General features: G+C 46.0%; 2 protein-coding genes across 2 annotated transcripts; one reads left to right on the top strand and one right to left on the bottom strand.

Annotated features, from left to right (window-relative positions):
- Window positions 1-190,023: 190,023 nt before the first annotated feature.
- On the bottom strand, window positions 190,024-733,566 carry NOX3 (NADPH oxidase 3). Its single transcript, XM_069234670.1, has 13 exons — window positions 733,459-733,566; window positions 643,103-643,198; window positions 642,901-643,011; window positions 589,127-589,211; window positions 478,782-478,927; window positions 476,236-476,417; window positions 417,392-417,521; window positions 395,333-395,425; window positions 337,516-337,769; window positions 312,402-312,564; window positions 307,702-307,848; window positions 254,044-254,168; window positions 190,024-190,845 (listed from the first exon to the last, which is right to left on the bottom strand). Exons 1-13 carry the CDS (start codon window positions 733,501-733,503, stop codon window positions 190,719-190,721), a joined length of 1,704 nt encoding a protein of 567 aa, XP_069090771.1. The 5' UTR covers window positions 733,504-733,566; the 3' UTR covers window positions 190,024-190,718.
- Window positions 733,567-749,403: 15,837 nt separating this feature from the next.
- On the top strand, window positions 749,404-914,678 carry LOC138297306 (potassium/sodium hyperpolarization-activated cyclic nucleotide-gated channel 3-like). Its single transcript, XM_069236734.1, has 3 exons — window positions 749,404-749,841; window positions 830,033-830,225; window positions 914,559-914,678. Exons 1-3 carry the CDS (start codon window positions 749,573-749,575, stop codon window positions 914,631-914,633), a joined length of 537 nt encoding a protein of 178 aa, XP_069092835.1. The 5' UTR covers window positions 749,404-749,572; the 3' UTR covers window positions 914,634-914,678.
- Window positions 914,679-1,153,433: the final 238,755 nt, after the last annotated feature.

Below are 1,153,433 nucleotides of genomic sequence, written 5' to 3'. Positions count from 1 at the left end.
CCAACCCTTTTCAGAAGACTTACCATCCTTCTTCTTGCCATCCTTGTCACCCTCTGTATGAACTTTTCTGTTCACTCTTGTTCTGACCCATTTGTCTGCCTTCTTTCCCAATTCTTGGTGAGAGGTCAGATCTGAGTCTACCAAGTTCTGGTGCAACAAATCAGACACACAATTGTCCAAAATATGCTCTATCAGGATTAGATTATACAAGCTTTCATAGTCAGTCACCCTACTGCCATGTAAATAACCCTCCAAGGCCTTCACTGAACAGTCTACAAAGTTTGACCAGTCTTGAGAGGACTCTTTTCTGGTGTCTCTGAACTTAATCCTGTATTGTTCAGTGGTTAAGCCAAATCCATCCAAGAGTGCATCCTTCAAAACTTTGTAGTTATTAGCATCACTTTCTCTGACAGTAAGGAACCTATCCCTACCCTTACCAGTGAAAGATAGCCATAAGATAGCAGACCACTGCCTTTGAGGGACCAACTTTACCATACAGGCCCTATCAAATGCAGCAAACCACTTGTTAATGTCAGCCCCTCCTTGTAAGGGGGAACTATCTTATGCAGGTTTCTGGAATCTTGCTCCCTAACAGGATTAATTTCAAAAAGACTGCTGCTGCCACCATAGGGAACTAACCCCAACCTCTGCCATTCCCTTTCCACATCCAGAGATTTCCTGTCTAAGGCCAGCTGCTGCTGTTTGAGCTTCAACCTGGCCTCTTCCAACCTCAGCTTTCTGAGTTCCCTTTCCATTAAGTTATCCTCAGGGTGGGAGGCTTGGGAATTGTGAGACATAGAAGAAATGTGGGAATTTGCAGAGAGAGACCTGTCTCTAACTGGTTGGACCCTAGTAACCTAGCCTTTAGGAGTGAAAGGTGCCCTACTAGTGCGTGACCCCCTCCCACTACCAGTGTCACTAGATGGCCTCTTGGCTGACAGGTCCTTGGAAGAACCCTCCCCAGCATCCCCAGGGCCCTCCCCTGATTCTTGCTGGGTACCCCCCTCCTCTACATCCTGATCCTGGGATGGGCCAGACTGGTTCTGGTCACTTTCTAGGAGAAGGCTAAGGAGAAGATCTTTCGTAGGATTCTTACCAATTGCTAAGCCTCTTTCTATGCAGAGACCCCTCAAACTTTTAAAGTTTAGATTCCCATATGTTGCCTGGACAGCTGTGGGAGTAAGCTCTACTGCAGACATGACAGAAAAGGTTTAGGACAGAGAGAGAGAGAAAAAAAAAGTTTTTGGAACTTTTAATAGAACAGAGAAAAACTTTTTCAAACTTTTGAAAACTTTTAAAAGTTTTCAGAAACTTTTTAGGAAGTTTCAGAGAAGGAAAGTTAAACTGTTTAGGTTACTGTGTATATTCTGAAGTATTTGGTATATGTTTTTCTTATAAAAGGCACCAATGACAAAGTGGTAAAGCAGTTACAAGTACTTATCCCACCTCTGCACCACCAATGTGGGAGGCTGGCCTGGCTTATAGTGGGTACCTTGTGGTACTTACATCTTGTGCCAGGTCCAGTTATTCCTTATTAGTAGATCAGTAGTGTTCTAGCAGCTTAGGCTGGTAGAGTTAGCTATAGCAGAGCAGCTTAGGCTGAACTAGGAGACATGCAAAGCTCCTACTTTCCAACTTATATCAAATAGCACTATATATATAAGAAACACAATACTCAGAGTTACTAAAAATAAAGGTACTTTATTTTAGTGACAATATGCCAAAAGTATCTTGGAGGATATACTCCATTAGGAGGTAAGTAAAATACACAAAATATACACACAAACCAAAATCAGGTAAGTAACACACTTAGAAAAGTCGTGCAAATACTGTAGAACACAATAGAATGCAATAGGAGACAATAGGCCTAGGGGCAACACAAACCATATATTCCAAAAGTGGAATGCGAACCACGAATGGACCCCAGGCCTAGTGTAGTTTGTAGAGGGTCGCTGGGAGTGTAAGAAAACACTAAGGGTGTCTAAGATACCCCACCCCAAGACCCTGAAAAGTAGAGGTAAAGTTACCCTACTACCCCAGAAAGACAGTAAAGTCGAGATAGGGGATTCTGCAAAGACAACAATCGACTGCAAAAAACTGAAGATGGATTCCTGGACCTGAGGATCTGCAAAGGAAGGGGACCAAGTCCAAGAGTCACGCAAGTGTCCAGGGGGGCAGGAGCCCACTAAACCCTGGATGAAGGTGCAAAAGGGCTGCCTCCGGGTGGAAGAAGCCAAAGATTCTGCAACAACAGAAGGTGCCTGGAACTTCTCCTTTGGTCAGAAGATGTCCAACGGCGTGCTGGAGGATGCAGAGTTGTTTCCACGCAGAAAGACTGCAAACAAGCCTTGCTAGCTGCAAGAGTCATGTTTGAAGATTATGGGTGCTGCCAGGGCCCATGAAGGACCAGGAGGTCGCCCCTTGGAGGAGGAGACAGAGGGGACGCTCAGCAACTCAAAGAGCCCACGCAGAAGCAGGCAGCACCTGCAGAAGCACCTGAACAGGCGTTCAGGAAATCTGAGCACGGCGGTCGTCTCAGCACAACAAAAGAGGGTCCCACGAAGTCGGAGGTCAACTCAGCGAGTTGGGCAATGCAGGACAGAGTGCTGGGGACCTCGGCTGTGCTGTGCATGAAGGAAGTCTTGCAAAAGTGCACAGAAGCCCTAGCAACTGCATTTCACGCAGTTGTAGGAAAGTACCATCTTGCCTGGCATGTTACCCCCATTTTCACTGTATGTATGTTTTATCCCCTGTGTCACTGGGATCCTGCTAGGCAGGACCCCAGTGCTCATAGTATGTGCCCTGTGTGTGTTCCCTGTGTGGTGCCTAACTGTATCACTGAGGCTCTGCTAACCAGAACCTCAGTGTTTATGCTCTCTCTCCTTTCTAAATTTGTCACTGCAGGCTAGTGACTAAATTTACGAATTCTCATTGGCACACTGGTACACCCATATAATTCCCTTGTATATGGTACTTAGGTACCCAGGGTATTGGGGTTCCAGGAGATCCCTTTGGGCTGCAGCATTTCTTTTGCCACCCATAGGGAGCTCAGACAATTCTTACACAGGCCTGCCACAGCAGCCTGAGTGAAATAACGTCCACGTTATTTCACAGCCATTTTTCACTGCACATAAGTAACTTATAAGTCACCTATATGTCTAACCTTCACCTGGTGAAGGTTGGGTGTCAAGTTACTTAGTGTGTGGGCACCCTGGCACTAGCCAAAGTGCCCCACATCGTTCAGGGCAAATTCCACGGACTTTGCGAGTGCGGGGACACCATTACACGCGTGCACTATACAGAGGTCACTACCTATGTATAGCGTCAGAATGGTAACTCCGAACATGACCATGTAACATGTCTAAGGTCATGTAATTGTCACCCCAATACCATTCTGGTATTGGGGGGACAATTCCATGATCCCCGGGTCTCTAGCACAGAACCCGGGTACTGCCAAACTGCCTTTCTGGGGTTTCCACTGGAGCTGCTGCTTCTGCCAACCCCTTAGACAGGATTCTGCCCTCCTGGGGTCCAGGCAGCCCTGGCCCAGGAAGGCAGAACAAAGGATTTCCTCTGAGAGAGGGTGTTTGTAGGAAAGTACCATCTTGCCTGGCATGTTACCCCCATATTTCACTGTATATATGTTGTTTTAGTGTATGTGTCACTGGGACCCTGCCAGCCAGGGCCCCAGTGCTCATAAGTGTGCCCTGTGTGATGTCTAACTGTCTCACTGAGGCTCTGCTAACCAGAACCTCAGTGGTTATGCTCTCTCTGCTTTCTAAATTGTCACTAACAGGCTAGTGATCAATTTCACCAATTCAAATTGGCATACTGGAACACCCTTATAATTCCCTAGTATATGGTACTGAGGACCCAGGGTATTGGGGTTCCAGGAGATCCCTATGGGCTGCAGCATTTCTTTTGCCACTCATAGGGAGCTCTGACAATTCTTACACAGGCCTGCCACTGCAGCCTGAGTGAAATAACGTCCACGTTATTTCACAGCCATTTACCACTGCACTTACGTGACTTATAAGTCACCTATATGTCTAACCTGGTGAAGGTTGGGTGCTAAGTTACTTAGTGTGTGGGCACCCTGGCACTAGCCAAGGTGCCCCCACATTGTTCAGGGCAAATTCCCCGGACTTTGTGAGTGCGGGGACACCATTACACACGTGCACTATACATAGGTCACTAACTATGTATAGCGTCACAATGGTAACTCCGAACATGGCCATGTAACATGTCTAAGATCATGGAATTGTCACCCCAATGCCATTCTGGCATTGGGGAGACAATTCCATGATCCCCTGAGTCTCTAGCACAGACCCGGGTTCCGGCAAACTGCCTTTCCCGGGGTTTCACTGCAGCTGCTGCCAACCCCTCAGACAGGTTTCTGCCCTCCTAGAGTCCAGCCAGGCCTGGCCCAGGAAGGCAGAACAAAGGACTTCTTCAGAGAGAGGGTGTTACACCCTCTCCCTTTGGAAAAAGGTGTCAGGGCTGGGGAGGAGTAGCCTCCCCCAGCCTCTGGAAATGCTTTGATGGGCACAGATGGTGCCCATCTCTGCATAAGCCAGTCTACACTGGTTCAGGGATCCCCCAGCCCTGCTCTGGCGTGAAACTGGACAATGGAAAGGGGAGTGACCACTCCCCTGACCAGTACCTCCCAGGGGAGGTGCCCAGAGCTCCTCCGGTGCGCTCCAGACCTCTGCCATCTTGGAAACAGAGGTGCTGCTGGCACACTGGACTGCTCTGAGTGGCCAGTGCCAGCAGGTGACATCAGAGACTCCTTCTGATAGGCTCTTACCTGTGTTGCTAGCCTATCCTCCTTCCTAGATAGCCAAACCTCCTTTTCTTGCTATTTAGGGTCTCTGCTTTGGGGAATTCTTTAGATAACGAATGCAAGTGCTCATCAGAGTTCCTCTGCATCTCTCTCTTCACCTTCTGCCAAAGGATCGACCGCTGACTGCTCAGGACGCCTGCAAAACCGCAACAAAGTAGCAAAGACGACTACTGCAACCTTGTATCGCTGATCCTGCCGCCTTCTCGACTGTTTTCCTGGTGGTGCATGCTCTGGGGGTAGCCTGCCTCCTTTCTTGCACCAGGAGCTCTGAAGAAATCTCCCGTGGGTCGAAGGAATCTTCCCTCTGCAACCGCAGGCAACAAAAGACTGCATCACCGGTCCTCTGAGTCCCCTCTCAGCACGACGAGCGTGGCTGTGACTCCCACAGTCCAGTGACTCTTCAGTCCAAGTTTGGTGGAGGTAAGTCCTTGCCTCCCCACGCTAGACTGCATTGCTGGGTACCGAGTGATTTGCAGCTGCTCCGGCTCCTGTGCACTCTTCCAGGATTTCCTTCGTGCACAGCCAAGCCTGGGTCTCCGATACTCTAACCTGCAGTGCACAACCTCCTTAGTTGTCCTCCGGCGTCGTGGGACTCCCTTTTGTGTCTTCGGGTGAGCTCCGGTTCACTCCTCTTCTAAGTGCCTGTTCCAGTACTTCTACGGGAGCTGCCTGCTTCTGTGAGGACTCCCTGACTTGCTGGGCACCCCCTCTGTCTCCTCATCCAAGTGGCGACATCCTGGTCCATCCTGGGCCACAGCAGCATCCAAAAACCTTAACCACGACCCTTGCAGCTAGCAAGGCTTGTTTGCCGTCTTTTTGCATGGGAACACCTCTGCAAGCTTCTTCACGACGTGGGACATCCATCCTCCAAAGGGGAAGTTTCTAGCCCTCTTTGTTCTTGCAGAATCCACAGCTTCTACCATCCGGTGGCAGCTTCTTTGCACCCTCAGCTGGCATTTCCTGGGCATCTGCCCACTCTCGACTTTGTCGCGACTCTTGGACTTGGTCCCCTTGTTCCACAGGTACTCTCGTCTGGAAATCCACTTTGGTCGCATTGCTGGTGTTGGTCTTCCTTGCAGAATTCCCCTATCACGACTTCTGTGCTCTCTGGGGAATATAGGTGCACTTTACACCTACTTTTCAGGGTCTTGGGGTGGGCTATTTTTCTAACCCTCACTGTTTTCTTACAGTCCCAGCGACCCTCTACAAGCTCACATAGGTTTGGGGTCCATTCGTGGTTCGCATTCCACTTTTGGAGTATATGGTCTGTGTTGCCCCTATACCTAGGTGCTCCTATTGCAATCTACTGTGACTATACATTGCTTGCATTATTTCCTTTTGCTATTACTGCATATTTTTGGTATTGTGTACATATATCTTGTGTATATTTGGCATCCTCATACTGAGGGTACTCACTTAGATACTTTTGGCATATTGTCTTAAAAATAAAGTACCTTTATTTTTAGTATATCTGTGTATTGTGTTTTCTTATGATATTGTGCATATGACACCAGTGGTATAGTAGGAGCTTTGCATGTCTCCTAGTTCAGCCTAAGCTTCTCTGCTATAGCTACCTTCTATCAGCCTAAGCTGCTAGAAACACCTCTTCTACACTAACAAGGGATAACTGGACCTGGTACAGAGTGTAAGTACCCCTTGGTACCCACTACAAGCCAGGCCAGCCTCCTACATTGGTCGTGCAGCGGTGGGATAAGTACTTGCAACTACTTACCACTTTGTCATTGTGTACTTTTCATAAGAGAATAATATACAAAACAAGTTCAGTGTATGTACACCTAACCAAAAAGTTTTGCTTTTCTTCTCTTACACTATCTGCTAAGTGCTGAAAAGTACCTCTAAACTTTCAAAAAGTTTCTAAAAAGTTGAAAAAGGTTTTTTTTCGGTTTCTTTAAAAAGTCCTAAAACTTTTTCTTTCTTTTATCTGTCCCTAAACCTTTTTCTATCATGTCTGATGTAGGACCTTCTCTTGATCTGGTCAGCTCAGCTTATGACCACCTTAACTGGAAGGGTTTGAGGAGTCTCTGCATTGATAGAGGTTTAGGGGTAGGGAAGAATCCCTCTAGAGAATTGTTATCTAACATGCTTATTGAGAATGATAAGGCCTTAGCTGGCACATCGATTGAGAAGTTAGGAGATGGTTCACACTCTGACTCTGGGGCACCCCCAGTAAGAGTGTTAGATGGTGACCTTCCCAACCTGTCCCTTAGCAGACCACCCAGCATAGCTGGTACTAATGTGAGCTCTCATCACAGTAGGGATGTTATTCCTGCAGGCCAGGTTGTTAGGGTGCCAACTGTTAGGGACAGGTCTCCCTCTGTTCATTCACACCATTCTTCTGTGTCAAAGCATGCCCAACCCACCCACCCTGATGACAGAATGTTAGAAAGGGAACTCAATAGATTGAGAGTGGAAGAGTCCAGGCTGAAGCTTAAACAGCAACAGCTGGCTCTAGACAGGGAATCTTTAGACTTAGAAAAAGAAAGACAGAGGTTGGGGTTAGGACCCCATGGTGGCAGAAGCAGTATTCCAGATAGTAATCCTGTGAAAGAGCATGATTCTAGGAATCTGCATAAGATAGTTCCCCCTTACAAGGAGGGGGATGACATTAACAAGTGGTTTGCTGCACTTGAGAGGGCCTGTTTTGTACAGGGGGTCCCTCAAATGCAGAGGGCTGCTATCCTATGGCTATCTTTCAGTGGAAAGGGTAGGGATAGGCTCCTTACTGTGAAGGAAAGTGATGCCAATAATTTTACAGTTTTGAAGAATGCACTCTTGGATGGATTTGGCTTAACCACTGAACAGTACAGGATTAAGTTCAGAGAAACCAGAAAAGAGTCCTCACAAGACTGGGTAGACTTTGTTGACTATTCAGTGAAGGCCTTGGAGGGGTGGTTACATGGCAGTAAAGTTTCTGACTATGAAAGCCTGTACAATCTAATCTTGAGAGAGCATATTCTGAATAACTGTGTGTCTGATTTGTTACACCAATATCTAGTGGACTCAGATCTGACCTCTCCCCAAGAATTGGGAAAGAAGGCAGACAAATGGGTCAGAACAAGAGTGAACAGAAAAGTTCATACAGGGGGTGACAAGGATGGCAAGAAGAAGGATGGTAAGCCTTCAGACAAGGGTGGGGACACATCTAAAAATGAGTCTTCACCAGGCCCACAAAAACACTCTGGTGGGGGTGGTGGGTCCAAATCCTCTTCTAATCAAGTAAAGAAACCATGGTGCTATTTATGTAAAGTAAAAGGCCATTGGACAACTGATGCCAGTTGTCCAAAGAAAAGCACCAAGCCTCCCACTACCACAACCCCTACTGCTACACCGAGTGCCCCTAGTAATAGCAGTGGTGGTGGGAGAAAACCTACTTATAGCCAATCCAAGGGAGTAGCTGGGCTCACTTTTGGTAATTTAGTTGGGGTTGGTCTTGTTAGGGAGACCACAGCGGCTGTGCTAGTCTCTGAAGGTGCCATTGATTTGGCCACCTTGGTTGCTTGTCCCCTTAATATGGATAAGTACAAGCAACTTCCCCTAATAAATGGTGTTGAGGTTCAGGTCTACAGGGACACAAGTAGCAGTGTTACCATGGTAATAGAGAAACTGGTACACCCTGAACAACACCTACTTGGTCACCAGTACCAAGTGACAGACACTCATAACAACACTCTTAGCCACCCTATGGCTGTTGTGAATCTCAACTGGGGGGGTGTTACTGGTCCAAAGAAAGTTGTGGTTGCCTCAGATTTACCTGTAGACTGTCTACTAGGGAATGATTTAGAGACATCAGCTTGGGCAGAAGTGGAGTTGGAGGCTCATGCAGCAATGCTGGGCATTCCTGGGCATATTTTTGCTTTAACCAGGGCTCAGGCCAAAAAGCAAAAAGGACAGGGTGACTTGGATCCTGGAACAATGGACCAAGTGCTCCCTAAAGCTAGGGTTAGTAAGGGTAAATCCCTACCCACTATCCCTCCATCTACAGATGATTCTACTTCTGAGGAAGAAGAATTTCCCCCCTGTGCAGAACCTTCACCAGAGGAGCTGGAAGCAGACACTGCTGAGCTTTTGGGTGGAGGGGGGCCTGCCAGGGAGGAGCTGAATGTGGCACAGCAAACCTGTCCCACATTAGAGGGTCTAAGACAGCAAGCTGTCAAGCAGCAAAATGGGGATGTCAGTGACTCACATAGAGTTTACTGGGAGGACAACCTCTTGTATACAGAGGCAAGGGACCCAAAACCTGGAGCAGCCAGGAGATTGGTCATTCCCCTGCAATACAGAGAGTTCCTCCTAACTCTGGCACACGACATTCCCTTGGCTGGACATTTAGGGCAAATTAAAACATGGGAAAGGCTTGTCCCCCTGTTTCATTGGCCTAGGATGTCAGAGGACACAAAAGACTTTTGTAAGTCCTGTGTGACCTGCCAAGCCAGTGGCAAGACTGGTGGCACACCAAAGGCTCCCCTTATTCTACTGCCTGTGGTTGGGGTTCCCTTTGAAAGGGTAGGGGTTGACATAGTCGGCCCCCTTGACCCTCCTACTGCTTCAGGCAATAGGTTTATCTTGGTGGTAGTGGACCATGCCACAAGATATCCTGAAGCAATTCCTCTAAGGACCACTACAGCACCTGCAGTGGCAAAAGCTCTCCTGGGAATCTTTTCCAGGGTGGGTTTCCCAAAAGAGGGGGTATCAGACAGGGTTAGCAACTTTATGTCTGCATACTTGAAGGCCATGTGGAAGGAATGTGGTGTAACATACAAATTCACCACACCTTATCATCCACAAACAAATGGACTGGTAGAGAGGTTTAATAAAACTCTCAAAGGAATGATAATGGGACTCCCTGAAAAACTCAGGAGGAGATGGGATGTCCTGTTACCTTGCCTCCTTTTTGCTTACAGGGAGGTACCCCAGAAAGGAGTGGGCTTCAGCCCCTTTGAACTCCTATTTGGGCACCCTGTAAGAGGTCCTCTAACACTTGTAAAGGAGGGTTGGGAACAACCTTTAAAAGCTCCTAAGCAAGACATAGTGGACTATGTACTTGGCCTAAGATCCAGAATGGCTGAGTACATGAAAAAGGCCAGTAAAAACCTTCAGGCCAGCCAAGAGCTCCAAAAGCAATGGCATGACCAGAAGGCTGTTCTGATTCAGTACCAACCAGGACAGAAGGTGTGGGTCTTGGAGCCTGTGGCCCCAAGAGCACTCCAAGACAAATGGTGTGGACCCCACATCATTGTTGAAAAGAAGGGAGAAGTCACCTACTTGGTTGACTTGGGCACTGCCAGGAGTCCCCTTAGGGTGCTCCATGTCAATCGCCTAAAACCCTACTATGACAGGGCTGATCTCACCCTGCTCATGGCAACAGATGAAGGACAGGAAGAAGAGAGTGACCCTCTCCCTGATCTCTTCTCTTCCACAGAGCAAGATGCTCTAGTGGAAGGTGTAGTTTTAGCAGACTGTCTTACTGCTGAGCAGAAAGACCACTGCATAAATCTCCTGGGTCAGTTTTCTGAACTCTTTTCTACTGTGCCAGGCACCACTTCTTGGTGTGAGCACACTATAGATACTGGAGACAGCATGCCTGTCAAAAGTAAGATCTATAGGCAGCCTGACCAAGTCAGGGACTGCATAAAACAAGAGGTTCAGAAAATGCTGGGAGTGGTTGAACATTCTGAAAGCCCATGGGCCTCTCCTGTGGTGCTTGTACCAAAACCTCACTCAAAAGATGGGAAAAAAGAAATTAGGTTTTGTGTAGATTACAGAGGTCTCAACCAGGTAACTAAAACTGATGCTCACCCTATACCCAGAGCAGATGAGCTAATAGATACACTGGCATCTGCCAAGTATCTAAGCACCTTTGATTTGACTGCAGGGTATTGGCAGATCAAGTTATCAGAGGATGCTAAAGCAAAAACTGCATTTTCGACTATTGGAGGGCACTACCAATTCACAGTAATGCCCTTTGGTTTGAAAAATGCACCTGCCACTTTTCAGAGGTTGGTGAATACAGTCCTGCAGGGGTTGGAGGCTTTTAGTGCAGCATATCTGGACGATATAGCTGTCTTTAGCTCCACCTGGGATGATCACCGGGTCCACCTGTGGAAAGTTTTGGAGGCCCTGCAAAAGGCAGCCCTCACTATCAAGGCCTCAAAGTGCCAGATAGGGCAGGGGAAAGTGGTTTATCTGGGAAACCTGGTAGGTGGAGGACAGATTGCACCACTTCAGGGGAAAATCCAAACTATCATAGATTGGGTTCCCCCTACAACTCAGACCCAGGTGAGAGCCTTCTTAGGCCTCACTGGGTATTACAGGAGGTTCATTAAGAACTATGGGCCATATTTATACTTTTTGACGCAAAACTGCGGTAACGCAGTTTTGCGTAAAAAAAATTAGCGCCGGCTAACGCCATTCTGAAGCGCCATGCGGGCGCTGTATTTATTCAATGACGTTAGCCGGCGTTAGCCGCCGGCGCTGCCTGGTGTGCGTGAAAAAAAATGACGTACACCAGGCAGCGCCGGCGTAGGGGAATATGGAGCTTGGGCGCCAAAAAATGCGGCAAGTCAGGCTGAGGCAAATTTTTCGCCTCAACCCGATTTGCGCCATTTTTTCCGACTCCCAACCCCCATTGAAATTACTCCTGTCTTAGCAAAGACAGGAGTCATGCCCCCTTGCCCAACGGCCATGCCCAGGGGACTTCTGTCCCCTGGGCATGGTCATTGGGCATAGTGGCATGTAGGGGGGCACAAATCAGGCCCCCTTATTCCACAAAAAAAAAAAATATATATACTTACCTGAACTTACCTTAATGTCCCTGGGATGGGTCCCTCCATCCTTGGGTGTCCTCCTGGGGTGGGCAAGGGTGACAGGGGGTGTCCCTGGGGGCATGGGAGGGCACCTCTGGGCTCCTTCCGAGCCAACAGGTCCCTTAACGCCTGCCCTGACCAGGCGCTAAAAAACGGCGCAAAAGCGGCTGGACGTCATTTTTTTTGACCCGCCCACTCCCGGGTGTGAATTTTGCCCGGGAGTGTAAATACGGCGCACATGCCTTGGAGTCAATTTTTTAGACGGGAACGCCTACCTTGCATATCATTAACGCAAAGTAGGTGTCCACGCTAAAAAATGACGCAAACTCCATGGACTTTGGCGCTAGACGCGTCTAACGCCAAAGTATAAATATGGAGTTAGTTTTGCGTTAGAATTACGTAAAAAAAAACGATGCAATTCCGGCGCAAACAGAGTATAAATATGCCCCTAAGGCTCCATTGCAGCCCCTCTTAATGACCTCACTTCAAAAAAAATGCCTAAAAAGGTATTGTGGACAGCTAGCTGTCAGAAAGCTTTTGAGGATCTGAAACAGGCCATGTGCACTGCACCTGTCCTAAAAAGCCCATGTTACTCCAAGAAATTCATTGTTCAAACTGATGCATCTGAATTAGGGGTAGGGGCAGTCTTATCACAACTCAATTCTAAGGGCCAGGATCAACCTGTTGCTTTTATCAGCAGGAGGTTGACCCCTAGAGAAAAGCGTTGGTCTGCCATAGAGAGGGAGGCCTTTGCTGTGGTCTGGGCACTGAAGAAGTTGAGGCCATACCTGTTTGGCACTCACTTCATTGTTCAGACAGACCACAAACCTCTACTTTGGCAAAAACAAATGAAAGGTGAAAACCCTAAATTGTTGAGGTGGTCCATATCTCTACAGGGAATGGACTATACAGTGGAACATAGACCTGGGAGTACCCACTCCAATGCAGATGGACTCTCCAGATATTTCCACTTAGACAATGAAGACTCATCAGGTCATGGCTAGTCTTATTGTCCTTCGTTTGGGGGAGGGTTGTGTAGGAAAGTACCATCTTGCCTGGCATGTTACCCCCATATTTCACTGTATATATGTTGTTTTAGTGTATGTGTCACTGGGATCCTGCCAGCCAGAGCCCCAGTGCTCATAAGTGTGCCCTGTATGTGTTCCCTGTGTGATGACTAAGGGGGTCATTCTGACCCCGGCGGTCCGAGATCGCCGGGGCCAGGGTCGGCGGGAGCACCGCCGACAGACCGGCGGTGCCCCGCAGGGCATTCTGACCGCGGCAGTTCGGCCGCGGTCAGATGCGGGAAACCGGCGGTCTCCCGCCGGTTTCCCGCTGCCCTGCAGAATCCTCCATGGCGGCGAAGCGCGCTCCGCCGCCATGGGGATTCTGACACCCCCTACCGCCATCCTGTTCCTGGCGGGTCTCCCGCCAGGAACAGGATGGCGGTAGGGGGTGCCGCGGGGCCCCTGGTGGCCCCTGCAGTGCCCATGGCATGGGCACTGCAGGGGCCCCCGTAAGAGGGCCCCACAAAGTATTTCAGTGTCTGCTATGCAGACACTGAAATACGCGACGGGTGCCACTGCACCCGTCGCACCTTCCCACTACGCCGGCTCAATTCTGAGCCGGCGTCCTCGTCGGAAGGTTAATTTGCCCTGGGCTGGCGGGCGGCCTTTTGGCGCCGCCCGCCAGCCCAGGGCAAATCCCAAAATACCCTCAGCGGTCTTTCGACCGCGGAGCGGTATTTTGGTGGGGGAATTTCGGCGGGCGGCCTCTGCCGCCCGCCGAGGTTAGAATCACCCCCTAACTGTCTCACTGAGGCTCTGCTAACCAGAACCTCAGTGGTTGTGCTCTCTCTGCTTTCTAAATTGTCACTAACAGGCTAGTGACCAATTTCACCAATTCACATTGGCATACTGGAACACCCTTATAATTCCCTAGTATATGGTACTGAGGTACCCAGGGTATTGGGGTTCCAGGAGATCCCTATGGGCTGCAGCATTTCTTTTGCCACCCATAGGGAGCTCTGTATAGCGTCACAATGGTAACTCCGAACATGGCCATGTAACATGTCTAAGATCATGGAATTGTCACCATTGGGGAGACAATTCCATGATCCCCGAGTCTCTAGCACAGACCCGGGTACTGCCAAACTGCCTTTCCCGGGGTTTCACTGCAGCTGCTGCTGCTGCCAACCCCTCAGACAGGTTTCTGCCCTCCTGGGGTCCAGCCAGGCCTGGCCCAGGAAGGCAGAACAAAGGACTTCCTCAGAGAGAGGATGTTACACCCTCTCCCTTTGGAAAAAGGTGTCAGGGCTGGGGAGGAGTAGCCTCCCCCAGCCTCTGGAAATGCTTTGATGGGCACAGATGGTGCCCATCTCTGCATAAGCCAGTCTACACCGGTTCAGGGATCCCGCAGCCCTGCTCTGGCGCGAAACTGGACAAAGGAAAGGGGAGTGACCACTCCCCTGACCTGCACCTCCCAGGGGAGGTGCCCAGAGCTCCTCCAGTGTGCTCCAGACCTCTGCCATCTTGGAAACAGAGGTGCTGCTGGCACACTGGACTGCTCTGATTGGCCAGTGCCAGCAGGTCACGTCAGAGACTCCTTCTGATAGGCTCTTACCTGTGTTGCTAGCCTATCCTCCTTCCTAGGTAGCCAAACCTCCTTTTCTGGCTATTTAGGGTCTCTGCTTTGGGGAATTCTTTAGATAACGAATGCAAGTGCTCATCAGAGTTCCTCTGCATCTCTCTCTTCACCTTCTGCCAAAGGATCAACCGCTGACTGCTCAGGACGCCTGCAAAACCGCAACAAAGTAGCAAAGACGACTACTGTAACCTTGTATCGTTGATCCTGCCGCCTTCTCGACTGTTTTCCTGGTGGTGCATGCTCTGGGGGTAGCCTGCCTCCTTTCTTGCACCAGGAGCTCTGAAGAAATATCCCGTGGGTCGACGGAATCTTCCCCCTGCAACCGCAGGCAACAAAAGACTGCATCACCGGTCCTCTGGGTCCCCTCTCAGCACGACGAGCGTGGTCCCTGGAACTCAGCAACCCTGTCCAAGTGACTCCCACAGTCCAGTGACTCTTCAGTCGAAGTTTGGTGGAGGTAAGTCCTTACCTCCCCACGCTAGACTGCATTGCTGGGTACCGCGTGATTTGCAGCTGCTCCGGCTCCTGTGCACTCTTCCAGGATTTCCTTCGTGCACAGCCAAGCCTGGGTCCCCGACACTTTAACCTTGCACAACCTCCTGAGTTGTCCTCCGGTGTCGTGGGACTCCCTTTTGTGTCTTCGGGTGAGCTCCGGTTCACTCCTCTTCTAAGTGCCTGTTCCGGTACTTCTGCGGGTGCTGCCTGCTTCTGTGAGGGCTCCTTGACTTGCTGGGCGCCCCCTCTGTCTCCTCATCCAAGTGGCGACATCCTGGTCCCTCCTGGGCCACAGCAGCATCGAAAAACCCTAACCGCGACCCTTGCAGCTAGCAAGTCTTGTTTGTGGTCTTTCTGCATGGGAACACCTCTGCAAGCTTCTTCACGACGTGGGACATCCATCCTCCAAAGGGGAAGTATCTAGCCCTCTTCGTTCTTGCAGAATCCACAGCTTCTACCATCCGGTGGCAGCTTCTTTGCACCCTCAGCTGGCATTTCCTGGGCATCTGCCCACTCTCGACTTTGTCGCGACTCTTGGACTTGGTCCCCTTGTTCCACAGGTACTCTTGTCCGGAAATCCACTTTGGTCACATTGCTGGTGTTGGTCTTCCTTGCAGAATTCCCCTATCACGACTTCTGTGCTCTCTGGGGAATATAGGTGCACTTTACACCTACTTTTCAGGGTCTTGGGGTGGGCTATTTTTCTAACCCTCACAGTTTTCTTACAGTCCCAGCGACCCTCTACAAGCTCACATAGGTTTGGGGTCCATTCGTGGTTCGTATTCCACTTTTGGAGTATATGGTCTGTGTTGCCCCTACACCTATGTGCTCCTATTGCAATCTACTGTGACTATCCATTGCTTGCATTACTTCCTTTTGCAATTACTGCATATTTTTGGTATTGTGTACATATATCTTGTGTATATTTGGCATCCTCATACTGAGGGTACTCACTGAGATACTTTTGGCATATTGTCTTAAAAATAAAGTACCTTTATTTTTAGTATATCTGTGTATTGTGTTTTCTTATGATATTGTGCATATGACACCAGGGGTATAGTAGGAGCTTTGCATGTCTCCTAGTTCAGCCTAAGCTGCTCTGCTATAGCTACCTTCTATCAGCCTAAGCTGCTAGAAACACCTCTTCTACACTAATAAGGGATAACTGGACCTGGTACAGAGTGTAAGTACCCCTTGGTACCCACTACAAGCCAGGCCAGCCTCCTACAGCGTTACACCCTAGCCCTTTGGAAAGAGGTGGGGCTGGGGAGGGACTGCATAAGCCAGTCTACACCGGTTCAGGGATCCCCCAGCCCTGCTCTGGCATGAAACTGGACAAAGGAAAGGGGAGTGACCACTCCCCTGACCAGTACCTCCCAGGGGAGGTTGCCCAGAGCTCCTCCAGTGTGTCCCAGACCTCTGCCATCTTGGAAACAGAGGTGTTGGAGGCACACTGGACTGCTCTGAGTGGCCAGTGCCAGCAGGTGTCGTCAGAGACCCCCTCTGATAGGCTCTTACCTTTCTTGGTAGCCCATCCTCCTTTCTTGGTAGCCAAACCTCCTTTTCTGGCTATTTAGGGTCTCTCCTCTGGGGAATTCTTCAAATAACGAATGCAAGAGCTCACCAGAGTTCCTCTACACTTCCCTCTTCGACTTCTGCCAAGGATCGTCCGCTGACTGCTCCAGGACGCCTGCAAAACCGCAACAAAGTAGCAAGACGACTACCAGCAACATTGTAGCACCTCATCCTGACGGCTTTCTCGACTGTTTCCTGGTGGTGCATGCTCTGGGGGTCACCTGCCTTCACCCTGCACTGGAAGCCAAGAAGAAATCTCCAGTGGGTCGACTGAATCTTCCCCCTGCTAATGCAGGCACCAAAAGACTGCATCACCGGTCCTCTGGGTCCCCGCTCATCCTGATGAGCGTGGTCCCTGGAACACTGGAACACAGGAACTATATCCAATTGACTCCCACAGTCCAGTGATCCTTCAGCCCAAGTTTGGTGTAGGTAAGTCCTTGCCTCGCCACGGTAGACTGCAAACCTGTGTACTGTGTGATTTGCAGCTGCTCCGGCTCCTGTGCACTCTTCCAGGATTTCATTTGTGCACAGCCTAGCCTGGGTCCCCAGCACTCCGTCCTGCAGTGCTCAACCCTCTGAGTTGGCCTCCGGCGTCGTGGGACCCTCCTTTGTGACTCTGAGCCAGCTCCGGTTCACAAATCTTCTAAGTGCCTGTCTGGGTACTTCTGTGGGTGCTGCCTGCTTCTGAGGGGGCTCTCTGAGATGCTGAGCGCCCCCTCTGTCTCCTCCTCCAAGGGGCGACATCCTGGTCCTTCCTGGTCCCCAGCAGCACCCAAAAACCTCTACCGCAACCCTTGCAGCTAGCAAGGCTTTTTTTGCGGTATTTCTGCGTGGGAATACTTCTGCAACCTTCAGCACGCCGTGGGACATCTTCCATCCAAAGGAGAAGTTCCTAGCTCTCTTCGTTGTTGAAGAATTCCAAGCTTCTTCCATCCAGAGGCAGCTTCCTTCCACCTTCATCCAGGGTTTCCTGGGCTCCTGCCCCCCCGGACACTATCGCGACTCTTGGACTTGGTCCCCTTGCCTTGCAGGTCCTCAGGTCCAGGAATACGTTTTCAGTCCTTTGCTGGTGTTTGTGGTTCTTGCAGAATCCCCCTATCACGACTATTGTGTCCTTTTGGGGTAGTAGGGTTACTTTACTCAGCGTCGATCCTTGGCAGAAGTCGAAGAGAGCAGTGCAGAGTAACTCTGGTGAGCTCTTGCATTCGTTATCTGAAAAGAAACCCACAGGAGAGACCCTAAATAGCCCTCAGAGGAGGATTGGCTTCCTAACCAGGTACGAGTCTATCAGGAGGGGTCTCTGACGTCACCTGCAGGCACTGGCCACTCAGAGGTCTCCATTGTGCCCTCACACCTCTGCATTCAAGATGGCAGAGGTCTGGGACACACTGGAGGGGCTCTGGGCACCACCCCTGGGGTGGTGATGGACAGGGGAGTGGTCACTCCACTTTCCTTTGTCGAGTTTCGCGCCAGAGCAGGGGCTGGGGGATCCCTGAACCGGTGTAGACTGGTTTATGCAAGGAGGGCACCACCTGTGCCCTTCAAAGCATTTCCAGAGGCCAGGAGAGGCTATTCCTCTCAGGCCCTTAACACCTATTTCCAACGGGAGAGGGTGTAACACCCTCTCTCAGAGGAAATCCTTTGTTCTGCCTTCCTGGGACTGGGCTGCGACAGTCCAGTGGCCCTTCTGTCCAAATTTGGTGGGTTAAGTCTTTGCCTCCCCACGCCAGACAGTAATCCTGTGTACTACATGAACTGCAGCTGCTCGGGCTTCTGTACACTCTTGCAAGACTTCCTTCGTGCACAGCCTAGCCCAGGTTCCCAGCACTCCGTCCTGCATTGCCCAACTCGCTGAGTTGGACTCTGACGTCGTGGGACCCTCTTTTGTGGCTCTGAGTTGACCGTTGTCCTCAGATCTTCTAAGTGCCTTTTCAGGTGCTTTTGCGGGTGCTGCCTGCTTCTGCATGGGCTCTCTGTGTTGCTGAGCGCCCCCTCTGTCTCCTGCTCCAAGGGGCGACCTCCTGGTTCTTCCTGGGCCCTGGCAGCACAGAGCAGCTTAGGCTGAACTAGGAGACATGCAAAGCTCCTACTATACCACTTATATCATATAGCACTATATCATAAGAAACACAATACTCAGAGTTACTAAAAATAAAGGTACTTTATTTTAGTGACAATGTGCCAAAAAATATCTCAGAGGATATACTCCCTTAGGAGGTAAGTAAAATATACGAAATATACACACAAACCAAAATCAGGTAAGTAACAGTTAGAAAAGTAGTGCAAACAATGTAGAACACAATAGATTGCAATAGGGAGAAATAGGCCTAGGGGCAACACAAACCATATACTCCAAAAGTGGAATGCGAACTACAAAGGGACCCCAGGCCTAGTGTAGTGTGCAGAGGGTCGCTGGGAGTGTAAGAAAACACTAAGGGTGTCCAAGATACCCCACCCCAAGACCCTGAAAAGTAAGAGTAAAGTTACCCTACTACACTAGAAAGACAGTAAAGTCGAGATAGGGGATTCTGCAAGGACAACAACTGACTGCAAAATACTGAAGACGGATTCCTGGACCTGAGTACCTGTAGAGGAAGGGGACCAATTCCAAGAGTCACGCAAGTGTCCGGGGGGGGGCAGGAGCCCACTAAACCCCGGATGAAGGTGCAAAAGGGCTGCCTCTGGGTGGAAGAAGCCAAAGATTCTGCAACAACAGAAGGTGCCAGGAACTTCTCCTTTGGTCAGAAGCTGCCCCACGGCGTGCTGGAGGAGGCAGAGTTGTTTCCACGCAGAAAGACCACAAACAAGCCTTGCTAGCTGCAAGAGTCGCGGTTGAGGATTTTGGGTGCTGCCAGGGGACCAGGAAGGACCAGGATGTCGTCCCTTGAAGGAGGAGACAGAGGGGGTGCTCAGCAACTCAGAGAGCCCCCACAGAAGCAGGCAGCACCTGCAGAAGTACCAGAGCAGGCACTTAGAAGATTTGTGAACCGGAGCTGGCTCAGAGTCACAAAGGAGGGTCCCACAATGTTGGAGTCCAACTCAGAGGGTTGAGCACTGCATGACGGAGTGGTGGGGACCCAGGCTGGGCTGTGCACGAAGGAAATCCTGGAAGAGTGCACAGGAGCCGGAGCAGCTGCAAATCACGCAGTACACAGGTTTGCAATCTAGCGTGGGGAGGCAAGGACTTACCTCCACCAAACTTGGAATGATCACTGGACTGTGGGAGTCACTTGGATAGAGTTCCTGTATTCCATAGACCACGTTCGTCAGGATGAGAGGAGACCCAGAGGACTGGTGATGCAGAAGTTTGCTGCCTGCGTTGGCAGGGGGAAGATTCCATCGACCCACGGGAGATTTCTTCTTGGCTTCCAGTGCACGGTGAAGGCAGACAGCCCTCAAAGCATGCACCACCAGGAAACAGTTGAGAAAGCCGGCAGGATGAGGCGCTACAATGTTGCTGGTAGCCTTCTTGCTACTTTGTTGTGGTTATGCAGGCGTGCTGGACCAGTCAGCGGTTGATCCTTGGCAGAAGTCGAAGAGGGAAGTGCAGAGGAACTCTTGTGAGCTCTTGCATTCGTTATCTGGTGAGATGCCCACAGGAGAGACCCTAAATAGCCCACAGAGGAGGATTGGCTACTGAGAAAGGTAAGCACCTATCAGGAGGGTCTCTGACGTCACCTGCTGGCACTGGCCACTCAGAGCAGTCCAGTGTGCCCCCAACACCTCTGTTTCCAAGATGGCAGAGGTCTGGGACACACTGGTGGAGCTCTGGGCACCTCCCCTGGGAGGTACTGGTCAGGGGAGTGGTCACTCCCCTTTCCTTTGTCCAGTTACACTCCAGAGCAGGGCTGGGGGATCCCTGAACCGGTGTAGACTGGCTTATGCAGAGATGGGCACCATCTGTGCCATCAAAGGATTTCCAGAGGCCAGGAGAGGCTACTCCTCCCAGGCCCTTCACACCTATTTCCAAAGGGAGAGGGTGTAACACCCTCTCTCAGAGGAAATCCTTTGTTCTGCCTTCCTGGGACCAGGCTGCCCAGGCCCCAGGGGGGCAGAAACCTGTCTGAGGGGTTGGCAGCAGCAGTAGCTGCAGTGGAGACCCCGGAAAGTTAGTTTGGCAGTACCCGGGCTCTGTGCTGGAGACCCGGGGATGCATGAAAATGTCCCCCCAACACCAGAATGGTATTGAGGTGACAATTCCATGATCCTAGACATGTTACATGACCATGTTCGGAGTTACCATTGTGACGCTGCCTATAGGTATTGACCTATATGTAGTACATGCGTGTAATGATGTCCCCGCACTCACAAAGTCCGGGGAATTTGCCCTGAACAATGTGGGGGCACCTTGGCTAGTGCCAGGGTGCCCTCATACTAAGTAACTTTGCACCTAACCATCACTAAGTGAGGGTTAGATATATAGGTGACTTATAAGTTACTTAATTGCAGTGTAAAATGGCTGTGAAATAACCTGGACATTATTTCACTCAGGCTGCAGTGGCAGTCCTGTGTAAGAATTGTCTGAGCTCCCTATGGGTGGCAAAAGAAATGCTTTAGCCCATAGGGATCTCCTGGAACCCCAATACCCTGGGTACCTAGGTACCATATACTAGGGAATTATAAGGGTGTTCCAGTGTGCCAATGAGAATTGGTAAAATTAGTCACTAGCCTGCAGTGACAATTTTAAAAGCAGAGAGAGCATAAACACTGAGGTTCTGGTTAGCAGAGCCTCAGTGATATACTTAGGCACCACACAGGGAACACATATAGGCCACAAACGTATGAGCACTGGGGTCCTGGCTAGCAGGATCCCAGTGACACATATCAAACACACTGACAACATAGGGTTTCCACTATGAGCACTGGGGCCCTGGCTAGCAGGATCCTAGTGAGACAGGAAAAACACCCTAACATATAATCACAAACAGGCCAAATGTGGGGGTAACAAGGCTAGAAAGAGGCTACCTTCCCACAGCATCTTCACCTGCTGACACAGTGTAGGCCTCACCTCCAGCAGAGGCTGGCAGGATGACACCACCACCACCAGTGGTCACGGAGCCCTCACCTCCACCTAAGGCAGTGCAGCCCACTACTCCTGCAGAGGCTGCACCTTCACCTGCTTAGACAGTGCAGCCCTCCCCTCCAGATGAGACAGTACAGTCCTCACCTTCAGCAGAGGGCATGTAGGCTACCCTCCTGCGACTGCTGTACAAAGAGCCCCCTCCAGAACCAGTGGGCAAGTCACCCACCCGAGAGACTGTGGCCTTGCACTCCCCAGCACAGAGAAAAGGGCATGGAGCCCCCTCCAAAACCAGTGGGAAAGTCGCCCACTGAGAGACTGTGGCCTTGCACTCCCCAGCACAGAGAAATGAGCATGGAGCCCCATCCAGAACCAGTGAGCAAGTGCCCCAACTCCACTGAGGTGCTCCCCACTCCCCTCCTCCCTGAGGTGCCTGCCCACTTACAACATGATGCCCTTGCAGAGTTCTGTGGAGTTTATGTCAGGAGACAAGTTGGGCCTTGGACTGTGCCCTGTGGCTATGTGGACCCTTTGTACTTTGTACTGGGCACTGGCCCTTTGTGGACAATTGTACATATCATGTTCATGTGGTGGCTTTTCCCTTGCTAATACATTTTCAGTAGTTACGTAATGTGGTCCATGTTTTATTGTGCCATGTGTCGTGTGTGTTTGGTTTACATGTGCAGCTGGTTGTGTGTATGGTGTGTGTGTGTCTAGTGTGTTGTTGTGCGTCTTTGTGTGTGTCATTCTCGTTTTCCTCCCTCCCTTCCTTGTTCGTGAGTCTTTCATTTTCTGTGTTCGGTTTATGCCAGACTTTTGATGGCGTTGGCACCGTCCCGGAAATTGTGGCTGTGTGCTGTGTCATAATATGGTGGGCGGTACTTTGTCTTCCGCCTGGCTGTTGATGGCGACCGCCGTGGTGCGTGGTGTTAACGCCCTGGCGGATGGTGTGGTACATTGGCTGTCTATGGGAGTTCTCACCTCCATGGTCATAGTTTGGCGGTAATTACCGCCGGCCTGTTGGCGGTATTACTGCCACTTTATCACTCACTGCCAGTGTTCTAATGAGGGCCTCAATCTTGTTCCAAGGTGTTACCTGCACACACTTCTAAGACATAGCACCTTCCACACTGGCCCGTTGGTTGAAACTTAGGCCCTCCAGAACCACATAAAATATATATGGACATATCCATTCAGCCTTGCCTTTGAATTTCAAAACAATTCTTACCACTTCACAGACCTGGCTGGTGCAACAGCTTTGCTGGGGATGCTGTCTCCTGATCAATAAAGATCTGAGAGAGTTGCGGAATGACCTTCTACGAGTTCCACAAGAGAGAAATGACAGGGGACAGTAGCAATCACAGCTTTGACCCAGGAGGTTAGGGAAGCTTTGGACCTACAATTCTGACAACTATTGTTAGACCTGACATCCTTGGGATGGTTTCCCCTGTCTTTTTTGCCTCTGCTTCCCATGTTTTGACTGTGTGCTGGAACATCGCCCTGGAACCAAACACGCCAATGCTGATGGTCTGTCCAGATTCTTCCGCCTTAGTGATGAGAACTCCCATGAGGTTTGAAAGTTCCCCTCACTTTTAGCTGGGGGAGACACATGTTAGACCTGGCATCCTTGGCGTGGTCTCCCCTGTCTTTTTTTGCCTCTGCTTCTCATGTTTTGACTGTGTTCTGGACTCTGCTTTTGCTGTTTTTGTTACTAGAGGGCACTTTACCACTGCTGACCAGTGCTAAAGTGCAAGTGATCCCTATTAAAATGTATGTGTAATTGGCTTTTCCATGATTGGCATATTTGATTTACTAGTAAATCCCTAGTAAAGTGCACTAGAGGTGCCCAGGGCCTGTAAATCGAATGCTACTAGTGGGCCTGCAGCACTGATTGTGCCACCCACATTAGTAGCCCTGTAAACATGGCTCAGACCTGCCACTGCAGTGTGTGTGTGTGCAGTTATAAACTGCCAATTCGACTTGGCAAGTGTACCCACTTGCCGGGCCTAAACCTTCCCTTTTTATATATGTAAGGCCCCCCTAAGGTAGGCCCTAGGTAGCCCCAGGGGCAGGGTGCACTGTATGTTAAAGGTAGGACATGTACTGATGAATTTTACATGTCCTAACAGTGAAATACTGCCAAATTCGTTTTTTTTACTGTTGAAAAGCCTATCTCTCACACAGGTTAACACAGGGCCTGCCTTTAAATATCCTTAAAGTACAGTTTCCCTTTAACAGAAGATAGAAATAGGGAGTTTGGGGTCTCTGAACTCACAATTTAATCTTTTAGTGAAGTTGGTTTTTAGATTGTTAGTTTGAAAATGCCACTTTTAGAAAGTAGGCATTTTCTTGCTTGAACCATTCTGTAAGTTTGCCTGTTTGTGGATTCCTTGTCTGGGTCAGACTGATAGTTGGGCTGTTTGTGAATCTTCTCTAGACAGTGACACAAAGGGAGCTGTTGTGTAGCCTGCATATCTCTATGAGCCATCTGGGCTAGAGTAGAGGGAGGAGTGGTCACAGACACATGAATAGGCTGTGCCTGCCCTCACACAATGCAGTCTCCTACCCCCTAGTGTATATCTGGGGCCTGGCCTGGGGAAGTCGGGATCTTGTGAACAACAGAGACTTTCCTTTGAAGTTTGCCTACTTCAAAGGCAGAAAGGGGCATAGGTAGTGGACACAAAACCCCAGACTTTAGATCACTTCTGGAACCAAAAAGAACCTCTGCAAAGGAGAAGAGCTGAAGAGCTGAGGAGAAGTGCTGCCCCTGCCTGTGACTGTGCTTTGTTGGGCTATCCTGCAGTTTCTACTTCTGCCTATGAAAGGGAACAAAGACTGGACTTTGTTGTGCATTCCTGCTTGAGAAGAATCTCAAAGGGCTTGAACTGGGCTTTCCTCCTGTTTTGAAGTCTCAGGGCCATCAAAGACTTCCTCTGCCAGCACCTGGACTCCCTGCTGAGACGCCTGCGGTGCCAAGTGGTGCCCTATCCAATCCCTGGGACCTTGAAAGGTGAAGTTGGCAGAGCAAGGGCTGAAATCCATGCACAGAACAGCGTGCGAGGAAATTTTAGACGCACCATCTGCTGATAAACTATGTGCCACCCGCTTCACGGCTGAAATCAACACTCTACCTGCATCGCAGCTGGGAGATCGACGCATTGTGGCTGGAGAAATGACGCAACACCCACTTGCGGCTGATGATAAGGACGCAAACCTCACTCAGCGCAGTTTTCTAACACAAGGCGACCGGATTTCACACACATCGTCCCTGGGCATCAAAGTCATTGTGAACCTGCACGGATCCGAAGTGCCCTGCCTGGAACTCGACGCACTGTTCTCTTGCGAGGGAGAAAAAATATACATTGCCTACCCGACCAGAGAAGAAACAACACACTGCCTCTCTTGTGAGTAAGGAATCAACGCATCACTGACGTTTGTGCCTTACGCACGCCTGTGCAGCTTTATTTTTGACACAAACCAGGTACTTTGTGTGAAATCAACGTTTCCATTGTTTTCTATAGAACAAGACTCTTATTCTTTTGAAAATTCATACCTTGACTTGTCTATGTTGGATTTTTGTCATTTTGTTCTTGTTTGAGATAGATAAATATTATCTATTTTTCTAAACTGATGTGGTGTCCATTTTGTAGTGTTTTCAGTATATTACTGTGTTGGTACAAACACTTTACACATTGCTTCTGAGATATGCCTGACTGCTTGTGCCGAGCTACCAAGGGGGTGTGCAGGGACTATCTAAGTGTGTATCTCCATTGCCCTGACTAGAGGGAGGGTCCTTGCTTGAACAGGGGGTAACCTGACTGCCAACCAAAGAGTCAATTTCTAACATTGGTCCTCAGCAGTGAGGATTGGACTTGTATTAAGCTTGACTTACAGTGAGTAAGTGTACACTACTGTTTTCAGTGCAGACCATTATGTGATCCCATGCCGCTTGTTTTTGCTTTTTCTCTTTTTGGACCTTTTTTCCTGCTTCCATATTTTTTGTGATCTTTTTGTTGATCTTTGAATTTCTCATTGGGAAATCTTTTTTTGCATTGGAACAATGCACTCTTGACTTACCATCATGCCTCAATCTGGAGATCCATCAGCTGGAGCTGTTTTTGAGTTAGGGAAACTGAAAAGTTACACAGTTGCTCAACTGAAACAATTCTGTAAGGATCTTGCCTGTCCCATTAAGAGTTTCAACAGGAAGGAGGAGCTGCAAAGGCACTGAGGGCCTGAGTGACAGCCAAGGAGGCTTAGAGGCACACAGAGGAGGAGGATGATGGTGAGGAGGTGCAGTGTTCCCAATGGTGTAGTGGATGTACCTGTTATGCATGGGAGGAGGGTCTCCAGGGCATCCAAGGGTCTGACTCCTGAAGAGTTGCAGGACAAACAGGCAGAGAGGGCTCACCAGTTGGAGTTAGAGAAGTTTAGGATGCAAAGGGAGATGGAAGATAGGAGACTGGCCATTGAGAAGAAGAAGATACTGCTGGCTCATGTGCTTAGTTTAAGGGAATTAGATCAGAGGAGCCAGTCTAGTAGAGATGGTGGCAGCAGTACCTCAGTGCAGCCTGAGAGGAGGGTACACATTCCAAAAGACATAGTTAAGGATTACAAGAGGGAGGATGACATATATATGTGGTTCAAGGGGCATGAGTCTGGTTTCCACATGAACCTGTTCCCTGAAGCACATTGGGCAGGCGGTCTGTGGAAGCACTTTGAGATAGAGGGAAAAGAAACTCTGACATCATTAGGGGATCCTCAGGGACTCACCTACTCTATTATGAAGGACACCCTACTCACAAGGTATAGTCTCACCCCGTGAGCAGCACAAGGACAAGTTTAGGTCCTACAAAAAGAAGGAATCCCATACATGGTTGGAATGTGTTGACTTTTTTTGCAGGTCACTGGATGGTTGGGTGAAGGGCAGTAAGGTAACAGCTTTTGAGGGGCTGTACAATTTGATTGCTTGGGAGCATTTGTATAGTCTTTGTTTTCCAGAGCTGCTCCAGCACCTGATTGACAGCAAGCTGACTGACCCCAGGAAGCTTGCACAGGGAGCGGACCATTGGGAGAGCCCCAGGGTCCAGAGGAGGTATGGGGAAGACCATGCCAAGGGTTGGCAGGGTCCCTCCCAGAAGAATAAGGCAGGTAAGGATAAATAGAGGGAGTTCTCTAAAGGGCCTCAAACCTAGTTCTCAGGGTAAGGATTCCTAGCCCCCAGTGGAAAATAAGCCCTGATTTTCTAAAGGGAAACCTGCAGAGGGGGGTTCTCGCAAGTGTTATGCATGTGACCAGGTGGGTCATGTGAGGGGGGATCCCAAATGTCCCTCAAGCACAGGGTTTGCCCAGTATACCGCTTGGGGAGGAGTTGGTTCCAGGTGGGTGAGAGCCAGCTGAGATGACCCTTGTCTCACTAGGGGACAGTGAGATGGTCCAGAGAACCCTTGTATCTGAAAACACTAAGAAATACAGGCATTGGGTGACCATCAATGGACAGAGGGTAGAGGCTCTGAAAGACACAGGAGCCAGTGTGACTACTGTGAGAAGTCACCTGGTGTCTGAAGAGCAGATAGACCCCCATGTACTTCACCAAGTAGTTGCGGTAGACAACTCAGAGTGCCTGTGCAGAGTGGTGCTGGTTCCCATTGAATGGGGGGGGGGGGTCTCAGGTGCCCTGAGAGTAGCTGTGAGTCTAACCATGACTGTAGATTGTCTGCTTGGCAATGACCTGGAGGATTTACCTTGGAAGGAGATGGAACACAGGTCTCACTTGTAGATGTTGGGTCTGCCTGGGTAGGTATGTGTGTCCACTCGGTTAATAGCAGCCCGCCAGGGTGATCAGGAGACCCTGGAGCCTGAAAGAGTGGTTTATGTATCTGACAGAAAGAGGAAGGGTAAGGGGCACGGGAAACTCACTCCAGAAGTTCCCATGGTACAGGAGGAGGCTGGACCTGATAGGGATGCCCTGGAGCCTACACGGGAACAAGTGGCTGCACTGGGGGAGGGCCCTGAGTTGACTTAGTGGCAGCAGGAAGGGGGACCCACCAGGGAGGCATTCTGTGAGGCACAGAAGACATGCACTTCTCTGAAGGGTTTGCTGCCGCAGGCTGCAGACCAGGCATCGGGCAGGGAGCTGAATCAAACTTGATCTACTAGGAGGCGGCCTCCTATATTCTGAGCCTAAGGTTGGTGAGCCTGGGTCAGCCCGTGCGCTGGTGGTACCCCAGTGCCTCAGAGCCTTCCTACTGGGTCTGTCTCATGATGTGCCTCTAGCTGGACATTTGGGGCAGGACAAGACCTTTGAATGGCTTGACACCCACTTCTACTGGCCCCAAATGCGCAGGCACTCAGATGCACACTGCAGGTCTTGCCAAACTTGTCAGGCGAGTGGCAAGAGTGGGGGGAAATGTAAGGCTCCCCTCCAACCTTTTCCTGTTGTCAACACCCCCTTTGAAAGGGTTGGAATTGACATTGTGGGGCCTCTGGATCCCAAGACAGCCATGGGCAATGGTTTCATCCTGGTCTTGGTGGACCATGCCACCCGGTACCCAGAAGCCACTCATTTGAGTTCAATCACCTCCTCTGTGGTGGGACGTGCTTTGATGGGGGTTTTGACCCGCATGGAATTCCCCAAAGAGGTGGCATCTGGTATGGGTACCAACTTCATATCAACCTATATGAAGTCTCTGTGGAAGGAGTGTGGCGTGACACCACCCCTTACCACCCCCAAAGTAACGGTCTGGTTGAGAGATTCAACCACACCTTTAAAGACATGATCATGGGCATGTCAGAGCCCTTGAGGCGTAAGTGGGATTGTGACGGGCCGGTCGGAGACAGCCCGTACACAAAACCAACTGGTGCTGACACTGCCCCAGGTGCTTGGGAACAGCCTGGGGCAGAAACCAATCAGACGTCCTCATCGGCCATGACGTTGAGGGCCCGAGACGGAAACGCGGAAGGAGGAGGAGAGAAAATGCCGGTGTCTGAGGGAGACGAGGAGAGCGGCGAGGAGGAAGAGGAGAGCGGGGAGGAGGAAGAGGAGAACGGAGGCATTGGAGAGCAGTTTTTCCCCAGCAGGGGAGAAGAAGACGAGGAGGCGGCAGACGGAGGACCGAACACCGCGGTGGCCCCGGGAGGCAGAGCAGAGAACCCCGCCACGCTTCTGGAGAAGCGTGGCACAATCAGGTGCGTGTCCACACCGCATTAAGGACAACCAGGGGTACGGGAGAAGCGGGAATAGTAAGCAAGGGGGAGTGGGCGGTGAGAACGAACCAGAGGAGAAGGAATCCAGGCACTTTTAGAGCACAACCTCAGTAAAAGAAGGCACAGCGGTATAAATCAACCAAAGTACTAAGTTACAACGTAGTGACAGCACCGGAAGGAAGGGCCTTACCATTAAACCACCGAAAGCACAGTAAAGGAAAGAGAAAGGTGTTATAAGAGACAGGAACATATCAAAGATAGAAAGGCAGTAAGAAAATAAGAAAGGCTACGACAAGAAGAGAAAGGCGATAGGAGACAATAGTACCAGAAGAAAAGAGGCACAGACTCCTAGAAAGGAAAGAGGCAAGAGGAAGAAAGAAAGAAAGCAGGACGTGTGAAAGATAGAGGAGGAAGGAAAAGAAGAGGTAGTAAAGGAGAAAAGACAGGTAGAGAATAAAACCACTTACCAATACTTTTCTTCTTCTTCTCCACGCATGTGCTTCCTGGGAGCCCTAAAGGAGAAGAAAAGAACAAAGAAGAAGTAAAGATCCAGGGAACCGAGACCAAAGCTGTTCGAGAAAACACTACAAGAAACACAGAAAAGCCTGTTCATACTCCACTATATTCTTCAATAAATCACATTCGTACTCTACTCCAGGGCTTCGTGTTGTCCTTTAGCCCGGCCGACTACAAGTGGTGTCAGAAGTGGGATCAGAAAGGACCATCGCCACCATGGAAGAAAAACCAACCTTGGCGGACATGATTGCCCAGTTGGCCGAGGGGCAACAACATCTACAAATCGTTTGGGAACAACAGCTGAAAGAGGCTAAGGGAGAACGAGAGGCCTTACAAACGACTCTAAAGAGTCAGGCAACCATAACAGCAAACAACCAGTTGGTTCATGAAACAGCCCTGGGAAAACTAACTGACACTATTGCCCACACAAAGGTACATCCTAACGTACCGAGTAGTGTGCTGCAAAGATATCAAGAGGAGGAGGATCCGGATTCATTCTTTACTAATTTCGAAAAGGTAGCCAGTACGGCAAACTGGCCTGAAGACAAGTGGGGTCAATATATAGCCCCGTTACTTACTGGACAGTTGCAAGCCACCTACCAAGCCATTAACCCTGATGGCACTCTTCCGTATAGGGAGATAAAGAAAACCATCCTAGAATGCATTGGACTGGATAGCGAGAGCTATCAAACCAAGTTCCGTCAGACAAAATGGCAGCAACAAGAAAACCCACGCACCTAATATTATAAGGTGCATCATGCCGCAGGAAAATGGTTACACCCTACAGAGATTACTAGGGAAGAGATTTTCGATACTATGTACTTGAGCAATATCTGGATGCCCTACCACCTAGCACACAGAACTGGGTTAGACAACATCTGGGGTTGACGAACCAGACTGACGTTGACCTAGCGTGTGCTTACCACCGGGCCCCAGATTTTCGTGCTACACCCAGTAGACATCCCCTTCCTTCTTCTGTCCACCCAGCCATAGCCAAAAGTACCAACCAGCGACCTATGGCCGTGCATGGCCCAGAGCGTTCTGTCCCTGCGACTTCGGCATCCCCAAGTTATCCAACTACAGGACCACAATGTTACCATTGTTCCGAATGGGGCCATATTGCTAGACAGTGTCAGTTAAAAAAGAATCCTGAAGAACCGATGGAAATCGGGCTGATGAGAGGGCAAGTATTATGGTCCGGAGGGAAAAGACCGACATATACTCTAACAGTCCTCCTCAACGATATTGAAAGAACGGCTCTAGTAGATTCGGGGTGCAGTCAAAGCGTGATCAGACAGAATTTAGTCCTGCCAGGACAAGGGGATCCGCAGAGTCAGGTATTAATAGCCTGCGTACATGGAGATCAACGATACTATCCTGTGGCTACAGTACGCCTGAATTGGAGAGGAGAGGAGGAGACAATAAGGGTGGGAGTACTTCCACATTTGGGAGAGGATCTCATCCTCGGGACCGACTACGTGGATTTTTCCTCCCTCCTAACAAAAGCAGGACAGGAACATATCTTTAAGACATGGTGGGAAGAGATACCTCTGAGGACAGGTGAGGAAGAGAACAGAAGACCACGGATCAAACTGAGTAGAAAACAAAAGAGAGAGCAACGGCGAAAATATACAATGGCTCGGGATCCCCGAAAGACTGACGCCCAAGACCCCCCCGCCGTCATTTGTACCATCACAGGAGATTTCCGTCAGAGCCAACACAACGATCTCACTCTGAAACATGCATTGCACCAAGCCTTGCATCCGGATGACCATGTGGTAGGTCCCAAATTACTGTTAAAAAACAATTTACTGTATAGAAGCTCCACCGCAGCAGGGGGGAAAGAACTGCAACTAGTGATATCCAGGAGTCATAGACAACAGGTCCTGCAATTAGCCCATGGGGATAATGGGGAAGGTCATATGGGGAGAGAGAAAACGGAAGAAGCAGTACTGCAGCGCTTCTATTGGCTTGGAGTGTTTGGAGATATTCAGAAACATTGTACCGAATGCCCAAAATGCCAAATCTTTAATCCCTCTCCACACCGACCAGCACCCCCTTCAACCTCTTCCCATTATAGAAACCCCGTTTTCTAGAGTCGGAATGGACATTAAAGGACCCCTAACTCCTTCGGTGAAAGGACGACAATATGTTTTGGTATTAGTCGATTACGCAACATGTTACCCTGAGGCCATACCAATCCCCAGTATGCACAGAAAAACCATAGCACAGGCAATGATAGAATTATTTTCCTGGGTGGGGTTTTCGAAAGAAATACTCACAGATCAAGGGACTCCATTTATGTCGAGACTCATAGCAGAGGTGTGCCGTTCCCTAGGGGTTAAACAAATCAGAACATCTGTTTACCATCCCCAAACAGACGGATTAGTAGAGAGATATAATAAGCTAATTAAATCCCTACTTAGAAAAAGTATTTCCGAAGCCGGAAAAGATTGGGAGAAGAAACTGCCTCTAGTGCTTTATGCCATACGCACCCATGTTCAGACTTCCACAGGACATAGCCCCTTTGAGCTGTTATTCGGGAGACAGCTCCGTACCCTTTTAGAGATGCTGGCTGAGCAATGGGAAGAAACTGAGGAAGAGGTTAAAGAACTCTTGACCTATACCCGAGAACTACGAGAAAATCTCCACAAGGTATGGGAAGAGGCCCATACCACCCTACGAGAGGCCCAAACTAAACAAAAATGACTATATGATGCTAAATGTGTTTATCTTAGTCTGAAGGTAGGAGACAAGGCGTTAGTCCTATTACCGAGCTGTGAAAATAAGCTATTAGCCCGGTGGCAGGGACCATATGATGTCGTAGAACAGATCAATCCCACCACATATAGACTTGCCATGCCCCAAGGCTTAGGAAGGGAGCAAATATATCACATTAATTTGCTTAAAAAATGGCAGGAATTCTTGTGCGAGCAGTCCGACATATATATCACACAGGAAACTAACGATGAGATCCCCTACCCTTCCCTTTCCACAAACTTCCCTTATAAGGACCCTCCCCCTCAAATAAACCCCGCACTCACAGACCCCTATCTTAGGCAACTCAACCATCTGGTAGATAACAACCGAGACGTATTCTCGAAATCCCCAGGTCGAACATCATTAATACAGCATGCGATTCGTATTAAATCAGACAGTATAGCCCGCCAGCGACCCTATAGTATCCCGGAAGCAAAAAAGAAAATCATAGAACAAGAAGTGCAATCCATGTTAGAAGCTGGCATTATTGAACCTTCTACAAGCCCATGGTGTTCCCCTGTGGTACTCGTACCAAAGCCTGATGGAAGCACTCGCTTCTGTGTTGATTACAGACACGTCAACGACCTGTAACAGTTTGACGCATACCCCATGCCACGCATCGATGAACTTCTCGATAGATTAGGTCAGGCTCGGTTTATGTCCACATTAGAATTGACTAAAGGTTACTGGCAAATACCCTTGCGGCCAGAGGATAAGGAAAAGACTGCCTTCGCAACCCTGTCCGGACTCTATCACTTCACGGTCCTTCCGTTTGGTCTTCATGGGGCCCCAGCCACCTTTCAGAGACTTATAGACAGGATCCTGTGACCTCATCATCAGTATGCAGCAGCGTATCTAGAAGATATTTTAGTATACAGCATGACCTGGGAGGACCACCTGAAACACTTAGACAACATCTTACAAGCCTTGAGAAAGGCCAGTCTTACAGCAAATCCTGAGAAATGCAGGTTCGGACACACAAGAATCAAATACGTGGGCTATATACTGGGAGCAGGACAGGTCAGACCACAGATGGAGAAAATAGAGGCCATCACTAAGATCACCCTCCCACGTACAAAGAAAGATATAAGGGCCTTCCTGGGACTCGTAGGATACTATAGACGTTTCATACCACAATTCTCCACCTTAGCAGGACCACTTACCGACCTCCTACGGAAATCATGTCCAAACACCCTACCCCCTCTTTCTGATGTAGAACGACAGAGCTTTGAAACGCTAAAAACAGCGTTGACGTCCGGACCAGTGTTGTGTTGGATTTCCAGAAACCCTTTATCGTACAAACCGACGCCTCAGATGTGGGTCTTGAGGCCATCCTTTCCTAAGAACAAGACGATGGGACCCTTCACCCCGTTGTATACATAATTTGGAAACTCCTCCCACGGAAACAACACTACCCCACATTAGAGAAGGAATGTTTGGCTATTAAATGGGCAGTGGAGTCCCTGCGATACTATCTAGCGGGCAGGACTTTTACCTTAGTGACTGTTCGTGCTCCCCTTACCTGGCTCGTCCACAACAAAGATACCAACTCCCGTGTTCTGCAATGGTTCCTGTCACTTCAGCCTTTGTCCTTTCAGATACGACATTCCCCGGGTGCCCACATGGCAAATGCTGGCTATTTATTGCGGTATCCTTTGTCGGAGCGTCTCTATCAGCCGCTCTCTAGGGGGAGTGTATGTGACGGCTGGTCGGAGACAGCCCGTACACAAAACCAACTGGTGCTGACACTGCCCGGTGCTCGGGGACAGCCTGGGGCAGGAACCAATCAGATGTCCTCATCGGCCGTGACGTTGAGTGCCCGAGACGGAAACGTGGAAGGAGGAGGAGAGAAAACGCCGGCGTCCGAGGGAGACGAGGAGAGCGGCGAGGAGGAAGAGGAGAACGGAGGCATTGGAGAGCAGTTTTTCCCCAGCAGGGGAGAAGAAGACGAGGAGGCGGCAGACGGAGGACCGAACACGGCGGTGGCCCCGGGAGGCAGAGCAAAGAACCCCGCCACGCTTCTGGAGAAGCGTGGCACAATCAGGTGCGTGTCCACGCCGCATTAAGGACAGCCAGGGGTACGGGAGGAGCGGGAATAGTAAGCAAGGGGGAGTGGGCGGTGGGAACGAACCAAAGGAGAAGGAATCCAGGCACTTTTAGAGCACAACCTCAGTAAAAGAATGCACAGCGGTATAAATCCACCAAAGTACTAAGTTACAACGTAGTGACAGCACCGGAAGGAAGGGCCTTACCATTAAACTACCGAAAGCACAGTAAAGGAAAGAGAAAGGTGTTATAAGAGACAGGAACAGATATAAGATAGAAAGGCAGTAAGAAAATAAGAAAGGCTACGTACAGGAAGAGAAAGACGATAGGAGACAATAGTACCAGAAGAAAAAAGGCACAGACTCCTAGAAAGGAAAGAGACAAGAGGAAGAAAGAAAGAAAGCAAGACGTGTGAAAGACAGAGGAGGAAGGAAAAGAAGAGGTTGAAAAGGAGAAAAGACAGGTAGAGAATAAAACCACTTACCAATACTTTTCTTCTTCTTCTCCACGCATGTGCTTCCTGGGAGCCCTAAAGGAGAAGAAAAGAACAAAGAAGAAGTAAAGATCCAGTGAGCTGAGACCGAAGCTGTCCGAGAAAACACTACAAGAAACACAGAGAAAAGCCTGTTCATACTCCACTATATTCTTCAATAAATCACATTCGTACTCTACTCCAGGGCTTCGTGTTGTCCTTTAACCCGGCTGACTACAGGGATGCCCTTTTTGGAGAAAACCTCCAGTAAGCACCCCCAGGATATATTCAGTTACATTCTGGCTTTTAGAAACCAGACAGCCCGCTTCAGGAAGCTCACCCAAGAGAACCTGGAAGCAAGCCAGGAAGATATGAAGCGCTGGTACAACCAGAATACCACTCTGGTTGAATTCCAGCCTGGCCAAAAAGTTTGGGTGATGGCCCCAGTGGAGCCCAGGGCTCTCCAAGATAAGTAGACTGGGTCATTTGAGGTAGTAGAGCGCAAGAGTGATGTCACCTATCTGGTGAACTTGCGGACTCCCAGGAACCCTTTGAGGTTCCTGCATGTCAATCGCCTCAAGCCTCATTTTGGGAAGACAGAGGTGACAATGCTCCTCGCAACAGATGATGGGGTGGAGGAAGAGATTGAACCTCTTCCTGACCTCCTGTCTGCTCAGGAGAAGAATGTTTTCCCTCTCACTAACCCCAGAGCAACAGAGGAATAGTTGCAGAGTGTTGGGACAGTTTGCCTCTCTCTTTTCCTTGATCCCAGAGGTCACTCATCTGTGTGCACATGATGTGGACACGGGGAACAGTCCTCCTATTAAACAGAAGGTTTAGAGAGTGACTGACAAGGTTAGGGCCAACATAAAGAATGACTTATCAAAAATGTTGGCTCTTGGGGTTATTGAGTTCTCCAGTAGCCCTTAAACCAGTCCTGTGGTCTTGATCCCAAAAGCTGCTGGTGTTTTCCTGACTCTGATGGTGCCCTGGGTACTGCTAACCAGTCCCAGGGCCTGTGCTCTGTGTAAAATGGATATGCAAATTAGGCTAATTATAATTGGCTAAGTTAACCTACCTATAAGTCCCTAGTATATGGTAGGGCATGTAGGTTTAGGGACCACAGCATAGGTGGTGCACACCTAGGTGCATTGCTGAGGTGCCCAGTGTCATTTTAAAAGCAAGCCTGCCTTGCTGGCTGCTTTTAAATTAAAGTTATATGCAAATTCGACTTTGGAATTAAAGGTACTTCCAAAGTCTTAAACTACCTTATTTGTACATATAAGTCACCCCTAAGGTGTGCCCTATGTGCCCCTAGGGCTGGGTGCCATGTAAATATAAGCAGGGACTTTATAAAAATAGATTTATAAGCCCTGGTGAGGTAAAAACAGCCAAATTCGTTTTTCCCTCATTGAAGTAAATGGCCTTCATAGGCTAGAATGGGCAGACTTTATTTTAAATTTTAAAGTCTCCTTAAATGTTACATACCAAGAATTTGGTATCAAATTGATTGTTGTAATAAATCCCACAACTTCCAGTTGTTGGATTTAATATAACTTGTCCAGGTAAAAAGTTTAGACTTTACCTAAAAAGTTGCCAATTTCAGCTCTGCATTGTTTTTGCTGCTGTGCTCTGATTGGCCAGCCTGCAGCAGCTTCTGCCAGGCTGCCTTGATGAGGTGTGAAGTGGCCAGACTTCACACAAAGGAATGTGCTTGGGGGAGAGAATCTCCCCTCAGCAGATGGTGAGGCAGGAAGGGGAGGGCTGCCAAACTGGTCTTCAAAGGCAGAGAAGGACATTTGCAGCACCCAGCAACACCCCCACATCCTGCAACCCCAGACAATTAGGTGCCCCCTTGATTAGATTAGGAGAGGGCAGGAGAGGGGTGTGTTTATGATTTTTAGCCACACCAGTGGGTGGGCTCAGCCAGATGTAACCTCCAAAAATCAGATTCATCCATGTTGGATTTTTAGAGACTGTTGCCTTCTGGGATGGATTTTTGCCACACTTCCCAGGAAGTGGTCATCACAGGGGGACGACCCTGTCCCTGATTGGAGAACCAGGGCCCCCCTGCTTTTCACCCAGGAGCAAGGATAAAACTGGCAGACCTGCACCCACGCCTCAGATCCCCACCAAATTTCAAGAAGAAGGAACTACAAGGAGAAGAAGGACTGCCCTGCTGGACCCCTGGCCTGCACCTGGACCCTGCACTCAGAAAGACTGCACCAGCTGCACACTTGGGCTTCACCACAAGAAGGACTTTGCCTGGCTTCAACTGGTTCAAGGAGGGACTCCCTGTTTGCTACAGGTGAAAAATTGCTATCCAGAGTCCCCTGCACCAACTCCTGAAAAAGTGACCAGCTGACCACTGTCCAGTGGCCAAAAAGGAGTTTGCGCCAGGTGCATTCTGGGAGTTGAAGTCTGCACTTCCCAAGGACCATCACAGAACTTCTGGACCCTTGGGGTGAGCTGTGGACCCCAAAAGAACCTTAAAAGAACATCTGGGTGAAGCCCCAGAAGTTTGGAAAAGATTGGAGAATTTTTGAAAAAAAAGCTCCATAAAGTGACCGACCCGACGTGGAAATTCTAGCCGGCTTGCCTCAACCGCGACCCGGCCTGACTTCGTGGTTCGTCCCGGTAAAGAAAAACATCCAAAAAAGAGACTAAGTCCGAACGTAAAAAGTTGACCGGGACCTTCCAGCCATCGTATCCGAGAAGGGCTCCACGGACGTCGGATCAAGATCCAGGTTTACCCCGGTCGAAGGATTTTCATCTCGAAAAAACGACTAAGTCCGAAGGTAAAAATCACCACCGAGGAAACCGACTTTGCGTATCCGGACAAGGGCTCCAGGAGGTCGGATCCAACTGGCAGGTTCGTCCCGGGGAAGAAAAACATCAAAAAAGAGACGAAGGCCCTCATTCTGACCTTGGCGGGCGGCGGAGGCCGCCCGCCAAAGTCCCGCCGTCAGGTTACCGTTCCGCGGTCGAAAGACCGCAGCGGTAATTCTGACTTTCCCGCTGGGCTGGCGGGCGGTCGCCTTCAGACCGCCAGCCAGCCCAGCGGGAAAGAGGCTTCCACGATGAAGCCGGCTCGGAATCGAGCCAGCGGAGTGGAAGCTGTGCGACGGGTGCAGTTGCACCCGTCGCGTATTTCACTGTCTGCACAGCAGACAGTGAAATACATGTAGGGGCCCTCTTACGGGGGCCCCTGCAATGCCAATGCCAGTGGCATGGGCACTGCAGGGGCCCCCAGGGGCCCCGCGACCCCCCCTACCGCCATCCGGATCTCGGCGGTCCGACCGCCGGGATCTGGATGGCGGTAGGGGGGGTCGGAATCCCCGCGGCGGTGCAGCAAGCTGCGCCGCCGCGGAGGATTCAATGGGGCCGCGGTACACTGGCGGGACCCCGCCAGTGGTGCCGGTCCGACCGCGGCTTTACCGCCGCGGTCGGAATCCCCATTGGAGCACCGCCGGCCTGTCGGCGGTGCTCCCGCGGTCCTCCGCCCTGGCGGTCAAAGACCGCCAGGGTCAGAATGAGGGCCTAAGTCAGAAGGTAACTTTTTAACCGAGGCCTCCCGCGACTTGTAGCCGACCAGGGCTCCATCGCGGTCGGCCTGAAAGTTTGACTTTGCCCCGGTCCTGGTGCAACCAGATGACCTGATTGGCGCTTTTTGTTTCTAAGCGCTAGAAAATAATAATACTTTAAAAATTCATATCTCCGGTTCCCCTGAACCAATTTTAATCGTTTTTGTGTCATTTTAAAGATAAAAATATAAGCTATTTTTATAAATTGGTTTTGGATTTTTAAACTGTTTCCTGTGTTTTATTTAATTACTGTTTTGTGATATTTGAATGCTTTACACTTTGTCTCCTAAATTAAGCCTTGACGCTCGATGCCAAGCTACCAAGGGTAGAGCTGGGATTAATTTACTGAGACCTAACTGTACTTATGTGGAGGTTTGTGGCTTGTTGCTAGGTGTAGGTACCTACCTGCCCTACCAATAACCCATTTTCCAACATAATTGGAAGCAGCGACGGGATCCTGTACTTGTGTTCAATATCACGTTACAGTTTTGAGTAAAACAAATTAAAAATCCTTTAAATTGTCCTAGTGCAATTTATTTTATTTTTTTTAATTTGGATTAATTTCAATTATTGAATTTTTTTAATTTTTCTAAATTCTTGTTACCAATTTTTGCAAAAAGTTTTTGTTGACACAAAACTAGGGAACCATGGAGCTTGATCTGGCTAGCCTACCCACACTGACAGTAGTCCAGCTTAGGGGGTTGTGTATTGAAAGAGGGTTGCCTGCAACCACTGATCTCAGGAAGCAAATCCTGATTACATCCCTGACAGCATGGGCTGAGGCCCAAGAGGTAGAGTCAGAAGAAGCTCCAGAGGAGGGAGAAAGAAGGGAGGATGCAAGCTCTAACCACTCAGGGGAGGGAAGGCATCTGAGCCCAAGTGAGGATGAGGAAGAACGGTCCTCAGTAAACACAGTCACTAGGGGCAGATCCAAAGCTAGTGGTGGGAAGGGGGTCCTTTCAGGAGGAGAGAACCCATCCATCAGAGAAAGAGAGCTGGAGGCCCAGCTAGCATACATAGCTTTGGAAGCAGAGAAGCTGGCCCTAGAAAAGAAAAAGTGGGCATACAAAGAAAAAAGAAATGGAAGCAGCGATAAAGAAGCTGAGGTGTCCATGGGTGGGGGAGTTTGCCCCAGGTTACCCAAGGGGGTAGTTCCTGCTTATGTAGAGGGGGATGACATAGATAAGTGGCTGGGGGCCTTTGAGAGGGCACTCCAAATGAGAAGGGTTAGGCCTCAATACTGGGGTTCCCTTTTGTGGGAGTTGGTCCCCAACTCAGGGAGGGATAGGCTTCTGACCTTAAGGGGGGAGGAGGCAGATTCATACCCTAGTATGAAGAGGTGCTTAGCCAAGAAGTTTGGTCTGACCCCAGAGCAATATAGAATGAAGTTCAGGGACACCCAGAAGGTCAGTACCCAGTCTTGGGTTGACTTTGTAGACACCTCACTAAAGGCACTAGAGGGCTGGATTATTGGCAACAAAGTAAATACTTCTGAGGGGTTATACAATCTGATCATGAGAGAGCACATCTTGACCAATTGTATCCAAGAAAGGTTACGCCAGCATCTAGTGGACTCTAAGCAGACCAACCCTAGAGAGCTAGGGGAGGCAGCTGATGAGTGGTTGAGAACCAGGGTGGTTGTCAAGTCCCAGGGGGGAGACTCCAAGAAGGGGGGGACAGGTCCCCAAAAACCTAAGGAGGGAGGTGGTAAGCCCACCACAGAGACTCCCTCTGTACCCCAGAACCCTAAGAAGGAGGAGAGTAAATCCCACTCCCACTCTGACAATCAGAGACAGGGAGACCCAGGGTTAAAAAAACTCTTGGACAGTAGGGCTTGCTTTGACTGTCAGCAGACAGGTCACTTCAGAGGAGATGCAGCCTGTCCAAAGAAGGTGGTTAGCACTGGGCTGTCCAGTGTAGCCATAGAGGAGGACTCCTCAGATGATGAAGTCCTCCTAGCATTGTGCTGGGAGACAGGACCAGATGGTAAGCTGGTGATCCCTGAGGGTGGGAGTAGGCACTTCCACCACATTCAAGTGAATGGGATCCCTACCACTGGCCTGAGAGACACCTGTGCCAGTCACACTGTAGTGAGTGACCGGTTAGTGACCCCAGACATGTATGTCCCAGGAAAGACAAAGAAAGTCAGGATAGCCACAGGGGAGGTCACCTCCAAACCTGTAGCCATAGTGCCCCTAGAGAGGGAGGGTATCCTTGACTGGATTAGGGTGGTAGTCAGTGCTGACCTTCCCCTAGATTGTATCCTGGGCAATGACCTCCCAGAGGTGAGTCTGGTCACAGATGGGGTGGTCGCCCAGGGCGCCCCCCCAACCCAAAGTCCTGGGGAGTCAGTCCCTACAGTTAGGAGACAGGGGTCCCCAAGAAAAGGAAAGAAGAAAAGGAAGGGTAGGCCACTCTTAAAGAGAGTTCCAGGGAGCCAAAGGCCTTCTGCCCCATTAGGGGGGGAGCCCAGAGTTGGCACTGGTGAGGCCTCACCTGACCCCAAGGAAGTCCTGAGTAGTCAGGCAGCTGTCCAGATGCAAGGTGTTGCCCCTGCACTGACAGAAGTCCCCTGGGCATGGCCATTGGGCAAGGGGGCATGACTCCTGTCTTTGCTAAGACTGGAGTCATTTCAATGGGGGATGGGCGTCGTAAAAAAATGGCGCAAACCGGGTTGTGGCGATTTTTTTGCCTCAGCCTGACTTACACCATTTCTGGACGCCCATACGCCATTTTCCCCCTCTGCCGGCGCTGCCTGGTGTACGTCGTTTTTTTTAACGCACACCAGACAGCTCCGCCGGCTAACGCCGGCTAACGTCATTCAATAAATACGGCACCCGCATGGCGCTTCAGAATGGCGTTAGCCGGCGCTAATTTTTTGGACGCAAAACTGCGTTGGCGCAGTTTTGCGTCAAAAAGTATAAATATGGGCCTAGATCACTTCTGGAACCAAAAAGAACCTCTGCAAAGGAGGACGAAGAGCTGAGGAGAAGTGTTGCCCCTGCCTGTGACTGTGCTTTGCTGGGCTATCCTGCAGTTGCTGCTTCTGCCTGTGAAAAGGGACAAAGACTGGACTTTGTTGTGCGTTCCTGCTTGAGAAGAATCTCAAAGAGCTTGAACTGGGCTTGCCTCCTGTTTTGAAGTCTAAGGGCCATCAAAGACTTTCTCTGCCAGCACCTGAAATCTCTGCTGATACTCCTGCTGTGCCAAGTGGTGCCCTATCCAGTACTTGGGCCCTTGAAAGGTGAAGTTGGCAGAACAAGAGCTGAAATCCATGCACAGAACACCGTGCGGGGAAATGTTCGATGCATCATCTGAAACACGGAGGATAAACGACGCGCCACCTGGTTCGCGGCTCAAATCAATGCTCCACCTGCTTCGCAGCTAAGAGATCGGCGCATTGCAGCTGAAGAAACGACGCAACACCCACATGTGGCTGCTGATAATGACACAAACCCCACACAGCACGGTTTTCTAACACCGTGTGACCGGATTCCACATGCATTGTCCCTGGGAGTCTTCGTGAATCTGCACGGATCCAAGGTGCCCTGTCCGGAACTTTACGCATCGCTCTCTTGCGAGTAAGAAAAATGACGCATAGCCTACCCGACCGGAGAAGAAACAACGCACAGACTCACTTGCGAGGAAGGAATCAACGCATCACTCACTTTTCCGGCGCACGCTCGTGCAGCTTTATTTTTGAAGCAAACCAGGCACTTTGTGTGAAATCAACGTTTTCATTGTTTGCTATGGAGTAAGACTCTTAGACCCTCATTACAACCCTGGCGGTCGGTGATAAAGCAGCGGGGACAGGGAATAGGTGGTCACCTCAGCCAGACGATGGTACAACGCCACTGGCCTGGAGGGGGCTCCGTGCCCACTGCTTGGTCATGGGGAGTGCAAAGCCACAGTCTCTCAAGTGGGTGGTTTGCCCACTGCTTGGTCCTGGGGAGTACAAAGCCACAGTCTCTCAATTGGGTAGTTTGCCCACTGCTTGGTCCTGGGGTGTGCAAAGCCACAGTCTCTCAAGTGGATGGCTTCTCCACTGGTTCTGGAGGGGGCTTTGTGCCCAGTGTGCTTCATCCTGCCAAGGAGGGGGTGAGTGGATGCCTTCTTCCACTGGTTCTGGAGGGGGCTTTGTGCCCTATGTGCTTCATCCTGCCTAGGAGGGGAGTGAGTGGATGCCTTCTTCCACTGGTTCTGGAGGGGGCTTTGTACCCAGTGTGCTTCATCCTGGATGGTGCAAAGTTACAGTCTCTCACCTGGGTGTCACACCGACAGGTGTTGGAGGGGCCAGGACGCACTGCAGCCCATGTAGTCACGACTACACACTGCTCGCCGGCGGTGACAGCTGCTCAGTGGATGGCAGTTGCGCTGCAGGTGCTGTCAGTAGTGGTGGGAGGCGTCAGCCCTTCCCCTGCAGCCTCGTACTGCTGCCCACTGGGGCTGCTGCTGCTGGCAGTGGTGCTGCTGGCGGTGCAGGTGGCGGTGCTGGCTGCAGTGCAGGTGGCAGTGCTGTCAGTGGAGGGGGGAGGCTCCAAGCCTTCCCCTACAGCCTCGGACGGCTGCCCACTGGGGCTGCTGCTGCTGGCAGTGGTGCTGCTGGCGTTGCAGGTGGCGGTGCTGCGCGAGGTGCAGGTGGCGGTGCTGTCAGTGGTGGGGGGAGGCTTCAGCCCTTCCCCTGCAGCCTCGTACGGCTGCAGTGCCATGGCTGATGTTGTGTGCCCCTTCCTGCCCTTGGCAGATGGTGGTGCCTCCTTGCTTCTGCCAGCTGATGTTCCTTTCCTGCCCTTGCTGGCCAATGGCGCCTCCTTCCCCTTGCTGGCTGTTGGTGCCTCCTTCCCCATGCTGGCTGGTGGTGCCTCCTTCCCCTTGCTGGCTGGTGGTGCCTCCTTCCCCTTGCTAGCTGGTGTCCCCTTCTTGCCCTTGCTAGGTGGCGGCCCCTTCTTGGCCTTGGCAGGTGGTCCTGGCACACTGGCTGTGCTGACGGGTGCCTTCTTGGAGCCTCTCACACCTGCAGTAGCTGCAGAAACCACAGTGTCCATGGACTGGGTGGCTGAGGTGCTTGGCTGGATCCTGACCATCCTGGCCCAAAGTGAAGGACGGGGGGCAGGGGTAGGGAATAAGTCAATGGTGGCGAGGAAAAGCTTCTTAGGGACACTGAGGTGGGAAGAGGGTGAAGGTTTGGGAGTGGAGGAAGGGGGAGTGGTTGTAGGAGGTATCTGTCTGCTGTGTTTGGGTGCAGGTTGTAGGAAAGTACCATCTTGCCTGGCATGTTACCCCCATTTTTACTGTATGTTGTTTGTTTTTGACTGTGTCACTGGGATCCTGCTAGCCAGGACCCCAGTGCTCATAAAGTATGTCCTGTATGTGTTCCCTGTGTGGTGCCTAACTGTATCACTGAGGCTCTTCTAATCAGAACCTCAGTGTTTATGCTCTCTCTGCTTTTAAAATTGTCACTGCAGGCTAGTGACTAATTTTACCAATTCTCATTGGCACACTGGAACACCCTTATAATTCCCTAGTATATGGTACCTAGGTACCCAGGGTATTGGGGTTCCAGGAGATCCCTATGGGCTGCAGCATTTCTATTGCCACCCATAGGGAGCTCAGACAATTCTTACACAGGACTGCCACTGCAGCCTGAGTGAAATAACGTCCACGTTATTTCACAGCCATTTTACACTGCACTTAAGTAACTCATAAGTCACCTATATGTCTAACCCTCACTTGGTGAAGGTTAGGTGCAAAGTTACTTAGTGTGTGGGCACCCTGGCACTAGCCAAGGTGCCCCCACATTGTTCAGGGCAAATTCCCCGGACTTCGTGAGTGCGGGGACACCATTACACGCGTGCGCTACATATAGGTCAATACCTATATGTAGTGTCACAATGGTAACGCCGAACATGGCCGTGTAACATGTTTAGGATCATGGAATTGTCACCCCAATACCATTCTGGTATTGGGGTGACAATTCCATGCATCCCCGGGTCTCCAGCATAGAGCCCGGGTACTGCCAAACTAATTTCCCGGGGTTTTCTCTGCAGCTACCGCTGCTGCCAACCCTCAGCCAGGTTTCTGCCCCCCTGGGGCCTGGGCAGCCTGGTCCCAGGAAGGCAGAACAAAGGATTTCCTCTGAGAGAGGGTGTTAAACCCTCTCCCTTTGGAAATAGGTGTGAAGGGCCTGGGAGGAGTAGCCTCTCCTGGTCTCTGGAAATGCTTTGAAGGGCACAGATGGTGCCCTCCTTGCATAAGCCAGTCTACACGGGTTCAGGGATCCCCCAGCCCTGCTCTGGCACGAAACTGGACAAAGGAGTGACCACTCCCCTGACCAGCACCTCCCAGGGGAGGTGCCCAGAGCTCATCCAGTGTGTCCCAGACCTCCGCCATCTTGGATGCGGAGGTGTGAGGGCACAATGGACAGCTCTGAGTGGCCAGTGCCAGGAGGTGACGTCAGAGGCCCCTCCTGATAGGTGCTTACCTTTCTCTGTAGCCAATCCTCCTCTGAGGGCTATTTAGGGTCTCTCCTGTGGGTATCTCACCAGATAACGATTGCAAGAGCTCACCAGAGTTCCTCTGCACTTCCCTCTGCCTGCAAAACCGCAACAAAGTAGCAAGAAGACTACCAGCAACATTGTAGCGCCTCGCCCTGCCGGCTTTCTCGACTGTTTCCTGGTGGTGCATGCTCCGAGGGCTGTCTGCCTTCACCCTGCACTGGAAGCCAAGAAGAAATCTCCCAAGTGGGTCGACGGAATCTTCCCCCTGCCAACGCAGGCACCAAACTTCTGCATCACCGGTCCTCTGGGTCCCCTCTCATCCTGACGAGCATGGTCCCTGGAACACAGGAGCTGGGTCCAAGTGTCTTCGACAGTCCAGTGGCCCTTCTGTCCAAATTTGGTGGGGGTAAGTCCTTGCCTCCCCACGCCAAACAGTAATCCTTTGTACTGCGTGAACTGCAGCTGCTCGGGCTTCTGTGGACTCTTGCAAGACTTCCTTCGTGCACAGCCTAGCCTAGGTCCCCAGCACTCCGTCTTGCATTGCCTAACTCGCTGAGTTGGACTCCGACTTCGTGGGACTCCCTTTTGTTGTGATGAGTTGACCGCCATCCTCAGATCTTCTAAGCGCCTGTTCAGGTGCTTCTGGGGTGCTGCCTGCTTCTGCTTGGGCTCTCTTTGTTGCTGCATGCATCCTTGGTCTCCTCCTCCAAGGGGCGACTTCCTGGTCCTTCCTGGGCCCTTGCAGCACCAAAAATCCTCAACCGCGACTGTTGCAGCTAGCAAGGCTTGTTTGTAGTCTTTCTGCGTGGAAAGAACTCTGCATCCTCCAGCACGCCATGGGACATCTTCTGACCAAAGGAGAAGTTCCTGGCACCTTCCGTTGCTGCAGAATCTTTGGCTTCTTCCACCTGGAGGCAGCCCTTTTGCACCTTCATCCGGGGTTTAGTGGGCTCCTGCCCCCCCGGACACTTGCGTGACTCTTGGCTTGGTCCCCTTCCTTTACAGGTCCTCAGGTCCAGGAATCCATCTTCAGTGCTTTGCAGTCAGTTGTTCTCCTTGCAGAATCCCCTATCTCGACTTTACTGTCTTACTGGGGAAGTAGGGTAACTTTACTCCTACTTTTCAGGGTGTTGGGGTGGGGTATCTGGGACACCCTTAGTGTTTTCTTACACTCCCAGTGACCCTCCACACACTACACTAGTCCTGGGGTCCATTTGTGATTCGCATTCCACTTTTGGAGTATATGGTTTGTGTTGCCCCTTGGCCTATTTCTCCCTTTTGCATTCTATTGTGTTCTACAGTGTTTGCATTACTTTTCTAACTGTTTACTTAACTGATTTGGTTTGTGTGTGTATATTTTGTGTATATTACTTACCTCCTAAGGGAGTATATCCTCTGAGATACTTTTGGCATATTGTCACTAAAATAAAGTACCTTTATTTTTAGTAACTCTGAGTATTGTGTTTTCTTATGATATAGTGCTAAGTGATATTAGTGGTATTGTAGGAGCTTTGCATGTCTCCTAGTTTAGCCTAAGCTGCTCTGCTATAGCTACCTCTATCAGCCTAAGCTGCTAGAACACCTCTATTCTACTAATAAGGGATAACTGGACCTGGCACAAGGTGTAAGTACCACAAAGTACCCACTATAGGCCAGGCCAGCCTCCTACACAGGTGCATGGGCTGGATGTTGTTGTGAGGTGGATGGCTGTTGGGTGTCTGAGTGCTTGCGTTTGTGTACTTTGGGAGGAGGGGTCACAGACACAGTGGGAGAGGACACAGGGGACGTGTGCATTGTGTGGGTGGTGACTGCCAGTGAGCGGCGTGTAGTGATAGGCGTGCTGGTGATGGAGGTAGTGGATGAGGATGTAGTGCATACTGGTGTGAGTGGAGGTGCTACTGGGAGGGACGTGGACGAGGAGGAGGAGGGGGACACAGTGGAGGCAGTGGATGTTGGTGTGTCTGCATCTGGATGGTGCTTGTGTGAGTGCCTGTGGGATGAAGTGTGGTGCTTGTGTCTGCCTGAGCCACTTCTGTGTGTTGATTTGGGTGAATGAAGGTCTGAAGGTGTGCTTGGGATAGGCTGGGGTTGAGGGGATTGGGACTGGGTAGAGGAAGTTGGAGGGGGGAGGTTGGAGACAGGGACAATGGCTGCCATCAGCGCGTTGGCCAGAGCCTGGAATGCTCTTTGTTGGGCCGCCTCGCCAGAGTGAATGCCCTCCAGGTATGCATTTGATTGTTGCAAATGCCCTGCTACACCCTGGATGGCATTCAGTATGGTTGACTGCCCAACAGAGAGGGATCTCTGGAGGTCAATAGCCTCCTCACTGAGGGCAGCAGGGCTGACTGGGGCAGGGCCTGAGGTGCCTGGGCTGAAGGAGGTGCCCACCCTCCTGGGTGAGCGGGCACGGGAAACACACTGAGGGGCTGATGGGAGGGTGGTGCTTGTACAGGGGTGGCAGCTGTACCTGTAGTTGGAGTGGGCACAGAGGTGTCCGCCAACACCAGGGAGCTTCCTTCGGAGGAGGAGTCGTTGTCGGTACTGTCCCCTCCTGTCTCCATTGTGGTGGTCCCCTCCGTCCCACTGGTGCCATCACCGTCGGTGGATTTGGCCTCCAGGCCCATGTGGGATCCAGTTCTCTCCATCGCCAGTGCCTCTGCTCCTCCGCCAGATGATGCTAATACACACAAGGACAGGGTGACAAAACAAAAAGGGGGGGAAGAGACAGAGGATACACTTGGTCAATGCCAGCAACAACACTACCATTGACGTACACAACTCACAGGGAACAACCCTATGCACTAGGCCATGCACTACCAGTTACAATGCTAGTCACCAGCCCATGGGGTAAACTGCCTAACACCATTAGCTGCACACCTGAAACCCACAGGACCCTGCCCAGTAGTAGATGGCCTCCAACATTATTGTGGTTGGATTGCATCTGAGCTTGCCCATCATGGAACCTACCCTGCCATGTTTGACCTGGCCTAGGGGCACCCACGGCCCACATCCCCCACCCAGGTAACAACTTAACGCGCGCAAAGTCAAGAATCTGAATCTGTAATCACCACCTTGTGTCTGCTGTGATGCCTTCAAGTGCCCATCCAACTCCGGATAGGCCACAGCCAAGATGTGGAACATCAGGGCGGTCACAGAACGACGGGCACCCCTTCCTTGTTGGGAGGCCAGCCCCAGCTCGGCCTCTGCTGTCTTCCTTGCTCCGCCTGTCAAAGACCCCCAGGGTCCGTACCTCCTTGGTGATGGCCCGCCAAATACCCTTTTTTTGATGGGTGCTGACCTGCAGAAAAAATACAGCAGAAAAGGTATTAGTCATACCGTCAGGACTGTCATACTCATGGCCTACCATATCCCTTCCATCCCCTTACGCACAGACATTGCCCACTATACATGCAGCACTCTGCCCAGGACCCCTAAGCCCTCCCCACACGAGGCTTACACACACAGCACTCCATACATTCATGCCCCACGCAGCATGCTCACAGTCTACTGACCTGTTGGTCTGGAGGACCATAAAAGTAACTGTACTGGGGTAGGACACCATCCACCAGTCTCTCCAACTCATCGGAAGTGAAGGCAGGGGCCCTTTCCCCAGACACTCGAGCCATGGTCGCTTCAAGACACAGGTCACAGCAGCACTTGCAGTGTAGGTCCTCTCCTGTTGAAGGTCAGGTAACAAGTGAGTGAACAGATAGAAAATGGCGGTCATGTCCGCGGCGATGCATTCCATCACCGCTGGCGTACATCGCCATTGGCTCCTGGAACCTATAGGCCCCAATGATAACCAATGCAGTGTTGCACGGCGGTCATCGAACGCCGACCACAACGGCGCACAACGCCAGCGGAATTACCTCATTTCCACTTGTCCCTCCTCACAGGTCAGGCAGCCGCCATTTCAGGAGGGCACAAGCTATGGCACCTAACTGCGTCACAGCAGACATAGGCACATCAACTGACTTACAAGTTCACATACTGTTTCTGTAAAACAAAAATTGCATATTAATCTGAGTATATGTTTGAATATGACCTTCTGCCCACCGTTTTTCACCCTAGAGTTCAACCACTGAGGATGAATGGGAGATGGAGACATCCCCCCGTGTACAGACACCTGATGGACCTGGCGACAATGGAGGACAGGCACATTATCCTAACCTACAGACTTGATAGGGCCACAATCCAAGAGCTGTGTGCCGAATTGTAGTCAGACCTGATTTCAGCTATCCGCCACCCCATAGGTATCCCCCCTCTAGTGCAGGTCCTGTCAGCGCTCCATTTCTTGGCAAGTGGTCCTTCCCAGCGACAGTGGCCAGGGCATCAGGGATGTCACAGCCTATGTTCTCAAACGTGCTGAGCAGAGTGTTGTCCGCCCTGATGAAACACATGCGTAGCTACATCGTATTCCCCCAGTGGAGGAGTTGGCCACAGTGAAGGCTGACTTCTATGAAATGGGACATATCCTCAACATCATTGGTGCCATTAATGGTACACATATTGACTTTGTCTCCCATGGAGAAATGAACAGGTGTTCAGAAATCGAAAGAGCTTTCACTCTCTGAATGTGCAGATAGTGTGTTTGGCGGACCAGTACATCTCCCATGTCAATGCAAAGTATCCTGGCTCTGTGCATGATGCTTTTATCTTGAGGAATAGCAGCATCCCATATGTGATGGCTCAACTCCAGCGGCACCGGGTGTGGCTAATAGGTGAGCCTATGGTCCCCACCCAGTTGATGTGGGTATATGGGTTTGGGGTTGGCCCTAAGGGTGAGTGTGTGGCTAACAGGTATCCCTCGATATTTACAGGTGACTCATGGTTACCTCAACCTCTCATGGCTACTGACCCCAGTGAGGAATGCCAGGACAAGGGCAGAGGAACCTTACAATGAGGCACATGGGCAAACAACGAGGATCATTGAGCACACCTTTGGCCTACTGAATGCCAGATTCAGGTGCCTCTATCTGGCAGGTGGATCCCTGTACTACTCACCCAAGAAGGTGTGCCAGATCATCGTTGCATGTTGCATGTTGCACAACCTGGCCTTGAGACGCCAGGTGCCTTTTCTGCAGGAGGATGAGCCTGGGGATGGTCATGTGGCAGCGGTGGAGCCTGTGGACAGTGAGGAAGAGGAGGCAGAGGAAGAGGATGTGGACAACAGAACTACAATAATTCAGCAGTACTTCCAGTGACACACAGGTAAGACACTGTAACTTCACCTTCCGTTGCAGTTTTGTGTTGGACATTGTACATGGCAACCTGATTTCCCTATTTCTATGGCCACTTACTGTACTCTTTGGCATCTCTATTTTCAGATATCTGTGCCCCACTCTGCCTTCTGGTGTGTTTACTGCTGCCCACTACAGGTCATACCTATGTAAATATAACTGTACATTTGAATTGCAATGTTTACAGCTTGTTAAACTAATACATATTTCAATCAGTTGACAGACTCCATACATGTATTTGTTCCAAGGGTGTTTATTTAGGTGCTAATAAGTGGAGGGGATGTTGCAATGGGCTGGGTTGCTGATGGAGGAAAGTCGAGGGTAGAGTCCAGTCTATTGGTATCACAGGTGCATTGCCCAAGGGGGCATAGGAAGTGGAGCAATGGCAGTTCAATGTGGACAGGGTGACTGAGTGGGACACAAGGGTGACATTCAGGAGAGTCTTATTTCCTGGCTGGGGTCTTGGCAATGTTCTCTGGCTTCTGCATGGATCACAGGGACAGTTTGCGGTGTGGTTCTCCTTCTGCAGGGGGAGGGGTGCTTGTGGCCTGTTGTTCCTGTGGCTGGGCCTCCTGTCCACTAGCGGCAGCGGAGGTGGAAGGCTGTTCATTGTTTTGGCTAGTGTTTGGTGTGCCACTGCCTCCCTCATGGTTTTGGCCATGTCTGTCAGCACCCTTGCAATGATGACCAGGGAGGTGTGGATGTCCCTGAGGTCCTCCCTGATCCCCAGGTACTGTCCCTCCTGCAGCCGCTGAGTCTCCTGCAGCTTGGACAGTATCTGGCCCATGGTCTCCTGGGAATGGTGGTATGCTCACAGGATGTTGGTGAATGCCTTGTGGAGAGTTGGTTCCCTGGGCCTGTCCTCCCCCTGTCGTACAGCAGTCCTCTCAGCTTCCCCGTTGTCCTGTGCCTCTGTCCCCTGAACCATGTGCCTACTGCCACTGACCCCAGGTCCCTGATCCTCCTGTGTTTGTGGGGTTGCCTGGGGTCCCTGTAGTGGTGGACACACTGCTGATTGATGTGTCCTGGAGACAGAGGGATGGGCCCGCTGGGTGGGTGCTGTGCTGATGTTTCCTGAGGGGGAAGCTCTGTGGTGGTTTGGGAATGTGGCTGGGTCACCGACTGTCCAGAGGTCCCTGATGGGCCAGGTTGGTCATCCTGATCCAGGCGTGCAGAACTGCTGTCGTCACTGTGGGCCTCTTCTGGGGGAGGCCTGGATGTTGCTGGCACCTCCTCTCCGGTGATGTTGTGTTGGGGTCCTGTGGGTATGTAAATGCAGTGTTATTGTTACTGCGAGTGACATCTTGTGCCTGGGTGTGTTTCCCTCCATGGTTGTTATTACCAAGGCAGCTTTGGCTTGTGTGAGTTGTAATTTGGTCGGCTAAGTGATTGCCACTAGTGTCCATGCTGTGGTGATGAGTGTCCATTCAGGGCTGTGAGTGGTGTCCATGCATTGTTGTTGCATGCAGTGCTGGGTACTGGGAAGGGTGGGTTGTGATGATGGGGTGTATGTGAGGTGGTGGGGTGATGGGGGTGAGGGTAGGGGTGGGGGTATGTGATGGCATGCAGGTAGGGGGTTGAAAGTAGTAAAGAGTTGTCTTACCAGAGTCCAGTCCTCCTGCTACTCCTGCCAGGCCCTCAGGATGCATGATTGCCAAGACTTGCTCCTCCCATGTTGTCAGTTGTGGGGCAGGAGGTGGTAGTCCACCACCAGTCCTCTGTCCTGCTATCTGGTGTCTTGTAACCACGGAACATACCTTCCCCAGTAGGTCGTTCCACCTCTTCCTGATGTCAGCCCTGGTTCTTGGGTGCTGTCCCACGGCGTTGACCCTGTCAACGACTTTCCGCCATAGCTCCATCTTCCTAGCAATGGATGTCTGCTGCACCTATGATCCCAATAGCTGTGGCTCCACCTGGATGATTTCCTCCACCATGACCCTTAGCTCCTCCTCTGAGAATCCGGGGTATCCTTGTGGTGACCTGGGTGTAGTGTGAGTGGTGTGTGTGAGGGTGTGTGGGGTGATGTGTTGGGTTGTGTGCTGTGAGGTGCGTGGATGGTGTATGGGTGATGGTGTTTTGTGGCTCAGATTCAGTGGGTGCTCCCGGCTTGTCTCTCTCTCAGTTGTCAAATTCTTTGGGTCGTAAAGGGTTGTGGGTAGTGTGGGTGTGTGTTTTATATTGGTGTGGGTGTGTGGATGTGATGTGTGTATATGTGTCAGGTGTGTGTAGTTTGAATTGTCCAATGTGGTGATTTGTATGTGTGTGTGTATTTTGAGCGCGGCGGTGTGTACTGCCAATGGTTTACCGCAGTTGAATGACCACCGCGTTGATTCGTGGGTCATGATGCTGTGGGCGTAATTTTGTTGGTGTAACAGTGTGGGTTTTGGTACTGCCACTTTATCACTGACCTTTGGGCTGGCGGACTTGTGTGTCTGTATAGTGGCGGATTTCTATGTGTGGGTCATTATACCCATAGCTGTATACCACCGCGGTCGCGTTATGTTGGCGGCAGTCAGCATGGCAGTAAGCGGCACTTACCGCCAATGTCATAATGAGGGCCTTATTCTTTAGAAAATTAATATCTTTACTTGTGTATGTTGGATTTTTGTTGTTTTGATCTTATTTGATTTAAGTAAATATTACCTAGTTTACTGGTGTGGTGTCTATTTTGTAGTGTTTTCACTATATTACTGTATATGTTGGTACAAATACTTTACAAATTGCTTCTGAGATAAGCCTGACTGCTTGTCCTAAGCTACCAAGGGGGTGAGCAGGGGTTATCTAAGTGTGTATCTCCATTGCCCTGACTACAGTGAGGGTCCTTGCTTGGACAGGGGGTAATACCAAAGACCCCATTTCTAACAACTATGCCGAGACTTCACATCACCTACTACGAACTATGAGAGAAGTGGTCGCACTGTGGAACTGACACCTCTCGGAGTAGGCCTTCAAGTAGACGATTCAAAGATGGGACACTTAACTGGAGGCTCTTTGTAAGTCAAGTCGACCTCTAGGGGTTGATTTATACGCTGGGGTATGGTAAGTGCACACCTGTTTGGTCTACTAGGCACACCAGACTTAACTACGCAAATACACCTTATTTTTGAATTACAACCTCTAGAATGCATTAGCAGATATTGACCTTAAAGCCTAATCCTATGACATCTGAAGTTCCATTACAGTTCTGTTGGAGAACTAGGGGGCTTATTTACAAGCCCCCTGTGCCACCGGAGCATCACTTTTGGAGATGCTCCGGTGCCGCAATGCCCTGCGACATATTTACAAAGCTGTGTTAAGCCACTTTTTGTGACTTAACGCCACCTTGTAAATACAGTCCCTTTACACGCATCACTTAATGTGAAAGGAGCTTGCAATGGGTGTTGCTGTGGGTGTTTCACTGCAATACCAATTGCATTTTGATGCTGCCCCAGATTTATGAGAAATCATAAACCCGAGGCAGCACCAACTACTAACACCACCCCAGGGTTGGTGTTAGCATGGTGCAACAAGGAGAAATGGGACACATTCTCAGCAATCCGCTTATCGGAAGCTTCAGTACGCAGTAATAGTGACACTGCACACTCTCATCAGTGGCAAAAAGATTCAGACAGGGCATGTTTCACTGGGCAAAGGTGAGCTGAGCCTCTTCTGGATGAAGACACCATTTGTGATGGCTGCTAAGCTTGTCAACCCCAGAGACATTAATCCTGCCAGATTATTGGCTGCTAGGGAGATCCCCTGATGGTCATAGACATCTCCAATGGTGCAGTGACACTTGTCACAGAGTCCAAGGCTATATGCCACCCTGTTTGTTCCAGTACCACCTGTCCATCATGAGGCCCTTTAGGACCTGCACAGACTTCCCCTTGATGATTAGAAGAAGGGCTTTCAGAGCAAACCACTCAAGAAGATTGGTGCTTTTGCTCTAATTGGCACTAGAGACCCCCAATCTTCACTTCTCCAGGGTTAATGACAAAACCCAGAGATGATGCAACAGTCACGACTGTGAGCAATGACTGGGGTAGGGAGGAAAGACTGCCGCATGACAGGTTGGTGCCCACCTGCAACTACTGAAGGTCCTGGGCTGAGTATGTCTTGGTGCAGAGGCTCTCTGACAGACAACCGCAGTGTTGTGCCCACTGAAAGTGGATGTTTCATTGCAAGGTCCATATTTGCCAGTATCCACATTGGATGAGCAGGATGCATGGTGACTATGGTCAAAGATGCCTCAGAACCTTCCGCACTGGAACCAAGGATTAAGTGCAAAACATCAGTATCCCATCCTGAATGTCCTGGACTCGTTGCGGAGTAGGATGGCCCTGAATGCCACTGTGGCCCCTGTGAAGTGAATGGAAAAGCCGAGCAATGAAAGAAGTGCGACTGTTGTCATCCTGTCTGTGGCAAGCCTGCCTTCTGTATCCAGTTATCGAGGTACAGAAATAAGTGTACTCCTGACCTGCAAAGATAGGTCATGACTACTGTCTTTAATTTAATAAACATCCAAGGGGCAAAGGTGAGTCTGAAAACAAGAACAGTAAATTGGAACTATTCCAACCTTACTACAAACTGAATATAGGGGGTCATTCTGACCCTGCGCCAACGACCGCGGGAGCACCGCCAACAGGCTGGCGGTGCTCCCCTGGGCATTCTGACCGCAGCGGTACAGCTGCGGTCAGAAACGGAAAACCGGCGGTGTACCGCCGGTTTTCCGCTGCCCTGGGGAATCCTCCATGGCGGCGCAGCTTGCTGCGCCGCCATGGGGATTCCGACCCCCATACCGCCATCATGTTCCTGGCGGTTCTGGCCGCCAGGCACAGGATGGCGGTATGGGGTGTCGTGGGGCCCTGCACTGCACTGCAGGGGCCCCCGTAACAGGGCCCCACCATGATTTTCAGTGTCTGCAATGCAGGCACTGAAAATCGCGATGGGTGCAACTGCACCCGTCGCACCCCTTCCACTCCGCCAGCTCCATTCGGAGCCGGAATCCTCATGGAAGGGTGTTTCCCGCTGGGCTGGCGGGCGGCCTTCTGGCGGTGGCCCGCCAGCCCAGCGGGAAACCCAGAATAACCGCGGCGGTCTTTTGACCGCGCAGCGGTATTCTGGCGGTTCCAGCCAGGCCGGCGGCTTCCGCCGCCGGCCTTGGTCAGAATGACCCCCATAGTGTCTGTGGGACTGCAGGATGGGTACATGCAAGTATGTATCTTGCAGGTCCAAGAACCTCAACCAATCCCCTGGATCCAGTGCTGAAAGAACCTAGGCCTTAGTGACCATCTTAAATATGTACTTCTGTAGGAATGCATTTAAGGGCAAACATCTAAAATTGTATTGAGTCTTCCATCTATCTTGACCACTAACAAATGGTGGAAGTAAAACGCTTCACTTATTTTCATCTCTGAGACCCTCTTTAAGGTTCATTTGGCCAAAATAAATGGAATTCACTTTCTGAAGAAGGATGGCAGCATTATCTGCTGAGGTGTGAATGAAAACATGTGAGAAATGAGGGGTTAAAAGAAGTGAAGGGCAGAGAGTAATCCCTCTGAACACTTTAAAGCGCACCATCATATAACACTGTACCTCTCCAGTAGTGTAGGTAAAATTGTATCATGCCCCATACTGGTTGAGCATATCATTGGGGCAGGAAGTCAAAGTGACAGCAGGTGTTGCAGCAGGTGAAGAGTAAGATGTTGATTGTTGTCCTTTGTGGTGTTCACGACCCGTGCTACCACATGTCCTTTTGGGGCATGAAAAATCTGAGTTGACTGCAAAGGTTCTTGCCTTTGCCCTTTGATGATAACCTAGATTTCACAAATTTTCTCTACCAAACCCTTACACTGGACTGCCTCTGCAGCCTGCGTGAAATAGTGCACACACTATTTCACAGCCATTTTCACTGCACTTAGTAACTTATTAAGTCATATGTCTAACCTTCACTTGCTGAAGGTTAGGTGCAAAGTTACTAAGTGTGAGGGCACCCTTGCACTAGCATAGGTGCCCCCACATAGTCCAGGGCCATTTCCCCGGACTTTGTGAGTGTGGGCACGCCATTACACGTGTGCACTACATATAGGTCAATACCTATATGTAGCTTCACAATGGTAACTCCAAAATTGGCCATGTAACATGTCTAAGATCTTGGAATTCTCCAATTCTCCCCCCATTCCAAATCTGGTTTTGGGGAGCCAATTCCATGCATCCTGGGGGCTCCACCATTGCCCCCAGTACTGCCAAACCAGCTCTCTGAGGCTTGCACTGCAGCTACAGCTGCTGCCACCTCACAGACAGGGTTCTGCCCTCCTGGGGTCTGGGCAGCCCAGTCCCAGGAAGGCAGAACAAAGCATTTCCTCTGAGAGCAGGGTGTTACACCCTCTCCCTTTGGAAATAGGTGTGGCCTCCCCCAGCCTCTGGAAATGCTCTGAAGGGCACAGATGGTGCCCTCCTTGCATAAAACAGTCTACACCGGTTCAGGGACCCTTTCTCCCCTGCTATGGTGGGAAACTGGACAAAGGAAAGGGGGGTGACCACTCCCCTGTCCATCACCACCCCACGGGTGGTGCCCAGAGCTCCTCCAGTGTGTCCCAGACTTCAGCCATCTTGCTTTGCAAGGTGTGGGGGCACTCTGGAGGGCTCTGAGTGGCCAGTGCCAGCAGGTGACGTGAGAGACCCCTCCTGATAAGTCCATACCTGATAAGGTAGCCAATCACCCTCTCAGGGCTATTAGGGTCTCTCCTGGGTTCTCTTCAGATTCTGCTTACACGTTTCCTTCAGGAATCCTCTGCAACAACTTCAGCATCCTCTGACCTCGGGTCAACCGCAGCCTGCTCCAAGAAATGCTGTAACTGCAACAAAGTGTCTACAAGAGACACTTTTCTTCAGCAACCTCAGCTCCAAGTCAGCAACTGCAACAGTTTCCATGGTGTGCATGCTCTGGGGACTCCCTGTCTTCATCCTTGTAGGAGGCTGGCCTGGCTTATAGTGGGTACCTTGTGGTACTTACACCCTGTGCCAGGTCCAGGTATCCCTTATTAGTAGAATAGAGGTGTTTCCAGCAGCTTAGGCTGATAGAAGGTAGCTATGGCAAAGCTTAGGCTGAACTAGGAGACATGCAAAGCTCCTACTATACCACTTATATCATACACCACAATATCATAAGAAAACACAATACACAGAGTTACTAAAAATAAAGGTACTTTATTTTTATGACAATATGCAACAAGTATCTCAGTGAGTACCCTTAGTAATAAGGTAAGTAATATACACAAGTTATATGTACACAAACCCAAAACAGGTAAGTAAGAGTCAGAAAAGTAATGCAAACAGTGTAGAATTACAATAGATTGCAATAGGCAAACATAGGTCTAGGATCAACACAAACCATATGCTCCAAAAGTGGAATGCGAATCACGAATGGACCCCAGACCTATGGGAGCTTGTAGAGGGTCGCTGGGACTGTAATAAAACAGTCAGGGTGTCCAAGATGCCCCACCCCAAGACCCTGAAAAGTAGGAGTAAAGTACACCTACTACCCCAAAAGGACACAATAGTCGTGATAGGGGGATTCTGCAAGAACCACAAACACCAGCAAAGCACTGAAGGCGGATTCCTGGACCTGAGGACCTGCAAGGCAAGGGGACCAAGTCCAAGAGTCGCGATAGTGTCCGGGGGGGCAGGAGCCCAGGAAACCCTGGATGAAGGTGCAAGGAAGCTACCTCCAGATCGAAGAAGCTTAGGATTCTGCAACAAGGAAGAGAGCTAGGAACTTCTCCTTTGGATGGAAGATGTCCCACGGCGTGCTGAAGGTTGCAGAAGTATTCCCATGCAGAAATACCTCAAACAAGCCTTGCTAGCTGCAAGGGTTGCGGTAGAGGTTTTTGGGTGCTGCTGGGGACCAGGAAGGACCCGGATGTCGCTCCTTGGAGGAGGAGACAGAGGGGGTGCTCAGCAACTCAGAGAGCCCCCACAGAAGCAGGCAGCACCCACATAAGTACTTAGAAGATTTGTGAACCAGAGCTGGCTCAGAGTCACAAAGGAGGGTCCCACGACGCCAGAGGCCAACTCAGAGGGTTGAGCACTGCAGCACGGAGTGCTGGGGACCCAGGCTAGGCTGTGCATGAAGGAAATCCTGGAAGAGTGCACAGGAGCCAGAGCAGCTGCAAATCACACCATACCCAGGATTGCAGTCTAGCATGGGGAGGCAAGGACTTACTTCCACCAAACTTGGACTGAAGGATCACTGGACTGTGTGAGTCACTTGGATAGAGTTCCTGTGTTCCAGGGACCACGCTCGTCAGGATGAGAGGGGACCCAGAGGACCAGTGATGCAGTCTTTTGGTGCCTGCGTTAGCAGGGGGAAGATTCCGTCGACCCACAGGAGATTTCTTCTTGGCTTCCAGTGCAGGGTGAAGGCAGGTGACCCCCAGAGCATGCGCCACCAGGAAACAGTTGAGAAAGCCGGCAGGATGAGGTGCTACCATGTTGCTGGTAGTCGTCTTGCTACCTTGTTGCGGTTTTGCAGGCATCCTGGAGCAGTCAGCGGTCGAGCCTTGGCAGAAGTCGAAGAGGGAAGTGCAAAGGAACTCTGGTGAGCTCTTGTATTCGTTATCTGAAGAATTCCCCAGAGGAGAGACCCTAAATAGCCAGAAAAGGAGGTTTGGCTACCAAGAAAGGAGGATTGGCTACCAAGATAGGTAAGAGCCTATCAGAGGGGGTCTCTGACGTCACCTGCTGGCACTGGCCACTCAGAGCAGTCCAGTGTGCCCCCAACACCTCTGTTTCCAAGATGGCAGAGGTCTGGGACACAGTGTAGGAGCTCTGGGGACCTCCCCTGGGAGGCACTGGTCAGGGGAGTGGTCACTCCCCTTTCCTTTGTCCAGTTTCGTGCCAGAGCAGGGCTGGGAGATCCCTGAACCGGTGTAGACTGGCTTATGCAGAGATGGGCACCATCTGTGCCCATCAAAGCGTTTCCAGAGGCTGGGGGAGGCTACTCCTCCCCAGCCCTTCACACCTATTTCCAAAGGGAGAGGGTGTAAACCCCTCTATCAGAGGAAATCCTTTGTTCTGCCTTCCTGGGCCAGGGCTGCCTGGACCCCAGGAGGGCAGAATCCTGTCTGAGGGGTTGGCAGCAGTAGCAGCTGCAGTGGAAACCCCGGAAAGGCAGTTTGGCAGCACCTGGGTTCTGTGCTAGAGACCCGGGGGATCATGGAATTGTCCCCCCAATACCAGAATGGTATTGGGGTGACAATCCCATGATCTTAGACATGTTACATGGCCATGTTCGGAGTTACCATTGTGACGCTATACATAGGTAGTGACCTATGTATAGTGCACACGTGTAATGGTGTCCCCGCACTCACAAAGTCCGGGGAATTTGCCCTAAACGATGTGGGGGCACCTTGGCTAGTGCCAGGGTGCCCACACACTAAGTAACTTGGCACCCAACCTTCACCAGGTGAAGGTTAGACATATAGGTGACTTATAAGTTACTTATGTGCAGTGAAAAATGGCTGTGAAATAACATGGACGTTATTTCCCTCAGGCTGCAGTGGCAGGCCTGTGTAAGAATTGTCGGAGCTCCCTATGGGTGGCAAAAGAAATGCTGCAGCCCATAGGGATCTCCTGGAACCCCAATACCCTGGGTATCTAAGTACCATATACAAGGTAATTATATGGGTGTACCAGTGTGCCAATGAGAATTGGTAAATTTAGACACTAGCCTGCAGTGACAAATTTAGAAAGCAGAGAGAGCATAAACACTGAGGTTCTGGTTAGCAGAGCCTCAATGATACAGTTAGGCACCACACAGGGAACACATACAGGGTACATACTATGAGCACTGGAGTCCTGCCTATCAGAATCCCAGTGACACAGGGGCTAAAACATACATACATACAGTGAAAATGGGGGTAACATGCCAGGCAAGATGGTACTTTCCTACAATCCTGCACCAGAAGGACGGAAGAAATCTCCTGTGGAGTGACGGAGTCACTCCCCTGCTCCAAGCAGGCACCTTCCAAGGTGACGACCGGTACCCTGGGACTCCTCTCACGGTGACGAGCGTGCTCCTAAGGACACAGAGGGTCAACATCATTGACATAGACTGTCCTGAGGTCCTGCTGACGCAATTTGGAGGAGGTAAGACCTTGTCTTCCCTGAGAACGACGGTACCCCTGTGTTTTGTGTATTCTTTGCCTCCTGAGGCCTCTGTGCACTCTTTGCAAAATTCCTTCATGCACAGCCTGGCCCAGGACCCCAGCACTCCACCCTGCGATGCTCAACTCACTGAGTTGTTCTCCGGCGGCGTGGGACCTTCTTTTGTTGTGCTGCATCAACTGCATTTTGCACCTCCTTTGAACCCAGATACTGCGGCTTCTGGGGATGCTGGCTGGCATCCTGAGGGATCTCTAAAGTGCTGAGAGCCCCTCTTCCTCCTCACTCAGAGTTGAGGCCCCCAGGTCCCTCTTGGGTCCATCCAGAGTCATTTTGATGATAAATGCACTTTTGCCATAGCCAAGGCTTGTTGGTGCCTTCCAACACAAAATCTCATCTGCAACGATCTTCACACCATGGGACATCATTTGCATCATGCAGGAACCCGCTGGCATCTTCCTAGGGTGCATTTCTGCAGTCTTCAACTAACCTGGGACTCTCCTTTTGCACCCTCTTCTGGGTTGGCAGGGGCTCCTGTCCTTCCTGAAACTTCTTTCGACTTCTGGACTTAGTCCCCTTCCTTTGCAGGTCTTCAGGTCTAATAATCCAGCAGTTGTTCTTTGCAGACTTGGTTGGCTGCTGCAAAATCCCAAAAACGAGGTGTAGTGTGTCTTAATGAAACTTCCAGTACTTTACTCCTGCTTTTCTGGGCTCTGGGGTGGGTAATTTACTTACCTTTACTGTATTCTTACTCTCCCAGCGATTCTGCACACACTATACTGTCTGGGGGGGGAATTTGTGATTCACATTCCACTTTTTTAGTACATGGTTTGTGTTGCCCCAGACCTATTTTCTCCCTTTGCATTCTATAGGATTTCCTACTGTTTGCATTGTTCTATGACTATTTACTTGTCTAATTTCGGTGACTAGAGAAGGAGTATTGTTTCTGAGATATTTTTGGTACTGTGTCACCCAAATAAATACCTTTATTTTTGGTAACACTGAGTATTGTCTTTACTTGTGTATACGTACTGTGCAACTATAAGTGGCATTGCATGAGCTTTGCATGTCTCCTAATTCAGCCTAAGCTGCTCTGCTATAGCTACCTCTATCAGCCTAAGCTGCTAGAACACTACTACATTCACTAACAAGGGATAACTGGACCTGGTGTAAGGTTTAAGTACTCAAGGTACCCACTACAAACCAGGCCAGCCTCCTACACTCGGTATAACCCAGCATCACACTATAATGGGGTAGGATGGTGGTTGTCCATCCCCTCATCGTCATCATCATATGGAACATTTTGTAGCCCTTGTAATGCATTTGAATCCCCCTGCAGTATAGATGTTGAGATGGAGGCTGAGGATTATCAAAAGTTGGAGGGTTTGCTTTGAATATCTCATACTAAAACATGGGCATAGCATGCAGATGATGGCTTCAGTGCAGATGCTGCTGAAGCAGGTTTGCCAATAGGGTGGTGAGGATTAATGTGGCCACCGGTGTCAGATAGGAAGCATAGGGTGGCACTTGTAGGGAACCAGCCGGAGGCCATAGAAAAACCCACTGATGGAAAGTGTGACTGGGTGCCCAGGTAGCTCTGTGAGGCCTGAAGGCACTCCAAAGGGTTGTCAATAACACCTTAGAGATCTGCAGCATGACTTCTTTGAAGGTCTGCTGCAGAGCCCAGGAAACTCAGGGCACTCCAGAACCAGCTGTCATGCACTAACCTGTTTGTCCCATGGAAACACAATGTTGACCAAGCTGCTTGTTTCCAATTCCACCTAAATGTTGCGTGCCTCCCACTTAAATACACATGATCGGCACTGCAACGTCCCGGGGGAAAGGGAATGGATGAGAGAAGGAGAGAGACACTGGAGTCGCAGGACTGGATCTAGATGCCTAGTGATGGTTCTTGAAGAGCCGGTCTCCCCTATGATAAATTACACATCAGTCAAATAACTAATATCTCATAACCCATGTATACTCTACTGTTAAACTACGGTGTGCAAGCTAGATATACCTGTTGAGGTCCCCTTTCCCGCTTTTGATGGCTCACTAGGAATTTTCGGAAACAATGTGTTTTACCTGTAATTAAATAGGAGCCTTGAACCTCCTATACTGTCTATAACTATTCCCACAATGATCACTTACTAGTCCCACTTCACCTCAATTAAGCTTACCTTAATGTTCCTTGACATTCAGTGGATATCTTGCTTGTTTCACCTTGATGAGATTTCCCAAGATGCTGACTCACTCGATTCATAGACATTTACCTAGGCAACAATAATAAGAACAAACTCACAGGGAATTAGATTCTCCAGATATTCATGGGTTAATCATTGTACTTTGCTAGTATTGCGAGAAAGGCAATTCAGTGCTTACATCACACTGAAAACACAGGGTTAATATCAAGGATTACGGTTCATGTGGTATTACTATGCAAATATAGGGTTAATCAATAGGGTTCAGCTTCATGAACAACCGGCTTATTACTGTTACATCACAGCATAATTTTGAGCATGGCAAAGATAAGCTTCAACTTTGTTTATGCACCAAGCAAAGAATATTCTGCATCACCTGCAACAATTTGAAATAATGCAAATGCCTCTTTAAACTCAGTGATAATAACCTTATTCACAGTACATCGTATTGCTAACAATAGTAATGCCACATTAAACTCAGTGTTAATAAACGTATTCATAGTATATAGTTTTCATAATAATTGTTCAATAGAAACCCTTTCTGTGGTATGATGCAAGCAACTTCAATAAGCATTATAGCATGACAAGCGGCGAACATCCCAATGACGTTAAAACCAAAGATATGCCCTTTTAGGCACATCGCATCCTGGAACATTTGCTTATCAAGTTTCAAGTCAGTAAGTATCAAGTTTTAGCAATTAATGTTCTTAAATCGCGTGCAGCGATTTACCGCCTTTCTAAGAGTTAATTCCCTCCGTCTCTCCGGCCTCCAAAATGCTGGACAGAACAGAGTGTGAAGATCAAAAGTGGAGGAGCAGAGATTCCTTCCATGCAGCCAGTGACCTTTACAGCAAGCAATTCACTCAGGCCGGGTGTAGTTTAAATACCTGCTGCATCCAGCCACACCCAGTCTGAGTCACAGGGAGCTATACCTAGTCTGAGTCATAGGGATGCTGGAGGCTTGTGCAACACTTGTTACTTGTTACCAAACCAGCATTGATCTCTAACAAGCATTAGGTCCAACAAGCATTTGCCTCTACAAACAAGCATTGGTCTCTGTAAAGGAAAATGATCAACTCAGAAGTATTTTACAGGGGCATACCTGGGTTTGCAGGCCCAACACCAGCCTAGCAATGGGCTCTGAGTCAGACAACACCTGCTCAGTCAAATCATTAGAGTGTGGACTGCATGGCTGCTCTCCTTCAACGGAGTGCTAAGATGGAGTTCTGCGAAGCCTTTTTGCACTTATGGCGCTACTTAGACTTTAATTTTCCTGAAGTCTTTGTGGGAGACTCTGGTTTGTGCAGAAGCAGGTCCATTGTTTTGAGTGTGATCTGCCCTGCTTTTTATGTTTTACAACAGAGTTTCACTTGCCACTTCCTGATGTCCCTTGATAGACCCGAATGATCACATTCAGGTCCCTCAAGGAGCATTTATTGACAAAGTTCAAGTCACGACTGGCACCTAGACACCTCACGCAAATGTATTGAGGATCCATGATTGCCATTCACTTCCTGTGGTAATAGCACAGCTTGAAGATTGTGGTCCATGTGGGAGACATTTCCCTGGCGCACTGTTGAATTTTTATGAATTTCTGGAATCAATAATCAGTTCCACATCAAAGGCTGAGGAAAGTCAAAGCACAAGGGTGGCATCTTCATGCTGCTTTGTGCTGTCACTTTCGGAGGAGTTGCATTGTTGCCACGATGTCCAAATGCACCCCCTGAAGATGTGCAGGATCAAATGCTTGCACCAGTCTGGCACCTAATAGTAGTTGAAAGGTGAGGAATATGAAGTTAGAATTAACCATCAGGAGCCCTGTATCTCAGAACAATGGCATGCAGAAGCATAAAGTCTGCATGAGGATGCTTACATCTGGGGCAGGCCGGTTCATATGTAGATTTGAATCTGTGCAATCAGGCAAGGGAGTACTATGATCTTGTGCAAATGTGAAATGCAGCAGAATATAATTAGAATTTAAATGTAAGGATTTTGTAAGGGAGGTTATCCATAAGAGGGATGATGGGAGAGTATAATACCTCAAATCCAGCCCTCCTTCACATCTCATGTTAACCCCGGAAAGTGCAATGTACAGCATGAAAAAGACTAGTAGATTGGGAGAGGTCTTTTATAAGGGCAGTCTGCAACGAGTACAATTCAATATAGATCTTTTTGATAACTAGGTGTGGCGCATGATCTAGCTGGTGGTACCGAAAAATAATGAACTGGGCCTGTGCAGCAAATTAGCACATTTTGAGATTAAAAATTGAGACACCTCTGCCGTCGAAAGTGCAGACTTCCCAGTGTATTAGAGAATTTCTACTGACCTAGACGAAACTGGAAAGCTGGTCAGAAAGACTTTGAAAGAAGGCTTTTCTGAGAGAGGATGGGTCTTTGCTAAAGAGGTATAAACATTTGAGATAAAACCAGCATGAGGAACAGAATAATATTGGGCTTAATCCGGGTTGCCAACTGCTTGATGGCTGGGTCAGAATTACCCCACATCACAATAGCTTTGCCTCTACACATGTATACAGCCATGAAAAAAACAACTCTCTGAAACAGGAAGCAAAGAAACAGGTACACAGTTCAAGGGAATATTTATTTTCTATTACATATTTTTAATCTAAATCTCTGATAGTTTCTCGATCTTCAAAGGTCTCATGGACTGAAAGTGATACTGCACGCTCCTCCCACCCCATATGTATTAATATAATCATCAGCATCGCCAGGGATGTTGAAAAGATGCTTTTTGCCATTTAGTTTGACTGTTTACCCGGGCCTAACTTTGCACATTTGACAGCCATTGTACACAGCCAATGTTGGCTTATCCTCCAAGAAGGACTGTCTAACATCATGCCCTGCTGATGTAAAGTCAGGGTGCAGTACCCGTCTGCCTTTCCCCCATATCCAGATACCGTGCAGCAGCCTGGTCTCTCTCTGTAGTTGAAAAACTGAGCAGTAATGGACCTAGAACTATTCTTAGGGCATGGTCTGAGGGCCAAAGAGCCGTGTGCCCCCTATATATCAAGATGTTTGGAGAACTGTGCTCTGCCTCACAGGACTGCCAAGACATTCTCAAGGTACAGCTCAGAGTTTTCAAGTAAGTGGGTTCCAGAATACCCATTATCCTTATATTGTTGCCTCTTGAACATGATTCACAACCTTTGTTTTTGACTTTTATTATGGCAAGGGCTTTTTCCATTTGCCGCATTCCATCTGCAGATTGTTTCATCTTCTACAATCAAGATTCAGAATTAGGCTTTATGTAGTGAGTTATTGTATTCCTCCACTAATCATGCCGCCTATTTGCCTCTTTAGGGATCTATAGCTTTTAGTCTATTTTTCATCTCCACTAGAAGTGTGTTTATATTGCAGTCCCTAGCTGCTCTTGTGGGAGCGTAGCTCTTATAATCAAAATTAACATAACAATGTTTGTGAACTAATGCATAATAATGCTGCATAGAAAATATTGCTGTGTTTTACTAAACGTGTGTTTGAAATGTGCCCACGGGGAGTGGCCGCCAATATATACGGGGATTAATAAAATTGACTAATAATGAATTGTTGATGTACTAATGTATGATTTTGTATTAGTATTAAGGGTTATATGTTAAGGTTTTGCTAATTAATTCACTAGGCCGTAGTTAGCATGAGTCGGGGCCTAGTGGCCTGGTTGCATATTAAATGTGTTTTTTTTAACGTGCAGTGTGCTGACTTACTGAAGGACATGAAGTCGTATTATTCCAGAAGCTAGAAGATGAGTGTAACTGTAGTAGATCTGTTCTCATGAAGCTCGACTTGCTCAAGGAAACATTCTTGCCGAATGCATCAGTGTAGACTTGCAACAGGTACAAGGTCGCCTAAACCGGTATAGACAATGGAACTACTGACTGGGTATGCGAGAGGACCACGAGAATATGAAATCATATCGGACATTCTACCCGTTGGAGACATCAATCACAAGAACCAATGAACTACGTGAGAACTGTTATGAGGTGACAATTTTGATAGGACGAGCAGTAAACTATTGGATGGAGATAGTGGTGTGCCAAACCTGCCCAATTGGAAATTAGGGGACTGTACAACAGAAAAGGGATAAAACCCTTCAACACGAGGAGCCATTGGGGGGGAGATGCCATTGCGAGCCATTCTTGCTATTACCCAGCCACTTTGTCACTCTGTCTAAAGACTTTGCTGTTTGACTCTTCAACTCATTTCCCCGTTCTATACTTCTCCTCCTTATGAGGGAACTGTCCCTTCTCACCCTGTCTTGCTGAACTTTGCTGTGTTTCCTGGCTGATGGCGAATCACCTGAGGTCCTGAGGACGAAGATTGACTCTGTATGCTGACCCATTACGGAGGGTAACTATATGATGATGAAATTGTAATTGTCTGTTTGCCTTTCCTTTCTAGGTACCAACTGCTTTTTTTGACAGAGACCATAGTTAGATGTTTTCTAAATTTGTGTTACCAAAATTGTTTTGCATGAAGCCCAACATGCCAATGCTAATTCGAGGTTAGTTAAGGGGTTCATTAAACGGATGCAAATAGACAAATGACTGAATCTATGCCTTGTTGAACAACGCGCTAATAATTCTCTGCCAAAGTTAATCCATGTTGACGTCGTGCTATGTTCTAATATTCATAATCTTTGCTTTGATGAAATCTTATTCGAGTTGCCATATTATGACAATGTTGATGTTCTTCTTGGTTTTGAGACTAATAAACTTGCTAGTAGTGTGTAATCAATAGGGAATAAACATCATAAACTTGCTAAAAGATGGTGTGGTTATTCATGACTGAAAGGTCATGGTGGTGTTCGAGTATTATTAATGTCATTGATTAATTTGATTGACTTGCTACTGTGATTATTGACGGGACTATTGATTATTAATTGACGTGTTGACTAGTTATCTCGTCTTAAGGAGACTTCAATCATGGTCAAAAGATTCATCGACCTAAAACGAGTCCCAGAGTGAATAAATTATCTAGTCAGGGACGCGTTCACAGTTCTGGTAGCAGAGGACGGTTCAGGCCCTTTGGGGCCCTAGGACGAGGGACCATTGTTTAAAAGTGTTTTTGAAATAATGAAAATTGGAGGTATGATGTGCCCCTAAGTCCCAAATGACTTTCCTGGAATCTTGGAGCTTGCCGGAGTGAGTTGGGTATGTTCTCGGCATTCTAGCATGTGTGGTGTAGAATTTGCGCTTGCTCAGCTTATGCATATTGCAGGTGATTTGTGAGGTTTGTGGGAATTTAGGCCAGGTAATGTTTTAGTAGGAGTGTGCGGACTCCGCAGTATGAGAGTAGGGAAGTCGGCGAACTTCGTGCGAGTGTGGCGCTTTGTGCTAAAAAATTGTCCATGTGGTTGTTGGTGATGTACGGACCTGTCGTGGTCTGAGACTCCGGAGTATATTGAGAAGTGTATGAGACACTTGGTTTATGTTGTAATTTGTGCGGTTTAATAGGTCAATCAGGCATGGTCGACAAGTCGAGTTTGAGTCAAAGTGTGTGTGTGAAACCTTCGATGGAGATTTGGCAAGTTCTAAAGTGCACTAGAACGAACCATTGACAAGTCGAGAGTAGGATTTGCGGGTTGAATTCTGCTTGCGAGTGTGGGATCTGAGAAGGAGAGAGTAGTGACCGAGGCTTCAAGTGAAATCTCTGTAAAGTTCTGAAGCGATTGTGTTACCCTTCCTGTAGTAAACCGGCAAATTTGAGTTTATTGTTGAGGTGCTCGCAATACATTGCATTCGTTTTTGTGTGGATTTAGAGTGAGGAAGACAAGCCGCAAGACTTTGTCAGCTGCAGTGTGTGTGTGTGTGACGTCATTGGAGCCGATCTGGGATAGGTCAGTTGCCGAGAGGGGTCGCGCACGGATTGGCAGCCGTCCGTGAGAGGCAATTGGTTGAGAGGGCGAAGAGTGTTCTGGGAATTAAAGTCACTTCCTGATTAGATTCTAAACAAAATAAAAGACGCAAAAATTAAGTTTTTCAAGGCTCTAAAGAGTGCTTTGAGGGGAGATACATATATTACCGCGAGTGTGGGGGAGCCTACACCGCCAGAGGATACTCCGGCTTATACCGTAATGGAGGAGAAGGAAGCCGTGCCATGTCTTTGGCTAAAGCAGTGGTGCAAAATTACAGAAAAGGAGGGATGTTTGGCGTTTCTGGAGTACGGAATGTTTAATATAAGAATTTTGGAAAATTTACAGAGGGTGTTAAGCGAGCAAAAACCACCTCCGAGACCAGCTCAGTTTGAGGCATTAGCAATTTGGGATTTAATGGCCATGCGACAGAGGCAGCAGAAATTTGAGAGGAAAATTAGAAAAGCAGAAAAGATTCTAGCGGAGGCTAGATGGGATAGTGAGACCAAGATGTGGAGAAGGGGAATAGTAGATGGAATTAGGATGTTTCCGGCAATAACTCAAGAAGCCGAAACACAGGGAAAGAAGGCCACTTGTAAAACCGACAAGGGCTCTAGCAAGCCAAAGGAGCCTCAGAAGTCTTGGGCAGATGCAGATGATTCAGACGATGATGAGTTTCTTAATCAGTTGTTACATGATCGACTGCCACCATATGCCATGAATGATAATGGACAAAGTACTAGTACGGGTCCTGAAGATCCGACACAAAATAAGGGAATCATGAATACAGTACAGACAAGCAATACAGTTCCGATACAGAATGGTGTCAGTGTATCCACTGCACCAGACACGCAGATACAGTTGCAGCCACCACCAATTCAGAGGCTCTACCCTGATGTCCCGTACTAGAGACAACTACGAATTTGATGGTGCTGCCTGATCCGATATACACAAGATCAAAGTTAGTGCAGATCGAGCCAATTCCACAATTGCTGCCGCAGCAACAGGTGGTTCCGAATTACACTTCGGTCGCAGGACCGCAGTCAGTAGCTACAGCACCCATGATGAATCGAGCTATGGGAGTTAATGCTCTACAGGGTTTGGGAACAGGACAGACACAAGCTGCTATATCATTGCTAATTACATTTGGTCCGCCAGTACCATTGTATGCGCAAGCAAAGCCTAACGTATGCGACCAAGGGGTAATGACTCAAGAGGCGATAAGAGGAGGGTTCGCAGGAAGCTCCCAAGTAATTACGCAAGGAGAACAGACAGCCGAAAAGTCTAGATCTCTGTTGAATTTCAGTCCGATTGGGGTTCCGTTAGAGGCAATGAGGCAAGCAGGGTTGGGTACACTAACCCCACAGGTAATGAGTGCAAATACGTCACAGACATCAATGAAGCAGTCTGGAAATGTCTTGTTGCAAGGCTTAACAGCGCAACAGTTGAACAAGTGGTTAGATAAACTCAACACTCTGCAGACTACCTCAGTGACTACAGAGCGATCAGAAAGAGAGGAATACCTGAATTTTGTGAGGCTGGGTGTGGAAGCCACAGAGTTAGTAGAAGGAACGATGGGGGTGAACAGAGTAGAGTCATATACTGAAGCAGAAATAACCAAAGAGGTAAGCAGGGTGCATCAGAAGTTGGCAAACTTAGCGGACAAATTCGGCATAGACTTAGACAATACTAAGCATTTGAAGAGGAGTTATAGGTTAGACTTTGAACCTTAAGATTTTGATCACATGAGATCCACTGGAATGAAGGCACACCTCAAAGAGATATTGTAGAGTGCTCAAATTTGGGGAGCATTAGAGAAGTGGGAAGGCAGATGGGCAAAGATGAAAGAGAAAGAGAAAAGTGACTGCTCGGAACCGAAGCAGGCGAAAGCTGCACCAGACACGGGAACAATAAAAATGTTACCAATGAGAGAATAGAGGTGACATTCTGTCATTCACAAATGATTATCCTAGGTTGAGGGAGAAGCCAATAGAGTGGTATCAGCAGACGGACAGGTTTGTGAAGCTTGTGAAATGTCTTTGGGAAGACTTGAATACACTGTTTGAGATTATAGTCCTAGCTGACTTATGGCTTTAGTGCAAGAGGGGTGTGGATTGGCCGACAGAGGAGCCGACAAGGGACAAGTCTACTGGAGCACCGTCTCCTGATGTGATGAGGTATTACCATAAGGTGACTGAGTTTTTGAAGCAGAAGGTGTCGCCGAAAATTACTGATTGGCAGAAGATTGATCGAACGTCACAGGAAAGCAAAGAGTCGATACATGCTTACTATGAGAGGTTGTTGAAGGCATTCAAACACTATAGTGGTACAGAAGTCATAGAAGCAAAAGACATGAATCACCTTGTGTTCAGATTGGTTGAAGGACTGAGGCCAGAGATTAGCCAGATGATTAAGAATCATTTGATCTGTTGGCAAGCGAAGCCGATTGATGAGGTGTTGCAGTATGCGAAATACTGCAGTGATTAGATTGAATTGAAACAGAAAAAGCTGAAAGAGAAGGTGATGGTGGTGCAAATTAGAGCAGCTCAAGCAGGGATGCAGGGAAATGGAGTACAGCAGATGGTACAGCAGCAACCGCAAGGAAACGGGATGTTTCAGGCACAACCGAGGTCGAGGAGGTTTTGTGAACCGTGGTCCAGACTTGAATACAGTTGTGGTTCAAAATGATATGCAAGGGATGAAAAAGATGTTACCATGTCATGCGTGTGGGGGCGTGGGACACTGGAAGCGGGAGTGCCCAATGATGGTGCAGGATGGTGTTGTTCAACAAAGCAATGATGTCGGTACATTTCAAAATGTAAGGGGTCCGAGAATGAGGGGTCCACATCCAACCTTCCAGAATAATATGGTTCAGATGCAGGGTCTCCAACCCGTGCAACAAATACAAATGCCACGTGTTCAACCAGCACAGATGCAGCAGGTACAGCAGCAGATTCCCATGGTACCTAGACAGCAAATACAGTTACCATTAGCTCCAATGGGACAGCAACAGGTGATGCTTCCTCAACAGGTCACAGGTCAAACAATGAGTCAAAATAATACAGTACAACAGTTCCCATTGCATGGTGAGGATGGAATAAACGATGATTGGTCGGATGATTGTTCAGATAGTGAGGAGTGCAGGCTTGCAGCGTCCCTAGAAGTAGATCAGAGGGGACCTTGCGTGCAAGGGAAGGTGATGGGTCACAAGGTTTCATTCCTGGTTGATACAGGAGCTACACGCTCAACAGTCAGAAGTGCAGAAGTTCTGAAATTGCCGCTTTCGGGGCGTACCATAAGGGTGGTAGGAGTAGCAAATCAACTCCTGACAAATCCAATTACAGATCTGGTTCAAGTTGAGATTGGTACCTTCCAGGGATTACATAGATTTGTAGTCTGTGACTCGAGTCCCGTATCCCTACTGGGAAGAGACTTATTGTGTAGGATGAGGTGTTCGATTACCTGCTCCAATGAAGGGATTGAAGTGCAGACAAACAGTGATGATGAAGGGGAGGATGGTCAAATCTCAGAACCGGAGATGGAGACTGGAGATGAGGAGTACCCTTTGATAACATTATTCCCGATGTTCACAGTGACTGATTTGCCAACCGAATTACAGGGGACAGTAACAGAGAAAGTGTGGGACTTGACAGGAAAGGAAGTGGGATTAATAAAAGGAGTAGAACCAGTCAAGGTAGAAGTGAAGCCAAATGCAGTGTTTCCCCAAGTACCGCAGTACCACATGGCACAAGATGTCCTTATACAGGTGACGCAGATAATCACAGACTTTGTAAAGCAAGGGGTCCTAGAAGAAGTGATGAGCAGCCCTTGTAATTCACCAATAATGGGTCTGAAACAGCCTTGTGGAAAAGTTCGAATTGTCCAAGACCTGAGAAAAGTTAATGAGATTGTGGTAAAATGTTGCCCCATAGTGCCAAATCCAGCTGTGATTATGTTTCAGGTTCTGTGTGATGCAGAGTGGTTCACAGTCGTGGACCTGTCTCAAGCATTCTTTTCGGTGCCTCTTCATGAGGATAGCCAATTTCTCTTCAGTTTCAAATTCCTGGACAAAGTTTACAGTTGGTGTTGAATTCCTCAAGGGTTTTCAGAATCACCTTCCATCTTCAATCAGATATTGAAGAAGGACTTGGAATCATTAGGATTGCCTTTTAGTTCGACTCTAGTACAGTACATTGATGATTTGTTAATTGAGTCCAAAACGAAAGATGACTGCAGGTACGATACTATTGCCTTACTGAATGATTTGGGAAAGAACGGACATAAAGGTAGTCATTGCAACCTCGGCGGTCTTTTAACAAGACCGCCGTGCGGAAGACCGCCAGTAGTGGCGGTTTGCCACTCGGCGTATTATGACTGTTGGATGCTCTCCGTCCTTTTTCGGACGGAGAGCCGCCAACAGCCATACTGGCGGGCGGCGGTGAAGTGGAGGTTGCTCCACCGCCACGCCAACAGAACACCGCCATCCGAATCACGTCCTGTGATTCGGCGTGGTGGTGTTCTGTTGGCAGTGTGGTGTCGGCGGAGCAGCCCCCATGGCTCCCGTCCCCTCCTGGCGGCTCGACGGACCAGGTAAGTTGATCGTCCGTTAGGGGAGGGGGGTGGGGAGGTGTTGTGTGTTGTGTGGGTGCATGGGGGTGTGCGTGTGTGTATGTAGTGGGGATGTCTGAGTGCGTGTATGCTTGCGTGGGTGTCGTGAGTATGGGAGTGAGTGCGTGTATGTCTGTAGATATGTCTGCATGGTTGTGTGCGTGTATGTTTGAATGTGGGTGTGCGTGTCTGACTGTGTGTGTGGATGTTTGCATGTATGTCGGTGTGTGTGCGTGTATGTGTGTTGGTGGTGCCTGCGTGCGTGTCGTGTGTGCATGAGTGAAGTGATGTTGGGGGTCGGGGTGGGGAGGGGGGTCCTGCCACCTTTGGGGGGTGGCAGGGGTGGCCAGGGGTGTAGGGGAGGGAGTCGGGGTGTGGGTGGGGGGTGGGGGATACCCCTATCAGTGCCAGGGAAGGAATTCCCTGGCACTGATATAGCTTACCGCCATGGATTTCATGGTGGTTCAAACCACAGGCAATCCATGGCAGTAAGCTGGGTCCAAATACCGCCGGCGGTATAGTGACGACCGCCGGGCTGGAGACCCTGGTCTCCAGCCCAGCAGTCGTCTCCGCCCTGGCGGGAGGAACGGAGAAGCGGCGGATGACCATGGCGGTAACCGCCATGGTCATAATTCGAAAAAAAAGACCGCCAGCCTGTTGGCGGTCTTAACGCCACTTCGCTGCCTTCCGCCAGGGTCATAATGACCCCCAAAGTGTCCCCAAAGAAGCTACAGTACTGTCAGAAAGAGGTGAAGTACTTAGGCCACCTGATTGAAAAAGGGTCGAGGAAAATATCCAAAGAAAGGGTGACAGCCATATTGCAGATGAATCCCCTGACAACCAAGAGAGACATTAGGATGTTTTTAGGAATGGTGTGCTATTGTCGCCAGTGGATTCCCAATTTTTCGATTATCTCTAAACCTTTGGTGAGGTTGACTGTCAAAGAGATTCAGGATGGCCCGGGTGAGATGAAGGCTTTCATTGAACTGAGGGAAAGCATGTGCAGGGCACCAGCTTTAGGTATGCCTGATTACACAAAGCCTTTTGTACTGTTTTGTCATGAACGTGATGCTTGTTCTTTGTCTGTCCTGACACAGGTCCATGGAGGTGCAAACCGCCCAGTAGCGCATCTTTCAGCTACTTTGGAGCCAGTCGCAGCAGCCTTACCGGGTTGTTTGCGTGCAGTTGCAGCAGTTGGTCAAAGCCTCACTCGGTGTGAAGGTATAGTGATGGGACATCCCTTAACAGTAATGGTCCCACATTCAGTTGAAATTCTGTTGACCCGAACAAAGACTCAGCATATGATGAATGCTCGCCTGACTAAGTACGAAACAATTATACTGGGGTCACCAAATGTATCTTTGAAGAGATGTACTGTGTTGAACCCGGCAACTTTGCTTCCTAATGAAAATGCAGATATTGATGATGCTGAGGAAGTAGAACATGATTGTCTTGAGGTAACAGATCTGTGCACCAAACCGAGACCCGACATTAAAGATACCCAATTAGAAGAAAATGATTACATTATTTTTGTTGATGGTTCATGCCTGAGAGACTCAGTAGGAGTACTGAGAGCCGGATATGCCGTGTGTACAATCTCTGGTATCCTAGAAGCATCCTGGCTCGAAAGAGTATACTCTGCTCAAGTGGCTGAAATGGTTGCTCTTACAAGTCACTATCTATACTGACAGCAGATACGGATTTGGAATTATCCATGACTTTGGCCAGCTATGGTCACAGAGGGGTTTCCTGACCTCTTCTGGTTCTCCAGTGAAAAATGGCGAAAGAATCAAGGAATTGTTGCATGCGATTCAGTTACCTCTTGAAATTGCTGTGGTGAAATGCAATGCTCGTGTTGAATCACAAGACTTTGGGGGTCATTACAACATTGGCGGTAAAAGGCGCTTACCACCGTGCAGAAGACCGCCAATACCCCGCCGCGGCCGCGGAATTCCGCCATAGCTATTATGACACACAGCTCGGAATCCGCCGAAATTCAGACACCCACACAACTCCGCCACACCAAAGGTCAGTGATAAACTGGCGAAAACAAAACCTCCACATCCACGCCAACAGAAACACGCCCATGCTATTACGACCCACGAATCCACGCGGCGGTCTTTCAACCGCGGTATTCCATTGGCGGTACACACCGCCGCGCTCAAAATACACACACATCTCCAAAACACCGCCACATTGGACAATTCAAAATACACACACCTGATACACATACACACACCACTCACACACACCCAATACTATATAAAACACACACCCACATCACCCGCAAACCCCTACGACCGAAAAATCACGAACGAAGGCCAGAGAGAGAGCACAGAATAGACAACCCCATTACACAGAGGCACACAACACCATCACCCACACAACATCCACGCACCAAACACCACACACCACTACACATCACCACACTCATCACCACATACACCACCTCACACATCACACACACCACCCCATGTCACGCCAAAGACACCCCCGCTTCTCCGAGGAGGAGCTCAGGGTCATGGTGGAGGAAATGATCTGGGTAGAGCCACAGCTATTTGGCTCACAGGTACAGCACACATCAATAGCCAGGAAGATGGAGCTATGGCGCAGAATAGTGTACAGGGTCAACGCCGTGGGACAGCACCCAAGAAATAGGGAGGACATCAGGAAGAGGTGGAACGACCTACGGGGGAAGGTGCGTTCAACGGTCTCCAGGCACAACATCGCGGTGCAGCGGACTGGCGGTGGACCCCCACCTCCTCCCCCACAACTAACAACATGGGAGGAGCAAGTCTTGACCATCATGCATCCAGAGGGCCTCGGAGGAGTCGGTGGAGGATGGGACACTGGTAAGTCAAATCTTAACTATCATATCCCCCACCCTACCTGCATGCTCTCACACCCCCCCACCCTCACCCCCTCCCCTATCACTCCAACTCCTCACTAATGTACTAATAACACAAACCACACATCCCAACACCAAGCCCTGCATGACACAACTAAGCATGGTCACCCCTCACTAAAGCATGCTCACTGCACATACCCAGAACAACCCCCTAACCATCATCACACAAGCCCCCACACAGGAATGCTTGCACTGGGGTACACAGACACCCACCCACTGCACACCATCACACACACATGCAATAATCATGCTCTTATGCCCCTGCAGGAACCCGAAGGACCGTCACCACACCAGAGGGTCCAGACAACACCACTCCACCCCCAGAAGAGGCCCACAGTGACGATAGCAGCTCTGCCCTACTGGATCCTGATGACCAGCCCGGACCATCGTGGGCCTCGGGTCAGTCGGTTCCCCTTGCACAGGGACAGCCCAACACTGACCTTCCACCCTCTGGTAACACCAGCACAGCACCCACCCAGCGGGCCCAAACCTCCCTACCCAGGACAGGTCAATCAGCGGTGTGTCCACCACTACAGGGAACCCAGGATAACCTACCACCCCAACAACAACAGGGACCTGGGGGCAGTGGTAGTGGGCACACAGTCCAGGGGACAGAGGCACAGGAACACAGGGGAACTGGGAGGGCTGCTGTGCGACAGGGGGGGGACAGGCCAAGGGAACCCACTCTCCACGAGGCCCTCTCCTCCATCATGGGAGCCTATCACCACTCCCAGGAGACGATGGCGACGGTCCTGGCCAAGTTTCAGGAGACCCTGCGTCTGCAGGAGGAACAGTATTTGGGGTTTCAGGGAGGAGCTCAGGACCATCAGCTCCGCCTTGGGCACCATCGTAGGGGTGCTGAAGGACATACAGAACACCATGAGGGACACCGTGGCACTCCAAGGTGCCCCTGACACTAGTGGACAGGAAGCCCCGCCACAGGACCAACACACCAGCACCCCACCCCCTGCAGACGGACAACCACCACGCAAGCGGTCCCTGAGATCCAGGAACAGGACAGAGCAAGATGGCAAGACCCCCGCCAGGAAATTAGACCACCCTGTTTGTCCTCCCACTGTACCACCTTGTTACCCTGTCCATACTTAAACTGCCCCAGCTCCACTTCCTATGACCAGATGGGCAGTGCATCTGTGAGACTAATAGACTGGACTCTGCCATGGACATTCCTACGCCATCACCCATCCTCTTTTTACAACCCCCTCACATTTCTGAGCACTTCAATAAACACCCTTGAAACACAAAACAATCTTGAATCAGTCTGTGATTTACTAATTATGTATTATCAATGACAGTGTCATAATGCGTTTCCCATTGTAAGGCTAACATACCTATGTCACACATCACAAGTCCTTGAAGGATGCAAGCAGATGACACGTTGGTAACCACACCTGCGAAACCGTAATGGAAAGGTATAACTCAGTTACCAAATAGTGTTTGAAATCGACAAACCGGATAGAGGTAGACGTGTGAAAGTTAATGTAATGTTAAACATGAAGATTTTCTCACCTGTGTGTCACTGGAAATATTGCTGTATGACTGACTCCCTGTTGTCGTTGTCTTCTTCCTCAGCTTCCTCCTCATCACTGTCCACAGGCTCCACAGGCTCCACAGCTGCAACAACACCGTCATCTGGATCATCTTCCTGCAGAAAAGGCACCTGGCGTCGCAAAGCCAAATTATGGAGCATGGAGCAGGCGATGATGATCTCGCACACCTTCTTCGGTGAGTAGAATAGGGATCCACCTGTCATATGGAGGCACCTGAACCTGGCCTTCAGGAGGCCGAAGGTGCGTTCGATCACCCTCCTAGTCCGCACATGGGCCTCATTGTAGCGTTCCTCTGCCCTGGTCCTGGGATTCCTCACTGGGGTCAATAGCCAGGAAAGGTTGGGGTAACCAGAGTCCCCCAATAGCCATACACGGTGCCTCTGGAGTTGACCCATCATATCAGGGATGCTGCTATTTCGCAAGATGTAGGCGTCATGCACTGAGCCAGGGAATTTATTTATTTATTTATTTATTTATTGGATTTATATAGCGCACAGCTACCCGGAGGTTTCCCGGTGCCTAGGACAATGCAAGGCAAAGGCAGGATTAGGAGATCAACTTGGACGGTTACTGGTTAAAGAGCCATGTCTTAAGCTCCTTACGAAATCTAAAGAACACCCTTTCATGACGTAAGTAGGAAGGAAGAGAATTCCAGAGAGAGGGAGCTAGGAAGGCAAAAGAATGTCCCCCCATTTTGGCACGTCTGATTCTGGGCACCTGGAATTTTAGTTGATTGGAAGATCGAAGCAAACGAGAGGGCCGGTAGTGTTGGACCAAAATTCTAAGGTAGTTGGGAGCTAGGCCCGTATTAATTCTATGCATGTAGCATAGGGCTTTGAATTTGGTGCGGTTCTCAATTCTCAGCCAATGTAGTTCACGAAGTGCACCAGAGGTAGAAGCGCTTCTGGGAAGTTGGCAAAGAAGCCTGGCCGCAGAGTTCTGAACAACTTGAAGTTTGTGTAGTACTTCTTTTTTCGCACCCAGATAGAGCACGTTTCCGTGGTCCAGTCTAGAAATAACCAGCGCTTGGACCACTGTTCTTTGGGTAGCCGTAGGAAGCATCCAGAGAATTTTACGAAGCCACTTCAGGATAGCAAAGCAGGTAGAAGCTACTTTGGTCACCTGCTGTTTCATAGTCAACTGGTCATCGATGATGATGCCCAGGTTACGTACAGAGAGAGAAGGAATTGGGGGGATACCCATCTCAGAGGGCCAATGTTGGGGGCCCCAGAGTGATTTTTTGTTTCCAAATATGAGGAGTTCTGTCTTTCCTCCATTAAGTTTGAGTTTATTAAAGTGCATCCAGTTGGCTATCTTAGATAATCCTGTTTGCAAAGACGGTGGGTTGGAGGTTTCTTTGGAAGAGAGTGAAAAAATAAGTTGAGTGTCATCAGCGTAAGAATAGATAGTTAGACCAGCTTGTTCTGCTATGCTCGCCAAAGGACTGACATATATATTGAAAAGTAGTGGACTGAGAATGGAGCCCTGGGGAACTCCATAAGGGGATGCGTGAGTCAGGGAGGAAGCTGTGTGAGAGAAAACCTGAAAAGTCCTATTGGATAAAAAGCTGGACAACCACGAGAGGGCTTTGCCGCCAATGCCCTTGATGTTAAGAATTTTTAGGAGAGAGGAGTGAGATACAGTATCAAAAGCTGCGCTTAAGTCCAATAGGATAAGAGCTACTGTTTCTCCTTTGTCAATTTGTTGGCGGATATTTTCGGTCACACCCAGTAAAGTCGCCTCAGTTGAATAGCCGGCACGAAAGCCAGATTGAGAAGGGTGAAGGATGTTACTGGTTTCCACAAACAGGGTCAATTGAAGATTAACGTGTTTTTCCAAAATTTTGGAGAAAAAGGGAAGGAGAGAAATTGGGAGGAAGTTAGAGAAAATTTCAGGATCAGAGTTAATTTTCTTTAGTAAAGGAAGGACCATTGCGTGCTTCCACGATGCAGGAACATAAGCTTCCGTAAGTGACATGTTAAGGAACTACATGATGGAGAGAAGTATGGGGGGGTCTAGTTTTTGGAGTACCGTAGTGGGGATAGGATCTTGCGGAGAACCAGACTTAATGCTTGTGAGGATATTAAGAAAAGAGGCAGTATCCATAGGGAGCCATTCATTAAGTAGGTTAGTGTTATTAGCTTGGGTCGTTTCTTGAGTGATAAGAGGAGGTAAAAAGTGGATGGATTGGGGTTTAGTACTGGTGCTGGGGTGATTAGAGTAATTGTGAAATTCGGAATAAATTTTGTCAATTTTATCCACAAAGAAAATTGCCAGATCGTTGCATTTTTTGGAATCAAGGTCAGGGGGCTTGGATAAGCGGAAGTCACCAGAGAGTTCCTTTACTACTTCAAACAGCACTTTGGGACAGTTCTGAGATTGTAAAATAATCTCGGTGGCATATTCGGCACGCGCGGTGTTACACAATCGGTGATAGTTAAGAAGGGCTAGTTTGTAAGTAGATTTCAGGGGGGAACATAGCATTTACCTGCGAGATGTACTGGTCTGCCAAACATACCATCTGGACATTCATTAAATGATAACTCTTCCTGTTCCTATACACCTGTTCACTCCTGTGGGGGGGGACCAGAGCTACATGGGTGCCATCAATGGCACCTATGACGTTGGGGATATGTCCAAGGGCATAGAAGTCACCTTTCACTGTAGGAAAATCTGCCACCTCAGGGAAAATTATGTATCTCCGTACGTGTTTCAGCAGTGCAGACAGCACTCTGGACAACACGTTGGAAAACATAGGCTGGGACATCCCTGATGCCATGGCCACTGTTGTCTGAAAAGACCCACTTGCAAGGAAATGGAGCACTGACAGCACCTGCACGTCAGGGGGGATTCCAGTCGGATGGCGGATTGGTGACATCAGGTCTGGCTCCAACTGGGTACATAGTTCCTGGATTGTGGCACGGTTAAACCGGTAGGTGACGATGACATGTCGCTCTTCCATTGTCAACAGGTCCACCAGCGATCGGTACACCGGAGGATTCCGCCATCTTCTCAACTGTCCCAGCTGACGGTGCCTACGAGGGACAACAGCGAAGAATCAGTCATTATTCCTCCAGGTATGTACCCACAGTTACACACAAGACTACACCACTCACAGAACCCATCCTGTATGTGTTGAGTGTAGGCCTAGCTATGTGTGACGCAGAGGTAAATGAAGCCATGTGGGCCCCTGAAATGGTGGCTGCCTGACCTCTAAACTGGGACAATGGAATTGTGGGGTAACTGCGCTGGCGTTGCACACCGTCGCGGTAGGCGGTCGTAGACCGGAGCGCAATGCTGCATTGGTTAACTTTGGACCCTATGGGTCCCAGGAGCCAATAAACAGGTGCGCCGGTGGTGATGATGCGCACCGCCGCGGACGTCACCGCCGCGGACGTCACCGCCATTTTCTATCTGTTCAATCACTAGATACCTGACCTTCGACAGGAGAGGACCTACACTGCAAGTGCTGCTGTGACCTCGGTCTGGAAGCGACGATGGCTGCTGCGTCTGGGGAAAGGGCCCCTGCCTTCACTGCACAGGAGTTGGAGAAACTGGTAGACGGGGTCCTCCCCCAGTACACGCTACTCTACGGTCCTCCAGACCAACAGGTTAGTACACAGGGAGCACGTGGTATGGGCTAGGCCTGGGTGGAGAGGGCTGGTTGGAAGAGGGAAGGGGGCAGAGTTCATAGTACATTAATGCATGGGAATGAATGGGCCACATGGCCAGAGTAGGGAGGGGGCCACTCACAACGACAGTGCAGTTGTTAATGACTGTTCCTCTTTCCTTGTGCATGTCATGTAGGTCAGCGCCCACCAGAAGAGGGACATTTGGCGTGCCATCGCCAAGGAGGTCCGGACCCTGGGGGCCCACCAGAGACAGGGCACCCACTGCCGTAAGAGATGGGAGGACATTCGCCGCTGCAGCAAGAAGACGGCGGAGGCTCAGCTGGGTATGGCCTCCCAACGTGGGAGGGGTGCCCGTCACACCATGACCCCCCTGATGTTCCGGATCCTGGCGGTGGCCTACCCGGAGTTGGATGGGCGGTTGAGGGCATCACAGCAGACACAAGGGGGTGAGTACACTCTCATTCTGTGGACTTTGCGCACAGTGGAGGTGTCTGGGTGGGGGAGGTGGGCTGTGGGTGTCCCTAGGCCAGGGCGAGTTAGGTAGGCAAGGCCCCTCCGTAATGTAGGCCATGTGACACTCTACCCCACCTCAGCAGAGTGCCAAGTCGAGGTATAGTTGCCCCTGTGGCATCCATGTGCGCAGATGTCCACCATTGCCATGTAGGCCATATCCCAGGAATTGCATGTGCAGAGGGCAGGAGCACAGCGTAATGCAGGGGGCTGCTGTGTCTGTCTTGTCCGCCAACGGTAGCAGCATGCCATGCACTAAAACTCTCTTTCTTCTGTCTCCCCCCTTTTTCTGCTCTCCCTGTCCTTTTGTACATCAGCATCATCAGGCGGAGGTACAGTGGCACTGGAGCACGAGGGAGCTGCATCCCACATGGCCATGGAGGGCCACACCACGGACTCTGAATGCACCAGTGGGACGGAGGGCGAGGGGAGCTTCACGTCGGCCAGCGGATCACCAAGCAGCGACATGGACTCGTCCGCCGATGGGGGCTCCCTTGTGGTGGCGGCACCATCTGTGCGCCCCACTTCTACAGGTACAGCCGCCACCTCCCCTACCAGCACCGCCCTCCCAGCAGCCCCTCAGAGTTCGCCCTGTGCCCGCTCACCCAGGAGGGTGGGCATCACCTTCACCCCAGGCACCTCAGGCCCTGCCCCAGTCACCCCTGCTGCCCTCAGTGAGGAGGCCATTGACCTCCTGAGGTCACTCACTGTTGGACAGTCTACCATTGTGAATGCCATCCAGGGTGTAGAACGAGAGTTGCAGCACGGTAATGCATTCCTGGCGGGCATTCATTCTGGTCAGGCTGTCCTTCAGCGAATCCTGCAATCTCTGGCCTCAGCACTGATGGCAGCCATTGTCCCTGTGTCTAGCCTCCCCCCTCCAACCTCCTCCACCCAGACCCAATCTCCTGTACCCCAGCCCATCCCAAGCACACCTACAGACCAACATGCACACAAGTCAGCACACACAGGTAGCTCAAGCAAACATAGTCACCACACACCCCACAGGCACTCACGCAAGCCTCACCCACATACCGACACAGCAACATCCACTGCCTCCACTGTGTCCCCCCCCTCCTCCTCTTCTCCCTCCTCCCTCCCGGTCTCGTCTACACACACACCTGCATGCACCACATCTACAGGCACCATGAATCACACAAGGAGACCCAGCACCACAAGCCGCTCACCTGCACTCACCACCTCCACTCCCATTTACACGTCCCCTGTGTCCTCTCCCAGTGTGTCTGTGACGCCCCCTCCCAAAGTACACAAACGCCGGCAATCACTCACCCAACATCCATCCACCTCACGACAGCCTCCAGTACCTGCACCTGCACCCAAAACACCTAAAGTGACACCTCCGACAACCACCTCCTCTTCCTCCACTCCCAGGCCCCCTCCAACTACCCATCCCAGTGTTCGTCAGAAACTGTCCCTCTGTAAAGTTGACCTTTTTGCCCCCCCCCCTCCAATTCATCAGTCCTGTCGTAGCGCCTCAGCCAAAAAGCCTCCAATACCAGTGGTGCCTGTTCAAGGTTTGTGGAGTGCACCGGCCACCAGGGCAGGCAGTATGACCCGGAGCCAAGGCACTGGCAGCCCACCCCCTGGAAAGTCTCTAAAATTGGAGAGTGGACGACAGAACCGTGTGAAGACTCCTGGTGGGAAAACCGCTCACATGGGTTCCAAGGGGATTGGAGAGTCAGCTGTGACTCCACCAAAGGTGAGGAAGGGCCAGAGGAAGTCTGCCCAGCCTGTTGTGAGTGTCACAGCGGAGAAGTGCGCCATCATTTCCGGCGGTCGAGACACAACCGCCAGCACCGTCGTCACTGGTCCAGAGACTACCGCCAGAGTCATTGCCCAGGAGGGCCCAAGTATCGTCAGTGGTCAGGAGACCACCGCCGGAGTCACAGCCCAGGAGGGCACAAGTACTGTCACTGGTCCAGAGACCACCGCCAGAGTCATTGCCCAGGAGGGCACAAGTATCGTCAGTGGTCAGGAGACCACCGCCGGAGTCACAGCCCAGGAGGGCACAAGTATCGTCACTGGTCCAGAGACCACCGCCGGAGTCACAGCCCAGGAGGGCACAAGTATCGTCAGTGGTCAGGAGACCACCGCCGGAGTCACAGCCCAGGAGGGCACAAGTATCGTCACTGGCTGGTCAGGAGACCACCCCCAGAGTCATTGCCCAGGAGGGCACAAGTATCGTCACTGGTATAGAGACCACCGCCGGAGTCACAGCCCAGGAGGGCACAAGTATCGTCACTGGTCAGGAGACCACCGCCGGAGTCACAGCCCAGGAGGGCACAAGTATCGTCACTGGTCAGGAGACCACCTCCACCACCGGAGTCACAGCCCAGGAGGGCCCCGGCTGCCACAGCCCAGGTGGGCTATGATGGAACGTCATGCCACACACCAATGCCCAGTGTAGGGAACGTCATGCCACACACCAATGTCCGTACCAGAACCGCCATGGCAAAGCACCACTGAACAGTCCTGAACCGCCATGTCGAAGCACTGCTGAACAGGGCAAAGACCGCCATGGCAAAGCTCCGCTGAACAGGGCAAAGACCGTCATGGCAAAGCACCGCTGAACAGTCCTGAACCGCCATCTCGAAGCACCGCTGAACAGGGCAAAGACCGCCATGGCAAAGCACCGCTGAACAGTCCTGAACCGCCATGTCGAAGCACTGCTGAACAGGGCAAAGACCGCCATGGCAAAGCACCGCTGAACAGGGCAAAGACTGCCATGGCAAAACACCGCTGAACAGGGCAAAGACCGCCATGGAAAGCACCGCTGAACAGTCCTGAACCGCCATCTCGAAGCACCGCTGAACATGGCAAAGACCGCCATGGCAAAGCACCGCTGAACATGGCAAAGACTGCCATGGCAAAGCACCGCTGAACAGTCCTGAACCGCCATGTCGAAGCACTGCTGAACAGGGCAAAGACCGCCATGGCAAAGCACCGCTGAACAGGGCAAAGACCGCCATGGCAAAGCACCGCTGAACAGGGCAAAGACCGCCATGGCAAAGCACTGCTGAACAGTCCTGGAGCGCCAGGTCGAAGCACCGCTGAACAGGGCAAGCACCGGGTAGGAATTAATAGACCGCCACATCAGGCATCCTTATCCCATGTGCAGCTGGGACAGTGACTGGACAGGAACTTTCAAGGGGAGACTCATCCAGTCTGGGCACCAGTCCCCCTCCAGAACTAGTGGAGACCCGCATCCACTCTGTCTGTCCTGCACAGGATGAAGCACTCTGGGCACCAGTCCCCCCCAGTACCAGTGGAGACCTGCATCTACTTGAGAGACTGTGGCTTTGCACTCCCCAGGATGGCACAGTGGGCACCCCACCCACTGTAGAGACTTGAGAGACTGTGGCTTTGCACTCCCCAGGATGGCAGAGTGGGCACCCCACCCACTGTAGAGACTTGAGAGACTGTGGCTTTGCACTCCCCAGGATGGCACAGTGGGCAAGCTACCCACTGTAAAGACTTGAGAGACTGTGGCTTTGCACTCCCCAGGATGTCACAGTGGGCACCCCACCCACTGTAGAGACTTGAAAGACTGTGGCTTTGCACTCCCCAGGATACATAAATGGGCATGGAGCCCCGTCGTGGATCTGGCTTTGCAGTCATCCGGCTGAGGTGCCCCCCCTTCCCTTCCCCCTGAGGTGCCTGTAGTATTTCTATCTGATGCCCCGGCAGTGTTCTCTCCGATTGTGGTCAGGTATCCTTTGTGGGCCTCGCCCATGCATTTTTGGATTGTTGGTGCACGGACATTGTTGTGTACATATCTGCTCTACTTCTCGTACTGTATATAATTATGACTGATTTTCATATATATCTGTATATTTTTGTATGACATGTATATTGCCACATTACAATGTTTGACCGAATTTCGCTTTGTTTTTTCATTCTTCCGGGGGGATTGTAGGTTGTTACTGTGATTTTTGTGAATGCAATGGTGTGTATGTTGTATAATGCGAGGTTGGGGGTGGGGGTGGGGGTGTTTGGTGGGTCCCCCCTAACTTTTGCCTCCCCCATGTCGTAGGTGCAGTACTCACGTTGTCTTTGGCGCCTACGTAGATGATGGTCGTAGAGGAGCAGAAACACAAGGGCAGGGAGTATTTGGAGTTCCGGGTCCATGGAGTCCTTGTTCCTCGTGGGATGAGTTCAGGTGAGCGTTTTCCCATTGCCAAAGCTGTTTCCGCCGTGTTTTTATCCAAGGTGAATCCGCCCCGGAAAAGGTGGCGGATTGGCGGGTTGTGATACTATGGGCGGTACATTGTGTTCCGCCTGTCTGTTGGTGGTGACCGCCGCGCTGCTTGTCTGTACGGCCGTGGCGGGCGGTGTGTTAAAGTGGCTGTCTTTGTTGGCGGCTCCCGCCAGGGTCATAATTCTCTTTTTTTGTCCGCCGGCCTGTTGGCGGTCTTACCGCCGCTTTAACACCGTCCGCCAGGGTTGTAATGACCACCTTTGTGTCAATGGGAAATGGATATGCAGATCAAGTCGCAAGGTTTTGTGCATTGAACCGTATATCGTTTCAAGACCAGTGGGAATTGTTACCTGAAACTGAAAATGCAACATGCTCAGGTTATGCATTGAGAGTGGTTGACACACTGGAAGAGTTAAAATCGTTGTAGGGACGTGCCAGCAGAGAGGAGAAACGCTCTTGGCTCAAAATGCAATGTGTGCAAAGACCTGATGATTTATGGGTTTTAGAGGAGGGGAAAATGGTTTTGCCAAACAGCCTTTTGTCACAGTTTGCGAGGTTTTACCATGGTCAAGCACATGTTGGGAGAGACACAATGATCAGGTTGTTCAAAATCAATTGGTTCAATCCAAAATTCAGACAAGCTGCAGAAGTTATCTGTCACAGGTGCATCATCTGTCAGCAGATGAATGCGGGAAAAGGGACTGTGGTGAATTTGAGCCACATTGGGAGAGCAGGAGGTCCATTTAGCAGAATGCAGATGGATTTTATTGAGATGCCTGTGTGTGGAGGTCTGAGGTACGTGTTGGTGATTGTGTGCATTTTCAGTCACTGGATTGAAGCTTACCCTACACGTAGAAATGACAGTCTCACAGTAGCGAAGCTGCTGCTTAGGGAGTTAAAACCACGTTTCGGGTTTCCGATCTCTTTAGAATCTGATAGGGGAGGTCACGTCAACAATGAGGTGATTAAGCTCTTGCGTGCTGCACTGAACATTGAACAGAAGTTGCACTGTAGCTACCGCCCTGAAGCATCAGGACTAGTGGAGCAAATGAATGGTACCTTGAAGTCGAGTATGGCAAAAATGTGTGCAGCTACAAATCTGAAGTGGCCAGATGCACTGCCCTTAGTGCTAATGTCAATGAGAAATACACCCGACAAGAAAACAGGACTGTCTCCTCATGAAATTCTCATGGGCCGAGCTATGAGGTTGCCCGCAGTGCCTGCAAATACTCTTGTGAATATCACGGATGATATGGTGTTGGACTACAGCAAGGGTCTGACTGACGTAGTCCGCTCTTTCTCTCACCAGGTGGAGGCAACCACACTGCCACCGATAAATGATCCAGGTCATACTCTGAAAGCCGGTGACTGGGTTGTTGTCAGGAAACACGTGAGGAAGTCTTGTTTGGAGCCACGTTGGAAGGGGCCGTATCAAATGATACTGACAACTACTACTGCTGTGAAATGTGCAGGGCTTCTAAATTGGATCAATGCCAGTCACACAAAGAAGGTGACGTGTCCAACTGATGAGGAACTTGAGTTGTCGAAAGCAACAGCTGCAGGAAAGGAAGTCTCAGGGCCGGAGAGTAATCAAAGGGGAACTGAGACTGAAGGAGCGCCCATTGAGGACGGCTTGGTCACTCAACCAGCAGACGAAATCCAGAGGGGTGACGGTGAGCCTATCTCAACTGAGGCGCCAGGGGGGCCGACCCAAAGAGAGGTTCTCCCAGAAGCAGACGGATACAGGTTTGAAGTTGGACCCCTGACAGACCCTGAAGGCGAAGGAGGTGAGGTAGGAGGAGGTCAAAGTGTTCCGACTCCTCCTGAGCCGCTTGCAGATCCATCAAGAGAAAACACCATAGCACAAGAGGAGGGCACTGGTCAACATCCTGAAAAGCCGAGCGGTAGGAAAACACTTAAAGGAGATAACTGGCCGGAACCACAAGCTGCAAAGGAGAAAGTGGTTATTAACAAAACAACAGAGAAAGAAGTCGACACAACAAGAAAAGAAGATCTCAGTGAAGGGGAGTTGCAGTGTGATCGCAAACTGAAAAGAAAAAGAGTCGCAAACAGGAGGTACGCAGGCCCTGAATGGGCTTATGCGACATCAGCTGAGTGGTAACAAGAATTCTTGGCATTTTGTTTTGATTGTGAAATTCCAGGTCAATATTATTGCACTTGAAGTTGCCCACAAATAAGAGACTGTGTTAAGTTGAAATTGAATAGAGAAAGAAACCTGAGAAAAGAGACTGATAAATTACTGGATGTGACACTGTTAACCTGAATTGACTCTGAAAAAACGATTATGACAAGCTGCTAACCTGATTTTACAAAGGGTCCTGGGAGTGAGTGAAACGCTGTAAATACTTGCTAAAGAAAGACTTTGTTTGAAGAAAAAAAAAAAAAAAGAGCTTTAGATCTTCCTCAAGTTGATTGTTTGCTTTATATTATTCTGCTCTCTGATTCTTTACAGATCACGAGTAACATTAGAGATAATGATAATAGGGGTAGGATTCGTAGTTGGTTGAGTGTTATTTTGGGTATTGCGTGTGCAATAGTAATTTTAGGTGTGATTGTGGGAATGCCATTGGTAGATAAGAGTGCGATTAACAATGCTTCAACTCCTGAGACTGCTACACTAACACTATGGGAAAGGTTTGAGCAGGATACGAAATATTTGCATGAGGGAACTAACACAAAAAGGGAACTATCTACTAATGTTTTCTATCGTTTGTTGAATGAGTATGTTGGAACAATGGATGCAAAGAATTGTTATGTGTGCACAAAGATTCCTTCGTCAGTACAAGAAGGGGTTACTTACCATAGTTTGCCGCTAACCTACGGGATAAGTTGTAGTTTGCTATTAACAAGGTTTTATAATCAAGAATATATTCAATACTTCTATTCTAATCTAGATGTAGTGTTTTCTTTTGTGCCTATAAAGGAATATTTGAGCAAGATAGCTAGAGATAATAGTATAAAAATAGTTAGGGGGTTCTTTGAGCCCACATTGACGTTTGGCACAGCTTATGCGCATCGCAATAATCTAACCTGCTTATTAACGCCTCTAGAAAAGATCTTTTTAGATCACACTGATGATAGAAGAAAAGCGTTAAAGGAAAAGCTAGAAAAGGGATTAGAAAAACGAACGTTTGCAAATGATTACGCTTATAGTGCAATAAATACGCAAGACAAGTTAGCTATAGATGCATTACACGTAGGAAAGCTTTGTATATATATATATAGGCCAAAATCTGACCATGACACTTTATTTGTGGTAACGAGTGAGTGCAGACACGTGTTTTTGTTTCAGAGTAAGTGGACGTTCATGTTAAATGGACAGGATCCAGCGATCCCAGGGATCTATTACATATGTGGCTTAATGCTTATTACTGTCATCCAAAGGGATGGTATGGGACATGTTATTTGGGAATAGTTTTCCCAAAGATTTACCAAATTGACGACTTAAGAAAGTTTCCTAAAATGTCTGAATTACATCATACTAGACAAAAGAGAGAGACAGCGGCTGCTGTCGTAGGTGATATATTTGGAGCCATAATTCCTTCAGTGGGAGTTATCTTAAACTCCACAAAGATTCGAAAGTTGTCTACTATTGTGTATAACATCCTGACAAACTTCGCAGGGGCTATACTCCTGATGGATACTGAACTTGCTGCGGAGAAGGCTATGACTCTTCAAAACTGGCTTGCTTTAGACATTCTTTTAGCGAAAAGTGGCGGAGTCTGTAGGATGCTTAATCAGCACCACTGTTGTGCATTCATACCTAACAATAGTAATAAGATTAGGAGTATGCTTACTAACCTAACAAGAGATAGTACAGATTTGAAGGAGCTGAAGGAACCTGGAGTTTGGGAAAAGGTTGGAAAGGGACTTGCTAAAGTGGGAAGTTGGTTTAGTAGTATTTGGAATGGGATACTTGCAAAAATAATATGGGGGATATTGATTGTTCTAGCTTGTTTATTCGGACTATGGTTATCATGCAAAATTAGTAAGAGAATTAGAGAAAAATTGGCAAAAAGAGGAAAAAGGAAAAGAAAAAGGAGAAAACATTCAAAGAAATTTATGAAAAGTCCAAAAGGGGAGAATAAATTGAAATGCGTGAATTAAGAAAGTGAAAGGTTGTGAAGGGAAAGGTTTTGTGTGATGACAAGTGTCATCAGAGGAGGGATTGTGGGAGCGTAGCTCTTATAATCAAAATTAACATAAAAATGTTTGTGAACTAATGCATAATAATGCTGCATAGAAAATATTGCTGTGTTTTACTAAACGTGTGTTTGAAATGTGCCCACAGGGAGTGGCCGTCAATATATACGGGGATTAAAAAAATGGACTAATAATGAATTGTTGATGTACTAATGTATGATTTTGCATTAGTATTAAGGGTTATATTTTAAGGTTTTGCTAATTAATTCACAAGGCCGTAGTTAGCATGAGTCGGGGCCAAGCGGCCCGGCTGCATATTAAATGTGTTTTTTTTTATGTGCAGTGTGCTGACTTACTGAAGGACATGTAGTCGTATTTTTCCAGAAGCTAGAAGATGAGTGTAACTGTAGTAGATCTGTTCTCATGAAACTCGACTTGCTCAAGGAAATATTCTTGCTGAATGCAACAGTGTAGACTTGCAACAGGTACAAGGTCGCCTAAACCGGTATAGACAATGGAACTACTGACTGGGGATGCGAGAGGACCACGAGTATATGGAATCATACCGGACATTCTACCCGTTGGAGACGTCAATCACAAGAACCAATGAACTACGTGAGAACTGTTATGAGGTGACAATTTTGATAGGACGAGCAGTAAACTATTGGATGGAGATAGTGGTGTGCCAAACCTGCCCAATTGGAAATTAGGGAACTGTACAACAGAAAAAGGATAAAACCCTTTGACACGAGGAGCCATTGGGGGGGAGATGCCATTGCAAGCCATTCTTGCTATTACCCAGCCACTTTGTCACTCTGTCTAAAGACTTTGCTGTTTGACTCTTCAACCCATTTGTCCGTTCTATACTTCTCCTCCTTATGAGGGAAGTGTCCCTTCTCACCCTGTCTTGCTGAACTTTGCTGTGTTTCCTGGCTGATGGCGAATCAATTGAGGTCCTGAGGATGAAGATTGACTCTTTATGCTGACCCATTATGGAGGGTAACTATATGATGATGAAATTGTAATTGTCTGTTTGCCTTTCCTTTCTAGGTACCAACTGCTTCTTTTGACAGAGACCATAGTTAGATGTTTTCTACATTTGTGTTACCAAAATTGTTTTACATGAAGCCCTACATGCCAATGCTAATTCGAGGTTAGTTAAGGGGTTCATTAAACGGACGCAAATAGACAAATGACTGAATCTATGCCTTGTTGAACAACGCGCTAATAATAATCTGCCAAAGTTAATCCATGTTGACGTCGTGCTATTTTTAATATTCATAATCTTTGCTTTGATGAAATCTTATTCGAGTTGCCATATTATGACAATGTTGATGTGCTTCTTGGTTTTGAGACTAATAAACTTGCTAGTAGAGTGTAATCAATAGGGAATAAACATCATAAACTTGCTAAAAGATGGTGTGGTTATTCATGACTGAAAGGTCATGGTGGTGTTCGAGTATTATTAATGTCATTGATTAATTTGATTGAATTGCTACTGTGATTTTTGACGGGACTATTGATTATTAATTGACATGTTGACTAGTTATCTCGTCTTAAGGAGACTTCAATCAGGGTCAAAAGATTCATCGGCCTAAAACGAGTCCCAGAGTGAATAAATTATCTAGTCAGGGACACGTTCGCACTCTCTGACACGTGCTGAGAGGACTCATGTGATTCAGTAGGTTCACCTGCCAGCCTAATGCTTTTTCTGTGATTAAATGCAAGTTTGCTTTGCTCTGGGTCTTTTTTTACCCATTGTGATGCAGCACAGAAGATTCTGTTTGATGAGTGGGCCAGATTGACGGCCAGCAGAAAGATCTACATAGGCTTGCCTGACTGCAATGTCAACACAAACAAGGAGCTCTGAGATGTCCTGTAGTGCACTAGGTTTGTTCAGGTCACTTAGAGGTCCAGCGCCAAAGTGAATCACAATGACGCAGGTATGCATTTATTGTGTTAAAGTGTGTCTCCAAGAACCTACGTGTATATCCAAAAGCCTTACTAGGTACCCTAGGGAATTGCAGCCTAGATGCAATGAGAGAAAAGCAAACTTCTCGTAGTGCCCAAAGCAGGATTTGTGTCTACCATCCACAGGAGGGAGAAGAGGACCTTCATTGAGAGAGTGATTATCATTGAATACTAGTCTCACCAGGCAAAGCCCAATTACATTGTTCACTGCTCACTCTGGAGAGCTCTTCTTTGCAGACACAGCTCACAAAGGTATGCCTCTGTTCCTGACAGAAAACCACCAACAGCCCAGGACGCCAGCTGTGAGGCTCCCAATACTACCAGGGGAAAGGTCAACTGAAAAGTTTTAGATGTGGGTGAACGGGAACAAATTGTTAGCAGTGGAAAGAGAGCTCCAAGTTCAGGTAGTTATCTTGGTTGGCAGCTGGCTGCATTTCTGAGCAATTAACTTTAACTACCTAGCTGAATTATTGCACTGTATCACTCCAAACATTCCAAGAAATTTCAAGGAAAATCATGAGAAATATCAAAACTTCTGAAATTCAGTAGCTAATGTAGCTGTGACACTTTATTTTTCCCATCTCCGTACCATCCTCATATTTGTCTATTGTAGGAGGCTGGCCTGGTTTGTAGTGGGTACCTTGGGTACTTACACCTTACACCAGTTCCAGTTGTTCCAGTTATCCCTTATTAGTGAAATGTAGTAGTGTTCTAGCAGCTTAGGCTGATAGAGATAGCTATGGCAGAGCAGCTTAAGCTGAACTAGGAGACATGCAAAGCTCCTGCAATACCAATTATAGTTACATAGTAATTATACACAAGTAAAGACAATAATCAGTCCCTCATTACAACATTGGTGGTAAATGCCACTTACCGCCATGCTGACTGGCACCAACATACCACACCGCGGCAGTATACCGCTACCCGTATTATGACCCACACATAGAAATCCGGCACTATACAGACACACACAAGTCCGCCAGACCAAAGGTCAGTGATAAAATGGCGGTACCAAAACCCACACCGTTACGCCAACAGAAATACACCCACAGCATCATGACCCACGAATCACCGCAGTGGTCATTCAACTGTGGTAAACCATTGGCGGTACACACCACTGCGCTCAAAATACACAAACACTAACAAAACAACACCACATTGGACAATTCACACACCTGACACACATACACACACCACACCCACACACACACAACACTATAAAACACACACCCACACTACCCACAACCCTTTACGACCCAAAGATTTTGGCAAGTGAGAGAGAGACAAGCCAGGAGCACCCATTGAATCTGAGCCACAAAACACCATCACCCATACACCATCCACGCACCTCACAGCACACACCCCAACACATAATCCCACGCACCCTCACACATACCACTCACACTACACCAATAGCACCACAAAGACACCCCAGGTTCTCAGAGGAGGAGCTAAGGGTCATGGTGGAGGAAATCATCCGAGTAGAGCCACAGCTATTCGGATCACAGGTGCAGCAGACATCTATTGCAAGGAAGATGGAGCTATGGCGGAGAGTCGTGGACAGGGTCAACACTGTGGGACAGCACCCAGGAACAAGGGATGCCATCAGGAAGAGGAGGAATGACCTACAGGGGAAGGTGCGTTCTGTCGTTGCAAGACACCAGATGGCTATACAGAGGACTGGCGGTGGACCCCCACCTTCTCCCCCACCTCCTCCCCCACAACTCACAACATGGGAGGAGCAAGTCTTGGCGATCATGCATCCTGAGGGCCCGGCAGGAGTAGCAGGAGGACTGGACTCTGGTAAGTCAAATCATTAGTACTTTCAGCCTCCTACCTTCATGCTATCACAAACAACAACCCCTACCCACGCCCCCATCACCCCACCACCTCACACATACCCCATCATCACAACCCACCCATCTCAATACCAAGTCCTGCATGCAACAACAGTGCAAAGACACCACTCACAGACCTGCATGGACACCTATCACCACAGCATGCACACTAGTGACAATCACTTAGCCAAACCAATCACAACTCACACAAGGTAAAACTGCCTTGCTAATAACAACCATAGAGGGAAACATATCCATGCACAAGATGGCACACGCAGATACAATAACACTGCCTTTTCATCCCCACAGGACCCCCACTCAACGTCACAGGAGAGGAGGTGCCAGCCACATCCAGTCCCCCCCAGAAGAGGCCAGTGATGACAGCAGCTCTGCACGCTTGGATCACGATGACCAACCTGGCCAACCTGGCCCATCAGGGACCTCTGGACAGTCGGTGACCCAGGCACAGTCCCAACCCACCACAGGGGCTCCCCTTCAGGAAACACCACCACAGCACCCACCCAGTGGGCCTATCCTTCTGTCCCCAGGATACATCAATCAGCAGTGTGTCCACCACTACAGGGGCCCCAGGCAACTCCACAAACACAGGACGATCAGGAACCTGGAGTCAGTGGGCTCATGGTTCAGGGGACAGAGGCACAGGACAACAGGGAAGCTGGGTGGACTGCTGCGCGACAGGGGGAGGACAGGCCCAGGGAACCGACTCTCCACGAGGCACTCACCAACATCCTGGGAGCATACCACCATTCCCAGGAAACCATGGGCCAGATACTGGCCAAGTTGCAGGAGACCCAGCAGCTGCAGGAGGGACAGTACCTGGAGATCAGGGAGGACCTGAGGGACATCCACACCACCCTGGTCACCATTGCAGGGGTGCTGGCAGACACAGCCAACAGCATGATGGAGGCAGTGGCACACCAAAGGGCCCCTGACACTAGCCACACCGAAGAACAGCCCTCCACCTCCGCCAACTCTAGTGGAAATGAGGCCCCGCCACAGGAACAACAGACCAGTAGCACCCCACTCCCTGCAGAAGGAGAACCACCATGCAAACGGTCCCTGCGATCCAGACAGAAGCCAGAGAACATTGCCAAGACCCTGCCAGGAAATGAGACTCTCCTGATTGTCACCCTTGTGTCCCACTCTGTCCTCCTGTCCACCTTGAACTGCCATTGCTCCCCTTCCTATGCCCCCTTGGACAATGCACCTGTGATACCAATAGACTGGACTCTACCCTCGACTTTCCTCCATCAGCAACCCAGCCCATTGCAATACCCCTCCACTTATTAGCAATGAAATAAACACCCTTGGAACAAAATCAAATATGGAGTCTGTCAATTGTTTGACAAATGTATTAGTTTCACAAACTGTAAACATTGCAATTCAAAGGCACTGTAATATTTACATAGGTATGACTGGGCAGCAGTAAACACACCAGGAGCCAGAGTGGGGCACAGAGATCTGAAAAAAGAGATGCCAAAGGGTACAGTAAGTGGAAATAGAACTAGGGAATTTAGGTTGCCATGGTCAATGTCAAACACAAAACTGCAATGGAAGGTGAAGTTACAGTGTCTTACCTGTGTGTCACTGGAAATACTGTTGAATTAGTGTAGTTCTGTTGTCCACATCTTCTTCCTCTGCCTCCTCTTCGTCACTGTCCACAGGCTCCACCGCTGCCAAACGGCCATCCCCAGGCTCTTCGTCCTGCAGAAAAGCCATCTCAAGGCCAGGTTGCGCAACATGCAACATGCAACGATGATCTGTCACACCTTCTTGGGTGAGGTGTACAGGGAACCACCTGTCAGATGGAGGCACCCGAATCTGGCCTTCAGGAGGCCAAAGGTTGGCTCAATAATCCTCCTTGTTCACCCATGTGCCTTATTGTAACGTTTCTCTGCCCTTGTCCTGGCATTCTTCACTGGGGTCAGTAGCCATGAGAGGTTGGGGTAACCAGAGTCACCTGCAAATATCGAGTGATACTGGTTAGCCACACACTCAACCTTAGGGCCAACCCCACACCCATATACCTACATCAACTGGGTGGGGACCATGGGCTCACCTATTAGCCACACCCAGTGCCTCGGGAGTTGAGCCATCACTTATGGGATGCTGCTATTCCTCATGATATAGGCGTCATGCACAGAGCCAGGATACTTGGCACTGACATGGGAGATGTACTGTTCTGCCAAACACACCATCTGCACATTCAGAAAGTGAAAGCGGTTTCTATTTCTGAACAGTTGTTCATTTCTCCGGAGGGGGGGGGACAAATGCAATATGTGTACCATCAATGGCACCAATGATGTTGGGGATATGTCCCAGTGCATAAAAGTCAGCCTTCACTCTGGCCAAATCCTCCACCTGGGGGAATACGATGTAGCTGCGCATGTGTTTCAGCAGGGGAGACAACACTCTGGTCAGCACTTTTGAGAACATAGGCTGTGACATCCCTGATGCCATGGCCACTGTCGCTTGGAAGGAACCACTTGCCAGGAATTGGAGCACCGACAGGACCTGCACTGCAGGGGGGATACCTGTGGGGTGGCGGATAGCTAAGATCAGGTCTGGCTCCAATTGGGCACACAGTTCTTGGATTGTGGCCCTATCAAGTCTGTAGGTGAGGGTAATGTGCCTGTCCTCCATTATCGCCAGATCCACCAGGGGTCTGTACACGGGGATGTCTCCAAATCCTATTCATCGTCAGTGGTTGAACTTTAGGGTGAAAAACAGTGAGCAGAAGGTCATATCTACACATATTTCAACATTAATATGCAATTTTTGCTTTTCAGAAACAAAATGTGAACTCAAGAGTCAGTTGATGTGCCAATGTCTGCTGTGACGCAGTTGGGTGCCATGGCTTGTGCCCCTCTGAAATGGCGTCTGCCTGACCTGTGAGGAGGGACAAGTGGAAATGAGGTAATTCCTCTGGCGTTGTGTGCCGTTGCGGACGGCGGTCGATGACCGCCGTGCAACACTGCATTGGTTATCATTGGGCCCTATGGGTTCCAAGAGCAAATGTCGATGTACGCCGGCGGTGACGGTACGCACCGCCGCGAACGTGACCGCCATTTTCTATCTGTGCACTCACTTGCTACCTGACCTTCAACAGGAGAGGACCTACACTGCAAGTGCTGCTGTGACCGGTGTCTGGAAGCGACAATGGCTTGAGTGTCTGGGGACCCTGCCTTCACTTCGGAGGAGTTGGAGAGACTGGTAGATGGGGTCCTACCCCCGTACCCTTTAATCTATGGTCCTCCAGACAAACAGGTGAGTACACTGTGAGCATGATGCATGGGGCATGAATGTATGGATTGCTGTGTGTGTAAGCCTCATGTGGGGCAGTCTGAGGGGTCCTGGGCAGAGTGCTGCATGTATTGTGGGCAATGTTTGTGCATAAGGGAATGGGGGGATATGTTGGGCCATGAGTATAACAGTCCAGACGGTATGACTAATACCTTTTCTGCTGTATTTTTTCTGCAGGTCAGCGCCCATCAGAAAAAGGGTATTTGGCGTGCCATTGCCAAGGAGGTGCGGACCCTGGGGGTCTTTGACAGGCGGAGCACCCACTGCCGCAAACAGTGGGTGGACCTGCGCCGCTGGGCAAGGAAGACGGCGGAGGCCCAGCTGGGGCTTGCCTCCCAACGAGGAAGGGGTGCCCGTCGTACCCTGACCCCCCTGATGTTCTGCATCCTGCCGGTGGCCTATCAGGAGTAGGATGGGCGATTGAAGGCATCACAGCAGCCACAAGGGGGTGAGAACAGATTCTGAATCATGACTTTGCGCGCATTAAGGTATTACCCGGGTGGGGGATGTGGGCTGTGGGTGCCCCTAGGCCAGGGCAAACATGGCAGGGTATGTTCAATGATGGGCAAGCTCAGATGCACTCCAACCCCAAGAATGTTAGTCGACATCTACTACTGAGCAGGGTACTGTGGGTTTCAGGTGTGCAGCTAATGGCGTTAGGCATTGTACCCCATGGGCTGGTGACTAGCATTGTAACTGGTAGCGCATGGCCTAGTGCATGGGGCTGTTCCCTGTGAGTTGTGTACGCCAAAGGTAGTGTTGTTGCTGGCATTGACCAAGTGTACCCTCTGTCTCTTCCTCCCCTTTTTGTTTTGTCACCCTGTCCTTGTGTGCATTAGCATCATATGGCGGAGGAGCAGAGGCACCGGTGACGGAGAGAGCTGCATCACACATGGGCCTGGAGGCCGAATCCACCAATGGTGAGGGCACCAGTGGGACGGAGGGTGAGGGGGGCACCAGGACAGAGACAGGAGGGGACACTACCGACAGCGACACCTCCTCCGATGGCAGCTCCCTGGCGGTGGCGGACACCTTTGTGGCCACCCCAACTCCAGGTACAGCCGCCACCCCTGTACCAGCACCACCATCCCAGCAGCCCCTCAGCGAGTTTCCCGTGCCCACTCACCCAGGAGGGTGGGTATCTCCTTTGCCCCAGGCACCTCAAGCCCTGCCCCAGTCAGCCCTGGTGCCCTCAGTGAAGAGGCTATTGACCTCCTGAGATCCCTCTCTGTTAGGCAGTCAACCATACTTAATGCCATCCAGGGTGTAGCAGGGCATTTGCAACAATCAAATGCATACCTAGAGGGCATTCAATCTGGGGTGGTGGCCCAACAGAGAGCATTCCAGGCTCTGGCCCATGCACTGATGGCAGCCATTGTCCCTGTCTCCAGCCTCCCCCTCCAACTTCCTCTACCCAGTCCCAATCCCCTCAACCCCAGCCTATCCCAAGCACACCTTCAGACCAGCAATCACCCAAATCAACACATAGAAGTGGCTCAGGCAGACACACGCACCACACTTCATCCCACAGGCACCATCCAGATGCAGACACACCAACATCCACTTCCTCCACTGTGTCCCCCTCCTCCTCGTCGTCCACCTCTTTCCCAGTAGCGTCTCTACTCACACCTGCATGCACTACATCCTCATCCACTACCTCCATCACAAGCACGCCAATCACTGCCCCTCACTGGCAGTCACCACCCCCACATCCATGCACACGTCCCCTGTGTCCTCTCCCACTGTGTCTGTGACCCCTCCTCCCAAAGTACACAAACCCAAGCACACAGACACCCAACAGCCATCCACCTCACAACAGCATCCAACCCATGCACCTTCATCCAAACACAGCAGATTGCCACCTCCTACAGCCACTCCTCTTCCTCTGCTCCCAAACCTTCACCCTCTTCCCTCCCCGGTGTCCCCAAGAAGCTTTCCATCGCCACCCTTCACCTATTCCCTACCCCTCCCCTGTCCTTCACTTCAGGACAGGGTGGTTAGAACCCAGCCCAGCACCTCAGCCACCCAGTCCATGGCCACTGTGGTTTCTGCGGCTACTGCAGGTGTGAGAGGCTCCAAGGAGGTGCCCGTCAGCCCAGCCAGTGTGCCAGCACCACCTGCCAAGGCCAAGAAGGGTCCGCCACCTAGCAAGGGCAAGAAGGGGACACCAGCCAGCAAGGGGAAGAAGGCACCACCAGCCAGCAAGGGCAAGAAAAAGACACCAGCAGGCAGAAGCAAGGCGGCACCACCATCTGCCAAGGGACAACACCAGCCATGACACTTCAACCGTCCGAGGCTGCAGGTGAAGGCCTGGAGGCTACCACCACCACTGGCAGCACTGCCACCTGCACCGCATCCAGCACCGCCACATGCACCGCTGCCAGCAGCACCATTGTCAGCAGCAGCAGCAGCAGCCCCAGTGGGCAGCCGTCCGAGGCTGCAGGTGAAGGCCTGGAGGCTACTACCACCACTGGCAGCACCGCCACCTGCAACCCTGCAGCATCACCACATGCACCGCCGCCAGCACCGCCACATGCACTGCCGCCAGCAGCCCCTCTGCCAGCAGCAGCAGCCCCAGTTGGCAGCCGTCTGAGGCTGCAGATGAAGGCTTGGAGGCTACCACCACCACTGCCAGCACCACCACCTGCAGTACAACTGGCATCCACTGAGCAGCCGTCACCACCGGCGAGCAGTGTGTAGTGGTGACTACATGGGCTGCAGTGCGTCCTGGCCCCTGCAACACCTGTCGGTATGAACCACAGGTGAGAGACTGTGACCTTGACCCATCCAGGATGAAGCACACTGGGGACAAGGCACCCACCAGAACTAGTGGAAGAAGGCATCCACTCAGCCCCTCCTTGCCAGGATGAAGCACACTGGGCACAAGGCCCCCTCCAGAACCAGTGGAAGAAGGTATCCACTCAGCCCCTCCTTGCCAGGATGAAGCACACTGGGCACAAGGCCCTCTCCAGAACCAGTGGAAGAAGGCATCCACTCACACCCTCCTTGCCAGGATGAAGCACACTGGGCACAAGGCCCCCTGCAGAACCATTGGAAGAAAACATCCACTAGAGAGACTGTGGCTTTGCACTCCCCAGGACCAAGCAGTGGGCAAACCACCCACTGGAGAGACTGTGGCTTTGCACTCCCCAGGACCAAGTAGTGGGCAAACCACGCACTAGAGACTGTGTTTTGTACTCTCCAGGACCAAGCAGTGGGCAAACCACCCACTTGAGAGACTGTGGCTTTGCACTCCCCAGGACCAAGCAGTGGGCAAACCACCCACTAGAGAAACTGTGGCTTTGCACTCCCAAGGACCAAGCAGTGGGCAAACCACCCACTTGAGAGACTGTGGCTATGTACTCCCCAGGACCAAGCAGTGGGCATGGAGCCCCCTCCAGGCCAGTGGCGTTGTACCATCTTCCGGCTGAGGTGCTCCCCCATTCCACGTGTGTTAAGGTGGCTGTTTGCGTTGGTGGTTTCCGCCGTGCTCATGATTCCAATTTGTTTACCGCCTGCCTGTTGGTGGTGTTGCTGCCGCCTTATCACCGACCGCCAGGGTTGTAATGTGTGCCTCAGAGTTACCAAAAATAAAGGTAGCTTATTTGGGTGACACAAGGCCAAAAATATCTTAGAGGCTATGCTGCTTCTAGAGATAAGTATTATACACAATATATACACTAGACACCAAAATAAGGTAAGTAATTAGACATAAGATAGTGTAAACAATAGGAAATGCTATAAAATGCAGTGGGAGAAAATAGGTCTAGGGGAAACACAAACCATATACTAAGAAAGTGGAATGCGAATCACAAATTCCCCCCTAGACAAGTGTAGTGTGTGCAGAATCGCTGGGAGAGTAAGAATACAGTAAAGTTAAGCAAATTACCTCACCCAAGACCCCAGAAAAGCAGGAGTAAAGTACTGCAAGTTTCCTTAGGACACACTACAAGTTGTGAGTAGAGTTATTGCAAGAACTCAGCAAGACTGTAAACAACAAATGGTGGATTCCTGGACCTGAAGACCTGCAAAGGAAGGAGACCAAGTCCAGAAGTCGAAAGAAGTTCCAGGAAGGACAGGAGCCCCTGCCAACCCAGAAGAGGGTGCAAAAGAATTGTCCCCGGTTGGACGAAGACTGCAGAAATGCACCCAAGGAAGATGTCAATGGGTTCCTGCATGATGCACTGGATGGCCCATGAAGAGAAGTTGGATGCAGGTGAGTTTTGGCACTGGATTCCTCCAACAAGCGTTGGTTCCAGGAAAGTTGCATTTTGCATCAAGTTGGCACTATCTGGACCCAGGAGGGACCTTGGGGCTTTAACTCTGCATGAGGAGGAAGAGGGGGCTCTCAGCACTTCAGAGAGCCCTCAGGACACCAAATAGCACCCACTGGAGTCCCAGGACACGGGGGCAAAGGAGGTACAAAAGTCGGTTGGTGCAGCACTACAAAGGAAGGTCCCACGCCACCAGAGAACAACTCAGTGAGTTGAGCGTCACAGGATAGAGTGCTGGGGACCTGGGCCAGGCTGTGCACAAAGGAATTTTGCAAATAGTGCACAGAGGCCTCAGGAGCTAGAGATGACGCGGTGCACAGGGGTACTGTCGCAAACCAGGAAGGCAAGCTCTTACCTCCACCAAATTTGGACAGCTGGACTTTACGACAGTCTGGGTCGAAGGGGTCCACCATCAGCGTTCCAGGGAGCACACTCGTCGTCAGGAGAGGAGTCCCATAGAACCGGTTGTAGTCTTAGAAGGTGCCTCTGTCGGTTCTTCTGGTGAAAGATGAAGACAGGGAGTCCTCAGAGCGTGCACACCTTGGAAACTGTTGCAGTTGCTGGCTGGAGATGAAGTTGCAGAGTCACAGTAGCCTTTCTGGATACTTTGTTGCAGTTACAGCGGTTCCTGGAGTAATCTGCGGTTGATCCGACGGTCAGAGGTTGAAGCAGGAGTTGCAGAGGATTCCTGGTGGAAACTTGCAAGCTGAATCTGAGGAGGAACCCACAGGAGAGACCCTAAATAGCCCTGAGAGGGGGATTGGATACATAACCAGGTATGCACCTATCAGAAGGGGTCTCTGATGTCACCTGCTGGCACTGGCCACTCAGAGATCTCCAGAGTATAGGAGGCTGGCCTGGCTTATAGTGGGTACCTGATGGTACTTACACCTTGTGCCAGGTCCAGTTATCCCTTTTTAGTAGATTAGTAGTGTTCTAGCAGCTTAGGCTCATGGAGGTAGCTATAGCAAAGCAGCTTAGGCTGAACTAGGAGACATGCAAAGCTCCTACTATACCACTTATATCATATAGGTACTATATCATAAGAAACACAATACTCAGTGTTACTAAAAATAAAGGTACTTTATTTTAGTGACAATGTGCCAAACATATCTCAGAGGATATACTCAATTAGGAGGTAAGTAAAATACACAAAATATACACACAAACCAAAATCAGGTAAGTAAACAGTTTGAAAAAATAGTGCAAACACTGTAGAATACTATAGGATACAATAGGCCTGGGGCAACACAAGCCATATACTCTGAAAGTGGAATGCGAACCACGAATGGACCCCTAGGCTAGTGTAGTGTGTAGAGGGTCGCTGGGAGTGTAAGAAAACACTAAGGGTGTCCAAGATACCCCACCCCAAGACCCTGGAAAGTAGGAGTAAAGTGTTACTATTTCCCCAGAAACACACTAAACACGAGATAGAGGATTTTGCAAAGACCACAACAGACTGCAATGCACTGAAGACGGATTCCTGGACCTGAGGACCTGTAAAGGTAGGGGACCAAGTCCAAGAGTCATGAAAGTGTCCAGGGAGGGCAGGAGCCCAATAAACCCCAGATGAAGGTGCAAAATGGCTGCCTCTGGATGGAAGAAGCTGAAGATTCTGCAACAACGAAAGGTGCTAGGAACTTCTCCTTCATGGAGAAGATGTCCCACAAAGTGCTGGAGGATTGTAGGAAGGTAGCCTCTTTCTAGCCTTGTTACCCCCACTTTTGGCCTGTTTGTGAGTATATGTCAGGGTGTTTTTACTGTCTCACTGGGATCCTGCTAGCCAGGACCCCAGTGCTCATAGTGGAAATCCTATTTGTCAGTGTGTTTTATATGTCTCACTGGGACCCTGCTAGTCAGGACCCCAGTGCTCATAGGTTGTGGCCTGAATGTGTGCATCTGTGTAGTGACTAACTGTGTCACTGAGGCTCTGCTAACCAGAACCTCAGTGCTTATGCTCTCTCTGCCTTTAAAATTGTCACTATAGGCTAGTGACCATTTTTTACCAATTCTAATTGGCACACTGGAACACATTTATAATTCCATAGTATATGGTACCTAGGTACCCAGGGAATTGGGGTTCCAGGAGATCCCTATGGGCTGCAGCATTTCTTTTGCCACCCATAGGGAGCTCAGACAATTCTTACACAGGAGTGCCACTGCAGCCTGAGTGAAATAACGTCCACGTTATTTCATAGCCATTTTACACTGCACTTAAGTAACTTATGAGTCACCTATATATCTAACCCTCACTTAGTGAAGGTTAGGTGCAAAGTTACTAAGTGTGAGGGCACCCTGGCACTAGCCAAGGTGCCCCCACATAGTTCAGGGCAATTTCCCCTGAATCTATGAGTGCGGGGACACCATTACACGCGTGCACTACATATAGGTCAATACCTATAGGTAGCTTCACAAGGGTAACTCCGAATATGGCCATGTAACATGTCTAAGATCATGGAATTGTCCCCCCATGCCAAATCTGGTATTGGGGTGCCAATCCCATGCATCCCCGGGGCTCCAGCATGGACCCCGGGTACTGACAAACTAGCTCTCTGGGGTTTTCACTGCAGCTACCGCTGCTTCCAACCCACAGACAGGCTTCTGCCCTCCTTGGGTCTGGGCAGCCCAGTCCCAGGAAGGGAGAGCAAAGGATTTCCTCTGAGAGAGGGTGTTACACCCTCTCCCTTTGGAAATAGGTGTTAAGGGCTGGGGAGGAGTAGCCTCCCACAGCCTCTGGAAATGCTTTGAAGGGCACAGATGGTACCCTCCTTGCATAAGCCAGTCTACACCGGTTCAGGGATCCCTCAGCCCCTGCCCTGGCGCAAAACTGGACAAAGGAAAGGGGAGTGACCTCTCCCCTGTCCATCACCACCCCAGGGGTGGTGCCCAGAGCTCCTCCAGTGTGTCCCAAACCTCTGCCATCTTGAATTCAGAGGTGTGAGGGCACATTGGAGGTTTCTGAGTGGCTAGTGCCAGCAGGTGACGTCAGAGACCCCTCCTGATAGGTGCTTAACCGGTTGGGTGGCCAATCCTCCTCTGAGGGCTATTTAGGGTCTCTCCTGTGGGTTTCGTGTCAGATAACGAATGCAAGAGCTCACCAGAGTTCCCCTGCATCTCCCCCTTCGACTTCTGCCAAGGATCGACCGCCGACTGCTCCAGGATGCCTGCAAAACCGCAACAAAGTAGCAAGACGACTACCAGCAACATTGTAGCGCCTAATCCTGCCAGCTTTCTCGACTGTTTCCTGGTGGTGCATACTCTGAGGGCTGTCTGCCTTCACCCTGCACTCGAAGCCATGAAGAAATCTCCTGTGGGTCGACAGAATCTTCCCTCTGCTAACGCAGGCACCAAACTTCTGCTTCACTGGTCCTCTGGGTCCCCTCTCATCTTGACGAGCATGGTCCTTGGAACACAGGAGCTGGATCCAAGTGAGCCTGACAGTCTAGTGGTCCTTCGGTGCAAATTTGGTGGAGGTAAGTCCTTGCCTCCCCACGCCAGACAGTAATGCTGTATACTGCGTGATCTTCAGCTACTAGGACCTCTGTGCAATTTTGCAAGGAATCCTTCATGCACAGCATAGCCCAGGTCCCCAGCACTCCGTCCTGCATTGCTCAACTCGCTGAGTTGACCACCGGCTTCGTGGGACCCTCCTTTGTAGTGTTGAGATGACTGCCATGCTCAGATTTCTTGAACACCTGTTCAAGTGCTCCTGCGGGTGCTGCCTGCTTCTGCATAGGCTCTCTGAGCTGCTGAGTTCCCCCTCTGTCTCTTCCTCCAAAGGGGGGCCTCCTGGTCCTTCCTGGACCCGGGCAGCACCCATTTTCTTCAACCATGACCTTTGTAGCTAGCAAGGCTTGTTTGCAGTCTTTCTGCGTGGAAACAACTCTGCGTCCTCCAGCATTCCGTGAAACATATTCTGTGCAAAGGAGAAGTTCCTGGCATCTTCTGTTGTTGCAGAATCTTCAGCTTCTTCCACCCAGAGGCAGCCCTTTTGCACCTTCATCTGGGGTTTAGTGGGCTCCTGTCCCCCTGGACACTTTTGTGACTCTTGGACTTTGTCCCCTTCCTTTGTAGGTCCTCAGGTCCAAGAATCTGTCTTCAGTGCTTTGCAGTCAGTTGTTGTCTTTGTAGAATCTCCTATCACGACTTTAGTGTGTTTCTGAGGAAGTAGGGTAACTTTACTCCTACTTTTCAGGGTCTTGGGGTGGGGTATCTTGGACACCCTTAGTGTTTTCTAATAGTCCCAGCGACCCTCTCCACAGTACACTAGGCCTGGGGTCCCTAAGTGGTTCGCATTCCACTTTCTTAGTATATGGTTTGTGTTGCCCCTAGGCCTATTGCATCCTATTGTATTCTACAGTGTTTGCACTACTTTTCTAACTGTTTACTTACCTGATTTTGGTTTGTGTGTATATTTTGTGTATTTTACTCACCTCCTAAGGGATTATATCCTCTGAGATATTTTTGGCACATTATCACTAAAATAAAGTACCTTTATTTTTAGTAACTCTCAGTATTGTGATTCTTATGATATAGTGCTATATGATATAATTGGTATAGTATGAGCTTTGCATGTCTCCTAGTTCGGCCTAAGCTGCTCTGCTATAGCTACCTCTATCAGCCTAAGCTGCTAGAACACTGCTAATATACTAATAAGGGATAACTGGACCTGCCACAAGGTGTAAGTACCACCAGGTACCCACTATAAGCCAGGCCAGCCTCCTACAAAGATGCAGAGTTGTTTCTTTGGCAAAAGACTGCAAACAAGCCTTGCTAGCTGCAAGAGTCACGGTTGAAGAAAAAGGGTGCTGCATGGGCCCAGGAAGGACCAGGATGTTGACACTTGGGAGAGGAGACTGAAAGGGCCCTCAGCAACGTAGAGAACCCACGCACAAGAACGTAGCACCCACAGAAGCACTTGAACAGGGGTTCAAGAAATCTGAACACGGCTGTCGTCTCAACACTGCAAAAGAGGGTCACACGAAGCCGGTGGTCAACTCAGGGAGTTGAGCAATGCAGCACAGAGTGCTGGGGACCTGGGCTTGGCTGTTCACGAAGGATTCTTTGGAAATGTGAACAGGAGCCTAGCAGCTGCAGTTCACGTGGGTCACAGGATTACTGTCTGGAGAGGGGAGGCAAGGACTTACCTCCTCCAAATTTGGACAGTTGGATCACTGGACTGTCTGGGTTACTTGGGTCCACCACCTGTGTTCCAGGGTCCAGGCTTGTCAGGATGAGAGGGGTCCCAGAGTACCGGTGACGCTGAAGTTTGGTGCCTGTTGTAGCAGGGGGAAGATTCCGTCGACCCACTTAAGATTTCTTCGTGGCTTCCAGTGCAGGGTGAAGACAGGCAGCCCCCAAAGCATGCACCACCAGGAAACAGTAGAGAAAGCCAGCAGGATTCGGTGCTACAATGTCGCTGGTAGTCTTCTTGCTACTTTGTTGCAGTTTTGCAGGCGTCCTGGAGCAGTCAGCAGTCCATCCTTGGCAGAAGTCAAAGAGAGAGGTGCAGAGGAACTCTGGTGAATTCTTGCAATTCATTATCTAAGGAAAAGCCCACAGGAGAGACCCTAAATAGCCCTCAGATGAGGATTGGCCACCTAGTCAGGTAAGCACCTATCAGTAGGGGTCTCTGACGTCACCTGCTGGCACTGGCCACTCAGAGGCCTCCAGAGTGCCCTCACACCTCTGGATCCAAGATGGCAGAGGTCTGGGACACACTGGAGGAGCTCTGGGCACCACCCCTGGGGTGGTGATGGGCAGGGGAGTGGTCACTCCCCTTTCCTTTGTCCAGTTTCGCGCCTGAGCAGGGACTGGGGGATCCCTGAACCGGTGTAGACTGGCTTATGCAAAGAGGGCACCATCTGTGTCCTTCAAAGCATTTCCAGAGGCTTGGAGAGGCTACTCCTCCCCAGCCCTTAACACCTATTTCCAAAGGGAGAGGGTGTAACACTCTCTCTCATAGGAAATTCTTTGTTCTGCCTTCCTGGGACTGGGCTGCCCAGACCCTGGGAGGGCAGAACCCTGTCTGTGGGGTGGCAGCTGCGGTTGCTGCAGAGAAAACCCCAGAGAGCTGGTTTGGCAGTACCCGGGGTCCATAGTTGGGCCCAGGGGATGCCTGGGATCGGCACCCCAATACCAGATTTGGCATGGGGGGACAATTCCATGATTTTAGACATGTTACATGACCATATTCTGAGTTACCATTGTGAAGCTACATATAGGTATTGACCTATATGTAGTGCACACGTGTAATTACATCTCCGCACTCACAAAGTCCAGGGAAATGGCCCTGAACTATGTGAGGGCACCTTTGCTAGTGCAAGGGTGTCCTCACACTTTGCACCTAACCTTCAGCAAGTGAAGGCTAGAAATATAGGTGACTTATAAGTTACTTAAGTGCAGTGAAAATGGCTGTGAAATAATGTGTGCGTTATTTCACTCAGGCTGCAGTGGCAGTCCTGTGTAAGATTTGTCTGAGCTTCCTATGGGTGGCAAAAGAAATGCTGCAGCCCATAGGGATCTCCTGGAACCCAATACCCTGGATACCTAGGTACCATATACTAGGGAATTATAAGGGTGCCAATTAGAATTGGTAAAAAATGGTCACTAGCCTATAGTGACAATTTTAAAGGCAGAGAGAGCATAAGCACTGAGGTTCTGGTTAGCAGAGCCTCAGTGACACAGTTAGTCACTACACAGATACACACATTCAGGCCACAAACTATGAGCACTGGGGTCCTGGCTAGCAGGATCCCAGTGAGACAAGCAAAAACAAACTTACATACATGTAAAAATGGGGGTAACATGCCAGGCAAGAGGGTACTTTCCTACACAGAGTGTCATCACACCTTGGAAAACAAGATGGCTAATGCCAGGGACACACTGGAAGAGCTCTGGGCACCAACCCTGGGGTGGTGATGGACAGGGGAGTGGGTACTCCCCTCTCCTTTGTCCAGTTTCGTGCCAGAGCAGGGACTGGGGGTCCCTGAACCGGTGTAGACTGGCTTATGTAAGGAGGGCACCATTTGTGCCCTTCAAAGCATTTCCAAAGGCTCTGGGAGGCTACCCCTTTCAAGTCTGTAACACCTATTCCCAAAAGGATAGGGTGCAACACCCTTCTCCCAAAAGAAATGCTTTGTTCTGCCTTCCTGGGACTGAGCTGCTCAGACCTCAGGAGGGCAGAACCCTGTCTGTGAGGTGGCAGCAGCTGTAGCTGCAGTGCAAGCCTCAGGGAGCTTGTTTGGCAGTACTGGGGGTCCATGGTGGAGCCCCCAGGATGCATGGGATTGGCCCTTCAATACCAAATTTGGAATGGGGGGACAATTCCATGATCTTAGACACCTTACATGGCCATATTCGGAGTTTCCATTGTGAAGCTACATCTATGTATTGACCTATATGTAGTGCATGCGTTTAATGGTATCGTCGCACTCACGAATTCCGGGGAATTGGCCCTGGAGAGCGTAGTGGCACCATTTGCTAGTGCAACGTTGCCCACACACCTAGTAACTTTGCACCTAGCCTTCAGTAAATGAAGGTTGGACATATAGGTGACTTATAAGTTACTTAAGTGCAGTGAAAATGGTTGTGAAATAGTGTGTGCACTATTTCAAGCAGGCTGCAGTGGGACTCTTGTGAAAGGGTTTGTCTGAACTCCTTATGGATGGCAAAAGAAATGCTGCAGCCCAGAAGGATCTCCTGGAACCCCAGTGCCCTGGGTTCCTAGGTACCATATACAAGGGACATATAAGGGGGGGTCCAGTGTGCCAATTGGAATTGGTAAATGAAGTCACTAAACTATGGTGACTAATTTGGAAACAGAGTGAGCATAAGCACTGACGTTCTGGTTAGCAGAACTTCAGTGACACAGTTAAGCACCACTGACAACACACACATTAGGCCACAAACTATGAGCACTGGGGTCCTGGCTAGCAGGGTCCCAGTGAGACAGGCAGAACAAACTGACAAATAGGGTTTTAACTATGAGCACTGAGGTCCTGGCTAGCAGGATCCCAGTTAGACAATAAAACACACTGAAACACACTCACAAACAGGCCAAAAGTGGGGGTAACCATGCTAGAAAGAGGCTACTTTCTCACAGCCCGCAACAGGAAACGCAACATGGACATATCACATTTTTACATTGAACTCTGACGTGTTTTTTTGGAAAGTGCCTTGCTGTGGATTTTGGCCTCTGGCTCAGTCAGCACCTAGGGAAACCTACCAAACCTCTGCCTTTTTTTAAATTAGACACTTTTTCCTCACATTTTGGTGATGGAAAGTTCTGAAATCTGATAGGAGCCACAAACTTCCTTCTGCCAGCATTCCCCCCAAGTCTCCCGATAAAAATGGTACCTCACTTTTGTGGGTAGGCCTAGTGCCAGCAACAGGAAATGTCCCAAAACACAACATGGACACATCACATTTTCCCAAAGAAAACTGACCTGTTTTTTGCAAAGTGCTTAGCTGCAGATTTTGGCCTCTAGCCCATCTGGCATCTGGGAAAACCTAGCAAACCTGGACATTTCTAAAAACTAGACACCTAGAGAACCCAGGATGGGGTACCTTGTGGTGCTCTCACCAGGTTCTGTTACCCAGAATCCTTAGCAAACCTCAAAATTTAGCAAAAAAACTAAAACTTTTTCCTCTCATTTCGGCGCTGCAAAGTTCTGGAATCTGGGGGGAGCCACAAATGTCCTTCTACCCAGCGTTCCCCCTTGTCTCCCGATAAAAATGTGACAATACTTGTGTGGGTAGGTCTAGTGCCAGCAACAGGAAATGCCCCAAAACGCTACGTGGACACATCAAGATTATCAAATACAAAACTACTGTTTTTTGCTGGGTTGTGGGGCACCTGTGTTTTGGTCCTGGGCTCAGCAGCCGTCTAAGGAAACCTACCAAACCCAGACATTTCTGAAAACTAGACACATAAGGGAGTCCAGGTAGGTGTGACTTTCATGGATCCCCCAATGTTTTCCTACTCAGAATCTCAGTAAACCTCAAATTTAGCCACAAAAAAAACACATTTTCCCACATTTCTGTTTGGAATCACCGCACTGGCACAACCCAACATTCCCCTCAGTCTCCTGATAAAAATGATACCTCACTTGTGTAGGTCGGCCAAGTGCCTGTGACAGGGAAAATCCAAAAAGATGTTGAAATTGAGGGGAACCAAAATGGGTCCAAAAAGGCAGTTTGGAAAAAAATGGTTTTTTTAGGCTGACAAGTGGGGCAGAAGTTTTATCGGTATAGACGTGACAATGCTGGTTGGTAGGAATTTTGTGGATTGCTGCAGATTCCGGAAGGTTCCATCACAAAAATGTGGGGAAAATATGTGATTTCAAGCAAAGTTGGAGGTTTGCAGGGCATTGTGGGTAAGAAAATGGTGTGGGGTGCATGTGAAGCACACCACGCTGGACTCACCCAGATGTTTAGTTTTCAGATGTGTCTAGGTCTCGTAGATGTTGCTACATGGCAACGTCCCAAATTCCAAAAAGTGCAGCCCTCATCATTCCAAGTGGGACAATTTTGAGAGTTAGACAAGCTCTCATGGCCCAAATGTAAAACCAAAACCCAAAATAATCAAATGTCCTCTTGCTTGCTGTTGGGATAAGATCTTTTAATGGTTGGTAGCTAAAACCCCACTATTTTTCTATTTTTTAAGAAATCCCTGGCATCTAGTAGGCTTCCTGATGCCTGGTGTCTAGTGGCTTCTGCACCCCCTGGGGGCAGATCAGCCTAAATACAATAGACCAATCTGCCCCCAGCAGACAAGGCCTAATTAAAAATGGGGTGCTCCCCTTATTCATAAACAAAAATAAAACAAACATCCCTGGTGTCTAGTGGACATTCCTTTCATTTCATGCCTCTCTGCCCTCCCCCACCCCCCAGTCGTAAGAGATATGCAAGCATTTCTCTTCTGATCGTGTTTCTCTTCCGATCATGCTGGTGGGGGCGGCCTCTGATGAGGTTGCGCGCTGACATCAGACATCACTGGGGGGTTAGAGGGGTCAGGGTGGAAGGGGAATCAATTCCCCTTCCATCCCTGCCCAGGGGAGGGGGGTAGGAGGCTCTCGACGCTAATGGGCCACTACCATGGCGCCATATTTACAAGGTGGCGCAATCTAAGGCCCATATTTATACTTTTTTTTTTTTACTCAAAAACTGTGCAAACATAGTTTTCCGTCAAAAAGTTTACCACCGGCTTGCGTCATTCCTGAGAGTCAGCGTGCTTCATATTTATGGAATAGTGCAAGCCATCGATAAGTATCGGCTAGCGTCAAAAGAAAAGATGCTAGCTGGGGGCAGTAGGGGAATATGGGGTTAGGGCACCAAAAATGACGCTAGGCTAGTTAACGCAAATATATATGGTGTTAACCAGCCTAGTGCCATATCTTGATGCAATGGCACCCAAAAATGACATATACCCACCACCCCATGGCCATTAGACCCAGTGTCATGCAGAGGGGCCTGTGTAAGGGGCCCCCAATGGCACAGAAAAAAAATACATTTTATACTTACACATACTTACCCAGGATGGAGTGCCCCATCCTCTGGTGTCCCTCTGGTGTGGGTGAGGGTGTTGCTGGGGCTTGGGGTGGGTGGACATCTGTGGGCCCATTCCATGGTGTTTGGCCATGGAAATGGGTCCACAGGTACCTTAACGCCTGGTCTGACCCAGGCTTTAAATAATGACGTGAAGCAAGCTTAGCGTCATTATTTGGGTATGCCTCCCATCTGTGCGTCATTTTTGCATGGGGGATAAATATGGCGCTGAGGGTTTAGCGTCATTTTTTGGATGGGAACGCCTACCTTGCATCTCATTGATGCAGATGGGTTCACGCATCCAAACAATGTCTCCAATATTTTTATGCTAGATCGGTCTAGCATCAAAATATAAATATGGAGTTAAGTTTGCGATGTTTTAGCATAACATAAAAATTACACTACAATGGCTCAAACAGGCCATAAGTATGGGCCTAGGTTTGTTCCACCTTGTAAACACTTTGGGGGTCATTTTGACCTCGGCGGTCTTTTCACAAGACCGCCGAGCTGAAGACCGCCAGTGGTGGTGGTTTTCTGCTCGGCGTATTATGACTGCTGCCAGCCCTCCGTCCTTTTCCGGACGGAGAGCCGCCAGCAGCCATACTGGCGGTCGGCGGGGAAGTGGAGGTTGCTCCACCTCCACGTCAACAGAACGCCGCCCACCGAATCACGTTCTGTGATTCGGTGTGGCGGTGTTCTGTTGACGGTGTGGTGACGGCGGAGCAGCCCCCATGGATCCCGTCCCCTCCCGGAGGATCAACGGACCAGGTAAGTTGATCGTCCGTTAGGGGAGGGGGGTGGGGGGGTGTTGTGTGTTGTGTGCGTGCATGGGGGTGTGCGTGTGTGAATGTAGAGGGGGTGTGTGAGTGCGTGTATGCTTACGGGGGTGTTGTGTGTTTGGAAATGAGTGCGTGTCTGTCTGTATGTATGTCTGTATGGATGTGTGTGTGTATGTCTGAATGTGGGTGTGTGCGTATGACTGTGTGTGTGGCAGGTGGCATGTATGTTGGTGTGTGTGCGGGTATGTATTGTAAAAATTGTATTGTAATCGTATTTATATAGCGCTTACTACCCCTGACGAGGCGTCGAAGCGCTTTTCGATGAGTAGCACGCTACTCCGGTACCCAACAAGAATTAGTGATGGATTAGTATAATTTAATAAGGAGTACAGTTTTAGTATTATTATGAGTTAATTTGAGTTGCAGATATGAGAGTTTGTTAGTTAGATTGACTGGAGTAATGGAGGGGTGGAGGAGGAAAGAAATCCAGAAGTGTTAATTGGGAGTTTATCCTTCATTTACTCAATCCAAAGGCTTGAGATGAATAATAAGGGAGCGGAGGGGAAAGAGGATGTGGAAGGGTTAGGGAGAGCATAGAAGTAGGGTGAGATGAATGCAGGAGAATTTAGTAGGGTTGTGTGGGAGGTCACAGAGGTAGAGTGAGGTTTGGTGAGTTAGATGTGGAGGTGGAGGGGAAGAGCTTAGGCAGAGATATTTAGGAGATGAAAGTGGTCGAAGGGATTTGGGATGAGTCCGAGTGAGAATGGAGGATAGTTTGATAGAGACATGACATAAGAGTGATGGGTAGATAAGTGTGATAAAAGAGAGCAGAAATTCATAGATATCAGGAGCCATGCAATGATCCACAAACATGCCAGGCACAGAAACAACATATACACATACATGCACATATATATATATATTTATACACACACACACATGAATAAAACACACATATGCACATACAATACATAATTAGAATCATGGGTAAAAAATACTTAGTCAGATAGGTTTAAAAGAGTGTGTGTGTATTTTATTGTTATTGGTTTAGTTTCTGTAAAATGAGCATCGTGGCCTACCCAACCGGAGTATTTTTTACGAGTATGTCAGTAAGCGTTACCTAGCATGTTTTATATGCCCCGTTTATATTGTACAGTAAGAGTACGTGATTGGCCACGGGGTAAAAACATCTCCCGCAACCTTGTGTGCCTTTGGCAATGTGATTGTTACTAGTGCGTCTTTGTGGATATGTCCTCGTGCTTCTGAGCATCAACAACGCACCACCGGAATCGGCGGTAAACGCAGTGGGGTCGTTTGGAAAGCTGTCCATCATCGTGGTAAAAGGCGGGGAATTCCTTTACCTACTTCGAGGGTGGGCGGGGCGTGGTTCAGCGGGCGGAGCTTACAGGTGCTTTATAAAGGGAGAAACCTTCTACTCTGTGTCTCCAGCAGAGGAAGATAGAACCCGCGCGTCACAGTCAGATACAGATTACGCTCTAGTACATCATCAGTTCACCTCCAGGAGGGATACTAGATCTTTTTCTGCTATGGGATCTCTGAGCGCACAGCCTTGCTTTATCTTTGCCAAGCCCAAGAGTTAGGGTGGCTTGTCCTTTCCAGAAGCTGAGCTTCAACTGCGGCACCTGCTACGATTATATTTGTAGGTGCTTCTTTTGAGGTTCAGTTTCTGTAAAAATGAGCATCGTGGCCTACCCAACCGGAGTATTTTCTACGAGTATGTCAGTAAGCGTAACCTAGCATGTTTTATACGCCCGTTTATATTGTACACTAAGGGTACATGATGGGCCACGGGGTAAACGTCTCCAGCAACCTTGTGTTCCTTTGGCAATATGATTGTTACTAGTGCGTCTTTGTGGAGATGTCCTTGTGCTTCTGAGCATCAACAACGCACCACCGGAATCGGCGGTAAAACGCATTGGGGTTGTTTTGGAAAGCTGTCCATCATCCTGGTAAAAGGCGGGAGTTCCTTTACCTACTTCGAGGGTGGACGGGGCGTGGCTCAGCGGGCGGAGCTTACATGTGCTTTATAAAGGGAGAACCTACTACAAAAACGATTTTGTGTTTATATTGTACACTAGGGGTACGTGATGGGCCACGGGGTAAAACGTCTCCAGCAACCTTGTGTGCCTTTGGCAATGTTATTGTTACTAGTGCGTCTTTGTGGAGATGTCCTCCTGCTTCTGCGCATCAACAACGCACCACTTGAATCGGCGGTAAAACGCAGTGGGGTCATTTTGGAAAGCTGTCCATCATCCTGGTAAAAGGCGGGAATTCCTTTACCTACTTCGAGGGTGGACGGGGAGTGGCTCAAGCGGGCGGAGCTTACAGGTGCTTTATAAAGGACGAACTTTCTACTCTGTGTCTCCAGCAGAGGAAGATAGAAACCAGCGCGTCACAGTCAGATACAGCTTATGCTCCAGTACATCATCAGTTCACCTCCAGGAAGGATTCTAGATTGTTTTCTGCTTTGGAATCTCTGAGCGCACAGCCTTGCTTTATCTTTGCCAAGCCCAAGACTTAGGGTGGCTTGTCCTTTCCAGCAGCTGAGCTTCAACTGGGGCACCTGCTACGTTTATATTTGTAAGTGCTTCCTGTTGAGGTTTAGTGTCTGTAAAATGAGCATCGTGGCCTACCCAACCGGAGTATTTTCTACGAGTATGTCAGTAAGCGTTACCTCTCATGTTTTATATGCCCCGTTTATATTGTACACTGAGGCTACGTGATGGACCAAGAGAGAAGCGTCTCCAGCAACCTTGTGTGCCTTCGGCAACGTGATTGTTACTAGTGCGTCTTTGTGGATATGTGCTCCTGCGCATCAACAACGCACCACCTGAATCGGCGGTAAACGCAGTGGGCTCGTTTTGGAAAGCTGTCCATCATCCTGGTAAAAAGGCGGGAATTCTTTTACCTACTACGAGTGTAGACGGGGCGTGGCTCAGCGGGCGGAGCTTACAGGTGCTTTATAAAGGGAGAAACCTTCAACTCTGTGTCTCCAGGAGAGGAAGATAGAACCCACGCGTCACAGTCAGATACAGATTACGCTTCAGTACATCATCAGTTCACCTCCAGGAAGGATTCTAGATTGTTTTCTGCTTTGGAATCTCTGAGCGCACAGCCTTGCTTTATCTTTGCCAAGCCCAGGAGTTAGGGTGGCTTGTCCTTTCCAGAAGCTGAGCTTCAACTGGGGCACCTGCTACGTTTATATTTGTAAGGGCTTCCTGTTGAGGTTTAGTGTCTGTAAAATGAGCATCGTGGCCTACCCAACCGGAGTATTTTCTACGAGTAATTCAGTAAGCGTTACCTAGCATGTTTTATATGCCCCGTTTATGTTGTACACTGAGGCTACGTGATGGACCAAGGGAGAAAGTCTCTAGCAACCTTGTGTGCCTTTGGCAATGTGATTGTTACTAGTGCGTCTTTGGGGATATGTCCTCGTGCTCCTGCGCATCAACAACGCACCACCGGAATCGTCGGTAAACGCAATGGGGTCGTTTTGGAAAGCTGTCCATCATCCTGGTAGAAGGCGGGAATTCTTTTACCTACTACGAGTGTAGACGGGGCGTGGCTCAGCGGGCGGAGCTTACAGGTGCTTTATAAAGGGAGAACCTTCAACTCTGTGTCTCCAGGAGAGGAAGATAGAAATCGCGCGTCACAGTCAGATACAGATTACGCTCCAGTACATCATCAATTCACCTCCAGGTAGGATTCTAGATTGTTTTCTGCTTTGGAAATTCTGAGCGCACAGCCTTGCTTTATCTTTGCCAAGCCCAAGACTTAGGTTGGCATGTCCTTTCCAGAAGCTGAGCTTCAACTGGGGCACCTGCTACGTTTATATTTGTAAGTGCTTCCTTTGAGGTTTAGTGTCTGTAAAAAGAGCATCGTGGCCTACCCAACCGGAGTATTTTCTACGTGTATGTCAGTAAGCGTTACGTCTCATGTTTTATATGCCCCGTTTATATTGTATACTGAGGCTACGTGGTGGACCAAGGGAAAAACGTTTCCAGCAACCTTGTGTGCCTTCGGCAATATGATTGTTACTAGTGCGTCTTTGTGGATATGTGCTCCTGCGCATCAACAACGCACCACCGGAATCGTCGGTAAACGCAGTGGGGTCGTTTTGGAAAGCTGTCCATCATCCTGGTAAGAGGTGGGAATTCTTTTACCTACTACGAGTGTAGACGGGGCGTGGCTCAGCGGGCGGAGCTTATAGGTGCTTTATAAAGGGAGAAACCTTCAACTCTGTGTCTCCAGGAGAGGAAGATAGAAACCCGCGCGTCACAGTCCGATACAGATTACGCTCCAGTACATCATCAATTCACCTCCAGGAAGGATTCTAGATTGTTTTCTGCTTTGGAATCTCTGAGCGCACAGCCTTGCTTTATCTTTGCCAAGCCCAAGACTTAGGTTGGCATGTCCTTTCCAGAAGCTGAGCTTCAACAGGGGCACCTGCTACGTTTATATTTGTAAGTGCTTCCTTTAAGGTTTAGTGTCTGTAAAATGAGCATCGTGGCCTACCCAACCGGAGTATTTTCAACGATTATGTCAGTAAGCGTTACCTAGCATGTTTTATACGCCCCGTTTATATAGTACAATTAAGGGTACGTGATGGGCCACGGGGTAAACGTCTCCAGCAACCTTGTGTGCCTTTGGCAATGTGATTGTTACTAGTGCGTCTTTGTGGAGATGTCCTTGTGCTTCTGAGCATCAACAACGCACCACCGGAATCGGCGGTAAACGCATTGGGGTCGTTTTGGAAAGCTGTCCATCATCCTGGTAAAAAGGCGGGAATTCATTTACCTACTTCGAGGGTGGACGGGGCGTGACTCAGCGGGCGGAGCTTACAGGTGCTTTATAAAGGGAGAAACCTTCTACTCTGTGTCTCCAGCAGAGGAAGATAGAACCCGCGCGTCTCAGTCCGATACAGATTACGCTCCAGTACATCAACAGTTCATCTCCAGGATGGATTCTAGATCTTTTCTGCTATGGGATCTCTGAGCGCACAGCCTTGCTTTAGTTTCCAAAGAAACTATAAATGAATAGAAATATACATATAATCTGAAAAAAAAATTATCCACATAGGCATATGCAGTTCGTAGTTGCTTGAAAAAGGTGGTTATGAAGGAAAGAGCCAACTCTTGAGTAGTTTCCTGAAAACAAGAAAGTTATCTGTGGCTCTTATAGTTGGGGGTAATGAATTCCATAGTTTGGCTGCTTGGACGGAGAAGGATGTACCACCTACAGTCTTTTTCTTGTATGGTGGTGTTCTAAGGCGGGGTGCCAGTCTTGAGCGGAGGGTTCTTTGTTGGATGTACTTGGTAATTTTTTTTTTCTGATGAAAAGCGGTCCTGTTACATGTATAGCTTTGTGGGTGATACAAAGCAGCTTGAAAGTGCATCTTCTGGCAACGGGTAACCAGTGTAGTGCTCTCAAGGCAGGGGAGATGTGGGCTTGCGGCTTTATATGTAGTAGTAGCCTGGCTGCGGAATTCTGGATACGTTGTAGTTTTTTCATAACAGATAGAGATGATCCATGGTAGAGGCTATTGGCATAATCCAGTTTGGATAATACAAGTGAGATAGTAGCTTGCACCTTGTGTGGAAATCCGAGGTGAGGGAAAATGCGTCGTAAAGTCTTTAAGGTGATGAAGCTTGTGCGTGCTAATTTGTCTACTTGGGCATTCATAGTTAGTTTGGAATCCATGGTGATTCCTAGGTTTTTCACTTCCTTGGATGATTGAGGAGGTGGTCCGAGATCGTCAGGCCAGACGCACAGAGGGTCATAATGTTTCCAGTCACCACATATGAGTATTTCAGTTTTGGAGGTATTTAGTTTGAGATGGCTCCAGGTCATCCACTGATCAACGGCTCTGAGGCAACTGAAGATTTGAGAGTTTTCAATGTTTTTGGGGTCTTCTAATTGAAGTAGTATTTGTGTGTCATCTGCATAGTTGTAGCATGTGAGATGGAAATCATTGATCAGTTCTGGTAAAGATATCATGTAGATGTTAAAAAGCAAAGTTGAGATGATTGACCCTTGGGGGACCCCTGTTTTTGTGAGGTAGGGTTCGGATGAGAAGGGGGGTGAGTGGATGATATTCGCTCTTTTTTGGAGATAGGAAGTAATCCAGTCGAGCGCAATCCCTTGTATGCCGGCTTCGTGGAGTCTTTGAGTTAGGGTGTCATGGTCTACCGTATCAAAGGCAGCTGAGAGGTCCAAGAGAAGTAGTGCAGCAACTCCATTTCGGTCAACTGTGTTTTTAAGATCGTCCCAGATTGCCATGAGTGCCGATTCAGTGCTTCTTCCTGGGCGGAATCCAGTTTGGAAGTCTGAAAGTATAGAATTGTCTTCAATGAATTGTGACATCTGGGCGAATGCTGCTCTTTCTATCAATTTACCCAGGAAAGGTCCATTTGTGGTAGGTCTGTAGTTGTTGGGGTCTTGCGGGTCTAGATTTGTTTTCTTTAATAATGGTTGTATGTATGCCTTTTTCAGGTCTGTAGGAAAAGTTCCTGAAGTTAAAGAGTTGTTGATGATTCTTCTTACAGGTGTGGCAGCGGAAGTAGATAGCAGGATGTTCTTGAAGATCTGTGTGTGGTGTTGGTGGTGCATGCGTGCGTGTCAGGTGTGTATGTGTAAGGTAATGTTGGGGGTAGGGGTGGGGGGGGTCCTGTCACCTTTGGGGGTGGCAGGGGTGGTGGGGGGTGTAGGGGAAGGACTCAGGGTGGGGGTGGGGGAGACCCCTATCAGTGCCAGGGAAGGAATTCCCTGGCACTGATAGTGCTTACCGCCATGGATTTCATGGCGGTTCCAAACTCCATGAAATCCATGGCGGTCAGCCGGGTCATGAATCTGCCAGCGGTAGTGTGACGACCGCCTGGCTGGAGACCCAGGTCTCCAGCCCAGCGGTTGGAACGGAGAAGTGGAGGATGACCATGGCGGTAACCGCCATGGTCATAATTCAAAAAGTTTTACTGCCAGCCTGTTGCCGGTAAGACCGCTGCTTCTCCGCCGACCGCCAGGGTCTTAATGACCCCCTTAGTGTTACATCATGTATAATATATGCATGAAAAGGAGGCATTCTCTTGTTAGAGGGTTGCTAAACATGGTGCAACGAAATCTACAAGATTCTATTGAGCCATTTCTAGTGTCATTTTTAACGCCTGCTTAAAGCAGGCGTTAAAATGAGGCTCCCATTCATTTCAATGGTCCTCTTAACACTATACTGATTTTTTTTTGTTTATGCTAATACAGTATAGCGTTACAATAGCGTAAAAAAAATGTCGCTTTGGCCCCTAACATGCGCCATGATGCGCATTGGTGGCATTAGGGGACGCAAGGGGGCCACAAGAAAAGTAGCGCATCGCTAGTGAATGGTACACTTTCTTCTAAATATGGTCCTATATGTAACAACAGCCTTTCACGTTGAGCACTTGCAGTGGAGATGGGGCCGGCATGGCTAATTGGACTGCTTCGTCCACCAAAAAAATCAGCCTTCCATCTGGCCTCGGCCACAGATCCTTCGCCCCAAGAGCGATTTCCCACCTTGCCATTCCGAGCCTTGCTATTATGTCAAATCATTCGAGGTCGCTCTCTAATGCACAAATAGCTTCCTTGTCGATCCGGCCCCATGTGGACAGAAGATGTCCTTGGTATAGTGAACCCACGTTCCCTCTCTCTCCCCCAAGCAGTTACATTTCTCGTCACACTTTCATGCTATCTTTAGATGCTGGCTGCTTCTCGGCCGGCTGAAAGGGAAATATTCGTCCCCGGGGAGTCTGCTGTTGCGCCTGGCTGTGCGGGGTTATTTTAAAAGTGTTCAGAGCTGTCACTTCGAGTTCTTTAGAGGTGAGTTACTGTCTTAATATCCCTCCTGGAAGGCCTTCACGCCTGCAGTGTGTACCGAGCGGCGGGCGCCGATACATTTACATTTTAGCAGCAGAGAGCGATAACCAGCATGTGGCAAGTCGGCGGAACCACATTTTAAACAAATCAAATGACTGGCGACAAAGTCATTTGGTCCTTATTTTAAAGCCTGCGTTTCTTGCATGAAATGAACAAAAAGAACATTTGTCAAATGGAATGGTGCTTTCAGCTTTTCATAGAACAAATAGATGCAATAAGTCTTCAAAAGACTAATGGGAATTTCCTTGGGCAGTCCACACAGAAAATGGAATCACCGTCTCCGCCTTTACGCCACTTCGTGATTGTTCGGTGTCACTTTTTTAACGATAATGAAGAGTGCAACAAAACAATTCAGGCAAAGATCAAGAGCTTTCAACCCTCACGATCATTTAACCCATGGCCTCTCTACTGCGATTAGCGGCTATGGTGATGATCAGACTACATCTGGTCGGGAATGCGTGATAAAGGTGCAAGGCAATCGGGAATTGCCGGCCTTGAGGGAGCTGTTGTAAATTCGACGAGACAATCGGCTTTCATTAAGCATTCTTGACACATAATTACTTATGCATAGGAACATGTAATTCCGTGATAATACAGTTGCACTTTCGAGCAAGGATACAATGAACTATTCGTTGTTCAACTCTATTGCACATCACACAACTTGGCAGCATGCCTTTACATAACGTTAATGCTCTAGGTAGGCACCACAAAGTAAATTGCATGTAATGATTAATGGTATTAGGCATGAGAGAAGTATACCTAAGGACGGGTGTTACAACTGCAGGACACAGGGATACGTCAAGCAGAACTGCCCACACAGAACCTCAACAATGCAGGTACGAAACTTATATTTCATCCTGGAAGAGAGTTGCCAGAATAGCCCTTATGAAGAATTTTGGTAACCGTGGATGGTCGGGAGGACAAGAGAGGAGATGGATTTTAAATTCCTCTCAAAATCAAGGACAATTTGGAGCTTGTATGGGTGATATCACCACGTTGATTGGTATGTGTAACACCAGTGCCAGGCACAGTATAGTTGACACCTGGTAGGTACGTCCAAGATTATTTGCAAAATCTACTGCCATGTGGTCACTGTCACTGGTGAGTTTTGTAAGTACTCAGTCACCTGCACAAGGCTGTGGTTAGGGGGGAAACCAGAGTGCTCTAGTTAGGCTAAGACAGAACTTCAGCATCAGCTGCTTTTTGTTGGAACCACCCTCTGTCAGTTATAGGGTACAGTGGAGGCTGTGAGCTTGAGAACAGAGGCAACCCATAGCACTGAATCTAGAGAAAATCAGATCTCTCATAAGATGCTGCCGCCCAGAGACACAGACATATCTGAGGCTGTCCCAGTGCTTAATTTGTGCTTGTTGTTTCCGGTGCTGAGCACCAGCACTTATTTTTGAGGGCCGTCGCTTATTTTTCTGCCTCAAGCATTTCCTGCGAGCAAAAGACACATATGGGAAAGACGCAGGAAGAGAAAAACGAAAAAGCGCCACAAAGGGAGGCTGTAAATGGATTGAAGAGGCCTGAGATGGCTTCAGGATTACGCTGCCTCAGTATTCCGAGCTCGCAACTTTAATTGCAGGAGCTGGGTGTTTAAGAGGAGGACTTTGAGCACCGGAACATTTTAGTTTACAAATTAAGCACTGGGCTGTCCTAGGTAAAGTTGTGTCCCTTTTTTGAGGGCAAGTCAGAATTGCCAGCAGCAGTCCAACTACTAGACTTGAGGAACTTCTCAGACTTTCAAGAGTTGCTTGAGACTGGAAGTTCTGGGAGATCTGAATATATGAAGGCTCAGTCAGAGTTCCCTACTCTTGAAGGGATGCACCAGAATATCCTGGTTAAAGCTAAACAATGGTACTTGTTCGCTTCATAGCAGTTTATGTAGATAGGTTGCAGCACAACCTGGAACCAGGGGAAGTTGGTAGTCTCTCACGCACACCAAAACTTCAGGATAGAGGTGTGCCTGGAGGATGCTATGTCTGACCACTTAAAGGTTAAAAAGACTTAGGAGAGGTTGTTCTCTCTTGGCCCAGAATGGTTACATAATGTGTGCACTTTTTTAAATCACGTTCTACTTGCTGAGTAAGTTGTAAGTCTGGAGGACAGCCAAAGGCACTATTGGTGACACTGGCAATAGTAAGATTACATTTCGAGAAGGCAGAGATCAATGTAGTTGACCTCCTAGTCCCCCCTGGGATTTCTGGGAAAAAGCACATCTTGCAGGTATTGGACTTCACAACAAGTTACCCAAAAGCATTTTTCCTGGGAGCACTACTGCACCTGTGGTAGCCAAGAAACTGTTAGACATCTTCTAATGGTTTAGACTCTTTGAAAAACATTTCTTCTGAACCTGGAAAAACCTTGCACTACTGAAGGGCATTTGGAATGAGGTCTGCACAACTTTCAAATTTTCCAAATCTCCCTCACCCCTTGCCAGTGGATTAGTTAAGAGGTATAACAAAACCCACAAAAACAGATTAGGTGCAAAAGAGCAGCCCTGTAAAGAGGAAATTAGTCATTCTCCTGCCATGTCTACGTTTTGTGCGTTGAGAGATATGACAGTAAGCTAATTGGCATTCGCCCATTTGAAATTATTTATAAACCTTCACTCTGCATCCCATTGGCACTTTTTAAACGGGCTGGGAAGGATACCTGAGGTCTCGCACAGGTGATAGGGTGGAATATTTGCTAGGTTTCACATGGAAACTGGCACACTGAGGCACAACTGAAGAACAAGGTAGAGAGTTAACAGCACATGAGTTAAGAATTCCTGAAGGAATATGATCAGATAGCAACTAGCAAGCGCAAGTGGTTCTAATAATGAAGATTTTTGGTTCTAGGGCTTGTGAGAAAAATAGACTAGAGCATTCACCGTTTAATTGATCTAGGTACAGGCAATACATCCTAGAGGGTGTTTCATATGAAGAGGTTCAAGTCCTACCAAAGTTGTGCTGAAATATACCAGCAATGCCAGTAACCCTTTTGATTTGCAAAGCAGCAACCCCTAACATTTCACTGGAGGGAATTGACCTCTCATGATCAGACATCTGCACAGCAAGAAAGGTGCATGGTCACTACTGTTCTCACTTCCCCAGGATTAAACCCTGTGCACACTACATAGATAGCAGGAACAGTCTTTACATTTATAGATGTCACACAAAGTTGTTTTGCTTTTCTTATCTTATGACCGAGCTGACAAAACCTCTCTGGAATGCACTTCTTAGTTTAAAGAAGATATTTATTATTACTTCACCACGAGGTTCCTGAGAAACGAGATTAGTAGGTTGGAAGCACACATTTAAAAGCAGTCACAACAATGAAAGGGAAAATATATCAAAGTACTTCTCAACTGCAATATACACAGCAAATATAAGTGATTATATTATAGCATAACTTCAAAGCAAAGAATAAAAGTCAAAATTCATCACCGTAGAGCCTATCACTGATCGTCATCTTTTTCATGCCTGCAAGTTGATGACTCCTGTTCAACTGCGAGAAAGAGATTTTCCACCCAACCAGGAGGTCAGGCAGCTGATGTCTGCTTCTGACTTAAGTCTTGGAAAATTTCCCCTCGCTGCTGCCCAGGGACACCCCTTATAATGAAAAAGCCTGCTAACAGGCCCTTTGCTCTAATAGTGAAAACATGCAGAGTTGGGAAGAAAACAAGACATTGGAGATTGGCCAGATCTCCTAAACCTCGCTCCTTCCGAAGGCTGAGTAGAGAGGAAAACACAAAACATACGCTCTCTTATCACGCTACGGCTCAGTGAGAATTCGAAATACGAAAAACACAGCTTGGTCTACCATGTGGAAAAACACAGCTCATCTGCAATGTCTCAACTGCAATTTCTAACTCCACGATAAAGCCAATAGGTAGCTAAACTGAATACAGAATGTAATGTCTAATGCTACGTTAAAGCCAATAGGCAGCTAACCTAAATACCAAATGTAATGTCTAATGCCACGTTAAAGCCTGTAGGCAGCTAAACTGAATACAACATGTAATGTGCTACTGGTGAACATTGAACAACTAATATGCACAGTGGTGAAACACAAAGTCAGTGGTCAAACACAATTAATGGCATAACATATCCACCCTATGACCAATGACTTTTGTTTACATTCCTCTTATTTCAAACAAACACAAAAAAAAACATTATAAGCAAATCAGATTTGAATGATAAAAGCAATCACTGTAAAGCAATGGAAGTGGATTAACGTATTGATCTCATAACCTTTCAAATCAGATACACCTACAATGAAAAGACTGAAGCTTATATACTCTGATTGGGATAGTAACTGATTGAATAGTGTCTCTAAAACAGCAAGTTGATGTAACATGAGTTCTACTCATGTAGAGGTACACGGTCCACCTGAAAGGTTTGCTGGAAGTTAGGTTTCCACACGAAAAAACACAGACAGTTAACTGGCAATGTTGCTTAGTTCCAGTGGAAGAATATAATCAAACAAGTTGACAAACTTTATATTGATCCCATGTAGAACTTGAACTGAAGGCGCCAGTTGCGCAAAATGGATCCATGGGGTTTGTACTTTAATCAATCAGGTTCAGGTTGGGGGTGCAGTCCCTCCCCCGACCCCACACGCAAACACCCGAAGGGAGACGACACAGCACACTCATAGTCAGTGGTGAGTCGTAGTAGGATCTGCAAAAGAAAAAAATATGACTTTTCTTGAAAATAACATTTGTCATCTGAAATGTGCCCTCCTTTCTTTTTTCTTTGTTTTATAATCATCAGTGCGTTATTGGGGCTCTTTGTTATGATTTCTGCAGGTTCTGGAGGGTCATTTGGGGATTCAGCCCACACCTTAGCACTGATGGTTTTATCTGCTGCACCACAGCTTCCCTTTCTTTGCACTCTAGGAAGGACTGGGGCAGACTCCTTCCTTACCAAACCTCCATTCACTGCACTTATAACAAGTTGGGCAATTCGGTCTCCAATCTGTATGAATAAATCAGATTCTCTTCTAGTTATCAGAATAACTTGGATTTCTCCTTGGTAATCTGCAGAAATCACTCCCCCTAAAACCTGATCAATTTGCCATATCTGTCCTGGTAACTTTCCTCTCCCCAACTGATCTTTGACTGTTTGTGGGACAGATCTCTGCTGTATGTGTTGACAAATAGGACATTGCAAAATCACAGTTTTTATCAAATCTAGGGGAATGTGCATCTCTCTAATCTCTGCCCACCTGTAAGTGGCTTTTTCTCCCAGATGTCCACATTTCTCGTGAGCCCACTTAGTCATCCCCACCAAGTCAGAATTCTGGGTTGACACTTCTGTCTTTGCACTTTTCTCTTTAACATCTGCAAGGGAATTGAACCAGCACTCTAATGAGTCAACGGGACAACAAGCATCTATGACTATGGTCTGTTTTAACATTTCCCACCTTTCCTTCCACAACTCTTTGCTCTTCACCTCCTTTGAATTAATTAACAAGTTATGTACAAGCCATGTGGAAAACCAAACGGCTAATCCATTGGCAGTGAACCAAGAATCGGGGTAAAAATGACACATCTCAAGCAGCTCTTGCTTTGAAGTCTGACACACATTGTGCAACTCTGCATATTGGTTACTTTTTCCTTCTCCTGTTGTAGACAACAACTTTTCAGTAACTGGATTGTATGACACTGCTTTCCATTGTCTTTTAGTATCCATGCATTTCAATGAATCATTAGTCAAACAAACACGCTTTCTATCCTCAGGGGACAAGAATTCAAATGGTGCACTCAATTTCACTGGTGACTCTTTTACCTGTGGTACTCCCTGCACCCTCTCCTCATCCTGTAAAGGGGCTTGTGACACATGTTCATGTAGGGCTGCAGTGACTCAAGCCCTGTTTTGTATGTACCAGATCCAGTGTATGATACTAGCCTCTTGTGCCTGTCCTAAACTGTGAGATTTAGGTGAACTCATCACCCACTGCATGATTGGCAGTTCAGGTTTCAGAATTACATTATCATTTAATGTCATTTGCTCAGTATTCACTAGAGCCCAATAAAAAGTCAAAAGCTGTTTTTCAAAAGGAATACAGCGCTCCACAAAGTCAGATAATTTTCTAATCCAAAGCTCCAGGGGCACCGTTGTCCTCCCCTGATTCTGATCTATACTCAAGGTGGCATCAGTGTTTCCCTCTTGCACTGGGCACAAATCTAAAGTCTGTTGAATTATTTCATTTGCCAAATCAAAAGCACACAGCTGCTTCTCACTCCCTTCAAACTCATGTTTTTTCCTAGTTACTTTGTACCAAAGTGTTAGAATTTTACTCAGATGAGCGCTATACTGTTTCAAAAAATCAAACAAGCTTGTGAAACTCAGTGTCTCTTACTTAGTGCAAATAGTAAGAAACTCTATAATCTTTTGTTTAACCTGTGACAACATCTGTCTATTTTCTGGATTCCACTGAATTCCCAGAAACTGCACATTTTGCGACAGTACCTCTGTCTTGTCTGAATTAATTTTACACATCGTACTTTGCAAAAGCGGTCTGAATATAACATTCTCAACATCGTGCTCAGTGTAATCTTTTAAGGAATGCACTTCAACTACTGCCAAAAACTGTGGGCTGCTCTGCACATGGAGATATACACTCTGCTCATGAGACTCACACTGGCCCCCACCTTTTTTAACCTCCTCATTACTGGAATGGGAAAAGCCAGATTCTCCTGCAACAGCTTTATAAATTTCAGTTTTATCTTGCAACAATTTGTTCTGGCTAATTTGCTCACGTAAATCCTTATTTTCATGTTCTAACTGCTTACATCTCTCATGCATTTTTCTGTAAGCAGACAAAAGTATCCAAACCCTTCTGTCAAGAACAAAAGGAACATAATTTCTTTCAAAAAGCACATTTTCTAAATATGAAAACACTTTTGCTTTATCCAAGCACTCATTCCAAAACTTAGAAAGTCCTGATAAACAAGAAAACATATTTCTCACAGCACCATAAGGCAGTTTAACTTCACATGCATTTTCAAACATGATCTGACGTGCTTCTTTAATTCTCTAAACAACAAAAACAATTACACTTTTAAATTGTGCACCTCCAATCTCCAATTCGACTCCCAGACTGATGACTCACACTAAAATGTTTTGCTTTTCTTATCTTATGACCGAGCTGACAAAACTTCTCTGGAATGCACTTCTTAGTTTAAAGAAGACATTTATTATTACTTCACCACGAGGATCCTGAGAGACGAGATTAGTAGGTTGGAAGCACACGTTTAAAAGTAGTCACTGAAAGGAAAAATATATCAAAGTACTTCTCAATTGCAATGTACACAGCAAATATAAGTGATTATATTATAGCATAACTTCAAAGCAAATAACAAAAGTCAAAATTCATCACCGTAGGGCCTATCACTGCTCGTCATCTTTCTCATGCCTGCAAGTTGATGAGCCTTGTTCAACTGTGAGAAAGAGATTTTCCACCCAACCAGGAGGTCAGGCAGCTGACGTCTGCTTCTGACTGAAGTCTTGGAAAATTCCCCCTCGCTGCTCCCCAGGGACACCCCTTATAATGAAAAAGCCAGCTAACAGGCCTTTTCCTCTAATAGTGAAAACATGCAGAGTTGGGAAGAAAACTAGACATTGGAGATTGGCCAGATCTCCTAAACCTCGCTCCTTCCCAAGGCTGAGTAGAGAGGAAAACACAAAATATACGCTCTCTTATCACGCTACGGCTCAGTGAGAATTCAAAATACGAAAAACACAGCTTGGTCTACCATGTGGAAAAACACAGCTCATCTGCAATGTCTCAACTGCAATGTCTAACTCCACGATAAAGCCAATAGGTAGCTAAACTGAATACAGAATGTAATGTCTAATGCCACGTTAAAGCCAATAGGCAGCTAAGCTAAATACCAAATGTAATGTCTAATGCCACGTTAAAGCCAGTAGGCAGCTAAACTGAATACAACATGTAATGTGCTACTGGTGAACATTGAACAACTAATATGTGCAGTGGTGAAACACAAAGTCAGTGGTCAAACACAATTAATGGCATAACATATCCACCCTATGACCAAAGACTTTTGTTTACATTCCTCTTATTTCAAACAAACACAAAAAAAAACATTATAAGCAAATCAGATTTGAATGATAAAAACAATCACTGTAAAGCAATGGAAGTGGATTAACGTATTTATATCATAACCTTTCAAATCAGATACACCTACAATGAAAAGACTGAAGCTTATATACTCTGATTGGGATAGTAACTGATTGAATAGTGTCTCTAAAACAGAAAGTTGATGTAGCATGAGTTCTACTCATGTAAAGGTACGCGGTCCACCTGAAAGGTTTGCTGGAAGTTAGGTTTCCACACGAAAAAACACAGACAGTTAACTGGCAATGTTGCTTAGTTCCAGTGGAAGAATGTAATCAAACAAGTTGACAAACTTTATATTGATCCCATGTAGAACTTGAACTGAAGGCGCCAGTTGCGCAAAATGGATCCATGGGGTTTGTACTTTAATCAATCAGGTTCAGGTTGGGGGTGCAGTCCCTCCCCCTACCCCACACGCAAACACCCGAAGGGAGACGACACAGCACACTCATAGTCAGTGGTGAGTCGTGGTAGGATCTGCAAAAGAAAAAATTATGACTTTTCTTGCAAATAACATTTGTCATCTGAAATGTGCCCTCCTTTCTTTTTTCCATGATTTATAATCAGCAGGGCGTTATTGGGGCTCTTTGTTATGATTTCTGCAGGTTCTGGAGGGTCATTTGGGGATTCAGCCCACACCTTAGCACTGATGTTTTTATCTGCTGCACCACAGCTTCCCTTTCTTTGCACTCTAGGAAGGACTGGGGCAGACTCCTTCCTTACCAAACCTCCATTCACTGCACTTATAACAAGTTGGGCAATTCGGTCTCCAATCTGTATGAATAAATCAGATTCTCTTCTAGTTATCAGAATAACTTGGATTTCCCCTTGGTAATCTGCAGAAATCACTTCCCCTAAAACCTGATCAATTTGCCATATCTGCCCTGGTAACTTTCCTCTCCCCAACTGATCTTTGACTGTTTGTGGGACAGATCTCTGTTGTGTGTGCTGACAAATAGGACATTGCAAAATCACAGTTTTTATCAAATCTAGGGGAATGTGCATCTCTCTAATCTCTGCTCACCTGTAAGTGGCTTTTTCTCCCAGATGTCCACATTTCTCGTGAGCCCACTTAGTCATCCCCACCAAGTCAGAATTCTGGGTTGACACTTCTGTCTTTGCACTTTTCTCTTTAACATCTGCAAGGGAATTGAACCAGCACTCTAATGAGTCAATGGGACAACAAGCATCTATGACTATGGTCTGTTTTAACATTTCCCACCTTTCCTTCCACAACTCTTTGCTCCTCACCTCCTTTGAATTAATTAACAAGTTATGTGCATGCCATGTGGAAAACCAAACGGCTAATCCATTGGCAGTGAACCAAGAATCGGGGTAAAAATGACACATCTCAAGCAGCTCTTGCTTTAAAGTCTGACACACATTGTGCAACTCTGCATATTGGTTACTTTTTCCTTCTCCTGTTGTAGACAACAACTTTTCAGTAAATGGATTGTATGACACTGCTTTCCATTGTCTTTTAGTATCCATGCATTTCAATGAATCATTAGTCAAACAAACACGCTTTCTATCCTCAGGGGACAAGAATTCAAATGGTGCACTCAATTTCACTGGTGACTCTTTTACCTGTGGTACTCCCTGCACCCTCTCCTCATCCTGTAAAGGGGCTTGTGTCACATGTTCATGTAGGGCTGCAGTGACTCGAGCCCTGTTTTGTATGTACCAGATCCAGAGTATGATACTAGCCTCTTGTGCCTGTCCTAAACTGTGAGATTTAGGTGAACTCATCAACTACTGCATGATTGGCAGTTCAGGTTTCAGAATTACATTATCATTTAATGTCATTTGCTCAGTATTCACTAGAGCCCAATAACAAGTCAAAAGCTGTTTTTCAAAAGGAGTTCAGCGCTCCACAAAGTCAGATAATTTTCTAATCTAAAGCTCCAGGGGCACCGTTGTACTCCCCTGATTCTGATCTATACTCAAGGTGGCATCAGTGTTTCCCTCTTGCACTGGGCACAAATCTAAAGTCTGTTGAATTATTTCATTTGCCAAATCAAAAGCACGCAGCTGCTTCTCACTCCCTTCAAACTCATGTTTTTTCCTAGTTACTTTGTACCAAAGTGTTAAGATTTTACTCAGATGACGGCTATACTGTTTCCAAAAATCAAACAAGGTTATGAAACTCGGTGTCTCTTGCTTAGTGCAAATAGTAAGAAACTCTATAATCTTTTGTTTAACCTGTGACAACATCTGTCTATTTTCTGGATTCCACTGAATTCCCAGAAACTGCACATTTTGCGACAATACCTCTTTGTCTTGTCTGAATTAATTTTACACATCGTACTTTGCAAAAGCGTTCTGAATATAACATTCTCAACTTCGTGCTCAGTGTAATCTTTTAAGGAATGCACTTCAACTACTGCCAAAAACTGTGGGCTGCTCTGCACACAGAGATATACACTCTGCTCATGAGACTCACACTGGCCCCCACCTTTTTTAACCTCCTCATTACTGGAATGGGAAAAGCCAGATTCTCATGCAACAGCTTTATAAATTTCAGTTTTATCTTGCAACAATTTGTTCTGGCTAATTTGCTCACGTAAATTCTTATTTTCATGTTCTAACTGCTTACACCTCTCATGCATTTTTCTGTAAGCAGATAAAAGTATCCAAACCCTTCTGTCAAGAACAAAAGGAACATTATTTCTTTCAAAAAGCACATTTTCTAAATATGAAAACACTTTTGCTTTATCCAAGCACTCATTCCAAAACTTAGAAATTCCTGATAAACAAGAAAACATATTTCTCACAGCACCATAAGGCAGTTTAACTTCACATGCATTTTCAAACATGGTCTGCCGTGCTTCTTTAATTCTCTAAACAACAAAAACAATTACACTTTTAAATCGTGCACCTCCAATCTCCAATTCGACTCCCAGACTGACGACTCACGCAAAAATGTTTTGCTTTTCTTATCTTATGACCAAGCTGACAAAACTTCTCTGGAATGCACTTCTTAGTTTAAAGAAGACATTTATTATTACTTCACCACGAGGATCCTGAGAGACGAGATTAGTAGGTTGGAAGCACACGTTTAAAAGTAGTCACTGAAAGGAAAAATATATCAAAGTACTTCTCAATTGCAATGTACACAGCAAATATAAGTGATTATATTATAGCATAACTTCAAAGCAAAGAATAAAAGTCAAAATTCATCACCGTAGGGCCTATCACTGCTCGTCATCTTTCTCATGCCTGCAAGTTGATGACTCCTGTTCAACTGCGAGAAAGAGATTTTCCACCCAAACGGGAGGTCAGGCAGCTGATGTCCGCTCCTGACTGAAGTCTTGGAAAATTCCCCCTCGCTGCTGCCCAGGGACACCCCCTATAATGAAAAAGCCTGCTAACGGGCTCTTTCCTCTAATAGTCAAAACATGCAGAGTTGGGAAGAAAACAAGCCATTGGAGATTGGCCAGATCTCCTAAACCTCACTCCTCCCCATGGCTGAGTAGAGAGGAAAACACAAAATATACGCTCTCTTATCACGCTGGGGCTCGGTGAGAATTCAAAATACGAAAAACACAGCTTGGTCTACCATGTGGAAAAACACAGCTCATCTGCAATGTCTTAACTCCAATGTCTAACTCCACGATAAAGCCAATAGGTAGCTAAACTGAATACAGAATGTAATGTCTAATGCCACGTTAAAGCCAATAGGCAGCTAACCTAAATACCAAATGTAATGTCTAATGACACGTTAAAGCCAATAGGCAGCTAAACTGAATACAACATGTAATGTGCTACTGGTGAACATTGAACAACTAATATGCACAGTGCTGAAACACAAAGTCAGTGGTCAAACACAATTAATGGCATAACAAAAATGCAGATATGTGTCAAAGAAGAAGTGGATTACATGCTTGATCTGAGTGTGACTGCGTATTCTGTGAGTCCATAGGTGATCCTATTGTGTTGGTGCCTAAGCACATACTACAGAGTTGAGGTTCTGCATGGAATATTGCAGTCTCAATGAGGCCTTGAAGACAAAAGCCAACCGGATTCACCTAGGTGTACTAGTCGGTGGACAAGCCAAGTGGTGCAATACTCCTAAACACCTCTGATCTGTCCAGTTACTAAAAACAGGTTAACTTACCGCGGTGTTAAGGAGATACCACCACTTGGGACTCCTGTGGGACTTTTCCAGTTCTGGATCATGCCATTTGAGCCGAAGAACACCACATCACCTTTCTAAGGTGGATGAATGACATTTTCCCTTGACTGGAAGATATTTTGCGTCACCTATTCACAAAGCAGTCTTCAGGTAAAGACTGAAACATGATTTGAACCACCTGAAGGTGATCCTGTAGTCATTACTGAGAGTGAAGCTGATGATCAAAGCAAGCAAACACTGATTGGGCAGAGCTCATTGGTTTACCTTGAGCAGAAGATTGAAAGAGGATACATCAAGGCTTTTGAGGCTAAGATCTAAACCAGTTGCACTGACAGGTTCTCAAGACACAGACCTAAGATGCATTTGATATGCTCAAAAAAGCTTTGAGTGAAGCTCATGTACTTCAGTCACCTAACTAAAGTGGGCACCAGAAAGTGTGTTGTACCCATCTTGGTGCAATAAAGGAATATGGATAAAGAGCCCCCATTGGCTTTCATCGGTCATCATCTCCTCTCCAGAAAGCAGAATTAGATGACAATTGAGAAAGAGTTAATACTATGATTTGCGTATGTAAATGGTTCTTTTACAACCTGTTTGGGACTATCTTCACTGTACAGATGAACCTATAGGCTTTTGTATTGTCTGATGGACCTGAAAGGAGATAACCTAAAATAGGTGATCTATTTTTTTGTAAGTATTGGATTCCGGTGTGGACACAAAGTAAAACATTCTCATGGGAACGAAAAAGGACTTTCTCAACAATTTATCCCATCACATAAAAGAGAGAGGAGCAGCCTCCAAAAGTGTGAATGGGTAAGGATAGGCTTTAGAATCATACGTACCTTGATGCACGGTATGCATTGTCTTCATTTTATCGTTCTGACATTCCCACTGGTTTGTATGGTACAAGTGACTAGTGTTGCAAGGTTCTTGCACCACTCATCTGCATGATTATGCTGTGCTGCCCATCAACAGTGCTAGACTTTGTTGTCTTATTGGGAACTATCCACAGTGGTATTTCTTGTAACATGGTTGCCTACCATCCCCATGATCAGTCCAGAATACTACTAAAAGTTACTTCTATATGGTTATATTAGCAGGAAACAGATCTTTTTAGCTAAACACAGTGGAAACAATACCTACTGAGTCTTCCAGTCACATGTTATGGTTGAGCACTCTCAATGTCCATGTTCATATGTGATGTGTGCTCAAATGTGCTTGCATGAGCTGTATCCATGTGAGGTGGTGTATTCAAGTTGAGTTATACTCTGTGCATTAAGCCCCTACATTAGTAAGTTGATCCATTAGGTTAGCAGTAACCGCTTCACTTTCCTGCATGGCCACCACACTGCTCTTTAAATTATAATTCCCAACCTATTTCTTTATAAAGCCACGTCTACTATTGGATTTTGAATCACAATCCAAAGGAAGGACTTTTTTATTTAAAATGCTTGAATTTGAAACTTGTCCAACAGGACAAAGTGTGACATGGCCCAAGAGCAGCACTTGGACAAAGAGTGTGATTTGGATTGCAGGCTTGGGTTCCTCCTCACATCCTCAGAGAAATACTAGGCTCCCCACCACTCCCTAATTCCCGCTTGCTGTGCTAAGAGGAGGAACAGCCTACTTGTAATCCACAAAAGGAAGCCAGCAGTGCTACTGCCAAATGGTTGCAATGAAGCAGGGACAAAATCAAAAATGCACTTCATTGTGATTCAGTCTTACGAAAACCTTGCTGTCAGTACTGAACTTGATTAGACATTTGAAACCACCAATTGTCACCATGACTAAACAAGAATTCGCCCTCAAGCATACCAAATGTTTATCTTTCACTCAAAGGATACTAGTATAGACATGGGGGAAGACCAGAAGCAGAATGCTTGCTGTCGTCGTTTTAGAAGTAAAGACAATACCTATACTACTGACAAAAATCTAAGCTGCCTAATGACCCAGAGTCCAAGTTTCAGCACCAGCATATACTGTGAGGAAGGCTGAGAAGCTAAGCCTGTTGGGATAAGGTGCACAAAATCTCTGCTCATTCAACTTGTTAAGTCCTTAGTGTGCTTCACCCTGTGCTGTGTATATGACAGTGAGAGGCCTGAACTCTGCATTGCCATGTCCTGATCTGCAGCTAGTGACAGTGAAAGTTAAGTCATCCTGAACCCCACATTTCCCCATCCTACCCTGCATTCCATTATTGCAGCAGGCCTGTGTGTCTGAACTCTGCATTGCATCACCCTCTATTACATATGCCCAATCACAACATGTAATCCTGGCTCCCAACTTGTAGTCAGAGCCAAAGCAATTCTATTGATGCTCACATAATTGTCTTGCCACAGCAGCAATGTCAAGTCGGATCATAACAAGCATTTGCAATGCAAAAGGTCTCGCACTTGCTTGAGCTAGAGTTATTGGCATTGTAAATTAATAACTGGACATTTCTTGCCACATAAATTGGTCAACCCTGCCTCATAATTTGGCCTTATCCTGCCACATGATTCCAGTGGCCATGCATATAACTAAAGCACTTCCATTTACCTTCTTCCTCTATCTGCAGGAAAAAATGAAAATGTTGCCATTTTTGCATCCAAATTTAAATCTGCCATGCTTATTCAAATAGGATACCACTTTCACCACCTGACCACCAGAGTTGATGGCTGGCTAACACAATACCCCGCCAAAAAAGACACAAAACACCCACTGAGGAGTAACAAGAGAAATAAACTAAAAAGGTCGCCCAAACATATCAAGAGTGTTTAAACAGTCAGGGTGTAAAAAAGGATGTTAAATTGGCCTGTAACATGGTCATAATTGCAATAAGGAGAGATTAATAAAACATATACAATTATCACATACACCTGATAAAACCCTTTTTCAGAAATAAACTTTTGGCATTAGACTGTAATTATAAATTAAGCACTGCAAGCTAAAGGGCTTAAAAGTGATTGTACATATATTAAAAATGCCTGAGATAGCTTTAGAATAATGATGCCTCAGTATTCACATTGAACTGCAACAGCTGCATGTTGGAAAGGAAAGCTTTATGCTCTTGCATGTGATTATTCACAAATTAAGCTCTGAGTGAGCTAAAGGCATTAAAAGTAGCTGTACGTATATAACAAATGCCCCAGATGGCTTTAGAATAATGGTGCTTTAGTATCCACTTTGAACTGCACAGATGTGCATTGCAACGAAAAGCTTTAGCCATCGACATGTGAGAATTTACAAATAGGGGCACTACAGGAGTGAGCTAAAGAGCTAAAGGGGTTAAAAGGGTCCGTAAACATATTTAAAATGGCTGAGATGGCTTAAGAATCATGGTGCCTCACTATTCACATTAAACTGCAACAGTCGCGCATTGGAAAGGAAAGCTTTAGGCACCGCCACTTGATTATTTACAAATTAAGCACTGCTTTGAAGGGGTTAAAAGTGGTTGTACATATATTAAAAATGCCCGAGATGGCTTTAGAATAATGCTGCCTCAGTATTCAGATTGATCTACAGCAACTGCACGTTGTAAAGGAAAGCTATAAGCACCGGCACATGATTGTTTACAAATTAAGCACTGCAAGCTGAAGGGGTTAAAAGTGGCTGTCCATATATAAAAAATGGCTGAGATGGCTTTAGAATCATGGTGCTTCATTTTTCACATTGAACTGCAACAGTCACGCATTGGAATGGAAATCTTTAGGCACCGCCACTTGATTATTTACAAATTAAATACTGCACTAAAGGGGTTGGATGTGGCTGTACATATATTAAAAATGCCTGAGATGGCTTTAGAATAACACTGCTTCAATATTCACATTGAACTGCAGCAGCAGCGCTTTGCACAGGAAAGCTTTAGGCACCTTCACATGATTATTTTCAAATTAAGCAATGCTATAAAAGGGTTAAAAGTGGCCCGAGATGGCTTTAGAATAATGGTGCCTAAGTATTCACATTGATCTACAGCAACTGCACGGTGTAAAGAAAATCTATGAGCACCGACACATGATTGTTTACAAATTTAGCACTGCACGCGGAAGGGGTTAAAAGTGGCTGTCCATATATTAAAAATGGCTGAGATGGCTTTAGAATCATGGTACCTCAGTATTCACAATGAAATGCTAAAGCAGCACACTGTAAAGGAAAGGAAAGCTTTAGGCACCTGCATGTGATTATTTACAAATTAAGCACTCCGCTAAAGAGGTTAAAAGTGTCTGTACATATATACTTAAGATGTCAGAGATGGCTTTAGAATAATGGTGCCTTAGTATTCACTTTGAACTGCAGCAGCCGCTCATTGCAAAGGAAAACTTTAGGCACCCGCATGTGATTATTTAGAAATTAAGCTCTACTGTCACATATTATGGACACGGAGTAAGATTAGAAAAAGCTAATTCTACAATTAATGGTAATAATCTGAATTATAACAAAAATATAATCAATTAATTAACATAGTTGAAATATTTTTAACTGGAACTGAATTAATTAGATTTATGTTGCGTAAATGTGTTAATTCAAAGATCGCTGTTTAAACAAGCTATACCATACCACTATCACAAAATTACTTAACAACTGGAAAACTAACTATGCTGCCACAAAATGCCACCCAACAGACCATAAAACGTTATGATGTAGCAGCACTTTCTTGCGCGTACAAAACCAATCTCAAAAGAAAGCAGTGCTACATTATTGCGATTTATTATGGTTGGTACAATATAACATTATATATGTTGTTTGATGTCACGTTCCGCGTAAATGTATTTGTAAAAGCAACCTTTTAAGTGTTTATCTGCTTATTTTGTCACCATGCAGCTCAAATTAGCGTGTAAACACACAAAAATGTGTTGTTTAAAATGTATTTAAACACCACCACAACACGTAGCGCTTTATTACTTGTTCTACCACCTGGACAAAACAATGTTTATACTCAGCAACGTGAGTGCAAAACATTGACAAGTACATGTTCCAAAGTAACCTCAAAACAAAGCGCTGCTACATTATAGCGCTTTATTAGAGGTGCTATATTTTATATTATAATTTTATAGTGTGCAACTATAATAAAGCGCTATAGTATAGCAGCAGTTTCTTTTCATTTTGTCTTTGGAACATATACCCACCTATGGGGTGCACTTATGTTGTTGGATAAAAACTGTGGTTTTCTTCCAGGTGGTAGCACAATTGAAAAGCACATAAAGCACCATCATTTAGCAGAGCTTTCTTTTGTGTACAAAGGCAATCACAAAAGAAAGCACTGCTACATTATAGCGCTTTATTACAGTTTCTACATCATAACATCATATTTTGTTTGAGGTCTATTTCTGCGTAAATGTATTTTTAGCTTATTTTGTCACTATGCAGCTCCGTTTACCATAGAAACACACAACTATGACATAAAAAAACTAAATAAAACATACACTACCTAAAAACAATGTAAAAACAACAACAAACATGAGCGAAGACACACGACCAATCATATGTTTTTAAAAATGCATTTACGTTCATCTGTGACAGAAACAACAAAAACCAGGAATAAACAATGGATGTAAACTGGTTGGCATGCAAATAGCTCCAATGCTGCTGAGCACGATCGTGCTGTGTAGGGGATAAAAAGAAAAAGTAATCCAGAAACCATGCTGAAAACATGGAGCTGCTTACGTTTTCAGAAGTTGGCTGGAGCTCTCAAGGAGGGAAGAACACTGGAAAAGGCATGATGTTTGCATGCCTTTTGCAAATGAAATCAAGAGGATTTTAAAAGGCAAGCTCACAAACAAATGGAAGTGATGGTTGTGACATGGGCGTGGTTAAAAGCCCACATAGATACCAACACTTTGGAAAAGCAGCGTTTGCGTGTTGCTGTGCTCAGCCTAAAAATGGCAACAATGGCTGTCACGCATTGAACTGTGATTACTCGAACAACTGCAAGCCTGAGCTATGCTTGGCTATTGAAAGGGGCTTATCCTCCTGAATGTAAAACTTGTTTTGGGAGTAAGTCTAGAGCTCAGTTCTTCACAGAGAAACTAGGATGTACACTGAAGTATATGTTGATGCCTTAATCTTTTGCCAGAGTTACGAGGCTGGATCACGTAAGGATGATGAAAGTCGTTGCTAAAAGAATAACACAGTAACACTGTTCAGACAGCTTACTTATTTTGCGTGAAATATTTGTAGCATGAGTTATACAATCTTTCTCTTTTTCAGCTTCTAGGAGTGAACCTTCATTGTTTGATCCCACTATTTTCGAAAGTCAAAGTCTAAAAAAGGATGGCCTTTGTATTTCAGCAAACCTGTAGTAGTATTTGATTTCTGCATTTCCAGGGACAGATGTAGTACCTATTATAAGGATGGTCTATCTTTCCTTGTGATTTGCTAGGTTCAGGAACTGGCCTAACAGTGCAACTAGAAGTACAGCTTGCTCAATTGTGAAGTTTAGTCAGATTTAAAATGTTATGGTTTTTATGCGCAGAAGAAATTGTAACATTGTGTGAAGCTTTTCCCTTCAGTTACCCCTAATTGTCAAGGAGTTCAGTCCTCTACCAGCATATAAATTTTAAATAAATATAATAACTTTGTGTGTGTTAAATAAGAAAAACCTGTTACTAAAGTAAATGCCTTTCGGTCTTTGAATTTTTGCACTGGGTGTAGGAATTAAGGTGTTCTCTTTAATGCTCTCAATCATCCGTGTGTTTTTTTGGGTAACACAAAATAACATTTGCTCCTGGTGCATGGGTAAACGTAGTAGAGCTGGGAGAATCAGGGAGTGGGCTTAGCTCACAATAAAGAAATATGAAGACAGCATTGCGGCCGCTGTGAGCTAACACACAGCCTATTTAAAAAAATATTTTAACACATTTTTACTGGAGTTTTTCAACGAGTTGTACAATGACCAAGTAATCATTCCCTTTCGTCCGTAGGTTCATACCTGTAGGAAGCTGGCTCTCTATATACTATATCAAAATGGTATATAGATTTGTATTTCACACATATATCAATAGCACTTTGTTTGAAATCAATAAGTTACACAGTTTTTGAAATATTGGCAATTATCTGTTTTAAAAGTTGACACTGCAATTTTCAGAAACAGTTCCTGGGGGGAAGAAAATTTAGTACGATTTACAGGTAAGTACAAAACTTACAGTTCCAGTCTCTGGGTTTTAGGAAGTCCACAGGCTGGAGTTCAAGTTGTCCCCAAACATCCACCACCAGCAACATGGGGCCAGCCAGGTGTAGAGGTCAAAATTGAGGCAAATTTATCATGGGCTTCAATGGAGACTGGGAGCACTCGGTTTCAGATCTGCAGGCACGTAAGTACTCGTGTCTTCGGAGGGCAGACCAGGAGGGTTTAGAGGAACACTGGGGGGGCACAAGTAGGCACCAAACATTCACCTTCTGTGGCACTGGGGCAGCCAGGTGCAGGGTGCAAACAAGGTGCTGGGTTTCCAATGTTTCTATATGAGTGGACCCCGGGGGTCACTCAGATACTGTAGACGAAGTCCAGGGGGTTGACTGAGGCAAATGACAGGCTGAACAAGGAGGAGGATTCCCTCTGCAGACATCATCATGGGGGGGTGGAGAGGTCAACCCAGGGTGGGCACTTTCTCGCAATCGCCGGGGGATCCTCTATAGTTGGTTGGGCCACCTGGACACGGGCCCTGGGTGTCGGGTACAGAGTGGTCAGGACTCACGCATTCGGAGTGAGTGCCGGAGTCCTTGATTGTTGTTTCTTCTTGGACAGGGTCACTGTCAATTGGAGTTCTTGGTCCTTTTGGGTGTAGGGCAGTCCACTGGAGCTTGGCAGAGGTCGCTGGTCCCGCTGGATGCTTCGCTGTTTTTGTGCAGGTTCTTTGAAGCAGGAGACAGGCCAGTAGGGCTGGGGGCGAGTCAGTTGTCGTCTTCCTTCTTCTCTGCTGGGGGTTCAGCTTAGCAGTCCTTCTTCTTTCTTGTCAGGTCACCAGGAATTTGACGAACTGGGTTTAGGGATCCCTTAAATTCTCGATTTAGGGGTGTTACAGGGGTCAGAGGGCAGTGCCAATGGCTACTGTCCCTGAGGGTGGCTACACCCTTCCTGTGCCCACTCCCTTTGGGGAGGGGAGCACATTCCTAACCTTATTGGTCCCTGTCCTCCAAACCAAGATGGAGGATTCTGCAGAGAGAGGGTCACTTCAGCTCTGGACTCCTTAGGGGTGGTCCCAGCTGAAGTGGTCACTCCTCCTTGTTTTTCCTACTTTTCCCTCCGAACTTGCTCCGAAAAGTGGGACTTTGTCTGGGGGGGGCGAGCATCTCCACTAGCTGGAGTGCCCTGGGGCACTGTAACAAGAGGCTTGATCCTTTGAGGCTCACCACCAGGTGTTACAGTTCCTGCAGAGGGGAGGTGTGAAGCACCTCTACCTAGAGCAGGCTTTGGTTCAGGCCTCAGAAAGCACAAAAGCCCTCACTTATGGGGTCAGAAACTTTTCTGCTTGTGGCAGGCTGGCACAGACCAGTCAACCCTACACTAGAGGATTGGGTAAAATACAGGGCGCATTTCTAAGATGCACTCTGAGTGCTTTTTAGAATAAATCCACCACTGGCACCAGTTTAGGTTTATTGTGCTGAGACTTTAGATATCAAACATCCCATATTCAGTGAAGCCATTATGGAGCTGTGGAGTTCGAAATGACAAACTCCCAGAAGTCCTGGTCACCCTAGTATTGACCCAGTGGTCTGCCTTCTTTCCTAATTCTTATGGAGAAATTGGACCTAGGTCTACCAGATATTGATTCAACTTGTCATTGAAGCAGTTACTTAAAGTGTGTTCTTTCGTAAACAAGTTATAACGCCCATTATAGTCAGGTACTTCATTTCCAGGTACCCAACCATCCAGTGTTTTCACTGAGTAGTCCACAAAATCAACCCAGGACTGGCTTGAGGTTTTGTGAGCCCCGCTGAACCTAATTCTTTTCTCCTCAATGGTGAATCCAAAGCCTGTAATCAGGGTAGCCTTAATGTGGTCATAGGATTCAGTATCAGCACCAGTGAGTGTGAGGAGCCTATCCCTACACCTATCAGTAAACAGTTTCCAAATGAGAGGTCCCCAATGAGACTTTTGTAATCTTCTGGTTCCATAGGCCCTCTCAAAGGCTGTGAACCACTTGGTGATGTCATCACCTTCCTCATATTTGGGGACAATCCCTTTTGGGATTTTAGAGGTGTCAGAATACTCTGACCCTAGTTCCTATGTTGCTGCAACCATTAATGGTTGCTAAACCCATTTCTGTTCTCTCCCTCTCTATAGCCAGGGGCAGTTTCTTCAAAGCTAATGTTTTGGCCATCCTTGCTAAAAGGAGGTCCTCTTCATTGAGGCTGCCCTCAATGTTCCCAGAGGAACAGGACTCCTGTGTGGGAGACCCAGATCCTATGACTACTATCCTTCAAGACAGTGACCTTGGGGCCCTGATCTCCCTAGTTAGGTTAGGAGGAGTGAGTTCATCCTCCTGATCCCTAACTTCTTCCCCATCTGAGGGAAGGTCTTCCTCCTCAGTAGGATGGTCCCTTGTATACGCTGCCAAGAGCTCCTGGAGCTTGACCTTGGTAGGGCTGGAACCTGTTCTGATTTTCTTGAAGCTGCAGAGATTCCTTAGCTCTCTCATCCCGAGGTGAAGGTAAGGGGTGATGTTGAATTCCACCACCATGTCTTCTGAGCTGCTCCTTATGTTACTAGAAGTTGGGATTACTCTTTAAGAAACTGAAACTACTTCTAGTTCCTAATCCCTAACTTAAAATAACTTTTAACTCTAACAAGAAATGCTAAGGGCACCCGATCAGGACTTTGAAAAATTTAGAAAAAGTTGCCAAAATCAAAAATCAGTTTCTAAGGACAATTTTGGAATTTAGTTGCGTGATCAGGTATTGGCTGAGTAGTTCAGCAAATTAATTCGTCGTAGATGGCACCACTGATCCACCAATGTAGGAAGCTGGCTCTGTATATATCACATCAAAATGAGATATAGGTGGTCATTATGACATTGCTGGTCTCTTCCGAAGACCGCCGTGGTGAATGCCGCAGAGGCGGAAATCCACCTGCCAGATTATGACACACAAACATAAAACCAACAGAAACCAGCCACAACAACAATTCCGCCACACCCAACTGAGGCGAAAAACTGTTGGACCCACCACCTTGCCCGCTACGCCAGCAATACACCGCCCTCCTCATTTTGGACCACAAATCACCACAGTGGACACTCAACTGCGGTCATCCATTGGCGGTGCAGACCGCTGCAGTACAATTGGGCACCCAACACCAACAGAAGCCAACATTGGACAGATTGAAAAACCCACACCTGACACATTTACACACACTGTACACACAAACCAACAGCACTATAAAAGACACCCCCACACAACCCACAATCCTTTGCAAACACGAGAAACTAACTACACCTTTCCAGCAAAAGATAATACAAGAACTGCACACACAAATCACGGCCACCTATTCGCCTTTCACGCTTCACACACCACATACCACACACCATACCCCAACACATCTCACACTCTGCACAACACACACGCTACACCCACCACACAATAGGCATGTCCCCACAGAAGAATCCCTGTTTTACAGATTAGGAGTTGCGGGCGATGATGGAGGAAATCGTTAGGGTAGAGCCACAGCTGTTCGGTGCACAGGTCCAGCAGATGTCCATTGCCAGGAAGATGGAGCTATGGTGGAGGATTGTGGACAGGGGGAACTCTGTGGGAATATATCCACACACAAGGGAGGACCTTCACAAGAGGTGCAACGACCTATGGGGGAAGGTGTGTGCAGTGGCATCCAGGCACCAAGTTGCCATTATGAATAACGGGGGTGTACCCCCACCTCCTCCCCCATAGTTGACAGCATGGGAGGAGAAAGTTTTGGCAATCCTGCAACCTGAGGGCCTCAATGGAGTCACTGGAGGGCTGGACACTGGTAAGTCACCATTACTACCCTACCACCACCAATACCTGCATGGCATGTCACCCCCTCACCCTGACTCCCTTCATCCCACTCCATCCCATACAGTGAACCAACCTCATAACCACCCTCATTTGTGTACCCCTGCATGCCCTACCCACTGCAAGCACACCCCTCCCAGCTCGGCATGCAAACACAACAGTAATGCATGGGCAGCACATAGTACTACCAATCCTGCATTCCACAAGTATACACTAACCAAAGGTGGGAGGACAACACCCAACCCATAGGGAAAGCCAGAAATGCTGAATATGTGACAGACAGTAACTGTACCAAATCGTTCACATGTCCACAGGTACCCCAGCCAATGTCAGAGGTGAGCATGTGCCACAGCACCCTAGTCCCCCACCAGAAGATGCCCTCAGTGATGACAGCAACTCTGGATGTCTCGATCTGGATAATCTCCCTGGACCATCTGGCACCGCTGGTCAGTCAGCTTCCACATTCCACACCCAGTCTACCACAGGGCCCGCCGTTCCACTCCAACACCACAGCAGTCACCCAATGTCCCCAAACCTCTGGCCCCAGGACACTTTGATCACTTGTGTGCTCCCCTGTACAGGGATCCGAGAAGACACCACACAAGCAACACGATGAAGGCCTTGGTGTAAGTGGGTGTGGGCACACCTTTCAGGGGACAAAGGCACATGTGGCCAGGGCCAGTGGGAGGTTAGCTGTGTGCCAGGGGGAGGCCCAACCGAGGGAACTGACTGCCCAAGAGTCACTCACACATGTCCTGGGGACCTACCAACAATCCCAGGACAGGATGGGTCAGGTGATCGCCATCTTTCAGGAGAACCAGCGACTGCAGGGAGTACCCCACCAGGAGTTCATGCAGCAGTTGCAAGGCCACCACTGCAGGGGTGCTGGGTGACATGGCCAACACGATGCTTGAGTACACAGCACACCAGCGGACCCCTTCCACTAGCCAGTCTACTCACCAGCCAACAACATCTGCAGCAGCTAGTTGACAGGAGGACCTGCCACATCACTCACAGGCTACCAGCACCCCTCCCCCTGCAGAAGGTGAACCACCCCACAAGCGTTCCCTGCGACCCAGACAGACACCAGAGACTGTTGCCAAGACCCAAACCACCACCAGAAAATGAGCCCCTCCTGAATGTCTCCCTTGTGTGCCACTGAGAACCTTGTTCACTTTGGACTGCCATTGCTCCTTTTCCTATGGCCCCATGGATACTGGACTTGTGCAAAAAATGAACTGGGCCACTACACTGAAGTTTTCGCCCACCATCACCCCACTCTATTGCACTATCCTATCCTTTTTGTCACTTCAAAAAACACCCTTGAACACAACTGAAGTTTCTGTGCTTTATCATACAACAATATGCAATGTCTTAAACTGCATTATCCTGTGCAAATGTCCTGTAATGTGAGAATCCATCCAACAAATGTGTGTAAGCAGTCTGTAGTCATCACATCAGTACACGGTTGTGACCATACCAACATCTACAAAAAGGGAAAGCATAAGTGACAGTCAATTGAGAAGTTAAGGTAGTGCTTGGCACAAAACAGCAGCCACACACCACTTAACTGTAATGGTGGTATGAACAGTAATGCAGTGTTACCTGAGTTTCATTGGAAGTACTGCTGTAACATATGTGTCCTGTTGTCCACATCCTCCTCCTCCTCATCCCCATCTTCAGTGTCTTCTGCTGCCATGGGTGCATTGTCGTCCTCCTGCTCCTGCTGGTAGGGCACATGGCATCTGAGTACCAAATTGTGCAGCTTGCAGCAAGCCACCACTATCTGGCAAACCTTCTTAGGGGCGTAGAGTAGGGATCCTCCAGTTACATGGAGGCACTGGAACCTGGCTTTCAGTAGCCCAAATGTACGTTCAAAAACCATCCTGATACGCCCATGTGCTTCATTATACCGAATTTCTGCCCCTGTCCTCGGATTCCTCACTGGTGTCAACAGCCAGGACAGGTTTGGGTAGCCGGAGTCACCTTGAAGTAGTGAGGGACACACATTACGTATGTACAATGGCACAGAGTACAACCTCAGGTGGTATACAGTGACATACATTGGTTGAAGACTCAATCTCACCTATGAGCCACATTCTTTGCCTCTGTAATTGTGCCATCACCTGTGGGATGCTGCTATTCCTCAACACATAGGCATCATCCACAGATCCAGGAAACGTGGCAGTGACGTGGGAGATGTATTGATCAGCAAGGCATACCATCTGGACATTTACAGAGTGGTTACTTCCTATTCCTGTAGACCTGTTCATTTGTCCTGGGGGGGACCAAGGCAATATGGGTCCCGTCAATGACCCCAATCACAAGTGGTATGTGTCCCATGGCGTAGAATCCAGTCTTCACAGTGGCCAAATCATCGCTTTGGGGGAATGAGATGTAGCTGCTCATGTGTTTTAGAAAGGCAATCAAAACTCTTCCAAGCACATTCGAAAGCATTGGCTGTGGCATTCCTGCAGCCAAGCCCATAGTCACCTGAAAGGAACCACTTTCCGGGAAGTGGAGCACTGACAGTACCTGTACTGCAGGAGGTTTTGTTGTACTGCTATGGATAGCAGGAATCAGATCTGGCTCCAGTTGTTGACACAGCTCAGGAATTGTGGCCCTGTCCAGACGATAGGTGATAATGATGTGCCGTTCCTCCAGTGTAGCCAAGTCCACTAAGGATCTGTACACGGGTGCTTGCCTCCTCCTCCGCAGTGGTAGATATCTAAGTAAACCAAACATGAGATGTGTGTGACTACAGGAAGTATGGACACACAATATCACAGTACACAGAGCATGTATGTATATAGCAGACCGGAATTGTCTTGGTGTTTACCATCGGTACCTATGACGCACATTAGATTGTCTGCCATGAGAACCAGCAATAGGAATTGACAACCGCCTGTTGATTATGCAGGGACAGGTGGAAGTGACCTCACTACGCCGGCATATGGCGTCATGACAGAAGGCGGTCTGCGCCGCTGTGCAATGTCCTCATTGGTTAACATGAAGGTCTATGGTGCAAAGAAACCAATGATGATCAACGTCGGCGGTGATGGTGTTCACCGCCACGGACGTGACTGCCATTTCCTTGCCCCACTTCACTTGATTCCTGACTCTCTACACATCAACACCTCCACTGTGTGTGCTGCTGTGTCCTGTGTCTGGAACCCGTGAGGGCACGTGCTATAGGGGAAAGGGCCCCAGCCTTCACATCGGAGGAGTTTGCGAAGCTTGTGGATGGAGTCCTACCCTTGCATGGGCAGTTGTATGGGCCTCCAGACCAACAGGTGAGTAACTTATGTATACGTTGTTTCTTCTTGGACAGGGCCACTGCCAATGGGAGTTCTTGGTCCTTTTGGGTGCAGGTAGTCCTCTGGAGCTTGGCAGAGGTTGCTGGTCCTGCTGGATGTGTTGCGGTTCCTGTGCAGGTTCTTTGAGGCAGGAGACAGGCTTGTTGGGCTGGGGACGAGTAAGTCTTCCTTCTTTTCTGCTGGGGGTTCAGCTTAGCATTCCTTCTTCTTTCTTGTCAGGTCGCTAAGAATCTGATGAACTTGGTTCAGGGGAGCCCTTAAACCCTGGATTTAGGGGTGTTACAGGGGTCAGAGGGCAGTAGCTAATGGCTACTGTCCCTGAGGATGGCTACACCCATCCTGTGTCCATTCCCTTTCGGGAGGAGGGCACATTCCTAACTCTATTGGTCCCTGTCCTTCAAACCAAGATGGAGGATTCTGTAGTGAGGGGAGTCACATCTGCTCTGGACACCTTAGGGGTGGTCCCAGCTGAAGTGATCACTCCTCCTTGTTTTTCTTAAGTTTCCTGCCGAACCTGCTGCCAAAAGTGGAGCATTTTCTGGGGTGGGCAACTCCACCAAGTGTTACAGTTCCTTCAGGGGGGGAGGTGTGAAGCACCTCCACATATAGCAGGCTTTGTTTCTGGCCTCAGGGAGCACAAAAGCCCTCACCCCATGGGGTCAGAAACTTGTCCGCTAGTGGCAGGCTGGCACAGACCAGTCAACCCTACACTAGAGGATTGAGCAAAATACAGGGGACATCTCTAAAATGTCCTCTGTGTGTTTTTTAGAATACATCCACCACTAGAATCAGTGTGGGTTTACTGTGCTGAGACGTTTGATACCAAATTTCCCAGTATTCAGTAAAGCCATTCTGGAGCTGTGGAGCTCAAAATGACAAATTCCCAAACCATATACTTAATATGGCCACACTGCACTTACAATGTCTAAGAATGGACTTGGACGCTGTAGGGGCATATTGCACCTGTGGTATAGTCCCCCTCCGTCTTAGGGCTGTAAGGCCTGCTAGAGGGATGACTTACCTATGCCACAAGCAGTGTTTTGTGGGCCTGGCACCCTGAGAGGGATACCATGTTGACTTTGCTTTTTTCCCCACCAACACACACAATCTGTAATGGCAATGTGCATGTGTTTGGTGAGTGGTCACTTAAGATGGCACAACATATGCTGTAGCCCTTAGGGACCTTCCCTGGCCACAGAGCCCTTAGTACCACTGGTACCTTTTACAAGGGACTTATCTGTGTGCCAGAGGTGTGCCAATTGTGGAAACAATGGTACAACTTTTGGGAAAGAACATAGGTGCTGGGGCCTGGTTAGCAGGATCCCAGCACACTCTCAGTCAAGTCAGAATCAATATCAGGCAACACGTGGAGGGTTAACTGCAACAAGGGCCAGTTTCCTACAATACCACCCTCACCCATCAGCATTACGTTGTTAGTCCTTAGTGTTTATGAATTTCAGTCCACATTCCTTCACGATCAAGGTCTCGCTCCAAAATTCCCAGCTCACTCTATTAAGTGCTTTTTCAGCATGGAGTGTCAAAAGCATTAATATTATTTTTCTTTCATTGGCAATGTCAGCCAGGTAAATCACCTTTTCAGTTTTGTAACTGAACCATACCTTCAATTAAAATCCTGCCTCACCTGGACGTATGAGTTCAGACATTAGGCCCTCCAAGCAGGACACCATTATCTTAGTTAAACCTTGAGCTCCATATTTCCAAATTTTTGCCCAGTTTCAAAATAAGGGATAGTCTGGCCTCAGACACTAAAGGGGTCATGGCCACAGTGTCAGTGAAGTGATTAAAGAACCTGGGGCCAGATGTAGCAAAATTTTGCGAGTCACAAATGGCCTGAATCGCTATTTGCGACCCCGCAAAATCGGAAATGGGATGCAAAAACCCCATTTCCGAATCGCAAATAGCGACGCAAGCCATTACCGACTCGCAAAATTTGCGACACCATTGTGCGACCCGCAAATAGGAAGTCGCAATTTGCGAGTCCCAAACCATATGAAAAAGCCACTCGCAAATTGCGACTAGTCGCAATAAGCCCATTTTGCACACCCAATTTACCACTAACTCAGAGCAGGTGGTAACCAGAACCAAAGTATAAAAGGAGACCCAGAAGGCATCTGGGTGACTCAAGATGGCGGAGATATATGTGATAGCAAGGAGGAGGAGAGTCCACGCCGCACAGCAGAGGAGGAGGAGGAGCCAGAGACAGGAGAGGATATACAGAACCAGGCAGACACTTTTCCAACAAACAGAGGAGGAGATTTATGATAAATACAGACTCAGCAGTGCAGCAATATTAGAATTAATAGATCTACTCAATCCGCAGCTTCAACACCAGACTGTGCGCAGGCAGCGCCATCCCCACACATGTGCAAGTGCTATGCTCACTGCACCTCTTGGCCTCGGGTAGCTATCAGGGGGTCATCGCTGTGGCCGGTGGGGTATCCCAAAGTGCACTCTCACAGTTTTTCAGATGTTTCTTAGATGCCATACTCACTCACATGTCCAGATACATATACCTACCCAGGAATGAGGCAGAAATCAACAGCACCAAGTTGGAATTCTACAGGATTGCCAACTTCCTGCATGTAATAGGGTGTGTAGACGGGGCACGTATACAAATATGCCCTCCTGCAAATCTGGAATATCTGTTCCGCAACCGGAAGTGTACCCACTCACTGAACATCCAGGTGGTATGTGACGCCCATTATGTCATCACTGACATGGTAGCCAAATTTCCAGGGAGTACACATGACTCTTAAATTTTCAGGCATAGTGGGATACACCAACGCCTAGAACGTGGGGAGTTTGGAGACGGATATCTCCTCCTAGGTATAGCTGAATACACCTTGAAGACATACACACAGGTCAATGTGGAAACCATCCATGCCCTGCTAACATTGTTCATTTTTGCCAAACAGGTGACAGTGCATATGCGCTACGACCATGGATACTTACCCCGTACTTAACACCCAGCAAGGAGACTGAGAGGAGCTACAACAGTGCACATAGGAGGACCCAAAATGTTATAGAGAGGACATTTGGACTGTTGAAGGCAAGATTCAGACGCCTCCACAGAAGTGGAGGTGCCCTCCAGTATGCCCCAATAACAGCATTCAAGATCGTTGGCGCATGCGCTATACTGCACAACATTGCCACCAGACGTGGGCTACATCTCACCCCAGAAGACCCAGATTTGGAGGATGACGAGCAAGAGCTACCACATCGCCATCATGGGGATAGAAGCATTGCAAATCAAGACAGACAGAGACGGAACCACATTGCAAACCAATACTTTGGAAGGTATGTGCTGCCTGTCACCACACACATGAATGTCACACACAAAGAGCCCAGGTGTGAAGTGGAACAAACAAGAACTTTTATTAAGTGAACTAAATAACTAAAGAACTGAACTGTTGGTCAGGGGCTGTAAATGTCCACCTGCAATGAGGATACATTCACCTCATGTGCCTCAATTGTCCGTAAGTGTGTAGCTCAACTCCTACGCCTGGGACGCCCAGCATGGCTAGTGCTGGAGTGTCAGCAGATCCCTGACGTGCACTGCCACTCCTCAATACCCTGGTGTCCGTAGCAGATGCCTCACTATCTTGAGGTGTGTCTGCCGTGCCCCTAGCCACCTGTCTTGCCTCCATCATGTCCACAGCGTGGCTTATCCGTCCAGTCCACGAGCCACATCGCCTGCAAAGTGGCCCAAGTCTACTTGTAAACTGACTGTCCGGCGTGACAGCCCTGTTGTATTGACAGCCAGGCAGACGATTGAGGCAGCCATGCGGTCCAAACGATGGATAAGTTGGCGTTCACTGCGCCTCGCACTCTCTCTCTCTGAAACAAGTTCAGTCACTAGTTGCCTGATGGAGAGTGCAAGGTCACCGACATGACTGTTCAGTCTTTGGAAGTCTGTGTGCACCTCTGCCAGCCCTGTTGTGAAATTTCTCTCCATTCGCTGCATGGCCCCTGATATGACTCTCATCTGCCTTCTTTGCAGGCACTGACCTCTGATGAGGGCTGCCTCGGCGACGGACATGGAGGAGTCCCCTATATCTCCCTGGGACACTGCAGGGACATGGACACGTCGTCTGCGACGCAGTGGAGCATCAGGGTCCTGTTGGCTGGCACTGTGGCTGGGACCGAGTGCTGGGTCAATCTCCACAATGTCCAATGGTGCATCTGGAGGGGACTGTGGTCGGGTGGTGCTGGGCCCTGTGGTAGCTGCTCCTGGGTCTTGTACTGCCTGTTGGCTGACCTCTGCACCCTGGACGGACTGGCTGGTGGGGATGTCTTGTGGGAGACCTGTGGGACATAGGGAACACACTGTCAGTATCTAACATCTGTTGTATGCTTCCTAATAAATTGTTGCCTATCAGCTGCCTACTGGACTACATTGCCCATAATGCACCATTCTGGTGTTTGCTACTCTGAAATGGAGCTAATTTGGTTGTGCATGCTGCTGTGTACTGGGTGGGTGGGGGTATGGCAGATATGGGTGTACATGCATGTTTCATGGTACTCACTTGTTGATGGTCCTGGGGCTGACGTGTCCAGCTCTCCTATTCCAGCCACTGCCTCTGGCTCCAGGGTCTGTTGCACACGTTCCTCCATGGGTGTGGGTGGTGGGACGGTAGATGGGCCTCCTCCTGTGCCCCTCATCTCCCGGAGGCGCTCTGCCACCCTCTACTTGGTCCTGAAGCGCAGGTCGTACCATCTCTTTTTCAGCTCTTCAATGCTCATGTGTCTCACCCCGATTGCATTTACCTTCTCCTGGATGTCAATCCAAATCCTCCTTTTGTCAGACTCTGGCACACTGAGGGCAGCCCTTCCAAATAGCTAGTCATGGTGCTGGCAGCATTCATCTGTCAGCACCTCCAGTTCCTTCTCTGAAAATTTAAGTTTCCTCTTCCTGCCAGAGTCCTCCATTCTTGCTGCTGTTCCTCCTGGTGGTTGTTCAGCAGTTGGAAATGGGTGTGGTCCTCCCTCCTCCCAGGTGTATTTGTAAACTTCCTGGCTGTGATGTCATCAGCAAGAGCCAGGAAGTGTGTTCCAGAGTGTTCTGTTGCACCTGCATGCAATTTGCGGCACAGTCGCAATTTGCGACACCCACTCGCAATTTGCGTGTTCGTTTTTAGCGAGGTCGCAAAAAGCGACCTCGCAAACAGCGGACTCGCAATCTGCGGTGCGACTTCATTTGCGAGTCGCAAAATGAAGTCACTTCTTCTTGTTGGATACCTGTTTGCGAGTCGGAAATTGCGAGTCGCAACGTCTCGCAATTTCCGACTCGCAAATTTTGGGCTACCTACATCTGGCCCCTGGTTAATATCCCCGCTAGTTCCTAATAATGAAATGCACTGTTCCTAAAAAGGAAGGAAAATAAACAGGGAGAGTGTTAGGTAAGCCTATTCAATAGAGAATCCTATTCAATAGGAGCAAGAGTCATCACACACCCAAATGGGTGTCATGCTTCATCATCGGACAAGCTCCTCGTCAGACTGGCGCTGCAATGTCTGACGGGCACCACCCTTTCGGGGGACTCTTTGCCGGAGTTCTTTTACGATGATGCCTCACTATCCCATAGATAAGTAAGGAAAGGAAGGAGAGCAAGAAAAAATAAACCAAGCTAAAATTGGCTCAAAACCTATCTGCAAGATTTACTTTTATTGGTGCAGAAAGCAGGCCAAGATTAAAACAAATATCTGGAGAAAAGAGTCGATATAATGTCCGACCTTTCTCACACAAATGGGTAGTCAAAAACTATAAGACCCCTCTTAGAAATTGGGTCGACATGTTTCGCGTCTAATCGGTCCACATAGGATCCACTGACGCTTCCTCAGGACCTAAATATAATGATGCTTCTCCACATACAAACTAAAAATGATCTTGCCTGTAACAACTAATAAGTGAAAGCAAAAAATCAGTCAGTCACTTACATAAGTCCATTATGACCCACAGTGTCAATCCTATACGTCGCCCTGAAAATGTTTAAACATCATGTCAATGATTAATGCTCAAATTCAAGTGACAAGAAACCCGTATAGTCAGGTGTAAAGTTAATGTGGCACACAGTGATCGTGAAAAAAAGGTAACACATCATGCCAGTTACAGATAACAGATAATGCTTACCCTCCCAATTAGAGACAAGGCTTCATGGGATCACGCAGACCTTAGGCCTGGTCCAAGTAACAAGCTGCATGTCATATAAAGAAACATGATAACAAAGCAGAATAACGGTAAGAATTAAGAGAATATATATTGAAGCCTCCTAAGAAATGTCACTCTAAGTTAAGTATCCAATTGCTCTCTATGCAACAACATGAGGGGACATAGTCCCACTTTACTGCCCACTCATTCATTCATTATGGTAGTGTCACTATCCGCAAAACAGTAAGGTGGATGTACCTTGTCCTACTACCATCCAAGGTACTTCTTTGTAAGGGATAGCCATTCAGAAGAACTCTAGAATCACAATTTTGCCAAGTCTCAAGGCTGCACCTCTCAGGTCGATAAAATCGCTCAGTGCTGGTCCCATGCTTTAATTTAGTTGTGAGAGAGCCCGGGTGCCCTCCAGGTTGGAAAAATACGTTCCCCTCAGGGTTACCTATCTACAATTTACACTCAAGCTCAATGTTGGATGTCACCCAGCGTACTCACAAATTGGCAGCCGGCCGTCAGCGGTTGCTCCTGCCCCTGGTCGCGCTCCCGAATTGACGAGGGAGACGCGATACCGGTGGGCTGAAAAGGAGTCGAAACCGGAAGGAAGCAGACTTGCACGTTGCTAGGCAGCGTGCGCGAGTCAACGGGCCCGCGGCTAAGTGTCAGTGACAGCGATGAAGGACTCCAGTTGAGTTCTTCGTGGCTCATGCGGTGGCCATGATTGTAGGTTTCTTTTTGTATATATCGAATAACAAATCATCAAGAAGAGCATATATGCATATCGCGGGTGTACATGTTGGGCATAGAATTGTAATAGTCAGTGCTACGCAAATAATCTGACACTGTGAGGAACCCCCGTGGTTTATCGTCATAAATTATGAATGCTCCTTCATTGTAGTTACTGTGTGGTCCATAGCAAAAAAGAAGGAGAAAGGGGTATAAAGTCTTACTGTTGTAGTCAAATAAGAACGCATTATATATATCTCACTAAAGTGATCAGAAATATCCAGCCTCTAGAAAGAGAGAGGTGGAGAGGGCAAATAATTGTATCGTACCTCAAAAAATGCGAAAAATCTTTTGTTGAGGTTTCCCAATATTGTTGTCAGTTCAAGTGAAAAAATTGATCCAGGGGATATCATCATTTAGGCCCTTACGGTGGGTCCCGAGTTTAAAGACCCAACGTTGTTCTAACTCAAAAAGAGACTGGGAGCTTTTCTGTGGGCATGTTTGTAATACAACCCACCACATGTCATCTGGACTATGCTTTATTTCGATGTAGTGAATGCTTAATTTAGTCGAAGTGCGTCCGCACCGGATATTGCTGCGGTGTTCATTGATTCTAAGTTTCACCGCTCTAGTGGTCATCCCCACGTATTGTAAGCCACAAGGGCACGTAATCAAATATACACAATTCCGGGTGTTACAATTAGTGTGTTTGAGTAGTCGCCAATGCCCAATCGGGTCCAACTCCAAGGAGTCAGTGCGTTTAGTCAAGGAGCATACATTACAATTCCCACATGGGAAATGGCCCACGTCTGGTGGCAACTCCCACAGGGTACTTTGTTTATTGGGTGTCACTCTAGGTTTAGGTCTAGTGTGGATCAATATGTCTCTCAGATTAGTAGTTCTCCGAAAGGCGAAGAGAGGTTTCTGAATTTTTCCACCTCCACTCTGAAGGATCTCCCATCTTCTATTGATAATTTTCTTGACTGTATTCGACAAGGGTGTAAAAGTCGTAACACATGTCAATTTATTATCTGGACATCTAGGTGCCATCTGTAGGAGTTGATCCCTATCACTATATTTGGCTCTCTTATAAGCAGTGTTGACCACTTTAGATGGATAGTGGCGGTCATATAGTTTGTATTTCAATTCTGTTGCTTGAATGTCAAAGGAGCGGATATTACTACAATTGCGGCGCAGTCGTAAAAATTGACCAAAAGGTAAGTTATCTCTAAGTGCTTTAGGATGATAACTATCGTAGAGCAACAGACTGTTACGGTCTGTTGTTTTTTGATGTGTGCAGGTCATGAGTACGCCCCTATCAATGCTAATCTCCAGATCCAAAAATGTGATTGTAGTGACGTGCAAGTCTGCTTCCTTCTGGTTTCGACTCCTTTTCAGCCCACCGGTATCGCGTCTCCCTCGTCAATTTGGGAGCGCGACCAGGGGCAGGAGCAACCGCTGACGGCCGGCCGCCAATTTGTGAGTACGCTGGGTGACATCCAACATTGAGCTTGAGTGTAAATTGTAGATAGGTAACCCTGAGGGGAACGTATTTTTCCAACCTGGAGGGCACTCGGGCTCTCTCACAACTAAATTAAAGCATGGGACCAGCACTGAGCGATTTTATCGACCTGAGAGGTGCAGCCTTGAGACTTGGCAAAATTGTGATTCTAGAGTTCTTCTGAATGGCTATCCCTTACAAAGAAGTACCTTGGATGGTAGTAGGACAAGGTACATCCACCTTACTGTTTTGCGGATAGTGACACTACCATAATGAATGAATGAGTGGGCAGTAAAGTGGGACTATGTCCCCTCATGTTGTTGCATAGAGAGCAATTGGATACTTAACTTAGAGTGGCATTTCTTAGGAGGCTTTAATATATATTCTCTTAATTCTCACCTTTATTCTGCTTTGTTATCATGTTTCTTTATATGACATGCAGCTTGTTACTTGGACCAGGCCTAAGGTCTGCGTGATCCCATGAAGCCTTGTCTCTAATTGGGAGGGTAAGCATTATCTGTTATCTGTAACTGGCATGATGTGTTACCTTTTTTTCACGATCACTGTGTGCCACATTAACTTTACACCTGACTATACGGGTTTCTTGTCACTTGAATTTGAGCATTAATCATTGACATGATGTTTAAACATTTTCAGGGCGACGTATAGGATTGACACTGTGGGTCATAATGGACTTATGTAAGTGACTGACAGATTTTTTGCTTTCACTTATTAGTTGTTACAGGCAAGATCATTTTTAGTTTGTATGTGGAGAAGCATCATTATATTTAGGTCCTGAGGAAGCGTCAGTGGATCCTATGTGGACCGATTAGACGCGAAACATGTCGACCCAATTTCTAAGAGGGGTCTTATAGTTTTTGACTACCCATTTGTGTGAGAAAGGTCGGACATTATATCGACTCTTTTCTCCAGATATTTGTTTTAATCTTGGCCTGCTTTCTGCACCAATAAAAGTAAATCTTGCAGATAGGTTTTGAGCCAATTTTAGCTTGGTTTATTTTTTCTTGCTCTCCTTCCTTTCCTTACTTATCTATGGGATAGTGAGGCATCATCGTAAAAGAACTCCGGCAAAGAGCCCCCCGAAAGGGTGGTGCCCGTCAGACATTGCAGCGCCAGTCTGACGAGGAGCTTGTCCGATGATGAAGCATGACACCCATTTGGGTGTGTGAGGACTCTTGCTCCTATTGAATAGGATTCTCTATTGAATAGGCTTACCTAACACTCTCCCTGTTTATTTTCCTTCCTTTTTAGGAACAGTGCATTTCATTATTAGGAACTATTATTGGAGGGTATGCACTGGACCTCTAACTCCTCCTTATCCCACTATTTTTTGATATAATATCCCCGCTAGTCCCAGTCTGAAAGTTTATAGAAAACAGGATTGGAGCCATCCAGTCATGTGACCTTCCCTAGTTTTAAGTTCCTAGGTACCCTAGCAACGTCCTCAGTCATAATTAGCACATCCAGGAGTTCCCTCTGCTCTTTTGATGATGTATCCAGCCCCATATATCAAAGATAATCTATTAGCGTATCTGCATCACCATCCTCTTAGGCATATAGGTTCTGGTGGAATATCCCTGTCTTCTTTCTATCTTTCATCTTTCAGTTGCATTGCTGAATTACGTATCACTTCAGTGATGGGCTAAGAGTGTCTCTATAATTATTTTGCTGCTTGCATTCTCTCCACCTTGTTGCCTCCTTCACTGTATTTTTTTATTAATTTTCTCTTTGGAGTTTTCTGTTTGTTCAGCCACATCAAGTACACTTGACCTCTGGGGACTGTTATTTTGTGGCATAGATTTTGTGACATGATCTTCTTTTGCTGCTGCTTTAAATAACTTAGCTCTTTCTAGATGTCTCCTATAACCCCCCTCTCCGATCTTTGTCAGTCTAGGTGACTCACCTATGCACATTCCTCTCAGCACTGCCTTTAAAGAATCTGTACGGTTAAAAAGCTGTATTCGCTATTATTGATAATAAGGAGGAATTCCTTAAGCTGCAAAGCTATCCAATTGGAGGATGTCAATTATTGGCTACTCCTGAGTCCCTAAAATGATGGTATAATTAAAATTCCAATTTAGGTCTTTTTAGGTCAAAGCCTACCAGACAGCACAGCTATCTGGTTGCAAAGACATATTGGGGACATGCTAAATCTGACCTAGGAATGCATTCTGCTTATTGCTTACCATTTGTCTTGCCTTTTGTCACTCACATTGTCTTGCTGTCTAGTCAGTGGACGTGTTTATGCCAGCACATTATGTGTTTGTCCCTCCCATGAAGCGTCTTAGAATTTCTGCAGCCTCTCTAATTGCCTCATTGTATTCTTCTAGGAGAGTTTGGCCCATAATTAATAGAAAATGACCGCTCGCGACGCTGCACCAGAATCCGCAGCGCCGTGCACCGTCATTTTCACAACGCAGGGATGCACCGTATTTAAGTGAATGCAGTGCACCCCTGGGTTGTCCCCTGCGCTGGCGCTAAATTAAGCTGCCTGCGTTGAGGGGATTGATTGTTTATGTGTGGGAAGGTGTCCCTCCCTGCACATAAACAATCACTAATGGCGATTTGGCACTTCTGTGTGTGCTGCAGAACGCCAAAGCGTCATTTTGAAATGATTGTTTATGTGCGGGAAGGGACACCTCGCTGCACATAAACAATCATGTCTGGCATTTTGCTCTTTCTAAGCGTTCTGCAAAATCAAGGATGAATAAAAGTATACCTCCTCGTTGCACCTTGCTAATGCCACCACCCCTGGGGTGGCATTAGATTTTGGTGCTGCCTCCGGTTTACAAAAACCCGTAAATCTGAGGCAGTGTCAAAATGCAATTGGTGTTGTGGCACTCCCACAGCGCACCCATTGCATGCCCCTCTGAGGCAGAAAACTGCAACAGAGGAGCCCATATACACAAGGCGGCGTAGCAACAAAAATGTGGCATTACACCTCCTTGTAAATATGGAGCAGAGATTAGCGCCACTGGAGCGTCACATAAAGTGACACTCCAGTGGCGCTTGGGGCTCTTAAATATGCCCCATTGCTTTTAAGGAACTATTTTTTCTTATTCGTGAAGCATACCATGAGAGTGCATGTGTTCTAAATCTCTCTCTTTTATACTTTTCTCTCTTACCCATCATCTGTGGAACCTTGGGCTTATGTGTAACCCCTATGTTCCACATTATTGTGTGCTTCTGTACAACTCTTAGTGGCACCCATGTTATTCTCTCTCCTCCCGGTGGTTCTATGTCCCCACCCCACTACTCTCCAATCCCTCCTTTCATCAAAATTTTCTCTCAGCCCTTCCTTTGCTTCAACCCTTCCCCAACCTTCTTTCACCAAACATGTTATTTTAAAAGCAAAGCACAGTTGCGCTACTTTTTTAGGGTCGAGTGCACAAGCGCTGTGTCCCTGTTGTAATCTCTCTTTGGGCTTTTAACGATACTCATGTCACGCCTGTCACTTTCATTGGTTTGTTGGCTTTCCTTTTAAGATTCGTTTGATTTCTTTAGTGAGAGGCATGCATACGTCACGCATTTTCTGTTTTTTTAGCCCTCCTCGAGCGCACCGGCCCACTACTGAAACATACGAGGATCCATGTTTTCAGCATGGTTTCCAGACTACTTTATCTTTTATTTTCCACACAGTGCGATTGCGCAGGTTTTTACATAGAGCGATCGTGCTCGTTTTTTTCTTTCAATTTGTGTGGCAAGAAAAGTATGGTTAGGAGTTTACAACGCTAATAGCTCTAACTCGAGCAAATGCGAGGCCCATTGTATTGCAAATGCTTGTTTAAATTTAGAGATTCTTTGCATCTGTCCTGAAAGGTAGAGTATCCAATGCCTCCCGGTAAAAATCATCCTTTCCCATTATGTCATGTGTGCAGCGCAGGGAATGATGCTGTCTTCTGTTCACTGGCTAGGATAATCTAACACTATTGTGTATTGAGAAAGACTGTTCAGGGGCACAGCAGGACAATAGAACACGCGTGGTACGTACGGTCTAGTCACAACAGTTTGGGACTTCCAGCAGCCAGATCCTTTTGTGTTGTATAAGAGTTTCAGTTGCTTCAAATTCTTGGTCTTGTGCGTGTATTCTTGCTCTTTTTTTGTTATTCTTTGTCATAGTTTTCCAGTTTCTGAGGGACGAGGTAAAGGTCCTTCAGTTTTACTAGTTTGTTATGCTTTGTCATAGTTTTCCAGTTTCTGAGGGACGAGGTAAAGTTCCTTCAGTTTTACTAGTAGAATACAGTAAAGCACCTGAATGTTTTTGTGTAAGTTTAGACTGTTTTAAGCTTTACATCTGTGATAATCAATCGACAGTTCAGACAGGTTGCCCTTTGTCTTTATTTGGTATTTAGTGATTTTTGATCTGTGTAGTTCTACAACTGTACTATAACGCATATGTACACTGTGAATTTTCCTCATGCAGCTGCAGTGCCTTGTTTATGGACACGGTTAGTTCTTCTAATACGCTTTCTGTTTTTGGCTTAGTGTTCCCCTGTATACAATGTATTCCTTAGTACCATCACACATCCCTCTTTTCTCACTACAACACATCCATGATTCTGTTGCCTGCCTTTTACCTTTTCCTGTGCAGCCACGGCCCTCTCTCCGCTATTTGTACACTCAAGAAATAGAATGATGTAGATTCCAATCGACTGTTAGTCTTTTGAAATACAGACTAACCCTTTGAGAGAGTTACCGATCTACTTGGAGGGTTACTCTGTCCTCTTTTCGAGTCAGCCTTGAGATCACCGGTGACTTAGTGCAATACGTATTGATTCTCAACCCACCCTTCTCGATATGGCCTCTAGTCTCCTGAATGCTCACTATTCGTGCGGCTAGCGCACTTTTTGATATCTTTCTGCCATGCTGCTCAGGGCGGCTCCTCCACAATGGGAAAGCAGCGTCGCCCCCCTTGGCCAAGAGCCAGGAGATTAAAAATAAAACAACAGTTCCACTATTGTTTTATTTTTCATCTGCTGACTCAGCCAGCAGTGCAGGGAGGGGCATAGCTGGGCCTCAGGGGGTGGGAGGAGTACAGACACACATGTGCACTTAGATTTCTCCAGCCTGGATGTGTTACACAATCTGGCTAGAGAAACTGCACAGGCCCCAGGGCAGTGTCTGAGTGGCAGTCTAAGCCGCTCAGACCAATCCTTGCGCTGCTTTCATACTAGCTTTAGCATTAAAGCAACACCAGGATTTCTGGGAGCCTGTGCTGGTGTCCTAGCAATTGCTGGGACACCTGAAGAGGAGCGATGAGCAAGGTGGCAGGAGGAGGTGGCGGGAACGGAAAGGTAAGTGTTTTTTTTCTTCATTTTTATTACTCCCTCCAATTGAGAGTTGCAGTGGCCGCCCGGCTAGTCTACACCATGACTTAAATACATTGACAAAGCCAATTGCTTTTTTATAGACGAGACCTGCTGGCTTTGCCAATGCTTATGTAAAAATTGGCTTCCCCAGTCAAAGAGACACATTACAAGAGTATGATGAGAGAATAATCTCTCTGTATGTTTGGAGGCTATGAAATTGCAGGGGATAATGTTTGATCCAGGACAGTTTGTGCATTTGTTTTATGGGCTCCTGAATAATGAAAGAAATCTGCCTCTTTGGTATGGAGTACTCTTCACATAAGTATTCCCATTTTAGTGTTCTAAATATTGAAATTCCTCCCAGTCCGGAAGATCCATATCTTCCCATATGACCAACATCGGATAATGTGTCCTTTCTATCATTTTCAAAAGATTAATTTCCATTAATTCCTAATTATTATGGTTCCTAGTTGTTAATTGACCTCCTCTACATATTGTTGTCTATCCATCAAAACGATGTTACCCTCAACATAGCTGTTATAATCAACACTTATCCTCTCTTATTGTGTTTATTTTTTCGCTATTCACACACTGTCATATTAGATCCAGTTGCCTTTTTACACTTGCAGTTATTTTTGTCATATACATGCCATTTGGTGATGCCCTCCACCATTAGGGTACACCTAAAATATGGTACACTGGCAAGTTGTGGAAGTAGTCAGTTTGGGCAATAGAGGTGGTAACATTGCCACCTATTTGGACTCGATGAAATATAAATAAATAGACCTTCTGGAAAGCACCACTAAAGGTCTGAACCATGTGAGTCATCTCCGCAGATTATCTGTTCTAAACGTGTGTTAAAATTGTTTTTACAGTTATTGCCGGGTATTTTTTTTGTTTTGTAATTTAATTTTTTATTTCAGCCTATACTCCATAATGTACAACAAGATGTTCTGTAGGAGAGATCATAATACAGGCTCCTCCTGATGACATTTTATTTTAGGAATGAGTTGATGCAATTTATTGATTTGGTTATCGTGGTTGTGGATCGCAGGGCGACATAGGTTGGATGACCCACATTGTATGTTGGAACCATATGTTGGATCATTGAACCAATTTTCTGACCCACTCCCACTAAGAGAATACCTAGAGGTTCTTATGGTTGATAGTAAGTGGTAGAGGGCCCTTTCCTTTCACACAGAGGAGTATTGGATGCTGTGCATTGTTTTTTTATAACTCTTTTTATTGCATTTAAAGCAAACAACATTTAAAGCAATACAATGTAAAAACATTGTAGCACAAGAACCTCACCGAGACAGACCTCACATTTCAGTGTCAAATCTAGTCTGAACCAAAACGCTTGCAACATCAATGACATTTGTTTGGTTGTACATATTGCTCCTAGTAATCATTCCATTTCCCCCATATTTTGGTACATTCGTTTTGGGTAGCCTCTGCCGGTGTACACCACCTTCTCTACCAGCATCCACCAGTCCATGTCATGCTCCCAATTCCCTCCCCCACCGAGGTGCATGGAATGCTCCCCACAGCCAAGCTATATTTCACTCCTTGAGAGGCTAATAAGATCCCATTCATCGAAAGCGGCCAGTGCCTTATGCCAGAGGGTGAGCGTGACTGCTGTCAGATAAGGAAAGGACGTATGTCGCAATCCACCATAGAGAGCTCTGCAGTAGCCTCCCGGCTGCAGGGCCCAACTGTCTATATGATATGTTGGTTCCCCAGGAGGAAGGTGAACCCAGGGATTGAAAGGGATGAGCTGTGCCACCCAATAGTATTGTTGGATATCCCATAGGGCGATTCCCCTATCATACCAACTCCTCATAAGCTTTTTAATGGCAAGCGTGCAGGACCACTGTCCCATACCAACTTTCGTTTTTCACTTTTGATTGCTTTAAAATAAGAGGATGGAACTGGGTATGGCACATTTTGGAGTGCACGGAGAAAGAGGGGCAGCACCATCATTTTAAATAGAGCGCTCTACCGAGGAGCGATGGGGCAGATTCCTCCAATTTTGGACGTCATGTCATGGACACACTAGTGGCGGTTTTAAGTTATTGATGTAGAACTGGGTTGGGTCAGTAGTCACATAAATTAGCAGGTAACAAAACCTATCCGGTACAATGTGGGCAGTACTGTCTCGGGGTAGTCCCGGGGCAGGTCCATGAAGGAGTTAGATTAAGGTTTTATCTCAATTGATGGTATATCCTGAATATTGACAATATATCGTGCGTATTTGCATGATCCTATCAAGGGTAAAGACTGGGTCTGAGACATAGAGTAAGATGTCATCAGAATAGAGGGAAATGTTGTCTTCCCAATCGACGGACCACCGCAGGCCTTGCACTAGGGGGTCTTACCTGATCCAAGCTGCAAGTGGCTCTAGGACCAGGGCAAAGATCAAGGGGGACAGCAGGCATCCCTCTCTGGTACCAAGTTGGAGCTGAAACACTTTGGATGTGCCTCCATTCACTATTACGTGAGCCAGAGGGTTGGTATAGGGGAGCCTTATCAATGCCATGAAGCGTGGGGCAAAACCTATCCTAGTCACCACTTCAAATATAAAAGGCCATTTGACCGTGTCAAATGCCATACGTGTGTCAAGTCAGAGCACCAGGGCATCTTCACATAGGTCGGCAGTACGACCCAGCATGCTGTGTAGACATCGTACGTTGAGAGCAATATTTCGACTGGGCATAAAGCCTAATTGATCTGGATGAACAAGCATCTTGATAACCCGCATTAGTCAGGATGCGAGTGATATTGGCAAAATTTTAACTTCCTAGTTTAATAGCAAAATGGGCCTATACGAGGCTCAGTCGTCCGCTGGTTTGCTATCTTTACGAATAACAACTATACTGGCCAGTCTTTGGTCCCTCGGCAAAGAACCCAAGTCACGGCTTTCCTGAAACATTTGGAGGAGGTGTGGGGTATTATAGGAGCCATGAGCTTGTAGAGTTTGATAGTCATGTCATTTGAGCCCATCGCCATACCGGAGTTTACATCACAAATGGTATGCACCATCTCCTCCTCAGTGAGTTCTTGTTTCAGAAGCACCTTTATGAATGCTAAAGACCTGGAAGATGAACATCTGCCAGTAATTCACGTTACTCCTCTGCAGAGGTTGTAAGCACTGGGGAGTATAGGCATTCATAGTAGGTTGCAAAAGCAATCACCCAATTCTATCCTTCACCCTCTCCACTGTATCACTCAAGATTTTCAAGACCCATCGGTTTGCACTCTCTCTCCTGTCAAGCCAAGTCAGGAGCCATCCAGTTATGTCTCCCACTGCATATATTCGGTGTTACGTAGCATGGTGTTGAGTCCTGGCAACGCTCAGAGGCAATATCTCCATACTCTTTCTGCTTTATTGCCAAAATGTGATGAAAGCTCTTTTGTTCTTGGTCAGTGAGTGTAGTTTCTAAGTGTTGGATGTCCCGCTCAAGCAATTCCAAACGGACCCTTTTATCCTTCTTATGGCCTGCAATCAATGAAAGGCCCAGGGCAGAGCCAGAGAGTTTGCGGGGAATCCACTGAACTCATGCTTTCTGTGAAATATTTCTCTGTGGTGCCACGGAGACCAGCATGGATATGGGGGATTTTTAGGTACCAAGGACTAAGTGTGATGTGTCTACCATCACAGCAGTCCGGGAGACCGTAGGTCACCCAAACTGGAGAGTGATCCAACATGCCCCTGGCCAAGTGTTGCACTTCCTTAAACAGAGGGAGTTGGTGCACCAGGGTGGAAATGTAGTCAGTTCGAGAGAGACTCCTGTGTGCGTCTGAATGGAAGGTGTATTGTTGTGCTGCTTGGTTGTGCGTATGCCATGTGTCAACCAAACCTAGAGCCGTAATGAAATCAGCCAGGGGCCGACAGAGGATCCAGCTTGCCAGGGGGGGGACAATAGTCCAGCATGGGGCAGAGTGCCTCATTGAAATCCCCCCATTAGTAAGTCCTAATCGGGTAGGTGGAGAGGAGGTTACTGAGGTCAGCAAATGTGGCCTCATGTAATCATGGTGGGACATACACTGTAACAATATTCATCAGCTAACCCTCCCATGCCCCAGTAAGCGCATCATATTTCCCCAATGTCCAGGTGTTGTGCATAAGGAGCAGTAGCGATTTGTGCACCAGGATGCCCACCTCTCTAGAATCACTGGTATAACCTATGTGGGCCAGCATTTTATATCCCCATCTATTCAGTGCTCAACATGTATTTCCCTGGAGGTGAGTCTCCTGAAGAAGAACCACGTCTGGGGAATGGTGTTTAAGATATTTCAGTAACACTCCTCTTTCAAATTTTATCTCCCAGACCATTTATGTTCCAGGATAAAAGATTGACATGTGGAGCAATCAATCTAGTGGCCATATGGGATCTACTTGCTGTGGATGTGTTTCACTTGTGGGAGAGGAAGGATCTAAGGGACAGGCAGGAGGTCCCGCATGGGGGACAGGCAGGTGCATCAATGCGAGTGGGCTACCAGAACAATATAACAAGAAGGACACAATAAACTAAAAGAACAAAATGCCAAACCAGTCCACCCACCCTGCCTCCCTACATAGCGGTCCTAGAACTGCCCACCCCCCCAACTTTGCACCACGCCTGTCACCCCAAAACATCATATTCGATGGTGGGTAGATGAGACCAATGCCCATCAACACTCCCACCACTGAATGAGAAGAATGCTACTACTACAACGTGTCCTTTTTTAAAGTCTCTCATCCATCCATAGTGACTGCACACCAAGGTAGGGTGGACAATAAGGACAACGTTTGCAAGACAATGCACTTGAGGCATGCATAACAAGTGAAAATAGTAAGTAAATTGCAATCTGATCATAGCCGCTGTCTGGCAGGCACTACAGGGTCTTTAAGTAAATAGCATTCAAAGGGATTTTTTCTGTGGGGAGCAGCTCGGGGTTGCGAATCGGCAGAGTGGCTTGGCGCCGTTTATCCCTGAGATCTACTCCGTGGTTGCCTGGGGTGTGCTCGAGGTTGAGACCCATCATTTGTGCTTCAGCCAGTCCCATGCCTCAGTAGGATTTGTAAAATACCAACGGGCATATTTAAGAGCAGCTAAGGCCACCTTAGCACCGCCATAGCTGCATTTCTTTTTACACCAAGGTGGCGCTAAAGTGGCTTTTCTGCCGTGCCACATTTACAAAGTTGCGCAATGCATGCATTGCACCACTTTGTAACCCCTTACTCCACATTATGCCTGTGCCAGGCATAATGTATGTAAGGGGGGCGTTCTGGCACTAGGAGGCCCACAAAAATGGTGCAGTGAAATTTGAAAGATTTCACTGTGCCATTTTTGCCATAATTTTTTATGTCTGCTTAGAGCAGGTGTTAAAATGACGCTCCCATGGTGACCTATGGGCCTCCTTGCACTTTGATGCACTGGCTTCAAAATTTTTGATGATAGTTTAGCAAAGTTCAACAATAGCATGAAAAATGTTGACGCTATTGTACTAACGACCGCCATGGTGCACTGTATTATAAATCTGGTGCAATCGTGGTGTTGTTAGGTACCGGTAGGGGGGCACAAGAAAAGTGGAACAACAGAGCTGATGAACCACTTTTTCTTAACTATGGGCCATAGTCCTTCCCTCTGCAGACACTCGCCATTTTGCCGGGAAAAACATGGAGTATTTAATTTGTCTGTCTCTCATAGGTTATTTGACCTCCAACTGCGCCTCAGTCTCTGAACATTAAATGTAAAATCTGGGAAGAAGGTAATCTTGGCATTTTCGTAGAGGATCGGTGGGTCACTGTGGGTCGTATGCAGTATGGCATCTGAGTCTTGAAAAAAATGTGAGCTAAGATATGTCATGGCAGTGCTCCCGGTTTAGAAGGGAAACCTGAGACCCGGTGGGCCCGCGCCACTGAAAAGAAGTTAGACAGGCTTCTGGGATGCAGCATTTTGAGTACCAGGTCTTCCACAAACAGATCAACTGCCATCCCCGCTGCTCTCTCAGGGACCCCGATGATTCAGACATTATTTTGCCTCAAGCACCCCTTGTAGTCTTCAAGCATCGCCTCAAGGGCTCTCGTGGAAGCACTTAGTTTTCTGACCTGGGTCTGTAGAGCTTTTAATTCAGTCTTGAGATTAGCAATTGAGTGTTCTGCCTCCTTTATCCAATTTCCCTATCTTACAGAGGTCTGCCCTAACCTGGGTAACTTCAATCAAACTAGAGTCAATTCTGGTTTCTAGGGAGGTTGGCACCCCTTGGATCACAGCCATAATATCCTGGAGAGTGAGAATTTCAGTCCTGGGGGCCTCTGGGGTTGTCGGAGCAGACACATCCTGGGGCTTTGCTCCAGTCGATGTGTCTTTGGGGAGAGCAACACTATCCAGCTTCGTTTGGTGGGCACATCGAATTCCCTTGCCTACAGTCATTATTCATGGGCCCCTAGTTGTTGCTTCTCAATTTAACATGGTTAACATCTGAGTGGGGAGGAAGGGAGGGGTCCCCAATGGTAGCCGCCGCCGCCTGACTGAGAAAACAGGAGTGCACCGCGTGACCTCTCGGTTTTCCCATGATTTACTCCCCCTCCTCCCTGGGTTGTGGTGTTGCTACTTCAAGTTAGAAAGTAGACCCATGGCTCATCACATGACTCTCAAGTGACTATGAGAATAATGTGCCAGCTCCAGTTCTTCGGACAGGGCCACTGCACAAGGGCCAAGCACTCATCACTATTGCCAGGGCCGAACATTGTAGGATAGATGGGCTGTATTGGGAAAGTTCACCGTACAAAGGAAGGCAAGGCACCTCCTGGTTGCTCCCCCGCACATATTGTTAAGAAAGGGGCATGTGTCGGATACCGGGCAGGCAATGACAGGCACAATTAGACAGCACAGTTCTACAAGTGGTGAAAGGTAGGCCCGGCACCAACGCCTCACCAGGGATGCAGATCACAAGTCAAGCCCTGGGCCTCCACTTAGTTTTCTCCTATTGCCAGGTAGAGGTCTCTTTACTGAGGTCTCACCCGAACAGCACTTCCAACCCATCTCTGCTGAGGCTGCAGATGTAATATCTCACTGCCCCTTTCCAGATCCACTCACAGTGCAGCGCAGCGCTCTCACCGACTTCCAGTCAGTGAGTGAAAACGTACCACTCCAGTGCCAGCCGCAGTGAGGAGTTCCCCAGGAATGGCAGCACAAAATATCACCTCAATCAGTTTCACTTTTCACACCACCAACCCGATGACGGCGTGGGCCAAGGCGCACAGGTCCAAGGCAGGTGCCCTCTCCCTAGGCACGCAGTATCAGTGGTTGTTAAGGTGCTGCAATCAGCATCCATGTCAGAAGGGTGCTAGGAGCTGTTACTAGTGGTTCTGATATCGAGGCTTACTTTACACCTGGTGGGGCTCCATACCATAGTCCCGCCTCCACACCTCGGAGTTTAGCTTCGGCCCAGCGCTCATTCGATGATGCTGCTTCACACCGTGCCATAGGCCGCACCCTGCCAGCACCACTGAGCATCACTGAGTCATCCCAGGCACCAAAATGTAGTACCGTAGGTGAGCAGCTCTAAGATTCTAGAGATGCTCTCTATGAGGGGTGGATAGTTTTGCCGGTGGAAGAGGGATCAGGCTGCTTAGGAGTGGGAGGTGCTTTAAAAACGAGTCCATCTTGGTCAGCAGTTGGCCACGTCCTCCACTGGGATGCTGTACATTGTTGTAAATACGAAGAGTCTAGAGCAGTGCTATGTCCCGTTTAACCCAGTATTGAGGGACTACGTGGATGTTTGATACTCTCCTGGCTTCACCACTCTGGGTGTACTTTGTCAGTCCATTGGACTGGTGTGGATGTTGGATGTTTGTACTCCTCAAAAATATGGCACTGTTGGGTTATCGGTCTAGTTGATTATGATACTGACAATATTTAAACACTTCCTCAGTTCAGGCTTCATTAATGAATGAGATGTAGAGCATTACACATTCTGCATTAACTGGTAAGCTTGCAATCCAACATGCTTCATTGGTTTTCTTTGATTCTAGGTAGTACTTTTGGTTTGTTATAGTTGGCATTCACTTAAAGGTGATTTTGATGAAATTTGCACTAACATGAATTTCTTCTAGGTCAGTGTTGTCATTATCTTTCATGATCCAGCTTCCACTACTGATTGTGGCAGCATATTGTACACATTTACAAACTTGTTACATGGCCTCACACATATTGTACACCTATTGATCTGGTTTCAATCACATGTGGTGTATGTGATCATTAATATGATCTCTGGATTGACTATTATGTGTATTTTTTACAACAACACAGGACCATCAAAAAATTATCACTGTGGTCCTTGCCATGACCATATTTTGCAGTTTATGTTTCTCAGACACCCACCATGCTAGACATGTGCACTTACGATGGGAGCTATTCAGGCTTTCCCATCAAGTGGGGATAGCAGGATATACATATGGGCAGGACCACACTGCCCCATTATGTTGTTGAATGGGTTCCAGAAATATAACAGACGTGTATGTTCAGAGGCATGCCCATTCAGTAGATGGTGGGCGCACTAGATGCACTACAGCTTTTGGCCTTTCATCGCTCTTTGGATATCCAACACTGGTAGGTAGTGTGTGCATTGGTTGCACTATTTATAGGAGCTCTCTCGAGTGATTATGCATGTTACTTTTCAGATAGATTTGCTCCTGTGGAGGTTGTTTGTGACTATTTGTACTAATACTTACAATGCCCTAAGGAAAGTCATCTGCATACAGTTGATGGCTCCCAAACAGGACTGTTGAGAGTTGACTAAATACTTAGACTTCCTCTGTCTTTAATTCTAGGTGCTTTAGACAGATTACATTGGTCCTGATGAGACCCCACAACTGAAATTGGGTCAAAACATCAACATCTTGTTCCCAGGTTATAGAATCACATGAGGGAATATATGAATTACTATAATCCTATGACACAAACCGTGTTTGAAACGGTAGATTAGCAGGGATGTATACACGCATTTAGTAACACTTGTGTATGTATTCGTCTACACCAGCACTGAGTCATTTGCACTCTTCCATTGTACAGTTTGCACCTTGTAAATATATAGGAAAAATATAATTTCTACCAAGGAATGAAGTATTGGGTCTTGACTAATGTTTGCATGGTTATATATCAACATAGCACTAATTATTGTGCAATTCAACTGAAGGCCTTGAAATTAGACTATAGATTAGAGAGCTACCGCTTCATGAAAATGGAGTTGTGTTTGCTTTTGCTTAGTGGGAGCTGTCATCTCCAACCAAGAAAAAGCAAAACACTACCTCCTGAGGGCAGGCCACCTCTGGAGATAGAAGGAGCCGGCCCTGGGGGTGGCGGTCTCCAGGGCCATCTAAGTCTCCAACATTTATTTTAGCCCTGGGGAGGTGGTGGTCCCTGGGGCCGGTGGGCCGCTATTGACCTGGGTAGGTGGCAACCCCGTAGCCTGGAGGGGTCAGTGTGGTTCCCATAAATTGTATAAATTGCCCCAGGGAGGTGTCAGTCCCCGGGGAGCTGGAGGGTGGTGCGGCCTGCCACATATTATACTTATTGCCCTGGGGAGGTAGCAGTCTCAGGGGCTGTGGGGGGCCTTGCAGCCCCCCTACATAGTTAATAGTATATTGCCCTGAGGAGGGGATGGTTTCCCGGGCTGCAGGCAGCCACGCAGCACCCCCTGCATTCATTTAAGATCTTGTGCCCCCGCGAGGTGGTGGTCCTCCGAGGCCAGGCAGGCCAGTGGGTACACCTGCATACATAATTTTCAGTGCCCTAGTGAGGTGGTGGTCCCTAGGGCTGTAGTGGTACTGAGCAGCCCCCTTGCAATCATTTAAGATCTTTTGTCTCAGGGAGGAGGCAGTTCCTGGAGCGCAGGTAGGCCCAGTGGGCTTGCCCCCATACATATTTTGCAGTGCCCCAGGGAGGTGGTGGTCCCTTGGACTTTGAGAAGCCCTAGGAGGGGAGCCCCATGTATCCCTTCTGTATTTTGTCAATGTCCCCGGGAGCGGGCCCACCCAGGGGCAAAAATTTAAGCAAGCACGGGAGACCACACTTGCTTTATTTTTTTTTTAAATTGCGGCAACATTTTCGAATAGTTGCAATATTGACCACACAATTTTTTTTTAGAAAATGCTTTTTAGCCCTGAGGGGTGTCCCTGGGGTACCCATGCACCAAGGCTTGGGGGGTAGTGTAATTTTACTCTGCCACCTTTTCTTTTTGTAAAGTTTTTTTTTTTGACTCGGCTGAAGCCGGGTCTCAAAATGGCTGCCAACACTTCCTTGTTGAAGTGGTGGCAGCTAATCTGATCTCTGCACGAGATTGTCCGTATTTGCGAAGTAGTTGAGATCCCTATAGAGACAAATTTGGATTTTCTTTGATTTCTTCTAAACTACTGAATGGATTTGCACCAATTAATAAAAAGGCTCATCTGTGTACCAATTGCTGTAACTACGTCCAGGGGTTCAGGTTGCAGGCATGTCTAAAGAGTTTATGGGATCTAACATGGGAAACACACAATTTTTTTACCCCTCTTTTTCTCTGCTCCTGCTTGACAGATCATCCCGAAATGCTCCATGCACAACAATATTCTTGGGCACGCTTTCTTTGAAATTTTTGTGAAGAGTTGTCAAAAGGCACAAAAGAAATAGCCAAGTCAATAAATGTTTTTTTCCATGGAAACCAGGTCCTAACTATGACTACTTATTGGCGACTGCCAGTAGGTTATATAAAATGATATTCATGTGTACAGGACAATATTCAACAGGCATCCCTGTGTTGTGAAAATGACGGAGTGTGGCGCTGCCAATTTTTGCACAGCGTCGCGCTCCGTCATTTCCCCATAAATTTGGGCTTATATCTAAAGGAGGTCAGCAATGAACAGCATAGATTTGTTTTAACCAGGTTTAGACTAGACCTCTTTCACCATTTGGTGCGTTTTCCAACCACAAATGATTAGTCAAGGCCTATGGCTAAATGCCCGTGCGACAAGGTTATTGAGCAAAGTACTTTTCAGACGGATCTATTCTGTATAACTTGCCAAGAAAGACATTTTTGCTGCCATTATTGAGATCTATGGACTTGGAGCAATGTCGACCCGCTTATGTTTTTTTATGGTCTCTGCCAACCATATATATCTGTAATATCATGTCTAAATTTTAATGGGCCATTATGAGACATAAGAAGTCAATACATTTTATCAATAACTGAGAGGTGGATTTTATACTTTAGCTGTATGAGACCTGTTGTTTTCTTTTTAAATATTCTTTTATTGTCTTTTAGGTGTGCTTTTATGATTTAAAAGAAAAATCAAATAAAACTAATTTGATTTGATTTGGTGTGACACAGAACTAATCTTCAGTTATATGCATTCTGATAACTTTTCCTGGGCAGGAGGGGGGGTGACACACCTGAACTGGGAGCACCTGTCTCCACACAAAGGGTTGATTACCTTTACTGATAGTCTGAAGCCAGGCCTAGGAACAAAGGACCTCTGTGCACTTCAAAGACCCTTCTTTGAAGTCACCTCCGCTTCAAGGCACAACTGGGTATAAATACTGGGTCTCTGACCCTACCAAGAAAGTACACTACTGGACCAGTGAAAAATAGACCAGGCCGATTAATCTTTAGCATCTACATGGATTGCCGCACATGGTTAAATGGACAGAGTGCTGGCAAAGATTCCATTTGTTTGTACATCTTTCTATATAAACACTTTGGTAGGCTAACTTCTTTCTCTATTTTAGTGCACAGAAATGTGAATAAGGATGATGTATTGCTATTGATCGTACTATTTTGCATTGCTTTGTGGAATGTACATGGTGCTATATATTGTTTGAAGACAATAGGGGGCATAATTACAAGCCCCTTTGCACCCACTGAAACATACATTTTAGTAATGATAGGGTGGCGCATATTGCAGGGCCTATTTACACGGCCACATAAAACCACCCTGTGTGGCTTTTCATTGCCTTGTAAATTTGGCCAGAGTCAACGAATCGCAAGTCACTGCGTTGACTTATCCTGTGACAAGGAGGCGTACCATAGATGTTACGGTGGTGGGTGTTCCCATGTAACACCCATGGCATTTGATACATTCTAAGATTGACAAGATTTCTTAAATTTGGCAATCTGTGAAAAGCCTACACGTCCCCAGGGGAGGCATAAGGGAGATGCAACCAGGAGAAATACCTTCATTTTTCCTCATCTTACCTTTTTCTATGTAAGCTACAGCACACATAGACAGAGGTAAAAGCGTCTTGTGATTGTTTTTGTGCAGGAAGGTGTCCCTTCCTGCACAATTACAATCACACCTGCGGTAGCATGTAGCAGCTCATTGTGCGCCAGCGCAGGCGAAAAGGACAGGAATGCACCAGATCTTATAGATTTGGCTTATTCCTGCCCTTTTCTTTTGACACAGGGCAGCGCAGCAAGAAGACTTGTGTTTCTTTCCTGCCTCAAAAAAATGTAAATATGCCCCTATATGTTTACCATGTGTGACAGATACACAATAAACACTAAAGAAAATGCTCTGAAATGTTGACTGTACCATGAGTAACAATGAATTGCACATTTTCTTGACTCATATATTTAAGATTTTGAAACATAAAATGTCCATTTCAACAATAAACATTAAAACTTTGGATTCTTGAGGTGTTAGACCTGGCCCTTTTTTCAGAGTCTCCCCCATATGTTTTTTTCTTCTGTTGTTGAACCCATTTTCTTGGCATTGGGACTCTGTGCCCATTTTCCCTGCTAGCCAGTGGTAAAGTGCTGGTGTTCTTTCCCTAAAAGAATGGTACAATTGAAATCTACCTAATTGGTACATTTGATTTACTTGTAAGTCCCTAGTAAATAGTTCCATATATGCCCAGGGCCTATAAGTTAAACCTAACTAGTAGGCAGCAGTACCCATGTGCCATCCACTAAAACAGCCTTCAAAACATGTCTCAGGCCTGCCAATGCAGCCTGTAGTGCAGTTGTAAACTGCCATTTCGACCTGGCAACATAAAGCTTTTGCAAGGTTCAAACCGTTCTCTTTAATAGAATAAAGTCCTCCCTAAGGTAGGTCCTGAAGGCTCATAGGGCAGGGTACATTGTATTTAAAAACTAGGGCATCTATACTTAAGCTGTAAATGACTTGGCAGTGAAATACTACTAAATTTGATTTGTTACTGTTAAAAGGCCTGTTTCTCCCATTGATTAACACTAGGGTACCTTATTACATTTAAGTGATGATTATGGATTATGAGCAGATAGATGGTGTTTGCAATCAAATGAATTGTAATTTTGAATATTATTTAATGGTAAGGTTCGATTTTAAGTCATAATTCTGAAAATGCCACTTTTAGAAAGTTGACATTTTCTTGTCCTAACCATTTGTGCCTTCTCCTAGTGTCCTGGGTTACGTCACATGACTGTGAATGGCCATGCTGTTGGGATTTGTGTACTCCTTTCAGACGGTGACACAAAAGGGCCTATGTGTGGGCAGGATGGACCATTGTTTCAGGATGGCAGTGGGAGGCAGCTGTACCCTGCCACACTTACACTTCAAAGGGCTTGCTTGCAGCACACACAAAAGAACCCAACATCTACATTGTGTCACTCCAGATTGTTTGGAGCCTTGACAGGAGAAGGGAAGAACTTTTCAGAAGCAGAGGTGGGGGCATGACAGGATGTCCTCCCACTCACAAAGGCTGGCACCAATATAAATATTGAACCACTCTTTAGTACACTCCTAGATCTGTGTGCATTATAGAAGGGCTGCTTCCATGGGACTATCCTGCTGCTTGAGGCCTGCCTTGCTCCCCAGAGGACTGTCCTGCTGCTACCAAAGGACTGTCCTCCTGCTTGAGGATGCCCTGACCCAGACAGGGCTGCCCTGATGCTTTAGGACTGTCCAGCTCTCACAGAAGGAATATTGGACCTGCTATCTTCATCCCAGGCAAACCTGCACAGCTCCAAATGCAGGTTTGCTGACCTCCTGGCTGGCTACAGGGATACAACAAGCTCTAAAGGCCTCCTTGTAATTGCCAGATGACCTGCTGCACTGGATCTGTTTGGTCCTACAACTGGACCTGCCTGAGCCGTGCTGGTCTCTTTTGGACAGAGTTCCTGATCCCCAGCAGTTGGATAACCTTGGGTGGCAACAGCTGAGCTCCTTCTACAAAGAAAGGTGAAATCTGGACGTTTTTGGCTCTTCACAACTGTGAACAGGCCTATTTGCACTGACACTCTGCTGCTTGCAATGATTGCCATTACAAAGCTCCAATCAACCCAAACCTTTGCCCTATAGTGACCACTAAGAATGGCAGGCAAGCGGTGACCGCCAATGTAAAGCTCCAGCAGCAACTGTCTGTGATGCCTGACTGGATCATCACCATACAATGATGACTGTTCACAACACCAGGCCTGCTCTTCTCACAACAGCAACGACAATCCATGAATCTCCCTCTTCTATTTGCTGCCTCCTACACCATGAACAAAGCTCTTCATGAGGGACTTTGAGAAGGTAACTATTTCAGTGGGTCTAACCTGGTCCCTTTACCCAGCTCATGCTCCATCGCGGTTGGCCTGAACTTGTGACTTTCACCCAGTCTAGCAAAACCAGATGACCTCATGTGGCGCTTTGCGCTTTTAGGTACTGTGTCTAACTAAAATTTTAAAACTGCATATCTCCAGTTCCACTGATTGGATTTTTGTCATTTTATTTATTAAAATTTAGCCTATGTTTTCTAAATTGGTTTAAGATTTTTCTTGCATGGTGTTTTCACTTTATTACTTTTGTATGGTGCACAAATACTTTACACATTGCCTGTAAGTTACGCCTGAATGTATTTGTATTGAGTTACCAGAGGGTAAAGCACAGGGTAATTTACTGACTTTTTCTGATTTACCCTGATAAAGATTGTGGTTGATGCCGGAATGGGGCTTCATTCCCTCAGCCAATAAATGGATTTCTTACATAAGGGTATTGGAGATTTTTTCTGAAATTATATTTTTGGGCATCATTATTAATGTGCAGAATATAGTATTACTCCTGAGTATGTATATATGCACAATGATAAGGTGCTATTGTGTTTGAAATGAAATTCCTATGTCCTGTAGATGTGTGTTTTCCTGGCTGTTGTTAATTAGGCCTTGATTTAGGCCCACTCGCCATCTTTTTCAAAATAGATGTCTCCCCCTGCACATTTCATTGATCATTATTTCTGCAGCGCATATTCAAGGAGAGTCATGTTTATTTATTTCCATTGACGTCATTCTTGCAGTTCTCCATGAAATCGTCCTAACTTGGTGACTAAACTGTATCTTTTCCAAGCACTTTCCACTAGCTCACTGTACCCTATTAATTCATAACAATTTGATGTTGTTTATGCAAATTGTCTGTCCTGCCATCTCCAGATGACATTACCATAAAATGGGCAGAATTCATATTCATGGAGAGGGATAGTGCTTAGGTGCTACGGCAATATGGCACTGTTTTGCTGAGAAAATAACACTTTGGTCACACCATAGTGATTTTGCAGTTTTAAGCATTTAATATTCAAATATAGTTTATAAAACCCTCGTTTATGGGGGTGAGCCAGAAGACCTTCCTGAATCTTTTAATGCTGCTAGGGAAGATGCATATTTTTCTATTGATTTTGCTGCTCAAATGAGACTTAAATAAATTCTGATTTTGTACTACTCTGTAATACTCTATATGATGAGAGAATTTAAGGCAAATTATTTATGAGCATTCTGTACTACATTGTTAGACTTTTCATCCTTGGCGTGGTCTCCCTTAACTTTTTGCCTCTGTTCCCCAGGTTATTGATGTGTGCTGGACTCTGATTTTGCTGTTTTTATTACTCTGAGCACTTTACCACTGCTAACCAGTGCTAAAGTGCAAGTGCTCCTGTTTAAAATGTGTATGTAATTGGTTCTCCATGATTGGCATATTTGTTTTACTGTTAAGTCCCTAGTAAAGTGCACTAGAGGTGCCCAGGGCCTGTAAATCAAATGTTACTAGTGGGCCTGCAGCACTGGTTGTGCCACCCACACAAGTAACACTGTAATCATGTCTCAGACCTGCCACTGCAGTGTCTGTGTGTGTATTTTTGCACTGTAAATTCGACTTGGCAAGTGTACCCACTTGCCAGGCCTAAACCTTCCCTTTTCTTACATGTAAGGCACCCCCAAGGTAGGCCCTAGGTAGCCCCAAGGGCAGGGTGCAGTGTATGGTTAAGGTAGGACATATAGTAATGTGTTTTATATGTCCTGACAGTGAAATATTGCTAAATTTGTTTTTCACTGTTGCAAGGCCTGTCCCTCTCATAGGTTAACACGGGGGCTACCTTTAAATCTGATAAAAGTGTAGACTCCCTTTGGGAGCAGATGGACATGTGGAGTTTGGGGTCTCTGAGCTCACAATTTAAAAAAATATCTTTTAGTAAAGTTGATTTTAAGATTGTCCGTTTGAAAATGCCACTTTTAGAAAGTGAGCATTTTCTTGCTTATACCATTTCTGTGACTCTGCCTGTTTGTTGATTCCCTGTCTGGGTCAGTTTGACAGTTGGGCTGGTTGCACCTCACACTAGACAGTGACACAAAAGCAGCTGGGGTGTAGTCTGCATTTCCTGACGAGCCATCTGTGCTAGGAGGGAGGGGAGGAGTGGTCACTTACACCTGAAAGGGTTGTGCCTGTCCTCACACAATGCAGTCTCCGACCCCCTGGTGAATGTCTGGGGCCTGGCCTGGGCAAGGCAGGATTTCACATTCAAAAGAGACTTTACTTTGAAGTAGGCCTACTTCAAAGGAGAAATTGGGTATAAGGGCACCCAAAACCACAGACTTTAGAAAACACTTCTGGAACCAAGAGGAACCTCTGCCTGGAGAAGAGCTGAACAGCTGAGGAAGAAGAGCTGCCCTGCCTGTGGCTGTGCTTTGTGGAGCTTTCCTGCAGTGCTGCTTCTGCCAGAGTAAGAGGGCAAAGAATGGACTTTGTGTGCCTTCCATCTTGTGAAGAAATCTCCAAGGGCTTGATTTAGAGCATGCCTCCTGTTGTTTGAAGTCTCAGGGACAGCAAAGACTTCTCTCTGCCAGCACCTGGAGTCTCTGGAGAGACTCCTGCTCTGACAAGTGGTGCCCTATCCCGCCCCTGGGCCCTTGAAAGGAAAGCTGGTGAAAATCTAAGGAAATCGACTTCGGACGACTTCGGACCGACGCCGCTGCTGAATCCGGGGATGCCGCCTGCACCCGACGCCGTGACCTTCGCTGGAACGCGACGCTCTTCGCAGGCCCGATGCTGCTGCAGCCAGCTGAAGTCCACGACTGCGTGGAAGTCGCAGCACCACGTCGTGACCGACGCCGCTCGAAGTGCGCGGATTCACCGCTTCGTACAGACGCCGCGATCCCCGACTTCTCGCATCAACTTGTTTTCACTCTTCACCAAAGGTACCGTGTCCGGCGCCGCTGGTGTCGGCTTGTTGGGAACGACTCCGTCACGACGCCGTGTTAACACCTCATCAAAGCATTTTTGTTTCTAAGTGCTATTTTTTAGTTTAATCTTTAAAAATTCATAACTTGACTTGTGTATGTTGGATTTTTGTCATTTCGGTCTTGTTTTGTTTAGATAAATATTTCCTATTATTCTAAACCTGTGTTGGGTCATTTTGTAGTGTTTTCATTAAGTTACTGTGTGTGTTGGTACAAATACTTTACACCTAGCACTCTGAAGTTAAGCCTACTGCTCTGCCAAGCTACCAAGGGGGTAAGCAGGGGTTAGCTGAGGGTGATTCTCTTTTACCCTGACTAGAGTGAGGGTCCTTGCTTGAACAGGGGGTAACCTGACTGTCAACCAAAGACCCCCTTTCTAACATTGGTGATCAGCGGTTGGGATTTGGACTTGTATTTGTACTTGACATACAGTGATTAAGTGTACACTATTATTTTGAGTGCAGACCACTACGTGACCACATACTGCTTGTCTTGAGATTTTTGCTTTTTCTCTTTTTGTGGATTTTTCCCTACGTCCACTTTGTTTTTCTTCGCTGATCTTTGATTGACTTTGAACTTCATTTGGGAACTTGTTTCTGCATTTGGAACTTTGCACTCTTTTAACCTTTCATCATGTCTCAACTTGGAGATGCATCAGTTGAAGCTGTTTTTGACCTGAAGCAATTGGATAGTTATAACAAGGCTCAGCTAAAGCAGTTTTGTAAAAATTGTGGTTGTCCCATTAAGAGCTCTTCCAAGAAGGATGAGCTGAAAAAGGCGCTGAGGGCCTGGGTGACAACCAGAAGCACTGGAGGGCACACTGAGGATGAGGATGAGGATGAGGAGGGAGGGCAATCAGTACATAATGGTATAGTGGGGGGACCTGTTATTCCCAGGGAAAGAGTCTCTAGGGCAGGTAACAGTGTATCCTCCAAAGGTCTGACGCCTGAAGAATTGCAGGACAGACAGGCAGAGAGGGCATACCAATTGGAGCTGCAGAAGCTCAATCTGGAGAAAGAAAGAGATGAGAAAAGAGCAGTCCTTGAGGAAAGGAAGATGCAGCTGGCTCATGAGCTTAACTTAAAGGAGTTAGATCAGAGGAGCCAGTCCGGTAGGGATGGTGGCAGCAATCCTACATTGCAGCCTGAGAGAAGGGTACACATCCCAAAAGACCTTGTGAGGGATTATAAGAGGGAGGATGATATCTACTTGTGGTTCAAGGGTTATGAGTCAGCTCTCCATATGAACCTGGTCCCTGAAGCTCATTGGGGGGCAGCCCTGTGGAAGCATTTTGAGGCAGAGGGGAGGGACACACTGACAGCCTTAGGGGATGCTCTGAGTCTCACCTACCCTGTCATGAAGGAGGCCTTACTCACCAGGTATGGTCTCACCCCTGAGCAGTACAAGGAGAAGTTTAGATCCTACAAGAGAAAGGAATCCCAAACATGGTTGGAATGTGTTGATTCTTTTTGCAGGTCACTGGATGGTTGGGTGAAGGGCAGTAAGGTAAACACGTATGAGGGGCTTTACAATTTAATTGCTTGGGAGCACTTGTACAGTTTATGTTTTCCAGAGCTGCGCCAGCACCTCATTGACAGCAAGCTGACTGACCCCAGGAAGCTTGCACAGGAAGCGGACCACTGGGAGAGCACCAGGGTCCAGAAGAGGTATGGGGGAGACCACACCAAGGGTGGGCAGGGTCCCTCTCAGAAGAAAGGGGGGGGTAAGGGTAAACAGGGGGAGTTCTCTAAAGGGCCCCAAACTGATCCCCAGGGAAAGGATTCCCAACCTCCCAGTGAAAAGAAGCTGTGGTTCTCCAAAGGGAAGCCACCGGTAGGTGGTCCCCCACGTAAGTGCTATTCATGTGACCAGATTGGTCATATGAGGGGGGACCCCAAATGCCCCAAATATACACCGGCACCCACTGGTGCGCAATCCCAGGGTTTGGCCAGTGTAGCGCTTGGGGAGTAGTTGGTTCCAGGTGGATGGGAGCCAGCAGAAATGACCCTTGTCTCACTAGGGGACAGTGAGATGGTCCAGAGAAACCTAGTGCCTGATAACACTAAGAAGTACAGGCAATGGGTGACCATCAATGGACGGAGGGTGGATGCTCTGAGAGACACAGGAGCCAGTGTGACTACAGTGAGGAGTCACCTGGTGTCTGAAGAGCAGATTGATCCCCGGGTACTTCACCAAGTAGTTGCGATAGACAACTCTGAGCGCCTCTGCAGAGTGGCGCAGGTTCCCTTTGAATGGGGGGGGTCTCAGGTTCCTGGAAAGTAGGTGTGAGTCCAACCATGCCTGTTGATTGTTTGCTAGGCAACGACCTGGAGGATTCCCCTTGGAAGGAGGTGGAACACAGGTCTCACTTGGAGATGTTGGGTCTGCCTGGGTGGGTATGCGTATCCACCCGGTCTATAGAAGCCAATCAGGGTAGTCAAGAGCCCCTGGAGCCTGAAACAGTGGCCCAGGGGACTGCCAAGAAGAAGAAGGGCAGGGGGCGCGGGAAACCGGCCCCAGAGGTTCCCACAGTCTGGGAGGAGGCGGAGCCTGAGGGTGACGCCCTAGAACCTACAGGGGAGCAGGTGGCTGAACTGGGGGAGGTCCCTGAGCTGTCACAGTGGCAGCAGGAAGGGGGCCCCACCAGGGAAGTATTCTGCACAGCGCAGCAGGAGTGCCCTACTCTCTTGAGGGGCTGTGGCAGCAGGCCGCAGCCCAGGCGGCTGGCGAGGCGCCAGGTACTCACCTGCTATATTGGGAGGATGGCCTCCTGTATAGTGAGCCTAAGGTTCCTGAGCCTGGGTCAGCTCGTATGCTGGTGGTACCCCAGTGCTTCAGGGCCTTCCTACTGGGTTTGGCTCATGATGTGCCTTTGGCAGGATATCTAGGGCAGGACAAGACCTATAAGAGGCTTGTCTCCCACTTTTACTGGCCCTTGATGCACAAGCAGTCAGCTGCTTATTGTAGGTCTTGTCAGACTTGTCAGGCAAGTGGCAAGAATGGGGGGAAATGCAAAGCTCCCCTCCAACCTTTACCTATAGTCAGTACCCCCTTTGAACGGGTAGGAATTGACATTGTGGGGCCTCTGGACCCCAAGACAGCCATGGGCAACAGGTTCATCCTGGTCTTGGTGGACCATGCCACACTGTACCCAGAAGCCATTCCTCTAAGGACGGTCACTGCCCCCGTGGTGGGACGTGCCTTGATGGGAGTTTTTACCCGCATGGGGTTCCCCAAGGAAGTGGTATCTGATAGAGGGACAAACTTCATATCCACTTATATGAAGTCTCTGTGGAAGGTGTGTGGGGTAACCTACAAGTTCACCACACCTTACTACCCCCAAAGTAATGGTCTGGTTTAGAGATTCAACCGCACCTTGAAAGGCATGATACAGGGCCTGTCAGAGCCCTTGAGGCGTAAGTGGGACGTCATCTTGCCATGCCTTCTGTTCGCTTACAGGGAGGTGCCTCAAAAGGGACTTGGCTTTAGCCCCTTTGAGCTCATCTATGGCCACCCTGTAAGGGGACCACTCAGTCTGGTGAAGGAGGCTTTGGAGAAAGCTCCTAGTAAACCACCCCAGGATGTATTTAGCTACATGCTGCCACTAAGAAGCCAGACTGTCCGCTTCAGGAGTCTCGCTCAGGAGAACCTGGATGCAAGCCAGGAGGATATGAAACGGTGGTACGACCAGAATGCCAAACTGGTTGAGTTTCAGCCTGGACAAAAAGTGTGGGTCATGGCACCAGTGGAGCCTAGGGCTCTCCAAGATAAGTGAACTGGGCCTTTTGAGGTGGTGGAAAGAAAGAGCGAGGTCACCTATCTGGTAGACTTGCAATCCCCCCGGAACCCTTTGAGGGTCCTACATGTCAAACGCCTCAAACCACACTTTGAGCGAACTGAGCTATCCATGCACCTAGCGACAGATGACGGGGTGGAGGAAGAGAGTGAGCCTCTTCCTGACCTCCTGTCTGCAGGAGAGAAAGATGGGTCTGTGGAGGGAGTGATCCTCTCCCCCTCCCTGACTGAGGAACAGCAGAGGGACTGTCGCCACGTGTTGGGACAGTTTGCCTCGCTGTTTTCCCTGATCCCAGGAGTCACACACCTGTGCACACATGATGTGGACACTGGGGACAGTACACCTGTTAAACATAAGGTTTACAGGGTGACTGACTGGGTCAGGGCTTGCATTAAGGAGGAAGTCTCCAAAATGTTAACCCTAGGGGTTATTGAGCACCCCAGCAGTCCTTGGGCCAGCGCAGTGGTATTGGTCCCAAAGGCTGCTGCTCCTGGTGCCACTCCGGAACTTAGGTTCTGTGTGGACTACCGGGGTCTCAATGCGGTCAGCAAGACTGACGCACACCCCATCCCCCGAGTTGATGAGCTCATTGATCAGTTAGGAGCTGCCAAGTACCTCAGTACGTTTGATTTAACATCTGGGTACTGGCAGATTGCCTTAACTGAGGGAGCAAAGGAGAGATTAGCATTCTCTACCCCAGATGGGCACTTCCACTTCAACGTGATGCCCTTTGGGGTGAAGAATGCCCCTGCCACCTTTCAGAGGTTGGTCAACCAGGTGTTGGCAGGACTGGATGAGTTCAGTGCCGCCTACCTGGATGACATTGCTGTGTTTAGTTCCACATGGGAGGAACACCTGCAACACCTCTGGAGAGTGTTAGAGGCCCTGCAGAAGGCAGGCCTCACTATTAAGGCGAGCAAGTGCCAAATAGGGCAGGGTTCTGTGGTGTACTTAGGACACCAGGTGGGGAGTGGCCAGGTGGCACCCCTACAGCCTAAGATTGACACGATTCTGGCTTGGGAGCCTCCCAAGACCCAGACTGAAGTGAGAGCCTTTTTAGGTCTCACAGGATATGACAGGAGGTTTGTTAAGGGATATGGTACCATTGTTACCCCCTTAACTGAGTTGACTTCTAAGAAGCAACCCAAGAAAGTGATCTGGACAGAGGCTTGCCAGAACGCTTTTGATGCCCTGAAGGCTGCCATGTGCACAGCACCTGTGCTGAAGTCACCTGACTACTCCAAGGAGTTTGTTGTGCAAACAGACGCCTCAGAGCATGGTATTGGAGCAGTACTCTCACAGCTTAATGAAGAGGGCCTAGATCAACCCGTAGCCTTCATTAGCCAGAGGTTACCACCCAGGGAACGTAGGTGGAGTGCCATAGAACGCGAACCGTTTGCTGTGGTCTGGGCACTGAATAAGCTAAGACCCTACTTGTTTGGGACTGACTTCAGAGTTCAGACCGACCACAGGCCCCTCAGATGGTTAATGCAGATGAGGGGTGAGAATCAAAAACTGTTGAGGTGGTCCATTTCCCTACAGGGGATGGACTTTACGGTGGAACATCGTCCTGGTAAAGAACACGCCATTGCTGATGGTCTGTCCAGATTCTTCCGCCTTAGTGATGAGAACTCCCATGAGGTTGGGTAGTTGCTCTCCACTTTTAGCTGGGGGGGACACGTGTTAGACTTTTCATCCTTGGCGTGGTCTCCCTTAACTTTTTGCCTCTGTTCCCCAGGTTATTGATGTGTGCTGGACTCTGATTTTGCTGTTTTTATTACTCTGAGCACTTTACCACTACTAACCAGTGCTAAAGTGCAAGTGCTCCTGTTTAAAATGTGTATGTAATTGGTTCTCCATGATTGGCATATTTGTTTTACTGTTAAGTCCCTAGTAAAGTGCACTAGAGGTGCCCAGGGCCTGCAAATCAAATGTTACTAGTGGGCCTGCAGCACTGGTTGTGCCACCCACACAAGTAACCCTGTAATCATGTCTCAGACCTGCCACTGCAGTGTCTGTGTGTGTAAATGTGCACTGTAAATTCGACTTGGCAAGTGTACCCACTTGCCAGGCCTAAACCTTCCCTTTTCTTACATGTAAGGCACCCCTAAGGTAGGCCCTAGGTAGCCCCAAGGGCAGGGTGCAGTGTATGGTTAAGGTAGGACATATAGTAATGTGTTTTATATGTCCTGACAGTGAAGTATTGCTAAATTCGTTTTTCACTGTTGCAAGGCCTGTCCCTCTCATAGGTTAACATGGGGGCAACCTTTAAATCTGATAAAAGTGTAGATTCCCTTTGGGAGCGGATGGACATGTGGAGTTTGGGGTCTCTGAGCTCACAATTTAAAAATACATCTTTTAGTAAAGTTGATTTTAAGATTGTGCGTTTGAAAATGCCACTTTTAGAAAGTGAGCATTTTCTTGCTTATACCATTTCTGTGACTCTGCCTGTTTGTGGATTCCCTGTCTGGGTCAGTTTGACAGTTGGGTTGGTTGCACCTCACACTAGACAGTGACACAAAAGGAGCTGGGGTGTAGTCTGCATTTCCTGACGAGCCATCTGTGCTAGGAGGGAGGGGAGGAGTGGTCACTTACACCTGAAAGGGCTGTGCCTGTCCTCACACAATGCAGTCTCCGACCCCCTGGTGAGTGTCTGGGGCCTGGCCTGGGCAAGGCAGGATTTCACATTCAAAAGAGACTTTACTTTAAAGTAGGCCTACTTCAAAGGAGAAATTGGGTATAAGAAGGGCACCCAAAACCACAGACTTTAGAAAACACTTCTGGAGCCAAGAGGAACCTCTGCCTGGGGAAGAGCTGAACAGCTGAGGAAGAATGGCTGCCCTGCCTGTGACTGTGCTTTGTGGAGCTTTCCTGCAGTGCTGCTTCTGCCAGAGTAAGAGGGCAAAGACTGGAATTTGTGTGCCTTCCATCTTGTGAAGAAATCTCCAAGGGCTTGATTTTGAGCATGCCTCCTGTTGTTTGAAGTCTCAGGGACAGCAAAGACTTCTCTCTGCCAGCACCTGGAGTCTCTGGAGAGACTCCTGCTCTGACAAGTGGTGCCCTATCCCGTCCCTGGGCCCTTGAAAGGATAGCTGGTGGAAATCCAAGGAAATCTACTTCGGACGACTCCGGACCGACGCCGCTGCTGAATCCGCCTGCACCTGACGCCGTGACCATCGCTGGAACGCGACAGTCTTCGCAGGCCCGATGCCGCTGCAGCCCCGCTGAAGTCCGCGACTCTGTGGAAGTCGCCGCACCACGTTGTGACCGACACCGCTCGAAGTGCGCGGATTCAACGCTTCGCACAGACGCCACGATCCCCGATTTCGCGCATCGACTTGTTTTCACTCTTCACCAAAGGTACTGTACTTGAGGGTCTACGCGACTCCGTGTCCGCCGCCGCTGGTGTCGGCTTGTTGGGAACGACTCCCTCACGACGCCGTGTTAACACCTCATCAAAGCATTTTTGTTTCTAAGCGCTATTTTTGAGTTTAATCTTTAAAAATTCATAACTTGACTTGTGTATGTTGGATTTTTGTCGTTTTGGTCTTGTTTTGTTTAGATAAATATTTCCTATTTTTCTAAACCTGTGTTGTATCATTTTGTAGTGTTTTCATTAAGTTACTGTGTGTGTTGGTACAAATACTTTACACCTAGCACTCTGAAGTTAAGCCTACTGCTCTGCCAAGCTACCAAGGGGGTAAGCAGGGGTTAGCTGAGAGTGATTCTCTTTTACCCTGACTAGAGTGAGGGTCCTTGCTTGAACAGGGGGTAACCTGACTGTCAACCAAAGACCCCCTTTCTAACATACATCTTTTGATTTTTTATAATCAAACCTTTAAATGTATTCCATTGATTCAGAACTCAATTATGGAGTGGGCCCTTACTAAATTAACTGCTTTTTAGACAGATTGAGAGGTGCGCCTTACCTCTGGGACACATTGATTCATGAACCTGAGGTTCAACACTGTCTCTGATTCATCACCCTGTGGACAATCTGTTGAGGTGGACCTTAGGGGTGTTTATTGTTTTGAGGTATCCTGTGCTAAAAAGGGTTAAATTAACGACAGAGGAGCGACTCAGCGCCAATAATGCTTGATACAGACTCTCTTGTCCACCATGGCAATGTCTATCTTTCCATTTTTCTGTGTTTAATTTACAATATTTTACTACACTCACTGGGAGGAATGTTCAAGTAGCATTTCAGCTTTTTATTACCTTGGCTTACATCTCTTGCTAATTGCCTTACCCCTGATGTAATAGGCTCTTTCCTGTGGCTCGGCAATATAAATCACATTGAGGATCAGAAGGGCTATGATGCTATTACAGCTTTTTACTGACTGACAATAGGATTGTAATGACAGACTCCTGTTGGTGATAAAAACACATTGGTGATATTTAATCCTACATAATACATGGTGGAATGGTGGAAGTCCTAGTCAAGCAACAACCACAATTCTTGTCAGGGTGGACCACAAAAAAGTCACTAAATTAACCTGTCCTTAACCCTATGATAGCTTGGCAAAAAAGCAGTCAAGCTTAGCTTAGAGGCAATGTGTAAAGTATTTATGCGGTACACAAACAGTAATACATTGAAACACAACAGAATAAAAATCCTGCACCAATTAAAAATAACTGAGTACATTTTATTAATTAAAATGATACCAAAATGAATTAAATCCACTCAGACCCAGTTAGTGGTCTCTATCTCTACTGACCCTCTGAAGGTAGCTAGACGATTTCACAATAGTATGCTGAAGGTGGGTAGATGGATGAAAAATAATTGCCTCAAACAAAATTCACTGAAAATTTGAGTTCTTCTGTTTGGGAATGACACTTCTTTCTGGTCCCCTATTTGATGGCCACAAGATTTTGGAACACTTCCTTCTCCTGCTATGAAAGTAAAAAATATGGGAGTACTATTTGAAGACCAGACCAAATCAATTGAGTCCATTTGACCTGTTTCTATCTTTTAAAAATGCTGAAAAAATGCTTCCTTTCATTCCATTTAGGCTTCAGAAAACTGTAATTGTCACTTTATTGTTATCTAGAATCGAATATTGCAATGTCATATATGTTGATATACAACAATTGTTGAATAAACTTCAGATTCTACAAAACGCTGCTGCCCGTCTCCTTGTAAACATCCCAAAATTCCAGTCAATTTCCCAGGCAACAGTCGATCTACGTGGGCTGCCAGAGCTGTTAAGGCTCACTGCATTGCTCACAAAGCACTGCAGGCCCAGAATAACTGAAGTCAAAATTCCAATGGCATGTCCCTAGGAAAACTTTATGATCTACATTCTCCAACAATGTAGTGATTCTCAAATCTAAAAAACTCTTGGAGGCAGAAAAAGTTTCATCTTGCCCATCAGAAAAATGTAGAACAGACTACCATTGCACCTAAAATCTCAGTCTAGTTTGACTCACTTCAGGAAATCGCTCAAAACCTGGCTGTCTTCAAATGAATAGTTCCTATAGGCTTTAAACTCAGCCCAGACAATTCACTAGCATCAAGACACCCAGGGACCATATGACCTCTCTATAACATTTTCATTTATTCATTCATTCATTTAGTAGAACCAGAGTTATGAATTTTAATTTTTTTAGTGAAATATAGTGCCAAAAAAGCACCAACCACTGTTATCTAGTAGCATGAGACCGGGTCAAAGTAAAAAATTAAGGCCAATTGAGGTGGATCGTGGGTCATATACAGTGGGTGAACCGGGTTTCTGAAAAGTCCTTGAAAGGTAAAGTCTTGGGCACGGCACCAGGCTGTGTCTTAGGAGAAGTCGTCAAGGATGAGGACCTCCTGGACAAGGTTTCAGTAACGTTATTGAATAGCCCTGAGTAGGAAAAGCTGGATATTCAGGTCAAATAGGGTGTCATCGTTGATGGGCTACTGGTTGTAATTAAGGATAGTGAGGATTTCTGCCTATAATTTAGAGCTCAGATACCCCCGCAGGACGAGGCTGCAGGCTGTAGCCAAAGAAGGCTCCACGAGGCCGGATGCAATTGTTATAGGTACCAGAGAAAGAGGTTTGCTGATGCTGAGAAGAATGAAGCTGGGACTGTGCCAAATTCACCTTCAAAGCACCTTCATTGGATCAGCTTGCTGGTAGGTCTAGTTCTCTGATCGTTTTTTCAGAACAGTTTCAGATGAAAACATTTCAAGGTCCAGGTTTTAGATTTTGGAAGGAGGCCATTGTAGCACCACACTAAGGGTCCAGGACTTGGGAGGCACCACTTGGTGGCTAGAACTTACTGCAGCAAGGACCACCAGCAGCAGGGCAGGTAAGTTGCAGGATCTCTGGAGCCCTCAGAGGAGGCCAGCCAGCTAACTTTTTGAGTCACTCTGATGGTCCTGGGTTCAAGGAGCAGGTCCAGTCTTCATCCTCATGTAGCAGGGAAGTCCTTCCAGCATCAGGGCATCAATGCAGCCCTTTATCTAGTCTTCCACAGAATCCAGAAGTGATCTGATGAGTGGCTCTGGGGGTTCAATATGTATACCTGATGGCAGCCTTTATGTGGGGAAGCTCCCTGCCCTACCCTCACATCTGATTCTGTAAAGGTCTTCCCCTTCCTCTGTCAATGTACAAAACTGTCTGAGGGTGACAAAAGGTAGGGCAGGCCTGATGTCAGGTTCCTTTGTGTGTGCAGGAGGCAAAGCTTGTTGATGTCTAAGTGGGGCTGGGTAAAAGCCACGCACCCCTACAGCAGGACAAATCACAGTCTTCTAACCCAGGACACTGGCAGAAAGCACAGATGATCTGGGCACAAAAAAGCCAACTTTCTAAAAGCAACATTTTTATATTTGTAACTCAAAATCTGACTTTACCATTGAAGAGGATTTCAAATTACAATTAAAAAGAGACCAAGAAGTATTTTTCTATCTGCTTTCCTTAAATTAGAGTTAGCATTTATTAACTGTAATAAGGCAACATAGTGTCATCCTATGGGAGAGATAGACCTTACAAGAGTGAAAAACAACTTTCTGAGTTTTTCACTGCAATAACATGTAAAAACTAAACCAACATGTCCTATTTCTTTTTAAATACCATGCGCCCTGTCCTAGGAACTTTTAGGGCCTTCCTTAGGGGTGACCTTTAAATGTTAAAAAGAAAGGTTTGGGCCGGTCAAAAGGTATACTGTGCTAGGTTGAAATGGCAGTTTAAAAACTGCACTACAGGATGCAATGACAGGTTTGAGACATGTTTTAAAGAGCTACTTTAGTGGGTGGTACAATATGTGCTGCAAGCTCACCGGTAGCATGAATTCACAGGCCCTGGGTACATGGAGCACAATTTACCAGGGACTTGCAATTAAAATAAATGTGCCAATTAGATGTAGGACAAATTCACCATGTTTTAGTGACAGAGTTAACACTGGCTAGTAGTGTTAAAGTACACAGACTCCAAAAGACAGCAAAAACGAATTCAGCAAACAGGAGGGGTGAAGGCAAAAAGCATATCCAACCCAATTTATCAAATTACAAAGGACGGGAATATGGAAATGATGCAGAGGTTTAACTTATGTACAGGTCACATCACACTAGGGTACCTGATTTATACTTTTTTAGTACCGCATTTGCATCATTATTTGACGCAAAAGCGACGCACACTTACAAAATTCAGGCCCTGATTTTTACTTTTTTTGTGCTGCTTTAGCATAATTTTTTGATGTGAAATACAATTGTATTTTGTGAGCTTGCGACGCTTTTGTGTAAAAAAATTACGCTAATGTGGCGCAAAAAAAGTATAAATGAGGGCATCAGTTATATTTTGTAAGTTTGCGCCGCTTTTGCGTCAGAAAATGACGCAAATGTAGCGCTAAAAAAGTATAAATCAGGCTCTAGATATCATGGGTAACATTAGTAGTGATGACTTTGGTGTTGTTCTATTGGTCACCGAACAGTTGAATTAATTACAACTCGGGTGAAAAAAAAAATCACATTCATTGAGAGATTCACAGTTTAACAAAGACAACACCCAATGGTAATCCAATTTCATTGAGTGATAGTAGGGATAGAGAAAGAATAAACCAGGTGAATGGCTAGGCAGACACATTTAAAGGAGGCTGTCTAAGAGACAACAAGGAATGATTCACTTTAAAATCATGTGGAGATGAACATCAAAATAATAGACCACATGTCATTGCGCCGCAAAGACTGATTTAATTTACAAATGCTAAGGTCACACTGGTACAAAAAAGCGAAGCTGTGGGTTTACATTACGTAACCTTTCTCAGGAATGATATATTATTGCTGTTCTCTTGCTAAAAGATTTGGTGGTTTGACATTTATTCCAACCATGTCGCAATCATTGGTCTGAGTACATTTTCATATTCTAGTATCCACTTTGAAACACATTTATGGTTTTGACATAACAATAATTTCGCAATTTCACAATATAATATAGTGGTACTGATCAATATGCTTGCTTTGTTGCAAACACAAAGAGCAGTTCTGTGTAGCCTGGGTTCTCAAACCGCCTTAGTGAGGCCATTTTCCGGTATAGTAAAAATGTACTTGCCATTTACAAAGGGATCTGTTTTTTGGTAGTCGATGTACTGCGAATAAACATTCATGCATATGATCCCTGTAGAATATAGAGCAAAAGCACTTCTATGGATATAATCAGGGCTGCGTGGCCCCAAGCTCTCTTTTCCAACCAACACTGAAAGAAGCTGCTGTATTTCAGTCCTCCAGGGGTTTCGCAGTGGTTTCGCAGTGGTCAGTGCGGGTGAGATGTCTTCTCTAGAAAGTGATGCGTTTGAAAGATAATGTGTACATAATCTATGATTCAAACCAGCTTTGGTTGCAGTCTGGCATTCTGAACATGAGCAGGTCGCCAAATGTCAGATCGTTCATAATCTTGGCAATTAAAATATAACCCATGATGTATGTGTACTGGGTCTGCCCTTTGAAATACTAAAACGAAATGCATTGCTTAGAAACTCTCCTTGTTGTAATGGAAACAAACTCCCCTCGGATCCGTTGATGAATACAAGCTGCTCATTTTTTGAAGCGTCTTCGATAATGCTTTGGGGCCACAGAAGAACACTCCAATGGTTTTGCTGAGGAAAGAACAGATTAAAAAATTTAAAAAACGGTTATTCGAGCTATTTTTCATTTTTTTTACTGTACATGTCCCCGATTAACCTGGATGCATTTATATTAGATCTACAGTTATTTTTCCTCAACAGACCTTGTTCCAAAGCAAGCGAGATTCACCCGCAAAAGGGGTGGGGGGTGTGGAGGAGGAAGAGAAAGATGGAAAACCGGTGAGAGAGGGAGAGAGCAGAGATGAAAAAGAACCTGCAGGAATGAGATTATGAGACAAGGAATGTCTTTTTTTAAACCGTTTTTATTCGTTTTCTCCCGAAGAAGGAAAGTGCAGATACATGCAATATAATAATAGCAACATTAATAAATGTAGGCAACAGCATACATCCAGTCAACACAAGTGACAAAGGAGTATAACGCAGTCCATACGTGCCATATGCACTGCAGGATTTAAGCCAATGCAACAACAGTAATAAAAAAGTCCCAAAATACATCATATTCGTTAACCTAAGGCAGCGCCAAAATCTAATGGCACCCCCAGTGGTGGCGTTAGCAGGGCGCAGTGAGGAGAAATACTTTGATTCCTCCTCGTTTTTTGCTTTTTCTAAAGCAAAATGCCAGAAATGAATGAATGTGGTTGCATCACAATAACGTTCGTAACACTGTTTGTATGGATCGGTGAGGTTTTATTTCTCTCCCAGGACTATGGACAAGAGGGGGGGACAGTGCAGATAAATGTAAAATAGAGAAGGGCCCGTCGTGGTATCCCCAGTATGGTCTGTTCATAAGGGTGAGCTGGAAAAAAAAGGATTATCGGTGTATGACTCAAGGCAGATAGCGTGAAGCACCTCAAGTAGGTGGAGGGGGTTCCATCTTGTCGGAACTGGGCACTAGGAATTGGGAGGGGACAGACAGTAAATAGGAGTGCAACAGGTGCCAGATGTCCCTGGCCTTGGAGGTTGGGGTTTCAGGGAAGCATAAAGGCCCATATTTGTACTTCAGTTGCGCCAAATTTGAGTAATTTTTTTTATGCAAATTCGGCGCAAACCTGACTCCACATTTATATTTTGACATTAGACACGTCTAACATCAAAATCTAGGAGTTTGCACCATTTTTTGGGATGCGTGCACCTACCTTACGTCAATGAAATGCAAGGTAGGCGTCCCATCTAAAAAATTGTGCTATTCCTAAAGCCCATATTTATCCTCCCATGCTAAAATGATGCACGGGTGGGAGGAGGGGCTAAATAATGGTGCTAAGCTTGGTTTGCACCATTATTTAACGCCTGGGTCAGACCAGGCGTTAGGGGCTCTGTGGACCCATTTCCATGGTTAAACAACATGGAATGGGTCCACAGGTGCCCTTCCTAAGCCCCAGGCACACCCAGACCCCCACCAGAGGGGCAGGTAAGTAGTTTTTAAATGTTTGTTTTGCCATTTGTGGCCAAAACTTTGGGCCCCCTGCATGGCACAAGGTGCAATGGCCATGCCCAGGGGACACTTGTACCCTGTGCTGGCCACTGGGGTGGTGGGCATGAGTCCTGTCTTTCCTAAGACAGGAGTCATGTGTTTGGAAGTTGTGCACCAGGAAATGGCACTAGTCTGGTTAGAGGCATTTTTTGCCTCTAACCAGGCTAGTGTCATTTTCTCATTCATAACCCCCTCCTTTCCTACCCCCACCCCCACCTGGCTAGTGTCTTCTTCTAAGACGCTAGCCCAAGTTTAGTGTTGGTTTGTGCCATTCAATTAATACAGCGCCCGGCTGGCATTGTTAAATGACGCAAGACAGCGCTATACTTTTTGCCTCAAAACTGAGTTAGCGCAGTTTTGCACCAAAAAGCATAAATATGTGCCATAGTTCACTAGTAGTGTTGCAATATGTCATGCTGGTGAAATACTTAGTAGCGGACAGGGAGGAAAACATCCAGCTCAATGAATCTCTCATTTCGGCAGAAGGAGTGCCATGGCAGTGAATTGCCTGGTGCTTTTAGGAAGATCTAGAGTATAGCTCATCAGGGCAAGTAGTGGGTCTCAGTCGAGGTCGAATTCAAGCATTTGGGATAGTTTAAGGAAAATTTCACCCCAGTAGTTTTGAAAAGCTGTGCAGGACCAAGCCATATGGATGAAGTCTGCTCCAGGAGTATGACACTTAGTGCAGTTTGAGGCACGCATTTGATCATATTTATGTTGATCAGCAGGGGATATGTAGGCTTGCTGTAGAAATCTGAAATGAAGAAGCTTATGTCAATGGTTGGAGGACACCAATCTGGTTTGGGCACAGCATGCAGCCCACATTTTATCTGTAATCGGCCTCCCTAGATCTTGTTCCCAGTGTGATCTGAGTTTGTCAGCATGAGCAGGGAGCAGTACAAAACTGGTTCAATAAATTTTGGATACGAGCCATTTACCAGCCGGGTCTGTGATAACCAGTGTCACGGGGGAAAGTCCACTTCGGCGATTGGGAAGGTAGGTATGGTGGACCTTAATGCGTTGTGCACACGGTGTAGAATGAAGCGATCAATGTGTGTGGCATCACTGAAACGCACGTCTGTGGAGTGTGTTAGGACTTGGGCATCGGGAAAAGGACATCAAACGCGTGAAAGCCATATTGCGATACAGTGCACCTCTCTAAAGTCTTGCAAGTATTAGGGAGCCACGGGTTGTCCACCAATATCAAGGCTGATGAATAAAGGAGGATTCCACCCAGGAGGCGTTGGAGGTTTCTTCATGCCCTGCATGTGGTAGACAATGTTTGGATATGTGTAGGGTCCAGGGGGATCCCTTTTGGCATGACAAAGACCAAGGGAGAGGGTGCAGCAAAATCACTCTTTGGTTTGGCAAATAGTAGCTGAGCATCTGCATGATACCAATGATGAGTGTATTAACATTGAGCAGCTAGATAGTAAAGCAGAAAATGGGGGACCCTGAAGCCGCCTCTTTCATATACAAGATTTGTGACTGGCCCAGATGAGTTTTCGTAGTAGACCTCGGAGAGTAAGAAAAAACAAGAGTGATCGGAATGTAGAGCCATTGAAAGAGGTAATCTGATCCATCTATTGATTTGCGTTGACAATGCATCCATAGCGGGACCATAATTGAGATGTAGTACCCGGTCTATGTCTGCAGGTATTATGATACCAAATATTTAACTGAGCCATCACATTAGGTCAGTGGGTACTCACCCGCAGCACGCCTTGTAACAGGGGTAATAGGAAATAGCTCAGACTTGGATCAGTTGATCCAAAGGTCAGACAGTGTGCCAAACCATGTCATCTTGTACAGTACAGGGTTAAAGTTCTCCTCCAATTTCTGGATAAACAGTAAGATGTCATGGTGATAGATTAAAGGGGCATGAGTAGGGATTAAGACTATGCAGCCTTAGTATTCGGTACCCCAACCTTTCATTGTGCCAGCCGTGGGGTTCTGAAACCTCTGGCACCAATTATTTTTCAAATTACGCACAGAGTTTAGTTTACACTTCCAAGTAGTCTAAACCACTTTTGCAATTCAACAAAGGAGATTTTACACTAGTAATTATATTTACTTACACAAGGGGCCAAATTCTTTAAAAAATATGAAAATTGCACCTGTATAGGTTCAGGTTTTCAAAGGTCATAAATTCACAAAAGTTGTTATATTTATGCATTTTCAGGAGCGCAGGAAGCACACAAAACATTTGTGAATTCCCTCCTGCCACTGAGCGAGGAGCTTTTCAGATTTGTAATATTATAAACTGCACAACTGCACAAGCAAAAGGCTATTTGCACTTGTGCAAGAAAGACTGATTACTATGAAATTAGTTCTTACGTCCTAAAGTAGGTGGTGTCATTCAATGGCAGCATCAAAATGGAGGGGCATATTTACAAGAGGCTTGCGCCACTGGAATGTCACTTTTTTATGCTCTTGTGCTACACGCCTCTCAACCATATCTTTGAAGCCAAGCAAAGGCACTTTGCATGGCTTTTCATGGCTTCATAGGTATGGCGTAAGACAAAGCAGTGCAAGTCGCTGCGTTGCCTTAGTCTGCACGAAGGAGCGCCGTCCCATAGGAGTTGCGGTGTGTTTTCCCATGCAACATCCATGGATTTTGCCGCTGCCCCAGATTTACTTAATCATGCAAACCTGGGGCAGCACAGAAACCTCACACTTTCCCAGAGCAGACGTTTCAAGGGGAAATATTTTCATTTGTCATCGTTTTTTCCTCTTTCCATGTGTGTTGCATTCTCCAGCACACACAGAAAGAGGAAAATGCCTCTCAGGATTGAATAACAACCCTGCATGCAACACAGGCACTTTTGCACCATGGTGCAAGGGTGCCTATGTTGGTGCTAGGCAGCCAATTGTGGAACAGCACAGGCAGAAAGGAGAGGAATGTAACATATTTCAGAAATATTGTGCATTACTACCTTTTCATCTTTGGCATACAGCTGCACAGCAAGAAGACTTGCAGTGCTGCCTACGCCAATTCCCCAAATACAGGGAGTGCAGAAGTATTAGGCAAATGAGTATTTTGACCACATCATCCTCTTTATGCATGTTGTCTTACTCCAAGCTGTATAGGCTCGAAAGCCTACTACCAATTAAGCATATTAGGTGATGTGCATCTCTGTAATGAGAAGGGGTGTGGTCTAATGACATCAACACCCTATATCAGGTGTGCATAATTATTAGGCAACTTCCTTTCCTTTGGCAAAATGGGTCAAAAGAAGGACTTGACAGGCTCAGAAAAGTCAAAAATAGTGAGATATCTTGCAGAGGGATGCAGCACTCTTAAAATTGCAAAGCTTCTGAAGCTTGATCATCGAACAATCAAGCGTTTCATTCAAAATAGTCAACAGGGTTGCAAGAAGCGTGTGGAAAAACCAAGGCGCAAAATAACTGCCCATGAACTGAGAAAAGTCAAGCGTGCAGCTGCCACGATGCCACTTGCCACCAGTTTGGCCATATTTCAGAGCTGCAACATCACTGGAGTGCCCAAAAGCACAAGGTGTGCAATACTCAGAGACATGGCCAAGGTAAGAAAGGCTGAAAGACGACCACCACTAAACAAGACACACAAGCTGAAACGTCAAGACTGGGCCAAGAAATATCTCAAGACTGATTTTTCTAAGGTTTTATGGACTGATGAAATGAGAGTGAGTCTTGATGGGCCTGATGGATGGGCCCGTGGCTGGATTGGTAAAGGGCAGAGAGCTCCAGTCCGACTCAGACGCCAGCAAGGTGGAGGTGGAGTACTGGTTTGGGCTGGTATCATCAAAGATGAGCTTGTGGGGCCTTTCCGGGTTGAGGATGGAGTCAAGCTCAACTCCCAGTCCTACTGCCAGTTCCTGGAAGACACCTTCTTCAAGCAGTGGTACAGGAAGAAGTCTGCATCCTTCAAGAAAAACATGATTTTCATGCAGGACAATGCTCCATCACACGCGTCCAAGTACTCCACAGCGTGGCTGGCAAGAAAGGGTATAAAAGAAGGAAATCTAATGACATGGCCTCCTTGTTCACCTGATCTGAACCCCATTGAGAACCTGTGGTCCATCATCAAATGTGAGATTTACAAGGAGGGAAAACAGTACACCTCTCTGAACAGTGTCTGGGAGGCTGTGGTTGCTGCTGCACGCAATGTTGATGGTGAACAGATCAAAACACTGACAGAATCCATGGATGGCAGGCTTTTGAGTGTCCTTGCAAAGAAAGGTGGCTATATTGGTCACTGATTTGTTTTTGTTTTGTTTTTGAATGTCAGAAATGTATATTTGTGAATGTTGAGATGTTATATTGGTTTCACTGGTAAAGATAAATAATTGAAATGGGTATATATTTTTTTTTGTTAAATTGCCTAATAATTATGCACAGTGATAGTCACCTGCAGACACAGATATCCCCCTAACATAGCTAAAACTAAAAACAAACTAAAAACTACTTCCAAAAATATTCAGTTTTGATATTAATGAGTTTTTTGGGTTCATTGAGAACATGGTTGTTGTTCAATAATAAAATTAATCCTCAAAAATACAACTTGCCTAATAATTCTGCACTCCCTGTATATGCCCCACAGTGTCAAAGGTTTTCTATTGTGAATTGCCTGTATCCAAGAGATATAAAGTAAAATATGGAAAACCTCCCATAGGCTGCACTAAAATGGTTATTGTGGTACTGATACCTTTTGTACTGTTGTAAATTAATTGTTGGTGTTCATCACGTTAGTGGCAACTTGCTCATCATTAGTGTATGTGACACATAGTTATGCTTTTTATTCAAAATCTTTCTAGATAATTTATTATACAAAATACTTATTAATAATAAAAAATGCTAAATATGTTTTATGGTGAAGTAACAGTGTTTTTATCATCTGAAAAAGTAGTCTGGAGTATATATTTTTCTCTTTATTGCTGCTTAATTATGGTTAAAGTGGAACTACATGGCAAGGTCCTTTTTTTAGGTTCTCATAAACAGTAAACCATGCAATTCAATACTCTTATGGACAGTCTGTTCCTGTAAAGTCACACTTTCTAAAACGTGATTGCATATTTTCACCAGTCAAGTATTCATAGACAGTATAAATCTATTCTATTTAATAAGGTAAGCATCATGAGTTTCATGACAGCAGGGACTTTCTCAAGCCTACAAAATCCACACAAGTAAAAGATTTGTGGTTTGTGGCAAAAAGTATAAATCAGGTCCCAAGCATCCATTTTTGCTTTGATTTTGTACAAACATTGCTTGTTCAGCCAACACATGTTTCACCCTTTACCGTGCCTGTATGGCTGGGGCTTTCTCTAGGCTGCAGATATAATACAAGCATTAATGAGCACTATTCCATTATCTAAGTTCACACCCATTCTGAGTTGTGGGGTATTGTGCAAATAAGTACAGGATAAATTTTTAAGACTGTGTTCAGAAATGTGAGGGGATGGATAAAAGTATGTGTCTCAACATCAACAGGACATTAATGTTAAAGAAGATAGGGAAGGTTGTAAAAGTAGAGGGCGTTGCAACTAATTTCAAGGATACTAATGGGTGTATTTATGGGCCCCTAGCGCCACAGGATCGTCACTTTTTGTGACGCTCCTGTGGCGCTAAGCACTGCGCTGTATTTACAAGATGGCGTTAAGCCACATTTTGTGGCTTAATGTCACCTTGTAAATACGGCCCCTTCCCACGCAGCACTGTGCGTGGAAGAGTGTGCAATAGGTGTTGCTGTGGGCGTGCCACAGCAACACCCATTGCATTTTGACGCTGCTTCAGATTTATGAAATTTCGTTAACCTGAGGCAGCGCCAAAATCTAACGGCACCCCCAGTGGTGGTGTTAGCAGGGCACAATGAGGAGGAATACTTTTATTCCTCCTCGTTTTTTGCTTTTTCTAGAGAAAAATGGCAGAAATGATTGTTTATGTGCGGGAAGGTGTCCCTTCTTGCACATAAACAATCATTTAAAAATGACGCTTTGGCACTTCTGTGTGTGCTGCATTGTACAGCACACACAGAAGTGCCAAAGTGCCATTAATGATTGTTTATGTGCGGAAAGGGACACCTTCCCGCACATAAACAATCACACCCCTCAACACAGACATCCTTGCACGATGGTGCAAGGATGCCTGTGTTGGTGCTGGCAGCTAAATTTAGTGCCAGCACAGGGGCCAACACAGGGGTGCACCGTATTCACTTAAATCCCTACGTTTCTAAAGGGACACCGTGCGGTGCTGCCAATTGTGGCGTAGCACCGCTCTGCACCACTTTTCTAGAAATCTGGCTCTAATTTCATTTGCTGGGTGTTTTTACCTCTCAAGAGAAGACTCTACTATTTGTTCCATGTCCGTCCTGGTCTATGATTATACTCTGTATGATAAAGGAAATACTGTTCCACATTAGATCTGTAGAAATAAATGGTTTGGGATATTCAGAGGGTATGTGGTGACCAAGGCAGTTCACTAGCCATTGGTTTACACTGTTTGTATGTAGGTCTATTTGAAAAATATCCCCAATTTCTATATGTGTTTTATTGTATATTTTAGCGTGCTACCCTTAAGGGTCCCCCAAATTCATTTCCTTTGTCAAGGTTGGCCCAGGGGATTTTTAATGCTTAGGTCAAACCAACTGGTAATGCACCAGAAAGAGTGTTTTTAAAATGTGCATTCCCTTAGGACTAGACAGGGGAGATTAGCTAAGCAGTCCGTATTAAGCGGGCATTCAGTTTCTCCAAACGTGCGCTACATTATTGGTCACGCGGGTGATTATCTCAGTGGTCACAAGTTAAAGAATAGCGTGGTCAGTAATTCTAAATTAAACCATTGCTCTAACGCAAGGTGTGCAAAGAGGCTTCTCTACACATTCAATGATTTTTTTTTAAAGCATTCTAAAGCTTAGCCCATACAGTGAAGGATTTCATTTTCTACCTGTCCGTAGTTCTATGTGGTCTGTAAAGTCTTGGCTCAGTCTCTGCGGTCCTCACAAAGGAAGTTTGCGCGTCAAACTCAGCGTTGTGGGTAGATGCCATTTTTAAGGGGAGGGGCTACCAATAATCCCTGTCCTTCTTTAGTATCGATTGAGACAGAGCTAAGAGTTTAGGCGTAGTCCCCGGCACCAGCCTGGAATTTGCTTCGAGAAGCTACTTGACTTAGTGATCCTTTACATTTAAGTCAGGAGTCAACTAAAATACAATTATTAACATTATCTCTAAGAGAAATGGGAAAAAGGATATATTCCAAAGAGGGGAATATGAATTACACTAAGATGTTACAATCGGGTGTCCTTTTGGCATAGGAGTCAGATATGGGTCAGTCAGGATCTATTCTTAAAACATACCACATGTTAAGTTATTGCTGCACTCTTTGGTAATAGAACTTGTTTCATGGGAAGCTCAATAATGTGGAGAGCGATAACCCACGTATCTTTCATAGGGCTTAGAATTTCCATGCATTTCACGCAAATATAAACAATTATCAAACTTGTAAGTGGAGAAGATCCAAAGCCAATTTTTAGTTACACATAAGGGGATAGATGGCTAAAGTACGTATACCACATAAATAAACGTGTCGGTAAGCTAGTCAGGTAAAGTCTGCATACAGCAGTCCAGTCAATTTATTAAGACCAAACAATATTCATAATAAGTCATTGTTTCGCTTATCAGATAAAGTGAGATCAGTTCCATTGTTGGTCACCAATTTCAAAGCCAGTAGTGAAGTTTTGCATCCTTGTTAAGTCCTTCCTTCATTGTGTTAAATTTCAGAATCAAGGTACTTTCCCTTCTTCAGAGGGCAGTGTCAATATCCCCACCTGGTGAGTGTTTTCTTAATTTCTCTAATCCCAAAAAAATACAAAGGATCATTTTTGGGAATGAAAGTACTCAAAATGTTCTACTAATGGTAATTTCATATTGGGTTTTTGTATATTATGGTAATGTTCCTGGAACTGGTGTTTTAGTGTTCTTTTGGTGCTCTCAGTATAGTTTATAGCATACAATATATATATGCTTTCGCAATCGATCCATTCACAAATGTAGAGTGTGTGTGGTTATTGATTACCCCTTTCTTTGTTTTGTTCTATCCCAGTTTACATACTAATCATTGCTGACATGCCCATTGGCTTTGCCAGGAAGGATTCAGTTTTTTGTCTATTCTCCTGGTAGAATAATCTACATAGCTTCTGTTTTAAACTTGCCTTCTTGAAACTAAGCTAGGGAAATGGTTTGATATCTTCCTGAAGCTGTACGTAATGGGTAAGTAAAGACCAGTGTTCCTGAAAGATGTAATACTCTACCTTGTTTTTACTGATTTCTTTGTTTCCCCAAAAAAGTTGATTGTGTTCCGCATTTCTAATTTCTTGCTTCATGTTCACCTGAAGTCTTTCTTCATAGCCCCGTTTCTTTAACATCTGAGTTAGAGCAGTCACTTTTAGGCCATTGTCCTCATTCTTAGTACAGTTCCTTCTGATTCCCAAATATTCACCTTTAGGTATATTTTTTATTGTGGTCCTTGGGTAGCAACGTGAGACCAAGAGCATGGCCCCCCAGCACTGGCTTTCTGCCAGCCCTTCCATGGTAGTGAAACCTCCATGGGAAGGCTGGCGGAAAATGGACTTGTGATCAGTACGGCAGTGCTTCCATGGGCACCACTGTGGCTGACCACAACTCCGACTGCTTCCACTCCGTCAAGATCTGTGATTGTGGTGGCGGTCCACCAGAGTTGTAATCTGGCAGTTGGACTGCCAGGAGTGCAGCGGACCGACCACCACTGGGAGTTTGGTGGTCTTAAGACCACCAAACTCATAATGAGGCCCTTTGTCATTTTCTAGCTCAGCATGAATAACACTGTGCCAATCCTATGCTTAAAAGCTTTGCTAGAAAAACATACATTTGAGGTGAGCAAATCTAGAGTGTTGCTGGTGTTGTAGGGTGCTCTATACTGGAGCTGGTCTCCACCTAAACTTGGAAACAACCCAAAGTTCTCTTTTCTCATATATATATATATATATATATATATATATATATATATATATATATATATATATATTTATATACATATATGTATATGTATATACATATATGTATATATATGTGTATGTATATATATATATATATATATGTGTATATATATATATATATGTGTGTATATATATATATATATATATATATATATATATATATATATATATATATATATATATATATAGATAGATATTTCTGTTTGTATAACCAAAGCATGTTAAGGCAATAGAAGATGTAAACGTCCGATTGTTGCTGTTATTGAAGTTCAAGAGAGAATGAGAAAAGGTTATGGTCATGTTGTTAAGTGCAACTTCAGATATTAGTGGCCAACGAAAAAGACCCTGTCAATCAGATAGCCCAAACTACACAGTCACATGTCAGGTCATGCATGCCTGGCCTTTGTTGAGTCCCTAATCACACTTGTGTAGTTTCCCAAACACCTAGGGTCCTAATGTCCCATTATGTCCCATCATGGTACACAGTGGGCCACTAGGTACCCAATTGAAATGACTGATAAAAAGGTTGCTTGTGAAGTAGAGAAAAATATAGACAATTGTGGATTAGAATATCACCGGGGATAAACCTGCAGATAAATCAACCTGATTTCTTCCTAGCTTTCTTTCTTCTTTACCCTCATCTGCACAAACCTGCCTAAAGTTATTTGTATAGTCTTGAGATAGCAAGTTGACTGGCTACTTTTTTTTTGCCCTGGTTTCTGCATTCAGTTGTCTGAGTCAGCATAGCTCCTACTTCACAACTTGATTGGGTCTCCTCATGCTGCAGCTGGCACCAATTCTTTAATAAAAGTTCCTTCTAAAGCCCTTTTCTTTCTTTGACATCTTACTTTGGAAATCTGATCACATATTGTAGTGACAGTGCTGGAGATATTTCTCAAAAGGTAAATTGTCATTTTGTCATAAGTTCAATTAGATGAGTCCTTGAAGGTTTTGAGAAGGAGTTTTTAGTTCTAGTTTCGAAGCACAGTACAAGATATAATTTTTTTGTTTGTTCTGTGTTGCATGAACAAAGGTGGATAGTGTGTTGTTCCATATATCCCAACATTCCATTCCCATGCTTACAGCCGGACACAGCAAGACATATACTACACCACATGTTTACATATAATCTAAAAATCAAACGCTAACCTGCTTGTGCAATCCTTGGCATGTTTACATATAATCTAAAAATCAAATGCTAACCTGCTTGTGCAATCCTTGGTATGATCAGATAACTACTATGGCCATCATTATGAGCCTTGGTGTTGCGGTCTTACCGTCGCAGACCCAGACTGCCACATCATGAGTTGTGGGGCTTGGCAGACGACAAGCCTCCACAACGCCGCCTGGCCCACCGGTGAGGTCACACTGACGCGGCCGGTGGTGTGCACCTCCAACCCGCAACACTCACAGACACCCCCCACCCCTTCATGCATGCATGCATTCACATACACACCCCTCAGCATATGCATACATCTACACAAGCACCCCCACTCACTTGCAAACATGAGTACACACACTCCGACTCATTTACAAACATGCACTCAGACACCCATATACACACTCACATACACACACAGACACCCTCCCCCCCTTTCAGACATGCACTTACCTTCTTTGTTGAGGACGTCGTTCGGGAGGGGATGGGTCCTGGCGGTCTTGCACTGCCAGCACCACCACGCCAGCAGGACTCCGCCAAGCCGTATTATGGCTTGGAATACGGCAGGCGGAGTCTTGCTGCCGTGGTGGTGCTGGCGATCCAACCCCCTCTCCGGAATCGGACTTCCCCCCAGAAATGGGCAGAAGTCCTCCAAAGAGTCCTAATGGTGGGCAAGAGACCATCAGCACTTGCGGTCTGTAACCTGCAGCAGCTTCGCCGGTCTTCAAAAAAGACTGACAAAGTCGTAATAAGGCCCTATGTCTCCACCAATTTGAAGATTTAGCCTAAAAACCCCCACTTATTACCTCAAACATGTCTCCTCCATTCACATTAAACACTTCAGACTTAAACACAGAGGTGTTCTCATCTGCCTGTAATGCCTCCAAAATTGAAAGCCTCATACAATTATCCCAGAAACACTCCTTGGTGATATCTACCTCAAAATGTCTTTTGCTGTACACACCTTTGTCTGTGTCAAACCCTGAAATCTCAAAGTGATCTCTGCAATCAAATTCTTAGTGACCAGAATCATTGAGCCTGAGTAACTACCACTTCTTTAGCCGTCACCCTTTTAATGTCAACCCCTTCAAATAAAATAAGGATTCTGGAGATGCTATTCAATGCCAATCAGTGTTTTGCCTTCCCCCCCAAGTTAATGCATTGGCAAAAGGAGTAAACATGTGGCTAATTTTAAAATAATCCTCTCATTCATCAACAATGACCATTGAGAGGACCCTTCTTGACTGTTGGTGGGAATTCTAGTTCCCAGGATTCCAGTGACAATTTGGAAGAGGGGGGAGGAGGTGGGCCCTCATTCTGGCAAGCTCTTTTTAGTGCTTCTTCACTCCCACTCCGCAGGACTCTTCTTGACTGTTGGTGGGGCCTCCAAGCCCCTGGTCCCCGAGAACCTTTAGAGGAGAGGTGAGGAGGTGGGCCCTGTTCCAGCAAGCGCTTTTTATTGCATCTTCACTCTTTTTGACTGTTGGAAGGGATTCCAAGTCTCAGGATTCCAAAGGTACATGTGTGGGCTGTGCCTAGGCAAAGCCCGAGCCAAGGGTAGGCCCATCCATGCCTGTCAAAGGCAGGAAAGGCAGGGCAGGGCCTCCCCACATGGTTTTCCAATTTTAGCCTGTATTTGTTTGTGAGAATTCGTTGATCAGTTTAATAGTTGCAGATAAGCTACAGCAGTATTGTAGGTTGTCACTCACCCAGAAGAAAGCATTGAGAGAAGTAATTAATCAATCAATTTTGGACTCATCCAAGGGACCCTTCCCTTACTGTTTTCCTTTCTCCTTTCCTTTTCCCTTTGTGTTTTTATTTGGATTGGTGTCAACTCTTTAACACATTTTGGGCAAGAGAAAACCCACCACTAATGGATAGTGATTTGTGGTCACTATCCAAATATCTTTTCATTATTATCCAAACCTCTGATAGGGCGGTCATGGCCATAGTATTTCGGCTGTGCCTTTTGAACATATGAATAATCTCTTCACACTTCCAAGAGGAGGGGATTGGAGGATTTGCAGCTACAGCATTTGAAATGAGATTAATGTAAGTCACCAACAGTATAGCTTCTGAACAAAAGAAGTCTGCAGGAATCTTGTCCAGTCCTGGTGCCTTCCCCTATCTTTGGGAGGAGACAGCTTTCTTGGTGCAAACGCTTGACCAGCATGTCTCGACTACAGTTATTACTCCAATTTGTTATCCCCAAAAGCTCATTGCCAGTCTCCAAAGAATATAAAACCACGCAGCCAGACATACATGCAAAACAGGTCCTATTAAAACTATCCTTAAAGTATTCCACTGACTCCCTGTTAACACTAGGATCACATTTGCGGTCCTGTCCGTTCATATTCTGAGACAAAGGTCCTTTATATATGCAGAAATCAACCCCCAAAAATGCGTCATTCTGAATCTTTCTCTCTGCATTCACCCACCAGATGAATCAAAATTATTCAAGGTGGAAATTATAGAATGTTAGCCACGGTTAATACCCACCCATATCAACTCTAAACTTCCCAACATGACATTCTGTGTATTCATTCACCCCTCGTCACTCATTCAGAAATAAATGAAAGAATACATGCAGCACTTTATAAAACTTCTTAAAAATTGGAAGGGAGCCCAAGATGTCTTCATTATGTTAGGACCCTAGAGTTGCCTGTCCCTGGGGCCTTCGCATTGTAGTTGCTGGATAGCTAAGGAGGTGGAGTGGACTGCTCTGAGGGATGGTTCTCTTGAAGCCCAACGGATGCTGTGGGCTGTGTTGAGAGCCCTTTGATTTCTCTGGCCTGGTTTCTATGGACAAATCTACTCAGTCAGTGGCTATGATGGTGCTGCCCCCACTTGAGCCATCTCCCTGAATGAGAGAAGGAGAGCAGCCCAGGAAGCATCAAGGATTCGGTGTCTGGGGTGCCTGGCATTGCTAGAAATTTGTCTGTAGACTGAAATTTAATAATGTCTTGCCACAAAATGGTATATTGTCTTTATAGTTTTCATATATCAAAAGAACCCAAGTTGAAATAGGATTGAAAAAATAGTGCAGTCTAACCACATCAAAGTTAATCAGTACTGGTCCAACTCCAACACAGATGCAGACTTTTTTTCTGCATTTGGGTTGATTTACACTGTTATGACACCAATGGCTATTTTTATTTGCACACAATGAAACCGCTAATACCCAACTCTTGAAATTCAAATGTTACATGTTTTACATATTGTTTTGAGATACAATTTATGTAACAGTAACATGGCTTAATGAACGGTTTAGTGAATTTTGTAAGGTTCCCGTCAAAAATGACAAGGACTTTTGATCATAGACTGTTGTGATTTAATATCAATTCGGAGCAAATTATTTTCAATCACTCGATATGTATATTTTTGTTTTAACGGTTGCTTGCTTTATGTTTACTCAGATTTCAACCATTTATGCAATACTGCGTCCTGGTGAAGAGGATTTGCCTAAAGCATGTCTACGTTTAACCGAATTAATAAATAACAGAACTTAACTTAAACTGACAAACATAGGATGAGAATAAATTAAATGAAAGTAATATACTAAGCGCAAACAGCAACTGTGAGGTACATCCTGTAGTTGGAGAGACACAAATTATGGAGTAACACCAACAGCCTAAAGAAGTCAACAGAAGAAGGTCAAGGGAAGTGTTTCAATAACCATGTTTCCAATTATTTCCGAAATTCAGAATTAAGAAATTCCTCCATGATCTCCTGGGGGAGACAATTACAGTTCTTTTCAGTGCAAACAAAGAAGGCCTTTTCAACTGACCACATTTTCCGGGTTCTGCATATAAAACAGAAGCGATCTTTTGGATCTCAAATTACAATCAGGAGTATTTCTTTTAATTTTGTTTTGGAGAAAGTGTGGCCCTGATTTCTAGAAAGCACGATGAGCCATTTAAACATAGCATGCTTCTGAATTAGAAATTCCAATAGTTTCTAATAGTTTAAATTGTGTCTTGAAAAAGTCAAAGACGTGACCACACAGGGCTTGGGAAGAAGGTATTACTCTATTTTTTCATCGTAGAGACGCTAATTCTCTGGCAATGCCAAAGGTCTTTTGGCCAGGCTATACTGCAATCGTTATTCTGTCTGCAAAATATGTGGTACACTCTTATTTAAGCTCAGCTCTATAGATTTCCAAAGGTATGTTTATAGATGCCCTTTTTTTCGGAAATGAAGTCCTTCCTCCAAGCTGTTTTCAACATGTTTACAGGCTTTGCTAAAAATGACAATTTCTAATTATTATGACCAAGTTCATTTGGTATAATGAACCCTTTTACTTTTACTCATTTTGACAAGGGCAATGGAACTAGGCCAGCGGAAATCCAAGTATTGAAACTAGCCATTGTAAAATCGAATTCGCCCTCAAGGGTGGGTTTGATTTCCAACACAGCCCCCGGGAGGGAAAGACTCATGATATTGGCCCAGTATTTACCTAAACAATGTTTGTTTCTCAATTATTTTTTTTCAACTTGGTCATGAGATTGAACGTAAAATGATACAGAGAATTGATTGCACCAGGAAAGGGGGCAACCTTTGGAAACCACAATATTGAACGAAGCAAAGATTACACTTGGGTGGGGGGGGGGGGTGTTCTGCTGTACACGTGGGCTCCTCATCTGATTGTTGCAGGCTCAACATAGAGCAGCCTTACAAAAAGTCTCTTGACTCAGCGGAATAAGACCCTGATTTAAGCCAAAGTGACGCAGCACAGTGCTGTGCCAAAAACAGCAGTGCCACGCCCCTTTTGAAACACAAGGATGTGCCGTATTTAGAGGAATACCGAATTAAGCTGCCTGCACCAACCCAGGCGTCCTTGCACCATAGTGCAAGGGTGTTTGGGTTGAGGGGAAAGATTGTTTATGTGCCGGAAGGTGTCCCTTCCTGCTCATAAACAATATATAATGGCGATTTGGTACTTCTATGTGTGCTGCAAAATGCAATGGAATTGAGTGCTTGCTGCTGAAGCGAGTGACTGTGTTGTTGGTCTTGGGGTTTGATGAACAGCAATATCTTTTTCCCTGACAATACATGCTGGAGGACTGGCATAGCATAACTGCCACATTAAGGCCCAGATTTATGAAAAGTGGCGCTGCACTTAGTGTAGCACCACTTTTTTTGCGTCCCTTAGTGCCCCACTAACAACACCATGTGTGCACCATATTTAAAGTACACTGCGCCATGGCAGTATCCAGGGGGACTAGCGCCACAATTTTTTACGCTATTCTGGCACTTTGCGGGATTAGCGTAAAAAATGTTTACGCTCATCCTGCAAAGCACCCAGAGGCCCATTGAAAACAATGGAAGCCTCTTTTTAACATCTGTACCTAGCAGGAGTTAAAAAAAGCTGATAAAAATGGCGCAAAAGAATTTCATAGATTTCTTTGCACCATTTTTACAGCCCCCCTAGCGCTGGAACGCCCCCTCCTTTGCATACATTACCACACCACATTAGTGTAAAAAAATGACGCTAATATGGTGTTAGAATGGCGCTAGGCCACCATAAATCTGGGCCTTACTGTTATAGAGTGTAAGAGAATAGCTGAGCATCTACAGATAATTCATTATCAGGAAAAGAAAGTCTGCATTTTTAGATGAGCATTTGTTTAGTCACACGTACACCCACAGCGTCCTAACCTTCTGAGCCAACTCCAAAGTGAGGAGTATGAGGTGTATTACTGAAGACTGAAATCCAGCTGTCTGCGGCTGGTGATCTGTAGCTGACTACTAACAAGGGGAAAACAGATCCTAAACAGGGGAAAATTCCATTTGAAAATTGGGTTGCACCATTGATCCGTGGTTAGCCTCCAACAGGTGTGAAATGGAAACAGAATGAAGATATGTTGATCGAAATTAAAACCAAGCATGCAAATTCTAACTATAGATGGAAAAATAGTCACTTTGAAACTCCAGCTGACCATATGAAAGAGTGACTGGACAGGCATGGCTGGTTTAGATGAAGCTGAAAAAAGAATATCTACATTGGAACGTAAGGTTAAGCATTCTCTGATAGACGCAAAACCCTAAAAAAACATTGCTAGCCATCAAAGCTAAAAACAAGCATTTGCAATGTAATAGGTCTCGCATTTGCTTGAGTTAGAGCTATTGATATTGTAAATTCATAACTGGACATTTCTTGCCACATAAATTGGTTAGACCTTCCTCATAATTTCGACTTTTCCTGCCATATAGTTCCAGTGACCCTGCATATAACTAAAGCACTTCCATTTACTTTCTTCCTCTATCTGCAGCAAAAAAATGAAAATGTTGCTATTTATCATCCTAGTTTAAATTTGCCATGCTAATTCCAATAGAATACCACGTTCACCACTCCACCATCAGAGCTATAGGCTGGCTAACACAATTTCCCCCAAAAACAAGACAGCCACGAAGGAATAACGAGAGAAATAAACTAAAAGGGTCATCCAAACATGTCAAGAGTGTTCAAACACTCATGGTGTAATAAGGATGTTAGGTTGGTCTGAACTGTGGTCATAATTACATCAAAGGGAAATTATTAAAACATGTACAATTATCATATAAAACTTTATCAGAAATACACTTTAAGAATTAGACTGTAATGCTCAAAACAGCCTCTAGAGAGCACCATAACAAAAATATTATTTGTAAGAAACATGGTCATGTATCCATGTTTTCAGCCCCAAGAGGGGATAACCCCATGAAAAAAATACAGGAGAAAGAAATGCAGTGTAACCATAGACTAATCCCCTAAAGGGCTTTTTTTACGACTAGAAGGCACACTGCAATAGTATTACAAACAAGGCCTTTAAAACAAAACTTCTCCCAGCTGCAAAACAAACGTTGTAGCCATGAAAAAGCTTAAGGCAATGAATGGCGGGAAGGGTTATTATTTTGAGGTCCCGCACTAAACCTAGTGTTGGGCCTCAGAGATAATGTAGACAGGAAGAGTGTTTTGAAGGTGGTCATATTGCCATAAGATTACAACAGGCTGAGTTATGAGCAAAATGTTTTGTAAATATATTGCCCTGCAAAGCATTACGGGGCAAGTTTTCGTCCCACAAATATTATAGTATGTTGACTGCAATGCACAGGAGAGTCCCAAGAGAACACCATAATAAAAATAGCATTTGAAAGAAACATAGTCATATAACTATGCAGTCAACCCTTAAAGAACACAAACACATAAAAAAAGAATGGGGGAAAATAATGCAATATAACTATGAATTTAGCCCGTTGAGAACAAAGCACATTACACATTTTCAAAGATAACACAACTGTTAGACCTGACAGCCTGAGGGTGGTCACCCCCAACTGTTGGCTTGCCTCCCTCCACTTTTTGACACAGTTTTTGCGGGTTTTAGGACTTTGCGCACTTTAGCACTGCTAACCAGTGCTAAAGTGCATATGCTCTCTCCCTTAAAACATGGTGACATTGGCTCCTACTCAATTGACATTTTTAATTTACTTATAAGTCCCTAGTAAAGTGCACTGCATGTGCCCAGAGCATGTAAATTAAATGCTACTAGTGGGCCTGCAGCACTGTTTGTGCCATCCACAGAAGTAGCCCCTTAACCATCTCTCAGGCCTGCCAATGCAAGGTCTGTCTGTGCAGTTTCACTGCCACTCCGACTTGGCATTTAAAAGTAATTGCCAAGCCTTAAACCCCCCTTTTTCTACACATAAGTCAACCCTAAGGTAGGCCCGAGGTAACCCATAGGGCAGGTTGCTGTGTAGGTAAAAGACAAGACATATACCTGAGTGTTTTATATGTCCTGGTAGTGTAAAACTCCTAAATTTGTTTTCCACTGCTGTGAGGCCTGCTCCTTTCATAGGCTAGCATTAGGGATACCCTCATATACTGTTTGAGAGGTAGATTCTGATCAGAAGGGAGTAGACAGGTCATATTTAGTATGGCCAGAATGGTAATACAACATCCTGCTGACTGCTGAGGTTGAACATTATATTACCATTTTAGAAATGCCCCTTTTAGAAAGTGAACATTTCTCTGCACTTAAAATCCTTCTGTACCTTACAGCCTGTCTCCAATCCATGTCTGGACTGGGCTGGTTGACAGCTCCCTTGTGCATTTCACCCAGACAAACACAGGATGCTCAGTCACACCTGCATACATCTGCGTACTGAATGGGTCTTCCTGGGCTGGAAGGGCGGAGGGCCTGACATTACCTTTCAAAGGACAGTGACCTGCCCTCACACAATGGACTGCCAAACCGCCTACTGGGACTCTGGCAGACAGGATTGTACTGAAAGGGGACCTTGTGCACCTCAAAACCACTCTTTGAAGTCTCCCCATTTCAAAGGCACTTTTGAATATATAAACTGGGTCCCTGACCCTACCAACTTAGACACTTCTTGGGACAGACACTCTGCACCAGAACTTGCAACATGCCAAGAGAAGCTGCCTGGCTGCCCAAAGGACTCACTTGGGCTGCTTTGCTGTAAAGGACTGCTGCCTTGCTGGCTCTGCTGAGAAGTGCTCTCCAAGGGCTTGAATTGAGCTTGCCTCCTGTTTCATTAAGTCTCAGGGCCAAAAATACTTCATCTCTACAAAAAAACTCCTTGTGAAGCGAAAAATCGGCGCACAGCCTGCTGAAATTGACGCACAGCCTGCCTAGAGGTGAAATAATCACTGCATCGCCGAACCGGAACGACGCAGCCTGGCTCCCCAAGTGGAGATCGCCGCAGTGCCAGCGTTGCGACCGGAACTTTGACGCACAGCCCACTGGATTGACTCATCGCCGAGCCGGAACGATGCAGCCCGACTTCCTGTGAGAAGAATCGACGCAGCACCTGCTATGCAACAGAAATGTTGACGCTTCGCCCACCGGATCGACGCACAATCTGTGACTTCAACCTGCACGCCCAGGATTTCCACACATCGTCCCTGGGCATGAAAAGAAACTGCATCGCAAAGATGATTCAAGCCTGCGCGCTGGAATTCGACACAAAGTCTTTGCCGCGTGGAAAAGAATCAACGCATCGTCTGTGTGCGCCCGGAAATCCGATGCACATCTACCTTTTTCCACGCATCTCCTCCTCTGCGGTCCTCGTGCGTGTAATTTTGATGCTAACTAGGTACTTTGTGCTTGCAAGAGACAATTGTTGCTTTTAAGAACTAAAGACTCTTCTTATCATTACAAAAGTGATATTTCAACTTGTGATTAACAAATCTTGATAGTTTTTGACCAAAATGTAATCATATAAATATCCTACATTGTGTTATTGCATGATTTATTGCACAAATACTTTACACATTGCCTTCTAAGTTAAGCCTGACTGCTCAGTAACAAGCCACCAAAGGGTGGGCACAGCATATTTTGGATTGAGTGTGACTTACCCTGACTAGGATTGTGGTCTCTCCTTGGACAACAGTGTATACCTCTGCCAACTTAAGACCCCACTTCTAACAACAACCATGACATCACAAACAAAACCCATAATTTACAACATCTCTCAGCTATAAAACATAAGCTACAGCCTTGAGATGGCTTGAAAAGATAACGCATGGTGGTAGGAGTTATTATTTTGTAGTCCCCTATAACATAGTGTGAGGACCAAGAGATGAAGTAGACAGAAAGAACAAATTGTGGTCAATGTTTTCAAGGTGGCCCATTTGTCCAAGGACTATGACAGGGTGAGTTAAGCAAATATGTTTTACAATAGTAGTGCCCTGCAAAGCATTATGGGACATGTTTTAGTGTTTTTTAATATGTTGATATGAAGGTAATGCTTAGAACAACCCCTAGAGGACCCGACAGTTAAAATAACATTTGTAAGAAACATGTTCATGTAACTGTACAGTTAGCTCCTAGAAAGCATAAACACACAAACAATGGCAAAAAGAAACGCAGTGCAACCATATGTTTGGCCCCTAGAGGACATAGGCCCGTATTTATACTTTTTTTAGCGCCGCATTTGCGCCGCTTTTTGACGCAAAACGGCGCAAACCTACAAAATACAATGTCATTTTGCAAGTTTGCGACGTTTTTGCGTCGGAAAACGACGCAAATGCGGCGCAAAAAAAGTATAAATACGGGCCATAGTACATTACACATACACTGAACTAGCAGGTCTATAGCAAAGAAATTTCAAAGAAGACCCTTAAGACACAACCTATTCTCAACGGTAAAACAAAAGATCCACCCAGACAATAATTAAACAGACACTCAATGGTGGGAGGGGTTATTATTTTGGGGTCCCCACTAGCCTAGTGTGGGGACCCAACCATGATGTAGACAGAAAGAGCACATTGTTCTGAGCATTGTCCTAGGACCACCACAGGCTTAGTTATGAGCAAAAATGTTTTGAAAAAGAATGCTTGCAAACCATTGTGGGATGATTTTCCCCGAGTGCAGTGAATGTTATAGTATCGGCTCTCCCCTTGTGCCGGGAGAGCTGCTTTCACTTTGAGCATTTCTGTTTTAGTAAAACATTCACCAATTTCAAGTGTTTTAAGGGGAGAGCCACAAGAAATTACTCTGATTAAGTAACTGTGAACAATATGGCCAGTGCTCTAATACGGCAGATCAAGTTTACGCTATTGTGCCTGTTCATGCAGTGAGTGCCATGGCTGCCATGCAGCATGAAGGGGAGAGACAAAGTCAAATAGTTCTCCCACGCTGAAGTATATCAGCATCGTGGAATCATCCATGTAAGAGGGGCAGTCTGCAAGGTGTGAGAAAAACAGCCTCAAGGCTGTACAAATGTAAAGCAATTACCAATGACATCAGGTAATTTTTGAAAGGCAAGTCCAGAAATGAGTGAAAGTGATGGGCATGAGGTGGGTGTGGTTCAAAGCCCACAATACGGATAGCAGGTCAAAGCGCTTGCGCACTTGACTAATGAGGCTCTGGAAGGATTCTCTATGCTCAATAATGTGTGAATATTGGGCATGTCAGAAGCAACCAATAATGTCTCTATGGAGGAAAGTGGTGGAAAAATAGATAGATAATTTTGGCCTTGACATGTTATCACAAACATTCATAACTGAACAAATAGGTACTGGACACATTTCAAGGCCTGTAATAGCAAGATTGACACTCCATTCTGTGCCTGGCTACCAACTAAAGGGTATTTTCATCAAGGTTTTTCATCACCTTTGTGCCACACAAGTTAACACAAGGGCTATGCAAAACCTAGATGAGAATGACCAAGCTACAGATGGCCAGGATTGCATCAGTGATCAACTAAGATAAGTAGTTTTACTACCCTGCAACTCTAACAAGCAGACTTGAAGAAAAGAATGTACTGAGCATAGAAGACAAACAGTACCATTGTCTATAGATTAACCCAGGAATATCTACATCACAGACCTAAGATTCTAATGCAAACTCACTATAGTTTGACTTTACGTATTTCTGCCTATAAAGGGGGTAGGCAATTAGGAGATACATTTTAGATGTAATGTGTAACTCCTGGAAGAAACAAAGATTTAACAGCAAATATTAAGAAGGACACAAACCAGACTTACAGGTTGCCTCTGGCCTCCGCCATGTGTGGAGCACATCAGATTTGGGATGCATTTGTAAGTGAGATCGAGGTTATTGGTCTGTAAAACATTAGGGTCGGGGTAAAAGTTGTGATTTGGGTCAAAATAGGTGTAGGGAGGTTGGGATGATTCAGTTATGGGTTAATAAAACCATTGTACAAGCCCTCTAGTTTGTGCACAGCCGCAAACAATACAATTCTCTAAATAACGCCAAAAGGTGCCAATTACATGAATATAAAGGAAGGCATGGATGTTAGCCAGGTAATGAGTTCCCTCATTTACATTCATATTAAAATGCTTAGCTGGAATGTCCGTGGGTTAACAGTCACAAAACAATGCAGCTTGCATAACATAGATATTGCTATGCTGCAGAAGATGCATTTGAGACTTATCACCCAGTTTGCATTCACTCAAAAATGGGGGATTGATCTATTTTCAAATGCAGCACTTAGGGCCACATGTACAAATATCAGGTTTTACGACTCGAAAATTGCGAGTTGCAAAACCTGATGTACAACAGTGTCAATGACCCTGTTTGTGATTCCCAATGGGGTCGCAAATGACCTACCTTATAACTATTCGTGAGGAAGATTCCAATTTGCGACCCCATTGGGAATGGCCGCCCTCACAGGGATGGTGGCCTGCTGGTGACAGCAGACTACCATGTCTGTGACTACTAATAAATAAAGCAGTTTTTTATTTTAAATGCATCCCGTTTCCCTTAGGAATCGCAAAATTGGGTTTGTGCATTGCCAGATGCTTTTTTCTCATTGCAAACGGCCCGATTCTGCGAATCAGGAAGTTTGAGACGAGAAAAAAGCTTTGTACATGTGGCCCTTACTGCATAAGTTCGCTGACCCTCTCTCCACTCATCAACAATGTAACCACAACAGCTAGCAGGAGAGTTTGATAAAATAACCTTAGCATGTTAGAGAGGGTACTGTCAGCTATTTAATCCCTATTCACTGGCAGGCTCTGGGGTCGGGTGGCTTAAGTGCTGATTTTATAAAGCATTTGCAGATAATATTCCCCGCCACCTGTTGAGCATTTTCAAGTAGGAGATCCAAAGTCGCAAACTCCCTCAATCTATGCAAGAAGACACAGTAATTAACCTCCTCATTCCCAAGATGCCGCCAGAACACTGTTCGCCATACAGGCTTTTGAATACAGGCAATAAAGTACCAGCAAAATAAACTGTGGTGATTCCATAGCTACTCATGCCTTACTTAATATTGCCAGATCAATTCCCATTCATTTTAAGTAGTGCCACACTACTGAATACAAGTACCATTACAACAGTACTTCATTGCGTAGGTGGACAAGTTACTTTCTTTCGGTAATGCCTTTTCTGGAAGAGACTCTATCTAACTGCAGATTCCTCACCTTAACATTTTCCCCAGACATCAGACTGGATGTGGAAAATCTTGAGCAGTACCTCTGCATGCCAGTATGTGGTGTTGGTCATCTCAGACGCTGCATTGTCTGCCTTGGAAGTGACACTGTGGTCACTCTTTCTTACAAACCAATGAAAATGGCAATTTGCATTGGTTTGTAAATCCCCAAAAAGATTTTGTGTTGGGCCTGCGCTAAAAACACATATCACAAATCTGACACAAACGCTTTTCAAATCTGAGCCTAGGTTTTGCAAGCAATAAAGACACACAGTAAAGTCACAAATCAGCAGTATCAGAATCACTGACAGTGAATTTTGGACCCTTCCCCCTACAGCACTCAGTGATTTGTTGCCAGTAAGCTGCAGTTTATGGGCATTGCCACACCAGATGGAAAGTATAGGCCCCTTTCTTATAATATCAATGACAGACGTCTGACTATGTGACATCAAATCTAGCAATCAGTTGGGGGATGACATATATCCTATGTAATAACTTGAAGTGGATCCATTTATGGTATTAAATGGCATGTGGTTATTCTCTGCATCTATTTTTCCAGACCTCTGTTAGGGAAGGGCCAATATCCAGTACCCACTGATGCTCAATGTGAATTACTGTCATGTGGCGCATTTTCATGATATCAGCATAGAGAAATGAGTCTGTTACAGCAGCACCTTCTCTTTTGATAAGGTTTATAAAGATCTGGCATTCAACCGGTGGGCATTGAAAAGTATTTCAGGCGGCTTGGGCTGCTTCTCTCATTCTGTAGTAAACCCATATATCTAACAAGGTTGTGTCACCCTTTTCTTTGAACTTCTATAGTGTGATACATTCTCCATCAGGGAACAGGTCTGTCAGTTTAGTTAGGTCTAGTTTCATTAGTGTGGTTTGAATGCCTCCTTCATGTGTGGGTGTTAAAAGCATATGATTCAATGTCTGTAGAAGTGGAAAATAGGCGTGTATTAAGGACACCAGCTATGCCACTCATGAATGCATTGAAGTGCAAACAGTGTAGAATTTGCCCTTCAGGCACCGGGGTTTGTAACAGACTACAGTCTTCAAAGATCCCTCGTTAAAGGGACACCTCTCAATGAGAATGTGTTTCATAGTGTGGAAGGAGATGGAACCAAAACTGTGCATAATGCACTTGAGCGGCTAGATAGTAGCTTTGTGGATCTGACACTGTCAGTCCGCATCTGCCATTGTTCAAGTCAAGATGCCCCAGCCTACTCATACTCGTTTCCCTACCCGTGTTACGCACAATAAAATGGTTCTAACTTTTGCAAAAAAGTTTTTAGGTAGAATGATGGGAATGTTAATGAATTTATGTAGAAATTTTGAGAGGATGACCATCTTGCTTTTAGGTGTGTGCCCAGTCATACACAGAAATATTTTTATCTAGCCATCTACCCACGTCTGAAGGTCTACCAATACTTTGACATACTTTTTTTGCACCATATTGCTTTCATGTCAGAAGAAACAAATACCAAGATAATTGATTCATACCGTTTTTCACTGAAAAAGATAATCAAGCTGATATGATTTTAGGGCTTCTGCAAGTTTCTTGAATCTTGCTCTCTAACAGGATTACTCTGAAAAACACTGCTGCTGCCACCATGGGGAACTAACCCCAACCTCTGCCTTTCCCTTTCCACATCCAGAGATTCCCTGTCTAAGACCAACTGCTGCTGTTTAAGCTTTAGTCTGGCCTCTTCCAACCTCAGCTTTCTGAGTTCCCTTCCCATTAAGTTATCCTCAGGGTGGGAGGCTTGGGAATTGTGAGACATAGAAGAAATGTGGGAAGTGGCAGAGAGAGACCTGTCCCTAACTGGCTGGACTCTAGTAACCTGGCCTTTAGGAGTGAAAGGTGCCCTACTAGTGTGTGACCCCCTCCCACTACTAGTGTCACTAGATGGCCTGTTAGCTGACAGGTCCTTGGAAATACCCTCCCCAGCATCCTCAAGGGACTCCTTTGAGTCTTGCTGGGTACCCCCCTCCTCTACCTCTTGATCCTGGGATGGGCTAGACTGGTTCTGGTCACTTTCTAGGAGAAGGCTAAGGAGAAGATCTTTGGTAGGATTCTTACCAATTGCTAAACCTCTTTCAATGCAGAAACACCTCAAACTTTTAAAGTTTAAATTCCCTTATGTTGCCTGGACAACTGTGGGAGTAAGCTCTACTGCAGACATGCCAGAAAGGGTTTAGGACAGAGAGAGAAAAACGTTTTGAAACTTTTTAAAGAAAGGAAAAACTTTTCCAATCTTTTGAAAACTTTCAGAAACTTTTCAGAAACTTTTTAAAAAGTTTTAGAGAAGGAAAGTTACACTGTTTAGGTTACTGTGTACATTCTGAAGTATTTGGTATATGTTTTTCTTATGAAAAGCACCAATGACAAAGTGGTAAAGCAGTTACAAGTACTTATCCCACCGCTGCCACCAATGTAGGAGGCTGGCCTGGCTTATAGTGGGTACTTGATGGTACTTAAACCTTGTGCCAGGTCCAGTTATCCCTTATTAGTAGATTAGTTGTGTTCTAGCAGCTTAGGCTGATAGAGGTAGCTATAGCAGAGCAGCTTAGGCTGAACTAGGAGACATGCAAAGTTCCTACTATACCACTTATATCATATAGCATTATATCATAAGAAACACAATACTCAGAGTTACTAAAAATAAATATACTTTATTTTAGTGACAATATGACAAAAGTATCTCAGAGGATATACTCCCTTAGGAGGTAAGTAAAATACACAAAATATACACACAAACCAAAATCAGGTAAGTAAAACACTTGGAAAAGTAGTGCAAACACTGTAGAATACAATAGAATGCAATAGGAGACAATAGGCCTAGGGGCAACACAAACCATATACTCCAAAAGTGGAATGCAAACCCCGAATGGGCCCCAGGCCTAGTGTAGTGTGTAGAGGGTCACTGGGAGTGTAAGAAAACACTAAGGGTGTCCAAGATACCCCACCCCAAGTTTGCTGGTGGAGAAGATGGGGTCGAGTGTGTGTCCTGTGGAGTGGGTGCTTGAGGCCGAGGTTGGCAAGGTTGTCAAACAGGGTGGTGGAGTTGTTGTTGTTGGTGTTCACAAGGTGGAAATTCAGGTCAGCGAGAAGTGTGTAGTCTGTGGATGCGAGGGCGTTTGGCTGACAATGTCGGAGATGGAGTCGCTGAACTGCTGTCGCGGTCTGGGGGGGTCTGTAAACGAGGGTCCCTCTGAGGGTGGTGTTAGGGTCAGTGTGGATCTGGAAGTGCAAGTGTTCAGAGGCGCTGAGGGTGTCTTTAGCGCTAGTCGTGATTCTGAGGGTATTCCTGTGGACGATGGCGACGCCTCCTCCTGGTCTGTTGGTGCGGTCCCTACAGGTGATCTTGTAGCCCTCTGGGATGGCTATGGCGATGTCAGGCGCTGAGGAGGGGCTCATCCAGATCTCAGTCAGGAAGGCGACGCCTGGGGAGGCTAAGTTGAGTAGGTTCCAGAGTTCGATGGCGTGTTTGTGGATGGAGCGGGTGTTGAGTAGGATGCATCTGAGATGGTTGCGTCCTGCCTTGGCGGGTGGGTTACTGGCGGGGAGGCTGGTGAAGGTGCAGTTCTGGCAGGAGAAGGGTCCACGGGTGAGCTGCGGGGTGGCCTGATGTCAGGTGGATGAGGGTTAAGCATGTGGAGGGTGATGGCGTCGTAGCGGCATTGTGTGTCGCGGCGGTGGGGTGAGCGAGAACCAGGGGTTCCAGCGCTGGGCGTAGTCCAGGCGCGGACGGGCACAGACGGGCTTGCCTTGTGCACACCTTCGGCGCACCAGTGGCACTCCCGCCACGCGTGGCCACCATTAATTAGGGAGGCGAGAGGAGAGAACAGGTGGGATGTGGGAGTGGGGGCGGAAAACGGCGTGAAAAAAGGGGGCGAGGCTGCGGGGGCAGCAGCGGTGGGAATGCAGCGCGAGAGAGGGGTGGCCACAGGGGCAGCAGCTGCAAGGGGGAGAAAGAGGGTGGAGAGCAAGAGTGAGAGAGAGAGATAACAGAGTGAGAGGAGAAAGAAACGAGGCAAGAGTGAAACGCAGAAAGCAAAAGGCAAAAGGAGCACAAAAGGGACACAACATTGAAGTAAAAGCACACAAAGAGTGAAACAGAGGCAAAGTAGGAAAAAGGAGAAAAGAGGCAGAGGACAGCCTAGTAGAACAGCAGAGCTCTCCCACTAGACACCAGGGATGGGGCGCAGGCAGAAGCCTGCGGGTGGAGGAGGGCCTTGAACTCCAGACAGAGGTCAGGAGTTCAGAGGAACGAGGGTTCTACTTGCCGATGGAGCTACAGGAGGCAGAGCAGTTCACTGACTAGGCCAGTGATATTGCTCACATACCTACCTATGTCATGCATGAACAACAGAGCATGGCGCCATCATCCATATGATACGGGAGTCATGCTACGTAGACCAGATACACTTCTCATTGTGTCACAATGAATGACACATTCACAGCCATAAAACGCCCCCTTTAGGCAAGTCACTGACACTGCACCGTCACACTCCACAATAACATGTCTGCTCATCTTAGTCACAGGGACAGTGAAGTGTACAGAACATTGTGTCACACAACATCAGCACCACATTAACATCACCCATAATTCAACTGGCACCCTCACATTGCTCACATGCCATGGACTGTCATAAGATTGAAGACAGATATGTATGGGTGTTTCATTTAACAAACTCCCATCCCATTAAACATCCCTGTTTTGGACCCACACGGATCACTCGCATTGCAACACAAAGCAAAGTCAATGGTATACACAATATTTTGTGAGACAAATATCCAAAGCTCACAATGCAAACAGTACCTGCACAATATTGATGGGGGCATCAGGAGCACTCCTGGAAGGATGCTGCCCTGACACACACTTCCCTTTGCACATGCCCCAAAACACCATTTGTGCTGAAACTGGCTCTAAATATATCTCAGGGACAAACAATAATAGAGCCAAGTGACATGCCAGTCTACCAGTTGTGTAATTGCAAGTCAAGGAAGCAAATACACCAGCAACAGCATGGGCCATAAATGTAGATGGAGAAGCTGGAAGGCGTACATATCAAAACTGACACATAATCAGTCAAATGTAAAGGAAGGTAGAACAACTGAATACCCTCCATGTGTAGACAAACAAAATTCTAGCTTCCACAATGAGACAAATGTATGATCCATATCAGGGGACAATTCTAACACTTTACATGCTGACAATGGCCAACCCAGGATAAAATACTTAGCATATCAAACATTACACAATGAAATGACACTCCAATTGGATTAACAAACACATATCCATACATTGAACAACTACTCATGTCCTCAGTGACACCAGCACTACCCACAAAGTCAGATTTTGCCAACAACAGCAAATGGTCAGCAATCAGGGTAAAACAAACAAAACTGTAGCCATATAACACAAATTACTCAGGAGCAACATAAAGGTAGAAAAGTAATGGCAGAACAAATGTGTACCCAACAAAACAACAACTTGGGTTTATTGATACCAAATGCTGAAGAGCAAAAGCCCTTGGCCAGTCCAGATACAAGTCCATGTACATGACTGTCCCAAGCTTAATTCCAATCACTGCTAGGGAACCTCCACAGGAAGGGGCATCCAGTGGGCATGCAGACACCTCTGGGATTATACTTGGCTGGGTTTGGGAGGGATGGACTTCTTCTTTGGGGGAAGGGTATGGGTGCTTGCAGGGGGCAGGTATGACAGGGGAGGACTTGGATGTGGAACGGATGGGATGTGGGTGGGGGCTTCTTGGGTTTGGGAGGAGGTAGAGGCAACAGGGGAAAGGGCAATGTCAAAAAGGAAACTTTCTTGGGAAACGGATAGGGTCATCAGAAGGGGTTGGGGATTTGGAGGTTGAGGTAGTGGACGTCTTGCCTGTGGGTGTTGATGTCTTTGGTGTGTTGGTGTGTGAGGTATGGTTGTGTTTGGCTGGTGTCTGTTGCATGTGTGAATGTGGGTGTTTACGTGTCTTGGGGGCTGTGAGGTGGAGGTGCTGGGGATGTGGGAGCAATGGATGTGTGTATGGCTATTGGGATGGTAACTGTGGGTATGGTGGATGTGGTGGAAATGCCTGTGTGTGTTGGGGTGGTGTCTGTGGTGCCTCATGTAGCATACCTCAGTTCCCTGTTGTCATACAATAGTAATCCAATGGCAAGTTCATTCCAACAGATCCCACAGAAGGTCATGCATACATCTATTTGTCACAACTCACAATACCACAATATTAAACAATGATGGTCCAAAATCCCTGCATGTTGCTGACAGATGTGCAGTAGCCTGAAGAATGTGACATGCACATACCCATGCCACACTGGAATAAAATCAACAATGCTCACTTCACCATGAGAAAATTGCCCCAATAGAGTCATGGAGGTTGTTGCTCAGATTTACTGTACATCTGGCAGGGAAATGTACACTGTAGACAAGTTGTGCAAAATGTCAGGGAGATATGTCTCCAAAATCCACAACATAATGAATTAGCTAGTCCCAGGGAAATCACCTCTCTTGAATGGCACCCTTGACAATGACATACTATGATTACATCGGTAGAAGCCAATAGTCCTTCGAATGTTGGAGAGGCCCAGGGATTCTCAAGTACTTGTTGAAGGATTTCAACATATTGCCTAATGGGAAGCTAAATCACAGTCTCCATTTTGGTCCTGCAAACCCAGATGTACGGGGATGAATGGTTGTACACAGCCACACATGATTCCAATATAAGTGCAAGACACTCCATGATGCATGACAACAGTCAGGTAATGAATCACCCCAAGTTCACAAGTACAGAGCACTTTGCAACACAATGCCACATCAATAGCATGGAAATGCACATTGAGGCCAAAAACTATAGTCCTACCTGTCATGTCCTTCATTCTACTACATTTGTACATGCCAAATGACATGTAATGATGGGTGAGGGTATGTGTGAGCCACCAATCAATGGTGACACACTCCTGTCTGTGGTACCACATGAAATGTAGCCCCAATGATGTATGTTCAATTCCAAACACATGTTGGCATTCACACATATGCGAGTGAATATAGTAACCACCCTATGAACACAGGTAGACCATGCATGAAACATCAGTGAAGGTAATTTGTCAAAAGTAAAAGGAACACATGCTAACATTTAGGCACAAAGGATGTTGGCAACAGTGATGTCACACAAATGATGTCAATGGACATTCCCCACTTATCAAGGGAAAGTATTGATCTGTAGCTGCACTGAAAGAACAATGTATGCTCTGTCACATGTATGATGTCCACCTTCACATGACAGACAGTAGTGAGGCACCAGCACTCGTGACACACTGAAGACAAGTGGCCTCTTGCAGGGCAGATGCCAATTCTCTCACTTGATCAGACACATGTCTGAGGACAGTGATCCATCACTTCATTTTGTTTGGTCTGCCACACTGAAGAGTGGTGGGCTGTTGCGTACAAACTATACCGAGAACAACAACCAACATTGCTTGATTGATCACTGTACACAGCCATGTGTTGGCCCTGGAGAGCAAATTGTTTATGGACTGTACTTGGTTGTGTACTAGGTCCCTGACCTAATAGACAAGGAACATCAGCATTAACCAATGTCCATACCTACACAAACAGCTACTCATCTTGTGTGTCACACATGGCCCATCCCCAATCATTAGGGGGAGATGGCTAAACCTAACACATCAATTTGGCAATGTGACAGGCAGGAATTTGGCCTGGACTCAACCCCTTGTGGCTGCTGTGCTCCCCTCAGATGCCCATTAAGCTCTGGGTAGGCCATCGCCTGAATGTGGGCCATTGGGGGGTAGGGTCAGGGTCCAACAGGCGCCCCGCCCACGTTGGGAGGACAGCCCCAGCTGGACCTCTGCAATCTTCCAGGTCGGGCATCTCAAGTCCACCCACCTCTTCGGACTGTGGGCGCTTCACCTGCAATGGACCCCCAGGGTCCGCATCTTCCTCGCGATGGCTCTCCAAATCCCCTTCTTCTGCTGGGCATTGATTTGTATGCAAGAGGCAAATCAAAAGATTAAACACCAGTTTGATGATGCAAAATGCACATATGGAATAGTTCAGGGATTTACCTCAGTGCCCATTCCTGATCTAGTCAATTGACTATGTCATTCAGGGCATGTTTTGGCACTAGAGCCTCATATTGCCCACGTGACAGGATCTTCAGGTCCACAGGGAATGGGCACAGTGCCACAGTTGCATAGCCACAGTGACTCTCCCACAGCCTGGAGTATATCCCATACTGGGAGATAAATTGGATAGGCCCTGGTCGCTACAGCCTGAGCATACAGGACCTACACGACAATCACATTTTCATCACTTCCATTCATGACAGTACATCATATGACCATCATCAATTTGACTTGTGTACAGATCTGAATTGCACAGTGAGTCATGATATGCCTTCCAGGCAATGGTGTGACAAGGCCAGATATGCAGTGAAAGATCTGAAGCACAATACACATTGCTTACAAGACCCTCAAATGACTCAGACAAGATGCATACCCAGCTCATGCTGTCATGCACATACATGTTGTCTGACATTTACAACCATCATATCCAAAGAAGTGTCATTGGATGGCAATAAAGTCTCCTTGCCTAGATATATGCATCCAAAACATCTAGGATCTAGGGCCTCAAAACACATCACACAACACAATTTGAATGTCCACAACATAAAGTACTATTCTCCAATACCTGTACCATGTACATCCCATTGATGGCATACAAACTGCAACAGGCACACAAGAAGTCTAACTGGCACACAGGGGCACATTGTAGCCTCTGAGGAGGGAAAGGATGGCGCTGAACAGAGTCAGTTGTGCCTATGAGACTCTTATCTGCTCCTTTGGTGGGCCATTGAGCTGACCATACAGGGGAAGAACCTCACCCACAGGCCTATTCAGCTTCTTAGGAAAGAAGGCAGGGGTGTACACAGCAGCTGAAGTTGTGGTGTTTCTGGCAGCAGTGTCAGGAGTCAAGTGACTGATTTTGCAAAATGCGGCATACACGTATGCCATGTAGGTGATCATCACTGCCGACGCCCACTGCCATTGGCCTACGACCGCCACAGGCAACAACTTTAGCCTATGGCTGTGTCTGCTGTGGTTGAAACTGCCCCCATGCGGAAGACTTCTGCCACCGGTCCCGGGAGTTCCAAATGTCCAGTAGAGTAGTTCAGACTTTCCTCATTTTGGAGGCTGGAAATACAGTATTTGGCCCTGTTAAACGTGTCACAACAACAACATCCCAAGTCAGTCTTACTACACAATCACCATCGTAGTGCGTTGCTGGACACAGATGGCCTATGACGGCGGTGAACTGTCCACCTCCACTGATGGTATTTTTGGCGGTCAGAAAATCCTGTTAAATTTCGAGGGGCAATTCATTAGCATATAGTTGGGTGTTACACAAATCCATGTTGTGGACAAGTCTTGTCAACCATGGGGGTCACATTTGACTCTTGTGTAGTTGACAGCTGTGATAAGTACTGGGTGTAATGTATTTCAAGACTGACATGCTTTGTCACATGATTTTGTTGGACTATATCATGTATGTTGGTGTAGACACAGTGACTAATGCTCCCACTCATGTATTTTCACAAATAGGTACCCAGGGGGAGGGAGGATGTGACAAGCTCCAGTGTACCGTCCATTACCAGACCTCCAAACCAAGGAAGAACACCACATAATTCAACTATAGTGTCTGAATAGGCAAACAATAGTGGATATATTGTGAGAGGAGGCCTCTTTTTGCATGGTTAGCCCCCCACCTTTTGCCTGATGTTGATGTGTCCTAGAAGTTGTAGTGCCCAGGGCCCCTGCTAACCAGGTTCCCTGGGCCAGAGCTCTTTTCCTAAATCTGTTGTGATGCTTGGCACAATTGGATACAATCTGAAATATCACTGTAAGTCCCTAGTAAATGGGTAACCCAGTACCCAGGGCATGAGGTATTAAGAGTAGGCCCCTGAGGGTAACAGCAGAGATTGTGCCATCATCTACGGCCCAGCACCCAGATGCACCAAGCACTGCTATTGCAGACTAAGGCCCTCATTATGACCTTGGCGGGCGGCTTCAGCCACCCGCCAAGATCTGACTGCCGGGCGGCCGCCAAAGCAGCCGCACTCCCGCTGCGGTCATTTTGAGATCCCCGCCACTCGGCCGCAACACAGGAGCCGGCTCCAAAGGGAGCTGGCGGTGTTGCGGCCGTGCGACGGGTGCAGTTGCACCCGTCGCGCTTTTCACTGTCTGCTATGCATACAGTGAAAAGCTGCACGGGGCCCTGTCAGGGGGCCCCTGCACTGCCCATGCTGGGGACTCGTAATCCCCTGGGCAGCACTGGTGGATTATCACCGCCGGGGCAAATGTGTCGGGAACCCGCCGGCCCCTGCGGTACGACCGCGGCGGTTCCGCCCCGGTCGTAATGACCTTGGAAGCACCGCCAGCCTGTGCTTCCGTCAAAACAGCCGCCAAGGTTGTAATGACCCCCTAAGTGTACTGGGGCAAACCTAAAAAGGACAAACTCGACATGGTACACTCACTATTTGCCCTGTCTACCCTACACTGCATATGTTATTAGTAAGTCACCCCTCTAGCAGTCCTTTCAGTCCTAAGGGAGGGTGCACCATACTATATGTGAGGGCATAGTTGCATGAGCAATATGCCCCTGCTGTGAGTGAACACGGCAGCCATTTGAAGCACATGTAGTGGACACTGGTCAAACACAAGTTCCCCAGCTACATGATGGCCACTCTGCACCCTGGGTTGTTTGGTATCAAACAACTCAGAATGTTAAATCCAAACTGGTACCAGTATCAGATTTAACCCTAAATGTACCCAGGGGCCTCCTTAGAAGTGTTCCCTGCAAAAGCTAACCTAACTGGCATAGTTGCTGACTGGTTCCATCCAGCATGCCACTTCCAGACAGCCAATATACAAACCTGGGGGAGAGCCCTGGCACTCTGGCTTGTAAAATAATGCCTTTCCTGGGTGGAGGAGCTAATGCCCACTCCCTCAGGAACGTACACTCGCCTGGTGGTGAGCTTTAGAGGGCTACTGCCCTTAAAACACGAGCCCCCAGGCCTGCTGCTAGCATCAGATTGTTTCCCCCTTTGTCCAACCCCACTTTTGGTGGAAGATAAGGCAGGAAACCACACAAAGGGCGGAGGAGGGGTCTCACTGAGCATGCACCACCCCTAGGTGCTTGCAGGCAAAGTGGACCTCCCATTTTATTTTTCTCCATGTTAGATGGCAGGACAATAATCAATTAGGTTAAGGGAAGTAACCCTTCTCACAGGAAGTGGTCACTGTAGTGGGTGTAGCCACCCAGGGGCAAGTGTACCATTGGAAACTACCAGGTTCCCCCTACATTTAGTATTTAGTGGGCTCCCCTAGACCAAGAAACCAGATTCATCAGGAAGAAAAGAAGACATCATCAAAGAACCTGACAGGACGAGAACAGAGGGCCTGCTGCACCAGAAGAGGCTCCAAGACCCCCTGCTTGCTGCACTAAAGTCCTGACAATTGCCGCTGCAGAGGATCTGACCACTATAGCGACCTCAAAAGACCCCAAGGACCTCCAGGCTTTGCAAATAGCCTGAGAGCTACCTCCCTAGTGGAGGCACCACTCAAGAAACCAAAGAAACCTACAACAAACCAGCAAACTGGTGAGGGTCACTTCACTGACTGGACGATATCTGCACAACCAGAAGTTGCAGTTGGACTCGACAACACACCAACAACAGCCCAGATGAGACCTGCAAGAGTGCCAACTTTGGTGGCACAGTGCCCTCCCGTTGCTGAGTTGAGCCAATACCCTAGGTACTGGTCAGCGCATGTCGAACAAAAACAGCTCATCCAGAGCTGAGACTGGACCAGGTGGAGTCCCCAGTCAAGGAACTTCAGTGACACCCCAGATCTCCGACCAGAGAACCCTCATCATCCTGCAAGACCCCCAGAAGAAGACTTACCTCCAGCTCCAAAGGGTTCCATTGCGCTCAGCCTCCAAGACCTTCACTCGCCCTGCATCCGCCCACCCTGAGCCCTACATTGTGGAATCTGCTGTGTGCCCTGGGTCCCTAACCCCTTGCGACCTTGACAGCCCAAGGGAACCCCAAGGCACCACCTTTAAATTTCTAAACCAGCTCCTTTTCCAGGTGGCCCCTCCAAGTGGCCCTGTGCCAACAGACTTTCCAGCTCTGCGTCCACCGGAACCGGGAGTCTCCCGAGACTCTCCAGGTGGCACAGTGTGTCCAACGACTGCTTTGACCATCCTGCAAAAGAAGGGACTGGTAACTCAACTGTACGAGTTTTTATGCATTTTTAAAAGTGCCTATTGATTCCTATGGTGCGTAATTATGCACAGAAAGACTAACTTTATTAAAACTTTTAAAAGGTATATCTAAAAAAATACTTAACGTATCTTAAAGATCATGGGGGGTCATTATGACCGTGGCAGAAGGCGGAGAACCGGCGGTAAGACCGGCTGGCGGTCTTACTTTGTGGAATTATGACCATGGCGGTTACCGCCATGGTCATCCGCCGGTTCTCCGTTCCGCCCGCCAGGGCGGAGACGACTGCCGGGCTGGAGACCTGGGTCTCCAGCCCGGCGGTCGTCACTATACCACCAGCGGTATATGGACCCGGCTTACCGCCGTGGATTTCCAGCGGTTTGAACCGCCATGAAATCCATGGCGGTAAGCACTATCAGTGCCAGGGAATTCCTTCACAGGACGTGATTCGCTGGGCGGTGTTCTGTTGGCATGGCGGTGGAGGTGGAGCAACCTCCGCTTCCCCGCCTCCCGCCAGTATGGCTGTTGGCGGCTCTCCGTCCGTAAAAGGATGGAGAGCTGCCAACGGTCATAATAGGCCGAGCGGCAAACTCCCACCACTGGCGGTCATCCGCACGGCGGTCCCTCGGCGGCCTTTAAAAAAGACCACTGAGGTCAAAATGACCCCCTTGGTCTTAAAATATATATTAAATTCTAAAGTATTTTTTAAAAATTCTGGTCTCAAGTTATTCATTGAGTGTGTGTGGTGCATGATTAGATTTGTGAGTACAACAAATGGTTAGCACATCTCCTGGATTAGCCTAATTTCTCGACCAGCTCCTTAATAATTGGAGCATTAGGTTTAACCTCTGGAAACCAACGTGTGTTTGCCTGGACCCCCTGCACATTGTGCCTATTTTTGCACACTGCATGGAGGGACAGCCTCCTACATTTGGTGTTTCAGCAGTGGGATAAGGACTTTGCATTTGCTAATACCAATTTTTCAATTGTGTGAACACATGAATAACTCTCTAAACTGACTATAGATGATTATTTTTTGATTTTCAAATTGACTAACAATTTTTTACACATTTCTAAAATAGCTGTTAGGTCCCTGGTTAGGCCCCAACAACTTTAGAAAACATTTTTTAAAGTCTTTGCTTTAACTGGTTATCCAAAAAGGGGAAATTCTAAAACGTTCCCAACTTTAATAAGATATAAATGTCAGAAGTAGAGTACAGAACACAGAAGCTCAACATGGAACCTTATGAGGCATATAGCTATGACCAATTAATGAGACTCTGCAAGCTGTACAAGATTCAAACTTGAAAAAGCCCCAACATGGAAAACTTAGGTTTCTGGTGGCCCAGTATGAAAGAGAGCATCCCCCAGTTGATAATGAAGATGATACATCTGAGGTGGATGAAGATCCTGTGGATAATGGGGATGAGGGTAGCTTGTCTTCCCTCAGAAGCTCTAGAGCACCCACAGACCCAGACCTGGACATTGGCAGAGAAAACAAAGAAAAGAGCTGGGATTGGCACCCATCTCTGGTGGCAGCATACAAGTGTTGAAAGGCAAATCTTTCAACATCAAACGCTCAAAAGGAGTTGTCCCTCCCTTCTCTGAAGGGGATGACATTTTTCTGCCTTTGAAAGAGCCTGCACTGGGTGGGAAATTGAGAAAAAGCACTGAGGCACACTTCTGTGGGAGTTATTCTCAGGAAACTGCAGGGATAGGCTACTAACACTGAATGGGGCAGATTCTAAATCCTATGACCTCATGAAGGGTACCCTGATTGAGGGCTTTGGATGTGCAACTGAAGAGTACAGAATAAAGTTCAGGGAGGCTTGAAAATCTCAGAGCCAGACCTAGGTTGATTTTGTGGACTATTCACTAAAGATACTGGGTGGTTGGTTAGCTGGGAACAAGGTACACAATTATGATGGGCTGGACAGTCTGTGAAAGTAATTGTTCCACTGATAGGCTACATCAACATCTGATAGACCTGGGTTCACTTTCTCCTCAAGAGTTGGGGAGGAAGGCAGACCATTGGGTCAAGACAAGGGTGACAACAACTACCACTGGTTGGGGAAACCAAAAGAAAGAGGCCAAAAACTCCCCCAAGGGAAAGATGGGAGCCAGGGTAAAAAAAAAATACAGTCTTCTCAAGGCCCCCAAAAATCTGCACAGGAGGGTGGGCCCAGAGAGTACTCACAATCCAGGTGTGGGTACAAAGGGAAACACTTTGATCCCAGCAAGGCTTGGTGCCAAGATTATAGAACCAAAGGGCACCAAACTGGGGACTCTTGCTGTAAAAACAAAACGAATGCCTCTAGTCAACCTGCAGTAAATGCAGTTGCCAATACCCAGATGGGGTCAGAGGTGTGACCTGACCATGTCAGTGGCCCCACAGGGGCAACATTAGTCACTGAGGGTGGGATAGATTTATCCTTTGCTCTCTGGCCAAGTAACATGAACATATACAGGCAGCACCCTGTGATTAATGGGGAGAAAACAGAAGTTGTGAGGGATTCAGGGGCTAGTATCACCATGGTATCTCAGCACCTCATTCCCTCAACTCAGTTCCTGGTAGGAAGGTCTTATCCTGTCACCAATGCTGACAATGAGACCAAGTTCTATCCCATGGCTATGGTAAACTTTGAATGGGGAGGAGTAGCAGGTCAGAAAGAAGTGGTTGTGTCCTCATCCATCCCTGTAGATTGCCTATTTGGTAATGACCTGGAGCATTTCCCCTGGGCTGAGGTAGAGCTAAAGACCCATGCAGCAATGCCTGGGATCCCTGAGTGGGCTTGTGTCAAGACTAGGGCACAGAGCAAACTGCAGAGAGAGAAAGGATAGCTGAATCCTGAAACAGGGGACCAGCCTTCCAAGAGAAAAGGCAAGAGATTGGGGGAACAGCTACAAAACAGATCCCAAGACAGGACCCCTCTTCTCAGGAGGAGGAGTCACCCACCTTAGAGGGAACGGAGCCTGAAGAGCTTGGACCTTACAACCCAGAGCTCTTGGGCCCAGGGGGACCCTCAAGGGAAGATCTGTTCCAGGGACAAAGAGAGTGTCCCACTCTTGAAGGCCTGATAGAGCAAGCTGCTTAGGAGGAGCTAGGAAATGTCAGTGGTATCCATGGGGTTTACTGGGAGGAGGGGCTCCTGTTCACTGAGGCAGGAGACTTCATGCCTAGTGCAACCAGGAGAGTGGTAGTGCTACAGAAGTTCAGGGACTTCCTTCTCACTTTAGCCTATGACATTCCCTAGCAGGGCATCTGGTCTACAATAAGACATGGAGTAGGTTGGTTAACCACTTCTACTGGCCAGGGATGTCACAAAAAGTGAAGGACTTTTGCCAGTCATGTCCCTCTTGCCAAGCAAGTGGCAAGGCAGGTGGGCACTTAAATGTCCCCTTAATACCACTACCTGTCATTGGGTCTCTCTTTGAAAGGGTAGGGGTTGACATTGTTGGTCCCCTTGACCCTCCAACAGCATCAGGACATAGATGTATCCTAGCAGTAGTTGATCATGCCACTAAGTATCCTGAGGCTATTCCACTTAGGACAATCACTGCACCTGCAGTTACAAAGGCCCTCCTGAGTATCTTTTCCAGAGCTGGGTTCCCTTAGAAGGTAGTATCAGACAGGGGATCACACTTCATGTCTGCATATTTAAAGCACATGTGGCAGGAATGTGGAGTGACTTATAAATTCACTACCCCATACCATCCACAAACCAATGGGCTGCTAGAAAGGTTCAACCAGACCCCAAAAGGCATGATTGGAGGACTCCCTGAAAAACTCAGAAGGAGATGGGATGCCCTACTTCCTTGCCCGCTGTTTGCCTAAAGGGAAGTGCCACAAAAGGGAGTGGGTTTTTCTACTTTTGAACTTTTGCTTAGGCACCCTGTTAGGGGACCACTGAGACTTGTAAGAGAAGACTGGAAGAGACCTCTTAAAGAGCCCAAAGAATATATTGTGAATTATGTGCTTGGCCTACATTCTAGGCTGGCTGAGTTCATGGAGAAAGCCAGAAAAACATCTTCAGGCCAGCCAAGAGCTTCAAAAGCTTTGGTATGACCAAAAAGCTGCTACGGTGGAGTTCCAACCAGGGCAGAAAGTTTGGGTGTTAGAGCCCTCTAGGACAAATGGTCTGGGCCCTATCCCATTCTTGAAAGAAGAGGAGAGGTCACTTACCCAGTGGACCTAGGACGTTGCAAGAACCCCAAAAGAATCATACATGTCAACCGCCTAAAACCCTTTCATGACAGAGCTGATGTGACCATGCTTATGGTTACAGATGAGGGACAGGAAGATGAGAGTGAGCCTCTCCCTGATCTCCTCTCCAGCAATTCCCAAGATGGTTCTGTAGATGGAGTGGTCCTGTCAGACACTCTCTCGGGACAACAGCAGACTGATTGCAGGCAAGTCGTCAACCAGTATGCTGGGCTATTTTCTCTGACCCCTGGGAAGACAAAATGGTGTACCCATGATGTTGACACTAGTGACAGCCTCCCTGTCAAAAACAAAATTTACAGACAGTCTGACCATGTCAGAGAAAGCATAGAAACTGAAGTCAAGAAAATGTTGGATTTGGGGGTCTTTGAACCTTCAGAGAGCCCCTCGGCTAGCCCAGTAATGTTAGCCCCAAACCTCACTCCAAGTGTGACAAGACAGAAATTACATTTTGTGTGGACTACAGGGGCCTCAACTCAGTAACCAAGACAGATGCACACCCAATCCCAATAGCCGATGAGCTCACTGGATAAACACTCATTTTGTATGACCTGTAAGTACCTGTTGATGTGTTTCATCATTGTAGGCAAACGTGCCTGTGCCAAATCACTGACATATGTTTGTGTCATAGCACTAGATGCATGAACACTGGATTGCAATGACCCTGTGATCAGAAACGGTTGTACTGCCAACTGTCTGACTCTTACATTATATGATGTTGGATTACTTTGGTGAGGTAGGTGATATGAATCCAGCTGATGACTTCAACCACTTTAATGTTTGCCTATTCTACAGGAGAATGTCTGGCAAATCCCTTCCTTCCATGGTCTGGAGGTTTGTACCTGTAAATATGTTCTTTTACTCAGTATGATTCAGTCATTTATGATTTGCAATGTGTTAGAAATGGAGTTTCTGGGTGGCTAAGATATGCACTTAAGCCAGGCAGAACCACCCACTCTAGTCAGAGCAAGGGAGTTACATACCCAAGATAACCCCTGCTCACCCCCTTGGTAGCTTGACACAAGCAGTCATGCTTATCCCAGAGGTAATGTGTAAAGTGATTGCTCAACATGCATAACACACGAGACACAATAAATACACCACAAAGGAAACAAAACACCAAGTTATATAAAAATAAACAGTATTCCATAAAACATCATTAGACCAACCACAACATGTAAGTAATACCCTGCTACACAAGCAGTTGTCAGAACATCACACACATTACTAGTACTCTGCAACCATAAGCAGTAGTCAGGTAAATATATAGGTTAATGGCCATGCTGCAACACAAGCAGTAGTCAGGTTGTCATTGTTACCAAACATGCACATATCACAATAAACATACAGGTATGAATGCCAAGCCATCATCAGGAATGCACATATCATCATGGACATCCAGTTATGAATGCCAAGACATCATCAGGAATGCACATATCATGAGAAACATTTCCCAAATGGCAAGTCATTAGGATCACCAACGTAGATGTTCATAGCATGAAAACATTCCTAGTAGGCACATATCTTAATACCAAAAACATATTACCAATAGCATATTTCTAGAGGTGCCAAAAACACTGTCCAACATGTACCTGTGACTCATACATGACGTGCAGGATCCCCTTCTAGAGGGAATTAATTATTTGAACTAGTAGTCTTTCCACCAAGGAGCTCACTCGCTCCCACTACAAGAAACAAGGGAACCCCACACCATTGCAGGGCTCCGAGGCACCTTCGCACCTATTCCAGGTAGTATGTGCTTTCACAGTGGACCGGTAATGACCCTGCTCTCTGTATGGAGTTGCTACCACCAGAAATTGCAGAGCTGTGGCTATGGAGGGGAGTCAGGCGGCTCCTGCCGGCACCGGAGCCCCAACACCAAGAAAGGAAAAGAATTTGTTCAGCAGCTGCCTATGACCGCACAGCGTGGTTGCTGCCTATCTCACAATGCGCTTTTGACGCGTATCGCGGCTGCAGCCCCAGGGCTTCCTGGACCGTTATCTCCCTTCCTGTGAGGCAGGCCAGCCCTTGGGGGCCTCCCAACCGCAGGTTGGCTCCTTTCTTTTTCTCCGCCCAGGCCGTGATGGTGAAACCTCCACTGTTGAGGCCTGCCGGTGCCTTAGGGGCACTAGTTGGAGAGCACTTCATCTGCACTCAACGGGACCGGTTGGCGGCGGGTGCTGCGGTTTCTCCTCCGTTTGGGCTTCCTTCTGCACTGGCAAAGGGTTCGCACACGCCACAGCACAGGTGCTTTCCTTTCACCGGATTTTAGGACAACTTGAAGTGCCCTCTCTGTGCTCAGGGAAACCTCGTCAATTACAGCGATCTCCACATGCTAACTCTTCAAATAAAGCACTCTTCTTGTGCTAGGACAACAGGAGGTGGGAAAACTGCAGGGGCGCAGGTGGCACACCACCCAACCCATGGTGACAACAAATGGGACATAGGGCAGCAGGGCTCAATCAGCAGGCCAGCACAAAGGTTTGCAGGCAGTGGCAGTTCCTCTTAGTGACCCAGCAGGTCACAAAAGAGCAGCAGTCCTAAAGTAGCTTCTGGCAAGTCCCTCCAGCAGCATCCTGTGTCCAGTTCAGTAGTCCATTAGTGTTTAAAAATGTGGGGGAAGACCCCCTGTACTTATGCTCATTTTGCACAGTTTCCGCAAAAGGGGGAGAAGGGGTTCCAATCAGTAATGACCGGTTCCAGGAGTGTCCCTCTTCTCCTCCAGCACAGGCTCCAGACACCTGTCAGGCATAAACAAGCCCTCTGTGTGAGGCCAGGGCACAGCCTTTACAAATGCAGGTGTGTCCCGCCTCTCCCTCTCCCAGCTTAGGAAGACCATTTAAAATGTAGATGCACCTCTGTGACACCTTCACCTACCCTGTATACAGGCTGTCTAAAAAGTATGCACAAAGCCCAGCTGTCACTCTGCCCCAGGCATGGATTGGAGGTGAGTTGCAGAAAAGCACAGAGAAATGTCCACTTTCTAAAAGTGGCATTTCTATAATGGTAATAAAAAATTCACCTACACCAGTAAGCAGCATTTCTCACTACCATTTCAACCATACCAAACATGTCTACGCGACCCCTCATAGATTGGATAATGCCACCTATATATAAGTTAGGGTATTTCCAATGTAATCATATGAGAAAGGCAGCACTCAAACTAGTGAGGAACCAAATAGGCTGTTTGTCACTAACAGGACAGGCCATACAACCAGGCACATGTCCTGCCTTTTACTCACACCCTACCCAAAGGGCTAGCCAGGGCCTACCTTAGGGGTGACATACATAGTAAAAGGGGAGTTCCTGGTCTGGCAAGTACATTTAGATGTCAGGTCCCTGTGGCAGTAAACTGCGCATGCAGGCCCTGAGGTAGCAGGTCTGAGACAGGTTTGAAAGGCTACTTATGTGGGTGGTGCAAGCTGTGCTGCAGGCCCACTGGCAGGCCCTGGGTATAGGGATACCACTGTACAAGGTATTTTGCAGGTAAATTAAATGTGCCAATTAGGTGTAAGCCAGTCATACCAAATTTAGAAGGGAGAGCACAAGCATTTTAGCACTGTTCAGAGTCCTAGAGCCAACAACAAGAGGTCAGAAAAATAGGAGGAGAAGACAAAAAGTTTGAAACTGACCCTGTAAAAAGGGCCAGGTTCAACACAATGTTTCAGACATCTTGAGAGCCTATGTGCTGAACAATGTAATAGCGTTTTTTCTTTGACCAGACACTTGTATGTATGTGCTTGTGTGGAATGGTTGTAATCCTGAGCTGGACACTGTGTACATTCAACATTCTTGAACAAGTACTTTCGATCATCATCATATGGTTCACATGGTCTGACAAATCTACATGGCTAAATGTGAAATTGAAAACAGCAATGTGTTAGTGATGGGTAATTTTACTGGGAAGCTACGACTGACAGAAAATATATCTGACATGACTCAACAAAAAATCAAATGTTAAGGGGTCAGTCATGGTGAATGAAATCATTGGAGCAGATGCCACACCATTGGAAGACCAAAGTCCAGAGTATTCCTCCTTTTGGAAATGGAAAGTGGTTCTGAATCAGTCCAGAGTGAATGTGTGACATTCAAAGGAGGACCTTAAAGTAGAAGTTTATTGCTGGCAATGGTTGGTGTCTTACCATCCGCAAATCCTGGATTCTTTGCGTGACGTCCCAGCATGCGGATGAGGGGTGGATCAGCTGCTACAGATACAGGGGTATCTGTGGGTGGTTGTACCTCTGGCAGGGCCTCCCTTCCTGTGGCTGTCACTGATGTACATGGGCCTGATGTTGACCCAAACAAAGGGGAATATTGGGTTGAAAAAGCCCTGCTCAGGATTGCATGAATGTCCCTCAGCGCCCCTGTTAGGGAGGCCATGTTTGAATTGTGTGCCTTCATTTGTTCACACATGTCCCTATGCATGTCCCTCTGAAGCTACTTGATTTCCTGGAGTTCGGTCAACACCTCACCCATCATGCCTTGGGACTCCTGATGGACTCCCAAGACGTGGCACATGGTGCCCTGGCCGACAGCAGCCCCAGTCGCCTCACAACGCTGGCCCATAGCATCCCTCCCACGCACCCTACCCCCACAAGCCTATGCTCTTAGCTCAGAGTGCCGTCTCCAACTTGGCCCTGGACGCTCAGTGTCCAGAGTGTTGATTTGCATCTCAGGATCCCGGACTGGGGGCACAAGATGGTGGACACTGTGCTCGGTACACAGGTTGGGGGATGCATCGCTGCCTGGGATGTAGAAGCAACAGTGCTGGGAGGTGACTTTGGGGCATATTTATAGTGCCCTAGCACCTCCTTGTGCCACATTAATGTCATTGTTTTTTACGTTAATGTGGCCCAACGAGGCCGAAATCCCCACGCTTTATTTACAGGGTGGCGCAATGCATGCATTGCGCCACTCTGTAACCCTTTGAGCTACATTATGCCTGCGCCAGGCATAATGTATGTAAAGGGGGGAGTTCCCCAGTTAGGGGAGCCGGAAAAATTAAGTAAGGAAATAAATGAGATTTACTTACGCCATCTTTTAAGGCACTTTTAACGCCTGCTCAAGAGCAGGTGTTAAATGGGGCAGTCCATTCTTTAGAATGCGGCCCTATGTAATCTGCAGGAGTAGCGACAATATTTTGGCGCTACTCCTGCAGAGTACATCAATAGCGTCATGAAAATGATGCTATTACCCCATACCCTGCGCCATGGTGCACCGGATTTTAAATGCAGCGCACACTTGGTGGCGGTAGGGGGGTGCTAAGGGGCGCAGGGAAAGTGGTGCTGCACTTGGTGCAGCACCACTTTCAATAAATCTGCCCCAAAGCGGGGCAGATGAGACTCACTGTTGCTATCTGGCCAGGTTGTCCAGATGGGCGAGGACCTTCCTCCACATCCACAAGTCCAGGAGTGGTTGTCTTCACTGAGGGATTCATCCAGGGGGGGAGAGGTAGTCTGTTCTGTGGCTTCAGGGTACCCAGTAGCAGAAGAAGGTACATTGTTACTGGTTGAATTGTGACACCTACCTCCTATGGCTTTGTGTTACAGTGAACAGAGACATTTAACATGGTTAAGTTGTAGGTAATCCTACTGTGCCAAGTTACCATGCCATTGGATTATTTGATATGACGTGTATGAAGCATGTCTAAACCATTTGACTCAAGCAGCTGATGAAACGTGTATATCGGTCGCACTTTGGAAGACGGACTGACAATTACATCTTACCACCAGTGAAGCCAACACAGTGGAGTGGCAACAGGTGCATTGACCATTTGGAGGTCTAGTTGAGTCAGATAAGGCAAACACAGGACTTTGATGTATATGTGACTGGAGTCATCATGTGCACAGTGCTGTGTCAATGTGACTGCTGCCGATACCAATCTGGTGATGCAGTTTCGGGCCTCAGGAATACTTGTTGTACACTCTGGGTAAGGTGTCATTCCTATCCTCAATAGTTTCAACTTGGGTTAGCAGGTCCAGGTGGAGCAAGGAAGACAGACACGTCTCTGAGTTGAACATTATCTTTATTTTGGTAACTCCCAGGTTAGTAAACTACAATTGTGTGTTACCAAACAGGGGTGTTTGGACAAGTGCACACTGGGCTGGTGTTTGAAGTTACGGACACAAGGCCTCCTGGGAGTTGCAGTCAGATCACTCTCTTCACTACACACACTATACAAATGGTATCCTCCCCGATGAGTACACGTCAATAGAGCGTTGCTACACAAGAGTATTTGGACAAGTGCACACTGGGCTGATGTTTGGCGTTACAGGTGCAAGACCTCCTGGGAGCTACAGTCAGGTCACTCTCTCTACTGCACACATTATACAAATGGTATCCTCCCAAGTGAGTGCAGTTCAGTTGAGAGTTACCACACAAGGGTATTTGGACAAGTGCACACTAAGCTGGTGTTTGGAGTTACAGACACAAGGCCTGCTGGGAGTTGCTGTGAGGTCACTGTCTCTACTACACACACTACAGAAATGGTATCGTCCCAGGTAAGTACAATTCAATTGAGAGTTAAGACACAGGGGTAATTGGGCAAGTGAACACTTGGATGGGTTTTGGAGTTAGAGAAACAGGGCCTATTTGGCTTTTTAGTCCGGACACTCCCTCTACTTCCCAACTCTTGACAAATGGTATACTCCCAGGTGAGTAAACTGCATTTGAGAGTTCACTAACAGGTGTAATGAGGCATGTGAACACAGGGCTGGTGGTTGGAGTTAGAGAAACAGGGCCTATTGGGCTGTGCAGTCAGTACCCTTCCCTATACTTCCCAACACTTGACAAATGGTATCCTCTCAGGTGCGTAAACTTAGGGGCATATTTATACTTGTTTTGCACCAAATTTGTGTCATTTGTTTTTACGCAAATTCAGTGCAAAACTAACTTCATATTTATACTTTGGCGCTAGACCCGTCTAGCGCCAAATTTATGGAGTTAAAGTCATTTTTTTGATATGGAAACCTACTTTGCATCAAGGAGATGCAAAGTAGGCGTTTCCATGCAAAAAATGACTCTATGGCCTTAGCACCATATTTATTCCAGTTAAAATCATGCACGGAAGGGAGGAGGGGTAAAAAAATGGTGCAAAGCTTGCTTTGCACCATTTTTTAACACCTGGGTCAGGGCAGGTGTTATGGGACCTGTGGGCCTATTTCCATGGTGGAACAGGCCCCAGGGACACCCCCCCTCACACCAGAGGATCAGTGGAGGATGGGGGACCCCATCCCAGGAAGTATAGGTAAGTACAGGTAAGTATTTTATTTTTATTTTTTTAAAGTGCCATTGGGGGCCCTGAAATGGGCCTCCCCACATGGCACCAGGTGCAATGGCCATTCCCAGGGGACCCTGGTATCCTGTGCTGGCCATTGAGGTGGTGGGTATGACTCCTGTCTTTTCTAAGACAGGAGTCATGTAGTATGGATGGTTTTGTGTCAGAAAATGACCCTAGGCAGGTTAGAGTAATTTTTTTTACTCTAACCTGTCTAACGTTATTTTTTTGGTGCAGAACCCCCTTCTTCCATATCGCCAGCCCCACCCGACTAAAGTAATTTGTTTTACGCTAGCCTACCCTTTGCATCGGCTTGCACCATTCCATAAATATGGTGAAATGGTGCAAGCCAATGCAAAACATTTTGGTGCAAAACTGCGTTAGTGCAGTTTTGCACCAAAAAGTTTAAATCAGGGCCTTAATTTGAGAGTTCACTAACAGATGTATTGGGGCAAGTGGACATTGGGCTGGTGGTTGGAGTTACTGGCACAAGGCCTCCTGGGAGTTGCAGTCAGTTCACTACTTCTACTCCCCAACACTTGACAAATGGTGGGTCTTACATATCTGTAAGCACGGCTGCCGTTAGGTTGGAGCATACATTAACATTTTAGGGCATACCATGAATCCCTGAATTTGTTTTGATAGTGTTACAGGTGCCATTTGAACATATGGCATGTAATGAGCCTTGCTAGCTGTGATGTTGGGTCCAATAATGCACAGTGTTTATTGTTTGCTGTTTTATTGACATACTGAAACATAAAATCTCATAGTAAAACAAGAATCACAATTTTAAAAAGACAACAATTTGAAATCTCAGTGCAAATGATTTCTTGTACAATAATATATGTAATCATTTGGGAACTCCCCGTTTGTAATACTAACAGCTTTAAAACTGTGGTGGTAACAAGCCAGAGAATAAAAGTGCACTGTACAATACTTATCAAAGTGGGGATATTATAAACACTCAAATAATTGGCATAGGCTATAGTCATTGTAATCTTCAAATTTGTTTCAGATGAAACCTTATAAAAACCATTCCTGCCTAAGGCTGGACTAGTGACCATGTGCAAAACTTCGCAGATATATCATTATGTAAACTTTGATGTTGATAAAATGGAAAGTTTCAAATTCAAGTTTTTAAGACTGGGCAAATTTGTAGTACTAGCAACTTTAAAATTGCAGTAATAAAAAGCCATAAAACCAAAGTGCACAGTACTATACATATCGAAATGGGGGCCATATGAATACACAAATAATTGGCATAGGCTGTAATCGATGCAATCTTAAAATCTGATTCAGATGAAACTATATAAAAACCATTGCTGCCAGAGGGTGGGCTAGTAATCATGTGCAAAACTATGCAAATATAACATTGTGTAAACATTGATAATGGTACTGTGATAAATGGAACATTTCAATGTCAAGCTTTTAAGACTGGGCCAATAACCCTATGCAAAACAACACAAAGGGCCTCATTACAACATTGGCGGGCGGAACCGCCGGGCGGCCGCCAATGCAGCCGCACTCCTGCGGTGCCCATTTTGACATCCCCACTGGGCCGGTGGGCGGAAACCAAGTTTCCACCCGCCGGCCCAGCGGGGATGTGGGCCGCAACATGGGAGCCGGCTCCAAATGGAGTCGGCGGTGTTGCGGCCGTGCGACGGGTGCAGTTGCACCCGTTGCGCTTTTCACTGTCTGCTGTGCAGACAGTGAAAAGCCGCATGGGGCCCTGTCAGGGGGCCCCTGCACTGCCCATGCCAGTGGCATGGGCAGTGCAGGGGCACCCCGGGGCCCCACGACTCCCCGTACCACCAGCCTCTTCCTGGCAGTGCAAACTGCCAGAAACAGGCTGGCGGTAGGGGAGTCATAATTCCCAGGGCAGCGCTGCCCAGGGGATTACGAGTCCCCCTACCGCCAGCCTTTTCCTGGCGGTTTGAACTGCCAGGAAAAGGCAGGCGGTATGTCGAGTCGCGGGGCCCCTGACAGGGCCCCATGCGGCTTTTCACTGTGTGCTATGCAGACAGTGAAAAGCGCGACGGGTGCAATTGCACCCGTCGCACGGCCGCAACACCGCCGGCTCCATTTGGAGCCGGCTCCCATGTTGCGCCCCGCATCCCCGCCGGCCCAGCAGGGATGTCATAATGGGCACCGCGGGAGTGCGGCCGCATTGGCGGTTACAACTTGCCGGGCGGTGGTTGCCGCCCGCCAATGTTGTAATGAGGGCCATAGTTCTTTCAGGCAATCAAATATTTTCAAATGTTCAGCCAGTATCCTTCCCTCATCCTGTCGGAATTGAAGCATGAGTTCCATTTGGTTTGCCAGTAATCTATACATGGTTGCGAAGGTGCACAGGGAAGAATTGATCAATTCCCACTTAACATTCTGTCTATTATTTGTTGTAGTGATATGCCGATCAAAATCCTTAGAAACAGGGACCCCAATTATGGGTAGAAAACTCCTGGTAGTGAGTATCAATGGATCATGATCACTTTCCTCGTCCTCCACTACCACCATGTCTTCCATATGCCCCCACAAGCGTACATCCAGTAAAAGGTAGTCAATATGACTCCTACATGCTCCTCGTCTAAATATAGGAGAGGGAACTACATCTGAGCTAGAGCGCCCGTTACATGCTCGGCCACCGGGGGCAAGAGGGATATTAACAATTTGAAGTGCCGCCCTAGTCAGTCTTTGTCTTTTACTCCTTGGTAATTGTGGGGTACCCCATAGACTATCCTCTTCTTGATACTGCTCCTGTGCCAATGGATAAGGCTCAAATGTAGCATTAAAGTCCCCAGCAATCAAAATGTAATGGGCATTTGCTAGCTAAAATATTATCCAGAGCACTTAAAACTTCGGATTCACAACTTCTTTCCACACTCCTACTATAGCTGTTTAGTAGTAGTAGCGATTGCTCTCTGTAGGTGGACAGAAGTAAGCTCTGTAAATCAGCACAACCCATATCCAATTCTCTCACTTGGCACTTAAGTGAGCCACTGATCAAAATAAGTAGACCCCCCGAGGGTCTCCCGGAGGACACCCTGTTTGCTGGAACCCAATAACTCTTATACCCTGGTTTATGCTTGAGCTCCATGGCCCATGTTTCCTGTAATAAGCAAATTATATGATACATTTAAAAAAAAACATTCTGGGATAAACATTTTGGATAGAATCTGAGGTGAACTCTCTGGAATTAATTTTTGCATCGGTTTAACCTTTGGACGCACATCTCCATGGCTAGAAGCATCAGGCACAACAAAGGCTACCATCAACACCACTCCTCCTGGAGGTCCCCGCTTAGCCCCATCTTTCAGTCAGTCCACTTCGGACAATATGGATGAAATCTGCCGGCGCACAATTTGTTGGAGTGGGGGATCAACATTTTGGACACAAGAACTAACAGGGCCTCTGGGGCCAATTTCCCCCCCTCCTAGTGAAGAAGGAACCTGTGTGGGGATAAAAAAAACTGCAAGTCTGCACAGGCAGCAGACCAATTTTACAACAAGTTAAAAAGATCTGGTTAACTGTGGCAGGAGAGTTAAAATTTACAACAATACAATCTCCTTCACAAGATTTCTCCAACAAGCCCACCCAGCTTACCCTACTCACCATTAGTATTGAAGATACCATTGAGAATGGGAAGTTAGCATTGATACGTAACCTTTGGATGACCTTATTTTTCAGGTCTGTATAAGACTCTGAACTGTTTAGCTGTATTCTGGGTACATTAGTAATCACTGCCACACATGGACTGGCCCCCGGGGGAAGATGTAGCCCTGTCATGATCAGTCATTGAATTGGTACCATTCACTACCACGTTATTAATGACTGTGGGGGTCATTCTGACTTTGGCGTGCGGCGGAGGCCGCCCGCCAAAGTTCCCCCGACAGAATACCGCAGCGCGGTCAAAAGACCGCTGCGGTAATTCTGAGTTTCCCGCTGGGCCGGCGGGCGACCGCCCGCCCGCCCAGCGGGAAACCCCCTTCCACGAGGATGCCGGCTCCGAATGGAGCCGGCGGAGTGGAAAGGGTGCGACGGGTGCAGTTGCACCCGTCGCGATTTTCAGTGTCTGCTATGCAGACACTGAAAATCTTTGTGGGGCCCTGATAGGGGGCCCCACGACACCCGTTCCCGCCAGCAAGGTTCTGGCGGTCAAAACCGCCAGAACCAGGCTGGCGGGAAGGGGGTCGGAATCCCCATGGCGGCATGCCTGCAGCGCCGCCATGGAGGATTCCTCAGGCCAGGGGAAAACCGGCGGGAAACCGCCGGTTTCCATTTTCTGACCGCGGCTTTACCGCCGCGGTCAGAATTGGCCTGGATGCACCGCCAGCCTGTTGGCGGTGCATCCGCGGTCCCCGGCCCCCCTGTGTCTCTAAAATGACAATCCTCCAAAACTTTTGCTGGAACATCCAGCCTGGTTCTTTCTCATGGACAGTCCGGGAGAGGCACTTTTACAGGCATGATTGCGACATACTTTGAGATGTAATGAGGTTCCCTCTTTATACAACAGAGTCCCATCTTGTGGACTAGACAATGAAGTGTTGCTCTGAGGCTGGGGCTGAAGGGAGGAGATTGTAGGCTGTAAATCATTAGACTTGAATAATTGGGCAACCCCCCCCATTTTCTCTTCAATGGCTATTAGGCGGTTCCCTATAGGGCGCAGTCTTTTAGCTAGCTCCTCCACTATATGCTCTGTTATTAGGGCAACTAGATCAACAGGATCCTCGTAGAGCCTCTCAACCATTCCTCTTTCAATTCCAGAGCTGTGGGGACCCACAGTACGTGCACATTTGTTTTTTAAAGAATTGTCAAGTTGCTTTCTTTTCCCTTTGACTGCTGGGATATCTGACTCTGTCACACCAACCACAGCACCCAGTGAAACTAGCGGGAGCTACGTCCTAGATAGATCAGTCAGGTGACTGATTGCTCCTGACAACCATCTGGGTTGATTCTCTGTTGGTTAGCCCTTGGGGCTAATTGAGTTGTCAGCAGTAACTGGAGTGGCAAGGAAGAGGTGCCCGAGGAAGCTGCAATGGACAGTCATCGTTCAGCAGATTCAATTTCCTTTTCTACGGCTCTGACCACCTTTTGCAAGAAGCCATTGAGTATATTTTTAGCTCTAAAACTGTCCTGTGAAGTATCAACTTTCCGTTTGCCCATCTTTTTCCAGGTACCAAGAGCATAGGCAACATGATCAAACTCAGCTGTTATAGCTTTTATAGAGTCAATAACTTGAGGCAATTAGAGAATGTAGACCTAATCATCAGATGAAGTGCCAATTACTATAGGTTACTGTAGGTGAGTGTGTAAACATGTTAAAAACCTTTGTCGCCCGGGCCATGCAGCGAGTGGTACTGGCTCCTCAAAAGTGCCCAATGCCCAATGACCCAAATGGCGCTGGGGTTGTAATCCTCCAGGACCCCCTGTGGTGTCCAGTCTGCTCCTGCTGGGGAGTGTGTTGATGCTAACTGCCGCACAATTCCTCTGCAAATGGGTAGGAGCACAGTGTCTGCAACTGGGAGGTAGCAGCCCCTCTCTGAGAAATTACGGGCACCTTTCGGGTGCTCAGGTCAGCGGTTGCTACAAGGGAGGCTCGCTCCGCACCCAACATTCAATGACCCTACAGGGACAGCCGACTCAAGGGGCTCTGGTGGTGTAAAATGGTGTAAAATATAATGTCCACAGACCAAGGGACAGCGGGGCAGGATTTCTTGGGACCAGCCGCGGAGGAGGGGGATTGTCTTGTGCCTTGTATGACTCACTCCCTGTGGGCCCCCTTACCTTCTGTATGATGGCGGGGGCTGGTATAGGCCGATGTAGGTGGCAGGGAGGATAAGTCACAGTCTCGAGGAGCCCTAGTTGTAGCTGTAGTATTCCTTAGAAGCCTTGCCACCTGATCTCTCAGTATGACAGTGTTAAAACTCAGATACTCTGGGTATTGAATGCTGAGGAGGTACATGAACAACACAGTGGAAAAAAAACTGAACTGTGGGCATGCATGACATTACAGTTTTGTGACAGTTTTTGTGTTGTAACTTACAAGACTCCACTCCCCCAGGTATTCCTGTCAAGACCTCAAGATGAAGGATGGCCAAAACCTTCTCCTTCCAGGGAAAGAATCTTAAAGGGGCACTGAGAGGGCCATTGTCAATCTTCTTGGCCTCCAGCTGCTGCCTGGAGACCAGGGAATGGACCTTGCCCCTTAGGTAATTCCACCTCATCCTAATGTCCTCTTTTCTGCTCTTTACTGCATTCATTTTGTCGACTCTCCTGTCCTCCATTTCCATTCTCCTACTGAGAGGAGTATGCTGGACTTGTGCTCCAAACAATTGTGGCTCTACTCTTATGATTTCATCCACCATGACTCTCAACTCATCTTTTAAAAAACGGGGATTTTTGGAACATGATATGGTGGACAACTAACGTGGGTGACAGGTACTTACTTAACAGGGATGTGCAATAGGGAGTGAATGAACAAAAGCTTTTGCAGGGTGTTCTATGGGATGGTGAAAAAAGATGTGCCTAATTTATGAAAAATTAAATAACAGTGGTCATGGTTCTTTGGCTCCCTGTGGTAATGCAAAAGATTGTGGTCTGTGAAGGCGTGTGCTTTGCAGGTGTGTCCACTGGACCAATGTGTGTCAGCTGTGTTGTTTTTTAATTCATCCAATGTGCACTTGTCTGTTACTTTGCTGGATGCGTACCGTGGTGGTCGACCGCCATTGGCTGCCTGCCATGAGGAGACTGCCACAGCGATGGTCTGTTTTTAATAAGCTCAGTAGTTGGCCACTGTGCTGACGGTGCTAGAGGCCGGACCGCCTAGACACAAACCACCTGTACCATTGCTGGTCTGCCTTTTTTGCTTGGAGGCGGTGGTCCTACCTGTTTGTGTCATAATATAGCAGTCTGGGGACCATCGGCACAGAGGTGTTTTTAGGGCCGCCAACATGGTCCTTTGGCGGTCCAAACACCAAACTTGTTATTAGACCCTTAGTTTTGGTGAATGTATTTTTGAAGTAATTTTTAACATGTTTTATAGTAGAAGGTTGAAGTGGGAATAGTAAACGCAGCATTTTTGTGTACAACACCTTCACCAAACTGGTATACATTGGATTAGGAATAGTAAATGTCACCCTTTTAGTGCCCAGTATCTTCTCCAAATTTGTATAAATCAGCACAGGAATAGTAAATGTCACCTCTTTAGTGCACACCACCTTTCACAACTTGGTATAGATTGGAATGGGAATATTATAAATAACCCTTTTAGTGTCCTACATCTTCCCCAAATTGGTTTAGATTGGAGTAGGAATGGTACATGTTTCTTCTTTACTGTCTAACACTTTCTTTAAAATGGTTGGTGTGTAATTATTTAATTGTATATTTTTACTGTTTAATTCATTGTGTATATTGTAATTGTAGAAGTAGAAATAGCCGATGTTATTTCATTAGTTTTGCTTGTGTTTAGAAATAATACAAAAGTAATTTGTTTATGTTTGTGATGAATACAATTATTAATTACATTTGGATGAATAAAGATATCTAACTCATTTTAAAAAGTTATTTTTGCTTTCAAATGTATTTAATATATACTGTTTACATTTTTCAAACTATTCAATTTCCAAATAAAAACTCATATACAGATAAATAAAACATGTTGAATACACTTTTATTAATAAATTAAAAACACAAATCATATTTAAATAACATTGTATGCTCTATATTTTTTAATGCTTAACATTTCTTACATATTTTAAATTGTTTTCCATGCATATTTTCAACATCATTTAACATGTTTTTTCAGTATATATTGAATAATTGTATTTATTTTATAGTATTACTTCATTTCTACTCTACAATACTTTTTCTAACATTTTTGTACATGTTGTACATGTCTAATGATTGTTTACATTTCGTTTATTTAACATTTTCACATTACTTTCCATTCATCTCCATGGGGAGATTGTCTCTTTTTGTTTCATTTAGCGACTTTTATTTTGTTTCATTTAGCCGCCATTGTTTTTACCACTACCTTCTATTTTTTTGTCTATTTGTGTCATTCTTGGTCTGTATTTTCCTGGATGAAGGTTGCAGTAAGGTGCTGTTATTGGTTGGAACAGGTAAGTCCTTTTTAAAAAATGTTAAGCGTTTTGAGTGTAGCAGGGTCCAGAGGTTACTTATAGTGTTGTTGGTGGAATCTTTGTACTTTTATTCGTATTAATAGTAGTGTTTCCATTAGTGTGCTGTTTTGGGTTATCCTACACTGTTGAAGTCATGTTTTGTTATGTTATGTTATGTTATACTGAGTTATGTTACTTATTTTATGAAGACTTAAGTGTAATGTATATGTATTCTTGGACTGTTATGTGTTTTGTGGGTGGTTTTTCTTGTTTACTTTACAGGTTTTTGTCTACGAACGTGCCCTATGGGCATTGGGAGTTAGTGTTCTTTGTTTCTTTTTCAAAGGAAGTCAATTTTGGTTTCTAATGAACCAAGGGCCAGATGTATGAAAAAGTTTTGCACTCGCAAATGGTGCGAATTGGTAAATTCGTCCGTTTGCGAGTGCAAAACAGTGGTCTGCAATGCATGAAAGGCATTCGCAGACCACAAATAAGAAATCGCTAAAATTGCGATTCCTTGCGTTGCGACCTGGAAATTGCGAGTCGCAATTTGCGATTCGCAAATTCCAGGTCGCAAGGCAATGCTGCAAAAAATCGCAAGTGCGATTTTTCGCAGAATGGCATTTTGCACATGCAAAATACCATGGACTGCAACCAGGTGGTAACCTGGTGCAAAATTTAAAAATGCATTTAAAATGCATTTTTAAATTGAACATGTAAAGCACACATGCCCTTTTGGCATGTGTGTACCTTACATGTCCCCCAAAACATTTTTGGGGTGCAGCAGAGGGGGCCTTTGGGATTTGCATTTCCAAAATTGCGATTTCTGGTTCAGAAATCGCAATTTTGGAAATGCAAAAAATTTGCAGCTATGGCCAACAGGTCCATAGCTGCCAATGGGGCCGATATCGCAATTTGCGATTCGGTAATAGCATTTGCGATTTTTAAGAAATCGCTATTACCGAATCGCAAATATGATACATGGCACTTTGCGAGTCAGTAATAGCGATTTCTTAAAAATCGCTATTACCGAATCGCAAAGGGCCGTGATGATACATCTGGCCCCAAGATTTCTAATCCTGATTTCCTATTCTTCTAGTTTCCAGTAACGTTTCCTATTTTTTAAACACTTTTTCATGTTTTTATGGTTCCAAGATGCATTAGATTGCTTTGAGGGCTCTCTATTGAATATATTTTTTGTGCATTTTTTGGGGCTTTTTGGAAAATATTTTTCCAGTTTTTGGTGAATTATTATTTCATTTTGACAACATGGATACAGAGGAAGATATTCAGCTACAGAACAGTATGCCATATTTCTTTCATTTGTTTTGGGGGGGAAATGTTATAATTTGTTATTTCTGTAAATATTTATCAGAAGGAATGCATTTTAACCTCTTCATACTTCTGCAGTATAAGATTGCCACTCCATGGGTGTTCATGCCCTAGTTTGCATGAGCCCCTAGCTTGACGCCTAATGCTTCGAGGAATATTTCCTCAAATCTTCTATATGTGTCTCTTGGAGACATAAAGGGGGTTATTCTAACTTTGGAGGAGGTGTTAATCCGTCCCAAAAGTGACGGAAAAGTCACGGATTTACCACCAGCCGTATTACGAGTCCATTATATCCTATGGAACTCGTAATACGGCTGGTGGTATATCCGTCACTTTACCGTCACTTTTGGGACGGATTAACACTCCTCCAAAGTTAGAATAACCCCCTAAATGTCTGCCCGCAGTGCCTTAAGATCTTCAGCCACATTCCGCCTCTTTCTGTTATCATTCAGCCCACACATATTAACAGAGGCAATACGTATCCTAGCTACATAAACCATATATATGAGGTGAGCTGAAGATCTGACCACCTTCAAGGACATTACGCCAGTCCTCATCTCTGTCAATCTTTCTAGTAGCCACCAATAGTACCACCTAATGTTGAGTAGCTTTCCATCCTCCACTTGTGTAGTTCACCCCTCCTTCCCCACCCCTCCCAAGAGCCCCCTGAGAAACCCCTCTCCCTCCTAGATCCCACCCCGTCACCCACTTCCCCCTACCCAGCCACCCCACTCACTCCACCTCAATCTATACTGTCAGGCAATCAAACCACCACTTTCTAAGTAGCGACCTGAGTAGTGGCCCCCATGCACAGCCTTCTCCCCAGCTTATTGTGCTCAAACCAATATCAAAAAGAAAGAGGTAAGATGTGGAAAAAGTATAGCCAATGCAGACCAGAGAGGAAACACATCAAACAGTAGAGACTTTTACATGCTTGCATCTGTACTCCTAAGGCACCCCAGTACGAGGTCTGCCAGACTGTCCCCCCCCCATATACTCCTTGGGCTTAATCTCTGAGGTAAAGACCTGAGTTTTATTATTGAAAAAAATCTTACGTCGAGCAGGGTTCAACAGATAGGCGCAGTGTTGATTTCCTGACACGGTTTGATAAGCTGTCTCAGCCGCCATCTCCTCTTGACTGTGATGTGGCAAAAATCTTAGCCAGCAAAGGAGGAGTAACTGTCAAAGTTCTGTTTTGCATCGGGAGTGAGCCTTCTCAAAAAAAGCCTGTCAGAGTAAAAAGTTCATAAAATAAATAATGATGGCTCTCAGTTTACTGGTACTCTCGGATTGGATGGGGCCTTTCTTTCCCATTAGAGGAAATCAATGTGCCCTCTTTAATTCAAGTTCCCAATTACAGGCCGTTAACTCTGAAAGAGCCCCTTTGAGCAGGTTCACCATTAAAGCCTTGACATCATTTACCTCGACCCCCTCCTTCAAGCCAAGAAACAAGAGATTATTCCTGCACTGGTGATTTTTTAAATCTTCAAGCTTCCATTTTATATCAGTGATTTGGGATTCATAAATCTCTGGTTGGGCTTTCACTGCTCCCAGATCAACTTCCAGTGATACTGTCCGATTTCCCACCCAAATTATCCTGACACCAATCTCAGCACAACTTTTGCCACTTTTCTCATTGCTCCTTGCAGCTTCTTGATGGCCAATCCTTGCCTTACGGATATCTGAGCGTGCTTCCTCCTGATGCTGTTTGATGAACTCATAGAATAATCTCAACAATGGCTCCACTAAACTTTCTGACAACTGAGGACCCCCTCTTCCCAATGAAGCCAGCTGGTCCCCCTGTGACTCTGCATAGACTTGATGTGTCACAGATTAGTTCCATTTTAAAGTAGTGACAGGTGGAGTTGACTTGACCCCCTTCACTGAATTTTGGGATTGAATTGCTCCCTGATTTTTCTGTAACCCTCGTTTGATGATCATGCTTGGTATTTCTGGAGAGTGGCTTGAAATTAAACTGGAGCCTGACACTGAAGCTCAGCTAACTTCCTCTGATTCCCCAGGGTTGGAAGTACTAGAGCCATCAGTGAGGGAGAAAACCTTGCCCCCCTGTTCCTGGGAGTCATTCATAATGTCAAGGACCCCAGCCCCCTCCACCAGCACCCTAATATCAACTTTGTGCATTTGCCCAGTGGCATGGCTCTTAGGTGCCACCTTTATACTGCCCACCTCCATCCCCCCCGGGTAGTGCAAACTCTGCCTTGTCTGCTACCAGCACAACCATGCTGTTCTTTTGGCCATTTAGGCCAACATTAAACTCAATATTATATTCATCCACCAGCTCTCCATCCTGTATGTTATCATTAGCAGGAACAGTGGGAAAAAGCAGTGCATCAGAAATGTGAGAAATACTTGACAAAGTCTGCATTCTTTTCATCAGGTCATTCATTGCAGTGGTCTGTGCCAAATATGAGTCGGAGGCAGCACTCTCATTGGTGCAGTACATACGCACACAAGGGGCATCCCCCATCAAGCTGTTAGACAAAACTCACTGACCCGTTGGCCAAATTGAATGGTTAAAACATCCGGCTTCGCAAAAGTTGAACTTTGATGAATGCATCCATTTCCTTCCCCCGATGCAGAGCATTGCACTACATTGCCCATGGGGGCTTCAGAACGCAGACTAAACCTGTCAACAACCTCCCCATCTCAAATCAATGGTTGTACCTCAGAACTCAGCAGGCCACGTGGAGCAGCAGAAAAACGTTCTGTCATATGAGAATGGGGGCCCCAGGTCGGGTCATTGCCATCATTGCTATTGTAGCCCTTGGCATACAAAGGATGTTTACCCTTGCTTTTAGGGCCAGCTTTCCTTCCTACTCCGTTCCCCCGGAACTGTTTGGAGCGGAGGGGACCTGAAAGGCTTGAGGTCACCGTTGGATTCTCTGTGGCCCGGTCCCACTTCCGGTTAAAAGAGGCGTTCTTCAGCGGCATCCTTTTCCTGCTCCCCGAGGTGCTTCACGACGCAAATTGCCAAGCATTCAGCATGCTGTGCGTGCAGGACATTATGGACTGGAGCACACAGACAGCAAATCAAACCCCCTGAGCTGCATTAGCTGCTGCCAGGTGTATTACTCCGACCTCAATCAGATTGCAGGCTTCTGCCCAGGTATGTGGCCGAATGCCGAGGAGGAGGTTGGTTCCAATGTCCACACATAACAAAAGCACTCGTGCTGTATACAAGTCTACGCCTACATCTAAGTGTAGAGATGAAGAAGAACAAGCTGTGAACGGTCTCCTCACACAGGCGCCACCTTGCCCCCCAATGGGCCTTCCATGGTGAACACAACCATTGAGAGCTTCTCTCCTATTGTTGTTGTATTATGTGGGGTTTGGACAGTATAACCCCCGGGAGTGAGCACCATTTTTAAATTTTTGGTGATTTTGGACTGTGTAGTAGGAAGGACCATTACTATGTTTCTTTCTTTTGTGTTTAAGATTAATCATTAGGCAATGTAATAAAAATAGATAACCATGTTAATTACTAAGAGACAAGCATATTTAGAGTTACAAGGTTTCAATATACTCAGTTATCTCCCCTCCCCACTTGTTTTAATTTATTTTTCATAATTAAAGTGGAAGAAGCGATTTGGGAAGATGAACTAGGAACTAGAATAAGACCAGATGCACTGCAAATGATGTACACACTACCTGGACAAGGACACAAGAGCTGCAACAACGCAGCATTACACATATTTTACCATGCTTTGTCTTTTTTTAAATCCTAGAACAAATCTTTAGAGAACGTAGATAATGCACACTCAGCATCTGGATTTGAACAATGCAGAACGTTTTTACCACCTGTGCTTATTCTGTTTATACCGCTGAAAACATACATTTCTAATATCCACCTATTCTATGATTCAATGCACTAAGCTTATACTGTGATGTCATTGTCGGCTCAGGGTCTTGATTGTAATGTATCAGGAACTGAAAAAATAACAATGACCGGAAGACACCAAGCAAATGGTCAGAATCCCAAGGGTCCAAATCCCAACTCACCTGTACAGAAAAGCATTCACACCGACCAAGCCAAATACGTAATTAGTTTGTTAAATTAACAAAAAGGGCAATGCCTTTACTAGAGGTTTTAGACACCCAACCAATTATGAAGACCATGTTAATACCTTAATAGATGTTGTGCTTACTTGATCCCCGTATTTGCCAAGTTATAATAACTTCTACTTGAGAAACAATAGAAGCACCTTGGCATAAGCATTTATTGGCGCTAGAGTGAACTACTGGTGAACTTTCCATGTGATCCTGTGCCCCATGTGTTTTAAAGACTGTGTGATGTCACTTACTGTCATTACATGAGAATCAAAGGTCATGTGATGTCACTTCCAGCTGTTTGATTATGAATAAAGGTCACGTGGTGTCACTTATTGTGTTTACTAGCCCTTGCATTTTGAGGAATCAATGTCCATATTGATAAGTCTGGGTTAACAGGGGATTTAAAAGGGCGTTCTTCAGACATCCATTCCTATAATGGGACTTAATATTACGTAAAATCTGCCAGTATGGAGAATCTATGACAGTTGGAAGTTTAAATTTTATGAACCGGAATCAGTCTGATTCTAAGGGAACCGCAAGGGGGTGAGCACTGAACTCTTCCATGCCTCATACTGTACCTACCACTCCAAGCATCTATCCAGAAATTACATCCTTTATGTGGGCCTCTTTGTGTTATGGGTAGTCACATTTATCAGTATTTAAACATATCCTCTTAGCACTCCTCTCGGGACAAAATATTTGTTTTGATTTATTTTTATCTACCTATTTTCAAAAATCACAGACGTGCCCAATCTTGCACTGCAATGCTAACCCATAATGAAGTGTGAGGGTTTGTTTGGTGTTAAGAAGAAACGCAAACATTCGTAAATTCTTGCTTTAAAGGTATCACTACAAACAAAGGAGTATTCCTTCAGTGGCGACCAATCTACGGCGCATACCTGACTTGTCTTTTGTCAACCAAACACTGTGCCAATGAAGAAGGATCCTAATCCGCCAAGGGGACCGCGGAACAAATATTTCCTTGATGCGGTGATAACAATAAATGCAGTTTATCTCGTTTTTAATAACCACCCTGAGGAAAACTAATGTTCCTCTGTTCCATTTGCAGGGAGTAATTGAATTGTGCGATTTAAATTATGTCTGGAGAAATACTAAGATATTGAGGTTTCCACCCATTAGATTTTTGCATCTCAATATTAGATTGTCCTGGCATTATGTTTCTGAGGTTTCGTCTTCTTTATGAACTCTGCTGGACGTCTAACATTTTTAAATAACAAACCTCGGAAATCACACTCGCTTGTGTTTTATCATCGTTTGTGTCAGAGCCTCTCTGCACACCGAGAGAAAACGATCACTTGTCTTACCTCGGGTGATTGTCTGCTATTTGTCGGAACTCGCTGTGCCAGTTTGGTCGGCCATAGAAGGTTTTCTGTCTCAAGCCAGTAATGACATCCGTCTTGTCGTCGTAGTGCAGAGCTATGTGGGCAGCCTGATGTAAAACATTAAATAGCTTCAGTTTAACCACAAAATAGACAAATGTCTGAACTGCAATCTGACTAAGGCAGTTATAGCAAATACATCCCAATAGCGTCTTCAGATCAGTACTCATATGTAATTAGATCTAAATTATGCCATAGGCAGTGTGCTCTGTCGACCAGGTTGTAAGTTCTCAGAATGGCAGTGAAACCACCACCTTCATAGTTCCTTGTCCTCATAAATAACTTTTTGTAAAAGACCTGCGTGTGTGCTGGATTAACTCATTTTCGAGATGAGGACACGGAGCCCTTGCGTGGACATCTGTTGAAAAAATGCCAGCGGTGCAACACTTATTTATCCTTTGAAACCCAATTAGAATTTCCAGACCATCTTTTGTTGCACCGTATATCAAGTCTTCACTAGGGGAGGAATGCAAGCCCCTGTTGAAGGGCCACCAAGCCTTCAGAAGGTCCCCACTGAGCACAAGACCATTGAATTTTCTGCAAGGGAGTCCAATCACTTTGCATATTCCACTCTTTTCACCTGTAGACAGAGTCAAAAGAGACAATATTGTGCTAGACACACTGTGCCAGGTTATTTGCGGCACTAAGATTAGGGGAATACCAAGAAGTGGCAACTACATATAGCTACGCTTTCAGGTCTCTTGTAATCGTGTTTACCTTCTCTTCCTCCAGCATCCTTTATGTCCCATTAGGCCATGGGTAACAACGGCAGTGCTAGGGGTACCAAAGGATAAATCAGGGATAGTCACCTCTACACCTACTAGAAGCACATGGGCCCTGGCAAGGGCTGCTAAACAGTGGTCATAGCATCACACATCCATCCAGCAATGCTCCACCTCAGAAGACCAATTTTATTATTATGCTGCGCGTGAGAGACAGTGGTGTCAAGATAATTTGTACTATTTTTGTGAAAAAGTCATGCAGCACAATGAGACACCTTGCTAGGCTGCGTTGCATGACAGAGAAAGAGTAGGAATGTGTAAAATATGAGGCATTTCTGCTCTTTTCCTGCACTGGCCCACTGAGCGCAGCCTAGCACCAACACAGACATACTTACGCCATGGTGCAAGATTGCCTGAATTGTGCAGGAGAGGGCATTTGTTTACACAAAACAATCCTCTCAGGCTTTTTTCTCTTTCTATATGTGCTGCAGAATGCCTTGCATTACTCCTGATTTACTATGCCACACAGAGCCATGCAAGGTGGCTCTGCATTGCATAAGACATTGTGTCACCTTGTGTCCCCTTGCATGATGTAAAGGCGATCCAAGTCCTTAGTAAATCTGGGCCTTAATTTATAAAGTTTTACTCCCTTGGCAAACAATGGAACTTTTGAACTTGAAATATGAGTCAAAGATGCCTGATGAGCGATGGCTTCTGGACACGAATGCCTAGAGAAGTACTGCCCGCGCATCAAACTAATATTGTGCAGTGGTAATGTACAATTTAATCGAAAAAATCTACAAATATATGCTTTCATTTCTTCGTTGGTGTTGGCATCTCTTGGCACACTAGAGCTTCTCCATCATACAATTTCCTGCTTGTTTATTAGGACTAAACAAAATAAAATACGCTGATTGCTTGAGATACCCGTGTACCGCTACGTTTATTAATTGATGAAGCTCTGACCACAGGTGTGGGTCTTGGACACGGTACCTACTAGTAACCATGATGATACTGCCACACAACGGAATCTATCATGTACAGTTGTGCAATTAGGAGCACATGAGCACATGCAAATGAGTTTTACGTTGGACGTTACAGTGCCCCTTGCTCAACGCGAGAGCTGTTAAAGTGAAGGGGTGACCGAAGTCTGCAGGATTGCACGAGTGCTGCTGAAGGAGATGCGTGTGCACTAACACTCATGCAGTGCTCAAAACATGTGTGCAGTTGTGTATACAAGCAATCTGTGGATGCAGTCTCAAGCCTGTTTTGAGTGCACTACTTCCCCCAGTTATACTAACACCAATGTGCAAGAAAGAGGGAACTTATGGAACACACAGCTCCTATCACTGGAACTGTGTATGTAGATATTGCATATTTTCTTCATAGGTGAACACATAAGGTGTGCACAACCTTCAGCAGCGGTTTAGCAGTGGCTTCACAACAAAGAATTTATCCATCTGCAGGAGAAGCGCTGGAAGTCTGGAAGAACAGAACAAATTATTCTGTGATTATTTAGCAGTAATTTCTGATGTGCTGAGTTAGACCTGGCAAGATTGGCATGGTTTCCTCTAACGTTCCTCTAACTTTTTGCCCTCTGGCCTCCTGTTTTTCGGACTCATCTTTGCTGGCTATAAGAATTCTGTGCATTTTACCACTACTAACCAGTGCAGGTTCTCTGTACTCTAACCATGGTCACATTGGCTTATCAACAATTGCCATATTTAAATTACTTGTAGGTCCCCGGTAAAGTGCACTATGTGTGCCCAGAGCCTATAAATTAAATGGTTCGAGTGAACCTGCAGCACTGATTGTGCCACCCACTACAGTAGCCTTTGAAACCTATCTCAGGCCTGCCACTGCAGAGCCTGAAGGTGCAGTTTTAATTTGCCATTTCTAAATCTTCCTTTTAATTACATAGGCCACCCCTATGGTGGGCCCAGGCTTGCCCTAAGGGCAGGGTGCAGTGTTTTTTAAAAAGGTGGACATGTATTTGCGAAAGCTTTCAGTAAAATATAAATTAATATGGAATTACTAAGCGAGTAATGAGGCTAGTACTAACTGAAGCCACTTTCCGTAGTTATGAATTTGCTTTAAAGTGTGCACGACCTATGCTGCCTGACTTGTTAAAACTGTTAACGCTAACACACTCTTTGGAGTTTAATAATGTTTCATTTCCAACCTTTACGTGGCTTAGACTTGTTAGTAAACCTTTTTTCCTTTTTAACAATGGAAGCAGTATTATGTTATAGTTTTTGCCTTGCTGACTTGCTTTGGAATGTGCTGAATTGCAATTTATATAATAAATTGCATCTCTTATCAATGGGCTTATAGTGTGAAAGCTGTGAGAGATGAGATGACGACAGACAATCATGCATGTATTTTATTTTTTCAGAAGCAAATTATGCATGCAAAGACAGGGCAAAGTAGCTGATTCCTTTCTGAATTCTGGTTGATTTGCACTTGAGAAGTTTTGAACCCAAGAAGAATGAGTTACATTTATGACAAATTGTTAAACATTGTATTGAATGAAATGTATTATAAAAAGGTGTCCAAGGGTTAGAATTGGCATGGAGCTGAGCGGATGGAGCAGAGAGAGCAGAGCAAATGAGCAAGAGATTTAGATGAAGGGGGACACATGCACAGAGACATATAGGGCCAGATGTATCAAGTGTTTTTACATTCGCAAGCGGTGCGAATGGCAGTTTGCAAATGCAAAAATGCCTTTCAGTATGTATGAAAGGCATTCGTTATGCAATTTTAAGGAATCGCTAAAATAGCTATTCCTTAAAATTGCAACCCCGTTTAGAGAATCGCAAAATGTGATTCTCTAAATAAGAAATCGCAAATAAGGAATGCCTATTTGCGATTTCTTAAGCACATGTATCAAGCTTTTCCTTAATGCGAATTGGGCTTTAAGGAATCGCAATTGCCACCAAATGCAATTTGGTGGTAACCATGTGCAAATTAAAAAAATGCATTAAAAATGCATTTTTAAAATTGACACGTGACGCACACATGCCCCTTTGACATGTGTGCACCTTACATGTCCTAAAATAATTTTTGGAGGTGCAGCAGAGGAGGCCTTAGGCCCCCAGCACCCTGGGGTTTGCATTTCCCAAATTCTGAATTTCCGTTAGGCATTCGCAATTTGGGAAATGCAAACAAATTGCAAATATGGGCCTACAGGCCCATAGGTGCGAATGGGGTCAGAATCGCTATTTGCGATTCAGTAATAGCATTTGTGATTTTTAAGAAATCGCTATTACCGAATTGCCAATATGATATATACCATTTTGCGACTCTGAAATAGCGATTTCTTAAAAATCGCTATTAGAGAATCGCAAAATGGATTCCTGATACATCTGGCCCATAGAGAGCTGAATAGACTGTTAGAGAATAATGCAATAGCTGAAGCTTACTGAGCTGATAGGTGTGAGAAACAAGTTATAGACAGGATGCAGAATTACTTTCTGAAATTTGCAATAACATTTTCTCAGACTTTTTCAGTCTGACTAGACTAATTATTATATCTGCTACTGTATTATTCATGAGTTCAGGGATATTGTTACAAATAGACTAAGACAAATAGAGTACGGACAGACTCAGGACACATTTCATGCAATGTTCTGTAATTGCATTGGTTAATAAATCTTATTATTACTTTATGATTGAATAAACATTTTAAAACTTTCTTAAACTCTCATTATTGTCTCATACAGAATTAGCTTGTGACTAATAAAGTTTGTATTGCATCTGATTTTACATAAAATACAACCCCAAAGGTCCTAAAGTCTGGATTGAGCTCAGAAGAAGGGCAGCATAAAAATATATTTGGTATGATTGCTCTGCCCCAAAAAAGTTGGTAGCAGAGGGAAGGTTACGAGTGTTAGGAGAAAATAAGTTGGAATATTTAAAAAGGTGAGGAGTTAGAAATAAAAATAATTGAGTGCCCAGTGCCCAAGCCTGACTGAAGAGGTGCAGTTTCTGAAGAGGTTGCTGTTGGCGGTCGCAGGGTTTGTGAAAAATTCGATGGGTGTGAGTATCAATAGGGTGATGCATCAATATATACATGTGGTGATTGAAATATCTTTTTATGCCAATTTGAATTTAAATTGCTGTGTAATGTTGTAGATTTCTTTTGTGAAAGAGATAAAGAGATTATCAGACTAAAAAGTAGTCTATGATCCCAGCATAGATAGGTATAGTTAGGAGAAATTGTCTGCTAGGGAAAGTTTAAGTCATTAGACATCGTTGATTTTGCACAACAGATAGGGGCATAATAAAACTTTGTGGTGATTGTACTAATATTAAATTGATATCGGAGAACCTAATGTGCAAAGGTGACTCAGCATTAATAAGGTGATTTGCCACAGGTCAAGAACTCACAGATGTGAATAGTGATTTCTTTTATGATTGAGAATTGGAACAGTTTTAAACTCAGTTCTGGTTGTTGGAAGTGTACCTTTAATTTTCTTTAGAAGAAGCAGACTAAAAATAAAATCATTATTGTATTGTTTAATAGTAGAATTTTCATCTGTCTGTTAGCGTTAAAAATTGTTAACAAGGCTAAACTACTGTGAGTATTGAGTTGTGACGTTATAGTATGCTGCGCTGGTATTGGTCGGTTGGTGTGAAGTCGTGCTGCGATTGGTTAAAGTTCAGCAAGTGATACACAGCTGTTGGTTGATTGTGTTTCTAAACTGTATTGTGATTTGACAAGAGTGGGGTCAGAGCTCTGACGTACATGGAACAGATTCTAAACACTTAGATGATGTGATTTTGACATTAGATCTGAAGAATTTAAAGCTGAAAACAGGACATTCTTAAAGGCTATCAGGAGAATAATGAGAAGTGATGCAGTGTTTCCATTAGAGAAGGCGAGGAGATACCTCCAGAAATTATGCCAGCATATGATGATTGAGAGAGGATTACACACGTATTTGGCTTCTTGAATGGTTTAAGGTCACCAAAAATTAAGTGACATTGAGATTTCCTAGGTTGGGATCATTTAACTTGGGAATTCTTGGAAAACTGAGAAATGTCCTATATGATATGAAGCCACCTCCTAGACCTACACAATTTGAGGCACTATGTGAATAGAAAATAATGGCATTAAAACATGACAAAGAGAGATATGAAAGAAGAACTAAAAGGGCAATACGAAACTATGGGATGCAGTTTGGGATAACAGAGCAAAGATATGAAGGAAGAGTATAGCTGAAGGAACTAGATTATACCCCTTACACACAAAAGAAGGAACAGATGAAACAAGAGATTTTAAAAGGCTAGAAAGGAAGAAATTCAAGTCTGAGAGTGAAACAAAGGTTGAATAAAAGGTTGACTCAGATTCATATTCTGGAGAAGACATATTGGAAGAAATGTTATGAAAACTTCAACCACCATATGTGGAACCTATAATGTCTGTTGGAAATTCATCAGTAAGTAAGGTAGTCGCTGCCACAGCTTCAGTTGATCCTGAGATTTCACAGATTACAAGTCAGATGAAAACAGTAATGCCTGTAAAGGTACAACCTGCATTGATCCAGCCGATTTTACCACAACTAGTGATAGCACAGCGAGTTACTGCACAGCCTGTAATACAAGGAGCAGTTACTAATGCTCCTGCACAAATGAGAAAAACGCAGACAATACCAGCAAATGTTCCAGTTAACATGGACACAACTTCACAGGTGACTGGATTCGTTACTCAGCAGACGATACCTGCACAGGTTACGCTGACTACAGTGGTCCAACCAACAACTGGGATACTCTGGTAACCAGGTTTATCCTATCTTCACAGAATTCACAGATTGTTTTGTGGAGTCCATCACAGATGATTCGGGCTTTAGGGGAAATAAGATATTTTGTCTTTACAACACACACATCACCATGTGAAGGAGATGCAGACTGAGGTTTACTTCCCCTTTGGTTTGAAGAAGCTGTCCGAAACTGTACAAAGCTTGAGGATCCAGAAAGGCTGAGAACCAGTACCAGTATAGAGGCAAGTCCAGTTCCAGAAGGAGAAAGAAAGATCCTTAAATGTGCCACAACTGAAAGTTGAATCACAATTTTTTTTACCAGGATGTTTGAATCTTGAACACAAATAACAATATATAAAAAAGATTGGTTTATTGTGTCAAAAAATCACAATAAAGGCTGCCATGGTACATTATCAAGTAACTGAATTGGCAACTAAATATGATGTAGACATTTCTAAAACTGTACCTTTGCAGAGAAGCTTCAGAGTGCAGCTAGATGATAAACCTAATGAGAACATGCCTTCTCCAGGATTATTAATTAATCTCACAGGATTAATAAAAGTGTATGGAAATGGAGTAAAATGGATAAATATTAAACTAAATGGGCACAAAAACATGACAAGAAAAAGAAACAAGCTGAGAAGGCTGAAGAGAAAAAAAGCAGGAAGAACAGTCAGGGAAGGATACAGTTTCAGCATGTCGTTTAAGGGAAACACCAGGTGGAGGATATGTACACGTCCCTTGGAGCAAGAGAGACCTTACATCATTTATGAACAATTTTCCAAAATTGAGAGCAAGTCCAATGCAGTGGTATATGCAGGTTGAGAGATTTGTGAATTGTCTAAAGTGTTGTGTATTGATTTGAAATACCTTCTTTAACATTGTGGTTCTGAGTGACTTATGGGCAGAATGTAAAATTGCTATTCCTTAGCCTGAGACAGAACCTCAAATGACCAAGTATAACAAGGTGTTAATGTTCTTGAAAGGTAGAATTCCACCTAAAGCCCTTGATTATGTGAAAGTGAAACACATACAGCAGGATATTTAAGAAACTGTGCATACATTTTATGAAAGATTGATGAAGGCTTTCCAACAGCATACAGGGCAAATGCGTCTTGATCCAGCAGACATGGCATTTTTCAGTATGCAATTTATGCTTGGCTTGAGGCTTGAGATTTGTCAGATTATACAGCAGAATGTGATTTGTTGGCAGGCAAAGACTTTGAATGTGATTTTAAATTATGCACAATATTGTAGTGATGAGCAATAGATGAAGCAGCGGACAATTAAAGAGAAATTCATGCTACTTCAGAACAAGTTTGAACAAGGATTTGAGAATCAGTCAGTTGTTGAGAATGCTGGTGCAGTCCAAGGTATGAGAGAATTGTCATCAAGTGGAGGTCAAGCAGGAATGCAGGGAAGAATGATGATGTACCCTGGAAGATAAAGGGGTGTTTTTGTGGACCCAAGTACAGGTGTTGATGTTACAATGCTGAAGAAGATGACACCCTGTCACGTGTGCAACAGGGTGGGGTAATGGAAGCGCAAGTATAGGTTTAATCCAGACAGAAATCTAAATAGTCAGATGCAAGAATCAAGTTCAAATGTCTAATGTCCCAATGCAACACGTTCAAGTCCCTGTACAAAATCAGAACCACATTTTACCTATGCCCAAGCCCCTATGGTTCAGCCTAGTATGAATGGAGAGAGATGTAATCAAAATCAATTACCCAGATTAAATCGAAATGTGATGCAATTCAACAATTCCCAATGATCAATAAAAGCGAGATGCTCAACTTCTGTGCATCACAATGACGGTGCTCAAAGGGGAAGGCAGATTGCATGGTTGGTGCAATCTTAGAGGTAGACCAAAGTGGACCGTACTTAGATGACATGTGAATGGCCATCAATTGTCCTATCTTATTGACACTGAAGCTACCATTTTCACTGCACGAACAGCGGAAGTGCCTGACCTACCCATCTCAGGAAAAGTAACACAACTTTTGGGTGTTACCAGTACACAAGTTAGCAACCCAATTTCAAAAGTTCCTGTAAAAAATAGGATCTTTTGAAGAAAAACGTTAGTTTCTGGTGTGTGATTCAAGTCCTGTTAATCTATTAGGAAGGGATTTATTGTGCAGGTTAAATTGCACTATCAGTTGTATCACACATGGAACTGAATTACAACCACATGATGATGGCATTTAATTCAAATGTGATCCAAAAGAAACAGCAGAATTTTACCCCATATGGACTGTCTGTGAATAGCGTCACCCTACAGCTTGACAACCAAAATGAGAGTGACATTATTCACAGACAGTTCATATGGCTTCGGTGTTGTCCATTACTATGGGCAATTGTCATCACAGAGAGGGTTTATGACTTCTCCTGGTACGCCCATCAGAAATGGGCAACAGGTTAAACATTTACTAAAAGCTTTACAAGAACCCACTGAAATTGCTTTTGTAAATTGTGCGGTGAATAGGAGCGACAATAGCTATGTTAAAAAAAAGCTACACAGATGAAGCGACACATTATTGTGCTACTATGTATTGCACTTACAATAGGGCATTCTTGACTAAAAGCCATGATCTTACGATCAGCTGACAATTAGGAAGAGTTGAGATGGATGCAAGAAAATGTGCCTGATGAAGAGTTGGCTCAGAGCAGGTTGTGGGATTGATGAGAACAGTGTTTATGTGTCAATGGATAGGAGACCAATATTACCAGAAAGTTTACTTGTTCCAATGACCAGACACCTCCAATGCCAGACACACCTAGATAGGGATGCAGTGTTTGGGCTTTCAGGCAGTTTTGGTTTAATCCCAAATTCAAAACAGAAGAAGTATGTCACCCTTGTATAACATGTCAAAAAATTAATGTGGGCAAAAGAACACGTCACATTGAGTCATGTAGGAGAATCAGGAGGACCTTTCAACCTGATGCAGATGGACTTCATTGAGATGTCCATTTGCAATGGCTTGAGATATTTCCTAGTTATAGTCTGCATTTTCTCCTCATGGGTGGAAGCCTATCCAACAAGAAGGAATGACCGTCTCACTGAAGCAAAGTTGCTATTGAGGGAGTTAATACCTAGGTATGGTATGTCTGTCTCTCTAGAGTCAGATTAAGATACTCACTTTAACAGTGAGATTATTAAAATGCTATGTGCAGCATTACAAGTTGAACATAAGCTCCACTGGAGTTATTGTCCAGAAGCTTCACTGATCGTGAAGCAATTAAATGAAACTATCAAATCCAGATTTGCAAAGTCTGTGATTCTACTTCATTAAAATGGATGGATGTTTTATCCTTAGTGTAGATGAGTCTGCAAACTACACCAGACAAGAGGGCTGGCCTATCTCCTCATGAGATCTTGATGGGTCGAGCAATGAGATTGCCAGTTGTTCCAACAAAGGCACTTGTGAATATTATAGATGGCATGATACTGGATTATTGCAAAGGGTTGGCTGATGTGGTGCATTTTGTCTCTCAACAGGTTGAAGCTGTGACTGAAAATCCAAGTCGGAACCAATGTCACAACCTGAGTCCTGAAGACTGGGTCCTGGTCAAGAAACATGTGAGAAAGCCTTGTTTACAGCCTCGTTGGAAACGCCCCTACCAAGTAACACTGATTACCAGAGGTTGAATAATTTGCTTGCAACAGAGCACCTTTCAGTCTTTGCTTTTCAGATTTGTACCTACACCTTTTTACAGTAAGCTCACTAATCCCAGAGAACATGCTAAGGAGGCGGACCACTGGGTAAGCATGAAGGTCCCCAAAAAGGTACCTGGGGAGATCACACCAAGGGTGGGCAGGGTTCTCACCAGAAGAAGGAGGGGGTACAAAAAAAGTAAGGAATTATCTAAAGGCCCCCAAGCTAGTTCTGCGGGACAGGATTCCCTTCCCACCTCCGAAAAAATAAGGCGTTCCCTCAGGACAAGTCTGCAGGGAAGGCTCCTGGGAAGCACTATAATTGTCAAAAAGAAGGGAACTTCAAGGGGGATGTGAAGTGTCCCAAGCAGGCACAGCCCTCACTGGTTGGCAGACAATGGGACTGGCTAGTGTAGTGCTTGGGGAGGAGATGTATCTAGATAGTGCTAGGGAGAGTGTACAGGTACCCCGAGTGTCCCCTGGGTGATAGAGAGATGGCACAGAGAAGTAACATGCCTGATAATACTAGAAAGTACAGTCAGTGGGTGTCCATCATTGAGCAGAAGGAGGAGGCTCTGAGAGGCATCACAACTGTCAGGTGTAATCTAGTATCTTCAGAGCAGGTAGTCCCTAACACATTCCACCAAATTGCTGCTGCTGACAACCGTAAGTGCCACTACCCAGTGGCTATGGTTTCCTTTGAGTGGGGGGGGCAGTCTCAGTTCTGCTGAAGGTAGCTGTGAGTCCATCCATGCCTGTGGATTGTCTGCTGGGGATTGACCTGGAGCACACCATCTGGAAAGAGTTGGAGCTTAGGTCATACTTGAAGATGATGCGGTTAACTGAGTGGGTTTGCCTGACTACACGGTCCATGGCAGCTCAAGAGGGTAGTCAGAAGGACCTAGAGCCTGGGCTAATGGCTCAGGGTCCTGCCAAAAAGAGGCCGAACCTGAGTGGGAGGACCTGGTACCTACAGGGGAAGATGTAACTGAACCGTGGAGCCTGTCTGAACTGTCCAACTGGCAGTAGGAAGGGGGTCCCACCAGGGAAGAATTCTGCAAGGTGCAGAAAGAGTGCCTACTCTTGTGTGTTTTTGGCAGCAGGCTGTGGCCCAGGCAGTTGGTGACACCTCTGGCAAGCACCTGATTTACCGGGAGAATGGTCTCCTGTATACTGAGCCTAAGAATCTTGAGTCTGGTGCAACCCATGTGTTGGTGGTCCCCCAGTACTACAGATCCTTCCTACTGGGATTGGCTCATGATGTGCCACTGGCAGGTTATTTAGCGCAAGACAAGACCTTTGACACGCTTGTCACAAAGTTTTATTGGCCTCAAATGAGGCAGGCCTCACCTGCGTATTGTAGCTCTGTCAGACCTGGTAGGCAAGTGGCACATCAGAGGGGAAGGGCAAGGGCCCAGTGCAACCTCTACCAGTCATTAGCACCCATTTTAAGTGGGTTGGCATCGAATTGTGGGGCCCAAGACAGCCATGGCAACAGATTCATTCTGGGCTTGGTGGACCATACAACCCGGTACCGTGAGGCTATTCCTCTGAGGACAGTGACTGCACCAGTCAAGGTGTTATCTGGCCGGGGTACCAGCTTTATGTCTAACTACATGAAGGCCATGTGAAGAAGCGTGGAGTGACCTATAAGTTAACCACCCATTACCACCTACAAACCAAAGGGTTGGTTGAAGGGTTGAACCATACCCTGAAGGGCATGATTATGGATCTACCTGAACCCATGAGGTGTAAGTGGGACATCCTCCTGCTATGCATGTAGAGAGGTACAACAAAAGGGGGTTGGCTACAGCCACTTTGAACTTCTGTATGGGCACCCTGTGAGAGGTCCTCTCACTCTGATGAAGGAGGGCTGGTAGCAAACTCCCAGGAGAGCCCCCCAGGACTTGGTCAACTACATGTTGGCTCTTCCCAACCAGACAGCGCACTTTAGTAAGCTCACCAAAGACAAACTAGAAGCCAGCGAAGAGGACATGAAATGCTGGTATAACCAGGATACCCCTTTGGTGGAGGTTCAGCCTGGCCAAAAAGTGAGGGTCATGGAGCCCCTGGAGCCCCATGCTCAAAAAGACCTTTGGTTGGGCCCTCTGAGATCAAGAAACATATTAGCGATGTCACCAACCTGGTTGACCCAAGATATCCTTGGAACCCCTTGAGGGTCCTACATGTGAACTGCCTCAAGTCCCACTTTGAATGGTTTGAGGTTACCATGCTTTTGGTATCTGATGATGGGGTGGAAGAGGAGGGTGAACCTCTCCCCGACCTTCTATCTTCCAAAAAGCAGGATGGGTCCCCTACACTGACCCTAGACAAACAGATGCACTGCTGCAGCTGCTGGGGCACTTTGCCTCCCTATTCTCACTTATCCTAGGGCTTACTACATGGTGCACCCATGATATTGACACCAGGGACAGTACACCTGTGAAGAATAAAATGTACAGGTTGTCTTTCAAAGTGAGGGCTCACATTATGGAGGAGGCCTCCAAAATGTTGGCACTTGGGGTTATTGAGCCCTCCACCAGCCCAGCGGTGCTGGTCCCCAAGGCTGCCCCTCCAGGTGTCCCACCTGAACTCCTGTTCTGTGTGGACTACCATGTGATCAATGCAGTCACCAGGACTGACTCACACCTCAACCCCAGAGCTGATGAGTTCATATCATAGATCAGCTTGAAGCTGCTAACTTCTTCAGCATGAGCAACCTAGCGCCTGGGTACTGGCAGATTGCCTTGACCGCTGGGACCAAAGAGAGGTCTACATTCTCTACACCAGAGGGACATTTCCAGTTCTGAGTCATGCCCTTTGGGTTAAAGAATGCCGTTGCCACCTTCCAGAGGTTTGTAAACCAGGTCCTAGCTGGACTGAAAAACGTCAGCACCGCCTACATGGATGACATTGCAGTCTTCAGTTCTAGCTGGGAGGACCACCTGTGCCACATGAGGGAAGTGCTTCATGCCCTGCAGAGGAGAGGCCTGACTATCAAGGGCAGTAAGTGCCAGAACAGGGCAGGGTCCTGTGGTCTACTTGGGACACAAAGTGGGAGGTGGCAAGATGCAGCCCCACCAGGCAAAAATTGAGACAATTCTGGCTTGAGAGTCCCACAAGACCAAGGCAGAGGTGAGAGCCTTCTTAGGCCTCACCCGATACTACAAGAGATTCATCAAGCGATATGGCACCATTGTTGCCTCTTTGACTGAGCTGACTTCCAAGAAGCAGCCATATCAAGTGATCTGGACAGAGCAATTCCAGAGAGCTTTTGACACCCAAAAAGAAGCCATGTGTTCAGCACCCGTGCTCAAGGCCCCAGATTTATCTCAGGAATTTGTTGTTCAGATCGACGCCTCAGAGCATGACATAGGGGCCGTGCTCTCACAGCTAAATTAAAAGGGCCTGGATCAAACCGCAGCTTTCAACAGTAGGAGGCAGAGCGCAATTGAAAGGGAAGGCTTTGTTGTGGTCTGGACACTGAAGAAGCTAAAGCCATACTTGTTTGGCACTCACCTCTGGGTTCAGACAGACCATAGGCTCCTCAGATGCAGAACAAGGGTGAGCATCCCAAACTGTTGAGTTGGTCCATCTCCCTACAGGGAATGAACTTTACGTTGGAATACTACCCTGGAACAGACCACTCCAATGCTGATAGTCTCTCCAGGTTCTTCTGCCTTAGTGAAGAGAACTCCCAATGGGTTGGGTAGCTCTCCCCTCTTTCAGTTGTGGGGGACACGTGTTAGACCTGGCATCTGTACTCTAAACATGGTAAAATTGGCTTGTCCTCAATTGGCATATTTAATTTACTTGTAACTCCCTAGTGAAGTGGACTATGTGTGCCAAGCTACGGCAAATTAAATAGTGCTAGTGGACCTGCAGCACTTATTGTGGCTCCCACCACATAAGCCTTTAAAACCTGCCTCAGGCCTGCCACTGCAGAGCCTGTAAGTGCAGTTTATTTTTATAACACATTTTATTGAGTGTTTGCATGGTCCGGCCTGGGCTGCCAGAATACAACATGTATTATGCAAGCATAAACTTAAAACAATAACATATAGCAGGTACAACAATCCACCCTGGGGTATTCCCCTGCCCAAAACCCCCGCATCTCATCAGAAGATGTGCCTCTAGGCATCTCTTGTTGTTTAATTAATACCATGGCCATTGAGATCATTGTCCAAGCAGCTGTGAACGTCCTGAATGGGTGCCAAGGTTAGGCCCCTGTATTCTGCTCAACACAATAATATTTTGTGATGTTTATAAGGGTAGCCCCTTGCCTGGTACACAAGAATCTCAAGTCCGATATAATGATCTAGTCCTCATTTCCACACTCTAAGAGGTGTCTGATTTCCAGGCCTGTGCAATATCTCTCCTAGCCGTGACAAGGCCCAGGAAGAGGAGTGCCCTCTTGTATCTATTGCCTCCTAACTCATCTGTAATGTGAAGCAATATTAGTTTGAGGTCTTGCGAGCTGGATCAGGAGAGCACCTCACCCAGACAGCCAGAGACCCCCATCCAAAAGTGAACTAGTGCTGTGCAGTAGCATGCCATGTGTAGAAAGATGCCCTCCACTGGCATTGAAGGCACAGCAGAGACTCTATCATCCCCATACACCACAGGCAGTGTCTTGTGTAAAAGGCTCTATGTAGATATTTAAGTTGGATGAGACGGAGGCATGTTAAAATGCTCCCCTCTCCCCCCATGTGGCGCCTTTAGGGCTTCCATCCTTAGGCACAGTTTTAAACAGCTGGCAAGTGTAGACACTTGCCAGTCCAAACCTTCCTTTTTTACATATGTTATCCCTAAGGTGGGCCCTAGTTTGCCCCAAGTTCAGGGTGCAATGTATTTAAAAAGTTGGACATGTACTTGTTAGTTTAACATGTCCAGGTAGTGAAAACTCTTGAATTTGTTTGTCACTGCTGCAACGCCTATTTCTCCCATAGGTTACCATGGGATTGCTTAGAACATCTTTTAATTGTGATTTCCGAATGGAAAGCGATAGAAATATAGAGTTTGGTGTCTCTGGACTCAGAATTTAAAATCACAACTTATAGTGAAATGGGATTCTAAATTGTAAGTCTGACAATGCCACTTTTAGAAAGTTGCCATTTTCTTATTTTAACCATTCTGTGCCTCTCTGCCTGTCTCTGAATATACATCTGGGGTAGATGACAGTTGGGCTTTGTGCATCCCCTTTAAACAGTCACACACAAAGGGAGCTTGGGTGTGATATTTGCATTCTGATGGGCCAACACCTGGCTGATGAGCCTTCCTGGACTAGACTGGAGAGAGGAGCTGACACCTACACCTGAATAGGCTGTGCGTGCCTCTCCTCACATAAAGGACTGCATATCCCCCTGTAGAGTGTCTGGAGCCAGAGAAGGAAGGGAAGGGACCTTGTGATCTTTAAAGGCCTCTTTTGAAGTCACCCCCACAAAGACACATCCTCGTGTAAGTACTGGACCCTGAACCCCACCAAATCACTTCATCTTTGGGTCCTGAGGAGACTCTGCCAAGAAGACAAGCTATGTTGCCAGGAAGGACTGACACTTTGCTACTTGCTCTGCTATGAAGGCCCACTGCCTGCAGCTTGTTGTGCTGCTAGGAGGGACTTCCAATTTGCAACTTACTCTGCTGTGATGGACTGGTGCTTGCTGTCTCTTGCAGTGAGAATGGCTACTCTTGCTCTGCAACCTCAAGGGACATCTCAAGTAACTCCAAGGGTTGTTGGCTTGCTCCCTGTTGGAAATCTCACAGCCATAAGAGATTTAATCTGTGCACCACTACAGTGGGACTCTGTCACCCACGTAGCAGTGTGCCCCAATGAGGAACTGTGTACTTGACTGCTCTGAGTGTGCAGCACATCAAGGCCTATGTGTGTCCAGCGCTGCCCAAAATTCTGCACCGCTGCACTGTGTCTGGCCCAGTCGTTGTGACAGAGGACATCTGCACACAGGTGTTCATGCACTGACAAGGTACTGTGAGTAAGGGGAGTGGACTGACTGCTCAGGCTCTGTGCATGCATAACCAGCGAGATTCTAAGCAGCAGATTTGTGTCGCCTATTGTGTGCTTCTGCCCTGCATTGACTGGGGAAACAGAGATCCCCTGCAAACCATTCCAGTCAGGAGACCACTTTGGAACTTTTATTACAAGTGCCTTTCTAGCATTTTCCTGAAGAGAACTTCTTGTAACTCCCTTAAAAGGGAGCTCCTGCATCTTTCTTAGCACTGTGACTTCATTACTATGCTTGAACTGTGGAAACCTATGCAAATGTGATTGGAGATTTGTCATTTGGGTCTAAGTTTAATCAGATAAATAATCCCTATTTTTCTAAACTTTTTGAGGGCTTTTTTGTGGTGTCTTCGCTGTGTTACTGTAATTCAAGTGCTGCATAAATACAATACACATTACCACTGCACTGTGCAAAGCTACCAGATGATGAGCACTGGTTAATTTAGGAAGTGTAACTGACTTACCCTAGCTAGAATTGTGGCCCCTACTTGGACTGGGTGCATACCACGCCCAACTAGCGACCTACTTTACTAACATGCACATTTCATCAAAAAAGAAAAGACACATTTATTGTATACTGTAGGTCCGGAGACCACAAAATTCATCTTTAAATTTGAAAACTGAACATGTGTGGGGAGCCAATATGATTATACTAGATTATTATTGTTTGGAGAAGTTCTGCCTTAGGAGCGTGCAGTTTTTATTAAACCAGCAGAAGCTCACGTAGAGCCTGATTACTAGCCTCAACCTAGTTCACGGAAGTTCTAGTTTTTCAGAAATTTAACTCACTGACTTAGTTTTTCCCTGAAAAAAGGCAATAGTTCCTCAAAAGCTCTAGTAGGCATTGGATGTGGACATGCCATTTAAATTTAAAAATCATATTTTTAATTGCTTTGAAAGTGGATTGATGTCGGTTACTTTAAAAGGGATGCAAACGTTGCCATTGTAACACGAAAATCCACATGCAGGAAAATTTGCAAGTATTTACAAAAATTCAGAAAAATCTGTGAGAGGAAACCTTCTCACCATCCTACAACCTTAGTGTGTGTACTAATAGGGTCCTGAGCTTAACTGTAGGAAGCAAGGGAGTCATGAGTGCGTTGATGATAATGGCTCTAGTTTGTGCACATTTTCCAGTGCTTGCTAATATTTTTAGTTCATGGAAAAATGTGCCTGGATTATCACACACACTGGGGGCTTGGGGAGCAGCTGACCAGGGGGAGGTGGGCCCCCGAGGAATATTGGGGGAGTGGTGTAGTGTAGGAGACTGCAATCATATATGGGCTACTTTCCGTTATGGACATAGCCCAAAGGTTATATATCCAACCATTGTGGACTGCATACCTCCATTTTGGGATAGGCAACCCAGTGTCTAGATTTCAGTAGAGCAGGAAGGAAATTTGTCCCACCCACCATTTCCCCCCAAAAATGTTAAGGTCTGGGTTGCACCAGTGTTGTCTAGTGCAGATTTGGGGGTGCTTTGGGTTAGAACAGGTGCACAGGGGTTTAGTTGTTATATCATTGTCATTTTGAGTGCAGTCTGTTGGCCTAGAAGTTTGCATGGATTTAGCTAATTTTATTGTTGTTACCAGCGGCTAACGAGGCTGAAAGTGAAGGTGTGAACAAGGCAGGAAGTTTAAGGTTACGCTATTGAAGTTTGACTTAGTTAGACATTAATAGATGCAGTGATAAGCTGTAGGGGAAGTTAAAGGTCACAACTGTAGAAGTGCATCAGGGTTGGAGGTAGATACTGCCAGGATTAATTTATGTGGGAGGGCAGAACATTTAGTGGTGAGGAATGTAAACATAGGTGACAAATGTCGTATAGTAAGGTTTTAGTTTTGTAAGGCGGAATGCCTAGGAATTATGTGATGTTTACCTGTTTCAAGAAAAACACACTTTCTCACGCAAAGATGTGTCAGTGGTCTGTGCTGCACCTCTCTCACCAAATATGTGCTGTTCAGGAAAGCCTATGGCTGTACATGGACCCATCCCTAAACCAAACCACAGCCATAGGACGGAGCACTGAAAAAACGTATTGTTGTGCTAAAGCGTTAAGCAAAAAAGAATGACGAAGGGAAAGGTGATTTGGAGAACAAAACAGTTGGGCACTGTAAAAAAAAAAAAAAAATGGTAGAAATGGGGTCTGTAGCTGGCAGTCAGATTACACCCTGTCCAAGTAGGGATTCTTACTCTAGTCAGGGTAAGGGAGTCACACACCTGAGATAACCCCTGCTCACCCCCTTGGTAGCTTGGCACAAGCAGTGAAGATTATCCCAGAGACAATGTGTAAAGTATTTGCACAAACACATACAGTAACACAGTGAAAACACCACAAAACAACTCCACACCAATTTAGAAAAATACCCAATATTTATCTAAATGAAACAAGACAAAAATCCATCATACTCAAGTAAAGATACAACGTTTAAAAGTTTAAAAAAATCGTAAACAGTAAGAATTAATTAATGTCTTGTTTTAGCACCAAGTGCCTGGAATGTGTCAATAATAAAGGCGCTGGGGTGATGGTGCATCAAAAAAGCAAGCGATGCATCAATTCCTTACTTGCAAGTGAGGTTGTGTGTCAATTCTTTCCCTGCCGGGTAAGCAATGCATTGATTCTTTCCTTGCAGGGAAGGGATGCATCGATTTCCGGACAGACAACCTCTGGCCCGTGCGCTGATGTTGAAGTTTTTGAACTCAGGGACGAAGTGTGGAAAATCCAGACGCATGATAGCGATGAAGACGCACTGAACTTGTGATGCGTCCATTTCTGCAGTCGTGAGACAGGTGTTGTGTTGATTTTACAGCTGTGAGGCGGGTGCTGCGTCGATTTTACAGTCGCCGTGCCAGTGCTGCATTGGTTTTTCTGCCACTCGCCTCCAGTGTGTGGATTTTCACTCAAGTTTACCAGCTTCTCCTTCTAAGGGCCCACAGATTGGAGTGGCACAACTTGGCAAATCAGGGGGTCTCAGAAAGAGAGCTCTGGTGCTGGCAGATAAAGGGGGTCATTCTGACCCTGGCGGTCCATGACCGCCATAGCGGAGGGCGGCTGAAGCACCGCCAACAGGCTGGCGGTGCTTCCTGGGCTATTCTGACCGCGGCGGTAAAGCCGCGGTCAGAAAAGGGGAACCAGCGGTTTCCCGCCGGTGTTCCCCTGGCCCAGGGAATCCGCCATGGCGGTGCTGCTTGCAGCACCGCCATGGGGATTCCGACCCCCTTCCCGCCAGCCTGTTTCTGGCGGTGTCCACCGCCAGAACCAGGATGGCGGGAACGGGTGCCGTGGGGCCCCTGGGGGCCCCTGCACTGCCCATGCCACTGGCATGGGCAGTGCAGGGGCCCCCTAACAGGGCCCCTCAAAGATTTTCACTGTCTGCTTTGCAGACAGTGAAAATCGCGACGGGTGGCACTGCACCCGTCGCACCCCTGCAACTCCGCCGGCTCCATTCGGAGGCGGCTTCCTCGTTGCAGGGGCTTTCCCGCTGGGCCGGCGGGCGGCCTTTTGGCAGTCGCCCGCCGGCCCAGCGGGAAAGTTGGAATGACCGCCGCGGTCTTTTGACCGCGGTGCGGTCATTCGCTGGTAACCGCATGGCGGGCGGCGACCGCCGCCCGCCACGGTCAGAATGACCGCAAAGTCTTTGATGTCACTGAGACTTCCTAACAGGTAGCTAGCTCAGTCCAAGCCCTTGGAGAATCTTCACAAACAGGATGCACAGCAAAATCCAGTCTTTGTCCTCTCTAAGGCAGAAGCAGCAACTGCAGGCCAACCCAGCAAAGCACTCACAGCAAAGGGGCAGTACTCCTCCTCACAGCTCCTCAGTTCTTCTCCTTGGCAAAGGATCCCCTTGATCCAGAAGTGTTCTAAAATGGTGGGGTCAATAGTCCAATACTTATACTCATTTCTGCCCTTGAAGTAGGCAAACTTAAAAGGAAAGTCTCTGTTGTTCACAAGATCTTCCTTGCCGTGCCCCACCCACACTCTAAGGGGTTAGAGACTGTATTATGTGAGGTCAGGCACAGCTCTTTTAAATGAGGGTGTCAGCTTGTCCATCCCACTCCAGCTAAGGAAGACCCACCAGGGGGGGCGTGGCTTGGCCACCGGGCAAGATGGCCGTCACCCTGTGAGGCTCTGCCGGGGCCGGGCAATTTATCTGTCAAAATCCATCCTAAATGCGGTGGAGGAGGAGCGGACCCCTGGGGCTTCCCCCCGGGGACTCTGCCGGCGTTATTTGAGCTGGGTTTGGCTGCTGTCGGGGCCCGGGGAGCGGAGGAGCGTCAGGAGGCCTGGCGCCGTCTGCTCTCCGCGCGCGCCGGCTTCTGTGGTGTGCGTGGGGGGAGTGGAGGCGGCGGCCGCCCCCCCTGATCGAGGGGCGCGGGGACAGGAGTGCAAAGGACTTAGGGGGAGCCTGATCGGCGGTCGCTTCGGACCGCGGCTCCACCCTCCCCCCCACCTCCTTTTTTCTCCGGCGATTGGTTCCGGGTGCGTGCCGCGGCTTGGAGCCCCGGACTCGCGGGCCGCTCCCGCCCCTTGGACGGAGTCTCCCTCGGGGGATCCCGGTTCCCGGACCCACGGCGGAGGAGCGCGGGGCCCGGCTGACGGATAGCGCATATCGAGCGCTGGCTGAGTGCGCCGGGACTGGATAAGGTGCGTGCCTGAGACCTGGGCCTGCTTGGGGACCTGTTTGGAGGACTTGGATACTGCCCCCGGCTGCCTGTACAGAAACTTTTCTGACGCCCTGCGGACCGCGCTTGGAATCCTGCACTGTGCTGGGAGCATAGAACCAGGTAGGGGGCGGATTGGGGGCGAGGCGGGGGTCGAGGGTCCTGGCTGGCACGGTGCTGCGCTCCCGGTGCCCCCATGGGCTCGAGGAGCTTAAACATCCTGGACTTGTAATTTGGCGGCTGGCTGGCCCCCTCCCCCCACCCCCCCTGTGCTGTGTCGTGCCCCCTAAAGTCGGCGGAGCTAATCTGGGCTCACGTATAGAAATGAATGGACTTGGGAGCGGCGGAGGCCTCTGGGCGTGCCGGGGGCCGCCTGGTAGCTTGGTGGAGTGAGCGAGACAGTCGAACAGTTGTTTTTACCGGCGTTAGAGACTTGTAGTCTCGGGCAGGTGCATCTGGACTGCGCCAGTTGCACTATATGGTAATACTGCAAGATGGGCAAGGCAGATAAGCGACAGGCTAAACTCTCCTTCTCCGGAGGAGAAAAATGTGGCGCCACTTCCGACCCCCGGCCCGGAGATGCAGACGCTGTGGAGGCGTCTTCAGAGATGTCTGTGAGAGCCATGTTCATGGAACTCAAGACCAGTTTGGCCGGGATAGACGCTAAGCTGGATCATGTAACGGAGCGGCTTGACCGCATTAGAGCCCGGGTGGATGACCACGACGCTAGATTTGAAACTCTGGAGACTCGCACATCTGAGATAGAGGATGCTCGCAGTGGCGATAGAGAACAGATTGCGCAGATGGAACGTCTTCTGGAGGTGATACGAAACAAGAATGAGGACCTGGAAGCCCGGTCCCGTCGTAATAATATCCGTATCGTGGGGCTGCCGGAGGCAACAGATATGGGTCGCATGGAAGACTTCGTTGAGAACATGCTACAAGAGCTGTTTGCTGGCGAGCTCTCTCGGCTGTTGGTGATTGAGAGGGCACATCGATCCTTGGGCCCTCGGCCTCCGCCTGGCACTCCTCCGCGCCCAATCATTGCACGACTATTGAATTACAGGGACCGAGACACTGTGCTCCGGCTAGCTAGGGAGAAAAGTCCCCTAATATTTAAGAACTCAGAAATTAACTTCTTTCCTGATTATACTCCAGGTGTACAGGCACAGAGACGGGCTTTTCTGCCGATAAAGCGTTTGCTCAGCCGGGCTGGAATAGGATTTGCTCTGTTATACCCGGCTAAATTCAGGGTGCGGCATGAAGGCAAAGTGCTATATTTCACGGATCCAAAGCAGGCGAATAAGTTTGTAAGACGATTGCCTAAACAGCGAGGAGCGGGGGCGCCGGGGGGGGTGAGCCCCGAAAACGCCTCACTTAGTGACAATGATTAAGTGTTAGACCTGGGACCTCGTTGCTTCTGGAACTGTGGAGAAGTGCGGGTCCGCTCCGCGATCTGCCCCTGATGTATAGCTGATGTTTGCCCGTGACCCCTCTCTCCCATACCTTCTGGGTGGAGAGCTGAACGGCGGGCCTCTGCCCCCACGGATGATTCCGGTTCTCTTTTGTTACATGCCTGCATTTTGGGCTCTAGGGATGGTTGGGTGGGACACTACTAGGGTCCGATTGGGGGGCCTGGGTGGGAGGGGAGAGGAGGGGGCAAATTGGGAAATGATCTTGGTTCTTTTTTTGTTTGGTTTTTGGCAGGTGGAGGGCTGTGTCCATGGGCGGAGCTGCATGACTGAGGTTCTGGATGGGGGATGATGCTTCTTCTACTGTGAGATGCTTGACATGGAATGTGCGGGGACTTAATGACAACCGAAAAATCCGGCTGGTGATGGCTTATGTTAAACGTCATGGCATTGATATTTGTATGCTCCAAGAAACGCATCTGATGGCGTCGACAGTCGGCAGGCTGAAGGCTGGCTGGGTTGGTGAGGCTCATCATTAGGCATACTCTAGCTACGCCCGGGGGGTTGCAATCATTATCCGTAAGGGGCTGCAGTGGCGCACGCGCGAGATCATTACTGACCCCAATGGTAGATATGTAATGCTGAGCGGAATGTTGTTAGACAGGGCTTGCCGGCTAGTGGCAGTATATGGGCCAAATGTGGATGACTCGGAATTCTTCCTGGAGGTATGGCGCCAAGCAGAGTCGCTGGGAGCTGGGGCTGTGATTTGGGGCGGTGATTTTAATGTTGTGCTGGATGCGTGGCTGGACCGCGAGAGTGTGGCTAGGATGCAACATGTTTTGGCAGCAAGGGCATTGACAGCAGTAATGGATAGTGGCGCGCTGGTAGATTTGTGGAGGCAGAGACACACAGGAGTACGGGAGGGCACTTGTCTGAATTACTTTCATAGCAGCTGGTCCCGTATTGATCGATGGCTGGGCACTAGAGATGTGGAGGTCTGGACTAGAACAATTAACCATCTCCCCCGTACACTGTCAGACCACTCACCGGTATTATTAGACCTGGCGATGCCTAGTGAGCTACATTCAATGGTGATGTGGCGGCTGCCCAGTGGTGCTCTCCGGGACGACACCTTTCGAGCGGAGATACGAGAGGCTATTCGGCTATTTTTTTAGGAGAACCGAGGGTCGGTGGACTCCCCTGGCACGGTATGGGAAGCATTTAAAGTGGTGATCCGTGGGGAGTGCCTAGCAAAGCAGCATGGGATAGTGAAGGCACTAAGACGGGAGATGGCAGATATTGAAAGGAGGCTTGAGGACCTGGAGCGGAGACTTGAGGCGACATGGTCAAACGAGGTACTTGCGGAAATCAGACGAGAGGTGTCACTGTATGAAGAGGCCTCTCTTAGAGAGGTTTGCTTCCTTGGGAGACATGCGCGGGCTCGTAGGTATGGAGAGGGTGAGAGAGCTGGGAGGACACTTGCGGGGTTGCTGCGCAGCCCCTGGGCCAGCAATTACGTCTCTGAAGTGTTAGACACCGAGGGTGGCAGGGTGACTGGAACTGGAGGCGTGATGCAGGAATTTACTAAATTTTACTTGCAGCTATACGCGCCTCCGGAGGGTCTCAGAGAGGCAGATATGAAGGAGTATTTTGAGAGCATTGCGTTAGTGTGGTTTGAAGAGGCACACAGGATGTATCTGGATATGCCGTTCACGGTAGAGGAGGTGGTGGCGGCGATCCAGAGCCTACCTGGGGATAAGTCTCCTGGCACTGATGGTTTGTCCCCTGCCTTTTATAAAGAATACGGGGACATCCTTGCCCCCTATCTGCTGGAGGTGTATGAACAGTCCCTGGCGGTGGGCTCCCTTCCGACCTCCCTCAGGGAGGCCTTAATAATAACCATCTTGAAGCCTGGTAAAGACCCGACGCGTTGCGATTCGTACCGTCCACTCTCCATGATAAACATTGACAATAAGATTCTTGCAAAAATGATAGCGACCCGACAACAGCCACTACTTTCTAGAATGGTGCTCCCAGATCAATCGGGCTTTGTTCCCGGGAGATCCACGAGCCACAATCTACGTACCTTCTTTGCGGTGCTGGGATCACTAGAGACAGATGATGATGTGGCTGCAGTGTTTCTCGATGCGGCTAAGGCCTTTGATTCACTGGCCTGGGAATATATGTTTGCACTCCTGAATCGAGTGGGCCTTAGCGTGCGTTTTGTGAATTGGATCAGGTTGCTGTACACTCTGTCTACTGCCAGGCTTCGCCTTAACGGGGGTATATCAGCCCCATTCCTGGTCTCGCGGGGTACACGACAGGGCTGCCCGCTGTCTCCACTTCTTTTTGCGGCTGCTATGGAGCCACTGGCGGCGGGACTGCGTCAGAAGTATAGCAATAGTGGCCTACGGTTCCGGCAACGCCCTGTCTTGATATCTTTATATGCAGATGATATCGCGATATATGTGCGCAATCCCGGGCAAAATCTAGATATCTTATTAGATGAAATTGTTCGCTTTGGGAACTTTTCTGGGGTCACTATTAACTGGTCGAAATCAATGATTCTGCCACTAACCCCTAGTGTAGAGAGATTCGACTCGCGATACCCTTTGGTCTGGGCAGACGGGCCAGTGCGCTATTTAGGTATACACCTATGCCGTGATGTGGAGACGCTTCGACTTGCTAACTACGAAACAGCGATGACATGGCTAGAGGGCAAGGTGGAGGCCTGGAGGGCCCTTCTTCTCTCGCTGACCGGCAGCATTGCTATTGCTAAGATGGTGGTACTCCCTATCTATTCGTAAATCTCCCCCTACCACTTACTAAAGCTTATTTCCGGCGCCTGAGATCTGCCCTTGTGCGGCTGGCCTGGGCGTCAGCCCCGCATCGCTTGGGAGAAATTGACGTTGCCATTTGAGCGCGGCGGATTGGCAGCCCCAGACCTGGAGTTATATTATCACAGCGCTCAAGCACATTTCGCGTATTTTTGGTTGAATCCGACCCGATATATGCCACATCTAGCACCGGAGAGTGACTCTGTCTGGCCTGACGGCTTGGTATGTGTGCTCGGCGGGTGGGTTCTCACCCGCCCCAGAGGAATAGACACGGTCTCCTGCACTGCGGGAGCATGGAAGGCGTTGATGCGGCGGGCTGGGTTGTTGGCTCCTTTTGCGCCATCACTACCTGTTATGGCGGTGGCAGATGGCCAGATGTTCCGTGATGGAGGGGTGCGCAGGTTTCTATGGGACGCTGATTTGCTGGTGCTGGGAGACTGGGTGGTGGATGGCCGGCTGTTGGATGTCCCTGACGCACTCTCGAACTGTGACGGCTCTCCGTGCGGCGCTTTTATGCTCTCCGCGTTCGCTCCTTGCTGCGGGATCGGTTCTTTGGAGAGTCGACTGCTCCCTCTGAGTTCCGGGCTTTGGAGGCACTCTGTAGCGCGAAATCCCCCTCCAAGCTGATAACCAAACTGTATAATGCGGCGCAGGAGCAGGGTGGTGGCTTGGTGATGCCCGCCCGGGCTGCATGGGAGAGAGACGTGGGGGAGCCTATCCCGGATGCGATGTGGCGCAGCTGTTGTGCTCATATGAGGACATTGTCCCCGAATTATAGGCTGCACTTGCTGCACTTCAAGTTTCTACACCGAATATATTATACACCTAGGAAGTTACACTCCATGGGATTGGTGGCGGACACTCGCTGCGTCCGCTGCGGAGCTCCGGATGCGGGCTTTTTTCACCTGGCATGGGAGTGTGTGGAAGTATATAAGTACTGGGAAGAGGTGCGACGAGCGATTGCTGAAATGATAGGGGAAGAGATACCCCTCTCTCCTAAGATAGCGCTGTTGGGATATATGGACGAAATGCAGAGCCCGCATAGACGTTTAGTGGGCCTGCTTATGCTGCTGGCCAAGCGAAGAGTAGCAATGTGTTGGGGCAGAGGGAGAGCCCCGCGCAGATCGGACTGGCTACGAGATGCGGCTTTCTGCCATGACCAACTGTTAGTATTTTGGGAACTCATGCCAGAGAGATCTAGTCCCAAAGATATTTGGAGCCCTTTAAATGAATACTTGGCTATGCAGACTGTGAGTGCTGTGTGACTGATGTCCCCCAACTGAGTGTTTCTATCCCCCCCCCGAGTCATGCGAGTTACCTTGATGTGCGATAGCCCTGCGTGACGTGGTTATGCCCTCCACCTGCCTGCTTTTAGAGGTTTTTGCAATTGGTATCTAGTTGCAGTTCTTCCTGTACGACGGTGGTTGATTAATATCATTGGCGTGTTTCTGTCGTTCTCCCTACATGGTGCGGTGGAATGCTGCATCTTTCCGATATGGTGGGCCTTTTTTCTTTATGATTTACTCTTCTGGAACGGACCCCTGGATACTGGCGGATGGCGAGAGACGCCGGTAGAGTCATACTTGAGATATGTGACACCACTGTAGTTATATGATGTGTAATGACTCTCACATATCCTTATCCACTCGTTTGGAGCTCTGCTGAATTAATGTATGTATTTTCTTGGTTTGCGCTTAACTGAATAAACAATAAAAAAAATTAAAAAAAAGGAAGACCCACCAGGATATGCAGGACACACCTAAGCTCCCTTTGTGTTACTGTAGAGTGAATTCACAAACAGCCCAACTGTCAGTCTGACCCAGACATGGAGCAGCTAAGCTGAGGCACAGAATGGTTAAGCAAGAAAAGGCCCACTTTCTAAAAGTGGCATTTTCAAACTCACAATCTAAAAATCAACTTTACCAAAAGGTGTGTGTTTAAATTGTAAGTTCAGAGACCCCCAAACTCCATATCTCTATCTGTTCCCCTTGGAAAATTACACGTAAAAGGATTTTAAAGACAATGTCCATGGTAACCTATGGGAGTGATAGACCTGCAATGGTGAAAAACAAATTTGGCAGTATTTCACAACCAGGACATGAAAAACACACCAGTACATGTCCTACCTTGTAAATACAATGCAGCCCACCTTAGGGGTGACATATGTAGTAAAAAAGTAAGGTTTAGACCTTGCAAGAGGTTATCTTAGCTCTGTATCTCCCTTACCCTGACTAAAGTGAGGGTCCCTACTTGAACAGGGGGTAAACTGACTGCCGACTAGAGACCCCATTTCTCACGCTGGTGATCAGCAGTGAGGATAGGAATTTTATTTGTATTTGACATACAGTGATTGGTGTACACTACTGTCTCAGATCAGACCATTCTGTATTAGCATACTGTTTTTATCTTTCTGTTTTTTGCAACTCTTGAGTTTGGGTCACAATCATGCCTCAGTCTGGTGATCCATCAGCAGCGACTGCAGATTTCATGTTTGAGCAGGAGAGGTTGAAAACCTATACAGGCACTCAGCTCAAAAGGTTCTGCAGAGAATTCAAGTGTTCTTTTAAAGGCCTCACTAGGAAGGAAGAACTGCAAAAGACACAGAGGGCTGGTTGGCAGCCAGAAACGCTGGTGAGCACACAGAGTAGGGAAATGATGTTGTGGAGGAGGAGGAACAAAGTCTGCACCTGGGATGGATGGAGGAACCAGCAACACCTGTGGGGTGGGGGGCTAGCCTGAATGGCAGAGGAGCTTCCTCCAGAGTTGGCAGCAGTGTTTCCTCTTCCGGTATGTCTTCAGAGGAGTTGGAGTATAGGCAGAGAGCCAGGAAACCCGAGTTGGAGCAGCTAAAGCTCAGGGTAAAGCAGGAGAGAGAAAAAGCTTTGGGAGAAATGAGACGGGCCCATGCAGAGAAGAAAGCTCTTTTAGCTTAGGAACTTGGGGCCAGATGTAGGAAGCCTTTTGCGCCTCGCAAATGGTGAAAAACGCAGTTTGCGAGGCGCAAAAGGCTGAACGCGATGCAGAATGACATTTTGCGAGTCGGTACCGACTCGCAAAATGTGATTCCGACTCGCAAATAGGAAGGGGTGTTCCCATCCTATTTGCGACCGCATCGCGATGTAGAGTTGCTTTGTGACCGCGAAAGCGGTCGCAAACCAACTCGCAGTTTTCATCCACTTGAAGTGGATGGTAACTCATTCGCAAAAGGGAAGGGATTCGCAAAAGGGAAGGGGTCCCCATGGGACCCCTTCCCCTTTGTGAATGCCCACAAAAATATTTTTTCAGAGCAGGCAGTGGTCCTATGGACCACTGCCTACTCTGAAAAAACCGAAACCAAATGGTTTTGGAATTTTTTCTTTTTGCAGCTCGTTTTCCTTTAAGGAAAACGGGCTACAAAGAGAAAAAAAAAATGCTTTATTAAAAAGCAGTCACGGACATGGTGGTCTGCTGTCTCCAGCAGGCCACCATCCCCGTGAGTGCCTAGACTCGCTATGGGGTCGCAAACTGCGACCCACCTCATGAATATTCATGAGGTGGGTCTTTGCGACCCCATAGCGAGTCGCAGAAGGTGTCTGAGACACCTTTCTGCATACCAGTTTGCGAGTTGCAATTTGCAAGTCGGAATGACTCGCAATTTGCAAGTCGCAAATTGTTTTGTACCTACATCTGGCCCTTGGTCTGATGGAGTTGGAAGCCAAGAGGGCTGAGTCCAGCTCCTATGATGGTAGCAGAAGTGTTATATCCAGCACTATGGGAGAAATGCACATGCCCAGAGACTTGGTGCCCAACTTGAAGAAGGGGGATGACATACACCAAGAGGTTCAGGTTTATGAGGTAGCTCCAGTGGTGCACAGGGTCCCTGAGATGGATTAGGAAACTGGCACAGGGAGTCATATTCCTAATGGTGGGAGGGATGCTCTACTGGCTCTAGGTGAGAGTGACAGGGAGAGGGGTTCCCCCTTGGTAGAAGTCGTGGTAGTGAAGTATGGAGACAGCCCAGAAGAGTGTGGGTTGAGTGTCAGGCAGAGTCAGATACTGTCTCACCAGTCTTAGGAGGGTGATTTTGGGTACTTTTATAAGGCACTGGATGGGGAGGTGGAGGGTAGTCTGGTTACACATTGTGAAAGGCTGTGTGATGTGATTGCTGGAGAGCATATGTTCAGTCCCTGTTGTACAAGTTACGTACCTTCAGTATCGAAATATCTGGTAGAGACATATCGTAGTTGCAGATTCATTACCGTAGAATTTCCCCAAGGTGTCCGTAGATTTTTTTTCGAGCAACACCTTTGCGGGTCAGTAGGTGGCGTTGGTCGACTCCGTGGGCGTCGTTGGCGTCATAGTTGCAGTGATGATGTTGGGAGTAGTACATAGACGGTGTCTCAGCACAGGGACGTCAGTTTCTTTTAACTACTTTCCACGCTAAAGCGCAGAGCCGCTAAGAACACTGAGATTGGTGCGCCAGAGCTAATTACCTGCAGGGGGAATCCCTGTCCCTAAAAATAAGTTCGCAAACGGGAAGGATGGGTGGGTTGGTAAGGAATCTGAAACTAGAATATGTTTCTACCAGATATTTCATTACCGAATGTAAGTAACTTGTACATCTGAAAGAGACTTCTAGTTGCAGATTCCTTACCCTAGAATTGATACCCAAGCAATGCCATCCTCAGAAGTGGGCTGCGAACCAAGATCAAACTAGAAAGTCCTGCAGGAATGAGCAACCAAAGTAGCTGTCCCAACGGTCCTGACTGTCCAGGCAGTAGTGTTTAGCAAACGAGTGCTGGGATACCCACGTAGCTGCCTGGCAGATATCCAGGACAGGAACTCCGCGTGCTAACGCAGTGGAAACAGCAGTCAGGGGGTTGCTTCTTGGCCAAAGCATAGCACATCTGGATGCAAAGAAGTACCCATCGAGAGATGGTACGTTTTTGCACCGCCTTCCCTTTCTTCGCACCCACATACCCGACAAAGAGTTGATCGTCCACCCAGAAATCTTTAGTACAATTAAGTTACAACGCCAATGTTCTTTTTGGGTCCAGGTGGGGAAGTCTCTCCTCCTCATGGGAAGGATGTGGGGGTGCGTAAAAACTAGGCAGAGTGATGGACTGGCCTACATGAAAAGGCGTAACAACCTTGGGAAGGAAGGAAGCCTTAGTGCGCAACACCACTTTGTCAGGGTGCACAGACAAGAATGGAGGTTTGAACAAAAGGGCCTGAAGCTCACTCACCCTGCGAGCAGAAGTGATGGCATCAAGAAAGACAGTCTTGAAAGTGAGGCGCCGTAAATGACAATTGTGCATCGGCTCAAAGGGAGTACACATTAAGTAAGTAAGGACAAGATTGAGGTACCACTCAGTCATGATAAATGGAGTGGGAGGAAATAAATGGGTGAGACCTTTTAGGAATCTATTCACAATAGGAGATTTAAAGAGTGAGGGCTGATCAGGTAACCTAAGAAAGGCTGAAATGGCAGATAAATACCCTTTAAGGGTGCCCAAAGCAGAGCCCTGCTGGGCCAAAGAAAGAATGAACAAAAGAACCTCAGATAGAGGGGCAGAGAGGGGATCAACAGATTTGTTGGTACACCATGCCACAAATTTATGCCAGCGAGAGGCATATACCGTTTTGGTAGAGGGACGCCTGGCTGCCAAAATAACATCACAGACTTCGGGTGGAAGATCAAAAGTCATCAACTGTCGCCGCTGAATCTCCACGCAGGAAGGCGAAGATTGGACAGGTTCGGGTGGAGAACCGTGCCCTGCTGCTGCAACAGAAAATCCACCCGAAGAGGAAGTCTGAGTAGAGGATCGATAGCCATACTGAATAGCTTTGGATACCATACTCTCTGTGCCCTTTCCGGAGCCACCAAGATGACCTGGGCCTAGTCGTTCCTGATCTTCTTGAGAACTCTTGGCAGAATTGGTATAGGTGGAAAGGTGTAAAGGAGGCCGGAGTTCCATTCGAGACGAAAAGCGCCTCCGAGCGAGGGCCGCCTTGGAAACTCCAAAGTACAAAACAGCTGACATTGCTCTTTCTCTGTGGAGGTGAACAGATCTAACCAAGGCTCTCCCCTCTGCTGAAAGAGACCTTGCGCCACCTTCGGATGGGGATGCCATTTGTGATCAGCTGTGCATCGACGACTGAGTTTGTCCACTCTGGCGTTGAGAGAACCTGCCAGATGTTGAACCACCAGGGTAATGCCCTGATGTTCCAGCCATGTCCAGAGGGGTAGTGCCTCCTGACAAAGGGTCCAGGACCCTACTCCCCCCTGTTTGTTGCAGTACCACATGGCGGTAGTATTGTCCGTGAACACCTGCACTACTTTCCCTTTGAGAGAGGGAAGAAATGCTTTCAACGCGGGCCTTATCGCCTGGAGCTCCAGAAGTTTGATATGGAGTCCAGACTCCTCCGGAGACCAGAGGCCTCTGATCTCCGCCTCTCCCATGTGGCCACCCCAACCCAGAAGTGACGCATCTGTCACTATAGATAGATCTGGCTGCGGAAGGGAGAGGGATCTACCATGGACCCAATTTGAAAGCCACCAACGCAGGTCTTTTGCAGTCCCCTCCGAGATCTGGACCATGTTGGAGAGATTCCCCTGAAGCTGCGCCCACTGGAACTTCAAGTCCCACTGCAGAGCCCACGTATGCCATCTGCCATGTGTCACTAGCAGGATGCAGGAGGCCATGAGGCCCAGCAGCCTCAGAGTCAGTCTCACCGAAACCCAAGACAGAGGCTGAAAGATCGGAATCATAGCCTGAATAACTTAGACTTGCTTTTCAGGAGCATAAGCCCCAAACTGCGCTGTGTCCAGAACAGCTCCGATGAAAAGGAGTGTCTGAGAGGGAGTCAGGTGTGACTTCGGCATGTTGATAGTGAACCACAGAGTGTGCAGGAGGCTTGCCGTAGTCTGAAGGTGGGAGACGACTTTCTGGGGTGAGTCCACCTTCAACAGCCAGTCGTCAAGGTAGGGAAAGACTGAGATTGATAACCTGCGCAGATGAGCTGCAACAACCTCTATCACTTTTGTGAACACCCGAGGGGCGCTGGTAAGGCCGAAGGGGAGCACAGTAAACTGATAGTGCTCGTGACCTACCACGAATCGTAAACTGTCTGTGGGCAGGCAGGAAGGGGATGTGGAAATATGCGTCCTGCAAGTCCAACGCTACCATCCAGTCTTCTGGGTCCTAGGCTGATGGAACCTGAGCCACGGTGAGCATTTTGAATTTCTCCTTCTTGAGGAAGTAGCTGAGTCCCGAAGGTCTAGGATAGGACGTAAGCCCTTGTCCTTTTTTGGCATCAGAAAGTAGAGGGAATAACAACCACAACCTGCTTCTGGCACAGGGACCTTCTCTATAGCTCCCTTGGCCAAGAGAGCCATGACTTCCAGGCGGAGAAGTGGCAAATGATCCCCCGGAAGTTGGCTGAGTGATGGAGGCATGGCCGGTGGGGCAGATTCGAAATGGAGGGAATAACCCTTCCGAACTATTTGCAAACCCACCTGTCTGTAGTGATGGATTTCCAGTGGGGCAGGTGATGGTGAATCCTGGCGCCAACTGGATTGGAGTGAGAGGACGGACTAGGAGGGTTTGGAGGCTGCAGCGGGGGTGGACTGGGCAGACCTCTGGTTCCCTGTCCCACGCCCACAGGGGATTCCGCGCCCCCAGCCACGCTGCAGCTGAACAGCATGGGTGACATGGTGGCTGGGTGGGGGACGCGACAGAGAGCCCCTCCCATGGCCACAAAAATGGCAAAAAGTGGACTGCTGGGGACCAAAGGTGCAGGGGAAATACCAAGGGACCGAGCCGTAGCCCGTGAATCCTTGAATCACTCCAAGGCCGAGTCCGCTTTGTCTCCAAAGAGACGTGAGCCATCGAAGGGCATGTTTATGAGAGACATTTGGACATCCCCCAGAAAACCAGAAGTATGCAACTAGGCGTTGCATCTCAAGGCCACCATTGTAGCAATCGATCTGCCCAGAGAGTTGGTTGTGTCCAGCCCACATCGGATCATGAACTTTGCCGCATCTCTCCCATCGCTGACAGCTTGGGAGACTATAGCACGGGCCTCCTCCGGTATCTGCAGCAGAACTTGCACAACCGTATCCCACAGAGTGCGGGTATAGCAGCCCAAAAGGCATGGGGTGTTCACAGACTGCAGCGTGAGACTGGAGGAAGAAAACATCTTCTTCCCAAATTGTTCCAGCCTTTTTGATTCCCTACCCAGGGGTGCGGAAGGGAATGCGCCTGAGGAAGAAGAAGCCTGGATGTCAAGACTCTAAAGCATGGGGTTTTGGGACAGGAATTTAGGGTCGTTCCGGGTGGGCCGATGACGGTGGGCGATAGTCCTATTCACAGGAGCCCCTGTGTTGTGTTTGGACCAAGTACCCAAAAGGACATCGGTGAGAGCTTCATTGAATGGTAAAAGGGGCTCAGATGTGGAAGTCCCTGGCTGAAGCACCTCTGTCAGGAATTGCACCTGACCTCTACAGTAGGAAGCTCAAGGCCAAGGACCTCAGCCGCCCTGCTGCCCACCATAGCATAAGTCGCTCCCTCGGCCGTTGCCACGGTAGGAGGAGAGAGCATGCCAGCATCTGGAGAAGTGTCCAATCCACTGACCTTGCCCAGTTCCTGTGCCCAGTCCAAATATGGGTCATCCTGGTATTCATAAGGGTCGAGGGACCCCTCCAATCCTTCCCCGAATTCGTACCCACAGGAAAAAGAGTCCAAATCCAACCTGGGGTGAGTAGGCCCCATTGAGGACAGAGGCTTTGTCGGCTGATACTGCTCCGACTCCGAGTCATCGGGGATAAGGATCGGGTCGACATCGATAGTGGGCACTACCAACGTTGGGAGCACTGACAATTGAACCGGCGCCCTGAAAGGTCTCAGTGATGCGACCGGCATTGGTGTGATACCACGAGCGGATCCGGAGGGGACCTCTGTGGCCAGAGCCAAAGCCACCGGCGCAGAACCCAAAGGCCCCCCAACCGAACCCCTTGGGCCCGAAGGTGCTGTATCAGGGTGGCGCATGACCTCATAGAACTCTTTAAGGTGGGTGGGGGTCGCTCCGGTTTCCGGAAATTTGGGGAAGCGCGGAGCAGACCGAGAAGCAGGCTCCGAGGACGGAGGCCTTGAGTGTCGATGCTCCTCCTGCGTCGCATCAGCCAAGCGACGGGGCGAAGTCGAGGGGCGGCGGGATCACTTCAACTTCTTCTTCTTCTTACCTGTGCCCGAAGATTTGGAGGAAGACGAATAGTGGTGGCGGCGTCTATGTACTACCAGCTGCCAATGAATAAGGGTATTGCTCGAAGAATAATCTCTTGATCCAGTCTGACGCCTGGAGGAAATTCTAAGGTAAGGAATCTGCAACTAGAAGTCTCTATCAGATTTCCAGAGTTACACCAACACCAGGTGGAGTGCCAGTGCTCTGACCCCAGGGAGCTTGTACAGGAGGGAGACCTCTCGGTGAGTACCAGAGAGTCTGACAAGGCACTTGGGGGTGCTCCTGAAGGTTGTGTTGGGCCTGGTCTTTTTTGCAGGGTCATCCCCAAACTTTCTGCCTCCTTCCTCCTATTTCGACAGACCTGTTTTTGTTGGCTTTAGGACTCTGTGCACTTTACCACTGCTGACCAGTGCTAAAGTCCATATGCTCTCTGTCTAAATTGTAATGGAGATTGGTTTATCCATGATGAGCATACTTGATTTACTGGTAAGTCCCTAGCAAAGTGCACTATGTGTGCCCAAGGCCGGTAAATCAAAATGCTACTAGCGGGCCTGCAGCACTGATTGTGCTACCCACATGAGTAGTCCCGTAAACATGTCTCAGACTTGCCACTTCAGTGTCTGTGTGTGCAGTTTTAAACTGCCAGTTCGACCTGGTAAGTGTACCCACTTTCCAGGCCCAAACCTTCCCTTTTACTACATATAAGGCACCTCTAAGGTAGGCCCTGGGTAGCCCCATGGGCAGGGTGCAGTGTATTTAAAAGGTGGGACATGTACTGTTGTGTTTTACATCTCCTGACAGTGAAATACTGCCAAATTCGTTTTTCACTATTGCAAGGCCTATCCCTCCGATAGGTTAACATGGGGGTTGCCTTTAAATATCTTTTAAGTGCAGTTTCCCATTGGCAGCAGATAGCGATGTGGAGTTTGAGGTCACTGAACTCACAATTTAAAAATTCATCTTTTGGGGAAATTGTTTTTTAGATTTTCAGTTTGAAAATGCCATTTTTAGAAAGTGGGCATTTTCTTGCTTAACAATTCTGTGCAATACATGGCTGTTTGTGAATTCACTTTAGAACGTGACACAAAGGGAGCTCAGGTGTATTCCTGGGCTAGAGTGGGAGGGAGGAACCAACATCTGCACTTGAAAGGACTGTGCCCGCTCTCATACAATACAGACTCCGACCCCCTGGTGTGTGTATGGGGCGAGGCAACAAAGAGGCAGGGTCTTGTGCACTACAAAGATTTCCATTTGAAGTTTACCTACTTGAAAGACAGAAATTAGTGTAAGTATTGGACTGCTGATCCCACAATGTTGGATTACTTCTGGATCAAGAGGAATTTCTGCCAAAGAGCAGAGCTTGATGCTTGAGGACGACTTGCAACTCTGCCTGTTGCTTTGCTGTGCTGGCCTGCTGCTTCAGCCTGAAGAGGGAAAGGACTGAACTTTGCTTTCTGAAATCCTGCTTGTGAAGTTTCTCTCAGGGCTTGGACTGAGCTTGCTCCCTGTTCTAAAGTCTGAGGGACATCAAAGACTTTATCTGCCAGTGCCTGGGCCCTCTTGATGAGATTCCTGACTTGCTAAGTGATGCCAAATCCAGTACCTTAGAAGTGTAAGCTGGCATCCTGGCTGTGTGCGCGTCAGAAAAATCGACGCAGCGCCTGTCCCACAGTTGAAAATATGGCACAGCGCCTGCCTCGCGGCTTGACAATTAACGCAGCGCCTGTTCTAAATGCGGATCCTTCGCACACCGTGTCGGAATTTTCCATGCTTTGACTCTGGGCGTCAAAATCTTCCACATCACCGCCTAGACCTGGGGTTTCTTGTCTGTGTAGGAAAGTACCCTCTTTCTTGGCATGGTTACCCCCATTTTATGCCTGATATCAGTGTGCTTGACTGTATCTACTGGGATCCTGCTAATCATGACCCCAGTAGTTATGCTCTCTCCCTTCAAAATGGTTGCTGGCTACTGTTAACACAGTACAGGGAGTGCAGAATTATTAGGCAAATGAGTATTTTGACCACATCATCCTCTTTATGCATGTTGTCTTACTCCAAGCTGTATAGGCTTGAAAGCCTACTACCAATTAAGCATATTAGGTGATGTGCATCTCTGTAATGAGAAGGGGTGTGGTCTAATGACATCAACACCCTATATCAGGTGTGCATAATTATTAGGCAACTTCCTTTCCTTTGGCAAAATGGGTCAAAAGAAGGACTTGACAGGCTCAGAAAAGTCAAAAATAGTGAGATATCTTGCAGAGGGATGCAGCACTCTTAAAATTGCAAAGCTTCTGAAGCGTGATCATCGAACAATCAAGCGTTTCATTCAAAATAGTCAACAGGGTCGCAAGAAGCGTGTGGAAAAACCAAGGCGCAAAATAACTGCCCATGAACTGAGAAAAGTCAAGCGTGCAGCTGCCACGATGCCACTTGCCACCAGTTTGGCCATATTTCAGAGCTGCAACATCACTGGAGTGCCCAAAAGCACAAGGTGTGCAATACTCAGAGACATGGCCAAGGTAAGAAAGGCTGAAAGACGACCACCACTGAACAAGACACACAAGCTGAAACGTCAAGACTGGGCCAAGAAATATCTCAAGACTGATTTTTCTAAGGTTTTATGGACTGATGAAATGAGAGTGAGTCTTGATGGGCCAGATGGATGGGCCCGTGGCTGGATTGGTAAAGGGCAGAGAGCTCCAGTCCGACTCAGACGCCAGCAAGGTGGAGGTGGAGTACTGGTTTGGGCTGGTATCATCAAAGATGAGCTTGTGGGGCCTTTTTGGGTTGAGGATGGAGTCAAGCTCAACTCCCAGTCCTACTGCCAGTTCCTGGAAGACACCTTCTTCAAGCAGTGGTACAGGAAGAAGTCTGCATCCTTCAAGAAAAACATGATTTTCATGCAGGACAATGCTCCATCACACGCGTCCAAGTACTCCACAGCGTGGCTGGCAAGAAAGGGTATAAAAGAAGGAAATCTAATGACATGGCCTCCTTGTTCACCTGATCTGAACCCCATTGAGAACCTGTGGTCCATCATCAAATGTGAGATTTACAAGGAGGGAAAACAGTACACCTCTCTGAACAGTGTCTGGGAGGCTGTGGTTGCTGCTGCACGCAATGTTGATGGTGAACAGATCAAAACACTGACAGAATTCATGGATGGCAGGCTTTTGAGTGTCCTTGCAAAGAAAGGTGGCTATATTGGTCACTGATTTGTTTTTGTTTTGTTTTTGAATGTCAGAAATGTATATTTGTGAATGTTGAGATGTTATATTGGTTTCACTGGTAATAATAAATAATTGAAATGGGTATATATTTTTTTTTGTTAAGTTGCCTAATAATTATGCACAGTAATAGTCACCTGCACACACAGATATCCCCCTAACATAGCTAAAACTAAAAACAAACTAAAAACTACTTCCAAAAATATTCAGCTTTGATATTAATGAGTTTTTTGGGTTCATTGAGAACATGGTTGTTGTTCAATAATAAAATTAATCCTCAAAAATACAACTTGCCTAATAATTCTGCACTCCCTGTATTTCATCCACAATTGCATATTAGTTCCCCCTTATAAGTCCCTAGTGTATGGTATCTTGTGCCCAGGGCATTAGGCTTCCAGGGGATCCCTATGGGCTGCGGCATATTTTTTGCCACCCATAGGGAGCCCATGGGAAGGCTTCTGCAGGACTGCCATTGCAATCTGCGTGAAAAGGTGCAAGCACCCTTTCACTGCCATTTACACTGCACCACGTCACTTATAAGTCACCCCGATGGCAGGCCCTCCAGCCCTGAGGGGAGGGTGCAAAGTACCTGTGTGTGAGGGGACCCCTGCACTATCAGAGGTCGCCCAAGAACTAAAGGACCATTTTCACAGACTTCGTGAGTGCGGGTACACCATTTTACATATGTACTGGACATAGGTCACTACCTATGTCCAGCTACATAATGGTAACTCCGAACATAGGCATGTTTGGTATCAAACATGTAGGAATCATACCTCCCATGCTTTTGCAAGCATTAGTTGTATGATCCCATGCACTGTGGGGGCTCCTTAGAGGACCACTAGTGCTGCCATTACAGCCTTCTGAGGTTTTCCAGACTGCCCCAGCTGCTGCCACCTCACAGACAGGGTCTGCCCTCCTGTTGCTTGAAAAGCTCAAGCCCAGGAAGGCAGAACAAAGGATTTCCTTTGCGAGAGGGGTGTTACACCTACTCCCTTTGTAAATAGGTTTTACAGGCTTGGGAGGGGTAGCCTCCGCAAGCCACTGGAAAGTCTTTGATGGGCTATTTGATGCCCTCCTTGCATAATCCAGTGTACACCAGTTCAAAGACCCCCAGTCCCTGCTCTGGCGTGAAATTGGACAAAGGAAAGGGGTGGGACATCACTTGCACCAACCAGGAACCCGATTCCATCTTCTTGGGTGCAATACTGACTGTTCATCCTCACCGGTGGTTCTTCTTTAGCACCCTCATCTGGGTTAGCAGGGGCTCCAGGTCTTCCTGGACTCTTCTGTACTTCTTGGACTTGGTCCCCTTCTTCCACGGGTTCTCAGGTCCAGGAATCCACTGTTGGTGACTTGAGGTCTCTTCTGGTTCTTACATAACCATTCTTTTAGTTTCTGTGTATTCTTGGGAAAAGTTACTGTGTTTTACTCCTGCTTTCCTCAGCACTGGGTCACTTGCTATTTAGGAAGGAAAGCATTGCTTGCTCTTTCGATGCACGGTCGTCCGTGCGGCTTAATTCTTGATGAATAATTGGTACTTTGTGCTAAAACAACACATCCATTTATTTCTATGGATTAAGACACTTTTTACTTTAAAAATTCATATCTTTGCTTGTGTATGTTCGATTTTTGTTGTTTTAGTGTTGTTCGATTTAGGTAAATATTGGCTATTTTGTCTAAACTGGTGTGGAGTTGTTTTGTGGTGTTTTTACTGTATTACTGTGTGTGTTTGTACAAATACTTCACACATTGGCTCTGAGATACACCTGACTGCTTGTGCCAAGCTACCAAGGTGTTGAGCATGGGTTATCTGAGCTGTGCACCTCCTTTACCCTGACTAGAGTGAGAATCCCTACTTGGACAGGGTGTAAACTGACTGCCAACTAGAGACCCCATTTCTAACAGGACACATCCATGTTGTGATAGTACTATATTCTAACAACACACATCAAGGTCTATGTATATCTGAGATAATGATAAATAGCAAGTCAGGTCTTTAACGGGGTTTGAAATAAGACTTGGCGCATCAGGTTAATTCAGGGTGCAGAAATTTTCCTCAAAGAGAGACAAGTCTGTATATTTAAAGGTTCTTTAAATTAACGAGTTATCCTTAATGGTAAAATACAAAAAAACTTATAGAGATAAGGTAGGGTGTTGATCCTAGAAATCCTAATCATGATATAGGGTTCTACAGGTGCTCTTTATAAAATCTTGTTGAAATGATATGATCCACCTGTACTGCAAATATATTTAGCAATATTGATCTTTAAGTTGCATGGAATCAAATACAATCTTACAGAACTGGCAGACAGCATTCATAAGGCTCAAATGCCCACTTCAAAATAAGAGGTAGCTAGCTAGTTTCATCTCTCCTGCAGCTATTACCAAGTAGCCTCAGAATAACATTTGGAAATTTGTCTCAGGAAGAGGATATCTTGGGTCTTCATGATAATGTTAAACAAGATAATTCCAGATTTTGGGCATGTGAATAAGTGACAGAAGAAGGGCCAGTTCTCACAACTATCACAGTCAGCCTGCACTGTATGTAAATTATGGTAATTACTGCCCAAGCAGCAGTTATGCATACAGCAGATATAGCTGAATATATCACCTCCAACATACAAGACCCCATATTTATCAGGCAGAACTGACGCCACCTCACCTGCGTCTCCTAGAATCAACCTATGATTCTTTTCTTAGATTTCCCACCTGATCACTAAAGGATTCAATAGCTTTATGAACAATATTTTCATCAAAGTCTTCAAGTTAGAAGGTAGTGCATTAACAAAGGCCACGAACAGCACAGTTCTCAAACTCATGGGCACTGTGGAGATTGTTCTAATCAATACGCAGTTAACCCACATTATCAGGAACATCCTTTACCTTATCTTGTACCACACTGACCAATATCACTTGCAACCCGCTAAAGCATGTGGAATGGACACTTGCTACAGTTGCCTTAGACATGTTACAAAAACCTTTAACACCCAGCGGTCATCTAAAACCAGTGAAGATGAGAAGCAGACCATTCAAAACAATCCCAAAGGATGTGCTTCATTTCAACCTGATATCACTAGCAGTCAGATCTGATCCCAACACAGAAGCTTTAATCTTTCTAAAAGTTTTCAAACACCCCTTCTAGATGATGGCAGATTCCCAACCACTAATCATGTAATGACAATGAAAGTCAAACACACTTTACTATGCCACATCCAGGATCTCACTAACAGCAAGTGTGCAATCAGACAAGAGAAAAAGGAGAGGCGCAGAACCAGGGAAGACAACTTAGCAACATTGAAAGTCTCTTTTCCACCTATAGTCTGCTCATTGCAGATGGCAAGAATGCCTAAATCAAAATCGTCACCTCTGAAATTTTTAACACTCTTCATGGCAAACTTCATGTAAAACCTGTAAGCAAGCCAGCCTTCATCCACTCAAAAAAGAACACAACAAGTAATCCTATTTTAAGGACAATATTGACAAAATCTGACAACACATCAATAAACTAACTGTACAGGATCATCATCACAAAAGTCCCCGCAAGCATCACACTCAATTGGACTAACTTCACCAACCACTCCATAGATGGCTTGGATAATCATCTATCCCTGAACACTATGTCATACACAGATCACATTTTCTTAGCACAACCTGTGAAGGAGATCTGTGGGAACTTCCTGTCACTTCTACTGAACATTGTCAGCACAACACTAGTCCAGGGCATCGCTCTGATCACCCTCAAGGTTGGTCAGATCCTGCCTCTGGTGAAGAAGCCCAACATGAACCTGGTATGCACTCACCCACCATTAATGGTGATGATTCTTAAGTGAGCCTCAGGAGACCATCCTGTGGCATGGAGCACCACTAAGGCTTGATATTTGGTTATAAACATCTATCACTTGATTGTAGATATGCTCAACAGGAACTTGATGAAGGCCATATCTTTCTTACACACGTAGATCGTGATCTGGCGCTCCCTCCCACTAACAGTGCAGGTGTGGGTGACACTGGCAAAAATAATATTGCTACCCCAGTTGCTCTACTACATCAGAAACCTGTCCATCCCAGTTCCTAGGAGCCTATTTCACACCCTGGACACTATACCAGACAACCTTATCTGGATTAATGGACAACGCAGATTTGCCTTAGTGACACTAAAGCTACCAACGGAACTGGGTAGCCTTGGAGAACCAGACTTTGAGCACTACTATATGGCAGCACAGCTCCAATTGCCAGCCCGTTTTCTTGTAGTCATACACCTGCTTGCCAGGTAGACAATGAAGCCATGCAGAAGCTTGTCATAGACCTCTTTCTCCCCAAAGCAAACCATTCTCGGGCCCCCCTATAAATTACTGCACACTGCTCGTGACAGCTGTGTCACAGACCTGAAAGGCACATCTAAATTAATACCCTATGTGCCAGAAAAGCAACTGCGAAGCACACACATCATTTGTCACGCTACACTGGGCAAAATGGGAAGGTCCTGGGAAAATGCAGGGATCACATGTATGGGCTACCTATTTCAAGATGCTGCACTGATTCCTTGATTAAGCAATTTGGCCTACCAATGGGCCAGTTTCTAAACCACAGACATCTTCTAGCTAAAGTGCTGCACATCTGGAATATAACCAACACAGCTCCGCCACCACACCACCTGAATCAAGCTCTATATTCTTATTGGCTCTGGAAAATGACTGATCACCTGGTTTGCTGGATCTGGGCCATTCCACACCTCATACAGCACCCCCTTGCCAACTTAAAGGCACAGTGGGAGACTGACCTGGGACATCCCTCCAGCCAGAATGAATGAGAGAGGGCCCTATACTTCCCTCTCCAAATTTCCTGGAATGCAAGATTACAATATATACGGCATAACAAATTGCACTGGGCATACCTCACCTCAGAGTGGGTTAGCAGGATCTACACATATAGCCACATCACCTTGCCTGTGCTATCACATCGCACAGATAGGCTTTAAACATGTGTTTTGGGATTGCCCCAATATCCATACCTTTTGGAATATAGGGGCATATTTAAACTTCTTGGTGCAAAACTGCGCTAATGCAGTTTTGCACCAAAAAGTGCACTGCCAGCGTGCACCATTCCTGAGCACCAGCCGGGGGCCATATTTATGGAATGGCGCAAGCTGGCACTAAGCTTGGGCTAGCGTCAACAAAAATGACGATATCCGGGTGGCGGTAGCGGTATGGGAATAGGAGGTTGTGCGTCAAAAAATGACATTAGGCTGTTTGAGGCAAAAAAATACCCCTAACCAGCCTAGCGCCATATCCTGTCACACAACTATCCATAACACATGACTCCTGTCTTAGAAAAGACAGGAGTCATGCTCACCTCTCCAATGGCCAGCACAGGGGACCAGTATGCCCTGGAATGGCCACTGCACTCAGTGCCATTCTGGGAGCCCCTTGTTAGGTGCCTCAATGGCAATTTAAATATATATATTAAAAAACCTACCTATACTTACCTGGGTAGGTATCCTCTGGTGTCCCTCTTTTGTGGGTTGGGGTGTTCCTGGGGCTTTGGGTGGGCACCTGTGGGCCAATTCCTTGGCCTTTAGCCATGGAAATGGGTCAACAGGTCCCCTAACGCCTGGTCTGACCCAGGCGATAAATAATGGTGCTAAGCAAGCTTAGCACCATTATTTAGCCCCTCCCACCACCCGTGCATCATTTTAGCATGGGGGATAAATATGGGGCTATGGAGATAGCACCATTTTTTGGATGGAAACGCCTTCTTTGCATCTCATTGACTCAAGGTAGATTCACTCATCCCAAAAAATTACGCAAACTCCTAGACGTGTCTAACGTCAACATATAAATATGGAGATAAGTTTGAGCTGAATTTGCATTAAAAAAGTGCACATTTGGTGCAAAAGAAGTATAAATATGGACCATAGTTTGAATCATCCTCACAGTGACCGTTGGCCACCCTGGCCTGCACAAGCTAGAATGCTGCCTACTTGGACCCTATCGCCTCCTCAGAGACAACAATTTCTTACCCTAGCCTTCCTCACTGCTGGCGCTCCTCACGATGCATTGGAAGGCCCCCAACATAATGGGACTGACACTTTAGGGCGGCGAAGACCATTTGATGGGCTGGTGCAGAATCCACAGCTTTGTGGCGTGAGGAGGCCAGTTGTTTTCGCAAGTATCCCTATCTTGGGATGCCACTGTATTCTCCTTCAAAGATTGTATAAAAGGTGTGTATAGGTCACCTAATCAAATTGATTCTACCATACCAAATATTCTGCACAGACATCAGCCTATACAGGACACCCCTGGCCTCGCAACCCCATTCTTCCCTCCATACAGAACACATTCAATACTACTGCTGCTAAGCGTGGCGTTGAACCACCCAACACATGACCACCCCTCTACCTACAAGCTTTGAGACAGTACACACCCACATAATATGCACTGCGACTAGGCCTGTAAACGCTAGCATTGTTGTTTCTACTATTGTTTTCTTTGGTTATTTTACTGAGACACCTTTAAACAAGCAAGCCGAACGAATCCAGATTGCAACTACACAATCATCTGTTCCGCAGCACTTCGCTTGTTAACTTTGGTAAACGTGGCAATGTAACACACCTTTGCATTGAACTGATATGTGTGTTCAAATGTATCACAGCAAAAAAAAAAACACTTGTTAAAAAACAACCTCATGAGTAAATGAAATCCAGTGCTCTTCTGCATAACCACCAAACAGGATTCAGACTGCAGCACAGTACGAAAGCAACAACTATTCTCATGGTCAATGATTTGGATCTCAGATATTCTCAAACCATGTCTCCTTGTCCTTCTTGAATTCTCTCTGGCATTCAACAACATCAAACACCAAACTATACTCAACACTCTAGCATTCTGAATCTGTCTGGCAGTGGTTCACCTATCTCGTGAAAACCAGAGCCCAACTAGTCCAGACAGTCTCATCCAGGTTAGAAACCATTTCCTTCCCCCTGTGGTGACCTCCAAGGCTCTTTCACCACCCCAGAGGGACCTTCAACTATTTATAAGGTCCGTGGGAGTCATTGTTTCCAGTGGGATATCATTATTCACCAATAAATGGATGATTGGATGATACACAGTTGTACTATAATATCATTGAACTACAACATTGAACACCACCACTCAAGAATGAATCTGCAAATCCTACCTCATGCTGAATCCTATCAAGACAGAGGGGCAGATTTATGGAAAGTGGCGCTGCACTAAGTGCAGCGCCACTTTTCCTGCATCCCCTTACTGCTACCATGTCTGCGCCACATTTAAAATACGACGCACTATGGCGCAAGGTAGGGGGCAAGAGCGTCATTCTATGTGACGTTATTGATGTACTCTGCAGGACTGGTGCCAACATGTTGGCGCTACTCCTGCAGAGTAGATAGGGTCCCATTCTAAATAATGGAAGCCCCCTTTTCACGCCTGCTCGGAGCAGGCATTAAAAGTGTTGAAAAAAATGTACCTATGAGATATGCTTGCGCCATTTTTTCAGCCACCCTAACAGGGGAATGCCCTGGCGGAGACATAATGTAGCGCAAAGGGTTACAAAGTGGCAAAATGCGTGCATTGCACCACCTTGTAAATATGGCGTGAGAATTTTGGCCTTGTTGGGCCACATTAGTGTAAAAACAAAATACGTTAATGTGGTGTAAGGTGGCGCTAGGGGCTTATAAATATGCCCCAGAATTTGTCCTCAACAATAAGAGCAGAAACAATGCTTTCAGAGATAAATCTTCATTGTTTCACTCTGTGACTCACTTTCAGTCGACAGTCTGCGATTGTCTACACCACACACAAAACTAAAACTGCCTGGCAATAGCTGACCTTGCTCAGCGAGGTGAAGACTCTCCTACTAGATGTGATCTCAGAATAACCTGTTACAGCTTGTATGCTATCTTCATGAAGGTAATACACTGTTGGCCGGTTTCCTGGATCTCCACTGAAAACACCTGAAGAGCGATCAACATGGCTTACCCCAGCTTAATGAAAGCCTTTATAAAGATGATAGAATGACTTTAACTCTCAGGCAGCTCCACGGATTCAACTTCCAGTACCATATACAAGGCAGTCAACCCTAACCACATCATACCTAGAGACCTAGATCAGGAACTCCAGAGGAGCATGTATAGCATGTAACAGTGGCATAACAAGACTGGAAATGAGAAAATGCAATAAAGAAAAAGACGAGACACCAAGCCCTCTTCTATAGTCAAGTCTTGAAATGGGGCTGTTTGTCATTTCAAATCTAACAGGGCTGAGCTCTTCTTCACTTCTAGAAAGAAATTAAGCTTCATCTTTTCAGATAACACCATGTCTCAATATAACCCCCGTACCACTGAACTCTCTGATTAGCACCCCTCACACCCACTCACATATCTTTCCACTCCCCACCCACATCCTCTTCTCCTCTCTGTGCCCTATCACATGCTCGTCTTCCTGGCCTAGTGGAAGTTGCCTGCACTCCTCACACCAAACTCTCCTCTCTCTCCAGTCCATCATGTGCCCACCTGCTGGCTGTACTATACACTTCTCTCCTGTATAGCATCCAAATGCTTTGTACCTAGATTCAAGGTACATAAGCCTCATTGGTACATACATACATACTTACATACATACATACATACATACATACATACATATATACATACACACACAACCTGAAGGCTACAATAAATGCAGTTGTGGACCCTTCGTGGCTGTGGAGCTATAACAGTAAATTAGAAGTGATGGAATTCAACCACAGAGCAGTTTAATAAAAGCCAACAGGAAATTCCCCACATGCTGCAACAAAGATAGCCCCAGGGCTTTCCTTTAATTGATGGATTTTTTTATATTTTTTATATCAGATTTCATTAGGTTTTGCTGAGATAACATGGTCTCCCAGACCAATGAGTACAAGAAATAGAAGGCATACCAAATGATCATAAATATTAACATAAAACATGCAGAGAGTGTTCCCTACGTCCCACACCACTACCCAAAAGTTGATCCCAGAATTCTCAGTGAACAAGTGCTCAAGTCAGCTCTCTATATCCACGTCTATTGTCCCAAACATTTGAATCTCTTTCTCAGCACTGTGTTAATGATGTGAACCAGCTCTAGGGTGACTCCCCCATAGTCTGCCCACTTCTGCCAGATTTTGGGATGTTTCTGGTGTAATCCCCTCACCGGGTACATTGAAATCTCAAGCCCAATGCAATGGTCGAATCCTTGCTTCCACACTGTCAGGGAAGGGGTGTGTTCAGCTTTCCATGGCTTAGCTATGTCTCTTTTAGCCAAAGTTAGTCCCAGGAATAAGAGTGCCTGTTTGTATTTACTGCCTCCAAGCCCATCTGTGACATGTAATGGAATGAACCTCGGGTCTAGTGCAACGGTCCAGGAGAGAACCTCACCAAGACTTAAGGGCACTCCCTGTCAAAAGCAGTTCAACACTGTACAACTCTATTCCTTGTGTAGGAGTGTGCCGAATTTCATCCAGCAGCAAAGACATATTGGAGAGCTCAGCATCCCAATGCGCCATAGGCGATATCTTGGGTAGTACACCCTATGGAGGTATTTGAGTTAAATAGGTTGGAGACGAGCTGATATGGGTGCCTCCCGAAGTTCTCTCAAAGCATCAGACCAGTCATCATCATCTGAAGTACTGATATCCGCCACCTATCAACTTCTAAGGGCAGAGAGTGTGTGTGAGTTTGCCCTCCATTGGGTTCAATTGTGGAAGTGTTTCAAGGTGTCTAATGTAGGGGATAATGGTGTGTCAGAGATGTAAGTAGAGATGGAATTGTATATGGTGCAATTGATATTCAAGCTGTGGCTCTTGACATTATTTCAGAACCGTGCTACTCATTACATCATGTAGGGATGAAATATCTATAACATCCCATTTCCCCAAACCTTCCAATCGTGCCACCTGCTGCAATGTATTTCCGTGCCACAAGGACGTGCACTGAGTTAGTCTTCCCCAACACCGCATATGCAGCAGGGAACTCCATCATATATTCAGGACCACTTGTGTCACTGGGGGAAGAGAACCAACCTTTGCCTCCCTGTAGAGATAGTTAAATGGGAGGTATTGCCCATTGCCCACTTTTTGCTGCATAAGACGGGTCCCCATGGAGATCACACCACCACTCATTGATTATCATCAGTTATGAGGCAGAGTAGTAGGAATTTACATCTTCGATGGTCCCACTATATTTAGATTGAAAGCACCTGGTGAGCGCAATGCAAGGGTACCTTCATTCCAGAGAAATACAGTCAGGATTAAGTTGACCTTGCTGAAGCAGCATTGAGGGATGACATATAGATAATTCTGTAGTTAATGTAGTAGTCTGGGCATGGAGACCATTTTAAAGATGGCCAACCTGCCCGTCAAAGACAGTGGGGGAAGAGGCTATGTTCTTACCTTCTCCTTCACCCGGACCACAGTCTGTTCAATGTTTTATGACCATGACCACTTCGCATCCGGTGATAAATATACCCCCTGATGTAATTAATGTCATTTTAATAGCCAGATTTCCTTAAAAGATATACTCTGCAAGGCATTTAATGAATAAAGTGTGCAGTTTGTGTGGGATATTGAATGCCAGCGACCTCTTGACTGACAAAAGTGTGAGATTTTGCGAGACCCTGTCTTAGGTTTTTGGTCTATCTTTATTATACATCATCATCACACAGTACTTAATGCATACAAACTATTTTCTGCCAGAAGCATGACTGGGGTGAGAACATCATACATGATTTCTTTGAATTCTGGGACTTTTGGTCTTCGTTATTCCATTTTCATACATTTAAAAAATATATATTTTAGTGGGTATTACAACATATGAAAAACATCGCACAACATCTTATAAGACAAGTATTACTCAGCAGTACATTGTCCAAGCGTACTTACAGGAGGGCTTTGATCACTGGTTAAAAGTTATAGCCATCATTGAATGTGGTGCCCTTGGGATGCTTAGGAGTGGGGGGGTCGCTGTGCCAAGTGACATGGTAGCACAACTGGGGAGGGGGGAGGAGAGTATCAGGAAGAGTGGGGGGTGTCGAATCCAATACCTTAACTTTTTGGTTTGTGCGTGTGTGTATGGGTATGGGGCGACGGGGTGTCAGGGATGTCTGTGCATTGGAAGTGAGTAAAGGGGGGGTGGCCTAGTGTGTGTGTGTACCACTGTGTTTCACTCAGCTGAGAGCAAGGGTTGTTCTGAGTGTATGGACCGGGCTTGGGGATGGTTACAGCAGGAGGTCATCATTTCCCGCCTCTTGCCGAAAGTGTGTAAGTAGGATGGTCCACTGGGCAGATACTGGATGTCTACAAAGCTTACAGACTTTCTTGTTGCAGAGTGCATCCTCCTCTGCACCTCCCCATTTATATACTGCCCCCTTCCAAGTCCACAGTGGAGGGTCTGTGAGAGAGGCCCAATGGAATGTAAGTGTGTCTTTGGCAATAAGTAGAGCTAGGTCCACAAATTGGGGTTGGGCTTGTATTTTGAAAATGTTCTTATGTTTGTAGATCCCTAGGGACCATGCTTCCCAAGTTTTAATGTCTGGTAATTCTTTGACCGTACACAATGTGTAATGTATACAGCACTAATATTCCCGGGTGATGATCGAGCAAGACCATAGCATATGTTTAAGGTCGGCATTTGGGATGTGACATTCTGGGCATTCAAAGTGTGTCTCGGGAAAGTGGCAGTGGAGCTGTGCCGGGGTCAGGTAGGCCTTCTGCAGGATGAAGAATTGTATATTCTTGAATTGTGGGCTGCAGGAGACCTTTTGGGGATATTCCAGGAAATGTTCCCACTCTTTATTGTGTAGTACCTTACCAAAATCATCTTCCAACTTGTGGAGTAGCATGGTTAGGGGGTAGCTATCAGGTCACGCATGGCTTTATATACCCAGGTTATCAGGTGTCAGCCAGTGCCCATCAAGAGGATAGTCTGGAGCACTGGGTGTGTTGCAGGCTCTCCCACAGAAAGGTCCCAGAGAGTGTGGCATATGTGACTGAGTCACCGGTGCAGAAGGAACTGCCAAGGATGGAGGCTGTTCTCCTTGGCTCGTTGGTCATACTGGAGAAAGTGACCCTCGGCAAAGAGGTCGCCCGCCATCTATACTAATTATTCTGTCCAAATCCTCAATTCTCTGACAGCTTAATGACCTCAATCGTGGGAGAGTCCTATGAGGGGTAGGTTAGGGGCATACAGTGGAAGTGGTAGGGAGAGCCAGCGTATCCAGGCCAAGCTAATTTTTCCAACCTTTATCTGAAGAGGCAAGGGAATAGTATGTTGTGCTTTTGGCAAGAGCAGGCGTCGGATCATGAGGACTGAGAGAGTTCCAGTGTCAGTACTTGCTTTGAGTAAATAATAACCTGCTATCCACCTGGAGAGCCACTGCAGCTGTGCAGCACGGAAATATGCCTTCAAATGAGATGCTCCAAGGCCCCCCCAGGGACAGTGGGAGTTGTAGTTTTGCCAGAGTGACATGTCTGCCTCCTGAGCCCCATACAAGTGTGCATAGTAGGGAGTTGAGTTCTTTAAAAAAGGAGCAGGGTGGAATAATGGGAACATTTGTAAAGCAATATAAAAAGGCGGGGTAGAATGACCATCATGGCCAGATCTATTATGCCTATGGGAGCCAGTCGAAGGGAGCAGCAAAATTGTACCTGAAAGCGAATGCGGGCTAGGGCCTCATGGAGGTTACGTTCATGTAAGTCTGAATGGCTGCATTATAAGTGGCCTTTTAGGTAACGGATGGCTTGTGCATGCCAAGTGAGGGGGGTGTCACCTAGGTTGCTATTACGTGGTTGTTGATAGGGACATAATGGGTATATCGTCGTCTTTGTCCATCTGCCATTCCTCTAGGGTGTCGTGGAGAGGGGTAAGGTCTGGGTTCACATCTCGTAAATATAAGAGCAAATCGTCCATGTAAAGGGTGACAGCATGTATCCAGTCTGCAAGTGGAATGCCCCAAGTGCAACCCTCCTCGCAGAGTTGTATGTCCCACGGCTCCATGGCGAGTGCAAATATTAAGGGAGATAGCGAGCAGCCCTGCCTCGTGGCCCACTCAACCATGAAAGAGGTGGAAATATAGTGACCCAGACGAACTCTATAGGTTGGCTTAGCGTAAAGCAGTTTGGTGTATGCCAGTAGCCTCAGACCAACCCCCATATGGCTAAGTGCCTCAAAGAGGTAGCGCCAAGATTGTGTGTTGAATGCCTTCTGCAGGTTCAGGACCAGGCAAGCCGACTGTGGAAAGCGTCTGTGAACCCGATACTGAACGTAGTAGAGGCGCTGAATATTCTGCAAGAGCACATCATACTTGATGATATTGATGATGATGGCAATTATATAGATTTGTACAGTGCACTGTTACCCAGGGGCATTAGGGCTCTAACACAGAAGAATAATACAAATAAAATAAGAAGTACTGCAATGTGGAAAGGAGGACGCTTTTCAAGTGGGTTAAAAAAAAACAAGATGATTGGCCCCAGTGCAAAATGAAAAGGAGAGATGGTTGCAGCATTTATGGCAAGAAATGAAAAAGTTAAGCCACCCATAACAGCTTTATGATTCTTGGTGCCTTGTAGCAACATTTGGAAAGAGGAACATAAGATTCATGCTGGTTCATAGGAATCAACTTCAGGAAAAGTTACTTGAGGCCAAGGCATTGAATAGCTTTGTGACCAAAACTCAGGGCCTCATTTACAAGGTTTTGTTGCAGGGCAGCACCGCAAGGATTCTTGCTGCCATGTCCTGCATCAAAAAAAGGGCACTAATGCTCTGTATCTATGAGATATGGTGCATTCGTGTCCTTTCCCAATGCGCTGGCGCACGACTGGCTGTCTTGTGCCAACAGGGGGACCGTGTACTGCCCACAACATGGCTTGGGGCAGTACAGGGGCCCCCCTGTAGCACCAACTCTGCTTTCCGCCAGCCTTTCATGTCGGGGACCCCACCATGAAAAGGCTGGCAGAAAGGAAAGACGTGATCAGCACGTATGGTGCCAAACACAGCACTGCCGTTGCTGACCACAACTTTCACCGCCGCCAACCATCAGGTTCTCTGATCCTGGCGGTTGGGATGGTGTGCTGGCAGTCCAACTGCCAGCATCATAATGTGGAGGTCAGACTGTCATGGTTGCGGGGGTATGACCGCCACCGCGGGTAGGGCGGTCCATGGAACACAGTACTCATAATCAGGCCTTCATCTTAATAAATCAACATTTTTTAACTATGTGACTGGCTACCTGACTTCCTGGCTACAAAAGTGCAATCTTCATTTACTACTCAGGTGTAGGTTTATCAAATGTTGGAAGTGTACGATTTAACCCAGTGAAATGTATTTGAGAATTTAGAATGCTTTCTTCCCAGACCTACCAGTAGGACATTTTCCCTACTTGCCAGAATAGGATTCTCTCTTAATGGGAGAACTGATTATGCCTAACTCTTCTTTCGAGACAACTTTGTAATAGTTTGCCTTTGTGTTATGACGTTTTGGATTGCTTTGAAATATGTTGATTAACACATTCATATACTGGCCATTGACATAACTAATTTGATGATTTGAGTTTATAACTTTATTAATCCTCATCATCGTTTGAAACCTAACCACTCTGACTTCCTAGTGGAGCCTAGTGTGCTTCACCTTATTGAAATGTATTAATTCTGATGCTTAGCCTCAGTTGGAAATAAAGATTCGTCAGGGAGCACCTAACGGGTCAAGACTTTCCACCAGAATTTGTACTGGAAAGGTGCTCATACACATAGCTACCAGTAGATACCAGTAACGCCACCTTGTGAATACGGTGTAGGGCATAGCGCCACCAGAGCGTAATGTAAAGTGATGTTCCGTGGCGCTAGGAGCTCATAAATATGCCCCTGAATTCCCCGGAATGGAGAATGGCACAGCAGAATCTGTATTGGAACCAATTCTTCATGCTCCTCTCATTCCCAGGAACATACCAGGCCCAAATCTGCATCCCTTTACCACTAAATTGGAGCTGGTTGTAAATCGGTGAGGGGCCTTTTTGAAGGCTGTGGTACAGGTGGCTGTGGGGAGGTGGACGGAGGGAGGATAGAGTAGGTGTGGGAAGAGTCGGCAGAGAGGATGTTGTTCATCCCAGCATGCAGGAGAAGACCAGCTGGGTATGGTTGTAGCAGTTGCCTGTAGTCCCTGCAGCACCGTCTCTGGGTCCAGTATGTATTAGCACAGGGTTTTTCGAGCCAGGAGACAGTTGAAATGGCCAGGAGTGGTATCTGCTAGGTGTTGTCAATCAGGACAACTGGTAATGAGGGCCTTTTATTAGCTTTTTGAGTGAGGGAGAGTTAATAGGTGTAGCATGTCTATTCATCTCATTTTATTGGCCAAAAGTCAGGTGTAACACATTCTCTTTCCTGATTTTTAAACCCACCATACTGTGCAGTCCTGTATTTATGAACTATTATGGTGTGACAAAGGAAAAAAAATCAAGGAAGCCATTCAGATAATTTAAAGAAGACTATAAAGACGTTTATCCCACCAGCAGAGAACAAGATAATGTAGCGCCCTATCGTGTAGTTCAGGGATAGGGCCTCTCCCTGGGTACTATCCAAGTCTGCAAACCCCAAATGTGCAAATTGAACAACTGGCTTGCCAATGTGGACGTAACATGCAATGTGACCCCAGTAGGCAGCACAGCATATTTCTCGTAGGAGGGTGTTGCAAAAAAGACCCGTCTAAATAAATGTAATTATGCAGGCTACAGTTTGAGACCCTTGTGAAGGACTGTGAATGCTAGGGTTGTGGCAGGCAAGATACCGCAAACCACCATCTCTCGATTTGCTTTCCGAAATTGAATTTTGTCTTTCAAAAGCAGCCCGTGTTGCATTTCTAACAAAAAAAATTCCTGTTTGGGAGCACATTGAGAGGAGCATGCAGTGAGCCCCATTACATTTATTTTTGTACAAAACATAAGTTCTGCTTTTATGCAATGCTAGACAGAGCTTATTTAAGCGACAAGGAATGGAATAACACTTGACATACAATTGGCTTTGGATTGTCACCTGAGTTTCATCCCAACCAGTCAGAAATAGATGATAGCTCAGGAAATTGGTGTTGCCTCTTTCCGCCATTTGTGATTCCAGAGATAGCAGCAGGTCAATAAACCACTCAAAGTAGCAAGTATCCCGGCAAATCCAGTAAAAATAGACCTATTGGAAAAAGAAGAATGTCATGTAGTCAGATGTTCTGCCAAGACCCATATTCTACGCAAAGGAGGGGATATGGCCATCTTCGTGAAAGGTCTTTCTTTTTGCTCCAAACACAGTGAATCATGGCAAGACAACAATATCTCTTTTACCAAAATTAGGGCCTTATTTATACTTTTTTAGCGCTGCATTTGCGTCATTTTTTTTTACGCAAAAGCTGCACAAACTTACAAAATTCAATTATGGCCCATATGTATACTTTTTTAGCATCGCATTTGCGTCATTTTTTTATGCAAAAGTGGCGCAAACTTACAAAATACAGTTATATTTTGTAAGTTTACACCGTTTTTGCTTCAAAAAATGACGCAAATCCGGTGCTAAAAAAAGTATAAATCAGGCCCTTAGTATCCACTCTATTGCCTTCCACACTGACTTCGCCCACTAGTTTTGGACCAGTCTGGGAAAGGTTGGTAAATGTCATTTTCGGAATCGACCCTCCCCGTGTATTGGATGGGTGAGCAGTGGCAGCTAATGATCATTGATGGTGGACAATTTAGGATTCATTCCGACAGGGCCCATGGCTACTTTTACCTGTGACGCTGCAGTGTGTAGCTAATGGAGAGGCCCTGAGGTAAGGCATACCATGAGGATTGGGTGTGGTACTTTACCACTCTTGAACCGATCAGCATCAGGTAGATTTAGTGCCTTAGGATACAGCGAGGGTCGGTGTTTATTATTATGCCAGTAGTCAAAGGGAGGTTATTATCCACTACTTTGATAATAAAAAAGGGACTCAAACAGCACCCATTAGATCTAACTGCCACGACACAGATGTGAGAGAAGGGCATACATTTGTATAAAAGGTACTTACACAATTTGCATTTGTGAAAGATGAATACACCATCTGCAGTGCACCAAGCCAAGAAGTACTGGGAAAACTATAATAGGCAAGGCCAGTAGTTCTGGTTTTGTCATAGAAAGTGTTTCATAATGGAGGGACGGCTTTGTGTCTGGCGCCCCCGCTGTTGTTGAAACATAATTCCACAAAGGAACAACATCTTGGGCTTTAGCAATATGGAGGCTGTCTGTTTGCAGACAGAGTGCAATGGAAGAAATAGGATGTACTCTCACAGAAGAGTGTCACATAAAGGCATAAGAAGAAATATTTTGCCTTATAAGTGGTGAACTAAAAGGCCTACATATAGCATAACAGATTTTTTTTTTTTAATGTGACCCCAATCTGACATTAGGAAGTGAACTTGTAGGGTGCAGCAAACCACTAAACAGCAAATAGCTCTGCAAATGTGTGGATGAAAGTAAGCAAAATAGGTGTACATGATGAACGTCTCAGTCACTCACATTTCTCATATTCCTCTTTAGAAAATGGATGAGAGAGAAATTGATTAGCTTGCAGCTTTGCCTTTAATTGTTGAGCCATAAGAGTGTCTCACAAAAATGTTATTATGAAATTTAACAAAGTTACATAAACGCACAACAAGATACTGTCAATCACATGCAGATGAACAGGGGTGCTGTTAGTTTGGAAGTAATCACCACGACACAGGTAATATCTCATGCACCACAACCAAATCCAATTAAAATAAAACATCTAACTTTGGCTAGTAAGTTCTTTTCTTTTTAGCAATTGTTGACATGCTGTACACAAAGAAACTGTAACGGAAGCATTTTGACCCTTTATTTTGAATTTAGTATGTGATTTATGAGATATGTGATTGTACATTGCTTCATGGATAGAAGAAAATGCTGAGAAAGAAAGGGGAAGTTTCTGAAAGGTAATGGGATAGCATTCTCAAATAAATGGTGGTTAGATATAGTTGTGTTATTCAATAAGGCAAATGTGTAGTTAAGAGATTTTTATATTTTGAAAATGTCATATAATTAGTAGAAGCGCAAGGTTGTTTCTTGTATGGGGGGCAGAAAAGCTGTTAAGCCCTTCATGCAATGGGGGCAAGGCACCATCCCTGGGTGGGCTGCCCCACCACTTGTTTTTTGTTAGGGTCGAGCACAAAGCGCTCCGTCCCTGGTGTAATCTCCCTATGGCCTTGTAACCACACCCATGTCAAGCCCATCGGTTTGATTGGTTTGTGGGCTTGCCTTTCTAATTCGCTTGATTTCATTAGTGAAAGGCATGCAGACGTCATGCCTTTTCCGGTAATTAGCCGGCCTCGAGCGCACCAGCCAACTACTGAAAACAAACGAGGCTCCATGTTTTCCGTATGGTTTCTGCACTATTTTTTCTCTTTATTTTGTTGGCAGCGTGATCTTGCTGGGCAGTAATTGAGCGCTTTGCATGACATTGACCCTGTCACATGGATATTTACCCTTTGCCGGTTACATGGATAATTGCACTTTTGCTGGTTACATGGATAATTGTACTTTTGCCAATACTGTTCCCTTTTGTGTGTTTGCTTTGCATTCATGGCGGCTGTTGACTCGCTTATGTGAAACTGTTTTACTTTTCAGTTTATGTGGCAAGAAAAGTCCAGTTAGAAGTTTACAACGCTAATAGCTTGAACTTGAGTAAACACGAGACCCATTGCATTGCAAATGCTTGTTGTAACTGCATCCCTGGTGTTTTTGTGGGCTAGAGTACGCCCTCCAACCTGCTCCAGGGGACTTGAAAGACCACTGGTGCCATTATGGGGTGAAGGCACGGCCCAATCCCTGGGTAGACTGACCCATCTCTATTTTTACTCATTTATTTCCCCTGGTGCTTAGTGGGCTTTCTGCCCGGTGAGCACATTGTAGTAAAACATAAATAAAAGACTGTTTTGCCACTTTCAGGGTGGAGGCCAGAACTGATTGCGTGGAGAGCTGCCCCACTGTGTACTTTTTGTTTAAAATGTATCCCTGGTGGTCTACTAAGCATTCTGTCTGATGGAAGGGTGGGCAGATTGGGGGTAACCCTACATATCACCCCCCCACCAAGGAGGCAAAAAGACTTTTCATTTTCTTGGGCAGAGCAAGTGCCCTTTCCTTGGATTTGGCTGTTGCCCCTCCCAATGTACTTCTGATGTCTAATGGGTGGATCACAGTCCAAGCAGGGAGACATTTGGGGTAGGTACTGGTATGAAGGGGTAGCTCTGCAACCTTACCTCTGTCGTCTTTTTCTTCTTGTCTCATTCCACCATCAGTTGTAATACTCCCCTTCAACATAGGAGTTGACCACTCACTCCCAGAGCACTGCCCTGATGTCTTGCTGATTATTAAGTCCTTTTAGTGGGGAGTGAACCATAACTCAGCATCTGTACCTCTGTCATCTGGATCAGTTCTCAGGGGCATAGTTATGCCTGATGGCGCTGACTGGCTTCACTTTCATTAGTGTGACATCAGTGTCCTCAGAATGCTGAATGTTACACTGATGATAAAAACAAATCATGTCATGAGGAAAGCCTTTTCCTTGTGTCCCTACTTTATTTTTTAAAAAGAAAATCCTTCTGGAACTTGCATCAGAAGGGTTTTCTTTGACAATGACCTGGACGAACTGTTAACGTCCACCTCACTATCTACTATTCTGCTGAGGTAATGCAGTGAACATGAACAGTTCATCACCGCATTCAAGCAGTGAAGATGGTGTGATTGTTTGCCTCACACTTCCTTACAGCCACTTACCAGCAGCTACAGCACACACCTCCAATCCAATACCCAAAATGACTAACTTGATATCAAACTGAAGCTGGCTCAACTTACAGAGCATGAGTGATTGTGAAATACTGGGGTTTGCAGCAGCCACCCCCTCGCACTGCACAAGGGAAAAGGCTGTGCAGAGCACGGGGTGGGTACCAGTGTGGGATGCAGGGCCTGGGAGGAGGACACCCTGTGCAGCTAACTCCGTGCTGCCCTTAGCCAAAGGTGGATCACAGCAGGAGCTTTAGCCGCAAGTTGCCAAAGGGGGTTAGGTGTATGCCCAACTTCGAATAAGACAAAATAAAAAAAGAAATTCCCTGAAAAAAGGCCTATAGATGTTTACAGCACATACTTATTTTGTCTACACATATGAGTGCCCTAGCAGATACCTGGATACATGCATATGTTTCAAAGTTGTTATATAGTGTTATAGACAGCTTCTATGTAAAGAGAACATAATTAAATGCTCTTATCATGCTTTGCCTGATAAACTGCCCCAGGAATCTGCCTTTGTGGCCCTTGAACATTAGAGGTATTTTATTAAAAGTAAAAGTACTAAGTACGGTGCACATTTGACAGCATTTTTTTGTGTTGTCTATTGGAGTAGTGAGAAATAGTTCGACCACTTAAGTGTTACAGACAAAATATAAATAGAGTGTTCCTTATCAAGAAATGGGACAAACTTTCCTATGACCAGTCATTACTTAACAATGATGTCAAATAATACAGTTACACAAATGGTCCTCTAACAGCTAGGTATTTGGAAGAACATCTCCTTTTTTTGGTTAGAAAAATCGTTAATTATTATGCCGTTTTTGAATATTCTCGGATAAATAGTACATAAACGACTGTCCTACTCAAAGTCACTATGTAGGCTTTATTGGTTTTTATTATGTCTCGACACTTACCTTTTCGAGTTTCTGTTCAGTAGTTGGACTGCAGAATCTGTACCAAATAGATTTTAGAACTGAAGCGAATGGGGTCACTCCAATTCCTGCAGCAATGCACACACTGACGTCATAATGGAACACACCTGTAGTTGCTGATCCAAATGGCCCATCAACTGCCAGTCTAGATGAACAAAAAAAAAAAATTTGATATGACCGAACAAATGTTTGTGTAACTAATAATCGCTTACATATGTGTGCCTCACTTGCTATTATTTAGTAAAATACTGGTCCTTTTATAGGCTCCAGTTTCCACACATTGGCAACAGTTGTGTATTTAGTGTTAGCAGCACCGTATATAACATTGCACGTTTTGAAACTGTAGGAATGTGCATCCAGGGTAGTCATTGTTGCCATGTGGTTTATTGAAAAAAAAAAAGAAACCCATAGTCACGCAGAATGCTTCCATTGTGTTGGTGTATTGAGCCCTTCCTTTGTACTAGACTATTTCCTTTCCTTTTACTGTTTGGCACTTGCACATCGTGTTCTTTCACCAGATGAAGCAAGGGTTTGATTTTGGTCAAGCTTTACGGGCACTGTTTACAATTACATCAATGATATACATGCGCAAACTCATGCCTTCCTCATAATGGACCATGGTGGCCTAGACATAAGAAGTGCAGTACCTTTCTGAACCTCCATAAAGACTGGTAGAGATTACCACATGGAAATTAGATCCCTCAACTAACTCAATAAAGTTAAGTGTTAATTGACCCTGATCAGTTGAGCATACTTAAACCTAGCTATTGTAGTCATCAAATCTTTGTCATCTTATCTGGGTAAGTATTCAATCAATGCTCTACTATCTTTATAGGAATAACAGATAATAATGCTACAGACCCCTCTCAAGCAAATGTGTTCATTTTTATTTATGTGTTTCTTAAACCTGATTACTATTCAGTTAGATGGTGTCCTGGGTTCTAAGTAATGAAAAATAGAAGAAATTAAGGCCAGAGAAACAGAATGTCAGTTTTAACAATAAAACAGCAGGGGTTTGAGCTTTCAACTGCAGCTGAAAGGAGTTTTCATGTAACCCGATCCAAATGAAGATTGTTCCAGACCGTACAAAACAAAACAAAAATGAGAAGACTAATGTTTTAAAGGCCTGCAGATTAAAACCAGACATTTAGTTTAGAAGTTTTGATAGGTAACGTCTCTGTCTTGAAGATAATGCATTTCAGTCAGTGACCAGGAGCTAGATAGGATCTACAGAATCTTTTACTCAGGTCCAGAATCAGTCTTGACGCCGAGATTAGAATAGTTTAATTAGGTAAGAGAGCATCCCAACAGGACGGAGTTACAACAGTCCAATCTAGACCTGATGTTGACTGGACAACACATTTCTTGAAGTTGGGAAGCAGCACCAGGTGGACCTTCAGAAATAATAAACAAGAGTGAGACAGTTTGTTCACCATTCTCAGACTGTCCTTAAAGTGGAGCTGATAATCTATTGCACCCTAACTAAGTCAAATTGGTAACTAAGTATTGCCCAAGGAGGCATACAACGTAAAGCCAAAGGACAATATCAAACACATGGAGAGGGCCACTGTTCTATGCCAGAATATTGTTAGCAAAAAAATTATCTGGCAGAAATATCATGTCCTAAATATTGTTTAGAAAGATATTGTCCCATTGAGTGTAGATTTTCTGTTTTTTATTTCAATGGGGTGACGTTTCTAAGTTATACTTCTAACATGGTATTTGTGCCACACAATATGTTTGCTTTGAATTAATGTTCCCATACCAATGTTAGAAATAGATGAAATAGATATTGGTATGAACAGTGAACCCAGCTGCCCTCCCCGTGAATAGATTTACGTTCCAGTAGGATAGGAGGAAAGGAAATCACCTGAGAGCGCCTTGAAAAAAACACAGGGACACCAGCTTCCAAGAAACAAGTCACAAAGAAGAAGTGTGAGAGTGCGTCCAATGCTGTCAACAGATACACAAAGTCCAGTGCAGCAGAACTTCTCTAATCCAAAAAGGAACATGAAGTGTTTAAGCACCAAGGCCAAAACTCTCTCTGGATTTGGTAAAAACCTGCTTAGGCACATTCAAGTAGCTCACATTTCACAATGTGTGGGGAAAGCTGCATATTGAAAAACCTTTCATTTTTTATTTTTAGCTGGAAAAGAGAGATGAGATATTAGACAGATGCTGACCATCATCAAACTCTCAAATTTAGGTTATTGCAGGAGAAGTGTAACAATGGCTTTTTTTAGGAGGAAGAATCAAAGCCCTCTTCACTAGGGAGAGATTACAATAATAGATGAAGGGAGACATTACAAATATAGGTGAATTTAGGAGCTAGAACCTACCTGTAAGGTTTAAATCTTTTCACCACAAGGAAATTAACGGCTGACACTAAACAGGTCAATTAAATGTTAAGAACAATAGTGTGGCCTGTAATGGTCTTAAGCAAGGTAGAAGCATTGTGAGGGAGTGCATTTGTGTTCTTTTTTAGTGTCACTCAACTCATGCAAGGAAGATTCAGGTGTGGGCCAAAACAAAAGTTCTTTGACAGAGAAAGCTGAAATGATATTAATTATTAAACATATTAATTATGCAATTTCTAAATTGGAAATTAAATAGTCTTTTTATTCAATTAAGATTACAATATAAATAGTTGTTTATATATTTTGTAATGGGTTGTAGCATATATTGGGAGATGGGTAGGTAGATTGTTCATAAAAAAGTATATTAATTTATTAGTAATAAAAAACTTAAACATGTTGAAGTATATTTTTGCGTGTTTTATGTGTGTTTTTAATTTACATTTTTAACATTTCTGCTATTTTTTAAGTTTATTTCTCTTTGTAAATTTAGAATATTTTAGTGATTTTTAATTTTTGTAATCATTTTTATTGGTTCCAAATATTATTTGGGAGTAGCGAATCTGATTACAAAACATGTGCACTTTACCTATAGTTTATTAGAGTGGAGTTAGAACTGTAAATTGGAACTATCCCACCCATTTATGCATTTGTCTTAATGTTTATTGAAGTAGAGTTAGAATAATATATCTGACCACCCCATGCATGAACTTTCCCCAGTGCTTTTTACACTGGAGCTAGAATTGTAAACCTGGTCTTACCCAATGCATGCACGTTTCCCAATGTTTGTTAAACTAGAGTTGGAATACTAAATCTGAATCACCCACTTTCTTGAATGTTTTTGGACTGCAGTTAGAACAGTAAATCCGACTTCTCCAATGTGTGCATTTCCCCAAGATTTATTAGATTGGAGACAGAATAGTAAATGTGACCTCCCCTCCCCAATAGTGTATGTATTTTCTGCAGTGTTTGCAGAACTGTAGTTACAGTATGTATATGAATTGTGGGTATTTGTGTTTTTAATGCTTTTAGATTGTCTAGAAGTTACTGCTTTTTGCTTTAGTCTGGATTTTTCCGAGACATTTTGAGGCTGTTTTATTTTCAAGTATATATTTGTAAGATTATTTCAGTTCTTTTAATTAATTTTTTTATCCTTTTTATTGTCTTTTGTTTTTAATATTTCAAATGTTTACGGAATTTGTTTTAAAAAATTATCAGTTATTATTACATATTTATAACATTCATTTTGATAACTCAATAAACATAAAATGTGCCTTAAGCGTAGGAAAAATATAATTAATTATAAAGGTTTAGATTGTATTTTATAAAGCAACATAAATTACAATATATATTTATTTGTTTAGCAAATAGATTTTAATGTATAATTCATTAATAGAATTGTTTATATTATCCGTTAAATGTTTTTTAAAGTTACATATATTTTTAAAAACAGTGTTTGTGACGTTAGTCATTGTCCTTATGTTATTTTTTGTTATGTATTTTTAATATATTATACCGGTTAAAATAATAATTTAACCCTTTTTAAAATTACAATAATAATAATTAAATTTAAATACAAATACCTATCAATGTAATGTTTACTTTTTTGTCTGTGATATTTTTGTAGTCCATATTCTTTCGTTTCACATATGTATGTAATGTCGATGTTGTGATTATTGATACTTTGACAATGAGTTTCATATGTTTGTAGTTGATGTTTCATTATACAACCCTATCATGGTTGCCCGCATGTTTAATTTTATAAGTGTAATGTGTGGCATAGAAAAACCTTTCAACCTTGATCAAGTTATAAAAAGAATATCCATCCTATGACCAACAGTAAATCATTTCTGGAAGTGCTTGGGCAAAGTCTATGTAGAAAAATACATGAAAGGTCAGTAGGAGGCATACTGAAACTCGAGAAAGCAGAATCAGGCAAAATTGTATGTAACAGTGTTCAGAAACGATACCAGGAGAAGTTATCATATTGGAGGGTGGCATAATGCGGAGTGGCATGTTTGCCTTTATCAAAGGTCCCAAGATGAAGGATGTATCTCCAGCTGTGTGAAAGGAAGGCACATAAAGGAAGGGCAGCAACAGGGTTGCCTTTGACAAGCCTTCGGCCTGAAAGCTGTGCACCCACTGCTTGGCTGCCAACACTTTAGGATTCAATAGCCCAAGTATGTTCATGTCACTGTCTACTGCCTGAGGAGAAAGGATGCCAGTATCATTAAATCAAAGATCACCATCACACCAGAAAGAAAGAAGCCACCAGGAAAAACGAGTCTTGAATGAACAATGGAAAATAAAACTAAGCTAAAACAAAAAGAAGTAAAAAAAATCAGAGAACAGAAAGCAAATCAAAAAAGCAAAACATAGTGTGATATGAACTAACATAATGAATTAAAACAATTGATTGGAGTTTGAGCCGAGGACTCAAAGATTAACGGCAAAGACAACTGATAGTGGAAAATGCAAATAAAAAATATTTTCTTCACAGGTAAAGAGCCTCAGTTAATTTCTAACCCTTCCAGTTACTTTACATTGAAATTACAGGAGGATCCTTTGAAGTTATTTAAATCCAGTGCCACTGTGAAAAGCATCACTTCAATGGTTTTTATTTTGAAAAGACAAAAAAATACCTTACAAGCACTATTCCAACAGAGACACTAAACAAATGCAACACTTTCTTGAACTATAAAACCTTCTTATAGTCTCTTAATGCTATGTAACCCTGAACCCTATAAACTCCTCAGTACCTCTTAATGTTATCCTTCACTGCACCACACAAAATCCTTACTATCCATTAATACTACCCACCCCTGAACCCTAAAAACTCCTAATTATCTGTTAATCCTACCATTTCCAGAGCCCTACAAAGTATTACTACCCCTCAGCTATAGCCATTGAGGAACCCTAACAATCTGTTAATACCCTTGTTAGAATTAGGCAGAGGTATGCACTCTGTCCAAGTAGGGACCAGAATGATAGTTAAGGTACGTCAGTTACACACCATATATTAACCGGTGCTCACCCTCTGGTAGCTTGGCACAGTGCAGGCATGCTTAACTTAGGAGGCAATGTGTAAAGGATTTGCGCAACACTTTAAAAAGTAACACAGTGAAAACACCACAAAATAATTCCACAGCAGGTCAGAAAAATAAATTGTATTTCTATGAATAAATCAGTACCAAAATAACAAAAGTCCAATAAGGAAAAGTCAAGATATGAATAAAAAAAAATATATCTGCAATTATAGTGCTTAGAAGCTTAAAGCACCAACTGAGGCTACCTGGTTGACCTAAACGGGGGTAAATCCAAAGGTTCAGCCCGACAGTGACAGAGTGCAGGCCAGCCACAGGGACCTACTTTCCTCCCGCTGAAAAAGGACCTTGTATAGAGGGTTGCATCGACATTGAAAACCAGATGCGAGGAGCAGGGAGGCTGATGCAAAGGTGATGCATCAATTCTAATCCATGAAGTCAAAGATGCGTTGTTGTCAAGCTGCATCAGAACATGAGGCAAGCAGACAAGCCCTAGGATACACTCTGGATGCAAGTGGTGTAGGCCCAGTCCTTCTCACCCAGTAAGAGAGGTGGGCAGGCAGGTCAGCACAACAGAAAAGCTGTTTTTCCAGAGCGGCAGTCCAACAGAGTAGCAGTCCTTGTAGCAGCACATCAGTCCTTCTCCCTGGCAGAGTAGCCACAGGTCCAGAAGGGTACTGATTTGGTAGGGTCAGAGGTCCAGTACTTATACCCAGTTGTGTCTTTGAACACAGCGTGACTTTAAAGAAGGGTATTTGAAGTGCACAGAGGTCCATTCTTCCTGCCCAACTCCAGATTCACAACAGGGGGTTATGTATTCCTTTGTGTGGGAGCAGGACCCTGCCTATTCAGGTGTGCCAGCTCTTCCCTCCCATCCTGCCCAGGATAACCCATCAACATGCAGATGGCCATTCAGTCACACCTACCCTTCCTTTGTGGTGGGCTGTCCAGAAGAAAAGCGGGAAGCCAGCTGCCACTCACCCCAGATGTGTTTAGGAGGCAAGGCACACAGGGTTAAGGTCAGGAAAATGCCAACTTTCTAACAGTGGCATTTTCAATACTGTAATAATAAATCCAACTTTACCACTAAAGAGGTTTTGTCATTACAATTTCATAGGTACTAAATATGGGATGCTTACTTTTTTCAATGGGGAATTACAGCTTACTAACCGTAATAAGGAATCTATGCAGGGGTAGTCCTCACAGCAGTGAAAAAATTAATTTGGGAGCTTTTCATTACTAGGACATGCAAAACTAAAAAGTGCATATCCTGCCTTTTAAGTACACAGTAGGGCCTACCTTGGGGTGACATATATGTAATACAAGGGGAGTTTAAGAATTGGCAAGGGGTTTTAAATGTGAAGTCAACATGGCAGTGTAACTGCAAACTCAGGCTCTGCAATGGCAGGCCTGAGACATGTCCGAGGGCTACTTGCATGGGTGACACAAGCAGTGCTGCAGTCCCACTAGTAATTTCAAACAACAAGAGCAACCCAAATGTCCATGTGAACATGGGTATGAAGGAGAAACGTGTGACAGATTATTACATGGAACTCATTTTGACATGTATTGATATGGACCAGGGAAATCCTGTTATGAGTAAATCAAAATACCAAAATCCCTAGTCAAGCAGAATAATTGTTACAAATCCAAATCTAAATAACTCGATTAGTCAGCCTGTGTCCACAACTTTTCATTCAGAACCCCTGGCTCCCGTCCCCCCACCGTCGCCATGCACATCTTCACTATGATGCCGCCACCCTCCACGCCCTCAATATCGGCCGCTCTCCCGCCTTCCTTCAAGCCTCCTTGCAGACCACCCGCAGACCCTTCTCCTGCCAGGACTGCACCTTCACCAGCCTCCACGGCAACGACCCACCCACCAAGGCAGGACGCAACCATCTCAAATGTATCCTCCTCAACACCTGCTCCGTCCACAAGCATGCAGTAGAGCTATGGAATCTACTCGACTCAGCCTCCCCAGACGTCGCCTTCCTGACCGAGACCTGGATGAACCCCTCCTCAGCGCCTGACATCGTCATAGCCATCCTGGACAGCTACAAGATCACCCGCAGGGACCGATCCAATAAACCAGGAGTAGGCTTCACCATCATCCACAAGAACACCCTCATGATCACGACCAACACCGAAGACACCCTCAGCACCGCCAAACACCTGCACTTACAAATCCACACTGACTCAAACACCACCCTCCGATGGACCCTCGTCTACAGGCCCTCCAGCCCACGACACCAGTTCAGCGACTCCATTACCGACATCATCAGCACGCACGCTCTCGCATCCACAGAGTACATACTCCTCGGAGTACATACACCCACAACAACAACACTGCCACCCTGCTCAATAACCTCTCCAACCTTGGCCTCAAATACCTCATCACAACACCAACCCACTCCGCAGGACACACACTCGACCCTATTTTCTCAGCCAGCAATCACGTCTCTTTCAGCCACACTACTGAACTACACTGGACAGACCACCGCTGCATCCACTTCTCCTTCAAGAAACACACCACCACCCACAGCGGATTCCCCACTGCATTTGGAACAAGGTCACCGGAGACCAACTCATCGCGACCCTCTCCCAGAACCCACCCATCGACACCACCGATACTGATGCAGCTGCCCGTAACCTCAGGCAATGGGTCAACAACTGTGCCAATACTCTTGCCCCAGTCAGGAATCCCTCCAACAGATGCACCAACAGAAAGGCCTTCTAGTTTACCGCTGACCTCCACGAATCTAAACAAAGCTGCTGAAGACTCGAAAGAAAATGGCGCCAAGATCAAACTCTGGACAACCTCATAGTCTTCAAAAACACCATCCGCAGACACCACCAACTCATCGAAGCTGCCAAGGGAACTGCCTTCAAAGACTGAATCAACAACAACCCACACAGCCAAAAGGAGCTCTTCAATGCCGGGAAGGAACTCTCCAACCCCAGCTCCAATGCCAACGCCATCCTGCCGTCCCAAGACCTCTGCAACTCCCTAGCCTCCTACTTCCACCACAAGATTGCAGACATCGACGACAGCTTCAGCACCCAGACTCCCCCGGCAACCACCAACACCACAGATTCACCTCCAACAAACCTCCCTCATCGCCGCCACAGATTACATCACAACCATACTGGACAGCAGCAAAACCGTGCCCTCATCCTCCTGGACCTCTGAGCTGCGTTCAACACCGTCTGCCTCCACACCCTACGCTCACGCCTCAGCAATGCTGGAATACGCGAGAGAGCCCTGGACTGAGTAATCTCCTTTCTCACTGGCAGAACCCAGAGAGTCCGCCTTCCTGAAATCATCTGTGACATACCCCAGAGTTCGTCCTTTAGCCCGACCTTCTTCAAAGTCTACATGGCCCGCTCGCTAAAATCGCCCGATCCCACAACCTCAACATCATCTCATATGCCGACGACACCCAGCTGATCTTCTCCCTCACCAAGGACTCCACCAAGACCTACCTCCACGAAGGAATGAAGGTCATCGCCAAATGGATGAAGAGCAGCTGCCTCAAACTCAATTCCGACAAGACGGAAGTCCTCATCTTTGGCTCCACCCCCTCCGTATGGGATGACTCCTGGTGGCCTGCCACTCTTGGAACCACTCTGACTCCCACCAAACATGCACACAACCTAGGATTCATCTTGGACCCCTCACTATCCATGACTCAGCAAGTCAATGCCATCTCCTCCTCCTGCTCCAACACCCTCTGCATGCTCCGAAAGATCTACAAATAGATACTCACCGAAACCAGAAGAACAGTCACCCAAGCCCTCGTAAGCAGAAAGCTTGACTACAGCAATGCCCTCTACGCAGGAACAACAGCCAAACTGCAGAAGAGGCTGCAACGCATCCAGAATGCCTCTACATGCCTCATCCTGGACATCCCCCGCCACTGCCACATCACAGACCACCTGAAAAACCTGCAGTGGCTCCCAATCAACAAGAGAATCACCTTCAAACTCCTCACCCATGCTCACAAAGCACTGCACAACACTGGACCGGAATACCCTGACAGACGATTCTCTTTTTACACCCCAACCCGGCATCTCCGCTCCACCGACCTCGCCATCGCAACCGTCCCACGCATCTGCAGAACTACAACCAGCGGTACATCATTCTCGCACCTCGCCACCAAAGCGTGGAACACTCTTCCCACCCACCTGCGCCAGACCAAAGACTTCCTCACCTTCAGGAAAACTTCTCAAGACCTGGCTATTCAAGTAGTAGCAGCACCTCCCCCGTCCCTTCTTCCCTCCCTCAGCGCCTTGAGACCCTCACAGGTGAGTAATGCACTTTACAAATTACTGATTGATTGATTGATTGAAATGTAATTTATTCCAAGAATCAAAACCAAATCTTTGGAGACAGTATATATCCACTGTCAGACCTGGCATTCTTGGTGTGGTCTCCCCTGTCTTCTTTGCCTCTGCTTCCCCTGGTTTGACTGTGTGCTGGGCTCTTTTTGTGCTGATTTTGGTACTCTGGGCACTTTACCACTGCTAACCAGTGCTAAAGTGCAAGTGCTCCCTGTGTAAAATGTATGTGTAGTTGGCTTTGTCATGATTGCCACATTTGATTTACTAGGAAGTCCCTAGTACAGTGCACTAGAGGTACCCAAGGCCTTTAAATCAAATGCTACTAGTGGGTCTGCAGCACTGGTTGTGCTACCCACATGAGTAGCCCTGTAAATATGTCTCAGACCTACCACTGCAGTGTCTGTGTGCAGTTTTAAACTGCCAATTTGACCTAGCAAGTGTGCCCACTTACCAGGCCAAAACCTTCCCCTTCTATACATGTAAGTAACCCCTAACGTAGGCCCTAGATAACCCCATGGGAAGGGTGCAGCGTATGATAAACGTGGGACATGTACTGATGTGTTTTACATGTCCTAACAGTGAAATAATGCCAAATTCATTTTTCACTGTTGCATGGCCTATCTCTCTCATAGGCTAACATGCAGGCTGCCGTTAAATATCTTTTGTGTTGTTTCCCTTTGGGAACAGATTGAAATATGGAGTTTGGTGTCTCAGAACTCACAATTTAAAAATACATCTTTTGGCAAAATTGGTTTTTAAATTGTCAGTTTGAAAATGCCACTTCTAGAAAGTGGGCATTTTCATGCTTAAACTGTTCTGTAACCCTACCTGTTTGTGGATTTCTTGTGTGGGTCAGACTGACAGTTGGGCTGTTTGTGAATCCCCTCTACACAGTGAGACAAAGGGAGCTGGGGTGTAGCCTGCATATCCTGATGGGCCATCTGAGCTAGAGTGGAGGGAGGAGTGGTCACTTACACCTGAATGGACTATGCCTTCCCTCACACAATGCAGTCTCCAACCCCTGGTGTGTGTCCGGGGCCAGGCCTGGGCAAGGCAGGATCCTGTGAACAACAGAGACTTTCATTTAAAGTTTGTCTATTTCAAAGACAGAAAGGGCTATAAGTAGTGAACCCAAAACCCCAGATTTTTTGATTACTTCTGGAATTAAGAGGAACCTCTGCCACGGAGAAGAGCTGAAGAGCTTGAGGAGGAGTACTGCCCCTTTGCCTGTGACTGTGCTTAGCTGGGTTAGCCTGTAGTTGCTGCTTCTGCCTGAAAGAGGACAAAGACTGGACTTTGATGTGCGTTCCTGCTTGAGAAGAATTTACAAGGGCTTGAACTGAGCTTGCCGTCTGTCAGCACCTGGACTCTCTGCTGAGACTCTTGCCATACCAAGTGGTGCCCCATCCAGTCCCTGGGCCCTTGAGAGGTGAAGTTGGCAGAACAAGGACTGAAATCTACGCACAGAACACCCTGCGGGGAAATGTTCGACACACCACCTGCAACGTGGCTGAATAAACAACACCCCACCCGCTTCATAGATAAAATCGACGCTCCACGTGCATCGTGGCTGGGAGATTGATGCATCATGCCTGGAGAAACGATGCAACAGCCGCTTGCAGCTGCTGATAACAACGCAAACCCCATGTAGTGTGTCATTCTGACACCGTGCAGCCAGATTTCACACGCATCTTCACTGGGCGTCAAAGTTATCGTGAACCTGCGCGGATTCGAGGTGCCCCTTCCGGAGATCGACGCATCACTCTCTTGTGAGGGAGAAAAATGACGCATCGCCGACCTGACTGGTAAAGAAAACAATGCACAGCCTCACTTGCAAGTAAGGATTCAACGCATCGCTGACTTTTCCGACGCACGCTCGCCTGTGCGGTTTCAATTTTTAGGCAAACCAGGTACTTTGGGTAAAATCAATGTTTCCATTGTTTTCTATGGAGTAAGACTCTTAGGGGCATATTTATAATGCCCTAGGGCCACCTTGCACCACATTAACGTCATTATTTTTTACGTTAATGTGGCACAACAAGGCCAAATTCCCAGCCGTATTTACAGAGTAGCACAATGCATGCATTGCGCTACTCCGTAACCTTTTGCGCTACATTATGCCTGCACCAGGCATAATGTATGCATAGGTGGCGTTATCCCATTAGGGTGGTGGGCTGAAAAAATCGCACTATGAAATTTATTGCCTTGCACCATTTTTTACAACACTTTTAATGCCTGCTCAGAGCACGCATTAAAAGGGGGCTTCCATTCTTTAGAATGGGCCCCTATGTACTCTGCAGGAGTAGCGCCAACAGTTTGGCGCTACACCTGCAGAGAACATCAACAGCGTAGAAAATAATTATGCTATTGCCCCATACCCTGTGCCATGGTGCACGGATTTTGAATTCGGCGCAATATGGTGGCGGTAGGTGGGCGCTAAGGGGAGCAGGGATAGTGGCTCTGCACTCGGTGCAGCACCACTTTCCATAATTCTTCCCCATATCCTTTTGAAAATCCATATCTTGACTTGTGTATATTGGATTTTTGTTGTTTTGGTCTTGTTCGATTTAGATCAATATTGCCTATTTTTCTAAACTGGTGTGGTGTTCATCTTGTACTGTTTTCACTGTATTACTGTGTATGTTGCTACAAATAATTTACACATTGCTTCTGGGTTAAGCCTTTCTGCTCGTGTCAAGCTATCAAGGGGATGAGTGGGGATTTAAGCAGGCGTGTTTCTCCTTTGCCCTGACTCAAGTGAGGGTTCTTACTTGGACATGGGGTAACCTGACTGCCAACCAAAGACCCCATTCCTAACATCCACAGTCAAGCGAATAGTGAAAGAATTATTCAACAGAACCCCACATGAAAGAAACCAAAATCAAGAAAAAATAAAAGGAGTGAGAACTTGTGAAATAAACGCTCTATTTGTATAAATCAAAGGATAGCCAAATCAAATATATACACTTTGAAAACACCAGAGAAAATGGCTGGAATGTTTGTACATTGATAGGTCTATCTTTGCATATTGTCGACGATGTTTGTTTAAGAAAAAGGGTAAGTTAAAAATATCCATAGTGGTAAGGGTGGAGCACTGTCTCTTTATGATCTTTATTATTTTGTTTGTGTCTGGGCAGTGTGTGGTAGAAGAAAGGGAAAAGCATCAGGGTCTACCTAGCGCATTCCAACATCAGTATTTCTAAACTGACAGAAACCATCCCAGCCTCATGCCCCACCCATTAATTGTCACTACAAGTATTTCAATGCACGCAGAACACGAAAACGTTTGCACACAGTCTCATCCAGGAAACTCTGAAACATCACACAAACTGTGTGTCCACTAATGTTATTTATTGTATATGGTGCCCATGTGCCATGATATACATTGGACAGGCATCACAACACATTAGGGCCGGGATAAGTCAACATATGAGCTGTATCTACTGCACAATTTAAAAGACCCCCTGGTCCAACATTACATAGAGAAACAGCAAACAGCAAAAAACATGAGATGGTAAGTCATAGAAAAGTCGCTTCCATCACCCAGAGATGGAGATACATCATACATCCTCCAAAGATTTGAGTGTAAGTGGATTGACAAATGCAACTTCATTAGACAAGGAATGAACACAATATGAGTGGCATAGATTTGTTACCCTAATAGACTGATTTCATTTGCTTCTATGCAACTCCATTAGCCAAGGACTGACACAGTGGCGTAAATTTATCACCCTAATTGACTGATTTAATTTCCTTTTATCCGTTGTGCATTTAGACTTGCTGTTCTGGCTAGCATTGACTGTTGACTGATCCTCCTTTAATATGTGTTCAATTTGCTTTCCTTGCTGATCATATTTTATTATGTTTTTAACTTGCTTTTATTATGCCTTTTTTAATGCATTATGGTGTTTTTTTTGTTTATTGTTTGTGCATCATAATTATGGTTTGCTTCAACCCTTCATTGTGTGAATACGTGTTTCATCATCAGCTTTGACCTACTGTGCCCCAGCCGGGAGGAACTGCCTTTCAGCTCCACCTCCATGGCGAGCGTAATAAGTTTCACAATTTCAACCCTTTGGTTTCCCTTGAGTCTGGGAGAAGTACCTATGTCCCCTATCCTTCACAATTTGTGCATTTATCAGCATTTTTTCCTCCTCCTCGGGCTATCTGGCTGTTCACATATTGAAGGGAACACATTTTCCCTCTAGTATCCACTGATCTCAATACAAAAATTGCCACAGTCACAGTCTAGATGCACCATGCCCTCGCACTCCCTCTACACGAGAACAATACGTAGTGATGCCATAGCTCTATCTGAGCGTGACTGACAATGGCACTTTGTGCATTTCAGCACCCACAATAGGATTCTATTAAGGACCGGAGGCCTCAGATTATGCTTCTTTTTCTTTAATCTTTATTTCTAGCAGCCAATCAAGTTAAACTTTTAATAACACTACATAACCCATGACCATCAATAGTCATGTGACCAACCATTGAACACCAGCCCTAAATAACCTTCTTACAGCCCCTCAGCTTCCTCTTTCTTTGCTGCTGCAGCAGCCATAGATAAGTGCTCCTTTATTCTTATACCTATTTTGTTATTTTGATTGTTTGAATTGCTTAGTTGTGGTTATTTATGTAGCGTTACCTTGGGGATTTCTCCTTTTCCCCACCCGCACCAGAAGTGGAGTAGGAGCGGGACCTCCGGAGGCATCTGAGCTCCGTTTATGTAGAGGATGAAGTCCTCTTTCAGTTGCCCACTTCATGCATGTGCTTTGAGCCGCATTGGAAGCCCTTCCTTTCTGATTGGCTAAACGTGCAGCACCCTGATCAGCATAGTGTTCTGGTCCCAGCTAACACCAGACGGGGCTGAAAAACTCATTTTTCAAGGCTTGGCCTAGGGGAAAGTGCCAAATTCCGTCAAAATGGTCCAGCAGGTGGCTTCCTCAATAACAGAGTTTGATTCTGGTAGGGCAGTGCTTACACTACCTATTTATATTTCCTAATTCACCTGCTTTAGGCTTGATTTCCCCCAAGCCTCTTCCATTCATCACAGCTTGGCAGCTATGGCGTACTACGCCAATGATGATGAACAGTATCAGGATGATAACGAGGTACCATATGAACACTAAATGGAAGAGAGGCTTGTGGAAGTAGTGGGATACCACGTGCAGGATTTCATGAATTGGTCCCTGATAACTGGCTAATTTTGGCAGAAGAGAACTACTGGGTGCCTCTAACCAAACAAGCATAATTCCAGAAATCACACCCAAAGACTCAGATCCCATCCCGAGGCTACGTTCAAGCGGATCTTCTTCAGCGGAAATATTGGTACAAATGGCAGCCTTTGTACTGCATGACCATGAATATAGGGACCCAAATCCTCAAGGATCATGAGATTTCTTTTCACTGAAACCTCAGTCACAAGATGTCTCTTAAGACCTTTCAATTTCTTCATCTGATTCGGAGAAATCACAACGAGATTCACAAAAAGACTCTCTTCCTCCTTCTAAGAAAAAGCATAAGACACACTACCTTTCTTCCGAAATTCCACGTCAGAGTGGGCAGAATCTCTTGTTTAATTCAGAGAATATTATTCAGCTACAATCCACAGAGTGGGTACCTTGCATGGAGGTTGCACACTACGTGCATGAGGTACTGCACAAAGGTTTTGAGAATAAGGATAGGAGCACTCTCGGATCTGAATTCCCTTAACCTTCCCTCCTTGGGAAAGTGGCTGACACCCCAGAGTTAAACCCTAGTATGACAACCTTCCTGAAAAAATTTGCAAAGGATCCTAATATAGGGCAGGACTGTGCCTGGAGCAGATGCCAGGATAAAATCTTAGACCTTTCCGGACAGCTGACTAAAATTCTTCATCTGGCAGTCCAGGCCAAAGAATCCAATTCCCCTTGGATCCTGAGGTCATTTTGGAATGGGCACATAGAGCCATCTACTAGTTGGGAAACGCTAATTGTGCCATGTCAATGGAGCAGAGAAGGTTGTTTCTTATGCGGCTGGATCCCAAATTGCCAGAATTGGCCTCCACTGAGGCAGGTACTTTGTCATATGGCGATAAATTTGTCAAGGATTTGAGTAAATATGTTGCCACTTTTGCGGCTCTTGACAAAGCGCTGGTCTCAATCAAAAAAGTATTCAATAATGTCCTTTTTACCACAACCGCATGCTTCAGAGGTCAGGCGTCAGGTCGTGAATATTCCCAGGCTTCACGAATTGCCCATCAGAGAGGCAGAGCAAGTGCATATAACACCTCTAACTTCTACCTGTCCTGCTACAGAGGAGGTCCTGGTTGAGCCTTCAGAGGAGGTCACCGGGAAGGAAACAACACTTCCAAAATTACAGTTACAGGTGAAAATCATTCCCTCTTCAGAGGTCATTTTGGGGGGAAGAATACGATTATTTCTGAACAAGTGGGAACACATCACACAAGATCCATGGGTCTTACAAACAGTGTAGGGATTTCATCTAGAGTTTTATTCACCTCCTACTCAAAAATAACCTCTCCTTCCTCTCCAATTTTCCCTCTCAGAAAGTAGCTTCATAGAAGAGGAAATTCAATCACTTATTCAAAAAGGAGCCATGTGGGGTTCTGAGCATGATATTCTTGGTGCAGAAGAAAGCATGGGGGTCTGCTTAGTACTGAACTTCAAACAGTTCAACTCAAGGATGGTGTATTTCCATTTCAAAATGGAAGGCATACACTTGCTCAGAGATCTTTTACGACAGGGCAATCGGTTAGTTTGTCTCGACCTAAAAGATGCCTATCTGTCGGTCCCGATTTACACTCCTACGGGAGGTTTCTTCAATTTCTATGGGGCCCTCACTGCTATGAGTACTCCGCCCTTCCCTTCGGTCTGTCCTTGGCCCCTTGATGTTTTACCAATTTGTTGCAAACGTGGTGCAACATCTCAGAGAAAGAGGAGTAAGGTTAATTAACCATCTAGACGATATTCTGATCATGGCTCAGGACAGGGAGACAGTCATCTCTCTTGGACAATTCAACTGCTCCAAGATCCCAACACTGCGCCTTCTCAGAATGTCGATTTCCTAGGCTCTTATATAAATTCCATCAAAGCTCAACTTATTTTGCCAATGTGCAAACAGTGCTGTTTCAAGTAAGAGTTTAGGAGACCCCTTACTTCTCTGACTTATTGTTCAGTATTTGAGCCCATCTAATGGGGCTTTTGGTGTCATCAGTTCAAGCAATCATCCCAGGCCCTCTGCATTATTGAACCCTTCAGCATTTAAAGATCCTACATCTTCAGAAGGGCCTGAAGTACTCAGAACAGTTAGTTCTGTTGGAGGAGCCCAGGACAGAGAAATCCTAGTGGCCGACTCACATGGATGCGTGGAACGGCAGAGCAATTTTTTCCTCGATTCCGCAAGTGAGCATAGAGTCGGATGCCAGCTAGTGGCTCTGGGAGGCAAACTGCGGTCCTATAGAGACAGGGGCCGATGGTCTCAGGAGGAGCTTCGGTATCACATCAATTGCCTTGACCTTCTTGCCAGGGCATTTGCGATCAAATCCCCATCTCCCAAGAAAGCTCAGTGTTGTATTCTTCTCAAGCTGGACAATGTTTTCGCGGTCCGATACATAAACCGTTTGGGGGGTACATGATCTTGTTGTTGGTGGTGATAGCGAAGGACTTTTGGATTTACTGCCTCAATCATCAGATTTTAGTAGTAGCAGAGTACATTCCGGGCAGACCAATATGACAGCGGATTGTAATTTTGTTTTCCATAAGATTCCAGCGATTGAAAACTGCTTCCTCTGGTGTTTCAGGTTCTGAATCTTCGTTGGGGTCCATGCACGATAGACCTATTTGCCTCTTGTTTGAACTCCCAGATACCAACCTTCTTCAGGTGGAGACCTTATCCTCTAGCAGCAGGTTCAGATGCATTTTCTTCAGCCATAGTCACAGGACCTTCTGTATGCATTTCCCCCATTCTCTATGATACTGAGAGATTCCACCCAAATACATTATCAGGGTGCAGAAGTGGTCTAAAATTCCTGACGCTATAACTAGAAAATGTAGCATTCTCCGATAAGGTTTTTTTTTCGGAATTGCAGTACCCTTTGACTGCCGTCTAGAATGGGTGAGCATTTTTCCCATTATAATCAATACTTGGCCTGCTCGCTATTACTTTCTTGTCATTCAGAAACTACCTCGTTCATATTGCCACCACTTTTGAAATATATCAACTCTGCATTACAACAACTGTGTGAACTTGAACTACTTAATAGTAGTGTGCTGACACCATCTCACCCTTTTTCAGTTTGATTCTGATCTCACCACTGGTGTACGTGTCAGCTGGGTTATTTATTAACAGTGAGTGCAACAGTATCAGTATTTTTGCAATTACAGTTGTCATCTTGTCACTTTTTGATGTACTTTCACTTGTAGCTGACACCCAACCAACGCACTTGTACTACTTAACAGTAGCATTGGGTGCTATAATACACTATAACTGTGACTTTACTTAGCCTTCATCCACGGTGCATGTGTCAACCTGGACACTTATTAATAACTAAAGTGATGATTACTACATTGCCACACTTACAGTTGTTGTCATCTTGTTATTCGCCAATTGTCGCCATCCCTGTAGTTGTCATCTTTCAATACGCATTTCTGATAATGGTGTCATTAGGACTGAACTATCTGACTAGTCATTACCTATTAGACATCATGCCTAATTAGAGCACTTTTGGTGGCACCTTTGTATATGCTTTCTATACGCTTCTCACTCTGGTGTGCACAAAACCCTGACCTTTCCCCTGGCCTCAGGATGATTACTCAGACACGCGCTTTTCTTACCAGTAACAAAAGATCACTTATGGCATATTAGTGAGAGTAGCAGCCCCAAGATATATTTTTTCATTTTTTTCAGATTCACCTGCCCATAAAGAGCACTTTTCACATAGCATTCCTGTTGGGGTGACTTTATCTCTTCCATCGTGAGGCATACCCAGGCATTTGAAATTTCTCCTCGGCTATCTGCCATTACGCTAAGCACCTGAATTCCCTTACATGATTCCGAGCTGACAATTTTATGTTGGCTATTGCTACATTATTTGTTGACCGCATATTCCTTGTAGGTCACTTCCCAGAATGCTTCCAAATTAATACTGTACACCATTAAACCCAGGAATGCAGAGTTATGCATTACATATAGATCTTGCACTCTCCTCAGTGAGTTGCAATGGTCAGCAACATGACCATGTGTGTTAGGCTGATTGATTTGGCCATTTCTTATACTGTGTATTTTATTAAACAGATATCCTTCCCTTGTCTCACCAAGAGCTTGGCCTTGCATCCATTTTTTCTTAGGCCCTCCAAAGATCTTGACCAGTATATGTGTGTGTATATATATGTATATTGTTGACAATGTTCACAGACAGACCTAACATTGTACAAACATTTCAGACAATTTCTCTGGTGTTTTCAAAGTGTGAATATATGATTTTTTGGTCCTTCTATTTATACCAATATACCTTTTGTTTCACAATTTGTCACTCCTTTTATTTTCCTTGGTGTTGGTTTCTTTCACTTGGACTTCTGTTGGACAACTCTTTCACTATTCACTTCACTGTGGATATTTGGGGCCAGATTTATGGAAAAGTGGTGCAGCGCTTTGCTATGCCAAAATTGGCAGAGCCATGCTGCATCACTTTAGAAACGCAGGGATGGGCCTTATTTAAGTGAAGACAGCGCACCCCTGTGTTGGCCCCTGCGCTGGTGCTAAATTTAACTGCAAGTGCCAACGCATAGAAAGAGCAAAATGCCAGAAATGATTGTTTATGTGTGGAAAGGTGTCTTTTCCTGCACATAAACAATCATTGATGGTGCTTTGGTACTTCTGTGTATGCTGCACAAAGCAGCACACACAGAGGTGCCAAAGCGTAATTTTCAAATGATTGTTCATGTGCAGGAAAAGACACCTTTCCACACATACACAATAATTTCTGGCATTTTGCTCTTTCTATGCGTGCTGCAGAATGCAGCACGCATAGAAAAAGTGAAAAACGAGTCGTCCTCGTTGCACCCTGCTAATGGCACCCCTTTGGGTGACGTTAGATTTTGGAGCTGCCTCAGGTTTATGAAATTTCCTAAATCTGAGGCAACGTCCAAATACAATAGGTCTTGCTGTGGCAAGTTCACAGCAACACCCACTGCACGCCCCATCCATGCAAAGTGCTGGGTGGGAAGGGGCCATATTTACAAGGTGACGTTAAGCTACCAAATGTGGCTTAACGCCACCTTGTAAATATGGCGCAGTGCTTAGCACCACTGGAGCGTCACAAAAATAGACGCTACCGTGGCACTAGGGGCCTATAAGTACACCCCCTACTGTTTCCATAGGTTTTGTTTTGATTCTTATAATAAATTATTTTCGGATAAAAAGTTATACATACTGGCTGACTATTCAAGTTATTCACGTTTGGATTTATCCATAACAGAATTATTCTGTTCAACTAAGGATTTTGGTAGCTCGAGACAGGTTTTCCTTGGTCCATCTCAATACATGTCTAAATGATTTTCATGTGAACGACTGTCACAAGTTTATGCAGTCCCACTAGTAGCGTTAAAATTACAGGCCCTGGGCACATGTAGTGCACTTTACTAGGGACTTATAAGTAACTTAAATAGGCCAACTGTGGATGAGCCAATATTACCATATTTTAAGGAGAGAGCACAATCACTTTATCACTTGTTAGCAGTGGAACAGTGCTCAGAGTCCTAAAACCAACAAAACCAAGTTCAGGAAAAGAGGAAGAGGAAGGGAAAAAAGTTTGGGAAATACCCTGCAAAGAGGGCCATTTCCAACAACCCCTTAGCACTACCCCTCTCTGTACCCTAAAAACCTGACTGACGCTTAACGTTTCCAATTCCTGAACCTAAGAAACGCTTACTGTCCCTTAACACTACCCCACACCCAACCCCAAAAAACACATACTATTCCATAACACTACCGTTCCATGAACTATAATAAAACTACTACCCTTTAAAGCTATAATTATCTGATCCCTAAATATATGTTACTATCCCTTAATGATCCTCTTCCCTGAGCCATAAAAACTCTTTCCTCCCCTTTAATGGTACTTTTCCGCGAACCCTAAAACCTTGCTCCCTCTTTATTCTACCCTAAAAACTTCTTGGTACCCTTTAATGCTACCCTTGCCTTAACCCTAAATAACCCTTTCTGCCCATTAATGTTTCCCTTCCTGGAATCCTGAACATTCCTTACTACCTGTTAATTCTGAAACTTCAAACCATAATTTATTTTACCATAAATATTAAATTAGTATTTTTAAATCTGTTCGTCCCTTTCACAGTGTCTGACTGTCAGTATATTTATGGAACAAACACTTTGGAAATTAGTCCTTCTGGAAGTATTTATTGTTAGAACTATTTCATTGGGACAATTGTATTTTAGAAATGTTATTTTCAAAGTTTTTAAGCCATAACATTGCACAATATGGTGAAGCTGTGGTCACATCCTTGTGAGAAAGTATCTCTTTTTGCACAGTCACCTCCATTTTTTGTGGACTGATGCTGCCCGTTTTTTGACACTGTGAACTGGGACACTGCTAACCAACCTCGGTGCCTGTGCTCTGGCCACTAAAACATGATGACATTGGCAGAAGACCTAATTGACAAATGTAACTTTACTATAGACCATAGTATGTGGTTCCTAAATTACACGCATGACGTAGAATGTTAATTATTACCTGGAGACTAACGTAAATTAGCCTTCAAATATCAAGCAGCTGGTGGATGGCCCTGAGTAGGTGCGAAAATTGCTCCAAGAGCAGAGACAATGGGCTAGGTGTGGGGTGGTGTATCTTCTTCTAGCAGGAAGACCAGTTCAACGGTGCCCAGAAACATAAATTACTTCACAGGGGGATCCTCTGTCACAAGCAGATGTCAGATGAGACCAGCACAGAACCTTCTCTTCAGTCCCACCAGTCAGGCGGGCACCATACTCAGTGGTGGGAAAGCTGTTCCTAGAACTGGTTTGAAGTGACCGAGGAGGGGACTGTTCATTAACATGGCCACACCTCTTAGTGGTCACAAAGGCTTTGCACAAGGAGAAAAGTGTTTCTCCATCTTGCATTTAGTGAGTGAGAGGCACTGTGAAATTGTTTGCAGTAGGACATACAGCAACTGATGCAAATGTGGGTAGGGTCACCCTTATGATCACTTACTCTACTGGTTAGGAAGGGGCCAGGAGTCACTGCCACCCACAAGCTAGTGCCAGGCATAAATGTGGCACCCAAGAAACCTTCTTCATTACGCTATTGGACTTGTGGAAAAGCAGAAGTACTGCACCTGCTGCGTGAGACCTGTGAGGAAACCTGAAGGGCTGGACCTGCACCCACTTGTGCTCAAGACAAAGATGTGGACTCCAAGGGTCAGTTGGCTGACCTCTTGTGTTAGATACAGGGCCACACCAAGCTGAAAGAGACCTTTTCCCTGAAACGCCCACCTGACCAGTTACAACTGGACATGCTCTGAACCCTGCTGGTGGCCTCTACTGGAGTGAGCCTTGACCCCCCAAGTGCTAGTCCTGAGGTCCTGGGACCCTTGGCTGAGTCTAACTGGACTTCTCCTAACATCCTTGAAAACCTATGATTTGGAAAGCTTTTGGACTTGAAGACCTCCAAAGAACCGGGACAAATCTGCCAAGCTGTTATACAGAGGCATTTTACCTCTGGGCTAAAGAAACAGGTTTCCCCCGCTCAGAGCTTCACCACAGCAGCAAACCAGATTCTGTGAAACCTCACCAAGAAAGTACCTGACCTCGTAGAGCCCTCTCCAGATATAACCAGGCAGCCTTGCCCTGCTGGAAGATTCTGAGCTCCAAAAACAAGACTATGCAGGAACACAGAAAGAAGTCATGCCCAAAACAAGATATCAAAAGTATGTAACCAGCAAGAAGATTTCCTTGGGCACGAAATATAAATTCTCTCACTCTGAACTTTTTGTGCCAAACCTAATGGCTCCCTGGGGACCTTGTCCAATGCCTACCCCACATCATAGAGCCCTCTTCAAATACAGCCCTCGGCCGTGCCTCACTGAAGTATTTTAACTTCCAGAAAAAAAGACTAAGGGCCTGAGTTAGATCTTGGCAGTAACGGTCCCACTGTCGGTTTTCCGACTGAAAACCTGGTTGTGTTTTCTCCATGGTCCAATGGCATCAGTGATGGAAGGTGTTGTCCAGTTGTGTCCAGTCGAAAAGAGAAGTGGAATCAGGGAAAAAGGCAAATTTTTATCCCATTTCCCCTACAATCCACCAAATCAGATGTGGAGGTGGACCGCCACAGTTTGCTTGACGGTAAGGCACATCCAAATCTGCACAGCGGTAAAGGTGGCTGGAGTCCCACCATCAGCCACTATTTTCTATGGCACCATCAATGAGGATAAGAGCCCTTGGCAGAGTTGGCGGGACCCAGGCGGGCTATGGTCAATGGGACCTCCAACATCTAAATCTGACAGGTAGACCGCCTAGGCAGCAGTCGGATTTTCAGTCGGAAAACCGATGGCTGGACCATTACCACCAAAACCTATATCAGGCTCTAAGTTCCAAGGTAAACCCTTTGTCTGGATAGAACCTGATTGGTGTATCCGACTCACTCTATATCATGGTGAGCTAGAAATTGGACTCAGGTCCCGGTCTGCCACAACCAGTTAACTCGCATTGACGCTTAGTGCTGTTTGGCTCTCTTTTTATTTAAAAATTCATATCTCCGTTTCCCCTGATTGAATTTTTGCTGTTTTGGTGTCATTTTGTTCATTAAATCATTTTCTAGTTTCATACATTGGAGTGAGATTTTTATTCTGTTGTCTTTCTGATACATTATCTTCATTTAAGCCTATATGCTCTGTGCTATAGTTACCAGGGATTGAGATCAGGTTTCAATTACGTTTAACTGGACATAACACGATCGTGATCTTTTTACTTGTGATGAACTGCCATCCACCCAAACTTAGGCCCATATTTATACTTGGTTTGTGCTGAATTAGCGTAATTTCTTTACGCTAATTTAGCGCAAACCTAACTCCATATTTATACTTTGGCACTAGACAAGTCTAGCACCAAAGTTATGGAATTTACGCTATTTTCTGGACTTGGAAATCTACCTTGCGTCAATGAGATGCAAGGTACGGGTTCCCGTGCAGAAAACAATGATATGGCCTTAGCGCCATAAGTATCCCCGTGCTAAAATCTAGCATGGCCGATGGGGGCCTTAAATAATGGCGCTAAGCTTGCTTAGCGCCATTATTTAACGCCTGGGTCAGGGCAGGCGTTAGGGGACCTGTGGGCCTTTTTCCATGGTCATAGACCATGGAAAGAGCCCACAGGTGCCCTTCCATGGCCCCAGGGACACCCTCACCCACCCCCACACACAACAGGAAGACACCTAAAGATGGGGGGACCCCATCCCAAGTGAGTAGAGGTGAGTATTTACTTACATTTTTTTTTATGTGCCATAGGAGGGCCTAACTTGTGCCCTCCTTCATGGCACTGAGCCCAATGGCCATGCCCAGGGGACATAAGACCCCTGGGCATGGCCATTGGGCTGGGGGGCATGACAGGAGTCATGTCATGTCCATGAGGTTTTAATGTAAAAAAATGACGCTAGTCTGGACAGAGGCATTCTTTTTGCCTCTGCTCATCCTAGCGTCATCCTCTGACGCTAAACCACCTGTTAATCCTACGCCCTCCCCACCCGGCTAGCGTCCTTTTTTATGATGCTAGCTGGGCCTTACCGCCTGCTAGTGTCATACCGTAAATATGACGCCCGGCCATCGTCTTGGCATGGCGTTAGCAAACGGTAAACTTTTTGATGCTGAACTGCGTTAGCGCAGTTCAGTGTCAAAAAGTATAAATATGGGCCTTAGAATTTACTTTTTCACAATAAGGATTGGATATCTGCAATGCTGCTTGTTGCCCAGGGAGACAAATGCAAACTGAAAAAACCTACAGGGTAGAGCAGAGTGTGTAGAGCAGAGTGAGACCATCAGAAAAACAAGTACAGCAAATTTGAGTGAAGGCAGACACCTTAGAAGAAAATAAAGACAAGCTATAAACAGAAGTCAAAGAACTCGGAGGCCAGAAAACGAATTCCGGTCTCATTCACGATTATACCACTATTTTTACCACTTAATCTGTGGGTTAACTGTTGATGCCAATCGGCAAAGAGTTAAAGATATTTATGTGATGACTATACATTTCAAACTTCTGCTTTCACAAAAACAAATTAAAAGTACTAGTATTCCTTGTGTGATGTTAGCTAATGAAAAAAACACATCTAACAGTGCTACAAACCTTGGCATTTTCCATGGCTCCTGAAGTACCTTTTCCTCTGCTCCACAAGCCTTCCAGAGGGCTTCTGTCCAGTCTCCCACTACTCTCACATGGACACTGAAGTACTCTTCTTCCGGGGCAGAAGTGAGGGTAAAGGGGTGCCACTCTAGCTGAGATATGGAGGGGCACTGTAGAAATACATATTGGCCAGGCTCCATTTTAAAATCCCGCTTATTCATGTGAAGCTCCAGCACGCCAGACGAATGAGCCATGACCTAAACAACAACAAGATATTATATTGCTATGTATCATGTTTCATCATGCCCAACATAGGAACAGCATTGCATTTTATGTAGCTAACGATACTGTTTTAAAATAATCACTGTCTTATGTAGTTAACGCTAAACAAGATTGTCCAATCTATTCTACGCTACAGGGCAATAACCTCCTCATCCCAGTCCTTATGTTGTAAGTTATGCAAGGCCACCCCAACATGAATTTTCTGTTCTTTCCTTGTACCCCTTTTTATCTACTACAAGAAGGGGAAGCCTCAACATAGGTAGACTCGGCCCAAGCGGAGTTCCCATAAGAGGACCTCACAAAATTCACTGCCTGTTTTCTTGTTTGAATTCATGAACATGGTTTCTATCCTGTCCTTTCAGGTACGCCACGGTTTAATATATCAAAAGTGTCAAATATCAAAAGGTTTACTGTGAACTGCGATTCCTGCAGCTGTGCATCAGCCATCCCAGGGATTTTAAATATGCAAGTATCCCTGTTTTAGCATGAAATATCTGCTGGTCTCATTAAGTATTTATTAATACCAATACTCATGCCTCCTACTTCGGGGCCTCTTATGGTTGGTTTGTAGACTAGTTTGGGCATATTGAGGAGAGTGCAGCTGAACATTCTTGGTGTACACTCACATATTTTGTGTCCATCCTGAATGACAAGTGAGTTAAGAAGACACAGGGCGAGACGAAGCAGCGTGTTCCTCTTATTGCATGCACTACCACCTATGCCTGATTCCCTCATGGCAACCATCACATGAAAGTGGTTCACACCAGCATGACTTTGTGGTTGTAACATGAATACGTGGAAGCACCCTTATGTTGCTGTTGATGTTTTGCTTTGTCCAGCGTGGTACGCAATATCTGCAACAATGAACAGCAGAACCCTTTCTGCAAAATGACGCATCTTGAACCCTTGCTAGTTTAGCTGAGAATGAATACTCTCAAGCTTATGATGGCACTTTGGATTATTCACATGCCGTGCTCCAGGCTGTTAAAGGAGCCATGAGATGAGGAGAGGGCCCCCATCCTCGCAAACAGGTGAATGGGAATCATCTGTTCATTTGAATGTGTATGCAGAGGAGACTGTTAAACAGTGTGGTCACTTTTTCAAGGGTTCGGGTCCTTCAGAAGCTTTTCAACATTTTCATTGCACTTTGGATCCTTCCACGGTGAAAGAGGAACAGGAATTCTTTCTACAATATCAGCATAAGGAGTCCTATTCTATGCTTTTTCATAATGCAATCTGAAATGTGCTAATTGAGAATGGAGGGAGATAGATCAGATTCGATTGCCATGCTCCTTACTCATCACTATCCCCCTTGACCAATTTGTATGACAAAGGGGCATATGTACAAGCCCCTTGGGCCTCCTTGCGGCACATTAGCATACATTTTTTTTTACGCTTAAATGGCGTTAAGGAGGCATTTTCGCTGTACCATATTTATTGTAACCCCTTGCGCCACAATATGCCTGTGCCAGGCATAGTGGGGGTTATTCTAACTTTGGAAGAGTGTTAATCCGTCCCAAAAGTGACGGTAAAGTGACGGATATACCACCAGCCGTATTACGAGTTCCATAGGATATTATGGACTCGTAATACGGCTGGTGGTAAATCCGTCACTTTTCCGTCACTTTTGGGACAGATTAACACCTCCTCCAAAGTTAGAATAACCCCCAGTGTATGCAAGGGGGGGCGTTCCCCCATTAAGAGGCCCAGAAAAATAGCACTGTAAAATTTATGAGATTTCACTGTGCCATTTTTAATGTCATTTTTAACGCCAGCCTTAGGCAGGCATTAAAGAGATACTCCCATATAATTTAATGGACCTCCCTTGACTTTGGTGGATTAGCACCATCATTTTTGGCTCTAATCCACCAAAGCACCACAATAGCATCTAAGGTTTTGACGTTATTGGCCTAACGTGTGCCGTGGTGCATAGTACTGCAAACACTGCACACACATGGTGTTGTTAGGGGGCGCAATGGGTCACAAGAAAAAAGGTGCATCATCTATGGTGCGCCACTTTCTTGTAAATATGCCCCTAAATTCCTTCAAATGATAAGGAGCACTGCATAATGACTGGTTTGATATCACAGGGCACTATAGTGTCTGATGATGAATCTTCCTCTATTGATAAGATGGTAAAGGCAGCTATTAAGTACCCTTGTTCAGCATCTATAACTAATACTATGCTACCTCACTAGATGTGGCTGAGTGCAAGGAGTGTATTGCTTTCTTTGATGTAGAAACAATGAAGGGTCCTTTCTGATATTTCATTTCATTGTCTCTTATCATCATCAGCAGCATCTGGATTTCCTATATCAGACAGACACTATACCTGGATGAGGTAATGGAAAGCTAATACCACAAATAAAGCTCTCTTGTCTCATGTTTCTTTTAAGGAAGCCAAATTGTTATCTCAGCTTGAGGAACCTGTAAAGTCTGTGAAGGACAGAGAGCTGATGACATCCGCCAGTCCCGCAACTACAGGGAGACGTTGTGGACACTATAGGGCTTTGTTTCTCCTCCATCTGCCAGCCAGTCCTCTCATGGTAGGGATTGTGGCCAGGAGGTTCCTATGTTGACAAAGTACTGTATCAGCCAACCTCCACTTCTCCTGCTCCTTCCTATTCAAAATCCTGGCTGTGCCAGTCCAGTGGGAGTTCATCTGTTGACCTTCAAAATGTTGACAATGTTTGGGCAGTTTCAAACACAGACAACTGGATTGTAGATTGTGGAAAAGAGCTACAGAATTATATGTCAGAACCACCCTCCTCTTCATTGTTTCAAAGCAACTCCAGCTCCACATCACCCTCTAATATGTCAAAGCCTTCTGTAGGCAATTCAGGAGTTATTATTAAAGGTTGTAATAGTTTCAGATACAGAAGCGGAGGATGGTTAACAATGTTACTCCATTCTGTTTATTTTCCAGAAGTCTTTGGGAGGATGCACAACAGGCATTCATTATGACAACTTGTCAGTCTATCATTAAATTGGAGAATTTCTGGCTTCACTGTATTTAAGAGAATCTTACTTTCATACTCCAATGTATTTAGCCTCATAAAAGCACTAGGATTCCGTGTAATGGAACCTCATGATCTATTCTGAATTCTTTCATTTAGAGCAGCATCAGCTCCACGAGTCTTCACCAACGTGTTGGCTCCATTTGTAGGTATTTTTCATTCTAGAGGTAATCAAGACGTTGGATACCTTGGCAACTAGTTAATCTATGCCCAGGGGCCCAATCTGTTGTGCTGGTATTCATACTTGTCTAGTCCAATGGTTTCAATCTGAACCATACTAGCCTACTTGATTCCTTCTCAGAAGCTTCAATTCTTAGGGGCACATTTCAAGTCAGATGTGGTTCAATTGTTCCTTCCCTGTTCACATCATCTAAAACCAACGGCTCATCTAACGAATCTTCTGTCACAGCCTAGAGCATCTGCTTGTGATTTGTTTTGAATCCAGGGCAATACCACTGCCAGACTCCTACCTGTTTCCTGGGCTCTCCAATTTGTGCAAACGTTACTTATTCACCCACCGCAACATCGGACACCTTCTTCTGCAGGTTACCAGACCCAAAATTCAATGTCTTCTCAAATGTTTCTCAACTTGCAATATTGGCTGTTACCTGCCCATTTGTGAAAGGGACTTCCCTGGAATCTCCTTGGTTGACCATTATGACAAGGTACACCAGCAGAAAGGGGTTGATGCAACTTTAAAGTATCGGTCTATTTTAGATTGTTGGTCAGTGGAGGATACAATGGCATCCTCCATTTGGAGAGTCAGCTGACATGCATTGCACCCTAGTTTAATTTGCTTCTTACTTGAAGGATCTAGCAGTAAGTGTCCGTAAGGGAGAAATAGGACCCCAAAGGCTAGCTGCAATAGCTCAGTTGATCAACTTTGGACAGGGTCCTAAATCTCCTTTAATATATTTCCTGGGGAAAGGATAATTGGTGTGTGGATCAACCCAGCAGAATTGTTCCATTATCAGTCTCACTATGCCCATTCTCCTGCCTGTTTCAGGTAATACTGGAGCATTTCAGTCGTTCCTGGCTAGACCATTCTGCCTCGGGCCAGACCACCATTCTTGCTCATTTCTTCTCTCTTGTTCCATCTCGGGAGTGTAGGTAAAAAATGCAATGTCAATTAAATGTTCATGGGCTTCCTTTATGCTTTCCCTAATTTTCTGCTCAAAGGGATTGTTCCCAGGATGATAAAAGAGGCCCATTTGGAGGTTCTTGAGGTGGCTCCATGTTGGCCACTGTAGATCAGCCTTTGCTCCTATAGCTATATGTTCAGCCTCCTTGGTTCTATCCAATGTTTCCATCCCTCTATCAGTTCTTCTTTTATCAGGTCTCCCTCTCCAATTCCAGCCTTCAGAGGTCAAGCCTTCAGGCTTTGAGATCTTTAAAAGAGATGGTTCTTTTTTATTCAATAATCTGGTCTCCCGGTACCCTCAACCTGTATTACTGCCACTGGAAGCACTTCAAATTTTGGTGGTCACACAGAACATGAAGGCTTCTTCTTAAAAATTTATTAGGGTTTCTGATTTTCCCAGGAGTATTTTGTGCTAAATTTAGGCAGTGGACCCTGGGTACTCAGTACCATGCCATTCACGCGTAAAGAGGGTCAGCACTCCAGTCGATTCAGACTGGTTTCTCATCTTTTAAAAATGTGCTCTTATGTACACCTCTTGCTGATTTTTCCTGTCCTTTCATGGATTATCTTTTAGTGCTTCAAAGTCTTCACTGCCTTCCTTTGGAATCATTGGAAACAGAAATTATTAGATTTTTTTTATCAATAGCTTTTTTTATTTATAGCCGCTACCTCTGGTCATCATTTGGGAGAAATTAGTGCTTTACTTTGATATACTTTTTTCCTCCTTTTTTTCGAGACAGGGTGGTTCTTTGGCCTCTCCCATATTTTTGCCCAATTTTCATTCCTCAGAAGATCTACTTTTCCCAGTATTTTTCCCTCCCCCTTTTTGGATGAGAAAGTGTGACTTCATGCCTAGACTGTCTATATGGAACTCTCACTCTGTTTATCCTAAACAATCTACTTTCACCAAGTTGATTATTTATTTGTAATTTTTGGCAAGAGTGGTTAAGGTTGTGATCATAGCTTTTCCAAGCTTTGTGTCCAGTTGGCAATTTCTATGGCATATCAAGCAAGGGCAACATCACTTCCCAGCCGAGTAGAGGAGTATTCTGCTAGAGGTATTGAAGCTTCATTAGCAAATTCAAGAGAGTCTCTTTAAGGGATATCTGCAATGACTCCAGATTAAAAATATTTGAAGCAAATGTTTTGAAAGCTGTACAAAAAGAGTGAACTTTTGAAACTTGTTATTTCTTTTTTCAGCTACAAAAAATGTCCCTTGATTAAGCAGTAAGGACAAGCTTGGGTTTTCATTCAGTGTTTCAGTTAGCTAGGGTTCGCTAGAGTATGTCTTCATGACATAAGGTCAGAGACAAGGAAGACAATCAAGGACATAAAGCTCAGATTACTCATCAGTAATCTTCATTACAATGATTCCTACTATGCTTCCTAGCCTTCCTTGTCAAAGCCTTTAATTCCCTCCCATCTTGCTCAATACATTCTCAACACCTTCAACAACTGAGGTTGATGTTTGGAAATAAGAGAGTGAATTGGGTTGAACTTCCTTTTTAGAAACTGATCAAGGGTGGTATCAACATAGTGTGAGCCTTCCCTTTTCTACAGTAAAAAAGGAGGGAGTAAAGTATAACACAAAAAATCTTATTTGAATGGCAAGAGACAGCTCATGGCATGAGGAATGCAACATGGAAGACCAAGACTCTGAGTAATGAAGAAGTCTACTTGATACATTTGTTTAAGCAAAGAAAATGTAGCTATTTCAAACAAAAACAGTTCTTGACAGCTTACTGACAAGCTGTAGTTATATGTTTTATGTACAACATTAAAGATCAACAGGCAAATTTACAAAGAAGTAGTGTAATACAGTGCAGCAAGAAAAGTCTTCATAGAATGGTGGAATTATAATCAATTTGACAAATTAGTGAATGGTAATTCCAGGGGAACTAATAAGACATTCCTGGCACCAAATAACAATGCACAGTGGGAGGAAATACACAATTAAAAAAAGAAAATAGTAAGAGCAAAACTACATGCTGATGTTATGGTTGAGTGCTGTAAAAAAAGCATTATTCCCCAAGGTTTACAGAACAAATATGGTGATATTTTCCTAAGGGCTTTGGTAGCTAGACAGAAGTCCTATATCAAGAACACTACAGCTATGATATTTAAAATGGATGCAAAACATTTTGATAGGGACTCTAATTGGAAGGTAACTATGGACATAGAATCGGTATTTATTAATATCCCACAAGACTTTATGATACAAGCATTTAAAACAACCTTGCAAGGAGATAGTAATGCAACACTGCAACCCACATATATAATAGACTGACTGTGGGTGAAATGTTGACATTGTTAATATTCTGCCCATCATCTGTTCTTTTTGCATATGTCGCCCCAGTTAGGAAGGGTACACCCAGATGTGGCTCCCTTGCTCGCCATGACACTGGGTGCAAGCTAGCCTGGCTGATGAGGGGTGATACCCCAAAACCAGTCCCAGGATGCTTGTTTCCGGACCAGGAAGGACCTGGCCTGGCAGTTCGGGTTGCACAGTTCCTAAGGGGAGCAAAAAAGGTGATGGATTTAGGCCCAGATCTCTGGGGTGAATGTTTTATATTATTCAGCCTTCTGCCCATGATCTGTTCTTTTATGTTTTTAATTTGGCAGGTTGAAAGGGTATCCCTTACAGATTTTTTTTAATGGATCAATTGTGGGACCCCAATGTAAAATTTACAACAACAGTGAGTAATGATAATGCACACTTTTTAGAACATCGAATTAAAGTCGTAAATGAGTCCCTTGAAATGGAACTACACACTAAACCCACGGATTGTAATACAATGTTACATTATGAAAGTAACCATTGTAGGTAACAAAGTGACATTATCCCACTTTTTAGGAGGAATTGCAGCAACATGCAGTATTTTGAAAAATATGCGGCGTCCCTAAAGGTAAATTGAGGGCTTGTAGCTAACCGAACAGACTGTTAAGACATTCACATTAGCGGGTCAAATATCAAAATAAGGAGGTAATGCTGGAACCTAAAAACAGGGATACTACAAATAAGTGTATTACCTTCATGACCATCTTTAATCCCATCACTAATAGGATTAAAAACTTCATTAATAGGAACTGGTCCATTTTGGAATCCCCAGGTAGAAAGAAATTAGAAAGACTCATTATTGCGTACCGGCAAAATAATACTATACGCGACAGCCCCGTCTACACCTAAAGAGACCCAACAAGGAAAAGGAAGAGGAGTATACAGAATAATAGCATGCTCCAGGTGTATTTTCCCTGTGGGCAGTGTGGCAAATGTGATAACATGATAAAAGGAAAAAACATCACATTTGATGGTTCTTGTACATTATGTTAATTGGATGGTAAACTGTAAAAGCATCAGTGTGATATACCTTATAATATGTCCCGGTGGTAAAGGGTATTTCGGGGAAACAGGGAGAGAAATCAGAATAAGACTGAATGGACATAAATCGGCCATTAGGACACGTAAAAAGAAAGCACCACTTTTGGAGCATTTTAAGGAGAAGAAACATAATGAATGTGACATGAAATTGTGCATCTTGGAAAGGTACAACTGTCATGAAGGGAAGGGGATATTACCCTTATGCGAAAACAAAGGGAACAGTTTTTCATGTCTAAATTTTCTACCGATTGGAATGGCTTAAATAAGCAGGAAGAATGGACAGGATATTAAGATAGTCTTCTTCTGTGGGTAGTAATAAGAGTTCTGTATTAGTTGAATAAAAACAATGAACTGTGTAATGATAAATCTAAAAATACTAAGGTAGTCTTGCTCTGGGGATATTGTATTTAATAATAAGAGTAGCAAACAATAATAAGAGTTCTGTCTAGCTGAATAAAAACAATGACACAGTGTAATGATAATTCTCAAGGGGTGTAGCTTAGAGTATCATGCCCGAGAATTTGATGCTAAATTGCCAAAACGATATCTACAAAACTAGAATAGTGTATAAAATCCACACTTAATAAGTAGGGTATAAGTAGCTGCATGCTTTTAACATGGCAGTGTAAGGACAAGGACAGGCAGGCTAAAAAGATGAGGTTGTGCATTGGATAGATAAGGGATCAACGGGTAATCACATGTACAAGAACAGGCTGGCTAACAAGTCGTCAGGCAGGCTAAATAAATAAGGGTATGGGCTGGATAGATAGGGGACCGACGGGTAACCACAAGTACAGGAACAGGCAGGCTAAAAGGCCAAGGGTAAGATTGGATAGATAAGGGACCAATGGGAAACCACAGACGCAAGGATAGGCAGGCTAAATAGGTAGGCTAAAATATAAGGGTACGGATTGGATAGATAAGGGACCAATGGGAAACCACAGGTACAAGAACAGACACAGTAAAAAGTTGAGGGGTTGGAGTGAATAGATAAGGGACAAATGAGAAACCACTGACACAAGAAAAGAAAGGCTACATAGGACGCCATCTTCCTATATAAATCAAGGATAGCAATAGGTACCATTTAAAAAAAATAAAAAAAGAAACAATGGTTTGTGTTCCTGCTGGTCTGTGATTTTAACAAAGTGAGCTCCAATTAGGCAAAAATGATATCCAAATAAGAAACTCTTTAAATAAAACCAATCTAAATATTCTTAGATGTGTTTTAGAAGCACAGGGCACCATATTGGTAGCCTGCAAGACTTCTGGCTGTACACAAACTAGCAGATACAATCAACTGTGTGGACTGCGCCAAACAGACAGGTGAGCTTTTCTAGTGATAAGCTAGACAAACGAACATGTATGTTGCCTCTAGGGCAGAGAACACATTAAAAACTGACATTATGTGATATAAATTGAGTAACTTAATGTTTTTTTACGCTGTGCAGGTAATTGAAAATGCCACTTTAAGGAGCAATTTATTGACTGCTGAGATTTGCATTATCATAGCTACGGTCTTGCTCGGGGCAGGAAAGGAATAGTAGACTTGCCATAGTTCGTATACCCATGTGAAATTTCAGCTGCAAAGTCTTAAATATTGGGTAAGACCTTCAGTGACATATGAATGAATAACTTATACCTAGTAACTTATTATTGTCATTATGAAAAGAATGAAAAAGCCTTTTATTTCTACAGTTTCTTATCTCATTGGGAAAGAAACAAAATGTTATCTCTACTATGGGTGAAGGATAATGAAAGCAAGGCACCTTCAGTAGATGTGATATAAAATCCTAGAGAATAATAATGGGTAAGAACACTATACCAAATTATTTTATAAAGGAAGGAAATTAGGGATATCCCTTAGGATCTTTTTGTTTACTACTGATGGCAACAATATACCCTAAGTATACAGGTTAAATGTGTATGAAATTAGACATGGTACAGAATATATACAAAAATCATGTCTATTGATGTTTGATATGTATAAATATACATCATGCTAATAGTCATGTCTTTATGTTTTAATATGTGATATGTATAAAAGAATTATAGTTACAACAACATTGTATGCTCAACCATATGTGTTTAGATTATCTGTTTGATACTTGTTTTATGGAGATACATATTTTATGTTTTCTCCTAGATTAAATTCATTTATTGGTACTGAAGAAGGTGGGAGGGATAAAGGTCAAGGAGCCACTGAAACGCTGAGTCAACACAATAACATTTTTAGTATTTCATTGTATACAGTTGTGCTCTATGTAATTTTTAGACCAAATGTTTTTGATGATGAATCTGGTCCAATGGATGATGAACTATTTTAACAAATGTCACTAGTATTTTATGTGTATTTAATTAAATGTTAATGAGATTCAAAATGAGTTTCTATATATTGTTTGAAGCATAATTGTTTTTTCAGATCGAAGTAATATCTGTTGTTCTTATGTTAATAATTAAGCATCCACAAAGGGAACATTTAGATTTTAACAATAAATCCATGGAAAAAGCTTTGGTATTAGCAGTTATGCTCTCTCCATGCAAAGACACACTTTGAGCTGCCTAGCACCAATGTAGACAGCCTTGCACTATAGTGCAAGAGTGTCTATCTCCATGGTGGTTCTCTATTTCCTCTTTGCATGTGTGCTGTAAACAGCATCACACATACAAAGAGGAAATGAAAAGAAGAAGTAAAGATATTTCATTATTTTCCCAGACTCAGGCAGGCGCAGCATTTTGGCACATGGGTTTGTAAATATGGGTTTGTGTGACAGTTCACTTTACGCTTCATTAATATGCCAAAACAGTTTTTGTAGGTCCGGGAAATGATTGACATTATACATCTACTCTATTGAGATTGCGTGACTACTTACATCTTTCATTATCACATTGTGTAATTGCCCAAGAAATTGTATTAGAGAGAGGAGCACATATGTGGAAGCATGTGAAATTGTTACTTAACATGCTCTGGAAAATCCTCAAAATTGTTGAAAACCTACTCCTATAAGTTATCTCCTGCGCACCTACTTTATTTCTGAATGTGTTTGAATTCCCAAGGGCTTCCAAGATTATGGGCCTGGTTTAGATCTCTGCGGAGGGAATACTCCATCACAAACATGACTGCTATCCCGTCCGCTGTATTACGATCTCCATAGGATATCATGGGATCATAAGATGGCAGAAAGGATATCTGTCACATTTGTGACAGAGTATTCCCTCCGCCAAAATCTAAATCAGGCCCTATGTTTGGTAATACATTTTTCCCAAGAGGTCTGCTGCAATTCTTAGTGAATTTCATTTTTGCTTGTATAACTATACAGAGTATGTCTGCAACTGTGAAAATGTCCAAGTACATTCACTTTGTAAATTCATTGTTTCTCTAGAGAGAAAATATTTTTCCCCAAGTAAAAAATCCTTCCCTCACAAACCCACCATTTTTTAGGGTCGCTCTTCCCCATTCCATACCTTGAAAACAGATTTTAGCTTATCTTTTTCAGAAGTAGGGGCCAGTTGAACATCATTAGAGCCGAAGAGGAAGCCATGATGTCTGATCAGCTCTGACTGGGTGGTGCAGGTGCAGCCACTCTTTGGGATATCTATGTCTTCAAATTGTATGCTAAAGTATACCCAACCCCCTTAATTCATTTTCTCAAATGGGATGGCCCTTTCGATGGCCTCACTACTTGGTCATGCTGGACCTGCTATGGTACAGTGGGTCCACCTTAGAAATTACTCTTACAGGCCCCTCACATTTTATTCTTATGACTCCCTCCCCCACTTTGCTCCATGCGGGTCAGGGATATTATATCATATCTTCCGTTTCCATACATTCCCCTATCCACACTTCATCAGGAGGTGGCCTCCAGCCAGAAGCTTCTATAAATGTTCTCATGTTTGTTTGTTTTCTTAATATATTGGTAGCTGTTCTTTGGATAATATTAACTGACATTTTAGCTGGGTTATGTTGTCCAAAATGCTGGGAGCCTCCTATGTCACTTCTCCATATCAATTGTCAACAAGACAGTTAGAATTGTTATTACTTGTATCGCTCTGATATTAAACCTGGGGGTGTATGTTTTACTGTCCAATTTCTCTGCTATGTTTGTATCTTGAAAATGCCAATACAAATATATATTTTTAAATCATTGCTGTCTGAAAGGATCCAATATAGGTTTTGCTAGACTAGTCCCATTTGAGGGTTCTGAAATTTTTTCTGACTCCTAAAAAATACATACCAATTTGGTTTAAGGGAAGGGGCTTGGTGTATGCGTCCCTTACAAATACCAAATTGGTGTGTGATGTATCAAGGTTTTGTGACCAAAATGAGGTTTCAAAACATTGAAATATACCAACACAGCAAACAAAATGTAATGGATCCCCTAGGGACTCTTTCACTTTTGTGAACTGAAAATAAAAGTTTGTCGGAATAGTCAGTGGACCGCGGGAACACTGATACCACAGCTCCATTTAATTTAAAAAGTTTGATTTATTGTAAGGCAATCATAGACATGGTGGTCTGCTGACCGCAGAATGTCACCATCACTGTGATGGCCTCCAATAATAGTGAGTTAGAATTTCCAACCTACTTCATTAATGTTCATGAAGTACTTTAGAGTGTGTGCCACTATGACTCAAAGTTTTATGAAGAGACTCATTAGTAAATAAGTTGGTTTGTAAGATTGACCATTGGTCTCAAAAATTTGCCACCAGTATTTTGTGACCAGTAATTCATACATCTGGCATGTAATCTTTGACTGAGTCATCTCAAGATAAAATGGGTGAAGAAAATGTTTGCAAAAACGCACAAACTCTCAAATTTGCACCAACTTTCCAGGGCAATACGACTATGGAAGACCCATTTTCAGTCCATGGAAGTGCACACCACAGTATTATATCATACCACTGTAATATTATGTGAGAATAAATGGATTAAGTGGTCATGTTTTGCAAATCAGCTGACATAAAACTGCACTACACGAATGGCTATATGAATCAAGCTCATTTTACTTGTTAAAAATATAGGAAGCAAAAAACATTGAAGCAGCTAAACAAGAACTTAGTCACAACCACCTTAATCATAAAGGGCCTGATTTAGATCTTGGAGTTAATGGTTCTGCCATCTGTTTATCGACTGAAAACCTGTCCGCCGCCATGGTGGTCCACCTGCTGTATTTAGATGTAGGCGGTCCCCTAGAATTTAACCCCCCCGAGTCCCGCTGACTACACCAAAGATTCCCATCCACTTGGACATCAGCAGAGGAAAGTGTGGCTGATGGCGGGACTCCAGCCACACTTACGGCGGAGCAGATTTGGATACACCATACCACCAAGCAAAATGCACAACCCCGTCGCTGGACACTAAGGTAGGGAACTCGCAGTGGCTGTGTAGTTTGGAGGGGCACTGCACATGGGCAAGGGACCACTGCAAAGTTGTACGGTACAGTATTTTTTAAAAAATTACTGTGACATGCATATGTCGGGGACACAGGTGGTTCAGACATGGACAGGGACACACTGGTATATAACACATATTGGACACATACATAACTACACAATATACATAATATTCATTGCCAAATGAATGCTGACCCCACAATGGCGGTACATTTACACTTGTCGACTGTGCATATGTGTGCACATTGCAAGGGGACCTATACCTGTCATGATGCACTTGAGTTGTGTTTTTGAGTCAGTATGTGTATGTGCAATACAATTTGCCGAGTGAGGTGGAAGGAGGAGTAGTGGCTGATGTAGTTGTGTCAGTATGTGTGCCACCTGCATATGGTTTGGATGTTGTTGTGTATGTTGTGCTGTCTGTTGTGTTGCTGAGTGCAGAATTCATGTGCATGTTGTTGTGTGGCAGTGATGTTTGTAGTTGTTCTTGTGTGTTCATGTGTTTGTGTAGATGAGTGTGTTGGTTGTTGTGGATGTGTTGTGTGTGTGTGCAGTGTCACTAGTGTTTGTATGTTGTGTGATGCATGTACCTGTATGTGTGGTTGCAGCATGTAGGTGTTGTATTCTGCTATAATGGCAATAGATAGTGTGTATGTGGTGTGTTGTGTGTAATGCAGGGGGACTCAAAACCAAGGGTAAAGTGTGTGACTGTGACTTACTTCTATTCCGTCCCACTGGCATTGTCAGATGTCCATTGGGTCCAGCAATGTCCTCCCTTCATTAGCAAATCGCTGGAGGTACACCGCCTGTCCAATATGTAACATGTAAATATGGCCACAGGAACCTGCCTGTCTAATGGCTAGGAAGGGCCCTTCACCTTGGCAGTCTTTGGCTCTACCGCAATACATCTATATACGGTGGGGCAAAATACAGTTGACTTGACAGTCTTCTTGGGCCCGCCGCTGACGCAGCTTGGGGGTAACACCACCAAGATCTAAATCAGGTCCAAAGTTCTATTTTCCACCTATCTATCGATGTGCAATTCTCCTGAGTCGCGCATGGCATGCCTTACACATTCAGCCAGTTCTGCATTTAGCCCTAGGCTTAAAGTCTCAGCATGAAACTGTCTTGGGGTGTCATACTTTACATTAATACACATCAGCGTGATATCCATATCGCATATTAACTTCAGTCTGCATTGCACATCACACTGGCCTCCTGCTGCACAGCAGCCTCTGCTCTCAAAATGCACACAGTCCTGTATACTATTCAGAGCTACCCTGATGCACATCATCCTGTACTCAGATAAAACACATCACCCAGGCTCCCATTACTCACATCAGGCAGCACACCAGAGGGTCATCATCACCATGTCCTCCCCTGTGCAAGTCACCCTTTGCCCCTGCTGCACATCTTTGTGTATCCCTGCTGGATATCATCCTTTCTTCTGTTAATGCACATCACTTTGTGCCCCTGCTTTACTGTGTTCGGTAAGATTGTTGATCTGTGTGTATTACCTGTATTTTAGTTTCTTTCTGTCATAGAAATGCCTGTTAAAAGTTGAAACAACCATCAGTAAGACAGTAAATATCCTAGCATATCCTAGTAAATTTCATTTTAGTTGTTTTTGAAGTCACCTTGGTAACCCGCTAGTCTGATATTTGCTTTTCTGCCAGTACCAGAAAAGAAAAAGTAAGAGCTGGTTTCCCCTGATCTTAAAGATAAAAAGAAAATTGTTCCACATGGCAGAAAGGAAAAATGGCACTTGAATAAAAAAACTGCCTACATCATCCTTTCAAGAGCCAAATAAGAGAGGAAAAATATAATTTTCTCAGATTATATGAGGCCTGCTCCGAATTTAGGGCCTGATTTAGATCTTGGTGGGGACGGTCCCACAACTGATTTACCATTGGATTTTCCATCCGTCGACTTGGCAGTCTACCCACCTGCTTTAGATGTTGGCTGTCCCAAAGATGAAAGGCAGCTGATGAAACGCCATCACCTACAAGAATCACTGCCCACGCCAACAGCATAATAGGCATAAGTGGCTGGCAGCAGCACTCCAGCCCCTTTTACCACCAAGCCAATCATGATGTGCCTTCCCGCCAAGTTTGGTGGCTTGGTGGATTGGGAGGGATATAAGCACAAAACTTACCTTTTTTCACCTTTCCCAATTGTTGCCACTATGAATCCAATTGTACAAGTACTAACTTTGCTGGTGCTACTGTCTCAAGATGAAAATCAACCCCCTTGTCGCTGGAACCAAAGGTAAATCACTGTTTTGCCTGTCATCATCGGAATTGTTGGTGTACATCAGCACTTGACTCAAGCATGTTTAACAAAACTTGCAAGCAATAGTACAATGATGTGCAATGCATATGTGTGTAAAGCTGTACTTAGAAAAATATTGAAAAACACATCTCCAGATATTAGTAACACTCACCAAACTGGGTCCAACTGCCTCCAAGGCAATGAAGACTTACACAAAAAGCCACATCAATCTCAAATAGAAATGTGTCCATACAGGTGGACTGAGATCCATGATAATAGAGCAGTTGTGCTATCAAAGACTACAAATGGGTGTACACAGAATGTACAACCAGTCTTACTCTAAATTGCAAGCATGTCAGTGATGTATGAAGGTCATGTGTCCCCTTGGTTTGTGTAATTTATGCTAAATGTTAGATGTTGTTTAACTGTGAAGTATCAGGTTCCCTAGGTACTGCATATGTGCATATTATTGACACATCATGTTAAAATAAACACACATGTATTCTCCAGTCACAATTACAGAAATATATAATTTTGTGTAAATGTCCAGTAACATGATGAATGCTTGCACCAAAATTGGCATGTCCATCACAAATGTACAACACTAATGTATGCATTAATAAATCTAAAAAATGCAACCTGTGCCTTTTACTGTCACAATGTGTGTGCGTGCATGGCCCACATATTAGCAGAAATAACATAATCAGCAAACAATTAATAACAATCCAAAAATAAGGCCAGGACAAAGGTATTCTCAAATTAAAATAATTTTCTTCATATAAGTGAGCTTACTCTCATAACTTTTCTTTTTTTAGCAAACAAAAAACAGCAAAGGCTCAGTGCCATAAGTCCAAAGTCTGGGTCACATGCCCATAACTTGCCTCCTATTTGTACTGCCAAAATAAACCTACTCTGGAAGGGGCATCTATGGGGCAAAGAGCAGACACCTCAATGCTCTTACTTGGGAGGGGGATCATTGGGTTAGGGAGGGGTGGGTTTGAACTTGGGAGGCATGGGTTTGAATTTGGGAGGGTGAGTCAGGCTTTGGAATGGGTGGGTTGGGATGTGGAAGGGGGGGGTCAGGAGTGGAAGGGGTGGATCGAGGAGTGGAAGGGGTGCCAAAACATTTGAGTTGGGTGGACCTGCATTTGAGAAGGGAGGTCTGGGATGAGGAAGAGGTCAGCGCTAGGGCAAACATCTGGTCCTCCTTAGCAAAAAAGGTAGGGTATCTGGGAGGGGGCTAAGGTTGGGAGGTAGAGGGAGTGACTGTTTCTGTTGTGCATGTGTCTGATGGTGTGGGTGCCTTTGAGTTTGGTGTATGTGGTGTATGTTTTGGTTTGTGTTTTTTACTGGGTGAATGGTGGGTTTGGTGGGTGAGTGTGGATTTGTGTACGGTGTGTGTGTGTGTGGCTGGGGCTGCTGTGTAGGTGCTGTTTGCGGTTGTGGCTCCTTTGGATGTGCTGGTGCATGTGTGTGTGTCATGGTGGGTGTGGTGTCTGCAGGTGGGGAGGTTTGTGTTGTGGTGGGTGTGGTGTCTGTGGGTGTGCTGGTGGTGAGTGTGGATGTTTGTGTTGGGGTGTGGTGTCTGCTAGTGTGTTGGTGGTGAGTGTGGAGGTTTGTTTCGTAGGAGGTGTGGTATCTGTGGGTATGCTTGTGGTGGTGGTGTTGAGGTGTGTGGTGCCTGCATGTGTGTGTGTATCTGCTGAGTTTGTGTGTACATGAGAGCTGTGCTGTGTGTGTGTTTGTTTGAGTGGGTGCATGTAAGGGAGTGCCTGTGCTCTGGACAGGGTTGGGAAGAGGTTCTCTTGATGGGGATGGAGTGGGTGAAAGAGCACAAAGAGCAAAAACGGTAGGGTATCTGGGAGGGGGCTAGGGTTGGGAGGTAGAGGGAGTGACTGTTTCTGTTGTGCATGTGTCTGATGGTGTGGGTGCCTTTGAATTTGGTGTATGTGGTGTATGTTTTGGTTTGTGTTTTTTACTGGGTGAATGGTGGGTTTGGTGGGTGAGTGTGCATTTGTGTACGATGTGTGTGGCTGGGTCTGCTGTGTAGGTGGTGTTTGTGGTTGTGGCTCCTGTGGATGTGCTGGTGCATGTGTGTGTGTCATGGTGGGTGTGGTGTCTGCAGGTGTGGAAGTCTGTGTTGTGGTGGGTGTGGTGTCTGCGGGTGTGCTGGTGGTGAGTGTGGATGTTTGTGTTGGGGTGTGGTGTCTGCTAGTGTGTTGGTGGTGAGTGTGGATGTTTGTTTCATAGTAGGTGTGGTATCTGTGGGTATGCTTGTGGTGGTGGTGTTGGGGTGTGTGGTGTCTGCATGTGTGTGTGTTTCTTGCTGAGTTTGTGTGTACGTAAGAGCTGTGCTGCGTGTGTGTTTGTTTGAGTGGGTACATGTAAGGGAGTGCCTGTGCTTTAGATAGGGTTGGGCAGAGGCTCTCTTGATGGGGATGGAGTGGGTGAAAGAGCACGAGGTTGGGATGGGTGGGAGGCTGTGGTCACTGAGGAGGCCAGACCCTGGAATTAAGACTGTAGGCCAGACATACCACTGTGAATGCCATTTATGTAAGCTAACATCTGTGTCATTTGACCACTAAGCCCCTGGACGGCATTCTGAACCAGTCCCCTCAGTCTCCATGGCACTGGGTCCCTAGGTGCCAGTGGTGTCTGTACCGGGACCACAGTGTGCAGCTTCTTCCCTGCCGACTTGGCCGCTGTCACCTTCCCTTGCTCAGTTGATTTTGTAACAGCAGGTGCAACAGTTTGAGCGTATCTGTGTAAATAGATTTGAACATGAACTTTGCTGACAAAACGTTTGCCAATTCTATGCATTAAATCAGCTTCAAGGCCCTCAAACTTAGCATTTTAATCCTCTGTATCTCATGCATATAGGGAAGAATTCCACAAACCATTTGCTCTCAGTCTAGAAATTCCTCATACTAGCTCCCATGTCATGTATGCCTTCCGTCTCTTATCCGCATTTATTTATCTGCATGACAAATGGCTTTGACAGTAAATACTTAGGCCTGGATATATTCCTATACCACTTCACTTCAATTCAGCACAGAGCAAAAACATTTCTTCATTTCCAATAGAGACAAGGTTTAGGCCTGATACTGACTTATCAAGATGGGATACTCCAACATCTATGTGAAGCAACCTTCCATCTGCAATTGTCCTTTTAAGTATCACTTGTCTCGCCAACTTTGCTTTCTCATCTGGACTTCACTAATGACACTTAAATGTCTTTTGGGGTATGTGTAACGTTGTCACCGATGTGGTCACCTTCCTGTCTGTTTCAATCAATACAATTTGGCAGAAAAATTCATGCTGTTGATGCAGACTGGCTTCCATGCATATTTGGAAAGGACTGAGGCTTCATGACAATCTGCTGCTGCCTACATGAAATGAACTGAATTTTGCTCTTGAAATATATTTCTAACATATTTCAGAAAGGGCATTATGCCATTGTACACATGTGTCCAGTTGTTTTGGTGCAGATGCTCATGATCATATTTTCATTGTAGCAACTTACCAATGTAAAGTCTGAAACATCAACTTTATCAGATTCATAATCTTTATTCAATCATTTCTATGATGATCATAAAAGACATACATAAATAAAAGTTACAATAAAAATATTTAACAATAAATAAACATAAAATACATCTAAAAAATCACTACTTTACATTAACCATAATTACCTAAAAACGCCAATCAAACAGTGAAATATATAGGTCCTCATTATTACTTTGGAGGTCTCTGAGTGAGACAGCCACCGGTGGCAGAAGACCACCATATAATGGGTACTGCTGGTTTTCCCCCACACTTTGGGTGGCTATCCGGCAGTAACCATGTTGGCGACCGGGCGCACTGGCGTTGCTACCACCTGCATTGCACCGCCAGAAGGACACCCCCAGCCATATTAAGTCCATTAATACCGCCTGGCGGTGTCCTGATGGCGGGGCGCTGCCAGCAGTAGCAGCACCCCTTCCCCTTCCCTGCCGGATGACCTCCTCGCCAGACAAGGCAAGTTGGCCGTCTGACAGGAGGGGAGGATGGGATAGTAGGGGGTGTTGTGTGTGCGTGTCTGAGTGTGTGGTGTCTGCATGTGTGTATGCTTGTGTGTGTGTGAATGCTGTGGTATATGCGTGGTTGTATACATGTGAGTGAATACGTGCATGGATGTTTAAGTGAATGCGTGTCTGCATGTCAGTGTATATGCGTGTGAGGATGCGTGTGAGTGAATGCGTGTATGAATGTTTAAGTTAGTGCATGTCTGCATGTCAGTGTGTATGCATGTTTGGATGTTTGTGAGTATGTGTGTCTGAATGCCTGTGAGTATGTGCAAGTGAACACGTGGATGGATGCGTGTGAGTGAATGTGTGTATGGATGAGTGTGAGTGGATGCGTGTCTGGAACTGTAGGTGAGTGGGTGTATGCGTGGTGTGTGTGGGTGTCTGTGCGCATGTATGCTGGGGTGGGGGTGCTATGTGAGTAGGGGGTGTAGGTGCTGTGACAGTAGGAGGGGTGGGGGCGCAGTGACTGTCGGGAGGGTCAGGTGCTTGCCTGGGGGAAAGCTGTCTACGGGTGACAGGGATCCCTGCCACCAGTAGCCCTGCTGCCATGGTTTCCGTGGCGGTGCTACCAACGCAGAAATCACGGCGGTGGGCCAGCTCCTAATACCGCCAGTGGTCCTCTGTAGACTACCGGGTCAGAGATGAACATCTCAGGCCCGGCGGTTCATACCGCCATTGTGGTATGGGTGGAGATGTGGCGGGTTGGGAGCAGCCAACCCGCTACAGTCATAACGTGGCGGTCCTCACCGCCAGCCTGTTGCTGGTGGGACCACCACATTTACCCTAGTGAGCACCATAGTATTTTCTATACAAACTAAAATATCATGGCCTTCCTAACTCGTAAAATATTCCTTAAAAAACAACTGACAGTAACAAGTGTCCAAATCATTAAGCTGCTGAAGGAACAAAGGAGCAGCTTTGCATTTAGTAAATGTATGTCTGTGCAAGAGTGGCAATAAAAATCTCTTGGTCCATGGAAGGAAAAATTACAAAAAAATACATAGTGCATCAAGGTCCGGCTAGAAGTTTCATCATACAGGCACACACAGATATCCTTCAAAAAGTATTGGCCAAGTGGAAATGACAACATGCAGTGTAAAATCTCAGTTCTAAATTGCATAAAAAGATTCAGTTCATACCCATTTTGTTCAAAGAGCAAGTAGGGCGCAATCCCATCTGACATCTGAACTAGGTAATATTCTCTCACGCTGGGTTTTACCACTTCCGTTTTCTCCCTGTTAGCTTGGTCATGCTTAAGAAAACTGTCCAGCACCCAAGGTTTGACTTTGTTATCAATACATTTTGGGGACTCAAACGGGAGCAAGAACCAATAACAGGAAGGTGTCTCTAACGTACTTTAACCATTCTATTATTAAACCATGATCACAGGTCATACAATCTCGAATAATAGCTTTATTGGGGTCTGTTTCATTGTTTGTCTAAATAGAACACCAGAGGGCCAATGGCGCGGCCCCAACAGAGTCAAGACCTAATTCTTGATGGACTAAAAAATAAGAAGACAAAGGAGGGACACCCAACAATTGCCGATAAAACCTACTTTCTTCCAGTTGAATTGCCCCAACATTTTTATATCCCAAGATCCCCATGCTATATATTAAAGTCAGAAAACCCTTTATTAAAAAAATCTCAGGAATAAGGCCCACTGGTTTCATGCTAATGTTATTGACAGTTGCTTGAGAAAAGTGAGTCAATCTTTTCCTAATGCATGTAGACCAGGAGCAGCCCTCATCAAAATCCAAGCCAAGGTATGGAAATGACGGCACCCTATTTAAAATGTGCCCTCCAATAGAGAGGGTGAAAGTTTTAGTATTCTTCAGACCGCACACCATAATGACTGTTTTAGAAAAATTGGTCTCTAAATCCAGGCCCTTCATAAACTTTACAAAGTTACTAACAAGTGCCTTCAAGCTATAGGCTGTACTGGCGAGTAACACTGTGTCGTCCGCGAATAACAAATTGGGGACAGCCTTTCCTTCCACCCTCAGACGTCTGCCCCCACAGCCACTAATCAAGATCCTAAACCACTGATGTAAGGTAAGTAGAGGATGGGGGCGAGTACGCACTCTTGTCAAACATCACGACTAATCTTGAAAGGCAACATGCATTCTCCGTTCTCACCATATCTTATTGTTGCCAAGGTATATCAGAGAAGGAATCTTAGGAAAGAGACCAACTCCACCTCAACGCCCATAGAATCAAGAATCACCCATAGTTTTGACCTGCAAACACAGTCAAAAGTGCTTGACAGATAAATGAACATATGGACTGGCGAACAAACGCTTTACCATCTTATACTTGTCCACCACAAGATGTAAATTTAGACACTGCTCAATGATCCTGAGACCCTTTCTAAACCCATACTGAATCCTGGAAATAGAATTACGATTATTTACCCAAGCAAGAACCCATTCTAATACTACCCCACTAATGACTTTTAGGGCAGAATTCAGCAAAGAAATTGGACAATAGCACGTAAAATCTAGTGCTCTGCCCTTCTTAAAAATAGTCACCACGGTTAAAGCACACCACAAATGTGGGATCATCTTTTGGCTCACTGAATTATAATCTCTAGAAATAATTGGGGCCCAAAACCTAGGCTCCTTTTTAAACACATCCAGGGGCATGCTATCTGGACTGAGCGCCTTGTTACACGGGCTATTTTGGATCGCTTTAAGTACTTCCACCACCATGAACAACATATTCACACATGTGTCTCCCCCACTGAAACCCGTGGGTATGCTTGGGAAGTCTGTATAACATACTGCAGAGAAATGGTTCATCCAAACATCAGTGGGGAAATAGACAGTGACTTTATCAGAAAACAAAGCTATTGACATACCTGCTCTCATCACCTCCCAGAACACCTTAGGGTCATTATTCTGACACACAACCACAATAAACTCCCACTTTTCATCTTTTAAGGCTCGCTTCCTCCTTTTCCTTGCCAAGTCATTTGCTTTTCTACAGGCAGGAATCAGGTTCTGTTGATAGCCTTACGAAGGTTGTCATGAGCCACCCTACGTTCCTTATCCAGCCAAAAATTACTTTTCTGCAGGGCCCCGTCCCAGGGTTTAGATTAGGTCCATTTAATACTGGGCCCAAGAGTCTCGAAACCTTTTCAAACCTCCCCGGAGGTGGACTTCCCCTTCAGGCAAAGGGACACTAAGTTCATACAGCTACCCTTAATACTGCCCATAACAAGCTTCATGTCAATATGCCACCAAGCCAGTCTAATCCCTCCTTCTCTGGTGAATAACACCTGTCCACACTTGGTGGCCTCCTGTTTTTTATTTACAGGGACCTTAAGTTGGAAAGCAATAGGATTATGGCCACTATACTCTGTGGCAAGGACACCACCCCCCTAAATTAAGAAGCCCAAGCTACAGGAAACAAAAACATAATCTATTGTTGTCCCTGGCACCTGACTGATACAGGACACAGTAGGGGGCACATCATTGACTAGGTCATGAATAAACAAATGCAACAACAAAGCATGGCCCCTGGCATCCATATCCCTATCATCTACTACCCGGGCCCGAGGATCAAAAAGATCAAAAGAAAGAAGATCATGACGAAAGAGATGTCAAAAAGAGGACCAAAGAACCACTTTGGCATTAAAGTCTCTCACTAAGACAAGATTAAATTGCTTCCCGTTATGGAATGCCTCCTCCTCCAAAGAAGTCAGCATGGTAAACAACTGCTCAAAATTCTAATTACCTGTGGTGTAGAAATCATTATTATAAAAATTAACAATAAACAGTCCACATTTCTTGCCCAAACTTCAACACAGAAACCTGAAACACCTCACTATCCCATGCTATGGGGGTAATTACACAGCCAGGACATACCTTAAACCATGCCGCTGGGGCTTTTTTTAGCGTGACTTGCCTCAGAAGGCACAGCGGGTTGGTAAAAACAAGTATTACCATCATAAGGAAGATCCATCATGACCTAAGTCTCCTGCAGTACTACAATATCGTAGCCCTTGATCAAGGTCTGCCAACCTTCAAGAAGGATCCTAGAGGCCAAACTGGCCCCATTCCAGAGTTGACAACCGCCTTGCCCTTACCTAAATTAGCCAGGATTGCTTCAATCACATCAAATCTATCTAAAATCGGCCTTAGCTTAGAATCCAACAAATCCCCTATTAGGGTGCACAGACTGTCCCACAAATCATCCCTGCCCGCTGAGTTCTTACAATAATCAGATTGTCTACATGCTCTGGGGACAACTCTAGGCTCCGGCATTTTTGCTTTTTGTACCTTTTTGCTACATTTCGCTACAGGGTACAAGTTTGGATCTAGTGAGTTAGCTATGTAAAGTAATGTAACATAAAGTAATGTGAAGCCAGAAACATTAATTGTATCATAAGTGTTTACTATGCCATGTCACTTGTGATAGGACCTATATTACCTACTCCCATTTGTGATAGAGGATCACACCTGATCCAATCCCCAAATGGGGCACGTTTAGTACAAATATCCCTCATAACATGGAAAAAATGCAGGTATTTGTTTGTTCGCATGAAGCCAAGTTTCTGCTCAAAACAGTACTTGCCTTGTGAGGAGGAATCTAGAAACAACCTTTAGCACAAAAAATACACCAAACACAGCATCAGACACGTCTAAAAAACTTGCAACTCTAGAAATCCTTGGCTGCGTGGAAATGTGTGTTGAACGTCATCTTGATGCCAAACAACATGTCTGTAAATAAAAGGTTAAACAACATGATTAGCTACATACAATAACTCACTCGTTTGATGCTACTGTTGGGCCATCAACTGCCAATCAAGCTCCAGGTATGCCACCAAAAGAATGCAGGCCAATGGAGGGACAGGGGTGCAGCACACGTGCTTGCCTCGTTGGAAGGCATGGCTTAGCTGGACTTCTGCTGACTTCCTGGTCCAGTGTCAGAGGTCTTCCCACCTCGTCCTGCAATGCAGGCTTTACCGCTTAAAGACCCTGAGGGTCTGCACCTTCTTCACGATGGCCTTCCACAAATCCCGATTCTGAAGGGATTTGACCTGAAAGGATCAAAGCAAATAACAACAAAAGATGTTTTCAGTGATTTTGTTTGTCTGTAGTGAAGTGACACAATTTTTGGGCATCTCTCACATGCATTCCCAGAACAGTCAGTACAGATTATTTACAAACACTTGATTGTTCTTAAGAAACACTAATCTGCACTGATATGTGGAGTAGTCTCAACAATTTCTTTCTCCTCATGTTACCAATCCAAGACACAAATATCATCTAAGCCAGGGCTAGGAAAATTTTCATGTAGTGAGACCCACTCCAAATTAGTCCAACTCATTGTGAGCTTCTAAAAGTTTAAGCAACCTGTACATTATTTGGACAGAACCATACACAAAGCTACACTGTCTTCATTCCTAATCTTATAAGGGTCAGATACTATGGTTTGTGACACATACTGTGACTAAGGGCAGTATGGGAGGGCTGTCATGTGTCAGTGAAAGCTTGGTTTTGGATGATGTATGAACAAGTGTATGTTGCAATGGGACATACTTGTATGGCTGATTGACAGCGTGGGACATTTAGACTGGCAGCACAGGAAATACCCTTCCCCTTATGTGGTGCCATGACATGGTTAAACATAAATATACTCCTATTCCAATATATGGGTAGTACATTCACCTGACAAAACAGCATCAGACAACTCCATAACTTTAGAGATTACACTTGAACTTTGCATTTCTCTCATTTCAGCATGGGCTGTGTGTTTCCACTTACACTAGTGGTACAGTGCCTACTAGCCACTGGAAGTAAGGTGCCTGCAGTTTGTCTAATTAAACCTTCATAGAAAATTCAGCTAATTCTTTCAGGTGACATTTCATTTCAACGCACAGACATTTCTAATATCCTCAAACAACATCATGTACCCAGCTAAATCATTCAGTACACTACACTCCAATCACAATACTTCACTCATGAACAAAAGGGGACCAAACAGCCTGTGGATAAAGACAGAACAAGTTACTTTAGCAAACGTTTCCCACTGTAACGTGTACCTGTTCCTCTGAATGCCCATACAACTGGCTGTACAGGGACTGGACTTCCATGATGCGGATCTTCAACTTGTTAGGGGAGAAAACAGGGGCGCTGTCACCTGCTTTGCCCTGCATCCCGGCTCCCAGAGGTTGGTAACAGCAGGAAAAATCAAGGAGGTCTTGTAGGCTGCAGTGTTAGGAGGCAAGTGAGCTTTTTTTCAATAATCTGTGTACAAATACACGGCGTACGTGATCTGTGATGGAGACAGACACAGCCATTGGCTTTCATGCATAGCCGTCACCCACGTTAACCTATGGCAGTGTCCGTCGTGGAGTGTTACACCTACTAAGTGGTCAACTTCTGCTGCCGCCCGTCGGATAGCCAATGCCCTGACAGCAAGGTCAGGCACTCGCCATGTGAAGCTGTGTATTTTAAAATTGTTTGTGCCTCACCAGCACTCAAAATGGAGCCTAGTATATATACAAATGCCAGATACGAACGACACTGTTTTGGCAACATATGACACATTTGAAAGTAAACTGTGACTTTGATCAACATTGTTAGTGCTACGGGTAGGTAATACCTCAGTTGACCCTATTTAGAAAAAAATATTATTTTTAAAGATGAAGTGCAAATAATTAATTTCAAATGTATTACTTACACATAATAAAAAGAATTAGACATGTAAACAAATGAGTTTTAAAGTAGGATAAATTTGATAACATTATGTATACATATTTGACATAATGAGATTCCTGATGTTACCAAGACATCAGATATGTGTTGATTATCAAAATATGGTGTGGCCATTTATAGTGATAGTTTGTTTCCCAAACACGCAGACATTTGAACATAAGGATGGGTAGAAGACGATGCCCTCAAGTCTCTAGACCGTTTCCAGGCCTTACCACCAAGGGATATAATAAAGAAGTCTAGATTAAATAGACAAACTGTCATGGATTTGTGTCACTAGCTGGAGCCTGATCTTCTGCCCCACAACAGTTATTACACCAACAGTGAAACTATTGGCAGTACTTCATTTTGTGACCACAGGATCTTTACAGTACATTCTGGCAGTATTTGGAGGCATGTCTCAACCGACTTTCAATGGTGTGCTACTAGAAGTCCTTTCTTCAGTGCTGAGACATATTGACAGCTACATCCAGTTCCACCAACAACAGGATTTGCCCACTGTGAAAGGAGAATTTTATGCTTTGGGTGGCCTACCACATGCATATTGCCTTGGTGCCACCACATGCCCAGGAACAGGTCTACCGCAATTGGAAGAACTTCCATTCCCTCAATGTGCAAGTTGTCTGCTTACTGGATTTGCACATCTCAAGTGCGTGTGCCCGCTTTCCCGGGTCAACACATGATTCGTTTGTACTACGGAACAGCACCATCTCCCTGCAAATGTGACACCTTGGAGCTGAGAGGGCCTGACTTCGTAACTACAATATGACTTGATGATCATTAGCTTTAATCCTAGTTTAGGACAATGGCTTCATATTATATTAATTAATATATGGGTATATTGCTTCTGTGTAGGAGATTCAGCTTATCCTAAGAGACCATGGCTGTTAGCAATGCTGAGGAATCCAGCAATGCCATGGGAAGTCCGCTTCAGTTAGGCTCATGGAAGTAGACGGAGGCCAGTGGATCAGGCTTTTAGGCTCCTGAAGGCCAGATTTAGATATTCGACAGGACCGGTGAAACCTTCCTCTCCCCACCTGAAAAGGTGTCCCAAATCAAGGGTGCCTGCTGCATGTTGTACAACATCCAGACACGATGGAATATCCCTATCATCGCTGAGAATGGAGACAGTGAAGAGCCACCAGGTGAGGATGTTGAAATGCCCAATGAAGATGACAGTGGTGAAGAAGAAGGAATCGACCAATGTAAAGATGTTATTGACCCTTTCCTCACCTGAGTTTAATTGTACCTTTACACATTGTCACCTCCAATGTCTTAACAACTTGTGACATACTGAACATATCAGTCTGTGATGCTAATGTAGTGGTAATGGTCAGTTCAAGAATGTCCAAGGCAATGATGTTTATTGATCAAAGTTTAAATACATTGACTACTGTGTATTAACAGAGATTTTCTTTGCCTTTGCTAAGTATATGTCCTCTTAGTTTATCACATGAGTCTCATTTCATCTGTGAAAACATTAATTTTCCCTTGATATTCTGTTTTAGGATCCATCACCATGTGATCTTCATTTGAACATTTCAAAGTTGTGACATTTGCAGTGATATTTTGCTGTTGGAAATTACAAAGGGAAAATGAGTTGATCCTGGGACAGACACCCACTTTGGAGGTACCGATCTTGTACAGAGACAACCTGCACAATGATTGACTGGAAGTTCCTGAGATTGTATCAGACCTGTTTTCTGTTGGATGTTGCCACCAAGACAATATGTGCTCGTTAACTTGTTCTAACCACATTTATATGTCAAGCCATAGCATAGTGATCTCCCTTCACATTGACTAAATCTTCAATTTGTGTTCAGTGTATGAAGTTGTTGATGTGTCTCATCATAGTTGCAAGAGCTTTTTGTAGCACACCACTTGAAGGTAGTTGTGACATGCCTTCATTTACTGCTACAATGTACTGAAATGGTACTGTGGCCTCCAATTTTGTAACTGCCATGATGTAGACAATTGTTATTATGGATAGGATTCCTGTTGTGAGGGCAGGATGTCTGGATTCAGCTGATTCCATGAATCAATTATATTTTGCTTATTTTCTTTGGATTTTGGAAAAATGCCATTTCATCCATGGTGTCAAGGTTGTGGAGTGTCAAAGTCTAGATGGCGCAGACTATTGGGATTATGCATAGTTTTGAAAAATCAATTCTGATTTTGTTAAAGAGTTGTTACCTGCAAATGTATGACACAAATAGAGGGCAGTTAGCTGAGCAGATATGAGTTTGGGGTAGCCAGTTCTAAATCATTTTAACATTATTTTTATGCGATGGATTTTACTTTGACTTGAAGGTTTAATATATTAATGAACTGTAACTGTTACGATGTATTATTGGATTGTTTATTTTGTGCTTTTATTATCTTGTTAATGATTGAATAAAGATTATTGGATTGGATTGGATTGAGCACCAATGAATTGTGATTTTGATTTGTTATGTTTGAATGAAATGGGTAACAAATTACATATCTGTCATATGTAATTTTTCTTTGCAAGTAATTGTTCAATAGATTTAACAAAATGATGGCTGAAGAAAGGCATAAAAAATTAAATACCACAATAAGCATAACAACAGTCTGAGAGTATGTGTCATTAGCATTTATTTACATGACACAAATTAAATGAACATTTTTCCAAAAATAAAACAATGAACAAACGCAAAAAAGAGTCTATCATAGTGGATGAAAGTATAGTCGGCAAAATTGTTTGTAGTCCAGTGTAGGAAATACTACTGCTCTCAAAAAAGGTCAATGTGTCCCTGAAATAGTCCACCGAGTAAATGCTAATCACACACTGAAGGACATTAGGATCAGTGTCTCTTGGAGGTGGTGTTGGAAGTCCTGCCATCCTTTCCTGGTGGTCTGGATGCCCATCCCCTCTGGGGAGGGAGGGAACATAGGTGCAGGGACTGGGATGGGGGAAGCAGGCTCCTCTTGCGGCATGGCCTCCCTGTCTGTGGCTGACGTTGGTGTATTTGGTCTAGATGTAGAAGGACCCCTGACAGGGGCAGAGGGTACCGGAAAAACCCTGCACATGTGATGGTATATATTGAAAAGCACACCAGTGAGGCAGCTCATTTTGTCAATACAATTGCAGATTTCCAATATGAGCTCCCTCTGCACCTCCCTAATTTTCTGAGCTCGGTTGCGACCTGACCCATTATGTCTTGCTCCCAAGACTTGGTCGATGGAGGCCTGGGTGAGAGTGACGCCAGTGTCCTCACTTTGCTGGCCACAGATTCCCTCCCATAAACCCTACTCCCACTACCCTGTGTCATAGAGGCAGAGTGCCCATTCCCACTGGATTCTGGCACAACTGGAGGTGGTGTTGGTGTTGTCTCCACAGCACAAGGTTGATGTTGTGTTCCTCTGGACACAGTAGGTGGAGGTATCCTGAGGCTGAGATATGGTTGCAGCTGGGGTGGGAGGTGTAGGTGTGGGTCAAGTGAGACTCACTGGAGCTGTCTGAACAGACAGACCAGATGGACCAGGCTGCTCCCGATTAACCAGACTTGCAGGAGTGAAGTCTTCACTGAAGGTTTGATCCCGGTGTGGAGTGGCGCTGTCTTGGGTAGCAGATGGTGGTCCAATGGCCCTGGGTGTTGGACATGAAAAGAATTCAGACACTATGGGCCTCATTTAGACCTTGGTGGAGGGGATTACTCTGTCCCAAACATGACAGATATCCTGCCCACAATATTAGAAGTTTCTTTATATTCTATGGAACTTGTAAAACGGCGGACGGGATACCTGTCACTTTTGGGACAGAGTAATCCCCTCCACCAAGGTTGTAATCAGCCCCTATGAAATTAAAATCAGGTTTGTACCTCAAATGTGTCTTCAGCTACAAATGAGGCAACCTAAAATGAAAATTCAGAATGTGAGAATGACGAAGCCTTTGTGTGATTTTCATAATTTAACACATGCAGGGTGATTAACACTGATGCAAACTCCAGTAATTAGGTTGTAGAGATGTCCTGAAATGCAAAATGTTACTTATGAATTGTACATTACATGTACCAGACATTCAACCCAACACAGTAGTGAGGAGATTTGAGTACTAAACAATTCCAAGGCGTAGGAGGCTAAATAAATATATACAAACTGTAGTGCAAATTAATGGAAAAATTGCATTGGTCCTCATGTGGACACTGCAAAGTAAATTGTGTGTGGATACTACTTTTAATCAACATGCCACATAACATAATAGCACATTTTGAATTCAACAGACTGTAAATTTTGTGAGCAATTACACCAATTCACTGTAGCAATGGGAATGTGTCAACATACTTGATCAACACAACAGCTGATGACATTTCCATACATGGCATGGCATGATGACTGACAAATGCACAGCTTTTTGAGATGTGCATAAATAAAGTAAAAGGAAGAGGAGAAACATTACATTTCACTATTGTTTTGCAAAGACAAACAGAGCATCATGGTAATTGTAGTCATCTGTTAACACCATTGGCAATACTTGTTAAAGTGAGTTACACATACCTATTTCAATAAATATTGTGGAGATGAACACACATGTTCAACAATTACACACTTATTGGTATAATGTGAACAGGTGAAAATATCACTTACAAGCACTATACCTTCATGTGCAAATAGATGGAGTTTTGAACGAGACTAGGTAAATGCAAGGGATGATCCATGGGGAAAACACACAATCTGACAAAACATATTGCTCATTGTTGATGAGAGAGATACAACCATGATGCTAGTAACTGGGATGAAACAAGATATTTGTGGACTGAGGTTTAGATTTATATGTTTTGATAAGGGTGTTGAAACATTCTAACTTAAGGGCAAGAACTCAATTTCTGATTGTTGAAACATTGCTAAGTACACCTTACCAGTCTGCACTCCACCAGGGATTCTAGTGCAGGCTTCAGGATGTGGGATCTGCAAGATGTTCTCTTCCCAGGGAAATAGGGGCTGAGAGAATCACCACCAGCCCTCTGGGCCTTAAGGTGATGCTTGGAAGCCGGTGAGTGCACTGTTCCCTGCAGGTATTTCCACCTCTTCCTACTTTGTCCCTGTATGTGCATGTTATTAGCTACAGCCTTCACTCTGTCCACTATTTTAGGCCATATGTGCCTTTTTCTGAGGTATGGCTGTATTTTGAATCTGTGCTCCAAATAATTGTGGCTCTACTCTAATAATTTTGTCCACAATGATAGACAATCCTCCCTCTGTGAATCGTGGATTCCCCCTTACCTGCCTTACTGAATAAGTGAATAAAAAATCCAGTGCTCAAAAAGTAAACGGAAAAAAATGAATAGTAACAAAAAGCACAGATGGAGATTAACAGAGATATCAGGATAATGGTCTGAAATGGGGTGTGTATTATAGTGTGTTTTACAGGTGTTCACAATTGTCCAATATACATCATGCGTAGGCTGCTAGCATCCAACCAATAGCCACGGCAATAGTACAATATTAATCAGGTCCTGCGACGGACTCCCACCATCATGAGACAGCGCTGATACACCTCCAGCACTACTGTGTTATGCAAATAAGGTTTGCGGGATCCCACTGTCAGGATGGCAACGGAATGCTAATTGCCAGCATTTGAATACTCGGAGTCGGCTGTGGGTTGCAGTTGGTGCGATGGAGTACACTCTGTCGACGCGGATAGCAGCTGACCTGCCATCTATTTAAATATGGTGGGTGGCCTGTTATCAGCTTGATGGAGCACTTGGGTCTCCTGGCACAGCAGATTGGCAGTAATGCCACCAAGATTTAAATCAGGCCCCTAATATCCAGACAGGAGGGTAACAAAGGCCCCTGCAGCACCTGCGATGCAGGAGGGGCACCCTTCAGAGTGCCCCAACCCTTCAGGAGACTGCATTCAGTCCAAGGTCAATAAATATGTATGAGATATTGGAGACTTATCAGTCCTTCATCACAATCTGAAAGGGGGGCCTTCATTTTGCTAATGCAGGAAATTGATGACATCTTCTCACATTCTTCATAATAGGTTGTCAGAGGTTGTCAAGAATTGTGATATCATACTATCAGAAAATATTTCCTTACCAGGCAACTGGCCAACTGACATAATGCCAGCTTGCCCAGATTCCAGGCTAGACGCATTTACACCAATAACTCATGCTCTGCCCACACTAGGTTACCCAATGTACAACCAGCTCCAGTTAGGTATATATATGAAGCTACTCTCCATTCTGCCAACAGAAGCTTCATCCAATATTTAATTTATACCAGTGACTGCCAGCAATTATTTCAGGTGCACAGGATTATTATACACCTCCCTCACCGTCTCAGACCTTGGTCGGCAGATGCTTTAGCTTACAGCAGCAACAGTTTTCAGAGAAATCCCTCTTCAGTGTCCACCAAGATCAGAGATACAGAAGGACACCATACTGCACTCTGTAACCATTCAACATTGTGCTACTGATTTTCTATTTCCACAAACTACAATGGAAAAGAACATTAGACTGTTGCTCACAAATCTGGATTGTAAGCATGCTGCTCTCCTGTAAGGGTGATTCTATGTCATGACAAGAGGCTTCAGATTATGCGCTCTCCTCTTTGCTTCATTTTAACAACAGCCATGTAAACAATCAGTAACCAGAGAGTTGTAGAATTAAAAAATACAAATCCAAGAGTTTTAACATAAACTACATATCCCACAGTAGAATGTCCAATATCCAATCAGCACTCATGGATACCTATAATTAGGGTGAACAATATGATTCCATCTCTTCTTTGCTGCTCAGTGGTCATGTTAAGTATTTTCTCAGAGTTTCCCTTCATGTGTTTATATTTGTGATTTGTATTGTTTATAGTGTATACCCCTAATTGCTGTTAATACATTTTCATTGCCCATTCCTTACCATGCAGACTGTTGCCTGTTTCTCTTTTGACATTCCCCAGATGCTGAGCACCATTTCCTTCTTGCACCACAGGCCTCTATGGTCCTAGAGAAGGGCTGACATAATTTAACCCTTTTGACGCCCTTTTGGGGCTGCACAAATTATTGAATTATCCTGAGCGTACATATTTCTCTTCCCTTTTTTATTTGGAACTTTCCCGGCCCTCTTGCTCTGTATGTTCTCATAAATATGGACACATACTTGGATTGTTAGTGCTAACGCACTCATCTATATCTATATCTATACCTATATTACCTACTAGCGATAGCTAGTAGCTAGTTATGACCTAGTTTACACAGACAGAGCGTTTTTTGTTTTGCTCATAACTTTGGCGCTGTTTGATGGACCTTCACGAAATTTTCAAAACTAGTGTCCATGTTGCACATTGCTTTCTTTTGCAAATTTTATAAAGGCTAAACTAAAATCTTTTTAATACTGCTTTTACAGAAAAAAATGACGGAATATCAGATTGGTGAGAATAACCTTTAACTTTCTAGTGCGACTAACGGACTGTGAAACTGCTCTGTGAGTGGGTTTGTTTTTAAAAACTGCAGTGAAGGTGCACCATATTTATTTAACCCATTTGGTGCAGCTGATGTAACCATAACGTGGCTAGCGCTTTCCCCATGGGTCTCCCACCCACAACCCGTTCAGGAATGGCACCAGAAGAGCTTCTGCTGCCACCCCTGACCCCCCTCCGGGCATCTAATGACATTAGCACACACTGCACGCTTACTTCATTAGAAGCTGCCAAACGCACTGGAATACAAGCACAGTGCAGGTGAAACAAGGTGAGTTTCTCCGGTGGCCGGGGGGTTCCTCTAAAAGAAGCATCGGGGCAAGTGTCGCCCCCCCCAAAAGGGGGCACATAACTGTTGTCCATTTCTGCCCCCATTTGGCATAGATCAGCCTATTTTTTTAGGCCCATCCACCCCCAAGGGGTGCATAAACCTCTAGATACTAGGGAAAATTTCAAAATATTTGGTGGAGGGGAGTTTGTTGAATGGCAAAGTATTTGCATTTGTGATTATAATGTGTTACTTCTCCTTTCTGTTGTAGTTCAAAGATTTTGATTCCTTTGCTGTGACTCCCTGCAGTTTTGGCATTGGTCGACCTGCAGTTTGCATCATTTGCATATTGTGGGTAACAAAAAACTATCTACTCCAAATGAGTATTGTTGCCATGCATGAATTACTTTTTTGTAAATGTGTACTAAATGCAGGATTGTGTGTGAAATTGTCTTTAAATTTGTGCCTGATGATATTTGTGTTGTCTTATGTGTAATTTTCTTTTCTTTTTCCATTTGAGTAAGATATCATTGATGCTTGCTGTGTCTGTGCAGAGTAGTTGCTGGTGAGTCTAGCTTTTTCAGGCAAGTAAGTGGTATAGTTTTTGAGCACAGAGGTCTTTGTGATAAAGCCACACTTTGTTTATTACTTGTTTTACACAGTGTTGGTTGTTGTTGGCACATTTGTGAAGTTACTTTTCTTAGGAAGGATCGTGGCTAGCCCCTGGGTGGCCGCTCAGCAGGTTGTTGGTATGCTTATTGAGTCATCTTCTGACCATGATTTTGAGACTGAGTCTGCATCTGAGGCAGAGGAGGAAGTGCAAGATTCTGGCAGTGAATTTTCTGTCCAAAAGGAATCATCTGATAATGAAGCTACTATCAGTGCAAATTAAGTGCCTGTTTTAGCGGAGGACACTGATGTGCCAGTAGTGAGTAGCCAGGGGCTGAAAGGCTTCCCATTAGAAGACCTGAACTCTGGGTTGCCCCAAATATGGAACAGCCAGCGTTGCCTGCCTTTACTGGTCTCCTAGGTTGTAGAGTAAATTTGGAACTCTTTTTGGCTATCAACTTCTTTCTTTCAGTTGTTTATGGACAATGTATTTTTTAAGAGAATGTTGAGCAGACTAATTTGTATGCTGAACAGTATTTGAGGGACAACAGTGCCAGACTTAGGCCACACTCTAGAGCTAGCACGTGGATTCCCAAAAATCAGGAAGAGTTGAAAAAGTTATTGGGTTTGACTTTTTTGATGGGGCAGATAAGGAAGCTGTCACTGTCTTAATATTGGTCTACTAGTACCTTGATGGCAACCATGAGTCGTAATCGGTATTTGCATCTCCTTCGGATGCTGCATTTTGTTGATCATGCTTAAGCGTTGTCACAAGATCACCCTGATTCTGACTGTCTTTTTAAGATTAGGCCTGTCCTTGATCACTTGGTAGATTGGTTTTCTGAGATCTATGTTCCAGGGAAAGAAACAGCTGCGGACGAGTCTTTGGTCCTGATCAAGGCCCATTTGTTTTTTAGGCAGTACAATGCTAGCAAGAGGGCAGGTTATGTAATTAAGATGTAATGCTCTATGAAAGCAGAACAGGACATATTTATAATTTCTGAGTCTACACTGGTAGGGATTCCAGTTTTGACCACCCTGGTTGTCCATCCACTTTTGGAGTTAGTGAGAAAATTGTGTGGGAACGTGTTAGACGACTGTTTATCAAAGGTCACCATTGGTACCTAGATAACTTCCACACTGGAGTGCAATTGTTCAGGGAATTGTTCAAAGTGGACACTGTTGCTTGTGGCACAATCCGCTGTAACCGCAAAGGCTATCCAAGGGAGCTTGTATGTTAACAACTTGAGAGGGGATAGTGCAGTGCCTTGTGTAAATATGACCTGCTAGCTGTGAAATTTGCAGACAGGAGGATGTCTACATCATGACTACCATCCATGATGAGCGTGCTTCCCCTTTGACTGTTCAGTCGGGTTTCTAAATTTCACAAACCTGCATGCATTTTAGACTACAATAAGCATATGGGTGGTGTAGCTAGAGTAGATCAGAGGTTGGAACCTTACACTGCTATTAGTAAGGCTTAGGTTTGGTATAAATGTGAGGAAAATTTAAAAAAAAATAGCAAAATTTTAGGTTTGCAGGGGATTCTGGGTGAGAAAACACTGGGGGATCCACACAAGTCACAACTTCTTGGACTCCACCGGGTGTCTAGTTTTCAGAAATGCCTGGGTTTAATAGGTTTTCCTGGATTGCTGCCGAGCCCAGAACCAAAAACACAGGTGCCCCCTTGCAAAAACAGGTAGTATTGTAATAGATCATTTTGTTGTGTCCATGTTGTGTTTTGAACACTTCCCTGTCGCAGGCACTAGCCCTACCCCCACAAGTGAGGTACCATTTTTATCAGGAGATGTGAGGGAATGCTGGGTGAAAGGTTTGTGGCTGCCCTCAGAAGCAAGAACTTTGCATCACCAAAATGTTAAGAGAAAGTGTTTTTTTAGCCACATTTTGAGGTTTGAAAGGATTCTGGGTAACAGAACCTTGTGAGAACCCCACAAGTTATCACATCCTGTGTTTCCCTAAGTGTCTAGATATATAAAATGCACAGGTTTGGTAGGGTTCCCTAAGTGCCGTCGGAGCTACAGCCCAAAATCCACACAGCTAGGCACCTTCCAAAAAACACGCCCATTTTCAATGTAAAAATGTGATGTGTCCATGTTGCATTTCGGGGCGTTTCCTGTCGTGGGCGCTAGGCCTACCCACACAAGTGAAGTACCATTTTTATCAGGAGACTTGGGGGAATGCTGAGTGGAAGGAAGTTTGTGGCTCCTCTCAGATTTCAAAACTTTCCCTCACCAAAATGTGAGGTTTGTAAAGGGTTCTGGGTAACAGAACCTGGCGGCCAGAGCCCCACAAGTTACCCCATTCTGGATTACCCTAGGTGTCTAGTTTTAAAAAATGTATAGGTTTGCTAGGTTTCCCTAGGTGCCAGCTGAGCTAGATGCCAAAATTCATAGATAGGCACTTTGCAAAAAAGCACGTCAGTTTTCAATGTAAAAATGTGATGTGTCCACGTTGTGCTTTGGGGCATTTCCTGTTGTAGGGCCTAGGTCTACCCACACAAGTGAGGTACCATTTTTATCAGGAGGTTTGGGGTAATTCAGGGTGCAAGGACGTTTGTGCCTCCCCTCAGACTCCAGAATGTTTCAGCACCGAAATATGAGGAAAAAGTGTATTTTAGCCACATTTAGAGGTTTGCAAAGGATTCTGGGTAACAGAACCTAGTGAAAGCCCCACAAGTCACCCCATCCTGGGTTCCCCTAGGTGTATAGTTTTTAAAAATGCACAGATTTGGTAGGTTTCCATAAGTGCCGGCTGAGCTACAGCCCAAAATCCACAGCTAGACACTTTCCAAAAAACACGTCAGTTTTCAATGTAGAAATGTGATATGTCCATGTTGCATTTTGGGATGTTTCCTATCGCGGGCACTAGGCCTATCCACAAAAGTGAGGCACCATTTTTATCGGGAGACTTGGGGGAATTCTGAGTGAAAGTAAGTTTGTGGCTCCTCTCAGTTTCCAGAACTTTGCAGCATGGAAATGTGAGGAAAATGTGTTTTTTGCCACATTTTGAGGTTCGTTAAGGATTCTGGGTAACAGAACCTGGTGAGAGCCCCACAAGTCACCCCTTCCTGGGTTCCCCTATGTGTCTAGTTTTAAAAAATGCACAAGTTTTGTAGGTTTCGCTAACTGCCGGCTGAGCTACAGCCCAAAATGCACATCTTGGCACTTACCAAAAAAACACGTCAGATTTCAATGTAAAAATGTGATGTGTCCATGTTGCGTTTTGGGGCATTTCCTGTTGCGGGCACTGGGCCTACCTACACAAGTGAGGTACCATTTTTATCAGGAGATTTGGAGGAACACAGAATAGAAGAACAAGTTTTATTATCCATTGTCTTTCTCTATATTTTTCCTTCCAAATGTAAGACAGTGTAGAAAGAAGTCTATTTTGAGAAGTACCCTGTAATTCACATGCTAGTAAGGGGACCCCTGAATTCAGAGATGTGCAAATAACCACTGCTTCTAAACTCCTTATCTTGGGCCCATTTTGGAAATACAAAGGTTTCCTTGATACGTATTTTTCACTCTTTATATCTTACCAAATGAATTGCTGTATACCCGATATACAATGAAAACCCATTTCAAGGTGCAGCTCATTTATTGGCTCTGAGTCTTGATGAACCTACTAGCCTATATATCCCCGCAACCAGAACAGTCCAGAAAACGTAACAGTATATTGCTTTTAAAAATCTGCCCTAGGTGGAAAAGTTTCAGAAGAAAATGTGGACAGAAATGGCTGTTTTTTCCAACTCAATTTCAATTTTATTTTTAATTCAGCTGTTACTTTCTGTAGGAAAACCTTAAAGGATCTACACAAATGACTCCTTGCTGAATTCAGAATTGTGTCTACTTTTCAGAAATGTTTAGCTGTCTGGGATCCACTATTGGTTTCACACCCATTTCTGTCACTAACTGGAGGGAGGCTGAAAGCACACAAAATAGTAAAAATTGGGCATGTCCCAGTAAAATGCCAAAACTGTGTTGAATGCTTTCTTCTGCAGCACTTTTCCCCCATTTTTCCCAAGAAACCCACATTTTTGCTGCATTTTGGCAAATGTCTTGGTCTCCTCAAGGGGAACCCACAAACTCTGGGTACCTTTAGATTCCCTAGGATGTTGGAAAAAAGGACACAAATTTGGAATGGATAGCTTATATGGAGAAAATGTTATGAGGGCCTAAGCGCAAACTACCCCAAATAGCCAAAAAAAAGGCTTGGCACAGGAGGGGAAAAGGCCCGGCACCTAAGGGGTTAAAACCTTACTGATCCGTGTGGTTCTGTTTTTTCAATTGCATTTCCATATTGATGGTTTTATTTTGTATTTTTATAGAGATGCTGTATTCGTTGATATGGATATTATTTTATATTACTTTTTGTAGCTGTTTTAGTGTATTTATTTAAGTATACAGTGTTTTGTTTCAACTTTTTTGAATGTATGTTGTATCCAAATAAAATTGATGAAATCTGAATCTAGTGTCCTGGTCACTTCAGCTGCTGCCTGGAAAGTTTTGCAATGATCTGTCAAGGGGGAGCTGAGAAAAGGTGGGGGGCTCGTGTTTTCCCCATGCAGTTTCCCATAGAGTACTCCAATATTGGTGATTACTTCTTTTTAAGTATACCAGTCTTAATTTATTGCCACTGGTGAGTATCTCTTCCTAAAGCAAGAGGGAGTTTTGGACAGGCGTAAAGTTGAATTGGCATCATAAGGCAGTGATAATTTTCTCAAGGGTGAAACAAGATTTACTCTTGGTATCTATTGCCTGGTGCAGTTTTATTTTGAGAGTCAGGAAAATTGTGATATTTGCAGAAGTTAAATAAATTAACATGTACATTTCCATATTACTGTTTCTCCCAACTGTTTCATCATATTGAAAGGGGATGCAGATAAATGTATTAGTTTATTGGCCACATGATCATTTCATGTGCACGTTATGTATCTCAGTGGACTAAGACTTATGGTAGACATCTAGCTTTTTCTGACTTTCCTGTCATGTGTTTTCCACATTCCAATGAATTAGTGTTTGACATGACCCTTTCTGTAGGGTCACTCTAGACATTTTCCTTCCTTTGTCGAACCAAATAGATGGTGTTTTACCTCTGCTAACCTGTGCTAAAGTACTTATGCTTGGTCCTTAAAACATGGTAAAATTGACTTACATGTGATTGGTACATTTTATTTGCCTGCAAGTCCCTAGTATATGGTACTACATGCTACTAGTGTTTTGCAGCACTCATTGTGCCATCCACTCAAGTAGCCTTTTAAAACATGTCTCAGACCTGCCACTGCAGCTTATAGTGCATGTTTAAACTGCCATTCCGATCTGGCAAAATAAACCTTTTACCAGGCCTAAACCTTCCTTTTTAATACTTGTTACACATATGGTATAAAGGCCCATAGGGTAAGGTGCATTGTATTTAATACTTAGGACATGTGTTTCCAAAGTGTTACATTTCCTGGCAGTGAAAAACTCCTAAATTCATTTTTCACTTATTTTGGGCCTGGCTATACCATTGACTAACACTGGTTTACCTTATTACAATTGATAAATGCTAACTGTGGAATAGGAGAAAATAGGTGTGAGGAATCGGGCTGTTTGAGGGGGGTTAAAACTCTACTCAAGCAACAACCACAATCCTTGTCAAGCTACTAAAGTAACCTCTGCTAAACCGTTGGGTGGCTGAGCACAAAAGCAATCAGGCTTAACTTAGAGGCACTGTGTTAAGCATTTATGCAGCCACAAAAGGTTATAAAGTGAAAACAAAACACAAGAAAAACCCCACACCAATTTAGAAAACTAGAGGAAACCTTAATAAATAAAATGAGAACAAAACAAAAAAAATCTAAACAGTAGAAACTGAAATATTGAATTTCGAAAATCTAGGTAAGTGTAGCACCTAAAAGCAACAAGTGCCACTCACAGACATCTGGTCATGCTATACCAGGGGAAAGTCACAAGTTCAGGCCGACAGTGGTGGAGCGCAGGCCCGTTACAGGGACCAGTTTAGTCCTACTGAAAAAGTTACCTTCTCAAAGGCCAGCACAAAGAGTTCATTTTGTGGTAGAAGAGTCAACAAGGAGCAGGAAGAGTGTTGTGAATGGTCATCACTGTAGAGAAAAAAGCAGGCTTGTTGCACAGATAGTTGCCCTTATAGTGGAAAGATCTGGTTGGATGTCGCGTATGGTCGTTGCTGGAGCTTTGCGTTGGTGATCACTGTGGGCTATCATTGCTATATCACAAAGTACAGATCTCGTGTTGACTTTCGTCAGTGGTGGTCACTGTAACACGAAGAGTCAGGTTCACCGGAGCTTCACATTTCGGTCATCGCAGGCAGCAGATTCTTAGTGTGAACGACCCCATTTGCGGCGTTGAAGAGTCCAGAACCTCCGAATGTCTCCCTTTCTTCCAGAGGAGTTCACTCTGATGGCAACCAAGGGTCCAGGGCCTGTAAAGGCATCTCTTGGGGATCAGAGACTCACTGTAGCAGAAGTCAGTAAGGCTCAGGCAGGTTCGGTTGCAGGTAGAGGCAGATCCAGTTGGAGCTGGTCAGCTGCTGGAAGGGCTGTGGAGCTTGCTGTGTCCCTCCTGCTCTGAACAGGAGGTTAGCCAACTGACCCTTGGAGTCATTCAGGTTAGCCTGGGATGAAGTGAGCAGGTCCAGTCTTTCTTCTCAAAACAGAGTAGGCCTCAAGCAGCAGGGCAGTTCACTGGGGATCAAGGTAGGCCTCAAGCAACTGGGTGCCCATTAATAACAACAGGGCAGTCCTCTGAGGAAAAGGCAGTCCTTTTTCTGTAATGTCCACAGGTCCAGAAGTGTATTTAAGGAGTGTTCAGAGGCTCCAATATTGATATCTGTTGCCAGCCTTTTAATTGGGGGAATCTTCTAGACTACCTCCACATATGGCTCTGGGATGTTCTTTCCTTCCCTGTCGAGGCTCCAAAAAGTCTGGGGTGACAAAAGACTAGTGTCAGATTTCCCTTCCTGCCTTCACCCAGTCGCCTTTGTCTCATTGTCGGGTAGGAATACACAAACGCTAATAGCAGAGCTAGTCACAGTCATTGCTAGGACACTGGCAGAGGCACAAACATGGTTAGGGCAGGAGAATGCCAACTCTATTTTCAGAACTGTGACTTAAAATACGGCTTCAACGATGCCAAATTACAATTTGTTTAAGTCTAAACATGACATTGCTACCTGCTTCCATTCAAAAGTTAGACCACATTAAACATAATAAGATAACCCTTTGTTATGGGAGAGGTAGGCCTTACAATACTGATAAACTAATTTAGTAGTTTTTCACTACCAAGATATGTAAAACAAAATAACACAAGTTCTACTTTTTAAATACAATGCCCCCTGCCCTATGGGCTTTTTAGAGCCTACCTTATGGATGATTTAGATGTATTCAAAAGGAAGGTTTTGGCCCGGCAAAAGGTTTATTTTGAAACATCAAAATGGCAGTTTAAAACTTTACTATGCCCTGTGGCCTGAGATGTTTTAAAAGGTAGTTCAGTGGGTGGCATAATGAGTGCTGCATGACCACTAGTATCATTTTATTTACAGTAACCAATCATATTTGCAGTTAGTACAAATTCTTAATTGAAAAACACCTCCTTTTTTGAAGGTTGTACTTTCAGCTACACATTTTGATAAAGTAGCTCCAGGTTTTCTAAAGTATATTATATACTTTTATGATCATGTCTTTTTAGCCTTTGCTATATGTCTCCACTGTATAGCATTTTTTAATGAACTAGCCTTCGATTTAATTTACAAGGTAAAAACTAACTACCTAAGGGGAAAAAGTACCGCTAGACACCTTCTGCGGTTGTACAGTGACGTCATATGTTGGAAACAATGGAACATTTGTTAACAATGCTCGTATTCCCAGTTTCTTCAGATGAAGACATTTTTTTAATGTGGATCAATCAGCCCTGCCAGATGTCAGTCCTTTTGTGTTACAGCAGCACGATTTTTAGTGAATACTGTGGATATCAGCTCTCCGAGCTCAGAACATGCATGCAGTATTGATGTGTTGCTGCAGCTAACCTGCATCTTCAGAAATCATGGCTGTAACAGTGCTGCAAATGCCACATTTTGGTCATGGCCCGCACCCGAAGGGGGCTCGAGGGCCCGGAGTGGAAACCTCTCCGAGGCCCTTGTGAAAAGCACACCAAAAAGGGGTGTGCAAACAAAGGGGAGACCGGAAGTGGTCTTCCCCCTTTCAGTCAATCACCCCCCTGCCCTTCTGAGCCCTCGCCATACGGGGGGGAGCAGAAAGGGGGCAATAACCAAGATTGGCCCAATGGGGGCCAAAGTATTTTTTTAATGTCCCCCACTGTGCCATGGGAGTATAGGTGGGGGCTTGAAAGGATGCTGCCTGGCCCACAACCCCTCCTTATTACCTGGGCAGCCGGGGAGCAACACAAAGGGGACGAAGCAGGAGACCAATAAGACTCGACGTGAAAGCTGCTTTGCAGCCCGAACTAGCAGCGATCGGGTCGGAGCGTCCGAGGAGAGGCTTGCCTTGAAGTCAGTGTGGGGGACACAAGCAAGGAGCCGAGGATCGGGTTGGAGCGGCGGTAGACCGGCATCGAGCACAGGTACTGGCACGGGGGCTCCAAAGGCGGTGGACCGGCATCGTGCAAAGGTGCTGGCCCAGGGACTCCCAAAGCCCCAAAGTCATCTGAGGCTGGGACAGAGTGTGCGGAGAATGTAGCCACGCCCCCTCCCCCTAATCCCTCGATAAGTTAAACCGGAGCCACCAGCAAGAGCAGTGCGAGGCATGGGCAACAAAGGCAGTGTGCAGCGGAAGAGAGCGGGCGGTAAGGCCACGCCACCCCCCTCCCATTACTGCAAAAAGTGAACCCCCTGCCAAGGTCGGGCGGAGGAGGAGAAAGCGTGCTGCAGGGCCACACCCCCTCCCCAGTCTACAAAACATTAACCCCTTGGCTACCAATGCAAGGAGGGCAAGCGGAAGCAAGCCCCCTCGCCGGTACAAATAGTTTAATCCTGATAATTTTGATCACATATAATTGGGACACACGCTACAGCAACCTTACTGGGCAGGCTAACACTTATATACACAGCCTGTTTCAACTACTTCAAAAGAAGAGTATTTACACAACGCAGGTCAACCGGGGATGCAACCCGAGTGGGACAGGAACAACAACAGTGGGGGGCAACCAGGGACAGCCAATAAAGCGACACGACCTGAGTTGACCAAGCAGCAAACCAGAGCAGGCACCCAGGGACAGCCTGGTGGGCGACGTGACCTGGCTGCGACCACAATCGCAAACTCAAGTGGGGACAGCCTAGTGGGCAGCAAAACAGAGCGGGCAGCCAATGACAGCCTGGGGGAGCGACGCGACCTGGTTACAACCACAAGTGCAATCTCAACCGGGGACAGCCCAGTGGGCGACGCAACCCGCATAGAGTAACAATCAAAAACAGCGGACAGCCCAGTTGGGGTGACAAGACCCTGACAGCAGCGAGCCAGGGTCCATCAGCAACACAACTCAACATGGAGAACCATGGTGCCAACCAAGAACTCAATTTAGAGGAAATTATCAGGGCAGCAAGGGAAGCGGTGGCAACGTACTGCAAAGATTGGATCCTGAAACAGATAAGGGGAGGTGGAACAAGCGATGGACCAACGCAAGAAGAGCACACCGACGACAGGCCTAGCGGCACAACCAGGGATGAGGGGGATCCATCCGGAGAGTCAAAAAAGCGGCAGTGGAACGCAAGAAGAAGAGGCAAAAAAAGGTACAGGAAAGAAGCAGGCGAGCTCCCAGCGGCAGTGGCCCCAGGTCCAAGCAAGCGAGCAAAGAAAAATAATGGTGAGCAAATCAGTGTGATTGTCCAAGAATGTTTAAAGTCAATAGGGCCTTTGCTATTTGGAAAGAGGGGGAGCACGCAAAGCAAAAGGGTCTGGGGGGCGGAACCAAGGAGGGACCCAGGGGAAGGGGTCCTCAGTGTCTAGAACAGAAGCACTGTGCGAGCGATGCCCATCACCCAACCAGGGGGAGGAGGAGTCAATATCCACATGCACAAGGGTGCTACCAACCCGAGTCTTGGGCAGTAACACAGAAAAGGAAGTGCACAGGCGGCGCAGCCCATCAGCTAGTGGGTTGGCCCCAGAGGCATACAAAAGGGGCAGCCTAAGGAGGCCATGCATGGTAGCACTAGCACCAGCACCAGGTCTGGCAAGTATGATACCGCTAGCGGTGAAAGAACGAATCTGGCACAGGGAGTTTATTGACATATTCTCACTCCTAGAGATTCAAGTCAAAGGCTTAGATTTGACCACAGCTGACCAGAAAGAAGTAGAGAGGAGAGAGAGAAACAGGGTGAGGAAAGAGAAGAATTTCAATAACTGATGGGATGCATTTAGAATCATGGCCTGTATCATATTTGAAAAATGTCCACACTGCTCAAAAGACTTATGGCTCTATGAGTCAAAGATACATGAGGCACAGAGGCAATTCACAGGGGATGCCTGGCTAGATTACGACAAAGGTTTCAGGCTGAAAATGCAGGCTCACCCAGACATGGAATGCGATGAGGAAGATGTGGCTGGTTACATGCACAAGATGATGATAGCAAGAGAGGCAAGGAGAAGGGCAGGTAAGGGCGAGCAGCCCTTTTGTGGGAGCTATCAGAAAGGAAGGCAGGAGAAGGTGAAGCCCTTCTACAAACTGCAACAGTACACGCAGTGGAAGGGGTCACAGACTGGGAAGGGAGCAACAGCGGTATGTTTCAAATACTACAAGGAGGAATGCACTTGGGGGCGGCTTGCAAATTCAGACATGTGTGCTCCAAATGCGGAGGGGCATCCCACAGAAGAATGCAAAAGGGGAAGAGGAAGCAGCCACAAGAGGGATAAAGAGAAAAAGAAGTAAGCAAAGCAGCATCATAGCCTGGTTAAGGAAAGAAGTGGAGTTGGCTAGATACCCCATAAACACAGTCAGATTGAGGCAGTTAGCCAACGAATATGAAAACAAAAAGTATGCAAGCTTCATATGTGAAGGTTTTGAGTGAGGTTTTAGAATCCCTTCAAGAGGAAACATGCATTAGGTGGAGGCAAGGAGCCGGTGCTCAGCAAGGGACCACCCTGAGATATTAAAAGAAAAATTTAACAAAGAGAAGGAGCTGGGGAAGGTAGAAGGCCCGTGGCAAGGGCCCCCTTCCCCTTGGCCTGGTCATATCTTCCCTAGGAGTGGTCTAAAAAAAAAAGCAAGGCAAATTTATTCTTATTCACCACCTCTCCTACCCCAGTGACCGATGGTATTGACCCTGACGACTGCGCGGTGGGGTACGCATAGTGGAGGATGCAGTAGAAATTGTGCACACAAAAGGGCGTGGCACCTTGATGGCGAAAACAGACATAGAGTCAGCTTTCAGGCTCTTCCCTGTTCACCCTGAGAGTTACCACCTCCTGGGCTTCAAGTTTGAAGGGGAAACATACTTTGACAAACCTCTCCCCATGGGTTGCTCCATATCATGCGCATATTTTGAAAAATTCAGCACATTCATAGGTTGGGCCCTGCATAAACAACACCCAAGGGGTGGGAAACTACACTACCTAGATGACTTTCTATTCGTAGAGCAGCCCAGAGGGTCAGAATGTCAGGATTTATTGGACGCATTCCAATTCTTAACACCATAGCTGGGGGTTCCACTGGCAGAGGACAAAACTACGGGCCCTACCACCAAGATAGTTTTCTTTGGCATAGAGCTGGACTCAGAAGCAGGCACATCCAGCATGCCCCAAGACAAAGTCCAGGACCTGGCAAAGGACATCCAGAGGTTGCTGGGCAAGCAGAAGGCCATGCTGGGGGAGCTCCAAGAGTTGATTGAAAAATTTAATTTTGCAGCAAGAGTCATCCCAGCAGGAAAGGTGTTTGCCAGGTTAATTATGCATTTGACTAGGGGGCTAGAGAAAAAACATCATCATGTCAGGTTGGACTCAGGGGTGAAGCAGAATTTGAGGACTTGGCTGTCATTTTTAGTAGAATTCAATGGCACCTGAATAGGGAGAGAAGGCTGTATGTTCACAAAGCAGATCGAACTTTATATTGATGCAGCAGGCAGCATAGGTTTCGGGGCCATATTCAAGGATAGATGGTGCACCAAGAATTGGCCACAGACATGGGCAGCATTGGGCCTCACAAGGAACATCATGCTAGTGGAATTATTCCCCATTGTAGTGGCACTAACAATCTGGCAAGAACAGCTGAAGGACATGAAGCTCACACTGTGGTCAGATAACCAGGCGGTTGTACACATGATTAATAGAGGGGCATCCCAGTGCGCAATGGTGTTAAAATTGTAGAAACACCTGGTAAAAGTGCAACTAGCAAACAACCTAGACATTCAGACGAGGCACGTACCTGGCACAAAAAACACTAAAGCAGATGCACTCTCTCGATTCCAGGTGGAGAGATTCAGGAGCACTATTGACAGAACACGCACTAGCCCCAAAAACAGCGAGACGGTATGCTGCAAGTGTGAGAACAGTACAAGAGGTCACAGGTTTAAGGGCCTATGAGGATCACCAGGAAGCCACAAAAGCAGTGGAGAAATGTATACAGTGGGCTTTCACACAGAAGAAATCCAAGTCATGGGTGCAGGCACATCTAACCGCAGTGGCACATTTTAGTAAGTTAGTAACAGGAAGAGATCCAACCGACTCCCATTACATAAAGGAAGCAATGAAAGTGTGGCTCAGGCTAGAAGGACCCGCTAGGAATTGGCAGCACCCCATTGAATTCAACACACTAAGACAATTGGTGGGGGTGCTAAACAATCTATGCCTGAACAATTTCAAAAGCACGCTCTTCAGGCCAAGAGATCATGCAAATACTACTAAGGAATCCAAAACCAACCAGCTGGGAAAAGGGGCCAAAGTGGAGTTAAGATGCCTGGACGACCGTCAATTATGCCCAGTGTGCAATGTGCAGAGGTACTTAGAGCTGAGGACGGCGGTGCACAGTGAGCTCCTGAAGCACGAGAATGGTGAATGCTTGAGCACATTTCAATTCAAGGCAGTGCTCAAAAGGGCGCTGACCAGGGCAGGGCTCACAGCAAGCGAATATGGTACACACTTGTTCCGGATAGGGGCAGCGACATCAGCGGCACAACACGGCATGCCGGCGGCAGGCAAAAAAGCAATTGGGAAGTGGAGATCAATGCTTATAAAGGCTACAACCAAACAAACATGAGTAGCAGCCCCCCTTCCTCCCTCTTCCCCCCTTCACACCCACACTTACAGGAGCAGAAGGAAAGGCTGGGGGTAAAACAGGTAAGAACCTCACTGTCCCCTTCCACATACAGGTGCGGAACACAGAACGGCATGGGTGATCAGACACTCCTTTGTACAGAGAGCCCGAGTCTGGTGGGAGACGAGAGGTCCCAGGAGGGAGCAATACCCCCAGCGAACAAACATAGAATGGTTCGGTTTCCCAGGCACAAAGTGAAAGCACCTACAGGACACACTAGGGGAGCTGCCAGCCGCACAGCACATGAAGCCTGACGTGGTAATAATACAACTAGGGGGCAATGACCTAGCTCAACTTGGTAGGAAGGGCCTACTGGAAAGCATCAGGGAAAACCTCACGGGGCAGCAAGGCGGCTGGGTAGCACAATGCTGATATGGTCTGAGATCATCCCCAGACCGAAGTGGAGGGGGACCAATTCAGCAGGAGCATTAGACAATTCAAGAAAAAAGCTAAACGTGTCAGTGAAAACATTTTGAGTCGCAAATGGCTGGGAAAGCATCAGACACGGGCTAATCAACTTGCAGAGACCAGAATACTTTGGGAAAGATGGGGTACACTTGTCTTCACTGGGGACAGACGTGTTTTGGTACAACTTATGGCCTGCCCTGCGCTAGCAGGCTACAAATAAGATGGACCGAAATGGGGGGAGCCACCTATTAAGCGGTAACCCAAAGGCAGCGTGGCGGAAAAGGAGCGTTAAAGAACAAAGAAGGCCACACCCAATGCAGCGGGGTGGCAGGGCTTCTTACCTTTGGATGCCTCATGGCAGGGTGAGGCAGTCCGGGAGGTACATGAAACAGGCACTTGCAGCCCGGGTCCGCCGGAAAGTTGGACACAAGGACTAAGCAAGGTAGCGAGTTAAGCCTAAAAGAAAATGAGTACTCTCCTACATAAAAAAGGAATAACGTTAACGCCAAGGGGCAAGATACCCAAAGGACTAAACGCTTCGCTTAAATGATTTATGGCAAATTGATTGATGGGCATGTGATATGCAGATATCGGCAATTTATGGGAGTTTTTTAATATGTCAAAAGTGATTTATGACTAGAATGCACAAAATGTAGGCATAAACTCATGAGCTTTCAACCTCATGGATGACAATGTGATTTATGGCCTTTATTGCATGCCTGTGATATGACGCAATGATTTATGGCCCTCATATAAATAGGGCAAACATGGTGTGAATCAATGTTAATCAACTGCTGCCAATATTTCCCAAAGCAAGAAACTGATTCATGAACTATTGTGAGTATTTGCTGGAATGGGCCGTCTGGGGTGGGGGTGGTGTGTTGAGCGTGGCAATGTCTGGGCATCCAAGGTTACTCAAAAGAGCTGTATGTCACTCTCTGACCCTGACATCTCCGAGTACAGTCACAGGGTCCTACTCTGCTCTGGGACTTTGTGCTTAGTACTGTGTGGTGAAGGAGACTATCTTGCCTTGATGCTGCCTAGTCCTGGCGATGCCTGTAATGAGCTTTAAAGTGATTAGTAAGGGGCTCACGTGCCGTTGCCAACGCAACTCTGGACCACTCAGAGGTTTGGGCGATGGCCCACACCACTTTTACAGGCCTCTCAACAAAGCCGCAGTACAGGGCTGCACTGTATCATGCCACAAAGAAAGAGCCGATACCTGAATGGTAGCTCCATGCCCTTTCTCCCGGCTCGGTCACTTTCATAGCACCTTCGCTCCTATGCCACAAAGAGGCAGAATTGCGCACTGCAATGTGCAACTGAGATAAGATATCAGCTTAGTGCAAGTGATAATGCTAAGAGGCTACTGCAGTGTATCAGTTATGCTATTCTACATAAAGGAAGCGGTTTGGCGCTCTTTACCCCTTACTATGCCCTTGTTACTATCTAATACAACATTTCGATTTAGCATCTTGTTCTTCAGTAATGTATTGACACGGAGTGCGCAGTTACCCTTTGATAGCTACACTGCTGTAATACAAACTGCATACTGTGACGCGGAGCTGTTATCTTCTGATAACACAGACATGCCCTGAGCTCTAATAATAATACACACAGATGTACTGATCCTAGGGACTCATTTAAGGTTTTGCAGCTGCCCACCAGTTTATCGTGTCAGGGGAGGTACCCTTATGAGATCATTACCTGCCTGGCAGAGATCTCTGTGCCATCAGTGTATCTGCTGGTGCAGGGGATGCATGTTTTGTCATTCGCTAGCATTCATGTTTGGTTTTACTAGAATAAACCCCCAAGCAGGTGTTTGATTTAGTGAAGCAAAAATCAGCGACCTTTAGGTGCAAGCAGTTTCCTCCTTACGCATCAGGCCATTGTTTATTTTCTGTGCCTGAGACTTCCAAGGAAATTCAGAGAAGGTCACCTGTCACTACATAAGGAAGGGTGACTGTGACCCGGTGGACCTGTGGCGTAAGGGAGACAGAGCAGGAGGTTCCCCAGCAAAGCCATCTGAGGCTTTGCCGCTGGAAATCCTGCTGTCCATCACTTCTAAATGGGACAGGATAACCTTGAGACTAGCAGGTGGGACACTTGTCATTTTTTTGGCAGTTGCCTCTCACCAGCTATCCTCAAAATGAAGCTATTAGGGTCCAATGATGCAGTGTACTATTAACACTAGAGGCGACCTTGAATGTTACATCTCTGGTGACACAAAGCCATGCAGTCTATTATCATTCTACAGTAGCCAACAGCTGTGACGTGGGTACCGGCAAGTTTCTCCGTGCTTTAGAAGATGTTTTGTGGTTTAGTATTTCCACTTCTTTTTGCACAACAAAGTGTGAGCTCAGCATCTGCCCATCGACCAACGATTCGCACTTGTAATGCAGTTGGCATATTATCTCAAAGCCGGAATATAGAACAATAATACATTAAATACTAAGGAAATGCTACAGCACAGGGGCTGACTGCACAGTGGTTGTACTGGGCCTATACAGTATATGTACACATGCTCCACCTTGAGTGAATGATGAGTGCACAGATAAAGCATGATGGGTGCACCAAGACTGCAAGGTTCTGGGACCAAAGCTAGATGGTACTGGCTCCACAGCTGCATGATGCTGGCATTAGGGCTTGATTCACAAAGGTAAACTTAACTTTTGTGTACATTTACAATAGTTTGCTACCTTTTTATGTGCTGAGTCTCCGCAGTCATAAAAATAATGCTAGTAAAATACCTTTGGCCGACGCCCACACACCCTACCCGGTGCGGGTCACGACCAGTGGCCGACACCAGGAAGGGTATTAATAAATCCTCGGGTGCGTCGCACCCGAGGATTTTTTATTTTTTTTTATCTCTCCCCCCCACCCGCCCCTTTGTGTTGCGGCGCGCTGATGTTTCAAAGGTGTTTTCCCCATCAAAGCAGGAAGCAGCCTTGCGGCCGCTTCCTGCTTTGATGGGGAAAACGGCCTTTCCCACGTTCGGGAAGGCCTCGTAAGAAAGGGGAGAGTCTCCCCTTTCTTACGAGGCCTTCCTGAAAGTGTTTCCTGGCCCCCGATCGCAGCACAGCTGCGATCGGGGGCCAGGAAACACCACTAGACGCCAGGGATTTCACTTTGGGGGGGGCGGCCCCCTCGGAAAACGGGCCGCCCCCCCGGCATAATTGTTATTAAAAAAAAAAGGTAGATGCCCCCTTGGGTGCGCGCGATCGCGCCCCCCCCCCCCGGGGAATTAAAAAAAAAATAATAATAAAAAAATTAAAATAAAATGACAGGGGGTCACCCCTGGGCAGGGTGACCCCCTGTGGGGGCAATATTTTTTTTTAGATGTTGTAGGGTTTCCCTGGGGGCCATTTTGGCCCCCAAGGAAACCATACAACAACTAAAAAAAAATAGATGTATATATAGATCTATATATATCTATGTAGATAGATATATCTATGTACATGGATATATCTATAGATATATCTATGTAGATAGATATATATATATAGAGAGGTAGATCTATATCAATCAAAGAGATTTATAAAGCGCGCTACTCACCCGTGAGGGTCTCAAGGCACTGGGGGGGGACGGGGGGAGGGAAAGGGGCTGGGAGGTTCACTGTTCGAAAAGCCAGGTTTTGAGGCCCTTCCTGAAAAGAAGTAGGTTTTGGGTCTTGCGAAGGTGGGTTGTGAGGGCGTTCCAGGTTTTGGGTGCAAGGTAGGAGAAGGATCTGCCCCCGGTGGTGGTGTGTTTGATGCGGGGGACAGAGGCGAGAGAGAGGTCAGCTGAGCGGACGTTTCGTGTGGGGGTGTGGAAGGTGACTTTCGTTGAGGTAGGCAGGGCCTGTGTTGTGGAGTGATTTGTGTGCGAGGATGAGGATCTTGAAGGTGATCCTTTTGTCAATGGGGAGCCAGTGGAAGGATTTGAGGTGTGGAGAGATGTGTTTGTGTCGGCGGAGGTCGAGGATGAGTCGTGCTGCTGAGTTCTGGATGCGTGTAGGTTGCGCTTGAGTTTTAGAGTGGTGCCGGCATAGAGGGCGTTTCCGTAATCAAGCCTGCTGCTGATGAGTGCGTGAGTGACAGTTTTTCTGGTCTCTGAGGGGATCCATTTGAATGTTTTTCAGTATACGGAGTGTGTTGAAGCATGAGGAGGTGAGAGCGTTGATTTGTTGGGTCATTGAGAGGGAGGAGTCTAGGATGATGCTGAGGTTGCGTGCGTGGTTGGCGGGGGTGGGTGCAGGGCCTAGCGTGGTGGGCCACCATGAGGGGTCCCAGGTGTTTTTGTGTGGGACAAAGAGGATTATTTCGGTTTTGCTTGAGTTGAGTTTCAGGTGGTTGGCTGTCATATATATATCACTTTTGTCAATATGTGTGTGGTTTCCCTGGGGGGAAAAGGGTCCGACTTGTCTAGTGGCAGTTTTAGTGCCATAAAGAAGCGCAGAAGGTTTATATGCCTACTGCAAAGAGCAAATCTGTATTTTATGTAAATAGCTGAGTACATTAGTAAAGTCAGCCATTACCTGCGCTATAATACCAATGAAATGTATGTGCGGGGTGGAGGGCGGCTATGGAGAGATGAAGGGCACTTTTGCTGGGTGGTAATGAGGGAATCCGAGGAGGAGGGAGTGGGAGCACCAATAATGATTGTTGGACTGGGCACAGGAGGTGCTAAAGACTGTGACGAATGGTATGTGACAAGGTGTTTTTTGAGTGTCTTGAAAGTACGTGCTGATTGAGGGAAGAAGCGCAGGTAAGGTGGCCTCTACTGTTGCACGTATCTCACACACACCATCGATTTTGTGACTGTCTACGTAGGCTAGTGTTTTAGAGCAACAGTTTAGCCAATAGAAGAGATGGCATCTTGATGGATGACTGCTGCCTGCACTCGGTTTATAGAGGACCGCTCCGACATAGGATCAGAGACTGAGACATCAGATACTGAGACAGCATCTGAGGGATAGGACAATGGCGCAGACTCTGGGAGTGATTTTTCAGTCAGAGGAGTCCCATTCGATAACTCCTCTTCCAGTCCATTATGAGGGAGGTGATGAGGACAGTCCTGCTGTCCCTTCGCAAGCTGTTCGTGCAACTGGGTAATAGTGGGTTAGGCCAACCCAGAGAGCAGGTGAATGCGGCGGCAAGCAGAGAGAGAGAGTGCTCTCTTGGGAGCTCCCCAATTTAGTTCAGCCCCAAATTCCACCACCCAAATCATATTGTGGAGACATCAAAATTATCTATGGCAAAACAAACTGGTTTTGTAAGGCAGGCACCTGTGTTTTTGGTCCTGGATTCGGCGACCATATAGAGAAACACACTAAACCCAAACATTTCTGAAAACTAGACATTCGGGGGAGTCCACAGAGGTGTGACTTGTGTGGATTCCCCAAAGTTTTCTTACCCAGAATACCCTGCAAAGCTGAAATGTTGAAAAAAAACTTAATTTTTCACACATTTCTGTCACACAAACTACAGGAATATGCTGGGATCCACAACATTCCTACCACCCAGTGACTCCTCACCTGTCCTGATAAAAACACTACCCCACTTGAGTGCCTACACCTAGTGCCTGTGTCAGGAATGGATCACCCCAGGGTCAACAGCTGCCTCACGTAAGGACCAACATTGACCGTTGTGTGATCTATTCCTGTCGCAGGCACCAGGCCTAACCACACAAGTGAGGTATCATATTTATCTGGAGACTTGGGGGAACGCTGGGTGGAAGGAAATTTGTGGCTCCTCTCAGATTCCAGAACTTTCTGTCACCGAAATGTGAGGAAAACTTGTTTTTTTAGCCACTTTTTGAGGTTTGCAAAGGATTCTGGGTAACAGAACCTGGTCCGAGCCCCGCAAGTCACCTCATCTTGGATTCCCCTGGGTTTCTAGTTTTCAAAAATGTGCTGGTTTGCTAGGTTTCCCCAGGTGCCGGCTGAGCTAGAGGCCAAAATCTACAGGTAGGCACTTTGGAAAAAACAGCTGTGTTTTCTATCAAAAAATAGGATGTGTCCATGTTGTGTTTTGGGGCATTTCCTGTCGCGGGCACTAGGCCTACCCACACATGTGAGGTATAATTTTTATCGGGAGACTTGGGGGAACATAGAATAGCAAAACAAGTGTTATTGCCCCTTATCTTTCTCTACATTTTTTCCTTCCAAATATAAGAGAGTGTGTAAAAAAGACGTCTATTTGAGAAATGCCCTGCAATTCACATGCTAGTATGGGCACCTCGGAATTCAGCGATGTGCAAATAACCACTGCTCCTCAGAACCTTATCTTGATCCCATTTTGGAAATGCAAAGGTTTTCTTGATACCTCTTTTTCACTCTTCATATTTCAGCAAATGAATTGCTGTATACCCAGTATAGAGTGAAAACCAACTGCAGGGTGCAGCTCATTTATTGGCTCTGGGTACCTAGGGTTCTTGATGAACCTACAAGCCCTTTATATCCCCGCAACCAGAAGAGTCCAGCAGACAAAACGGTATATTGCTTTCAGAAATCTGACATCGCAGGAAAAAGTTACAGAGTAAAACATAAAGAAAAATGGCTGTTGTTTTCAGCTCAATTTCAATATTTTTTTATTTCAGCTGTTATTTTCTGTAGGAAAACCTTGTAGGATCTACACAAATGACCCCTTGCTGAATTTAGAATTTTGTCTAGTTTTCAGAAATGTTTAGCATTTCGGGATCCAGTATTGGTTTCATACCCATTCCTGTCATTAACTGGAAGGAGGCTGAAAGCACCAAATATAGTAAAAATGGGGTATGTCCCAGTAAAATGCCAAATTTGTATTGAAAAATGTGGTTTTCTGATTCAAGTCTGCCCATTCCTGAAAGGTGGGAAGATAGTGATTTCAGCACCAGAAACCCTTTGTTGATGGCATTTTCAGGGAAAAAACCACAAGCCTTCTTCGGCAGCCCTTTTTTTCCCATTTTTTTTGAAAAAACAAAATTTTCACTGTATTTTGGCTATTTTCTTGGTCTCCTCCAGGGGAAACCACAAACTCTGGGTACCATTAGAATCCCTAGGATGTTGGAAAAAAAGGACGCAAATTTGGCGTGGTTAGCTTATGTGGACAAAACGTTATGAAGCCCTAAGCGCGAACTACCCCAAATAGCCAAAAAAGGGCTCAGCACTGGGGGGGGAAAAGGCCCAGCAGCTAAGGGGTTAATAGCAATCAATCGTAAACATACACAAAAATGTCAGTTTACCTCTGGGTGGGACGACTGTAGGAGGCTGACCTGGTTTGTAGTGGGCACTTTGGGTACTTACACCTTATACCAGGTCCAGTTATCCCTTATTAGTGAAGTAGAAGTGTTCTAGCAGCTTAGGCTGATAGAGGTAGCTATAGCAGAGCAGTTTAGGCTGAGCTAGGAGACATGTAAAGCTCATGCAATACCACTTATAGTTACACAGTACTTATACAAGTAAAGACAATACTCAGTGTTACCAAAAATAAAGGTATTTATTTGGGTGACGCAGTAACAAAAATATCTTAGAGACAATACTCCTTCTGGAGGTAAGTATTATACACAATATATACACTAGACACCAAAATTAGAAAAGTAAATAGTCATAGAACAATGCAAACAATAGGAAATGCTATAGATTGCAATAGGGGAAAATAGGTCTAGGGGCAACACAAACCATATACTAAGAAAGTGGAATGCAAATCACAAATTCCCCTCTAGACAAGAGCCTCTGGAAATGCTTTGAAGGGCACAAATGGTGCCCTCCTTGCTTAAGCCAGTCTACACCAGTTCAGGGACCCCCAGTCCCTGCTCTGGCGTGAAACTGGTCAAAGGAAAGGGGAGTGACCACTCCCCTGTTCATCACCACCCCACGGGTGGTGCCCAGAGCTCCTCCAGTGTGTCCCTGGCATTAGCCATCTTTTTTTCCAAGTTGTGGTGACACTCTGGAGATCTCTGAAGGACCAGTGCCAGCAGGTGACGTCAGAGACCCCTCCTGATAGGTGCATACCTGGTTAGGTAGCCAATCCCCCTCTCAGGGATATTTAGGGTCTCTCCTGTGGGTTCCTCTTCAGATTCAGCTTGCAGGTTTCCACCAGGAATCCTCTGCAACTCCTGCTTCATCCCCGACTGTCGAATCAACTGCAGACGGCTCCAGGAACCGCTGTAACTGCAACAAAGTATCCAGGCTAATGTGACTCTGCAACCTCAGCTCCAGCCAGCAACTGCAACATTTTCCATGGTGTGCACGCTCTGGCGACTCCCTGTCTTCACCCTGCACCAGAAGGGCAGAAGAAATCTCCTGTAGAGTGACGGAGTCACTTCCCTGCTCCAGCAGGCACCTTCTAAGACGATGACCGGTTCTCTGGGATTCCTCTCCAGGTGACGAGCGTGTTCCTTGGAACACAGGTGGTGGACCCCTTCGACACAGACTGCCCTAAGGTCCTGCTGTCCAAATTTGGAGGAGGTAACAGCTTGCCTTCCCCGTTTGCGACAGTACCCCTGTGCACTGCATCATCTCTACCAAGGATCCTTCGAGCACAGCCTGGCCCAGGTCCCCAGCACTCTATCCTGCAAGTACCTGAACAACTAATTTTAAGGTAAGGTTTTCTTTTTGGGTTTTATGGTTAATTAGTTGGTTAGAATATATATATATATATATATATATATATATTTATATATATATATATATATATATATATATATATATATATATATATATATATATATATATATATATATATATTAGTTGATCAGGCAATTGTTATTCAGGCACAATTGTTGTTTAGACAGTAGTTGTTCAGTACTTAGTTGTAGAGACTTTTTAGTTGTTTAGCAGTAGTGGTTTAGGCTATAGATGTTTAGGACCTAGTAGTTCTGTCACATATTCAGGCAGTAGCCTAGTCCACACGGATACACCACAACCACAAAAAAATACTAGTAGATCCATCATCAACTTTGTTGAGATCAGTTGAGCCAACACCACTGCCTCCAGAAGTCAACCAACAGATTCCAATGGTGCCTGTTTCTGCACTGCTCCCCAAACAGATGGTCAGCTTACATACTTGTCGAAATACGTATGGTCTGGTTTTTCCATCTGGGCAATTCCTAGGTGATATGGTGGCACTCCATGTGATTACCTGACTGCTGGAGATGATAAAATAAGATTTTGGCTAATATTTCAGTCATTTTAATACTAATAAGACTCTATGAGTTTCTTTCATTTATAAAACAATGGCAGTTTCTGAACTTCTAGGAACTGTTTTCGTGCAGTATTATCCGAGAATGTCTTTTTAGCATTAACTTGTGATCACAGCCTCTTGAGAGATATCCTGACATTTTCTGACATATTAATGTGGCACAGTCATCAAAGAAGACCATCAGTTAAGTTTTAGTATAATGAAAAATGTGGCTGTAATTATTCACAGCGTGAGGAGTATTAAGAAAGGCATGCCGGCACACAATTCATTAGAAACAGGACGTAAAAAGGAAAGGCAAATTGAAGCTGCTAATAAAATTGCCGGTTCCAATATATTTTTTATCCCCAAACCTGAAGCTGCGTTTACCTTTGTAATGACAACTTGCTGCTGGGAGCGCCAGAACCTAATTATCCGTTCGCACACGTACAGCACCATAGGACCCAAAATCCATTTCCAAGACTGAAAAGAAACAACAAAGAAACACATCGTAAAATACAAATTGCCGCAGTCCCGGGTGTCCTTAGTATGTTAGACTGAAAAAAACGAACTCCCACATAATGCGATATGATGTGATCGTTGCATGCCTATACAGTACTCTGAAGTATTTTTCCAGAATTAAAAGCTTATAAAACATAGTGTGGAGAATTGGGATCCAAGCTAAGTATTTTGAAAACGTTGTAGGGGATAAAATAGAGTGAATTACCAACAGCTCTCTACTCGTTTCCTTGCATTCCGGTGCCTCCACCTCGCATGCCCCAAAGTCACTACTATTGTATCCCATCAGGTACCACAGTTCCCAAATGACCAGTGAGCCCGCTTCCCTCCTAACATGTCCCTTAAGTGTCGCTTTCTTTTTAATAAATGGGCCAAGAGACTACCAATCCCCCTATACACACAGACCAGCAAATTAAAGAACATTTTTCGCCGTTTGAACCACAGGGAGAAGAGGGTTTGGCTTTGGAGATGGTGTGGGACAGAGTGAATAGGGCTTTGGGCCCCTGACTCTGCCTGATCAGCCACAGCTACAGCTACCCACCCAGAGACGTTTTAAAGCAGGAACTGAGTGGACAATTGGCCAGGGCCCCCACTTTTAAAGGCCCCCCAGGAAAAGTGAACGTTCTTTCTGTCTCACATCTCTCTATTTAACATCTCAACCCTGTAAATTAGCATAAATGGGTAATAAATTACGAGGATGTTCTTGAAAGAGGCCGCTAAAGTTTGCGTTGCCCGGTCCTCGAAATCCTTAAATTAGCACTATACCTACCCACAGAGCAAACAGGAAAGTCATCTGCCACCACCTCCTATGTCCTTGGGAGATTTTAATTGGAGTGCAGCTGTGTAGAGCGTTAACACCTAAGTTAGAAATCCGTTCTGTGCAAGGGTATCCAGCTCTCAATGTACGTGTTGCCTTTTCTCTATGCAGTTTTGTGATGAGGCATTTATTCTGTGTGTCACACAGTTGCACCGTGTGAGGTGGCAGGCTTAAAGATGCACTCATTAAAAGATGACTTTTCCATCCCCTTTCAAGGGTTACCCTACAAAGGAACTGGCTGTCTGCCACACTCCTCTGTCCCGCTACTCTGAGATGTCAGATGTGCCCCACTCCTCCTGTGTATGTAGTATACTTGCAGATAGCAATGAGGGCAGACAATTCTCAAGCTAAAGTGTTGTGGGAATGCCCATTTGCACAATAAACTTTTTTGTAAAACCCTTCATCCGCATCCCCATGAAATATTGTCATGTTGGTGAAATTTTACTTCACATTTCCACACTTCAACTTGTCAGGTAGAGCATAGAATCACGCAAGGGCTACTTTTCCGACGTGTTGGTATCTATGTGAGCTTCTAACCACATCCACCTCATGCACATTACTTTCACTCGTTTCTTTCACTCGTTTGTGGGCTTGCCTTTCAAAAATCCTTTGATGACATTGGTAAATGCTTTACATTTGTCCTACATTTGTCCTGCCTTGGAGCGGTTTTGTTACCGCCTTGGGGACCGACCCTGTTCATGGATAATGGCACATTTGCCTATATGTTAGACTGCAAGTGAACTTCTTTTTCCTTTTGTGTCTCTCCTTCACGCTCATGGTGGCCATGGCGCTTTGAACTGACTTGCTTATGTAAACTGTTTTACTTTACATTTTAAATTTATGTGGCAAGTAAAGTCCAGTTAGGATTTGTTTTCTTTTGCATCTCTCCTTCACGTTAGTGGCTTGCACTACAGTTTCCCAGCACCTCCCGCCTGTCCCTCAGTTTCCTATTCGTGGCTGCCAGTCCCCAACACTCCTCCCACATCATTGCTTTTTTGTGGCGCTTAAAGCGCTTAAGCTGCGGTGTTGCAGAAGGATTCCTCAGGCTGGGGCAAGAAAAATCCAATTATGCATTTAGAACCCCAATAGCTCTAACTCTCTCTCGTTCATTGTATCTTGCTTAGCTGCAAAATAATGATGCAATTTCATTGTACATAACCGGCAGCTTACAAAGAAAGTAGGAGTTTAGGGGGCCTGGATATTGCTGTTTTATGTTTGCAGTAAACACAATGCAAGGAATCGCATGATTATATCGGAGACTTTGTTCTTCACGTTTTAAAAATAAATAATTTGTACATGTTCGATGGGATCTGGAGGATTTGTGGGAAGTATATCCGGGCAGTGGGTGGAGCAGAGATTATAAATTCATTTGGCAAAGGTAGGGGGGCACACAGTTGTTTCAAATACTGACATAAAATGTATAATTTCAAGACATCCTTGGCAAGTGTAACATACTTGCACTATTTGATTGAAAATACGTTTTATTGCATTTTAAGTAGTACTGTGCTTAAAGCAAATGAAGCTTGAAATTTTTGGGCATGCAGTGGTATTGCACCCTTTCCCTGCTTCCTCCACATTAGAATGGTAAATGTTACTGGGTTTTTTTCAGCCACCATATTATAAGTGTAAAAGCGTTAACATAACCATGTTGTTCCTGCTTACATTTCACATTCTTTACTTAATGTAGCATTCTCAGAGTGTTTTCTTTTTGCAGGATGTTGTTACTTTTTTTCTCAGTCAGCATATTTCTCTTGTCTCCCCTCCCTCATAACCTACTTCGTATTTTCTGGTTCTCCATCGCCACAAGGCCATATGAATGGCAATAGCCCTACACCAATATCATCATACCACTGCATACAAAAAACAAAAGTAAAAAAAAAATGCAATTTTTGACACCAAGAGCTCTAACTTTCATAAATGCAAGACTGATTGCATTGCAAATGCTTGTTTTTAGATTACATCTGTGTGCAAATGGGAGGTAAACCACTTGAGAGGTATGTATCCATCCAGAAACGTACATCTTTGTGGGTGTTCATCATCTTCCTATTGAACAACCCCAGTCGCTTTTCTGGTATTACCCATATTTCCACCCTTTCCTCAAAACCTAGCTCTGCCGAAACTTTGCAGATTTGCAGTGGTATTAGGCTCAATCTGCATACATAAATGTTCAGAAATTTTAATACTATGATTTTCGATCTACCATTTACAACCACAAATGACATTTTAAGCACACCTAATTTTCGAAGTGGATCCACTGAAGATAGAAGCTAAACAAAGTTTGACTTTTCTAGTAGTAAAAGGAGATCATCAGTTAATAGACCTCTGTAAAGTTCCACTGCTTTGAGAAACTCAGAACCATGCACAAACATTCTGGGGCAGATTTGTGAGCCCCTTGTGCCATAATATTGCCACGTTAGCGTCATTTTGTTTACTCTAATGTGGCGATATTATGGCAAAAACGCCATTCTAGATTTACAAAGTGGCGCAATGCATACATTGCATCACTTTGTAACCCCTTGCGCCAGATTATGCCTGCGCCAGGCATAATGTATGCAAGGGAGGCCAAAAAAGTGGCGCAAAGAAATCTAAAAGATTTCTTTGCGTCATTTCTTTCAGCATTTTTAACGCCTGCTTGTAGCAGGCGTTAAAAAGGGCACAGAATTATTTATAATGGGCCCCTATGTACTGTTCGGGGTTAGCCCCAAAATTTGGGTGCTAACTCTGAACAGTACATCAATTGCATCACAAATTCTTACGCTATTGTCCCGTATCCTGCGTCATTGTGCACCATATTTTAAATAAGGCGCACACATGGTGGAGGTAGAGGGGGCGCTAAGGGGCTTAAGGAAAGTGGCACTGCACTGGGTGCAGCACCTTTTTTCTTTATTCTGCCCCTCTGTGTGCTTGTTGAGTGCATGTGTGCATACAGTGAGCACTCCTTGTTACTGGTTCAGGGATCTGCATTGTCAGTGCTGAAACAGTAAAGTCTTCTACATGGTAAACGGGCGCGTCTCATCTCCCAGCTCTGAGTTTCCAGTTCCATGTGAAACTGGTATCATAACTTTTATTTCTGGATTTGGCGTTATGGTAATCTAGCATGTGCACAAAGGCCTAAGCTTTTGTGCATTTTAATATTTCTTAATAATAATTTGAACGTTCTTAAATGTTTACAAATTGTCTGCACTTTTAAAGTGTATGTATATGTAGAATTAGTATATATAGAATTAGAATTTTACATTAAAAATATTTTTATATATCTTTTGATTTAAATTATTGTTAAAAGAATTATTACTTTAAACACATAACATATAATGAGCTATAGGTATATTTTTCAATACGCTTCCCTTGCATGGTTGACCAACAGAATGCAGGAAGCTATCAGACCTAACAGGCGCAAGACCTTCAGGTCTGGAATCATTGCTCCATTCTGAAACATTGGGGTCATAGCCTGAATGTCCAGAATCCTCTGAGGAGGAGGAGGAGGGAATGCTCAACTCACTGTAGTATCCAGTTCTGCCTCTACATACGGGGTTTACTGAGAGGCCCCTAGGTGAGATTTGTGTTGTTAATGGAAAAACCCAGGTTGAACAACCACTGAGTCATTAACCGCAAGTGGCACAACACCAACTCCGGAGACTTGGCTCTGATGAGCCAGTCATCCAGGTAAGGGAATACTGATACTTCCAACCTTCTCAGATGAGCTAAGACCACTGCCATCACCTTCGTGAAGACTCAAGGAGTGAAAGTAATACCAAATGGGAAGACCGCAAGGTGATAGTGCTGAGACCTCAGTGTAAAGTGGAGATACTTCCTGTGCAACTGCTGAATAGGGATGTGAACGTAGGCATCCTACAAATGGATTGAAACCATCCAGTCTTCTTTCTCCAGCACAAGAAGCACCTGAGCTAGGGTCAGCATTTTTAACTTTTCCTGCTTGAGAAACCAGTTGAATGGCTGCTGTTGCTGCAGCTTTTACTGCTGTTGCCCACCGAAAAACTTCTGGCAAAGCAATGTAAATTTCCAAAATGTCTGTAATCATTGGGCTAGGACAGAAGACCCAGGGATCAAGCCATCACTTTACTTTCTTTAAATCTTTCTAAGGCAGAATCCACCTTTGCATCAAACATTCTAGCCCCATCAAAGGGCAAAGCCATCAAGGCATTCTGCAGATCTTGGGAGAATCTAGAACTCTTCAATCAAGAATACCTTCTGGTGGTTCTTACTGTGTCCATCACTCTGGCCACAGAATATGCAGTATCCACACCTGACTGTATGACCTGACGGGATTCAGCATGTCCAAAGTTCAAGAGTTCAGCAAATTGCCCCTGAATATCCTCTGGTAGCTTTAGAAACACAGACTTAGTAGAGTCCCACAAAGCATGAATATAACCGCCAAGCATGCACGTTGCATTCGTGGACTTCAATGCCATGCTGTCATGGGAAAATATCTTCTTTGCTGACTGCTCCATCTTTTTAGACTCTCTATCCGCTGGGGAAGAAGGAAAAGATCCAGGTGTAAGCTTTGATGAACACGAAGCTTGATCCACCAAACTCTCAGCTGAAGGGTGAGAGAACAAAAAGAGCGGATTCCTGGAGCTAGTTTATATCTTCTAGCAATTGGCCTTGAAAATGCAGAGGATGACATAGGTTTCGGCCAAATCTCCAAAATTGATTTAGTCAAGGCCTCATTAAAAGGCTAGAAGGGTTTTGGGCTTGAAATAGAATGAAGCACATCAGTTAGTAGATTAGATTTAAGTTCTGTAGAGGGAAGTGGCAATCCAATATGTCAGATGCTTTTCTAATGACTGAATGGTAATATGTGACTTCCAGTGGAAGAATACCTTTCATTGACAACAGCTCCCATTATGGGGGCGTGTCTAAAACACTTGCCTCTGCTAATCTCTCAAAGTCCGGATCCATAGACACAACCTCTTCCTCTTCCACTTGTGGAGAATCTTTTTCACCAAAAAAATACTGCTCCTCCTCAAGAAGCCTGTGAGCCTCCCTTTGGGATCCATGCTTCAAGGTCGGTAACAATGTCAGTGATGCTGGCACTGGCATTGGCAATGTCAGCAACGGCACCGATGACCTTGGCACCTGTGCTGGAGAAGTAAGAAGAGGTACCAGAGTAGAAACATGTGACGCCGGAACTGAGCCGACTGATGCCGAAAAGACACAACTAGTGCTGGTAACATCTGTAGATGAAGATAGGAGAAGGAGCCATCTTCTTCAGTGGCAGAGTTGTCCAGGAAACCTGGGCAATCGGCATAAAAGGCATAAAAAGGACCCGATGATGATGCACCGAAAATCCTCCCAATGAATGTGATAGCAGACCCATGGGGCTCGCAGCACACCAAATGGAGGCATTGCAGTATTGAAAATGCTGGAACATAGCATTAAAACATTGGAAGGATCTGCTCCTCGAGCAGAGAAGGCTGGATACGCTGAGGTACTGGATCCAAGACCAGCGTTGGGTTAGGACATCTAGGTGAAGTCAGAGGTGACTTCAGGTTAAAAGGTGATGCTGGGAAGACCACTGGAGATGGCATAGGAGTTACTTCTCCTCAATTTTCAAACTAAGTCAGGCACGGGGATACAGTCTTCGGTGACCCATCCCTGGAAGAACACACTGGGAACTATGGCTTTGTTTCTTTTTGTGCTTCCTTCTCGTTGACCTCGACGAATGGGGAGACGGTGATTTGGAACAAGGACAAGACTTCTGATGACCATTGTTCTCATCTCCCACCTTGGCCATTAAGAGCTTAGCTTACCTTTCCTTTGGTGCATTGGGATTCATCTTTTGACACGAAAAACGTGCTTGGATGTCATGGTCCGAACTCAAGCACAACAGACAAATCTCATGAGGGTCAGTGATAGATACCTGACCCTCAAATTCCTTACAGAGTTGAACCTAGACTTCCCAGGTGGGGACATTTTTCTGACACAATAGAACAATCTGAAAAAAAGTCAAAAGATTTCAACCAGAGCAAACAGAAACCATTATACTTCGAAGATGCAGAAAAACTGGCATCAGCATGCCGATGAGGGCTTATGGCTCCAGTGATGTCACACGGTGTAGCGTGCGGAGTTGTGAAAACTCTCAGCCATTGTCGACATGGGAGAACTGGAAAGAAAGTTTCAGTGGAATGCTGGTGCATGGGTGCATTCAAAAGGTGAGGAATCTGCAGGTAGATGTAGCCATCAGAACTTGGAAGTTCATAAATTAGTGTTTATTATGTCCTAATCTAATATACATCATATGGATTAGAATTATTATAACAGATAATTCATCCATCATGTACATTATTCAAATAAAGAAAATATAAACCTTTGACATTATTCAGCAAATATATCAAATGGGTTACTTTAGAACTCCCGATTTGCTTTGTCAAATCATATTAGTTGTGATCTGCAGGGCTCTCAGTTAAATGTTTTGAGGACAGCATGTTCCCCAGCCACTTGATTTTCTCTCTCTCTGCCCCATCCATCCTAATTAGGAAGACTTTATATTTGATTCTCCTCATCACATTTCTATGGAGCTGTTGAGGACACTTTCACCCAGAACCCCAGTGTTAAAGGATTCACTTGAACTCAGTGCTGTTATTTGAAGTATCCAGAAGTTTTGGTGTGTGTTAGGAAAGCCCCTGTATCAAGGTATGGATTCAGAAAGCAAAAAGAAAAGCATTAGCTGCAGAGGACAAGTTTTAGTGTGTGTGCACACACACTAACACACACGCTCACACACATACACACACGCTCTCTCTCTCACTCTCTCTCTGTCTCTGTCTCTCTTGCTCTGTACTCTAAGATGCTCTTGCAATTGTAAAGGTCTCATTTTGGACCTAATGAAAAGCGTACACATAAAACACACTAACGTCAAGCACAAACATGAACCAGGTTAACAAATATCAAGGCCTGTAATATAAATCAAAACCGCCATAGCATACATAAACTGCTGCAACATACCACACTTGCCAGTCAGCAAATCTGAAAGAACATATACTTCAAGTCCCTTGAACAGGGGTCTCTAACTTTTTCTTAATAAGAGCTGCTTGTGTCGAATGAAAATCATTCTGAGCTACTAATATTGTTCAGTCCATATTTAAACCCTGTTTGCGCTGAATTAGCATCATTCATTTTGACACTAATTCAGCGCAAACGTAACTCTATATTTATATTCTGATGCTAGACCCGTCTACCGTCAAAATATTGGAGTTAACATCATTTGTTTGGATGCGTGAAACCTCCTTATGTAAGAGCCTCTAGTGCCATTGTCATGGCCTGCACTGTGTGTACAAGTTTGCGGATGACCTCACTTCGCTTGGAAGGGGCGTGCAATGTGAGTTGCTGCAGGTCTGTCACCACAAGATACATAGCACAAAGATGCTGACTGAGATGTAGGTGCCACCTAAAACCTGAGGCAGTGCCAATATCAAACACCACCCCAAGGGTGCGTTTGCAGGTTGCAGTAAGGAAAAAGACTGTGATTTGAACCTATATGAATGTGCCAACCAATGCATCCTGCATACTGCTGCACACACAAAAAGAGCCAATTGTCCATCAAAACAGCATATGTGTACGGATAAATGTCCCCATGTATGACCTGGTTGATGGCCTGCCTGAGGAGGAGGATGGTGGTGTAGAAATGGAGGGGGAACAGCACAACGCAGCTGCTGGGATGCGCCACAGACAGCACATAGTTGAAAACTTTTTCACTTAATCACCACTTAAATCACCTTGTCAAATTTGTAAATAAACACTTCACTTATACAACCAATCCTGCTTTGGTCTCTTCAATCTCCACTACATATACCATAGGATTGTGAGTCAAACCTCAGGGAGCATGTTACAAATACAAATCTGACAAGTACTGTTGCAACATGATATGTGATGTGTAAGATTGTACTGCCACCATCACAAACATCATTAATAGCCTCATCACTGGTATGTGACAACTGAAGGACACAATCTATGGACCATAACATATCTTGTACAACCATGCTGCTAACTTGTTCATCAATAGCTCATCACACACAACTACATCACGTCCAAATAGAAAGCATGCAATGGGCCCACACATGAGGTAGTAGATGTCCAAAATTAGAATGTTAGTCATGTTGGAACAGAACACTGTCACAACTCAATGTGTGAGTTGCAATGGCTGCAAGGAACATGTGTAACAATGGGGGACATAATTTGTAACAATGGTTATTATGTTTTGCCTAGGTATAACAAGCAATGGAAGAAGTTGGGCCTGTGCAGTACATCCAAGGTAATCTGTCCTGCCACTGCCATGGGGCCCAATCTTGACACAGGGTACACATGACCTCACACATTGCACGGACACGTCTGTGGAATGCACTTCAGTATGGATGAGAATATATGCAGCTAGGGCTGCAGCTGCACCACACAAAACCAACAACCATTGCTAAAAGTAATGAGTTTAATGAAACATTTGTGGTCAAAACATAATCTGGAAGAATGTAGGCAGAGTGTGTCATACACAGTATGTACCAAAGATGTACACATGTCAGACATATGTGTAGGCCACACACAAGTCACCATAAACTCCAAATCTACATACAGAGACAGTTGCCGGGTAACATTTCCTCAGTAGCATTGGTTCAGCCATCATCAACAATGCCTGAGCTGTGTATATTGTCTTAAATATTATGCTCGGAATGACAACATCACACATCACATACAAAAACACAATTCACAATCACAAACCAGGACTATTGCATTGTACTGACTGCCATACATATGCGGGTACACTGTTGTCACACATGCATACATTTGCACAACGTGCAACTATTTGCATGCTGTTGACTCTATAACACACACATCGGTGTAACAGACCAATCACACCCTCATCACATTGTTGCATGGACTACCACATGTGGCCAATCACAATATGCCACACTGTAGCACAGCCCATGTCATTTGTATGTTGATTCAGGGTGCATCTAAAGACAATGGAACAAAAATACGCAATCAGTAATTGAGTCAAAAAGATTGACGCAAATGCATTTAAAACATCCGCAAACGCAAAGTATATGACACATGGGCCATTAGCGTGAATTCCACCTTCGCACTCTTCACAATGCAGATTTTCAGTGAATTTGACGCATAACGGTAATGCATCAATAAAAACAACGCACATGCATAATGCGTCTAAAATACCCACGCAAATGTGAAATGTGCCATATAACTACACGCATAAGAGAAAACGTGACGCACGGGGAAAGGAAGTGATGTAATAGGAAATCCTGTTTACAAGCATGGTACAGTGGGTGTACTTTCACTTTCTTTTTACAGTCTGTGCCTCTTTTGACTGTGTGGTTGTGTTCTGGAGTTGGTGATTGTGATTTCCTTCCGTATTGTATCTTGTGTGTCCCTCCTGTCGTGTCTTGTTAATTATTGTCTGTATTTTGTCCTAGTGTTTGTAAATTTGTGTGTTTTTTGTGTATATTTGTATTTGTACTGTGGGGTGCCTGTCCGGGATAGTTTTTAAGTTGAGATAGTTGTGATTAGTTATTGGACTTAAGTTTCCGTTATTTACAATTCAGATTTTTTTCAAAGTAGTTGTGGTCAGCCTTTCCTGTTATAATATGTCTGGTAGAGGGAGGTTTACCAGGATGCGAGAGGAAGAGTTGGGTAGCTTTGTGTGGCTGGTAGCCCACTACCCGCCGATGATTTTGGAGATGGGGGGCTGGGTCATACAGGGTTACTGGACCAAGGCAAGGCGGCTGCGGTGGGGCAAGGTGCTCCACCACCTGAAGAGGGTCTTTCGGAGCACCAGGAATGAGCACCAGCTCAAGAATCGAAGGGCAGATCTGTTGGACCGGGAGGACGATCTGCTCCATCATCTTTTTGTCAAGATAGGTGGCCCTGTTGGGGAGTCTCCCATTGGCATACTATTTACTGTTCACCGCTCTTGAATGACAGTAGCAGATGTGTTGGAGGGCTGCATGCAATGGTTGTGGACAGGTTGCATACATTCAGGTTGCATGCAATCAGAATGAAGTGTAACTTCGCCAGTCTAGACATGGATTTCACATGTCCTACCATTATACCAATGCAGGACAGATGTCTGGTAAGTCATGCACAACCATCACTAAGTCACACATTTCGTGGCCATTGCGACACCTTTGCCCCAGAATAGTGTCATGTATGATACGCTAAGACACCACCAGCCTACCATATTTCCATGGATTGTGTCAACAAAGTAGGGCAATGCATGTATAGCGCTACTATGTCATCATTTCACGTACATGATCCCTGCCAATCTGTCAGCAAATGGGGCTTTCCCACCTTAGGGGGCAATGTAAATGGGGCATTTGATACTATCAGACAACTTTGCCACATCAGTCATTGATTACTCAACACATGATCATTGTAGACTTATAATTGAGCCTCATGTCCATCACAAAGTGCCTCTGGATGCCTTTCAGGACAAGCTTGAGTACCTGAGTCAATTGTCTTGCAAAGCACCAGGTTAGTGTCATGTATTTGATACACAACTCCCCCTTATACGATGGAGTTCCATCTTCTATAGATTGCCCACATATAGCACTACATGAGTCTCCGGCCCAGTGTAAGTATGCAGATGTGTGACTCTCACTCACCTGAGTGTCTGTGTCATCGAGTGTTTGTAGTAGTGTGTTTGTTGTACTGTTTTACACTAGGATAACTAGCTCACTCCTCTAAAATAGTATACACTGAAATTTGTTGTCCACTAGTAGTGACAGTGTTATGACACTAAGCCTGGTTTTCCATTCATATCTTACAGGTGGACCTGCCCCCTACACAATCAGTGAAGTGGCATGATTTGAGGACCCAGATGTATCCAGTATGTGTGATAATGTGTGTCCTGTGAAGTAATCCAGGGTTTAATGTGAGTGAGTCATGTGTGTTGCACACAATGCTAGATGTGATAAGCTGTCAAATGAACAGATATCAAAGTAGGCTGGATGGTAACATTGTGTGCCATTGAAAGGTTCCTCATGCACCACTAGAGGGTCATATCTTGTGAGACTCGTGGAGCTCAATGGGCAACATTGTGTAAACAAGATGATGATAAGCCACATGTAGGGCCATATATGACAAAGAAGTGCAACGCTGTGAGAATATTCGCAGTGTGGCACTCTGTCATTCTCACAACACAGGGATGCACCATTTTGAACCCAATTTGGTGCATCCCTGTATTGTCATGAATATGGAGGACTGGGCTGGCATTTGTCCCCCAGCACGGCACTCCGTATTTTGCACTCCATGTACGTAATACTTATGTGGAATGCAATAGGCATGCATGCAGATCAATACCAAATGTGTGCTGGCATGGAAATGGGTGTGTAAGGAATAGTATTGGCATATCAGGTATTGATGGGTGTCTACACCTGGACACATGAATGTAGATGTGATAGACCTATGGATACCAGCTTCCTAGTTGGCAGCCCTTGTAACATATGGTCCACTCCCTGACTCCATGTATGAGTGGGCATGCCTTGGTGAATGACCAAGACAGTTGAGATGATGGATTGCATGGCCATCCCCCCTTAGGCACAGGGGGAGAGGAATACCAAATTTGTAGGTAGATGTGATGCTCACAGTGTAGGTGACAGTCATATTGATCAGGCTTGCATGTATACCTACTAGCACTGACCCTTTATGTTGACTAACTGCATCCCATTCTCCCAATAACATGTTCAAGTTACTGGTGTTGTACAGTTGAAAATTGACACAGATGATGAGGAAATTTGGGCCTGATCTATGTGAAATTTACACTGCTTTCGCATCATTACATTTTGCACAAAAGCAGTGCACACCTCATTTGGTTTGGTTCCTAATCTTGTTGTTCGTTGCTTTGGCGTCAATGAAATGATACTAAGGCAGCATTGTTGCATTTATCAGGTCCATTGTCTTTTCCGGAATGTGAGTTAGAGTGCATGTGTAATTAGATGTATAGTGCAAGCCAATAATCTGTACATACTCCACACAATGCTGTCACTGTCTCAATTCAACAGTTACCAACATGAGCAATGAGGAACTGTAAGCATTCCAAAAGAGGACAGTCTGCTACCAACATATCCTGGCAGTGGAATCTGGGTTCGGGGGATGACTTGCCACTATCGCACAGAGAGATTAACCGGGGAATGGCGGGCATTCATCCAAGGGGCCCCACACTTGCAGTGGCCACACAGAGAAGACCCAGCTCCCCAGCAGTGCAGGGGGGCACAGCTGCAACAATGTCTCCAGCCACAGCTGCAACACCTTCAACATCCATGCATCAGCCCACACTACCTGCTGCCATGGACCAGAAATGCTGCAAGATATGCAAAGGGATCTTACACTTGTTTTGAAAAGGTTGGACAGTTTGGAGAAGGAGGTGGCAGCCAATACGAAGAGACTCAAGTACATCAAGAAAACCCTCAAGAAGGCAAAGCTGTGGTTGTCTTTGGTACTCTCACCTCCTGGTTCTGACCCCTCCCTCCTCATTTGTATTCATGTTTAATAGTGGGTTTTAGGGGGTTAGTGTTAGTTTAGTGTAGGTATGTAGTTTAGTTAGAATAAGTGGGTTTGGGGGGTGGGTTTTCTACTTTTTACATGTTACTTTGTGGGTGGTTACTTTGTCAGGTAATGTTGAGGTATATATGTGTTTTAAAAAGAAAAAATAATAATAAAAAAAAAATAAAAAAAAAAAAATATATATATATATATATATATTTGTTTAGAGATAGTTAGTAAATGTGTAGTTTAGTATATGTTTTCCTGCATGTATCTCATAACATAAGCGGGGGCTGATGTTTAGAATGTGTTGCTAAATGTGTTAGGTAAGTTTAGCATAGGGTAGTTAGGGTCAGTTGTTGGTTAAGTATAGTTAGGATAGGTCGTTAGGTTAGGATAGGTTTTCTTGATTGTTTTGGTTTAGTTTCATTGTTAATAAAACATTTTTGGTACTCCCTCACTTTATGTGTCATATGCCTGTGTCTCAGGGTCTTCCCATGAGTGCACACTGAATATTGTGTGTTGACCTAGGGATTCCGTCGTGCCTCCAAATCCCTCCCTTGACAAGTTCATCACCTGTTTACAACTGAACTGTCACTTTGGCAGCTACAACACATCTACTCGTCTATGCATTTGCCATCCAGTGAACCCACCATTCAAGGTGACTATGCTTACTTTGCATTGGACAGGTAGGTCTGGTAATCCAGCTGTCAGTGTTAGCGTCCTGTGTAGGAATGTTGGGCACTGTGGCACACCTGACAACAGCCTACATTTAATATCTATCCTGCAAAACTGACCAATGGCAATTACAGATGAGGTTAAGTACCTCTGTTTCACACCAATGTGTTCTACTGGTACTCCCAGTTGACGATATTGCCCGAGAACTGTTTCACAGCCATTCCTGCCATATGTAGTGGGTAAAACATACATGAGTTTTACATTTTTGACATACTCAGTGAATTGCTTGTAGGGGATGAGACCAGCATTGTCGTTCATCATGTAGGAACCTTGTGCATAGATGTGTGCCACCATATTCCTGCACTCTTGTACGGACACTCTGTCACTAAAGACATGGTTACACACATCACAATTCCTAAGTGTAGTAGATGTATCACAATACACAAAGACATGCTGGTTGTGTAAGAGGTGTTTATTTACAAGTGCTGTAGTGCAATATTTACAATATCCAGGTCTGTGACCTCATTAGTGAAATCCATACAATTGTGACACAACACAAGTCCAGGGTTGAGGGACATGTCATGGGAAATGCTTGGGTGAAGTGTCATTAAGTGTGGAGGAACATGATTTGCCAGTTTGTAGGTGAGAGACAATGACAGTCCATAGCAAATAGGTCAACAGTGTGTCTTTGAAGAGTGCAAATACCCAACTGCGCTAGCACTGGCATGATCTCAAGCACAGAACAAAGGAAAACACTACCTATGTCGCTTGGGATGGTGCTACCGGGAACTCTTACGGGTGAAGATGATCTGTTCCACATCTTCATCCTCCGATGTGTGTGGTGTCTCCTCTGCCCTCGATGGTGGTGGTGGGGAGGTAGAGGGGACCAAACACGCCTCAGTGGTTGGAGATGTGGACTCCCAATTCCCGGCAGCTGCTATCTGTGGAACAATATATGGCATCAACGTAGTAAGGAGGAACTGCTGATTTTTTTAAATAGCAGCAACATCCTGTGGTAGGCAGCCATGTCTGCCCTGAGGGAGGCCACTTCCTGGTGCATGGAGTCCATCTTGTTCTCAAGCACTCTGCTGCCAGTTTGTCAGGGCAGTTGTTGTGGATTCTCTCTCATGGCAGCAGCTGTGTCCCTCAGACACTGCTGGACTCCATGCACTGGGGAGTGTGTACCTCGTTTGGCTAAAATATGTTCATTGGCCGTAACGAGGCACATGCGCATACTCTCTAGGCTGGCTGCCATAGTCTGCATCCCCACTCGCACCTCCTTGGCCAGCTCCCGCTGGATTCCTACCACTGTCCTCTCAAAGCTAGTCCCTCGATCCTCAAAGTCCTCAGCTGGGTTGATGCTGGCAGGTCGTACTATTGGGGAGTTGTGTTGGGCATCTGGTATGGCTGCTACATTATGACTCCTCCTTGCGACTGAAGGTGGTGTCTGGAGGGATACGAGGACTTCTTGGAGGGTATCTTGGCTGATGGTTGTCAGCTGGTCATCTAGGTCATTGCGGTACTCCAAGACAGGCGGATCAGCAGGTGAGCCATCATCCTCTGCAATGAGATTGTGTGCATTCAATCTTTCTGTGTTATGGCAGTTGATATGTCACGTCACTGACTTGCTATTGGAGTATCCTTGTTATCTTAGTTCCCAAACATTGTTCCTGTACATCATGGTTGCAGTCTATCAGCCCTTTGCCCCACCTGAGTGTCACATGAGGGGAAGCTCATGTGGGGAAATTTGCTGCGTCATATCTACTAGGTGTGATGTATATCCTTTCTTTGGCTTGACACCACCCTATCATTGTCAACCCTCCCTATGCATCCATTTCCATGGTGAGGCCTCATTTTAAGTGCAGCAGTCCTATGACCACATGACTGCCTTTGTCTATATGACTACCCCCAACATCACAGGTGGTAGTGGCAACTGCTGTCAATGGGGAATGCCCCATGGGCCAATGGCCTATCACTGCAGGTTTCCAGCATCCTACAGATTGGCAATGGCACCTGTCTTGTGACACCAGACCAGTATTATTTTCAACGCTACAGTCCAGGTCTGTTCCCGCATTTCCACCAGCCTTTGCATGGTGGTGAAACCCCCATGTAAAGGTTGGTGGTGGTGTGGTGTGCCCGTGGGTGCCCCTGCACAGCCCATGACCCTGGCATGGGAAGTGCAGGGGGTTCCATGCCCTGCCCTGCCCTTTTCACTGCCTGATTTGCAGAGCTAAGTGCAGAGTGTCCTGTCACACCCAATGCACCCCAAGACTGGAACTGACTCTATTTGATCCATCAACAATGTTGTGCTAAGTGCCCCACAGAGCTACCATGAGCAGACAGATTTCCACCCTCCATCCCAATGTGTGACTAATCATGCCAAGTGCAAAGGGTACACTGCACTGGCAGTCTTACCAATACCGGGCTTCGCTTGCACCATCCCCTGCCCTTCAATGTGGAATTATACACCATTGTGTTCACAGTCATACCCCATGTGTTGTATCTGTGTGTTCATTCCCCCATTCCTATGTATCTCACATGGTTGTGTCAGATTAGCTGTGGGCTCTGCCCGTAACTGTTGTGACCTACAGTTTGCTATCTGTGGTACATATTTTCTGTAGTGGCACATTTCTGAACTGCATCAAGATGTGTGGTTCCCCACTACACAAGGTTAGTTGGTCTGGGTGGTGGCATGTTTCCAGTGATACAGGACCACCCTGCTATTCCCCCAGCACCCTCTCAGATTATTGTTCTCTGCACCCAGGGGGCATCCTCACTGCATGATGAAGTGGTGGCTGCCTTATGTGGATGTGTTATCAATGTGCCAGGTGGTGGTGCTACCAGTACATGTCTGGGACAGTTGCAATGAATTGTGAGCTGTAAGATGCAGCACACATGTGTTTGGGCAAGAAGGCAAGTCATTTGCAAGGTGTTACTACAAGGGACACCACCATGACATGACCCAAGGTATGGCATTGACTGACTACCTAGTCTCTGAAGTCTTAGTCATGTTGGTAGGGTTAATACGTCTATATGCAAGGAATGTTGTGATTACACAACTAGAGGCACAGTCATTATACATGTCATCCATCTCATGTGCTGCATTACCACCTCCAATTTGCAGTGCTGCCTTCCTGTTCCTTGACATTTTTTCCTTTGTCCTTCACTTATAATCATGCCAGCATTTCTTGCACTTTGTTACGGTTCTCCTGACCTCTGCCACACTGTTAATCTTGTCTACTATCTGCTGCAAAATTGCCTCTCTCCTGCCAATTGGCAATTTTGAGGTGATGAAGAGTTGATGTTGATGCTCCATCACCTCTCTCACCAGCATGCTCCTCCGCACTGAAACAACACTTTCTCTTTTTCTTCTCCTTCCCCTAGGTCTTGTCTGTGTCCTCCTGGCTGATTCCTGGTTGATTGGGGTCCCCCTTGGATCTCTCCTGGCTTTCTGGGTACATTTTGCCTCTCCTTTGCACTGTTTTCTCCATTAGCATCTGTATATGATGCTAATGCGGGTAAAAATGGCGCATTTCAGTTTTGCGTCATGTTTACGTGTCGTAAAATGGGTTAGAGTCATTTTTCCAGCGTTAACGTCATTTTGCCGTACGACAAGGCACACTGGTTAACATCAAAAATGTTTACTCTAGCCTATTTTTAACGCCACCCAGCGTCATAGTATAAATATGACGAACGGGTGGCGTTAAAAAATGGTGCTAGTCATCACTAAACATTTTGACGCAAAACTGTGTTAGTGCAGTTTTGCATCAACAAGTATATATTTGGGCCTTATTGTTTTAAAAGAAACCACATCAGGCACGATTACATTAGTGGTGACCATTTGCCCGATGCAAGCAGTGATTCCTCAGCTCATCAGTCACGGCTGCCTTCAGTAAAGTAAAACAAGCATTTGCAATGCAAAAGATCACGCATTTGTTTGAGTTAGAGCTATTGACACTGTAAATTCAAAACTGGACATTTCTTGCAAATTAATTTGACAATCCTGCCTCATGATTTTGTCTTTTCCTGCCATATAATTCCAGTGGCCCTGCATATAACTAAAGCACTTCCATTTACCTTCTTCATCTATCTGCAGCATGAAAATGTTGCTAGTTAGCATCTCAATTTAAATCTGCCATGCTAATTCTAATAGAATACCGCTTTCACCACTACACCATCAAAGTTGCTGGCTGGCTAACACAATGCCCCCCAAAAAAACACTAGACAGCCACAGAGGAGTAAAGAGAGAAATAAACGAGAAGAGTCACCCAAACATATCAAGAGTGCTTAAACAGTCATAGTGTAATAAGGATGTTAAGTTGGCCTGAATCATGGCCATAATTGTAAAAAATAGAAATTATTAAAACATATACAATTATTATATAAACCTTTATCAGAAATAAACTTTTGGTATTAGACTAGAATGCTCAAAACAGCCCCTAGAGGGCATCATAACAAAAATATCATTTGTAAGAAACATGGTCATGTAACCATATTGTTATCCCCAAGAGAGGATAACCCAGTGAAAAAATACAGAAAAGAGAAATGCAGTCTAACTGTATATTTAGCCACTAGAGAACATTTTTAGGGCTAGCAGGCCTACTACAATGATATTACAAACAAGGCCTTTAAAACAAAACTTCCCCAAACATCAAACAAACGTTCCAGCCATAAGAAAACTTAAAAAGATAATGAATGGTGGTGGGAGATATTATTTTGTAGTCCCCTCTAACATATTTTGGGGACCCAGAGATGGTGTAGACAGAAAGAGCGCATGCATTGTGGTCAATGTTTTAAATGTGGTCACATTGTCCTAGGATCCCCACATGCTGAGTTATGAACAGAAATGTCTTGTAAAACTAATGCCCTGCAAAGCATTATGGGGCAGATTTATGGAAAGTGGTGCTGCATCGAGTGCTGCGTCACTTTCCCTGCGCCCCTTAGCATCCCCCACCGCCACCAAAAATGGCGCACCATGGTGCAGGGTAGGGGGCAATAGCATGATTTCTCATGGCTCTATTGATGTACTCTGCAGGAGTAGCACCAAAAAATTGAATCTAAAGAATGGAAACCCTCTTTTAATGCCTACTCTTGAGCAGGTGTTAAAAGTGCTGTAAAAAAAAGCGCAAGGAAATCTCATAGATTTCCTTATGCCATTTTTCCGGCTCCCCTAACGGGGGAACGCCCCCTTTGCATTCATTATACCTGGTGCAGGCATAATGTGGTGAAAAGGGTAACAAGGTGGTGCAATGCATGCATTGTGCAACCCTGTAAATAGGGTGCAGGGTTTTCGGGCTTGTTGAGCCACATTAATGTAAAAAATAATTACGTTAATGTGGCGCAAGGTGGCGCTAGGGCATTATACATATGCCCCTATGTATTTTAATATGTTGATATGACTGCAATGCTTAGAACAGCCCTTAGAGGACCCCACAATGAAAATAGCATTTGTAAGAAACATGGTCATGTAACTGTATAGTTAGCCCCTAGAGGGCATAACCACACAAAAAATGGCAGAAAGTAATGCAGTGCAACCATACATTAGCCCCTAGAGGGCATAGTACATTACACATATTCAGGGCTAACAGGCCTAGAGCAATGATATTACCAAGAAGGCCCTTAAAACGCAACCTGCTTTCAGCTGTAAAACAAAAGTTCCAGCCATGAGAAAGGTTAAACAGCCACTGAATGGAGGGAGGGGTTACCACCACAGGCTGAGTTATGAGCAAAAATGTTTGGAAACGTAATGCCCTGCAAAGCATTATGGGACAAGTGTCCTACCACAAATATTTTAATATATTGATATGACTGTAATGCTTAGAACAGCTCCCAGAGAACCACACAAAGAAAATAGCATTTGTCAGAAACATGTTCACTTAACTGTATAGTTTGCTCCTAGAGAGCATAACTACACACACAAATGGCAGAAAATAAAGCAGTACAACCATATATTTAGCCCATAGAAAACATAGTACATTACACATGCTCTCAGTTAACAGGCCTATAGCAACAATATTACAAAGAAGACCTTTAAAACACAACCTACCCTTAGCTATAAACCAAAAGTTCCAGCTGTGAGAAAAATTAAACAGGCACTGAATGACAGGGGGGTTATTATTCTGGGGTCCCCACTAACCTAGTGTGTGAACCCAAAAATGATGTAGACAGAAAGAGCACATTGTTGTGAACGTTTTGGACATGTTTTGAAACCAAATGATTGCAAAGCATTATGGGAGGAGTTTCCTGAGTGCAGTGAATATTGTAGTATCAACTCTCCCTCTGTGCCGGGAGAGCCACTTTCACTTTGAGAATTTCTGTTTGATTAAAGCATTCACCAATTTCAAGTGCTTTAAGGGGAAAGCCACAAGAAATGACTGATTGGGTAACCGTGAACAATATGACCAGCGCTCTAATACCGCTGATAGAGTTCACGCTGTTGTGCTTGTTCGCACTGTAAGCGCCACAACTGCTATGCAGCATGAAAGGGGGATACAAAATAAATAATTCTCTCACGCTGACGTATATCGGCAATTGTGTAATAATCGATGTAAGAGTGGCAGTCTGCAAGGCGTGACAAAAACAGCTTCAAGGCGGGACAAACCTAAAGCAATTACCAATGACATCAAGTGATTTTTGAAAGGCAAGCCCACAAACGAGTCGAAGTGATGGGCGTGAGGTGGGTGTGCCTAAAAGCCCACAATACATAGAACAGGTCATAGCGCTTGCAAGTTCGACCTAAAAAAGACTTTGTCAGTGCCTCTATATAGGTAATCTTTAAAAGCCACAGCTCTAACGCCCATGGCACCAAAGTGATAATGTTAGTAACAGGTCTCCCACCGCCTTATGTGTCATTATTATTATTGCTATTATTATTATAATATCAGATTTAAATAGATTTTTAAAATTTAAACAGTTTTATTAAAACATTATTATATAAAGTATGAACATTAACATATTTTCGTTTCAAATACTGGGTTTTAAATTTTGAATACATACATTAATTCAGCCAAAAAAAACATTGAATTTAGAAGGCGGACCTGCACGTGGGACTGCTACTTGCAGGTGGCTGGAGAGCTACCAGCTGGGAACTAGCTGCTCGTTGAAGAAGCCTGCTTCTAGAACAAGCTTTCTTTGCACCTAGGACTTGCTTCCTCGGTGGTGCTGTTTATACATGTTTACAATCGTCCTACCATCCCATACGGTATTCCTGCTGCACCTCACTGTGACGTTGTGTCTCTTTATTCGTATACATTAGTATTGAGTTATCACTAAAAATGTGCTAGTATCTCTCTCTACCATCTAAGACTATGAGGCAGGTTGCTTTGTACAGAGCCCGCAGGCCTCGTAATTTAGGTTCTGATTTTATAAATACACAGATAATAAAAAATAAAAATTAGCTTCCCTTCAGGCTATTATCGTCACCCATATACATAACTTCTACATGAATCATCAACCCTTTTTCTCCAGGCCTATCACATCAATTGAAACCAACTAGCAGGAACCCATGTCATTTACTTGCTTCCCAGCCAGTGCCCATAAACATGCTGCAGTAATAACAGCTTACACATTACAATATGATGATAACATTATAAAGGTGTAGCACTATTTTCCGTATCTAGAGTAGCGCAATATTTAAGTAGGCATGCATAGATTACTATAACAGAACATGACATTACATAAGACAAAGCACCTCGAACTAAACATAGAATGTGATAACCATTTAAATTGTGATCAAATTTGATTAAAACGCAAAGGAAATGTTTTGCCATTTTTAAGATTGCACTCCGAATTTGACCAGAAGGTATTGACACTTTATATATAAACACAGCATACGCTTTGCACATGACAAAAGATCTGAACTGAATTAACTCATGCACCACACAGTCTAGCAATATAATGACAGGTAAAGGGACCTTAGTTACAAATACCGCTGGTTTGTTGCCGGAAAACTCTGGTAAGGGACATTGAGCATCTTCTCCCCACTCGTAGTAGTGATCTTTGCAGTGCGAGACATTATGCATGAACAAGCTTTGGGGAGTCTGGCCTCGTACCATCTGACTTGAGATGAAAACAAAAACAATGTAAGTCAGTCGTTAAACAGACGATGGTCAGCTACATAAACTGAAACATATTTGTTTATAAACTATATATATTTACAGCATATTTTCCGACTTGAATCCCATTTACAATATGCAGCCAAAACTGTATAGTAATCGGTTTGCAGGTAGTTTTTACCAGTAAGCTCATTTAAATTTTGACAGTAATGACATTGCCACCTTGTGGTCTTTATAGCTGTATCATTGGTTAATGGCTGGTGTTCAGTTCCTCTGAAAAGATACAGGGTTTATATACTGGAAAGTCATCATCACTGACTACTTCTAATCTTTACTTAGAAACCTCAATGGACAGCAGGAACATTGCATGATGGGAAACAGCCTTAACAACAAGGCTCGAGTCACGTTGTGCCTTTACAACGCGGCCTGAACCACAAATGCGTCTTTACAACGCATTACTTTACCACTCAAGTCATTACAACGACTTGCCTTAGGGAAAGTGTTGTTGGACTGATGTTGGACTTTAAGTCCAACACTTTCCCTACTGTGGCGCTATTTGGAGTTGGAATAGTGAACTATACTATTCCAAAGTCCAGCGCTTTCCCCAAGGCAAGTCGTTGTAATGACTTCTGTGGTAAAAGAATGCGTTGCAGAGATGCATTCGTGGTTTCGGACCCGTTCTTAAGGCAGGCGTGCTAAAGACCTGCGTTATTCCGACACACAACCTTGCATGATGTTCACATTCTTTGTCATTGAACAGTAAAGGTCCCAAATGTGGCAACAAACAGCTGAGCCTGAGAAGAAAAGCAAGTCAATGGATTACTCACCTCAACACAGTCTCTTGTGTCGGAACAAAGATGTAGAAATGCACTATTGGCTGGCCTATGCCTCCTCTCTGTACTGTATTTAATATTGTTAGCGTGTCTGACCTTATTTGGTTTGTGTCATTAGTTTATAAGGGGGCGCATTAGAAGTTCGATGGACCTTTTGACTGGGCTTAGAGTATTTCCACCATAAGACTCAGTTTCAATACTGGGCAATAACAATACCAATCAATAACATCCATTATCTTGGGAGTCAGTAATTTCCACACACCATGACCCCTTGGTCAAGAATAACCACACCTTTATGTAAAAGTTAGAATATATGTTAATATCACTTACCTTAGTCTCAAAATCAAATGATAAAGATACAGGAACAATACTAGTTGACCAAATCTTCTAAAGAATCTCAATTTAATCAATGCGTGGATCACTACACATTCTAGAGTTACTGTACAAATCAATAACAAGAATAACTGTGCAATAGAAATAGCATGCATTTAGATTCAGCAAGAAAAGACATCAACTGTTGTTAATATTTAGCAAGTGTCTCCAGTGAGTCCCCTAACTAACCTTCTGATTAGAATAGCATGTTTGGGCTTCATGCAAAACAATTTGGTCAACACAAATTTTGAAAAAAATCTAACTATGGCTCTATCAAAATTAGCAGTTTGTACCTAGAGACAAAAGCAAATGGACATAGCAATCAGTAACATAGTCTTATACCTTGCCTCAGTATGGTTCAGCAAGCTGCGACAGTCTTTGTCAATTGGACATCTGTTTAGTCGGCCTGGCATTGGGAATCAGCAATAAAGTTCAAGATAGAAGTCTCAGGAATGGGCATAATAGGAAGGGTACTTCTCGGTAAAGATTTTGGAAACGTGTGCACTCTCGGTGCAGGTAGGAAAAATGGGTGTGTATGGCGCATCTCCCCTCGGTGAAGATTTAGGAAAGAGTGAACTCTCCCCTCTCTCTCCCCTCCATGCAGTCTGGCTAAGTTAGATTCCCTAAAACTTCCTCCACGTTGCTGTTGGTCAAAGAACCGTATATTTACGTTTAGTCCAATGAAAGTAGAACCTCAACTCTAAGATCGTCAGGTAATAACTTTGTATCAGCTTATACTCCAGTCTTTGCATCCATTGTTAGTTCCTGGGAACATCGCCTTTACACACACTAAGTTCTACAAAGTGTCAATAACTAGTACAACATTTTCTACCAAGCTGTTCTCATGGGAAAGAATTTTAGCTACTAGCATTTGATCAATGCAATGGAAACTTTCAAATCTAATTCTCTAAGCAGCCATTTTATGATTCGTCTAAGCAATACAACTTGACATGAAGCCTTGCAACTAGGCCCAAGACCTCGCTAATTTAAGGCATATGATTAATAAAGCAAATACATAATACATGTCCATTAATATAACATACTACTACATTAATCTAAACATGAGCACAATATTTTGTATTAATAAGCAGTTAATAAGTACACTTCGTGATTAGTGGCACTCAAGTAGGCACAATTTCAAACCTTTGTATTATTTCTCTATATTTATTCATTTTCTTTGCAGGTGTTAACATTCAGACAACATGAATATTTATTAGTAAAATTCAGCGTTAACAATCCCTCCTCTGATGACTAAATATGTTATCACACTAACATCTTCCCACACAAATTTTCACTCAGCTAAAATTTGTTAACCTTATCTCTTTTAATTTTTCGTTCCCTCTTCGAATTTTCCCTAAACAATTCTTCCATCTTTATTTCTTCCCTCCTCTTATCATTTTTAATTTTCTATGATTTAATTACATGATACAATTTACATATTCCCCCTGTTCCAAGTATACAAATCACAATAATCAATATACCTTGTATTATTTTCAATATTATCCCTTTCCCAATGTTGCTCAGCCAATTTCCCACTGAAGCAAATCCTTTGCCAACCTTTTCCCGAATACCTGGTTCTTGGGTAATCTTTTCAAGTCCTTAAATTGAAATATCTTTCGGAAAACTATCCCTAAATAACATGTGCCATACCATCCTCTTGGAAGTCGGTAATAAGCATTCGGCACACACATGTAATAAACTCCAGGAACTGCTGGATCCTGTCCATTCAACATGAGCGTCCATTTACTCTGAAACAAAAACACATGCCTACATTCACTTGTACCAACAAACAACGCATCAGTTCTAGATTTACGCCTATATACACAAAGCTTTCCTACATGTTGCGCATCTAAAGTTAACTATCTTTGTGTTTCGATTTCACTAAATGCATAATCATAGCTAAACGTTCTTTTCTCTAAACCCTTTTCTAACTTTTCCTTTAATGCCTTTCTCGTATTGTCTATCTGATCAAAGAAGATATTTTCTATTGGTGTAAGAAAGCATGTCAAATTGTTTCCATGCACATATACAGTGCCAAAGGTTAATGTAGGCTCAAAGAATCCTCTCACTAATTCTATAGTGTTCTGCTTAGCTACTCTACTCAGGTATTTAATTATAGGGACATATGAAAACACGCCATCGTAACTGGAATAGAAGTACTGGATGTACTCCTGATTATAGAATCTGGTTAGTAACAGACTACAACTTATCCCATAAGTAAGGGGAAAACTATGATAGGTAACTCCTTCCTTGACTGATGAAGGAATCTGTGTGCAAACATAACAATCTCTCACATCCGTCGTCTCAACGTACTTACTCAATAAGCGATAGAAAACATTAGAAGAAGGCTCTTCTTGTGCATTATCTACGTGCAGATATTTCTCATCTAACCTAAACTTCTCTATCTCTGTGAGTGCAGTTGTTGTCTCTAAAGCTGAAGTGTGGTTGGCTTTACTCTTGTCAAGAACAGTCATTCCCACAATCAATACCGGACACAATATCATGCATACAATCCCCAAACCAATACTCAAGTATTTACAGCACCTATTCTTCCTTCCCTGCTAGCTAAGGTTACTCGTGATCTGGAAAGAACCAGAAAGTAGAAGAGAAAAATTATAAATATGCAGCAAAAAGCAAAACAAAAATCTTCAATCTCCTTGAGCAATTATTTACAGCTGTCAGTCTTAATTCCTGGAACTTGTCAAAAATCTGTAAGGTTGTCAAAGATCGATTTAGCAACTTGTCAAATCAATTAACTAAAAGACTTTCCCGGTTACTTTCAACAGTCTCTTTTTTTCTTTGCACTTCTCTCAGCTTATAGTTTCAACAGTTCAGTTCATTGGTTTCCCTCACGTGCCAAAATATTGACCTTGAATGTCTTGATCAAAACAAAAAGACAAAAATTCTCTTTGCCATTCACTTGTTGTTGCATACGCCCATTCAGGACGAGCATACCTTTAACTTGCAATTCTCTTTCTTTTCAGCTTTCGATCTCCATTCAATTCTCCTTCGCTCAAATCTTCTCTTTGTCGTGTCTACTTCCTCCTCAATTGTTGTCACTGTAATTGCTTCCTTTCTCTTCGTTTATGACTCAGGCCACTTATCTCCTTTCAGTGGACCCTTTGTTAATGTTCTTTTCAGTGCCGAACTTGTGACTTCTTCTTGCACTGCAGGATTTTCTCTTGGCAGACCTGCAACTGGTTCAGGAGGAGTCAGACCACAGTGGCTTTGATCCGCCTCAACTCCTTCCCCTTCAGGGTCTTTCAGTTGCGCTGTTTGTCTTTCAAGACTGTCGGCTTCTGGGAGAGCTCTTATCTGACTAGACCCTCCTCTTGCCTCAATTGTGGTCGGTCCACTTTCACTTTCCTGCGGGACTTCTCCGTTGTTTCTCACAGGAGTGTCTAAACTACTTTCGGTTTGCTCCAATTCAATTTCAGTTCCTCTTTCTCCCCTTTCCGGCTCTGAGGTTTGTCTGGTCGTTGTTAGTACTCCCAGCAACTCCTCTTCATTGTCCAAAAGACATGCCACTTTCCTCGTATGGCTTGCGTGGATCCAGTTCAGACCTCCAACGCACTTCACAACTGTAGTAGTGATCAGCACTACCTGGTAAGAGCCTGTCCACCGAGGCTCCTAACACGTCTTCCTCACGTGTTTTCTGATCACAACCCAGTGACCTTCTCTCAGGTTGTGTCCTTGATCTTGAGACAGCTGCAGTGTGGTGTCTTCTACCTGATGAGAGAAAGAGTGAACCACATCAGCCAGACCTTTGCAGTAGTCCAACACCATATCATCTGTTATGTTCACAAGAGCATTTGCAGGAACCGCTGGCAACCTCATTGCTCTGCTCGGGAGGATCTCATGTGGTGACAGTTCCGTCTTCCGGTTGGATATGTTTCTCATTGTCATCGGAACTAACGGTAATGCGCCAGGCCATTTCAGAGTCGCAGAAGCACACATTTTCGCCATCCTTGATTTCAGGGTACCATTCATCTGTTCCACAAGTCCTGATGCTTCAGGGCAGTAGCTACAATGCAAATTTTGCTCAATGTTTAAGGCTGAACATAGTAATTGAATTACTTGATTGTTGAAGTGACTTCCTCTTTCTGATTTTAAAGAGTTCGGAAACCCAAAAAGTGGTGTCAGTTCCCTAAGCAGTAATTTCACTACTGTGAGACTGTCATTTCTTTGTGTAGGGTAAGCTTCAATCCAACGACTAAAGATGCAGACAATCACCAACACATATCTCAATCCTCCACACATGCATTTCAAAAAATCCACCTGCATTCTGCTGAATGGACCTCCTGCTCTTCCAATGTAGCTCAAATTGACCACTGTCCCTTTACCCTCGTTCATTTGTTGACAAAAGACGCAACAATGGCAAACTGCTTCGCAACCTGTCTGAACCTTGGATTGAACCAGTTCTGTTTAAACAATCAAATTATTGCATCCCTCTCAGCATGTGCTAGATCATAATAATATCTAGCCATTTGTGTTAACAAACTGTTTGGCAATACCAATTGACCCTCTTCTGAAATCCACAGTTCATCCTTACACTGTACAAATTTCATTTTGACCCATGACCTTTTTTCCTCCCTTGCAAAATTATTCTGCAACAATTTCAATTCTTCCAATGTATTTATAACATGTAATGCATAACTTGGACATGTCTCATCTTCCCCAGGTAACAATTCCCACTCAGCTTTGAACGATATACAGTTCAATGCGCAAAACCTTGCGACTTGATCCGCATATCCATTTCCCATTGACACAAAATCTTATGATTTCAGGTGTGCACTGCATTTCACCATGGCAATCTTCTCTGGCATTTGAATAGCTTGTAACAGTTCATGAATCCTCTCACCATTTCTGACTGGTGAACCAAAAGAGGTCAGGAAACCTCACTGTGACCACAACTGGCCAAAATCATAATCCATACTGGCTGTCTAAATAGATAGTAACTTTAAGCTGCGCAGAAACATGGCATGCTCTTGTAAGGGCTACCACTTCCGCCACTTGGCAAAGTATACTCCTCGAAGCCAGAATGCTTCAAGTAAACCAGAAATTGAGCACACAGCATATCCTGCTCTCAGTATTTCCATATTGACCCTCAAACAGGAACCATCAACAAAGAAAATTTGGTAATTTTCTTCCAATCGGATGTCTCTGATATCAGGTCTCGAAGTTGTACATAGATCAGTTACTTAGAGACAATCATGTTCAATGTGTTCCAGTTTTTCAATTTCAACATTTTCATTTGGGAGTAAGGTTGCCGAGTTAAGCACTGTACATCTTTTGAATGATACATTTGGAGACCCCAGGATGCTCATCTCATATCGAGTCAACCTGGTACCTGTTAGGTACTGCGTCTTGGTTTGTGTAAGTAAAACTTCAATGGAGTGAGGGACCATAATAGTCAGGGGATGTCCCATCACAGTGCCTTCACACTGTGTGAGGATCTGTCCAACCGCAGTGACAGAACACAAGCAGCCTGGTAAAGCTGCTGTAACTGGGTCCAAAGTAGCTGAAAATTATGCTGCTGGGCGGTTTACACCACCATGGACTTGAGTCAAGACAAAGAACATGCATCACACTTGTGACAGAACAACGTGAAGGGTTTTGTGTAGTCAGGCATTCCCAAAGCTGGGGCCTTGCACAAACTTTCTTTCAACTCAGAAAATGCTTTCATACAGGCCTGATCTAACACTAGGGGATGGGTAATTCCTTTGGTGATCAGCTTCTGCAATGGCTTCGAAATGACTAAAAGGTTGGGAATCCACTGGTGACAGTAGCTTACCATTCCCCAAAACATCCTGACATCTCTCCGTGTAGCTGGGGGGTTCATCTGCAATGTGGCTGTAACCCTTTCTATGGATATTTTCCTAATTCCCTTCTCAATCTCGTGGCCCAAATATTTCACTTCTTTCTGACAATATTGTAATTTAGCTGGGGACACTTTATGACCATTCTTTCCTAAATGGTTCAGTAAGGTAATCTTATCGTACTTGCGTTCTTCCTTTGTTTTCAATGCAATCAACAAATCATCAATGTGCTGTACCAATGTCAATTGGAAAGGCATTTCCAATGACTCCAGATTCTTTTTCAAGATCTGGTTGAAAATGGAAGGTAATTCTTAAAACCCTGGAGGAATTCTACACCAACAGTAGACTTGATCTAAAAATTTGAAACAGAAGAGAAATTGACTATCCTCATGAAGAGGTACAGAAAAGAATGCTTGTGACAGGTCAATTACGGTGAACCATTCAGCATTGTATGGGATCTGAAACAAAATCACTGCTGGAGTTGGCACCATGGGACAACATTTAACCACAATGTCATTTATTTTTCTCAAATCTTAAACAATTCAAACTTTCCCGCAGGGCTTTCTCAATCCCATTATCAGTGAATTACATGGACTGCTGAACACTTCTTTCAAAATCCCTTTGTTCACAAATTCTGCAATTATGGGAGCAACTTTCTCAATGATCTCCTGTGTCATGTGATACTGGGGAATCTGGGATAAAATTGTGTTTGGCTTTACTGGGACCTTAACCGGTTCAACTCCTTTGATTAGGCCAATGTATTTTCCTGTTAAATCCCACTCCTTCTCTTTACCTGCCCCTTGAAAATCAGAAGGAAGATCCTTTACTGTGAAAACTGGAAAGAAACTAATCAGAGGGTATTCCTCATTTATTATCTCACAATCTTTCTCTAGAGCTGGGTCATCCTCAACATCCCTGTTCGTCTGAATTTCAATTCCATCATTTGAGCAAGTAATCGAACATCTCGCTTTACACAACAAGTCCCTTCCCAGCAGGGATACCGGACTTGAGTCACAAACTACGAATTTGCGTAATCCTTTACAGTTGGCAATTTGAACCTTTACTGATTCTGTAATTGGATTAGTCAAATACTGATTCGTTACTCCTACAATCTAGACTGTTTTTCCTGAAAGGGACAAATTTGGAACTTCTGCAGTTCCCACTGCAGAACGTGTAGCTCCTTTGTCAACCAAGAATGGAACTTTGCGACCCATTACTCTTCCCTTCACATATAGACCTTTCTGATCTACTTCTAGTGAAGCTGCAAGCACCCATTATTCTTTGTCCGAACTCTCGCTCACCCAATCATCGTTTATTCCATTCTCACTGTGTAATGGGAATTGGTATACTGTGTTATTACTCTGGTTAAACCTTTGACCAGTAACCTGTTGAGGAAGCACACCTGCTGCTGCTCCATTGGGGCTTGAGGTATTTGTATTTGCTGTCTAGGTACCATTTGAACCTGCTGTTGCATTGGCCACGACTGAGCCATTTGCATGCAGTGGCATTTGCAACTGTTGCATGGGTTGAAAAGCTTTCATCTGATTCACATTGATTTGAAAATTTGGATTATGACCTCTCATTCTCAGTCCTCTCATGTTTTGGAACAAATTGATGTCACTTGTTTGTTGAACTACGCCTTCCTGTACCAGCAGTGGACACTCCCACTTCCGGTGTCCGATCCCTCCACAAGCATTACATGGCAACAATTTCTTCATTCCCTGCATATCATTCTGAACCACTACTGTACCCATATCGGGGCTACGGTTTCCGGTTCCAATTCCTCTGCGACCTCTACCTCTCTCCTGATTTTGAAATACCACATTTCCCAGCTGCTGCGGAAAATTTCCCTGCATCCCTACTTGTGCCGCTTTGATTCTGCATTACCATTGCCTTCTCTTTCAACTTTCTCTGCTTCAATTCAACCTTGTCACTACAGTACTTTGCATACTGTAACACCTCATCAATTGGCTTTGCTTGTCAGCAAATTAAATGACTCTTAATCATCTGGCTAATTTCAGGTCTCAATCCTTCCACAAATCTGAACATAAAATGAATCATGTCTTTTGGCTCAATTATTTCTGTACCTATGTAATGTTTACATGCCTGCAACAGTCTCTCATAATTTGCATGTACAGACTCCTTAGCTTCCTGGGATGTCCTGTCTATTCTCTCCCAATCATTATTTTTAGGCAAAGTTCTTGTTTTCAAAAACTCAATCACCTTATATTAATATTTTATTACTTCGGGAGATGGTGCACCTGTAATTGGGTCTCTCTCTGGCTCTTTTGTCAGCCAATCTACGCACCTCTTGCGTTCAATCCATAAATCTTCTGGAACTACTATCTGTAACAGGGTGTTCAAATCCTCCCACAGGCATTTTGCGAGTTTCACAAACCTGTCTGTCTGCTGGTACCATTCGACTGCTTTATCCCTCAACCTGGGATAGTAATTTCTAAATGACAGGATGTCACTTCTGCTCCAAGGGACAGGGATAAAATTCCCTTCTGGAATTTCTCTCATTTGTAAAAATTTTACCGGATGCTCAATCTGCTGCGCATTTGCAGTAAGATTTGTGGAATCCCTTTTCTTCTTATCTCTTTTCTTTACCCACCTGCCTTTCCATTTGTCTAATGCTCCCCATGTTTGAATGCTTTGAAGTAACTACCTAAGGGGTGCTTTCATTCCTGCGGATATCATGTGTTCAAAATCTTTTGATTCAAAATCTAATCTGTAACTCCTCTTCAAGTGCTCTGTTTTCTCAATTTCTATGTCGCATTTCTCTGCTAAGTCTGCTAGCCTTTGATGTACCTCACTCGCTTCCCTTGTAATTTTTGGGCACAAGTATTGCAATTGTGCATCGGTGTAGGATTCAAGTCTGTTTACACTCATAGATCCTTTAATGAGTTCACCTGCTTTTATCCCTAGTCTGGTGTAGGTCAAGTACTCTTCTGCCCTAGAAGAATTTTGTGGACTATTCAGCTTATCTAACCATTCGGTCAATTGTTGCTTTGTCAAACCTTGTAGTGAAATGTTATTGGGCTGAGTACTTGGTAACTGTTGTCCAGTTCATTTTGGAGACTGCGGTGTCAGTAACTTCAAGCTATCACTGATGTTTGATGCTGTCCCAGTAATCAGAGGGACTCCGAAAGGACTAAGGTCTAACAATGATCCTGTTCCATCAAAGGTCTGTCCCACAGGAGAGACTACTCTGGCACTCTCATTGAGTCCTCCTCTCATTGTATTCTGACTCAGGACTCCCTGTCCGTTTGTACTGATATTTCCCTGGGCAAACAATGGTATGACTGGACCAATGGTGACAGGTACAGACACTGCGTCTGGATTCAGTCTAACATTCGGGTTTTGTGGGTGCATGATTCCCGCATTCTGACACATCAGTACAGACATATCTGTCTGTGTTCCTGTTATAGGAGTGTACTTTGGCATTGTTTGTGTCTGCACTCGAGGCAGTAAGAGTGGAGCTGGCTCTGTCTGAACCAAAGTTGGTTTCGGGAAAACCTGTCCCGTCAGCACTATTAAGTTTGTGGCCGTTTCCACAAAGGGTACATCAGGGTAAATCCTTGGGACATTCAGCTGTGGCAATGGGTTTTGAGCTACCAACTTTTGATCTCTGCTCCCTACTCTTGGAGGGACTTCTGTTTGACTTTCTAGTAGCTTTCCTTTCTTCTCTCTTGCTGTCATGTGTAATTGCAGGAAACAACTTAATTCCCTGTAAAGTCCTGGTTCTCCACAATTTCTGATTGCTGTCCCATCTAGCCTCCGGTAGTGTTTTTTCTGCCTTTCTCATTCTCCTCTCAAACTTCTATTGCTGTTGCTGTCAGGCTACTAATTCCCACATTGCCAATGCCTCGAACTGTTTTGGTCTCAGAGGGGGTTTCAAATCATATAGTACCCACTTCAAATTATCTAAGTTCCTCAAATTAAATGTTCCATGGGCAGGAAACACTAAACTTCCATCCTTCTCTGTCACTTTGCACCATTGTTTCAGCCAAAGTCATGGCCCAGCACCCCTTTCTTCAAATACGATATAAGTGGGTGTACCTCCTGGGAGTGCAATGTCTCCTATACTCATCGGAATATATGTATCTCCCCCGGGGTACTCTTTAAAGCTTTGAAAAATGTAATTTCTGCAACCTTTATGTTATTCTAAATCAAATCAGAAAGTGACTTTTAATCCCAGAATCCCTTTCATCGGTCTTCTCAAACAATTGAGCTTCACGGTTGTCCGCCAATCCATGTGCGACCCTTCTCACTAACCAATCTATCCCAGCGCTACTCAAATGACGTCACACTCACATGTACAGTAGCTGACAAAGTCTTGCCGCTTGTCCTCCTAAACTCAGATTAACACCCAACTAATGCAAAATTATTGCGAGCACTAAACAAAATCAAAACCCAATTTGTCAGTTTACTACAGGTAGTGTAACACAATCGCTTCAGAGACCTTACGGATTTTTCACTGACAGAGTTTCGCTCTACCAACTACTCTTTCTTTCTCAGTTTCCCTGCTTCGCAAGCGAAATTCGACCTGCAAATTTTACTCTCAACTGATCAGTGGGTCTGTCCTGGTGCACATAGGACTCACCAGATCTCAGTCGAAAAATTATTTCACTCACTTTGACTCACACTCTGACTTGTCGACCATGCCCGATCGACCTATTAAACCAAACTAATTACAACAAAAACCAAGTGTCTCATACACTTTTCAATATACTCCAGAGTCTTAGACCTCGAATGGCCCGTATACCAACAACCATGTGGACAATTTTCTAGCACAAAGCGCCACTCACATGTGAAGTTCGACAACATCCCTCCTCTCACATTTCGGAGAATGCATACTCCTTCAACAACTTCATTTGGAGTATGCAGACTCCCTAAACCCTCACACACATCACAATTTACCTGTGATTTGCATAAGCTGTGCAAGCACAAAACCTAGTCCATTCACACTGTCTCCTACCCAATCTACAAATTATTTCCTGTTTGGGGGATTAGCCATTACCCCACTACAAACTCTTGGTACATGCTATTTCTCGTTTACCGTCTCTAGGTCCAAATATTCTTCTACCTATCTTTGAACTTTGTGATGGGCTCTTAAGGAGACTAACCATCATACTCTCCTACCATCACTGTTAGCGCGTCTGACCTTATTTGGTTTGTGTCAGTAGTTTATAAGGGGGCGCGTTAGAGGTTCGATGGACCTTTTGACTGTGCTTAGAGTAGTTCCCACCATAAGACTCAGGTTCCATACTGATCAATAAAAATACCAATCAACACCCTCAATAATCTTGGAGGTCAGCAATTTCCACACACCATAACTCCTTGGTCATGAATAACCACACCTTTGTGTAAAAGTTAGAATGTTTATTTCCCTATATTAGCAATGCTAATACCATGTAAAGTAGTCTCAAAATCAAATGACAAACATACAGAAACAACACTGGTTGACCGAATCTTCTAAAGAATCTCAATTTAATCAATGCGTAGATCACTACACATTCTAGAGCTACAGTACAAATCAATAACAAGAAAAAGTGCGCAATAGAAATGTCAGACATTTAGGTTCAGCAAAGAAAGACATCAACTGTTGCTAATATTTAGCAAGTGTCTCCAGTGAGTCTCCTAACTAACCTTCTGATTAGAAAAGCATGTTTGGGTTTCATGCAAAACAATTTAGTTAACACAAATTTGGAAAAACATCTAACTATGACTCTATCAAAATTAGTGGTTGGTACCTAAAGACAAAAGTAAATGGACATAACAATCAATAACATAGTCTTATACCTTGCCTCAGTATGGTTCAGCAAGCTGCAACAGTCTTCGTCAATTGGACATTGGTTCGGTCAGCATGGCATCGGGACCCAGCAATAACTTTCAAGATCGAAGTCTCAGGAACTGGCATAATAGAAAGTGTACTTCTTGGGGGCGTGCACATGGCTACTTTCAGGAAGTCAAAGGTTTTCTGACAGGCCTCTGTCCAATTCACCTACCTAGGTTGTTTCTTGGATGTCATTTCTGTTAAGGGGGCTACTATGGTGCCATATCCCTTAACGAATCTGCGGTAATATCCTGGGAGGCCTAAGAAGGCTCTCACCTTTGTTTGGGTTCTAGGTGGTTGGCAGGCCTTGATAGTTTCAATCTTGGCCTGGAGAGGCTGCACCTTGCCTCCACCTACTAGGTTTCCCAAGTACACTACGGAACCCTGCCCAATCTGGCACTTACTGGCCTTGATGGTCAAGCGTGACTGTTGCAGGGCCTGAAGCACCTCCTTGAGGTGGAGCAGATGATCCTCCCAGCTGGAACTGTAGACGGCAATGTCGTCTAGGTAGGCTTCGCAAAAGGCATCCTTGTCAACTAGGCCCCCGTTAACTAACTGTTGGAAGGTAGCAAGGACATTTTTCAATCCAAAGGGCATTACTCTGAACTGGTAATGACCCTCAGGAGTAGAGAAAGCGGATCTCTCTTGAGCCCCTTTAGTCAAGGTGATCAGCCAATACCCTGACATGAGGTCAGAGGTACTAAGGAACTTGGCAGCGCCGAGTCTGTCTACGAGATCATCAGCTCGGGGAATGGGGTGAGCATCTGTCTTTGTGACAGAGTTGAGACCCCAGTAGTCCACGCAGAACCTAAGTTCTGGCTTGGCACCAGGAGAAGCAGCCTTGGGAACCAACACCACTGGGCTGGACCAGAGACTAATGGACTTCTGTATCACCTCAAGAGCCAGCATCTTGGAAACTTCATCCTTGATGCTGGACCTCATTTTGTCTGACACCCTGTAAATCTTGTTCTTCACAGGTGGACTGTCTCCTGTGTCAATGTCCTGGACACACAAGTGTGTGAGCCCAGGAGTGAGGGAGAACAGGGAAGAGAACTGCTCCAAAAACTCGTAGCAGTCTCCCCTCTGATCTAGATTCAGGAGTCAGAGTTTACCACCCTCCACTGACCTATCACCTTCCTTGGCAGAGAGGAGGTCGGGGGGAGGTTCACTCTCCTCTTCCATGCCCTCATATGTCACAAGAAGCATACTGATGTCAGTCCTCTCAAAATGAGGCTTCAGTCTGTTGTAGTGGAGAACCCGTAGGGTGTTTCTAGGGGCCTTGAGGTCCACTAGATAAGTGACCTCCCCCTTTCGCTCCTTGACTTCGAATGGGCCAGTCCAGCGGTCCTGGAGAGCTCTAGGCTCTACTGGCTCTATCACCCAGGCTTTGTCTCCAGGTGCAAATTCTACGACAGTGGCCTTCTGGTCATACCACTCCTTCATCACCTCCTGACTGGCCTCAAAGTTGCTCCTGGCCTGTTTCCAGAAACGCTGTGTCTGGCTGCGGAGGGCCAGCATGTAACTGACCAGATCCTGGGGAGGTTTCTTGGGAGCTTTCTCCCATCCCTCCTTGACTATGCTTAGTGGACCCCTGACAGGGTAACCATAGAGAAGTTCAAAGGGGCTGAACCCCACCCTTTCCTGGGGCATCTTGCTATAAGCAAAGAGAAGGCATGGCAAGAGGATGTCCCACTTATGCCTCATGGCCTCAGGTAGGCCAGTGATCATGCCTTTCACGGTGTTGTTGAATCTCTCAACAAGCCCATTGGTTTGAGGATGGTAAGGGGTGGTAAACCAGTAGGCTATCCCACACTCATCCCACATTGACTTCATGTACGCTGACATGAAGTATGTGCCTCTGTCAGACACAACCTCCTTTGGGAACCCCACATGGGTAAATATCCCCATAAGAGCTCTGGTCACCACTGGTGCAGTCAATGTCCTTTGAGGGATTGGCGCTGGATAGCGGGTGGCATGGTCCACCAAAACCAGGATAAACCTGTTGTCTAGGGTGGTTTTAGGGTCCAAGTGACCAATGACATTGAATCCCACTATTTCAAAGGGGGTGCCAATGACGGCAAATGGGATTTGGGGGGGGGGGGGGCTTAAGCCTTTTCTCTGTCTTCCCACTAGCCTGGCAGGTTGGGCAGGCCCTACAGAAATTATCTCAGGCTACCCACATTCTAGGCCAATGGAAGTGGGTGACAAGCCTGGCAAAGGTCTTGTCTTGCCCCAAATGTCCTGCCAGGGGGATGTCGTGAGCCAGGCCCAGTAGGAAGGCCCGGTAACAGTGGGGGACCAACAGCACACATGCTGCCCCAGCGGCCGGTACCTTAGGCTCACTGTAGATGAGATCATTCTCCCAATATATGTGATGATCGCTAGAGGCTTCACCTGCTGCTTGGGCTGAGGCCTGTTGCCTCAGACCTTTAAGAGTGGGGCACTCCTTCTGCACTTTGCAGAATTCCTCCCTGGTTGGCCCACCCTCCACTTGCCAGTCAGCAAGCTCAGGCAGGTTACCCAGGGTGGCAATGTCTTCCCCAGTTGGCTCAAGGACCTCCTCTTCGGGGGCCCAGTCCACCACTACAGGAAGATCTGGGGCCGGTTTCCCACGCCCCTTGCCCTTCCTCTGTGCAGCTGTTTGGGCCATTGTTACGGGCTCCAGGCACCCTTGACTCCCTTCCTGGGAAGCCATGGACCATCTGGTCATGCAAACCCATTCAGGCAAACCTAACATCTCTAGGTGGAATCTGAGCTCTACCTCCTTCCAGGATGTGTGCTCAAGATCATTGCCTAACAGACAATCTACAGGCATGGCAGGACTCTCAGCTACTTTTAGAGTACCAGAGACCCCCCACACTCGAAGAGAACCAGAGCGACCGGAAGGTGACTATTACGATTGTCACCAACTATGACCTGGTGGAAGGTATTAGGGATGACTTGCTCTGCTGACACCAGCTGACTCCTGACAGTAGTGATACTGGCTCCAGTGTCACGCAGAGCCTCCACCCTTTGCCCATCAATGGTGACCCACTGCCTATACTTGGAAGTATTGGCAGGCATGTGGGCTTTGGTACCATTTCCTTATCTCCCAGGGATACTAGTGACACCTCTATCCGCATCCCAAAGCTAACTCGGACCATCTCCCCCCTCCCCCGAGCGCTACACAAGCCAACCCAGGTATATGCACTCCAGTGGAGGGCTGCGCCCTCTTGGGATACTGGGAGTCGCCCTTAGAGTGTCCATACTGGTAGCACTCTAAGCATTTGGAGATAAACTTCCCTTTCTATGTTTCAAAGTACCCTGGCTTTCTGGCAGTTTCAGGTGGGAACTGGTTACCGCCCCTCCCCCTCCCCTTGGGAATTGTTTTGTGGGCCTTTTGAGAACTCCTTACTTTTAAGTTTTTCTCCTCCCTCTTTTTCTCTTGGGAACCCTGACCACCTTTGTGGGTGTCCCCCGCAGGTATCTTCTTGGACACTCTGGTGCTAATCCAGAGGTCCGCCTCCTCAGCAAGCTTTCTAAGATCCATCAGCTTACTGTCAACTAGGTGCTGGTGCAACTCTGTAAAGCAAACACTGAACATATGCTCTTTTAGGATCAAATTGAATAACACCTGTTAGATCTGACAGCCTTGGGGTGGTCACCCCTAACTTTTTGCCTGCCTCCATCCACTTTTTAGATACTGCTTTTGCTGGTTTTAGGACTCTGCGCACTTTACCACTGCTAACCAGTGCTAAAGTACACATGCTCTCTCCCTTTAAACATGGTAACATTGGATCATACCCAATTGGACTATTTAATTTACTTAGAAGTCCCTAGTAGGATGCACTATATGTGCCCAGGGCCTGTAGATTAAATGCTACTAGTGGGCCTGCAGCACCTGGCTCCGGCATGTAGGTACCCCCCATGGTATTCCCTTTGGAGTGAGTGTGACTACAAGGGAAACCCCCCCCCCCCCCCCCCGGCACTAGCCAGACCAGAGGCCAATCGCCCCCGACTCCGGGGCCTACCCCACCGCGAACTACCTGTTCAGGTAGGCCATATTTTATCCACTTTGAGCACCCCACTTCTTACGTGTGCTCCGACCCTGATGAATGCCCCTGACCTACCAGCACTCAGTGAGGGCAGAAACATGTTGGTCTGATACACTTCTTTTATAGACTCAAAGAGACATTATTCTCTGAATGAGCCTCTCCCCCTTATTTTTAGTCTTACCAGCATGCACCACCATTAAAATGAGTAGCAATCACTGGTGACATGTTCGGTAATTTTACTTTATTATTCACCCATTCTGGATCCCTGTAAATTATCCAGGCAATCTAATTTCAGCACTCCCTCTGGTTCTTTTAACCAAGAGGTTGAGTCCGCCCAAGCAGTATCATCTTACTTGGGTGGGGCTAGGTGGTCAAATGATGAAGCAAGACACTATTATGTGTGTGAGACCACCTAGTCCGTAAAGGAAATTTCCCCCTTCCCCTGCAGGACTACACAGCACCCCCATGATTGGACAGTCTCCAACCATTACTATCCCATCTCAGGATTTTAGCATTCCAACCGACATCGGGCACTGAACAGAGACTAAACCAGTTCCACCCTCAGTTCCCACTATCCCACACCTTTAGTGTTTATATAGTGTCCATAGGACCACTACCTGCTCTGAAAAAATATTTTTGTTTCCATTCACAAAGGGGAAGGGGTCCCATGGGGACCCCTTCCCGTTTGCGACTGGGTTACCATCCACTTCAAGTGGATGGTAACTGCGATTTCATTTGCGACCGCTTTTGCGGTCGCAAATGAAATTGCATAGCGTTGCGAGTCGCAAATAGGAAGGGAACACCCCTTCCTATTTGCGAGTCGGAAATGCATTTTGCGAGTCGGATCCGACTCGCAAAATGCATTTCTGCATCGCGGAGAGGCTTTTGCGCCTCGCAAACGGCATTTTTCGCCGTTTGCGAGGCGCAAATCCTTTCCTACATCTGGCCCTTAGTACTGCTGTTAATACTACAATGAAAAGTATTAGTCTGTCAAAATCCGTCTTGCAAATCAACACATTCAAACCTCACCACATATTTTCTATATTTGTAGATTGTAAATAGGCATGACTTCCATAAATGTAATAATGTAACATGTGAGAAAACAAGAGCGCACAGTTCAACATGTTTATATTATGTACAAGACAAGTGGAAAATGTCAATGGGAAAACATTACATCTGCAAAGCCCCCCCTTGCTGAACTTCTCTTTGAAATTCAATACATTGAGCACTCAATGTATATTAAATACTGAATATGGATAACAATCATAAAAGAAACCAAGAGCACGCTACTGAGTATGGCAAGTGAAAGGACAAACTACCAAGCTACCAAAATGCTATCATATCGCATAGGGATATTTGTTCAGCTCCTTCTCCTTGGCACAAGGGCAAGATAATCTTTGTTTCCCTCCCTCCTTGCCCAAGGTGTTGGTTTGGGGGAGAGGCATTTGATGCCATCATCATTTTGTTCAAGAATGGGTGGGAGCAGGGCGCATTGGGATGCCGCCTTACCTCTGAGCTCTCCACAGCCTGCCGCGCAATGCGATCGCTCTCCCAGCCATACTCAATTGCCAGATCTCCAAAAAGGAGATTTGTTACTGGGAATTACGAGCGATGCAAGCCCCGGCATTTTGACCCATCCTATGTCCCTGGGAAACAGCTTTTGTGCTGAAGTACGCACCACCTCGGTAAACAAGATGGCGGCGTGCTGAAAACGATTGGCGTATTCATTCCGTTTGATGCTAAATCTTTGCCACACTCCTACCAAAGAACACTCCTCTGCCAAAATCAGACTCAAATATCCTACTATGAGCCCCCAGAATCACTTCATACACTGTGTGCGCTCCTGGTGAAACTTTTGCAATGAGAAATTGAGACTTTGCTCCCTGACATGAATCTCAGGAGCTATGAATGTATGATGGGGGAAGTATAACAAATAGCTGAGCAAAGGGGGAATAGTCCATCCTGAGACCTAGCATTACCCTCTGCTCCGAAGCTCTACCCATTTAGCCTGTCCTTCTCAATGTGTTCTGTGTTCTGAGCTGATTGAGGACCTGCAATCCCACTTGTGACTTCTCTGCAGTCTTTGCAACACTTATGTGCACTATGATGTAGCATACTCCAGGATGATCCCCTGAAATGTAAGTGTTTGTTGCAACCAGACTAAGAACACTTCTTACTTGTGAGCATTCGCACTGTAGTAACTCCTATAGTACCCTGAGCACCCAGAGTATCTGCGCTTGAGAACAAAGGTTTCTGCTCTAGTCCTCTAAAACCCCAGAGTTTGCCTCATGATCTAAAGTAAACTCTTGTAATTTCATAGCAAACGCAGTGGAGATAACAGTACACCAAAGTGACCACTATTACAGACCTAGGAGACCGTGCCCTCCACCACTTGTCATTTATTTACGCTACCGGCTTGGCTCCACCGACAGATTCGACTCCATCTATCAGACCTCCAAATAAAAATTGCAAAAACAAGAGAAAATAAACAAGTCAAGGACAAAGAAACCAAGTCTAGTCTTAAGAGATCAAAACACAATACATTAGTCCCAGTCTCTCCTATCAAAGAAAAATATGAAAATCAATCCACCCTTGAAATGATTCTTAAAAAGCTTAACGACGTTCATGATATTGCGCAAAGCACCAAGACCAAAACCAATATGCTACAAACAGAGGTTGCAGCAATTAGGAGGTATACTAAAGACCTGAATTTAAGGGTGACAAACACCAAAAGTTGTATAAGCACGACTGAGAATCACCTACTAGCCTAAGACAAACACATTCTCAAGACTAACTATGTCATCCAATCTCTCAAACGCAAAGTAACCGATTTGGAGGATGGCAACAGGAGAGGGAACCTCAGGATCTGTGGATTACCAGAAGGAATAGAAGACAAATGCCCTGCTGCCATGGCTTCCTTGGAATCATGTATTCCATCAACCTTGAGTATCACCTTTACCAAGGACTTCAAAATTGAACGCGCTCACAGGGTCCCTACACATTAACCTAGACACTTGACTTCTCCACAGATGCTAATATTTCGACCCTTGAGCTTCCAACATTCTGAGCTTATCCTAACCCACATGAAGAAGGTCAAGTCTCTCATCTGGCAAGGCTTAAGGATCAGCATTTTGCAGGACTATGCCAGGGATACATTTTTCAGAAGGAAGGTTTTCCCAGCCCTAAAACATTCACTACTAGACAGGCCAATTCAACTTTCCTTCATTGGCCCGGCCAAATTCAAGATCATCCACCAAGGAAAAACCCATGTGTTCTCAGATCCTTCTGAGTTACGTGTATACATGGACAATACAACCATATGGAAGACTCTCCAAATACCACAAATTGAAAGTTACACTTCTTATCATCAGCATTCTCTAATATCTGTATCCTTGATTAGATTCTCGCCATGCTACAATCCTCAAATTGTCCTATTATTGTCCGATTTATTATATTACTTTAACCTGTATGCCTCACTGCCTCACCTCAGTTAGCATGCAGTATTATTCTTAAAGACCACCAGTTTAATATTTACACTGTTACAAACCTTCAGAACTGTTCATTGTTCATTGTTTAAATACAACTAATGTACCATATTTCACTTAGCACATCATAATATCCTTGATGTGCTCTATGTTCTTTTATATTTTGATTCAGACAATGTTATATGTTTGTTGACTCTCTTCACTCAATTACCCACACCCTGCACCTCTAGACGCTTGTCCACGTGTCCTTATGCCAAACCGCACTCTTACATACGCATATGCAAACACATCCATATATTGATCTGCATATACATCTGCATGAGAGCGAGTGTGTGTGTAAGTGGGTGTGGGTGAGTATATATGCACATGGGTATGTGGGTATTTGTACATGCTCCTAAGATGGCAGACTATACTAACAGTGTAAACTCATTTACGAGTACACAGTTAAGCAAAGTTGTTGCTCCTGTGTTTCAATATCATTATGGTTATGAATGTTAAATGTTTTCACATCGTAACTATGCAGAGCTACTTATATGTATCAACTCACATTATCCATTATTTTGGAACTCTTTCTCAGCCAAACTGGCTGTCCTCCCCCCAGATGCACGTATTATCCTAGGGGCCATTTCAATCTACCACTGGATCCTCTCTCAGACAGGCAATCAGCTTTTGGATACAGAATACCAAAGTCACATAAAGCAATGCACGCCTGCACACCTTATGCTTAGCACACAAATTAGTTGATGTCTGGGGAATTCACAACTCAAAAGTAGTGATTTCACCTTCTTCTCTCCCCGACATAACTCTTTCTCCAGAATTGATTACCTCCTTGTTGATTCCACACATCTACAATAACCACTTCCACCTCTACTAAGGCGAATATCATTTCAGACAGCTCGGCTAGCACACAGTTCCTTCAGATTCTCCCTACACCCCCTAAATCTAAGATTTAGTGAATGAACTTGAAAGTTCTAGAAGACCCAGAGACTTCTAAGTTACTTCAGGAAGAGCTCTCCCAAATCATTAAAATAAACACAAATTCAGTAACTTCACCAATAACCATTTGGGACTCCCTTAAATACTACATGAGAGGCCAATTCATCAGGCGTATGTCTCGGAAAAACAAACATAAAATTAAAGCTTGAGAAATTAACAGCCGATATAAAAACTAATGAAATACTATACCATCAGAATAATGATCTTATTACTCTCTCACATTTAAAAAAAATCCCAAATACGAGTTTAACACTACCATATGCAAACATGCAGATCTTTAGGTCCATGCGCAAAAAGGCAAAAAGTTGTTCTACCTCAACAAAGCTGGCGAATTACTAGCAACTTAGATAAAATTCAAACACAATAGTTGTCTTATCCACTCAATTAAAGACAATGAAAACAAATTACAAACGTCTACCGATGGAATTATCAGAGCCTTTCAACTCTTTTACTTTAAACTTTATACACCCTCAGTTAACACCCCTTCCCCTGACTGCTTCAAATTCCTAACCTCCTTACTAATTAAACACATTTTGAAATCTGAACAGCAAAAGCTAGCAAACCCACTCTGAAGAGACAAAATTCTCTACATAATCAAATCCATCCCATCTGGGAAAGCCTTAGACCAATATCCACAAATGCCTTTCTATATCACTATGGCTCAGTAAGAAGCTACAAACCCCCAAATCACTAGAAATAGGCCTTTCGTGAGCAACTAAAGGCATTCTTCAGAAGGCTGACCTATACTCTAATTCAGAGCCACTATTATTTGCTTTCCTCCAACACAAATACAATCTCTCTAACATGGATTTCTATGACTTTCTCCAAATTAAAGCTAAATTAAAGCTAAGATCTCCAAACTCGGACCTGTCCACAACTTACCCCTGACATCCGCCTGACACCAAACTTCAGTTACTTCCACACCACATCAAAAGTTTATAAAATACATACCTCCAAAAAAATCTTACGCCAACCACTTGCAAAAATGCACGTCCTGTCATGATCTTTTTTTTCTGTTTTTGTCCTTTCCTCCCTTCTTTGTTTATTCTGTGTCTTTCAATACCATGTTTTCTGATAAAATTCAATGAAATATGGGCGGGAGCATTTTTTTCATCATACCACTTTGTCAAAGTGCAAATAATGTTTGAAATATTTTTAGTGGCTCCCAATGACTGGGAACATATGAAAGAATGTAAACAATCTATAAATTCAAGGGGGTGCCTTCGACCCCAATGTCAGGGGCATTTGACAGTTTCGTTTTGAAAACCACACCTTATGTGGAATGATTAGAATGAGTTGAAATGATTTCTGACCATCCTAAAACAAGATGGTTTATCACCTCCAAATGTGATTGACAAGCATATTGGTGATTCGGAGCTCCCCCCATCAAGCACCCTTGATTTACTTCAGTGTGAGGAAGTGATTTAAATTGTAAAAAGGAAATAGAACAGTTAGGCATGGGCAGCTTAGGGCTGCCCTGGCCCACTCTGACCCGTAGTAAAGAGCAGTTCAAGGTGGTTGGGCAGCTGTTAGCAGTCCCTCTTTGAATTTGTAAAGAGGTTACAAGGACACCTGTAAGATGCCCTTATCACCCATGCCTGAAACATAATACAGAGCCATGGAAGAGCAGGGCAGTTGCAAGCTCATCTAGTGCCTTGTTCGCAAATGAGATGAGGTAACAGAGGCAGCTCTGAGTGTCACATTACCCCAAAATGCTTAGGGTCACAATAGGTGGATTTCCTAAGCCCCTAAAAGAAACTGTGACCTTTTCAGAGAAAGTGAAAATGACCAGATGTCTCTCATTCCTTTTCTAATAAATAATGCTCAGTTAGGTGAGAGTGTTAGGGAAGCCTGCCAGAGACTCTGAGCCCGATTTAATTCACAGCAGGCTGCCTGCCTGTAGGAGGTTGGCCCGGTTTGTACTGTGTACCTAAGGTACTTACACCTTATACCAGGTCCAGTAATCCCTTATTAGTGAAATGTAGGCAGTGTATAGAAGCCAGGCTGTCTAGAGGTAGCTGTAGGAAGAGCAGCCAAGGCTGAACTAGGAGACATGCAAAGCTCTTGCAATACTACTGTAGTCACACAGTACTTACACACAAGAAAGACAATACTCAGTGTTACCGAAATTAAAGGCACTTTATTTTAGTGACATAAGGCCAAAAATATCTTAGAGGCTATACTCCCTTAGCAGGTAAGTAATACACATAAAATATACACTAGTAACCAAAATCAGGTAAGTAAACAGTCATAAAATAGTGCAAATAGTGAAAATCACCATAGGTGACAATGGGCCTAGGGGGAACACAAACCATATACTAAAATAGTGGAATGCGAATGTCGGTTTCCCACCTAGGCAGGAGTAGTGTATAGAGGGGTGTTGTGAGTGTGAGAAAACACCAAACGTAAATAAAGTACCCCATCCCAGAGCCCAGGAAAGCAGGAGTAAAGTACAGCAAGATTCCTCAGAACACACTGCTAGTCGTGATGAAGAATTATGCAAAAACCCAGCAAAACTGCAGGACACCAACAATTAATTCCTGGACCTGAAGACCTGCGGAGAGAGGAGACCAAGTCCAAAAACAGCGGAAGAGTCCAGGAGTAACAGGAACCCCTGCTAAGCCGGATGAAGGTGCAAAAGTGGATTCTCCGGTTAGAAGAAAAAGTCAGAAATGCACCAAAGAAGACAGCTGCGGGTTCCTGCTTGGTGTAAGAGATGTCCCACGTCGAGTAGAAGAATGCAGGCTGATTTTCATCATTGGACTCCGCCAACTAGCCTTGGCGCACCCAAAAGACGCATTTGGTGGGAAAAGGCATTACCTGGACCCAGGAGGGACCTGGGGGTCTCAACTTGGACTGAGGAGACAGAGAGGGCAGTCAGAACTTCAGAGAGCCCTCAAAAGTCCAGGCAGCACCCAAAGGAGTCCTAGGACACAGGGACAAAGGAGTTGCAAATCATGGTTGTCGCAGCACTACACAAAGGGATCCCACACCGCCGGAGAACAACTCCGGGAGCTGAGCATCGCAGGATAGAGTGCTGGGGACCTGAGCTATGCTGTGCATGAAGGATTCCTTGGAGAAGTGCACAGAAGCCCTAGGAGCTGCAAAACACATAGTGCACAGGTCCACTGTCTGGCTCGGGGAGGCAAGCTCTTACCTCCACCAAATTTGGACAGTTGGACCTTTGGACAGTGTGGATCACTTTGGTCTACCACTTGTGTTCCAGGATCCATGCTCATCGTCAGGAGAGAGGACCCAGAGTACTGGTCGTTGCTGCTAAGAGGTGCCTGCTGAAGCAGAGGAGTGACTCCGCCACTCCACGGGAGATTCCTTCGGTCCTTCTGGTGCAGGATAAAGATGGGCAGTCCTCGGAGCATGCACAGCCTGGAAACTGTTGCAGTTGCTGGCAGGAGCTAAAGTTACAGAGTTGCAGTAGTCTTCTTGGATACGTTGCTGCAGTTGTAGAGTTCCTGGAGCAGTTCTGCAGTTGATCTGATGGTAGAAGGTGAAACATAGGTTGCAGAGGATTCCTGCTGGAGTCTTGCTATACCGAATCTGAGGAAACACCCAGAGGAGAGACCCTAAATAGCCCTGAAAGGGGGATTTGTCACCTAACCATGTAAGCACCTATCAGGAGGGGTCTCTTACATCACCTGCTGGCACTGGCCACTCAGATGCTCCCAGAGGACCCTGACCATCCTGAAAACAAGATGGAAGAACCAAGGGACACACTGGAGGAGCTCTGGGCACCACCCCTGGGGTGGTGATGTACAGGGGAGTGGTCACTCCCCTTTCCTTTGTCCAGTTTTGTGCCAGAGCAGGGACTGGGGGTCCCGGAACCGGTGTAGACTGGATTATGAATGGAGGGCACCAGTTGTGCCCTTCAAAACACTTCCAGAAGCTCTGGGAGGATAACCCTCCCATGCCTGTAACACCTATTTCCAAAGGGAGGGGTTGTAACACCCCTCTCCTAAAGGAAATGCATTGGTCTGCCTTCCTGGGATTGAACTGCTCAAGCCCCAGGAGGGCAGAAGCCAGTCTGTGGGGTGGCAGCAGCTAGGGCTGCAGTGGAAACCTCAGAGAGCTGGTTGGCAGTACTGAGGGTCTATGGTGGAGACACCAGGGTGCATGGAATTGGCCCCCCAATACCAGAATCCGATTGGGGGTAACATTTCTCAGTCTTAGACACCGTAAATGGCCATATTCGGGGATACTATTGTGAAGCTACATATATGTATTGACCTACATGTAGTGCACACTTATAATGGCGTCCCCCCACTCACAAAGTCTGGGAAATTGGTCTGGACAACGTGGGGCACCTCTGCTAGTGCAGGGGTGCCCTCACACACAGTAACATTGCACCTAGCCTTCAGGACCTGAAGGTTAGACATATAGGTGACTTATAAGTTACCTGGTGTAGTGAAAATGGCTGTGAAATAGTGCTTGCACTATTTCACTCAGGCTGCAATGGCAGTCCTGAAGAAGTGTTTGTATGAGCTCCTTATGTGTGGCAAAAAAAATGCTGCAGCCCATAAGGATCTCTTGGAACCCCAATGCCCTGGGTACCTAGGTACTATATACTAGGGAGTTATAAGGGGGGTACAATATGCCAATCTGGAGTGAAATAAGTAGTCACTAGACTATAGTGACAAATTTGGAAACAGAGAGAGCATAAGCACTGGAGTTCTGATTAGCAGGACTCCAGTGACACAGTCAAGCATACTGACAAAACTGGTAAAACATACTGACATGTAGGCCACAAACCATAAGCTCTGGGGTCCTAGCTAGCAGGATCCCAGTGACACAGTCAAAACACACTGACAATCAGGCAGAAGTTGGGGGTAACATGCCAAGAAAGACAGTACTTTCCTACACTGTGTTCTACTATAGGAACAGGGTAAATTATGCTGTCCCAATGATGGAGAGGCTACCAACTAATTTATAAACAACCGCCAAGCAGGTGGTCATTTATCAAAGCATTGCCATGAACTAATGTGATGGCGGTTTCTGGCAATGCTTATTACTCTGTGAAACGGGGCTGTAGCAACAGTACGCAGTCCTGTAACACAGAGTAATACTTTTTTTTCATGAAAAAGAAAATCCCAAAACAGGACAGAAAAAAAATTAACGCTCCCCTTGTCATGGGAGTCTTCTCGCAAGGTGGTGTGGGGGAGGAGCATTATAACGATTTTACTGTTCCTTGCCACCAGGTTTTACCTTGCGGGTGGAAACAGTAAAACAAAATGATTACATGTCCCCCATCCACATTGGGTGGACGGCATGTAGCCATTTCTCCGAAGCCATTACTCCCCAGGGCCATCAGGGATATTTGTCGACCACAGAGACAGAGATGTCTCTGTCATGGTCAAACTGAGGGTCTGCCCACATTTAAATCAGACAGGAGAACCTTCATATTGGCGTATGTATACTCCGTTCTCCACTGCAATGGAGTATACATAGCTCCGATATGTAAATCGGTCCCTCTGTCACCTACATATGGTATATAAAGCCCCACCACATCAACTAAAATCAATATGCAAACACAGTACTTGGCATTTTATACTATATGATTACTATATACAATTCATGTGAAAATCATGTGCATTCGCATTCCTGTAAATATTATTAACAACTCAGCAATTATTATACATATTAGGGCAAAAGTTGGATATGCCCAAATCATAATTCATCAGACATCTCTATCCACTTATTATAAAACTCTGAGTTGTCTCAGTCTAACAGTATGATTGTATTAGATCTTCATAACATGTCCAGTCATGTAAAGCCTCACTGCTTACCCTATTTGTAGGCTTTCAGTTTCTATATGTTGTGAATTCTGGTGGGGTGTTTTTTCCGAGTTTTCTAATGTTTTCAAAGGTTGCTGTGGTTATTAGCGTTCACTCTTTTTTTCTCCATAAAAAATCATTGGGTGGTGTTTTTGGTACTTATAAAGAATTTTGCTTTTATTTCCTTTCTACTCTTGTTTATTTCTTTGAATAAATCTGTATTTTTCATGCTCCTAATTTTCATCTCCGTAATTTTTCCTTGTACTTGTGCTGCTAAGTATCTTTTCATTATTTCACTCACCTCCCTGTCTGTCTCATTTACCAACACCGAAACAACCAAATTCCTCTTTCCAGCAATCCAGTCCCACCCTATGTCCAGAAAGAACATGGATATACATTTCTGTTAAAGACCACATCACCTCTTAATTGAAGCTGCAAGTCTCCTTTGTACTATCTTTTCTGACTAAGTATGCATTAGCATGGGCCACTCTCCTTACATTAAGAAACGAGCCTTCCTTGCTGATGTCAAAGCCTTCTGGCTTTATTTCCGGTTCTCTTTGAAGGGAAACATACAAAATAGGCTTCGATTGGATTTTTGATATCATTTTGTATACTGAACACTTTCAAGTATTTTTTTATCAGAGGCAACTCGACTGAATAAATTCCCAACAGCAGCTTTTCACCACGGATTTCATAAGGATTTGAAGTTCTGTACCTATAGTCGTAAACAGCTCTGCAACTACTGATGGCCTGATTTATTTAGCATTATAGATTGATCCTTCATGGGGTGAATATGCAGCTTTTTACACCCTTCTTTGACAAGTATAAAAGGGAAATCAAATGTTTCCATATGTCTCTGAGTCTACCCATGAATTGGAGTATCTATGGTTTTAAATTTGGACATACAAATCCCTTTAGAAAATGTTGGGGGCATGGTATGCTCCTATTGGACACCTTCTAAGACACTCATTACCTTCACATTATCTCTGGGGTCAGATGAAAGATGCCTACCATACCTCTTGTGTCCTCTTGGTTACTTTTTTTAGGACACAGGCTTCAGTGCTTGGCACCTGGTAATGGAAATTACATCAAAAATTTTCAGGTGCTGCCTGATCCACCTTATTACCCTGACCAATGAATCCTCCAAGGATATGTATACCACACAATTTACGAATGGAAAGAAAGCCCCCTTTTGCAATGGAATTAGTTTATTTTTCTGATTTATTATCTGCGAAGGATCCAAAGGTCTGCATCCATAAATAGTCTATTACTTAACAGAAAATGTGTGCCTCGGCACACCTGAACTATAAACACTTTAAATTTTATACAACACTCTTTCGTGATGCAAGTTTATCAAACATTTCAGAACAGGTTTACGCAAAGCACGCAAAGGCATGTGTTTGACCAAAGTTCTATTTACAAGCTTTTGGACCTGTCAGCTTTAGACCGATCTTCCCCCAAACATTTTGCATTACTCTTCCTATTTTTGCTGAATTTGTGCTTGTGCTCTCTCCTTAATCATGGTAATTGTTATACCTGGCCTCCTTGGTGTGGTTTCCCTTGACTTTTTGCCGTCTGATCTCCTGTTCTGCTGACTTTATTTTTGGTGGCTTTACGATTCTGGACACTTTACCATTGCTAACCAGTGTTAAAGTGCATATGCTCGGTACTCAAAACATGGTAGCATTGACTTATCCACAAGTGGCATATTTAATTTACTTCTAAGTCCCTAGTAAAGTGCACCATGAGTGTCCAAGGCCAGTAAATTAAATGCTACTAGTGGGCCTTCATCACTAATTGTGAAACCCACTCAGTAGCCCTTAAACATGGTTCAGGCCTGCCATTGCAGCATCTGTGTGTGCAGTTTTAAAACTGCCATTTCCACCTGGCAAGGTTACCTACTTGCCAAGCCCAAACCTTCCTTTTTATTACAAATAAGTAACCCATAAGGTAGGCCCGAGGCAGCCCCAAGGCAGGGTGCCGTGTATTTAAAAAGTAGGACATGTAAGATTTACATGTCCTGGTAGTAAAATACTCTTACATTTAATTTTCACTACTGCAGGGCCTATCTCTCCCAGAGGTTAACATTGTGATTGCCATAAACACCTTTTAAGGGTAATTTCGAACTGGGAGCACTTCTTTAAGATGGTGTTTTCTGATCACTGTCTTTCCTGACATCCCCGCAGCTCCTTCCCACATCATGTTGCCCAGGTGACCAGGTGCGTGCCCATGAACCGAGGCTCAGCAGCCATTTACACCCACATGAGCAGTGTTTGAAGAAGAAACAAGCCCAACAGTGCAGGCCCCCACTGTGAGACCAACTGACGCCCCTGCAGCCCAGCTCCTGCATTGAAACTAACTAAATGCAGGTTTTCTAACATCGGCATGACCGTCTACAAACATTGAAATACGAGAATCATTGTAAACACTGTTTTACTTGCATTTTTTGAAAAGACAAACTTTACAAGTTCTTATTAGATTTTTGGCATTTTTATCTTATTTTACTCAGACAAATATTCTCTTTGTTTCTAAACTGGTACGGAGTCTTTTTGTGGTGTTTCACTGCCTTACTGTAATTTAAATGCTGCACAAATACTTCACACATTGCCTCTTAAATAAAGCCTGGCTGCTCTGTGCCAATCTACCAGAGGGTGAGCACAAGTTATTTCAGGGAGTGTAACTGACTTACCCTGACTAGGATTGTAGTCCCTACATGGACAGGGTTCAGACTTCTATCAACTAGAGACCCAATTTCTATCAGTAATACTGGCTTACACTCAATTGGCACATTAAATGTACTTGTAAGTACCTAGAAAAGGGGTACTATCTGTACCGAGAGTGTGCAAATTCAGGGCCAGATTGATACTTTTTGCCACAAAACTGCACAAACGCAGTTTTGCGGCAAAAAGTATAGCGCTGGCTTGCCATATTGAAGGAATGGTGCAAGCTGGTTCTAAACTTGGGCTATTGTCTTTGGGCTATTGTCTTAAAAAAAAGACGCTAGCTGGGTGCGGGTGGCAATAGGGAAGGAGGGGGTTGTGTGTCAAAAAATTATGCTAGCCTGGTTAGAGGCAAAAAAATGCCTCTAACCAGACTAGCATCATTTCCTGGAACACAACCACCAAAAACATGGCTCCTGTCTTAGGAAAGTTAGGGCCCCCGATGGCACTTAAAATGTTTTTTTTAAACAAACTTACCTACACTTACCTTACTCACCTGGGATGGGGTCCCCATCCTCTGGTGTCCCTCTGGTGTGGGTGGGAGCGTTCCTGGGGCTTGGGGAGGGCACCTGTGGACCCATTCCATGGTGTTTAACCATGGAAATGGGTCCATAGGTCCCCTAATGCCTGGTCTGACCCAGGCTATAAATAATGGTGAAAAGCAAGCTTTGCACCATTATCTAGCACCTCTTCCCATCCATGCATCATTTTAGCACGGGGGAATAAATATGGGGCTATGGGGATAGCACCATTTGCTAGATGGGAATGCCTACCTTGCATCTCATTGACGCAAGGTAGGTGCATGCATCCAAAAAATGGTGCAAACTCCTATATTTTGACACTAGACATGTCTAACGTCAAAATATAAATATGGAATTAGGTTTGCGCCGAATTTGCATAAAAAAAATGATGCAAATGCCACGCAATTGAAGTATAAACATGAACCTAAATGCTACAAGTGAGAGTGCAACACTTATTGTGCCACTCACTTAAGTAGTCTCTTTAAATATGTCTCAGGTCTGCCATTGCTACCTATGTGTGCAGTTTTAAAACTGACATTTCGACCTGACAAAATAAACCGGGCATAAGCTGACAATGTCGACCTGGCGAAATAAACAGGGCCTAAGCCTTCCTTTTTAATACATATGTCTCCCCTACGGTAAGGCTTAAAGAGCCACAGGGCAGAGTACAGTGTATTTAAAACATGGGGCATGTTTTTAAACTTTTACATGTCCTGGTAGTGAAAAGCCCTTAAATTTGTTTTCACTCCTGCAAGGCCCAAGTAACGTTGGGTTACCCTATTACGTTTAATAAGTGATGACGTTCAGTTGGGAGCAGGTAAGAATGTCAAGTTTGATCTCTAAAGAATTACCTCCTTAATGGTAAAGTTGGATTTGAAGTCATAATTCTGAAAATGCCACTTTTAGAAAGTTGGCATTTTCTTGCCCCAACTATTTGGGTTTAAGGTTTGTCCTTTTGTAATATTACATAAGCAATGATTATATCAATTAATTTAAAATATGTTTTTGCAGCGTTTACAAATTCCAGAGAACTAAACACATGTCGGCTACTATACTGCTGTGGACTTCATGGCTCTCACTATCTATGGAATATAATAGTACTTCTGCTTCCCTTTGACATATTACTTTAGTGGACACTTATGTTACAATGTGCTTTGGTGTTTTGATCCAATGTCCCAACTATTTGGTGCCTGCTGCCTGCTACCTGTATCCTTGGTCACATGACTAGGGGAAGCTGGCAGTTAGTCTTTGGGTATTGCTCCCAGACAGTGAGATAAAGGGGGAAATAGGTGTTGGCAGTAGGGGCCTACTATGACTTGATATGGGAGTGGAGCTGACACCTACCACACATTCTTTTTTTAAATTTCTTTTATTAGTTTTATTTAAACAGAAGTAACAAGCGAGTATCAGCATGATAGTGTACAAAAGCAGTCAACCGCATGGTATGCATCGGTATCAGTGTGTCTTTCAGAAGGCAAATAATTCTAGTACATATAAATACTTATGACATTTCAATTAACACCAATACGTGAATTATCCACTTCATCTTTGGGGTTTATGCCTGCTACAAGCACCATTATAACATCTCCACACTGTAAAACTTGCTGGAAAACACCTATGAAACATGCAGGGGGAGAGGGAAGCTAACTAAGTGGGTAATTAACATTTAAAGTGCTGAGGATGGCTTAAAGTTAATTAGGTGATGCACCATGTGCTCCAGGAGTTGACCTATGTCTAGGGGACACCAACTTAAAGAGTGTTTTATGTGTACTTCCGGGTATACAGGGGTTTTATTGATGCCTACCTCCTAGCCTCAGTTGTGGAAGTAGGAAATATTGCGAGGCCCTCAGTGTAGTAGTGGCAGTGTTTAGATTGGAGGCAGCAGTTCCGTCACCAGGGTGGGTTATTAGTTCCTGCTTCATTGGTGACTTGGAGGTCAGTTTGTCTGATAATTTCAGCAAATAGGTGTCCCACAGCGTTGCTACCCTGTTCCCTCCCTGTGGCCTGTGGTCTTGCACCAGTGCACTAGCCACCCTGTGGTTCATCGTGAGGTCACACATAGTCAGTTATCAATCATGGGGGGCTGGGTCACATTCCAGGACATAGCAATGTGTTGTTTGAACAATATTAACGCCAGGTCTACAAATTTTAAGTCATTTTTGCTCTGTTTGGATCGTCTTGTGACCCCTAAAAGGCAAAGGAGGGGGTCCAGGGTGAGCAATATGTCTATGATCTCTGCAACGTGCTTTAGGTCTCGGGACCATACGTTGCAAATTCACAGACACTCCCATGTCATATGTAAAAAGGTGGCATCATCGTGACCACGTCTCAGGCACAGGGAGGAAGCTCCCAGGAATATTCTGTGGAGGCGATTTGTTGTTAGATATGTTTGGTGAATGTAATTGAACTGTGAGCATTTCAACGTGCCTTTGCGTGAGATAAATTTCACCTGTTCCAGTGCCATCACCCACTGCTTCTCTGTTAAGCTCATGCCCAGGCAATCATGCCATCTGGCTTTGCTGCGTGGGTGCAGGACGCTATGGGTCTCTCTCAACACTATATATAGGGCGGAGACTGCCTTCCCGCCATGACCGTGTGTCAGTATACAGTGTAGTCCCCTGTGGGGTAGGGGTTCAGATGGGCCAGATTTCCCCAATCACTGTACTCACAGCAGTGTGAGAGAGAACCTGTCCCGGGCCCAGCCCATGTGTTTCCACCAGATCCTCAAAAGAGCACAACAAGTCATCGTCAGAGATGATCTCACAGGCACAATAGCCCGCTCGCTTTCCGTGGGGCAAAATTTTAAAACCGACTCAGGCGTCCTAACTAGGGCGCAACCACAAAGGGAGCTGTGAGGAGTATGGCACCAGAGCCCGCTGCTGCTGGATGTAGTGATTTCAAACCAGTTTCGGGGTCCACATAAGCAGCCCAAGGGCGGCACGATGTGCGCCCAAGGTGAGAAGCTACTCAAGCATCCTCCCTTTACCCTATGCGGCTCGAACCCTGTCATCTTCTATTGTGTGATCCCCAGCTATCCAGTGCATCGGCCACTGAATCTGGGCTGCCTCAAAGTAGTGTTCCATATCGGGCATTGCCATGCCACCCTCCATCAAGGGGTGTTGGAGCGTGACAAGGGACATTCTCCTGCGCCCCTGTCCCAATATGAGTGCCGTAAGCAGGCCTTGTGAAGTTTGAAAGAAGGCTGTCTCGGGGGACACTGGCAGCGCCACAAAAAATACAGGAGCCAGGGCAAGACCAGTATCTTAGCTAATGATGCCCTACCCATAGGGTAGGGGGACAGGCGCATCCAGAAGGGTAGGGATTGCTGGATAGAAGCAAAGGCCCTACCATGATTATCCTCAATTAAGTCAGACTATGTGTGATAGATATTAACCCCAGATATCGGAAGGTCCCGAGAGCCCACACGAGACGCTCCCCAACTGGGTGCAACTGATGTGGACTACTCAGTGCACACAATGGGAAAACGCAAGACTTCCTCCAGTTGACCCTAAGGCCAGCTGCTTTGCCGAACTGGTCTTATAGGTCAAAAAGGAGTGCCTGCCAGATCTTGCACGTAAACCAGGACATCATCCTCATAAAAGGACGTTATGTGCCATTATCTTCCCACTTGAATTCCCCAATCAGGTCCCTTGCTTCGTAACTGCATTGCCAGGGGTTCCATAGCCAGAGAAAAAAGCACCAGTGAGAGAGAGCAACCTGGTGTGCCCCCGCGCTGTAAAAGAAATGAGTGGGAGATCTGGGTTCCAATGAGAACCCGCAATTGTGGGGCAATGTACAGCAGCTTCACCCAACGCAAATAATTGGGACCAAGCCCAAATTGTTTGACTCAGGATGTTGAATGCCTTTTCAAAATCCAGGAAGACGGCCACTGGGTTGCCTGTCTCCCCAGAGACTGTGTCTATGATGTGGCACAGCCATGACATGGTGCATGGCTCTGCGTGGCACGAATCCACATTGGTCTGGGAGTGTAAAATGGCAGATTAACGGGAACAATCAATTCATCAAGATTTTGCTCCGAATCCTATAGTCAATGTTCAACATTGACAACGGGCGGTATGAGCTCACCTTGAGTGGATCCTTGCCCGGCTTAGGCAAGACCAATATAAGTGCCTCATATTGGGCGCTTGGTAGTTCCCCCAGTTGATAGGCAGCCTCACACATATCTAGCAGCCGAGGTGCTACAATACTCTTGAAGGTAGCATAGTATTCGACTGGGAACACATCTATACATGGTGTTTTCCCTCTAGCCATTAGGTGGATTGCTAAGTGTACTTCACTATGTGCAGCGGTTGTTCTAAATCGCTCACTTGGGACCGCGTTAGTCTAGGCAGGGTGAGATCCTGCAGGAACGACTGAATGCAGGAGGAGGTGGGAACAACCAGTGAAGAGTATAATTGCTCATAGTAAAGGGCGAAGGCATCATTAATCACTTCCTGGGTGTTCACCACTTGGCCCCCCACAATCTCGAACTGCCCCAGGACAGTTCTAAGAGTTTCAGAGCACAGTAACCATGCTAACGTGTATCCCGGTTTGTCCCCTTCCATGTTTTATCGGACTAGGTATGTCTTATAATCAACATTACAGAGACGCTGAAGCTCCTCTCGGTATTAATGCCATTGGGTGGCTAGAAGAGGATGCGCAGAAGGGGCGTGGATTGCCTCCTCAAGTTTGCGGATATTACTTTCAAGTTCAAGTACATTGCGTGTTAGAGAGGATTTCACCCCCTGCATGTGGCAATGCAGTGACCTCAAATAACCACTTTCATTGCATCCCTCTCTACCCTTGGATCACCCACAGAACCCAAGTTATCAGTAAAGTAAGCAGAGATATGAGAGCTTATCATTTCTTTATGTGCCGTATCGGGTAAGGCCTCTGCTCTCAGTCTCCACGATGGGATGGGAGGTTTAACTCTGCCCCACTAGAATGTAATCTTAAAGGGATTATGATTGAATAAAGTCCTCCCCTGATATTCAGAAACTCGTACAAGAGGCCAACACTCTGGGTTACAGAAAAAATAGTAAAGCTGCATATGTATTTTTTATCCCGGTGCATAGTAGGAATATTCCCTATCCAGATGGTGATTTAGGTGCCATTTATCATGCAAGTCCAGGGAAGAGGACTAATGTTGAAAGTGCTTAGTGGCCTGTAAGCCAGGGGTGTTAGGAAGGGAAGGTACTGAACGATCCAGTGTTGTATCATGTATGCAGTTATAGTCCCCTCCCAAAGTCCAGGTGCCCGAGGGTCTTGTAGGAAGGCCGAAGAGAGTGTATTTAAGAAGGTGCCTTGTGCTGTGTTAGGGGCATATATCGATGCAATCATGATAGAGCCCCATCTAGGGTACCTTCTAGAAGAACATATCGTCCTTCCGTATCAACATGAACCTTTTGTTTAAGAAAAGGCACTTCCGGGGCTACCCAGATATGAGCTCCCCCAGCATATGCAGAGTATCCCGTGCCGTATATCTGACCCCTCCATCTCTGATTAAGCTTAAGAAGCTCCCCATATGTCAAGTGTGTCTCTTGAAGGCACGCACAGTGTACTTGTCTGCATCTAAGGTAAGCATATACCCTTTGTCTTTTAGGAGGTGATATTCCAGGTTAGGGCAGCATAATCAGTAGCCATGATAAAAGTATAGAGTGTTCAGTCCTACCCCTGTCCCTCCATCCCCCATTCCCCAGCATTCCTTCCAAGTACCAGGTGTTCTTCTTGCCAGCTAGACACATCAGAACACTAAAAACATTTGTAACAACTCCCTGAACCCAGGCTTCAACTGCAACAAGTTGCATGCCACAACTCCCCAAACCGTTCAACCAATGCAAAAGGTGCTGTTCGTTCACTCTAGTCCATACAGGGGAGACAAGAAGCCTCTCACTCTCCAGGGGGGAAGCAAGAAGGTCTTCTGTAGGAGGAGATCCGTAAGGTGGGCCCTCGGGAAAGCACCACATGTAGAACGGAAACCTATAAAGAGGACACATGTAGCCAAAGAGTAAGCCAATAACGGTGTAGGCTGAGAAAGGGTTGAAAGACACCTGTGAAGCCTCCATTACTGCTTCCTCTCGCTCTCTAGCTGCCTGGGCCCAAGACAGCCAAGCCCTAGTCAGCCTACGTGCACGTCGCCTTCCATGTGAAGTCTGCCAGGTCGTCTCCTCTTGACTCTCTCGCTGGCAGTGCCTTAAGCCTTTGGGGTGCAGCCAAGTCCACACATCCTCCGGAGTGGTAAACATCCGAGTTGCTTCACCATCTATCACCCTGAGCTTTGCTGGGAACAGGAGCGCGTATTTGAAGTTCAGTTCTCTGAGACGTTGCTTTACCTTGCTATCTGAACTACGCAGCTTCTGCACCTCGATGGTGAAAATCAGGGTAAGTGATAATCTCTGTGTCTTCATGGTGCCATGGGCCTTTCATAGAGAACAATTGAAATATCAGATCCCAATCTCTAGAGTTAAGTAGGTGAGCTATGATGGGTCGAGGTGGGGCACGGGGCTTGGGGGGGTCACCCGGGAACCCTGTGGGCTCTTTGTACTGAGAAAAACTTTGAGGGAGTACCTCCCAAACCATTGTTGATCAGCCATTTCTCCACGAATAGCTCCATGCTAGGGCCCTCCGCTCGCTCAGGAAAGCCCAGCAGTCATATATTATTGCATCAAGATCTCCCTTCGGCATCTTCCGCTCATCTGTGTAGGGCAGCTACCTCTGTCTGGAGCTCCCTCATCTGGGTTTGCAGCTCCTGAACTGTAGCGTGAAAGGAGGCAAGGAATCCCAACCTCCCCAACTCGCTCTACCAAATTGTGATGGTCTACCCTAAGTAAATTTACGTTTATGGATATTGCGTCAATCCTAGACTCCAGGGACATCTTCGTGTCCAGCATAGCTTGAAGAACCTCATCAAACTGAACAGAATGCGCCCTAAGTGTGGTTTCCAGCTGAGTGAAGGCCTCCGTCATGGAGTCAAGGGGGTAAGCAGTCCCAAGCCTTGTAGAGGAGTCTTATTCACTTTGGGATTCTTCATAATGGCACCACAAAGGAAAGCAGGCTGCACCCATGCCAGGCAAATTTGGCTCCCAGATCTGTCTGCCCTCACCATACACAGGAACAGGAGAGTTGCTTCTCAGAGGGTCAAAGTTCAATGTTCAAATACTTGTGTCAGCTGATATGCGTGGTCTTCTGTGAGGGGTAGGGATCCGTCCCTGACGCCCATCTCCTCCAGGTGAAATATCCTGCTGTCTGGTTTGCAGGGAATTTCTCCCCAGCAGCTCCCCTGCCTCCAGGTCCAGCTGCTCTGCAAGGGGATGCTGCCCAAAGTAAGGCAGTTGTCCAGCTAGCTGGGATCAGTCTCAAAGGGAGCCCTCCAGTGAATGTGGGGCCCTCCCTCCAAGTCATAAAGCGGAGCTGTCAACGAATAGTAGCACAGATCTGTGGCCCAGTGAGTAATAAATGGCGTGGGGAGCCTCCCTCATCATGGGCCGCGCTCTCATCGACGGTGCCACCACAGGTCGCAGTCGGGTAAGGAGCCAACTGCAACAACCTTTTCGCTGCGGCTTCCTCAACCTCCTCCAGATACTCCCGACTGTGGGAAGCTCTCCCCCGATCGCTGTTCCATTTAGCTGGATAGACCAATGTGATAACTGGTAGCGAGTGCTTAGCCAGTCATAGCAGCAGGAGCTGGGAGGGACAGGAGACCGGTATCGGGGGACCCCAGCCTCTGCCTCGCTCCCCAGCGAATAGCGCTCTCACCAAAGAAGGCAGGGTGGCAGTCCTCGTCTGCATGCCCCCCTCGCCAGCATCACACCAGTCTTCCCACCAGCCGCTCAAGGGCTCTGCCAGGCATGTAGCTCATCCGCGGCCCCAGGAGGTGGCCCTATTCTCTTGGCTTTCAGGGCCGGGCGTCAGAGCCGCATGTCAACACGCTGGTCAGGCCCTCACCAACCACCTCAGATGCAGGGGGTAGGCCTCCCCCTCCTCTGGCAGTCTCTCCACTCCTCACCTTCAGTCTGTCTCATCCTCTAGCTGCAAGGTTCCGGAAGAGAGTCGACCTTCACCGCTTTGGTCCTCCACCATGCCTCCAGGGCCCCCAAATCTTCTTTTCGCAGCTGCGCATCTGCTACTGTCCGCTCTACTCAATCCACAGGCCACACCACTCTTTGGCGGCCCCGCTCTTTGACAGGCCAGCAGCTTCGGGCACAATCACAGTGCCATCATCTCCAGCTCCATGTGCTCCATCCTCGGGCTAACGATTAGGAGCAGAACCCACTCCGGTTCTCAACTTACAGCAGGATAAAGACCCCGGGGCCCTCACAGAGCTCCGTCTTATGCGACTGTACTGGTCGACATCTTGACTCCGCCCCGTCACCTACCACACTTATTCATCACAAAGCCTCAGCACACTCACAAAGGGATTCATATTAGTATTTTGTGCCCTTACACAAACTGGGCCAGGGCAGGGAGGCAGCAAATTTGAGACACCTCTCAAGAGGGAGAATTCTAGAAGCTTTTCTCACTACAAAGTAGACACCAGGTATAAATAGTGGCCCCTCAGACCCAACTCTCCAGTACACATTTAGAACTGTGGAAGACTCGGAATAAGGACTGCTGTGCTGCTCTGCTGCAAGAAGGACTGCTGTGCTGCTGACTGAGTGAGAAGGACTGAATCTGCATCTTGAAGCCAGGGCTACCACAGTTACTCCAAGAGCTAGTTGACTGGTCTCTTTAATAGAGCCTCAGTGACAGAAAAAGCTCACCCACCCTGAACCTCGCACCAGGACTCTGCCTGTTTTGAGTCCTGCACCTCAAATGGTGCCACCTCAGTTCTGGGCCCTTGGAAATGGACCTGAAGGTGCTCTGGCAGCCCAACTATGGTCCCAGCAGAATCAATGCAGCCTGACGCATTGCCTCGTAGCTCCACAGTAGAACCGCCACTGCGCAATGCATCCCTGTTCTAACTTTCTTACTTTTGAAGTGCTACATAAATACTTTACACATTGCCTCTAAGTTTTGCCTAGGTGTGTTTGTGCCAAGCTACCGGGGAGTTATGCACAGGTTAATTTGGGGTTTTCTTGTGCTCCACCGTAACATTACTGTGGTTGCTTCTTCAGTAGGGTTTCAACCCCCCAACCAGTAACCCAGTTTCCTATACAAGCCATGTGTGATGTCATTCCGTTCTTTGATTTCAGCTGTGGAAAAGAGTAAAGGGGCCTGTGAGTAAGCAAAGAGCAGGGGTGAAGGTATATCTGTCCAAGTGTTCAGTGGTTTCCAATCCTCCTTTGGCCAAGGGTGAAGGACGTCTACTATGTTTCTTTTCAATCTCTCCCGCTGTTAGTCAACATCAGGAAAGATTTTTTAAAACATGAGAACGAGCCGGACAATGTCATTGTTTTAATGAAATTGTAGTGTTGTTATGAAAACATGCCATTTTGGCAAAAATATAACCCACCCCCCTTACCCAAAGGAAGGGGCTGTTGGCTCCCATTTATGCCTTCCGCAAGTGGGAGTGGGAGGGGGTGAATATATTTTTTTAATTTCTCTAGAGAATTCTCAAACATCAGGAATGATTAAAAAGACAGTGACCTACTGTTTATAAGTTCAGTTGCCCCTACCTTGTCAAATGGCAGGGAGCACATGCATCTTTTAATCCACCCTCTCTCCTTGACTAAGGATGTTTTGCCCAAAGGCATGAAGGCATGACCTACCTTTCACTCCCTTTTCCTAAGTAAGTTTCCTTTAGCTTAAGCTAGACAGTCAGTCATTGGTAAGATGCATAGCAAGACCTAGAAGAGTACTTATTAACTGGTGTTATGTTATCTCAAAATGTGCTATTTGCCTTCAAACACACAGCTGGATTGGCAGAGAAAATCAAACGTTTAATGAGTTCCAAATGTTTGGTTTGGGCAGGTCACAAATTAGCACCATTATTCACTTTCCCAAGCCTGATGGAGGTAGGTTTGAGTTGTTCTATTAATAGGATTAGACACTGGTGATGGGTAACAAAGTGATCAGTCTATATTAGAGGAAGGCTGGTGAATTGGGCCTTCAGGTTATGTGTGCTGTAAACAAAAACTAGATCCAGTCTAAGAGTCTGTAGTAGCTTTAGGGATGTTTTAAGGCATGGGCAAAGTGGGCTCTGGCCCAGGGCCTCCAGCCTTTCAGGGTGCCTCATGACAGAGCCAGCTCGGTTCTGCAGAGATTCCTGCACTCATGGCCTTAAATAATTCTTAAACAGAGTGCTTAAATACCCTTTCCATTAATGCTTTTTTAATGTGGGTGATATGAGTGAGTCTATTACAGGCATTTTGCTGAGACATGTTGTGTTTATGTTTTATGCAACATTCATAAAAGTTTCTTTTGGATCAAAACAGGACCTAACATAGGAGAAATGGGAGGGTGTCACAGAGATTATTTGCAGTCATATTAGTGAGCTGCTACTGTGTTACAATATTGAAAACACATGTCACTATCCCTGAATATTGGGCCGATTCAGAAAGGTAAAGGTTGGACGAAAAGTCTAACTTAGACCAAAAGTCTACCTTTACTAACGTATTCACTAACGTAAGTTATTACTAGTAACTTAAATACTAATACTTTTAGCTTCCTTGATCTTGTCACCCTTTATGCACAGATTGTTCTATACCATATCACTTGTTTGTCACACATAATCATGTAATGTGATGATCTGTTACGCTTAAATCAGATACATATGTATATGTTTACTTGCAGCCTTGAAAAAGTCACTGGTGTGACGAAACACGTGTTGGCTGTTTGCTTTGGAAAAATTGTTCTCTGTTCTATGGAATATCACTTCATTCAGAATAAATGAACTCTTCTCTGGTGACAAGATTTGAACACCGATGTGCTCGATTTCTTCATTCATTTCTACCTCACAATGACTAGATGCTCTGATCCTTTTTTGTCTTACTTTGCATACTGTGTGCTGTGATCTTTGTTTGCGTAATACTAATAAAGTTAGATGGAAAAGACAAACTTCACTACTTGTTGGTATTCACAAAGGTAAAGGTAGACCAAAGGTCTAAATTAGACTTTTGGTTTAACTTTACCTTTGTGAATACTGAAAAGTAGTAAAGTTAGACTTTGGGTCTAACTTTACCTTTGTGAATACCAAAAAGTAGTAGCATTAGATTTTTAGTCGAATTTTACCTTTGTGAATCAGGCCCTAAAGATGTAAACACATTTAGAATTTGGACAATTGTGCCTATGTACTGTCAGTGACATGGCCAAAGACGGCATGAAAGAGCTGATAATGGATCATAAATTCAAAGCTGTTCCAAACAGGGGCCCCATAATACATTTGGCCCCAGACTCCCAAAATCCTCAAGATGTCCCTGAGTAGCTTAAGGGGGACTGAAAACTCAATGCTACTCTATCAGTGACTTTAAGATTTAGACCTCATGCCTCTAATCACTGGCATAGGACTGTCAATTTACTCCTATTCTTCTAGTTTTATAAACCCCATGACTCGAAGAGAAGCTCCATCCTACGTTTACTTTCTAAGTATTGTATGATTTTGGGAACAATCATTGGCCCCAGTGTTTAGGACCCTGGTGTTTAGGACTAATCTCACCCTCTTGTTTACTGTGCTGCAAACAAACTGTGTTTCACCTATTTATTATCTCCATTTGAAACTGGACTGACCTTGTGCCCATGGTTACTGCATTTGTGACCATCAAGCTCAGGGCCAGCCCCTGTGCTTCCAGACAAACATACCAAAATGATCTTCGTAACCACCTCATATCATTGCTTAGTCCCTCATATGAGAATGTTGGAACTACAGATGTGGCCAGTAACAGGAGATACTGGCGTAACAGTGATTCCAAGATATGTGGTAACTCCACATCCTGTGATGTTTGGTATAATTTTACCTGCATTTTATATATAGCGTTGCCATTTCTAATTGCTGTAAATAATAGGGACCCTTTTGAGTATTTGAATATTTCAAGACTCCTCACTCAGAAATCCCTTTTAAACCTAAAGCTTTTTAGCCAATTTCTGGGCAAAACGAGGGGTGAAATCCATAATTCTACATTCATTTCAGTTTATAGAGTTTTGAGCTGCCTAGTGCACCCGATGCAGTTTTGGAAAGGGGGTTACATTTCACCACTTTGGAAATACACCACCCATCAATCATAGAGGAGGACCAAACTCCATGATGGTTTATTTCTTGTTGCTGGCCCCTCCAATGACAGGCCCGAAACCACATCAATAATGCTGGCACTTTTGTTTCAGACCTCACCATGACTCCATGCCAGGGAAACTCAATGCCAGAGTGGAGGCCCCTTTAAAGTCCAACATACATAATCAGCGTAATACATTGGGGGCATATTTGTTATCACACAATAGTTTGTGTGCCACACAATGGGGTGCAAGAGTGACACAACTCTTAAGTTAGATTTATCCAGCCACACAAGACCATCTTGAGTGGCCCTGCCTGGCTTGATACATCTAGCGTAACGCAATGCAACGCAAATTGATGCACTGAGTCACTCTGCTTTGGGAAGAGTTTCCGTGGGTGGAGCATGGGTGTTCCCACACATCTACCAATGGATTTTGGAGCGTTCCTAGATATATCATTACTGGTAGACCTGAGAATGTGTCAAAAACCTGTGCCTCCCCGGGTGAGTCATAACAAGGAGAAATATATTTATTTCTCCTTGTTACTTCCTCTTCCTATGTGTGCTAAATTCTGCAGCAGATATAGAAAGAGGAAAGTGCCTCTCAGGATTGTTTTTGTGCAGGAAAGTGTCCCTTTCTGCTGAAACATAATCCTGCTTACAACACAGGCACCCTTGCACCATGGTGCGAGGGTGCCTGCTTTGGCACTAGGCTGCACATTGTGTTCCAGTGCAGAGAAAACCAGGAATGTGCCCTACATTGTTAAGTACAGCACATTCCTGCCCTTTCCCTATCAAGTGCAGTAATACAAAACTAATGTATAGTAGGGAAAGATACCCATAAATTATGCATCACAGTAAAGACACTAATTAATCAGTGGAAAAATATTTTAATTCAAAAGCATATTCTTTATACAAATCAATATTTGCCTACTTTTGTCTCTCCTTTCTACATAAACCACAACACATATAATAAGAGTTTTGAATTCTGTGGGTTGGAACACATCCCCAAAGACCCGAGGGGTGGCAATAGGGAACTAGCCCTGCGACAAAGAGAGGCACTCTGGATTATGAGATTAAAGGCCGTGGAGTCTGGTCTTAATACTGATAGGGAGTTGGAATTCTTCCTTGTAGAATAATCAAAAAAATGGGTTACCTATGCATCGATGTTATTTCAGGTTGAATCAATTAATCAATATTGTTGTCATGTGTTATTCTCTGTTTCAATTGAATGTGCTGTATGTGATATATTTGTTTTTTATTCTCTCTGTTGTTAACAGGTTCGCATTGTTTTAGTTACTAATCAAAATCTTTCAACAAAGTCGTCTGTGGTTCAATTCATTTCCTGTATATATAACGGGGACTATTCGATCGGGTTCCATCACCAAATTAACACACATATTTTATAAAAATCTTTTTATCTCTAAAATTCTTTATTTTGAACCTGCGATTATTCAATTTGGGTTATTATGCCCCTTGAATTGATACATTAGAGTTGGTGAGGTTATCCATTTAATAAGATGATTCGGTTGCTTGCAGTATTTATAGGGGCATCTTGGATTATCGTCTAATTTGAATGCTAGTGTTTTCTAAGGCAATAGTTTGTTGTAAAATACACATCATTTATATCTGTCTTGTTCAAGTCGTGAGTTTAAATAAGCAGTCTAGATCATTAACATCGGGGTTTTCCTCTGATGCTTAACGAGGCTATTTTGTATCTATAATCAATGCGAGTCTTTTGTTTAGTTTTATGATGATGCCTTCGTTTTTCCCGGTAGTCCGTTTTCTATGTTACTGATTTTGTGTCTATTTTGACTTCCGGGTTCCAGACGCTAGCTGTAATAATCGCGTACTCGCGTTTCCTGTTGGTCTTGCAATTTCACTGAGCCGAAGACTAGCGTACTCGCCTCTCCGGTTTCTGCGTAGTAGTTTTTGGAGCTTATTTCTGCTCATATTGTCGATACGGTGAGTATCGGGTTGTGGATTCTTGAACAGGATGATGTTTTTGTTGTATATTAAAAGACCCTGATGTGGGGGTGTTTTTCGGCATTTGAATAGTGTTCACTTACGCTCGATTTTGATTGATATTTGATGGTTGAGGGTGCCCCTAGTTACACGTAATGTTATCAGTAAATAGCTTTTGGGACTTCTTGAGATCGCACTAGATTGAACAATAAAACTACGTTCCCCTGTAACATGATATACAGACTATTCAAAGGAGATTGTTATTCACTTGCTATTGATTTTGTTTGTTTGTTTGCTAGATCTGGAGGCGTAATAAAGGCTACTGTATTGGATATTCACTGATTTATGGACTAATTACCAGCATTGATGGTTCAAAACCGTACATTGGAGTATACTGTAGAAATCCTGTGATGATAGGTAACTGTATTGCGAACCTTGTTGACTTAATTCCATTTGAGCATTTCTGAAATAGGAGGTATAATTGGCATTAATATTCTTGTTTCAGATAATCATCACTTACTTTTTGTGTGATATTTCGTGGATTGTGCTTGATGATGGTTGAAGTTGGGTCAACCTTTTGAAAAATTAAGAGGTATGATTTTTTGTAGGTTACTGCATGATAATTGACACAGTGGTGTTTTCCTTCATGGATTGTTGGAGTTGGTTCTAGTACATGTTAGGTGTTGTTTTTCCTTTTAACTATATAATTGGTTTTCTAACTTTCTATACATAAAGTGTGGAGTTAGAGCTAGTGCATGTTGGGAGATTTTTCCTTTTGACTATATATAATCGCCTCTCTAACTTCTTACACATGGATAGTCCATTTGGGATTATCTGGGCACTCATTTCACATTGTTTTTTTCTTTTCTTCTTCTTTTTTCTTTTGATTTAGGGACACGCATTTTAGAGATAATGATATTATACGGTTAAACACTTCGGCCAATTTGTTTTGGACTCAAGTTAGAATGTCCATTAAACATTTTCTTTGTTAACTTTGAGGACCAAGTTGTAGGATTTTGATTTCTAACTTAATTAATTTATTTACAATTTTAGTCCTGAAGAAGTCGTTTGGGATCGATTTGAAGTGTTCCCAAGACGAAACACGTGTTGGCTTGAATTGTACCATTTTGGAGATATGTTTATACCTATGAGGAGCAAATATGTAAAGCATTGAATGGACTTTTTGAATTTGTATTAAAAGTTGATACTCGAATTTGTAGAATTTTCTACGGACCATTTTTTATTAGTGTCTTTAGGTGTGCCACACCATGTAATCCACAACACATATAATGAATGCTCAAAATACATCACTAATACAAATATATTCATATATATCACACAACAATATACATGAGAATTTACAAAAAACAGAAGGCAGGTACTAAGTGCACGTGAATTAGCACTAAAGGCTTCCAAATGAATTCACAGTTATGGGCTGCGAAGTGACTTTTTCCAAATCAGTCCTCCAAATGAGGTAGTGGTGATTAATACCGTCTGTAATGGATAATTACTCAAATTTACTTAAATGCGGTATAATCATATAGCATAGTCTCTAAATTCATGAGTTCGTGACACTCCTCCGGTTGTTAGTCGATGCATTTCGGCCCTTTATTTCCAGGCCTCATAAAGACGTAGGAAGCGGTACCTCTATGTAATTATAAAATGTATGTCTTCATTGTGATAATCATAAATTATCTCTAACACCACCAGGTTCACAGCACACCCTGTTCCCCAACAAACATGTGTTACCACACACTGTGAACAGTTTTATCAAATATGAAGCACTAAATTCATAAGGTGCATAATAAAACCATGCATATTATTAAATGTGCATATTATAGTACACATTCATATACATCTAATACCATAACGAATATGGGGTGAACACTTCATCCCTCAATGACAAGGTCATAGATAAAGAAACGAATCAGACAAAAATAAGAAAGAATGTCGCTATCAACTAGCGCAACAAGGTGACTTGCTACGCTGCATGATTTTTTGTTAAATATACCCCTAGGAGCTTTGTCTCAGCGAATGAGGGACATTGTTACATATTTCTACACAAGATTGCTTTGCTGTCAATTGTGTTTCTGCATAGAAAGAATATTAATAAAAATAACATCAAATCGGCCACTAAAAATTTGGTGGAATTAATCACATCCTTTCTATCAGTGTCAATGCTGCAAAGTGGGGATTTCTGATGGTGGAGCTGTTAGTATGAAAATGGAGAGGTTGGTTTGTACATACAGTTTTATTTGGTATATATCTTGCTACTACCCTCCTCTAAATCAGGCAATTAGAATGTTAAAAAAAAGAAACAAATTTCAGAGTCAGTGTCAGCTTGAGTGCATGTTTAGAATTGACCTAGAGCAGTGAGGTTAAGAATAATATTGCACAGTGAAGTATTTGTTGGAGAGAAGAACTATATTTTGAAGACTCTTCTGAGATTAATGTGTTGGTGGTGGCATGTCGAGAGTATAGGTTTGTTAGAGCAAAAACCTCTATTTCAGGGCTTTTTTTCCAGAAAATAAACGGAATAAATTATCCGCCCTGGTATTTGTGAAATAAGGTCAGTGTATTCCCTGTCTCAGTGTATTAATTGGAGTTAGAAACAAAAAAGAACATCAAGTGAGCCAGTTGAGCAACATAGCAGCTGAACGCTAAAATGGTTTTAACCAACTAAGACCTTAAAATATGTCTAATGGGATGGAAAGAAACTTTAAAGAGGAGCTGCGGACTATAAGAATGACCGCGCTCAAGTATAGCAAACGGGATACAAGACCATGTTAATTTGGTAGACAAGTGCAGGAAAACCAGCAGAAAATTTAGGGTGACAAAGGGCAACAGAAATAACATGTGGTAGATGTAGGAGACTGGCCTGGTGTGAAGTGGGTACCTATGGTGCTTACACCTTATACCAGGTCCAGTTATCCCTTATTAGTGTAATGTCAGCAGTGTCTAGAAGCGAGGCTGTCTAGAGGTAACTGTGGATGAGCAGCCAAGGCTTATCTTGGAGACACGCAAAGCTCATGCAATACCACTGTAGTCACACAGCACTCACGAACATGAAAGAAAACACTCAGTGTTACAAAAATAAAGGTACTTGATTTTGGTGACACAAATACCAAAAATACCATAGGGGTTATTCTCCTTTAGGAGGTAAGTAATACACAAATTATATACTCTAGTGTGCAGAAATAGGCATAAAAACAGTGCAATTAGAGAAAATCACAATAGTTAGAAATGGGCCTAGGGGGAGCAGAAACCATATACTAAGATAGTAGAATGAGAAAGTTGGTCTCGCACCTAGGCAAGCGTAGTGTGTAGAGGGGAGCTGGGAGTACTTAGAAAGCCAAAAGATAAGTACCAGAACCCACCCCAGTGACCAGGAAAGCAGGAGTTACCCACAATAAGTTTCCTAGAACACACACAAAAACGAGAAGAAGCATTATGCAAATCCCAGAATAGACTGCAAGACACCAACATTGGGTTCCTGGACAAGAAAACCTGTGGAAGAAGGGGACCAAGTCCAAGAAGCACAGAAGAGTCCAGGAAGAGCAGGAGCCCCTGCTAACCCAGGTGAAGGTGCAAAAGGAGAACCACCGGTGAAGAAGAAAAGTCAGGAGTCTGCAAATAAGACTTGGACCATGAAGGACCATATGGACTCTACCTAGGAGAGGGTGTCAGAGGGGGCCCTCAGCAACTCAGGGAGCCCACAAAACACCAGGCAGTGCACCCAGGAGTCCCACAGCTTGGGGACAAGAAAGTTGAAAAAGAGGCCCACGCAGCACTACGACAAAGGTTCCCACGCAGCTGTAGAACCACTCAAGAAGCTGTGCATAGCAGGATAGAATGCAGGGGGCCAGAACTATAAAATGCATGAAGGACTTGGAGGAAGGATGCCAACAAGCCTTGGCAGCTGCAAAAGACGCGGTGCATGGGGTACTGTCTTGCATGAGGAGGCAAGGTCTTACCTCCACCAAAGTGAGAAAGCTGAAAGAAAGGACTGTCAGGACCACTCCAGTCCACCACCCGTGATGGAGGATCCACGCAGCTCTGCAGGAGAGGGGATCCATTGTCACAGTAGGTGCCTGCAGAAGCAAGGGAGTGACTCCTTCAGCTCAAGGAAGATTCCTTCACTCTTCTGGTCCAGGCTGAAGACGGGCTGTCCTCAGAGGATTCATGACTGGGAAACAGTTGCAGTTGCTGGCAGGAGCTGGAGATACAATGTTGCAGAAGACGTCTTGCTTCTTTGTTGCAGCTTGTAGAGTTCCTGGAGGGCCCAGATGCAGTTTCTTCAGTGAGAAGTTGAAGTGGAGGATGCAGAGGATTCCTGCTGGAGTCTTGCAATCCGAATCTGAGGAACCACCCAAAGGAGAGACTTTCAATAGCCCTGAAAGGGGGATTGGTCACCTAACCAGGTAAGCACCTATTATAGGAGTACTCTGATGTCACCTGCTGGCACTGGCCACTCAGATGCTCCCAGAGTTCCATGCCAACCTTGAATCCAAGATGGCAAAACCCAAGGACCCTCTGGAGGAGCTCTGAGCACCACCCTTGGGGTGGTGATGGACAGGGGAGTGGTCACTCCCCTTTCCTTTGTCCAGTTTCGTGCCAGAGCAGGGACTGGGGGTCCTAAACCAATGTACACTGGTTTATGCAAGGAGGGTACTAAAAGTGCCCTTCATGGCTACCCCTCCCAAGCCTGTAACACCTACTTCCAAAGGAAGAGGGTATAACACCCCTCTCCCAAAGGAAATCCTTTGTTCTGCTTCCTGCGCTTGAGCTTCTCAAGCAACAGGAGGGCAGAAACCTGTCTGGGAGGAAACAGCAGCTTGGGCTGCCTGGAAGCCCTCAGAAGGTTGAAAGCCCTCAGAAGGTTGAAATGGCAATACTGGGGGCCCACAAAGGAGCCCCCAGAGTGAATGGAATCATACAACCAATGCTTGAAAAAGCCTTGGGGTATTATTCCAACATGTTTCATACCAAATATGCTTATGTTTGGAGTTACCGTTATGTAACTGAACATAGGTAGTGACCTATGTCCAGTACAGGCGTAAAATGGCATCCCCGCCCTCACGAAGTCTGGGAAATTGGGCCTGGAGTTCGTGGGTGCAGAGGGGCCCTCACACACAGGTACTTTGCACCCTGCCATCAGGGCTCGAAGGCCTGCTATAGGGGTGACTTATAAGTGACCTGGTGCAGTGAAAGATTGCTTGCACCTTTTCACGCAGGGCGCAATGCCAGTCCTGCAGAACCCTTTGCAATGGGTGGCAAAAGATATGCTGTAGCCAACAGGGGTTCTCTGGAACCCCAATGCCCTGGGTACCTAGGTACCATATACTAGGGACTTATAAGGGGGCACCAGTATGCCAATTGTGGGTGAAATACTGTAACATCAGTAACCAACCAAATTTAAGGGAGAGAGCATTACTATTGGGGTCCTATGTAGCAGGATCCCAGTAGACACAGTCAAATACACTGACAACCAGGCCAAAAGTGGGGGTAACCAAGCTAGAAAGAAGCTACTTTCCTACAGTAGATGATTTTGTTCTGAAGGAGGTGAGAAGTTGCCTGTAAGATTTGTTATATATGGCAGTCCTGTGCCGGATCCTCTCGAGGGTGAGAGCAGTGCTTAGTTTGTAAAAAAAAAAAGTATGTGCCAGGGCTCTTCTCAGGAGGCCCTTGCAGCTTGCACTACCCCTTGCCCCTGCCAGGGCTGCCACTGACAGTACCAACACAAATAATAACCATCTCACTTTGACAAGTGTGACAATTCTGAGTACTCCAGGCTACCCAAAGCTACAAGGATGGAATTTGTGACAGATATTTTTCATTTTTAATGTATATTGAATTATTAAACACTGTGTGCCTGCTCATCAAAACATTTGATAGCACCACCAAGTGGTGGACTGTCATTAGAGTTGGTGTTGAGAATAAAGTGCTGGTGCAGAGAACCAAAAACCACTTGCTCAAATTAAGCACTGGGTGAAAGAGTCTTATGGAAAGTATACCAGTTCTTGCATTCGAAATACATATGAGGCAGCTCATGAAAGTCATTAACTCAGGAAGCAGGCTGTACTCAACCAAATCCATTTTATTTGGTCCCTTGCCAAGCAATGACCAGGCCTTGAGGTGTCTGTAGAGTACACTATTTGCACTAACCTATTAATGCCGGATGTCGGAGTGATGGTAAAACATATCATAGTGTTAATCAATGACTGAAAGAGTCCTCACAGGGCATGGGCTAAAAGCGTGAAAAGCCTTTTGGTGAGAGTCGTGAATGATGATTGAGAATCCTACAGGAGCAGTGAGAGGTTAGATGGGGTCAGAATCAGGTACATATTGCCTTAAAGCACAACACTGTGAGCTGATGTCAGCTTAACCTCAGAGTACTCAAAATCCACAAATGTAAACCAAAAGTTAAATTTAATTTGATGTAACAGAAACTTTAGTGCTGTCCCTCGTGTTACAGTGGTCATTTATGCCTGACAACCTATGCATTATGTTAATCAAAGTACTAATATTTTGATTGTAGAATGATGCACTGAGAAGCCATTTTAAATGTGCATTCGTTTAGACTAGTGTCAGACACCTAGGTGGTAATTAAATTGAATTAAATGTTTGAAGGAATTAACTGATATTGTGTTATCATTTAGACTCTAAACTTATAGTTTGTAGTGAAACGATTTTGAACTTCTAAGGACTCATTTTAAATACCTGTGCAAAAGTAGAGAAATGCGGTTTCATGTTTTACCGACTGAAATGTATCAACAGAGTAATTTCATTTAAAGTTAATACAATATGAATGTTAATGAAGATTTATTAATACCAGATTTATAGCTTGCATCTTAAAATTTGTTTATTTGAATATATTATTGTGCTGTACAAACTCACTTGCATTAGCCTAAGTAAAGCCTGCTAGGCCCTGTATTTTGTGATCATGCAAAAAATGTTCAGTCATTCTGTTAATTTGAATTTTGTTTCAGAGTTTATTTCCATGAAAAGACAAGTTTGGTAATAGACGTCTGTTATTCTACACAAAGAGAGTTGTATGTATTAGACCTTTTATGTGGAACATCCTAGACTGTGGACTTGCAAATTAGAGATTTGTTTCAATCTCATGTGGAGCTACATGGATGGATGCCGTACTCATGACAGACTTGGAAAAGTCTGAGAATGTTTCAACTTGGATTCGTGTGATCGATTTCTATTGCATGATGCCCCTTGAACGTTAAATGAACAGTTTAGTAAAAGATAGTTGGTGGCTGTGTACTGAGATGGTGCGCACTTCCAAGTATAGTCTTCTTCTTTGCTGGTATTAGAATCCAAAACAGTAAATGTTATTGACAGTTCAGCATATAATGTATATGGAGTGCCAAAGTGACTCAACACCCAGCCACAAGGTGTGTAGATTGTGATCCCAAAGGTCCACAATATATGAATAAAGTTGAAAGAACCACGGCACATCCAAGCATTCCGAATATTAGTCCTTTATTCTTCCTGGGTATTCATTGAGTACAGAAATCGCTATACCGTTCCATGTACATACAGCCGACACGTGTTTCGTCGTAACAATGACTTTTTCAAGGCTTGTTAATGAACAGTTGTTCTGAATGAATTATTATTATTATTATTATTATTATTATTATTATTATTACTCACTTATAGAGCACACATTCACCTCACAGGTATCATGGCACTAAAATAATCCAGTAAACACGAAGAACTAAGCAAAACCTGAATTGCAAGAATATACCTTTGACCCTTCTACAACTTAGGGAAGAGCCAGGTTTTTAACTTTCTCCTGAAACTGCCCACATTTTCCACCTTCCTCAGGAAGAGCAGGAGTTTTTCCCCAGCTGAGCCGCTTTCACCTGAAAGATCTGCCACCATACCTGACCTTCTTAAATCTAGGAACACATAACAAGTTTGCTGATGCCGACCATAGCTGCTTCGGCCTATAACAGCTTAATTTCTTCTTCATAAGCATTGGACTGGTTCCATTTACAGCTTTTAAAAGCAATACAGATTGCTTTAAAAACAATTCTTTCTTTCACCAGTTGCCTGTGGAGCCCTCTTAGGGCACCTGAGGCTGACTCAAACATGGATCTGTTAAGCGCAAGCTTAGCTGCCACCCTTTGGACCCTATACAATCTTTTCAATAAATAATTGGGGATACCCAGTAAAAGTGTACTGCAGTAATCTAATCTACTAAGCACCACACTTTGTATCACTAGCCTCCTTTCTGGTTGAGGTAGTAAGGCAGGGACGAGCTGTTGTTATCCAACAATGGAATAATCTAGGTATCATCCACGTAACTGACAAAGGTAATCCCATAACACTAAACCAACTTAAACAGTGGTTCCAAATATATATTAAAAAGGATAGGGCTTAGCACTGAGCCCTGTGGGACACCATGACTTATCTCTCTGAATTTAGATTGGAAAGAGGGTGGTACAATGCCTTGATGTCTGTCACACATGAATCCACCCAGTCCAAAACATTGCCTTCAACCCCAATTCCTTTCATTCTATTTAACAGTATTTGATTGTTGACAATATTGAATGTGGCAGAAAGATCAAATAAGATCACTACTGCCACTTTGCTGCTATCAACTGTCCTTCTCAACTCATCCATCGCATGAATTAGGGCAGTTCAGTATCATGTGCCGGTATAAAGCCTGTCGGTTCATTTTCCAAGATATTCCAGTATTCCAAATAACTTGCTAACTTCCTGCTAGCATATTTCTCAATGATCTTTAATGGGTACAGAAGTTGAGAAATAGGCTGGTAATTACTAGGATAATTTATGTAAGGAGACAGCTTTTTCAGTAGTGGTTTAACAAGTGCTTTCTTCCACACAGGGGAACCTTAGCTGTGGTTAAGGATTGATTGCAAACCCTCAATAACCCAGGGTACAGTTCGTCTGCCCTGTCTTTCCAGACCCCATGTGAAATAGGATCTAATGAGGAGCAAGATGAGATGGACATAGCTACTTCCTTAAAAACTTCACCACTCATAGCCTCTATTTTGTCTAGTTTGTCGCCAGGATCTTTCTCCTTGCCCCCTAGATCCATCTGAGGGATCTCATTGCTCAATCTATCTTCCAACTTGGTATAAACTTTTGTCAGTGATGTCAGAATCTTCCTCTAAATCTTTTATGATAGCTTCAATTTTAGTCTGAAAATAATATGACAACAAGCCGCACAATTCCTGCGACGGTATCACTGTGCCTTTAGCGCATTCTAGATAAACCAACTCTCTTACTATCTCAAACATGTTTTATGGTTATTTGCAGCCTCCATAATGGTTGTAGTATAGTGCATTTCTTTGGCTTTCCTAATTTCTATCTTGTATTGATTTGATGCATCTTTCAAAACCTGCTTATTTCCCATTCGAGTAAATTCTACCACTGTCTTCTCAATTTCCTACACTGATGCTTAGTTTCTTTTAAAGTACTTGTAAACCGGCGAGCTCATTGTCTCAGTTTGGTCTTTACAGATCTTAAGGCAATAATTCTATCTAATGTCTGAGGGATTAGGGCCTGGAGATGATCATAGTTTTCCACATGGAATCTTCATCCATAAAACACTTTTGTACGTCAAATATCTTAACATCCTTTAGCTTCCTTTGCTTGATCCAAACTCTGCCTTCTCTGATTTTCTTCCTTTCAGCTTCTACTAATCCTGGCTTAGGTCTATGTATTTCAAATATCACTAGGAGTGATCAGACCAGCATAACTGAGCTAGTTCCTTAACTGTAATTAGATCTGATGGCGCCATTATTAGGTCATGGGTATGGCCTCTTTGATGAGTTGGGCCGTCAACCAGCTGCTTCAGACCCAATAACTTGCAGGAGTCTAACAAGTCTCTACGTTGAGGGCAAGCTCTACCTACTGCCCAATTATTAAAATCTCCCAATAACCAAAGGTTAGCATGGGTCAGGGCAAGATGAGTAACCATCTTCAAGAAAGGATGAATGAATTCCTGTAAGGGCCCTCAGGGACTATAACAAAGAAGGACAGATAATATTGCCCTGCCATTCTATTTTGGAGAAACACCCAGTAGGTCAACCCCTTGTGGTTTATCAATTTGCAAGGAAGTTACCTTCCCATTTATCTTTTAAAATAACAGCTACCTCTCTCCCTATCTTTCCTACCCTCAGTTGGTGAATTACTCTGTAACCTAATAGACAAATAGGGCCCAGGCCTACTGCTGGTTTAGATGGGATCCATGTTTCGGTAATAAAAAGACGATCACATTTCTTTAAATCCAGTAGGAGGTTTAGTTCACCCAAGTGCTTTACCGATGAACACGCATTAATAAGACCACACCTTAAAGACATTACTCCTGGTTCTATCTTTCTACCCCCCTCCAACCTTAGGGTTCCAATTGTTCAAACCTTTGTCCTCTGAACTCTTAGTCCCCTCACCAGTATTCATTTTCTTAGGCCTGAGTCTATATAACTCCTTAATTGAATAAGAAATTATCAGAATCAGTCTGTTCTGTTCAGGATTCAAACTGGCAGCATGACTGGTGCTGGCCGCTTCCTTGATGCTGATACGCGCAGATGGGCTTACCTTTGGCACGCCTTTGGTACACCATCAGCACACCCACTCCCTGGTTGCGCCAGATTGCTCTTTTTATAGCCCCTCTTACCCTCAGGAAGAGACCAGATAGAAAGCTTAACCGCTCCCCTCACAAAAGATGGTGGTGTTCAATGCAATGGTTGAAAACAGGAAAAGTATCAAATTTGCCACCCAACAACACTTTCCAATCTGATTTCTAAAAAACAGATTCCCTTTTTTACAAACAATGTCCTTCTCAAATGTGTGCATGTTTGTGCAAGTTCCAGGTATTATTGGCTGCATGGCTGCACCAGATTGCTCTTTTTATAGATCCTCCTGCTCTCAGGAAGAGACCAGCTAGGCCACTAATCAGATTGTCATATGAACTTTGATATATTGATGATCTGTTGAACTTTGGTCAGATTCAAGACAGAATTCGGGATTCCTGAAGATAAGAAGCTGAGCCCTTTTTCCTGAATACTGATCCCCTTGGAGAGGCATCTTCCTCTCTGCCTTTGCCCCTTTGAAATGCCTTATTGACACTTCCTTCCAAACCCTTACATATGACTCTTGACCTGCGGCCCAAGATTACTTTTTTCCAAGTTATTTTGTCCTTTTTGTCTATTTGTCTTTTGCCAGCATGTGTTCTGCCCCACATGGTTTCCCATGATTAACTAATTGTAGGACTTCCCCTGTGCCCAGCTAAATTGAACTTTAATGATTTGAATTGCTTAAATGCTTATAAAAACTGAGCAACATTTGTTTTCTGTATAGCAGATCATCTTGTTATTGTTTTGCATAGTCCTTATCAAATGCTTTATTTTATTAATGTTAGTTTACCTAAACTTGTTTTGTTGCCTTTTTCAGCCCTGGGTGATTCTGTATCTCTATCATTTTATCTTGCAAATTGTCAACATGACTTTGAGCTTAAGTTTGTAATAAATTCCCTTAACTTTATTTCTGACTGGAGTTTTCCTTGTGGGGCCACATTGGTCATACTGTGTAACTTAATTGGTTTGTATTGAAACTTTGTTGTATGGTTCTACCACATCCTATTCAGCCTCCAAAGATTCATTGACCTCGTTGAGCATTGATTCCTGCAAAGCATGAAAAGACTCAAGCAAATTGTGTTCTTCATTTGAAATCCATAATAATCTTTTTGAATGATTTTGTTTGTTGCAATGGTGTATCAAAAGTAATAAATTAATTTCTTTAAGTGCTTCATTCCCCTTGTCTCCAATGTATTTGGATGATAAAACCTGTCCACCAAACTCTGAAAGTGGCCCTTATTTGCTTTGACTCCTGTGTAGAAGAACCTGCTTTTTTCAACAATAGATTGTCATTGGAGAGGTTCCAAAGGTATTTATGCAATACAAACATATCTATTTGGCAATGGAACACTGTGCGTAAAGGAATTAAGGAATGGTTTAAAACCAGATATTGTCGTAATAAACTTGAAGTTGCCTTGTCGAGTTTCTTATCATTATTATCTGATAAGAGACTCCCTTAGTTCGTTATTGAACCTAAGATGATTATGCACTTGTAAACACAACGTAAACATGGAATGAAGTTACAGAGTGAAAATTAATATGTTTTATTTTCTGAATAAAGACTAGAACAAAAAGTACATATCCAACGTATTGGCAATCACTACAGGTTTAGTTTAGATTCTAGCTCACAAAGTACTCTGCCACAAATGGTGCACTTTAGATTAAGGCCGACAAACTACTCTGCCATGAATAGGGCAGAGTATCCATGGACGTCATTTAGGGGTCACCAGGGATCGCAGCTGCGACCCCCATCTTGCCTTTTGCGACCCCTGCCTCAGAGGTGGTAAAATCAGTGCAGGAACAAAGGGGCATTCTCGCTGGTGCTCCACTCTCCTCCTTTTCGCCATTTATATTACACTAATAGTGAATAATATTACATTATTCACTAATAAAGTAATAAATAATGGAGTACAGTTAGCTGGAATATAGCCTTCCCAGATAGCTGAGGTAAGTAAAAATTGCTTTTAAATGTTTGTTGTATGCGTGTTTGCTGGTGAGAGTGTGTTTACCAGAGACGTGGTGCGAATGTGTGTAAGCCTGTGTGCGTCAGTGAAAGGGAAGGTCAAAGGGCATGTGATGTCATTTCCTGCTACCCCTGGCCTTTTGCTGAAATGACGTCCAGAAGAGTATCACGTTTGGCGAACTGAACGTCCAGTCAATTTATTTACAGTCAGGCAGTCCATCATGTTTTTGACGATGGTGCTCCATCTGAATCTGTCAGTGAAAACCCTACATCATCTGCCTTGTTTAGAGAGGATGGCCCGATGTGCTTTTTTGTGTTCGAGACCTTTATGGAAAGCCTGCCAGTCCAGAACAGAAAAAAATTAAAATGAACCCCTCAACCTTGGAGAAAACTCCCAGGTTGTCAGAATCACTAGCATTTTATTTCCAAAAATAAACTCCTGCTTTGGGCGTTTTGTTTTGGAAAACAATTAAGTCTCCTGAGTGGCTGCCTGACGCACGGCTGCTGCTCAGCAAATTGTCAGTGCCTACAAAGGTGATGTCGGAGAAGCGGCTCCTCCAAAGGCACAGAGATCACCTTAGGGCCGGGGAATATCTGTAAATATGATGGGAGGTAGTCTGGTCAGGATGGCCAAGGTAATGAGTTCCGCTACCGTGGCCGATGGCTGGTCATACTACAAACTCTAAATCAGGCCATAAATTACTAAACTAAAACAAAGAAAATGCCTAAACAGCTAATCGGAGCCAAGGTTTACCTAAGGGAACAGCATGTAAAGAGGCCTGTGAAGAATTCTTAAATATTCATTGCACTTCTAAGATGTATCTGTGTAGGCTTGATACAAATATGATTAGACCAGGGTGTCCAACATAGGGTCAGGAGGACCAGATCCACACCACTTAATCCTACATAACATGAAATTTCATATAATGAATGTAGAGACAAATAATTTGACTATTCTGTGGTAATCATAAAGATGTGGCACAGACGTGACTTACTGGACATACATTGGACACCCTTGCATTAGACAGAAATACATTTCCTACGTTAAATACCATTACATTAGACAAAATGGAGAATTTTTACATTCAACCTCAGCGGAAAGCACTCTAGGTCATGGAGAAAGTATCTTGAATACATCTTATCCCACAGTGGGAACTAGCACAAATGTTTATATGTTGTATATTTTATTAATATACATGCAACATGTGATCTACTCAATGACAACATGGGCTAGACATGTTGAGCCACTAAATGTGTTTAATGTGTATAAAATAACATAATTTTATGAACGTTCCCAAATAAACATTGCTTAATATGTCTCAGCTGAATGAAGTCCAGACAGTGTCATAAGGCCTCCTCTGGCTGTGGTCTCATGACCTTTGCCTAACAAACCAGAATCTCAAGTCTCTCAACAAATTCTGGAGCCTCATGAGCTTATGTACCCTGGCACCATTCGAAGCAATCAGGAAAATGTGGATCTTTTCTGATTTTAAAATGCCTGTTGTCCCCCTCCCAGAATGTGAATACGCCAGACAGAGGCCCAGGACGCAATTCTGAAGGCACCAGTTAACACCACTAATCTTAATGGTAAGAGCATCAAAAATGTGTGTGTAGGTTTCCACCTACCCTGCACCATGTACAATGAGGCCGATGAAGAATGCAGTGGCAAGATGATGCGTGTACCAGAACACCTCATAGAAGGACCTGCGGATCAGCTCTGTCGACGAGGTCATTATCAGGATCAAGGTGAGGGTGATGACAAAGCCAGTGGCACCAGCTATGGAGCTCAACACCTCCTTCATTGTGTTCTAAAGATGAAAGAGAAAACAGAAAAACAGAAAAATTGTAGCATACTGTGATAAAATGAAGTTAGATAGCATAGCAGTCTGATGTCACTATAATCTTTTGGAGGGATGTGAGAATGAGTGCAGTATTAAACTACCATAGTTAGCATATCGCTTGACATTAATATCATGCCTTCAGTACCATCTGCAAACATATCAGCCCATTGGAGTCAATAATTTAAAAGTGACAGCCAAAAGCACAATAATTTAGCAAATTAAATTTAAGACACAATATTTATGTCAGGTGATATTTTTGCCTACAGTATTCTAGCATATACCATTAGTGATTGCCGGGGACCACAGAATAACCTGGTGAGGCCAAATGTAGCGACTATGCATGAGGATCTGGTTGAGCCTTGGTCTCGCTCAAGACTGTAATATTTCTTCAGCAGATCTGCTTAGATGGTTTATATCAGGCTGTTTTTCATGTGCATAAATAAATAAATGTGAGTATGTTTCCAATGTTTTCCTGTGGAATCTTAATGTAAAATGAAATCTTTGAGACAGCACACCAATGATTTCACAATTTCGCTATACTGTGCTATGTTACTATGGAATATGACGTTTGCGGTTCTAACTAATGTGCTTTTATTGGTGCATCTGTTCCGAATAACATGTTTTAATAGGTCAAATATTTCCCAGTTACCTGGTAAAAACGTATAATTATTTCAGATATGTGTGTGTGAACACTTAGGGACTTATTTATGGGCAACTGGCATAGGGTAGCACCACAAGTAATCTTGCAGGGCTGCCCTACGTGAATGTGAAAGGGCAAGAATGCAATGTACTTATGCAATAAGGTGCATTCTTGTCCTTTCCCCCGCACTGGCTCACAATTGGCTGCCTAGCATCAACATAGGCACCCTTACACCATGGTGCAAGGGTGTCTGTGTTGCATGTAGGATTGTTTTTGTGCAGGAAGGGGGATCTTCCTGCACAAAAACAATCCTGAGAGGCATTTTCCTCTTTCTATGTGTGCTGCAGAATGCAGCACACATAAAAAGAGTTAAAAACAACTTACATGATTAAGTAAAGCTGGGACAGGGTAAAAATCCGTGGGTGTTGCATGGGAACACCAACTGCGACACCCATGGAATGGCTCCCTGGCGCACAGTAAGGCAATGCAGCGACTTGCACTGCTTTGTCTTACTCCACATTTATGAGGCCATTCAAAGCCACTTTGTGTGTCCTCAAAAATATGGTTGAGAGGTTTGCGCCGCCAGAGCATCAGAAAAAGTGGTGCTCCCGCAGCGCAAGTCTCTCATAAATAAGCCCCTTAACTTGTGTTTTGCCATCTTCTGAGGTTTTGTGTTGTAGCCAGTATCGACCCCTGTCTTTCTTTTAATAAACCATCACATCTAAGAACTGTGCTAGTAAATGTCATTGTTTTTTGTGTGCGAAGAAACGGAAACAAGTTTTAATTAGGATGAATTCCCCCTTCAGGAGTGAGCACTAATGCCTTCAGTGGTAATAAATATTAGTGACCCCAGGCGCTAATGAAACATAATATGCCTAAGCAGTAATGCACATAGGTAGACCAGAAATGAAGAACATACATTACAGTCTTGGGTGAGTAGGTTAGTCCACAGAAAATTTAAATTTTTGATTGCAGATAACGTTAGCACTGCTTCACAACTGAGCAATAAAACTGGAAGCTACTTGTTTCCACTGCTAAGGTTCTGAATTTTTAATTTCGGGCACATTTTTGAAGCAAAACAAATAATGCGGCTAACTGAGGTAACTTTTCCCTTCGGAAGTGCAGTAGGAATATTTGCTCTCTGCTTCGGCGAAAACTGCTGAGTTGAATTACACTAAACTTGTCATGGTGTCCACAGAATATATCATTTTATTGGTTTGTTGGCTATTGAGTAGTTTTTGAGTTATTTTTATTTAAAAAAATGTTGGGTCAGCTTCCAGTGGTCAATCTTTGAGGCCTTTAGCCATATATAGCAGTGTCTAGATGCATGACATGGACTCTGGCTCAGTACCTATGGCAACAGAACCTCCTGCACTCAGGCACTCAGGCACTGGGCACAGCACACACTCCTCTTGGATCCAGAGCCCACCGTGCACAGCTTTTGGCTGTGAACAGCTGACCCCAGAAACAAACACTAATGGCTGCAGCACAAAACCTCAAAAGACATGAAATTCATCAGTTAAAGTACGAGCCCAAACTTATCCCAGCTGATCTCGTATAACTTTAACTCCAACCCTGACTTCACTTGCTATTTAGGAAGACTACACAATTCACTTAGTCTATGAAACATATTTCAATGTAATTTCCGTCTGATTAGATGTGAATAAACAAAATATCACACTAAAACTCACTGTGTTGTAGCTTCTTATAGGGTTAAGGTATGTCTCATTTGAATTATGTCCTATGCAAGACAACATGTTCTGTAGCGCTCCTGCGTCTTTTGATTGGCTCATGTGATATCTCTCCACGTTAACCAGATGTGCAACAACATGGATTGCTACAGGAAAGAGAAGAAGAGATTTCACTGGAGGGAAATGTTTTGGTATATATTTTCAACAGCTTTTGTCTGGCCTGCGCTTCATCAGCTAACAATTAGGCCCTGTGATCTTACAACAGGACGCTTAATAATATACCATCATTACCAATAGAAAGAAGCACTGATAAATAGGATGGACATTGATAATGCTGCATGACAGGTAATAAAAGCAATGCTTTGTTTATGGAACAACACAGAATCTAGTTGGTTACACTTACCTCTTTGAAAAAGAACTATTTGAGCCCGCCAGGGCCTGTGTCTGTCTAAAGTATGGCAAGCGTCATGATTGCCAGCAGACGAAAGGCAACCTCACTCAAGAAACCTCGCTAACGTTTGCCGTCATGAGGTAAAAAGGGCTTTATTCACATGCATTCATTTGCTGCTTTGAAGTGTCATGTCCCATCCCCAAGGCACTACCAGAGTTCCCCAGGTGGAGAACGAGATCTTACAAAAATTACACTACAAAATCCCGACGAGCAGGAAAAACATCAGTTGGCTGAAAAAGATATTTAAAATGCAAGCAATTCACGAGGGGTGAAGCAAAGTTGCATCCATTTAATGTTGAACTAAATTAGCAAGCAAATACATTATCACATTCCCCAGCCTCTAAATATACCAAACGTTCATATCTGCCTACCAGTGATAACTGTTTACATCACTTACATAGTTCTGCTATAATGAAAAAAGTGTGCACTGTTAAATCACAACCAAGAATATCAACAACAAAACTCAATAGAGTGAAAACACATGATCAAATTTAAAAGACTGAGGGCCTCATTAGGAGTGTGACGGTCCGAGGACCGCCACACTCGCATTGACAGTTGGTTGGCTGCACTCCAGGTGGTCCGACTGCCCAATTACAACTTTGGCGACCGCTGTCCCCACCAGCATCATAGATCCGGACAGGGTGACAGCGGTCGGGCAGTGCAGAGGCTCACCTGCCCCACGCCTTCAGAATGCGCACTGCCTGCAGTGCGCATTCCAAGGGTGCTGGTCGGCCCCCTCTGTGTTTTGATATAGGTTTTGGATCCCTTAAGGGAGCCTAGTCCTATATTGTAGCACTGTTCCTGCTGGACTGACTGGCAGGAACACTCCATTACAATGTACGGAGAAGCAGGAAATAATGTGCATCGTAGATTTCCACGTATGATTTGCAAATACTGCTGGAGGCGGTAATCTTTGAAAGTTGTGAGGCAAAACATTATTCTGATACACTGTGCAGGCTCTATCTATCAGCTTCTTGCTTATCACCTTACCCACGTCCAACTCGTCACAAGGTGAGGTGGAATCAGTTAGGCTCCTAACCCCACTTTATGATGAGATTAGAGACTGTGAGGTGACAGCTTGACTAGCGGGTAGCCCCAGGCACTACAGAGCTACAGCCTAAAGAGACAAGAGCTACATTTCCGGTGATACTGCAGCATGTCACAAACGGAGTGGAACTTGGACATGTCAAATGTTTGAGGCAGGGATATTGAAGAAGCTCACAAGAAAGCAAAATCCAAGAAGCTTCTTTTTTATTTCTTCTCAAATTGCAAGTTATAACATACGATCCCCAATTGTTAAGTCAGCAGCGGACTTCTCTCACATCTCCATTTCCCTTCATACACAAACATTCCACTGCGATTCTATGATCTAGAATGAGTGATTTCATTTTCCACATACTACAACATAACAATAACATGTAACACATCTCCCTCCCCTATAATAATTCATATTTTTAACTAGTTACAAAAGAATAGTTATGCTACAACTTATTTTACAAAATTCATTTGATAATTGAAGTGTTCTAGATTCAGGTTTACATTTCAAAACCTAGAAACCATCTCAGTGTTTCTTTACTTCCTGTAGATTTCCTTGCTTGACAAACATCTGGTCCTCTTTTTTGTCGTTCTTGACCTCATTAACGCTTTCATGTGCCCACAGACTACGCTTCTCGCATTCCACTTTTCACCATTATCAAGTGCTACAGTGCTTCCAAAAACACGCTGGACCTTCTGTGGTACAGATAACTTAGATAAGCCCTTCTTACTTGACACACCCAGTTTCACACAAACAAAATCTCCTTTCTTCAATTTATGACCACAATTACATATCCTTTCATTATGTCTTCTTTTATAACATTCCTGTTTCACCCTTACAGTCTCCAGAAAATGTTCAGTATTTTATGCTCTGGTTCCACATGTCTTCATCCAATTTGGACACACCACAGATGCTACTACTCTTCCCCTCAACAACAAAAAAGGGGATTCATTGGTAGATGAGTGTGGAGTTGTTCTATAACTCTATAACATCTTTTTTAGTTCACTCTTCCAATCTAATTTTCCTCTGGAATCCTTTCTCTAGAAAAGATGTCCTGCAAAAATAATATGATGTCTTGTGTTCTCACCTCACTCACCACTCTCACTTCTGGCCAATTTGAGAAATAAGCAAAAATGGCAAAAGCATATTTATTCCTCAATTCGCCAACCCCAAATGGTCCACAAACATCCAGACCTAGTTTTTTCCAAGGTCCATCAGGACCCTCCAATGCAACTCTGGGTGATTCTTTTACTATGTATGATTTGTCACACTTCATACATTGAACACAATTTCTCACAGACCGATCCAAATACTTTTCTGACCACCAGAAGTCTGCCTGTTCCTTCTTTTTCATAGATGACATTCCACCATGACCCTCATGAAGTAGCATCATTACTCTTTCTTTCAAAGACACTGGCACCACCAGATGCCCACCTGTGTACACCAACCTAGTCATCATTGACAATCCCAGGCACACCCACCTTAAATTAGCCAGGATACTGTCACTAGCAAACTCTTTTTTCCATTCCTCAATGATGTGATCCTTGCAAGTCAAGAACTCCTGATCTGCTCCAACAGCATCTTTCCACTCTGTCTAACTGATGGAAACACTTAACACTCCATTCACATTTCCAACAATCCACTCATCTTCTTCAACTCTTGTGTCTTCCAAAGGGAGTCTGGAAAAACAGACAGTACCTACATTTTGACCTCCTGGTACATGTCTTGTGCCAAAAGAAAACTCTTGCAATCAGATCAATCACTCAGCCATTCTCCATGTGACTTTTCCTGCTCCTCTTGTGGAAAATACATCAACCAACAGTTTATGATCCAATCTCAGCTCAAACCATGTACCCAAGTAGGTGCGAAAATAATGAATTTCTCACTAGAAGACTAACACCTCTCTATTTCCGAATTGCTGCTTTCTGCAACTTTAAGCGTTCTGGATGCTAATGCAACAACTCTTTTTTTGTCAATGGTCCGTTTGCATTATGTCTGCATGCAGACCATAGGCACTTGCATCTGTCATCACTACTGCTTGAGTTTTGAATAAAATGTCTTCAAAATAGGCGTTTCCACCAAACTTGTCTTCATGCTTGTGAATGACTTTTCACATTTCACAGTCCACACAAATTCTCACCTTTTTCACAGAACTCTCATGGAACTATTTTTTCAGCAAATTGATGTATAAATTTACTGTACTGTAATACTCAGCAAGTCTTAAAAAGACTTCAACTGGTCTTTGTTTCTAGTTGTGAGGTCTCTTCAAAGGCTTTCAATAGATCATGGCCATCACCATTTGTAAAGTGGCCCACGTATTCCACTTCCAACACCCCAAATCTACATGTTCCCAAACCTGTGGAAAACCCTGCATCACTTAATCAACAAAAAATTTGTCTAAGATTGCATTTTGATCATCCTTGTTACTTCCACATACCAAACTATCATCCTGAAATTGTGCTATTCTATCAATATCCTTGAAAGTCTTATCCATTACCCACTGGAGAGCAGCTGAGACTGATGCCAATTCAAACAGCATTCTTAGATATGCACCTTCTGGCATTATAAAAGATGTTAAATATTTGCAATCAGGGTGTAGGAATACCTGATTATAAGCTTTTGACAAATCAGTGATAGAAAATATTTCACTTTTTTCAAGAGTGCTTAACATCTTATTAATATTTGGCAACGGATTTCAATACGCCCATATACAACTGTTTAGGTCATGTAACATTATCAATCAACTGCACACTCTTGCTGGACTTAGGCCCAGATTTATGGTGGCCTAGCGCCATTCCAACGCCACATTAGCGTCATGTTTTTCATGCTAATGTGGAGTTGGAAGGGCAAAAATGCCACGCCACATTTACAAAGTGGTGCAATGCTTGCATTGCACCACTTTGTAAGCCCTTGCGTCCCATTATGCTTGCGCCAGGCATAATGTATGCAAGGGGGTCTTTCCGGCGCTAAGGGGGCCGTAAAACTAGTGCAAAGGAATCTATGAGATTCCTTTGCATCATTTCTATCAACATTTTTTAAAGCCTGCTAAGTGCAGGCATTGTAAACAGGCTTCCATTGTGTTCAATGGGTCTCTGGATGCTTTGCAGGATTAGAGTCAACATTTTTGATGCTAGTTCTGCAAAGCACCAGAATAGCGTAAAAAATTATGACGCTAGACCCCCTGACTACTGCCATGCGCCGTAGTTTAAATAGGGCGCACATATGGTGGCATTAGGGGGGTGCTAAGGGGCCCAAGAAAAGTGGCGCTGCACTAGGTGCAGTACCTCTTTTTTATAAATCAGGGCTATAGTGTCATGGCTTGCTACACACGCTCATTCCCACTCCCTCATTGCCACACAGTATGTTGTTCACATTAGTGGGAAAGGAGTCAGGCCTCCCAAGATTGTGACTGCCACATGCCTGCAGCCCAATTGTGACCCACAATGACCAGCACAGTCAATCATGTGCCTTTGCAGGTACCCCAAATGCTGTGAAAGAATGTCCCAGCTGAGTGGCAGGCTAGAGCAGCAGGTCAGTGATTAGTTAGGGAGAGTTAGATTTATTTGCTTGGGATGGCAAACTATTGTTGGATTCCTAATCTGCCCCTTGAATCTATGTACTAGAACTCTGCTTTGCCTTCTAAGTTGTGCTGTAACAGCTGTCTCTTGGCCATTGGCAGAGACATTTACAAATCCTGTGTAAAGCTTTGTTTCTGTTCAGTGTCTCATGTTGTTGAGCAATAAGTACTGTTTACAGAACATCGGTACAGGAGAAGTCTCATGAAAATTCACTGGGGTCTGACAAGAGAAAGGTACTCTACCAGTGGTGTGTTGAGTATTTACTATAAAGCACCACTTGCGAGAAACTTTCTTGGGTATTTTATACATTTCTGTAGAATACTGCCATTCATGTGAAATCAGTGTAAAAGAAAAACAAGCATGCTGTTACAATTAATGTCAGAGTAGAGAGTAACAGTGGTTTTGTGTTATGTTTAGTACAAAAGAGGTATCACCCATATGACATTGCAGAAAAAAAACAAGCTTCCACTTAACCAGATGAGCTGTGTGATTACAACCCAACTACAACCCAACTACATCTCTTTCTCTGTCTTTGCTGTCAGTGTAAAGCACAGTCTTGGATGTATTTGGGTCTGTGGATGGAGAAGGAGACTGGTAGGTTCTATGCTGTTCCTGCAGCAACATTTAGATCTACCAGTTAAGAGTTACTTGACTTTGATATCAGCATTTATTGATGTGATGGAAAAACATATGAACATTCAGCCAATGTTGCCTTGTCAAAAAGGTTTTGGATTTCAGAGGAAGTTCCACAGTGGTTGTGAGCTCAAAATGTAATACTGCAAACATGCTGCAATTTTAAAAATATTTTAGACCTCCAACACAACCTGACCCCACACCCCTACCTAAATAAAACCTTTAATGAGGATGTAATGTATGTTTTGCATTTTGAATGGCACCAACATTTGTGTAGAATTCACAGACTTTAAATTGACCTGGTGAACTCACAACACACTCACATAGCAGACATTGAATTTAGCCCACAATCTGCAAAAGACGGCATTGGATTTAACATGCACCAAATAATAATGTTTTCATATGCTGCCCTAACACCCCCTTCAACCCCTCCCCCACCCCAAAATGGAGGTTATTCACTTTTAAAACCATGTAAGTCACAGACTGGATGACACCAGTCTGTCTTCATTCTTCAGCTTCTATGCAACTGAATCTTCAATTTTGTACCTGTCTTGCAATATATTAAAACTCAAATATCAGAGATACATCCTGGATCTTCAAGCCTTCTAGCAAATCTGTTTGAGCTCATCACAACTTCAGCAGGTGAGATGGCATGGTTAGGTTTTCCGATTCTATCTGGAACTTCAAACTGAACTTAGGAACTAGATTCTCTTGGACTATTCTGATGCCATTTGTATTCTTTGTGACATATTACACTTTTAAATATGTTTGACTTGTTTTAAGAATATTTTTTTTTTTTTAACAGAACAGAAAGTATGCTTCTAATTCCTAATATAGAGCACTAACTGCATACAAACACTATATTTTAGCTACCATAAGGGTATGTGCAAACCAAAAGTTGTGACTCGCAATATTCACAGCCTAGCTTTTGTTAGTATATAGTTTGTCATCATCACCCTTCGCAGCAAACATCTGGGTACCAAATCAGGGACACATCTTCTCTTCACATATCGTATCTTAGCAGGCACTGCCCAATGCTAACATTATAACATCATTTAAGCCCCATTGAGGATGAACAATGGAGTAAGGGAAACCCCATTGCATTTTGTGTATTCTTAACTGTTTAGCTCAAGACTATTTCATAAATGCAGATCAGAGCATTAGTCAACAAACCGCCAAATCGGACCAAGGTTTCTTTATGGCAATTCATTGCTTGTCTTTTATTCAACATCTGGCAGATGTTTCCACCAGTCAACCAACTGTGCAAAAGCTGCTATTGAACAGGTTTTTCATCCCCGTTTAGGAACTACTCAATTTTAAATGGTACATAACTTCATACTTGCCCTCTAAGATCTCAGTAAACCTTCCTAATATGCTTCCAATATGTCCTCCTGCTATATGTTACCTGGGCACAGTTGGAGAGATTTTTCTTTTATGGACAGAATTTCATGATTTGTGACTCTATTTTTCTGCACGATCTTGACCATCAACCCAGGCATTGTCACCTCTATCTCATCCAGCCCAATCTTTAGTGATGGTAGCTCACCACCTCAAGGTTTGAACCCATCCAGGAAAGATTCAAATGACTTGCCAGCCATCTTTCTATAAATGGTTTAAGATTGTCATCTTTGGTCCTTCCTGGAAAACCCCATTTCTCTAGTCTTGCATTCCTTATAAGTTTTTTAAACCTATACCTGCACACTGCAAACCACGTATTCTCACTTTTAGGTCAACCCTTGTACTTCTCACATGTCAGCCTCTATTTGTAGTAACTCAGGATCTCATTAAGAATTTGTTGGAAGGGAGCAGCACCATAAATTTGGAAGGGGGCTCCCATCCTCCTAGGCTCATGCTTTTCCAACCCCATTTTCAGATGGTGGAAGTGTAGCGTTTCCAGTGCCAGAGTCTCACATGGCACGCCTATCAGAAATTCAGGAGGCCCATCAACCTATTGTCCTCCTGGTCACACTGATGTCACCTCCTCTGTATTTGGCCTTATTTCCCTACTTACATCGTCAATGGCAGATCCTGGGAGGAAAAATATACAATTTCTCACACATGCATGTCAGGATCATAGATATTGTTTGTTAGTTGTTTGTGAAATGACTGTATGTCAGAAAACTGAGTATGGGAATATTGTGGTGCAAAAATACTGTGACCGAAATATCAAATTCATAATATTGTGAAGGTATGTGCATATAAGTATCAATGTATTATTCTTGAATTTACATCTATGCACTTTGAAGACATATACATCTTCAATGTATAGATATGTGCCATGTGAAATAGTAAATCTTTACTTACCTGTTTATACCTATCATCAAATTATTTTGGTTATCTATACAATATTTTGGCACCACACTACTTAGAACTTAACATTTTGATGGTATAACTGTGAAAACAATTCCCACTTGGGGAGTTTGTTTCACTGAAACAAGAAAGCATGCAGAACAGGGCCAATAGCACTTGGTACCCACTTGTCATTCTCCTGTGATATTTGTGCTCCCTCCGCTCCAGCCCTTAAACCAACAGACAATCTTGCCCTAAACATAATACCTCAAGTTCACAATTTCTAGCTAATACAAAGGATGATGACATCAGTCATAGGTACTAGAGTCTTTAGATTTAAGGGAACCACATTTTCACTATCTCAAGACCACTCACCCTTGACGCCACAGAAGCGACAAGTGTTTCGCCCAGTTACAGACTTTTTGACAACAAAGGAGCAGCCATCACTATCAAGTGAAATCACTTATGGAATCTTAAAAGATTCTGTGAAAGGAAGAAGAGCCCCTAGGAGACTACCCTGGCTTAGTATCTATGTCCCCGGACAGCCAATGACAACATAAAAAAGGAAAAAAAGGTGGCATAAAGTACAAAGGAGGAGATTCTCATTCAGTACCTCAGCCATGGACACATATCAGAGACAGAAACCAGTCCTCCAACATGTTCAACTCACTATCCTTCCCGCACAGATGGATGACAAAACTGAAAACATGTTGCAAGCTACATCTACTCTTATCCATGTCTGATTGGGCCCCTCCAACAATGTGAGGTGAGGTTTTCATGACGAAGAGGAGTGGGGGATCGGGATAGTACGGGGAGTTAAATCTGTGGACCGATGCACTGTCCTACAAGAGGGCTAACTCCTCCTGAGCACAACTTGAAGAAATGGATAGGAGAATTCAACAGGGAATAGGTTTCGGGTGGTTAGGGGAAGGAGGGGGCATACGTAGTGCAATCATCAAAGTTAAAATCACCACTACATGCAGGTTATGGGACCAGTCTAGAGGAGGTACTGTGTTGCTACTGGAAGCAGGGACATAGTGGTTAGTTGCGATAGGCTTGGTTACTACCAGTGGTTGAACAACTTGACACTGTATAAGCACCACTGCAGACTGTCTAGCCTCCTTTTTCTTCCTGCGAACACAGCTGATGAACTGGATCATTCTCGGTTATTGGAATCAACACCTGAGGAGACAATCAGAGTGTAAGCTTCTTGTCCACGGGATCAACTCTACATAAACATACAGCAATGATTCTACAAATCAAATCAAATATAAACCATTTACCAATGAATATGTCAAACCTATATCATTTACTGATGAATATGTCAACAGATACAGAAACTTTTTAACCTCTTTAACTAAACATCAAATCGGATCCAGTGGATGGGTATCAAAACCATGCCATCACAGGGTGGGCTAATCCTTACCTCCGTGTCCTTGATGGAATTGAAACTTTCCATTACAGTAGCTAGAAATTATTTCATTCTATGGTAGGACCAGAGGTGAGGATTAGGCTAGTTTAAAGCTTGTCCACCATCGAAGCTGCCAGGTTTGAGATTGAGTTAAAAGACAACCTCTTGAAAGTAGAATCAGAAGACCAGTCTGCAGCATTAAGAATGTCTTCTAATCTAGCTCCAAGAAAGAAAGCTTTCGATGCCAGGGCTCTCCTTACAGAATGGGCCCCAAAACTGGACGGATCAATACCAGCTTTCTGAAAGGCCCATCTAATCCATCTAGCAATAGTGGGGAGGAACAGCCCTTTTTGAGGTTTGGTAAGAACAATCAACAACTGCCGCTCTCCTGGAGGGTGAAGCTCCTCTGTCACAGCCTCATAAGCTTTGATTGCTTTCAATTCTAGAATTGGTGTTAGTGTGGTGGGAAATATGGAAGGTACCCCATCAGGAATTGTGAGAGGAGGCCTCTTTTTGCATGGTTCGCCCCCACTTTTTGCCTGATGTTGATGTGTTCTAGAAGTTGGTTTCCCTAAATCTGTTGTGATGCCTGGCACAATTGGATACACTCTTAAATACCCCTATAAGTTCATAGTAAATGGGTACCCCAGTACCCAGGGCGAGACAAATTAAGAGTAGACCCCTGAGAGAACTGCACTGATTGTGCCACCACCCAGGGCCCTGCACCCAGATGCATCCAGCACTATCATTGCAGGCTGAGTGTACAGGGGCAAACCTAAAAAGACAAACCCAACATGGCCCTCACTCTGTGTGCCCTGACCATCCTTCACTGCATATATTATGGGTAAGTCACCCTTCTGGCAGGCCTTCCAGCCTGTGTGAGGGCATAGCTGCATGAGCAATATGCACCCACTGTGTCCTTGACAAACCCAAAACATATTGAGTGAACTGAGCAGCCATTTTACATACATGTACTGGGCACTGGTCAAACACGAGTTTCACAGTTACATGATGGCTACTCTGTACCCTGGATTGTTTGGTATAATAAATCCAAACTGGAACCAGTATTGGATTTAACCCTAAATCACCTTAGAGGTGTCCCCTGCAAAAGCTAACCCTAACTGACATAGTTGCTGACTGGTTCCATCCAGCCTCCCACTCCAGACAGCTAATATACAAATCTGGGGGAGAGCCATGGCTCTCTGGTTTGTAAGACAATGCCCTTCCTGGGTGGAGGAGCTAATATCCCCTCCCTCAGGAATGTGCAACACCCTGGCGGTGAGCTTCAAAGGGCTACAGCCCCTGAACCTCAAGCCCCCAGGCCTGCTGCTAGCAGCAGAGGGCTTCCCCCCTTGCAAACCCCCACTTTGGGCATGAGCAAAGGTGGGAAACCAGACAAAGGGTAGGAGAAGTGGCCTCACTGAGCATGCACCACCCCCAAGGGCTTGCATGCGAAGTGGACCATCTACCTCATTTTTCTCCATCTTGGAATGGAGGAAAATAGCCAATCAGGTGTAGGGAAGTGACCCTTCCCACAGGAAGTGGTCACTGTAATGGGTGTAGCCACCCAAGGGTAAGTGTCCCATTGGACACTACCAGGTTCCCCCTAAAAAGCCCACTAAATTCAGTATTTAGTGGGTTTCCCTTGACCAGGATTTTTAGATTGAACAGGAAGAAATAAGACAGCACCAAAGAACCCACCAGGATGACAACCGAGGACCTGCTGCACCAGAAGAGGCTCCAAGACCCCTGCTTGCTGCACCAGAGTCTCAATAATCACCACTGCAGAGGAGCTGACCACTGGACCAACCTCAAAAGCCCCAGAGGACCTCCAGGCTTCGCAATTAGCCTAAATCTCCCTCCTGAGTGGAGGCAGCACTCAGGAAAATCAAGAAACTTGCAAAGGACCAACAAACCAGTGAGGGTCACTTCACTGAATCGCCGATACCTCTGTGACCGGAAGTCACAGCTGGACCCGATGACACACCGACAACCACCCAGATGTGACCCGCATCTGTGGTAGTTTGGTGGCACTGCACCCTCAGGTGGCCTCTGGGTACTGGTCAGCTGATGTCGGACCAGCAAAAAACTACCTCCCCCAGAGCTGAAAAAGGATCAAGAGGAAGCCCCAGTTGAGGGACTTCAGGAACACCCCGGACCTCCAACCAGAGTGCCCCTGTTGTGCTGTAAGCTGCCCTCAAAGAGACTCACCTTCAGCTCCAGTGGACTCCGTCGCGCACAGCATCCAAGACCTCCAAAACGCACTGCACCTGGCCGCCGTGGGCCTTGCATCGCAGGATCTGCTGTGTGCCCTGGGTCCCCAACCCCTTGAGACCTCGACAGCCCAAGGGGACCCCAAGGCACAATATTTAAACCTGCAAACCAGCCCCTTTTCCTAGTGGACCCTCCAGGTGGCCTTGTGCCAATAACCTCTCCAAACCTGCTCCCGCCGGAACTGGGAGCCGCCCGAGACTCTCCAGCTGGCACAGTGTGCCCACCGACTGCTGCGACCACCCTGCTAGAGAAGAGACTTGTAACTCAACTGTGCGATTTTTAATGCATTTTTAAAGGTGACTGTGCATTGATTCCAATGGTGCGTAATTGCACACAGAAAGACTAAGGGCCTGATTCTAACTTTGGAGGACGGTGTTAAACCGTCCCAAAAGTGGCGGATATACCACCTACCGTATTACAAGTCCATTATATCCTATGGAACTCGTAATACGGTAGGTGGTATATCCGCCACTTTTGGGACGGTTTAACACCGTCCTCCAAAGTTAGAATCAGGCCCTAACTTTGCTAAAACTTTAAAGAGCCATAACCTGAAAAGTACTTAACGTATTTTAAAGATCTTGGTCTTAAAATTTACATAAAAGTCTGAAGTATGTTTATAAATTCTGGTCTAGAGTTATTCATTGAGTGTGTGTGGTGAATGATTGGATTTGTGAGTACAGCAAATACTCAGCACATCTCCTGGATTAGCCTCACTGCTCGACCAGCTACCTTAAAAATTGGAGCATTAGGTTTTTCTGATTTTACCTCTGGAAACCAAAGTGTGGTTGCCAGAACTCTCTGAATAGTGCACTCGATTTTGTACACTGCATAGAGGGCCAGCCTCCAACAGGAATAAACACTTTAGCCCTCATTACAACTCTGGCGGTAAATCCCATTTTCCGCCGTGCAGAAGACCGCCAACATACCGCTGCAGCTGCGGAATTCCGCTACAGGTATTATGACTCGCAGCTCAGAATCCGCCACAATACAGACACCCACACAAGTCCGCCACACCAAAGGTCAGTGATAAACTGGCGATACCAAAACCGCCACCATCACGCCCACAGGAATACGCCCACACTATCACGACCCACGAACCAACGCGGCGGTCTTTCAACCGTGGAAATCCATTGGCGGTACACACCGCCGCGTTCAAAATACACATCCACTTACAAAACACAACCACATTGACCAATTCGAAAAACACACACCTGATACACATACACACACCACACCCACACACCCAATCTAATATAAAGCACACACACACATCACCCACAAACCCTTCCAACCAAAAATTGGAAAGAAGGCCAGAGAGAGAGACTACCTAACACAACACCAGCATCCACAGACACACAACACCATCACTTACACAACATCCACACACCTCAAACAACACACACCAACACATCCCCTCACACGTCACAACAGAAACCACCTCACACATCACCCACACCACATCATGGCACCGCAAAGACACCCCAGGTTCTCTGATGAGGAGCTCAGTGTCATGGTGGAGGAAATTGTCCGGGTAGAGCCACAGCTATTCGGATCACAGGTGCAGCACACCTCCATTGCAAGGAAGATGGAGCTATGGCGCAGAATTGTCGACAGGGTTAACGCAGTGGGACAGCATCCAAGAACACGGGATGACATCAGGAAGAGGTGGAACGACCTACGGGGAAGGTGCGTTCCGTGGTATCCAGACACCAGATTGCTGTACAGAGGACTGGCGGTGGACCCCCACCTCCTCCCCCACAACTAACAACATGGGAGGGGCAAGTCTTGGCTATACTGCATTCTGAGGGCCTCGCAGGAGTAGCAGGAGGACTGGACTCTGACAAGACATATCTTTACTACTTTATCCCCCACTCCCCACCTGCATGCCATCACATTCCACCACCCTTACCCTCACACCCTTCACCCCAACAACCCATAGATACTCCACTAACACAACCCACACATCCCAAAACCAAGCCCTGCATGTAACACCAATGCATGGACACCCATCACCAAAGTATGTCCAGTACAGAGCCTCACTCATGGCCCAAAATCACCAATCACACAAGGACCAAGCCAATAATCCAAGCACAGGAGTAGAGGGTCACACATCCATTGCACAAGATGGCACACACAGATACATTTACACCCCAACAGGACCCCTACCCAACGTCCCTGGACAGGAGGTGCCAGACATATCCAGTCCCCCCACAGAAGAGACCCACAGTGATGACAGCAACTCTGCATGCCTGGATCAAGATGACCAGCCCGGCCCATGAGGGACGTCGGGACAGTCGGTTCCCCTGACACAGTCACAAACCACCACTGAACCTCCCCCCTCAGGAAACACCACTACAGCACCCACCCAGCAGGCCCATCCCTCTGTCCCCAGGACACGTCAATCAGCAGTGTGTCCACCAGTACAGGGAACCCAGGCAACCCCACTAACACAGGATGATCAGGGACCTGGGGGCAGTGGCAGTGGGAACACAGTTCAGGGGACAGAGGCACAGGATAACAGGGAAGCTGTGAGGACTGCTGTGCGACAGGGGGAGGACAGGCAGAGGGAACCCACTCTCCATGAGGCAGTCTCCAACATCATGGGAGCTTACCACCATTACCAGGAGACCATGGGCACGATACTGGCCAAGTTTCAGGAGAAACAGTGGCTGCAGGAGGAACACTACCTGGGGATCAGGGAGGACTTGAAGTACATCAACAACACCCTGGTCACCATTGCAGGGGTGCTGGCAGACCTTTCCAACACCAGGAGCGACTCAGTGGCACACCAACGGGCCCCTGTCACTAGCCTGGACGATGAACAGCCCTCGACCTCCGCCGGCGCTAGTGGATAGGAGGCACCGTCACAGGAACAACAGGCCACCAGCACCCCACCCCCTGCAGATGGAGAACCACCCCGCAAACGGTCCCTGAGATCCAGGAACAAGACAGAGAACATTGCCAAGACACCCGCCAGGAAATAAGACCCCCCTGAATGTCACCCTTCTGTCCCACTATGTCACCCTGTCCATTCTTAAACTGCCATTGCTCCACTTCCAATGCCCCTTTGGACGATGCACCTGTGAAACAAATAGACTGGACTCTGCCATGGACATACCTCCAACATCACCTCAGCCCATTTTACACCCCCCTGCACTTATTTGCACAGGAATAAACATACTTCAATCACAAAACAATCTGGAGTCAGTCTGTGCTTTCACAAATGTGTAATTGCAATATCTATGGAATATAGCAATGTCAATTTACTTGTTCACATACCAATGTAACACAGCTGTAGGCCAGGAGTAAACATAGCAGAGGGCACAAAGTGGGACCCAGATCTGTGAAATGGAACGGCAAAGTGACAAGTTAGTGTCCATACACTGAGTGAAAATGACAGACTTATGCTAGTTCCAACAATAGTCTGAGTTGTGGGAACCAGTGACATCTTCTTACCTGTGTCTCACTGGAAGTATTGCAAGATGATGTTGTTTCGGTTGTCGATATCCTCTTCTTCTGCCTCCTCTTCTTCACTGTCCACAGGCTCCACAGCTGCCACAAGACCACCATCTGGCCCATCCTCCTGCAGAGAAGGCACCTGGTGCTGCAAAGCCAGGTTGTGCAGCATACAACAGGCCACGATTATTTGGCACACCTTCATCGGTGAGTAGTATAGGGAACAACCTGTCAGATGGAGGCACCGGAATCTGGCCTTCAGGAGGCCGAAGGTGCGTTCTATTATCCTCCTTGTTCACCCATGTGCCACATTGTAACGTTCCTCTGCCCTTGTCCTGGCATTCTTCACTGGGGTCAGTAGCCATCAGAGGTTGGGGTAGCCAGAGTCACCTGCAAATGTCGAGGGACAACTTTTAGACACACACTAACCCTTAAGGATGACCCCATACCCAGACACCTATGTCAACTGTATTGGGACCTTGGCCTCACCTATTAGCCACACACAGTGCCTCTGGAGTTGGCCCATCACATAAGGGATGCTTCTATTCCTCAAAATGTAAGCGTCATGCACAGAGCCAGGATACTTGGCATTCACATGGGAGATGTACTGGTCTGCCAAACACACCATCTGCATATTCATCGAATGGTAGCTTTTGCGGTTTCTGTACACCTGTTCATTCCTGCGGGGGGGACGACAAATGCCACATGTGTACCATCAATGGCACCAATGATGTTGGGGATATGTCCCAGGGCATAGAAGTCACCTTTCACTGTAGGCAAATCCTCCACCTGAGGGAAAACGGTGTGGCTGCGCATGTTTTTTCAGCAGGCCAGACAACACTCTGGACAACACGTTAGAGAACATTGGCTGGGACATCCCTGATGCCATGGCCACTGTTGTGTGAAAAGACCCACTGGCCAGGGAATGGAGTACAGACAGGACATGCACTACAGGGGGTATCCCTGTGGGATGGCGGATAGCTGACATCAGGTCTGGCTCCAACTGGGCACAAAGTTCCTGGATTGTTGCTCGATCAAGTCTGTAAAGTCTGTATGTGATTATGATGTGTCTCTCTTCCATTGTCGACAGGTCCACCAGGGGTCTGTACACAGGAGGATGCTGCCATCTCATCACCTGCCCCAGCAGACGTGCCCTATGGAGGAGAACAGCGAGCAGAGAGTCATCCAACACTTGAGGTATCACAGTGTGTTTTATTGCAGAAATGTTAGTAATCCGCAATGTGCTGGTATCTGTCTGTATTCCCGGCCTAGATAGGTGTGACGCAGTTTTCATCCATCCCATGTTGCCCCCTGAAATGGCAGCTGCCTGACCTGTAAGGTGGGTCAAGGGGATATGAGGTAACTGCGCTGGCGTTGTACACTGTCGCGGTGGGCGGTCGAAAACCGCAGCGCAATTCTGCATTGGTTAACATTGGGCCCTATGGTTCCCAGGAGCCAATGACAATGTGCGCCGGCAGTGACGGTACGTACCGCCATGGACGTGACCGCCATTTTCTGTCTGTTCACTCACTTGATACCTGACCTTCAACAGGAGAGGAGCTACACTGCAAGTGCTGCTGTGACCTGTGTCTGGAAGCGACAATGGCTACAGTGTCTTGGGAAAGGGCCCCTGCCTTCACTTCGAAGGAGTTGGAGAAACTAGTGGATGGGGTCCTCCCCCAGTACACGTAACTGTACGGTCCTCCAGACAAACATGTGAGTACACTGTGAGCATGCTGCATGGGCAATGCCTGCTTTGAGTGGTGTGGATGGAAGATACATGGGGGGGGCTGAGGCCTGCATGTGTGGATGGTGAGTGTATGTGCGTCAGGGCATCGGTGGCAACTGGTGGGCAAAGAGTATGACGGTCCAGACGGGTGAGTAATTTCCTTTCCCCCTGTACCATTCCTCTAGGTCAGCGCCCACCAGAAGAACGGTATTTGGCGTGCCATCGCCAAGGACGTCTGGACCCTCAGGGTCTACCACAGATGGAGCACCCACTGCCAGAAAAGATGGGAGGACCTGCGCCGCTGGAGCAAGAAGACAGCGGAGGCCCAGCTGGGGATGGCCTCCCAACGTGTAAGGGGTGCCCGTCGCACCATGACACCCCTGATGTCCCGGATCCTGGATGTGGCATATCCGGAGTTGGATGGGCACTTGACGGCATCACAGCAGCCACAAGGGGGTGAGTAAACTCTCATTCAGCTGACTCTGCACGCATTACGAGGTTTCTGGGTGGGGAAGGTGGGCAGTGGGTTCCCCTAGGCTAGGGTGAAATTGGTAGGCAAGGTCCCTTGTGAGGCAGACTATGTGGCACCCCAACACCACTAGTGGTAAGAGCCATCTACACCTAGTCAGGCTCCTGTGACTTCCAGGTGTGCAGCAATTGGTCTTAGGCCTCGTACCCCATGGTCAGGTGAATTTTCTAGGAACTGTTAGTGCATGGTGTAGTGCTGAGGGCTGCTCCCTGTGTGTTGTGTCCGCCAACAGTAGTGGTGTTGCATGCACTGAACATGTTTTTCTGTCTTCCTCCCCCTTTTTGTGGTCTCCCTGTTCTTGTGTGCAATAGCATCATCAGGCGTAGGAGCAGTGGCACCGGAGCAGGAGAGAGCTGCAACCCACTTGGCCCCGGAGGTTGAAGCAATGGAGTCTGAAGCCACCAGTGGTACGGAGGGCGAGGGGAGCTCCACAGCGGGGACAGGAGCATACACCAGTTACAGCGACTCCTCCTCTGATGGGAGTTCCTTGCGGTGGTGGGCACCTCTGTGCCCACCGCATCAACAGGTACAGCCGCCACCCCCCCACCAGCACTGCCCTCCCAGCAGCCCCTCAGCATGTGTCCCGTGCCCGATCACCCAGGAGGGTGGGCATCTCCTTCGCCCCAGCCACCTCAGGCCCTGCCCCAGTCAACCCTGCTGCCCTCAGTGAGGAGGCTATTAACCTCCTGAGATCCCTCTCTGTTAGGCAATCTACCATTTTGAATGCCATCCAGGGTGTTGAGAGGCATTTGAAAAAAACAAATGCATCCCTGGAGGGCATTCATTCTGGGCAGGCGGCCCAACAGAGAGCATCTCAGACTCTGGCCTCAGCACTGATAGCAGCCATTGTCCCTGTGTCCAGCCTCCCCCTCAAACTTCCTCCACCCAGACCCAATCCCCTGTACCTCAGCCTATCCCAAGCACACCATCAGACCAGCATGCACACTCATCAACACACAAGAGTGGACATAGCAAACATAAGCACCACACATCCCACCGGCACTCACACAAGCAACATCCCCATGCAGACACTGCAACATCCACTGCGTCCACTGTGTCCCCTCCTCCACGTCCTCCTCCTCCCTCCCTGTCTCGCCTCCACTCACACCTGCATGTACTACATCCTCAGCCACTACCTCCATCACCAGCACGCCCATCACCACACACTGCTCACATGCAATCACCACCCCACTACCATTCACACATCCCCAGTGTCCTCTCCCAGTGTGTCTGTGAGCCCTCCTCCCAAAGTACACAAACGCAGGCACACACCCACCCAACAGCCATCCACCTCACAACAGCCTCCGGCCCATGCACCTTCACCCAAATTCAGCAGACGTACACCTCCTACAACCACTACCTCTTCCTCCATTCCCAAACCCCCTCCATCTTCCCGTCCCAGTGTGTCTAAAAAACTCTTCCTGGCTAACATTGACCTCTTCCCTACACCTCCTCCCCCCGTCCTTCCCCTAGGGCCAGGGTTTCCAGGTCCCAGCCCAGCACCTCAGCCACCAAATGCCCAGGCACAGTGGTGCCAGCAACTGCGGGGTCATCGAGTGCGCCACCCATCAGGGCTGCCAGTGTGCCACGTAGCGAGGCCAAGGACATTCCGCCACCTGCCATGGTGAAAAAGGTGCCCACATCCCAGAGGGAAAAGCCCCACCTACCAGCCACCAAGGGCTCAGCAAAAACAAAAGGGGATAGTGCCAAGACAACTGCGGCACCATCAAAGGTGGGGAAGGGACAAAAGCACAAGAGCAGGTCAGAAGAGGGCACAGTGGCACCGACTGAGGGACCAGTGTCACACCTTCTGTCCACGACCACACCAACTTGTACGGCGGCAAACACCGCAAGCTGCCCGCCACCACAACCGCCACCTGCACGTCTACAGCCTAAGGGACAGTCCCCAGACTCTTCCCCAGTGGGCAGCCGTCCGAGGCTGCAGGAGACGTCCTGCTGTGTCCCTCAGTAGGTGCTGACCCATGCACCACCGCCAGCACCGCCGCCACAGACACCGCCGCAAGCACCGCCACTAGCCCCGTGACTTGCTCGGACAGTGGCACCACCGCTGACATGGCTACCATCCCCAGTGGTCAGTCGTCCAAGGCTGGAGGAGACTTCCTGGACCCTGGCCAGCTTCCATGAGGCATGACTTCCATCACTGTTTGCACCTGCAGGTGGAATGCGAAGCCACAGCAGTGTGGGATATGTCGCTGCCTCCATGATGTATCATGCTACCTGTACCTCTGCAATCTCGTGGCACACACACCCAGGTGAGGGAATTGTACCGGCCACACTGCACGTGGAGCACTCTGGGCATCATGCCCCCTCCAGAACCAGTGGAGAGATACATCCACTACCTCAGTCCTTGGCAGGATGAAGCACTCTGGGCACCATGCCCCCTCCAGAACCAGTGGAGAGATACATCCACTACCGCAGTCCTTGGCAGGATGAAGCACTCTGGGCACCATGCCCCCTCCAGAACCAGTGGAGAGATACATCCACTACCTCAGTCCTTGCCAGGATGAAGCACTCTGGGCACCAGGCCCCCTCCAGAACCAGTGGAGAGATACATCCACTACCTCAGTCCTTGGCAGGATGAAGCACTCTGGGCACCATGCCCCCTCCAGAACCAGTGGAGATTGACATCCACTTGAGAGACTGTGGCTTTGCACTCACCAGGATAAAGCAGTGGGCAAACCACTCACTGGAAAGACTTGAGAGACTGTGGCTTTGCACTCCCCAGGATAAGGCAGTGTGCAACCCACCCACTGGAGAGACTTGAGAGACTGTGGCTTTGCACTCCCCAGGATAAAGCAGTGGGCAAAGCACCCACTGGAGAGACTTGAGAGACTGTGGCTTCGCACTCCCCAGGATACAGCAATGGGCATGGAGCCCCCTCGTGCAGCAGTGGCGTTGTGCGTTCATCTGGCTGAGGTGCCCCCCCCCCCTTTCCCCTCCCCCTGAGGTGCCTGTATATTTTTGACCTGATGCCCCAGCAGTGTTCTCTCCGTTTCCAGTCAGGTATCTAGTGTGGGCTTCGCTCATGCATTTTGGGCCCAGTGGTCCACGGACAATGATTGGTACACTATCCGGACTTGTGTAGTTGGTGTACATATTTGTATATACTCAATTTAGATTTTTGACTATCAGATTTTTCATGATTACACTCGTTACAATCATTTCCTTTTGTCCTTGCGTTCTTCCAGGGGGTGAGGGGGTGTATATGTAATGTTGCTGCATATATTTGTGTGTATGGTGTTGTGGGTGAGGGTGGGGGTGGGGGTATTGCGTGTTGCGTGTGTGTGTCACTCTCTTTTCCCTTCCCCCTCTCATGTGTTGTAGGTGCAGTTCTCACCGTGGTCGTCAACGGCATCTGTCCAGCTCCTGATAGAGCAGGAGGAAGAGCAGCATAGGCAGGACCTATATGTTGGGCTCCATAGGGTCCTGGTTGGGTGTCGAGAGGTGAGTGGTTTCCCTTCTGTGTACTGTTTCCGCCGTGCTTTTGATAGCGTTGGTTCCGCCCCGGAAAAGGTGGCAGATAGGCCTCTTGTAATACAGTGGGCGGTACTTTGTCCTCCGCCGGTCTGTTGACAGTTACCGCTGCAGTGTTTGTTTCTACTGCCGTGGCAGTCTGAGTGTTAAAGTGGCTGTCTATGTTGGCAGTTTCCACCATGGTCGTGATTCCATTTTTTTTCCACCGGCCTTTTGGCGGTATTACCGCCGCTTTAACACCGACCTCCAGGGTTGTAATGAGGGTCTTTATCTGTTAAATCCAGTGCTTTCACGTCTGAAACTCTCCTATAGGAGACTAGCCAAAGCAAGGTAGCCAACTTAGCAGATATCTGTTTCCTTGACAAATACTTCTTAGAGGGCCATGATTTAAAGAGATGCAAGACTTTATTCACATCCTACAAGGTGGAATATCTAGGAGCAGGTGGGTTGGACAGCCGTATGCCCTATAGAAGTTTGTAAACCAATGGCTGTTAACCAACTGGATGGCCATCCACTGGCACGTGACCCACCGAGATGGCTGACCGAAAGGCATTAACTGACCTGTAGGCCATATTGTTTGTGGCCAGAGATGCCAAAAATTCAGGAAGTTCACAATGTCGGCCCCCACAGGATCCAAATACCATTGGAGACACCAACCCAAACATCTAGACTAGGAGGAATGGTATCATTTAGCGGTTCTATTGCCCATGCCTTGGTGAGTAGGGAGGCAGCCTTGCTCGAAAGTCCTAGGACTTTCCAGCGATGCCGGTAATCAGACAATCCATGAGACCCAGAGATCCTGAGAGGACTAGGGGATGAAGGTTGCCCTAGGGATCCTGGAGCAGATCCAGAAATAGGGGTAGAGGGATCAGAAAATCCCAAGAAAGTTCCAGAAGAGTTGGAAACCAAACTTGAGACCTCCATATTGGAATGATCACCACTATATACGCCTCCTGCCACCGGACCAGCGTGGACAGCCTCATGATCATTGGAAAGAGAGGTTACGTGTATGCTGGCTCCGTGCTCCAATCCTGGAGAAATGAGTTGGTCGCCATGGCATGGGGATCTGCATGCCAACTACAAATTCTTTCCAGTTGGGAGTCCGGGCAAGAGGCAAAAAAGTTGATGGAAAAAGAACCCTATTGATTCTGCAGCTGTCGAAACACCTCCAGATGAAGTTTCCATAGACAGATGTAATATCAATGACAGGAGTGCCAGTCTGCCACTTGCTTGTATGTCCTGGGCAAGTTTTCTGCTGACACAGAAATCTGGTGTGGCAGGCAGTAATCCCAGAAGGCTTTGGCCAGGTTGGAAAGTGTCTTTGACTACGTCCCCCCAAGGTGGTTGACCTAACGGACCACCGCTACATTGTCCATCTTGAGGAAGACACAACATTGAACCTTGTCCTTGGTCGAATACTTGACTGCGAAGGAACCCACCAATAGTTCCAGACAGTTTATGTGTAGCATTCTCTCTGACCACTTTCCGCCTGTAGAATACTTGCATCCGATTCTATTACCACATCCGGTTGGGCGACAAAGACAGCCCAACCATTCCAGGCCTCCATAAGAGCAATCCACCATTGGAGTTCCTTTTTCGCCTCCACCAATAGAGGAACATACTGATTGTAGTTGAGACTGCGCTGAAGATGTGAAATTTTGCGCCTTTGCAGCTCCCAGTAGTGCAAGGGGCCGGGAAGGATGTCCTATATGGATGAAGACAGAAGACCCACGATTCATGCAAGTTGTTGCAATTAAATGTGAACCTTGGAAAGAGTTCTTCTCAATTCATGCCGTATCATGGCCATTTTGCGTGAAGGAAGACTTACGTAGCGGTTACCGAGTCCATGAGGAAACCAAAGAATTCCATTGATTGGGGAAGGGAGGGCAGAAGATTTCTTCTCATTAAATACAAACCCCAGAGATTCCAATAGGGAGATAGTTCATTTAAGGTGTTGTGTTAACCATGACGGGCATTGGTTCATGAGGAAGATGCCGTCCAAATAAACAAGGAGACGAACACCCCACGTCCGTTAGTGTTTGATCACTGGCTTCAGCAACTAGGTGAAACACCAAGGAGTGGAAGATAGTCTGAAAGGAAGGGCAATAAACTCGTAAATATGCGTCCCCCATTGGAACTGTAAGAGTTGGCTGGGGGGGGGAATGGGAATCGTTAGATAGGCATCCTTTAGGCCTAAATGAACCATCCAATCGGATGGCTGCAGAAGGTCTCTGAGGAGGTGAATTCCCTCCATCTTGAAGTGGCGGTTGACTAGCCACTCGTTGAAATTCTTTAGATTGATAACAGGACGTTGACCACAATCTATTTTTTCTACTAGGAAAAGGTTGCTGAGGTAGCCCGATGGGTGTGATGTGGTCTGACAAATCGCCCCTTTCTCCAAGAATTAAACAACTTCCTACCAGTCGTGTTTACTCTTGAGAGAACCTTATAGGTGTTGGTCCCTGTGATTGAACGGGGACCCTGTAAAATTCTATCTGGAAACTTTTGACCGTTTGGAGGACCCACACATCTGATGAGATAACCTCCCAATTGTGCTGAAAGAGAGCCAAACGGCCTGACCATTAACCCCTCTGAAATCTGTATTCTTACCATGAGGGTTGTTGTGGGCTCCTGTGTTCCTGGAACCACCTCTGGCACCTCAATGATGGGGAAAACGTCTTGTGGGGTGGAAGTTCCTGAATCTGGAGGACTCCTGCCACTGCCTTGTGTCTGCACCTCGAGCAGGGGCTGGATGAGATGTTTGTCTGGATGAGGGTCCCCTCCACAACTGGCTGCGGCAAAAACGCAGGGGCAAAAATATACTTAATGGAGGATTGGGCTTTATTGAGGGAATTAAATGTATTTACAAACTTCCACAATTTGAGGACAAATGGCTCCCCAAATAAATTGCCGTGGGCCACCGAGCCAGCCTTCGTGGTAGACAACTCCCAAAGCTTGGGGTCGATTTTGATTAACAGTGATCTCCTCCTTTTGGTGGAGATCGCGCAGTTGGCATTCCCCAAGAAAAAAACATCTCTCTGAGCCCATTGGATAAGGCCTCTGGGTAAATGAGGGTCCCGGATGCTTTAGCGTCCTGCGCCATGTCCAGGATTTTTGCCAGGGGTCCTGCGACATCCAGGGGTTTTTTCTGGCATGACCAACAGGAGCAGTTTATACTTTTTTGGGGGTTCACAGACAAACTTGGCTAGGAAAATAGCCCTCTTTGTGTCAATTTCCAGCATAAGAGCCACTTTACTCTCCAAGGAGGGTCTGGAGCATGCCGCCTATAGACTATTGGGTACCTCTTTGTCTATGGGTTTGCACAGCCTGCCTGCCATGTAGGAGGCCATCTTCAGCACCAGGCACAAATCTGCAGAGTGGAGGTGCAGAGAAGAGGTGCAACAGTTAATCTGGATCCAACAAATCTGAATCTGGGGCTGGTGAGCTAGTGGATGCTGCAGTGTCGCTAGCTATTGGGAGAGGATTGGAGGATGGGCGCCAAGGTCTACTGGGATCCATGTCCCCATCTGAAGTGTTAGGGGGAGTCATTGTCATTGTCATCCCCTGGGTCAACTGGGGTGGGGGGAGGGAATAGGAATGTCTGGGTTTAAGGAGGAAATTTGAGAGTCCATAAGGGCCTTTTTTAAACATCCAAAGGCGTCAATGTTCACTCCTGAATCCAGTATGTGTTTAGGTTTAGCATCGGATTTGGCTGAGGTTGACTGCCACTAAACTTATGTGTGAGTAAACCTACATGTGTAAGTTTACTCTTACATTTTTGAGACTTGCATGTCATCATCCACTGAAACAGGGGGTGGAACCAAATTTACAAGAGCAAAGTTACTAAAGCCAAAAAGGAACAGTTTGTAAGTCCAGCACCATACATGGCTAACCAGTGATACTTCAAGATCCTCTTATAGAAAATAATAGAGACAGTGAATTAAAAACAAACCTACAGTAAATAATGTTAAATTAAATCAATTGTTTCAGGGGGATGGAGGCATGTAGGTGTACACTTCTGAGTAACTTTTAAATCGTAAAAGGTGAATAGCCAAAGGTTGTACAATAACTCAAAACTGTATGAACAAACTTACACAGATTATTTACTCATAGGTATAAGTTACCTCTGTAAATAGCCACAGTAAATTTAGATCCAGCCTAAGACGTGTATGTTTAGATGTTTACATACACTTTTGAGTAACCTTACGCTCGGAAATGGTGAATAGCTATAAGTAGTAAAGGTACTTAAAAGTGTAGAAGTGAACGTACATGTGTAGATTTACTCATGTGTAAGTTTACCTTCATGAATAGGCCCACACTTTTTGGCTATGCATGGTGCTGGACTTACTCCACCTCTGATCTTGAATATATCAACAATTGTTTTAGGTCCTTTTTAGCTGCAGCAACATAAAAGGTGCAGTTTGTGAAAAAAATCAACTTACTCTTTTGTGGGTGAGTGCATGCCTCTTCCTAAACCTCCTCCATAGGCCTCCCTTAATTCCCCCTTAATCTTCCTTTAACCCCTCTTCTTTAGTTATGTCCCCCCTTTTTCCTGCCACTCCTCCCTGTCCTGCCCACATTTACTACTAAAATGTATACTTACACATGCAGAGACTCAGCAGTCAGGGAGGAGATCTCTGCACAGAAAAAGATGGACCTCCGCACTAAGGTTTGTGAATAGCATTTTGCAGTATCCTACTAGTACTATTGTAGTACTACTAACCATACTACAAAAGGAAGTTTGCATATAGGATCCAATATTCTTAACTTCTACATTCTGTCCCAAGATATTTTGTCATATATTTGTGAACTGCACTATTGCTTATTTAATATTTTATCAGGTTACCTTCCGGATCAAATAATTAATGACTTGGTCACAAGGACGGAACAGGGTTATTTAGTTGACAGACCATGCTCCAGTGGTATGCACTTTATCATCAACCTAACAAAGGACGACCACAAACTACAACTGGTGCATTAATGTAGGTATGCTTTAAGACCAGGTAGTGAATTTGGCAATAAAGAAAGACTTAACTTCTGTTTCAACAATTACAGTGAAAAGCTTGATTTAGAAAAGGCATGGGATGCCCACAAAGCAGTGCTCCTAGCTGAAGGGGCATGGTGGTTGAAGAAAATCACAGAAGAGAAATTGAGGGCAACCACACATCTCCAAGTGGCCAAGGTCCTCCACAAAAAATCTAAAGCTTAAGGTCTTAGCTTTACAACGCCATATATTTATATTCAACTCAAGCAAGTTTGTATTTTTAAATATGGGTCAGAAATTTCTTGAGGAAACGAACAAGGAAAGAAAATTATTTGCCACTAGGTGGAAATTTGCACAAAACTCAGGGACAAATAAAAACCATGCTGTACGAGAGCACTCACCTTAAAGAAGTTGACCACAAAATCGAGAAGTTTCATAATTCCTACCAAAAGCTGTACTTTGCTGAAAGCCTTAATCCTGTCTCTGAATTGAAGTACACAGAGCAGGTCAGGCTCACAAAACCTATACGAGAGTAAAGGATCTGAATCAACCAATTAAAAAAGAAGAGATAATAAATGCTATTAAGCGGCTACAGCCATCGAAAACCCCGGTGACTTTACAGCAATGCTTCACAAAACCATCTGCCCTTCCCTGGTAGATCTCATGACCAGACTCTATTACTTATTTATTCATGCAGGCAGTGCAACACCATCTTTGTTTACAGGAGAGGATATCAGTCTTGCCTAAGCCAGGGAAAGACATTGAGGAATGTGTATCATACAGACCAATTTCACTCCTGATTATGGACATAAAAGTGTTTACTAAAATCCTGGCTATTAGATTAAATAAAAATACTGCCTAAGCTAGTACACCTTGGCCTGTCCAGCTTCATGAGGGGATGTTTGGATAGCAACAATACAAAAAAGAATGTCAACATTTTGAATGCAGTGCTGCAGCTCAAGGGGTAGATAATGCTTCTCCTCTTTGATGCCAAATAAGTATTGACAGAGTGGAATGGGAGTTACAGAGGGTGACGATGATGGTTTGTGGCTTTGGACACACATTTCGTAACATGACCTCAGCTGGATACACAGCCCCAGGCACAAAACTCACACCTCTTAGTTTATTTTCTGGATATATCAAAATCAAGATGGGGACCAGACAAGAGTGTCACCTGCCCCCCTTATTTTTTGCCCTCTGTACTGAACCCTAGGCCAAGAGGATAAGTGGCAACAAGACAATCAAATGTGTCCAGCAAGCGCCCTATATATTTAAGCTAACAATCTTTGCAAAAGACATTTTGGTATCCTTGAACTGTTTGACCCTCTCTTTGCCAGTATTGCTAGGTGAGTTGGATGTCTATCCAAAAGTCTCTGGCTTTACAATAAATAGACACAAATCATAGGCCCTTTGGCTAGGAGTCTGCCTCCTACCATCACATAATCAGCACTGAATCGTCCTACGGAGATCACACCTACTGCTGTAAAGAATACAGCTATTAAATATTTGGGCATCTATGTCACCCCTAAAATGAAATCCCTGCTGAATGCAAATTGCCACCCTCTAATTTGCTTCACAGGACAAGCCTTGATGCACCTCACCTGAAAAGGAGGGCTGTCATCTGTAAAGATGGCGATTCTACCATGGGCCTTGTTCCTCCTTTAAGGCTTTCCCAGTAGTGGTACCCAGACACACCTTAGCCAAAATTCAGAAGCTGTTTATGAACTTCATTGGGTAGGAAGAGACTGAGATTGAACACAAGACAAAGCTTCTTGCCTCCAAAGTATAGGGACTGGGGAGTTCTAGATATTACCTCGTATTACAGAGTTGATCAACTACACTTATGTGGGACTGGTCGATGACTGAATCCAAGAAACAGTGGCGTTTTCTGGACCATCTGCTAGCAGGATGGTTGCTCTGGGAATTCCTATCAGTAGTTAAAAAAGACAGAGTGGGTACAGTTGGGAACACAATAATACTGAGATGAACTATAATGGCGTGGCACACCACCAAATGTGCAAAGGGCTAACTAGTTATCCAGTCCAGATTGTGCAGTGATTTTCACCATAGCCCAGATAATGGAGCATTTAACGAATGGGAAAGGAGCAGGTGCATCAAACTGGGTAATTTCTTCAGTAAAGGCAATAATAAATTGTTTGAACACATAAAACTAGAGTATTGATTAAGTGGAAAAGGAAATTCTGACTTCGGAGGCACCCAATTTGGACATAGGACCTTGCATAGCATGATTAGAAAGTGGTCAATGAGGGAACTTACTCAATTCAAGATGTTACTGTAGGCAGACTTGGACAAATACTTGGTATAAAAAATCTATAAGCTGATCGGGCAACAGAATTAGGATTAATGTGGGCCAACTGAAAGTCTGGGAAATGGATCTAGCTATATCACCTAATCCAGAAAATTGAACAAAGAAGCTGAACAATATACTAAAAGGGACAATCAGTATGAACGCTATTGAAACTACGTTGAAGATACTTTGCACATGTTATTACACTCCAACCTGTTCACATAACTTTAACTCCTCATGGATTTAGAGATGCTGGAGGTCATGCAGGCAGTGAGGTTTACTTTATTATACATTGGATGGTCATGCTGTAAGACATGCATGTATTGGGAGAGGTTGTAGCAAGTTGTAGCCAGAATCACAGACACGATGATTCCACCCACCTCACAAGGCAGTAGGGATGAGCTTAACTTGTGTAATTCTGTGTAATATAATCACAGGGTTTACCTACGAATTCCAAGAGATTAAATGTAATTATACAAGAACAGCAGTTCTGCAGTTATCGCTATTTCTTACAGCAAATATGCCCCCTCCCAGCCAAAATGGGTGCGAGGATGCATTTTGCGCTAAGAAATAGCAAGGAATGCAACAGAACAATTGGAGAGTGCAAGCTGCACATACTCACTAAATGTGCTCTTGGGTTAGAATTTTCCCCCAATTTATTAAAGGCACTTAGCACTGTTTTCATAGTGCAAAAATGCACCTTTATCTCCAAAGTAGATGTGAGGATGCATTTTGCGCGAATAAAAAGTATTTAATGCAGCAGAATATGAATGCTCTTGGGGTAGGATTTTTCCACCAAATTACTCTTAGTAACAAGAGCAGGAGTAATTGCGTAATTATCCGTACTTTTTCATCAAAAAGTAATACAGAATTACAGAAATTGCTCAGTTATTCTGTCATAATCGAAACTCTGCCCTGGCCTCCAAGACATCATTCTAGACTGGGTGCAAGAAATAAAATGGAAGTCCAGGAAATGGTGCAAGATATAATTCTTGCTACAGCGCCTCGTACCGAAGCAATCTCTGCTGACTGAAGGGACCTACCTGCTAGTGCTGGTGGTCTGCAAAATAGGCACCAGACTGAAAAGGCTCTTTCGCCACTGTTCAAAGGAATAACAGAAGCTCACTGTAAATAACTGTACCAGCAGATTTACAAAGTTGGGACGCAAAGCAGTGCTGCAACCAAATATGCTGCATTGTTTTGTGTAACGGAGAGAGCAAGGCCAGTGCAAAATTTACCTATGTATAGTACTCCTGCTCTCTTCCATACCGCTGGTGCACAATCAGGCTGCCTAGTGCCACTCACAACTCTCCAACATAGTGCAAACTGTCTGCATGGGTCTTGCATAGGTTTCTTCTTTCTTTGTATTGGTTATTTCTATTTCTGATTTATATGCAGAATATTTTTAGGTTAGTTAATTTGTCACTTTTTTCTTACTTCACTTACTTTGACTCAGTTTACATATCTGTGTTGGCATACTGTTAGTCACGTCTGTGTTTTTGTTCTTTTACATTTTATAGTTTTTTAAGGTAGTTAGGATTCATGTATTTTACATTTTTGTTTTAATGAGCATAGCAAGTTGTTAGGGTTGTTGGTTCTAGCAATGCCCCCCTGCCAACAGCCAGGAGATGAAAAATAAAACAATAGTTGATTATCATTTTATTTTTCATCTGCTGGCTCAGCCAGCAGTGCAGGGAGGGGCGGGCTGGGTCATGGGAGGTGGGATGGGGGAGGAGGAGAGAGTGTACCTAAGTCAGTCTCAGGCTGGCCAAGCACATATGCACACTTAGGTTTCTCCACCCCTGTTGTATTGAACAGTCGGCCTGGAAAAACTGCACCGACCCCAGTGTTGTGTCTGAGCATCAGTCCAAGCAGCTCAGACCAAACCTGGTGCTGCTTTCATGCTAGGGTTAGCATGAAAGCAGCACCAGGATTGCTGGGGAGCCTGTGCTAGTGTCCCAGTACATACTGGGACACCACAAGAAGAGGAGTGACGAGTGAGGTGGCAGGAGATGGCAGGAAAGGTACGTTTTTTTAAGTTTTTTTTTTTTAATTGCCACCCCCGTCGTCTACCTGCAACCCACCCTTGACATTTGCTGCCTCTGCAGATTTGTGCATTTCCTTACTGTATTAGCCCCTTTCCAAATGGCTGAGCCATTGTAGGGACATATAATTTGATCTTCTGGCAGGTGACACCCCATAACATTTACCCGAATCACTACACTCATGGCTGCGCATTTATTGCACTCTTTGCTAACTTTCACCCTTTTGCCATGCCAGGAGCTGTATGCCATCTCGTGGGTCGGAAATGCGCTAACTAAAGATATTGATGTGGTCATCAGTGTTTCTTTCTGTATTCAGGAGCTTCAGAGGAGAAGAGTTATTTCCTCAGTTCTCAGAAGAGGCGCCCCACACAAATAAGATAGGCCAGTTAATGCATAAAGGTTTCTTTAGCACTTGGGATCTTATTTAATGTTTTTGCCAGCATTGAGAGCCGTATTTATAGGCCCCCCGCGCCACAGGGGTGTCACTTTTTGTGACGCTCCTGTGGCGCTAAGCACAGCATCGTATTTACAAGGTGGCGTTAAGCCACTTTTTGTGGCTTAATGCCACCTTGTAAATATGGCCCCTTCCCACGCAGCACTGTGCGGGGAAGGGGCGTGCAATGGGTGTTGCTGTGGGCGTGCCACAGCAACACCCATTGCATTTTGACACTGCCTCAAATTTATGAAATTTCGGAAACCTGAGGCAGTGCCAAAATCTAACGCCTCACCCAGTGGTGGTGGTAGCAGGGCGCAACAAGGAGGAATACTTTTATTCCTCCTCGTTTTTTGCTTTGTCTATGCTTGCTGCATTCTGCCACACGCATAGAAAAAGCAAAATACCAGAAATGATTGTTAATGTGCAGGAAGGTGTCCCTTCCTGCACATAAACAATCATTTGAAAATGACGCTTTGGCACTTCTGTGTGTGCTGCATTGTGCAGCACACACAGAAGTGCCAAACTGCCATTAGTGATTGTTTATGTGCAGGAAGGGTCACCGTCCCGCACATAAACAATCACACCCCTCAACACAGACATCCTTATACGATGGTGCAAGGATGCCTGCGTTGGTGCTGGCAGCTAAATTTAGCACCAGCGCAGGGGGAAATGCAGGGGTGCGTTGTATTCCATCAAATACGGTGCATCCCTGCGTTTCTAAAGTGACGCAGTGCAGCGCTGCCAATTGTGGCACAGCACTGCGCTGCGCCACTTTTATTTAAATCTGGCCCAGAGTGTGTACTTGAGCTCTACCTATTAGATATCCCTTTGTCTTTGCGGCACAGATGTGCAAGACATCTCTTGAGTATAATTTTTATGAATGCCGTGAAGTAGGCATTTTCCTCTCTACAAGATTTATTAGCTGGAGAGTTTCCGAACCTATGTATCTCCATAGACAATAGCATTTGGATGATCTGCGGCAATTTACTCTCTGATAGGGCAGGTAGATTTATGGAGACAAATTACATAATATTACTGAAATGTATCAAATAATACTACACAAGAAAATTGCACAAGTTCCTTCATTCATTTGCAACCCAAGCAGTCAATAGCTCCTTCGCCAAACAACACCAATAACGGACCCTCACGAAGGAACCACATGGAATCTTCAACTTTAAAACACCCGCGAGCTGAGCACAGAGCAAGATAAACATAAGAACACTACATGTTTGTCAGACCTGTCACCTTTAGTGTGGTCTTCCCTCAAGCCTTTTGCATTCACCCCACCTATTTTTGCTGATGTCATTTTTGTTGGCCTTAGGAGTCTGTGCACTTTACCACTGCTACCCTGTGCTAAAGCCCTTGTGCTTTCTCCATATTTCATGTACTTGTAAATCTCTAGTAAAGTGGTATCCCATGTACACAGGGCAGGTATCTTAAATGTTGTTAATGGTACTTTAAAACTGATAGTGCCACCCATTTAAGTAGCCATGTAAAACATGTCCCAGGCCTGTCATTGCAGGCTGTGTATGCAGTTTCAAACTGCAACTTTGACCTGCAAAACAAACCTTTTGCCAGTCTTAAACCTTCCTTTTTAACACTTTTAAGTCAGCCCTGAGTAGGCCCGGAACAGCCCAGAAGGTAGGGTGCAGTATATTTAAAAAGTCAGACATTATTTTTTGTTTGTTTTGCAATTCGTGTACAGCGTGATACAAAAAAGAATCAGGAAGCAGAACATCAGTCGACACCATAAAATGCTGGCCTGCAAGAGCCATTGGATACATGGACATACACGCACACGACCAGGACAGCATCAGCACAGTGACTAGGGTCCCGGAGCAAAGGGACTAGAACAGGCTGTAAGAGGCTGCCTGTGAAGAAAATGGAGAAACCGAGAGGAGGCTCGGCCCAGAGGGGGTGGGGGGGCAGTTTAGGGAGTATGCAAGGGCCCAGCGGGGAAAGGGATGGACTAAAAAGGAGAAGAAGATGAAGAGGAAGGGTAGGAGGAAAGGAAATGGAAAACGCGAGCAGAGGGAAGAGAGGGTAAGGGACCCACAACAGGCCCGGCGGAACTGTAAAGGAGGGGAGACGGGAAAGGGAAGAGAGGACAAAACATTAGGAGCAGCCTGTGGTGGTGGCCGCCCTCAGCACCACACACTGAGCCAGAACTGGAGCTCGAGGGACAACGGATGCCCAGGGGCTTGGCCAGGCACCAGAACAGTGATCACCAGCCATCATTCTGCAAGAAGGGTACCCAAGTGTGGAGAAAGGTCTAGAGAGTTATCTTGTAGGTTGTAAATGATCTGCTCATATGAGGCACTCTTAAACATCTCTGTGAGCCACTCCTCGTCTGTGTGTGGGTGGGAGTGGGAAGCTGCAATGCCAGAAGACACAGTTCTTTGCTGTCCCAAGTGTCATATGGAGCAGTTCACATTCATGGCGGAACAGGTCAGGGAAGTCCATAGAATCATGAAGCAGGATCAGAGGGCATGGGAGGCACAGAGACCGCCAGCGTCTTGCACAACGTGGAGCGGATGCCCCTTAAAACAAGCTGCCTGCCATGCAATCGTAGAGAATATGCACCAGGTCACAGCGTGCGTCATAGCAACACCAACAGCTGAAGTGCAGTACTAGCCCCTCTGCCCAAAGATTTACCGGGGCCCAATTCCAACTCTGCAACGTTTTCAAAGAGGCAAAACTTCCAAGAGGCAGAACTTCAAAGAGGCATCACGGCTGAGAGTGTCCAACAGATCCACCCAGTCCTCTGCCTTGCATTCCAGCTGCAGCCAAGCCTGCCACTTGACCCACATACTTTTCAACAGTGGCAGGGAATACAAATGCCAGGTCAAGAGGCTGTAAAAGCCCAGCATCACCCTGAAGCAACCCCACACTTTCAGATAGGCAATCACCGCGGAGGACGGGCAAGCCCAGGCCTGCGGACACAAGTGGCGTGCAAAGCAGTGACACAGGTGCACATACTTCTATTACTGATGTGGCGGTAGGTGGAACTCACTGCGGAGTGCATCAAAGGACTTGAGGGTGCCCTGGGAGAGCACCTATTAGAGGGAAAGTATCCCTGCATCACACCAAGCACCCCAGTTAAGCATCTTGCCACAAATGCAGATGCCAACATTGCCCTATAAGGGCGCCTGATCATGCAAGTGGGCATCCACTGACAAGAGTTTGGGGGCTCGTGCCCAGGTCTTAACCATAGCCTGGAGCATAGGATTCGCTGAGCTAGGCAATCTTAGAGCTCACCATTCGTCCAGTGGTCTGTGCCTCCCTTTGGTTGAGAACTACTCTATGGCCTTGCACTTGGCACATCTCAGCAAGGGCCCGGCAGCTACACATTGGGATCCTGCATTGCCAGTCACCAGGACACCCAGTTGCAGCCCAGACAGGAACAGCACAGGGACAGTAAGAGGGCAACATAATACAAACCCTACACCCCACCCAGACTTCCCAGAGACCTCCCCCAACAAACAAAGGAGAAATTGGACTGGGAACCCCCGGTGGGAGAGGAATGAGAGAGAGAGAAGAGCAAGGGGGCATGGAGAGTAGCATAAAGGAGCCCACACTAAGAGGGCACCTCCAGGAAATAAAGAGCAGAAGGACTGAAGAACAAGCAAATCAGTCATGAAAGCCTGAGGTTCTGGAGAGTGCAAGGGCCGAACAGGATGGGTAACCAGCTACGGCCTGTGCCAACAACAACAAGCATAACATAACAAGAAAATCACAGCCATTATCAGTAAGCAACAAAACAGTAGACAGACATGCAGGCGATACTCATCTGTCAACAAGAAGGACATTAAGGACACAAGAAAGCAGCAGTTGGTAGGAAGCAGCATCTCAGTCCAAGGCCAGACAGGACTTCAGCGGAGAGTGGGATTTGTCATGCCCTTAGTTATGCATGAGCTCCACCACTGATCGGATAGCCTTGTCCTTGCCACTTGCAACCTGTTGGCCCTGTCTTGGAGTCTGTCCTGGTGTCTGCCCCTCCCCTGGGGGCACCAGTCCTCTGCAGCAGTTGAGAATATGTCCTCAGGTTAGGGGGTACTGACGACTCAATCAATATCCATACCCTGGTCTGAAGGCCGTCCAGGAAAGATCGTACCTCCTCCAGGTCATTCAGGTCCTTGAATTTTCCATTCTTTGTGATCCACATCCATGCAGTTTCAAAGAGGCCAAACTTAATAGCACACTTGTGCAGTTGAGGCCTAATGGCAAGGAAGACTTTCCTCTTGTTGTTGGTCTCCTTAGAGAAATCCACTGAGACACGGATGTTGCGGACTTTACAGTCATACAGTCCATGGGAGCACACTTCTGTCAAGAGTTGGGAGAGGAAGCATACGATGAGGGACCGCTCTCTGTCCGGTGCCACCATCCGTGGTGGCCCTATCCTGTGGGACCTCTGAATGTACAAGGGGCCTGGGGTGGAGAAGGCAAGCCTTGTGAGGGTGGGGAGAAGCTCCTTGAAAAAGCAGCGGGCATCTGTCCCATTTCAGCTTTACAAGATACAATGAAGATACTTTTTACACACTATGGGTGTTTGGTGGCTGGTAGACAACTGTGATATGAGCACTAATAACTTGTCGTTCTTCTTAGATATGTGCCTGGACCATAAGAGGTACTCATGTGTGGTTTATAAAGCAGGTGTTTCCGGCTCTGGGACACAGGTCTACTAGGACACACTTTTGGTGTTCTATACTTATATATATGACACTTAAACCAAGAGGCCGCTTTTGATGTAGTGGCAATTCACATGTGACACAGGTGTACTATGTCTAACACTGGATCCATAATATGTGATATTTACTTTTTCGACATCTTTTGTCTTAAAATTGCCTTATATATACGTTTAACAAATGATGCATGAGTTTCCACCATCCTTAACTTTTGAGCCCATAAACTGGGCTTTGAAATTCTTTTATATAGGGTGATAAATGTGCAATGCATTGGTATTTTGATTTGTAAGTTACACTATTGCTTTATTCCAGCCCTGATGAAGTCGAGGAGTGAATCACCCAGTGACGAAACACTTGTTGGCTGGCTTTGGCACTGACAATAAAGAAAGAAACTGAATAAAAGAACTTAGGGAACACTTGAATCTTTGAGATTAAACTGTATAATTGCATTTTGAAGAGTTAGTTTCTGCTTGGGGGCTTGTTTTAAATTTTTAATTTCCGTCTGTTCTCAGAATCCAAAGAAGTGGACATTATTCTTCTTGCTCTGATCCTTCAGGTGGACATCTTTTTGCAAAGATACCAGAGTTCTGAGTCGCAATCTGGGACATAGTTGAGCCTGTCCTCCACTTCCGGTAAATGCTGCCCAATCCTCTCCCCCCCTCCACCCTTTTCTTAAAATGAGGTAATATTCACACAAATGTATTTAGATTCTGCCACCAAGTCTGTCATCTTGGCATCCATGCCCTCCAGGCAGCGGCCTATTGCAGTTATTTCCTGTAGCATGCAGTCCTTTGTGGGACCTGGGGGCAACATGGATGGGGCAGATGTAGCAGATGCAGGCTTGGTCTGCACAATGGCCTCCTTGAAAAGCAGTTGACGGACGGAGCAGCTTCCCAGAGCATTTCTCCACCTCCACAGGCACAAGAAGAGCACGAGACCACCCTGCAGGCGAGGAAGGGCTTCAAAAGCCTTTGCGGTGGGCAGCTCCGTCCTGGCAGCAGGTACTGACCAGGAGGGTTGACAAAAGGAACTAAGACGGCTGGCTGTGGAGGGGCAAGTCAATTACTATCGCTGCCCAACCAGTGCCTCCTCACCAGGAAGTGGCAACCAATCTCTGAGAAGTGTGGTAAGGTTGAGGCGAGAAAACTCCACAGGCCACAGGAAGTCTCCGGGACGGCTCTCCTGGGGTCGACACCCTATGAGGCCAGCTGTCTCCCCAGGATGCACAGATAGTGCCCTGTGCAGTCACTGTGAAGGAAAAAGAGGGAGGAGGCTGGGGTCAACTCACCTGAAAAGGAGGGCTGTCATCTGTAAAGATGGCGATTCTACCATGGGCCTTGTTCCTCCTTTAAGGCTTTCCCAGTAGTGGTACCCAGACACACCTTAGCCAAAATTCAGAAGCTGTTTATGAACTTCATTGGGTAGGAAGAGACTGAGATTGAACACAAGACAAAGCTTCTTGCCTCCAAAGTATAGGGACTGGGGTGTTCTAGATATTACCTCGTATTACAGAGTTGATCAACTACACTTATGTGGGACTGGTCGATGACTGAATCCAAGAAACAGTGGCGTTTTCTGGACCATCTGCTAGCAGGATGGTTGCTCTGGGAATTCCTATCAGTAGTTAAAAAAGACAGAGTGGGTACAGTTGGGAACACCATAATACTGAGATGAACTATAATGGCGTGGCACACCACCTAATGTGCAAAGGGCTAACTAGTTATCCAGTCCAGATTGTGCAGTGATTTTCACCATAGCCCAGATAAGGGAGCATTTATCGAATGGGAAAGGAGCAGGTGCATCAAGCTGGGTAATTTCTTCAGTAAAGGCAATAATAAATTGTTTGAACACATAAAACTAGAGTATTGATTAAGTGGAAAAGGAAATTCTGACTTCGGAGGCACCCAATTTGGACATAGGACCTTGCATAGCATGATTAGAAAGTGGTCAATGAGGGAACTTACTCAATTCAAGATGTTACTGTAGGCAGACTTGGACAAATACTTGGTATAAAAAATCTATAAGCTGATCGGGCAACAGAATTAGGATTAATGTGGGCCAACTGAAAGTCTGGGAAATGGATCTAGCTATATCACCTAATCCAGAAAATTGAACGAAGAAGCTGAACAATATACTAAAAGGGACCATCAGTATGAACGCTATTGAAACTACGTTGAAGATACTTTGCACATGTTATTACACTCCAACCTGTTCACATAACTTTAACTCCTCATGGATTTAGAGATGCTGGAGGTCATGCAGGCAGTGAGGTTTACTTTATTATACATTGGATGGTCATGCTGTAAGACATGCATGTATTGGGAGAGGTTGTAGCAAGTTGTAGCCAGAATCACAGACACGATGATTCCACCCACCTCACAAGGCAGTAGGGATGAGCTTAATTTGTGTAATTCTGTGCAACATAATCACAGGGTTTACCTACGAATTCCAAGAGATTAAATGTAATTATACAAGAACAGCAGTTCTGCAGTTATCGCTATTTCTTACAGCAAATATGCCCCCTCCCAGCCAAAATGGGTGCGAGGATGCATTTTGCGCTAAGAAATAGCAAGGAATGCAACAGAACAATTGGAGAGTGCAAGCTGCACATACTCACTAAATGTGCTCTTGGGTTAGAATTTTCCCCCAATTTATTAAAGGCACTTAGCACTGTTTTCATAGTGCAAAAATGCACCTTTATCTCCAAAGTAGATGTGAGGATGCATTTTGCGCGAATAAAAAGTATTAAGTGCAGCAGAATATGAATGCTCTTGGGGTAGGATTTTTCCACCAAATTACTCTTAATAACAAGAGCAGGAGTAATTGCGTAATTATCCGTACTTTTTCATCAAAAAGTAATACAGAATTACAGAAATTTGCTCAGTTATTCTGTCATAATCGAAACTCTGCCCTGGCCTCCAAGACATCATTCTAGACTGGGTGCAAGAAATAAAATGGAAGTCCAGGAAATGGTGCAAGATATAATTCTTGCTACAGCGCCTCGTACCGAAGCAATCTCTGCTGACTGAAGGGACCTACCTGCTAGTGCTGGTGGTCTGCAAAATAGGCACCAGACTGAAAAGGCTCTTTCGCCACTGTTCAAAGGAATAACAGAAGCTCACTGTAAATAAATGTACCAGCAGATTTACAAAGTTGGGACGCAAAGCAGTGCTGCAACCAAATATGCTGCATTGTTTTGTGTAACGGAGAGAGCAAGGCCAGTGCAAAATTTACCTATGTATAGTACTCCTGCTCTCTTCCATACCGCTGGTGCACAATCAGGCTGCCTAGTGCCACTCACAACTCTCCAACATAGTGCAAACTGTCTGCATGGGTCTTGCATAGGTTTCTTCTTTCTTTGTATTGGTTATTTCTATTTCTGATTTATATGCAGAATATTTTTAGGTTAGTTAATTTGTCACTTTTTTCTTACTTCACTTACTTTGACTCAGTTTACATATCTGTGTTGGCATACTGTTAGTCACCTCTGTGTTTTTGTTCTTTTACATTTTATAGTTTTTTAAGGTAGTTAGGATTCATGTGTTTTACATTTTTGTTTTAATGAGCATAGCAAGTTGTTAGGGTTGTTCGTTCTAGCAATGGCCCCCTGCCAACAGCCAGGAGATGAAATATAAAACAATAGTTGATTATCATTTTATTTTTCATCTGCTGGCTCAGCCAGCAGTGCAGGGAGGGGCGGGCTGGGTCATGGGAGGTGGGATGGGGGAGGAGGAGAGAGTGTACCTAAGTCAGTCTCAGGCTGGCCAAGCACATATGCACACTTAGGTTTCTCCACCCCTGTTGTATTGAACAGTCGGCCTGGAAAAACTGCACAGACCCCAGTGTTGTGTCTGAGCATCAGTCCAAGCAGCTCAGACCAAACCTGGTGCTGCTTTCATGCTAGGGTTAGCATGAAAGCAGCACCAGGATTGCTGGGGAGCCTGTGCTAGTGTCCCAGTACATACTGGGACACCACAAGAAGAGGAGTGACGAGTGAGGTGGCAGGAGATGGCAGGAAAGGTACGTTTTTTAAAGTTTTTTTTTTTTTAATTGCCACCCCCGTCGTCTACCTGCAACCCACCCTTGACATTTGCTGCCTCTGCACATTTGTGCATTTCCTTACTGTATTAGCCCCTTTACAAATGGCTGAGCCATTGTAGGGACATATAATTTGATCTTCTGGCAGGTGACACCCCATAACATTTACCCGAATCACTACACTCATGGATGCGTATTTATTGCACTCTTTGCTAACTTTCACCCTTTTGCCATGCCAGGAGCTGTATGCCATCTCGTGGGTCGTAAATGCGCTAACTAAAGATATTGATGTGGTCATCAGTGTTTCTTTCTGTATTCAGGAGCTTCAGAGGAGAAGAGTTATTTCCTCAGTTCTCAGAAGAGGCGCCCCACACAAATAAGATAGGCCAGTTAATGCATAAAGGTTTCTTTAGCACTTGGGATCTTATTTAATGTTTTTGCCAGCATTGAGAGCCATATTTATAGGCCCCCCGCGCCACAGAAGTGTCACTTTTTGTGACGCTCCTGTGGCGCTAAGCACAGCATCGTATTTACAAGGTGGCGTTAAGCCACTTTTTGTGGCTTAATGCCACCTTGTAAATATGGCCCCTTCCCACGCAGCACTGTGCGGGGAAGGGGCGTGCAATGGGTGTTGCTGTGGGCGTGCCACAGCAACACCCATTGCATTTTGACACTGCCTCAAATTTATGAAATTTCGGAAACCTGAGGCAGTGCCAAAATCTAACGCCTCTCCCAGTGGTGGTGGTAGCAGGGCGCAACAAGGAGGAATACTTTTATTCCTCGTTTTTTTTGCTTTGTCTATGCTTGCTGCATTCTGCCACACGCATAGAAAAAGCAAAATGCCAGAAATGATTGTTAATGTGCGGGAAGGTGACCCTTGCTGCACATAAACAATCATTTGAAAATGACGCTTTGGCACTTCTGTGTGTGCTGCATTGTGCAGCACACACAGAAGTGCCAAACTGCCATTAGTGATTGTATATGTGCAGGAAGGGTCACCGTCCCGCACATTAACAATCACACCCCTCAACACAGACATCCTTATACGATGGTGCAAGGATGCCTGCGTTGGTGCTGGCAGCTAAATTTAGCACCAACGCAGGGGGAAATGCAGGGGTGCGTTGTATTCCATCAAATACTGTGCATCCCTGCGTTTCTAAAGTGACGCAGTGCAGCGCTGCCAATTGTGGCACAGCACCGCGCTGCGCCACTTTTATTTAAATCTGGTCCAGAGTGTGTACTTGAGCTCTACCTATTAGATATCACTTTGTCTTTGCGGCACAGCTGTGCAAGACATCTCTTGAGTGTAATTTTTATGAATGCCGTGAAGTAGGCATTTTCCTCTCTACAAGATTTATTAGCTGGAGAGTTTCCGAACCTATGTATCTCCATAGACAATAGCATTTGGATGATCTGCGGCAATTTACTCTCTGATAGGGCAGGTAGATTTATGGAGACAAATTACATAATATTACTGAAATGTATCAAATAATACTACACAAGAAAATTGCACAAGTTCCTTCATTCATTTGCAACCCAAGCAGTCAATAGCTCCTTCCCCAAACAACACCAATAACGCACCCTCACGAAGGAACCACATGGAATCTTCAACTTTAAAACACCCGCGAGCTGAGCACAGAGCAAGATAAACATAAGAACACTACATGTTTGTCAGACCTGTCACCTTTAGGGTGGTCTTCCCTCAAGCTTTTTGCATTCACCCCACCTATTTTTGCTGATGTCATTTTTGTTGGCCTTAGGAGTCTGTGCACTTTACCACTGCTACCCTGTGCTAAAGCCCTTGTGCTTTCTCCATATTTCATGTACTTGTAAATCTCTAGTAAAGTGGTATCCCATGTACACAGGGCAGGTATCTTAAATGTTGTTAATGGTACTTTAAAACTGATAGTGCCACCCATTTAAGTAGCCATGTAAAACATGTCCCAGGCCTGTCATTGCAGGCTGTGTATGCAGTTTCAAACTGCAACTTTGACCTGCAAAACAAACCTTTTGCCAGTCTCAAACCTTCCTTTTTAACACTTTTAAGTCAGCCCTGAGTAGGCCCTGAACAGCCCAGAAGGTAGGGTGCAGTATATTTAAAAAGTCAGACATTATTTTTTTTTGTTTTGCAATTCGTGTACAGCGTGATACAAAAAAGAATCAGGAAGCAGAACATCAGTCGACACCATAAAATGCTGGCCTGCAAGAGCCATTGGATACATGGACATACACGCACACGACCAGGACAGCATCAGCACAGTGACTAGGGTCCCGGAGCAAAGGGACTAGAACAGGCTGTAAGAGGCTGCCTGTGAAGAAAATGGAGAAACCGAGAGGAGGCTCGGCCCAGAGGGGGTGGGGGGGCAGTTTAGGGAGTATGCAAGGGCCCAGCGGGGAAAGGGATGGACTAAAAAGGAGAAGAAGATGAAGAGGAAGGGTAGGAGGAAAGGAAATGGAAAACGCGAGCAGAGGGAAGAGAGGGTAAGGGACCCACAACAGGCCCGGCGGAACTGTAAAGGAGGGGAGACGGGAAAGGGAAGAGAGGACAAAACATTAGGAGCAGCCTGTGGTGGTGGCCGCCCTCAGCACCACACACTGAGCCAGAACTGGAGCTCGAGGGACAACGGATGCCCAGGGGCTTGGCCAGGCAGCAGAACAGTGATCACCAGCCATCATTCTGCAAGAAGGGTACCCAAGTGTGGAGAAAGGTCTAGAGAGTTATCTTGTAGGGTGTAAATGATCTGCTCATATGAGGCACTCTTAAACATCTCTGTGAGCCACTCCTCGTCTGTGTGTGTGTGGGAGTGGGAAGCTGCAATGCCAGAAGACACAGTTCTTTGCTGTCCCAAGTGTCATATGGAGCAGTTCACATTCATGGCGGAACAGGTCAGGGAAGTCCATAGAATCATGAAGCAGGATCAGAGGGCATGGGAGGCACAGAGACCGCCAGCGTCTTGCACAACGTGGAGCGGATGCCCCTTAAAACAAGCTGCCTGCCATGCAATCGTAGAGAATATGCACCAGGTCACAGCGTGCGTCATAGCAACACCAACAGCTGAAGTGCAGTACTAGCCCCTCTGCCCAAAGATTTACCGGGGCCCAATTCCAACTCTGCAACATTTTCAAAGAGGCAAAACTTCCAAGAGGCAGAACTTCAAAGAGGCATCACGACGGAGAGTGTCCAACAGATCCACCCAGTCCTCTGCCTTGCATTCCAGCTGCAGCCAAGCCTGCCACTTGACCCACATACTTTTCAACAGTGGCAGGGAATACAAATGCCAGGTCAAGAGGCTGTAAAAGCCCAGCATCACCCTGAAGCAACCCCACACTTTCAGATAGGCAATCACCGCGGAGGACGGGCAAGCCCAGGCCTGCGGACACAAGTGGCGTGCAAAGCAGTGACACAGGTGCACATACTTCTATTGCTGATGTGGCGGTAGGTGGAACTCACTGCGGAGTGCATCAAAGGACTTGAGGGTGCCCTGGGAGAGCACCTGTTAGAGGGAAAGTATCCCTGCATCACACCAAGCACCCCAGTTAAGCATCTTGCCACAAATGCAGATGCCAACATTGCCCTATAAGGGCGCCTGATCATGCAAGTGGGCATCCACTGACAAGAGTTTGGGGGCTCGTGCCCAGGTCTTAACCATAGCCTGGAGCATAGGATTCGCTGAGCTAGGCAATCTTAGAGCTCACCATTCGTCCAGTGGTCTGTGCCTCCCTTTGGTTAAGAACTACTCTATGGCCTTGCACTTGGCACATCTCAGCAAGGGCCCGGCAGCTACACATTGGGATCCTGCATTGCCAGTCACCAGGACACCCAGTTGCAGCCCAGACAGGAACAGCACAGGGACAGTAAGAGGGCAACATAATACAAACCCTACACCCCACCCAGACTTCCCAGAGACCTCCCCCCACAAACAAAGGAGAAATTGGACTGGGAACCCCCGGTGGGAGAGGAATGAGAGAGAGAGAAGAGCAAGGGGGCATGGAGAGTAGCATAAAGGAGCCCACACTAAGAGGGCACATCCAGGAAATAAAGAGCAGAAGGACTGAAGAACAAGCAAATCAGTCATGAAAGCCTGAGGTTCTGGAGAGTGCAAGGGCCGAACAGGATGGGTAACCAGCTACGGCCTGTGCCAACAACAACAAGCATAACATAACAAGAAAATCACAGCCATTATCAGTAAGCAACAAAACAGTAGACAGACATGCAGGCGATACTCATCTGTCAACAAGAAGGACATTAAGGACACAAGAAGGCAGCAGTTGGTAGGAAGCAGCATCTCAGTCCAAGGCCAGACAGGACTTCAGCGGAGAGTGGGATTTGTCATGCCCTTAGTTATGCATGAGCTCCACCACTGATCGGATAGCCTTGTCCTTGCCACTTGCAACCTGTTGGCCCTGTCTTGGAGTCTGTCCTGGTGTCTGGCCCTCCCCTGGGGGCACCAGTCCTCTGCAGCAGTTGGGAATATGTCCTCAGGTTAGGGGGCACTGACGACTCAATCAATATCCATACCCTGGTCTGAAGGCCGTCCAGGAAAGATCGTACCTCCTCCAGGTCATTCAGGTCCTTGAATTTTCCATTCTTTGTGATCCACATCCATGCAGTTTCAAAGAGGCCAAACTTAATAGCACACTTGTGCAGGTGAGGCCTAATGGCAAGGAAGACTTTCCTCTTGTTGTTGGTCTCCTTAGAGAAATCCACTGAGACACGGATGTTGCGGACTTTACAGTCATACAGTCCATGGGAGCACACTTCTGTCAAGAGTTGGGAGAGGAAGCATACGATGAGGGACTGCTCTCTGTCCAGTGCCACCATCCGTGGTGGCCCTATCCTGTGGGACCTCTGAATGTTCAAGGGGCCTGGGGTGGAGAAGGCAAGCCTTGTGAGGGTGGGGAGAAGCTCCTTGAAAAAGCAGCGGGCATCTGTCCCATTTCAGCTTTACAAGATACAATGAAGATACTTTTTACACACTATGGGTGTTTGGTGGCTGGTAGACAACTGTGATATGAGCACTAATAACTTGTCGTTCTTCTTAGATATGTGCCTGGACCATAAGAGGTACTCATGTGTGGTTTATAAAGCAGGTGTTTCCGGCTCTGGGACACAGGTCTACTAGGACACACTTTTGGTGTTCTATACTTATATATCTGACACTTAAACCAAGAGGCCGCTTTTGATGTAGTGGCAATTCACATGTGACACAGGTGTACTATGTCTAACACTGGATCCATAATATGTGATATTTACTTTTTCGACATCTTTTGTCTTAAAATTGCCTTATATATACGTTTAACAAATGATGCATGAGTTTCCACCATCCTTAACTTTTGAGCCCATAAACTGGGCTTTGAAATTCTTTTATATAGGGTGATAAATGTGCAATGCATTGGTATTTTGGATTTGTAAGTTACACTATTGCTTTATTCCAGCCCTGATGAAGTCGAGGAGTGAATCACCCAGTGACGAAACACTTGTTGGCTGGCTTTGGCACTGACAATAAAGAAAGAAACTGAATAAAAGAACTTAGGGAACACTTGAATGAGATTAAACTGTATAATTGCATTTTGAAGAGTTAGTTTCTGCTTGGGGGCTTGTTTTAAATTTGTAATTTCCATCTGTTCTCAGAATCCAAAGAAGTGGACATTATTCTTCTTGCTCTGATCCTTCAGGTGGACATCTTTTTGCAAAGATACCAGAGTTCTGAGTCGCAATCTGGGACATAGTTGAGCCTGTCCTCCACTTCCGGTAAATGCTGCCCAATCCTCTCCCCCCCTCCACCCTTTTCTTGAAATGAGGTAATATTCACACAAATGTATTTAGATTCTGCCACCAAGTCTGTCATCTTGGCATCCATGCCCTCCAGGCAGCGGCCTATTGCAGTTATTTCCTGTAGCATGCAGTCCTTTGTGGGACCTGGGGGCAACATGGATGGGGCAGATGTAGCAGATGCAGGCTTGGTCTGCACAATGGCCTCCTTGAAAAGCAGTTGACGGACGGAGCAGCTTCCCAGAGCATTTCTCCACCTCCACAGGCACAAGAAGAGCACAAGACCACCCTGCAGGCGAGGAAGGGCTTCAAAAGCCTTTGCGGTGGGCAGCTCCGTCCTGGCAGCAGGTACTGACCAGGAGGGTTGACAAAAGGAACTAAGACGGCTGGCTGTGGAGGGGCAAGTCAATTACTATCGCTGCCCAACCAGTGCCTCCTCACCAGGAAGTGGCAACCAATCTCTGAGAAGTGTGGTAAGGTTGAGGCGAGAAAACTCCACAGGCCACAGGAAGTCTCCGGGACGGCTCTCTTGGGGTCGACACCCTATGAGGCCAGCTGTCTCCCCAGGATGCACAGATAGTGCCCTGTGCAGTCACTGTGAAGGAAAAAGAGGGAGGAGGCTGGGGTCAACTCACCTGAAAAGGAGGGCTGTCATCTGTAAAGATGGCGATTCTACCATGGGCCTTGTTTCTCCTTTAAGGCTTTCCCAGTAGTGGTACCCAGACACACCTTAGCCAAAATTCAGAAGCTGTTTATGAACTTCATTGGGTAGGAAGAGACTGAGATTGAACACAAGACAAAGCTTCTTGCCTCCAAAGTATAGGGACTGGGGTGTTCTAGATATTACCTCGTATTACAGAGTTGATCAACTACACTTATGTGGGACTGGTCGATGACTGAATCCAAGAAACAGTGGCGTTTTCTGGACCATCTGCTAGCAGGATGGTTGCTCTGGGAATTCCTATCAGTAGTTAAAAAAGACAGAGTGGGTACAGTTGGGAACACCATAATACTGAGATGAACTATAATGGGGTGGCACACCACCAAATGTGCAAAGGGCTAACTAGTTATCCAGTCCAGATTGTGCAGTGATTTTCACCATAGCCCAGATAAGGGAGCATTTAACGAATGGGAAACGAGCAGGTGCATCAAACTGGGTAATTTCTTCAGTAAAGGCAATAATAAATTGTTTGAACACATAAAACTAGAGTATTGATTAAGTGGAAAAGGAAATTCTGACTTCGGAGGTACCCAATTTGGACATAGGACCTTGCATAGCATGATTAGAAAGTGGTCAATGAGGGAACTTACTCAATTCAAGATGTTACTGTAGGCAGACTTGGACAAATACTTGGTATAAAAAATCTATAAGCTGATCGGGCAACAGAATTAGGATTAATGTGGGCCAACTGAAAGTCTGGGAAATGGATCTAGCTATATCACCTAATCCAGAAAATTGAACAAAGAAGCTGAACAATATACTAAAAGGGACCATCAGTATGAACGCTATTGAAACTACGTTGAAGATACTTTGCACATGTTATTACACTCCAACCTGTTCACATAACTTTAACTCCTCATGGATTTAGAGATGCTGGAGGTCATGCAGGCAGTGAGGTTAACTTTATTATACATTGGATGGTCATGCTGTAAGACATGCATGTATTGGGAGAGGTTGTAGCAAGTTGTAGCCAGAATCACAGACACGATGATTCCACCCACCTCACAAGGCAGTAGGGATGAGCTTAACTTGTGTAATTCTGTGTAACATAATCACAGGGTTTACCTACGAATTCCAAGAGATTAAATGTAATTATACAAGAACAGCAGTTCTGCAGTTATCGCTATTTCTTACAGCAAATATGCCCCCTCCCAGCCAAAATGGGTGCGAGGATGCATTTTGCGCTAAGAAATAGCAAGGAATGCAACAGAACAATTGGAGAGTGCAAGCTGCACATACTCACTAAATGTGCTCTTGGGTTAGAATTTTCCCCCAATTTATTAAAGGCACTTAGCACTGTTTTCATAGTGCAAAAATGCACCTTTATCTCCAAAGTAGATGAGAGGATGCATTTTGCGCAAATAAAAAGTATTAAATGCAGCAGAATATGAATGCTCTTGGGGTAGGATTTTTCCACCAAATTACTCTTAATAACAAGAGCAGGAGTAATTGCGTAATTATCCGTACTTTTTCATCAAAAAGTAATACAGAATTACAGAAATTGCTCAGTTATTCTGTCATAATCAAAACTCTGCCCTGGCCTCCAAGACATCATTCTAGACTGGGTGCAAGAAATAAAATGGAAGTCCAGGAAATGGTGCAAGATATAATTCTTGCTACAGCGCCTCGTACCGAAGCAATCTCTGCTGACTGAAGGGACCTACCTGCTAGTGCTGGTGGTCTGCAAAATAGGCACCAGACTGAAAAGGCTCTTTCGCCACTGTTCAAAGGAATAACAGAAGCTCACTGTAAATAAATGTACCAGCAGATTTACAAAGTTGGGACGCAAAGCAGTGCTGCAACCAAATATGCTGCATTGTTTTGTGTAACGGAGAGAGCAAGGCCAGTGCAAAATTTACCTATGTATAGTACTCCTGCTCTCCCATACCGCTGGTGCACAATCAGGCTGCCTAGTGCCACTCACAACTCTCCAACATAGTGCAAACTGTCTGCATGGGTCTTGCATAGGTTTCTTCTTTCTTTGTATTGGTTATTTCTATTTCTGATTTATATGCAGAATATTTTTAGGTTAGTTAATTTGTCACTTTTTTCTTACTTCACTTACTTTGACTCAGTTTACATATCTGTGTTGGCATACTGTTAGTCACCTCTATGTTTTTGTTCTTTTACATTTTATAGTTTTTTAAGGTAGTTAGGATTCATGTGTTTTACATTTTTGTTTTAATGAGCATAGCAAGTTGTTAGGGTTGTTGGTTCTAGCAATGCCCCCCTGCCAACAGCCAGGAGATGAAATATAAAACAATAGTTGATTATCATTTTATTTTTCATCTGCTGGGTCATGGGAGGTGGGATGGGGGAGGAGGAGAGAGTGTACCTAAGTCAGTCTCAGGCTGGCCAAGCACATATGCACACTTACGTTTCTCCACCCCTGTTGTATTGAACAGTCGGCCTGGAAAAACTGCACAGACCCCAGTGTTGTGTCTGAGCATCAGTCCAAGCAGCTCAGACCAAACCTGGTGCTGCTTTCATGCTAGGGTTAGCATGAAAGCAGCACCAGGATTGCTGGGGAGCCTGTGCTAGTGTCCCAGTACATACTGGGACACCACAAGAAGAGGAGTGACGAGTGAGGTGGCAGGAGATGGCAGGAAAGGTAAGTTTTTTTTTGTTTTTTTTAATTGCCACCCCCGTCGTCTACCTGCAACCCACCCTTGACATTTGCTGCCTCTGCACATTTGTGCATTTCCTTACTGTATTAGCCCCTTTCCAAATGGCTGAGCCATTGTAGGGACATATAATTTGATCTTCTGGCAGGTGACACCCCATAACATTTACCCGTATCACTACACTCATGGCTGCGTATTTATTGCACTCTTTGCTAACTTTCACCCTTTTGCCATGGCAGGAGCTGTATGCCATCTCGTGGGTCGGAAATGCGCTAACTAAAGATATTGATGTGGTCATCAGTGTTTCTTTCTGTATTCAGGAGCTTCAGAGGAGAAGAGTTATTTCCTCAGTTCTCAGAATAGGCGCCCCACACAAATAAGATAGGCCAGTTAATGCATAAAGGTTTCTTTAGCACTTGGGATCTTATTTAATGTTTTTGCCAGCATTGAGAGCCGTATTTATAGGCCCCCCGCGCCACAGGAGTGTCACTTTTTGTGACGCTCCTGTGGCGCTAAGCACAGCATCGTATTTACAAGGTGGCGTTAAGCCACTTTTTGTGGCTTAATGCCACCTTGTAAATATGGCCCCTTCCCACGCAGCACTGTGCGGGGAAGGGGCGTGCAATGGGTGTTGCTGTGGGCGTGCCACAGCAACACCCATTGCATTTTGACACTGCCTCAAATTTATGAAATTTCAGAAACCTGAGGCAGTGCCAAAATCTAACGCCTCTCCCAGTGGTGCTGGTAGCAGGGCGCAACAAGGAGGAATACTTTTATTCCTCCTCGTTTTTTGCTTTGTCTATGCTTGCTGCATTCTGCCACACGCATAGAAAAAGCAAACTACCAGAAATGATTGTTAATGTGCGGGAAGGTGTCCCTTCCTGCACATAAACAATCATTTGAAAATGACGCTTTGGCACTTCTGTGTGTGCTGCATTGTGCAGCACACACAGAAGTGCCAAACTGCCATTAGTGATTGTTTATGTGCAGGAAGGGTCACCGTCCCGCACATAAACAATCACACCCCTCAACACAGACATCCTTATACGATGGTGCAAGGATGCCTGCGTTGGTGCTGGCAGCTAAATTTAGCACCAGCGCAGGGGGAAATGCAGGGGTGCGTTGTATTCCATCAAATACTGTGCATCCCTGCATTTCTAAAGTGACGCAGTGAAGCGCTGCCAATAGTGGCACAGCACCGCGCTGCGCCACTTTTATTTAAATCTGGCCCAGAGTGTGTACTTGAGCTCTACCTATTAGATATCCCTTTGTCTTTGGGGCACAGCTGTGCAAGACATCTCTTGAGTGTAATTTTTATGAATGCCGTGAAGTAGGCATTTTCCTCTCTACAAGATTTATTAGCTGGAGAGTTTCCGAACCTATGTATCTCCATAGACAATAGCATTTGGATGATCTGCGGCAATTTACTCTCTGATAGGGCAGGTAGATTTATGGAGACAAATTACATAATATTACTGAAATGTATCAAATAATACTACACAAGAAAATTGCACAAGTTCCTCCATTCATTTGCAACCCAAGCAGTCAATAGCTCCTTCGCCAAACAACACCAATAACGGACCCTCACGAAGGAACCACATGGAATCTTCAACTTTAAAACACCCGCGAGCTGAGCACAGAGCAAGATAAACATAACAACACTACATGTTTGTCAGACCTGTCACCTTTAGGGTGGTCTTCCCTCAAGCTTTTTGCATTCACCCCACCTATTTTTGCTGATGTCATTTTTATTGGCCTTAGGAGTCTGTGCACTTTACCACTGCTACCCTGTGCTAAAGCCCTTGTGCTTTCTCCATATTTCATGTACTTGTAAATCTCTAGTAAAGTGGTATCCCATGTACACAGGGCAGGTATCTTAAATGTTGTTAATGGTACTTTAAAACTGATAGTGCCACCCATTTAAGTAGCCATGTAAAACATGTCCCAGGCCTGTCATTGCAGGCTGTGTATGCAGTTTCAAACTGCAACTTTGACCTGCAAAACAAACCTTTTGCCAGTCTCAAACCTTCCTTTTTAACACTTTTAAGTCAGCCCTGAGTAGGCCCTGAACAGCCCAGAAGGTAGGGTGCAGTATATTTAAAAAGTCAGACATTATTTTTTTTTGTTTTGCAATTCGTGTACAGCGTGATACAAAAAAGAATCAGGAAGCAGAACATCAGTCGACACCATAAAATGCTGGCCTGCAAGAGCCATTGGATACATGGACATACACGCACACGACCAGGACAGCATCAGCACAGTGACTAGGGTCCCGGAGCAAAGGGACTAGAACAGGCTGTAAGAGGCTGCCTGTGAAGAAAATGGAGAAACCGAGAGGAGGCTCGGCCCAGAGGGGGTGGAGGGGCAGTTTAGGGAGTATGCAAAGTCCCAGCGCGGAAAGGGATGGACTAAAAAAGAGAAGAAGATGAAGAGGAAGGGTAGGAGGAAAGGAAAAGGAAAACGCGAGCAGAGGGAAGAGAGGGTAAGGGACCCACAACAGGCCCACGGAACTGTAAAGGAGGGGAGACGGGAAAGGGAAGAGAGGACAAAACATTAGGAGCAGCCTGTGGTGGTGGCCGCCCTCAGCACCACACACTGAGCCAGAACTGGAGCTCGAGGGACAACGGATGCCCAGGGGCTTGGCCAGGCACCAGAACAGTGATCACCAGCCATCATTCTGCAAGAAGGGTACCCAAGTGTGGAGAAAGGTCTAGAGAGTTATCTTGTAGGTTGTAAATGATCTGCTCATATGAGGCACTCTTAAACATCTCTGTGAGCCACTCCTCGTCTGTGTGTGGGTGGGAGTGGGAAGCTGCAATGCCAGAAGACACAGTTCTTTGCTGTCCCAAGTGTCATATGGAGCAGTTCACATTCATGGCGGAACAGGTCAGGGAAGTCCATAGAATCATGAAGCAGGATCAGAGGGCATGGGAGGCACAGAGACCGCCAGCGTCTTGCACAACGTGGAGCGGATGCCCCTTAAAACAAGCTGCCTGCCATGCAATCGTAGAGAATATGCACCAGGTCACAGCGTGCGTCATAGCAACACCAACAGCTGAAGTGCAGTACTAGCCCCTCTGCCCAAAGATTTACCGGGGCCCAATTCCAACTCTGCAACGTTTTCAAAGAGGCAAAACTTCCAAGAGGCAGAACTTCAAAGAGGCATCACAGCTGAGAGTGTCCAACAGATCCACCCAGTCCTCTGCCTTGCATTCCAGCTGCAGCCAAGCCTGCCACTTGACCCACATACTTTTCAACAGTGGCAGGGAATACAAATGCCAGGTCAAGAGGCTGTAAAAGCCCAGCATCACCCTGACGCAACCCCACACTTTCAGATAGGCAATGACCGCGGAGGACGGGCAAGCCCAGGCCTGCGGACACAAGTGGCGTGCAAAGCAGTGACAAAGGTGCACATACTTCCATTGCTGATGTGGCAGTAGGTGGAACTCACTGCGGAGTGCATCAAAGGACTTGAGGGTGCCCTGGGAGAGCACCTGTTAGAGGGAAAGTATCCCTGCATCACACCAAGCACCCCAGTTAAGCATCTTGCCACAAATGCAGATGCCAACATTGCCCTATAAGGGCGCCTGATCATGCAAGTGGGCATCCAATGACAAGAGTTTGGGGGCTCGTGCCCAGGTCTTAACCATAGCCTGGAGCATAGGATTCGCTGAGCTAGGCAATCTTAGAGCTCACCATTCGTCCAGTGGTCTGTGCCTCCCTTTGGTTGAGAACTACTCTATGGCCTTGCACTTGGCACATCTCAGCAAGGGCCAGGCAGCTACACATTGGGATCCTGCATTGCCAGTCACCAGGACACCCAGTTGCAGCCCAGACAGGAACAGCACAGGGACAGTAAGAGGGCAACATAATACAAACCCTACACCCCACCCAGACTTCCCAGAGACTTCCCCCCACAAACAAAGGAGAGATTGGACCGGGAACCCCCGGTGGGAGAGGAATGAGAGAGAGAGAAGAGCAAGGGGGCATGGAGAGTAGCATAAAGGAGCCCACACTAAGAGGGCACCTCCAGGAAATAAAGAGCAGAAGGACTGAAGAACAAGCAAATCAGTCATGAAAGCCTGAGGTTCTGGAGAGTGCAAGGGCCGAACAGGATGGGTAACGAGCTACGGCCTGTGCCAACAACAACAAGCATAACATAACAAGAAAATCACAGCCATTATCAGTAAGCAACAAAACAGTAGACAGACATGCAGGCGATACTCATCTGTCAACAAGAAGGACATTAAGGACACAAGAAGGCAGCAGTTGGTAGGAAGCAGCATCTCAGTCCAAGGCCAGACAGGACTTCAGCGGAGAGTGGGATTTGTCATGCCCTTAGTTATGCATGAGCTCCACCACTGATCGGATAGCCTTGTCCTTGCCACTTGCAACCTGTTGGCCCTGTCTTGGAGTCTGTCCTGGTGTCTGCCCCTCCCCTGGGGGCACCAGTCCTCTGTAGCAGTTGGGAATATGTCCTCAGGTTAGGGGGCACTGACGACTCAATCAATATCCATACCCTGGTCTGAAGGCCGTCCAGGAAAGATCGTACCTCCTCCAGGTCATTCAGGTCCTTGAATTTTCCATTCTTTGTGATCCACATCCATGCAGTTTCAAAGAGGCCAAACTTAATAGCACACTTGTGCAGGTGAGGCCTAATGGCAAGGAAGACTTTCCTCTTGTTGTTGGTCTCCTTAGAGAAATCCACTGAGACACGGATGTTGCGGACTTTACAGTCATACAGTCCATGGGAGCACACTTCTGTCAAGAGTTGGGAGAGGAAGCATACGATGAGGGACCGCTCTCTGTCCGGTGCCACCATCCGTGGTGGCCCTATCCTGTGGGACCTCTGAATGTACAAGGGGCCTGGGGTGGAGAAGGCAAGCCTTGTGAGGGTGGGGAGAAGCTCCTTGAAAAAGCAGCGGGCATCTGTCCCATTTCAGCTTTACAAGATACAATGAAGATACTTTTTACACACTATGGGTGTTTGGTGGCTGGTAGACAACTGTGATATGAGCACTAATAACTTGTCGTTCTTCTTAGATATGTGCCTGGACCATAAGAGGTACTCATGTGTGGTTTATAAAGCAGGTGTTTCCGGCTCTGGGACACAGGTCTACTAGGACACACTTTTGGTGTTCTATACTTATATATATGACACTTAAACCAAGAGGCCGCTTTTGATGTAGTGGCAATTCACATGTGACACAGGTGTACTATGTCTAACACTGGATCCATAATATGTGATATTTACTTTTTTGACATCTTTTGTCTTAAAATTGCCTTACATATACGTTTAACAAATGATGCATGAGTTTCCACCATCCTTAACTTTTGAGCCCATAAACTGGGCTTTGAAATTCTTTTATATAGGGTGATAAATGTGCAATGCATTGGTATTTTGGATTTGTAAGTAACACTATTGCTTTATTCCAGCCCTGATGAAGTCGAGGAGTGAATCACCCAGTGACGAAACACTTGTTGGCTGGCTTTGGCACTGACAATAAAGAAAGAAACTGAATAAAAGAACTTAGGGAACACTTGAATCTTTGAGATTAAACTGTATAATTGCATTTTGAAGAGTTAGTTTCTGCTTGGGGGCTTGTTTTAAATTTGTAATTTCCGTCTGTTCTCAGAATCCAAAGAAGTGGACATTATTCTTCTTGCTCTGATCCTTCAGGTGGACATCTTTTTGCAAAGATACCAGAGTTCTGAGTCGCAATCTGGGACATAGTTGAGCCTGTCCTCCACTTCCGGTAAATGCTGCCCAATCCTCTCCCCCCCTCCACCCTTTTCTTGAAATGAGGTAATATTCACACAAATGTATTTAGATTCTGCCACCAAGTCTGTCATCTTGGCATCCATGCCCTCCAGGCAGCGGCCTATTGCAGTTATTTCCTGTAGCATGCAGTCCTTTGTGGGACCTGGGGGCAACATGGATGGGGCAGATGTAGCAGATGCAGGCTTGGTCTGCACAATGGCCTCCTTGAAAAGCAGTTGACGGACGGAGCAGCTTCCCAGAGCATTTCTCCACCTCCACAGGCACAAGAAGAGCACAAGACCACCCTGCAGGCGAGGAAGGGCTTCAAAAGCCTTTGCGGTGGGCAGCTCCGTCCTGGCAGCAGGTACTGACCAGGAGGGTTGACAAAAGGAACTAAGACGGCTGGCTGTGGAGGGGCAAGTCAATTACTATCGCTGCCCAACCAGTGCCTCCTCACCAGGAAGTGGCAACCAATCTCTGAGAAGTGTGGTAAGGTTGAGGCGAGAAAACTCAACAGGCCACAGGAAGTCTCCAGGGCGGCTCTCCTGGGGTCGACACCCTATGAGGCCAGCTGTCTCCCCAGGATGCACAGATAGTGCCCTGTGCAGTCACTGTGAAGGAAAAAGAGGGAGGAGGCTGGGGTCAACGCACCCCTAGGTGGCGGGTGAGAGTCCGCAAATGAAGAAGGTGCCCGCAGGCCAGAGACACAGGAGAAGAGGACCCTGGCTGGGCCAGCCAGTTAGCAGTCAGGTGGACCCAAGTTAATCCTCTCAGGCCACTGCTGAGCCCCCTGGCAGCGCTAGAGAGAGAGCACAGGAAGCACCATGCACCTTGTGGCCCTCGTATAGTGCAGTACTAGGGCCAGTGTTCAAAAGTGTAAGAAAATTACAATCTTGACATATTGTTTAGGAATCTATACTTCCCAGTCCTTCAAGACATTTGATTCAATTTGTTTCATTTGGCAGCTGTATATATGCCTCTGCATCTGTCAATTGTTTAGGATATCAGTCCAGAACTAGGTATATTGACTTGGATATATGCAGGTTTTTTGAAAATGTATGCACCAGGAGAATTAGAGTGATGGGATGAAGAGCATGCAGTACATACAAACACATGGGTATTACTGTGCACAAGACATAGGTGCTGATCACTGGTTTTCTGCTCTGTTGTATAGCTATATGTATGTATGTATGTTTGTGCATGATTGGTTGATGTATCTACACTGGCAGGAATATACATATGGACATCACTACTATTCGTATTTGTATTAACTTTGTAGGATACAAACATATTTCTGAATGTATTCTAGTAAAATGGCTTAATGTGATTGATAAACTATTTGTTCTTTTTGGCTCTGCATTATCTATTAATTCATTGATTATCTATATTTTTATTATAGAGTGAAAAGAATAGCAGAGTAGGGGGGTACATGTTCATAATTCATTTTAATGCCTGCCTCAACAGCGCATTATTTTTGGGCGCAAGGCCCAGTCTATCATAATTAGTAAAATAGGGCTTTGCATCAAAAACCATGGGTGGTTGCATGGGAATGCCCATGAACCACCCATCTAATGCCCCTGTGATGCAAAGTAATGCAAAGTGCTACATTGCATAACTTTTAGGGAACTTTCCAGCACAAAACAAGCTTTGTGCTGGAAAGTGAATCCCAAACATACATTTTTTACTGGTTTGTGTCACTTTTGTAACACAAGCCAGGGGCAAAGTGTTGTCAAATCTGCCCCGTAGTCTGATAAAATAAAAAAATTAATAGTGCACACCAGTGACTAAATTTGGACATTAATATTGATCTTCCAGGAAGAAATAATGTGAATCTGGAGGTTCTCTCTTGTTGCACTAGTATCTGCCCCTGCATTATGCCTGGATCTTCTTGCTTTTCTGATCACCTGTTTTTTGGACTTTTTGGACTTTTTTCTGTGGGTGAGTCTCACTACCGGTGTCTCACCCATGAGTAACCACATGGCAAACGGACTGCACATGTTTACCGCTAGTGTCCACCTTATAAGATAAGGCCGATGTGATGCAGCAAGGGTGAGGGGCTCTTGGCTGGTTACATGTGAACAAGTATGCACATGCATGTGCAGACGTGTACAGGCTCTGCAAGGGAGACTACTGTCATGGGCAAACCAACAACAACACATAGGAAACCTGCTGCAATGGGGGCTCTATAGGACTAGTTATTCACCTAGGATTGGCCTCATGAGGGCAGTGTACACTATTAGGGAAAGTCAGTGTGCTTTACTGTTTTAACTATAGTGACACCCCAATATACACGTAGGGAGGGAACTGCCTTAGAATGCAGTTTCACGTCCCCTTGGCCTACATAGACCATTGATGTCTTGAATTGGAATACAACCTTTGCAAGAAAACCAAATTTGTAACTTCCAAAATGATAACTGTACATCTTGTTGGTCATTCAAAGTTTCCATATTATCCTGGCTTAGCTCAGGATCAGAGCCCAGACCTTGTGTCACACTGCAATAACTATATTTACTCTAGCAGCAGGAACAAAGGCTGACCCCACACAAAAGTATCAATTAGCAGTACTTATCTCAGCTACTGAGGAGGAAGGTGGTGGGGAAGAATGGTCTGTATGAATCACCGAGTGGTCACACTGCCCCAGTGGAGGGCCTACCCAAGCTCACTGGACAAAGGAGAGTGCCCAGACAACAGAAGCCCACCCACCTGGGTGCTCCCTTTAAAATGTTAGTGTGCAAGCCCCTGGCAGTGATGTCAGCAAGGGGTGGTGCTGAGACCCCAAGAGATGATGTGACCAATGGCTTCTGAATGACACCATTTTGGACTGTCTCAATATGCTGTGCTGGAGGGTTGGGGCAGGGTGGAGAAGTGATGTGGCACCCCGGACTGGCTAGGGATGCCTGTCTTCTGGAACCTTTCTCTCCCCTTTATAAACTCTTTAACAAAGGGAAGGCTCTCTCTTGTCTGCAGAATGTTCTACCTACTTCGCTGCTGGATCCTGGGACTGCCATGGGGAACTGGAAGGAGGAACCCCCTGACTGCCAATTAGGGCTAAGGACTCCGCTCAGTTGACCCTAGGCCTAGTAAGTATCCCCAGGGGCCAGTGAGGCTGGCCCCCTTATACACACTCGGGACCAGCTGGCAGAAAGCCCTGGACTTTTCTGCACCCACCAACAAAGAACCAAAGGAGAACTGGTGCAGGGAGCCAGGGGAACCAGTTTTTGAGAGCTGCACCACTTTGGAGGTGAGGAGGGTGGCTAAAGCACACCACCAGGAGTAAAGAAAGCCCAGGATTGTCCGATTCTGCACAACGGGCCCTAGTTATGGCATTTTAAAGTTTGGCAACCTTTGACCTTCTCTGCCACTGAGTGCATAGAGCTCTGCTGCAGATTTGGTAAATTCCCCCAGGATGGACCAGGGCTCAGGGGTCAGCACAAGGACAGTAATTATGTTTGCCCCAATGAGAGGGCTTGCATAGGCCCACTCCCTTCATCCTTTTAAGAGCCCATAGACCCTACCTCCCGGGCGTACTTCCTTTAGGAGGCGAGGACCCCATCCCTGACTCTCATATGCCAAACCAATTGGGAAAACCCTTTCCTACTTCCCCAAACCTTGGCCAGCCCATGGCTGGAGGGAGTGGGAGACTGCCACGGAATCAGGCACACATTGGTGGCTCCCAGAGCGGCATGCCATTGGTAGGCCACCCCCCAACGTGAACTAAGTTCAGGGAACCCAGGTGGGACCGGACACCCCTATCAACCAAACAAAAACAAAAGTAAAAAGCTACACAGCTCTGCCGACTCAGAGGGAGAGCCAATGCTATAATATTCACTACTTGCTACAAAATCGTCCCATAATGCTTTGCAGGGCCTTTTATAACTAAATGTATTTTCACACATATCTCTGACTTTGGTGGTCCCAGGATGATGGGACCCCCCCAACTTATTCAGCACAACACAGTCTTGCTTTTCATGTTACTATCATCTGAGTCCTCATCCTAAATTTTGAGGGGGGGTGCAAAATCATCCCCTTCTCAGCTTTTTAATCCATTTTCAAGCTCTCCCATCGTTAGAGTTTTTGCTTTACAGCTAGAATTGTTGCGCTCTGTGTGGATCTTGTGCTTAGCAGCATCTCTAACGACCTAGAATACCTGTGAATTTATAAATGCACTGTACAGTAAATTATGTACTCTATGGGTCGACTGCATGGTTACAATACAATGCTCTTTTGTAGTGCTTTGCCACTGTGATGACCTCTAAGGTTTGTTTTGACCACTACAGATTAACACCAAGTATATGAAAGAATGCACAAACAGAAAGGGTCTCATTTACAAGAGGCCTGCACCACCCCTGTGTGGCTTTGCATGGCTTCATAGACATGGAGTAAGGCAAGACGGTTTTTCATGGGGTTTGTAGTGGGTTTTACCAAGCAACACCTATGGGTTTTGACACATTCCCAGATTTGCAAGGATCTGTAAATCTGGGAATGTGTCACAACTGTGTGACTCCCCAGGGGAGGCATAACGAGGAGAAATTACTTCATTTCTCCTAGGTTTTTTTCCTCTTTTATGTTTGCTGCAGAAAGAGAAAAACACCTCAGTTGATTGTTTTTGTGCAGGAATGAGTTCCTTCCTGCATAAAAACGATTCTGCCAGCAATGCAGACACCCTTGCACGATGGTGCAAGGGTGGCAGTGTTGACGCTAGGCACCAGTTTGTGCACCGGCACAGGCAGAATGGACAGGAATGCACACTATTTCATTAATATGGCACATTCCTGCTGTTTGTTTTTGAGGCAGGGCAGCACTGCAAAATGACTTGTTGTGCTGCCCTGTGGCAACAACTAGTAAATAAGACTCAAAGTTTATTCCTTACATATGGTTTATTGGCTTTTCTTAATGATTTCACCTGTGTTATTGATTCATCATTATCACAATAATGACAGTGACTCATGGCAAAGCAATGTAGTTATGACATAATGATTGTTGAAACTCACTTGATATATTTGGGTGACCCCCTCTACACAATGTCTTCTATTATATGTCCTGCCAATGTATATATTCATAAATTAGTGCATGGTATTTAGTAGTGTGTGCGTAATAAATGTACTTCTTCTTTTTCTACATAAAAAGTACTGACTGGACAGTCATTTATTGAGTGTTATTCTTGTGTGCCAGTGATTGGTGATTACCAGCCCACACCACCTCCCTTGAGCAGGCTTTAGACTGCTCCGCTTCGCTACCCTGTGACAGTTAGGCACTACAATGGGGTGTTAAGTTCCCACTGAGGACAATTGTGGATCTGTTACTTGCGATGGCCACACAACTAGCAGCCCGATTTCCAACATCTCAATATTCTGGACATGAGGTGCGGGGACAGCAGAGGCACAATATTGATACATACTATATATATGTATTCATATACTGAATGAAATGTGAGGTGAAACAGTACACATAAGAAATAAAATAATACCGTTGTTTAGTCACACTCAGTAAGGCTCCTAAGAGTTCAGGTCTCGAACCATCACTTCAGCGAGAAAGTTTAGAGCCCTTCTTATGTTATGCTGAGAGCTCAGAAAGGAGGAGGATAGTCCTGATATAGTGCTTTGATACCTTTGCTAATAGTAGGGACAGTTTTGCTCCTGAATGTAAGCTTAAACTCCCAAAGTAACCATCCAATATTTATACTGAATTTAAACTGTAGACTTATACCACGCGGTCCAAATTCCTAGAAGATACATTGTTATTTATTTACATTCTGTTCCTTAACCACTGGGAATAGTTCTAAATCCTTAGGTAGTTGGTCAAGTAATCTTACTAGTGACAGGGCCAGAGGTAGGACTAGCAAATCCGACCCACCGGAAACTGTCCAAGACTCCAGCCTTACACAACCCCCCAACAAGTCACATAAGACTCCCTCTAACAACATCACTCTCTCCCGATACAATACTGAGAGTATAGTTAATAAAGAACAGGACCTGTTTATAAGTCAGGGAACAAATAAAATCTATTTGACTAATGTTCCAAAACTATCGCCAGGGTTAGCTGAGAATCAAGCTTCCTTGATCAACAAAGTCATACATTGGATACGTTCCCGACGAAGTTGTCTCTCTGTTATTCGTTCTGACATAATATCGGCCAAGAGAAGCAGCATCACAGGGACCAATCTTGACATAATAACTATCTATTTTGAAGACAAGTATATGGTGACACAATTAATGGATTTTGATCGTCGTACCCACTTGGAACATGCAACAACCAGGGAGGGAATTAGACTCATGTTACACCCACAAAATACTGGACAAGCCATGGGACTGGCAGGATCTGATGGTTTAACTAATTCCCGCGGAGATGCTGCACGAAAGGAAGTTAATCCCAGGCTGTTGCCCAATCCTGTATGACTGACTACTGAACTAGTAACTAATGTGACGGCCTGCTCCAAGGCCTTACATTTTACGGGGGATGACAAAACATTATCACCAAACACTTGTAGTACTGACTCGAGTGTGGTAGACGCTGGATGCACACCCGTGGTGACAAACCAAGATAAATGTACATTAGAACTTATGTCATGGAATGTTGCCGGCCTGGCAAAGAAACTAGATGATGGTGAATGGGCCTCTTTTATTAAAAAAACAGACATATGTTTGTTTCAGGAAACTTGGGCGGAGGATGCCACCAATATAGATGGATTTCTCTCATTTAGTGCACCTGCTATACCTCCAGAGAAGGGGAGGGGCCGGGCAAAAGGTGGGCTCTTATTACTTGTTAACAAGAATTTGCAGTGTGACTACAAGCTTTTGGGAATTGATTCTGTAGATCTAAAAGCCATGTGTATAACGTTTAACAGAAGATTATCAATTGTTATTGTTAATGCTTATATACGATCGGTCCCAAATGGCTCCGAGTCCCATACCCTGGCTATTCTGTCTGAATTTGTAGGCAGCCTCCACCCCTCAACTATTCTAATCATAGCTGGAGATTTTAACTGTACCTTCGAGCCTTCTATTCTCACAAGTGGTTTAACTGATGAAGAAGATGAGCAGTGGGGGATCCCACAACTATCTATTACCCAGCCTTGCAAAAAATCTCGGGTGGCCATGCAATTAGCCACATTATGTTTAAATCATGGCCTTAGGGCCTGTAACGGTAGAACTCCATCTGATATGAACAGCGCACCTACTTTTAAAAGGGGCATGTCGACAAGCACTATTGATTACTTCTTGGTAGATGTTAGGTTGTGGCCCCAATTGGTAGATATGAAAATAGAAGTAAGATGTGACAGTGACCATTTCCCCTTGCTCCTTACTCTTTCTGGAGAAACGTTCAGGAGAACACTTAATAACCATGTCACAATCATTCCGCCATCTTGTTGGAACAACAAATTCACCAAGATTACATGGCCAAAAGTGGTGTCCAACCCTCATCATATCAGAGCAATATATCAGATTTTTTTAAATAATTTGGCAGAGTATGAAGACCAGGCAGTGGGGAATATTCCGATTCTCAAAATACATGACAACATGTATACCCAACTACGGTCTTTTTTTTATAAAACAAGGCGGTCAAAGACACATGAAGGGAAAGGGGCAAGCAAGGGATGGTTTGATGAGAGGTGCTCAAAGGCTAAGTCTGGGTTAAGAGTTGCAGTAATGTCTGGTTCCCAGGGGGAAATTAAACAAGCCAGGTCCCTATACAAAGCAACTTTGTCTAATGCTAAAAAGCAGTGGGAGGATTCCCTGTGGCAGGAATTATTAGATGCTTCCAGAGAGAAGAACAATAAGCGTTTCTGGAAGCTTCTGTCTAAAAGAGAAAATGGAGGTAGGAGTTGTCCCAGCAACCATATCCAACCAGAAAGCTGGGTAGAGCATTTTACTACTCTCTATGCCCTACCAGAGGGCCCAATGGACACCAATGTGGCCCACTCTCCAACAGAATTGTTGGAACCAAATTCCCGTATGGCCCCCCAAGTGGAGTCTCAGTGTGTCCCTGAGCGTTGCCTCATTTTTAAAATAGAAGAGACCCTTGAGGCTATAAATAGCCTAAAACCTGGCAAAGCACCTGGACCAGATAAGCTCCCTGGAGATCTTTATAGATCAGAACCACATATCTGGTCCTGGTATATAAATGCCATTTCAAATAGTATAGCGGCAGGAGGGCAAATTCCAGGTACATGGAAGGGGGCAGAGATCATACCCATTTATAAAAAAGGGAATGCTAATCTCCCAGCCAACTACAGGCCAATTAGCCTTATAGACAACCTACAAAAGATCTTTGCAAAACAAATTTTACAGAGGTTAATCAATTGGGTTGAGGAGTACCAAATCCTTTCCCATCTACAGGCAGGGTTTCGTGCAAAAACAAGCACGATAGACCAGGTTTTTCGATTGGCCATATTGCATTGGAAATATGTACTTGTGGCCAAACAATGCCTGTATGTGGTATTTATAGACCTGCGATCGGCTTTTGATTTGGTCCCAAGAGCCAAACTGTGGGAAGTGCTGGGTAGATTGGGAATCCCAGAGGATCTATTACTCCTGTTAAAACGACTGCATGAGAACACTTATGCCCAAGTGAGGTGGGGTGAACAAGGCGAACTGACAGAACGGATTCCAATCAGAAGAGGAGTTCGCCAAGGCTGCGTGTTAGCCCCCCTACTGTTTACTATATTTATCAACGAAGTAGTAAAGGCTGTGTCCACAGGCCAGAATGATGCCCCTTCCCTGAATACACAAAAAATCCCTATCTTGCTCTTTGCCGATGATTCACTCCTCATTTCTAAGACACCAATGGGGTTGCAGACCCTTGTTGACCGGTTTAACCAATTCTGTAGCGATTATGGGCTGGAGGTTAACATTAACAAAACAAAATTGATGGTCTTATCCAAGGGACCTAGGAAAAGATGTTCCATCCACATTGAGGGAGTACCGCTGAAGGAAGTAAGCTCTATAGATTACTTGGGAGTTAGGTTAACCAGTAAACTACTATGGGAAGAGCAGATTACGAAAAGTGCAGGGCTCCTTCAACATAGAGCCTCATCCATATTGCGTTTTTACCAAAGCTCCTTTACAAAGGTTGTTTCCCCAGCAATAAAAATTTACACGGCTAAGGCTCAAAGTGCAGCCCTGTACGGAGCGGAGGTATGGGGTTACGCTAACTGCAATAAGATCAGTGTGGGGGAAAACAACTTTGCAAGGGCTTTAATTGCATGTCCACGCACTACACCCTTGCTTCCAATATTTCTAGATCTGGGGCTAAGCCGAGTAGCAGATCTAGCTACTCTAAGACCTCTCCTTTATTGGATTAGATTATGGACAACCCCCGAACTAGATATATATAAGACCGCATTACTCGATTTACTGAAATGCCAAAATGCTAATACTCTTCCCTGGATTCGCCATGTGGCCCATTGGCTAAGGCTTTTGGGCTTGGGCGACTATTGGGAAAATCCCCACAAATTAGAGAGACGGCACAAAAATGTTTTAAAGTTAACCTATTGGTCTTATGTTAAGGACAACTACATAATCCATAAATCCCATGGTCGCTTAACTAATTCCTTTACTGATACTAAATGGTCCCCAAAGTTTGAATCCTATTTGGATGTGATACCGGACTTGCAAGGCAAGAGCTTATACGCAAGGTTTCGTTTTGGCTCACTGCCCCTGATGTCATTGATTCATAGGTGGGGGTCGATTAATCTTCCCGATACATGCCCTGCCTGTGGCAGTATTTTTGAAACCATTGAGCATTTTATGTTCTTCTGCCCAGCCTATGCGATTCCGCGAACAAAATGGATCCGCAAGATTTGCAGGGACATGGGATTCAAGAATTGCTCCTTGGCTCTACGGGTTCTAAAAAGCCATAATTCAGCTGACGTAATTCTTTCAGTAAGTAAGTATTTAGCAACAGCTTGGCGCATACGTTGCCATCTTCAAAAAGTTATTTAAGGTCTTATCTCTATATAGGTAAGATATAGAGCCATATGTGCAAATCAAGTTATTTTTTTAATATTTTACACCTATTTACAGACATGTATTTATTTATTTACTTAAGAATTATTATATTCTGTTTTATGTGCTTTTATGGTCATTGATGAACTAAGTTGATGATGAAGATGATCTGGATGAAGTGGGTTGGATAGGGCTCGGAATAGATTTTTCAGACATTATGTAGGTAATCATTATGTGTTTCTGCCATTTTAACACTAGTTTTAGCCATAAAGAGCTATTTTTTATGCATCTGTCTGGCACTCGTGCCATTTTAACATGAATCCGATAACCATTTTAAGTTAATATATAAGCTTTTTATCACTGTGTCTTAACGACTTGACAGTGCTTAAATTTGCCAAATGATTGTGCCGGTAGTAGGCTCTCTTTGTTAAAGTATGCCATCTAAATTATTAAGGAATTATATTATTATGTAACATCAAATCAGCACTTTAAATTTTTATATCTTGGGTCGGATAGTTTGTATTTATCTTGATGATGATACCATCTGGGAAATATGTATTTTGAAATCACCCCATATTGCTTTAAGAGTATTAAATATTTGTACTATTTTAACGTTATGAAGTAATTGTCTCAGAAACCCTGGTATCTAAATGTTAAGTTATGTATCGGGATCAATGGTGGATTATAGTAGGCCATTGCCTATAGAAGCTTTTCCTATTCTAAACCTTACCATTTTCAGCCAGTGTAAAAGTATAATGAAGAAAACGTACCTTTTTTGTACAATTTAATATGTAACTTTTATGACCTATGGTCGAATAAAGTATATGATGATGATGATGATGAGTTCTAAATCCTTAGAGCCAGGGTTAAACCTAAGCCTAAATCACCAGGGCTAAACCTATCCACCTATCTCTGCATACATACAGAGGAACAAGGCATATGCTATGTCATGTTGGCTCCTTGTATAATACTTAATACCCCTCCAATATTAACTGGACGCTCTGCAGTTATAGTGTCCCGATGGACACGTAATGAAGCAGCCCCCCACCTGAGGCTGCAATAACATCGACCCTACACTCATTAGGGTGACTAGATTTTCAGCAAGAAAAACCGGGATGAACACATACGTACACATAGAAATAGGACTAACTGTCCTATTACGACACAGGGCATCATCCTATATATACATATATATTTTATTTTTAACATTCCTTCCCCTTTCTGTGTAGAACTCCTGGGTCAGGCTGTTTGCCCTGGCCATGATGTACGCTGTCTCTGATTTACAGCTCCTGCTGTGCTGCTTGAATGAGGCGAGGCAGCACAGCAGGAATGAGGCGAGGCAGCACAGCAGGAGAGTTTCAACCAATGAACTTCTGTCCCCGGTTTTTGAGAGGGCTGGTTGAAATGTGAGCCTGCACAAAACTGTAATTAATGGGCAGTTTCACCCCACCCTCCCTTAAAAACCGGTACATTTTTGGTTGTAGAAGAAAGTGTCAGGACACCACACTCCTTCAAAAACCGGGATTGTCAGGGCAAATCCGAGACGTCTGGGTACCATAACACTCATTCATCACAGGCGTCACCGGTCAGGCGACTTTCAATAAAAGAGCATGGGTGCACGAGCCAGAGGCCAGGTGCAGCGCTAGGAAGAAGGCGCTGAGAGACGGCTGAAAATGCACTGTGCAGGGGACTGGAAGCTAAGAAGTACCGCGGCATGCCTGTGCCAGAAATGTTGGATACTTACTACATGGTGCTGTAGTCCTAAAGTGGTACACTAGAACGCCACCAGAGGGCGCCAGAGGAAAGAAGTTACACCAAAATGTTTCTCGACTGCAGCAGAGCCCCAGCTTCATATTTCAGCCCAGTAATAAGGTGTCAACCCAGCCATTTGCATTCAAATAATCACGTAGAGGAGTTTTTATAAAACATTAAAGAAATAAATAATTACTTCTGCTCAGAAGCAAAAGACAGATCAGCAGCGACAAATGACTAATCATCCTCTAGGTGTGTGCCCCGCCCCCACAACGCACAGTGGGCCATATTTATACTTTTTGACGCAAAACTGCGCTAACGCAGTTTTGCGTCAAAAAAATTAGCGCCGGCTAATGCCATTCTGAAGCGCCATGCGGGCGCCGTATTTATTCAATGACGTTAGCCGGCGTTAGCCGCCGGTGATGCCTGCTGTGCGTGAAAAAAAATGACGTACACCAGGCAGCGCCGGCGTAGGGGGATATGGAGCTTGGGCGCCAAAAAATGGGGCAAGTCAGGCTGAGGCAAATTTTTCGCCTCAACCCGATTTGCGCCATTTTTTTCGACTCCCAACCCCCATTGAAATGACTCCTGTCTTAGCAAAGACAGGAGTCATGCCCCCTTGCCCAATGGCCATGCCCAGGGGACTTATGTCCCCTGGGCATGGTCATTGGGCATAGTGGCATGTAGGGGGGCACAAATCAGGCCCCCCTATGCCACAAAAAAAATTACAAAAAATACTTACCTGAACTTACCTTAATGTCCCTGGGATGGGTCCCTCCAGCCTTGGGTGTCCTCCTGGGGTGGGCAAGGGTGGCAGGGGGTGTCCCTGGGGGCTTGGGAGGGCACCTCTGGGCTCCTTCCGAGCCCAAAGGTCCCTTAACGCCTGCCCTGAACAGGCGCTAAAAAACGGCGCAAAAGCGGCTGGACGTCATTTTTTTTTACCTGCCCACTCCCGGGCGTGAATTTTGCCTGGGAGTGTAAATACGGCGCACATGCCTCGGAGTCAATTTTTTAGACGGGAACGCCTACCTTGCATATCATTTACGCAAAGTAGGTGTCCACGCGAAAAAAATTACGCAAACTCCATGGACTTTGGCGCTAGACGCGTCTAACGCCAAAGTATAAATGTGGAGTTAGTTTTGCGTCAGAATTGCGTCAAAAAAAACGACGCAATTCCGGCGCAAACAGAGTATAAATATGCCCCAGAGTTCCAAACTACAGACTTTGCGAGACCAGCATTAATGAAATTAAGACAACACTGACTCACTGTGGCACTATCAAGAACAGTGAAAACAGAGAGACAGTGTATTCCGCAGGAGTGGCGCCAAAATATTGGCGCTACTCCGGCAGAGTAGATAGGCGCCCATTAAAAATAATGGAAGCCCCCTTTTAATGCCTGCTCTAAGCAGGCATTACAAGTTCTGTTAAAATGGCAAAAGGAAATCTCATAGATTTCCTTGCACCATTTTTTCGGCCGCCCTAACGTGGGAACGCCCCCTTTGCATACATTATGCCTGGCGCAGGCATAATGTAGCGCAAAGGGTTACAGAGTGCCGCAATGCATGCATTGCGCAACTCTGTAAATAGGTTGCGGGGATTTCGATCTAGTTGGGCCACATTACCATCAAAAACGATGGCGTTAATGTGGCATAAGGTGGAGCTAGGGGACTATAAATATGCCCCTCCGTGCCCCCACAGGTCTCGTGTTATCAACACAGGAGGAGATCACCCTCCAGTAAGAAAGAGAGGAGGCAACCCAACGGTCCACAGAGCACTGTCCTGGTATCCAAAACTGGAAAAAGTGCCAACCAAGGTCATCACCTGGCCCGTATCCACGGTTTCTTAAACACCTTGAGAAGGGAAATATCCCATGCATCGTGACCATAAATTGGATGCAATATCAAGTGCGCATACCATTGCAGTCCCAGGAAAAGAATACCTGCCAGCAGCTTCCAAGCAGAGCTGCAGGAGCAGGCCACGGCAGAAACCAAAGCCTAGAGGTGAAGTAAGCTAGCAGAAAACAGAGCTCACAGGCTGTCAGAGGGGAAGCACGGGCTCTTCAAGGCTCAGAGACCCAAACCAGGCACAGCACAAACTAGGAAAATAACCCTCACTGAGGAACGATTTGCACTGACACAAAGCCTAGTACAGAATGGCGCATCTCTGTGGAAGAGGCCACTGCCAGAGTTTTCAAGGCGTGAGACCCACTGGCAGCTAGCAGAGACCCAAGTGGAGTAAGAGTTGAGAGAGAGGTGCAGACCAGCTAGGCAGCAGCCTGAAAAGGGTCAACTTTGTCTGACGTGTAGCCAGAGCATTAAGAGAGGGCACCACACACTGATTGGCGGCACAGCATGGTTAGCCCATTGCCCCCTGAGGTGAGAAGAGGACTGGAGGAGCCAAGCAGCAAAAGTAGGAAGAGCGCGCTGACTCTGCTTCCACATGATGGAGAGGAGGCATCACAGGTGGATGACCAGATCTTGAGGTGCAACCCACCAGTGCCACGCACTAAAGTGACTGAGTTTTCATAACCCCAGGGATACCTCACTACCCAGCCTGCCCGGTGGATCTGACTCCAGGAAGAGTGAGGCCTAGAGAAAGTGTGCCCTGACTGAAAGAAAGATGAACGCACACTGCAACTGAGACATGACCCAGTCACTGTGGCCCTACTGTCTTTACTATAAAGGCCATAAACGCTCACCCACACAAGCCAAATGCTGACTGCAAAGCCTTGAGGCGCAAGCCACTCAGAGAAGAAGAAGCAGAAGAAAGGCTCCCCATTGGCCACAGAGTGGGAGTTCCAAGAAGGCATCATAAAAGGAAACATGCAGTGTCATAGGACTCTTACACAGGGGCAAGACTGCTTGGTTTCGGGCAGCACCACCACCATGTGTATGTGACCGAGTAAGTCCCACACCAACTGGAAACTGTTAGCCTGACCTTATCAGCTAGCTAGCAGCACCTCACCCAACCCTAGAAAGGAAAAGGTGATTTGTGACAGCCTACAAACATGGCACTCCGATTCCTCAGGGAAGTTGTGGTGGAACAGATACTACCCCTTTTTCTCATTTGCACAGTCTCACACATGTGATGGCAGACAAAGAAATGCAGGATGAGTTTCAAGGCATTTATTGAAGCAACTGCATTCTTTGATGAGAGGCATGAGCTGCAATTATTAGGAAGATGAAACACATGACAGTGATGATTGTGACCATTAGAGTAAAACATATAAACAGTTTCAACATCCTGACTTAATCATGAGTCTCCCTACCTACACTCATGCATCTACCATGGGAGCATAGCAATGTTAGCCCTTCTGCCTGTACTAGTCTATGGAAGGAGCCCCCGACCCCATACCTGGGAAAAGACAAGGGTCCGCCTGCTGATGGCTGGAAAGACAAGTCCAAGATCAGTGAAGCTGCTGATGAAGTGGCTCAAAGCGTAAGATGACTGGCTAGAATGTCTCCTCTGCCCTTCTTCAGCGTGTGTGGTGATCATATAATAAAACGTGCTGTGTTCTGAGGTCAGGACTGACGTGATAATCTGTCTATGGTTAGAAGGTTGTCTCAGTAACCCTCGGATCGGCAATACGGAGTAAACTATTGTGTGCAATGACAGCCTTGAGTAGGGCACAGAGTGAAATGTGCAAAAGGACTGACAACAATGCTTTCACAGAAAAGCATCTGATTAAAATATAAAAACAACCCTGCTGTAAAGCAAGCTGTGTTAAAATAGAATAAAATAAATAAACAAATAACATGTGTATATAGGTAAAAGGGCACAGGCCTGAAACTAAAATAAAGGTGCCTAATCTAGGCGCTAAAAGAAACCCACAACAGTGGGACATGGTCAGATGCCACACAGCCCTACAGAAGGCAAGAAGAATGAATTGGCTCAGCAACTGCCCTGTTTTTCATCAAGCCAGAGTCATCACCCTCAGCTGGTGGTTGGACTGTTGGGACGGTCAACCATTGAGAGGCCTGGTTGGCCAGTCCCAAAGCAGGTACATGCCGCTGCACCCAGAAGAAAAAAACACTGGAGCAATGAGAAGTAGTGGCAGTCTTAATTCAAAATGAAGTACATGGCGAAGCGTCGAGGATAAAGGAGAGAAGGAAGTGAGACCAGCTGGGTCATGCTGAGAAACCTGACTGAATAAGTCCAGAACAAGGGAAGATCAAGAGTGGCCACGCTTAAAAGGCACGCTCGAGAGGACTTGAACTACTGATGGAGCGCATCTATCCACACAAGCAAGCCACCAAGGTGAAAAGAGAAAGACCTGACAACAGCACAGTGAGAGAACTGAGACTAAGCATGCGTGAACCGAGGCTCTGCCCCATTCTTTACAACATAACCATTAATACACTGTAAACAGTGGCTCAGCAACCGAGAATATCCAGGCCTCCGACCATAAGCCAGGTCGTCACCACCTGTCGTACAGGTTCACCACACTGCTGGCAATTCCATCATGCCAGTCCCTGGTAATTGCATCACTGCTGCCATCTGCGGAGCTTCAAACATTTCAGAGTGGAGTCCGACACTATCATTATACCAACAAACAAGAAGCACCAATGGCACTCTAAAGAATCAGTGCACCAGCGACTACCTGCTCACACTTCATGGATCCTGATCCTGGTGGAGGTAGCACATCTTGACCATGGCCCATCTAACACTGCAGTTGCACAAGTGACTTGGTAGTGGTTCCTCAGTGGTCTTGTAGTGCCCCAGATGCAGTACACATGCAGCCCAGCTCAGACAGTACCATGGCAACCCATCCTAGGGGCCTCCGCAAGCATGAGGGATGGATTTGACAGTGCTCCACCAACAGATTCCAGGAGGTAGCAAAACCTGAGAGTGGAGACTTCAACAGGTTGCAGCATGCCAAGATAGTTCTCGCTGAGTCAGGCAAAACCACAAAATTAAGCTTCACGATGGACTCTGACAATGCTCCTAACACACCCTGTTTTAAATTGTTGACACCAACCTCAAATTATCCTGAGCGTCAGCAGAGTCAACCAAATGCAGACTATGGATATGATTCCATCTGGCATGCTGCCAGAATGGTCCATGCTTCACTCAACCAGTGTTCATGTCCTGAACCCCTGAGGTGAAACTATGAATGTGAATGGAGCTATCCCGTGCAAGTCAGTATCAACAGTCCACGTAATCAGTGCTATTCTGCTGATTGACTCTACAGACTGATAGACAAGGTGGTATCCAGCTTGTTTTGTTTCCACAGGTTAGACTTGTCCTTTCATTTGGATTTTGGGAAGAATGTAATGACCTGCTGGACAGGTAGTCAAGCAGCCCCTCACCTGAGTTTCCACTAACACCCACCCCACACATATGCACCACTGTTCAAGTGACCCTGTCAATAAAAAGGCCTGCATGCACGAGCCAAGGACTGTTTTGCACTATATCATCAGTGCCCATGTCGCCCTTTATTTCAGCTTATGGAACTAGGGCCCAAATACATTACAGCAGGTGAGTAAAAAGTAAGTAGGTTAGGTGGAAAGTAAAATCAAGAAGAGATTGGAAAAAAGTGAGAGAGAAATTGGGGTCTAACGATGAGTTAGGAAACAGAATACATACTACATAATGCCAGCAAGTGTCAGAATCCCATTTGCACAGATTAACAAAATCTGATACAGGCAATGTAGAGATACTTCTAGAACCGTAAACAACAATGTACAGTCAAACAGCACAAGAGCATTCAAGCAGAGAGAAAGTAGTGAACAGTCAAACTGGGCAATGGATGAGTGGCTAGATGCTGAATGAATTAATGCAGTTTTCACATCCAATTAATCTTTTGTTTGTTTTCCAAAGAAATCAAATCCGAGGTAGAGGAAAGATTGGTGGTAAAACATATTTGTTCCTCGGACTTACCTTGGATAAATCACTTAAACTGCTTGGCTAAATACCTAATTCTCCAAGCCCATGTAGTCCTTTGTTTTCTTTCACATTTCTTCAATGGTAATATGTAACACATTTAGGTCCATATTTATACTCAGTTTGCGCTGAAATAGCATCATTGTTTTATGCTAATTCAGTGCAAAGTTATATTTTTAAGTTAGACCCATATAGCGTCAAAATATTGGAGTTAATGTAGTTTTCCCGATGCGTGAAACCACCTTGCGTCAATGAAATGCAAAGTAGGCGTTCCCGTCAAAAAAACGAGTCTAAGCCCCCAAGCGCCATAGTTATCTACTTCTGCAAAAATGACACACGGATGGTAGGTGGACCCAAAAATTGACGTTAACTCTGTTTTGCGTCAAATTCTAACGCCTGGGTCAGTCCAGGCTTTAAAATGAGGCCCACACACCACTACTTAAGGAAAACACACAGAAGAACATTGGCAACCCACAGGACAAGATGGAAGTGTTACTGCTCCATCTCGGGAGGCAACGCAGAGGACAACAACCACAACAGCAACCACCACCACTACTGCAGCAACCACAACCACCACTACTCCACCCATAAAGGCAAGGCAGGGGAGGATATTCAGGAACAGTACAACCCTCCTTGGCCTCAGGGAACAAGACCTCATTAGGACATACCGACTCAACAGGCAAGCCATACCTCGCCTGCTGCACCACATTGAGCCACAGATCACAGCCAGCCTGCAGACACCACATAGTATACCACCTGTCACAAACCTGCTAGCTGTCCTGCATATGCTGGCAAGTGGCTCATTCCAGACAATGGGTGCACTGGTTGCTGGTCTGTCACAACCGTCTTTCTCAGTCTTCCTGCCAAAGGCGTTAGATACAATCATCTCTCTGACACTCCACCTCTTCTGCCTCCCCAATACCCAGCAAATGCAGCAGGAAATAAAACAGGGATTTTAGCAATTTGCTGGCTTCCCGCAGGTGCTGAGTGCAATGGACTGCACCCTTGTCCGACTTGTCCCACCTGCAGCAGCTGAACATTTACACAGAAACCGGAAGCATACGCATTCCATAAATGTGCAGGCCATAGTGGACCACTGGGGACTATTAAAAAAACGTCTGTGTTAACAGTACTAAATAATGTGAAAGTTTAATAATTGCACTAATGTGCTATAATGAGAGATATAAATTTATGTTATGATGCTTCATATTCTTAAATTAGCTACACCATAGTCCTAGTCGGCGCTGGGCCTTGCTTGCTTAAACGTGGAGACGCGATGAGCTGCCGCAGACTGGAACTGGAGAAAAGGACCTTGAACTGTACAGAGTTCACCATGAAACACTGCTAGAAAAATCTGCAAACTCACCAGCGGACAGGAGACGATCAGAACAAATTGATACAATTATGTGTAGAGTAGGCTAAATGTACTTTCCCAGGACTCGAACAATGGAGCTACAGACTAAGATCTGGGGGCAACAATTTTGTTACCTGAAGAACCAGATGATGTACTCATTGACAAGAGGACCAATCATGTTAATGGAACTTGACTCTCAAAATAACGTAGACAAGTGGTAAACAAAAACTATAGGTTAGAGTCATAACCCCTGATAAGGTTGACCAATGGACAAATTGTGGGACGGACTTAGAGACCCTAATAAAAAGTCATGACATGAGGGGAGAAATCAGAACAAAGAGGCGAAAGTTGATGACGTCAGGAGACGCTGTCCGAAGTGCTGAAACTTGGGCTTGCTTCCTGTGAGCCCGAGCCTTGCTGATGACTGATGACCAGGACACGAAGACTGATTAGTTGCTGGTCTGTCTTGGATAGGTAGCAATAACCTGACTGACTAAAGAATGCTCTTTCTTTCTATGTACCAACTGTGCTGTTTTAAAATGATTTCTCTTCTAGTTAGATTTTTTCCAAATTAATGATTTTGACTAAATTGTTTTTGCATGAAGACCCACATGCTGATGCTAATTGGAGATAGGTAGGCTGACAAGGGCGACTTAGGGTGACTTAGACTGACTGACTTATATTGCTGAATTATTCAATTGCTCATGAATTGCCCTGCTTTGCTTAACGTTGGTTGCATATTAATAAGGTGCTGAGAATTCATTGCTTATGTGGCTAATAAGGTTTGGAAGTCATGATATTGCTGAATAAAGGTTTTTGATTACAATTGTAACAAATAGGGAATAAAATGAATTAACTTCCATATGAGTGATGGTGGTTTATGATTAGATTAGTTCATGGTATTTTAAGTTGATTGCATTGATTTTTTGTAGATGTCTTTTACTCACTATACTTGACTAGGATAGCCTATGCGATCCAAAAGATTAATCGACCTATACGCGTCACGTTGTAAGTTTACTTACTAAGGGCAAGGAGCGCTAGCATGTGTAAGTCAACAAACCTAGCAATATACACACAACACACCGAGACATACACCACACCAAAAACACATGGCCAGGGTTACACAGATGTGCAGGTAACAATACATATTCATCATGCTGCAGTACAGCACAATCAGTGCACAGCACAAACACATACATCCACATGTACGTAACACACCCATAACTTGACAGGCACCCCACATGAATGACAGGTAGAGAAATGGACCCTTACTGACAGAGGATGTCCACAAAAAACTACAAGTGCCCACAGGTTGGCTACTAAATACATTTCACACACACTTCACACCAAACAAGGAATAGCACAGCAATGTCAATGACATAAACCATGGTCATGTAACAAAAGTCACACATAGGCACAGACCCCTTAAATCATGCCGTGCAAGTCTCTGCCAGAACAAACATCAAATGCCAGACAACTGGTGCCAATACCAACTGCATCTCAACACATACCTGAATTACCTGTAGTGCACATATATATCTGCCTGATGTATTGGGTCACACACATAGGAATACAAAATTAACGGTCATCAAATACCATGGACCAGATTTGTGAGAAGTGGCACCACACCTACTGTAGTGCCACCTCACATGAACCACTTACTGAGCCCCAACACCATCATGGCTGTACCTTAAACAATAAATGTCCCACCATGGGGCAGAGTCAGTTAGACAGTGCAGATCATGGATGCCATAGTGGGACCCTGTAGGAGTAGTTAGTACATCACTGACCTTACATGCACTGTGCGAAGGGACACATTTGCAAAGTAGCTGAGCCCCATCCATAGCCTGCACTGTGCATGTGTTGACAGTATAGAAGATAGGAGAGACACTGGTAGTAATGCTGATCATTCTGAAACAATGGGATACACACCCTTGGACACCTGATGGCTGGCACAAACATCAGCTGCCACTCAAGATCACTAAGGGCCGATGTAAGAGCCCCTAGTGCCATTGGCATGGCCTGCACTGTATGTACAAGTTGGCGGATGACCACTCTTTTGTGATTTGAAGCCACATTGTAAATAGGGTCCCCTCCCACACAGCACTTTGCGTGGAAGGGGCGTGCAATGTCTGTTGCCGTAGATCTGTCACCACAAGATACATAGCATGATGATGCTGACTCAGATGTAGGAGACATCTAAAACCTGAGGCAGTGCCAACATCAAACACCACCCCAAGGGTGGCGTTTGCAGGTTGCAATAAGGAAAATGACTGTTATTTGAGCTCATAGTAATGTGTCACCTATGTATGCTGCATACTGCTGCACACACAGAAAGAGCTAATTGCCCGTGAAAATAGTACATGTATAGGAAGGTGTCCCTTCCTGCACAGATATATCCACCTCCACAGGGCAGCCAGCCAAGCCCGCTGGTGGCAGGTTGGCAGTGTTGGTGCACGGTTGCATATTAGGCACCGGCGCGAGGGACAACAAAGGGTTGCCTTGCAAAATATTACACATGGCACATTCCTTCATAGTGAAAATTATGCAGCACAGCGCTGCCAATTTTGGAGCTGTGTTGTGCACTGTTGCTTACTCACGAAAATGGGCCGAAGTGTTGCACTTCATCTGTACTGACACATGTCAAAATGGCGGGGATGTCCAGGCTTTATAGGGTGCTACCATGTTGTCATTACATCTGACTCCATTGTGTTGCAAAAATGTGTCATGTCCCCTCTAGTGATAGCACACTATTACAAAGATGCACTACACAACACATGGTACATACATACTGAGTATCAGTTAGGAATCCTAATCATATGTCCCAAGTCCTTGAGCCAATTCCCAAGATTTTCTTATCCAACAACACAGTGCTAGTAAAACTTAGCACAAGGCCAGGAACTCACACCATACCGCAAACACCTCTGAGTCACAACCAACTGTAGGAGGCTGGCCTGGCTTATAGTGGGTACCTGATGGTACTTACACCTTGTTCCAGGCCCAGTTATCCCTTATTAGTAGATTACTAGTGTTCTAGCAGCTTAAGCTGATAGAGTTAGCTATAGCAGAGCAGGTTAGGCTGAACTAGGAGACATGCAAAGCTCCAACTATACCACTTATCTCATCTAGCACTATATCATAAGAATCACAATACTCAGACTTACTAAAAATAAAGGTATTTTTTTTTGTGACAATGTGCCAAAAATATCTCAGAGGATATACTCCCTTTGGAGGTAAGTAAAATACACAAAATATACCCACAAAATCAGGTAAGTAAACAGTTAGAAAAGTAGTTCAAACACTGTAGAATACAATAGGATGCAATAGGACTAGTGGCAACACAAACCATATTCTAAGAAAGGGGAATGCGAACCACTTAGGGACCCCAGGCCTAGTGTAGCGTGTAGAGGGTCACTGGGAGTGTTAGAAAACACTAAGGGTGTCCAAGATACCCCACCCCAAGACCCTGAAAAGTAGGAGTAAATTACCCTACTTCCCCAGAAACACACTAAAGTTGTGATAGGAGATTCTGCAAAGACAACAACTGACTGCAAAGCACCGAAGACGTATTCCTGGACCTGAGGACCTGCAAAGGAAGGGGACCAAGTGCAAGAGTCACAAAAGTGTCCAGGGGGGGCAGGAGCCCACTAAACCCCGGATGAAGGTGCTAAATGGCTGCCTCTGGGTGGAAGAAGCTGAAGATTCTGCACAACGGAAGATGCCATGAACTTCTCCTTTGCACAGAAGATGTCCAACGGTGTGCTGGAGGATGCAGAGTTGTTTCCACGCACAAAGACCGCAAACAAGCCTTGCTAGCTGCAAAGGTCACATTTGGAGAAAATGGGTGCTGCCCGGGCCCAGGAAGGACCAGGAGGTCACCCCTTGGAGGGGGAGACAGAAGGGGCACTCAGCAATAAAGAGAGCCCACGCAGAAGCAGGCAGCACCCACAGAAGCACTTGAACAGGCATTCAAGAAATCTGAGCATGGCGGTCGTCTCAACACTACAAAGGAGGGTCCCATGAAGCCGGTGGTCAACTCAGCGAGTTGAGCAATGTAGGATGGAGTGCTGGGGACCTGGGCTATGCTGTGCACAAAGGCTTCCTTACAAAAGTGCACAGAAGCCCTAGCAACTGCAGATCATGCAGTACACAGGATTACTGTCTGGTGTGGGGAGGCAAGGACTTACCTCCACCAAATTCAGACAGAAGGACCACTAGACTGTCGGGGGTCATGTGGATCCAGCTCCTGTGTTCCAGGGACCACGCTCGTCAAGATGAGAGGAGACCCAGAGGACTGGTGATGCAGAAGTTTGGTGCCTGCGTTAGCAGGGGGAAGATTCCATAGACCCACAGGAGATTTCTTCTTGGCTTCCAGTGCAGGGTGAAGGCAGACAGCCCTCAGAGCATGCACCACCAGGAAACAGTCAAGAAAGCCGGCAGGATTAGGCGGTAAAATGTTGCTGGTAGTCGTCTTGCTACTTTGTTTGCAGGCATCCTGGAGCAGTCAGCGGTCGATCCTCAGCAGAAGTCGAAGAGAGAGATGCAGAGGAACTCTGGTGAGCTTTTGCATTCGTTATCTGACGAGAAGCCCACAGGAGAGACCCTAAATAGCCCTCAGAGGAGGATTGGCCACCTAACCAGGTAAGCACCTATCAGGCGGGGTCTCTGACATCACCTGCTGGGACTGGCCACTCAGAGGCCTCCACTGTGCCCTCACACCTCTGCATTCAAGATGGCAGAGGTCTGGGACACACTGGAGGAGCTCTGGGAACCACCCCTGGGGTGGTGATGGACAGGGGAGTGGTCACTCCCCTTTCCTTTGTCCAGTTTCATGCCAGAGCAGGGGCTGGGGGATCCCTGAACCGGTGTAGACTGGCTTATGGAAGGAGGGCACCATCTGTGCCCTTCAAAGCATTTCCAGAGACCGGGGGAGGGTACTCCTCCCCAGCCCTTAACACCTATTTCCAAAGGGAGAGGTTGTAACACCCTCTCTCAGAGGAAATCCTTTGTTCTGCCTTCCTGGGACTGGGCTTCCCAGACCCCAGGAGGGCAGAAGCCTGTCTGTGGGTTTGCCAGCAGCGGTAGCTGCAGTGAAAACCCCAGAGAGCTAGTTTGGCAATACCCGGGGTCCATGCTGGAGCCCAGGGGATGCATGGGATTGGCACCCCAATACCAGGCTTGGCATGGGGGGACAATTCCATGATCTTAGACATGTTACATGGCCATATTCGGTTTTACCATTGTGAAGCTACATATAAGTATTGACCTATTTGTAGTGCACACGTGTAATGGTGTCCCCGCACTCACAAAGTCCGGGGAAATTGCCCTTAACAATGTGTGGGCACCTTGGCTAGTGCCAGGGTGCCCTCACACTTAGTAACTTTGCACCTAACCTTCACTAAGTGAGGGTTAGACATATAGGTGACTTATAAGTTACTTAACTGCAATGTAAAATGGCTGTGAAATAACGTGGACGTATTTCACTCAGGCTGCAGTGGCAGTCCTGTGTAAGAATTGTCTGAGCTCCTTATGGGTGGCAAAAGAAATGCTGCAGCCTATAGGGATCTCCTGGAACCCCAATACCCTGGGTACCTAGGTACCATATACTAGGGAATTATAAGGGTGCTCAAGTGTGCCAATCAGAATTGGTAAAAATGGTCACTATCCTGCAGTGACAATTTTAAAGACAGAGAGAGCATAAGCACTGAGGGTCTGGTTAGCAGAACCTCAGTGACAGAGTGAGGCACCACACAGGGAACACATTCATGCCACAAACTATGAGCACTGGGGTCCTGGCTAGCAGGATCCCAGTGAGACAGGCAAAAACAAACTGGCACATAAGTAAAAATGGGGGTAACATGCCAGGCAAGATGGTACTTTCCTACACCAACTCCAACTGACAACTGCCATGCTACATACTAAACTTGTTGCAAGCTTTAACAACAACTGACATCTTTCATCCTTTACAGCGGATCAGGGTTACGGCATACAGCCGTGGGAGATGACCCCATTTGCAAACCCAAACACAGCAGCAGAGCATGCCTACAATGAGGGACACCGTCAGACATGCAATGTTGTAGAAAGGACATGTGGCCTCCTGTAATCTAGATTCAGATGCCTGGACCTGACAGGAGGCAGCCTCCTTTATGCCCTAGCCATTGTGCGTAGAATTATCCTCACATGTGCCATCCTGCACAACATATGTGTGCGAATGAACGTGCCAATGTCCAACCAGGTTGCTGACCTGCCTGAGGAGGAGGAGGAGGATGGTGCTGACGATATGGAGGTGGAACAGCACAACACAGCTGCTGGGGTACGCCAGAGACAGCAAATTGTTGACAACTTTTACACATAAGAACTACTAAAATCACCATGTTAAATTTGTAAATAAACACTTCACATACATAACCAATCCTGCTTTGGTCTATTCAATCTTCACTACACATACCACAAGAATGTGAGTCTAACCTCAGTGAGTATGTAACAGTTACTAATCTGACAAGTGATGTTGGGACATCATATGTGATGTGTTAAATTGTACTGCTACCATCAGACACATCACTTACAGCCTCATCACTGGTATGTGACAACTGAAGGACACAATCCATAGACCACAACATATTTTGTACATTCATGTTGCCAACTTGCTAACCAATGGCTCATCACACCCAACTACATCATGTCTCAATACGAGGTATGCAAGGGGCCCACACCTGAGGTTGGGGATGTTGAAAAATAGAAATTAAGTCATGTTGGAACTGATCACTGTCACAATTCAGTGTCAGTTGCAATGGCTGCATGGAACATGTGTGATGAGGAGGGAGCATCTTTGGTAACTATGGTCAGCATGACCTGCCCAGGGATATTAATCAATGGAAGAAGGTGAGCCTGTGCAGTCTATCCAAGATAATCTGTTATGGTGTCATGGTGCACAACCTTGACACAGGGTAAATATGACCTTACTCATTGCACGGATACATCTGTGGTATGCAGATTAGTATGGATGAGAACATCTGCAGCTAGGGCTGCAGGTCCACCATACAAAAACAACAATGCAATGAGTGAAATTCAAAATATTTGATCCAACCATATTCTGGGTGGAATATAGGCAGAGTATGTCATACACACTATGGGGGTCATTCTGACTCCCGCCGGGCGCGGTCACCGCGCGCCCGGCGGGAGCCGCCAAAATACCGTACCGCGGTCGGAAGACCGCAGTGGGTATTTTGAGGTTTCCCCTGGGCTGGCGGGCGGCCTCCAAAAGGCCGCCCGCCAGCCCAGGGGAAACCGTCCTTCCCACGATGAAGCCGGCTCGTAATCGAGCCGGCGGAGTGGGAAGGTGCGACGGGTGCTGTTGCACCCATCGCGTATTTCACCTTCTGCCAAGCAGACAGTGAAATACTCGTAGGGGCCCTCTTACGGGGGCCCCTGCAGTGCCCATGCCAGTGGCATGGGCACTGCAGGGGCCCCCAGGGGCCCCGCAACCCCCCCTACCGCCATCCGGTTCCCAGTGGGCGGACCGCCGGGAACTGGATGGCGGTAGGGGGGGTCGGAATCCCCTTGGCGGCGCAGCTAGCTGCGCCGCCTTGGAGGATTCAAACGGGCGGCGGTACACTGGCGGGAGACCGCCAGTGTTGCCGGTCTGACCGCGGCTTTACCGCCGCGGTCAGAATGCCCTGCGGGGCACCGCCGGCCTGTCGGCGGTGCTCCCGCCGACCCTGGCCCCGGCGGTCTAAGACCGCCGGGGTCAGAATGACCCCCTATGTAACAAAGATGTACACATGAAAGGCAAATATGCTGTCTTCACACAGCTCTCCATAAACTTCAAATCCAAATATAGAGACAGATGTCGGGTCACACTTGCCTAGGTAGCAATATTTCGCCCATCATCAACGTCTGACCTGCTTATGCAGTTTTAAATAGTATGCTCTGTATGACAACATCACATACCAATACACAATACACAATCAAATTTCAGAACTACTGCATTGTATTGAATGCCAAACATATGTGGATACACTGTTGTCACACATGCACATATATGCACAATGTGCAAATATGTGCATGCTGTTGACTTCATAACACACACATTGGTGGAACAGACCAATCACACCCTCACCACATTGTGGCATGGACTACCACATGTTGCTATTCCCTATAGATGCCACATTGCAGCACAGCCCATGTCATTAGTAGTGTGAATCAGGGTGCATCTAAGGACAATGCAAAAATCCACACAGTCAGGAAATGAGTAAACAAATATGACACAAATGGTATCTCTTCATAAACTTCAAATATAAATACAGAGACAGATGTCGGGTCACACTTGCCTAGGTAGCAATAGTTCGCCCATCATCAACAATGCCTGACCTGCTTATGCAGCTTTAAATAGTATGCTCTGTATGACAACATCACATACCAATACACAATACACAATCAAATTTCAGAACTATTGCATTGTATTGAATGCCAAACATATGTGGATAAACTGTTGTCAAACACATGCATATATATGCACAATGTGCAAAACTGTGCATGCTGTTGACTTCATAACACACACATTGGTGGAACAGACCAATCACACCCTCACCACATTGTTGCAAGGACTACCACATGTGGCCATACCCTATAGATGCCACATTGTAGCACAGCCCATGTCATTTGTATTGTGAATCAGGGTGCATCTAAGGACAATGCAAAAATCTAAGCATTCAGGAAATGAGTCCAAAAATATGACGCAAATGCATCTAAAACTTCCGCAAATGCAAAGAAAATGCCACATGGGCATGATTTTTACGTTTGCACTCCTCTTAATGCAGCCTTCTGTGAAATCGAAGCATTACCATCATGCATCAATGTAAACGACGCACGTGCGCTATGTGTCTAAAAAAACTATGCAAATGTCAAATGTGTTAAATTAAAACACACATAACTGAAAAACGTGACACACCGGGACAGGAAGTGATGTAATAGGAAATCCTGGCTACAAGCATGGTACAGTGGTTGTAGTTTCACTTTCTCTTTACAGTCTGTACCTTTGTGACTGTGTAGTTGTGTATTGGAGCTTGTGGTTGATTCTTCGTTGTGTTTGGAAGTTTGTGGTGTCCCTTGTGCCATGTCCTATTTAATTTTGTGTGCATTTTGTCACAGAAGTTGTGGTTTTGTGTAGTTTTTGTCCAGTCTTGTATTGTATTGTGGGGTGTCTGTCTGGGGTTGCTAGTCATTTGGGATAGTTGGGATAAGTTAGTGGGGTTACGTTTCCATTTAATTAATTTTATATTCTTACTTTTTGGGGTCAAATCTGACCATTAGTAGATATTTCTGGAATGAGGAGGATGACCAGAATGTCAGCAGATGAGCTTGGTGGTTTTGTATGGCTGGTATCATATTACTTGCCAATGATGCTTGAGATGGGTGGCCGGGTGATCCTCGGCTACCGGACCGAGGCCAGGCGGCTGCGGTGGGCCAAGATGCTCCACCACCTGAAGTGCATTTACAAGTCTGGCAGGAATGAGCATCAGCTGAAGCATCGCAGGGCAGATCTTGTGGCCAGGAAGCAGGATCTCGAGATCCTCGAAACTGTTAATGAGACTACCATTGGCATACTATTGACTGTTCACTGCTCTTGAATGACAATAGCAGATGAGTTGGAGTGCAGCATGCAATGCTCGTGGACAGGTTGTATGCAACCAGTATGAAGAGTATCTGCGCCAGTCCAGGCCTGGAGTTCACATGTCCAACAATGGTACCAGTGCAGGTAAGATGTCTGATGAGTCATGCACAACCATCACGAAGGCACACACTTCAGAGCCCATAGCGTCATTTGTGCCCTGGCATAGTAAAACGTTTGGACAGCTTGGAGGAAGAGGTAGACGCTAACAATAAGATGTTGAAATACATTAAACAAAATGAAGAAGGCAAAACGTTGACTCTGTTGTGATCTGCCACCTCCATGTTCTGTCCCCTCCCTTCTGATGTGCTAATATATTTTATTGTGGGTTCTAGGGGGTTAGTGTTAGGTTAGTGTAGGTATGCAGATTAGGTAGGATAAGTGTATTGGGGGTGTTTTTGTACTCCTTATGTGTTAACTAATGGATGGGTGGGTGGGGGATCATGTTGCGGTATCTATGTGTTTTCTTTAATAAAACAATTGGGGGAAAAATTGAAATAAAAATTACAAAAAAATATATATTTGCTTAGGATTAGTTAGTATATGTTGTTCTGCATGTGTCTTGTAACTTAAGGGGGTGGGGGGGGCAATATTTAGAGTGTGGTGTTAAATGTGTAAGTTAAGTTTAACATAAGGTAGATAGCTTTAGTTGCTGGATAAGTAAAGTTAGAATAGGTTAGTTTAGGATAGGGTAGGTTTTATTTATTTTTTAGGTTAGTTGAAATTTCAATAAACATTTTTGCATACTCCTAAACATTTTGTGTTACATGCTTGTGGTTCAGGGTCTTCCCATGAGTGCACAGTGCAAATTGTGTGTTGGCCTGGGGATTCCGTCCTGCCTCCGAAAACCTATCTTGACATGTGCATCACCTATTGACAACTGAGCTGTCACATTGACAGCAAGAACACATCTACTTGGCCATGCATCTGTCATCCAGTGTACCCACTACTCAAGATGACTATGTTTACTTTGTATTGGACAGGTAGGTGTGGTACTTGAGCTGTCAGCGTAGGGGACCTTGTGTAGGAGTGTTGGGAACTGTGACACATCTGGCAACAGCCTAAGTTGAAACTCTATCCTGCAAAACTGACTGGTGGCAATCACTAAAGAGGTTAGGTACATCTGTATCACACCAATGTGTTCAACTGGTACTCCCAGCTAACGATATTGCCCTAGAACTGTTTTACAGCCATTCCTGACGTATATAGTGAGTGAAGCATACATGTCTTTTTCATTTGTGACATACTCAGTGAATTGCTTTTAGGGGATGAGACCATCATAAACATTTGTCACGTTAGGGACCTTGTGTGTATCTTTGTACCTCTTCAGTCCTGCACTCTTGTACTGATATTCTGTGATCAACGACATGGATACACACATCACAATTACTAAGTGTAGTAGATGGATCACAATACACAAAGACATGCTGATTGTGTAGGAGGTGTTTATTTACAAGTGTTGCAGTGCGATATTTACAATGTCCAGGTCAGTAACCCCATTTGTGAAATCCAAACAATTTTGGCACAATACAAGTCCAGGGATGAGGGACATGTCATGGGACATGCTTGGTTGAATTTTCGTTAAGTGCGGAGGAACAAGAATTGCCAATTGGTAAGTGAGATACCATGACAATCCATAGCAGACAGGTCAACAGTGTGTTGGTGAAGAGTGCACATAACCTACTGTGCTAACACTGGCATGATCTCAAGCACAGGACAAAGGAGAGCCCTGCTCATGTGGCCTGGGCTGCTGCTACCAGTAACTCTTACGAGTGAAGCTGATCTGTTCCACATCTTCATCCTCCGACATGTGTGGTGTCTCCTCTGCCCTTGATGGTGGTGGTGGGAATGTAGAGGGAGCCGAACACACTTCAGTGTTTGAAGATGTGGAATCCCAATTCCCGGTAGCTGGCATTTGTGGAACAACATATGGCATCACTGCAGTAAGGAGGAGCTGCTGATTTTTCAGGATAGCAGCAATACCCCGATGGTAAGCAGCCATGTCTGCCCTGAGGGAGGCCACTTTCCTATGCATGGAGTCCAGCTTGTTCTCAATCACGCTGCTGCCAGTTGGAGAGGGCAGTTGTTGTGGCCTCTACCTCATGGCAGCAGCTATGTCCCTCAGACACTGCTGGACTCCATGCTATGGGGAGTGTGTGCCTCGTTTGGCTGCAGTATGTTCATTGGCAGTAATGAGGCACATGCACATTCCCTATAGGGTGGCTGCCACAGTCTCCATCCCCATCCACACCTCCTACCCCTGTCCTCTCAAAGCTGGTCCCTGGGTCCTCGGAGTCCTCAGCTGTGTGGGCGCTGGCAGGTTGTACTATTGGGATGCTGGGTGGGGCATCTGGGATGGCTGCTACATCATTTGTCCTCCTTGCGCCTGGAGGTGGTATCTGGAGGGATACCAGGACTTCTTGGAGGGTCTCTTGGCCGATAGTTGTCAGCTGGCCATCCAGGTCATTTGGTTGCTCTAGGACAGGCAGATCAGCAGGAGAGACATAATCCTCTGCAATGAGATGGTGTAAAATCAATCTTACAATGCTGTAGCAGTTGCCATGTCATGTCACTGACTTGCTGTTGGAGGCTCATTTAAGTCTTACTTCCAAAACATTGTTCCTGTACATCATGGTTGCAGTCTATCAGCCCTTTGCCCCACTTGAGTGACACATGAGGGGAAGTTCAGGTGGCACAATTAGCTGCGTCATATCTACTAGGTATGATGTAAATCCTTTTAGTGGCTTGACACCATCTGGTTATTGTGGACCCTTCCCATTCATCCATTTCCATGGTAGAGCCTTCCAATGGGTGTTGCAGTGGCCAAGCCACTGCAACACACATTGCAATATGCCACTGTCCCAGTCTTACATGTTTCACATGCACCTGGATGGTACTGAAACCTTACACCACCCCATGGATGGCATTGCCAAGCTGCTGTTTCCTTTGATAGCTCCTCATGTTGATGAATGTGTATGTGTGCTACATTGCATAGCACACATGGACCTAGCAGGTTCCCATTTCAGTTAATGTCTGACCTGGAAGGTGCTCCTTCCTACACAGCTATGATCTTCCACTCAATGCAGCCATCCTTGCACTATAATGCAAAAGATGCAGCATTGTGGCAGTGCAGCTAAATTGACACAGGCACAGGGGTGGACCCAGGGATGGCCAGCTTGGGTGTCATTTGTTGCTGTGTACATCATTTTCCACATGACAGTGCCTGATGGTAAAATGATTAATGACATAGCCAGTTAACTAAAGTTGAACTTAGGTCAGGGCCTCGGGCTAGTATGATGGTGATTTTGCAGATAGTCATACTGGTGTATACATCGACCCTCATTACAAGTCTGGCAGTCCTATGACCACCCGACTGCCATTGTCTATATGACCACCCCCAACAGCGCAGGTGGTAGTGGCACATATTGTCCGTGGGAAATGCCCCATGGGCCAATGGCCTGGCATGGGCAGGTTGCCAGCAGCTTACAGACTGGCAATGCCACCTGTCTTGTGACACCAGACCAGTATTGCGATCAGCACTACCCTCCAGGTATGTTTCCGCTTTTTCATCATCCTTTGCATGGCGGTGAAACCCCCATGCAAAGGTTGGTGGTGTTGTGGTGTGGTGTGGTGTGCCCCTGGGTGCCCCTGCGCAGCCCATGCACCTGGCATGGGCAGTGCAGGGGGCCCCATGCCCAGCCCCTTTGTGCTTTACACTGCCTGATTTGCAGGCCTAGGAGCAGTGTGTCCTGTCACACTCAATGCACCCCAAGACTGGCACTGACTCTATTTGATCCATCAACAATGTTGTGGTAACTACCCCACAGAGCTACCATGAGAAGACAGATTTCCACCTGCCGTCCCAATGTGTAACTCATAATGCCAACCGCAAAGGGTACACTGCACTGGCAGTCTTACCAACACCAGACTTGCCCATGCACCATCTCCCACCTGTCAATGTTAAATTGTACACCATTATGTTCACAGTCATACACCTTGTGTTGTATTTGTATGGTTATTTTCCCATTCCTATGTGTCTCACATGGTTGTGTCAGAGGAGTTGTGGGTTCAGCCTGTATTTGCTGTGACCTACAGTTTGCAATCTGTAGTACATATTTTCTCTAGTGGCTCAGTTCTGATCAGCGTGAAAATGTTTGGCGCCACACTACACCAAATCATTTACACTGGGTGGTGGCTTGTTTCCTGTGATACAGGACCACCCTGCTATTCCCCCAGCACCTGCCCAGATTGCTTTTTCCTGCATGCAGAGGGGCATCCTTAATGCATGATGGAGTGGTGGATGCCTTATGTGGATGTTTTGTTAATGTGCAGGGTGGTGGTGCTACCGGCACATGTCTGGGTACTGTTGGGAAAGGTTGCAATGAATTGTATGTCATATGATGCAGCACACATGTGTTTTGGCAATGAGACAAGGCAGTTGCAAGGTGTAACTGCAGGGGACACCACCATGACACCACCATGACGTAACCCCAGGAATGGAATTGACTGCCTTCCTAGTCTCTGATGTCTTGGTTGTGTTGGTAGGATTTGTTTGACTATATGCAAGGTATGTTGTGATGACACAGCCAGAGGCACAGTGATTAGACAGGCCTTCCATCCTATGTGCTGCATATGTACATGTAGGTATTTAGCCCTGGTGATTGACATATGCCCAGGTGGTGTATGTGTTGTGGTGCATGGCACTACCAAGGCGTATGTACATGTGTTGCTTACGTTTTAATGGTGCAACTTGATTCATGTGCAATGCGTCCCTCTGCGCTCCTTTGACATGCATTGACTGTGGCCTATATGCCTCCCCCTTCTTTCACTTGGCAATTTAGCATTAATTTTCCCCATGCAACCTACCCTGCACTTGTGGTGCTTCCTGGTAGTCTGCGCGGCATTGTCCTGCGATTCCAGTCACCAGTTCCTCTGGGATGATCACTGCAACCATCTCCTTCATCTCGTCCAGGTCCTCTTGTGGTGCTGGACTTCCACCTCCAGTTTGCAGTGCTGCCTTGCTGTTCCTTGCCATTTTCTCCTTTGTCCTTCGCTTGAAATCATGCCAGCGTTTCTTGCACTAAGTTACGGTTCTCCTCACCTCTGCCACGCTATTGATCTTGTTTACTATCTGCTGCCAGATTCCCTCTCTCCTGCCAATTGCACTTTGGAGGTGACGAAGAGTTGATGTTGGTGCTCTGTCACCTCTCTCACAAGTATTTCATGCTCCTCCACACTAAAACAACACTTTTTCTTCTCCCTCCCCTGGAACTTGTGTGTGTCCTCCTGGCTGGCTCCTGTTTTAAATGGGGTCACCCTGGGGTCTTTCCTGGTTTATGGGTCTATTTTGCCTCTCCTTTGCACTGTTTTCTGCATTAACATCTGAAGTTGACACTAATGCGGTTAAAATGGTGCATATCTGTTTTGCGACAAATTACGTGCTGTAAAACAGGTTAGAGTCATGGTTAATGTAACAAATTATGACTCTAACCAGTTTTTAGCGCCGTCTTGCGTCATGGTATTTGAAGGGCAGACAGTGCTAAAATATAGTGCTAGCCAGCACTAAACTTTTTGATTAAAAACTGCATTTGCGCAGTTTTGCGTCAAAAAGTATATATCTGGGCCGTAGGTTGGTCAGGTTGCGGCATTCACATCAACCAACAAAAATCCAGCCATAGACCTTTTCTGACAAAGTGTTGATATAAACTTCATTGGTTGAATTGAATAAAGTGAAGATTGCAATTTTCAGAAAACGTAGGCATGCGAAATGAAAACCCAGTACCCAAAAATATGGTACATGACATACATGGAGCAAGCTGGTAACATTATAACATATTCTTGCACTCCTATCTTCAGACAAATCCAATTCAGCTTAGTAGTTAGCAACAAGATGGAAAAAGGCAAACTCTACACATATCGTTTTTACATATTTTTATGGTGCTAAACTTACACTTGGTGTTCATGATGTCCTATTTTTTATTCCACGTTTTAAACACACTGAACCTGTTTTGGAATTTGGCATTCTTATGAAACCCAAAAACCAAATGCTACATAAATTCATCATAATTATCTTACCTTGTTTGGTTGTGTTAGACCTGGCATCCTTGGCGTGGTTTCCACTAACATTTTGCCTTCAGACCTCCTGTTTTGCTGACCTCATTTTTGCTGGCCTTAGGACTCTGGGCACATTACTACTGCTAACCAGTGCCAAAGTACATGTACTTCCTGCTTAAAACATGGTATTATTAGCTTATCCACAATTGGCATATTTAGTTTACTTATAAGACCCTAGTAAAGTGCACTTCATGCGCATAGGGCCTGTAAATTAAATGTTACTAGTGGATCATTGCAGAGCAGGTGTGTGTGTAGTTTTAAACTGGCAAGTCGATCTGGCAAGTTAACTCTCATGCCAGGCCCAAACCTTCCTTTTTAACCTCTTTGCTGCCAGGCTTTTTCCCCCCTCAGATGCCAGGCCTTTTTTTTGGCTATTTGGGGCAGTTCGCGCTTAGGCCCTCAGAATGTTTTGTCCACATAAGTTACCCAAACCGAATTTGCACTGTTTTTTCCAAAATACTAGGGATTCTAGAGTGGGTTCCCGTGGAGGAGACCAAGAAATTAGCCAAAAATACAACAAACATTTCGTTTTTTTAAAAAGAATGAGAAAAAAGGGCTGCAGAAGCAGGCTAATGGTTTTTCCCCTGAAAATAGCATCAGCAAAGGGTTTCCGGTGCTAAAATCATCATCTTCCCAACGTTCAGGAACAGGCAGACTTGAATCAGAAAACCCAATTTTTCACTACAATTTTGGCATTTTACTGGGACATACCCCATCTTTTACTATTTTTTGTGCTTGTAGCCTCCTCCCAGTTAGTGACAGAAATAGGTGTGAAACCAATGCAGGATTCCGGACAGCTAAACATTTCTATAAAGTAGACAAAATTCTGAATTTAGCAAGGGGTCATTTGTGTAGATTCTACAAGGTTTTCCTATAGAAAATAACAGCTGAAATAAAACAATATTGAAATTGAGGTAACAAATAGCAATTTTTCTCCACGTTTTACTATGTAACTTTTTTTCTGCGATGTCAGATTTTCAAAAGCAATATACCGTTACGTCTGCTGGACTCTTTTGGTTGAGTGGATATATAGGGCTTGTAGGTTCATCAAGAACTGTAGGTACCAAGAGCCAATAAAGGACCTGCATCTTGCAATAGGTTTTTATTCTATACCTGGTATACAGTAATTCATTTGGTGAAATACTAAGAGTAAAAAATAGGGATTAAGGAAACCTTTGTATTTACAAAATGGGCCCAAGATAAGGTGTTGAGAAGCAGTGGTTATTTGCACATCTCTGAATTCCGGGGTCCCCATACTAGCATGTGAATTACAGAGCATTTCTCAAATAGTTGTCTTTTTTACACACTGTCTTACTTTTGGAATGAAAAAATGTAGAGAAAGACAAGGGGTACTAACACTTGTTCTTCTATTCTGTGTTCCCTCAAGTCTCCCGATAAAAATGGTACCTCACTTGCGTGGGTAGGCCTAGTGCCTGTGACAGGAAACGCAACATGGACACATCACATTTTTACATTGAATTCTGATGTGTTTTTTGGAAAGTGCCTAACTTTGGATTTTGGCCTCTAGCTCAGCCGGCACCTAGGGAAACCTACCAAACCTGTGCATTTTTGTAAACAAGACAACTAGGGGAATCCAGGATAGGGTGACTTGTGGGAATTTCACCAGGTTCTGTTACACAGAATCCTCTGCAAACCTCAATCATTTGGCAACAAAACACTTTTCCCTCACATTGTTGTGATAGAAAGTTCTGGAATCTGAGAAGAGCCACAAATGTCCTTCCACCCAGCATTCCCCCAAGTCTCCCGATAAAAATGGTACCTCAATTGTGTGGGTAGGCCTAGTGCCTTGGACAGGAAATGCGCCAAAACACAACATGGACACATCACATTTTCCCAGAGAAAACTGACCTGTTTTTTCAAAGTGCCTACCTGTGGAGTTTGGCCTCTGGCTCAGGCGGCACCTAGGGAAACCTACCAAACCTATACATTTTTGAAAACTAGACACCTAGGGGAATTCAGGATGGGGTGACTTGTGGGGCTTTCACCAGCCAGGTTATGTTACCCGGAATCCTTTGCAAACCTCAAGATTTGGCAAAAAGAAAAACTTTTTCCTCACATTTTGGTGACAGGAAGTTCTGAAATCTGAGAGGAGCCACAAATTACCTTCCACCCAGCATTCCCCCAAGTCTCCCAATAAAAATGGTACCTCGCTTGTGTGGGTAGGCCTAGTTCCCGCCACGGGGAATGCCACAAAACACAACGTGGACATAGTACATTTTCCTCAAGAAAACTGACCTGTTTTTTGCAAAGTGACTAGCTGTGAATTTTGGCTTCTAGCTGATCCGGCACCTAGGAAAACCTGGCAAACCTGGGCATTTCTGAAAACTAGACACCTAGAGGAACCAAGGATGGGGTAACTTGTGGTGCTATCACTAGGTTTTGTTACCCAGAATCCTTAGCAAACCTCAAAAATTGGCAACAAAACACTTTTTCCTCACATTTCAGTGCAGCAAAGTTCTGGAATCTGAGGGAAGCCACAAACTTCCTTCTACCTCACATGCCCCCAGGTCTCCCGATAAAAATGATACTTCACTTGTGTGGGTAGGCCTAGTGCCCGCAGCAGGAAATGCCCCAAAATACTATGTGGACACGTCAAAATTATCAAATACAAAACTACCTGTTTTTGAAGAGGGGGGGGCACCTGCGTTTATGGTCCTGGGCTCAGTAGCCATCTAGGGAAACCTACCAAACCCAGACTTTTCTGAAAACAAGACACCTGAGGGAGTCCAGGGAGGTGTGACTTGCATGGATCCCTCAGTGTTTTTTTACTCAGAATCCTCAGCAAACCTCAAATTTAGCTAAAAATTAACCTTTTTCCCACATTTCTGTGTGGGATCACCGCACCTGTACAAACTTCCTACCACCCAATGTTTCCTTCAGTCACAACTTATGGTGAAGTTGGATTTTAAATCGTAATTCTGAAAATGCCACTTTTAGAAAGTTGGCATTTTCTTACTTTAACCATCTTGTGCCTTCTGCCTGTCTCTGAATACACATCTTGATGGGTGACACCTGGGCTCTTGTGCATTCCCTCCAGACAGCCACAAACAAAGCGAGCTTAGGTGTGACTTATGGGCCATCCACAGCTTGATGAGCCACCCTGGGAGGGATGAGCTGACACCCCTTAATGGGCTGTGTTCTGATCCCACACAAAGGGCTGCATAACTCTTGTAGTGAATCTTGAACCAGGGCATAAAGGACAGGGACTCTCTGCACTTCAAAGACCTCTCTTTGAAGTCTTCCCCACTTCAAAGGCACCACTAGATATAACAGCTGGGCCTCAGGCACCACCAACTCAGCACACTTCTGGACCTGTATGTACTCTGCCAGGAAAGACTGCCGTGCGGCTGAAAAGACTGTCACTCTGACAGACTCTGCCGGACTCCTGCTCTGCTGTGCTCACCTGCTTCCCACTGCCCACCTTGCCTGGTAGTGAGAAGAACTGGACCTGAATCTCTCCAACCCAGAACCAAAGTGATCCCAAGAGCTTGCTGGCTTGTGTCATGTTCTTCTGAAGTCTCGGGGACATCAAAGACTTCTCTTCATCCTGCAACAGCACCTGGACTTTTCTGTGCTTGCTGCATGTCTTGCCCTGCCAAAGGGTGCCAATCCAGTCCTGGGCCCTTGGAAGTGGCTATAAAGTGCTGCAACTGCCAGAACCTGTGCATCACTGCCATTGCACCAATCAGAACTGGCACATCTCTATTCATACTGGTGCATCACCTCTGGTGCGAGGATCAACGACACAGCATTGGCGTAGTGTCAGAGTCACCAGATCCTCGGGGTTTGCGTACGTTCCCAATACGTCCTCTAATGAACAGCTCCAAGACTCTGATAGACAATTTACAAAGACTGTGAGAGTTCAAGAGGGGAAGAGGGGATTAGGAAGGGTACTGCTGGGAAGGAGACCTTTAATAGGAAAAAAAGTTAGAACACACAATATAATCTTAAGTAAATATTAATAAACATAGTCTTTCTGAAAATATGAGCAATCTTGAATTGCAGTTTAAAAATGAACAGATTTTGTGATGATCAGATACCTGTAATGGAATCAAGATTAATTGAAATAAAACTTTTCTTATTCAAGCATGAATTGGAATAGCAAGAATATGCATAATAGGAGCATATAATATTGCATCTAGCACTTCTGATCCTATATATATTTTCCTTAAAACACTAGAGAAGAAATATGTTTCAATGGGTTTAATAGTTCAAGAAATATTTCCCATACTTGTCAACTCGAATTGTACCAAGCAATTATCCTGGAATGGTAATATGCAGTTCACAACATAAATAAACTCTAGTAGAAAAATTGCATGTCCTGCTGACTCGAATGCCACCATGCAAAGTCAAGAAATGGTTGCAAAATAAATAGCGACAGGTTTTGAAATTATCTTAAATTGAATTATACATCGTGTCACTTCAAAACCTTCTTTTAAATGTCAATAAATAGTAGCACACAATGTACCACAATCTATCAAAGCTTCATAAATGAACCGCGCCTCTTGCCGATTCGTGATCATTCATGTATGTGTCAATAAATGCCAGCGCGCAATGCAACTCAAGATTTCAAAGCTTTTCAAACGAATCGCGCCTCCTGCTGATTCATAAATATCCACGCGTATGTCAATAAACACTGGCGCGCAATGTAACACAGTTTTTTTTTTTAAAGCTTTTCAAGCGAATCGCGCATCCTGTCGATTCGTAAACCTCAACGCGTATGTCAATAAATGCTGGCGCGCAATGTAACACAAGTTTCAAAATTATAAACAAATCGTGCTTCTTGACGATTCATAAACATCCATGTACACACTTTAACAAAAATACTCGGGTGCACTTTTTATGACCTTAAAACTATTTGTTAACATAAATAAACAATCAGATCTTAGAATGAGATAATTCTAGAAAAAATAAACGGTGTTGGGAATAAACCCAACTACCCTCTTACCACCCAGGAACAAGATGCACCAATTAAATTTTCAAAGCAGAGAACTGGGAGATCATAAAGGCCACCGGAACAGGAGCTCTGGAAATAGCTGCTCTTCTGCACCAGGACCTCTGAATAGTGAGCACTGGGAGTTGGGCTGACTCTCCTTATATAGAGTCTTGGCCCAGCCCAGAACCACGCCCAGGCATGTTGCAGGGAAAGTCTCTGGAAGGCCCTGGAAAGGGGCCACACCCTAACCCATTCTGAAAACCTGTAGCAATACCTTGCAAAGAAACAGTATTTGTAAACATATTAAGAATAAGTGTTTAGGATTGAACTCTGCAATGCAAAAGGGTAAAATACAACATATCAGCACAATGTATGAATCATGTTGTTTTGAAAGTGATATTTTTTTGCATTTTTTTATGCCAATAGAGCGCGTACTGTTCTGGTGTTGACACGTAGACACTGGTGCACTGCTGCTGCTGCAAGGATCAGGAGCACTGAATTGCTGACTGCATAACACATCGCCACAAACCCCAACACATCTCCCACTTTTCGCAGCTCAGAGCCTAGACATCACCTACATCTGACAGATCGACGCCAACGAGTCGTCTCCTTTGCTCCATGCATCTTGTCCTTGAAGTTGACGCAACTCCAAACAAAGGTGCTGTTTTTAGCGGGCCAAGGCTGGTCTATGTATCCGACCCATGCTCCATCGCAGTCGGCCTGATTTTTCAGATTTTACCTGATCTAGCACGAGCAGATAGACCCGGTTGGCACTTTATGCTTCTAAACACTATAACTAAGTATATTCTTTAAAACATCATATCTCGACTTCTCTTATTGGATTTTTGTCATTTTGGTCTGTTTGGATCATTAACTTTAAATCTATTGTTTAACCTGGTGTGGTATATTGTTGTGTGGTGTTTTCACTATTTTACTGCTTGAAGTGTTGCACAAATTCTTTACACATTGCTTCCTAAGTTAAGCCTGCATGCTCTGTGCAAAGCTAGAAGAGGGTGAGCACAGGTTAATTTATGGTATGTATCAGACCAGGGTTGTGGTTCTTGCTTGGACAGGGTGTATATCTCTGCAACCTGAAACTCAATTTCTAACAGGTTGTTTGCTTTTATTTCTTTTTTTTTCTTGCAGAATATAGCTTCCATGCAATAAATTATTGTAAAGAGACAAGGCGTGGAGAACAAAGTGCTCTGATAAGAAAAAATGACATAACAGTAAGTCAGCAGGCATTGATATGAATGAGATACCTTTCACAAAACCTGCCTATCTGAAACTGTTTGGTTTTTTTTCTTCAAGCAGGAGCAAGTCACCAAGACAAACCTAAAGATAAAAGATTAGAGTAATAAATACCGAATTTTGTTTGCAACGCCCAGTGTTGTTTTACAGCAGCAGATATCAGTGATTTTGTTTTATCTACCGAGAAAAAATGTGAACACTGCTCTTGACTGCATTAAAATTCCAAAGACGTCTACAAAAAGAGTGAAATAGAACACATCAACAAATATATAATGTCAAGCTAAATAGCACATCAGTGCCAATTAGCACGACCTGGACAGTTTACGCAGTTCGACCCACTGCACCATTTATAATACTGTATGTGTGTGGAATTAGTAATGCACATGAACTACGGAAGCTGCTTGTTTTCTATGCATCCAGCCCAATATTATTGTCCCCAATTTTAAAAAAATGCAGACATTATTATATGGCATGAAATTCACTCGTGCTGCCTCTAGTCGTTTGCTATGCCCATTGGGATAGGAGAAAATTGCAAGACAGGTGAAAGGTGGATACTTACCCAATTTAGGTATCTTCACATTGCTGCTGATTAAAATTAGATAGTTTTGCGTTCTGCTCACTCCAATTTTTCCATTTTAAATCTAATGCAAAATGGATGGATATCAGCCAGCTGTTCTTTCTGCAAGTCCCCCCAGATGTGAAAGTTGGCCCAGATATAAGTTCCAGACTAGTTGTGCCTTTAGAGTGCCACATGTACCTTATAGATAAAGGTCTATGAGTCCGAAACACATCTGGGGACATATTTGTTAAATTTTCCCACAACGTAGGACAGAAAGCAAGGCTGCTATGCGCATTGCATGAAAGGGAGAGCACAGAAATGTTCCATATTTACAAAAAATATAGCACATTTCTGCTCTCTCCTTGCACTGGCGCACCTTGTGCTGCCGAAGCGCCAACACAGGCACCCTTGTTCCATAATGCAACTGTGTCTGCGTTATGGGCAAGATTACTTTTCACCAGGAAGGGACACCATCCTGCACAAAAATAATCCTTAGAGGCATATTCCTCCATGCATGCTGCAAAATGCAGCATACATGGAAAGAGGAAATTACATTACACAATTACGTTACATCCCTGGACCGGCTGCTGGGAGGAGCCGCGCCTCGGCGCCCCCAGGACAGGGATGGAAGGGGAATCGCTTCCCCTTCCAGCCCCCGATACCCCCTGTGGTATCTGATGATGTCAGCGCGCGATCGTGCGGTGACCTCATCAGAGGCCTACCCCAATCGGAGGAGAAATGCAAAAGCATTTCTCCTCCGATCAGGTGGAGGGGCCGAGAGAGGCATCAAAGGAAAGGAATGGCCTTTCCTTTCCTTTGATGTCTCTTTCTGCATTTCTGCTGCCCGATCACAGCAGAAATTCCACCTAGACACCAGGGAGTTTTTGTTTTGTTTTATTGCATAAGGAGAGCGGCCCCTTGGGCAAAGGCCGCTCTTCAGGGGGGGCAAAATATTTTTAGGCCTTTTCTGCCCCCTCTGGGGACAGATCGGCCTATTATAATAAGGTGGATCTGCCCCCGGGGGGGCAGAAACCCCTAGATACAAGGGATTTTTTTATTTTTTTTTAGATGTCGGGAGTGACCCCTAAGGCAAGAGTCGCTCCCTTGGGGAGGAAAATATTTCTAGGCTACTTCTGCCTCCGTTGGGGGCAGATCAGCCTATTTTTATAAGACCAATCTGCCGCCAAGGGGGGCAGCAACCACTAGACACCAGGGATTTGTATTTTTTTGTGTCAATTTCACGCAAGGGGAGCGACCCCTTAGGCAACGATCATTCCCCTGGGGGCCAAATTTATTTTAGGCCATTTCTGCCCCACTTGGGGCAGATCAACCTATTTTTATGAGGCCAATCTGCCCCCAAGAGGGGCAGAAACCACTAGGCGCCAGGGATTTTTTTTTTGCGTCAATTTCAAGCAAGGGGAGCGACACCTTAGGCAAGGGTCGCTCTCCTGGAGGGGCACATTTATTTTAGGCCATTTCTGCCCCCTTTGGGGCAGATCGACCTATTTCTATTATGCTGATCTGCCCCCAGGGGGGACAGAACCCACTTAGGAACCAGGGATTTGTGTGTGTGTTTTGTTTGGGGGGGCAGCCCCCTCGGCAAGGGTCACGTCCCATGGGGGCACGTTACTGTTGGCCATATCTGCCCCCCTTGGGAGCAGATCGGCCTATTTTTGGAAGGTCCATCTGTCCCCAAGGGGGGGCAGAAAGCCCACCAGAGACCAGGGAAGATTTATTTTTTCAAAAAAAGAGGGTGGGGGCAGGGCCATACCCCCACCCCAAATAAATGGGGCTACAGTTGTTCTGCCTACTGGTGGGCAGATGGGGAAATTACCCCCGATCCACTCCCCAGGGGTTCAGAAAGCCTACTAGATACCAGGGAATTAAACAAAAAAAAAATAGTGGGCTGGTGGCTACCAACCATTATGGGCATGGTTATGCCACCACCACAACTGAAGGGGTAACAGTCTTTCAACTGTCCCCCGCACACTAGAACATCTTATCCCATGGAAAGCAAGAGGACATTTGATTATTTTCGGTTTTGGTTTCACATTTGGCCCATGAGTGCTTGTCTAACTCTCAAAATCGTCCCACTTGGAATGTGAGGGCTCCACTTTTTGGACTTTGGGACTCTGCCATGTAGAAAAATCCACAAGACCTAGACACATCTGAAAACTAAACATCTAGATGAGTACAGGGTGGTGTCCTTCACATGCATCCCGGACCATTTTCTTACCCACAATGCCCTGCAAACCTCCAACTTTGCTGGAAATCACACATTTTTCCCACATTTTTGTGATGGAACCTTCCGGAATCTGCAGGAATCCACAAAAATCCTACCACCCAGCGTTGTTGCATCTATACCGATAAAAATTCTGCCCCACTTGTCAGCCTAAAAATTTTTTTTTTCAAACTGCCCTTTTGGACTCGCTTTGGTTCCCCCTCAATTTCAACATGTTTTTGGCTCTTCCCTGTCACAGGCACTTGTCCCACCTACACAAGTGAGATATCATTTTTAACGGGAGAATGAGGGAAACGTTGGGTGGTAGGAAATTTGTGCCGGTGCGGTGATCCCACACAGAAATGTGGGAAAAATGTCATTTTATAGCTAAATTTGAGGTTTGCTGAGGATTCTGGGTATGAAAACAATAGGGGATACACGCAAGTCACACCTCCCTGGATTCCCTAGGGCGTCTAGTTTTCAGAAATGTTTGGATTTACTAGATTTCCCTAGATGGCTGCTGAGCCCAGGACCAAAGTCGCAGGTGCCCCGGCAAAAACAGGTAGTTTTGTAGTAGATAATTTTGAAGTGTCCAAATAGTGTTTTAGGACATTTCCAGTCGCGGGCACTATGCCTACCCACACAAGTGAGGCGCCATTTTTATCGGGAGACTTGGGGGAATACTGGGCGGAAAGAAATTTGTGGCTCCTCTCAGATTCCAGAACTTTCTGTCACTGAAATGTGAGGATAAAGTGTTTTTTTGGCCAAATTTTGAGGTTTGCAAAGGATTCTGGGTAACAGAACCTGGTGACAGCCCCTCAAGTCAACCAATCTTGGATTCTCGTAGGTGTCTAGTTTAAAAAAATGCACAGGTGTGGTAGGTTTCCCTAGATGCCGGCTGACCTAGAGACCAAAATCCACAGCTGGGCACTTTGCAAAAAACAGCTCTGGTTTCTTTGGGAAAATGTGATGTGTCCACGTTGTATTTTGGGGTATTTCCTGTCGTGGTCACTAGGCCTACCCCCACAAGTGAGGTACCATTTTTATTGGGAGACTTGGGGGAATGCTGGGTGGAAGGAAATGTGTGGCTCCTCTCAGATTGCAGAACTTTCTATCACTGAAATATGAGGAAAAAGTGTTTTTTGGCCACATTTTGAGGTTTGCAAAGGATTCTGGGTAACAGAACCTGGTGAGAGCCCCACAAGTCACCCCATCCTGGATTCTCCAAGGTGTTTAGTTTTCAAAAATGCACAGGTTTTGTAGGTTTTCCTAGGTGCCAGCTGAGCTAGAGATCAAACTCCACAGCTAGGCACTTTCCAAAAAACACGTCAGTTTTCATTGTAAAAATGTGATGTGTCATTGTTGCGTTTCTTGTCGCAGGCCTACCCATGCAAGTGAGGTACCATTTTTATCCGGAGACTTTGGGGAACATAGAATAGCAGAATAAGTGTTATTGCCCTTTGTCTTTCTCTACATTTGTTCCTTCCAAATGTGAGACAGTGTGTATAAAAGACGACTATTTGAGAAATGCCATATAATTCACATGCTAGCATGGGCACCCCGGAATTCAGAGCTGTGTAAATACCCACTGCTTATCAACACCTCATCTTGTGCCCATTTTGAAAATGCAAAGGTTTTCTTCATACCTATTTTTCACTCTTTATATTTCAGCAAATGAATTGCTGTAGACCCGATATAGAATGAAAACCAATTGCAAGGTGCAGTTACTTTATTGGCCCTGGGTACCTAGGGTTCTTGATGAACCTAAAAGCCCTATACATCCTCGCAACCATAAGAGTCCAGCAAAAGTATCAGTATATTGCTTTAAAAAATTTGACATAGCAGGAAAAAGTTACATAGTAAAACGTGGAGAAAAATGGCTGTTGTTTTACCTCAATTTCAATATTGTTTTATTTCAGCTATTATTTTCTGTAGGAAAACATTGTAAGATCTACAAATATTACCCCATGCTGAATTCAGAATTTTGTATATTTTTAAAGAAATGTTTAGCTTTCCGGGATCCAGCATTGGTTTCACACCCATTTCTGTCACTAACTGGAAGGAGGCTGAAAGCACCAAAAATAGTAAAAATGGAGTATGTCACCGTAAAATGCCAAAATTGTGTTGAAAAAAGTGGTTTTCTGATTTAAGTCTGCCTGTTCCTGAAAGCAGGGAAGATGGTGATTTTAGCACCGCAAACCCTTTATTGATGCCATTTTCAGGGAAAAAAACACAAGACTTCTTCTGCAGCCCTTTTTTTTTTTTTTTTTTTTTTTTAAAGACGATGTTTTTGCTGTATTTTGGCTAATTTCTTGGTCTCCTCCAGGGGAATCCACAAACTTCAGAATCCCTAGGATGTTGGAAAAAAAAGGACGCAAATTTGATGTGGGTAGCTTATGTGGACAAAACATTATGAGGACATAAGCGCAAACTGCTCCAAATAACCGAAAAAAGGCCTGGCACCTGAGGGGGAAAAGGCCTGGCAGCGAAGGGATTCACATTTTTTTACAAAGCCACGCAAGGCCACACAAATCAGGCCTTGCATGGCTATGTAAATATTATTGAAGCCTTTGCATTGTCCTTGCATTGCCTTTTGTGGTGACAGAACACTGCAAAGGCTTCATAAATCCGTGCCCTGATGCCACTCGTGTTCCTGAAATCAACTAAGGGACGTTTGTAATTTTTGCTTCAGAGTTGATGTGGGGCAGGGCTCAAGGTTGATTTGCATATGATTTGTCTGTTTGTATAATTTCACAGACAAGCTATACCAAAAAAAAGGAATGCTTCCTACAAGATTTACCAGTGACTAAGAAGTGTTGGTAAAAACATTTCCCCCAGTGAGTTTTCCTAGGTGGGAGGTGGATTATCATACATGGGTTTTAAGCTTGTTGTGCCTAGGAACCCTAAACTGTACCTCACCGGTAGGCCCAAACACATCTAGCATTGCTTTTAATCCCCTGCACAGTTGTACTGGACCAGAAAGCTTAGCTGGACTGATACTTTTGGACAGAAGCAGAGCTGGGATGTATTTGGTGGGGCTCCTTTTGTGAGTGCACAGGTCGAGCATTCTATTCGGAGAAATGAGTAGACAATTAGCGGCACCGTCTGAAGCATCTCTGTCCACTGCCTTTTTGGTTTCTCTGTGCTGTCCTGTGCTGTGAAACAGGTTTTGGCTAAAATGTACAACACCACAGATTAATTTGAAAAGTTACGTATTTATTTTAGAAGATACTAGAAATAGCAAAAGTATATATCCAGGAATTGTAAAAGAAAATAATTATATTGACTAATTTTTCTTTCGGACTTTCCATATATATATGTATATATATATATATATATATATATATATATATATATAAGTTCGATATTGCTAGTGTCCACTAACAATAACCAAATGGCTTTTCAAATCAATCCTTAGACACCTTTTGTAAATTTCTGCATCTGCACACTTCAGGGTCCCAAGGAATACATTTAGCCCCCTCCTAATTTATATATATCATCCTGGCATGAGGCATTGCAGGATTTTCTGTGTGTCTGGAACTAGAAGTTCAGTTGAATGGAATTCAGCTTTTCTGATCAGCTTCCAACACGGCCCTCCTTACGGAAAAAGCATCCGTTATGTGGACATGAAAACCTCTGAGGTGCAATGGCAAAGAAACAAGGCCAACGAAGTATGCGTGATGCGCAGAATGTATAGGCAACAAGTGTCACATACTAGAACTAACGCTATTGACACCACCAGAACTAACACTACTTGTGTGTACTACATACAACTAATGAACTAACTTTAGGACATTTTTGATAGCGCGATTCAGCCACAGGCATACCACAAGGGTTTGATGTTGTTTGGCGCCATGGAAGACTAGCCAGCATTGTTGAAACCCATTGACACAGCGTCTCGTTACTGACAAGGTGTGAGCTTTGATATCATTATACCCATTAAAGTGCTTTGACATTTGGACTGGTGAGGTGCCGTTGCCAGTGAAGACACTGGAAACGACATGAGACTGCAATTCAATTCTACTTCAGAAAGTCATCCTAGGTTATGTGGTGATCTGGTCGTGTGAACGCTTACACCACATCCTCGGTGCCATCAGCGAAATCACAGACAAGGGCAACGCCTATCTGTCAGTCACAGACAAGGGCGACCATAGAGCAGCGAACCACATCTTGTTTGGTATTTTGTCCCATTTCCCTCATTCCCTTCATTGTGACACGGGCCGGCAGAGATGCAGTCAACGTAGCTTTAGAGAGTGTGGTCAGACAATTCACAAATATTGCTTCCACCCAACCAGGATATATCAGGTTAGTGCAACTGAACAGAACCACCTCTGACAAACAAAGGGTGCATAGTATTTAAGAGTGGAAAATGTGCGATATTAGGGCATGATCCCCTAGCCACTAGACCCAAAACAACAATGCCACTGGTCTGGCTGTAACTGGCACATAGAAACAGTCACATTTTAGATTATACACTGTAATCTATAACTTTTGACTTGCACCAGGTACAGACTTCATTCACAGACTTATGTTTATTTTTAATATAAATCCTATTTAATGGTGAAGTTGGATTTGTATTATATATATGGTAAATGTACTTTTTGGAAAGTTATTTTTCCCTTACCAGAAACTGTTGGGGGCTAATATGCATTAGCTCTCCAGTAACTGCTCATTCTGTACTTGGCTTGAATGAGCTGTGAAAGAGGAGTGAAAATTGTTCCTAAAGCTGGGCGTGGGGAGGTGTTTTCTTCCTCTTACAGAAAGACCAGTTATGGTGGGTGTGCAAACTTCATTAACTTAAAAGCGGTTCTGCCCTTTCCCAAGTAAATTTATGAAGAGCCTCTGTCTCCTTAAACAGTTTGGCACCAGGCCCGGTGGAATGGAAGCTATCTTAAGAATTGGTGTAGAGTGGACACAAGAGGGGGGACTGCTTATTAGCTAGTGCCAACCATGAAAGTGGCACCTCAAAGCCCTATCTTCAGACCACTTACTGGACTTGTGAAAAAACAGAAGAAGACTGGAGCTGCTGTCTGTGATCTGAGAGAAGCCCTTAACATCTGGAACCACTCCTTCTACTCAGGACAAAGAAATGGACTCCAATTAACTCCAAGTCAGCCGATCTCCTCTGTGACTACAGGGACACAACAAACTGTAAGAGGTATTTTCTGTGAAGTGCCCATCAGACCAGTGGCAATTGGGCCTAGATTGAACTTTGCTGTTAACCTCTGCCTGACACCCTGAGTGCCTTGCCCTGATGCTTTGAGGCCCTTAGAAGGGTACTCCTGTGGTTGTTTGGGCACCAGAAGAACGTTTGGGAACTTTTAATTGTTTTTGCTCCAGAGCTTCAACAGGACCTTGCGCGAAAAAGTACCGAAATGGCAGTTCCAGAGCATCAGATTGGATTTCAGCTTCATCCGATTCAAAGGCTCTCCCCCACTTCTCAGAACAAACAACCTAGTCCCATTCTGTGTTGGGACTTAAAACATTTTCAGAAAGATATCTGCAGAGGTCCAGAGTGCAAGAGGGACCAACCTGTTTCAAGTATCTGGATTTAGGTTCCATTGCGACTGCTACAATTTTATTGACTTCCCAGACAAAGACGATTTTCCTTCTCAAAAAAAGACAAAGCCACATTCTGCATTGAGACTTAGAAAAAATGTTTTTCTTCAAAAAAGAGACAAAGTCCCTTTCTGAAGTGGAACTTATGAACTTCTTTGAACTTTTTGATCCTCACACTTTCACAAGGCCCGATTCATTCAGTGCACCCAACTCAGGCTCCAGCACGCTCGGTCTCAAACTGAGCCCAGGTCACAGTCTACTGCTACCATAGCCTATTATTGATTCTTAGTGCTTTTTGGTGCAATATCTACTTAGCACTATAAAAAGTAATCTATTTGGTTCCCTTATTGTTTTTTTGGTATTTTTATTTTATTAATGTATACTGTAATTTTCTAATTCAGTTTGAAATTGTAACTCCTTGGTGTTTATTACTTTTTTGGTACTCTATACATACTTTACACATTGCACTAAGTTAAGTCTGTCTGGTTTGACAGAGTTACCGGGGGTTGGCCTCAGGTTCATATAGTGACATTGCAGGTTCACCCTGACAAGAAGTGTTATTATTCCTTGAGGTTGGCAGCTGCCTACTTTAAATAATAGCCCATCATTTTACACTGTCTTTATGGCAAACTAAAGCAGGTCCATAGCTAGGGATTTATGTCTTGGGGACCATGACCCCAGTAAAGACAACAATGTAAAAAGACTTTTGCAGGAGAGTAGTTTGGAATATCCAGTGGCATAGAGTTTGAAAAATTTATTCTATTATGAGATTTATATTAAATCACATTTTTAATATTCTACCTCAAGAAATATTTGCACAAAGTAGTAGACAATGTGTATTGGAAAGCACACTAAGCTAGGAACTCTGGTGAAAAGAGGATTTAATTTTGTATGTGGACGTAAGGGAAATCCTTTAAGGATTTCTGTGACAAAACATGTTTTAAAGCACCATATTTGGTCCTGTGACATTCATAAAAGTTGAAAAGAAATTATGTGATCAGTGATTTCATTTGAATTGTCACCAGTGATCTCATAAATGATGCCACTGACCATGTCATTAGTTATGTAATATGTGAGGTATTAAGTAGTGCGTTGCGAGGCGTAAGTTATAGTTAGCTCAGGTAACTATAACTGTTGAATTTCTATGGTTTTGTGTGCGTAATACCTGAGCCAAACTATAACGTCCCTGTAACCTTTGGTGTTTTTTCCGTGAATTTCTAAGGTTTTTTAATTTTATTTCCTAACAATAACCTCCCTACAACCTTTGTGTTTTTTCAGTGAATTTGTACTTTTTATATGGTATTTCAAAATTATTATGTCCCTGTAACTTTTGCTTTTTTAGTGGATTTCCCAGTTTAAAAGAAATATAATTTGTACAACAAGTTCACCTATAAGTTCAATTGAGTAATATACATTTTAAAAAGTTCATAAGTACATTTTATTCACACATATATTCGTATAATACATTTTAAAAGTAACAATCAACAAATCAAGGAAAGGTAACTTATGTAGTCTTTCCATAAATGCAATACACCAATATTTTCTCTTTTCTCAATTCATTTTATGGATCCGTGGAACTACCACAGATTTGAAAAGAGAGCTCATTTGAGTATTGAAAGGTTACTAGTTCTTGTGACAAGATTACAGTGGATTCGCAGATTTGATAAAACATTACAAACATATATGATTATTATGCACAGGCCATACAAATTTTAATATTGATAACAGGGAAACTATGTACATATATTAATATTTAGAAGCCTATCTGTTTTACAAAGTACATATTTATTTTACAAGTTTGGCGAATCTGCAGATCAATTCCCAACCAAAAGCACACATTTAGTACAAAACAACAACACATTTAATACAATTATATCCTATTGCAATTTATATAACTGTATCACGGTTTATCTGTGGGTGTGAGTAGCTGTGTGCGTGACATTTTGGGTGTGTGAGTAGCTGTCTAGTGCCTGTATGGGTGTGCAAGTGGGTTTCTTGATCTCTGGGTGGGTGTGTAAGTGACTGTATAGGTGTGTGATTGATTTTGTGGATGTGTAAGTGATTGTGTGAGTGGGTGTGTAAGTGAGTATGTCACTGGCTGGGTGGGTCTGTAAGTGGGTGTATGAACAGCTGTATAGGTGTGTGAGTGGTTGTGGGGGTTTGTAACTGGGTGTGTGGTGAGTGTGTGTGTTAGTGTTTGTGTGGGTCTGTGGATGGATGTGTGAGTGGTTCTCTGGGTCTGCACGTGGGTGTATGAGTGGCTGTAAGAGTGTGTGAATTGTGTGCTTGAGTGGTTTTCTGGGTGAATAGGTATGTGACTGGTTCTATGGGTGTGTGAGTGACTATGTGGATGGTTGTGTGAGTATGTAAGTAGATGTTCGAGTGCCTGTGGGTCTGTCAGTGGCTGGGTGAGTAGTTCCCTGGTTCTGTAAGTGGGAATGTGAGTGGCTGTATGAGTATGTAAATGGGTGTGTGAGTGTTTTTTTGGGTTTCTCACTGGGCCTGTGTTTTTGCTGTATGGGTGTGTGAGTGGGTGTTTACGTGGATGTGTGGTTCTGTGAGTGGGCATGTAAGTGGCTGTATGGGTGTGTACATTGCTGTGTGAGTGTGTGACTGGGTGGGTGAGTACCTGCAAGTGTCTGTGAGTGGGTGTGTCAGTGGTTCTCTGGGTCTCTGAGTGGATGTATCAGTGACTGTATGGGTGTGTGAGTGGGAGTGTGACTGGTTGTATGGATGAGTGAGTGGGTGTGTGAGCGGTTATATAATTGTGCAAGTTGGTCGGTGAGTGGGTGTATGTTTTTTTAATCAGGGGCTGGATCCACGGATACACTGCGGATTCACACGGGGGCCGCACTGAGCACCAGTCGATCCTCATGCACCCCAAACAAAAACATTTTGGGGCAATTTCTTGCCCATGAGGGGTCCCTCACAGACCCCTTGATCAGTCCCATGGGATCAGAATACCTCTATCTTGACCCCGTATGTCCTATTTAATCTTTATCCCCCCGGAACTGTGTCCTGATTCACAAAATGGAAGCCACAACTTTTATCTCAGGGTGCGGCCAGCCACGCGGTGGATCAACATCTCATAAATTGTTTTCTTTGATAACTCCAAAACTAGTGGGCAGATTTACACCAAAGTACAAAAAGCACTCTTTCTGAACCAAGATCTAGCTTTCTACCAAATTTGGTAAAACTGCATCTAGCTGTTCGGGGTATAGTCATGTCTAAAATTCCTAAGGCAAATTGCATGGGGGGGGAACTCGTTTTGAGACCCTCCATTTTTCTTCGTCCCCACTTGACGAAACACCCCAAAACTTTCCAGCCAGCAGCTGAAGTGACCTGCACAGTAGTTTTGAGTATTTTGTGAACATTTGTCAAACTGCGCCTAAGTTATTAGCAAAACAAAATATGCTTTTCCTATGGAAACTAGGCCTTAACTATAACTACTGTAGAGAGAGAGAGAGAGAGAGAGTGAAACAGATAGATAGATAGATGTTTAATATTGAAAATATATATAATTATATCATTTAAATATTTTAAGAACAAATAGAATTTTAAAGAATAATTAAAATTAATTCCACATAGGGCTTTTATCAAAATCTAATACATATTAAATAAAAATATGAATGTTACTGCAGGTGTTTTTTTTCAATTATTCCATAAGAAGTATTTTATATAAATTAAATAAATATATTGTAATTAACTCATTAGTATACTTTTAATGTCATGAGTTAATATGCTGTAAAAATGTATTAGTTGTAGATTCATAATAAATAGCTTAGATTATTTTACATATACAGTTTAGATTAATATATTATTATTATTTTTCAAGAATAATAAACTAACATTTTTCACTATACTTGCCATAGAGAGAGCTCTGCCACTGTGTGTGACACCTATGTGTAAAAAAATACTGCAAAATGTCTCTCATAAATCCTTTATAGGAGGCTCCACCAGGGGTGAAGATATATAAATCTACAATTAGATGTACATCTACATTCATTAATGCTGAACAGCTAAAAAGTGTAGATGTAAAATTAGGTGCAGCAGTAGATGTGCACATAAGTAAATTTACACATGTAAGTTTACATTTATGCACAGGCCCCTTAATTTTTCTTTTTCTGTCTCCCAATTCCTTTCCTGAGTAGCTGTAGCTCCCTGCAGGAAACTGCACTGGCTTCAGAATCATTTTCTTGGTGAGTTAAATATCAAATAATGATAAAACATGTGTAACACAATATATTTATTGTCTATAAAAATGTCTCTCTGTATGCCATTTAAATGACCAAACACATCGAGCTCCTCTTTGATAACTTAATGAGCCCTCTACCTTAATTGGGAGAGTTAATTCTCTAATAAATGTAAAATTATGTGTGTCTTCAAACATTCAATAAAAGTGTATAAAATAGATAAAATCTAAAAGCACAATTAACCACGGCACAGATTATTGTTGTAGAAAAAGATTATGCACTGTCAAATACATTTAAGACTACATAACAATTCATTTAATGTCAGTTTACACGGTCAAAAATTGTTCCGAGTTGGCGGGTGACTCAGTTACCAGTGGAATCAGTATTAAAATTCCAGCGGGAATTAACCAGTTCAAAGCTGGTGAAGTTTTGGGGTCGGAAAACGAACGAAAAAAGAAGAATTCTGTGGCAATTTCCCAATTCTCATGGGACAAAAAGGGTCTCACTTGGAAATGCTGTACAAATCTGAATCCCAAATTACGAATACATGTGATATCACTAAATTCAGGTGAATGATTACGATTAAAATGCCCAAAAACTACAGCACCATATAAAAATGCTAAATAAATAAATGGGATCCTTAATAGTATTTCCAAGTAGCTCTCCCACTCATAGCTGCCAATTTCTTTTAGAATGCGTATGTGTGGCATTTCCACAGGTTTAGTGCACTTCTCTGTGACAGTTAACTGGCAGATATGTAAACTTAGAGTGACACTTTCTCACAAGTAAAACCAAGCGATGAATTGCATGGAAAGAAAGAAATATCAGAAATTAGTCATTGAGCAATGAGAATCTCTTAAAATGTATGTAAACTGCCACAAAACCCCTGAAATGGAAGGTCAGTCTCTTTCTAACATGAAGGCACAGCTTGGTTTTAAAGCTACATGGAGATGGAAATCGTCACACATCATTTATCGGACATACATAACATTCATTACTAGTGTGGAACAAGTTAACACAGAGGGCCAGATTTCTCAAAGTTTTGTGTTGGCCTTGCATCACGCAGAGCCAACACAGAGCGGCACGTGGTGGGGGTTGAGGGGGTGGTGGTGGGCAGGTAATAAAATAAAACGTACCTTACACGCCGATCCGCACTGCTCCTCTTCTCTCCTTCACTATAGGTACAGGCTCCCAGTCTGTCCTGTATCCAATCCTAATGCTGCTTTCATGCTGCTGGCAGCATGAAAGCAGCATTAGGATTGGACCGAGCACCCAACCAGGGTGCTCTGAGGCAGACTGAAAGTCTCTGCCTGCTGTCTCCAACCCTGAAACGCAGTTCCTGCTTTGCTGGGATGGAGTGAGCCTAGTGCGTTTGTATGTTTGGCCGGCCGAGATGGCAGGCCCAACATACATGCGCACTGAGGAGGAGTGCTCCCTGCTCATCACAGCCTGTGGCCCCATCCCTTTTACAAGAAAACAATAATAAACATTAGCCCATATTTATACTTTTTTAGTGCCGCATTTGCGCCCCTTTTTGACGCAAAATCGGCGCAAACTTACAAAATACAAGTGGATTTTCTAAGTTTGCGCCGATTTTGCGTCAAAAAGCGATGCAAATGCGGCGCGAAAAAAGTATAAATATGGGCCATAGTTCATTATTGTTTTCTTGTGAAAGTTTTGCAGCAGCTGCTGCTGGCATGGGGTGATGCTCCTCTGCCGTAGCAGAGGAGCCATCCCTGGAGTCCAGGGGTCTCAACCTTTGCACAGCACCACCACCAGTGTTCTGGGCAGGCACGATGGTGGCACAGAGGAGATAAAAATGATCTAGCATGCTTGCTGCGGCCTGTCTAGATAAAAGAATAGAATAAGGTTCACACCTTCCCTGCCCTCCTCACACTTGATTATCCAGCAGCCTACCACGCGTACCAGAGAGGCCCAGCCAGGCAGCCAGAGAGAGTAGAGTTTGTTTTTGCCCATCTGCATGGTGACTGAAACAATGTATCTCACTGCCCCTCCTCTCCGTAGCAACAAGTCACCCAAGCCACACCTCAGGCGAAATTGCCACACAGGCAGAGCCAAGCGGCAGTGCAAAACTACAGAGCATAGGGCTTCTATTTGGGCACCTCATGATCCCTACAGTATGTCTGCGTTCTTTACATGTATGACTAATGCATCTTAGTGTGGTAATACATGTCGCCTGGACTAAAATGTGTTAGTCTAGCCCCTAATGCGTAGAACAAGGCAGGACAGGAAACGCAAGGGATAGCGCAACATTTTTAACCAATCTTCGACTGTAAAATCTTAGGCAACCAGGAGAACGTGAGCCATGTCCTGCAATCCTTCTACATAACTTGAACAATTAAAAAAGATTACAAGTTAATTGACATATAACAGCAAAAGATAGAGCAACAGAGATGATGATCAGAAAGAGAGTAAATAAGAGGGAGAAAGAAAGAGAAAAAGAGTGAGAGAGAGACAGAAAGAGAGAGGGAGCACTTCACATGTCATAATTACTGTAAACAGACTGGCTAGCAAATAGTACAGTATAAGAAGAAAATTATTTTTTGTGTCAATCATCAGGGCTAAATCTTTCCATACTATGATCCCATTCCTGAGACAAATAAAATCTTACTTGTGTGCAGTGCTATCATATAGCCAACCATCCGATGGAAGGTTATGTTTTTATCAAGTTGTCTTCTCAACATTCGTCTACAGCACTAAAATAAAACACACACATAATTTATTTTTGTTGGGTAATGTTTGGGTTTAAACAAAGCCGCTTTGTACAATATTTATTCAGTGTTGTGGTCTGAGAAGTTTAACAAAATAACTGTTATCAGAGGAGAGACTAAGTGAATGGATCAATATATACAGACTGGAATTGTGTATTTAACAGATTACTACATAGTCACATCTTTTACATAGAATACTAATCGAACTCAGCAAGCAACAAGAAATGTAATAACACCTTATGTTGCATCGTAGCCTAGCTGAAGGTGAGGAGGCCTCGTTTAACATAATATTTATTTCTGGAATCTAGCCCTGACCTTTTCCAGTACTAGCTGATACTACCAGAAACAGTGTGCTTCTTGAAAAATCCACACTGCAGACTTATTGTCTCCATCAATGTACCTGCCCCTGTTTTACTGTCACTCCTATTTGCCAAAAAAATTGAGATGGTAAGGGAAAGTATTAGGACCACTGATAAACCTAATGCAACAGCAAATGAGTTATTAGCTGTATTTAACCGATTGTTCACCTTTAGAAAGATCCTCTTCAAATACTATTAACTTGGAGAGGCATTTTAAACCCCATTGAAAAGTGCTTTGACACTTTACTAGGATGTGTAGTGATGATTATCCAGATCTGAATGGGCCTTGTATTAAAAACTTAGTGAACGTCTCTTTCCAACTACGCATTGTTCAACATAAACATTCGAAAGCTAGCATCACACTGTTATTGAAGAAGGCATCTTTGGATTTAGAAGAACCACTTGACTATAGAACTATGAAAAGATTACCTAAAATCAGAATGTTTCTTTTTTTGTTTCTCATCTTTCTTTTATTGGTTTTCATAACAATTTAACTTACATCTACATTAAATTTTCCGCTCCCACCACCCTAACAAGGAGTACATCACAGAGGTTACAATAACGGCATAAGGTATATCTCTTTTACCTAGCTATTGGACAATATGAGAGTCACTTTTCATCAGTGCGTAATCATTGTACAACACTACAGTATCGTTCCATCAAGCGTTGTTCGGTTCCTGCCCCTGTGCTTCTGCACCAACTTCAATTTCTTTCTGCAAATGCACCTCCACTGTGTCCCATTTCGCCAGGCCTCCTTGGCCCATACCGCTTTATATTAACTTGTGGCAGACCCCACGCTCAGCCAGTGTCCATTTGGCAAATCCCCATAGCCATTGTTTCTTGGTGGGCATCCTATTGGTCATCCAGTGAAGAGCCACACATTTTTGCCACTGCCAGCCCCAGCTCTAGTATTTTCACCATGCGTTTGGCCTGCAGGTCCTTGGCACCAACCTCAACAAACACAACTGTTTGCGTGATCGGTAGTTCAGTTAGTTCACCCAGGGTGTCATACCCACCACATATGTATATATGTTCCCACTACCACCTTGCATTTTGGGCAACTTTCCTGTTTGGATAGATCTAGCTTGTGTAGCCACTGTGGTGTGGCATAGTCCCTGCGTACACATTTATAGTGTATCAATTTCAGATGCACATTTCATGTTACTTTCCTGCAATTGCTTAAAACGATCGCCCACTCCCGTTCCCCCAATGCTATCACCAGGCCACCCTTCCATTGTTTCTTCAGCATCATCCATTTGAGCAACAGTGCTCAGTAACAGCACTGTGTAGAGCTGAGTGAGAAGTTTACCGCCTTCCACCAGCCCAAGGAATGTTATGTTCAGGGTGTGAGTCTCTTGCTCCTGTAGAAATCGCACCCAGGCCATGCGTATAGCTGCTGCAAGACTGGCATACGCCAGGAAGCCGGTCTCTAGACTTGCCAACGTGCATGGCTCTCTCCTCCACACCATCTGTTCTGTGATGAGAAATGCTTTCCCAATATTAGTAGAAGTGCCACGGCCCCCAACAAATCCTGCTTTGTCTGTGTATGAGCTTTTCTGTCACTCTCATGAGTCTCTGGGCCAATATTTTACCCAGTATTTTGGCATCTACTGTAATAATTGATAACGAGCGCTACAATTTGCAATCAGGAGGGTCTCTCCCATTTTGTGAGAATCCCTATGTGTGCTTCCCTCAGCGAGGCAGACAGTTCACCCATCTCAAACGCTTCCCTGTACATTGCTAGCAGTGGTACGCACAGTAAGTCCACATTTCACTGTCAGCCCATAGTTACCAGGTACCCTCCCCGTGTTCATGTACTCTATAGCCCACCTAATGTCTGACTCTTCTATTGGTACCCTCAATTGAGCCCTTGTGTCCTCATCCACTCAACTGGGTTTCGGTGGCGCCTCTCTGGAAAACTCATGGGTTCCTGCATGTCTCTTTATTCTCGCTTCCTGTGTGGAATTTCAGCATTTCTGAAAGGCACCACAATGGTGGAAGGGCCGCCACTGGTGGCAACAGGGGTCTCTATAAATGCTGCATCCCAATCAGTGTTCTTTTGTACATGGCCTCTGGCCCTGTCCGCTCCCCTTCGGTCCGTCCCAAAGATGTTGTTTTATTATAGAGTTGGCTCATTGATGCTTTGTGTGGGTGTCCTCTAGGAAAGCACCCCAGGAGGTCCAACGCCGACTTCATTGTTCCCCAGGCAGGCCTCCGGCACCAGGCCTCTCTCCTCGCAGCAGAGATGTTCATGGGGGGTTATAATGCGATGCACTCAATAGTGCCAAGGCAGGTATTTCTCTTGCGTGTCCCCCAGCCCCAATTGGCTGTGTCATTCCCACCTGCTGCCAATCTGCTCCTCTAAGGCCTCCTGCCCAGTCTTGAGCTCCAGCCCAGGCCCGCCCAGCCTCCTGTTCCTCGGCTCCAAGAAACCACCCGGCACTTCAATCACACCAGAGCCTGACCCAGACTGGAGATCACCCTTGACTGCTTCTGCTCAATCTTCTGTATGTCAGCCGCGGCCCGAGGGCCTGCCAGCCTGATGCGGCAGCCCACAAGGCTCTACCTGAGCCTGTCACTCACGGGCTGGCCCGGAGCTGCGGCCGCACCCCCCAAGGACCAATGTAGCTCCTGCTAACACCCCCCGTGCAAGGGGGTGCCGGCGTCTGTGCTGCTGCATGGCCAGATTGTTATTGAGACCCTGGGGGGAGTCTAGTAGCTGTGATCTGTCAGAGCTACAGATCGGTGCAACCGCTCAGCCGACCATCTTGGCTCCTCCCCCCAAAATCAGAAGATTGCTTGATAAAGTTTCCACCATGCATATGTATCAGCACCTTAAAGACCCGGGATTCTTTGATGAGGCTCAATCTGGTTTCTGTCCAGGTCACAGACTGAACTTGTGATCTAGATATTGAGCACACCATCCATATGATTACTGTTGGTGGCAACCTGATTGTTCTGGTGCCTTAGACCTCCATGAGGACTTTGAAACCATAGATCATGGTGTTCGATATGTCATCTAATGGAAGTGGGAAAGAAACAATGGGCCAGATGTAGCAAAGGTTTTTACCCATTCTGTGTCTATGGGAAAAAGTGATTGTACATATGGCCCAATGAGAGGAACTGAGTTTTTCTGTTCCACTTATTCTTAATGGATTCATCTTGCACAGTTAGTGGTATCTTCATGGCCAAACCCAGAGAACTAAGTTGCGGGGTGACACTAGGCTGACCGCTATCACCCGCATTTTTTAATGAGGAATTGGTGTGTCCTTTTAGTTTAATGCTGATAATGGCAATAGGTGGAAAAAATACCCAGTATGAAAGTTGCATCAAAATTAGTGCCAGGTAAACTCCAGTTGCTTTATTTTGAGGGAGCCAAGATGGAAATTTCCATTTTTAGGCCCCAGTTGTAGGCTTCCTAAACAGATCATCAAGGCTCTATTCCCAAGTGAGTAGACCATTCACTTGATCCAAATGATCAAAAGATGCACACATCCAACATAAAACTTCAAATACCCAGACCCTAAATTACATTTGGCGTCTGGGAAAACACTATACGAGATGGAGATTGAGTTCCCAAACATTTGTCATAAGGGTAAGCTCTGCAAGACTTCTGCCTGTAACCAGGACTGGGGGCAAAGGTCTACCAGTCAACCTGCTGGGTGAGGGGACATCACCCAGGACACCAAGATCACGTGACCTAGAGCTTGGAGTACCATTGTTAGCCTGCTTATCAAGACCTGTAAGCCCTGTGAGGGAGAAGTGAGCTATGGAGGTAGCGAGGTCCAGTGGGGAGCTCTACCTGGGGATTCCCTGAGCGAGACACGAGGCTGTGCACCGATTGGGCCATTGCCCAGGTATTGGCTCTGTGACCCTTGTCTGCCAGGATATGGCTTCGCTGTTCTCAGCCATCTTGGGAGCACTGGGTGGGAAGCACAAGCTACATCACCTTGGTGACCCCGTGTGCCAGAGGGTTTCACCAGTGAACTGATTTGGGCCAGATGAGCAGGACCTGTGACTACTGAGATCAGCAACCCCTTATGCAAGTGAGTGCAATCACATCAGGAGAGTTTGCGCTCGGATCGTGATTTTTTTGGCAACCCTTTATGCCAGGATGTGCTGTGAGTACTACTTTGGCCTAGAGGTTGGGCCTTTGGGGCTCCAGGGGACTTGCTATTAATGGTGCTGTGGCACCATAGACACTTTTGACAAAGGGCTTGATTTAGAGATTGACAGACAGGTTACTCCATCACAACGTTGATGGATATCCTGTCCACTGAAATTTAAATCCCATTATTTTCTATGGGATTTAGGATTCGGCAGACGGGATATCCACTACCGTTGAGATGGAGTAACCCGTCTGTCAATATCCAAATTAGCCCTAAGTTCCTAAAAAGTCAGACGGGACAACTGTTGACCATGGCTTGATAGTTTGCGTTCCCTACCTTGACCATCAGTAAAGAACCCTGAACACTTTACACGAAGGAGGATGGGACAGGGATTCGCCTGACATCTACTAGAGCCACTGCCTTAAGGGAGATTGTGTTATTGCATGTGGATGTTGCATATCTTTACATGTGTAGAATTTGAAATAAAATACTACTTTTTCTCATTAAATCAAATATTTGGCTGGATATTTATTTATTGTTCGTACTGTTCGCATTTTGAGTTATTATTTGTGTTCATTGACCTGCAGCTACACCCAGAGGAGCCTTGACTGAACACCACAGCTACCACTGAGAGTTAAGTGCAGAAGGGCTACCTTGCCCAGCTGAGCAGGATCCAGAGTAGGTCAGGCCCCAGGACATCAGGAGTAAAAGGCCTCAACCACAACAGTTGGGTTGAGTAGTCCCTGCGTGCCCTGTGGTCCTCTGAAAAGGGTTCTGATACCCCAGGTAGTGCTTAAGGGTCAGTCAAAGTCCCCTGGCCTCCACTGGGGCCTGCACGTACCAAACAACTAGCTATGGCCTTGATGACCGCAATGCAGGTCCTTCAAACTAACTGGGGGGACCAAATGTGAAGGATGTTACCTGATGGCCTAAAATGCTTAAATACATACTAGTCATGGAAAAAATCACCAATACCTCTAGAGCTTATGAAACTAGCGAGCAGCCATTTATCTAACTCAGGAAACTATTGTGTCCCAAATACTCTCAGGCTGTCTGTTTAATACTGGATAAACTCTCTAAAATCCTGTTGACTCAACAATCGTAACCATGCACCATGCTCCATTCACAGCACTCTTGCCACTGACACTTGGAATGTATCATCTACTCAAACTCATGAAGGGGATGAGGGTTCGGGAAGGTGGCTGTGTTTACTGAATGTTCACTATTTAAACCTGTTCTATCTTAAGCTTTCTGAGCTCCTCATCGCCTGGGAGGCTGTGGATGATAGTGTATTTAAGATACTGAATATGCACAGTTGTCAGTAAAATCCTCTGTTGGGTTCACAAATTCATTCATCAGGGCCTGGTTACAGAATTTCAAACTTCAATGCTTAGACAAACTTTAAAACAGTACAGTGCAGCACACATGAAAACAATTCTCATTGTTAATGATTAAAACATAAGTGATAAAGAACATTATATCTGCTGTTTACATGACACCTTTTTATCGCACAATATGTGGCAATCACTTTACTACATAATAAATGTCAATAATTTTGCAATGCAATATATTCTGAATATTGGTATCACAAAGTACAAGATGAAAGATTATACTTGTGTGTCGTATTGTGCTCTCTCTTCCCATCATTGCTGGGGCTTTTTTATCCTGTAACTGGGTAGGGGTTGGCTTCATGGTACAATCCTCCTGGTGTGTTGCTCTATCCTTACAAACAAAAAATGGCCATATCTTAGAATTTGAGAGCACCTCACCTTTCTCACCAAAGTAAGGCTCAGTGAATGTCATCTACATGGTGTTCAAGCGTGCTCTCTGTCAACCTGAGCTCCTGACTGCATGTGTCTGATATGCAGAGGTTTGACTTTTAGCCCTGGTATCACACTAATCTAGTATGAGAACAGATGCCTTCTCCTGTCCTTGACATGAGGAGGTCCTGGTGGCCCTGTGATCCTGCTGACCACACCAAGCTTGCCCTCATTGGTGGATAGTGGACATCTGACCCTGTGATGGGTTTAGACCATAGAGCAATGATAGCTTATCATGTTTTAAGAATCCATACTGTGATATGAGTCACTGGAGGGGGGCCTACTGGCCCACTCACGTAAAGTTCCACTCCTAGGTGCTTACCCAACTCTGTGCGCTAACATCCAGAAGGTATGCTGGGCATGTGTGCTTTATGTATCCTGCATTGTACATGCATGATGTGTGAGAGTGATCTACATTGATGGAGACCTGTGGGATACATTTTGGATACTTCGACCTGTACTTTCCAAAAGATGGAGAATGAAAGTTGCACCCTGGATGAACTCCAGTTGACTTATTCTGAATGAGCCAAGACAGAAGTTATCTTTGTTGTCTCAGTCATAGGGTTCCTATGCAGATCATCAAGGGCTCCACCCCAGAGTGACTGGACAAGACACTTGATCCAAGGGACACTGTAAGACATTTGGGGTGAAGTTGGATAGTCAGCTGTCAGTGAGATAGCAGAGGCGAGAGGTTGTGAGTACCATTATTTTGGAGTGTGATAGATAAAGTGGATCTTGTTTTTTCAAGTAGTGGAAATATATTGGTCATAGTCCTGTAGCTGGAGGAATAATTTCTGACAGTGAAACCTTACAATTCTTTGTACCTCTGTGGTGGGTGCTGCAGGTTGCAGATCACTATTCGGACAGAAGCATAACTCTACACTAAGGCTGTGCCTGTAGAGCAGTCTGGAAAAGAAACCTGAAAGGTGAATCACCCTATACCATTTCTGTCTGACTTTGGTTAATCAAAGTGGAACTCAACAATTTCCAATTGCTCAATGACCAAGGACTAGAGTGCTCCACTGGGTAATCGGAGGACTGTGGCACAACCAAGGCTGGTGCCTGATTGGCAGCCAGTGTCCTAGAACTGACGGGACATCACCTTATGTCTAGATCTCTTGATGGAGGAACTGTATGTCTATCTTGAAACACTTAGAAGCCTGCCTGTCTGCATAGTAAGTGAAGGAAACTGCTAATCTAGCAGGAAGGAGTTACTGTCCAGAGGAGGAAAGTGCACCATGTTGCTGGAGTCTGTGGGATGTCCAAAAAGAGCAGACAGTGGAGAGCGATCTGCTGGACCTCAGGGTCAGCAGTCCCATATTCTCTCTGTGCCAATTCTTATTGGGCCAAGGGGTCCGCTGGACCGTGACCGCATTTACCCAGTGCCAGGCACGGCTGAGATTGTGCATCAGAATCGCCCTGTGCAAGGTTGCAACTGCCAGCTGAAGATTTGCCTCTGCATGTCCGTGCCTGCTCCATTTTTATAAGCCCTGTGCATGCCTACAGTTACCAAGTCTTGTGATTGGTATGTACCTGGGTGCAAAATTCAAGAGTGGTGATCAGCCTGTGCCTGTGCATGGCCCCAGCTGCCATGTTGTGACCAAGGCAGTCCATTGGGGATTCTGTCACTGAAGTTATAACCAACCACCAGAGGCTGCACCTGATGAAATGTTGCCTGACTCTGAGGGAACCAGGGTTACCCACTGTTGGATGCCAGCCCAGTACCTGATGTAGTAGGCTTGTGGGCAGTGCATCACCTCTCATGCTGCGAGGGTGAGAGCACTCTGGAGGAAGAGACAGCAAGGCCAACCTGCAAGGTCTATCATCTACCGCTGAGTGGTAAGAACTGTTGTACTAAGGCTGAGTGTATTTGAGGGTGATTAAAAACTTGAACTGGGAGAGAATCTGAGTGAGGAGAAGCAGGGAAGAAGAGGCAGGAGGTTCAGCACTGTTGTGAATAGCATCCAGGGAAAATAGTTTTTTTTTTTTTAAATAGTAGTATGCAGTATTGTGTATTTTTCCTTCCTTTGAATAAAACCACTGGGCTGGAGCCTCTTTATTGAATTGTTGATTGATCGTTGAGCTCTGAGCTTGAACTCTGCCATGCTGCCTTCCTGACTAGCCAGTGAATGCTCACCATCACTACCACTGAGAGTCTAGTGCGGAAGAGGTTATACTTGGCCCAGTTTCCAGAGCCATAGAAGGATGAACCCTAGGGCATCAGAGGCAAACTTCCTCAACCCTCATGGTTAAGACCGGGTGGCTTCTGCTTGTTCCATTGCAACCCAACTGAGGTTTGACACTGAGTGACCTAAGTTCTTACATTAATATTTGTAACTCTGAGTGACAGTACAGCTGAATATTAGGGAGAGTTCCTTTTCCATGTATTTAATGACTGACTGCTAACTTCACCAACATGAATGGATCTCAAACTGCACCAACATTCTGTCCCCCTCAAGAAACCCTCTGACAAGCAACCCCGTAAGAAAGCCAGCTGGTTCTCTCGCCCTCCAAGACTCCAAATGCACCAGCAGACAGCTCGAGAAAAGATGGAGGAGCAGCAAGACCCCGTCCGACCACACAGCCTTGAAAACCATCATCACCACACACCACCACCTCATCACAATCATAAAGAAAATGGCCATTCAGGAATGCATCAAAGTCAACACACACAACAGCAAAGGACTCCTCACCGTGATCAAAGAATTCGCCAAACACTGACTCCACAGACATCCCCCCTCCCACGACCTCTGCGACAACCTTGCCGCCTTCTTCAACTACAAGATATTTCACATGCACGAAAGCTTCTCCACCAGGACCCCCCCCACTTTACCAGCAACCACTGCACCCAAAAGACCCAGTTCCCAGCCAACCCTGCACAAGTGGCCCACTCTCTCCACTGACAACATCCAGAAGATCCTGAAAACCATCCACTCCGGCGCACCCTTGGACCGATACCCCCCCTATGTCTTCAACCGAGCCAGCACCACAATTGCCCGCGAACTATGCAGCACCACCAACTGCTCCATCAAGTCTGCCACCTTCCTGGAAGACTGGAAGCATGCAGAAATCAACCCACTCTGCCGACCAGATAGACCTGAAGAACATCAGACCCATCTTGCTGCTCCCCTTCCCAGCCAAAGTAATCAAGAAGGCCATCAACACCCAACTCACCAAATTCATTTAAACCAACAATACCTTGGACCCCTCCCAATCAGGCTTCAGAAGCAACCACAGCACCAAGACTGCACTCCTCACAGAAACGGACGACATTCGCACTCTCCTCGACTGAGGCAAAACTGCAGCCCTCATCCTCCTGGACCTCTCCACCACCTCCGACACTATCTCCCACCACACCTTCTGCACTAGACTCTCTGATGCCAGCAACCTCAGCAAAGCCTTAGAGTGGATGCACCCCTTGCTCACCAGCCAAACCCAGAGAGTCAGGTTCCCACGTTCTCCTCACAACCATTAGAGATCAGCTGCAGAGTTCCTCAGGTCTCCTCCCTAAGCCCCACCCTCTCCAACATCTACATGGCCCCACTCACTAACATCGTCAGAAACCATGGACTCAACATTGTCTCCTATGCTGATGATACCCAACTGACCCTCGCCCTCATCGACAAGCCTACAACCGCTAAAAGCAACTTCCACAACAGAATGAAGGCAGTTGCTGCCTGGATAAAGGGCAGCTGCCTTAAACTCAACTCGGACAAGATGGAGGTCCTCATCCTGGGATCGACCCCCTCCACAACTCCTGGTGGCCCTCAGTCAGAACCCCCCACACCCACTGACCACACATGCAACCTCTGCATCATCCTCGACCCCTCGCTCTCAATGAACCGCCAAGTCAATGCCATCTCATCCTCGTGTTTACACACACACACAAATGGATCTCGACTGAATCCAGGAGAACAGTCAGCCAGGCGTTCATCTGCAGAAATTAGACTATGGCAACACACTCTATGCCAGCACCACCCACACACTCCAGAAGAAACTGCAGAAAACCAAGAACGCCTCGTCGGACTCATCTTGGACACCCCCCACCGCAACCACATCTCTAGTCACTTGAGAGACCTTCACTGGCTCTTGGTCAACAAAAGAATCACCTTCATGTTCCTCATGCAAGCATACAAGGCCCTCCACAACATCAGACCCGCATACCTCAATCACCGCCTGACCTTCCACATGCATACCAGACACGTCTGCTCCACCCAGCTAGCCTCTCCACAACCGCAAAGAGACTCAGCTGGAGGAAGATCCTTCTCTTACCTCACCACAAAGACCTTTAACGCACGGCCGCTACACTTCAGGCAATCACCCTCACTACCTAGTAGAGGAATTATGCCCAGCTTTAGAAGCTGGGTGGGATAAGGCTAAAGCTATGGCCTTGCCCCTGATTGACAGCTTTCTGAAAGGAGTGGAAATGACCATGGAAGAAATGGTACCCCCTGTAATTAGAAGGCCCAATAGTCAGAAGAAACCAGGTCACCCTTGGTTTACAAAAGACCTCAAACTCCTTCAAAGAAAGTATCGACAGCAGGAAAGACGGTGGAAACTTAATCCAGTACCTGAGGTAAGGGTGGCCCTTAAGTCCACTCTAAAGGCTTATAAAGCAGCACAATTTATGGCCAAATCCAAATTTTATACTACCAAAGTAAAGGAGGCTATTAATGCCCCCAGGGAACTTTTTAAGACCATTAAGGCCCTAACTGTGCCCATGAAGCCGGCTGGTCTAGAAAACTCTCAGGGTTTCTGTGACAAAGTTGCTTTTCATTTTGAAAATAAGATATTGCAAATTCATAGCAACTTTGATACCCAGATCATTCCCAAAGCATTACCCCCCATTATAACAGAGAGTGCTACAGCAGTTGGCCAGTCATTAATGTCATATTTCCAACCCCCTTCCATGGATATTATTAAAGAGAAGATTCTTGAAATTAAATCGGGCTCCCCTTTGGATCCGTGTCCTCCTTCCATTTTTCACTTGTTCCGGATTTAATGGCACGGATGTTGGTACCCATTTACCAAGAGGTAGCTATGTCTGGGGAGTACCGATCTATCTGGAAAGAAACGATAGTAGTACCCCTCAAGAAAAAAACAGAGGGGGATAATCAGGACATGAGTAATTTCTAGAAAAAAATGTGAACTCTGAATTGATCGAGTTTTTAACAAAAGCGGATGCTCTTGATATCTCCCAATACAGGTTCAGAAAAGGGCATAGTACTGAAACTGCCCTAATCTCATCCTCTGATACTACTCGAAGGATGGTTGATGAAGGCAAGGGGGCCGTTTTGGTTCTTTTAGATTTATCCGCTGCCTTCGACACTATCTCTCCCACACTATTAATGTCCCGTTTGCATCATGTGGGTTTGAGGGACAAGGCGCTTAAACTTTTGAAGTCTTTTCTTACAAATAGATGGACCATAGTTAGCTGTGGTAATTTCAAATCTAGACCTTATCTTCTGCCATGTGGGATTCCGCAGGGATCTTCCCTCAGCCCCACATTATTTAATGTGTATGTAGCGCCTTTGGCTAGTCTAATTCGTACTTTTGGTTTCATTCCATCTTCCTATGCTGATGACTCCCAGCTTATTATTCCTATTAATCAGCCATGAGAGGAGGTTGCAGATCGGTTCAGTAATTGTATGGTGGAAGTGAGTAAATGGATGAAGACCAATTGGCTAAAAATGAATGCCACCAAAACTGAAGTTTTATGTTTTGGACCTGGAAAGAATTTATGGAACTCACGGTGGTGGCCCTCTGAATGTGGTAACTGCCCTGTGCCCACTACTGTTACTAGAAACTTAGGCATCTTGTTCAATGAACATCTGTCTTTTAAAAAACAGATTAATCATGTGGTAAACATCAGTTTATGGTCAATTAAAATGCTCAGAAAAATCTCCCCCTATCTGTCACATGAATGGAGAGTATCTGCTATCCTGGCATTGGTAATGTCCAAGATAGACTACTGTAATGCACTGTTCCTTAATCTGGATAAGGGGCTGATAAAAAAACTCCAATTAGTTCAGAATTCCGCTGTCAGAGCGGTTCTTAATCTCCCACGATGTATATCAGTTAGAGAGAGTCTCAGGAAATTGCATTGGTTACCAGTGGTGCAGCATATCCAGTTTAAGTTGCTATGTCTTACTTTTAAGGCAGTTCATGGAATAGGACCACAGTACCTGACTTCCAGACTCCTCCTGTATGTACCTAAAAGAAGCTTGCGTCTTCCCAAGCTCACTTGATTCAGGTCCCTCGCACACATAAAGCCAAATGGGGAGACAAAGCTTTTACAGTAGCTGCAGCCAGAGGATGGAACTCTCTCCCACAGAATATTAGGCAAGAATCAGGCTATATGAAATTTAGGAAAATGGTGAAAACTTGGCTCTTTCCTCGTTAATTCTTTTGGTACACCAAGATCAGGGTCTTTGGATTTAGTTCGTTTAAGTTTCTTCTATTGGATGTTTTTCTATCTTCATTATTTCTGGTAGTTTTCTTATCCTCTCTCTATTTTTTTAAGACGTGCTTTCTTCCCAGCACTTCGATGCTCTTTGAGTAGTAACGCGCTTTATAAATCTCGAATTACATTACATTACATTACTACCTCAATTTGAGAAGGACCTCAAGACAAGGCTCTTTGACTGAACTCCAACTACCCCCAGCACCGTGAACCTCTCACAGGTGATTAGCCTCACTTTACAAGAAAACTAATTGATTGATTGATTGATTGAATGTACTTAAACAGTTAATTTGTTCTAGTGCCTCCACTGTGCCAAAGTAACTACAAGATGAAGTGGGCAGAGTTTACATACACCTCCACAGCTCCAGAAATGCTCTGCAGGACCCCAAGATGAAGAGAATAAACTTCAAATAAAAAGGTTTGGCCTGTTTAACGGAACCGTCAATTGCTGGTACAGGATTCAGGAGCACACAAAGCTGTAAGGCAAGACCTTCACAGTTCTCTCTTTGATGAGGTTCTTGATTTTGCTCTGCATCATGATACTCATTTGGGGAGTTGCATCCATAGAGGACTTCGTGGGCCCAGACTGTGTTGATAGGAACTTGTGCTGGACCATTTTTTTGTACATAATGATCATTGTGATTTCACTCTGTGTAATATTTGCAATCCAGCTTTACCAGCAACTGTATTTAATTTATTCAATTCTCATCCCATATCAAGCACAATTTCTTCCGCTTTCTCATGATCCTTTGTTGTGTATTTCCTTGCATGAGCATGATCCGCATATGAGACTAAAGGTGAAATCTGAGCATCTCCCCACTGGGCTTTGGGTAATTTCACTGTAAGTAATTAGGTCATTAGTTGTGAAAGATGTGAATACTGCACAAGTCAAAAGTCTGAAACCATCTCTTTACTGGGAACGAGGTACCCCATTGTAGACTATGACTCTCTCAGGGTGGCAAAGCATAGCAGTCCAAGCCTATTCCAGGGAGGTGGTATGAGTTAGTAATCTCAGACCACTTGCATGCAACAGCAACATTCAATAAACTAATGTCCAGTCAGTGCTTTTTCTTTTAAAAAGAAAATGTGTATTTTTTACTTAGTGTTAGAAATGGGGTCTTTGGTTGGCAGTCAGGTTACCCCCTATCCAAGCAGGGACCCTCACTCTAGTCAGGGCAAAGAAGAAACAAACCTAGTTAAGCCCCACTCACCCCCTGGGTAGCTTGGCATGAGCAGGCAGGCTTAGCTCAGAAGCAATGTGTTAAATATTTGTACCAACACACATGGTAATACAGTGAAAACCCTACAAAATGGACACCACACCAGTTTAGAAAAATAGGCAATATTTATCTAAATCAAACAAGACCAAAGTGACAAAAATCCAACATACACAAGTCAAGATAGGATTTTCAGAAGAATAAGAGTCTTACTTCACAGAAAACAATGGAACCGATGATTTTGCACAAAGTACCTAGTTAGAGTAAAAAATAAAGCCACGCGGAAGAGTGTGCATCAGAACAGGCAGCGATGCGTCGATTCTTTCCTCACAAGGAAGGCTGTGTGTCGTTTCTTCTGCGGTCGGGTTGGCAATGCGTTGTTTTTCTCCCTCTCATGAGAGCGATGCGTCGATTTCCGAATAGAGCACCTCGGATCCATGCAGAGTCAGGATGAGTTTGACACCCAAGGACGATGCATGAAAAATCCAGTCTCACCTTGTTGGAAAACCGCACTGCATGGGGTTTGCTTTGTTATTAGCAGCTGCAAGCAGATGTTGTGTGTTTTTCTATAGCCGTGATGCGTCGATCTACCAGCTGCAATGCAGGTGGGGTGTAGATTTTGGCCATGAAGCCGGCGATGCGTCATTTATCAGTCGCATTGCAGATGGTGCATCGAACATTTCCCCGCACGGCGTTCTGTGCGTGGATTTTCAGCTCTTGTTCTGCCAACTTCACCTTTCAAGGGCCCAGAGACTGGATAGGACACCACTTGGCAGGGCAGGAGTCTCAGCAGAGAGTCCAGATGTTAGCAGAGGAAGTCTTTTATGGCCCTGAGACTTCAAAACAGGAGGCAAGCTCAGTGCAATCCCTTGAAGATTCTTTACAAGCAGGAATATATCAAAAGTCTAGTTGTTGTCCCCTTTCACAGGAAGTAGCAGCGACTGCAGGATAGCCCAACAAAGCACAGTCACAGGCAGAGGAAGCACTCCTCCTCAGCTCTTCTCCTTGGCAGAGGCTCCTCTTGGTTACAGAAGCGATCTAATTTCCAGGGGTTTTGGATCCAATACTTATACCCATTTCGGCCTTTGAAGTAGGCATACTTCAAAGGAAAGTCTCTGTTGTTCACAAGATCCTGCCTTACCCAGGCCAGGCCCCAAATGCACACCAGGGGTTTTGAGACTGCATTGTGAGAAGGCAGGCACAGTCCATTAAGATGAAAGTGACCACTCCTCCCTCCACTCTAGCACAGATGGCTAATAAGGATCTGCAGGCTACACCCTAGCTCCCTTTGTCTTACTCTCTAGAGGGGATTCACCAACAGCCAAACTGCCAAACTGACCCACACAGGCAATCTACAAACAGGAAGAGTCACAGAATGGTTTAAGCAAGAAAATACCCACTTTCTAAAAGTGGCATTTTCAAACTAACAATCTAAAAACCAACACTACTAAATGATGCATATTTAAATTGTGAGTTCAGAGACCATAAACTCCAACTTTCTATCTGCTCTCTAAGGGAACCTGCACTTTAATCATATTTAAAGGCAGCCCCAATGTTAACCTACGAGAGGGATAGGCCTTGCAACAGTGAAAACTGAATTTAGCAGTATTTCACTGTTAGGACATGTAACATACATCAGTACATGTCCCACCTTTAACATACACTGCACCCTGCCCATGGGCCTACCTAGGCCTACCTTAGGGGTGCCTTACATGTATAGAAAGGAACGGTTTAGGCCTGGCACGTCGGGTCACTTGCCAAGTTGAATTGGCAATTTAAAAGTGCACAGGGAGACACTGCAGTGGCAGGTTTGAGCCATGTTTACAGGGCTACTCATGTGGGTTGCACAACAAGTGCTGCAGGCCCACTACTAGCATTTCGTTTACAGGCCCTGGGCACCACTAGTGCACTTTACTAGGGACTTACTAGTAAATCGAATATGCCAATTATGGATAAGCCAATTACACATTCATTTTACATAGGAGCAGTTGCACTTTAGCACTGGTTAGCAATGGTAAAGTGACCAGAGTATCAAAAACAGCAAAAACAGAGTCCAGCACACATCAACTACTTGGGAAGCGGAGGCAAAAAGTTAGGGGAGACGATGCCAAGGATGCCAAGTCTAACACTCATATACTAATAAATACTATGTATTAAATTGCAAATATGTACATCAAGTAGATAGATGTATGTTTGATGACACCCTCATATAACAAAATCCCCCCACCTATACAGATTTAACATCACTCTACAAGGGGGGCATCATTTATAAGGCAGGCCTACTGGCTTTGTTAAGGGGTCACCACATCAACAAACATGGCAGGACTACAGGCTTTGTCAGAGGGTTGTTAGATTACTAACAATAACCACTTTTATACAAGATGCCACTATTTTAATCAATGAGAACAATACTGAAACACAGTCATTAAAATATATAAATATTGCAGTGTTTTCAATACATCTACTACTAAAACAATGTTCATAAACATTTGCAAACATGTCAGAATCTTTCCTTTACACTCTTCAGGCAATATATTGTATCCATAAAACTAGTGGTTCCCTCACTCCAGAGCTCAAGAGCAAAAGCTCTAACTCTGAGTGTACTTGAAGTGAGTGGAGGATTCTCCTAGGGTCATAGGAGGCTTCGTGATTGTTTCTACAATATTCTTGGGGGCAGGCTGCTGTGCTCTATGCAACCCCCAAACACCTGGGACATAGATTGGTGCCCAACTTGGGACACTGCAGAAACCAATGGTTACATTTTCAGTCACCGTGCTGGGATTCTGGGACGCTCCTCAGCTTGAAATATAAATATTTAATGAGCGGCTCCTGACACTGGTTCGAATCTTTCACCAAGAACACTGCTTCTGCTTTGGGTGGCCTGAACCCACCAAGAGCTTCCTCAAACATTATTGCCTGTTGAGGGCTGTGGGAGATGGCCCAGGGCCCCGTGATCATGCCGGATTCCTGCAAGCAGCTCCAGTACTTGGGGAGCACGAGGGTGCTTGCAACATTAGTTTTTTGTAGGAACAATACCACTGTAGTAGGAGGCTAAGGGTGGAGTGCACCCCCAAGACACAAGCATAGGGTCTGGCCAGGACCCTCAGGAACTCTTCCATTTTCTGGGACTCAGGGATGGGTAACTAGGTTCATGGGTTCCACCTGTGGGCTCTCCCGTTCTCCTTTGTGCTGCTCCTTAGGGAGATGGGCCCCTCTGGGGTTAAAAAGCAGCACAGGTAGGGAACCCAATGCTTGCTCCCTCCCCAAAATTGGGTAATTTCAATAATACATTTCATGTTGTGCTGGCCCATGGTCTCTGACCCGCGGAGTGGGTAGTTTGTGAAAAATACACTATGTGCCTGTTTACTTTGTTTTGAAACGATTTAATGGCCTGTCTCTAAAGAGGCATATCTTTAGCCCTGTTGAGCTATTTGGCTTGGATTTGTGTTGCGCCAGGTGGCCAGGCCTAGTTATCTGGATCATTTCCAACAGGCCTGCTGATATCTAAAAGGGTGCATTCTGCTGGGAGTTTTATTTTCTGGCTCCCTGCACCAGCCTTCTCTTATACTTGGCTGCTGGTGTTCCTCTCCTGCTGCTGATGCATCTGCTGCTGATGCATCTTCCACAGCCCCTCTGCTACCAGCCAGCAGAGCACCATCCTACCCACACCTCCCATGACCCAGAGCCACCTGGCTGTCTTACAGATCATCTGTGGGGGGACACTGCAGAGCAGGTCTTTCCCCCAACTGGTCCTCAAGGTGTTTAAGTGATCCAGCACCACTGGCCCCCGAGAGACCCATCCTAGACCTGAGGGTCAGCTTGGGACAAAGTCCTTAGTCCATCTTTGCAGGGCATCAGGTGGATCCTCCTTCCAAATGGGCATCCTTTCTGCCATTGTTTCCTCCCAGGTCCAGGGTCTTCTCAACTCATTCTACCTTGTGCAGGGTTTTTAATTCAGGGTGGAAAGTTCTAGATGCAAGGCAATGCTGGCCAACCCTGGGATGCTACATCATCCCTCCATCTTTGTCTCAACTCTCGGTTCAGCACTCTGGGACAACCCATCATTGCAACATCAAGTTTTCTCTGAAAAAAGCTCTCTCTGCCTCCTCCCAGACCTAGCTGACATCACTGCTTTTTCTTTCCCACCATAGCTTCAAAGGCGAGCCCCGACTGTGGTGGCTCCAGAGGTCTGGGGCTCCTCTTTTGTTCTATTGGGATTGGGCTTTCCCAGCTCAGGTGCAGTTTAACAAGTCCATTATCAGATGCAGATTTCTCCCAAACCCCTTTCCTCTTCCAGGTACTCGGTTAATCGCTGATAATTGCTCCTTTTGTATGGAGAGATCTTTGTTCCCTCTGCTGATGAGCAGAGTAATTAACCTGGCTCAGTGTGAGAGCCAAAGGCCTGGATTCTGATAATGAGCTGAGCCAGAGAAATATGATAATTCTTGAAGTCCCATAAGATGTTGATTTAGTGCGTTGGTAACTGCAAATTCAAACGTGTGTGCATGGTTTATCCCAGTTTAACACCACAATGAGCTGTGCAGGCCTAATTGGAGAGAAACTACACTTCAAGGCAGATTTTGCCTATATCTGTAATACACTGAAATCACTGTAGATTTTCCAGTAAGCTCAACAGACCTATCTATCAAAGCCCACTAATATAAAACCTACCCTGGGTAAGCACAAATCCTTGCAGAGTCCCTTCTGTGCCAGTCTACCTGTCCACAAACACTTGGCTGCTCACACAGGTAGCCTCACACATGTAGCCCACACACATGTGCTCGAGTGTGTGCGCCCATGTTTAAGTATAACCAGTCTAGTGCCCCCTTATGCTAGCTGTGCCTCAGCAGCATTATCTTAAAAGGCAGACATTGACAATAAACTAATTCATTCAAATTACCATGAATTTCCTGTGAGTGAGACTCAGGAATTGAGACACACCCATAGTAAAAGTCTAAAAACCGATTACTCAAAAATCCTGGTAGACTAAATGGGAGTACCAATTTGCTAAAGTCACTAAATAGAAGTGATAATGCCTACAAACCCTGACTTATTGCACTACTGATCTAGACCATTTAGCTCACCATCCATAGAGACTTGCGGGCCGCACTGATGCCGAGGAGAAGATGATACCATTGTGAAGCTCTATTGGCAGCAAAGTGTCCCCACATGTGCGGTATTTTGAAACTGTTTGAAGTTCAGGGCTGGATTGAGTCCATCCCAAAGCCCACGTTGAAAGAAATAGGTCAGACATTGGCATTATATTACCATTTTGAAAATAGGTTGTCAGAAACACGTAGGACTTACAGGCAGTTCTGAAGGGAAAATAATTACGTATTGCAATACTTCGGGTGGTGCCTCAATAACCAGGAGCAATATGACGGTAAGTGTGTCAAATATAACAAAATAAAACTGAATTAACAGCGGACAAACGTTTGTACCATGAAAACTGCAGTGTCCCTCTGATATGATGTGCCCCACTGAATAAATACCCATACTGAATCCTATCATGAGGAATATCATCTTTTTTATTCTCTGTGCCACAATTTACTGACATTACAATTTGTGTGCCACTGAAAAGTCCATCACAAGTGTTGTGTTAATAATAATATAATGTTAACCTACCGGGGCAGAAGATGCTCACCAACCAGGACGCGCTGCTCAGGTATAACAGAGAATTTTTTACAGTACCAGCCTGTCGGTAGTATTAAATGATGCCTCAAAAGAAGAGTGGTGCTCTAAGTAACAGGCTTAAGGGCTCTGGTTGTGGTTAAGCACACTAAGGCTGATTCAGGTTACATATTACAGAGGCTCAAACTTAATGCCTTTAGTTGTAGCCTATCCAGTAGGTTCAAGATACTGCCCTGATGTGTGACCACATTGCCGCTGTATGAAAATAAACATTGCTACAGCAGTTTCTACATCTCTGTAAAAACAACACTCCAGTGGCAAAATCCACAATGGGGAGGTCTGTAAAATACCATTTTCACATGAGAATCCTTACAGCCCTGGTATTTAAAGTACCAATGTTGTGCCATAGTTCACATTTCTCTGATATGTAACATACCATTAGAATGCCAACATGCACTTTGCACTACTTTGTAAACCACAATTGTCATGGCATAATTCACATTGTACTGGTATGTACAGCATCGCTGTCAGGGCAAAAAACAGTTGTCCCGCTAGGTTAAGCTCTATTTCAATGCAATCACCATAGTCAGAGTGCTGCCAACATCAACCTCCAACTTCTTATCATCCTTATTCTCAGTAGGGAGTATGGGCTACAGAAACTCCTTAGGAATGCAAGATTAACTAAAGCATGTGAAATGTAAGCAGGAACAACATGATTACATTAAAGCTTTTACACCTCTAATATGCTGGCTGAAAATATTCACTGTTGTGATCTGCGCGAAGCAGGAAAAGGGTGCAGTACCAGAGGCTGTCACTAGGTGTCCCTTGCAGCCTCTTTTGGTCACATAAGGTACTATGTTACAATGACGCCAACTCAGAAAAAAGCGTGTCTATTTTCCATTGGAATTTAACAACCAAGTGCTTTACTTTGTAAAATGCCCTGTTCCTGAAGCTGTTAAATCCTAAAAAGCATAAACAGAAGAGTTTATTTAGAAAACGCGAAAAATCAAATAAAAACAGCAACAGTGTTAAAAAAGCAATTCAGACTAACAGACACATACAACAGAAGCAGGAAGTTCTAAGCACAGCAAGATTTTTTTTTAAATAGATAGCCTAGTGAGCTGACAACCCAATGTAATCATTTATTAAATTAAGCTGCGCGAGAGACTGCTAAATTTCCGACACTGAATAGGCTGTAAACAGTGCCCGCTCTAGGGCAGTGCAACAGGTGCCACCGCACTGGTTGTTGACTTTGGGTGGGGGCGCAGTTTTAACAAGTTTATTATCATTTTTAGAGCACCTGCTTTTGTTGTTTCTTGCCACCAGCTATTACCAGACAATAATAAAAATGTCAAAATAACATCGTGATTAATGTTCTTTCTGGAGAAAGATCGGAAATCTGTCTAGTGGAAGTTTTGACTCTATTGTAAGGTAGTGCAGAGAGTTAAAACATAAACTATGAAATACAGCAAATCAGAGAAAAACACACATATGATAATTAGTCTGTCGGACTTGTAGCAACGTGAGCACCGACCAATTGGGAATTCCATGAATATAAGCACAGAATCAAAATCCCAGCGAAAAGAAAACGTTCTGCAACCAATAATAAAACTGTTTCCAAATGTGTGAATTGTGTATGTAAACAAAATAAACAATACAAGTAAAATATGAGCCAGTCTTCGTAATCCTATGCAAAAGCAAACAGTCATAAAAGCAAATGGCTGAAACAAAAACTGGTAGATTTACCATTTTAATGTGCATGAAGCAGGGTAAAGGTGCAGTACCAGAGGCTGTCCCTAGGTGTCCTTTGGGACCTCTTTTGGCTACAAAAAGTACTGCACACCTCAATGTTGAATTCAACACATCCCCAATGACTTTCGGGCACCATGCTGAAAAATGAATCGATGCGCCCATTTTGAGAAAAGTTTTACACTGTGCATTCAGATAATGAGGGAGGGGAGACAAGAGTAATATGCTGTTTTAATAAAAAAATAAGTATGAGGTCCCGCTATATGCAACTTCACTTAGTCATGTAAAGCGCTCTTCCAATTAATTTTGCGCTTTTTGAAACTTCACATCCTCATATAAAGTGCTCAGACACTACAAGAAAATAGCAGCATGCCTAAAACAAGGAAGAGGAAGAAACAACATATGGCCATGCAGCGCAAAGCAGGGAAGGAAAAGAAAAAAATGTGCACCACACTAAACTATATGGCCAATTGTGCAATAATCCATGTAACACGATCAGTCTGCAAGGCGGTAACAAAGGAGCCTCAAGGCGGGATAAACATGAAGAATTTACCCACAAAATCAAGGGAATTTTGAAAGGCAGGCCAAAGAATGAAAGTGACCGGCATGAGATGGGCGTGGTTAAAGACCACAGATGTAGATTACAACATGTCGAGAGACAACGCTTGCACGCTGTTTAGGCTCGACCTAAAAACCTCGACTTCCATAACATTCTAGACAAAATTTAAATTCCTCACCTATGGCATACTAAACGAAATGTGCCTCTAATGTTTTTTTAATTGTACAACTCAGTACACGTTTCGGAAGTTAGATTTATTATCTCTAAAGTTCACCTTGAAAATATTTTGAGACAATTTAAAACCTTTTGTAACATTTATTTTTTAAGGATCTGAAAATAAATCAGTGCTTTTGAAATCAGCAAATATGTTTTTCCATGATTCTATCCTTTAAAAAAAAGTTAATTTGAATGGCTTTCTGTTCGAAAGCCTATGCCCGAGCATGGAGCCTACCGGGAAATTCCAGGATGCCTGAAAATCCACTCAGCCATGTCTGTACCTACTCTCCATTTTCCCATGCCATTTCTTTTTTCTACCACTATCCTCGTGTATCTATTTCTTACCTCATCTTTACCTAGAAAAATAACAAAATATCTTGACATCCAGCAACTCTAGAAAATTAAAAGTACAAGGCAGCAGCAAATCTCCTGGCATTTCCTTCAACAGTGAGCAAGGATATCTCACTGTGTACTATATAAATAGCACTTCCTCACTTTTAAATGTCCTTAGCAATCACAGACACAGACAACCTTTCATTAATTCCTTATAATAATCCCAACTCGTACCCGTTGCAGGGCTGCCCCAAATCCCTAATACAGAGCAAAATTACTCATTACGTGTACTACATCATATGGCTAATACATCTTCACAAGGCATGTGCATGTCAGTGGTATTTGTAAAATGCACCCTGTGTATGGAGTTTCATGTCAGAGACCGTGAGGATAGTATCCTGTGGATTTGTTTTCTATGTTGTTTTTGTGGGTTTATTTTAGGCACGGGGAGTTCGTGGATGCTGTTCTTTGTTAGTTGTGGACAATCGCAGAAAACATGTTTCATATGGAAATAGCAATGCTTTTCATGCAACCTTGAAAGCCAGGTTACCAGTAATGTTTCCGGATATTGCCTGAGGGAGAGCTTCACAGACCGCAGACTGAGACCTCTAAATAAAATCCTCCACAACATTTCAATAAAGGTATTCTCGACAAATGATGCTGTACCTAGTGACTTTAGCGTGTGTATGTTGATATATAATTAGTTTATTACAGACAGGAACTCTTCCATTCATAGGAAATGTCTTCTTCTTATGTTTAAGGTCGTGAATGTTACTATTTAGGCATTAGAGAGAGTGAACTTAAGTATCTTATGTTGGAAGGGATGGATGCTCTGATTTGGCGCGGCCGCAGAATTCTGGTTGCTGGGAGAGATTAAGGCCCATATTTATACTTTTTGATGCGAAACTGCGCAAAGTCAGGTTTGCGTCAAAAAGTATAGCGCCAGCTGAGTGCCAGCCGGGCACCAAATTTATGGAATGCCACAAGCAGGCGCATTGGTTAGGCTGGCGACAGATAATATGATGTTAGCCGTGTGGGTGTGGCGGTACAGGGGAAGGGGGTTTTGCCTCAACGCTGGGCTGGTAAGAGGCAAAACAAATGCAGTGAACAAGCCTAGCGTCATTTCCTGACGCAAAACCATCCATACCACATGACTCCTGTCTTATAACAGACAGAAGTCATGCCCACCACCCCAATGGCCAGTACAGGGGACAAGTGTCCCCTGGGCATGGCCTTTGCACCCAGTGCCATGTAGGGGGGCCCATTTCAGAGCCCCCAAAGACACAAAAAAAAGTTTTCTAAATACTTACCTCTACTTACCCTACTTACCTGGGATGGGGTCCCCCATCCTGTGGTGTCCCTCTGGTGTGGGTGGGGGTGTTCCTGGGGCATGGGGTGGGCTCCTGCGGGCTTTTTCCATGGTGTTTGACCTTGGAAATGGGTCCACAGGTCTCCTAATGCCTGCTCTGACCCAGGCATTAAATAATGCCGCTCAGCAGGCTTAGGGCCATTATATTGGCCCGCTTCCCCCCGTGCACCATTTTTGCAAAGCAGGATAAATAAGGGCTTGGAGTCATTTTTTGGACGGGAACGCCGACCTTGCATCTCATTGTTGCAAGGAGGTTTCACGCATCCACAAAATGGTGTTAACTCCAATATTTTGACGTTAGATATGGAGTTAAGTTTGCGTTGAATTTGCGTAAAAATAAAATGATGCAAATTCCACACAGAGTATAAGTATGCCCCTAAGTTGGCTGTGCCATTATGCATTTCAGAAATGAGAAATTTTAATCAACAGCACATATATTGTGTGTTCAAATGTATTCATGTAAAGTGGTGGCCTGAAAAGTCATATAATCGTGCATTTATAAGTAGAATTGTAGAACGGTCATATGTAATTTCTGTAATTACATGTATTGATTGAAGAAATATATATATATGCAATATTATTGGTATTACAATATCATGGTTAAATAATATGTCTCCATAGTTATTCTTTATTTAGTGTGTTTATGAAAAATGCACGCATAATCATGTATTCAAATGTGCATTGAATTCTTTGTTAAGTTGGCTGGAGTTAAGGTCTGAAATGTTTTTCTGTGTTTAACCTTTAACATGGAGTTTTGCTCTTGTTGCATATTTCTTCCCAGGATGCTTGTTTCCGGTCCAGGGAGAACCTGGCCTGGCAGTTCGGGCTGGACTGTTCCCATGTGGAACAGGGTCAAGACTGATTTGCATATGGCTGGGTTCAAACTGGGGTGGCATGGTGAGCAAAATAATGGATGGATTAAACCCAGATCTGTGACTGGGGGTGAATGTTTGATTGGTTCCGCATTCCGTCCATCCAGTTACGCTATCCCACAGCGTTTGTACTTTGCTTTGCTTTTGCCGCCCTAAGTGCGCGGGGTATGCCCAGACGTGGGTCCCGGGCTCACTGTGCCACTGGATTCAAGCTAGCTTGGCTGAGGAGGGGTGAAACCCCGAAACCGGTCCCAGGATGCTTGTTTCCGGTCCAGGGAGAACCTGGCCTGGCAGTTTGGGCTGGACTGTTCCCATGTGGAACAGGGTCAAGACTGATTTGCATATGGCTGGGTTCAAACGGGGGTGGCATGGTGAGCAAAATAATGGATGGATTAAACCAAGATCTGTGACTGGGGGTGAATGTTTGATTGGTTCTGCATTCCGTCCATCCAGTTACACTATCCCACAGCGTTTGTATTTTGCTTTGTTATTTGCAGATACACCTGCATAAGTCTCCAGTTAATGAAGACCTTACTGTTAGTCTTAGATAAAGGGGTATGAAGAAATGGTTTGCTAAGCACAAGGTGTGTTTGTAAGGAGCCATGAAGAAGAACTCCCCTCTGGATTCCTGGACCTGGGAAGGATCCAAGGTTGTACTGATGCTTGGTTCGAGAGATGAAAGGCTAATTGGAGTCACAAATTTCAAACTGTGCGCAGAAAGTGGATTGTTACCAGAGTTGACGTCAGAGATGTGTACCGGAGTTGACATTAGAGATTAATTTGGTGTTTAGTTAGTTACAGAAGCAGATTCCTTTTACTCTTTGACTAGAGTTGACCCTTAGAGATTTAGAGAGGTACAGACCTCTTTTCCTTTGTTTTGGCTGATGTGGCTTTATGCTACTCAGCTCTCTTTGTCAGAACTTCTACTGGGGTTTCTGTGATGTTAACACTTTTGATTCACTGGTGAATTCTTAGGTTTCCCCTAGCTTTAATAGAATAGTTAGATTTATTTAGAGTCAGTAGTTAGGCAGGAAAATCAAAGCTTGGGCTCAGAACCTCAAGTGTTGTTTTCAATCTTATGAACACTCGCAAATGAGATTTCGGTATGCCTTATGCTTGTACAATTCAATTTGATTTGACACTTTAACTCACCTTTCGTGATTCTGTACTTCTATAGTATGTTTCTGAGACTCATTCACAGGAGCCAGGCTTTGAATTTGTAATAAATATTTTGAACTTTAATTCTGCTTCTGAGATTCAATGTTTGGCCAAATGGGTTACACTGTAAATTGATAGAAATGTATTAATGATTCTCTCCTTACTGCTCGGAACACCTAAAAATATTAATGATAACTAGAAAATTAGTCAATTAGGTAGACGCAATATCATTGCTATGTTTCACAGGTGATGAAATAAGCATATAAAGTACATAAACTATTGAGATGTAAGCTTAAGATAGCGGGGTTCCAGGCTTTGGAATAATTAACACTGAACTTTATTTTTCTTGTCTAACTTGAACCAAGACCTCATAAACTTCATGCAGATAGATTTCACACATAAATTGCAGAAAGAAATGCTTCATCATTGTTAGTTTCTTTATTTTATGTTCACTTTTTCTTTTTCTTTGCAATTAGTCTGAATTTTCAGAAAGCCTGAGAAAGAATATCACATTTATATCTCTGTTCATTTGTTAGTCAATGTGCTAAGTAGAGTATCAATCGTTTTCCTCCTAACATTTTCTTCTAATGCGCTACTGGAGGATGGAAAGAAGGAAGGGTCTGTCAACTTCAGGGTGTTTGTCATCCCTGCCTACCTGAAGTGGCACCTGAGGATATTGGTGGTTTCTTTTCAGTATGGTAGGAATGTAACTCAATCAGAAACCCCAGCTGTGTTAGGCATATGGACTAGAACTGTGGGGGACACCTTCGGCATGCTGTAGTAGACAGCATGACACAGTCTCAGTACATATGACTGACACCTGTGCTTAACAACACAGAACATGTGAGTTTAGCATTCTTTGGGGTGGAGGCGAAGGGCAGGCAGATGGAGCACTCAGTGCCCTGCTACTGAGCTGAGAGGGGCGCGTTATTACTTTGAAAGTGCTGTCATCCCCTAAGAAAGTGCTGTGCACTTAGGCCATTGAACCATTTAGCAGGCTAAACAAGCCCAATGTTCACTCACACACCATCTGACTGACAGTGGGGTCTGCAACCCATGGACATTCACCATGAGTTGTGCTGTAAGCCACATGGTGATCAGACATAATTTACAGTCCCAAACTATGTGTGTAGAGTTTGCCAGAGAAAATGAGGCTGCCTCTGTTTCTGGGCCATTGTAAACATCACTAGGCCTTCACCAGCATGCAGCAGCAGAGATGAAGGAGCACTGATCGGGCCAGATAACTTGCTTTGTCCGAGTACAAGGTGTGGGATGAAGGAAGTGTGTCCATTGGTGTAGCTGCATGAGACTTATTGTTGCACAGGAGCGTGTGTTTGCAATTCCCTGTATGTACCCCATTTTAGGGTAATAATTGCTGATACTCACAGAGAAATAGCTTCCACATCAAGGGTAATGCTGGTTCATAGAGTGTTTCATTGTTACTTAGGGCCTCATTTATATCCTGGTGTTTGTCCCTTTGTCTCACCAGGGCAATGGAGTACATCACTCCATTGTCCTTCCAGACGTGCCACCTGCCAGACTTATTAATGACTGCCAAGCATGCAGTCATTTAAAAAGCATTGCCAGGAACTGCTGGTTCCTGTCAATGCTTTCCGCTGTGTGGTGCAATGCTCTGTCAACATGATGGAGCACTGTTTCAAACTGAAAATCTAGAAGTGAGGTTTTCTTTTTAAAAATAAGGAAGATTATGCCCCTCTCGCCCTTTGATTGTAATCTATCAGCATCCTGCATCAATGACACAACAATAAGCACTGTAACTAACTGGGAATGTGCTGCAGAGTGTGATGAACTAAATGAGACCCAACACAGAGATACTAGAACTCTGCATACCAGTCATGGTCACTGGAAAGCAAAGTGCCCCTCAAGAGAAATTCTGATCTCAGTGCAAGGAAGAGGATAAGACTGTTGTGGACGAGAATGGGGCCGAAAGCACAATCCCAGAGGATTGGATCCGGAACAGGATTATCTGGCACTGGGGATCCCTGAGAAGATGGAGCACTTAGAGGTCAAGCAATGAGGCTGACCACAGACGCCCAGCGGTAGACGGTAAGGGCGGCCCTTTCGCCAGACATGAGACAGAGATCATGTCCAGCCACATGGAGAAACCGCCAGATGTGGAGAAAGTTGAAACAGAGGTGGGTCCTTCTGATTTCCCCTGGCTGGAGAAGGACAGCGAGCAGGCCCACCAGCTTGGCTAATGGTTGGGGCACATAAATAAATGTGTACAGGGCAGAAACAAAATGTTCAACAAAGGTATAAAGTGCATCCAAGCTGTCACAGTGAAAACATCTTGAGCAGAAGAGGCCTGCTCTGAAGAACTATTGAAGGTCAAGCTCACTGAACACCCAAAATAAGCAGCAGAAACAAATGCACACAGAAGAGCACAGACTGGTGACCAGTTCGCAAAAGCATAAACATCTTGCCCTGAAGGTCAAAAGCCCAGGAAGATGTTGTGGGGAAGGTACAGATGCCCACTGAGAGACTCCCTATAACATAGAATGGAGGGAACCCTTCTGTCACAGTCAACCTGTTATAGCAAATGCATCACCTGGCCAAACACTGTAAAGCGGTGTCATGGGCAGTGATAAATAAGGAAAGCCAGCACAATCTAACAAAAGGCACTGTAAATAAAAAAGACAAAGAACAACAAGTGAGGTTAGATCAGCATGAAGCTACACATGGACGCATGACAGCAGATTCCTGGCTCCAGAAGATAAAATGGGCACCATCTCAATGGAGATGAACCTCATCAAAACTGATCTACAGAAGGTGTTGGAAAGAGCTAGAGCAATAGAAAATGCAGACCTGATCACATATCAGATGCTGGAGATGAGTGAAAGCATCATCAAACTACAAGAAACTAACTGTACACTGAAGGACTAAGTGGAAGAGGTATAGGGAAGATGCTCTCATAACAACCTGCTCTTTCTAAGTTTTGTAGTGTTCCATCAAAGTGCAGAGACACTTGGGTGGTCATTACAACCCTGGCGGATGGTGTTAAAGCGGCGGTAAGACAGCCAACAGGCCGGCGGCAAAAAACTAGCAATTACGACCGTGGCAGAAACCGCCAACAAAGACAGCCACTTTAACACTCCGACCGCCACGGCGGTACAAACAAGCAGCGCGCCGGTCACTGCCAACAGACAGGCGGAGGACAAAGTACCGCCCACAGTATCACAACCTACCAATCCGCCACCTTTTCCGGGGCGGATTCACCGCGGACAAAAACACAGCAGAAATAGGACTTCGAAGGGAAAACGCTCACCTCTACACACCCCACGAGGAATCCGGACGTCATGGAACCAGAGCTGCAGATACTTCCAGCCCTTATCTTCTTGCTCCTCTACCAGGAGCACGAATGCCGGCGGAAAAGACAACGGTGAGTACTGCACCTACGACACAGGGGAGGGCAAAAACAGGGATACACACACGAAACATGCAACACCTGCACCCCCACCCACGACAACACACACACTAATACAGCATGATACATTATAGTTACACCCCCCCGGAAGAATGCAAAGACAAAAGAAAATGAGTGTCACCATTGTAATATATTAAAATCAAGTACGCAAAAATATATATATACACTATAAACAAAATATACACCAAGCTTAGTAGTCCAGGTAGTGCTCCAATGAAGTCCGTGGAACACTGGGCCCACACGGTATGGGCGAGGCCCACCAAGATCCCCGACCATGACGGAGAGAACACTGCAGGGGCATCATAGAGCAAGAAAACAGGCACCTCAGGGGGAGGGAAAGGGGGGGCACCTCAGCCGGTTGAGTGCACGATGCCAAATCCCCGAGAGGGCCACATGCCCACTGTTCCACCCTGGGGAGTGCAAAGCCACAGTCTCTCAAGTCTCTACAGTGGGTGGGTTGCCCACTCTTCCATCCTGGGGAGTGCAAAGCCACAGTCTCTCAAGTCTCTACAGTGGGTGGGTTGCCCACTGTTCCATCCTGGGGAGTGCAAAGCCACAGTCTCTCAAGTCTCTACAGTGGGTGGGCTGCCCACTGTTCCATCCTGGGGAGTGCAAAGCCACAGTCTCTCAAGTCTCTACAGTGGCTGGGTTGTCCACTGTTCCATCCTTGGGGAGTGCAAAGCCTCAGTCTCTCAAGTCTCTACAGTGGGTGGGTTGCCCACTGTTCCATCCTGGGGAGTGCAAAGCCACAGTCTCTCAAGTCTCTACAGTGGGTGGTTTGCCCACTGTTTCATCCTGGGGAGTGCAAAGCCACAGTCTCACAAGTGGATGACAGTCTCCACTGGTTCTGGAGGGGGCATGGTGCCCAGAGTGCTTCATCCTGCTAAGGACTGAGGTAGTGGATGTGAATCTCCACTGGTTCTGGAGGGGGCATGGTGCCCAGAGTGCTTCATCCTGCTAAGGATTGAGGTAGTGGATGCATCTCTCCACTGGTTCTGGAGGGGGCATGGTGCCCAGAGTGCTTCATCCTGCTAAGGACTAAGGTAGTGGATGCATCTCTCCACTGGTTCTGGAGGGGGCATAGAGCCCAGAGTGCTTCATCCTGCTCGTGACGGACTCAGTAGCGTCAGTGCCCTTGGCGCTCATGGGCCAGCGGTGCTTGTGGAGGCGGTGCCCTGTTCAGCGGTGCTTGTGGTGGCGGTGCCCTGTTCAGTGGAGCTTGTGGTGGCGGTGCCCTGTACAGTGGTGCTTGTGGCGGTGGTGCCCTGTTCAGCAGTGCTTGTGGCGGTGGTGCCCTGTTCAGCGGTGCTTGTGGCGGCGGTGTCCTTTGCAGAGACTCAGTTGCTGGCAGTCCTTCATGGCCCTGCGGGGCTGGTTCTGGCGGTCCTCTCTGGCCCAGCGGGGCTGGCGGTCCTGTCTGGCCCAGCGGGCTGGTGCTGGCAGTCCTGTCTGGCCCAGCGGGGCTGGTGCTGGCGGTCCTGTCTGGCCCAGCGGGGCTGGAGCTGGCGGTGGCCTCTTGGGCAGCACGGCTGGTGCTGGTGGTGGCCTCTTGGGCAGCAGGGCAGGTGCTGTCGGTGGCCTCTTGGGCAGCAGGGCAGGTGCTGGCAGTGGCCTTTTGGGCAGCAGGGCAGGTGCTGGCGGTGGGCTCCTGTGCAGCAGGGATGATGGCGGTGGGCTCCTGTGCAGCAGGGATGATGGCGGTCTTCTCCGCCGTACTGCTCTTCCCAGACCTGATGACTTTCTTGTGGCCCTTCCCCACCTTGGAAGGTGTCGCAGCTGACTCCACACTCCCACCTGTACCTCTGGGAGCGGCTTTGGTGGCTGGAGTCTTCCCCCTCTACCGCCGGGCACTGGCCAACTTTAGATGCTTCACAGGTGGGGGACTGTCCGTGCTGTGGCTCCGTGCCACACTGGCTGCCCTGGTGGCCGGTACACTCCAGATTCCGGTGACTACAGGCACCACTGGTCCCGGAGATGTTGTGGCTGAGGTGCTAGGTTGGGATCTGGAGAGTCGGGCCATAGGTGGCGGACGGGGTGGGGGAGGTGTGGGAAAGAGGTCAAGGTTGGACAGGAAAAGTTTTTTTGAAACACTGGGACGGGTAGCTGGAGGGGGTTTGGGAGTGGAGGAAGAGGTTGTGGTTGTAGGAGGTGTTGGTTTGGTGACTTTGGGTGAAGGTGCATGCGCTGGAGTCTGTCGTGAGGTGGATGGCTGTTGGGTTGGTGTGTGCCTGCGTTTGTGTATCTTGGGAGGTGGCGTCACAGACACACTGGGAGAGGACACAGGGGAAGTGTGAATGGCAGTGGGGGTGGTGACTGCACGTGAGCGTGTGTGGAGGCGTGTGTGCTGGTGATGGCAGTAGTGGCTGTAGATGTAGTGCATGCAGGTGTGAGTGGAGACGAGACTGGGAGGGAGGAGGGAGACGAGGAGGAGGGGGACACAGTGGAGGCAGTGGATGTTGGTGTGTCTGCATGTGTGTGATGCTTGCGTGAGTGCCTGTGGGATGTGTGATGCTTATGTTTGCCTGAGCTTCCCTTGTGTGTTGACCTGTGTGCATGCTGGTCTGAAAGTGTGCTTGGGATAGGCTGAGGTAGAGGGGATTGGGTCTGGGTGGAGGAAGTAGGAGGGGGGAGGCTAGAGACAGGGACAATGGCTGCCATCAGTGCTGAGGCCAGAGTCTGAAAAGCTCGCTGAAGGGCCGCCTGGCCAGAATGAATGCCCTCCGGGAATGCATTTGTTTGCTGCAACTGCCTTTCTACACCCTGGATGGCATTCAAAATGGTAGACTGCCCAACAGTGAGGGACCTGAGGAGGTCAATGGCCTCCTCACTGAGGGCAGCAGGGGTGACTGGGGCAGGGCCTGAGGAGCCTGGGGCGAATGTGATGCCCACCCTCCTGGGTGAGCGGGCACGGGGCAAAGGCTTAGGGGCTGCTGGGAGGGCGGTGCTGGTGGGGGGGTGGCGTCTGTACCTGTAGATGCGGGGCACAGATGTTGCCGCCACCACAAGGGAGCTCCCATCAGAGGACAAGTCCGTGTCACTGGTGTCAGCCCCGTCCCCACCGTGGAGCTCCCCTCGCCTTCCGTCCCACTGGTGTACTCCGACTCCGTTGCCTCGCCCTCCAGTGCCATGTGGGATGCAGCTCCCTCCTGCTCCGTTGCCACTGCTCCTCCGCCTGATGATGCTAATGCACACAAGAACAGGGAGACCACAAAAAGGGGGGGACGACAGAAGAAAGACATGTTGAGTGCATGCATTACCGCTACCGTTGGCAGACACGACAGATACAGAAGCCCCCTGCACTACGCTGCGCACTTGGCCTCCACTGTTCAATCACTGGGACATGGCCTACAAAGCTATGGACGACATCTGTGCACATTGATTTCACAGGAGCCTGACTAGGTGTGCTTGGCACTGTACACAGGTGGGGTGCCACAGGCTCTGCCAGGGTCATGGTGCGACAGGCACCCCTCCCAAGTTGGGAGGTCATCCCCAGCTGGGCCTCCGCCGTCTTCTTGCTCCAGCAGCGAATGTCCTCCCATCTTTTATGGCAGTGGGTGGTCCGTCTGTTGTAGACCCCTAGGGTCCGGACGTCCTTGGCGATGGCACGCCAAATATGTTTTTTCTGGTGGGCGCTGACCTACATGAATTGTACAGGGGGTAAAGAAAAATTATTACCAAATGCACCGTCACAGTCATTGGCCCCCATCCCTACCCTTGCCATGATGCACATGCACTCACTGTCGTTTCATGCACGCCTCAATCTCCCCCCCCCATCTTTCATCCACCCCACTCCACACAGGCATAGCCCATACAGCATGCTCCCAGTGTATTTACCTGTTTGTCTGGAGGACCGTAGAGTAGCGTGTACTGGGGGAGGACCCCATCCACGAGTTTCTCCAACTCCTCCGATGTGAAGGCAGGGGCCCGTTCCCCAGTCGCACAAGCCATTGTCTCTTCCAGACCGAGGTCACAGCAGCACTTGCAGTGTAGGTCCTCTCCTGTCGAAGATCAGGTATTGAGTGATTGAACAGATAGAAAATGGCGGTCATGTCCGCGGCGGTGCCTACCGTCACCGCCGGCATACATCGTCATTGGCTCCTGGGACCCATAGGGTCCAATGTTAACCAATGCAGGATTGCGCTGTGGTCTTCGACCGCCTACGGCGATGGTGTACAGCGCCAGCGCAGGAACCTCACATCCCTTTATCCCACTTTACAGGTCAGGGAGCCGCCATTTCAGGGGCCCACAGGGCTTAATTTTTAACTGCGTCACACATACCTAGGCCTAGCCTCAACACATATACAGTCCAAATATCGGATTATGATTCGTGTTCGGTGTAAGCTGTGTTTACGTACCTCTGAGTTGTTTGACTCTGTGCTCGATGTTGTCCTTCATAGGCACCGTCCGCTGGGACTTGTGAGGAGATGGCAGCATCCTCCGGTGTACAGACTGGTGGACCTGTCGACAATGGAGGAAAGACATGTGATTATCACCTACAGGCTTGACTGTGCCACAATCCAGGAACTGTGTGCCCAGTTGGAACCAGACCTGATGTCGGCTATCCACCATCCCACAGGAATCTCCCCTCAAGTGCAGGTGCTGTCAGTACTCCATTTCCTTGCAAGTGGGTCATTTCAAACAACAGTGGCCATAGCATCAGGGATGTCCCAGCCTATGTTTTCCAACGTGTTGTCCAGAGTTGTCTGCCCTGCTGAAACACATGCGGAGCTACATCGTTTTCCCTCAGGTGAAGGATTTGCCTACAGTGAAAGGAGACTTCTACGCCCTGGGGCATATCCCCAACATCATAGGTGCCATTGATGGGACCCATGTGGCTTTGGTCCCCCCCGTAGGAGTGAACAAGTGTACAGAATCCGGAAGGGTTATCATTCCATGAATGTGCAGATGGTGTGTTTGGCAGACCAGTACATCTCCCATGTGAATACCAGGTTCCCTGGCTCAGTGCATGACACTTACATCCTGCAGAATAGCAGCATCCCTTATGTGATGGGTCAACTCCAGAGGCACCGTGTGTGGCTATTAGGTGAGCACCTGGAAGCAAGTCAGTGGGAATGGTTGTCTGAGTCTGGGGATATCACTGCAGGTTAGTGTGTGTCTAACAGTTGTCCCTCGCCATTTGCAGGTGACTCTGGTTACCCCAACCTGTCATGGCTACTGACCCCAGTGAGGAATCCCAGGACAAAGGCAGAGGAACGCTAAAATGAGGCCCATGGGCGAACACAGTGGATAATAGAGCGGACCTTCGACCTCCTGAGGCCAGGTTCAGGTGCCTCCATATGACAGGTGGATCCCTATTATACTCACCAAAGAAGGTGTGCCAGATCATCGTGGCCTGATGTATGCTTCACAACATAGCTTTGCGACGACAGGTGCCTTTTTTGCAGGAGGATGGTCCAGATGGCGGTGTTGTTGCAGCTGTGGAGCCTGTGGACAGTGAAGAGGAGGAAGCAGAAGAAGAGGACATGGACAACAGGAACTCGGTGATCCTGCAATATTTCCAGTGAGACACAGGTAAGAATACAAACCTGCCTACTACATGTTCTTTAACACTACTACCTCTCTACTGTCTGTCGTTTTCACCCAGTGTATGGTCACTGAGTTGTCACTGTCCCTTACGATTTCACAGATGTGGGTCCCACTGTGTGACATCTGCTTTGATTCCTCATGGACTAGTGCTGTGTGACATAGGTATGTTGACATTACAAATGAAAGAGCATTTTGCCACAGTAATTGCTAATACACTATTCCGAAATCACAGACTGACTCCAGATTGTTTTGTGCTTCAAGGGTGTTTATTTAAGTGCTCAATATTGGAGGGGGTTGCAAAATGTTGAGGGTTGATGGTGGAGGAATGTCCATGGCAGAGTCCAGTCTATTAGTCTCACAGGTGCATTGCCCAAATGGGCATAGGAAGTGGAGCTGGGGCAGTTTAAGGATGGACAGGGTGACAAAGTGGGCCAGAAGGATGACATTCAGGGTGGTCTCATTTCTTGGCAGGGGTCTTGGCATCGTTCTCTCTCTTTGTCCTTGATCTCAGGGACTGTTTGCGGGGTGGTTCTCCCTCTGCAGGGGGTGGGGTGCTGGTTTGGTGGTCCTGTGGCGGTGCCTCCTGTCCACTAGCACCGGCAGACGTGGTGGGCAGTTCATCGACCATGCTAGTGTCAGGGGCCCCTTGTTGTGCCACAGTGTCCCTCCTGGTGTTGAGTACTTCCTTCAGCACCCCTACGATGGTTCCCAGGGTGAACTTGATGGTTCTGAGTTCCTCCCTGAAGCCCAAATACTGTTCCTTCTGCAGGCACTGGGTCTCCTAAAACTTGGCCAGTACCGTTGCCATCGTCTCCTGGGAGTGGTGGTAGGCTCCCATGATGGAGGAGAGGACCTCGTGGAGAGTGGGTTCCCTGGGCTTGTCCTCCCCCTGTCGCACAGCAGCCCTCCCAGTTCCCCTGTGTTCCTGGGCCTCCGTCCCATGGACCGTGTGCCCACTACCACTGCCCCCAGGTCTCTGTTGTTGTTGCGGTGGTGGGTTAGCCTGGGTTCCCTGTAGTGGTGGACACACTGCTGATTGACGTGTCCTGGGGACAGAGGTATGGGCCCGCTGGGTGAGTGCTGTGCTGGTGTTTCCAGAGGGGAGAAGCTCTGTGGTGGCCTGTGACTGTGTGAGGGGAACTGACTGTCCAAAGGTCCCCGATGGGCCAGGCTGGTCATCTAGATCCAGTTGGACAGAGCTGCTGTCATCACTGTGGGCCTCTTCTGTTGGTGGTGTGGACATGTGTGGACCCTCCTGTCCGGTGACGTTGGGTAGGGGTCCTGCAGGGGTATAAAAGGATGTTTATTACATCTGTGTGTGCCACGGTGTGCAATGGGTGGGTGTCCGCGTACCCCAGTGCTTGCATTCCTGTGTAGGACCTTGTGTGATGATGGTTTAGGGGGGTGTATGGGTATGTGCAGTGGGCATGCTTTGGTGAAGGGTGTCCATGCTTTGTTGTTGCATGCAGGGCTTGGTGTTGGGATGTGTGGGTTGTGATAGTGGTACATTTGTGAGGAGTAGGAGTGATGAGGTGAGGGTGAGGGTAGGGGTATGTGATGGCATGCAGGTAGGGTGGGGGATGTAATTGTTAAGATTTGACTTACCAGAGTCCATTCCTCCATCTACTCCTGCGAGGCCCTCAAGATCCAGAATCGCCAAGACCTGCTCCTTCCATGTTGTTAGTTGTGGGGGAGGAGGTGGAGGTCTGCCGCCAGTCCGCTGAACTGCAAGGTGGCGTCTTGAGACCACAGAACGCACCTTCCCCCGTAGGTCATTCCACCTCTTCCTGATGTCATCCCGATTTCTTGGGTGCTGTCCCACTACGTTGACCCTGTCCATGATTCTTCACCATAGCTCCATCTTCCTAGCAATGAAGGTGTGCTGCACCTGTGATCCGAATAGCTGTGGCTCTACCTGGACGATTTCCTCCACCATGACCCTGAGGTCCTCCTCCGAGAACCTGGGGTGTCTTTGCCGTGCCATGGGGTGGTGTGGGTGATGTGTCGGTTGGTGTGTGTGGTGATGGGTGGGGTGATATTTAGTGGTGTGTTGTTTGAGGTGCGTGGAAGTTCTGTGGGTGATGGTATTGTGTGCCTGTGGATGCTTGGTAGTTGTTTGTGGTGTCTCTCTCTGGACTTCGTTCGGGATTTTTGGTCGTAGGGGTTTGTGCGTGATGTGGGTGTGTGTTTTATATTGTATTGAGTGTATGTGGAGTGGTGTGTGTATGTGTATCAGGTGTGTGTATTGCGAATTGTCCAATGTGACTGTGTTTTGTATGTGTGTGTGTGTATTGTGAGAGCGGCGGTGTGTACCGCCAATGGAATACCGCGGTTGAAAGACCGACGCGTGGATTAGTGTGTCGTGATAGTGTGGGCGTATTTCTGTTGGCGTGACGGTGGAGGTTTTGTTTTCGCCAGTTTACCACTTACCTTTGGTGTGGCGGACTTGTGTGGGTGTCTGAATTTTGGCGGATTCCGAGCAGTGGGTCATAATGGCTGTGGCGGAATTCCGCGGCAGTATGTTGGCGGTCTTCTGCACGGTGGTAAGCGGCTTTTACCGCCAATGTTGTAATGAGGGCCATAATGTTGTCATTTGCATTATGTCTGTGCACGTGGCTGACGCTGTGCACGGCTTTTGGAATGTTGGGGGGAGGGAAAAACGGTGAGAACGACGGTTGAGGCATTCGAGGAGAAAAGTCAATAAAGAAAGAGATATTTATCTCACTCTCCGTCTCATCGTCATTACAGTTTTTCAGAAAGATATCAGGGCCCTCAGCTGATTTGTTCATGGAAAAGTATATATTTGAGCCCTCAAACCCAGAGGCACCTCAAAACCGTCAGTAAAAGCTGGTCACTCTAACCTAAGCGATAATAGTCAGCCTCCTCAATTTCAGGAATCTCGAGGCTCTGCTTCAAAGTCAAGATCACAGCACAATTAGAGGGTGCAAGGATTGACATATTCCCATTTAACACACAAAGAGCTCAAACGCTATGTAAATCTTCTGACACAATAAAAGACAACTAAAGGAACAAAGCCTGAAATGCATACTGTTATACCCTGATAAGCTCAGGGGGCCAAATTACAGACAGTCACATTTATTTACGTCAAAGGAAGCAGCATTAGTCTGGACTGAAGACCGGGAAAAGCCACACCACTCAGCAAAACACAAGTCCTACAACAGTGAAGGGAAAATGAGGGGATAAAGTGAGATGGAAAATGCATAACAAGAACAAGGTTCAGAACAAGCAGCATATCACATAGGCAGAATAATTGACAATGATGATGGCACTCACCAGACAGGGAAGAAATGTTGAGTGAAAGCACGGTGTCCGAAAATACATCAAGAGAATATGGACATAGCCCCGTTGGTTGGTGCTCACCTACCTGCATTGATCATAGATTCCTTTCCCCCCACTTTACAAAGACAACTACGGACTCTGGACACTCCATGCAAGTGGAGGCAAAACAGAACAGGATGGGAAGTTTTGGGGCCTTTCCTACTATATAGTCTAATTTTCGCTATTTTACCAACTGTTAGGTTCACGAGGAATGGTGGAAACAGGGAAAAGCGCAATGCTTACTAGGCCTGAGAATAGAAGTGAGCCGAGACCTCAGTTACAATTTGAGTCCAGTCTTTGTGTGAGACTAGTGTGGGAGTTTTTTCTGGTTGAATCATTTGCACCTGTTAATATGAATCTGTTGTAATTGTAACAAAAATGCTAGAATGTATATGTGTGTGTTTTCTGGTCTTCGCTTAGCTAGGCCTCAATTAGGCCTCAACTCAATTTTGTAAAACCTGGCTGCTGTCTTTCTAATATTCATTGTGTATTTATAGTTCTCGATTGACACCACACTTGGCAAAACGAAACACTGCCTGTTTTGTAAAAAGATCTTGTCCTCGAATAACTCCAGAGGAAGCCTTTCCTTACTTTCAAGGCTCTTCCCGCCTGCTCGCTGAAGACAGTTCAACAATTAGGGAGATATTTATACTTTGTTTGCACCGTTTGTGCATCATTTTTAGACGCAAAAATGGCGCAAACTTAACTCCATATTTAAATTTTGACGCTAGACCAGTCTAGCGTCAAAATATTGGAGTTATCGTAATTTTTTGGATGCGTGAACCCACCTTGCGTCAATGAGATGCAAGGTAGGCATTCCGTCTAAAATTTACTCTAAGCCTGTAGTGCCATATTTATCCCTTCTTGCAAAAATGGCGCACCCACACCAGAGGGACACCACAGGATGGGGGACCCCGTCCCAGGTAAGTAGGGTAAGTAGAGGTAAGTATTTTGAAAACTTTTAAAAAGTTTTTTAAGTGCCTTTGGGGGCCCTGAAATGGGCCCCCTACATGGCACTTGATGCAGTGGTCGTTCCCAGGGGACACTGGTCCCCTGTGCTGGCCATTGGGGTGGTGGGTTTGACTCCTGTCTTTTATAAGACAGGAGTCATATGTTATGGATGGTTGTGCGTCAGGAAATGGCACTAAGCTGGTTAACGCCATTTTTTTGGCTCTAACCAGCCTTACGCCATTTTTTGATACAAAACCCCCTTCACCACTACCGCTACCTCCACCCGGCTAACGTATTTTTTTCTGACGGTAGCCCAAGCTTAGTGTCAGCTTGCGTCATTCTATAAATGTGCCACCCGGCTGGTGCTTTGGAATGCCGCAAGCCAACGGTAAACTTTTTGATGCAAAACTGCATTAGCGCAGTTTTGCACCAAAAAGTATAAATATGGGCTTTAGTTTTTCCTTTGTTGATTGTAACACATTTGTTATGGTATGTCTGATCACATTAGTTCAAAAAAGAGTTTAATATATTCACTTTAGAAGATAGTGTAAGCGTGGTGCAATCACATCATGTTTTATAATGTTGAATTCTGATTCGTAGTTAGAATGACACATTTGCTCATCCAATGCTGACTGTGCATTTTTCATTGCTTTCTATGGTGAAAATCATTATAAAAGATCTTCAATTAGGGGGCTAAGCCAGGTCTTTCTTGGTCTCTACTAGGGATGCTGCCAGATTTTCTGTCAATTTGTTGCACACTCTGGACTTAGTTTATTTCCATATTCTGCTAATTGCTGCATAAATTTAAGTTGCTAAAAGATTTTGTAGCAAATTATTTCTATGCCTTATGACTGATGTATACAGCTAGCCAAGCTTTAATTTTTGTCTTATGTATTACGTTTTCATATTTTAATAACGCTTCATGGTTTTCTCTAATTTACTTGTATCAAACTCACTTTTTTAGTCAGTGTTTTCTTCCCTATTTATAGACCTTATTTTTGAATTTCCATGTTGATTCTCATCTTTAGGAACACATTATCTCATCTACTTAGGAGGACAATAGTGTCTGTAAACCCACACTAGGTGCTACTGTCATGCAGACTACCCAGAAGATAGCACGCCAACATGCTGTTCACCAGCCCGGCTGCTGTTCAACATAGCTAAAAGTTAGTGGCATAGAGGAGAGTGGCATGGATTGCCTTAGAGTGGAATGGCGAAGAGTAATGTAGAGTGTTGTAGAGTGGAGTGGCAGAGAGTGTCATGTATTGGAGTGGCATAGTTTGGAGTCATGTAGAGTAGCATACACTGGAGTGGCATAGAGTATAGTGGACTGGTGTAGAGTGCATTGGCGTACAGTGTTGTAGTGTATAGTGGCATAGGGTGCAGTGTCACTGTGTTCAGTGGTATTAAATTCAGTGGCATACAATGCAGAGTCGTAGAATACAGTGAGGTACAGTAGAGTGGTGCATAGTAGAGTGAAGTGGTGCACAGTGGAGTGTCACAGATTGGAGTGGCTTAGAGTTGGATGGTGCAGATTGGAGTGGTGCAGAGTGGTTTGGTGCAGAGTAGGGTGGTGCAGAATAGAGTGGCACAGCGTATAGTGCAGTGGCGTACAGTACGGTGGCGTAGAGTAGAGTGGCACAGAGTGGAGTGTGGTAGAGTTGAGTGAAGCAGAGGGCAGTGGCACAGAGCAGAGTTGAGTGACAGAGTACAATGGCATAGAGTTTAGAGTAGAGTTCAGTGGAATAGAGTGCAGTGATGTAGAGTAGTGCAGAGCAGAGAAATGTAGAGTGTTGCAGAGTAGATAGAGAGCAGTGGTATTGACTGCAGTGGCATAGAGTGGAGTAGTGTAGAGTGGGTAGAGTTCAGTAGCAGAGAGTGCAATATTGAAGAGTAGAGTGTCAGGGTGCAGTGGTGTAGAGTGGCATGGACAGCGGTGACAGCTCTGGTAGCTTGGCACTGAGAAGTCAGGCTTAACTTAGAAGGGAATGTGAAAAGTATTTGTGCAATAAATCATACAGTAACATAGTGAAAGCGCCACAAAAATACGCCACACAGATTCAGAAAACATATAATATGTATCTGAATAAAGTAAGGTCAAAACGACAAAGATCCAAGAAGCACAAATTTAAATATCACTTTTAAAAGGTTTAAAAGTCTCAGTCCTTAGAAGTAAACAGTTGTCTCTTTGTTACACACAGTACCTGGTAAGCGTCAAAAATAATGACGCACGGTCACTGCAGAAGAGGAGATGCGTGGAAAAATAAGGTGTTTCCACGCTGCAAGGGGTTTGCGTTGTTTTTCAGCACGCAGTGTTGGTTCCTTACTACGATGCGGAGATATTTTGACGCCCAGGCACGATGCGCTGAAAATCCTTGATACGCTGGAAAAAAAAACAGGCGCTGCCTCGATCTGGTAGGCAACGTGTTGAATTTTCCATCGCAAGGCAGGCGCTGCATTCAATTTCCAGTCGGGAAGTCAAGGCTGCGTCATTCCGGTCAGCTGTGAGGTGATTTCCCTGCCGCAATGCAGATTGCGCATTGATTTCTGCAGGCGTTCTGTTGATTTTCGCCACACAAGGAATTTATTGAAGAGGTGAAGTCTTTGTTGGCCCTGAGACTTCAAAAACAGGAGGCAAGCTCCATCCAAGCCCTTGGAGAGAACTTTTGGGGAAGGCAGAGTCCTTCCAGCAAAGTCAGAGGCCTGCAGAGCAGCAGGGCAACTACCGGGCAGCAGTCCTTCTCAGCAAAGCAGTCCAGATGAGTCCTTTGGGCAGTCAGGCAGCTCCTCTGATAGGGTGAAGGTGCAGGTCCAGAAGTATCTGAGTTGGTGGGGTCAGAGACCTGGCTTATATACCCCAAAATACCTTTGAAGTGGGGGAGATGTCAAAGAATGGTTTTAAAGTGCACAAGTTCCACTTTCAGTCCAGTCCGGTCTTCCAGGGTCCCAGTGGGGGGATTATCAGTCCATTGTGTCAGGGCAGGCCAATGGCCTTTGAAATGTAAGTGTCAGAGCCTCCACCCTTCTAGCCCAGGAAGACCTATTCAGTATGCAGATAAATGCAGATGTGTCCTGTGTTTGTGGTTGCCTGGGTGGCGTGCCCAAGGAAGCAATCAACCAGCACAGACCAGACAATGATTGGAGACAGACTGTAAGGCACAGATGGTTTAAGTACAGAGAAATGCTCAATTTCTAAAAGTGGCATTTCTAAAATAGTAATATTAAAGCCAATCTCACTAATAGGGTTTTCTATTACCATTCTGGCCATACTAAATATGTCTTGTTTACGCCTTTCAGATCAGAATCTACCACTCAAAAAGTATATGAGGGCAGTCCTAATGCTAGTCTTTGAAAGGAGCAGGCCTCTCAGTAGTGGAATACGAATTTAGGAGTTTTTCACTACCAAGACATATAAAAAACACATATATATATGTCCTGCCTTTTACCTACATTGCACCCTGCCCTATGGGTTACCTAGGGCCTACCTTAGGGGTGAATTATATGTTGAAAAAGGAGTGTTTAAGGCTTGGCAAGTACTTTTAACTGTCAAGTCGAAGTGGCAGTGAAACTGCACGCACTGGCCTTGGAATGGCAGGCCTGAGACATGATTAAGGGGCACAATCAGTGCTGCAGGCCCATTAGTAGCATTTAATGTATAGGCCCTGGGCACACATAGTGCACTTTACTAGGGACTTATAAGTAAATCAAATATACCAATTGGGAAAGAACCAATGTTACCATGTTTAAGGGAGAGAGCATATCCACTTTAGCACTGGTTAGCAGTGGTAAAGTTTGCAGATTCCAGAGAACCAGCAAAAACAGTATCAGAAAAGTGAAAGGAGGCAGGCAAAAAGTTACGGGATGACCATCCTAAGGCTGTCAGATCTAACAAGTGCAGTGTTTCAGAGTGGTGTAGAGTACAGTGGCATACAGTGGAGTTGTGTACAGTAGATTGTCTAGCCTAGACTAGAATTGTATAGAGTGCAGTGGTGAAAGGTGCAGTGGTGTAGAGTAGTGTGGTGAAGAGCGCATTGGCATAGAGTAGAGTGACACAGGGTAGAGTAGAGAGGCGTAGCTTGAAGTGGTGAGGAGTGCAGGTTCGTAGAGTAGAGTTGTGCAGAGTGCAGTGTTGTGGAGTGGTGCAGAGTAGAGTGAGGTGGTGTGGAGGGTAAAGAATTGTGTGGAGTGGTGTACAGTGGAGTACTCATGGAGTGGTAGCACACTACCATTACAGACAACACATTTTCAATTGAAATGACCATTACATTAGCACAGACATACAGTTTTTCTAATAAAACTATACAGTGAACAGACAAAAATGTATGGAAATTGCCTCACCTAGTTTAATAATTCATTTTGATCATATTAAAGTATTTATTTCCAACACATTTCGGAAATAACAAAAATGTGCTTCATTTGTGCGTTCATAATACTGATATATTCTGAAATACTTACACAGTTCATTTAAATGTTGGCGTTTGCTACAAAAAACTCTTTCCTACCCCCAGTATCCAGCAAGATTGTCACATAAATCCTCTCACATTAAAGTCAGAGAAAGAAAAGTAAACAAAAGTCCTTGGAAGACACCACCTGACATTTGACCTCAGTCTGTGAATGCACAGCAAATGTGACAAGCTAGCAGCAAGATTTGAAGGCATGTTTAAAGAAAGCTAGTTCATGGAAAAATACAGAAAACCCAATTTAGGGAATGGGAAGGACAAACTGAACCTGGACAGCCTAAAGCAAATAAAGCCAGCAAATGGAAAGCCAGAAAGTGTGAGTTACAAACCACAAACCTAATGGCAATCAACGAGCAGAAAGCATTCCTATGTCAACTATCTGAAATTCCCCAAGATGACTTTAGCAAACCAAACAGCTGTTCTGTCTGATAGTCCTACCATCTCTCATGCACCCATCACAAGCAGGCTGTGTGAATGGATGGATGGCCACAGACAATAACAACCTTGAAAGAGTTAAACAACTGTACTCCCCTGCTATGGCTATGGCCTTAAATGCGGAGAAGACCTTTGATATGTTTTCATGGACATTCTTAAAATCTACTCTAGAGAAATTTAATTTGGGTCAATTTGGGTTGGCGCTTTACCCAAATGGCCATGGCAATATATCTGCCCTCAGCATACATTAAATTCAATGGGCATATCTCTGACAAATTCAGGTTCAGCCTCTCCATCTCATTTCATACCTTAATCAATAACATACTATCAACCTTTATGTTGGAACGCCAGAATGAGAAAATAGCCCTCGGTAAATTACAACAAAATAAACAACAAGGAGCTATGCATTTTCACAACTTAATAATTACCAGTCTGCTTTTCTAGTAAGAGCTACCATCTGGTGGTTGAATCCATCCTGACCTAATCGCTCTGCATGGGTGGATAGTGAATCTAATTTGGTTCAACCCCTCTCGCTTACTAATACTCTAACTACTAAACAGATTAAGGTCCCACCTTCATAAGAGGTTCTTAGGGACACAATCTCTGCCATTAAAAACCTAAACAAATTATTTTCTCATAAAATCAAAGGTTCAACATTCCCATCATTATGGTTTAATTCAGAAATCAAATTGGATCAGACCCTGACCTTCTGGGAAAACTGGCCCTCTGCAGGTATTTTATATGTGAAGGATATTATTCAAACTGATAACCATATACCACTTGCTATGCTAGCTTCTAAATTCAGCCTTCAACCAATTGACTGACTTTTATAACTTTCTCATTCTTAAAATAGCACTAATGGGCAATAAATAATAATAAACCACAAAAGGTGGATTGTTTAGATTTCCGTCAAATATTAATTTCTAAGAAACACACAGTCACTACAATTTATGACATACTAAAAAAACTCACTAGCACTAACAGACAAAATACAAAAGACATGGAACTCCTCATGTATCAAATATAATGTTGACTCCATCCCAACATCAAACTGGACGAACATATAGAGCTCCATGCTAAAGTATAAAATGTCCCTCCCCAATCCTACAATGCAAATTATGGCTGGCATATAGGACGTTCTGGACTCCTGGGCACTTCAACAAATAGGGTCCTTTGTCTTCGGCTGCTTGTTGGCACTGCAATCACCCTATAGGTGACTTGGATAACCTATTATTTTATTGCAAACACATTAAATCCTTCTGGAAAGATGTTGAAAACACACTATTGTCTATTTATAAAGTCCAATTGCCCTTTTCACAAACTGTAGTCGCCTTAGGCAGACATGCCTCAACAGACTCAAATACGCTAAGCTTACTATCCACATGGGACTGCTTCCTTATTGATACATTGCACTCTCTGGGTATTTAAACGATACTTTCTGAATGGAAAAACTACGACCATACATTATACCGCACACGGTGGGCGTAGGTTTGCTTCACCAGAAGTGCAGCCAACATCTTACGCAACTCTACATTCAACAAAAAATGCTATGGTTCAAACTAGACATGTATGTACAAAAAAGTAATTAATCTTGAACCTAATGCGGGGAATTTTACTCAGAAAAGTTGTTAAGGCTCCTCCTTCCCTCTTTTTCTCTTCTCCCCTTTAACCCTTTGGTCTGTTTCCACCACCTCATATTCTCTATTCTTTCTATAGCTCTTCCATGCAGAAGAGACCAAGATTCAACAGAAAACTGTCTTCATAGAATACACTATTTAATAAGAAAAGGGTTATACATACACAAGCGTCAGAATGTGGACATATGCATCTGTACTGTTTTCAATTATACCTCGCTGTTTTACAATATTGTGTTGCTTTATTATTAAAATAATAAAACTTGTCTAAAATAAAAATGATCGTGTGCTGTTGCTGTGACTCTATGAGACCTACTTCGTCCTGTTCCCTTGTAAGAATTAGAATTTATTGTATGATTACTTAAAACCATTACAAATAAAATAGGCAAATCAAAGCAGCGATTGATTAAGAATAGTAACATACAAGATGTTAAAAAGAGGGAAAAAACAGATTCTATGCATGTGTCCCATTTTTTATTCCCCGGGTTTGCTGTGCTGCCCCAGCACATAAAGCTTGGGGAATAAAAAAAACAACAAACAACAGCTTGGTACAGCTTTTGGGTGCAAGAAACAGGAGAAAGAAAGGCGTAGCACAGAAAGAGATAGGATGCAAAGACACACAATAGAAATGATGCGTGCGCATTTCTGCATGCCTGTGTTTCCATGCGTTGGCACCTAAATAATAGACCGGATGTCTTTGCCAATGCTTGTCATTCACTGAAACTAGCGAGTGGCCTATGTGGAGAGTTATAGACAGAAAAGAGATACTTCAGTAGCCTGGGGTAGACATGACAAGGGAATGAAATATTGTTACAGTTTTAGGTTGGCAAAGGCGTTTAGTTCACATTATGAATACAAATTTTCTTACAATAATGCATCCACTAAATCGACAACACTTAAACGTAGATTGTGATGTAGTGGGTTTGTAGTAGATGCAATATTATTGTTATGTGATGCATATTATACGCAATATAAATACCTTCTATCCATTCATTAACTTCACACGAGATGTCTAGCTGTTTAAGGCGTGTGAAAAGTAAAGAACCAAATTAGTTAGCACACACTGAAAATACCTTAGCCGGTACTGTATATTTTGTAGTTTAAGTCGGTTTTTGTTTCTTACAAATATGTCTACATGTTCGAGAACGCATTTATCCAACTATGGTACGTAAAAAACAAATACGTAATGGGCTAAATTAGACTTTATAAGACATAAAATATATCCACCATTTGTGACAAATTGTCCATCTCTGTTGCATTTAGATTTCTTCTTCATTGAAAGTTCTCTGGGGAAAGGTTATGATGAATTTTGACTTTTGGGATCTGGTAAGGGTCAAGGGAGGCAGGCAAACAGGATGTAAGTACCTGATGGAAACAGCGAGGTAGATGTACATTTCATTTAGGTCAATGCGTGATCATAGATATGAGAGCATCTGGGGGCCCATGGTGGAACTTTACTGACAGACGGGTGTCACGTGGTTTTATTTGTCTGAACTACCATAACCTCACGTTCTCGGTCATGTGGCTTCATCTGAATTTCATGTTAAAACCATGGCCTCGTTAAGAGCATGATGGTGCATTATCAACATTTTAAAACTATTACAACACACTAAGCATCACATCCCTCTGCTGGTGGCCCTCAATTTTAAGTCTCCATGGGAATCAGGCACCCTCCACTCACCATCCACCTGCAACCATTACACTTGGACCCACCAAAGAAACTACCTCAGAGACCACCTCATAGCATCCGCAATTATCGTCATTCAGCTACAGCCAAATAATATAGTCCCCATTATCCATAAGAAGAGTACATTGACGAGCTGGCACTATCCAGAAATGGTGGATAACTAGGTTGTGCCTTTTAGCATGCTGCAGTGATCACTTGTAGAAAAGTTACTACAGCAGCTAGTCAGAACAATGGCCACCCTGGAGGAAGGATGGGTACACCTGGTTGCAAACACAATGAACAGTGCACGCTGTTTTCATGCGGTTGCAGACGTGCTGTCTGGAATCTGGGGAACATCATAATGGGTGGGAGAAGGCCAGATCTGCCTAACACCACCATGCAGGGCAGTGGTTTCATGGGTCTACCCTCTTTTGTCTTTGTGAACAGAGTCATAAGATCTAGTTTTGCAGTGAGTTACTGTTAGAAATCTGGCCTCTAGTTGGCAGAGATATACACAAGTCGGGACCACAATCCTTGTCAGGGTAAGTCACACACAATCCATATTATCCATTGCCCACACCCTGGTAGCTTGGCACTGAGCAGTCAGGCTTAAGTTTGAAGGCAATGTGTAGAGTATTTGTGCAATAAATCTTACTGTAACACAGTGAAAACACCAAACAGGTTTAGAAAAATAGAAAATATATAGCTGAATAAAATTAGGTCAAAACGACAAAGATCCAATAAGCACAAGTTGGAATATCACTTTTAAAAGGTTTAAAAGAGTCTTAATCCTTAGAAATAAACAGTTGTCTCTTTGTTGCACACAGTACCTCGTATGCGTCAAAAATAATGCACGGAGACCGCACAGAAGGAGATGTGTGAAAAAATTGGGTGTTGCTTTGAATTTTTTACGATGCAACCCAGAAGATGTGTTGTTTCTTTCCATTCTGCAACGGGTTGTGTCATTTTTCAGCATGCAGTCTTGGTTCCTCACTGCTGTGTGAAGATATTTTGACACCCAGGGACGATGCGGGGAAAATCCTTGATGCGCTGGATAGAAAGGCACAGGTGCTACGTCGATTCGGTAGGCAATGCATTGAATTTTCCACCGCAAGACAGGCGCTGCGTCGAATTTCCAGTCGGGAAGTCGGGGCTGCATCATTCCGGTCGGCTGTGTGGTGATTTCTCTGTCGCAATGCAGGCTTTACATCAATTTCAGCAGTTGGTGCGTCGATCTTTGACGCACAAGGAGTTTACTAAAGAGATGAAGTCTTTTTGGGCCTGGGACTTCAGAAAACAGGAGGCAAGCTCAATCCAAGCCCTTGGAGAGCACTTTTGGGGAAAGCAAAGCCCTTCTCAGCAAAGTCAGAGGCCAGCAGGGCAGCAAGGCAACAGCAGGGCAGCAGTCCTTCTCAGCAAAGCAGTCCAGATGAGTCCTTTGGGCAGGCAGGCAATTCGTCTTGACAGGATGCAGGTGTAGATCCAGAAGTGTCTGAGTTGGTGAGGTCAGAGACCCAGTTTATATACCCAAAATGCCTTTGTGCGAGGGAGACTTGAAAGAGCGGTTTTGAAGTGCACAAGTTCCCCTTTCAGTTCAGTCCTGTCTGCCAGGGTCCCAGTAGGGGATTTGGCAGTCCGTTGTGTGAGGGCAGGCCACTGGACTTTGAAATGTAAGTGTCAAGCCCTCCACCATTCCAGCCTAAGAAGACCCATTCAATATGCAGATGAGTGCAGGTGTGACTGAGGGTCCTGTGTTTGTGGTTGTCTGGGTGAAATGCACAAGGGAGCTGTCAACAAGCCCAGCCCAGACGTTGATTGGAGACAGGCTATAAGGTACAGATGGATTTTAAGTTCAGAGAAATGCTCTCTTTCTAAAAGTGGCATTTCTAAAACAGTAATATAAAATCCAACCTCACCAATTAGCAGGATTTTCTATTACCATTCTGGCCATACTAAATATGACCTGGCTACCCCTTTCAGATCAGAATCTACCACTCAAAAAGTTTATGAGGGCAGTCCTAATGCTAGTCTATTGAAGGAGCAGGCCTCACAGTAGTGGAAAACAAATTTAGGAGTTTTTCACTACTAGGACATATAAAACACATATGTACATGTCTCCCTTTTATCTACACAGCATCCTGCCCTATGGGTAACATAGGGCCTACCTTAGGGGTGACTTATATGTAGAAAAAGGAGAGTTAAAGCCTTGGCAAGTACTTTTAAATGCCAAGTCGAAGTGGCAGTGAAACTGCAAACACAGGCCGTGCAACAGCAGGTCTGAGGCATGGTTAAGGGGCTACTTATGTGGGTGGCACAACCAGTGATGCAGACCCACTACTAGGATTTAAATAACTGACCCTGGGCACATGTAGTGCGCTTTACTAGGGACTCATAAGTAAATCAGATATGCCAATTGGGGATGAACCAATGTTACCATATTTAAGGGAGAGAGCATATGCACTTTAGCACCAGTTAGAAGTTGTAAGGTGCACAGAGTCCTAAAACCAGCAAAAACAGTGTCACAAAAGTGGAGAGAGGCAGGCAAAAAGTTTGGGGATGACCACCCTAAGGCTGTCAGTTCTAACAGTTGCCATTTGGCAAAAGGGCAAGCAGCAACAGACACAGCCATCACCAGTTTGTCCAGGTTACTGAAAAGAAAGGAAATGACTGTGTCACAGATGGCAGGATTGTACTGCAACATACAACACAATGACCTCCATGGTCTTATCCTCCTTCTACTCATTATCTTGTTCTTCCCAGATGTCCTGGATCCTGGCAAGGATGCTATAGGTCTATACAGTACAATTCCCCAGAATATCAGGGAATCACCCACAAAATGTAGGATCAAGGTAGCATAAGGGTTAAGGGAAAAGGAGCTATTGGGGTTGTGGCAATGGTAGGAATGTAGATCCATGGGATGAGCCAGTTAAGATTAGTAGTATGGAACTACCTAGACACAGGGGATGGAGGTATAGCAGTACATGTTTGGACCTACATATTTTCTGCTACTATGGTGCATTAAGGTTATGCTGGTCAATTCCGACTTAAAAAATATGTTGCTTCTGAGACACTGGACCACTGACACGTACATTGCTTTTGCTAATAATGTGTTTCATCACATGACATTCATCAAACTATTTTTCAGGGCCCTAAAGCTCATCATTATGCTTTGAGAAGAGGGTTCAAACTAGCCTCACTAAGCATCTGTCTTGAGTGTGTGATTTGCCTCCAAGGGGCATGGTAAGCAGCAGTTCGAGAGGATCATGGAGTCAAAGATTGTACGTTGGAATCTACTATTATTGATTAAGCTCAATGCCGAGCACAATTCATCGCCTTGAAAATACTTCAGCGCAATAAGGTTCAATTAGAAAAGGTACAGTTTATGAACGAGAAGTTGGATTCCAACCAGGTCTTCCATGTGCCACGGTGCGGGTTTAGTTTTATACACGCAAGAAATGTTTGATTTGCATATTTTTGCTGAAGTGCATGTAGTTTGTGTCATAAGCTTGGATAGAGGGCATTACATATCATAGCTCCCCGGATTCAAGGAGTTTTGCCTATTTTTATGGCACGGGTCTGCATCACAGACCATCCATTTATTGATGGTGTGCTGTGCTTTCTTTTTGCAGTGAACTTGCACTCTAACCATAGAAGCAACCAATGGTGCCTAAGAGCAATATATAGTGCCTAGCACATGGGTAAAACTCGCAATGGAAGCAAATGCTGTTGTCGCTGCATTTATTTGAAGGAAAGTGGTTTGGAAATATGACACAGTGGTAAACTAAAATCAGTAGGACATTAATGACCTAGTTCAGTATTTTTCAAAGGGTCGCCATCCAGTATGCCATGCCCATTGTATGTAATTGCATGAAAATGCACCACTGCAACAAATGTGACAGTGAGTATGGCCGTCTGTATCGCAATGATTGGCTCCGGCGCATCTCTAATGACAGACAGGATGTAGTTTAAGGTGTCCATGTCAAACCTGAAAGTTGTCAGGACATGTGACTTTTGCATATTTAACTGGTTGATCCCTGTCCTGGGTACCCTGACCACTACTCTTTGCTAAGGGACTGGTATTTCCCACTGGCACTGCGCAGCCTACTGCTTTTCTTCTGGCATCATGACATACTGAATCAGCACTGGGTTCTGGTGAGATGTCTGCGATGGTGGGGCCATGCTGGTACTTGAGAGCGTTTCAGTAAAACAAATGATCAATGGCCCTAATGGGCTAGGAGTTTTCTAATGTGGGCATTGGGGTCATTATGTGATTTCCCTACTGGGATCGCAATGCGTCACATAGCGACCCCAAGCAGGGAAATCCAGGGATGGATTTCACTCCCTGAACAGGACGGACATCAGCGCTACATTGCTATTTGTGTTGATTAACAGTAAAGTCGCTTTCCAATTGGTCAGTGATAATAATTTGCTGAAAGTATGTTAACCCCAACTGAATTCAATCCTGAAGAAAATTAATACAGATCTTTTTGTGGCGATGGATTTATACACACTCACCCTAGATAAACTCGACCCATTTTTTTAACGCTAAACAATATAAACTGCGATGCTTTACGGTAATAATGGTATTTCTGTTCATGTTCGCATTAGGTCTGATTTAAAGGAAGTGTTAGCCAGGCCAACACTTATATTTCCTACTGTATATCTGAATATTTGTTCAAGTATCATGAGTTCTCAGCCTGTAGGAATGGTATAACCTGTCCACTGACAGTTGATTCTATAGAGTTGCAGTTTTAAATACAAATAGCTGTTCATTTAAACAGAACAGACATGGCCGTAGATATTCTTATCAGGCCAAAGCCTTTAAAACGTAAAACTAGCATTGGCAATGCCAATAGGCCTGACTTTAAAGGAATGCTTTATGGTAATGTGATGTATTACAAGTAAATACCATGGGAACAGAAATGAATTTGTGTTGAAGCAAAGAACTATAGAATAATATTGGTGTAGGTTAAAAAGTCAGGCGACAGTTACACTGTTCAAGCCAGACCCAAAAATCCATGTAGGTTTATGACTGCACTCCTCCCATCTGTGCTGCTGCCAGAGAAAAAAATATAAATGATCTAGCTATCTAACACACTTTAATAGCATTCCAATGTCACGTGTGTGCCCGTGATAGTTCGAGCTTAAATAAAAAAAAAATGCACAGCTGCGTGGAGTACAGTAATTTTTTGCGAAAGCACATAACTCCTGCCCACATCAAAACATGTATTCCTCTCTTCCAACACGTGGGAGGTGCCTAAGCTCTTCTCTAGTTAAGTCTAAATTGTTTGGCAACAGCTGCACTACCACAGGTCCTAAAAACGGATGCCCAGAGTTTAAAAATCATGAGTGTAAGCTGGCAAAAGATGGATTTTTCTTCACATCAGTCACCAAGGGAACAGACACAAAGGAATTCATTTTGAACATTGTAGAAACAGGCAAGATTTGGACTAGTGCCCTTAATGTAAAAGCCTATGTATCTCTTTTCAAACTCTTTATTCTATCAAAACATTTAGGGCCAGATGTATCAAAGATTTGTTTTGCATTTCTTAAATAGCGAATTTTAAGAAATTGCTATTTAAGAAATGCAAAATGGGATGAATGAAATTTGCGATTCGGTAATAGCGATTTCTTAAAATTCGCAATCGCTATTACCGAATCGCAATTAGAGAATGCGACTCCATTCATCCATATAGTCCTGTAGAGTCATAGGTGCGAATGGTTTTGCATTTCCCAATTTGCGAATTCCAGTTAGGAATTCGCAAATTAGTTAATACAAACCCCAGGGTCCCCTCTGATGCCCCCCAAAACAATATTTGCGGACATGTGTGTGCTACATGTCATTTTTAAAAATGCATTTATAATGCATTTTTAAAAATTGCACATGCCTACCACCAAACTTGAGTTTGTGGTATTTGCATTTCCTAAATGCCCAATTCGCATTTAGGAAATGCTTGATACATATGCTTTGGAAATCGCAAATAGGAATTCCTTATTTACGATTTCCTTCTTAGAGAATCACAGTTTGCGACTCTCTAAATGGTGTCGCAATTTTAAGGAATAGTTATTTTAGCGATTCCTTAAAATTGTACTGCGAATGCCTTTCATACATCGTGAAAGGCATTTTTTCATTCGCAAACGGCCGAATTTTGATATTCGCACCATTTGAAATTGCAAAAAAGTTTGATACATCTGACCCTTAGTTCCACATAGGCCTTCTCAAAGCTACAAACCCTGCCCCACTTGACACTTCTTAAAATATACCTGGGATTTTTTTTTATCATGTTTTGTAGACCACTTAATCTTCCGACAGTTAAAAACAGACAAGAACATTTTACTTGCCGAACTTGTGCCTCTGAGGAAGGACATAAGGTTTCGACACACCGGCAGTAGAATCAGCAAGCAATTGAAATTCAGGCATATGGCAGACGCTCTTGCCCACGCCAAAGTTGACTGTGGAGAAAAAGAACGTACAAAAGTGATTAGAAGAGGCTAACAAAATGAGCATTTAATGCAAAAGTAAGCAATATTTCAAGTTCCTTACGCCCAGCATGACACGTGTGTACACGTATGCATCTTCCTGCTCAAACCACCGGAAGGTATCGATAAATAGGTAAACATTCAGTCCCAGCCACAGCAGCTAAAAGAGAGCACAGAGAACAGTTATGGGAAGAAACATGCAATGAAAGTTATTCTTGGTCAGGGGATCCAGGGGACTTACTGGTGACTCCAAACATCATAAGCAGCCAATCCTGCTCTAGGCACAGAGGGGGTTATTCTAACTTTGGAGGAGGTGTTAATCCGTCCCAAAAGTGACGGAAAAGTGACGGATTTACCACTAGCCGTATTACGAGTCCATTATATCCTATGGAACTCGTAATACGGCTGGTGGTATATCCGTCACTTTACCGTCACTTTTGGGACGGATTAACACTCCTCCAAAGTTACAATAACCCCCAGAATGTTCTCTCTACTCAAAAAGTGTCCAACGTGGCCTAAAACGCCATTATCACGAATCATTGGAAAGTAAAACCCTTGACATAGACCTAATGCGAGAAATGTGAATAAATTATGATAGGAACTCACAGTTGCGTAGGTGGGAGTAGTTGGGGAGGGCGGGCAAAAATGGGGCTAACATGTCATGGTGTTAGTAAGCTGGTTGGTTGTCAAAGTTAAAAGTGCTCCAGGAAACCATCAAGTTACTTCCAGTTTATTGCTGGTATAGGTTTAATGTTGTATTACTAGCACTTCTCACTAGGACTGGTTTACTAGTAAAGGGCCCTGTCAGCTTTCTCTAAAGAGCGTTTTACTTTTAAGGGGCAGTACTAGCATTTTTCAGCACAGTGACCATACTTTTACATGGGAAGTGCCAGCACATCAGCAGTACAGTCATATCCATACCAGGGAGTACCAGCAATTCTCAGCAGAACCGCCTTAAGATCAATGGACAGTATTAAGGTGTATCGACAGGACTGGTAAACTTGCATTAGGCACTTAGGAAAAGATCTGCTATATGTACAATATTCAGCACCAACATTTCCCATCAGGGCTTCCATACGTGTTGATGAAGCAGAAAATGAAAGTTTTGATTTATTAACGCATAAACGTAGTGTGAAATAATCATGTGTGACATTAACCGAACTAATAAAGATTGTACGGGGACAAAATGTGCCCTCAGAGTAGTTTGCCAACATTATAAGCGTGCTTTATATAACGTGGTGTATTAGAATTGCACTAATCCGACATAATCATAAACGTATGCTACGATTTGCTTGTTTGAACTACGTTAGCTTAGCATTACTTTAGAGGAGGCTTTGGCCTAGTGGCCTGGTCTCACGGTTTAGATGTTCGTATTTTTCCAATGTGCTATTAAACGTGTATTTCTGCTTGAAGTTGTACTTTTCCACAGAAACTGTTCACATGCTTATCTTAAAGTTTCGTGCCAGCCTGGCATATTTTCTCTTTAATTCAAGGTCGACTTGCAGGTGCGGACAATGGAGGCTCTGAAAGTGAGCTAATTGGGAGACAATGTTGCGATTTGCGTACCCATCTCCAAGGATAATGTATGCTTAAGTAAAAGCTTGAGAACTGTCGTTTTTGATTGGACAATTTGAAGCTAACCTATGAACCCTCCAATGGAGACCCTACTGGATTCGAACTGTTGTCTATAAAAACCAGGTGCACGAGAAGAAGGTAGCCATTGCGCTATTATCAGCCATTACCAGCTCGATACCCGCCATTTTGCAGACTTCGTAGCTATTATGGCCCACTTTGCTGCGACGCCATTTTGAGAGACTTTGATGCTTTCTCTAGTCGAGAGAAAGAGACTTAAATGATTCTTGCCCTAGAGACTTTAACTTTGATTTGTCCCTTTGCATGAAGTAGTAGTTTTAACTTGCCGCCGTGAGGCGATTGCCCCGTTCACCCCTGCCCCTTTGTCCCGTCCCATGCTGATCGAGAAACTGTACCTGTGAGACGAAGACTTCCTTGTATGCTGATCGTAATTGGTAAATATGAAAGGAAATTGTAAAATTGCATTGTGTTCCTTTTAGGTAACCAACTGCTGATTTTTGATAAGATCCCTAGATAGGAGTTTTCTAAATTTATGTTGCTAAATTGTTTTTGCATGAAGTCCCACATGCCGATTCTAATTTGAGGTTAGATGAGGATTCCACATGTTGCACGATGCAATTTGAGATCTTGTTATGCTGACTAAATGTACGCAATTAGCCCATTACAGATTATCGTATTAGTGCTTTGCATTGCCATTATCGAATGCCTTGTGATTCAAATGCTACATAGATTACACTTGTTTCGACGTTATGGACAGCTATTAATGTTCATTTATGTTTATCATTTGGTGTTGAGACACATCTATATCGTGCTAGCTTTGTTAATATAGGGAAATAAATTCACTAACTTTGCAATAAACTGGTGTGGTTATTCCTGGCTGAAAGGTCAGGGTTCGCCGAAATGTATTCTGGATTAATCATTAAGTGTTATGTTGATCAAGGTATTGCTTATGTACGTTATTGATTATTGATCTGATGCAACGGATCGATTAAGAGTACAGAGAGTTCCCACTTAGTCAAAAGATTCATCGGCCTAAAGAGCGTCCGAACACAGGTAAATTGTTACTACGGTTCGCTCTATCAGTAGATGGTAGCAGAGGACGGTTTCGTCTTTTGGGACCCTGTACTATTAAAATACATGGTGTTGAATTAACGGTTACGCATTTTGAGGCCTCATTCGAGAAGTTGAATTAGATTTTTCTTGGATAAAATAGATTGACAGAATGATGATGGGCTAGGTCCACCGCGACTTTCCCGGGATCTCGGAGCTTGCGAATGGAGAGAACGGAGGTGTGGAAACAGCGTTGGCGGTACTAGTGATGGTATGAGTGAAGTTAGGGTTTTGCGCTTGCACAGCTTATTGCCGCAGGGTGTGTGAAAAGGTTGCGAGGATTTTTTTTCTTTAAAGAATAGCGGAGGTGCGACTCCGAGTGTAGAAGTAGAGAAGTCGTCGAACTTCACAGAAATAGCGGAGGTGCGGCTCCGAGTGTGGGAGTAGGGAAGTCGTCGAACTTCATGTGCGTGTGGCGCTTCGTGCATAAAAAGGTCCACGTGGTTGTTGTTGTTGAGACGGGCCCTGCGAGGTCAAGTGACTCCGGAGTATGTTGATCCATGTTGTGGTCTGGGCGGTTTAGTAGGTTGATCGGGCGTGGTCAACAAGTCGGTACGTGTGTTAGGGTGTGAAAGAAACTTCGACTTCGGGCTCTGACAAGATTCTAAGTGCACTAGAACAGATCATTGACAAGTTGAGAGTAGGTCTGCAGGTCAGATTTGCTTGCGAACGTGGGGACCGAGAAAGACGGAATAGCGGCCGAGGCTAGTGAAAGGTCCCTAAGGTCCTGAAGCGATTGTGTTACCCATCCTGTAGTAAACCGACAGATCTGTTTTATTTTTTGGTAGCTCGCAATATATGCAAGAAGTTGTTACGAGAGGAGCTGAGTGAAGGAGGACTAGCCGCAAGGCTTTGTCAGCCGCAGTGTGTGTGAGTGTGACGTCACTAGGAGCCGCGCTGGGATAGGTTGGTTGGAGAGAAGGGTCGCGCACGGATTGGACGCAGTCCGTGGGGCTCGTTTGGAAGGGGAAAGGCAAGCGAAGAGTATTCCGGGAATTAAAGTCACCTATTGATTACAAATTTTGTGGAATAAAAGTGACCTATTGATTACAAACTTTGCGAAATAAAAGACGAGAAAATGAAATTCCTTAAAGCATTTAGGAGTGCGATGAAGGGGGAGTCTTACATCAAAGCGAGCGTAGGAGAGGAGACGCCGCCCGAAGGTACACCAGCTTACATTGTAATGGAGGAAAAAGGGGTAGCTCCGTGTCTTTGGCTAAAGCAATGGCACAAACTGACAGAGAAACATGGGAGCGTAGCGTTCCCGATACATGGGACATTCAATATAAGGATCCTAGAGAATTTGAGATTCACGATGTACGACATGAAGGTGCCCCCAAGGCCGGCACAGTTTGAGGCTCTAGCAATCTGGGAATTAATGGCTAGACAGCAACAGAAGAATAAGTTTGAAACAAGGATGAGGAAGGTAGAAAAGACACTAGCGGATGCTAGATGGGATAATGCGCAGAAGGTGTGGAGGTCAGATGTATTGCAGGGAATAAAATTGTTTCCCGCAATTACTAAGGAGGAAGAGGAGACAGGTAAGAAAGCTACCTGTAAGACAGACAGGAAGTGTTCCAAGGATAGAGAGGATGAGGAAAAATTGAGAAGAGAAGAGGAGTTAGAGGATGAGGAGTTAATAATGCAATTGCTGAACGACCGTCCACCACCTTATGCGGAGAATGGACAAGGTCCAAGTACCAGTTCTGCCCCTCCGGCATCGGTACAGAACAGTGAAACCCAGAGTTCAGGAGCGCCATCGGGATCTAAGGACCCGAGTTTACTGTTCACCCCGCAGATACCGCAGGTTAGGAGAATATATCCAGATGTGCCCATAATGAAACCAGCAGAAAATTATCAACCGCAGATGCCAGGGTACTACAGCAGTGACAATAGTGGAGGAATGGTTCTAGAACAAACAGTAAGGGGAGTACAGAATGGTTACAATCCAACAATGACACAGGCTGAATCAACTCAGTTTATGATGCCTCAAAAGCAGATGCAGGGAGGAAACGCTCATGCTCAGATGACGGGGAGTCAGATGGGCATGCCGGCAATGATGACCCATAGTATGGGGATGAACATGCCTCAGAACATGGGATATGGACAGAACCCAGATGCGATATCACTACCCATTACTGTAGGTCCACCGGTACCTCTGTATAGCCAGCCTAACTTAGGCACGAACAGTCAGGGATCAATGCTGCAGAATGGGACAGAGAGGAGGTGCATAGAGAACACTCCAGGGATAACTCCTATAGCGGCTCAGCCAAGTGGATCTGGATCCTTGATGGAGTTTAGTCCCATATGTGCTCAGTCTACACTGGTGAGGTCGAGCCCCCCACTGATAATACCTTTAACATCGAATACTGAAAAGTTGCCGCAACCATCAATGGCAGTCGATGTGAATGCTACACTGATGGGGGTAAATGCGCAACAGCTGACACAGTGGTTCAACAGTTTAAATTCTACACAAAGTTCAGCCAGTGGGAAAGGAGAAGACTATATGAATAGGGTCAGGTTGAACATGGAAGCACAAGAATTGGTGGAAGGGACTATGGGTGTAAATAGTCTAGAATCCTACACGGAAGAAGAACTGAGGTATCTATGTCCCAGGATTACGAAGGAAGTGAACAAAGTACATAAGGGCTTGCAGGAAGCAGCTGACAGAAACGGGGTTGACATAGACAAGATGAAACACTTGAGCAGAAGCTACAGGTTGGATTTTGGGACCACAGATTTTGAACACATGAGGTCAGCAGGCATGAAGACACACCTCAGAGAATTGCTACAGAGTGCACAAGTGTGGAGGTGCTTAGACAAGTGGGAAAGCAGATGGGTAAAGAGAAAGGAAAAGAGGAGGGACAGTGCTACAGAGCATAATGAGAAGAGACCACAAAGCAGCGAGACAGTAACCATGTTACCAATGAGGGAGACAGCAGGGGGAAAGTTAATACATGTACCGTGGCACAGAAGCGACATTCAGTCATTTACGGATGATTTTCCCAAACTGAGAGAGAAGCCGATTGAATGGTATCAACAGACTGATAGGTTTGTGAAGCTTGCAAAATGTCTCTGGGAAGACCTGAACACTCTCTTTGAGATCGTGGTTCCGGCAGATTTGTGGGAGGATTGCAAAAGAGCTGTAGGTTGGCCGACAAGTGAACCAGAGAGAGACAGGGAGACGGGTGCACCATCACCTATGGTGATGAGTTTGTACTATAAGGTGATTGAGCATTTGAAGACGAAGGTTGCCGCGAAAAATGTGGATTGGCAGAAGATTGATCGAACTGCCCAAGAGACAAAAGAATCGATTCATAGTTACTATGAGAGGTTGTTGAAGGCGTTCAAGAATTACAGTGGCACGGAAACAATCGAGGCAAAAGATATGCTTCATTTTGTGTTCAGATTTGTGGAAGGGCTGAGACCAGAAATAAGTCAGATGATAAAGTCGCATTTGATTTGTTGGCAGTCGAAACCGATTGATGAAGTCTTGAATTATGCGAAATATTGTAGCGACGAGATTGAGGTGAAGCAGAAGAAGTTGAAAGAGAAGGTGATGATGATGCAACTTAAAGCAGCTCAGACAGGTCTGCAAGGTTTGCAGGGGATGCAAGGGTTCCAACAGCAGGTACCGCAACCGCAGCCGCAGTTTCAAGGAAACATGGCGTTTCAGCCACAGGCGAGAGGCAGAGGCAGAGGAGGTTTTGTGAATAATGGTCCGGATTTAAACACTGTTGTGACGGGTGTGCAGGCAATGAAGAAAGTGATGCCGTGTCACGTGTGCGGAATTGTAGGTCATTGGAAACGCGAGTGCCCGATGGTGGTGCAGGAAGGTGCAGGTGCAGGTGCAGGTGTTGGTCAGCAAAACAATGATGTCAATGCATTTCAGACAATGAGGGGACCGAAAATGAGAGGTCCAAACCCAAATTTTCAGACCATAAATCAATTGCAGGGATTACAACCTATGCAGCCGCAGCAGATGCAGATGCCTCGTATGCAGATGACGCAAATGCAGCCGATGCAACAGCAGTTACCCATGGTACCTAATCAGCAAATGCAAATACCTTTGGCACCAATGAGTCAGCAGCAAGTGATGGTTCCTCCACAGGTCTCGGGTCAGGTAATGAGTACAAATGGCACCGTACAACAGTTCCCATTACACAGTGAGAGTGGAATAAACAATGTATGGGAGAGTGAAAGCTCGGAAGAGGAAGGAGATTGTGTGCTTGCAGCATCCTTAGAAGTTGATCAAAAGGGTCCGTATGTAGAGGGAAGAGTAATGGGTCATCGTGTTTCATTCTTGGTGGACACGGGAGCCACACGTTCAACTGTTAAGAGTAGTGAAGTACCAAATTTGCCACTCTCAGGGAGGACAGTTCAAGTGGTGGGAGTAGCAAACAGGCACCTGACGAACCCAATTACAGATCCGGTACCAGTCAGCATCGGTAACTATCAAGGGGTACATCAGTTTGTGATATGTGACTCAAGCCCAATAGCACTGTTAGGGAGAGACCTATTGTGCAAATTGGGATGTTCGATCATGTGTTCGAACGAAGGAATAACAATCCAGACGAACAGTGATGGGGAAGAAGAGGACAGTGTAGAGGGGGATGAGATGGAAACGGTCGATGAAGAGTATCCTCTGATTTGTCTTTTCCCGATGATAACTGAAGAAATTCCAGCTGAATTACGGGAGACAGTCGGGAAGGAAGTGTGGGACATGACAGGGAAAGAGGTGGGATTGATGAAAGGAGTGGAACCAGTGAAAGTGACTGTAAAGCCCAATACAATCTTTCCCCAGACCCCACAATACCACATGCCACAAGACACCCTCATGAAAGTTGCCCAACTTATTGACGAATTTGTAAAACAGGGGGTACTGAAAGAAGTGTTGAGCAGTCCATGTAATTCACCAATAATGGGACTAATAAAGCCAAGTGGAAAGGTCCGACTTGTGGAAGACTTGAGGAAAATAAATGACATCATAGCCAAATGCTGCCCAGTAGTACCGAATCCAGCTGTGATAATGTTCCAGATCCCTTGCGATGCCGATTGGTTCTCAGTCATCGATTTGTCGCAAGCATTCTTTTCTGTGCCTCTTCATGAGGACAGCCAATTTCTCTTTTGTTTCAAATTCCTAGACAGAGTATACAGTTGGCGTCGAATTCCTCAAGGGTTTTCTGAGTCACCGTCAATATTCAATCAGGTTCTAAAGAAAGACTTGGAAGAGTTAGAGTTGCCATTCGAGTCAACCCTAGTACAGTACATTGACGACTTACTGGTTGCATCAAAGACAGAAAGTGGCTGCACAGCCGATACCATTGCTCTGTTGAACCATTTGGGAGGGAATGGACACAAGGTGTCTCCTTCCAAATTACAGTTCTGTCAGAAGAAAGTGAAATACTTGGGTCACCAGATAGAGAAAGGGTCACGGAGGATAATGAAGGAAAGAATTACAAGTGTACTTCAGATGAGTCCGCCCAAGACGAGAAAGGAGGTGAGGAAATTCTTGGGAATGGTGGGCTACTGTCGCCAGTGGATTCCCAACTTCTCCACTCTAGCGAAGCCTTTACTGAAACTGACCCAGAAGGATGCTTTGGATCAAATTGAGCTGAAAGGAGATGAGATGGATGCCTTTGTTGAATTGAAAGAATGCATGTGTAGGGCTCCAGCTTTAGGTATGCCTGATTACACAAAGCCTTTCACATTGTTTTGCCATGAACGTGATGCATGTTCTTTGTCTGTCTTGACTCAAGCCCATGGTGGCGTAAACAGACCAGTAGCGTATTTTTCAGCTACTTTGGATCCGGTCGCAGCAGCACTCCCAGGGTGTTTGCGCGCCGTAGCAGCAGTTGGTATCAGCCTCACTCAGAGTGAAGGAATAGTGATGGGACACCCAGTAACAGTCATGGTCCCTCACTCAGTTGAGATACTTTTGACCCGCTCCCGAACGCAACACATGACTGGAGCAATACTCACAAGGTATGAAACGATTATTCTGGGCTCACCGAATGTGCAGCTGAAAAGGTGCACTACGTTGAATCCAGCAACCTTGCTTCCTGGAGAAAATGCTGAAATTGAGAACGCGGAAGACGTCGAGCATGACTGCCTTCAGGTGACTGAATTTTGCACAAAACCCCGACCGGACATTAAGGATACTAAACTTGATGAAAATGACCAAATTCTTTTTGTCGATGGTTCATGTCTAAGAGATGGGATGGGGATTTTGAAAGCAGGATATGCTGTATGCACTGTAACAGGGGTCTTGGAAGCGGGATGGCTTCAAGGAGTCTATTCTGCACAAGTAGCAGAACTTGTAGCCCTTACCAGAGCATGTCAACTGTCTGCATTGATGAAAGTCACCATTTACACTGATAGCCAATACGGGTTTGGGATTGTGCATGACTTTGGACAACTATGGTCACAGAGAGGTTTCCTGACTTCTTCAGGATCCCCGGTGAAAAACGGGGAAAGAATAAGGGAATTGTTACATGCCATTCAAGTGCCAGCTGAAGTTGCAGTGGTAAAGTGCAGTGCTCACACGAAAGGACAGGACTATGTTTCTCTGGGAAATGCATATGCGGATCAAGTCGCAAGATTTTGTGCCTTGAACTGTATATTACTGAGAGATGAATGGAACTCAATAAGTGAGCCAGAACTCGAACCAGCTGAAGCATTTGCCTTGAAGGTCGTAGATACAATAGAGGAACTAAAAGCACTACAGAATAATGTCAGGGAGGATGAAAGAGATTCCTGGATTAAATCACAATGTATAAAGAGACAAGACGAGTTATGGGTTTCACATGAGGGAAAATTTGTTTTGCCAAACAGTCTCCTATCACAGCTTGCGCGGTTCTATCATGGGCAAGCTCACCTAGGGAGAGATGCCATGATAAGATTGTTCAAAACTGATTGGTTTAACCCCAGATTTCGTCAAGCTGCAGAAGCAGTTTGCCATTGATGTGTCACTTGCCAGCAGATGAACCCAGGAAAGGGAACAGTTGTGAACGCGAGCCACATTGGTAGGGCAAGCGGGCCTTTTAGTCGTATGCAGATGGACTTCATTGAGATGCCTGTGCATGGAGGTCTGAAATATGTGTTGGTGATTGTGTGCATTTTTAGTCACTGGATTGAGGCATACCCCACACGTAGAAATGACAGCCTTACAGTTGCCAAGCTATTATTGAGAGAGTTGATACCACATTTCGGATTCCCGATCTCTTTAGAATCAGATAGGGGAAGTCACTTCAACAACGAGGTGATAAAGTTACTTTGCGAAGCGCTGAACATTGAGCAGAAACTGCATTGTAGCTATCGCCCTGAAGCATCAGGACTGGTGGAGCAGATGAATGGTACACTGAAATCAAGAATGGCGAAAATATGTGCATCAACAAATTTGAAATGGCCTGACGCATTGCCCTTAGTGCTAATGTCAATGAGAAACACTCCTGATAGAAAAACTGGATTGTCTCCGCACGAAATTCTCATGGACAGGGCTATGAGACTTCCTGCAGTTCCCGCAAATGCGCTTTTGAATATTACAGATGATATGGTGTTAGACTACTGCAAAGGTCTGGCTGACGTGGTTCGCTCTTTCTCTCACCAGCTGGAAGCAACCACCTTGCCACCGATCCAAGGTCCAGGACACGCACTGAAAGCAGGTGACTGGGTCGTGGTGAAGAAGCACGTGAGGAAGTCGTGCCTGGAACCCCGTTGGAAAGGCCCTTTCCAAGTGATCCTGACGACAACTACCGCTGTGAAGTGTGCGGGGGTTCCCAACTGGATTCACGCCAGTCACACAAAGAAGGTGTTGTGTCCCACAGATGAGGAAGTTGAAGCGCTGAAATTGCCAGTACCTGATAAAACAGTGCCGAGTGCTGAGACAGAACAAAAGCGAACTGAAAGCGAACAAGCAGAAGCAGGAGAGAAAGAGATATTATTGGAGAACGAAGAGTCCGACTCACTTGGGGAAGACCAAGGAGAAAGTTCAGGCAGCGACGAAGAAGCTGCAGGTGACAAAGAGCCTGAAGCAGCTGAGGGTAGCAAAAAGCCTGAAGCAGCTGAAGGTGACAAAGAACCTGAAGCAGCTGAAAGTGATACAGAGCCTGACGAAAGTAACGGTGACGAAGGGCTCGAAAAAGGTGAAAAAGCAGGAGAGCCTGATCAGAAGGGGGCTTTCCCAGAAACAGACGATACAGAAAAAGAAAAGGAGAACGTGATCGATTCCCCTGACGGAGGGGACAAGGCAGAGCAGAACGAAAAAGTTCAAACCTCTACAGAAAAGGTCGCAGGTCCATCAAATGGACACGGTGCAAAGAGGAGACTAAGTATATCACCAGTAAAACAAAGGTCTGGAGAAGGTTTGAACGACGGAGAAAGGCCAAAAGTAAAAGAGAAAAGGAAAGAAGTGTCTGTCGTGGTACCAACCTCGAGTGAAGAAAAAGACTTGACAAAAGAGGAAAGTACCAGCGAGGCAGAATCGAAAAGAGAAGCAAAATTGAAAAGGAAAAGGATACCGAACAGAAGGTATTCCGGTCCTGAATGGGCATATGTAGTCAATGACGATTGGACTGACGAGTTTGTATCTCTAAGCATCGAGAACGAAGAAGAGGAAGAGATACCAATAGAAAAGAAAAGTTTCATGGACAGTGTTGATTGAAGGGGTGATAAATGATATCGCTTGCTACAATATAACGTGAAACAAACAACGGATGAGACATTTGCTAAACCGATAAAGACTGAGTTATTGCCGAATTGAGACAAATGCTGCTAACCGATAAGTGACTGGCCTCTTGAAGAAGACGGTGTGAACATTGCGCTCGCCCAGCTTTGTAACTAAATTGCTAAATAAGTTTCATTTATAAGTGCTTCTAACTCTCTGATTCTATACAGATCATGACGCAAAACAATAGAAAGAAATATTGTAAATATGTGTGTATAGGCTTGGTAGTTACATGTGTACTAATAATAATGGCAATTGTGCTTGGAATGCATGGAAAGGGTGAGAATGAGACTATTGAGGCTTCTACTATTGCTCCTGTTACTGTCACTGAACTAACCGCATTGAAAAGGCTAGCACTGGATGAGAGACTCTTGCATGAAAGGAAAGAGCTTTCGTATAATGTTTTCTATCGCTTACTGACAGAATATGTTGAGACAATGGATGCGAAAGATTGTTATGTATGTACCCAGATACCGACATCAGTGAAGGAAGGGGTGACATATCACCACATGCCTCTTACATACGGGATTACATGTAGTATAGTAATGTCTAGGTTTTATGGTCAAGCTAACATACAGTATTTTTACTCAAATTATGATGTTACCTTTGCTTATGTTCCTATAATAGCGCAGCTAAGCCAGACTGCAAAAGATTGGGATGCTAAAATTATGAGGGAATTTTTCGAGCCAATGCAACCTTTTGAAACGGCTCACGCTCATAGGGAAAATCTTACCTGCTCACTCTCTGCAGTAGAAATAAGCTTTTTAGATCGCACAGATGATAGAAGGGCTCAAATGAAGTCGAAATTAGAAAAGGAATTACATAAGAGGACTTCAGTAGATAATTATGATTTTGCTGCCATAAAGACACAAGGGAAAATTGCTTTAGATGCTTGGCATGTAGGGAAGTTTTGTATATATCGAGGTGAATCTTATTATGACAACATTTTTGTAGGGGCGAGTGAGTGTAAACACACGTTTATCTTTAAGGCCAAATGGACATTCATGATGGACGGACTTGACCCTGTCATTCCAGGTGTATATTACATTTGTGGGTATAATGCCTATTATCGTCTTCCAAAGGGATGGTGGGGGAGATGTTATTTGGGTATAGTGTTCCCAAAGGTTTATCAACTGGATGACCTATCGATGATTCAAAAGACATCTGGATCCCATCGTATCCAGAAAAGAGAGACCGCAGCTGCTGTGGTAGGTGATATATTTGGAGCCATGATTCCTTCATTGGGAGTTGTGCTGAATTCCATCAAAATAAGAAAGTTGTCTACTATAGTGGATAACATGTTGACAAAGTTTTCAGGTGCTATAATCCTGATAGATGCTGAACTTGCAGCGGAAAGAGCTATGACTCTTCAAAATAGGCTTGCTTTAGACATTCTTTTAGCAAAGGATGGTGGTGTTTGCAAAATGCTTGGTGCAAGACACTGTTGTACCTATATACCTGACAATAGTGTGAAAATTAAAACTATGCTTGCTAATCTAACAAAAGAAAGTGCAGATTTGAAGGAACTGAAAGAACCAGGAGTGTGGGAGAAGGTTGGAAAAGGACTTGCTTCAGTGGGACATTGGATTGGGGGAATTTGGAATGGAATATTGCTAAAAATAATAGAGGGAATTTTAATAGTGATAATTTGTGTATTTGGAATTTGGGGAATAAAAAGGGGAATAATAATGATTATGGAAATAATTAAAAGAAGAAAGGAGGAGAAAATTATGAAAAGAATGGCAGAAGAATACAAAGCACAGACTAGGGGAACTAAAAGGAAAAGGGAACTGACAGAATTTTAATGGAATAAAATTTGTGGGCTTAATTTGTGTGATGACAAGTAGTCATCAGAGGAGGGATTGATGAAGCAGAAAAGGAAAGTTTTGATTTATTAACGCATAAACGTAGTGTGAAATAATCATGTGTGACATTAACCGAACTAATAAAGATTGTACGGGGACAAAATGTGCCCTCAGAGTAGTTTGCCAACATTATAAGCGTGCTTTATATAACGTGGTGTATTAGAATTGCACTAATCCGACATAATCATAAACGTATGCTACGATTTGCTTGTTTGAACTACGTTAGCTTAGCATTACTTTAGAGGAGGCTTTGGCCTAGTGGCCTGGTCTCACGGTTTAGATGTTCGTATTTTTCCAATGTGCTATTAAATGTGTATTTCTGCTTGAAGCTGTACTTTTCCACAGAAACTGTTCACATGCTTATCTTAAAGTTTCGTGCCAGCCTGGCATATTTTCTCTTTAATTCAAGGTCGACTTGCAGGTGCGGACAATGGAGGCTCTGAAAGTGAGCTAATTGGGAGACAATGTTGCGATTTGCGTACCCATCTCCAAGGATAATGTATGCTTAAGTAAAAGCTTGAGAACTGTCGTTTTTGATTGGACAATTTGAAGCTAACCTATGAACCCTCCAATGGAGACCCTACTGGATTCGAACTGTTGTCTATAAAAACCAGGTGCACGAGAAGAAGGTAGCCATTGCGCTATTATCAGCCATTACCAGCTCGATACCCGCCATTTTGCAGACTTCGTAGCTATTATGGCCCACTTTGCTGCGACGCCATTTTGAGAGACTTTGATGCTTTCTCTAGTCGAGAGAAAGAGACTTAAATGATTCTTGCCCTAGAGACTTTAACTTTGATTTGTCCCTTTGCATGAAGTAGTAGTTTTAACTTGCCGCCGTGAGGCGATTGCCCCGTTCACCCCTGCCCCTTTGTCCCGTCCCATGCTGATCGAGAAACGGTACCTGTGAGACGAAGACTTCCTTGTATGCTGATCGTAATTGGTAAATATGAAAGGAAATTGTAAAATTGCATTGTGTTCCTTTTAGGTAACCAACTGCTGATTTTTTATAAGATCCCTAGATAGGAGTTTTCTAAATTTATGTTGCTAAATTGTTTTTGCATGAAGTCCCACATGCCGATTCTAATTTGAGGTTAGATGAGGATTCCACATGTTGCACGATGCAATTTGAGATCTTGTTATGCTGACTAAATGTACGCAATTAGCCCATTACAGATTATCGTATTAGTGCTTTGCATTGCCATTATCGAATGCCTTGTGATTCAAATGCTACATAGATTACACTTGTTTCGACGTTATGGACAGCTATTAATGTTCATTTATGTTTATCATTTGGTGTTGAGACACATCTATATCGTGCTAGCTTTGTTAATATAGGGAAATAAATTCACTAACTTTGCAATAAACTGGTGTGGTTATTCCTGGCTGAAAGGTCAGGGTTCGCCGAAATGTATTCTGGATTAATCATTGTTATGTTGATCAAGGTATTGCTTATGTACGTTATTGATTATTGAGGTGCCGCAAATCAGCAAGATTGCTGTACTGGGCCATTATTCTAGAGAAGGGTAGTCCTTAACAGTATCCTGTGGCATGGTAGCTTCATTATCAATCTAAAATATCTGTATTTATAAGAAGTGCCTCGAAACATTTGGTGGAATTGTACCTGCAGTTCAAAGCAGGACTGTTTTCCTTCCAGTGTGGTAGAACAAACACTGCTCAGTCAGAGTCCCCAATTATTAATGGGATAGTGTCAGCATTTCTCTCCTGGCAGAACTCCTGTCCTTATTTTTAGCAACTGAAACGATCAGCTATATCACCCTAATCAATTTTTAAATACTGCATGCCATAATTCAAAGAACACTAGAAAATGCGCTTTGCAGACATCCCCCACAATGTGCACAGGCGTTTAAGTGAGAGAATTAACGCTCTACACGTATATGACAAGGGACACAATGGCGTGAAAACAACGAACTATTTTTCGGTTGTTTCCTTTTAAAAAAATCAAGAGATTACATTTTTTTTTTCCTTTATTATAAAAGTCATTTTTTATCAAAAGTATTCCTTCAATGTAAGAATATAAAACATTCCGAACTTCTTGGTGATTGAAAAATAATTCGCGTTAAATTGGAAAAGTTTTTTCAGTCGTGGTCAGGACATTTCACTCAGTATATTTTGAAGCTTCTCACTTCTTCACTAGGAATATATTACCAAATTATATTGAAATATTACCAAAGTATTCGATAGAAACCCTATACCAAAGACTGAAATTAAATTACAGAAAATCGATTTTGACATTTCAACTTCATACTCTTTGCTATAGTTGCAATCCTTACACCGACCTAATAAATTCAATACACACATTCTAAACGTGATTTTTGAGTGAATGTTCAATTTCCCTTAGGAACATAGGCATACAATGTGGCTGCATACCAAAGAAGTGTTCCTTCCCAGAGTCAATATGTTTTCCATGTTGGGATCTCCCTTCCCCACTTTCTAAATAGGTGCTATCTTTAAGAGGGTTTTGAGGAGACTTTTGCATCCATCGCTAAGGTTAATACAAGTACCGGGACTTTTTATTTTTAGCTTCCTGCGTACCAGCACTTTTTCACTGCCAAGGAGAGTATCGGTACTCACAACTGGTGGGCTCAGTGGTACTACTGTTTCTAAGGACGAGGCTGTTAGAGTGGAGCCTGTCTGAATGCCACTCTGACAGCCAAAGCGCCAATGTAGCCCGTGCTGAGCCACTGCTGAATTATTCTGCAGCAGCTTGTTTGCATTATGTTAGGGTGTCCACGTGCTGGATATCTCAGTATGACTCTGTGATGGACAGAACTGGGTCCAGTCATGCCCTGTTTAGTGTTGGGGGCCCTAGGTCCTCATGCTACTGAAATAACTGACGCAGACACAGTAGCATGGTCGTAAGAATTGTGACACCTGTGTTGGGTGGGTGTGGGGTATGCATAGAAGACCAGCCCTCAGCCGAGTGGTTGGCATAAACACTACAACGTGTCCAGCAGGACACTACATCCCTCCCAAACTTCATTGAGGAAGGAAACAACAAAGTTCAACTTGTGGGAGAGAAAAAAAAGACACAAAATATATACAGAATCTCTTCAGGCGGTCCGCCTGAGCTGTGGCATGGAATAGGTGCAGCCAAGCACTCAGCATCACAGCACGCCTCCGTTGTTCAACCAGACTGCGCTGGACACGAACAGCAGTGCAGATGACATCCAGATACTTCACCGTTTGCTGGATATTGTTGGTCCGGTGCCACCTGGGCTCACATTGTCAAAGTCTATGTACAAGTCAAAGTCTATATACAACTTCTGATGCGGGTGCATCTGGAGCAGTGGGGAGTCCACTGTGCACAGTTCTGGATGGCATTCCGACTCTGGAGATTGTCTACCTCCTAAGACTGCAGATGACGTGACGGCCTGGTGCACCTGGAAGTCCAGAGGCAGAGCAGGGACAGTCTTCCCTCTCATGCCAGACCTTTCAAACTGGAGTCTCCTCGAGGCCCTTTGGCGAGTGGCCACAGGACTATGTGGACTGTGCCGGCCTATTGCAGGCCCAGAAAAGGCATCACAGAGGAACAGCCTACAGGACCACATCCTAATCTCGCATGGAGCCACAAGGGTGGTTGATACAGGGTCAGCTTGCTCGAGCCATCAGGATTTAGGTCCTCTGGACATAGTGCAAAGTTTTCGGGTGACCAGTCTCTGTATGAGACCTCCGTGCTTCCTGATGCCTGACGTGGAGCTCTCAGATGCATTCCCTCTCAGCGAGATTCCTCTCTCACAGGAATTAGTTGGAGGCCCTTGCCCCTGGATTGTCACGGGACTGCGTGGGCTGTGCGGGCCAACGTAGGCAGCACCAAAGGAGTCGCTCTAAACTCCCAACAGGGCCACAAACAAGTCTTGTGCAACCCCAAGGGTGGATGATTCAAATGATGTGGGCTTCTCCCTCCGGCAGGTGTCTGGTTCACGGGGTTCATGGCAGGTGTTCAGGTGGTAAGTTTCCATGTTGCCAGAGATTCCTTGTCAGCGTTGGTTCTTGTTACTGACTGTCTCCACTCAGGTGGTGCTGTGCTCCTTTGGTGGTTGGGCGATGCACCTCCTCATGATGAAGATGTTTTTCATCCTTCTGCATATCAAACAGGTGGCGTTGTCTTCACTGGCGAAAGGATCCCTTGAGGACTCCTTGGCCACTGGCGGTGTCTTGCCTGGCCTGTGCAGTTGGTGACAGGGATACTATCGCAGCCAAGCAGCTGGTGACAGGTGGCAGGACAGTCGCACTGAGAAGCGTGGGGGACCACCCGCATAGCTGTCTTCAGTGACGTTTGCTCACCCCGGTGACTGTCTTGTGCTGATAAATACCTTCTCATCTGCTCACACGAGTCCTCAGTTGTCTCTCGTCTTCCTTCCGCTTGCGCACCTGTGATGGAGTCGATCTGTGGTGTGACCGGTCTGTCACACTCCTCTCCTCTTCTCATCCTTTCTCGTTGTGGCATCGTGACAGGCTCTCTTCTCCTATTCCTCCTCGGTGTGGCGTCATGCCACAGGTCGCATGCTGAGTCACATGGACCTTTCACTGCACCTCTGCCAGTGCATCTTGCTCGTTGTCCTCGATGTGGCATCGTGCCACAGGTCGCCTGCTGCGTCACATGGATCTATCACTGCACCTCTGCTGGTGCATCTTGCTCTTCGTCCTCGGTGTGGCGTCGTGCCACAGGTCGCATGCTGCGTCACATAGACCTATCACTGCACCGCAACCAGTGCATCTTGCTCGGTCGCAGCGTCTTGCAGGCTGAGTCCTGTGGGTAGAATTTGATCCGCTCTTCTGGCAGACCTATCGCCAGTCTGGTCTGTTCTGGGATCTTCTTAGTGGACCGCTCAGTGGCAGGAGGGTCACTGTTCTCTTCCTCCATCTCTTCACCCGAGGGCGTCACTCTTGCGCCTCAAGGCTGCGCTGTTGCAGCACTCACTCCTGCCTCCATCTGCTTGGCAGGGTTGGTCAGTTCTGTTGACCTGCTCACTGATGGGCCAACGGTGGCCATCTTCTGTCGTTGTGTAGCCGGCTGACACGGCCTCTTGTCCCATGCGTTACCTCACGCTCTCGGGTGCTCTCTCCATCTTCTTGGGCTTCTGTCCGTGTCGTCACGTTCTCTGGCACAGCTATCTGCGCACCTGTGACATAGTCTCTTTTTTCACTTCTGGACGTCCTTTGTTGATGCCTGGCATGTCCCTTTCTTGTCTTGCAGTGATGTCCATCACTGCTGGGGCATGTGGCGTTCTTTCGGCGGTGGAGGGCCGCCAGGGGCTGCGCAGGCAATGCGCCCTCTCCTTGTGCCTCTGGTGGCACTTCAGTCCATTTCTCACTGTTGCAGCATGGCTGGGACAGCTGCAGTCTCTCCTTCACTGTGCAGCGTTGTACGTGTTGTTTCCATCTTCTGAGCCGTTTCCGTCTTCTGCGCCATTTTCATCCTCGGGTGTGCTGTTGGTCTGGTACAGTCACTCTCTGGGGTGTTGCTGTAGACTTGTCTTCTACACAGCTTGTTTCCCTGTTAAAAAACAGAAACAGGGGTGCAGTACCTACTTTGGCCACTAGAAGCCACTATTGCACTTCTTTCCATCTGGAAGACAATCCCTCCTCCTAGGGGCCTCTTTCTTGAAGTCAGACGCCGGAGAGGAGCCATGCTGCCGGGAGGAGTTTACCAGGCTGGAGGGGGCTGCAGGTAAGTGCATTTTTCTTCTTTTTTTTACACTTTTCTCTATACTTTTCTTCTTTTTTTTTCTTTAGACAAAAGACACAGGCAGGCAAGTTGCTAGTCGGGAGGGCTCTGGGCACTTTAAATTTACTTTTTTTGTTCCTTTTGCCGGTGCATAGCAGCACCGTCACAATAGTGTCCACAGGGCCCAGCAGCCTTTTGTCACGCTGCGGGCCCATCCTCATGGTACTTCTGAGAAGGGGGGGGTGGGCGGCCTTGGGTATTTTACTGTAGTTTGGGGCGTGTGTGCACCTCTTGCACTTTCTTCCCTTGTTGGGGCCTGACACTGCGGGATGGTCTCCAGCATTTCTGGGGTGGGGGGTGGCCCTGGACATTTCTTCCTTGTAGTTTGGTGCAGGCCAGCACCTTACCGCACGGCAGCACCATTTGCTTTGCGCGGCCGCAGCAGCATACCTCACGCTGCGGGTCGTGTTATCTTCTTGGGTGTGGGGGTGGCCGGCCCCGGCCATTGTTTGGTGCCCTTTATTACCAATACTTCACAGTACGCAACAGCACCATTTGCCCACCTTATGCGCGGCCCCAGCAGCCTTCCCACACGCTGCAGGCTGTGCTTCAGCTGACACGGGGGCGGCTCTGAACATTTTCACACAACTCTTCTTTGGTGGCAACAGCACCACTCACGGCTGCGGCAGCCTTCCCTGACGCTGCTGGCCGTTCTTGCTTTTCTTCCACGGGGGAGGAAGGGCAGCCCTGGGCACTTCGTGCCTCAACTCAGTGCTGTAGCGCTTTTACATACGGCAACCGCAGCCATTTTGGCAGTGTTGCGGGATGCTCTGGTCACCAGCACCTACCACTTTCCCTTACACCGGCGGGCCTGGGGCAGCAACAGCCTTCCTCTCCCACTCACTGCTCTTCCTGCGCCGGTCACTGTTGTGCCTTTAGGATACATGGAGGTGCCTTATGCAGAGGCATTGTTTCCTCCTATGCCCAATGGCAAAGTTCCTGTCAGGAGTCACATGGGGTGGTAGATCCCGCTCATCGCCATTGTAGTGTTGGGGGCCGTAGGCCCTCATGGTAATGAAATAACTGATGCATGGTCGTAAGAACTGGCCACGGGCACGTGCACCTGGCCCCTTTTATTGGTGACCTGACTGGTGACGCCTGTGTTGGGTGGATGTGGGGTATGCATGGAAGACCAGCCCCCAGCCAAGTGGCTGGCAGAAACACAAGAACGTGTCCAGCATGACACTACACCCTGCACTGTAAATCACAGGTGTGAAGTTATGAACGCAGTTGAAGTCCAAGCAGCGGGCTCAGAGTCGGAAAGAAGAAAGCTGTGGGAGCTATGTATTATAACAACAAGCTTTTCAATCCTGCTGTGAGCCTTTTATGTGAGTGAATGTCTGCTTATGTGTGAAAGTGGGGAAGCGACCGAGAGAAACGGGGACATTTTCTTAGGTATTTTAAATAAAATGCGAGGAGTGCTTTGTGTGTGCATGTCTGCTTGTTCTATGCAACTGGCTGCTTACATGTTTGAGAAGGTCATAGTTGGAGACAGGCTATTCATTGCTTTTATATGCCTTGTGCCACATGTGCAGAGGGAATGTGCATATACAGGAAATTTAAGACTATTAAGGGGAAGGCAAGGGCAAATGAATACCTGACAGATGGCAGAAGTGTCTTTAAATTATCATGTCCTGCCTCGAGCCACACCTCTTGCCCTGCTCCCTCGATCAAATTGATGAGTACCTGCACTTATTTGTTCCCATTCAAAGCACTGAATACAATCCTCTCTTCCATGGCATCTGGTTCCTCTTTTTTGGGGGGGGAGGCCACTCTGTCAAACCCAGTGGAGCGCGTAAGATGGAGGGAAAGTTGAAGCATTCCTATGCTGCGACTAATTTTGGTCTCAGTTAATACCTATGCTGTATACATCTCACAGGTTCTTCTAAAAGACTTTGAGAATTGTGTAATGTCATCCAGACGAACAAGGATTCAATGGCAATTCTGAATCAGAAGTAGACCCTATTGCAGTTTCTATTGGATGTCACCTTCGACTATTTATGGGTGTCCACGTCCTGTGCTGGACATCATGTTATGTGGTTCAAACCCTGGAAACTGTAAGCCAGTCAGAAAGGGGTTGTACAAATGTTACCGTCAAGGGTCTCAAGTGCTTTTGTAATGAGTTGAATGACATGATGCAATGTTCTACAGATGACAAGAAGATTCTCCAGCCGTTCAAGCTCAATCCTGGGAAGAAATAATTTTACTATGAGCAGTTGTTTCAAACCCAGGATACGAAACGTCCCTTTCGTGGCCGGGCCAGAGGTTGGGGGTGTATTTGGCAATAACAAAACCTGACCCCAGTCCCAGTCTGGTCAACCCCCTTCCCACCCTTTCTCACAGTGGCAACCTAGTGGGAAATTACTATATGACAATGGGGGCTTGTTAGACTTTGTTTCCTGAGCAGTGGATGCATTTTGTGTCAGACCAGGGGGTTCTATCCGTTGTTTTGGAGGGGTACAGAATTGCTCTTCATCATCATCCTCCTCCACCAAAGTTCTGTGCTACACCATTATCAGTAAATACAGAAAAAAGCTGCTCCCCTGGAAGGGGTGTAAAAATTGCTTCTGAAGAAGGCAATGGTCTAAGTTCCTCCAGGCTAGGAGGGTCTCGGTCCCTATGCCATTCTGTTTTTAGTTCAGAAGGGGGATGGTTCTCTTCGGCCTGTTCTGGACCTAAAATTCCTGAAAAAAGTTTGTTCAGTTGGACTCTTTCAGGATGATCTTTCTGCAGGGGATCATTCCTTTGATTCGCCAGTGCATTACTTGCAACAGTCGACCTGAAAGATGCCTATTTCCACATCCCTATTCATCCTCCCAGCCAGCAGTTTCTCAGGTTCTCGGTGAAAAAAAGGCTCTTCCAGTTTCAGGCATTGCCCTTTGGTCTTTCAACAGTGCCCCAAACCTTAACCAAGGTATTCGTTTCTGTAGTAGCTGAGGTGCAGCTTAAAGGGTCTTCTTTGTTTACTTATATCAATGAATAGTTAATATGTGGTACATCAGAAGGCAGTGTCAGTAACAGTGTCTTTTCTGCAGTCTCTGGGTTTCAAGGTCAGCCTTGTCAAGTCCCGTCTGATGTCTTCTCACGAGAGACTGTTTATTGGTGCTCTTTTTGACAAGCTGAAGTACAAACTGTTTCTGCCTGCAAACATGATTTGTGTTCTTCAGTCCACTGTTAGGACATTGATGTGTCTGTCTTCTGCCCCTGCCCGTTTCTGGCTTCAGGCTCAGGGGCTGTTAGCAGAGACCACAGCTGTGGTGCCTTGGGCTCGGTTTCATTTGAAACCCCTTTGTGAATCATCTGTTTAGCCATTGGAGCCCATAATCAGGTCTTAAGAATTAGCTGAATTCTGCGAATTTGAGTCACCAGGTGTCTTTTCAGCTTCCCCCTCCTCTGTTGCTCATGATGGATACCAGTAAGTGGGCATAGGATGCGACACTGGAGGAAATGGAGGCTCAGCGTCCATGGTCCAGGAAGGACAGTTGCCGTTCTTTCAAATGGAGAGAAATGGCTGCAGTGTGGCAGGCAGTCCAATTCTTTCAGCCCCTCCTTCGGGGTCATTGTCCGATAGTATTCACGGACAATCAGGTGGCATGCGGTTACCTCAATCAGCAGGGGGAACTAGATCTCTTCAGTTCAATTTCTTGGTGCCTCGGATATTTGCGTGGGCGGAAATCAATGTGTTGTCTGTGACAGCAGTCTACATCTGATGCTTTCTCAACAGAGATTGTTTATTGGTGCACTTTCGACAAGTGGCAGTCCAAAGTGTTTCTGCCTGCGGACAGGATTTATGTTCTTTAGTCCACTGTTAGGACAATGATGTCTCTGTCTTCTGCCCCACCCTGTTTCTGGCTTCGGGTTCAGGGGTTGTTAGAAGAGACTACAGCTGTGGTGCCTTGGGTTCAGTTTAATTTAAAACCCCTTGGTAAATCATGTGTTTGGCCATTGGAGCCCAGAATCAGGCCTGTGTGGCTATCCAGTCCCATACTCTTTGGAGATGGTGAAGGCCCTAGTATAGTAACTGAATTCTGCAAATTTGAGTTGCAGTGTGCATTTTCAGCTTCCCCCTCCTCAAGGATGAAGTGAGGATAGGGTGCGACATTGGAGGATTTGGGGCCTCAGCGTCCATGGTCGAGGGAGGACAGTTGCTGTTCTTCCAATTGGAGGGAAATGGCTGCAGTGTGGCAGGCAGTCCAATTCTTTCAGCCCCTCCTTCAGGGTCATTGTCTGATAGCATATACGGACAATCAGGTGGCATACTGTTACCTCAATCAGCAGGGGGCAAATCTCTTCAGTTGGATTTCTTGGTTTCTCAGATATTTGCATGGACGGAAATCCATGTTTTGTTTTTGACAACAGTCTACATTCAAGAGTAGCTAAACTTCCATGAAGATTGTCTGAGTCACAATATGGCTTCTTCGGTCTCCTTCCATCTGACAAGGGGTCTGTTTGACCAGATCTGTCTCACTTGGGAGTCCCCTTAAATGGACCATATTGGCAACCGCTCCAGTGCGATGTTTCCAATCTTTTGTTCGGAACAGATCAACCAGGGGGCTTGGGAGGTGGATGCATTGTCATTTCTGTGGCCAGAGGGCCTGATTTTTGCATTTCCTCTGATTCCCTTCCTCCCGAGGGTACTTCAGAAGATTCAGGAGTAGTGGTTGCTGGTGGTTCTGACTGGCTCATTTTCACCTCCTTGCCTATGGTTTCTATTTCTTTGGGAGTTGTCCAGGAACCCTTTTTTCAAGCTCCGATTGATTCTATCTCTTCTGCAGTTTCCTCTTCTGTCATTCAGTCAGCTCCACAGTCTGCAGTTGATGGCATGGTTCTTGACAGGCAGTCCTTAGAGATGCTTAGTTGTTCTAATTGAATGGCTGCCGACATCCAGGCTTGTAGGAGGCACTCTACAATAACTTCATATCATAAGAACTGAGGTGACTAGAGACCCCTTTTGTATCCTTGATTTTCTCTGGGATGAGTTTCTCAAAAACGGGGCTCCTTTTACCTTGGCTGCTCTATGGTCAGCTATTAGAGCTTTGAGGGGTTCTTCTGGTGAATTGGATGAATTGTTTCCTTTTGTTACCAAGCTGTTAAGGTGATTTAGTCCTAAACGACCTCCTCTTCAGCCTGTTTCTCTTGCCTAGGATCTGCCTCCTGTTCTACGTGGATTATAGATGGCTCAGTTTATGCCTTTGGATGACTGTTCTCTGATGTGGTTATCAGCCATATTGATTTTTGATGGCCATTATCTCTGCTTGTAGCTTAGGGGATCTTTGCGTGTTAGTCGGCTCTTTTCCTTATCTCAAGAATTTTCTGAATAGGGTTGTTCTTCACCCTGATCCTGGATTTCTTCTGAAGGTGTTGTGGATCCTATTTAGTTTTAATGGGAATCAGGAGTTTAGCTTAGCCGTCTGGCTTGTAGGCCTGTGCCCCTGTCACCTAGTGACTTTTAACCTACTTAGCCTGCTCAGTTTTAGCACATTTATTTAATTATTTCTTCCAAGATGGCTGCTATGTTTATAGTTAGGAAGATGATTTGATTTCACGTTATCAGTGCCACTCTTTGAAGGCCTCACTATCAGCGTCAAAGACAAATTATATATGTAGGTATTCACAACATGTCCCTTTCCCACTTAAGTGTGAAAGGAACATAATGTACTTCGGATGGAATTGTTTATGTAATTGCCACCCTAAGCATGCCTTCTTATCTTTTGTTTGGGATAATACCTGTGTCAGGGGTCCTACAAGATCTCTATAAATACGTCTCAAGCAGACAAGGTTATCAGAGGGATTCCTACCAGATGCCATTAACGCTATCTATGCTACACATTGCCTTTATGCAGACCCAACCTTTGCGTCCCCATGGAGTCTGATCTAGAGACCTCATTCCAAGGTAACGAGGGTTAGAGGGCTTCTCTGGACATGGTACTGGCAGATTAGGTTTAACACACCTAGGTCTCTTTAGGTTAGAAAGTAGGTTCTCCATGCTAGGGTTGTTGTGTAGCCATTTTAGTTATAGCTCCATGCACGTTATTTTAGCACATTAGGCCTGCCGCTGTGCACTTTAACCTAGATATATTTTATTCAGCTTTGTTTACTATTTTAACAATAGCCACATTTGCAGTCTTGTTTTATTTCTCTTTATCTAGCTGTTCTTTGCTAGGCCAGCACTGCGTTCTTAAATAAGACATTTCTTTCACTCTGTGCTTTTCTCAAGGCTGCAGTAAGATAGGTTGCCGGTAAACATCGAAACGCTTTGTCTCTGGCATTCATAGAAACATACACATCCTTACATAGGGACATTTTCTCAGAACATCAGCTGTTTTATTATACAAACACTTCTCTGTCCCATATACATTAGAGGGAGATTCCAGCCAGCTGACCACAACTGTAGGCTAATTGCTGAACGCTTCGCTACAGCTGCTTATGCAGACTTCAGGTCTCTTGCTCAGGTGCGAGGGATGATGTCTTCCCAGGGGAACCTGAAGGGCAGAACTAGAGCTTAACATGCTGTGCTCTAATATAGCCTAGGTATGAATTAGTCTAATTATCCTAGTGACAATATGGTAGCGTTATTTTGATGCTTTACTCTCCTTGTCACAATTTTAATCCTTTCATTGCATCATCGTCCTGGTTATTGCAATACATGCTTTATTATCTAAGATGCAGTTGCTTCATTAAAAACCTTATTGAAACATATACTACCTCTGATTGTCCTTGTATATGTGAGACTAATGTAACTGAGAGAAATGGATGTGATCTGAGTGACCACGATTTCCCTGAGGAGTCAATTGTGTCATGCGCTCGGCTGCCCAGTCATCCCTGCTCTTGGGTAGAGATGAAGCACTGCTAGTTAGCCAGAGCAATGCCCGGATTAGGCTGACAGGTGTCACCTGTAGTGGCTTAGAATCATTCCCTCACACGCAGGTGATTCTGCTGCTCAAATCCAGTACTTTCATTAGAATAACATGGTGCCGCCAGCATTAAGTCAGGCTCTAATTTTTCAGGTCCTCCTGCGTATCTCTGTCTCTATATATACAAAGGCACCTTAGTACTATATACAGAGACGTCTGTGGTATTGAGGATTTCCCTCCTCAGCTAAGTAGGGAGCACCTAACTAACGCTGTAGGTGGTTTAAGCTTGAACTCTAAAAGGATAATCCCCATTTGGTGTGCTCATCTCTGAACGAACTTTACCATTCATTATGGCGAATCCACCACAGGTAGCAATTGCAGTCAATATACTGTACCAGTAAACTGCACATTTACTGGTACATGGCCTGATGGCCCAGGGGGTCCTTTCACTGTTAATTAGCCAGAGCAAAACCCAGATTAGGCCAACAGGTGTCACCTGTAGTGAGTTAGACTCAGTTCCCCACACCGCAGGTGATTCTGCCACTCAAATCCAGCTGTCTCATTAGAATAATGAGAGCCTACATGACAGGATATTAGGGCCTATTTCACATCTCATGTTATTGCAAGATGGTGAGGGTCTTTATATTCACGACTCTCATTTTTACAATTCTGTTTCTTGCATTGTTCATTATTCTAATCAATGCAGCCCATGCATTTTGCAGTAGATTGCAGTTTTGTTAATAAACCTATTGAAAACTGTACTGTATCTCATTCATTGCCTGTGCGTGACTGAGACGTATTGCTCATGTGAGAAAAGGGTAATCTCCATTTAACAGTGACTCCCCTGACATGGTGCACTCTGGAGTCCATGCGTAAAGGCTACCACAAATCACCTTTCACTGTTTGGGTTTTTGTGTGAGGTACTGCTTGTGAGCCGGAAGGGTTGGACTGTGAGTTGCGAATTGTTGTAGGTTTGGCTTAGTCATCTACAAACAAAAGTGTTGTCATCCCTAAACCAGCAGTCTTGCCTAGAGCAAGAGTCCAACTATGACAAAGGTCAGCTCCAAATTTTAACTGCAGCAGGAGTTGATTCTTCCTGTTTTTGAGGAAGCTGGTTCTACTGAACTTCCGTCATTCATCAAGGTCAGACAATATTTATTGTGTTATTTACAGCGCACAGAAGATTTTTGCCTTTCTCAGTCTTTATTTGTCTCCTTTGGGGGTGTTCATAAAGTCAATAAGGTGACATCTTCCATCTTGAGTTGTTGTGTATGACAAGCTATATGTCAGGTGTACATGTCTCTTGGTCTGATTCCTCCATCTTCTGTACAGGGCAGGTCCACTAGCTGAATTTCAATTTCATGGGCTGTGGTGGATGGATTTCCTATCCAGGAGATCTGAAGTGGTGCCACCTGGTCCTCTTTTGATATTTTTCTAAAGCATTATTGATTGGATGTTGATACCGTGCCAAGTAATTTTGTGCATATGGTTTTGACCACTGCTTGCAGTGATTTGTTTTCTGTTATTACAAACTTTCTTTTGTCTCTGGCTTGTGATTTCCTCCCTAAGTCTTGGCTGGGATGAGGAGGACCGTATGAGGGGATAATGGCTTTGTTACTTACCAGTAACTTCACTACCCTAATTAGGTCCTCCTTCTCACAGTCATTGTTTCTCCTTTCCCTCCCTTGGGTTTTGCATTTCTTCTTGCTTGTAAACTTTCAGGAGGAGGGAGAGAAGGGGGTGCAGGGCAGAGTTTTTGTCACCTCAATGGACATAAAAAATGACTAAATGTGGTATGAGCCTGTTGAGGGCACACCTCCCTCACTACGTCATAACTGGAATGAGGCAGACCTAATCATGGTAATAAAAATTACAGGTAACAAATTAATTCTTGAAGTTTAATTTTATCTTTGTGAGTCATCCTGATGACATGCTGACAATTAAATTCTAATCTTCTTTTGTGCATATCATGAATAAAAGAGATTCTGACAACTAATGTTGCATAACTCAAAATGTATTTAATCCTCACGGTTTACATGGTTTGTCTTCCCTGCTAATTGTTTGTGGAGTGTTTCTAACCACGTCACTCACACTTTACACACACTTATTTACTCGCTTATTCCCTTTATCATGCACCCCCCCCTCTTGTAACTCATCCAGTCCACTGTCTGAACAGTGCCTTTTCCTCATTCATTTCATAGATGATGGATTAGGTAGACCTACTCATTTTTTCTATAGTGAATTATGAGAAGGGCAACTGGAATTATGAGATTCTGTGGCTGCAGCTTTTTTTGCATAACTGAGTGCTAGAAATGGGGTCTCTACTTGCCAGTAGTTTTCACCCTGTCCAAGCAGGGACTCTCACTCTCGTCAAGGTGAGGGAGTCACACAGCTAAAATAACCCCTGCTCACCCCCTTGGTAGCTTGGCTCAAGCAGTTAGGCTTATCTCAGAGGCAATGTGTAAAGTATTTGTAGATACATACAGCAACACAGTGAAAACACCACAAAAGTACTCTACACCATTTTAGAAAAATAGTCAATATTTATCTGAGTAAAACAAGACCAAAATGACAAAAAACCAACATACACAAGCAAAGGCACGAATTTTTGAAAGATTCAATCTCAGTATTGCACTTAGAAACACAATAGCTCCAAATGAGGCTATCATGGCATCTTGACGGTGTAGTCTCCAACATTCCGAAGCCACTCTCAAAGGAGTGTGGGTTGGTCACAGAGTCGCACGGACCCCAGTTACAGTACCTTGGAAAACAATGAGGAAACAAAGACATTGCACGGAGTCAGGAAGGTGAGACGTCACTGGAGCCGGTGCAACTTCGGTGCCTTACGGCCATTGGGGAGGGGAGGGGAGGCGTGGGTTCCTTACTGCTAGTCAGGGGAGGTGAGGCGTCAGTTCCTTACGGTTGCAGGGGAGGTGATGTAGCATTGGCAGCGTGGTGCATATTCCTTACAACAAGGTGGGGTCGATGGATCCTGCAGGTCAAGACGTGAGGTGACAATTTTGTGGTATCGCGATCAACCACTGGGCCACAGGTGCTGCTGTGGAGTAAGAATTGGGTGCTACAGACTTTGGAGGTGCTGCTGCATGCCTGGGGTGTCAGTCATGGTCATCGCACCCAGAGGGGACCATGGCTCCGGTGCAGGCAACGATGCGGAGTTGGAGAGCAATGCCAGTTCCAAAGATGTTTTGGAGGTCGATGCACTTTTTACTTCTTGGTTACATCAGAACACAACTCCCCAGGGACCAGGAACTGGATTTGGCACCACTTGGCAAGTTAGGACTCTCAGCAAGAGAGCCAAGGCGCTGGCAGGTGAAGTCTTTGATGTCCCTAGGACTTTTTAACAGGAAGCAAGCTCCGTCCAAGGCTTTCGAGAACCTTTGGAAGCAGGATGTAGAAAGCTAAGTCCAGTCCTTTCGCTCCCAGGACAGGAGCAGCAGGCCAGCACAGCAAAGCAACAGGCAGAGTGGCAGTCCCTCCTACAGCATCCAGCTTTTGTTCCTTGCAGAATGTCCTCAGTCCAGGAAGATTCTAACTATGTGGTGTCAGAGGTCCAGTACTTGTACCCATTTCTGGCTTTGAAGTAGGTAAACTTCAAAGAGAAGTCTTTGTAATGCACAAGATATTGTGTTTCGCTGCCCTGGCCCCAGACATACTTCAGGGGGTTGAAGACTGCTTTGTGTGAGGACAGGCACAGCCCTGTACAGGTGCAAGTGTCAGATCCTCCCACCACTCTAGCTCAGGAAGACCCATCAGCTTGGTGATGGGCCATTAGGATATGCAGGGCACACCAAAGCTCCCTTTGTGTGACTGTCTAGAGTGAATGTACAAACACCCCAACTGTCATCCAGACCCACAGGTGTATTCCACAGACAGGCAGAGGAACAGAATGGTTAAGCAATAAAATGTCCACTTTCTAGAAGTGGCATTTTCAAACTTATACTTCAAAAAACAACCTCACCAAAAGTTGTTTTTAAAATTGTGAGTTCAGAGACCCCAAACTCCAAATCTCTATCTGCTCCCAATAGGAAATTACATTTAAAAGATATTTCAAGGCAATCCCCATGTTATTATATGGGAGAGAAATAGACTCAGACTCAGAAATTACTTTATTTGGTTAAAACCATACAAGTACAAAAATAAAGCTCAAAAAGAAGATAAGACAAGCACAAACACATTAAAAACATTCTAAAAACATTAACTAAGCTGCTACGGAGATTTAAATAATCAAACACAGAAAACATACACAATTACAGCAAAACCGCATGTTTTGCTACTAAAAACTACACTGTGGTGAGAGTAATCCTACCATCCAGATCTTTTTCTATCTCTAATAGTAGCTACCAAAAAGCTTGCAACTGAGACGCACTCCAGGGGACGCGTTGACATCTGAAGATAAATCAGGGCCGGCCTAGCCTTTACAAAATCCTTCACTTTTAAGAGTGGCAGAATGAAGCCCTGTTGTGGTAAACAACAATTATCACATAAATACACAAAGTGAAGAGTGTTCTGTGTAGAAAAAATATCACAGGTGCAGGGACCCGAGTTCTCCACCTTCTGTCTCCCCTGAGGTAAAGCGAGTAACAAAGTACCTTATTAAATCTAAACCTAGTCAAGAGAAAGTAGTCATAACATAACAAGGTCTCAAGTAAATATGGCTCTGTCAAAGGACAAGATTTTAACAGAATGTATGCACTTACGGTGAGTTTAGAGAGCTCCCTTGCCTCCCGCTCCACAGACGTTATAGTCAAAAAATGACTCTTCACCCCCAACACAGGTCGCTCTTAATGAGCTTCTCAGGGGAGGCAAACAGTTCTGGGAAACCCAATTTATGTGTCATGGTCTCATGGTCTAAGGAAAGACAATCTTTGACTATTATCTTTCAAAAAGCCAAAACAGGGTTGATCAAGGTCCTAATCCAGAGCAAAAGGGGGGAAACTTGCACCGGGCCCGAGTTATACCCCACCTCCAGTTCTTGATCCACAATATTCAAAGCTATGGAATGGGGAACCAAAAGTAGACCCCAAACAAATTTATTTTCCACTGTTTCTAACTCTTTATGTTCTGCTTGTACAAATATTTCTTGGGCAGGGTCCCAGCTATACCTGCATTTCTTTATGCAGACGATCCTGTCCTGCTTGCCAAAACAGCAGTTGGGCTACAACGTCTATTGAATTCCTTTGTTGAATTCACGAACTCCTTGGACCTGAGCACTAATTTGGCCAAGTCTCATACAATGGTATTGGGCCGGAGTAATAGAACCCAGCTAAGACAATGTGGTAATGGCATTGAAATTAACATGGTTCCACCATTCTCTCCGGCATGACAAAAGATTTTTGTGAGTTCCATTAAGAAAAGTAAAAAGAAATTCCCTGTTGAGAGCTATGGGGGCTGTTCTTGACTTTGCCAAGAGACTGGGGGCAAAACCAGTGAAGGCCCTATGGGAGAGATAGGCCTGGCAATGGTGAAAAACTAAAGTATGTGTCCTACCTTTTTAAATACACTACACCCTACCAATGGGGTTGCCTTTGTCCTACTTTAGGGGTGACTTACATGTAGTAAAAGTACAGTTTGCTTTTTCTTGCTGCATAATTTAATCATCCCTGCCACATAATTTAGTGCTCCCCTGCCACTTAATTACAGTGGCCCTGAATATGAGGAGCTGCTCCATGGAGTGTGTATACCCATGATTGCCTGGATGTCAGATGCTCCGAGAATGCAAGGTGCTCAGCATGCTTTTGCAGTTCATTTCGATCCTCGATGTTCCATTAAGAGACTGCCACGGTGGGTTGCCCTCACAGCCCGTGTGACCATATTCAGTGGTCCAGGGTGCCATAAATTCCTCACATTATAGGACTTAGTTATCCAATGTTTAATTTGTGCCAGTGTTTGCATATCCCCAGTTCTGGCTTTAACTTCTAGAGTTCGGGTCAATCTCTTCTGGAGACTTACGCTTGCAACATTGCGGCAATTACAAACACTGATGCAACAGCAGTCAGTAAAGATTTTCAGTGCAGTAGGCTGAGTAAGCTGTCACTTGCTGTGCTTGCATGCAACATATGGTATGATTTGCCACCATCACACACATGCATACAAATTCCCAAATTCCTCGCCCACAATTCCGTCCACTGGCTTGTAAATGTCTATCTTGGTTGGCCTGCTGGTACTTGTAGGAGGCTGGCCTGGCTTGTAGTGGGTACCAAGGGGTACTTACACTCTGTACCAGGTCCAGTTATCCCTTATTAGTGTAGAAGAGGTGTTTCTAGCAGCTTAGGCTGATAGAAGGTAGCTATAGCAGAGCAGCTTAGGCTGAACTAGGAGACATGCAAAGCTCCTACTATATCACTGGTGTCATATGCACAATATCATAAGAAAACACAATACACAGATATACTAAAAATAAAGGTACTTTATTTTTATGACAATATGCCAAAAGTATCTCAGTGAGTACCCTCAGTATGAGGATGCCAAATATACACAAGATATATGTATACAATACCAAAAATACGCAGTAATAGCAAAAGGAAGTAACGCAAGCAATGTATAGTTACAGTGAAATGCAATAGGAGCACATAGGTATAGGGGCAACACAAACCATATACTCCAAAAGTGGAATGCGAACCACGAATGGACCCCAAACCTATGTGAGCTTGTAGAGGGTCGCTGGGACTGTAAGAAAACAGTGAGGGTTAGAAAAATAGCCCACCCCAACACCCTGAAAAGTAGGTGTAAAGTGCACCTATATTCCCCAGAGAGCACAGAAGTCGTGATAGGGGAATTCTGCAAGGAAGACCAACACCAGCAATGCAACCAAAGTGGATTTCCAGACGAGAGTACCTGTGGAACAAGGGGACCAAGTCCAAGAGTCGCAACAAAGTTGAGATTGGGCAGATGCCCCGGAAATGCCAGCTGAGGGTGCAAAGAAGCTGCCACCGGATGGTAGAAGCTGTGGATTCTGCAAGAACGAAGAGGACTAGGAACTTCTCCTTTGGAGGATGGATGTTCCCACGCAGAAAGACCGCAAACAAGCCTTGCTACCTGCAAGGGTCGCGGTTAGGGTTTTTGGATGCTGCTGTGGCCCAGGAGGGACCAGGATGTCACCCCTTGGATGAGGAGACAGAGGGGGCGCCCAGCAAGTCAGGCAGCACCTGCAGAAGTACCGGAACAGGCACTTGGAAGAGGAGTGAACCGGTGCTCACCCGAAGACACAAAAGGGAGTCCCACGACGCCGGAGGACAACTCAGGAGGTTGTGCACTGCAGGTTAGAGTGTCGGGGACCCAGGCTTGGCTGTGCACGAAGGAAATCCTGGAGGAGTGCACAGGAGCCGGAGCAGCTGCAAATCACGCGGTACCCAGCAATGCAGTCTAGCGCGGGGAGGCAAGGACTTACCTCCCCCAAACTTGGGCTGAAGAGTCACTGGACTGTGGGAGTCACTTGACCAGAGTTGCTGAGTTCCAGGGACCACGCTCGTTGTGCTGAGAGGGGACCCAGAGGACCGGTGATGCAGTCTTTTGTTGCCTGAGGTTGCAGGGGGAGGATTCCGTCGTCCCACGGGAGATTTCTTCAGACCTCCTGGTGCAAGAAGGAGGCAGGCCACCCCCAGAGCATGCACCACCAGGAAACAGGCGAGAAAGCGTCAGGATCAGCGATACAAGGTTGCAGTAGTCGTCTTTGCTACTTTGTTGCGGTTTTGCAGGCGTCCTGAGCAGTCAGCGGTCGATCCTTTGACAGAAGGTGAAGAGAGAGATGCAGAGGAACTCTGATGAGCTCTTGCATTCGTTATCTAAAGAATTCCCCAAAGCAGAAACCCTAAATAGCCAGAAAAGGAGGTTTGGCTACCTAGGAAGGAGGATAGGCTAGCAACACAGGTAAGAGCCTAGCAGAAGGAGTCTCTGACGTCACCTGCTGGCACTGGCCACTCAGAGCAGCCCAGTGTGCCAGCAGCACCTCTGTTTCCAAGATGGCAGAGGTCTGGAGCACACTGGAGGAGCTCTGGGCACCTCCCCTGGGAGGTGCAGGTCAGGGGAGTGGTCACTCCCCTTTCCTTTGTCCAGTTTTGCGCCAGAGCAGGGCTGGGGGATCCCTGAACCGGTGTAGACTGGCTTATGCAGAGCTGGGCACCATCTGTGCCCATCAAAGCATTTCCAGAGGCTGGGGGAGGCTACTCCTCCCCAGTCCTGACACCTTTTCCCAAAGGGAGAGGGTGTAACACCCCCTCTCTGAGGAAGTCCTTTGTTCTGCCTTCCTGGGCCAAGCCTGGCTGGACCCAGGAGGGCAGAAACCTGTCTGAGGGGTTGGCAGCAGCAGCAGCTGCAGTGAAACCCCGGGAAAGGTAGTTTGGCAGTACCCGGGTCTGTGCTAGAGACTCGTGGGATCATGGAATTGTCTCCCCAATGCCAGAATGGTATTGGGGTGACAATTCCATGATCTTAGACATGTTACATGACCATGTTCGGAGTTACCATTGTGACGCTATACATAGGTAGTGACCTATGTATAGTGCACGCGTGTAATGGTGTCCCCGCACTCACAAAGTCCGGGGAATTTGCCCTGAATGATGTGGGGGCACCTTGGCTAGTGCCAGGGTGCCTACACACTAAGTAACTTAGCACCCAACCTTTACCAGGTAAAGGTTAGACATATAGGTGACTTATAAGTTACTTAAGTGCAGTGGTAAATGGCTATGAAATAACGTGGACGTTATTTCACTCAGGCTGCAGTGGCAGGCCTGTGTAAGAATTGTCAGAGCTCCCTATGGGTGGCAAAAGAAATGCTGCAGCCCATAGGGATCTCCTGGAACCCCAATACCCTGGGTACCTCAGTACCATATACTAGGGAATTATAAGGGTGTTCCAGTATGCCAATGTGAATTGGTGAAATTGGTCACTAGCCTGTTAGTGACAATTTAGAAAGCAGAGAGAGCATAACCACTGAGGTTCTGGTTAGCAGAGCCTCAGTGAGACAGTTAGTCATCACACAGGGAACACATACAGGGCACACTTATAAGCACTGGGGCCCTGGCTGGCAGGGTCCCAGTGACACATACATTAAAACAACATATATACAGTGAAATATGGGGGTAACATGCCAGGCAAGATGGTACTTTCCTACAGTACTGGCTAAGCATGTATTCGCACGCTATTCTTGCTGCCTGTGACCCCTTACTCTCAGCACTCAGACAGTTGTCAGCGAAAAAAACGTGTTTGTGCCAGTGGATGCATTGCCTATAATCCTCTTTGACCTCTCTCGAAACAGAAAGGGCACCTGGCTGTATGCAGTGCAGCAGACACAACTTCACCATGGATTTGGGAATCATTGGCGGTAATAAATGGCATTATGGCCCTCATTACAACCCTGGCGGTAAATCCCACTTTCCGCCATGCTGAAGACTGCCAACATACCGTTGCGGTGGTGGAATTCCGCTACAGGTATCACAACCCACAGCTCGGAATCCACCACAATACAGACACCCACACAAGTCAGCCACACCAAAGGTCAGTGATAAACTGGCGATACCAAAACCTACACCGTCACGCCAGCAAGAATACGCCCACACTATCACGACCCACGAATCAACGCGGCGGTCTTTCAACCGCGGTAATCCATTGGCAGTACTCACCGCCGCTCTCAAAATACACACACATTTACAAAACACAACTACATTGGACAATTCGAAATGCACACACCTGATACACATACACACACCACACCCACACACCCAATCCAATATAAAGCACACTCCCACATTACCCACAAACCCTTACAACCAAAAATCTGAAAGAAGGCCAGAGAGAGAGATTAACTAACACAACATCAGCAGACACACAACACCATCACTTATACAACATCCACGCACCTCAAACAACACACACAAACACATCCCCTCACACATCACAACAGACAGCACCTCACACATCACCCACACCACATCATGGCACCTCAAAGACACCCCAGGTTTTCTGAGGAGCAGCTCAGGGTCATGGTGGAGGAAATCATCCGGGTAGAGCCACAGCTATTCGGATCACAGGTGCAGCAGACATCCATTGCTAGGAAGATGGAGCTATGGCAGAGAATTGCGCCTACTGAGTGGTACAAAAACCTGTGAAGACGTTTGGCGTCATTTCAAGCGACCCCTTCAGTTACATACGCTCTCTGCTGATGACGGCCGAAAGCCAGAAACACGTGTCCAGAGATACGGCACTCGCTGCACCTACCTTAGGTGAAAGACTTTCTACAGCGATACAGCACTTGCTGCACCTACTTAGGGTGAATAATTTTTTGAAAAATTCTCGCTATTTATATTTAAATGATTACATTTACCATGATGCCTTGGGGCTATTTTCCGCTTGAATGCAAGGCAGTGTGCTCCCTTTTTCTTTTTGGATGTCTAAACGACGGCTCCCGTGAGCCTCTTGCTGACGAGCACTGGTGATGCACCTGTGCGCCTACTGAGTGGTACAAAAACCTGTGAAGACGTTTGTCGGCATTTCAAGCGACCCCTTCCGTTACATACGCTCTCTGCTGATGACGGCCGAAAGCCAGAAACACGTGTCCAGAGATACGGCACTCGCTGCACCTACCTTAGGTGAAAGACTTTCTACAGCGATACAGCACTTGCTGCATCTACTTAGGGTGAATAATTTTTTGAAAAATTCTCGCTATTTATATTTAAATGACTGCATTTACCATGATGCCTTGGGGCTATTTTCCACTTGAATGCAAGGCAGTGTCCTCCCTTTTTCTTTTTGGATGTCTAAATGACGGCTCCCGTGAGCCTCTTGCTGACGAGCACTGGTGATGCACCTGTGCGCCTCCTGAGTGGTACAAAAACCTGTGAAGACGTTTGGCGGCATTTCAAGCGACCCCTTCAGTTACATACGCTCTCTGCTGATGACGGCCGAAAGCCAAAAACACGTGTCCAGAGATACGGCACTCACTGCACCTACCTTAGGTGAAAGACTTTCTACAGCGATACAGCACTTGCTGCACCTACTTAGGGTGAATAATTTTTTGAAAAATTCTCGCTATTTATATTTAAATGACTGCATTTACCATGATGCCTTGGGGCTATTTTCCGCTTGAATGCAAGGCAGTGTGCTCCCTTTTTCTTTTTGGATGTCTAAATGATGGCTCCCGTGAGCCTTTTGCTGACGAGCACTGGTGATGCACCTGTGCGCCTACTGAGTGGTACAAAAACCTGTGAAGACGTTTGGCGGCATTTCAAGCGACCCCTTCAGTTACATACGCTCTCTGCTGATGACGGGCGAAAGCCAGAAACACGTGTGCAGAGATACGGCACTCGCTGCACCTACCTTAGGTGAAAGACTTTCTACAGCGATACAGCACTTGCTGCACCTACTTAGGGTGAATAATTTTTTGAAAAATTCTCGCTATTTATATTTAAATGACTGCATTTACCATGATGCCTTGGGGCTATTTTCCGCTTGAATGCAAGGCAGTGTGCTCCCTTTTTCTTTTTGGATGTCTAAATGACGGCTCCCGTGAGCCTCTTGCTGACGAGCACTGGTGATGCACCTGTGCGCCTACTGAGTGGTACAAAAACCTGTGAAGACGTTTGGCGGCATTTCAAGCAACCCCTTCAGTTACATACGCTCTCTGCTGATGACGGGCGAAAGCCAGAAACACGTGTCCAGAGATACGGCACTCGCTGCACCTACCTTAGGTGAAAGACTTTCTACAGCGATACATCACTTGCTGCACCTACTTAGGGTGAATAATTTTTTTTAAAATTCTCGCTATTTATATTTAAATGACTGCATTTACCATGATGCCTTGGGGCTATTTTCCGCTTGAATGCAAGGCAGTGTGCTCCCTTTTTCTTTTTGTATGGCGGAGAATTGTCGACAGGGTCAACGCAGTGGGACAGCATCCATGAACACGGGATGACATCAGGAAGAAGTGGAATGACCTACGGGGGAAGGTACGTTCTGTGGTATCCAGACACCAGATTGCTGTACAGAGGACTGGCGGTGGACCCCCACCTCCTCCCCCACAACTAACAACATGGGAGGAGCAAGTCTTGGCGATCATGCATCCTGAGGGCCTCGCAGGAGTAGCAGGAGGACTCGAGTCTGGCAAGTCATATCTTTACTACTACATCTCCCCAACCCCACCCGCATGCCATCACATATCCCCACTCTTACCCTCACCCCCATCACACCATCAACTCCATATGTCCCACTATCACAACCCACACATCTCAAGACCAAGGCCCTGCATGCAACACCTATGCATGGACCACCGTCACCAAAGCATGTCCTGTACATAAACCCACACAGACCCCAAACCATCTATCACAAAAGGGCAAACACAATGTCGCAAGCACAGGGGTAGAGTGTACCGCACCCAATGCACAAGATGGCACACACAGATACTAAAATTATGCATTTACACCCCAACAGGACCCATATCCAACGTCACCGGACAGGAGGTGCCAGACATATACAGTCCCCCCACAGAAGAGGCCCACAGTGATGACAGCAGCTCTGCACGCCTGGATCAAGATGACCAGCCCGGCCCATCAGCGACCTCTGGACAGTTGGTTCCCCTGACACAGTCCCTAACCACCACAGAGCCTCCCCCCTCAGGAAACACCAGCACAGCACCCACTCAGCGGGCCCATCCCTCTGTCCCCAGGACACGTCAATCAGCAGTGTGTCCACCACTACAGGGAACCCAGGCAAACCCACCAACCCAAGACAATCAGGGACCTGGGGTCAGTGGCAGTGGGCACACGGTTCAGGAGACAGAGGCACAGGATAACAGGGAAGCTGAGAGGACTGCTGTGTGACAGGGGGAGGACAGGCCCAGGAACCCACTCTCCACGAGGCACTCTCTAACATCATGGGAGCATACCACCATTCCCAGGAGACCATGGACACGGCAATGGCCAAGTTTCAGGAGACCCAGCGGCTGCAGGAGGAACACTACCTTGGGATCAGGGAGGACTTAAGTCCATTAACACCACCCTGGTCACCATTGCAGGGGTGCTGGCTGACCTTGTCAACACCATGAGGGACACAGTGGCACACAAACGGGCCCCTGACACTAGCCTGGACGATGAACAGCCCTCCACCTCCACCGGCGCTAGTGGACAGGAGGCATCACCACAGGACCAACAGGCCACCGGCACCCCACCCCCTGCAGAAGGAGAACCACCACACAAATGGTCCCTGAGATCCAGGAACAAGACAGAGAACATTGCCAAGACCCCCGCCAGGAAATAAGACCCTCCTGAATGTCACCCTTCTGTCCCTCTTTGTCGTCCTGTCCACCTTAAACTGCCATTGCTCCACTTCCTATGCCCCATTGGACAATGCACATGTGATACAAATAGACTGGACTCTGCCATGGACATTCCTCCACCATCACCCCAGCCCATTTCACCCCCCCTCCACTTATTTGCACAGAAATAAACACCCTTGAATCACAAAACAATCTGGAGTCAGTCTGTGCTTTCACATATGTGTAATTGCAAAATCTCTGGAATATAGCAATGTCAATATACTTGTTCACATACCAATGTTACACAGCTGTAGGCCAGGAGTAAACATAGCAGAGGGCACAAATTGGGACCCAGATGTGTGAAATGGAAAGCCAAAGTGACAAGTAAGGGTCCATACACAAAGTGAAAAAGGCAGACTTATGCTAGCTCCTACAATAGTATGAGATGTGGGAAGCAGTTCCATCTTCTTACCTGTGTCTCACTGGAAGTATTGCAGGATGATGTTGTTTCGGTTGTCTACATCTCCTTCTTCTGCGTCCTCTTCTTCACTGTCCACAGGCTCCACAGCTTCCACAAGACCAACATCAGGCCCATCCTCCTGCAGAAAAGGCACCTGGTGTCGCAAAGCCAGGTTGTGCAACATACAGCATGCCATGATGATCACACCTTCTTCGGTGAGTAGTATAGGGATCCACCTGTCAGATGGAGGCACCGGAATATGGCCTTCAGGAGGCCGAAGGTGCACTCTACTATCCTCCTAGTTTGCCCATGTGCCTCATTGTAGCGTTCCTCTGCCCTGGTCCTGGGATTCCTCACTGGGGTCAGTAGCCATGACAGGTTGGGATAACCAGAGTCACCTGCAAATATCGAGGGACAACAGTTAGACATCCTCCAAACATTAGGGAATCTCCCATACCCAGACACCAAATGGAACTGTGTGGGGACTTTAGGCTCACCTACTAGCCACACACGGTGCCTCTGGAGTTGTCCCATCACATAAGGGATGCTGCTATTTCTCAAAATGTAAGCATCATGCACTGAGCCCGGATACTTGGCATTCACATGGAGATGTACTGGTCTGCCAAACACACCATCTGCACATTCATAGAATGGTAGCTTTTACGGTTTCTGTACACCTGTTCATTCCTGCGGGGGGACAAATGTCCCAGGGCATAAAAGTCACCTTTCACTGTGGGCAAATCCTCCACGTGAGGGAAAACAATGTAGCTGCGCATGTGTTTCAGCAGGGCAGACAACACTCTGGACAACACGTTAGAGAACATTGGCTGGGACATCCCTGATGCCATGGCGACTATTGTTTAAAAAGACCCACTGGCCAGGAAATGGAGTACAGACAAAACCTGCACTGGATGGGGGATTCCTGTGGGATGGCGGATAGCTGAAATCAGGTCTGGCTCCAACTGGGCACACAGTTCATGGATTGTTGCACGATCAAGTCTGTAAGTGATAATAATGTGTCTCTCTTCCATTGTCGACAGGTCCACCAGGGGTCTGTACACTGGAGGATGCCGCCATCTCATCACCTGCCCCAGCGGGCGTGCCCTAAGGAGGAGAAGGGTGAGCAGAGGGTCATACAACACTTAGGTATCACAATGTTTTTTTGCAAAAATTTTACAAATTCTCCATGTGCCTTTGTCTGTCCGTATTCCTGGCCTAAATAGGTGTGACGCAGTTATTTGGCCTGCCATGTGGCCCCCTGAAATGGCAGCTGCCTGACCTGTAAGGTGGGACAAGGGGAAATGAGGTAACTGCGCTGGCGTTGTACACTGTCGCGGTAGGAGGTCAAAGACTGCGGCGCAATTCAGCATTGGTTAACATTGGGCCCTATGGGTTCCAGGAGCCAATGACGATGTACACCATTTTCTAATTGTTCCCTCACTTGATACCTGACCTTCAACAGGAGAAGACCTACACTGCAAATGCTGCTGTGACCTGTGTCTGGAAGCGACAATGGCTACAGTGCATGGGGAAAGGGCCCCTGCCTTCACTTCGGAGGAATTGGAGAAACTAGTGGATGGGGTCCTCCCCCAGTACACACAACTGTACGATCCTCCAGACAAACAGGTGAGTACACTGTGAGCATGGTGGATGTCACATGATTGTATGGAGTATCGTGGATGGAAGAGGGTGAGGAGGGGGACAGGCCAGCATGTGAGGATAGTGTGTGTGTATGTATGTCTGGGCCAGGGTGGGAGGTGTTTAGGCAATGCGTGAGAAGAACTGAACGGGATATTAACATCCATTCTTACTTCACTTTTCCTCTAGGTCAGCGCCCACCAGAAGAAGGGTATTTGGCGTGCCATCGCCAAGGACGTGCAGACCCTGGGGGTCTACCATAGACGGAGCACCCACTGCCAGAAAAAATGGGAGGACCTGCGCCGCTGGAGCAAGAAGACGGCGGAGGCCCAGCTGGGGATGACCTCCCAAGGTGGAAGGGGTGCCCGTCGCACCATGACCCCGCTGATGTTCCGGATCCTGGCGGTGGCATATCCGGAGTTGGATGGGCGCTTGAGGGCATCACAGCAGCCACAAGCGGGTGAGTACAGTCTCATTCAGCTGACTCTGCACGCTTTACGAGGTGTCTGGCTTTGGGAAGTGGCCTGTGGGTTCCCCTAGGCCAGGGCGAACTTGGTAGGGTTGGTCCCTTGTTAGGCAGGCTCTGTGGCACTCCAACCCCAATAGTGGTAGTAGCCATCTACACCTAGTCAGGCTCCTGTGGGTTCCAGGTGTGCAGCAAATGGGCTTAGGCATCGTCCCCCATGGGCAGGTGATTTTCCTAAGAACTGTTAGTGAATGGCTTAGTGCATAGGGCTGCTCCTTGTGTGTTGTGTCCGCCAACGGTAGTGGTGTTGCATGCACCGACCATGTGTATCTTCTGTCTTTCCCCCCCTTTTTGTTTTGTCACCCTGTTCTTGCGTGCATTACCATCATCTGGCGGAGGAGCAGTGGCACTGGAGCAGGAGGGCACTGCATCGCACATGGCCCGGAGGGTGAAGTAACGGAGTCTGAAGGCACCAGTGAGACGGAGGGCGAGGGGAGCTCCACGACGGGGACAGGAGCATACACCAGCTACAGCGACTCCTCCTCTGATGGCAGCTCCCTTGCGGTGGCGGGCACCTCTGTGCCCACCGCATCAACAGGTACAGCCGCCACCCCCCTACCAGCACCGCCCTCCCAGCAGCCCCTCGGGGTGTTTCCCGTGACCGCTCACCCAGGAGGGTGGGCATCTCCTTTGCCCCAGGCACCTCAGCCCCTGCCCCAGTCAGCCCTGCTGCCCTCAGTGAGGAGGCTATTGACCTCCTGAGATCCCTCACTGTTGGGCAATCTACCATTTTGAATGCCATCCAGGGTGTTGAGAGGCATTTGCAACAAACAAATGCATACCTGGAGGCATTCATTCTGGGCAGGCAGCCCAACAGAGAGCATTTCAGGCTCTGGCCTCAGCACTGATGGCAGCCATTGACCCTGTGTCCAGCCTCCCCCCCTCCAACTTCCTCCACCCAGACCCAATCCCCTTTACCTCAGCCTATCCCAAGCACACCATCAGACCAGCATGCACACTCATCAACACACAAGAGTGGACATGGTAAACATAAGCACCACACATCCCACCGGCACTCACAAAAGCACAATCCCCATGCAGACACACCAACATCCACTGCCTCCACTGTGTCCCCCTCCTCCACGTCCTCCTCCTCCCTCTCTGTCTCGTCTCCACTCACACCTGCATGCACTACATCCTCAGCCACTACCTCAATCACCAGAACCCTCATCACCACACACCGCTCACGTGCAATCACCACCCCCACTACCATTCACACATCCCCTGTGTCCTCTCCCAGTGTGTCTGTGAGCCCTCCTCCCAAAGTACACAAACGCAGACACACACACACCCAACAGCCATCCACCTCACAACAGCCTCCGGCCCATGTACCTTCACCCAAATTCAGCAAACGTACACCTCCAACAACCACTACCTCTTCCTTCACTCCCAAACCCCCTCCATCCTCCCGTCCCAGTGTGTCTAAGAAACTTTTCCTGGCTAACATTGACCTCTTCCCTACACCTCCCACCCCCTGTCCTTCCCCTAGGGCCAGGCTTTCCAGGTCCCAGTACAACAACGAAAGTACACTGTTCCACGTAAGAAGAACTAGGGAGACCTGAACATTCAGGAGCGAGTACCCTCAAGCATCACAGTGGATGACTAGCATCATCATCGGGTAGTGCTCCACGCCAGGCTGGCAGTGCAGGGCCTGACGGGCTCCCCAACAGGGGGGCAACAAGCCGTTTTGTTCTTGGTAATGACTGGTGAGTTCCAGCTATCTTAAGCGAGCATGTCTGCATTCAGGCACCAGCGCACAGAGGAGAGAACAAAAAAATGAAATAAAATTGGTTATTCATCACTACATATTTCATAATTTTAATCAATAGTCGGGGATGAAACCAAGATTAAAAACAAGGGAAAGTAATAAATTGAGTATCAATGCTCAATTACTTTCAAAAGCAGTAAACTCAGAGGGATATCACTCTGGAAATCCCCCTACACTAGGTCAACATGTTTCGCGTCGAGCGGTCCTTACGGATCCAATGACGCTTCATCAGGACCAAAATTCACAAGAAACGTGAGTCAGCTCTTCTCCTAAACAACAAAAATTATTTAACAATGTAAAAGTTCAAAATGTGTAGCTGGTCACTTGTCTCCCGGTCCCCCCCCTCCTTCTTATCTTTATTTCCAGGTCCCAGCCCAGCACCTTAGCCACCAAATCCCCAAGCACAGTGGTGCCAGCAACTCCGGTCTCATCGCGTGCGCCACCCATCAGGGCTGCCAGTGTGCCACCTAGCGAGGCCAAGGAGCAGGGTATTCCGCCACTTGCCAAGGTGAAGAAGGTGCCCACATCCCGGAGGGAGAAGCCGCACCTACCAGCAGGCAATGGTTCCTCCAAACCAAAAGGGGACAGTGGCAAGACACCAGCAGCAACATCAAAGGTGAGGAAGGGACACAAGCCGAAGGGCACGGTGGCTCAGACTGAGGGACCAGAGTCACCCCTTCTGTCAACCACTACACCAACCTGTACGGCAGTGGACACCGCTACCTGTACCGCCACCTGCACCGCCACCAGCACCGCCACCAGCACCACCACCTGCACGGCCACCTGCACGTCTGCTGCCTCAGCACCAGCCCCCAGCATCATCCCCAGTCGGCAGCCATCCGAGGCTGCAGGAGACGTCCTGGTGTGTCCCTCAACAGGTGCAGAACCATGCACCACCGCCAGCACCTCCGCCACAGACACCACCGCAAGCACCGCCACCAGCCCCGCGACGTGCTCAGACAGTGCCACCACAGCTGACATGGCAATCATCCCCAGTGGGGAGCCGTCCGAGGCTGCAGGAGACGTCCTGGACCCTGCCCAGCGTCCATGAGGCATGACTCTCAGCAATGTTTGCACCTGCAGGTGGCAGGCGAAGTCGCAGCAGGGTGGAGTGTGTCTCTGCTTCCATGGCGTATAATGCTACCTGTTCCCAGGCAATCTCGTGGCACACACACCCAGGTGAGGGAATGGGATCTGCCATACTGCATGTGAAGCACTCTGGGCACCAAGCCCCCTCCAGAACCAGTGTAGAGTCACATCCACTACCTCAGTCCTTGGCAGGATGAAGCACTCTGGGCACAAAGCCCCCTCCAGAACCAGTGGAGATTCACATCCACTACCTCAGTCCTTGGCAGGATGAAGCACACTGGGCACAAAGCCCCCTCTAGAACCAGTAGAGACTGTTAACCACTTGAGAGACTGTGGCTTTGCACTCCCCAGTATAGATCAGTGGGCAAACCACCCACTGGAAAGACTTGTGAGACTGTGGCTTTGCACTTCCAGGATAAAGCAGTGGGCAAACCACCCACTGGAGAGACTTGTGAGACAGTGGCTTTGCACTCCCCTGGATAGAGCAATGGGCAAACCACCCACTGGAACGACTTGTGACACTGTGGCTTTGCACTCCCCAGGATAGAGCAGTGGGCAAACCACCCACTGGAGAGACTTGTGAGACTGTGGCTTTGCGCTCCCCAGGATACAGCAGTGGGCATGGAGCCCCCTCGTGGAGCAGTGGCGTTGTGCGATCATCGTGCTGAGGTGCGCCCTCCCCCTGAGGTGCCTGTTTCATTTCGATCTGATGCCACTGCAGTGTTCTCTCCGTTTCGAGTCGGGTATCTTGTGTGGGCTTTGCCCATGCATTTTGGGACACTGATCCACGGACGATGTTTGTGTAATATCCGGACTTGTGTAGTTGGTGTACATATTTGTATATACTGATTTTTGAACTTGCACTGTATGATTTTTATTGCTTACAATCATTACAATCATTTCCTTTTGTTGTTGTGTTCTTCCAGGGGGCAAGGGGGTGTATATATAATGTTGCTGCATGTGTTTGTGTGTATGGTGTTGTGGGTGAGGGTGGGGGTTTTGCGTGTTGTGTGTGTGTTTCACTCTCTTTTCCCTCCCACCCTCCCCGTGTTGTAGGTGCAGTACTCACTGTGGTCGTCGACTGCGTCTTTCCTGCTCCTGATACAGAAGGAGGAAGACCAGCATGGGCAGGGCCTGTAGTTCGGGCTCCATAGCATCCTGGTTCTTCGTTGAGTGTCGAGAGGTGAGTGGTTTCCCTTCTGTGTACTGTTTCTGCTGTGCTTTTGATAGCGTTGGTACTGCCCCGGAAAAGGTGGTGCATAGGCCTCTTGTAATAGTGTGGGCAGTACTTTGTCTTCCGCCTGTCTGTTGGCGGTTACCGACGTGGTGTTTGTTTCTACCGCCGTGGCGGTCGGAGTGTTGAAGTGGCTGTCTGTGTTGGCTGTTTCCGCCATGGTCATGATTCCATTTTTTTTTCTGCCGGGCTGTTGGCGGTATTACCGCTGCTTTAACACCGACCGCCAGGGTTGTAATGAGGGCCTATATCTCATAAGTGTGCTCCTGCAGGTGGGGAGTCGTTGATCGTACTAATACTAAGGGCAATTGCCTCCCCACCTGAGTATTGGATTCCAATATGCACTGAGTTCAGCCAGAGATGGTCTGCTGTGGTGCAGATTATTTGTGTAGCTTGTTCGGCACCTTAGGGTCTGTTTAAATGTACTGTGTCTAGATGATGGAAATACTTTGATGTTTGGTTCCACAGTAGTGGCACTCCATTTGCGATCGTGGTGCACTTGTGAAATGTAAGATGGACATGTGTGCGTTATATAACAAAAACGAACAATCTACCTGTTGTTTACACATCATCAAAGCCATTTGCTTGCCATGCTGTCTACAGCTATATACTAACCTATATAGCTCTACTACTTGTGCATGAGTTGCCGGCAGCACAGCTCATAAGCATGGGGCTAAGTATGCTCATCCTTGTCTTTGAGCGGGGATGTTTGCAACTAATCCGCCCACCCATTCATCCTCCACCCTTTTTATCCCTTCTTAAGTCCGTTATAAAACCAAAGGCAGTGGGGTATGCAAATGTTTTTTTTCACCAATCCAAGCTGTACCATAACGATGAACTAACTTCACTTGACATTATTGATCTGAAAAGCGCGCAGCTCTGTGTAACTCTGCAATTATACAACAGATTTGTGCCTCTGAAATGCGGGTAGCGTTGTGGTAGTGTTAAACAAAAGTCAGGACTGTGACAATGAAAAGTCGGGTCAAAGTCAGTTAAAAGTCAGTTTTGTGCGTCTACAAGCCTTATTTGGGTTCAGACATAAATCAGGCTCTGGCCAACAGAGTATGACTGTGGTAGTCAGACGTAAGTCATGTGTGTTTTCGCTCAAATGTCGATAGGATCATAAAGGAGCCATTGAAAGGCGAGGACAGGTTGCTGAGAGGCTATCAGGACGGCGGAAGACAATTCGTTTTACTGATCATGTCAGGCTTATTCATATGTAGGGTGTCCATATTTTGAGGAGCAAAAACCGGGACAGGTCAGACACAAAAGAAGGACTAAAGACTTTATACTCACTTTTATAGCTGGCCTGTCCCGCCGTTTGTTTGCGTAGCTTTGTGTTTGTGAATGCGTGACTATACATGTGTGTGTTTATATATATGTGTATATATATATATATATATATATATGTATATACAACACATATTTACAAGACTAAACATTAAAATTAGCTATGGCTTTACCTCCCACCTTGCACCACCAACCCACCCCCAACCACCTCTCTCTGCTCCACAGTCCGTCTCTCTGCTGGGAGCAGACAGGGGACTGTGTTGCCTGACAGTAACAGATAAAGTACTTTAATTATTTCCTACTTTGTAGGGGTCCGTTTAACTTATGCTTCCCTGGATGATCTGACCTTTGTCCCAAAAACCGGGACATTTATGTAATGATGTGACCTTTGTCCCAAAAACCGGGACATTTGTTTAAAATTAGGAGAAGTGTCGGGACACCGGGACAGTCCTCTAAAAATCGGGACTGTCTGGGGAAATCCGGGACGTCTGGTCACCCTATTCATATGACTAGTTGTGGAAGAGATGTACAGAAGTCTGCTCCATGACTCTACAAGGGGAAACGTCCTTTAAAACGCATTGCGAACAATGCATACATTTAGCACACAAGCGTAGCCACTTTTGCTGGAACAACGCATGGGTTTTTCTGTGCCTTAACCATGCATGTGTCAAACCACGCATACGTGTGGTTAAGGCACAGAAAAAGCCAGAGTGCATCAGGAGAGGACACAGTGAGGAAAGTGGGGCTGCGACAGGGTGGAGGTGGATTAAGGGCTTGGGTTGGGCTGTGTGTTTTTTAAAGGGCCGGGGGTTGGGCTATTTTTTTTTTTAGGGGAAGGCATGGAAGGGTTTGGATATTTTGTTTTTATTTAGGGCTTGGGGTGGGGCGGGTTAATTTATTTTTAATGGGTTGGGGGAAGGTTTAAGGAAGGGCGGGAGGAGGGGGGAGAGAAGGGAATGAAGGACCTGGAGAGGATGCGGTGAGGTAAGTGGTGTTGGGGAAGGGTTGGTGGTTAGTTAACAGGGGTGGGGTGGATTTAGGGCTTAGGGTGGGTGTCAGAGTAGTTTAGTTTTTAGGGGCAGGCGTGGGGGGGTCGGGGTAGGTCTTTTTAGGGCTCAGGGCTGGGTGGGGGTTCAGGGCACTTTAGTTTTTATGGGTGGGGGTGCAAGGTCAGGATAGCTTTTTTTTAGGGCTCAGGGCGGGTGGAGGGTGTCGGGGTAGTTTAGTGTAATGGGGTACGGGTGGGGGGTTGGGGTAGTTTGTTTTTTTATTGGGTTCAGGACAGGCAGGGGTCGGGATAGTTTAGTTTTTACGGGCTGGGTGGGAAGTTTGGGATCGTTTTTTTAGGGGTCAGGGTAGTTTAGCTATTAGGGTTGGGGGTAGTTTTGGGCCTCTGGGCGGGGGGGTTGTATGACAGAACCATACATGCCGTTTCTAATGCCACTTCCACATTAGCCTTTACTAGGCATGCTTTTACAGTGAAATTCATTGTAAAGGCATGCGTGGTAAAGGCATGCGTGGAAACTACATGGCCATGGTTCCGACTGCGTTGTTAAGGCATGGGTTGTTCCAGCATGCGTGGTTCTTGCATACAACCCTCTACAAGGTCAGTGAGGCAGCAGCAGAGTCATTTATACATTCTCAGCCACATTATCTCTTCAATGTTTTCTATGCCCTCTTGTTACAACAATAGATACTCTTTTGATAACCAGAAGTTAAGTAACTCGTTTTTAAGTAGTAGGGCTTCATTTACGAGGGTCTTGCGCCACCAAAGCATCACTTTTAGCAATGCTCAAGTGGCGCAATGCCCTGTGCCATATTTTCAAGCGCGTGTTAAGCCACTTTTTGTGGCTTACTGCAGCCTTGTAAGTGCGGCCCCTTACATGCATCACTTAGCATGAAAGGACTGTGCAATGGGGGTTGCTGTGGGTGTTCCCATGCAACACCCATTGCTTTTTGACGTTGCCCCAGATTTACAAGAAATCGTAAACCTGAGGCAGCGTCAAAAACTAACGACACCCCAGGGGTGGGATTAGCATGGTGCAACAAGGAGAAATACTTTTATTTCTCCTCATTTTCACTTTTTCTATGTGTGCTGCAGCACACATAGAAAGAGCAAAACACAGCAATGATTGTTTATGTTCATGAAGGTGTCCCTTCCTGCACATAAATAATCATTAAACAATGATGATTTGGTACTTCTATGTGTGCTGCATTCTGCAGCACACACAGAAGTAATAAATGACCCTTTTTGATCGTTTATATGCAGGAAGGGACACCTTCCTGCACATAAACAATCATTCCCTGCAAAGTAGGCAGCTAATTTTAGCACCAGCACTATGGGAAAAACAGGGGTGCAGCGTATTCTCGTAAATACAGTGTATCCCTGCGTTTCTTAAGTGACACAGCTTTGCGCTGCCAATTGTGGAGCAGCAACGCACTGTGCCACTTTCCTGTAAATGAGGCCAATAGTTTTACTGGGCTCCAGTTAGGACAATTGGAGACGTTTACCACTGGTGTATTGTGCCCAACATATTATTTAACCTTAAATGGGATTACAAAGTGCTCATCTTTAGAACATGACTATCATAATAGCAAGACAGGGAAGTTCAAAGCTTGCTACATAAAATTATGTTAACTGCAAACTCAGGGCCAGATTAACGAATATTTGACACAATGAAAAGCAGCAAGACAACTTGCTATGCTTCCCGAATAACGCCCAGGACACCACAAGCTCCTTTACCCCACTATATTTTACCTTCTCAGATATTTTTCTTTGAAGTTTCTTTTAAGACAAAGGTAAGCGGAGACAAGGCACAATCCACTTTGTATATTCAAACTGTGCCTCATTACGGTGGACCACAACTTTCGACTTTGCCGAAGTCCTGCACCACTAGATGTCTGCGGTTGGTGCTTTGATCATTTAGGCGCAAGTTTTCACTTTAAATTTTAGAAATTCATAACTCTGGTTCCACTGATTGGATATTTGTCACTATGGTGTCAAATCATTTATTACAATTTACTCTATTTGGTGAATTAGTTTGGGATTTTTCTTCTGTTGTGTTGTCACTTTACTACTATTTGTGTGCTGCTTATATACTTTACACATTGCGTCTAAGGTAAGCCGGACTGCTTTTGTGCCAAGCTAAAAGAGGGTCAAGCACAAGTTAATTTAGTGTCTTTAGTGGTTCTCCCTAATGAGGTCTGTGGCTGTTGCTTAAGAAAGGCTCACACCCACTTAAAAAAACGATGGATTAAACCCAGATCTGTGACTGGGGGTGAGTGTCTGACAATGTTCAGCATTCCATCCATCACTTGTTGTTTTTGCTTTGTCGCCCTAAGTGGGAAGGGTATACCCAGACATGGGTCCCGTGCTTCCCATGCCACTGGATTCAAGCTAGCCTGGCTGATGAGGGGTGAAACCCCGAAACCGGTCCCAGGATGCTTGTTTCCGGTCCAGTGAGGACCTGGCTTGGCAGTTCGGGCTGGACTGTTCCCATGAGGAACAGGGTCAAGACTGATTTGCATATGGCTGGGTCCAAACTGGGGTGGCATGGTGAGCAAAAAAACGATGGATTAAACCCAGATCTGTGACTGGGGGTGAGTGTCTGACAATGTTCAGCATTCCGTCCATCACTTGTTGTTTTTGCTTTGTCGCCCTAAGTGGGAAGGGTATACCCAGACGTGGGTCCCGTGCTTCCCATGCCACTGGATTCAAGCTAGCCTGGCTGATGAGGGGTGAAACCCCGAAACCGGTCCCAGGATGCTTGTTTCCGGTCCAGTGAGGACCTGGCTTGGCAGTTCGGGCTGGACTGTTCCCATGAGGAACAGGGTCAAGACTGATTTGCATATGGCTGGGTCCAAACTGGGGTGGCATGGTGAGCAAAAAAACGATGGATTAAACCCAGATCTGTGACTGGGGGTGAGTGTCTGACAATGTTCAGCATTCCGTCCATCACTTGTTGTTTTTGCTTTGTCACACCCACTTAACCAGCAACCCAATTTCTCACACAAGAGCTTAGAAAATCTGGACTTTAGAAAAAAACTACTGAGTGCACATAAACCTAAATACTAAACATAAAATGAAGATTAAGATAGAAAATAATTTATGTAATATACGCTAAAGTATATAGGCCCGTATTTATACTCCGTTTGCGCCGAATTTGCGTCGTTTTTTTCGACGCAAATTCAGCGCAAAACTAACGCCATATTTATACTTTGGCGTTAGACGCGTCTAGCGCCAAAGTATTGGCAAATAGCGTCATTTTTTTGCGTGAACGCCTTCCTTGCGTTAATGAGATGCAAGGAAGGCGTTCCCGTCTAAAAACAGACGCACATAGCGGTGCGTGGTATTTATGCTCCAGGGCAAAAATCACTCCCGCGCGGCAGGCGGCGCAAAAAAATGGCGCAAAGCATGAATAGCGTGACATTTTAACGCCTGGGTCAGGGCAGGCGTTAAAATGGGGCAAACACACCTGTACTTAATCAGAACACACAGAACAAACAACAGAGCAGCAGAGCAGCAACAGGGAGACATGGAGGTGCTTTTTCTTCAACGTGCACGTAGACGCAGAGCCCTGCAGCAACAACAGCAGCCACAACAACAACAGCAGGGACCCCAAAGACAGCGCAGAAGGCAGGAGAGGATATTCCGCCCAAGAACAACCCTGCATGGCCTCAGGGAACGAGACATCATCCAGAGGTACCGGTTGAACTGGCAGGCCATTCAGCAGCTGCTGACAAATATTGAACAGCAATTGGCCCCCACTTTAGTGACTCCACGCACTATCCCAACAGAAACAAAGCTGCTTGCCGTACTTCACATGCTGGCAAGTGGCTCCTTTCAGACAACTGGTGCCCTGGTTGGTGGAATCTCACAACCATCTTTCTCCGCATTCCTGCCTAAAGTACTGGATGCCATCATTGGACTGACACCCCGCCACATCTGCTTCCCTAACACACTGCAGAAGCAGCAGGAAACAAAACAGGGGTTCTACGCCATCAGTGGCTTCCCGCACGTCCTTGGTGCAATCGACTGCACACACGTACGCCTTGTGCCACCTGCTGCGAGTGAACACCTCTACCGCAACAGGAAGCACACACATTCCATCAACGTGCAGGCCATAGTCGATCACCAAGGACTGATCAGCAACATCGTGGCTAAATATCCTGGGAGTGTACATGATGCATTCATCTTCCGTCACTGCACCATCAACCAACACTTCCAGGATGGACGGTATGGCAATGGACTACTTGTTGGTAAGGACAAAAATCTTCTTATATACTCACTGCACAGAAACCCTCTAGGATGAACAACACATACACCACAATAGCAACACCTAGACAGGAACACACTGAGGTACTCACATCACTAGCCATGTGTCACAAGTCACCATTGAACCTCTCACACATTTGAATTTACTCCACAGCTTAGTGTGAAGACATTCATGACTGTGGTTGCCTAAATGTCACCTTGCAAATTGGAAGTCTCACAATAACCTGTACACTAATACAATGCATAACTTTTAAGGGATGGGATGGCCTGGCTATGTTCATATGGACGTTTCTAATACCCTTTCATGTTTCAACTCTGCATGGAACTATCATCACACCCCCAGTGAGGACACACGGACACCTGTGTCACAAGTCACAATGCAAGGGAGGGCACACTGTACTTGAGAAACCAATACATCCTGCTGACAAACAGTTAGACAACAAACACTTGCTCAGCCAAGGAAAATAAACAATGCCAAAGTTTCCACCAACAACCATAGGTTGTCACATTAGTACACAAAATAGTCACAGACAACACAACACAACTACTGCCATCAAAGATACTTACAACAGTGCCTCCTACATCTAATTGATACCATTCTGTGTTTCTCTTTCAGCTGATCAGGGGTATGGCATCCAGCCTTGGATAATGACACCATATGGGAACCCAAATACTGCTGCTGAGCGGGCATACAATGACGCCCACAAGAGGACACGCAGCATTGTGGAGAGGACCTTTGGGATCCTAAAGTCAAGGTTCCGCTGCCTTGACATCACTGGCGGAAGCCTACTATACTCCCCAGAGATGGTATGCAAAAGTATACTCACTTGTGCCATATTACACAATATTTGTGTACAAAGGAACATTCCCCTCCTTGAACCGGACCCAGACATGCCTGAGGATGATGATGAGGAGGATGCTGGCCTGCAACAGGAGGGGGAACAACCTAACACCGCAGCAGGAGTGCGTAGGCGCCAACAGCTTGTGAACAATTTTTTTACTTAAGTCATTATCATCACTTGTATTCCACACTTGTAAATAAACACTGATCACAAACACCACATTATGCTTTGGCCTATTCATTTCTGACCACCTTTAGTTTGAAATAGCTGAAGATGAATGTCGTCTCATTGATCAAGAATGCCATTAAAAATCATCACACCAAAAATAAACATCACAACTGTATGCACAGAGGGTAGGATGTGACATGTTACATTACCATACACAGAGCCCAACAAGAGTACAAATGTGACAATTAGACATGCCGGATCCAAACAACTGAAACAGTCTCTCATCCAGCCCAAAATTGGAGATCATTTGAAAGTCACATCACACGGGTTCAGAGACAGGGTGGGACCATCCATGTGTACGTGAACATGTCATCAATGGCTTCTCTCAAGTGTATGATATGAGCAATACACAATTGCAACAACATCAGCTGCCACTAACTCAGGAGGAGACCTTGAAGTTACAGTGACAACATACACACAGACAGGTCATACTGGATCCACATTCCCACACACATGTACACATATGTCATACAACCAACCTAATATTTGAAAGTAGACCATCACAGTTGTGTCCCAGTTTGAACCTAGCAGGAAGATTGTAACATGACACTAAACCAGTTTATGCAGAAAGGGACACAGACAAGCAAACCAATCTTCGCATTATCACATCGTGAACGCTGAGAGTCTTGCAAACTTAGGGGGTCATTCGGACCCTGGTGGTAATTACCGCCCTGGCGGAGGTCGGCGGTAGCACCGCCAACAGGCTGGCGGTGCACCGATGGGCATTCTGACCGCGGCGGTTCAGCCGCGGCCAGAAACGGACTTCCCGCTGCCCTTGAGAATCCACCATGGCGGCGGAGCGCGCTCCGCCGCCATGGGGATTCTGACACCCCCTACCGCCATCCTGTTCCTGGCGGGTCTTCCGCCAGGAACAGGATGGCGGTAGGGGGTGCCGCGGGGCCCCTGGGGGCCCCTGCAGTGCCCATGCCAATGGCATGGGCACTGCAGGGGCCCCCGTAAGAGGGACCCACAAAGAATTTCAGTGTCTGCTTTGCAGACACAGAAATTCGCCACGGGTGCAACTGCACCCGTCGCACCTTCCCACTCGGCTGGCTCCATTCTGAGCCGGCGTCCTCGTGGGAAGGGTGTTTCCCGCTGGGCTGGCGGGCGGACTTTTGGCGGTTGCCCGCCAGCCCAGTGGGAAAGCCAGAATGACCGCCGCGGTCTTTCGGCGGGAAACGCTTTGCGGGCGGCGACCGCCGCCCGCCGCGTTCAGAATGACCCCCTTAGTCATATGAAAATGGTATGCAACTTAGCTCCAAATCATCAATACTGCAAACGTAAAATGGGCTAATGATATGAATGAATGGTCAACAGTCATTCATACCATATGGCCTTACATTCGCCCGCTGCTGCAGGTTTGCCAGGATATGATAAAAATACTCCATGGATACAGTAGCTATTCTGGATGGTCAAATCCTAGGGTGCTGGGGGACTAACTCCACCTCTACCACCCCCAAAACATACAGGAATCATGTACTTGTGAACTAAACACATGCATAAGGCACATATGTGGCCTCAATGTCACAAGTCCTACACAAATATGAAACACAAAATCATAATGGGACATGGTCAGCCCCCTAAAAACTGAAAGTGACTCTCCCACTCCCTGTTAGGACTACAGATAAAAGCATCCCCATCATAAAGGTGGGGACATTTTGGAGACGGAATACATAATGGTATCAAAAATCTCATTTCAAAATAGCCATCAGCAATTACACCAAATATGTTGTCAAATATGGTCAATACATTAGTTAACGTATCCCAAACATCACAGTGTGAAGGCCGTCTATACATAAAAGTACGGACATTTGTCAGATACAAACACAAATGTGTCTCACATCGCACCGTTTTACCATGACAAATCACCTTTCCAAAGCTAAACACATGAAGACATTTGGATCAATTTGCTCCATATTCTACGCATACAGCATGGCCGTCATAATTTGTTCATGTACATGAGTGCACACAATGCAGAGTCAGATACAAATGTATCCAAAAGTGTCTTGATATTTCACCTTCAAATTATGATTTACATCCACAATATTTTTGACTCTGCATCGTGTGCACTACTGTACGTGTAATAAAAACCACGCACATGATGTATGCGTGGTCAAAATGACGCTATATGCACTATATGTTGGTCATCTCATGTACATTATCAATATTAATATTCATATCATATTTTTTGACTCCGCATCATGTGCACCACTGTACGTGTAATAAAAACCACGCACATGATGTATGCGTGGTCAAAATGACGCTATATGCACAATATGTTGGTCATCTCATGTACATTATCAATATTAATATTCATATCATATTTTTTGACTCCGCATCATGTGCACCACTGTACGTGTAATAAAAACCACGCACATGATGTATGCGTGGTCAAAATGACGCTATATGCACAATATGTTGGTCATCTCATGTACATTATCAATATTAATATTCATATCATATTTTTTGACTCCGCATCATGTGCACCACTGTACGTGAAAAAAAAACGACGCCCATGATGTATGCGTGGTGTAATTGACGCTACATGCACAATATGTTGGTCATCTCATGTACAATTGGAAATATTAATATTCATAGCATATTTTTACACTCCGCATCATGTACACTGTAATGCGTCAAAAAAATATGACGCACATCTGTGTATGCGTGAAAATATGACGCATTACGCGAAAATAAAAACGGCGGCCATTTTATGCAGGAAGTGATGTAATAGGATATCCTGTTTACCAAATCTGTACTGGGAGTTGACTTTCACTTTCACTTTGCAGTCTCAGAGTTATCTAGACTGTGTGGTTGTGTGAAAGGTGTTGTCCTGTGTTTTACTGCTTTAGTGTCCTGTGTGCCTTGTATTTTGTCTTTGTGTCAATCTTTTATTGTTGTCAAACATTGTCTCAGTCTGTTTAGTGTTGTTTGGTCTATACCTGTGATAGTTTGTATTGTCTGTGGGAGTCTGTTGTGGGTAGCATAGTTTGGGGTGTTAGTTGGGCTATTTTTCTCCTTCTTCTTTTTCTTTCACACCTCTACCTTTCCGCATTTCCCACTTTTTCTTTCATTTTTCTTTGTTACTTTTTTCAACCTCGCATCATGTCAGGTAGGCCTCGCCTGTCCAGGATGGGTGAGGACGAATTGGGGGGCTTCATCTGGCTCGTAAGCCATTTCCTCCCACTGATGCTGGAGGCTGGGGGCCGTGTGATACAGGGGTATCACACGGAGGCGAGGAAAATACGTTGGGAGAAGGTGCGCCATCACCTGGTCCGGGTCTACGGGAGTATGAGGAATGTCCATCAACTCAAGCACCGCTGGGCAGATCTGATCACCAGGGAACAGGACCTGCTGGACCACCTGGGACTCCGGATTGGTGGCTATGTTGGTGAGTAATAATCAATTACATGGGAATAATAGGAATGTGTGCGTGAACATGTGATGATTGGTAGCCAATCTGCAAAATAAGTAGCTGACTGCGTGTTATACTAGGGAAACCTAGGCCCATGGGCATACACATAAATCCCCATTTTTGCTACACATGTACACCCAATAACAGCAGTAAAATGCAACATCTATTAGTATTTTGCTAAGTAGCCCCCTCTCTGCGTCACAAAATGATGCAAATGCTGCGCTACAAAGGTATACATATGTGTCCAAATGTGTATTTGTTGCCGGGTGTGTATGAAGACCTATGCTACCAGGCCGATGCCTTATCTTTGCAACACATACCAGATGGCTGTAGCTGCATGGAATGTAGTGTTGCATTTGTGTCTGAAAAGCAACACGTGAACTGCTCAATTTGTACTCTACTGGTCATAATGGCCAGTGAGTACGTCATGTAGAAACAACATACCTACATATGTAGACGCCATAGCTAGACCGAAAATTGCAAACACATGATGATGCAACACCTGTGTGTTGCCTTCACGTCACATGAAGTTAGTCATGTTGTCCACACATATGTCACATGTGTGTCTGGTTGCTGTGTGTTGAACCTGTCCCCATAGCCTGTTTGATGGTGAGTGGTCATGCAGTCCTCATGGAACCAGTTGTGAAATGTTTCTCTCTGTGATGCACATGCTGAGATGTATGGATCACATGATTGTTCGGGCCTACTAATGGAGGAGTAACTTGGACGACACATGACTGTCCTGGCCACTGCATGAGTGTAGTAGGGTGTGTCACTGGAGCAGGAGACTCATCCAATGATAATCTAGAATACAAAGTCAGCCAGGCAGGATGAGCATGTGTGAAAGTGTATCATTACCATGTAATATTCACATACTGTCATTGTAACAGAAATTATTTGTCTGTTCACCCAGTCTGAGTATAATCTTCCTTTCATGCTTTACAGGTGGACCAGCCCCGTACACCGTTGGTGAGGTAGCCCATTTTGACGACCCCGATACCTACAGTGAGTGTTGCCTAAGTGCTATTTACATTGTTTGGAAATGAAGCATGATGGATTACTGTGTGTTCAGGACAATTCATGATATGATGTGCTGGCCGTTCATTGGCTTTGTTGTTTTGGTGTGATATCAAATTGGAATAATGTTTCGGTAAAGCAATCCCTAGTCATCTCTCAGATTGAGGGGCAGTAGGTCATTCAATTAGTGCGACTATTGGGAATAGCATGACTCATTTTGAACACACTGGTCAATGTTAGACTTGGTCAGGAACTTGCCATTAACTGAGTCAGCATATCAGACTGACAGTCTCCCAGATAGCTTAGGCACATGGCTTCGATGACAAGTGCTTCTTCCTAGTTGAGGATGGACTGTGTACACTGTAGGTCGGATCTTCCGGGGGCATGTACTTCCACAAGGTGACCTCGAAGTGTGTGTGACTTGAGTGCAATGGCCTAGGTGTTCTGTTGAATCATGTGAATGGGTGTTCTACCTCCTCTGTGTGTGTTGTAAAACATGCCTCACTAATAGTATGTTATGTTTGGCTAAGTCATATCATTTTGACATGTGTGGACCTGGGATGTGACAAGGTTGGGCTGACTCCAACGTGTTGCTAGCCCTTCATAGGTGTTGTGTGTGAAGGCACATGCTTGTTGCACTTTCTGTACACTCCTGGTTGTGCATTGATCATGGGATTGTTGTTTGTTCTTCCCACACCACCCACAAAGACTGGGATGTTACTGTGAAACAGGGTACCTAGGACTGTAGCAACCAGTATGTTACACGTACTTAACACCTTTTGTGACTTGAGTTTGTACCTAGGTCCAGATGTAGCAAAATGTCTCCACATTGCAAATAGCATAATTTGATGTTAGTGAGTTGCAAACGTCTGTTTCCTAATCCGAAATGTTATTGGTGGTCATGTACATATTCGCAAAATGGTTTTCTAAAGTAAAAAAATAAAGGAGTTTACCAGCCCTACTTGCAAATCACAGTGTTAGGCAATCCCATTTGCTAACGAGTACGTGGTTGCAAAGTGAGTAGCTGTTATCATCCACTTGAAGTGGCTGCTAACCAACTTGCTGACTGGAAGGGGTCCTCATTGTGAACCTTCACCTTTGTGAGTGGACCAAAATACTCCTGCACAAAACAGCCAGTGGTCTAGGGGAGCAATCATTATTGTGTAAATTACGAACAATCAATTGTTGTGAATTTAAACAAATGGCAGCTCATTTTCCTTTCAGATAAAGGGCCTACACTTGGTGAAAAATAACTTGCTTCATTTAAAAGCAGTCACGTCTATGGAGTTCTGCTGTTCCCAGCAGGCCTCCATCCCCGTGAGTGCCCATAGTTGCTAAGGTGGTGCAAGTTGGAACCCCCATCATTGATGTTCCTGAGGTGGGATTTAGGGACCCCATAGTGACTCGCAGACGGTGTCAGAGACACCGTTCAGCTTTGCAATTTGCTAGTTGATTTCCCATCAATTCCTACATCTGGCCCATAGTGTCGACATATGATTCATGGCCAGGGGTTCAATCTTAGCACACAACTATTTCGAAATGCCATTGAGTGAGGAGTGTGATTCTTATCACATAGAATGATATATGTAGTGAAGTCAGTATGCGGACGAGCTGGTGCCATAATGTATAATGGCTTAGGTATGAATTGTAGGAGTAGTTTAGGGTGATGTCATCCATCATGTAGAGACATGGATCTGCTATATGTGATATGCCCTTCAGTATGCATGATTCACATGTACTTCCTCTGAGCCTTCCCGTGACATATGTTGTAACAATTGCTGCAACCAATACATTGCTAGTAATGGTCAAATTACCCATTGTGGTATTCAACCCACTGTAAATTCTATGCTCAATATTTGCCTTTTCCCTTCACAGCTGCAAACCTGAGTGCCGCAGCTCGAAACCAGTTTGAGCGCCGTGCAATGAGGTACAGGCACATCCTGCAGGTGCAGTGTGGGTATCGGAGGATGGCCCGCAGATACAATTCGGAACGGGCCTCCGGGGCATGGTATGCCACACCACAGGCTCCAACAACGGTGCCACCTACAACCACCAGGTCTGCCCAAGGGGACCCAGCGACGGACCAGCCATCTTCCTCCCGACCTGGACCCAGCCGTGTGTTGGGAGCAGGGCTGTCCCGTGGCCACTCCACTCCAGCAACAATCTCCACCTCCACCGGCACGCAGACCAGCAGTGACCCTCCAATTGACCCTGCAGCCTTCAACGCATTGTCTAGGAAACTGGACAGGTTAATTCAAAAGGTTGACAACCTGACGGAGGACATGGCAGAGGTCAAAAAGAAGGTGCGCTCCATCCGGCGCACACTTCAGAGGGCAAATCCTTAGTTATTTTGCCCTCCTGAACTTTTACCCCTCCCCTCTCCCCTCTTTCCTCTTTTCATACTGTTAGTTGGGTTTGGGGGGGTAGTTGTAATATAAGTATAGGTAATTAGCTTAGTTAGTGTTAGGTAAGAGGGTGGGGGGTCCTTATACTTTCAATCTAATATTTTTGTGTGGGTGGGTGGGTGGGGGGCAATGTTGGGATTCCTGTTTGATAAAAAAAAAAAAAATACAAAAAAATATATGTTTGTTTAGGATAGTATAGTATGTGTGTAGGTTAGTAAGTGTTGTCCTGCATGTGTCTTGTCTCATAATGGTGGGTGGGGGGTTGATGTTTAGATCGTTTCGTTACATGTGTAGAGTAAGTTTAGCTTAGGTTAGTTAGGGACAGTTGTGGGTTAGTAGTAGTCAGGTTAGATTAGTGTAGGTTTATCTTTCCCTTAGTTGCCTCTTTTCTTACTTATTTGAAATAAAAAATTTGTTAACCCTTTACCAGATGCGTTAGGTGCTACCTTTTCATGGCCTTGACATCAGTGTAGCAGAAAGTTTTAGTATGACATTTGTGTCCTATGCTCGCTATCCCCAGGCTATTGAGGTTTAACATGCCAGCTACCCGTGTGCTAACTTGGTAAGTATCCACCGTGTGGGAGAGCCACCATTGGTAGTCTGCATAGATCATCAAGATTTGGGGTTGGTATGTATCCTACTTCACAAAGAGTGCTTCCAGAGTTGATTTTGTAGGTAAATAGATAGGTCGGACAGCATTGTGAAGTTCAGGGAGAGCTTTGTAGATGAGTATTTGTTCACACTCTTGTCTTGTTGCTGTCATTGCTGACCTACATCATGTGTGTACTGCTTGAGCATGACTTTCCTTCATGGTAGTATACGCTGTAAGGGTGATTGATGCAGTGTAATTTGGTTAACATTCCTTTCATTTTACAGCATAATGTATTGTGTTAGTATCGCAAGGTGCCTACATTTCTCATCCACCATTAGTTGTCTAGAATAGCTATGGATGGGGCCTCATTCTGTCCAACATAGCATGATTGGGTGTGCTTAGTCCCTACATCAGTTATTTTCCTCAGTCTAGTAAAGCTATGATGCAATCCTGGCCACTGCACAGATGTTTCAGTAGACATGAAATCAGGACAGTAGTCTAGAGAATCAACATGGTTGCCACACAGCCACTTTGGAGTTATGTACTGCACAGTTGAAGTGTGAAATGACACAGAGACACAATTGTTGTGCAAGTGATATTTATTTTTAGGTGGAGTAGTGCAAAAAGTCCATTAACAATGTTAGGTGAGTCCGTTCTGGTGCATTCTTAAATGGTGATCCTATTTACAGGGTGTGGATGATGCTCCTGACATGCTGGGGTGATGTCACAGACGGTGCAGAGGAACAGGAATTGCCAAATGGTAGGAGAGAAACATTTACAGCCAATGTGGACAAGTTAAACAGTAGATTGCCGAACAGTCATTGAGGGTAGTTGGAGTGAGGCTGGCATGTGTCAAAACGTAGGACCTTGGTCAGAGTGGGGCATGGTGCAGGAACTAGGGCTTCCGGGTACTCTTGCGTGTGAATGTTATCTGTTCCATGTCTTCTTCTTCTGATGTGTGTGTTGCCTGGTGTGTCCTTGTTGTTGTTGGTTTTGAAGGGGCAACACACACCTCAGTGTCAGAAGACATGGAGGCAGACATCCCGGGGGCTGATCCCTGTCCAGTTATGAAGGGCAGTACTGCAGCAAGGAGAGCGTGCTGGTTTTTCAGAATGGCAGCCACATCCCGATGGTAGGCAGCCAGGTCTGCCCTGAGGGGTTCGATGTTGCATTCGTGCACACGCTGACTGGCTTGCTGTTGGAGTTGTTTGGTCAACTGGATGACAGCTGTGCAGATTGCCTTCTGTGTTACTAAAAGTTCCTCCAACAGCGATGTTCTGGCTTGCATTGCAGCTGCCTGATCAGCAGTTGACAGCATGCACGAACGCACCCCCTCAAGGCTGGCTGCCATAGTTTGCATCCCCACCCGCACCTCCTTGGCCAGCTCCCGCTGGACCCCAACGACTGTTCTTTCGAAGCTGGTGCCAGTGTCGTCAGAGTCCTCAGCTGTGTTGGAGCTGGCAGGTCTTACAATTGGGGTGGCGGGTGGTTCTACTGTGGTGGCTGCTTCATCTTGGCTCCTCCTTGTTACTGAAGGGGGGGTTTGGAGGCTTTTGAGGACCATGTCAATGGTCTCTTATGTGAGGTTGATGTTCTCGTCATCCATGTCATCAGGGAACTCATGGACAGGCATATAGGCAGGAGATCCGTGTTCCTCTGCAAAGAAACAGGGTACAATTAGTGGGTCTGTGTTGAGATCATTTAGCACTAAGATACAAGCCTTTGGATGCCTTTACTTTGTACTCTGATTTTGTCTTGGTATCTGCTGTCTGTCATAGGGCATTGTTGTAGGCCTATGGCCCACCTGTGTGTCACAGATATGATATGGAGCTATCAGACATGCCTGCCAGGACATCTCTAGGTGTTGATTTGTAATTATTTTGGAATATGCATTTTTTTGTCCTACTCCTCTCTCGGTGTTTCACTATTGTTATGGAGGGACATTTGTTTGGGTGGGCTCTCATTATCCTACATGTGATTCTTGGCTTTCTAGGCAGCAGGATAGCTAATGGTGTGGGGGACTAAGTTTGACCCACTTGTAAATAACTCTGTCACCCAGATATTGTATTTAGCTCAGACAGACTAGCAGTGCCTCTGGTCTCCCACAACAGAGGAATGTTTAGAAGTCCAAGCCCATGACATCTTTGGGACTTCTCAGGGAAGTGGTGGTCACTCAGGTCCTACACATTTCTATCTTTTCCGGTATGTTCCCATACACAAATGACACAGACAGTATTTGTTGGATATGAAGTTTCAGTGTACAACTGACTTGTAGGAATTTCGTTGTGAGCCCCAATAACCAAAACAATACACACAGTTAGAACTGAAATAGTCCGCATGAAAGTAATACATTGGTACACAGCTATCATGGTGCCTAACAGTTTCTACTCTCCCTCTGCTTGTTCTATATATAGCACTGCATGTTAAGTTTGGAGCTTGTCTGTCTGAATCACAGGGGAGACATCATCCCTCATATCAGAGGAATGGGCTGGGATCTGGTTGTGCATCAGCAGCAAGGCAGGCAGCATCTAGATGTGATTTTCTGTTTGTAAACTCCCCCATGCGTGTCTTGGGACGAGGAAGTGAATTTAAAAGACATATGTCATGGTGATGACAAAGTTTCCCTACGCAGGAATGGCAAACCTTAACCCCTACCACATCTATCATCAATGAACCAGACGGTATCCTTGACTGGGGCACAGAGTGAATATGTTCTGGCAAACTCCAGTGCAGAAGTAGGCAAAACAGGGTGATTTGACTAATTGCCAACACCTCAGGACTGACTATTTGCTACATTAACTGATAGGAAGGGCAATGAGATTCATTTAGTGCAAAGTGCTCTGAGGCACTTAGATGTGAGCAAATGAGTATAAGTACATTCAGGGTAAGATGCACAAAGGCCTCCAGCCTGAGGCTATTGCGCAAAGTATACGTTTCACTTGCCACGCTACACTTTGACTGACTGTGGGTGTTGTGACTGCCCTGCCAGCACACTTGCCTCACAGGCCCTGCACCATACACTTTTTATTCACATTGCATGATCTGTACATGTTAGGTGGCATGACCTATGTATGTCAATGTTAGGATGTGGTATGGATGTAAACATTGTTGATGTTTGTATCTGATGGGGTCTCGTGTGTCTTACTGGATTGGCTTGTTTATCGTATGGATGTCCTATTTTTTGGTTAGACTGTGCAGATGTGTTTCATTGACCAGTTGCCTGTGTCCCCTCGTCAATGTTGTTGTCTGAGCAGTATGACATTTGTGATGTAGCATTGTTAGGCAGGCACGTGAGGGACCCTGATGTATGCAGCATGTGTGTGTCGTTAGTGCTGTGTGGCTCCTATTGCTGTTTACTTAGGCTTATGTATGTGTCAGTTATGGACATTCGGCATTTAAGTGTACTGGTAGCTTTGTCTTATTTCTAGGAGTAGTTGCAGATGTCATCCTCACCCCCTAATTTAGGAATGTATGTTCCAGGGTGGGGTTCCTGCCATTTGGTACTATAGCTGCCCAGAGATGAGAGGTGTTATTGTCAACTGTGGTGGCAGTTAAGTTGCAGTTGTTGTATTTGCTACTGCATTACAGGTAGGGACCTAGTTGATGGGGAATATTTTGTGCAAAACAAGTGCCTGGATGTGGATTCAGGGTAGTGTCCTTCCCACCTGTCACTGGTTTCCCTTGGCTCTCTTGTTGTAATTACAGGATGTCCCCATGGGACTGTAGTGGTGGCAGTATTTTGTCGTGGCCCGGCTATGGTCAGTACTGGGCATTCCCCCCTGCCGTGCCCCTTTCCCCATGCCACTTCATATATGTGCTAAGTTACATGCATTATGTAGTAGGTATCCCCCCCCTGCTTACAGTTCCCATTATTACATTGTAATTCCCCATGCGACTTACCCTGCATGTGCGTAGTGTCGTGGTAGTCTGCGCTGTCCAGTCCTTGTATCCCTGTGACGATCTCCTCTGGGATGACGGCTGCGACCATCTCCTCCATGTGGTCCAGAGCCTCCTGTTGTGCTGGACTCCCCCCTCCAGTCTGCATTGCTGCCTTCCTGTTCCTGGCCATTTTCTCTTTGGTCCTACGTTTACAGTCATGCCAGCGTTTCTTACACTCGGTGACTGTCCGGCGTTCTTCAGCCACACTGTTTATCTTGTCCACAATTTCTTTCCAGATGGCCTCTCTCCTACTGAGTGGCAATTTTGAGGATATGAAAAGTTGGTGCTGGTGTTCCGTCACCTCTTTCACCAGGATTTCCTGCTCCTCTGCACTGAAGCGACACTTTCTTTTTTTCTTTAACATGTCCTGGTTCCTGTATGCTTCCTCCTGGCTGGGTCCTGGTCTGCTCTCATCCTCCTGGGGTCTGTTGGGGCATCTGGGATCCATTTTGGGTCTCCTCTCCTGTCAGTGCAGTTTTCGCGCAAAAATGACACGCAATAGCGTGAAAAAAAACGGCGTATTCACGATAGCGCTGTCGTAAATCGACCCACAGTGATTTGCGTCACTTTTACGTGGGTTTGCCTTACGACAGACCGACGCTGTTTGCGTCACGAAATAATGACTCCCACCTGTTGGTTGCGCCGCCGTACGTCAAAGTATAAATTTGACGCCCGAATGGCGCATCCAAATGGCGTTAGACGGCGCAATTTTTTTTGACGCAAAACTGCGATGGCGCAGTTTTGCGTCAAAAAGTATAAATATGGGCCATAATGAGCCTGGAGACACTCCACTTTGATACCTATTTGGAGGAAGCAGATGTAATCTATTTCCTGACTCAGCAGGTCCAAAAGTTAGGCCAAGCAGTGGCAGAGACCTAAGTCAAAGCAGAAATTTAAGAGATGGCCCTTTGCAAGTCCCTAGACTCGAGCGGTTCTGCACAGACTTCTGTGTGACCTTTTCCAACCTGTTGGTCCCAAAATTGGCTGCACGTTACACAGAAGTGCTAAAGAAAGGGATGGTTCCAAAGTCGACTAAATAAGCAGTATTGGATTCCCTCCCTGTAGGAAAGTACCATCTTTCTTGGCATGGTACCCCCAATTTCTGCATGTTTGTCAGTGCGTTTTGCCTGTCTCACTGGGATCATGCTAGCCAGGACCCCAGTGCTCATAGTTGATGGCCTATGTGTGTTGTCAGTGTGCTTAACTGTGTCAATGAAGCTCTGCTAACCAGAACTCCAGTGCTTATGCTCTCTCTACTTACCAAATTTGTTACTACACTTTAGAGACTCCATATTCCAATTCCAATTTGCACACTGGACCCCCCTTATAAGTCCCTAGTATATGGTAACAAGGTACCCAGGGCAATAGGGTTCCAGGAGATCCTTATGGTCTGCAGCATTTTTTTTGCCACCCATAAGGAGCTCATACAAACCTTTCATCAGGACTGCCACTGCAGCCTGAGTGAAATAGTGCACACACTATTTCACAGCCATTTTCACTGCACCTATATGTCTAACCTTCATTTACTGAAGGCTAGGTGCAAAGTTACTGTGTGTGAGAGCAACCTTGCACTGGCAAAGTTGCCCCACACGTTGTCCAGGGCCAATTCCTCAGACTTCGTGAGTGCAGGGTTACCATTATAAATGTGCACTACATATATGTCAATACATATATGTAACTTCACAAAGGTCACTCAGAATATGGCCATGTGAGGTGTCTAAGATCATGGAATTGTCCCCTTAATCCAAATGGGGTATTAGGAGGACAATCCCATGCACCCTGGGGGCTCCACCAAGGACCCCCAGTACGGCCAAACCAGCTCTCTGAGGTTTCCACTGCAGCCCCAGCAGCTGTCACCTCACAGACAGGTTTCTGCCCTCCTGGGGATTGAGCAGCACTATCCCAAGAAGGCAGAACAATGCATTTCCTTTAGGAGAGGGGTGTTACACCCTCTCCCCTTGGAAATAGGTGTTACAGGCATTGGAGGGGTAGCCTCCCAGAGCCTCTCGAAATGCTTTGAAGGGCACAAATTGTGCCCTCTTTGCATAATCCAATCTACACCAGTTGAGGGACCCCCAGTACCTGCTCTGGTGTGAAACTGTACACAGGAAAGGGGAGTGACCACTCCCCTGTCCCTCACCACCCCAGGGGTGGTGCCCAGAGCTCCTCCAGAGTGTCCCTGGCGTTAGCCATTTTGGATTCCAAGGTGTGGGGATCCTCTGGAGACCTCTGAGTGGCCAGGGCCAGCAGGTGGCGTCAGAGACCCCTCCTGATAGCTGCATTCCTGGGTAGGTAGCCAATTCCCCTCTCAGGACTATTTAGGGTCCCTCCTCTGGGTTTTTCCTCAAATTCAGTTTGCAAGATTTCTCCTGGAGTCCTCTGCATCCTCTGCTTCAGCTTCTGACCGTCGGATGAACTGCAGACTGCTCCAGGAACCGCTGTAACTGCAACAATGTATCCAGGACAACTCTTGTGACCTGCAACTTCAGTTCCAGCCAGCATTTGCAACAGTTTCCAAGGTGTGCCCGCTCTGAGGACTATCTGTCCCTGCACCAGAAGAACCAAAGGAATCTCCAGTGGAGTGATGGAGTCACTTCCCTGCTTCTGCAGGCACCCTTCTGCGACGACAACCAGTACTCTGGGACTCCTCTCCTGATGACGAGCGAGCTCCCTGGAACCCAGGTGGTGGAGCAAAATGGCCCAGATTGTCCAAAGGTCCAGCTGTCCAAATTTGGTGGAGGTAAGAGCTTGCCTCCCCGTGCTGCAACAGTACCCCTGTGCACCGCGTTTTCTGCAGCTCCTTGAGCTTCTGTGCACTTCTTCCAAGAATCCTTCATGTACAGCATAGTCCAGGTCCCCAGCACTCCCTCCTGCGATGCACAGCTCCCTGAATTGTTCTCCGGCGGCGTGGGACCTTCCTGTGTAGTGCAGCGACAACTGCACTTTGCATCTTCTTTGTCCCCATGTTCTGGGACTCCTGTGGGTGCTGCTGGTCTTCTGAGAGCTCTCTGAAGTGCTGAGAGCCCCCTCTGCCTCCTAAGTCTGAGTTGAGGCCCCCAGGTCCCTCCTGGGACCAGGCAGCTCCTTTTTGATGCAAGCCACGTACTTGCTTGAACCAAGTCTTGCTGGCGAAATCCAGCGACGCAGACAGCCTCCATCCAACAACTCAACGTGGGACATTTCCTGTTCCAAGCAAGAACCCACAGCCATCTTTTTTGGTGCACTTCTGTACTTTTCTTCTGACCGGAGAATCCACTTTTGCAACTTCCTCTAGGTTGGCAGGGGCTCCTGTCCTTCCTGGACTCTTCTTCGACTTCTGGACTTGGTCTCCTCTCTCCACAGGTCTTCAGGTCCAGGAATCCATCATTTGTTGCTTGCAGTCTTGCTTGGTTCTTGCAAAATCCTTTATGATGACTTGAAGTGAGTCCTGAGTAAATTTGCTGTACTTTACCCTGCTTTCCAGGGCTCTGGGGTGGGGTACTTTATTTACCTTTGGGGTTTTCCTACACTCCCAGCACCCCTCTACACACTGCACTTGCCTAGCGGAGAATTCAACATTTGCATTCTACTATTTTAGTATATGGTTTGTGTTGCCCCTAGGCCCATTGCAATCTATTGCATTTTCTACTGTTTGCACTATTCTAGGATTGTTTACTTACCTGATTTTGGTTACTAATGTATATATTATGTTTGATACATATCTCTAGAAGGAGTATTGCCTCTAAGATACTTTTGGCCTTGTGTCACTAAAATAAAGTACCTTTATTTTTGGTAACACAGAGTATTGTCTTTTATTGTGTATAAGTACTGTGTAACTATAGTGGTATTGGAGGAGCTTTGCATGTCTCCTAGTTCAGCCTAAGCTGCTCTGCTACAGCTACCGCTATACAGCCTAAGCTGCTAGAACACCTCTTACATTTCACTAATAAGGGATAACTGGATCTGGTATAAGGTTAAAGTACCTTAGGTACCCACTACAAATCATCCAGCATAGCATGGCGACTGCAAGGGGTCTTGGATAGGGCCCCAGGTAATCTGAGCAACAGCTGTCCTGTTGATAGATGCTGAAAAATCCTTCCATGCTGTGAGAAAGTCATCCTTTTGCCCGGATCACCACCATTTTTGACTGATACTGGTTGTTTCTGACCCTGTGACCTGGGCTCTGCTAGCGAGTCTCAGGGACAGTGCTCTGTTTAAATGTTATAAGCAAATTAGGCATAATTATAATTGGCATGACAACCTACCTGTAAGTATATGGTAGGGCATGTAGGATTATAGGCCCAGTGGGTTTAATGCACTTAAGAGCGCACTGCTGTGGAGCCTCCTGTCAGTTTAAAAGCAAGCCCTGTCTTGCAGGCTGCTCTTACATTAAATTTATATGCAAATTCGACTTTGGAATTAAAGGTACTTCCAAACTCTTCAACAACCTTATTTTTACATATGTCACCCCTAAGGTCTCCCCTAGGGGCCCCAGGTGTAGGGTGCCTTGTAACTACAATCAGGGGCATTATAAAAGATGTTTTATATGCACTGGTAACGGGAAACTGCCAATTTTGTTTTTCCCCATTGTAATGCATTAGCTCTATAGACTAACACAGGAATACTTTATTAAAGTATAACTATTGCTAGGAACGAGATAAAAAGTGTCATTCTAGGACGTGAAATGATAGAATAAATCCAATAACTTGCCACTGTTACATTTATTATACCTAACACAGAAAATAAGCTATAGAACCACATTTCTGTTGAGCCAAAAACCAGCTTTCCAGCAACTCTTCTCTGATTGGCCAGCTTCTGCCAGGCTGAGCCAAACTGCCTCAATGAGATATGAAGTGGCCTGCATTGAGGCAATGGGAAATCTGTTGGGTGGAGATCTGTAAACTGCAGATCAAAAGCCTGGGTAGCCAAACTGGTCTGCAAAGGGGGAATGTCACTTAAGACAGGACACAGGCTCACCCCCGTTTCATGCCACCCCAGACAGATGGGAGCCCCACTGATTAGATTAACAGAGGGGCTGGAGGCGGAGTGGTAAGTTAAATTATCCACACCAGTGAGTTGGCTTAGCCATATCTTAACCTCCAGGAGAAAGATTCTCCATCTTGGATTTCAGAAGAATAGTGCTTTCTGGGATTGATTTTTGCCACACTTAGCAAGAAGTGATCACCCCAGAAGATGGCACCCTGCACCCCATTGGTCAGAAGTGCCCTCCCTGCTTGACAGTCCCATAAATATGGGAGAGTTGCCTAGCAACTCAGATCCCTGCCTGAAACTACAAAGAGAAGAAGGATTGCCCTGCTGGAACCCTTGTCTGTGCCCCCAAAGGACTGCGCTCTGGATGACTGCACCTGCTGCACACTGTGGAACCACAGCCCTAAGGACTTTGCCTTGCTTCAAGAAGTGAAAGAGTGGACTCCCTGAAAGCAACAGGTTAACAGAGCTCCACATGCACCATCTCCATCAAGAAAAACCCAGCTGGACAGCCTCCAGTGGCCTTTCGAAAAGATCGGAAATGAGTATTCTGGGAGTCATAGTTCCAACGTCCCATTCCCATGGACCATCTCAGAGGTTCTAGATCCTTTGATTTGTGTTGTGGACCCCCAGTGCCGCAAAAAGAAACAACTGGAGAAGAAGGACTGCCCTGCTGGACCCTTGGACTGAAGCTCGAGAAGGACTTTGCCTAGCTTCCAAGAGTCACCTGCATGAGCTCATAACTGAACAGCCCAACTGGACAGCGTTCACTTAAGTTTTAAGGATTTGGCCAGGTGCACTGTGGGAATTGCAGTCTCAACATCCCAAGGAGCAGCTCAGAGGTTCTGGAACCTTGTATTGGGGTTGCGGACCACTTCCCTACATCAAGAAACACTATTGGAAGTAAGTGTAAAAGTGTTACATCACAGGTGGCCGGAACTCTTGACTTTGTCCCGATCCAGCGTGGCCCTTTTTAACCCTTTGAACACTATTTGTTTCTAAGCGCTAGCTTTACTTTTAATCTTTTGAAATTCATGTCTCTGGTTCCCCACATTGAATGTTCGTTGTTTTGGTGTCACTTTAAAGATAAAAATATTTTCTACTTTTATAAATTGGTGTTGAATTTTTATTGTGTGTTGTGTCTTGCGTATTTAATGTATCAGTGTTTATAAATGCTTTATACACCTGTCGCCTAAGTTCAGCCTGCTTGCTCATTGCCAGCTATTAAGGTTTAGAGCAAGGAATTCATTTACTGGGACTTTGACTAGATCTTATATTGTGATTGTGGCCTCATTACTAGTGGTGGGTACCTACCAACCCATACTAATAAACCACATTTCAACATTTGGCGTTCATCTATGAGGATAGTACCTGTATTTAACTACACCACAAAATCATTAAGTGAAGATCTTTAAAATCCTCTAAATTGACCTAGAACAAAAATAGAATTTTGACGTTTTTTAATTTGACCTAAACTGATTTTAATCAAGTTTTTTTTTAAATTGTTTCATCTCTCTCTGATTTGCAAAGTTTTTTATTGTGACCCAAAACTAGGGATACTACGGAGCTGGATCTGGCTAACCTGTCCAAACTCACAGTATCTGAGGTTAGTGTACAGTGCAGGGTCAGGAGGCTACCTGCAGCTAATAGAATTAGGAAAGCAGATCCGATTAGGTCCTTTAAGGCCTGGGCACAGACAGCCTCAGAAAGTGACGAGGAGGGGGAGGATGACACCTCCAACAACCTCCAGCAGGAGGAGGATGACAACATGTCCACTACTTCTAGTGCCAGGTTTATACTTCCAGCTAGAGGAGGGAGGGAAGGCTCTCCCACAGAGGAACCAGAACTGTCCCGTGGGGAGAGAAAGTTTCAGGCTCAGTTGGCAGCCCTAGCTATAAATAATGAGAAACTGGAACTAGCCAAGCAGAAGTGGGCAAGGGAGGAAAAGAGAAGGAATGGTGGCTGTGACAGTGAGGAAGATACTGAGATATCCAGCAGTGGTAGGTTTGATTCAAGGCTTCCCAAATGTCTGACTGCATTTAAAAGGGCCCTTAAGATGAGAAGAGTCCACTCTAAGTATTGGGGTTTGCTCCTGTGGGACTTGATACCAGTAGCTTGGAGGGATAGGCGTCTGACCCTAGACAGGGATGAAGTAGAATTCTACTCCCATATGAGAAAATGCCTAGTCAGAAAATGTGGTCCTACCCTAGAACAGTACAGGGTGAAGTTCAGGGACCCTTCACACCCCTAAGGTAAACACACAGTTCTGGGTATACTTTGTGGATGTCTCAGTGAAGGCACTAAAGGGCTGGATTAAAGGTAACCATGTGAGTATTTATGAGGGGCTGTATAGTTTAATTCTTAAAGAGCACACCCTGACTCATTGTGTACAAGAGAAAGTACGCCAGTATCTTGTGGACTCAAAGTTGTCCGGTCTCAGGGAACTGGGGGAGACAGCTGGTGAGTGGGTGAGAACTCAGGTTTCCAATCAACACCAGGGGAGTGATTAAAGAAAAGAAGGACAGGCCCCCTCCTAGCAAAAAGCCCAGGGGAAGGATGATAAAAGATCAAAAGAGTTCTCACAAGTTCCACGAACACATGCATGGGGGAGGGACCCCGAACCAATCCACTTTCAAGGGGATTGATCTTTGACCCTACAAAAGTTGAAAAGATCCTTGAGCTTTTGAAGACAGGGTTATGACTGTCATCAGTCAGGATACAAGAGAGGAGACGCTGACTGCACAAAGAAGCCCCTCCCTGGTGGGCAGTCCACAGGGATTGCTAGTGTAGGTGTTGGGGTGGAGATTGTATAAGACATGTGTAAGGGGTTAACAGAGGCAACCTTATTGTCCTTGGGTGGGATGAAAATTGCAACCCTGGCCACCTCGTCTCCCATCTTGGAGAAGTACAGACAGAGGCCTATAATCAATGGGACTGAGGTTGAGGCTCTGAGAGATACAGGAGCCAGTAGGCCTATGGTCACAGAGAAATTATTTTCTCTAGAGTAGAACATACCTGCTGAGTAACACCAGGTGACCTATGCAGACAGCAGAGCCAAACTCCATCCCATGGCAATGGTGAGTTTGGAATAGGAAAGTGTGACAGGCCTTAAGAAGGTAATTGTGTCTGTTGCACTCCCAGTAGAGTGTCTACTGGGAAATTATCTTGAAGCGTCTGACTGGTCAGGGGTGGAGACAATGGTCCATGCAAGAATGCTGGATCTCACTTTTTGGGTATTTGCTGTAATCAGGTCACATGCTGCTCAGAAGTAAAAGGCTGTACACTTGAAACATGGAATATTGGGCTAAGCATCCATTGAGAAAGGACACTGAGGCGGGTGAATCAACCCAGAGAACTCCAGAGGCGCAGTAGGAATCTGACCCTGAGAGGGGAAATATGACATCTGAGGTAGGGATTCTACCCCTGCAAGATCTGTCTGACTTTGCAGAATTGACAAGAGCTGGTGGATTCACCAGCAAGGAGTTTTGCCAGGGACAGAGAGAGTGTCCCACTATGGAGGGCCTAAGACAGGCTGCCTCTCGGCAAGAGGAGGGTGATGTCAGTGGATTCCATCAAGTCTACTGGGAGGAGGGAGTCCTATATGCTGAGGCCAGAGACCTCAAGGGTGGTACCACCAAGATATTGGAAAGCCCTCAAAAGTATAGAGAATTCCTCCTCACATTGAGCCATGCCATTCCATTTGCAGGTCTCTTGAGTCATAATAAATCATAAAATTGACCATTTCTATTGGCCCATCATGCCTGCCAAAATGAATGTGTTCTGCAACTCCTGTGCAACCTGTCAAGCAGGTGGTCAGCCAGGGGGCAGACCAAAGGTTCCTTTGACACCACTGCCAGTGGTTGGGACCCCCTTTTTGGGGGGTGGACATTGTTGGTCACCTAGCCCCAGATATATCTTGGTGGTAGTTGACCATGCCGCAAGATATCCTAAAGCAATTCCCCGTTGGACAATCATTGCTCCTTCAGTGGCTAGGGCCTTACTTGGTGTGTTCACCAGAGTGGGTTTCCCAAAGGTGGTGGTTTCAGATAGACACAAATTTATGTCTAGCTATCTGAAGGCAATGTGGGAAGAATGTGATATTCCCTACAAGTTCACTGCCCCATTTCATCCAGAGACTAATGGTCTGGTGGAAAGTTTCAATAAGACCCTGAAGGGCATGATCGTAGGTTTGTCTGACAAACTCAGGTATGTTCCCCTCTCATGTGTACTGTTTGCATACAAGGAGGTCCCACAAAAAAGGGGTTGGCTTTAGCCACGTTGAACTGCTGTTTGGACACCCTGTAAGAGGGCCAGTTTACCTTATGAAAGAGTCTTGGGAAAGGCGTCTCAAAGAAGCCAGAGACAATGTGCTGGATTATATACTAGGCCTGAGATCTTGCATGGCAGAGTACATATAAAAAGCAAGCAGGAACCTGGGGGCAAGGCAAGAGCTCATGAATCTCTGGTGTGATCAGAAGGCTACTATGCCTGAGTACAAGCCAGGACAATTGGTGTAGGTGTTAGAGCCTGTGGCTCCAGGGCCCTCCAGGTGAAGTGGACTGGGCCCTATCCTAGAGAAGAAGGGTGAGGTTTCATATCTGGTAGACATTAACACCCCCAGGGACCCTTGCAGAGTCTTACATGTCAATAGGTTGAAACCCCACCAAGACAGGGCAGACATGACCATTCTGATGGTTACTGATGAAGAAGGAGAGGAGGAAATTGAGCCACTGCCAGACCTCCACTCCAGTAATTTGCAAGATGGGTCAGTGGAGGGAATTGTACGCTCTCCCAGGTTGACATACCAACAGCACAGAGACTGCAAGCAAGAGCTGGCTCAGTTTGCTGGTCTGTTCTCCTTCACCGACTGGTGTTTACATGGCACTGATACTTATGACAGCCTGCCTGTCAAAAATAAGTTGTAGAGGTTGTCTGACCAGGTTAGAGCCAGCATCAAAGCTGAAGTAGCTAAGATGATGGAATTGGGGGTAATTGAGCCGTCTGACAATCCATGGGCCAGCCCAGTCATATTGGTACCCACACCGAATCCCCAAGGGGAAAGAAGGAGTTAACGTTCCGTATGGACTACAGAGGATTGAATGAAGTCGTTAAGACTGATGCTCACTCTATACCTGGAGCTTATCAACAGGTTAGGGGCTGTAAAGTACCTGAATACATTTGTCTTGACCTCAGGCTACTGGCAGATTGCCTTCAGTGAAGGAACAAAGGAGAGGTCAGCATTCTGCATACCAGAGGGGCACTACCAATTCAAAGTAATGTCCTTTGGTTTAAAGAATGCCCCTGCCACCTTCCAAGGGTTGGTGAACAGTGTCCTCTCTGGGCTTGAACAATTCAGTGCAGCTTATTTGGATGATATAACTGTGTACAGTTCCACCTCAGAGGATTAGCTGACCACCTGAAAGAAGTGCTTCAGGTTCTGCAACAGGCTGGCTGACTATTGAGGCCAGCAAGTGCCAAATAGGGAAGAGTTCAGTGGTGTACGTGGGCCACCTTGTAGGTGGAACTGGATTGGGAGGCTCCTAAAACCCAGACACAGTTCAGGGCCTTTTTTGGCCTGACTGGTTTTTACAGAAGATTTGTAAAGAACTATGGGACCATTGTGGGTACTCTGACTGAACTCACCTCAAAGAAACAGCCCAAGAAAGTAATTTGGGCTCTAGAGTGTCAGAGCGCCTTTGGCAATCTAAAGGAGGCTATGTGTTCAGCACCAGTGTTACTGACCACTGACAACACAAAGGAATTTGTGGTTCAGACAAATTCTTCAGAGCACATGGTTGGGGCAGTAGTGGCCTAGGGAGGGCCTAGATCAACCAGTTGCCTTCATTAGCAGGTGACTACTCCCGGAGAGCAAAGAGGAAGTACCTTTGAGAAGGAAACATTTGCTGTGGTCTGGTCCCTGAAGAAGTTGAGACCATATCTGTTTAGTGCTCTCTTCCATGCTCAAACCAACCACAGACCTCTCAGATGGCTCGTGCAGATGAGGAGAGAGAATCCTAAACTGTTGAAGTGGTCCATCTCCCTTCAGGGGATGGACTTTATAGTGGAACACAGACCTGGGACTGCCCTTGCCAATGCTTGATGGCCTTTTCAGGTTTTCCACTTAGCTGATGAGGACTACCAGTGTGTAGGTTAGTGACCCATCACCTTTCGTCTGGAGGGAGTGTCGCCCTGATTACCCCCATTTTTGACTGATACTGGTGGTTTCTGACTCTGACTGGGCCCTGGTCTCTGCAAAGAAGACCAAGGGCCAGTGCTCTGTTTGAAAGGTATATGCAAATTAAGCACTGGCATGACAACCTGTTGTAAGTCCCTAGTATATGGTAGGGCATGTCGAATTACAGGCCTAGTGGATTTAATGCATGTAAGTGTGCACCGCTGTGGGGCCTGCTGCCAATTTAAAAGCCAGCCCTGCCTTGCAGGCTGCGTTTAAATAAAATGTATATGCAAATTCGACTTTGGAATTAATGGTCTCCCCTAGGTGCCCCAGTTGTAGGTTGCCTTGTAACTATAAAATATTTTATATGACCTGCTGAGGGAACAGCTGTCAATTTTGTTTTCTCCATTGTAGTGCATTATCTCCATAGGCTAACAAAGGAAAATGTTATTAAAGTATAATTATTGCTAGGAACGAGCTAGAAATGCCATTCTTGAACAAATCCAACAACTTGACATTGTAAGGTTTATTATAACTATCACAGAAAAGAAATTATAGAACTTCTGCTGAGCCAAAATCCAGCATCTGCCAGGCTGGGTCAAGCTGCATTAAGGAGGTGTGAAGTGGCCTGCACTGAGACAATGGGACATCTGGTGGGTGGAGATCTGCTAGCTGCAGAGCAAAAGGCAGGAAGGGGGCTGGATAGCCAAACTGGTGTTCAAAGAGGGAATTACATTTAGGACGGGACACAGGATCACCCCTACTTCCTTTCACCCAAGCCAGATGGGAGCCCCAGTAATAAGAACAGCATAGGGGATGGAGTGGAATTGTTAAGGGAAATTAGCTACACCAGTGGGATGGCTTAGCTAGATCTTAGCCTCCAGGAGAAAGATTGTCCATCTTGGATTTTGGAAAATAGTGCTTTCTGGAATTGATTTTTGCGACACTTTGCAGGAAGTGGTCACCCCAGAGGGTCGCACCCTGCACCCCATTGGTCAGGGGTGCCCCCGTGCTTGCTATCCTAGGACCACTGAATAAATATGGAAGAGTTGCCCAGTAACTCAGATCCCTGCCTGAAACTGCAAAGAGAACAAGGACTTCCCTGCTGGAACCCTTGTCTGCACTCTCAAAGAACTGCACTCTGGATGACCGCACCTAATGCACACTGTGGAACTACAGCCCTAAGGACTTTGCCTTGCTTCAAGAAGTGTAGGAGTGGACTCCCTGAAAGCAACAGGTTAACAGAGCCGCATCTGCACCATCTCCATCAAGATAACCCAGCTGGACAGCCTCCAGTGTCCTTTGAAGGAATTGCCCAGGTGCATTCTGGGAAACATAGTTCCAACCTCCCAAGGCCCATCTCAGGGCTTCTAGACCCTTGGATTTGCGGTGTGGACACCAAAGACCCAAAAGATATAATTGGAGAAGAAGGACTGCCCTGCTGGACTCTTGGACTGCACAAGCGAGGTAGGCACTCTTAAGGACTGCACGTGCTGCATGCTTTGGTCTTCAACCCAAGAAAGACTTTGCCTGGCTTCTAAAGAATTCAGGAGTGGACTCCCTGAAAGCAACAGGTATAAAGGAGCTACCAAGAGTCACCTGCATCAGCTCCTGCCAGAACAGCCCATCTGGACAACGTTCAGTGGACTTTTAAGGATTTGGCTGGGTGTATTGTGGGAACTGTTGTCCCAACATCCCAAGGAGCAACTCTGTGATTTTGGGACATTGGATTGGGGTTCTGGACCACTTTCCTGTATCAAGAAACACTTCTGAAAGTAAGTGAAAAAATGTTACATCGCGGGTAGCTGGAATTCTTGAATGTGTCCAGGTCCAGCACAACCGTTTTTAACTATTTGCGCTATTTGCTTCTAAGCAATAGTTTTACTTTTAATCTTTAAAAAAATCAAATATATAATTCCCTGCATTGGATTTTTGTTGTTTTGATGTCATTTTAAAGATAAAATATTTCCTATTTTCATAAATTGGCACTGGATTTGTATTGTGTTGTGTCTTACTTCTTTAATGTACTGGTGTTTTTAAATGCTTTGCACACCTGTCTCCTAAGTTATGCCTGTCTGCTTCATGCCAGCTACCCGAACAAGGGATTAATTTACTGAGACCTTGACTGGACCTTAGATTGTGATTTTGGCCCTATTACTAGTAGTGGGTACTTACCAACCCCTACTAATAAACCAACTTCCAACACATGCTGTTACACCTGTCAGTTATAGGGTGGTATTCCCCCAAAACATTTGCCTTCACCTCTCCTATTTTTGCTCATCTTGTATTTGCTGGCCTTAGGGCTCTGAACACTTTACCACTGCTCACCATTGTTAAAGTGCTTGTGCTCACTCCCTAAAACCTGGTGGGATTGGCTTAAACCCAACTGGCACAATTAATTTACTTGCAAGACCCTAGTAAAGTGGTGTCACATGTACGCGGGACATGTAAAATAAATGCTCCTAGTGGGCCTGGAGCACAGACTGTGCCACTCACTCGAATATCCCACCTAAACATGCCTCGGGCCTGCCATTGCAGCCTGTGCGTGTAGTTTTAAACTGCCTTTTTGACATGCCAAGTTAAACCTCTTGCCAGGCCCAGACTTTCCTTTTTAATATATTTAAGTCACCCATAAAGTAGGCCCTACACAGCGCAGAGGGCAGGGTGCAGTGTATTCAAAAGGCTGTAATGTACTTTTAAGTTTTACATGTCCTGGTAGTGAAAAACTCCTAAATTCATATTTCACTACTGCAAGGCCTACCTCTCCCATAGGATAACATTGGAGTCACCTTATTACATTTTATAAGCTATAACTTCCAATTTGGAGCAAGTATATAACTTGAGTTTGGTGTCTAAAGAATTGTAATTAAAAGCCCTTTTTATTGATGAAGTAAATTACAATGTTAAAAATTGATCTTTCAGAAAGTTGACATTTTTCCTGTCTTCGCCATTTAGTGACTGCAGCCTGTCTCTGGGTCACATGACTGGGTGTAGTTGGCTATTTGTCTTTATGTATTTCTTCCAGACAGTGAGACAAAGGGAGGCTAGGATTTGGCCAGAATGACCACTCTGAGCTAACAAGGGTTAGAAGCTGTCACCTATCACACGTACACATCTCAGTGGCCCTACCTGGGCACTCTAACAAAGGGGTTTGACACTAGTCTATTGTGACCGTATAAAATCTGGGGCCAGGACAGGGAGTCAGGAAATTCCAAGTACCTCTGTGGAATCATCAGAAAGCTTCACCCACTTCAAAGTGGGCACTAGGCATAAATATTTAACTTTAGACACCAACTCTTCAGCACACCTCTTGACCGCTGAACTCTACCAGGAGAAGGACTGCAACTCTGCTAGACTGCTGCTCTGAAGAACTGCTGACCTGATTTGTTGACCTGCTGCACTGCTACCTTCTTGCGTCGGTGAGAAGGACTGAACCTGCATCACTAAACCCAGGACCCAAGAGTGGCTCCAATTGCTAGTTAGCTGGCCTCCTTATCAGAAGCCTCAAGGATATAATAGGCTTTCAACAACCTTCTATCTAGCACCTGGACTCTGCAATCTGTGAGTCGCACCCTGCCAAGTGGTGCCACCCCTGTCTTGAACCCTTGGAAGTGGCGAGAGGGTGCTCTGGCAGGCCATCTGTGGACCCAGCAGAACTGAAGCATCTCCTCTTCTGTGAGGCCCACAACAAGCAGAACCAATGCATTGCCTCTGCTGTGTTGACTTTCCTAGCACAAGGACTTTGCATCGCCCTCACAGCCCGCAGTCTCATCGGAACCACCACTGCATGATGCACCCTCGATGCAGGCTCTTGCTTTGCAAGCCTCCCTCGTTGATGGCCTCCTCAACAATAGTGCAGGACCTTGCATTGCAGTTGTGCAGCACCACAGAACTGATGCAGAGAGACACATCTTTGACCTGGACGGTACATCGCCTCGGCTGCAGGACACATCCTGGACACTGGACTCCACAACTCTTCAGTGGGCCTTAATGGATCCCTGAAGCTGGCCTGTGCTCCATTGCGGTCAGCCTGAACATATGACTTTGTCCCGGTCCAGCATGACCAGATATCCACAGTTGGCGTTTGTGCTTTTTGGCGCTATTTTCACTTAAATATTTAACAATGCATATCTCCCGTTCTACTGATTGGATTTTTGTCATTTTGCTCTTAAAGGATTTAGTATAGTTTACTCTATTTTTTCTAAACTGGTGTGGAATTTTTCCTTGCGTTGTGTTTTCACCTTATTACTCTTTGAAGTACTATGTACATAGTGCCTCTAAGTTAAGCCTACCTGCTCTGTGCCAAATTACCACAGGGCTGAGCACAGGTTAAATTATACTGGGCTTGTGATTTCACCCTGACAAGGACAGTGCTCCCTGTTTGAGTGGGGTTTTATCCCCCTCAACCGTAACCCAATTTATTACACACACTCCCTGTTGGAAATATTAGATTTCAGTGCTGAATAATATTGTGATTTGGTGCCAACATTATTCAATGGATGAAGCAGTTCTATATCAGCTCAACAGCCAGGGTTTGCATGGGAAGAATGATATCCGCTTAACATTGAATAGACAAGGGGATGCCACAGTCTTGTCCTCTGTTGCTGATGCTAGTTGCTGTGGTGATAGAAGCATTGGCCGGCTAGAAGAGAAAAACAGGCAATGAAAGGGGCATCCCATAGATGAATGATATACTGTTAGAAATGGGGTCTCTAGTTGGCAGATGTATACACCCGTGTCCAAGTAGGGACCACAATCCTAGTCAGAATAAGTCACACACAATCTAAATCATCCTGTGCCCACCCTCTGCTAGATTGGCACTGAGCAGTCAGGCTTAATTTAGAAGGGAATGTGTAAAGTATTTGTGTAATAAATCAAGCAATAACACAGTGAAAACACCACAAAAATACAGCACACAGATTTAGAAAAATATAAGATATTTATCTGAGTAAATTAAGATCAAAACAATCCAGATTTGGTAAGCACCAGTTGAAATATCATTTTTGCAATGAAGAGTCTTAAGTCTTTAAGAATAAACAAATGCCTCTTGTGTGCACAAAGTACCTGGTATGCGTCAAAATTACATGCATGAAGACTGCAGAGGAGGAGATGGTGGAAAAAGGAAGGTGTGCGTTGGATTTCCTAATGCGCATAGATGATGCGTCGAACCTTCCCACTCTGCAAGGGCTTTGCGTCGATTTCCGGCGCACAGTCTTGGATCCTCACTACGATGCTGGGTCTTTTGATGCCCAGGGACGATGCATGGAAATCCTGAGCGTGCAGGACGAAGTCACAGGTGCTATATTCATACGGTATGGCAATACGTTGGCGTTTCTGTTGAACAGCAGGTGCTGCGTCGATTAGTCATGCAGGAAGTCGAACTGCGTCGTTCCGGCTCGGTTGTGCGTTGATCCGGTCGGGCTGTGTGTTGAAGTTCCAGTTGCAACACAGGCGCTGCGTCGATCTCCACTCGGGGAGCTGGGCTGCGTCGTTCCAGTTCGGTGATGCGCCGATTCTTTTCACCGCTGGGCAGGCTGTGCGTCGATTCTGGCAGGCTGTGTGTTGATTTTCACAGCACAAAAAGTGTCCTTGAAGAATAGAAGTATTTTTGGCCCTGAAACTTCAGGAACAGGAGGCAGGCTCAATCCAAGCACTTGGAGAGCACTTCTCAGCAGAGATAGAGGCCAGGCAGCAGGGTAACAGCAAGGAAGCAGTCCTTCACAGCAAAGCAGTTCAGGTGAGTCCTTTGGGCAGCCAGGCAGCTCTTCTTGGCAGGTTGCAGGATCTGGTTCAGATTGTCTGTCCCAGGAAGTGTCTGAGTTGGTGGGGTCAGGGTCCCAGGTTGTATACCCAAAAGTGCCTTTGAAGTGGGGGAGACTCCAAAGAGTGGTTTTAAAGTGCACAAGTTCCCCTTTCAGTAGATGTCTGTCTGCCAGGGTCCCAGTAGGGTGTTTGGCAGTCCATTGTGTGAGGGCAGGCCACTAGCCTTTGAAATGTAAGTGTCAGGTCACTCCACCCTTCCAGCCCAGGAAGAACCATTCAGTATGCAGAGGAGTGCAGGTGTGACTGAGTATCCTGTGTTTGTGGTTATCTGGGTGAAATGCACAAGGGAACTATCAACCAGCCCAGACGTGAATTGGAGGCAGGCTGTAAGGCAATGATGGATTTTAAGTGCAGAGAAATGCTCACTTTCTAAAAGTGACATTTCTAAAATAGTAATATAATATCCAATCTCACCAATAAGCAGGATTTTGTATTACCATTCTGGCCATACTAAACATGACTGTTTACCCCTTTCTGATCAGAATCTACCCCTCAAACAGTATATGAGGGTAGCCCTAATGTTAACCTATGAAAGGAGCAGGCCTCACAGTAGTGAAAACGAATTTAGGAGTTTTCCACTACCAGGACATATAAAACACATGGGTATATGCCCTGCCTTTTACCTACACAGCACCCTGTCCTATGGGTTACCTATGACTTACCTTAGGGGTGACTTATCTGTAGAAAAAGGGGGGTTTAAGGTGTGGCAGTACTTTTAAATGCCAAGTCGAAGTGGCAGTGAAACTGCACACACAGGCCTTGCAATGGCAGGCCTGAGGCATGGTTAAGGGGCTACTTATGTGAGTGGCACAACCAGTGCTGCAGGCCCACTAGTAGCATCTAATTTACAGGCCCTGGGCACGTGCAGCGCATTTTACGAGGGACTTACAAGTAAATTAAGTATGCCAATTGGGTATGAGCCAATGTTACTATGTTTTAAGGAGAGAGCATATGCACTTTAGCACTGATTAGCAGTGGTAACATGTGCAAAGTCCTAAAGCCAGCAAAAAATAGGTCAGAAAAAGAGAAGGAGGATGGCAAAAAGTTTGGGGGTGCCCCTGCAGAAGGGCCAGTTCTAAAATATACACAATATATTATAATATGTGGATAAACTTTTACTGTTCATGCGGGGTGGCCTACAGGGCTCAGGGCATCTATTACGTCACTGGATTTCTTTAGTCATATATCAGAACTGAACAAGATCTGTGCATTCCCAAACTGAGCCAGTGGTAGTGACATCACAGACTGAGTAAGAAATAATATTGCATTTAAACCACACTCATCCAGATACTTGGTGATGTAAATAGATCACAGAGATATGGGACTACTAGAGGGAAACCTATGTAGGACTATGACTGCCTTGAAGAGTTCTATACAGTTCTGGAAAACATTGCCTCACCTTTGAAACAATTGCCTTTTCCAGTGGTTTTAGCGATGCTGTACAGCATGGCTAAAGAGGAACCCCCAAAAGAGGTGCTATGACACAGCCACAGTGTCAGTTTGTAGGTGCGTGAACTATGCATGAACACCCCTATGAAATGCTCGGGGGTTTTCTTTCTATATATTTACTTATCCAGGTTGGATTGGTAAATTTAAAAAAGGTTGTGCCAAACTATTTTTTGGAGTGAGTGGGGGAAGCAAAAAGGAAATGGGTGTGGAAGCAACCCAAAGGGTGAGGCTAAAGATCACGGAGGACGCGGTCAGAAGCAACAAGTTGTTAGTGATGGTGGTTACAGTGGTCGTGGTGGTGGTTAGGGTAAGTTAATGGCTAGGGCAGGGTAGGGACGGTAGGGCAGGGGTTAGTGAAGGGTAGTATTCGTTAGGGTGGCAGATAAGGCAGGAGGACTGCAGGCGAACTACGGTGGGATTTTTCTGACATCCCACCCCCAGGACATAAAATCGCTTGGAAGGGAAGGAATGCAGAGGTGCAGAGTCCCGAGTTAGCAGAGACCTAGGAAGTTCTGCACAAAACCCTCCACCATCTTAAATAACCTAATACACACACAGAACCCAAACTGAAGTCGCTCCTGCACTATGCCAAACATGCACACACATGCTGCACACCTATGCTGTGAAATTCACACAGTGTACCTTTCACTCTTAATTTACACATAATAAAGTGGTTTGGAGCGACTAGTAGAACCTTTCAACCATGGCATGCTGAAAGCCACCCTGCCCCTTGAAGGAGAAAGGTAAAATGTATTGTCCTATCACTAGAAATGATGCTGGCCTAGCTCTAAAAATCTGGTTAGCGAGATTAAGCAGACAATCTCTCTAGGAGGGCTCCCTTGCTCTGCTGTCTCAGTCCATATAAAAGTGAGCTTTCATATTTCCGGGTTCCCTGGTAGATGTGGAGAGGTAATAAAAACACAGTGGCTGCATGAAGAGGGGAAACAACGTTGAGAAGGGTACAGCCTTATACGGGCCTCCGCGCCTTGCCTTAAAATCACGTTCACACAGCTGGGACCTTCATGATTAGTTCTTGCAGAGAATCAAAATTTTGATGAGAACGTAGCCTTCACTAATTCATATTCCAAGCATAAAGATGCACACTGGTGCAGGAAGCTCTCATTTCCATCAACGAATACTCTAATGTTGTTAAGTAGACAGGCTTCACTTGCATCTGAAGTACACCTTGCAGCCTCAACACTTCGAGGCAATTTTGACTCGAGTGTGCTTCCTCTGGGAGTTATCGCTCACTCTCTCAAACTGTAGCTTTCACGGCTCGGCGCTAAACGAGACAGCCTTTTCCACTAAAATACTTTGATAGTCTTGGAGCAGACACACAGATGCTGACCCCTAAGGTAAATGAAAACAGGCAATGTTTTCAACAAACTAATTGTGATAAACTGACCGGGCAAATACCAAAAACAAAAATACAGACATGAAGCAAATTAGTATAAACCAAAGGTGCAGATGTGAAGTGTGGAGGATGCCGGGGCTTAAAGCACCCTGCATCCATTGCGGTGCGTGGGGGGAAACCCAACGGCCCAACCCTTCAAGAGGGGGTCCATTTAGCCCAAGGCCGATGAATATCTGTGAGATATGGGAGACAGGGGTGCGGGGCTCCTCACATTCTGCAGGGGGTCCCACCGTTTCCCTTATGCCGCTGGGAAGAAGTTTAAGATGCAACATGCACTTATGAAATTTAAATATTAAACCAGTAGACTCGAATAGTTTGTCAGTCATAAATGAATCCCCAAACTGGCAAGGATTTGCTGAGGTGTTATTGTGCTGGAAAGTGAAAGTAAACTACAAAATCTGGTCCAAAAATCGAGAAGCCCCCTTTCTGTAGGTGTGTTTTAAAATGTTAAGATGTGCCCCTCAGCTTGCTTGGTGAATGAACTAGGCATTGCTGGTGTATCATCAAATATAGAATCTGTAACGGCGTTGTCATTTATCGACTTGCTAGTATTTTAAATAGTACGAATTTAGCTGGGAAACAAAGGAGTGCTGTACATTACATGGAAAAGCTGGGAGACGATCTTAGTTGTGTTCATTAAGTGTGGATTAGACACACAGATTAGACACAGACTTTGTCCAAACTCACAGAGTGGTGACTGGATTCAAGACCTGACTCCACAGGTTGCGAAGTCGCCAGATCTAGCTATTAAGCCACTTATCATCTCTATAGACTATGACGATTATTATCGTAGCATGAGAATTACCGGTAAGGCCAGGAGTGGTAGATGATTTAAAAAAATGTATGTGGGTGCAAAATTAATAATGCAAATGGACGTTGAATCCCTTGTCAATGTTTGTCACCAGGAGAAGATAGAATTCTCACAGCAAGTTGGCAGCAAAAGTTCAAGCATACCACTGATTATGTGGAACATGAGCATACGTCTGGATTACCAGCGAGTAACTCTGAAGAACTGTGTGACAAATGTTTGCAGAATGAGGTGGCTTTTACTTTGGTGGGAGAGTTACACTTGGTGCCACATTAACGTCATTGTTTTTAACGTTAATGTGGCACAACGAGGCCGAAATCCCCACGCCTTATTTACAGGGGTCTCTAACCCTTTGCACTACATTATGCCTGAGCCAGGCAAAATGTATGCAAAGGGGGCCTTTCCCCGTTAGGGAAGCCAGAAAAATGGTTTCCCTAAGTCATTTTTTACGGCACTTTTAACGCCTGCTCAAGAGCCTTCCATTCTTTAGAATGTGGCCCTATGTACTCTGCAGGAGTTGCGCCAATATTTTGGTGCTACTCCTACAGAGTAGGGGGCAATAGCGTCATGAAAAATGATGCTATTGCCCCCTACCCTGTGCCATGGTGCGCTGTATTTTAAACACGGGGCACACATGGTGGCGGTAGGGAGGGCTAAGGGGCGCAGGAAAAGTGGCTCTGCACTCAGTGCAGTGCCACTTTTCATAAATCTGCCCCTTGGTTTGTTCTGTTTTGGATGAATGTGCCATTGTGATGGCAAAACAGGCAGCAAGAAGGTTCAAGAATACTTTATCTGCGGGATGGCTTGCCAGTCAGTAGTTGTCTGGCAAATTACAAACCATACATAAAATAAGTGAAGATTTACCTTGGAAGAGTGATTTTTGGTAAGTGGGCAAACAATTGTACTTCCTGTTAGGTGTGAACAAAGAATGATTATTTTAGGTCATGAAAATCACCAAGAAGGTACAAAACTGTTTTGTTGACTTCCCAAAGATGCTGAGAGAAATTAACATTCTTGTGGAGTGCAAGGGAAGTAACAAATCTTAAAATCACTGCTTGCCCATAATGCCAACTGGATTTTCCGTTGGGGACATGGAGTATGATGACATACGAAATACCAGATTTTCTGAGTTGCTACAGCGATTCAAATCTGTTAAGATTTCAGTGGATTAATGGCAAAAGTCACGCTAGTAAGCAGTGGTGCTGGAACGATTTCCAGAGTGGGGTGCTGGCATCAGTGTTACCTCGCTGAAGTCATAGCAACTGTGTGAAATCAAAGTGTACCTCAAAGAATAAGTGTAGCAAAAGAGTCACACCCATTCCGGAGGAGAGTGGTTAGGGTGTGTTGGGTTTCTGGTGGTGCATTTTGGAGCACACTGTTATATTACTAAAGCATGTTGTATAATTCCCCGTCATTTAGAGGCAGCATATTTTCCATTGAAATGGACACAAAATTCTCACTGACATGCAGTTTTTCTAATAAAGCTATATAGCACACAAATTATAAAATGGGGAATCGTTTTTCAGCAAATATTTACCATTCGCAAATCACCAAGAGAAGTGGATTTGTTATGGTCTGATTAAAATGTTTGTTTCCATCACATCTTACACTTACAAAAAATGTGCTAGATTTATGTTGCTATGTTTTAAACTATTTACACAGTTACTTTACAGATACTTAAATATTGTGATTTAGAAAAAACTCACATCATACAGCCTTTCCTTTCACACTCCCTGTACCCAGGGCAGCTCCTCCGTTAGGGTGGAGGAGCATCGCCCCCAGCCAGCAGCAGCAGCAGCTGACAAACTTCTACAATACAACAATAATAAACTATGTTTAATATTGTTGTATTGTAGAAGGGTCTGGGCCACGGGCTGTGAGGAGCACAGCCTCAGTGCGCATGTATGTTTGGCCGGCCGTCTCAGTCTGGCCAAACATACATGCGCACTAAGCTCTGTCCAACCCTGCACTGCTTTGCCGGGTTGGAGAGAGCAGGCAGACTCTCCCAGTCTGCCTGGGGGCACCCTGGCTTGGTGCTCCGACCAATCTGAACGCTGCTGTCATGCTGCCAGCAGCATGACAGCAGTGTTCAGATTGGCCGCAGGGGAGGCTGGGAGCCTGTGCCTGCACGAAAGGAAAGAGGAGCTGTGCAGATGTGGCGGCGGCGGATACAGGCAAGTTTTTTTTTATTATGAATTTTTCTCCACCCCTCTGTGCCATCCCGCCCCTGCCACGCGCCTAGATCCACTCCTGCCTGTACCCCAGAAATATTGTCATATCATTCACTTTACAAAATCCTCTAAACTTGCAGTCAAGGAAATAAAACTAAACACTAATCTCCATGTTAAAAGAATAAGCAGCAATTTGTCAGAAGATATAACCTGAAATCTGAGCACAGTCTCTGAACCCACAGCAAATGTGATAACATGAAAGTAAAGTTTTAAAGCATCGTTATTGTTTATGCACCTTCTGAACTCCAGCATGATTATCTTGGGGGTGCTGAAGCACCCTACATCTGGCGGCTATGTTAGTAAGGAAGGTATTCACTGATCTGAGTAAACTTTTCAAATTGAATTTTTGCAAGGGAGGAAATGCTGGAGAAACTTATTTCACTGGCAATATAATCCAATGTGTAGTGAATAATTGAAGTAGGCATGGAATAATCTCAGGAGGCATGCATAATATCCTTTACTGTCATGGCGGGAGAATGAACACACGGGTGAAAGAGCCCAATCTCTCTCTCCAGGGCTTTAAGTGGGATGCAAAAATTGTGCGTGGAAGGGTAGTTTCCAACATGGGTATGGCCTATGTAGCAAAGAACGTGACTTCAACATGTCAACGAAATTTTGGTGACCCCCACAGTGCGCCACCCAACTGTTACTTTGTTGCAGGAGTAAGTAAAACGTGAAATATAAACAGGAAGTAAATCGCTGACGTGGATTACCTTAATGTTTTTTTTTTTACATTCAGTGTTCAGAAATCAATCGATGTAATTTGACAGTAAAGTTATGGACATGAATATAGGGTCCGATAGGGACCCGTTTCAATGTCTGTTTTTAATCACTAACAGGTCTGAGACCCGAAGGGACCTGGTTCACGTAAAGCCCTGTCTCGCTCACTTCCTCGTAGGGGTGTGGGGAGAGGAGGGGAGTGGTGTGTGCGTGTTGCAGTTGAGGAGATGGTGTTGCAGAAACCACTTTATCGCTCTTCATGTTTGTTTATTTTATTTACATGTGTAGTATTGTAGTGCACTGCGTGCAACAATATAGTTACTTCAGATCGCTCGATGAGTAGCACAACTGAGTGCATTGTTGTGTAATGAAGTGTTCACGCATTCCTCTCTTCTCGTCTGTATCACGGTCACCACCTGTGCTGTACCCTGCGGGAGTAAAGACAGAGCACGGTGCCAGAATGCTGCCGGGTCAACCCTAGTTTCCCTGTAGGTTAGTGAATGCCAATCTGAGCACAGGATTACTGTCGGAATGACAAGCCAGGCGATCCCTTGCAGTGCCAGCACCCAGGGACAGCTTCAGGGCGGTGGAACCGGTGGGGCTGCACTGGGCGCTGATTTGGAGGGGGGAGCATTGACCGATGGGGGGGGGGGGGGGGGGCTGTATTTAGCAATAACATTCAATTTAAAAGTACCTGCTACAGAGTTCCTTGTGCGACTAGCTTTCGTGCGGCAATATAAATGTGAAGATAACGCTTGTAATTAACGTTCCTGCTAGAGAGAGTGTTGGACTTTTGTCCAGTGGCAGATTTAACTCGCCATAAAGTAGCGCAGCGGGTTAATATGCCTGCTGCAAAGAACAGAGCGGTATTTTATGCAGATAGCTGGGTGGATTAGTAAAGCCAACCTTTACCATCAATTTAAGACAAATGAAATGCATTTGAGAGAGGGGCTATGGAGAGATGAGGGACACTTTTGCCTAGTGGTAGTGAAGTTATGGCGGACACCTAAAAAGATTGTCGCACCAGGCGTCACCTAAAGCCATCACTTCATACATGGCAAAATCATTTACAAAGCAAAACTACACACTGTGGTAGAGTACAGCACGAAAGGGAAATATCCCCACCGACCAACTCAGAATCACTTATTTTATCAGCCTCGGAAGAATGAACATCTATCTTAGCCCAAAGTGGAATGCAACCCAGACCAAGAGATGGAGGCGACATGTACTTCTGCAGGAGGTGCCTATTGAACACTTTTGCCGGCTGATCCTAGTGCATCTGACTACTTATTACATAGATTGTAATGGCGGCTAAATTTAGCACAGACGTTTCCAGATTACAAAGACTGCATTGGTGCCAGTGCAAGACGACTCTGGTTTATGAATATCCTGAGAAATGCAGAAAGGGCAGTCACATTCGGAATGAATGAGCAGATCAAAAACGAAAGTTTGAAAATGTAAAACAACCCGAAGGCGATGAAAGTGTAACCTTGCATTGAATGTGTAAAATATCACTGGCTCAAAGAAACAACAACGGTCCAGGTACTGAATATACGACTGTGAATGTATTACACACTTAAGGTAACTAAAGTATACACTTAGTTGCAACTGGCATTATAAAATAATGGCGCATTGTTCAGTAACATCTTTTTTGCATCTAAATTTTTTACTTTTATCACGTTTTACAGGAAAATGGGCAATCAAAACATAGCCAAACAAAAAATAAACTATTTTCATGCATCTCATGGGCTCGCATCACCGTATTTAACTTGCTGTTTTATTAACCATTTTCATTATAGAACTCATTTTATAACATAAGAAGGATAAAAGCCGAGCCACCCCCCTGGGGGCCATCCCTGGAAACGTACGGTTGGCCACAGATCTTTGCAGGGGCATAACTCACCTGAGCTATGTCATCGTGAAAGAAATGACATTAAAGCCGGATACTCACCACCAGCCCTACACTAAGGCTTTCATTCAGACACCAGTATCCCATGGTGGATGCTGGGGAGCAGAGGTGCTTGATTTGCAATCCCTCGGAGTCCGTGTCCTGCCGACCTTTGTTGTACTTTAGGCTCTTTTTCAGAGAATCATCGGTTTTATCCATGTCTCTCTCCCCCGCCCTCTCCCCCTCTCTTCCTAGGAATTTTCTAATTAATGACCTCCTGCCAAAAGAACATCACTGAGCTGACATGCCAGGTGACCAAGAAAAAGGAAGCCTGTGTCATCACTGAAATTCCTTTCTGTGGCCCACATCGCACACACTAACTCATAGGAGGAGATTTTCTATGACTTTTTTTTCATTTCGGTGAATGAGCCTGATCAAAGCGAAGTCACAGGCGCTGCCACGACTCTGCAGCTCTTCCCGCAAAAGCCAACAAAGAAAAAAAACGACGTCTCAAAGTTCTTCTTCATTCGATAACCTTTAGCCTTCTCCCCCTATCATTTCCTTAACTAGTAGCAGCTTTCTTTAATAAGTTGGGGCCTGTTCTGGAAACAAAAGGCGCATGTGGTTTGTTCTGTGTACAAAGAGTTGTGCCTTGGAGACTTGGTAATAATGGGTTTAGCTGGGATGTTATACTACTACTGCTAATGCTACTACTACTAATGCTACTACTTCTACTACTACAAACATATTATTAAGAATAATGATAAATACTGCTACTTATACAATCGAGTCACTTACCTGCATGCTGTGGTTCTTGAGTGTTGGTATCATCCTTGAATCATCCACATCGTCAAAATGTGAGTCTCACGGTAATTTTTAAGTAAACAGTACAATGCAAAATTGAGTGTTACAAATTAAAGTGGTCACTTTGATTATTTATGCACATCTCTTAAAAATAACCCAAATTCAAGCACTTAGGAAACAGGTGAGTCAACACCACCCGCTTCATTGGTCACCTACCTCAGATTTCTTTTTTTAAAATTTTAGATAGTTTTGACAACAGACAGGAAAGGAAAAAGAAGCTGAAAGCCAACCATGCATTACACTCCATCAGTCCACACAATATGGCAGAAGGAACAACAGTGCGATAATACGACCTGAGAATTGAACAAAGGTAATATAAACATGTCATTTCAGTATGTACGCTCATACTCCTCATTTACAGATATAAACATCTATATAAATACATATTTGTACACATACAAATATGTAAAACTTGTATGACAGAGTCTATCTCAGATACTAGTCCGCTGGTCTAAAGAGGAAGGTGAAGGAAGAAAAGAAGGGAAGCGGTAGAGAAAGTACGGAATAGACAGGGAGGGGTGGAAGGATAGAATGGCTACCAGGGGCAGAGGAGGATTATTCCCTTAATAAGACTTCAGACGGGCAATGGGGGTGCTTATGTTTGTGTTCATGTGGAAGTGTGTCAAGAGCATCCCAAAGTCACCTCGGGCTGGGGGAGGCGTGTAGGCCGGAATATAAAGTGTTCTCCACACTCCTGATGGAGCAGAGTAAGTTCCACCACTTATCAAAGGAGCTAACAGACGTTGATTTCCAGTCAGGAAGGATTGTTTTGGTACCTAGAGATAAGAGTAGGTCAACTAGTGATGATGTATGCAGGTCTAGAAGAGTTGCTTGGGGATGAGCCTGGAGTCCCAGGGTGGTTAAGAGAAAGTCAATTTATATTGTGCCATAAAATATTTTTGATTTTTGTCCAGAATTGACACATCATTTTGCATGGAAAGAACATGTGGGGAAGATCTCCTGTGTCTTCCTCGCATCACCAACAGAATTTCTTAGCTCGAGAGTGAGGTTAAATCCTGTTAGAGATGAGCCTGCATTGAGGAAGAAAGTGGATCCCATATAAATCTATAGATATATGTATTCTTAAAAAAACTACAGATAGTTGATGGAAGGAAAACTGTTAAAATGCGTATAGAAGGTATGTCCTACTGCTTATTAATATTTACTGTTGAGTCAAGGCAGAAGTGTCAAGGAAATTTGTGCCTGTCATTTCATGCCATAGAATTGCAGATGTGTGGCACAAGTGCACCTGCATACAAAGCATTGAAAGTTGGTATAGTTCTTGTGAAATGTGACTTGATCTTTCATTCTAAAGAGCGTCCTGCCTTTTCATGACAGAAGATCATAGTTGAAGACACCCAATGTGCCACACGTTGTTTAGAAATAGCTTACCCCTTTCTGGTGGGGGGGTGTATGCAATTAAAAGCTTAGCAGATTTTCTGAAATGTTGTGCTCTCTCAATGTAAAACCTGCAATATTGTCTTACTTAAGCCTATATAGAGCTTTCTCCACTGTATCCTTAGGATTTATTTTTTTAAAGTCTTTAGCGCAACCAGTTTGCCAAGGTTAAAGTGATTTGGGACTTTGGGAAACAAAATACAGGTTTCTCCTTAGAATGGCTCTGTCATCCCAGAATTGCATGTACTGTTCCTTGATGGTAAAGGCCTGAAATTTGCTTACCTGTCTAGCTTCAAAGTCAAACATAGAGCCGTTTAAGGGTATGTACAGAATAAACCTTTTGAGAACCCCTTTAACAATTCTATTTAACCGTAAGGACAATTGATTAGCCAGCTATTAAAACCATTACATTGCCTCCAAATGAACTTTGATTGAAGCCTGGGAAAGGCCTAAACAAACTAAGCGAAGGAAGTATGTAAGAGTCTGTTCAGATGGGGAACATAAAGAATGAATAATGTGATTGGAACACCATGTACAAAAGTATTTCCATTTGGCTCCATATGCTTTGTTTGTTGATTTTGCTCTGCCTTTGTGGGGTATTATTCTGCAACCTTCCAGACTATTTGAGAGAAATATTCATTGTTTTCAGGAACAAGGTTGATAATTTGAAAGAATTTGGGTTCGGATTGTAGTGTGGTCAGTTTTATGTATCCTTTGCGCGTTAGCTTTAGGCTTTAGGCCTTCGTGCACTTTGCCCTGGATGTATTTTATTCCTTTGCTCGCAGCATAGAGCCTCTGTGCACTTTGCTCTAAATGCTTTTTATTCAGCTTCGTACTATTATTTTTCAAATAGCCAGTTCTACGGTCTTGTTTTATTTTTTAGATCACACTGTTTAGCCTACTTCAGCACTGGAGTTTTCAATAACACATTCTTGTTCACTCTGTGCTTCAGTCAAGGATACAGTCTGGTACATTGCCGATAGACGTGGTAGGAGTTTAGTCTCTGGCATTCTTGCGCAGGGACATTTTGTGATCACACTGACATGTTAGTTATAAAAACACTTCCTTGTCCTAAAAGAAGGAAGAGGGAGATTCCGACCAGGGAACCACAACTAGACGCTGACTGCCTCGTTGCAGATGCTGAACCAGATCACAGGCCTTTGCTCAGGTATGAGGGTTGATGGCTTCCCAGGGAATCTAAAAGGCAAGTTAGAAGCTTAACATGCTGGGCTCGAAATAGAACTAACTAAGAGAGAGTAGAATTTATTAACACCATGATAGCGTTATTCCTATGTTTCACTCTCCTAGTGACTATTTCAATCCTACTGTGTTGTATGGTTCTGGTTATTGCGGCTCACGCCTTAATATCTAAAATGCAGTCGTTTTATTAAAACAGTATATAAAACTTCAACTGCCTTTGTCATTTGTATATGAGATCATACTGTAAATGAGAGAGCTGGTTTGGATCTGAGTGACCACGACTTCCCTGAGAAGTTCTAAAGATGTCATGTGCTCGGATGCCCAATCATCCCTTCCCCTTGGGAGAGATGAGGCACTGCTAGTTAGCCGGAGCAAAACCAGATTTAGGGAGACAGAGGTCCTTCCAAGTGGGTCAGACTCAGTCCCCCACACCGTGAACGTTCCTGCTACCTAGAAATCCAGTAGTCTCATTTAGGATAATGAGAGCCAACGCGACAGGATGAAGAACTTGGCCTCTCTGTAGGGTTAAGAGAGTGTTAGTAGCCTGAGAGGAATATGGTCCTGCTCTGAAAAGAGAAGTAGCTCTGTGTACCAGTATTATCTGGGTCACACTGGTACTATTAGAATGAGACAGTTTGATTATCATTTCATCTTGCTTTTGACTTTCGGTATCACTGGAAGCTGAGGAATGGTATAAGCCACAATTTCAAATCATGCTATCTGAAAGGTATTTCCCCTGTGCAGAATCCTCATTTGTGGCTCTGGATGTTCACAAAAAGATCTAGATTTGGAGCTGTAAGAAATTGGGGTACTGGTTAAGGGTGGGGGTGGTGAAACCCTACTCAATCAGCAAACACAATCGTTGTCAAGGTGAAGTCACAAGAAAATCCCCAAATAACCTGTGCTCAACCCTCTGGTAGCTTTGTACCGAGCAGTCAGGCTTAACTTAGAGGCAATGTGTAAAGTATTTATGCAGCACTTCAAACAGTAAAAAATTGAAACACAACACAAGAAAAAATCCACACCAATTTAGGAAAATATAGTACATTTTCATAAATAATTTACTCCCGTGGGTGCTGTCTGGCATCCTGAAGGCTCTCTAAAGTGCCGAGAGCTCCCTCTTCCTCCTCACAGAGAGTTGAGGCCCCCAGGTCCCTCCTGGGTCCAGCCAGCGCCATTTTGCCACAAAACGCCCATTGGTCGTAACCAAGGCTTGTTGGTGACTTCCAACACAAAATCACGTTTGCATCCATCTTCATGCCGTCGTACATCTTTTGCATCACGCAGGAACCTGCTGGCATCTTCCTAGGATGCATTCCTGCAGTCTTCGTCCAACCAGGGACTCTTCTTTTGCACCCTCTCTGGTTTGGCAGGGGCTTGTGTCCTTCCTGGAACTTCTTTTGACTTCTGGACTTGGTCCCGTTCTTTTGCAAGTCTTTAGGTCCAGGAATCCAACAGTTGTTGTTTGCAGACTTGGTTGGTCACTGCAATAATCAATATCTTGAGGTGTAGTGTGTCCTAAGGAAAATTGCAGTACTTTACTCCTGCTTTTCTGGGCTCTGGGATGGGGTAATTTACTTACCTTTACTGTATTCTTACTCTCCTAGTGATTCTGCACACACTACACTTGTCCTGCATTCCACTTTCTTAGTATATCGTTTGTGTTGCTCCTAAACCTATTTTCTCCCATTGCATTCTATAGCATTTCCTATTGTTTGCACTATCCCATGAATAATTACTTGTCTAATTTTGGTGTCTAGTGTATATATTGTGTATAATACTTACCTCCAGAAGGAGTATTGCCTCTAAGATATTTTTGGTACTGTGTCACCCAAATAAACTACCTTTATTTTTGGTAATACTGAGTATTGTCTTTACTTGTGTATTCGTACTGTGTAACTATAAGTGGTATTGCATGAGCTTTGCATGTCTCCTAGTTCAGCCTAAGATGCTCTGCTATAGCTACCTCTATCAGCCTAAGCTGTTAGAACACTACTACTTCACTAATAAGGGATCACTGGACCTGGTATAAGGTATAAGTACCCAAGGTACCCACTACAAACCAGGCCAGCCTCCTACATAGGGTGAGATGGATTGGCGAATCCCAGAAAAGTTCTATCAGAACTGCATATCAGACTTAAGATCTCTAATTTGGGCTTATCACCACTAAATCCGCGACCTGCCTCTGTACTTGGGCTGCTAACCATGTAATCATTAAGATGAGGGGAAATGTGTAGCCCCTCTTCTTGCTCCAAACCTGGAGGAAAGTACCTGTTGCCCCTGCTAGAGCATCCGGTCTCCAGCTGAAGAACCTCACCAGTTGGTGATCCATTCATGATGCAAATAAATCCACTGAGAAGGGACCCCTTCATTTCTCGATGGCTTTGAAGATCGGAGTGTACAACTGTAGGAAAGTACCATCTTGCCTGGCATGTTACCCCCATTTTTCACATGTATGTAAGTTTGTTTTTGCCTGTCTCACTGGGATCCTGCTAGCCAGGACCCCAGTGCTCATAGTTGTGGCCTGAATGTGTGTATCTGTGTAGTGACTAATTGAGTCACTGAGGCTCTGCTAACCAGAACCTCAGTACTTATGCTCTCTCTGCCTTTAAAATTGTCACTATAGGCTAGACCATTTCCACCAATTCTAATTGGCACACTGGAACACCCTTATAATTCCCTAGTAGATGGTACCTAGTTACCCAGGATATTGGGGTTCCAGGAGATCCCTATGGGTTGCAGCATTTCTTTTGCCACCCATAGAGAGCTCAGACAAATCTTACACAGGACTGCTTCTGCAGCCTGAGTGAAATAACACACACCCTGTTTCACAGCCATTTTACACTGCAGTTAAGTAACTTATAAGTCACCTATATGTCTAGCCTTCACTGAGTGAAGGTTAGGTGCAAAGTTACTGAGTGTGAGGGCACCCTGGCACTAGCCAAGGTGCCCCCACATAGTTCAGGGCAATTTCCCCGGACTTTGTGAGTGCGGGACACCATTACACACGTGCACTTCATATAGGTCAATACCTATATGTAGTTTTACAATGGTAACTCCGAATATGGCCTTGTGACATGTCTAAGATCACGGAACTGCCCCCCCAAGCCAAATCTGGTATTGGGCATGCCAATTCCATGCATCCCCGGGGCTCCACTATAGACCCCAGGTACTGCCAAACCAGCTCACTGGGGTTTTCTCTGCAGCTACCACTGCTGCCAACCCACAGACAGGGTTCTGCACTCCTAGGGTCTGGGCAGCTCAGTCCCAGGAAGGCAGAACAAAGAATTTCCTCTGAGATAGGGTGTTACACCCTCTCCCTTTGGAAATAGGTGTCAATGGCTGGGGAGGTGTAGCCTCCCCAAGCCTCTGAAAATGCTTTGAAGGGCACAGATGGTGCCCTCCTTGCATAAGCCAGTCTACACTGGTTCAGGGACCCCCAGTCCCTGCTCTGGCGCAAAACTGGACAAAGGAAAAGGGAGTGACCACTCCCCTGTCCATCACCACCCCAGGGGTGGTGCCCAGAGCTCCTACAGTGTGTCCCAGACCTCTGCCATCTTGAATCCAGAGATGTGAGGGCACAATGGAGACCTCTGAGTGGCCAGTGCCAGCAGGTGACGTCAGAGACCCCTCCTGATAGGTGCATACCTGACTAGGTGGCCAATCCTCCTCTGAGGGCTATTTAGGGTCTCTCCTGTGGGATTTTCCTCAGATAACGACTTGCAAGAATTCACCAGAGTTCCTCTGAACCTCTCTCTTCGACTTCTGCCAAGGATCGACTGCTGACTGCTCCAGGACGCCTGCAAAACTGCAAGAAAATAGCAAGAAGACTACCAGCGACATTGTAGCGCCTAATCCTGACGGCTTTCTCAACTGTTTCCTGGTGGTGCATGCTTTGGGGGCTGCCTACCTTCATCCTGCACTGGAAGCCACGAAGAAATCTCCTGTTGGTCGACAGAATCTTCCCCCTGCTCCACCAGGCACCAAACTTCAGCATCACCGGTACTCTGGGACCCCTCTCATGCTAACGAGCGTGGCCCCTGGAACACAGGTGGTGGACCCAAGTGACCCAGACTGTCCAGGGGTACAACTGTCCAAATTTGGAGGAGGTAAGTCCTTGCCTACCCTCTCCAGACAGTAATCCTGTGCACCGCGTGAACTGCAGCTGCTAGGGCTTCTGTGCACCTTTGCAAGGAATCCTTCGTGCACAGCCTAGTCCAGGTCCCCAGCACTCCGTCCTGCATTGCTCAACTCACTGAGTTGACCACTGGCTTTGTGGGACCCTCTTTTGTAGTGTTGAGATGACCGCCGTGCTCAGTTTTCTTGAACCCATGTTCAAGTACTTCTGCGGGTGCTGCCTTCTTGTGCGTGGGCTCTCTGTGTTGCTGAGGGCCCCCTCTGTCTCCTCTCCCAAGTGGCGACATCCTGGTCCTTCCTTGGCCTGGGCAGCACCCTTTTTCTTCAACCATGAACTTTGCAGCTAGCAAGGCTTGTTTGCAGTCTTTCTCCAAAGAAACAACTCTGCATCCTCCAGCACTCCGTGGGACATCTTCTGCACAAAGGAGAAGTTCCTAGCACCTTTCGTTGTTGCAGAATCTTCAGCTTCTTCCATCCAGAGGCAGCCATTTTGCACCTTCATCTGGGGTTTAGTGGGCTCCTGCTCCCCCTGGACACTTTCACGACTCTTGGACTTGGTCCCCTTCCTTTGCAGATCCTAAGGTCCAGGAATCTGTCTTCATTGCTTTGCAGTCTGTTGTTGTCTTTGCAGAATCCTCTATCACGAGTTTTAGTGTGTTTCTGGGGAAGTAGTATCACTTTACTCCTACTTTTCAGGGTCTTGGGATGGGGTATCTTGGACACCCTTAGTGTTTTCTTACACTCCCAGCGACCACACTACACTAGCCTAGGGGTCCATTTGTGGTTCGCATTCCACTTTCAGAGTATATGGTTTGTGTTGCCCCTAAGCCTATTGCATCCTATTGTATTCAACAGTGTTTCCACTACCTTTCTAACTGTTTACTTACCTGGGTTTGGTTTCTGTGTATATTTTGTGTATTTTACTTACCTTCAAAGGGAGTATATCCCCTGAGATATTGTTGGCACATTGTCACTAAAATAAAGGAATTTTTAGTAATTCTCAGTATTGTGTTCTTATGTTATAGTACCTATATGATATAAGTGGTATAGGAGCTTTGCATGTCTCCTAGTTCAGCCTAAGCTGCTCTGCTATAGCTACCTCTATCAGCTAAGCTGCTAGAACACTACTAATCTACTAATAAGGGATAACTGGACCTGGCACAAGGTGTAAGCGCCATCAGGTACCCACTATAAGCCAGGTCAGCCTCCTACAGCAACTTCCAAAGGTTTGCATCCTAAAGGTACTTGGACTTCCAGTCTGCCACCTTGCTGGCTTTGCGAGGAAGCAAGATGTTGCGGTCCAGGCAAAAGTGTCAGAAACTCTTGGCCAGGTCTGCCAGCACTTTCAAGCATGTCTCGCTGAGGTGACTGACATATCATACTGTGGACACAATATCCATCTTCAGTAACACGCGGCACAGAGTTCTAACTTTGGTCAATCAACATACAGCAAAGGAACCTGCTTAGAGTTCTAGACAAATAATGTGCTATTGTTGTTCTTGAGCAGACCATTTTCCTCCTGTGGATAATTCCCTGCACCAAGACCCTCAGCCTTCTTTTCCTGCATCCCATTCGATAACCATGTCTAGACTGGCATCAAAAATGTTTTGTCTGTTCCATGCTTTCATACGTGTGAGCCACAATTCCATCTCTTCTTTTGCTTCGTCCGTCAGAATGACCGATTCCAACTATGTTGAACCCTGGCGCAGTTGATGAGGCTTCATGGGTTGAAGGGACGGATAATGGAGGGGACATTGAAAGATGGCCTGAATCAATGAGGAAAGAGACTGACCAGACAAGCCACTTGTCTCAACGAGGTCTGTCCTTCTGAGAGAGTCTTGCAGAGTTCCTGCCTGATTTGTATCACTTTCTTTGTTGGAAGGCATAGGGTTCCCTGGTGGAAGTCTATGAGAAAACCTTGAAACGTTGTTTTCTGTGATGGCATTGAGAACGCCTTCTTCGCTTTGATGACAAAGCCCAAGTTCTCCAGCAACTAAACATTTGTTTGAAGGTGTCCCTGTAGTCTTATCGTACACTGTTCCAAGATTAGGATATTGTCCAGATAAACTATTATATGTATCCCTTGAGCTTGCAGGTGTTCCATGACTGGTTTCAACACCTTGGTGAAGCACCAAGGGGTCCAGGAATGGCCGAAAGGCAGAGAGAAAAACTCATAGAGTGGCCTGCCCATTTAAAATGGAGAAATTACAGGTGTTGTGGAAATATTGGAATTGCGAGGTAAACATCTTTCAGATCCAACTGGCACATTCTGTCCAATGGACGTAGGATACCTCGGAGCAGCTGGATACCCTCCATCTTGAAGTTGCGATAGACCAGCCACTCATTAAATTGCTGTAGTTTGATAACTGGATGTTGGCCCCTATTTCTCTTTCGTCCACTAAGAAGAGGTTGCTTACAAAACCTTTGGGATGCAGGGTGGTAAAGGATATAGGCCCTTTGTTCAGGAGATCTTCTACCTCTTGAGAAATCAGGGGAGAGTCTCATTCTGACAGAGGGTGAGGGAGCTGCCTTTGCACTGGAGTGCCAGAAAACCGGAAGTCTTGTATAGTTTGGAGGACCCATGCATCTGATGTAAGATGCCTCCAGTTGCCTGCAAACTGAACCAGTCACCCTCCCACTTTTAGTTGGGAAGAAGGGAGAAGGCACACTGGAACCATTGGTGTGGAACTTTCTGTGTGATCCTCCTCTGCCACCTCTGTGGTGAAGTCCTCTGGAAGGGTAGATGACACCACACTTGGATTGGTCTTGCCATTGACCATGTTGAGAGCCATGGCCCCTGGAGGTGGCATATGTGAGAGCACGGCCGGCCGAGTGCCCTCTACCATGATCGGCCCCTATGAAAACCCTAGGGCTAAAGATGCATTTCATAGAAGCTTGAGCTTTCTCAAGGGAGGTACAGATAGGGATAACTTGCCCAGCTCCTTAACAAAGGGGTGCCCTAAAAGATCACCCTGGGCAACAGGCCCTGCTTCTGAGGGTCTCCCTTTATCAGGAGTGATCGCCTACATTCTGTAGACAAGGCACAACTGGCATTGCCTAAGGAATGACTGCACGTTGCGCCCAGCATAATAAAATATGAGGAACTGAGGGAGCCCAATTGTTTAGCCTCTTCAACCATATCAAGGATCTTCGTAAGGAGTCCTGTAAAGTCCAATAGTTTATCTTGGCAGGACTGCCAAGTGGGGTTGATGCCTTTTTTTTGGTTCCTTATGTATTTCTCTAAGAAGGTAGCCATTCTAGGGTCTTTCTCTGGGGATAAGGCCACCTTGCCCTCGAGGGAGGGGTGATAGCACCCCCTCTGAGGCGAGCATGAGACTCTTTTTTTCAGAGCTTTGCCTGCAAAATAGGTTTCAACTTTTTCTGCTGGGGCCCATTCAGAAAGGGAGGGGACGCATTAGCTCATCTGGGTATAACTTGTTGGAACTGTCTGCAGGAAGGGGTTAAGAAAGGGGAGTATCATCATACCCTGAAGCGGGGTGCCATGTCTTGGGGGACGTGATTTTACATCCGAATCCCTGTGAGTCTTCTGCCTGGGAATTATCCGCTTCCATGGAGGGCTAATGAAGCCCACGGGTACCCAGGGACTGAGAATCAGGGAGATCTGAGAGAAGGGTTTGGGACAGGAATGCCCGTTTTAGGCATGTAAAGGCGTCCATGTCAATGCCTTGGACATGTTTGCTCTTTAGCCCCTGCTTTCTATAGGTTAGTGATGGGCACATTTGGTTGGTGCAAGGCGTCCTGCATAGTTGATGGATCATCCCTCGAGGGAAGAGTTGTGGGTTGTCGGTAAGCAAGTTTATGGAGTTTGCATTCTAATGGAGGGATGGCTGAGGTGACTGTTTGCTGTATCGGCGTGTCCACAGCGTCACATAATTTATCATCAAAGGGAAAGAAAGGAGGATTTCTCTCTTTATCCTCATAGTCTGCCTCTGGCTGATGCATTTTGGGGGCCTGGGTAGGCGCGAATGTATTCACTTTAAAGTCGGGGCTGAGATATCGTGCTGTAAAACAGCGCTGTTTGAGGTCTATGGCTGTGAAGGGGACTAGTCCTGGTTCAATTTGCGCCATTGGGTATCTATGAGCAGTGCACCTTGGGATGTTCATGTGGTGTGTGGAAGGCATTTTGACTTGCATGTGAAAAGTACAAATCCCAAGGTGTGCCACAGAGGGTAATTTTAGAGCCCTAACAAAATAGTACAGACCCACACGGTGCATCCACATCACTATCTTGCTGTGAGCAGCAGCTTATATAGACCCCATTGAGGGCGTCCTTCTCCAGATGCTGTGAGCCAAGGCTCTCGAATCAGCAGAAATACTCCAATTTGTTTTAACTGGAGCAACGCTGCTGGTGTGGGTGTCACTGGTCAGCCTCTATGGTACAAATTGGGCTGCTGGCGTCCTCTAGTGTGTAGAATACCATACCACACTTAAATTGCCTTCATCATATGTAGAATTGGCACGCGTTAGGAACACTGACGTGCATTCCTGCAGTGCCCATCTGCTCAGAGGAGGAGAAAAAAGGTTAGTGGACACAGCAAAAAACACCTTAAATAGACAATAAAGCTCCAATCAAACACGCGAGAGGAAAGACACTTATTTTGTGGCGGCAGAACAGCGAAGAATGAGGTGTCGTGAAAATGAAAGAAGGACTAATGTTGGACTGACTTTGTGCTGATTGGCTAATGTGATGTTCTTTTCTTTTTTTTTCCTTTTCCGAGGTCTCATGGGAACAGTAGTCTGTTATAATGGTTAGAATGGCTGCTGTTAAAATAAAAGTGAAGAAAAAAAGCTTACTCCTCGCCTCCAGTCCTGACATAGAAATTTACGAACAAGAGGATGAAGCAAGGTTGGTTATTGGCCCCTTTTCTTTTTAAGCTATATTCGATAGTCCTCTATTCAGTTCCTCTCCCAAGAAAAGACTGCCCACCTAAGTTAGGATGCTGAAGACACTATTTTTCTGGTTTTAACTGGACTGGGCCCCAAAGGCAATTAGATCATCTTACAAAATATTATATGAGCAATGATATTAAAATTAACACGACTAAAACAAAGATCATTGTCTTTGGTAGAAAACAAACAAATAGAAAGGCCAATGGCTGATTAATGCTGAATCCATTGACAATGTGTCTTGTTACAAGTATCTAGGGGTGTAGTTTGAGGAGAGGGAATGTGCAATACTGCACAAGACATCAATTAGAAACGCAGATGCCATTTCAAGCATAACAGTCTGCTGTTTCCTAATAAATGTCTCATGTCCTGACACAAGTCAACACTGTGTAAAGTAATGGAGTGCAGGCTAATGTGAACAAACGGAGGCCTGGCTTGAGATAATACATTATAAGTTCTAATGCCAAGCATTCAGACTCCTCTCCTCCGCCTCCTTACAGATACAACTAAGATTAACGTTCAACTTGACTTGATGTAAAAATCTTATTCAAGACAGATTTATTTCCTATTGTTATAAGTTAAAAGGAACTGCTTAAGATACCCTTAAATCTCATCTCTGGACCAGGGCCGACTTTTGGACAGTGCGAGCGGTGAGGCTGCACCGGGCGCTGACCTTGGGGGGGAGGGGAGCTGTGTTTAGCAATAACTTCCGAAACTTGCAATTTGAAAGCACCTTCTGAAAAGTTTCTTGTGCGTCCAGCCTTCAGGAAACAATTAAAATGTCAAGATTCATCTTGTGATTCATGTTCCTGCTAGGGAGAGAGATGGGAGTTTTGCCTAGTGGCAGTTTTGACTCGACATAAAGTAGCATAGAAGATTAATATGCCTGCTGCAAAAAACAGAACTATGGGGCATATTTGAGAAAAGTGGCGCTGCACACAGTGCACCACCACTTTTCTTGCACCCCTTAGTACCCCCCTAATGCCACCATTGTGCGTCATATTTAAAATACGGCGAACAATGGTGGTAGTTAGGGGACTAGCGTCAGACTTTTTTATGCTAGTCTGGCGCTTTGCAGGATTAGTATAAAAAATGTTGACGCTAATCTTGCAAAGCACCCAGAGGCCCATTGTAACCAATGGAAGCCTCCTTTTAATGCCTGCTCTGAGCAGGCGTTAAAAGTGCCGAAAAAAATGACGCAAAGAAATCTGACAGATTTCTTTGCGTCATTGTTTTGGCCCCCCCCTAACGTGGAATGCCCCCTTTGCATACATTATGACTGGTGCAGGCATAATGTAGCGCAAACAGTTGCAAGGAGACGCAATTTATAAATATGGTGCACCGTTAGCATAAAAAATGACACTAATGTGGCATTAGAATGCCACTAGAGGCTCTTAAATAAGCCCATATGGGGCATATTTGAAAAAAGTGGCGCTGCACACAGTGCTGTGCCACTTTTCTTGCGGCCCTTAGCGCCCTCCTAACTCAACCATGCTTGTGTCATATTTAAAATATGGCGCACCATGGCAGTAGTTAGGGGACTAGCATCAGAATTTTTTATGCTAGTCTGCTGCTTTGCATGATTAGCATAACATTTATTGACGCTAATCCTGCAAAGCATCCAGAGGCCCATTGTAATCAATAGAAGCCTCCTTTTAATGCCTGCTCTGAGCAGGTGTTAAAAGTCCCGGGAAAAAATGCAGCAAAGAAATCTGTCAGATTTCATTGCACCATTGTTTTGGCCCCCTCTAAAGGGGGATGACCCCTTTGCATACATTATGCTTGATGAAGGCATAATGTAGCGCAAAGGGTTACAAAGTGGCGCAATGCATGCATTGTGCCACTTTGTAGATATGGCTCAGCGTTTTTGGCCTTCTAACACCACATTAGCTTTAAAAAAAAGACACTAATGTGGCATTAAAATGGCACTAGGGGCTCTTAAATATGCCCCTATGAGGCATATTTGAAAAATTTGGTGCTGCACACAGTGCTGCGCCACTTTTCTTGCGCCCCCTTAGCGCCCCCCTATTACCACCATATGTGTGCTGTATTTAAAATAATGTGCACCGTGGTGGTAGTTAGGGGACTAGCATCAGAATTTTTTATGCTAGTGAGGTACTTTGTAGGATTAGCATTAAAAACTTTGATGCTAATCCGGCAAAGCACCCAGAGGCCCATTGTGACCAACAAAAGTTGCCTTTTAACGGCTGCTCTGAGCAGGCATTAAAAGTGTAGGAAAAAATGCCAGAAAGAAATATGTCAGATTTCTTTGTGACATTTTTTTGGCCCCACCTAACGGGGGAATGCCACCTTTGCATACATTATGCCTGGTGCAGGCATAATGTAGCGCAAAGGGATACAAAGTGGCGCGATGCATGCCTTGCGCTACTTTGTAGATATGGCACAGCGTTTTTGGCCTTCTAACGCCACACTAGCGTAAAAAAAATTACACTAATGTGGCTTTAGAATGGCGCTAGGGGCTCTTAAATATGCCCATATATTTTTTGTGGATTAGTGAAGCCAGCCTTTACAAGTGCTTTAAAACAAATGAATGTATGTGAAAGGGGGCTATGGAGGGATGAGGGACACATTTGCCGGGTGGTAGTGAGTGAAACCGAGGAGGAGGTCATGGGGGGGGGGTACCAAAATAAACTGTCGCACAGGGCGCCACCAGTCCTAAAGGCGGCCCTGCTCTGGACCATGCTCAATAAAGGTACAAGCTGGTTAATTTATTGGAAAGGGCTATAAACGAATTAGAAGTGACTTCTGGATGAAGGAGCTCCCTGATAAATTATTTTCCAAAATAGTAAATGAACAGACTAAACAGCTATCATTTAGGCAAGATACTGAAGATTTAACTAAAAAAATACATATTAAGTTGCTTCTCACATTATATGAACAGCAGGGGATTTCACAATATCTTAAGCACCCCCGGCCACTGGAACAGAAAATAGCACTAATGGGATACCATTTTGGGCTGATTCCCTTTAGCGTATTTTGGTATGGCAGACTAGGGCAAGACTCAGACCCTTCCTGCCGTTTGTATGGTGGAAAATTGTAATTAATTTTGTATTTGATTGCACGAATGTGCTTTCGGTCCTCATGTCATATATTTTGCTAAGATTTTAATTAATCTTTGCAATAAAGATCATTCACTCCTCCGCCTCTTTTGGTAACCGTTTTATTGCTGCGCAACGACCCTATTTCTGAACATTCTTTAGATCACTAACGGTTGCGACCGAATTTCCCGTTTGTGGAACACAACAATCCTGCGCTCTAACGGAAACTAAGGGTTCAATCGAGGAGGTGTCTGAGGTGAAGCTTGAGTCGGCCGTGTGCTGCCTGCCCCGGGAAACCCGCGATGCACAACGCAGCTAGGGACACGAGAGAGGGAGGCACAGCGCGTTCTGGGCATATATCTTTTGCTGTTGGCGCCGCACACTCTGCCACCGCGGTACACCCTGAGGGCACATCATCAACGGGAGGCACTAGACACCCTCGGAGCACCACTGACGCTAGTGCCTCATATACTGGGGGCACATCACAGACTGGAAGCACATCGTACCATGGGGGTTCAACACACTTTCGAGGCACAGAGCTGCCCGCGCAAACAAAACTTCCGGGCAGCAAAGCAGGGCCTGGGGGCGCAGCAGAAATTGCGGCGAAAAACATGTTGATGTCCAGAAGGAGGCGACTCACTCGTATTCTGGACGTGCCATGGCGCAGGGGCACAATGATAGGCCCCGACCAGGAGGAGCTGGAGGAAGAGAAGAAATTGCTGTCGGCGCTGGGCTTCTGGCACGTCCCGTCACCAATGTTCCTGCCAGTGGTGGGAAAGGCCACGCTGGCCCTGTACCGCAGCCGCGGGGCCATCGTCCGTGAGAGGTGGCGTATTATTGAGGCCGGCAAGTTCCTCATTCACCCGTACTCTTCTTTCAGGTAGATTTCCGATGGTGCGCCTACAGCTTCTGCCCACATAGGAGCTAGAGAAAAGTAGGAAGAGTCGCGATTGCCAGTCTCTAGTGCAGGAAGACAACCTCAGTGTTTGGGGGGCATGAGAGTGGTTAAATACCATTACGTTTATTGTATGTGAGTGAGCAGTTCATGGTGCACTAATAAGAATCTTTTTGGCTGCAAACCTTAAACTTTCAGCAAATGCGATCACATCTTTAGTGCTTGATCATGAAAAATAAAACTTTTAGGCGCGTATGATAAGTTATTAGCTTGCCAGATATTGTTGCAATGTTGCTTGTGCTCACAGTGGATTCTCATACAACACCGGTGGCTTAACTTCTTTACTTCTAAAAACTATAGCAGCAACTATAGCAGCCTAGAGATAAACATTAACTCGCAAAGGCTGCATGCTATCTCTTTGTTGCTGCTGTAGTAGAAGCATGCATTTTCACTTGCAAAGTTTACATTTGTGCTAACTATTGTGCACATACTTAAAATGTTTGCTTCTATTTGGTTAGTTTCAGCATGTTGCCTATGATTTTTAAAATTATTTTTGTATGTACTAGCCTGAGTTAGTTCCGACCCATGACACAGTTTTGTATTGCCAGAGTTGGTGCTGTAACATGTGGATATTCCTGGAAACAAAGTACAGTTGATCCGGAATAATGATGCTACAGGAGTATCCACTGTTAATTAAGCTTCCTTTTCTGTTTCTATGGGAGAGTGGAAACAGGTGAAGCGATCCTCGATGCTTTGGGTAACCTATATTTTGACTTTGATATGATTTGTCATCTGGGGTCTGGCGAGCTAACACCATCTCCTTCCATCGCAGAATTCGAGAGTCGCAGATTACATTTTACAGTTTAGAATGGGGAAATATAACTGGAAAAAATACATTGCAAATGACCTAGATCCATCTTGCTCCATACATTAGCTACAACCCCAGAAGCTGATCGAGGTATGTTTTTCTTTTTTGTGTAAAAAAAAAAAGGAAGGACCCAAAGAAGAGGATTGACTAGGCGCATCACAACATGCCAAGATAAATTACTCACTATCGTAGAACCCTTTAGACAGATAAATTATGAGTGAGGAGGTGCAGTTTCTGGAATTCAGGTAAATGTCCTTGTTCTGAAAGGTTGGGCTCAGCATTCAGTCTGTTTTTTTAGGTAGTGACTTGAAAACTCTGTCAGAAAAGCAACAGTAAGTTCCCCCTCATGAGTGTTGACCACAAGTTAACAGAAATGTCAGTCAAGGAACTTGGAGCAGACGCTCATTGAAATTTGTTTAGGGACGTGTTTGAGAAAGAAATTTCAGCTTATATGCAGACTTTCATGTCACAGCAGAAGTTTGATAAAAGTGTGCAGTCCCAGTGGTTTTGGAACTGCTGAACAAGGCCGTGCTTGTTCTTGTGTCCCTTCCAAATAGCAAACCTTTATTTTATGCCCCACAGAAGGTCATTCAGCATCTTTCAACAACAGGGAAAGTTATCCTTCTTCTTCCTTCAAGGGGAGATCTGTAGAGGGAAGAATAAGCGAGGATGAGGCAAGTCACACCACAACAATAAGTCATGCATAATTAAATATCTTTCTTCGAGAAAGTTGGATGGTAGATTTGTTCTTTTTCTCTGCCAATATGAATTACTTACTTCAGATCCTTGGCTTACACAAGACCGATCAGGTGTACTGGTTAAACTTTTACTTTCAATACGTACCCTTAGTCACTTTCAGTCTGATGTTTTTCTTGATAATTGAGAGGAAGCTAGTGAGTTAGAAGGTGGCATATTTGTTGCGCAAGGGATCAACTTGGGTGGTTACAAGTCACACTTGAGGCTTTGTCAGTAATATTTTCCTGATTCTAAAGGGGGCGGGGGGCAGGAGTTTTGTCCTGTCCTAAATCTCAGATTGCTAATCAGTTTTATTCTTTGTGGATAATTAAAGATTGAGGCTTCATTTCCTAAGCAATTCACTTCAGATGGGGATGGTAACGGTGAAGTTGAAAGATGCATACTTGCTGATTTCCTTTATTTCCTCACTGTCAGTTTCTTCAGTTTGGTTGGGAGAACAAGACTTTTTAGTTCAAGTCCCTTCTTCTCTTGTCTGCATTGGGTGCCTTACCAAGCTAGTCAAGCCAGTGGTGGCTCTCTTCAGGTAGCTTGGCATTGCAAGTGTGCCTGGTCCTTAGTAAGTAAACTTCCAAGGTGACGCTATAGGCCGATGAACCTTTTGGATTGCATGAAGTATCCTAGCTATGTAGTAATCGATGAACATCAATTATCAATGTAATCAATCAACAGCCACTACGAGAATCATTTAAGCATGAGACAATATATCAACATTTCATGAATAGCCACAGCTCAATTATACGTTTTATCAATTTTTATTTCCCTATTAGTTACACTGCTAGGTCATTAGGTTAGATCAAAGTTTATTCAATCAACTCAAAATTAACTAATTAATGACCACCAGTAACATATTCTAATCAGAACTTGAGAAAACATATGTTTGAATGCTTCAGCATAAGCCAACAAAGATTAATATAACAGCATTAATAGCAGAGTTCAGCAATCATTTGTCACTGTCAGAGTCACCCAAAGAACCCTTACTTAACTCAGATTAGCATTTAGCATGTGGGACTTCATGCAAAAACAATTTAGAAAACTCAAATTTGGAAAAAATCTAGCTAAGAAAAAAAAACTATAAAACAGCGCAGTTGGTACCTAGAAAGAAAGGCATAAAAGTTAATCAGTCAGATTATCATAGCTACCTATCCACGAAATGGATCAGCAACAAAGTCAGTCTTCGTCCTCAGGTCATCAATCGATCAGCAACACATCAGGCTCTCAAGAGCATGAGCCTAATGACAGAATCTCGAACAGCGTCTCTTGACGTCATCAGCATTCACCCCTCGCATCTACCGCATCTGCCTAAATTCTGAAGTCTTAGCCCCTTCTCATGATTTTTTATTAGAGTTTTTCAGTCCATCCCCCTAATTCCTAATTGGTTAATCCGTCCTCCATAGGTGACGTTACCCAATACTTTTTATTCTACATATCTATGAGTCCTAGTATTTTATCTTTCTCAGTTCATGGATTGGTCCACTGTATGATGTCCTCATTATCCAGCTCTCCAGGTATCGAAAATGTTGCATGTTCCTTTTCAGTCAGTGCCTCTAGTGTTCAAGACTTGGGAAAGTCCATTCACCCTACTCCACACATAATTGTATCAAACTGACTTCATCATCACTTGTCGGTCGGTACATTTCAGAAAATTGTACTGAAGCACACAGTTCATGGTCGGTTCATAGGCACCAGTAACTTCTACAGCATGCGTTTATTAATTTTGCTTCTGCATGAAGTTTGGCAAGTAGGCCACGGCTCCAGCTAAGTTAGCTTCTACGATATAATGCAAAACATAGGTTATACATCTCATTATGGCATATTACTACATAATTATTACACATTTTCATTATTTCACACATTTTAAGTTCTTTTAATACAAGTTTGTATATGTGGCTGACATCCCCGTGGGCACATTTTCAAAAACATGCACATTAGTTTTCTCTACAATTAATTTCTTTATGAACTTTTACAAATCATATCATATACGCATTTATTAATAATTTCTAATTAGCATATCTGCGTCAACAGTCCCTCCTCTGATGACTAAATATGTAATCACACCTTTCTCTCCCCATCATTTCACAGTTCCGTTTCAGCTGTATTTTGTCTCCTTCTCAAAGGTTCCCTAAAAATTATTTCCCTGTTTTGTTCCTTCCTCCTCTAATTATTTTTAAATTGTTTCAATTTTATCTTTTGACATAATTTACATGTACCCCATAATCCTAATATGCAAGCATTCAGAATTAATATTCCTTTTATGAGTTTTAATAATACCCCATTCCAAATTTGAATAATCCAATTTCCCACTGAAGCAAATCCTTTTCCAACTTCCTCCCAAACACCTGGTTCCTTCAGTTCCTTCAAATCCTTACTTGAGTTAGTCAGATTAGTGAGTAAGGGCCATATGTATGAACACATTTTCCCATTGACACAGAATGGGAAAAACCCTTTGCTACATCTGGCCCTAAGTCTCTTATCTCCCTATCATTATCAGGTATGAATGAGCAACAATTCCTAGCATTAATCATTTTACAGACTCCGCTGTCTTTCGCTAAAAGAATGTCTAAACAAGCCTGTTTTGAAGCTTCATAGCTCTAGCCGTGGCTAATTCAGTATCTGTCAGGAGTATTGCCCCAGTAAAATTCGACAGCATGTTATCCACAATAGTAGACAACGTTTGTATCTTGATCGAATTCAGAATGACTCCCACTGATGGAATCACTGCACAAATGATATCTCCCACAATTGCAGAAGAGGTTTCCCTCCTCTGTCGCTTATGATGTAATTCAGTCAATTTTGGAAACGTCTTTAAGTCATCTATCTGGTAAACTTTAGGGAAAACTATCCCCAAATAACATGTTCCATACCATCCTCTTGGAAGACGGTAATAAGCATTTAGTCCTCAAATATAATAAATCTCAGGAATCTCAGGGTCCTGACCATTCAGCATATACGTCCACTTACTTTGAAACAAAAGCACATGCCTACATTCACTCATTCCCACAAATAAAGTATCAGTGCGTGATTTTGGCCTACATGTAGTGCAGCTAAGGCTAATTTCCCTTGCGTTTTAATAGCAGTGTAAGCATAATCGTTTTTATAAGTCCTTTTCTCTAAACCTTTTTCTAATTTCTCTTTTAATGCTTTTCTCCTATCATCAGTATGCCCTATGAAGCTCTTTTCTAAAGGTGTAAGCAAGCATGTGGGGATATTGCGATGCACATAAGCAGTCCCAAATGTTAGTGTTGGCTCAAAAAATCCTCTAACTAGTACTATATCATGTTCTCTAGCTACTTTACTCAGATATCTAATAACATAATGGGAACAAACGAAAACATGACATCATGCTTAGAATAAAAATACTGCATATACTCTTGGTTATATAATTTTGTTAGTAGCAAACTACAGCTAATTCCATAGGTTAAAGGAAGACTATGGTACGTAACCCCTTCTACTGACAAAGGAATTTGCTTACACCCAAGACAATTCCTCGCATCCATTGTTTCAACACACTCGCTCAGCAAGCAATAGAAAACATTAGAAGAAAGATCTCCTTGTGCATTAGTATAGCCATGCAAGTACTTCTCATCGGACTTAAACCTTTCTAAGGCTGTTAGTGTTGTAGTTTCAGGAGCAGAAGTAAAAGTAGCTCTTTTCATATCATGAACAGTCATTCCCACAATCAATATTATAAACAGGATTCCACACATAACTGCCAATCTGTAGGAGGCTGGCCTGGCGTATAGTGGGTACCTGATGCTACTTACACCTTGTGCCAGGTCCAGTTATCCCTTATTAGTAAATTAGTAGTGTTCTAGAAGCTTAGGCTGACAGAGGTAGCTATAGCAGAGCAGCTTAAGCTGAACTAGGAGACATGCAAAGCTCCTACTATACCACTTATATAGCACTATATCATAAGAATCACAATACTCAGAGTTACTAAAAATAAAGGTACTTTATTTTAGTGACAATGTGTCAGAAATATCTCAGAGGATATACTCCCTTAGGTAAGTAAAATACACAAAATGTACACACAAACCAAAATCAGGTAAGTAAACAGTTAGAAAAGTAGTGCAAACACTGTAGAATACAATAGGATGCAATAGGCCTAGGGGCAACACAAGCGATATACTAAGAAAGTGGAATGCAAACCACTTAGGGACCCTAGGCCTAGTGTAGTGTGTAGAGGGTCGCTGGGAGTGTAAGAATACACTAAGGGTGTCAAAGATACCCACCCCAAGACCCTCAAAAATAGGAGTAAAATTACCCTACTTCCCCAGAAACACACTAGAGTCATGATAGGAGATTCTGCAAAGACAACAACTGACTGCAGAGCACTGAAGACGGATTCCTGGACCTGAGAACCTGTAAAGGAAGGGGACCAAGTCCAAGAGTCACAAAAGTGTTGGGGGGCAGGAGCCCACTGAACCCCGCATGAAGGTGCAAAAGGGCTGCCTCCGGGTGGAAGAAGCTGACGATTCTGTAACAACGGAAGATGGCAGGTACTTCTCCTTTGCACAGATGTCCCACAGTGTGCTGGAGGATGCAGCGTTGTTTCCACGCAGAAAGAACACAAACAAGCCTTGCTAGCTGCAAAGGTGTCGGTTGAAGAAAATGGGTGCTGCCCGGGCCCAGGAAGGACCAGGGGGTCGCCCCCTGGAGGAGGAGACAGAGGGGGCGCTCAGCAACACAGAGAGCCCACGCAGAAGCAGGCAGCACCTGCAGAAGCACTTGAACCGGAGTTCAAGAAATCTGAACACAGTGGTCGTCTCAACACTACAAAGGAGGGTCCCACGAAGCCGGTGGTCAACTCAGCGAAATGAGCAATGCAGGACGGATGGCTGGGGACCTGGGCTGTGCTGTGCACGAAGCATTCTTTGCAAAAGTGCACAGAAGCCCTAGCAGCTGTCGTTCACGCAGTACAGAGGATTACTGTCTGGCATGGGGAGGCAAGGACTTACCTCCACCAAATTTGGATAGAAGGACCACTGGACTGTCGAGGTCACTTGGATCCAGCTCCTCTGTTCCAGGGACCACGCTCGTCAAGATGAGAGGGGGCCCAGAGGACCGGTGATGCAGAAGTTTGGTGCCTGCGTTAGCAGGGGGAAGATTCTGTCGACCCACGGGAGATTTCTTCTTGGCTTCCAGTGAAGGGTGAAGGCAGACAGCCCTCAGCGCATGCACCACCAGGAAACAGTTGAGAAAGCCGGCAGGATTAGGCGCTACAATGTTGCTGGTAGTTGTCTTGCTACTTTGTTGCGGTTTTGTTGGCATCCTCGAGCAGTCAGCAGTTTATCCTTGGCAGAAGTCGAAGAGGGAGCTGCAGAGGAACTCTGGTGAGCTCTTGCATTCGTTATCTGGCGAGAAACCCACAGGAGAGACCCTAAATAGCCCTCAGAGGAGGATTGGCCACCTAACCAGGTAAGCACCTATCAGGAGGGGTCTCTGACGTCACCTGCTGACACTGGCCACTTAGAGGCCTCCCTTGTGCCCTCACACCTCTGCATTCAAGATGGCAGAGGTCTGGGACACACTGGAGGAGCTCTGGACACCACCCCTGGGATGGTGATGGACAGGGGAGTGGTCACTCCCCTTTCCTTTGTCCAGTTTCGCACCAGAGCAGGGACTGGGGGACCCCTGAACCGGTGTAGATTGGCTTATGCGAGGAGGGCACCATCTGTGCCCTTCAAAGCATTTCCAGAGGCTGGGGGAGGCTACTCCTCCCGAGCCCTTAAAACCTATTTCCAAAGGGAGAGGGTGTAACACCCTCTCTCAGAGGAAATCCTTTGTTCTGCCTTCCTGGGACTGGGCTGCCCAGACCCCAGGAGGGCAGAAGCCTGTCTGTGGGTTGGCAGCAGCGGTAGCTGCAGTGAAAACCCCAGACAGCTAGTTTGGCAGTACCCAGGGTCCATGCTGGAGCCCCAGGGATGCATGGGATTGGCACCCTAATACCAGATTTTAGACATGTTACATGGCCATATTCGGAGTTACCAGTGTGAAGCTACATATAGGTATTGACCTATATGTAGTGCTGTACTGCACGCGTGTAATGGTGTCCCCGCAATCACAAAGTCCGGGGAAATTGCCCTGAACAATGTGAGGGCACCATGGCTAGTGCCAGGGTGCCCTCACACTTTGTAACTTTGCACCTAACCTTCACTAAGTGAGGGTTAGACATATTGGTGACTTATAAGTTACTTAAGTGCAGTGTAAAATCGCTGTGAAATAACATGGACGTTGTTTCACTCAGGCTGCAGTGGCAGTCTTGTGTAAGAATTATCTGAGCTCCCTATGGGTGGCAAAATAAATGCTGCAGCCCATAGGGATCTCCTGGAACCCCAGTACCCTGGGCACCTAGGTACCATATACTAAGGAATTATAAGGGTGTCCCAGTGTGCCAATCAGAATTGGTAAAAATGGTCACTAGCCTGCAGTGACAATTTAAAAAGCAGAGCGAGCATAAGCACTGAGGTTCTGGTTAGCAGAGCCTCAGTCACACTGTTAAGCACCACACATGGAACACATTCAGGCCACAAACTATGAGCACTGGGGTCCTGGCTAGCAGAATCCCAGTGAGACATATAAAACACACTGACAAAAAGGGATTCCAGTATGAGCACTGGGGTCCTGGCTAGCAGGATCCCATTGAGACAGTAAAAACACCCTAACATATACTCACAGACAGGCCAAAAGTGGGGGTATCCAGGCTAGAAAGAGGCTACCTTCCTACACAATCCAACACTCATGTATCTGCAGCGCCTAGCAATTTTATCTTGATTATTTAGCTCAGCCATGATCTGTAAAGAATCAGAAAGCAAAAGTAACTCTTAAATAAAGTGCAGTAAAAATCAAAAATTCTTCTCACAGTTCAATTTCACATCCAGTAACCCTCTTCCTTTGTCAAAATCTATTAGCAGCTTGTCACATCCAATTTTCAGTGTCAAATCAAGTTATCAATGTTTCTTCCAGTATTTTCAAAACAGTTTCTTTCTGATGGATACAACTACCTGTGGATTCCTCACCTAATGAATACTCCCATGGCGCCAGCATTCAACGGAAATCTTCTTCCTAGTCTCTGCACGTCGACGAGGACGTCACTCTAGCCTACGCGACGCCGTCTGACGTCATACAGGCAATAAGAGGTCCTCGACGACGTGCCGACGTCAGTTCCCTTTTTTCCGTGCATTCGAAACGGTTATCTTCGAGGGAGCAACTGTTACTTTCGTGGTTACAGTGTATTTTTTGCTGCGTAGTCCTTCGCTGCAGTAATAATGTCGCAGAGAAAGTCGGGTTTTAAGCCTTGTCGTGAGTGTGGGGGCAAGATGTCAGTTACGGATCCTCACTCCGACTGTCTTTGGTGTTTAAGCTCCGACCATGACGTCTCGACTTGCGATTCATGTCAGCACATGAATCCAAAGGCCCTCAAGGAACGTGAGGCGAAGTTGTTTATGGTGAAGTCGAAGAAAGAAAAACATCATAAGAAGTCTTCTTCGCCAAGGCATCGGCGTCATCGAGACTCCCGGCGCCGTAGAGAATCACGGCGCCATTCGAGCAAGGAGACTCGTTCCAAGTCTTCGTATCGGCGCCGGAGGACTTGGGAGGTCAGTCCCACGGTCACGCCGCATCCATCGACGCCGTTGCCCTCTCCGGCGTCACCGACTTCACCTGGACAGGCGTCGGTGATTGAAGTGGTGCAGCCTCTGGTGTTGTCCCCGGCGTCGCAGACGTCGAGGCCGGCGTCGGGGTCGCCTTCGATACAGGCACCCCAGTATCCGGCTTTTCCCACCCCTGGAGCCGATAGTACCGCATTCCTAAATGCGATGTATACCATCTTCCAACAGATGGCTCCAGGGGGTGCTCCGGCTGGCCCTTTGGCCTTTTCATTGGGTGATCCTGCGCCTCTACGGCCGGCACCCTTTATGCCCTTTCTCCCTTTTGGGAACGTGGGCTCGGCGCCGGTGTCGGCGCCGGTGGCCGCTCCGGTGGCTTCGGAGGGATTGGCCCCGGAGATTTCCATCCCGTCGACGTCGGGATTTCGTCCTGTGACTCCGGTGGGTCCATCCACTCCGAGTGCTCTTTCATCGGCGCCGAAGTTACCTGTGGCGCCGGACGCGGCGTCGGTGGCTTCTGAAGATCGGCGCCGATCTTCGGCTTCGGCGGAGGCATTGTCGACTCCGCGTATCGAGCAGAGGCTTCATTCGAGGAGACGTGCTCTCCGTTTATTAGAGGAGCAGGAGTACCAACGAGTCCTGGAAGAAGGAGAACTAGAGGACTCGGTTGATGGACTGCATGGTCTAGATACAGCCAGTGGGCTGGACACTTCCCCTGAGTGGGATCTTTCGTCTCCAGGGGAATACACGGAGGAGGCTGCTTCCTTTCACGCAGTGGTACGGAAGGCAGCTAGTTTTCTGGACCTGCCTTTGCCGGTGGCAGAGACAAAACAGAACCTTCTGACAGAGGTGCTTCATCCGGCCTCAGCTGCGGCAGAGCCTCTATTGCCCTTTAATGACGCTTTGCTGGATCCGGTGCTAGAGGTGTGGAAGAGACCAGTATCTTCCCCAGCGGTTCATAGAGCCGTAGCCAGGAGGTATCGAGCTGCACCAACTGACCCTGGCTTTCTTTCTAGGCACCCTACACCGGAGAGCTTGGTGGTGGAGGCCTCCTGTTCATCCAAATCAGCGCCTGGTTCTTTCCCGACGGTGCCTGGGGACAGAGACTCGAAGAAACTGGATGCGCAGTCCAAGAAAATCTTTTCGTCCTGCAGTCTGGCGTTGAAGGCCACCAACGCAACTTGTATCCTGGGGAGATATGTTCATGCTCTTATGGAGGACATTTCCTCATCATTTACGGAGCTTCCCCAGGGTCTTTTGGATGTTGTTTCAGATGCCCAGGCTGCTGCGACCCAGATTATTCAGGCTGGGCTGGATTCGACCGACTCGGTGGCCAGAGCAATGGGCACGACTGTGGTGGCAAGGAGACAGGCCTGGCTCCGTAATTCGGGGTTTTCTGCAGATGTGCAGTCAACCTTATTGGATCTCCCTTTTGATGGGGACAAGCTGTTTGGCGCCAAGGCAGATTCGGCCTTGGAACGTTTTAAGGAGAGCAGGGCCACAGCCAAATTGCTAGGACTCCAAGCTCCTTCTTCCTCTGCCTCTTCCAGGATTTTCAGGAGGTTTCGGGGATTTGGGCGTGGCTCTTCCTCCTCTTCCTTTCGGGGGAGATTCCAGCAACCTGCCTCTTCCCATCCCTATAGATCTTTTAGAGGGAGAGTGAGGGCCCGCACCAGAGGAGCCTCTCAGCAGCACTCTGCCTCTTCCTCGTCCTCTGGAGGGGTGCAGCAGGGAAAGCAGCCTTAGGCTTCCACCATTTCGCACTCACTCCTCTCCTGTAGGGGGAAGATTACAGCATTTTCTCCGCAAGTGGAAGACTATTACAACGGACACTTGGGTTCTCAGTATTGTGGGAAAAGGCTACACCCTTCCCTTTCGGGAGTTCCCGCCCCTCATCCCGCCCCGCCCATCTTATTGTTCAGAAGAACACCTCCTGTTGCTAGAACAGGAGGTACAAGTCCTCCTTTCAAAGGGCGCGGTAGAGTTGGTCCCAGAGCAGGAAAGGGGTCGAGGTTGTTACTCAAGGTATTTCCTGATTCCCAAGAAGGATGGTCGGTTGAGACCAATCCTGGACCTGAGGATCTTGAATTGGTTCTTCAAACAGGAAAAGTTCAAGATGCTGACCCTAGCTCAGGTGCTTTGGGCGTTGAACAAGGAAGATTGGATGGTGTCTGTCGACTTGCAGGATGCTTACTTTCATATCCCGATACTCAAGTCACACAGGAAGTATCTCCGGTTTATGGTGGGATCGCAGCACTATCAGTTTGCGGTCCTTCCGTTTGGTCTTACTTCAGCACCTCGAGTCTTCACGAAGGTGATGTCGGTGGTTGCGGCAGAGCTCAGAAGGAAGGGGATAGCAGTATTCCCTTACTTGGACGACTGGTTGATCAAAGCCAAGTCGCCGGAGCTTGTGTCGCATCATTTGCAGTCAACGACTCAGTTGTTGTTCGACCTGGGTTTTTCGGTGAACAAGCCCAAATCTCACCTGGAGCCCTCTCAGCGCCTCCTGTTCATAGGGGCAGTACTGGATACAACATTGAGTCGAGCCTTTCCTCCGCCTCAGCGGATTCAAGATATTCAGGAATTGGTTCCAATGTTTCGAAATGGAGCGGTAGTTCCAGTCCTCAAGGTCCTTCGTCTGCTCGGTCTGTTTGCCTCCTGCATTCTGTTGGTCACGCATGCTCGCTGGCACATGAGGGCTCTTCAGTGGTGCCTCCGAAGGCAGTGGTCTCAACACAAAGGAGATCTAGAAGGTGCTGTCAAGATCTCCAGAGATGCTGCTGTGGACTTGAAGTGGTGGATTGCGAGCAACAATCTTTCACAAGGAAAGCCGTTCGCGCAGTCGCCACCAGTGGCCACGGTCATAACGGATGCTTCCACTCTAGGGTGGGGAGCTCATCTGGGGGATCTGGAGATCAAAGGCCTTTGGTCTCCAGAGGAGCAGATGTTTCATATCAATCTGTTAGAGTTACGGGCTGTACGTCTGGCTCTCAAGGCCTTCCTCCCTTCCCTTCGTGGTCAGTCGGTACAGGTCCTGACGGACAATACTACCACGATGTGGTACATAAACAAACAGGGAGGAGTAGGGTCGTACTTCTCTGCAGAGAAGCTCTTCGACTATGGTCTTGGGCAAAGGACCATCAGATTTGCTTGGTAGCAAATCATCTGGCCGGGGTCTTGAATGTACGTGCGGACAGTCTCAGTCGCCAATTCTCGGCCGACCACGAGTGGCGTCTCCATCCAGATCAAGTCCGTTTAATCTTCCAGATGTGGGGGTTTCCTCGGATAGATCTGTTTGCCACTCGGGAGAACGCGCATTGTCCGTTATTCTGCAGCCTCCAGTATCCGATGCAGGGAGCGTTAGGGGACGCGTTTCAAATAACCTGGTGCGGCCAGTTGCTTTACGCGTTTCCTCCCATACCCTTGATTCCTCGAGTATTGAGGAAGATTCGCCAAGACCGGGCGCTAGTCATCTTAATAGCTCCGGATTGGCCAAGGAGGGTGTGGTACTCCGACCTTCTCCAACTCTCAATGTGCCCTCCGCTCCGTCTCCCTTTCAGGGCAGACCTCCTCTCGCAGTCGCAGGGGCAGGTTTTACACCACAACCTCCAGAGTCTGCACCTACATGCCTGGAGATTGAACGGGGCAACCTGAGTTCCTTCTCTCTCCCGCCTGATGTAGTGGATGTTATATTAGGGGCCAGGCGACACTCCACTAAATCTATCTACGCTAATAGGTGGTCTAAATTTGTTGCGTGGTGTGGAGAGAGGCAGATTGATTCTTTACATGCTCATCTATCGGACGTTTTGTCTTTTGCTCTCTCTCTAGCGCAGAAAGGTTGTGCAGTGGCTACCATTAAGGGTTATTTGTCGGCCTTGTCAGCCTTCATTTGTCTTCCAGACCAACCATCGTTATTTAAATCCCCTATTGTTATCAGATTCTTGAAAGGTCTTCTAAATAAATATCCTCCAAAACCATTCGTTATGCCGCAATGGGATTTGTCCTTGGTCCTGACTTTCCTTATGGGGTCCCCTTTTGAGCCTATGCATTCTTGCCCCTTAAGGTATTTGGTTATAAAAACAGTTTTCCTGGTAGCGATAACATCTGCAAGGAGAGTGAGTGAGTTGCAGGCCTTATCGGTAAAGCCCCCTTATACAACTTTTTATGGGGATAAGGTGGTGTTGAGGACCAAGGCTGCTTTCCTCCCGAAGGTTGTTTCACCCTTCCATTTGGCTCAGACAATTACTTTGTCCACGTTCTATCCTCCGCCTCATCCTTCTAAAGAGGAAGAAAGACTGCACCGTCTGGACCCAAAAAGGGCGTTGAGCTTCTTTATTGATAGAACAAAGGATTTCAGGCTGGAGGATCAGCTGTTCATCAGGTACGTGGGCAAGAGGAGAGGAAAGGCAGTCCACAAGAGAACACTCTCCAGGTGGGTGGTTCTTTGCATTAAAATCTGTTACTCTTTGGCAAAGAAGGACCCTCCTGAGGGCATTAGAGCTCATTCCACCAGAGCTAAGTCGGCCACTTCAGCCTTGGCCAGGGGTGTTCCTGTGGTTGACATCTGCAAGGCCGCAACTTGGTCGTCCCTTCACACTTTTGCGAAACATTACTGTTTGGACTCTGTGGTCAGAAGGGACGGCCATTTTGCACGGTCAGTGCTGCAGGATTTCTTGGTTTGACCATTTAGGCACCCGCCACCGGGCGTGGTACTGCTTTGGGACTCTATTCATTAGGTGAGGAATCCACAGGTAGTTGTATCCATCAGAAGAACGAGTTACTTACCTTCGGTAACGACTTTTCTGGTGGATACATTAGCTACCTGTGGATTCCTCACGGTCCCACCCGCCTCCCCGTTGCCTTTCTGGTCTTACCAAGTAATCCTTGAGTGCGCTCCTCTTGGTCTTCAAGGTTGCAATAGACGTTGTATATATGGATACGTGTGTATATTATCTGTATATATATATATATATATATATATATATATATATATATATATATATATGTATATATCTTTGTGTACATACATGATTTGCATATATTTGTTCGTTATATTAAATTTACAGCTATTCATTGCAATATTGTGTATTTTACAAGGTTATGGGATGTTGCCTTGCTCTTTCATTGCATTGGGTGGTTGTTCTCATGCACGTAAAAAATGTTGGTACTGACGTCGGCACGTCGTCGAGGACCTCTTATTGCCTGTATGACGTCAGACGGCGACGCGTGGGCTAGAGTGACGTGCAGAGACTAGGAAGAAGATTTCCGTTGAATGCTGGCGCCATGGGAGTATTCATTAGGTGAGGAATCCACAGGTAGCTAATGTATCCACCAGAAAAGTCGTTACCGAAGGTAAGTAACTCGTTCTTTAGGGTCTTTCAGAATAGCTCAACAATTCAGCCTCCTTCGTCACCTTCAGGTTACATCAAAGTACTGACTCGGAACTCTCTATCAAAACAAAAGGACATAAACTCGTGTTGCCATTCATTGGAAGTTGCATACGCCCATTCAGGACCTGCGTACCGTCGACTTGCTTTTCTCTTTCTTTTCAACCTTCGATCACCACTTAATTCTCCTTCACTCAATTCTTCCCTTTTCGTAGTATCCACTTCCTCTATTGTTTCATTTATGACTAGTTCCTTTTTCTTCCCTATCTGCGATTCAGGCAAATTATCTCCTTTTCTTGTTCCTTCTGTTAATTTTCTTCTCAAGATTGGACTTTTCTCCTTCTCTATGGTGTTTTCTCTTGATGGACCTGCAACGGGTTCCGGAGGAGTCAGATCACTTTGACTTTGATCCGACTCAACTCTTTCACCCTCCTGGTCGGGCACTTGCTCTGTCTACTTTTCTGCGCCTTCTGCTTCTGAGAGAACCTCTGCTGAGCTAGGCTCTCCTGCCGTTTCTGTCAAGATTGGTTCATGTGCACTTTCCTGTAATTCTTCACCTTCGTCTCTTACAGGGGTAATAGAACCATCTTCCTCGAGCTCTGGTTCAACTTCAGGCTCTATTGGCTCTATTGGCTCTATTGGCTCTTTTTCTGGCTCAGGTGCAGCAACCTGTTTCCCTGTTGTTGGTGCTCTCAACAACGCTTCTTCATGATCTGGTGGACATACCACTCTCTTTGTATGGCTCACGTGTATCCATTTCGGGAGTCCTGCACACTTCTCAGCTGTCTTAGTTGTTAATACCACCTGGTAAGGACCCTTCCAACGTGGTTCCAAACAGGTCTTGCAAACATGCTTTCTGACAACGACCCAGTCACCGGCTCTCAGGTTGTGCCCTGGATCGTGGATGGGTGGCAGGGTGGTGGCCTGCACCTGCCGAGAGAAAGAGGAACCAGATCAACCAGACCCTTGCAGTAGTCCAACACCATATCATCTGCAATATTCACAAGTGCATTCGCTGGAACTGCTGGTAGTCTCATTGCTCTGCCCATGAGGATTTCATGGGTTGACAGCCATGTTTTCCTGTCTGGTGTGTTTCTCATTGACATCAACACCAAAGGTAATGCATCTGGCCATTTCAGATTCGTAGCTGCACACATCTTTGCAATTCTTGATTTCAAGGTACCATTTATCTGTTCCACCAGTCCTGATGCTTCAGGGCGGTAACTACAGTGCAACTTTTGTTCCATGTTTAGTGCTGCACATAAGAGTTTAATCACCTCGTTATTGAAGTATGTTCCTCTATCTGATTCTAAAGAGATCGGGAACTCGAAGCGTGTTATTAACTCTCTAAGTAACAACTTTGCTACTGTGAGACTGTCATTTCTTCTTGTAGGATATGCTTCAATCCAGTGACTAAAACAAACACACAATCACCAAAACGTATTTCAAACCTCCACACGCAGGCATCTCAATAAAATCCAATTGCATTCTGCTGAATGGACCTCCTGCTCTTCCAATGTGGCTCCATTTCACCACTGTCCCTTTTCCCACATTTAGTTGCTGACAAATTATACAGCTATGACATACTACCTCCACTGCCGCCTGAACTTGGGGCTAAACCAGTCAGTCTTGAACAATCTAACCATGGCATCCCTTCCAATATGTGCCTGTCCGTGATAGTAACGGGCCATTCTAATGGATACACCTACCTGTGGATTCCTCACCTAAAGAATTCTCCCCTCGCGCCAGCTTCGACAGAAATTTTCTTCTAGCTCTGCACGTCGACGATGACGTCACAATTGCCCGACTCCACGCGACACCGTATGATGTCATCCAGGCAATAAGAAGCCCTCGTTGACGTGCAGACGTCAGTTCCCTTTTTTCGTGCCTTCGAATAACGTTTTTTCTTCGAGGCTAACAGGGAGCTACAGTTGCGCATCTGTAGTTACTATGTCGCAGCCAAGAAAATCTGTCTTTAAATTTAAACCTTGTAACCAGTGTGGGGGTCGGATGTTGGTCACTGACAATTGTTTATGGTGCCTTAGTTCCGACCATGAGGTCGAGTCATGCGGTTCGTGCCAGCGCATGCACCCTAAGGCACTCAAGGAGAGAGAGGCAAAATTATTCCTAGCTCGGTCCAAGAAGAGGAAGGAAAAGCGTCATCGTAGAGAGCCTTCTTCAAAATGTTCGAAGACTCATCGTCACCATGGGGACTCTCGGCGTCGTCACGACTCTCAGCGCCGATCAAGCAGAGGCCGGTCCAGATCCAGATCTCCGTCAGCTCGGCGCCGTCCGACGTGGGAGATTAGCCTGACCATCACTCCTCCGCCTCCTACGACTCCGGCTTCTCCGACTTCACCCTTGTCGGTGTTTGAAGTCGAGCCTCATCAGGAGCCGGCAGCTTCTCCGGAGCAGGAGATGCCTGGTCCATCATCGGCTTCTATGCCGGCGCCGACTCCGCAAGCTTATCCGGCTTTCCCGGCGCCTGGTACGGATCATGCTGCATTTTTAAATGCAATGTTTAATATCTTTTCCACCATGGCACCTGGTGGAGGGCATGCGGGTCCGTCATGCCCTTTGGCTTTTAACTTGGGTGCTCCGGCTCCTTACAAGCCGACACCCTTCATGCCATTTCTGTCTTCTGGGGCCACTTCGGCGCCGATGCCCTTGGCTTCGCCCAGGAGGACTGTGACGCCTACAATGTCTGCTACTCCGGCGCCGGTGGATTCTCCACGGATCCAGTCCACAGTTAGTTGCCTGTGGCATCGGAGGGTCCGGCGTCGGATGGATCCGAGGATCGGTGCCGGCGAAGATCTTCGGCGTCGGCTGACGCCTTATCGACGCCGGGACTCGAATCCAGGCTCCGATCCAGGAGATTAGCATTACGCCTCCTAGAAGAAGAAGAATATAGCAGACAGCATCTGTAGGAAGGCGAAATCTTGGAGCCTTCAGGTGATTTCCAAGGCTTGGACACAGCAAATGGCATTGACACTTCCCCTGAATGGGATTTGGCTTCCCCAGGGGAGTATACCGAAGAGGCTGCATCTTTCCATGCGGTGATAAGGAAGGCTGCAGACTTTTTAGATCTTCCTCTTCCGGCTGCTGAGATGAAAAGAAACCTTTTGACTGAAGTGCTGCATCCGGCTTCAGTAGTGGCGGAGCCTCTCTTGCCCTTCAATGAGGCTCTCTTGGACCCCATCAAAGATATTTGGAGGAAGCAAGTGACTTCTAAGGCTGTCAACAGGGCGGTAGCGAGGCGCTATCGTGCGGCTCCAGGTGATCCGAACTTCCTCTCCAAACATCCAACTCCGGAGAGTTTGGTTGTTCAGGCATCGTGCTCCTCCCGGTCAGCTCCTGGTTCGTTCCCCGGGACCCCTGCAGACAGGGAGTCTAAGAAAATGGACCATGCAGCAAAGAAGGCCTTTTCTTCGTGCAGTATGGCCTTGAAGCCGACCAATGCAACTTGCATTTTGGGACTTTACATTCATGCCCTTATGGAAGAGGCGAAAGGTCATCCTGACTTGCCACAAGAGGTGTTGCATCTGTTAACGGACGCTCAGGCGGCGCCGACCCAGGTGATTCAATCTGGGTTGGACACCTCAGACTCCGTGGCAAGGGCTATGGGTACATCCATAGTGTTGAGGCGTCAGGCTTGGCTGCGTTCATCAGGCTTCTCCTCGGATGTGCCAGCTGCTCTTCTGGACCTGCCTTTTGACGGGGAAAAATTCTTTGGGACAAAAGCAGATTCTGCCCTTGAACGTTTCAAAGAGAGCAGAGCCACAGCGAGGTCGTTGGGACTTCAGGCAGCCACTTCCTCTAACTTTAGATCATATAGGAAGTTTAGAGGTTTTGTATGTGGCTCCTCCTTTCGTGGCAGGTTCCAGGCGCCACAACAATCTGCAGGTTCCCTGCCTTACAGATCCTTCAGAGGCAGGGGCAGAGTACGTACAAGAGGAGCCACCCAGCAGCACTCTGCCTCTTCCTCTTCCTCAGGCGGGCTGCAGCAGGGAAAGCAGCCTTAGTCCTCCACCACTCCCTCTTCACGTGTCTCCGGTAGGGGGGAGACTTGCCCAATTTCTTCCCATGTGGGAGTTTATAACATCAGACTCCTGTCATCGGCATTGTGAAGAAGGGTTACGCTCTTCCCTTTCGGGAGTTCCCTCCTCCCTTCCCTCCCCGCCCATCCTTCTGTTCGGAAGACCGGAGGTGTTATCCCTATTGTCAAGAGGCGCAGTGGAGTTGGTTCCGGAGCAGGAGAGGGGTCAGGGCTGTTATTCAAGATACTTCCTGATCCCCAAAAAAGATGGTCGGTTGAGACCAATTCTAGACCTGAGGATTTTGAATTGGTTCCTCAAGCAGGAAAAGTTCAAAATGCTGACCCTTACACAGGTTCTTTTGGCATTGAACGAAGGAGATTGGATGGTGTCTGTCAATTTGCAGGATGCGTACTTCCATATTCCGATCCTCAAATCGCACAGGAAGTATCTCTGGTTTGTGGTGGGGTCGCAGCATTATCAGTTTGCGGTCCTCCCGTTTGGTCTTACTTCAGCACCTCGAGCCTTCACAAAGGTGATGGCGGTGGTTGCGGCAGAGCTCAGAAGAAGAGGGATAGCAGTGTTTCCGTATCTGGACGATTGGTTGATCAAAGCCAAGACTCCAGGGCTCGTGTGCCATCACCTGCGGTCGGCAACTCAGTTGTTGTTCGACCTGGGTTTTTCGATCAATGTGCCCAAATCTCACCTGGATCCCTCCCAGCACCTCCAGTTCATAGGGGCAGTACTGGGTACAACATTGAATCGGTCCTATCCGCCTCAGTGGATTCAGGACATTCAGGCGTTGATTTCAATGTTTCGAGAGGGAGCGGTTGTTCCAGTCCTCAAGGTCCTTCGTCTGCTCGGTCTGTTCGCTTCATGCATTCTGTTGGTCACTCATGCACGCTGGCACATGAGGGCTCTTCAGTGGTGCCTCCGCAGGCAGTGGTTTCAACACAAAGGGGCCTTTTCACTACCACCTTCAGTGGCCACGGTGATAGCGGATGCTTCCACTCTGGGGTGGGGAGCTCATCTGGGGGACCTGGAGATCAAAGGTCATTGGTCTCCAGTGGAGCTGATGTTTCATATCAACCTGCCGGAATTGGGGGGTTGGGGGGGGGGGGGCAGTACGTTTGGCTCTCAAGGCCTTCCTCCCTTCCCTTCGCGGTCAGTCAGTTCAAGTCCTGACAGACAACACGACCGCGATGTGCTACATCAACAAGCAGGGAGTAGTAGGGTCATACCTTCTCTGCAGAGAGGCTCTGCGGCTCTGGTCCTCGGCACGGGACCATCGGATTTGCTTAATGGCAAACCATCTGGCCAGGGTTCAAAACGTGCGTGCAGACAGTCTCAATCGGCTCCTCTAGGCCGATCACGAGTGGCGTCCTTATCCAGATCTGGTCCTTTACATCTTTCGGATGTGGGGATTTCACCAGGTAGACCTATTTGCCACTCGGGAGAACGCGCACTGCCCATCGTTCTGCAGCCTCCAGTATCCGGTGCAGGAAGCGTTGGGGGACGCGTTTCAAATGTCCTGGAACGGCCAGTTGCTTTACGCGTTTCCCCCCATACCCTTGATTCCTCGGGTTCTGAGGAAGATTCGCCAAGACCGGGCCCAAGTCATCTTAATAGCTCCAGATTGGCCCAGAAGGTTGTGGTACACAGACCTTTTCCAACTCTCACTGTGCCCTCCGCTTCGTCTCCCTTACAGGGCAGACCTCCTCTCGCAGTCGCAGGGGCAGGTTCTACACCCCCACCTCCAGAGCCTGCACCATCATGCCTGGAGATTGAACGGGGCAATCTGAGTTCTTTTTGTCTCCCACCGGATGTGGTGGACGTTTTTTTATCGGCCAGGCGACACTCCACCAAATCTGTCTATGCGATCAGATGGTCTAAATTCGTTACTTGTTGTGGAGAGAAGCAAATTAATCCCTTAGGTGCCCATTTGTTGGACATACTGTCGTTTGCATTGTGCTTGGGACAGCAAGGCTGCGCTATTGCTACCGTCAAAAACTATCTTTCGGCTCTCTCAGCCTTTTTATGCCTACCTGATAAACCCTCTTTGTTCAAATCCCCTTTAGTACTAAGGTTTTTGAAGGGGCTTACCAATAGGTTTCCTCCCACTTCGTTTCTTATGCCCCAGTGGGATTTAAATCTGGTTCTGATGCTTTTAATGGGTTCACCTTTTGAGCCTCTACATTCTTGCCTTTTGAGATTTTTAGTCTTAGAGACTGTTTTTCTTATGGCCATCACGTCTGCTAGGCGTGTAAGTGACCTTCAAGCTCTTTGTGTTCACCCTCCTTTTATGACCTTCAATGCGGACAAGGTGGTGCTGAGGACCAGGGCGGCTTTCCTTCACAAGGTAGTGACTCCTTTTCATTTGGGGCAGTCTATCACACTCTCGTCATTCTATCCTCCTCCACATCCATCTAAAGAGGAGAAGAGACTACATCGTCTGGATCCAAGGAGGGCCTTGGGTTTTTGCATAGACAGGACGAGAGAGTTCCGCTTGGAAGACCAACTCTTTGTCGGATACGTGGAGAAGAGGAAGGGGAAGGCCGTCCACAAACAAACACTATCCAGGTAGGTCGTTCTTTGTATTAAGATCTGTTACTCATTAGCAAAGAAAGTTCCTCCTGTTGGAATAAGAGCTAGAGGTGTTCCAGTGTACAGACATTTGTAAGGCTGCGACTTGGGCGTCCCACCACACCTTCGTAAAGCATTATTGCTTGGACTCGGAGGTGAGGAGGGATGGCCATTTTGCGTGGTCTGTGCTACAGGATTTCTTGGTATGATCAGTCAGAATCAGCACGTAGTTGTATCCATCAGAACAGCAAGTTACTTACCTTCGGGAACGCTTTTTCTGGTGGATACACTAGCTACCTGTGGATTCCTCATGGTCCCACCCGCCTCCCATGTAGTCTGTCTGGTCATACAGAGATTTCCTTGGGCGTATATATGTATATTTGTATATTGCTGAACTATGAGAGGATGTATATATATATATATATATATATATATATATATATATATATATATGTGTATGTATTTGTATATATTTATGATTATGTATTCTTACGGATATATATTGGCTCCATTGTTGCCCTTCTTAATGACCTCACCAGTAAGAAGATACCTAAAAAGGTATTGTGGACAGCTAGCTGTCAGAAAGCTTTTGAGGAGCTTAAGCAGGAAATGTGCTCTGCACCTGTCTTGAAGACCCAAAGCTACTCCAAAAACAATCATTGTCCAAACAGATGCTTCTGAATTAGGGGTAGGAGCTGTACTAAAACAACTTAACTCAGAGGGCCAGGATCAACCTGTTGCTTTTATCAGCAGGAGGTTGACCCCTAGAGAAAAGTGTTTGTCTGCCATAAAGAGGGAGGACTTTGCTGTGGTCTGGGCCTTGAAGAAGCTGATACCCTACTTATTTGGGACTCTCTTCATTGTTCAAACAGACCACAAACCTCTATTATGGCTTAAATAAATGAAAGGTGAAAACCCTAAATTGTTGAGGTGGTCCATTTCCCTACAGGGAATGGACTTTACAGTGGAACATAGACCTGGGAGTACCTACTCCAATGCAGATGGACTCTCCAGATATTTCCACTTAGACAATGAAGACTCATCTGGGCAAGGTTAATATTGTCCCTCGTTTTGGGGGGGGGGGGTTGTGTAGGAATGTACCATCTTTCTTGGCATGTTACCCCCATTCTTACCTGCATGTCAGTATGTTTTTGTCTGTCTCACTGGGATCCCTGCTGGTCAGGACCCCAGTGCTCATAGTTTATGGCTTAATGTGTGTGTGTGTATAGTGCTTAACTGTGTCACTGAGGCTCTTCTAACCAAAACCTCAGTGCTTATGCTCTCTCTGCTTTTAAATTTGTCACTATAGGCTAGTGACTTCATTTACCAATTTCAGTTGGCACACTGGACCCCCTTATAAGTCCCTAGTATATGGTACTTAGGTACCCAGGGCATTGGGGTTCAAGGAGATCCTTGTGGGATGCAGCATTTCTTTTGCCACCCAAAAGGAGCTCTGACAAAGCCTTTCAAAGTCCTGCCCCTGAAGCCTGAGTTAAATAGTACACACACTATTTCTCAGCCATTTTCACTACACTTAAGAAACTTATAAGTCACCTATATATCTAACCTTCATTTAATGAAGGCTAGGTGCAAAGTTACTAAGTGTGAGGGCAACCTTGCACTAGCAAAGGTGCCCCCACATAGTTCAGGGCCAATTCCCGGGACTTTGTGAGTGCGGGGACGCCATTACACGTGTGCACTACAAGTAGGTCAATACTTATATGTAGTTTCACAATGGTAACTCCGAATATGGCCATGTAAGGTGTCTCAGATGATGCAATTGTTCCCCCATTCCAAATCTGGTATTGGGGAGCCAATTCCATGCATCCTGGAGGCTCCACCATGGACCCCCAGTACTGCCAAACCAGCTCTTTGAGGCTTGCAATGCAGCTACAGCTTTTGCCACCTCACAGACAGGGTTCTGCCCTCCTGGGGTCTGAGCAGCTCAGTCCCAGGAAGGCAGAACACAGCATTTCCTTTTGGAGGAGGGTGTTACACCCTCTCCCTTTGGAAATATTTGTAACAGGCTGGGGAGGGGTAGCCTCCCCAAGCCTCTGGAAATGCTTTGAAGGGCACAGATGGTGCCCTCCTTGCATAAGCCAGTCTACACCGGTTCAGGGATCCCCAGTCCCTGCTCTGGCGCAAAACTGGACAAAGGAATGGGAAGTGACCACTTCCCTGTCCATCACCACCCCAGGGGTGGTGCCCAGAGCTCCTCTAGTGTGTCCCAGACTTCAGCCATCTTGTTTTCCAAGGTGTGGGGACACTCTGGAGGCCTCTGAGTGGCCAGTGCCAGCAGGTGACGTCAGCGACCCCTTCTGATAGGTCCATACCTGATAAGGTAGCCAATCCCCCTCTCAGGGCTATTTAGGGTCTCTCCTGTGGGTTCTCTTCAGATTCTACTTGCAAGTTTCCAGCAGGAATACTCTGCAACTACTACTTCATCCTCTGATCAACCGCAGACTGCTCTAGGAACCGCAATAACAGCAAAAAGTATCCAGCAGGTCTACTTTTCCTCTGCAACTTCAGCTCCAGCTAGCAACTGCAACAGTTTCCACGGTTTGCCTGCTCTGAGGACTCCCTGTCTTCACCCTGCACGAGAGGGACTGAAGAAATCTCCTGTGGAGTGACAGAGTCACTCCCCTGCTCAAGCAGGCACTTTGTAGGTCGATGACTGGTTCCTTGGACTCCTCTCCTGGCAACAAACATGCTCCTTGGAACACAGAGGGTGGACCCCATCAACACAGACTGTCCTGAGGTCCTGCTGTCCCAATTTGGAGGAGGTAAGACCTTGCCTTCCCCGAGAAAGACAGTACCCCTGTGCACTGTGTCTTCTTCACCTCCTGAGGCCTCTGTGCTCTATTTGCAACATTCCTTCGTGCACAGCCTGGCCCATGTCCCCAGCACTCTGCGATGCTCAACTCAATGAGTTGACCACCGGCGGCGTGGGATCCTCCTTTGTAGTGCTGCACCAACCACATTTTGCACCCCCTTTGTCCCCGTGTCCTGGGACTCCCGTGGGTACTATCTGGTGTTCTGAGGGCTCTCTAAAGTGCTGAGAGCCCCCTCTTCCTCCTCACACAGAGGTGAGGCCCCCAGGTCCCTCCAGGGTCCAGATAGCACCACTTTGACACAAAACCTAACTTTGCCGGAACCAAGGCTTGTTGGAGAAATCCAGTGCAAAACTCACCTGCATCCAACTTCTGTTCGTGGGACCGCCAGTGCATCACGCAGGAACCTGCTGATATCTTCCTAGGGTGCATTTCTGCAGTCTTCGTCCAACCGGGGACTCTTCTTTTGCACCCTCTTCTGGGTTGGCAGGGGCTCCTGTCCTTCCTGGAACTTCTTTCGACTTCTGGACTTGGTCTCCTTCATTTGCAGGTCTTCAGGTCCAGGAATCTACCATTTGTTGTTTGCAGTAGCTCTAATCACGGCTTGTAGTATGTCAAAAGGAAACTTGCAGTAATTGACTCCTGCTTTTCTGGGCTCTGGGGTGGGCTACTTTACTTACCTTTACTGTATTGTTACTCTCCCAGCGATTCTCTACACACTACACTTGTCTTGGGGGTAATTTGTGGTTCGCATTCCACTTTCTTAGTATATGGTTTGTGTTGCCCCTAGACCTATTTTCTCCTATTGCATTCTGTAGCATTTCCTATTGTTTGCACTACCGCATGTCTAACTACTTACCTTAGTTTGGTGTCTAGTGTATATATTGTGTATAATACTTACCCCCAGAAGGAGTATTGCCTCTGAGATTTTTTTGGCCTAGTGTCACCCAAATAAACTACCTTTATTTTTGATAACACTGAGTATTGTCTTTACTTGTGTACTGTGAAACTTTAAGTGGTATTGCAGGAGCTTTGCATGTCTCCTAGTTCAGCCTAAGCTGCTCTGCTATAGCTACCTCTATCAGCCTAAGCTTCTAGAACACTACTACATTTCACTAATAAGGGATAACTGAATCTTGTGTAAGATGTAAGTACTATAAACCAGGCCAGCCCCCTACAGGTGTGGTACACAGACCTTCTCCAACTCTCACTATGCCCTCCGCTCTGTCTCCCTCTCAGGGCAGACCTCCTCGCGCAGTCGCAGGGGCAGGTTCTACACCCCACCTACAGAGCCTGCACCTACATGCCTGGAGATTGAATGGGGCAGTCTGAGTTATTTTCTCTCCCTTCAGAAGTGGTGGATGTTATCTTATAGGCCAGGCGACACTCCACCAAGACTGTCTGTGGTAACAGATGGGCAGAATTTGTTGCTTGGTGTGGAGAGAAGCAAATTGGCAAATTGATCCCTTGAAGGCCTATTTGTCTGATGTTTTGCATTTTGCCCTTTCCTTGGCACAGAAGGGGTGTGCAGTTGTGACTGTGAAGGGTTATTTATTGGCACTGTCTGCCTTTCCTTGCCTTCCTGATGTGCCTTCCTTATTTAAGTTTCCTATAGTTATTAGGTTCTTTAGAGGCCTGACTAACAAGTTTCCTCCCACGCTGTTTCTCATGCCTCACTGGGATTTGAATTTGGTTCTTACTTTTTTAATGGTTTCCCTGTTTGAGCCTATGCATTCTTGCCCGTTGAGATTTTTAGTTTTGAAAACAGTTTTCCTCACAGCTATCATGTCTGCTAGGGGTGTGAGTGAGCTCAAGGCTCTTAGTGTAAAACCTCCTTTTACATCCTTTCATGCTGACAAGGTGGTGCTGAGAACCAGGGCGGCTTTCCTTCCTAAGGTTGTCATTCCCTTTCATATGGGGCAATCTATAACACTCTCTCCCTTTTACCCTCCTCCCCATCCTTCAAAGGAAGAGGAATGACTTCATTGCTTAGATCCAAGGATTTTGAGTTTTTACATTAAAAGTACCAAAGACTTTCGTATTGATGATCAACTCTTCGTTAACTATGTGGGCAAGACGAAGAGCAAAGCCGTCGACAAGAGAACCCTTTCCAGGTGGGTCATTCTTTGCATAAAGAAAGTTGTTATTCACTTGCAAAGAAGGTTTCTCTTGAAGGTAGTAGGGCCCATTGCACCACGGCTAAGTCTGCTACTTTGGCCTTGGCTAGAGGTGTCCCAGTTGCCAAAATTTGTAAGGCCGCTACTTGGTCTTCCCTCCACACTTTCGCGAGGCATTATTGTTTGGACTCGGATGTTAGGAGGGATGGCCATTTTGCACGTTCTGTTTTGCAGGATCGTCTTGGTGTGACCGGTCAGGCACCCACCTCCGAGTGCGGGACTGGTTTGGGATTGTATTCATAAGGTGAGGAATCCACAGGTAATTGTATCCAGCAGAAGAACAAGTTACTTACCTTTGGTAACGCTTTTTCGGTTGGATACAGTAGCTACCTGTGGATTCCTCACAGTCCCACCTGCCTCCCCGTTGCCTGTCTGGTCATACCAAGATTTATTTTGCTATAAATCTATATATGTTTGTGATGTTTTTTATTTAAACAAATATTGTAATTTATATTTGTACATATATATATTGTTCTTGTGAAGTTGGTATTGACCTGTTCGCCTCAAAGGCACGTAATAAATGGTGAAACTGACGTTACCATGCCGGCGAGGACTTCTTATTGCCACGATGCCATCAGACAGAGTCGCTTGTCGAGCCAGGCAATTGCGACGTCCTCGTCAACATGAAGAGCTGGGAAGAAACATTTCCGGCGAATGCTGGTGCATTGGGAGAATTCACAGGTAGCTACTGTATCCACCAGAAAAGCGTTACCGAATGTAAGTAACTTGTTCATTCAGTCTGATGCCTGGGGAATACTCTAAGGTAAGGAATCTGTGGTTAGATGGAGTCTCAACAAGGTCATTACTGAAGATAAGTAACTTGTTCATTAAAGCTGAGTAGTACAGGGTCATGATCAGCTCTTATTTTGATTCACCATTGCGAAGAAAGAAAGGTTTGTTCACAAATAGACCTTATCACATTGGATTGTCCTTGGCATTAAACTATTTTATGCTTTCCCCAAAAAAAACTCTTGTGAAGGCCTTAAGGCTTGTTCTCCAAGGACAAAAGTTGTAACTACAACCATGACAGGGGAGTCCCTGTGTTTGACATCTGCCACAAAGCCACATGGATGCATGTAAACATAAACATCACACTTGTATAGCACACTACCCACCTGTGAGGGTTTCAAGGCGCTGTACACATACCACTGTGGAACCCCTCCTGGCTTTTCCCTGTGAGGCACCCACTCCTCAGAAACCTCCAGGGTGAAGCCAGGCATCCAAGCACTGTTAGGGCCATTGTGGAGGTTAAGCAAGCTATTGCCCAGAGTGGTACCCATTAATTAGATTAGGCATGAGGTGAGAATTATCTGGTCCAAAGGGAATTGAGCCCAAGACCCACCAAGGTGGGAATTGAACCCTGGTCGCAGGAAAGATCTCTGCATCAGGGTCTGCCTCTCTAGCCATTGTGCCACACTTCTCCATGTCTGGCCATGTTTTCACCAGATACTACTGTATTGATTCTCAGGTAAACTGAAAGTGTTATTTATTCCTACTTGGTTGTGCAGGACGTCCAAGTATAAACTAAGCTTCTCAAACTCATCTCCTAGGAAGGTCCTTTGCTTTTGAATCGATTTACAAGTTGAGAAATCTGCAGTTGGAATATCCACCAGTCAGATAGATTACCTGTTGCTGGTACTGCTCTTTCTGCTGAATAGTCGATTTAACTGCAGATTCTATCGTAGGACCAGAAAGAAGGATTATGCACATTATTTAATCCATTCCCCAGCATTATTACGGGCCTCAACTTTAAGATGACTGATAGTCAGTGTCAGCAAACAATAAACACGTGGCAGAAAAGAAATACAAGCCCATGGTATATGAACTGTATTCTGGGATAATCCTCCAATGTCTTCCTCCTTCCGGTTTATGCACCACATCTCCCAAGCCATCTTGTCCTCCTGCACTGGCAGCAGTTAAGTACCTCTGTCCCTTTTGGTGAGTGTTCTCTGCTGTATTCCTCCCAACTGCATCCTCCTCATTAGTGTGTACTTCTGAATTTATTGTAGCTGTGGACTTGTAGGCTAATCCGTTTTTGAGTTCCTGGTTCAGCCAGGAACTTGTGTCACATGCTGTTCTCTTGCAGTGGTTGAAGCATTTATGCTGTTACAGCGGCAGGGAGGATGGAAGGCTACAAATTCTTTTCTGTGGTGCGTTACTCCAACCGCCAGAGGGAAGGTGGCATGTGGACCGCTCACATTAAGCAGCAGAGAGCAATGCCTTGAGAAAAGGAGAGGCTGGGACTTTAAATATTTCCACACAGCAGTAGGATTTGTTTTGTCACTAAGCAGCTTATTAGCAGTCTGTCAGCTTGCATGGTTGTCATCCCCAGCCTTCTTGTTAGCACATACGTGCTCCTAAACACTAGTCACTAGCAGGATACTGCATTGACACCTTTCATTGGGAAAGAGGAAGGTTGGAGACTCTGTTTGCAATAATGATCTTAATATAAAAAAATGACTATCAGCATTAATGATCAGAAATACAAAGTAGAAGAACTTTTTTGCATTAAATCAATAAAGGCTGTATGTAAAGTTTAAGGGGAGGTATCCTTCCTTTACACACTGTCTTTTGGCTCTGAGCACAATGGCAGAGCTGGAAAATGAGGACCTCTCTGAGGTAGTTATGGAAGACATATAATATTAGGTTGCTGCTCTCCTCGAGGTCATTGATTCTTCTCTTAGGAGAGCAGTTGCAGAAGTCTGCAGCCCCTGGGCAGACTGCTCATGAAACTGGCAGCTTCTTATCCTGAGCCTATGCCTTGAGGAGGGAAAGTGCCTCCAAAGGTTTCTTTAAACCCAGAACCCCAAGGAGTGTAGAGCCAAGCTGTGCTTCTTGAGTTAAGGTTAAGGCTAAGGCAAAGTAAGGAAAGATGACCACCACTGAGCATCTTAGGGATGCCTTTCAGAAGAACACTTTATCAGTATGTTTTCTACCCACTGACTTGGAGACAGGGCTTTCTCCTTAATTAGATATAAACCATAAGAACCAGGGGGTTTACATGAGCTTGGAGGGGGCTGTCCAGTGAAGAACCTGTTCCTAGCAGCAGAGGCCATTACCACCCCAGGTTTTTGGTTGTGATCTTCCTCGGATACGTTTCCCAGTATGTGGTGCACAGAATAAGGAAACTCGTTGATAAGGAAGCCAGTTGTCACCGATGGGCAGAATAAGTCACCTGTCCATGGAAGTGAAAGTGGCCTTGATGCCCAAAATATCTAAAAAAAAAAAAAAAAGGATCTCGCAAAGGGGATTGACGGGACATGGAAGGCCTATCACGATAAATTACTTAATGTTTTAGGGTCTTTGACATGGACAAGGAGGCCAAGGAGTCTCATTGCCTTGGACATTTTATCAGGCTGGAAGCAGAGGGCAATTTGCTTTCTAGACAACTTTTTTTAGTTCAGAAAGAGACAGAATGTGAGCCCAATACCAGGGAGTCCCCTAGCTGGGTGGTCTACATTATTTCCAAAGCAAAGGAATTCTTCTTATAGGGTGCGTTCTTTAGCAGGCCTACTTGAGAGTTCCCAGACCATCAGATGGTCTGGCTACAGTTGAAAGACACCTACATGACAATCCCCATGTACAAATCTCACTACCAATTTCTTCAGTTTTATTGGCTGAAGCAGATTGTCAGGTTCGTAGTCTTGTCTTTACTAGCAAATGTGACCCCATACTGTCCAGGGCCAAATCCCTGGACTTCGTGAGTGCGGGGACACCATTACACGCGTGCACTACATATAGGTCAATACCTATATTTAGCTTCACAATGGTAACTCCGAATATGGCCATGTAAGGTATCTAAGATCATGGAATTGTCCCCCCATTCCAAATCTGGTATTGGAGAGCCAATTCCATGAATCCTGGGGGCTCCACCATGGACCCCCAGTACTGCCAAACCAGCTCTCTGAGGCTTGCACTGCAGCTACAGCTGCTGCCACCTCACAGACAGGGTTCGGCCCGCCTGGGGTCTGAGCAGCTCAGTCCCAGGAAGGCAGATCAAAGTATTTCCTTTGGGAGGAGGGTGCTACACCATCTCCCTTTGGAAATAGATGTTACAGATTTGGGAGGCGTAGCCTCCCAGAACCTCTGGAAATGCTTTGAAGGGCACAGATGGTGCCCTCCTTGCATAAGCTAGTCTACACCAGTTCAGGGACCCCCAGTCCCTGCTCTGGTGCGTAACTGGACAAAGGAAAGGGGAGTGACCACTCCCCTGTCCGTCACCACCCCAGGGGTGATGCCCAGAGCTCCCCCAGTGAGTCCCAGACTTCAGCCATTTTTTCCAAGTTGTGGGAACGCTCTGGAGGCCTCTGAATGGCCAGTACCAGGAGGTGACGTCAGAGACCCCTCCTTATGGGTGCATACCTGGTTAGGGTAGCCAATCCTTCTCTCAGGGTTATTTAGGGTCTCTCCTGTCGGGTTCTCTTCAGATTCTGCTTACAAGTTTCCATCAGTAATCCTCCGCAACAACTGCTTCATACTCTGACCTCTGATCAACCGCAGACTGTTCCAGGAACCGTTGTAACTGCAACAAAGTATCCAGAAAGGCTTCTGTGACTGTAACTTCAGCTCCAGCAAGCAACTGCAACAGTTTCCACAGTGTGAACACTCTGGGGACTCCCTGTCTTCACCCTGCACCAGAAGTACCAAAGAAATCTCCCTTGGAGTGACAAAGTCAGTTCCCTGCTCCAGCAGGCACCTTCTAAGACAACGACCGGTTCTCCAGGACTCCTCTCCTGGCAACGAGCGTGCTCCCTGGAGCACAGGTGGTGGACCACTTCGACACAGACTGTCCTAAGGTACAGCTGTCCAAATTTGGAGGAGGTAAGAGCTTGCCTTCCCCGTTTACGACAGTACCCCTGTGCACTGCGTCATCTTCACCTCCTGAGGCCTCTGTGCACTATTTGCAAGAATCCTTTGTGCACAGCCTGGCCCAGGTCCCCAGCACTCTGTCCTGTGATGCACAATTTGCTGAGTTGTTCTCCGGCGGCGTGGGGCCTTCTTTTGTAGTGCTGGAGCAACCACAATTTGCACCTTCTTTGTCCCCGTGTCCTGGGACCTCTGTGGATGCTGCCTGGTCATCTATAGGTTCACTCCAGTGTTGGGAACCACCTCTGCCTCCTCAGTCCTGGTTGAGGCCCCCAGGTCCCTCCTGGGTCCAGAAGCACCAGTTTGACGCAATCTGCGACATTGCTTGAACCAAGGCTTGTTGGACGAATCCAGCGCTGCAACTCGCCTGCATCCAGTATCTCCACGTGGGACATCTCTTGCATCATGCAGGAACCCACAGCCATCTTCTTTGGTGCTCCTCTGCAGACTTCTGCCAACCGGAGAATCCTCTTTTGTACCATCTTCTAGGTTGGCAGGGGCTCCTGTCCTTCCTGGAATCTTCTGTGACTTCTGGGCTTGGTCTCCTCTCTTTACAGGTCTGCAGGTCCAGGAATCCACCATTTGTTGTTTGCAGTCTTGCTTAGTTCTTGCAATAACTCTAATCATGACTTGTAGTGTGTCCTGCGGAAACTTGCAGTACTTTACTCCTAATTTCCTTGGCTTTGCGGTGGGTATTTTACTTACCTTTGTGGTTTTCTTACACTCCCAGTGACCCTCTACACACTACACTTGCCTAGGGGAGAATTTTTGATTCGCATTCCACTTTCTTAGTATATGGTTTGTGTTGCCCCTAGGCCTATTTCTTCCTATTGCATTCTATGGTATTTTCTATTGTTTGCACTATCCTATGACTATTTACTTACCTGATTTAGGTGTGTAGAGTATATATTGTGTATAATACTTACCTCCAGAATGAGTATTGCCTCTTTTGGCCTTGTGTCACTAAAATAAAGTACCTTTATTTTTGGTTACACTGAGTATTGTCTTTTATTATGTATAAGTACTGTGCAACTATAGTGGTATTGCAGGAGCTTTGCTTGTCTCCTAGTTCAGCCTAAGATGCTCTCCTACAGCTACCTCTATCAGCCTAAGCTGCTAGAACACTAGTACATTTCACTAATAAGGGATAACTGGACCTGATATAAGCTGTAAGTACCTAAGGTACCCACTACAAACCAGGCCAGCCTCCTACAATATGACTCTGATCCCCTTACCTCAAACGATCCAGACTTGTACCCTGCTAGACCTTCTCCACCAGAAGACACTACAGCATACAGTAAGGTCATAGCAAGAGCAGCTGCAGACCACAATGTGCAGATGCACAGAGACCCGACAGAAGAGGATTTCCTCTTTAATACAATAACATCCACACCAAAGGAATATTAGTGCCTCCCAATGCTACTTGGGATGCTTAGACATTCATCTGATATTTTTAAGAAACCAGTAAAAGCTAGAATTATCACTCGTAGAGTAGATAACAAATATAAACCGGCTCCCTCCGACCCAGTTTTCATAAGAACTCATTTACCACTGGATTCAATAGTGGTTAGTGCAGCAAGGAGAGGGGCTAATAGCCAATCAACAGGGGATGTTCTTCCTCCAGGTAAGAAAGCAAAAAGTTAGATGCTGCAGGAAAAAGGGTAGCCTCATAAGCGGCAAACCATTGGAGAATAGCTAACTCCCAAGCTCTTTTAGCTGGCTACGACAGGGCTCACTGGGACCAGATGGTAGAATTGCTACAAAACCTTCCACCAGGGCATCAAAAGCAAGGACAGCAAATAGTTCCAGAAGGACAGCCAATTTCCAGTAACGCTATTAGATATGCTACAGATGTGGCTGACACCTCAACCACAGTCATAAACACCAACGTGGGCATCAGGAGACAGGCATGGTTAAAATGTTCAGGCTTCAAACCTGAAATACAAGATGTCTTAAACATGCCCTTTGAAACAGGTAAATGAATGGGTGCATTATACATCACACCTGCTATAGGGTGCTTTCGTAGGCCACAATTTAGAGGTGGCTTCAAGCCAGCGGCCACAGAAACAGCATCCACTTCACAGCAAAAATACACCTCACAATTTTACACAAGACTTTTATTTAGAGGTTCCTACAGAGCATCCAATAATAAAGGAAGAGGCAAACCATCTACTTCCAGAGTTTCCACTACTACAACTAAACAGTGACTCACTCACCACCCCCACACCACACACCTCTCCTGTGGGACGAAGACTGGTAAATTTGTATCCATTATGCCAAGACATCACTACAAACCATTGTGTTCTGCCAGTTGTCCAACATGGTTATTGCCTGGAACTCATTACTATTCCGACAAACATTTGTCCTCGTTCACACAGACTTACTCAGAATCACTACTGCTCAAAGGAACCATAGAGTTAGTACCTATATCACAACACGGATCATGAGTATATTCGCTATACTTCCTAATACCAAACAAAGATGGCACATTAAGGCCCATTCTAGATCTCAGGCCTCTCAATCTATACATTGTCTCAGAACACTTTCATATGGTCACTCTACAAGATGTCATTCCTTTATCACAAAAAGATTACATGATAGCATTAGATCTCAAGTATGCATATTTCCACATTCCCATACATACAGCAAATCGCAAATACCTAAGATTTGTCACTGCAGCAAAGCACTACCAATTCAAAGTACTATCATTCGGAGTAGCAACAGCACCAAATACTTAGCGGTAGTTGCAGCATTCCTCAGAAGGCAGCACATACATGTCTTCCCATACCAAGACGTCTGGCTAATAAATTCCAGTGCAAGCCAAGTTTGTCAATACCACACTCAGTATACAATAGATCTCCTCCACAGTTTGGGATTCACCATCAATTATCTCAAGTCCCACCTCCAACCATTGCAAATACGGCCATATTTGTAGGAGGCTGGCATGGCTTATAGTGGGTACCTGATGGTACTTCCACCTTGTGCCAGGTCCAGTTATCCCTTATTATGAGATTATTAGTGTTCTAGCAGGTTAGGCTGATAAAGGTAGCTATAGCAGAGCAGCTTAGGCTGAACTAGGAGACATGCAAAGCTCCTACTATACCACTTATATCATATAAGTACTATATCACAAGAAACACAATACTCAGAGCTATTAAAAATAAAGGTACTTTATTTTAGTGAAAATGTGCCAAGAATATCTCAGAGGATATACTCCATTAGGAGGTAAGTAAAATACACAAAATATACACACAAACCAAAATCGGGTAAGTAAAACAGCCAGAAAGTAGTGCAAACACTGTAGAATACAATAGGATGCTATAGGCCTAGGGGCAACACAAACCAAATACTAAAATAGTGGAATGTGAACCACGAGTGAACCCCTAGGCTAGTGTAGTGTGTAGAGGTTTGCTGGGAGTGTAAGAAAACACTAAGGGTGTCCAAGATACCCCACCCCAAGACCCTGAAAAGTAGGAGTAAAGTGCTACTACTTCCCCAGAAACACACTAAACTCGTGATAGAGTATTCTGCAAAGACCACAACAGACTGCAAAGCACTGAAGACGGATTCCTGGAACTGAGGACCTGCAAAGGAATGGGACCAAGTCAAAGAGTCCTGAAAGTGTCCAGGGGGGGCAGGAGCCCACTAAACCCCGGATAAAGGTGCAAAATGCCTGCCTCCGGGTGGAAGAATCTGAAGATTCTGCAACAACGAAAGGTGCTAGGAACTTCTCCTTCGTGCAGAAGATGTCCCACTGAGTGCTGGAGGATACAGATTTGTTTCCTTGGAGAAAGACTGCAAACAAGCCTTGCTAGCTGCAAAGGTCGCGATTGAAGAAAAAGCGTGCTGCCCGGGCCCAGGAAGGACCAGGATTTCGCCACTTGGGAGAGAAGACAGAGGAGGCCCTCAGCAACACAGAGAGCCCACGCACAAGAAGGCAGCACCCGCAGAAGTCCTTGAACACGGGTTCAAGAAGACTGAGCACGACAGTCGTCTCAACACTACAAAAGAGGGTCCCACGAAGCCGGTGGTCAGCTCAGCGATTTGAGCAATGCAGGACAGAGTGCTGGGGACCTGGGCTAGGCTGTGCATGAAGGATTCCTTGCAAAAGTGCACAGAAGCCCTAGCAGCTGCAGTTCACGCGGTGCACAGGATTACTGTCTGGAGAGGGGAGGCAAGCACTTACCATCTCCAAATTTGGACAGTTGGACCACTGGACAGTCTGGGTCACTAAGGTCAACCACCTGTGTTCCAGGGGCCATGCTTGTCAGGATGAGATGGGCCTCAGAGTACCGATGACGCTGAAGTTTGGTGTCTGCTGAAGCAGGGAGAAGATTCAGTCGACCCACAGGAGATTTCTTTGTGGCTTGCAGTGCAGGATGAAGGCAGGCAGCCCCCAAAGCATGCACCACCAGGAAACAGTTCAGAAAGCCGGCAAGATGAGGTGCTACAATGTCACTGGTAGTCTTCTTGCTACTTTGTTGCAGTTTTGCAGGCGTCCTGGAGCAGTCATAGGTCGATTCTTGGCAGAAGTCAAAGAGGGAGATGCAGAGAAACTCTTGTGAATTCTTGCAAGCCGTTATCTGAGGAAAAGCCCACAGGAGAGACCCTAAATAGCCCTCAGAGGAGGATTGGCCATCTAGTGATGTAGGCATCTATCAGGAAGGGTCTCTGATGTCACCTGCTGACACTGGCCATCCAGAGGCCTCCATTGTGCCCTCACACCTCTGGATTCAAGATGGCAGAGGTCTGGGACACACTGGAGGAGCTCTGGGCACCACCCCTGGGGTGGTGATGGACAGGGGAGTGGTCACTCCCGTTTCCTTTGTCCAGTTTTGCACCAGAGCAGGGACTGGGGGTTCCCTGAACCGGTGTAGACTGGCTTATGGAAGGAGGGCACCATCTGTGCCCTTCAAAGCATTTCCAGAGTCTGGGGGAGGCTACTCCTCCCCAGCCCTTCACACCTATTTCCAAAGGGAGAGGGTGTAACACCCTCTCTCAGAGGAAATTCTTTGTTCTGCCTTCCTGGGCTGCCCAGACACCAGGAGGGCAGAACCCTGTCTGTGGGTTGGCAGCAGCGGTAGCTGCAGAGAAAACCCCAGAGAGCTGGTTTGGCAGTACCCAGGGTCTATAGTGGAGCCCCGGGGGCGCATGGAATTGGCACCCCAATACCAGATTTGGCACGGGGGGACAATTCCATGATCTTCGACATGTTACATGGCCAATTTCAGAGTTACCATTGTGAAGCAACATATAGGTATTGACCTATATGTAGTGCACACATGTAATGGTGTCCCCGCACTCACAAAGTCTGGGGAAATTGCCCTGAACTATCTGGGGGCACCTTTGCTAGTGCAAGGGTGCCCTCACACTTAGTAACTTTGCACCTAACCATCACTAAGTTAGGGTTAGACACATAGGTGACTCATAAGTTATTTAAGTGCAGTGTAAAATGGCTGTTAAATAACGTGTGCGTTATTTCACTGAGGCTGCAGTGGCAGTCCTGTGTAAGATTTGTCTGAGCTCCCTATGGGTGGCAAAAGAAATGCTGCAGCCCATAGGGATCTCCTGGAACCCCAATACCCTGGGTACCTAGGTACCATATCCTAGGGAATTATAATGGTGTTCCAGTGTGCCAATTAGAATTGGTGAAAATGGTCACTAGCCTATAATGACCATTTTAAAGGCAGAGAGAGCATAAGCATTGAGGTTCTGGTCAGCAGAGCCTCAGTGACACAGTTAGTTACTACACAGGTACACACATTCAGGCCACAAACTATGAGCACTGGCGTCCTGGCTAGCAGGATCCCAGTGAGACAGGCAAAAACAAACTTATATACAAGTAAAAATGAGGGTAACATGCCATGCAAGATGGTACTTTCCTAAACCCCGCAAGGATTCAGACACTTCAACACTTAATAGCTCAACTGCAATACAACCACACTTATACAGTGAAGTTAGTGATGAAAGTATTAGGAATGTTGGCTTCATGTATAGCTATAGTTCCAAATGCAACACTGCACATGCGGCCACTGTAGCAGTGCCTCTCACAACATTGGTCTCAGTCACAGCATCAACTTCAGGATCTAGTGTTGTTGGGCCGCCAGACTTACCACTCTCTGCGATGGTGAAATCCCACCAATCTGTCAAGAGGCCGGCCCTTTCAGGACCCTGTGCCTCAGACCACCATCACAACAGATGTATTTCAGATAGGTTGGGGAGCTCATCTCAACAATCTCACCATACAAGGCGAATGGTTCTCTAACTAACAGACTTACCACATAAATTACTTGGAATTTCTAGCAGAATTCCTAGCAGTCAAAGCTTTTCTGACACAAATTGTACACAAAGTAGTGTTAATATGCACAGATAATATAACAACCATGTATTATGTGCAAAAACAGGAGTGGGACACTCATCCCAACTATCCCTTTTAGCCCAATCAATTTGGAGATGGGTGATTCACAATCACATTGAATTAGTGGCAGAGTATCTCCCAGGGATGGACAATAAGTTAGTGGACCTCTTTAGCAGGACGCAGCAACAAGCCTATGAATGGGAAATTCACCTGCAAGTAATTTAGAAATACTTTCAAAAGTGGGGGCTCCAGACATAGAACTATTCGCCACAAAAGAAAACTCAAAATGTCAAAGCTTCACATCCAGGTACCCAAACCTACAATCCAAGGGCAATACTCTATGGATGAACTGGTCAAGGATATTTGCTTAAGCTTTTCCGCCTCTCCCACTCATTCCATTTTCTGGTAAAGAAGATGAGACAAACCTCACACACTGTGATTCTCATAGTTCCCACATGGGCACGTCAACATTGGTACACAACACTGCTTGATCTATCTGTTGTACCTCATCACAAGCTACCAGACAGACCAGATCTGTTGACTCAAAACAAAGGCCAAATCAGACACCCAAAACCCAGCACATTCAATCTTGCAATATGGCTCCTGAAGTCATGGAGTTTTGTTACCTACAACTTCCATCTGAATATATGAATATTCTAAAGGAAGCACGCAGACCCACAACTCGGCAATGTTATGCTGCTAAATGGAAACGTTTTGTGAGCTAACCCAAAAATATTGACCCACTTAACACTTCAGTACAAGATATTGCATTCTATTTGTTACACTTACAGAAAGCAAATCTTGCATATTCCTCTATTAGGATTTGTTTAGCAACTATAGCAGCCTATCTTCAAAACAGGGAGCCTATTTCTCTAGTTAGAAGTTCTGTTATTAAAGCTTTTATGGGGGGACTTAACAGAGTAATCCCACCTAGAGTTCCCCCAGCTCATGCATGGAATTTAAACATTGAACTCACATAAGACTTATGGGACCCACCATTTGGACCCATGCTTGCTTGCACTCTATAGTTCTTATCATGGAAGGTTGCCTTTTTAGTAGCAATAACTTCTTTAAGAAGAGTTTATGAAATTCAAGCTTTCACTTAAGAAGAACTGTTCTTTCAGAATCATAAAGACAAATTAGTTCTTAGGACATTTCTACCAAAGGTAAATGTACCTTTTCATATCAATCAGTCAGATAATTTGCCAGTCTTCTTTCCACAGCCAGATTAATTTGCAGAAAGAGCTCTACACTCCCTTGATGTTAAAAGAGCTCTCATTTACTCTATTGAAACAACAAAAGATTTTAGAAAGTCAAAACAACTTTTTGTAGCATTTTCAGAACCTCCCAAGGGTATTCCTCTCTCAAAAAAACTGATTAGCTAGATGGATAGTAAAATGTACTCAGACTTGTCTTCTTAAAGTCAAAAGACAGTTATCAGTAGCTCCTAGAGCTCATTCTACAAGGAAAAAAGGAGCTTCAATAGCATTCTTAGGGAGCATGCCAATAGCAGGCATATGTAAAGCTGCTACATGGTCTACACCACACACAATTACTAAACACTACTTTGTATGTGTTTTAGCTTGCCTACAGGCAAATGTTGGGCAGGCAGTACTTAGGACATTATTCCAAGCTACTCCAGGTCCTGCAGGCTGGTCACCGCTTATTTGGAGGGGACTGCCTTACAGTTTATGCAAAGCATGTGCATCTACAGCCATCTAATGGAAAATGTTACTTACCCAGTAGACATCTGTTCATGGCATGTAGTGCTGTAGATTCACATGGGACCTTCCTCCTCTGCCGGGGGCCTGTAGCCATTGCAGTACCATATATTGTAATTATGTATATACATTGTATGGACATCTCACTTCTTAAATCTATCTATGTACACATATACACACTCTTTACTTCACCCGCCTGCAGGAAAACAGTCTAACAAAGGACTCAATGCCCAGGCGCAAAATAACTGAATGTGGAGTCAATAGATCTCGTGACTCGAAAACCTTCTTCAAAGAAAAACAACTGGTAACACTCTGAGCCCACCACTAGATGGCCGACTTACGCAAAGCATGTGAATCTACAGCACTACATGCCACGAACAGATATCTACTGGGTAAGTAACATTTTCCTTCGGGTGGATACAGTATCTACCTAGGGATTCCTCACTGACCCACATGCCTTTCTGTTGCTTGTCTGTGTATACCAAAAATAAATCTATTTGTATATGGTGTATGTATTTGGCATTTTATCTACATGATGTGTATATATGTAAAGTTTTTGATCTAAGTTTACAACAAGATTTTGTATTTGTGATATTGGCCTCCAAGACACTAAAAAGGTGGGTGGAAATTGACATCTGATAGAGGCTTCTCGTGGTAGATTCCATACCTTAGAATTTTCGCCCAGGCGTCAGAATGGATCCAGAAATATTTTTCTTCAGGCAATACCTTTGTGCGTTGGTAGGTGGCGTCAGTCAACTCCGCAGGTGTCGTTGGCATCGTAGTCGAGGTGGTGACGTCAGGAGCCGTACATAGACGGCGCCTCTCTGCAGTGATGTCAGTTCTTTTCTTTCCGCACCACGTGCTGATCCGGATAGAGCTGCCCTGCTCTCTTTTTGACGGACTTTGACCCTTTCGTCCATTTTTTGGTGATTTTTTTGGTGTGTCGAGGAAGTCCCCGAAGACTGGTTTCAAACCATGCGAGAACTGTCACTGCATGATTTCAGTGGCGGATCAGCATTGGGTCTGTTTTAGGTGCCTGGAGCGCGACCACAACCTGAAATCGTGCTCTGAGTGCCGGGCCATGCACCCAAAGGCCTTGACGGGGCGGTCCTTCAAGCTTATGGCAGCCCGGCACTCGACTCCGCGTAGGCCCCGGTCTTGCTCGAGGTGAAGGTCCCAAGACTGGTCGCGGAGCCACCACCTTTCTTCTTCCTGGAAGTCTTCAGGACAAGGCAAGAAGAAGAAGAAGTCAAAGAGATCCCATCACCCTTTGACTTGACCCCGTCGCTCAGCTGATGCGATGCAGGAGGGGCGTCGATGCTCAAGGCCTCCATCTTCGGAGCCTGCTTCTGGGTCTGCTCTGCGCTTCCCCGAGTTTTTGTGAGACGGAGCAACCCCTGCCCAATTAAAAGAGTTTTATGAGGCAATGCGCCTAATTTTTGGGCAGGCCGATCCTGATACAGCGTCTTTAGGCCCAAGGGGTTCGGTCGGAGGGGCCTTCAGGCTCCGTGCCAGCAGCTTTGGCTCCGGCCACCGGGGTCCCCTCCTAATCTGCTCTCAGATCCGCACCGGCGATGGTCATACCATTGAGACCTTCCCAAGCGCTGGTTCGATTGTCGACGATTCCAGTGTTGGTGGTGCCCATCATCGACATTGACCCGTTCCTCATCCCCAAAGACTTGGAGCCTTCCAAAAAGCGAGTCCAAGATATTCAGGGTATGAGTCCGATCCTTCAGTCTCTGTCTTGGGTTTCAGTGAGACTGAATCTTAGGCTGCTGGGCCTCATGGCCTTCTGCATCCTGCTAGTGACCCATGCCAGCTGACATATGCGGGCTCTGTAGTCGGACTTGAAGTTCCAGTGGGCGCAACATCAGGGAAATCTCTCCAACATGGTCCAGATCTCAGAGAGAACTGCGAAAGCCCTGCAGTGGTGGCATTCAAATCTGCAATGGGTCCACGGCAGCTCCCTCTCCCTTCCCCAGCCCAATCTATCCATAGTGACAGATGCATCACTTCTGGGATGGGGCAGCCACGTGGGAGAGGCGGAGTTCAGAGGCTTCTGGTCTTCAGCAGAATCAGGGCTCCATATCAATCTTCTGGAGCTCCGGGGGATCAGGCTTGCGTTGAAAGCATTTCTTCCCTCTCTCAAAGGGAAAGGAGTGCAAGTGTTCACGAACAACACTACCGCCATGTGGAACTGCAACAAAAAGGGCAGAGTAGCGTCCTAGACTCTTTGTCAGGAGGCACTATGCCTGTAGACATGGCTGGAACATCAAGACATTACCCTGGTGGTTCAATGGCTTTCTGAAAGCCTGAGCAGATGAACTGAGCCGTCGATGCATTGCTGATAATGAATTACGTCTCCATCCGGAGGTGGCACAAGGTCTCTTTCAGCAGTGGGTGGAGCCTGGTTAGATCTGTTCGCCTCCACAGAGAACGCGCAATGTCAGCTGTTTTGTGCATTGGAGTTTCCAAGGCGGCACTTGCTCGGAGACGCTTTTCATCTCGAGTGGAACTCTGGCCTCCTTAATGCCTTTCCGCCTATACCACTTCTGCCCAGAGTAGTTCAAGAAGATCACGAACGACAAGGCCCAAGTTATCTTGGTGGCTCCGGAATGTGCACGAAGGGTATGGTATCCCGATCTATTGAGCATGGCCACGGATCCTCCACTCAGACTGCCTCTACAGGAGGAACTTCTGTCACAGCAGCAGGGGACGGTTCCCCACCCGAACCTGTCCAATCTCCACCTTCATGTGTGGAGATTGATCGGCGGCAGTTAATGACTTTTGACCTTCCACCTGAAGTCTGTGACGTTATCTTGGCAGCCAGACGTCCTTCCAGCAAAACAGTATACGCCTGTCGCTGGCATACATTTGTGGCATTGTGTACCAAAACAATCTGTTGATCCCCTCTCTGCTCCTCTTTCTGAGGTTCTTTCGTTCATTCTTTCTTTAACCGAGCAGGGCTGTGCTTTGTACACCCTTAAAGGGTATTTATTGGCTATTTCGGCCTTTCTTAGGTTACCTTATCACCCTTCACTCTTTAAGTCTCCTGTTATCAATCCATTCCTTAAAGATCTCACCCATTTGTTTCCTCCCATTCCATTTATCATGCCTCATTGGGACCTCAATCTTGTCCTTACTTTCTTAATGTGTACTCCATTCAAGCTGATGCACAATTGTCCATTACTGCTCCTTACTTTCAAGTTTTTACTGTTGCCATCACTACTGCTCGCAGAGTGAGTGAGCTTCAGGCTCTTTCTTCAAAGCTCCCATAGTTGTCTGTGCACCCTGACAAAGTGTTGTTGCGCACTAAGGCTTCCTTCCTTCCCGAGGTTGTTACACCTTTTCATGTAGGCCAGTCCATCACCTTGCCAAGTTTTTACGCACCCCCACATCCTTCTCATGAGGAGGAGAGACTCCAACGTCTGGACCCAAAAAGAGAGTTGGCTTTCTATCTAAATCGTACTAAAGATTTCCAGGTGGACAATCAAGTCTTTGTTGGATATGTGTGTGTGAAGAAATGGAAGGCAGTGCAAAAACGTACCATCTCTCAATGGGCACTTCTTCGTATCAAGATGTGCTACGCTTTGGCCAAAAAGCAACCCCCTGAGGGCTTGCGGGCACATTCCACCAGAGCAACTGCTGCTTCCACTGCGTTAGGACGCGGAGTTCCTGCCAGGCAGCTATGTGAGCATCCTTGCACACGTTTGCTAGACATCACTGCTTAGACTGCTTAGACAGTCAGGTCCATCGGGACGACTACTTTGGTCGTATCTATTATAAGTTAAGGAATCTGCAACTAGAAGTCTCTATCTGATGATCAAGTTATTTACCTGCGATAATGATATATCTAGTAGAGACATATTCTAGCTCTAGATCCCTTACCGACCCACCCATCCTCCCTGCTTGTGAACCGATTTCTAGGCACAGGGCTTCCCCTTTCAGGGCCTTAATTCTGGAGCACCAATCTCAGTGTTCTTCGTGGCTCTGCACTTTGGCGTGGAAAGTCGTGAAAAGAAACTGACATCACTGCGCTGACGTGGCGTCTGTGTACTACTCCCGACATCATCACAGCGACTACGACACCAGCGATGCCTGCGGAATCGACCGACACCACCTACCAACGCGCAAGGGTATTGCTCAAAGAGAAATTCTCCGGATTCAGTCTGACGTCTGGGGGAAAATTCTAAGATAAAGAATCTGCAACTAGAATATGTCTCTACCAGATATATAATTACCGAAGATAAGTAACTTGTACGTCAGCACGCCAACGAGGGCTTCTTATGGCTCCGATTACATCATATTGAGTGGTGTGCGGAGCCATGGCATTATGATGTCCTCGTCGATGTTGAGCGCTATGAAGAAAAGTTTCCATGGAATGCGGGCGCATTGGGGATATTCAAAAGGTGAGGAATCTACAGGTTGCTACTGTATCCACCACAAAAAGCATAACCAAAGGTAAGTAACCTGTTATACATGATCATTGGTGCTCATTAAGCCATTTGTTGCCAAATAATGTCATTTGAAGCAATACAAAGTAATTGATGGAAACCTTTATTACATTGTAAAAAATCCATAGCAGGAAATGTATTCTTCTAGCATTGGATATTTCATAAATTCACATGCTTGAATGTATGTTGTTAGGCTGGGAATCCCCAGTAACTTAATATAGCAGTAAGTCAACAGTGGTACAATTACCATAGGCCTCACTCACAGTTTCTTAAGTAGCATATACACCTGATTTGAAAACACTTAAACTTCAGCCAGTGAGGTGGAAATAGGCCCCTCCAAAGGTCAGACTTCTAACACACATAGGCCCTCATTACGACCCTGGCGGTCGGTGATAAAGTGGTGGTAATACCACCGACAGGCTGGCGGTAACTACTGCCAAATTATGACCATGGCGGAAAGATCTCCAAAAGACAGCCAATATACCACACCGAATGCCAGGGCGGAAACAACAGGCACTATAGCGGTAGCCGCCAATAGCCAGACGAAAGTCAATGGTCCTCCCACCATATTACAACAACACAATCTGCTACCTTTTCTTGGGCGGTACCAAAGACATCAAAAGCCTGGCGGAAACTGAGCTCAGAAGTCAAAGGACTCACCATTGTAGACACAGGAAAGAACCACGCCACCATGGAACCCGAACTGCATGTTTTTCCAATGATATTTCATGTTCTGCTCCACCACGAACACCAACGCCGGCGAAGACGACGACGGTGAGTACAGCCCCCTAGCACACAAGGGGGGGAAATGAGAGTGACACATACATGCACGACACACACCCCACAAACACACACCATACACAACCAGATGCATTAAAAAAACAATTTGACCCAGTAACTCGGCTGAATAATGCAAGGACAAAACAATTTTGCAAAAGTGTTTGTAATAAGATCAACACAGTAGAAATAATAAGTTAGGCAAGATAATGGATATATACATATTTACAGAAAAAGGGACACAGCCCAGTCCTTAATTTTCGTGGGCCACATTGCCACAGGCCAAAGTCCAAGGCCACACATGTCACCTGCTTCAACATGGAGAGAACACTGCAGGGGCATCAGTTGGTAAATAGGGAGGCACGTCAGGTGGACGGGGGGCAACTCCGCCGGGAGATGTAACAAGACCACTAGTTCTGGAGGGGGCAACATGCCCTGTGCTTGATCCTGGGTAGTACTGGGCCACAGTCTCTCAGATGTGTGTCATACCCACCGGTTCTGGAGGGGGCAACGTGCCCTGTGCTTGATCCTGGGGATTGATGGGCCACAGTCTCACAGGTGGATGTCATACCCACAGGTTCTGGAGGGGGCAATATGCCCTGTGCTTGATCCTGGGGAGTGATGGGCCACAGTCTCACAGGTGGGTGTCTTACCCACTGGTTCTGGAGGGGGTAAGGTGCCCTGTGCTTGATCCTGGGAGTGATGGGTCACAGCCTCTCAGGTGGGTGTCATACCCACTGGTTCTGGAGTGAGCAATCCCCTGCAACCTCGGATGGATGCACAGTGGTGGTGCTGCTGGTAGGGAGAGGCTCCTGCCCATCTCCTGCGTCTCGGACGGCTGCACAACCATGGTTGATGATGGGGGCTCCGTCACAGTTCCTGGTCAAGGCTCCTTGCCCTTCCTGCCTGCTGGTGCAGGCTCCTTGCTCTTCCTGCCTGCTGGTGCAGGCTCCTTGCTCTTCCTGGCTGCTGGGGCAGACTCCTTGGCCTTTCGTGTGGCAGGTGCAGGGTCCTCGCCCTTCTTGCCGGCTGGGGCATTCTCCCTCCCCTTTAGGCTGGCTGGTGCAAGCTCCTTCCCCTCCAGTACATGTGGCCTGGATCCCTTTCCACCACGAGGGGGTGCGGTTAGGACTGGGCCCGTGGACTGTGTGGCTGAGGTGCTTGGCTGGGTTCGGGATGCCCTCCCCATACGTGCAGGATGGGGGGAGGGAGGGGTAGGGAAGAGGACAATGGTGCATAGGAACAGTTTTTTAGGGACATTGGGGCGGGAAGAGGGGAAAGGAATGGGAGTGGAGGATGAGGGAGTGGTCATTGGAGGTGTCTGCTGCTTTTGGGTGCAGGTGCATGGGCTGTATGCTGTTGTGAGGTGGATGGCTGTTGGGTGTCTGAGTGCTTGCGTTTGTGTACTTTAGGAGGGGGACAGACACAGTGGGATAGGACACAGGGGACGTGTGCATGGCTGTTGTGGAGGTGTCTGCCAGTGAGGTCTGCTTGGTGTGGGGATGATGCTGGTAGTGGATGATGATGTAGTGCATGCAATTGGGAGTGTAGACGTGGCTGGGAGGGAGGTGGTAGAAGGGGGTAAGGGGGAGTGCAAATAGTGGATGTTGTGTGTCTGCAACTGGATGGTGTTTGTGTGAGTGCCTGTGGGATGAAGTGTGGTGCTTGTGTTTGCCTCTGACACTCTTGAGTGTTGTCTTGTGTGCATGCTCGTCTGTATGTGTGCTTGGGATAGGTTGTGGTTGAGGGGAATGGGACTGGCAGTGGAAGTTGGAGGTGGGATGGTAGAAACAGGGACAATGGCTGTCATCAGAGAGGAGGCCAGAGCCTGAATCGATGTCTGTTGGGCCGCCAATCCAGTGTGAATGCCCTCCAGGAATGGCATTCACAATGGTTGACTGCCCTACAGTGATGGATCTCAGGAGGTCAATAGCCTCCTCACTCAGGGCAGGAGGGCTAACTGGGGCAGGGCCTGAGCTGCCTTGGGCGAAGGAGATGCCCACTCTCCTGGGTGAGCGGGCACGGGCAACTCAATGAGGGGCTGCTGGGAGGGTGTTGCCGGTACGGGGTGGCGGCTGTACCTGTAGCTGGGGTGGTCACAGAAGTGTCCGCCACCACCAGGGAGCTTCCATCAGAGGAGGTATCTGTGTCAGAACTGTCCCCTCCAGTCTGCTTTGTGGTGCCCTACAGAGATGGATCTCAGGAGGTCAATAGCCTCCTCACTCAAGGCAGCAGGGCTAACTGGGGCAGGGCCTGAGGTGCCTTGGGCGAAGGAGATGCCCATCCTCCTGGGTGAGCGGGCACAGGCAACTCAATAAGGGGCTGCTGGGAGGGCGGTGCTGGTATTGGGGGTGGCAGCTGTACCTGTAGCTGGGGTGGCCACAGAAGTGTCTGCCACCACCAGGGAGCTTCCATCAGAGGAGGTATCTGTGTCAGAACTGTCCCCTCCAGTCTCCGCTGTGGTGCTCCCCTTGCCCTCCGTCCCACTGGTGCCCTCAGCGTCAGTGACTCTGCCTCCTGGGTCCTGTGGGATGTAGCTCCCTCCGTCGCCGGTGCCGCTGCTCCTCCACCAGATGATGCTAATGCACATAAGAACAGGATGACAAACCAAGAAAAGGGGGAAGAGACAAAGGATACACTGGGTCAATGGCTGCACCAACACCACCGTTGGCGTACACAGCATATTCACACACAGGGCCTACGCAATATGCATTGCACCACCAGAGAAATAGTTAGCTACCAAGGCATGGGGAGGGGCACACAGCGCCAAATGCAGCACACCTGGGACCCACGCAGCCCTGACCAGCAGTGGATGCCTATGAGCTAGGTAGCAACATTTTTCCTTCTGAACCCTAGCCACCAGGGGACCTACGCTGCAATGTCAGGCCTGGCCTAGGGGCACCCTCTACCATCTGACACACATCCCCCACCCGGATACTACCTTACCATGCATAAGTTGTAATGATGGGTACTGTACTCACCCCCTTGTGGCTACTGTGATGCCCTCAAGCGCCCATCCAGCTCTGGATAGGCCACGGCCAGTATGCGGGCCATCAGGGGGGTCAGGGTTCGACAGGCACCCCTTCCTTGTTGGGAGGCCATCCCCAGCTGGGCCTCTGCCGTCTTCCGTGCCTAGTGTCTCAGGTCCTCCCACCGTTTGCGACAGTGGGTGCTCCGCCTGCCGTAGAACCCCAGGGTCCGCACCTCCTTGGTGATGGCACGCCATATACCCTTCTTTTGAAGGGTGCTAACCTGCAGAGGCAATACACACAGGAAAATAAAATTAGACAAACAGTCCTGCCTGTCACACATATGGCCCACCATACCACTTCACATCACCAGTTACACACACATGGCCCAGCACACAACCTGTACGCCGCCAATAGCACATCCACCCACCCCCTTACACAAGGCCTTCACACAGACACCTCCATGCCTTCATCCCACATGCATCGTGTTCACAGTGTATTCACCCGTTGGTCTGGAGGCCCACACAGCAGTCCGTACTGGGGTAGGATCCCATTCACCAGTCTCTCCAACTCCTCAGAAGTGAAGGCTGGGGCCCTTTCCCTGGTCACACGGGCCATGGTAGGTTCCAGACACAGGTCACAGCAGCACATGCAGTGTAGGTCTTCTCCTATGGAAGGTCAGGTAACAAGTGAGGAATCAAATAGAAAACGGCGGTCAAGTTCGCGGCAGTGCATACCATCACTCCCAGCGTAGATCACCATTGGCCACTGTAACCCATTGGGCCCAATGTTTGCCATTGAGAAGTTGCATGGCGGTTCCTGACGTCTTCCCGCAATGGCGCACAATGTCAGCGGAATTACCTTACTTCCACCAGTCCCTCCACACAGGACAGACAGACGCCATTTCAGGTTGGGGCAGGCCCTGGAATAATGCTGCATCACATGAGATATTAACACATACTGGACCAATCACTCAGACCCATTTCATGTTTACAAGATGCAAAGTTCTGTTCTAGTTCCATTGTTCAATTTCTGACCAGCTCCTCACTCTTTTGTCCCTTAGATTCCAACAGCAGCAGATGAATAGGAGATGGAGACATACCCCTGTGTATAGACCGCTGGTGGACAGTGGGCCAACACTGGAGGACAGGAACATTATCCTCACCATTAGACTTGACAGGGCCACAGTCACAGAGAAGTATGCCCAATTGGAGCCTGACCTGATATCTGCTATCCGTCACCCCACTGTGATCCCCCTTCTTTTGCAAGTGCTATCTGTACTCCATGTCCTGGCAACTGGTTGTTTCCAAGTGACAGTGGGCTTGGCAGCAGGACTGTCACAGCCAATGTTCTCAATAGTGCTGGCAAGAGTGTTGTCTGCCCGGATAAAACACATGTGCAGCTACATTGTTTCCCCCCAGGTTGAGGTTTTGGCCACAGTGAAGTCAGAGTTTTATGCAATGGGACATAACCCCAACATAATTAGGGTGATTGACGGAACACATATTGCATTTGTCCCCCTCCCCCCCCCCCCCCCCACCACCACCAGAATGAACAGGTGTTCAGGAATTGTAAGAGTTTCCAGTCTATGAATGTTCAGATGGTGTGCTTTGCGGACCAGTACATCTCCCACGTCAATGCTAAGTATCCTGGGTCGGTGCATGATATATTTGTCCTGAGGAATAGCAGCATCCCAAAAGTGATGGGCCAACTACAGAGGCACAGGGTGTGGCTAATAGTGAGCCCTGGTTCCCACTCAGTATATGTTGCAGTATGGTTATGGTGTTGGCCATATAGGATAGTGTGTGGCTAAATATTGTCCCTCAATATTTGCAGGTGACTCAGGTTACCCAAACCTATCATGGCTGCTGACCCCTGTGAGGAATGCCAGGACAAGGGCAGAAGAACGTTATAATAAGGCACATGGGCGAACCAGAAGGATCATAGAAAGGACCTTTGGCCTCCTGAAGGCCAGGTTCCGGTGCCTCCATCTAACAGGTGGATCCCTGTGCTACTCACCAAAGAAGGTCTGCCAGATAGTGGTTGCATGCTGCATGTTGCATAACCTGGCTCTCAGACGGCATGTCCCACTCCTGCAGGAGGAAGAGGCTGGAGATGCCCGTGTGACAGCAGTAGTCCCTGTGGGCAGTGAGGATGAGGAGGCAGAGGATGAGGATGAGGACAATAGAACAAATGTAATCCGACAATACTTCCAATGACACCCAGGTAGGACAGTGCTACTTCACATTTCAGTGACATTTGTTTTAAATTGTGTGGCAATGGCATGCTGATATTTTCAACTTCTAGGCCCACTTACTGCCAGTTCATTTTGCAGATGTTGGTGACCTGACATATACTCCTGGTGTGATCACTACAGCCAGCTACAGGTCATTAATCTATGCTCATTCTCTGTACAGTTGATTTGCAATGTGTGTACCTGTTACAATGAATACATAATTGATATACATGACATACTCAAAATGTTTTTTTTAAAAGAGTGTTTCTTGAAGTGCTAATATATGGAGAGGCAAGTGCAATGGGATGGGTTGATAATGGAGGAAAGTCCAGGGTATTGCTCCAGTCTGTTTGTAGCACAGGTGCATTGTCCATGGGGACATAGGAAGGGGAGCAATGGCAATTCAAGGTGGACAGTGGGACAGAGTGGGACACTAGGGTGACAGTCAGGGGAGTGTCAGTTCCTGGTGGAGGTCTTGGCAAGTGTCTCTGGCTTCTGTCTGGATCGCAGGAAACTTTTGTGGGACGGTTCACCTTCTGCAGGGGGAGGGGTGCTGGTGGCCTGTGAGTCCTGTGGTGTGGCCTCCTGGCCACTAGCGGCAGCAGAAGTGGAAGGCTGTTCAGATGTCTGGCTAGAGGCAGGGGCCCGCTGTTGTGAGTCTGCCTCCCTCATAATGTTGGCCATGTCTGCCAGCACCCATGCAGTCGGGATCAGGGTGGTGTTAATGGCGTGCAAGTCCTCCCTGATCCCCTGGTACTGTCCCTCATGCAGCCACCTGTTCTCCAGCACATTGTCCAGGATCTGGCCCATCATGTCTTGGGAATGTTGATAAGCTCCCAGGATGTCTGCAAAAGCCTCCTGGAGAGTCGGTTCCCTGGGCCTGTCCTCCCCCTGGCGCACAGCAGTCCTCCCAGTGTCCCTGTTGGCCTGTGCCCATGTCCCTTGAACCGTGTGCCCACAGCTACTGACCCCAGGTCCCTGATTGTCTTTGGGTCCCTGTAGAGGTGGCCACACTGCTGATTGACGTGTCCTGGGGACAGAGGTATGGGTACTCTGGGTGGGTGCTGTGGTGGTGTTTCCTGATGGGGAGACTCTGCATTGGTGACTGGGACTAAGTAACCGGCTGTCCAGTGGTCGCTGATGGGCCAGGTAGGTGATCCAGATCCTGAAGAACAGAGTTGCTGTCATCACTGTGGGCCTCTTCTGTTGGGGGACTGGATATTGCTGACGACTCCTCTCCGCTGACATTGGCTGGGGTACCTGTGGGGATGGAAATGATGTGTTATGGTTTCTGTGTCTGACATATTGTACATCCGTGGCTTCACCTCTTTGGTTGGATTTGCCCTGGCAGCTTTCACTTGTGTATTTTAGTGTATGGTGGGATTGTTAGTTCTCTATGGTGTGCATGCTTTAGTGATGAGTGTCTATGCAGGGCTATGAGGGGTGTCTATGCATTGATACAGCATGCAGGGCTTGGCATTGGGATGAGTGAGATGTGATGGTGGGGTGTGTGGCAAGTAGTGGAGTGATGGGAGTGAGGGAGAGGGTGAGGGTATGTTATGGCATGTAGGTAGGGGGTAGTAGTAGTAGAGAGTTGACTTATCAGAGTCCAGTCCTCCTCCAACTCCGGCCAGGCCCTCAGGATGAGGTATTGCCAAGACTTGCTCCTCCCATGCTGTGAGTTGTGGGGGTCCACGGCCGGTCCTCTGGATCATGAGCTGGAGTCTTGCTGCAATGGAATGTACCTTCCCCTGTAGGTCGTTCCACCTCTTCCTGATGTCATCCCTAGTTCTTGGGTGCTGTCCCATGGCATTGACCCTGTCCACGATTCTCCGCCATGGCTCCATCTTCCTAGTTATAGATATCTCCTCCACTTGTGCTCCAAACAGCTGTGGCTCTACCCTGACAATTTCCTCCACCATGGCCCTTAGCTCCTCCTCTGTGAAACAGGGGTGTCTTTGTGGTGCCATGGATTTTCTGTGAGGTGTGTTGGTGAGGGTGTGTTGGGTTATCTGTTGGGATGTGTGATGTGTAGTGCGTGAGTGGTGTATAGGTGTGAATAGTGTGTGGCTCGAGTTGTGTCAGTGGTCTTGGTGTCAATCTCCTAGCAGTAATTGTAGTTTGTAAAGGGTTGTGGGTAATGTGGGTGTCTGTTTTATAGTGATGTGGGTGTGGTGTGTGTATGGGTGTCAGGTGTGTGTTGTTTGAATTGTCCAACGTAGTGTTGTTTTGTATATGGGTGTCCATTGTGAGTGCGGCGGTATGTAGTGCCAAATGTTTACCACCGCTGAATGTCTGCTGTGGTGATTTGTGGGTTATAACGTGGTTGGTGTAGTTATGTTGGCGTAACGGTGTGGATTTTGATACCACCAGTTTATCACTGACCTTTGGTGTGTCGGATTTGTGTATGTAGCTGAATACTGACGGATTGGTGTGTGTGTGTGTGTCATGATATGGTGAACGGATATCAGCCACGGCAGCGGTAAGTTGGCGGCCGTCAGTGTGGCGGTAAGTGGGATTTACCGCCAATGTCATAATGAGTGCCATAGTGCATGAGTAGAGCACTTCCCTAACCTGTGATTTACCTTCTCAGGTCCCTTTTTCAAATGTTACTTCTTCCTCCTTGGACTTCAGCCAGCCTTATCTTCACCTTTCATCAGACTGTGAGTTATTTTTAGGGGATTACTGGGATTTTCACTTCAGCATTGGCCCTGGGGAACCAACTACCAATATAGGTGAAAAGGATAAAAGATCCCTCTTTACATTCTGCTTGAGCTGCAGACAAAGAAGATCTATTCTGATCATCCTCATGATCAATGCATGTATTGCCTTTATTCCAAACATAAAGCATCTCACTGCAACATCTGCAACCTTGTCTTTAAGGACAGTGATAAGAGGTTGGCGCTTTACTTGATGGAAAATAACATATTTCCCACTTCTAAACGGGATGCCCCCTCTTTTGGGGTAGTTGCTATGAAGAGTGGCCCACCAAGCATTTCCACAAAGGCAATGCAAAAAAGGAAGCATATGGAATTGCCTTATTTGGAATTTACTGCAGAGGTGTCTGCAACCACCTTCTCCAACCATCAGACAAAGTTTTCCTCAGAAAAAAGGGATAAAAAACAGCAGAGAGCAACCCCCACAAAAATGGCACAAAAATCCACTGTTTCCAACATCCAGTCGGGCTTGCCTCCAAAGTTGTCATAGCCAACCTCTGCTACTTAGAAATGCCCAGTGTTTGATGCCCAGTACGTTAAAAATCTCTTTACCAGCAGAGTCTCTGGATCTGTGCTGAAAGAACAAGAAGGTGGGTCATGGCTTGACCACCAAAGAAGATGGCCGCTGTCTAATTCTGCTCTGAGCCACAGAACTCTTAATCCTACAATACCCTGCCTCTCTGGCCCAAGAAGCCAATGCTCCCACCCATGATTGGGAGTCAGAAAGTTCATTGGCACTATGGGAGAGAGGTAAGGAGCTCTGGAAACCTATGCGGCTGTTGGAGAGCCGAGAATCTACAGGAAACACTGGGACCTAGACACAGAAAACAGAGTCCAGGTGGCGGCTGTGGATAAAGAGGCCAGGTGGATAGCAATCAGCAGTGGGGGGCTGCATGGAATAGACTACCCCAGGACTATACGATGTTTGTTACAAAAATGGAAAGTAGCTGATAGGAGATGGGTAGAAATCATAGAAGCTATTAAACAGAATAATTGGAAGTCCTTCTGGAATATCATTGGGGAATGTAGTAGTAAGCCGAAAACTAATAACATCCCTAGTGAAAATCGGGGCAATTATATCTCTTCATTGTACACTCTGAATTCCTCTGGAAATCTTCTACTATATCAGAGGCCACCCTTCCTTATCCTTTTAAGTCACAAATTAAAAAAATCATTCTGGGCGCAAGATGTACAGGGGAAAGAGGGTCTCATCAGTTGTCCATTATTGTCATCTGTTCTTTTTGCTTTTGTTGCCCCCTTTCACAGCTACTTTTTGCCATTGCCAAGGAACTCTTATCTGAATGTTTTCTTATTGATGCTCAGGAAAGGGATGTAAATGAGGAGAGGATGTCTTTGGCAGAATGGTCTTATACATAGATGATGTTGTGATTTCATTAACAGACCCAGAAACATTGAGTCTGCAGGTGTTCAAAATCGTAAACATTTTTGGGTAAATGTTAGGTCTCTTTAGTATTATTAATAATATTTAGTGCTTAGTGTAGCGCACAACTCACTTCCAAAAGGAGTATCTCAACGCTTGCGATGCCGGGCACAGGTAGGCAGATCAAAACAGCAAGGTTTTCAACTTCTTAAAGGCCAGAAAGTCTGATTAAGAGCTAATGTGAAGAGGGAGTTTATTTCAATGAAAGGGGGCTAGGTAGGCTAGGTAGGGGAAAGATCTGCACCGTATCTGACAGTGCGAATATGCGGGGGTTGGAGAAGATCCTTATTGGATGACCTAAGCTGTCTGGGGGGCTGGTGGTATGCAAGCCTGGAATGCAGAAGGGCCAGGTGAGCTGTGTAGAAGGCCTTGTGTGTCAGGCAACAGAGCTTAAAAACAGCGCATTTCCTAATAGGCAGCCAGTGTAATTTTTACAAGGTAGGCACAGATGGAGACCGCAGTAATTAAATCCTAGATCTTCCTAGCTAGGGTAGCTAAATCCTAGATCTCTCTGGCTGATGCATAACGTCAGGACCAAGGCTTTGCGGACAACCTGCAAGTTGCTCCACGGGCCTTCTACTTGGGAGTACATGTTACTCCAAATGTCAAAGTGGCATGGGAAATGAACATCCACCTTTTGATTGACAAAGTGATGTCTGACGTTAAAACATGGTTGACGCTTCCCATGTCACTTGTGGGTATATCAGCCATTTTCAAAATGGTACCACTTCCCAGGTTTTCATACCTGTTACAGAACTACCCCTATGATGCCTCACGCACCCTCTTCTGCAGGATGAACCCTTTGCAGTTTCCCAGAGAATGAGGGTTTTATGTGCCTTGCCTTAACTAAATGTTTCAAATCCACCTTTGATGGCGGAATTGTGGCAGCAGATATTGAAACCTGTTATAAGGCCTCTCACCTAATATTTATCAATGAGTGGTGGTACGACACCCACCATGGAAAGTGTGGCGGAAAGCCAGTGTCAGGCCATGGGCAGTGCAAGGACCCCATGCCCAGCACCGTCGGAATGCAAAGCAGACAGTGTGCATTCAAAGGATGCTGGAGTGCTACAATATTGGCTACGGCTCCCTCAAGGGAGCAGAGACTAGTATCATAGCACTGTTGGAACACATAGTACAATGTTCCCGCCGGTCAGCTCAGTGGGAAAGTTATAAAATACGCTCAAGGGGAATGTTACCGCCATGTCTATGGCGTCCTCCCGGCAGCTTTAGCAGGCCTCTGGCAGTCCGCCAAAGTCATAATTAGAAGACTCCAGTTTCTGGACTCCCCCTTACCCAGATCCTCCTGTTGTCACAGGTTTGTTTATGCTTATTAGTTTGCTAAAATGAGGACGCAGTCAGACAGTGAGGGGAAAGGTGACCTACAGATAAGATAATTCGTGTCACCTCTTCCAGACTGTTTTTAGTAAGTACATGTTTTGTCACAGGGGTGACTGCCAAACCTCCTTGATTTTCTGGTTGTAATTTAGTTCCGGTACTGCACTTCCGAAGATCACCAATTGCCACTGATTTAACATGGTAGGATTTGTGCAGCATACACATCCAGATTGAGTGCAGACCATTTTATTTCACTTTTGTGTCATTTTTAGGTTTTTATCTGTTGTGTAAAATAACAGCAGGTAATAAGCTAAAGATCAGCATATCCTTTCACTAAAAAACCTTGGATTCTTCCTGGCCTTCAGATTATCAATTTGCCTACGTGCCAAAGAGGCAGTGAGAGCACTGAGTATTTGGGCAGTGTCCTTGAAGCAATTATTAGACACTGTTGGTTGATGTGGCCAGTGGCAGTGATATAGTGAGCCGTTCCACTGGTAAAACTGGATTGCGCATGTTGTGAAAGGTGGTTGTTCTGATGTTGAAAATGGGCTTGGCCTACTAGGCGAAGAGATGGTGTAAGAAATGGTGGTATTAGTTGAGGGGGTAGGTACCCACTTCAGGTGGTAAACCCCAGTCTTTGTCAGGATGAAAGCCAATAAATTCACATAAGCACACTCCCCCCGGTAGCTATGGCACAGAACAGACAGGCGTAACTTCTAGGCAATGTATAAAGTATTTGGGCAGCACTAAAACAATAATAACGTCAAAATGAAAAACAATAAAAATTTCAAAATGAGTTTGAAAAGTAGAGTAACATTCAATAAACCATATTACACAAAAATCACATCCATGAAAGGGAACTGTAGATACAAATTATTTAACCTTTAAGTAGAAATAGCTCTAACATGCACAAAGTGTATGATAGTCAGTGGTTGAGGAATAACAGGACCTATGCACAATTTGATACTGACCCCAGTGGAGCGTGGGTTGGAGACACTGACCAGGTTCGTCATGGTCAAAGATTTTACCTTCTAACTTTAGTCCCTCAAGTCCCAATCGGCCACAGGAGTACACTTCTAAAGGCTCCCGGGATATTAGGGGAGGCACTTAGAGACTCACAGAGTGGCAGGCAGTGTCCAGTTGCCACTGATCAGCTGGGCAGTTGCAGGAAAGTCCTCCTGTATCATGTTGTCTCCCTGTAGCTAGAACAGGAGGCCAGCCTTATGACCCTTGGAGTCCACCAAATGTCCTGGGTACAAGAAGTAGGACAGATCCAGTCTTCTAGGCTCTTTTCAAATCTCAGACAGTACGTCCATTGCTCTTCCTATTTCCCACAGTTCCTGGAGTGTTCTGTTGAGGGTGTCTGGAGGCTCCACATTTATGAATGGCACAAACTAGTGGGTGGGAATGGCTCCGGGGCTACATCTATACTCTCTGGGCATTTTAAAGATGTCTCTAACGGCCAGGGGTGTTTGTGGGGAATGGATTATGTGAATTCTATTGTCCTACATCTAACGCCACAATCCAGTTTGATGCAGCTTCAAAGCTGAGCTAGCCACTAGTCAATGGATGCCCACAAATTGTTTCAGCATTCTGTTTCCTTCTTTTAAAGTACATCTCAAATGCTATATGTAAACCTAGCAGACCTGTCAAACATGCTGTGACATTGTAATGACAAAAGAGGTCCACTGTGATTGGGGCCTGACTGGCTGGGAAGACAACAGAAGGGCCCTGACTGAGGGTCAGCTAACATATGCATTTGACAAGGGATGGCGATTTGAAATGTGTTCCAAATGTTAAATGAAAAGCCCCAGCAGACCAGTCAATCATGATGTGCCATTCACACAGGACTTAACACTTTAGTGTAAAAAAGGATCCTCACAGCCTCCCTCTTACACATTTTCTCAGGTTAAGAGGGGTCATCTGTGCTCATTCAGGTCAGTCTATCGTTCACAGCAAGTTCACACTTTATTCACACTTAATTAAATTCTGATTACTGGCTTGTCAAAGTGCGAGAACAAAATGGGAATTTAGCTTCCAGGGGCTTAAGAGAAGGCAAAGGTTAGTTTTTAAAATCTACCTTTCCATAATATTTAGAACAAATCTGAATTAACCATTGAATCAGAAACGTAACAACTATTAAATGTAGTTGTTTATTTAGTTTACTAGCTAGTCCCATTCCCGAGATACAAGATTAGTATTTAATATCACATCCAAGCGTTTTCCCATGTAACAGCCAAACCTGCTACAGTGAAAATTGCATTGAGGGCATTTTCATTGTGAGGACATGTTTAACATTAAACGTTTACATGCCTTATTTTTAAAGAAATTGCACCATGCCCGTGTGGGCATCAATGCCTACTTAGCATTCACTTATAAATATTTAAAAGTAAGGAATCGGCCTCTCAAAAGGGATAATTTTGATAGGTCAAATTTGCAGTTGAACCTTCACAGCCAGGCTACTGATGGCAGGCCTGCAGTCATGTTAACATTGTCACTGTAGTGGGTCGCACAATAGGTGCTGCAGTCCATTTGAGGTGTTTAACTTACAGGCCCTGAGTACACCTTGGTACTAAATACTAGGGACATATCAGTAAGTAAAATATGCCAAACAGACATATACCAATTTTACTATGTTAAATGCAGAAGCATAAGCATGTTACTACTGGTTAGCTGGAGTAATGTACACAGAGTTCTATAGCCAGCTAAAATAGAGTTCAACAAAAAGGCCAGAAAAATCAGGGTGAACCTGCAAACATATCAAATTTCCAACAGATGGGATATTTCAGAATTGCTTGTCCTGTATGAAAAGCCCACTTGTTCCATGATGAAAATTCTTAGCAGTATTCTTATTATAACAAAGCTCAGATGATACCCTCTGATATTATGTCAAGGTTTGGGTCTAGCAAAGCTCAGATTATGCCACATATCTGAATATACCAAGTTCTTATCACACCAGAGTTGTATTTATGTCAAATCGTTAAATCATATGCTTTCTCCACGAAAGAGGATTATTTAGTCCGTTTGTTTGATCACAGTAGGGTTCTGAATATGCTGGCATGCTTGCTATGCTGGAGTTGTGATTATAGCCAAATTTGGGAGATCTGATTATTCTTTTTGATAAATACATCTATTCAGATATTCCTTACCTTGTGAATACCCTAAGCTGCAAGATTGAATTTGAAATTTTTTCACAACATTGACCTCACATGCTAACAGGTGTCATCATATGGCTCCACTTTGACTCTGTCCCACTCTGGAAGTGAAACTTGAGCCACATACAAGCACCATCTCTGGATGTATACATTAGTTCCTTTCTTTCAGCACATTCCAACATGCATCCAGAGCTCTTTTCCAAGGATTTTACCTCAGCTCTAATGAATTTTCTCTTTCTAAACTCCTTTACCAGTGTGCAAGGAAATGTCCCCACCAAAAACAATACGTTTTTAACCTTGTAGGTACTATCATAAGGATTAGTTTGTGTCAGACCACCACAAAGGTTGTCTCTGGTATCTAGCATCTTTGCACGACTCCAAGTCTTGTGAAACGGTGCCCAAATGAACCCCGAGACTATCAGGGACCGCAGAGCCAAACTCTGTGTCGCTGAACATCATTCAAAGGCACATAAGGACTGATCCATGTTGAAGTTGAGTGTGAGGACTTGTTCCCTTTCCTGAGGTTATTCCCTCCAAAGATCTTCTTTGCATACCACATCTTCAGAAAAGTTCAAGACAAACAAAAGGCATGAAAAAACACTTGGTCACAGAAAAAAGGCTGACCCTGACATAGGCAGCATGAAAGGAAAAAAGAGCCTGATGAACTAACATTGAAAGCCTGAAAATAGAGCCTGCACCTTTAAGAACCCCTGAGAGGCCCCTTCTAAGAATGCACTGCAATTGCAGTTTGCCTGAGAGAGTCTGTTCTTTTTCCCAGCTCCTTCAGGCAGGATCTCAGAACACCTCAAGTGATTTTTCACCAATTTTCTGTGAGAAAATATTTTCTCAGTGCTTTCAAACCTTTTTCACTTGACATTTCCTCTTTGGTTCTGTCAAGTAAGACAGTTTTCTATAATTATGGAGAGTAATTCTTATCAGAATGCCAGTTATCTTCACAAACTGCCCTTCATGTGGCAGGAACAAATCATCTTCAGAAGCCATAAAGTATGTGTGGTATGATTGTCTCCTCAACACACCACTAAGGACTGTGGCATTTGTAAAAAATGTCAAAAAGGACCCTCAAAGATAGAGAAGGCAAAAAGACTGCTTGGCTGGATGGAAGACTTGAGGCACAAACAAAAAAAGAAAGAAAAAGAGGAGAATGGAAAGATGATCTGCACATATCTCATCCCAAAAGAAGAGTAAACAAGGTACACACTGCAACTCCAGGAGATCTGCTTCCAGGAACTCTCAGTCTCAACACCGCCACAATTCTTATTGATGGCATTGATCGACGGCAAATCACTTCCTATCACCCTCACAAGGGCTGACAAGGATCAACGTTGACAGGACACAAGTGACGTTACCGGCCAACATCAATATGTACTGCAAAACTTCCCACGACTCCAGGAACCTCCGCACCAGCACAGCATACTTGTGATCGACATCAAAATCACATAAATCGCCTTCAGTAACTATGACCTCCACGTCGATATCGCACCGTTTGTCACACAACCACAGCACTCGACGTTGGTACCTGAAACTCACCCGACGCGGAATAGACACATCACCACCTACACGTACATCTCCTAAACGTCATTGTATGAAGTCAATGACATACCAGTCGATGTCAACGTCGTTTCACAAAGAGATTTCTTTGTTCTTATCAGGCTTTTGACAACATTCAGATCCAACTTTACCTGAACAATTGTTAAACTTACTGCTGATACCTCCAGTAATACCATCTGAGGACCCCGTACAGTTTCCCTTATCTCCATTAAACCTCTCACCAGTGAGGCAATGTAATAGGGCAACTTCTATGTCCCCCTTAAATAAATGGAAGGCTCCATCACCAGCCAAAACAACCCCCACAAAACTGGTTTCTCCCAGAACAATTTCTCAATTTTCAAGATCCTGATCACCAGACTCGACGACATCTTCTTAAACTCCAACTCCTCTGGTGCAATCTGCGAGTAGAGTTTCACCAGTAGACGATATAACTTTTCAAGACGCTCTAATAAAGAGAGCCTCTAAATTAAACATTCAGTTGGATTCTCCTCAACCATCAGTATCGGTAATTTTTTATACTCTTCAACCCAGGTCCTGGGCTAGACCTCTTCGCCTGTTCCTCCCATGTATCATGGAGATAGCCCTGGAAAAATTATCTAATCCAGCTATAGTAAAAGCAGCACCTCTAAGATTGCTAAAAAATATAGACCTCCTCAATAGGACCCGGAGTTCTTCAAGTCGGATCCTGCTGGACTTTTTTCCTTGTGCAGGGTCATCCCCAATCTTTTTGCCTCCTATTTTTTCTGACCTGTTTTTGTTGGCTTTAGAACTCTGAGCACTTTACCACTGCTAACCAGTGCTGAAGTACATATGCTGTCTGTGTAAATTGTATCGTTGATTGGTTTATCCATGATTGGCATTATTGATTTACTAGTAAGTCCCTAGTAAAGTGCACTAGAGGTGCCCAGGACCTGTAAATCAAATGCTACTAGTGGGCCTGCAGCACTGGTTTCTCCACCCACATTAGTAGCCCTGTAAACATGTCTCAGACCTTCCACTGCAGTGTCTGTGTGTGCAGTTTTAAAGTGGACCCACTTGCCAGTCCTAAACCTTCCCTTTTCTTACTTGTAATACACCCCTAAGGTAGTCCCTAGGTAGCCCCATGGGCAGGGTGCAGTGTATGTTTAAGGTAGGACATATACTAATGTGTTTTATATGTCCTAACAGTGAAATACTGCCAAAGTCGGTTTTCACTGTTGCAAGCCCCATCCCTCTCATAGGTTAACATGGGGGCTGCCTTAAAATATGATTACAGCGTAGATTCCCTTTGGGAGCTGATAGATATGTGGAGTTTGGGGTCTCTGAGCTCACAATTTAAAAATACAGCTTTTAGTAAAGTTGATTTTAAGATTGTGTGTTTGAAAATGCCACTTTTAGAAAGTGAGCATTTTCTTGCTAAAACCATTCTGTGACTCTGCCTGTATGTGGATTCCCTGTCTGGGTCAGTGTAGGAAAGTACCATCTTGCCTGGCATGTTACCCCCATTTTCACTGTATGTATGTTTGTTTTGCCCTTGTGTCACTGGGATCCTGCTAGGCAGGACCCCAGTGCTCATAATGTATGCCCAGTATGTGTTCCCTGTGTGGTGCCTAACTGTATCACTGATGCTCTGCTAACCAGAACCTCAGTGTTTATGCTCTCTCTGCTTTCTAAAATTGTCACTGCAGGCTAGTGACTAATTTTATCAATTCTCATTGGCACACTGGTACACCCATATAATTCCCTTGTATATGGTACTTAGGTACCCAGGGTGTTGGGGTTCCAGGAGATCCCTATGGGCTGCAGCATTTCTTTTGCCACCCATAGGGAGCTCTGACAATTCTTACACAAGACTGCCACTGCAGCCTGAGTGAAATAACGTCCACGCTATTTCACAGCCATTTTTCACTGCACATAAGCAACTTATAAGTCACCTATAAATCTAACCCTTTCTTGGTGAAGGTTAGGTGCCAAGTTACTTAGTGTGTGGGCACCCTGGTACTAGCCAAGGTGCCCCCACATTGTTCAGGGCAAATTCCCCGAACTTTGTGAGTGCAGGGACACCATTACACGCGTGCACTGCACATAGGTCACTACCTTTGTGTAGCGTCACCATGGTAACTCCGAACATGGCCATGTAACATGTCTAAGATCATGGAATTGTCACCCCAATACCATTCTGGTATTGGGGTGACAATTCCATGATCCCCCGGGTCTTTAGCACAGAACCTGGGTACTGCCAAACTGCCTTTCCGGGGTTTCCACTGCAGCTGCTGCTGCTGCCAACCCCTCAGACAGGATTCTGCCCTCCTGCGGTCTGGGTAGCCCAGAAAGGCAGAACAAAGGATTTCCTCTGAGAGAGGGTGTTACACTCTCTCCCTTTGGAAATAGGTGTGAAGGGCTGGGGTGGAGTAGCCTCCCCCAGCCTCTGGAAATGCTTTGATGGGCACAGATGGTGCCCATCTCTGCATAAGCCAGTCTACACCGGTTCAGGGATCCCCCAGCCCTACTCTGGCACAAAACTGGACAAAGGAAAGGGCAGTGACCACTCCCCTGACCAGTACCTCCCTGGGGAGGTGCCCAGAGCTCCTCCAGTGTGTCCCAGACCTCTGCCATCTTGGATTCAGAGGTGTTGGGGGCACAATGTACTGCTCTTAGTGGCCAGTGCCAGCAGGTGACGTCAGAGACCCCTCCTGATAGGTTCTTACCTCTCTTGGTAGCCAAACCTCCTTTCTTGGTAGCCAAACCTCTTTTTCTGGCTATTTAGGTTCTCTCCTCTGGGCTATTCCTCAGATAACGAATGCAAGAGCTCACCAGAGTTCCTCTGCAATTCCCTCTTTGACTTCTGCCAAGGATCGACCGCTGACTGCTCCAGGACGCCTGCAAAACCACAACAAAGTAGCAAGACGACTACCAGCAACATTGTAGAGCCTCATCCTGCCGGCTTTCTCGACTGTTTCCTGGTGGTGCATGCTCTGAGGGCTGTCTGCCTTCACCCTGCACTGGAAGCCAAGAAGAAATCTCCTGTGGGTCAACGGAATCTTCCCCCTAAAAGACTGCATCACTGGTCCTCTGGGTCCCCTCTCATCCTGACGAGCGTGGTTCCTGGAACACAGGAGCTGGATCCAAGTGTCTCCCACAGTCCAGTGGCCCTTCTGTCCAAATTTGGTGGAGGTAAGTCAATGCCTCCCCTCGCCAGACAGCAAACCTTTGTACTGCGTGATTTGCAGCTGCTCCGGCTTCTGTGCACTTCTCCAAGGATTCCTTTGTGCACAGCCTAGCCTGGGTCCCCAGCACTCCATCCTGCAGTGCTCAACTCTCTGAGTTGGACTCGGACGTCGTGGAACCCTCCTTTTGTGACTCTGAGTTCACAGAACTTTCAAGTTGCTGAGCGCCCCCTCTATCTCCTCCTCCAAGGGGCGACATCCTGGTCCTTCCTGGTTCCCAGCAGCACCCAAAAACCTCTACCGCGACCCTTGCAACTAGCAAGGCTTGTTTGCGGTATTTCTGCATGGAAACACTTCTGCAACATCCAGCACACCGTGGGACATCTTCCATCCAAAGGAGAAGTTCCTAGCACTTTTCATTGTTGCAGAATCTTTGGCTTCTTCCACCCGGAGGCAGCACTTTTGCACCTTCATCCGGGGTTTCCTAGGCTCCTGCCCCCCCCCGGACACTATCGCGACTCTTGGACTTGGTCCCCTTCCTTTTCAGGTCCTCAGGTCCAGGAATCCGTCTTCAGTGTTTTGCTGGTGCTTGTGGTTCTTGCAGAATCCCCCTATCACAACTATTGTGTCTTTCTGGGGTAGTAGGGTAACTTTACTCCTACTTTCTAGGGTCTTGGGGTGGGGTATTTTGGACACCCTTACTGTTTTCTCACAGTCCCAGTGACCCTCTACAATCTCCCATAGGTCTGGGGTCCATTCATGATTCGCATTCCACTTTTGGAGTATATGGTTTGTGTTGCCCCTAGACCTATGTTTGCCTATTGCATCCTATTGTGATTCTACATTGTTTGCACTACTTTTCTTACTGTTAATTACCTGTTTTGGGTTTGTGTACATATAACTTGTGTATATTACTTACCTCCTAAGTGAGGGTATTCTCTGAGATACTTTTGGCATATTGTCACTAAAATAAGAGTATTGTGTTTTCCTATGATATTGTGCTATATGAAATAAGTGGTATAGTAGGAGCTTTGCATGTCTCCTAGTTCAGCCTAAGCTGCTTTGCCATAGCTACCTCTAACAGCCTAAGCTGCTAGAAACACCTCTATTCTACTAATAAGGGATAACTGGACCTGGCACAAGGTGTAAGTACCACAAGGTACCCACTGTAAGCCAGGCCAGCCTCTATCTAGATAGTAACACAAAGGGAGCTGGGGTGTAGCCTACATATCCTAATGAGCCATCTGTGCTAGGAGGGAGGGGAGGAGTGGTCACTCACACCTGAAAGGGCTGTACCTGTCCTCACACAATGCAGTCTCCAACCCCCTGGTGTGTGTCTGGGGCCTGGCCTGGACAAGGCAGGATTTCACAAACAAGAGAGACTTTACTTTGAAGTAAGCCTACTTCAAAGGCCAAAATGGATATAAGAAGGGCACCCAAAACCACATACTTTAGATCACTTCTGGACATCAAGAGGAACCTCTTTCTGGAGAGGAGCTGAGGAGAAGTGCTGCCCTGCCTGTGACTGTGCTTTGTGGAGCTATCCTGCAGTTGCTGCTTTTGCCTGTGCAAGGGGACAAAGACTGGACTTTGTTGTGCATTTCTGCTTATGAAGAACTCTCCAAGGGCTTGTCCTGAGCTTGCCTCCTGTTGTTGAAGTCTTCACCTGCCAGCACCTGGACTCTCTGCTAAGACTCTTGCTTTGCCAAGTGGGGCCCCATCCAGTTCCTGGGCCTTGGAAGGTGAAGCTTGCAGATCAAGACTGAAAATCCATGCACAGACCTGCGTGGAGGAAATATTTTACGCACCTTCTAAGACGCGGTTGAGAAACGACACGCCGCCGCCTTCGCGGCTGAAATCTACGCTCCGTCTGCATCGCGGCTGGAAGATCAATGCACATGGCTGGAGAAGCGACACGCAACACCCGCTGACGAAGGCTGATAATGTCGCAACCCACATAGCACGGTTTTGCTGATACCGTGTGGCAGGATTTTCAACGCAAACATCACTGGGAGCGGAAAAACAACGCAAAGCCTGCCCATACCTGAGGTGCCTGTCCAGATCAACGCATCGCTCTCCTGCGGAGAGGAAAAACAACGCACGCCGACCCGACTGGAGGAGGAACGATGCACGATCTTGCGAGTGAGAAATCAACGCATCGCTGAGCTTTTCAAAAGCATGCTCACCCATGAGGTGTTATTTTGACGCATCCCAGGTACTTTTTCACGCTAACAGTGTTAGCACTGTTTTCTACGGATTTAAGACTCTTTTTGCTTTTTAATTCAAAGCTTGATTTGTGTATGGTGGATTTTTGTCGTTTTGGTCTTGTTTTTTAAAGATAAATATTACCTATTTTTCTAAACCTGTGTTGTGTCATTTTGTAGTGTTTTCACTGAGTTACTGTGTGTGTTGGTACAAATACTTTACACTTAGACTCTGAAGTTAAGCCTGCCTGCTTGTGCCAAGCTACCAAGGGGGTGAGCAGGGGTTAACTGAGGGTGATTCTCCTTTACCCTGACTAGAGTGAGGCTCCTTGCTTGGACAAGGTGTAACCTGACTGCCAACCAAAGACCCCATTTCTAACAGATCTGGAACAGGATTCAGTAATTGTCATTGCTGTACAGAGGGGACATGTGTCTGCTCCAGAGACAAAAGCCCCTGTAGACCACAACAGCAAGAGAATGGATGTTATAGGAAAGAAAATGTGCGGCGCAGCTACCACCCATCTACTGCCAATTCTGCAGCTCTACTTGGGAGGTATCATAGGGAAATTTGGTAAGGTATGAAGTAATTCATGGACGATTTAACCATCCGTCATAAACAAGAATACTTGGAGATGGTCGAGGAGGGTTCCTTAATTTCTAACCAATCCATCAATGCAGTGGTGTATTTGGTAGAGCTATCTGACACAGCGTTTGTGCATGGAATTTCTCTTCAACACACTTCCCGGCTAACACTCTCATTGTTAAAACCTGATGCACAATTTAAAATTGCCAATTTGCAATTTTCAGGATCCTCATTATTCCTACAACCTACGGAGGAAGAAATGCTAAGGATGAAAAATGAAGCAGAAACCCTCAAGAAATTTAAGCCCGGAGACAAGCGCACCTTTTATCATTGGGTTCAAATCCCTAGATGGCCGTACCAGTACCAACCACAAAGACAACTGGAAAGGTCATATCGAAACAGATATCAAAGGTAACGTTTGCATACACGTCTTCTCAAGCCAAAGGCAAATATACTCAATCTAAACAATGAGAAGTGTCCACCCCCTCCACTGTTACCCACTCCTGTGGCGGGAGCGGTGTAACGTTTCCTGGAAGAGTGGAGAAAAATAACAACAGGCAAATGGGTTCTAACCATCATTCGACAAGGCTATGCTTTTTGTTTTTCAAACACTCCACCACTATTACCACCACAACAAGTTACTCCAACCCATTTGGACATGCTCAAAAATGAAGCAGCTCTGTTGTTGCAGAAACAAGCAATAGAGAAAGTTCCTCATCAAGAAAAGAACTTAGGAGTATACTCAGTATATTTCCTAGTTCAGAAGAAACATCAACCCAACCAGTTTCGGCCCATACTCGATCTCAGATCAAATTTATGAAGAAAGAAAAATTCAGGATGTTGTCTCTCCATCTAATATTCCCTCACATAAATAAAAACGATTGACTCTGTGCAGTGGATCTGCAAGACGCATACTTTTATATCCCTATAATCCCGCGTCACAGACAGTTTCTTTGGTTTGTAGTAGGCAATCATCGTTGTCAATATGCAATACTCCCTTTTGGCCTAAAGTCAGCTCCTCAAAACGTTTCAAAATGCATGGCAGTGGTAGCTGCACATGTAAGAAGAAAAAGTGCCTTGGTATATCCATACCTAGATTACTGGCTAATAAGGGCAGAATCTCTACACAGAGCCAAACAAGCCTATGCTATCTCACCATCTCTCCTAATAGTACTAGGTTTGCAATTCAGAAAAATCAATATCAACTCCAGTACAACGTATCCATTTTCTGGGAAAAACCTTGAACACCCAACAAGAAAAAGTGTTTCCTTCGGAAGAGAGAGTATTATCTATACAAATGAAATTTACACATCTTCTACTTCAGTCCAATCAGACGGTAAGACAAGTAGCGTCCTTGCTGGGTTCGATGGCATTATGTATGTCCATAGTTCCGAACTCACACCAGTACATGAGACCACTTCAAATGTGTTTGGAAAATCACTGGTCACAAAACACAGGCCATTGGGAAGACTGAATTCTATTCACAACCAATGTTCGCCACTCGCTCAAATGGTGGACCAAGTCGTTCAATCTTCTACTGGGAGTCCCATTCCAGAAACCAATGCTGACTTAAACAATAGTCACAGATGCCTCATTGACAGGATGGGGCGCTCATATGAAACACCTGAGTATCCAAGGTCTCTGGTCCCAAAAGAAAAATAATTTCACATGAATTTATTAGAACTGAAAGCCGTTCCTCTGGCTCTGTCAGCCTTTCTTCCAACGTTCGAATCAAAAGACCTGCTCATCCAGAAGGACCACCCCACCTCAATGTTTTATATCGACAAACAAGTAGGAACAAGGTCAAGGCAGCTTTTTGTTCAAGCTCAAACAATGTGGTACTGGGCCTTGGCAAGAGGGCTCTCCGTCACAGTCTTCCATATACCCGGGGAACAAAATTTAGAAGCAGACTTCCTCAGCTGTCATCACGACGACCATCACGAATGGGTACTTAACGACAAGATACTTCAAGATATCTTCACAGACTGGGGCACTCCAACATTAGATTTATTTGTCACCGCCCACAACAAAAAATTTCAAGGTTACACATTCAGGGCTGTGGAACCAAAATCTCTGGGCAAAGCTCTTTTGATGAATTGTTCAGCTCCATTTGTTTACGTCTTTCCACCAATTCCACTGATCCGAAAGTAATCCAGAAACTAGTCGCATCTTAGGTCACAATGATTCTGGTAGCATTGGATCAGCCAAGACAGTGGTGGTACACTGATCTTCTTCACCTTCCCATAGCCCATTGCAAACGTCTACCATGCAGACCAGACCTGCTATCCAAGCGCCAGGACAAGATCCTACATCCAATGATCCAGTCATTGAATTCGGCAGCATGGCTCCTGAGATCACCCAGTATGGACACCAAAATCTCCCTGCAGAATGCATTAACACTTTGAAAGAAGCCAAACATCCATCCACTAAGACATGCTATGCGTTTAAATGGAAACTCTTCTGCATATGGTGTTGCAAAAGAAACTACAATCCTATTACTGTACAAGAGAATATAGTTCTACTATATCTATTACATCTAGCCAAATCAGGACTTCGATTCTCTTCGGTTAAGGTCCATATAGCAATCGTTCTGGCTTAAAGAAAGTGCCCCACACAATCATCTTTCCTCAAGATTCCAGAAGTCAAAATATTTCCTCTAAGGACTCAAGTAGACCTTCCCACCAATTAGAAGACTCTCACATCCTTGGGAACCAAACGTCTTATCTAAGTTAATGGGTCATCCATTTGATCCTATTCATAAAGCATCTCTACAACACATTCCATGGAAAACTGATTTTCTAGTTGCAATCACTTCAGCTTGAAGAATTAGTGAATTGCAGGCTCTTTCTTCAGTAGAACCATTCACGGTATTTCATCATAACAGAGTAGTACTACGCACACATCCTCCTTTTTTATCAAAAGTAGTTTCTGACTTCCATATTAATCAGTCTATCATGCTACTTGCTTTTTTTCCTGGATCCCTCCTCTCAAGCAGAGAGAGCACTGCATTCCCTAGACTTGAAAAGAGTCAGGACAGGACATTTCCAAGGTGGCTACTTGGAGCTCCTTACATACATTCACAAAACACTACTGCCTAGACACTGACACTCTAGCTGATTCTCAAATTGGTCAGGAAACACTGAGAAACATTTTCAAGTAGACTATCTTGTCCTCCTAGGTACAAATCACAATTTCCTAAACCTATTAAGTACCAAACGATTTGTTTGCAATCTCATGGTGTATGATTACGGACAGCCGCTCAGGAGGATATAATGCTACTCTATTATACGTAGGACTATCAAAGAAGGTCCTATGATACAGAATATAAAGTTACATACTTGTGGCCATAGTTCTGCACCGTATGAATCTTCATTGACGTTATAAACACCCTCTCTCCTCCTGGGCTGTCAGATCAGTTAATATTCTATGATCTCCGTAAAAAAAAAAAAAGGACTTTCTCAGGCAAACTGCCATTGCAGTGCATTCTGGGAACGGGTCGCCCAGGGGTCCTTAAAGGTGCAAGCTCTATTTTTAGGCTTTCAGTGTTAGTTCATGAGGCTGTTTTTCCTCTCATGCTGCCATTGTCAGGCTCAGCTTTGTTCTGTGACAAAGTGTTGCAGATTTTTTTTTAAAAGAGCTTTTCCTCTCACTTCTCCTCATGCTACAGTACTTCAGCATTTCAAAGAAAAATACATCACTGATAACCTACACTGCAATTATGAAGAAAATGATGTAAGTGATACACATGACTGAGACTTTTTATGACATATAAACACATATTGAAGAAGGTGTTCCGGGGTCTGTGCAGGCAGCACAAAATTCTTCTAAGTTTATGACTTCAATGACGATTCCTACAATGCAGAACTATGCCTACAGGTATGTAACATTTCCTTATGGGCTCCTCAGCCGGGTACAGCTTGGTTCCAGTGACAAAGTGTGCATGGAACCCACGTAAGACTGGTAATGTGGTGCAGAAAAGGTCCATATCAAGGTAGATAGTCCTCTGTATTAAGGTCTGCTGTGCATTGGCCTAGAAACAGCCTCTTGAAGGTCTGAGTCTCATTCAGCCCAGAGTCAGGGCTGCTACTGCTATATTGGCATGCAGAGTACCTGTATTCGATATCTGTTAGGCCGCGACTTGGACGTCAATTTGTATGTTCACAAAGCACTACTGCCTTGATAGCCAGGTCCAACATGGGAGGCATTTTGCTGGTCGGTCGTGCAAGACTTTTTGGTTTGTACCCTTCTATATTGCCACCGTCTTAGGAGGTACTACTTGGGTATCATTCAAAATGTGCGGAATCTGCAGGTAGAAGTATCTATCAGAAGAACAAGTTACTTACCTTTGGTAACACTTTTTCTAGTGGATATTACTTCTACTTCAGATTCCTTCCACCCTCCCACCTCCCTCATTCTGTTCACTGGACATTTTTCTCCATCTATAAAAAAAGGTCCCAGTTTAGACATCTGCAGACTGTCATATCTGATCAGTTATTAAGCTCTGTGACCGATGACTGGGACAGAACCAAGTAAGAAACTGATGTCAGCATGCAGGGGTGATGCATACACGTGGCTCTGGCATCATGTCTAGGGCGGGATAGAGTCAACATGGACCCACATGATTGCACATGCTGAGAATAATTTCCCTATAAGGCAGAATAAGCAACCATGGGTGCAAAATTTAAAGGAAAAAAATCGTTTTAACACTTAAATTGGTACTTGCTCTGTAGATTCTCACTTTTGTAAATATACACTTCTATATTTACTCAAATTAAATTTGAAAATCACAGATGATTACTAGGATTATGATTTTCAGGCTTACCTCTGTAAAATTGTTGATCATGTTTCATGCAACCATGCAGTGGCAATATAAACTGTCATACAAATGGTTTCTGCAGCAGGCAGGGTATTGGCTCTATTTGTCCAGTGGACAAAAAAACATTTAAGCTTGTCGCACTTAACCCAACACAATATGGTGTGGAGCGATACAAATTCACATCCCTACCTGCACATTTTTGTAAGCAAATTAAGTTCTAAGCAGGCCATTTCTGTATGGCAGAGACCAGGAGACTATACAATTTTCCAGCTAACTTGAAAGAAAGTTTCAGTTCTGTTAAGGACACAGAGGCGAGGATTATGCATTACCTCTCTCTATTTTATTGCTCAGCAGCCAAAACCAACATTATATTTAATGAACACTAAAGACTACAAATCCCATGAGGTTTTATGTTTGAACTTTCAACAATCCAACCATAGAGCCCTCCTTATAAATCATCCATAAAGGAAAAGCACTTCCTCTTGCTTTGTGCAATAGACATCCTCCTGTAGTTTTCATTCAGACATTTTGCTTCTGGTCCGAATCATACTATAGAATAAAGTATACACACCATAGACTTTAAACTCTAATCTCAAACATTGCTAAAGAACAATCCGTAAATGCAGTAATAGCCATAAGATTGCAGTACATCCAACAATATCATAATAGCATAGCGACTTGAAAGAAAAATACTCATCCTCACATTCGTAATTCTGTAAACGTGAAGGAGGGTCGGTGAATGAGAATGAATAACTGGGAGGGATAATCCTCGCCTCCATTTCCTTAATAGAATTGAAACTTTCGTTCACGTTAGCTTGGAAATTTTATATTCTATGTCAGGACCTGAGACTCAGATTATGCAAGTTTAAATCTGGTTGACCAACAGTGAGGCCATTCCAGGCACCGGCTTAAAAGAAAAGGTCTTAAACGTAGAGTTGAAAGACCAGTCTTCCGCCCTGAGGATATCCTTCAATCATCCTCCCAGCAGAGTTTGCTCCAAATACAGATGTGTCAGTGCCTGCCTCCTATAATAACCACTTCACCCATCTTTCAATAGTAGCTGCCGAAACCAGTGTGAATGTTTTTTTAAGGGCTATGAGTAGTCACTTGGCTCCAAGAGGACAGTACTCTTCAATCATGGCCTCGTAGGCCCGGAGACACCAAACCACACACGGTTTGGGGTGAGAAGGAAAAGCCAGGTATTGCACAACTCTGGAATTAGTTTGGTTTGCCTAGAGATAGAAGAAGAGACCCCATCCGGACTAAATATGCACGCCGTCATATCAAGCGCCCGATCATCTGATAACCTCTTTCAGTAAGTCAGACATATTATAATTGCCAATTTACCAGTTATTTCCCTGCGTTACAGATATTCATTATCTTGCCACGACAACAACAGTTGCAGAACCGTATTGACATCCCATAGAGAAGAATAGTATTGTTCCTGGGAGTAGGCAATCGAATACCTCTCAAAAGTCTGCACACAGTGGGATGTTCCCCAGCTGGTACATCAGAGGACAATAAATGACCCGCTGAAATGGCAGATCTACAAGCATTAATTGTGCAGTATGACAGCCCGACACCCTCCAACTCTGATAAAAAAATTCACAATGTTGTGGACTACATCCTCCCCCACAGGATCAAGATTCTGTTGCAGACACTTGCATGACCATTTACGCCAAGCTGACTCACATCGCTTGATTGTTGAATCTACACAAGCTCTCCTGGTGATTAGCGGAGCTTCGGATGAAAGGCCTGGGATTATCTAGTGTCCCCTGTAATCCTCCATACCATCAGATGGAGATTGCAGTACTAAACCAACAGGTACACGTTGCCGTGAACATCCGTCAGAAGAAGAGGAGTCTAACAAAGTGGGATTGGAAAATCCATAGAGAGTTCCAGAAGAACTGGATACCAGACTTGCAACTTCCACTGTGGTGTCACCAGGATCATCTCCACCCTTGACGCCTGACCAGTGCTGTGATCATTGAGAATGGTGGAAACTCATATCCCTGAAATTGGCTCCAGTCCTAAAGGAAGGCGTTTGTCGCATCCACCTGTGGATGTGGACACTAATTGAAAAAGTGGGCAAGTTGATGATTGAGTCGGGAAGCAAAGAGGTCCAATTGACATGGACCCCATTTGATTATAACCATCTGAAACAGAGCTGGATCCATCTTCCAGTCGCTGGAGTACCTCAGATGTTGAGAGTGCCAATCTGCCATCTGATTCAGATGACCCTGCAGAAACTCTGCTGTGGATGAGATCTTGTTTGCCAGTCAGTGGTTCCAAAAGTTCCTGTCTAGATTCACTGGCACTTTGGAGCGAGTGCCCCTAGGCAATTTATGTAGTGTAATGTTGACATGTTGTCCATCCTCAGTAGGATGGAGCAGGAGACTTTGTTGGTCACCAGACTCTGGATCACAAAGGATCCTGCCAGATGCTCTAAAAAGATGATGTGCTGTGCTCCTTCATTGTTTGACCACAGTCCTCCGGTGGTAACCACACCGCAACAGGCTCCCCAACCTTGAAAACTCATATCGGTTTCTGTTACCACATACGGATTCAAACTGAAGATGGCTATTGTGTTCCAGGCTTGCATATGGTCGAGTCACCAACAGATTTTCATTTGTGCTTCTGAAGAAAGACTGACCTCTTAGGCATAGGTCAAACCCCTCTTGAGGTGCAAAGCATTTAACCATTGGAGCACTCGATAGTGCAGCAGTCCCCAAAACATCGCCTTAATAGTCAATAAGAGAAGTTCAACAATCCTGCTTGGATGCCAGAGAGAAAGAAACTCTTTCTATGATGTTCTGTGCAGTTCCCTGCGAATGAGGAACATTTTCTTTTGAGGCAGTTTGAGGCACTGACCCACCGTGTCTATCTCAAAACCCAGGGACAGCAGTTTTTGTATAGAAACAAACTGATTCCTCACAGTTGTTGACAAACTCTAGGTTCTGAAACAGAGATATTGACAACTGCAATCCTGATGCAGCAGCAGAATGTCATTCAAGTAGACAGTGAGTCGGATTCCTCTTGCTCTGAGCCATTCTATGGCTTCTTGGTGAAGCACTGTGGTGCGGACGAAAAACCAAAAGGGAGACGTGTGAACTCAAAAAACTGTTCCCTCCACAGGAAGTGCAGAAAATGTCTGTGCAGGGGAAAAATATGAATGGTAAGATAGGTGTTCTTCAAGTCCGATCTGACCAGCCCCAATCATTTGGGAAAATTATACCCCAGAGGAGGTGAATCCCTTCCATTTTGAAGTGTCAGTGTACCAACCATTTGTTGGCCGAGGGTCCAGACCTTTCCGGGGGGGGGGTACCAAAACATTCTGTGTGAAAGCCTGTCACTGTTTGCAGTATCCATGCATCCCCTGTTATTGATGCCAAATTCTGGAGAAAGCATCATAACCTGCCTCCCACCTCTGGTAGGGAAAAAAAGGGATATTGCTTACCATTTGAGACCCCAGTGACATTTTTGGCTCCTCAGAAGGTACCTCTGCCACCACAGCCTCAATCTGTGCCTCGTGTGAGGTAGAAGCCTCCAAGCTTCTTTTGGTCCTGCCACTGCAGGGAGCACGTGGTCCGGAACTTGTGGGGGCTGAAGGGATACACACGGGCGGAGCAGCGCCTGTTTCTTCCAGCCCCACCAAAAACCTTATTCAGGGAGGAAAAAGTGGTAACAAACTGGTCTCTAAAGAGACCCCCATCTGCCTCAGCGCCAGCCTCTGTGGTTTCCAATTCTTCCAGCTTGGGGTCAATTTTAATCATGAAACAGTGTCTGCGCTCTGTAGACAATGCACAATTTGTGTTTGCCAGGAAACATTGAGCCCACTGGGCCCACCCAGAGAGGACGACGGGGTCAATCAACTCGCCCGATTCACTGTTCGCCTCTGCCATATCTTAGATTTCTGTAAGTGGTCCTAGGACATCAAGAACCTTATCCTGGTAGGCTCTCCAGGACTAGTCCAGGCCCTTTTTTGAGATCCTTGGTAAACTTTGTGACAAAGGTCACCATTTTGCCATCAATCTCAGGCGTATAAGCCACCTTGCCTGCCAGAGAAAGTCTTGGATATTCCGCCCGCAGATGCAAATACTGCTGGTCACATATGCCACTGCCTTACTAGCGGGAGCCTTGTCCGCTGAGCGGGGTTGAAGCATGTCCTGTGAACCCACAGCATCTTGCGGAGTAGACATTCCCTGAATGTGGCACCACACTCTAGTTGCCAGGGTCTACTAGTACCTGTTTTTTTACCAGAGTCCCCATCAGAGTATTCAGAGGCTTCCCCGGCATTGTCATCTACATCCTGAGGGGAGTAGGAATGATAGTCATCAGATGTAACCCCAAGCTGGGAATTGGAGTCCTGTGTTGCCAAGGCTTCACGGCGGTCTCTCAGAAAAGCTTTGCACAGCATTTTAAAGGTGTTTGGAGGGGGGCTTACAGCCTTTGCCTTTTGCCACCCTTTTAATGCGATAGGCACCATGAGTGTCATAGGGGGCAGGCCCCACACATTCCTCTGGTGGGGGTACCACATTGCGACAGGCTGTAAACTGAACCATCCGTTTACTCAGGGGTTGTGAGGCCGAAGAGATCGCTCTCTTGAGGTAGTCTTCAATGATGTCTACTAACTACAAGTGAATGGGGAAGAGAGACTGCTCCTCTTCCCCAGCACCCCAGAACTCAGCAGTAGATCCTGCCATGAGGGATCAGGTAGAAAGGGTGCCTAAAGTTATCACAGATGGGTATGGATAGGGATCAACCCTTGAGTTAGCCACCCAATACTGGTCAGTAGCTGTAGGGATGGTAAGAACCCCTTACAATGGCCAGTGCTTGTTTAACAACTGTCAATACTTATTTGAGATTCTGCTGTACACATGCCCTCTAATTACTGTGGGCACTATGAGGAATGCACGGCACGGCTGAAGCCAACCGCCCTGCTGGAGCTTAAGGGAACACAACTACTGAAACGCCTAAATGTGTGGTAAGGGTGTCTCTCTCTGCGCACTCAAGGTCTCCAAATGTCCCAGATTCTCTTCAGCCGGAAAAGGGGCCGACGAGCCACACAGAGAAATAATGCCAGAAATGACAGGAATACAGGCATCTAGTCCACACCATACCGCGCCCCCTAGCGGGCCCGAGCAGTATAATTAAACTGGAAGGTGGACGCCTAGTCTGTTCACCCTGCGACCCCTAGACAGCCCAACTGGTATAATGAAGCTGATTCACCATATGCTGAGTGGCTCGTCCTGTACTCGATGTCCACTAGAGGTATCTGTAGGCTACTGTGTCACGCGGAGCCGCTTTGCCAGTCTCTTGCTGAAGAACACGCTGTTTTGCTTCACGCTTAGCAACAGCAACACTGCTAAGCCACACAGCTTGTAAATAGGCACAACACAACATGCATTTGACACACAATAAAACATGCATAAATAACCACCAAGAAAAAGTACTTACTTGGCTACTGAGCAGCGAAAAAGAGGAACTTCTTTATCTTGGTGGATGATTTATAAGGAGGACTCTATGGTTGTATTATTGAAAGTTCAAACATAAAGACTCATGGGATTTGTAGTCTTTACTGTTCATTGAATATAACGTTGTGTTTGCCTGCTGAACAATAAAATGGAGAGAGTTATTGCATAATCCTCGCCTCTGTGTCCTTATTCGATTTGAAACTTTCCTTCATGTTAGATAGGAAATTGTATATTCTCCTGGTCTCTGCCATACAGAAATGGGCCTGCTCAGAACTTAATTTGCTTAAATAAATGTGTAGGTAGGGATGTGAATTTGTATCGCTCCACACCATATTGTGTTGGGTTAAGGGCAACAAGCTTAAATGTTTTTTTGTCCACTTGAGAAAGAGACCCAATACCCTGCCTGCAGCAAAAATCATTTGGATGACAGTTTACAGTACCACTATATGGTTGCATGAAAGAAGATTAACAGTTTTGCAGGGGAAATCATCTGTGATTTTCAATTTTCACAAGAGTAAATATTGAAGTGTATATGTGCAAAACTGAAAATCTGCAGAGCAAGCACAAATTCACTTGTTAAAACAATTTTTTTTTTTTAAACTTCTGCACCCATCATTAATTATTTTGCCTTATAGAGAAACAATTCTTCACAACGGCAGTCATGCGGCTCCATGTTGACTCTGTCCTGCCCTAGAAGTGATGCCGGGGCCATGTGTATGGATTGTCCCCTGCATGCTGACATCAGGGTTTTCTTGGTTCTATCCCAGTCATCGATCACAGAGTTTAATAACTGATCAGATGTGACAGTCTGCAGATGTCTAAATTGGGACGTTTTTATAGTTGGAGAAACATATCCAGTCCACAGAACGAGGGAGATGGGAGGGCATGAGGAATCTGAAGTAGAAGGCGTATCCACCAGAAAAAGTGTTCCCAAAGGTAAATAACTTGTTCTTTTGATTGTCTAACTGCAGATTCTTCACCTTGTGAATGATACCCAAGTAGTACTTCCTAAGATGGTGGCTATATAGAATTGTACAAACCAAAATATCTTGCAGGAACGACCGGCAAAATGCCTCTTCAGTTGGACCTGCCTATCAAGGCAGTAGTGCTTTGTGAACATACGGACTAACATCCATGACACGGCCTAACAGATATCAAAGACAGGTAGTCTGTGTGCCAACGTAGTAGTAGCGTGCCAATGTAGTAGTAGCAGCAGCCCTGATTGAAAGTTATTGCATAATCTGAGCCTCTGGTCTTGACACATAACTTTTGCATACAATGACTTTAGAAAGGCCAGTCCAGAGTACTTCAGAAAAGGTGCTCATGCTTTGCTTCATCCCTTACCCCATTTTTCCCAGTTTCTTTTGTCAGCAGACTTTCAGTTTTGGTGTACTGGTCCTTTTTCTGCTTATGGAACATAGATCTTCTATGTTCTTAAAATCTGAGTGTCAAGTGTGACTCTGTGTTAGACGTCTATCGTGCCGTAATACAATCAGAAAATCAAACACTCCTGTGTAAGATTTTTACTCACTGTTGAACGTTGTAACAATATAATCAGCAAGAGTTATGAAGCATTAGGATGAAAATCAACATTTGCTGTCACAACAAAAAGAAAAAAGAGCATTTAAAATCTTTATCTACTGTAAACGGCAACAAGATTACTAATTATACTGTAGAAACCATTATTTTGGACCTGAAGAAGCGAGTTTGAAGTTGTGAAACACGTGTCGACCAATGTTTGTTAACAATAATGATTAGAGTTTTGAACTCACAGCTAGAAAATTTAGACTTTCCTTTTCACGTAAGTACTTTTTGCTTTAGACATTGAACAGAGTTTGTTTGCGCACAGGTTATTAGCAGTAGATGAGAGGAAGGCAACTTAGTTGAGGTCTTTTCTGTCTAGACATAAGAAGCTTTTGTTTCCCCTCCCTGTGAAACGCCCCAGAACTATAAGAATGGCTTGGACTGCAGGTATTAGCCATTTCTAAAGATATATTAAATCCCTAAACAACTGTTGGTGTGCTTATCTCTAACTGGACAAATAGTGCCACCATATGGCAGACTGCCATAAGTGCCATGTGTTAACAGTTAAACGGGGTCGAGTATCAAAACCACCTGCTCAAATTAAGCACTGAATGTAGTCATGATACACAGGAGTAACTCCTCTATTCCTGACCTTCCTTTCCATTCCGGCATGTGCAGTATAGTTATAGTGACAAAATCAAAGTGTCAAATACCATAATGCAAAATATGAAACAATGACTCTACATCAGGCATCTCCAACAAGTAGCTTGTGAGCTACTAGTAGTTCTCCAGCTACATGTAAGTTGCTCTCCTATGTGTAGCCCAGCCCACTAAATTGAAGGCTATTGCTTTGATGAATTATCAGATGTATTCCAGAATTGAAAAGAGCATATTCAAGATGAAAATGTATGTAATTTTGGAGCTCATAAGATGATGTTTGGAGAAAAATGGTTGCATTTTCAAAATATATTTACCTTCCAAGTTGATAAAACCGTTCTTGCATTACTTTTGGCTACCCTGCCTGTTGCAATAAGGTGATCACTGCTGGCAGTCTTGCATAGGGTGGCCACTAAGGTAGTGCTGTTCATACAACACTGACAGTATAAGTAGCCCTGCACCATTTTTATTGAACATAAGTAAGTCCTGTTACAGAAAAGGTTGGAGACCCCTGCTCTACTTGCTTGGTACTTATGCTTGGCTTGGTGCAATGTGAGATCTCTAAGTCAGTGGTTCCCTACCTGGGATCCGCGATCCCCCAGCCGTCCGTGACACATTCCCAGGGGGTCTGCAGGCCTGGGCAGGCAGGAAGGCACTTCTCCAGCTGGGGGCTCTATTTTTTACTTCCTTTGTGCAGCGGTTTTAAAAGCACTGCAAAGTTCTTTGTACATCCAGGATCCTTCGGGCAAAAATAAAATCATCAAAATAACTCTGGTGATTGATGTACCTGCTGGAGAGAGATGTGAGTTTTATCTAGTGGCAGTTTTGGCTCATCTGAGTTAGCACAGATGGTTAATATGCCTGCTGAACGTGTATCATGCAAGGATATTATTTTATGTGCATAGCACAGTGGATTACTGCTTTTGTTACAGAGATTCTTTTGTTACTGAGCAGTTCATAAGTTACAATCATAATTTAGCACATTGAGCTAGAAACTGCCATCAAAAAGCTGCATGCAAACTGCATGGCAGAAATTAGAAAGTTTGTTTTTCCCAGACTTTTATTACCCTCATGTTGCAAAAAAAGGTTTGCTTGCAGAGAAATACATTCTTCTTATTAAAGTCAATGCTAATCTCTGTGTTATGTTCTGAATCCTGAGTTTGTGCTTCTCCAGACCAAGCCTACCAGTGTGGATGAAATATGAACCCTACACCTTGTAGTCTCCTTTGCCCTTATGTTACATTTTCTATACACTGATTTACCTACGTATGATTAATTGTCTCTATGTGTGTGATGTAAAGTGCCCCAAAACCCTACAATGGTAGGAGAGGTGCTATAAAACAAATGAAATACATGTGACAGAGGGCCTATGAAGAGATGAAAGGCTCTTAGGGTTTTGCTTCCTTTCCTCACCACATTTTTATATGAAAAAGCTTTCTTAGATCTTATGTACCTAAAAAATAAAAATAGAAATCACTTGGGAAATGTAGAATCTGATCTGAGGATTCAGCTTTCCTAAATAAAACCAAACATTGAAAAGTTAGTTGCCGAGATACCTTCCCAATTTAGTAATCCAAGTAATTGTTTGGTATGTACTTGTTTGTGTATTGTATGCGAATTACTTTTTTAATGTTTGAAATGTAAATCGTACAAATTGCTTGGGGTCCCTGGCTTCCAGTAATGATTCAGTGGGGGTCCTCAGTAGTCAAAAGATTGGAAACTACTGCTCTAAGTCATTATGCTTGCAATGAATTGTGCAGCTCAGAGACTTTTAAATCACATGCGTTGTGTATTGGGTTTGTAAATAACGATATAAAACAAGTTTTGCTCTTTTTTGTGAGGTGCGGTGAGTAAAAGGGATTAATATCTATTCATTAGACTGGATTTGTGTTTTCAAAAATATACTCTCATGCTTTTTTTTTTTTTTACAGAAGCTACTGGCTGCTAGCAACTGCAATTTTGACTGTTTTTAATATTCTCATCACCCCTTTTGGAGTTTCTTATTTTCCAGAGCATGTGCTACTGAGTGCTGATTGGCTCGTATTCAGTATTTTTTGCGATATTGTATTTTTATTGGATATAATTCTGAATTTTTTTACTGGATTTATTAAAGATAATGAACAGGTAAGAGCACACATTTCAGTTTGATTTTGAAGAAAGTTCTGTATATCTGTACAAGCTGCTTGCTTTGACACTGTTAAGCATTCTGGTACAACCAAATTCTGGATGCTGTTATTTATGATCTGTAGCCTAAATGTTTCTTTTGGCAGTTTAATGAGTGATAGTTGTGGCTGCTCTATAGGTTTTTTAAATTAATATATGCAAATAGTATTTATTAAAATAACAGTGTCTTTGTGCATCATAATTTGTGCTGATTTCCATCTCACTATCTTTAATATTTGATGTGGTAATGTAATTGTGATGTATCAGCATACAATAAATACAGACCATGTTAAATCCTTAACTGCTGAGCCTCCCAAAAGTCCTCAACAGCCCCCAACCCTCCTGTCCCCCACACCCCTTCCCCACCACCCCAAAGTGCTGAGCCCATTTTTTACTTTTTGGGGGGAATTTGTTCTTAGGTCCTGTTTCTCCACAGAAGGCATCCACGCAAAGTTTGCATCCTTTTTTCCAAACACCCTGGGGATTCTAAAGGTACCAGGGATTGTGGATTCTTCTAGAGGGCACTGAGAAAATGGCCAAGACATAGCTAAATTTTTAGTTTTTAGGGAAAACAGGAGAAAAGTGCTCTGGATAAATGTGCCTTGTGTGTTTTTTCATAAAGATGTCATCAGCAAATGGTCTGTTTTGCTAAAGTCACCATCTTCTCATCTTTCAGGAACTTGCAGAGCTGATTCAAGAAACCTATTTTTTTTTGCAAATTTGTTGGTATTTTTCAAAGAGGTAGCCCCTTTTTCCTATTTTTTTGTTCTTTCAACCTACTTCCAGTTTTTAGGTAGAAACTAGCTGTGAAACCCAGGGGCGGTCCAGGAAAGCTATATATTTCTGGAAAGTAGACAAAATTCTGAATTCAGCAAAGGGGTCATATTTGTAGATCCTTTAAGATTGTTTCAAAGAAACCAACTGTTGAAATGAATATTGAAAATGAGTAGGAAAAATACAACATTTCTGACAATGTTTTCATGTGTAACTTTTGGCACGATGGCTGGTTTACAAAACCAATGCACCATTAGGTTTGCTTGACCCTTTTGGTTGCAGTTATATATAGGGTTTGTAGGTTTTCGAAAAGTCCAAGGTTCCTAGAGCCAACAACTGAACTGCACGTACAATTGTTTTGCACTGTCTACTGAGTATAGACCAATTGATAGGGTGAAATATGTGGAGTGAAAAATGGGGATCAATGAAACCTATGTATTTCTGAACTAAACACAAGATACGGATTAGGAGGAATGGTTATTTGTGCATCTCTGAATTTGTGGGTGCTCAGTTGGTGTTACTGCCTGTATCCCCACCAATTTGACTTCCTCCCTATGGCGCTCCGCCTGAAGCTAGTGGCACACCCTGTCTTTGAGACCCAGGCAGATGCCTCTCAGTACTGCTTTAAGGGCCTCCCACTCCATGGCCCTATGTGTTGTAGAGTGCCAGTTTGTGTCCAGGTAATCCGTAAGTGTGCGCGACAACGCTCATGCCCCTCCGGGTCCTCAAGGATGTCCGTCTGCATCCTCAGTGATCTCACGCCCGAGCAGTGCCCCCCCAGGTCACCTTACAGCTGACAGGGGAATGATCAGAGAGAAATTGCCCAAGATGTGTGCCCTCAAAATCTTCTAGAAGCGGTAACCCGCCAATCAGCACTCTGTCCAGTCTACTCTAAGTGTTGTGTGTTACGGAGTGGCATGTACACAACTTTTGTGTAGGGTGTGTCAACCTCCAGACATCGTGTAACCCAATGTTCTGTATTACCCTTTGTAGGGCTGTCGTCAGCCAGCTGTGTTTGCATACTTCTCCAGTAGTGTCTCCCAAGTCTATTCTCCCTGCCAGGCTAAGTTGAGCACACTGACTACAAAGCAGTGTACACCACAGATGGGCCTCATAGGGTCAGGTGTCCCCAATGTCTCCCTCACACACCCCCACACACACACATAGCGATTGTAGCATGAATCAGTCTCACCCTAAAAGTGAATCAGCCCTGCACCCTCCCGGCAAACATCCATCAAGCCGCCCGTCAAGCACTACAGAGAAACAGGCCACAATGACCTCCGCTCAGCCACTGTCACCCTATGCCTCTATGGTGGCCAAAGTATGTGATACCATGTCCATTGCAGGGTTCAGGGTCCAGCGCCGTCCAAGGGCATCTGGGAGGCAGTGTCACCATCCACCTCCAGCAAGTCCACAGTGTTCAGATGCATGGTGCCATCCTCCCTGATCATAACTCTCTGGGACCCCATGGGGGATAAGTACAGAAGTCTAATATTGGCGCAAATGTGTGCGGGTGCGCGTTCCCCAGGACTGACTTTGGCTGCCTCCATCGCGAGGTGCCACAGCATCGTCCCTGAGTTCCAACCATTCCCACACATTTGCTGGGCTGTCAAAGAAGTGGGCTTTGTCTTGAAAGAGTACTTTTAACCTCGCTGGGTAGAGGAGCATGTGCTGCATCTGCAACGCACGTAATTTCTGGTTAATAGCACAAAATGATTGCATTGCTCCTGGATCTGCTTTGTGTAATACAGATACATGGTCATGTTACTGCTGCCAAAGTGGGGAATCTCCTGCTCACGAGCCACTCTAAGGATGCAATCCCTGTTGTGGTAATTGAGAATTTTGGCAATGATGGCCCGGCAACGGTTAGTGGGGGGAGGCTTGCAGGGGCAAAAGGCCCTGTGCACTCTCTCCACCACAAACAATTCTGACAGGCCCCAGGGTTTCAGCACAGTCCGCACCCAGTCTTCCAGAAATTGTTCTGTAGAGGTCTCTACTGATAACTCGGGAAACCCCAGGAGCCAGATGTTGCTTTTGCGGGAGCGGCCCTCAGCGTCATCAGCTCCACAGCCACTGTTGTAATTTGGGCCATCTGATGCTTTTGGCCCGCCACCTCCCCTGTAGGACTGTGATGCTCGTTTTTAGCAGTTTTTACTTTGTTTGCCACCTTCCGTAGGTCTGCAAAGAAGATTGAAATCTATAGAATCTGTTTAAATTTTGGGTTCAAGAGCCTGTTTGAGACCCTTGTATGGCTGCCAACAGTTCTGTCCTGGAAGATTCAGGGTCACCCTCCTGGAGGTCCCCATCCTCTGGTACGGCAAACTGCATTGTTATCCTTTGGGTGGGTTATCGCAGTGTGGTATACTGAGTAATGGTATTTGAAGCATGTGCACGGGCTGATTTATCCTTGCCCATGATGCCACCGGAGAAAACAGCTTATGTCAGGAGTGACACTCGCATCGCGGACCACTCCATTTGCCGTTAGCCCTGCGCAAAGAGCCTCATGAGATGTTTCACCACTTGCACTTGCACTTGCATTCGCCAAGGGAGGAGTTCCAGGGGAAGCAGCTTATCACACCACAGGTCTGGACACAGGCATCACACGGATGGCATACTGTTAGTAAGTCTCTTTAAGTCATTGCTCCTGGGGCTCCAGTAGGTGCATTGTGCTTCCTCCACTACCAGGTCGAGGCCCCTGCCGAAAAGCCACAGCATTCACCCCCTAGGACACAAGAAGGAGGGTGGGCCACGTGGCACTGTGAGCACCCTAGATGGTCAGTCCCGGGGTGTTAGCACAGGCCCAATGTTCCAGGCAGAGGCACAAAGCTGGCTGCCTCCAATTCCCCAGCAGCCACAATTAGTCTGCAGATAAGAGCCATGGTTGACAGATGGCAGCCCCTTCCGGTACAGCGGTGCCACATCCGTTGCTGAACCAAAGTTCTTGGCCATGCAAAGTGTGGTTACAGTTTGTCTCCAGAATGCGATTGCAGGGAGGGGGTTTATTGTCATCATGACTCTTGGATCAGTAGTCAGCTCCCCGCCAGCATTTCTCGCCTGGCCTGGAGGCAAATTTACTATGCTGCACAGGCCAGTACCTGCCTCCCTAAATGCTGGTGCCAATTGTAATGTTGCCTGGGTGCCCGGTAGTGCTGGGAGGTGGGTGGGAGGGACAGGTGCCCCCCAAGAGTAGATGCAGCAATCACCAGGCCCAGCGGGGGTCCGCAGACAAATCCTAGGTTATTAAGCTTCTTGCACACGTCAGTAGTGTTCCAGGAGAGAACTGAAACATCATTTTCCCTGACAGGTCTTTTACTGGGGCAGGTGTCTGTCTACCTCTTCAATATGGGGGGATTCCAGTGTGACCACTGATTTTGTCTTTCATAGATGCATTTTGTACCGCTTCAATACCCCCAATGTACTTCAGTCATTCCAGGTCTGCAGCAGAGTTTAAGAACCCAAAGTGATTTGTAGTTTCAATATTAAAGACTCCAGAGATGATTGTCTCCCTCACTGTTTCATGGGCAGCATTTGAACGGTCTTGGCTTATTGGTTTATAACAGAACCAAGGAGAGGGCCTGAAAATCCTCTGAGCAAGTATGCATGTAACTAAGACAGTTCAAAAGTAGTGCCTCATCCCTTACTTTTCTAAAATTTACCACTACAGAGTCTGCCAATAGTATACCCAGGTCTTGACCAACTCACTTAACCTTTCTAACTAATATAATTTCCTTATGCAGGTCTTCCATCCACCCAGATTTTTCATCAACCAGTAGACAACTTTCGCTTCCAAATCTGGCTCCTCTTCAGGCTTCCCTACTTCTAAGGTAGGTACATTCCTTAAGATAAGTATATGCAGAGTACATGCATGATTTAAGTGCAGGTGAGTATCAGGAGTAGAGGAGCGTGAGCCACCCGTGATTACCTTATCATATGAAGGTGGAACTTCGTCAGTTGATTTGTTTCCATTTTCGTGCTGGGGGCTAATTTGTTGCAGTTCGCCCGCTGATGACTGGATAACTTTAACATGGCCGTTAGAAGTGTGGGCTTTATTTCTCTCTAGGCCAGCGTTTAAAGATTTCTTGGGGCCATTATTAATCTGGTGACTTTGCTTATGCTGGTTTTGTAGATTAAGTTTTTCCTCAATTTTGTCCATTCAGCCCTGGATATCCGCATTACGCTTTTGTAGCCTGCTATCTAATTTATTAAAAAATGAGATGCAAAAGTTATAAAGGGCGCAACAAGAGGATTGACCTAGAAAGGGCCTTCCTCACCTTTCGCTGGTAATGATGGACTTTTGCAGCTTAAAACATGTTGGGGGGAAGTCAACCCTCCTCAGAGAGCCCTCCATTGTTCTTGGTTACTTTAGTGTGTGTCCTTTCTTTTCCTCTTGGAGGGAGGTGGATTAATGTTAGCCATATATGTACGGATTATTTCCAATTAGGGGTTATTGCTGATGGAGTGATTTTGTATGATACTACATTTCCTTCTTGTTAAGATGGTGTCACTGCTGCCATTTGAGGTAATATTTCCATCATGGGTTAACTTTGCACCTTTCAAGGCAACTGTAAGTGGCAAATCCAGTAGCAGAGCCAGGGATTGCCATTGGACTGTCAATACATTCCTCCACCAAATCTAGTTCTGTGTTAATCGTCCCACAACAGAGGTAAAATAGTTGGTAATACATGGAGTAGTTTGGGGTGCTTGATTAGAACCCTTTTCCCACAAGAGTTTTTTTCTCTTTCCCATTTTCAGTATACGCTAAAATACTTTACTTTGAGATCTGATAGCAAAGGATCAAAGGGGGTGGCCAAGCCCAGCCTCTTCCAGGTTCTAACGGGCACAGACGGGCCCGCTCTTGACCCAGTCTTTGTCTGGGCGCATCATTTGTGAGGCTGTCTCGCGCCTTATAGCGCTTCCCCCTGCTGTCCCTCCTTTTCCTCTGGGGTGGAAGATTGTGAGAGATCAAGTCTAGGCAACAGGCACAGGCTAAAGGTATCCCGCATGGAACTATTCAATTTTTTTCTGTTTTCCTTTTTTAACAGATGGGTTTACAGTCACTAGAAGACATCTGTCAAAGATCCTCAAGGTCTCTTTGTAGTTTATTATTGGAACTCCTTTAAGAGGGCCACTGGTCAAGCAGGAGATACTGGGCCCAACTGTGGGGGTTTGCGGCCTTTTACTATTATTGCCTTGGGGTCCGATCTACTATGAGTCCTGAGCAACTGGGCCAAGTATTACCCCTTCATCACTTCTCTGTCAGTGATTGCATGGGTCGAGCAGTCCAAGACTTCTTGAAAAAATGCTTATCAACCCCAGTAAGTTAATGTCCAGTCAGATTTCTTTTATGAAAAAAATAGTATTTATATATAAACACAAAGTGAAATATGACATGACAAATAATACTTACTGGCCCTCATTACAACCCTGGCGGTCGGTGTTAAAGTGGTGGTAATACCGCCAACAGGCCGGCGGAAAAAAAAAATGGGATTACGACCGTGGCGGAAACCACCAACATAGACAGCCACTTTAACATTTCGACCGCCACGGCGGTAGCAACAAACAGCGCGGCGGACACTGCCACAGACAGACGGGAGACAATGTACAGCCCACCCTATCACAACACGCCTATCCGCCACCTTTTCCGGGGCGTAACCAACGGTAATAAAAACATGGCGGAAACAGTACACAGAAGGGAAAACACTCACCTCTGCACACCCCACGAGGAACCAGGACGCCATGGAGCCCGAATTGCAGATACTGCCAGCGATGGTCTTCCTGCTCCTCTATCAGGAGCTCCAACGATGGCGGCGATGACCACGGTGAGTACTGCACCTACAACACAGGGTAGGGGGGACGGAAAAGAGCGTGACACACACACACGCAACACCCCCACCCCCACCCTCACCCACAACACCATACACACAAATACATGCTGCAACATTACATATACCCCCCACCACCCCCCTGGAAGAACGCAAGGACAAAAGGAAATGATTTGAACGGATGTAATCATGGGAAATATCATTATCAAAATGCAAAATCCAGTATATACAATTATGTACACCAACTACACAAGTCCGGATAGTGCACCAATCGTTGTCCGTGGACAACTGGGCCCAAAATGCATGGACGAGGCCCACACATGATACCTGACTCCAAACGGAGAAAACACTGGAGGGACATCACATAGAAAATATACAGGCACCTCAGGGGGAGGAGGGGCACCTCAGCCTGATGAATGCACGATGCCACTGCTCCACGAGGGGGCTCCATGCCCACAGTTTGGTCCTAGAGAATGCAAAGCCACAGTCTCTCAAGTCTTTCCAGTGGGTGGTTCGCCCACTGCTTTATCCTGGGGAGTTGAAAGCCACAGTCTCTCAAGTCTTTCCAGTGGGTGGTTTGCCCACTGCTGCATCCTGAGGAGTGCAAAGCCACAGTCTCTCAAGTCTCTCCAGTTGGTGGTTTGCCCACTGCTGCATCCTGGGGAGTGCAAAGCCACAGTCTCTCAAGTGGATAACAGTCTCCACTGGTTCTGGAGGGGGCATGGTGCCTTGAGTGCGTCATCCTGCCAAGGACTGAGGTAGTGGATGTGATACTCCACTGGTTCTGGAGGGGGCTTGGTGCCCAGAGTGCTTCATCCTGCTAAGGACTGAGGTAGTGGATGCCTTTCTCGACTGGTTCTGGAGGGGGCTTGGTGCCCAGAGTGCTTCATCCTGCCAAGGACTGAGGTAGTGGATGCCTTTCTCCATTGGTTCTGGAGGGGGCTTGGTGCCCAGAGTGCTTCATCCTGCCAAGGACTGAGGTAGTGGATGCGATACTCCACTGGTTCTGGAGGGGGCTTGGTGCCCAGAGTGCTTCATCCTGCCAAGGACTGAGGTAGTGGATGCCTTTCTCCACTGGTTCCCGTAGGGGGCTTGATGCCCAGAGTGCTTCATCCTGCCAAGGACTGAGGTTGTGGATGTGATACTCCACTGGCTCTGGAGGGGGCTTGGTGCTCAGAGTGCTTCATCCTGCCAAGGACTGAGGTAGTGGATGTGATAATCCACTGGTTCTGGAGGGGGCTTGGTGCCCAGAGTGCTTCATCCTGCCAAGGACTGAGGTAGTGGATGCCTTTCTCCACTGGTTCCCGTAGGGGGCTTGATGCCCAGAGTGCTTCATCCTGCCAAGGACTGAGGTTGTGGATGTGATACTCCACTGGCTCTGGAGGGGGCTTGGTGCTCAGAGTGCTTCATCCTGCCAAGGACTGAGGTAGTGGATGCCTTTCGCCACTGGTTCTGGAGGGTGCTTGGTGCCCAGAGTGCTCCACGTGCAGTGTGGCCAGAACAATACACTTGCCTGAGTGTGTGTGCCACGATATTGCCAAGGTACAGTTAGCATGATACACCATGGAGGCAGAGAAATACCCCACACTGCTGCGGCTTCGAAATCCATATGCAGGTGACAACTGTGATGACAGTGATGCTTCATAGAAGCTGCCCAGGGTCCTGGAACTCTCCACCAACCTCGGACGACTGACCACTGGGGATGGCAGCCATGTCTGCGGTGGTACCACTGTCTGAGGAGGTCGCAGGGCCGCTTGCGGTGCTTGCGGCGGTGTCAGTCGCGGTGGTGCTTGCGGCGGGGTCTGTGGTGGCGGTGCTGGCTGCGGGGTCTGTGGCGGCGGTGGTGGCTGCGGGGTCTCTGGTGGCGGGGTCTGTGGCGGGGCAGGTGACGGTGCAGGTGGCGGTGCAGGTGGCGGTGTTCTCCGGCGTAGAGGTTGGCGTCGATGTGGACAGAAGGTGTGACACTGGTCCCTCAGTCGGTGCCACCATGCCCTCTCCTGACCTGCCCTTCAGTTTTTGGCCCTTCCCCACCTTTGATGGTGGCGCAGCTGTCTTGCCACTATCCCTTTTCGTTTTCCCTGACCCCTTGGTGGCTGGTGTTTTCGTCTTCTCCCTCTGGGATGTGGGCACCTTTTTCACCTTTGCAGGTGGCGGAATGTCCTTGCCCTCGCTCCGTAGCATACTGGCTGCCTTGATGGTTGGCGCACTCCATGACCCCGCAGTTGCTGGCACCACTGTGCCTGAGGATGTGGTGGCTAAGGTGCTAGGCTGGGACCTGGAAAGCCTGGCCCTAGGGGAAGGACGGTGGGGGGGAGGTGTAGGGAAGAGGTCAATGTTAGCCATGAAAAGTTTTTTAGACACACTGGGATGGGTAGATGGAGGGAGTTTGGGAGTGGAGGTAGAGGTAGTGGTTGTAGGAGGTGTACGTCTGCTGAATTTGGGTGAGGGTGCATGGGCTGGAGGCTGTTGTGAGGTGGATGGCTGTTGGGTAGGTGTGTGCCTGCGTTTGTTTACTTTGGGAGGAGGGCTCACAGACACACTGGGAAAGGACACTGGGGATGTGTGAATGGTAGTGGGGGTGGTGATTGCACGTGAGCGGGGTGTGGCGATGGGCGTGCTGGTGATGGAGGTAGTGGCTGAGGATGTAGTGCATGCAGGTGTGAGTGGAGACGAGACAGGGAGGGAGGAGGGAGACGTGGAGGTGGGGGACACAGTGGAGGAAGTGGATGTTGGTATGCGTGCATGGGTATGATGCATGTGTGAGTGCCTGTGGGATTTGTGGTGCTTATGTTTGCCTGAGCCACTCTTGTGTGTTGATGAGTGTGCATGCAGGTCTGATGGTGCGCTTGGGATAGGCTGAGGTACAGGGGATTGGGTCTGGGTGGAGGAGGTTGGAGGGGGGAGGCTGGACACAGGGACAATGGCTGCCATCAGTGCTGAGGCCAGAGCCTGAAATGCTCTCAGTTGGGCTGCCTGGCCAGAATGAATGCCCTCCAGGTATGCATTTGTTTGTTGCAAATGCCTCTAAACACCCTGGATAGCATTCAGAATGGTAAACTGCCCAACAGTGAGGGATCTCAGGAGGTCAATAGCCTCCTCAATGAGGGCAGCAGGGCTGACTGGGGCAGGGTCTGAGGTGCCTGGGGCGAAGGAGATGCCCACCTTCCTGGGTGAGCGGGCAAGGGACACATGCTGAGGGACTGCTGGGAGGGTGGTGCTGGTAGGTGGGGTGGCAGCTGTACCTGTTGATGCGGGGGGCACAGAGGGGCCCGCCACTGCACGGGAGCTCCCATCAGAGGAGGAGACGCTGTCGCTGGTCTCTGCTCCTGTCCCTGCCGTGGAGCTCCCCTCGCCCTCCGTCCCACTGGTGGCTTCAGACTCTGTTGTTTCGCCCTCCAGTGTCAAGTGGGATGCAGCTCCCTCCTGCTCCGGTGCTAATGCTCCTCGGTCTGATGATGCTATTGCACACAAGAACAGGGAGACCACAAAAAGGGTTGGGGGAAGGCAGGAGAAAGACATGTTCAGTGCATGCAACACCACTACCGTTGGCGGACACAACAGACACAGCAGCCCTCTGCACTACGCCATGCACTTATAGTTCCTAGATTTTTCACATGCCCATAGGGTACAAGGCCTAAGCCCGATTGCTGCACACCTGGAAGTCACAGGAGCCTGACTAGGTGTAGATGGCACTAACCACTAGTGGGGTTGGGGTGCCACAGAGCCTGCCTCACTAGGGACCTTGCCTACTAAGCTCGCCCTGGCCTAGGGGGACCCACTGCCCACCTCCCCCACCCAGACACCTCGTAATGCACGCAGAGTCAGCTGAATGAGAGTATACTCACCCCCTTGTGGCTGCTGTGATGCCCTCAAGCGCCTATCCAAATCCAGATATGCCACCGCCAGGATCCGGAACATCAGGGGAGTCATGGTGCGACGGGCACCCCACGTTAGGAGGCCATCCCCAACTGGACCTCCGCCGTCTTCTTGCTCCAGCGGTGCAGGTCCTCCCATCTTTTAAGGCATTGGGTACTCCATCTGTGGTGGACCCCCAGGGTCCGGAAGTCCTTGGCGATGGCACGCCAAATAGCCTTCTTCTGGTGGGCGCTGACCTAGAGGAATAGTACAGGGGGAAAGGAAAATCTTTACCCGTCCGGACCGTCATACTCATTGGCCCACGTTCCCACCCTTGCCCTGACGCACCTACACTCACCGTCCGCACATGCAGGCCTCAGCCCCTCCACCCCATTTATCTTCCATCCACACCACTCCAAGCAGGCATTGCCCATGCAGCATGCTCACAGTGTACCCACCTGTTTGTCTGGAGGACCCTACAGTTGTGTGTACTGGGGGAGGACCCCATCCACTAGTTTCTCCAACTCCTCCAAAGTGAAGGCAGGGGACCTTTCCCCAGACACATGAGCCATCCTCGCTTCCAGACTGAGGTCACAGCAGCACTTGCATTGATGGTCCTCTTCTGTTGAAGGTCAGGTATCAAGTGAGTGAACAGACAGAAAATGGTGGTCACGTCCGCGGCAGTGCGTACCGTCACCGTCGGCGTACATCGTCATTGGCTCCTCAGACCCATAGGGTCCAATGTTAACCAATGCTGGATTGTGCAGCGGTCTTCGACCGCCCAACGCAACGGTGTACAACGCTAGCGCAGTTACCTCATATCCCCTTGTCCTACCTTACAGGTCAGGCAGCCGCCATTTCAGGGGGCCACATGACATTAATATTAACTGCGTCACACCAATGCAGGCCTTGAATACACACAGTTACAGGCACATTACGGATTAATAAATGTGTGCAAATGACATTTTGTGATACCTCAGTGTTGGCTGACTCTCTGTTCGCTGTTCTCGTCCATAGGGCACATCTGCTGGGGCAGGTGATGAGATGGCGGCATCCTCCGGGGGACAGACCGCTGGTGGACCTGTCAACAATGGAAGAGAGACACATAATAGTCACCTACAGACTTGATCGTGCAACAATCCATGAACTGTGTACCCATTTGGAGCCAGTCAGCTATCCGCCATCCCACAGGAATCCCCCCTCTAGTGCAGGTCCTGTCAGTACTCCATTTCCTGGCAAGTGGTTCCTTTCAAACAACAGTGGCTATTGCATCAGGGATGTCCCAGCCATCCCTGATGCAATCAGCCAATGTTTTCTAACGTGTTGTCCAGAGTGTTGTCTGCCCTGCTGAAACACATGCGCAGCTTCATTGTGTTCCCTCAGGTGGAGGATTTGCCCACAGTGAAAGGTGACTTCTATGCCCTGGGACATATCCCCAACATCATTGGTGCCACTGATGGGACACATGTGGCCTTGGTACCCCCCGCAGGAGTGAACAGGTGTACCGAAACCGGAAGAGCTACCATTCTATGAAAGAGCAGATGGTGTGTTTGGCAGACCAGTACATCTCCCGTGTGAATGCCAAATTTCCTGGCTCAGTGCATGACGCTTACATTTTGAGCAATAGCAGCATCCTTTATGTGATGGGGCAACTCCAGAGGCACCGTGTGTGGCTAATAGGTGAGGACAAGGACCCTATACAATGTGAATAGGTTTCTGGGTATGGAGTTGTCCCTATGGGTTAGTGTGTGTCTAACAGTTGTCCCTCGGTATTTGCAGGTGACTCTGGTTACCCCAACCAGTCATGGCTACTGACCCCAGTGAGAAATCCCAAGACAAGGGCAGAGGAACGCTAAAATGTGGCACATGGGCGAACTAGAAGGGTGATTGAACGCACCTTCGGCCTTCTGAAGGCCAGATTCCGGTGCCTCCATATGACAGGTGGTTCTCTCTATTCTCTTTCAGGGGATCCTCATCAGTAGTCATAAATATTGAATATTCCCGCCCTTGTGCGGGGACCCCGGAGCATATATAAAATACACACATATAAAGTATGAAATATGCACGAAAAATATATATATAGCATTTTTAGTAGACATATCTTTCATACTAAACTCATATATACATGTGTAAAACACCAATGCAGGCTATAATCATAAACAGGCTAAAATGCTTTATTTCTATGAAAAAGGGAAGGCATTTTTCTGTCAGGAAAAAACTGCCAAACTCAGACAATGATGTTAGATGTCGAGTAAAACAGGAAAAAACGCTGTTTTAAAGTATTTTTCTGAGAAAAACTCAGAAAAACTGAGAGCTCAATGCTCCAGGATCCTCTCAGAAGAAGCCGGAAAAAAGAACTGACCTAACTGTGAACCAACTGTCACCTCTCCTTGACCCCTGAGGCATGGTGGGATACTGGAGGTATTCAGGGTCTTAAAGGCACGGTGCCAAAGTTTTTATGGTTCTCCTGTGTTAACCTGCATGCAGCCTATTGGCTAAGAATGCTCCATTGTTTTTCAATGTAGTTTTTTCTCTTTTTCTCTTGTGATTGCTACTGCTTATTTCCCTAAGCCCAGTTTTGGGCGCTTGGGTAGATATTTATTCTCTATTGTAATTTTATAATGATAAAAAAAAAAAAAAAAAAAACTTCATAGAAATAAAGCATTTTAGCCTGTTTATGATTATAGCCTGCATTGCTGTTTTACACATGTATATATGAGTTTAGTATGAAAGATATGTCTACTAAAAATGCTATATATATTTTTTTCGTGCATATTTCATACTTTATATGTGTGTATTTTATATATGCTCCGGGGTCCCCGCACAAGGGCGGGAACATTCAATGTTTATGACTTTGATGAGGATACCCCTGGAAGAGAACTAGGATTTACAGGTAAGTAACTTATCCCTACTAACCAAAGAAGGTGTGCCAGATCATCATGGCATGCTGTATGCTGCACAACCTGGTTTTGCGACGCCAGGTGCCTTTTCTGCAGGAGGATGGGCCAGCTGGTGGTCTTGTGGCAACTGTGGAGCCTGTGGACAGTGAAGAAGAGGAGGCAGAAGAAAAGGATATTGACAACAGAAACAACATAATCATGCAATACTTCCAGTGAGACACAGGTAAGAAGATGTCACTGCCTCCCATATCTCATACTATTTTTGGAGCTAGCATAAGTCTGTCATTTTCACTCATTGTATGGACCCTGACTTGTCACTTTGTCTTTCCATTTCACAGATGTGGGTCCCACTTTGTGCCCTCTGCTATATTTCCTTCAGCCCTACAGCTGTGTTACATCGGTATGTGCACAAGTAAATTGACATTGCTATATTCCATGGTTACTGCAAATACACGTTTGTGAAAGCACAGACTGATTCCAGATTGTTTTGTGTTTGAAGTTTGTTTATTTCTGTGCAAATAATTGGAGGAGGTTGTAAAATGGGCAGGGGGGATGGTGGAGGAATGTCCATGGCAGAGTCCAGTCTATTTGTTTCACAGGTGCCTTGTCCAAAGGGGCATCCGAAGTGGAGCAATGGCAGTTGAAGGATGGACAGGGTGACAAAGTGGGACATTAAGGGTGACATTCAGGGGGGTCTCTTTCCTGCCGGGGGTCTTGGCAATGTTCTCTGTCATGTTCCTGGATCTCAGGGACTGTTTGCGGGGTGGTTCTCCATCTGCAGGGGGTGGGGTGGGGTGCAGGTGTCGTGTTCCTGTGGCAGTGCCTCCTGTTCACTAGCGCTGGCGGAGGTGGGGGCTGTTCATCGTCCAGGCTAGTGTCAGGGGCCCCTTGTTGTGCCACTGTGTCCCTCCTGGTGTTGACAAGGTCTTGCAGCACCCCTGCAGTGGTGACCAGGGTGTTGTTTATGGACTTCAGGTCCTCCGTGATCCCCAGATAGTGTTCCTTCTGCAGCCGCTGGGTCTCCTGAAACTTAGCCAGTACCGTTGCCATCGTCTCCTGGGAATTATGGTAAGCTCCCCTGATGTTGGAGAGGGCCTCGTGGAGAGTGGGTTCCCTGGGCCTGTCCTCCCCCGTCGCACAGCAGTCCTCCCAGTTTCCCTGTTTTCCTGAGACTCTGTCCCCTGAACTGTGTGCCCACTGCCACTGCCCCCAGGTCCCTGATTTTCTTGGGTTGGTGGGTTTGCCTGGGTTCCCTGTAGTGGTGGACACACTGCTGATTGACGTGTCCTGGGGACAGAGGGATGGGCCCGCTGGGTGGGTGCTGTGCTGGTGTTTCCTGAGAGGGGAAGGTCTGTGGTGGCTTGTGACAGTGTCAGGGGAACCGACTGTCCTGAGGTCCCTGATGGGCCGGCCTGGGCTGTATGTTGGCGGTCTTCTGCACGGCGGTAAGCTGCATTTACAGCCAGGGTTGTAATGAGGGCCACGGTCTTTGTAAGGCTGACACTGTAGCATTGTACGGGTACGTTTCTGAGTCCCACTTTCTGGTCTAAGGATTGTAGTTATCTTCCAATCATGTGAGGCAGTATTCAGGTGACGTCCTGCTAGCAAGTGCAAGTCTTTTTTTGGTAAATCGTTTTATTTCAGCTAAGCCACTGTTGTTGGACCATGATCACGGTCAAACATAATCAAATAACAACCTACACAATGTTTATCATTTCCTAATATAAGCCATGTAATGTTCCTCACATAACAATGACAGAAGCAAGATCCCCAAAAGGTACATACGTTTAGTGTACATGTTAATCCCACCTGTGAAGTTGAGGAGGATTCTGGGTGCAGTCCTATCTGTTCAGTCTAAACCCCGGCGTAACCCTAGACCAGCTCTTGCGTGGCCAAGCATGCATTAAGATAAGTCATTTGGCTTGGGTGCAGTCAGCCCCTTATCACTATTGGCCTCATCCTGCACTCTCCTCGGCTCCTCCCCATTTCTGTTCTTCAGAGCTGCAAGTAGAAGCCTTAGAAGTTTCACAGTGGCTTCTTAAAAGCCAAAGGCCCTCATTACAACATTGGCGGTAAAAGCCGATTACCGCCATGCAGAAGACCGCCAACACACCACTGCGGCTGCGGTATTCCGCCATAGCTATTATGACCCACATTTCGGAATCCGCCAAAATTCAGACACCCACCCAAGTCCGCCACACCAAAGGTCAGTGATAAGCTGGCGAAAACAAAACCTCCACCGTCACGCCAACAGAAAAACGCCCACACCATCATGACACACGAATCCACGCAGCGGTCTTTCAACCGCGGTATTCCATTGGCGGTACACACCGCTGCGCTCAAAATACACACACTCTTACAAAACACAGCCACATTGGGCAATTCGAAATACACACACCTGATAGACATACACACACCACTCCCACACACCCATTACAATATAAAACACACACCCACATCACCCACAAACCCCTGTGACAAAAAAATCCAAAAGAAGGCCAGAGAGAGACAGCACCAGCAAGAACAACAGCATCCACAGACAAACAACACCATCACCCACAGAACTTCCACGCACCTCACACAATACCCCACTACATATCAGCACACTTATCACCACACACTCCACCCCACACATCACCTACACCACCCCATGGTACCCCAAAGTCACCCAAGGTTCTCGGAGGAGGAGCTCAGGGTCATGGTGGAGGAAATCGTCCGGGTAGAGCCACAGCTATTCGGATCACAGGTGCAGCACACCTCAATAGCAAGGAAGATGGAGCTATGGCGTAGAATAGTGGACAGGGTCAACGCAGTGGGACAGCACCCCAGAAATCGGGAGGACATCAGGAAGAGGTGGAACGACCTACGGGGGAAGGTGCGTTCGGTGGTCTCAAGACACCACCTGGCGGTTCAGCGGACTGGCTGCGGACCCCCACCTCCTCCCCCACAACTAACAACAAGGCAGGAGCAGGTCTTGGCGATTCTGCATCCTGAGGGCCTTGCAGGAGTAGGTGGAGGAATGGACTCTGGTAAGACAAATCTTAGTTATTACATCCCCCCCCCTACCTGCATGCCAGCACATACCCCCACCCTCACCCTCACCCCCAGCACCCCAACTCCTCACATATGTCCCAACATCACAAATCACCCATCCCAACACCAAGCCCTGCATGCAACAACAAAGCCTGTACACACATCACTAAAGCATGCCCACTGCACCTACCCATACAACCCCCTAAACCATCATCACACAAGGTCCCACACAGGAATGCAAGCACTGGGGTACACGGTCACCCACCCATTGCACACCATGACACACACAGATGTAATAACCATCCTTTTATACCCCTGCAGGACCCCTACCCAACGTCACCGGACAGGAGGATCCACACATGTCCACACCACCAACAGAAGAGGCCCACAGTGATGACAGCAGCTCTGTCCAACTGGATCTAGATGACCAGCCCAGCCCATCGGGGACCTCGGGACAGTCGGTTCCCCTCACTCAGTCACAGGCCACCACAGACCTTCCCCCCTCTGGAAACACCAGCACAGCACCCACCCAGCGGGCCCATACAACCGTCCCCAGGACACGTCAATCAGTTGTGTGTTCACCACTACAGGGAATCCAGGATAACTCACCACCCCAACAACAACAGGGACCTGAGGGCAGTGGCAGTGGGCACACGGTCCAGGGGACGTAGGCCCAGGAACACAGGGGAACTGGGAGGGCTGCTGTGCGACAGGGGGCGGACAGGCCAAGGGAACCCACTCTCCACGAGGCCCTCTCCTCCATCATGGTAGCCTACCACCACTCCCAGGAGACGATGGCAACGGTACTGGCCAAGTTTCAGGAGATCCAGCGCCTGCAGGAGAAACAGTATATGGGCTTCAGGGAGGAACTCAGAACCATCAGCTCCACCCTGGGCACCATCGTAGGGGTGCTGAAGGAAGTACTCAACACCAGTAGGGACACTGTGGCACTACAAGGGGCCCCTGACACTAGCATGGACGATGAACTGCCCACCACCTCCGCCGGCGCCAGTGGACAGGAGGCACCGCCACAGGACCACCACACCAGCACCCCACCCCCTGCAGAGGGAGAACCACCCCGCAAACGGTCCCTGAGATCCAGGACAAAGACAGAGCACGATGCCAAGACCCCCGCCAAGAAATGAGACCACCCTGATTGTCATCCTACTGTCCTACTTTGTCACCCTGTCCATACTTAAACTGCCCCACCTCCACTTCCTATGCCCATATGGGCAATGCACCTGTGAGACTAATAGACTGGACTCTGCCATGGACATTCCTCCGCCATCACCCCTAACCATTTCACTACCCCCTCCAATATTGAGCACTTAAATAAACACAATTAAAGCACAAAACAATCTGGAGTCTGTCTGTGATTTCAAAATAGTGTATTAGCAATTACCGTGACAAAATGCTCTTTCAATTGTAATGTCAACATACCTATGTCACACAGCTCTAGTCCATGAGGAATCTAAGCAGATGTCACACAGTGGGACCCACATCTGTGAACTCGTAAGGGAAAGTGACAACTTAGTGACCATACACTGGGTGAAAACGACAGACAGTAGAGAGGTAGTAGTGTTAAAGTACATGTAGTAGGCAGGTATGTACTCTTACCTGTGTCTCACTGGAAATATTGCTGGATCACTGAGTCCCTGTTGTTCATGTCTTCTTCCTCTGCTTCCTCTTCTTCACTGTTCACAGGTTCCACAGCTGCCCCAACACCGCCATCTGGACCATCCTCCTGCAGAAAAGGCACCTGTCATCGCAAAGCCAAGTTGTGAAGCATACAGCAGGCCACAATGGCACACCTTCTTTGGTGAGTAGAATAGGGATCCACCTGTCATATGGAGGCACCTGAACCTGGCCTTCAGGAGGCTAAAGGTCCGCTCAATCACCCTCCTAGTTCGCCCATGGGCCTCATTGTAGCGTTCCTCTGCCGTTGTCCTGGGATTCCTCACTGGGGTCAGTGGCCATGACAGGTTGGGGTAACCAGAGTCACCTGCAAATGGTGAGGGACAACTGTTAGACACGTACTAACCTGGAGGAATATCCCCAGACCCAGACAACCATTCCCACTGACTTGCTTCCAGGTGCTCACCTAATAGCCACACACGGTGCCTCTGGAGTTGACCCATCACATGAGGGATGCTGCTATTCCGCAGGATGTAGGCATCATGCACTGAGCCAGGGAACATGGCATTCACATGGGAGATGTACTGGTCTGCCAAACATACCATCTGTACATTCATCGAATGATAACTCTTCCGGTTTCTGTACACCTGTTCACTCCTGGGGGGGGGGGGGGGGACGGGGGGGGGACCCACATGGGTCCCTTCAATGGCACCTATGATGTTGGGGATGTGTCCCAGGGCATAGAAATCACCTTTCACTGTAGGCAAATCCTCCACCTTAGGAAAAACGATGTAGCTACACATGTGTTTCAGAAGGGCAGACAACACTCTGGCCAATACATTGGAAAACATAGGCTGGGACATCCCTGATGTTATGGCCACTGTTGTTTGAAAAGACCCACTTGCAAGGAAATGGAGCACTGACAGCACCTGCACTTGAGGGGGGATTCCTGTGGGATGGCGGATTGTTGACATCAGGTCTGGCTCCAACTGGGTACACAGTTCCTGGATTGTGGCACGGTCAAGCCTGTATGTGATAACCACATGTCGCTCCTCCATTGTCGACAGGTCCACCAACGGTCGGTACACCGGAGGATGCCGCCATCTCCTCACATGTCCCAGCGGACGGTGCCTATGAAGGACAACAGCGAGCACAGAGTCAAACAACTCAGAGGTACGTACCCACAGTTTACACAGAACACCATTCATACACAAAAGATGGCCTGTATGTGTGTAGAGTCTAGGCCTAGGTATGTGTGACGCAGTTGAAAATGAAGGCATGTGGGCTCCTGAAATGGCGGCTACCTGACCTGTAAAGTGGGACAATGGGATGTGAGGTAACTGCGCTGGCATAGTACGCGGTAGGCGGTCGAAGACCGCTGCGCAATGCTGCATTGGTTAACATTGGACCCTAAGGGTCCCAGGAGCCAATGACGATGTATGCCGGCGGTGATGGTACGCACCGCCGCGGACGTGACTGCCATTTTCTATCTGTTCAATCACTCGATACCTGATCTTCGACAGGAGAGGACCTACACTGCAAGTGCTGCTGTGACCTCGGTCTGGAAGAGGCAATGGCTCGAGTGTCTGGGGAAAGGGCCCCTGCCTTCATATCGGAGGAGTTGGAGAAGCTTGTGGATGGGGTCCTCCCCCAGTACACGCTACTCTACGGTCCTCCAGACAAATAGGTAAATACACAGGGAGCATGTTGTATGGGCTATGCCTGTGTGGAGAGGGCTGGATTTAAGAAGGAAGGGGGGAGAGTGCTGCGTGCATGAAAGACGGTGAATGCATGTGCCATATGGCAAGGGTAGGGATGGGGGCCAGTCAGTTTGACGGTGCAGTTGGTAATAACTTCTCTTTTTCCCCTGTACATTTCATGTAGGTCAGCGCCTACCAGAAAAAAGATATATGGCGTGCCATCGCCAAGGACGTCCGGACCCTGGGGGTCTACCACAGACGGAGCACCCACTGCCGTAAAAGATAGGAGGACATTCGCCGCTGGAGCAAGGAGATGGCAGAGGCTCAGCTGGGGATGGCCTCCCAACATGGGAGGGGTGCCCATCGCACCATGACCCTTCTGATGTTCAGGATCCTGGCGATGGCCTACCCGGAGTTGGATGGGCGCTTTAGGGCATCACAGCAGCCACAAGGGGGTGAGTACACTCTCATTCTGCTGACTTAGCGCGCAGTGGAGGTGTCTGGGTGGGGGAGGTGGGCTGTGGGTTTCCCTAGGCCAGCGTGAGTTCCGTAGGCAAGGCCCCTCCGTAAGGCAGGCCATGTGGCACCCCACCCCACCTCTGTAGAGTGCCAAGTACACCTAGTCATGCCCCTGTGTCATCTATGTGTGCAGATGTCATCCATAGCCTTGTAGGCCATTTCCCAGGAACTGAACAGTGGACTCCAAGAGCGCAGCGTAGTGCAGGGAGCTTCTGTGTCTGTCGTGTCCACCAACGGTAGCGGTAATGCATGCCCTCAACATGTCTTTCTTCTGTCGTCGTCCCCCCCGTTTTTGTGGTCTCCCTGTTCTTGTGTGCATTAGCATCATCAGGCGGAGGAGCAGTGGCACCGGAGCACGAGGGAGCTGCATCCCACATGGCCCTGGAGGGCGAGACTAAGGACTCCAGTGGGACGGAGGGCGAGGGGAACTCCACGGCAGGGACAGGAGCTGACACCAGCAACACAGACTCGTCCTCTGATGGGAGCTCCCTTGTGGTGGCGGCAACATCTGTGCCCCCCGCATCTACAGGTACAATCGCCACCGCCCTCCCAGCAGCCCCTCAGCCTTTGCCCCGTGCCCGCTCACCCAGGAGGGTGGGCATCACCTTCTCCCCAGGCACCTCAGGCCCTGCCCCAGTCACCCCTGCTGCCCTCAGTGAGAAGGCCATTGACCTCCTCAGGTCCCTCACTGTTGGGCAGTCTACCGTTTTGAATGCCATTGACGGTGTAGAGAGGCAGTTGCAACAAACAAATGCATTCCTGGAGGGCATTCATTCAGGTCAGGCGGCCCTTCAGCGAGCTTTTCAGACTCTGGCCTCAGCACTGATGGCAGCCATTGTCCCCGTCTCTAGCCTCCCCCCTCCAACTTCCTCCACCCAGACCCAATCCCCTGTACCTCAGCCTATTCCAAGCACACCTACAGACCAGCATGCACACATGTCAACACACAAGGGAAGCTCTGGCAAACATAAGCACCACACATCCCACAGGCACTCACGCAAGCATCACACACATGCAGACACACCAACATCCACTGCCTCCACTGTGTCCCCCTCCTCCTCATCTCCCTCCTCCCTCCCAGTCTTGTCTACACTCACACCTGCATGCACTACCTCGACAGCCACTACGTCCCTCTCCCGCACACCTACCACCACACCCCGCTCATGTGCAGTCACCACTCCCACTACCATTCACACGTCCCCTGTGTCCTCTCCCAGTGTGTCTGTGACGCCCCCTCCCAAGATACACAAACGCAGGCACACACCCACCCAACAGCCATCCACCTCACGACAGCCTCCAGCGCATGCACCGTCACCCAAAGTCAGCAAACGTACACCTCCTACAACCACCACCTCTTCCTCCTCTCCCAAACCCCCTCCAGCTACCCATCCCAGTGTGTCCCAAAAACATTTCCTGTCCACTCTTGACCTCTTTCCCACACCTCCCCCACCCCGTCCATCTCCTAGGTCCCGAACTAGCACCTCAGCCACAACATCTCCGGGACCAGTGGTGCCTGTAGTCACCGGAATCTGGAGTGCACCGGCCACCAGGGCAGCCAGTGTGGCACGGAGCCACAGCACAGACAGTCCCCCACCTGTGAAGCATCAGAAGTTGGCCAGTGCCCGGCGGGAGAGGGGGAATACTCCAGCCACCAAAGCCACTCCCAGGGGTCCCTGTGGGAGTGTGGAGTCAGCTGTGACACCTTCCAAGGTGGGAAGGGCCACAAGAAACCCGGCAAGTCTGGGAAGAGCAGCACGGCGGAGAAGACCACCATCATCCTCGATGCCCCGGAGCCCACCTCCAGCACAAGCACAGCTGACCAGGACAGGACCGCCAGCACTAGCCCACCTGCCCAGGAGGCCACCGCCAGCACCAGCCCACCTGCCCAGGAGGCCACCGCTGGGCCATGAAGGACCGCCAGCACAAGCCCCGCTGAGCCATGAAGGACCGGCAGCAAAAGCCCCGCTGAGCCATGAAGGACCGCCAGCAAAAGCCCGGCTGGGCCATGAAGGACCGCCAGCACAAGCCCCGCTGGGCCATGAAGGACCACCAGCAAAAGCCCTGCTGGGCCATGAAGGACCGCCAGCACAAGCCTCGCTGGGCCATGAAGGACCGCCAGCAAAAGCCCCACTGGCCATGAAGGTTGTAATGACCACCAAAGTGTCTAAGAAATTTTAGTCAGAGCAAGCTCTCCAAAGTGTCTGTGACCAGCCAGTCAGACTTCCCTGCTCTTGTTGGAGCTTTGGTTCAGTAGGCCAAGGGGCAGTGGCAGCCTGACAATGAGCAGAAGTGGGGATGCTGTGAGTTAGGCAGCAGGTGTCCACAGCACTCCTCCGATTGTACGGTAAGTCTTCCTGAGTTCTGCGGCAGGCCTCAAGTGCTTTTTAGTTCGGGTAATTTAATTTATTCTGTGCTTCCACTGGTTGCAACCTGCCTTGCTTCAGTGTTGCATGCTGTTCCAATGTGATGTCTCTCTCTCCTAACCAAGGGTCCCACTTGGCATACAATGATCACAAACAGCTCACACATGGTGATGGTCCCTCCAGGTCATAACACTGCACAGGTGACTGCCTGTTCTTGTCACAGTAATGCACCAGGGAGGCATTCCAGACAGACTAGAGTAGCTTGTCCCCAATTGGTTGCCATTTAAAGGTTGTTTGTGTTTTCTATGATTTTATGTAGGTCAACGCTATGCAACTATTAACAATCCTAGATGGTGTGAAATGTAAAACACATAAGCTATAATGCATGTTATGAGAACCCCTTTTGTCAGTGAATCCCCATATGGAACATCAACCAGCAACATAAATCCGGAATGCATAATTTGCTGTGACTTCGGTAGGCAGATGTAGTATAATTATTTCTGATGGATACAACTACCTGTGGATTCCTCACCTTATGAATTCGATCCTTGCGCCAGCATCTGACGGATAGTCTTCTTCCTAGCTGTCTACGTTGACGAAGACGTCATAATGGCACGGCTCCGCGTGACTCCGTCTGACGTCAACGTGCCAATAAGAGGTCCTCGTCGGCGTACTGATGTCAGTTTTTCCTTTTTCCGTGCTTCGACGCCAACGGTTTTTCTTCCTGGCCCGTTGGTAACTGTAACATTTTCTCGAAGTTACAATGTCGCCTCCTAAGAAGTCCGGTTTTAAGCCGTGTAGGGAATGCGGGGGTCAGATGTCAGTGACCGACCCCCATTCGGCTGTTCTTTGTGCCAGAGCATGAATCCGAAAGATTTGAAAGAACGCGAGGCAAAGCTCTTCTTGGCCAAGGCAAAGAAGAAAGATCACAAGAAGGTTTCCTCCCATGCTTCTCCTAAAAAACATAAGAAGCGGCGTCATCATGACTCTCGGCGCCGTCATGACTCTCGGCGCCGTTCTGAGCGGAGCCGATTGAGGAGTCGTTCAAGGTCGAGGTCTCGTTCGTCACGGCGCCAGAAGACGTGGGAGATGATTCCTACTGTCACGCCTCAGCCAGAGAGTCCGGGGTTGTCACCGGCGCCTTCAGTCTATGAGGTCACTCAAGGTAGTCCTCGCTTTTCACCAGCGCCAAGGGATTCTGATGTTCACCAGACATCTGCACAGCAGTACCCGGCTTTCCCGACTCCAGGGACGGATCCGGCCGCATTTTTTAATGCGATGTATGCTGTGTTTCAATCCATGGCCCCTGCTGGTGCACCGGCGGGTCCCACGGGGCCATTGGCATTCAATTTGGGCTCTCCGGCGTCGTACAAGGCTGCTCCATTCATGCCCTTCTGCCCTACAGAGCCTGGTGGTTTGGCGCCGGGGGTTTCCCCTGGCAGAAGTCCTTCGCCTGGGACCGTGGATTCATCGGCTTCTCATCCGACTCCTTCTCCGCGCCATCCGGCGTCATTGATGGCCTCATCCAGACCGGCTCCATCTCCTTCCGTTCATTCGGCTTGAGGAGGTCATCTGCCGACTTCGGGCCGGCGCCGGCTCCGACGCCGGTTGAATCTAGGAGCCTTCCTGAACCAGTTCGGGGTCTGAGATCGTCGGCGTCGATGGAGTCCTTGTCGACGCCGGCTCTGGAAACTCATCTTAGATCTCGAAGGAAGGCGTTGAGGCTTCTGGAGGAAGATGAATACAGAAGGCTTGAGGAAGTTGAGATAGAGCCTTCTGATGACTTCCAGGGGCTTGCCACTGCAAGTGGTTTGGATACTTCCCTGGAGTGGGACATTGCTTCTCCAGGGGAATTTACTGAGGAGGCCACCTCCTTCCATGCTGTGGTGAGGAAGGCGGCTGATTACCTGGATTTGCCTCTGTCCACAGCAGAAGTAAAGACTAACCTGCTCACAGAGGTTCTTCATCCATCTTCCTCCAGTGCTGACCCTTTGTTGCCTTTTAATGAGGCTTTGACAGAGCCTATTATAGACCTATGGAAAAAGCCAGTGACATCTCCTGCTGTGAACAGGGCAGTGGCGAGAAGGCATAGGAGTGGCCCAGGTGATCCAGTTTTTCTATCTTGTCACCCGACTCCGGAGAGGTTGGTGGTTCAGGCATCATGTTCTGCAAAGTCTGCCCCTGGTACATTCCCAGGTGTTCCGACGGACAGAGAATCCAAGAGGATGGAGCAATCCTCGAAGAAAATGTTCTCCTCTTGCAGCATGGCCCTGAAAGCTACCAATTCCACCTGTGTGCTACATCCATGCCCTAATGGACTCTGCTAAGGAGATGGCAAAAGATCTGCCACAGGAGATGCAAAAATCTTTTGGGTCCCTTTTCCTGGATGCACAAGCTGCTGCTCAGCAGATTATACAATCTGGCTTGGATACCACGGATTCTATTGCCAGGGCCATGGGAACATCGGTGGCTACGACAAGGCATGCCTGGTTAAGATCTTCGGGTTTCTCATCAGATGTACAATCCACTTTAATGGACCTTCCGTTTGATGGGAAAAAGCTGTTTGGGGACAAGGTAGACTCTGCCCTTGAACGGTTTAAGGGCTGTCGGGCTACAGCTAAGTCCCTGGGTTTGCAGGCCCCTTCTGCTGCATTGTACAGACCTTTTCGTAGGTTTCGAGGATTTGCTAGAGGCTCTGCCTTTCGTAGGTCTCAATCTTATTCCCAGCAACCTGCCAAGTAGGGGCAGGGGTAGGGGTAGGGCTAGAGGTCCAGCCCAGCAGCTCTCTTCTTCTTCATCCTCCTCTGGTGGACAACAGCAGAAGCAGCCCTAGTTTTCCCCACTTTATCAGTCATACTTCTCCTGTAGGGGGAAGATTGAGTCTTTTTCTACAGCAATGGAGGTCAATTACAACAGACTTGTGGGTGCTAGCAAGTGTGGAAAAGGGCTATGCTCTCCCCTTTCAGGAGATTCCTCCTCCCTTCCCCCCCGTCCCTCCTTTTGTTCAGAAGACCATCTTCTGTTGTTGCAACAGGAGGTTGTAACCATGTTGGCAAAGGGCGCTATAGAGTTGGTACCGTTGCAGGAAAGGGGTCAGGGGTGTTATTCAAGATATTTCCTGATTCCCAAGGTGGACGGTCGGTTGCGGCCGATCCTAGACTTGAGGATTTTGAATTTGTTCCTCAAGCAGGAAAAAATCTAAATGCTGACCCTAGCGCAGGTGCTATTGGCGTTGAACGAAGGAGACTGGATGGTGTCTGTCGACTTGCAGGACGCGTACTTTCATGTTCCCATAATCAAGTCGCACAGGAAGTATCTCCGTTTTGTGGTCGGATCGCAACATTACCAGTTTGCGGTCCTTCCATTTGGTCTTACTTCAGCAACCCGGGTCTTCACAAAGGAGATGGCAGTTGTGGCAGCACATCTCAGAAAGAGGGAGGTAGCGGTTTTTCCCTACCTGGACGATTGGTTGATCAAAGCCAAGTCTCCAGAGATTGTGTTGTCTCATCTGCGAATGACAACGCAGTTGTTGTTCGATCTGGGCTTTTCGGTGAACGTACCCAAATCTCACCTAGAGCCCTCTCAACGCCTCCTGTTCATAGGGGCAGTACTGGACACGACAAAGTTTCGGGCCTACACCCCCCCCCTCCTCAGCGGGTACGGGACATTCAGGCGCTGATTCCTTTGTTTCAAAGTGGAGCGGTAGTTCCAGTCCTCAAGGTCCTACGCCAGCTGGGTCTATTTGCTTCTTGCATTCTGTTGGTCACTCATGCTCGCTGGCATATGAGGGCTCTTCAGTGATGCCTCTGCAGACAGTGGTTCCAGCACAAGGGGGATCTCAGGGATTCAATAAAGATCTCCAGGGACGCTGTAGCGGATCTTCTTTGGTGGGCAAAGGATGGCAACCTTTCCCAAGGAAAACTGTTTTCACTGCCGCCTCCAGTGGCCACAGTGATATCGGATGCTTCCACTCTAGGGTGGGGAGCTCATCTGGGGGACCTGGAGATCAAGGGTCGTTGGTCTCCAGTGGAACAGATGTTGCATATCAATCTGTTGGAATTGCGGGCTGTACGTTTGGCGCTCAAGGCCTTCCTCCCTTCCCTTCGCGGTCAGTCAGTTCAGATCCTGACGGACAACACTACCGCGATGTGGTATATAAACTGCAGGGAGGAGTGGGGTCGTATCTTCTTTGCCGAGAAGCCCTACGACTCTGGTCCTGGGCTCAGGACCATCAGATTTGCTTGATGGCAAATCATTTGGCCGGAGTGTTGAATGTACGTGCGGACGTTCTCAGTCGTCACTTCTCATTAGATCACGAGTGGCGTCTCCATCTGGATCTAGTCCTCCACATCTTCGAGATGTGGGGTACTCCTCAGGTGGATTTATTTGCCACTCAGGAGAACGCGCATTGCCCGTTATTCGGCAGCCTCCAGTATCCGATGCAAGGGGTGTTGGGGGACGCGTTTCAGATGTCCTGGAGTGGCCAGTTGCTTTACGCGTTTCCCCCCATACCCTTGATTCCTCGGGTTTTGAGGAAGGTTCGTCAAGACCGGGCCCAAGTCATATTGGTGGCTCCGGACTGGCCGAGAAGGGTATGGTATACAGACCTACTTCAACTCTCTCAGTGCCCTCTGCTCCGTCTCCCGCTCAGGGCAGATCACCTCTCTCAATCGCAGGGGCAGGTTTTACACCCCCACCTCCAGAGCCTGCACCTTCATGCCTGGAGATTGAACGGGGCAACCTGAGTTCCTTTTCTCTCCCACCGGATGTAGTGGATGTTATACTATCGTCCAGGCGACACACCACTAAATCTATTTATGCCGGAAGGTGGGCAACATTTGTGCTGTGGTGTGGAGAGAACCAAAAAGATCCTTTAAAGTCCCGTCTTTCAGATGTGCTTTTGTTTGTTCTTAGTTTGGCGAAGAAAGGCTGTGCTATAGCTACAGTTAAGGGTTATTTGGCAGCTCTGTCGGCGTTTCTTTGCCTTCCGGACCAGCCATCTTTATTCAAGTCTCCCATTGTACATAGGTTCCTTAAGGGTTTGGTGAATAGCTTTCCTCCTACTCCTTTTCACATGCCTCAGTGGGACTTAAATCTTGTCTTAACATTCTTAATGGGTTCGCCTTTTGAGCCAATGCATTCATGTCCATTGAGATATTTAGCCTTCAAGACTGTTTTCTTAATCACAATTACTTCTGCCAGGAGGATTGGAGAGCTTCAGGCGCTTTCCGTTAAGCCTCCTTTCACAATGTTTTTCCCTGATAAAGTGGTTCTAAAAACCAGGGCTGCTTTTCTACCGAAAGTTGTCACCCCTTTTCATATAGGGCAAAATATCACTCTTCCTGCATTTTACCCTCCTTCCCACCCGTCTAAAGAAGAAGAGAGACTCCATAGGTTGGACCCTAAGAGGGCCCTGAGTTTTTACCTCGAAAGGACTAAGGACTTTCGTTTAGATGAGCAACTGTTTGTTGGATATGCTGGTCAGCAAAAGGGCAGAGCGCTACAGAAAAGGACACTCTCCAGGTGGGCCATCTTGTGTATCAAGATCTGTTACTCTTTGGCAAAAAAGGTCCCTCCTGAAGGTATCAGGGCCCACTCTACTAGAGCTAAATCTGCATCCTCGGCTCTGGCGAGGGGTGTTCCATTGTTGATAGATATATGTAAAGCGGCAACTTGGGCGTCCCTCCATACTTTCGTAAAACATTACTGTTTAGACTCTGAGATGAGGAGGGACGGTCATTTTGCTCGCTCAGTATTGCAGGATTTCTTAGTGTAATCAGGCGGGCACCCACCACCGAGTGCGGTACTGCTTGGGACTCTATTCATAAGGTGAGGAATCCACAGGTAGTTGTATCCATCAGAAGAACAAGTTACTTACCTTCGGTAACGCTTTTTCTGGTGGATACACTAACTACCTGTGGATTCCTCACGGTCCCTCCCGCCTCCCCATTGCCTGCCTGATTACACAGTTATCTTGCAGACTTTGGTTTAATATTTTTTCTTTTATTTATATATATATTTGTATGTATATAAATGCGTATATATTTATATGTATATATAGTGATATTTCTCTATATATTTTTGTATATTCATGTATTTAAACTCTCAACAAGATTGGATGATTTAAATGGACAAGGTTTTTGTGTGGGTATATCTTTCTATATTAATTATCAATTTTCATGGTCGGTTTTCTCCTGTTGGCTTTAAGAGCACGAAAAAAATGCGGTGAAACTGACGTCAGTATGCCGACGAGGACCTCTTATTGGCACGTTGATGTCAGACGGAGTCATGCGGAGCCGTGCCATTATGACGTCCTCGTCGACGTAGACAGCTAGGAAGAAGACTTTCCGTTGGATGCTGGCGCAAGGATCGAATTCATAAGGTGAGGAATACACAGGTAGTTAGTGTATCCACCAGAAAAAGCGTTACCGAAGGTAAGTAACTTGTTCATCTCTGTATATACCAAGTGCCCCCTATCTACTATCAGTTTGAGTTAGTGTCATGAGTTTCCCCTAACACCTAAGATTCTCAGTCTAATGTTACAGAATTTTAAGAAGCACTTATTAATCTGCCTCACATCTTATGTGATTTTTCTAACTGATCATTCATACTGTATATTACCGTTTCATATGATGCTGCCTGTACATCTCTTGTAACCACATCTCAGTATCGGGCTGCAGTTGGATCTTCTGTCTATGCATACAATGTATCGCCATTACCATGGCTGTCTATTGATGAGTGATCTCTGGGTATTGGGTAGAGTCATGTAAGAGAACTGCCTGACATGTCACAGCCCCTTCTGTGTCAACAGTATCTCTCATACTTTCATCCAGTAGTTGTTCAGGTCAGGACATTCCCAGAGCAGGTGCACCATGTCAACTGCTGGGTTTGTACATCTCCAGTATGCTGCCCTGGGAAGTAACTCTGCATCATTAAGCCTTTAGGGTGACCACTGTCAGCACGCAAACCCGTCTCTCATTACCTTTACAAGAAAACACCAGAGACTGGGCCCAGGAGTTGTGTGGTACGTGTACGGACTTAGGTGCTCCCCGATTGGACCTGTCTCTAATGCATTTAAACTCCAGTAATGACTCAGAACTGTAGCATTCTCAGTAAGAATGAAAGATACAAGTCAAGTAGCCCATCACAGTGGCTTGTAAAATGCCAGGAAACATATGAGGAATATGATCAGAATGAAGCACCTTATTTGCAGGGGGATTTCTCCTTTAGGGAAAGGCACCTGACAAAAGAAGATCATATGAAGTGTTTCATGAGGACTATCCTTATGAGGAAAACGTTTGAGGAACAGACATTTCAGGAACCAGTGTTGCAGGTTCCCATGGCTGTAGTTTCAGACCTTCGCCATATGCTTATGGATTACTATAAGAGATTTCCAGAAAGGAGAAACTTTCAGCAACAGCAGCAATAAAATCAAATGTCCCTGGCTGGTATTCCATCACGTTTTCCTAGGATGATATAGGAAAAGATCCATTCTGCACATTAATGAGGTGTTCCACATCCAAAACATTTGAAACCAATTATTATTGATGGCGATTATGTTGATCAGAGCGACGATGATGATGGCAAAATACCTCATGATTAGACTACAAATACGTGAAGCAAATGGGACAACTGTGTTGCACCAATATTGATCCCTTTTAAGGCCTCCAGTGGCCAATTTGCCTCCTAATGTTATTGGGGGCTTCCATGCTATCTTGAAAGGGCTGCTAAAATGTTTGATCTACCAGTATCTGTTCCACAAACTGACTGCTTCCTATACGATTTCAAAGAAACAACAAGAAAATCTGTGAGATCTATATCAATATTGGATTATTTTTGGTCAGAAGGTCATCAGGTTATGAAACACCCTGTTAAAGTGGCAGCTGTAATACCTAGACTTGCCAAAAAATACAAGGCCCCAGGCAATGCTCCCGCTTGTCTAATAGGTCTTCGAAGACTGATTCAGTGGTTAGGCAGGCGGCACAGCGGCAGTCAAAAAAACTTTCACTTCTATGTTCAGCTCTTCCTGATAAGGAAAGTCAGATGATATTGGAAAGTGTTTTTCTGCCATGGCAGCTATGACCTAAAGCGCATCTAATGCTCTAAACGTACCAGGCAGGCTTGATCATCAGATGTGGTCAGATTTAACACAATTTATTGACTATCTGCCAGAGGACAAAACACAAGACACAAAATCTATCCTTCAGGAGAGAAAGAAGAAATCCTCAGAGATTATCGATATGGCACTGGATGTAGCATTGACTGGATTCAGGCAAACAGCTGGAGCAGTATTCCTAATACGACAAGGCTGGTTGACAGCAACATTGTTTAGACCTGAGGTACAGTCAGAATGCTTGAATATGCCATGTAATGGAAAAGCTCTTTTTGGGAAGCATATTAATGTGCTTCAATCAATAGAGGCTGATAAAGGAACTACAAGCTGACTAGGAGTACTCCCAACAGCACTAGTTTCAGACAATTTGTGATGCTAGGGGTAGGAGTCACTACTTCTTCAGAGAAAGTTATCAATCTAGCATGTATCACTCTTAATTTCACCTACAACAGGGAAATCAGCAACAATTCACTCAGCAGTATCGACCTCCAACAATAGCGGATTTCTACAGGCAGTCCAATTAAAGGAAGTCAACTGGTACGGGGGCACTAGTCCTCTAGAACAGTGACAAAGTCCTGACACTACTCACCTCTCTTCAGGTAGCTTCCTTGAATGTAAGAGACACTTTCAACTACTTTTGCAAAAACTGGAGATCCATCTCTTTGGACTTTTGGGTGTTGAACATTATCCAGCATGGTCATGCCCTAGAATGTATTGTCGTCCGTTCATGAGACCACTGAGGGAACACACAGAGAAACAATGTAAACAGAAGACAGGGATCTTTCGACTATGTCATCAGAATAACGCAGAAAATGGTAGAAGCCATGCAGTGTTGGATGAAAAAAGACAAAGCCACCAAATTAGCCACCAAATTACGTTTTGCCAACAGGTACATCCATGAAGTGTCGTGGAGCACATCTCCAGAATTTGGAAGTGAGGGGCAAATGATCAGCCAAGACAACCAAGAACCAAGACATTTAGAATTTGTGTTTACACCACAAAGTTTCCCTGAAAGTTGAGTATGTGCAAGGCAAGGAAACTATTTGGCGGACAATCTAAACAGATCTTTAAGGGAACGCCACTAGTGGGAAATGTCACAAACACAGCTTTTGAAAATATTTAACAACTGGGGAAAACCAACCTTAGACCTGTTTTCTGCCCCACTCAATAGGAAATGCAATACTATGCAAGCAGGTTCATTCACAACCTTTCCACCACTGGCCCTAATCCCTGGGAATCTGACCCATGTCTAATTATCCTAGTAGCTCCGCATGGTGAAGACAATTTTGATACACAGACCCTATCCTAATGTCCGAAAAGTAAATCATTTCACTCTAACCAGCCCTGGGATTGCTCTCCATGAGAAATGGCCAAGTAATGCACCCAAGTCGAGAATGTACTCAGTTTAGCAGCATGGCACCAGAACACAATAAGTTCCACCACTTGACTATCTCATAACAGTGCAGAAGTATACCTTCGAAAGTGAGAACTAAATTCACAAATACATTGTATAAGACAAAATGGCCAAGAATTGGCAATTAGTATTCTACAAATAACGTTCACCTTTTTCATCAACATCAGCATAGATATTACCATACCTACTCAACTTAGCACATTCAGGCTTATCGCAGAATCCAGTTAGGGTTCATCTGGCAGCAATATTGAAATTCAGGAGATCCTGTAACCAAAAGTGCTTTTGATCAGACAGGCTCATAAAACAATTTTTAAAAGGTCTATTTAGAGCTTACCCTCCAACAAAAATGCCAATTTCATAGCACCTGAACACAGTCTTGGCACGACTGATGTGAGGGCCTTTTGAGCCTATTCACAAGGCAGGCATTAAATATCTTTCATGGAAGGCAACTTTTCTCACAGCCCTTACATCGGATAGAAGAATTAGTGAAAAACTGTTGTTTTCGATACAAAAATCATACTTGCAATGTAAAAAGGCCAGTGTTATTTATTTATCTAAGGTTTCAACAGATTTTCACCTTAACAAACCTATTGTCTTAAAGGCATACTTTCAGAAATTAAACAGAAAGAGAGCTTCACTCCTTGGATGTCAAAAGGTACTTGAAATGTTATACCGAAAGGACTAACACTTTCAGAAAATCTGATTAACTACCAAGAAAGACTCCAGCTGTGTCACAAGGTAGCACATCAAGATGTAAGATGGGTATTAGCATCCATAGCTTTTTGCCATGAAAAAGTAGACCACTCACAGCTTAAGTACATCATTCTTCAACTAGAAGAGGAGCGACCTCTACAGCACATTTTGCCGGAGTATCATAACCTGATATATGCAGGTCAGCCACATAGACAAACAGACATACCATAAACCAAACAAGATGCAGCAGCGGGTCACGCAATTCTTTGCATCTTATTTCAGTGAGGTGAGCTATTGTTATGACATGAAATATGGTTATTGTTATCAATATTTAATATTTATCTTGTTTATGAACTACAACCCTCTTTTTATACTACCTGCATCCACAAGTTGCATGCATATTGGATGGAGTTTGTTACTGCTTACCATTCAAATTCAAGCATGTGAATCTATGAAATATTCAATACAGGACATAAAACAAGTTAGTTAATTGTACGCTGTGGTTCTGTAGTATTAATATCTTTGATAGATTAACATGTGAGCCTCCCACCTCCCCCTCCAGCTGCTCACCTCATTGATTAACTGAAATTCTAGTATTATGTATTTGGTACACTTGTGCTCCGAAATCTGATTTGTGGTGCTTTGGAGGAGAGGAACGAGGCAGGGGCTGCTCTCGGTTTAGCTGAAGTTTTGTTCTGCCAATATTGGATTGGAATATAATCTAAAACACACTGCTACTTATAATTACTTTGGGACTCACACTTCAACATTGAGGGAGATTCAAGTATGTGAATCTACAAAAGATATCAGTAAGGAAGAACCACATTGTACAGGTACGTAATTTGTTTCTTTACCCCCACAGGGGCATTTATGTGTAGTCTGCTGTCCTCCCTCAGGATGGTATGATACATCATCTCAGAAAAAGTCTTATTTGTGCTAGTTGGAACGCTCAACAGTAGGCCTCCATAGGATAACTTTAGTCTGCTGCATAGAGTTTGGCAATTTTAAAGCATGGTTTGTGTCCTCCTAATATAAATGCTTTAATTAGTTTCGACATCTCAAGGATTAGTGTGGTTGGAATGCAGAAAGGGAGAACTAAAAAGGCATAGTTGAGACAGGGCATTATGTTAATTTTGAACACTTATACAGTGCTCCAAGTCATAAGTTGATAAAAGGCCATCTGGCTTGTTCAGATTTGATGGCTGTGAGCAGCAGTTTTATGTTGTTGTCTACTATGTGATTTAGGGCTGCATTTAGGGGTGTATCTAGGTTACTCCATCTGTAGTTCAAATCAGATGCTTTTCACCTAATTGGGTGGCATCCAGTGGCTGCAATAGTAGGTGTCTGGTGACCCTGAGTGCTTCACATTCTCTTAGTTATTTCAATATTATCTTCAGTGTCTGAAACACTGTTGATAACTGTCTTTTTGTTAGAGAGACTTTGAACATTGATGAGATTGCCCTGTTTTGTAGTCATTGCATACTTATGAAGCATTCCTGACGGGTAATTTGTGCCCACTTGATAAAAACAATGCACAAAGAATCTTCTTACTTGTGTTAGTTGGAGATGCAAAGCAAGCACTCAAGTCATAATAAACCCCTAGTAAACTCTTGCGAATGTGTCAGCACTCCAGGACTTTAAAATGCAGATGATGTTCAGGATCACTATGGCGATTGAGCTCTATGAAGACATTGTCCTCCTCAGTAAAGTCTTGTGCTCTAAGATGTGTTCTTGTTTTCCTAGCTGTTTTGTACTTCAGAAATAAATTCCACATTTGATTCTGAGTGGGAGATGTCTTCCTTGTCAGTGGTATGTCCTGCTGGTGTAGTGGTTTATTTCCAAGAGCTTATGTTGAGTGGAGGTACAAAATCTCAAGCTTCATTATTAGCTTTAAATCTGCAATCATATTTAGGATGATTCATTATTGAGCACTGGCTAGACCTGTTTTTCTGTTAGTCCTTCCCTGCTGGAACCAGCAACGGATTTTTATACGGGATTTCCTTTTATAGAAATAAGCACTGAATAGTCCCATCCAAGTGCAGGAAATCCAAAGCACTTTTTCACAGTATATCTTCTTCAGTTTAGATGTTCACCTTTCTTTGGAAAGGCCTGCAGAGTCACATAACAGAGAAAAATATTATGCAGTCTATAGCAACAGACTACAATTGCCCAGTTCTTCAGCTTGTATTTTAAAAAGGGACACAAGATTATAAATATATATGTAATTTCATGATGTATTTATAAGAACAGCATAAATGTTTTTCACAAACCCTTTTTTGGTAGATTAGAGAGATGAAGTAAAGCAGGGCAGTGTAGCACTGTAGACTGTCATTGGATGAGTTAAAAATAGAGGTTGTGCTTTAAGAACTCAAGGACCACCAGTATACCATCATGTTGAGCAGGTGGCAGTTGCTTCAGTTATTTTTTCCGGCCCCTGCTGACAGGACCCTGGAGCTTTGGACTCTGACAATTTTTGGATTTTCTTCTCAACATTTTCAACCGAATTTCGTTGACAGCCATTGTATTCAACTTTTTTGGTCTCTCCCTGGTGTTTTCTGTTTTCTCCTGACAGAAAATAAAGTATTTTGACAGAAAGAAAATGGCAGAAAAACACCATCACTCCCTGTCCACGTTGAGAAAAGCTACATTGAGGAGAGGTATAGCGCCTACCTGTTTGCCGTCTATCCATGATCAAGGCAAGGAGTAGCAATGTCGATAACACCACTATCGACCCGCAGACGTCGCTCAAGGTCAGGGAACCCATTGACTACGAAGACATCAAGACAATTGTCGCTGAGATCCAAATCAGCATCGAGGCACGTCGAAGATCGCCATCAAGGCATACTTTGACAACGAGACACCGTCTGCGATCACTGTCGACAAGGCTTCGATGTTGAGTATGGTCAACGCTGAGAACCCTTTCAACATTGTCCAGGCAAGAAAGAAAAGAAGACATTTCTGATGGATAAAACTACCTGTGGATTCTCTTCCAGGGGATCCTCATCAATAGTCATAAACATTGAATATTCCCGCCCTTGTGCGGGGACCCCGGAGCATATATAAAATATATACACATTATACATGTGTAACAAACAGTCATGCAGGCTATCATGTTAAAAACAGGCTAAAATGCTTTATTTCTATGAAGTTTTTTTTTTTTTTTTTTTTTAAATTAAATACTACAATAGAGCCTAAATAAGTACCCAAGCTCCTAAAACTAGGCTTGGGGAAGTAAGCAGTAGCAAACTCTAGTGAAAAAATAGAGAAAACTGCATTGAAAAACAATGAAGCATTCTTAGCCAATAGGCTGCATGTAGGTTAACACAGGAGAACCATAAAAACTTTGGCACTGTGCCTTTAAGACCCTGAGCACCTCCAGTATCCCACCATGCCTCAGGGGTGAAGGAAAGGTGACAGTTGGTTCACAGTTAGGTCAGTTCTTTTTTCTGGCTTCTTCTGAGAGGATCCTGGAGCATTGAGCTCTCAGTTTTTCTGAGTTTTCCTCAGAAAAATTCTTTAAAAAAGCGTTTTTTCACTTTTCACTCGACAAGTAACATCTTTGTCTGAGCTAGGAAGGTTTTTTCTGACAGAAAAATGCCTTCTCTTTTTGTCAAATGCCCTGCTTGTGGGAAGAAGAAGGCCCAGTCAGATCCCCACTCTCTGTGCATAGTGTGCCTGCCTCAGAGTCACTGCCCTGACACTTGTAAGTACTGTAAGAACATGTCTAGGAGGACTCTGAAAGACAGAGAGAAGATCCGACTTCATGGGCTTCAGGAGAGGAAAAGAACATCGTCCTCCTCACTCCCCAGGCATCCAGAAGGCCATTCTCAGGAGAGAATGGCCCGGTCGACGTCGACAGGTAGGAAAATACCTGTTTGTTCACCGTCGACGTCGTCGCTACCACCGTCCCACCGGCATAGATCGCCGTCGACGGCGACGCACCCGACGTCGAAGGGAACGGCGTCGAGGGAACATCAGAGCAGGGGCAGGTCTCCGTCGACGGCAGCCCGCCGATCGACGTCGAGCCATCGCCGGCATGCCCGGTCACCGCCAAAGGCTGTGCGCCCCCCGACGTCAGGACACACGGCGTCGAGATCTCCACGACGGCACGAGAAACATCCGCCGTCAACCTCCCATCGCTCCACGTCGAGGCACACGACGGCGAGCAGGTCGAGGTCCAAGGAACGCCGTTCGACGTCAAGGCAATCAACGTCGAGGCAATCAACGTCGAGGCAGGACCGACCGACTGGGTGTCCTTCGACGTCGAAACAGCCATCGACGTCGACGCAGGTCTTACCTGTCCAACAGGGAGCAGAACATCGCCCCTCGCCAGACAAGGCTCCGTCTCCAGTGGTCTCCATACCGAGCGACTCTTCTCGGTGAAGAGCATCTCCTGGGCATGTCTCGCCCATCAACCTATCTCCGAGATGGCTGGAGAGCCTCAACAGACCAGCGGCCTCCCCAGATTCGCAATATTCGCGAATGTATTCACCCACTGCCTCCCCGCCAAGAACGCCATCGCCGACAGCCGGGGCAGAACGGGCTTGTTCAGCTCCTCGACAGCCGACCGCGAGGTCTAGGCGCTCGGCTACAGCGTCCCACAGCAGATCTCGCTCTCAACGGAGATCCAGGTCGCGCTCAAGAAGATCACCCTCTTGGTCTTCATCAGGTTCTTCTGTCGGGCGTTACTCACCTACTCTTACAGATTCACCACCTGCTAGAGTCTCACCAGTGGATGACATAACCACTTTCAACGAGGTGTTGCTAAGAGGAGCGCAGAAACTCAATATAGAGGTTCCAGAACCGTCTACCTCCTCATCAATCATCTTTGAGACGCTACAACAGAGATCAGCGTCGAAAAAGTTGCTGCCTCTAGTGCCTGGTTTGTTGCAGCCGACCATGGACACTTTTCTGGCCCCAGCCTCGCTTAAGTCTGCCCCGGCTCGGATTCTTAAAAAGTACAAGGCTCCAGAGCAAGACCCTTTATTCCTTAGGAAGGATCCGCCACCAGACTCAGTGATCATAGCTGCCGCCCGAAAGACCCACTCGGTGGCATCTTCATCCACGGTACCCCCGGATAAAGAGAGCAGGCATTTAGACTCTCTGGGAAGAAAGATGTGCGGGACAGCGGCTTCAGCAATGAAGGTCTCTAGTACGTCTGCGCTCCTGGGCAGGTACGATCATTCTCTGTGGGATTCCCTCAGTAGATTTACAGAAAAACTGCCCAGAGAAGACAGGCAAGATTTCCAAGAGATTCTACAGGAAGGATGCCTGGTATCTAACCAAGTTATCAGCGCGGCAGCGGATGGGGCGGATTTGGCGGCTCATGGGTACGCACATGGTATCTGTGCGAGGAGATCTTCCTGGCTGAGGCTCACTGGCTTGAAACAGGAGGCACAACAACGTATCCTGAATCTCCCATTTGCCGGGAATTCTCTATTCGGTGCCCATGCAGACGAAGAGATGGCCCGCATGAAGACCGAGGTGGATACCATGAAGGCGGTAGGCCTCGAAAGAAGGAAAGATTTCAGGCGGAGGTACAGACCGTACGATAGACGCCCTTTCCAACAGAGGGTTCAAACCCATCATTGGTCGCAAAGGTCTCAGCAACGACAGGGACGCCCTCTGTTTCAGCGAAGAAACAGAAGGGAGCGAGGGTCAAGCAGACCTCAACAGTCCACTCCAAAAGCACCCACTAAGCAATGAAGTCTCGCTTCCCTCGACACTGTACACCACTCCGGTGGGGGGAAGTATTATTGCTCATCTTCACGAGTGGCACTCTATCACAAGAGACAAATGGGTGCTCAATATTGTCGAACATGGCTATTCTCTCCTTTTCAAGCAGCCTCCACCACACTTGCCACCAACCAAACACAATCCGGCTCATCTCACCTTGCTACGCAAGGAGGCTCTCGCCCTCCTAAGAAAGAATGCCATAGAAAGGGTTCCACCTGCCCACAGAGGAAAGGGGGTCTACTCCCGTTACTTTCTAGTAGCAAAGAAGGGTCAAGAGGGCGTTTTCAGGCCAATCCTGGATCTAAGACTGCTGAACAAACACATAAGAAAGCAAAAGTTCAGAATGCTAGCGCTTCACCAAATTTTCCCTCAACTGCATCAGGGAGACTGGATGTGCTCCATCGACCTGCAGGATGCGTATTTCCACATCCCAATAGCTCCAAAGCATCGAAAATTCCTGCGCTTTCGAGTAGCGTTACAGCATTACCAGTTCAGGGTTCTACCCTTTGGCCTGAAATCTGCTCCAAGAGTTTTCTCGAAATGTATGGCAGTGGTGGCGGCGCATCTACGAAGACAAAGGATATACATATATCCATACCTAGACCACTGGCTACTAAAGGCTTCTTCTCCGGAGCAGGCGAGAAGCCATCGGGACATTGTACTAGGAGTTTGCGAAGCTCTAGGTCTTCAGGTCAATTACCAGAAGTCAACCTTGACTCCAACGCAGAGTCTTCACTACCTAGGAGCTATCATAAACACAGAACTACAAAAAGTGTATCCTTCGGAGGAACGACTGTCCTCAATAAACAAGAAGTGCCAGGACCTGTTGAGAGCCAGCGCACCTACGGCACGTCAGGTGACATCACTACTGGGCTCCATGGCATCGTGCATCTTTATTGTCCCAAATGCCAGACTCCACATGAGACCCCTCCAAGAGGCATTGGAGGCCAATTGGAGCCAAAGAACAGGTCGCTGGGAAGACACAATGCGGCTACCGGAGGTAGCACTTCAGTCATTGAGATGGTGGATGCACAGACCTCACCTGTCAGTGGGCGCTCCGTTTCACCAGGTACTTCCATCCGACACTCTGGTAACGGATGCGTCTCTTCAGGGATGGGGGGCTCATCTGGGTCCTTTTCAAGCGCAGGGTCTGTGGTCAGACAAGGAGAAGCAGTACCACATCAATCTGCTAGAACTCAGAGCGGTCCATCTGGCTCTCAAGTCTTTCACACCGCTAATTCAGGGGAAAACTCTATTGATACAGACGGACAATACAACCACGATGTATTACTTGAACAAACAAGGGGGAACGAGATCCCTACCCCTTTCACGAGAGTCCTAAGCGATATGGCATTGGCTCCTGGCCAGAGGAATGTCAATCACAGCAGTTCACCTGCCAGGTCAGCAGAACGTAGAAGCAGACTTTCTAAGCAGACACCTGGAGGACGTTCACGATTGGGTCCTGCACGACGAAGTCGCAGAATACATCTTCGCGCAATGGGGTCGGCCTCAACTGGACCTCTTCGCAGACGATGTAAACAGGAAATGCCCAGACTTCGCATCCAGGTTCTACCGTCCGGGATCTCGAGGGAATGCCCTGTTGATCGACTGGTCAGGGACATTTCTTTACGCTTTTCCGCCGATTCCCCTCATTCCGGCAGTGATCAGCAAACTTTACGGATCCAGGACCAGAATGATTCTTATAGCGCCACAATGGCCTCGACAATTCTGGTACACGGATCTCCTCAACCTGTCGGAAAAACCTCACAGGAGGCTGCCGTGCAGACCGGATCTTCTGAGCAGAATGGAGGGCAGGATTCTGCATCCCAACCTACCCTCTCTGAGCTTAACAGCATGGCTCCTGAATTCCTGCAGTATGGGCACCTAGGACTCTCGCAGGAGTGCATGAACATCTTGAAAGAGTCCAAACGGCCTTCCACGCGGCGTTCCTACGCTTTTAAGTGGAAGAGATTCTACATATGGTGCTGTCAGCAAGGCCATAATCCCATACGGGCGCAGGAGGACGTCATACTGTCCTATTTGCTTCACCTAGCGAAATCCGGTCTGCAGGTATCATCTATTAAGGTACATTTGTCTGCTATTACTGCCTATCGCAAGTCACCTTCTCAGGAATCCTTCTTTACGAAACCTGTAGTCAAGGATTTCTTAGAAGGTTTGAAGAAAGTTTTTCCGCCAATTCGGAGGCCTTCTCCTCCGTGGGAACTGAACATAGTCCTAGCAAAACTTATGGGCCCTCCTTTCGAGCCTATCCATAAGGCCTCCTTACAACACCTTACGTGGAAAACGGCTTTTCTGGTGGCCATTACTTCAGCGAGGAGGGTCAGTGAGATCCAGGCCTTGTCTGCAAAAGAACCGTACACGGTTTTTCATGACAATAGAGTAGTTCTACGAACTCACCCATCTTTCCTTCCGAAGGTGGTGTCAGAATTCCATATTAATCAGACCATAACTTTACCGACGTTCTTTCCCAATCCGGAAACTCCGGCTGAGAAAGCATTGCACTCATTAGACTTGAAAAGTGTGCTGAAATTTTATCTGGACAAGACAAAATCGATTAGACACTCTAACCGCTTGTTTGTGAACTATGGTCATTTAAGGACAGGAGAAGCAGCATCTAAGCGAACAATATCAAGATGGATAGTTTCTTGTATTGTTAATACTTACCAGCTAGCTAATAGACAATTGCTAGCGCGGCCTAGAGCGCATTCCACAAGGGGAAAAGCGGCTACTGCTGCTCTCCTTAACAATGTTCCTATATCTGAGATTTGTAAGGCTGCTACATGGAAGTCTGTCCATACTTTTACAAGACATTATTGTTTAGACTCAGATGCAAGAGCGGATGCCCAAGTGGGGCAGGCCTCTCTAAGGAATTTATTTGCGTAAGACATGTCTATTCCTGCACTTCTATCGGACAGTCCGCTGGGTTTAGGGATGGGCTTGCTAATCTATTCAATGTTTATGACTATTGATGAGGATCCCCTGGAAGAGAAGGATTAGTTACTTACCTGTAAATCCTAGTTCTCTTCCAGGGGTATCCTCATCAAAGTCATAAACAACCCACCCTCCTCCCCGGACACACGTCTACTGGAAGTGCAGGACAGACAGTATTTTGATTCAATTATACAAATTGTCACCGTAAAAAGAACTGACCTAACTGTGAACCAACTGTCACCTTTCCTTCACCCCTGAGGCATGGTGGGATACTGGAGGTGCTCAGGGTCTTAAAGGCACAGTGCCAAAGTTTTTATGGTTCTCCTGTGTTAACCTACATGCAGCCTATTGGCTAAGAATGCTTCATTGTTTTTCAATGCAGTTTTCTCTATTTTTTCACTAGAGTTTGCTACTGCTTACTTCCCCAAGCCTAGTTTTAGGAGCTTGGGTACTTATTTAGGCTCTATTGTAGTATTTAATTTAAAAAAAAAAAAAAAAAAAAAAACTTCATAGAAATAAAGCATTTTAGCCTGTTTTTAACATGATAGCCTGCATGACTGTTTGTTACACATGTATAATGTGTATATATTTTATATATGCTCCGGGGTCCCCGCACAAGGGCGGGAATATTCAATGTTTATGACTTTGATGAGGATACCCCTGGAAGAGAACTAGGATTTACAGGTAAGTAACTTATCCTTCCTCACCTAATGAATTCTCCCCATGCGTAGCATTCGACGGAAACTTCTCTCTAGCTCTGCACGTCGGCGAGGACGTGACAATTGCCCGACTCCACACGGCTCCATGTGATGTCATTGTGGCAATAAGAGGCCCTCGCCGCCGTGCTGACGTCAGATCCCTTTTTTCTGTGCTTTTGATAACGGTTACTTTTCTGGCTACCTGTATCGTTCTTTCTTCAGAAGAGATACTTAGTTTTTTTCACGATGTCAGCTCCAAAGAAATCGGGTTTCAAGCCCTGCAGGGATTGTGGAGGTCAGATGTCGGTGACTGACCCTCACAACGAATGCCTTTGGTGTCTCAGTTCGGATCACGACGTCCAGCAATGCGGCTCCTGTCAGAAGATGGATCCGAAGGCGTTGAAGGAGTGTGAGGCAAAGCTATTTTTAGCTAAGTCAAAGAAGGAGAGGAAGCGGCACCATGGATCGTCTTCAGGAAAGTCGTCTCATAAGAAGCGGCGTCACTGTGATTCTCGGCATCGATCCAGGAGGTCTCCGTCGACTCGGCGCCGCAAGTCTTGGGAAGTGAGTCCGATGGTGTCTCCACAGCCTGTGAGACCACAAACATCCCCGGCGCCCTCAATCTTCGAGGTCGTGGAGCCTCAGAGTCATCTGGTTTCTCCGGTGCATCCAGGCACCCAAGAGTCCAGCTCGGCTCCGGCTTCGGCTCCGCAAGGTTATCCTTCGTTCCCGACTCCGGGTATGGATCTGGCGGCATTTCTTAATGCCATTATATTTCAAAATATGGCTCGGGGAGGTGGTGCGCCGGCTGGCCCCACCGGTCCCCTGGCATTCAATCTCGGCGTTCCGGCTCCATACAAGCTGACGCCATTTATGCCTTTCTGTTCGGCTGGAGACTCTGGTCAAGCACCTCTGCCGGCAGCACAGCCCTCGATATCGAGGGAGAGACTTTCAACGCTGTTGTCGGAGGAGATGGAACCTAGAGGTCGGATGGTGTCGTCGGATGCAGGAGCCTTGTCCATGGCACCGATGGATCCATCTGCGGCGTCGGGTGGATCCGCAGATCCTATCATGACGCCTTCCCGGCACCATCCACCGACGTCGTTGCACTCCATGTCGACGCCGGGGCTGGAGGCCAAGTTGAGGTCTCGGCAAAAGGCCCTTAGATTGCTGGAAGAAAGGGAATATCGGCAATAATTCTTTGAAGAAGGTGAGATCACTGATCCCCAGAGTGAGTTCCCAAGACTGGATATGGGATCTGGCCTCCCCAGGAGAATATAGGGAGGAGGCAGCCACTTTCCATTCAGTGATTAGGAAGGCTGAAACTTTTTTGGAACTTCCCTTACCTACAACACAGGTTAAGACCAACCTGTTGACGGAAGTTTTGCACCCTGCTACAGCCATGGCGGATCCTCTTTTACCTTTTAATGAGGCTCTAATGGAACCAATCGAAGAGGTGTGGAAGAAGCCTGTCACCTCTTCAGCGGTTAGTAGATCAGTGACCAGGCATTATTGGCCTGCGCCCGGGGACCCTGAGTTTTTGTCAAAACACCCTTCACCAGAGAGTCTGGTGGTGCAGGCATCTTGCTCTTCAAAGTCGGCCCCTGGTTCGTTTCCGTGAGTCCCATCGGACCGGGAATCCAAACGAATGGACCAATCGGCCAAGAAGGTGTTTTCGTCATGCAGCATGGCGCTGAAATCTGCCAATGCTATTTGTATTCTTGGCAGGTATATACATCCTGTAATGGATGCGGCAAAGACTGTTCTTCTGGACATGCCCCAGGACTTGCATAGCCTTCTTTCGGACGCTCAGGCGGCAGCTACGCAAGTTATTCAGTCAGGGCTGGATACCACAGACTCTGTTGCAAGAGCCATGGGGACTTCGTTGCCACCAGGCTTCATGCGTGGTTACACACTTCTGGTTTTTCTTCTGACATCCACGCTATTGGGTTTGCCTTTTGATGGGGCAAAACTATTCGGATCAAAATCGGACTCTGCCCTAGAGCGCTTTAAAGAATGTAGGGCCATTGCTAGGTCTTTGGGTCTGCAGGCTGCTTCCACCCCGTTTCGGTCATTCAGATGGCTGTGAGTTTTTGGTAGAGGGGCTTCCTTTCGTGGGAGGTCACAGCAGCCGGGGCAGCAGTCTTCAAGCCTCCCTTATCGATCGCTTAAGGGGGGGTAGAGTCCGCACAAGAGGGGCCACCCAGCAGCAGCACCCTTCCTTTCCTCTTCCTCTGTAGGGTTACCACAAGGAAAGCAGCCCTAGTCCTCTTGCCATTGTCTCTCATGTCTCTCTGGTCGGGGGGAGGCTTCCTCTTTTTCTTCCCATGTGGGAGTCCATAACATCAGATTCCTGGGTCATCAATGTGGTAAGAAAAGGTTATGCTCTTCCCTTTCGGGAGATTCCTCCTCCCTTCCTCCCCCGTCCTTCCTTTTGTTCAGAAGATCATCTCCTGTTGCTAGAACAGGAGGTTCTCTCTCTATTGTTGAAGGGCACAGTGGAGTTGGTTCTGGAGCAGGAGAGGGGCCAAGGGTGCTATTCCAGGTACTTCCTGATCCCCAAAAAGGATGGTCCTCTGAGACCTATTTTGGACCTGAGGGTTTTGAATTGGTTCCTCAAATAGGAGAAATTCAAAATGCTGACTCTGGCACAGGTGCTTTTGGCGTTGAACAAGGAGGATTGGATGGTGTCAGTCAACTTGCAGGATGCTTATTTTCACAATCCCATTCTGAAATCGCACAGGAAGTATCTCCAGTTGGTTGTAGGGTCGCAGCACTATCAGTTTGCGGTCCTTCCTTTTGGTCTTACCTCCGCACCTCAGGTCTTCAAGAAGGTGATGGCGGTTGTTGCAGCACACCTCAGGAGGAAGGGAGTAGCAGTATTCCCTTACCTGGACGATTGGTTGATCAAAGCTGAGTCTACAGGGCTTGTGTTGCGTCATCTGAAGCTGACAACCCAGTTGTTGTTCAGTCTGGGTTTTTCAATAAATGTGCCCAAGTCTCACCTAGAGCCCTCTCAATGCCTCCTGTTCATAGGGGCAGTACTGGACACAACATTGAATCAGGCCTTTCCTCCGCCACAGCAGATACAGGACATTCAGGCGTTGGTTCCAGTGTTTCAAGAAGAAGCGGTAGTTCCAGTCCTCAAGGTCCTTCGTCTGCTCGGCCTGTTCGCTTCTTGCATTCTGTTGGTCACTCATGCATGCTGGCATATGAGGGCTCTTCAGTGGTGCCTCCGCAGGCAGTGGTTTCAACACAGAGGAGATCTCGGGGAGTCGATAAAGATCTCCAGAGACACTGCAGCGGATCTCCGATGGTGGGCTGCGGAAGGCAACCTTTCTCAAGGAAAGCCGTTTTGCTGCCAACTCCGGTGACCACGGTGATAACGGATGCCTCCACCTTAGGGTGGGGAGCTCATCTGGAGGATCTGGAGATCAAGGGTCGTTGGTCTCCAGTAGAGCAGAGGTTTCATATCAATCTGCTGGAACTGCGGGCGTCTCGTTTGGCCCTCAAGGCCTTCCTCCCATCCCTTCGCGGTCCCCCACACGACCGCGATGTGGTATATCAACAAGCAGGGGGGTGTAGGGTCGCACCTTCTTTGCAGAGAGGCTCTGCGACTCAGGTTGGAGGCTCGGGACCATCGGCTTTGCGTAATAGCAAACCATCTGGCCGGGGTCCAAAACGTAAGGGCGGACAGACTCAGTCACTTCTTATCGGACAACCACGAGTGGCATCTGCATCCGGATCTGATTCTTCACCTCTTTCGGATGTGGGGTTTTCCCCAGATAGACCTGTTTGCCACTCGGGAGAACGCGCACTGTCCGTCGTTCTGCAGCCTTCCGTATCCGATGCAAGGAGCGTTGGGGAACGCATTTCAGATGTCCTAGTGCAACCAGTTGCTTTACGCGTTTCCCCCCTTACCCTTGATTCCTCAGGTTTTGTGGAAGATTCGCCAAGACCGGGCCCAAGTCATTCTAATAGCTCCAGATTGGCCACGAAGGGTATGGTATGCAGACCTTCTTCAACTCTCTCTGTGCCCTCCGCTCCGTCTCCCTCTCAGGGCAGACCTCCTCTCGCAGTCGCAGGGGCAGGTTTTACACCCCCACCTCCAGAGCCTGCACCTTCATGCCTGGAGATTGAGCGGGGCAACCTGAGTGCTTTTTCTCTCCCACCAGAGGTGGTGGACGTTCTTTTATCGGCCAGGCGACACTCCACCAAATCGGTTTATGCGAGTAGGTGGGCTAAATTTGTTCGTTGGTGTGGAGAGCAGAAAATTGATCCCTTAAGAGCCCATCTTTCAGATATTTTGTTAATTGCATTATCATTGGCTCAGCGTGGTTGTGCTGTGGCCACTGTTAAAGGCTGTCTTTCGGCCCTTTCGGCCTTCTTATGTCTTCCAGATCACCCCTCTTTATTTAAATCTCCTTTGGTTTTACGATTTTTGAAGGGGCTTACTAATAGGTTTCCTCCCACTCCTTTTATCATGCCACAGTGGGACCTGAATCTAGTGTTGACTTTTTTGATGGGCTCTCCCTTTCAGCCGCTTCATTCTTGTCCCTTGAGGTATTTGTTTTTCAAAACTGTGTTTCTGACAGCCATTGCGTCGGCTGGACGTGTTAGTGAACTGCAGGACCTTTCTGTTCACCCGCCTTTTATGACTTTTCATAAGGACAAGGTGGTTTTGAGGACCAGGGCGGCTTTCCTCCCCAAGGTAGTGTCTCCGTTTCACTTGGGACAATCCATAACTCTCTCGTCGTTCTACCCTCCTCTGCACCCATCTAAGGAGGAGGAAAGACTCCATCGTCTGGACCCTAGGAGGGCTCTCAGCTTTTATATCGACAGGCCGAGAAAGTTCTGGTTGGATGAAAAACTCTTTATTGGATACGTGGGGAAGAGGAAGGGGAAGGCCATCCACAAGAGAACGCTCTCCAGGTGGGTCGTTATTTGTATAAAAATATGTTATTGATTGGCGAAGAAAGATCCTCCTGAGGGGATCAGAGCAAGGCCGCGACTTGGTCTTCCCTCCATACCTTTGTAAAGCATTATTGTCTTGATTCGGAGGTGCGGAGGGATGGCCATTTTGCGCGGTCTGTGCTGCAGGAGTTCCTGGTGTGACCAGATGGACACCCTCCTCCGAGGTGGTACTGCTTTGGGACTCTATTCATTAGGTGAGGAATCCACAGGTAGTTGTATCCATCAGAAGAGCAAGTTACTTACCTTCGGTAACGCTTTTTCTGGTGGATACATTAGCTACCTGTGGATTCCTCACGGTCCCTCCCACCTCCCCGTTGTCTGTCTGGTCATACCGGGTTCACCTTAGGTGTGCACTTCAGTGCCTTAAATTCTATGTTTCTATAAATGTATATATGTTCATAGTTGCAATTCAGGTTATGTCCATGTTTGCAAACTGCTCATGATGGTATGTTCTTTTTAAGGAACTTTTTGTGAAAGTTTTTTCTATGAAAGTTCTCTATAAAGTTGTATTATTTGCGAGGGCCGCTTATTGCCACAATGACGTCACACGGAGCTGCGTGGAGTCGGGCAATTGTGCCGTCCTCGCCGACGTGCAGAGCTAGAGAGAACTTTCTGTCAAATGCTACGCATGGGGAGAATTCATTAGGTGAGGAATCCACAGGTAGCTAATGTATCTACCAGAAAAAGCATTACCGAAGGTAAGTAACTTGCTCATCTGCTCCTCCCCAGATTCGGAATACTCAAGAACGATACTCGCCTTCTTCAGGGGTGCAACCATGTTCACCATCAGCACCATCTCCTCCTCATCCTCCTACGCCTCCTCCACCGTCTCCTCACCACCTCCAACTCCACCAGCACCGGTCACTCCAAGACCCATATCTGGGTCCAGATCATGCCATCATTCTAGGCTCCATCGTCACAGCCCAAAGCGCTCTTCTACCTCTTCCAGGCATTCCTGCCATCATCATCATTTTCCACAAAGATCTTGGTCAAGACATCAAACGGACATGTCTTCCTCATCTACTGGACAATACTCCCCATTGTGTTCAAACTCTCCACCTCCACACATATCACCGGTGGATGATGTCACAACATTTCAAGAGGTCCTGGTGAGGGGAGTTGCAAAAGTTAACATTCCTTTGTCGACTTCAACACCAAGAACATCAATCATTTTTGAGACTCTTCATCACATAGGTCAGTATCAAGACCTTTTATGCCTCTATTTCCAGGGCTTCTGAATATGCTATGGACCTCTTCCTGCCACCAGCCTCAGTTATGCCAACTCTATCCAGGCTTCAAAAGAAGTATCGCACTCCGGAGCAAGATCATGCTTTCCTTTGAACAGATCCTACATCAGACTCGGTGATTGTTGAAGCGGCAATAAAGCAACATGCCACTATTCCCACATCTGCAGTGCCTCGCGATAAGGAGAGTCAGAAGTCAGACTCCATGAGTCATAAAGTGTGCAGTATGGCAGCAACCACTTGAAAGCAGCCAGTGCCATCTGCTCTTCGAGGCAGATATGACAGGTCACTGTGGGAATCCATGCATAAGTTTGCGGAACATCTCCCTGGAGAAAAGAGGGAAGACTTCATGGAATTCCTAAATGAAAGATTAGTGCTGCAGCAGACTCTTCCCTATTAGTGGAGCATGAGTACCGCTACGGTGTCTCTCTTAGAAGAAACTCTTGGCTTCACCTTACATCCCTCAAGCCAGAATAACAGCAGAGAATATTAAACCTCCTATTCTCCGGTACTACTCTATTAAAAAGCCAGACAGATGATGAGATGGTACGAATAGAAGCGGAAATGGAGACTCTGAAGACAGTCTACTTAGAGAAACCCAGAGAGCAAACTAAATCTTTCCATCCTTAACGGTGCCGTTTGCATACGCAGAGGGTTCAAACCCTCAGTGGCATCAAGGACGTGAACAAGGTGGTTAACAGCAACAGCACAACCTTATCACACATGCCAAAGGAAGCAGATTAGGGGGAGATCCACCCAGCAGCCCACTCAAGGATGCAAGAAACCATCAGGGTCAAAACCCTGAACTATTATTTCCCCCTCTTATGTTACCCATCTCGTTATCTGGCAGAGTGCCAAAACATAACAAAATACGCCTGGGTTCTGAATATTGTACAAAATTGATATTGTCTCGGGTTCATCAGTCCTCCACCGTCCATCCCCTCCGAAACCGTCCAGCTTCAAACTCCTGCTGTTATGGTCAGAAAACAGCATCCTCTTACAAAGCATGCAATGGAACCCGTTACTCTCCATCAACGAGGGACAGGCATTTATACCAGGTACTTACTGGTGAAAAAGAAAGACAAGAACGAATACTTAACCTCAAGAAAGCTAACAAGTGGATTTGGCGAGAAAAGTTCTGAATGCTGTCAAGTCAAGTCACATAAGCTTTATTCGGTCAAAAAAGACAACCATCAAAGCATAAAATCACAACAGTCCAAGATATATACACATAATAAATACAAAGATATAAAAGTTTAACAAATGTCAATAATAAAATGCATTTTTTTAAAACAACGTATATGCCATGAGGCCGCAAGGAACTTGCTAACTGCACAAATTAAGACAAGAGAAGTATCACTCCGCAATATCCTTAGGGTAGCTTTACATTGTCTTATGCCCATATTCCTACAAACTGGACGTATCCATTTTCACTGAACAGACGCATAAGCTGGACAAAAAAAACATAAAATGTACTATAGACTCAACTACACAATTACAACAATGACACAAATCAAGTGTTAATAATGATCACCAGCTACCAGTAAGGGACTTTAACGCTAGACATCCAAATCTAAAACAAGTATACAAGCTCTTACCTAATAAGTCAGGAATTAAGTCCAGATAAGATTCAAACTGGGGATGCCATTTAAAAGCAAGAAATTGTGTTGTCAACCGACCATAAGATGTACATAAAAGATAATTATTCCTGACATAAGACCAGTAGACAGATTTCAAAAGTTGTTTCTGGGCCCTCTCCAAATTGTATGGGTTCTCCCAAAAATTCCCAAGTCCCAAGATGTAAAACCACTTGGAAACATGCTTCAGCCAAGGAATACAGACTGCATTAGGTCTATCTAGAATATCTTGGAGGGAGTCCCTGTAAGCAGTCAGCTCAGGAGTGGTCCTAATTCGTACCCAGAAGAGTAAGGGTCTTAAGGCTATCACATCAGAGATGAGATGAAGTCCAAGGTCCAGAAAGACCGGGATCAATAGTGTACTGCGAGGACATGCAAGAAGAGCTCTTGCGCAATTATTCTCGCCCACGGTCAATTTGTTGATGTTAGAAGGACCCCACACCTCAGCGCCATAAATCGCTGCACCCTGCACCTTTGCCAAACAAATTTTAATAGCCGGAGAAACAGCTTTCAGAATGGTGGTATTATAAAAGCGCAGAATGGCACCTGACCTATGCTGAAGAAGTGAGACACTCTTGCCAATCCGATCCTCACCACGGCATATTGTTTGTAATTCTTACTCCCATGTAATCTATAGAACGTACCTTACGTGAGGGATATCATTAATTTGGTTTTGCTGGCATTAAGTTCCCAACCATGGTCCACACAAAAAGCATTGAACCTATCAACCAAAATCTGCAGGCCCATGGGGGTTTTGGAAATCAGGAGAGAGTCATCTGCAAATAATAAAATAGGGATTTTTTGCGCATTCAGTGAGGGGGCATCTTTTTGACAAGAAGACACAGCGTGCACCACCTCATTAATAAACAGGGTAAAAAGGGTTGGTGCAAGGACACAACCCTGGCGAACCCCCCGCCGGATGGCTATATGATCAGTTAGCTCTCCCTGACTACCAGATCTCACCTGGGCATATGTGTTCTCATGCAGCCTTTGTAATAAGTGTACTATATTGGCAGGAATACCTATTCTATGCAGGACTTCCCATAACTTCTCTCTAGGGACCAAATCAAAAGCAGACCGAAGGTCCACAAAAGCAACATAAAGATTTTGCTTTGCCAGGACTACATATTTCCAGTGTAGGAGGGTCAGCCTAAAAACTGGATCCACTGTACTGATTTTCGTGCGAAAACCCCCCTGAAGTGGAGACAGTACCTGGTGAACATGGACCCAGTCCAAAAGCCTATCCAAAAGCTGCCTGTCAAATTTGTTCTGAAGATTGTCAATGAGGCTGATTGGTCTGTAATTAACAGGGGAACCCACATCACCCTTTTTATGAATAGGAGTTAATTCAGCCCCTTTCCAGGTTTTGGGAATAGGGCCTCCTACAGCTATAGCTTTGGATAACATATTAATATACCAGGACCAAATAACTGGCTCAGATTTAAAAAGATCCCCCGGTATCTTATCAGGGCCTGGAGCCTTGGTCGATTTTAGGGAGTTAATAGCAACTATGGTTTTCGTTATTGAGAAAACAATACAATATACGGAACTATCCTTAGACCTTCTTTGATTAACAATCTCAGGACTCAATTCAACCTGCGACGAAGAGGAGAAGTCCTGTGTCGTGGGTACAGCATAAAGCTAAGAAAAGTGTTCCACCCATCTTTCAGGTTGGATATGCATACGGATGATGCCATTACACCCTCTGTGTCTATTCATCAATAATTCCAGAGAGGTCCTGTTGTCTTGAAGTTTGGTGGCATCCAACAATTTCTGCCAAGTGGTATCTTCCCAGCTTCTGTTTGCCAAATGCAAAGTTGTATTATACATAAGTCTAGCAGTTCTAATCGCCCCCTGTGAATAAGTCATAATAGCAGATTTTAAGGCTGATTTAGCATTGGTGCAGTCCTTATTCCACCAATCCCTGACTTTAAAATTATCAGATGGTTGCCTAATAGTAGTATTCCAATAAAAAATGTCCTGCAAATTCCTTACCATTTCTTCATAAATATTCAAAATCAGAATATTACTAACCTCATACTCCTCATAACCAGACATGATATCTGAAAAGGATAAATACATTTTCTTAATCAGATAGGTGTTAGACATTACCTATGGCCAACTAACACGAGTATGCCTATGGTTCAAAAGAGGTCTGGGAACCTCGGCGATCCAGCTATTCTGCAGTCTCCTAAACACATTACAGTGTAAAGTGAGGAGTAAAGGATTGTGATCACTCTCGTGACGAAGGACCACCTTCATATCTATAGAAAGGGACCAAAGCCCGACGTCCACTAGAAAATAATTGATAACACTAGAGAGCAACCCTTGCTTGAAAGTGGGTGCAATGTTTAAATCAGAACTAGTTCGTCCATTGCACGCTCTTAGTCCAAATCTAAAACAAAGGGAAGTCAACTGAGAAGCAACATGAGCACTAATACGCTGGACATTTCCCTTCAGTTGAGGGATCCCCCAGAGTTCATCCTCCTCAGACGTCAGATTACTATTAAGGTGATCAGATTCAAAAGTACAGTTCATGTCCCCTGCAACCACTAGTTTAGTTGACGAATGCAGGGTATCCATATATTCGGGTAGCTGAGCAAGTGTCTGGGACTCTGATCCCCGAGGAACAAACTTGGCATACACGTTGATTATAGTAACTTTAAAATCTGGCTTAAATGAAAGTTGGACGCCCAATAAATCGGGGGAATTAATGTGTAGAGCTAAATGATCACACTGTAAATTTTTGTTTAGCAAAATCATAAGTCCCCCCTTAGCACGACCAAAGCCCCCATGTGTTGTTTGGGCCGCTAAAAAATATGTCACAAACCCATCCATAAATATCGGGTCTACAGCCCAAGTTTCTTGAAATAGACAAATGTCCTGCTTACTAATAAAATTGAACCACTCTGGATCTCCCAACTTCTTACCTATCCTCGCCAAATTCCAAGATATAATTGAAAGTTCAGAGCGGGATATCTGAGCCCTAGGAGCATCCTCAGAGTTATTGGTCCCCTCTTCAAAACTAGCCCCAGAAACTACAACAGGAGTAATTAAAGGGGATCAATAGATAGTCATTCCACTTCCAATGGTGAGTGAAGAGGGTTAACTAACATGGTTGATGCACAACTACTGCCAAAATCATAGACCTCATCCGCTGGGTTGTCACATGGAAGTGGTAAGCTTGATAGACTGCCCGAAGGCAGATGAAGTTGGAGTCTGACACCCACCCTGCTAGTGCATGATTCAAAATCAATAAGATTATCCACAAACAGTTTATCTGCAAAATGAATAGAAATAAAATCAAAGTCTTATCCTGATTGGCTATGTCTAACCACCTCAAGAATATCGTCCCGGATGACAGAAAGACAATTCCTCTGCAATCGTAACCAATAGGTGACCTTTTTTATAAGAGAATCCTGAGCTTCTCTAGAGCCGGTGGGAACCTTAGGTACCCCAACCATGTAAATAATACTACCTTTACTCCTTAAGCCTCGGCCCCCATTCTTAAAACAGGCCGATTCGCCCCAACTCTATATAAACCCTCCTCAGGTATCTTAAAAGAACCAATAGAGGGATTCTGAGGTCCAGCATATGCCTGAATACCAGTAGCTCCCCAGGAACCCTAAGCAGGATGAGTCGATTGAGTTATGTACTGCTTTCCTAGATCACAAATATTCCCATCCTTAGAACCTGAAGTATTCTTCCGGTCAGTTGTTGCTGACGCAGCCGGACAAATATCTATGCAATTAGCAAACATGCTGACAAAAGGTACAGTAGAGACCAACCCTGGAAGAGACTTAACCTCTTGAGCACAAATTTCAATTACAGGGGGAACAGTGGATGCCCCCCCCTGGGGCAGGCATAAACTCACCCCCACTAGCCCTCTGACAGTTGCACACATCCCTCTGTGCCTGTTCTCCCAAAAATGTGTTCAACACTAATAACACCAGACTCTTTAAATAATCCAGCTTCTGGGAGATAGAGGTCAAATCAAGTTCCCCACTTGATCGTGCTTGTCCATCCTGAATCAGAGATGAGTGGGGTATAGTATTTCCTCCTTGGAAAACTTCAGGTAGTGGGTGTAAATCACAAGCTAGTGGTGCTCTAGATTCAGTCAAAACGTCATAACGATTAGAGCATAAAACATCAGATGACACCAAAACCTCTGGGCTTAGAGGAAAAGAAAATGCCTTTCCCCCATTTATAGGGCACTCAGCAGACCTGCCGCGTGAAAGAATACTCGTGGTGAGGGGAGATGTAGGTATGAAAATCGGAAGTGCCATGAGTGGTTCAACCTCTGTAGGCAGGTTAAACAATTGAGGCAATTGGGGACTTTTCCTAAAGATATCTGGAATCTTTTTGGAGGACATAGTACCTTCGCATATAGGAGATTGAATAGAATTGCTCCTCAAAATGGCTTCCACCTCATCAAATAGAGTGTATATTTCTTCTAGTGGATTACTACCTTTATTGATCTGGCCGCTCAGTTTACTGTTCAATCGTTTTTTAGGTTTCTGAATGCTAATCGAAGGCGCAGGGGGTTCCACTGCCTTCCGTTTCCCCATGCCTGGTCAAACTAAAGTTAGGAGCAAATAAAAACCGGACAGCTGCCTTACTGGATAAGCTTGCTGTCCAGGGCTGTGCCCAGTCCAGGCTCAGTCAGGTGATGACGGGCGAACGTTGCGCGCTGCACGTGTCGCGTCCCTCTAATAAGCACCAGTGGGTGCAAGGAATGCTGGGGGGTGTGGTCCCTTCCCCAGCAACAGCAGCACAGTCTCCTTCAAGCAGCACATCCCGTGCTTCGCGTGTCAGGCTCCCCTTAAAAGCGCCAGGGGGTGCAAGGAATACTGGGGAATGTGGTCTCTTCCCCAGCAACAGCAGCACAGAGTCTCCTTCAAGCAGCGCGTCCCACACTGCGCATGTCAGGCACCTCTTATAAGCGCCAGGGGGTGCAAGGAATGCTGGGGGATGTGGTCCCTTCCCCAGCAACAGCAGCACAGAGTCTCCTTCAAGCAGCGCGTCCCCTGAAGCGCGTCTGAATGCTGTCATTACACTACATCTATCCAAGATTACACCAGTGGAATTGGCTGTGTTCCATCTACCTTCACGACACATACTTCTATATTTTAATCGCCATAAATAATCGGAAGATCTTGAGGTTGGTAGTGGGGAGAGACCATTATCAGTAAAAAGTACTTCCATTTGGTCTTAAGTCAGGACCCAAAATGTTTTCAAAGTGCATGGCAGTGGCATCTGCCCATCTCAGGAAGCACAAAATATTTGTCTACCCATACCTAGACCACTGGCTAATTGAGACGTGAACGTCTCGGGAAGCTCAGCTTCACTACAACAGAACTTGCAGTCTCCTTCAAAGGTTAGGCGTTCATGTCAGCCTCACAAAATCAATATAAATCCCTGTTCAAATCTTACATTATGTGGGAGCCTCCATTGATGCAATATAAGCAAGTGTGTGTCCTTTGGAGGAGAGACACCTATTGATCCTTTGGAAGTGTCACTCTGTCATGACAGCTTCCCGTCCAAAGCTGAGAACCGAATCCTCTCTCCTTGGCTCAATGGCCTCCGGCATCTTCCTTACACCGAATGCCTGTCTTGACAGGCGACCTCTACAAGAATGTCTAGAGGACCAGTGGAACCAACTAACAGGGAAAAGGGAGGACAGGATAGACCTATCTCATCATGCGAAGCTGTCCCTGAAATGGTGGGGCTCTCCAGAGAACCTGCTTCGAGGGATGCCTTTTCCTCAGGAAGTTTCTCCTCAAACAATAGTGACAGCTGCCTCATTGCTCGGATGGGGAGCCCACATGGATCACCTCCAAATCCAGGGCGAGTGCTCACAGAGAAAGACAACATATATCAATCTCCTAGAGCTAGGCGCAGTCCATCTAGTGCCAAAGGTATTTCACCTGTCGTTCAGATCCCACTCTCTGCTTGTTCAGGCGGACAATACAAGCACCATGTACTACCTCAACAAGCAGGGAGGGACGAGGTTCAGGCTCCTGTCACACAAGACCCAAACAATCTGGAAATGGCTAACAGCCAGGGACCTAACGGGTGTGTAAAATGCTCAAGCAGACTTTCTCAGCATAATTGTACAAGAAAATCACGAGTGGGTCTTACGCGATGACACAGTACGAAACATCTTTCAACTGTGGGGCACTCCAGCTACTGACTTGTTCGCCACCACAGAAAACAGAAAATGCTGAAGCTTCTCCTCCAGATACTTCCAGCCAGGGACACTGGGGAATGCCCTATGGGTCAGCTAATTCGGCAGATTTATTTAAGCGTTTCCGCTGATTCCCCTGATTCCCCTGATTCCTTCAGTCCTCATCACGCTGTCCCACTTGAGAGCCAAGATGATCCTAATAGCTCTGGAGTGGCCACATTAATGGTGGCTCACAGACTTCCTTCACCGGGCCGTCTGTCCACATCTCAAGCTGCCAGGCAGATCAGACCTGCTGATGACATTCAGAGGCCAGATAGTACAACCCAATGTCTCGTCCTTGAATTTGACAGAATGACTACTGAACTAATGCAGTACAGACACTTGAATCGCCAGACTGTATGGACGTCCTCTGAGAGGCTAAGCGGCCTTCAACAGGTTCCACAAATGCCTTCAAATGGAAGAGATTTTGCATTTGGTGTTCTTTTAAGAACGTGGACCCTACATCTTGCCAGGAAGATGTAATTCTTCCATACTTACTCCATCTGGCAAAATCGGTCTGGCAGTTCTCTTCCATAAAGGTTCACCTGGCAGCCCTTACTGCCTGCGTAAAAAATCCTTCACAAACCTCTTTTTTTCAAAATCCCTGTAGGCATCCTTCACCTTCCTGGGACCTCAATATAGTCCTTTCGAGACTTATGCTGGATCCTTTTAAACCCATTCACAAAGCCTCCCTGCAACACCTTTCTAGGGAAACAGCTTTCCTTGTAGCAATAACATCAGACCACAGGTTTAGCAAGATCCAAGCACAATGTTCTCATGCATCTTACTCAGTCTTCCACTCTAACAAAGCTGTCTTGAGGACTCACCCGAAATTCTTCCCTATGGTTATTTCGAACTTCCATATCAACCAGACCATCTCATTATCAACATTCTTTCAGAATCTTTCAACTCCACATGAAAGAACTCTTCATTCCCTAGTTGTGAGGAGAGTTTTGAAATTTTATCTCGATAAAACATGAGACACCTTCAGATCGAACCAATTATTTATCAACTGTGGTCCGATCCGTACCGGGCTAGCCACCTCTGAACAGTCCATTTCCTGATGGATAATTTCCAGTATTCTTTTGTGCTGTCAAAGAGCTAACAGAACACTAACAGCTAGACCAACAGCTCACTCCACTAGGGGTAAAGCTGCTACTGTGGTTTCAGTGAGGAATATCCCTGTAGTAGATATTTGCAAGGCAGCCACATGGAGATCTGTTCACACCTTTACCAAGCGCTACTCTCTGGACTCAGATGCTGGAGCAGATACTCAAGTAGGACAGACCTGCCTCAAAAATTTGTTTGCTTAACTGGTTAATTTACTGCTTTGTCTTCCCCATCTCTCTTTTTAGGGATGGGCTTGCTACTCTATTCAGTGCGTATGACTATCAATGGAGATCCCCTATGAGAAAACTTGTAACTCCAGTTCTCTCTTTTGGGAATCTCCATTGAAGTCATTAGCATCTCTCCCTCCTCCCTGGGGGAGAAGACAGAGGTACTTATGTGCCATACATACATTCAAGTATCACCTCACAAAGTACTGAATCAAGTGCTACCTGCTGAGCTTGATTGGATAATGGTGGTCTCTAGGTTCTTGAAAGGCACTGGGGGTCATTACAACATTGGTGGTAAAAGCCGATTACCGCCGTGCAGAAGACTGCCAACACACCGCTGCGGAATTCCGCCACGGTCATTATGACCCAGAGCTCAGAATCCGCCAAAATCCTGACACCCACACAAGTCCGCCACCCCAAAGGTCAGTGATAAACTGGCGATTACAAAACCTCCACCGTCACGCCAACAGGAATACGCCCACACTATCACGACCCACGAATCCACGTGGTGGTCTTTCAACTGCGGTATTCCATTGGCGGTACACACCACCGCGCTCAAAATACACCCACATTTACAAAACACATCCACATTGGACAATTCCAAATACACACACCTGATACATATACACATACCACTCCCACACACCCAATACAATATAAAACACACACCCACATCACCCACAAACGCTTACGACCACAATTGCGACAGAAGGCCAGAGAGAGACACCACCTGAAAGAACATTAGCATCCACAGGCACTCTACACCATCACTCACACAACATCCACTCACCTCACACAACACACCTCTAAATATCACCCCACACATCACAACACACACCACCCCACACATCACCCACACCACCCCATGGCCCTGCAAAGTCACCCCAGGTTCTCTGAGGAGGAGCTCAGGGTCATGGTGGAGGAAATCATCCGGGTAGAGCCACAGCTATTCGGATCACAGTTGCAGCACACCACCATAGCTAGGAAGATGGACCTATGGTGCAGAATCGTGGACAGGGTCAACACAGTGGGACAGCATCCAAGAACTAGGGATGACATCAGGAAGAGGTGGAACGACCTGCGGGGGAAGGTGCGTTCCGTGGTCTCAAGACACCACATCGCGGTACGGAGGACTGGCGGCGGACCCCCACCTCCTTCCCCACAACTAACAACATAGGAGGAGCAGGTCTTGGCTATACTGCATCCTGAGGGCCTCGCAGGAGTAGCTGGAAGAATGGACTCTGGTAAGTCAAATCTTTCATTACTTCATACCCCACCCACCTGCATGCTATCACATACCCCCACCCTCGCCCTCACCCCATCACTCCAACTCCTCATGTATGTCCCAATATCACAAACCACACATCCCAAACCCAAGCCCTGCATGTAACACCAAAGCATGGACACCCATCACCAAAGCATGGCCACTGCACATACCCATACACCCCCCTAAACCATTATCACACAAGGTCCTACACAGGAATGCAAGCACTAGGGTACAGAGTCACCCACCCATTGCACACCATGGCACACACCAATGCAATAATTATGCCTTTACACCCCTGCAGGACCCCTACCCAACATCACCGGACAGGAGGGTCCAGACATGTACACTCCACCCACAGAAGAGGCCCACAGTGATGACAGCAGCTCTGTCCAATTGGATCTAGATGACCAGACCGGCCCATCTGGGACCTCGGGACAGTCGGTTCCCCTCACACTGGCACAGGCCACCACAGAGCCTACCCCCTCTGGAAACACCAGCACAGCACCCACCCAGCGGGCCAATACCTCTGTCCCCAGGACACGTCAAGCAGCAGTGTGTCCACCACTACAGGGAACCCAGGCTAACCCACCACCCCAACAACACCAGGGAACTGGGGGCAGTGGTAGTGGGCACACGGTTCAGGGGACAGAGGCCCAGGGAAACAGGGGAACTGGGAGGGCTGCTATGCGACAGGGGGAGGACAGGCCCAGGGAACCCACTCTCCACGAGGCCCTCTCCAACATCATGGGAGCCTACCACCATTCCCAGGAGACGATGGCAACGGTGCTGGCCAAGTTTCAGGAGATCCAACGGCTGCAGGAGGAACAGTATTTGGGGTTCAGGGAGGAACTCAAATCCATCAATTCCACCCTGGGCACCATTGTAGGGGTGCTGAACGAACTCGTCAACACCTGGAGGGACACTGGCACACCAAGGGGCCCCCAACACTAGTCTGGACGATGAACTGCCCACCACCTCTGCCGGCGCTAGTGGACAGAAGGCACCGCCACAGGACCACCACACCAGCACCTCACCCCCTGCAGATGGAGAACCACCCCGCAAGCGGTCCCTGCATTCCAGGACAAAGACAGAGAACAATGCCAAGACCCCCGACAAGAAATGAGACCACCCTGATTGTCATCCTTCTGTCCCACTTTGTCATCCTGTCCATACTCAAACTGCCCCATCTCCACTTCCTATGCCCCTTTGGACAATGTACCTGTGAGACTAATAGACTGGACTCTGCCATGGACATTCCTCCACCATCACCCCAGACCATTTTACAACCCCCTCCACTATTTAGCACTTAAATAAACACCCTTAAATCACAAAACTATCTGGAGTCAGTCTGTGCTTTCGAAAATGTGTATTTGCAATAACGGTGGAAAAATGCTATATCCATTGTATCGTCAACATACCCATGTCAAACAGCTCTAGTCCATGAGGAAACAAAGCAGATGTCACACAGTGGGACCCACATCTGTGAAATGGAAAGGGAAAGTGACAACTCAGGGTCCATACACTGGGCAAAAATGACAGACAGATGAGAGGTAGAAGGATCAAACAGATGTAGCAGGCAGTGTTGTCTTCTTACCTGTGTCTCACTGGAAGTATTGTTGGATCACCGTGTTCCTTTTGTCTATGTCCTCTTCTTCTGCTTCCTCGTCTTCACTGTCCACAGGCTCCACAGCTGCCATAACACCTCCATCTGGACCATCCTCCTGCAAAAAAGGCACCTGTCGTCGCAAAGACAAGTTGTGAAGCATACAGCAGGCCACTATGATCTGGCACACCTTCTTTGGTGAGTAGAATAGGGAACCACCTGTCATATGAAGGCACCTGAACCTGGCCTTCAGGAGGCCGAAGGTCCTCTCTATAATCCTCCTAGTTCGACCATGTGCCTTATTGTAGCGTTCCTCTGCCCTTGTCCTGGGATTCCTGACTGGGGTCAGTAGCCATGACAGGTTGGGATAACCAGAGTCACCTGAAAATACCGAGGGACAACTGTTAGACACACACTAACTCTTAGGGACATCCCTAGACCCAGACACCTAGTCACACTGTATTGGGGCCATGTCCTCACCTAATAGCCACACAAGGGCCTCTGGAGTTGCCTCATCACATAAGGGATGCTGCTATTCCTCAGAATGTAAGCATCATGCACTGAGCCAGGAAATTTGGCATTCACATGGGAGATGTACTGGTCTGCCAAACACACCATCTGCACATTCATTGAATCGTAACTCTTCCGGTTTCTGTATACCTGTTCACTACTGCGTGGGGGGACCAAAGCCACATGTGTCCCATCAATGGCACCTATGATGTTGGGGATATGTCCCAGGGCATAGAAGTCACCTTTCACTGTAGGCAACTCCTCCACCTGAGGGAAAACGATGTAGCTCCGCATGTGTTTCAGCAGGGCAGACAACACTCTGGCCAACATGTTGGAAAACATAGGCTGGGACATCCCTGATGGTATGGCCACTGTTGTTTGAAAAGACTCACTTGCCAGGAAATGGAGTACTGACAGCACCTGCACTAGAGGGGGATTCCTGTGGGATGGCGGATAGCTGGCATCAGGTCTGGCTCCAACTGGGCACACAGTTCCTGGATTGTGGCACGATCAAGTCTGTATGTGATGATCACATGTCGCTCCTCCATTGTCGACAGGTCCACCAGCGGTCTGTACACCGGAGGATGCCGCCATTTCCTCACCTGCCCCAGCGGACGTGCTCTATAGAGGAGAACAGCGAACACAGAGTCAACCAACACTGAGGTACGTAAATACAACTTTATATGAGAAATTTTCAAAATCGACATAGGGCTGTCTTAGTGTATAATTAAGGCCTAAATATGTGTGACGCATTTAAAATTAATGCTATGTGGCCCCCTGAAATGGCGGCTGCCTGACCTGGAAGGTGGGACAAGGGGATATGAGGTAATTGCGCTAGCGTTGTACACCGTCGTGGTAGGCGGTCGAAGACCGCGGTGCAAACCTGCATTGGTTAACATTGGACCCTATGGGTCCGAGGAGCCAATGACGATGTACGCCGGCGGTGACGGTACGCACCGCCGCGGATGTGACCGCCATTTTCTCTCTGTTCAATCACTTGATACCCCCTACACTGCAAGTGCTGCTGTGACCTCAGTCTGGAAGGGACAATGGCTTTCATTCAGCTGATTCAGCGCACAGTGGAGGTGTCTGGGTGGGGGAGGTGGACTGTGGGTTCCCCTAGGCCAGGGCGAGTTTAGTAGGCAGGGTCCCTTCTTAAGGCAGGTCCTGTGGCACCCCACCCCACCTGTGTACAGAGCCAACTACACCTAGTCAGGCTCATATGACATCCATGTGTGCAGCAATCGGGCATAGCCTTGTAAACCATGTCCCTGGGATTGATTAGGGAACTCCACGTGCATGGCGTAGTGCAGGGGGCTTCTGTGTCTGTAGTGTCCGCCAACGGTAGCAGTATTGCATGCACACAACATGTTTTTCTTCTGTTCCCCCCCTTTTTGTGGTCTCCCTGTGCTTGTGTGCATTAGCATCATCAGGCGGAGGAGCAGTGGCACCGGAGCAGGAGGGAGCTGCATCCCACAAGGGCCTGGAGGGCGAGACAATGGAGTCAGAAGCCACCAGTGGGACGAAGGGCGAGGGGAGCTCCACTGCGGGGACAGGAGCTGAGATCAGCGATACGGACTCCTCCTCTGATGGGAGCTACCTTGGGGTGGCGGGCCCCTCTGTGCCCCCCCCCCATCTACAGGTACATCCGCCATGCCCCCTACCAGCACCGCCTTCCCAGCAGCCCCTCAGCATTTGCCCCGTGGCCACTCATCCAGGAGGGTGGGCATCTCCTTTGCCCCAGGCACCTCAGCCCCTGCGACCCCTGCTGCTCTTAGTGAGGAGGCCATTCCCTCACTGTTGGGCAGTCTACCATTTTGAATGCCATCCAGGGTGTAGAGAGGCAGTTGCAACAAACCAATGCATACCTGGAGGGCATTCATTCTGGTCAGGCAGCCCATCAGCGAGCTTTTCAATCTCTGGCCTTTGTACTGATTACAGCCATTGTCCCTGCCTCTAGCCTCCCCCTCCAACTTCCTCCACCCAGACCCAAACCCCTGTACCTTAGCCTATCCCAAGCACACCCTCAGACCAGCATGCACACACGTCAACACACAAGGGAAGCTCAGGCAAACATAAGCACCACACATCCCACAGGCACTCACGCAAGCACCATACACATGCAGACACACCAACAGCCACTGCCTCCACTGTGTCCCCCTCCTCCTCGTATCCCTTCTCCCTCCCAGTCTCGTCTCCACTCACACCTGCATGCACTACATCGTCAGCCACGACCTCCATCACCAGCACACCCACCACCACACCCCGCTCACGTGCAGTCACCACCCCCACTACCATTCACACATCCCCTGTGTCCCCTCCCAGTGTGTCTGTGAGCCCACCTCCCAAGGTACACAAACGCAGCCACAGACCCACCCAACACCCATCCACCTCACGACAGCCTCCAGCCCATGAACCTTCACCCAAAGTCAGCAAACGTACACCTCCTACAACCACTACCTCTTCCTCCACTCCCAAACCCCCTCCATCTACCCGTCCCAGTGTGTCCCAAAAACTTTTCCTGTCCAACGTTGACCTCTTCCCCTCACCTACCCCAACCCTTCAGTCTCCTAGCACCCCTCCTCTCCAAGTCCCAACCCAGCGCCTCAGCCACAACATCAGCAGGAGCAGTGGTGCCTGTAGTGACCGGCTTCTGGAGTGCTCCAGGTAGCAGGGCAGCCAGTGTGCCAAGGAACCAGAGCACGGACAGTCCCCCACCTCAAAAACACCAAAAGTTGGCCAGTGCGCGGCGGCAGGACACCGCCGCCACCAGCACCGCTGAACAGGACTCCACCGCCACCAGCACCGCTGAACAGGACTCCACCGCCACCAGCACCGCTGAACAGGACACTGCCGCCACCAGCACCGCTAACAGGACACCGTCACCACCAGCACCGCAGGCCACTGAGCGCCAAAGATTCCGACGCTACTGAGGCCGCCACAAGCAGGATGAAGCATTCTGGGCACAAAGACCCCTCCAGAACCAGTGGAGAATGACATCCACTACCTCTGTCCTTGGCAGGATGAAGTACTCTGGGCACAAAGCCCCCTCCAGAACCAGTGGAGAATGACATCCACTACCTCTGTCCTTGGCAGAATGAAGCACTCTGGGCACAAAGCCCCCTCCAGAACCAGTGGAGAGATACATCCACTACCTCTGTCCTTGGCAGGATGAAGCACTCTGGGCACAAAGCCCCCTCCAGAACCAGTGGAGAATGACATCCACTACCTCTGTCCTTGGCAGGATGAAGCACTCTGGCCACAAAGCCCCCTCCAGAACCAGTGAAGCCTGTTATCCACTTGAGAGACTGTGGCTTTGCACTCCCCAGGATAAAGCAGTGGGCAACCCACCCACTGTAGAGACTTGAGAGACTGTGGCTTTGCACTCCCCAGGATGGAGCTGTGGGCAAACCACCCACTGTAGAGACTTGAGAGACTGTGGCTTTGCACTCCCCAGGATGCAGCAGTGGGCAACCCACCCACTGTAGAGACTTGAGAGACTGTGGCTTTGCACTCCCCAGGATGCAGCAGTGGGCAAACCATCCACTGTAGAGCCTTGAGAGACTGTGGCTTTGCACTCCCCGGAATGCAGCAGTGGGCAAACCACCCACTGTAGAGACTTAAGAGACTGTGACTTTGCATGCCCCATGATACATCAATGGGCATGGAGCCCCCTCGTGGATCTGGCGTTGTGTACACATCCGGCTGAGGTGCCCCCCTTCCCTTCCCCCTGAGGTGTCTGTTTTATTTCTATCTGATGCCCCAGCAGTGTTCTCTCCGTCTTGTTCGGGTATCTTGTGTAGGCCTCGCCCATGCATTTTGGGCCCAGTGGTCCATGGACTATGATGGTGGAATCCCTTGGACTTGTATTCTTGGTGTATATATTTGTTTATAGTGTGAATATCTTTATATATGTATATATTTTTGATTCATGCCTTTGAATATATTACAATCATTCGACTCATTTCCTTTTGTACTTGCATTCTTCCAGGGGGGTTGGGGGGAGTAACTGTAATGTATCATGATGTATTAGTGTGTGTGTTGTAGTGGGTGAGGGTGGGGGTGTTGTGTGTTGCGTGTGAGTGTCACTGTCTTTTCCCTTCCCCCTCCCCTGTGTCGTAGGTGCAGTACTCACCGTGGTCTTCGCCACCGGCATTCGTGCTCCTCGTAGAGGAGCAGGAAGACAAAGGCAGGGAGAATCTGAAGCTCCGGTTCCATGGCGTCCTGGTTCCTCGTGGGGTGTGTAGAGGTGAGCATTTTCCCTTTCAAGTCCTGTTTCCGGTGTGTTTTTGTTCGCGGTGAATCCGCCCCGGAAAAGGTGGCGGATTGGACTGTTGTAATTCTGTGGGCAGTACATTGTCCTCCGCCTGTCTGTTGGCGGTTACCGCCGCAGTGTTTGTTTGTACCGCCTTGGCGGTCGGAGTGTTAAAGTGGCTGTCTATGTTGGCGGTTTCCGCCACGGTCGTGATTCCAAATTTTTTCCGCCAGCCTGTTGCCGGTTTTACCGCCGCGTTAACACCAACCGCCAGGGTTGTAATGACCACCACTGTCTCTATTTCAGACTCTCATACACAGGAGAGGAGATTTGGGGGCGGATCATAAGCCCCAGACTGCCCTGGAACTCAGGAGGTGGTGGCGAGCATCTTCGCACCTTGCTTGACTCTCAAAGACATTTTTGGAGTCCCTCAGTGTGGGGCACACAGGAGAGGAGCTTCGGGGCAGACCACAAGCCACAGACTGCCCTGGAACTCGGGAGGTGATGGGGAGTGTCATCGCGCCTTTTCTGGCACCTAAAAACATTGATGGAATTCTGCAACGCGGGACACACAGGAGAGGAGCTTTGGGACAGACCACAAAGCCCCAGACTGCCTTGGCACCCAGGAGGTGGTGGGGAGCATCATAGTGCCTTGCCTGGCGCTTAAAAGCATTGCCAGAGTCTGGAAGCGCAGGACGCGCCCGGGCGTGGGCCCCGGCCAAAACAGGACCCATCTTTGCCTGTCATCGGCCAGAAGAGGCTAGGAGGGAACCCTCCTCTGACCTCCTGCCTATCATCCGGGCCCATATTCCAAGTTTAAGGTAAGGTGCATGCGAGGCTATGAGGAACCATGGGAATAAAGAAGACTAGTGCACAAATAAATAAGGATGGTATTTATTTGCCTGTTCAGTCTTCAATCACAAGTGATCTTTCCTCAGTAATGGGAGCTATAGAATCTGAACTGGAGCAAGTAGAGGAAAAGATTGGGGTCATGCAGAAAATGACACAGAGGCAACCACTGGAGCCACTTGTGCCTGTTAATTCTGCCATGCATGTACTTACTCCACCATGCTCTTTGGAATCAATTGATGTCCAAGAAGGACAAAAGCCACACTTAGTAGATCCGCATATTCAGGTAGCAGGCTTGCTTGATAACACAATAAAAGATACTTCCCAAATGAAATCCTTACATCTAAGAGGAGAAGAGAGGGGTAGAATAAGGCAGCTGGGGTAACAGTGGGAAAAAAGAGCAAAAATACTCAGTTAGGGAAGGATGTGGGGATGAGTTGGTTGATGAAATGCTTCTAAGGGACTGTGTTAAGGGGAAGTATGTTTTGAGTGACTTTACCCATAAACTCGACTCTGTCTTAAAATCTTTCTGTGTATCCTTGGAGGATAAGGTGATTTTCATTTAGGAAAAGGTGGACCAACTACACGCTCATGTGGATAAAATATAGTTGCAAACAGCGAATGGGGCCACCATACCATCTGCACAAACTTCCAATGTGATGGACACAGGAAATACAGAAACTGGTTTGAATAGGTCTAACATAAGAGAATTTGGTCATACTATAGTTCAGAAAGAAGACACCCAAAATGAGAAGATTTGCACCACAAGAGAGGTAAATTTGGAGCGTCCCCAAAGGTAAAATTTCTTACGTCCCACAGACAGCTCGGAAGAGCCATTGCAACTTCCTCTGCAAAGTGCGTCATACGTTTTGATTTTGGAAAATGTGCCACCATTAGCCCTGAATGATAAGGAAGACGCAGTAGAAGTCAGCCCCTTGGTTGCAGGTAAACTCTGGTTTTCACGCTTACTTGAATAGTAAGATTCTTAATGCATGGAAAGTGAGGTGAGTGGGCCTAACAAGGAAGTCATCTGCAGGTAACTGAACAGTGATTAACTTAAGAGACCCATGTTTAGTGAGATCCCTGTTAACAAATGTGAATTATCGAGTAAGGATCCAAGGGGGAATTCAAGTCCACCCACTCTGTTATTTTTTTATATAAACCACCTGTTGTATTTAGGAAAAATTTGATTGTGACACAACCCCCTATGATCAATCCATTACCTTCACAGATCCATTTGATTGAATGGTGGAGAAGTGTGGCACAATGGTTAGAGTGGCAGATCCTAATGCAGAGATCTGGTTCGGGACCAGCGTTCAATTCCCACCTCAGTGGGTCTTGGGCTCAAGTCCCTTGGGCCAGATAATTCTTGCCTCGGTGCCCAATCTAATTAATGGGTCCCACTCTGTAACTCTAGGCAATAGCTTGCTTAATCTCCACAACAGCCTTCACAGCGCTTGGATGCTTGGCTTCACCCTGGGGCTGTCCTGGAGTGGGCGCCTCACAGGGAAAAGCCAGGAGGGGTTCCAGAGCGGTATGCGTACAGCGCCTTGAGACCCTAAAGGGTGAGTAGTGTGCTATACAAGTGCAAAGTTTACAGTTTTAATGTCCCTATATCAAACCGTTTTGAGCCACTGAATTCTGTGGCTCTAAATGACTGATTTTTGAAGGATGATAAACTATTGCAAAAGAAGGAAGCGTTAAGGGTAGAAGCACCACTGTCCCTCGGTGAGGTGGGTTTATTTAGTTCTCCTTGTCAAGGTTGTTTCACCTCCTCCTCTCCTTCTGCAATCATGAGAAAGATTAATTACTCAGCAGGACCAAGATCCTTATTTCTGATCAGTTGGTACATCGCAGGCGCTCAGTCTAAATTAGATAATCCGGATTGGCTAAATTGCATGGGTCTGTTTGATATTATTTGTCTCTAGCAGACTTGGTGTATTGAACTGTTTTATTTAGATGGGAATTTAGTGTTACATCAACCTGCACTTCCATCACCTGCAGGAAGGGCCATAGAATGCCTGCTATTTTTGTTTCCCTTAAATTATTATCCGTAAACACAATACTTAAATGGTCTTCACCGTATTTCATAATTGCCTTGACATCGTTTGAGAGGAGCAAAGACATTTTTCTAATAAACTTTTATTATAACATACCGCATAGTTGTGCAAACAAAGCTTTTTATGATGTAAAGCATTTCCTTGATACCTCTTCATGGCATCAAATTTAGGAGACAATCATGTTATGGGTGGGGGATTCTAATACATTAATATGCCAAATGCTGGGCCCAAATTTGTGCAGGTTCCCGATTGAGGGTAGGGAAGATGAAAAACATTTTAAACACACAGAAATAGGGGATGTCTTGAATACTTTTATAAGCAAATATGACCTCCTATTTTGCTCTGAGGTGATATCTCAAGATAATTATAAAATCCCTACTTTTATAGGAAATTTTTCAGGAAGTATATTGTTTTTTTTACTTATTAGTTCAGATGTTTTCCACTTAATTCAGTATTTTAAGATCATCCTGCACTGCGTCAACGACCATAATCCCTTGAGTATTACCTAAGTTACAACATCAAATTGAGGCCAAAGAGTAGGGATGAAGGCCAAAATATGGCATTTGATAAAAATGCAGGTATGAGACTCAAATGGGAGAAGGTGGATCATCTGAAGTTTTAATTAAAAAATGATTACAGAAAACTTAAAATTAATTTCTGTTTGCCTATCACAACCACCTAATAATTAATCCGTAGTTCAGGAATTTGAGCGCTTATGCGGCTCCACCTCTACAGCATTAGCTATTAATAGGTCAAAATTAGGAGTTTCAGCACATTGTTGCTTTAACGGCACTTGTACGGCTGCACATAAAAAATGTATTTTACAACTGTAAAACAATTCCCCATTCCCATTGAAATGTGCAAAAAGCAAGACATCAATATAAGGTAATACTTGAAGCTAGGAAATCTGAAATAAGAAAAAAAACCTGGGAAGACCTAGTCATAGCTACCCCAATGAGGTACACTTCCAAGTTTTGTGGGTGATAAATCACCCCTTTTTCACAGATCTGGGCACTCAATCAATTGAATGCCTGATCCCAGAGGATGAGTGGCTACATCCTTACTCCGCGGTTTTCCAGTCAGAAAAGGAACACTTGCAAATAGGTATTGAAATAACTAGTCAACCTCATTTAGAATCAGCTCTATAGGCTTTGGATATCCCTATTGATTTACATGAGATAGTTTTAGCAATAAATCAGTTGGTTTCATGGAAAGCACCAGGGCCCGATGGGGTCCCTGTTGACTTATTTAAGTCAAATTTGCAGCTTTGGGGGCCTTTAATTACAAATGTCCTGTGGAGTGTCGTTGAATGCGATATTCTACCTTCCTAGAAATTGGCTATAATCGTCCCAATTTTTTAAAAAGGTGACAAGTAAAATCCATCTTGTCATAGGCCAATTTATCTTATTGAGTCAGCTACAAAAATTCTAGGTTGCATGATTTTGTCTTGTTTGGAGGAATTGGTGGCAGAGAAAAGGATCCTCTCTCCAATACAGTTTGGCTTCAGACAAGGCCTAAGTACTGTGGACCAAGATTTGAATCTGTACCTTATAAACAGTAAATATGTGTTAGCATAAAAGGGAGCCATTCATATGGCTTTCATCAAACTCCCAAGTGTGTTCGACCAGGTAAACAGGGAGAAGCTCTGGGACATAATGGAGACACTGGGCATTCATTTAAAATTGCTGAGTTTAATAAAACGTTTACACTCTGTTCTGAAGGTGACAATACGATATGGCACAAGTGCTGAGAGAACATCCCAAATATCCTCGAGGCGCAACGTAAGACAGGGATGTATGTTAGCTCCTTCTCTTTTTCTAATTTATATAAATGGGATATTTGATAGGGCATTGAAAAGATTTACCAAGGATGCGGGGGAGATTGGTGCCAATACTCCTGTACGCAGATGATGCGGTTACGATCTCCCGCACGACAAATGGGCTGCAAGGACTTTTTTTTAGATTTTATGCAGGGCCTACATTTGAATGTGATTTCTTTTCCAAATCTTATGTTATGACATGCGGCCTTCGAACACCAAGACAAGACAGTTTAAAATGGGAGGGACAGTTCTTGAAAAAGTAAAGAATTTCTGGGTTTAGGTATGTTTTTTAGCTTGTCTTTATTATGGAAATCCTACCTTATGACTAAAACCCAACAATTTGAAAGAAACATTGAGACCATTTTTCAAATCGCCTGCTAAATAGGCCACTAACCTGTATCCAAGATGGTAACTCTTTATGAATCTAAATGCACGGCTGCACTTACCTATGGGGCAGGAGTATGTGGATATTGCAATGTAGACTCAGTACAAAAAATCTGAAAATCTGAAAATACATTTTTACACAGATTGCTAGCCGTCCCAAAGAATACTGCTAATTTTATGTGTCACAAGGAAATAGACCTTCAGTGTCTAGAGGAGCAGATTGCCCCACTTCTCCATTGGATTAAAAGTTGGAGAAATCCAGAGGCCAGCCTGGGGAGAGAGTGTTTGGCTCAGTTATTTAAAACTGGCTTTTCAATTTTGGGCCCAAGTAACATGTTTTTAAATCCTGAAAACCTTCCTGCAAGCTCAAAAGAGATTGTGAAACAACGCCATAGGCAAATTGTTTTGGGGAATAGATTATTGGATGGCCAGAAAGTGAAAACGGTTGAGCCTTACGTTTAAATTTCAAAAACAGATTTTATAGAGCCTTACTTATTATGGTTTGAGAACTCATTGCATCATTCCTACTTAACATTGCTTAGCGCTAGGCTATATTTAATTGATTTTAAAGTGGCATTTCCAATCCAATGTACTTGGAAGAACAATTTACTTGCTTGTCCTTGTGACACCATATCAAAGCAGAGCACGAGTCACTTTATATATTTTTTTGCACATTGTATTCTGCTCTAAGATCTGCTTTCGTGTTGCCAATGATATGTAGTGCAAATGTTAGACACTTTGTTAAAACGGTAGAATATATTCAGAAATGTTCTTTGTTCAAAATTCACCACACTGTATTCAATTTTGTAAGATCTGCTTTAGTCATTAAGAAAACAATATGAACTGGTACATGTGTTCTTATTACTGACAATCCTAGATTTAAACATGCTTTTAATTGTATGGTTTTTATAATGTTTTAGGATTTAAATTTGATGTATTTTTGATGGTTTAATTTATGTTATTTATGGTAAGTGCCGAATAAAGATATTTTGACTGACTGACTGACTGACTGACTCGTATGTCAGCCTATGAGGCTACACTGCCCTGCTTTACTTCATCTCTACTCTACCATAAAAGGGTTTGTGAAAGACATTTATGCTGTTTTACCAAAACATCACAAAATGATATGCATATTTAATTCTCATGGCGTCTTTTTTGAATCTGTGATGAAGAATTTGGTCATTGTGGCCTGCTCCCATAGGCTGCATAATATTTTTCACTCTTAAGTGACTCTGCAGGCCTTCCTGATGAAAGGCGAACATTACACTCAGGAAGATATATAATGAAGAAATGTTCCAGAGTCACCGCACATGAGCGGGACTGTTTAGTGCTTATGACTTCAATGGAGATTTCCCTATGAGAGAACTGGAGTTACGGGTAAGAAACTGCTCCTTTTCCACAGGTCCCCTTTTTCACTCACTCATTTTGATTCTTGAAAGTTTGAATAAGTTGTACCTCCAACAAGATTAACTTTCTCCATAAGAGCTTAATATGGTATGTTCAGAATTGATGAGCTTACCTTTTGAAACCATATTTAAATCATCCCTGCCTCAGCTGTCATGGAAAGCTGCTTATGTTCGCCTATGGAAAAAGGAAAGGTCAGGCTCATCACAGTCTAAAAAAATGTGATGTTATGAAAAATCTTTATTCTTTTTTGCCATAATCAGTCTCCTATTTTTACATGAACCATAATATCTCCATTCCCATTCATACTTTAATTTAAAATCCAGCATCTTCAGTTGAAATATCATTTTTTTAAATCTTAGATGTAAGTTGAATGCTGGTTTACTACCTGGAAAAAACAAAAGATAGGCTGAAAGGTCAAAATGTCTTGTTAATTATGACCCTATGAGATATGGTTTAGTCTCTATTAAATAGTCCATTGCAAAATAGTTTTAATTAAAAACAAATATGGAAAAGCCAACTAAACCCTTGCATTTCAGGAAAATCAAAAGCTTGTTTCACAAAGAACAGTCCACTACAATAGTGATGTTAATAATGATCCCAATTATTGATATATGGAGATCTATGCACACTTTTTCTAGAGATTATTCTGAATATTCAGACTCCAGGACTGACACCCAAGTGGGGCAGGCGTAATAAATGCACAAACTTTTTGCATAATTATCCTGATTCTTCTATTTCTATTTAAATTAGTTTTCACTTAAAGACTACTGTTGGTTTGGAGGATGAGCTTGTTCTATCCAGTTTTTTGACTGCCTGTGGAGCTAGCACAATGAAAGAAGATAGTTACTTTAAATCCTGGATTTCCATCATGTAAATCTTCTTTAAAGTCATAAACTCCCTCCCCTGTCCCCTACATTTTGGAGGCAACAGTTCCTGATTAGTAAAACAATACGTGCTGAGGCCTAAGGCTTTGCTTTAGTAGCCTATGACCAGCGCTATTTAATGTCAGTGTGCCGTAAATAAAGGCTGGGTAGTCTTGATTCTTTGTCAGAACCGGAGGTGAGGATCATGCTCAACTTTCTTCACTTTTTTTAACAGTAGCCTTCAAGCAAAAAACAAAAAAAAAACTCCTTTCCCTTGAACCCTTGGGAAGACTTCAAAGACAAAACATTAGCCAGCCGCAGTCCTCTTTCACTGTTATAATCCATCAGCTCTCTTTACACCCCCTCTTTCTTTGCTGCCCCAGCAGCTGGACAGTTAAGAGGCTTCGTTTTCTCCTCACTTTTGGGGATCACATTACTTGTTTTAAAACAAATTTCTGTTTGATTATCCTTTCATTTACAGGTGTCCATGGGAACACATATCAACGCTCCTTGTGCTCCTTGGGGCAGCAAATGTGTAGAGGGCGCTGAAATTACCATTGAGACCTCACCATGGCTGTGGTTCCTCTGTGCAGCCTGGAGCTTGACAGCGGAGACTCTGATGCAGAGATATAGCCTGGGACCAGGGTTCAATTCCCACCTTGGTGGGTCTTGGGCTCAATTCCATTGGACTAGATAATTCTCACCTCAGTATCTAATTAATGGTCCCAACTCTGGGCAATAGCTTGCTTAATCTCCACAATGGCTCTCACAGTGCTTAGATGCTTAGCTTCACCCTGGGGCTGTCCAGGAGTGGGTGCCTCACAGGGAAAAGCCAGGAGGGGTTCCACAGTGGTATGCATACAGCACCTTGAGACCCTAACAGGTGAGTAGTGTGCTATACAAGTGCAAAGTTTACAGTTTTTGTTTTGAAGGTCTTCCTTAATTTTCTTTCTGTTAGAAATGGGGTCTCTGGTTGGTAGTCAGTTTGCACTCTGTCCAAGCAGGTACCCTCACTTTAGTCAGTGTAAAGGAGTTACACTCCTAGGACTACCACTGCTCACCCCCTTGGTAGCTTGGTAGCTTGGCACAAGCAGTTAGGCTTATCTCAAAGGCAGTGTGTAAAGTATTTGTACCTACACACAATAATACAGTGAAAACACTACAGAATGGACACCACACCAATTTAGAGAAATAGCCAATATTTATCTAAATCAAAGAAGACTAAAACAACAAAAATCCAACATATCCAAGATATGCATTTTCAAAAGAATAGATTCTTCCTCCATAGAAAACAATAAAAAAAATGTTTACACAAAATACCTTGCTTGCATCAAAAATAAAGCCGCACAGGTGAGCGTGCATCAGAAAAGTCTGCGATTCCTTACTCGCATGTGAGGCCGTGTGTCGTTTCTTCTCCGGTCGGGTAGGTGATTCATTGTTTTTTCTCCGCTAGAGAGCGATGTGCCGATTTCCGGACAGGACACCTCTGATCTGTGCAGGTTCACAATGACTTTGACTCCCGATGGTGATGTGTGAGAAATGCAGCCACACTGCGTGTAGTTTTTGTCATCTTCAGCAGCCGCAAGCGAGTGTTTGCGTTGTTTCTCCAGTCGCCATGCAGGTAATGCACTGACTACCCAGCTGCAATGCAGATGGTGCATCAATTTCAGCCACGAGGCGGATGGTGCATTGTTTTTACATTTGCGTTTCAGTGGTGCGTCAAACGTTTCCCCGCACGGCTTGCTTTGCATGGATTTCAGTCCTTGTTCTACCAGCTTCACCTTTCAAGGTCACAGGTACTGGATACGTCACTACTTGGCAGGGCAGGAGTCTCAGCAGAGAGTCCAAGTGCTGACAATTGAATTCTTTGATGTCCCTGAGACTTCAAAAGAGGAGGCAAGCTCTGACCAAGCCCTTGGAGATTCTTCACAAGTAGGAATATACCACAAAGTTCAGTCTTTGACCTCTTTCAGGCAGAAGCAGCCACTGCATGGCAACCCAGCAGAGCACAGTCACAGGCAAAGGGGCAGTACTCCTCCTCCTCCAGCTCTTCAGCTCTTCTCCTTGGACCAGGTTCTTCTTGGGTCCAGAAGTAATCTATCTAAAAATCTGGGGTTGTGGGTCCACTACTTATACCCCTTTCTGTCTTTGAAGTAATCAAACTTCAAAGGAAAGTCCCTGTTGTCCACAAGATCCTAACTTGGCCAGGCTCACACCAGGGGGTTGGAGACTGCATTGTATGAGGGCAGGCACAGTCATTTCAGGTGTAAGGTTCCACTCCTCCCTCCACTCTAGCCCAGATGGGTCATCAGGATATGCAGGCTACACCCCAGCTCCCTTTGTGTTGCTGTCTAGATGGGATTCACAAATAGCCCAACTGTCAGTCTGACCCAGACAGGGAACACACAAGCAGGCAGAGTCACAGAATGGTTTAAGCAAGAAAATGCCCACTTTCTAAAAATGACATTTTTAAACTGACAATTAAAAAAACAACTTTACCAAAAGATGTATAGTTTAAATTGGTAGTTAAGAGAAACCAAACTCTAAATTTCGATCTGCTCCCAAAGTGAAACCGCACTTAAAAGCTATTTAAAAACAGCCCCTATGTTAACCTATGAGAGAGATAGGGATTGCAACAGTGAAAACCGAATTTGGCAGTATTTCACTTTTAGGACATGTAAAACACATCAGTACATGTCCCACCTATAACATACACTGGACCCTGCCAGTGGGGCTACATTAGGGGTGCCTTACTTGTATAAAAAGGGAAGGTTTAGGCCTGGCTAGTGGGTACACTTGCCTGGTCGAATTGGCAGGTTAAAACTGCACACACACAACACTGCAGTGGCATGTCTAAGCCATGTTTACAGGGCTACTCATGTGGGTTGCACATCCAATGCTGCAGGCCCACTAGTAGCATTTGATTTACAGGCCCTGGGCACCTCTGGTGAACTTTACTAGAGACTTAATAGTAAATCAAATATACCAGTCATGGAAAAGCCAATTACATATATATTTTACACAGTGAGCACTTTCACTTTAGTACTGGTCAGCAGAGTCCAGCACCCAGCCAAATCAAGGGAAGCAGAGGCAAAAAAGACAAGAGAGACCACGCCAAGGACTAATCGTTTTATACACGGTGACCGCTACAACCCCTTGTCGGGTTGGTATTTTAAACAATTGTATTGCTTGTGTTCCGAGCACTGCGTAGATCAGCCGAGGCTGTTAACCCTTAGAGTATGGGATGATTTGGTCCCAGGGTGCCCTCCCAAGAGCCTCTGATGTTTTTGTCATTGATGTGTTCCCTAGAACCACACCAGTTTTTGGCAGCACCTGCCAAAAGGGTTTCACATTCGACCAGGATACAATATTCTGACAATACTTATGTGGTAGAGGAATCAGCCTCCTGTTTTTTCTCTCAACAATAAGTTTTGTGATGCTTTGGACACCTCCAGACATCAGGCAGTGACCTCGGCTCTAGACCCCTGGAGAGGAAAATAAATTAATTGGCATGAGCGTGCCATTCAGGTCTGTAGGCTTAACTCAGTGCATGGCCCCTAGGAGACGCCATGAACAAGGGTCAACAGAGACACCTTTGAGCGTTTCAAAAAGGTCTTCCTATCACATTCCAATCTTAGGTCCCAGTTTATACACACAGAGCCATCACCCTTGACCCCTGAACCCATCAGATATGATGATTTGGCGGGTGACTTGAACGTGGAGACTACTGCTTCCAGCCCATTGTGTCAGTTTCTGGATGATATCTCTCTACCCCAGTCAAGCCCTGAACCCCAGACTGAGAACCTGTGACAGACATGTTGGATTCGGATGATTTGTTACACCAAAGCGCTCCGAGTGATCTCCTAGTGATAAGGTAGCATTTTACATGGCTGGACGCATACAGAATTCCTTGGAGAAAGAAGTTTGCTCCAGTTTGCATGTGGAATGTCCTCCATCCTCCCTGGAGGGCATGGTGGCTATGCCTTCCGAAATTGATAGTCACTTGGCTACCTTTTTGGCATTGGGGGACCCCAAGAAGGGCAATGACTACTCCTGGTGGTCCTGCCAAGACATGATGCTGGATATTACTGGCCCACTTACAAAATTCTTATATATTGATGAAGAAGCCAACCAGTCTGTGTAGGAAAGTGGAGTATTATGTGCTGTGGGGTTTAGCCCTCACCATGTAACACACTTACAATCCCCCAAAGATGGTCCTTGGATTCTCAGTAGTAAATCCTTAGCTCAGTCCTGATATTGTGGCAAAGAGCAGTCAGGCTTTACCTAGAGGAACATGTATTAAGCATTTCACAGCATCAACATGGACGATAAGTAATTGATACGACTCAAAAGGAATCCAACACCAATTTATAAAAACAGTGCTCATTTTTATCTTAATTTAGACATCAAAACAAACTGAATTTAATAATTATAACCAGAGTTATAGATTTGAGAAGCAGTATTAAATTACAGCAGAACTGGCATTTAACCTTTGCATTTGAGTATATGAGAGAAATATCACTAGTTGCAAAAATGTACTTAAAAAGTGAGTGGCCTGGAACCTTTACGAGGTTAAGGTTGTACAGTCCCTAGGACCAGATCACAACAGCCAGTGCAGTTTCACCTGGCCAATGACGTCTGGGTGCAGAGTTGTTCTGGGTGTCTGTGGTGCTGAACGGGACTTGCGTGGAAGTCAATGGCAGGGATCCATAGGCGACAAACGACCCATTCGTCGAGCTTTGGAGAAACCGTTTCAGGGTTATGGTTGTGTGGGTCCTGGGACTAGGCCACCACAGTCATTCCACTTCTACCTGGTCTGCGGGGTTTGGGTGCAGTGTTGTCTTGGCTATTGGTGGTGCTGAACGAGACTCGCACTGGTGCTGATTTTACCAGGTAAGTGGTGCTGTACCGGCAATTCTTCGGTTCCAGAGCGTCTTTTTACCTGCAGTTTTCAGGGGACTAGTGCCACTAATCCAAGGGAGACTGAGGGTGTTTCTGGCATTCACAAGGGTTCCTCTGGTCAAAAGTGACGGTTTCCAGCCAAGGGTGATGGTCATTCGTACAGTTCCCAGTCTATTGCCTCAGGGAAAGAGTATCCCTCTTTTGTCTTGGTGCAGTGGGCAGAGACTGGTTGTTGGTGATGCAGAGCTCTTCTTTGTCCTTTTTTTAACTTAGTCAATCAAATCCGAAATTCTTGTGCCATTGTCCCTTAAATCCTGGATTTAGGGGCTTTAGAGGTGTGGAGACTAGTGCCCAGTGGGCAGCTAGCTCCTACAACTAATCCGCCCCTGAGCCACATCCGGTGGGATAGGTCACCTTTAGCTATCCAGAGCCCTCTATTCTGCCACTCCTAAGATGGCAGAAATCAGAATTTAGTGCACAGACTGGGCGGCTCACCCTAGAGGTGTTGTCAGCCTGCTGGGGATGTGCACAGTCCTACATATTAAATTTCCCACCTGTCCACAAGCAAATGTGCCTGGGGGCAGGGTTAGAGCTGTTTCCTCCACAGGAGGACAGCACAGATGGCTATTAGCCTTTGAAGCTCACCACCCTGATGGGTCTTTTCACTACTCCAGCTGGGGGGCAGGAGATGTAACTTCCTTTCTTCCTCAGGCTTTGTTTCTGGTTCCTAGGAGCATCCACGCTGCCTGACATGAGAGCAAAACCCTGTGTTAGCAGCAGCAAGTGTGGGAAAATGCATGAGCTGACCTGCCAGAGCACAAAGAAGGGTGACGAAGAGGTGGGCAACCTCTAGTGTGCCGCCTGGGTGCATGCCAGCTATCCTTTGAGACCAGATTTGTGTTCGGGGAGAGAAAGAATGTTGTTTGACACCAATCTCAACATATCTAGGTGGTACCAGAATGGAGCTAGCAACCTGGGCCTGCCCGTTGTTAAGTCCCATGTTATCCTATTGACCGACCTGCACTTACAGTGTACCTTAATGGAAAGTTTGCCATAGAGACAAAAATACTCATGCTTATATGCCTGCACCTTAAATATAATGCACCCTTCCTCCTGGGCTGCAGATGCCTTCCTTAGGGGTGTATGACATACATGAAAGGCAGTGCATGGGACTGTGCCACTCATGATGAGGGTACAGTTGAACTCAAGCAGTTTGTACCACTCTGGCAGTCTGCAATGGCAGGCCTGCCATGAGTAGTTTGCATGAGTCAACTAGGGTGGCACAGACTTCTGCTGCATCCCTGGGGGACAACTTTACCACCTATGCCCTCTGTATCCTGTGTACCATTTATTAGAGGCTTGCAAGGAGGAAATGTTTTGCCAATCAGGAAAATACCATGTCGACAAATAACTTAGGGAAAGTACACATACACTCGGGCCTGGTTAGCAGGTCCCAGTGCACTATCAGAGTCGAAACACCAGCATGCAGGGGTCAAAATGGGGGCAACAATTGAGGGGGTGGGCATCTGCAAAAAGTCCAGTTTTCTTACCATCTTGTTCCCCCATTTCTCTGGAGACCCTCTTAGGTCAAGCTCAAACGGCAGTGATATTTCTGGTCAGCACAAGTTGTGCACTGTCGATGGAGAGCCATTTCTCCCTTATATTAAGGTTGACCCAAAGCTGGTAGATATACCAACATCGGAAGCTGGGGCCACAGAACAACGGGAGTTGTTTGGTGATCCTTTTATCAAAGAATTGGGCAAATGTATTGCCACTTTTAATTCCATTGACAGGCCTCGGGCCTCAATCCAAAGATTATTTTGCCCAAAGGTTTTTGTTAAGACTGGTCATGGGAGAGGGTGCTCGACCAGCCGCTTTGTCTCTAGTATCCCCTAGAGAGGCCAAGGCTCCTGCAAAGGAGAGTGACAAGATCAAACTAAGTTCAAAGGTTTGTTTCGCTCTCCATAAGGTTCAGAGAAATTGTAGGACCAGAGGAGGAGTTCATGGATTCTCCCAAGGCGTTACTCAAGGTGAGAACTCTCTTTTCTTCCCAGAGGGAGACGGGCTTTGTTCCTACACAAATGGTGAGGTCTGACAACAGATGCATGGGTCATCCAGACATTTTAAGATTTCCATATAGAGTTCATGGGACTCCGTTTCAGTCCTCTGGACTATGGCCTTTAACCATCTCCAAAGAAGAAGCCGCTGTTACAGAAAAAGAGACTTCAGAACTGGTGGAAAAAGGGGCAATTGTCCCTAAAGACATCCATTCAAACAGGTTTGTGTGGAACCTCTTTCTGGTGGAAAGGGATGAAGGTCAAAGCCTGGGGATCAATCTCCAGGAATTCAATAAGTGGCTGATGTATCATCACTTAAAGATAAAGGGAATTCATCCAATACGTGATCTGCTGAGTCCTGGAGACTGGCTGGTGAGGTTGGACCTCAAGGATGTCTGACAGTTCCAATGTTTCCTCCACACCGCATATTTCTATGGAGACAACAAGCATTTGAGTTCCAGACATTTCCCTTCAGTCTGTTTTCAGCTCCTTGGTGTTTTACAGAGGTTCTCAAGCCGGCATTAGAATTCCTCTGTGGCCACGGAATACCCCTGATTGTTTACCTGGACAACATCCTGTTGATGGATCAGTGCCTGAAAGGAATATTGATGCATTGAGACAACTGTCAATTAGCTAGTAGGTCCGGGTTTCGTGATCAACGAGAACAATTATTTACTGGTTCCTGCATAAAGATCAACTTTCTTAGGATTCATCTTAGTTTCCAGGGAATCAACATTAAGGGCCTCATTTGGACCTCGGCGGTCTTTTACAAAGACCGCTGAGGTACTGCCGTGCTGAAGACCGCCAGTGCGGGCGCTTTTCCGCACAGCTTATCGTGACTGCTGGCAGCCCTCTGCCCTTTTCTGGACAGAGAGCGGCCAGCAGCCATACTGGCGGTCGGCGGTGAAGTGGAGGCTGCTCCACCTCCACGTCATCACAACACCGCCCACCGAATCACGTCACAGGATTTGGCGTGGCAGTGTTCTGGTGACGGGGAGCTGGCGATGGAGCAGCCCCCATGGATCCCGTTCCCTCCCGGAGGATCACCGGACCAGTTAAGGTGATCGTCCGTTAGGGGAGGAGGTGGGGGAGTGTTGTGTGTTGTTTGCATGCATGGGGGTGTGAGTGTGTAGAGGGAGTGTGTGAGTGCATGTATGCGTGCGGGGGGGTGTTGTGTGTATGTGAAATGTGTGTGTTTATGTCTGTGCGCATGTATTTGTGCGTGTATGTGTAGTAGCTGTGTGAGTGTGCGTGTTGGGGGGTGGGGTGTGTGTGTAAATGTTTTGGGGGGGGTCACGAGGGGGGTCCTGCCACCTATGAGGGGTGGTGAGGGGTCGTGGGTTTGGGGGAGGACTCTTGGGAGGGGGAGGGGGGAAGGGAGACCCTATCAGTGCCAGGGAACAAATTCCCTGGCACTGATAGTGCCTACCGCCATGGATTTCATGGCAGTACAGAACCCCACAAAATCCATGGCGGTATGCGGGGTTGTGATACTGCTGGCGGTCTAGTGACGGCCACTGGGCTGGAGACCAAAGTCTCCAGCCCAGCGGTCGTTACCACCCTGGCGGTCGGAGTGGAGAAGTGACGGTTTGGCATGGCAGTAACCGCCATGCTTGTAATTTTTTTTTTTTTATCGCCGGCCTGTTTGCGTTATTACCGCCACTTGGCCACCGGCCGCCAGGGTTGTAATGAGGGCCTAAGTCTGCTGTCCAAAAAGACCTCACACAAGCTCAGGAAGGCTCTGTCCAGACAGACCATATAATTGAAACAATTAGCCCGCCTGGTAGGGTTGCTGGCATTGTTGATACAGGCAATGTTCCCAGGTCCTCTTCATTACAGGGCCCTCCAACTGCTAGAGGACTACCGTCTGTGTAGAGGTCTGATTTTTTGGGAGTCAGCCCAGCTGACAGAGGACGTCAAGGAGGAGATGGTGGCCTGGAATGGAAGAGCAGTTGTCGGTTCCAGTCCAGATATCATTAGAGAGTCCAATGCCAGCAAATCCAAATGGGATGCCAGATGTGGGGATATGTCCACAGTAGGAAAGTGGTCCTCAGATGAATAAAGCATGCATATAAATTGCCTGGTACTCCTTGCGGGTTCCTTTGCAGTATGGTGTTTGATAAAGGAGAACGTATGATGCTGAAGGTGGACAACATCTCTGCGGTACATTACATAATCCGCCTGGGAGGTTCCAGATCCAAGGTGGTGGCGGATCTGGCGAAAGAGTTCTGGCAATAATGCCTTGGACCACAATATATCAGTGACAACATGGCCTATTTGCATTTAAGGTACTTGCAGGACCTGAGCCCCTGGAAACTGAGGTCCTCGTTTATGAGGCCTGAGACACAGGACAGTGCAGCAAGTGCCATGTGCCACTGGCAAAGGGCAGAAGTGCGCCGGATCTACAAGATATGTCACGATTCTGTCCTCTCCTCCTGCTCTGGCACCCCAGTTGCTGTCTAGCACCAACGTAGGCACCCTTGGACCATGGTGCAAGGATGCCTGCGTTGCTGGGATGATTGTTTTTGTGCAGGACAGGACACCTCCCTGCACAAAAACAATCACAAGAGGTGTTTTCCTCTTTCTTTGGGTGCTGCAGAATGCAGCACACATTAAAAAAAGGAAAAAAGCGTGGAGAAATAAAGATATTTCCCCCCATTGCGTCATTTTACGCCACCCCTGAAGTGGCATAGGAATCTGACGCATTCCCAGACTTATAAAACTGGGAATGCATCAGATTCCTTCTGGTTCCATGGGTGTTGCATGGGAGCACCCCAAGCAACACCCATGGATCACCCTTTCACTAAGTGTTATGCCTGAAAGGGGTCCATATTTATAAGGCCATTAAAAGCCATGCAAAGTCGCTTTGCATTGACTTGCAAATATGGGCTGGCACACTCTGCCACAGGAACATAAAAAGTGTGCTGCTAGGGCCTTGTAAATGAGGCCGCTAATCTGGAAGCTTTCAGGAAGATAGAGAGGCATTGGGGGTGTTCACAGTGGACTTGTTTGCCTCCCGCCTGGATCATCAACTGGATAAATATTTTTGTTGGAGAGGAGACCCACATGCAGCAACCATGGAAGCATTCCTGCAGGATTGGAGTGTAAAGAATGATAATGAAATTGTCAGCCCCAGTCATGTCATAAGGCAGATTTGGTGGTTACCATACTGCTCTGTAGGTCACAAGCCTGGTTACCAGTTACAAGTTTTCTGGGATTTTCCAATCCTTCTACCCCAGGGTCTAGTTCTTCTTAAGGATTCCCTTGGGAATCTCCACCATGGGACACTTAATCTCATGGCATGGAGGATTACAGGACTCAGTGCAAAGTCACTGGGCTTTTGGAAGATTATGAACAACTCTTATCAAAAGCATGGGAGGAAGAAACTGTTAAAATATATAAATCCTCATGGGGTGGATGGCTACATTGGTGTTTGCAAAGAGAAACAGATCCTGTGGGGTTCATAGTAGTCCATATTTTGAATTCTTTATCTAACTTAGCCACAGAAGGCTTGGGGTACAGATCATTGGACACTTTTTGGTCTGCCATATTGACAGGACATCTCACCAATTGATGGAGTTCTGGTTGGTGAGCCTCCCCTGGCTAGGAAACCAATGAGTGGTATGAGGTTATCACTTTCCCCTGAATCCAGGTATTCCAGTCTTTGGGGCGTGAACAAGGGACTTAACCTTTTTCTTTCATGGCAACACAATATCTTACTAGGAAAGAATTTTCAGGTAAGTTGGCCGTGTTACTGTCTTATCTCATGTCAGAGGGTGTCAGACGTGAGAATCCTTGATGTTACAGGCAGAATATTCACTGCAGACAGGGTCATGTTTCAAATCTCGCATAGAACTAAATGCAGTTCCAGGGGATCTCTTATCCTGCTTTCTGTGAGATACCAAAATTATACGTGGTGCGATGAATTAAGGCTTATGAAGCCATGACTGAGGAAGTCCTCCCGGCTGGGAAATGCCAGCTCCTAATTTGATTAGGCAAACAGTTTAAGACAGTTTCTTCCCCCACCATAGCCAGGTGGGTGAGAGGGATCATGCAAGATGTGGGAAATGATGCATCCATCTTTGTGGCACATTTGGGGAGGGAAGTCATGGCCTCCAAAGTTTTCTCTTTGGGAGCTAGGTTATTTTGAACGCGGTCAACTGGTCTTTGGATTCCACTTTCAAGAAGTTTTACTTTGCACCAGTATTCAACAGTCGACATGGCTACATTGGTGGTGAGTCCAAAGTTTTCTCTTTGGGAGCTAGGTTATTTTGAACGTGGTCAACTGGTCTTTGGATTCCACTTTCAAGAAGTTTTACTTTGCTACATTGATGGTAAGCTTTGTACTATAATAATCCTCCGCTGTGGTCCTGACATAGAATATAACATTTACTAGCTTTCGTAGCAGAAAGGTTCAGTTCTGTGAAGGACACAGTGGCAAGGATTATCCACACCTCCCCGCCCCATGATAAGAGTCACTCTGTCCCACCCTCAATGCGGAATACGAGAGTTGAACAGGCTCCTGGAATCCGTAAGATATAAGTATGTCTTTCCAAATTTAAGGATGGAAATCAGATGATTGTTTTTTCTGTAGGGTATGCTTTGTAAAATGAATGTGTCATCTGTATTCATGAACTTAGGGATAACAGCCTTTAGTTCAGATAGGCTACTGATTTTCTGTTCTTGGTTGTAGGAAATGAGGTCTGCAAGCAAGAATGAGGCATGCAGAACTAGAGACAACGATTGCATGAAGAAAGAGGAGGCATAGAGAAAGCTGATGGACTATAACAGTGAAGGAGGACTCTGATTGGCTAATATTTGTCTTTGAAGCCTTCTCAGGGGTTCATGGGAAAATACGTTTTTTTTTTCTCTTGCTTGTTTTGACGGATGAAGTTGAATAAAAAGTAAAGAAAGTTGAGCATAATCTTCTCCTCCGTGTCCTTAACAGAAGTGAAACTTTCTGTTACGAAAGCTAGGAAATGTTATATTCTACTTCATGACTTTTTAATCTACCTCTAAATGCTCCCTGTCCTCTTATTTCACTCTGGCAGATTCCTTCATTCTCCCTTTGTCACAATTTTGATGTTTCTGTCTTTCTCTTCCTCCTTTTTTCCCAGGTTTGTTTTTCATTGATAAATAAAGTGCTGGTCCCCAAAAATGAGTGCCAAAGAGTCGCATTGCTCTGCAACCACCAGCTCAAATTAAGCATTAGAGGCAAAATCTTACCTGTTAAAAAAGGAAACTGATGGTTCACATGCTGGTATAGAGAAAAACAAAAATTGATGAGTGCACTTCCTGAATTAATCTCAAGCCACTGGTAATGTACTCCTGCCATTTTTTCAGTCCATCTTTTTTGGCTCACTCTGCAACTATAGACATGCTCCCAAATGAGGCATATCAACCATTGTCGTGCTCCAGTAGGAACAGTTAAGACCAACTTGGCAGGCCAGGTCTTCTCTGAATGCGAACAAAAGCACCCCCACACTAGTACTCTCAGTACAGTACTTTGTGCAAAACAGAGAATGTTGCTTCTCTTAAGGGAGCTGTTGGTGGATGCATGGGAGCACCCGCGCTGAACCCATGGCACGTCTTCCTGCTGCAGAGTAACACAAGGCAGCGATTTCTGCTGCCTTGCGTTATTCTAGATTTATCAAGCCACGCAGAACCACGCATGGTGTCCTTGTGTTGCTTGGTAAATCTAATTTAGGTTTTGCATCATCCTTGCATACCCTTGCTTTGCTCAAGGATGACACAAAACCTTGATAAATATGGACCCCACTTTCCCCCTCTCCAGATAGAACACTTCATAGTAGAATAAACTCCTCAAAATCAGTGCCTATCTTAAGGACCCTTTTCTGTCTATTTTGTATAGTTTCATAAAAAGAAATCAGCAAATGCACGAAAGACAAGCATTTCCAATACAATGGGTCTTGCATTTGCTCGAGTTTGAGCCATTAGCATTGTAAACTCCTAACCGGACTTTTCTTGCCACATAAATTGAAAATGGAAAGTAAAACTATTTCACAATCAGCGAGCCGCTTCACAGCGCCACGGCCGCCATGAGCATCAGTGCTAAGGAGAGACACAAAAGGGAAAAGAAGTTTGCTCGCAGTCAAACTTATTGAAAAATGTGCAATTAGCCATGTAACAGGGGCGATGGCCAAGGGAGTAACAAAACCTTCCCAAGGAGGGACAAATGTAAACCATTTACCAATGTCATCAAAGCATTTTTGGAGGGCAAGCCCACAAACGAGTGGTAGAGATGGTCGTGAGGTTGTCGTTGTAAAAAAGCCCAGATACATACAACCACGTCGGAAAAGCAGCGGCTGTGCGCTGCTATGCTCGACCTAAAAAGGGGGCATTGTAAAATAAAATATTTATTTCTCCAGGGTCACACAATTTGGTAAAGCGGGGCACACTGGGATTAATTCCAGGTTTTTTGGTTACATACTGTGGAATTTAGTTGTAAGGCTGGAAGGTTGACATTCGATCTACGAGACGGGGGTTCGGGAGGTGGCAGTTGGGATGAACTGAGAGGTTCCAGGAGCGGTTCCGACATTGCTCCTGTAATGTACCCGCATTATCTAAAAAATAAAGTGATTAACTGTTATTGCCGGTCTCCGTTTTTACAGTGGTGACGAGGCGGGCAGGAGCGATGTCAGAGGTGAGGATCGCGCTTTTATTTTCAGTGATTTTCTGGCTGCTGGTGCTTCCATAACTTGAGGGGCGGCGCACTAAGTACCTCTTGATGTCCAATGGCGATTTTCTGGCTGCTGGTGCTTCCATAACTTGAGGGGCGGCGCATTAAGTACCTTTTGATGTCCTGTATTGGCAAGATTCCTGTTTCGGAAAAACAATATCTGCAACTACGCCAGGAATTATGGGTGTGCCCAGATTACTCTAGAGAGCGAACCACACCGTTTGAGGCAGCCATTTAGAAGTGGTTTGGAGATTATTTTAATCTTTATTGAGAAACACGGTGATAGGCACACCTGTGTGCCTACAAATAGCAAATTAGCAGCCATCTTGAAGGAGTAGACCTTGTGCATGCATATATTGTCTACAATTACAAGGAACTGGGCACATTTAGGCCCTCATTCTGACCTTGGCGGGCGGCGGAGGCCGCCCGCCAAAGTCCCGCCGTCAGGTTACCGTTCCGCGGTCGAAAGACCGCGGCGGTAATTCTGACTTTCCCGCTGGGCTGGCGGGCGGTCGCCTTCAGGCCGCCCGCCAGCCCAGCGGGAAAGAGGCTTCCACGATGAAGCCGGCTCGGAATCGAGCCGGCGGAGTGGAAGCTGTGCGACGGGTGCAGTTGCACCTGTCGCGTATTTCACTGTCTGCGCAGGAGACAGTGAAATACATTTAGGGGACCTCTTACGGGGGCCCCTGCAGTGCCCATGCCAGTGGCATGGGCACTGCAGGGGCCCCCAGGGGCCCCGCGACCCCCCCTACCGCCATCCGGTTCCCGGCGGGTGGACCGCCTGGAACTGGATGGCGGTAGGGGGGGTCGGTAGGGGGGGTTCAAAAGGGCGGCGGTACACTGGCGGGAGCCCGCCAGTGCTGCCGGTCCGACCGCGGCTTTACCGCCGCGGTCGGAATGCCCTTGGGAGCACCGCCGGCCTGTCGGCGGTGCTCCCGCGGTCCTCCAACCCGGCGGTCATGGACCGCCAGGGTTGGAATGACCACCTTAGTGTGCAATAAATACAATTACAAGGAATTTGGCACGTTTAATTTGAAATACGGTGATGGGCACACCTTGTGCTTATAATTACAAAAAGAACCTTTGTCTATACATTTGACTTGTTGGATGTGCCGGAATTTATTGTGACTGGACTCTGTGCTGAAAAAAAACAAAAAAAAACTATATTGTTCAACTGCATTCAGTAATTATTGATATAGGACATTGTATATTGTTCAACTGCATTCAGTAATTATTGATATAGGACAGTATGTCTAGTATTCAGCCTCCACCATTTTTTTTTAACGAACCAGGAGATCCACCCATTCAGTGGGAATTGTGGTTGGATTTATTTGAGGCATATGTTGATGTGTTGGAAGAAGGCGAATGTTCACCTGACAGGCACCTGTCATTGCTTAAACATTGTTTGGGCGCTGTAGGGTTAAGGGAATTAAAAAATTTACCACCTGTAGATAATATGCATGGAGTAGATGTGTATAAATGTGCTTTACAACAGTTACAGGATAGGTATGGACGGAAAATAAATGTAGTAATGGAAAGATACAAATTTTATTCCAGGGAACAGAAGGCTGATGAGTCCATTGACCAGTATATGGCAGTATTAAGAGGCTTAGCGGTTACGTGTGCTTTTGACAATATGACATATGACCAAGTTTTGAGGGACCAATTATTAATGAAGACTAAATCAAAAAAAATACAGGAGAAACTTTGGTCTTCTGGGGAAATATCTTTAAAAACGGCTGTTGAAGAGGCGCGGAGCATTGAGATTACCGAAGATTGCATACAAACTATGAGGAGGGAAGTTAAAGATTGTGACAACATTTGTACCGTAAGCAAAGACAGGGAATGCATGGACAAAAAGAAAAAAATAGTTGCCCGGGCTGGTACTGGGGACAACAAATCTGGGGATAACAAGTCTAGCATGTACAACAATACTGAAGTGTGCTTTAGATGCGGCGCCAGTTTGCATTTTGCAAATTGTAATGGTTGTCCGGCGATTGGTAAACATTGCAGTGCATGTAAAAAAAAGGGACATTTTGCACGCGTCTGCAGAAGTTTAAAAAAGAAAGTAAGTTGTGTTGTGGAGAATGTGGATGATGATGATGAGGTTGAGGGAGGAATTCAGAATTTGGTATTAAGCATTCAAGACCGTAACATTAAGGGAAGAGAGCTTAAATTTCCTAAGTGTTATATAAATATTGACGGTGCACGAGTGGAAGTTATGGTGGACTCGTGTGCGTGGTACACTATAATAGGCAAATCTCTATTTAATCAGTTGTGGCCTGGAAGGAGTTTACAAAAGACAAAAACCAGTCCTTGTAGTTATTCTGGTCATAAAATTGCAATTGTAGGAAAAATACAGGCAGAAATCGAATATGCTGGAAAGAAGTGTTCAGGTGAAATTCTTGTGGCAGAAGGAGGGGCAACTTTTCTGGGTTGGCCACATATATGTCAATTGGGGTTGAGGGTGGACCCTAATGCTACTCCGCCAGTGTATACTGTGAGTATGGATACGTCGCAGAATGATTTGTATCGTGATATAAAGGGACTATTTCCTACCGTGTTTAGTGGTTGTTTGGGGAGTATGAACATTTTTAAACATACAATTGTATTAAAGGAGAACGCTGTTCCCGTAAGGCAGAAGTTGAGGAATGTTCCCTTGAATTAAAGAGAAAAATTGAAGGAGATGTTAAGGGATTTGTGTGATAATGATATTATTGAACCAATTGAGTGCTCCGATTGGGTTTCTCCGTTTGTAATTTCGGTAAAATCCAGTGGGGACCTCAGGTTATGTGTTGTCCTGCGGGCACTCAATGATGCAATTTGGATAGATGCATTTCCTTTAACAAATTTGCAGGAATTGATGTTGTCTATTGGAGATGCTACAGTATTTTCAACCATCGACTTGGCGAGTGCGTATCACCAGATACATTTAAGTCCTGAGTCTAAACATTGTACAGCTTTTATTACACCGGAAAGGATGTTCCAGTACAAAAGGATGCCATTTGGATTGGCTAGTGCGTCTGCAGTTTTCCAGAGGGAATTGTCCAAAATACTTTCGAATGTTAAGTGGCAAAGGTATTCCAGGATGATATTTTAGTATATGGTCGTGATAGAATTGAGCATGACCGGAACTTAAAAGCAGTATTGCAAGCACTAAGTGACTATGAATTAACTGCTAAGGATCAAAAATGCAAATTTGGAGAGAGCCACGTTGAATATTTAGGTCATATCATTTCTAAGGATGGTATTCAACCTAAGGTTAGTCACATCAAAGCTATTAGTGAGGCTCCAGAACCAAGGTGCAAGGAACAATTGTTATAATTTTTAGGCCTAGCAGAGTTTTATTCTTGCTTCGTGGAAAACTTTGCATCCAAGGTGGAGAACCTCCGTGCCTTGCTGAGGAAAAATGCGACGTTCTGCTGGACAGAGATACATTCCAAGGAGTTTTCGACTATAAAGGAAGAAATTGTTAATGCATCTTGTCTCAAATCGTTTGATGAAACTGCTGAATGTACTATAGCAGTAGATGCTTCTGCATATGGTATTGGTGCAGTTTTGTCTCAGAAGAAGAAAGGAGACACATTCTCGTACTCTATCTCAAGCAGAGAGGAACTATTCTGTAATTGAGAAGGAGTTTATGGCCGCTACGTGGGCTGTGCAACGATTTAGGATGTACATATGGGGGCGCAAATTTAAAATTTGTACGGATCACAAACCTCTGATTAATATTTTGAGCACGGGAGGGGGAAGGAACCTTACTCCTAGGTTGGCAAGGTTAGTTTCGAAATTACAAATGTATCACTTTTAAATTTTTTATCTTCCAGGGAAAAGTAATTGTGTGGCAGATGGGTTGTCTCGGTTACCACTATCGCATAGTAGTGCTGAGGAAATTGATGATGGAGAGTGCGATGTTGCGTTCACTTATAAGGATGTTATGTTTCTGCAAAATGGGAATGTGCATGACAATCTATCTGAATGTGTGTGGATGAGAGAAATGCAGAAGGATGAGGTCTTGTTGAAGGTGAAGGAGTTTATTTTGAAAGGATGGCCATCAGAACGTAGTTTATGAGACGAGAGCAGTACATTCTGGAAGATTAAAGAGGAATTGTCTGTGTCGAATGACATTATATTAAGAGGTGATAAAATTGTGCCTCCCTATGGTATGCGTGATACCATTGTTAAGTTGGGACATGAAGGTCATGGTGGCATGGCAAGTACCAGGAGGAAGATCAAAGAAGTTTTTTGGTGGCGGGGGTTAGATGGTATGGTAGATCGTTGGGTAAGAGAGTGTGGTAAGTGTGTATTGAGTGACAAGTCTGTGAAACCATTAGTGGTACCATTACAGTTGGTTGAGTTGCCAGATGGCCCGTGGCGCAAAGTTGCAATCGATTTTATGGGTCAATTTGTTAACTTACCTGCTAGAGGTTCGTATGGTTGGCAATATAACTACTGATACTGTGATCGAATTCTTAAAAGATGTATTTGCAAGGGAAGGTATTCCTGAAACCATTGTTTGGGACAATGGTGTACAACTTACTTCTGTTAAGATGAGTTCCTTTTTGAAGAGTTGTGGGGTAAATCATGTGAGGGTTTCATTATACCATCCTGAAGGTAATGGTCAGGTTGAAAGGTTCAACAAGGTTATCAAGGACACTATACAATTAGCTTTAGAATCTAATTTGTCCTGGAAGGAGGCCATCCAAAATATGTTGTTATCTTACAGAATTACTCCACATTCTGTCACTGGAAAAACACCTTTTGAGTTATTGAGGGGTCGGAAACCATCTTCTAAACTAATCCCATGGTGGTTGATGAACAGAAGGCGAGGAAGTTTTGGTGGGGTAGACTTTAGCTCTGTGAGAAATCGGGTGCAAGAGTATCAAAACAAAGTTTTAAATAAAATCAACAGTGGGAAAACTATGCCAAACTTGGCAGTTGGACAGTACGTATGTGTGAAAAATTTGGGGCTAATAAATAAAGGGAATGCGAGATGGTCATGCCCTATGAAAGTGGTGAAGGTATTGAATGGTGCAGTTCAGCTTGAGGATGGAAGAGTACGGAATTTGCGGCATGTGAGTTTGTTTAAAGCAAGTAACCTTCCCCAGGAATCTGTGTGTGAAGATTTTGATGAAGAGAGTGGATATTTGTGGGGATACGAGGATGTGCGGTCAGACAGAGGTGAAGGAGGTGGTGAATCCCGTGGTCTTGAACCCAGGAATCGGGAGGATGACGTGATACCTATTCGTAAAAGTTTGAGAGAAAGGAAATTACCAAGGCATTCCAGTGAATTCGTGATGGGAAGTTAATTAAAAGTGGGAATGCTTCCAATTCAATGTAAAAAAAGAATTCTTTTATAGGTACATGTATTATGTATTTTCTTTTATATGTATTTTCCCGATTTTAAGTATGTTATTTGTTTTGTTGTTGTTGATAAGAGGGGAAGATGTGTGGTGCATAGATCGAATGTGGAAGGTTGACATTTGATCTACGAGACGGGGTTCGGGAGGTGGCAGTTGGGATGAACGGAGCGGTTCCAGGAGCGGTTCTGACATTGCTCCTGTAATGTACCCTCATTATCTAAAAAATAAAGTGATTACCTATTACTGCCGGTCTCCGTTTTTACACATTTACCAATGTCATCAAAGCATTTTTGAAGGGTAAGCCCACAAACGAGTGGTAGAGATGGTCGTGAGGTGGTCGTTGTAAAATGCCCAGATACATACAACCACGTCGGAAAAGCAGCGGCTGTGCGCTGCTATGCTCGACCTAAAAAGGGGGCATTGTAAAATAAAATATTTATTTCTCCAGGGTCACACAATTTGGTAAAGCGGGGGACACTGGGATTAATTCAAGGTTTTTTGGTTACATACTGTGGAATTTAGTTGTAAATTGGTTATCTCTTTCTCTCAACCGTTTTACATCAATGGTTATTGCTTTATCTTTAATTCTTGATGCAGGAAATTATACTGTGGACGTCAGTCAGAGGTCATACGATAGCTAGGATAATTTTGTGCTTGGGGGTCAAATACTGGTTGGAGCTGAACCAGAGCCATGTTTCTGGATCGGGCAGTGCCTTGCCCACTTCAACTTCATATCCTTGACAAGGCGCCAAAGCACTTTCAATAGAGAGGCAGCCCGCTACTCCACTCATTTGGACCATGAGTGAGAGCTCAGTAAGATGGATATGGATTTTGAGTCTCTGCCTCAGTCGGATGTACAAATCTATGTACAGGCTCCACTTGATCAGCACTGGGGGTTAGGAGCACTGACCTACAAATTAAAATGTGAAAAGTGATTTTAGTTAAAAGACGAGGACTGCCTTAATGGGTCTGCCATGTGTAAGAAAGGACACATTCAAAGCTGATAGTTCAGCCATGTAACTTTTAGTAATGCTGAATTAAAGAGGTATGCTAAGAATTAAAAAGCAGAATGAGGCGGATAAGCCCGGGCTCAAGCGTTTTAGCAAAAATATGACAGAGCCCATCAAAAATCTGAAAACTCCAGTTTTATGCCATAAGTGGACTTCACCCAGCTGCAGAGATACCCGAGCTAGAAAGTTACCTCAAAGTTATGGGTAACACTTTGTTAGTGCTGGCCTTTAAGGCAACGTATGATCGGATCTCAGAGTACATACTTACAATGTTAAAAACCAAACTACAAGTCAGAGAATAAATCATGCTGTTAGCACAAAAAACACGCAGGCTGCTTCAGTGTTCAACATGACAATAGACAACATGGGAGCTTTACATATCCAGTGAGTTGCTAGCCCACATCCTGAACATTAAACACTCCAATGCCCCAAATGCCACGTGAACTGGTCCAAGTGACCTTATTTCCTGTAAAACTTTCACCCAAGCTTGACTTTTATGCCAACATGTTTGTGTGAGGGCATCGTTAAGCCCGTGTATAAAATGGTCAAAGTAGAACTGCAAGTCTCAGAATTCAAAGTGCTAATGACCATGCAGTCAGGCTTGAGAAATACCATCACATGGCCTGGGACAACTTGGTACATTTTCAGGTGACAGCGGAAACAACTGTTTGGCGATCCTTAGTTTGTCAGACATTCTAGACAGGGATACTCATAAGCAATCAAATAGAAAATTAGAGAAAACATACACACGCCTACAAGAACGCAACCATAATTGGATTGAAGAAAAAGAATCACACACTTACACAGGAACAGCAGGATTTTGTCTCCCATACAATGCACCATTAATCACAAACGACTGCTAGGCCACATTTCTAGCACTGACAGTGCAGCCTAAAAAAGGCCAAATCAATGTACCAGGTTCCATTATTTGAAACTGTTCTAATACATACGCACACGCACATTTTTTGTTTTTTTAATAACTACATACTCTCCTTTAATTCATATAAGCAGCTGCATCTGTGTTAGCCCACTGGCAACTCAAGTGGCATATGTATTATGAATGTGCCATTTGACAGGAGTGATGCTATCAATCAAAAAATTGGGATGCGACAGGGACTATGCAACACAATATATCACCACCACCACCTAGAGTCATAAAACAGTAATATAAATCTGTAGCTACAGCAAATCAGGTGGAAATGGAAATAACTACCCGCTAAAATAACACAGGATGCAGTATAACTCTGATGTGCCTCTGGTGATATAACCCATTGAGTTGGTTAGTTTACAGTGGGTTAACTGGGTCTGCAGTGGTCACACTGCCACACATAAACAGCTGTCACCTTTTGTCTGGCACAATTGTCAAAATCCAGCCCTGCCAGCACTTTCAAAACAAAAGAAACGAGCTGACGGCCATGAAGCAAACACACATAAGGGAACAAAAGTTAGCTCGCAATGAAACGTATCTGCAAACGTGCAATTATCCATGTTACCGCCAAAAGTGCAATTATGTAACAGGATCGATGTCATGCAAAGCGCGTGACTACTGCCCAGCGAGATCATGCTACCTACGAAACAAAGAGAAAAAGTAGTCCAGAAACCACACGGAAAACATGGAGCCTCGTATGTTTCAGTTTTCAGTAGTTGGTCGGTGAGCTCGGGGAGAGCTAAACGCCGGAAAGGTATGCATGCCTTTCATTAATCAAATCAAGCCAATTTTAAAAGGCAAGCCCACGAACCAACCAAAGTTATGTGTGGTTACAGGCCCGTAGAGAGATAACAACAGGGACAGATCGCTTTGCATGCTCAACCCTAAAAAAAGGACTAGAAAATTAAAACTGGGTTAAATGTTTTTGTGAAAAATATAGCTAGTGAGTAATTTAGAGATTTTATTGGTTTCCAACAATTTTACACACTTCATTATTTTTTCTTTACATTGTCGAGGCTATCTCTCCAAAAATCTACAAGCTTGCCATAGCACCTATACTGGTTCGGGGATGGTGTGTCCTCTAGAAAGAAACATGTCCCTAAAGATAAGATTCAAAAAGGCGTTTAAAATATAAATAAATAAGGACTGAGCTCCAGGAGCGGCTCGCAGGGCTATAACTTATCTTCTTCTGATGGATACAACTACCTGTGGATTCCTCACCTAATGAATACTCCCATGGCGCCAGCATTCAACGGAAATCTTCTTCCTAGTCTCTGCACGTCGACGAGGACGTCACTCTAGCCCACGCGACGCCGTCTGACGTCATACAGGCAATAAGAGGTCCTCGCCGACGTGCCGACGTCAGTTCCCTTTTTTCCGTGCATTCGAAACGGTTATCTTCGAGGGAGCTACTGTTGCTTTCGAAGTTACAGTGTGTTTTTCTGCTGCGTGATTTTTATCTGAGAGTTACTATGTCTCAGAGGAAGTCTGGTTTCAAGCCCTGTCGGGAGTGTGGGGGCAAGATGTCCGTTACGGACCCACACTCGGACTGTTTATGGTGCTTAAGCTCCGACCACGACGTCGCAACATGTGATTCATGCCAACACATGAATCCCAAGGCCCTAAAAGAGCGAGAGGCTAAACTCTTCATGGCAAAGTCGAAGAGGAAGGAGAAGAAGCATCATAGAAAGTCCTCCTCGCCGAAGACTCATCGGCGTCATCGAGATTCCCGGCGCCGTAGGGATTCACGGCGCCATTCCAGCCAGAGGTCTCGATCGAGGTCGCCTTCGGCTCGGCGTCGTAAGACTTGGGAGGTCAGTCCCACAGTCACTCCACATCCATCGACGCCGTTGCCTTCTCCGGCTTCGCCGACTTCGCCTGGGCAGACATCTTCAGTGATTGAAGTGACGCAGCCTCAGGTGCTCTCTCCGGCGTCGCAGACGTCGAGGCTGCCGTCGGGGTCGCCTTCGATCCAGGCACCCCAGTATCCGGCTTTTCCTGCCCCTGGAGCCGATAATACCGCATTTTTGAATGCGATGTATACCATCTTTCAGCAGATGGCTCCAGGAGGTGCTCCAACTGGTCCTTCGGGGCCGTTGGCTTTCACCTTGGGTGCTCCGGCGCCGCTACGGCCAGCACCCTTCATGCCCTTTCTCCCCTTAGGGAATGTGGGCTCGGCGCCGGTGTCGACTCCGGTGTCCGCTCCGGTGGCCCCAGAGGTTTCGGCCCCGGAGGTTTCCATTCCGTCGACTTCGGGGTTTCGACCAGTGACTCCAACAGGACCATCGGAGGCTCCGAGACGCGCTTCTCTGCATCCGGCGCCTACCTCGGCGTCGAAGCTGCCTGTGGCGCCGGACATGGCGTCGGATGGATCCGGCGATCGGCGTCGTTCCTCGAATTCGGCGGATGCCATGTCGACGCCGCGTATTGAAGAGAGGCTACATTCTAGGAGGCGTGCTCTCCGTCTCTTAGAGGAGCAGGAATACCAATGGGTCTTGGAGGAAGGAGAGATAGAGGATTCTGGCGAGGGTCTTCATGGACTGGATACAGCTAGTGCGCTGGATACTTCCCCTGAGTGGGACTTGTCATCTCCAGGGGAGTATACTGAGGAAGCAGCCACTTTTCACACTGTGGTAAGAAAGGCAGCTAACTTTCTTGAATTGCCTTTGCCGGTAGCAGAGGCGAAGCAGAATTTGTTGACTGAGATCCTGCATCCGGCCTCTACTGCAGCAGAGCCTCTTTTACCATTCAATGAGGCTTTGCTTGATCCGGTGTTGGAGGTGTGGAAGAAGCCGGTATCTTCCTTGGCTGTTCATAGGGCTGTGGCCAGGAGGTATCGGGCTGCACCATCTGACCCTGGCTTTCTGTCCAGACACCCTACGCCGGAGAGCTTGGTGGTCCAGGCCTCCTGTTCTTCTAGATCTGCGCCTGGATCTTTTCCGACGGTGCCAGGAGATAGAGACTCCAAGAAGTTGGACTCACAGTCCAAGAAAATATTCTCATCCTGCAGCATGGCGTTGAAGTCCACCAACACGTCATGTATCTTGGGGAGGTACATCTATGCTCTTATCGATGAAATAACATCTTCACATACGGAGCTTCCCCAAGGTCTTTTGAATATCGTCTCCGATGCCCAGGCTGCTGCAACCGAGGTTATCTAATCTGGATTGGATACGAATGACTCAGTGGCTAGGGCGATGGGCACGGCTGTGGTTGCGAGGAGACAGGCTTGGCTTCGCAACTCAGGGTTCTCTGCGGACGTGCAGTCGACCCTGTTGGACCTCCCGTTTGATGGGGACAAACTTTTTGGAGCCAAGGCAGATTCGGCCTTGGAAAGGTTTAAAGAAAGCAGGGCCACGGCCAAGTCATTAGAGCTGCAAGCCGTTTCTTCTGCCTCCTCCAGGTTTTTTAGGAGGTTTCGTGGATTTGGACGTGGCTCTTCCTCCTCTTCCTTTCGGGGGAGATTCCAGCAACCTGCCTCTTCTCTCACCTTTAGATCATTTAGAGGGAGGGGTAGGGCCCGCACCAGGGGAGCCTCTCAGCAGCACTCTGCCTCTTCCTCGTCCTCTGGAGGGGTGCAGCAGGGTAAGCAGCCTTAGGCTTCCACCATTTCCCACTCACTCCTCTCCTGTAGGGGGAAGATTATGGCATTTTCTCCACAAGTGGGAGTCTATTACAACGGACACTTGGGTTATCAGTATTGTGGAAAAAGGCTACACCCTTCCCTTTCGGGAGTTTCCGCCCCCCCTCCCGCCCCGCCCATCTTATGGTTCAGAAGAACACCTCCTGTTGCTAGAACAGGAGGTTCAAGTCCTCCTTTCAAAGGGCGCGGTGGAGTTGGTTCCAGAGCAGGAGAGGGGTCGAGGTTGTTACTCAAGGTACTTCCTGATTCCCAAGAAAGGTGGTCGGTTGAGGCCGATCCTGGATCTGAGGATCTTGAATTGGTTCCTCAATCAGGAAAAGTTCAAGATGCTGACCCTAGCACAGGTGCTTTTGGCGTTGAACAAAGAAGATTGGATGGTGTCTGTCGACTTGCAGGATGCTTATTTTCATATCCCGATACTCAAGTCGCACAGGAAGTATCTCCGGTTTGTGGTAGGGTCGCAGCACTATCAGTTTGCGGTCCTCCCGTTTGGTCTTACTTCAGCACCTCGAGTCTTCACGAAGGTGATGTCAGTGGTTGCGGCAGAGCTCAGAAGGAAGGGGATAGCAGTATTCCCTTACTTGGACGACTGGTTGATCAAAGCCAAGTCCCCGGAGCTTGTATCGTATCATCTGCAGTCAACAACCCAGTTGTTGTTCGACCTGGGCTTTTCGGTGAACGTGCCCAAATCTCACCTGGAGCCCTCTCAGCGCCTCCTGTTCATAGGGGCAGTACTGGATACAACATTGAATCGAGCCTTTCCTCCGCCTCAGCGGGTTCAAGATATTCAGGAATTGGTTCCAATGTTTCGAAATGGAGCAGTAGTTCCAGTCCTCAAGGTCCTTCGTCTGCTCGGTCTGTTTGCCTCCTGCATACTGTTGGTCACGCATGCTCGCTGGCACATGAGGGCTCTTCAGTGGTGCCTCCGAAGGCAGTGGTCTCAACACAAGGCAGATCTAGAAGGTGCGGTCAAGATCTCCAGAGATGCTGCTGTGGACTTGAAGTGGTGGATTGCGAGCAACAATCTTTCACAAGGAAAGCCGTTCGCGCAGTCGCCACCAGTGGCCACGGTCATAACGGATGCTTCCACTCTAGGGTGGGGAGCTCATCTGGGGGATCTGGAGATCAAAGGAATTTGGTCTCCAGAGGAACAGATGTTTCATATCAATCTGTTAGAGTTACGGGCTGTACGTCTGGCTCTCAAGGCCTTCCTCCCTTCCCTTCGTGGTCAGTCGGTACAGGTCCTGACGGACAATACTACCACCACGATGTGGTACATAAACAAACAGAGAGGAGTAGGGTCGTACCTTCTCTGCAGAGAAGCTCTTCGACTATGGTCCTGGGCAAAGGACCATCAGATTTGCTTGGTAGCAAATCATCTGGCCGGGGTCTTGAATGTACGTGCGGACAGTCTCAGTCGCCAATTCTCGGCCGGCCACGAGTGGCGTCTCCATCCAGATCAAGTCCGTTTAATCTTCCAGATGTGGGGGTTTTCTCGGATAGATCTGTTTGCCACTCGGGAGAACGCGCATTGTCCGTTATTCTGCAGCCTCCAGTATCCGGTGCAGGGAGCGTTGGGGGACGCGTTTCTGATAACCTGGTGCGACCAGTTGCTTTACGCGTTTCCCCCCATACCCTTGATTCCTCGAGTGTTGAGGAAGATTCGCCAAGACCGGGCCCAAGTCATCTTAATAGCTCCGGATTGGCCAAGGAGGGTGTGGTACTCCGACCTTCTCCAACTCTCACTGTGCCCTCCGCTCCGTCTCCCTCTAAGGGCAGACTTCCTCTCGCAGTCGCAGGGGCAGGTTTTACACCCCAACCTCCAGAGTCTACACCTACATGCCTGGAGATTGAACGGGGCAACCTGAGTTCCTTCTCTCTCCCGCCTGATGTAGTGGATGTTATATTAGCGGCCAGGCGACACTCCACTAAATCTATCTACGCTAATAGGTGGTCTAAATTTGTTAGGTGGTGTGGAGAGAGACAGATTGATCCCTTACATGCTCATCTGTCAGATGTTTTGTCTTTTGCTCTGTCTCTAGCGCAGAAAGGTTGTGCAGTGGCTACCATTAAAGGTTATTTGTCTGCCCTGTCAGCCTTCATTTGTCTTCTAGACCAACCATCGTTATTTAAGTCCCCTATTGTTCTCAGATTCTTGAAAGGTCTTCTAAATAAATATCCTCCAAAACCATTCGTTATGCCTCAACGGGATTTGTCCTTGGTCCTCACTTTTGAGCCTATGCATTCTTGCCCCTTAAGGTATTTGGTTATTAAAACAGTCTTCCTGGTGGCTATAACATCTGCAAGGAGAGTGAGTGAGTTGCAGGCCTTATCGGTAAAACCCCTTATACAACTTTTTATGGGGATAAGGTGGTGTTGAGGACCAAGGCTGCTTTCCTCCCGAAGGTGGTTTCACCCTTCCATTTGGCCCAGACAATTACTTTGTCCACGTTCTATCCTCCGCCTCATCCTTCAAAGGAGGAAGAGAGACTACATCGATTGGACCCAAAGAGGGCGTTAAGCTTCTACATTGATAGAACGAAGGACTTCAGGCTGGAGGATCAGCTGTTCATCGGATACGTGGGCAAGAGGAGAGGAAAGGCAGTCCACAAGAGAACACTCTCCAGGTGGGTTGTTCTTTGCATTAAAATCTGTTACTCTTTGGCAAAGAAGGATCCTCCTGATGGCATTAGAGCTCATTCCACCAGAGCTAAGTCGGCCACTTCGGCCTTGGCCAGGGGTGTTCCTGTGGTCGACATCTGCAAGGCCGCAACTTGGTCGTCCCTTCACACTTTTGCGAAACATTACTGTTTGGACTCTGAGGTCAGAAGGGACGGCCATTTTGCACGGTCAGTGCTGCAGGATTTCTTGGTTTGACCATTTCGGCACCCACCACCGGGAGTGGTACTGCTTTGGGACTCTATTCTTTAGGTGAGGAATCCACAGGTAGTTGTATCCATCAGAAGAACGAGTTACTTACCTTCGGTAACGACTTTTCTGGTGGATACATTAGCTACCTGTGGATTCCTCACGGTCCCACCCGCCTCCCCGTTGCCTTTCTGGTCTTACCAAGTAATCCTTGAGTGTGCTCCTCTTAGTCTTCAAGGTTGCAATAGATGTTGTATATATGGATATTTGTATATATTTATATGTATATATATATGTATATATCTTGGTGTATATACATGATTTGCATATATTTGTTGGTTTAAAAAAAAAAAAAAAAAGTTATATTAAATCTACAGCCATTTTATTGCAATGTTGTGTATTTTACAATGTTATAGGATGTTGCCTTGCTCTTTCATTGCATTGGGTTGTTGTTCTCATGCACGTAAAAAATGTTGGTACTGACGTCGGCGAGCACCTCTTATTGCCTGTATGACGTCAGACGGCGTCGCGTGGGCTAGAGTGACGTCCTCGTCGACATGCAGAGACTAGGAAGAAGATTTCCGTCGAATGCTGGCTCCATGGGAGTATTCATTAGGTGAGGAATCCACAGGTAGCTAATGTATCCACCAGAAAAGTCGTTACCGAAGGTAAGTAACTCGTTCTTCTCTGCGGCAGCTGCGCTGCTCCTCTGCTGCACTCCAGGCACGGGCTCCCAGCCTGCCCTGCACCCAATACTGACACTGCGCAAAGCAGCGTTAGGATTGGCTGGGAGCCTGTGCATGCTCTCTCCAGCACGGCAACTGTGTTGCTGGGCTGGAGAGAGCCTACTGCGCATGTGTGTTTGGCCGGCCTGAGATGGTCAGCAAAACATACAAGCGCAGTGAGGGGAGTGCACAGTGCACTCCCCTCATCGTCATCATCCCCAATGCCCGCCCCTTTAACAAATGAAACGATAAAAAACATATTTATTATTGTTTTTGTTCGTTAAAGGTGATTTGCAGCGGCTGCTGCTGGCAGTGGGGCGATGCTCCTCTGCCCTAATGGAGCCACACCTGCTGTCAGGAAAACCATTGCCAGCATTGTTAAGTTCTTCCCTCAGCAAAAACGATTCCCCTTTTCCTTGTACCCATGTTGGTTGCAGCAGTGTCCTCACTTCTGGTGGCTCTTGCGGAGGCTGTTCTTAGAACTAGCTTCTTCAGGTTAACTATCGGATGGTGGCCGCAGATCCTTGTGAGGTCAGCGCTCTGGTGTTTCTACCTTAGTCTTGTGCTGAAGCTTCCCTCCAGCTGTTTCTCTCTGGGTGCCCTGCACTTCAACTGTCATCCTGAGGAGAATGAGCAGTGTTCCTAAGGCGCTTCATTTCATAGAGAATTCTTCCGGTTTTGAGTAATTAATTATTTTTCTTGTTACGATGTGCACACCAGCTACTTTTTCCCTTTTGAAGAAGCTGAATTTTTTCCTTCTTCCAACAACTGGCTATCAGCTTTCTGAGGAGAATTTGTTTTGGCTAAACACAACTTCAAGCAACTGCAGTAAGGAATCCTTTTGTATGATTTCCAGACTTGCCTATATATATATATATATATGTACATATATATTCAAGAACTCTGCTTTGCAGACTTGTCAGTCTTAGAGACAAACCTCAGTGCTCAGACTAATTCCTAGAGACTGTTATTGAGAAAACTGAGCCTTGACAAGGAGTTTTCGTTTCCTGTAAAAGACATTAGTAGTTTGTTTTCTTGTGAACTTTTGAACTGTTCTCCAGAGCACTTTGGAAACCTCTGACTCCTGGAGAAAAGAAAATATTAACTTAACATTGTTCTCTTAGAGAGAGGCTAGTCTCTCAAAAGATCCAGGTTAGGAGAACAGTAGAATTGGGTGAATGTGAATGGCTGAACAGTTGAATGCGCAGTAGGAATGTACCTATCTATGCTCTTATCACCCAACAGCAGGTCCTGCCTTTAAAAAAATCCCAATAAGAAGAAAAGTGCAGGTTTTCAGAGACACACACTGGCTATCATATCTTTAACAGGCTGGAACTGGATCTGGAGGCAGTCTCTCTTTTTCAATTCCCATTCCCCTTTCCCCCCAGCGGTTGCAGAGTTTAGATAATCAGTCTGAGCACTCAACTGTTGGAGGGAGTTGGGTAAAAGGCATTCCCTCCTGTGGAAGTTTGATTTAATGGGTGATCTTCTAACAGATTGAAGTGCCTAAAACTACTTATTTCAATCCGAGCAGAACAGCTGAAAGTTTAGATTTTAAAGCCTTGCTGGCACTTATGGACGAAATGCAAAAACAGTTAACCCTTACCCTAGATGAAAACAAAAACTTGAGAGAGGAAATAAAAATATCCCATGTTGAGACACAACAGCTCATGGACAAATTAAATAACTTCACTTCTGGGAATACCGCAGGGACTAGTGGTGTGTCAAAACCTTCTCTACCACTACCTCAGAAATATCCACACAAGTCATTCATTCCCCTGCACCCACCTGAATGTTTTAGTGGAGATCCTTACAAGGCGCAGATATTTTTAACACAGTGCTCCTTACACTTCCTTTGTCCTCCCATTATTTTTATAGAAGATCAGTCAAAAACAGCTTTCATTTTGTCCTATTTGATGGAAGATGCGGCTTCATGGTCCACGCCTTTGGTGTCACGAAATTACCCTAAATTATATGATTTTGAAGTCTTTAAAACAAAATTCCTTTGAATATTTGACCACAAACAATTTCGCAAGCCACAGTTAATCAATTACTAGACCTAAAACAGGTAATAGGTATTTGATCTCTTTTCTAGCCGAATTCAACAAATTAATTATGGAGACTGGTTGGCCCGAGAACAAAAGGGCTGCGTTTTTTACCAAGGTTTACGAAAATAACTAAAAGATGTCCTAGCCCAAATTCCATAATGACCTACTGATGTGTCAAAATTAAATGATCTAGTTTTACAGATTGATCAGCGTCTGTTTGAAAGGAAAGCTGAACGCAGGAGAGAATTTCGTTCTATCCCACCACGTTCAAGAGGAGTAAAGTGAAAAGTATCAAGACCTCCAAGACACACTCTTCGGAAGAGCCAATGCAAATCGGCAATGTTAGAGGTCCCCTGTCTAAAGAGGAAAAGGACAAGCGAAGATCTAAGAATCTGTGGCCCTCATTACAACACTGGCAGACGGGGGAGAAGTGGCTGTAATACCGCCAACAGGCCGGCGGAAAAAAAATGGACACCAGACTGCCGGCGGTATCACGACCCTGCATACCGCCATGTATTTCGGGCGGTAGGCACTATCAGTTCCAGGGAATTCCTTCCCTGGCACTGATAGGGGTCTCCCCACCCGAGTCCTCCCCCCACCCCCCACCCCTGGCCACCCCCAAAGGTGGCAGGACCACCCTCCACACCCCTACCCCCAACATGCACAGACACACACCCCCTCCCCACCCCTACCCCCAACATGCACAGACACACCCCTTCCCCACCCCTACCCCCAACATGCACAGACACACACCTCTACACGCACACATACACTGCAACAACACATACCCACACACATACAGACATGCACACAGACCGACCCGCACACATTTCCCATACACACAACACACACCCTGCATGCATACACGCACTCACACACCCCCTCTACATTCTCGCACGCACACCCCCATGCACGCACACAACACCCCCCCACCCCCCTCCCCTAACGAACAATCAACTTACCTTGTCCGTTGATCCTCTGGGAGGGGACGGGATCCATGGGGGCTGCTCTACCGCCAGCTTCCCGTCACCAGAACACTGCCACATCGAATCATGGGACGTGATTCGGTGGGCGGTGTTCTGATGACGGGGCGGTGGAGGCGGAGCAACCTCCACTTCCCCGCCAACCGCCAGTATGGCTGCTGTCGTCTCTCCGTCCGAAAAAGGACAGAGGGCTGCCAGCAGTCATAATACGTCGCACGGAAAACCGCCTGCACCGGCGGTCTTCAGCACGGTGGTTCCTCAAAGACCGCCGAGGTCGTAATGAGGGCCTATGTCTCTATTGTGGGTTGTCTGGCCATTTTGTAAGAGAATGCCTAAGGAAGCCTAAACAAGATAATTCCGGAAAAGAGAAAACTCATTCTACCAAGAGAGTTGCCTTGGTTGACTTACAACACCAACCAGCCCCTGAATCCCAATTAGTGGCAAACACCTTACAGTCTGCTTCCCCTCATCTTACCATCTCTTTTGACCTCATCTTCAGAGAAAAGAAGCTGCAGGAGGTTTCAGTGATGATTGACTCAGGAGCTACGAAATTTCTGCGACATCCAGTGTGCCACAAAATTGGGAATACATTTTGTAAAAAAAGAGAATAGCATAGCCTGTTTGTGCGGTGGATGGAACAAACTTGTGTTCAGGTCCTATCACAGATTAAACTGAACCCATGGTTCTGAAAGATCATCTAGGACACCAAGAAAAGATATCTTTCAATCTCATAGATGCTCCTCAATTTTAGCTGATCTTGGGCTTACCTTGGCTTACGGAACACAACCCTGAAAATAATTGGGAAAAGAGGAATGTCCAATTAAATTCAAGTTACTCTCTGAAGCATTGTTATGGTCCTCACGAGATAAGTAGTGCACTATCTCCCGCTCAAGTTTTAGCTACTAAATCCAGTGTGGTTTGTGCTCTGGAAAAGGTTGTCAACCCCCTAGATCAAAAACGATTGTCTGCAGTGCTTGACCAAGCAGAGGCGGAGAAGCTACCCCCCCACAGATCTTATGACTGTAAGATCGAACTTGAGCCAGGTACAAATCTACCTTGCAGTAGAATCTATGCCCTTACTGAAAAGGAGAACAAGTTCCTAAAAGAACATTTGGAGAAACATTTGGCAAATGGTTTCATTCGTCCCTCTCAATCCCAAGGCTCTTCCCCCCTTTTTTTCATCCTAAAGAAGAAGAATGGAGAGTTAAGAACTTGTATTGATTATAGAGCGTTAAATCAAGTTACGGTGAAGAATCGATATCTCCAGCCCTTGATTTCAGTACTGCTAGATCAGGTAAAAGACGCAAAATTCTACACCTAACTAGATCTTCGCGGAGCTTACCATTTAATTCGAGTTGCTAAGGGAGACGAATGGAAAACGGCCTTCCACACCCGGTTTGGTCTATACGAGTACCAAGTGATGCCTTATGAGCTATGTAAGACGCCAGCCGCTTTCCAGCACTTTGTGAACGATGTTCTGTGAGAGTTTTTAAATCAATTTGCAGTAGTCTACATTGATGATATTTTAATCTTCTTCCAGAATTTCCAAGGCCATGTAGATCACGTGAGAGCAGTTCTAAAGAAATTGTTGTAAAATAACCTATATGTGAAGTTGGAAAAGTGTGCCTTTCATGCTAGGGAAGTAGAATTCTTGGGATTCGTCCTACTGGAAAATGGAGTTTCCATGGATCCTGCTAAAATTCAAACAATCCTGGATTGGCCTCCTAAAACGGTGAAGGAGGTGCAAAGTTTTATTAGCTTTGCCAATTTCTACTGCTGATTTATAGAGTTTTCTAAAAAGGTGGTCCCCATTACAAAACTTTTGAGGAAATGAGTACCCTTCCATTGGTCAACTGATGCTGAAGAATCTTTTGAGTTCATCAAAAGAGTCCTTACGACAGCCCCGATCCTTCTCCATCCTAACCCTAAGGAGCATTTTTTGGTGGAAGCAGACGCCTCTGACCAAGCGATTGGTGGTGAATTGTCTCAGAGGCACAAGGAAACAGGTCAACTTCACCCAGTGGCATTTCCATCCAGGAAATTAACTACTCCTGAAAGAAATTATCCAATTGCTGACAGAGAGCTATTGGCAGTGAAGGATGCCCTTCAGGAATGGCGGCATTATTTATTAGGGGCTCGTCATGTAGTCACTGTGTTCACTGATCATAAAAATCTTCAGTTTTTAAAGTCTGCTAAGACATAAACTCCAAGGCAATTGAGATGGTCCTTGTACTTTGCAGATTTTAATTTTACCATTACCTATCGACCTGGTTCTGCCAATGGCAAGGCAGGTGCATTATCAAGAATGAATAATATACCTGGAGCCGGAGAAGCTGAAAAGATTCCAATTATTCCAGCACACAAGTTTGTTTGTACCTTTCAATTTTCTGAAATAAAAAGGAAGGTTTGAGAATCTATGTCTGACCAAGAAATTTCAGATTGGGCCAACAAAAAAGAATGAAGAAGGGTTTTAGAAAAACTTCCTTTTGTTTAAAATGCTTTATATATGTCAACTCGTGAGCTGCAAGAACTAGTGCTACAAGCATGTCATTATGATTCTTTAGCTGGCCATAAAGGAATTTTGAAGACTACCAAATTAAGAGGTATTTCTGGTGGCCTGCCATGATCCCTCAAATAAGACAATACGTTCAAACTTGTGATAAATGCATTCGGGGAAAGACAACACCATTAGCTCCTGAAGGTGAGCTTCAGCCTCTTACCATTGCACCATATCCCTGGCACCCCATTACTATGGATTTGACTGTAGATTTACCTTCATGTCAAGATTTTGACACAATCCTAGTTTTTGTAGACATCTTTTCTAAAATGAGTCCTTTCATCCCTCTGAAGAAGGTTCCTAGAGCCTGTCAGTTAGCACAGTTATTTTCACAGCACATAGCGAGAGCGCATAGCATTCCGGTGGTTGTAATCTCAGATCGAGGTCCCCAATTTGTTTCCCAATTCTGGAGGGCCTTTATGAAACAACTTGGAATAGACTCACGTTATTCTACCTGTTATTATCCGGAAAGGGATGGACAGGCAGAAAAAGTTAACTAGGAGATAGAGCAGTACCTACGCTTGTATCTCCTGGACCAAAATAATGATTGGCCTGATTTCAATCGGACAGCAGAATTGGCGTACAACAATGCTATTCATGCCTCCACTGGTTATTCTTCTTTCTATTTGAACTCTGGCAGGCACCCAAACATTATCTTAGGAAAGTCGGGAGGCTTGGTTCCAGCTGCAAATGAATTCAGTAAGAAAATTCAAAAGACCTACCAATCTGCTAGAGAACACTTGACCAAGGCGCAGGTCTCTTATAAGAAACATGCTGACAAAAAGAGGCGAGGCAACCCTGGTTATTGCGAGGGTGAGAATGTCTGGCTATCCACTCGACATTTACATTTAAGTGGAAACAAAAAATTGCAGCCTAGATATGGAGGACCCTTTAAAATAAAGAAATCTGTAAATCCAGTAACCGTCAAATTCGCCTTGCCCCCTCAGATTAAGGTTCATCCAGTATTCCATGTCTCGCTACTCAAAAGAAGCCCTCCCAATTTTAGGACAACCACCCCTCCAGATCCTATCCAAGTAGATTCACATTTAGAATATGAAGTGAATTGAATTTTAGACTAAAATTTTAAAAAAGGAACATTTTATTACCTCACTGATTGGAAAGAAATCCCAATAAGAAGAAAAGTGCAGGTTTTCAGAGACACACACTGAATATCCTATCTTCAAGTGGGAAAAACAGGCTGGAACTGAATCTGGAGGCGGTCTGTCTTTTTCTATTCCCATTCCCCTTTCACGCTAGCGTTTGCAGGGTTCAGATAATCAGTTAAAGCCTGAGCACACATCTGTTGGAGGGAGTTGAGTAAAAGGCATCTGCTCCTGTGGAAGTTTGATTTAAGGGATAGTCTTCTGACACCTACTGAGTTCGAGATCAGTAAATAGAAAACAATGAAGGTGTATTAAAATATTGAAGTGCACTGTACAAGGTGATAATATACTCAGATTCAATAGAAACGATTTTCTTTGAAGACTGGTATAATTTTATATAGATGCAGCAATGGGCAGAATCTGAAAATTGAATTAAGTCAAAATGTGTAGCAAATCATCAATAGGTTGGACAGCATCCGTAGAAGCTCAGAAATATAAATCCTTAAGTAACAAATTTCACCAGAGAAAACAATGGAAATAGCACATTCAGCATCAGATGACCAAATGTATTAACACATTGGCAAATCATAGTAGAGCATTAAAAACACAATATCATACCATCATGCTAGCACTATCCCCCATCTACCTGATATTAAGGTCTTTTGACCTAATGTTATCAGATATGTTTAACTTTAATATAGTTACTAAGCAATGGAAAGATTCATAGGTAAGTTATCTACAGTCAGAGAAGAGGAAGAGCCTTGAGAAATTAACTAAGGCTTCCACCAGTGTGTCTTCAAGAACAGCATGACATTACAAAATATCAGTGCTCATTTTGCTGCTTGCGGTGTAAATGAGAAATGTAAAGACACAATTACTATGGATGCTCCAAAAGTGAAGCTGAAGTCTAGGCCTATTTGAGTCCTACTTTCGCCTATCCATAGTTCGACAAATCAAAGCACTATCATTTTAATTGCAAACGGTTCATGTTTATGAGCATACAGGAATCAAAAAATAGCTTTCACAAATGCCCTTGTGATGATTAGTATCATCATAAATATCCCACTATTACATAATACGGTCTGCATCACTTTCTGTTGTTTGTGTCTCGATTCTTCCAACATTTTGGTGACATTATGCACTCTTCCTTTGATGTTTTCCAGTTCAAAATCTTCTGTCTTTATTTTGTTTGTAGATGTTGCTGACACTTTCACCTTACACCCAAAATCAGATCCCATATTGTAGACGATTGCTTCAAACACTTTCAGCAAAAGAATTATGCCAAATACAAAAATTAACATAATAATTAAAGGGGTGTGTATAGAGAGAAGCTACTTCCTCCTATACTGTCAAACTACTTACCAACCTCTGAAAATCCTTTTTCAATTTTGCTAAACCAGGAACCAACAGAATCCCACAAACTACTTAAGAGCTTTTACTTCACAAGAAACATTTGTAATATTGGTTATGTAAGCATTAGTTAGCTTACCATTAAGCGTGATAAAGGTACAGCACTGTTTTACTTCTGTCAGTCCTTCTCCTTTGCTAAAAGGGTATCTAAAGCAAGACGGTTTTGCATAATCATAGCCCGCATAACCCTTAACTCTTCATTAATTTTTATTAATGTACGACCAGTGTCAGAAATCATGCAGTCTACAAATGTTGACAACTTTTTGATTTTCACCTCATACAAAGCCACACCAACAGACGGAATCATATCACCCAATGTGCCTCATACTTTTACAACATTGGATCTTTTATATATTCACCTCCTTGAATCATTCCCCATTGTCAGGCTGGGAATCCCCTGTACACTAAAGTAGCACTAAAATTAGTGGTGAAGCCAGTATATATTTATGCAGCGTCTATTTAAGGCTAAAACTGCATAATTTACATCGAGGGGCATATTTATACTCTGTTTGCGCCGGATTTGCGTCATTTTTTTTTTTAAAGCAAATCTGGTGCAAACTTAACTCCATATTTATATTTTGACGCTAGACATGTCTAGCACCAAAATATTGGAGTTAAAGTAATTTTTGTGCCTGGAAAACTACCTTGCGTCCATGAGATTCAAGGTAGGCTTTCCTGGGTAAAGAAAGGACTCAAAGGCCCTAGCGCCTTATTTATCCTACCGTGCAAAAATCATGCACGGGGGGAGGAGGGCGTTAAATAATGGCATTAAGCCTGCTTAGAGCCATTATTTGATGCCTGGGTCAGGGCAGGTGTTAGGGGACCTGTGGGCCTTTTTCCATTGTCAGAGACCATGGAAATAGCCCACAGGTGCCCTTCCCAGCCCCAGGGACTCCCCCACCCACCCACACCTGGATGACACCTAAGGATGGGGAGACCCATCCCAGGTAAGTATTATTTTTTTTGCAAAGTGCTATGGGGGGCCTAACTTGGCACTGTGCCCAATGGCCATGCCCAGGGGACTTAAGTACCCTCGGCATGGCCAATGGGCTGAGGGGCATGACTTTTGTCTTTACTTAGACTGGAGTCATGTCCATGGGGGTTGTGTGGGGAAATAATGACACTAATCAGGTTAGAGTCATTTGTTTGACTCTAAACTGACTAGTGCCATTCTTTCACGCACAACCTCCAGTTACCCCTACGCCTCCCCACCCGGTTAGCGTCAATAATTTTGACGCTAACTGGGCCTTACCGATGGCTTGTGTCATAGCTTAAATATGACGCCCGGCTGGCGTCCAGGAATGCCGCTAGCCGGTGATATAGTTTTTGACGCAAACCTGCGCTAACGCCGGTTTGCGTCAAAAAGTATAAATCAGGGCCTACGTTTTTCATTAATGAACATCATACCAGACTCAAACATTTCTGTAAATCAGAAAAAGAACTAGTGGAAAACACAGTCTTTATTGAAGAAAAAAACTGGATGGAAATTCACAGGCATTGTTAGCCAACAGACTGCATCAAAGTACATCCAAAGAATACTGGCACGGTGCCTTTAAGACCTCCAAGACCTCCAGTATCCCATCATGACTAAAAGGTGAAAGTTAGGTGACAGGCCAGCCCTTTTTTACAGCTCCTTCAATGAGCTCTCATTTTCTGTTTTTTTGCCAGAATATTACCACTTAAACTATTTCTCACAACTTCACTCGAAGTCTTGTTACATTGAGAGTTAAAATACATATTTTTCTCACAAGAATTTCTTATTTTCCTGTACAAGTATTACATCTCTTTTTGTCAAGTCCCCTGCCTGTGGCAAAAAGAAAGCACAGACTGGCCCTCATTCAGTCTGCATCATATGTCTGCCTGACACCCATCTTTCAGAGACCTGCAGACACTGCCAGCACCATTCAAAGAGAACTTTGAAAGACAGAGAATCGCCTCCAAGAGAGAGATAAGAGAACATCAGAAGTATCCAGGTCCACCTCTCTTAATAAAAAGGGTCTCCAAGGACAGAAGCTCAGAAACTAAAGAAAAACAAAGTGCAAGATCCACCTCTAGGGGTAGGAAATGTCCTATGTGTTCCCCATTGACGTCAGAACCAACGTCGAGAGTGCCTGCACCGTCGTCATTGCATCAACGATATCGAGAGACTCCGCACCAGAAGTTCCTCCATCGACGGCGACACACAGGACATCGAGGAATATGATGTCAAAAGAAGTTGTACGCTGTTGTTCATCGTCGACACATAGGTCCGAGAAGTCTTCGTCGATGGTTACTCACCGATCGACGTCGAGCCAGCACTGTCGTGCTGAGACTATTGAGGGCAGTTTTTAGTCCATCAACATCGAGACAACTCTTAACAACAAAGACCACAGCTACAACTACATTTTACCCATTGTTGACGTCAAGACAGCCTTTGGTGTCAACGGCAACCACATGCCGATTGACATCGAGGCATACTTCCCCTATTCTATCTCCTTCGGTGGTATCCAGACAACACCCAACATCGAGACAGACTGTCACACTATCCGCTGACAACAGCACAACCTTGTTCGACATCGAAACATCACTCAGTGATGAAGACTGCCTCGTCCACTAGGCCTCTGTCAACCTCGATATCTCCTAGACATCGAGGCATGGTTCACCTACACATAGACCTTCAGCTGCAATGTCAGCAGCTTCTTCTCATTCATCTACAAGAGGACAGTTGTCGTATGTTAATCTGTCACCAAGATGGCTGAAAAGCCTTCAACTGGGTCCGGCCCAACAGAGTCAGGACTCACAGTATTTGCAAGTCTATTCTCCTACATGGTCTCTTCCAAGGACACCATCACCAACTCATGAAACTGAGGTGACTGTATGTAGGTCAACAACTGGGTCTTCAGTACACTCCAGGTTACCTAGAGCAGCCAATACTCCTCAGTCACAGACAAGGAGTAAATCACGACATAGGTCTAGAGCAAGAATATCCTCCCCTACCAGGAGATCTCATCGCACTTCAACACATCATTGTGGGCACTGATCTCCTTCCTGGTCTTCTACAATGAGATCATCAATAAGAGATTAATCGCCTACTCTAGTGGGCACTACCCCGGCGAGATTATCCCCGGTGGATGATATCAATACCTTTAAGTATTAGACAGAGGAGCTAGTAAATTGAATATCAAAATCTTTTCACCCATGACATTGCCTTCGGTCATTTTTGAAACTCTGCACCATTGGTCTCCTTCAAGGCAACTCCTCCCTCTGGTTCAAGGCCTCCTCTAACCAGTAATGGACATTTTTCTCACTCCAGCATTTTTACGTGTGGCTCCAGCAAGAATTCAAAAGAAATTCAAGGCCCCAGATCAGGATCCTTTATTTCATAGAGCTGACCCTCTACCGGACTCAGTAATCTTAGCTGCCATCAAGAAGACACACTCCCTTGCTTTCTCATCATCTGTACCCCCAGATAAAGAAAATAAACACATTGACTCTGAGAGGAGAAAGATGTGCGGCACATCAGCCACTTTTAGAAAAGTACCTAGTGCATCAGCACTTCTGGGTAGATATGACAGGTCTCTCTGAAATTCACTATCCAGATTTGCAGAAAAACTACCCAGAAAGGATAGACTGGATTTTCAATAGATCCTGTAAGACAGAAGCCTAGTCGTTAATCAGATAATAAGCGGAGCTGCAGGTGGCTTAGATTTAGCTACTCACGGATATGCCCATGGAATGTGTACCAGACATTTATCTTGGCTTCTCTTGACAGTCCTCAAACCTGAAGCACAACAAAGGACCATGAACCTCCTGTTTACAGGCAACTCTTTATTTGGATCTCAAACAGACGATGAGATGGCCAAAATGAAAACCGAGCTAGACATACTCAGGGCTGTGGGTCTGGACAAATGTAAAGGCTTATGCAGAAGGTACAGACTGTACAACAGGCGCCCCTACCATCAGAGGGTTTAAACCCCTCACTGGGTCACAGGGCAACAACAATGACAAGGCAGATCCCAATATCAGTCCCGTATACCAACAAAGAAACAAGGATGTATCAGACAACCTCCACCTGCTTCCAAAACGCCAGGCAAACAAATAGGTATTGCTTCCCCCAGTTCTATGATCCACTCTGGTGAAGGGAAGTATCAACAAATATCTCAATAAGTGGTATTCCATAACCAACGACAGTTCTGAATATTGTAGAGAATGGGTATTCACTACACTTCAAATCGCCTCCTCCATCAGTTCCACCGTCAAAACCATCTTGCCATCAAAAGAATCTCCTACAAAACAAAGTTGTCTCATTACTTCAGAAAAGAGCTATTGAAGAGGCCCCACCCTTTCAAAAGGGACGAGGGGTGTACTCTTGTTATTTCCTTGTGAGGAAAAAAGGTCCAAACAAAGACTTCAGACCCATTCTAGACCTAAGGCTTCTCAACAACCACATTTGGAAAGAAAAATGCAGAATGCTTGCCATCCATCAAATTTACCACCAGATCCATCAGGGGGACTGGATGTGTTCCATCAATCTGCAGGATTCCTACTTCCACATCACAGTAGCAAAGAAAGACCAGAAATTCCTGCGTTTCACAGTTGCATCCAAACACTTTCAGTACAAAGTGCTATCCTTGTCTCTGAAGTCAGCTCCTCGCACCTTTTCCAAGTGCATGGCGGTAGTGGCAGCACACATACGCAGGAAAAAGATTTTCATTTACCTGTACCTAGAAAACTAGATAGTGAAAAGCTCCTCTCCAACTCAAACAATACAACATTGCCATATCTGTTTGGAGACCCTACAATATCTCTGTCTTCGGATCAATTTAGACAAATCTATACCGACTTCAACCAAGAGACTACACTCGTGAGGGGAATCCCTGGATACAAACCTCACAAAAGTGTATTGTTTCAGAGGAGAGACTTTCATCAATAGTGCCAAAGTGTCACAAACTTCTTCACACTCTGCGTCTGACTGCCAGACAAATAGCTTCACTTCTGGGTTCCATGGCCTTGTGCATTTTCATTGTTTCCAATGCCAGATTACATATGAGACCACTCCAAGAAAATCTGGAGGATCAATGGAATCAATTTGACAACAGATTAACTCTGTTACCAGCGACAAAGAACTCACTGCTATGGTGGACTCATCATCAACATCTGCTAACAGGTGTCCCTTTCCATTAGGACATTCCTACACAAACCCTTGGATTGGGGGCTCACATGAGTTCCCTCCGAAATCAGGGCTTATGGTCAGACAAGGAGCAACAATACCTCATCAACATGTTAGGACTGCGGGCAGTCCATCTGGCCCTCAAGTCCTTCTATCCATCAATTCAAAATAGCTCTCTCCTGGTCCAAACGGACAACACAATGTATTATCTGAACAAGCAGGGGGCACTCGATCCCGTCCTGTCTTGAGAAGCACAGACCAAATGGAATTGGCTAATAGTGAGAACGTTGCCAGGAATAGAGATTCACCTCCCAGGAGTCCCGAACACAAAAGTAGACTTTCAGTTGAAGCTTCACTGACCTGAACGACTGGATTCTTCACAACAATGTTGTGTATGACATCTTTCAAGAATGAGGGAATCCGCAAATAGACCTGTTTGCCGACGATAGCGACAAAAAATGCTGAGACTTCGCATCTAGGTTCTACCAACGAGGGACAAAGGTGAATGCCCTTTTGATAGACTTGTCAGGGACATTTCTGTACGTGTATCCTCCCATTACTCTGATACTGACATTCATCAACAAACTGTACAGAGCCAGGACCAGAATGATCATGATAGCCCCAGAATGGCCCCGCCAATGGCGGGACATGGACCTTCTCGGTCTGTCGGAAAGACCACAGAGATGACTCCTGTGCAGACCAGATCTCTTCCACAAGCTTGAGGGTAAGATATTCCATCCCGACCTTCTCTCGCTGAGCTTGACAGCATGGCTCCTGAATTCCTGCAATATGGTCACAGGAATACATGAACATTCTCAAGGAGTCAAAACAAAAATCAACAAGACGTTCTTATTCCTTTAAATGGAAGAGGTTTTATATGTGGTGTATCCAAAATCACTGTCATCCAATTCTGGGTCAGGAAGATGTCATACTACCCTACCTCCTCCACCTAGCAAAGTCAGGTTTGCAGTTTTAATCGATTACGTTCCATCTTGCAGCTATAACTACTCATAGAAAATCACCTTCTCAACCATCATTCTTCCGAATGCCTGTTGTTAAAGATTTTCTAGAGGGTTTAAGAAAAGCGTTTCCTCGTGTTCGTTCACCTTCTTCTCCTTGGGAGATGAATGTGGTACTTTTGAAACTCCTGGGTCCACTTTTTGAACCTACACATAAGGCTTCTCTACAGCATCTTACATGGAAGAGTTTTTTTCTTGTTGCTATCACTTCAGCATGCAGAGTTAGCAAAATTCAGTTTCTGTGCCAGAAAGCATTACACAGTGTCCCATGCCAACATGTTAGTAATGAGGACCCACCCTAGTTTCCTTCCCAAAGATACTAAGACAGACACCCAAGTAGGGCAGGCCTCCTTAAGACATGTCTTTAAATAAACAGGGCTGTGGCATGGGCTTATTACTCTATTTAGTGCTTATGACTATTGCTGAGGGTCCCCTGGAAGAGAAAGATAAGTTACTTACCTGTAATCCTAGTTCTCTTCCAGGTGAATCCTTATCAAAGTCATAAGCAACCCGCCCGCCTCCCCAGATGATGCTAGCATGCAGCAGTTTATACATGGGGGTGTGCCGTTCTGTATATCACTGTAAAAAAGTACTGACCTAACTGTCACCTCACTCTCACCTCTGGGGCATGATGAGGTACTGGAGTCCTAGAGCTCCTAAAGGCAGTACTGTCGGAATCTAGATTTCGCCTTTCTGGGCGCGTGCGCCTGACTCGGGCCTGTTTGGGCCTACCGTTTGGAAGCCTGATGAATCGGACTCCATTTCCGTCTACCCTCGGTGCCACACGAAGTTCCCATATACAGACCAACATGTGGATTGTAATTTGTGCCTTTCTCGGGACCACCAAGAAGAAGATTGCGAAGCCTGTCGATTGTTTCGATCCAAGAACACCTTGAGCGATCGCAGAGCCCGAAGATTGGAAATGGCATCAAAAAGTACAGAACATCTCGATGTCATGGAGGAAGAGCAGGCGCAGACAGCAGTCTCTGTCCGAGATATCGACTCTGAGCAAGAATCGGAAGAAGATAAGCCTATCACGGCTGGCCAGCACGTGAGTACGTCTGCCCCTACAATCATGCATAAAAAACTACTGAAAGGCTTGGGTACCCCACTTCCTGAAGGCCATGGTTCAGCCCGAAAAAACACTGTTGTCGACCGACCTTCGGGTTCGGTGCCGAAAAAGGCCACTCCTCTGTCCACTTTGGAGTCGAGCAAGTCAGTTAAAAGTTCCATCTCGAACTCCAGTAAGTGTTCTCACTCCTCGAGTCGAAGATTCGACATCCTGCTTTGGAGCTGAAACAGCCGACTTCGTTCTCGGTACTGAAAAAGGATTCAAACTTCGGAACCGAAAAAATCCTCATACACAGAGGAACAAGGACTTTTGAGCAAACTTAAACAGATCTCGAAGCCTATGCAAGAATCTTACAGACCTTCTGATGAGGAAACAGAGATTCAGCCAATATTGGAGGTTATGGATGAAAGACAACCTAGAATCCATATACGTAAAGAGACTGGCAGAATTCTGACTGCACCTCCTTTAAAGACTAAAAGGAAGCTGGCTTTTCAAGAGGAATTATACTCTGCTCAACTACCAGCAAAAGTTAAAAAACAAAGGAGAAACCAGCACCTCTCCCTACTTCTCCTCCTCATTCTTCACAGCTTTCTTTTTCACCTCCACACAATAGTCCACCACCATTGCCTTCTCCAACACAATACTCCCATGGAGATACAGTGGATGCTTGGGATCTGTATGACCCTGATCCTATTCCAGACAATGATCTTGACCTATACTCCTCTAAGCCTTCTCCACCAGAGGACACTCCTGCCTACACTAGGGCAGCTGCTAACCTTGGGGTGCTTATGCACACTGAGCCCCTAGAGGAGGAATTTTTGTTCAACACTCTGTCTTCCACACACTCTAGATACCAGTGTCTCCCCATGTTGCCTGGAATGGTCAAACATGCCAACCATATTTTTTGTGAGCCTGTCAAAGCTAGAGTAATTACTCCTAGAATTGACAAAAAATCCAAACCTGCTCCTACAGACACAGACTACATCACACATCAAGTTCCTTCAGACTCAGTAGTGGTGAGTGTGGCTAGCAAAAGAGCTAACAGCCAATCATCAGGAGATGCTCCTCCACCTGATAAGGAGAGTAGAAAGTTTGATGCTGCTGGCAAGAGAGTAGCCATGCAAGTGGCTAACCAATGGAGAACTTCTTGCCAGATATGATAGAGCATACTGGGATGAGATGCAAGAATTCATACAGCACCTCCCAAACGAGCATCAAAAGAGAGAACAACAGGTTGTAGAAGAGGGACAGGCCGTAAGTAACAACCAGATAAGGTATGCCCCGATAATGCTGATAAAGCCGCAAGGAGTTGAGATACTGACAGTACGATAAGAAGGCATGCATGGTTACACTCTTCTGGTTTTAAACCAGAAATTCAACAGGCAGTACTTAACATGCCTTTTGATAAAAAAAACACTTATTTGGGCCTAAATTGGATAGAAAAACTGAGAAAAGACTCAGATACTGCAAAGGCAATGGGAGCACTATACACCACACCATATAGAGGCTCCTTTCGCAGGCCATAGTTTAGAGGAGGATTTAAACCACAATCCTCTGAAGCTTCTACCTCCCAGACAAAACAGGGAGAACAGACACAATATCAAAGAGGGGGATTTAGAGGGTCCTATAGAGGAGGATACTTCAGAAACAGAGGCAAGTTCCAAGCATTAAAACAAGCCACTACCCCATCCAAACAGTGACTTCTTTCCCACCCCTCCGTCACATACATCTTCTGTGGGGAGAAGACTACCACATTTTCACTCTCATTGGCAAAATATCACCACAAACAATTGGGTGTTATCAATTATCCGCAATGGCTATTGCCTAGAATTAATCTCCATCCCTCCAAACGTTCCACCACGTTACCACAAATTGTCCCCAGATCACAACATTCTGTTACAACAGGAGGTACAATCCCTACTACTAAAACAAGCAATAGAATTGGTCCCACATTCTCAACAGGGAACAGGAGTATACTCACTATACTTCCTCATTCCCAAAAAAGATGGCACCCTAAGGCTTATCCTAGACCTCAGACCTCTCAATCTATACATCCTGTCATAACATCTTCACATGGTAACTCTGCAGCATGTCATTCCACTACTACAGAAACAAGATTACTTGACTGCTTTAGACTGCAAGGATGCGTATATCCATATACCCATCCACCCAGATCACAGAAAATACCTCAGGTTTGTCATAGCAGGAAAACATTACCAGTTCAACGTTTTGCAATTCAGCATAACAACAGCTCCAGGAGTGTTCACAGAATGTCTAGCAGTAGTAGCAGCCTACTCAAGAAGACAACACATTCACGTCATTCCATATCTAGACGATTGGCTAATAAAGTCAAGCAATTTTATACAATGCCAGCAACACACTCAGGCCCATATTTATACTTTTTTAGTGCCGCATTTGCGTAATTTTTTTACACTAAAGCGGCGTAAACGTACAAAATACTATTGTATTTTGTAAGTTTGCGTCTGTTTTGCATCAAAAAATGACGCAAATGCGATGCAAAAAAGTATAAATATGGGCGTCAGTTTGTAATACAAACCCGCATACACTAGGGTTCACTCTAAATGATCAGAAATCACACCTTCAACCAGCACAGGTATAACCTTACGTAGGTGCTATTCTGAATACTCAAAAAGCCCTAGCATATCCAAATACACAAAGGATACAGGCTTTCCAAAATCTCATCCCACACATACAGCCAAATCAACAATACACTGTAAGATTTATCATGAAAATTCTAGGAATGATGGCATCTTGCATAGCCATAGTTCCACATGCAAGACTACACATGAGACCCTTACAACAATGCCTCTCACAACAATGGTCTCAAGAACACAGTCAACTTCAAGATCTAATGTTGATGGAGCGCCAAACACACATGTCCCTTCAGTGGTGGAATCTCAGCAATCTGATGACGGGCGGTCATTCCAAGACCCTAATAACAACAGACGCATCAATGATAGGTTGGGGAGCTCATCTTAACAATCATACCATTCAAGGGGAATGGGATCCCAAACAGAAACAACTTCACATAAACCACCTAGAACTATTGGCTGTGTTTCTTGCCCTAATAGTGTTTCAACCCCTTCTCAAACAGAAGAATGTTCTCACAAAAACAGACAACATGACCACCATGTATTACCTAAAAAAACAGGGCGGGACACATTTATCATGACCACCATGTATAACCTCAAAAAACAGGGCGGGACACATTTATCTCAACTGTCCCTGATAGCCCAAACAATATGGAAATAGGCAATTCACAATCACATTCATCTAATAGCAGAATACATACCAGGAATAGACAATCAGCTAGCGGATCTCCTAAGCAGGAATCATCAACAAACTCACGAATGGGAGATCCACTCCCAAGTACTCCAAAAGCACTTTCAAAAGTGGGGAACACCAGAAATAGACCTATTCGCAACAAACGAAAACGCAAAATGCCAAGACTACGCATCCAGACACCCACATCCACTATCCAAGGGCAATGCTCTATGGATCAGTTGGTCAGGGATATTTGCTTACGCTTTTCCCCCTCTCCCACTCATTCCCTTTCTGGTCAGCAAACTACGTCAGTCATCTCTGACCATGATACTCATAGCCCCAACATGAGCACATCAACATTGGTACACAACACTCCTAAATGTGTCTGTAGTACCTCATTCAAATCTCCCAAACAGACCAGACTTGTTAACACAAAACAAAGGTCAAAGCAGGCATCCAAACCCCAATGCTCTCAATTTAGCGATTTGGCTCCTGAAGTCATAGAATTTGGTTACCTGAAACTTCCATCAGAATGTATGGAAGTTATTAAGCAGGCATGTAAACCTACTACTAGACAATGTTATGCTAACAAATGGAAAAGATTGGTCTAGTACTGTCAATCTAAAAACACTGACCCACTTACAGCATCTATACAAGATATTGTATGCTACTTACTTCATTTGCCAAATTCAAATTAACTTTCTCATCCATCAAAATCCACCTTACTGCAAATCTGAGTATTTACAAAATATTCCACCATAGAACACCACCTGTTCCTTCCTGGAATTTAAATATTGTACTTACCAGACTCAAGGGCCCACCTTTTGAACCCAAGCATTCTTGTCAAATTCAATTTTTAAAATGGAAAGTTGCCTTCCTTGTAGCTATTACTTCTTTACGAAGAGTTAGTGAAATACAGGCGTTCACTCTTGAGGAACCTTCCTTCCAAGTACACAAACATAAAGTTGTACTTGGGACAAATACAACATTTCTACCAAAGGTAGTATCTCCTTATCACATCAACCAAACAGCCAATCTTCTTTACACAGCCAGACTCTGCGGCAGAAATAGCTCTTCATATTCCAGATCTCAAAAGAGCTCTTATGTACTACATAGGCAGAACTAAAGATTTTAGGAAAACAAAACACCTTTTTGTTGCTTTTCAACAACAACATAAAGGTAATCCTATATCTAAACAATTCTTAGCAAGATGGATTGTTAGATGCATACAAACATGCTACATCAAAGCAAAGAGACAACTTCTAATCACTCCTAGAGCACATTCTACAAGAAAGAAAGGTGCGTCAATGGTATTTTTAGGAAACATAACAATGTCTGATATATGTAAATTGGCCACATGGTCAACTCCTCATACATTTATAAAACAGTATTGTGTTGATGTTTTCTCACAGCAACAGGCTACCGTAGGCCGGGCTGACTTAAGAACACTATTTCAAACAACTTTAACTCCTACAGGCTAGCCACTGCTATTTTTTTGGAGGACTAACTGCTTTGTAGTCTATGCATAGCATGTGTATCTGCAGCTGCAAATGCCATAGAACTGAAAATGTCACTTACCCAGTGTACATCTGTGCGTGGCATGTAGTGCTGCAGATTCACATGCACCCTCCCTTCTCCCCGGAAGCTTGTAGTCATTCAAATTTAACATTTATACATATGTAGATACATTTACATTTGCATGGACATCTCTTTATATTATACTCTATCACTCCTTCCTTCACCCTTTGAGGGAAAACAATCTAACAATGGTGTTGATGCCCATGCGCACAGTAACCGAGAGGAGAGGTCACTCGATCCTGTGACTCCGAATAGACTTCTTTGAAGAAAAAACAACTTGTAACACTCCGAGCCCAACACTAGATGTCGGAAGAAATATGCATAGCATGTGAATCTGCAGCACTACATGCCACGAACAGATGCACACTGGGTAAGTGACATTTCCATATATATATACACACGTTTATATATTTATATTTATATTTATATGTTTCTAAACATTTACACGCAATTTTTTATGGGTTACATATAAATATATGTATATTTCATATCTGCTCTTGAGTCCCCGCACATGGGCCGGGATATTCAGTGCTTATGGCTTTGATGAGGATTCCCCTGAGTGATAACTAGGATCACAGGTAAGTCAGTTATCCATTCAAACTAAAGACCCACATTCTCAACATACTCATTGCCTTTACCCAAATCATAAGGCATGCAATATTTGCAGGACGTTTACAATTATACCTTTTAGGGACAGAGAAAGGAGATTGACTTTATTCCTTATGGATAAAGAGAATTTTCCTCCTTCTAAAGGAGATGCAGCCTCTTCAGGGAAAGATTCTGTGAAAAGTACCCCTCCAATCACTTCCACAAATGCAGCACACAAGAGGAGACTTGTACAGTTTCCTGAGCATGAGTTATTTGGCTCAGTACTTGCAGCCACCTCCTTAGGTAATACACAAGATAATAAAAAAGATAAGCATGTATCTAGCCACTATAAAGGAGAACCTGTAGCAATGAACTAGAAATCTTAAAAAGATCTGTCTTCAAAAGAAACATTGCTGACGACCAAACAGTCGACAACAACACTGTTGTCAACAATAAGAGGGTCGGCTAGGAATCCGTCAATGGTGACCCTACCATTGACAACCATATGATGATGTCGCCCTTGTTGTCACTCTGGTGGTCCTGGGTTCAAGGTACAGGTCCAGTACTTTTTACTCAAGCAGCAGGCCAGCAGAGCAGAAGGGTAGCAAGCAGAAGAGTAACAGTCCTTGCAATAGAGCAGCACAGCAGTCCTTCTAAGTCTTCCACAGGTCCAGAGGTGTTCTGAAAAGTTGGGTCTGAAGGTCCACTATTTACACCTGATGCAAGCATGGAATAGAATGTTCTGGAGGTTTCCACATCCCAAAAGTGTTTGGAATTTCCTGCCTCCGCACCCTGGCCCCAGCCTGTGTAATGTTTTGAATATTGACCACTGATGTTGTGTCACACTGCTTTACACCTGGTTTAGCTGCCTAATGGCTTTAACGTGGCATTAATCATTATTCCGGTTAGTTGCCTATTGATTTTATCGTGGCATTAGACATTGCAGTTGAGACATTGCAAATGAGCAGTGTTTTTCCACATGGTAAACCAAGCTGTGTTTTTTTCCCTGTATTGTGATCTCACCGAACCCTAGCATGATAAGGGAGCGCATATTTTGTGTTTTTTTCCCTCTAGTCAGCCTTGGGAAGGAACGGGCCTTGGAGACCTGGCCAACTCTGACCTACAGTAGCCAGCATTTTTTTTGTTATATAATTCTTCTCTAATGGGGAGGGCTTTCTAGAAAGTTCTCTCGTAATTATTCAAAGATATAAAAAAGATGACTGTTCAGTAGCGTGGAATTCCGAGACTTCAGTCAGGAGTGGGCACCAGCTGCCTGACGTGTCCCGTGGGGGTGGAAAATCTCTTTCTCGCAGTTGAACAGGAGACGTTCTTCTTGCTGTCATGAGAAAGATGAAGCATTGCATATCAAAATATATATATATATATATATATATATATATATATATATATATATATATATATATATATATATATATATATATATATCAATATGTAAGTGTTTGTATCCTTGCATGTATATATTTGCTGTTTATAGATTGGAGACTTTTTATACATAGCCTCACATTGTGGTTGCACATTTTGGAAGTACACTTTTTTACTAATCAATCCTTCCCTCACTCAACCTTGCAAAAAGCTATAATAAATGCCTTCTTTAGATTAAGAAGTGCATTCCAGAGAATCTTTTCGACTCCTTTCAGTGTGCATATCATGGCTCAGTTGAAAGTAAAGCAAAACAGCCTGTCTGGTGGAACAAAAGACTAATGTGTAACCCTTTGTGAGTGTGCTGAGACAGAGGGGGTCATTCCAACCCTGGCGGTCTCTGACCGCCAGGGCGGAGGGCAGCGGAAGCACCGCCAACAGGCTGGCGGTGCTTCCTGGGCTATTCTGACCGCAGCGGTAAAGCCACGGTCAGAAAAGGGGAACCAGCGGTTTCCCTCCGGTTTTCCCCTGGCCCAGGGAATCCTCCATGGCGGCGCTGCTTGCAGCGCCGCCATGGGGATTCCGACCCCCTTCCCGCCAGCCTGTTTCTGGCGGTTCTCACGCCAGAACCAGGATGGTGGGAACGGGTGTTGTGGGGCCCCTGGGGGCCCCTGCACTGCCCATGCCACTGGCATGGGCAGTGCAGGGGCCCCCTAATAGGGCCCCATACAAATTTTCAGCAGACAGTGAAAATCGCGACGGGTGCCACTGCACCCGTCGCACCCCTGCAACTCAGCCGGCTCCATTCGGAGCCGGCTTCCTCGTTGCAGGGGCTTTCCCGCTGGGCCGGCGGGTGGCCTTTTGGCGGTCGCCCGCCGGGCCAGCGGGAAAGCCAGAATGGCCGCCGCGGTCTCCTGACCGCGGAGCGGCCATTCGGCAGTAACCGCATGGCGGGCGGCGACCACCGCCCGCCGCGGTCAGAATGACCGCCAGAGTCTTTGTGATGTGCAAGTATGGTAGGTGACAGGTCCAACCCCATGAAACCGATGGTCCGTCCTGCCAACACTTATTAACCCTTTGTCTCACTTTCTGGGAGCAATATACTTTGCCAGCAACACTTTGGGGCATATTTAAGAGCCCCTAGCGCCATTCTAATGCCACGTTTGCATAATTTCTTTTACACTAATGTGGTGTTAGAAGGCCAAAAACGCCTCGCCATATTTACTAACTTATGTGTGCTAAATAGGAAGGTATAGGCTTTTTGAAAAGTTGTATTTTGCCAGGTCGAAATGGCAGTTTAAAACTGCACTCACAAGCTATGTTAGCTGGCCTGAGGCATGTTTGACAGGCTTCTGGAGGAATTAGGATTTCTAGATTTTTTATTCATTAGGTGTAATTAATTTTCAGTATAGTACCCCTGAATTACTGGGCCACCATCAAGTCCTGAGGATGGTCTGCATGAATTGCTAATAAGGGGTCCAGAAGTTGACACAATATGAGCTCTGGAGGGCGGTACTGAATCTGGATGAAGGAGGAGACTCAAGCTCTATTCTGTAAAATTATCAGGGCTGGTCGTCCAGGATATTCTAGCCCTATCTAGCCCTTGGGCTTGCTTGCCTATTATACACGTATATATATATATATATTTTTTTTTTCGAAACAGCACTGTGTCAAGATTAACACAAAAGGCTTGCACTCAAAAATGTTAGGTTCACAGTGATTTATTCAGCTTGCTGATGAGTTTCGACCTGGCAGTCTTTGTCAAAGCAGCATGTGATTACATGATTATGTTTGGAGATATTTATGTATATATATATATATATATATATATATATATATATATATAAACTTTGTCCATATGTGTTGTATTTTTGTATTTCTGTTTTTTAGAAGGAGGTGGGGGCAGCTCCAGGCCGTCCTCGCACTGAGGTAGGATATCACTCTGGTGTGGACACCAGATGGATTTACTTTTTTCTTTTCAGCCTTAAGAGCTGAGGAAGAGCTTCCCCGGGAGCCTGAGACAGTTTGTTTTTCAGTATGTAATGAAGATTGGCACGCATGGCATGTTGATGTGATTACATTGAAACTGAAAGTGAAATGAGCCAATCTCATAATTTCATTTTCACTTCATCAGTGCTTAGGGGTCTAACTCAGCAGCCCACACACCAGTTCAGACGGGGGAGGTGTCATTGGAAAAGGGGGGGAATCTCCCCTTTCCAGTTGTGCCATTCTCTAGTGGATCCTTGCTTGGGATTGTCGCAGGAGCGTGATCCCCAAGCATAGATCCAACCACTAAACCCCAGGGACTATTTTGTGAGCGGGCCCTTTTGCAATGGCCTAATGCCACCCACCCCACCCCCACCAGGCCCAAAGTCTTTATGCTCCCTTGGTGGGAGGAAGATAGGTGTTTTCCTCCAATCTGCCCGAGGTGGGGGGCAGAATGTCCACTGGACAACCAGAGTTTATTTTTAAAGGGGGAGCCCCCTGGCAATGGGATATTGCTCCCCTTCCCCGTCTGGGGCCAAAAGTTTTTCTGCCCCCGGGGTCAGATTGCCAGTTAATACCATTTTGTGGAGAAAAGGGTGGAGGTGGTCCAGCTAGGTATTGGGCCTAACACTTCCCATCAAATGACCCTCAACAGTCTTTCTGCCCTCCACCCCAACCCTTCTAGCAGGCAGATAAGTAGTCTTAATTTCCATTCCGCCTCGGTGGGAGGGACAGAAAGCCCACCAGACACCAGGGACTTATTTTTTAATTGCTACAAAGAGTGGGGGTATCCTGCCCACACATCGGGCCTAGCCTTCATGTCCAGTATGACCCCAACAGTCTTTCTGCCCTCCTGGGGTCTAAATCACTTGTGTCTTTTTGAGAAGAAGGAAAATTTTGATTTTGAATGCCTTTTTATATACATATGGGTAGCATAGTTGAGCTAAGTCCCAATATTGTCCTACTTCTTTGCTGAATGGCTGAACTTTTCGGCTTTGGGTCAGCTGCCGCCTGGGGAAACCTACCAAACCCAGACATTTCTGAAAACTAGACATCCAGGGTAGTCTGGGGTGGTATGCCTCGGTCCCACAAAGTTTTCTCACCCACAATGCCCTACAAACCACAAACTTTGCCTACAATTTGACATTTTCCTTGCATTTCAGTGATGTAAACCTCCAGAATCAGCAGGAACACTCAAAATTCCTACCACCCAATGCTCCGCCATTTGTCCTAAACAAAAATGCTATCCAACTTGTGTGACTTGGCCTTGTGCCCTTCACAGGCACAAATCAAACTAGGGTCAATGAGAGTCAGTCCTTGACACTCCCATTGACCTTAGTTTGATACTTACCTGTTGTGCACACTAGGCCCAGCCACACAAGTGAGGAAGCATTTTTACCAGAAGAATTAGGGGAATTCTGGGTGGAAGGAAGTTTGTGGCTCCGTGCAAATTACAGAATTTTTCATCACAGAAATGCCATAAAAATGTGTTTTTTAGGCAAAGTTTGAGGTTTGCAAGGGATTCTCTGTAAAACAACCTTGAGAGAGCCACAGAAGCCACCCCATCCTGGATTTACATAGGGGTCTATGGAAATGTGATATATCCATGTTGCATTTTGGGCCATTTCCTTTCATGGGCACTAGGCCTACCCACACAAGGGAAGTACCATTTCTAATGGATACAACTACCTGTGGATTCCTCACCTTATGAATTCTCCCAATGCGCCAGAATTCAACAGAAATTTTCTTCCTAGTTCTTCATGTCGACGAGGACGTCACAATTGCACGGCTCCGCACGCGACTCCGTCTGATGTCATAGTGGCAATAAGAAGTCCTTCCTGGCGTGCTGTTGTCAGTTCCCTTTTTTCCATGACTTCAAAGCTAATGGTTTTTCCTGGCTCTCAAACAGTTACTGTTTCCAAGGCGTTCTTGTTGTCTAGTTACACTGTCTCCACCAAAGAAATCGGGTGTTAAGCCTTGTCTTGAGTGCAGGGGTCGCATGTCGGTCACAGATCCTCATGAGGACTGCTTGTGGTGGCTAAGCTCGGACCACGACGTGGAGGGGTGCATGTCCTGCCAGCGGAGGAACCCAAAGGCCTTGAAAGAGAGAGAGGCTAAGCTCTTCTTGGCAAAAGCTAAGAAGGAGCATAAGTGTCATGGAAGATCTAAGGCGAGGGTCTCTTCCTCACAAAAGTCCTCGAGATCTCATAAGAAACGGCGCTGGCACGATTCTCGAAGCCGTTCTTCCAGAGATCGGTCTTTGTCCCCTCCGAGACGGCGCTGTATGTTGTGGGAGGTCAGTCCATTATCACTCCTCAGCCTCAGAGTCCACAGGCTTCTCCGGCGCCGTTGTTGATTCAGGTCTTCGAGGCCCCAGCGAGTCCTCTGGTTCACTTTTCACCTGTGTTAATTCAGGAGCTGGTGGCACAAGCTTCGGATTCGGCCCAAGCACCTCAAGATGAGCAGAGGTTTCCTGCCTTGCCGACTCCGGGTGCAGATCCAGCGGTGTTCCTTAATGCTATGTTTAGAATTCTTAACAGAGCTATGGCCTCTGCTGGTGCAGAGGCTGGTCCCACGGATCCATTCGCTTTCTCTCTGGGTTCTCCGGCTCCGTACAAACAGGCCTAGTTTTCTCTCCATCTTGAATCATACTTCTCCCGTAGGGGGAAGGCTATTTCATTTTCTCCACGAGTGGGAGTTAGTCACATTGGACTCTTGAGTGCTGAATATTGTGGAGAAAGATTATGCCCTCTCTTTTCGGGAGTTCCCCCCTCTCATCCCTCCCCGTCATTTGTTTTGCACGGAAGATCATCTCCTGTTGCTTCAGCAGGAGGTGCAAGTCCTTTTGTTAAAGGGTGCAGTGGAGTTGGTTCAAGAGCAGGAAAGGGGTCAGGGATGCTATTCGAGATATTTCCTGATTCCCAAGAAGGATGGTAGATTGAGGCCTATCCTGGACCTTAGGATTTTGAATTGGTTCCTCTAAAAGGAGAAATTCAAAATGCTGACTCTAGCACAGGTGCTTCTGGCGTTGAACAAGGAAGACTGGATGGTGTCTGTCGACTTGCAGGATGCTTATTTTCATATTCCCATTCTGAAGTCGCACAGGACTTCTTTGAATATATTGTCCAAAGTAATATTTACATGCCACCAACAAGTTTTGTGCTGTAAAATTAATCACTTAAATGTACATTTGGTGGAGACCTAGCAATTACATTATTTCTTTATACATTGCCTAAGTTCCACCATATGTGATAAATCAAATTCTTCATGTTTTTTTTTTTATGAACAATATATTCACAGAATACACATTATATGTTGTTTACAGTCTTCCTGAGGAAGTTGTGGGGCGATACACCCCAGATGAAACACGTGTTGGCTTTGGCTGGAGTGATACTCATAAGAAGAAATAAAGAAGATTTTGTGGACTTTATTGGGTCTGAATTTAATTGTATTTACAAAACATGTAAGAAGACGTGTGCCTAGATTTTATATATACAAGGTTAACAATCGTAGGATTGTTGTACTCACAAGGTTTATAAGGGGACGGACCTTGCAAGAGCACCGTCTGTTGGTATTAAGATTTGATTTGCACAAATCTATAATATATTTTGTAAAGGTAAGCTATATTTCTCCATATTACCACACCAGTCTTGTTATAATAACACAAATAACATTGTTTCAAATGGCTTTTTTTTCCTACTTGTTTTCAATATTTATTTATTTCAATAGTTAGCCTCTTTGGAAAAAACCTTGAGGGTTTTACACATTTGACCCCTGCCAAATTCAGAATTTTGTCTACTTTTCAGAAATATATAGCCTTCCTTGATCACCCATGGGTAGTACTTCTTAGATATATGTATATATTGATGCCGAAAACTACCCATACATACACACACATATGGATCTTCTCAATCTAGATCTGGATCTGATTGTTCTACGAGATCTAGAACTGTGTCGATCTGGACTCCTTGATCTTCCAGATACTTGAGGACTTCCACGAAGTGTTGTGCCAGTAGCTGTTGGAGGTACTGTTACTGTACTGGGAGAAAATCTAGGTGATGGTGTTCTCTTAGATGTCCAGCTCTCTGAGACTTAGCTCATTGGCCATTCTTCTTTCCTCTTTGGCCAGTTTCTTTTCACCCAAGGCTGTCTTTGTCTCAGCTTACTTTACAACCCATCTGGAATTTGGCAAATTTCAGCCTAAACTCCCTTTCAGCCTTCTTGTCCGCTAGCTGCCCTAGGGACAGGCCTCAGGAGAATACACTGCTTTCTTGTCTGAGATGGAATTCCCTGTGTGCTACATCTCAGGACCTGCACCCAGGTCCTGTTTCTGTTCCTCCACATCATCCCCCAAATCTGGATCCTTTGCTGCTGTCAGCAACTGGTGAGTCTTCGCCCAGTCCTTAAGAGCTTTCTGAAGATCTTACTTTTCTTTACCCTTTTTGATTGAAACAACAGTGTTGCTGTCCAGTTTGATGAGCTCGAATTCCATTTCTAAAGGTATGTTCACAGACCATCAGGTTGAATGACAGTGAATTTTGAAAACGCAAAAGAGCCCATCAATTTTTTTTTAACTCAAATTATCTGGGATTTTTAGAATGACACAAAATCACCGTATTGTACTGCACAAACGTAAGTTCTAATCTCACCGCTGGTTTGCGGAGCATTGTGAGATCCTGCATTGAGGATGTGTCATGCAGAGCCTGTTCAGAAGAAGCTGTGGGCTGCGATACATGTTCCTGCTTCAAATATGAGTTGACGTGGCGGTACTGATGAAGCAGTCAGTGAGGCTTTTGATGTTTGGTCCTGCATTGTCGTGGAGGAAGCCACCAATGATGGCTTGTGATGTGAAGTCCTGCAACCATTTATACATAAATCAAACAAAAATAAAATAAAACAAATACTCAGCAGACTGTAATGTGTTGCTCATCTTGCAGGTAGACATAATGAGTGCAGTCTCACATTTCAAAACTGGAACAAGTGCAGTGCCCACACACATGAGGAACAGGCCACCAGTGGATGACCCCTAGAACGGTAGCATACCAAAGGACTCCAGGAGTATTCAAAGTTTTTGACATTGTCTCTGAATATGTCTGCCAACCTTACCACGTGCTTGCCATAATCTTACATGCCATTGCTTCAAGACTGGTGCCGCTTTCTTTTTCCATGCAGCATTAATTGTTATTTTGCCACCCCAGGCGGAAACACATTATAGCTTTGTCACTTCTACTTTGGTATTTCAGGGTTGTCATCTCTGAGGCCTGACAGTACAAACTCAGGAGTAGCTGGGCTTGGCTAACTCAATATATCTTTAATTTGAGCTAAAATTGTGGACCAAACGGGTCAAATCACAGGACAATCCCACTAAATCTGATGAAACTCCACAAGCAGCCCATATCCCCTCCAGCAAAAGTCTGAGGTAGCAGGAAAAATCTTTTTCAGCTTAGTAGGATATAAGTACCATTCATATACTATCATATAGTGAGCCTCTCTCATGCCTAATGAGTGGTTATGTTTTGGCATGTCTTGTCAAAGTGTTTTCCATTTCTCCTCCGCTATTTCCTGCCCTAGATTGTGTTCCCAGAAAGCAATGTGGTGGGGCTGTGGGGTGAGCTGTGCATGTATTAATACAGAGTATAGAAATGAAATTGTGCACCTTTCGTAAAGAGTTCAATTGTTGTAAGTTCCCTAATTGCCACTTTGCGAATCACCGGGTGTAGTTCCCAATATTTCACTTGTAGGTAGTGGAAGTGTTCAGAGCTTAGGAAGTGATAGTCCTGCTGACAGTGTTAATGTCAATATATCCCAATTATGGAAAAGATCAGCCAGGGCAATGCATCTTTCCTCTCTCCATGCGTCAAAGGGGCCTGACTGAGCAGTCAGGGGGACCGCTGAGTTAAAATGAATCAGGGTAAAGGGGGCCGGAAAAGTCATCCAGTTAGCCGACCTATTCACCTCGTCCCAGATTGTAAGAGTTGTTCTGATGGGGGTGCTCAAGTATGCATTCTGCGGTCGGGCCGATTTCCATTTCAGGAGTACATCCCAAATGACTCTCCCCACCACTGCCCTATCCAGGTGGAGCCAGTGTTTGTCTGACTCAGGCAGCGACTACTCGGAGATGACCCGTAACCGGGCGACTTTGTAATATAGGTGGAAGCCTGGAAGAGGTAGGTCCCCCTTGTGTTTATCCACCTAAGTAATTAAAAGGGTAAGTGAGCTTGTTTGTTTTGCCATATAAAGCGTGTGATGCATAGTATTGGTATATAAGAAAGTAGCCTCTTTCTAGCATGGTTACTGCAACTTCTGGCCTGTTTATGAGTGTGTGTCACTGTGTTTTTACTGCCTCACTGGGATCCTGCTAGCCAGGACCCCAGTGCTCATAGTTAAAACCCTATTTGTCAGTATGTTTTGCCTGTCTCACCGGGATCACGCTAGCCAGGACCCCAGTGCGCATAGTTTGTGGCCTAATGTGTGTGTTGTCAGTAGTGCTTAACTGTGTCACTGAAGTTCTGCTAACCAGAACGTCAATGCTTATGCTGTCTCTGCTTTCAAATTAGTCACTAAAGTTTAGTGACTTCGTACCAATTCCAATTGGCACACTGGACCTCTCCTTATAAGTCCCTAGTATGGGGTACCTAGGTACCCAGGGCATTGGGGTTCCAGGAGATCCTTATGGGCTGCAGCATTTCTATTGCCACCCATAAGGAGCTCAGACAAACACTTTTACAGGGCTGCCACTGCAGCCTGCGTGAAATAGTGCACACACTATTTCACAGCCACTTTTACTGCACTTAAGTAACTTGTAAGTCACCTATATGTCTAACCTACATTTACTGAAGGCTATGTGCAAGGTTACTAAGTGTGAGGGCACCCTTGCACTAGCAAAGGTGCCCCAACTCTGTCCAGGGCCAAATTCCCAGACTTCGTTATTTGCGGGAATACCATTACATGCGTGCACTACATATAGGTCAATACCTATATGTAGCTTCACAATGGTAACTCCAAATATGGCCATGTAAGCAATCAATCAATCAGTCAAATAGTCCATTTATAGAGCGCGCTACTCACCCGAGAGGGTCTCAAGGTGCTGGGGGGGAGGGGGGAATGTTACTGCTGCTCGAAGAGCCATGTCTTGAGGAGTTTCCTGAAGGTGAGATGGTCCTGGGTAGTTCTTAGGTGTGCGGGGAGGGAGTTCCATGCTTTGGCTGCCAGGTAGGTGAATGATCTTCCTCCAGCGGTGGTTCTGCGGATCCGTGGGACGGTGGCGAGGCTGGCTGAGCGGAGCTGACGGGTGGGTGTGTAGAATGAGAGGCGGCTGTTAAGGTATTCGGGGCCCATGTCGTGGAGTGCTTTTTGTGCGTGGGTGAGGAGCCTGAAGGTGATCCTCTTGTTGATGGGGAGCCAGTGCAGGTGTTTCAGGTGGGTGGATATGTGGCTGTGGCGAGGAATGTCGAGGATGAGGCGTGCAGAGGCGTTCTGTATGCGTTGTAAACGTTTCTGAAGCTTGGCGGTGGTTCCTGCGTATAGGGTGTTTCCGTAGTCCAGTTGGCTTGTGACGAGGGCATGGGTTACTATCTTTCTGGTTTCGGCGGGGATCCATCGGAAGATCTTCCGGAGCATGCGTAGGGTGTTGAAGCATGATGACGAGACAGAGTTGACTTGCTTGGTCATCGTGAGAAGGGGGTCCATGATGAACCCGAGGTTGCGTGCGTGATCCGAGGGGGTTGGTGCGGTGCCCAGCGCCGTGGGCCACCAGGAGTCATCCCAGGCAGATGGGGATTGTCCGAGGATGAGGACCTCCGTCTTGTCCATGTTCAGTTTTAGGCGGCTGAGCTTCATCCATTCCGCGACGTCTTTCATTCCTTCCTGTAGGTTGGTTTTCACGCTGGTTGGGTCTTTGGTGAGGGAGAGTATCAGCTGGGTGTCGTCGGCGTAAGCGATGATGTTGATGTTGTGTTTGCGTGCGATGGCGGCGAGGGGGCTCATGTAGATATTGAAGAGGGTTGGGCTGAGCGAGGATCCCTGGGGTACGCCCAAGATGATCTCAGTGGGTTCTGAGCGGAAGGGAGGGAGGTGGACTCTCTGGGTTCTGTCGGAGAGGAACGAGATGACCCAGTCCAGGGCCTGTCCTAGGATTCCAGTGGTGCAGAGGCGGGTTATTAGGGTGCGATGGCACACGGTATCGAAGGCTGCTGAGAGGTCCAGGAGGATGAGGGTGGCTGTTTCTCTGCTGTCCATCAGGGTCCTGATGTCGTCGGTGACTGCGATGAGGGCGGTTTCTGTGCTGTGGTTGGCTCGAAATCCAGATTGGGATGGGTCGAGCGAGTTGTTAGCATGGAGGAACGCGGTCAGCTGCTTGTTGGCGGTCTTCTCGATGACCTTGGCCGGGAAGGGAAGAAGAGAGATGGGGCAGAAGTTCTTCAGGTCATTGGGGTCTGCCGTGGGTTTTTTCAGGAGGGCGTTGATTTCTGCGTGTTTCCAGCTCTCGGGGAAGGTGGCTGATGTGAACGAGCTGTTGATGATGTTCCGGAGATGGGGTGCGATGATGGTGTCGGCTTTGTTGAAGATGTGATGGGGGCAGGGGTCCGAGGGGGAGCCGGAGTGGATGGTGTTCATGATGCTTCTGGTCTCTTCTGAGCTGATAGGGGTCCAGGAGCTGAGGGTAGTGGTGGGGGCTGCTAGTTCGGTGGTAGGAGGCGGGGTCTGGGGTTCGAAGCTGTCGTGTAGATCTGCGATCTTTCGGTGGAAGAACGTGGCGAGGGAATTGCAGAGTTCTTGTGATGGTGTGATGTCGTTGGAGCTGGCGCTGGGGTTGGAGAGCTCTTTGACGATGTTGAAGAGTTCCTTGCTGTTGTGGGTGTTGTTGTCTAGTCGCTCTTTGAATTATGTCCTTTTGGTGGAGCGGATCAGCTGGTGGTGTTCACGGGTGGCGATCTTGAGGGCTGTCATGTTTTCTGTGGTTCGTTCGCTGCGCCAGGTTTTTTCGAGGGTTCGGCAGGATTTCTTAGATTCTTTGAGGGCGTACGTGAACCATTGGGTTTTCCTGATGCTGGTCCCGCCTGGGTTTTTTTAAGAGGTGCGAGGTTGTCGGCACAGTTGGTGATCCACTGTGTGAGGCTGTGTGAGGCTGTGGGCTGCGTTGTTGACGTCAGTGCTGTTGGCAGGTGGGTTTTGGTTCAGTGTTGAGAGGAGCTGGTCTGTGGTGATTTTGCTCCAGCATCTGCGGGGGATTTGTTGTGTGCGATGGTGGTGAGTCTCCCGTTTGAAGGTGAAGTGGATGCATCTGTGGTCGGTCCAGTGTAGTCCGGAGGAGTGGCCAGCGATGTGGGTGGGGGTGCTCACCAGTTGCTTGAGTCCGAGGTTGTCGAGCAGGGTGGAGGTGTTGTTGTTGTTGTTTTTCTCCAGGTAGAAGTTCAGGTGTCTAAGATTATGGAATCATCCCTTCATTCCAAATGTGGGATTGAGGAGCCAATCCCATGCATCCTGGGGGCTCCACCATGGACCCCCAGAACTGCCAAACCAAACCCACAGCTACTGCCACCTCACAGACAGGGTTCTGCCTTCCTGGGGATTGAGCAGCTCAGTCCCAGGAAGGCAGGACAAAGCATTTCCTTTGTGATGAGGGTGTAACACCCTTTCCCTTTGGAAATAGGTGTTACAGGCTTGGGACGGGTAGCCTCCCAGAGCCTCTGGAAATGCTTTGAAGGGCACAAACAGTGCCCTCCTTGCATAAGCCAGTCTACACCAGTTCAGGGACCCCAAGTCCTTGCTCTGGCATGAAACAGGACAAAGGAAAGCGGAGTGACCACTCCCCTGTCCTTCCCACCCAAGGGGTGGTGCCCAGAGCTCCTCCAGTGTGTCCCTGGTATTAGCCACTTGTTTTCCAAGGTGTGGGGACACTCTGGAGATCTCTGAATGGCCAATGTCAGCAGTGACTTCAGAGAACACTCCTGATAGGTGCATACCTGGATAGGTACCCAATCCCCTCTCAGGGCTATTTAAGGTCTCTCCTCTTCAGATTCAGCTTGCAAGTTGCCACCAGGAATCCTCTGCAACTCCTGCTTCATCCTCAGACTGCTCCAGGAACCACTGTAACTGCAACAAAGTATCCAGAAAGGCTACTGTGACTCTGAAACCTTAGCTCCAGCCATCAACTGCAACAGTTTTCAAGGTGGGCACACTCTGGGGACTCCCTGTCTTCACCCTGCACCAGAACGACCGAAGAAATCTCCCGTGGAGTGACGGAAAGATACAAGAGTCACGAATCTCTTGTACCTCACATTCAGGTACATCATCCACTAACACAGGAGGAGAACGGGGAAACTGACGAGAGTAAGGATCAGGGACATAGGGTTTGAGCTGAGAAACATGAAAGACCGGGTGAATCCTCCAGGTACGAAGCAGGTGAAGCCAGACAGTGACAGGAGTAATCAGCTGAAGGATACGGAAAGGACCATAGTAACAAGGAGTGAACTTATTCTGAGAAAGGCGTAAAGGTAAAAATGTTGACAAGAGCCAGACTTTATCCTGAAGGTGATATTCTGGAGCATCCCTACGCTTCTTGTCTGCTATTCTCTTCATGCATCTCTTGGTGTTCAACACGTTAGCTCGAATCAATTTATGGATCTGTAAAAGTCGTCTGGAGAATGAAGTAACAGCAGGAAGAGAAGAGGCAGACTGAGGAGTAGTAGGAAAAGAGGTAGGATGATAGCCATAAGAACAGAAAAAAGGAGTGACCTTAGAGGCACTATGGACAGTGTTATTGTAAGAGAATTCAGCGACAGGAAGGTAAGTGTTCCAGTTGCTCTGGGTAGAATTACAAAAGCAGCAAAGGTACTGCTCCAATCCTTGGTTGAGACACTCAGTCTGTCCATTGGTTTGAGGATGGAAACCCGATGATAGTGCTATGTTGACATTCAGTGTCCTACAAAAATGTTTCCAAAACCGGGAGATGTACTGAGGTCCCCTGTCAGATACAATGCTGTGTGGAAGTCCATGGAGATGGAAAATATGATGGATAAATATCTGACTTAGTTCTTGGGAAGTAGGTAGTTTTTTCAGGACAGTGAAGTGAGCCATCTTAGTAAAGGAATCTATGGTGACCATGATGACCCGGTTTCCTGCTGATGGAGGTAATGAACACATAAAATCAGTAGAAATGGTGTGCCAGGGAGCCGGTGGAACAGGTAATGGTTGTAGTAATCCTGCAGGTCTGGTACGGGGGATCTTTACTTGCGCACATATGGGATAAGCCTGCACGTATCTTTCGACATCCGATTTCCAGGTAGGCCACCAGAAAGATCGCAAGAGTAGTTCTTGTGTGGCCTTAATGCCTCTATGACCAGCGACCGGCGAATCATAGCACATTTGTAGTGCCTTTTCTCTTACTCCATTAGTAGGGAGAAACAACAAGTTCTTATAATAATAATACCCTTGCATTTTACATATGTTCAGTTTCTTTAATTCTTGATCAGTCAGGTTGGAATATTCCAGTTGTACCTTATCCAGGAAAGACTGAGCTACTCAGATGATTTTATTGGGCTCAAGTAGATACTGTGATGGGGTAGAAGTACAATCTGGAGAGCGGTGAGACAGAGCATCAGCCAGAATGTTTTGGGATCCAGGAATATAGGTGACATAAAAGTCATACTGACTGAACAAAAAGGCCCAACGAGCCTGACGACTGTTCTGGCATAAAACATTTCGTAAACATTGTAGATTACAATGGTCTGTTCTCACCTCGAAGGGTTCTTTGGAACCCATAAGAAACTGTCTCCACTCTAGGCAGGCTGTTTTCAGAGCTAACAACTCCCTTTCAAGTACTGAGTAATGTTGTTCCGACGCAGAGAGTACATGGGACAAATAGAACACAGGATTTTCAAGACCGTCATCTTCTTGTTGTTGGAGTAAGGCAGCTCCAATGGCTCTTTCGGAAGCATCAGTAATAACAATAAATTGTTTGTTAGTATCTGGGTGTCTCAATATCGGTGCTTGATTGAAGGCCTTTTTTAGACTCTGAAAAGCTTTTTCAGCCGCCCTTGTCCAGACAAAGCCTTTCTTAAAATTTTCCTTTTTTAATGTTTGAGTTATGTGGCTGGTTTGTTCTGCAAAGTCTAAGATGAACTGCCGATAAAAATTAGCCAATCCTAGAAAACATTGCGTTTCCTTAACAGAGGAAGGAGATGGCCAGTCTAGGATGGCTTGTACCTTTTCCTGGTCCATTGCTATTCCAGTGGAACTAAGGTGATAACTCAAATATTTGACTTTGGTCTTGTCAAACTCACACTTTTCCGGTTTACAGGACAGTTGATGTTCCCGGGGTCTTTGGAGGACTTGTTTCATGTTAGAGGAATGAAGTTCAGGATGTGTAGAATAAATAAGGATATTGTCTAAATAGATGACGACCATATGGTTCAAGAGATCAGAGAACACAGAGTCCATAAATCTTTGGAAAATGGAGGGGGCATTAGTGAGACCAAAAGGCATAACTCTGTACTCATAATGACCAAATGGGGTCCTGAAAGCAGTCTTCCACTCGTTTCCTTCTTTAATACGCAAAAGGTGGTAGGCTCCACGAAGATCCAGTTTGGTAAATCGTTGAGCCCCTCAGACTGCCTCTAGTATATCCTTGATGAGGGGCAAAGGATAACGGTCTTTTATAGTTATTTTATTTAGACCTCGAAAATCCAGGCAAGGACGAAGATCCTTCATCTTCTTGGGTACAAAAAAGAGGGGAGCCCCTGCCGGAGAGGACGATGGTACAATAAGACCGCTATGTAAGTTTTCTTGCAGATATTCCTTTAGAACTTCCCTTTCAGGTTCCGTGAGTGAATACATCCTCACAAAGGGAACAATAGCTCCGGGTTCCAAGGGAATAGCACAATTGTAATCTCGATGTGGGGGTAACACAGGTCTGGTTGGTTTGTGGAACACATCTTGAAATTCTAGATAGTGATCGGGGACACCTTGAACTGTATTGATGGAACATCCGGTAATAGTTTCAGTAGGCATCAACCTCTTGGGTGACCAATAAGTGTCTGAAGCAAAGCAGTTCTCATGACAAAACTGTGAGGACAAGGAAATAGTCCGGGTTTCCCAATTTACATAAGGGTTATGTCTTATGAACCACGAATTCCCAAAATGATAGTATGATTGGAGGATGATATTAAAACAAATGAGATGTGTTCTAGGTGGTTTCCGAATTGTAAACTCAGTGTCGTGGTGGTGGTATCAACTGGACCAGAGGATATTAAGGACCCATCCACTGTGTGAACTTGTTCTGGGGTTTCTTTGGGTCGTGTTGGTATTTGTTGAGTCGTGGTCCAAGTTTTATCCATATATATGCCACTGACACCACAGTCAAGTAAAGCCATTTTTCTCTCTTGACGGCCGTCCGGTAAATGTAGCATCACAGGTAACATAAACAAAGTCGTGGCATTGTCCTTGAATGAACTGATGGAAGGTATAGACGATGATCCCGTCCCCGTCCTTCTTACAGAGGATGGGAAGTGGCGTTTCCCGATGTCCTTTGAGGACGTACGGGGCAGTACGAAGCATGTGGCCAGCAGCACCACAATACAGGCACAAACCTTTCCTACGTCTGTCTTCCCGCTCGCTAACGGAAAGTGGGCCTCAAGTGGTATCCACCTGCATAGGTTCGCCTTCGGTGTCTCTGGCGGGAGGACAAGGTTCCACGGGACGATGCATAAAGACACGTGAAGTGCTTGGCTGAGAAGATCCTCTACTCTTTCTCTTCTCCATACGTCGTTCTTGGAGACGGTATTCAATGGAAAGAGCCTGATCCATCAAACCACGAAGATCTTCAATTCGGGTGGAGTGTACTAACTCATCTTTAATCTCCTCTTTCAGTCCTCTACGGAATGAAGTCACCAAAGTTCGTTCCACCCAAGTGGTCTCAGCCGCTAGCTGTCAAAAGCGGGTAATATATTGGAGGACATCTTGTGAGCCTTGTTGGATGTCACATAAGGCTTCTTCCGCAGAGGCCTCTAATCCTGGACGACTGAACATCTGTTTAAACTGATTCACGAAAGCGGGATAGTCCGATAATACTGGGTCATTGGAGGATACCATTGGGGTTGCCCAGGCCAAGGCAGGACCGGATAATGCACTGATAAGATATCCCACCTTTGTCTTGTCGTGGGAGAATTGGGTCGGTCGGAAGGCGAAATACACAGTCAATACATCGAGGAACTCTCACAGCTTAGTTGGTTCACCGGAGAAACGAGGAGTAGACGTGGAGACAGCAATAACATCCGCACTGCGAAAGACCAAAGCTTGTCGTAAAGCAGCATTCTCATTGCGTAATTGTTGCAGTTCCTGAGCTTGTTGCTGAATGGTTGCCAGAAGAGATTGGTCAGGATCTGCAGCAGCCGCCACTGTATCATCCATGATGTTAGACGACGTCGGGAGTATTGGCGCTGCAATCTGTCACGAATTGCGTGCTGCTTTACCCTGGAGGCCACAGAGCGAGTGGCGTGGATCCTGTTCTTGAATGTTTGGCCTTGGCCCAAGTAGGGGCGACTCTTTCTGGTAGCCACAGTGCTGCAGGCAATGGGTACGCCAAGAGCAGGCTGTGTCCCTCAGAAGTAGTGCCAGAGGGAAAAAAACCCTGAAAGGGGAAAAAACCTCCAAAAAGATAGGATCCTGCAACAGGAACAAAAAGAATAGGTAACAGCAGGAACAAAATACAGGAAAATACACTGGAACCGACGAGATCCAACACAGGAATACAAGGAAGCAGGAGCGAAGACACCATCCAAACAGAAAGTGTTGCAGCGCAAGGAGAGAAAGAATCACAGCCCTTAAATACCAACAAACAGGAAACGACCAACAGGACGTAAAAGGACACCATCTTAGATAGGGAAAAGCACATAGAACAGAATGAACTAGGAACCATAGAGAGTAGGGAACAAGGAATGCTGGGAAGAGAAGGGTAATATGGGAAAGGGAGAAAAACATAAAAGAAGGCACAACCAGATGTCCAGAAAAAAGAAGAAAAGAAAAGAACAGGTGAGTGGGGGGTCAGACCTGCCTAGGCACACGGTGCACTAAAAAGGAACGAGGCCCCATGGCCAATTTGGGGCCTCGTAAGGTACAGAGCAGGCTGGGGGCGCAGCGCGTCTTAAGACCGAGTGCTGCGGCCCGAGCCGAATGTTCGGCTCGTGCCGTGTGCAGCGGCGCGACATACTGTGGCAATCTTGATGAGGTAGGTCTCAATTTGTATGCATCTTGGGAACGGCAGCAGTCACAGGAATGCTGGTCTGCTGATCTGAGCATACACCCGTGTCTGTGTTAGCATTCATACTGGGAAGTTAACTATTGTACATATGCTGCACTAGATCAGGAGGTGTGTACCAAACGTATACTACCAAACAATTTCATCACTTTATATGTATGATGGAAGTGGTCAGGGGTCCCTTGCCCAACATCATGCAAGTAATGATTTGTGACCATGCATTCACCAAGTTCAGGTATCCCATGATGGCCATAAACCTATGAACATTGCATGGCTATAAAGTGACACAGATGGCAAATGCATCAGCTCTGTTCTAGCAATTGTGCCCAAGGCAAATTAAAACACACAGGAACAATGAACAGAGGGCCAGATATATTTTTTTCTTCAATTTGTAGCATTTGCTTCATGTTTTATGCTACAGCTATGGAAATTAGCACCAAACATTTAGATATTAGATATTAACCCATGTGCATTACTTTGGCATCAATTTCTAATTTAAATGCTGCACAAACTAAGTCAAAGTATCAGCCTCAGATATTACCAGAGGTTAGGAAGAACTTTGTACGTATGGCCATGAGTACAGTTCAGACGTGTATTCCAAATAATTAGGGACTACATGAATTCCTTGCTTCAGCATTGGAAATGCATCTCATTCCTGGTACACTCACGGACCATGAATAAAACATAAGTTTGAGCAGCATTACCATCATCTGTTGACGTCAAAGCAGCACTAATTTACAAGATCAAGTTGTGTTTTGTAAGTTTGTGCAGCTTCTGCGTCAACAAATGACGGTAATGTGTAGCAAATATTGTATAAATCAGGGCCACTGTATATTTATCTTGCATTCCACATGTCCACAAACATTGCATGCAGCATGTCAACAAATCTGCTACTGTCACTACAGAGCATTTAAATGTGCACATTAGTCTGAATTGTGCTCACCAACAGGGCCACCAATCACCACACCCAGGTCGTCCAGCAGGTCTTGCTCTCTGGCAACAAGGTCAGCCTAGCGATGCTTGAGTTGGTGGTCGTTGCACTGTGTGTTGAATGTTCGCTTCAGATGGTACAGCACCTTGGACCACGTAAGCCTCCTCGCCTCCGTGTGATACCCCTGTATCACCCTGCCACCAGCTTCTAGCATCAGGGGGAGGAAGTGGCACACCAGCCAGATGAATGCCTCTAGCTCCTCCTCACCCATTTTCCCCAGACGTAGCCTACCCAACATGACAGAAATAATAGGAATATGATAGGGTAAAGAGGAAAATACAGGGATAAGAAGAGGGGAAATGAAACTTAAATAACCCACAAACAGCCCAACAATACCCCAACTAACAATACCCATTACACACTCCCAACAGTACAAAGACAAAATTAGACACCAAAAAAGACAAAAACACACTTACACTGAATAACTGAGACAATTACAAAAACAACAAATGACAATTAGAATGGCACACAGGAGACAAAAGCACAATTTGGACAGACAAAACTCTCAGCACAGCCACACAGTCTAGAAGAATCACAGACTGCAAAGTGAAAGTGAAAGTACACCCACTGTACAATTTCTGTAAACAGAATATCCTGTTACATCACTTCCTGTCTCAAATGTGGTGAGTTTTTATTCAGATGTGTGAGAATGTTATGACGCTTACGGGCTTTGCCTCAATTTTTTTTTGACGCAAATGCTTAAAAATTCCCTGCATTCGAAGTTCAATATATTTTTCATTGATAACCAATTTCATGGGGTGCAGTGTAGGAATTACCGCTAGGGACCAATGGATGTATAATGGCTATGAGCGTCATTTTTTAACGCATATGCAGCAACATTTGACGCATATGAGTCTTTTTTGACGCATGTGCGTCAAAATATCTCTCTTTAACTGTGTTTGTGTCATTTCTCTCATTTTTAAAGTACATGAAAGATGTAACTATACAGAGATAGGCTGTTAGGGCCTGCATTGTGTGTTCCAGTGTTTGGGCACATGTGGCAGGCCACACTACTGCGGACCATAATACTCATGTTATTGTGCCGGATTAGCACTCTTCACTGACGCAACGGCAACCCAAACATTTGGAATATAAATTGGTATTCCCTAGCTTGAGCAGGTGGTGCTTCAATAGAGGATAGCAAGGCTACGCAACTTTATACATTCACTCATTGCCTGTGTGTTTATGTCTGTGAATTGGCTATTTCAATTGTTCTTATGCCTCTGTGTGAACGTCACGAGACGTGTTTTGAATAATGTGCTTATATGCATGTGTTGTAAATGTGGATAACCATCAGATGCCATTCAGTGTGTGGTACATCAGTCAGGATATGTGTTTGTCATACCCTTTGCATCCAATGCTGTGTGAACTTCCCTGACTGTTGGGGACAAAACATGTCCCATGACAAACTATGCACAAGATAGATAGAGGACGGTTGATAATGGCAATGTTACAAGGGTAAGCCATCACATGTACTGGAATGTTGGATACCACTTCCTGGTCACTTGTTTGTATACTACCAATGAGTCAGGCATTTGAAAATGCTAGGTAGGTACAGTGTTTGGCCATGTGTACCCTGTGTCAGTATTAGCCTCCATGTTGTCACAGTTACGTGCAGGTCTAGTCATGAGTCTGTGGAGCCATTCCCTGCATTAACAGAGTATCCTTTAAAGCAGAATTGACTGAAAGCCAAAGAGAAATTGACAACACACATGGGGATAGTCCAGCTATGGCACTGCAGAAGTTTTATGAGGCTGACAACAGGGCAACCTTTTTGTTTTTACAAACTTAATGGATCAGTAATATGAAACACGCAGGTTTCATCCCAACATTTGTACACAGGGTGGCCTCTAAAATTCCCACTGCAACAGGAAACATAAGTGCCTCTGTGCTGCTTAATCTCACAGCTAGTCACCACGCAAGCACCATCAATGGGTTTCAGCCAATGTGAATCTGTGTGTGGACCATCAGGGCACAAACATGTTTTGTCCTTTCATACACATTAGCAAATGTTGTATGTTGTGCTGGAGGCACCGTACCAAATCCATGCATACAGCCATAGTACACTGTCACTGTTTGTCACTCATGCATACATGAACCCCAGACAAGGGATAGGGCCTGGATTAGGCTATTTGAGTAAATGTCCCAGACCATGATACGATAAGTACACTGATTACACTATACAATCTATTTAAGGATTCATCGTAGACCTGCCAGACACAATACCCCAGGAGGAAAGAGAGGGCATTGAAAGCAACTACGAGACAAATGTAGCCACAGGGAACGTCTATGGTAACACAAAGACAGGAACCAGTCAGGCCAACAGGATGCAGGCTCTGTCAGGAACAAACATGAACAAGGCAAATACACAGTGAACAGACGCTGACTGTGAAAAGCTGGAACAACACTGTGGAAACTAAAAACTGTATTTGTGCTGTGGGCTGCAACATTACACAATAACCCAAGGCCTGCGTTACACAAGTTATTTATACGGCAATGCACAACAAGGTTATACATAAAATGGCAGCTTCTAAGCAGTTCCTGGCAGCAGCACTGCAGTGCAGGTTCAAATGGCTGGTCTGCATGGAAGTGTTCACACGTGTGTGCAGCTTCAGTCTCTCACAAGTCATGTAGGTGAGAATCAAATTCAAAGGGTCAACAGTACCTTTCACAAGGGAAGCAATGGACAGGTGATTACAGGTCCTACAGTCTACCAGGCAGTGCATTATCGGACCTGAAGTCCATGCAGACAGATGAACTATGACTATGGCATGCCATACTAAAGAGGGAAGCACACAGGAGTTGGAATGGGAGTCTGGGTGTGTGTAGATGAAGGTTATCATGGTATAAATAGTCTGTTTACAGGGCCCCCTAGAGAAGGGTGGGGAGAGACTGAAAACATGGCAGTGGCAGGACTTATAACCTGGGATGGCATGCGCAGGGCATGTCTTGTGAGCAATGCTTGTCATACCTGGGGCACTCGTGCTATCCATTTGCAGCTTCCATGGACTTCTTGTCACACATGCTCCTTGCAGAGATAGCTGATGTCACACTTACTGCTGTCAGGGCTCTGGTCATACATTCATGTTAACAGTAAAATTGCACATCCACTGCCTCATGTATGAAGCACTGTTTTAACTTATGATTGATGGTGTCTTAGTTGTGTGTCATATGCTGCAATGGACCATATTGGCAACATGGATGTGTCTCATAGCTGTGGTCCTCTGATATTGCCCTTCAAATGTGAAATAGACAGGATATATGTCATCAACACTGTGTGTGAAGCTGGGTGTACATTCATACCCATCAAATGTGATGTGGCTTTTTCAGTATCCTAATCTGCATTTCTGCTATGCTCCATGAGGCTAAACTTTGATTATGATTCCTAGGGATCATGTGATCCATAAATAATTACCCAGACCATGATTGAGTGATGAAGTGAGGTGTTTAATGACATATGGTAAGACAGTGGTGATGGTGACTAGAGTTAAAAGAGGTTTTGTACAATGTTTGGATGGTCCCCCTCATGTTGATGAACAGCATCCTCCTCTTCCTCCTCTTCAGGCATTTGTTGGTCTGGTTCATAGAGGGGAATGTTCCTCCTTACACATATGTTGTGCAAGATGGCAAAGGTCAAAATGATCTTGCGTATCATTTCAGGTGAATATACGAGGCTGCCTTCGGTGATGTCGAGGCACCTGAATCTTGACTTCAGGATGCCAAAACTTCACTCTACTATGGTGCGTGTCCTCCGATGTGCCTCATTATAGGCACGCTCTGATGCTGTGCTGTGCTGTGATGAGTGACCTCCAACCAACTTTTGGTCAGGAGCTCGCTCCCCCACGCTCACAGCACTACCTTGCTGTGCCCATGTTCCCTATCCCCCGCCCATGCTGCTGTTCGCGTGTTCGAGGCCCTCCTCCAACCGCAGGCACCCGCCTGCACCTCATCCCTGGTGTCTAGTGGGCTGCAGGTTAGCGTCCCTAGACTTGTGCTCTGTTTTACTAGGTTACTGTGACTTTTTTCACTCGTTTTTTATTGTGCCGTATGTGTGCCTTATTTTGGCCTTTGTGCCCTCCTCGTGCCTTATTTGTGCCTTTTTTACTTTATTGTGCCTTCTTGTGCGCTCCTCAGATTTCCCGCCGCTGCCTCCCTGCGGACCCGCCCCCCAAGCACACCCAAGCACCCCCATTCACTGTTCCCCTCCCGCCTCCCAGCTGCTCCATCCTCCCTCCTCCCTTCTTAATGGCGGTCACTGCACGACGCGGGTGAGTGACCTCCGACCTACTTTTGATCAGGAGCTCGCTACCCCACGCACGCAGCACCACCTTGCTGTGCCTGTGTTCCCTGTCCCCAGCCCACGCTGCTGTGCGTTTGTTCGAGGCCATCCTCCACCCGCGGGCACCCACCTGTGCCTCATCCCTGGTGTCTAGTGGGCTGCAGGTAAGCATCCCTAGACTTGCGCTCTGTTTTACTAGGTTACTGTGACTTTTTTCACTCGTTTTTTATTGTGCCGTATTTGTACCTTAGTTTTGCCTTTGTGCCTTACTTGTGCATTATTTGTGCCTTTTTTGCTTTATTGTGCCTTCTTGTGCGCTCCTCAGACTTCCTGCTTCCCGCCGCTGCCTCCCTGCGGCCCCGCCCCCCACGCACCCCCATTCGCTGTTCCCCTCCCACCTCCCTGCTGCTCCTCCCTCCCTCCTCCCTTCTTAATGGCGGTTGCGCCACTGGCGCACCAGGGGCAAGCCCGTCTGCACCCGTCCACGCCTGGACCGCGCCCAGCGCCCAGCGCCAGTCCCCTTTGTCCTCGCCCCCCCACACCACCAGACACTGCTACTCCGCCAGAGACCTCCACGCCCTGAACCCAGGACGCACCTCCACCTGTTTCCAGTAATCTCCAAGGACCACCAAAAGACCCTTCGCCTGCCAAGCCAGCCATTTCTCCTGCACCCTAAAGAGCAACAACAGACCCGCCAACAACTGCCTCAACTGCATCCTACTCAACACTCGCTCCATCCACAAACACACTATCGAACTTTGGGACCTGCTGACCTCCTTATCACCGGACATCGCCTTCCTCACCGAAACCTGGACAAATTTGGCCTCTGAACCGGACATTGCCATTACCATCCCTGAAGACTACAAGATCACCAGGAGAGACCGCACCAATAAGCCAGGCGGGGGAATCGCCATAGTCCACAAAAGCACCATCAAAGTCTCTACCAACACCCTAAACACACTAAACTCCGCTGAACCCCTTCTCTTCAACATACAGGTAAACGCCAACACCACCCTCAAAGGAACACTGATCTACAGACCTCCGGGCCCGAGCCCAATTCTGCGACACCATCGCCGACATCATCAGCACCCAGGTCCTCACCTCAGCAGATTACATCCTCCTCGGCGATCTGAACTTCCATCTTGATAACAAAAACGACATCAACACCAACCACCTACTGGAGAACCTCGCCAACCTCGGATTCAAACAACTCGTCACCTCACCCACTCACACAGCAGGCCGCACTCTCGACCCCATCTTCACCGCCAACAGTCACATCTCCTTCAGCCACACCACCGAGCTCGGCTGGACAGACCACTGATGCGTCCACTTCTCCTATTAGAAACCAGCTACTCACCACCACGCACACAACTGCCCGACGCAACTGGAGCAAAATCTCAACAAAAGAACTGATCTCCACCCTCGCCCAGACCACACCGCCTACAACCATGCACCTCGACAAAGACGCTACCAACCTGCACCGCTGGTTAGCAGACTGTGCCAACACCCTCGTACCGCCCAAAAAACCCTCAAACACCCTGCACAGCACCAAACCCAACTGGTTCGCACTTGATTTACTAATCTCCAAACGAGAATGCCAAAAAAAGAGAGGCGGCCCTGCGTCTGGATCCCACAAAACACAACCACATCGCACTCAAGGAATCCATTCGCAAGCATCACCAGCTGATCCGCACCGCTAAAAGGGCCCATTTAAAAAAACGCATAGATAACAATGCCCACAACAGTAAAGAACTCTTTGGCATCGTCAGAGACCTCTCAAACCCCAAGACCTGCTCCAACGAACCCCTCCCACACAAGAGTTCTGCAACTCCCTCACCACCCATTTCCGCTGCAAGATAGAAGAAATCCACAACCGCTTCAAATCCAATCTGACCACAGACACCCTCAAACCGGACGCCCTGACACAAGACCCCACGAGCAACACCAACCTCCTTCGCACCTGGACCCTCGCCAACAAAGATGACATCGCACACACCATGGCCTCCATCCAGTCCGGATCCCCAGCGGACCCCTGCCCCCACCACATTTTCAACAAGGGAAGCAGCAGCATCGCTCCACACCTCTGCAGCACCATCAACAGCTCCTTCGAATCAGCCTCCTTCCCAGAAATCTGGAAACACGGAGAAGCCAACGCACTACTTAAGAAGCCCAAGGCAGACCCGGATGACTCAAAGAACCATCGGCCGATCTCCCTCCTCCCTTTCCCGGCCAAAGTCATCAAAAAAGTCAACGCCCAAGTCTCCCGTTTCCTAGAAGACAGCAAAGCTCTCAACACCTCCCAATCAGGATTCAGAAAAAATCACAGCACCGAGACCGCACTCATCGCTGCCACGGACGACATAAGGATCATGCTTGATAAAGGCGAAATCGCAGCACTCATCCTGCTGGACCTCTCCGCTGCTTTTGACACAGTATGCCATCACACCCTACGTACACATCTCTACAACACCGGAATCTGCGACAAAGCCCTCAACTGGATCTCATCATTTCTTACCGGCAGAACCCAGGGAGTCCGCCTTCCACCATTCCAGTCAGAAGCCTCCAGAATCATCTGTGGCGTCCCCCAGGGTTCCTCACTCAGCCCTAAGCTCTTCAATGTTTACATAGCCCCTCTCGCCAACATTGCACAAACACACCACATCAACATAATATCATACGCAGATGACACTCAGCTGATCCTCTCCCTCACGAACGACCCTACTACTGCAAAAAACAACCTCCACTTCTCGCCATCTCCAACTGGATGGAATCAAGCCGCCTCAAGCTCAACACCGACAAAACTGAGGTCCTCATTTTCGGCCCCAACCCTTCAGCTTGGAATGACTCCTGGTGGCCCAAGACTATAGGCACCGCGCCCTCACCCACCAACCATGCTCGCAACCTAGGCTTCATCTTGGACCCCACTCTCAGCATGACTCAGCAGGTCAACGCAATCTCCTCTTCCTGCTACAACACCCTCAGCATGCTCCGTAAGATCTTCAAGTGGATCCCCGTTGAGACCAGAAAGACCGTCACCCACGCCCTGGTCAGCAGTAGATTGGACTACGGCAAAACCCTTTATGCTGGAACAACAGACAAACTGCAATCAAAGCTACAACGAATCCAGAATACAGCCGTCCGCCTCATCCTCGACGTACCATGCTGCAATCACATCTCCCCCCACCTCAAAGACCTGCACTGCCTACCCATACCAAAGAGGATCACCTTCAAGCTCCTGACCCACGCTCTCAAAGCCCTCTACAAATCAGGACCTGCTTACCTCAACAACAACTCACCTTCCACACCCCCGCACGCCATCTCCGCTCCGCCAGCCTCGCCCTTGCCAACATCCCCCGCATCCGATGCACCACTGCCGGAGGAAGATCCTTCTCACACCTCTCCCCAAGACCTGGAACTCGCTACTGCTCCAGTTACGCCAGACCCAAGACCTCCTGATGTTCAGGAAACGCCTCAAAACATGGCTGTTCGACCAGTAGCTCCCCTCCCCCAGCGCCTTGAGACCCTAACGGGTGAGTAGCGCGCTCTATAAATAAACTGATTGATTGATTGATTTAACTGATTGATTGATTGTGCTTGGGTTGGAAAATGGGGTCATGATCCATGGCTGGATCCCATACCCCTGATCAGACGAAAGAGAAAATGAGTGTAAAAATGTGGATGTTGCTTGCACCATGATTATCACTTTGCATGGCAGTTGTTATCTTGTGTCATCTGTGACTTATCTGTGTTTGTGTTATTGTGTGGAATCCTAGGCTTCTAGGATGTTCTATCAGCATTGGGTTGTTTATTTATCGAAACTGGTGTTTGGCTGATTGACTGGATATCAGTAAACTTGCAGTACATTGTGTATCTCCCATGCATAATGTCATGTGAAAGAAGTGTCCATGTGTCTTCACTGGACGTGGCATGATACTTCCACACAAATAATCCATTCCACAGTGCTGGTAACACGATTGCGCTATGTGGCCTGAAAATCCCATCCAATTCAGCATATGTAATAGCATGTGAAAAAAAACAGTGAGGCCCTATGACTTGGCTAGGTGACAATGTACAACACATCTCCATACGTTTGCAGCACTGAAGTGTTGACATTTGACAATGCACAAATATCCCATATTTGACAAGTTCTATGCAAACCTATTTTTGTGCCCTCACCGAGTTGGCTCATGTGCAAACGCGTACCTACACTACTGAACCTGGTCCAGGTAAGGTGGCTAACTTGGTTGTGGGGGTGAAGGTTTAATTGTCAGAAGGTCCATATGCCTGTACATCTGTTGTGTATATGTGTAATTGTCTCAATCCGTATGTGTAGCAATGTGCACTTTGCAATAATGTCACATCAATATGTGTTCTTAGCACAGTCCACTTCCTTAGTGCTAGCGGGCAATGTCACCCCAGGAGTGATGTGAGATGTTGGTACTGCCTCAATGATTCCATATCCCCTTCATTAGAGTCAGCATCCTCATGCTATGTGTCTTATCGTGTTTGACCTGCAGCAAAACACATTACACACCCCTTACACAGTACGTAGTGCTTGGAAGGGTGTGTGATTATGTGTTATTGATGTGATATTGGAAGGTTCATCTTCCAAGTTGTACTGAAAGTTAAGGCCATGTCATTGTCACTGTGTGGTTTTAAATTGGTCCCTTGTGGCTCTGGAGTGGCATCTGTTGTTATTTACATCTGTCATTTGTCCATAGGTGTGTATCCCATTGGGTCAGGATATCAAACATGACTAGCAGTGTCACAACCTCAGTGTCTTCCTGGCCACGTGTCCATGTAGTGGTGTATGTGTTGTATGTCCTACAGGGTTGCTGTGCTGTGTGTATAAAAGTAGGTTTCTGTACTTACCAACAAGTAGGCTATTTCCATATCGTCCATCCTGGAAGTGTTGATTGATGGTGCAGTGGCGGAAGATGAATGAATCATGTACACTCCCAGGATGGTTATATGTCGGAACCACGGGTGCCTAATCCACCTGTGGCTCAACAACGAGGTCGGAACAACGACCTTGTTCTAAACACTAATGCCTTTACCACAAATGCGTTTACAACGATTTTACAGTTGTAAACGCATTCCTGGTAAAGGCATTACCAATCAGCATGCATGACCCAGCATTCTCCCACCCCAGCCCCCTAACCCACCCCACCCCACCCCACCACACCCCACCCCTTAAACCTAAACCCTGACCCCTCCTAAACTCTAATCACCCCCTGCCCACCACCCCTCCCCACCCCAAATACTAAAAATACCCTGAGTCCCCACCCCGTCCCTAAAACCTAAACCCTTCCCCCCCTAAGCCCTAATCACCCCCAGGCCCCCCACCCCCTGCCCCCCCCAAAACAGCCCCAGTCCCAGCCCAACGTACCTCCTCCACCGCGTCCACTCCGACTCCCTTCTGTACCTTAACCACGCATGTACGTTGTTCAGACATGCGTGGTTAAGGTACCAAAACCAGGAAGTCGTGGATAACGAAAGCGTTGTTTTGCTTTCGTTTTTCACAACCTCATGGTTCCGAACTCGTTTTTCCAGGTGTTTCCCCTCCCAGTATACTTTGTCACGATGTTGGTGATCAATCCCCGGTGATCCACAATGGCTTGCACATTGATGGAGTGTTTGTGCTTCCTGTTGTGGTATAGATGTTCGGTTGCAGCAGGTGGCACAATCCGCACAAGTGTGCAGTCAATGGCACCAAGCACGTGTGGGAAGCCGTTGATTTGGTAGAAGCCCTGTTTGGTCTCCTGCTGCTTCAGCTGTGTCTTGCCAACATGTGGAGAACAGCTAGCAGCTTGGTCTCTGGTGGAATGATGTGGGGTGTCTGCAAGCTGGGTGCCAACTGTGGCTCAATGTGGTGCAGCAGCTGCTGTATGGCTTGCCAGTTTATTCTGTACCTCTGGATGACGTCATGTTCCCTGAGGCCCTGAAGGGTTGTCCTGGTCCGGAATATCCTGTCCTGCCTTCTGCGTTGCCTTTGGGGACCCTGCTGGTGTGGTGGAAGCTGCTGCTGTTGGTCCTGTGCTCTGCGTCTTCATGCATGCTGGATGAATAGCACCTCCATGTCTTCCTTTTGGAGCTCTGATGCTGCTTCTGTGTGTTTTCCTTAAGTACTCATGTGTTTGCCCCATTTTAACGCCTGCCCTGACCCAGGTGTTAATTTTTTACGCAAATCGGGCTGTGCGCCATTTTCTGACTCCGCCTCCCAACCGTCAGGGATTTTTGCGTAGTTGGATAAATATGGCACACGGGTGTTTAAGTCATTTTTGGGATGGGAACGTCTACCTTGCATGTCATTAACGCAAGGCGGTTTCACACATCCAGAAAATGACGCACACAGCGAAATTTTGACGTTTGCGGGGTCGGGCGTCAGAGTATAAATATGGTGTTAGGTTTGCGCCAAATTTGCATAAGAAAAAATGGCACAAATCTAGAGCAAGCAGAGTATAAATATGCCCCCTGATCTGGAATACTTCGCTGACGTCCGGTGTATTTTCTATGCGTTGGAAACAGGCATCTTTTCTGCCACTCTTAAAGAGGCGGAATGCAGACTCTGATGTCTTGAGTAATTATCATTCTATATCTCTTCTCCAGACCCCTGCCAAAATTCTAGAGAGATTGTTCAACAAACAACTGACCTGCTATGTGGATGGAAGTTAATGGCATTCTTCACAACTTTCAATTGCGATTCTGCGCAGGATATAGCACAGAGAAGACTCTCATCGAGGTGGCAGAGTTTGTTAGGGAGAATCTTGATATTAGCACACCTGTCATGTTGCTGCTTCTTGACCTGTTAGCAGCATTCGGCACAGCATGCCATTCTATCTTGTTAATGAGACATAGCCATATAGGCATTCACGGTAAGGCTTTGTGGGTCAAATATTTCCTGGAAGGCAGAAACCAATTTGTCTACCTTCACCCTTTTTTCATCACCTAAACCTCTGTTGTGTGGAGCACTGCAGGGATCAGCTCTCAGTCCTCAGCCCTCAGCCTGCTTCTGTTCAACTTCTACCTTTCTCCCTTGGTAGATCTGATCGAAACCTGGTGTGGAAAGACAGAGGGGGTTATTACAACTCTGGAGGAGGTGTTAATCCGTCCCAAAAGTGACGGTAAAGTGACGGATATACCACCAGCCGTATTACGAGTCCATTATATCCTATGGAACTCGTAATACGGCTGGTGGTATATCCGTCACTTTACCGTCACTTTTGGGACGGATTAACACCTCCTTCAAAGTTGTAATAACCCCCAGAGTCTTATGCTGAGGAAACGCAATTGCTTATTTTCTTTCACAATTCAGAGGCAGCTTACTCCAATTGCAAGGGGAGCCTCAGAGGAGTCCCGGCCTGAATGGAGGGAAACCGTCTGAAACAAAATTCCGATAACACGTATCCAGTCAAAAAGGACCGCCGCCGTCCACTCTCTGGTGGCCTGCTGAATTTAATCACCCCCCCCACACTGACTCCTGTTAGAAACCTTAGCATAATTTTTGACTCTACACTTTCCTTCGCCACTCAAATCAAACAAATTTCGTCTGTCTGCTTTCGAAATGAAATGAAATTCCTGCATTTGGTTGCTGAAGAGACCAGCAAAAAGTCCACTCGTTGGTAACTTCACATCTGGACTACTTGAATAGCCTCTACCTTAGCCTACCTGCAAATTTGATATGCATACTACAGATAATCCACAATGTAGCAGCCAGATTTACTAGGAGAGTCCTTCACTGCCAACATATCGCTCCCTTTTTGAGACAACTACAGTGGCATAGTGCATTAAATTGAAAGCTTTGACACTGGCCTTCAGAGGTGATGCTCTTTGCTACCTGAGGAATAGGTTGACCTGGTATTTTCAAGAGAGAGCACATAGGTCTAACAACAGCTGCTTATTGCAGATTCCAAAATATTTGACGCCACACCATGGAGGAAGCTCTTTTACAGTTATTACAGCTAAACTATGAAACAGCTTGCCATCTAATTTGCGCTGTTCTGAATCACTGGCATCTTTAAAAAATAAACTGAAAGCCTGGCTGTTGGATTCGACCTAGTTTCTTAAGGTAACACGGCTTGTTTGTTCTGTTGTTTGCTCTGAGCGCTGGTACGCTTCTGTTTCAAGAAGCTGAGCACTTTATCAAATGTTGATTGAATGATTGATGTAGAAGATAGGTGTTGTGTAGTCCACACTGACTAGGACTACCAGAGGGTTGACATATATGTAATAAAAGGGAAACTTTGGGCCTGGCAGGTCGGGGCACTTGCCAGGTTGAAATGTCAGTTTAAAACTGCATAGTCAGGCTCTGCAGTGGCAGGCCGGAGACATGTTTAAAGGGCTATTTAAATGGGTGGCACAGTTAGTGCTGCAGGCCCACTGGTAGCATTTCATTTACAGGCCCAGGGCACATATAGTGCACTTTGCTCAGGATTTACAAGTCAATTAAATATGCCAGTTGTTGATAAGTGAATATTACCATGTTTTAGAGCACAGAGCACCTGCACTTTAGCACAGGTCAGCCGTGGTAAAGTGCACAGAATCCTAAAGCCAGCAAAAATGAAGTACAAGAGCAGGAGGTCAGAAGGCACAAAATTAGAGGAAACCATGCCAATTATGCCAGGTCTAATAGACAGTTTAGGTGGATGTGATTTCAATGTCTCCAGATGTTAATTTAGGTCCACCATGAAAAGACTGAATAAACAGGGGGCAAGAACGCACCCCTGTTTCAACCCGTTTGATGTCTCAATTCTCTGAGTAAGAGATGTATCATCTCCTAGCTTAATCTGAACCCAGGTGTTGCTATAGAAATGTATTATTAGATCCAGAGGTTTTGGAGGTGCACCCCATGCTGTTAACTTTTGCCATAACAATTTTCTAGGAATGGTGTCCAAGGCCCCCCTTAAGTCTATGAAACAAATATAAAACTTTCATTTCATTGATACGGCAGACTCTGCCAAAAGCATCAAGCTGGGCAAGTTATTGTTAGTCATATCCTTACGAAAACCGTTTCGGTTCAGTGGAATAAGATGCTCTGAAACTGCCCAGGCAGGATGAAATAATATCACCTCTACATCTGTTAAAGCAATTAAATGATAGCAGATACATCCAGAGGCCGCTCTTATAAATAGATTGCAATATACTTCCTTGCCATGATTATGGGATCGTCTCAGTCAGTATGGCTTCATTATAGAGGGGAGCCAGTGCCATTGACCACAGCTTAGGGGTTGGACCTAAAAATGGCATTTGGCATGCCATTTGGGCCTGGTGCTCCATTACTCCTAATTCATTTAAGAAGTGCTGTGTCTCCTCCTATTCAAACAGTACCATAGTAGTGGCAGACATCATGAAATCCATAATAAGAACTGTGAAGGGGTTTTGAAGTCTTTCATCTGGACTATCCCCAACGTCACCCTCAGTTTTCCATGAAGATCAAATATTGAAGAGTACCCCTGGGTCAACTGTGACTGCTGACCAAGAACCATATAAAATGGTTATATATTCAACCCAAATGTTCTTCGGAATATTGGCACTATGAGCCCTATTCCCGTCTGTAGAAAGCTGGCCTGGTGTGTGGTGGGTACCCAGGGTACTTACATCTTATACCTGGTCCAGATATCCCCTGTTATTGAAGTGTAGGCAGTTTCTAGAAGTCAGGCTCTCTAGAGGTAGCTGTGGATGAGCAGACAAGGCTTATCTAGGGGACATGCAAAGCTCATGCAATACCACTGTAGTCACCCAGCACTCACACACATGAAAGAAAACATCCAGTTATACAAAAATAAAGGTACTTAATTTTTAGAACACAATAACACAAATTACAAGAAGGGCAACCCTCCAGTAGGAGGTAAGTAATACACTAAGGGGCCGCCCGCCAAGCGGGAACCGCCGAATGACCGCACCGCGGTCAAAAGACTGCGGCGGCCATTCTGGCTTTCCCGCTGGGCCGGCGGGCGACCGCCAGAAGGCCGCCCGCCGGCCCAGCGGGAAACCCCCTTCTACGAGGATGCTGGCTCCGAATGGAGCCGGCGGAGTTGAAGGGGTGCGACAGGTGCGGTGGCACCCGTCGCGATTTTCAGTGTCTGCTTTGCAGACACTGAAAATCTTAGTGGGGCCCTGTTAGGGGGCCCCACGACACCCGTTACCGCCATCCTGTTCCTGGCGGTGAAAACCGCCAGGAACAGGATGGCGGTAAGGGGGTCGGAATCCCCATGGCGGCGCTGCAAGCAGCGCCGCCATGGAGGATTCCCTGGGCCAGGGGTAAACCGGCGGGAAAACGCTGGTTGCCCTTTTCTGACCGCGGCTTTACCGCCGCGGTCAGAATGGCAAGGAAGCACCGCCAGCCTGTTTGCGGTGCTTCCGTCATTTTAGCCCTGGCGGTCGCCGACCGCCAGGGTTAGAATGACCCCCTAATCGCCAGATGTATCATTATTTCCAATAACGATTACCAAATTGTGATTTTTAGTGAGTCACAATTAAGTAATTGCTACTGGAATGTATGAAACTCCAGGAGTTTCATGTAGCGATTCACGAGGGCTCGCAAATGGACCAACTTCATTAATATTCATGAAGTAGGTTGCAATTTGTGACTCACTGCGAATGGCTACAATCTCAGGGATGGTGGTCTGCTGAAGTCAGCAGACCACCATGTCTGTTATTGCTTTTAAATAAAGTAATCTTTTTTTAAATGCAGCCCGTTTCCCTTAAAGGAAAAGGGGATGCGTTTAAAAAATAAAAATAAAAAGTTTCTTTTCATTTTTTAAGAGCAGGTTTTGGTCTGTGGGACCACTGCCTGCTCTTCAAAAATGTTTTTGCATGCATTCACAAAGAGGAACGGGTCCCTTGGGTACGCCCTTGACAGGCCCCTTCCTAATACCAAATCGGTATGTAGTCTCAATTCCAATTTGCGATTCGGTAACAAGTTACCGAATCACAAATTGGACTTGATACATAGCAAAATGCATTTTTGCAATTGCAAACAGCTCGATGGGCCGTTTGCGATCACAAAAATGTTTGATACATCTGTCCCTAAATATATACACCAGTAATCAGATATAGGCATAGGAAAGGTTAGAAAGCATTGCAAATCGTAATAACCAATAGTGACTCTAGGGAGACCCCAAACCATATACTTAAAAAATGGAATGCGAACACAGGTCCCTCACCTAGGTAAGTGGAATGTGTAGAGGAGAGCTGGGAGTACTAGAAAACCACAGAGCTAAGTAACATAGTACCCCCCAGCGACCAGGAAAGCAGAAGTAAATTATTGGAATTTCCCTAAACCACCCAAAAGGAGGAAAATAATTAAAAGAAGACACCCAGACAAGACTGCAAGAAACCAGCAGTGGATTCCTGAAGAAAGAAGACCTGTGGCGAGAGGGGACCAAATCCAAGAGTCACAGTGGAGTCCAGGAGGAGTAAGAGCTATTACCCACCCAGCGGTACTTGCAGGAGTTGATCGACCGTGAAGAAGAACAGGTCAGCACTGCAGCCCTAGATCTGGAGAAGAGTTCCTGATGGATGCAGAAGATGTCCCACGCTGGAGTGAAGATTGCAGTCAGGTGTTGGTGCAGGAATTGGCAAAGGCAAAATCGCGGTTAGTGGAAAAGTGGTGCTGCCGGGGACCAGCAAGGCTCAGGAGGGCTCCACCCAGGAGGGGGAGTCACACGGGACCCTCAACGTCGCAGGGAGTCCACAGGAGCAGAGGCAGCATCCACAGGAGACCCACAGGATGGGGACACAGAAGTCGCAGAAAGAGACTACGTAGCACTACAGAAAAAGGATCCCACTCCGCTGGAGAACCACACAGAGGGCTGGGCGTCGCAGGAAGGAGTGCTGGGATTGGACCTGCACATCGCCTGAAGATGACTTGGAGGAGATGCAAACAAGCCTTGGCAGCTGAAAAAGACACAGTCCATGGGGGTACTGTCCTGCGTGGGAAGGCAAAGGCTTACCTCCACCAGAGTTGGACAGCTGGCAGAGAGGACCAAGAGGACTCCTCCAGACCACCACCCGTGATGCAGGATCCACGCAGCTCAAGGTGAGGGGAGATCCACACAGCCTGTCGTCATTTACTGTATGTGCCTGCGGTTGCAGGGGAGTGACTCCTTCACTCCAATGGAGATTCCTTTTTCTTCTTGTGCAGGCTGAAGAGTTGCTGTCTTCTGAGCATGCACGGCTGAGGAAATGTTGTAAAGCTGTCAGGAGTCGTGGAAATAATGTTGCAGAAGAGTCTTCTTCATTGGTTGCAGCGTTGGCGGTTCCTGGATGGTCCATTTGCAGTTCCAGTGGCCAGAAGTTATAGTGGAGATTGCAGAGGTATCCTGCTGGAGTCTTGCAAGTCGAATTTGAGGACCCACCCAAAAGAGAGACCCTAAAAAACCCTGAAAGGGAGATTGGTAACCTAACCAGTTAAGCACCTATCAGGAGGGGGCTCTCACGTCATCTACCTGGCCTGGCCACTCAGGTGCTCCCAGAGTGCCCTGCCAACCTTGAAAACAAGATGGCAGAACACAGGGACCCTCTGGAGGAGCTCTGAGCACCACCCCAGGGGTGGTGATGGACAGGGAAGTAGTCACCCCCCTTTCCATTGTCCAGTTTTAAGCCAGAGCAGGAACTGGGGCTCCCTGAATCGATGTGGACTGGTTTATGCACGGAGGGCACCAAATGTGCCCTTCAAAGCAAACCAGTGGCTTGGGGAGGCTACCCCTCCGAAGCAAGTCACACCTATTTTCAAAGGGCGAGGGTGTTACCTCCCTCTCCCAAAGGAAATCTTGTGTTCTGCCTTCCTGGGCTTGATCAGATCAAGCAGCAGGAGGACAGAAACCTGTCTGAGGAGTGGTAGCAGCTGGGCTGCCCGGGAAACCCTGTAATACTGTTGGTAGCACTGCTGGGGGTCCTCTAAGGAGCAGGTGCAGCTCCTTAGAGGGGCAGCTATGGTTCCATAGTTTTTAATGCACCTCCTGTAGTACACTGTGAGGCCTAGGAAGGCTCTCACCTGGGTTTGAGTTGTAGGGGGAGCCCATTCTATAATGGTGTGGATCTTCCCCTGCAGTGGTGCAATCTGTTCCCCAACTAACAGGTGGCCCAGATAAACCACTTTCCCCTGCCCTATCTGGCACTTTGAAGCCTTGATAGTGAGGCCTGCCTTTTGCAGGGCCTCCACAACTTTCCACAGGTGGACCAGGTGATCATCCCAGGTGGAGCTAAAGACAGCTATATCAACTAGATATGCTGCACTAAAGGCTTCCAATCCTTGGAGGATTGTATTCAACAACCTCTGAAAAGTGGCAGGTGCATTTTTCAATCCAAATGGCATAACAGAGAACTGATAGTGCCGTCCAATGGTTGAAAATGCTGTTTTAGGTTTAGCATCTTGTGACAATTTAATCTGCCAGTACCCTGCAGTTAAGTCAAAAGTGCTTAGATACTTGGCAGAAGCCAGTGTATCTATCAGCTCATCTGCTCTGGGTATAGGGTGAGCATCAGTTTGGGTTTCTTGATTGAGACCCCTATAGTCCACACAAAACCTAATTTCCTTTTTACCATCTTTACTGTGAGGTTTGGGGACAAGCACCACTGGGCTATCCCAGGGACTTTCAGAAAGCTCAATCACTTCTAGATCTAACATTTTCTGTACCTCTTGTTTAATGCAATTTCTGACATGGTCAGGCTGCCTATAAATCTTACTTTTGACAGGTAAACTATCTCCAGTATCGATTATGTGCTCACACCAGGTAGTTGTACTTGGGATCAGTGAGAAGAGGTCAGAGAACTGGTATAGGAGATTTATGCAGTTGTCCTTCTGCTCAGCAGTAATGCAATCTGCTAACACAAGTCCCTCCACTAAGCCATCAGCTTCAGTGGTGGAGAAGAGGTCAGGGAGAGGGTCACTCTCTCTTCCTGCCACTCATCAGTGGCCATGAGCAGGGTTAAGTCAGCCCTGTCATAATAAGGTTTCAGACGATTGACATGAAGCACCCTAAGGGGACTTCTGGCAGTGCCCAGTTCTACCAGATAGGTGATCTCACCTTTTTTCGCCACAATGAGATGGGGTCCTCTCCATTTGTCCTGGAGTGCTCTTGGGGCCACAGGCTCTAATACCCACACCTTCTGTCCTGGGTGGTACTGAGTCAGGACAGCCTTCTGGTCATGCCATTGCTTTTGGGGCTCTTGGCTTGCCTGAAGGTTTTCACTGGCCTTTTTCATGTACTCAGCCATCCTAGATCTGAGGCCAAGTACATAATCCACAATGTCTTTCTTGGGAGATTTTAAAGGGTGCTACCAACCCTCCTTCACCCTCCTTCACAAGAGCAAGGGGACCTCTTATAGGGTGCCCAAAGAGGAGTTAAAAGGGGCTAAAGCCCACTCCTTTTTGGGGTACCTCCCTATAAGCAAAAAGGAGGCATGGCAACAGTACAGGTATAGCTTCAGGATACCTAGTGGCATCGTCCACTACCACAAGGATAAACAAATTGCCTGAAGCTGTTGGAGGGTCAAGAGGGGCAACAATGTCAACCCCTACCCTCTCAAAGGGCACCCCAACCACTGGAAATGGAATTAAGGGGTCCTTAGGTGTTCCACCAGTCTTGCCACTGGCTTGGCAGGAGTAGGAAGGTAGCCTCTTTCTAGCCTTGTTACCCCCACTTTTGGCCTGTTTGTGAGTATATGTCAGGGTGTTTTTACTGTCTCACTAGGATCCTGCTAGTAAGGGCCCAGTGCTCATTGTGAAAACCGTATGTTGTCAGTATGTTTGATATGTGTCACTGGGATCCTGCTAGCCAGGACCCCAGTGCTCATACGTTTGTGGCCTATATGTGTTTCCTGTGTGGCGCCTAACTGTGTTTATGCTCTCTCTCTGCTTTAAAAGTGTCACTGCAGGCTAGTGACTAATTTTACCAATTCTCATTGGCACACTTGAACACCCTTATAATTCCCTTGTATATGGTACCTAGGTACCCAGGGTATTGGGATTCCAGGAGATCCCTATGGGCTGCAGCATTTCGTTTGCCACCCATAGGGAGCTCAGACAATTCTTACACAGGACTGCCACTGCAGCCTGAGTGAAATAACGTCCACATTATTTCACAGCCATTTTTACTGCACATAAGTAACTTATAGATCACCTATATGTCTAACCCTCACTTGGTGAAGGTTAGGTGCCAAGTTACTTAGTGTGTGGGCTCCCTGGCACATTGTTCAGGGCAAATTCCCCAGACTTTGTGTAAAGAAATGGCTCCCTGTTGCAGTTACCCCCCACTTTTTGCCTGATACTGATGCTGACTTGACTGAGAAGTGTGCTGGGACCCTGCTAACCAGGCCCCAGCACCAGTGTTCTTTCACCTAAAATGTACCATTGTATCCACAATTGGCAGACCCTGGCATCCAGATAAGTCCCTTGTAACTGGTACTTCTAGTACCAAGGGCCCTGATGCCAAGGAAGGTCTCTAAGGGCTGCAGCATGTCTTATGCCACCCTGGAGACCTCTCACTCAGCACAGACACACTGCTTGCCAGCTTGTGTGTGCTAGTGAGAACAAAACGAGTAAGTCGACATGGCACTCCCCTCAGGGTGCCATGCCAGCCTCTCACTGCCTATGCAGTATAGGTAAGACACCCCTCTAGCAGGCCTTACAGCCCTAAGGCAGGGTGCACTATACCATAGGTGAGGGTACCAGTGCATGAGCATGGTACCCCTACAGTGTCTAAACAAAACCTTAGACATTGTAAGTGCAGGGTGGCCATAAGAGTATATGGTCTGGGAGTTTGTCAAACACGAACTCCACAGCACCATAATGGCTACACTGAAAACTGGGAAGTTTGGTATCAAACTTCTCAGCACAATAAATGCACACTGATGCCAGTGTACATTTTATTGTAAAATACACCCCAGAGGGCACCTTAGAGGTGCCCCCTGAAACTTAACCGACTATCTGTGTAGGCTGACTAGTTTTAGCAGCCTGCCACAAACCGAGACATGTTGCTGGCCCCATGGGGAGAGTGCCTTTGTCACTCTGAGGCCAGTAACAAAGCCTGCACTGGGTGGAGATGCTAACACCTCCCCCAGGCAGGAATTGTCACACCTGGCGGTGAGCCTCAAAGGCTCACCTCCTTTGTGCCAACCCCGCAGGACACTCCAGCTAGTGGAGTTGCCCGCCCCCTCCGGCCAGGCCCCACTTTTGGCGGCAAGGCCGGAGAAAATAATGAGAAAAACAAGGAGGAGTCACTGGCCAGTCAGGACAGCCCCTAAGGTGTCCTGAGCTGAAGTGACTCTAACTTTTAGAAATCCTCCATCTTGCAGATGGAGGATTCCCCCAATAGGGTTAGGATTGTGACCCCCTCCCCTTGGGAGGAGGCACAAAGAGGGTGTACCCACCCTCAGGGCTAGTAGCCATTGGCTACTAACCCCCCAGACCTAAACACGCCCTTAAATTTAGTATTTAAGGGCTACCCTGAACCCTAGAAAATTAGATTCCTGCAACTACAAGAAGAAGGACTGCCTAGCTGAAAAACCCCTGCAGAGGAAGACCAGAAGACGACAACTGCCTTGGCTCCAGAAACTCACCGGCCTGTCTCCTGCCTTCCAAAGATCCTGCTCCAGCGACGCCTTCCAAAGGGACCAGCGACCTCGACATCCTCTGAGGACTGCCCCTGCTTCGAAAAGACAAGAAACTCCCGAGGACAGCGGACCTGCTCCAAGAAAGGCTGCAACTTTGTTTCCAGCAGCTTTGAAAGAACCCTGCAAGCTCCCCGCAAGAAGCGTGAGACTTGCAACACTGCACCCGGCGACCCCGACTCGGCTGGTGGAGATCCAACACCTCAGGAGGGACCCCAGGACTACTCTGATACTGTGAGTACCAAAACCTGTCCCCCCTGAGCCCCCACAGCGCCGCCTGCAGAGGGAATCCCGAGGCTTCCCCTGACCGCGACTCTTTGAATCCAAAGTCCCGACGCCTGGGAGAGACCCTGCACCCGCAGCCCCCAGGACCTGAAGGACCGGACTTTCACTGGAGAAGTGACCCCCAGGAGTCCCTCTCCCTTGTCCAAGTGGAGGTTTCCCCGAGGAACCCCCCCCTTGCCTGCCTGCAGCGCTGAAGAGATCCCGAGATCTCTCATAGACTAACATTGCGAACCCGACGCCTGTTTCTACACTGCACCCGGCCGCCCCCGCGCCGCTGAGGGTGAAATTTCTGTGTGGGCTTGTGTCCCCCCCGGTGCCCTACAAAACCCCTCTGGTCTGCCCTCCGAAGACGCGGGTACTTACCTGCAAGCAGACCGGAACCGGGGCACCCCCTTCTCTCCATTCTAGCCTATGCGTTTTGGGCACCGCTTTGAACTCTGCACCTGACCGGCCCTGAGCTGCTGGTGTGGTGACTTTGGGGTTGCTCTGAACCCCCAACGGTGGGCTACCTTGGACCAAGAACTGAACCCTGTAAGTGTCTTACTTACCTGGTAAAACTAACAAAAACTTACCTCCCCCAGGAACTGTGAAAATTGCACTAAGTGTCCACTTTTAAAGTAGCTATTTGTCAATAACTTGAAAAGTATACATGCAATTGAAATGATTCAAAGTTCCTAATGTACTTACCTGCAATACCTTTCAAACAAGATATTACATGTTAAATTTGAACCTGTGGTTCTTAAAATAAACTAAGAAAAGATATTTTTCTATACAAAAACCTATTGGCTGGATTTGTCTCTGAGTGTGTGTACCTCATTTATTGTCTATGTGTATGTACAACAAATGCTTAACACTACTCCTTGGATAAGCCTACTGCTCGACCACACTACCACAAAATAGAGCATTAGTATTATCTATTTTTTACCACTATTTTACCTCTAAGGGGAACCCTTGGACTCTGTGCATGCTATTCCTTACTTTGAAATAGCACATACAGAGCCAACTTCCTACACTTTGTGAGTGCGGGGACACCATTACACACGTGCACTACATATAGGTCACTACCTATATGTAGCGTCACAATGGTAACTCTGAACATGGCCATGTAACATGTCTAGGATCATGGAATTGTCACCCCAATACCACTCTGGTATTAGGGGGACAATTCCGTGCATCCCTGGGTCTCTATCACAGAACCCGGGTACTGCCAAACTGCCTTTCCGGGGTCTCCACTGCAGCTGCTGCCAACCCCTCAGACAGGATTCTGCCCCCCTGGGGCCTGGAAAGCCTGGTCCCAGGAAGGCAGAACAAAGGATTTCCTCTGAGAGAGGGTGTTATACCCTCTCCCTTTGGAAATAGGTGTGAAGGGCTGGGGAGGAGTACCCTCCCCCAGCCTCTGGAAATGTTTTGATGGGCACAGATGGTGCCCATCTCTGCATAAGCCAGTCTACACCGGTTCAGGGATCCCCCAGCCCTGCTCTGGCGCGAAACTGGACAAAGGAAAGGGGAGTGACCACTCCTCTGACCAGCACCTCCCAGGGGAGGTGCCCAGGGCTCCTCCAGTGTGTCCCAGACCTCTGCCATCTTGGATTCAGAGGTGTTGGGGCACAATGGACAGCTCTGAGTGGCCAGTGCCAGCAGGTGATGTCAGAGACCCCTCCTGATAGGTGCTTACCTCTTTCAGTAGCCAAGCCTCCTTTCTCAGTAGCCAGACCTCCTTTTTTGGCTATTTAGGGTCTCTGCTCTGGGCTATTCCTCAGATAACGAATGCAAGAGCTCACCAGAGTTCCTCTGGACTTCCCTCTTTGACTTCTGCCAAGGATCGACCGCTGACTGCTCCAGGACACCTGCAAAACTGCAACAAAGTAGCAAGACGACTACCAGCAACATTGTAGCGCCTCATCCTGCCGGCTTTCTCGACTATTTCCTGGTGGTGCATTCTCTGAGGGCTGTCTGCCTTCACCCTGCACTGAAAGCCAAGAAGAAATCTCCTGTGGGTCGACGGAATCTTCCCCCTGCCAAGGCAGGCACCAAACCTCTGTATCACCGGTCCTCTGGGTCCCCTCTCATCCTGACGAGCGTGGTCCCTGGAACACAGGAGCTGGGTCAAAGTGTCGCCCACAGTCCAGTGGCCCTTCTGTCCAAATTTGGTGGAGGTAAGTCCTTGCCTCCCCACGCCAGACAGCAAACCTGTGTACTGCGTGATCTGCAGCTGCTCCGGCTTCTGTGCACTTTTCCAAGACTTCCTTTGTGCACAGTCTAGCCTGGGTCCCCAGCACTCCGCCCTGCATTGCCCAACTCGCTGAGTTGGACTCCAACATCGCGGGATCCTCCTTTGTGACTCTGAGTTGACCGCTGTCCTCAGGTCTTCTAAGTGCCTGTTCCGGTACTTCTGCGGGTGCTGCCTGCTTCTGCCGGGGCTCTCTGAGTTGCTGAGCGCCCCATCTGTCTCCTACTCCAAGGGTCCTTCCTGGGCCCCAGCAGCACCCAAAATCCTCAGCCGCGACTCTTGCAGCTAGCAAGGCTTGTTTGCAGTATTTCTGCGTGGAAACACTCCTGCATCCCCCAGCACGCCGTGGGACATTTTCTGACCACAGGAGAAGTTACTGGCAACTTCCGTTGTTGCAGAATCTTCAGCTTCTTCCACCCAGAGGCAGCCCTTTTGCACCTTCATCCGGGGTTTAGTGGGCTCCTGCCCCCCCCCCCCCCCCCCCCCCCCTGGACACTTTTGTGGCTCTTGGACTTGGTCCCCTTCCTTTACAGGTCCTCAGGTCCAGGAATCCATCTTCAGTGCTTTGCTGGTGCTTATGGTTCTTGCAGAATCCCCTATCTCGACTATACTGTCTTTCTGGGGTAGTAGGGTAACTTTACTCCTACTTTTCAGGGTCTTGGGGTGGGGTATTTTGGACACCCTTACTGTTTTCTCACAGTCCCAGCGACCCTCTACAACCTATCATAGGCCTGGGGTACATTCATGATTTGCATTCCACTTTTGTAGTATATGGTTTGTGTTACCCTTAGGCCTATTTCTACCTATTGCATCCTATTGTGATTCTACATTGTTTGCACTACTTTTCTTACTGTTACTTACCCGTTTTGGGTGTGTGTACATATAATTTGTGTATATTACTTACCTCCTAAGTGAGGGTATCCTCTGAGATACTTTTGGCAATTGTCACTAAAATAAAGTACCTTTATTTTTTGTAACTCTGAGTATTGTGTTTTCTTATGCTATTGTGCTTTATGATACAAGTGGTATAGTAGGAGCTTTGCATGTCTCCTAGTTCAGCCTAAGCTGCCCTGCTATAGCTACCTCTATCAGCCTAAGCTGCTAGAGCACTACTAATCAACTAATAAGGGATAACTGGATCTGGCACAAGGTGTAAGTACCATTAGGTACCCACTATAAGCCAGGCCAGCCTCCTACAATAGAGAACACGATCCAGGACAAGAAAGGGATTTACCAAGCTAGGTTAACCATCACCTCGCTCCTGGGAAGAGAAGGTCCCAAGTAATGTGTCCTGTTTCATAGTGATTGGTTGCTTCTGTAATCCTCTATATTCCTCTCTGCGCAAGGCACCAATCTCAACTGCTCCTCATCGCATCACCTCTTCATGCCATTGTTAAATAAGGGGCACTGGCCAAAATTTCCAGCATTTCGTAAGGAGGTGCTTTGCAAGTGAGAGCGCCTGATCCACAAAGCTTGTTAACACTTTATTACCCTTGGGCCTCTATCAGAAGAACAGGTTACTTACCTTGGGGTACAGGCCAAGAATGCAATGTTTCTCTGTGCGCCAATAATCAAGCTCAGATAGCTCTGATAATGTCACACAGATATTAGCCCAGTAAGAGGATAGTGAGGGACAGGCCCATAACATATGCAGGAGATCTGCGCCTTGATTGAAACAATGGGGGCAAGGCAGGGGATATATTTTGGAACATGGTGTGAAGCGTGTGTGGCGTGTGATAGACTCAATGGAAAATTAACCGGTTCTGTGCCCAGGACGTAATGGTTACATCCTGAGGCACAGTGCTGCTGTGCCCAGGACGTAACCATTACGTCCTGGTCACAGAGCCCAGAGGGAGCGCTAGCGCTCCCTCTGTGGGGTTCCCCCCCACCCCCCAAGTCAGGGATGGAAGGGGAAGCCCTTCCCCTTCCACCCCTCGAACCCCCCCACCCCCCTGTGACGTCAGCGCGCGAGCCTGCGCTGATTTGTCACAGGGTCTCGATTGAAAGAGAAATGCTCATCATTTCTCTTTCAATCAGGTGGGGGAGGCCCGGAGAGGCTTCAAAGGGAAGGAAATGTATTTCCTTCCCTTTGAAGTCTCTCCCAGCGTTTCAAAAGCCGCATTGCTTGCAATCCGGCTTTTGAAACCCCACTAGACACCAGGGATCATTATTTTTTCTTCTGAAACTGACATAAGGGAGCGACCCCTTGGGCAAGGGTCGCTCCCAGGGGGGGGGGCATTTTTTTGGGAAGGCCTTTTCTGCCCCCCCTGGTGGCAGATCGGCCTATTATTAGGCCGATCTGCCCCCAGGGGGGGCAGAAACCTCTAGGCACCAGGGATCATTTTTTTTTTTTTCTTTTTGTTTTGTTTTGGTTCTTTTTCAGGTGGGGAGCGACCCCTTAGGCAAGGGTCGCTTCCCTAGGGGGCAAATTATATTTAGGCCATTTCTGTCCCCCTTGGGGGCAGATTGGCCTATTTTGGTGAGGCCAATCTGCTCACAAGGGGGGCAGAAACCACTAGAAACCAGGGATTTATTTATTTTTTTGAAATGGACATAACGGAGCGACCCCTTGGGCAAGGGTCGCTCACAGGGGGGGCATTTTTTGGGAAGGCCTTTTCTGCCCCACCTGGGGGCAGATCTGCCTATTATTAGGCTGATCTGCCCCCAGGGGGGCAGAAAGGGGGGCCCCCAGAGGGGCCCCAGGGATATATATATTTTTTTCTTTTGTTTTTGTTTAGGTTTTTGATTTAGGTGTGGGGAGTGACCCCTTAGGCAAGGGGCACTCCCCTAGGGGGGCAAATTTATTTTAGGCCATTTCTGCCCCCCTCAGGGGCACATCGGCCTATTGTTATTAGGCCGATCTGCCCCCAGGGGGGCAGAAACCACTAGGCACCAGGGATCTTTTTTTTGCGCCGTCACGCAAGGGGAGCGACCTGGTAGGCAAGGGTCGCTCCCCAGGGGGGTGGGGGAGCAAATTTATTTTAGGCCATTTCTGCCCAGATCGGCCTATTGTTATTACGCCGATCTGCCCCCAGGGGGGGAAGAAACCTCTAGGCGCCAGGGCAAATTGCTTTTTTGTGTCTTTGTTTGTTTGCTTTTTTAGAGATGGGGAGCGACCCATTAGGCGAGGGTCGCACCCCTGGGGGGCAAATTGTATTTAGACCATTTCTGCCCCCCTTGGGGGCAGATTGGCCGATTTTAGGTCAATCTGCCCCAAAGGGGGCAGAAACCACTAGACACCGTGGATTTTTTTTTTGGCGGCAATGTCACGCAGGGGGAGCGACCCTGTAGGCAAGGGTCGCTACCGGGTGGGTTGGGGGGTGGGGGACAAATTTATTTTAGGCCTTTTTTGCCCCCCCTGGGGCCGGCTGAGCTAGAGGCCAAAATCCACAGGTAGGCACTGTTTTCTATGAACAAATGTGATGTGTCCACGTTGTGTTTTGGGCCATTTCCTGTCACAGGCGCTAGGCCTACCCACACAAGTGAGGTATCATTTTTATCGGGAGACTTGGGGGAACGCTGGGTGGAAGGAAATTTGTGGCTCCTCTCAGATTCCAGAACTTTCTGTCACCGAAATGTGAGGAAAATTTGTTTTTTAGCCACATTTTGAGGTTTGCAAAGGATTCTGGGTAACAGAACCTGGTCAGAGCCCCACAAGTCACACCATCTTGGATTCCCCTAGGTCTCTAGTTTTAAATAATGCACAGGTTTGGTAGGTTTCCCTAGGTACCGGCTGAGCTAGAGGCCAAAATCTACAGGTAGGCACTTTGCAAAAAACACCTCTGTTTTCTTTCAAAAAATGTGATGTGTCCACGTTGTGTTTTGGGGCGTTTGCTGTCACGGTCGCTAGGCCTACCCACACAAGTGAGGTATCCTTTTTATTGGGAGACTTGGGGGAACGCTGGGTGGAAGGAAATTGGTTGCTCCTCTCTGATTCAAGAACTATCTGTCACCAAAATTTGAGGAAAATGTGTTTTTTTAGCCACATTTTGAGGTTTGCAAAGGATTCTGGGTAACAGAACCTAGTCAGAGCCCCACAAGTCACCCCATCTTGGATTTCCCTAGGTCTCTAGTTTTAAAAAATGCACAGGTTTGGTAGGTTTCCCTAGGTGCCGGCTGAGCTAGAGGCCAAAATCTACAGGTAGGCACTTTGCAAAAAACATCTCTGTTTTCTTTAAAAAAAAAGTGATGTGTCCACGTTGCGTTTTGGGGCATTTCCTGTCGCAGGCGCTAGGCCTACCCACACAAGTGAGGTATCCTTTTTATTGGGAGACTTGGGGGAACGCTGGGTGGAAGGAAATTTGTGGCTCCTCTCTGATTCCAGAACTATCTGTCACCAATATGTGAGGAAAACGTGTTTTGTTAGCCAAATTTTGAGGTTTGCAAAGGATTCTGGGTAACAGAACCTGGTCAGAGCCCCACAAGTCACCCCATCTTGGATTCCCCTAGGTCTCTAGTTTTTAAAAATGCACAGGTTTGGTAGGTTTCCCTAGGTGCCGGCTGAGCTACAGGCCAAAATCTACAGGTAGGCACTTTGCAAAAAACACCTATGTTTTCTTGAAAAAAATGTGATGTGTCTACGTTGCGTTTTGGGTCATTTCCTGTTGTGGGCACTAGGCCTACCCACACAAGTGAGGTATCCTTTGTATTGGGAGACTTAGGGGATCGCTGGGTAGAAGGAAATTTGTGGCTCCTCTCAGATTCCAGAACTTTCTGTCACCGAAATGTGAGGAAAACGTGTTTTGTTACCCAAATTTTGAGGTTTGCAAAGGATTCTGGGTAACAGAACGTGGTCAGAGCCCCACAAGTCACCCCGTCTTGGATTCCCCTAGGTTTCTAGTTTTAAAAAATGCACAGGTTTGGTAGGTTTCCCTAGGTTCCGGCTGAGCTAGAGGCCAAAATCTACAGGTAGACACTTTGCATAAAACACCTCTGTTTTTTTAAAAAAAATGTGATGTGCCCACGTTGCGTTTTGGGGCATTTCCTGTTGCGGGCGCTAGGCCTACCCACACAAGTGAGGTATCATTTTTATCGGGAGACTTGGGGGAACGCTGGGTGGAAGGACATTTGTGACTCCTCTCTGATTCCAGAACTTTCTGTCACCAAAATGTGAGGAAAATGTGTTTCTTTAGCCAAATTTTGAGGTTTGCAAAGGATTCTGGGTAACAGAACCTGGTCAGAGCCCCACAAGTCACCCCATCTTGGATTACCCTAGGTCTTTAGCTTTTAAAAATGCACAGGTTTGGTAGGTTTCCCTAGGTGCCGGCTGAGCTAGAGGCCAAAATCTACAGGTAGGCACTTTGCAAAAAACACCTATGTTTTCTTTCAAAAAATGTGATGTGTCTACGTTGCGTTTTGGGGCATTTCCTGTCGCGGGCGCTAGGCCTACCCACACAAGTGAGGTATCCTTTTTATTGGGAGACTTAGGGGATCGCTGGGTAGAAGGAAATTTGTGTCTCCTCTCTGATTCCAGAACTATCTGTCACCAAAATGTGAGGAAAACGTGTTTTTTTAGCCAAATTTTGAGGTTTGCAAAGGATTCTGGGTAACAGAACCTGGTCAGAGCACCACAAGTCACCCCATCTTGGATTCCCCTAGGTCTCTAGTTTTCAAAAATGCACAGGTTTGGTAGGTTTCCCAAGGTGCCGGCTGAGCTAGAGGCCAAAATCTACAGGTAGGCACTGTGCAAAAAACACCTCTGTTTTCTTTCAAAAAATGTGATGTGTCTACATTGCGTTTTGGGGCCTTTCCTGTCGCGGGCGATAGGCCTACCCACACAAGTGAGGTATCCTTTTTATTGGGAGACTTGGGGGAATGCTGGGTGGAAGGAAATTTGTGGCTCCTCTCTGATTCCAGAACTATCTGTCACCAAAATGTGAGGAAAACGTGATTTGTTTGCCAAATTATGAGGTTTGCAAAGGATTCTGGGTAACAGAACCTGGTCAGAGCCCCACAAGTCACCCCTTCTTGGATTCCCCTAGGTCTCTAGTTTTCAAAAATGCACAGGTTTGGTAGGTTTACGTAGGTGCCGGCTGAGCTAGAGGCCAAAATCTACAGGTAGGCACTTTGCAAAAAACACCTCTGTTTTCTTTAAAAAAATGTGATGTGTCAACGTTGCGTTTTGGGGCATTTCCTGTCACGGGCGCTAGGCCTACCCACACAAGTGAGGTATCCTTTTTATTGGGAGACTTGGGGGAACACTGGGTGGAAGGAAATTTGTGGCTCCTCTCTGATTCCAGAACTATCTGTCACCAAAATGTTAGGAAAACGTGTTTTTTTAGCCAAAGTTTGAGGTTTGCAAAGGATTCTGGGTAACAGAACCTGGTCAGAGCCCCACAAGTCACCCCATATTGGATTCCCCTAGGTCTCTAGCTTTCAAAAATGCACCGGTTTGGTAGGTTTCCCTAGGTGCCGGCTGAGCTAGAGGCCAAAATCTAGAGATAGGCACTTTGCAAAAAACACCTCTGTTTTCTTTCAAAAAATGTGATGTGTCCACGTTGCGTTTTGGGGCATTTCCTGTCGCGGGCGCTAGGCCTACCCACACAAGTGAGGTATCATTTTTATCGGGAGATTTGGGGGAACGCTGGGTGGAAGGAAATTTGTGGCTCCTCTCTGATTCCAGAACTATCTGTCACCAAAATGTGAGGAAAACGTGATTTGTTAGCCAAATTTTGAGGTTTGCAAAGGATTCTGGGTAACAGAACCTGGTCAGAGCCCCACAAGTCACCCCTTCTTGGATTCCCCTAGGTCTCTAGTTTTAAAAAATGCACAGGTTTGGTAGGTTTCCCTAGGTGCCGGCTGAGCTAGAGGCCAAAATCTACAGGTAGGCACTTTGCAAAAAACACCTCTGTTTTCTTTAAAAAAATGTGATGTGTCCACTTTGCGTTTTGGGGCATTTCCTGTCACGGGTGCTAGGCCTACCCACACAAGTGAGGTATCATTTTTATCGGGAGACTTGGGGGAACGCTGGGTGGAAGGAAATTTGTGGCTCCTCTCTGATTCCAGAGCTTTCTGTCACCAAAATGTGAGGTAAAATGTGTTTTTTTAGCCAAAGTTTGAGGTTTGCAAAGGATTCTGGGTAACAGAACCTGGTCAGAGCCCAACAAGTCACCCCATCTTGGATTCCCCTAGGTCTCTAGTTTTCAAAAATGCACAGGTTTGGTAGGTTTACGTAGGTGCCGGCTGAGCTAGAGGCCAAAATCTACAGGTAGGCACTTTGCAAAAAACACCTCTGTTTTCTTTAAAAAAATGTGATGTGTCAACGTTGCGTTTTGGGGCATTTCCTGTCACGGGCACTAGGCCTACCCACACAAGTGAGGTATCCTTTTTATTGGGAGACTTGGGGGAACACTGGGTGGAAGGAAATTTGTGGCTCCTCTCTGATTCCAGAACTATCTGTCACCAAAATGTGAGGAAAACGTGTTTTTTTAGCCAAAGTTTGAGGTTTGCAAAGGATTCTGGGTAACAGAACCTGGTCAGAGCCCCACAAGTCACCCCATATTGGATTCCACTAGGTCTCTAGCTTTAAAAAATGCACCGGTTTGGTAGGTTTCCCTAGGTGCCGGCTGAGCTAGACGCCAAAATCTAGAGGTAGGCACTTTGCAAAAAACACCTCTGTTTTCTTTCAAAAAATGTGATGTGTCCACGTTGCGTTTTGGGGCATTTCCTGTCGCGGGCGCTAGGCCTACCTACACAAGTGAGGTATCATTTTATCGGGAGATTTGGGGGAACGCTGGGTGGAAGGAAATTTGTGGGTCCTCTCTGATTCCAGAACTATCTGTCACCAAAATGTGAGGAAAATGTGATTTGTTAGCCAAATTTTGAGGTTTGCAAAGGATTCTGGGTAACAGAACCTGGTCAGAGCCCCACAAGTCACCCCTTCTTGGATTCCCCTAGGTCTCTAGTTTTCAAAAATGCACAGGTTTGGTAGGTTTCCCTAGGTGCCGGCTGAGCTAGAGGCCAAAATCTACAGGTAGGCACTTTGCAAAAAACACCTCTGTTTTCTTTAAAAAAATGTGATGTGTCCACTTTGCGTTTTGGGGCATTTCCTGTCACGGGTGCTAGGCCTACCCACACAAGTGAGGTATCATTTTTATCGGGAGACTTGGGGGAACGCTGGGTGGAAGGAAATTTGTGGCTCCTCTCTGATTCCAGAGCTTTCTGTCACCAAAATGTGAGGTAAAATGTGTTTTTTTAGCCAAAGTTTGAGGTTTGCAAAGGATTCTGGGTAACAGAACCTGGTCAGAGCCCCACAAGTCACCCCATCTTGGATTCCCCTAGGTCTCTAGTTTAAAAAAATGCACAGGTTTGGTAGGTTTCCCAAGGTGCCGGCTGAGCTAGAGGCCAAAATCTACAGGTAGGCACTGTGCAAAAAACACCTCTGTTTTCTTTAAAAAAATGTGATGTGTCCATGTTGCGTTTTGGGGCATTTCCTGTCGCGGGCGCTAGGCCTACCTATACAAGTGAGGTATCCTTTTTATTGGGAGACTTGGGGGAACACTGGGTGGAAGGAAATTTGTGGCTCCTCTCTGATTCCAGAACTATCTGTCACCAAAATGTGAGGAAAACGTGATTTGTTTGCCAAATTATGAGGTTTGCAAAGGATTCTGGGTAACAGAACCTGGTCAGAGCCCCACAAGTCACCCCTTCTTGGATTCCCCTAGGTCTCTAATTTTAAAAAATGCACAGGTTTGGTAGGTTTACGTATGTGCCGGCTGAGCTAGAGGCCAAAATCTACAGGTAGGCACTTTGCAAAAAATACCTCTGTTTTCTTTTAAAAAATGTGATGTGTCCACGTTGCGTTTTGGGGCATTTCCTGTCGCGGCCGCTAGGCCTACCCACACAAGTGAGGTATCATTTTTATCGGGAGATTTGGGGGAACGCTGGGTGGAAGGAAATTTGTGGCTCCTCTCTGATTCCAGAACTATCTGTCACCAAAATGTGAGGAAAACGTGATTTGTTAGCCAAATATTGAGGTTTGCAAAGGATTCTGGGTAACAGAACCTGGTCAGAGCCCCACAAGTCACCCCTTCTTGGATTCCCCTAGGTCTCTAGTTTTCAAAAATGCACAGGTTTGGTAGGTTTCCCTACGTGTCGGCTGAGCTAGAGGCCAAAATCTACAGGTAGGCACTTTGCAAATAACACCTCTGTTTTCTTTAAAAAAATGTGATTTGTCCACTTTGCGTTTTGGGGCATTTCCTGTCACGGGTGCTAGGCCTACCCACACAAGTGAGGTATCATTTTTATCGGGAGACTTGGGGGAACGCTGGGTGGAAGGAAATTTGTGGCTCCTCTCTGATTCCAGAGCTTTCTGTCACCAAAATGTGAGGTAAAATGTGTTTTTTTAGCCAAAGTTTGAGGTTTGCAAAGGATTCTGGGTAACAGAACCTGGTCAGAGCCCCACAAGTCACCCCATCTTGGATTCCCCTAGGTCTCTAGTTTTCAAAAATGCACAGGTTTGGTAGGTTTACGTAGGTGCCGGCTGAGCTAGAGGCCAAAATCTACAGGTAGGCACTTTGCAAAAAACACCTCTGTTTTCTTTAAAAAAATGTGATGTGTCAACGTTGCGTTTTGGGGCATTTCCTGTCACGGGCGCTAGGCCTACCCACACAAGTGAGGTATCCTTTTTATTGGGAGACTTGGGGGAACACTGGGTGGAAGGAAATTTGTGGCTCCTCTCTGATTCCAGAACTATCTGTCACCAAAATGTGAGGAAAACGTGTTTTTTTAGCCAAAGTTTGAGGTTTGCAAAGGATTCTGGGTAACAGAACCTGGTCAGAGCCCCACAAGTCACCCCATATTGGATTCCACTAGGTCTCTAGCTTTAAAAAATGCACCGGTTTGGTAGGTTTCCCTAGGTGCCGGCTGAGCTAGACGCCAAAATCTAGAGGTAGGCACTTTGCAAAAAACACCTCTGTTTTCTTTCAAAAAATGTGATGTGTCCACGTTGCGTTTTGGGGCATTTCCTGTCGCGGGCGCTAGGCCTACCTACACAAGTGAGGTATCATTTTATCGGGAGATTTGGGGGAACGCTGGGTGGAAGGAAATTTGTGGGTCCTCTCTGATTCCAGAACTATCTGTCACCAAAATGTGAGGAAAATGTGATTTGTTAGCCAAATTTTGAGGTTTGCAAAGGATTCTGGGTAACAGAACCTGGTCAGAGCCCCACAAGTCACCCCTTCTTGGATTCCCCTAGGTCTCTAGTTTTCAAAAATGCACAGGTTTGGTAGGTTTCCCTAGGTGCCGGCTGAGCTAGAGGCCAAAATCTACAGGTAGGCACTTTGCAAAAAACACCTCTGTTTTCTTTAAAAAAATGTGATGTGTCCACTTTGCGTTTTGGGGCATTTCCTGTCACGGGTGCTAGGCCTACCCACACAAGTGAGGTATCATTTTTATCGGGAGACTTGGGGGAACGCTGGGTGGAAGGAAATTTGTGGCTCCTCTCTGATTCCAGAGCTTTCTGTCACCAAAATGTGAGGTAAAATGTGTTTTTTTAGCCAAAGTTTGAGGTTTGCAAAGGATTCTGGGTAACAGAACCTGGTCAGAGCCCCACAAGTCACCCCATCTTGGATTCCCCTAGGTCTCTAGTTTAAAAAAATGCACAGGTTTGGTAGGTTTCCCAAGGTGCCGGCTGAGCTAGAGGCCAAAATCTACAGGTAGGCACTGTGCAAAAAACACCTCTGTTTTCTTTAAAAAAATGTGATGTGTCCATGTTGCGTTTTGGGGCATTTCCTGTCGCGGGCGCTAGGCCTACCTATACAAGTGAGGTATCCTTTTTATTGGGAGACTTGGGGGAACACTGGGTGGAAGGAAATTTGTGGCTCCTCTCTGATTCCAGAACTATCTGTCACCAAAATGTGAGGAAAACGTGATTTGTTTGCCAAATTATGAGGTTTGCAAAGGATTCTGGGTAACAGAACCTGGTCAGAGCCCCACAAGTCACCCCTTCTTGGATTCCCCTAGGTCTCTAGTTTTAAAAAATGCACAGGTTTGGTAGGTTTACGTATGTGCCGGCTGAGCTAGAGGCCAAAATCTACAGGTAGGCACTTTGCAAAAAATACCTCTGTTTTCTTTAAAAAAATGTGATGTGTCAACGTTGCGTTTTGGGGCATTTCCTGTCACGGGCGCTAGGCCTACCCACACAAGTGAGGTATCCTTTTTATTGGGAGACTTGGGGGAACACTGGGTGGAAGGAAATTTGTGGCTCCTCTCTGATTCCAGAACTATCTGTCACCAAAATGTGAGGAAAACGTGTTTTTTTAGCCAAAGTTTGAGGTTTGCAAAGGATTCTAGGTAACAGAACCTGGTCAGAGCCCCACAAGTCACCCCATATTGGATTCCCCTAGGTCTCTAGCTTTCAAAAATGCACCGGTTTGGTAGGTTTCCCTAGGTGCCGGCTGAGCTAGAGGCCAAAATCTAGAGGTAGGCACTTTGCAAAAAACACCTCTGTTTTCTTTCAAAAAATGTGATGTGTCCACGTTGCGTTTTGGGGCATTTCCTGTCGCGGGCGCTAGGCCTACCCACACAAGTGAGGTATCATTTTTATCGGGAGATTTGGGGGAACGCTGGGTGGAAGGAAATTTGTGGCTCCTCTCTGATTCCAGAACTATCTGTCACCAAAATGTGAGGAAAACGTGATTTGTTAGCCAAATTTTGAGGTTTGCAAAGGATTCTGGGTAACAGAACCTGGTCAGAGCCCCACAAGTCACCCCTTCTTGGATTCCCCTAGGTCTCTAGTTTTCAAAAATGCACAGGGTTTGTAGGTTTCCCTAGGTGCCGGCTGAGCTAGAGGCCAAAATCTACAGGTAGGCACTTTGCAAAAAACACCTCTGTTTTCTTTAAAAAAATGTGATGTGTCCACTTTGCGTTTTGGGGCATTTCCTGTCACGGGTGCTAGGCCTACCCACACAAGTGAGGTATCATTTTTATCGGGAGACTTGGGGGAAAGCTGGGTGGAAGGAAATTTGTGGCTCCTCTCTGATTCCAGAGCTTTCTGTCACCAAAATGTGAGGTAAAATGTGTTTTTTTAGCCAAAGTTTGAGGTTTGCAAAGGATTCTGGGTAACAGAACCTGGTCAGAGCCCCACAAGTCACCCCATCTTGGATTCCCCTAGGTCTCTAGTTTTCAAAAATGCACAGGTTTGGTAGGTTTCCCTAGGTGCCGGCTGAGCTAGAGGCCAAAATCTACAGGTAGGCACTTTGCAAAAAACACCTCTGTTTTCTTTAAAAAAATGTGATGTGTCCACGTTGCGTTTTGGGGCGTTTCCTGTCACGGGCGCTAGGCCTACCCACACAAGTGAGGTATCATTTTTATCGTGAGACTTGGGGGAACATAGATTAGCAAAACAAGTGCTATTGCCCCTTGTCTTTCTCTACATTTTTTCTTTCCAAATATAAGAGAGTGTGTAAAAAAGACATCTATTTGAGAAATGCCCTGTAATTCACATGCTAGTATGGTCACCCCGGAATTCAGAGATGTGCAAATAACCACTGCTCCTCAACACCTTATCTTGTGCCCTTTTTGGAAATACAAAGGTTTTCTTGATAGCTATATTTCACTCTTTATATTTCAGCAAATGAATTGCTGTATACCCGGTATAGAATGAAAACGCACTGCAGAGTGCAGCTCATTTATTGGCTCTGGGTACCTAGGGTTCTTGATGAACCTACAAGCCCTATATATCCCCGCAACCAGAGGAGTCCAGCAGACGTAACGGTATATTGCTTTTGAAAATCTGACATTGCAGGAAAAAGTTACAGAGTAAAACGTAGAGGAAAATTTATGTTTTTTTCACCTAAGTTTCAATATTTTTCTTTTTCAGTTGTTATTTTCTGTAGGAAACCCTTGTAGGATCTACACAAATTACCCCTTGCTGGATTCAGAATTTTGTCTACTTTTAAGAAATGTTGCGGTCTCTGGGATCCAGCATTGGTTTCATGCCCATTTCTGTCACTGACTGGAAGGAGGCTGAAAGCACCAAAAATCGTAAAACTGGGGTATGTCCCAGTAAAATGCCAAAATTGTGTTGAAAAAGTGGGTTTTCTGATTCAAGTCTGCCTGTTCCTGAAAGCTGGGAAGCTGGTGATTTTAGCACCGCAAACCCTTTGTTGATGCCATTTTCAGGGTAAAAAACACAAGCCTTCTTCTGCCACCCCTTTTTCCCATTTTTTTGAAAAAAACGAAATTTTCACTGTATTTTGGCTAATTTCTTGGCCTCCTTCTGGGGAACCCACAAAGTCTGGGTACCTCTAGAATCCCTAGGATGTTGGAAAAATAGTACGCAAATTTGGCGTGGGTAGCTTATGTGAACAAAAAGTTATGAGGGCCTAAGCGCTAACTGCCCCAAATAGCCAAAAAAAGGCTCGGCACAGGAGGGGGAAAAGGCCTGGCAGCGAAGGGGTTAAGAACTGAATAGATTTGAAACGTGTATAACGTGAAATATGTCTCAAGTGTGTTAGGAGGAAGGCCCATTCCTTGTCCGAGAGGTTATGTGCAAGACATTCTTCCCACTTTGTTAACAGAGGAGTCAAGGAGACTAATAGGTGCATACGTAAACCTTGATACATCCAAAGAATGAGATGACGACCATGTCCCGTGATAAAATCGTGTGTATTCGGTTCAGAACCACCGGGTGCCCAATGCTGACAAACCTATCGGGTTATATTGTCATGGTTTTAAAACAGTGTTTCTCGTAAACCATGTATATGTGCAAAATCCGTGTGAGACGTGAGAGTGCCGCCCTTGAGTTACGCTTCTACCATTGTCACACCCTCTTGTTCCCAGTGAACAAGCGTCTTCCAGGTTAGGATGTCTGTGGGTGTAGAAAGGCCATGCAGGGGGATATTTGGGGTGTAGGGCACACAATGGGCAGTATAACAAAGTGCCACTTTCCAGTATGCAAGAGCAGTGTGTAATAGAATAAAGCAGGAGAACGGTTCCGCTGAGCCAGGACACAGTAGATTATGCATTTTCCCCTTATTGAACATGGTGGTCGTGTATCCTATCTCTGACAGATTATGTCCAGTTGCCAATAGGATAGCCTTTGCAAATGCCCTGCCAAACAATATGCCTTAAAATCTAGAGCGTCCATCCCACCTTCTCAGGGGGCAGCTGTAGTTTGGGCAAGCCCACTCTGCGCCTTCCATTTCCCCATATCAGTGCAGTCAACAATGTGTAAAGCGTTCAGTACATCTGTGCCGGCACCAGCACAGGCAATTTTACAAAGTGATATAGTAATTGGGGCAGCAGGACCATCTTGGCGATGGCTAGGCAACGGGCCATTGATAATGGTAACGTGATCCAGAATCTAATTTGAGATTTGAGGGACCCTATCGTTTTTGAGAGATTCCCATCCAACAAGTCATGTGCTTGATGGTATATTTGAATGCCTAAATAATGGAAAGCACTGGTGCAAGTGAAGGTGTGCATCACCAAAGGGTAAGGTAGGCTTGATGTATGTGTCCACAAATAAACAGGCATGTGCTTTAGTATAGTTGACACAGAGACCAGAAAGGTCGCCGAATGTGAACAGTAAACCTTGAAATCTTGATCCTTTACAAACAACACCATATGATCAGTGTATAACGAGACAATATGTATCGTAGGACCCTGGGGGACCTCCAGTCCTGTGCATCTTGTCGAATCTGTTTGTCTGGGGATTCCAATGGCAAAACAAAAGCAATCGAGATCGTGAGCACCCTTGTCTAGTGCTACAGTGCATCGGTCTGGGGGAAATTCTGTGAGCCCTTCTTAGCTCATGCAGAGTCATTGGTGTATAGTAGTTTAACCCAGCGTATGCATGGCAGCAAACATGTAGTCCAATTCAAGGGTGTTGAAGGCCTGCTGAAGGTCCAGTGATAGACAAGCGGCCATTGGGTATTGATCATGGGTGGCATCCGAGAGCTGGTAGAAGTAGCGTATGTTAAGTGAAGGTTAATGGCATGGGACAAAATCACATTGAGCAGCATGGATTAATCGTGGGAGATGGGGAAGTAGTATCTTGATTAGAATTTTGTATTAGGTATTGAGAAGTGATAGAGGCGTATAAGAGGGCATTTTATCAGGGGGCATATCAGGTTTTACAAGGGAGGTGACCAAGGCTTGCCTGGTGGTGGAAAGTAATAGTCCTTTCTCCAGAGCGGATTTATACAACTGTTCCAGTTGTGGTACCAATTGAGTGGCAAATGTGGCATAATATTCTATGGAAAGGCTATCTGAGCCCAGCTTTTTGTTACAAGCAATATATTTGATAGCATTCCGGATTTTGTCTAGGTTGATGGAGGCACTGAGAGTCTCTCTATCTGTGATTGTCACTTTGGGTAGTGCCAATTGTCCAATGAGGGAGTGGAGGGCGGCAGTCTGTCGGTAGGCGGGGAGCTGCATTGAGGGAGGTATAGAATTCACAGAACACAGTATTAATAGCTAGCTGTGTAAAACCAATGATGTGCTGTGGTGTAAGTATAGAAAGAATAGGAATGGGTGAAAGTGTTGGTCTTATTATATGTGCCTGTACTGCACTAGCTTTATCAGCCTCAATGTGTGTACTCTGCGTGTATACCCTGTAGTCAATAACCTGCAGGCCCTCAAGGAGTTCAGCATAGCTAATTCTGGCCTCTTGGAGCTGCAGGAGTATGTCTCCATTTTCCACAATGGCTTTTTCCAGCATCCCCAAGCTGCTCTGTTTGCACTTGAGATCACGACGAATTGTTTGGCAGACTCAACAATCACATGCTCCCTATACCACTACTTTAAAAGTTTCACACTCTCCTAAGGGAGGGGAGGCAGAGTTTGTGTTCTCTGCAAAGTAGTTGTCATTGGTGTTTGTTATTCTGTCTCAAAACACTGCATCTTCCAGGAGCAGGGGTTGCATTCACCATGTTGGAATAGGGGTCTGCACCCGACCCCATGAAAGAGTGAACTCCAACGGATTATGGCCCGATAAAGTCTTGCCTAGGTATATAGCATGAGTGGCTTATGCTTTGAGAGAAATAGTAAACAGGATTCTATCAAGGTGTATGTGCAATTGGTGTGTTGGTGAATAGAATGAATACTCTCGCACACCCGTATTATACCAATGCCAAGCTTCAGCCAGGGACCATCCCTGAACCCATCGCCACAGCTCTCTGACTTGTCGAACCGTACCTGCGTTAGGCAGGGAATGTGAGAATGGTCCAGTTCCAACTTTAGTAAAGGATTAAAGTCCCCGCCCAGCAGCCAAGGATATTGCACCCAATCTGTGAGGATAGTAGATAAATGTGTAAGAAAGGTGTCTTGTTTTGATTTAGGTGCATAAATTATCTCTAGTACCAGCGGTGAAACATCCAAAGTTCCCTTGACAATAACATTTCGACCACTGGTGTCAATTCTGGTATCTAGCCCTTGAAAAGGGAACCCCTGTGCGCAGCCACGTTGCTGCCCCACATGCGCAGGCCGAGTAAGAGGTATGGAATAGTTGACCCCTCCATTTGTTGTGCAGTCAATGGGCTTCAGAGGCTTTAAGATGTTTTTCCTATAAACAGGCTGTTAGACCTAGCATCCTTGGAATGGTTTCCCCTGTCCTTTTGCCTCTGCTTCCTGTGGTTTTGACTGTGTGCTGGACTTTGTTGTGCTGGTTTTAGGTTCTCCGGGCACTTTATCACTGCTAACCAGTGCTTAAGTGCAAGTGCTTTCTGTGTAAATTGTGCTTATGATTGGTCATCCCTGACTGGCATATTTGATTTACTAGTAAATCCCTAGTAAAGTGCATTAGCAGTGCCCAGGGCTCTTAAACCAAATTCTATTAGTGGGTCTGCAGCACTGATTGTGCCGCCCACATGAGTAGCCCTGTAAACATGTTTCAGACCTGCCACTGCAGTGTCTCTGTGTGCAATTTTGCACTGCCAACTCAGCCTGGCAAGTGTACTCACTTGCCAGGCCCACACCATCCCTTTTACTACATGTAAGGTACCCCTAAGATAGGAGGAGCTGAAACACCTGAAAGGGTTGTGCCTTTCCTCACACAATGCAGTTTCTAACCCCCTGGTGTGTGTCTGGGGTCAGGCCCGGGCAAGGCAGGATTATGTGAACAACAGAGACTTTCCTTTGAAGTTTGCCTACATCAAAGGCAGAAATGAGTATAAGTAGTGGACCCAAAACCCCAGATTTTTAGATTACTTCTGGATCAAGGGGAACCTCTGCCAAGGAGAAGAGCTGGAAGAATACTGCCCCTTTGCCTGTGAGTGTGCTTTTCTGGGCTGGCCTGCAGTTGCTTCTTCTACTTTAGAGAGGACAAAGACTGGACTTTGTGGTGCTTTCCTGCTTGTGAAGTGTCTCCAATGGCTTGGACTGAGCTTGCCCCCTGTTCTGAAGTCTCTGGGCCATCAAAGGCTTCCTCTGCTAGCACCTGGACTCTCTTGCTGAGACTCCTACCCTGCAAAGTAGTGCCCTATCCAGTCCCTGGGCCCTTCAAAGGAGAAGCTGGTGGAACCAAGGCTGAAATCCATGCACCGGAGCCAAGTAGGAGAAAAATAGACGCAGCACCTGCCTCGCAGCTGAAAAAAAACGATGCACCACCTGCTTTGCTGGTGGAAAATCGATGCAACACCCACTTGCGGCTGCCAAAATAGACGCATCACTGACGCAGCACAGCTCTTCACCATTGTGCACCAGGATTTCACACACATCATCGCTGGACATCAAAACTACAGTGAACCTGCATGGACCCCAGGTTGCCTGTCCGGAAATCGATGCACCCCTCTTCTGCGGGAGAGAAAAACAATGCATTGCCACCCTGACCAGGGAAGAATCGACGCACTGCCTCACTCAAGAGTCAGGAATCAATGCATCGCTTACTTTTCTGACACATGCTTGCCCGTGTGGCTGTCTTTTTGACGCATACCAGGTACTTTGTGTAAAAATAACGCATCCATTGATTTCTAGGGATTAAGACTCTTTAACTTTAAACATTCATAACTTTGCTTGTGGAGGTTGGTTTTTTGTCATTTTGGTCGTGTTTGATTTAGATAAATATTGGCTATTTTTCTAAACTGGTGTTGTGTCCCCTTTGTTGTGTTTTCACTGTATTCCTGTGTATGTTGGTGCAAATACTTTACATATTGTCCTTGAGATAAGTCTGACTGCTTGTGTTAAGCTACCAAGGGGGTGAGCAGAGGTTATCCTAGGTGTGTATCTCCATTACCCTGACTAGAGTGAGGGTCTCTGCTTGGACAGAGTGCAAACTGACTGTCAACCAGAGATCCCATTTCTAACGTAGGCTATTGGCACCTCTTGGCGTTGCAGTTGTGACAGTATTCTGTACCTTTTTGTATTCTTCCCATGCCCCTGAGGTTCCAGGTAACTATGTTATATTTACTTTCGGTAGATAGCATCTTATGTCATGACATGACAAGGAAACCGACCCAGCATACAAATGAGCTAAGATATAAATGGCATGAGATGATGGCTTGTAACTTAAAACAGTTCCCCAATACAAGGTTAATCAAAGAACATTTGTGCGACCAAAACTGTATACACAACAATAACAAAACCACAGATGCAAATGCTATGGGGCGCGCAGCCAAATTTCTGCCATAGTGCTGATCGCAAGAACTGGAAACCATCTAGGTGCTTGGATCTACCAAGACCCAGAGCCTCATACTCAGGCCCTGGTTTATACTTTTTGGGGCAAAAGTGCATTTCTGTGCACCAGCCGGTCACCATATTTATGGAATGGTGCAAGCCGGTGCAAAGGGTAGGCTAAGTACCAGCTTCTCGAGCAGCAGCTCTCAGGTAGTTTAGATATTGCAACAAATCCTAGGTAGCCTCCGGTGTCTCAAGGAAGAGGGAACGTTGTTTGTGAGGCACTGTAAATTTAGCCAGGAAATGAAAAGCGTACTTTAGTCCTTCCTTGAGTAGTTGTTGTTTGACCTCCTGGTAATATGCACACTGTCTTGGACTGCCAACGTATAGTCAAGGAATAAGGAGATTTTCTCATTGTACATTGTGAAGGGTGAGTTCTCTCTGGTGCACCGGAGGATTACCTCCCCGTCCTTGAAGTTAGCTAAGCGGGCTACAAGTGCACATAGCGGTGCACCAGGAAGTAGTCTGCGTGTTGGTACTTAATGCGCCCTCTCAACTGAGAACAGCTCTGACAGGCCTGATGGCACCACCACACTCCACAGCCAGTCATCTACATACTGTTTAGTATTGGAACACTCAACACCCTCGGGCATACCAACAGTATGGACATTGTTCCAGCGTGCTCTTTACTCAGCATTTTCTACACGCTCCTGTAGTACGTCCACCTGTTTACTGAGCTGTGCAACCCTATTGGTTTGTTTGATCTGCCGGGGTAGTAGCGAGGAGAGGGCTGTTTCGTTGGATGAGACTCTGTCAGTTTTCAGTGGTCATTTTTGAAGAGACTGAGGTCTGTCATTATGGAGCACAGTCTTTGTTCTATGGCCAATCTGGATTCCTGTATTTCTTGTAAAATAACATCTAGTTTATCGAAGGGAGGGCCAGATAATGTAGGGGGTATACAGTCTTCGGAAGCCAATGTGGAAGAGCATTCTGACAGGGTGGATTGAGAGAGAGGTTAGCATGAGGTTCTACTGTCTTAGTTCTGGTAAGACACATAGCAAGGACTTTTCAGCATCCTTCTTTAGGAGAGAAGAGGAGACAAAGGGATGTAATAACGCCCCGTGCAGCACCAACTGTTATTCAATGTGGATTAGAACTTCATTAGTGCCCCCTGCAGTGGAATGCGCACCAGTGTTGCACCTTGTTAGAATCAGAACAACATCAGAGAGGTAGGCTATTCAACACAGAGAAGCTCCATGTGTCCTTATGATGGTTTTTGATGGGAGACAGTATCACAGTTACTGAGGATACCCTATATAAGTAGAGCAGTAGATGATTATAGTCCAACAAGAGAGAGTGGGTGGGGGCACATAAGGTGCCAGTTTAATGGATTGTGGCATCTAGAAATCTCATGAATGAAAAAGAGGGGAGGGGGCATTTCACAATATTTAGTATTTGAGATCAGTTGGAAAGTGGGTGGTAAGCCTCCTCTACAGCACTGGGAGAGGTGAGCTGAACGATCAGCCTAGCCCAGCGGGAGTGGCCAGGTATGACACTTGCAGGGCGATGGGAGAGTGCGGATATACCTCCATATGTCAAGGTGATGGCATCCAACAGTTCGAGGGTCGTGTGGCGCCAACGACTCACAGATGTTGGGAGCTGCGCCCACAAACAGAATTCAGTAATTGCACTCCAGTGTGTTTCACTTTATATGCTCCGCACAGAGGCTAGGCGCAATTGTTAGAGTCTGCCAGTCCATGCCTCCAATTCCAGCCCAGCTGATCCCTCATTGAAGCTTGCGCGTGTCCTGCCTGCTTGTAGGCCTACATACGCCCCACCGATGGACATAACTAGGCGTGTGCTGGCCCCCTGATTGAGGCTCTATACCACAGGAAGGGTGACCCTGCACGGCTAGACCTACTGCTAGTGTCAGGTTCTGGAGCTCTCAAAGCTGCCTACACAGTCACAGCATCTTGGGGGCTAATGGCTGTTATAACGTTGTGGTGACAGCATTCCTCCCAGATTTAAAAAAAAGGGAGAGGACAAAATAGAGGCAACCGTTGCTTGTCCACACCAATCTGGGGTGGGAGGGTGTGCCGCCGGGGAAAAATCAACATTCGACGTGCACTATCACTGATCCAGTCCTTAGTGTATCCTGCCCATCTGACTAGGCCCCGGCAGTTGGACATCTATTCGCCTGATCTCAGGCCACCGCTGCATCTGTACACACAAGTATTGGGATGCGGTGCACTGTAGGCTGGGCAAGTTAGCAACATTTCTGGGCGTACAAGTTGTCTCGCAAGGAGTCCTGGGGAAATGGATTGCGGGGCCTGGGTCCGGGAGCTGCAGCGTTACCCAGCAGCAATCTAAGGTGGTTGGCCGCCACCCTCATCCCCCAGACCTCACCCCAATGGTCCAGAAATGACACAACTCCTTTGAGACATCCTGTGGCAAGCAAAAGAAGATATGGATTAAACTATTGTGGTCTTTCTCAACGCTGATAAGGCTTTTGACTATATTGAGGAGAGCTGTTTCTTTTGACCTGTGGCGATGTTGACTAATTATCACCAAACTGAGTGAAAGACCGGATTGGTGGAGGTACATTTGTTCTGCCCAAATCCCCAATCCTTGCATACATTGTGAAATGGGTAAATGTTTAGAACTGATCTCTGGCCTGTATAGTACTATGATCACAAGGCTACCCCCTCACTAGGTTGAACTGACAAAATAAACTATTAGATGATTATACAGAAGAAGACTAGTCCAATGTGCTCCTTACACATGATAGAGACCTCAGGCAAACAGAACACAAATTCACTTATTACTGGACCCTATTTAGACTTCATAGGGCCACGTTCTCACCTGATGACCCATGCTGCAGATGTGTGAACCATAGATATGTTTTGATGCACATTGTGATTTTGCCGCAACACATGCAAAGGTGAATACTAGTCAACCCCCTTTCCGACCATCAGCTTAACTCATCCTTTTTCATGATACCACTAACATGGACTACACCTCATCACACTTAAAGGGGTGAATGATAACATCATTATCTTTGGCCAATGTATGTATAGGCAGGTACTGGAAAGCAGCCACTGACCCCACTCTAGATGAATGGGCTACAGAACTCCTGTTATTAGTGACTTATAAACGCTTTATGTATAAACTCCTTGACATATCTTTGAACCTTTATGGGTCCCTTTCTTAAAGTAGTGTGATCCAGGGAATTCCTAGGATGAATCATGTTCAGTCCTCAAGAGATCCTTCCTTGTCTCACCCAGGTTGTTAAAGGCGCTATGTATGTTACACGTGTGTGGAATGACACTCATCTAATTCATTGTCCCTCCCTTAGCTATTCAGTGTCCTACCATTCCCCCTCTGGGTTCTATTTTATTTTTTAATTTGCAAGAGGATGCTGTTCCTGTTCTGTTAGTCTTATTTTATACTGATATTGGAAATACTAATTTGCATGTTTCTAGTGTACATATGCCTAATTACCACCACGAGGTCCCAATAATGTGATTTGTACGTCTTACCAAGGTTGATGTTGATAACTATTACTTTCCTTATGTTCTTGTTATAGCTTGGCTGCATTTTCGAAGCTTAAGAATGTGACCCTCCAAATTTATGTTTGTATGTAGAGTTTCAGGCGTTGACATTCCATTAGTAGTCAGTTGTTTCCTGGCTGGTCAGGAAGCACGACGCTTGGATTGTAATTTAATTGAACTAATCTGTAGACTTGTCCTGCTGTGCTTGTTTCTTGACAAAACTGGCAACGAGATCTAGCCATGGAACAGGAGAAAACCACCTGGTCCTTAAGGGACCCACAGCCTGCGTCACAGTTATAAGTGGCTCTCAGAATTGGATTGCCAGCAGGAATCATTTATATTTTACGTCATAGATAAAAACAAAGTGATGTAGGAAGAATAGGAACACATCATATACATCACATACATAAAAACATAAGTTCCCAACCCCCAATACAAACATTTTAGGCTAGGGATAGTTGTAAACCAATGTAAGTAGTGAAATGCTTAATAAATGACATGCTAAAAAAGACAGACTGTGGGTTCAATAGAAAAGGCAGGTCATATTTAGGACAAACAAACACTTATTACTTAGGAAACTTATACACATGCTGCATTGTTAAGTTAGCTGTGCTGAAGCACACAAGAGGCCCAAGCACATTAGAATGAGAGTTTTTTCTTTGGAGCTGCACCAACTGTCGCTTTCAAAACCTTCACTTAGCATGAACAGGCTGGAACAAAAGGGTGTATTCTGCCTTAGCGCAAGGGTCCTAAAAACCACAAGTCATTCATATCTTGGTGAGGGGAACTATGTAAGGGTCAGATAAGCATTTGCACAAGGCAGGGCTACCGTGGGCATCATGTAACATATAATCACTTGTTGTGCAGAAAGATAGAGATGTTAAATGACGTCAATGTTACTTACCCACCCATGAGGCGACCAATAATCGTGCATGTGCTCTTTTTGAGAGGTACCTGTCCCATATTATCTTATCTGTACTGCTTGTTCTTGCTTACGTCAATGCTGAACTTGTGGCCGTAGTTTTTTGTGGATTTTACAGTATAAATGCCACTGTTTGTGAACTAGAACTTTGAACTTCAGTCATGGCCTGTAGGAGGCTGGACTGGCTTGTAGTGAGTACCAAGGGGTACTTGCACCTTGCACCAGGCCCAGTTATCCCTTATTAGTGTATAGGGTGTCTAGCAGCTTAGGCTGATAGATAATGGTAGCTTAGCAGAGCAGCTTAGGCTGAACTAGGAGACGTGTGAAGCTACTACAGTACCACTTAGTGTCATATGCACAATATCATAAGAAAACACAATACACAGTTATACTAAAAATAAAGGTACTTTATTTTTATGACAATATGCCAAAGTATCTTAGAGTGTACCCTCAGTGAGAGGATAGAAAATATACACAAGATATATATACACAATAGCAAAAATATGCAGTATAGTCTTAGAAAACAGTGCAAACAATGTATAGTTACAATAGGATGCAATGGGGAAACATAGGGATAGGGGCAACACAAACCATATACTCCAAAAGTGGAATGCGAACCACGAATGGACCCCAAACCTATGTGACCTTGTAGAGGGTCGCTGGGACTATTAGAAAATAGTGAGAGTTAGAAAAATAACCCTCCCCAAGACCCTGAAAAGTGAGTGCAAAGTGCACTAAAGTTCCCCTAAGGACAAAGAAGTTGTGTTAGAGGAATAATGCAGGAAAGACACAAACCAGCAATGCAACAACTGTGGATTTCCAATCTAGGGTACCTGTGGAACAAGGGGACGAAGTCCAAAAGTCACAAGCAAGTCGGAGATGGGCAGATGCCCAGGAAATGCCAGCTGCGGGTGCAAAGAAGCTTCTACTGGACAGAAGAAGCTGAGGATTCTGCAGGAACGAAAAGGGCTAGAGACTTCCCCTTTGGTGGACGGATCCCTCTCGCCGTGGAGAGTCGTGCAGAAGTGTTTTCCCGCCGAAAGAACGCCAACAAGCCTTGCTAGCTGCAAATCGTGCGGTTAGCGTTTTTGGACGCTGCTGAGGCCCAGGAGGGACCAGGAGGTCGCAAATTGGATCTGAAGAGAGAGGGGACGTCGAGCAAGACAAAGAGCCCTCACTGAAGCAGGTAGCACCCGGAGAAGTGCCAGAAACAGGCACTACGAGTGAAACAGTGCTCGCCGAAGTTGCACAAAGGAGTCCCACGTCGCCGGAGACCAACTTAGAAAGTCGTGCAATGCAGGTTAGAGTGCCGTGGACCCAGGCTTGGCTGTGCACAAAGGATTTCCGCCGGAAGTGCACAGGGGCCGGAGTAGCTGCAAAGTCGCGGTTCCCAGCAATGCAGCCCAGCGAGGTGAGGCAAGGACTTACCTCCACCAAACTTGGACTGAAGAGTCACTGGACTGTGGGGGTCACTTGGACAGAGTCGCTGGATTCGAGGGACCTCGCTCGTCATGCTGAGAGGAGACCCAAGGGACCGGTAATGCAGCTTTTTGGTGCCTGCGGTTGCAGGGGGAAGATTCCGTCGACCCACGGGAGATTTCTTCGGAGCTTCTGGTGCAGAGAGGAGGCAGACTACCCCCACAGCATGCACAAGCAGGAAAACAGTCGAGAAGGCGGCAGGATCAGCGTTACAGAGTTGCAGTAGTCGTCTTTGCTACTATGTTGCAGGTTTGCAGGCTTCCAGCGCGGTCAGCAGTCGATTCCTTATCAGAAGGTGAAGAGAGAGATGCAGAGGAACTCGGATGAGCTCTTGCATTCGTTATCTGAAGTTTCCCCAGAGACAGAGACCCTAAATAGCCAGAAAAGAGGGTTTGGCTACCTAGGAGAGAGGATAGGCTAGCAACACCTGACGGAGCCTATCACAAGGAGTCTCTGACGTCACCTGGTGGCACTGGCCACTCAGAGCAGTCCAGTGTGCCAGCAGCACCTCTGTTTCCAAGATGGCAGAGGTCTGGAGCACACTGGAGGAGCTCTGGACACCTCCCAGGGGAGGTGCAGGTCAGGGGAGTGGTCACTCCCCTTTCCTTTGTCCAGTTTCGCGCCAGAGCAGGGCTAAGGGGTCCCTGAGCCGGTGTAGACTGGCTTATGCAGAATTGGGCACCTCTGTGCCCAATAAAGCATTTCCAGAGGCTGGGGGAGGCTACTCCTCCCCTGCCTTCACACCATTTTCCAAAGGGAGAGGGTGTCACACCCTCTCTCAGAGGAAGTTCTTTGTTCTGCCATCCTGGGCCAGGCCTGGCTGGACCCCAGGAGGGCAGATGCCTGTCTGAGGGGTTGGCAGCAGCAGCAGCTGCAGTGAAACCCCAGGAAGGGCAGTTTGGCAGTACCAGGGTCTGTGCTACAGACCACTGGGATCATGGGATTGTGCTAACTATGCCAGGATGGCATAGAGGGGGCAATTCCATGATCATAGACATGTTACATGGCCATATTCGGAGTTACCATTGTGAAGCTACATATAGGTTGTGACCTATATGTAGTGCACGCGTGTAATGGTGTCCCCGCACTCACAAAGTTCAGGGAATTGGCTCTGAACAATGTGGGGGCACCTTGGCTAGTGCCAGGGTGCCCTCACACTAAGTAACTTTGCACCTAACCTTTACCAGGTAAAGGTTAGACATATAGGTGACTTATAAGTTACTTAAGTGCAGTGTAAAATGGCTGTGAAATAACGTGGACGTTATTTCACTCAGACTGCAGTGGCAGGCCTGTGTAAGAATTGTCAGAGCTCCCTATGGGTGGCAAAAGAAATGCTGCAGCCCATAGGGATCTCCTGGAACCCCAATACCCTGGGTACCTCAGTACCATATACTAGGGAATTATAAGGGTGTTCCAGTAAGCCAATGTAAATTGGTAAAATTGGTCACTAGCCTGTTAGTGACAATTTGAAATAAATGAGAGAGCATAACCACTGAGGTTCTGGTTAGCAGAGCCTCAGTGAGACAGTTAGGCACCACACAGGGAACATATACATGCACACCTATGAGCACTGGGGCCCTGTGTGACAGGGTCCCAGTGACACATACATATAGGCCACAAACCTATGAGCACTGGGGTCCTGACCAGCAGGATCCCAGTGACACATAACAAACATACTGAAAACATAGTGTTTTCACTATGAGCACTGAGGCCTGGCTATCAGGATCCCAGTGAGACAGTGAAAACAGTGACAAACACCCTAACATACACTCACAAACAGGCCAAAAGTGGGGGTAACAAGGCTAGAAAGAGGCTACCTTCTCACACAACCCCCCCCCCAAACGAAGGACAATAAGGCTAACCTTGGCCAGTTGAGACTTTATTGTCTAAGTGGTGATAAGTAGAGAGTAGCTCTGCAATAGACTGGTTACTCCCTTTATCATCCACTATATGGTTACTTCCCTGTGGGGATGTAAACCACCCTGTTTGAAGTTTTTTAGCTAAGCAACAATGTGAGGATGTATTTTCAGAGTTTCTATCAGTAAGTTTTAGTTTAGAGCAGTGGGAATTGTCCACTGAACCTATTTGTAGTGATGGAAATGCCAGACAGGGATGCTGTCTCAGAAAAGCCATAGCTGGGCAAAAACTTTGTCCATATGGCTGGAAGAGAGAACAGGGATGCTGTTTCTCTTGGGTTGGAGCAGGGCAGGGATGCTGTCCTATCAGCTCCACACTAGGGCAGGGATGCTGTCCTAAGTGTTGTGAGGCAGTGCAGAGTTTCTGCACTAAAGTTTCTCTGGGAGGGTTGGAGGGATGCTCCATGTTAACTAAAATGGTGCTCTTTTTCTCACCAATGTTAGTTATCCTACAGAGAGGTACTTCCACCTCAGGGAGTACAGTTTTGCCAACTGATGATTCCCTTGGAACAGGTGCCACCACAGGAGAGGTTTCTCCCACCACAGGAATGGTATCCTGAATGGTAGGGTGGTTAGGGGATACTGTGATACCCTTTTTACCTGTTGATGGAGAGGGTTCCTGAGTTTTCAGGCCTTCTCTCCTTTGCTTTTTCATTTCAGTAGAAATGAGAGGGAACAATTCCTCAGGGATGCCCAGCATGGCTGCATGGGCATAAAACTCTACATCAGCCCAACCTGAGGCCTCTAGGTCATTACCTAAGAGACAGTCTACAGGTAAGCTAGGTGATACCACCACCTGCTTAGGGCCAGTAACTCCACCCCAACTAAACTGAATTATAGCTAAGGGAAGAAACTTAGTGGAGTTATGGACATCAATAATCTTATACTGTTGTCCAATGATGTGTTGATCAGGGTGCACTAGGTTTTCAGTCACCAAAGTGAAACTGGCACCTGTGTCCCTATAGGCCAAGGCCTCAACACCATTTATTGAAACTGTCTGCCTGTACTTATCCATTGTAAGGGGACAAGCAGCCAGTGTGGCAAGGCCAATGCCACTAGGTGTGACAGAAACTGTCTTGGGAGTGACTACCCCAGTTTCTACTATGGACCCAAAAGTGAACCCAACTACACCCTTAACTTGACTGTTGCCAGCAGTCCCACCACTAGTACCACTACTGCTAGGGGCACTAGAGCTTGATGTATTAGTGGTGGTAGGCTCAGGGGGTTTACCTGGACAGGACTTATCCCCTGGCCTATGGCCTATGGCCTCTGTTTTTACACACAAAGCACCAAGGCTTTTTAATGTGTGCAGGTTGGGAAGAAGAGGAAGAATTTGTTTTATCCCCACCCTCTGAAGAGTGTTTAAGATTTGAAGTGGGATCTTTGGTTTTACCCTTATCCCCATGCTTATCTTGAGATTTTTCACCATCTTTCTTCTTATTGCCATCTTTGTCACCCCCTGTATGAACTTTTCTGTTCACCCTTGTTCTGACCCATTTGTCTGCCTTCTTTCCCAATTCTTGGGGAGAGGTCAGATCAGAGTCTACCTGGTACTGGTGCAACAAATCAGACACACAATTATTAAGTATATGCTCTCTCAGGATTGTGTTATACAGGCTTTCATAATCAGTAACTTTACTGCCATGTAACCACCCCTCCAAGGCCTTCACTGAATGGTCAATGAAATCAACCCAGTCTTGTGAAGACTCCTTTTTGGTCTCTCTGAACTTTATCTTGTACTGTTCAGTGGTTAAGCCATAACCATCCAGGAGTGCATTTTTAAGAACTTGGAAATTATTAGCATCATTTTCTTTCACAGTAAGGAGCCTATCCCTACCTTTTCCACTAAATGATAGCCATAGGATAGCAGCCCACTGCCTTTGAGGGACATCCTGTACAACACAGGCCCTCTCAAGTGCAGCAAACCACTTGTTAATGTCATCCCCCTCCTTATAAGGGGGAACTATCTTGTGCAGATTCCTGGAATCATGCTCGTTTGCAGGATGACTATGGGGAATACTGCTGCTGCCACCATGGGTATCTAAACCCAACTTCTGTCTTTCCTTCTCTAATTCAAAAGACTGTCTATCCAAATCCAGCTGTTGCTTTTTAAGCTTCAGTCTGGTTTGTTCCACCCTCAACTTATTGAGTTCCCTCTCTAACATTCTGTCATCAGGGTTGGTGGGAGGGACATTTCTAGAAACAGAGCTATGATGGGAATGAACAGAAGGAGACCTGTCCCTTACAGAAGCCACCCTAACAGCTTGGTTTACAGAAACATTACTACCAGTATGGTGAGAATAAATGCTTTTGCTATGATGTGAGACAACACTATTTATATGGTGTGGCTCATCATCATTACCATCTATGCTAGATTGTCTAGTAATGGGCAGGCTAGGAAGTTTCTTTCCTGAATCTTTTCCTGGGGGAGTCCCTGAATCAGATTGAGAACTATTAGGTACTTTTTCAACAGATGAGGCACCTATGGCCTTATCCTGTTCTCTAAGCATGTTAAGTAACAGTTCCAAGGAAGGATTCTTCCCTACACTCAAACCTCTCTCTATACAGAGACTCCTTGCTCTTTTCCAGCTAAGGTTGTCATATGCAAGTTTGGACAGATCAACATTTTGGCCTGTGCCAGACATTTTTTAGAGAGAGTTAAAGTGATAGAAAAAGAGAAAAAAGTTTTCAGAACTTTTTGGAAAGACAGAAAAAAACTTTTTAAACTTTTAAGAACTTTTTGAAAGTTTAGAAGTACTTTTCAGCACTTAGAAAAGAGTGAAAAGAGGAAATGCAAAACTTTTTGGCTATGTGTATATACACTGACCTTGTTTTGTATATTTTTCTCTTATGAAAAGTACAATGACAAGAGTGGTAAGTAGTCTCAAGCACTTATCCCACCACTGCACAACCAATGTAGGAGGCTGGACTGGCTTGTAGTGAGTACCAAGGGGTACTTGCACCTTGCACCAGGCCCAGTTATCCCTTATTAGTGTATAGGGTGTCTAGCAGCTTAGGCTGATAGATAATGGTAGCTTAGCAGAGCAGCTTAGGCTGAACTAGGAGACGTGTGAAGCTACTACAGTACCACTTAGTGTCATATGCACAATATCATAAGAAAACACAATACACAGTTATACTAAAAATAAAGGTACTTTATTTTTATGACAATATGCCAAAGTATCTTAGAGTGTACCCTCAGTGAGAGGATAGAAAATATACACAAGATATATATACACAATAGCAAAAATATGCAGTATAGTCTTAGAAAACAGTGCAAACAATGTATAGTTACAATAGGATGCAATGGGGAAACATAGGGATAGGGGCAACACAAACCATATACTCCAAAAGTGGAATGCGAACCACAAATGGACCCCAAACCTATGTGACCTTGTAGAGGGTCGCTGGGACTATTAGAAAATAGTGAGAGTTAGAAAAATAACCCTCCCCAAGACCCTGAAAAGTGAGTGCAAAGTGCACTAAAGTTCCCCTAAGGACAAAGAAGTCGTGTTAGAGGAATAATGCAAGAAAGACACAAACCAGCAATGCAACAACTGTGTATTTCCAATCTAGGGTACCTGTGGAACAAGGGGACCAAGTCCAAAAGTCACAAGCAAGTCGGAGATGGGCAGATGCCCAGGAAATGCCAGCTGCGGGTGCAAAGAAGCTTCTACTGGACAGAAGAAGCTGAGGATTCTGCAGGAACGAAAAGGGCTAGAGACTTCCCCTTTGGTGGACGGATCCCTCTCGCCGTGGAGAGTCGTGCAGAAGTGTTTTCCCGCCGAAAGAACGCCAACAAGCCTTGCTAGCTGCAAATCGTGCGGTTAGCATTTTTGGACGCTGCTGAGGCCCAGGAGGGACCAGGAGGTCGCAAATTGGACCTGAAGAGAGAGGGGACGTCGAGCAAGACAAAGAGCCCTCACTGAAGCAGGTAGCACCCGGAGAAGTGACAGAAAAAGGCACGACGAGGATGCGTGAAACGGTGCTCGCCGAAGTTGCACAAAGGAGTCCCACGTCGCCGGAGACCAACTTAGAAAGTCGTGCAATGCAGGTTAGAGTGCCGTGGACCCAGGCTTGGCTGTGCACAAAGGATTTCCGCCGGAAGTGCACAGGGGCCGGAGTAGCTGCAAAGTCGCGGTTCCCAGCAATGCAGCCCAGCGAGGTGAGGCAAGGACTTACCTCCACCAAACTTGGACTGAAGAGTCACTGGACTGTGGGGGTCACTTGGACAGAGTCGCTGGATTCGAGGGACCTCGCTCGTCGTGCTGAGAGGAGACCCAAGGGACCGGTAATGCAGCTTTTTGGTGCCTGCGGTTGCAGGGGGAAGATTCCGTCGACCCACGGGAGATTTCTTCGGAGCTTCTGGTGCAGAGAGGAGGCAGACTACCCCCACAGCATGCACAAGCAGGAAAACAGTCGAGAAGGCGGCAGGATCAGCGTTACAGAGTTGCAGTAGTCGTCTTTGCTACTATGTTGCAGGTTTGCAGGCTTCCAGCGCGGTCAGCAGTCGATTCCTTATCAGAAGGTGAAGAGAGGGATGCAGAGGAACTCGGATGAGCTCTTGCATTCGTTATCTGAAGTTTTCCCAGAGACAGAGACCCTAAATAGCCAGAAAAGAGGGTTTGGCTACCTAGGAGAGAGGATAGGCTAGCAACACCTGAAGGAGCCTATCACAAGGAGTCTCTGACGTCACCTGGTGGCACTGGCCACTCAGAGCAGTCCAGTGTGCCAGCAGCACCTCTGTTTCCAAGATGGCAGAGGTCTGGAGCACACTAGAGGAGCTCTGGACACCTCCCAGGGGAGGTGCAGGTCAGGGGAGTGGTCACTCCCCTTTCCTTTGTCCAGTTTCGCGCCAGAGCAGGGCTAAGGGGTCCCTGAACCGGTGTAGACTGGCTTATGCAGAATTGGGCACCTCTGTGCCCAACAAAGCATTTCCAGAGGCTGGGGGAGGCTACTCCTCCCCTGCCTTCACACCATTTTCCAAAGGGAGAGGGTGTCACACCCTCTCTCAGAGGAAGTTCTTTGTTCTGCCATCCTGGGCCAGGCCTGGCTGGACCCCATGAGGGCAGATGCCTGTCTGAGGGGTTGGCAGCAGCAGCAGCTGCAGTGAAACCCCAGGAAGGGCAGTTTGGCAGTACCAGGATCTGTGCTACAGACCACTGGGATCATGGGATTGTGCTAACTATGCCAGGATGGCATAGAGGGGGCAATTCCATGATCATAGACATGTTACATGGCCATATTCGGAGTTACCATTGTGAAGCTACATATAGGTAGTGACCTATATGTAGTGCACGCGTGTAATGGTGTCCCCGCACTCACAAAGTTCAGGGAATTGGCTCTGAACAATGTGGGGGCACCTTGGCTAGTGCCAGGGTGCCCTCACACTAAGTAACTTTGCACCTAACCTTTACCAGGTACAGGTTAGACATATAGGTGACTTATAAGTTACTTAAGTGCAGTGTAAAATGGCTGTGAAATAACGTGGACGTTATTTCACTCAGACTGCAGTGGCAGGCCTGTGTAAGAATTGTCAGAGCTCCCTATGGGTGGCAAAAGAAATGCTGCAGCCCATAGGGATCTCCTGGAACCCCAATACCCTGGGTACCTCAGTACCATATACTAGGGAATTATAAGGGTGTTCCAGTAAGCCAATGTAAATTGGTAAAATTGGTCACTAGCCTGTTAGTGACAATTTGAAATAAATGAGAGAGCATAACCACTGAGGTTCTGGTTAGCAGAGCCTCAGTGAGACAGTTAGGCACCACACAGGGAACATATACATGCACACCTATGAGCACTGGGGCCCTGTGTGACAGGGTCCCAGTGACACATACATATAGGCCACAAACCTATGAGCACTGTGGTCCTGACCAGCAGGATCCCAGTGACACATAACAAACATACTGAAAACATAGTGTTTTCACTATGAGCACTGAGGCCTGGCTATCAGGATCCCAGTGAGACAGTGAAAACAGTGACAAACACCCTAGCATACACTCACAAACAGGCCAAAAGTGGGGGTAACAAGGCTAGAAAGAGGCTACCTTCTCACATGGCCTCTATGTTGAGACTGCCTGTCGTTCCCATCTGAAAATCGATTAAACCTATATTACTTTGTCAAATTGATCTGTCTTATTTTATTAACAGATATCCTTCTAATAAAAGTTACAACATATGTATTTACTTACAAAGGAGTGTCTCTGTCTATCTTTAAAGATGTATGAACTTTTATAATGACTTTTCAGTTTCCTGCCTATCTGTTAACCACAAGATAATACTTTTTATGCTATAAATATTAACACAGGTCATTCATTGTGAGGGTCCGAAGTGTTTTAGATTTCCACTGTATGACTTGGTCTCTGTTAAACAGTGCGACTTACATTTATTATCAGTCCCCACCTGGAACATTTGAATGTGCTTACCTTCAAGAATATCAGTATAGGTTTGAATATATTCCAGACTGGCATAATGCCCAAGCTAACTGATTATCTTGTTTATCATTGCATTGGGAAAATGTAGATGAGGAGACAGTGGAAACTTTAATGAAAAAAGGGGTGGTGGTCAGTGTGTGTGATATGGCTGAATGGACTCATGGGGCTATATCTAAGGAGGGATGGTACCAAAAATGAAAGATGATTATGTGATGCAAAGGGTTTTAATTCTGATTTTGAGGGGAAGTAGGAAAGAAAGTTTAGTTCCCATTTCTGTCAGATAGTGTATTAAAAAACCTGATGGGTTATATTTGGTGGAGGTTGAAGTCATAATGAGAGGTGATCCTCAGTAGAATCTTAGGCTGAAATCGTTTAAGTTGTTACACGCAGGTCATTTTGAACACAAAAAAAAAGCATTTTTGGTAGCCAGGCATGGACAATTATGTTAATGTGTTTGTTGATAGTGTGCAGATTGTAAGTAGGATGCAAAAAGGTTGACAGTGGGAAAACAAACGGTCATGGGAGAGCTATCTGATTCGAGTAGGGCTTGGCACATTGTGTTTGGGTTTCATTGGGCCTTTGGGAGATGTAGGGCAAGAATTGAGATTGACCTGGGCATGATAAAAGTCCATTCTTTATGGTTAGTGGTGACATTTCATCATGAGGTCACTACTAGGGCAACCATTAAAGCTTTGGAAGAAGTTTTTAAGATGGAAGTCTATCCTTGTAAACTTATTAGAGACATTTGACAACTGATTAAACTAAGAGATATTTGAACTTGGTATTTCTCATTTGCGTGCATCTTTGTACAACTCACAGGTCAATTACATTGTGGAAAGGGTCAATCAAATAGTAAATGGAGCTATTCAGATAATGTTGGTAAAGAAGAGTGATGTGAGATTGATGGTGAGTGACCTGGTTTGGGCATATTACACCCCAAGGAATAGTGTTACTAGGAGGTTTCCTTTGATATAATGAGGGGAAGGAAAGCAAGTACTAAAACATTGCCTACTTGAATGAAATCATTGATGTTTGAGGAAAATTCAGAACCTGATGTGACAAAGGGTTATGGTACAGTTAAGGTGGGTGATTTAGTACAAGTGAAATCAGAGCATACACAAAGAGGTTTGTTGAAATTTCATAGACAGTATAGAGTCAAAGTGGTACTTGATCTGTTTGTAGTGTTGGAGATTGGTAAACGTTGGTAAAGGTTGGAATTTCAGAAGAGCAGCTTTGTACAACAAAACATACAATATGTGTTGTGATGAAGAGGAAGATTGTAGTGATTTTATGATGATGAATGACAAAATGTACTTGGTAGAGCCAATAAAGTGGGGCTCTTTCTTTTGTGAGTTTTGTTGAAAATGGTTGCAGCAGGAGGAGATAGTGTGCATAAAATAAGGCCTATAGTACAGGATAGTAACCCAAGGTTGGCAGCGCTTGGGGGCACACAAGTTACGCAGACCACCTGGGTACTTACGTGATTATGTGAGACGAATGAAAAAGTTTCTAGCACACCTAAAGAAAAGTTTCAATTCTCCTAAGGACATAGAGGCTAGGCTTATACATTTCTTCTTGCTTTATTTTCTCCCTCATCTTGAAAAAACGATACCAACTACATTTCCCAGAGTCCTCAGGAAACAGAACAATAACAGTCATCCAATCAACAGCAGGTGATCATATGAGGAGGTGGTGGAGTTCCTTTCCCTTCCTCTATCTTCGCACGTAAGCCACCTTCAAACCAGTGCATCCATCAGTCGGTCTTCTGGCCATTACCTATGGAAAAATTTAAGCATGTATGTACTGCAAATAAAATTATGGTTGAAGGATATTGCCTGATTATTTCAAATAAATATCTAACAATTATGCTCTATACCCAAAATACCAACAACATTACGTAAATCTAGTATCCAAAGAAACACATTTACGTATGCCAAAATGCCGGTATTCCAAAGTCTTCTCCCATCGATTGTTATATTTATTGAGGGTGGGGGGTGAGAATTTTCAATTCGGTTGGGAGGGTAATGTAGGAGGCTGGCCTGGTTTATAGTGGGTACCTTGTGGTACTTACACCTTGTGCCAGGTCCAGTTATCCCTTATTAGTAGAATAGAGGTGTTTCTAGCAGCTTAGGCTGTTAGAGATAGCTATGGCAAAGCAGCTTAGGCTGAACTAGGAGACATGCAAAGCTCCTACTATACCACTTATATCATATAGCACAATATCATAAGAAAACACAATACTCAGAGTAATATACACAAATTATATGTACACAAACCCAAAACAGGTAAGTAACAGTAAGAAAAATAGTACAAACAATGTAGAATCACAATAGGATGCAATAGGTAGACATAGGCCTAGGGGCACCACAAACCATATACTCCAAAAGTGGAATGCGAATCACAAATGGACCCCAGGCCTATGGGAGGTTGTAGAGGGTCGTTGGGTCTGTGAGAAAACAGTAAGGGTGTCCAAAAAACCCCACCCCAAGACCCTGAAAAGTAGGAGTAAAGTTACCCTACTACCCCAGAAAAACAGTGTAGTCGAGATAGGGGATTCTGCAAGAACCATAAGCACCAGCAAAGCACTGAAGATGGATTCCTGGACCTGAGGACCTGTAAAGGAAGGGGACCAAGTCCAAGAGTCACAAAAGTGTCCAGGGGGGGCAGGAGCCCACTAAACCCCAGATGAAGGTGCAAAAGGGCTGCCTTTGGGTGGAAGAAGCCGAAGATTCTGCAACAACGAAAAGGGCTAGGAACTTCTCCTTTAGAAGGAAGATGTCCCACGGCGTGCTGGAGGTTGCAGAAGTGTTTACAGGCAGAAATACCACAAACAAGCCTTGCTAGCTGCAAGAGTCACGGTTGAGGTTTTGGGTGCTGCTGGGGGCCAGGAAGGACCAGGATGTCGCCCCTTGGAGGAGGAGACAGAGGGGGTGCTCAGCAACTCAAAGAGCCCCCACAGAAGCAGGCAGAACCCGCAGAAGTACCGGAACAGGCACTTAGAAGATCTGAAGACAGTGGTCGACTCAGAGTCACAACGGAGGGTCCCACGATGTCGGAGTCCAACTCAGCGAGTTGGGCAATGCAGGGCAGAGTGCTGGGGACCGAGGCTAGGCTGTGCACAAAGGAAGTCCTGGAAAAGGGCTCAGATGCCGGAGCAGCTGCAAATCACACAGTACACAGATTTGCTATCTGGCATGGGGAGGCAAGGACTTACCTCCACCAAATTTGGCCAGAAGGGCCACTGGACTGTGGGATACACTTGGACCCAGCTCCTGTGTTCCAGGGACCACGCTCCTCAGGATGAGAGGGGACCCAGAGGTCCGGTGATGCAGAAGTTTGGTGCCTGCGTTGGCAGGGGGAAGATTCCGTCGACCCACAGGATATTTCTTCTTGGCTTCCAGTGCAGGGTGAAGGCAGACAGCCCTCAGAGCATGCACCACCAGGAAACAGTTGAGAAAGCCGGCAGGATGAAGCGCTACAAAGTTGCTGGTAGTCATCTTGCTACTTTGTTGTGGTTTTGCAGACGTCCTGGAGCAGTCAGCGGTCGATCCTTGGCAGAAGTCGAAGAGGGAAGTGCAGAGGAACTCTGGTGAGCTCTTGCATTCGTTATCTGAGGAATAGCCCAGAGGAGAGACCCTTAATAGCCAAAAAATGAGGTTTGGCTACTGAGAAAGGAGGCTTGGCTACAGAAAGAGGTAAGCACCTATCAGGAGGGGTCTCTGACGTCACCTGCTGTCACTGGCCACTTAGAGCTGTCCATTGTGCCCCAACACCTCTGAATCCAAGATGGCAGAGGTCTGGGACACACTGGAGGAGCTCTGGGCACCTCCCCTGGGAGGTGCTGGTCAGGGGAGTGGTTACTCCCCTTTCCTTTGTCCAGTTTCGCGCCAGAGCAGGGCTGGGGGATCCCTGAACCGGTGTAGACTGGCTTATGCAGAGATGGGCCCATCAAAGCATTTCCAGAGGCTGGGGGAGGCTACTCCTCCCCAGCCCTTCACACCTTTTTCCTCTCAGAGGAAATCCTTTGTTCTGCCTTCCTGGGACTGGGCTGCCCAGGCCCCGGGGGGCAGAAACCTGTCTGAGAGGTTGGCAGCAGCAGCTGCAGTGGAGACCCTGGAAAGGCAGTTTGGCAGTACCCGGGTTCTGTGCTAGAGATCCGGGAATGCATGGAATTGTCCCCCAATACCAGAATGGTATTGGGGTGACAATTCCATGATCCTAGACATGTTACATGGCCATGTTCAGAGTTACCATTGTGACGCTACATATAGGTAGTTACCTATATGTAGTGCACATGTGTAATGGTGTCCCCGCACTCACAAAGTCCGAGGACTTTGCCCTGAACAATGTGGGGGCTCCTTGGCTAGTGCCAGGGTGCCCACACACTAAGTAACTTGGCACCTAACCTTCACCAAGTGAGGGTTAGACCTATAGGTGACTTATAAGTTACTTAAGTGCAGTGAAAATGGCTGTGAAATAATGTGGACGTTATTTCACTTAGGCTGCAGTGGCAGTCCTGTGTAAGAATTGTCTGAGCTCCCTATGGGTAGCAAATGAAATGCTGCAGCCCATATGGATCTCCTGGAACCCCAATACCCTGGGTACCTAGGTACGATATACAAGGGAATTATAAGGGTGTTCCAGTGTGCCAATCAGAATTGGTCAAATTAGTTACTAGCCGGCAGTGACAATTTTAAAAGCAGAGAGAGAGCATAAACACTGAGGTTCTGGTTAGCAGAGCCTCAGTGATACAGTTAGGCACCACACAGGGAACACATATAGGCCACAACGTATGAGCACTGGGGTCCTGACTAGCAGGATCCCAGTGACACATATCAAACACACTGAAAACATAGGGTTTTCACTATGAGCACTGGGCCCTGGCTAGCAGGATCCCAGTGACACAGTAAAAACACCCTGACATATACTCACAAACAGGCTAAAAGGCTAGAAAGAAGCTACCTTCCTACAGGTAATCTTCGCCTCAATGTGCTTAATAGATCTGAAACTTCCCTTTACGATTGCTAGGACATTTTTCAATCCATGTCAGAACCGGTGGCAAGGATCATGCATGTTCAAAACATACTTACATCCAGAATGTAGGAGGCTGGCCTGGTTTGTAGTGGGTACCTTGGGTGCTTACACCAGGTCCAGTTATCCCTTATTAGTGAAAGGTAGCAGTGGTCTAGCAGCTTAGGCTGATAGAGATAGCTATAGCAGAGCAGCTTAGGCTGGACTAGGAGACATGCAAAGCTCCTACAATACCACTTATAGTCACATAGTACTTATACACAAGTAAAGACAATACTCAGTGTTACCAAAAATAAAGGTAGTTTATTTGAGTGACACATTACCAAAAATACTTAGAGGCAATACTCCTTCTGGAGGTAAGTATTATCCACAGTATATACTAGACACCAAAATAAGGCAAGTAATTAGACATAGGATAGTGCAAACAATAGGAAACGCTATAGAATGCAATGAGAGAAAATAGGTCTAGGGCCAACACAAACCATATACTAAGAAAGTGGAATGTGAATCACAAATTCAAGTGTAGTGTGTGCAGCATTTCTGGGAGAGTAGGAATACAGTAAAGGTAAGTAAATTACCCCACCCCAGAGCCCACAAAAGCAGGAGTAAAGTACTGCAAGTTTCCTTAGGACACACTACAAGTCATGATTAGAGTTATTGCAAGAACCAACCAAGTCTGCAAACAACAACTGGTGGATTCCTGGACCTGTAGACCTGCAAAGGAAGGAGACCAAGTTCAGAAGTCGAAAGAAGTTCCAGGAAGGACAGGGGCCACTGCCAACCCAGAAGAGGGTGCAAAAAAAAAGAGTCCCTGGTTGGACGAAGATTGCAGAAATGCACCCAAGGAAGATGTCAGTGGGTTCCTGCATGATGCACTGGATGTCCCATGTCATGAAGTTGGATGCAGGCTAGTTTTGGCACTGGATTCCTCCAACAGGCCTTGGTACTGGCAAAGTCGCCTTTTGTGTCAAGTAGGCGCTATCTAGATCCAAGAGGGACCTGGGGGACTCAAGTCTGTGTGAGGAACAAAGAGGGGACTCTCAGCACTTCATAGAGCCCTCAGAGCAACAGATAGCACCCACAGGAGTGCCAGGACACAGGGACAAAGTAGATGCAAAATACGGTTGAAGCAGCACTACAAAGTAAGGCCCCATGCCGCCACAGAACAACTCAGCCAGTTGAGCATTGCAGGATAGAGTGCTGGGAACCTGGCTGTGCACAAAGGTTTTGCAAATAGTGCACAGAGGCCTCAGTAGGTGAAGAAGACGTGGTGAATAGGGCTACTCATGGCTGTTAAAATAATGTGTGCACTATTTCACGCAGGCTGCAGTGGCAGTCCTGTGAAAGGGTTTGTCTGAGCTACTTATGGGTGGCAAAAGAAAAGCTACAGCCCATAAGGATCTTCTGGAACCTCAATGCCCTGGGTACCTAGGTACCATATACTAGGGACGTATAAGGGGGGTCCAGTGTGCCAATTAGAATTGAAATCTGGAGTCACTAAAGTGTAGTGACAAATTTGGTAAGTAGAGAGAGCGTAAGCACTGGAGTTAGCAGAACTTCAGTGACATAGTTAAGCATACTGACAACACATATAGGCCACAAACTATGAGTAGTGAGGTCCTGGCAAGCAGGATCCCAGTGAGACAGGCAAAACACACTGACAAACAGGCAGACATTGGGGGTAACATGCCAAGAAAGATGGTACTTTCCTACAGACTAGTTGAGAGATTTAACAAAACTCTCAAAGGCATGATCTTGGGACTCTTTAAAGAAACATGAGGAGATGGGATGTCCTAGTGCCATGCCTCTCTTTTGCCTACAGGGAGGCACCCCAGAAGAGAGTGTGCTACAGCCCTTTTGATCTCCTTTTTGGTCACCCTGTTAAGGTTCCACTTGCACTTGTCAAAGAGGGGTGGGAGCAACCCTTGAAGCCCCCTGAACAAGACATTGTGGATTATGTGCTTGGCCTAACATCAAGAATGGCTGAATACATGTAAAAGGCCACAAAAAACCTTCAGACAAGCCAAGAGCGACAAAAGCAATGCATGACAAGAAGGCTGTCCTGACTGATTACCATCCAGGACAGAAGGTGTGGATATTGAAGCCTGTGGCACCAAGGGCATTCCAAGACAAATGGAGTGGACCACATCTCATAGTGGAGTAAAAGAGTGAGGTCTCCTACCTGGTGGACCTAGGCACTCCCAGAAATCCCCTAAGGGTACTTCATGTGAACCGCCTTAAACCCTACTATGATAGAGGAGACTTAACCCTACTCATGGCTACAGATGGGGGGCAGGAAGAAGAGAGTGACCCTCTCCCTGACCTCTTCTCCAACACTGCAGCTGACGGCTCAGTGGAAAGACTTATCCTTGCAGACTGCCTTACAGCAGAGCAAAAAGAGGACTCCAAAAACCTCCTAGGCCAATTCTCTGAACTCTTTTCACTTACACCTAGTGAGACCACTTGGTGTGAGCATACTATTCATACTGAATAAAATTTACCTGTCAAAAGTAAGAGTTATAGGCAGCCTGACCATGTCAGAGACTGTATTAAATCTGAGGTTCAGAAGATGTTGGACCTAGGAGTGATTGAGCACTCAAATAGCCCACGGGCCAGCCCAGTGGTGCTAGTGCGAAAATATAATTCTCAAAATGGGAAAAAGGAAATGAGGTTTTGTGTGGATTATAGAGGGCTGAACGCAGTCACCAAGATTGATGCTCACCCTATACCCAGGGCTGGTGAGCTGATGGATACACTGGCATCTGCCAAGTATCTGTGCACTTTTGACTTGACCGCAGGGTATTGGCAGATCAAGCTATCAGAAGATACCAAACCTAAAACTGCATTCTCAACCATTGGAGGGCATTACCAATTTACAGTTATGCCCTTTGGTCTGAAGAATGCACCTTCCACTTTACAAAGGCTGGTGAATACAGTCCTCCAAGGTCTGGAAGCTTTCAGTGCAGCATATCTAGATGATATTGCCGTAGTTAGGAAAGTTTTGGAGGCTCTGCAAAAAGCAGGCCTCATTATCCAGGCTTCAAAATGCCATATAGGGCAGGAGAAGGTGGTTTATCTGGAACACATAGGCCCATATTTATACTTTTTGATGCAAACCTGCATTAGCGCAGGTTTGCGTAAAAAAGTTTAGTGCCGGCTAGCGCCATTCATGGATGCCAGCCGGTTGTCATATTTACGCTATGACGCTAGCCGGTGCTAAGGCCCGGTTAGCATCAAAATTTTTCATGCTAATCGGGTAGGGGAGGTGTAGGGAAAACTGGAGAATGTGCAGGAAAGAATGGCGCTAGTCTGGTCAGAGTAAAATAAAAATGACTCTAACCTGACTAGTGTCATTTTATGGACGCACAACCCCCATGGACATGACTCCCGTCTTAGTAAAGGCAGGAGTCATGCCCCCCAGCCCAATGGCCCACAGAGCCCACAGGTCCCCTAACGCCTGCCCTAACCCAGGCGTTAAATAATGGTGCTAAGCAGGCTTAGCGCCATTATTTAAGGCCCTCCTCCTCTGGTGTGTCATTTTTGCACGGGAGGATAAGTAAGGCGCTAGGGCCTTTGAGTCATTTTTTGCCCGGGAACACCTACCTTGCATCTCATTGACGCATGGTAGGTTTTCACAGTAAAAAAATGACTCTAACTCCATAACTTTGGCGCTATACTGGTCTAGCGCCAAAGGCTAAATATGGAGTTTGGTTTGCGTCGAATTAGCGTAAACAAAATGACGCTAATTCAACGCAAACAGAGTATAAATATGGGCCCTAGTTGGCGGGAAACAGATTGAACCACTACAGGAGAATATCCAGACTATTTTAGACTGGTACCCCCCAACTAGTCAGACCTAGGTCAGAGACTTTCTTGGTCTCACGGGGTGTTGCAGAAGGTTCAGTAAGAACTATGGCTCCTTTGTTGCTCCTGTCAATGACCTCACAACAACAAAAAGTGCCCAAGAAGGTAAACACTTTTGAGGAGCTTCAGCAGGCTATGTGTACTGCACCTGTCCTGAAAAGCCCAAACTGTTCTAAGAAGTTTATTGTCCAGACAGATGCTTCTGGGGTAGGGGTTGGGGCAGTGTTATCACAACTTAATTCAGAGGGCCAGAATCATCCTGTTGCTTTTATTAGTAGGTTGACCCCTAGAGAAAAGCGTTGGTCAGCCATAGAGAAGGATCCCTTTGCTGTGGTCTGGGCCCTGAAGAAGTTAAGACCCTACTTGTTTGGGACTCACTTCATAGTTCAGACAGACCACAAACCTCTCTTATGGTTAAAACAGATAAAGGGAGAAAACCGTAAATTGTTAAGGTGGACCATTTCCCTACAGGGTATGGTCTTTACAATGGAACATAGACCTGGGAGTAACCACTCCAATGCAGATGGACTCTCCAGATATTTCCACTTAGACAATGAAGACTCATCTGGGTAAGGTTAGCCTTATTGTCCCTCGTTTGGGGGGAGGGGTTGTGTAGGAAGTACCCTCTTTTTGGCATGTTAGCCCCAATTTCTGCCTGATGTCAGTGTGTTTATGGCCTGCTTGTCAGTGTGTTTCACTGTTTTCTAAATTGTCACTGGAGTCCTGCTAATCAGATGCCCAGTGCTCATGTTCTCTCTCTTTCTAAATTTGTCACTACAGTTTAATGACTCCGTATTTCACTCCAAATTGGCACACTGGACCCCCCCTTATAAGTCCCTAGTACATGGGAAATAGGTACGAGGGCATTGGAGTTCAAGGGAATCCGTATGGGCTACAGCATTTCTTTTGCCACCCATAAGGAGACCATATAAACACCTCTTCAGGACTGCCATTGCAGGCTGTGTGAAATAGTGCATGCACTATTTCACAGCTATTTTCACTGCAGCACATCACTTATATGTCTAACCTTCGGACCCTGAAGGCTAGGTGCATAGTACCTGTGTGTGAGGGCACCTGCACTAGCCAGACTTCGTGAGTTCGGGGACGCCACTATAAGTGTGCACTACATATAGGTCAATACATGTATGTAGCTACACAATGGTAACTCCGAATATGGCCATGTAAGGTGTCGGACAACTGCGAATTGTACCCCAATACTGATTCCAGTATTGGTTGCACAATCCCATGCACTCCAGGAGCTCCACCATGGCCCCCCAGTACTGCCATACCAGCCTTCTGAGGTTTCCACTGCAGCCCCAGCAGCTGCCACCTCACAGACAGGCTTCTGCCCTACTGGGGCTTGAGCAGCTCAATCCCAGGAAGGCAGAACAATGCATTTCCTTTAGGAGAGGGGTGTTACACCCTCTTCCATTGGAAATAGGTGTTACAGGTATGGGAATGGTATTCTCCCAGAGCCTCTGGAAATGCTTTGAGGGCACAGATGGTGCCCTCCTTGCATAATCCAGTCTACACCGGTTCAGGGACCCCCAGTCCCTGCTCTGGTGCGAAACTAGACAAAAGAAAGGGGAGTGACCACTCCCCTGTCCATCACCACCACAGAGGTGGTGCTCAGAGCTCCTCCAGAGTGTCCCTGGGTTCTGCCATCTTGTTTTCTGGATGGTCAGGGAACTCTGGGAGCATCTGAGTGGCTGCCATCAGGTGACATCAGAGACCCCTCCTGATAGGTGCTTATCTGGTTAGGTGACCAACCACGCTCTCAGGGCTATTTAGGGTCTCTCCTCTGGGTATTCCTTCAGATTTGGATTGCAAGAATCCAGCAGGAATTCTCTGCATCCTTTACTTAATCTTCTACCAACGGATCAATCGTTGACTGCTCCAGGAACTTTATAAAACTGCAACAAAGAAGCTAAGACGACTTCTGCAACCTTGTAACTTCAGCTCCTGCCAGCAACTGCACCAGTTTCCAAGTCGTGCATCCTCTGAGAACCGGCCTGTGTTCAGCCTGCACCAGAAAAACCAAAGGAATCTTCCATGGAGTGACGGAGTCACTTCCCTGCTTCAGCAGGCACCTCTCTGCAGCTACGACTGGTGGCTTAGGTCCCCTCTCCAGATGACAGGTGTGGATCCAGCGACACAGGTGGTGGACTAAAGTGACTCTGGAAGTCCTAACATCCAGCTGTCCAATTTTGGTTGAGGTAAGAGCTTGCCTTCCCATGCAAGACAGTACCCCTGTGCACCGCTTGACTTGCAGTTGCCAAGGCTTGTGTGACCTTCCCAGAAGTTCTTCATGCACAGCACAGGTAAGGCCCCCAGCCCTCCATCCTGCGACGCACAGAGTGCTTCTCGGGTGGCCTGGGAATTCTTTGTGTCGTGCTGCATGGGCCTCCATTTGCACCTTCTTTTTCCCTGTGCTGTGGGACTTCTGTGTGCGCTGTCTGGTCTTCTGAGGGTTCTCTGAGTTGCTAAGAGCACCCTCTGTCTCCTCCTCCTGGGTAGAGGCCACCAGGTCCCTTCTGGTACCGGGCAGTGCCATTTTCCGCTAATCACGAGCTTTGCTTGTTGGCAGAATCCAGTGACGCAAAGCAGACTGCATTCATCCTTCTAGCATGCAACATCTTCTGCACCCACCAGGAACCCGCATCTGTCTTCTATGGTGCAATTCTGACTTTGTCTTCTCACCAGTGGTTCCACGTTTGCACCTTCATCCGGATTAGCAGGGGCTCCTGTTCTCCCTGGGGTCTTCAGTGCTTCTTGGACTTCTTCCCCTTCATCCACAGGTCTTCATGTCCAGGAATCCATTGTTGGTGTCTTGCAGTCTCTTCTGGTTCTTGCATTATTTTCTATCACGACTTCTAGTGATAGGAAACTTGCTGTGTTTTACTCCTGCTTTCCTGGGCTCTGCGGAGGAGTACTTACCTTTGGTGTTTTCTTACACTCCCAGCACCCCTCTACACACTACACTTGCCTAGGTGGGAAACTGACTTTTGCATTCTACTATTTTAGTATATGGTTTGTGTTTCCCCTAGGCCCATTGCAACCTATGGTGTTTTTCACTATTTGCACTATTTTCCTACTGTGTACTTGCCTGTTTCTGGTTACTGGTGTGTATATTGTGTGATTTACTTACCTCCTAAGAGTGTATAGCCTACAAAGTATTTTTGGCCTTTATTTTTGTAACACTGAGTATTGTCTTTCATGTGTGAAAGTACTGTGTGACTACAGTGGTATTTGGAGAACTTTGCATGTCTCCTAGTTCGGCTTTGGCTGTTCTGCCTACATCTACCTCTAGACAGCCTACATTTCACTGATAAGGGATAACTGGACCTGGTATTAAGTGTAAGTACCTTTGGTACCCACTACAAACCAGGCCAGCCTCCTACATACTGTCCCTTACTTAATTAATGCCAATGCCAATTTAGGATTCTAAGGTGTTTCATGACTGATCTTTTATGAGAATGCTACATTAATTTACAATAAATCCCATGCCCCTCATTCTGAGAAACTCCTTCACAGGGCCGAGAACATCTGTGAGGTACCACATTGCTAGTGAGAGGCAGAAAGAAAGTGTAGTATTTTCAGAGACCTGGGCCCATATTTCTACTTTGTTTGCAGCGTATTTGCATCATTTTTATTTAAGCAAATCTGGCGCAAACTTAACTCCATATTTATATTTTGGCGCTAGACATGTCTAGCACCAAAATATTGGAGTTAATGACATGTTTTGCATGCGGGAACCTACCTTGCATCAATGAGATGCTAGGTAGGCATTCCTGGGCAAAAAATGCCTCTAAGGCCCAGCGCCTTATTTATCCTCCCGTGCAAAAATCACCCATGGGAGGAGGAGGGCCTTAAATAACGTCACTAAGTCTGCTTAGCGCCATTATTTAACGCCTTGGTCTGGGCAGGGGTAAGGGGACCTGCAGGCATATTTCCATGGTCAAAGACCATGGAAATTGCCCACAGGTGCCCTCCCCTGTTCCCAGGGACACCCCCACCCACCTCTACCGACACCAGGAGGTCACCATGGGATGGGGACTCATCCACTGGATAGTATTTTTTTTTTGTGGTCCAACGCCGCTGGAGGCCCTGACTTGGGGCCCCCTGCACAGCGCATGGCCATTGGGGTGGTATGCATGGCACCTGTCATTATGAAGACAGGAGCCATGTCCATGGAGCTTGTGCACCAGAAAATGGTGCTACACTGCTTAGAGCCAATTTTTTTGCATCTAAACAGTGTAGCGCCATAATTTGGCACACAAGCCCCCGTTTCCCCCGTTGCCTCCCAGGCCCTATTTACGTCCTTTCAAAGGATGCTAACAAGGCCCTAGTGCCTGCTAGCACCATTCCTTAAATATGGCGCCCGGCGGGTGTCTAGGAATGGCACTAGCCGGCGCTATACTTTTTGCTAACGCAGGTTTGCAGCAAAAAGTATAAATCTGGGCCCTGGTGCCTCCAGGAACCTGCAATGGGGTCCAAAGATCAGGATGCGGAGATAGGCGTCCACTAGGTCAACACATACCCACCAATCCCCAGGACAGATAATGTCCTGCAGCAGATTGATGCCCTCCATCATGAAATGATGAAGTCCTAAAGATTTATGACTGAGTGGAAACTCTTGTCTTTCTTCTCCACAGTGAAGATGTTGCTGATAAATCTTGGGGGTGCGAGGAGGATCTTTTGATGTACCATTTCTATCTAAGTCTACCACCTGCTTGTCTATGAGGCAGGCCTATTCTTCAGAAAATACCAACGGACGAAAAGCAGAGTGCTAAAAGGGCTTTTCAAGTGGCTACCCTGGCACCCCAGACACACTGTGACACAGGCCCTCATCACCAGCCAACTAGATTATGGCAACACTGTAGGAAAGTACCATCTAGCCTGGCATGTTACCCCCATTTTTACTGTATGTATGTTTGTTTTTGCCGATGTGTCACTGGGATCCTGCTAGTCAGGACCCCAGTGCTCATAAAGTATGCCCTGTATGTATTTCCTGTGTGGTGCCTAACTGTATCACTGAGGCTCTGCTAACCAGAACCTCAATGTTTATGCTCTCTCTGCTTTTTAAAATTGTCACTGCAGGCTAGTGACTAATTTTTCCAATTCTCATTGGCACACTGGAACACCCTTATAATTCCCTTGTATATGGTACCTAGGTACCCAGGGTATTGGGGTTCCTGGAGATCCCTATGGGTTGCAGCATTTCTTTTGCCACCCATAGGGAGCTCAGACAATTCTTACACAGAACTGCCACTGCAGCCTGAGTGAAATAACGTCTACGTTATTTCACAGCCATTTTTCACTGCACATAAGTAACTTATAAGTCACCTATATGTCTAACCCTCACTTGGTGAAGGTTAGGTGCAAAGTTACTTATTGTGTGGGCACCCTGGCACTAACCATGGTGCCCCCACATTGTTCAGGGCAAATTCCCCGGACTTTGTGAGTGCGGGGACACCATTACACACGTGCACTCCATATAGGTCAATACCCGAATACTCCGAACATGGCCATGTAACATGTCTAGGATCATGGAATTGTCACCCCAATACCATTCTGGTATTGGGGGGGACAATTCCATGCATCCCCGGGTCTCCAGCACAGAGCCCGGGTACTGCCAAACTAGCTTTCCGGGGTCTTCACTGCAGCTACTGCTGCTGCCAACCCCTCAGACAGGTTTCTGCCCCCCTGGGGTCTGGGCAGCCTGGTCCCAGGAAGGCAGAACAAATAATTTCCTCTGAGAGAGGGTGTCCACCCTCTCCCTTTGGAAATAGGTGTGAAGGACTGGGGAGGAGTAGCCTCCCCCAACCTCTGGAAATGCTTTGATGGGCACAGATGGTGCCCTCTCTGCATAAGCCAGTCTACACCGGTTCAGGGATCCCCCCCAGCCCTGCTCTGGTGCAAAACTGGACAAAGGAAAGAGGAGTGACCATTCCCCTGACCAGCACCTCCCAGGGGAGGTGCCCAGAGCTCCTCCAGTGTGTCCTAGACCTCTGCCATCTTGGATGCAGAGGTGTGAGGGCACAATGGACAGCTCTGAGTGGCCAGTGCCAGCAGGTAAGACTTAGATAGAAATGGTACATCAAAAGATCCTCCTCGCACCCCCAAGATTTATCAGCAACATCTTGATAGGTGCTTAACTTTCTCAGTAGCCAATCCTCCTCTGAGGGCTATTTAGGGTCTCTCCTGTGGGCATCTCACCAGATAGCGAATGCAAGAGCTCACCAGAGTTCCTCTGCACTTCCCTCTTTGACTTCTGCCAAGTATCGACCGCTGACTCCTCCAGGACGCCTGCATAACCCCAACAAAGTAGCAAGAAGACTACCAGCAACATTGTGGCGCCTCATCCTGCCGGCTTTCTCGACTGTTTCCTGGTGGTGCATGCTCTGAGGGCTGTCTGCCTTCACCCTGCACTGGAAGCCAAGAAGAAATCTCCAGTGGGTCGACGGAATCTTCCCCCTGCCAACGCAGGCACCAAACTTCTGCATCACCAGTCCTCTGGGTCCCCTCTCATCCTGACGAGCATAGTCCCTGGAACACAGGAGCTGGTTTCAAGTGTCTCCCACAGTCCTATGGCCCTTCTGTCCAAATTTGGTGGAGGTAAGTCCTTGCCTTCCCACGCCAGACAGTAATCCTGTGTACTGCGTGAACTGCAGCTGCTCAGGCTTCTGTGCACTTTTTCAAGACTTTCTTCGTGCACAGCCTAGCCCAGGTCCCCAGCACTCCATCCTGCATTGCCCAACTCGCTGAGTTGGATTTCAACGTCGTGGGACCCTCCTTTGTGACTCTGAGTCGACCGCTGTCCTCAGATCTTCTAAGTGCCTGTTCAGGTACTTCTGCGGGTGCTGCGTGCTTCTGCAGGGCTCTCTGTGTTGCTGAGCGCCACCTCTGTCTTCTCCTCCAAGGAGCGACCTCCTGGTCCTTCCTGGGCCCCAGCAGCACCCAAAATCCTCAACTGTGACTCTTGCAGCTAGCAAGGCTTGTTTGAGGTCTTTCTGCATGGAAAAAATTCTGCATTCTCCAGCACGCCGTGGGACATCTTCTGACCAAAAAAGAAGTTCCTGGCATCTTCCGTTTTTGCAGAATCTCCGGCTTCTTCCACCCAGAGGCAGCCCTTTTGCACCTTCATCCGGGGTTTAGGGGGATCCTGCCCCCCCCGGACGCTTGCTTGACTCTTGGACTTGGTCCCCTTCCTTTGCAGGTCCTCAGGTCCAGAAATCCGTCTTCAGTGTTTTGCTGGCAGTTGTTATCCTTGCAGAATCCCTTATCTCGACTTTACTGTCTTTCTGTAGTAGAAGTGGTAAGTTTACTCCTACTTTTCAGGGTCTTGGGGTGGGGCATCTTGGACACCCTTAGTGTTTTCTGACACTCCCAGCGACCCTCTACAACCTACACTAGGCCTGGGGTCCATTCGTGGTTCGCATTCCACTTTTGGAGTATATGGTTTGTGTTGCCCCTAGGCCTATTTCTACCTATTGAATCCTATTGGGATTCTACATTGTTTGCACTACTTTTCTAACTGTTACTTACCTGATTTTGGTTTATGTGCACATAATTTGTGTATATTACTTACCTCCCAAGGGAGTGCATCCTCTGAGATACTTTTGGCATATTGTCACTAAAATAAAGTACTTTTATTTTTAGTAACTCTGAGTATTGTGTTTTCTTGTGATATAGTGCTATATGATATGAGTGGTATAGTAGGAGCTTTGCATGTCTCCTAGTTCAGCCTAAGCTGCTCTGCTATAGTTACCTCTATCAGCCTAAGCTGCTAGAACACCTCTATTCTACTAATAAGGGATAACTGGACCTGGCACAAAGTGTAAGTACCACAAGGTACCCACTATAAGCTAGGCCGGCCTCCTACAAACACCCTCTTTGGATAAATTTCAGCACTTCTACACAGACTTCAAACCATACAAAATGCCGCCGCAAGTGTCGTCCTCTACCTTTCCCGATGAACCCGCATCACACCCTACCCCAGGCAATTCCACTGGCTCCCCGTAGAGAAGAAATGCTAATTCGAGATGCTGACCCATGAGCACAAAGCTCTACACAACCAAAGCCCTGCCTACATTAACCATTGCTTGACCTTCCACTAACCGAGAATAGGACCACAATCCTCCACCCTTTCTCTTGCCCACACTCCTCACATCTACCGACTCAGAAGTGGAGGACGATCCTTCTCTTGCATCGCAGCAAAGACCTGGAACAGTATCCTGACGCAGCTCTAGACTATCACCTCACTTCTTTACTTCCAAAGAGCACGCAAAACCTGCCTGTTCGGATGAGCCTTCTGGAACCTGCAAGTGCCTGGCTACCACATAGGCTGCTACTTTGTCTACTGGGACCCATTCTGAAGGATGTGAATGGTTTATGCCGTTTAGGTCCAGCCTGTCAGCTATAAGAGGGTTCCTACTGGGTATAGGCAGGATCATGGATGCCGAACGAGTCGGTCTTGGGGCGCCAGGGTCTGTCTGGCTTTTTATTAGCATCAGAGTCCAGGAGGGAATCACTCTGGTCATGTGAGGAGGATCCCCAGAAAAAGGATCAGGTACTGTGCTGCTTCTCTCAGCTGTGGGAACTCCTTGGCAAGGAACGCCTTCTTGAGGCGGTCAAAGCATGCCCGGTGTTGGAGGGATCAGCAGGGCGTTTGCCTAGTTGGAGAAACTACGTCAGAGGTATAGATGACCCAGATGGTCCAGGCTGGTCGTCCATTAGAGAGAGGGCTTCTGTGCAGGAAGTCACCAACTCCAAGAGATTCTCCTCCAGAGGCACAGCAGAGGATGCCAGAGCCCTAGGTACAGACGTATCTACCAATTCTGCAATATGAGCAATATATTCCACCTACTCCTCTCCTGGAGGTAGGTGATGCCCTCTTCATACATTTTGGGTCTTTGGAAGGGTCAAATTAACAGCTGGGTAGGCTGAAAAAGTTATTGGCATGCCAACAAGAACTTACACCGTAGTGTGTGAGTGTCCAAAAATGTACTGGCCTAGGGTTAATCGGGACTATGATGGGTTTGCCCAGCGTATTCACAATTAAGTCTGGCTGAGCCTGGGCGAATGACCTGTGATGAAGATAATACAGACTTGCCGATGGGTGTCACACTCCAGGCTCCCTGGGGCCAGGACTCGCAACTACGTCTCAGCAGGATTCAGCTGTAACATTCTGAGCCATTTCCAGTCAGTGCGTAGGCTGCAGACCTCAAAAGACGTAAGAAAAGGTCCATGGACACGAGCAGTGATGAAGGCCCTTAGCTGTCAGAGCTCCCAAGCTGGTGGTGGACCACAGTGCCGAGGCCCTGCCGCTGCACTACCTCACGATTGCAAGGAGACCAGAAAACAGTTCATGGATCGCGCAGGTGCAAACTAACACGCAGTTAGGAGTGACACACAGGCATCCAGAGTTAATAGAATTCATAACAAGCATTGGTAAATGCATTCGGTTTTGCCTATATGATTAACGTTATATTTTTTGTGGTTGCAAGATTTAGCTTGGTGAGCAGTTGTACAATATAGGTTACTGGAACTCCATAAAATTGTTCTGACTTGTTTATTGAGAAAGCCAAGATATTGTGCAATAACTGGTAGTAATATAATGTGGGGAGACTAGGTAAATGACGGAGGACAAGGAAAAAAAACATGCAGCGGCCAAGCACTTTTGATATGTGCGCCATACTTGAGCAAGCTCATGAATTAAACTTGTAAGGAGCTGTGAAATGCTCTCTACTTGCCTCTAGAAGAGACCCCAGTCTGTGCCTGTGTATGAGCTAGGTGGCAAATATCAGTTTGATCTTATTCCTATTTACATTTACATTTTACGTTAAGGCATCCCAAAAGTTCAAAGTACCTTTACAATCCATCAACCTCAGTCACTGCACCGAACATCCTTGAAAGACAACGGACTACTCTACCAGCCACAGACAGTCTGGAGTTTTACAAGATTAAAATAGCCAGCAATTACTACAACACTTTAGTATCCTTACGCAGTCCTTCTGCAAAGACACTCACTTTTGCCTTAAGTACGGTTGGTCCAAAATGACACAATCCCACCAATGAATTAAGTGCCTATCGTGCCCCAAAAGAACCTTACCTTAACCTACATTTGTTATGATTCAAACAGAAAAAACAAGAGTGAAACAAAATACTCAACAGAGAAAGTCAACAATGTTTGCATATGCATTAATCTGCAATTGCATTTAGATAGGACTTCATACACCTAAGTAGGGATCAACATTCATGAATCTGGGCTTTGATCCTCGGCCCTAGTTAGATTAAAAAATGACACAGCAGGAATCTCCTTGCCTACTATATCCTCCACCCTGTCTACAATTTTCACACCTCCTCCAGTCTCAGAAAGAAGTTGGAATTACTATCAGCAATTATAGTTTGGCAGGAAAAAGAGTCATACGCTTAAGGCTTTAATTTCTCCATGAAAAAAAGTAATTGTTACCATACAGCATGAGTAAAACCCTTTGAAAACCACGAATACGAAAAACTGAACCCTGGTCAGACTCCCATCCCCTTAATGCCTTAGAACTGTAGTCTAGTATCTTTAGTTTGGAAACATCATTGTTACTGCACACAGAGAGGGCCCGCAAAGGAAGAGGGGCATCCCAGGCATTTTGAGCTTGTTCACCTGAAAAGAAAATGTACAACCTTTTTGGCTTTAGAAGAGTCTTCTCCCAGTACTCAGTAGACAGTTCCATGATTGGGCCCCTGGCCCTCTCTTAAATACCAATAAAGCAAATATTGTTGTGATAGGAATGACTATTCCATACTTCACCCTGTATAGAAGGTAGTGCACGTTTCAGTACACAGGTACTCAGTTGTTCTATTTTCCCACAATTACATGATACCGCATTTGAAGTCACACCCACTCTTTCTGGTAACCTAATGAAGTCATTTTGAAGCAGGTTCACTTTAATGTTGAAAAGGTAAATTTTACGCTTGTTCGTCATAGACTGTGCTATTACTGATGTTTTAATTCCTTAAACTTCCGTCTGAACAAGTCAAACGTTCTTCTGTGTACGCCGAGAACAGTTGCAGCCAAACGGCTGTCAGGTTTGCGCGCGCATAAATAAATACACGGAAACCTGGGCTTCTGAATGCAAACTGCTTTATTCAATCACTACTCCGCAACTAACTCTCGCGCCCTTTTTCCCTCTATTTAACCCCTCCCCTTACCCATACCGGTTTAGTCCATTCTACCCCGATCGTGGGGGTAAAGTTCCACTCACCACTTCCGCTCCGCGTAGTGGTGTGGTCTCTCGTAGTGACGACACTACATCCCTCCCCAACGGGGAAAGGGATGATTTAACGCGAACAAAAGATAACAACAAAGTAAAGAGTTTACTTGGTCTCAGTGACTCTATTTCATGGAACAGTTCTCTCCACATATGGAGGGTGCCTTGTTGTTAGTCATTCACCGGCATAGTCCTCGTATCGTCGGGAGGGGCCTGGGTTGCGTCTCAGCATGTATCTCCCACTTCCTGTCCGTTCCGATACCTGGATCTCTTCAGCTCTCTCGTTGGGTACTGCCGCCCCAGTAGGTTGTCTTCGTCTTTGATCCACTGCTGGGTGGGTTGTACTGTGTCCCGGGTCACTTCCTGCTTCTCTGCTTGTGGGTTCTGGGCTTCCGGTATCCCCATCTAGGTCTGCCCATTCATCCATGCTGTCCATGTCTCCCTCGATGGGTGTTGCTTGGGGTAAGTGTTTGAAAAGTGCTGCGTTTCGAGTTACTGTTTCCGGTGCTCGTTGCGCTGTTATCATGGTTCCTTTCACGGCAGTCACGGTCCACGGACGTGCCTCAAACGGGAGACGGAACTTCCCTCCTGGGTGGCGGTCCTTTACCAGGACGTTGTCGCCCCTTTGTATCGTCATTCCGCGGGCTCTCAGTTTTTTGGAAGCCTGCGCGTTGGTGTTGGCCCTTTTGGCTGTCGACTTGTCTGTCAGCGGCGACCTTGCAGTCCATGATGGGTGATGGGGAATGGCATCCGTTACTGCTCTCCCGAAACAGAGTTGGCTGGGGGTGGCTCCTGTGGTGGAGTGTGGGGTGACTCTGTACTCCCTTAAAAAGGTGTATATCGCTCTCTCTGGGTTTTCGCCTTCTGCTACAGCTATGCGGATGACCTTGTTTAGGGTTTTTACAAATCTTTCCACCTCTCCATTTGCTTGTGGCCACCGCAGTGGGATGCACCGATGTTTGGTGTTCGTAGACGCTAGGAACTCCGCCCATTCGTGGCTGTTGAACAGGGGCCCATTGTCTGTGCGCAGCTCTCCGAAGAGTCCGTGGGTGGCCATCAGTTTTTGAAACTTGGGGATGACTGTGTGGGCAGATGTGGAGTGTACTATTTTGACTTCCGGATAGCGTGAGTAGTCGTCCACCACTATGACCATGTGCGAGCCGTCGGGGAGGCTCCCGAAATCTGCACTGGCTCGTTGCCAAGGCGCTGTGGGGGTGACTGATTTGTCAATGTGTAGTCATAGGGGCGGTCCTTTGAGGCATCCGATGCCTTCGAACAGCGTCTTAAACTCTTGCGTTAGGGTTTGGAGTGTGCTTTCATGGATAGCGAATGCGAAATGCACTAGGTTTAGGTCTTGAGCCGTTCGGCAGCCGAGGAGGAATCCTGTGCCATCTTTGGAGACGTAGACTTTTGTGGCCGTTTCTGTGCTGTCATGGGTGATGTCGGTTGTGAACACCCCTGCTATGTCTAGGGGTCGGCTGTTTCCGAATGCAAATATCTGTACGTTCGTGGGTCAAAGCACTGGTAGCGGTTGTAGTAGGTTGTTATACACGTCCATTGCCATTAAGTTTATGGATGCGCCTGTGTCCACCAGTGCCGGTGTTGGAGAGCCTTTGACTATGACGGTGCACGTGGGTAGTCGTCGGCCTCCGACGGCGTGAATGACATGGACTGTGTGTGGGTCATTGTCCATGTCGCTGTCTGAGTCTTGGCTTAGTGTGGTTTCTACCATTTTGACAGTCTTCCTTGTGGTGGTGGTTGTTTGTTTCGTGCTGATTTGCAGACTTTGGCAAAGTGATTGAGTTTACCGCATGCGCTGCATATTTTGCCCCACGCTGGGCAGGTGGTCGGATGTGGTGCTGGTCCGCCGCACCACCTGCATGGTTTGCCCCATAGCCTCCCTTTATAGGGCTCCCGTTTTTGTTGTGGTGCGTTCGTTGTCACTGCGTTGGCCGTCTCTGTCTTTGCCTGGGTTGCCGGTGCCTGTTCCATGTGTGCCGCCTGAGCCCGCGCCAACTCTTGGGAGCGTCCTAGTGTGAGGATGTCTTTCATCAACATGTTGGGTTGTTGAAGGATGCGTTCTCTGAGTTTTGACGAGGAGCATCCTTGTATAAATTGTGCTCGGATTTCGTCCTCCTCGTCGGGCAGAGTGCAGGAGCTGGCTAGATCCTTCAGCCTGGCGTAAAAGACATCGACGGATTCGTCAGTGATTTGGCGGGCTTGGCGTAAGAGAAATCTTTCATAATCAGGGTTGGCGTATGGCTCAAAATGCGCGGTGATTGCCCCTTTGAGTGTTTCATACGTGCATGGACGTGCTTCCGTGACAGACTTGAATACTTTGTGGATATCTGCACCACCAATGTGGAGAAGGAGAGGTCTGCGCCGTTCTGGTTTGATGTCCAGGGCTTCAAAATACGTTTCTAGGCGTTCCACCCATACTTTCCACCTTGCTGCTTGGGTGGGGGGGCGCCTGTGATAGTGAAAGGCTCCAAAGGTGGTACACCGGCCATCATGACTAGTATTTGTTCAAGATGATAGGATGCAGGGCACGTGTGGTTTGAGCGCCTGTTTCTTTGACTGTGAGGCCAATAGATAGGGTTTATGTTGTGTGTCTTTTTTTTTTTCCTCAGGTGTACAATGGTGGATCCAGCCTTTGTGTGTGTATCTTAGTCCTCTTGTTGCGTTTTTTCTTTTCTTTTCTTGCCTCCCCCTTTTGTTTTTGTTCTTATGTTTTGGGGCTGGGGTACTCCCTGGTGGTTTACGGTTGTGTTGGAGTGCTCAATATATCAAAAAATAGTGGGATAGGGAGGAGTTAAAGGTCCAGTGCATACCCTCCAATAACAGTTCCTAATAATGAAATGCACTGTTCCTGAATGGCAACAAAAAGGAAAGAAAACCAATAGGGAGAGTGTTAGGTTAACCTATTCAATAGAGAATCCTATTCAATAGGAGCAAGAGTCCTCACACACCCAAATGGGTGTCATGCTTCATCATCGGACAAGCTCCTCGTCAGACTGGCGCTGCAATGTCTGACGGGCACCACCCTTTCGGGGGGCTCTTTGCCGGAGTTCTTTTACGATGATGCCTCACTATCCCATAGATAAGTAAGGAAAGAAAGGAGAGCAAGAAAAATAAACCAAGCTAAAATTGGCTCGAACCTATTTGCAAAATTAACTTTTATTGGTGCAGAGAGCAGGCCAAGATTAAAACAATTATCTGGAGAACAGAGTCGATATAATGTCCGACCTTTCTCATACAAATGGGTAGTCAAAAACTATAAGACCCCTCTTAAAAATTGGGTCGACATGTTTCGCGTCTATTCGGTCCACATAGGATCCACTGACGCTTCCTCAGGACCTAAATGTGATGATGCTTCTCCACAAACAAACTCAAAAAAATGATCTTGCCTGTAACAACTACTAAGTGAAAGCAAAAAATCAGTCAGTCACTTACATAAGTCCATTATGACCCACAGTGTCAATCCTATTCGTCGCCCCTCCCAATTTGAGACAAGGCTTCATGGGATCACGCAGACTTTAGGCCTGGTCCAAGTGACAGGAAATTGGCGGCCGGCCGTCGACGGTTGCTCCTACCCCTGGTCGCGCTCCCGAATTGACACTCGTGCCAGGCAGTGCGTGGTTGCGGGGCTTAGTGCCGACGCTGGAGCGCTCCTTGCACTCGCGCTGAAAGGGGATGCTCCGGGAGGGGTGGGGCGCTCCCTGGGCAAGATGCACTCGTGCTGAGCAGCGCGTGTTCCTGCTGGGCGGGGTGGGTACCTTTGCTGAGGCAGCACGCTGGCTGCCTCCCGATGGGATCGCGTTGCCGGAGAGGCCGGGTCTCACCGGCAGCCTCACCTCGGAGGTCACGTCGCCGGGTAGTTCTGCTGCACCGCAGTCAGCAGTGCCTGCGGCGGGAGATCTGCCGAAGGTCGCTTCTTCTTTCAGGTAGGTGCTGCTGCTTGGGGTGCGCCGACGTTTAAGCACGGCCGTTAGGCACTGCGGTCGCAGGTGGTGGCACTACCGGTGGTGGTAGGCCCACCTCGTTGCCAGTTGTCAGGTTTGCACGCGCATAAATAAATATGCGGAAACCTGGGCTTCTGAATGCAAACTGCGTTATTCAATCACTACTCCGCAACTAACTCTCGCGCCCTTTTTCCCTCTATTTAACCCCTCCCCTTACTCATCCCGGTTTAGTCCATTCTACCCCGATCGTGGGGGTAAAGTTCCACTCACCACTTCCGCTCCGCGTAGTGGTGTGGTCTCTCGTAGTGACGACACTACAACGGCAAGAACAGTAGCAGCCAAAAGGCATTTACAAATCTTGCAATATTTCCTCCGTTAGATGTAGATGTGGGGTTGAAGCAGGAAATCGGCGATAATTGCAAGCAATCCAGTCAGTAAATTTTGAAAAGCTTAAGTGAATTAAAGTATCTAGGCACTTCCTTCTTCAATTATTTCAAGGTCTTGGCAGAACTTTCTTGTACTATTTTCTTGTACTTTTCTTACAATCCACCAGCAAACAACCGTGTAGCGGCTGTTCGCGTCACTTTTAAGTATTCTGAGATAACTGCTGCTGCCTATTGGTTGAAACACGCTGTTACACATTTACTCCTTTTAGTATGGGCGAACACAAAGTGCTCCGTCAATTCTGTAATCTCTCTGTGGGCTTCAAACCACACCCAAGTCACGTCAGTCACTTACATTGGTTGGTGGGCTTTGCCTTTTAAAATCCGCTTGCTTTTATTTGTGAAAGGCATGCGTACGTCATGCCTTTTCCTGTGTTTAACCCACCTATACAGCACCTATACAGTACCGGTAAACTACTAAAAACATACAAGGCTCTATGTTTTCAGCCTGGGGTCTGGACTACTTTATCTATTTATAGGCAACAGGCAGCGCGATCGTGCTGCATTTTACATAGTGCGATCGCACTGCGTTTTTTTTTCTTCACAACGCTAATAGCTCTAACTCGAGCAAATGCGAGACCCGTTGCATTGAAAATGCTTGTTTGACCTTGGAGGCCTTCTAGTAGCAGCAGTACATGCTTTGAGATAGAAGTTGCTTCCCCAGATGAAATTTTAAAACAGGTGGGGCATCTGATGCAGCTTTAGCTCTAGAGTGGGTCCCTGCTTCAGCCCCAGAGGTACTGGTGATTGCCGTTGGGAGGGGAGCGCTGGTTTCCCACAAAGCAGGCAGAACTGCGATCACAAGGTCTCCACTAAGACCAGTACAACTCGCTGAGCCCACGTCACTCTGGCAGCGCTGTTGCTTCAAAGCAAGGATGTAGATCTTGCAGTGACAGCAGGGGTGCTGACATGCTTAAAAAAAGTTCAACCAAAGCGGATGAAAACAGTTCTTGGGCCTCAAGACACTGATAACATCAAACACACGAGAAACAAGCATTGGTAAATGCAGAAAATATGCCAATGGAAACAGAGGAAAAGTAATTGGCAAGCACAGGAGCTAATGAAAAGAAAGGGAAAAGCAAGGGCTGGATGTAAGCCCCTTATGAGATATATTTAATACAGTAAGTTTCACAAGCACTGTGCAGGCAAAACCTAAAAACAGCGAGTGGCCTAACAAACGTATATTCACAATATTTACATAAGAATGACAGAAACAATGGGGGCTATTTATCTGCTGCTGAAGCAGCGAAGAAAGAGGAAGGGCAAGGAACTCCACCATCTCCTCATAGGTTAGCGGCTGTTGGCTGGATGACTGTTATTGTTCTGATTTCTTGAGGACTCTGAGAAATGTAGTCATTATCGTTTTTTTCAAGCTGCTGTAGAATCTAAAGCAAGAAAGAAATGCATATTCCTCGCCACCGGTCCTGATGTTTATTTATTTTATTAATCTATTTATATTATTGAAATTTATTGTTTGTATAAAGAGAGAGGATGTGCTATATCTTTAAGCTTAACAGCATTTTCCAAACGTAAGAATGTGGTACCCGAAAGTTCAATTTCTATGTAGAGTTTCAGGTGTGGACATTCCATTACCTGGCTGGTGAGGGAGCACTAAGCTTGGGTTGTAATCTCTTTAACGATTTTTATTGCTATGCTTGTTTCTTCACAAAAGGTTTCATGTGTTGTGGAATTTAAATAAAGGCTTCAAACGAAATTAAATAGTTGCAATAGGCCTATTTGACAAACAAGCAGTGATACCCTCTCTAATTGTTAAGGAAAAGCTAAGACACAACTGGGACCGAGGTTGCAGGTAAAACTGCTGCTTGACATCTGTCAAAATCACTTCTTGCATATTTACACATCATTTAAATGGTTTCAGTACTAATCATTGTGGAATCTTGGTCTCCTATGTACACGTGTATGTCTGCCAATTTGGCATTTTCCCCAGGGGGTGCCGGCAAAGGTGTGCTTTCAAAGTATGATAGGCTTCCACAACCCAGCCATGCACCTATGGCTCCATTGTATGTAGTCACTCCCTCCTGTGAGGCTGATTTGAACATTTTTACCAGGGGTGGCTTTGGTGTCCAGATCAACCCTGCGGTATGGTGGCCAAGTATTGATAACCAAATACCGAACTATAAATACCTCAGTCATGCCCCATGGCTCCGTTTTAGTTGCTACTTCCTCTGGGGCTGCTTTGAACATTTTTGACAGGGATGATTGTAGTTTCCAGACCAGCTCTGGGGGTAGGGTGCCACATTTTTAAAATAAAAAAACTGAATCAAGCAATAGTATAGCTAGGGTCTAGGTCATTCATAAAGTTGGTTATCAAATACGCGTTAACAATGTTGTAATATCAGGATCTTGTGGTACTGGACTGAATGTACCTGTGTAATAAATACCACATCCCATAGGACTAAAATTGTAAGTAACATCATGTCATTTACCACTGTGTTAATAGGTATCATATTGCATACCACATTTGCATATGTGATATACACCCCTGACGTGACTTGGAAGCAGTCTGATTTTCACCATTACTCTGCAGCTTGTGTAGTTATAAGGCGCTTTACCATGTACTATTCGAGTGATGGTTAGTGTGGTATCTGAGGCTCAGTAACATTCTTCAAATATGGTGCAGAGTGGGTTACTGTTGATAAATATAAAGTTTTGCAGAGTGTAAATAAACACGTTTACCCCCAGCTACTTTCTAATTTGCATAGTTCGACAAGTGCTTCTTGTGAATATATTGTGATTATATGGATGGGATAAGTGAGGTTTTCAGTGCTGTACAGGACTGTATGTCATTTTTTTATTCTTATTCTTGATGCAATCAAGTTCCTAAACCTCCCTTTAGGGGGGAAAATTAGTTCAAGTTGGTACAAGACTTTGAAGAACAGGACTGTCAAAAGGGGTACCAGCCAGGAACATAGGCCCTCATTACAACCCTGGGGGTCAGTGATAAAGCGGCAGTAACACTGCCAACAAGCCGGTGGTGAAAAAAATGGAATTATGACCACGGCGGAAACCGCCCACACAGACAGCCACTTTAACACACCGACTGCCATGGCGGTAGCAACAATCAGTGGGCGGTAAGCGCCAACAGCCAGGCAGTAGACAATGTACCGCACACTGTATTACAAGAGACCTATCTGCCACCTTTTCCAGGGCGGTACTAACGACATCAAAAGCACGGCGGAAACAGACCATAGAAGGCAAAGGACTCACCTCTTTAGACTCAGAGAACAACCACGCTGCCATGGAGCTTGAACTGCAGGTGTTTCCCATGCTGGTCTACCTCTTCCTACACCAGGAATACCAACGCCAGCGACGACGACCACGGTGAGTACTGCCGCCTAGCACACAGGGGAGGGGGGAGGAAAAAAAGAGTGAGTGACACACGCACGCACGCACGCAACACCCCCACCCCCAACACCATACACACAAACAGATGCAACAACATTACACATCCACCCCGTGCCCCTCAGGAATAATGCAAGGACAAAAGGAAGTGATTGAAGTGAGTGTAATAAGATAAAATACTAGAAATACGTCCTAAAAAATCAAATCAGTATTTACATATATACAAATGGCGGGACACTGCCCAGTCCATAATGTCCGTGGGCCACAGGACCACATCACATAGGCCAAGGCCCCATCTTACTCCTGCATCAACATGGAGAGAACACTGCAGGGGCATCAGGTCGAAAATACAGAGGCACCTCAGGGGGATGGGTAATGGGGGGGCCACCTCAGCCAGAAGATGGTACAACACCACTTGTCCTGGAGGGGGCAACATGCCCTGTGCTCGGTCCTGGGGAGAGCAAAGCCACAGTCTCTCTAGTTGGTGGTTTGCCCACTGCTTGGTCCTCGGGAGTGCAAGGCCATAGTCTCTCTAGTGGGTGGTTTGCCCACTGTTTGGTCCTGGAGAGTGCAAGGCCACAGTCTCTCTAGTGAGTGGTTTGCCCACTGCTTGGTCCTGGGGAGTGCAAATCCACAGTTTCTCTAGTGGGTGGTTTGCCCACTGCTCGGCCCTGGAGAGTGCAAAGCCACAGTCTCTCTAGTGGGTGGTAGTCTCTCTAGTGAGTGGTTTGCCCACTGCTCGGTCCTGGGGAGTGCAAGGCCACAGCCTCTCCAGTGGGTGGTTTTCCCACTGCTCGGTCCTGAGGAGTGCAAGGCCACAGTCTCTCTAGTGGGTGGCTTGCCCACTGCTCGGTCCTGGGGAGTGCAAAGCCACAGTCTATCAAGTGGATGGCTTCTCCACCGGTTCTGGAGGGGGCTTTGTGCCCAGTGTGCTTCATCCTGGGAAGGAGGGGGTGAGTGGATGCCTTCTTCCACTGGTTCTGGAGGGGGCCTTGTGCCCATTGTGCTTCATCCTGGCAAGGAGGGGGTGGGTGGATGCCTTCTTCCACTGGTTCTGGAGGGGGCTTTGTGCCCAGTGTGCTTCATCCTGGCGAGGAGGGGGTGAGTGGATGGCTTCTCAACTAGTTCTGGAGGGGGCTTTGTGTCCTGTGCTGCAGCACTTGGGGAGTGCAAGGTCACAGTCACTCACCTGGGTGTCAGACCCACACGATTTGCAGTGGTCAGGATGCACTAGAGTCCATGGAGGCAGGACTACACACTGGCCGGCGGCGGCGACCACTGCTCAGTGGTGGCAGTGCCGGTGCTGGTGTCTGTGCTGCCAGTGATGGGGGGAGGCTTCAGCCCTTCCCCTGCAGCCTCGGACGGCTGCCCACTGGGGTTGCTGGTGCAGGCAGTGGTGCTGGTGGCGGTTCAGGTTGTGGTGCTGGTGGCAGTGCTTGTGTCGTTGCAGGCAGTGGTGGGGGGAGGCTCCAGCCCTTTCCCTGCCGCCTCGGAAAGGCTGCCCACTGGGGCTGTTGCTGGTGGCAGTGGTGCTGGTGTCGGTGCAGGCAGTGGTGGGGGAAGCTCCAGCCCTTCCCCTGCAGCCTCAGAAAGCTGCCCACTGGGGCTGCTGCTGCTGGCAGTGGTGCTGGTGGCGGTGCAGGCAGTGGTGGGGGGAGGCTCCAGCCCTTCCCCTGCAGCCTCGGATGGCTGAAGTGCCATGGTTGGTGTTGGGGGCTCAGATTCTGTCCCAGCACCAGTCCTCCTGTCCTTCCTGTCTGCAGGGGCAGGCCCTTTGCCCTTGCTGTCTGTTGGTGCCTCCCTGCCCTTGTCATCTGGTGGTGCCTCCTTGCCTTTGACCTTGCCAGCTGGTGGTGCCTCCTTGCCCTTGACCTTTGCGAGTTGTTGGTGCCTCCTTGCCCTTGCCAACTGGTGGTGCCTCCTTGATCTTGCCAGCTGGTGGTGCCTACTTGCCCTTGCCAGCTGGTGGCATATCTTTGCCCTTCCCCTTAGCAGCTGGTGGTACATCCTTGCCCTTCCCCTTGGCAGCTGGTGCAGGCACACTGCCAGTGCTGATGGGTGTTTCCTTGGAGCCTCTCACACCTGCAGTAGCTGCCGAAACTGCTGTTGCCATGGACTGAGTGACTGAGGTGCTAGCCTGGATTCTGCCCACCCTGGCTCGACGTGAAGGACGGGGGGTGGTAGAGGGGTAGGGAAGAGGTCAACGGCGGAGAGGAAAAGCTTCTTAGGGACACTGGTGCGGGAAGAGGGTTAAGGTTTGGGAGTGGAGGAAGAAGGCGTGGTTGTTGGAGGTGTCTGTCTGATGTGTTTGGGTGCAGGTGCATGGGCTGCATGTAGAAAATGATGTTCACATCAAAAATGATAATGCTGGCCATCCCTGGGTCCACCCCTGTGCCAGTGTCAAATTAGCTGCGCTGCCACAATGCTGCTTCTCTTGCACCTTAGTGGAAGGATGGCGGCATTGAGGGGGAGATCATAGTTGTGTGGAAAGGAGCAGCTTCCAGCACACCCAGAAACGTAAATGGCATCTTTTAGGTTCATGTGTGCTGTGCAATGTAGCACACCTACACATACATCAACATGAGGAGCAATCAAAGGAAACCATAATATTGTGCCTTGGTAATGCCATCCCTGGGGTGGTGTAAGGTTTTGGTGCCACCCCGGGGTATGAAAAACACGTAGAACTAGGACAGAGGCAAATTATAATGTGTGTTGCTGTGGTTTGACCACTGCAACAGCCATTGCAAGGTCCTCCCATGCAAATGGATACATAGGAAGGGGGCCACAATAACAAGATGGTGTCAAGCCACCAAAAGGAAATACATCACACCTTGTAAATATGATGCAGCCTACTGCACCACCTGAGGTTCCCTTTACATGACACTTAGGTAGGGCAAAGGGCTGATATATTGCACCCATAATGTAGAAGAGCAATGTTTGGGCTGTAAGTTGTCACTGAGCCTCTAATAGCAATTCAATGACATGACATGTCAACCTCCACAACATAGAAAGATTGATATTACACAATCTCATTGCAGAGGATGATGGCTCTCCTGCTGATCTGCCTGTCCTGGAGTTCTCCGATGACCTGGATGACAAAATGACAACCATCAGCCAAGAGACTCTACAGGATGTTCTGGTATCCCTCCTGTGACCACCTCCAGTTGCAAGGAGGACAACCAATGTAGCAGCCATCCCAGCTGATTCACCCAACACCCAAAATGTATAACCTGTCAGCAACGACACAGCTCAGGACTCCAAGGACAAGCTTCCAGAGGCCGGTGGTAGGAGTCCAGCGGGAGCTGACCATGCAGGTCCGGGTGGGGATGGAGACTGTCTAGAGGGAATGCGCACGTGACTCATGACAGCTAATGAACACACAGCTGCCAACCAAGGCACACACTCCCCACTGTGTGGAGTCCACCAGTGTCTGAAGGACATAACTGCTGCCATGAGGGAGATGCTACAACAACTGCCCTATCAAACTGGCAGCAGCATGATAGAGAACAAGCTGGACTCCATTCAGCGTGAAGTGGGCTCCCTCAGGGCAGGCAAGGCTGTCTAACACTGAGACGTTGCTGCTATCCTTAAGAATCAGCAGTTCCTCCTTGCTACAGTGATGCCATATGGTTTACCACAAATGGCAGCTGTCTGGAATTGGGACTCCACATCTTCAACCACTGAAGTGTGTGTGGCTTCCTCTACCTCCCCACCACCACCACCAATGACAGATGAGACACCACACACATCGGAGGATGAAGTTGTGGAACTGATCACCTTTACTCTGAAGAGTACCCGGTAGCACCAGCCTATGCCACATTCCTAAGTTCTGTGCTAAAGATCATGCCAGTGTTGTCACAGTAGGATATGAGCACCCTTCACCCACTCACTGTTGACCTGTCTGCTATGGACTGTCATTGTCTCTAACTTGCCAGTTGGCAATTTTTGTACCTCCACACTTATCAACACTACTCCAAAGCATGTCCCATGACATGTCGCTCAACCCTGGACTTGTGTTGTGTCACAAATGTTTGGATTTCAAAAATGAGGTCACTGACCTATATTGTAAACATCTCACTTTTATAACACTTCCACTTGTAAATAAACACCTTGTACACAATTAGCTTGTCTACGTCTATTGTGATCCATCGACTCAGCTAAATGATTGTTATGTGTGAATCCATGTCATTGTTCACAGAATATCAGTACAAGAGTGCAACAATGTGGGGGCACAAAGCTACACACATGGTTCCTAACATGACAAATGTGTATGCTTGTCTCATCACCTACAAGCAATTCACTGAGTATGTCACAAATGAAGGACACATATATGGTTCCTCGCCATATACAGCAGGTTTGGCTGAAAAGCAAGTCTAGGGCAATACCGTCAGCTGGGAGTACCAGAAGAACTCATTGGTGTGGTACAGAGGTAGCTAACCTCATTACTGAGGGCCACCGGTCAGTTTTGCACAATAGAGTTCCAATTGTGGCTGTTGTCAGATGTGCCACAGTTCCCAACATTCCTACTACAGGAACCCAACACTAACAGTTGAAGTACCAGACCTACCTGTCTAATACAAAGTATATAGTCATCATGAGTGGTGGGTACACTGGATGGCAGAAGCATGGACTAGTAGATGTGATGTTGCAGTCAATGCACCAGCTACTTTGTCAATAGGGATAGCACATGGTAAATGGGGCTTTTGTAGGTAGGACGGATTTCATAGGCCATTTCCCCAATTTGGCCACTACACACATGGGGAGAATCCTGAGACTCACACTAATTACACAAACTGTTTGCAATTATAACAGAATATTTATTAACAAAATGACCTACTAAAAAAAACTAAAACCTACCCTATCCCAAACTAACCTATACTAACTATACTTATCATACAACTAAATCTATCTAACCTATGCTAAACTTAACTTACACAAAAAATACCACACTCTAAACATTGGCCTCCCACCCCCCTTAAGAAACACGAAAGAAGTAGGACAACAATTACTATAACTACACACTTTCATAAAAACACATATAAACCCCAACATGACCGCCCCACTCAACAACCCACCAATAAAAAACAAAGATTAGAAACCCACCCCCAACTACACTTATCGTAACTAATGGCTACACTACACTACAGTAACCTACAACTAACTACATAAAACCCAAACTAAAGCATGGTACAACTTTAAAAGTGAGGGGAAGGAACTGGGAGGTAGTCCATCACAGTCTAAGTTCATTTGCATGACTTCTAGACCTTCTTTTTAATATACTTGAGGAATTTGCCATCCTCTACCAATGCTTCCTCCAACCTGCCCAAAAGCTGGAATATCAGGTTGATGTCCTGACGTAAGTCCTGTTCCAATTGTCATGGCCCAGCAGTTGGTGGTTGCAAAACTGGTGTGGGGTCGGCGACTGGTGCTGCCGATGTGGATGAGGTGGGTGCAGCTGGGAGCCCCTGCATTGTAGAAGTACCTGCTCCATCCTTTGTCTTGTGTGGGTGAGTGGGTCCCCCATGTGGGAATACACGGCATTCCCCAGATGCTTTCTTGGGAAGGGAAACAGCGTGCCATGCGGCGGTAACCTGTGTGCACCTCTAGGATGTGGTGGTAGCGTTCTGACCTCCTGTTGAACTGACGCCTTTCCACATTGGTCATGTTGCAGGTGCAAAATGAGGACAACCAACGATCAGCATTGGGTGGACCCCTCAACACCACTCTCATCTAAACTTTGAGCATCATGTGTCTAAACAAGTTTTGATTTCCGGTCTCCGTGAGCTGAAATGGGGTTAAGCATGCAATCCATCAGCTCAACACCTCTGGTAATGCCCCAAGGCCTGAGCACTCATCATGGAGTGTAGGAGTGGGCCAATTGTTAGAGAGGGCTGCCTACTACAAAGTTGGTATTATATATTGTAGTACATCTACATTAATCTGTCCAGGTGTCAAACCTGCCCTCACCCTCCACACACATGGTGGCTGCATGGATGCCCTGAAGGCCACAGCAATTGTGCCACAGCTTTGTGCGCTGCAACTGTATCCAGGAGTGTCTCACATCATCAGCAGATGCATGTCAGATATCCTGACAATACCAGCTACACACACAGCATTGCCTTCTTATGCCTCTGTGATGTGACTTACATCAGGCACAATTTACATGGTGGCTGCACCATATTGTTTACACTGCTGACATCAGGTGTTAGGAGACTAATAGACTTTGACCTGAATCATCTTAAGTGGAGTTGTCCACACATTGTGCACACTGATTACTGCAGTTCAGGACATTATGGCTCCTTGCTGTACCACTACCTCCTCATCTCTGGAGGGTACTGTGGCACCTTTGGTGTGTGTGTGTATGTCTCCCACAGAATCCCCCTAGAGAGTAATGCAGCTGGAACCCAACATCTGTGCCATCTTGTCATCAAGTGTGAGGTACGTGTGGCACACAATGCGGATCATGGTGCTGTGACAAGGTTGTTAACAACAGGCATGTACATATACACGTGGCCTGTGACCTATGATGGCAGATATCCATAAATATGTGGTCAGCCATTACTAAATGTACACACAATTCCATGCCAGCACACGTTGACAATAGAACTACATGCAAGCCAATCTCATTGCACAACCCCACAACATACATGATGGGAATGTGATGGACCACCATGCTGATGGACAATTGGCAGTGCAGCACTCTGACAAATTCACAACACAGGGATGCGCCGTATTGAATAGGAGAGGGCACATCACTGTGATGTCACCTACGCCAGCGCTCATCTTGCTTACAGAACTCGACCCAGCCACCCTTACCTCATGGTGCTTAGCTTAGCTAGCTGCGTTGAGGGGGAGATAGTCATTGTACATGGAGGGACACCTTCCTACACAAACAGAATCTGCAAAGGGACTTTGCACTTTCGATGTGTGCTGTTAAATGCAGCACCCATTGAAAGAGCAAAATATGGAAGGCACAGCAACATATATGTTAGCTCGTTGTGGTCTGATAAAGCCACACCTTGGTGTGTTTTTAGGATTTGCTACAGCCTCTAGTGTAAGGAAATCTGTAGGTCTGGGACACCATCTAATTGGTATGGGTGTTGCTATGGCACAGCACTGCAACACCCATTGCTCGCTCCTTCCACACAGAGTACTGCATGTGAAGGGGCCATATCGACAAGTTGATTTGAAGCCACAAAATGTGCAGGCCATAGCGTCCCTTGAGCCTCTCAAATATAGAAGATCCAGTGGTGCTTGGGCCCCAGGATGCCACCATTCATCCTCCTATGATTTCTTATTATTGGTTCAGAAAACTACATCACTCATTGGATTCCACTCTTCTGACTGACTCACACCAAACCCTGGAGTAGCTAACAGGAGCCACAATATGGCACTTACTAAATGCATCGGGGTCTTCAAATATATCCACCTCTCCGATGGTGTAAGGGACTGGTCCACCTGTAAGACATGAATGTAGAACATTGCTTAAAGTAAATCCTAGTTAATGCAAATGGACAACGTAGTTCAGTGTATTAGGCTGACTCTGATACACAATGCAAAGGTCAAATGAAATTGCCAGTAATCTGGACCCAGTGCATGGTCAGGCTCCCTAACATGGCCTTGCATAATGACACCAAGAGCAGATAGTACTACAGTATTGCAGCACCTATTACATCTATACTGTCTTTGAGGGCCTTAGTGCACCCTTTACTCACATCCATGTGTATGCGTAGTCATTATTAACTCACAGCATGCTGGCAGTGTGGGCCAACATCATGTTTACATGTGACGGCCAATGATGCACTCAGCAGGAGATGCTACAGATCACAGAAACTCCTGCTGAGTACACAGGGACACTTCTCAAACATTTATATGCACAAATTATGCACCTTCACTCAGCAGCCCTAAAGAGTGTTTGGAATTCATACTTTGTAACATTTGTTGTGGCACTGAGGTCTGGATTTTGCCCTCCCTAATTAATGTTTACACACCCTTTCATGCCTGTTTAATGGCACAGGTGTCATTCCTAGCTGTATAATTAGAAAGTTAAACTGTGCATGCATCACTTCCCTTGGGGCCATAGATATGGAAGTGGCACAGCCCCTGGTGCTGGGCCTGTTGAAGTACGGGCCTTAGCACACTTCTGATACCACCATGTGTGCACCGTCTCTGATAGACTGCGCACCATGGTGGCTGTTAGGGGGAGTAGGGTCAAAATTGTTTGGCAGTATGCTGGCGCTTTGCAGTATTAGCATCATTATTTATTTACCCGAGTCCTGCTAAGCACCCAGGGGCCCATTGATCATGATGGGAGCTTATGTTTAACAGCAGCAAAGAGCAGGCGTTAGGAAATCCGCCACAAATGGGGTGCAGCAGTCTCATTGACTTCTTTTTGCTAATATGGAGTATCCCTTTGCGCCAGAACGGCCCCCTTGCATACATTGTGGCTGGCACAGCCATGATGTGTGTCAAGCCTTGCAAAAGTGGTGCAATGCATGCATTGGGCCACTGTGTACAGATTATGCAGGGTAAATGGCAGGTTAGTGCCACCTTACCGTCAATCACATGACACTATGGCAGCAACAAGGTTGCTCTAGGGGCACTTACATATGCCTTTTCATGATGGTTATGCAGGGTTCATCATGCATGTGTCCTGCATTGTCTAAATTGTATGACATTTGATCCTCAGGCCTCAAGTGGGGCAGAGACTTCTCATACAGGTTGCATACAGCATGTTGACAACCATTACAAGCAGCACTCAGACTTATCTGCAACTGTCAGTCAAATGCTAAATGCAGCCAATTGTATGGCACTGGGAGACGTACCAACAGTTCTGCCAATTTCGATTACCAAATGATCAAGAAGATCCTGCTCCCTTACCACTGGATCTGCGTGCTCATTGCATCCGGTCTTGAATATCCTCGCCAGATGATAAACGACCTTGCCCCACTGCAGCCGCCTTGCCTCGGTGGGGTAGCTCAGGATCACCCTGCCACCTAGCTGCAGCAGGAGGGACAGGTAATGGGCCACCAACCAGATGAACCCCCCAGTTCATCAGGAGACATTCTCCCCATCCTACCCTTCCCAGACATTACAAAAGGGTACAGGACGTCACCCCAAAAAAATATAATAAAGGAAACTTAAACCCAACAGCATCATTCGTGTATTTGTTTTTCACGCATGAGAGTCATGTGTCGATTTTTCTTCGTGGTGCACTGAGAGTAGTGGTAACGATGAATTGCTGCTCAGGGCCCAAGCGTCATTTTCTCAACATTGCGGTGTGGTGTTGATGCATTAGCGTCATTATTTGTTTTACGGATAATGAAATACCGTCATATTGTAGCCCTTGAATGCACCCTGAGTCATTTCACATGTTACATGGCATGTTCTACTATGTGGTATATGTTTTTGGCTACATGTACAAGTCTATTCATGAATGTCATTGTGCTGTCATTGGTATGTGCAACCAATACATGCTTTCATGCTTCAGCTGTAGGAACTCACTCATACTTTGTGCAGATGTGCATGTGTCCTACACTATGTCCACATGTATGTTGGCACACGTGTGCTGTTTGTTAACATATGTGTATGACTATTGAGTAGCAGGTGGAGTACATAGTTATGTCTGTGGGCAATACATGTCTACATACCTACAAACATTTGTATTTAGGACCTGTGTCATCCACATGCTAAGGCATGTGTCAACCATTACATTTTGTACTCTGAGTATGCAGTGGACTGGGACTACATTGACATCAGATATTCCTGTCAAGTTGCGTGTGCATGTGTGTCTACTCATTGGTTACTTCTCGTAATTAACTAGCTATAGGACAGCTACACATGTGCCATGGATTTTCCTATTCATCTTAGTTGCTGCAGATGTTATGGACATGTGTGTTGGTAAAGAATGCTATATTCCATGTGCCTGTATGGACATGTGTTGTGTCGTTTGTGTCATACGTCACGCCATTGCTGTGCCAAGGGGATGTGCAAGCTCACATTGACATCTCCCTGCATAGACAGAAGTAGTCCTTTCAACTATTGCCTGTGCAGTCACATCACTAGCCCATATGTACTGTATGTCAGTACACAATTGATGGGTACATTCATACTCTCACAGGTTTTGGGACACCTATGCCATTATGTTGCTGCTAGGTTGGCTTTTGTACTGAATCCATTCACATTACCATGGCTGGCCCATTATGGTGGTACATGTGTACATAGATCTTTGGGATATGTGTGCCTGCCTCAATTTGTGTTTTCTAATCTGTCAACATCATGTCAGTCATGACTGTCACATACATTGCAGTACCACTGTGTTGCAGTGTAGCATACATGGGAGGCCTACCCATCTACATCAATATGTGAGTTTGTGTGGCAACACAAACCCATGGTTGCATGTGAAGGTACAGGTTAATGGTGGTCAACTTCACTCTGCCCCCTGTGCATGTGTATCAGGCTTCTGACATTATCATACATTTATGTTGCCAGAGCAGTGGTGCGTGGGTTTCTTGAGCTGGTATCACTTCCATTTATGACAGCTAATTTCTAGCTTCTGTACACTCCCTAGTAGATGGAGACATGCACAAATGTGGACATACAGACCTGGTTGTGATTAATTCCAATGCAGGAGGAGATGTCAGCCTTCCACTCTCAGGTACAGAGGTTGTGTGCTTACACATGTAGGACATGTATGGATGTTTAGGAGTCCAAAGTTGTGCCCATGTTCAGCCTGCTTAGGGGTTGCATGATCGTTGTGACATAAAGTTTGGACAACTTAAATGGTTCAGATGCAGTTTTTATGTGACTGTCTCCTGTTCTGGTACTATGCGAAGGGCAATTACCATGGTATGGTGGTGGCAAACATGTCTGGGTCATGTATTAACATGCCCACCCTCTCTGTGCATCAGTTAGAGTTTGACATACAGACAATGGTGTCTTATAGTGTCTGCGTTGGTGTTTGTCTGGTCATTATCCCTTTTATCTGCCATGACTGGTGAGGTATGTGTGTGTCCTCCAATGCTCCCAGTTGTTTGCCTGCTAGAACCTTGTACACATCTTCTACAGCAACATTGTCAGGTGATATTGGGACAGGATACTACATGTGACTTGTGTAATGTTGAAAATTCCCTTTTCCTACAACTTTCAACTCTGTAGTCAATGTCCCATTTGCAATATTAGTGAGATGGAATAAGTGCCAGACACACATGACATAGGGGGTCATTACTGGACCGCCAGGGCTGTTTCGACGGAAGCACCGCCAACAGGCTGGCAGTGCTTCCTGGCATATTACGACCGTGCCGGTAGCGCCTCGGTCGCACCGCCGGGGCCGGCGGTTTTCCGCCACAATGGCCCCGGCGGTTGTAATCCACCAGGGCAGCGCTGCTAGCAGCGCTGCCCAGGGGATTACGAGTCCCCGACCGCCAGCCTTTTTCTGGCGGTCTGAACTGCCAGGAAAAGGCTGGCGGTACGGGGAGTCGTGCGGCCCCTGGGGGCCCCTGCACTGCCCATGCCACTGGCATGGGCAGTGCAGGGGCCCCCTGACAGGGCCCCATGCGGCTTTTCACTGTCTGCTATGCAGACAGTGAAAAGCGCGACGGGTGCAACTGCACCCGTCGCACGGCCGCAACACCGCCGGCTCCATTTGGAGCCAGCTCCCATGTTGCGGCCCAGATCCCCGCTGGCCCAGCGGGGATGTCCAAATGGGCACCGCGGGAGTTCGGCCGCATTGGCGGCCGCACAGCTGTTCCGCCCGCCAATGTTGTAATGACCCCAATAGTCTCCATGTGACATGGCATGTTGTATTAGCACCAATTTGTGGGAATCTCAGAGCTGTCTATCCACATCCACCGTTGAACATGGCAATGTAATTCTCCCAGCATGCCACAGCCTAGCTGACTCTTACCATGACTGACTGATATTGAGGTGTATAACCTCCTTAGTGCTGTATTCATCCTTTGCCAGAAGCCAACGATATGGCTGTGTCTCCTCCCACTCAGTGTGATGTGGGTCCCTGACTGTATAGGAGAATGCTGCACATGTTCACACTGCCGCACATGATTGTGATATTCTAGACCATTACATGTATGAGCAATTTAGTTACATTTGTTACCATGCAATGGATCTGTCATGTAAGTGGCAATGAGTAGTTTGTACTGCTATGTGCTGGGCAATGTTGCTATACGGGGTCTACTGTGTAGATATGTAGACACAGATCAATCATTGTGGATAATGGCATACCCGTTGCTAACTAGGATGGACACCCATACATTAGTCTACATGTATTTCTCATTATTAGCATTGGGCATGTCTGAATCAAGCCTATTTGTGCGACAGGTATACACCCTATGTAGATGGGCGTGTCACACACTCTACATTCCAGCCATACTATCATTTGGCAGATGCATTCTCCCATTGAAAATCATGAACCATACAATCTGTAATGTGTTTGTATATGGACTCAGCACCCCTAGCTGCGTTATGTCACTGCCAAGCCATTTACAATTCCCCAGCCAATGTGTATGTGCCATACATTATTTACAGTCTTCCACATGTCAGGGATGTGTCCTATTGTAATGCCAGAACATTTTCCCATGGACACACTGTGCAGGCTCAGCTTCCAACACTGACTAATTACCATTGGCAATTACTGTAGAAGCAACATTACCTATGATGCCCCCCCTTGACACACATCTACAGTGCAGACCAAGCTACTCTCACACAGAGTTGTGACAGTGTTCAGTTCTGACATTACTTAACCTCCATTTCCTGACAGCCCCACCTTATTTGTGCCCCTCTTGCATACTACCAGTTAGGGATGGTGTTGTGTTGGTGAATGGCCCATGAAAATGCACATTGCCCACATGATGTAATAATATATGTAGTGGTGCGTAGATCTTGGCCTTCAGAAGTCACATGCCAGGGATTTGGGCGTCACTGATATGTGAGATGGAGTCTGTAGAGCCTCCTACATCACTAAAGATTTGTGTACCATACTTGTTGTTTCTGTGTTTCTGACACACTAACTGAGGTTAGATTCACATTCCAAAGGTATATGTATTAGACAATGAGTAGACCAAAGATTATGTTGTTAAACAAAATTTATTTGCAGTATTTACAGATTACTTTTTAACTTGACTGTGTTCTCAACAATTGTCTGTCTCTTACGGACTCCAGCCGCTGTTTTTGGTTGGTCCCCATTAAGGTCCTCAGCCCCATCATCCTCCTCCTCCTCATTGTGGACATTTACTTGTCCATCCAAGAGGATATTGTTTCTGACAAACATTATGTGCAGGAAAACATATACCAGTATGATCTTGCATACCAGCGGGGAAGCATACAGGATTCTTCCTCCTGTCATGACCAGGCACCTGAACTGGGATTTGAGAAGGCCAAAGCTCCTCTTTCCGGTGTGCTTCATTGTAGGCACGCTGTTCATTGGTATCTGGATTTGCAAATGGGGTCATGACCCACGGCTGTATGCCATAACCTTGGTCAGCTGCAAAGATAAGAGGGAGAAATTTAGTGAAGAATTGAGAGGGACCATGAATATTCCAAGACAGTAGTTGATTGCAGTTTAAGTGGTGACTCAGAGGTGTTTGTGGTGTTGTGTATGTTCCAGGTCTTGTAATATGGTTCAATTTGACTGTGCTGATGTACATGTCATTCTTGGGTACTGACTGAAGGACCTGTATGTGACCATCTGGATTCCAATACGTGTGCTCATCATATATGAATCATGTTTTGTGTAGTCCATTTTATTAGCAGGGTCATCATGTTAGATGGAGGCTACCACCTCCTTGCAGCACAATGGTTTCAGATATGTGGCCAGCATAGTTTCCCTACAAAGCCAGCCTATTCAGTTGATGTTGGCATGTATTTTGCATTACGCATGCAGTGCAACACTTAGTGGGCCTTAGTGGCAGATGATGGTTGTGTCAACCATCTTGGCCCTCATTACAAATCTGGTGGTCTTCCGAATTCCACACTCACAGTGGCAGTTGGACCGCTGCGGTTGTAGCAGTATGACCCCCACATTATGACCGTGGTGGACCCAGATTGACAACAACCACCTGCCTGGTAGTCCCAGTGGTCTTAATCTGCCAGGGCAGCGCTGCAAGCAGCACAGCCCTCCAGATTTGGACTCCCAAATCTGAAGTCTTTAGATGGTGGGTCCACCGCCATGCAAGGGTTGGCGGAATGCCCCCTGGAGGCCCCTGCACTGGCAGTTCACTTTACATGAGCAGTGCCGAGGCCCACATGGACAGACCTGTACCACTTTCCAGTGCATGAATTACATGCATTAATAACCACTACCGAAGTTGCTGCACCCGCCACAACGCCACATTGCAGCCGGATCACTTACTAACTGGCTGCAATGTTTTGACCCTCTTCCCAGCTCGGCAGACGTACAGAACATTATGTTTCCCCCGACAGGCCCAGCAGTGAACTCCTAATTGGGCCAGCAGGGTTTAGACCATAATGGCGGTCTAACTGTGGTGAAAGCTTACCAAGCGTCCTCTGCCGGACAAACAAATCATGATGAGTGTCCAGGTGTCCAAGGGTGTGTGTCATATATTAGCATGATGATCACATTTGGTACCAGTGTATGTCCTGGCTTTGTAGTAATTGGATTTTCCAAGACTTACTACACATGCACAGTGTAGACTTTAGGAGGGAGCCCATCTATATTTCTGACTGGTCACTTAGTACAGTGCATGTATGGCAAGTCATGTCCTCCAGGGGTCTACTATGACATCCGTTGGAGCGCATCGAGCGTGAGCAGAGAGGGCGCGCACATTCTTCCTGCTCGTTCATCATGTGATGTTTGTTTATTTGGTGACCTAGCAACCTGTCAGCTCACACGGAAGAGCTTTCTCCGGTGGAGCTACTGTTAGCCAACGAGAGCATATTATTGCTATCATGTTTGTTTTCCATGTGAATCTGTTCACGGTTGCTTTTGAAAAAGACTGTGCTAAAAGTATATTAATTAGTTATAACGTTAAACTTTGTTAAGCAGCCCAAAAATTAGAAACAAGCCTGTATACTACGGTGCCAGAAAAACAACAATATTGATCTTACAGACTTGTGGTTCATCCTGAACGTAAAATGAGCCTCCCATTGGCACAATCAAGTTGATTTTAAAGATTTGTGAGGCAATTTGACAGTGATTTTTTTTTTTCTCTTTCTCATTAGCAACATATTTTTACATAATTAAAAAAAAAAAAAATAAAGGGAATAACGTGACTGGCACAATGTAATCTGTCTCTGCTCCTCCACCATTTTTGGAGACACCTGGAAATCCGCCTGTATCTTGGACTCAATGGTTCGACACGTTTGAAACTTATTTAGGGGCTATTGGGGCCTCACGTTACAGACCTGAGAGAAAAAAGTTTCTATTATTGCACTTACTAGAATTTGAAGGCCGTGAATCTTTGAAACATCTTCCTGATGTCGAAGCGGCGGAAGGCGAAGAATTGGACGAATATCAAGAAACAGTAAAAAAACTTGTTCTGAGATTTGACAAACAACCGAGCCTCGTTGTTTTATGCCACAAATTCTTCAAAAGGGTCCAGTTACAAAGTGAAGCTATTGATGAGTTTGTCAGTGCACTTCGTAAACTATGTTCACAATGCCAGTTAGGCGCATTGCATGATCAGCTTGTCAGGGACCAGCTCATAGTGAATTGGGTAGACAAACACATCCAGTAAAGAATACTTACTGTGGGGGATCCTTCACTTGAAGATGTGATCAAGCAGGCTAAGAGTATTGAACTGGCTTAAGCATCTCTTAAAGAACTATTGGCTCAACGCAAGGAAGCAGAGAAGGCTTGCGCCAACGTCGTCTTTACACGCAAAGAACATAAGTCCTTCAACAATCAATTTTTCAAACGGAACAATATTTGTTTTAGATGTGGAAATTCTCCACATGCGAAAGACTCTAAGGGTTGTCAAGCTAAGAGTGTGGTGTGTCACAAATGCGGCTGCATAGGTCACTTTGCTAAAGTGTGTCAGAGTGCTGGGAGCAAGAATGTCAAAGTTAACAGTGTGTGTGATGCTAGTGAGGTATCAAACAAATATTTGGAAAGTGAGTTCCGTGATATGATTGTAGTGGTCACAGATGAACAAGCTCTTTCAGGGAATTCTGAAGAGTGTGTAGACTCCTATGTGGATATTGCTGTGGGTGGCAAAATTCTTCATCTGCTTTTGGATTCTGGTGCACGCATCACCATAGTAACATCAGATTTGTTTAAGAAAACTTGGGGTTCCAGGAAATTGTTTCCACCCGACAGAGCTCCAGTTTCCTATGAAGGTAGGAGGATAGAACTTGAAGGTTTCATTGAAGATGTATTGGAATTCAAGGGGCGCAAGATCTGGGGAAAAGTGTATGTTGCAGTCAAGGGACTCATCATTTTAGGTTGGTTCCACCACGGCCTTTTTGGTATGGTGCTGAGACCGGGTACCAGTGAGCAGGTAATAGTAGTTAAAGACTATAGTGTCTTATATCTCCAAACCCTGCATAAGATGTTACCTAGTGTGTTTGAGATAAAAGTGGGATGTATCAAGTGCTTCAAACATAGAATCAAAGTCAAACAAGGCGCTATTCCCAATAAACACAAATCCAACCGCCGATGCCCCGGGGGGGTGGAATGTGGAATGGTTCTTGCGCGGGGCATCGGCGGTTGGATTTGTGCCAGCAACACATGTTGAAGGTGGCTCCTTTATTTCCCAGTGAATAAACGCATATTTGTTCTTACCTCGTCTTCTTGTGTCACTGAACCGCAACACACTTGTAGTTGTTTGTGGTCTTATTCTGTATGCAAAGATAACATAGCTCTTCCTGTCCTTCACGTGGTGTGGCTGTTCATTTGTGGCTGTGTTAGGTACATGTGGGTGTCTGCGCTTGTGATGTCCAATCATTGTGGTGTAGTGCGGCATGTTGCATATGTGTTGTTACCAGTACATCTGTGGTCCCCTGCGTCTTTGTTGTGGTGTATATGTTGTTTGTCCTACAGGGTTGGTGTGTTGTGTGTGTATTGATTGGTTGTTTGACTTACTGACAAATAGGCCATTGCCATATTGCCCATCCTGGAACCGCTCGTTGATGGTGGAGTGATGGAATATGTAAGCATCATGGACGCTGCCAGGGTACTTGGCTGAGATGTTGGTGAAACAAAGGCCTGCACATTTATCGAATGTGTATGCTTGCGGTTCCTGTATAGGTGTTCCGTAGCTGCAGGTGGCACCAGTCGTACATGGGTGCAGTCCATTGCACCTAGCACATACGGGAACCCAGCAATCAAATAGAATCCTTGCTTGGTCTCCTTCTGCAGTTGCTGGGTGTTTGGGAAGCAGATGTGGTGGGGTGTGAGGCGGATGATGGCATCTAAGACCTTAGGCAGGTAAACAGATATTGATGGCTGGGAGAGCCCCTGTTGTCTGAAATTATCAAGAAGCCAGCATATGCAGAACAGTGAGGAGCTTTGTGATGGGTGGTATATTGTAGGGAGTTTGCAGCCTTGCTGTAATGTCTGGTGCAATCTGGTTCAGCAGGGGTGGAATGGACTCCAGTTTGAGACGGTAAGTCCTGATGATGCCTTGCTCCCTGAGGCCATGGAGGGTTGTCCTCTGCTAAAATATCCTCTCCTGCGTTGCCTTTGTGGGTACTGTTGGGGTATTTGGGGATGCTATTGTGGAGGTGGAGAGATCAGCTGTGTTTACGGACGTCTGCGGCGTATGCCTAGCTGGAGCAGTACGACTTCCTTGTTGCCCTGGAGGTAGCAAATGTTCCTTCTGTAAATTTTCCTAATATAGTGGTGTATGTGCCTCGTTTTAACACCTGGTCAGAGCCAGGTGTTAAAACAGGGTAAATGTCATTTTTTGGGTCCACCTCCCATCAGTGAGTCATTTTTGCACAGGTCAATAAATATGGCGCTAGGGACTTAGAGTAATTTTTTGGACTGTAACGCCTACCTTGCATCTCAATAATGTAAGGTGGTTTCACTCATCCAAAAAATGACGTAAACACCTATATTTTGACACTAGACGGGTCTAGTGTCAAAATATAAATATGGAGTTAAGTTTGCGCTGAATTTGTGCAAAACAAATTACGCTAATTCAGTGCAGAGTATAAATATGCCCCTGACTGTCCAACAATGCCTATAATATAGCCCATCCAACACATTTTTGTAATGCCAATTTCTCAAAAACTACTGAATGGATTTAAACCAAACCAAGCAAAGATAATCCTCATAGTAAAGTCCAAGTGTAATTCAATGTTTGGCGTCACTGCTTTTAGCGTTTTTTGCTGTAGTGGTGAGTATGTTTCCTATGAATGTTAAAATGGGAAACACTTTTTTTTAAATCCCCCCCACCCTTTTTTAACCCAAATCCCTTCCATGAATGGATTTACATTGCACAACCTAAACCAGAATTATTTTTAATTTTTCATTATTGTGTTTAGATAAACAGTTCATCAAAAAATCTGGTTTTCTGTGAAAACTCAGGCCTAACCATAAATGCAGTGTTGCTATTGCAGACTCTGTAATTAATTGTAGTTATGGTTAGACCTGTCTTTCCACTGAAAATGAGTTTTTTGTTTTGCAAGTAGCTTTGACCTAATTCAACGAATCTGCAGAAAACTTTCCAGTAACAAAAAGCTCTTACGATTTGTGTTGAGCCTGGTACATTTTGTGCATATCCATTAAAGGGGGGTCTAAATCCATTGTAACTCCCATCGGAAGCTTTGTTCTGTGCTAGAGAAAAAAAACTTCGGAATAGAATCACACCAAACTTGAACATAGATCTGTACTCAAGAAAGTGCCTTAACTTAGCATGGTGTAAATTTGTGCAGGTGCATCAGGATTTTAGAGTCAGGAAAGTGTTTTTCTAAACATCAAATCAAGCTGATATGTCTCTCAATTTAGAGAAATTTAAACTATTAGTCTATAGATGAAGGACTGCATTGCGGACCCAAATTTAAAAAAATGCTCAAAACCTGCTGGATAAGGGAGCATTTCCTCCCATTATCCATTTCAGTTCTGCAGTTCCAAAACTGGGACTGCAGACCCACATGATCTGCTAGACTTGCTGCCTCCATTACAGGAATAGGGCATGGCCCATACATCCTGTAAAAATGTTTAAAGGCCACATAAGGGATCTGGTTGATCACACCCTGACCCTCAGGCCTAACTGGAGGGCAGAGATGCCCCCATATCAAATAATAAAAGTGTCCATGTCATGATTTTTCAAGACTGGTGTGGGGGGTATGCAAACCGTGACAGGTTCCCCCAAGTCCATGGCTTTCAGGAATCACGTAAGGCATGCAGGAGCTGGAAGTGCTGAAGAATGGAACGGTGGAAGTTTAGACATGCAGGAACACTAGACCGCTGACCTTCTTGGGAATGCATGCTTACTCACTTTCTGGTTTAAGGTAATTTCCAGGTCAGGAGAGTAAAGCCCTATTCTGATAGAGACTTACTGCTGCAGATTCTTTACCTTGGAATTTTCCCCAGGTGTTAGACTGGATCTGGATTTTCTTTGTGAGCAGTACCCCTGCACACTAGTAGATGGTGTTGATTGGCTCTGTGTGACGTCATCATTGTTTGCGCTGGAAGTAATGCGCAGTGCACATATAGATGCAGAAGCGTCAATCACTTTTTAACTGAGCTTTTGTTCAACTTTTGTCATGTGGTAGGAATGTCCTCTAGGATGGCCTGCTTTAAGCTCTGTGGTGCCTTTCACTGACCGGTGACGGACCTGTACCTTGTGTGCCTTTGATGCCTTGTGCCTGACCATGATGTGAAAACATGTGTTGTCCATTGTGCCATGAATCCTAAGGCCTTAAGGGAGCAGTCCCTCAAGCTTCTGGCGGCTTGACGTGCAACACTGTGACTGTTTCAATCTCAGTTGAGAAAAATGAGAAAAAGGTCCTGGGATCGATGGCTGAGTCCATCGGACCACTCTGGTAAATCTCACTGCAGGAAGAAGAGTAAGAAGTCAAAGAAGTGTTTGACGTCAACCTGTCCATCAAAGACATCCGAAGATATGAGGAGACACGTCATTTGAAGCCTGGCTCTGCCGATGTGCCAGTGCCTGTGCTGGCTCCATGTCTCACTGACTTTCCTGGAGCCAGAGCACCCCACCCAACTCTGTAAGTTTTATGAGGTCATGCACTTCATATTTGGGTGGCTCGTTCCTTCCGGTGCACCTTTATGCCTCACAGGTTTAGGAGGGGTCCCTATTGGGTCTCTGCTGACATCTCCAGCCCTGCATCAGTTGGGCCCCTTAGATACACTACAGGAACCAGACCTTCACTGGTCGTACCTTCTCAACTTTACCTGGAGTTGGGCCAGATGCTGATACTCCTGGCACTGCCATCCCCATTCTCATCCCCGACTCCCGACACAGAGCAGGAGGGGCATCGTCCAATGCCAGCTCCAGCACAGACTGGAACCATACCTCCTAGGTCAGATCTTGAGTACTATTACTATGCTCTTTGACTCAGGGAGGAATGGGATGTTTCACTGGACCCTGAAGAATACCAACCTTCAGATCCCAACTTGGCTGGTATTAGGACCTGGCAGACACTAGCAGACTGGATACTTCTCCACATACTGGCATGGTCCCTACTTCTACTGTGGCTTCGGAGGAGGGAGCCTCATTTGTACTAGTGGTGAGGAGGGCCGCTGAGGTCCTTGACCTTCAGTTGCCTTCAGTGGCAGTGAAGACTGATGTCTTGACGGAGATGCTTCAGCAGGGGGTGACCCCCTAAAAACCAGTTCTCCCATTTAACAAAGCCTTCATCAACTTCCTGCTAGGATCTTAGGCCATACCCTGCATGAGAGCTCCTGTGAACAGGACAATTGCCCGCCACCCCTGCCGGGACCCCAGTTTCCTCATCCTACACTCTACCCCAAAGAGCTTGGTGGTCCAAACCTCAACCTCTTGTGTGAATCCTGGTGCATTCCCTCCCACCCCATCGGACAGGAAATCCAAGAGGCTGGACACCTTAGGAAAGAAAATGTTTTCTTTCCCCAGCCTAGACTGCGGTCCGTGAACACTACGTGAATTTTGGGTCATTACTCCTATGCATTATGGAATACAGTTGCGCAAATGTTGCTAACGGTCCAGGAGGAGGCCCGGACCTTACTCTCTCAAGCTGATGCCGAAGGGAGACATGCAGCCAACTTCACAATCCGATGGGGACTGGACACCACTGACTCACTGGACAGAGCGGTTTCATCTTTGGTGGCTTTATGATGCCATGCCTGACTGAGGATGACTGGCTTTTCAGGGGATGTCCAAGCATCACTCATGGACAGGCCCTTTGATGGCACCTGCTCTCAGGAAACAAGGCAGACTCAGCGCTGGAGAGCTTCAATCATAGTAGGGCTATAGCCAGATCCTTGGGACTATCTGTGGCACCTCGTCAAACCCAGTCCACATTTGTCTCCTTTCGTGGCTTTGCAATGGGCTTCCAACTGCATCTTTACCCACCCAGTCACCACAGTGCGGAAGGTTCCCAACCTCTGCGTGGCCTGGGACAGGGTACCCACAGATCTCCTGGGTGAGGCATCCAGAGGTCTTGCCAGTCCACCACTTCCCCAGCTGCCACAGCCTCCCGACCCTTTAGTTTGCCCTTATTCTATCATGAGCACCCAGTGGGAAGCAGAATTCGCCACCACCTGCCCCTGCCCCACTGGTGGTCTATAATAACAAACCAGTGGATTCTTCAAATTGTCAGACAGGGCTACTCCCTCCCCTTCGTGACCTCCCCTCCACCCATGCCACGTACTTGAGACAAATTGACCGAGGACCAACTCTCTAATGTTCGCCAGGAAGTGATGGCTCTCTTGGCCAAAGGAGCCAAAGGTAGGGTGCTGACACCAGAAGTAAGTCATGGTTGATTTTCCTATTACTTTCTGGTACCCAAAAAGGACGGAAGCCTTAATCCTTAACAAGACCTGTGCCCTCTCAACTTCTTCCGCAAGAAGGCAAAATTCAAAATGCTCACGCTCATTCAAGTCCTGTCTGCCCTGGATTCGAAAGATTAGATGGTAACAGTGAACTTGCAGGACGCTTACTTCCACATTCCCATTCTGCCTGCCCACAGGAGTTACCTGCAGTTCACAGTAGGCCTTGAACATTTCAGTTTACCATGTTCCCTTTGGCCTTACCAGCCTTCTTCAGTTGTTCACCAAGGTGACTGTAGTGGTTGCAGTTTGTCTGCAAAGATCAGGCGTGCCTGTCTTCCCCTTTCTTGACAACTGGGTATTGTGGACCTCCTGCAGTCACTGGTGTTCGCTATGAATGTGCTGAAGTCACATTTGACTCCCTCTCATATACTCACTTTTATCTGGGCTGTGTTTGCCACAGTGCAGTTCTGAGCTTATCATACTGAATGGCAGTTTCCAGGATATTTGGGGTATGATACAAAGAAGAGGAGCAACTTCACCGCCTTGATCCAAAAGAAGTGTTGTCATTTCAGGTGGACTACCAACTCTTCCTGGGATATGTCGGAGTGGAGAAGGGAAAGGCTATGAAGAAATGGACCATCTCCTGTTGGATCGTGCTTTGCATTGCCCAAAAGCAACCCCTGAAAGTTTACATGCTCATTCCACCAGTGCAAAAGCTGTGACCACTGCATTAGCACGTGCAGTTTCAGTTCTGGACATCTGTCTAGCAGCAGTATGGGGCCTCGTTGCATATGTTCAGCAAGCACTACTGCCTGGACAATCAGGCCCTTTGTAATGGACACTTTGCCTGTTCCGTCATGCAGGACTTTTTGGTCTTAAAGAACAAGTTACTTACCTTCAGTAACACCTCATCTGTTAGAGACTATGCTGGTCATTATGATATTGGTGGTCACCTGACCGCCATGTCGGCAGTGGCAGCCAGTCCGCCGCCAGGCCGGTGGTGAAGACCACCATCTTATGACTGCGGCAGTGAACCGACCCAAACATAGCTACAACATCGCCTGGGCCGCTAGTGCGGGCCAACTGCAGACAATTGCCATCCTCAGGCCAGTGGAAGGCATATCCCCGCCCACCATATTACGAGTCAGCAGACCACCACGATTTTCAGGGCGGACTGACCACCATGAAAAGCCTGGCGGAAATTAGCAGTATATAAGGTGACACACACCTCCAGGGACACAGGCAAGTCTGCGGCCGACATGGAAGCAGAACTGGAAGTCTTCTCAATGTTCTACCACGCAATCCAACAACAGGAACAGCGACGACAACGAAGAATACACCAATGAGTACAGCCATCTAGCACACAAGGGAGGGAAGGGGAGTGTTACACACCCACATGCAACACACACACACACGCCACGGTCTGCCATGCACATATACACACGTACACAAACACCTGTCCCGATACACACACACAGCCACAAACACACAAGCACACACGAATCACAGACAGGCACAATCAAAACTCACACACTACTCCCAACACGCACGGCACACACACAGCATATACAGGGATAAAAATGTCTTCAAATATACACAAATAACAGAAACTCGCCAAATTAAAGGCCGGACAAATCACTGAAATTGACACCAACGTCATCAGTTGGGCAGATGTATTCAAAGGAAATGTATCAATACAAAACTATATTCAAGAATGGCTATTGGCCCGTCCAACAAGTGCAATATGCAGACAGGGCATGATTTCGCCCCAACTTGACACCTGACAGCCTCCTGGCCTCCACTGGGCAGGGACATCAATAGGGCAGGCAGGCAGGCAACTCAGGGTCAGGGGGTGGGGGTGAGGGTTTAGGTTTGGGAGGGGGGTCCTCGGGATTTGGTTTGGAAGGGGGCGGGGCTTTGGCCTTAGCTTTAGATGCCAGGGAAGTGGTCTTGGGGCAGGGGAGTGGCTACAGTCATTGCCTCAAAGGGAGGCTTTTTGGCTTGGGGCGGGACATGGGAAACACTAGGGGGGCCATGGGAGGACTGGGAGTGGGAGTGACTGGGCTGGGCAAAAGAAACGTGACGCTTAGGGACAGCAAGTGGTTGGGCTGGAGTAGGGAACAGGTCAACTCGGAGAAGGAAAAGCTTTTTAGCAACAGTGGGGCCGTTTGTGGAAACAGGTGTGGGAGTGCTTGTACGACATGTAGGTGTGCTGTACTTGGACTAGAAGCATCTTCAGTCGGCTCTTAACAGGAATTGATTTTAAACAAGTTCGGTTCCCCAGATGTGGGCTACAAGAACTAAGGTAAATATGTGTTATATTTCATTGTGCAAACTAAGTAGAGATATATTTGAAATATAGAAATTATCCAGCAGAGATAATGTTAATAATTAGGGCTCTAGAATGTTTTTCAAAAAAAAATTTTCTGCAGTTAAGCCATTTAATTGACTCTCTGGGTGTAGTAGGACACACAACAAATACCTGGGCACTATCGATTTTAGATAGATCTTAAATAAGTTTTTAACACAAAATAAAAACATTTTGTAGATGTGATGTATATATGTATGATACACTTTTGGTGATTGGGTTATAAATGACATGTGGTAGGCACATTTGTAAGAATTCTTTTTGGTTTTCTTTTTTTAGAATTCCTTCTGCCCTTTTCCAGTCCTGATGAGGCCTTAAATTGAAAGGCCGAAACGCGTTGACTTTATAGAGTGCAAGAGCACTGGGTTCATTAAATACTTGATGAGAATATAAAGAGTGTAGGTACACTAGAATACACTAGTGTGAAAGCAATATTTAACACTAGATTAGTAAGTGTACGTAGAAGCCCAGTACCTTAGCATGCAGAAGTGGATTACATGTGAAATGTTAACGGTGACCACTATTTAAATGTATAGGGCTCATGTTTGTGTTTCTGTCCTCCTGTAATATCATTAATTGTGATTGTATAAGTCCTGTGTTTGTGTAGGTCGATTGTTATATCTAGTAAAGTACAATTTGTTATGTGTTTTCAGTCACTGTATTGTATACAAGCCTTTTCATTTTTCTAATTTCCCTATCGTTTTTTGACTATTATAATTGGTTTTGAAATAATTCTGAGTAAGAAATAAACTCAATAGTAACAGAATTCAAGACTGTGCTTATAACTTAGGTTAAATCTGTCTCTACCCGCCAATGCTTGTTTTGTTGGTACTTGGATGTAGGTGCATGCAAAGTATTCATGTGTGATGTGGATGAATATTGAGTGGTTAGGGGGGGAGTTAATGTATTTTGGGAGGAGGGGAGAAGAGAGCCTGGGAGAAGGTAAGCAGGTTGTGTGAATGTATGTTGAGGCGGTGTCTGCAAGAAAGGTGGGTGGCCTACATGTGAGTGCGATGGTGGTGGTCAGTGCGGATGTAGTGTATGAAGTGCATGTGTGCATGTCTGCTGTGGTGGTGACTGTTGTCAAGGCTGAACTTGTGGCGGGATCTGGGAGCGAGGATACAGTGCATGCAGGCGTAAGTAGTGATGTGACTGTGAGGGAGAAAGTGGTGGGGAGACAGTGGAGGCAGTGGCTGTTGTGTTTGCTGGTGTGTGTTGGGTGTGTGCATGCTTCCGATGTGACCTGTGGTGCTTGTGTTTGTTTTTGCTTGTCTTGTCTGTTGTCTTGGGTGCATGCAGGTCTGATGGTGTGCTTGGGATGGGTGGGGGGAGAAAGCTCAGGGACTGGGCACAGGTAGCTGCAGGGGGGACAGAAGAAGTAGGGACACTGGCTGCCATCAAAGAGGAGGCCAGAGCCTGATACAATCTCTGCAGGCCAGCCAACGCACCGTGAATGCCTTCCAGGTAGGCATTGCTTTGCTGCATCTGGGATGCCATCCCCTGAAAGACATTCACCATGGTTGACTGCCCCACAGAGATGGATCTCAGGAAGTAAATAGCCTCCTCATTGAGGGCAGCAGGGCTGACTGGGGCAGGGGCAGAGGTGCCTGTGGCAAAGGAGATGCCCACCCTCTTAGGTGAGTGGGCATGGGCAACTCGGTGGAGAGCTACTGGGAGGGCGGTGCTGGTAATGTGGGTGGAGTACGATATAGTTACTGTGGTAGTCCCAGAGGGGTCTGCCACCACCAGGGAGCTTCCATCGGAGGAGGAATCAGAGTCAGATGTAGCTCTTCCTGTCTCCCCGTTGTGCTCCCCTTGCCCTCCAACCCACTGGTCCCCCTGGCATTGGTGGAATCTGCCTCCTGGGTCTCATGGGCTGCAGCCTCCCCACTCACCGGTTGCCCATAGTCCTTTGCCTGATGATACTAATGCATACAAGGACAGAAGAAGACTGTGAGGGAGGGTGGGGGAGAAAGAAAGGGAGCACAGGGTCAGTAACAATACTTCTGCCACATATGAGCCACTCTTTACAACAATACACAAGCAAAATTCAGTATGCTGTGCCAAACACCAGACCAAATGAATGGCTACTGACAACAAAATACCTTGCAATTTTAAGCCCCTACAATCCTCCATCGACAACACTACACTGATACAGCAGCAGACTGTGACTATTCACTAAACCATCTCTGGAACTTAACAGAGGGACACTTTACTTACCCCATTACAGTGTGTGAATAACCTGAATTTGTCTGAACATATCACATAGCTAGTTTAAACAGCAGTACATGGGAGTCACCAATCTTCACTTTAGTCCCAGGACGTAGCCCTCTACATATGTAGCCATACTTGTAACTTACAACTACCTATCAGACAGACCAGTTGGCATTACATTGAGGACCTCAGCCACAAACCCGACCAGAAGTCACAGGGTCATCCACTAGCTAACCATACACTCACTATGCAACCCAATACCAACATAAAGAATAATGTGAGTACTCACCCCCTTGTGGCTGCTGTGCTGCCATCAAGCGCCCATCCAACTCTGGGTAGGCTACTGCCAGTATGCGGGCCATTAGGAGGTCAGGGTCTGACAGGCACTCGTCCCTCGTTGGGAGAACGTCCCCAGCTGGGCCTTTGCCGTCATCCAGGTCCAGCCTCTCAGGTCCTCCCATTGCTTTCTGCAATGTGTGCTCTGCCGGGTCTGCACTTTCTTGGCGATGGCTCGCCACAATCCCTTCTTTTGATGGGCGCTGACCTGCTTGGGAGACACAGAGATAAGGACACATTTATGTAGATTCCTCACCCAGTTACAGCATTGGAATACATTCTGTATACATATCACAGTCATGCTACACTTGACACGTACCTATGTGCACATAAAGGTTGCACGACATAACACTCTCAAGAGAACATGCTGCATGCACACACATGCAACTACATACAACCATGTTGCATCTACTATACTGACCTGCTTATCTGGAGCCCCATACAACTGTCCATACAGGGGTAAGACCCCATCCACAAGCTTCTCAAGTTCTTCCAGTGTGAAGGCTGAGGCCTATCCCCTGTAGAACGTGCCATTGTGGGTTCCAGATACAGGACATAGCAGCACATGCAGTGGAGGTCTTGACAGACAGGATTCAAGTGAAATGTTATTTAGAAAATGGCGGTCATGGCTGTGGTGGTGTTCACCGTCACCGCTGGCGGTGATCTTCATTGGCCCCTGTTCCCCATAGACATTAGTGCTATCCAATGAGGAGTTGCATGGTGGTTCCTACTGCCCACCGCCATGACAAATAACACCGGCGGAGTGAGGTCACTTCCATCTGTCCTCTGCATGCAGGACAGGCAGCTGCCATTTTACACTGTAATATTATTATTGTACTCAAATATATGTGCATCATAGCTCGATTTGCCACACTACATACTCGGCCGTACACATTGTGAAGTTACTCATCTGAAATGATAATGATTTACACCATTTGTATTGTAATCGATGCTCTGCTCAAAACTGTCAGACCTAGGGAACTGTGATGTACTATATGGTTTTGTGACTCATATGTTCACATGTCTCCATTCATATTTAAGCTGTAGACATACAATATAATGAAAGGGGGTTGTATCAGATGTCCCTCAGTATGTAGGACCAACCATAGCATAGATGGCAAATAGGTTGCCTGTGAACTTGCTATTTCAGCATTGATTGATAAAATGGGTGCTCAATATGTATTTTCTTTGTTCCACTTGTATTATTTGCTATGGTTAGATACCGACTAGTGCGGAGGCGGAGGAGTTCACCCTTGTACTGGCTCCTAGTTGACCTGGCTACAGTGGAAGAATGACATGTACTGCTCACCTATTGTCTGAACAGTGTGACAATCAGAGAGCTGTGTGCACAATTGGAGCCAGATCTCATGCCTGCTAATTGTCATCCATATGGCATTCCTACTACTGTACAGGTGCTTCCAGTGCTCCACTTTTTGGCCACTGACTCACTTCAGGTGACAATGGCCTTGGCATCAGGTATATCTCAACCAATGTTGAGTTTAGTGTTGAAGGATGTTCTATTGGCCTTGCTCAAACAAATTGATAGCTACATCAGATTGCCACATGGTGCAGATTTGGCCACAGTTAAGGCAGATTTCTATACAATGAGACATATCCCACATGTGATTGGGGCCATTGATGGTACACATATAGCTTTGGTGCCTCCCTAGATAATTGAGCAGGTATTCAGAAACAGAAAAAGTTATAATTCCATTAATGTGCAGATGGTGTGCCCCGCTGATCAGTATATCTCACAAGTGACTACCAAGTTCCCTGGATCTATGCATGACGCCTACTTTATGAGGAATAGAATTGTCCCACACCTGATGGCACAACTACAGACAGAGAGGGGCTGGCTCATTAGTGGGTATGAAGTTTGTTTTCACTGACTGTCATAGCATCTATCCTTTCCCTTCTCTCTATTATTGTACATATGCTATGTCTCATTCCACTATTCCCAGGTGACTCAGGCTACCCTAACCTATCCTGGATGTTGACACCCATGAGGAATCCAAGGACAGAGGCTGATGATCGCTACAATGAGGCACATGGAAGGAACAGAAGAGTAGTAGAAAGGACATTTGCCCTTCTTAAAGCAAGATTTCGATGTCTGCATATGTCTGGGGGATCCCTGGTCTACTCCCCTGATAAGGTCTGCCAGATAGTCGTGGCCTGCTGCATGCTGCACAATTTGACCCTCAGAAGGCATGTGCCATTACTGGAAGAGGAGGGGGGTTCCAATGCAACAGTGGCAGCGGAGGGAACAGAAGGCAGTAATGACGATGGGGAGGAGGATGATATGGACACCAGGACTCAGCTGATTCAGAAGTAGTTCCAATGACAGTTAGGTAAGTTTGTGGTTGAGTTTATTACAATCACCTCATGAAGTGTTGTGTGGCAGCACTTATATTTATTTCAATAGTAGGTGGTTAACCCTGTCTTAGTCATCCCAGTGTGGTTAGAGGTACAGGATGGAGATAAGGGGTTATTGTACTCCTGCCTTTGCTATGTTTCAACTGTATGTTTGCTCGGATTGGTTTGGCCAAGTCACATTTTCAACTCAGAGTGCCTCTGTAGTTTGGAAGTGCCGTTGGTAGGGTAATGGCTGTACTGATGGCCTCACATTTCACCTCTGTGATTGAGTCTCTCTGACAGTTTCCCCAGCAATGGATGCCATGCAGGAGAGTATGCCATACAGCCAACATGGCATGGTTCTGTTCTTGGTGTGTATTCTAAGGTCATTACTGAGGTTGTGTCATGTGTGTAGTAATGCTGATAGTTCATTAAAGTGCTGAATTTGTAGGACATGAGGGCTGTGAATCTAGTATGGTATTTGACACGGGATCATGTTGTTTGACAATCATTTATTTCCCATGTGTATATCATGGATGCTTTACCCTTTTCACAGATCTTGCAGTGGTCCCTACTGTGTACCCATGGAATAGCTGCTGACTGCCATCACTGAGATTGGTGGATGGTGAATGGTAAAAAACACTTACACTGAGAAACATTACAGCAAGCGGATAATACTTTTGACGGAAACTGATGTTCAGTAACATTTACACTGTCACATTGTAGTACAGACATTGCATAGTGATTGAATAAAAGTAGAAATTCATCAGCTGTGTTTAAATGTGTTTATTCTCATTATCAAAAGGAGGGGATAGTGTAAAAAGGTGGGCTGATGGTGGACAAAGTCTTCAATGTAGTGGCCCAAGCAGTTGGTAGCACAGGTCCAGTATCCTGGGGCCATAGGAAAACTGAGCAATGGCAGTCCAAAGTCAACAGGGTGTGTCAGTGGCACACAAGTGAGACATGTTAGGAGAGGATCACTTCCTGGATTTGGTCTTGGTTACAGTCTCTGAAGGATGCCTGGCTCGCAGGGAATGTTTGCGGGGGGTTCTCAGCTACAGAGGGAGGGGTGCTGGTGGGCTGTGAGTCCTCTGGCAGGTCCTCCAGTCCACTAGCTGAAGCAGATATAGAGGGATGGCCATGCCTCTGGGTAGTGGAAGGGGCCTGCTGACGAGTGGAGGACACACGCAGACTGGTGGCTATATCCCCAAGCCCCCCACAATGGAGGCCATGGTGGCATTGTGGGCCTGCCACTTCTGTATGGCCTCCTTGTGGTGTTCCCTCTGCAGCCTCTGGTTCTCCTGCAAAGTGACCAGTATCTGGCCCATCCTGTCCTGTGATTTTTGGTAGGCTCCCAGGACTTGTGATAGTGCCCCCTGGGTTGCCCCACCCCTTGGCCCACAGATGACCTCCCACTGGCCTTCGCCCCCTGTGCATGTGTCCCGCAACGTTGTACCCACTCCCACTTGCACCAGGTCCTTCATCGTCTTGCCTGATATGTGTTGACTCTTGTCCCTGTACAGGTGGGCACACTGTTGATTGATGTGTCCTGGGAAAACAGGTCTGGGGGCATTGAGTGACTGGTGTAGTATCTGCCTCAGTGGTAGGGGGGTCTGGCATGATCTGGATGAGGCTCGTAGAGTATGACTAACCAGAGGTGCCATATGGGCCAGGGAGATCCTCCAGATCTAACCATCCAGAGTTGCTGTCATCACTTTGGCCTTGTTCTGATGGAGGACCAGGTTTTCGTGGCACCTGCTGCCGGCTGACATTAGCAGTGGTTCCTGTGGATAGGAACAAGAGTCATTCCATCTGCCTCAAATGTTCACGTTGCCTAACCTGGGACATGGTGCTGGATGGTTGCTCCCAGGTATGGCATTGCCAGTAGGCAGTTTATTAATTGCTTTGTGGCAAATGGAGTTTAATTTATTTGTTTACATCTGATATGTGAATACATATTAGTATTTTTGATTTACTGACATTGTAATTTCTTGGTTTGCTCTTGGGACTTGCTTATTCAGTGGTATGTGTCATCCTTTCCTATGTAGGTGTCCCTATGGGATGGGTGTTGTGCATTTTTAGGTCAGTGAAGGGTGATGCATTGTGGAATTGGTAGTGCTTTATGCTGAACATGCTTTACCAACATTTGTGAGTGCAGACGTTGGGAAGGTGTTAGTTAAGTGGTGTGGACATGCAAGGGTAATGGGTATGGGTGGTTAGGGGGTGGGTTTCAGTGTGAGTTTGGGTGAGTTGGGGAGTGATAGGGTGAGGGGGACACATGCAATACAGGTGTACATGGTGGTAGGGGAGTATAGGTGACTTGTCACTTTCAATTCCTCCAGTGATTCCAGTCAGGCCCTCTGGATGCAGAATAGCCAAGATCTCCTCCTCCTATGATGTTAACTCTGGGGAAGGAGGTGGGGGTCCCCTGCCACTCCTGTGAATGGCTAGCTGGTGTTGTGATGCCATGGATCGCACCTTCCCCCATAAGTTGTTCCACCTCTTCCTTATGTCGTCCCTTGTGCTTGGATAGTTTCCCACTGAGTTCACCTTGTGGACGATCCTCCGCCATATCTCCATTTTCCTGGGTAAGGATGTCTGGGTCACCCGTGCACCAAACAGCTGTGGCTCTACCCTAACAATTTCATCCACCATGGCATGAAGCTCATCACCTGTGAAACGGGGGTGCTTTTGCGAGGACATGGTGATGTTGATATGTGTGTGGTGAATGGGTTGTGCAGAGGGTGGTGTGTTTTGTGGGAGGTGGAGGGTGTGTGGTTATGTGGGATTGAGCGCTAGGGGCCTATAGTGCAATTGTGTGGTGTGTGTTTGTGTGCAATGCTGTTGTTTGGTGTGTGATGTGTGATGGTTGTTTGGGGTGTACAGGAGGTTGTGTTGTGTATGTGCAGTTCCTTGTCGTGAGTAGCAGCGAATTGTGTGGCAATTGTTTTCCATTGCAGAGGATTGTAGGATGTGTGGGTGTGTTTTTTATACTTGTGGGTGTGTGTGTGGTGTTTGTATGTGTATCCGGTGTGGTGTATTTGAAATGGCCAATGTGCGGTGGTTTTGTTGGGAAATCAGTATTGGGATCACAGTCGGACACACCGCCAATGGCTTACCTCCGTTGAATGACCGCTGTGCTGATTTGTGGGTTGTCATTTGGAGGGTGGTTTCTTCTTGGCGTGGTAGTTAGGGTGGTAGGACAGCCTCTCGTCCACTGTAGTTCGGCCTGGTGGTGTCAGATTTGTGACTGCTTTCTAGCGGTTTTGTGTTAGTGCCTCATATACGTCGGTCAATTTACAGCCTCCACGGTGGTCTTTTGGTGGCCGCCAGCATGGCAGTCTTCAGTAAAGACAGCCAGAATCATAATGACCACCACAGTCTGTACCAGATAAGGCGTTTACGAAGGGTTCTGGTGCACCTAATAACGCGTTTACGAAGTGTTCTGGTGCACCTGATCTGACAAGCTACAAGCAGTATCTGGGTGCGGCGAGGATTAGGTGTACCATAATGATTCTACCTTTGACGAATGTGTGACTAAACGAGGCATCCTCCCAGCCCCAGAACAGAGGCCTGTATCCCCATAATCTAGGTTGTCTAGATGACTACTTCCCACTCAGGTAAGACTTGAGTGTGTGAAGAACTTCACTGTAAGGTAGAGTAGGTGTCAGCTCACTTTTGCCTGACTAGGGATCCATAGTCCTGAAGAATACCCCAGACCTGGATAGGCTCTGTGTGAGGGCAGAAACACATTGGCTTTTTAAACGATGGGCTGAGTCATTATACATATGGTTACCGTTGACATATGTTTTTAACCATACCATGAGACACCATTATTAAAGGTAGAATTTACCAGTAGTCCGCTAGGTATTTTTACCTGATCTAGATCCCATTATTATCCAGTAAGCCTTATCTAAGAACTCCTGTTGGTGTAGTTCACCAAGAGGTTGAGTTCACCCTGGTGGCACAGTCCTACCAGGGTGGGTAGAGGTGGTCAGTGATGAAGCATGACACAACCAAGTGTGTGAAACCACCTCTTCCATAAGGAGGAATTACCTGTCAGGTAATCAACACAACAGTGTCAAAAGGACTACAAGTGGTGTCAGGATCACAATCATAGTGATTGTGGCCTTATGAAGTGAACTTGTCCCTCCACACCTTTTGTGTGCATTATTATTGTAGTTCTATTCCTAGACATTACAAGTGACCAAGCAGCCATCATAAAGCATGTACTGAACACTGGTCAGCACAAGTGACCCAGCTACATGATGGCTGAACAGGGAATAGTGGTGTTTGGTATCAAACACCTCATCTTAAAAATCCATACTGATGCCCGCATTTAATTTATTAGGACATGCACCCAGAGGGTTCCTTAGTGGTGCCCCCTGTACCTACTGGTGTTCTTTTGTGCTGGCTTACTGGTTGTGACCAACCTGTCACCACAGATGAGTTTCTGACCTCCTGGAAGTGAGAGCCTCTGCTCTCCGGGGTCAGAAGTAATGCCTGCTCTGGCTGGAGGTGTCATCACCTACGCCAATAGGAGAGCTAGTAAATCTGCATACCAAGGCCAGGAACTTCAAAGACCCTGCCACCTTTGGTATGCAACTTCCAGCTTCCCACAGACCTGGGAGAAGCAACAGCCTGTCCTGAGGCCCATTTGGCACCAGGACAGTCTGGAAAATTAGCTATGCAGGAGCCGTGTTGCACTGTCAGGCAGGACAGATCTAGGGTGCCCTGCCGGAAGTGTGATGGAATTATGCATTCTGTGACAGAGTGGTGCCCACTCCCCGTAGGAAGTGGTCATCTAGGGTGCATAGTGATCCCAGGGGTAAGTAGCCCATTGGCTAATACCCTTCACTCCCCTTTACACCCCTAAATTGAGTATTAAAGGACCGCCCGATACCAGTACTTCAGGTTTGCTGGACTACAGAAAAAGGACCCACAGAGCCACAAGAAGCAAGAACTGAGGAGCAGCAACTGACGTAGCCTCAGTCCCACTGGCCTGCCTGCTGCCCTTTACAATTGTGCCAAAGATGACTCGTCCAACCTCTGGTCTGCCTCTAAAAGCCTAGGATGACTGCCAGCACTTCGAGAAGTAACCAGGATCTCCCATGAAGAAGCGGAGCTGCTTCTCTGCACCCTGCAAGCACCAAAGAAGACACACAAGGGTTCAGAACTGCCAGAACTTGACACCAGACAGAACCACTGCACCCATGCTCCCTAGCCCAAGTTACAGTAGGCCAACAGTGCTAACATGTGCCCCAGACTCTCCAGAACCGAAGCCCACCTTGAGGTTGCCAACATTGAAATTCCAGATGCAGCCTGCAGCCTCTTTGAGCAGACACCCTCTACCACGAGTGCCTCTGGTGACAGAAACCAGACACCTCAGATCACCGTTGCACCCGGCCTCCCAGGCCCCAGGATAAGAGGACCAAAGATGTCCCCACATCCTGAGCATTGTGAGACCTGAGCCCACATGTTGGTTCAGCCAGACTGGGATTTCAGTCACCACCTGCAGCCTTTTTCTGCAAGCCCCCTCCAACCACAAGTGACTCCAGCACCGAATCAGATGCCAAAAGACACCACAGCACCCAAGCTTCACAGCCTGAAGGGATGTGGACCAACGGTCTCTCTATGTGCCAGAGGACCTCAAGGGTTGAGCCCTCTGTGCGTTCCCCCAGACTGGCCATTCAGACGTAGCTTGTAGCCACCTCCTGACCAGACTGTTCCCACTGAGGTCCCTGACGCTGTAACACACCTCTGCACCTGGACATGCCCTTGAGCCTCCCAAATTGACCAGTTAGTGTGGCTTTGGACTTTGCCACATACCCACCATAAGTCCCAGAAAACAGTCCCATGAGTCGCTGTTTGGTGATCAAATGCATTACTTATTTTCCTCCATAGGATAACATTACCGCACCAAAAAACTGCATTGTGTCAACTTTTGAAAACTGTAAAAAAATTCATAACTAAAAAAGTACTTACTTGATTCAGATGATCTTGGTATTTAAATTCATATAAAATATGTGTTATTTTTATACATTGGTATCAGATTTCTTTACTGAGTGTGTGTTTCGCATACTGTTTGTGCAATACATGCTTTGCACTACCTTCTGATATGCCTAACTGCTCGCCCACACTACCACAAAAGAGAGCATTTGGGGTGTCATTTGTGCCTCTGAAATTCCTTTAGGGTTTGCTTGGACTTTCTACACAGTGTACTTCTTTTAGGTCCACTATATAAAGAGCCAGCTTCCTACATTGTGTAGCAGATTTTAAGGCAGAGCACAACCCATCTGGAGGTGGTTGTTTTCTGCACAGAACAATCCATTCTAGCTCCGACATACCCCACATAGAATTGATCATCCAATCAGAATTCTAGTATGTGAACAAGGTAGAACGACACTGCTTTTTTGTAGTCCAGATGATGGAGCCACTGCTCAACTTTGAAAGGGGGAGGGGGAGCATAGAAAGTAGGCAAGGTGATAGATTGACTTACATGAAAGGGCGTGGCCACCTTTGGAAGAAAGGAGGCCCTTGTACGAACCACCAATTTGTCAGGATGAATGGATAAATAGGGCAGCTTGGTTGATAAGGCCTCTAACTCATTAACTCTTCGGGCAGATGTCATACCCACAAGGGCCAATACAGGGCATACATTATGAGCCCTGGGGTCCTGCCTAGCCGGATCCCAGTGACACATGGGCAAAAACAAGCATACATACAGTGAAAATGGGGGTAACATGCCAGGGAAGATGGTACTTTCCTAAAAGTGACCACTCCCCTGACCAGCACCTCCCAGGGGAGGTGCCCAGAGCTCCTCCAGTGTGTCCCAGACCTCTGCCATCTTGGATGCAGAGGTGTGAGGGCACAATGGACACCTCTGAGTGGCCAGTGCCAGCAGGTGACGTCAAAGACCCCTACTGATAGGTGCTTACCTTTCTCTGTAGCCAGTCCTCCTCTGAGGGCTCCTGTGGATATCTCACCACATACCAAATGCAAGAGCTCACCAGAATTCCTCTGCATTTCCATCTTTGACTTCTGCCAAGGATCGACTGCTGACTGCTCCAGGATGCCTGCAAAACCGCAACAAAGTAGCAAGAAGACTACCAGCAACATTGTAGCGTCTCATCCTACCGGCTTTCTCGACTGTTTCCTGATGGTGCATGCTCTGAGGGCTGTCTGCCTTCACCTTGCACTGGAAGCCAAGAAGAAATCTCCTGTGGGTCGACGGAATCTTCCCCCTGCCAACGCAGGCACAAAACTTCTGCATCACTGGTTCTCTGGGTCCCCTCTCATCCTGACGAGCGTGGTCCCTGGAACACAGGAGCTGGGTCCAAGTGTCCCCAACAGTCCAGTGCCCCTTCTGTCCAAATTTGGTGGAGGTAAGTCCTTGCCTCCCCACGCCAGACAGTAATCCTGTGTACTGCGTGAACTGCAGCTGCTAGGGCTTCTGTGCACTTTTGCAAGACTTCCTTCGTGCACAGCCTAGCCCAGGTCCCCAGCACTCCGTCCTGCATTGCCCAACTCGCTGAGTTGGACTCCGACTTCGTGGGACTCCCTTTTTTTGTGCTGAGTCGACCGTCGGGCTCAGATATTCTGAACGCATGTTCAGGTGCTTCTGCGGGTGCTGCCTGCTTCTGTGTGGGCTCTCTGTGTTGCTGAGCGCACCCTCTGTCTCCTCCTCCAAGGGGGTGACCTCCTGGTCCTTACTGGGCCCTGGCAGCACCCAAAACCATCAACCGCTAGCTAGCAGGGCTTGTTTGCGGTCTTTCTGCGTGGAAACAACTCTGCGTCCTCCAGCACGCCGTGGGACATCTTCTGACCAAAGGAGAAGTTCCTGGCACCTTCCGTTGTTGCAGAATCTTTGGCTTCTTCCACCCGGAAGCAGCCCTTTTACACCTTCATCTGGGGTTTAGTGGGCTTCTGCTCCCCCTGGACACTTGCGAGACTCTGGGACTTGGTCCCCTTCCTTTACAGGTCCTCAGGTCCAGGAATCCGTCTTCAGTGCTTTGCAGTCAGTTGTTGTCCCTGCAGAATCCCCTATCTCGACTTTGTTGCCTTTCTAGGGTAGTAGGGTAACTTTACTCCTACTTTTCAGGGTCTTGGGGTGGAATATCTTGGACACCCTTAGTGTTTTCTTAGATTTCCAGCGACCCTCTACACACCACACTAGTCCTGGAGTCCATTTGTGATTCGCATTCCACTTTTGGAGTGTATGGTTTGTGTTGCCCCTAGGCCTATTGTGTCCTATTGCATTCTATTGTGTTCTACAGTATTTGCACTACTTTTCTAACTGTTTACCTACCTGATTTTGGTGTGTGTATATATTTTGTGTATATTACTTATATCCTCTAAGATACTTTTGGCATATTTTCACTAACATAAAGTACCTTTATTTTTAGTAACTCTGAGTATTGTGTTTTCTTGTGATATAGTGCTAAGTGATATACGTGGTATAGTAGGATCTTTGCATGTCTCCTAGTTCAGCCTAAGCTGCTCTGCTATAGCTACCTCTATCAGCCTAAGCTGCTAGAACGCTTCTAATCTAGTAATAAGGGATAACTGGACCTGGCACAAAGTGTAAGTACCACAAGGTACCCACTATAAGCCAGGCCAGCCTCCTACAATGCCAGCATCTGGAAAAATATCCAGGCCACTGGCTTCACCCAATTCTTTACACCAGTTAATATCCTGCTCATAGGGCTGTATTTCAGGGTCCGGTGACCCCTCCCATTTCTCCCTGAGACCGAACCCATAGGAATAAAGGCTCAGGATCCAATCTGGGAGGCAGGGCCCCCATCAGTGCCCGATATGGCATCGATCAACGTCCCTTCTTGTTCTGTATCGAAGTCAGGGCTCAAAATGGGGATGGCACTGTTGGTGGGCGCCGACCGCACCGGGTACCTCTGCATCAGAACCAGTGCCAGGGAAGGTGAAGGTGGCATGAGCGGTATCCATCTGGATTGAAAAGTGGATCCTTGGGTCCTCACTGGTGCCCAGGCCAGAGCTGCCAGTGTGGAATCATTAGGGAACCCTCCTGACCCCGCATGGCCCGAAGTTGGACCACCCAATATGGCACAAACGGCGTCATAGAACTCTTTTAGTTGGGGGTGTCACTCCGGCTCCAGGAAATTTCGGGGAAATGTAGAGTCGGCCTAGGTGCTTCCTCAACCACCGAGCGAAGCTTAGAATATGGACGCTCCAGTGCTCATTGTCCAATGGACGTAGAGAAGTCGAAGTACACTTTGACTTCTTCTGCTTACCTGGGTGTCCTGAAGATTTGGAATGGGACGACAACTTTGGACTCCGCAACTGCTCCAGGGACCTTCCTCTTGGACCTTGACTGGCGCAGAGTTGCATGACGGGCCCCCATAAGCTTGAGGGAGTGCTCCCTCAAGACCTTTGGGTTCATCGCACGCAGTCGGAGCACAACTTTGGGTTGTGGTTGCGCTTGAGGCACCACAGGCACAAAAGATGTGAGTCCTTCACCAACATCGGCAGTTGACCAGCACCGCAGGGCTTGAAGCTAGCCTTTTTGGATTACATCCTGGCATACTAGGAAGTAAACCGAAAAAAACTTTGGAAAACATTGAAAGAAGCACAGTCAAAAAAGACTGAAGGGGTAGCTCTTTCCGGATCTCCGCTGGGTGGCGCAGAAACAAAATAACTGACATCGATGTGCCTGGTGGCACCTATATATGTGGTGCGAACTTCACTTGCAGCGCGGATGCTGCTTATGACGTATGCAGAGCTGATCAATGCGACATATTCGCCCTCAGGGTTACTGCTCCCAAAAACATTCTAGATCTAGTCTGATGCCTGGAGATAATTCTAAGGTAAGGAACCTTCAGCTAGAAGTCTCTATCACATTCTGTCTCTCAGTCCCACCTCCAGGGAGATATTGCTTGAGTATCTATTCAAAGGTAAGGAATCTGCGGCTCGAAGTCTCTATCAGATGAAAAAGTTACTCACCTTTGGTAATGCCTTATCTGGTAGATCTGCAGGTTACTTACTGACCCACGAACATCCCCGCTCAGTGAGCAGATTCTAGAGCCCACACCAGTGATCAATATTCTTCGTAGCTCCACACTCCTGGTGTGGAAAGTTGTGGAAAGAAATGTCAACGTGCTGAGGTGGAACCTATATAGGCACCACACATGTCACTTCTGGTGAGGATGACTCTGTGCTGAGCTGATCAGTGCCACCTATTGGTGCTCAATGCCACTACTCCAGAAAAAGTTCCAGATCCAGTCTGATACCTGGGGAAAATTTTAAGGTAAGGAATTTGCAGCTAGATATAGGTGGTTATTATGAACATGGCGGGAAACACCACACCGCTGGCGGTAACTATTGTCAACAGGCTGGCGGTCCTGTCCGCCAAATAATGAAGCCAATGAAAAACAAGAAGCAGGCCATCCACACACCGCCATTTTTTTAGTCCTGCCGATGACGGGGGAGGCCGCCCTAAGGCCGGTGGAAAGGCCCTACCTGCCTACCAAATTATGAAGCACCACACCACCATCAGTTCCAGGGCGGGAAACACCGCCAGGGAAAGCGTGGCGGAAACGACCCATATAAAGGGAGACACTCACCTGAGGCACACAGAAGACGTTGACGCAGACATGGAGCGAGAGTTGGAAATAATCCCAGTGCTTCTCCTTGCCATATTCCTCCAGGACCGTACCACAGCCTAGTACACATGGGAAGAAAGGGCACAGTTACACACTCACACCACCCACACCGCAACACACTCCCAACCCCTCCCACCATCCCAAGCCATACATACCATAACAAGATGTAATTACCAGATACAAGCCAACAAATACCTTCACTAATGCACACCACACCCCCACAGTGAAATGCTGCACAACGGCTCTATATTGTGCCACAGCTCTGCTGGGCACTGAAATTTAATATCAACAAAGAACATGAATGTCCAAATAAGGCCATTGGCCAGGCCATTGCAAAGTCCTGGAATGGCAAATATAGCCAACACTTGACCCCTACGATGGTAAAGGAAACTCCACTGGGAAGGGGCATCAATGGGGCAGCCAGGCACCTCAGGGAACAGGGGCAGGGGGTGGCGGGGGTGATGAGTGAGCTCTTGAAGCAGGGGTTTTGGGTTTAGGAGGTGGAGGTGGGGAGGGTTTAGGCTTGCTCTTGGAAGGAGGGGGAGTGGGCCTGGACCAGGGGGTGGTAGAGGGACCTGGGGCAACAGGGGGCTTCTTCCTCCCTGTCAAAGGGGTACAGGAATGGGAAGGGTGGACTGGGACGATCTTAGACCAGTAAGGAGTGGACTGGGCACGAGCATGGGATCATTTAGGGACAAGACGGGGTGGACAGTGGATTCAAACAGGTCAACACCGAAGAGGAAAAGCTTCTTAGGTGCAGTTGGAGGGTATTTGGAGGCAGGTCTGGGAGTGGAGGTTGAGGGAGTGGTGGTACGAGGTGTAGGTGTGCTGGACGTGGATGCAGGTGCCTGTTTAGTATGGTCATGTACGGTGGATGTGTGTGGTGTGGATGAGTGTGAAGGTTTAAGTGTTTTGGGAGGAGTGGGTGTTGACAGTTGGAGAAGATAGGCTGCCAGTGTATATGGATGTTGTGGGTGTCTGCAGGTCTGGTGAGTGTGCTGCAAGTGTATATGAATGTAGTTGTGGTGAGTGCAGGTGTGGTGTCTGGCGTGCATGACTGGATGTCAGCTTGTGTGGTGACTGCAAGAATGGGGGCAGCAGTAGTGACTGAGGGTGCAGTGCATGTGGGTGTGCATGGTGAGGTGACAGACAGGGAAGAGGGGGAGGCTGACACAGTGGGGGAGGTGGATGTTTTTGTGTGTGCTTTTGTATGTTGGGTGTGTGCCTGATTGTGGTGGTAAGTGTGGTGCTTATGTTTGTCTGGGCGCTTCTTGTGTGTTGATCTGTGTGCATGGCTATCTGTATGTGTGCTTGGGATGGGTGAAGGGAGTGGGGTGCTGAAAGGGGTAGAGGTGGTGGGAGAGGGGACGGAAAGACCAAGGACACTTGCTGCCATCAAAGAGGAGGCCATAGCCTGAAAAGATCTCTGTAGGCCAGACATGGTACCGTGAATGCCTTCCAGGTATGCTAGCCCCTGGATAGCATTCACAATAGGTGTCTGCCCTCCTGAGGTGGTTCTCAGGAGTTCAATAGCCTCCTCTGTGAGGGCAGCAGGGCTGAATGGGGCAGGGGATAAGGTGCCTGGGGTGAAGGAGACGCCCACCCTCCTGGAAGAGCAGGCACAGGCAGCTCGGTGGGGAGCAACTGGGAGGCAGGTGATGTTATGGGGTGGTGGAAGATGGCAAAGAATGGGTGGGCCCAGTAGGGTCTGCCCCCACCAGGATGCTGCCATCGGAGGAGGTATTAGAGTCACTACCTCCAGTGGTAGTTGCCTCCCCTGTGGTACTTCCCTCGCCCTCCAACCCACTGGTTCCCTTGGCGTCAGTCGACTCTGCCTTTTTGAAACTGTGGGCTGCTGCATCCCCACTCGCTGGTGCCTCAGCTCCCTCACCAGATGATGCTAATGTACACAGGGACACAAGAGCACAGGGGAGGGGAAACAAAACAAGACACAAGTATGTCAGTTCCAGGAAATATGTATATTTTGGGACACATACACTCCCACCCAGCTCAGGCTCAAATCCTCGGCAGAAACAACACATGTTATGAATGTGCCCCTGACTAGTAGGCATGACCCCAGAATACACAACATTCCCATCCTGACCCACTACTCAGATACACTTTGTGAAGTGAACCCATGAGAGACTATGCCAAGCCAACACATCTACAAGTTCATGTGAATACATTGAGTACAATATGACAAAAAGGGGACCTCTCACAGGCCTACAGACCCTGCCAAAACTAGCTATAACACTATCCCGTGGACGTGGAGGGGGGCAGGACTGCAGGGACACAACGGTCTATGTGCCTGGTACTACAATGCATGCAACCCTTAGCATCTAACTACACTCATAATAGTGGCATCACAACAGTGTTGGTACTCACCCCTTGTGGCTGCTATGCTGCATTCAGGCGCCCATCCAAATCCGGTTAGGCCACTGCCAGAATGCGGGCCATTAGGGGGGGTCAGGGTCCGACGGGCACCCCTCCCTCACTGGGAGGCCTTCCCCAGCTCAGCCTCTCCGGTCTTCCTGGCCCAGAGCCTCAGGTCCTCCCAATACTACCTGCAGTGGGTGCTCCACCAGTTGTAGACCCCCAGGGTCCGCACTTCCTTGGCAATGGCTTGCCATAGTCCCCTCTTCTAATGGGTGCTGACCTGCATGCGACATACAGAGAAAAGAAACAGACGTCAGTGTGGGTGCCCCGTACACAAATGCCATTCCAGTTTATAATGAGATGGTCCATGGAGACATGCAAATGAACAAATAAGCTGAAACTGCCAGACACACTACAGGTGAGCATTCACACAGCGAACAAAAATACATACAGGCATCCGCCACAATCACACACATCTAAGGAGGACAGATAGCAACTCACCTGCTCCTCTGGTCGCCCATACAACTTGCCATACTGGGGTAGGACCCTGTCCACCAACTTCTCAAGCTCCTCCGCTGTGAAGGCCATGGCCCATTCCCCTGTCACACGCACCGTTACAGGGACCAGAGTCAGGATAAAGCAGCACATGCAGTGGAGTACTTCCCTTCACATAATGCAGGAGTCAAGTGTCTGTCAAAATGGCGGTAGATACAGCAGCGGTGTGCACCGTCAGCTCCTGTGGCCATCATGATTGGCCCAGGTTCACCATTGACAACCATGTAATCCAATGATCAGGTGCATGGCGGTGAACACCACATACCGCCACGACGATTAACGCCAGCGGAATGAAGTCACTTCCACTGTTACAATACCTGGATTGCAGGAGGCTGCCATTTTGCTTCCACCACATCTCCATCGTCTGGCCAGGGGCCTCATCCATGGCTCCATTCCCTTTCCCCTTTGTCGATTAGTGACATGAGTACTGGTTTTCCACATGTACTCATGGTTGGAAGTGTGTCTACGCTGTGATGCCATTATGACTGACACACCGCACCACACATTAGCCTGACAGACTACCTCATTGTTTGTTTGTGTGTGCCTTACCTATGTGTCGCATTGTAGAAATGTATTGTGACACCATGTGTTGCAATTGTATGTCCAAACTCAAAATGTGTTCCTTCATCACCCATAGGTACGGACCCATGTGGCGAGGGAGAGCCTCATCTGATACAGACTCCTAGTAGATCTGGCCACCATGGAGGAACGTCACATCATCATAACTTAGCGACTTAATTGAGCTACAATTCTTGACCTCTGTGCAGTAATGGATTCTGTTCTGAAGCCGGGCCATCGGAATCAGAATGCCATACCTCCAACTGTGCAGGTGCTATCTTTGTTCCATTTTCTGGCCTCAGGCTCATTTCAAGTGACAGTGGGCATGGCTGCAGGGGTATCTCAGCCAATGTTCAGCCACGTCCGGTCCAATTTCCTGGATGCATTCTTTCAACACTTGCAAAAGTTCTGTCAAGTTTCTCCAAAGGGCCTATCTCACTGACATCAAATCAGGGTTTTATGCCTTTGCTAATATCCCCCATGTGATAGGTGCCATTGATGGAACCCACATAGCCCTAATATCCCCAAGAGTGAACGAACAGGTGTATCGGAATCGTAAGAACTATCACTCCATAGATGTCCAATTGGTGTGTACTGCTGATCGGTACATTTCACATGTCAATGCAAGGTTCCAAGGATCAGTCCATGATTCATTTGTCCTCAGAAACAGCAGTGTGCCAAACATGATGGGACAACTACAGGGAGACAGAGCTTGGCTCATAGGTGAATGTGTATGAAACTGGATCAGTTACATACCTGACAGCCAGGCTGTATGCAAGTAAAATGTGGGTGTTTCAACCCTCTTTCACCCACTTTTGCAGGGTATTCTGGGTACCCCAACATGCAATGGCTCCTGACACATGTGAGGAATCCCAGGACAGATGCAGAGAGGAATTATAATGAGGCCCAGGGTCGCACTAGGAAGGTGATAGAGCACACCATAGGACTCCTGAACGCAAGATTTTGTTGCCTTCATCTCTCTGGAGGATCCCTCTACTATGTCCCTGACAAGGTGTGTAAGATAGTGGTGGCCTGCAGCTTGCTGCACAACTTGACTGTGAGAAAAGATATCCCACTTCTGGAAGCAGAGGGTGCTGTTCAACCAGCCTGGCAGCCTCAGAGGAGGGATGAGAGTGATGGTGAAGAAGAAGAGGGGGAAGATATCAACTTCAGGACCCAGCTGATCCGCCTATACTTTCAATGACTCTCAGGTACTGTCCTATGATGCTGATAGCTTCACTGCATTGTTTCAGTCTGACTCATGTAATAGGTACAGTGTTGTCCGTTACCAGTGAAAATCCAAAATCATGACTGAAGTGGCATATGCCAGTGCATGTAATAGGATGTACAGTGTGACATACTTCAGACACTACAGTGTGTTGGATCCCTCCTGTAATAAAAGTGGCATTATGATGGTAACTGGCTAATGCATTCACATTCACAGTTGATCTCTCATGTTGATTAAGGACCGATATTTTGACTGCACAGGTGTATTTATTCAAAGTCAAGACATACATGAGTGTTGGGACAGTGAAAGGGAATGGACACATGGTGGACAACATATTCTGGTACATATGCTCAGCTATTGGTTGCACAGGGGTATCGTCCATGGGGCCATTTGAAGATGGTGAGATGGCAGTGGAATGTCAATGTGGGAGCTCAGTAGCACACAAGGGAGAAAGTTCAGGGCAGAGTCACTTCCTGGCACTAGGCTTGGTCTTAGCTGGTGTTTGAGTGGGATATCTGGGTCTGAGGGCATGTTTGCAAAGGTGCAGATGGGATGCATGGGTAGGGGTGCTGGTGCCCTGTGAGTCCTCTGGCAGTGCCACCATTCCAGTGGACGCTGCAGATGTAGATGGCAGGACATTGTTCTGGCTAGTGGTAGGGGCCTGCAGGTGGGTGGAGGAACCAGGCTGGCTATGGTGCTGCACTGCAGCACCCCTGCAATGGAGGCCATGGTGGCATTGTGCTGTTTTCATAGCTCCATGGCATCCTGTTGGTGTGCTACCTGCAGCCTCTGATTCTGCTCCAAGGTGGCCAGGACCTCACCCATCCTGTGCTGGGAATGGTGGTATGCTCCCAGGACCTCAGATATCCCCTCCTTGGCTACTGCATCCATCCTTTGGCCACCAACTGGGCCACTGATGCCCTCCCACTGGCCCTAGAGCTCTGTGCCTGTGTCCCCTGCACAGGTCTGGCAATCCCACTTGCAGTTGGCCCTTCATCATCCTGCCTTTGGTGGGTGGAGACTCTGGCCTCTGTACATGTGGGCAGCCAGTCAGTGGCCTAGTGACACTGGTGTGAGGTTATTTGGCTAGGGCTGATGGTGGTGGCTGAGTGGTAGAGGTGTCAGTTGTGTCCTGGGTGGGGCTTTTGGAGGGTGACTGTCCAGGGGTGTGGAATGGGCCAGAGATTTCCTCTGTGTCCAGACATCCCTCTGCACTTTCCTGAGTGGGGCCTCCGTCTTCAGGTGGAGGACTGGCACACCTTGACGTCTCCATCCCGGTGGCATGGGTGGTGGTGCCTGTGTGTGAGACAATAGAGATGTGGGTGTCCTGTACTTTTTTGTCAATTGCAGCAGTGGTCAACACTAATTGATGGTTGGATTACCATGGAGTAGGATGCAAGGTCCCTTTGTGTACATTTAGATGCATTTAGTGATGGGTTGGTGGTGCATTGTGGGTGTTGTAGTGCCACTGGGATTCCATGCAGGGGTTGGTGACTGTGCACAGGGGGCTGGATGGTGATTTGTTTGGGGGATTATGGGCATGCAGGTGAGTTGGATGTGAGTGTGTGGATGTTGTGGACTGGGTAGGGGATGGGGTCCTGGTGGTAGTGAGAGGGATGGGGTGAAACATGCATTATAGGTGTGGTGAAAGTTAAGGTAATGTAGTTTACTTACCAGAGTCCAGTCCTCCAGTGAGGCCCTCCGGGTGCAGGATAGCCAGGATCTTCTCCTCCCAGTTGCTGTATTTGGGGGAGGAGGTGGGGGACCACCACTAGTCTTCTGCTCGGCGATGTTGTGCTTGGATGCCATGGAACAAACCTTCCTGTGCAGGTTGTTCCATCTCTTCCTGATGTCCTCCCTTGTGCGTGGATGGTTTCCCACTGCATTGACTTTGTTGACAATCTTCTGCCATAGCTCCATCTTCCAGGCCACGGGTGTCTGCTGCACCTGTGCCCCAAATAGGTGTGGCTCGACCCTGAGTATATGGTCCACCATGATCCTTAGCTCCCTGTCTCTGAAGCGGGGGTGCTTAGGGGGTGCCATGATGTGTGTTGTGGGTGATGTGTTATAGGTGTATTGGTGAGGGTGTTGTTGTGTGGTTGGGTCTGTGGCTTGTGATGGTGGTTGTGCGATGTATGAGTTTTGGTCTTGGTTTTGTGTGTGTGACTTGTCTGATGGTTAGTTCAGTGTATACGTGTTGTCAACATCTGTTGTGCTATTGGCATTGAAAAGGATTGTGGGGTGTGTATGTGTGTGTTTTAAAGTGCTGTAGATGTGTGTCAGGTGTGTGGTTTTTGAACTTGCCAATGTGTGCGTTTGTTGATGGCAGGTCCTATTGCTAGGCGTGGTGGTGCGTACCACCAGTGGTCGTTCGATGTTCACTGTCCGCCGAGCTGATTTGTGCATCATTATTTGGTGGGCGGGGATTTGTCTGCAGGGCGGTGGCGGGGTGGGGTGTACTGCCTTTCCACCATTGTTGGCCTTGCCGGTGGGTGGAGGTTGCAAGATTTTCAGAGGTTTGTCTTTTTGGCATCATTATACGGCGATGTGCAGTTCACCGTCAGCAAGGCGGTCGGCGGTGATTGCCGCCAAGTTCATAATGAGGGCCGTGGTCTCTACCAGATAAGGCATTACTGAAGGTAAGTATCTTAAACTCCTTGTGACTTTACCTCAGTGTCTGGAAATGAGTTGCGTATTTGCATTGGCGTTTCTGATCCTTTCTATACTTGGCACCTGTAAAAGTGTCCCTCACAGTTTGTTGTTTTCACCCTTTTATTCCCTCTGACTCTTAGTTAGTGTTATCCTCTCACTTATATGTCTGTTAAGGAAACATGTTTTACAACAATGCATTTACTAAGAAATGCATTTACAACTATGCCATTACCACAAATATGCCTTTACCACACATGCCTTTACCAAGCATGCCTTTACAATTCATTTCGTTTTAAAGGCATGAATGGTAAAGGTGTATGGTGGTAAAAGTTTTGCAGATAACTACAGGTAAGTACTAAGTGGTTTAAGGGCCTGATTCTGACCCTGGCGGTCTATGACCGCCAGGGTGGAGGCCGGGGGTAGCACCGCCAACAGGCTGGCGGTGCTACATGGGCAATTCTGACAGCCGCGGGAAAGCCGCGGTCAGAAAAGGGCAACCGGCGGTTTCCTGCCGGTTTACCCCTGCCCAAAAGAATCCTCCATGGCGGCGCTGCAAGCAGCGCCGCCATGGGGATTCCGACCCCCTTCCCTCCAGCCTGGTTCTGGCGGTTTTAACTGCCAGAACCTGGCTGGCGGGAACGGGTGACTTGGGGCCCCTGGGGGCCCCTGCAGTGCCCATTCCAATGGCATGGGCACTGCAGGGGCCCCCTAACAGGGCCCCGCAAAGATTTTCAGTGTCTGCATAGCAGACACTGAAAATCGCGACGGGTGCAACTGCACCCGTCGCACCCCAGCAAATCCGCCGGCTCCATTCGGAGCCGGCTTCATCTTTGCTGGGGCTTTCCCGCTGGGCCGGCGGGCGATCTTTTGAAGATCGCCCGCCGGCCCAGCGGGAAAGTTAAAATGGTCCCCGCGGTCATTTGACCGCGGGGCGGTGTTTGGGCGGTTTCCGCCCGCCGGGCGGTGCCCGCCGCCCGCCGGGGACGGAATGACCCCCTAAGTGTGTGTGTATATATATATATATATATATATATATATATATATATATATATATACATACATATATACATACATATATGTGTGTGTATGTATAGATACATATATTGATTTTAGGGTGGAGATGGGTTTTGGGGTGGTGAGGGCATGTTTAGGTTTTAGGGTGGATATGAGTTTAGGATGGTAAGGACATTTTTAGGTTTTAGGGTAGGTTTGTGTTTTGAGGTGCAAGGCTATTTTCAGGTTTTTCGGTGGGTATGGGTGTTAGGGTGCTAAGGGCATTTTGGGGGTTTAAGGTGGGTATGGGTTTTGGTGTGGAAAGGGCATTTTTAGGTTTCAGTTTTTATTATGGGATTTAGGGTGATAAGGGAATTATTGGGGTTTTGTGTGGGTAGGGTTTGTGGGTGGCAACGCGTATATATATATATATATATATATATATATATATATATATGATGTGTATATATGTATATATATATATATAGATGTCTATATATATATCTGTGTGTGTGTATATGTATATATATATATATATATATATATATATGCAAAAAACAAAGGAGAACTCTGGGAAGTTCCCAATTTTAGGTGGAGAGCTGCTCTAGTAAGGAGCACCCTGCAACACCAGCGACACTCTAGATTTGCTCACCTCAAATGTCTGCTTATCTAGCAAAGTCTTTAAGCATAGGATTAGCACAGTGCTATCCTCGCCGAGCTAGATAATGACAAAGTCCCTTGTGTCTGGACAAAGCTATACTCCTCTGAAGAGCTCTAATGAGAGCGAAACACGTGTCAGGGGTTGCTTTACTCATTCCAGGTTGGCTTGGATGGTATTTGACCAGTCCAAAGCTGTAATACTGTGCCTGGAGTGGTAAATGGCTTTTGTCATTTTGCAGCTCGGCAAGGATGACACTATGTCAATCCTATGCTTAAAGATTTTGCTGTACAAATGGCAAAAGACTTTGTCATTATCTAGCTCGGCGAGGATAGCACTGTGCTAATCCTATGCTTAAAGACTTTGCTAGATAAGCAGACATTTGAGGTGAGCAAATCTAGAGTGTCGCTGGTGTTGCAGGGTGCTCCTTACTAGAGCAGCTCTCCACCTAAAATTGGGAACTTCCCAGAGTTCTCCTTTGTTTTTTGCATAATTTATGCGTCGCTCTATCCCTGAAAGGGTTTTTGGTTTGATATATATATGTATATATATATATATATATAGATAGACACAAATATATTGATGTATATTTAAACATATTCACAAATGTATACATTATATAATATATATGTTTAAATATATACGCAAACACATATATATATATTTATAAATATACTTACCATTGTATTTTCCACCACGCATATGTCTTTACCAACCATGCCTTTACAACAAACGTTTCGTGGTAAAGGCATTTTCATGGCAAAAAACTTTTGTTGTAAGTACATTCATTGTGACGACAGATGTGTTGTAATTACCATGCTGTAAAGGCAATCGTGGTAATTGCATGTGCGGTTCCATCATACAACTGTCTGTTAACCTCCCATAAATCCCCCTTTTCCTGTAGAGTCGTACCTGTGTTTGTCCAGCAGCATCCTGGGGTATTCTCTGGATTTCTGGTCGGTCCATCATCTACTGCTGGAACCAGTAAGAGTTGTTTCAGTTGTACCTGTGTGTTACATCCAACCAATATTCATACTATGAAAGCAGAGTGGTGCTATCCCTTGAAACAGGCAAAGTCTCGGAGATTAAACTTCACTCCTGGATTTCTCTCTTAATCCCTGTCCCTCCTCTTGTTGCGCTTTCCAGTGATATTTATCACCCTTTTCACGAGTACAGAGGTTAAGAGAAGCTAGGGACTTTCATTTGTTATACACCACTCCAGAGAAAGAACACCCCAAAATGCCCTGCGAGGGCTTTTTGTTTTGCTTTTAGGACCATTGCAGTGCCCCTAGAAGGGTGCAAGGACACCACTAAGCATATTTTTAATGCTAAGTTCGGACTGCTGGAAGCGCAGCAACCCTTCAGCAACATTAAAAAAACACACAGTATGTTCCCTAGGACTCTGAATCCATGGCCCCAGGAGAGGTTACCATATTTATGTAAAGCACTCCAAGCTGGATCTGTATAACCTTCAGCTGAAGTGTAGGGATCTTTTGTGGTTGTTTTTATGTGTACAAATTGTGGCCTGAGAAAGGATTCAAAAAGACTGAAAGACGTGTTGATGTTTTTTTTATTAAGGCTTTATTAAACAAAAATCTATGATAATCACTTTTGTTAAACATTTGGATATGTGAATTTATAGACAATACATTTGATTATAAGTGCTGGTGATTTTTTGACAAAGACAATAGGTATGCTTTAAATATATTGATATATATGCTGACCCCTTGATAAAGCCAATACGCCTATTTTTTATATTTTGGTGTTCTGACACTTTGACGAAGTTAGTAGGTCTGCTTTTCTTAAAATGACACCCTTAATGTAACATTGCATAGTTAGCTGTGCAAGCGATTGGTGCAGGTATGGGTTAGATGCAGGGCCTGGCCACCACCCAGGCCCTGCTCCCATCACCACACACTGCCAAAGGCATGTGCTGCAAGGGATTTGGGTGCAGGCCAGGCCCTTCATCCAACCACATGCCATGTATGAGCAAACACCTTGCGCTGTGCCAGGTAGGGCTCCCGCGGGTTGTGGAGTGCAGGACCATCAAATCACAAAAAAACATAGAAAGTGTCCACAGTGGGAACTAGAGGCTATAGGACCGCAAGGGTGAGCTGGCCTCCAAACAATACCTATTTCACACAAAAAAAACACCACAGTGATTTCTAATTAATTTATATTTTACTACATTTTCTTGATTACATGCTTTTCAGCCTACTCCTAAACACATAAAATTTGGACATGATACCATCACACACTACCAGGTGTCATGCTACATCATAGGACATCCCCACCCTCGCCAAACACCCTGGTTTGATTGAAAGCGGCTCTACAGTCTGAGGTCAGGGAGTCACGTACTACTAGTTCAGGATCCATAAGCAACAGACTTAAAACCAATGTGGTAACCCAGTCTGTTTGTTTACTTTGTAGGGTACCACTTGGTATTATTACTTAGGTGTGGAGAATAGGGGAATTGGTACCCAGGCCCTACTAAACAGTCAACATGTTTCCACCTAGTGGCTCAACAGAGTCCATGCATTCGTCAGGACGGACATTGGATCCTCTGAAAGCATATACCCTAAGTGTATGCTAATATACTGGTGGTCTGACACTTGTTGACACTCAACATTCCTATATTCCTTAGGTACCCTAATATAGCCTTAGAACCCGCCGTAGCGGGCTCTACCGGCTATTAAAGGCCCGCTCCCGCGAGGGCATTTAACATGGGAAAGGGCCTTTAATAGCCGGTAGAGCCCGCTACGGCGGGTTCTAAGGCTATTAGAACATTCTGCCACTCAGGGCAGAATGTTCTATTAAAAAAAAACAAATTGCTCACGGATCCCGAGGGGATTAAAATCCCCTCGGGCTCCGTGAGGCTTTGTTCACAGCTATTGCTGTGAACAAAGCGAACATTGGAATGTTGGCGCTGCTGGCTTTTACCGGCCAGTAAAAGCCCGCAGCACTCCATTGTTTTCAATGGAGCTGACAACGTTCGAATGTTCTAATTAAGGGTAATCTGGGCTGCATGGATGAAAGGCTCAGGAAACCCTATGGTCACACTTTCACCAAGGTACTTTCCTCGCCGTCCAGCTACTCGTACTAGCTCCTTCCTCCCGATGATCAGGCCCTACGCCCAACTCCATGCAATGTACGACAATGGACATCTTTCAGAAATTTACTGAAAAAAACTAAAGTTAAAGTGATTTTACAGTTAGGAATTGTAATAATATGTTAAGTGATGTTATAGTTAAGAATTGTAAATATATGCAATTTTACATTTAAAAAAAAAAAAACCTTAGAAATGCACTGAAATAAAAACAAAGGTTAAAGGGATGTTATAGTTAGGGAAAATGTATTCTAAAACATACCTTTTAAATTAACAAGACCTCTGAAATTCACCACTTAATGTTATCTCAGGTAACTATAGCTCAAGCTGGAAAGTAACTAACTCTCACCCTTGCAATGCATTGCTAATTATCTCCTCTACTACATCACTTTTTAAGTCTTCTATGATAACATCACTGCAACATCTGAAATTACATTATTGATGATAACATTGTGCAGGTTTATCCTCTGATTATATGTAGATCTGCATCACTGAATTCTTGGGTAATACATTTAAAAAATAAACTAACCCCACTGGCGGAGCGAGCATTTTTTTCTCTTTATCCACTGTGACAATCCATAGATCCTTGGGGGATGGACTAGGGCAATGTAAGTGGTTGCTAGCACCTGAATATTTTTGTTGCACTACCCATTACAAGATGCCAGCCACCAAAGCCGGCATCCTGATAAAATGGTGTATAAGCAGGTAAGTGTGCGTCTTCTGTCCCCACGGATGATGTTGAGGGGGTTGTGTCCCCAAGGGCCAGATTATGTCCCCAGAAAAAGCCCCTGTTGTTTTTCCAGGATTCACTGATCTGATTTTGTGTACACATATGTACAAATTGTGGGTAGTTCTGCAATTATTTTGAACAAATTATTTTCTGCAAATTAAAAATAAAATAATAAAAAAATAACAGAGCAACTGTTCATTGATTACTGTGGACCCAGGGGCTGCTACACTATGCTTAGTCAAAGTGTGTGCACCGTTGGTGCAGTGGCACAGGGTCTGGCTCAGGGCCTGGCCGCTGCCAGGCCCAGTGCGGAAGAAGCACTGCAGGTGGGCTTTACCATCCAAATTAATGTAGAATCGATGGGCTCCCAGTTTTTTCATACTGTTTTGACTTCTAAGAATACTGATTAAAAACTAACTAGGGCAATAACTAGGGCAATATCCACCAAATTTCCAGTGAATGGAAGTGCATTTTTTTGATCAAACACATATTGATTTGTTTCTCAGCAATAATTGATCAAATAGTCACAATTCACAGTTTACTTGAAGTAACACTGACTAAAAGAAAATGTCATGATTCCTTAGCTAATGCACAGTTTACTATATGGCACGGGTATATTTCACAGTTTACAGTTTAATATAACTGTAGGATATTTGACAAGGAAGGCCACCTGTCACCTAAGACGTAACCTAGTTTAAGACTTTCACTGCAACATAGCATGTCTTTTGGAGTTTAGAATGTTTGTTAAAGAAATCCTGAGACTCATAACCAAGGGATGTAAAAACAAGAAAGCAATTGACTTTTGATTGGCCCTGGTTCCCTGTTACCCACAAAACTGTGGTAGCCATTTAGAGCTAATTTATTATAGTCACTATGGATTTAGAACAAGTTCTGCCACACAATTTGAAGAAAGTTTGTTAACAGGAGCCAGACATGGTGGGGCCATTTCAGGACTGGCAGGCTGCCCACAGGCCTGCTAGTCAGCTGACCTTCACCCCTAGTTAGATATCACCATCTCTGAAGCCTTCATTGTGGCCACTATTGCCCTGTTTGAACTTTGCCGAGCAGGCGCCATGTCTGTTTCACTCTCTTGGCACAGTTTTTACTTTTCAATACCAAACTCCCAAAGCTGAAGTTTATTATTGAAAAGCAATAAAACAGGAATGGCCCTGATTCAGATTATTTACTTTCAGCGCATGGGATTCGTGTTTTTTTGCTATTCGCACCACAGCTCTGTTGTGGGAGAACAGTTGGCAAAATATTTCTGGCAAAGAAGCCATCTAAGGCTTCGTCTCCTGAAACCCCGCACTTCCTCGCACCTCTGAATTGGATGGGTAGAACACAAATTTGGTACGTTGGGCAACTGCCAATAAGACTGCTATTTGAAGGAGACCCATTGCTTATCCTTCTTGAAAGATTAAGAAGTAAACTACATTTGAGAGCAGAACTCAGAAGAGGCGAGAATACATGAGTAAAGGAAAGAAGAGGAGAGGGATGAGGAAGATGGGAGCTGGTATGATATTGAAGACAACAGCAAGGAGCAAATTCACTGAAGTTTATGTGGTGATTGAATCAAATTTATGAGTCTGCTATGGACTAAAAAAGTCTTTCAGCCCAGTTTGCTTAATAGAAATGCAAGAAACATGCGACCAGCTGCATCATTTGAAGGTCAAGGATGTGGTGTGACCTTCGAAGAACTACACCAATGGGCGAGCCTCCATTTTCCCTTAAACAGCCTGGCCTATTGAGAGGCCTTGCCATCTCTTTTTCCAGCTTGACAGGCACAAAAAATGTATTTTTTTTCATTTAAGGTCCTTGGAATGCATTTCGCAATGCCTTACATTGGTTACCAGACAACCGTTTGATCCACCTCTGTCAGAATACCAGCTTTGGCAACATCACTATTTAAATTAATGATATGCTTTTACTCTAAACCACTAACTTTCAAAGTTGCCATTACCTACTGCTGGATCAGTCCTTTGATATCTAGCAACCGTTAAAGTTTGATCATGATGATCTGGTTACAGGGTTATAGTACTGAAATTCAGTACTACTGATGCGCTTTGTCCTGTGGGAAGACCAGAGGCTCAGCTTTTCGGATGTTGAAAGTTGAAGCTGTAATTTTCATGAACCGAGCACATTTCTTTTCCAACATTAGTTTTACATCCACATAATTGTATACCACTGCCATATTACAAAGTAGATTTTTGTCAGACCACCTAGCCAAAGGTAATTAAAACAGTGTGTTCGCTTACCACCATCCCTCTTCCAGCTCCTGGCCCCGCACCCTGTACTGTAGCTCTCCTCCGATCATCACTGCTTTCATTCAGCTGAATACAGACAGGGCCAATTCAGTGCTGAGTGCCCCTCAGTCTAGTCTATGGTAACTTGTTCACTTGCCCCCACACCTATACATATATATATATATATATATATATATATATATATATATATATATATATATATAAAATCACCTACTGACAATCACCAGTAGGTAGTTATAGTTAAGACCTAGTTTTCATAAAGAAAGTGTTTTTTGACTTGGCTATATCTTAAGCGCAATTTGACAAATCATCATGAAATTTTCCACACAAAGTGTCAAGCTGGGTCTTGTTGTGCATAGAAAGTTTCAGGGTAATCTGTCAAGTAGGGGCCAAGAAAAAGGGGGACAAAAATGTGTTTCCCATGTTAATTTCTATAGACTCTTTAGACACGCCTGCAGCCCGAACCGCTGGACTGAATTATACCAAATTTTGCAAAAGGGTAGCTTTTGGTCTGCAGATCAAGCTTTTTCTTATTTGTTGTAAATCCGTTCAGTAGTTTTCTAGATACTAAAGTAAATCCACATTTGTATATCTAGAAGCACAAATACTTTGCAATGAATTTGCGACGATTCTTGAATGTGTGTACAAATAGACGTGCAGTGACTGGCTGGTCGTAACCTGAGCTGAAAGTTCTGGCTGCCATTTTATAATACTAGCACAATTCCCGGGGCTTAAAAAAAACATGGAAGACTGATATAAGGAGTCAGGTTGAATGTAACCTGACCCCATAGTTGTTTATGGGGTTGTTCCTTGGACACAGTATGAGCATAAAACGTCAAAGGAAATGTTTATTTTGCCCTAGGTGCAACATTTGCGAATTTGTTGTGACGCATAGCAGGGTCCCCGTGTTACGTCACAGTGTATTTGCGAATATTGCAAAAAAAAGATATTCACAGACCCTCTTGCACTCACTCACAGACCCACTGAGATACTTGTGCAGACACTCACAGACACACTCAGACTCATGCGCCCACTCATAGACCCATGCATGCACTGATAGACTCAGAGACTAATGCACACTCTCAACAACCTACTCAGAGACTCATGCACACACTTACAGACCCACTCACAGACTCATGCATGCACACACTCACAGCCCCACTCAGAGACTCATGCACCCACTCACCCACCAATTGAAATACTCATGCAGACACTCACAGACCCAATCACAGACTCATGCACCCACTCACACAGCCACTGAAATTCTCATACAGACACTCACAGACCCTCTCAAAGACTCATGCACACACTGATAGACTCAGATACTTATGCACCCACTCAAAGACTCATACACCTACTCACACACCCACTGAGGTCGTCATGCAGACAATTACAGACCCACTCAGAGACTCATGCATGCAATGAGAGACTCAAAGACTCATGCATGTTGGAGGCTAGCTCTCCATATAATGTATGAAAATGACATGCACTGTGCAGAGTCCAAGCAACCCCACCATGGTATCCAGAAGTAAAAAGCAGACCACCTAATGCGCTGTTTTTGTGTGGGTGAGCAGTTAGGCTAATTCAGGAGATGTGCTAAGCCTTTGTTGTACTCACAGTATCAATAAATGAAGATACACACTCCGAAGAATAACTCAAGACCAATTTTCAAAAGTAATATAGATTTTTATGCCATTTTTAAGAACAAGATCATCGTTCTACGGTAAGTACTTTTTTAATTATGCATATAAAACCAGGCAATGTTCTCACAAGTGTCACCTTTTGTCTTTAGGTTGTGGAGAAGTCCAATGGTTCAGCTGGAGACATTCAGGTAGTTCCCGGTTCGAGGGAGAGCTGTGGCTGAAGGTCTTGGAGCTGGCGCACAGAGAAAGAGGCCACTTGGAAACACACTGCACATAGGGACTTAAAGGTAAGTCTGTGGGGTCCCCTTGGAGGGGGGAGGTCGCAAGAGCTTGGGGACCACAAGAGCACAGCTGATTTGTCAGTGCAGGGGCCAGGGAGGTCAGTGCAGTGCAGTTAGGTCAGGCAGGTGTCGTGCGTCTTGGAGTCCTCAAGGTCAGGGGCAGGCAGATTTGAGGGTGGATTGCAGGTCAGCAGGGCCACTCAGGGAGTGGATCTCAGGTGTCCTGAAGTCCCTGGTACCCTGGGTACTGGTATGCCACAGCCCTAGAGAGTCCTACTACCACCAACCTTGGCACGTTGGCAGGTCTTGTCCGCTAGAGCATTTGTACGTTTTTTGGCTGGGCTGCTGGGTATGGGTTGCTGGTCAGCAGCAGGTCAGTAAACCGGACTTCATGGGTTCCTTGCCTGCAGGGTGCAAGAGAGTGACACCTTCACTCTGAGAGAGGTTTGTTGGGTTTTTTAGAAGGCTGGAGGTGCTTTGGTGTTTTGTAGAGTCCTCCAGGCTTCCAGGCGACACCTCAGTGGTGATGGTCGAGTCAGGCAGGGTTTTGCGTCTTTTTCTTTGTGCAGCAGGACTTCCGTTCTTGTGCCTTGGGTCTTCTTTGGCCTGGTCTTCTTGTCCTCCAATTCTTACTAAGTTTCCCACTGGTTTTCCTTGCCAAAGTAGAGGTAAAACCGCTGGACTGCCTTTTACTGCTATCAGCAGAGGGAGGGTCAGATTTCAAAGATGGCAAAGTCTTTGAAGCTGATCACTGTTTCAGGATGCCTCCCTGGGGGAGAAGGTGTGGCACCTCCACCCAGGAAAGACTTTGTCTTCCTGCTCCTGAGAACAAAGGCTCTCACCCTAGGAGTCCAGAATCGTGTCTGGTGGTGGCAGGCTGGTTAAGACCAGTCAGCAGCCTTGTCCTTGCCTAGGGTGTTAGGTTTTGCAGGGGGCACCTCTAAGGTGCCCTCTGGGAACATCTTATGATAAATCCTGCACTGGCATCAGTGTATATTTAATGTTCTGAGTTGTTTGATACCAAACAACCCAGGGTTCAGAGAGGCCATCATGTAACTGGGGAACTTGTAATGTCCAGTGTCCAGCACATGCATTTGCTATGGCTTCTCTGTGCACTAACTATGTCTAAGGATTGGCTAAGACACAGAAGAGGCATATCTGCTCATGCGCACATATGCCCTCACATGCATTATAGTGCACCCTGCCTTAGCTGAGGGGTGACTTACCTATATTGCATGCAGTGTTAGTGGACATGGAACCCATGGTGAGTACCATGTCTAGTCTGCAACTGTGGACACACCCTGTCATGTACTTGCAATAGCAGTTTGCATTAAGTTGGAATGGCGCCTCTCAGAGTGGCACAATTGGTGCTGCAGCTCTGAAGGGCCCTCTTCAGTACCCATGCCCTAGATACCAGGGGTACTATTTACTAGGGACTTACAAACGTGGCTGACGTGCCAATCAAAGTACAGTTTTGAGGAAAGAGATCTGTCCCTAGGAACCTGTTTAGCAGGGGCCCAGGGCAATTACAGTTTGAAACCACATCATGTTCCAGGCAAAAGGTGGGGGGCTAACCATGTCAAAAGAGGCACTTTCTCACTCCCCACCGCCCCCCAAAAAAGTGGATAAAACTATTCTTCCCCTAGGGAGTCTTCATCTTCTAAGTGGAAGTACCTGGAAAGGTCATCTGCATTAACATGGGCAGTCCCAGGTCTGTGTTGCACTTTAAAGTCTATTCCCTATAGAGATATGGGCCATCTAAGCAGTTTGGGATTTCCACCCTTCATTTGTTGCAGCTACCTGAGAGCCTGCGGTCTGTCTGAACTATGAAGTGAGTGCCAAAGAAGTATGGCCTCAGCTTCTTCAAGGTCCAGACCACAGAAAATGCTTCCCTCTCGATGGCACTCCATTCTTGTTCTTTGGGGAGTAGTCTTCTGCTTGTAAAAGCAAAAGGCTGGTCATGTCCCTTATCATTTGGGCTAGGACTGCTGATATCCCATGCTCAAAGGCATCTGTTTGGACAATAAAGTGCCTGGAGTAATCTGGAGCTTTCAGGACTCGGGCAGAGCACATTACATCATTCAGAGTGTCAAAAGCCTTTTAACAACTCACTGTTCAGTTAACCTTTTTGGACATATTTTTGGAAGTAAGTTCAGTGAGGGGGACCACTTTGGTGCCATAACCCTTCACAAATCTCCTATGTTACCCAGTCAAGCCAAGGAATGCCCTGACTTGAGTCAGGGTGGTTGGATCCTCTCAAGACAGAATTGTCTGGATCTTGGGCTATAGTGGTTGAACTTGGTCACCACCTACCAGATGGCCCAAGTATACAATCTTTTCCTGCCCTATGTGGAACTTACTGGCTTTGATAGTGAGTCCTGCCTTTTGCAGAGCTTGAAGGACCCTCCCAAGGTGGATCAGATGGTCCTGGCAGGTGGAGCTGTAGACAGCAATATCATCCAGATAACTTACACTAAAGGATTCCAACCCAGCCAGGACTTGGTTCACCAACCCCCTAAAGGTGGCAGGGGCATTCTTTAATCAAAAAGGCATCACAATAAACTGGTAATGCTCACTTGGAGTGGAGTATGCAGATCTTTCTTATGCTTCAGGAGTCAGGCCTATCTGCCAGTAACCAGATGTAGATCAAAGGTACTCATATATTTGGCTGCCCCTAATTTGTCAATTAGCTTGTCTGCCCTTGGAATTGGGTGTGCATCAGTTTTTGTTACATGCAGAGACTCACATGCCCATACAGTGTCATGCACACACTCATAGATTCAGAGACTCGTGCACATACTCACAAAAGCACTCAGAGACTCATGCATTCATGCACATACTCACAAAAGCACTCAGAGACTCATGCACACCCTCACAGTCCCACTCAGAAAGTCAAGCTCCCACTCATGTACTCATGCTGATACTCAAAGACCCACTCAGAAACACATGCACCCACTGACAGACCCACTGAGTTACTCATGCAGACACTCACAAACCCACTCAGAGACTCATGTACACATTCAGACTCAGATATTCTTGCACCCACTCACAGATCCGCTGAGAGACTCATGCACCCACTTGCACACCTAATGAGGTGCTCATGCAGACGCTCACAGACCCACTCACAGACTCATGCACGCACTCATAGACTCAGAGACTCATGCACACATATAAAGACCAACTCAGAGACTAATGCATATACTTAAAGACCCACTCAGAGACTCATGCACCCACTCACACACCTACTGATGAACTCATTCAGACACTCACAGACCCTCTCAGGGACTCATGCTCACACTCAGACTCATGCACTCACTCACCGGCCCACTCTGAGACTCATGCACCCACTGACAGTCCTACTGAGGTACTCATGCAGAAACTCACAGAGCCATTCAGAGACTTATGCACACACTAATAGTCTCAGCGACTGATGCACACACTCAGGCTCATGCATCCACACACCCACTAAAGTACTCATGCAGACACTCACAGACCCACTCAGAGACTCATGCACACACTCAGAAACAGGCTCATGCACCCACTGACAGAGTGTTAGAAATGGGGTCTCTAGTTGGCAGAGGTATACACCCTTGTCCAAGTTGGGACCACAATCCTGGTCAGGGTAAGTCACAACACAATCCAAATTATCCTGTGCCCACCCTGTGGTAGCTTGGCACTGAGCAGTCAGGCTTAACTTAGAAGGCAATGTGTAAAGTATTTGTGCAATAAATCATACAGTAACACAATGAAAAAAACACATAAATACACCACACAGGTTTAGAAAAATAGATAATATTTATCTGAATAAAATAAGGTTAAGACTACAAAGATCCAATAAGCACAAGTTGAAATACCATCTCTAAAAGGTTTAAAAGAGTCTCAATCCTTAGAAATCAATAGTTATTTCTTTGTACCACACAGTACCAGAGATGCCTCAAAAATAACGACCCACGGGGACCTCACAGGAGGCGATGCGTGGAGAAATAAGGTGTTGCGTTGGATTTTCTGAAGCAGCACAGACAATGCATCTTTCTTTCCATGCTGAAAAGGGTTGCATAATTTTTCAGGCATGCAATCTTGGTTCATCATTGCGATGCAGGGATATTTTGATGCCCAGGGGCGATGTGCTGAAAATCCTTGACACGCTGGTAGAAGGAGCAAATGTCTAATTTTCCATTGCAAGGCAGGTGCTGCATCGAATTTCCATTTGGGAAGTCGGTGCTTCCTCATTCCAGATGGCGGGTGCGGCGATTTCTCAGCCGCGATGCAGGCTTTGCAGCGATGTCTGCAGGCCTTGCGTTGATTTTCGACGCACTAGGATTTTCCCGAAGCGGTGAAGTCTTTGGTGGCCCTGAGACTTCAGAAACAGGAGGAAAGCTCAATCCAAGCCCTTAGAGAGCACTTCAGAGGGAAGGCAGAGTCCTTCCAGCAGAGTCAGAAGCCAGAAGGGCAGCAGGACAACAAGCAGGGCAGCAGTCCAGATGAGTGTTTTGGGCAGCCAGGTAGTTCCTCTGAAAGGGTGCAGTTGTAGGTGCAGAGTGCCTGATTTGAAGGGGTCAGAGACCCAGTTTATGTACCCAAAAATGCCTTTGAAGTGGGGGAAACTTCAAAGAGTTGTTTTGAAGTGCACAAGTTCCACTTTCAGCCCAGTCCTGTCTGCCAGGATCCCTGTGGGGAGTTATCAGTCCTTTGTGTGAGGGCAGGCCACTGGCCTTTGAAATGTAAGTGTGAGCCCATCTACTCTTCCTGCCCACGATGACCCACTCAGCATGTAGATGAATGCAGATGTGACTGAGTGTCCTGTGTTTGTAGTTGTCTCGGTGGAATGCACAAGTGGAGATGTCAACCAACACTGGCCAGACGTGGATTGGAGACAGGCTATAAGGCACATATGGCAGTAAATGCAGAGAAATGCTTACTTTCCTAACCGCATTTCTAAAATAGCACTATAAAATCCAACTTCATCAGTAAGTAGGATTTTCTTTTACTATTCTGGCAATACCAAACATGAAAGGACTACTCCTTACAGATCAGAATCTACCACGTAAAAGTATATGAGTGCAGTTCTAATGCTAGTCTATGAGAGGAGCAGCCCTCACAGTAGTGGAAAACGAATTTATGAGTTTTTCACTACCAGGACATGCAAAACACATAGGTACATTCCTGCTTTTTACTTGCATAGCGCCCTGCCCTATGGGTTACCTAGGGTCTACCTTAGGGGTTACATATGTAGAAAAAGGGGAGTTTAAGGCTTTGCAAGTAGTTTTAAATGTCAAGCTGAAGTGGCAGTGAAACTGCACACAAAACTGCACACACAGGCCTTGCAATGGCAGGCCTGAGACATGGTTACAAGGCTACTTTCTTATTTGAGAAAGTAGCCTCTTTCTAGCATGGTTACCCCACTTTTGGCCTGTTTGTGATTGTGTGTCAGTGTGTTTTTACAGTGTCACTAGGATCCTGCTAGCCAGGACCTCAGTGATCATAGTGAAAACCCTATATGTCAGTGTGTTTTGCCTGCCTCACTGGGATCCTGCTAGCCAGGACCCCAGTGCTCATAGTTTGTGGCATGATGTGTGTGTTGTCAGTAGTGCGTAACTGTGTCACTGAGGCTCTGCTAACCGGAACCTCAGTGCTTATGCTCTCTCTGCTCTTAAATTTGTCACTATAGGTTAGTGACTTCATTTACCAATTCCAATTGGCACACTGGACCCCCCTTTATAAGTCCCTAGTATATGGTACCTAGGTACCCAGGGCATTGGGGTTCCAGGAGATCCTTATGGGCTGCAGCATTTCTTTTGCCACCCATAATTAGCTCAGACAAACTCTTCCACAGACCTGCCATTGCACACACTATTTCACAGCCATTTTCACTGCACCTAAGTAACTTATAAGTCACCTATATGTCTAACCTTCATTTAATGAAGGTTAGGTGCAAAATTACTAAGTGTGAGGGCACCCTTCACTAGCAAAGGCACCCCCACATACTGCAGGGCCAATTCACGGGACTTTGTGAGTGCGGGGACGCCATTACACATGTGTACTACATATAGGTCAGTACCTATATGTAGCTTCACAATGGTAACTCCACATATGGCCATGTAAGGTGTCTAAGATCATGGAATTGTTCCCCCATTCCAAATCGGGTATTGGGGAGCCAATTCCATGCATCCTGGGGGCTCCACCATCTTGTTTCCCAAGGTGTGGGGACACTCTGGAGGCCTCTCAGTGGCCAGTGCCAGCAGGTGACGTCAGAGACCCATCCTGATAGGTCCATACCTGATAAGGTAGCCAATCCCCCTCTCAGGGCTTTTAGGGTCTCTCCTGTGGGTTTCTCTTCAGAATTTACTTTCAAGTTTCCAGCAGGCATCCTCTGCAACTACTTCTTCATCCTCTGACCTCAGATCGACTGTAGACTGCTCCAGGAACCACTGTAACAGCAACAAAGTATCCAGAAGGGCTACTTTTCCTCTGCAACTTCAGCTCCAGCCAGCAACTGCAACAGTTTCTACGGTGTGCCATCTCTAGGGACCCCCTGTCTTCATCCTGCACCAGAAGGACCGAAGAAATCTCCTGTGGAGTGACGGAGTTAGTTCCCTGCACACTCAGGCACCTTCTAAGTCGACGACCGGTTCTCTTGGACTCCTCTCCTTGCAATGAGCGATTTTCTTGGAACACAGGTGGTGGACCCCTTCGACAAAGACTGTCCTAATGTCCTGCTGTCCCAATTTGGAGGAGGTAAGAGCTTGCCTTCCCTGAGCACAACAGTACCCGTGTGCACCGCGTCTTCTTCACCGCCTGAGGACTCTGTGCACTATTTCGAAAATTCTAGTTGAACGCTACCAGAACATATGCAAGATCTTTCCATCCAGCAGATTGCATTTCTTACATGTAGGGGGCCGCGCCCTGCTCATCTTGGAGAGTCTTCTTCTATAATAAACCTTATGCAGGAACTTTAATTGAACGAATCTCAGTCTAGCTTTTGTAGCTACCTCTCTGGGATACATTAGGGTCACTTTCCCATCGATTTGTTGCAGGGATTTAAGATCCATCTGTGACATCTTTCTGACTTTCCGCAGGGTTTCAGTGACTTTGTTAATACAAATTTTGAATATCTGGGAAACAGTTTTGTAAGATATCTCTTTCATCGGTAACTTGCCTTCCATGGGGGTATAGCCTGGTACCTCTACACAGTCTACATTTTCAGATACCAAGGCATGTGTTAGCTGCAAATATTTATTTATCTTAGTGATTGACAACTCATATTCATCTTATAGTTCCAAGAAAGACTTCAGTCTCAGACCCTCCTTTACATTACCCAGTTTAGAAATGGCTACAGTGTCCCACTTTCTGAAGCCTGTTCATTTCCCATCCCAACAGCAAAGGGTGGTGTGGGTGCTTACTTTGGGTTTCCTTCCATTAAAGGTGCCTCCATTTGGTGTCTCTCCAGTTGAGCTCCCGGCCATTTCTGTGGGCAAAAATCCATTCATTAAAAATCTGAAGTGTTCTGCAGTGTCTTGTACTTCCTGACTCCTTACCGAGCCTCCAAAATGGTCAAGGAAGGCCTAGGGAGCGCCAGCCATTATGATTGGTTTCTTAGAAGCCAGTCAGACTAAAAAACAGATCAGTTGTGATTGTTGAAAAGCATCAATCACAAAGGCTGGAATAACATGTTTTATACATTCTGACAGGTTGCTTTTAAGCCTGTTTTCAATGGTTCCTGTGTCAGCAAATGATATGAATGGCACTCTACAAAGCATCCCTTACCACAATAAGGTCCATGAAGGAATGTATTTTATCGAAGGTGAATGGAAGTATGTTGACTGTTGGCCAGCCAGCTGTAGTGTATGGCTTGCAGGAGGATTCCCTGCACCATCGTCTTTATTCTCAGATTTGAGTCCAAGGGATAGTGGGGGGATGTATCATGGAGAAATAGTGATTCTAAATCTGAAAACTCAGAAAAAAGTGTTCTACTCCATAAGATCTTTGCTGATATTCATGAACACTGACAAACTCTGACATGTTGAACCTTTAAATTTGTTTTAAAGGTGTAACTCTTTCTTTTGAACAGTAAAGGAAGAAACAAGTAGGCAGGCAACAATTGGTAGCCTGCAGGGTAAGAGAAGAGAAAACTGCCCTGTTACTGTTCAGGCTACCAATGTAAAGCAGTTTGGCTCCATTTCCTCTTGAAGTTCTCAATGTTAGTAACATGGGCTCGACATATGTAATTTCCATTTGCAAAAAGTGGTTGCAAATTGTCCAACAAGTTTTTGGGAATGAAAAAGAAATTTGTGAACTGACCTATGTACTGATAGATCAGTTCACAAAATCCCAAATCCTATTGGTTGCAGTCTGCCCTATCTCATCAGTATTCATGAAGTAAGTGGCAATGCGGCTCGCTATGATTGGATGCCGTCAGAGGGATAGTGCTCTGCTGGGGTCAGCAGACAACCATGTGATCGCCGTTCAATAAGATATTTGTTTTTTAAATACAGACAGTTTTTCTTGAAGGAAGTGAGGCTGAATTTGAAAAGAAAAGTTTCTTTTTTTTAAAAGTTTTTTTGAGAGCTTTCACTGGTTCCCTGGACCACCGCCTACTCCAAAACAAACTTTTATATTCACACCCCAACTCACAAGGAAGTAACTTTTCAATGTTTCGTGACGGATTAATGCCAAGTTTGCGCCCGCCGGGCCAGCGGGGAAGAGGCCGCAACATAGGAGCCGGCTCCTAATGGAGCCGGCGGTGTTGCGGCCCTGCGACGGGTGCAGTAGCACCCGTCGCTCTTTTCACTGTCTGCTATGCAGACAGTGAAAAGCTTGCCGGGGCCCTGTTAGGGGGCCCCAGGACACCCCTTACCGCCAGCCTCTTCCTGGCGGTGCAAACCGCCAGAAACAGGCTGGCGGTAGGGGTGTCATAATCCCCAGGGCAGCTCTGCTTGCAGCGCTGCCCTGGCAGATTATCACCGCCGGGGCTAAAACGGCGGGAAACCGCCGGTCCCAGCGGTGTGACTGCAGCGCTACCACCGCGGTCGTAATGAGGGCCTCCGTATCGCCAGCCTGTTGGCGGTACGGACGCTACATTACCCCTGGCGGTCGTAATGACCCCCTATGTCTTTTTAAACCCATTTTGTGATTCGGTAACGTTAACTGAATCAAAGAATATGGTTAGTAGAAAAAAAAATGGAATTATGGTCATCCGCCACTTCTCCACTCTGACCGCCAAGGCGGTGACGACCCCTGGGCTGGAGACTTCGGTCTCCAGCCCGGCGGTCATCACCAGACCGCCGGCGGTATCACGACCGTGGATACCGCCATGGATTTCGTGTGGTTTGGAACCGCCACGAAATCCATGGCAGAAGGCACTATAAGTGCCAGGGAATTTCTTCCCTGGCACTGATAGGGGTCTAAACCCACCCTCCACCCCGAGTCCTCCCCCCACACCCTCCACCCCCCTGCCACACCCCAAAGGTGGCAGGACCCCACTCCCCACCAACACCCCCAACATGCACATACACACACCTCCTCCCCACACCCAACATGCACATACACACACCCCTACATGCACACATACACTACAACAACACATACCCGCACACATACACGCACACATGCACACAGACATATACGCACACATTTCCCATACACACAACACGCCCCTGCATGCATACACGCACTCACACACCTCCTCTACATACTCACACGCACACCCCCATGCATGCACACAACACACAACACCCCCCACCCCCCTTCCCTAATGGACGATCAACTTACCTTGTCCGTTGATCCTCCGGGATGGAACGGGATCCATTGGGGCTGCTCTGCTGCCAGCACCCCGTCACCAGAACACCGCCACGCCGAATCATGGAACGTGACTCGGTGGGCAGTGTTCTGATGATGGGGCGGTGGAGGTGGAGCAGCCTCCACTTCCCCGCCGACCGCCAGTATGGCTGCTGGCGGCTCTTCGTCCAAAAAAGGACGGAGGGCTGCCAGCAGTCATAATCCCCTGCACGGAAAACTGCCTGCACTGGCGGTCTTCAGCACGGCGGTACCTCGGCGTTCTTGAAAAAAGACCGCTGAGGTCGAAATGAGGGCCTAAGTTTGTCTTTCGATTCAAATGAATTCCTCAAACTACAGGTGAGTTTTTCTTTCCATCATAGAATCCTTCCTGATATTGTGAATGATACTGTGAATGCCAAAGAGCTGTCAGGATTTCATCCATGGACATACTGGGAATAAGACATAAGTGCAAGTCTGTTCATTTCTATCCCACACAGTCACAAAAGACAGGGGAGGATTAGAGGCTGTGGAATACTAACTTTTGACAGCTGGCTTTCACTCAGTGCCAAGAACACAGAGTTCCAGGTCAGGCCCAGTAGAGGAACCACAGCCCCTCCTGGTCGCTATAAAAGCCAACAAACTAGCAATATGGTTTCTGGTCACTTTACGCTTATTGTGTAACTCCTGCTCTTGCTTAGTTTTGGTTGTCTTCACTTTTGCGGTATTGTTCCCTTCCCTGGTTTGTGATTCCTCTTTTCCCTTATTTTATTTCCTTTCCTCTTAGATTCCTAAGCTTTGAGACCCTTGGTCGAGTTGGTTCCCTCACTACATCTGCTTTGCCTGACTGATCTCTGGGTGCTTTTGGGGCTCTGGATGTTTTCTGGTGCCTTTGAAGTTCGATACCTCTATCTCCTCTGAATTATCTAGTAAGTCCCACTGCCTGCCCTTCCTGTGTATGCTTTCATGTGTGATTTACATATCTGTCAAAACGTACTTGCTCAAAATCAACTTAACAACACTTCCACCTACAGCCTCCAGCTTAAACCACACAATCCATTTACCATTCAAAACAGAACGCACCAACAGCAGACTTAAGTCTGCTTCTCTTTTCACAATGTGTGGAAGAAGCCAACCCCGTTTCTGAATTAACTTCTATGGTGGATGAGATGGTTAGGGATGAGCAACAGCTATTTGTAGCCCTTTACCATGCAGCAGCCATGAAGAAGATAAGGCAAGTGTGGTACAGACTACTGGATAAGGTGAATTTTGTCTCCAAAACCAGACACTCACAGAACATCCACAAGTGGTGGACTGATCTGCAGATGAGAGCACATTCCCTCGCTTTCATGGCACACCAAGATACCCTGGGAGCTATAGCTGGCTCTTCCAGGCTCTTCAACCTCATGTCCTGGGAGGAGGGGGCATTGTCCATAATCCTCACTAATGGCATTGCGGGATTCCAGGCAGAGTGGAGACTGGTAGGTACAAATAGTACCTCTCTGGCACTGACAAATTCACTCTCTCTGCACCCTGGTACCCCTATTCTCTAACATATATCCCTCCACTCACAACAACTTATTAAAAAACTAGAATATCTGTCACAATTAAATGCATACAAACCCTTCCTAATGGATATCTACCATCTCTCCACTGTATTACACCTTTTTGTTTAACACAGCTGAGAAAACACACCCATTCAAACATGTCTAGAATGCTATCCTATGTTGAGTATAATACACTCCCTTCTGTTTGTAACACCTATGTTAACAATTATCTAATAACACTGCACAGTATATAAAACAAGTAATATGTTGTAGTAGAAGTTATGATAGATGAATCCATTTACTAACATTATATAATGTTTCATGTCTGGCTGTTTTTAACACTGCATATCTCTATTTTACAGGAAATTATCTTTATTCTTTTTTTTGCTTCTTTGCTCAAAAAATAACTTTAGAATTATAACTAAAAGCTAAAGAATGGCAAACACTTTCACTTTTTAGCTAATAATTAAGATTTTCCTTTAACACACATTATCGCCATAAATAATTATCCTTCGTTTGTACCTCTAAAATGAAAATGTCTTCCTTTACACATTTTCATTTAAAGCACACACATGAACTCGTCTACCTTTAAGTTGGAGTATAGGGGTGTATTTCTAGGCCTATCAAACGCACTGCAAATTGACCTGTATCTGCTGACCAGAATGATTCACACAAGTCCGACTTTCACACACTGACTATCAGATAAGTTGTTACATTCATGTTTCACATCTAAGGACTTTGAAACGATTAAATGATTATAATACTAATCAGGCATTCTTCATTTTTTTAAAAATGTATAGCACATTCAGTGTTACTATCTTATGATATTGTGTGTCCTGTAAAAACTCCAAAACCAGGCTGGGATAGTTTAAACATTAGATTATTGACGTAGAACTGTTTTAGAGATACAACTTCACAGACTGTTGCCAAGGCATGGTAACATGGAGCCTGGGACATAAGAGTGAAACAACCTTAAGCCCATATTTATACTTTTTCACGCAAAACTGCGCTAACGCAGATTTGTGTGAAAACGTTTACCACCGGCTAGGCCCATTCCAAGATGCCGGCTGGGCATCTTAGCTATGGAATGTTGCAATCCGGCGCAAAAGGCGGGCTAACGTCAAGGAAAATAATGTTAGCCGGGTGGGGGTGGCGGTATGGGAGAAGGGGGTTTTGCACCAAAAATGACGTTAGACTGGTTAGGGCCAAAACGTATGACTCTAACCAGCCCAGTGTCATTTCTTGACACAAACCCTACCATACCACATGACTCCTGTCTTATAAAAGACAGAAGTCATGCCCACCACCCCAATGACCAGCACAGGGGACAAGGGTTCCCTGGGCATGGCCATGCACCCAGTGCCATGTAGGGGTACCCATTTCAGGGCCCCCAATGGCATTTAAAATAATGCAAAATATTTACTTCTACTTACCTATACTTACCTGGGATGGGGTCCCCCATCCTCTGCTGTCCCTCTGGTGTGGGTGTCCTTGGGGCCTGGGGAGGGCACCTGTGGACTCATTCCATGGTGTTCCACCATGGAAATGGGCCCACGGATCCCCTAACACGTGCCCTGACCCAGGCGTTAAATAATGGCAGTAAGCAAGCTTAGTGCCATTATTTAGGCCCGCCTCCCTCCCGTGCACCATTTTTGCACTGGAGGATAAATAAGGCACCTGGGCCTTAGAGTCATTTTTTTGCCAGGGAACGCCTACCTTGCATCTCATTGACGCAAGATAGTTTCCTGCTAGCAAAAAATGACTTTAACTCCATAACTTTGGACCTAGATGGGTCCAGCGCCAAAGTATAAATATGGAGTTGGGTTTGCGCTAAATTAGCGTAAGAAAAATTATGCTAATTCAACGCAAAGCTTGTATAAATCTGGGCTTTAGTTTTTAAACTTCATCCACACTTTCGCAGCCTCAAACAGTGAGTCCAGGTTAGCTTCACTCACCATTAATATTTGTAAACATGTTTAACACTAATAAAAATGAAAACATCTGTAATGAACATCATTTGGGTCATTTGTGGGCACATGTCATCTGTGTGATGTAGTAGCCCGTCTGACCAACTTTAACTTAAGAAATGTATATATTATTTAAAACAAATACTGCATCCTTTGCTAACTTTCTAGTTTTCAAGTTCAAACATCAGGGCCTAACTCCTTAGCTTCAGCTACGTGGACCATTCTGTCTGAAGAAAGAAGCTCTGAATCATTCAGTAGAGGCAGCAGTGTGTGGCCAGTTCCTACGCCTCTCCCTGAAGTCATTACAGCTATTACAACCAGGAGAGTCTTGTCCCCATTATGTACATCTGTTCCCCCGCAAGACCCTGTGTCCGCCGACACAGCCACTGCTGTCCTGGATTCTCTGACAACCACAGCCATTACAGCTGTTGTGCAGCAAGACAGATAATCCCTTGGCCAACAAGTCCATATCACAGGGCTGATTTGACAGGGCTAAAGCAGGACCTACCCAGAAGTGACTTGCTAGTTCTCCAGCAGATTACAGATATTACAGATGAAGGATTAAGCAGACATATTAATATGTTTGTGAGAAACACTTTCATTTCAAAAACTGAATTAGTATTTGTTTCTAAGAAAAAACTTCAAGGTCTGTAACAGTTACAATCTCAAATACCATGCCCATCTTTAAAGTCATCTATAATGATTTATGTCACATTTCGAATATATGCTAACGTACTTTCATTAAAATGTACATACTGATTTTTTTCATGTCTTTTCCCTAAATAACCTTAAGAGTAATTCTTGCATCAGTGGCATACTTTGTAAAATAGATATGTCCAATTTTTGGTACACACAGTTTTAATTGGGATCACTTACAATCAGGCAAAGATGTTTTCAATGAGTTCACACCTCAGGTCACTGCCTTCATCCTCATTACTGTCATCGTGCTGATGCATTTTACCACTATCTCCCTGAAGTTCCCACCAGTAGTCATCATTAGGAATGAAGGGAATGTTCCAGTGCAGGGCAATGTTGTGGAGCTTAAAACACAAGACAGCTGTCTTTTTGAAATTCCCTAAAGAGCCCCTCCAGAATTGACCAGGCACCAGAATCGAACCTTCAAGAGCCTAAAAGCCAGCTCCACGGTCTCCCTTTTTCACACATGGGACACGTTGAAATGGACGTCCCTTGCATTTTTCAGTGATGTTAAAAGTCATGTATGGCTAGGATAAGCTGAGTCGCCTCAAAAATAGTTGCAAAAGAAAATATAGTTTAACATATGTCTCTAAGGCTCAATCTTTCAAATCAAATATCACCACAACACTAATGCTAACAATTACCAACAAGCCAAGCCCTCCTTAATGCAAGGTGTGCCATCTGTGGTGGCTTGGATCTGTTGCGCAGCACTAGCAAGTCATGGGTGGAGCCAGGAAACCTTGCACATACACTGGTGATGTAGAGATCTGGTAAACAAAGCACATGCACATTGATGGCTTCCTATTGCGTAGCACTTGATCCAGGTCATAATCTGGCACAAGTGCAACATGGCACAAATAACATAGGGAATGCCTCTCGAGCCATAGAACTTGACATTGATATTGTTGAATGTCTCATTATCTGTTGGAAATTGCATGTAATCTTTCATAAGTCTGAGCACAACATCCTGGGCTTAGCTGAGGACAGCAAAAACATTTGCTGCAACATTCCATTGGAGTAGCTGTGTACTGGAAGGAGCCAGTTGCACAGAAGTGTAGCACTACCATTATCCTTGCAATGGGTGGAATGGCAGAATGAATTCTTATATCCAGTGACACTTCTGATTTTAATCGTACATCAAAGGTTTGAATAGTGTTATGGTTCAGCCTATACTTCTTAATAGTGCACCTTTCTTTTATGTTTTCCAGTCCTGGACGAGGTTTGTAGACTCTTTCGCTGTATTGATGGGAAATTCTTCTTCCCTATGCCAGTAGATGGCCATATCTGCAATACATGAGTGCAGAGTGGCAAGTCTTTATGTTACACACAGATCTTGGACATGATTCAACATTTTTCAGAACTTATTCCATTTAACCATGAATACATATGAGAAAGTAAAACATTGTTATTAATTTTCTATATATTTTTTAAATTTCTAATAAAAACCACTACTTTTCAATATTTATAATTTATTTCGTGAAAAAAAGATTCCTACGTTTAATTTAAAAATGTTCTAGCTCCAAATATATTGATATGCTTTCTTTAAAAATACTGTTTAAGGTAAGAAAAATAATTGAACAGTGTTTGATATTTTTTTATATTATTTGGTGTAACCCCCATCAAGGTTGATATACATTATATATGACGTATAGTCTATATCTATATTTTGTATTGTAGACATAATAGTTGTTTTTGATGCAAGCAACTATATGGATGATGAATGCTAGCGGTGAAAATGCTCTCTTGTTTGCCAAATTGTCAGGCATAGCCTTTGGTAACAATGTAACTTTAAGGTGTCAGATGTAACATGACGAAAGCCTAACATATCCATCATGGACAGTGGACTAATAAGTGTAGACTGTACCTACCTTTTCCTGTGTTCACAGTCCCTCCTTGGCTAAAACGGTCTGTGATCGAAGGAATTCAAAGTACGTTGTGTCCGCATCCATTGATGTAATTTTCACATGGTTGTGTACCTGTTTTTAAGGGCCATTTTGTAAGTTGCCTCCTAAACATCAAGTGCAGCAGATTTCTTCACCTGTTGCTGTTCATTTCCTGATGTTGGTACCTATCATGGCTGAAGAAGCAGGTGATAGGACCCCCAACTTCACTCATGAGGAACTGGACATCCTTGTAAATGGGCCCTGACCAACTACAGCCAGCTGTAGGGGTGAGGGGAGAGACAGGTAAGCTGCAGATTTGAAATGCCCTTACATTAATATGTATGATTATTTAAAAATGATTGTGAGAGATAGTGAGAGAATATTCATGTCAGACATATTTTACATTTTAAATAAACGTATCTTTTTTCAAATTGATTTTGAAAAGTAAGTTAATGCTAAACCACACTTGATGTTCAACTACTGTGACTATACTACCAGTAAACTGGCTTGAGTCTGATCATTCCGGAAAACCCAGGTGCTACAAGGACCCATGGTGTGGTCAATGGAGGTCGAGGACGGTACCGAGGCGCCAGAGTCAGAGGCCAGGGTCCTGGTAGTTCTAGGTTTTCCCATCATGATACTCTAAGGCTGTGAGGCAATGATTTGGTCCTGTGGGATGTGTGCCAGTTGGGGTCTCGCTGGTGCCCCTGCCTCCCAACAATTTCCAGTTTGAGTCTGGAGGGGAGCGCCACAATTACGGTCCTCCCTCGGGTCCTCAGAGGGAGAACAGAGCATTGCACAGCTCATCCTCCAGGGAAGACATGCGCTCTGGATAACCAGACACCACCCTGGGTTGTGTTCCCTTCAGGGACCCCCCCCCCAAAGCAGCTGGCAGACAGAAAGAGACTCATCCAAAGGCTCCTTGCAGCGAACTGAGGCAACACCACACCTCAGGAGTGACTCTGACGATAGGGTAAGCTGAAGGCCATGGATTAGTGTATTGACCTATAAAACTTTGCATGTTTTTATTTCTCATTCTTTACATTTTGCAATTTTTAATATTACATCAGAATATCTTTGGCTGTTGTACAGTTTTGACAAAGGTTACTCCATCCCAAACATCATGCATATCTGGTCAATCTTATTACAAGTGCTATGGGATATAATGAACTAGAACAAAATACTGATGTGATATCTTGCATGTTTGTGAGTTAGTTAAACATCCATCAAAGTAGGTTTCAGTATGTCAAATATATAAAATGTTACAAATAGACTCAACATAAATGATATATTAGATTTTGGACCTGAATTTGAGTTTTACAGACTGGTTACTCTATTACTCTGCTTTACTACAGGTGCATTACAATACAATACACTTGTAACGAAGCAGACAGGATATCCATCACATTGTGACAGAGTAGCTCATTTGCAAAACTCAAAATCAGGCTATAACTTAGTCCCTTTGTTTCTGCTGGACAGCTGTCCTTTGCCAAATGGGACAAATATCTCATCTACCTGAAAACCGTAAACCTAGATATTTGTGAGACAGTAACCGATGCTTCAATACATAAAAACAGCGCAGTGACAGAACTGCAGTTGTAACTTTGCTGATGTCATATGTGGTACAGAAGAATTATGCCAACTAAAAAAATTACAACCTGGCCTGTCATCAAGTGGTTCCTGAAACTAACAGGGTTCAGGAATGAAACCATGGAGTACCCTATCTACCATGAGGACTGATAGCAGACTGATAACTTCTAGACACTCAGAAACCACATTTTCCTGTAAAATACTCATCATGGACAAACTGAAATACTTTCATCTATTTAGACTGATATTTGAAGATATTAACCCATCATTACTCATTGGTGCATTGCCCTGAAAACGCACACCACATGGGACGAAACACGTTGGCTGGTCATGGTTTTCCAATTCTTGTGTCATGTCTACAGTGTATGAAGAAGATTAAGAGCTACAAAAATAATAAAAACACTAAAGCAAATTTGATTGCCAATCTATTTTGTATCCAATGCATTCAAAATAACTTATTTAAGTTTTAAAAATAAAATCTACTTACTTTATATGACTAACCTATACCCTTGGTTACCATTTAAAATAAGGTCTGTGATAAGACAGTCTTTATTCTTACCAACCCGCCCCCTCCTCTGGACTTTGATTTTTTTCCTCATTCATTTTTTGTACATATTTAGTTACAAATAGCTGAAGGAGGAAGATTATTGGTAGTCTTTTTCATTAAATATCGATTTCTAAAATTGTGTAAATCGTTTACTTGGAGATATATTGTGTTTCAAAAAGGTACAAAAAGTTACCAAATGCATTTCCATACTTGAGTATGTTGTATCTGGTATCCACCTTTTTTTATTCCCACATTTGACCATTTACCATGTGTTGTAATGTGGGAAATGCAGTCCAGTCCCTTTTCCACGCATGTTAAAGAAAGTGGTAGTGTCAATGTGGAATACTAAGGTAAATGGCATTCAGAGTGAGTACTGTATGACTACATTTAAAAACATTATTTTAGAAAATAAATGTGGAAATAAGCACTGATATTGTGGTCCACATATAGTCCATGCCATATATTATGTATGCCTACACCAAGCTCAAGCAAATAAGTGCAGTGTCTGACATGAGTGTGTGCCAAGTCCTGGATATAATGTGGCTGATGTTTTATAATATGAGTGACTGGGTAGTGGAAATCTGTACTTAGGGTACTTGATTGATATGATTGTGGAGTGCATGTTAAGTGGTTAAAACGTGATGAAGATTACACTCTGAATAGTTTTGTGTTTTGTGACAAAACATTTTGAATAAAAACAACTTAGTTATAGAGTGTTAAAATTATGTAAGGGCGAACATGTACATTTGGTAAAAATTGTGCATTCACATACTGACGAGGTGGGGAGTGTAGTAAAATTGTTTCTGATGGATACAACTACCTGTGGATTCCTCACCTTATGAATTCGATCCTTGCGCCAGCATCCGACGGAAAGTCTTCTTCCTAGCTGTCTACGTCGACGAGGACGTCATAATGGCACGGCTCCATGTGACTCCGTCTGACGTCAACGTGCCAATAAGAGGTCCTCGTTGGCGTACTGACGTCAGTTTTTCCTTTTTCCGTGCTTCGACGCCAACGGTTTTTCTTCCTGGCCCGTTGGTAACTGTAACGATTTCTCGAAGTTACAATGTCGCCTCTGAAGAAGTCCGGTTTTAAGCCGTGTAGGGAATGCGGGGGTCGGATGTCAGTGACCGACCCCCATTCGGACTGTATTTGGTGTTTAAGCTCCGAACATGATGTTGAAGGTTGTTCTTCGTGCCAGAGCATGAATCCGAAAGCTCTGAAAGAACGCGAGGCGAAGCTCTTCTTAGCCAAGGCAAAGAAGAGGGAACACAAGAAGGTTTCCTCCCATGCTTCTCCCAAAAACACATAAGAAGCAGCGTCATCATGACTCTCGGCGCCGTCATGACTCTCGCCGCCGTTCGGAGCGGAGCCGATCGAGGAGTCGTTCGAGGTCGAGGTCTCGTTCGTCACGGCGCCAGAAGACGTGGGAGATGAGTCCAACTGTCACGCCTCAGCCGAAGAGTCCGGGGCTGTCACCGGCGCCTTCAGTCTATGAGGTCACTCAAGGTAGTCCTCACTTTTCACCGGCGCCGAGGAATCCTGATGTTCACCAGATATCTGCACAGCAGTACCCGGCGTTCCCGACTCCAGGGACGGATCCGGCCGCATTTTTTAATGCGATGTATGCTGTTTTTCAACCCATGGCCCCTGCTGGTGCACCGGCGGGTCCCACGGGGCCATTGGCATTCAATTTGGGCTCGCCGGCGTCATACAGGGCTGCTCCATTCACGCCCTTCTGCCCTACAGAGCCTGTTGGTCCGGCGCCGGGGGTTTCCCCTGGCAGGAGTCCTTCGCCTGGGACCGTGGATCCGTCGGCTTCTCATCCGACTCCGTCTCCACGCCATCCGGCGTCATTGATGGCCTCATCCAGACTGGCTCCATCTCCTTCTGTTCATTCGGCTTCGAGGAGGTCATCTGCCGACTTCGGGCCGGCGCCGGCTCCGACGCCGGTTGAATCTAGGAGCCTTCCTGAACCGGTTCGGGGTCTGAGATCGTCGGCGTCGATGGAGTCCTTGTCGACGCCGGCTCTGGAAACTCATCTTAGATCTCGAAGGAAGGCGTTGAGGCTTCTGGAGGAAGAGGAATACAGAAGGCTTGAGGAAGGTGAGATAGAGCCTTCTGATTACTTCCAGGGGCTTGCCACTGCAAGTGGTTTGGATACTTCCCCGGAGTGGGACATTGCTTCTCCGGGGGAGTTTACTGAGGAGGCCGCCTCCTTCCATGCTGTGGTGAGGAAGGCAGCTTATTACCTGAGTCTTTTTCTACCGAAAGGGAGGTCAATTACAACAGACTCATGGGTGCTAGGAATTGTGGAAAAGGGCTATGCTCTCCCCTTCCAGGAATTTCCTCCTCCCTTCCCTCTCCGTCCCTCCTTTTGTTCAGAAGACCACCTTCTGTTGTTGCAACAGGAGGTTATAACCATGTTGGTAAAGGGTGCTATAGAGTTGGTACCGTTGCAGGAAAGGGGTCAGGGGTGTTATTCAAGATATTTCCTGATGCCCAAAGTGGACGGTCGGTTGCGGCCGATCCTAGACTTGAGGATTTTGAATTTGTTCCTCAAGCAGGAAAAATTCAAAATGCTGACCCTAGCGCAAGTGCTATTGGCGTTGAACAAAGGAGACTGGATGGTGTCTGTCGACTTGCAGGACGCGTACTTTCATGTTCCCATAATCAAGTCGCACAGGAAGTATCTCCGTTTTGTGGTCGGATCACAACATTACCAGTTTGCGGTCCTTCCGTTTGGACTTACTTCAGCACCCCGGGTCTTCACAAAGGTGATGGCAGTTGTTGCAGCACATCTCAGAAAAAGGGGGGTATCGGTTTTTCCCTACCTGGACGATTGGTTGATCAAAGCCAAGTCTCCAGAGATTGTGTTGTCTCATCTGCGAATGACAACGCGGTTGTTGTTCGATCTGGGTTTTTCGGTGAACGTACCCAAATCTCACCTGGAGCCCTCTCAACGCCTCCTGTTCATAGGGGCAGTACTGGACACGACAAAGTTTCGGGCCTACCCCCCGCCTCAGCAGGTACAGGACATTCAGGCGCTGATTCCTTTGTTTCAAAGTGGAGCGGCAGTTCCAGTCCTCAAGGTCTTACGCCTGCTAGGTCTGTTTGCTTCTTGCATTCTGTTGGTCACTCATGCTCACTGGCATATGAGGGCTCTTCAGTGGTGCCTCCGGAGACAGTGGTTCCAGCACAAGGGTGATCTCAGGGATTCAATAAAGATTTCCAGGGACACTGTAGCGGATCTTTTTTGGTGGGCAGAGGACGGCAACCTTTCCCAAGGAAAACCGTTTTCACTGCCTCCTCCAGTGGCCACAGTGATTTCGGATGCTTCCACTCTAGGGTGGGGAGCTCATCTGGGGGACCTGGAGATCAAGGGTCGTTGGTCTCCAGCGGAACAGATGTTGCATATCAATCTGTTGGAATTGCAGGCGGTACGTTTGGCGCTCAAGGCCTTCCTCCCTTCCCTTCGCGTCAGTCAGTTCAGTTCCTGACGGACAACACTACCGTGATGTGGTATATAAACAAGCAGGGAGGAGTGGGGTCGTATCTTCTTTGCCGAGAAGCCCTCCAACTCTGGTCCTGGGCTCAGGACCATCAGATTTGCTTGATGGCAAATCATTTGGCCGGAGTGTTGAATGTACGTGCGGACGTTCTCAGTCGTCACTTCTCATTAGATCACGAGTGGCGTCTCCATCCGGATTTAGTCCTCCGCATCTTCGAGATGTGGGGTACTCCTCAGGTGGATTTATTTGCCACTCTGGAGAACGCGCATTGCCCGTTATTCGGCAGCCTCCAGTATCCGATGCAAGGGGCGTTAGGGGACGCGTTTCAGATGTCCTGGAGCGGCCAGTTGCTTTACGCGTTTCCCCCCATACCCTTGATTCCTCGGGTTTTGAGGAAGGTTCGTCAAGACCGGGCCCAAGTCATATTGGTGGCACCGGACTGGCCGAGAAGGGTATGGTAAACAGACCTACTTCAACTCTCTCAGTGCCCTCCGCTCCGTCTCCTGCTCAGGGCAGATCTCCTCTCTGAATCGCAGGGGCAGGTTTTACACCCCCACCTCCAGAGCCTGCACCTTCATGCCTGGAGATAGAACGGGGCAACCTGAGTTCCTTTTCTCTCCCACCGGATGTAGTGGATGTAATACTTTCGTCCAGGCGACACTCCACTAAATCTATTTATGCCGGAAGGTGGGCAAAATTTGTGCTGTGGTGTGGAGAGAACCAAAAAGATCCTTTAAAGGCCCATCTTTCAGATGTACTTTTGTTTGTTATTAGTTTGGCGAAGAAAGGCTGCGCTATAGCTACAGTTAAGGGTTATTTGGCAGCTCTGTCGGCGTTTCTTTACCTTCCGGACCAGCCACCTTTATTCAAGTCTCCGATTGTACATAGGTTCCTTAAGGGTTTGGTGAATAGCTTTCCTCCTACTCCTTTTCACATGCCTCAGTGAGACTTAGATCTTGTTTTTACATTCTTAATGGGTTCGCCTTTTGAGCCCATGCATTCATGTCCATTGAGATATTTAGCATTCAAGACTGTTTTCTTAATCGCAATTACTTCTGCCAGGAGGATTGGAGAGCTTCAGGCACTTTCCGTTAAGCCTCCTTTTACCATGTTTTTCCCTGATAAAGTGGTTCTAAAAACCAGGGCTGCTTTTCTGACGAAAGTTGTCACCCCTTTTCATATAGGGCAAAATATCACTCTTCCTGCGTTTTACCTTCCTCCCCACCCATCTAAAGAAGAAGAGAGACTCCATAGGTTGGATCCTAAGAGGGCCCTGAGTTTTTACCTCGAAAGGACTAAGGACTTTCGTTTAGATGAGCAACTGTTTGTTGGATATGCTGGACAGCAAAAGGGCAGAGCGGTTCAGAAAAGGACACTCTCCAGGTGGGTCATCTTGTGTATCAAGATCTGTTACTCTTTGGCAAAAAAGGTCCCTCCTGAAGGTATCAGGGCCCACTCTACTAGAGCTAAATCTGCATCCTCGGCTCTGGCGAGGGGAGTTCCTTTAATAGATATATGTAAAGCGGCAACTTGGGCGTCCCTCCATACTTTCGTGAAACATTACTGTTTAGACTCTGAGATGAGGAGGGACGGTCATTTTGCTCGCTCGGTATTGCAAGATTTCTTAGTGTAATCAGGCGGGCACCCACCACCGAGTGCGGTACTGCTTGGGACTCTATTTATAAGGTGAGGAATCCACAGGTAGTTGTATCCATCAGAAGAACAAGTTACTTACCTTCGGTAACGCTTTTTCTGGTGGATACACTAGCTACTTGTGGATTCCTCACGGTCCCTCCCGCCTCCCCGTTGCCTGCCTGATTACACAGTTATCTTGCAGTTTTTGGTTTAATATTTCTTCTTATGTTTATATATTTATATATATATATATATATCTATGTATTTTTGTATATTCATGTATTCAAAGTGATAATGTAAATATATGGATTCAATGGGCAAGATTTTTGTGTTCGTATATGTTTATATATATATCAATTTTCATAGTCGGTTTACACCTGTTAGCCTTAAGTGCACGAAAAAAATGAGGTGAAACTGACATCAGTACACAGACGAGGACCTCTTATTGGCACGTTGACGTCAGATGGAGTCACGTGGAGCCGTGCCATTATGACGTCCTCCTCGACGTAGACAGCTAGGAAGAAGACTTTCCGTCGGATGCTGGCTCAAGGATCGAATTCATAAGGTGAGGAATCCATAGGTAGCTAGTGTATCCACCAGAAAAAGCGTTACCGAAGGTAAGTAACTTGTTCATTAGGTGAGTATTTCATATGTGTAGTATGAGACATGTCCAGACAACAAGATTCGCCAACGTGCAGTTAGAAATGACTTGGAGGTCATAAAGGTAGATTTACAGTACTTGCTACTTCACATTCACATTACCCTTCTCCACACAAATACTTGGGTGAGGGTCATATTAGGTGACGGCACGCACCTCTCCAGAGAAATTCTAACCTCACAGGGTCTGCGTCAGGGATGCATGCTTGCATCTCTTCTTTTCAACTTCTTTCTGGCTGATTTACCAACAAGGCTGGATAAAGTGGACTCTCAGCCACCAAGATTAGGGAAAACTGCTATGGCATGTTTGATGTATGCTGATGTTCTCATTCTTTTCAGCCATAACAGAGTAGGACTGCAGAGGCTGCTTAATGCAACATCTGAATTCTCAAAAGAAAACGCACTTCTCATTAATTTGGGGAAATCAAAAACCATGTCCTTTAGATTGACAGCATGGGCGAGGCACCAGTGGTACCTGGGCAACAGCAAAATTGAATCTGTGCGCGAATGCAATACCTAGGTGTCCTTATTGACTATAACAGCTCTTTTAAGCCCCAATTGGAAAGTCTCAGTCGGAAATCCAATTCCATTACGTTTGCATTTAAACATGTTAAAAGTGCCAATGGCTGTTTAACATACCTTCCCCTGCTGAAGGTCATTTAAGCCAAACTAATCCCCACAATAATGTACAGCAGTGAAGCATTGAGGGGTAGCGGTGGGGGGCTGCTGGACAAAATGATTATCAAGCTCTTCAAGGGGCTGTTGAATCTGCCAAATACTTCTTCTCTGGCCCAGGTTCGCCTTGAATTTGCCCTGGTCAGACAGTCTCTTACGCGGGACGGGATATTTATTAACTTGTGCTACAAACTCAAGACAGCAATACAAGGTACTCTAAGATTTCTCCTCTGTGCTGAAATCTTGGCGCAATCCAATTCTCCTTCCCAACTTTATTTTGAGTCCTCCCTAGCGGAACTGAGTCTGGCAGGCCAACTAGTCCAACTCAGCTCATATCAGCTCATCAAGCGAGTGACGAAAGAAAGCGTCCAATTCTTTTCACAGCTAATGGGAAAAGAAACGCTATCAAAACAAAGCCATGCCTGGCTCATCTTGTCATCATACGACAGACTTGTCCCGCAGTCTTACCTGAGAATAGCAGTCAATCCACTGATCAAAACAGCCATTATAAAATATCATATGGGCAGTCTTCCAACGTACGCCCACCTCCCCAGGTGGACTCAAAGCAATATGACGGGTGTCTGTCTGCTCTGCAGGATGGACCTGAAAACACTGATCCTTCAGATATGCCTCTGTAAAAGTACTATTGTGGCCCGCAGAACGTTCTTAAGGCCAGCGTGGCTTCAAAGAGGGCTGGTGATTATATTGTAATGATTTAAAGGGAACGATGTACAGCTTAGTTGCAGGCTGGTGACATTTTTAGATAAAATTGGGAGTCAGCTTTCAGAGATGGAGAGCTTATGACATGGGCGCACTATCATTTAGCAACCAAATTCGTAATAATTTTTAATTAAGCTTTTGTATACTTAAAATGTGGCCTTTTTAGCATCTTATCATTTTATTAATTGTGCCTATTGTTTGTGTAATTGTTTTAATTAACCGACCACTGTTAAATAAAATACCCAAATACGTCACATTGTGCATTTTAAAAAGCTCAAAAAAAACTTTCACCTACCTACATTGACTTTCGTCTATCAACCCAGCATACTGGAAATCAAATCAACAGTCCTCCAGACGGCTTTTAAGGGATGCAAACTGTAAATCAAGCCCTCAGGGTCCTTTTACCATAGACTGATCAATTTTTAAATCAGAGACTACATCTACAGGCAGATTCATCACCAACATGCTCACCGTCCCCAGACTGAGGAGTGGTCAGTGTATTGCCAGGGAGGTACAGCTTGCTTTTGTGTACTCTATATCTGTGATTTGATCCAGGTTGTCCTAGGAGGAGGAGGAAAAAATGTCGAGAACTGGCACCAAAGCACTGGATGGCACCATTGATGGCTGTGTGACAGCATATCTAGAACGTGTTGGAGTTGGGTTGAACCCATGGCTTCACCAGTTGACGTGAGGGTGATGTTCCAGATCTTTCTGACCTAGTCTGGCACCTGGAGGGTATCCATGAGATGAGGAACTTGAAGGTAGATAACCTATTCCACAGAAAGATTGTTACTGAAAGTAACTATTTCTTTTCATCTAATCGATACTTGTTTATTTACTATCATCCTGTTTTTAATGCCTCTCTCAGCTGTTCTTCAGGGATAATCCCTCAAATCTTTTCAGTATTTCACTTTCATTGAAAGCCCGTATTGGAAAAGGAAATGTTACTTACTGTACTCCTAGTCCTCCATTATGGAAATCATGATTGAAGACAGAAAAAGTCCCCTCTTTCAAAACTCCTCCCTCTAATGAAATCAATGGAATAGCAAAAGGTTGACAGAAAACAAAATGCTAAATTGTCAAAATGACTCATATTCATATACCACTGCTGCACATTATGGAGACGTAGAGCTGATGGCGCCAATGTACGCCCATTTAGGACATGTCATATTTCTTTTAAAGAAGATAATGAGAAAAGGTTTTATTTCTCTTCTTCAATAATACATAATTGTTAATCCTAATTGGTTTTCCGTTAACACAAAAGAATCTACTGGTAAACCATTTGATGTTGCTTTTCAGTAGGTCTGTAAAATAAAGCCATTTTTGTGAAAGACAACTTTCTGGTTTAAAAAAAGGTGAAAGATATTCGTCATTTATAATTTCAGAATTGATTTCCATAATGTAGGAACTAGGATTACAGGCAAATATGTTTTCCTTATAATGACCATCGTGAGTTCCACACATCATCTTAGATGTCTCAGGAGATCTATTTGAACACAGGTTTTGAGTGCCAGACAGAACACAGATGGTATCTATTTGAACTCATACAGTTGAGTTTGCAAGGACTTTTGGCCTGCATCATCTACATTTTACTTTTCCCAATGTGGTGTAGCCTTAATTTGTAGACCTTGAAGATATTGTTGACATCTCCAATCCCGGGCTTACTTGCTGTGCTCTGACCCCAATGGAATGCCTTTACTCCCCACCTTCTTCTCTCTTATGATATATAAACATGCTGCTGTTCTCATCTTTTACTCATTGACAGGAAAACTTCTCCTGCTATTCTCCTGTAAAATGATGACTATTGAAAAATGTGCTCTCCTTTTCACCGTGCTCATCACTTTTGAGCCCATTAACACCAAAGATGCAAGATTGTCATATACAAATAGTGCCTTGGATGGAATGGGTCATCAGAATCTTCTTATCTCTGTAGGAACTTGTGTTATTTTCATTCAAGATTGTAAAATGTTAATTTCTCCTTAAGTTCCATTATATTATTTAATTTCAGGTATATTTTCTGTATATCTGAAACATTGGATCTATGTATTCTGAATTCCGACTCTTCTGAGAACTTTGTACAGCACCATCTGGGGCATATTTCATGCTTTGTAAACTGCCCCAAAAAACGAAAAAGAATGCTGTCATTAATATTTGAATGCATCTTATTGTTCGAAGTTTGTCTTTGGCAAGGCACTTTCCAAAAACATGTTTGTCTTAAACTTGGTTACCCGCTGAGATCACTTGATGAGTGTTGTTGTGTAATCGGTTCGGATTGTTGATACCTCAGTGATGGAAGTAGGAGAAGTATCAATGGCTTATGTTGAGCCAGTGACTCAGCCACTAAGTGACTGGGGCAGTGGAAGTACCGCCGCCTGTGCGCCAGCCTGCACCACCAGTTGTAATGTTAACCGCTGATGGAGTAGCCAATATTCAACAGAAACTGCTTCCAGCGAAAAGCAGGATTGACATCTGTGAAATCGATCCGTTCTGGCTGGCATAAAATGGAATAGTGGACTAGTTTGCTTTTCTTATGGTTTCCAAAGGCAAACCCCCAAAGTTTAGGATTGATTTTGAAACATATTAATTAGTTTCCCTGAAAAGGAATTTCTTCCCAGTGTAATTTTTTTGCTTAGGATGCCCTTTATGTGCTTAAAAAATAAACAACAGTGCGTACATGGCATTGGAAGATCTGCTCAAAATAGGCTTCTGAAGGATGTTTTCAATGGTAGAGGCAGGGGTGGCTCAGCCTTTGGAGTAACGCCATCACCTGACAATTGAATGAAAGGAGGGATGCAAGACAGCTGTTATTTAGAGGCTGATTATAAGCATATATCCTATTACAGTCAACCTCTAAATAAGGCCCTAAGTCCAATTCATGGCGATTCCTGTAAATCTAGTATTAGGCTGTACCATTACAAATATTGATTCCCAAACTTAACCTTGATTCTGTGAAGTTCAAAGAGGCTGTTCCCTTTAATAAAAAGCGTTGTGGAGCCTCTGAATCGGTGTTAACGTAATGGATCTAGGGCTGTGTGTAAACATTTGCACACATGATGGCAAGATCTCCGAACTAAGAGTTGATTAGATATCCTTCAGGAAATCGTTTTGCAGCTTTCAAAAGATAGGTGTAAAGTTGTTTATTCAGAATACAGGTTCAGTTTTAAATTGGTGAATGTATGTGATCTATACTGATCTTCCCCTAACTATGCAAATTGGTTTGATTCTGTCTATATGTGTGTTTTTTCTTCTAGACCTTGGATTCTAAAGAAGTAAAATTAAAGTACCTGAAGACATGGTTTACTCTGGATCTTTTGGGACTTATCCCTCTGGATTACTTTTTAATAATGTCCGTGAGTTATCCTTGCAAATATATTATAGTCTTTTTAATATTATATGTGTGTGACACTGTGTATTTTAGATGCCATATAGGACTAAGGCATTCTGTGTTTAAATATAACTCCCTGTGTTAACTAGCTTTAGAATTGTGTGATCAGTAAGGCACTGTTTCATAAAGAATGCGTGAAAACAATTTTAAGCTTCCTACCATATCTAACTAAACACGTTGCTGAGATTGGTGGGGTTGTGTGTAAAGTGGCAGGGTGGATGATTGTAGTCCTGCAAGGAGATAAAGTTATCTACTTCAACGAAAAACGACATGCCTATTCCACTCTTTAATTTAGATTATACATTTTACACAACGGTTCCATTGAATAGGCTGTGGAAGGTTAATGCATACAATTATATACCCTGCACGAACCGGATTTACCCAAGGACGAGACATAAGTAACAATACAACACTGTTCAGACATCTAAATGAAAGATCCAGAACTATTAACTCGCTAGCAACTGCAGCAGAATGGTCGTGGGAAGGTTGTTCCACAAAATATTATAATCTATTCTGCATCCACTGCTACACAAATTCAAGCTAGGAGACAAAGTCGTCATAAACATGTCAATGGCCCAGTTTGCCATTGCTGCAGACAAGATTAGACTAAATGGTGTACTATTGTGCTCCTTCTTACACACAGTGTGACTGATAAAGTAAGGCCTGCAACATGACCAATCTCTATGCAACTTTGCTACACTGCAAGCACAGATAGATGACCGTGTTGCAGACCATCCCACTGCCATAGGCTGTCACAGTGAGTTTTTACCTGTTAGTGTGGAGACCTGCCATTTGTTTGGCTGAGTGCTGCTGCAAGAGTCTGAAAAATGAGCTTCACTACCTTCTTCAGTATCCCCAGACTCTCTCTGTGACCTACTAGGCTGATACCAATCCAAGAGCTACTGCAGGGAGCTAGAGAGCTAACAGTAGCTCTCGAGCTACTGGATGGCGACCCATGCTGTTGGTCATCCTTTCGGTACTTGGAGCTAGGACAAGCTATTCAGTTTCAGCACAGATAGTTTACCCCTACACCAGTCGGATATCAATCATATCTGTATGAAACTAACAGAACATTTACCTCCAATAAATAAAAATAAAAACCACTTGAGGCACTTTCTAGATAGGAAACTTGTGAATTCATACATACCCACCCATAGAGATGTATTTTAATTCTGCCCTACTCACAGACCCACTAATGCCATGATTTCCATATATTCCAACCATGTGATAATTTGAATAGACCGCATTGAATTCTTCTTTTCTGGCTTATTTATTTTATCTTCATTTCTTTTCACACTGCTTTTAGCCTCCATGCTTACTTATCTTGAGATGGGATATATATATATATATAAATATATATATATATATATGTTTATATAATGCATTGTGTCTTTAACTCTTATTTCTACTGAAGCTTTGACAGGAGTTCAATTTTCGAATTGCCGGAGTGGATGCCATATGACTTGTTTAAATGTCATTATTTTATTATTTATGTATTTTACTTTTCCTTAGCCTTAAAAAATAGCACTCCATAAATGAAAAACTAGGTGATTTGGAATGTTCTTGTTTATTAGAGATAAGAGAGTGAGCAAGGAACACAGACCGTTTTCCCTGTTTGGTCTCTTTTGTTCAGTTAGGACCCAGGAAGTGTTAAAGCATTTTTATGCATCCATCCGCCTTACAACTCATTCTTACAATAAGGGAAAGATGTAAGAAGTGGGCTGTTTGTGACCACAGAAAGCGTCTTTATTATTGTGTATGAAACCCAAATTACGATTTGATACTAGATTACCGCATTACAGTTTCAGTTTGCAACCAAATACCGATTCAGTATTTGAAAGGGGAGTGTTTAGGGGGTCCTTTCCAAATACCAAATCAGATTGGTATGTATTATTGTTTGGAATTGAAATTTGACTGGAAAACATTAATACTTTTCCAACCATTCAAAGGTAGTAAGGCATTTGTAAACTGAAAGGGGTTCCCAGGACACCCCTTCTCCTTTGTAAATGTTGAACAAAAATAATTTTTATAAGCAGGCAGTTGTCCCATGGATCACTGCATACTCTTAAAAAATATTAATATAAATTTTTTTTTAATGCATCCTGTTTTCTTCTAAGAAAAACATGCCACATTTAAAATTAATGCATTATTTAAAAGCAGTCACAGACATGGTGCTCTACTGACCTGAGCAGGCCCTGTGAAGGCTGCGATTCATAGTAGCTCGCAGTATATATGACCTACCTCAATAATATTTACGAGGTAGGTCAAATTGTGACACACTAGGAATCAGCATTTTGCAAACTGGCCTATTAGGACATAGGTCGGTTTTCAAAACACCATACAAGTTGCATATTGTGACCAGCATTTGCGACCAGCGCTGCATACAACTTGGCCCTGGAGTACTACAGCAATTGCTCATAGTTTACACCAAAGACACATTAATTCATCTCATCCTACCAGTTCCCTTCTCCAAAATTCCAATACAGCCCCACAACTAAGATCCGAATTTCATCCTAATCAATGGCAGTGAAGCATTAATTGAGTACTGAGGCATATTGAACACAGGACTCACATATGGGGTCACATTCTAGCCCAGTCTTGGCCTATCAGTTTGGCTTAGACTGTTCCTTCTGTAGCAGGACCACGACTGGTTTGTATATGGCAGGCCTCTGTGCAAAGTGGCACACTTGGGTGAAAAAAGATAGAGTGAAATGCAGCCCGTGCAATCGCGTGTGGCGGAGATTAATTCAAGATTTCCTTTCATTGCTCTGTTTTTTTATTGCAGTACCATACTTTTAGTCAATTTCAGTCTTCTTGGACACTTGGCAACAAACATCATGAAAGAATCATATTTTGAACTGCTGATAACTTTATACCTAATGACATACTGCGTAGCTGCCACCGATGCCAAATGCATCATAGTTAATTTTGTGATTGTCTCCCTATTTCCAGTGATTTCATTAATCGATCAGCAATGACTGGTTATGCCACTGTACTGTCTCATTCTTAATATCATTCTTCAGAACAGCACAGAAAGCTCTAATACCAAGTAATGTGAAAGCTTCCATATAACCTACAGTATCCTCTGCCCACAGCGAACAATCAAACTACGATGGCAATACATTCTACACAATTACAATCAGACAATCCAAAACAGTATAAGTGTACACTGGGCATTTTTAAAATTGTCGAATCACAATCTTCTCCTTAGTATAGCTGAAATAAGTAACAAAACGATGATTCTCCGAGAGGTAAAAACTATAGTATAATCACAAATCCTATTCTATACCCTTGCCTACTTTATATCTCTTCTCTAAAGCTAACTTCTCCTAGCGCCTCTAACCCATGCTAAGAAGCAGACAAAATCACTGTCCAGAGCTGTCTATTGTTGCTCCTGTCATAACTACTCAAAGTTGAACTGCCTACTATTTTCACTATACTCCCCTCTTTCGAGCAGTATGCAACTAGTAATAACTTTGCCTATGAGAAAGTTGAAGGCTTTCTCTCTCGCTCTCCCTCTGTCTGTCTCTTTTACTGAGTTGGACATTAAAGGCTCAAACCGTTGAGATGACCTCCTAAAATCCACAATTAGGAAGGCATTTGCACTTTACTTCCTAACAGCACAGGCCAATGTTGTCAACTTCAAATTGAAACAAAGCACCATCTCCTTTAATTTAAAAAGCAGCCAAATCGCGTTTGCCCTAGAAACATGTATTCTACTCCTGTCGCACTAAGCAGCTGTGGCCCCCATCAGCAATCTAGAAGAGAGTGGGCAAGAACTTGCAAGTCTAAATAAACGGATTAATGGATATATGTAAACAAAAATACAGAACTCCGCTATTTTGAGTCCTATAAAATTATATTTATGAAATGCATCAAGCACCATGTGCTAAGCAGCAGCCTGCGTCGTTTTTTAATGTATAATACAGCTGATAAAGCCGAATAGACAATATTCCCGTGCTCTGGAATTTACCCATGGAAGTTCCTTTAAGTGTCATATAAACTCCCATCAGCAAGCTCCCATTCAAAACTTTTGAGGCAGCCACTCTTCAGTTTCAAGCACACGCTACCACATCAGGCGTTAGATCGCCTTACAGTACAGTACCTACTGATATCCAAGTATTTTATAAAGCTCTTTAAATTAATATGATTCGTTCTGGTGCACAGAAGAGCCACATTTTCTACTACATTTGTTTCGGCTTTAAAAAGTAGTTCCAGTTGGCTAAAACAAAAATTCTATAGACATTGCTGAAACACTACTGTACTACTCTTTTATCTAAATCATAAACTAGGAAAAAATAACCTCTAAGACAGGGCACATACACCACACACAAATGGGTATTAAGGCACTGCACTTTTAAAACTTCAAAAGTCACGCAGTCTTTCTGTCATGCAGTACGGGCTCTGTGACGGCTGCTGGTTTTACCAGCTTACCACAGAAGGATGCCGGCACACTGTTGCTTTTGTCAGGCTCTTTTTAACTGAAAACCTCAGTTTTCGTGGGCTTTGCGACTTTATATGAAGTCTTGTATTGTTTGCTTGATCTTTCTGCATTTTTTGCAGCAATTGCCTATTTCCTTCTTCTATGAAATGCTACCCATCACACTTTATTTGAGCGGATGGTCTTTATGTGGAGGTAAGAAGTTCTGGAAGGACGAACACATTGTTTTATCTGTCTCCTGAATTTTCTCTCCATTACCAAATGCAGGACCTGCTTAGAGATGCATTATATATATCTCAGGGATAGGGATGAAGTTTGTCTTATGGTAAAGCAAGCAAAGTAGAAATAGGGCACCCTGCTTCATGGTTCACCCCTTCCAGAGGGGTAATTGAGCTGTAAATCTCCTCTTCTGCCCTGGTGTGACCAAGCCTGATTCCCCTTCCAGACCCTTGGGCTATTCCTCTAGCCACTGGTACTAATGATCCTTATTCAGACATTCAAAATCAAGGCAATTGTTGTTGAGAAATTCATCATCTAGAAGGTTTTTGTTGAAACATTCATGCCCTCATTACTGCTTCGGTGGTCTTTTTTAAAGACCGCCGTAGCCACTACAGCCAGCATACCGCAAGAGCTGGCAGCATGCTGGCCACCCCATTAGGAGTTTTCTGCTGGGTCAGCAGGCTAAAACAGATTTTCCACCCGTTGGCCCAGTGGAAAACTCACCACAACATTGACGCCGGCTCATAATTGAGTCTGCAGCAATCTTGTGGTGCATTGGGTGCGAAAGCACCCGTTGCGCATTTCACTGCCTGTAATTCGGGTAGTGAAAAGCGCAACAGGGCTGTCCAAGTGCATGGGCAGTGCAGCCCCCTTTCCACCAGTTTCTGCATGGCGGTGAGGCCACCATGCAAAGGCTGGCGGAAAGGGGACTCGTAATCCCCAGGGCAGCGCTGCCCTAGCGGATTGCGACCACCAAGACCACCAGGCTGTCGACAGGTAACGATCATAATAGGGAGGTTGGACTGCCCTGTCTGCGGCGGTCCAACTGCCATCGCGAGTGAGGGCCTCAATGTCGAGAAGATCAACATCAAGGTTTACAGGAGTCTGTCCTACAGCAATTGGTGGCTCCAATCTGTCTCTTCTTCGAGGGTCACAAGTGGAATGAGGGATCTTTGTGTAACTCTTTTGGTGCCGAGGGGTCAGATGCCGAATCTCACTAAAATGGCAGATCCTGAAGATGTATCTTGAATATTTGATCATCCCTGGAGTTGCAGCATTCTGCTGAAAATGTTCGGGAAACATCCTCAGCCGTGCATTATAAACAACACGGACGTCTCCCACTCAAGCGTAACCATGCTTGCCTAAACAATGCATGGCTTTTTCTGTGCCTTAACCACGCATGTGCTGAACTACGCATATGCATGGTTAAGGCACAGAAACAGCCATGCTTTGTTCGGGAGAGAACGTGGTGAGGTAAGCGGGGCTAGGGGGTGGATTAAGGGAGTGGGGTAGGGTGAGGCCTGGGGCGGGCTATTTTTTTCTAAATTGGTGGGGGGTTTGGGTATTTTTTTAGGCAATTAGGATGGGGGTTAGGCTTGGGGCAGGAGTGACACAATGAGGTAAGTGGGGCTGGGGGGATTAAGGGATTGGGGTGGATGGGTGTTGCGTTGGGGCCAGGCTGTTTTTTTTTTTTTAAGGGGCGGAGGTGTTTTTCTTTTCTTTTAAGGAATTACGGTGGGGGTTGGGCTAAGGTGGGAGTGATGTGGTGAGGTAAGTGGGGATGGGGCAGGGGTATGAGGTGGATTAAGGGGTTGGGGTGGGTGGGGGTCTGCGGTGGGCTATTTGCTTTTAAAGGGCATGGGTGAGGGGGTTTGGGTATTCCTTTTAAGGGCTTAGGGTGGGGGTTGGCTTATTTTTTTTAGGGGCGGTAGTGGGGGGGTTTGTGTATATTTTTGTGTTAGGATGGGGGTAGGATAGTTTATTTTTAAAGGGGTGGAGGAAGGTTTAAGGAAGGGACGGAGGAGAGAAGTGGAGGAAGGATAGGGAGAGGACGCGCTGAGGTAAGTGGGGTTGGGGGAAGGTTGGTGTGTAATTTTTAGCAGTGGGGGTGGATTTATGGCTTAGGATGGGTGGGGGTGTCAGGATACGTTAGCTATAGTTTTTTAGGGGGGGGGATCGGGTATTTTTTTTTACGGTTCAGGTTAGGTGGGGGAGTTCGTGGTAATTTGTTTCTTAGGGGCTGTGTGGAGGGTCAAGATAGATCATTAGTTTATTTTTTAGGGCTTTTCTCAGGGTAGTTTACTTATTGGGGGCAAGGTTTTAGGGCTCAGGGCTGGTGGGGCATGTCGTGGTTGTTTAGTTTTTAGTGGTGGGGGTAGTTTTTTTTTTAGGGCTCAGGGTGGGTGGGGGTATGGGGTAGTTTATTTTTAGGGTTGGGGGAATCGGACAGTTTTTTTTTTTTTAGGGCTCATTCAGGGTAGTTTACTTTAAGGTGTGAGTGAGTCGGGATAATGCTTTTTTCGTAGGGCTCAGGGTGGGTGAAGGGTCAGGTTAGTTTATTTTTAGGGGTGGGGGAGTCAGGATAGTTTTTTTTAGGGCTCAAGGTGGGTGGGGTTGTCAGGGTACTTTACTTTTATGGGGTGGCGGGTAGGATAGTTTTTTTAGGTTTAGGGCGGGTGGAAGGGTCGGGGTGCTATATTTTATGAGGGTGAGGGTGTTGGGATAGCTTTTTTTTTAGGGTATGTGGGGGGTCGGAGTAGTTTAGGTTTTAAGGGTGAGAGTAGTTTTGGCCCTCAGGGCAGGTTGGGGGTGGTTTGATAGAACCATTCAAGCCGTTTTGCATGCCGTTTCCACACATGGATACACTTACCAATTTCTTTTATTTGATCAATTAATTTAATTAAAAGATATATTCTTCCCAAGGTCCTGTATCTTTTTCGGTCACTTCCCCTGTATGTTTCCTTTAGATATTTTAAAATGTTGGACTCTATTATTACTACATTTATATGTCAAAAAAGAAAGAACGAAGGTCGTTTAAAATGCTAACGCTCGCAATAACTTAGGGTGGGTGGGCACTCTCTGACTGGCCTTTTCATTATTGGTCTAGTATGGCAAACCATATCCATATGTTTTACAAATCCTAACCTGATAAGTGGCTTTTAACTATTTTAAATATAAAATATTCCCACAGCAGGAGCAATAAATGTAAGGGCTGCAAATTCTTCAAAAAAGTTAGATTGAAAACCAAGATAGCGCTTGAAAAAAACTGGTTTAACATGAGGATGTTTAAGAAAATTCCACATTTCCACGCCTATATGGCTTTGTTTGGAAAATCCAGATCTACTGGAGTGCTTTACCTCTCCCTATTTTGGCACTTGGTTGTGGCTGGGGATTAAGCGGCTAGGTTATTTGTTTGATGACTCAGGGGTTAAATTATTTATAGATTTGCAGGCAGAATTTACTAATCATTTTAGCGACTTTTTAAAATACCTGTAAATTTGGTCTGCCTTACTGTGTGAGAGTAGCAATACTGATACTGCGTTGTTCCAATCTGATATGGCACAACTTATCTTTGGTAAGCAGCTGTGTAGTATCTCAGAAAAATATGGCTGCATCGTCCAGTACTCTCTTAATGATCAGAGCAACTGGGATGGTAAATGGACTGCTGATTTAAAGTAGGGGGTTTCGGTTCGAGACCTTTCTACCACTCTTAGGCGCTATTGTAAAATTGGCACTCCTACGAGACTAAGAGGACAGATCTATCGCAAAATGTTTGATTTTTACAATAGACCTTCTAAATTGTGTAAATGATATAATAGTTCACTTATCTGCCCACGCTGTGCTGTTGAAGCAGTTGATAATATTCATATGCTTGTCACATGTCCAAAACTGATAATGGTCTTCAGTCCAATGCCAAATAATTAAAGTTAAACCCAAGGCAGGGATACTTACACTTAAAAAGATTCTGCAGGGCAGGATTCAGGGGTGCTACTAACTGGTAGATTTACATTCTTGCTATAGCCAGAATTATTTTGGCAAGGAATTGGAAATCTTTGCTCCTGCCAAAATTTGTGGAGTGGTGGAAAGAAGTGATGGAACCACACAAACTAGAACTTCAAATATCTAAGGTCAGTAGATCCACCCTGAAATTATATTGTATTAGGGGAAGTTTGTCAGATTATATGATGTCAGACTAGGGATTGTTAATTATGTTATTTATTTGATCATTCTTTGTGAACACCCTATGTGGATTATGTGAAGTAATTATTATTATTTAGGCTCTGTTGATTTAAATACTATTATGTACTGTTATTTTTTTCTTTTCCTTGTTTGCACTCAATAAAAAAAGCAATCTGCATATGGTTTTCCTGACCCTACCAATTTTCCCAATATTTTTCTGTATCCTTTTTGATATTGTTTAAAGGTAGGTCTCCTCCCTCCAATGTCCATTTTTTAAACTATTTTTGTGTTAACAGATGCCCTGACTTAATAAGCTATCAGAATTGTTTTAGTATTGATACCTCAATGTCCAAGACCGTTGTCCTGGTGAGGACCCTATCAAATAGTCCAAAATGGGTTAAACCAACAACAACAATAGTTTTGGGCTAGTTCTCACTTATTATCTGATTAGGAACAACAGCATTTGGTGGAATCCCCGTACCAGTTCTGTGATAATAGTAATCAACCACATACAATGTGCTTTCTATTAATATGAATGAGATTACAGTTTATCATTCACATTTGTTACACAGGAATAGTGTTCCAGCGCCTCCCACCTTTTTGTAGCACCTTCTTCCAATTCGATGAATTGTTTACCTTGTTTTGGATTTATTATGGCATACCCTTTGTGCTCTAAAAAAAAAAAGATTGGTTGGATGATGTCCATGTTTATCAATGGAGGGGCTTTCCCCTAGCTGTCTGAAGCAGAGAATCTTTTTCCATTGCTCAACATATGACTTAATGTGAAAGGACAGCCTCCCAGGACAGGGTGTCCAAAAAAGGTGGAGGCAACCTGCAAATGGGTCTTCTCAACCCACATCTTGGCCCTAAAGACAATGAATGAGGGCCCTCCGTTGCCCACCAACACACAAACACATGCATTTTGGGAGATTTCAAATTTAGTGGTTCCAAACCTTAGAGACCACTTTGCTAAAGTGGTGCTGAACAACCAAGATGGCACACACCAAATAATCAGCGCAGGCCTGGACATTGTAGGTTCCATTGGCATGGATTTGTGGTAATCAATAACATCAAGCAGACATATTTGGCTCCTATCAACTGGATTATCTGGGCATTTGCAGCTAGCCTCAAGTATACAGTACAAATGGCAAAAGTGAAATCTGATTAGTTACAAATATACCCTAAAGAAATGATCCATTATTAGAGTACATTATATGCTTCCTGTGTGTATGTTCACAGTGGAATTAACATATTTCCAATGGTTTTATATAAGCCCTCACACACCTAGCCAGGTGTCATGCTTCATCCTCTGGCTTCCTCATTCCTGATTCTGTAGTCCCTCTCCTCTCAGCATCTGGGGGCTTGTGATTTAATAACCCTCATGGATGTACTGTTTGAAAAGTTTCATCTGTTTGGAGACAAGGCCGATGTGTCCATGGAAAGGTTAATGACAGGAAGGGCCACTGCCTGTTCCCTCAGCCTTTAATCCCTGGCCAGGAACTAAAGACAATTCTAAAATTTTCAGGGCTTTTCTAAAGACTTCTTATTTTGGCAGCTGCAGCAGCCAGTCCAGCTGCTATGGCAGTACAGTGGCAGAGGTAAAAGGAGTTATCATCCTCCCCTGCAACACCTGGAATGTGGCTTTAGTCTCCCTTACAGGGGCACGTAGGCTAGTTGGGGGATGTATATCTTAGATTCATCTGTCCTGGAAGTCTATAACTTCAGACCAGCGGGATTTACAGATAATAGAAAAAGGGTATGCCCTGCCAGTCTAGCAATCCCTCCTAGATCCTGCACTCTTAATCCATTCAGTCAAAGAATCACCCTTGGACCCAGCAGCAGGAGGTAGCAGCCCTGCTGCAGGAAGAACCTGTGGAGTTTGGCACAGAGCAGGACATTTCCTGGTTCTAAGAAGGATACCAGTCTTCATACTATCATAGACCACAGGATTTTGAACTTTTTCCTGTGAGAGGCAAAGTTGAAGATACTGAAGCAGAAGACAAGATGGTATTCCTCTACTTGCAGGATGCGTATATCCACATACTGATGCTGCACTCACACAGGAGGTCCCATTGTTTCGGATAGGTAGATTTCACTCACTGCCAGTTCACACGCACCCCATTTGGCCTAACATCAGCACCCTGGTTCCCCCCCCCCCCACATAGTGACGGTTGTTGCGGTTCTGAGAAGGTGGGAAATTTCAATGTTTCTATTATTGGATGTAGGAAAGTAGCCTCTTTCTAGCATGGTTACCCCAACTTTTGGCCGGTTTGTGAGTGTGTGTCAGTGTGTTTTTACTGTGTCACTGGGATCCTGCTAGCCAGGACCCCAGTGCTCAATGATAAAAACCTATATGTCAGTGTGTTTTGCCTGTCTCACTGGGACACTGCTAGCCAGGACCCCAGTGCTCATAGTTTGTGGTCTTATGTGTATTCCTGTGCAGTGCCTAACTGTGTCACTGAGGCTCTGCTAATCAGAACCTCAGTGCTTATGCTCTCTCTGCTTTTAAATTTGTCACTATAGGCCAGTGACTACATTTACCAATTTCAATTGGCACACTGGACCCTCCTTATAAGTCCCTAGTATATGGTACCTAGGTACCCAGGGCATTGGGGTTCACAGAGATCCATATGGGCGGCAGCATTTCTTTTGCCACCAATAGGGAGCTCAGACAAACACTTACACATGACTGCCATTGCAGCCTGTGTGAACTAACACACATGTTATTTCACAGCCATTTTCACTGCACTTAAGTAACTTATAAGCCACCTATATGTCTAACATTCACTTGCTTAAGGTTAGGTGCAAAGTTACTTCGTGTGAGGTCACCCTTGCACTAGCAAAGGTGCCCCCCACATAGTTCAGGGCCATTTCCCCAGAATTTGTGATTGCGGGTACGCCATTACACCCGTGCGCTACATTTAGGTCAATACCTATTTGTAGCTTCACAATGGTAACTCCGAATATGGCCATCTAACATGTCTAAGATCATGGAATTTCCCCCCCTATTCCAAATCTGGTATTGGGGAGCCAATTCCATGCATCCTGGGGGCTCCACCATGGACCCCAAGTACTGCCAAACCAGCTCTCTGAGGCTTGCACTGCAGCTACAGCTGCTGCCACCTCACAGACAGGGTTCTGCCCTCCTAGTGTCTGGGCAGCCGAGTCCCAGGAAGGGGGAACACAGCATTCCCTCTGAGAGCAGGGTGTTACACCCTCTCCCTTTGGAAATAAGTGTTACAGCCTGGGGAGGGGTAGCCTCCCCTAGCCTCTGGAAATGCTTTGAAGGGCACAGATGGTGCCCTTCTTGCATAAACCAGTGTACACGGGTTCAGTGACCCCTTCTCCCCTGCTCTGGTGGGACACTGGACAAAGGAAAGGGGAGTGACCACTCTCCTGTCTATCACCACCCCAGGGCTGGTGCCCAGAGCTCCTCCAGTGTGTCCCAGACTTCAGCCATCTTGCATTGCAAGGTGTGGGGCCACTCTGGAGGGCTCTGAGTTGCCAGTGCCAGCAGGTGACATCAGAGACCCTTCCTGATAGGTCCATACCTGATAAGGTAGCCAATCCCCCTCTCAGGGCTATTTAGGGTCTCTCCTGTGGGTCCTCTTCAGATTCTGCTTGCAAGTTTCCTTCAGAAATCCTCTGCAACAACTTCA

The sequence above is a fragment of the Pleurodeles waltl genome, chromosome 5 (assembly GCF_031143425.1).
Source record: "Pleurodeles waltl isolate 20211129_DDA chromosome 5, aPleWal1.hap1.20221129, whole genome shotgun sequence".
In the NCBI taxonomy this organism is placed as follows: domain Eukaryota; kingdom Metazoa; phylum Chordata; class Amphibia; order Caudata; family Salamandridae; genus Pleurodeles; species Pleurodeles waltl.
This window is presented reverse-complemented; position numbering and strand designations above follow the sequence as displayed.

Excerpts from the sequence above, each read along its gene's own strand:
- LOC138297306 (XM_069236734.1), top strand. The coding sequence starts at position 749,573 with ATGTTGATGTCCAGAAGGAGGCGACTCACTCGTATTCTGGACGTGCCA. Across the intron at positions 749,842-830,032 it reads CACCCGTACTCTTCTTTCAG|AAGCTACTGGCTGCTAGCAA; the intron begins GTAGATTTCCGA and ends TTTTTTTTACAG. Across the intron at positions 830,226-914,558 it reads TTATTAAAGATAATGAACAG|GAAATGAGGTCTGCAAGCAA; the intron begins GTAAGAGCACAC and ends TCTTGGTTGTAG.
- NOX3 (XM_069234670.1), bottom strand. The coding sequence starts at position 733,503 with ATGGGATACTGGTGTCTGAATGAAAGCCTTAGTGTAGGGCTGGTG. Across the intron at positions 312,565-337,515 it reads GAGCCATGGAAAATGCCAAG|ACTGGCAGTTGATGGGCCAT; the intron begins GTTTGTAGCACT and ends TTGTTCATCTAG. Across the intron at positions 254,169-307,701 it reads CTGGTTGGGATGAAACTCAG|GCTGCCCACATAGCTCTGCA; the intron begins GTGACAATCCAA and ends GTTTTACATCAG.